Source organism: Cnephaeus nilssonii, assembly GCF_951640355.1.
Source record: "Cnephaeus nilssonii genome assembly, chromosome: 9".
NCBI classification, from domain to species: Eukaryota; Metazoa; Chordata; class Mammalia; order Chiroptera; family Vespertilionidae; genus Cnephaeus; species Cnephaeus nilssonii.
This window is the reverse complement of record NC_137080.1, coordinates 15,288,980-16,357,801: the sequence shown is the minus strand read 5'-3', so window position 1 is coordinate 16,357,801 and position 1,068,822 is coordinate 15,288,980. Positions and strand designations below refer to the sequence as shown.

The 1,068,822-nt window shown below is 38.8% G+C and overlaps 2 protein-coding genes and 4 pseudogenes across 9 annotated transcripts; 4 read left to right on the top strand and 2 right to left on the bottom strand.

Annotated features, from left to right (window-relative positions):
- Positions 1-15,993: 15,993 nt before the first annotated feature.
- Positions 15,994-137,353, bottom strand: RNF217 (ring finger protein 217; the record flags this gene model as incomplete). 3 transcript variants are annotated; one of them, XM_079781268.1, is made up of 7 exons in its annotated part: positions 15,997-25,859; positions 27,202-27,273; positions 31,823-32,024; positions 45,184-45,348; positions 59,472-59,705; positions 136,367-136,945; positions 137,222-137,353. In XM_079781268.1, 7 exons carry the CDS (start codon positions 137,240-137,242, stop codon positions 25,786-25,788), a joined length of 1,347 nt encoding a protein of 448 aa, XP_079637394.1. In that variant the 3' UTR covers positions 15,997-25,785. The 3 variants fall into 3 exon arrangements, with proteins under 3 accessions (XP_079637393.1, XP_079637394.1, XP_079637392.1); XM_079781266.1 differs by having other exon boundaries at positions 136,367-137,242; XM_079781267.1 differs by lacking the exon at positions 59,472-59,705 and having other exon boundaries at positions 15,994-25,859; positions 136,367-137,242.
- Positions 137,354-207,334: 69,981 nt separating this feature from the next.
- Positions 207,335-990,972, bottom strand: NKAIN2 (sodium/potassium transporting ATPase interacting 2; the record flags this gene model as incomplete). Of its 2 annotated transcripts, XM_079781273.1 has the most annotated exons (7): positions 990,511-990,972; positions 606,389-606,526; positions 551,520-551,600; positions 338,806-339,006; positions 232,347-232,407; positions 212,608-212,689; positions 207,335-208,155 (listed from the first exon to the last, which is right to left on the bottom strand). In XM_079781273.1, the coding sequence occupies exons 1-7, from the start codon at positions 990,562-990,564 to the stop codon at positions 208,146-208,148; spliced, it is 627 nt and encodes a 208-aa protein (XP_079637399.1). In that variant the 5' UTR covers positions 990,565-990,972. The 2 variants fall into 2 exon arrangements, with proteins under 2 accessions (XP_079637399.1, XP_079637400.1); XM_079781274.1 differs by lacking the exon at positions 207,335-208,155 and having other exon boundaries at positions 212,604-212,689.
- Positions 328,502-332,985, top strand: LOC307105364 (NADH dehydrogenase [ubiquinone] 1 beta subcomplex subunit 9-like; annotated as a pseudogene). The gene is made up of 2 exons: positions 328,502-329,139; positions 332,980-332,985. The product of its transcript is annotated as an NADH dehydrogenase [ubiquinone] 1 beta subcomplex subunit 9-like (transcript).
- LOC307105363 (cytochrome c oxidase subunit 6A1, mitochondrial-like) lies at positions 570,656-571,804 on the top strand (annotated as a pseudogene). Its single transcript has 2 exons — positions 570,656-570,683; positions 571,499-571,804. The product of its transcript is annotated as a cytochrome c oxidase subunit 6A1, mitochondrial-like (transcript).
- Positions 990,973-1,037,157: 46,185 nt separating the features above from the next.
- On the top strand, positions 1,037,158-1,037,982 carry LOC307104793 (nucleophosmin-like; annotated as a pseudogene). The gene is made up of 2 exons: positions 1,037,158-1,037,744; positions 1,037,842-1,037,982. The product of its transcript is annotated as a nucleophosmin-like (transcript).
- Positions 1,037,983-1,039,407: 1,425 nt separating this feature from the next.
- Positions 1,039,408-1,040,003, top strand: LOC307105522 (nucleophosmin-like; annotated as a pseudogene). The gene has a single exon. The product of its transcript is annotated as a nucleophosmin-like (transcript).
- The last annotated feature ends 28,819 nt before the right edge of the window (positions 1,040,004-1,068,822 follow it).

Genomic DNA, 1,068,822 nt, shown 5'->3' with positions numbered 1-1,068,822 from the left:
CTTCTGTGGTGTTCAATAAACTCCTGATTTGTAATCATGGCCATTAAAATTGCTGTATAGAACAGCAAGCATAGGGCTTTTTACATGGATTTCGGTGGTAGCGACCATGGATGCACCAAGTGACAAATTAGAGCCAGTGATTAAATCAGTTTTAGAGTTTATTCAGTTGTTCTGGTCCCCCCTCCCCCCCCCCCCCCCCCCCCCGCCCCACCACCTCCATCCTGGAAATTAAACACCAGGTTAGGCTTGACTCCCAGCTGTTAAAAGAGCTAAAAATAGTCAATGACTTTCCAGCTCGAGTCAGCAAACCTTCATCCAAACTCTGACTCATTTTTCTGATTTATAAAATTTTAGGCTACCACCCCCTTAATATCTTCCATCATTGTTTATAATAATAAAACATTGATATTCATTCAGAAGTACTTATTGGATATTCTCTGTGCCGGGAACTGTGTTAGATGTTAAGGAAATAAGTGAAGGGCCTGTTCCTTTTTACCCAGGGAGTCCATGGTGGGGGAGAAGGGAGTTAGTCAGATGCTTTGTAAAGCAGTGCACTATGCTAAGTGCTGTGCCACAGGTGAGCCCAGCGTGCGGGTAAGCAGGGAGGAAGGTCTTCTAACTCATTCTGCTGAGGACATCAAGGAACATCTCTTTGAAGATGTTTGCCTCCACTGAATCCTGAAGGATGAAGAAATGAAGCAGGAATGTTGCGTTAGCCCCCAAATAATGGTTTAGCCAAGGGGGACTATTACGTCCTTCCTTTTTCCTTGTCACTTAGGATGCGAATTTTCTTAACTTCTTTGAAGCTTAGTCAAACAGTCATCTACATCCTCTGTTCTTCAACCCCTGCAATGGGCAGGTGTTTAAGTTAATGCAATCCCGGTTCGCTCCCGCAGAACTGATCTTTCTGCAGAGGTGGGGGTGCAGTGGGAATCACAAACATCCAAAGGGGAGGCGGATTCAACAGTCACTTGTATGAGAGGGAATAGGAAAGGACAAAGTATGCCGCTCTGGCTCAGGAACGTTGCAAACACACTGAAGGAGAACCTGGGCTTTGGGATCCATCCCATTCTCACACTGAAAATTACTAACTGGGTAACCTACAGCAAGTCTCCCAGCCTTTCTGTGCCTGGGCTTCTGCATTTTGTGGCAGGATGCTGTACGAGGTGTTAATTGATGGTTCTCTCCCTCCCAGCCTACCAGTGCCCGTGTTTCTAGAGCAGCGGTCCCAGCCCCCTGAGGCATCAGCACCACCCAAGGGGCTTTAGAACATTTCTGATACCTGAGTCCTACTCCCTGATATTCTAATTTGCAATATATATATATTAAAGAAAGTTTCCACCCAGGTAAACAGAAAAAAAATGAAGAAGAAGAAGAAAAAAGTAAGCAGGTAGAGCACAGACTCCCCCACCCCACCCCCACCCCTGCTTCCAGGGAGCTGGGGAGGGAAGAGAAGTTTGGAGGAGAGGTTAGATCTGTGTCTGTCTGTGTGTTTCTCTTACCCTTTCCTCCCCTCCCCTCCTCACAGTAACGAGGACCTGGCTTTGACAGTCCCCTCAGGAACCTGATGGCCAGAGTGCTTGGAGAAATGTTAGTAAGGACAGACTGTCTGTCCCTTTGTGTGTCCCACCCTTTCAGGTGGTGTAGGAAACCCTCTAGGAAGTCAGGAGAGAGAACCAGCTAGTGGGCCCACATTCACAGGAGGAGGAGGCTGGAGAGAGACCAGGGGAGGGAGGGGGCAGCAGAGTCCCTCGGGAAGGTAAGGGCGGCTGCACACAGGGAGAGGCAGTGGGGAGCTCTGCCTAGAGGGCCTGCTGTGTCTCCCACATCCTCATACAGAGCTGGGCAAAAGGCAATGGGGAGACTTTGGTGAGGCCCTCCCAGTCCTCAGGAGGACCTGGAACATGTCTCCTCTTCAAGTCCACCCGCCAGAGGCGGGGCTGTGGAGGCCAGGGGAGACAGGGGGCTGCCGTCTTGCCAGGACCACTGAGGCAGAGAGTCAAGACATGGACGTCAGAAGAGTGTAGCATGAGGCTGTAGGGTTCAGACGGAGTGATTGTGTTCTTAGCAGCTAAGGCTTAGCCCAATCTCTCTTCCCGAGAGAAGGAACTAAGAGGATTGAGAAGACATCACTTACATTGACCATCAGGCTGGAATGGGACCATCTGGCAGGAGGAATCTGAAACGCTGGGGAGAAAGCAGCCCCAGGCCTGCACCGGTCCTGTAATGGTGAGCATTTGGTTTTCTTGGATTTCAAAACCTGTAGTTTGAGAAATTGACTGTTTTCAAGGTGATTGTATTGAAAGGGCAGAGCAGGACAGCACAAAATGTACTGTACCCTCCATCCCGTGTAACTATGTATATGACTCCTTTTTCTTAGAAAACCGCGAGAATATAACAGTTGCATAAACCTGCCAATAGAAATGTAGAGAAGTAGACTCAGTCCAAATTAGGCAATCTCTGTAACCCACGTCACTTCCCTAAGCCCACCCAAATGACCAACCCTTTATAACCTATCGTTCTCCCAGGGCTCGCTCTCTCGCCCCACTGCTGCGTCAGAAAGAGGCTGGGAGCCAAACCCGGGTTTGAATAAAGACTCTTTGCTTTTGCATCGGAGAAAAGGCTCCCTGGTGGTTGATTATTGGGGACCCTGAACTCTGGGCATAACAGTATCTCTTTTGTTTGTTTGTTGGGTGTTTGGTGTGGTTTTTGGTATTTTTTTCTGCTTAGTGTTCATTCTGTTTCTGTTCCAAATGTTCAATTCTTTCAGTAGCACTAAGAAAAGAAGTGCGTTGTCAAGCTGGTCTAGGCCAGTACGGGACACAGCAGGGGTGATGGAAACAAGAAAACTCCAGAGAGAGAAGCACAAAAGGACAGAAATAAAAAGACAAAGGCCTCTCCCACACCATTAATTCCTTCATTATAGTAGGGCTTTCCCATTTCTTAGAGGATTTTTGTCTGGTTTATTCAAAGGTGTGATGTCTTCGCAGCTCGGGATCTCTTGTGCCGACTAGCAGGCTCTGTGGTTGGTGGCTGCGCTGCCTGTGGCTGCCTGTGGAGCTTGACCTTTGGATCAAGGGCATTAGCACAGAACCTCATGAAACAGAAGCAGGAGTCAGGTGTGGTCTCATTCTCTTTTCAAACACAATGGGTGCTTCTGGGTCAGAGAAAGTCCACAGAGAACGTCACCGGGATTATTGATAAAGTCCTCGGAGAAAGTTACAGGACCCAGGAGGCTCGTTTGTTTTTGTAAGCAGAAATCTGTGTGACATCTGATGGCGGCACACCCACCTACTGTCCGCGGTCTCAGGACAGATCGCAAGCAACACTGCGAAAGGGCGAAGGATTGTTTACTGGCCACAATAGCTGTTTCTAAAACTTCCTAGTGACTCTCACACTCTGAAATAATCTACTAGTACACTGGGTTTTAAATGAATGTGATAGACAATCCAAATTGATCGTAAAAATGGTGCAATAATAACTTACCAGCATAAGCTCTCTTACACCGGCTGATGTCAAATTCAAGGGCCTGGCCTGGGTAGGCAGGCCTGTCTCAGTTGAGACCCCATCAGAAAGCTCGTATTCATTATGTGACTAAATGAATAATATTAAATTTTGATTTTGCAAACTGGAAAACGAATTGAAGCAAGTTAAATTCAAATTGGAAATACTGTATATTGCTCAATGTTTCAACTTATTTGTGGAAGAATAAAATAAAAATCCATAATTAATAATTATTAAAAAGAATCATTTGGAATTAGAAAAATTTTAAAGCACCATAAACTTTAATTCTTAAATATCTTAATATTTAATATTCTAATATTTAAGCTTTTGAATAAAAGCTAGTCGGAAAAGAAATGCACTTACAGGATTGTGCAGAGGAAAATTTTATGAGCCCTCGCTGAGAAGTTCTTGTTTTTTGGTAGTCAGTCCTCTCCGTGAGTGATGGTTAAAGAACAGAAATCAATTTATCCAAAGAGTTCTCCAGCAGTATGTTAATGAAACAACTGGTATGAGAAAAATTAGTAAGTCAAAGATATTCCTTATAATATTAACTCAGAGTTAATTTGAGAATTGTTTACACTTTCCATTCACTATTTTCAAACACTCTAAAAGAATCTATAAACTTTATTTTATTGCTTATGTAGAGTTATATGGTTGTCATAAGTTAAATATTTCAAAACTTTTTTAAAAAGTTATGTAAGCATAAAACAATTGCCGCATTGTAAAAGTCTATGAAGTCTTTTACCAAGACTAACAAAAAAAATGTTAAAGTACATTTTTAAAATTGGAAAAAAAAATTCTCACTTTTTGAAAAATTTTAATTTATACATTCTTTTCATTTTATATGTCAACATTAATTTCACAGAAATTAAAATATCAAATATTTATAGGTTATAGAAAAACTAGAAGAAAATGTAATTGAATAGAGACATATGTAAAACTTTAGGCAATAAAAAAATGAAAATGTAATTGAATATTTATTAAGTTTTGAGCTATAAAAAGTACTTGCAAAGTTTAGATTTCATAGAGGGAAATAATTTGACTTCAAAAAATAAAACTTTCATCTATTAAAAATAACCAAAATAAAACTTTCATCTATTAAAAATAATCTTGTAAATTGCTAATTTACAAGATTAGCAAATTGTAAAATAATTTACAACAATTGGGATGTGGATAAAATCTCTAGACTCTAAAAGACCTTGCAAAGCTATAATCTTGATACCAAAGACCAATAAGAATAGTCTCAGGAGAGGAAATTACGAAAAATTACTATTAATGCAAAAGTTCTACATAAATGAAGGTGAATAAAATTAAACTGTGTAGTGTGTGTGTGTGTGTGTGTGTGTGTGTGTGTGTGATTGTACGTGCACATGCATACAATCTCCTTGGAGGTAGGTATTATTATCCCCATTTTACAGACAAAGAAACTGAGTCTGATTGGCCTGAGATTATTTAACTGACTTAGGTCAGACAGTTAATAACAGTGGAGCTGGGATATGATCCCAGACTAAATTCCTCAACCAGTGTTCTTAACACAGACAACAGTCTGCCTCCAATTTCTAATTTTCTTTCCCTCTATTCCTGGGAACAGTTAAACAATTACTATTCTCTGATATTATTACAGTTCATTCAGTAATAATATCAGAGAATAGTCAGTGAAAATATAAATTAAAAACCACATTTAATGAACTGACGTCACCTGAAATAAGGGTTGCATCATGTTAATGGAAACATTCGAAGAAAACACACACACACATTGACTTCCTTTTAAAGGTAACAACTTACATCTGTATCAGGAGGCTTCACTTCTCTGAGTCTGATGACAGCGCTCATCAGTCACCTGTTGTTTTCGGAGGAAGAAAAGGGCTACTCTATTCATGAGCTGCATCAGCAATGTAAAGCATCCGCTAGGAAAATGAAGAAAATGGCCACAACCTGACACACTGCAGGCACTCTCAAGCAATATGACATTTCAAACCAGTTACGTAAGGAAATGCATAATTATTCCCTATAACTGTCACGTGAGTATAGCAGCCCCGTACCTGCTGGTGAAGAGAATCAATCTGAGAGCAAACAGATCTATCTAACTGCAGGAATAATCCAATGTCCTGGAAAAAAAAAGAGTTTCTTTCCCTTTTAACTCCTCAGATATACTGAAGTTTTGCTTTCTACCTTAAATTTTTTTAATTCCACCTCTATCTCCAAACCACTTTTGCTAAAACACCACCCTGCACACTATATACACACTCACACACTCACTCTGGTCATGGTAATTCACAATGAGAAGATTCACAACTGATTTCCAGTTTCGTAAGCTAAAGTGTTTCACCAAGGTCTGTCATTTTCAGTAAAAGCCACACGAACATGTTTAAGTACACAATATAATTATTCAAGTAAAAGGGAAATATTTTTTCCATGATTTATGTGTTGCTGTTGAGCACTTATTCCACCTTTTATTCCATCATCATGATTCTATTTGCTATTACTCAGACTTGCTTGCCATTGTACTAATTTCTGCTTGGCATGTGGTGTTTCCATATCATTCTAAGAAGTCTATTATGTCATCACTTTTTTAAAAATATATATATTTTATTGATTTTTTACAGAGAGGAAGGGAGAGGGATAGAGAGTTAGAAACATCGATCAGCTGCCTCCTGCACAACCCCTACTGGGGATGTGCCCGCAACCAAGGTACATGCCCTTGACCAGAATCAACCTGGGACCCTTCAGTCCGCAGGCTGACGCTCTATCCACTGAGCCAAACCAGTTAAGGCTCATCACTTTTTTTTTTTTAATTCTCACCCAAGGATATGCTTTGGGGGGGGGGGGGGGCGGGGAGAGAGAGAGAAACATTGATGTGAGAGAGAAACATCGATCTGATGCCTCCCATATGTGCCCCCCCTATCAGGGAATGAACCCACAACCTAAGTATGCGCTCTGAACTGGAATCAAACCCATAACCTTTTGGTGTACGGGATGACACTCCAACCAACCGAGCCACCTGGCCAGGGCTGTCCGTACATTTTGTCTGTTAAATTCTTTCATTTCCCCCAATAAGCTCCATGATTTAATTTAATGTCTTTTATTTTAAGAGTGTAAATTACTGCCTTCTTGTTTGTAATGTTCTAAAACGACTGTTAGCTCTCACAGTTTAAGATTGATGACAAGTGCACCGATTTTGTTATGTTTCTCCAGGTGGGTGATTCAGGCATAATCTCATTTGGCCCCCTCTAATTTATTTTCATTTTTTCCTCAGCCACTCACTGTTACAAATGATCTTTCTAAAACACAAATCTGATCATCTTTATTTTTTTAATAAAAATCTCCTTAACCCAGGGGCATTTATCAAAATTTATTTTGCCTTATAGTTTACATATATTTTTCTAAAATAAAAACAAATAAGAAAACATTTTTAAAAATAAACTACTCCAAGATAAAACGCATTGGAAAATATACAGATTTTCCATGTATCAAAACACTGACTTTGGAAATATACTTATTTTCCCTTAAGAAAAAAAGTCAGTTTAAATAAATATACTAAATAAGTAACAGCTCAGCCCTGGCTGGGTGGCTCAGTTGGTTGGAGCGTTGTGCTATACACTGAAAGGTTGTGGGTTTGATCCCTGGTCAGGGTACATTCCTAGGTTATGGTTGGGGCCAGCATGGGAGGAAACAGGTTGATATTTCTCTCACACATTCTCTCCTCTCTCTCTCTCTCTCTCTCTCTCTCTCTCTCTCTCTCTCTCTCTCTCTCTCACACACACACACACACACACACACACACACAAATCAATAAACATATCATTTGGATATGGCAAAATAATATGTAAATGGTAATACCATGAGGAATCTGTGAGTGATCTAAACTGAACATTACCAATTCAAAATTGCAGTGCCCAATATGAACACCAGAGGGCTCCAAATCATAAGCACTTTAAAACATAAGCATGTAAAGATGACCTTATTTCAATAGCAACAAGTCCAAAGATGATAATAGCTCTCATTTCTTGATTATCTATTTTGTTTTAAACATTTTGCTAGGCAAATTACATATATAAACTCATTTATTTCTCACAATATCCCTTAAAATTAGCTATTATTATCTCAATTATAGAGATAATGTTATTGTTTTATTTCAATTTTATCTCTTTTTTAAAAGAGTAGTTTATTGATTTTTTAGAGAGAAAGGGAGTGGGAGACAGAGAGAAAAAGAGAAACACTGATGTGAGTTGGTAGGTGATGGCATTAACATGTTCCTTATATTTTTAAGTCTATTTCTTCATAAGAAGGCTCCTATGGATAGTTAATTTGGAACCAAGAAATTATTATTATTTTTAAATTTGATTTTTTATTATTTTACAAAAATATAATTTACAAATTAGTTACACCTTTATCATGTGTATCTATGTATATGCACACACATACATACATATATACATATACATAGTAGTGGTGTGCTGGTAAACCAGCTCTCTGCCCTGCCCTCACCCTGCACACCCACACTCCAAATACTCTGGTTCATAGAGTTTGCCAGTTTCTGTAGTGTAAACACTCCCATCTTTGCCGATTTGAAAGTACCAACTTGATGTTACTGAACAAGGATTCTGGAAGAGATGAACATAATAGACTCTCAAAAACTGATGGTAGCCAGCTTCAGGACATGCACATCTATAATAATAAAAGTGTAATATGCTAATTAGACTGGACGTCCTTCCGGATATCTTTCCAGATGACATTCTGGACGAAGCCGGGGCTGTGAGGGAAGCCCGGGTCCCGGGTGCCAGAGGGAAGCCGATGCTGGCAGCTGGGGGAAGGAATGCCTACTCTTGCACGAATTTTGTGCATTGGGCTTCTAGTATACACATAAAGGTGGAGTGTTTGTGTGTGTGTGTGTGTGTGTGTCTTGGAGGCTAATGTAATTTTTCTTACCTAAAATGCTTAAGAAATTTATGGGTATATGTATATGCACAATGCTCTGTGCTCTTGCATCTCCTCAGCCCATCCTTTGACGTCAGCCATACAGAGGCCATCAGTTTCCAGCAAGTGAGACCCAGCAGCACCCTCCTCAGACTTCCATCTTGGGACCTCTGTGCCTCTACTTCACTGGATGCCGGGTGGAGACTGGAGACTTGAGATTCATGTGCAAGCATGGAAGTATGAACGAGGAATTGTCCCACAGAGCAATCCTTGACTAACGCGGATCATAGCAGGTGCATAGACACCTCCTCCTCTGTGTTTGGGGTGGGCAATTCCGAGGCCCAGTCTACCTGGCTCTTCAGAGGGTCCCGCGGGATGCAGGCCCGGCGCCTTGATGTTGTGTCCTTGGGGAAGCTGTCCTTCCTTTCTGGGTTCATTCTCCCAGTGGCTCACTTCTGTTTCGTGGATTCACATCCCCAAACCTTACCTAAAAGTGAGGTCTGATCTTGGGCTCTCCCTTCTTGGCGGGCACAGCCTGAGATCCTAGGCTTATTGCCCAGGCTCTATAATGATAGCGATTTGATGAAATATAATCACCACCACCGACACTAAGTAGGTTATTAAAGTTTCGTCTACAAAATAGTTAATTTGCATTCTCTTTAGTTTAACTGCAAATTAAGACGATTTGGCTTAGATTGTAACTTCTAATAAAGAAGAGGTAGTTATGTGATAAAATCTAAAGGGGCCCTATAAAAGGGAGAATATACAATGGTCTATTAAATCAATTGCCTTGGGCTTCTTCTATTTAAGGGTTATACACCAGCAAATTATCTAAGACAAATAGATATCCATTACTCAGTAACCTTTCTATTTCTCCTGTCCACATTCACAAAAAATAATTCTTATAATCATCTACTGGAAGTATATGTTTAAGAAGACACAAAATTCTTATGCAGTGTTTAAAACAGTATTGGAAACAGTTGTCATAACATTAAAATAGAACATTGTAATTAAGTTAATTTTCACATCCATAAATAAAAAGAAAATATTAATGATGAGTTCAGAAGGTAGTTTTAAGCCATCATCATTGTGGGTTATAGATTGGGTTATATTATTTTTGGCTTAGGTTTGAACTATTTAAGTATGGTAAGACAGCTATTTTCTGATCAATGTATTTTTGTATTTTTCTTTTCTTTCAAGATAGCCAAAAACCAAAAACTTAATATAGATGCCAGCTAATTCAAATAAAATAAAACAAGAAACACTTCAAACACACAGCATATCAAATAAATTAAGACAAATACAAATTTTAAATGGTCTTGAAAACTTTAATGGGAAATACCCAAATACATAACCAGATGAGTAATACTATATTTAACCTAAGTTGCTTATTTAGAAAAAAATAATTTTAAATTTTCCCAATTTAAAAAACACAGAATTTGAACACAAAAGAAAGACATGTACATAATGAGAATTTAGAACATACAAAAAAGAGTACAAGAGAAAATACAAATCACTCTAATATTGTTTGGGTGTGTTACTAGAACCCCATTGTTTTTGAGTCTGTCTGCCTTCGTACAATGGCCCAAATAAGTGTACAAGTAGGAGTTTGCAGTATAGAAAGAAAAAATAGTTTAATATTGAATTGGCCAATCCAGAGATGGGAAGCTAATGCTAAAAACCCTACTCCCCAATAGTGTTAGGTTACAGATTATTTAGGGCGAAATCACAAGACACCATGGGCTAGAGGGCTCAGGGTTGTGCTGGAGACTTATTGGTCAGAGGTGGGTAAGGGTAATAAATTATTTCTTCAGGTGTTAAGGACAGTTTTGAGGTCTGCTCCAATGTTCCTTTCTCTGGTCTCCTGAAAAAGTAGCCTAATTTAAACAAATTTAGATAAAATAAAAGTATTATTAAAAAAGCTTGAATTTTATAATAAAAATGTCCACCTATAGACATTTTTAAACATATTTGTTGCTTTAAACATATTTGTTCAGTCTCAAAGAAGTTTGGGTTTAAAGATTTGGGGCCTCATTTTGGTTTATTTAAGAGTAACAACACCTGCCCGGCCAGTGTAGCTCAGTAGTTGAGCGTCGACCTGTGAACTAGGAGGTCACGGCTCAATTCCCGGTCAGGGCACATGCCTGGGTTGCAGGCTCGATCCCCATTGTGGGGCATACAGGAGGCAGCTGATCAATGATTCTCTCTCATCACTGATTATTAATTTCTCTCTCCTTCTCTCTTCCTCTCTGAAATCAATCAAAATATAAATTTTAAAAAAAGTAGAGTAACAGCACCACATTGAGTTGCAAGAGCCAGCTGGAAATAGATTTCAGAGGGTCATTTGGTTACATTTGATACTCCTCAGCTCTGTTCCTGGACCCTTGCCTAGTGAATTAAATTATTGCAATTTTCCAGGCCTTCATTAATGCATTTGTATAGAAGATAAGCAACAAGAAGAGTGTTTTAAAGGGCTCTTAGCAAAGATATGAAGTTGTTTGAAGCTGTTTCCTAATGACCTGGTAATTGTTCAGCAATGATGTGTGAGTGTTCTAACAGCAACCTCTTATTGCCTGAGGTGGCCTTAAAATAACATCTGATTCTGCTATTTTCATAATTACTGTTAGTCTACTAGTAACACTAAAGATAAGTTTAAATACAAAGCAGTGGAATACAATTGCGTCAATCCATCCTTTCTAAATACTTTTCATTTAACAAAACACCATCAGCATTTATCTGTAGAGTAGATATTTGATAACGAGTCATCAGGAAGCAACTGTGAGAATAACAGGAATGATTCTGAGTGCCTCGGTGGTTACTGGGAGTTTTGCAGTGATGTGTGTGTGTTTAGTTCACAGATTGACTCCTCAGATGACTGAATGGTTCTAGCAAGGAGCTAGCAACATGACTCCAAAAGGCATTTATTCTTTATTCTTGCTGCTCAGGATTCTGGGTAGGGCCTCCTGGAGTTAATTGCAGCCACAGCCTTTCCTGCAGGGCCAGCTGCTTTTATGGTCAGAGGAGATAAACAGAGGCTCAATGGGAGATCTATTTCTGGGTGTTGAAAGGGCCTCTGTGCTGCTGGTCGAGGAGGAAATCACCCAGCCTGGCTCATGGAATGCCTAGGTGATTTCTTGGGCTGGGGGGGGGGGGGGGGGCGGGGTCCTCCTGATAGGGCACTTCCTGTGCCCAGTTTCTATAGTGGGTGGGCTAAGCCCTGGAACGTCCTTACGTACACAGGCAACCCCAAATTCTAATTTAGCAAGCCAATAAGTGTTAGTTCCAAGTGTAATGGCCAGAAGAAGAAGCGTCTTAATTGGAGGAGGGGTCACAGTTACAACCCAGTGATTGTTCATGACATTCTCTGGGTCAAGAGCTATTTGCTGAGGGAAGGGAAAAAGGAGTTTTCATGCACTGAATATTGCTTTGGGCCTCCCATATGAACAATACCCACAGTATATGTATTTACCTTGTGCAGTTGTCCAAGCAAAAGTTAACTTTACAAAATCTTAAAAGAAGTTTTTAACTATTATAGTTTAATTTTATTACATACTAGTAACACTGTGCATGAATCGAGCGCCAGTAGCTCGCTGCTGCCCTCTAGTAGCTTTCCACTCGCTGCCCCGCCCTCCTGTAGCTCCCCCAGCCCCCCTGCCCCTGCCCCCGCTCATAGCTTGCTGCCCTACCCCCTCCTGTAGCTCTCCTCCGCCTGCTTGTAGCTCGCTGCCCCACCCTCCTGCTGATCCGTGATCCCATCCATATTACATATTTATTATATAGGATTACTGTTCATTGAATATGTTACAGTATGTTAGAGAGCTAGTTTCCCCATATCAAGGGAAGGAAACTCGGCTACAGAGAATTGAACACAGCACCCATGAGCAGGCAGTAGAATCCAGGCCTTTAGACTCACGAGTCAATGACCATTTCATTCCCCTACACCAGTGGTCGGCAAACTCCTTAGTCAACAGAGCCAAATATCAACAGTACAACGAATGAAATTTTTTTTGAGACCCAATTTTTTTACCCTTTGCACTCGGATGTCACGGTTAGCATTAAAATAAAGGAATCGAGAGAAAAACAAGCGAGTGCAAAGGGTTAAACTTAAACTTCTTCTAACGCCACTTCTTCAAAATAGACTCGCCCAGGCCGTGGTATTTTGTGGAAGAGCCACACTCAAGGGGCCAAAGAGCCGCATGTGGCTCGCGAGCCGCAGTTTGCCGACCACGGCCCTACACCATTGTATTTACGTATGTTTCTTCTTGATTAAGAATGCAAGACAAGAGTAAAATTACTGGGTACAAAAGTAGCATTAAGAAATGATTTTTACAATGATTTTCATTCCTGAACAGAAATAGCCTATGTATACAAATAATACACTTTTTTGAAGTTTTTCACCATTATCAATTGATTACACACACAAAAAAATGCATACTGTAAAAGGAAACAGAAAATTTCATCCCAGCTCTAGGACATAAATATGCCACTCAAATGGTTTTCTAATAAGATGGGAGTTGCCTATATTGCTACTGAATGCCATTAGTTAGGATCACTTTCACAAGGAGGAGTGCGCTTTCAACTGTGGAAGTTAGGTAACTTTCCAGTTTTAATGTAAGATGTTGTTACCATTGCACTGTTGATAGGGGCAGAAATAGAATGTTGGAGACCAGCTATAATTATAAGAAATATTAATCATACTCTGTTAACCATGATTGTTTTGTTCTGATTAAAGAAGGCACATTCTAACCTGGCTGGGAGTTGCACATGGGACCTGGGAGCTCACCTGGAAATGCAGCCCATCCTCCCCACCCAGGAGCCACCTATTATCATGGAAAGATTAACAACCTTGCTGCAGAAACCAGAGCTGCCAGCCCTTTCAAGACCCCAGCCCTTTGCATATTGCAAGCCCTTTGAAGACCCCTTAGCCCTTTTGCATACCTGAAGGCCTTTGAAAATCTCCAGCCCACATTACCTGTAAACTGACCATTTGACATACCCCTTTGCCTACTTCCAGATGTAATCTTTATCCTTCTATCCAGTATAAGCATCTGGCTTATGGTGGGGTGCAGAGCAGATTTCTGTGGATGACCGGTCGCTCCCCCATACTGCCAGCAATACTGGAATAAATGATCATTTGATTCAACCCGGTCTCTGCTTAATTGGCTCAAGTGACAGGAAGCATGGACCCATTGATTGTCTGGTTACACTGTAGAAGGAAAACAGTGCCTGTGTCAAATTGGCTGTATGTCTTCCAGAAGAGTTCCCCTGCATCCTAGAGTTAGTGATTCTGTGGAACGGAGGGAGTGGAGTGAGTTTTCAAGTGGAAGCCTGGTATGTTCCCTAGATTGTTCTGTAGTCAGCCTTGGGTCCTGTCCTAGGGATGGTCAGAAACCCCCCCAGTCTTCCAGAGAATTGCATCTAGTGAAGAGGACAAATGTTCATTCATTCCTTCAAAAGTATTTAAGCCATTGTTCACTATGCATCAGATGGTGTTCCAGTCACTGAGCTATGACATAACGGGCATTTAATCCCACAACCATCCTTCTAGGTGAGCGGATTCTGCTTTTACAGATAAGAAATTTCAGGTACAGAGAGGTTAGGTAACTTGTCGCAGTTCCCCGAGCTAAACAAGCACAGCTGAGATTTGTAACCTTGTCTATCTGGGCCCCATGTCTGTCTATGTTATGTCTATCATGCCTGGTATATATGTAATTTCCTATACATAAAATATTTGAGACATATTTATACTAAAATTATTGGTTGTTTATCTAAAGGTAAAATGTAACTGAGACTGAAAGCCCTGTGTTCAGTCTGGTAACCCTTGGTGGGTGTCTCCTCACGGCCAGCAGAGGCAACAGGATGGCATCATGCTGCTCTAATCTTTTTTTGTTTTAATGCTCACCTGAGGCTATGTTTAGAGAGAGGGAGAGAGAGAAACATCTATGTGATAGGAAAGACGGTTGCCCCCATATGCTCCCTGACCAGAGATCGAACCCACAACCTAGGTATGTGCCCTTGTTATTGGTGGGGTGTGTGCTCTGTGTCCTCATCTGTTACTGATACAAGTGGGCTTCTTGGGGTGCCACAGGACCAAGAACTTTCTGAGGCACCCTGGGAGGATGAGGTGTTGTGGAAAGCTTTATTGATGAGGTAACATGAAGGGAGATCCTCTTCAGGATCCCACCTCCCTACGTCCCGCCATGAAAGAAGTCCCATTTTGTCCTCAGCAGGGCTAGGATTAAAGTCGGTGCCCAGAGTTTCTGCTCCGTATCAAAGCACAGTCAAGTCCAGCGTCAGGCTAGGGTAGCTTGTGTTCCCATCTGTGTCCACGGTGTGTAGGGTTTGCATGGCCATGGGCCACACAGCTTCTAGACAGTGGTTCTCAAACTTTCTAATGCCGCGACCCTTTAATACAGTTCCTCATGTTGTGGTGACCCCCAACCATAAAATTATTTTCGTTGCTACTTCATAACTGTAATTTTGCTACTGTTAATGAATCGTAATGTAAATATCTGTGTTTTCCGATGGTCTTAGGCGATGCTGCTAGCGGTTCTCAACCTGTGGGTCCCGACCCACAGGTTGAGAACCGCTGCTGTAGAGCCTAAGACCATCGGAAAACACAGATATTTACATTACGATTTATTAACAGTAGCAAAGTTAGCAACGAAAATAATTTTATGGTTGGGGGTCACCACAACATGAGGAACTGCATTAAAGGGTCGCGGCATTAGAAAGGTTGAGAACCACTGTTCTAGGAGCTCGTGGTGGGCTAGAGAGGATATCCACAGACCAAGCGGGTGCAAGGAAGCAGGAGCCGAGCAAGAGGAGAGAGAATTCCTTTGTCTGCGGATTATGTATTTCCAAATGGTTGCAGGCTTGCACTGGGGTCCACCCTCTTAGCCAAGGATCTTTGTTCCCAGGTTAGACTGACAGGTAAGCACCTTCCCTGTGTGACGCTGACTTCACTGCCACGTGCCCATCTTCTCCTTTCCCCTCAGTGACGTGCAGGGAATGGACTGGTGGTTTTCTGGGGAGTGTGAAGTTGCAGCTTCCTGATAAAGCTACCCATATGACCATGCTTATAATATCTGGCCTCCCCTTTGCTTCCTTCCTATTATTAATATTAATAACTAGCTAATTACAACAGTAACACCCTGACCGGGTAATGAACCCGCAAAAGTTTTGGTGTACAGGACAACACTCCAACCAAATGTCCACCTGGCTAGGGCTCCATTTTTTTTTTTTTTTAATATATTGGTTTAGGAGCCACCACTATAATCTCATTTTACCTTCATTACCTCTTTAAAGGTCCTATCTCCAAATAGTCACATGCTAAGTTTCTGGGGGTTAAGGACTTTAACATATGGATTTTGGAGGGACACAATTTAACCCATAACAAGGTCATACTGGATGAGAGGGGACCTAAATCCAATGACAGAAGATATTAAAATCGAGGGTCCTTATGACTTCGATTATTTAGCTTTAAATCCTAGTTCTGGAAATGATGTTTTTTTTCTCTCTCAACACAGAGATCTAGCCTTTCCCTTTGGATAATCAACAACCCTGAGGTACCAGAAGCCAGTAGCCAGGGAGTCTGGCAGGATAAAGATCACATCTTGACCTGTTATGTCTCAGTTCCTGAGCCCTAAGGTGGAGCAATCCTCGGGCTACTTTCTCATGAGACCAGACAGAGGGACGCTGCAAGAGACCTCAGAACTGTCCTCAAGACCTATAATTTGACACTGTCAAATTTTACCTTTTAAGTTATTTAAATTCGAAATCTATTGGAAAAAAGACAAGATTCTTCTCTCTTAAACACTTTTATTAGGCATTGCTAGATGCTGCTGCACACATCATGGGCGTACACAGCACTCCACAAGAATCCATACAACAGCTCAGACAGTGACATTCGAAACAGTTGATTCCCACTACATTTTTCATCCCAGTAGAGTGAGTGTCCTTATATCCTTCCATGAGATCAGATGTCATAATTAAGATTGCCCTGCCATTCTCAATCAACCAACAAAAACAATAAAATAGATAGTCCCCCTCCCCCCACAAAAGACAATAGGGGTATTTGAGTGTCCAAAATTCGACTCCAAAATATCACAAGGTATCCATCCATTTTGAAAGACTTGCCCCTAAAATTTGTGTGATCTGACGTTGGGTGCTTTTGCTGCCAGCAGCAAGTGAGATTGCATTTACTAAGAAGGAGCAGTACACCAATACATATTCATTGAACATCCTTGAGGTAAGAGATTTAAAAATTTCACTGCTTTAAAACAAAAAGTTAATTTCCAAGTCCTGTCCAGCAGGACATATCTGTGGGCAGGAAGATTATTTTTCTTTCTTTTTTTGTCAAATATTTAACACATATTTGCACATAGCCTGTGTCTTTTCCAAGCACATGATTTATTTTAATTATTCATCATACATTCATCAAGAAAAGTTGAATTACATACTATGGTACATGAAGAATACAACAAAACTAGCTTTCTATATAGAGCTAACACAAAAGGCAAGACCAAGAAGAGCAACATAATATATTGTACACAATGTCTTGATGTCCATTGAGCCCACTGTGAATGAAGAACTGCATGTAAATAGTGAACACCATGGTTTTTCAGCATCTGTGTGGAAGTAAATGACAGATAACATGTTGCCAAAGACAAGTTGTAGAGAACTGGTCAAATTCCTGAAGTACTATATACTTACTTTTATTTATAATGTTTTTTGCCAAGTAATTTTGTCCTAATAGGAGCTATAGGTAACCATTCCAGCTCCTGTTTTAAACATTAATAATCATCATTCTTTTTTTGTTGTGGTTTAAAAATATGCTTCAATTATAATGATTTTAATTTATGGTGTTTAGTATTTTTTTTATACTTTTGGTTAAAAATGAACAATGAATTTAAGAAAAATACATTGGCTAACACACTGTTCTAGAGATAACACAGTGGATGGAGATAGCAAATGCAGCCTATTTACACCCCTAAAGGTTCACTGTCTCATCAGGACTTTAAATAGAGGGACCAGGGAACAGTCACAAAAAATATATGGCTCTTTAGATAAGAAACAAAGTCAAGTGAAAAAAATAAGGCACCGATAACAGATATAAATGTTATACACTCTCATCACACAAAGCACCGTAGGAAAGGTTACAGGGACTATACATTAGTGCGAGTGGAAAATGGTAACGAAACCAGTTTCCATAGCTTCTATTCACCAACTTCTTCCTTTCTTTTCAGTAATAAATGTATACACACAAAAATGGGGGAAATTATATAATATGTTAAAAGCACAATTCATGAAACCAACAGCACAAATAATCATTTGGCATTAAGAAGTTGATTAAGGTCTTAAATACTCCTTATTTTCCAACATTTTCATCTCAACAGCATTTGTTCTTTTCCTTTCCAATTTTCTTTCAGGGATTTCTACATGATACATTTTAAAAGTTTATTTCTACCTGCCTCTTTCTTAAAATACATTCATAATGGCTTCCTCCACATAGTTTTATGAATACCTAAGTTAATAATTTGACTAATGAAATGTAAAAAAGGGTTAATAATAAAATTACATATTTTCCAATATCATTGAAAAGAGTAAATAAAATCTCTTTTCAGCTAGGCTAATTTTAAACATAAAAATATGACATTATTTGGAAAATGACCACTATTTTACACAAAATGAAAAATATGTAATATAATGAAATGACAGACAAGATCTGGTACAAACTACTAATGAAAGTCATTCATCTTACAATTAAAAAATTCTTCTCATTTGCTATTGTTCGTGAAAATTTAATTAAAATGGGATATGTTATGACAATTCAAATGAGATGACAATTATTCCTTAAACTGCAATTTCTGAGTATACAGCAATATATTAAACATCCAAACAATTTTCTCTTTAGCAATTTATACTTTTTGTGAAAAAAGAGAATGTGAATAATTTAATTGTCCCAGTTTTGCAGTAGTTATATACACATATAAATATATTTGTTTCATGAATGTCTTATAATCAATTTTGTTTAAAATAGAAATAAAACAACTAATTGTTGTGGCATCTTAATAAATAATGTACTAACATAAAAACAATTTAATGCTACTGTTTTTGTATTCATTCTACATAAAAATGTTTCTATAACCTCAAAATCTACTACTTAAGTTAATAATTGCTTTCATAAGCAACAAGATTGTCAATTAATTTTTATAATAAAAATCTGTAACAGATTGTCCTTGTCAAGGTAAATGGATTTATATATCTATATGTATTCAGATATGTACCCATTACAATTCTAGGTATCATATGAATTATAAGATTGGTTACTTTTTTTTCAATACCATCTATAGAATTTTAATTACAATGAAAAGGATCAAGTATCAAAAGTAAACTATGGCCATATGGAACTTTTTAAAAAATGAGCCTTAGAAAAAGGGCTTGTAATCAGCTAATTTAAAAAATCATATACTTTAGAATTTTCTTTATAAAGGAACATAAAGCATAATATTTATATCAAATATTAGGTAGTATTACTTGAAAGGAACAGTGAAAGTATATTTGGACACAGAGGATATATGTTCATTTAAAACAAGTTATTTTTAAGAATTTACTGGATTATTGAGACTGTTTTCCCAACTGGGACATGAGGTGAACACCTAACAGCTTTGTGGGGAACTGATAAAGACAGCACAGCTTGCCAGCTGCAAGGCAGAATCTGTGAAATGCACTATTTTTGCAATTTCTGGGGCCCTATAATACCTGTGACTCTCCCTTGAACTTTCCCACATCATGTACTAAACCAATATTAAATATATCTTGAGTGTGGCTTGTATAAAAAATCATACCAATGAAAAAGTTGAACATTTGCAAATGACAAATGGTTTCTCGTGAATAGGGCTAATATCAGTTAAAGTTAATGTGATCTACTGTAGATTACCAAAAATTCTAATTATAAACCCATCATTGAGTCTTATATACAAATGCTATACTATATAAACGCAGCCCCAAATCCAAGCTGTAGGACTTTTTTGCTAAAACGAAGACCATAAACCATACATTTGGCCATTTTGGATGAATCATGAATGAGTTGTTGTCAGGTTGGATGAATGTCTACACGCACTTTCTGCTCAATTAATATGCAAACACAATACTGACCTTACATTATTCATGAAGCAATTTCTGAGGCTTGGTGGTAGAGTATTTTAGGCTCTATGATCCAACTGACATCTATCTCATTCATTTTATTTCTTGTCAGAGGGCTGGGCAGGGTTCTCCATCTCTGTCCCAGGTACTTCTATTTTAATTTACAGACAAATAAGCCAAAGTAGGTTATGCTCACTACCTTTGCCAAATTATGAAGTCCTTTCAGTGTTTGCATTTCATTTCATTAGTGTCAGAGGAGTTAACGGTGAGACAGAATTTATCCCACATTTGGCAAAGATGGGAAGGGAACCACAGAGGGAAAAAGCAAGACAACCAGGAAATCTAAAAAAGAAAAGAGGAACTCAATGTTGAAGTGTGAGAGGATCACTTCACAAGTAGGGAAGAACATCATTGAACATAAATGGTGGAACAGAGTAACCGAAATGTGGGAGAGACCAGAGAAAAAAAGTTTCGATTGGTAAAATAACTTAGGTGACATAGAGTTAAATACACCTAATGAAATTTCTTTTATAAGTTAAAAGGAACTGGGGGGGAGGGGGGGTGGAGGGAGAGCGGAGAGCACTGGCAATCTTTTGTATTTAAAAAATAATAATAATAATGTATTGGCCTTTATGCCCATTTGTAGTGTGTCATAAGCATAAGTACATGCTTCTAACATTGGCACTATGTCTGTGATATGTGGAGGCTCCAGTCAAATCTCCAAATGGACAGCCACAGGTCTGACCTGCTGTGCCTCTCTGCTTCTTGGATAATGACTACCCCACTTCCGGCTTCGCTACAGTGGTATGCAATGGAAGAGCCACACACTTAGCTATGAAACGAGTATTAGTTCTGTCCTGAAAGCCACAGTTGCAGAGTTGCGCGGCCTTTCTCTTTTCAAGGCCTGCATCATTGGTTTGCACCCAAAAGACATTTCACAGTATTAAAGACTCCCCACCTTTTGGGCCTCTGCTTTTGTTTAGACCAGATCTTAATGATTCCATGAAACCATTTCCGTCTTATTAAAGTAATATTTGTGGTTATACACATTAAACATGGGAGTTTGGAACTTATTTCCCATAGGAGGAAAATGCCATGCTTAAGTTATGCAGATTTGGAAAACAAATACTCTAAAACTAGCCATTGGTGATAGTTTTCGTTTATATTTCGTCAGTGGACTTTCTTTTATAGATTTCATGAAATACGAAAATGCAGTTAATTAAAACTTGCAGTGGAAATTAACTTGATATTTTAAACAAACATCCCAAGAAGGTTATTAGGTAGCATTTATTCATTACTTGCTATATTTGAGCTCCTGAGACCAATTTTTAGGATTGCTATAATTTCAGAAACTCAGCTACAGTTTTTTTCAGGTATATTTTACTTGTTTTAAATTTTCAGCTTCAGATTGCTCCCCAAATTTAAAGAACTGACACATATTTGCTAATACTGTTATTCTACCACCTCCATCAAGTAAATGTAACCAGTTTCTTTCATTCTGTCCAATTACTTCAATGGCACAACTGTTTTAAAGTACATTCATGACTTTTAAGGCTATGTTTATGATATTAACACAAAACAATAAAGCTAACCACAGGAAAAATTACTTTCCGTAGCTGGGATAGATTTCAGCCACAAATATGAAAGGACAGGCATACAATCCAACGGGAAGACTCACATTAAGGCATCTGTGCAGCTTGTTTATAAAATTAAAAATGGCTTTTGGCAAAATTTTATTTTCAATTTTGAAGTCCTTAATGAAGTATACCAAGTAGTATTATTTAGGCCACTAACTTTTTAGAAAAGTAATTATGAATTTAACAGGCAGCACACAAGTGCAATGCTAAAAACAATCGCAATTGTTTCACGAGGGAGAAACTGGATGGATGTCTTGGCAGATGTACTCTAATTTGACACAGGTCAGGAAGGAATGCTGGTGCTTTGCACATGCCAGAGTGTGTTTTCCACTCCCTCCTGCCTCTCCTCTTGTCTTTTAGTGAACAGGAGCTAGAGCATCAGAGTAGAGATAAATGAGGCGGGGGCGGGCGGGCTTACCAGGGACTAGAAGAGATTACAGTGGTTTGGGGGTATTTTAGGGGAGCCATGGGCCATATATTTGGGTGGTAGGATTGAAAGATAAAGGCTCAACTGGGACTTAGGGACTCAAGAGATGGTGGGTGTGGCTGGACTAGGAATCTCCAGACAGGCACCACTGAATCCTGATACCGCGGGGGAAAGCACAATTAGAGATACCAGGTTGTAACCCAGTGGTGTTTAATTACCTTTGATTGTTTTCCTGTCTGTTCCACCTTCAGGATACAATAGCACCTATCAGAAAATCAAGGTGGTGGCAACATGATGTTGCTTGTACCAAAGGTTTGAGCCCTCTGGGTAAGTCCACATGCAGAGACTTAGGGAACTGCTAAGCTTCACTGTAAAAGGAATGTTTCACATTATTTCACAAGTTATAAACGTCCCAACAAACCACCAAACCTGCATACCGTCTAATTTATTTTTTCTATAGATAACAGTGGCTATTTATAATTGCCAACATATTGCTTCTTACTTTTCACAATGGCATAATTAAGTTCCTTTGTGCAGCAACATGCATGAACATGGATAGTGTTTACCAAAAAATGGGACAAACATGATCGGTTTGGTTATTTCATTTAAATCCCTCAAGTTTTAAAACTAGGCTATCCAAATATCAATGTATCTTCCTTGGATATCTTATAGATATCTCATTACATTTTATTTTTTATTAGAATAACATTAATTTTCTTTTATATGTCTTGGCAAGGTATTTATTTGGCTAATTAAGCAGGAGTAAAACTATCCTGCAAAAGATGCTTTTCTTTTAAAATTATGCACTTCTATATAATCTTTTTTTCTCCAAGAAAAAGATTTCAAATATACAATCTCTATGATCTCATTCACAGAAAATGCATTAACATTGTATTACAAATATGTTATAGGAACCAAATTTAAAAACTTATGGAAATGTTAACACAAAGTGACAACAATTTATGTAAAGGACCCTCACTGATGCTTTGTACTAGAGAAGTAAAAACTGATCTTGGTATCAACAGGGGACTAATTAAATAAATTAAAGTATAGCCCCACAGTGAGATATGTAGTAATTTACAAAAGAATGAGGTAACTCTATTTAAACCCTATGGGAAGGTGTCTACCAATATATAATAAAATGGAAAATAGTCACAGGACAGTAAGAATGCTAATATTCTGTCTGTATAAAACTAATATACACACAGACACACACATACAAACAAACAATTGTTAGTATATCTGTAGAAAGTGTCTGGAAGGACACATACCAAATTACTAACAGTGTCTACCCCTAGAAAATAAGGAGTGGGTCAAGTAGAGAAATTTGTATGTTAGAATTCTGTATGACTTGATTTTTTAAAAAAACGTATATATTAAATTTACAATAAAAACATATAAAAATGACAAGCTTTGGATAGAAAGGTATTTTATGTGTACGCTTCTTTCTCTAAAGTAGTTTTTATAATTCATTCCAAAAGTTATTACTATTGTTTTAACTTCAATGTTGGCACTGACATATAAATAATCCTTTTTATTTCCTTCTCTCTTTCTAAGATCTTAATGCCACTTAGTTTAAAAAAATCACAAATAATTGCAGTAAGTCACCAACAAGAAAAGGCCCCATCTATAACAACTTTTAAAGAGGAAAAACACATACATTTTAAAAAAAATCCATGCTATGGGAAAAGGACAATCCTATGCAACACAGTGCATGCTTGCTGAAGCATTGATGAAACAGCCTTCACTGGTAACAAATACCACTTTGTAACTGGAAAATTGGAACATTTCCAAATAATATAAAAATATCTCCCAAAGAATAGTTATTCAAAGAAAGAAATAAAAATCCCTGAGTAGGCCAAAGGCAACAGACACAACACCTAAGAAAATAGATTATCTAAGACCAGCGAGTATATTATTTAGCGAGTTGGTATATATATATATGTTTGTGGCATATGTATTCATATGCATCTATGGAGATATTGTATATGTATACATATATATCCTACATAAATATATGGATAATATATATACACGTTTCTATAGAAATAGTATATATACAGACAGACATATCACACATAACCATATCCACTAGATTTAGAATTATTATATTCACGTATCGTCAAACTAACACCTAAGTCTGGAAGAGACAAATTTACAAAAATTAAGCACTTTAGGAAAGAATTGCATGGATTTAAGATGGAACTTCTCATTCTCTCGGTTTTAATACTAGAGCATGTAGAATAAACACTCAATAAATATTTGTCGAATGAATGGGTGGATGGATGGAAAGATGATATTGTGAAATTATATAGCACATCACTTTTTCTGGTATCATGTTATGCTTTAGTAATATGACATTCCAGAACCATAGGGCACACCCTCCTCTAACTGGAAATAGTCTAGTCCAGAAGTATAGTATAGCTATTCTGAGTGTCACGCAGAAATTTGAATATCATGGACTTTTAGATAAAATAAAAATCATAAATGTTCTTATACCTTGGAGTTCAAGACACACTATCCATGTTAATGCATGTTTTTTCACATCACCTATTTCAACTCACACAAGGTTGCTGTGAAATTAATGCTATACCTATGCAGATAACTAATTTTAAGCATTTGGAAACAAGTGAAAACTAGTCTTCTTAGGGGTCTTTACTTCCTTTCTGCTGATGAACTTTTGTGATGAAAACAAAGAAATAACATAATATAGTTACTTGTCCTTTTCAGCTTGGTAAAACTTCCTGAAAATATTTCCTTCATTTTTTGGTTTCCTTCTCCAAAAGCAGTTTATATTTTAGATAAACCCATAAACACAAACTTCTTTTTTTTAAAATTACCCCTCCATGAGAAGATACCAACACATTATTATGCATATGAGCAGTAAACATAAGAAAAAAATCCTTCAAAACTAATAAAAACTGGGGACAAATTAAAGAGAGAAAGAGATAAGAGGATAGAGTAAATAATGCACACACCTTGACCTACAGCAGAATTACTTGTAATTACAAGTTATTAAAAAAATTAGCAGAATGGGGATTTATTTAAAGGCTTAAGCAGTCTTTTCCACAGCAACCCTGCTATTTAAATTAACCAATTCTGCCTAAAAATTTTATTCATATAGTGAAACATGTAAGCCAAAATATAAGAAACCTGAAAGACTGAATGTTCAGGTCTTGAGAATTTCCTAAAATCAGTCAATCAGTTTTGTCAGTTTATAAAGTTGGATAATCCTTGTGTGACAAGGCACACATTTGTGTATGTGTGTGTGTGTGTGTGTGCGTGTGTGTGTGTGTGTGCGTGTGTGCGCGTGTGTGTGATAAAGAGAGCAAGAAATAGAAAAGGGTCAACAATCGAAATAGCCTGTTGTCTAAATTGACTTTAATTCAGTACATTCTCAAATTATGCTCACAAAGGAACCATCATCTTTAAAGATATCTATGAAAATGTGGGAAAATAGTGTAGAGGCATGGAAGTTGACCAGTACAAGGTCATTGGGTCGAATTTTAACACAGATCTTTACACACACACATTCACACCCCTACATGTATCCTCTTCAGTAACTCATGATTCTTTTCATTAACTTCATTAGTTCCCTTTGGGCACTGAGATTTTTTTTTTTTAAACAATTACAGCATCTGACGGAGGAAGGAATTACACTGCTTGGGCCACAGATGAAAACAGGGGCATATGGTGAGCCTTTATCTGCTGGAAAGTGGCCTTGCTTGTTGGTACAGGTGGGACTTTGGCTGTTCACACCAAGTCTCACAGATGGGCTGGAGGAGGGTTCAGGTACAAAGACAGTCCAAGCAACTCTCGGGAGAGGCATGCTCAGACAGTTCTGAGGATAACTGGTTCTTACTCAAAATAATTTCTTCCAAGACCCATTAAGAAGGTCAGAATTATGACACAGATGTTTATAGTATATGAAAGTGACCATTTTGTAAAAGCAGCAATCAACATCAGGAAAGGCCAGGATACCATGTGGGGAGTGCAACGGAGCTAGAGGCATCGTGACCTGCAGAGAACCACTGAGACCCGAGATGGCAGAAGGGTCCTCTCGCTTTGTTTCACGACGCAACTCTCAGACGGGTGTGCCATTCTGGATAGCTCCGACCCGGACCAGCTTAGTTAGATGAAATGATGTGTACTTCACCAGTGCATACCTGTCCGTGATCGTTTTCTCTGTTTTTTACAAAGGCAATAGATAGGAAATACAAATAAACCTAGGGGTTAAAACAAAACAAAACAAAACTCAGTAAGCTCATTAGAAGGAGAGGCATTTCAGTTTATATAGTTGAAAATTTTCCATTTTGAAAATGATTTACAAATCATCATAATTTAGCGATATGTGAAAACGAAAAGAGGAGAGATACCTATGGCACAAAATGTATTTACTCCCACAAGATTTCATGCTTTATTATTTTTCTTTAGGTCTCTCCCCTCTTAAACAATCTCAGTGATACCAGTTTGAAAATGGAACAATGTTTTCTATCAAAATATCAAACCTTAGGCTTAAGTCTTATTTATTAGCTCTAGTTATACCATTTGCATACTATGATATTCATACTTCAGACAGAATAATGTGTTACTTAACAACAGGGGCTGTCAGGTTTCATTCCCAGCTCTACCACTTACGATGGCCCAGGAAGCCTTCATTTCCTCAACTGTAAAATGCAGATAACAATAGTATCTACTACATAAAGACTGGCTCGTTGTAATAAATGTCAGTTACTTTATAATCTGATCTGTCCCATATGTGCAAATTACTTGCTAAATAGAACTTTACATATGAAAAAGTTATAGTATTATTTAGAAAAAAATTCCATCCACTATGTGAAAGGCATCAGGGGTGCCTCTACCTACAGCACTTAATTTAATGTTCTCTAAAGCAATGGTTCTGAACGTGTGGTCTCTGGTCCAGCAGCATCAGCATCACCTGAGACATTTTCGGAACTAGAAACCCATGGGTGGTGCCCAGACACTGAATCACAAACTGTGGAGAGGGATCCGCAACCTGTGCTTAAACCGGCCCTGCTCTCCAGGTTGTTTTAAAGCTAGAGTCTCAGAAACCACTGCTTTAAGAAACGTATTTTAATATATTCCTGTGCACAAAACTATACAAATCGCTGATACCTTTTCTATTTGTCAGTGCTCAAGTATATGTTGGGTATATGTTCTTATCACTCAAAGGTCACTAGAACAAACCAAACATCCAAGGGTGTACCAGAGCCTCTTTTCTTTGATGATCCAACCTGAACTCAGAATTTAAAAATCTGGGTTCTAGGCCACTGGTCTCTTTCATTAAAATACTAGTTGTATGAATATCGTTATTCAAAGGGGGGTTAATGATGCTTTATAAGATACATGGTACAAAGTGCCCATTGACTGAACAAGTGCCACACAAACACATCCTATATGAAATACGAGCCTCTGAATCTGTAAATCAATTGCAAGCATGGAACAGACATCACGTCCATTTACTAACAGACTCACATTATTACATTTGCACTCATTCTCTATGGCACTCAGAGAATTCTAATGTCAGGTATGTTAAGTGTTTCTTACCAATTACAACTGCTATGGCCCCTAGTGCTAATCCCAGGACCAGGATTAGAGGTGCAACAAATAATTTTCCAGCTGGAAAAGAAAAGGCAAAACCATTTAGAGTCTTAGAGCAAATTTATCCAACCATTTCAGCTATGTTTTTTAATACCACAGTGTATATTATTTTTTAAAGGAAGTCTAATGATAATGAGGGCAGTGTTTCTCTAAGGAAATGTATCAGGTGTAGAACAATTATATACAGATGTAGGTTTAGTAACTTCACTGCAGTCCTGGGCACATTAGTCCAACATCTCATAAATCATTTATCCTTTATAAGCAAAAAAAAATGACGAAGCTACTGGCTCACTTTATTCTCCCAGGACCATTCATCTTTGTGCTTTTCCTTTAGGTCTCTTCCATGTTCAATTTTCAAGATTCTGAAAGATTAAGGAGTGACACAATCTGAGTTGTGTCTCAAAAATATAATTAGCTCACAGAATGGAAAGCTAGTAGGTGCTGTAGAGGGCTCTGCCCAAGCCCACCTCTGGAAAAGTGATTTATTTACTTCCCGGGTCCAAAGGAAACAATATGGACACCTGATAAACAACTATATACAAGGTATTGCAGTACTATTTTAGAGAAAACAACCAATAAACATACAATATATTGGAAGTTATTCAAGTAAATCATCTTAACAAATTTTAAAAGGAAGCACTCTATAATAAGTGCTAAGGCTAAATGTTGATAAGGATGCCAAAAAGTATCAATCATTCTTTTTTTCCCTAAATAATTGAGCACTGATTATAACAAACTCCAGGTATATGCAAACATAGCAGAGTTCACAATCAGAATCCCACTAGCTCTGAAAGGCACTAGCACATACACAAAAGCCTAATAGTTAATATCCTGTCATTATGTCTTAATCTTAATCATCTTCGTCCTGAGGCATGTGACATGGCAGTGTAGATGCAGAGCCCAGACACACGAAGCGATGAGGAAGGAATGGAGGGACTTGGCAGTAGAAACACGTAGCTGTTAAAAATAAAGCAGCAGCACTATTCTACAAATGAAGGACAGTAATTTGGAATACCCAATTACATGAAAACAATAGAAACATAATGAAGCCAGAAAAAAATGTCAGTATTTTTATTCTTAAGAAATGGTCTTTGGAACCATTTGGAATCATGACCAGACAGAGAGAAAATACAGTTTTTAACATGTAATTGTAAAAGATTGCCATTCAATTGACACCCTGGGTTTTACTTATAGTTTTCACCAATGACAGAATCCAATTAAGTAATACTAAATCTCATTGAACAATTACATTTTGTACATTCTTAAAGCTATGCTACACTGGTTAGAATATATTGGCTTGCATATTTTATTTATTAAAATATGTTTTTATTTATTTTTAGAAAGAGAAGAAGGGAGAGGGAGAAGGGAAAAGAGAGATAGAAACATTGATGACAGAGAAACATCGATCAGCTGCTTCCTGCACATCTCCTACTGGGGATCAAGCATGCAATCTGGGTATGCGCCCTGACCCGGAATCGAACGAGTGACCTCTTGGTGCATGGGTCAACACTCAACCACTGAGCAACACTGGCTGGGCTTGGCTTGCATATTTGAAAAGAATCTGTTTCTCTTCTGTGCATGTAGCTCAGTATGTTCATTCATGTATCCTTTTAAAATAATTATTAGTATATTTTTATAATAGCAATGAAACATGACTACAAAGTTAACAGCACTGATTTCCTCCCAAACATTACAGAACTCCAAGACTCAGATACGTGCATTTTCTCTCTGGGAAGTAATAAACTTATTCCAATCATGCAATCAATGTTTAATGCATGTTTAAGTCTACTTTTGAAACTGTCTTGAGAGATTAAGCATACACCCTTTTATTCCCAGATCACTAACAATTCTTTTAAAATACCATTCTCAATAGTTAAAATAATGCTTTTTCATAACCATTTATCATATCTTATTTATTCTTTATTATTCCCCTTCATTGCTATTTTAAATTATACTTGCTATTTTAAATTATACTTGCTATTTTAAATTATACTTGCAAATACCATTGTTGACTATCTAGATACATTTTAAAATGTCCTTCACATTACTATCAAATTTCTTTGCAAAAGAAATGCACAAAATTTCTAATTCATTCAGTAGAGTAGGAAAGTCCAGCACTGAGTATTAATTTGACAAAATATTTGCTAATCACAAGTCCAAAAAACATATTTCATTTTAAATTACATGTCTCTGCCTACTAATAACACTGAATATTTTAAAACACGTTTATTGGCTATTTCTATGTCTTTGATTCTAATTCCAGGCTTCTTTGTCCTTTTAAAAAAATATTATTTGAGGGGGTGCCATTGTTTTTGTTCATGTAAATTATTTGTAATCTAGAAATCAATTAAAGATCTGTATTGTCTTTGCCATTATATGCTTTAATTTGATGCTTTGTATATTTGTATGGAACAATATGAGAATGAAGCATTTTCCCTCACTTTTATTCCCCAAACATTCATTGAATACTCTGCTTACTCTCTACCAGGGAGATGCTCCCCTGTCAGAGGCGGCTAATCGTCCTCAAATCTCTGGTCCCCATTGTTCTCTAGAACCTCTGATCTGTAACTGGGCCTGTGGCCATACACATTGTAGACCATGGTTCCCACCCTCCAGCTGTGAGAGAAGAGCAGCCCCTCTGTGCCTCTGTCCAAGAACATCTGGAGGCGGTGGTCCCAAACCAAGGGAGCAAACTGGGTTACATCACATTAGAACAGCGGGCGGGAGGACTTCCCTAGGATCAATCCTTCTTCCCTCCTATATGGCAGCAAAGGTAAGCCCTGTGACAGAGTAGCCCCTTGTCCTGCCTTTTGTGCAGATGGGAGAAGTGGGAACCACTCCACGGGGAGTTTGGTCCTCAGGAGTTAGAGGCAGCTGCGCTGGAGGTGGAAGATCTGTGTGGGAGGGAGAGCTTATCCTAAGGCCAGCTGCTCCTACTTTGCAGGTTTGTTCTGACACATGCACACACACACTCAGAACAGAAATTAGGCCCAAAAGAAAATCATTTACAGAAAGCTGACCGTAACATTTTAAAATAAAAACAGAAAAGGAGGAACAGAGGAATTATTTCCCTGCTGACAATGTCTATGGGCTGTGCATTCTACAGGCTGCCAAATAACTCGACTCTTGTAATGCCCTGAGAAGAGGATTCTAGTGAATGGGAGGAAAAGAACGATCGTGCCACTAAATGGCACTGACGTAGGAAAGAAAAGAACAATGCAAAAAATTTAGGATTTTGTGTTTTTAGGTTGTTCTCTGCATGCATAGACTTACAAATAGATTACAGCTCAAAACTTAATTTGCAATTAGTTTTCTCATGGTATTACTATTATAAATAGGGGTTAGATTCCCTGGATATCCCTCCCAAGTCTACTAAACTAATAAATAAATATTGGTTATATAATTACATCATATACCATTATAAGCAAATCAAACACTTGAAAATGATTAAAACCAATGTTGATTATACTGAATTATGTTGGCTATGGAAAATTATGTTTGAATTTCCGTAAGGACATTTTTATATAGGTTATACAACATTTTTAGAAAATGATGGCACTGGTCTCCATAAGTTAAAGTGAATTCTAAAATACATGTTCTCTCTTTTACCTGATGGGAATGTATCATCAGCACCAGCTCTGGTCTGATTAACCATCATATGATTCTGGAGAGGGGAGTGGTTTACAATAGCAGTGACGGAGGGCTAAAGAGAGCTCTAAAACAGTTTCATGAAGTAACGAGGCAAAAGGAGGTAGAACACGGGCAATGTGGAAGATGTTAACAAGTGTTGCATATACATGGGAAACTACCACAGAAAGGCACAATGGGGTTCTTTGTGATGAAACGAGAGGAAGAGATCCCACAGTGGGTACATTCCAGGGGAGTGCAGTGCTATTGACACAACTATGAGGTCTGAAGAACTGCCCACAGGAAGGTGGAACCAGGCCAGAGCAAAAACCTGTGTTTATGTTTGCATATTTGTGTATGACATTGTGTGCTGTTGAAGATTAAGAGGGAGGAAAAAACGGGTTTGTATGCTCTGAGGGCATCTGCTACTCAGTAAGTACATTAACTGTTAGCTATTAATACAATAGAAAAGATATACAGTGACTTATCAACTATTTGGATACAATGGAACTCCATTAAGGGCTCTGAAACATATGGATGTTTTTTTATTGTATAGCATTTCTTCTATGAATGAAGAGAGGGTAGGTGTAAGACTCACTGCTAGGTATTGTCAATATAAAAATAAATGTGACATTTCTCTCAATAGGCGCCTTACAATAGGTTACAGAAATTTAAAATTAATTTTACATTTCTGCAGAGTAATTAATAATTTGTATTTTGAACAAAATCTGGTGGCTCATATAAGACGGTCCTGCCAACAAACTTAAGTTTTTAGTTATAAACTCGAAGGGAGAGAGACTATCTCCCTCCTGTTTTGGGGCAAAGACCCACTAGGATAGCTGGCAGTGGTCAGCATTACCATGGCTATTCCATTTCTCAGTTCTGCTACCACTGCTCACTTCCCCAGGGGAGATTCCTCAAGGTCACGTCCTATACTTACCACAGACCGACCCTCGCACGAATCTCCTTAGATGAGGTCTCTCTGGGAGGTAGCGATATTTGCATCCAAATATACTGAGGTTTGATGTGTGGTCTCCAAAGAAACGGAGCTGGCGGTATCTCTCCCCACATCGATAACAAAAATTAGTGTTACATTGTGAACAGGTCATGTGATCACACCCTTCAGTTCTCTGGATGTGGATCTGTGTCCGCAAAAGAGGGAAAGGGAAGGAAAGGCGATTAAAACTTTCAACAAGTAAATCTGGCAAATGTTACGGAACAACATCTACAAGCTTTGCCACTAGATAAACCTTTCTTACATAGCAGTCCTGAGCCTTTCTTTTTTTTCTTTTTTTAAATATATTTTATTGATTTTTTACAGAGAGGAAGAGAGAGGGATAGAGAGTTAGAAACATCGATCAGCTGCCTCTTGCACACCCCCTACTGGGGATGTGCCCGCAACCAAGGTACATGCCCTTGATCGGAATCGAACCTGGGACCCTTGAATCAGCAGGCCAACGCTCTATCCACTGAGCCAAACCGGTTTCGGCAGTCCTGAGCCTTTCAATTTGCTTGCAATCATGTTCTCCAGGATCGTCTTTGTGTCAAACACTTCATGTGTGCAAAGCTCAGTAACATTTCAGGTACTCATATGCCGTTTGCTGGTTATGACTAATGTTTAAACTAACACATCCCAAAGAAAGCTCACATGTCTTTCTAGACATACACCCAACTCAATGGTCAGGAGGCATTTTAAAATGCTGGGAAAGTGGATGTTGTGTAAGCTGTGTTCAACAAGGTGACTGGGGGAATAAGAGGAGATAAAGAGTACTCCTTAAAAGCCCGTATTATGTAAAACTTTTTCAGAATAAACATCAAGGAGCAGAAAGCTCTTTGTGTGGAAGGAAATGATAGGAGCTAGAAGTGTATTCACAATACCATTTTAGTTTCCAACTGTAATATCACTTGCAAATATGTGTATAGAACTGTTTGCAGAATTCTATTTGTGCAACCAAGCACCTTCCTCAATGGTTGCAGTCAAGTTACATGAAACACAACTTCACCCTTCATGCAACAAGGCTTTTATTCTTGCATAGTCCACCGCATACCCAATGCGGCAGTCACTGTCTCAAGCACTGATTTTACTCTTTGAGATATAATTGGATACTTGACACAGAGAGAATCCTCACGGACACTCATAAATTGGAGCCATCTTTCATTCCAGGATGTGCACACTTAGTTTCTCAGGTGAGCATTCATGAAAGAGAACTTAGTATTTCATAAAAAAGGTTTGGTAACAGTCCCACTCTCATGTGATTGAAACAGGACCAACTAAAAGCAGCCTTCCCATTTCACTACAGAGTAGGCACTTACTACATTCAAGCTACATCTCACTTATTCTTATCATACATATATTTTTAATCATTATATCTTTATTTAGGAAATTTATTTAAAATGTCTCCAATACCACTTTGACTATTGAGCGTTTCAACCCATGACTTTGCTTTGGGACTAGTGTTCAGTGAATATTTTAATGTAATTGAGAACGTCACAATTAATCATGTGAGTCAAAACCTCCTGTGGTTGCTTGACTCTTTTTGGTTAAGCTTTGGCCACAGTCCACGACTTCACATATTTCATTATAAAATAATGTTCTCCTTCCGCAATACACAGTGTAGTTCCCTAAGCTTCTGTAGCAGTTACAATTATGTTTTTCAAAAACTGGACAATGGTTATGGAAATGGGATAAAGTCACCCAGGAATAAGAGATCTTTTTTTGTAAAAGGAGTAATTAAAAGGTTGACAGATAACGAAAATTACCCATTTCAAATCTAACCTTGTTTTACAGATTTTGCAAATAAAATTTTTGAAGTTGCTAATTCAAAATCACATGCAGGGTTTCAGTTTAGTGATTAAATAACTGAAATTTTAAACTTTGATTTAAAGAAACAGTATGAATTTTAAAAGGACTTCTGAGGCTGCTTTTAAAATAACCAAAGATACCAATCATAGTAATGGTGAAAGTTTCTTGAGTCTGTCTGTCTATCTATCTATCTATCTATCTATCTATCTATCTATCTATCTATCTATCTATCTGCCTATTTATCTACCTATCTACCTGCACACCCATCTGGAAAGCTTCTAGGGATAGTGACAATTTTGAAGAGATAATAACTAAGCACAGGGCAGCACATTACAGGCACAAATACAAGACCCGGGAAGGGACGAAGGAAGAAAAGTGCACTAAGTTTCTGACAGGATGCGAGGTATTCAAAATCATTAGGTGGATTGTAGGTTAAATGTCCATTCTCTCCCAGTGGCTGATTCTCAGCAGGTAACCCTGGGCCACTTAGGGAGGTTGAAAGAGCCTGGGTTTTGATTTGAAGAAGCCCTCTGTTTAAATTCTGGCTCCACTAGCTGCATAAAAAAGTTACTCGAGCCCGGCCAGCATGGCTCAGTAGTTGAGAGTCGACCTATGAATCGAAGGTCACAGTCCAATTCTGGGTCAGGGCATATGCCCGAGTGGTAAGCTCAACCCCCAATAGGGAGCATGCAGGAGGCAGCCAATTAGTGATTCCCATCATTATGTTTCTATCTTTCACTCCCTCTCCCTTCCTCTCTGAGATCAATGGGGGGAAAAAAAAGTTACTTGACCTCTCCCAAGCCTCAGTTTCAATATTACTTCACATGTGATAATGCCTGTACAGTGCTTAACCCATTGTTGGACACATACTGAGTCAGAACAATATAATATGGGTTCCCCTTTATGCACAGAAAAATGCGAGAAACGTGGGCAATGTAACAGCACACCTCCTGATTGCCAGGTGGTCCCTTCCTCACTTCTTGACATGGGTCATTCTTGGGCGGATGCTGAACGAGACAACACCTTCCTAGATCGGGGAGGGCTAGCTGTGGTTAAGGGCAAAGAGCATCTGTGGTCAAAGGTTACTAACAACTCATTATTTGGTCAATGTAGGCAAAACTTACTTTTTCTGCTATTGGCCAATCCATCCCTTTAAAATTGTATCGAGCCCTGGCCGGTTTGGCTCAGTGGACAGAGCGTTGGCTTGCGGGCTGAAGGGTCCCGGTTTCTATTCCGGCCAAGGGCACATGCCCAGGTTGTGGGCTGGATCCCCTATAGGCGGCGTGCAGGAGGCAGCCAATCAATGATTCCCTCTCATCATTGATGTTACTATCTCTCTCTCTCTCTCTCTCCCTCCCTTCTTCTCTGAATCCAATAAAAATACATTACAAAAAATTGTATCGACTTTTTTATTTTACCTGACAGTCTAGTTAGAGCAGATGCAGGTTTTATGGGGCCTGAAGGTTATTTGATTTGAGGGCCCTCTTTAAGGAGAAGAACGTAAATTACAAACACAAATGAGATACATGCCTAAGAAGGGACTTGGCAGGTGAGGGTCTCTGAAGCCTAAGCTCTTTAGCTTCCAGGTAAACTCACCCCCAGCCTAGCATTTCCCTCTGTGGTGCCTGTTTCTGGGAACGATTCTGAAGAACGATTCCTGTGCCCATATCCACTAGCACAGTGGTTGGTGTGCAGGAAGAATGTAGGCCAAAGGTCCTGCTGGACCTTGGCACCATTTCTGATCCTTCTTTAAACCACCTGAGCATGTTTAAAGAGAACTGCTGAGCAGCCAAAATAAAGGTGACTTCGTCATACACTCAACTTTTTCATTGTAGGCTGTATTTGATCTTGAAATGGAGACAATAAAGCTTAACTTTTCCCGATCACAAAGCGCAGTGTTGTATTTGACTAGCAAAGAGAAGAGGACTAATATTTGTTTAGAGCGCATCATGTGCCAAGCATTGTAAACAGATTAGCACCTTTAAGCCTCATAACCGTACCATGAGACTGGCATTCTTACTCATAACTGGAGCTCAGAAAAGTAAGCTGCTAGAGTGAATAGAGAACGGGTTTTGATTCATGTCTGTGTCTTTATCATGCTAAGCAGCCTCTTATTATAAACTTAAAGATAAAATCAGAGGTCAATCATATCTTTGTTAAATGACAGAATAACCTTTGCATTAGTCAGACTTACATGTTTCCAGTCTCCTGCACAAGGCAAATCTGAGTCTTTCTGCTTGTTTTAGCTTTTTTTTTTGGGGGGGGGGCGGGGCACCAACTCATTTCTTCTTTTAAAACAGTATCAAAACTTTTTCTGACAGGAAGGTTGTCCTAGTAAGTGCAACTTGTCACCGACAGTTCATTTTCCTCAAAATTTCACCTACCACTTGTCACATTATATCTGTGTGTAATATTGTTTCATTGACTTCTAAAATCTTTATGAGGCAAATTTACTTTTTCATTAAAATCACAAAGACAGCAATTTATAGTCTCTCTGAACAGTCTTTCCGTATTTCTAAAATAATATTCTGAGCACAGCAGGCAACTAAATTATTTTTGGTCCAATATTTCTGTACAGGAGGTGATAAAATTCCAAGCTCTGATAATACTCTATAGAAACCTTGTACATTGCAGGATTATATGGTTCTATAGATTAATTTGATCACTTCACACACATAAAGCAATGATTTAATCATGAGAAAATAATGTCATTAATTTACCAACTGTTAAATACATAGTACTACTTCCTTTAATATTACTGTGAATATACTTTGATTATATGAAAATATATTATAACTTGATACTAACAGAAAAACAAATGGATACAATGTAAGTTACTGTGCAACAGGGGGTATTACTTTTCACATTTGTTAAGCAAGTTGTAATTTTGGTCTCCTAACACCCAGGGGATAATATATTTCATATGCTAAATGAGTTCCCTATATATTTCATTCAAGAGCACATTTTGACAATGCCATCTTTATTTTTAAAACATAGAGCCTTAAAATGCAGGCTTAAATTACATTTACATAAATTATTTTATCAACAAAAATGTTTTATTATAGTTTCAAAACATTCATCAACTTAGCGTGCTAAAAAAATACAAATAAATCGCCCAGTGGCTATAATTTAGAATCAAAATTTTGTTTTTACTTAAGAGACTGAAACAGAGTAGGACAGACCAGATATTCCTAATCTATTAGCTTGAACTGACTACTCATAAGCCACAAAGGTCACTTGGTTTGATATTACTCACAGGGTTTTTCTCCATCTATAACAAATAAGGATGGCTGATACTTAAAGGAGTTGAATATTTAAACACTAAATGCTGTGATATACCCCTTTATGCTTACAAGTCATGAGATGAATGTTCAGAATATGCCCGATATTTCTTTAATAAGAGTTTTTGCTATTAAGTTCATAATGTAGTAGACAGAAATAACAAAACGGACCATTTTTGAGCCTATGCTATTCATAGTACATAGTACCACCTGTAAATAAGGGATTATTCATAAAAAAACACATATGCTTCTATAATGTAATTCTCATTATTGTCTGGCAACCTAAAATGGCATTATGTACTGCTGTGGCAGAAAGGCAACGGCAAGGCCATCAGTGTTTGGGCATAATAGGTCCAGATGATCCCTGAAAAACAGGTATGTAATTGGAAATATGCTTACGGTTTCCTAGGTAATAACAGCTTGATTTTAAAACAATGCACCAAAAGTATTTTGATTTTTGCTTTTCAAAACAACAACATATTTTTAGTACCTGCCCTCCTCAATGTACTTGTGCTTCAATGTACTTGTTTTCTTTGTTACAGGAAATTTCATATACATCCCAAGTTAAGTCTTGTGATTTACGACAGGAATTTTTGAAGAAGAGTGTAGAGCGCTGTCCAATTCTTATTCTCCAGGGTAGGGCTGTACTAAAAATTAGCCCCTAATTTTCTTCCTTCTTCCCTGGAGCTGATGCCTCATGCTCTCAGAAACCTTCAGACGCCAGTTTTCCCCTCCTTCACATTCACTTTGACCCCTTCCCCTCTGCAACTGTACCCTGCTTAGCCTGCCAACAGTCCAGGTATTGCCACATCCTAATAAATCCTTCCTCTAATTCCACGTGAACTTCTAGCCAATAATTACCTTCACTCTTCCATTTTTATCAAGCTTCTTAAAAGAATACTCTATATTCACTGCTTTTCTTTTACTTTTTCCTTTTTGTTAATCCTCACCCAAGGGTATTTTTCCATTAATTTTTAGAGAGTGGAAGGGAGAACGAGAGACAGAGAGAAACATCGATGTGAGAGAGACACATTGATTGGCTGCCTCCTGCATGCATCCCGACCAGGGCTGGGGAACCTGCAACCAAGGTACGTGTCCTTGACCAGAAGGAAACTCAGGATCCCTGAGTCCACGGGCTGACGCTCTATCCACTGAGCCAAACTGGCTAGGGCTCGCTGCTTTTCTTACTCATCTCCTCAGCTGGCTACAAATCCCGTGCTACTGATACATCCAGATCAACTATTTTTTCTCCAGGAAACATTCACTCATTCATGCATTCGACAATTAACTATTTGTCCATTGGTAAAATCTGATATGGTCCTGCCCTGCAAGAGCTTATAGTCTACAGTGTAGAAAGACATCACTCAAGTGTACAAATAAATATACACTCGTAAGCTATGACAGACGCTATGAAGGAAAAGAACAAGTTGTGGAGAGAGTACTTGATAGGTGGAGCTGGATGTGGTCTAAGGGTCAGAGAGGCTTCTTTAGGGAAGTGACATTTGATCTGAAAAATAAAGGTCAAGTAGCAGTTTACCAGTTAAGAGGACTCGGAGGTAGGGAGAGCATCCCCAGCACAGATATTCATGACACTGTATCCATGAAATGAGAAGCAACCTGCACTAGCCCTGTCGGAGCAATTCTTACTCTATATCTTAAAACTCTTTACCTTGCCGAAACCGGTTTGGCTCAGTGGATAGAGCTTCGGCCTGCGGACTCAAGGGTCCCAGGTTAGATTCCGGTCAAGGGCATGTACCTTGGTTGCGGGCACATCCCCAGTAGGGGGTGTGCAAGAGGCAGCTGATCGATGTTTCTCTCTCATCGATGTTTCTAACTCTCTATCCCTCTCTCTTCCTCTCTTTAAAAAAATCAATAAAATATATTAAAAAAACAAAACAAAACAAAACAAAAAACTCTTTACCTGTATCCTTCCATCCAAACCCTCTACTCCCTCAGTTGATGAGATCTAAAAGGACTCAGATCATGTTCATCTTATTTATTGCTTTACTAGAGCCCCAGTGCATGAAAATCGTGCAGGGGAAGGGGGGAAGGGGTCCCTCAGCCCGGCCTGCAACCTCTCCAATCAGGGATCCTTTGGGGGATGTCTGACTGCCGGCTTAGGCCCAATACCGGCAGTCGGACATCCCTCTCACAATTCGGGACCACTGGCTCCTAACTGCTCGCCTGCCTGCCTGGTCACCCCCCCAACTGCTCCCCTGCCAGCCTGGCTGACCCTCAACTGCCCCCCTGCTGGACTGGCTGCCCCCAACTGCCCTCCTGCCAGCCTGGTCGCCCCCTAAACTGCCACCCCTGCTGGCCTGATTGCCCCCTAACTGTCCGGAAGGAAGTCAGACGTCCAGAAGATGTCCAGTCACCTGGTCTAATTAGCATAATGCCCTTTTATTAGTATAGATTACAGAAACTTGCACAGGTCCTGTCACATAGCATGTTCTCAATAATATCTTTAAAGAACAAATGAGTATTATCCATGACCTTCTATTCGCCAAATCCAATTTTTGGATTCTTACCTAATTGTATCTCTCAGTGTCATTTAATCGCTTGACCACGATCTCCTTCTGACCTTTTATATCCTCTTGCTTCAGTGCCACCCTTATTCCAGGTGCTCCTCCATATCTCTCTGAGGCTCCTATTTCTTCACCTATCCTTAATTCCACCCAGGGCTCACCACTTTGCACATACTCTTTAGGTAATCTCTTCAATACCCAAATGGTTTCAACTTCCTTCAACTAGATTTCATTTCTTAACTTCCACTGTGGACTGACTCCTGAGCTGCAGACTCATGAAGCACCTGTTAGCTGGTAATATATACCTATATGCCTTAAAGCCATTTCAAAGTCAAATAAGAAAAAGCAAATTCACCATCATTCCATGGCCCCTTGGTCCAACAACAACAAAATAAAACTAGGTCCATCTCCACATTTTATCTCAGGTTATGGTATATCCATCCACTTAGACACCCAAGCCAGATATCTGGTAGGTACACTCTTTTTACTTCCCACATCCAACTAATCATCAAGGCCAGGCAGTTTTAGGCCTACGATACTTATCTACTTCTCCTCTTCTCCAGCTGTTTGACCACTAGCTTAGCTCATACTGTCATCATTTCCTCCTACATGTCTACAACTATCTTCATATATAATCAACAACAGCCAACATGACATATACATCTGATACCACCATTCCCCTCCTTACAACTTTTCATCTGGAGTATGAAATACAAGTTTCTTAATATTGCATGCAAAGCCCAGGCTTCTGTTTGTTTCTATAGCCCCACCTCTCACCACTTCCTTCTGTGAACCTTACGCTAAGGGAACCACAAAGTGCGTGTGGCTCTTTGTTCACAGCATACATTTCCTGGCTCTGTGTCCTTGTACCTCCGATTGTAATAGTTTCACTCCTGGATAGCATCCATCAGGCCAAAATCCATCCAATAATCCTTAACAACCCACCTCTCCCTGGATTCCCCAAGATGAATGAGATATCCTATTATAAATTCAATCTCAGGATAGTGAACAAATATTAAAATTATTTGTGATAAAGATGGGGCATTGGATGCAATACCGTTTAGATCCTAGAAAGTATTTGCCATCAAATAATCAGACTTTTCTCATAACTAAGGTCTAGACGTTGGTACAAGAAAATAATAGCAGTGATAACACTGCTCCGAAAGTAATGATTTCAAGCAATCTGGAGAATTACAACAGATAATCAGTACTGAAGGAGAAGCTATTTTATTTTCTGAATGGGCACTATTTGAAGGCAGTCATGGGTCCCTCCCTGAATGTGATTTTGTAGTGGCTTGTGTGATACCAGAGAACTGCAGGACTGTAAGATCCAACATTAACAGTCCAAGTCCTTCAGCAATCATAGCTCAGATATAAGGGCCCACAGATATGGCTTTTGTGCTAATTTTATGTGAACAGGGGCAAATTAATCATTGTCTCTGAAAATATGTTCTTGCCCAAAGCAATCTATTACAGGATCAAGAGAATAAAATATCTAAAGGGAAATAGCATGACAAGTAAATTTCCTTAATTCCAAAATCACAATAAATTATGAATGAATATAATTCACTTTCCCCTGACTGCTTTTTCAGTTACATAACCTCTCTGAAACTGTTTCTACATCTTGAAATGGGTAATTACCCTTTCCTCATAACTTTTTTTTGAGAATAAAATGAGACAACAAATATAACTTATATACTAAATTACTGTGAAAAATCTTAAGAGTTTCACCAAAAGGTACTAAATAATTGAAATCTACATGGCACACTGGAACTTAGGTATCTCAGGGTTAAGGATTTGAAGGGACACATAAGTATAAAACTACAATGGAGACTAACATGTAGCAACTATCAGTATATGTCAGATAGTATTATTATAAATACTAGAGGCCCAATGCACGAAATTCATACAAGAGCCTTGGCCCTGGCCCCCGCCCCCGCCCACTGTGGCTGGGGGCCCCTGCCCGCTGCGGCTTTGTCCGGAAGGAAGAACGTCCAGAAGGACATCCGGTCTAATTAGCATATTACCCTTTTATTATTATAGATAATTATTGTTACTGTGGTAAGAACAAAAAGGAACACAGAGCATTATACAAAGGCATTTTCATGAATAAAATAAAAATGGCATATCAGAATTCAGCACTCCCTATTCATATTTAGGCATTTCTTTAAAAAAAATAAATCACATGAGTATGATCAATGGACACAGACAATAGGGGATGGGGGCATGTACTGGGGGGTGGAAGCATGTGGGGTGAGGTCAATAGGGGAAAAAGGAGACATATGTAAAACTTTTAACAATAAAGAATTTAAAAAATAATTTTAAAAAGTGACTATCCTGTCACCTAGAAATAGGGAATATGTATGTTGACACTGAAATAAAATAAATGACTTAATTGCTCATTAATTCATAAATCACATTACTTATATATTAGCCTATCAACATGTATAATTTCCTAATTAATTATCTCTATTCACTGTTTTAAAAAATGTCCTAATTTGAGATGTGGATTATTTAGATAAGAGGAAAATTAAGGTGGTTAGCTGCATGCGATCTAGTTCTGTGACTATATTTGTACCACGATACATAAATGTTTGTATAAATATTCCTCTTACCTTTGTATAAAAATATCTCATTGGGAAAGGAATGTTTTAGGGATTGTCCTTTAATTTTCTAAATTAAAAGAAAGCTAACCATTTTGAGAAATATTAAACCAACTTTGCTTTAGTAAGCCCATATTCTGAGCAACATTTAACTTTTACCCGAGGAAGGAAAAAAAAAAAAATAACAGCCAAATCCTTAGAGGTTGTGTAGACAAGTAGAGATGTTTAAACAGCCCCAGAGCTGGAATGTACAGCTTTCTGTTCCACTGTTACATTTTATTTATTTCTAATCATGAACTATTTCAAACATTTTAAAAATTAGAGATAACAATGTCATAGATATACATGGATTCACTACCCTACTTTTAATAATGGTAATATGTTGCAATATTTACTTGAGAAATAAATTTTTGAAGAGACAATGCTTCCTTTATATACTGCCTTCTTTATATAATTGTTTCTTAACTTCCTGTTTACTTTAAACTGGCTTACGTCAAATTATCAGTTAAAGGGCCAGAAGATATGGCTACTCTTTTGGAAGTACATTTGTTAAAAAAAATATACTCAAGAGGGCAGAAATCTGGCATTGGGAAAAATGGGGTTTTAACAATTTAAAACTTCATAAAGGAAAAACATGATATGGATCACAGTCCAAATCTGGTTACGACAAGTAACACTAATTAACTAATATTAAACCAGAAGATTGGGTTATTAACCATTCTTACAAAGTCCCCCCTCCCCCACCGCACATTCTCAAAGGCTTCAGAACTGTAATCTTTAATAAAGTTTAGTATTATATTGGACAGTAATACCAAGATTTTTAATTCTTCTGAAATCTAAAATTTTTAGGCCTTTAGGAATATCTAGCTGGGGTTTTGCTACACATTTATAATAAATTAAAATAAATATTTAGTTAAAAATTTGTTTTAAAGAAACAAGACTTTAAAACATATGTGTTGAACAATAAAATTATATGTGGTTACCACTTTCTGAAAACAAAAACAATAAAATAGATTACTTCAGTTTAAAGAATCGTAATGAGTATATACTTCAGAATAGTTTAAGTATTTCAAGCTTTCAAACAAAACATAAATTAAAAAAACACACACCATTTGCACATAAAATTGGTTAAGATGCTAAATTTTATGTTTCTTTGTTTTTTTTTACCACAATACAAAAAACATGGGAGTCCTGATATTGTTCCCAAAGTCATATGCCTAAAAGAAAACTGAAACCATTTACAGTATTCAAAACAGGCAATAAAATATGACTTACACTGAAATAAATGTCGTGGAACTTGAATCTCACCAGACAGTAGATTCTCTGCTACAAGGTGGTCACCTAAACTGATTCCACCTTCACTGGCTCCTCTCCTTTCAGCTATTTCAAAGGTAATTCCCTCTAAAGCCCCGGCCTTTCAGCCACTGCCTCACAAGGGAACCAGCACGAATGCTTCCCCTTAACTGTGCATCTTTGTTCAAACTGCGGGAAGTTTCCAATGCACTCAGTAAAGTCATTACAGTTGGCTGCCTTTTCTTTCTAGTATACATCAGAGTCCTTTCAATGTTAGATGAGGGATTACAGTAACAAAGGTATGTTTCTATGTACTACCTCAATTCATTCAGGATTTCCCACTGCATAATGCTGCAGTGTTGCTCATTCAGCATACAGTCTTACAGCCAGGCTAACAGGTAATTGTTTCCATAGCTTGCCAGAGAGATATAAAGTATATTTATGTACAAAATGTTAAGTAGAATGACTTAACAGCACATCTAAATTCCTACTGGCCTTCATTTAGTCTGAAACTGAGAAGTAGCTTTCAATAAACAGAAAAGACAGCAGAGGGGGCAAGGCCTTATTTTTCCATTGTCCATCAATGGACGAAGAATAAAATGCACTGAGCAGCCGGATCGGAAGAAGCCCTAAAATCGAAAGGATAGCTGCAGATGAAATGGCCATCCACAGGGAAAACAAGGAAGTTTTAGCACAAACATCTTTACACCCCACTTTTCAGAGAGCCAGGTCACCTAAAATATTTCCAAAATTTCTTCCAAATGACTAAGAATCTGACATGTTATTCCAGGCAATATTTTTACTTACTACATGTATAAACTAGTATGTGCATTTGGCATAGTGATTCATGCTCATTAGCCAGCCTCAGATACTTTTATTGCTTCAAGTTGAATTCACAATGATTAATTTAAACATTTGTCTGAAACGTCAAATTTTATTTATCTGTTGCTAAATTTCTGGGAAAGAAATTGCAAAATTGTTCTTAGCAGGAAATGAAGCCCAATTTAGACATGATTTTAAAAAACAAATTTGGCAAAAGGTGGAAACCCCGTATGTCAGATTACACAAATACATATACACACATATAATTTTCTAATGCGAACTTTAAAAAACACACAACACTTCAAATTTCAACAATTCCTATCCTGCCATCATCAAATCCAGAGTCTTCTGGCTGAACTGACTTGCTGCTTTCTCTTTGGACACTCTTTCAACATCAAGGTCGAAGCTCAGATACCTGCTCACGCCTGCTTACTTGCATGATTATCAAGAGAAAGATGAAAAACGGAATTCAGAGAATTGCTAAGTCCTGATTTTAGCATTTTTAGATTTACAAGAGGCAAATGATCAGTTTACTGTAATCCTCAAGTGACGAGCAAGTGGCAGAGGGAAAAACAAGCAAAGGATTCAGAGCCTGCCTAGTGGAGAAGTTATTATAATACATGTGGCAAACTGGAAACAATACACGTATACCATTTTCATACTAGCTTTCCCCTGAACACACATCTCCGTTTGTAAGTGGAAAAGAGGAATTTGGAAGTTTAAAGACAATTATTTATATCTGACCACCCTAAATTTTGAAATGTCATGCAAAAAAGCATATACATTGCTCATATACAAAATTTTCAATTTAGTTATGTGACATAATTGCTCTTCTACAATGAAAGAGCACATATTCTCCTCCTCACCTGCAATAATAAAGCTATACCTACAATTCACTTCCATGTTGTAGTAATATTACTCAATGACAGGTAGGTGCACACGTATCTGTCCTTCCCAGCGACAGGTGAGCTCACCTTGCACTTTGGACACTTCTGGGCGTTCCGCTGGCCATGCTCAATCTCGCTGGCCCAGTGGCGCAACAGTTTGTCTCCTTTTTTGTACTCCTTGCAGTTAACACCTTCATGCCAAGGAGAGTGGCACTTAAAACACCAGACGAATTGGCAAGTGGGGCACTGGATCTGTGTAAAGAAACGTAGGGTTAAGGTTAAGCACTCATAGAGAAATGCCGAAAGAGTCCAAAGGACAGGAATGGTGATGCTTGGGGAAATTAGCTAAACGGTTATCATTTATCCGGCTTTAAAGTATCTCCCCCTCTCCAAGACGTCAACTACAATGCGCTATGCCTGTTCTGTTATTGAAGGAGGAAAGCAGTGCTTTGGCATGGATGATTCAGCTGTTTGTAGGCGACACTGGAATTAAACACTGGGCACATTCTGGAAATCAATTTGGTCTTAAGAAAATCTCCCAGATGGAAATAGAATACAACCCGATCCACAGCCACACACTCAGGAGGCGGCCTTTAAATTCACTTTCTCTTGAACCAAGTTACCAAGCATTTCCATTGCTCTTTTTATCAATGGCTTCATTCACTTTTATAAAAATCAAAACGCCCCAGATGCTTCATCAAGTGAAAAACACACTGGCAAACATACTGCATTTGCTATACCAGCATTTGCTATGAAGCACCGCCAGAGATAATGGATAGCTCCTTTTTTTGCTATCAATCTAAGGGAGGCTAATTATAAGAATAATACAAAGGATCCTATTAGAAATGTATCAGTCTTGGTGGTTCTGTGGCCTGTTAGCTGGGAAATCATCAGAAAGATGTCATTGTATTTTCACTGTGTGGCGGCGTATGTGAGAGTGTGTGTGTCTGTTCATTGAAAACATATGTCCTCCATGTGACATGGAAGACTTTACCTGACTTCCTTTATTTTGAATGACAGTGGAGTACCTAATTCTTACACAATATTTCTGGTCCTCACTCTCAGAAGACATGGGCATGCCCTAGCTGGTGTGGCTCAGTGGATAGTGCCGGCCTTCGGAATGAAGGGTTCCAGGTTTGATTCCGGGCAACGGCACATACCTAGGTTGCAGGCTCAATCCCTGGCCCTGGTCAAGGAGCATGCGGGAGGCAACCAATAGATGTGTCTCTCTCTCATATCAATGTTACTCTATCTCTGTCTCTCCCCTTCCCTTCCACTCTCTAAAAATCAATAGAAAAATATACTCGGGTGAGGATTAACATACAAAAAAGAAAGAAAGAAATATCTGTTCAATAAACTTAAATTTATTTTAAAAAAACAAAGCAAGAAAAATAACAACATCATGGGCAGTTGTTGACTTTCTGACGTGTTTGATTATAGTGAATAAAATATCTGACTCTGAACAACACTGATTACTGACGATTCTTCTCTGAATTTCTGCATATTAATTACTTCACATGAGTGAATTTACTGACTACAGTTTGAAAATCAGTTAGAATTTCTTTTGGTAAACAATACAAAGTCACTACTTACTTTTTGGAAAACTACTTTTTTTTTTTGACAATGTTGATTCCAATATATACATTAATTGAGTGGCAATTATAATCATAACTCACAGCACTGCTGTTTTCACTTATGTCAAGAATAGACAATGCTATTCCCATGCAAATATGAAGTAACAAAAGTACTTTTGCTTTTAATTTATTTAAAAACAAAATCATATTTTGTCTACATTTTTTAAGTCTTCGTGTTTATTTGTTGTTACATGGTAATGTTTATACGGCTGCATCACATGCATTACTTAGTTTCATCAACAAAATAATTCTGCAAAGTAGGTATGGACACAAGTTTACAGAGGAAACTAAGGCTTACAGAGATTAAATAACTTGCCCAGAGTAACATCGCAAGTGTGTGTTAAAAAGAAATTGAAACAAGAAGTCTGCCTGGCTCCAAAGCCAGCTTTCTCTCACTGTGCCAAAAGTCTTCCTCATACTCAACTGCATTCTTTCTTAGATGATTGAAAACCAAATTATAGAAGTCAAAGAAGGTCATGTAACTAAACTATCCAGTAAGTCAGAATTTTACATGATTACCAACATAAGGTGAACTTTAAAAATCTATTTCAAGATTTTACTCACATAAAAATTAAGATAATCCTTGGCTTTTATTTTTAAAAAAGGACTTTATTAGCCAGTCACTTAAAATAACCATTTTTTGCTTTTTACTGATCATTAAAGTGAAAATATGTCATATTTAAAGAAGACAAAGTGAAAGCATGTGAACGCCAGATAATAAAAGAATACAAAGTGATCATCCCCCGCCCCCCCGATGTCACTGTGAAGAAAAGATCTAGATATTACTTGGGGCCTAAATGAATGTAATTTTCAAATGTAATGAGTGGAATGAGGAAGCTGTCAGAAGACTCTGCTTTTCCTCACGTAGCTGCCATTATGTCAGAAGGGTCTAAATACTTAATTCAGTTCCCTTCTCGTAGACATTATTCATAATTCTCAGTAACTGGACTCTAGCACCGTCACATCACTCTCTGGGTTTTAATCAGTCAGTCTTAGGTTATCTTTATGAAATGAACAGAAGGATGAAGGTAACGACGCTTTGAAACTGGGATTCATTCTATGAATGTTAGGCATTACCATGGTTCAAGGGTTTCGGGGGCCACGTGCTGAGCAATCACTTCTATGGCTCTCTAATGAAGACCATGAGGAATGTGTGATTCTCCTAAGGGACCAGAATAATAAGGCATCTGCCAGTTGGTGTCGATACGAGGGACTCCTATCCCTTTCCCATACTGAACAACCAAGTCCAACTGCGGATCCCGCTGCCAAGCCCCGCTATCAACACAGACTTGGCAGCCAACTGTGGAAGGAGTTCTGCACCAAGCTCTCAAGTAAAGATGAATCCTGCCTCTCACTGAAAACATGAAAGTAACTATTGCTTTGCTTTGCTTTGGATTGAACAATAAAAGGACTAACAGCCACCCCCAACAGCCTTGTTCTTCAGACTGTACCTCAATGCTCTAAATATTGTCCTTTTGGTCTGAAGATGCCTTATTCGTTCTGGCCTTGACCCTATTCGGAAGCAGCCTTACCTAACTCACACAGAGACATCAGTGCTGCATCCTCCTCCATTCATTTACTGATACCTATTCCTCCACACGCAGTGCCCTCTCACAAGCACAGACCTCCCACAGAGAGCCTGCCCTGAGTAACTGCAGTCACCGGGGGTCACCATGCTCTAACCTCGCTACTCTCCCTGTGGCCAGAGGAGCAGCACCTGGGAGCTTGTTGCAAACAAAGACTTCATGTCACACCGAGACCTGCTGAATCCGAGCTGCAATTTCACAAGGTCCCCAGATGACTCAAAGACACGCTGCCATTCCAGAAGCACTGCTCCGTACCATGTAACCCCGTCTCCCCGGACACAATGGATTGACAGCAGGAATGAGACCCCTAAGCCAAAAACACGTATCCAGGGGCTGGCAAGCCGCCTTCCAGGGGGCTGGTATGCGCCTTGTGCAGCAGGCAGCTCACTGATGAATAGAGACTCGCCAAGCCAGACTCTATTTTTTAAAATTTCTTTTTATCGTTGCAAGTATAACAGAGGTCCCATTCCCTCCTTCCTCACCCTCCACCCCTCGCCGCCTTCACCACACTATTATTGTCTGTGTCCATGGGTCATGCATGTCAGTTCTTTGGTTAATCTCTTCCCCCAGCCCTTTCCCGCTGAGATTCGTCAGTCTGCTCCATGCGTCTGTGTCTCTGGATCTATTTTGTTCCTCAGTTGGAGGAGTGAAATGGCGATACACATACCCTTTGCCTTTGCTGTGGAGGCAAAGACGGAGGCGAGCTCAGTGACCACAGTGCAGATCAGGGGACGAGGGGACAAGAAAGGGCAGGGTCCGATTCTCCGCGAGGCCTGCCTGGGTGGCAGCGGAGACGGCTCCCCTGCCCTTCCTGCTTCCTGCGGAGCCTGGCAGTGACCTCAGTAAGCGGGGGAGCCGGAGAGAGCACATCTCTGCGTTGTGTAAGCGGGGAAAGTCCCATTAACACAATCTGTCTACCAAAATCATATCCAGATCAGATGCTCCTTGTTTCAAGACGTCTTCTCTGCTCCCCCCGACAGATTCGGCGTCTGTCTTACAGCACATGCACACAGCTCATCTCCCTAGCGGCCTGCAAGCTCACGAGGGCAAAGGCTGCGTCTCATTCATCCTGTCTGTCCCGAGTTAAACAACACAGAGCTTCTGGCACATGGGAGATACTCAGTAAATCATGTAAAAAGTGAATTACTTTGCCCATAGCGAGTACTATATATTGGCTAACATTAAATGAGTCCAAAGAAAAACCAACACATCTGATTTATGACCAGTGACTGAGATGTTATCCCTACCTCTTAGGTCAGCAGATGATGTTTACTAAATATTTTACCCACGTGACATTTTGCTGAGCATCATGATTAATGTGCAAACCCTTCTACCAGAGGCAGGGCGGCAAGTGTTTCATGAAGAAAGTTATCAGAGTTAGGAATCTTAATTAAAGTGTCCCGGACGCCATAAAAGGTGAAATAACTTCATTTTACATTTTTAACTTTTGAATTCCCTTGGTTTTTCCAGAAATCTGAGGTCACAATAACAAGTTAAACCAACCCACTTTTCCTAAGCAAATGGTATTTTCTCTGGACAGTTCATCATGCCAAATGAAGAAATAACCCACAAAGTTAAAACAGAGTTCAAAACCGAAGAGCTCCCCAGATAAGTTTTTCTTTGCCTAAATTCCATATATTCCTACATACATAATTATTTTAAATAAATCACAAAATCACTGCTTATCAAAGTCAGAATATTAGACAACACCCACGTGTAAATGTAGCATTACAAATACAAGCTAACTCAGTTCCCCGAGAAGAATTTGCTTCATAAGAACTTCAGGTTAAGACAAGTACTCAACCAGGAAACATATTCATCAATTCATTTGCTCATTCAGCAAATATTTATTGAGCACCTGCAAGCAGCAGGAACTGAGTGTACTGACTTTAGGCACATAAAAAAGAACGAAAATACGTGTCCTCAAGGAACGCACTGAGAGCAGACAGATATAAACCCAGAGAGGTATGCAGCCATGTAAGAACTGCAAGAGGCGATGCTTAGACAAGTGGGTACCGTGGGATAGACGCTCCAGGGAAGAACGGAGGGTGAGCATGGCCTTGAAATATGAGTGGACTGTCACTGGGACAAGTGACAGTGGGATAACACTTCAGCAAGCGGGCCCAGCCTGAGCCCCACTGAGGCCTGAGAGCACACGGTGCACTGGGGAAACAGCAAGTGCTCTAGTGTGGCCCGAATAGAGCAGTCACCTCAGCTGGCTGGACCTGAAGTGTCCAAAAACCGTGTCCAATGAGCCTCACATTAATGCACCTATTCTCTAGATGTCTCCCTCAAAATACACTGTGGTCCAAAAAACTCCTGACAGGAAGCATGTAAAACTTACGGCTGTCAGACTAGGGTCTGCCTAAAAAAACTGATCAATGTGTAAATAACAGGCAAGTCTCGTAGTTCTAAAAAGCTCTGTAACAAGTTAAGAAGTCCTGACACCTTCTAGACCACTTTATAACAAGCACCAGGCTTGGCTTACTTTTCTACCCACTACCCAGCAGCCCCCAGAGAGAAGCGTTCTCCACTTGTCTCTTGTGCTGAGGATCCAAGGGATGATGTGATAAAGTGAAAAAAGAAACAGTTCCCAGTCCCACTGCAGGTCAGTGTATGGTAGTTGTAAGCCTTGATTATTACACTCATTGTCGTTTTTGTCAGAGGTGGGCTAAAAAAGCAAATGAATCCCAACGTTTGGCTTTTTCCCCCCCCCCAACATTTGGCTTTTGTTGTTAGAAGTTCAAGCACAAGTAAAGACTCTATAAAATACTACGGCTAATTTATGCATCAAGAAAGCAACAGAGAACAACTTTCACGAAGCATGTCATTAGTAACTAGAGGGCGAAGTGTATCCTAATAAAATTTAGTAGTACTGCATCATAGCTGTGTGATATGCATTTTTTCCAAGGGTAACATATATAACACACCCATTCATTTAAGCTTACTTCGTTAAACTGGGCCAGACGACATCATCCTTCTCTCCTTACAAATCTATGCTAGCAATAATCAAAAAACAACGCTTGTTTTCTATCGGATCCTGACATCAATGATGCATTAATACCAAGAAAAAACAGTATGTGTCACAAACTAAACTGATCTTGCAGGGCTGATGCACAATCTAATGCTCAGTTCGTAAACACTGTCAACTTAAAGGGCTGGTGTCAGAGAAAAACTGAAGAGCAAAGCAGCATGCTAACTATACTGTCATGGGAAAGCTTTAAACATTTTTATACAGAAAAATAATCTCAAGTCATCTTCACAAGAAGGAAGCTTAAGCACTATTCATTCTTTCATCTATCTAATTATACATGCAAGTTATTTATTAGAAACTAGAGGCCTAGTGCATGAAATTTGTGCACGGGGAGGGGGTGTCCCTCAGCCCAGCCTGCACCCTCTCCAATCTGGGACCCCTTGAGGGATGTCCACCTGCCTGTTTAGGCCCGATCCCGGTAGGATCGGGCCTAAATGGGTAGTCAGACACCCCTCTCACAATCCAGAACTGCTGGCTCCCAACTGCTCGCCTGCCTGCCTTCCTGATTGCCCCTAACTGCTTCTGCTTGCCAGCCTGATCACCCCCTAACCACTCCCCTGCCAGCCTGATTGATGCTTAACTGCTCCCCTGCCAGCCTGTTTGCCCCTAATTGCCCTCCCTTGCAGGCCTGGTCACCCCTAACTACCCTCCCCTGCAGGCCTGGTCAACCCTAAATGCCCTCCCCTGCAGGCCTGGTCACCCCTAACTGCCCTCCCCTGCAGGCCTGGTCCTCCCCAACTGCCCTCCCCTGCAGGCCTGGTCCCCCCCCGCAACTGCTCTCCCTTGCAGGCCTGGGTCCCCCCCAACTTCCCTTCCCTGCAGGCCCGGTCGCCCCCAACTTCCCTCCTCTGCCGGCCTGGTCATCCCTAACACCCCTCCCCTGCAGGCCAGATCACCCCCAACTGCCCTCCCTTGCAGGCCTGGTCCCTCCCAACTGCCCTCCCCTGCTGGCCATCTTGTGGTGCCCATCTTGTGTCTACATGGGGGCAGCCATCGTGTGTTGGAGTGACAGTCAATTTGCATATTACTCTTTTATTAGATAGGATACAATTAAAGAGGTGCAGCTGGGATTTGAATAAACAAAGGATTGACAGGCCCCCCAGAAGCAGAAATCATGGGCAGCTGTGGCCACTCCTAGGGCTAAAGAACCAAGTGAGTAAAGAAGTTTCTGGAGCCCAGTGAGAATAAGAAACATGGGTGAGAGAACACCTATGGGGAACTTACAATCATACAGCTACTGCGAGAGCTGTGCACTGACTTAGGAAGGGAGTGAGGAAGCAATGCATCCACTATTCTCTCTTTTCATACTATCTTTTGCCAATGACAACCCTCGGCCGAACACAAATAGAAATCGAGATGGTAAGAAGCATGGAGAAGCAGTCCAGAGAGGCACCTTCTAGAGTACAGGACAGGTCAGAGATGGTTCAACAACAGACACAGGAAGACGATTACCCAAATTCCAGCCGTTCACTTAAGCATTATTTAAATTACGCCAATTAGGAATAACAAACCCCTTCATTTGACTATATCCTTAAAGACCTTAGAACAGCTCTTATACCACTTGAGGAAATAATGTATTTGTGAGGTTTTATAAAATGTGATTTCTAAACAACTCCGAGACCATGTGGATTCCAGCAACAGAGAGGAATCAACAGGACTACTCCAGCCATGAAGACAGAAGAGAAGCAATCCAGAGACGGAAGACGCTGATGTGGCCTTCCCATACTAGCAGTTAGCAGCTGTGCATCACTGCAGGTTGCCCAGGACCAAACCAGAGAGTCGGACCTGCATTACCACCATTTGTCCACCATCCAGAACTGTAATGTCAGTGCTGACATGTACACATAAGGAACTGTTGGACATTGAAATTGGGTCTCAAAAGAACTGTTGGCCCAGAAAGAAACTCACTAACTCACTACAGACTGATTCATTTGCCTGTCACCATAACCATTATTGCTTGTCTCATTTTCGGTTCTTATAAGTGTATTTCTAATAGCACATGATCTCACTCATCTAGGGGAAATAATGAACAATATAGACTGATGAACAAGAACAGACCCAGAAACAAGGAGGCATGGATCAGACTGTCAGGCCTCAAAGGGAGGGTAGGGAAGGGTGGGGGTAAAGGGGAGAGATCAACCAAAGGACTTGTGTACAAGCATATGAGCCTAACCAACGGTTAAGGACAACAGGGGGGTGGGGGCATGTGTGGGGAGGGGTGTGGGATGGGAATGGGGGGATGAGGACAAATATGTGATACCTTAATCAATAAAGAAATTTTTTAAAAAAATGTGATTTCTACCCAGAAGGTTTATAATTACGAGAAAAAGGAATGCTAAACATATAATGTAGGAACACAGGGCAAGTTTTCCCATGACATGTTATTGTGTGTTTTTTTCTTTTACCTTACGATTAGTACAAACACTAATTTGTGAGTTATCGAGGTTTTGCTTTACCTTTGTGGGAAGAACAGTGGGGATTACTATTAGTTTTGCTTCAAGGAAACCATTAAGAGAATTACCTCTAACACGTTCCCTATGCTGATTCACGGTATATCTGCCCTTCAGTGCACTCCAAATCAATGTGAAAATGGGGATCGTTTCTTCGTCTACACTTGGAAATAAGAAGGAAACCTAGAACTGCTCCTACCTCCGTAAAATAACGACATTTAATAATTTTCAATGATTTTCATCTTCTCTCTTCCATGAAAAACTACAACTTGCACTACTTCCCCAAACATACATTTTTCGTTTCTGTGAATTCAGTGACCATCCCCCCTCCTGAATATTAATGCTTTCCATTAGATCACTACTGAGCATAAGATCCATGTTTCCTGAAAATCTCTTTGATGCCCCAAAGGGTCTTCAAACTTAACATTATCAACACATCTTAAATGGAATTAGTTTTCCACCCACTTAAACCACTCATCTTCCTCAAGATAGAGTCCGTTTCATGCCTCCTTTACTCCCACCACCCATCAGTCACCCAATCTTTTATTCTACCTCTATTCTTTTTGACTCCTCTATCCCCTTCCCAATAACCCAGGGTTGCTCATTCTGCTGTCCTTGCCAAAAAATGAGAACAAGCGTAATAATCTCTAGCGTGTGTTGAGAACACTTAGGATATGTCAGAGATGGTGCTAAGCACTTAACATGCGTGACATCATTTAGTCCTCACTAAACTCTTATGACAGGGACTATTACCACCCCAACTGCCACTAAAAGATGTACAGACTGTACTCAAGGTTATAGAGATGGTATGAGGCAGGGTGAGAGTTTATTTTTTATTTTATTATTAAAATGTATTTTTATTTATTTCAGAGAGGAAGGGAGAGGGAGAAAGAAACATCAATGAGGAGAGAATCACTGATCAGCTGCCTCCTACACACCCCCTACTGGGGATCATGCCCTTGACCAGAATCGAACCTGGGACCCTTCAGTCCACAGGCTGATGCTCTATCCACTGAGTCAAACCAGCTAGGGCCAGGGTGAGAGTTTAAATCAAGTTTGAAATTAGTGCTCTTCCTACCTTTTCCTGCTTGGCACATTCAAAATTTCAAGGCTTAGTTTAATGTGTCTAGTCTTTAATGAAGCCCTCCCAATCTCTTCTATCCTTTCTTTTCCTACGCTCTCAGTATTTCCCACCCACATTCATTATAATACACATTCTTACTTATACATTGGTCCATTTATTAGTTCTTTTCACAAATATATTTTGAGAGCATACTCTACTTGACACAGTGCGTGATACAGGTTATCAGCAGTAAGCAAGCCTGGACCTGGCCTCCTGGAGACCAGTGGGAAGGAGAGACTTTAAGTAAATAGCCACACAAATACACCATAAAGTCCCAGATGATAATTGCTATGGGGAACAACTTCAGGTGCTGGTGACGTGTCTGTCTCCAGGCATCGCATGAGTGCCAGGAAAGCCGCAACCTCAACCTTTTCATTTCCCCAGCACTAACCTGTTCCCTGTATTGATACCCAGTTGGAGTTGAGGTAAGAAATTATAGGAACTGTTTAGGTTTGAAATTAGATTTCTAACTGGAAACAATAAAATCAAACTTGCAGAAATGGAATGGTAAAACTTTTTGGTCTCATAACAAGATTTAAAGGGGCAAGAAGACAAATATTATGAATGAAAAAGGCTGTCTCAATGTAAATCTTTCAATTCAGGAATGCATTTGTTATATTTGATATAGTATGAGTTTGACAGAGTTCAGAATATAATGAAAACCTTTTTTATTCAAACGTTTGCCAGAAGGGAGATGCTGAGTGAAGGCCTGGAAGCATAAACTGGCACATGAGAGAGTTCTTGTTACTGCTTGTCGATATATTCTGTTTACACCTTTTTCATCTACTGAGTACAAAAAAATTAACCAGTGGTACTTATAACCCCCCCCCCCAAAAAAAACTATTCAAATGAAATCCCCAAATATGATACTTGAGATCTCAAATTTCATGTGAGATACAATCAAAGGTTATTTCTTGCTATAAAATAACTGTGGTAGTTTCAAGCAATTTTTAACATTCTGTGCTAAATGCTTCTGAATTTACAGCCGACGCCATAATAAGTACTCAAAGAGTGACATTTTGAATTGAGATATTGTAACTCAATGACACAGAAAGAATAATATTGAAATACACATTACAAAGGTTTTATCAATAAATACAAAACCTGCTGTAGGCTGTAAACAACAATAGAAAAAGATTTTAAATTGCTCAGACATGTCACACAGTGGTAGCAACCTTTTTTATTTATTTGTTGCCTTATGACTCAATTTATTGCATCAAAATACTTGAATTTACTGCTTTTATAGTTATGATAAACTTGGAAGTGGGTTCTATTTTTTTGGGAAATGCAATTTTAAAAAATTCAGCAAACCTAAAAATTATTCCCTGGTTCACCACAAAGAAGGAACATCCTGGTCTCAGTTGGTTTGCTGGAGTATCCATGTCCCTACTCATCACATCCAGACAGGTATAAGCCTGTAAATCAGGCAGTTAATGTTAATGTGAGACCTTGGAGTTCAATGGTTTGATGATGAAAACGCTACATTAATATTACACTAAACAATCAAATCATTTCTTCAGGAATTGTTTGAATGAGTCCTAGAACTTTGTGTAATATAAAACAGAGGGATTATTTACATTTTCTGTTATAGATCTTCTATAAAAGTAAAAAGGAATAATAGCCATAATCATCCTCCAATTCTCTGTAGCTTTATTTTTCTTGAAAGTTGCTTAATAGTTTAATTTTACATTGAGATTTTCATCCCTCACCCATTTCCATAGATTTTAACTGCTTCATAGTCAGTAACATTTGTGTGTGTTTTTTTAAATATATATTTTTATTGATTTCAGAGAGGAAGGGAGAGGGAGAGAGAGATAGAAACATCAATGATGAAAATCATTGATTAGTGCCTCCTGCATGCCTCACACTGGGGATTGAGTGCACAACCCAGGTATGTGCCCTGACCGGGAATCGAACCGATAGGTCCACACTCAACCACTAAGCCACACCAGCTGGGCAGTAACATTTATTTTGTATTGAATTCCCCCTCCATAAATTTCCTTCTTTGCTCACCTAAAGTAAAACCCAAGTTTATTAGATTTGAGACTTTGATCCGTTTGCCCCCTGCTTCTCTTCTTACCTACAACTGCCCTGACAGACACTGGAGGAAGCCTGATACTGGGAAATGTTACCAGAGTGCCCTTGGTTCATTCAGAATTATGCAAATATAGGATCCTATCATTTTAACATTTTCCATATGAAATACATCTGCATTGTGATAAATTATGTCATCATAAGATAATTTGGTGATTTGGGATGAAATGAAATCTGTAACATTTTACTATTGCTATAATTGCATATTAAATTATATCGCCTTTTACCCACTTCATAAGAGCAATATATTTTTAAATTGTGCCCACTTTGATTTAATTATCCTATAAAAGGGTAATATGCAAATAGGCCAAACAGCAGAATGACCACCAGGGGACAAACACTCAATGCAAGAGCTGCTCCCTGGTGGTCAGTGCACTCCCACAGGGGGAGCGCTGCTCAGACAGAAGCCAGGCTGATGGCTGGCGAGTGCAGCGGCAGTGATGGGAGCCTCTCCCTCCTCTGCAGCAGCACTAAGGATGTCCCACTGCTGGCCCGTGGGGAGTGGGCCTAAGCCGTCAGTTGGACATCCCCCGAAGACTCCCGGACTGCAAAAGGGTGCAGGTGGGGCTGAGGGACTCCCCTCCAACCCCCCAAGTGCACGAATATCATGCACCAGGCCTCTAGTGTATACATATTTTAATTGATACAAATTCTAAAATAGTATAGTCTGAGTTTATATATATTTGTAAATATATAAATTATAAATATATAAGTTATATAAATGCATATTATATAATATATATAATAAGAAGTCCTTGTAACAGAAGTAATTTCTGACAGCATCAACAACATAGAATTAGAACAAAAATAACCTAAGACTATACAGTCAAATAAAAGTATTCTATTGCTAAGTCAACATTCAAAATCACTGTGAGGGTATTACTTAAGTTATAAAATTTTGTAACCCAAAATACACTTTTTAGAGAAGAAAAAAAATGAAAGATTTTTTCTTCCTTACAGTTATACCTTAAAGATACCCAGATGGTACCTTAAAGATACCCTGCACAAAATTAGAAAAAAAAATTAACTAGGAGGGTCTAGCAGTTTCAAAAACCAATGGGCCTTTAAGAGGCTTTCACTAACCTAATCTAGTTCATCACTATAACTGTGTGGAGGAAACTACTAGCTAAGAAGCCATGGTCCCCTCAAAGCTACAGAATGAAAAAATGCAGCAACTATTTCTTTCAAGCCACGGAACATGGGTGAAAACTTACCTTCAATGGAGATGACTTCAAACAGCCTTTGAGACCACTTCATCCTGCCATTCTGCTGTAATGACAAGGATGGAAACTACTGCCGCAGCCTCATCACTTTTCCACTTCCTTTACTGCAAAGTTCCCAGTGCTGCTGCACCTTAGCGTTCCCTCGTGAGGCTCAAAAATTTGCCAGACAACTGTTCTGGGGTGAGCCTGGGCCCTGGTGTCTAAAAGCGCTCCAGGTGATTCCAGTGTGCAGTCAAGGCCTGTGAACTATTGACTCGCTCCCAGAGTTGCTGCCTTAGGTTTCCCTGCCTTCAGTCTGCCCTCCTGTGACATCCTCTATTAACACTGCCAGAATGATCTTTCTGTAAGGCCTACAGAATTCAAGTCAAACTCCTGAGCACAGTGTCAAAGACTCCACAGGATCTGCTCTTAAACACCTGACCAGCTGCCTCCCCCACTCTCTCTCCACCAGCTCCACCAGCTCTTGTTTTCCACACGTCAGCCTCAGCCTCTATGCCTGAGGACTGACTCATCTCTTGCTCGGAAATGCTCTCCGCTGTTTATCTGTTTATCTGCCTGGAGAGTGTCTTCTCTGTGAAGCCTCTCCTGACATCCTAACCTCCAGCCTCCCATCATGTTCTCAAAGCACAGGTGCACGGGTTTCACGTTTGTCTGTCTGGTTTTGCTGTTTGACTAGTCACATTGAAGTGTTATTTTAGAGCGCATGTCTCTCACCATCATTAGGCATTTTTTTGGAGCAAGGAGTATATCTCATTTGCCTCTGTATCCCCCAAACTTAGCACACTGCCTATCGTATACTGACATTTTGTATTTGCTGAATAAATGAATGAACAGCATTTTATACTATTTTCACTTATTACCAACAGAACCAGAAGGGATTCATATTGGGTCTATGAACAACTCAAGCTCATAGTAAATTTAAAAAGTCTTAATATTTATTTAATACTTAGTAATAGTAAGGACCATTTCTTTACAGATTAGCCTTCCAATTACGCTTCTAGATGAATGTGAAACATGGTTAAAGTCAAAGAAAAACCTTAATTTAAGTCCTCAAGAGTGCTCTCTGATTATCAGCCTCCCTAGACCACACATTTGCAGAATCAGAGCCAATAGATACTCACCTTGGAGTACGGTTAGGGAAGGAAGCCCACTTAATGCCCACCACAAGTTGGCCTACTTTGGCTGCTCCCATCATGTGACATTAACCCACAACTCTGGTGAACATGCTTACTTTGTATTTGCTTTCTGATCTGGAAGGGGTGGGAATATGTCCTTTTTTCTTGAAGGTTGTAAAGTGCTTGCATTGAGGGCATGGCTTGGTGCTGGCATCAATACGGCCAAGTTCCAAGAAGTATTTATATTTTATGGAGTCTTCATGCGTTAGGTTATAGACAACCGTTGTTTCCTCCAGGAATTCAAAGCATTCTGTGATAGGGCATTTGATTTCTACTTGGCCAAGCTGTACCTGCATGAAAGAGCAGACGGGAGAGAAAACAAAGCCACTGGTTATTGCATCTCTCTTCTTTTTCTTCACGTAGTATTTTTTAATGATTATAGAAAATAATTAACTGTTATTTTTCATGATTCCTAACATGGTCAATGCTAAGCACGTTGGTACCTATATTGAGCAGTACCAAAGTAACTAATCACTCTATGTTTCCAAAAGGATTTATAGTGTGTTTAAGCATTCTCTCTCATTATAGTATTTGTGAATGTCGAAGGACCTAAACCACAGGCTCACCAAAGTAGCAAATTATCATCCCCCTCTCTGGAAACCCCAGGGTGAGGCAGCCACTAAAGGAACAGCTGGGATGACAAGGTATTTCAGATATTTCAACCTTACTCCAGAACACCTCAGCACTGAACTTCAGGCACATGCAACCATTTTAAAAGGACAAAGAAGAGATTATGAATATATATATCTATATGTGTAATTTAAAAACTACCTGCTGAAAGTGTAAACGACTACATACTTTTATGCTACTATTGTACAAAACAGGATCCACAGAGGTTTTTCAAATATTTGCCCCAAATGATTTTTTTTCTATTTTTTATGAGTCTGCCTACAGTTGCGATCAGATTTTATTGCATCGTTAAAAGAGTTATGATGTTATTATATCCCACATTATGTTTTATCACAAATCATTTTCATGTATAGCTCAAGACAGAAGCCCTCTGAAGATTTTTAAATAGAAACTATGTGTGCTATTATAAGAAACTGGCTTAATGGGATGGACAAGACATTTTAAAAATTAATGTTTCCTCTTTCACATTCTGTCGACATTTGTTCAGCCCGTGTCTGAGCCAGGTGCCGGGTTAGGCACTGGAGCTTTGCAAGTGTCTATCAGTCAAGAGGCAGTCGTGACACAAAGTGGTGAATATGGCTAACAGGGTGTCAGGGAGGGTACGGGGGAGGCTTTGTAACCTCACACGCAGAAGGCTCAGATGAGTCTTCTTGGAAGAAGTGAGGTTTCAAGTGAGATCTTAAGATTAGCAGGACTTTGTCAGACAAAATAAAAGGTGTTTCCATAGACAGAAGACACAGCAGGGGCAAAGGCCTGGAGGGAAAGAGCACAGAGCACACTGCAGGAGGGACACCCATCTTTCCCACACGCCCAGGGGATCCAGTATGCCCTCCGGTACACGCGCCCTAACTTAAAGATGCAGCCTTAGCGGCCCTGGGCGATGAGCAGGAAGACTGAAGTACAATGGGTAGTTCAGAAGGATGAGGCTGTACAGACAGATCAGAGCACCAGGGCAGAGCAGCAGAGCATGAAGCCATCAGAGAAGTCTGGACGTTTTCCTATGAGAGTGGAAAACTGTGGTTTTAGCGTGTAAAAGATGACTTCTTTTCACTCCTCACAGGGACTCACTTGGGCCATCTCAGTGACCCTTATTTATTGGGAAGGAACATACTTTAGGGGGTAACAGCCGGAGGTTTTTTTTGTTTGTTTGTTTTTGTTTTTTTGTCCCAGGTCAATGTTTTAATCTGGCCTCCCTCAACTATAAATTTATTTGTTCTAACTATATAAATGATAACAATGGAAGTAGCAATTTCACAGCCACCCAGGAACAGTCAGATCCTTGGGAATGGAATATCCTTTAGGGACCAGAATGCAAGGCAGCTTACGGGAGCGGGTTATCTCGTTACTCCCCCGGCAGCGGTGTTTGTTACTACACCACATTAGGATACCTGCCATCTAACATCCAACCAAATACCTTTTCTTCTAAAGTGTTTCTCAAATCTGCCTGCAAATCTACTCCATCTCCATGGGACACATCATTTCCTTATGCTTTCACACTGTCTGCATTTTGCCTTTTCCATACCTTCTTTCTAAAAGCTCCCAAATCCCTACCCCACTACATTGAGTCAAATGATCTCATATTTTATTAAACAGAAGCACTATGATCATATTTCCTCATATTTCCACTGCTAACTGCCCCCATCTATTTTTTTTTTTTGTCTTTCTTCCTTTTACGGTATAGGGCCCGAATCTACTTCCAGGACAACGGCATGAGTCACTTGAAGTATTTGTTGAAAATTCAAGTTTACTGGCCCACAAAGCACCTACAAAATTTTAATCATTGCTGATAAGCTAGTCACTGGCAATTTGGAACAATTACTCATACAAGCCTTTGAATTACTCATACCTCTTCATACGAGCAATATCCATCTTTTCATAATAAAAGGCTACTCATGGCCTATATCTCTTGGCCTCTACAAGTCTATCTTTTTTTCAGAATAATTTCCTGAAAAAAATCACTAGCAAACAAGTCATCATGATTAAGCAAAGTACATTTATTTATTTAGTCAACAAGATAACATATTTCATCAATTCAAGCATGCATTTTTTTTCAACATTTTAATATCTCAGAAGTCAAGATTATCTTACAATCAATAGTCTTTAAACTATGGCATTATGCCATAGTTTAATTTGCAGTGTTTTTATTTTCTTGGTGGCTCAGAATACAATACTGCAACCTACAACTGATCATGTCTTAGATTTCAATGAAATGTGGTTTTTATGGGTTAGGCAGTATGATGGCCTCTGGAGAGATGGAGAGACAGGACTTCTATTAGAGGCAATTTATGATACACAAGTGAATAAACCAGGCAGACTGTAATCAGTTATGACAGATGCCACCAGAGAAGGTATGGTATCTGAGGAGGTGCCAACTTAAACGGAGAACTAGGGGGCCTGTCATGCAGAGAACGTGGGGGAAGGGACTGCAGGCAAAGGAAACAAGGACAATGGCCCCAGGGCAGAAGGTGCCCAATGCGCCTGTGTTCAGAGAACAGAGCTGGGTGACTGGAACACATCCGAAATGAACCAGAGCACACAGGCCTTGTTGGCTGTGGTAAGAAGTGTGAATTGTATTCTACGTCCAATATGAATCATTGACTGGTTTTATGATGAGTGATATACCTCAAGTTACATTAAAAAATCAGTCAGACTCTTCCTGTAGAATGAACTGTAGAAGAACAAAAGTGGGAACTGGGAGAATGGTAGGACTCTGGATTGCACCTGTTCTTACCACCAGTGGCCTCTAACTGTGGCCGTTGTCCAGGCAGGAGATGATAGAAGATGGAACTAGGTAGCCAGAGGGAGGCAGGGGTTCTATATGGAAGTGAACCAAATGGGGTTTGGTGATGAACCAGATATGAAGCATAAAGTAAAGGAAGAAATCAAGGATGATTCCAGATTTTTGCTTGAAATAATCTGATTGGTAGGTGCTACTTACTGAGTTTTTAATAAAATATAGTTTATGTGGATATGTGATATTTGTTGGAAGTGATTCACTGCAAATTTATTATAGTAACAAGAATAAAGATCACTAATTCATCCAAAAAACATATTGAGCTCCTACAATATCACACATAAAAGATATAAAGTAGTTTAAGTCATGAATCTTGCCTTAATGTAATATGAGGATACAGTGATTAAATTTGTGTTGACAGCCTCTTCTAGCAACTTGGGATTTGATGGTACTAATTCATTTAATATTTTACCCAATGTTTGAAATTCTTTTATTAGGGATAATCATAAACATATGCAAAAGTTGGCAGATTGGTATTATGAGACCGTAAGGACTCCTTCTTCAGCTTCAACAATAATCAACTCTTGTTTTTTTCTGTGCCCTGACACAGATGGCCCTCTCATATTATTTTGAAGCAAAAACCAGAAATTATGTCATTTCATTCATAAATATTGTAGTATTTATGAAAGAAAACAATTCTTTTAAAAAACATTACCATGATATCAAATATCTCTCCAAAAGACAATAATTCTTCAAAATCAATTTAACAGTTTAAATAATGTATCATCAAAATTGTTTACAATATTTTATGTACTTAATATACTTAAAAACAAGGTATTTTTAATTTTTTATTTTCAATGCTGATACTACTGTTCATATCACTGGAAAATACACTTTCTAATTCTTCTGAACAAAAATATGCCCAATCTTGTAAGACAAAATTTACTTAACTCTAAAACAATCTCCAAGGGTGCTAGTACTAGTAAGAGATACTCTTTTCCACTTAGTGCTCAAGCTGCATGGATAATTTGCCACCTGGGAGGACTCAAAAGTAATTTAGTGACACAGGTGAAGGAGAACTCTGAAAAAGTGGCAGATTAATTAATTAAATCATCCAGGGAAAAGAAGAGAGGAAGCATAAACCTTAGACTTTGAAGCTCAATTTATCTAATGTATGGTTTATGATTTTGGCCTTGGTTTTGAGTGCTGGTCATGATAATTTACAAGGTGCCTTGGCCTTCTCTTCACTTGATACCAGGGGATTTCATATTTCCATTTTTCCTTAAAAATGGAACATGTCAGGCCCAGCGGGCATGGCTCAATGGTTGAGCATCGACCTATGAAAGGTCACAGTTTGATTCCCTGGCAGGGCACATGCCTGGGATGTGGACTCGATCCCCAGTGTGGGGCATGCAAGAGGCAGCCGATCAGTGATTCTCTCTCATCATTGATGTTTCTACCTCTCTCTCCCTCTCCCTTCCTCTCTGAAATCAATAAAAATGTTTGTTTGTTTTTTAAAATGGAACATGTCAAGGTGGCAGGGGGAAGAGAACACCACAACAAAAGCATTAACAATAATAATGAAATGTATGCCGTACCCCCTACATGCCAAGCACTGTTTTAAGCACTTTCTGTGCACTAATGATTTTGTGGAGCACAATAGAGTCAGATGCATTTTCAGGTTCATGGGTTTTCCCTTAAGTTTATCATCAGTGATTATAGGATGTGGCTGCTTTATTGATAAATGGGATTTTTTGTTTACAGAGCACTGTGCTAGGCACCTTTAATTATTAAAAATAATGAAAAACATCAAACCAAATATCCCAGAAACTCCCTCTGTCCCATGCAAGATAAATATATAGAAAATCACACTTAGGCCCATAAGTAAAAGTTCCAAAAGCCAAACAAAAGAAAGTTTCTTAAAGCAACAGAGAAAAAAGATATTCCCACATAGAAAACTTTGGCCCCAGATGCCTTGTGGGTCAATTTCACTGAGAATTTAAGTATGAAACACCAATATTACACAATAACTATGAGAGAACAGGGAAAAGGCTGGGGGAGGATCACTGCTCAAGTTGTTTTATGAGGCCAGCATAATCGTGATACCAAAACCTGATAAGGATGTTGCAAGGAAGGAAAATTACTGACCTGTCTCTGCATAAACATAGATACAAAAATCCCAAACACAGTATTAGCAAACCAAACTGAACAATACATGCAAAAGATAATATATCAAGATCAAAAGGTTTATTCCAAGAACGTAAGGCTGGTCTAATATTAAAAAATCTATTGATGTAACTCACACATTAATAAAGGAGAAAAATCATATGATTATCTCAACAGAAAAAAGTATTAAATAAATTCAGCATTCATTCATGTTAAAATCTTAGCAAACTAGGAAGAGACGAAAACTTCCTTCATCTGACAGAGTATCTGTAAGAACATCTACAGGAAACATCATATTCAATGAAGTCCTGAGGGCTTTCTTCTTGAGACTGGACATGGGGCAAATATGCACTCCTTTCATTATTTATCACTGACTAGGGCTCACAGGCAATGCAAGAAAAGCAAAAGCAAAATGAACATAAAACAACTAGAAATGAAAATATGTAATTCCCCATTTCTTGCATATTGCAAGATTGTATACATAGAAAATCCAAAATAATCTATAAATAAACTATTAGAATTAATAAGTGAATTTAGCTAACTTGCTAAATAGGTTAGTATTCAAAAATCAAATGTATATCTATATGCTAGTCACAAGCAATTTGATAATAATACAGAAACATACTCTTAAAACCTGTATAATCTTGTTATCCAGTCACCCCAATACATTTAATAAAAAGATGGAATAATTGAAACAAATGAATATTCATAGGAAAAATATCATTAGAGCAATATGAAAAATATCAAGTATGAATAAATCTAATACAAGTTGTATAATACCTCTACACAGAAATATTTGAAATATTTTTGAGAAAATAAAAAGAAGCAAATAAATGGAGGGATATATCAGGTTCTTGAATCGAAAGGTTCAATATAGTAAAAATGTAAATTCAGTCTATATTGACCTACAGATGCAAAGCCATTTCAATAAAATATCCAGTTTTCTTTCTCTCTCTCTCTCTTTTTTTTTTTTTTTTTTTTTTGAGGGGAAGGTAGGTTCTAAATTGCAAGCTGATTCTAAAAACGTATGGACAGTCATGATACTCTTGATCTAGAAAAAGAAAGTAGTAAAACTTGTTCTACCAGATATAAGATGAAGCAAAAAGTTTTAGTAATTACAAGAGTGTGACGCTGACCCAAGGATAGATAAGGTCGTATAACAGAACAACAGAGCATAAAAGAGTGCAGAACCTTACCATTTTCCTATGGGCATTAGATGTACTGACACAATAGAGCAGTGGAGAGGATTTTTCCCCCAGTAAGTTATTCTGGGTCACTTTCCCTTGGCCTCCAAAATATGCTTAGATATCCTAAAAATGCCAAAAGCAAAAGCCATTGGTGGTTTAGTTATGGAAAACTATTCTGTCCTTCCACAAATCATAATAAATTCTCTAGCTAGCGGTCGCCAACTGGTGGTCTGTGAGGTCCGAAAGGTTGGCGACTGCTGCAAACGACTCTGAAAAGTGAAACAAGAAAGGAACATTTTGCAAATACAGATGATTTTGAGGTTTACGAATAGGCAGATTAGTGCCTTTGACTCAAGTGTGGTCACATTTAAGGTAAAAGATTCAGGGAAATTATTGCAAAGTTGCCATGTTGGCCAAGAAGAGTAATATAGCAGCTCCCTAAATTTGTTCCGGTACACAGGCATTTTTAATTCTCTTGGGTCTTACAGGATGTGTTTACCCACGCTTCTTGGTTAAAGGATCTTCAAATATAAAGACAGTTATTGTGTCCCTCCAGTCTCTTCTCCCGGGAAGACATCCTCACATCTTAGTTCCTCGCATCTGGTTTGAAGTCCTTCCCTCTTCCTGGCTTTGTTGGTTGGTAACAAAGTGGGTCACCCAGAAACCAAAGCCATGATGCTAGTCTGGTCTGGCCACCGAGGAAACAGGATTATCCTCAACCACAGTAAAAACGGAAAGAAAGGAAAATGCAAAGAAAAAAGCTCCCAGGAATTTTAAGTTACCAATGTGAACCCAAGAAGTGGAAAACCTGAATGGGCCAATCACAATAGAAGACATTAGGGTGTGTTGTCTTTCAGGAAAGCATCTATTCTCTGCGTTTTCACCTGTTGCAATGGAATAGTCTCTTATCTTCTCCCTCTTTCTCTCTGTTGTTTTATCTCTTTTCTCATCTTGTCTGCTTTTACTTTCTTTTATCCTCAAATAAGGACCCTAAAAGAATTAATCTTTTATTTCTTAAAATAACTACCTTGGGGGCTTGCTTATATTGCGGTTTTGTTTGTTTGTTTTTGATCTTCCTTTTTTTAAAAAAATTACGTTCAATGTTGTTCTCTTCTGGCTTTTATTTGTTTTATTTTGTTATTCTTTTCCTAGTTTCTTAAGATGATTCCTTAGTCCCTTTTGTTTTCTGCTTTTACTCCTTATGCATACAGTTTTTGCTATGCTCTAAATTTTGGGCATAAAATGTTTCGTTTTCACTTCTTAGTGTTTCTATGCAGTTCTTTTTGGTGGCTTTTTCTAATATTTATATTTAACTTTACTTGATTATGAATAGAGAAAGTGGACTGTAAAAATCTTAATTTTAAGAATATTAAAATTTTATTTCTAGCCTGTTAAATAACCTTTTTAAAAATGTTTCTTGGGCATTAAAAATGTCTACTCTCATCAAAAGATGTAAGATTCTATGTAGATGTCTACTAAATCATAACTTTGAGGTTTCAAGTAAATTCTTCTATGAGCTCATTAATTATTTAGCTATTCGACCTGATCCTTAAAGAGGAGTACTACAATTGCTTACTATAGTTATTTCAAAGTATCTTTGCACTTTTAGTTCGTGCATTCTTGGTTTATACATTTAACTGCAATGTTGTTGGTGCAAACAGGCTTATGACAGATCAGTCTTTTCCCTACTGATGTTTTTACACTTAAATTCTCCCTCTACCTCATCAGAAATGAATCCTGCCACTTCCCCCCTCTTTTCATTGGCACTTTCCTCCTGTGACTTTGCTCCCGTCTTCTCAACACAACTTCTTGTTACTAGTAAATCACTTTGCTGTAAATGATTCTATGGATTAGTTTCAATTCAATACCCAAGTATTTATTTAGTGCCTATCATGGCCAAGGCAATCGGCTAACTACTTGGGGGAATTTAAAGATGAATAAATTGCTACCCTCAAGTAATTTCCAGTTTATCAATGGAGACAGACACGGGCATAAATGACCATAGTTCCGGCAGAGAAGCACAAAGGAGGACTTGGCTTGGGCCGTCCATGAAAAAAAGGTAGTATTTTAATTCAACCATGAAGAATAAAAAGGACTATAATGAATAGATTTGGTTATGTCTTATTTCTTAAAGAATGTGAAAAATAATACAAAAGACACATCTGATGATTTTAGATAAGAAAACATAATAAACATTGTATTTATATAAGTATGTAAAAGTATATGTGAAAAAACATGAACTCAGAGGGAAGAAGGTCTTGCTAAAAATTGATTTTGATTTTTTTCAGGTTATAAATTATTATTTTCTTATTTAGAGTTCTAATGTTTTTTTGTTAAAATTTTGATCATACAGTAATTTTTAAAATTTTGCCTAAGTAATTTCTGAACTATAACAGATGATGGATCCAGAATTATTAGCAAAACCAGTAACCAAAACTTAGGATTGGTCTTGAAAATAAGATAGGACACTGAGAATTTGGGTAAAGGTTTCTACCTATCAAAGCTAAAGTCTGAACATTATTTAAGTTTGTTTCTGAATACTCTAGGTAGTCTCCGTTTATGTCATACTAATGAATTCTGGGCTTTGTCCCAACCCTCTGCAGTGCGCAGTGGAGAAAGCAGTCATGTCCTAAGTAAACCAAACGCTGCAGGAATCCGTCCCACACGGCGCTGCCGTCCGCTCAGCAATGTTCCTTTTATGAAGGTGATATCAAATATTTGTGCGTTTTAAAAAAATCCCAAACCTTTCTTCTGGAAAAGTATTTTAACAAATAGAACAACAAAATAACTTGTAAACTTGAAGTAATCCAAGTTCGACATATGTTCTTTATTTTTACTCAAAACATTTTAAATGTTTTTCACCCCTCACAGGTTTTGGTGTTTCAGTACTGGCAAGCATCAATGGTTTCCTAAACATCAACCAAGTTAGCATAGTTCTTTAACGTAGAAAGAGCAATTTCAACAGCGTCTTTCATGCCAAAACAAAGTATCTTTGTGCACCATCCACCCAGTTCTAGGAATAGTCTGTTCATTACCTGGAGTTTGTAGATTCCATAAAGAGAAAAATAATTCCCTCCTTCCTGTCGACTAGTTATTATTTCCAGATATAAAATGCTGTTTAGTGTAGTGACCAAATTTTCCTGAATATCTATCTCCAGGAACAAAGCTAAAGTACATTTGAGTCTAAAAAAGAGAAAAAACAATGTCTTCTCCTTTGATGTTTGGATTGTATACTTCCAAAGTAGAGAGAAATCTTATCCTAGGAGTATTGCAATGTCTTTTTAAAATGTGAGTGGGATAGAGAGGTGTCAAAAAAAAAACAAACTTGCATGGTCAATGAAGATACTATAAACTTTTACTGAAAAGTTCTGCGACTAGGTTGAGAAAGAATTGAAATAGTCACAACGTTAAATGTCTTGATTTACTACAAATACATTTCAGAAAATCCTACGCTGCTTCAAAAATAATGCTAACTGTACTGTTAGTACATCATTGTACTTTTGTATTTGCTTTAATCTTTTTTATCCAGCCAGGGAGATGGATTTGGGCAGTTACATCATTCACACACCAGCACCCCCTTGGTTTCCTGGGAGTCACCCAGGAAAGCAATGTAATTCCTGGGGAGGTTAGGGACTGAATATGGAAACTTGCCTACTAAAAGATGGACTTGATAAACCTCTAACTTTGATTCTCTATTTTTTTTCAGAGAAAGGTTTTTAATGTTTATTTTAGTTTTATCCTTTCCAAACAGGAATGCACAGTGCCCTTTGGCATTCTTTCTGCCACAGAAAAGTCTAGTATTTATGACGTGTTCCTGCTCTACAGTAAAGGTTTAAATTGTAAACTTTCCAGAAACATCTGGTATTGTCAGATGAACTGAATAATAATGATAGCAGCAGCTATTATTACTAAACTAGAGGCCCAGTGCACGAATTTGTGCATGGGTGGGGTCCAGCCGGCCCTGCCCCAATCGGGGCTGGGCCTGTCAGGAAGAGGAGACAGCAGGAGGTTGGCTGGCCTGCCTGCCACAATCGGGCCAGATCAGGGCCGGGTTAGCTGGGGGAGGGGCCATGGGAGGTTGGCCAGCCAGCCCCACCCCTAATTAGTGTGTGTGGCAGCGATGGGGGGGCGGGCAGAGCAGGCTGGGGGGAGTGGCTTCAGACTGATCAGGGTGGGGCAGGCAATCAGGGGAGGGGCTGGCCTGGGGGAAGGGCCATGATGGGATTGGCCGGCTGCCCCGCCTTCGTTAGGTGTGGGAGAGGCCGATCAGGGATGGGGCCAGCCAGGGGGAGGGGCCTCGGGAGGTTGGCTGGCCAGCCGGCTCCACCCCTGATCAGGCTGGTCTGCTGGCCACAGGTCATTCCAATCGTTACTGCCTTCTGGTCGCTGGCTTTTTATATATACCAGGTGTACCAGTTAATAATATGGATTTTTTTCAATAGATGGAGTTACACATATGTTGATATATATGCATTTTGATATGTATGTTATTTTGTTGTATTGACAACAAGATTCAAAACTTCATATGTCAAATTTGCTGAAGGTGTAGATATTTTTACGCTTAAAAATGTCAAATTTCGTGCCAAAAAAAAAGGGCATTGGTGGGAAGTTTTAATTCATTACTTTACTTTGAACAAAAAGTTATCATATACTTTGGGAAGCTTATGGTGAACATACTCCATCTCAAGATACTTGTGAACACTGGTTTAAACGCTTTAAAAGTGATGATTTCAATGTGAAAGACAAAGAACATCCAGGTCAACTGAAAAAGTTTGAAGACCAACAATTACAAGCATTATTGGATGAAGATGCGTGTCAAACTCAAAAACAACTTCCAGAAAGATTAAACGTTGCTCAGCAAACAATATCTGATCATTTACAAGCAATGGGAAAGATTTTTAAGGAAGGAAAATAGGTGCCACATCAACTGAACGAAAGACAAATGGAAAACCAAAAAGTCATCAGTAAACTGTTGCTTCAATGGGACAAAAGAAAGTCTTTTTTGCATTGAATTGTGACTGGTGATGAAAAGTGGATTTATTTTGAGAATCCCAAATGCCCAAAATCATGGGTTGATCCAGGTCAACCATCAACATCGACTGCAAGGCCAAATCGCTTCAGAAAGAAGACAATGCTCTGTGTTTGGTGGGATCAGGAAGGTGTGGTGTATTATGAGCTTCTAAAACCAGGTGAAACCAGTAATACTGATCGCTACCGACAACAAATAATCAATTTGAACCATGCTTTGATCGTAAAACGACCAGAATGTTCTAGAAGACACGGCAAAGTAATTTTGCTTCATGATGATGCACCATCACACACTTCAAAACCAGTTAAAGGCACGTTAAAAGATCTTGCCTGGGAAGTATTAACCCACCCGCTGTATTCACCAGACCTTGCTCCTTCAGATTATCACTTGTTCCGATCGATGGCACACGCACTTTCTGAGCAGCACTTCAAAACGTAAGAAGAAGTGGAAAATTGGGTCTCTGAATGGTTTGCCTCAAAACAAGAAAAGTTCTATTGGGATGGTATCCACAAATTACCTGAAAGATGGGAAAATGTGTAGCTAGCTATGGACATTACTTTGAATAAAGCACTTTTGATGTTTCTCTTGAAATTATCATGTTTTCTTTTATTACAAAATCCACATTATTAACTGGTACACCTAGTATACACTGAGTGGCCAGATTATTATGATCTCTAAATGCATAATAATCTGGCCACTCAGTGTATATCCTATATAATAAAAGGCTAATATGCAAATTGTCCCCTCGACCACGAGTTCGACCAGCAAGCAAGCCGGACCCCACCCATGCACGAATTCATGCACCGGGCCATATATATATATATATATATATATATATATATATATATATATATATATTACTGAGTGGCCAGATTATTATGCATTCAGAGATCATAATAATCTGGCCACTCAGTGTAGATGTTTAATATCCAGGCCCGGTTCTATCCAGGCACTTTCTATCAGTCACCTCATATTTTCCTGATTAAGATCCTACCAGGATCCCAAAGCACAGAAGAGTAAGTAATTTGCCCAAGTTCACACAGAAAGTGCTGATCTTTAATGCAGACCTAGTCATTGCCAGAGCCTGAACACACATCACTATGCACCTGCAGGTGCCTGCCCAGTCTTGGCAAAATTAGCCACTTGGAATAATAATGCCATGTTGCTGTTGGCCACAGTGAGTTCCTCTAAATGCTTCATCAATGTAGGTAGTAAGTGCCTTTCTAAACATGATATTTTGATAACCATAAGCAGTCCAACCTCCATCTGTCTCCCTCAGGCACAGCCCTATAGACAAGCAGATGGTCTCCAAGCTCACCTGGATGTCATCATTCAGTAGCAGCTCTTCTCTGGGTCCCTCTGAATCACCCCTTTCTCACCTGTGAACCATTTCTAATTTTTGCCTCCCACCTCAAGGCCTCACCCCCAGTCTTCCCTTTCAGCTAAGTGACGCAATCAACAACCTCACCTCCCATTTGACAGGATGAAATCTAGCTTGGTCAGATGAGAACCCCTTCACTTTCTGTTCCCCATACAGAAGCGGGTACATTTTCTTTCTCTTGGTAGAAAGCATGGCTTCCCAAACTTCCCAAGATGGCCTCATCAGGGATCTCAACTCTCTCTGGTAACTTCAGACAATTAAGCACATAAACATGCTCAAGTTTTTCTCATCATAAAAGCAAAACAAAATGAAAACTCATTAGGACCCTATGTGCCTTAGTCTTTACGTCTTATTCCCCTTCCATTTCCAGCCAAGCTAACTGAAAGATAATTTAATGCTCTTGTCTCTATGTCCACATTAAAAAACCCACTACTGTTTCATCCCTCCACTTTGTCACTTTCTACAAAATTAGCAATGACCTTCTCATTGTTAAATGCCCTTGTGAATCCTAATCATATTCACCTCCTTTATGCCTTGACACTGTTGACTGCTGCTTCTTTCTTGACCCCTAAGCCATCACATTCTCTTGGCTTTTGAAAATTCCTTCTGTCCCCTCTGCAGATTCTTCCAATATCTATCTCTTAAAGCTTCCCGAGTCTCCAAGATTCCATTAACAATGAATTGTTCTCTTTCTGAGCGTTCCAGGGTTGGAACTCCACACACATATGCTGAAGGCTTCCCCATGCCAACCTCCGGCCCAGATCTCTCTACTGAGCTTCTGACACGTACAAGCAACTGCCTACTCGATGTCTCCAAATACTTCAAACTCAGACTGAAACCCAACTCACCGCCTCCCCATCTCTCCTTGGCAGCCTACTTCCCTTTATGTTCCTTTTCACTGGAAATGGCATAGTAACCAGAAAACAAAGTGTCATCTTCTCCTGACTTTTATTCTGCCTCATCTCTCCTTCAACCAATCAATCATAAAAATTCTACTTTATTCACTCTTCAAAGAACCACTTACATCTTTTGATCTCCATTGCCACTAAGTCAGTCCAGGCTCTGGAGTACTCGTTCTAAAACACAAATCTGATCATGACACTCCAGTAATTAAAATACTTCAATAATACCCTTGTGTTCAGGATTAACTTATAATTCCCTAATATGTGAAATGAAGACATGATGCATGATTTTACCAGGTGTACTGGTTAATAACGTGGATTTTTTTTCAATAGATGGAGTTACACATATGTTGATATACATGCAATTTGATATGTATGCTACTTTGTTGTATTGACAGCAAGCTTCAAAACTTCATGTCTAATTTTCTGAAGGTGTTAACATCATAGATATTTTTACGCTTAAAAATGTTGAATTTCATGCCAAAAAAAAGAGCATTTGCGGTTAGTTTTAATTCATTATTTTATTTTGAAGAAAAGTGCTGCTGAATACTTCCAAGAAGCTTATGGTGAACATGCTCCACCTCAAGATACTTGTGAATGCTGGTTTAAATGCTTTAAAAGTGATGATTTCAATGTGAAAGACAAAGAACATCCAGGTCAACTGAAAAAGTTTGAAGACCAACAATTACAAGCATTATTGGATGAAGATGCGTGTCAAACTCAAAAACAACTTCCAGAAAGATTAAATGTTGCTCAGCAAACAATATCTGATCATTTACAAGCAATGGGAAAGATTTTTAAGGAAGGAAAATGGGTACCACATCAACTGAACAAAAGACAAATGGAAAACCGAAGTCATCAGTAAAATGTTGCTTCAATGGGACAAAAGAAAGTCTTTATTGCACTGAATTGTGACTGGTGATGAAAAGTGGATTTATTTTGAGAATCCCAAATGCCCAAAATCATGGGTTGATCCAGGTCAACCATCAACATCGACTGCAAGGCCAAATCGCTTCAGAAAGAAGACAATGCTCTGTGTTTGGTGGGATCAGGAAGGTGTGGTGTATTATGAGCTTCTAAAACCAGGTGAAACCAGTAATACTGATCGCTACCGACAACAAATAATCAATTTGAACCATGCTTTGATCGTGAAATGACCAGAATGTTCCAGAAGACACAGCAAAGTAATTTTGCTTCATGATGATGCACCATCACACACTTCAAAACCAGTTAAAGGCACAATAAAAGATCTTGCCTAGGAAGTATTAACCCACCCACTGTATTCACCAGACCTTGCTCCTTGAGATTATCACTTGTTCCGATCGATGGCACACGCACTTTCTGAGCAGCACTTCAAAACGTAAGAAGAAGTGGAAAATTGGGTCTCTGAATGGTTTGCCTCAAAACAAGAAAAGTTCTATTGGGATGGTATCCACAAATTACCTGAAAGATGGGGAAATGTGTAGCTAGCTATGGACATTACTTTGAATAAAGCACTTTTGATGTTTCTCTTGAAATTACCGTGTTTTCTTTGATTACAAAATCCGCATTATTAACTGGTACACCTGGTACTTCTTTTCTGGGTTCCCTGTGGTCATTTCCTTCATTGCAGGCTATATCCTGAGACATACAATGGTTTGCCTCTGGAGTATGCTGTTCCTTCTATCTGAGAGAAAAAGGACTGGCATGCAGGGAAATAAGCACTTCTGGCTCTGTCTGTTGGTCCGTCCATTCTTCCAGTCCAACTCCTTCAAAGTGTCCTAGGCTGCTCCAATTAGAGGGCATTCATTCATTTTTGTGGGTTTTTTTTTGTTTTTAATGCAGCTGTTTCCAAAACTGTTGTGAGCTGACCAAAATTCCACTGATGCCTACTATACAGAATGGAATTATATAAATGCTGTCTAGTTTTTGAGTATTGTCAACATTTTTGATGGAGAATAGAAACACATTTTTTCGACAGGTCCACTGAGCTCATCAACCCACAGGGTGCACTTGGGACCCACTATGAACCCCCGCTGGGTGCAATCTTGGGACAAACAGGAACGCACTCCCCCAGCAGTAGAAATTCTGAATTCACTCATCCTGGATACCTGCCCACAGACACCTAGATTGAGCGGCTTCAGTGCCAGGGCTCTTCAGAGTGTCAGTACACCCTGCGGGCAAACGCACCGCGGGTGCCCCTGTGAGTCGCCACTGGAGGCGCGTGTATCCAACCATGGAGGCAGCAGCAAAAGCTGAGTCTGCCCAATAATCAATTTGAACCATGCTTTGAACCACAGCTACAGAACTCTGGACACCACAGTCACGCCTTTTCAGAGTGCAGGCCTCCTGAGCCCCACCACCCTGACAGACGGCTCCTGGGTACCACTGTGAGTCCCCACTGGGCACACGCAATTTCAACCAAGGGCGCAAGACAGCAAAAACTGGGACCCCCCCCCCCACGGCTGCTGACTTCTAGACACCACAGTTGCGCCTTTCCAGCTTACAGGCCTATATCAAGAGAACCCGAATAGCTCAAGTAGGGAGCTACGCTAGAGTACCAAGCCCAGGAGACCTGAGAGACCACATCAGTAGCACCATCCCCAAAAGAACCTAGGTAGCAAAGCAATCGGATCTACAATTAAAATATTAGAGCAAAACATGGGAAGACAAAAAAGCAATCCCAAGAAAAAGAGGAATCACCTGAAAGGGAGTTAAATGAAATTGAAGCAAGTAACATGTCAGAGAAAGAATTCAGAGTAATGGTTATAAGGATGCTCAAACAGCTGGATGACAAATACACCCAACTCAATGACAAATACACACAACTCAACGAGAATTATAAGGAGCTGTATGAGAATGTCACCAACATGAAAAGGAACCAAGAGGAAATAAAGAATGACATAGCTGCAATAAAGAACACAATGGAAGGTAAAACAGTAGATTAGAAGAGGCTGAGGACCGCATCAGTGAATTAGAAGACAAGGTAGGAAAAAACACACAAACACAGCAGCAACTGGAAAGAAAATTTAAAAAGCAAGATGAGAGCCTAAGGGAGCTTTGGGACAACACAAAATGAAACAACATTCACATAATAGGGATACCAGAAGGAGAGGAAGAGAAGCAAGGAATAGGAAACCTGTTTGAACAAAAAATGACAGAAAACTTCCCTGATATTGGCAAGGAAAAATCTACACAAGTCCAAGAAACACATTGAGTCCCAAACAAGATGAACCCCAAAAGACCAACACCAAGACACATCATAATTAAACTGGCAAACACCAATGACAAAGTAAGAAGTTTAAAGGCTGCCAGAGAGAGACAGAAAGTTACCTACAAGGGACCTCCTATTAGAATATTAACAAATTTCTCAACAGAAACACACCGGGCCAGAAGGGAATGGAATGAAATATTCAAAGCGATGCAAAGCAAGGGACTGAATCCAAGAATACTATACCCAGCAAGGCTAGCATTAAAAATTGAAGGTGGAATTAGGAGCTTCACAGATAAAAAAGGGCTAAGAGAGTTTATTACCACCAAGGTAGCAATGCAAGAAATGCTAAAGGGACTGCTGTAAAAAGAAGAAACAGAAAGGCAAGAAGAAACACAAACATGAAGAATAAAAATGACTACAAACAAGTACCTACCAATAATAACATTAAACATAAATGGATTAAATGCACCAATCAAAAGACATAGGGTAGCTGCATGGATAAGAAAACATGACCCATATATTTGCTGTCTGCAAGAGACCCACCTCAGAACAGAGGATTCACATAGACTGAGAGTGAAGGGATGGGAAAATTTTTTTCAGGCAAATGGAAATAAGGAAAAAGCTAGGGTTGCAATACTCATATCTGACAAAACAGACCTCAAAGTAAAGGCCATAACAAGAGATAAGGAAGGCCACTACATAATACTAAAGGGAGCAATTCAACAAGAAGATATAACTCTAGTAAACATATATGCACCAAATACAGAAGCATCCAAGTACATAAAACAACTTCTGGAAGATATCAAGGGAGAGATCGATAGCAATACCGTCAGAGTAGGGGACTTTAATACCCCACTGACACCACTGGATAAATCCTCTAAACAAAAAAATCAGCAAAGAAACAGCAATCCTAAATGACTCACTAGAACAGATGGACTTAATTGATATCTTCGGAATATTTCACCCCAAAGCTACAGAATATACATTCTTTTCCAATGCACAAGGGACATTTTCAAAGATAGACCACATATTAGGACATAGGCAAAGTCTCTTCAAATTCAAGAGGATAGAAATCATAACAGGCATCTTCTCAGATCACAATGGCATAAAACTAGAAATCAACTACAATAAAAACAATGAACAAAAAAGCAAACACTTGGATGCTAAATGACATGCTATTAAACAATGATTGGGTTACCAAAGAGATCAAAGAAGAAATTAAAAGCATGCTGGAAACAAATGACAATAAAAACACAACAATCCAAAATCTATGGGACACAATGAAAGCAGTCCTGAGAGGGAAGTTCATAGCTCTACAGGCCTACCTCAAAAAACAAGAAAAACTGGTAATAAATTATCTAACCTTGCAACTTAAAGAATTTGAAAGAGAGCAACAAGAAAAGCCCACAGTATCCAGGAGGAAGGAAATAATAAATATCAGAGCAGAAATAAATGACAAAGAAACAAAACAAAACAAAAACAATACAAAAGATCAATGAAGCAAGAACTGGTTCTTTGAAAGGATAAAAAAGATTGATAAACCTCTAGCCAGGCTCACCTAGAAACAAAGAGAGAGGACCCAAATAAACAAAATCAGAAATGAAAGAGGTGAAGTAAAAACTGACCCCACTGATATACAAAGAATTGTAAAAAAAATACTATGAACGACTCTACTCCAACAAACTGGACAACTTCGATGAAATGGACACATTCCTAGAAAAATACAAGCTTCTAAAACTCAATCGGGAAGAATAAAAAAACCTGAATAGGCCAATAACTACTGATGAAATTGAAACAGTAATCAAAAAGCTTCCAGCAAACAAAAGCCCTGGACCAGATGGCTTCACAGGGGAGTTTTACCAAACATTCAAATAAGAACTAAAACCAATCCTTCTCAGACTATTCCAAAAAATTCAAGAGGAAGGCACACTTCCAAGCTCTTTCTATGAAGCCAGCATTACCCTAATTCCAAAACCAGATAAAGACACCACAAAGAAAGAGAATTACAGGCCAATATCCCTGATGAACAAAGATGCTAAAATCCTCAACAAAATACTGGCAAACCAGATCCAGCACTACATTAGAAAGATCATATACCATGACCAAGTGGGATTTATTCCAGGGATGAAAGGCTGGTACAATATCCACAAATCAATAAATGTGATACATCACATAAACAAACTGAGAGACAAAAATCACATAATCATACCAATTGATGTAGAAAAGGCATGTGACAAAGTCCAATACCCTTTCTGATAAAAATGCTCAGCAAAGTGGGAATAGAAGGATCATACCTCAACAAAATAAAAGCCTTATATGACAAACCTACAGTCAACTTCATATTCAATGAGCAAAAACTAAAACCATTTCCCTTAAGAAGAGGAACCAGACAGTGATTCCCGCTTTCACCATTCCTGTTCACCATAGTACTGGAAGTGCTAGCAAAAGCGATCAGACAAGAAGAAGAAATAAAAGGCATCCAAATTGGAAAAGAAGTAGTAAAATTGTCATTATTCGCAGATGACATGATACTGTATATAGAAAACCCTAAAGACTCCATCAAAAAATTATTAGACTTAATAAATGAATTTGGCAATGAAGCATGATACAAAATTAATGCCAAGAAATCTATGGCATTTTTATCCACCAATAGTGAACTTACAGAAAGAGAGATTAAAAAAAAACAACCCCATTTACCATTACACACAAAAAATTAAGATACTTAGGAATAAACTTAACTAATGAGGTAAAAGACCTCTACTCAGAAAACTACAGGACATTGAAAAAAGAGATAGAGGAAGACATAAACAGATGGAAGAACATACCGTGTTCATGGATTGGTAGAATCAATATCATTAAAATGTCCATACTACCCAAAGCAATCTATAGATTCAATGCACTCCCCATTAAAATACCAACAGTATATTTCACAGAACTAGAAAGAACTCTCCAAAAATTCATCTGGAATAAAAAAAGACCCCGAATAGCTGCAGCAATCCTGAGAAAGAAGAATAAAGTAGGAGGGATCTCAATACCAGATTTCAAGCTGTATTACAAAGCAACTGTTCTCAAAACAGCCTGGTACTGGCACAAGAACAGACATATAGATCAATGGAATAGAATAGAGAACCCAGAAATCGACCCAAACCACTATGCTCAATTAATATTTGACAAAGGAAGCAAGAACATACAATGGAGTCAAGACAGTTTCTTCAATAAATGGTGCTGGGAAATCTGGTCAGCCACATGCAAAAAAAAATGAAACTAGACCACCAACTTACACCATACACAAAAATAAACTCAAAATGGACAAAGGACTTAAACGTAAGATGGGAAACCATAAAAATATTAGAGGAATCCACAGGCAGCAAAATCTCAGATATATGCCAAAGCAGTATCCTCACCGACACAGCTCCTAGGGCAATGGAAACTAAAGAGAAAATAAACAAATGGGACTACATCAAAATAAAAAGCTTCTGCACAAGCAAAAGAAACCATTCACAAAACAAGAAAACCACTGCATGGGAGGACATATTTCCCAACGATATCTCTGATAAGGGTTTAATCTCCAACATTTACAGGGAACTCATACAACTTAGCAAAAGGAAGACAAAGAACCCAATCAAAAAATGGGCAATGGACCTAAATAGATACTTTTCGAAAGAGGACATAAGGAAGGCCAAGAGACATATGAAAACATGCTCAAAGTCACTAATCATCAGAGAGATGCATATCAAAACGACAATGAGGTACCATCTCACACCTGTCAGAATGGCTATTATCAACAAATCAATAAATGACAAGTGCTGGTGAGGATGCAGAGAAAAAGGAACCCTTGTGCACTGCTGGTGGGAATGCAGACTGGTGCAGCCACTGTGGAGAACAGTATGGAGTTTCCTCAAAAAACTGAAAATGGAACTCCCATTTGACCCAGTAATCCCATTCCTGGGAATATATCCCAAGAAACTAGAAACACCAATCAGAAAGGATATATGCACCCCTATGTTCATAGCAGCACAATGGGGGAATAAGGACACATTTGTAGTATTTTCACCAATAAAAAAATAAAAGTAAAAAAGAAACATATTTTTCTTCCTTAAACCAAATAGATCTGGTTTGGACCTCGCCTTCTAGAACTAATAGGAAACTCGGTATCAGTTATATTGGGGGCCTGGAGTATGGGGACGTGTTTGATGACAGTCTTGGGGGTCTCTTGTACGGTTGAGATTTTTTAAAGACCATTTGGAAAACTGAAAAAAAAAATTAAGCTTTGTCCTATTAGCCAAATATGACCAATGTTAACATTTCCATACATTTTTCCCTAGAATGTACTATATTTATTCTTTGTGCTCTCCAAATTTAATTTGCTATCTTGCAGTCCCATAACATAACATGAGCATTTTCCACATTACTACTGCAGAAAGTAGATGAGCCACACTTAACCTGTGGAAGCTGATTCCAATTTTGTGCTATTATAAATAATGTGGTTTTGAATAACTTCACACATAAAGCTTATTTCGTATTTCAGATTACTTCCTTAGGAGAGATTCCTAGAATTGGAATTATTGGATCAAAGTATGTGATTATTATAGGACTCTTGACACATACTGCTAAACTGTTTTCCAAAAGCCATATTTATTTACAGTCCATGATACTAACCACTTGCCACACCTTGCTCTATGAATGCCATCATTAAAAAAAACAAAAACAAGCATGCAAACTAAAACATAAAAACCTATAAAACTTTTGCCTTTATTGTGGTAAGCAAAAATGGCAATATTATTTTAATGTGTGGTTTTATTTATTTACTAGAGGCCCGGTGCACAACATTCGTGCATGGGTCCCCTGCCACCACCACCGGTTGCCTCTCTCTGCGGGGAGACCGGAGGGCCCCAGCTGGCACCCACCTTGGCTGGCCTGGGGACTGCAGGCTGGCAGCAGCTCCTGCATTGACCATCTGCCCCCTGGTGGTCAGTGCACGTCATAGTGACCGGTCGTTCTGCTGTTCAGTCGATTTGCATATTAGGCTTTTATTATATAGGATTTTACTAACTGTAACCTTTAATATATATCAGCATAAATACTTGTTGTTGTTCCCTTTTCTGTAAATCTGCCAGCCATGTGCTGACCTGTAATAGCTTGGTGCTGTGTATATACTCTGCAGTATTCATGGAGATTATATAACATTCCATGTGAAGTCAGAATAGTTTCCAGCAAGATGAGCCAAAGCAACAAGCCTGGATCCCGAATCCAACCCTGAACAGATGTTTGCTTGGCAGCCTCCTTGCAATAATTAACATAAGAAAGCAGGGCAATTAAAAAAATACAAGCTGATCTCACATCCATGAATCATGGGTCTGTAAATGTCCCAAACCATCTGGATAACGGGGCTCCACTCCTCCATTTTGAGAAAGACCAGCATGACAGCACGAAAGGCAGGGGACCCTCTGACTCTTAAATCACTGCTCACTCTCTACCTTTCAATAATAGATAGCGACGTAACTGTCTCAAGCCCTCTTTCCCTGGATTCTATACTTCTCACAGGCACATACCACACTTTGTTTACCTTGGTAGTCTAGGAAACCACCAGGACCCTGCCTTGCACACAGTGAGCACTTAGAATTTGTGTGTTGAAATAAACTGAAATCGAATAATCAGAGGCCTGGCAGATGTCTGACTTCAAGCCAGAGGATGTCTCTTAATTGTACTGGTAGTTGTTTATCATCACAATGAACAGCTCTGTCTAAAGTCCTGCTGATGGTGGGAAGTCTGGCACAGGAAACGCACCAGCCACACCGCGTATGAAGAGCAAGAGAGAGAGAGAGCAGTGCTTGGCTTCTGAGGCAGGTGGAGTGCCTTCCCAGCACGCGTGGTCCTTGCCCAAAAAGCTGACTGAGATACGCGGCAAACTGTGACTTCAGTTTGATCAACAAAATTGGCAATAGACTACCATTTTAATGTATGTTATTTTAACCGAGGATTATTCGTCTCCCCCAGTAAACAGATGGCAACAGGCAATTCTCAAAGGGAAAGAGAGGCGTGTCCCACCTGAATTAGCAACCTAGAGATTTTCATTTTAATGCCTCAGTATTATTTTTGAGTGCATATTTTCAAAGCATTTAACTAAGATCAATCCCACATTTTAGGAAACATGCCAAATGCCTTCAATTCCACACCATTTCTTTTGCAAAATCAAAATCTTCACTAAGTCAATGGACTGGCAAAAAATTTGCTAAAGTACTTAAAATAAAAAAAAAGAATGCAAGATTCTTCAAAGAACCGTTTCTTCTAGTGGGGAATGATATTTAGAAACCAAGATCCAAACTTCAGATGATCTTATTTCTACTGGGGTATCATTATTGCATCTAGGCTCTATCAGAGTTATTAAATACACACATACATATAATTTTATATTTATATATTATATAAATCTAATATATATTTAAATATTTTAAAATATAAAACATATATTTAAGTTATTTTTTCCTTTATTTTAAAGCTGATCATTTCAAACTGATGTCTCCAATTCTAAGCCAATGCTAAAGGGTTCTTTCTCACATCCCCTCACTCCATATTTATATCTCTTTTCTCCTATGGTGAGCAAATAGATATCAACGTATTTATTTATTTGCTTTATTTTTCAATACATATGTAAGAGTTTCTTAATTGCTATACCAACAAACTAGCAACAACAAAAAAAAACAAACACTACATAAAGATCAAGATTTATTTGAAATTCTCTTTGTACTCAGAATACTGTATATCTTGCTAAGCACAGTCAAAGCACTGTGTTTAAAGTTGAACTAATTTTTCTGTGTCTTTATGCAATCAATTTTATAAGTTAGCTCCTTTATTTCCATTTATAGTCTATATTCAGGCTTACTTTCTTTTTAATCTTTTTAATTTTTCATAAGTAAAAATGTTAACATGGTTCAAAAGTCAAAACTGTATCGAAGGGTATATAGTCAGAGCATTTTTACTCCTACTTTACCTTCCACCCATCTCCACAGGTAACCATTTCACTCTTTTTTGGTGTGTCCTTCTTATGTATCTTTTTGCAAAATTAAGCACTTCTATTCATATATCATACTCTTCTTTCACATTTTGCTCCAAAATATTTTTAATCTAGTTGAAGAGATAAAGCATTCTCGCATAACAGGTTAAGAATGCAAGGCAAAATATCAGTGACAAAAGCAGTCCAGAAATCACAGGCACCTAGTACTAAACATTCTGGTGGTCTTCAGTAAAGTTGCCAGAGGTATTTAGATTGTAAACAAACTTTAACAATCAGTTCAAACTTTCGCAGAATCCAAAAAGCCATAAACATCCAAAAATTTGCATTACCAAATACATAAGAGTAAGAATAGAATTTTCAAAATTACCTAAAGCAAGTTGTAGTCAATTTTTGCACTTATTCTTGACCATAAAATGAGCACTAATGTGCTATGCACTTGACAAGACGGGTTATCACTATGTGGAAGACACTGAAAACCATAAAATCCACCTTAGAATTTTAAAAATGTTTAGTAAGAGTAGATAGAAGCTAAAAGTTCTTTTTATAATAGGATATAAAAGCTAGTACTTCACTTTAAAATAGAAGACTTAAAACAAAGAGTTCTAATAAATAACTCTAACTGGCCTCAGAAGTAAAATCTTTATTAGTGATATGACATTTAACTGGAAATGGATTAAATATCCCAACATGATTATTTCTGGATTTAAAAGTAATTAAGTAAAGCCACATCTGATTTCGCATAAGGTTATCATAAACTTAGTGGATTAGAGAGTAAAATATATTTGTAGTAAAGTATTAAAATTGTATTATTATTTTAATACTATAGAACACTGGTAACATATACCGAGCACCATACCAGTATGTGTCATTTTGCTCTCTCTTCATAGCATTCATGAGCTTATTTTTATTATAATTAGCATTATTATTCCCATTTTGCAAATTATGAAACTAAGGTAGTTTGAAAGCTAAGTAACTTCCCTAGGGTCAAAGGGCAATAAAATATTGTCTATGCAGCTTAAAAATTAAAGTCACCTATATGTGACTATTCAACCTATTTTCAGCAATATTATGTATTTTTAAGTCAAATGATTCTGACAAGGTAGATAACAAAAACAGAGACCCAACTCTCCCCCTTATTCTAAGAGAGAAAAAGTTTTCAACTCTCATCTATTTTTTTTGTTATTACCTTTATATTTCTAGAGAATAGTCTTATGTTTTTATATTAGAAGATTTAAACTTAGAACTCTCATACCTTTCTCATAATTTTATTTATTTCATCCACCCAAGGGTTGTAACACAAGTTTTTGTTAATTAATATCCCATATGTAGAATACTGTGACTACAAAGAGTAATATATACTATCTGCTGCAGAGCCTACAAGTATATTATAATGACATTTAATTTTTTATATAACTACTAGAGGCCCGATGCATGAAGATTCATGCAAGAATGGGCCTTCCTTCCCCTGGCTGCTAGCACCGCCTTCGCTCCAGCCCGGAGCCACCTTTCTGCCTTCCCATGCTGCCCAGAGGCCCAGAGTGGCTAGAGGCGGTGTGGAACGCCTGCATTGTCACCATGGCAATGACACAGGCATCCTGCCCCGCCCCTGGCTGCTCGGCACCTGCGTATGCAAATTAACCCGCCATCTTTGGATTAATTTGCATACTCACTTCTGATTGGCTGGTGGGTGTCACGAAGGTACAGACAATTTGCATCTTTCTCTTTTATTAGTGTAGATTGCATTCCTAAGACATTTTCTTTGTTTTTCTATTTTCTAGCCTTCTATATATACTATCACTAATATTTCTTAAAGTTCTCCAACTGAATTATAAACTTTCCCTGAAGATTATTTTCTACATAATCAGAACAAACTCATCAAGTTCTATTTCTTCTTTCTGAGAGCACACTTTCTGGAGCCTCTGTCCTCTTGCTGCAGCATGGACTGGTGCTGAGTCTGCAACTCTTCTCCTATGTTGGAGCCCACAGCTTCCTGATTGCATGTTACCCGTTATCTTGCTTTATCTCCCCCGTGCTGGTGGAGAGCATCGTCATGGAGGCATCACACAATCCATATTTCAGAGTGTGGCGGTGAGAAGCTGATTGAAGATCTGTGAGCCAGCCTCGCTGGCTGATTGCATCACTGTAATCATGTGGCAAGGTGGCCTTTTGGCTGGGAAATCGCTCTTCAGCACCATAGGTACTTCCCCTGGTGCTATCCACTCTCCAGAGAAGAATCCCCCAGTTTTAGACCTGGAAGTGTGGGGACAGCTGCCAGTGCTGGAGCCAGCAGGTCTGGAACATTCATTGCCCTTCATGTGCACTTGCCCACAGACCCTATTTTCACTGCAGTGCCCCTCTCTCATCACTCGGGGCCTGCAGCACCCCTCCCAAAGCTCCAATTACTCTGACAGAGAGGGAATCACCTAACTGTGCAGGGTCCAGAAAGGTTAGGGGGTGAGGTTCCTCTTCCTTATTCAGATTTTCCACTGACCCTACTACTCTCAGCTCCACACCTCATCACCATCTCCTAAATCATCTGGCTCCTCCTATTTCAAAGCCTTTCTGAGATTCCCTGGTACAGACTTAACTTTGTCTGTATCCCCCCCTTTTTTAAGCACTGAAGTTTCAAATAGCCCTGCTAAGTCAGCTATCCCTCCATCCATTTTCTCCTTTAAAAAGAGGTATGGATTTCTGGCCCACAGCTGTCTTTCCCCTTGTTCTCGTTCTGCTTGTGGGTTGAACTCCAAGTTTTGTGAATGCTAACATGTTTGGAAAGCCTTTAACTAAAACAAACAAGATGTTATGTGTTCAATGAAAATTCTTGTACTCAAGGAGATTTGTCCTTGAAGTAATATAATGAGCTCATTCTGGTATATCAAAATAAGGTATGAATTAAGCTGAGTAAACAATTCTTTTCCTTTTTTTACTGAATACTAGTGCCCTCTGGATTACCAGGAAGTCACTTAATCTTATGAAAATAAAGAAAACTGTAACTTTCCTTCAATGTAAGGTGAAAGGCTGGACTAAGAAATTATTAAAAATACAAAATATAGATATGAAACAGTAGTACCTCTTGGTCCTATACTTCATTAATTGTTGCTAATGTCAAAGAAAGGGATCCTTCTACCATGCCTCTATACAGAACATAAAGCTCTTCTTAATACTTAACATGTTACTCTATCACACACTCCTGAATAGCTAGCATTAAAAATAACTAGTGGTTCTACTTAAGAAACTCTAATTCTATTGATTGTGCACTATTAGGTTAGGTATAACCTAATAGTGCACAACCAAAAGTGCACAATAGATTTTCAGAGCTAAATGCATATGAAAATTTTATTAAGGGAAATAATGTGGTAACTTTTGTTAAGTAAATGATTCTCTATATCATTGGCTTTGTAATTCTATATATTTTATTTTAACCTTTTACCATCAAATGTGCTAATCCATTTATAACGCTACACTTGTGCCAAAAGAACTACTGAACACAATTTGAATAGAAAGGTTAAAGTGATTGGTGCCCACACTGTAAAAATATACACACAGTTAAAACTTAATAACTTCTCAAAATACCAGTGGCATTTTAATATACATAACTAAGGAAAGAATTAAATCCCTATTTTAATCATAGGATCATATGTACTTGAGCTTAAAGGCCTATAACACACATGATCCTTGGACCAAGCAGAGAGAAATGTGTACACTTCCCAAAATAGCATTACCTATCCAGAAACCTTTCTTAGTCCGTGATAGGTTATTTTCTTTAGTGTATGCATTCATCTACCTATTTTCTATACCTAATTTATAATTCCACAGGACCCTACAGCAGCTTATGATAAGAAAAACAAGTACAATAAAGTTGAAAAATAGGGGCCCAAGAACACCTATCTGGCAGTTCACCAAAGAGCTAATGTTGATGAAACAGCTTGCTTAGGACAGCCCTAATTAAGCCCCAAATTTAACTTTGCTTTTCCTAGTGCAAAGACAAATGGGAAAAACCATGGCATAAATAGCTGTTATTGTCCAATTTTTGAAGAAGCATTCTAACTCACTGGGAGAAAGATTATTTTCCTACGTGAGTTTCTAAGAGAATTTGTATGCCATTTCATACATTGAATACCATGAAAGGCAGAGCCATCAAATGTCATTTTCAAAAGGTATCTTCATATGGCCATGTCTTTTTTCTTTTTAGTTGTATTTACAGCTAAGATTTATGACAGCAAAAGGGAAAATAAGGAAAGACAAAAAGCGCATGGGAGAGTCTAGAAAAAGCCAGGTGCAGGTTTCCAAGAGTGCTCTCCCCATGGAGTCACACAGAACGCAGGCTAGGTCCGCCAGCAACAGACATGGTGTGTGAGTATCCTGGTTCATTCAAGACCTTAGTGCCCTCAGTTTTTACTGGGAACAGTTCCTGTAAACTTCCTCTGCCTGGCACCTACCAAAATTCCAGACTCCCAGAAGTAAAGCAGGGTTTTTTTAAAACATATTTTATTGATTTTTTTACAGAGAGGAAGGGAGAGAGATAGTTAGAAACATCGATGAGAGAGAAACATCAATCAGCTGCCTCCTGCACACCCCCTACTGGGGATGTGCCTGCAACCAAGGTACATGCCTTTGACCGGAATTGAACCTGGGACCTTTCAGTCCGCAGGCTGACGCTCTATCCACTGAGCCAAACTGGTTTCGGCAGTAAAGCAGGTTTTCAGGAAAAACTATATTGTGTGCACAGTTTAGGGACAGTTATGCACTTAGGGAAAGGTTTGTATCCGTGTAAGAAAATGCTTACCACTCAAGTTTCCACATGTCAGCCTAGGGGCCAACTTGCAAGCAGGACTCTCTAAGGTTGGCAGGCTCAAGTCTGCTATCCTAAACTCTTTTCTGAACAGATTCCATTAAACTAAGTACTAACGACCCACTGAATTGATTTCACAACTCCTTAATGAGTTTGAAAACACAGTTTTAAGTATCCCATTTTGAACAGAAAATATTGACACCATATTCCCCAAAAGGGCCTTCATTTTTCGGTTCCCTTGCACTGTAAAATTTGTCAGAGTGCTTTATGTTATATCTTACTTTCTCACTTCCAACTCAATGTTTAATATTTTTGAGAAACTTTTAGATCTAGAAAAGTACAAATAATGAAAAGCATGTTCCTGCCATCTAGTAATAGCTATTAATTGGTTATATTTGCTTAGACTTTCATTTATGTTTGTATTTTAAAAAATAAAATACGTAGTACAAATACTGACGTCATCTTTAATCAGCCCCATTATTCTCATTTTCTTATTTCTTCTTCCAATGGCATCCACTGTCATTAGATTGGCAGGCCTTCAAGTTCACTTTATACTTTTATGGACAAGTGTATCCATTTGAATAGACAGTCCACATGCAGTATTCTGTGTTGTGCCTTTTTCACTCAACATCTTTTGAGACTTACTTAAAGTTGGCAGATGAAGATTTAATTTTTTCAATTGAAATGTTATATACTATCCAATTATATGAATATATCCTATTTATTAATACAATCTGTTTTGGGTGGACTTTGAGGTTGTTTCCAAATATTAGTTCTTAGAAATAGCTTACTCATGAATACCCCTGTAATGTTAGTTATGTGTGAATGAGTATCTCCAGAAGTGAAATTCTTGAGTCCTGGGAGAACTGTCTCCTTTCTTACATTACTGTTTACGACGATGTGTGGCCTAACCAGTGTGGCTCAGTGGTTGAGTGCTGACCCATGAACCAGGAGGTCACGGCACAACCCCGGGTTGTGGGCTCGATTCCCAGTAGGGGGCATGCAGGAGGCAGTCAATCAATGATTCTCTCTATCATAGATGTTTCTATCTTTCTATCCTTCTCCCTTCCCTCTCTGAAAGCAATAAAAACATATGTTTTAAAAAATTTAAGATGATGTGAAAATATGGAAATACAGACAACATAACTATATATAGTAGTATCCATATTTATCCACTATGTGATTCCAAATGTACATATAGTTTAAATAAAATATAATAAAAATAAGGGATCATATTATATACACTACTGTAATTTTATATTCATGATTACTATATCATAACCATATTTCCTGTCTAAAATATATTAAAGTGCTGCATATATGGCTGTCTCATTTTTTTAAAATATATTTTAGTAATTTTTTACAGAGAGGAAGGGAGAGGGATAGAGAGTTAGAAACATCGATGAGAGAGAAACATCGATCAGCTGCCTCCCGCACACTCCCTATTGGGTATGTGCCTGCAACCAAGGTACATGCCCTTGACCGGAATTGAACCTGGGACCCTTGAGTCTGCAGGCCGACGCTCTATCCACTGAGCCAAACCGGTTAGGGCGGCTGTCTCATTATTGAACCAATATCTACCATTCAGCATTTAGCGTTTCCATATTTTCTCTATTATATAATACTAGAGGCCCGGTGCATGAAATTCGTGCACTGGGGTGGGGGGGTCCCTCAACCCAGACTGTCCCCTCTCACAGTTTGGGAGCCCCCGGGGAGCAGGCCTAAGCCGCAGTCTGGCCTCCCTCTATGGGAGGTGACCGGGCTGATCAGGGGAAGGCGCCACCCCCATCACCCCACTGCCGCTGCCACTGCCGGCCGCCACAGCCGCCAAGGTGTTTTCATCAACACAGACCCCAGTCCCTTCACCATGAAAAAATGACAACTTTCTTTAGGCATTTTCAAGATGTCTCTTTCATAGGATATGACATTTCTTAGCCCCTCCAGCAGCAGACCTTCGTTTTTTTCCTTCAGGAGTGAGGTGGAAAAACCCTAGATCACCTTCTTGGATTCTTATTACCCAAGTTACCAAGAACACTGTGAGTGGTGGCGTACAGGGAGCCAATGAGCGGTCAGAAAAGGTGTTTCCTCTGCAGCTCACACACAGAGGCCCCCCTGGTGAGTGTCCACTGGGGTGGGGGGCGTGCTCCAAGCTGCAACGCGGCCGCTCGGAGCACATCCCCACCCCTGGTGTGTGTCCACTCCGGCCCGCCCCCAGCCCCAGCCTCCCCGCGGCCACTGGGGCTGGGGTGACATGCAATCCCCTCCTGCCCATCTGCGCATGCAGCTCCTCCTGAGCTGGTCGTGATGCAGCCTCCTCCTGAGCCGGTTGTGATGCCTTAAGGTGTCCTGGCTAATTTGCATACTATCTCTTTATATATATAGATAGTGGTGAATATTTGTATGTGCATCTGTGTGCATTTTTATTTTCTTAGGGAAGCTCATACAATTGCTGACTTTAAAAGTATAAACTTTTAAAAAGATGTCTGATACATCTAATAGATGGCTATCTTTACAGTCACTAATTACATGAAGAGCGATTTTACAAGGATGTAAAGTCATGCAGCCAGATTTATAGCTTTCTGAAGACATGACTTCAGACAGGACACTTTAAATGTGTCCCTCTGCTTCCTTTTCTAGAATATCGACAATTTTTGTTGACCTTCTAATAAACAATAGATAGTATATGCATTGATTTCAAGAACCTGCTAAGTGGTTGCTAAGTCACTAGGTATTTAAATGGCAATGTTGATGGCTTTCTATGAAAATAAAAACATGTGACTAAAAAGATAAAGAGTTGCAGGACCAGCTCCTCTCAGAACACAGGGGGTCTAAAGAACATCCTGAGCAGGGTCAACATGTTCATCAGGAAGCAGCTTTGGATTTGCTCATAAATTCAATCAAGCAAATGACGAAGTCCTCATCAATGCTATACTACAAATTATGTAGGAGCTAGACGATCTTGACCTGAAATAGTATTAACTTTTAATTAAAAAGAGTAACTTCCCTATATTACAAAAATGGATTCTTCAGAAAATTGTACCCCAGGTAAATGAAAGAGTCATTAGAGGAATGGAAGTCTTTATTACTGTCCATCAAAACGCCAAATGTCTAACAAAAATGAAAAGTTTGATTTTGCTGTGTTTGATTTTTGAACTGTTTCTAACAAGAACTGGCTAAAAGATTCAGTTATCTCTTGAGGCTGATTATTCTATCAACAGTTGGATGATGTAATAAGTATACGGAAGAATTCATATCCTATCCCTACCATCAGTAAGGATACCGCTCAATTAATAGCTGTGCCAAATAATTTAATCATAATATTAAAGAGGGGAAGCAGAACTGTACACAAAATATAATTTGATTTATTTAGATGTGCCTTGGTTTCATCAGCAACACATACCTCATAGAGTTTTCCTGAGGATTTAGGGAGCTCATGCATGCAAGGCATTTAGAATAAAACCTGGCATGCAGTACAAATTTAGTAAGTATTAGTTATTATTATTATTATTATTCAAAATCTCTTCCTATCTACTCCACAGTGGTATTCTGATAAAAGCACAGAAGAGCTTTGCATCTATCCTGGAATACCTAGTTTACTCGGAGCCATCCATCTTGGCCAAATCCAGGGAACACTATGAATGATACTTCCTGGGACTGTCTACCTGAACGGCGCACACTCTGGAGTAACACATAAGCCCTGAATTTTATCCAGATACAGTTCCCATTTAGAGAATAACAAGTTAATAGGTAAAAATCTCATATATATATATATATATATATATATATATATATATATATACACACACACACACACACACAACACACACACACACACACACACACACATATATATATATATATATATATATATATATATATATATATATTTTATTTTATTTTTATTTATTTTTTGGTAAACTGAGACTGGCTGACCTCATATAACTTGCATATGTAGCTTGGATGGATTGTATTTCTAGGATTTATACTAATTTCACAAATAATTAATTTTCTATCTTAAAGCAATAACTAGTAACTGCTTTTATTTATTGGTGGTGTTACATGTCATTTACCTTACAAACATTATCCTGTAGGTAAATAATGACCATGTGGGGATTTGGACCTTGAACTACTTACTTCACAAAAAATCTTGTGCCCTTTCCAGTTGCCACTCACTGAATGATTAAAATACTATGAATATACATGGAGTATTCTTATTATATCCCTTGTCTCAGAATTCATAAAATATTCTCTTTACTGTATTACTTCACATGAACTAGATATGGTAGATGAATAAGAACTGTGCAATGAATAAATCTGCATTAAGAAACAGCAGGAGCTTTCAGACATTTTTTAGCCCGATCATACTTCCCAAATTCTGTAAGGTAAGATACTCAAACTTGAAAATCTTCCTTCTGTTATGCTTACCAGGACAGGTCTCTGTAATGCTTTATTTTAGTACTAGAGGCCCGGTGCATGTGCACTGGTGGGGTCCCTTGGCCTGGCCTGTGGGGATTGGGCTAAAATCGGCTCTCCGACATTCCCCGAGGGGTCCCGGATTGCAAGAGGGCGGTTCTCGGGTGACACACCCTGGAATCGGGCTCCCCCCTCTCTGGTTCCGGGTGTATCACCCGAGAACCCCAGCTGCCAAGTCACTGCAGCTCGGCAGCTCCTGTGTTGAGCGTCTGCCTCCTGGTGGTCAGTGCACATCATAGCTACCGGTCAGACAGTCGGATGATTGGACAGTCACTTAGGCTTTTATATATATAGATTATATATACAGGGTGTCCCAAAATAATATATACACACTTTAACAGCTGAGAGCTCAATTTTGAAAATGAAATGTTTTTTAATAAACACTTTATATTAGCATAACCAATGGACACAGACACTGGGGCAGTGGGGGCTTGCCCGGGGTGGGAATGGTTGTGGGGGGGGGGGGGGGAGTCAATTGGGGGGAAAGGAGACATATGTAAAACTTAAGATAATTAAAAAAAGAAACACTTTATAATTATTCAAAGTGTATGTATACATTTTTGGGGGATGCCCTATATTTAAAATATTTGGAAATACCTAGAATGCCTCACTTCATTTTTTAAAATTAATATATAATTGATTTCAGAGAGGAAGAGAAAGGGAGAAACAGAAACACTGATTGGTTGCCTCCTGCACGCCCCTTACTGGGGTTGAGCCCGCAACCTGGGCTTGTGCCTAACCCCTCCATCCTCTCCCTCCGCCCCTGCTGCCTCAGAGCAAACCATGGTCCAGGAATCAATTCTTACGTAACCTCCTGGTCACGGCTCAACCACGGAGCCATGAAGCAGGGCCTCACTTCCTTTCTATTCCTTAAGTGTCTTACTGCTTCACTTTAAGGACTAGGTATCAAACCACTTCTGGTCATCTCTTTTATTTAATCTAGGCTTTCAGTAAAATTCAATATATATTTGTTCCATGAGTACCCTTTTGAAAGGAAAAAATTGGCTTTTGATTTAAAAATAATTTGTGGCCAGCACCTCCTGATGTGTCCCTTTCCGCTCCCACTAACATGCATATGAAGACAGAGCAACAAGACCAGAACTCAGCACCAACAAGCTGGGCTGGCGGTAATATGCTACGGGAGTAGATGGAGGAGGCAGAGTAGAGGAATGAAAAAACGAAATGCAATGGCAAACAGAAGCTATAAGGGAAAATACCATGAAAGAAATAATACTTGGTTCCCAATAAGCATTCATTTTAAAATTAAAAGTGACTTTTTCAGAACCTAATATTTCCTTGTTCTCTCATCTAAAACTTCTGTACCTAATTCAATGAAAGGTAAACCTACACTAAGGCGTGTTTGCCAATGCTTTCTGACATTACCTAACCAAGTGATTTTTGAGTTATTACATAAAATTGTCAACAAATCTAAAATAATCAGATCAAGAAACTGAAAGTCACAACCGATGGCACCTGACTGACAGAAGATAACAAACACTGGCTGTGATTACTCCCTGTATCAGAGAAGGCGAGAGCCCAATGACACTCACTATTGGCTTTTAGTCTTTAAGTTTCTACTGTCCCTAAAGACTAACATCTTTGTGAAGTAAACCCTAGACAAAACTTTAAAGTAAAATAAAAATGACTGTGGATTTCTGCTTCCTTCCCATTTAACATCCCCACCTCATTTCTTGAATTCTTGGTTCACTTGATCACCACCATACTATCTTCAAAATCATTGCTTTCCAAAATGATTTCATTCTAAACAATCTGTGCTATGTCTGGCATGCCAATAGCTTAATGTGTTAACATTTTAACCCCGTCTTTTGGAGGTATATGTTAATTGACATCATAAATCTAAGAGCATTAATTTTAGCAGAATTAAAGACTAATGCAGGCGAGGGAGGGTTAGACTTTGTGGCTGGCAGATCATGCCTCAGAGCTTTCGTCTGCTGCCCCCAAGCACAGCAGCGTTAGGGAGACTCCTAAAGGCACTAAAACACAGCCCTGGCTTAACCTGGGATGCAATGAGGTGGCTGGGAACCAAGGGGCGAAAAGCACTTTCCTATAAATGCTGCTTCAGGCATTAGATAGCTGGGTCTAAGGGCAAGTATATATTTAAGCAAAAGTGGATGCTTTTTTCCCTTAAAATCCACTATTTAGTATTGAATTTAAAAATCTCAGTGGAAGAAGCATTTTGAACAAAACTTACTAGTGATTCGACGAGAAGTATTTGTACCAGAATAGAAGTTGGTGCAATGCTCCCTGGGCTACTTCATGAACTGTGTGTTGAGAAGACAATTATAGTAATGCAGATATTTAATATCATGATAACTTTTTGCATCAAATCACTTCATACATTACATTTAGCACATTACAAGAAGGCTCAATTGAAATTGAACATATCTCATCAATAATAAAACAAAAATAATAAAAAGCATGGTATACCACTCATTATGTCCTGGAAGTTCCTATCTTAAGAAGAAGTAATTTATAGTCACACTAACAGCTTTATATCTAGTACTAAATAATACTAGCTTTATTGCTTTACAGCAAACACTCAAGGAGACTAATTTAAGAAGATGCTAGCAGCTCCTTTCAATTCTGAGATGCAGAGAAAACATACAGTACATCCCGAGAGTGGCTGGCCACCTGCTGTTCATTCTGTTCTCTGTAAAAGCCAAATTGCCGACCTGAAACCCTGTCTGACCATTAGATTTCATGAAAAGGAATGCTGAGCTGTCTTCGCATCAGCAAAAGTTGGAGAAGACAAGTATCAACAACAACAAAAATGTATTTACTGAAACCAGTCTAAAATAACTGGAGTAATAAGAGAATATGAACATTTTTTATAATTTTTATTGATTTTTTTACAGAGAGGAAGGGAGAGGGATAGAGAGTTAGAAACATCGATGAGAGAGAAACATCGATCAGCTGCCTCCTGCACACCCCCTACTGGGGATGTGCCCGCAACCAAGGTACATGCCCTTGACCAGAATCGAACCTGGGACCCTTCAGTCCGCAGGCCAATGCTCTTATCCACTGAGCCGAATGGGTTAGGGCGAATATGAACATTTTTAACGATTCTCTAATGTAACCTGGGTAAGATCAATTGGAAATAAACTTGCAAGAATATAAAGTTTTTGCAGAAATTTCTCTCAATGAATGGGCATGGAGAGGGAATGCAGCTTGTTAGCTGTTTATCTCTGACAGTAGCTGGGAAGACAAAGGCTTTGATATTTGATCAAGACACGTCTATGTGTTTCAGAGGCATAACACAATAGAAGGAGGAAAGAAAAGAGAGAGAAGAGAGAGGGGAGGGAGGGAGGGAGGGAGGGAGGGAGGGAGGGAGGGAGGGAGGGAGGGGGGAGGAAGGAAGAAAAGAAAGAAGGGAGGAAAGGAGGAGGGAAGAGAGAAAGAAGAGAAAGGAGAAAGACGATATATATCTAGTTATACTACCGAGTATAGTCAGCTGCTATGAACCTAAGTCTGTGGCATCTTGATGCCCTATTACATGAATAAAGCTCTCCATGGCAGATATTTATTCTCCCCTCCCGCTCTTGCCTCCTTCCTATTCTTCCTAGAAACAGACACATCATCCGAAGGAGAATCGCTGCTGCTTCTAAGCAAGTGAAAACAATCTCCTGTCCAGGTGCCATGTCTGTCAGGGGGCTGGACGGCAGGTGTTGGGAAGAAATTACAAGGGCTCCTGCAGCACAAATAAATCTGCCCTTTTTGTCTACACACCTGCCTTCATCCCTTCCCTGAACTGGCTTACAAGTGTGGCTGAGAGGAGAAGAAAACTAGTTAGACGACTGCCTTGATTTTCCTGTCCTGGGCCTTCACCCAAGTTCCAGCATCAGCCCCACGAACAGGAGGGAAAATGGTGCAAGGTCAGAGAACAAATCCTCTTATACGTACATCCCCGACACCTCTGCTCAGAGAAGCCCGCTCCGCCTACTTCCATGTTCTTTGTGAGCTAGTTATGTAAAATTACACGTAATATGGTGTAAAAATTCCGGTAGTAAGGTATCATTTTCAAATATTAAATCAGGAAAGAACATTTTAAATAATAACTGATTGCTAATGTCAGTACGAAGAAACGAATTCTCCTGTGCATTGCCAGTGGCACAGTAACCTTTCTGAAAAGTAATTTCGTGACTTTAGTTCAATATGATGGACTGAGCCAATAGGGAAAAATCTCTCCATTAGACACAAACACATAAAATTACTGAATAAAATAAAACATTGTTACTACCTAGTTAATCTTGAAACCAAGAGAACAAAATCTCCAGGATCCGGAAGAAAAAGGGATCCAGAAGGCAGGGGCCAGTTACAGGCGAGAGCTGAGGCCAACCAAAGGAAGGGAAAGGATCAGTCACAAGGAGATCGTGACCTGAGCTAAATGCACAGAGGGCTTCCCATCAGCCTCCACTGGGGGTAAAAAGAGAGACATTCCAAGAAGGGAACCGAGGCCTGGACTGTGCTCAGGGCTGGATGCCCAGACTCATAGTCCCCCTGTGACTCATGGACCCTAAACAGAAACCCGGATCTATGACTGGTCTGGGAGTAGCTCATGCTCCACTTCTTTGTAAGTCCGGTACTGTAAACTGGAGCACAAGGGATGTCTCCGGGAAACAACCCCAGAAAAATGCCTGTAACCCCAAGGAAGTGCAAGGTTAAGAACACAGAAACGCACATGTGAGAAGCATTAGACACCGCACACTAGAGACTTCTGTATCCCAGGCACTGGAGATAGCAGGACACTCGGGAAAAGACTTTAAGCAGGCTTCCAATGCTCAAACTGATAAAAGGAAGAATACAAAACAAACTATGAGGCCAGAATAAGGCTGCTGCATGAAAAAAAGTAAAAAGAGGTGAAAGAGAAGTAGAAATTCTAGATGAAAAGCAGAACCACTGAAATAACCCCACTGACAGCACCCTAACCGGTGATAGTGCCAGGGAAGTGAGCTTATCCTATATAATAAAGAGGTGATATGCAAATTGACCCTCACGCCCTCACACAAGATGGCCGCCCCCGTGTGGCCAAAGATAGCCACCCCCATGTGGTCCAAGATGGCCGCCACAAGATGGCCGGAAGGGGAGGGCAGTTGGGGGTGACCGGACCTGCAGGGGAGGGAGGGCAGCTGGGGGGGGGGGGGGACCAGGCCTACAGGGGAAAGCAGTTAGGGGCGACCAGGCCTATAGGGGAGGGCAGTTAGGGGTGACCAGGCCGGCAGGGGAGGGCAGTTGGGGGGGGACCAGGCCTGCAGGGGAGGGCAGTTGGGGGGGACTAGGCCTGCAGGGGAGGGCAGTTGGGGGGGACCAGGCCTGCAGGGGAGGGCAGTTAGGGGCAACCAGGCTGGCAGGGGAGGGCAGTTGGGGGCAACCAAGCCAGCAGGGGAGGGCAGTTGGGGGCGACCAGGCCTATAGGGGAGGGCAGTTAGGGGCGATCAGGCCGGCAGGAGAGGGCAGTTGGGGGCGACCAGGCCGGCAGGAGAGGGCAGTTGGGGGCAACCGGGCCAGCAGGGGAGGGCAGTTAGGGGCAACCAGGCTGGCAGGGGAGGGCAATTTGGGGTGACCGAGCCGGCAGGGGAGGGGAGGGCAGTTGGGGGCAACCAGGCCTGCAGGGGAGGGCAGTTGGGGGCAACCAGGCCTGCAGGGGAGAGCAGTTAGGGGCGATCAGGCCGGCAGGAGAGGGCAGTTGAAGGCAACTGGGCCAGCAGGGAAGGGCAGTTAGGGGTGACCAGGCCTGCATGGGAGGGCAGTTAGGGGCGATCAGGCCGGCAGGAGAGGGCAGTTGGGGGCAACCGGGCCTGCAGGGGAGGGCAGCTGGGGGCAACCGGGCCGGCAGGGGAAGGCAGTTGGGGGCAACCAGGCCTGTAGGGGAGGGAAGTTAGAGGCAATCAGGCCAGTAGGGGAGTGGTTAGGGGGTGATCAGGCTGGCAGGCAGAAGCAGTTAGGGGCAATCAGGCAGGCAGGCAGGTGAGCGGTTGGGAGCCAGCAGTCCCAGATTGTGAGAGGCATGTCTGACTGCTGGTTGAGGCCCGATCCCTGTGGTGTGATCGGGCCTATACCGGCAGTCAGACATCCCCCGAGGGGTCCCAGATTGGAGAGGGTGCAGGCTGGGCTGAGGGACACTCCCCCCCCCCCAGTGCACAAATTTCGTGCACCGGGCCTCTCCTATATATATAACGGTTGTCTTTTCTGGAGCCCTGCAGTTAGGAGCTGAGTATCACTAACCGCCTGCATTAGATGATGACTCTCACTGAAATTTCTCAGTTACTATGTAAATTTTGGAATCCTGAGAAGGAAGTTCAGGTCGCTCTTCTCTTCATTAAATACAACTTAAACATCTCCAACATAAAGAGATACTCTACTTCTATGTTCCCCTCATTACTCACACTTTAACCCACATGCTTATGGGCAAAACCTCTCTCTGAGGAGCAGGAGCTCCCTGAGAAGCATTCTCAGGCCTCTGGCCATTGGCAGGAGCTGCCGGAGAGGATACAGACTTTGCCGAAGATGACAAAGACTTTGCCAGCACTTTGCTGGGCCTGGCAGAGTGCCTCAAAAAACATCTACTGAATTAATAGCTGAATCATTTACGAGATTCTTATAAATGGACACCTTTTCTTACCTATGCCTCAAGGCCGCAAGACGGACACAGAATAAATCATCTTTACCTGCATTTTAAATACTATTCATAGAAAGTGTAATATAAATCCAGCCTGAATTTGTCCCATAAATAATAATTTCCCATAATTCCTAATTAACCTTGAATGCCTTATGTTCTACAGAAAACCATATTTAATTAATTAGCAATCTATACTTGAAAGTTTTTTACTGCGTACCGTTCAATCAGAGAGACTAACATAAATTCGCATTTAGAATTCATGGTGTAAGAATTTCTAGCACTGCATTGTAAAAACTGAAGATTAAGTGTTTCTTCAAGGTTTCAAAGGTTTGGACTTAAGAAAAATTTCTTTCAAAGGACTTTCAAAGGAAGCTTTGAGGATCTGTTATTGCAAGCTCCAGTGATAACCACTTGATGACTGAAAACCCAATTCCAATATCTGCTTCTATCACCAAAAAATGTTCCTGCAGAGCTCAGGTTTCTCATCCTGCTGCCTGCAAAACAGAGAGTCTGTCTGCTCTCTCATCATCAAGGAATTTCACCTTGTACCCTCATGTTATGCAAGATATATCTGCCTTTAAATTGCAGAGTCAACGTCTTCCCACGGAATTTTCTTATCCTTTGATGTCTCAGTGTGCTGATATTTCAATGTCAAGAGGATTCGGACACTTCCCCGAATGACCTGAGGCATCATCATGTGTGAGGTGCAGTTTACAAAATCAGTCCTTTCCAATGTAACTATAAACCCTACACAGGGTCCTTTAGAAAATCCCTTCCCCCCGCCCCTTTTGTCAACTATTTTTTAAAAAACACCTGGCCCTAACCGGTTTGGCTCAGTGGATAGAGCATCGGCCTATGGACTGAAGGGTCCCAGGTTCGATTCCGGTCAAGGGCATGTACCTTGGTTGCGGGCACATCCCCAATAGAGGGTGCTCAGGAGGCAACTGATCGATGTTTCTCTCTCATCGATGTTTCTAACTCTCTATCCCTTTCCCTTCCTCTCTGTAAAAAAATCAATAAAAATTTTTAAAAAAACAGCACGTGAATACAGGGTGGGGCAAAAAAGGTTTGCAGTTGTTCATATGGAAGAAAATACAATAATTAATAAATAATGATAAAAGAATAAACTCTGTTTCATGTACTCACAACTGTAAACCTACCCTGTATTTGTGTGACTACAAAACAGTGAGACTGACTTTTTAAGAAACAATTCAGAAGTAATATTTCAACCTGAGCTGTGGCCCTTGGCCTTTGTGTATGTATTTATGCATTTGTAAGTTCACCTCTCCCTCTGCACAGAAGGCATGTAATGACCATAACGGAAAATCATTACAAAGCTTTAGCCCGGCCAGCATGCTCAGTGATTGAGTGTTGACCTATGAACCAGGAGGTCATGGTTCAATTCCCGGTCAGGGCACATGCCTGGGTTGCGGGTTCAATCCCCAGTGGGAGGTGTACAGGAGGCGGCCAGTCAATGATTCTCTCTCATCATTGATGTTTCTCTCTCTCCCTCCCTCTCCATTCCTCTCTGAAATCAATAAAAATCTATTTCTTTTTTAAAAAAAGCTTCAAATCCTCCCAGAACTTCAGAGACTTGTTCTTCTTCCAATGATGTTATCATGGCTTAGAACACTTCTGTACCTGCCTTTAGGTGCAATTTCTTAGACAGGCAAGAACATCATTCTCCTTATCTTGAATTTGCCTGACATTTATTCTCCTTCCGGCTAGGGCCTTCACTGCTCTGCCGATTTCCCCTCCACTTCCACCCTGATCCTCTTACCATGTGATTCATCAGCCACAGGAAAACTACCCGGACAGGTGTAGTTGGAGGGTAAGGGCAGAGGAAAAGGCACTTAGAGTTGGAAGGCTAGGGAGCAGGAGAGAGGAACCCACCCTGTGATGACAGCCATTTCTGCACAGGGCCACCGTTAATTGTAACTCAGTAACGGGGTTACAACTGGATACAGGCCCAATTGGATACAGAAAAATTATCTGATTGGGGGATTTTAAAGAAAAAAACTTTAACTCACCATTAAAGAAAAAAAAAAGATCAGAAGCAAAAATCTAATTAAAGGACATGTATTTCAAGCGCAGAATTTTGCAGAACTTGAAATCTTTTGGTTGTTGGACAAGGAGACTAAACACAGATGTTGGGATCAATTAGTTCTGAGTTCCTATCACAGGCTTCCCTAACTTCTCTGAACTTCAATTTCTTCTCCAAAACCATTTACCTCACAAGGAGATTTTGAGGACTAAAGGACAGTATAAATGAAAGGGCACCGTATGAGATCTGACAATAGCTACTGGCAGACACTCAATAAACGCCTGGCTTCTCCTTTTTCACAGTTACCTTTTGAAGATGATGAGGATGTTGCTGTCTATCGTCGAGTGTTTATACATAATAAACACTAGTTACTATAACGCCATCTATAATAATAAAAGCGTAATATGCTAATTAGACCGGACATCCTTCCAGATGAAGCTGGGGCTGCGAGGGAAGCCCGGGTCCCGGGTGCCAGAGGGAAGCCGGTGCCAGCAGCCGGGAGAAGGAAGGCCTACTCTTACACGAATTTCATGCATCAGGCCTCTAGTTATAACGTAAGGACCCTGAGGCTTAGGGAAGTTAAAAACTTTTCCAAGGTCACAAGCCAACAAGCCATATCCTTCTGACTCCAGAGCCAGTGTTGTTTTCCACAAAGAAATGTTTACTCCCTTCTCTTATCCGTTATTACAGAAACATGCGGACACTCCATTCTGCTTCTTCCTGACCTGAACTTGAATAAACCTATCACGTGTAACAATGTATCGAAAAGTATAAATCCCAGGTTGCCAATCACAGCTATGTATGTCATACTTCGGTAATAAATACAGACAAATATTCCAAAAAGAAGAAAAACAAGAACTGTTTTTATTCCAATCAATGCATTGTATTCTAAATGCTAATGCTCATGACTAAATCACAGTACTGGAAGTCAAGACTTTAAACTTCATCTATATACCCACAGAGCTGATTCTTAGCCACCTTCACATGGCTGGGCATGAGTGTGTATATTTATGTATGCGTATGTGTATGTACTTGAACGACGACTTTCAAGTATAGATTGCTAATCAATTAAATATGATTTTCTATAGAACAAAAGGCATTCTAACATAATTAGGAATTATGGAAAATTATTATTTATGTGGCAAAGTCAATTTATATATATGTGTATGTATGTGTGTGTGTGTATATTTTATATATATATATATAATATATATATTATCCTATCTAATAAAAGAGTAATATGCAAATTGACCATCACTCCAACACACAAGATGGCTGCCCCCATGTGGACACAAGATGGCTGCCACAAGATGGCCAGCAGGGAGGGCAGTTGGGAGGGGCCAGGACTGCAAGGGAGGGCAGTTGTGGGCAATCAGGCCAGCAGGGGAGGGCAGTTGGGAGGGACCAGGCCTGAAAGGGAGGGCAGTTGAGGGCAATCAAGCCTGCAGGGGAGGGCAGTTAAGGGTGACCAGGCCGGCAGAGGAGGGAAGTTGGGGGCAACCGGGCCTGCAGGGAAGGGCAGTTGGGGGGGGACCCAGGCCTGCAGGGGAGAGCAGTTAGGGGGGACCAGGCCTACAAGGGAGGGCAGTTAAGGGCAAATGGGCTGGCAGGGGAGCAGTTAGGCATCAATCAGGTTGGCAGGGGAGTGGTTAGGGGGTGATCAGGCTGGCAGGCAGAAGCGGTTAGGGGCAATCAGGAAGGCAGGCAGGTGAGCAATTGGGAGCCAGCAGTCCTGGATTGTGAGAGGGATGTCTGACTGCCCTCGAGGGGTCCCAGATTGGAGAGGGTGCAGGCTGGGCTGAGGGACACACACCCCTGTGCACGAATTTTGTGCACCGGGCCTCTAGTATATATATAACATATATGACAGCAAGTTCACTACTTTCTAAGGCAGGCCATTCAATCTTCGGCCACCATTGTTACTAAATCAATCTTTATAATATACAGCTCAATTTTCTTCACTTTCTCCTTATCCTACAATGGGGTTTCCAGACTTCACAGCATCCTGGGAGTTCTTACCTACCTAATATATCTGCCTTATTCTGGGGATCTAGAACTATCACGATACAACAAGTGGCCTCCTCTGACTAAGAGTTGGCAAGCCTCTCTCCTTCAACTACATATAACAGAACCAAATAGATTCCACAATATACATTAAGTACTTAGTTACAAAAATAACACCGTAGGGAAGATTCCACTCTAATGTGGGATATGAAGTGTGATAAGCCAGCGCACAAGGCATGCGGACACTGGCAGAATGCAGAGAAGAGAGAAGAGGAGAGGGACTCAGAGAGACTTCCAACAGGAAGGCAAACGGCCAGAGTTAAGCTGCCAACGGAAAAGAACAAAGGAAAGTAGGGTGGCAGCAACAGGAGTAAGTAATAGGGTCAAAGGAAGTAAGAACTCTGGTGATGAAAGTCAGGGAAGGTATCCAGATTGGAGGGAAATGAGCAAATGAAAGCAAAACAAATCACAGTGAAGCGAGCAATACTCCTAAATCCCATTGCGGTGGTGGCGGGGGGGGGGGGGGTGTCCAAGAGAGCACTGAGATAGAGACAGAAGCAAAGGTAGGACAGGAAGTCAAAGCGACTTGAGCCAGTTAGAGACCGTGACGCTTGTGATGAGCAGGAGTAGAAGGCTGAGGTCATGGTTTACGTAATTCACAAGTGAGCACACTGTTCCAATGTCTGGAAAGTGGCAGCGAAATCCCCCAGCAGCCAAAGAGGCTTCTTCATGCTCAATAGCAACTCGCCAGGCAGGCAGAACTGCATGTAGAAGCTAACAACTAGACAAAGATTGGGATAACCAAAGTAGGCCACTTGGGGCTGGTTATTCTTCCCAGTATTTTGCTCTCGAACAATACCAAAATAATGTCATGCATACCATCCACTAGGAGTTGGAAGTTTTTTAAAATTTCTGTAACTAAAGATCTTATTTCATATTTAGAACACAACAGCAAAAATTAGATGAGTACACCCCGCCTCGATGGAAACACGGTAATTCTAGAGGTCTGCCTCAGAACACCCCCCTCATCTGTCAGGGATAATTGATGGGGTAACATTTGTTCTCCAGCTGCTGTGCATTTTTTGACTTATCGTTGCTCTGGATCACACTACTCAGCATTAAAAGATAATCATTTTGTTTCCCTCAGCACAAATAATACAAAATCCATGCAGTGATGCATGGAGGATTCTGTTACCATGTCTTGCTATCACACAGGGAGAAATTCTATACCTCGTTCATATTTGTAGACTTAAAAGGGAAAACCAAACAAGTGTGTGAAATTCTGGACTAGTGGGCAATAATCTCCAATGTTAATAACTGGGATTCCAAGTTTAACTTTATATTTTAATACTTAAAAGAGCATATTTATGAGAATTATCAGGGGTTAACTAAATTACTCGAACTTATTTCTGTCGTATTTTTTTAAAATATATTTTATTGATTTTTTTACAGAGAGGAAGGGAGAGGGATAGAGAGTTAGAAACATCGATGAGAGAGAAACATCAATCAGCTGCCTCCTGCACACCTCCTACTGGGGATGTGCCCGCAACCAAGGTACATGCCCTTGACCAGAATCGAACCTGGGACCCTTCAGTCCGCAGGCTGATGCTCTATCCACTGAGCCAAACTGGTTAGGGCATTTCTGTCGTATTTTAAATGCTAATTGACAAAACTGTATCATTACCACTTTATCTGTCATGTTCTAAGATACTACTAGGTGGTAAAATTACTATGGCATTCCATGTGCCAGTCTTCACCAGACCTTCATTCTATGGTTCTCAAATGAAATCTAAGGAGCCTAAATGAAATCCAAGGAGCCCCTTATCACTGACCTCAAAGGCAGAGCCTCCAAAAACAAATGGTAGGAGGAGTGGAGTATGGGGGGGAAATAACAGAGAGATGGATAACAAGGAAAAACACATTAAGAATATAAGAAAACATATAAAGAACTTTACATAAGTAGTGAATACAGGATTCCCTAATAGAACTCTAATCCTCAGAACACTTTTGCCTTCTTTTACTTCCCTTATGAGAAAAATCTCATGAATCAGAGCAGGTAAGTATCAGTCAATAAAGAAATCGAAGAACAATTTAAAAATTAATATTCTGCAAAGTGCCAAATCAATAAGTGAAAGGTAATCTCTGAGTTGATGATTGAAAATTTGTGACTCATAGTTCAAAGCTGCTCTGGAATTTTTAGATTATGTGCAATAGAAAGATAGTTCTCACATATTACACTTCTATACTTTTCAAATACCTTATGGCATTAAAAAGAAAAGGAGGAACAAAAATATCTGAGATAAGTATCTAATTCTTCAAACCTAAGATTTAAGCTTAATCTATTTTTTAAAAAATCTTTTACTATAATAATCCATTCAGGACTACCTGTTCCCATTATAAAGCATGTTTTAAACTGGAACATGGAAAACTTCCTCAAAATGCATTGGGTCATGAAATTATTTCTACACCCTTAAAAACATGCAGAGAGTCCACATTTCAGTCAATATATTTGGATAAAATACATTCTAATGTGTCTATTTCTGTAATATGCATACAAGTCTGAAATGTGCCATGTTTTCCTAGAATACTTGATTAATGTAAGAACACAAATTTCCTTAAGAAACCATGAAAAAATAACATTTAAGGGTGAACAAGTCAACAGTTGTGTTTTTCAAAAAATAATAAAAAGTTTCCTATTTATATTCATATAAAAATGACAGTGGTCAAATTATAACTTTTGTCTGACACCGCTAATACCTCCCCTTGTATTATACATTAACACATCATATAACATTATGTTTTAGTGCTTCTTAAACTGGAATCCAATATGCAATGACTACCGCTGTACTCACAGATTATTTTTTTAAGTTTTGAAGACAGAACTCCTCTTCAAGTGACTATTTGTGTCTTGCACCATTTAAATCGGATATGTCTTAAGATTCTAGGTTCTGAAATAGATTAAAACACTGATTTAAGATCAAGATAACGACACAACATGGCAAGTTTTGTACTACCAACTGCCAGGGGCTAAAAGGAAAGTAAGAGAGCTGTAAATGCAGAAAATAAATATTAAATTATGAGATCCCATTATATAAACTGGGGTTTATCAGTAGTCCCAACCAAGACAGGCTGGAGAGAATCTAGTCATCACATGACCAATGGCAGAGTAATCAGGACAGTTTTCATCTGCGCTGATTTAGTTTCAGTGAAAAAAAAAAAAGTCTATTACTCTCAACTGTTCTTGTTAATTTGTCGTTTAGTTATTGGCTGTGTAACTGCATTGGGATCTACATACATTACAATTTGTTTCAGTTTTAGCCCTAGACCTGTGTGAGAGCAATAAGTATGAAGTATGTGAAAAGTATCACTGGCTATATTACAGAGTTAACTCTATAGCAGGGAGTCCACGTCAGTATTTTTCCTTTGAAGGTGATCTGAATATTTCTCAATTTTAAGAAATCCCGCTCCCCACTTTCCAGCGCAGTCTCTACCATTTCACCTGACCTGCAACAGCAGCCCTTCGGCGCTCCCCTCCGCTGTGAAGATCAGGCAAAGGTGGCTCAGGGAGGTGAGCTGCCTGCTTGAAGGGACACTTCAGGTTCTGGCTGAGCACAGCGCTTTTTTCCGCCCAAGAGGTGGAATGACAGGTGTAAAGCTTGGGAGGGAAAAAGGAAGACCAATTGTATTTTGCTACTTTTCTAAAAGACGTGGGAGAGATGAGAGAAGAAACACGTTTATAGATCTTCACAAGGCAGCAAGCATCCCGTGAAACTGGAGGAGAGCGCTGCGGGGCCTGTCAGCTGAGGAAGCCATGAGGCCCTGCCGGCTCCCAGTGCCAACTGCCCCCTGCACCTGCGGTGAGCTGCTGATGTCACAGGCAGGCTAAAAATGGAACCTGTTTCTACAGGAGGAAATTGGAAATGAAATTTCCCAAGACCAACCACGCTCGGGACTTGATTAGGAGACTCTGAACCAGAGCTAACAAGAGCCAGCAGGCCCTGCTTGTCCTCAACCATAGCATGTGTTTCCTTGTGCGTTCATTACAGGATCTAGGTCACCTTGAGACGTGAAGTTGTGTGTGTGTGATAATAAATTTTGTTATAAATCAATTGCAACTTCTAGACTATTTATAAAGGTATAATCCGATATGTTTATTATTGAAAACAAAAGGTGGCAGCAAAAAGCACATTTGAAGGACTCAACTCAACATATATTTATTCAGCGCCTGTTATATGTAAGGCATTGTTCTTGACCAAAATGGGAATATAGAAAGAACCCTTGACAACTACAAGCTTATAATCTTATAGGTGCTTATAGTCTTATGTTGACAAATAATTACTATCCACTTGATAAGGGCTATAAGTAATATAAAAAATAATGTGATGGGAAAATGGTAGCTAGAGAATTCTGCATTTCGGGATATTGAGCAAAGTAAAGATCTAGGTAAGCTTATGGATTTACATTAGCATTTAAAAAAAAAAAAAAACTTCAGTCGATGACTTCTCACTGCCTTCAGGATAAAGCCCCAAATTCTTTGCCCTGAATTACAAGGCTCTTTGTGACTAATTCCTACTCATCTCTCTGGAGTATCTCCTGCTGTATTGAAGCCACTTCAATCCAATGGGAGAGCTATGCTTTTTCAGTCGTGGTTCTCTCAGGCCCAAACCGCTTTACTCAGTCCCTTCTATACCTGGCTAACTTCTACCTCCTCTCCAATCTCACCTGAGACCCTACTCTTCTTTACAAAATCCTCCCTGACAAACACCTACATATCCTTCCTTCCAGTACCTGCACACATCCCTACAGTAGCACCTGCTAAGCTACAAGATAAGTGCTTTTACTTATATGCCTACCTGTCTAGCCTGAAATTCCTTGACTTAAAGACATGGCCTTGGATCTCCAGGACCCAGAATAGTGCATACAGCATCTAGAAAGTTCTCAGTGAATATTTGTTTAATTAGAGAAAAACCTTATTCTCTCATATTTCCTCAGCCTTTTCATCAGAGAAAGAAAAAACTAACTACCTGCTGGTCAACAGACGGGCTAATGATAATAACTTTAATAATAATAATAGTGTGAAGGGGGAGGAGGAAGAGAAAGGCAATATTTATTAGTGCTTACTACCTACCACTTATTATTATAAACACTCTGTATTAATTCATTTAACCAGAAAACCCAAGACAGTTGTTAAAAATACAGATTCCTGGGCCCCATCCAGAACTACTAAATCAGCATTTCTTGGGGTGGGGCCCAGAAATCTATTTTTAATAGGTGCCTCTTGCATTTCTGAGATTAAGTCAGCTTTAGGATAACTGGCCTCGCAGTACAGAGAAAAATAAAGTTCAAATGATATCATGTACAGTTCTCATTTTGAAGTTCAATGTTGCCTAATATTTATTATTCCATGATATGTACGGTACCTTTGAGAATAATCTAAGTGTAGGCAGAACCAATGATATTAGTTTCTCAGTTTATAAAATGGACAAACATTCTGCTAAATTGCAGAATTTAGAAGGATTCACAGCAATGTCTTTTTCTGATATCTAAATATGACATCATCAAAGAAATAAACTGTTTCAGGTAAAAGAGGCAGCTTGGTCTAATTAACAAATATAAATAAGTTTATTAAACTTTCAAAGTACTTCAAAGTTAGAATTTGAGAACAAAGTTTATAATAACAAATAATATCTTTCTGAATAATTACAAAATTTTAGAAACTACCAGTGTAATTTTATAATTCAAAAGTTAATCTCATGCTTTTCAAAACCAAATCCAAATTTTGTACAACAATAAAGCCAATTTCAACCAGAAAAGCCTCCCCTCCACTCACTATTCTAAACTTTCATTACACAAACCAGAATGAACTAACATCATCCATTATTTCACCCTACGAATCAGCTGCATAGCCATTACACTACTTTACATCTACACCTCATGAGAAATGCAAAGCATCACAAAACATCCTGTCAGGTACGGTCTTAAAATGAATGTTCTACAGCCTCTCAGTTTCCTCCTTTCTCCTGCTCAACTATGTATTATTTATGAAGCTTTCATCTGAGAACAGGGAACATACTTTAATAGATGTAGCTGAATGTGAGACCAGCATTAAAGATAGCAGCCAGTTTTCTTTAGAAAACATTATCCTAATTACAAAAGTACACTTTTGTGATAACAATGAATGAATGTCCTACTAAAATAATAATCGAAAGGAAGTGGTCCTTGTGCTGCTCCACACCAGCAGCACTGGCATCACCTTGGAGCTTGGTAGAAATGCAGAACTTGGGCCCCATTCCAGACCTACCGAATTAGAATCTGCAGCATTAACAAGATCCCACAGGGCCTTCATATGAGAAGCGCTGCTGTATAATTTTCATAAATAATTTGGGTCCGTCCAGTCAGCACGGCTTGGTTGGTGAGCACCGACCTAAGGAACCAGGAGGTCAGGGTCCATGCCTGGGTTGTGGGTTCGATCCCCAGTGTGGGGTGGGCAGCAGGCGGCCAATCAATGATCCTCTCTCATCATTGATGTTTCTATCTCTCCTTCTCCCTACCTCTCTGAAGACAATAAAAAATATATTTAAAAAATAATAATGTGGGTCCCCTAGGTTCAATTCCAATTCTGGACTAATGACCTGTATGGCCTTGGGGAATCCATCACCTGTATAAATGAACTTTCTGTGACGATGGATAAGTTCTATACCTGGGCTGTCCAACACAGTAGTTACTGGTTACATGAGTACTTAGAATGTTGCAATTGAGACTGAGGAACTTAATCTTTAATTTTAATTACTTTTAATTACTATATTTAAATAGCATCATGTGGCTGACAGTACAGAGCTAGAGACTTCTGAAATCTCTAAAATCTAAAATCTTTTTCTGCTCCAAAATCTTACAATTCTAGATCCAGAAAAAATGATTTACAGAATAATACTCGGGACTGTGTTTCAAAGAAAGATCTGTTGAAGACCTACTGTGTGTCAAACACTCATGCTTCATCAGTGAACAAAACAAACCCAAATCCTTATTCTCATTGTTTACAATCTCACAGGGAGAGAAAGTCAATAAAAATAAATACCGGAAATAAAAGGTAATATTATTGGAAGATAAGAGGCTATGGGAAAATAGAGCAGATTAAGAAAGGATGTAGAATGCTGGGGCAGGGATTAGGGTTGGTAGCATGAATACATGGGGTGCTAAGAGGAGGGCACCAGGAAAAGCTGGCATTTGAGCAAGGACTGGGAGCGTGTAGGAGTGAGCCATGTAAATATTAGGAGGAAGAGTGCACCAGAGAGAATAAATGGCTTCTGCAAAAGTCATCATGTGAGTAAGGACCTGATGTGAACGAAGAACAACAAAAAGTCCCAGGAAGCTGTATGTGAATGAGCCATGGCAGGAGAAATGGGAGATAGTCAGACAGGTCAGAAAGAGCGAAGGCTCATGGATCATGTGGGGCCTTCAGGACACTGTGACTCTTAACCTTTATCCTGAGGATCCATTGTAAAGGAGAAACATGTCAGCTCTCATATTTTTAAATGATTCCTCTGGCTTCACTTGAGATCATTCTACGAAAGTAACGGGACAGAAACAGGGGGGATAGTTAGGATCATACTGCTGGACCTCTGGTCAGAAATGATAGTGGCTAGTTCATAGTGGCAGCAGTGGAAATGGTGAGAAGTAGCTGGAGTCTAGATTTATTTCAAAGGTAGAGCTAATAATAGTGTATGAAATATAGAAAGGTAGCATGAAAGAGTCAAAGTTGATGTCAAGGGCTTCATCTATGTAATTGAAAAAATGGAATGACCATAACTGAGATGGAGTGTAGAGCAGGGATAGAGGGTACTATAAGGAGCTGAACTTTTCACATGTTAAGTTTGAGCCACCTATTACACAACCAAGTGGAGTTGTATCACACAGAAGGACACCCCAGTCTGGAGTTCAATGGAACAGCCTAAGCTGGAGATAAAAATTAGAGAATCAATGACATTTAGAGAATATTTGCAGAAATTGTCTAAGATGACAAGAGTAGTGAGCATAAATAAAAAAGTGAGGACCAAGGTCATTGGGAGTTCAAACAAGTGAAGAAGTAACTCATAAAGAGAAAAATTAACAAGGAATCATAAAAGAAATATCCAGTGTGAAAGGAAAAAATCAAGAGTCTATGATGTTTTTTAAGCAAAATGAAGAAAATGTTTCAAAATGGAGGGAGTGATTGTGTCAAATACTGTTGAGAAATCAGTCATGTTATAGCAAAAAAATGAAAAAAAAAATGTGACCTTGACAAGAGCAGTTAAAGTGAAGAGGTAGAAGCAAAGCTTGACTGAAGTGTGTTAAAAAAATAATGGAAAGAAGAAAAATGTGATAGGGAGTATAGACAACTTTTGCAAAAATTTGGACTGTAAGGTGAGCAGAGAAAAGTAATACTAGCTGCAAGGGAAAATGAGGCCACAGGGTTTTAATTTGTCTTTATTTTGTGGCTTTGTTTAAAAAGAAAAGAGCAATTTCAGTCAGTTCATGTGCTAATGAGAATGAGCCAATAAAAGAAAAAAATCAATAATATAGGGCACAGTTCAGCAAACTATTTGGTCTGTTAACTGGTTTTGTGCAGCCCATAAGCTAAGTGTGATTTCTACTCTTAGAAATGGTTAAGAAAAATCAAAAGAAGAATATTTCATGACATATGAAGCAAATTATGTCTAATTCAAATTTCAGTGTCCACAAATAAAGCTTTATTGGCACATAGCCAGGCTCATCACTGATGCATTGTCTGTGGCTGCTTTTGCTCAACAATGGCAGAGTTGAATATCTGTGATGAGATGATAGGTGACATTTATTAATTCCTAGTGCTGCACAGTGCTCTATGAATTACAATAATCTATATATATAAAAGCTTAAGGACCGTCCAACCATTCAATTGTCCGACTGGTAGCTATGATGCGCACTGACCACCAGGGGGCAGACACTCAATGCAGGCGCTGCTGAGCTCCGGTAACTTGGCAGCTGAGGTTCTCAGGTGACACACCTGGAACCAGAGAGGAGGGAGCCCGATTCCAAGGGGTGTCACCCAAGAACCGCCCTCTCGCAATCTGGGACCACTCGGGGGATGTCGGGGAGCCAGTTCTGGCCCGATCCCCACAGGCCAGGCCGAGGGACCAGGCCTCTAGTAGAGTTATAATAGCACAGCATTTCAAGTGCCATGCATATTGTAATGCTGTGACACTTTATTTTTTCATTACCAATGTAGTCAAAAGGAAATAAAATGGACTTCAAATGCCACGCTTTGAAGGCACAGTGGAGTGTGGATTATTTTATTATTGACCAGATAGCAAAAGATTTTGTATGTTAGATAGTAACACCATAGCTACACTAAAAATATATATATAATAAGTGTCAACATCACCAGCCTAAGCACTCATCAAAGTACGCCTCTCATAGAAAAACAATGGTCAGAAAAATTAGAAAATTTAAAACAGAGTATCTATCACAGCACAATTTCTTCGCTAAATGTAAAAAACTAAAATGAAGCTGCAACAAAAAATGTTTAAATGTCATAAATTTTAGACAAGCACCAAAAAAGTTGTTTACCATGTGTAGGTTAATTAAATTATGTTATATTGCATCTTTCAAAGATGTTTCTAAAGAAAAAAACTTGTTTAAGACTATTTGCCTTTTGGTGAGAACACTCCTTACAGAGAGTTGAGGAAATTGGGAGCCACAACAGTAGTCAATTTAAATACGAAGCGAATGATTTCAAGTCACTATTCTTGGCTTTATCTACATTCATAGATGTATAGACACTGCTTTATTATTGTTGTTTGAGGAGTCAATGCTGAGTCTGAAATGATAGAAAAAAGAGCCTTTATGAACAGTCTGCAGGGAATAACCACAGGCAAGGCTATTTTTTAAGAAGTTGAGAAAACACAAATTCAGTACGACCTGAAGTGGAATCTGCTAAGATGTGTTTTAACAAACTGTGGTAAAAATACCTGGAGAATAGAAAAAGGCTTAGTTTGACAAATTTCTCAAAGCTAGTGAAAATTTGAAGTCTTTCAAGACTATGATTACTCACTACATTATTCATCAGCAGGTACTTAGTGAAAAATACTCAAATCTATCATGTTATTGAACCAGGATTGTCACTAGTGAAATTCACCTGCTTTCACAGCTGTAACTAGCTCTGTGAATTTTGACAGAAGTAGAAGCTGAGTATCCTGACTTGCATGAACTGACCACACACAGCAGTCTGAAGGGCTAGCAATGGTAACATTTAAATGCAATTTTTTGAGCTCAGGGTCAGCTTGAAAAAAATTTTTTGAATGGTAAGAACCACTTTCAATCATCTTTGGAAACTAGCTTTTGCTAAAAACGTTATACTGTTTATTAATGAATTCAACCTAAAATCACAGGAACTACAGAACTTATATGCAAAAGTTGTGCTTTAATAAAATCATTTTGACTACTAACATTTGAATCACAAGTAAGGTCAAGCTGCTTTATAAACTTCCTGTTCTGTGAAAAATTAAAATGAGAAGCAAGATCTCCACTCCCATGCAAATTTGCTGCAGAGATATTTTCTGAGCTCAAACTACAATTCCAACAGCATTGTGTAGGCCCTGATGCAGGTTCAGTAGTAATTTCATATTTTAAAATCTATTTAATCTCAAAAGATCACATATGATATAATTCCATTTATCTGAAATGTCCAGAAGAAGCAAATCTATACAGATAAATAGATTAGTGGTTTCTTAGGTCTGGTGAGTTGGGTGAGAGGAGGAGGCAGGGAGTGCCTGACTGTTAAATGGGTATGGGGTTTCTTAAAGAGAGAATTAAAATATTCTAAAATGAGATAATGATAATGGTTTCACAACCCTGTGAATACAGTAAATAACATTTAATTATATAGTTTAAATAGGTGAACTGTACGTGTGAAATACATTTCAATGAAGATGTTTTTAAAAATCCACTTAATTGTGCAACTGAGGAACTTCCACCTAACCTTCAAGTGGAAGTAATTAATTTACAGTGTAATGACATTCTAAAAAGCAAATACCAAGGGAACAATCTAATGAATCCTATAAAGAAATCCCAAAAGTGCTTGCTAGTGGGTTGATATCAGTGTTTGACAATGCCTACCTGTGTGAAAAAACATTTTAAAGATGAAATATGTAAAATCTCAATATATATCAGCTCTGACTGATGAATATTTTCAATTAACATTGATAATAGGGAACACTAACACTGAGCTCAATTAAGCAAAATATCACAAAAATATAGATATTTCTTATTAGATCTGTATTACAAATAAAAAAAATACTGTACTACTATTTTATTTTCAAGTTTGTCAATAAATATATAGAAATTTGTTTTTTCTCTTCTAAGTTCCTACATAATACTCTTGATTTTGTCTCTTGGCTTGCAAAAACTAAAATACTCATTATCTAGCTCTTTACTGAAAATGTTTGCCAACCCATGACACTGGAAAAATTTAGTAAGCAAGAAAAGGAAGCTCTTGTACCAATGAGGAGGTTGGTTAAAAAATATATCTGAAGTGATGAGGCACAATGACTAACATGGAAAGAGGACATAGACTAGTAATCAAAACAGATTACCGCAAAGGCGGACGACAACTGGGGGAAGAGATTAATGATGGAAGCCATATATATTATATCTTTGTTAAATCCTGAGAATACTTGAGATCAGTATTTGAAAATAATCATAAAAGAAAGTCTGTCGCCTGATGGTTGTCCTCTCTCTTTTCTCTAACAACAAAACCGCATCTTTATCAATGTGGGGGGGGGGCGGGGGAAGAGGCCAACATGAAAACAACCAAAAACAAGGTCATGAAAGAAGGTAAGGCATTTATAGAAATAGTGAGCTTTGGCTCTGTAAATAGAAATACTAGTATAAGATCAAGAATACTGTCTTGGCAGTGGAGACAGATGCATACTTGCACTTGGAATGCAAAGTGAGAATTACGCTCCTTTAATGGAGATGATCATTTCTCCCTTTGTAACCTATCTAGATTTCTTTTCAAAAGGCCGTGAAAGAACTGAAGGCAGAGGGGAATGCTCAGTTCAATCTTCATGTAATATCCTTGTGAATAATTATGGACTATCACATAATTTCCATCAGAGAGCTTTGGCTAGTACACAGGGTAACAAAGGTAGGGCAACACCTAAGAGAGTGAGTTTAAGCCCAATCATCTTGACTGTGGTATGCAGCCTTGTACTTTGCAGACATATGCTATCTAGTCATAAACGCTCAGCTCACTTACAAAATAAACCTAGATTATCTGTCACCAGGGATATCATAAGAGGACAACGATTACACAATATTAGAGTCAGAAGAAATCTTGGAGGTTGTAGTGTTCATATCCCTGATTCTACAAGTGCCACAGAGTGCTAAAGTGGACTTAAAAATAAAAATACTTATTTTCCAAAAATCAAACAAATATTAAAAAGTAGATTAATGTAACATACACATGTTCATAATATCCATTATTAACAAATATTAACATTTTATCATGTTTTCTATTTTTAAATAAAAAGTAGAACATTACAGATAAACCAATTCCTTACCATCTCTCTCTTTCCCTCTAAAGAGACTTAGACACTCTTATATACGGGTGTGTTTTTTATTCATAGTATAATAAAACCATTATTTCCTCAATATGTCAAGACTTTATGTCTTCTTTAAAATTTCATTGCTTTGAAGCTGCTTAAATTCTAAAATTTGGCTGCTTTTTACTTCACATTGCATTTTCAGTATCTATTTCATGTTAATATCTACAGATACAGTTAAATTTAAGTGCATTTGACTGTTCTATTTTATGAATACACTAGAACTCACTCAATCCACTTCCTAATAATGAAAATTTGCTTACAACTTTTCAACTACTACAAATAATGTTGTAATACGGTCTTGTACATGCCTCTCACACGTGGTTTTCCTAGGAACAAGCAATGTCTGAACATCCCTTTGCTCCCAATCCTAACCAGAACTTGGTTTGCATCAGGCTTCTTGATCTTGTCACTCTTAACTGTAAAATACTATTTCATTTTGCTGTTGTAAATTGATGATTTCCTCATTAGTATAAATCACAATGCACCCTAATAATGAATATAACCTTTTTGTATATCTTTTTTGGCCATTTATATCATTAAACTGCATTTTCCTTTTGTATATCTTTTTTGGCCATTTATATCATTAAACTGCATTTTCCTTTTGTATATCTTTTTTGGCCATTTATATCATTAAACTGCATTTTCATGAGTGGTTTTTCTATTGATTTGTAGGAACAGTTATGTACTATGGATAATAATCCTTTATGACATATATACTTTATAGGGTATTGTTCTTTACCAAAGTTTATAGTTTCATTTTCCACTCTCAGAGATTTTGGACTTAGATAGGATCAAACAGTAATTTTCCTTTAGAGTTGTGTTCCTCAGTTGCTACCTAAAAAATCTTCTCCTATATCAAGGTTATTCAGACATCTGAAAATCAGTTCTACTAATAGATTTCAAATTTGACTTATACATACAGGCCTTTAATATAACTGGAGCTTATTTTTCCATAAAGAATCACTTTTAAGTTTTACATGAAAAGCCAATCATCCTTGAACATTTATTTACTGAAATGTCCACTCTACACTCATTGTTTTATGAGGAAATCTCCATTACATCCCAAGTCCTCATATACAGCCGGGTCTCATTCTTAGCTCTTTTCTCTGTTCCTTTGACTTATTTGTCTACATCTATAAAAATGCTATGCTATTTTAATTAATGTATCTTTAAAACATATCTCGAGACTTAGTAGGGCAAATATTCTCTCCCTACTTCTCCAAATTTTGTTAACCATGGACCTTTATTTCAATATATACAAAGCATACCTGCTCATATACATTAAACTTAAAGACTAATTCACAAAAACTTCCATCTTTATGACATTGCATCTTCCCATTCAAAAGGACATATCGCTGCATTAATTCAGGTGTTCTTTTGTTCCCCTCAATGATTAATCATTTTTTCAGTAGAGATTAAGCTTGTCTTTAGATTTACTTCTAAGAACCTATTTGAATTTAATTTCTTTTTCTCACAAGGTCTGGCTGGTGAATAGTACACCAAGACTTCTGTGGGCTGCCTCTGCATCAAGCAAATCTAAATCTCTTGTTGGTGCTAACAGCTTATCTCTGGATTATAAAATAGGTTTTTCAATATTACTAGGAAGAAAGCATTTTGCATTCAGGAGATAAAGTCCCCTTGATTGTGCTATAACAGTGTTTTTTAAAAAAATACATTTACTGGATTTTACTGTCTAGCATTTTATTTAGGATTTTTAAAATTAATATTAATGATTTCTACAATATTGTTTTTCTTGTTATTTTTGTATTCTCCAAGTCTGCCTTTACTTATCAAGCTCATACTGGTTTCATTAACATAAACACTGTACAATGTGCAAAGGTTTCTTATACACAAACCCATTAAAATGCCCTTTCCTAGAGTCACATGATTGATTATTAAATGTCAAAGAATGAAACTCAAATGTTCTTACTCCAGGCCTCTTTTCACTGGTCCAATAAGTAAACAATACATTTGATATAGGCCCACAAAGTACTGTAGGAATTAACTAATTAATTCAATAGGGGTTAAAGGTCACTATTATGCACCTCCCCCCTTACAAAAGTGAATGTTTCCATAGCCGATAAAACAGAACGACCCATATTTTTCACTGGTCATCTCTGTTTACATAAGTGTATGACTGCAAAGGTAGCTTTGATACATAGATAGCTACCTTGAAATAGATGACCTCTAAGGTCCTCTCCAGCAGTGAAAGGTTAGGGCATAAATCCACTAAACCACTCAGGCTCTAAATTTACACCCCTCCTGGCCATTTATTCATTCATTACCCCTGTGGACGAAAGGGGCCACATGCTGACCTGACAAGCTCAGGGAAGGCCTGCATGGCGGTCTTGAAAACTCAGAGACCTAAAGTAACCACAAAGGATGGTCTGAAATTAAACTTTTACTAAACGCAGTTATGGTGGGCAGTTATATCCTAGGCTGGTATCTTCACTGACAAAGTCAACCTTTACCTTGACTGAGCCTATGTGTCTTTTTGCACCTATGATAACACACCCTTGAAATGTTTGGGTAACTTGTAACTTCCCTTTTTCTGGATCCCTTGGGGCACAACCTAATGTTCTGGGTGCCAGGACAGATACCACAAATTCCTTCATTATTATCATGTTAATTGTTCCTGCACCCACCTAAGTATGTGTCTACCCTTTTACTTTTTGTCCAATCCCAGGGGTTTCCCCCACTTTGCTTTCTTCCACCTCTCTAGTCTATCACCAATGGAATTCATGTGGCCCACCTACATCCCTTCCTTTGATTGCAATCTATAATAATAAAAGCATAATTTGCTAATTAGACCCGACAGCCGAACGACCTTCCGGACAAAGCTGGGGCTGCGAGGGCCGAGGCAAGCTGTCGTGGCTGCGAGGGGCAAGCCCCTTGCACGAATTTCATGCATCGAGCCTCTAGTGTATAAATATAGATGTAACCTGCCATTCTCCAGAGCATTATCTCATTTCACTGAGGTTCTGCTTCCTGGCATATGTCGACAGTTTGGCTCAAACAAACTCACAAAAATTCTTTACAGGTTTGAATGTTTTTTACGTTAACGCCCCTAAGTTAATGTGCCTTCCCCAGTGCACAAAATATCGACTGAATATTCAGAGCTCTAGCCCATATCTTGTTTCTCATGAACACCAAATAATCACCAGAATTTGGTTGACTCTAGCTCCCAAGACATGAAAACCTTTTAAAGTTAGTGGCTCTAGACCTTTTTTGGGTAGTGGTCTGAAAATTCAATAATTGTCATGGACCAACTCACAAGAAAAAACACATTTTGCCTAAGACTTCAGGGCATTTATAACCCTTCTGGCGACAATTCATGAACTGATAAAACTACAAGTTAAGAATTGCTGGGGAGGGAGCTGAAATAATAATGAACAGGAAACACCTAGAAAGCTTTTCTTTTCCTTTAAAACAAAGTACTTTGTAAAGTGGTCCTTCTACCATGAGAATTACATCTCTTTCTTCCATTTTTCCACGTGATAGCAAACATGCTAACCAAGGAGCGACAAATGACTTCCCTTCTGAATTCTTCAATCTTACTAAAACACACACACACACACACACACACACACACACACACCAAAAACAAAAACATTTAAGTAATGCAAACCCATTTCCATTCTTCTCACCATAAAATGAGTAAATTACTTTCACATACCATAAAATCAACAACTTCTGACATTTTTTTCTTTAAAATTCATCAATAATGTGCCCAGGGTGACTTAGGAAACAAGTGTTTTTATATCACCCGGAAACATTTTTTAAGTCTTAGAGGCTGGGTAAATTTCATTTCTTTTCAGGTAGAATCTACCATAGCATCTAAAGTAAATATAATGTTAATGACAAACAGTCTAAAAGATGGCAAGGATAATAAATGTAAAATGTGTCATTTATGCAAAATGCAATATAGGAATACTTTCTTGGTGGCTGAGGATGAAGTTTAGAGTACAGAATTTTTATGAGATAGCAACCACATTTTTGCTTTAGAAAATATCAATAAAGTAACATTGAAAAATATATTGCATTACCTTAGGAATTAGCTTTTATTTTTCAATAAAATGTTACTTCTGTAATGTGTTGAGATCCAAAAATTAAATCCCGTTCATACTCATGGAGGAAAAACAATGAATTCACTTTAAAATGAGTTGTTCTTGACAGGAAGATTAAAATAGGGGGGAATGGAGTTAAATTCCTTGCAAAGAATTGAAATGAGATATTATAAACCTAATGAATGTTGCAAACATAAAATATAAAGTCCAATTTTAAAATTACTTTAATGTTTGTCACATTGTTTTATAAACACTAACGTACTCCTAGATACCACCCAGCCCCTGTGATTGCTCACAGTGTCTAATTGGAAAATATTTTAAATTTAGGAAACACTACTGTTACTTAAATTACTTTTATCCAGTGGTGTTTTATGGTGACACAACCCACACATGGGACAAACCTGTTAAATACTTGAGGTTTTCTTATAAATTAAAAAAAAAAATCAACATCTTATTACCTCCAACAGAAATATTACTAGTTTTATGATTAACAGTCGAATGTAATTAGAGGAAACACTTCAGGCCTCCGAAATAAACAAATGAAAGTATGCAGGGGCAGGGAACTCAGTTCCTCAGCCTGTTGTAATTACTTTATCAATGTACTCTTACTAAACACAAAGAAAACAACAGCCACGATCAAAATAAAAGAGCTATTGTATGGTTAAGCCATGACCCCAGGGCCTTTCCCATTAAAGGCCGAGGAAGTAGAACTGACACCGAAGTGCACACTGTTACAAAAACAAGAATTAGAAGTAGGAGATAAAGCCCAGCCAGTGTGGTTCAGTGGTTGAGCTCCGACCTTATGAAGCAGGAGGTCAGGGTTCGATTCCTGGTCACGGCACAGGCCGGGGCTGCAGGCTTGATCCCCAGTGGGGGACCTGCAGGAGGAAGCCAATCAATGGTTCGTATCATTGATGTTTCTATTTCTCTCTCCCTCTCCCCTTCCCCTCTGAAATCAATTTTAAAAAAAAGGAAGTAGGAAATAAAGGTGTGTAAATAGGTAGGAATTAACTGAGGAAACAAATGACAGTCATCAAAACAATTTTAGAAAGGATAAGAACTAAGTAGAATTACCCCCAAAATTCTAATAACTTCCTCTGAGAACTAGAGGTTGACCAGTAATATTTCTGTTATCTGTGGGAACAGAAAGGTGGGAGATCTGTGTTGAGCAGAAATTGAGGACAGAGCTAAAAATAACAAATTGCAAAAAAATTAGGTAGCAGGAGATGACTCAACTTTTTGGAGAAATTGATTCTGACAATCAGTAATATAAGAACTATGAACACCTGAATCAAAAGATGTTTTAGGCTCAGTGGATAGAGTGACGGCCTGCGGACTGAAGGGTCCTGGGTTCGATTCTGGTCAAGGGCATGTACCTCAGTTGTGGGCTTGATCCCCAGCCGTGGTTGGTGTGAGGCAACAAACCCACACATCTATGTTTCTCTTTCTGTCTCTCCCCAGCATGGAAAAGTGTCCTCCGGTGAAGATTAACAACAACAACAAAACACCCAAAAAAGAAATGTTTTCATATTTTTCTGTCAGTAACTTGTTACATGGTGTCTCTGGAACCAAACAATTAAAACCAAACGAATAAAACCATTCTCCACAGGTAAAAGCTGAGTGAAAATCAAACTGAACAAAGGTTAATCCTATGCTGCTTGAAAGATAAAGACTACAGCTGGTACAAGAAGCTTTACAATTTTCGGCCTCTGAATAAAAAAAGGCTGCAAGAACTGGCATGACTGCATCAAACGCAATGCAGTCCCAACATATTTTAAAACCAAAACCCCAAGAAGTAAGTGATAGGATGGAAAACAGGGCCATCTCCAAGGCAGGCCGACTAGTGCAAACCACCATCTATCTGGTCTATGGGTTTACCCCGCTATCCAAAAGCAGAGCGTTGTTCCTATGAAACGTTCAGAAGGTGAAATGGCGTAAAGCGAAGAAGCAATTACCTTAGGAAACATCTTGCAAACAAATGCACAAAATAAACGGAGACACAGCACAGATGCTCACAGACACAGTGCGAACCTATGGCCACCCGATGCCAGGATGCTGACAGGAGTTCCCCAGAGGGAGCTGGGCGGGCCACGCCCACCGCTCCAGGTGCAGGTTGCCTTCAGAAGAGCTCCCTGCAAAACTGAGCATTTTCGCCCTTAGCCTTTTTCTTAAAAGCGAAAACCCTCTTTGGATTTCTTTCAGGTAGCGAAAACAGGTACGAGTGTAGGTCTTTCGTGAAAGCCAAGTGGCATAAAGCGAATTTTCGAACAGCGGGGGGCACCCGTACTGCCGCTGCCTCCTCACCCGTTTTCCTGCTTCTTTCCGGCCACTCACTCCTCCGTTTGCTCTCCACACTGAAACCAGAACCTTTTTAAAGCATTAATCATCATGTTACAACTCTATTAAACTTGCCAATGATTTCCCATCACAGCTGGAATAAAGTATCAGTTCTCGAGACGGGCAACACAGCTCCAAATGATCGGACCCCTATCTGCCTCTGTGAGCCATCTCAGACCAGACAGCCCTTCACTCTGTCCCTCTGCCCGCCTGCTCTGCGCTGTGCTGAAGTTCCACTGACTATTGTTTACCATTTGGCTCTCACCTCTCCACCTGTATTTGCCATCCTGTCCACCCCAGCACCTCTCTATTCACGGTCACCTGCACACCCTCACTGTATTTCCACAAGTGTGTTTCTGAGTGTGTGTAAGTGCTGGCTTACTCCACCTCACTTGGAGAGAGACCCCACCACCCCTAATTCCCTTCTTTTGCTCTCCCTGAGCATCCAACCAACCATTTTTTAGACAATAACCAGTTTCAGAATTTTCTACTCCCACCAACACAGCTTTCTCTTCCTACACCCACTTAAGTCAACAATTAGCATCACATACTAGTAACTTAGTCACAAACATTTCCCAATCTTTGCGTAGAGTTTACTTTCCACGTACTGGATTTCTAAACTTGCTAAGAGTTTAGAAATTGTCTCTCCTTCTCATAGTAATTAGCTTAGTGCTAAGCAAATATTCTGCGTTCAGTAAATGTTTATAGCAGAGTAAGATTCCCTTAAACCAACTGCATCGTCGGTCTTCGAATAACATCAGTTTGTCATAACCGTGATGAGATACCAAAAGAACTTAACTTAGTACCAATTAACCTATGTTAAAATTGCCTTGCTTGTAAGTCGTTTCCCTTAAAAGTCCCAGAACCTAACGAAGACTTTTAGTGAGGACTTATTGTAATAGAGAACAGGTATTTTATGGCTCAAAGTGAAAGCAAAGACAGTCTTAGCCAGTGTGAAAGATTTCTCTATGTAGATATTTCTGCAACTCACTAATTATCTACTAAAGCACATGCTTTATATTATTTTTTGAAGAAATGTTGAGATTAATAGTAATTCTTTCATCTTGTCTCAACTACAGCCTTATGATCAGAAGCAGACGCGTTATGATAGAACTGGGTAGGGTTAAGGGTAGTGATCAGAAGGTCACTAAACAGCCTGTGGGAAGTTTAACTGCTAACCTTGACCTCTGTATACATATGTATACAGGATAACCCAAAAGTTCCAGTGATTTTTAGCATCTTAATTTAAATTTAATTAATGATATAAAACATCTTATCACTAATACAATTACTAATAGTTGTGAAAGCAATGTGTTATAACTGGCTTCCTTATTTTTAAAAAATCTTCGTTCAGCATTTAGTGATACTGGGGCATTTAAGGCCTTTGTTCAACTTATTTTCATTGTTTTAATGAGTGTCAGAACATAAAACAACTCAGACCAGTTGCAAAGAGAAGAACATTGTTACTAAATCATTATGCTTACTTTTATGTCTCATCTACTAATTATTCAATGATATTAATGAAATTCACCTAGTAAATTTACAACTTCCCAAATATCAATCAACTATTCTTGCAGCTAATCAGAAATTGCTAAGTTTTTAAACAAATGGGCTAAAAACTGTTTGAAGCAATTCATCTGGGTGATTTTTAAGCCTGAGGGGGAGGGGGATTGTTTCCAAGTTTTTAAAGTTTATAGTGATTTTTAAGGGGAAAAGCATTTTTGAACAAACAGCATTTTTTTAGAAGTCCCGAAAACTAAAAAAAAAAAAAAAAAAAAAAAAAAAAAAGCAAAATATTGGGGGGGGGGGGAAATTACGATCATTTTACATATTTCCTCTCCAAGCATTCCTTCTGAGCTCTCTCTCCATCTTAAGGGTGAAGAAGCATCAGTGACTCACCAAGTGACATATTAAAAACTAACAACAAAAAGAGGTAAACCCAAGGGATGCCTATTTTTGTTGATTCAAACTATATCTGAAATCCATGAATTTACCCAGAAATGAATATACTTGTATTTTTACAAATAAAGATCAGCAAATAATCCTATGATATCAAATAAATAATCTTGAGTCCTTGACACACTCACTCACACACACACACAAATTTTAATATAAAGCACTAACACACTGGACGTATTAAAAATTTCTTTGTTTAGAAGCCTATTATTTTCAAAATGTTTCTTTCACAATCTTGAAGAGGAAAAATGGTAACATGAAAAAACAACACTGAAGTTAATGGTAAGACTAGCTAAACGTAGGATTAAATTAGAACTCTTGGGAATGCACCTGTCATTTCCCACCAAGGGCAACTCTGGCAGGCGACAGCCCCTCCCTCTACTCTCTACAGACTGAATGAAAGGAATTCTTTCTCCCACCGAGGCTCTATGTTCATATAAAAAGAGCACCATGCACTAAGGTCAGGCCATATTAAAGTCAACTCTGATTGGACCCAACAGATCTACTTAGACATACTAGTAAACTAAACTGTAAACATTAGAAAAATGGCTTTGGCAAAGGAAACAAAACTCTAGTGAAAAACATGAGCAATTGTTTTCTTTTACCTGATGTTTAAGTTGTTAAGCAACCAGAGGAAAAGGCTGCAGTCATTTAATTTGCCAGGGACGACTCAGAGCTGATGAGCTTCAGGAACCCTGAGGATGGCCAATAATCATGGGAGGAAATAAGGCAAGAAGCAACACCACAAAAAAGAAAGTAATTTGCTAGGTAGCCTATAATTAGCCTCTGAATCTTACCAATCTTACCGTAGAGAATAGTATTGAGGCAAATAGCTTAGGAAGATTTAAAAAGGGATTAGTCATTCACATGAATGAATAAGCCCAGAATTTAGTTACCTGAGCCAGGGAAGGGGGAGGGACACATCGTAAAAGCGATATATGCCCTCTGTTTCAGGGTGCACAGGTCCTCAACCAATAAATTTTAATGGTTATGCTTCCGGAAATTTAAATGGTTATCTATCTGAGAGGACACTAATCAAATGATAAAATCACCCAATCAAACTAGAATGCCATAAACAATAAAAACCCAAAGGTGGGCCAAGTTAACAAAGATGAGCTAGGGTAGTTAATTCTAAGGTGTCATTAGATATAATATTATTTCTGTATAGAATATGCCTGGGCTACCAAAAAATATCTGTTACATCAACTCTTTTTATTCAGAAAGATACTCAACTTTTTCAATAATATTTTAACCACTACTGAAGCTAAAATTTTGATACTAGAAAGGAAATTAGTGGTTTTAATTAGAAGAATTAGAAGCTGAAACTGATCTTCAGATATTTCAGTTTACAATGAAATTATCTAAAATGTTTCATTTTATTTATTTTTTTATTTTTAATATATTTTTATTAATTTCAGATAGGGAGGGGGAGGGAGAGAGAAATCAAAACATCAATGATGAGAGAATCATCAATTGGCTGCCTCCCGCATGCCCCCTATTGGGGACTGAGCCCACAACCCGGACATGTGCCCTTGACTGGAATCGAACCCGGGACCCTTCAGTCCATAGGCCAACGCTCTATCCACTGAGCCAAACCAGCTAGGGCTAAAATGTTTCATTTTAAAAGCGAATGATTTTTATGTACGCTTTGCTTAAAACTATGTGAAGCTTAATTATTAAATTATTCAAGGATAAAGCACACAAAAACCACGCCACCAAAGTACATTAATTAAAACAATGAAATTAGTTGGGTATGTTTAATTAAATGATTGACAAGACATGAAATATTTTTTTAAAAAACATTAAAATTGAGGCTCGAAAGCTTTACTATCTACATTCACACCATTTCTGATTTTGTCTGAAACAGCATAGTAATTTAAAAACATGGCCCCCAATTCTTTGACACCTTCACATCAAAAAGTTGGGGCCTAAGTCCCTTCCCCTTGAATCTAGGCAGACTTGTGACTGCTTTGCCCGAGATGCTGTGTGACTTCCAAAGTTAGGACAGAAAAGATCATGCAGCTTCCACCTGGGTCCCTTGAGACTCTGGCCCTGGAGGAAGCCAACCTTCAAGTAAGAAGTCCACTGCCCTGGGACTGGCAAGCAATGCCACGTGTGGGCACTTCTGAGACAACCGCAGCTGAGCATCCTGACCGTAGCCAGCATCAGCTGCCAGCCAAGTGAGGGAGCTGACATTTGACTACAATCCCATGAGAAACCCAACTGTGAACTGACCAGCTGAGCCCTTCCCAAATTCTTGACTCACATGTCACGATCAAAATAAAATGGTTGTCTCACACCCCTAGGTCCTGGAGGAATTTGTTAAGCAGGAGACATAGTAACCAGAATAAGTTTTATAATTAAAGAAGTACCTCAGTGACAGATGGGATGCCAGGTTAAAGATTCAGGCTATGGCATTCTCTTGCTTTAAAAAGTTGAATATATTGTGGAATACGATATCCAAAGTACAGGTTCAAATATCTACCTTACTTTTTCTACCAACCTAAACATATTATAAGTTATTTTCAATTATTCACTCAGTCTCTTAAGAAATACCTATGGAGCAACCCCGGCACATGGCCTTGACTGGAATTGAACCTGGGACCCTCTCTCTTCTCACATAATAAGACTATTAGTGGGATCATCTCATTCACTCCCATGTTACTTGAAGCCATGGGAGTGAATGAGATGATCCCACTAATAGTCTATTATGTGAGAAGAGAGAAGGTTTGGGATAGGACTATACAGACACCAACATTAAGAGATGGCAAAATAAGAAAGCTAAAATGGAAACAAAAGGAATGGCCAGAGCCCTGGCTGGTTTGGCTCAGTGGGCAAAGCATCGGTCTGTGAACTGAAGGGACCCAGGTTCAACTCCAGTCAAGGGCACGTGCCCGGGTTGCAGGGTCGATCCCCAGTGGGGGATGAGAAAGAGCCAGTTGATCAATGGTTCTCTCTAATCATTGATGTTTCTATCTCTCTCTTCTTCTCCCTTCCTCTCTGAAATCAATAAAAATATATTTTTAAAAAAGGAATGGCCAGAGAGTTAGGAAGAACACAGGAAAGTATGCAGCCATTGAAACGTAACAGCAAGTCAAATCATAGCTTTTCTAAACTCAATTCCTCTTGATTTCCTTACATGAAGGTAGAAATCTTTCTCAGGATCTAAATTTGGGTAAGAGCCTTCTACTTCCTCAAAACATGTAACTAAGCGTCTTCTTCTTGGACTGGAAGACTTGTGATTTTGTGCAACACAGAAATCAACTTAAAGGAAAAATAAAATAAATACTTTTATAAATACAGGATGGGGCAAAAGTAGGTTTAGAGTTATAAATACACACAATAGTTTATTCTTGTATTATTATTCACTAATTATTTTCCACACAAACAACTGTAAACCTACTTTTGTATAATAATAAATTCAAAGTCTGTAAAAAGGTCATGGGTTTCACAGCCAAGTGGGCCTGCATTTAAATCCTACCTTTGCCATTTTCTAGCTGTGTGATGTAGGGCAAGTTCCTTATTGTCTATACCTTCGCGTTCCCTCGTAAGACATTATGCTACCTACAGCAGAGAAATGAAGCTGTTCCTGTTCTCTTGAACCCACTCTTATCAGAAAGCCAACCCCAAGACTGCCAATGAAAACAGCATTGATCATGGTTACATACGATCATCTTGTTGGGACAGTCAATGGTAAATTTCAATCCTTATCCTGTTGAAACTTTCAGACGCCTTAGACAAAGATGACCACTTCTTCCTTTTAAAACAGTCTTTGTTAGGCTTCTGGGTAACCATCCTACCTGGATTCTCTTCCTGCCTAACTGGCCTGGCCCACTCCCTTTCAGACTCCACTCTGGTTCTTTCATAGGTCCCAGGCTCCATATATGTAAACACCAGTATGCCCAAACTCAATCCTCAATCCTCCACTCTCCACTATCACTCCCCAGGTGACCTCCTCCAGTCTCATGGCTTTAAATATCATCTATATGCCAAAAAAGTTCAAATTCGTGTCTTCTGTTCAGCTCTCTCTTCTGAATGCCAGACACCAAATGCCTACTCAACATGTCTTCATGGATGTCTAAACAGCTGTTCAAACTTAGTACAAATTTCTGATTCTCCCTAAACCTAGTCCTCCTTCAGTGTTCCTCATCGTATTAAATGGCAACACCATTCTTCTGTTTGGGCTCAAAAGCTGAGTCATCTGTCATTCTTTTTCTCTCAGAACACAGCCAATCAGCAAATTCTGTTAGCTTTCACTTAGGATATATTCAAAATTCAACCACTTCGAATCATATTCACCTCTATCAGCCTTGTCTGAACTATATAATCTCTCCTCTGGATTATTGTCTTCCAAACTGATGTCTTTGTTGACATTCTTGACTCCTATAACAGTATGCTCTCCACAAAGAGCCAGAGTAATTAATCCCTTTTAAAGTTTAGGTCATATCTGGTTAGCGCAAAACCTTCTTATACCTTAGCTTTCCATCTCACTCAGACAGAATGCAAATTCTCTATGGCCTTAAAACCCGATCCAGCCAGCTTTCCCCACTCCTCCTCCTGTTTTCTTATTATTGCTCCTGATTTCATTCCCTGTGCTTTGGCCACATGGATCTCGTTGCCATTCCTGGAAGACCCCCAAGCATGCTCCTGTCTCTGGAACTTTATACTTGCTATTCCCTTAGATATCCTCATGGTTTGCTCCCTATCATCATGAAAATCTATGCTCAAAAGTCATCCTGTAAAACAAACTCTCCCTGACAACACCCCCCAAAACTATAAATATATAAAGAAATCCTCCCCCAATTTCTCATCACCCTTCCATTGTTCCTTTTTGTATATAACCCTTATTTCCTCTAATATACTTTACTTATTTTATTTTCTGTCTCCCCTCGACCACAGCCTAGTATATAAACTCCATGAAGGCAGGGATTTTATCTGTTTTTGTTCTCCGCATCCCCAATACCTACAACAGTGCCTGGTATGTAACAGGTATTTAATATGTAAGTAAATTAAAATTACATAACAAAACATGCATTCAAGTGCTTAGAATAGAGATGTTCAACAAAGAGTTGTTATTATTTGTGGAAAATTAAAAACTCAGATATTAATTACCCCAAAATTGATGGGGCAACAGTACTGGTGAAGTTGAAAGATAATGTTGTATTCTAGGAATTATTTTCCTGTAGACACTGAATTTTTATTTTAAGACAGAACTTGATATGGGAGTTTCACTTAGTTTACCATATGAAACCCTTCTGACAAAGTGATTTTGAACAAAATAAACAATTTTTAAACATGTATTATAACTCTAAAGATGTGCCATATTGTCATGAGTGATCCAAAACAAACTTAGTAAAATTATGTTTTCTTTCAAGTGAAGGGAATAAATATTTTGAAAGGAGCAAGATGTTTACTTGTATTCTATTTCCAACAATTAGAAAGAGCTCTAAGAAATATGTGTATAGAGCAGTAAGAAATGGATGGCTTTATTACTTTAGATTTCACACAATAGGAAGAACTGTATTTACTGAAAGGTTAGCTGGTATTCCAGAACTGATTTAATAAAGTCTTCCCAGAAAGGAAGCAGAAGAGGAAAAGAGACCCACAGATGTCCGAGCACTTAAAGGAAAGCCTACATATGTCACCAGATCAAGCTGAGAATACAGAATACTGCTAACAAGGTAGTAAAGATGGCTTCTTGAGGGCATTAAATACATTTTTAGAGTATCTCATGCTGCTTGGCACACAGGTAGCTAATCAATGTTCGTTAAGTGCGTAAATGGTAGACTAACAAATGAGTAAGTTAATTATAAGGAATCATCAATCAGCCAGCTGGCATGGCTCAGTGGTTGAGCATCCACCTATGAACCAGAAGGTCACAGTTCGATTCCCGGTCAGGCACATGCCCAAGCTGTGGGCAGGAGGCAGACGATTGATGACTGTCTCTCATCGTTATTGATTTCTCTCCCTCTACCTTCCTCTCTGAAATCAATAAAAACATATAAAAAAAAAAAAAAGAAATCACCACTCAGGTATGTCCACATTGCCCATCACAAACTCAATAAAAAGCTGGGAGCACAAGTTCTAATATTCTACTTTTTCTGTCTCTCACATTAGAAGTTAGAAAGAACCTTCAATTATAAAATCTGAGCTCTACTGTAGGAGGGGAAAAAAACCACCACTCGGAAGTTTGAGTTGCCACCTTAGGTAAGTGGTACTAGTTATGTTATTTGAGATCTCTCAGGCAGTGGAGGGCAACGCAGGGTTCCTCTATGTCACCTCATCTGCAGACAGCTGGAAGAGACAGGTGACACGAGGCAGCCCCAGACCAGGTCCTGCCGGCCCAGAGCTCAGCCTTTAACAGGGTTCCCTCTACAGAAATCAAATGCCAGTTAAAATCAGATTTGAACCATAAGAGAAAAAAATACAGAAAGTATTAAAGAGATATCAAAGGAACAGAAGAGGTAAAGAAGGGCATGAGTCAGTAAGGTATGACAGTAAATGTTACCTCACCCACCCATCCCAAACACACAAACACACAAATTCAGTTCACAAAAGAGTAAGTTGACACAGTGACTTAACAGATTTCAGTCTCATATTCTTTATCACATTTTCAGGACTACCAGAATCACACCTGGCATGACAGGATCTGTAAATCCACCTGCGTGAAGACGTCTGCATTCAAACTCCATACCAAACTCGATGGTTTCTAAAAATGTACAGGTTGCTTTAAGGTTTATGGGGGGAAAGTAGGTTACGCTTTTACCCATAAAGGTCTGGATGACTCAGAGTTTAATAATAGGATACGTGAGCTTTCGCCCCTAGGTCACTGATTCTAGAACGACTACAGTAGACTGTCATTTTACGGCATCGCCATCTCGCAGCTGTTTGGTTCACAATCCGCAGGAGAAATGTTCTGCGTGTCTCTATTAATATTCACTTGACAGGTGTATGCATTCCAACTCCTATGCATCTGCCAACTGCGACCACTTTGAAGCGGAGTGATGAAAGCCACAACAGCTGCCACCTTGAGACAGCCCTGAGCCTGCCCAGTTCTCTCCCGTCTTTATCTAAAGTACTAAATATTAATACTTCATATTATAACAGATTTTACCGTCTAAAACCAAAATCATAAAGGAAAGAGATCTGTGGAGGATTTCTGAAATGAAATCAATTCATTTCACAGCACCGTATACAACAAGGAAAACAACAACTTTTCCTCCCAGGAAAATGTGGTAAAAGCTAAGCCAGCTGAGAAAGTCAGCATCTCTCGTGGCTCAGTGACCCGCAGGAGACTGCAGACATCCCTGGGACTGCGTGCTTCCGCCATGGTCACTGCTGCACTGGCAGGTCACTTGGAAATGCACTTCTAAATTTTACGTCCCAAAGCGTCATGTACCCAGGCAATATGAACCAATAGAACGCCCACTATCTCTGTCATGGTGCTCTACAGCCGCTAAGTCAATACCTATGTAGAGCCAAAGACTGTAACTTATCAGTTCAACCCTTCACCATGGCAATTGGAAACTAGATGGTACCTACTACACTGAAAAGTCATCCCATTGCCCTAGCCAGTTTGGCTCAGTGGATAAAGTGTCAGCCGGCGGACTGAAGGGTCCCGAGTTCAATTCCAGTCAAGGGCACATACCTCAGTTGCAGGCTCCTGGCCCTGGTCAGGGCATGCGGGAGGCAACCAATCAAAGTGTCTCTCTCTGTCTCTCCCTCTCCCTTCCACTCTAAAAATCAGTGGAGAAAATATCCTTGGGTGATGAGTAAAAAAAAAAAAAAAAGTCATTCCATTAAGAAGGGTTCCCCACAGCCTCAAGTCACAGCAATACCTGGAGAAGAGTTATATTTTGAAAAACAAAACTATTATTTTTAAACCACAGTATGGAGATATTTGCTATTGACTAATTTGTTATGTCTGTACTGAAATAATGATGACAGTTACCCATTGACCTTTACCACATATTCAGTCCATGTCTCAAATGGAAATAAGACTCGTCTAGGAATCTGTATTCCTATTTTCCACATCCACATTCATACCTTCTTTCAAAGAATGCAGCATCTCCTTTTAGGAGAAAGTTAATTTAACCAGGTGATAGTCCAACTCACATTTAGGGTGTATTTTTAATGTTTGTACATAATGCTTAACAGGGATCGGCTTTAAGTGGTGTTAAATACTGCCCTATTTGGCACAGACTCGGAAAATGGTGACAAAGTCACTAATAACTTTTTATTTGAAATATATTATCTAAAATATACATATATATATATATATATATATATATATTGATTTCAGAGAGGAAGGGAAAAGGAAAGAGAGATAGAAACATCAATGATGAGAGAGAATCATTGATCGGCTGCCTCCTGTACAATCCCCACACGGAGGATTGAGCACACAACCCAGGCATATGCCCTGACCAGGAATCGAACCATGACCTCCTAGTTCATAGGTCTATGCTCAACCCCTGAGCCACCGCAGCCGAGCTATATCATTTTATTTTAAAAGGTCTTAAGAATGCTGCAAGTTCAGGCTTGACAGATTTGCTCCTGTCAAACCCAAGACACCTTATAAAACGAGAAAGAAAGCACTAACTAGGCCCTTTTGATCTGGTTTAGCAAGGCAACAAAACAAACCTGCGGTTTGATTTTGTTTTGCTTTAGAACTAGTGTGTCATTACAGATCACGATCTGCAATTCCACTTCATTGATGAGGAAATTAAGACACAGAGAGGTTAAGTGACACAGAAACACAGACCCTCTGAATAGAAGGGACCTTAGTTACAACCGCAAGCCCACATTTTTATCCAACTTAAAAAAAAAGTCATTTTTTTTACAAGCTAAAAAGTTTGCCAAAAAACTCTGTAGTTCTAAGTTTAATAACAAAGTTAGCAAACCTATCAGTTTTGTCTGTCTTCTATATTAAAACCATCAAATCTTTGTCTTTTGCCTTAAACATCAAGAAGCTCAGAGAGAATTTAGTGCCCAAACAGAACACCACTTCCTAGCCGTGGTTCCTGGGGGTTATCTCATCCTTTCTTCGTCATTCAGCTTTTCACCAATTCAGTAACTATTAGTTGAGCATCTGTGATATGTCATACAGTGTCCTAGGTGCTAAAGAGACAGGAGTGAACAAGTCATGAGAACACTCCTGTCTTCGTGGAAATTAATTACAGAAATATAAGTTACAGCATGTTAGCGTGTTACGGACAAAAGAAGCAGGAAAGGAGATCAGGATGGTGGGGTGCGGTTCCTCTTTGATAAGAGTGGTTAGTGAAGCCATAAGGGTGACATCTGCATCCAGACCTGGAAAAGGGAGAAGGAGGAGGAGTAAGCCAGCATCAAAGCTACTCCAGGCACCAGGAACAAGTGCAGCAGTCCTGAGGAGGGAGCATGCTGGGCCTGCATGAGGCATCTTTCCGTTGTTGTTTATTATTTTAAATAACACATTTTTCTTCACTGAAAGTTCTGTCCAATACTTTGGAAGAAGGTCAGGAACAGGCATGCAATCCTAAGTGCTGCAAACAACCATCAGATACGATGACACTTCAGAAGAGTTTCCGGTGGTTGCCTATTGCAATGACACTTCACCTTGCCCGCCCACTCCCATTTCTTCTCCACTAGAGATCAAAACACTGACTTCCTAAAACGAACTCACAGAAGTAAGAATAAAATAAAATAAAATAAAATAAAATAAAATAAAATAAAATAAAATAAAATAAAATAAAATAAAATAAAATAAAATAAAATAAAATAAAATAAAATAAAATAAAATAAAATAAAATAAAATAAAATAAAATAAAATAAAATAAAATAAAATAAAATAAAATAAAATAAAATAAAATAAAATAAAATAAAATAAAATAAAATAAAATAAAAAATAAAATAAAATAAAATAAAATAAAATAAAATAAAATAAATAAAATAAAATAAAATAAAATAAAATAAAATTAAATTAAATAAAATAAAATAAAATAAATAAAATAAAATAAAATAAAATAAAATAAAATAAACCTGCTCTGGGAGAAAGGCCCACTTTAATTGAGGAAATCAATCAAACTGCAATGCAGAGAACCCGGACGCAGTGACTACCTCTCTGGAGCTTGTAACCCACTGTACTTGGATCCAGTGTTTAACATGAAGCACTACCTGGTATTGTCACTCCGTTTACATCTCAGTATTTGCTACTTCGGATTGCTGTGTACACATCTGCTCTCACAGTGATTTCACTGGAGCAGGGCCCATCTACTGGAAATGTCTGAAGCCCATCCCATGGGCTGCCCATGGATGGCACACATATTTGTTTGACAGCTTCATTTTGTTTGGCGGTGATGTCATAGAAACCACCACAACGAGCAGCAGACATCCTCCTGTTTTAAGTATCTGTTTGTGGATAAACCATGAGGGAAACACCACAGTCTCTTACAGACGTTTGGATAATCTCAACAATCTTGGGCAAGTTACTGTTTGTGTAACATTCCATTCTGTCTAAATTTCCCTCTGCATTCTCAGTTGGGCACAGTACACACTTTCCGTCTAGACACAAGCAGAGATTAGCCACGGAACACAAAGGAGCCACGCTGCGCTTGTGTGAAATCCTGTTCAGTTCGCTTCAGCCAGCGTTACCAAACACTATTAAAGGAAAGGGGCTCAACATGAAACTACCAGATACAAGGAACGTAAGTCACTGTCCATACAGTCTGGCAAGACAAACCCACACATAAGGAATAACTTCAGTGGATGTAAAGCACACGGAAGTATTTTGAAAGGATATAAACAGTGGCCTGGGGGAGGGGATGGGGGGGAGAGGCAGGGAAGGCTACACAGAAAAGTTGGCACCTGAACAGCCAGGGCTTGAAAGATGAATAGGCCTAGGACAGTCAGAGATCAAAGGGCATCCCAGATTGTGCAAAAAACACTGGCAGAAACATAACCCTGAAAACTGCTGGGAGAACGCATTCAGCATCCGTGAAGGAAAGCAGGTCTGTTGCCCTCTTCATCTTTCCAAGGGGGGATAAAACACACACACACACACACACTCACACACACACCAAAAAACCACCACGCTTTCAAATAAGGAGCAAAGGAAGAAAGTTTCATCAGCACTTGTTTCGTTAAACCTCTTAGCTCTGCTTTGCCCTTTCTGTGTCGTTCCCTCCTAAATAAATAAAGTCCTGTAAGTACTTCAGCTTCACTGTGGAAAAAGAAAAACCGAAAAATGGGCAAGGGCCAAGGAATAAACAAATGATACTTCTGAAATAGATAAATTGGAGCACATTTCAACAGGCAGCACTCCCTGGTCTTGTTCCTCTGTTTACATTCCATTATTTGCTACTTTTTTAAAAAAAATCAGATATCCTGGACCCTTCTGTTCACCAAGGCCATACATATTTATCTTACGTTCACACAGTGTTGGTCTCTGCGACCCCAGGCCTGGGAGGCATTCCCATTGCCCGCCTCGTGGAGCAGGCTCTGGCTTGCAATCGAGTAAAGGAAAGAAGCAGAGGGCCATTCCCTGTCCCCTGTCCCCTGTCCCTTCCGCGGTTGCCAACCAATGCCTGAAGCTCAGAGCGGAGTTAGGTGCCAGTCGAGTGACCCAGTGAGGACAAAACACACTGGAATCAGGACATTTCAACAACTGGCTTGTAAGAAACCATCAGAGGTGCCCGGGAAGGGTGGACCCCACCTCTTCCTGCGAGCAGGGGGCCGGCGAGGGGCCTTCCTGGCCAGTGGTCTGGGAGGCGGACTGGGGCGCAGGGCAGGGGACGGGGGTGCGGTTACCTGGGAGCTCAGGTAGACTTGGAGGCACTCCTCACACACGGCCTTCTTGCAGCAGGGCAAGGGCTTGATAGGCTTGTCTTCCAGGCACACCCGGCACATCAGCACCATGAGGGGCGCGTAGGGATCCCCGACCCCACCCAGGCCAGAGTAGGGTGGAGCTCCCAACAGGCTGGGCGCGGAGAAAGGTTCGGGCGCCAGGTAGAACTCCAGCTCGATGCCGCCGCCATCGGGGGGCGGGCGGCCCGTGGGGAGGGACAGCCGGGGGCGAGGGACGGAGGCGGGGGTGCCGGGAGCGTCCATCACCGGCGGGGCCCGAGGCGGCGAGGCGGGCGGCGAGCGCGGCTCCGCGGTGGGGTCCGGGGGCAGGACGTTCTCCACGCAGAACACGGAGCAGAAGACCTGCCTCCTGGCGGGGGGCGGGCGCCGCTGGCCCAGCACGTCCAGAACCAGGGCGTCCGGGGTCCCGACGCGGGTCCCGGGCTTCGGCTCCTCTCCGGGGGGCGCCTCCGGCGGCTCCCGCCCTCCCTCCGGTCGGTGCCCAGCCTCCTCCTCCTGCTCTTCCAGCTGCTGTGGCAAAGTCTGGGGATTGAGGGGCCCGGTGAGCGCCAGTCCTGCGGGCGGCCCGGGGGCTCGGCTCTCCGTCCGGCCCGGGGCCCCCCAGCTCCCCGCGGGCTCCGGGACGCTCGTGTCCGCGCAGCCCGAGTCGCTTCCGCAGCCGCCGCCGCTCGGATCCGCGGAGGCGGCGGCGCGCGGCCCGGGCGCCCCGCCGCCGTCCCCCCGCGGCCTCGGGGGCTCGGGGTAGCCCGCGGCGCCGCCAGCGGGGTCGCCCGCCTCCGGGGGCCCGCCGCCGCTCACCGTGCTCTGCTCCTCGCCCATCGCCGCCCGCGGCCCGCGCCGCCGCTGCCCATCCAGCCGCCGGGACCCCCACCCGGCGCCGGCGGGCAGCAGGGGCAGCGGCGCGGCTCCACTCGCGGCTCGGCTTCTGCTTCCGGGTCCCTCCTCCGGGCCTGGGACGCCCGCAGCTCCCTCCGGGGAGCCCGTGCTCCCGGGCCGCGGCGCGCGGGGGACCGGGCCCGGGCCGCTCCTCCTCCTCCTCCTCGTCCTCCCGCGCGGCCGGGCACCGCCTCGGGGGCGCCGAGGGCCGCTCTCTCCCGGCGCGAGCGCCCGTCCCACATGCAGGTCTGGGAGGCGCCGGGGCCGCCGCGCACCCCGGGCGGGGCACAGGGGTCTGGAGGAGGCGGCGTCAGCCCCGCGCCATCGCCGGTCCCCGCTGCGGGCCACGCGGGACGGGCGGCCGGAGGGCGGGGTCCGGGGCCTGGAGGCCTGTGGCACCGGGGCGCGCACGGCGAGGTGCAGCCTGGACGCGAGCGAGCCGCCGGGGTCCCGGGGACCGAGGCGGGGCGCACGACCTCCCCGGCTCCCGAGTCACCTCGCGCCCTCCTCGCGGCCCCTGACCCCACCCCTTGGCGCTCACCTCCCCACACGTACACACGCGCGCAGGCACACGCGCGCTCACACACGCGCACCCCGAGTGGGTGTGATCGGAGCCGCGATGCGCTCAGGCGCCCCGAGTTCACACTCGGCTTCAGCAAAACCCTTCCTTCCACCAGGCAGCTGCCCTGGGGGCCGCGCTCCGAGTAGAACTTCCTACAAAAGGACTCTGTACTCCGAGCTGGACCGAACACACACTGAGGATTTGCTTTCTCTTGCTTCTCTTGGGTTCATCCGATTTTAAATCCCTCAAGGAGTTAAGAGAAATAACTCTAGGGATTACCTACTCGTTCAAAATGCGTTCTATACAACTTTCTGCCTAACTGGGTAAAAAGAACCTTTGAAACCCACAAAATAAGACAAAAAAAAAACACACACAACACTGGAATCCTTATGAGAATTGATAAGTAATTTAAGATTTATCACTTTTTTCCTCCCTCCTCTTCAGTGCTCTTTTAGGAACTATACTTAACCCTTTAAATGTTCCAAAATGGATAGCACCGGGTTGTAAAATGGCCTGGCCTGATTAATAGACTGGATCCTTGGTGGGAATCATGAGGAGTTTCATTAGCATAACCATATTTATTCCCAAAGCTGTTTCCAAGACAACAATTATATTTGAGCCAGAACTTAATTATGTGTTGACCTGTCTTTATTTCACAGGAAGTATTAGTCACCCAGACTGGTGTGTTTTAGTTCCCTAAAGCCAATGAAAACATTTTGGGGAAGCCAACCCTTGTGTTTTTCATCTTGAGAGAGCATTCAATGTACACATCCATGTAATAGGAAGGAGCTGTGACGGGTGTACAATTTTTTTCTTATCTTGAAGTTGTTACTGGGTTGTTCTGAACTATTTTCCAAATCAGATAGAATGCTAGAAAGATGAGTAGCTACGCAATACTAAGAAAGCAGTGTAACGCCATAGAATATGTCTATCCAGTGCATATGATGCTCAGTTGCACGCCAAAGGGATAAATCCAATTTAGCAGTCTAAATGACACCTCATTTATCAGTCTGACCCAAGAATGAAGATTTCTTATTTGGAAGATAAAATGCTATTTAAAGGTTCCCCCCCCACCCCCACCACACACACACACACACACACACACACACACACACACACACTAACTTAGCTAATTAATTTCCTGGCAGCTGCTGTTTTCTCCAAATGATACTTCTAAGTGTTTACTGTTTTAAAGACAGGAGCAAGAAGCCCACCTATGTGCCTTTGTGTACCCCACCTGAAAACGATTCTTTCAAAAGGGATATAAAAATAATGTTTTCCAGGTGAGCAGAGGCTGAGCGTGAGACCAGAGTAACCATCATGGGTCCAAAGAAGTGTATCTCCAGTGCCTGTAGCAATTCAAATCCCTCAAGATCCTCCCATGGTTTGGAAATCCCTCCCCACACACATTTGTCATAGGTATTCCAAGAATTTGTTCTTGCAAAGTCTACCATTTTGTTCCTTATCCCTCAGGTTTCAGTTCACTGGCAATGGCTCTCCTTGACACTGAACCAACTAGAAGTTCCTGCTGGGATTCCTGAAGGCAGCCCATAGCTCTTGGCCCTGATTACTGCCTCGACTTCCTTCCTACAGAATTCATCTGGCCTTTGGGAAGAGCGAAGCATGGCATGTCCTATCTCCAGCCCCCAGACAGACTCAGTGTGGCCTGAATCATGGGCCCAGCATCCCCTGATATTCAATCTGGGATCCATGGCACACCCGGAGCACGGACAGGCGTTAAAAGGCAAAGCAAAAACACTGGTTCTACCATCAATTTTCTCTGAAAAGAAAAAGCATGAAGCACCTATCATGATTGTGCTGATAGGGTTGACTTTTTAAAATATTTATCTTTATTGTTGAAAGTATTACAGATGTCCCCCGCTTTTTTCCCCCCATTGGCCACCATCCACCCACCACAAAACCCTCCCAGGCCTTCCCTACCCTATTGTCTGGTGCATATAAGTTCCCTGGTTCATCTCTCCCCACCCCCGCCTTCCCTCTGAGATTTGTCAGTCTGTTCCATACTTCTATGCCTCTGGATCTATTATGTTCATCAGTTTATGTTGTTCATTAGATTCCACATATGAATGAGATCATGTGATACTTATCTTTCTCTGCCTGGCTTATTTCACTCAGCATAATACACTCCGGGTCCCTCCATGGTATCTCAAAGGGATCTTCTTTGTTATATCTGCATAGTATTCCATGGTGTAAATGTACCACAGCTTTTTTTTTATCTACTCATCTACTGATGGGCACTTGGGCTGTTTCCAGATCCTAGCTATTGCAGGATTCACTTTTTTTAAAGGATTGCTTGAAAATATACTCTGGCATAAATTTCACTTACCTACCACACGCTTAATATTCCTGAAACTCATACCATCTGTTCATGTCAGACTATATTCAGTTGTTAGAACAATATAAGCACTATTGCCACTACCAGTTTCCAGTTCTCAATATTTCTTAACCTGTAATGGGCTATGCACCTTCCCTAAACCTAAGACTTCAATATCAGGAGAATTGAGGAAGTCAACTGCTTTTAGTCATTGATGAACATTATCTTTTCTATTAGCACTTTTCTTACCCTGGCCTCCAAATATGACTTGTTTTAGTTTTCTTGAAAAAATGTTATTCAGACATTAATTAGAAAATGAAAAAAAACACACCTAGATTTATTAACTTATTAGAAAAAAATGCTATGAAGTATCAGAAGAGCTATAAATCATTAAATTTTACATATTAAAGGTGAAACTAATTTCTTAACTGTTGTGGAGAAGAAATACATGATGTTTAAATACCATGAAATAATTATACAGCAAATAGCTGACTTGTATTTCTACCAGTTCTTCAACTATCAGACCAGGTAAAAAGAAATAAATGTCATTTAAAAAATTTATTTCCTGAAGATGCATGGACAGGGCAGAATTGTTGTCTAGGTCTTCTGAAAGGCACCGTGGAATGTTGGTCCTCCTTTTCCTCTTTTCCCCCTTCTTCAGCCAGGGAGGGAGAGATCTTCAAATTATTAAGGGAAAAGGCATCAAATAGAAAAGAGAGGAAGACAATTATTTCACTTTCTTTTTCCACATAAATTCCCTAAGGAAAATCCAAATAGCAGACTTTTATAAGATAATGTTAAAAATAAAAGAAAAATATAAAATGAAAGCCCCAAAGCTTGGAAAACAGAAAACCAGGAATAAGAGGGAAGAGCGTTGCCCTGGCTGGTTTGGCTCAGTGAATAGAGTGTTGGCCTGCAGACTGAAGGGTCCCAGGTTCAATTCCGGCCAAGGGCACATGCCTGGTTGTAGGCTTGATCCCCAGTAGGGGGTGTGCAGGAGGCAGCTGATCAATGATTCTCTCTCATCATTGATGTTTCTATCTCTCTCTCTCTCTCTCCCTTCCTCTCTGAAATCAATAAAAATATTTTTTTTAAAAAAAGAGGAGGAGGGTAAAAAAAAGGAAGAAAGAGGAAATGAAAGGAAGGGAGAGGGGAAAGAGGGAAGGAAGGGAAGAATTTTATTTCCCACCACTCAAAATAGCCATTGAAACTATTTTAACATATTGATATATTTCACTCTAGTGTCTGCATCTATGTGTATTAAATATGTATTAAATGATGCATGCTTTTGTTTGTTTTTTAACTTAGTAATATATCCTGAACATTTTTCATGTCATTAAAACATCTGTACATCAAGATTTGCGACCATAAAGAATTTTACTATATAGATGTGCCATGATTTATTTAGCCAGTTCTGTTTTACTTAAAAATTTGAAATGAAAGCCCCAAATTTTATGATTTTAAAAATACGTAACACTTAGTATGTTAATGTGTATAATATTAACATGTAAACCTTGCACACATGCCTAACATACCACAGCATAAAGTTCTAAAAATTAAATTGCTGCAGCAAAGGGTAGATGTAGTATTGAAGCTTTATCACAGAAACTGAGCACCAATTTATAATCCCATTAATAGTGAGAGAAACTACTTGGGGAAGTAAGACCATTATAAGATTTTTGAAAATTAAAAATGCTGTCAATAACATCTTAACTTTAAATTAATGAGCACATTTTTTAAATAAAATATTAACTGTCGATGACTCATGGGATATTTGCAATGCGGCACTATATATACACTGTGTGGCCAGATTATTATGATCTCTGAACGCATAATAATCTGGCCACTCAGTGTAGACTGACCACAGAGTTGGGATTGTAAAATAAGGTTTTTCCCTGTATAAGAACTGCATTGTGGGTAGTTAGAAAGAAGCAGAGGACTTACTAGCCCCAGATTATTATGATCTCTGAACGCATAATAATCTGGCCACTCAGTGTAGACTGACCACAGAGTTGGGATTGTAAAATAAGGTTTTTCCCTGTATAAGAACTGCATTGTGGGTAGTTAGAAAGAAGCAGAGGACTTCCTAGCCAGAGGCTGGGGGCCACTATCTCCTGGTCCCTTGACATATCAAGATTTGCAAGCTTTCCCTTATACATAAATACACTGAGTGGCCAGATTATTATGCATTCAGAGATCATAATAATCTGGCCACTCAGTGTATTATGGCTCTTCATTCCTGAGGTGATGGTTGGGAAAGCTTCCCCCTCCTCGCCTTTAAAAAAAAAAAGAAAAGAATTCCTCTTTACCTCTTGTAGTGACAATAGGGCTCTAAAAATGTTCAGAGCTAAACTCAGTCATCGCTAATACTCCTAAGTATACATCCAGGATGCCAATCACTCACTTACAAAATACAAGTGTATTTACTCGAGTGCCCCAAACTCCTTCCCAAATGAACACTGTGCCAAGGAAATCCATCTCTCAGCCTGAATTAAGGCACGAAGAGGTTCACTAACTGCAACACCAGCCCCTCCTAACCCGAGAGACCAGTTCCCTCCTCCCTGGAGTCCCCGAGCCCTTGCTGTTTAAAGGCAACTCGAAGTTTCCACCGCTGTGGTTTTTGTTTACTAGGAAGATGTCAGCCCTATCTCTGCATCTAGAAATCCCCAGTCTCCTCTTCCTGGGCACATAGTCCCATAAAGAGAGAGGCCTGCGCTCTGTTCCCCAGCGGCCCTTTCTGAAGGGGGTGTCAAGTCCCAGCCGCCTCCTGACAGGCTTTGTTTACAGGAGTCAGAGAAATTTACAGCCTGCTGGCTTCTCCTGTCCCTGAGACTGGAATGCCTGTTGGTTGGGTAAACAAGAGCAAGATAAATCTCCTCTGGTACCACCGCCCTCAGCATCATCCTTGCTGGGTAATTCATTTTGTCCAAACTAAAGGTTAATCAAGCTTCGAAGTACGTGTACCTGACAACAGTTTCAGTTCTGAAAAGAGTAGTTTTTCTTAGCAAAAGGGAAAGTAAATCTCTTCCAAATGAGGGAAGAAGGAAAAGGTCATTTAGAGAAAATTTATTTAAAACAAGGAAGAAGTGCTTACAAAACTATGTTAAGTGAAAAAGGCAAGGGACATGTAAGGGGTAGCAGGATTACAACAGTGTAGCATGTGCATGATAGAATAAAGACAAAAGTAGTAGTGGTTATTCTGCTGAGCGCCCCCCTCCCCCCACCAACCCCCATCCCCACCCCAGCCATCAGGGGCGATGGAAAAGCAGGCTCCTCACAGAAAGGCCTCGGAGACCGCCTGGAGCAGGAGGAGCAGAAAAGCCTTGAGGTTAGAGCAGGCTGGGACCCCAGCCCGGAAGTAACAAGCCGTCAGGGGACCCCCACAGAGGCGCCCAGGGGTGCCCTCTGGATCAGAAGTCCTGGAGAGGAGCCAGCAGTCTGCACACCATAGAAGAAGCATGTCAAACTCAAAGGCTAACATGGGCCAAATAAATAAGGTTTAAGTCTATGTGGGCCGCAAAAAAACAAAAGCTTCAATTGTCATAGAAAGGTAGGTTTATTTCGATAGAGACATGCTGAATACAAAGGGCTGAAGTAAATGAGCAATCGTTAACATAGAATAATAGAACATTTTAATAAAAATTAATACTTTTTCGTGAACATTAACTTACTAGACACTGACTAACTGCACAAATTAATAAGCGTAATGCAAATAAACCTATTTTTCTTGTTCTCCAAAAGCAAAATATTTCCTGTGGCACACATCAAAGAAGTCAGTCCAAGATTAACGATGTGGCAACCAGCTGCTAAAATATTTGCTGCTAGTATTAGTGGAGAGAAATGGTGCACCTGCATGTAAGGGAAATGAATGCAACACGATTATAGTAATCAGTCATTAGCGAACGTTGTAGTTTGTTATTAATAACTAGAGGCCTGGTGCACAGATTCGTGCACTGGTGGGGTCCCCCGGCCTGGCTTGCGGCGATCGGGCTGAAACTGGCTCTCTGACATCCCCCAAGGGGTCCCAGATTGCTGAGAGGGCAGTTCTCGAGTGATGTACCCCAAAATTGGGCTCCCTCCTTTCTGGTTCCGGGTGCATCACCCAAGAACCACAGCTGCCAAGTCACCACAGCTTGGCAGCTCCTGCGTTGAGCGTCTGCCCCCTGGTGGTCAGTGCACGTCATAGCTACTGGTCGGACGGTCAAACAGTCGGCCAGTCAGCTGGTCGCTTAGGCTTTTACATATATAAATTATGTAAAACAAGATATTGTAAAAATTAAGTTACGAAATTTTTATTAAAACGTTTCTTACATACCGTTATATTGGCTGGGCCGCAAGTTTGACATACTTGCTGTAGAGGATGAAATCAACCAGTCCATCCTTGAACTTTACTTTGTGAAACTAACCAGTTTCTGCAATTCCCCCAAACTGTTATTCCCGTTTGGGAAACACCTCGGCAAAAAACTCAGCCATTGAAACTGCTCAGCCCTTCTCCATTTAACTGCAACCCACCCCAACCCCTGCCCAATCCTCTCCCTCAGGCTTTGACTGTTAGCGGAACCGGCTCACCCACTCAGCTGCTCCCACTCCCCAATAAAGTCCCTTTCTTCTGGGCAAAATAAGTAACAGTGGTTGTTATATAAAGGTGATGATGTGGTAATGATTTTCCTCTCTCCTTCCTAAAATTTCTAAAATGCTATGTTGCTTTTATAACAACATACAAAAGAGAGAAAAGATTTTCTAAAAGAGTGAAGGTTTCATTCTAATGAACAGAGAAACAGGCTTTTGTTGATAGATGTTATTTGCATGCACACGCGTGACAGTTAAGGTAAGCAAGTCCTTCTAGTTGTTACAATTTAATTCAACAAACATTTCCTGACTGTCTTTCAGATCCTGTGACAGCTCAGGAAAATTCAGTTTATTTATTTGTTCAATGGAGAAAATAATCCTTTCCCCAAATTTCACTTCTTTGTTATTAACTTTATGACATCTATGAAACATTTGAACTGTGCAGAGCATATCTCGCTTGTATACGAACACCCAGTTCCTGGCCTCCTGCACAAATTTAGTTCTCAATGAAACATTTTTAAAGGAAACAATGAAAGAAGGTCTTCTATAGTGACTTAAGCATTATATAGAACTGTGGTTCTCAAACTGTGTGCTAAGGTACCCTGAGGCACAGCAGCAAACTCCAGGGGCACCATGGGATATTTAAAATTCATCAGGGAACCACATGTTGGACACCATGCTAATGACTACAGTTAAGTTGTTGGGAATTTCTTTTGGTCTAAAGGGCTCCATGAAAGATAACTAAGACACGTGAACCAAGTAAGTTTGGAAGCTTGGGTTGGAAACCTCAGGTATAGGGCAGAAACAATGGGATAGAGACCCTAATCTCTTAGGATGTATATTTAAAACTTATAAGACACTCATGTAGTGAAGGATAAACCTTGCCTAAAATGTTTGGTCCTTGCCCTCAGCTCCTGGGAGGTAGCCTCTAGGCAGGCCCTGACTGAAGAAAAAGCCTAACTAATGAGTCTCTTTGTTTCCCTGGGGTCCATAGGCCCTGCACTTAGTCTGTGCTAACACTGTGATGTATGCTGGGGTCTTAGGTCATGTGGTATCAGCTTGACCTGTGGAGGGGCTGGGAACAAAGATCAGCCATGTCTATCTCACTGACTTCTAATGAAAAGCCTGGACGCTAATGCCTAGTGAGTAGCTGTGGTTGGCAATATTCTGTGCATGTTGTCACACATCACCGCTGGGAGGAATAGGTGCTGTCCATACAACTACACCAGGAGAAGATAGCTGCTGGCTTCATGCCTGGTCTCCCCTGGCCCCCGCACTGTGTGTCTCTGCCTGTTGCGAATTTTAACTTGTGTTCTTTCACTGTAATAAACCATAACTGTAAATCAACACTTTTGCTGAGTTCTCAAAGTCTTTCTAGAGAATTATTGGACCTGAGGGTATTCTTGAGAACTTCCTGAACTACAACAGTCCAAAAACAGAAGTTCATTAACATTTTTAGGTTTTCATTTTTTCCTGTTTTTCCCAAGCAAAAAGATGGCATTGAGAAGGTATGGTATTCACTAATGCAAGAATAAGACAAGTTTAATATAAAAGGCGAATAAGAGAAAAATGTGAACCTAGTTCTGGACACACAAGAAGCTTTGATTTTTGCTGATAATAGAGATAAAAAAAACTGACTTTTTTTTAATATACAGGTTGCTTGAACTCGGTTTTAACATTTTGTTGGACAAAATCTAGCAGGAGGATTACATGATTCTGCAATTTTCTAGACTGACAGCATAAACCATTCAGTTGTATTTATTTTATAATTATAGCAAATAATTTTATCTATTTATCTCCCAACATACTGTTACCAAGTTGGAATGGGAGGACCAGCTGCCTTTGGGTGCTGTTAAATATCACAAGCTGCTTCTCAAACATTGTGGAATCAATACAGCTCAAAATATTTTCTCAAATACTTTTCAAAAATCTCTCAGCCTGCAAGTATCTTAGAAGAATTTTTATTCACATATTCCTAACTCATTTACATTTTATTTTTCTTCTCTTTAGAAGACATTGGAGCTGTTATTATGAACTTTATGAGAATGATGCTTTATTTCATAATTGTAAAATAGGAAAAAGACAAGAATGGGCAAATGAATATCTATATCTTAATCATATTTTGTCATTGATTGTCTATTTGCCTGAACTTTCCTGGGCCTCAATTTTTGCTTCTGTGAAATGGGAAAATTGGACTGGATGACTCTAAGATTCATCTCAATAGTAAAATCATTTTCTGTTTAACCAGTAGATATTTATCTGAACGTGTGCGCATTGTTGTGAAATGCATAGGGCTTACAAATGGTGAATATAACTTAATCCGTGCCCTGAGGACTCTTGCAATTAAACAGAGAAGACAGGTGCCTGACTATAACATCAGATAAGTTTTGATGGATGCTATTATAGAACTATAAACTCAGGGCCTTGGGAGTTGCAATGCAGGGGAGATTTCTGCCTGAGAGGATCATAGGAAGTTTCATAGATGGCCTGAAGATGAGTTAGAATTTTGCAGTTGGAGAAGGTGGTAAGGATAATAGATATTTCAGTAGGGGAATTCTATGAGCAAACATATGATGACAGAACATACAGGGTGTCCCCCCCAAATGTATACACACTGTAACAACTGATAGCTCAATTTTTAAATATATATTTTTATTGATTTCAGAGAAGAAAGAAGAGAGAGGGAGAGATAGAAACATCAATGATGAGAGAGAATCATTGATAGGCTGCCTTCTGCATGCCCCCGACTGAGGATCAAGCCTGCAAACTGAGCATGTGCCCTGACCAGGAATTGAACCATGACCTTCTTGTTCACAGGTCGATGCTTAACCACTGAGTTATGCCGGCCAGGCTAATAGCTCAATTTTGAAAATGAAATGTTTTTTAATAAACACTGCCTTTATCAAAGTGTGTGCATACATTTTTTGGGACGCCCTATGTATGTTGCCTCAAGTGGCAGCTAGTGGTCCTGGGTGTCTGATCATATGCAATGTGTATAGAAAGGATAGGAGATGAGCAGAAAGCTGGCTCAAAATTGTTCAAGGATTTTGTGCTGGATAGTTCTATTTTCCCTTCTAGATCCACTTTCTGCTTTGTCTACCCTCTCTGCCTCAAAACAAGATTGTCTAACCCAGTTTACTGCATTTTACTTCTATGTTACTTCTGCATTTTACATTTGAACAAAGGTTTTTCTACATTTCAAATGTCTTTAAAAATCTTAATGTTAGTCATAGAAATTAGTCATTATTATCAGACATATGAGTAGGGTGTGACTCATCTACGTTTTTAAGATGGTGCCTCTGATTTGTAGTCTGTTATTCCATTAACAGATTCTTCTGATACTGTTCTGTCTGTGGGTTGTGGCTGGGACTTCTACCACATTTCCCCCCCTTTCCCTTAACTTCATGTAACAGTCTTATTTGCCTATGCCTCAGTAGTTGACGCAATGCTTCCATCTTTATATGAAACTAGGGGCCCAGTGCACGAATTCGTGTACCTTGAAAGGAACTGTGGGCCGCGAGGCTGCGATAGGCACAGGGGCAGGTCTCGGCCCATCCTCTGTGACCCTGCCCAGCCCCTGCCACCATGGCCCCCTGTCCCCTGTCTGCCACCCCGATCACCCCTCAGGAGCAGGGGGAGGTGGAGAAGCCCTCAGGGCGATCAGGGCTGGCAGCCGCTGCTCACACCCGCTGATGGTGCCCAGTGATCAGGACTGGCACCAGGCACTGGCAAGAGGTGCGAATGGGACCGGCGTTGGCAGTGGGTGTGAGCGGGGCCAGCACCGGCAGCAGGTGTGAGTGCCAGGCGGGATGGCGGTGCATGGGAGCAAAGAATTTTCAGTAACCACCAGGGGCTTGCCCCAATGACAGTGACCCACGCCCCACTTTGGTCTGGTGCCCCTGCTCACCTGCTCCACCATCCCGCTGTGGCCAAAGTCCGTCATGTTCCACACACGCCCCCTGATGGTCAGCGCACATCATAGCAACTGATTGTTCGGTTGTTCGGTTGTTCCGCCATTCCGTCTACTTGCATATTAGCCTTTTATTATATAGGATAGTTAATTTAGAGAATTAGCCAATGTGTTTGACATGGTTATCCATCTTGTTCTGTGATGTATGATATTTGTTATGTAATTGCTTGCTTCCAATTTTATGGGTGACTAAGAGATATTGTGAAATTACAACTCAACAAGGCTCTATGGCACAGGCTCTCCCACACTTAAGAAACTGTGCAGTCTGTGCCAGCATTTCTCCAAATGGCGTCTGTGGCTGAAATTGTGCAGGTTATGGGGACACAATATGCTGACCTCTGATTGTTACCATGAGTCATGCCTGGATCCGCAAAACCCCTCAGACCCTGTGCTCTAGAGAGCATTTATGTTATTATTTTAAGAACAATCCCTTTAAATTGATAGGGGAAACGAAGGAAGAACATTAGGATAATTTTTAATGTTAGCAGTGATAAATAACTGCCAATGAACTTGAAGCAAACACGATGGCTTTGGGGAAAATTATCATCTTTGTTTCCCTCAGACCAGAAGATTAATAAAGTATTTTAAAGTTTAGATATAATGCTTACTTTTTATGTTCATTAAAATGCAGCAGTGGGAACTCAGAATGTATAATCATTTGTTTTTATTTATAATACTCATTTGAAAGATTGTTAAGTAAAAGTTAAAATTGGAACTTAGAGAGAAATTCAGTTGTTTGTTGAAAAATTACATTATAATCAAATTACAAAAAAAAAAAAAAGTCAAATTTTGGCACTTTCCTGGCTAGGGAGAATTATGACTGCTGGTTTTATGCCATTTCCCTCCAAATCTAAAGCAGCCAGATTATTTCTGCTGATATTAGCTTTGCAAAAATATTGTGAAGGAAACACTTCGTGTGTTGGCGTTCCTTCTACCTTGTTTTGCTCATGGTATAGGTGCTGGAATCTTGTGCTGCTACATGAAAAATACTGTTGCCCATCATATTCACCTGGCAGGACCCAGAATTTTCCTTCATCATTCCCTCCATCAAAACCTACCTTACCTACCTCCAATTCCTTCAGGCCTCTGTGCTGCCTTCCAAATGACAAGGAGTAAATGTTATCATTAATAATATCACCCATATCTATAGGACAATTTGCAGTGCGTTTTTCACATGCATTATTATCTCATGTCATTATTCAACATTATACCAAGGGAATGTCTGATATACAGAAGTTGGCAATTTTTTCAGCTTCACAATTAGAGGCTTTACAGGGATCATTTGAATGTCTTCCATCTCTAAGGGCTATAAGCCTGAAATCCCATCACTAGCCAAACTGTAAATAATTATATTCTTCCAGGTCCAAAATATATAAGCAGTTAAGACAATAAAATGTGGCAAGGGAGTTGTATCACGACTTTAACTCTTCTGAAGGCTATGAAAGTAAACTAGGATTAAGTTCAATAAACAATACAACTTTTCAAAATACATACCTACTTTTCTTGACATGTTAGATACTATAATTGAATGTTTCCTCCTAGAGATTTAACAGTTCTACATGCTTTTCAATTTCAAAGACGGGCAATCAAGTTCGGCTTCAGTAGCCATGTAAGTTTCTATCGGACTGACCCTTCCTAACATAATAGCTCTCATGTCCCTACTCTCGGACCATACATGGTAGTTAATTGGAGAGGGGAAGCCTTAATCACTGGGCTTTTCAAGAAATCCTAGGAGAATATTTTTGTGAGTTGAGCATAGGCAAAGGTTTCTTAGACAGATTATGAAAAGACAACTATAAAAAACTAATTGAAAATTATCAGTTTATCAAACTTTACAACCTTCATCAAAGGACATGCATGAACCATCAAATTTAAGTCTGGGAGAAAATATGTTTAGAACATATATCTGATAATGAAAGACTGGTATTCACGTTGTACTAATGACTTCCATGACTTGATAATAAGAAGGTGAAACAATCAAATAAAAAAAAAAGGGCAAAGAAGACATATGAATGACAAATAAGCACAAGAAAAAGGTGTGTGCATCAATTAGCTGTCAAGAAAATGCAGATTAAAACCTCTACACAACCATCAGAATGTCTAGAATTGAAAAGACTGATAATACTAAACGTTGGTGAGGAAGTTGAGCAAGTTGAATTCTCATACATACCTCTTGGTAATGTAAAGGGGTATAACTACTTCATAAAAAATTCCAACAATTTTCCATAAAACTAAACATATACTTATCCTATGATCCAGTAATTCTACAAGATTTATCATAGTTTAATTCATAAATGATTCTTTATGAAAGGGAGAGGATAAGTCCTAACAAGGTGCTATAGACTGAATATTTGTGTCTTCCCCAAATTTATATGTTGAAACCTCTTCCCCCAATATGATGGATTTGTCTAGAAGAAATAGTTTCACTAAAGCTGTGGGATTAAAAACATGATTATGAAGTGTTCTGGAAAAGGGTGAGTGATTAGCCATATATTTGCCATTAAAATTTCTTCTTTACTTTCTTAGCAAGTAAAACATTGAATACACTAGAGGCCCAGCGTGTGATTGAAATGTGCAAGGAGGCACCCCGCCTCCCACCATGCGAGGAGGCACCGGTTCGGGCAGGCCCCCCTGCCTCTGTCTCTGTCTCTGCTCCAGGCCTCACCTGCATGCACAACCTCCTCCTGTCTGGTCGTGACCCATAACAGAGTCCCGGCCTAATTTGCATATTACATATATATATATATATATATATATATATATATATATATATATATATGTATTATTGGGATTTAATGGACTAAGTTGTCTGACCTGATTTTCCAGAAGAACATCCATACAGATACATTTCCATTGCCGTAGATTTATTGGTTCCAAATGTAATTGTATCTGGATTTTCTCCATTTATCTGAGCATTATACATTTTCTTTCTTGACAAACTCATACTTTTTTACTGCCTTCCCTTTTGCTATAGTCCTGTCTCTACACCATTCCCAATGTCATTTTAAAATGCCCAGTGGGGTTAAAAATGGGAAATAATGAAGAAATCTCAGAGACGACATCATAGAGAAGGAGGTGAAATACAGTAAATAACATAGCCCCACTCTCACCTTAAGAAAGAAGGAAAGATGTGTTGTTGAGATGTCCTTGATAAAGTGACTGGAGGGGAGCAAAGCTGTCCAGAAACATTAGACCCTTTGAAGGAATGTGGAAAAACACATAGAATTGTACCTCATTTCAAAGCAATTCATTTGGCAATCCAATCAAGATGGGTTTGAAAACCAATCAAGTTAGTGGAAAAACCAGGGGGTTATAGTGTCATACCTGTTATGAATTGATTATATGATTTAGGCAAGTTGTCTAGCTTTCAAGTCTTCAGTTCTCATAGCTGAGTGAAAATGGGTTGAACTAGGTGACCTCTGAGGTCTAATTTTGTGATTTCTCAGAGAAGAAAGTTTATATATGGCAAAATAAATAATAAAAATGAATAAATGGAAATATTAACCTGTTAGTTTTGTGTAGATATAGTGTCTACTGAATAATCTTTCTTTTTTTAAAAAAGTTTCTATATATTAAGATGCTTTAATCATTTTTAAAATTTATTAATTATTTTCATTTAGAAATTTTATATTTTTCTTTCATGCCAGATAAATAAAACATAATATACTAAGAAGAATCCTTAAAAACTAAAGAAGAGAAATGTCAAATTAAAAGTTTCCAACTTACTTTATTTCTAAGTTATATTTATTGTTAAAGAACACACCTTCACAGTCACAACAAAAGGAAGAATTGAAGCAATGATTTTATTCCTGTAAGGAAAGAAAAAATATTTCCATTAGTAATGTAACATGGTATAGAAAGATACATATTCTATCTGTTTAGGCCCATGAGAGAATGCTTTGCCCTTTTAATTTACCAAACTTTTCCTCTCCCAAGAAGCTTGATTGTTGTCTATTATAGATATACTAGAGGCCCGGTGCATGAAATTCGTGCATGGCGGGGGGGCAGGGGGGAGGGTGTCCCTCAGCCCAGCCTGCACCCTCTCCAATCTGGGATATCCCTCTCACAATCCAGGACTGCTGGCTCCCAACTGCCCTCCCCTGCAGGCCTGGTCCCCTCCAACTGCCCTCCTCTGCAGGCCTGGTCCCCCCCAACTGCCCTCCCCTGCAGGCCTGGTCCCCCCCAACTGCCCTCCCCTACAGGCCTGGTCCCCCTCAACTGCCCTCCCCTGCAGGCCTGGTCCCCCCCAACTGCCCTCCCCTGCTGGCCTGGTCCTCCCCAACTGCCCTCCCCTGCAGGCCTGGTCCCCCCCAATGGCCCTACCCTGCAGGCCTGGTCCCCCCCAACTGTCCTCCACTGAAGTCCTGGTCCCCCCCAACTGTTCTCCCCTGCAGGCCTGGTCCCCCCCCCAACTGCCCTCCCCTGCAGGCCTGGTCCCCCCAACTGTCCTCCACTGAAGGCCTGGTCCCCCCCAACTGTTCTCCCCTGCTGGCCTGCCCCTGCCAACTGTCCTCCCTTGCAGGCCTGGTCCCCCCCCAACTTCCCTCCCCTGCAGGCCTGGTCTCCCCCCAACTGCCCTCCCCTGCAGGCCTGGTCCCCCCCCCCAACTTCCCTCCCCTGCTGACCTGGTCTCTCCCAACTGCCCTCCCTGCTTGCCTGATCGCCCTCAATTGCCCTCCCCTGCAGGCCTGGTCCCCCCCAACTGCCCTCCCCTGCAGGCCTAGGTCCCCCCCAACTGCCCTCCCCTGCAGGCCATCTTGTGGTGGCCATCTTGTGGCAGCCATCTTTGACCACATGGGGGTGGCCATCTTGTGTCTTGTGTGATAGTCAATTTGCATATTACTCTTTTATTAGATAGGATTAACTTGCTTTGTAGATTAGCAATGCCAACCACATTTTACTTTATTTAGTGATTGTTTCTTATAGACACCATGGTTTTATTGGTGCAATAAATCAGACACAAGCTTATAGGTCAGGGGTCATAGGAAATATCTCTGAAGGTCTCATATGCACTTTCTAATGAGCTATAGGTTTCAAAGTAGTATCGAATTACTAACTTGGACCAGTAGGATTACAGCACAGTGCTTTCATTGCTAACCCAGTGAACTGGCTTCTGTTGCTTCTGTATACCTTATAGCCCTTTCCCAAATAATTATTTTTAATGTGTTATACTTACTGTGTGTATGACTTTCCAGCACATAGGACTTTATCCTCCAAGAGTTAAAAAGTATTGAAAGTGCCAGTATTTCTTTTTTTTTTTTTTTTTGATAAATTCTCTGAATGATGAACAGTTGGCAGCCTTTGAAAGTGCCAGTATTTCAAAAAGAACCTGGGAAAAGTAAAGAGAAAGGAACCATTTTGGGCAATAAAGGCAAAAAAAAAGAAAAAGTAGCTTGTCTTGACTTTATTTCACAACTAAAACAGTTCAAGAAAATAAGAGCATAGTTTTAGAACTAGAATTATAGAATCAGAATGAATACTTTGCTTAATTATATGTTCTTCGGAAATGCATTTGGAGAAAACTAAAATGATCATTTAATTTATTTAGAGTTGTAGTCCTATCAGAAGAATCCACATATTAAGAGCAATTTTTTTTATAAAGAAGGAAACACTGGGCAATAGTTTTTATGTTATATTAAAATTAAGAATTAAATATTTCCATAGTTTCACATGATGAACATTAGGCAGACAAAACTATAACCAAGAAGCAAATGGATTATAATAGACATTATTAAATTAACCAGCTGTACATTCTAATATACAAGTGAATGTTGGAATAAATTAAGACTTAGTCACTGTATTATCCAAATTAGATCATGTATAATTCTCAACAGAATGGTTTATCATTTCCCTCTGTTTCTTTTTTTTTTTTTTACTTGAAGCATTATTAAGCACTGAACGTTTGTAAAAAATCACTTGGAGTAGTAATATTACAAAACCTTATTTCATCATTCAGATTAAGAGTTTCATAATATTAATGATTTAACAGTATTCCAGGAAATAATGTAATTGAGCAATTAAATATGATCAATCTGTACATAGGATAGATCAATTTTGCCATTTAATCACATTTCTCTTCTCCTTCAGGCAAAAATTTCAGAATTAGATTTTTAAAAAACCTTATACTTACATGAATAGATGAAATAAGATTTACTTCATCATCTGACTTCATCTGTTTCCTAAAGAAATTTACTTTATTCTACAAAGCTTCTCTGTTAATTATAGTGTGGAGCATCAAATAATGAGTTAGCAGCTAAATTTCAATAAATTTAATACCTCATGTGATATAACTAAATTCAAAATTAAATTATCTTTGAATAATAAGGAAAAGAATAGGATTTATGGACTCCTATTTCATATGACTAGCACAATGCCCAGGACATATAGTCTATAGATTTTTTACATTTCATTTTAAATAATTCAATGATGTCTTAAAAAATCAGGTAATCATAGATTAACCACAATGTTAGAAAAAGTTTTTAAATCAGATTTTTCTCAAACTTTTTTTTTCCTCTTTGTTCCAGTAAGTGTAAGTAATTCTGGGGAAGGTCTTGGTGGCCTGGTCCACTGAGGGATATATGAGAAACTGAGGCCCAGGGTTGCTTATCTCTCCCATTCCAAATTAAATCACTCTTCTAGGCCATTGCTTCACAGACCTGTTGTATTGAGATAATGTTTGAATACAAAAATGTTGTTGAAAATTTGGAGCATTTAAAGGGCTCAAAACAAGTCAGCAACATTTACAATAAAAATATTCTGCATATAATAAGATCATACAGATTTTTAGAAAAGCATCTTTATAGAAACAACATTATTTATTTGACAGCTTTCTGAACCATGCCTTTGAGAAAAACTCTTCACTGCTCTAGCTCTGTCATATACTCATAAAGCAAATGTCTTGGCTCTCCTTGTAAATACATTGTTTTTCTTTAACACCAATTCACCAATTGGACATTTTTACAGCCAGCTCTCTCTCTCTCTCTCTCTCTCTCTCTCTCTCTCTCTCTCTCTCTCTCTCTCTTTGTCAAACCTACGCATCTAAATGTTCACTTTACAATATTATGTATCTTCATTTCCCACAGAAATAATTTTTCCACTGTATAAAAATGTCCACAAAGCACTTTGAATTTCCTAGTAACACCGTGAAACACAATGCGTCATGGCTGAGAAACATTCTCCTAAATCTAATCTGCTCATATGTCCATTTCCTTTTCTCCTGATTCATGCTTTTATAATCTAAGTTCCCTATTGTTCCACGTCATTTAATATTTCCCAGACATGCAGTCCCTTTTGCTTCATTTCCTCTTTTTTGTTGCTGTTGAGCTGTCAGCCTTTTCAATTCTTTGGTTTAAAAATCCACTACCAATTATTGCTTTTCTTTGGACTCCTTCCAACTTTTGCAGTTGGTGTGTAATAGAGAGAGGGAAATGAAAAAAATCCTTGAATCTAGGCTCTGAGGATGGGGACAGAGAAACTCTGGGCATGCGCTCCTTTTTCATCCTTAGCATAGTCTAGAATCTACCATCCACGTGGCTCTGGAGGAGTGCCTTTTTGGGGCTGGGAGACTTGGCAGAGGTCCAAAACCACAGTGTTTAGGAGCCTCACAAGTCATGGGCATGACTCATCAGGACAATGAAACTGTTCCACTGTACAAATATCAATTTTCAGCAGGAGCTGAGCTGAATCCTTTCACTCAAGCCAGGGGCATAGAGTAACTTGCCTGCACTGCTTGTCTGGAATCACAGTGTGAACAGCTTGAGGTCTGGACAATGGCCAACCTTCAACCTTTCTGACACTGCCGTAGAGCATGCTGCTTTTACAGCATTGTGTCTGTGGGCCCGTGTTTCCATCAGACCTGAGGACCTGCCAGGTGTTTGCTTAAGGAAGTCATTGAAATTCAATGCAAATCAAGGCCAGATTTCCAGGAGAAAAAAAAAACCCAGCAGTATTTTCCAGGCACAAGATGCCAAGACGCGTTATTTAGATGTTCAATATGTGGATATGGTACGAGTAGGTAGAGTAAGTTTTAACTCTTTACAATGCAAGCCCCTTTGCAATTTGAAATAAGGAACACTTTGGTTGGGGTATATAATACAGCATATAAAGACATTTTTAAGTTTAGGGAAATTTTGTTTACTTAATAGTGATATACTGCGTTATATCATTTCCTGGGGACTTGTTCAAGATGCAATTTTCTACTGAGAATTTAAAAGTGATATATTGCCATATAGAAAAGTCAAGAAGGGCTAATTGCAGAGAAATGTAATAAAGATCAACAAACAAATAGTATTCATTATTAAATTCATTTTCACTCTACATGGAGCTAGTCAGGTGCTACCTGTAAAAGAAGATCCGAAAATGAAGAAACCAATAAGGGACACAGAGTCAAACTAAATGAAAAGACGAAATGAATACATGACATGCTATGTAAATGCCAAATTGAATGTTTACAACTTATCTAAATATAGCATTCATGGAGAAAAACCTCTCACTTTCTATCTAGCACCCTCATTTTGTAGATGAAAAAACCCAGGTCATAAGTTGGTAAGAGATTCACTTGCTGTCACACAGCTGGCATGGTTGAAATGTCTCCCTGGCTCCCGACCTAATGCTAAGTGAACCAGATAATAAAAAAAATTATAGCTCTGGCCAGCTTGCCTAACTGGTTGGAGCATCAGCCTGCAAACTAAAGGGTTGTGGGTTCAATTCCAGGCAAGGGCCTCAGATGCAGGCTCGATCCCCGGCCCTGATTGGGGCATGTGCAGAAGGCAACCAGTGTGAGAAAGACACATCAATGTGTCTTTCTCACATTGATGTTACTCTCTCGTTCTCTCTCTCTCTCTCTCTCTCTCTCTCTCTCTCTCTCTCCCCCTCCGTTCTATTCTCTCTCTAAAAAATCAATGGAAAAAAATACCTGCAGGTGAGGAATAACAAAACAAAAAAATTATACATTAAACATATTCTTTAATCAATGTTAAAAATAATTTTAAATTTGTAGTATTTTGATTTGAGAACATATTTTTACACCTATGATTTTAATAATTAGCTCCTAAGAACATCATAATTGATACATTCATGTGAGTATTGGAACAAACTGATACATATTGATAATAATATGAAGAAAACGTATTTAAAAACTATATGGGCATAACTAAGATGATCACTTTTATTTAAAAACTAAAGACCCAGTGCAAGAATTGGTGCACGGGTGGGGTCCCAGGCCTGGCTGGCGATCAGGGCCAATCAGGGCCAGGCCGATCAGGGCCTGCTGGCAGGGGGGAGGGACAGGACATGGGAGGTTGGCCGTTGGCCCCAAGGGGGCAGCCGGCCCTCGGCCACCTTGGGAAAGGGGCTGTGTCCGCCTCCACCCACCCCCTGTTCCCTGTCCCAGCCCGGGGCCCAAAGGCCCCAGCAGGGTTGGGAGAGAAGGCGATGGTCACCGGTCCGGATGCCAACACTGCCAGCCAGCCATGGGAGGTTGGCTGTGGGCATGCACTGACCACCAGGGGGCAGCTCCTGCATTGAGCGTCTGCCTCCTAGTGGTCAGTGCATGTCATAGTGACTGGTCGACCAGTCATTCTGGTCATTCGGTCGTAACAGTCGCTTAGGCTTTTATATACAGTATATAGATGTTAATGTAGAATATTTAATTGCAAATAATTCATCCCAAGATGAAGCTCAGCTTATTTTCTCATCAGAAATATGAATTAATTTTCTTTGGAAAGTGTTTTGAGACAGAAACAGGTGTCTCTTTGGAAAGAAAATAGATGCTGGGGAAAAGGGGCATAAAAGCCCAGGAAAGTTAGAAAGAAAGAAAACAAAAAAACATACAGTTATCTCCTGTAATCGAGTAGCTGAAGGAAGCCACTGGAGTGATTTTCAAAAGCAAATTAGATCAAATCTTGCATTTCCTCAAAATTGGTCCTTGGCTTTCTGAAGCCAAGTAAAACAAAAAGTTCTTATCCTGGCCTAAAAGGGCAGCCTGCTTCCTCTAAGATATGTCCTTTCTCTCCTCCTACTCCACCGAGGACACCTTGGCTCTTTTACCCCGAAGTCATTGCCTCCTGGGGACCTCCGTGCCTCTCTTCCTGCTGCCTTTGTGCTTTGACCCCAGATGTCAGGGTGGCTGACCCCTGCATGCCAGTTTGATCTCTCCACAGATGTTGCCCTTGCAGAGCCAACTTCCTCTAGCACAGCCTCCCCACCCAACTCTCTCACTCTGACATCTTTATCCCATTTTATTTTACTGCCTAGAACTTATCACTACCTGCAATTGTTATCTATTGCCTGTCTCTCCCAAGGGAATATAACCTCCATAAAGGAAGAAACTAACACTTTATGAAAACATACAAACATGCTTTTACTTCTATAAGAATAGTACAATTTCTTTTGTATTTACTTTAATCCCTGCATTATAAGTGCTTTACACTCATTTTCTCTTTATAGTAACCTTATTAGAAAAATACTATTATTATCATCATTTACAGGTGGGGAAACTGAAGCTTGTAGACGTTAACATTTTGCCTTAAGTCACATAGTAGTAAATATTTGGTATAGTGTTCAACCTTAGACCTTTTTGACTTTAAACCCTGAGCTGAAAACTAATAAGAGAAATGATGTTTCAAAACAGGTAGGTGACAAAATCACTCATATATACAAAGTGATAAAACTAAAGCAGAATTCAAGTATAGAGACTCTCAGGGAATAGACTCAGAAAGAGAATTTTTATACAGACCACTGAAAATGCATTATATCATCTAAGATAAGTGGAACTAAATATTTAGTAAGCTCTTAAAAATATTTGCTTACATAAAGGCAAAAAAAGATTGTTCATGCTATTATCAAGTCAATTATACCATCATGCTTGAATATAGAATTATGGATTGTTAGAAGTGGACAATGTTTTAAGATCTCATGCCCTGGCTTTCTGCTTCACTGAGGCTAATACCTGAAATGTCAGAAAGAGACCCTCTTCATATATTACATATTCCTGGGGTGGATTTTTCTTTCCTTCCTCTTTATCAAATAAATTATTTACTCTTTTAACCTGCACTTGATTTTTTCTGAACAAAGTCTCTTTTTTTTTGGTGAGTGTTTTTGTGGAGTTGAGAAAACAATAGATCTGTGTGTCCTCTCATAACTCATCTTGGTTATAGATGTCCTTCTATGTTGTCGAGCTTCTATCCAGCTCTACAGACAGCAAAGAGACCCCTTTCTTGCTCAGGAATCAATTCTTCCCTTTATATAAATCATGAAGCTTCAAAGTTGGCTGAAGGTATAAAAGAATTTCTCTTTCTCTGGCCGGTGTGGCTCAGGTGATTGAGTGGCATCCCCTGCACCGAAAGACCACTGGTTCGATTCATAGTAAGGGCACATGCCCAGGTTGCAGGTTCCAGCTCGGTCATTCAAATTGTGTGCAGGAGGCAACCAATCAATGTTTCTCGCATTGATGTTTCTCCCTCTCCCTTCCTCTCTCTCTAAAATCAATAAATATTTTAAAAAATGAATTTATCTTATCTCTGAAGCAGCTGGGGAGTTGCTGTTTCCTGGAGTGAGCATGTTGTCTTGGTTAACCCTTTGGGATTCTCAGTTATCCTGGAGTACTTCATCAGAAGACTAAGTCCCGGAAACACAGAGACTACAGTATCAACTATCAAAGTCACCAAATTAGAGGACTGGGGTAGAAGGTGAATCCATTTTGGTGGAATACATCTTTGTCAAACCTGTTTAAATGCACAGATTACAAGCTAATTATCTATCTACTAGAGGCCCAGAGCGCAAAATCGTGTGAAACCCAGACCTGCCACGCCGGTGGGACCCAGACTGACTCCCGCCACACAGACTCCTGCCACACTGTGAGACTGAGACCCGCTGTACCACGAGACCCATCAATGCACCTCCTGGTGACCGGTTGTTTGGTTGTTATGGCATTATGGCGTTATGGCGTTACGGCCACTGGCCTTTTATAATATAGATACAAAAGGCTAATATGCTAAGTATCCTTCCCACCTTCCGACAGGGGCAGATGCTCAATGCAGGAGCTGCTGTGATGTGCACAGACAAACGGCACCACAAACCTGGTGCCCACAAAGCAACACTTGGCTTCCCCCAAGTAGGACACAGGCCCTGCCACCATCCTGGAGTGACAGCCCACCAAATTGCAGCCGACGCTGCCAACACCCCATGGCCCAAAATGCAGCCCACAGCCCAGCCCAGCCCAGAAATGATCGCTGTGGGTGCCGGGTAATAACGTCACGTAACAATGCCTGGCTTCCTCTCCCTAGCAACTAGTCTCCTTGCAGTTTCTTCAGCCAGGAACACGACTTACTTTATAGCCAGGTGGAAACATTTTACACTTTAACCAAATGTCTGTGAAGCATTTTCCCATGCCTCATCTCATTTGATCCTCAGAGAAGTCCTGGAGTAGGTAGATAGGAGACTTGGTGGAATCCTATTTTCTTTTCATTAGCCAGAAAACGGAGATTTAGAAAACTCAGAAACTTGACCTGACTGTAAAGAAGTAAGAAATGGTGGACCTTGAAAATGACTTCAGGTTTTCTCACTGCACAGAATATAGTCAAACACTGCTGCAGTTAAATATTTTACCCTTTGCTCTCCCTGCGTGATCTATAATAATAATCTGCTTTGTGTTGATATTTACTGCTGTGTTGCTGACAATTACCTGAAAGAGAAGTTGGGGTGCTTCACTGGGCTGGAAAAAGTTTAGCTAAATCAGAAAGCAGGTCTAATTAAACAAGTTTATTCTCTCTATATAAAAGGCTAAGTTGACTCACGCATGCGCAATACATATAAAGCTCTCACTGGCGCCAATCGCACGCATGTTTCAATTTGTTATTGTTGAACGTGAACTTGGTTGACATTTTTATTATAGAGAAAGGGTGAATAGCGATATTAAAATATTTCTTCTAATTGATTTCCTTTCGATGTGCACGAATTCGTGCACCAGGCCACTAGTTCTACTATGAAACACAACTGGCTTATTTGCCTTTGGGTGCTTAAACAGAAAACTAAGTGTAGACTGGCTCAAATGAACTTCCGTGAATCAGGCTTCCTATGAAATTAATCAAACAATTATGTCTAGTACTGCCCCAAACATGCTCTCAGGGATTTTTGGGGTAGATGATGCCGTGAGTAAGAGTGTGAACGACGGAGCTAGCCACAGATATTTCCTTTTGTGAGACATAGAGTAATTCTTGTCTTTACAAATCTCTAATGAAATCCCTAAAAACATGGAGTATAATTAACTTTGGAGCTTTTCAGGTGATTGAGGTTGTCTGTGTGTATAAACATGCGGTTCAATTGGACCAGCTTTAAAAATTCCGTGGTTGGCTTGTCTGCATTTGCTCTTGCTGTTCACAGTGCTTTAAAATGGCCCTGTTAAATCAGACTTTCAAAATAGTGAGGTTCCCTGTTTGATTTACTCATGCCACATAAACCCACGCAGGCTGTTATGAATGCCACATTTGAGAAAATCTCCCATTTGTGAAAACATATTGGGTCACATTAAAAAGGAGATTAAATGAGTCCCTTTTTCAAATAGTGTTGGGTAGGTAGAAAGGAATGCTGAGGTGATTCCTGTGTAATGGTAGAACTACAGATGTCTCTTTCTCGTGGAAATCTGCTCTATGGGCTAAATTTCGTCATATTGGGGAGGGGAGAACTATAAGAAGCATGCTTCAAATTAGCCTGAAATGGAAGGCTGGCAAGTTAAATCCTGACCTTCTGCAGAGCAAGAAGTAGCCCACACGTTTTCAAAGAAACCTACTGTGAGCGTTGCTATACCTCAGCATTGCCAGGATTGCTCTCCTTCACCATTCTACATTGTAGCAGGCAGTCATTTATGTGTGTGACCCATTTATTTCTACAGCATTTACTAAGAGCACACTTTGTTTGAAAGGTCTCAGATCCATTGCTTTTAAATGAAATTATATAGTCCATGGATTTAAATGCATATTTAGGTATATTACATAGTGTGTCCTAAGTTAGATAAGGTAGGGTTTTATGGAACCTGGAGTGTCTTCCAGAGTAGAGTGTGCCAATATCCAGCAAGGTGCATGTGAGAGCATAGAATGACTAATGCCTACTCTTGGGGACCATAATTCATGGGAGGCATTGGGGATAAAGAAAGGGATGGGATGGTCAAGACTGAGCCATACCTTTCAATTTAGTGACCCTCCATGTAGGACCAGAATCAGGCCTGTAAGGAATGATTCTCAACACTAGTCATACTATTATAAACAAAATGATAGTTATTGAAGAAACATTTTTAGGTCCCTTGGGACAATTGCTTAAAACCCTAGAATGGAAGGATTTACTATGTTATTTCTTTGAAAGCAGAAGAGTGAACAGAATTGCCACTCTTGTGTTTTGGTTATAATTTTACTGCTTCAAAACTTAAATTTTACAAGCAAATAAAAGCTCTGAAGGATGTACCCTTTATTAAAGTTACTTATTTGTGTCCTTTAACATAATCTGCTTATGTAGTGAGTCCCATGGGAGTCACATCAAACTGCCGTTACAAACAATTACCACCATTACTGCATAGCTGGAGTTTAATGCGATAAGACATGTTCCTGTCACTCTTCAGGAGCTTTGTGTTTAGTGGCCCCTCAAACTTAATTTGGCTTCTGTCCCTTTAATATTAGAAATCAAGCCCTTTCCCATCTGGTCTAAGGTGCAATTTAAGGCCAATGTTTCCTTATTGATTTTCTGTCTGGATGATCTAGCATTGATGTAAGTGGGTATTAAAGTCCCCTGCCATCATTGTAATGCTATTTCTCCCTTTAGGTCTCTTAATATTTGCTTTATATACAGGGTGGGGCAAAAATAGCTTCACAGTAATTCATATGGAAATTATCCTATATGATAAAAGCATCGTATGTAAATTGTCCCCCCAACCGGGAGTTGTCCAGAAGTTTGATGGAGGGGAGAGAAGGGCGGGGGGGGGGAGGGGTGGTAAGGGGCGGCCAGGGGAAGGGAGGGAGTTACCCAGCTGGCAGCCCACAGCCACTAGGAACTCTATCAGTGCATGAATTTCATGAACTGAGCCTCTAGTGATAAATAAATAATAATACAAGAATAAACTCTATGTTTCACTTACTCACAACCATAAACCTACATTTGCCTCACCCTGCTTTTAGGTGCTCTGATATTGGGTGTATAAATGTTTATAAGAGTTATATCCTCTTCATGGATTGATCCCTTTAAAATTATATAATGTCCTTTATGGCCTTAGTTTTAAAGTTTATTTTCTCTGATAAAAAATTGAGCTAATCCAGCTTTTTTGTTGGTTTGTTTTCATTTGCATGGCAGTGACATTCTGGGGAAAATTAGAAGAGAATTGTGGAGGAAATGGATTTAGAATTATAGTTTAAAGGGAGCCCAAGGAATTGCGTGAATTCCTTAGATGTCATTTGACATTCTCACTAAAATAATTTGTTTGCCCAGTAAATATATCCTGACTGCTCATTCTGTAGCAGGTCCTCAAAGCCTAATAAACTGAATTTGAAAGGTTTTCCCCTTTATCGTTCGTTGTAAATGTAACTTGTAATTGCTACAATGAACCGTAATTACCTAAAGCCAGATTAGATGAAATCTAAGTGCCGTCACTATCTCCTTTAATGAGGGAAGGCAGGCTCCAGGGGGAAAGAAAATGGACCCGGTGATGCTGGCTTTTACTTAAGCAGAGCAAGGACATGACATTAGACTGTAATAGTCTAAATCTAAGCACATTAACGTATGAAAAAGCTTAGCATTTAAGAACTATTATTTCTAGTATATTGGACTCAGATCCCAATTCTCTGAAACCTCTAGCTTGGCCTTTTCTGTTAAAAAGCCCTTTTTTTGGGGGGGGAGGGGGAACATGTGTGTCCAATAAAAACCCCACTTCTGACAACTAAATATAGAAAGCGAATGACTTTATGGGTGAAGTCAATGAATGGGCTTCCCAATTGTAATATTCATGCATTTATTTTTCTCTTTAATTAGATGCCAACTGCTTCTCTCCCCCCCCCCCCCCCCTAGTATTTTGATTTATAGGGGAAGATAATTCTAACCTAGCTTGGCTGGAGGGACAAAGGAAATAGCCTCATGTTTTCATACAGAGAGTATAATTCTACAGTTGTAAAGACTTGCCCTGTTTGCTTTCACATCTCTAGGTCTTTTTAAAATTTTATTAATGAGGTGGTTGTAAGTAATTTCCAGAGAATTATATAGACAAACTGCTTCCAATTGTCAAGCAAATAAAACCCAAAGCAAACAAATAACAAAGAATGATGCAGACCTTCTGCTGTGTACTCTCAGTGCACGATTTCCCACCGCGTCTTGCCGAGGCAAGATCTTCCATCCAACCCAGGGCTCCCAGGGACCGCTGGCACGTGTCTTGGAAGGCTCATTAGGAGCATTTGACATGATTTAATACAGCTAGGAAACTAGTACTTTTCGTTCTTTCTTTAAAAATATGTTTCATTGATTTCAAAGAGGAAGGGAGAGGGAGAGAGAGAATCACTGATCAGCTGCCTCCTGCATGCCCCCCACTAGGGATTGAGCCCACAACCTGGGCATGTGCCCTGACTGGGAATTGAACCATGACCTCCTGTTAATAGGTTGACACTCAACCACTGAGCCACAATGGCCGGGCAGTACTTTTCTTTCAATAAACAGGTTTCATTCTGGTCATACAGGGGCTCAAGAACTTTTGCTAATGAATTAGTCAAAAGGAGATATAGGGGGTAAAGACTTCTCTTCTACTCATTTTATACTGGAACTGGGATCCAAAACAAGATGATGCCCAAGTGTATAATATTCGCAATAAGAGAACTAAGGATTTGAATTACTCTTGTATGATCCTAGAGAACTCTTTTTTTTTTTTCTTTAACAGCAAAACAGTTTTTTGTTTTTTTTTTTTGCTACAAAATAATGCATGGCCATTGTAATGAAAACATTCAAACCACAAACCACATCTAACAAATATGGAGTAAACCTTTATAATTTCTTTTTCTCTTTCAGTCAAATTTACAGTGTGTACACAGGGATCATTTTCTATGCATATATTTTTTTCTGTCATGTGGGTACTATTTTTTTAAAGAATTTAATTTATCTGACAGAAATACTTTTATTGAAAATTATGTAATTATGTGGATAAATTACTTAACCTCTCTAAGCCTTAGTATTCTCAACTTTAAAATGGGGATGTTAATTCCTATTTCAAAGAAGTTTGTTGAGAATTCAATAAGTTAAGAAAAGCAAAGTACTGTCCTGGCCAGGTTGCTCAGATGGTTGAAGCGATGTCCCACACACCAAAAGTTTTCGTGTTTGATTCCTGGTCAGGGCACATACCTAGGTTTCAGGTTCAATACTAGTTGGAGCACGTACAGGAGCAACCAATGTATGTTTCTCTCTCACATCAATGTCTCTCTATCTCTCTCAAACTGACATTTGTATACTCATTTTCATAATAATCTTATTTACAATAGCTAAACAGTGGAAGCAACCTAAGTGTCCATCAACAGATGAATGGATTAACAATTGTGGTATGTACATACAATGTAATAGTGTTCGGTCTTAAAATGGAAGGAAATTCTGACATTCCATAACATGGATGAACCTTGAAAATATGATAAATGACAAAGTCAATCACAAAAAAGATGAACACTGTGTGATTTCACTTATATGAGGTTCCTAGGGAAGTTAAATTCAGAGAAAGAAAGTAGAATGATGGTTGCCAGGGGATGTGAGGAGGAGGACTGAGTTAATGTTTAACGTTTAATGGGCAAAGAGTTTCAGCTGAGGGAAAAGATAGAAGATCTATGGTGGTGATGATTACACAACAATGTGAATGTACTAAATGCAATAGAACTGTATACACTTAAAAACAGTCAACATGTAAACATTTGATATTTTTCTGTTCAGCCTTTTTATTTTCCTAGCTGACAAAAAAGTAGATTTGAAGAGAAATAAAGGTAATTTTTCTGCTTATTTTTTTATTCACTAGCCTCTTTCTGGGTCTTATTCTTTTTTCTTTTTTTACATTTTTTTCAAAAATATATTTGTATTGATTTTAGAGAGAGAGGAAGGGAGAGGGAGAGAGAGAAACATCAGATGTGGCCTCCAAATGCACCCCCACTCCACGCCCTACCCCTAACCAACCAACTGGTGAACCAGTGACCTTTCAGTTCACAGGACAAAGCTCAACCACCTGAACCACACTGGCCAGGGCTCTTTCTGGATCTTATTCTTGAACAAATGTGATCTAGTGAGATTTAATCAAGTATATTCTGGAGGCTTCTGTGATGTCTATAAATTTTCCCAGAATGGAAAATCAACAACAGAATGCTTAAGCTCAAAGACAATTGAATCTAACTCCTGGGTTTTCCAGACAAAGCGGCTGAGATCTGGGGAGACTTGAGGAGAGACCACAACTGTTCTCTGATGCTCTGGGTCCATGGGTTTTGGAGTTTTTACAGAAGCCGGGAGGTCTCCAGGCTGTCCACGGCTTGTGGTGTAAACCATATTAGCCAGGAAAACAAAGTGCTAACAAATTCGGTAAACATGACAGCTGTTGAAAAAACAAAACAAAACAAAACAAAAAAACAAAAAACAAAAAACAGGATAAGGAAAAGGCTCAAAGAAGCCTTTGATCCCCAGTCACAGCACTTAGTCGTCACATGACCGAGGACACTAACCTACTCACTTCCTTTGCTGCAGGTTGAGTTTGAAGGGCCTCCATCATAGAGCTGCTATGAGGTCATAGAGTGTCTGCGATGGAATATACACTCTATCAATGTTAACCTTCGGTATATAAACTCTGAACTTACGTATTTCATAAGGAAAGAGTGAGGTGTTTTGTTGTTTTTTTGCGTGCTTCCCATAAACTCATCAGAACATAAGCATGAGAAATATTTTCCCCTGGAAGGTCAAGCTGAGGCTCATTTCAAGGGAAACATGTAGAAGCATAGGAGTTGGAACACTGGGAAAGCCCCACGGGTCTCCTTTAACCTGCTCCTTATCTTTCTATTCTTTTGGCAACTTCAGGACAACCTCAGGTATCAGCAGATTCCTTCCCTCCCCCACTGGGAAGAGCGCCCTGTGGCTCCTCCCCCCTCTCACCCAGCCAGGCAAAAAGACATCTCTTGGATCCCCTTTTCCTAGGTGTCACTAAAGGAGCATGCAGGACCTTTTCGTTTGAAGGGGTTTTATCGGTATTCGCTACAGAAAAACAGAATACTATGCTGAGGAGGAGGAAAAGTTCAGGAAATCTCAGAAGGCTCTCATAATAGTCATTTTCTGGGTTGTGCTAAACTACAATTAGATTTTCCTTCTTCAGAGCCAGTTTCTTCCAAACGATTCTCTTATTATTTCTGATTCTTTTATTATACAAAATGCAGCAACCTAAATTCATAGAACGGCTATGATATCACAACTATAAAACTATAAATTGATTGTGTTATAATCTTCATTTTTTTTTTCTTAATTATAAATTTTGTTCACCAAATTGCTGCCTCAACTGTCTGGAAAATTAAGTTAAGATATATTATTCTTAGATATTCTCTATTGTAGTTGAAAGATGTATTAAATAGCAAACATTCTAATTATTTATATTTATTAGAAACTTATTAGCTATGGTAGCTTGAGGTTTGTAGGTACAGCCAGATAGTAGGCTGTAAGATTTGTAAGGAAAAGAACATCATCTCATCTATGCTTCTCAAACAGTAGTGGCAGGCACATAATAGATGATTGCAGAGTGGTCAAATAAATAAAAGAATGAATAGAAAAATAACACATTGCCTGTTCATTGCTCATTAATATTGATACAGCCTTGGCTATTTTTTCCTAGTATGTCCCATTCATCTTTTATGTACTATTATTTTGATTAAATTCCTTCATTAAAAAATTAGTTATGGCAATAATGTCACAGTGCTGGGCATTTTTTTAAACCCCAGGCTCAATATCTCTGTTCTATGGGAACAGATTAATCCTAGCCATGATCCTGCATCCTGTGTTGATTAAGAACAGTCTGACTCATCCCAGGGATTAAAGTTGGGAGAGGATCAGCTTGGGGACACTCAAGAGTGAGTTGAAACAATGCATTTATAAGCACACAGGACCAGGCCACAGGCTTAAGGTGACATCAGTGAGTGTCAGGCTTCTGTCAGGACTAGTCTGAAAATGCTGCCAACTGGTTTTTTCTTTCTAGTAGGAACTTGCTTTCTCTTTTTCTTTAGCTACCTTAACTGATACACTTTTAGACATTAACTTATATTTGTCTGGTTGTTGATATTTTTTCTTTTGCCCCTCACTTTCAATTTCACATCACCTCACTACCTCACTTCAGCTTCCCTTTGAGTATATGTTGACATCTGATTTATGGGCAATATCCAGATGCAAGGGCTGCTAATTTTATATTATTTCTTATCATAAATAAGATAAAAATTTCTGCTGGCATTATTTTCTATCCCTCAAACCCTATAAGAATATTCACAAGGTACAATTACTTTGTGAAATAAACGTTGCAGAAATCTGATGTGATTTATAATCATTTTGGAGCTGGACTAGGACCAGTAGTTAGTCGCGTATGGAAAAAAAAAATCTTGTTTGCTGCTGTCTGAGAAATAACTACTACGTCTACTGTTCTCTGTGTTTCTCTTGCTACTTTCCTAAAAAAGGGGTTATAATTATTGCATAAATTAAATTTATGGTTATATGCACTTCTAGGAAAAATTATTATTGACATTTGACAGAAGGGCATATAAATGTTCAGAAAACAAGGAAGTATAATTAAGTAGAAGATTTCTAAACCCTAGTTGATCTAATCTCTGAGTTACATTTAACATAAGGAGAATGTAAAGAATTTGGCTGATGTGAGGAAAGGGTAGAGTCAGCACCTCGGTGACCCTGGTCATGCATCTTACTCTGAATCACTTGACCAATAAACTCATAATTCTTCATTAAGGCATGGATCGATTTACTGAAATTATTTCCTTAAGATATAAGTTCACATTTCTGTTTTCTAACTTTCCTACTATCTATTTTAGAACCGGTCCATGAGAATAATTTTGCTTTTCATTCCAGAAAATGTTATTTGAGTTATTACTGAATTTCACATTCCCTCACTACCTCATGTAAGCTTCCCTTGAAGTATCTGTTGACATCTATGGGCAATATCCAGATGCAAGGGCTGTTAATGTCTCAAATGCTCTCTGCCAAACATTCATTAGCATTTAGTTAAGGTGATTCAGTGAAAACTGTGGGCATTACCATTTACTAAGGACTAAGAAGATGAGTGGAATTAGCAATGTAGGGTTCCAGAGAATAGTGACAAAACTCATCTAATGATATGGGAAATGTGATGTGGGGAAGCAGGTGGGAAGGGGTGCTAATTGATTGTCCTTGATACAAAAGGAGCATTTATGATGATGACATGTAAGCCTTAGTGATAGGACAGCATGTTCTAGGAACAAAGAGGAGGCCAGGGCAGCAGGAGGGGAAGGGGGAAAGGAGAAGAATAACAGGAGTTGACATCAGAGATAGGAAAAAAGATTATTCTGGAATTTGTGCGAAGAATGGACTATAGGCAAAAAACATTCAGTCAAGGGTGAACAGGTGGAAGGTCAGTGTAATAGTCCAGCGTAGAAACCAGAGTGGCCTGGCTTTAGTGGTAAGTGGTTAGGTTCTGGGTCAGGTTTTGAAAGCAGCACCAACAAGATTTGTTGATCTGTACAAAATAGAAATTGAGAGAAAGAAGATCCATTTTATAGTTATTGCGTTAGTCTAAGTGAATACATTGTGCTGCTTAGAAAGATAAAAAAGCACAATTCCTGTTCTTAAGAAGTGGGTGACCAAGTACATTGTTTTTCCATTCCCCCCACCCTCCTGTAACAGTAAAAGTTAAATTTTATCTTGTGACCCAATCTGCATGCACATATATCTGCATAACTGAAACAAAGATTTCAAGAAACTACATTTACCCATATCATGTCAAACATAAAATTAATATAAAATATGACTTTAGTATTATAAAAATATTATATTTTATTTCATTTAAAAATTCTGATAAAAAATCTAGTAAGTCAGTGGTTCTTAAGCATTTTGGTCTCAGGAACTCTTTATACTCTTAGAATTATTAAAGACTCTAAAAAATTTTTGTTTACGTAGCTTACACATAATGATATTTACCATATTACAAATTTAAAAATATAACTAAAATATTTATCTACAAATTATAGTAATAAACCCATTTTATGTTAACATAAACTTATTTTAATAATATCCTTAAGAAAACCCAGACAAAAATTAGTGAAAAGAGATATTGTTTTATATTTTTGCAAATTCCCTTAATGTATAAGACATCTAGATCTCCTATCCGCTCTGTGATCAGTCTGTTGAGGTATGTTTTATTTATTTGTTTGTTTTTTTAAATATTTTTTTATTGATTTCAGAGAGGAAGTGAGAGGGAGAAAGAGAATCATTGATCGGCTGCCTCCTGCATGCTCCTACTGGGGATTGAGTCCACAACCCAGGCATGTGATCTGACCGGGAATTGAACTATGACCTCCTAGTTCATAGTTCGATGCTCAGCCACTGAGCACACTGGCCAGTCAAGGTATGTTGTTTTAATTGAAGATTATGAAAAAGCCCCGGCCTTACACAGATATGTAGTTAGAAAAAGGAGAAACATTTCAAGAGCCTTTTGCGGGTAATGGTGGGTATTCTTTGTTACTACACCGAAATTCAACAAGTGGTAGTTTCTTAAAGGTTACTTGCATTGTAAAATCTGAAACCATATCAATGAACCTTTTTTAAAATTTGCTTTTGTTAATATCACCATCCATATCATCCGAAAAGTTATTAAGTGTTGGAAAGTTGTCAAACGCATAGTGGTGAATACGGTTTTCAAGGCAATGATGATATACGCTATTCATATTCAAGACTGTTGGCCAAGTATGTTCGTCTGAATAACAATAGTTTCTGTGTTCTTTCAAGTAAAAATAATATGTCATTTAAAAAGTATGTAGTTCATCTTGTAACCCAATTGCACAAGAATTTCCCTTGAGACATTTTACTTGGCTATTCCTATATTGCCTCAGAGAATATTGAAAAGATGTACACTTAAAGTTGAGATTTAATAAAATGAATACTTTTACTGTTTCATCAAGGACATTGTTAAGTGAAATTAGCATTTTTTAAAAACTGTGCATGTGCTGCAGTGAAGAATATAGTGGCTACTAGTACAGTTTGGTGCTATTGCCTTGGTTTTTGCTAAGGGTCTAATCCTTTGCACCATGATTTGAAGCATCATGGACTGTGTTGCAAATCCCAACACAATGGGAAAAGCAAATAACATTTTAGTATTGTTATAAATGTAATTTTGACCTTATGAATCCCCTGAAAATATCTTGGTACCACCCAGGTTTCCACAAATCACATTTTGGGAACTGGAATGCTAGATTGTTTGGTTACTCACAAAAACCCACTGACAGGTGGCAAAGCACAATTTGACATAGAGAACACACCAAGGCAGAAAATATTTTTTAAAAAGAAAGAAAAGTGGAGAAAATGAAAGAAATATTATTGAATAGATTTTAGTTTTATCCCTATCAAACAAGGTCATGGCTAAAACTTGGGTGAGAGGGAATTCAATTTAAGTTAGCCAATATTCTTTCCAATATAAATGCCTTTCTTTAATAGGAAATTTCTGTGAAAAAAATAATCATTTATTTTCCCAACAAATATTTCTTTAGTATCTGTTCTAAGCCAGATGCTAGTCTAGCATCAGGATTTCTATTATTCTAGGTATCACAAAAGGTAGTCTTCTCTTAATCCAGTGGTAGCAATATTTTTAAAAATTAGGTAAAAAACAAACAAGAATATTTCAGACAGTTTTAATCCTATGAGGGGAGTATAGAAAGGTAAGAGCAGGCCCTGGCCTGTAGCTCAGTGGTTAGAGCATTGGCCCAAGCACCAAAGGATCCCGAGTTTCGATTCCTGGTCAAGGGCATGTTCCTTGGTTGCAGGTTCCATTCCTGGCCCTGATTGGGGCATGTGCATAGGAGGCAACCAATTGGTGTGCCTCTCTCATATCCATATTTCTCTCTGTCCCCTCCCTTCCACTCTCTTTAAAAATCAAGGGGAAAAATATCCTCAGGTAAGGATTAACAACAACAAACAAAGGTAAGAGCAATACTACCCAGGGCCCATACTTTAAAAGACTTCACTCTGTCCACAAAGCAAGGAGTCTCTGGGGACAAGCGTCATGGCCACCCCAAATCAGCAATTCCAGAATTTTCCACTCCCAGAGTCTCCCAATGCTGTTTGTATTCTAAAGGAAAGGATGAGCCACAGGCGTGCACTTCCCTGGGATGATTTCTGGAAGCAAGGAGGCTGGACTGAGATGTCCATAGGTAAGAGCATGAGGTCTTTCTTGGATGAAGTGGAATGGAAGGGAAGGTGGGTATGGGAAGGAAGCTCCATTTATACTCTACCTTGTCCTGTAAATGTGAAGGATGGGCCGGAGTAAAGGGAGAGAGACTGGGTGTGTGATTTGGAACTTTTGGTTGGGTAGATTAGTAGGTCATATCTGAACGTGGCCTAGGCAGTCTTATAGAGGACCTATCTTGTGTCATACAAAACATATCAAAAATGTACATATTAAATATTAATTTTTGCTATAAAATTACAGGGTTTTTAATGCCTTTGATAGAATTGATCCATGAGAATTCATTTCCTTTACAACTGGCTGTGATTTGGTTTCTTGCCAATCCTATATAATAAAAGGGTAATATGCAAATCGACCGAATGGTGGAACAACCGGTCGCTATGATGTGCACTGACCACCAGGGAGCAGATGCTCAACGCAGGAGTTGCCCCCTGGTGGTCAGTGCACTCCCAAAGGGGGAACGCCGCTCAGCCACAAGCTGGGCTGATAGCTGGCGAGCGCAGCGGCTGGCCTCCGAGGCAGCGGGCCTAAACTGTCAGTCAGACATCCCCTGAGGGCTCCAGGACTGCGAAAGGGCGTAGGCCGGGCTGAGAAATGCCCCCTCCCCTGCCAGTGCACTAATGTCTTGCACCGGGCCTCTAGTTATCTACATTTGGGATTCTTGTGAAGAGGAACAAGATAAACAACAAATTATTTGGAAACAATTTTTTTTGCATTCTTACATAATTTTTAAAACTGACAAAATGTGTTTTGTAATATTTAAACATGTATTAAATGTAATTTTGAAGTTTGTTGGTATTTTGTAATTTTTTTTAAGGTCTTGTGTATTTCCCCATGTCCTTGAAAAGCTTATTGCGTTTTAATGGGCTGAACTCTCAGTATCATTTGATAGTCTAGGACCTAGACTTAGACTACATATCCCATTAGCAATATAGTAGTCATCAGCCACATGTGCCTACCTATTTAAATTAAAATTAAGTAAAATTAAGTAACATTTACAATTCGGTCCCTCAGATGCACTAGCCACATTTCAGGCACCCAATAGTCACAACTGTTTAATGGCTCCCATTAAAGAATGCAGGTACAGAACATCTACATCATCAGGAAGTTTTATTGGACAGTACTGATCTAGGCCAATCTATCTGTAGGCCGTGCTATCTGTAGACTACATATCACATTAGCTACGAAGTATTGCAAGTTCTCTCAATTGGGTTGTAAAGAAAAGGGGTGTGAAGAAAAGAGATGGTGCTTGTAGACTGCTTTAGATGAAGTTCTTCAAATTGAGAACAAATGGCATAGAACTGAGAGCAACATGAAAAGGAAGTCTGGAGAAAACTGTGAATACGTAAGGGGATGGAAAAGGTGATACAAACTGATAATTTAAACAAAGTCAAGAATTTGACACCGAGAACTGTGGTACATAGGGTAATGAGAGCCAATTTAGCCAGACAAGAAAAAAATCTGGTTCAGGTATCTGTCAATGAGAGGAAGGAGCAGATCACTGAGATAATACAGAGGAAATACCAACAGAATCTGGCAACCGATGCAGTGTGATAGGGGAGAAAAGTTCGTGCAATTGAGAAGGTCCTGTCTGTAAGAATGGACAAGTCTTGGGAGGAAATGGGGACTTTGGTGTTTATCCTTTTCAGCTGAGAGGGTGGTCAGAGGGTGCCACCATCAGAAAACAGGAAGAAGCGTGGGACTTGATGGGGTCAGGGGTCAGGGGTCAGGGGCCGGTGGGTAAATCATTCACAAAAACTATGGCAAAAGACCTGAAACAGATGGGCTTTCCAAGGAAGGAAGAAAATAACCAACAATTCTTGTTTGGAGGGCTCTCTGCTCAGTGAGAGGAAGGAAAAGCAATGCCAGAAGGACGTGGTCAGTAAGGTGAAGGGTCCAGAAGAGGAACAGTTGTGAAAACCAGGGGGAAGATTTTAGGGAAAAGAAACAACACACACAATCACAGGTAGAAAAACTTGGAGCTTAGAACAGAAAATTAATAACCTTTCCCTGTAACTACATCACGGAGAACCTTTCTCTTAGTCCTTGAATATGAGGGCAAGACAATGCCGTGGTTCCAGGGCATGATGGGCCACAGAAAATTCTAGAATCAGGGCTTTTTATTGCAAGGAGGACATGCACACTGGTTCTTGGGGCAATAGCAGAGGGGATAGGGTCCTGTAAGCCAGTGTTAAAAGAGCTGAGACGATGAGTACAGTTAGTCACTAGGAGGAACTAAGACTTGAAAAACACTGTTGTCTCCAGACGCTTTTCGTGAGCAATTACCGCAGCTCAGCCCCCACATGCATCCTGGGAAGAAGGCACTCCTCCGACTCCCGTTTCATGCGTGGACAATGGAGGAGCTGAGATGAGAAGGTGACTATTTGTTTGGGATGATCAGGTCTATCTTCTGTGGCCCTCCGACTGCTCGGTCCACATTCCTGAGGCTGCGCTTCATGGCTTTGCGAATGTCTGCCTTCCAGTAATAACCAGGTCCCACCGTCTGTTTTTTTCGAACCCACCATCCAATTTTGCTGCCTTAAATCTAACTGCCCCAGAACTATGTGATGCTTTCCAAGTTCACTCTTGACCAGGAAGGAATAGAAAGAAAAGCGTTTTCAAAGGTGCTTTCTTGAGTGCATTTCTGTGTTCACAAAGCTGTTTTATGTTTTGGCTGAAACTTGTTAGACGTTCCTTAGACCTCGTGCAGGCTCAGTGTCTTTCTGACCTCCATGAGGCTGTTTGCTCAGAGAAGAGGGGGGAAGAGTTGGGACTCCCACTGAGAGCAACAGACTTTGGAATCATAAAGGGACTTACACGTGGGTAAAGCTACACCTTGCTATCAGTTTCCACATAAAAACTATTGCAAAAAAAACACACGTATATTTCTTTAAAGGCAAATGGGGTAGCCATTCTTATTGAATCCAGAGCAGCTCGCTCCCATCGCAGGCGAGGAGCAAGCAGACAATTGAGTTTTCTATTTCGTTTCTGCCGGGTGCATAGGGCACGTCAGAGTCCGAGGCAGCGGGCCTGATTTACGCCTTTGTAAAGACGAAGGGAAAGCCTTTCATCGCCTTTGATGAGCAGGTTAAGGAAGACAAACAGCACCTCATCAAGGTCATACTTTCCCGAGGCTCTTAGCTCCTCCAGGGAAGAGTCTGGATCGCTTAGCTTGGCGGAGAAATGCACTCAAGAAAGCACCTTTGAAAACACTTTTCTTTCTATTCCTTCCTGGTCAAGAGTGAACTTGGAAAGCATCACATAGTTCTGGGGCAGTTAGATTTAAGGCAGCAAAATTGGATGGTGGGTTAAAAAAAACCCAAACAGATGGTGGGTTAAAAAAAACCCAAACAGATGGTGGGACCCCTCCCTGACCTCTCCGGCCTCATCTCCTATCAGTGTTAACCTATGCTCCCCATCTCAGCCACACAGAAAACCCCAAATACGCAATCAGGGTGTCTCTGTCTGCAAGGCCCGCCTCACACTTCCCCTCCTCTGTGAATCCTCCTGAACCACCCGAGGCTGAGTCGGTCCCTCTCCACTGTGCTCACACACCGCGTCCTAGAGACCCCGCTGCAGGCATGCCTTGTTTTACCAGCTTTGCCAGATGGCACTTCACAGATGGTGTGTTTTTTTTTTTGTTTTTTTTTTACAAATCCAAGGCAAGACCCTCCACCAGCAAAAAGATGGCCACTCCCCTTGCTGCCATGCTCGCTTTATTGCGGTCGTCTGGAACCGAACCGCCAATATCTCTGAAGTATGTCTGTACGACGTTTATTACTCTGTTCAGTCAATTGTTCGTGCATTTCTTCAGCTCCAGTTTTTGAGCTCATTGAGGCCAAGGGTCCTGCCCTAAATGCTCTGGTTAAGCGACAGCCACGCAATATTTTAATACCAAACAGCATTTATTTTATAAACTAGGTGTCCGCGAAACAGAGCTATGGCTGTGTGTGTGATCGGAGTTGGGTGAACCAGCAAGGGGCTAAGGTGTGAGTTGGGTTAAGAAATAGCTAGTGTTAGCCATGTTGATGTCTGGAGAATTTGCTCTAATGTTTCCATTTTAAAATAGCTCACGTATAGGTGACTTAACAGTTCGAATTGAGTGGGGTATTACTTGGCGTCTCACTCTCTGACAAAGCATAGGCCTTGAGTTTTGGGTGGCTTGAAGAAGACACTTATGGTGGTGGTAGAATCATCCAGTCACTTCAGTGGAAGAATAATAAAGTCTCTTGGGTTGAACTTGAAAATATAATTTAAAGTAGTGACAAGGGTTAGAGTAGCCATAGCATAGCAGCCCAATGCAGTGGCTAGTTGGGGAAAAGTATACATAATTTCTTATTTTGACAATTAATGCCAAATTCTTTTAATCTTACCAGAAGTTTTCTTCTAGTGCAGTTTACATATGTTCTAAATTTGTGATTTCTAAAGGGTGTTTTAAAGAACACAGACTTTGACCTGGCTGAGTGACTCGGCTGGTTAGAGCATCATCCTGTGCACCAAAAGGTTCTCTCTCACATCAATGTTTCTCTCTCTCTCTCTCTTTATCTCTATCTCTCTCTCTCTCCCCCCCCCCCTTCCTTCCTCTCTTTAAAAATCAATAAAACATATCCTTGGGTGAAGGTTACAAAAAAAAAGAACACAGACCGTAGAATATTAATTTTTTTTGAAGTTTCATTGGGAAACATTGGCTAAAAGGAATGAACGTGTGTTTTTTTTACTACTGTTTTTAATACTTAATGCATTATAAATCTCTAAGACATGTATGTGGTGTATAGTATACTGTTTTACATTTTCTTTACAACAGACCTCTCTCTCTCTAGCTTTCTTTAACTATCCCTTGAAATCTTAGCCCATATGGCTGTTATAACAAAACTAGAGGCCCGATGCATGAAATTCGTGCAAGGGGCTCAGCCCTCGCAGCCGCGGCAACTTGCCTCATGCTCAGAGTTATCCCATTATTACCCAAGTGGGAATCGGCCCTCGCAGTCCAAGCTTTGTCTTTATTGATTAAGGTGTTGCATATGTGTCCTTATTCCCCCATTACCCCCCATCCCCCCCCACTCGTGTCCTCACCCCCCTGTTGTCTGTGTCCATTGGTTAGGCTTATATGTATGCATACAAGTCCTTTGGTTGATCTCTCCCCCTTACCCCTCCCCTCCCCTACCTTCCCTCTGAGGTTTAATGGTCTGAACGATGTTTCTCTGTCTCTGGATCTATTTTTGTTCATCAGTTTATGATCATTATATTCCATAAATGAGTGGGATCATGTGATATTTATCTTTCTCTGACTGGCTTATTTCACTTAGCATAATGCTCTCCAGTTCCATCTATGCTGTTGCAAATGGTAAGAACTCCTTTTTTACCGCAGCGTAGTATTCCATTGTGTAGATGTACCACAGGTTTTTAATCCACTCATCTGCTGATGGGCACTTAGGCTGTTTCCAAATCTTAGCTATTGTAAATTGTGCTGCTATGAACATAGGAGTGCATATATCCTTTCTAATTGGTATTTCTAGTTTCTTTGGAAATATTCCTAGAAGTGGGATCACTGGGTCAAATGGGAGTTCCATTTTGAGTTTTTTGAGGAAACTCCATACTGTTCACAGTGGCTGCACCAGTCTGCATTCCCACCAGCAGTGAAGAAGGGTTCCTTTTTCTCCGAATCCTTGCCAGCACTTGTCATTTGTTGATTTGTTGATGATAGCCATTCTTACAGGTGTGAGTTGGTACCTCGTTGTCGTTTTGATTTGCATCTCTCTGATGATTAGTGACTTTGAGCATGTTTTCATATGCCTCTTGGCCTTCCTTCTGTCTTCTTTAGAAAAGTATCTGTTTAGGTCAGTTGCCCATTTTTTGATTGGGTTGTTTAACTTCCTTTTGTTAAGTTGTATGAGTTCCCTGTAAATGTTGGAGATTAAGCCCTTATCAGTGATAACATTGGCAAATATGTTCTCCCATGCAGTGGGCTTTCTTGTTGTTTTGTTGATGGTTTCTTTTGCTGTGAAAAAGCTTTTTATTTTTATATAGTCCCATTTGTTTATTTTCTCTTTAGTTTCCATTGCCCTAGGTGCAGTATCAGTGTCAATGGGACTAAATAATATATTTTATTGATTTTTTTACAGAGAGGAAGGGAGAGGGATAAAGAGTTAGAAACTTCGATGAGAGAGAAACATCAATCAGCTGCCTCCTGCACACACCCTACTGGGTATATGCCAGCAACCAAGGTACATGCCCTTGTCAGGAATCGAACCTGGGACCCTTGAGTCCGCAGGCTGATGCTCTATGCATTGAGCCAAAGTGGTTAGGGTGGGTACTAAGTTCTTATAAAGCTCTTGAGAACAGCATTTCCCAAAGAGTGTTTCATTAAACAGTAGTACCAACTAGATATATATTGTGTGTGTGAGAGAGTCCATTTGCTTAGTTAGACAAGCAGTAAACAACTGACCAATTGCAAGGAATTTTTGAGTTAGAAAAATTCCAAGAACATTTTAAATAGGCAGAAATGGCTGAGACCTTAAAGGCTACTACTCAACGGATTTGAATAGCACTGATGTGAAAGTATTAAGTGGGATAAGTTAGAGATATAGATATAGATAGATAGATAGATAGATAGGGAGAGAGAGAAATTGATTTGATTAGAAGGCAAATGATCCATCTAGATTCATGAATTTATTTTTCTGTTCTGCTGTGGAAAACCATTTTAGAATAGTTTTGTTTCTTAAACTAAACTGAAGATTTTCTGCTTTCACAATAAACAAAAAAAGATGGAGAGAAATGGAGAAAAAAAGGAAATGTTTTTAACAGTAAATCACCCTGGGTTGTTAGAAGGCCTAAACCTTTCAAGAAGTGAATTTAATTTGAGCAATGATTACAAAATGGAAATACCAGTGTATTTCCCAATGTAAGTAGTGTATTTAACCCAAAGAAGAATACAAAACAAAACAAAAGCAACTAAGTATAGAATGAATTATAGAATAATGCTTATCTTCCTTAAAAAAAAAATTTCTTGATTGAATTTCATGACAATTTGTACCTTTCTATTTTTGGCTGTTCTTTTTTTTTTTTTTTTTTGGGGGGGGGGGAGGTATTTTATCTTCCTTGAAAGAACCTGACAGGAAATGATTCTTTCACTCAGTCAAAGCAGGCATATTGACATAGTTCCTCATGATGCGACCAGGAAATCCTGTGTAGAAAAAAGTTGCAGAAAAAGGAGGAAAAAATGTAGTTTGCTTACCTTTCCTCAAACTTCCCCTGCCCCACCCCCGGAGACATTTAAAGTAAGGTGTCTCTCTCTCTCTCTCTCTCTCTCTCTCTCTCTCTCTCTCTCTCTCTCCTGCCAAAGAAAACAGGTGGAAATTTCCGATGCATTTTTCTCTCACTCTTGGGCTTGTCCAGCCCCAACAGGGCTGGTTGGATCTCCATGTGCAGGAGAAGGCATTTCTGTTTTGCAGGTTTCTCATCTCTTGCCTGTTAGGGCATCAGGGAAGATGTCTGTGAGTTGCACGTGAAAGGCAGGTGGGCTGTAGGCTCTGGAATCTCTCTCCTGAACGGCAGTAGCGCTGCCAGCCAGGAGGGGGCGCCACTTCAGATGCCACAGCAGCGGGAGCACCTACAGCTGTGCCCCAGGAAAACCGGATGCACCAACAGTTTGCATGTACTTTCAGGTTTGCCAGGAACGCACAGACTTGCTGCAGTTGTTCTGCAGGATTCTGGTATTTGAAACCTGTCCCAAAGCCGATTCCCATCTGGGTAATAATGTGGTAACTCTGAGCAGGAGGCATCATGCACTAAATCTTACTTGAGGGTTTACACATTCTTACTAACAAGCTATCAATGAGGAAACGACCCAGCGTGTCTGAGGCTGCGCTGTGAGTCAGGTCCATAAATGGTGACCCGAGACCTATCTATTCTCCAACAATTTCCAACCCTTTGTGCTTTACCTGTAACCTTGGGTCTTACCTCGGGAAGGATGGGAGCCATTTATCACCACCGAGGAAGGGAGAATTGGGACGTTGAATCCAGTGCTGTAGAAATCCATTGTTTTATTTGGAAGGAAGCACAATTATTGTAATTCAGAGACAGAAAGCCACGGCTTTTGTATTAACTATGTTTGTCTCTGCTGCTTATTGGGTATTCAGATGGGACTCTGAGAACTCTCACGCCACCCTTCTTTGTAAAGAAGTCAGACTTTGCATTCTCCCAATCAGATTCTTTCTACAGCTGTTTTCCAAGTTTGCTGTTTTCGTCCTTTAGAAAATGTGAGCATGACAGTGTAAGATCATGTCACAGAGCTCAAGGTTTTAAAGGACTTTACTTATTCCTGGTTCTATTGACCATGTGTCTTAATCCTCCCCCTCCAAGTGTCTTTTGATGCTATTGGGATTCACTTAAATTCTTGGATCAGCTAATCAGGATTTTCATTAAGCAAAATCAACAGCAGGATAAACAAATGTCCTCCAGGGAGGACCTTCCCCTACCGGAGATGATACCTCTAAGGAAGAGGACACCGGCATGTTGATGTTGTTTGCCTTGTTCTCCCTGTATCTCAGGCCCGTAGGGCAGGGCCTGGCATGAAGTGGGGACAATAGAATATTTATTGGAGGGAAGCATGAATAAATGCATAAACAAATGAACAAATTGCAGACTTTCAGGAGGAGCTTTTGATGTTATTCTGGGAAGAAGGAAGAACACTGGGCCAATTCTCCTCGCTATTTCTTTTTTCCTTACCTTTAAAATCAAGATGTGTGTGTCGTGTGCATTAGAGAGGCTAAGATAAGGTCTCTGCCCTCAAGTCATTTTCATAACAGCGGTTGATTCTGATGGCTGGCTTCAAGTCCCCTGGAAAGTGCTCTCTCACCCTGTTCCCTAGGCACAAAGTACATGAACTTTGTGGGTTGCATCATTGTTTTTCATTTAGGGGGTCCCTTCAACTTTAATTCCCTATACATGCTTGGTGTTCTATTAGTATTATGGTTGAACTGAATTATTAAATTTCAAAGCCATAGTTTCAAAGACAATCTACACTAATAAAAGAGTAAGATGCAAATTGACCATACCCTTGCGACGCCCACCAGCCAATCAGGAGTATGCAAATTATCCCAACAAAGATGGCGGGTAAATTTGCATACACATTTGAGTGGCCGGGGCAGGGCGGGACACTGGGCAATGATGCAGGCTTTCCACACCGCCCCAGCCGCTCCGGGCCTCTGGGCAGTGTGGGAAGGCGGAAAGGCGGCTCTGGCCAGAGCGAAGGTGGTACTGGCAGCCAGGGGAAGGAAGGCCCATTCTTGCACGAATCTTCGTGCATCGGGCCTCTAGTTTTATAATAAAATTTTCACTAACTATAAATAGCTCTTGGATTACTTTATGCTATATAGGGATGCTTAGAGCATTCCCAAAAGTTCCTTATCCCTGAACTTCTTTTGCACCAGTATTTTCTTCCTGTGTGTATATTTATTTTGTCTGTGTCTTTTTCTGACCCTCAGTTTTCTCGTGAGTAAAATGGGGATACTATTTACCTTTTGAAGAGTTGGTAATATGTAAGAGAGCTCACATGAAAACACTGACATTGCTGCACATTGTAAGTATTCTGCTCAAAGCTGCCGATTATTAGCATTGTGTGGAATGGATATGCGGGGCAGGTGACAGAGACGCTAACACGGAAAAGATATTGACCTCACTCAAGCAGCAGCACTCCCAGCACTTAAATAGATAGACTGTGATAAAACTGTGTGAAAATAACAATGAATAAAGTGCTTAGGAACAAAGGGACTGACTTCACCAAGGAGCCTCCAGGAAAACTTCCCAGAGAATGGGAATTTTGACTCCCGTCTTGATGTGCCAGGCAAAGAAGAGAAAATGGGTCATTTCAGTCAGCGGAAACAGATGTGCAGAGAGTAGATATCTGGGGTATGGGGTATTTGTGAAATAGAAGTTCAGAGTGGCCCAAACTTTTGATGAGGGTTCAGATAAAGTGGAGGTTGGGGAGCAGTAGTCAAAGATGTGGGGGAAGTTTGTTAAAGACAGATTGTGAAGGGACTTTCATGGTAAACCAAGAGATTTGATTTAATTTTCTGTAATCCGAGCTGCATTTTAGGAAATCAGCTCGGGAGGTAGTGTGAATGATAGCACAGTGCTTAAAAGGATGACGTCTGGAGCTGGAATATTTGGGTTAAAATCTTACCTCTGCTCTTTATTAGTTATTTACTGGTTTAGGCCAAGTTAATGCACTCTTTCCTCAGTTTCCCCAGCTGTAAAATGGGGATAGTAAAACTACGTACCTCACAAAGTCACTAGGGGGTTTAAATGAGCTAAGGGATGATTAGAATAGTGCCTCACACATAATATGTGTTATGAATATGTGTTGGGGAAATAAATAATAATATAAAGGATGAAGGTGGATAGCATGACGAGGGAGCAGGGGAGGGTCTAAGACTGGCCGTCATTTCAGGGGACTTCAGGAATGCAGAAGGAGATTTCTTTGGTTCAAAGCATAGAGGGTGGGGGCAGGCTAGCGGAAGTCAATGGGGGAAAAAGGGAATATATGTAATATTTTCAACAATAAAGATGAAAAAAAAAAAAGAGAGAACTGAATGAAACAACAATGTTTCTTAAAACATCGGTGAGGGAGCTTGAAACCATCAGTGAGTTAAATGATGGTTGATCACAGGCAAGCAATTACTGCTCAACATACCTTTCAGTTTTGTTTAAAGAAAAGGGTTATTTTTGCTAATAGTACCTGCTGAATTTTAACCAGTAATGAATAAAGAGGATGTCTTTTCTCATTTATACATAATAAACTACCGTGTCAGTGCCAATACATTTATAACTAACTACTAATTTACTTGTTTACTACGTTTTCTGCTTTCCAGGGCAAAATTATAATGATGATACAGGAACCTCTGTCTGAAAAACTGGGGTGGGCAGTTGTGATGTTTTCATTAATCAAATTAGCAGAGTCAGCACATATATACACTTTGTTTGCCAACTTGTTAAAATGTATTGAGAGCTGAAACTACTGCAAAGAAGGATTAAGCAAGTTTTCTGTTTCAGTATATACTTGAACAGTAAAGGGCAATCGTTAAGAATTCTAGTTTTTGTGGTCAAACTGTTGGCCACAAGTTGTGTGGTTTTGAGTCAAGTAAGCAGCCTCTACAAGCCTTCATGGGTAAAAGGAGGACAGTGAGAGGATGCTGATAAGTGAATTAACTTCAACTTAGGATGTACAATGCCGATAAACTGCTCAAAAAAGGTGTTGGATTTTACTAGAATTACATAATCAACTATCAGTTCTGTATATGAGAAAGCTTTGACATGGGAATCTGATGAGTAGAGTTTTCTATATGTGCTTGGTATCAAAACTTGAATGCTGGATGACTTGTAAAATTAGACCCGAAGAAAGCCAGTTAGATTGACCTTCTGTGTTACAAGCACCTTATGAGGGACTTGCACATCTATTATCTCATTAAGTCTGCACAACAGCCTTGCACAATGGTAATTATTCTTTCCATTTCAGATTTGAGATAAGAGAAATCCTGGGAGGTAATCAACCAAAGACCTTATATGCATAAAGTACTGTTATATACATAACCCATGGACACAGACAATAGGGTGGTGAAGGCCTGGGGTGGGGCGGGCTGGAGAGGGCCGATAGGGGGAAGAAAAAGAGGACATATGTAATCCTTTCAACAATAAAGATTAAAAAAAAAAAAAGGAGCCATACAGATAGTGGCAGAACCATTTTCAAATCCCCCAATCCCCTCTTTTTACTTCCTCGTAGAAAATGGGATTAAGCCATAATATTGATTGAATGGAGATGAACTTTTCCTCCTTTGGAAATTAAGCCAGTTCAACTGATTGAAGCAGTTCCTGACCCGATCCTCTCCTGCTGTTGAGTATGTAACTATGCTGGAAGTCGTGAAGCAATAATGGTTTTCATAGTTGCTGGTTGATCTCTGATAAATTGCTGATATGTAGGTTACAAGGTCTGACTGATAAAATTGTAGTTAGATACATAGATGGAAAGATAGATGCAGCTACCAGGAAAAATAAAAGACAGTTAGGTTTGACCATAAATGGAGAAAAGACTAATGTTTCTGAGATTCACAGAACATGGGCATTTGTAAAACCTTAGGAATGTGCCCTTAAATCTTAGCAGCCAGGAGGAATTAAGCTAGAAGAAGGATGTGATATAGGGGGAAATAACACCCCCCTCCCTAACATTTTTTAAACATCAAAAATGACATATCATGACTCATTGGAAACCTTTGAAATACTTGTATATATTCGCATATATGAGTTGACGTGCTGTTTTATAAACATGCATTGAAAGAAAACATTTCATATTAATGAAATTAGAGTTTATACTGTATTTAGAACAAAAGATAAATTATTTCATATTCAAATCCCTGGATAAAGATTCAGAATTTTTTAGCTGTCTTTCTGGATTTATTCTATGATTTAGGTAATTTTTTTTTGAATTTATGTAATTTTGGTTCAGAGTTTCCTTATATTGAAAATTTGAACCTGGCCTATGTGGCTCAGTGGTTGAGTGTGGACCTATGAACCAAGAGGTCACATGCCAAGGTTGCAGGCTTGATCTCCTGTGGGTGTCGTGCAGGGGGCGGCCAATCAATGATTCTCTCTTATCATTGATGTTTCTATCTCTCTCTCCCTCTCCCTTCCTCTCTGAAATAAATAAAAATATATTAATAAAAAAAGAATAAAAAGAAAGCTTGGTAGTTTTAGCTTTAAGAAGGCTGGAGTTTTAGTTTAATCCTAGTACGCCCTCTTCTGGTTACTGGTAGGTATGAGAAATTCTGAATTTTATCAATGGGTTCCAATATTTGTGTCAGAATTTTTACCCACACTTTTATAATTAAATTTCTGAAATGTGACTGTAAATCACTAGATTTTTATAGTTCATGAAATTCAGCGTGTGATGACCAGGAACCATTTGTATGCAGTGGGAGCCTCTCTCTAAGGAGCTTACATCTGGGACCCAAGATGCCTTGCATCTTAGGGGTTGAATGGGAACACCTTAAGGGAAAAAGAAGAAAGAAGGAAGCAAACTGATGTTACTCAGTAGTTATTATATGTCAAGTGAGGAACTAGGCATTTGCTAGCCATCATCTCAAAGATTCCAGTGCTTTCTGGTTTAACAAAAAGGAAATTGAGGTGCAGAGAGTACCAGTAAGTGCCTTTCCCAAGATCACATAACTGGTAGGGCTAAGCATCAAGGTCTTCATTCCACACCTGTACACAAGGTAGAGAGAGTGATTTAGGACAGAGAAGAACTTGTGACTCATGTCTCCAAGTACTCCTTTAACAAGCATGATTAGATTTGTGGATTTTAGAGTATGTATTGTAAACCTAAGGTATATTTTAATTTATTACATTTTAGTGGGCAGGTGGAGTATAAATACTGTTAGGTGTAAGGTAATCTCTTCATTATCTACTAACTAGTAGCCCTGCGCACAAATCCGTGCGCGAGTAGCTCTCTGCGGGGCCTGGCCGCTCTGCGCCCACTGCCCAGAGACTCTCTGTGGCCCAGAGGCCCATCTGTGGTTGGGCGCAGAACACTTGCCTTGTTGCCGGGGTGATGACACAAGAGTTCTGTGCCCTGGCCTGGCTGCTCCGTGCCCGTTGTCCAGAGGCCCTCTGTGGCCGGGGTGGAATGCTTGCCTCGTTGCCACAGCGAAGAAACAAGCATTTCACCAGGCCACTCACGCTGCCTGCTCTCAGTGGCTGCCCCCCCAGGACTGGGGGACTCCGGCGGGGCTGAGAGGACTGGGCTCTGCCATCTTGTGGCTGTGGGCGCCTCCATCTTCGTGATGGAGTGACGGTTAATTTGCATATTATCCTTTTATTAGATAGGATAAGTACTAACAAATTGTATCCTTCTTATACCCCCTCTTTTTTAAACACAAAAAATTGTGTTTTTTTATTATCCCCCAAAGGATGGGGAAAAAAAGAGAAGGAAAGGCTGGAAAGACACCGGTTTTTACTTAGTGTTTATTACATGCTAACTTGATTTATTACTTATCTTACAGGCTTTATAGGCTAAATCATAACTGTGATTAAATTTTACTCATAAAATATAATTCAATTTTCAAAATGAAGCACAGATCTTGCAAAAGCGACTGCTCACGAATGCTAACAGCTTTTATAACTGCTCATGTTGTTGCTCTATAGAGTGATCACCATACAGGGCTTCACTCGGTCATATCTGAAAGCTCTTATAACACTGAAAGGCTGTATTATCTTTATTTAATAGTTTGCCCTTTGATCCTCTATCTGATCAAAGTGTTAACCTTGTTGAATAATATTTTTACTAATGTGTTCCTGGTAAAACTGGGTCATTGTCAGAGAGGAGAACCCTTTATATTAATACTTTCAATGCTGGGCTTGTCAAATGTGTAGGTGCTTGAAGTCCATCCTCAGGAAAGCTGTTCCCAGGTGAAACGTGCTGCCTGCACGTGGAGTCATGGGCGGAGGGTGGAAACTGGGCTGATACCCAACTATGAAGTGCACAGCAAGGGCACCTTGGGGGACGAACTTACAGAAAGGCAGCCTTAGGGGCCCCAGGAGGTATGTACCTAAAGGCAAGCAGTTTCACCCATTTTTTCTTAAAATATATATTTTTTAAATTAATTTTTAGAGGGAGAGGAAGGGAGAGAGAGAGAGAGAGAGAGAGAGGAAGAGAGAAACATTGATGTGAGAGAGAAAGATCTTTTGGCTGCCTCCTGCCTACCGGGGATCAAGCCCGCAACCTGGGCATGTGCCCTGACCGGGAATTGAACCTGAAACTTTTCTGTGCACAAGATGACACTCAACCACCTGAGCCACACTGGCCAGGGCTCACCGCCTTTTTCTTAAAGATAGTCGGGGTCTCTGAACAGCCAGATAGTAAGATACTACTCTTGATAACACTCATTGACTTTATGGGACTTAACACATTTCTTCTTCCAGGAAAATTTCAACTTCAAAAACTTAATGGTAAACAGAAATCTCAGCACTGGTTGACAGTCGAGATAAGGACGCGCCCATGTGTGCGTGAGGAGTCTACCTGGAAAGTCTCAACTCAACTCTGACAGTTGGCGGGGCGCCTCTGAGGACAGCACTGCGCATTTCGGTGGACTTAACCATTGTGAATGGTGACTTTAAAAATCTGGTCTCTTTCTGGGTTTTGCTCCTGACATAGAAACCAAACTTATATACTCTTTTTCTTCTTTCTCTTGGCTCGAAATAACACATACAGTACATAATACAAGTACACCATAAACTTTCTCACTTTAGTGCGAGAAACACTTGTGTTTTATGTCATGAAGAAGGCTGTGTGTGTGTGTGTGTGTGTGTAATGAGAGTGAAAGAGAGAAAAATATTTCAAAATCTGCACTTTGCATGGAGGAAAACCATCCTGAACAATTCAAAAGCATTTCTACAAAGCCAGCTAGCTGAGAACCTGTCCAATTTTTGCAAAATCCAATTGGAAGAAGTCTTTACCATTTTATCAGCATCTTCTTTCTCATCTTGACTTGTTAGGGATCATCAAAATGTATTCCCAGGTGCATGAAAGGGACCTTCCCTTTCTTTTTCTACCCACATGTCCTTGTATCTAGCCTCTTCATGGCCCATAATCAGGTGAACTGTTAAGTGAAGATGGTCCTAAGCTGGAGGCTCCCTGATGTGTTGCCATGGAAAGGCTATGATCACGGATCCAGCATTAGGTTTGGGGGCACACTATGGAAATGCATGTAGCGAGAAGTCAAGCTGAGATTCCTTGAAAGGGTTTCAAAATGACCTCAGTTATACTCGTCCCTTGCTTATGCAATAGACATGCCCTTTAAAGAGTATTTTTTTATGTGTAACTTTAAAAAATAAAATCCTGTTATAGATTTATTAAAGTAGCCTGGCAGCTATAGTTGTCTAGTTTGGAAACATAAAATATGGGGATTTTTGTTGTTGCCTTTGTTGTTAGTGGGAACAGTACTTTTCCCCTGGTTATATTACTTTAGGATAATTAAATACCATGATGCAGGTAAAGCAGTCAGCTTGGCATTTAACACTGTAGTCAGGATTTCTAAAACTGCCCCCCTAAGATTCTCATTCCCTCATTATTCAATCAAATACTAATCTGAATGTTGCTGTGAAGAGGCTCTACAGGTGTCATTAAGGTTACTAATCAGTTGACCCTAAAATGGGGAGATTGTCCTGGATTACTTGGCACTGAAATCATATGAGCCATTACGAGCAGAAGAGGGAGGCAGAAACATTAGTTAGAGATGTGGCAGGAGAAGCCAGAGATACTGGAAGTACGGGAACAACTCCATGCGATGTTGGTGTCAGCCTAGAAGTGGGGGCAAGCCTCTAGAAGCTGAGGGCAAGTCTTGGACAACAGCCAGCAAGGAAACAGGTACTCCAATCCTATAGCTGCATGAGAATGGATAAATGAACTTGGAAGCAGGCTTCTCTCCATATCTCCAGACAGAAATGCAGCCCAGCTAACCCCTTGATGTCAAGCATATGAGACCCAGAGAAACTGAGCCTAGAGGACCTCGGATCCCCAGAACTGAGGTGTGGGATGAGTGCATTCTAAGGCTGGAATCTGGAGTCCCTCAGCTGGCAGTAGGCTGGGACCTCTGTAGGCACTCTTGGCCAGAGCAGCCACAGGTGCGTGTTCAGAATGCCTGGACTTCCTCACAGCACAACGGCCAGGTTCCAGATACAAGCATCCAGAGAGAGAAGGAGCCAGGCAGAAGCTAGAGCATTCACAAAGGTCACCCAGGTTTAAGGGAAGGGGAAATAGACTCTACCTTTTCATGGGAGAAAGGCAAGGTTCTGGGGAAGTATTGTTGTGGCCGTTTTTGTAAGACAATCCATTGCAGATCTGGAGAATGAGTAGAAATTAACGGAGCTAAGAAAGAGGACGTGGTGGGGGGATTGGTGAAAAAGGTGAAGGGATTGAGAAGTGCAAATTGGTAGTTAAGAAATGGTCATGGGATATATAGTACAACATAGGGGATATAGTCAATAATAATATTCTACCAATAGTGTCAGGTGAATACTAGAATCATCGTGGGGGGCATCACTTCATAAATTATATGTGTCTAACCACTATGATGTACACGTGAAACTAATATAAATAAATGCTAAATGTCAACTCTAATTGAAAAATAAAATAAACAAAAAGATAAATAAAATAGAAAAGAGAAAGAGGGGGTGAGGGAATAAGGAGAACACACTAGTAGAAAAAAAAGATCCCAGGCTCTGTGTGAGAGGAGTCAGAGGCATTACAGCTTCGGAGCAGATGAGCGGAGTGGCGGGCCTTTGCTCCTCCTCTTACAATGATACTTGTTCATGTAATACTGAAAGATTTTTCTTGCCTTTTTCTTCCTTTGTACTTTATTCTAAAACTTGTCCTTTAAATCTGTAAAATGCCTCAAGCTTCTTTTTTTGTAATCATAAAAGGATTTCAGTATTAAATGAATTATAAATAAATGAATATTTAAGTAGATAAACTACTTTGCCCTAAGGGTTTGTAGTGAAGACCTAGAAAAAATAAACCCTTGTTTACCTTCTGGGGGAAAGCTTTGAGAGGCATTCTTTAAGATGTTTTTCATGCACATGAAAGGGAGTGATGCACTGATATTGATCTTCTTTGAACACAAAACCTCAGAAAATTATCTTGGGTATTAATTATAAATATTCAAGAACAGCATAGTTATATTTGTTAAAAATAATTTCTGTACAGAGAAAATTGTGAATTATTGAAATGGATTAATGAAGGCAATTGTGATTGGGACTTTTTAGACAATTCTTTTAAATAACTTGTTTTCAATTATCTGAGATTACTTAATTATGATTCGATGTGGAAAATAAGATAAAATAGATGGGCTAAATAAAAATAATTTTTACAAATAAAAGATTATATGTGACTTTTCTAGAAATTTAGTTTTGGAAAAACAAAAAGATATATAACATGTGATTTGAAAATGATGCAATGATAAAAGTTTTGGTTATATCATACCGTTATGTCACATTTGAAGCAATTTTTAATGGGATGTTTAAAGCAAAACACAATAGCAATTCAAATATCTAATTCTTTTCCTTTTTGTTGTCTCTCTATTTAGCTTGAGGACTAGTATTCCCATTGACTATAAGTAAGAATTGCCAGTCCAGATTCAACCATCCACCAAAACCAGAATGAATTTTAATGTTAAAAATGAGCAATTCGAGAAATATTTTTGGGGAGTTCTTTTAACATTGCAACTCTAATTAACAGGTGGAATTTACTAGAGCCTCTATTAAGCAGAACAGAATGAGGTAAAAATTGCTTCTCTATATAGAAAAAGTTTTCTCATTTGCACTAGCTCTTTTTAAAGGGAGAAGCCACTCAGAGTGTATCTACTGAGTACCTAGGTACAGCAAAATAGTAGAGAGAAAAGATAGATGTTTATGGATTGGAGATGAATTCATAGCAAAGTATACTGTATTGGGCTCCTACTCAGAGATGCCTGTCTGTGTTGCACAGATTCTCACATATACCCCGTCCCGCCCCATCCCCATACACACCTACTGTGACTGCTGCTCTGCAGTGTTCCACTTTGATCAAGGGAATGGCCAGCCAGCCACTATGCACTTGGCTTTCTGTTCTCCTTGCCTGGGATGGTCTAGGGTTTAGTGTGCTAAACTATGGTCTGATAACTTCCTGAAACAACTTATTTATATTTACATAATTTCCTGGTGGACTAGAATGACTTAGTCCTAGAATGCCTGGTGTAGGAGCTCCTGGCCCAGATCGGACTGGATAGTCGGAGCAGGCTGGGGGTGGTGGCCCTGGCAGAGACAGGCAAGCTGAGAGTGGGTGACGGTGGGGCAGAGTCTCCTAAGGACCGAATGGTGAGCATCCCTCCCCCCAAACCCCAGGTAGAAGGACCAGTGTCCAGTGAGAGTCCCCACGGTGTGGCATTCCCACATCCTTACAAATGCGTTTGTGAACCAAAGGGAGTGCAGTTTGCTGCTTGGAGTTTTAAAATATTAGCCTAGGGTCAAAACACGTAAAAATAATATGGTATTTAAGGTGGTATTTGCACTGTGTGGTGTTTCCTTAAAATTTGCAATTTGTTTTGACTTTATTTCTCAGTCTAAATCCTCCGAAAATATGAGTTTCATAGTGTGTAAACTCAACTCTTTGATAGTCAATGCATTTATAGTAAAAGGAGGAGAAAGAACGAGTCTGTTGCCTAAACCTTCTTATTTTCCATGTTGACTTTGCAGAAATATTTTCACTGTTAGTTTTATATTTCACACAAAACAATAACATAAGTTAAGTACACTTTTGTTAACCTAGTATTGTTTATTATAGGATAAAAATAGCAAAACCAAGCAAGCTTTGTTATTTTGATAAAATTAAAGAATTAAAACATCTGTTTTTGGCAATAATAAAGAAATCTATTGGTTTGCTAAATATTTTTTTTTTTGGTTTTTAATAGAGCTATAACGTTAGTAATGAAATAAAAATGTATTTAAAGATTACCAGATACCACCTAAATTGAACTTGGTTTGAATAAAACATCTCCTTCTATACCTAAGAGTCTCTGAAAAAATTCTGACTGTGCATTCTAATGAGAACCAATCTCTTTGTCTGAGGTCCCGCCAGACATCTCCTGTCAGAGTAGTGAAGGAATAATTTAATTCATCTTATTGCATAAGAATTAATTTAATTTATAGGGGTTCATGTGGTCTTGCAATTAACCATTTTATTTTTAGTATTTAATATAAAAATCTTAGAAGGAATCCCTGGGATGTAAAGCCAAAGAATATATGCTAACAAAAAATTAAAAGTAAATTGTTTATTTATTTTGTCTATGAAGCCTTTCAAACACTAGATGGCACTATAAATATATCATGATAAATTCTGTTATTCATCAGGAAAAAACATTAATGATCTTAGGACCTTATAAGATGGTGCATTCTTTGTTTATATTTTTAAAAACTTTTAAAGTGCTACCAGTACAACTGATTATTGAAATAGGTAATATGATTACCCACCTGTAGCAATACATAATTCATAATTAAAATCGTTCAATGTGCTATTTCAGTGACCCACAAATATTGCCTTACTGAAGGCTTCTTCATCATCTGAGGTTGCTCCCTTCTAAGTTAACTATCAGGAAGAAATACTTTGCAAAAGGAAACAATGAATAGGTTCCTGAACTCTTAGATAATTCGATTAATGATGAGACAAGATTCAGACGAACACATTGATAAAAGATTTGAAATCTTGACACATGAAACTTCCTCCTACAAAGAAAGCATGAAACTCATGATATGCTACTACATAAGGACATCCGTGATTCATGATTGATTTGTCATTGATCCAAAGAATATTTATAATTAGTCATTGCACAGAATTTTTTGATATGCCCTGATATATCCCAACTTAAAGGGTTTCCTGAATTTGATAGCAGTCCTAAAAATTGACTTATCATCAATACCATTTTGTGAAACTGAAAGACACTTTTGTGTACTGTTGATAAAAGACAAATCTGGATCAGTTATGCTCGAAGAGAGCTAACTTGTCTTCCCTGTCATATAGAGACGTGACTGAAGAGTGTAGCCAGTTAACAGGGAGCTGTGAGTGAGAGAGTAATGGATGTCAGGGTTCCTATGGTTTCTGGATCTTGAGATAGTTGCAGTATTTGTCTGCTTTTAAAAGCGTCTCATTTGTTGGGACTTCTTTTCTCATTCCCAATACATATTAATTTTTCAAATGTAAACTTTGTATTCTTTTTCTTAAATCGGGCTCCAAACAACTATGTAAGCTCCAGACTGCACCCATCTGGACTTGGATGCCCTCTGCTCCAACCCCTTTAAATTCCTGCTGATGCCTTGTGTCCCATTTCAGGAACATCATGAGAAGGCAGAAGTTTTTGGAAAAGGACAATAATGCTGGGAAACAGAAAGGCAGCAGGAAAAGAGGAAGATCAAATATAAGATGAATTAGCTCCATAAAAGAAGCCAGAGTCGTGAGTCTACAGGAGCTGAGCAGGGCTGTTAAGTAGAGGACACTGTGGACATCACTCATTCGTAGAGTTACCAGGAGTTGAAACCAACTCAATGACGTGACGCACCTAATACTTTCCTCCTAGTTAACTCTCTGGCTTTATCTATATTCAATCCTTAATCTTGCAGTCCTATGAAAAGTAATTATTCATTTTATTCCACACAGTCTATACTTTTTAAATTATTGGCTTTTATTTATGTTGTTCTCTCTCTCTCTCTCTCTCTCTCTCTCTCTCTCTCTCTCTCTCTCCCCGCCTCCCTCTCTCCCTCTTCTGTTGGTATTGCCTTTCTAATTACTATGTGCCTAGGTCTCCAAGACTGGGTTTGTAAATCATTTCCTTCACAGAAAGGACTCTGCTCTCTTTCCTAAACCTCCATATTCCCTTAAGCCAGTCAAGAGTAATTTCTCCCTCACCTAGAAAAATGTATCTTTATTTCTTCTGTGGCACATGTCCTTTACCTTGTCTTATATATATTTACGAAAGTGGTATTTCCCCTATTGGGTTCTTAGTTTCCTGATGAAAGAGTCTAAATCTTTCCCATATTTGCATCCCTCATAATACTTAGCATAGTGACTTATGCATCACAGGCAACCTACAAATAGATGTGAAATAAATTAAAGAATGCATAAACACTGTTTGATCTGAGGGTCACAGTACATTTTTTTCTCTGCCTGTTTATTTGAAATCTTAATATTTTGGCCTTAGGTGGATGCGTATATTTAAAGTAAAATATGCAACAACCAGAGACTCTTGAAGAAAATAAAGGAAGGTGTTTTCTTCTATGTTTATAAGAAATCATGGTTCTGTCTTGATATAGACAATATGACAAGGTCATAGTTCGCTCTTCTAGCATACTTTTAGGCTACATCAGGAGTCAGCAAACTACAGCCCATGAGCTAAATCCAGCCAACTGGGTTTTTTTGTTTGTTTGTTTGTTTTTGTTTTAAATCATTGAAGCGTTATTGAAACACAGCTATGCCCATTCGTTTTTACCACGTCTATGCTGGTTTTCAAGCTACAATAGCAAAGTTGAGTAGTTGTGACTATATAGTGAACAAGCCTAAAATATTTATTATCTCTAGCCTTTAAAAAAATGTTTTGCTGACCCCTTGTCTAAATCTTGGTGGTAGGTAGCTAGGTAGCCAGATGATTGGAAAGGAGAGCCCAAAATCCATTTCTTTTTTAACTTAGATTTGTTCCAAAGGAATGAAGTTGCATTGTCACCCTAAAAAGAGTGATGTACTAATAGCCAAACCATTAGTACCTTAACATAAAATATACCATTCCCTATAATGCTAATGAACTAGTGTGTTATAAATGTATGTGTATTTGTAAATGCAACAGAAAGAAAGCTGACACCAAATTATAGCGTATCTATTTCTATTATCAAAAGAATGTTTCCTTTTATATATCTTAATACTTTAAAAATGGACTCCTGAACATTAAGTTGAAAAATCCAACCAGCTGTCTTATACCTTGTTTTTTTTATCACCTTCCTAAGCCTTTTATCATTGCTGACCATAGCCATCTTCTTAAAGCATCCTCTTGGCTTCTTTGTTATTGGAGTGTTGTCATCTCCATCTACAAAGGAGATGGAAGGTCCTTACCTGTGTCCCATTTCTCCTCTTCTCCTTTCCTCATAAATATTTAAGTATTTCACAAGGCCCATGGCTGGTCTTGTTTCTCTTTGTTCTGATTTCTAGAGAGCTTTTTCTTTTTTTCTTTCTTTTCATGATTTCAGTTTGTATTCCTATGTAAACAATCCTCAACTTCGTATCTCTACTACGTATATTTATTTATTTTCAGCTCCACAACTTTAAATGCCTGCTGGGAACTCAATTTCTTTGCCACTCAGGAACCTCCTCATTTGGTCATTTTCTTAGTGACTAAAACTCAGAGTGTTATCTCAGTCCTGACTCTGCCTTCCTTCTTTCGTACCCTCTCATCATCTCCCACAGTTAAACCATGTCTTCCCCTTCTGCTCTAATCTCTTTGCCAAATCGAAATGACCTCACATTTGCGTGAAACTTAGTATTTTAATTAGTTTCCTTGGTCTCTGCCTCTATACATTTTTCAAATTATGTTAAACTTATTTAATATTTGAAGGGAAATAAAGGTTTCAGAACATACATTCTCTTCATTGATATCATTCATAATTAAATCAAGAGGACTAATTTATTGATAAAGAGTTCATTCATTCATTTAACAAACATTTAATTTAACACCAATGACATTCCAGGCCACTGTTCTAGGCTCTAAAAGGGCACATCTGTAATCCTTTCAATAACAAAGATAATTTTTTTAAAAAGTAATAAATAAAACAGATAAAGATCTCTGCCCTATACGAGTCTACATTCTAGTTGGGGGAACAGATAAGAAACAAGATAAAAAGTAGGACTGTAGTATGCTAATGTATGTGATAAAAAGAAAAATGAAGAAGGTAGGGGGACATGAAACACTGAAGGAAGCTTCCACTGAAATGACTTGTGTAAAGACATGAAGAAAGTGTGGAAGACAGCCATGGGGATATGTGCAAGAACATTCTAGGCAGAAAACACAACGATAAATGGAGAAAAGGTGCTTAACATGTTTAAGGAATAACAGAGGCCAGAGTTACTAGAACAGAGTGCACACAACTGAGAGGATTTGGGGATGAGGTCAGGTAAAGGAACCCCCTCTCTCCTTTAGCTCTCAGGACACCGATTCCTGCTGCAACAGGGCAGGACACAGGCTCCAGGCACCGCAGAGAAGCCATTCTTTGTTGGTCTCTCTGGAGACCAAGGGTGGAAAGCCCAGCATTTGTAAAGATGAAGGATTTTAGTCCTTGCTTCATATAGTCACCCCTGGGCAGCAAAATATGGGTACAGAAGTATTATTCTTAAAACCTATTCTTACTAACTTACATTTTTAAACAAAAATACACATATGTACCCTGCTGTGCATCGTAGTCTAGACTCAGTCCAGTGAAGGATGGATCTGGTGTGTAAAGTGAGAGCCGTGTCCTGGGATTGGAGGTCTGGAACAGGAGACCTTCATCACTTACTGGACAACCCTCACCTGGACCTGGCTTTCTCTCCATGCCTTTCATCTGGCCCAGCCTCTCCTAACGTCTCTGCATCATCGTTTCCTGTTCAGACCGATTTCCAATCTTCCAGTAGAAGGAGATCAAGTCATGGGCAACACCTTTAAAACCTATAGTCTTAGGGTTAGAGTGGCTAACACCCTGAGAAAGTGGAACCCAAGGTTCAGTTATCCAAGGGAGCAAATACAATGGTACTGGCCCAGAATGCAATGTGGGTGGGAGTGAGCTTAGGAGCAGCAGGCCTGTAGCTGTTACTTCAACCACCCCTTTTGGGGGACAGTTCCTGGCAGCCTGTCTGAAGAGAGTGGGCTAGGAGGAGAAAGGATGTGTAAAAACTCTGCTTCACTCCTGAGAGATTCTCTCTTACAGAATGGAGTGGTTTGTGGGTGGGACCCATCTATCTTGTCTCATGTTTAATCTTCTCACCCTGGAAGGGGACATATTATCACACTAGAGGCCCGTTGCATGAAAATTAATGCACTGGAGGGGGGGGGGTCCCTCAGCCTGGCCTGCCCCCTCTCACAGTCCGGGAGCCCTCAGGGGCGGGAGGCGACCCAGTGATCAGGGGAAGGCAACACCCCATCACACCTCTGCTGCTGCCACTGCCAGCAGCACAAGCCTCAGCCGGCCCTGGTTACCTGAGCCTTGGGCGGCCCTGGGCCGCTGGGCAGCTGCCATCCGAGGCTTGCCTGCGCCTCGGGCTGGTCCTGGGCGGTTGGGGGGCTGAGGGGACTGGCAGACTCCGGAGGCAGGCGCGCAGAGTGGCCAGGCCCGCCTGGGGGCTGAGGGGACTGGGCGCCACCATCTTTGAGGGCGGGACAGTCAATTAGCATAGTCCCTCCTTATTGGCTGTGGGTGCTGCCATCTTTGTGAGATGGTGTGAGGGTCAATTAGCATATTCCCTCTTTATTAGATAGGATTATTAGATAGGATGTTCTTCAAAAGGAAAATGACTTTTCTATCTCCTTTCAGAAGCTGGAGATTCGGGGGTGGAGACTGTGACATAGCACGCAGGGCCTAGAAGAGGGATTTCCCTCGAAGCCCTCAAGTGCATTTGCACAGAAGGTGCTTAGAGTTCCTTTGCCTCACCCAACGCCACCGGAGAAGGAAGAGCTGATGGTGGTGTGAGCCTGGGCTGAGGTACAGGGCAGGGCCAGCTGCCCTTCCCCACCACTCCGCACCGTCTCCCGTCTGCCATTGGCGCCTGCCCCTGGAAACTTCCTGGTGGCAAAGGATAGCCCCACCTGCTGCAGCTCAATTAAGGCCCCTGGGAGCAGGCAGGGCTGTGGATTCTTTGTCCTCTTTGAAAGGAGGCTGACTTTACGGGACACGGGGGCCTTCAGGGGACACGGCCACCACGTGGCTGATGCTCTGGCAGAATGGGCTTCTGGGGCGGGCGGCAGCTCGCATTCCTGGTCTGATGTGCAGCTTATCCTGGGGCACAAACACATCCGACGGAGGTCCAGAGTGACCTCTGGGCTGGCGGGCACGCGAGCTGAGCCCCCTGCGCACGGGGCCCCTTGCAGATGCTGGCGTCTCGCTGCCCCCGGGGCTCTCCAGCCACCCCGACCGACCACGTCCTCCTGCGCCTCCCTCCTGCGCTGCTGGCTGGACAGGGCGCCCGGGTGGCTGCCTGATCCCATGGCCCCAGACCCAGGGGTAGGCGGTGGCGGACCCCTGAGAAGTCTGGAGGCAAAGGGGCGGCCGGAGAGGAGGCAGCTGCTGGTCGCCAGTGCTCCAGGCAATGCGCGTGACCCTGATATTTAAAAGGCGCCACGCAGAGCTGGAGGCCTGTTTGCAGAAGGGGCAAAGGACAGAGGAAGGTTTGCTTCTGCTGGACCTGCAGCCTCCGAAGCGCGCATGGCCAGGTTTGGGAGAGCAGACGGGGAGCGGGGTTAGAGGGGGGCTGGGTGCCCGGCAGGAGGGGGGACATTCAGCATCTGCACTCCCGGGCGGCTCTGGGAAGGCGGACGTGGGCCCCAGCGCATTGGTGGAATATTCCTCAGTCACTCCCCTCAAACGGCACTTAGATGGTGGAAAACACACTTTATTCATATCCAGACATGATTGTAGATCCATTGGCTCCCGCCCAGGTCTGATGGTAGCACAGCCCTCCCTGCCTTTCCCAGGTTCGTTTGCCCCGGTCTCAGTGACCCGCGGTCAACCGTGGTACACTGGGTTCAAAAACATATAATGGAGATTTTTGAAATAAACAAATTCATACGTTTATTCCTTCTTCTGGGTATGGAGATCAAATCTCGCTGTGCCCTGCCCAGAATGTGAATCGCCCTTTGCCCAGTATATCCGCTATGTGTCAGTCCGTTAGTCACTCAGCGGTACCCTGGGTACCAGATGGGCTGCATGGTACCCAGTGAGGGTCCTGGAACCATCCTCCCCGCCCTCTCCCCAGGGGGGCTACTGTAGCATCACATTGAAGTTGCTGGTTTTACGACCTGAAGAAAAACCTGCAGTTGAGCTTCTCAGAGTTTCATTTTTTCAAGTGTGTCTAATATGAAAACGAATGTATTTTTCCTGGCACTTGAAATAGGGAACGTTTCTTTTCATTTTTAATGTTAAGCCCCCTGGCTCGAAGTCCTCTAAGACCAGTTAGCTCACACACGCTCGGGAGCCTCCCGAGGACAACAAACTGCTGACACCTTGCAGTTAGCCTAGAAACCCATTTTAAACTCCTGATTGTCGGTACTGAGTATCTCAGATGTTTATCCTGGTCACCAAGTCGTGGTACTTTGCTACAGCAGCCATAGGACACCAATACAGCGATTTTATCCCGGAAGCAAAATGGGGGCACGTTTGAAGTGGGGGTAGAGACAGGAGAATTTTTTACTCTTGGCCTTGGTAGCAAGCCGGGCTAGCTTTATGGGCATGCGACCTGTGCCATCACACGATGGGCCCCTGCGCGGAGGAGTCTGATGTTCGGTTCAATGCTCTGTAATCGTCTCCATGAAATTCTTAATACGTCACTTTTGAGCAAGAGGTGAGCAGAGGAGATGCCCTGGAGTGACAGCCCATGTGGATGCTGGTGATGGAGCATCCGCACCCAGTGACAGTGGCTCAGGCCCCTGGGCACAGGTGCAGCATGCGGGGCAATTGGCCTGGTTTGCCTCAGGGCCGTCGGAGGAGCCACTGGGCTGAGGAGAGACCAGGGATCAGATTGGCAGTGGTGACAGTGACAGCAGCAACAGCAGCAGAGGTGGCTGCTGTGCCCCCCCGGGGGGGATCAGGGGCCCTGGGCAGCCCTGGGAACTGTGGGAGGCCAGCTTGTCTATTCATTCCCCGAGAGGGCCAGGCCCTGCAGCTTCTACACAAATATTAGCTCTGGCTCAGTGCTGGGACGGAAATTGCTGGTGCTCAGGCAGTAAACTCTGCCAGTAAATTATTACAAGATGAAAGCACACACAGGGACATTGCAATAGAGCGTATCAGAGCTATTAGAGTTATTAGAATTATTCAAAGAGTTTAGAGTCTCTGGTTTTGAAAACTACTGCAACATTGTAAAACAAATATCCACGGGCTTCCACATAGAAATGAAGCTTAAAGATTGTAGCATTAGCAGTAAACTGAAAAGAACTCATCATTCATATGATGCTTCAGATGAACAAATTATTGAGATACATTTAAAATTATTTTTCTTATTATTGAAAATACAGCAATAGGATACACAAGTAGGCATTTTCAATGATATTGAAATCATGAACCCATTTTGGCTTCGTGAGCAACTTCTACAAGTTACAGGATATGGCAGATAAAACACTAAAATGTTACTGTATATAATTTTTATTTGAAATTAAATTCAGACTTTTATAAGATTTAAATTTTTTTTAGAAAAATTGTTTCGTGAACCATTAACTCAAATGAAAAGAAAATTATTTATATTTCAAAATAACTTATCAGAAACTTACCCCAATGTTGTCATCATTTATAAAATATTCTTCATGGCTCCAGTAGCAGTTGCATCAGCAGGAAGATTCTTATCGAAATTAAAAATTACAAAAAAAATCAGTTGTGCTGCATTTGCCCAGAGTGACTGATATCACATTCACTATAAACCTATTGACTGCAGTTCTAATATTTTTAAAGGAAAAACCTTTACATTTTAGTAGTGGCAGTTAACAAGGGTACTCTGAACCAGGGGTCCGACATTGTCATTTTGCACGGGGCCCCACACACTAGGTACTCAGCCCCGATAGCAAGATTTATCCTTGAGGTGAGCCAGGCGTCTTTCTGAATCTCCACTTTTTACAATGGGACCTGACAGATGATTGGACTTTAAAAATGGAAATGTTTCTTAAGAATATTTAACTTTCATCACTCAAAACAACACAATTACTAAATATGTTTTGTTTTCCCATGAATCACAAGCATAGGTGGCTCAGTCCCTACCTGCCTTGCTTTTGGAGGTGGGCAGGCTGGTTCCACAGTGTGTGGCCGCACCAGGCTGCTACATCCTGACCAATGGAGGATTTTTCAGAGTCTTCACTCAATTGGATACTTTCCCAGTGACTTACCATTGGTAACTCAGTGTCCATTGGCCTGACTTCACCCTGAGAGTCTCGCTCAGCCCGAGATTACAATGACAAGAGGCACAGGTGTTCAGGTGGCCTCCAGTTTGAGGCCTGGGAGCTTTATGTGTAGACAGCTGTGCGCAGAACCTCTCCGCACATGGAGATCAGCATATCCCCAAAGGATATAACGAGTACAACGAGAAGAATAATGAAGAAAAATGACAGGCGCATGGGAGAGGAATACACAGGGTTTGCCTCTGGTAAATAACTCCCCGAAGGACTCTTAGAAAAGACTTACTGATTAATTGAATCAATCCATCATCCTTGGGATGACAGCATCAATTTGCAATGTTTTGGGGAGTGGTTTTATGCCATTGCTGTAATAGCTTAAATTCATAAGAGGGTGGGATGAGAGGTTAAGAAATATACCTGTTTTATTATTAAGGTGCCACAATTCTGTGCTCTCATTACAGAGAAGGCTCACATTAATTTTAATAACAATTTAGCCTGTGTCAGAGCATCCACATGTGGCTTATAAAAGGATTTCCCTCTCTGAATTTATCTTACAGAAATCGACTTTCATTACCATCAAAATTTTAAGCTTATTTGCTTCTTAACTCCACAATGTTTAAGGATTAAAAAAACAACCTTCTTGATAATTCTAGAGAACATAAGAAGATCTTTTAGGAGGAACTCACCTTTGTTTTCTTTGTTGGCACTGCAGTCATATCTCCTGACACTGGTGCAGATTTCAGGGGTAAATGAGACCCTTGGATGTATTACCTAGTTCAAATTTTGTTGAGTTAAAAGGCATAGAGTATATAAATGTCTTAGAGAGTTTGCTCTCAAAAGTGATTATTTCAAGATACTAATAAGTTTAAAATTGGACATATCAGTCACAGACAGTGTTCTTTCCTTTCTTGAAGGCAAGTGGAAGGCAGATATTGTACAATGAAGATAGGATTGAACATGAATCCTAAGCTAAGACCCATATATTATGAGAATAATTGGGGCTTCATTTTTTTTTTTTTTTTTTACAATGTAAGGATCTTGATATCAAAGCTTCCTGAGTACAAGTGTTGAGTGCCAAAATTTTACCAAAGACAGATAAAGTGTCTGAAGGAAGATTATCTTGACAATCACAGGAAGTGACTCAAGATGGGACAGTTTACTAGTAAGTAACCTCAATGTCTCTAATATTAGCTATTCATAAATCTGTTGTAAAAGAAATAACAGAAAAAAATTTAACCATGAAACTGAACATAATTAGTTGCTTAATATAAAACATATATATATATATATATATATATATATATATACACACACATGTATATATATATATATATAAATATACATATAGGAGTATGAGTTATTGGTTTTTAAAAGAACTATAACATAATAGAACATATTTAAAATTGAGACTATGCTGAATCTAGTACACAATAATTTAGAAGTATTTGATGATATGATTTGATACTATCTTAGGGTCTTCTTTATTAGGTTTCATTCTGACTTACACAGTCCAGGGTCAGCTGATAGTAACTGGGATTTGTTTTATTCTATTCTGACCAGAGTATACATATTCTGGGTTTTGCTGTGGAATAGTGAGTTATTTGCATTTTCAAGATGTATGGTAATCTTGAGTAATTTCTTAACCTCTACGGGCCTTACTTTATTATCTTTATAATAAACTAGTAGCCCGTTTGCACGAAGATTCGTGCAATAGACCTTCATTCACCTGGCTGCCTGCACCAGTTTTCTGCCGGCACCAGGGACCCAGGCCTTGGCTGTGGCCACCGCCTTCTGCCTTTTTCAGGGTCGGGGCTTGGCCCCGGGCGGTGGCCTTGGGCTCGGCGGCACCCAACATCCTTGCTAAGGATCGCAGGAGCCGACCCCCAGTGGTTTCCTGCGATCCGTGCAGGCTGCCCACTGGTGCCCAAGGCCGGGAAAGCCTCCGCCCCAGGCTTTCCTGGCCTTGGGCTCGCCGCACCCAGCGTCCCTGCCACCGATCACAGGAGCCGACCCCCAGTGGTTTCCTGCGATCGGTGCAGGCTCCCTGCTGGTGCCCAAGGCCCGGAAAGCCTCGGCCCCTGGGACCCCCGGGAGGGGCGGGAGGGGCCGGGCCACGCCCCCCCAGGTGGCCGATCGACCCCGGACCCCCGGGAGGGGCGGGAGGGGCCCGGACACACCCCCCTAGGTGGCCGATCGCCCCAGGCACCCCCCGGGAGCGGCGGCATGGGCCCGGCCACGCCCCCCTGGGGTGCCGATGGCCCCAGGCACCCCCAGGAGCGGCGGCATGGGTCCGGCCACGCCCCCCCGGGGTGCCGATCGCCCCAGGCACCCCCGGGAGCGGCGGCATGGGCCCGGCCACTTGGCACCGCCATCTTGAACTTCTCAACGGCGGATATGCCACCCGGAGTCCCGCCCCCAGCCTCCTGCCGGCCCAATCGTGGGCATAGCGGAGGTGCGGTCAATTTGCATGTTTCTCTATTATAAGGTAAGATGGGTTGACTCTCAAAAATTTGTTTTACAATGTGACCCATTTAAAATGAATCTGTATTTCTGAGTTAAATGGTCAACTTGTTATAGTACAAATGAAGAGCTTGGCAGTATTATTTACCGAAGGCATGCACTATTTAGTTTTTTTACTTTGAATTCAGAACATAGCTGGTCAGAGTCTTGCACTATTTAATCGATAACTCTTCTCTATTAACTTTTTGTCTCTTTACCTTCAACTGAGATGTCCTGTGCATTGACCTCACAGTCATCCCCATCTACTTCAATGAACCCGCATCAGCATGCTTTCACACTGGGAGCAAAAGTCAAACAGACTTGGTCTTTACAAGGCTCTCACCATGTGGCCGAGAAGTCAGGTACTGCCAGTTGATCTTTGGCTTCTTGGAATGCTACCTCAAAGCTTTCCTTGTTTGTGATCAATTGTGGTTCTTTGGCTTCTGGGGCTGGTTTGTGTCTGTGTACAGAGAGAGAAAAGCCACACCCCACGAGCAGCCCCAGTCTGTCGCCTCTGTCCCTTCAGTCCATACAGTGAACCTCAGCTGAAATTACGGTTGGGCAATCACCAATGCCAGGGGTTAATCTTTTTTTTTTTTAATATATTTTATTGATTTTTTTATAGAGAGGAAGGGAGAGGGATAGAGAGTTAGAAACATTGATGAGAGAGAAACATCAATCAGCTGCCTCCTGCACACCTCCTCCTACACCTCCTACTGCCCGCAACCAAGGTACATGCCTTTGACCAGAATCGAACCTGGGACCTTTCAGTCCGCACGCTGACGCTCTATCCACTGAGCCAAACTGATTAGGGCCAGGGGTTAATCTTTTCTAACTGCTTACCCTACCCCAACATGCTTCACTATAGTTGCCATACCATCAAATGGGCAATAAACGAGCTTTTTAAGTTATTTTAAATTATTTGAGTATAAAAAAGTAAAACTCTACCTATGTTAAACAAGGGTTTTTAATATAGTGCCCTCACACCTCTGTCAGACAATAGCTTGATGCTAACTCTAAATTCCAGCTAGAAGTGGGGAACCAAGCTCTCCAAATGACAGCAAGTCTATTCCAGGCAGTCTTGTGAAAAAAACCCTTAGTGACAGGAGATAATGAAAGTACATGTTACCTTTATGACTGAGCTAAAATGGTGTCGTGACCTGGCATTTTCTCTTTCCTTTTGACACATCCCTGCACGGCATGCGACGGGCGTCAGCACCGCCTTCGTGTGAATTTCATAGGGGTTCCTGTCAATGACATAATCACGGGCACTGTGAGAAGGAGCACGGCTTTCAGGGATGGCTCGGAAACGTGATTGTTTTTCCATTTATTTTTAAAATGCAAATTACACTAGTAAGTCAAAAAAATCACTCTGTTAAAAATACATTCAGAATTAATAAACGCAAAAAAAGAAAGAGGAAAAAAAAAAGACACATCAGGTTTGTAACTCTTGCCTTCTGAATATTAGGTTTATAACAAAAGCTCAGCCTAGAAAAATAGCATTCTTCACCGGATCTTGAGGAGGATACAGCTGTACAACTTGGATGTTTTTCCAGATGTAATCACACTACTGTGCTCACTGCTCCCAGCAACGGCCTGTCCACTGATTACGTTTAGTAGTCAACAACTGGTTTTGGAAAGTTTTGGTGGTGATGATAGTAGTGGTTAGGTGGTGAGTTGGCTGCAACTTAAAGCAGGAAGATGAGGGCTTCTCTGTGCATTTCAATTCTTATCCACATACATGTCCTGGAAGGTGGAATTTGATCACAGCATGAATGTACAGTGAAACCTCATTTTAATTGTCATATTAATAGTTACATTAGAGTAGTTTCTGGCATGTAGAGTATTTATATTTTAAGACTCAAAGGACAGTACATTGGTAAATATTTTTCTCATATATTAAACATGCATGTCACTATAAAATGATTAGGTGAGGTTTCACTGACATGTTTGTAATCATATATTTTATTACATGTATATATGGACAAACATATACAAGCCACTGAGAAAATTCAAGCACAAGTGCTGGAACCCTTTTTTGTAGTTTATGTTTCAATAGCAACCTTTGTTCCTTTATCGTTCTCAAGCGTATATGTGTGTGTATCATTGATATCCATGCAACACAGTAATGGGAATGGTTTATGTAGTTCCGGATGGGATAAGGTCCAAAGTAGGTTGACCCAGTAACTGAAACTTCATAAAAACCAAGAGAAAAAGTTGCTTCATGCCAATGTATAATGTTTCAAGTTTGAATTTTGCTGCACTTAAGGATGGTATACTTGTTTAAAAAATTTGTTTTTAATGTCTCAGGTGGATCCAAGAAAAAAAACGTGACTCATCTGAGTTCCTGACAAGCCTGAGCTAATTATGTTTTCCACTAATGAAAACCAAATAATGCTTGAATATATAGAACAAAATTTCCTAGAAATTCAGAATATTTCATAAACACAGTGACCTACTATTAAGTTTCCAAAGGCATCTTGTTGCCAACTACGTTAACAGCACAGTTTTTCTGCCACAATAATACAGGAGGATTCAAATACACTCTACCACACAACGGATCCCCCAATCACCACAAGAAGATCTCAAATATGTCACCAAGATAACTATTGCTCCCCCCCACCCACCCCAAAAATAATCTCATACGCTGGAAGTTAGGAAAAAAAGTTCACCTACGTAGGGTCTTCAATTTGAATTAGATATAAAAGAGTAAACATAGCTAATACATATTCAGTTGGCCTCTGTTGATAGAAATCCACAGCTGTTTCTGTGTTAGTAAAAGACATTTGTAGATACTTATAAAAGCACCTAGAGTGCGATAAATAAAGTCAGTGAGTTATGCCATTTCTGCTTCCAGTAGATTAATGATGTTAGTAGATTATTAAGTCTTACTTTGCCCCCGCCCAACCCCATCAGAAGCCCCTATTTAAGAATTATAAAGATGATGATTATTGTTGTTGTTGTTATTGGTACTTGTCTCTTTTTGGCCACTGTGGAGGCTCAATGGTAAAGCACTTTGCTGACAGCTGGCAGTTTTCGTACACAGACACACTGGAGCTGCTGGGCTAGTCAGTCTTGTTTCTTGACATAAAACATACAGACTCGAACTCATTCGGAATTAATAGCAGTGTGTTAGCCTAAAGGAAGTGACTTGGGGACGTCTGCACTGAGATTCTCGGGCGCACAACTTAGGTGGGTTAAGGCAAGTATGTACGGGACAGCCTTTAGGGCAAACAACCTGCCATTTCAGACTTTGGTTACCAGGTCATCATGGCATGTTTTGTTTGTTGGTGTTTGCAGTTTTGTTGCCTACGGAGCCTTGGTGCTATCAAGATGTCTGGAGTGCAGAAGACAGGACTCTCGAGCTACTGTGCCCAGGATGACTTGACAGCTCCCAGAGGCCCACGGGCTGAGCAGCAGAGGAGTTAGTGACGGCCAGCAGAGGACACCAACACGTCTCCTTTTGAACTTTCCAAAGGCCTGGGAGAAAGAAGCCTGCTTTCAGGAAATCCAAGCTGGGCTTGTCCTGCATGTTCGCCTGTTTCAGTTAGGAAGAGGAGGCCAAGTGGAACTGGTGTGTGTCTCAGTGTGTGTGTGTGTGTGTGTGTGTGTGTGTGTGTGTCCCGGTGTATGTGAGGCTTGGTGTTTGTTTTGTCAAAATGTATGTATATTTAAACTCAGTTGCTTCTTGCTCTTCATAAAATGCAGGAGGCCACTGCGAAACAAGTGTTTTTTGTAAGGTCCAGGAGCTGACATTATGAAGCCATATGTATTATTTCGACCTAAGAGAGAGAGAGAGAAGATGTTTTTTAATCAAGGGGGAAAGCTCAGCACCTTTTCTTGACTTTCTAAGCACAAGAGCAAGGAAAAAAAAAAAAAGAAAAAAAAAGAACCCAAGCCCAATTGTGCCTTAAATTGACACTTTTCCTCTCTTTTCCTTTTTTCTCAGTGCAATCTCCTGGATGGAGAGGCTGCTTATGGTAATTTAAAATCCATTTCTGGGGACAAATACAATGACTATGTATTGCTGTACAATTAGGCTGCCAGAAAGAATGCGATGTTTTCAAATGTGTCTCATAGGCCAGGGGACTTCCTCACAGTTTATACCGCAGGGAGCCCACACCCATCTCTGCTTGTTATGGCACTTAGGTCAGTGGTGGCCAGGCAGCCACCTGCTAGAAAATTAACTTGTGGCCACGGGAATGTTTCGGTGAAGAAACTTCATAGCTATTGTTGGTTTCAAAAAGGTTTACCCAAACTACAAAAAACAAATTAATGATAACCTTTCCCTTTTAGATGGATTATAGATATGTAATCTGAAGAATTACAGGCCAAGAACATTTACTACAGATACCAAATAAAATAAAAAGAAGACTGCCTATCCATGGGCTACAGGAAGGGGTACACAGCTGTGATGGAAGGCTGTTAGGCAGTGTTTTCAAAGCTCTGCCTCTGAAACTGAAGATCTGCCGGGGACCATGGGAGCCCCACAGCTAAAATGGCACATTGCTTTTAAGCATTTCCTTCCCTAAGGAACACCTCTTACTTCAGTTGCTATATAAGATTGTTAGGGTGCTTGCACTGGCCCATGACGTTAAATCACTCTTCCTTTACGAGACGTATTTATGGCCCGTTGACAGGAGAAGGTACCCCTGGAGGATAAAGGTATAGGAGATGCTCAGGTCTGTGCTGCTCAGAAGGGGGTGAGGTTTATGTGTGAATTGGTTTTGCTTTGTCAGAGGATTTGAGTAGACAGTGGCTCTCTGGGGATTGATTTTTGAGGTCCACAAAGTTGAAAAAGCCCTTCTTCATTCAACACCACCTAATGTGAAATCAAAAGGGGATCAAAGATACACAGAAAGTGGGGAGGGGTGCAGGCATGAATGCACGAATGGAAGCATGGCAGCTAAGTTAGTGTGAAGCAGGAGAAATACGTAAATTAAGAATCAGGGAATGTATTGCCAGAGCAGACTCATGGTCTGTCTACGAGTTTGGAAAGAACACCGAACTAAGAGGCCGGAAAGCTGGTTGCTAATTGGAGCTGCACACCTGACAAGTTGTGTGACCTTGTTTTCCTTCCACTTGACTCAGTTTCCTCATCTGTAAAATAAAATCTTAGTATTTGAGGCCACTCAAATATTAAGTGGTGAGGGGATAGTAGTCATTTTTGTTGTTATAGATTTTAAATATTTCTAACTTCCTAAATTTGAATGCCATTAAACATTTACCATATTTTCCAGTGTATAAGACGACTTTTTAACCCAGGAAAATCTTCTATTCGCCCAGTCGTCTTATACGCCAGAAAATACGGTAACTTATTTCATGAGCAGTGAGACTTGGAAGCTCTTATATAATTTTTACTATTCCCTGGAAGTAAAGAAGAATAATCATTATTTTTGGTTTAGTATTTAAAGTATTCTACTTAATAAAATCACAGGAATTTTTGTCTTCAAGGAATTTAATGCTGGATAAAAAAATTTGCAGAGTCCCCTCATTAAAGACATTAGAATTATAAATGCTTGATTTGAAATAATATACTTGATTATGTATAATTAGCATTCTTATGTTATTATTATAGCTGATCCTTACATAAGTGGTTATATCTAATTTATTGTAGCTTAATCACATTTATTGATCATTCCTATTGACCAACACAATGAAATGCTGTGTACTAAAAATGTTATGTGCTATTGTCAGAGCAAGCAATTGCAAGCCTTGTAGATGCCCTGGTTTACTCTTAAGCACAAACATATTGTTACGTGTTACACATATTGTTACATGTTACTTGGCCTGGTGTTGTATGAGATACAGTGTTTACAGAGGAAATCCTTTGGGAATGAAATACAGTGTACATTGATTTGTGACTTGATAAAGTCTTTCCATGAGTAATACTGGGTTAGCATAAGCATTATTCCTACTAATAATAAATTATGTTTATTTAGTACTTATTATGTGACATGTCCTATGCTTTATATGAGTTATTTCATATAAATTTAGAACAATTATATGTCATATTTATGCTATCGTCTCTATTTTTCTGGTGAGAAAACGTAGGTTTGGTGAGAATAAATAAAGTTATATGTCCAAGGTCATAAGGAATTCTATTTCAGGCCACCTGACTTTAATAGGTCATCTTTATCACTATTCCTTACTACTTTGCCTTTATTTTTAAATAGAATCTTTATATAAGGCTATGATACAATATTGAGAAGAATGGTAAAATATTTAGAGGATTTATCATTTTATTTTTTAGTTAAGCTATCAAGCATTTTTGGAAGAATAGAAAGGGTATGCTATAAGTAGAAAATAACCGTAGTTGGCAAAAAAAAAAAAATTAACAGAGAAAAAGGAAGTATATATTAAGATATAATTTAATAGTGAAATTTCAAACAGTGGAATTTGGAAAAAAAGATGTTTGTGTCAAGAGAACAGCATGGCTGCCAAAGCCGGTTTGGCTCAGTGGATAGAGCGTCGGCCTGCGGACTCAAGGGTCCCGGGTTCGATTCCGGTCAAGGGCATGTGCCTTGGTTGCGGGCGCATCCCCAGTGGGGGGTGTGCAGGAGGCAGCTGATCGATGTTTCTCTCTCATCGATGTTTCTAACTCTCTATCCCTCTCTCTTCCTCTCTGTGAAAAATCAATAAAATATATTTAAAAAAAAAAAAAAGAGAACAGCATGGGCAACTGGAAAAATACATATTATATTTGCAAAAGGCAAAAGTTCTGGTTTGGCTGGGGAAAAAAAAAAGTGGTTAAGGCTAGATATCAGACTATCTACATCCTCAACAGATTATAAGCTTCGGGAGAATAGGGGTCAATTCTTATTCATCATTACATTTTCCTAGCATTTTCCAGCATCATCTGCATATAATTGGGACTTAAAAGTTATTAAGGGTTGAGGAGAAGAGATACAAAACCTTTCGGCCAGATTGGAGTAGATTTCCAGGTTTTGATAAGGAGCTTGGACTTTGCTGGTAGGTAGCAGGAAGTCATTGATAGTATTTGGACTGGGGAGTGAAGTGATCAGAGTGGTACTTTAGGAAGGTCAATTTAGAGGCCACAAGAATGATGGGGCAGGGGTTCTAAAATAAGAAAGAGAATGGAAAACTTAAGGCCATGAATGCTAGAAGTAGGACAGTGTTGTGGGGATATAAACGTGGGAACATGTGAAGTACTGTTTACAGAAGGAATGCTTTGAATGACACATAGTATTGCCTGATATTTGAATTGGTAGAGGCTTTTCTATGAGTGGTGTTACCAGGTGCTTCCAGGGAACTACAAGGGACACAAAGAGAAATGGAGGCATGCTGCATAGATCATTCCCCTTTTAAAAAGAAGCCGAAAAGGTATGCATACAGATTAATTTCTCTGGAGAAATACCCCCAAAACCCATTTGGTATCCTACACACTAACGATATTAAAAGGTAAAATGATTCAATGGTGGAGGACAACGACAACAAACACATATCTTCAAAGAGAGAAGCTCACATTTCAAAATGAATTGGAATCTTACTTTCTATTTTGATCTTCGCTTGCAATTCAGCATATCACTTGATGCTGATATATAGAATTTGTTATCAGTTGTTATCCAAGGGAATTTGCCTAAACACAGATATAAAAATCAGGCTCTAATCGTATATCTGCTCTCTGGAGTGCTAGAGTTAAGGGTCTGATAAGTTTCAGTGTTAATAGTCTGGCTTCATTTTCACTTTTCAAATCACAAAAAATGATAAAGTATTGCTCAGCTTTTGATTTTTTTTACACTATATCTAACTGGAGTGATAATTTAACACTTATTATCTAAATGGGGGTGCTGGTAATAATTATACCAGCACAACCAGGACAACCTGTATAAATCTAGACTATCCTGGGTAAACCAAAACATATGGTTTATATATAGTCACATATAACTACCTACAATGCTACATGATTTTAAATATATACAACTTTTGGGTAATTCAAAAATTAGTATATGATTAGAGGTTTTTTATAGCCATGTAGTTGATACTTATATAAGACTTAAGATAACTTTAGATGTGACATTTCTAAGTTAAATTTTAAAATAATTATGAAGAAAATGGTATCAGAAATATCCCAGTCAAAATGAGATGAATAGGAGAGAAATACTAAAGTAAATAACTGAAGGAAAGTTGCATGCCATCTATTTTGTGCCACAGAATTTCACTTCACCATCTTTTGGTACCCCAGATGAAAACCTCCCAAGTAAAGTACTTACATGTACATAGGCTGTAGTTGTAAATGAGACGTCTTCTGAGGCCCTTGATAGCCATAAGAATCAAAGCCACCTATGAAATCAACTGAAAAGGGACAATTGCCTTCATTAATTAACTTTTCAGAAGACATCAACATTCATGACCAAGGTCACACACAGATTCCTGAAATAAACCTTTTAATAATCTAGTAAATCGCAAGTGACTAATTGCGGAGGGAAAAAAAAAAAGATAGTTCCCTCAAGGAAGTGATCCCCCCCTCACCTGTGAGATTCTATTATTGCTTTACAAGAATCTTATTCACTTGGAAGAACTTATGTACTCCTCTCAAGCTACCAAGATCTAATTGTTGTAACAAAACCCACTTGCATATTAGACATGCTATATGAGCCATGGCTGTGCAGCCCATTGGTTAGAGCATTGTCCTGATACACCAAGGTTGTGGGTTTGATCTCTAGTCAGGGCAAAAACAAGAAGCAACCAGTGAATGCATAAATAAGTGGAACAACAAATCTCTCTCCTCCTTCCTCTCTCTCTCTCTCTCTCTCTCTCTCTCAAGTCAATACAAAATTTTAAAGATGCTATATGCCTTTTTGTAGAGATTATCTGCAACACATTACACATGTAAAAAATAATGATGGCTCAAGTGCATGTACCTATCAGCAATTGTATCATAGTAATAATGCTGTATACTGTGGTTGTCAAGTATAAGGCTCTATGTTGGAGCTCATGAAAATGAACTTAACATGGCTGTCCCTACCATCATGTGCTTTATAATCTGAAACAGAAAATCACAAATAAAGATGAGGAGCAATGTCTAACCAAACATTTAAATACAACACACGCCTAGGTATTTACGGTAAGGTATAATAAAATATAACAAGAGTTATTGCAGTAGATTATATTTTCCAAAATGCCAAAAGCAATACCTCCTATTCCATATGTGCTTACAATGTGATCTTGACACACCTCCCATCCAGTGGTTTGGGGCTACGTCCCTCCCTCTGGAAGCTGGGTAGACCTTTGTGGCTGCTTTGCCCAATAGAGCATGCTACGAGTGACACTATGTGACGCCCAAGGCTAGATCATAAAAATGTCGTACACTTCCCTCTTGCTCTTTTGGGATGCTCTCTCTTAGAACATGGTCACCATGTCCAAACTAGGAAATCCAAACTAGCCCACACAGAGAGACCCATTCAGAAGAATCCAGGGATATGTATTTTGGCTGCATAGCTAACTGAAGTCCCAGCCAGTATCAACACCCAGATGTGAGGAAAAAATGCCTCCCAATGATTCCAGTCCCCAGCTGTTGAGTCAGCCCAGTCTTGGAGTCTTCCCAGCTAAGATGCCTCACATTACAAACCTGAGACAAGCCATCCTCAGCGTGCTCTGTCTGAATTCTTAACCCATGGAATCCGTGAGCATAATAAATGATTGTTTTACACACTATGTTTTGGCAGCGATGGTAACTGGAACCATAAATACTAAGAGTATCGTGAAAAAGATTTTGTTTTCTCTTTTCCATTCCTGGCTGTAGAAGTTGTGTGGTGGGAATAAAAGATGAAAACAACCAAAAGGATGATAAGATAGATGATAGGAAGGAGAAAGAAAGGGAAATACAGGCTGAATTAGGATGCCCTAGGATATTCATACTTCTTCTAGTGTCTTATTCTATTGGCTTAGTTTTAACTAATTTTGGTTCTCTTTATAATGTCTTGAGTGTTACGGGTAGAAAGTGGAGCAAGGTGTGAAGTAATATAAATTTTATGATGTCTATTTGTCTGTTTAGTGGGGAAATCTTTTTTAAATTGGATTTTATTTTTTAGAGCAGTTTTAGGTTTACAGCAAAATTGAGCAGAAAGTACAGAATTCATATATACCTCCTGTCCCCACAGACGTACAACCTCCCTATCAACCTCCCCCAGAGTGGTACGTTTGTTAGAATTGATGAAGCTACATTGACCCATCATTGCCACGCAGAGTCCAGAGTTTACATTGGGGTTCACTCTTGGTGTTTTATAACCTATGGGTTTTGACAAATGTATAATGATACGTATCATACAGAACAGTTTTACTGCCCTAGAGATCCTCTGTGCTCTGCCTTCTTATCTCTGCCTCTCCCCTAGTCTCTAGCAACCGCTGATCTTTTTATTTTTTTAATTTAAATTATTTTTTGTTTAAAGTATTACATGTCTCCTTTTTTCCCCATTGATCTCTCCTTGGCCACTCCCACCTCCCAGCACATGCCCTCACCCCCCTACTGTCTGTGTCCATTGGTTATGAGTATATGCATGTATACAAGTCCTTTGGTTAATCTCTTACCACCCCTGCTCACCCCTACCTCCACCTTCCATCTGAGGTTTGACAGTCTGTTGGATGCTTTTGTGTCTCTGGATCTATTTTTGTTCATCAGTTTATGTTGGTTATTATATTCCACAAATGGGTGAGATCATGTGCAACCACTGATCTTTTAACTGTCTATTATCTTATAGAATGCCATGTAATTGGACTTATACAGTGTGTATCCATTTCTGACTGGCTTCTTTCACTTAGGAATATGCATTTAAAGTGCCTCCATGTCTTTTTATGGTTTATATATAATTTCTTATTGTGACTTTTTTTTTAAGGCAGAATTTCCCTTCTCATCAAAATTAAAATAGTATAATGAAAAAAACAGAGACCCTGATGTTGGAAGGATCACGGTTCAAATACTGCTTTGACCATTTGCCAGCTGTGTGACCTTAGACAAATCACTTAACAGCTTTTAAAAGTAGGAATTATAATAATTACTTCATATAATTAGCTTGAGGATACAATAAGATAAGGAATATACAGTGCTGGGTGAGACATATGGTTTGGAAAAAGAAAATTAAAAGCCCCTGAAAAAAATCAGGACTCATTCTAAGCCTATGCAGTGTAGGAGAAAGAAAGACAGAAATTATTTAATTTGTGACAACTATGGAGCTATACCAAGTATTTTATAGAAGATGAGAGAAAAGAGAATGAACAGCTTTTGTTTTCTGAATTGCCCACATTTGTACATTAGCTAATATAAGCAGAACCAGAAGAGCTAAATAACAATTTAATGGCAACTATATTTAAAGTTTGTATTTTGAGAAATGATTGTCCATGCCTGGGGATTTGCTGCAGATGGAGCACAAATTCTCTTTCATTTGGGTTCACTGTTGTGAACACTAAGACTTTACTTGAGCAACAGTTCGCTGAGAGATTTTCACAGCATTAAAGTTTCCCTTTTCTGAGGTTCCCTTTCAGTAGGATGGTCCTCACCCGGGAGAATAGAGTGGATTAGAGTAGCTCAAGATCAGGGTAGATGTAAACAGTAGCATCTCCTCCACTGGTATTGAGATCCAAGTCAAGCTCAGGTTAATGTGTTATTATTTTTTAATATTTCCTTAGGCCCCCTTTCCTCCTCTCAGGATTTCAGATGAATGGCAGAAAAAGGCAGATGGTAATTATCAGCCAAAGATCATGGCGTAAACCAAGGGATAACCTGAAGAAACCAAGATAAATTTTCCAAGTCCAATAGATAGAATCTTGACCCAAAATGGAAGACAAAGATTGAGTCCAGAGTGATGTACCTTCCTAAGACATGAGAAAAGGCCACAGGGAAAATGAGGTATATCTAGCATGCTTTGCAAATGGAGCTTGAGTTGTTCGAGGCTTACTCTTATTGGCCATGAAGAGAAAAGGTGATTTGAATGTAACCAGGATGGGTTTTTACCATTTCATTCATTGGGTAGGTGGGTGGGGGTATCAAGTTTAAACCAGAATTAAAGGGCATATTTTCTGTACTTTATTTTATATACATGCCTGTGTTCACAGACAATGGAATGAGGTAAGGTCATTTTCCACATGCATTCATTCTGAGTAATTGTATGGATGTCTTCCTAAATACCTGAGGGAGACGAACAGGAATAAATGGGATCTAAGTGACCCACTGCCATTAATATTTAAATGGCCAGACTCCTCTATTGGTTGTAGATGTCTACCTTTGTTATTTATTCTCCAGTATCTTTTATCTGTTCTTTATAGAAAATTTACTCCTTCATCTTCTTCCAAACTCCAATCTAATATTCTCAGAATATTCTGATGTGAACCATGATCAAAACAAAAACCCACCTGTGCTGGATTTGCCAGTGATAGTTACAAATAAGTTTTGATTTTCTGTGATGTGCCTTTACGAGGTGATACAGCAAGCATTTTTCAAGGTTTATTCATTTCCTTTGTGTCTGATAACTCGTGCAGACATCATATAAACATTTAAGCAGTCCTTCCACCCAGAAATTATTTATATTCTCAGCCCCATCTTGTGTACCTCTGACTACAGCAATGCTTTTCATAGTAAGGAGAGATGTTTTTCTTATAGCCACTTGGTGTATTGTCTCTGCTATTTCAATGCTTATTATAAAATGTGAAAGACAGAGGAATTATGGGAGGCCTGAATTAGAATTAGGAGGACCAGAAAATAATATGACAATGAGTGCAAGATAAATAGAGAGAGGGGTAGAAAAACCTGGGACATGCCAAGGTTTTGAATATGAGGGAAGGGAAGCAAAAGGCAAGATTCAAAGTTGATTCTTAGAAATTAGTTGGCTAGAAGAATGTTGCTGCCTTTACCAGAACAAAAAAAGAATGTCAGGAATAAGTTGGTGTTTGGCTTCATTGGGAAATGTATTTAATTTACAAGGGGCACATATAAATGGCAAGGACCAGGAAATGCTTGGAAAAAGGGAAATGTAACTGAAATTGGTGCAAAGCAAATTGGAAACTTGCTGTCATTAAAATTTTTTTTCAATTATAGATGACATTCAATATTTTATATTAGTTTCAGGTGATTCCTTGTCTCTCTCCGCGCCCCGCCCCCCAATAAATCATGAATTTATTTCTCCTCACTGGGCTTTATTTTGATTCATCGCAATATATCTTTACCTGACAAGTAGTAAATGTAGTTGTTTATTTGTTGATTCCTCCACTATAATGTAACTGCATAAGATGGACAGTTTACTACTGTTTCCTACAGCCCCAGGCCCCAGAACATAGATTGGCTCATGGAAGACCCTTGTATGCATTTACTGAATGAACTGTCAAAAAAAAAAAAAAAAAGACAATCAATTAGAGTATGGAAGATTAGAGTACGGAAGATGCTGATAAAATTTCTAAGTGGGATTTGACTGAGGGCTTTTACCCTTTCCTTCATAAGGCCTTGAACAATAATAAAGAAACGACCTTTGATGGGAGATCTAGAATGTGAGTTGATGCCTGTGTCCTGTGAGATTAAAGAAACTTTTTGGATACCAACAGGGAGAAGCCACCACTGCAGTCTCTTTGGCCTAGAGGAGCAGAAGGGAAGAGGGGAGGATATCTTTTAGCATCAAAATGACTAGGGTGAGAGAGTCATCCTATATAATAAAAGGCTAATGCGCAAATAGACCAAACGGCAGAATGACCAGTCGCTATGATGCGCACTGACCACCAGGGGGCAGACGCTCAATGCAGGAGCTGCTCCCTGGTGGTCAGTGCGCTCCCACAGGGGGAGTGCTGCTCAGCCAGAAGCCAAGCTCATGCAGTGGTGGTGGCAGGAGCCTCTCCCACCTCCGAGGCAGTGCTAAGGATGTCTGACGGACGGCTTAGTCCCGCTTCCCACTGAGGGCTCCGGCTGGGCTGAACCCTCCCTCCCCCTCGGAGTGCAAGACTTTTGTGCACCTGGCCTCTAGTTCATTAATAAATGCTATCAAGTATTGCATAGGTTGAGAACTCATAGAAAAAACACAGTTTTCTTTCTGGCCAGTTTATAGCATCCAAAACAGAGGTATACAACTGGGTAGAAGGTGATATAATAAACTTTGAACTTGCTTAATCTTTGTTTCTTTGGAGGAATTTGCCTTGGGTCCAATGAAAACAATTTCAGGATTGTTATCGTTTTCCTTGCAATCACTACAGAGTTTTCTTTTTGCCTTAGCTTTCCTATCTGCAGTATGGGTGTGTTTACGTTTGACCTATGGAGGCATGGGGAGGTCCAATTATTTTGTATTAGTAAAATGCCATATCATTTTAATAAGTATGATTTAATAGCATTAACAATGGCAGACGTTAGCAATTATCCAGTAAAAGAAAAACTGCTTTTTGAATAAATAGTCTTTGCTAAAATATATTCCCTGTTGTGAGTTTCCCTTTTACTGAAACCTTTTAATGATGAACACCGAGATCAGGAAACCTAAAACTGCCTTTTTATTTTTTATTTATTTTTAAAAATGTATTTTATTGATTTTTTACAGAGAGGAAGGGAGAGGGATAGAGAGCTAGAAACATCGATGAGAGAGAAACATCGATGAGCTGCCACCTGCACACCTCCCACTGGGGATGTGCCCTCAACCAAGGTACATGCCCTTGACCAGAATCGAACCTGGGACCCCTCAGTCTGCAGGCCGATGCTCTATCCACTGAGCCAAACCGGTTAGGGCTAAAACTGCCTTTTTAAGATACATGTATACATGTTGGCAGTGCACTATTGTAATATAAAATTGTACCTTGGTTATTAACGACAAAGCCCCTAGTCAACATTGTCCCTGTGGACACAGAGCTGGAAAAGACCATGAAGGGAACATTTGAAAGGCAGTTCACACACAGCTACGCCTAAATATTTACAAGAACCCACGGGAAGACATTAAAGAATTTGCGTGGGCCCATGAAAATAGAGTGCATATCCCTTATCTCTGCAGGTAAGGATTTCAAGGGTACTTCTCCCCAGTGGCACAGAAGGAATTTAAAACACAACCAACCACAGGCCCAAGGGAACCGCCTCTCTCCCACGTAGACTTACTTGGTGGCACCAATTCAGCTCACTGTGTGAGCTTGAGGCGCTCGCTCTGGGCTAACACCCCTGAGTGGGATCTGAGCATTGTTTTTTTTCTGTTTAGGAAAACACAACCCTTTTGGGGGATGGGGTGCGTTATCCAGTGATTGCCGGAAAGTGTGATGCTATGGCGAAGCCGCAGTGAATGAAATGAGACTTCTTCCCTACATCCCTACACATGCTTCACTCCCTGACCCTGTTCCTCGGGGTCTTAGGGTCTTATTTTGCACGTTTCTCTCCTGGTTGTATCCGAATCAGATCTTCAGTATGTTACACTCGGAAGCACATTCACATATGCTAAAAAAGGAAAGCGAAAAGCAATCCCTACAATGGTGTCATAATAAATAAAACATTTCTTTAATGAGAAGTAGTGTGAGTAATCACTTTAAGCTTTAGGTTCTAAAAACTTACAAAAATGAAATACAAGTTCCACCTGATAAACTGTTTTGTGTTTTTGCCCTTGTCTCTTTCTGCCAGTTCCCAGGGAGGGCAACACCGTAGGTGAGACACATGCTGGCTTTCTGCTGAGACCGGGATCTTGTATCGAACAGTCTTCTAATAATAAAAGCCACTGCTTGGACACATCACAGGGGAGCTGTGAAGTAGCGTCAAGATTGAGGGCTTTGGAGTCGAAGACCTGGGCTTAGCTTGTGCCTTGACTTCTTATCAGCATCTTACATGAGAAAACTCCATATATCTGAGTTACCATATTCCAAATATTTTTGGCAATCACTTTGCATATTTTCCTCAGGACACCGAGAGGCTGGGACCAGCCTGGTCTGTGGTCTGTGAGTCTTAGGCACGAATGCAGGGAAAGGAACGATCCAATGGAGTGAGCAAGAATAAAGACACTGAGAGCTCAGCCTCCTGCATGAGGAGGAGGACATGAGGCCAATGCTCCGTGGAAGGATTCTTTAGAGAGGAAAAGCTTAACTACGCCTCTTGGACTTGGGCAGGGCTGCGGGAGACAACAGGATAATTGCTGGTTTGGGGTGTTGTTGAGGTTCTTGGGGAAAGCGAGGAGTTTTTGTTTGATAGCATCGATTTCCTCAGGTTTTGGTCTTCGGCTTCAGGGCTTGGAGAGGTTTGGAATGGGTCCTGCGACGAGTCAATGGAAGGAGCGAAGGCGCTGTCAGCAGCAGGGGAGTGAAAGCAGGGTTGGGCAGGAGAGAGCATCCAGCCGTGTTCGTTGCTTTCTCCAGCAATGTGCAGCCATCAGGACTGGGAGTGGAGAAACTGAGTCTGAGCCTCATCAGGCATGGATGTAGGAAGGAAGGAAGGTTAAGGGTTCCAGTGGAGGGAGGCCCCTAAATAAAGATTTAATACGTTTCTCCAGGAGAGAGGCAAGAGAACAAGGCGGGAGAAAAGATAGGGCTTCACAGGCAGGCAGATAATTTTGATATTGGCCATGTTGAAGAACCCTTCGTTCTCCCTAAGGAAGATGATCCAACTTAGCCTCCCTGAGGAAGGAAGTCAAGGGGGTCGATGAAGTGAGTGGTGATGAGTCAGAAAAGGATGCATCCAGATACCTTCCGTACTTCCGGTAGATGTGGGGAAGCGTGCAGAACATGAAGCAATAACTATACATCTTAAAGGTGCCTGGGCCTGCTTTGTGCCATGTGGTTTGGATAGATTAGGTTCACCAGTGTTTTGTCCTCCCCTGTTAGAATTGCTTTCAATTACACATGACACGCCTTTCAGTTGAAATTGAGAGCAGTTATTACTAGCTATAGGTGAGCTAGTTAGACATGATTGGGTATGTTTCTCAGTTGACCTCCAGAATATATTTAGAATGCACAGCCCATTTAGACGCAGTGGCTTTAATTGGGGGTGGGCACATTAATGCATGCATATTACGGCAGTAAAAAACAAAGCATGCATGCTATAATAACCCAATAGAGACATACTCTTGCCTTGCATTTTTTTGCTAACATAATCTGTGCATCACTTTGCAGCCTCCAGAAAGGAAAGTCACAAAACTCCTGAGCCTCAATGGATCATCTTTTTCTTAGAACAACAGCTGCAGTTTCAGGAAAGAGAATGTCCAGCCGGTGCTCTAACCTTTTTATTGATAGTTGGGAAAGTCGAAACTAGATTTGCTATATTGAGCTCATTAAAAACACGTGAGATTACTCCTGTGTGAATTATGGCGTATATTGGGTCAATATAGATAAAAAATGTAGGCCTCTTTAAAAAAGGCACATCTATTTTTGCTAATTGTACATAGCCCTCTGATTTATCCTTTAGGTTTCAGTTGAAATGTTGCTTCCTCAGGGAACCATTTCTAGTCTTCTTAATTGGGCCAGGTGCCCCTGGGTACATTCCCACTGCACCCCCTACTCTCCTTGTCTGATGGCTCATTACACTTCGGTGTAATATCTCGTGTGAACTGTGTGCTGGACCGTAAGCACCATGAAGGCAAAGACAGTGTCTGTTTTGGTTCCTGCCTCATCCCTAGTAGACTAACCCCAGCCTGCCATGGGGCGGTTCTCGAGAAGTATGTGTTGAAAGAACCTACCTCAGGTATCACAGCAAAGTGATGAGGAAAATATAATAAGAATCAAGAAACTTAACTTCTGCTCCCAGTTCTGCCTCTAAATGACTATTTGACTTGGAGCAAGTGTTTACGCACTCCTTTCCTCTAAAGTTAGAGGATTGAAGTAGGTGATTGCTAATGTTGTTCATAGCTCTGTGGTTCTGCACAATTCCATATTGCTGGGCTTGGTTTACATGCCAGTGATACCAATAAAATATTTACAAAGAGCAAATCTGCCAAGGCATAGTGAGCAGGGAAATTAGTACAGAAGGATTAATTCCCTCTGGCTATTGCTACTATTATGCATTGATTTTTCTAGTCAAGTTCCCAGGGAGATGGGTTGCTGAATAGGGTATATATATATACATATGGCATTTGAAACCTGAGGCATGACAATTCCCAACTGGAAAGCAGAGTGATGGAAAGGTGGGGCCTGGGAGAGGGGAATAAGATTGACAGGTCTGTAGCCAATAGAAATATTATTGCCCCATTCGGTTAATTTCAGCGATGTAGGTGTATGGATGTGTGACGATGGGCTTCCTCTCACCTCTCCGCTCGTGGGAATTCCTTCAACATCAACTTCATTAGTTACAAAAGCAGCAATCCATATCCAATTTTCTTTTTGTGTCAGGACTGTTCAAGTATAAACTAAGCTCCTTTGTTGGAAACACTTGCAATTAATCCCATAAACCAACAAACCCAAAAATGCAAATTTTGCACTGCCCGCCCCAGCCAACCCTGCTGACTCTGAGCCCTGACCACCGTCTATTATTACACGGAAATGAATTGAAATTCCCACTTGGGGCCTAACCTAATTTCAGGTGATAATAGGCCTGGGTTCCCAGAAGCACTCTACGCCTCTTGATAGTAACATCCTAATTTCCTTTTCTGGTAAATGTTTTAAATAAGATTTCAGCACCAAAGGAAATTAACCTTTAAATGAATTGTAATTATAAAATGCCATCGCTGATTTTTGTCTTCAGCCTAATTACTTTCTATTATTTAAACAAACCTCACCTCCTGCGAGCTTCCAGTTTGTTTCTCCTTCACTCCCTGCGACAGAAGGCCACCCAGTCCTGGCCGAGGCCTCCCCAGGCGCCTCTTCGCTGCTGGAACAGCCTGGTTTACATGTCACACAGGATTGAGGGTTTCCCTCACACTCGCCTACCCACGAGGCGCTCTCTCAGTGCTCTGCTCACGTTTCAGTTCTGCATGCCTGGTGGTCTTCCTTCGGGATGCAGGGCTTAGTTCCCCTGCTGTTCAAAAGGAAATAGCTAAGCCCAGCCTCCTGCTTCCATTAGCTGCCTCTTCCAGGAGGAAAGCACAACTGGGCATAATGAAGTGGGCACCCCCCGCCGGCACCATTCATTATCACAAGATGAACTTTTAACGCGCAGCCTCCTTTCTCAGCCCCAGGCCTTGCAGAGTTCCGCTTTCTGTGCCAGCACGCGGTCTGTTCTGGTTCTCACTTGTTCTTTCGAGCGGGGCTGGAGGGACACAGCAACTTTATTTTTCGAGCACGTCGATCTACACCTGGTGCTAAAAGCATCCTATTTTTTCCTGCCACTCGGCTGCTGTCTTTCTCCTGTCGTTATCAATGCGAGCTTCAAGCGATGGTGAGGAAACAGATACAGAACCCCCCGTTACAGGTGGGCTGGGCATTGCAAAATGGGAAGAAGCAGCAGCAGAATGATCAGAACATCAGAACGGAAGATTTTTCATGGGATCATTTCTGTAAATGTCACCACTTCTTCCGTTCACATGCTCTGGCTTTCTTTTCTACCGAGGCTGATTATAACGCTTGGATACGATTCCTCTCCTGGATGACTTGAGTGTTCTAAATGAAATACCTCCTCTATGACACCCCAGTGACAGGCCTTCCTCTGCTGGTCTGACTATTGTCAACATTGGTTCTTTATAAGCAAAGGCCTCGGCATTGATTCTGTAGAAACAAGGCCCTGGAGCTTGCTTCTGTAACACATGAAGTTAGAATCAAGGTCCCCATTGTATTGACTCAACAAAAGATAGAGAATGAATCACTTTCTTTTCCTCCTATTTTTGAATTGGGAACACAAGCCTTATTTAAAGATGATCATGGGGCACCTGTGCATGTGTGAATGTGTGCGTGAGTGTGTATAAAAAGCAATGTAGTATAATGGAGGAGACATTATGAGAAAAGGGGGAGAGTAAGAAGTAACTGTTGAAGAACCAGACTCAACTTTGACCTGAACATCCAAATTGAAAGACAAAAGCTCATTTCTTTTCTCTTCAATGACCACGAGAGGGAGCAATTTAACAGTAAGCTGAAAAAGAGAGCAGTGCTCAATTTTGGGAGAGTTACTGTAAAAATCGCTCTGTCTCACTGTTGGGGAATGCTGTTGTCGCTGACAGGAACTTGCATGTGATTGACAGGAGGCATATGTATACGTGGGCATTTGTTTCAGGGGTTGATCACTTATTTAGTCTTTTACATATGACAGCATGTTTTTGTTTTTCCTTTTATTCCCTTAGAAAATGTCAAAAGGGGCTTTATGCTAATTGGTTATTCATTTAATTGGAATAAACTGGGGTCTAAGGAAATGTCACATTTCCTTGGCAGTTTCCATATACCGGTAGTCCAGGAAATGTTTGTGCAGAGATGAATGATTTATTTATTGATTTCCCAGATACTTACTGAGTCCTGCTCTAGGTAGGGGATATGTTAGATGCTGGGGATATAGCCGTGGTCAACACAGGTGTGGTCCTCAGTGGCATCCCTAACACGCTCTTACTCAGAAGGAGTCAATATGTGCTGTATCGGTGTCAAAAGTTCACAAACAAGCTCGGTGAGCTTGGACACATCAATTAATCCTTATGGATCTATAAAGTTAAGGTGTTGAAATAGAGCCATAAGCCATAGTTTTCCATCATTTAAAGCCCTGCCGTATTCTTAGTCCAAAAGAAATCTTAAGTAGGACAAAAAGTCATAAAATTAAATGAATGCAGAGCTCCTATGCTTTGGGGAGTTGGAGAAGAAGCAAGATGATACCTTCTACCTTGTCCCACTACAGTTCAGAAGAGCGTGGCTAGAGATTAGCAGCATTAAAAGTTGGAGGCTCCAGTCTCGGATAATATGTGATTCTGTTCAGAGATGGGGCAAGTAATTGCAAGTTTTGTTTTGGGAGGGAGGCTGGCAGATATGGGCAATATTATTTCACCAAGTCACTTTCAGAATTCCAAAACAATGTCATAAAGAGATGATGAAACAATAATATATGATGCTTTCATTTGATTGCTTGAGCGTGACACTTGAAAAGTAAAATAGACACATAATTCTCATAACTCTACCTGTCAACCTGACACCCAAGAAGTTGGCACTTGTTTTTTAAACTGCTAATTGCCTGCCCCTTAGGTTATGTATATAGAGTGATTTATAAATAACAAGAAAGAAAGCGCAGGCTACCAAACAGATGTATGATGTGGCCCTAACAACCAGGTAGATAGACAGATGATAGATAGGAAGGAAGGAAGGAAGGAAGAAAGGAAAGAAGAGAGAAAAGAAGGAAGACCAGGAGACATATAATATGCCAAAATGCTGAGAACCAATTTAGAATTGTGGGGTCATTCTATTCTATCTGTGTTTTCTATACATTCTGCAGCCAACATACAATCCTTTATAATCAGGAAGAAACAAATATTTTTAAATGGGGAGTAGCCCCCCCCCCCCCCACAGCCTCCCTCACAGTTGGGAGAGTGTATGATTGTGCTCAAAGAATTGCATCCAAACTCAATGATCTTGACAAACAGGAAAAATGATCAAAACATACAGAATGGAGTTCAATACACAGATGCACAGGCCAGCAGGCTTTAAAAGAAAAAGATCAAACAAAAATAACAGAAAATTATTAGCCTCAGAGAAGTGAATAATTTCCTGTGGTTTGCTTTTCAAATGAAAGATTCTATAAATCGATTGGGACTTTTATCCCAAGGCCAGTGGGTTTAAAGAATTCAGGACAGGTTTTTATGAACTTGTGCTTGGTTGGTTGGTTCCTGCACGTGTGCATCTACATCTAGAATTCTTTTTTCAATACTTTTCAAAAAATAAGTTCCCTAGAATATATTTTTAAAATGACATGCCATAACCTTTTCCAGATTATTTGAATATTTAATAACACTTCGGATCTCTTTTAGAAAAGATAGTGTCTACTTAGAAAAATAGACCTTTTTTAAAAAAAGAGGACTGATGTTTAGTATTAGCTTAATTATGAAGCAAAAGGTATAGGAAAACATAATAAAAATTGATAAATTAAATGACTTTTTTTCTATTATAGATCAGTGATGTTTTTTATCTAATGATGCTAATGAAGCAGAGACATATGTTCTTAGTCCTATCACTGAAGTAGGCATCTAACTGTGGTGTAGAACTGAGGGTTAAATGAGAGAAGAGCTGCATAGTATATAACAAAAGGCACATCAGACCAGGAATCTCAGAACATCTTATTTCTTCCACAGACTACTGTGAAAGAGAACAAGTCGAAAAGACCAGAGGTCATAAGGAAAACTCAGCACGGCTGGCACCAGATCGTGTAGTGCAGAGCCAGCCACAAAGATGGCCCAGCAAGGGGTGTCTGTTTTCCTGGAAAAAACCTTTTCCCCTAAGACACATGGCTGCCTTTTCATGAACAAATATAAAACAACTAGCGGCCTGGTGCACGAATTCGTGCACAGGTGGGGTCTGCCCTGATCGGCCTGATCGGGCCAGGCCGGCCAGGGGAAGGAGACGCAGGAGGTTGGCCAGTCGACCCCACCCCCTGGTCAAATTCTCAGTTGAACTCCCAGTCGAGGGGACAATTTGCATATTAGCCTTTTATTATACAGGATAGCCTGGGGTAGTTGTCCCACTCAAATAGGATTCATGTGTCAAGGAGCACCCTCTGGAGCAGGGTCCCAGCTCCATTTCCTGGTGAGGAGCTTCTAATTGGAAGACATATCACCCTGACCCAAACAGGAGGTGCTGACTCAATGCTCCTGCTTGGAGACAGTGAGCATGGAGTCCGGGCAGACGGTGGCACTGTAGCCTGGATCCTCTTACCCACAGGAAGTCAGTGGGCCAGTGAGCCAAGGTAGCCCAACTCTGTGCCACGTAAGTATTTTCAAATATCTGGGAGCCACATGGTGCGCGCGTGTGTGTGTGTGTGTGTGTGTGTGTGTGTGTGTGTGTGTGTGTGTGAATATGGGATGTTATGAGCTGAATTGTGTCTCTTCTCTTCCCCAATTTATATATTGAAGGCCTTACCTCCCATGTTATTGTATTTGGAGATGAGGCCTTTAAAGAGGTAATTAAGGTTGAATGATGCCATAAGCGTGGGGCCCTAATTCAATGGGTCTGGTGATCTTATAAGAAGAAAAAGAGACACCAAGGCCATGTACACACAGAGAAGAAAGCCCATGTGAGGACAAAACAAGAAGTTAGTCATCTGTAAGCCAAGGAAAGAGGCTTTCGAAGAAACCAAATCTGCCAACACCTTGATCTTGGACTTGCAGCCTTGTGAACTGTGTGGAAATACATTTCTGTTGGCTACGCCACCCAGTTTTTGTATTTTACCACTGCAGCCCCAGGTGACGAATATCTGGGGGCCGGAATGTCTCATCTTCCTGGTGGCTGCTATCTCCCGGGAAGCCCAGCAGATGGCAGTGGCGTTCTGTGAGTCTGCACAGCCAGCTGCCTTGCAGGCTGTGGCTCTGGCTTAGCTAATGAAAGGCTAAGAGATGCAAGCTTCAAGGTCCAGGCTTTTTCATAGGAAAAATCAATAACTTTGCATTCAAATGTCCATATAAATATTCATCAAACTGGGCTTTAGAAAAGCAAATGAGATACTGTTTAAAAGGAGAAATAAGGAAAACAAAATTCTCAGGCCTTTGACGTGCCTGCAATCTCACTCCTTCTAGTTCAATGAGGGTTGATTGCTAGTTCATGTGTCTAAGTTTGAGTCTGAACCCTCTCCATCACCCCCAGAGGTCTCTGTCTCTGAGGCTCCCTCGACACACTTGCTGCTGAGGTCTGAGGTGTCAAAACTGAGCCCAAGGCTGGCCAGCCTCATGTTGGCACCAAGAACACTGTCATCTTCCAGTTGCCATACTTGGGCTGTTATCTCACTCAGCACAGTTACAGAACCCAGACTGCTCTCTGTTCCTAACGGGGCTCTGCGGAGTGGAAACTTAACCGACTAGGCAGGCAGGTAGGTAGCACTTCCTCCTGCATGACACTCCTATCAGGATGCTTCATTACAAATCCACAGCAGGCAAGAGCAGACACAGAGACCCCGCCCTTCCCTGATGACTCAGACATTAAACCTGTCCCATTCATCAGGGCTTACTTTCTGTGAGTGCATGCCTGTGTATGTGTGTGTTTGAGTTTCAATAAGCCAGGATGCTTTTAAAGGATCAAAATAATTTCCTCTGTGACATAATTACCAAAAATTAGACCGAAATTTCAAACCTTTACCCTTAAGCATTAGAAGTCATGTGTTCTAGGCAGTGTCTAGAGATGAACACACAAATGACCAAGACTATGACAATACATGAAAATATTAAATGAAAGCACTGTACTCAATACTCATAACTGTCTGGACAGAGAACTAGCCCACAGGAGCATCTCCAGCAGGCTGTTTAGTCCTGTGAAACTCTAAGGCAATTCTGCTTGGATATGAAAATAGGAAAAGTAATTCATATCTTGTCCACTGAGCAAAAAGACTAAAATTATAAAACTTGCCTATGAGAAGTTGGGTTAATAAAGGAAGATAAAGTATTGTGGTCAAAATACATATAAAGACATAAGCACTATTTTAGAGTCTCTGGGAAAATAGTTGATTAGATGCTTGAAAGATAAACCTGATCTTCCAAAACATATTTGGTTTTGGCCAAAACTAGATCTAGGGTGAATTCCCTAAAATGTGTTTTCTGGAATTCTAATTCTCTGGAATATTAAGATTTCTCATGAAAAAGCATTCTGTGTTCAGATGTTTGGGACATTATTATACTTTTAATTTTTGTAAATTGATGTCTTAACATCTACAAAATGACCACTGGCTGATCCCAAGTAAGCCCTAGCTCATCTAAAATACCTGGAGACTTTAGATAGCCCCAAACTATATTCTCTAATAGTCAAGTGAACATGCACTTCACCAGGAGCCACTTTAAAAGTTAGCTAGCTAGTACTAAACCTGCTTAGCCTGTCCTGCCCATTTCTTTAGATGGAAAAAAACACAGTAAAGGCGCTTGCCCACAGTTTGCTCTCTCTCTATGCTTTGTGATCTACCCTGGCGCTTTCTGTGTGGCCCTATGTGGCATGAAGTGTTCTCCCCAGGACATTATCCTATCTAATAAAGAGTAAATATGCTAATTGACCCTCACGCTGTCGCAGAGATGGCAGCGCCCACAACCAATAAGGAGGGAATATGCCAATTTACTGCCCCCCTCAAAGATGGCGGCGCCCACAGCCAATAAGGAGGAGATATGCTAATTGACTGCCCCACCCTCAAAGATGGCGACATCCACAGCCAATAAGGAGGGAATATGCTAATTGACTGCCATGCCCTCAAAGATGGAGGCACCCACAGCCACAAGATGGCGGCGCCCAGTCCCCTCAGCCTTGCTGGGGCACCTGCCTCCAGAGTCCCCCAGTCCCCTCAGCCCCCCAGCTGCCCAGGGCTGGCCCGAAGTGCAGGCAAGCCTCCGATGTCAGCTGCCCAGCCGACCAGGGCCGCCCGAGGCTCAGGTAACCAGGGCCAGCTGAGGCTTGCACTGCTAGCAGTGGCAGCAGCATAAGTGTGATGGGGGCATCGCCTTTCCCTGATTGCTGGGTCACCTCCCGCCCCTGAGGGCTCCCGGACTGTGAGAGGGGGCAGGCCGGGCTGAGCGACCCCCCCCCCCCCCCCCCCCCGTCCAGTGCATGAGTTTTCATGCACCAGGCCTCTAGTGAGTATAATAAAACTGCAAAACTATTTGTGGCTTCTCTCTGTGATCTGTGTTTGGCCTCACTATATGTCATCCAATGTAATATGGCTCAATCATGGATTAAGAAAAATTGAATATACTTCTTTATTACAGCGGTCACAAAGATGTGAGTATGTAAATGTACATTCTAAGTTTCCAGTGTCAAACTTATTTGGCTTTGGGATCTATTTTTGAGCAGTATATCTTATGGAACCAGCATTTCCAGGGTCCCCTCTGGGAGATACTATTCTAGAGAGATACTGATTATCTGTCTAGGCGACTTGGCATGTCAGTATTTTCTGAAGTAAAAAATGCACTGGTGTCATTGTGAAATGAAACCAATCATTATAGCCTAAGGAACTCAACTCTCATATGAAATTTAACCTGTAGACTTCCCTTTCATTAAAGATTTGGCACAAAAACACTGCATGGTAATATCTGAATGCACTTCCATAGTTTGTGGGGTCCATGCATTTAAAAATCCATTAACCTATTACCCTTCCTAACTTGGAATACATCTTTTGTGCACAAGACAAGTACTTATAGATGTCTTCTCTTGCACATTCATTAGGCATCTTCATCTCAACCTGTTCAAATGGAACTCATTTTCACATTCCCATTCTATTTTCCTCAAGTGACATTTCCATGTACCCATTCTCTTATACCAGAAACCCAGGAACCTATCAGTGTCTTCATTGTCCCTTACACAGTACCACAATTAATCACTTGGTTTTAGCATGTCTCCTGTCATATCTATGCTGTCCCTCTACAACATGGTCCAGACCTCATGATCTCGTATCTCAGTCATTGTCATGATGTCTAACTAGTCTCCCTTTCTCTAATCTGTCCCACTGCTTCTTGTCTTTCCTTCACACTGACACCACTGTGATTTTCCTAAAGTACAAATGTGATTATATTATTCTGTTTTTGTAAGCTACCTGCCAATTGATTTGCCATCATGCTATACAAAATAAAGTCCAAATTCCTCACTCTGTCACACCATTTTTCTACTGTCTCATCCATGCTCTCTTTTCTAATCTTCTCTGTATGCCCACCTCTAGCACAAGACACAACCCAATCATATTAACCTGGCTTCTGTGCTCCCAACATGACCAGCTATGAGATGCCTTGGTGCTTTCTCACCTTTTACCTAGAATCACTTTACTCCCACATTGGCTACCCTATTCATCTTTCATCTATTCATCTTCAAGACCAAGCTCAAGAGTGTAAAAGTATCTTTCTCTATAATGAGTATCCTGGTCTCTTTCCTATTTCCCCCCACTATGCACTTTGGAGGGTTTTATACTTATTTGTCCACGATTGCTTCTTCCTACCAGATGGTAAATTTCTAGAGGTAAAAGATTGTGTGCTACCAATCTTACTAGTAAAATCTCCAAAGCCTCACAGAGCACTTGACACACTGAAAAATGTTTTACAAATGCTTTTTTAGCAAAAGGGCCATCATTTCCTTCATACATAAAATAATATAAACTATGCACTGTGTGTTCCTCAAATCATCCCGTAACAGAGCAGTGAATTCTCCACATTTTTCCTCTGTCTCAAAACCCCATCATTATGAATAGTTTTGGAAACCGAAAAGAATGATTCCCAGTTTTGATTTTTCCTGAGTAAATATAGGTGCATGGGCAAGTATCCAGGATAGCACTCAGAGACTCAAAGTCTTTTTCCAATCCCCCTCTTTCAGATCCTTAGGTGGCACGGGCAGAGTAAAGCCTTGCATCTGCTTGGGAGAGCAGTGGACAGTGGAGCCACTCAAGGCTTGCAGGAGGGCACCGCCGTCTCCACTCTGGACCAAGCAATAGGACTCAATGCTGAGACTCAGACACAGAGTTCTAGCCACTTGCATCCAAGAGTAGGAACAAAAAAGAAATATGAAAATTTTCTTTCCTAAAGACAAACTTCTTGAATTAATCCGAAGTTAATTCTTGTGAGAGTTTTAGGAACTATTGTTGACTTTTAAGGCTTGTAGTCCGGGTAAAACTGATTAGTTATCAATACTTAATAAAAGGTTTATAAAAACAGAACAGTCAAGTTAACCAATTTTAAAAACCACTTCCATCTCCAGTTTCCCCTTCCTATTTCCTATCTGAATTGTTATAAGATCTTAACAGTACTTTCCAATAAAAAAGAAATATGTTTTCAAAATGAACCCTTCCCCAGTTGTTTTGATATCCTCTATACTTTTATGAAAACACTTTAGCCCTATGGATTCAAAAGGCTTATCGCTTGTTCTAATGACGTGTTGGGGGATATTGTCTGAGAACGAGCAAGGCTAGGCAGGAGGCAGTAAGGAAGATGCTTTGAACTTGAAAGAAACAGAATAGAGCTTTAGTACTTACAGCTGTCCTCTTCTTCAGTTATACATTTCACAACATAACAGGCGTAGATGAACCCTGCCAGCTGAAACAAAACAAAGGTGCTTTAGACATGAGGCAAAGGCAGCAGGACTGGGGCTCGCTGGGGGAGTGACTTTTCAAAGGCAGGCAGTTTATGACTAGGTCTAGTGTTCCAAGATGGTCCATCAGACGGGATCCTGACTCCAGTGTGGATTCCTGATTCCAGTGATGTCTATCTGCCTGATAAAGAAATATTTTCCTCTGACCTGCAATTAATTATGTGTAAGACTTGCTAATTGCCAGGCAATCTAAAACAAGTTATTGTAGATGCAGGAAAAGGAAAAAAAAATTATGGCCACTCATTAATGCACTAACATTTGCATTTGTGCCAATCAACTTCTAATTGACTTGCATGAGTCACTGACTAGCATAAAAATGTTTTCAAGGAAAAGTAGTAAGGAGATTCCATGATACGTTGCAGGAACACTCTATCAGTAAAAAGACCTCTGATTTAGACCTCGGCCAGGAACCGGGCAGACCAAGTATAATTAGGATGAGGTGGCCACCCGTGGGTAAGGAGTATCCCAATGCACTAAAGCGAGGACTCACACATCACATTGTCCTTTCTGAAGCATACCACAGAAAGGTCCCTACGGGCAGGCAAGTCTTCACTGACTGAAATGGGTCCCTGTCCGGGAGCATGGCAAAGTCCTGTGATATCTATCCCTTAGATTGTATTCCCTCATCTCCGTCTATTTATTTAGTCAACTTATGAGCACTGCTGGAAGGAAGCAAACTAATATCCTTTCTGATAAGTGGAAAAATTATTACCCCAAATGATCCAGTTTAATAATCTTTAAAAGTATGTCCTCAGGACGGTGATGAAGATTATTCACGATGGCATTTCAGAAAAGCGTTGAGTCCTGGCCCCCCAGGACAGCGTTTGGTGTGGGGAAGGGAGGGGACCTTAGGTAAGGCTGCAGCCTCCCACCCGAAGCCGAGGAGCAGGCGGCCCTGGGTGATAAGCCTACTGAAGATCTTGTATTAGCTGGCAGCGATCCTTCTGGAAGATGTGAGCGGAGGAGTTTAAGTCGGACGGGACGCTGATGGTTATGTAATGAGCACAGAACTATCTGGACACAAAGGGGGGTCCAGTTAAAGGAAACTTTAGAAAAATCTCTAATTTGGGTTTGAAGGAGAAAGTACGATGCGACAGTATCAAACTCTCTTCCAAAGAGAACCGGCAGAAGCAGTGACCCTGCTCCGGGAGGAACGGATGGGAGAGAAGACTGCGCAACATATTCTTCAAGGGCTTTCATTTTCAGGTCCCGGATGAGAGGGCATGTGCACCCCCCGCACTGCAACCCCCACGTGCAGTATCTGAACCAGTGCACAGAATAAACAGCTATAAGGATACCACTGATGTTGTATTAGCAGAGTTAGTTTTCTTTTTCTTTTTCTTTTTTTTTATAAATATATTTTATTGATTTTTTACAGAGAGGAAGAGAGAGGGATAGAGAGTTAGAAACATCGATGAGAGAGAAACATCGATCAGCTGCCTCTTGCACACCCCCCACTGGGGATGTGCCCGCAACCAAGATACATGCCCTTGACCGGAATCGAACCTGGGACCCTTGAGTCCGCAGGCCGACGCTCTATCCACTGAGCCAAACCGGTTTCGGCTAGTTTTCTTTTTAAAAATAATCATCAATCAGCATTTTTTCATTGAATTATATGTTGCTATTGGCAATAAAATAGTGATAGTAAGAACTATTTTTTTATATAATAGGATCATCAGGATCATTGCTTTTATGGGACTGATTTTTCAAGTACAGGGTATTATTAAAAACCAGTGTCTCCCATTTGATTTTAGCGAAAATTTTGATTTGACCAAACAAAGTCATATGGTGATTTAAGCATTTTCACGGGTACTGGAAAAATAGATTATACTAATACTTCTTAATCTTTTATCTACCAGGACCCATAAAAACGCTCTAATCATTGAGTGGCCTGGCCCCATGGATACTCTGTCATTGGTACTTGGATACGATTGTAGCTAGGTAAAGAGGCAAAGGTTTGATTAAATGCCCCGGTCATGTCTATAGCTCCTCCCCTTCCTCCACAGGAAGTCCTTACCATCCATGGCTAATTGCTACAGATTTATTAATAATTTATCTCTTCTTTTCAGTTTTAAATACTTGTTATTTGAATTACCTATAAAACAATTTTTTTTTTTTTTTACAAAATCCCAGATTTTCTTTTGATTCTTACTATATCATCACTTTTGGATATAAAAATGTAGGTAAGCAACACTGATAGATTCAGGGCCAAAAAAGTTTAAATTTCCATTAAGCTCCTAGATTATTAACAGCACTACTCTCCCAGAATTCAGGGAAGGCACTGTATTCTGCTTACCAGTGATCTTTTAATTGTATTTGGTTGCATTCTTTAACTATCAAGGGAGCTGCTTTGATAGAAAAGTAAATCCTGCTGCATTTCATTACAAAAGCTTGCTGATTAAGAGAACTTTAGCTTTTAAATTGGTCTCCTCTAAATACAAATGAAAATTTGTTTTTCCCAAATTAATCAAGATTCATAAACCTCTGTTATCTTCTAATTTTCCTATACCATATAAATTTCCAATTAATTTTTACTCCTGCAATGTGATTTATAAAACTCACCTACAGAAGAGGGGTTTCAAATCATTTCTGACAACTCTGTCTCCTATAATGTGCAACTCTGCTAATTTGCTACCTGGGCTGCAAAGATGAACTAAGCCAGGATTTCCAACCTCAGCATCATTGATATTTTGGGTTAAGCAATATTTTGTGAGGTCTCTTGTGCATTATAGATGTTTTGTAATATCCTACCATCAAGACAGATGACATTTGGGACAATAAAAAATGTCAGCAGAAATTGCCATATATCCCTTAAAAGGCAAAATTGCCCCCGGTTAGAGCCACTGTTTTGGATACAATCCCATCCTAAAGGAATTTGCAGTCTTGTAGCAAAGATACACATGTAATTGTAATTTGAAGTATATTGAGATAAGTGTCAGAAGGAAGGAAGAAAACTGAATGTCTACGAAGTGACAAACAAAAAAACTGAATGTCTACTAAGTGATTACTAAAAAAAGTATGATGTTTTTCATGGAATAACAAACCCTTCCTAATGTTATACTGAGCTCCCCTTCTAGCCTCATTTCCCACCACTCCTAGTCTCAAAACTGATGCCAGTGGTAAGCTGTTTGGTGGTTTGCTGAAATACATCAGGTGGTTTTCCTCCTCTGTTCTTTAACTCATTAACCCACTCTACCAACAAAGCATGTGAATGCCCTGTGCCTCCTCCCTCCCCTGCCTGTCCAGCCTTGCACCCTTGAACAATTCTAACTCATCCTTTAAGACTGAATTCAATTGCTGTCTCCCCTAAGAGCTGGCAATTAATTATCAGGGTAAGGTGTAGGTTGGCCCTTTGGAGATAAACCTCAAGAGATGGAAGGACTTTGAGGAGAGGAAAGGAGAAGACATCTTCCAAGCAGATCTCAGAAAAGCTCTGGGAAGGTGATAATTATTATTCAGGGAGGAGCAAATGGCCCAGTGCGGAGAAGTCTGGGCAATGTGAAGAGTAGTGATGGTGCCCAAAGCAAACAGTGGTTTATGTTGCCATAGTAAATCTGAGTACCTGGAGTTAAAATACAATTATTCATTTTGTTCCTTTTTAAAAGGTGGCTAGAATAATAATGAAAGACACTATGCTAGGCAAATATACAATTATTCACTTTGAAAAACTCGAAGTATTCCAGTTGTTTTAACCTTTGGCATTCAAAGCTGAGCTAAGCCTAAATCTGTTTCTTTTTATTCATCTGTTCACCTTGATACATCTAATATGATTTGTACACTTCTAATTCACCTGATAGGTAATTACATATCATCTTGATATCATTACTAGCTGAAAGGATATATTTTCTCTCTATAACTAAATCAGGTTGAAATACTTTTTTTTAAATCTACAAACCAAATTATGATGGTATATCCCAGAAATTCACTTAGAAGCTAATAGATAAGAGGTAATTGAAGTCTATTGGTAAGTATTTTAAAAGATTCAATTGTAGTAATTGGAAGTGTAACAACCTTAGTGTCTAAAATTCTATCATTTGGACTTCTGTTTCCAGGAAGTTGGAATAAATGTACTTTTCTGTAATTTCCCCACTAAATACAACTAAAACCCTTGGGCATTATATACACTGACTGGTCAGATTATTATGATCTCTGAACGCATAATAATCTGGCCACTCGGTGTATAGAGTGCATGAATTAGAGGCCCAGTGCATGAATTTGTGCATGGGTGGGGTCCGACCAGCCTGGCCAGGGAGAGGGGACATGGGTGGTTGGCCGGCCTGCCTGCTGGTTGAATTCCTGGTCGAGGGGACAATTTGCATATTAGCCTTTTAATATATAGGATATACACTGAGTGGCCAGATTATTATGCGTTCAGAGATCATAATAATCTGCCCACTCAGTGTATATAACAAATGTAGGAAGAATCTGAAAGGCAGAAAGAAGGTAGGTTGGCTAGGAATCTTGGAACCCAAGGAGGGACTACCAAAAGTTTATATACTGTATGATTATATTTTTAGAATATTCTTGACATGACAAAATTATAGAAATGAGGAACAGATTTGTGTTCAGGGACTAAGGAAGGTGGTTGATTACAGGGAAGTCAAGGTGGCCGTAAAAAGGCAACCTGAGGGATTCTTGTGGTGATGGAACTGTCTGCACATGACTGCATCAATGTCAGTATCCTAATACTGATGCTGTGCTATAGTTTTGCAAGATGTTTCCATTGGGGGAAACTGGGCAAAGAGTACATAGGATCTCACTCTATTATTCTGCACAATTGCTTCTGATTTATAAGTTTCTCAGATAAAAGTTTAATTTAAAGATTATACATTTCAGTGTACTATTATTTATGTTCAACACTTTCGTATTGTACCTTAAAAATTTTAAATACATTTAAATAAGGTTGATATCCTTGTTTTATTACCTACAAAGACATATTTTAATTCTGAGCCCTTAGACCCAATTGAAGTCCACAATAGTTTCTGATGTTGATACAGTATCTAATCATTATTCAACAATTGGTGCTGGCAAACACTATTTAAAAAAAACTACAATTATCTCATTCTCCAACATATTAGTTCTATAATTCATTGAAATCAAATAATCTATTTTTGTTCTGAATTTATAATTCAGATTCTATAAACCCATCCTTTTTGTAATATGAATTTAAACAGATGGATATTATGCCCTTACTGAATATACTTTTAAGTTGTAGATATCTTATGTGCTCTTTTGCATCTTATTCCATTTATATAATTTGACATTGCTTCAGCAAAGGATTCTGATATGATTATATCAGTGCTACTAATGAAGGTCTTTCATATCAATTTTTAATGGGGCTGATGTATCATCTCTGGTGTCTACCAGGTTATTCTGATCCCATACTATTCCACTGGTTGGACTATTAGGAAGCAAGCTGCATTTTTTTTTTTTTTTTTGCTACGAATAACCCAGGTGCAGGCATCAATCTACAATAACTCTTGGAGGATTACCTTTAGGGCTATTGTGAACGTTCACAGCCTACTGAGTCAGAAAAGCTTTTCAGAGGATCAGAAACATATCTTAATACCAGCCTTTAGGTATTGTGCCGCATCATCAAGCATGACTGTATTAAACATTTTTTAAAAGGTTAAATAAAAGTAGATGCACATGCAAACCTGTATTATCTACTTAATGCTGGGAAATGGACCGAACCAAATGCCAACACTGGCTTCACCAATAATTCCCATTATAAATTGGCCTCTGGAAACTGGTAGTTTTTTTCAGGGCAAACTTACCAAGAAGTTACCCGAGTTCAAAAGAGTCTAATGTTTTAGTAAAGTTGGCAGAGCAGAAGATATTCAGGCAGAGTGAAAGACAACCAATAAAAGTCAATTGTCATCATGGCTAATAGCTCTCTCATAGTTTAAATATCACATTAACTTTAAAAACTGTATTGAGAGAGTCGTTCAGACATTTTATACATATGAAAGTTGGGAGGTGATAAAAGAAATAGCTTATCTAGTTCAACAGAGTCACAAGGTGCCTTCAGTTTTTGAAGTAGGAGCCATAATGGCATTCCTTAATCAAAACTGTTCATTGAAAGTAACTGACATTATGTTATACACCTAAAACGAATACAGTGTTGTATGTCAGTTATATCTCAATTAAAGAAATGGGAAATGTAAAAACCAACCTATCAAAATGCCCTACCATTTTAGGAGTAAAACTAAATTTAAGATTGTATAAAAGTCACATATAATAGGGACTCTCATATATTCATAATGATGCATTTGAGAAAGAAAGTGCAGTTTTAAAATGTTCTGTTAAATGTAAAGAATCAATATTGCTGGGAAGAAATTTTCAACAAAATAAGTACATAATGCCTTTGTCAGCCAATGATACAAATAACATAATTTTGTTCAGAGATAATAGGGAAACTAAAGCAAAATTAATTCTACTAGTAAGACATATGCAAAAGTAAACTGGCACATCTTAGGTATGTCAACATTAATAGACAAGATGAAAAATTTCAGTGTGAAATACACTGAAATATTGGATGGAATGTGCTGTTCCAAAGATGATGGTGGAAATACAGGGCCACATTTTTATGAAGATACTAGAAGAGTTATATTGGAATATAGCAGCAAAAATAACTAATGTTATAAAAAGATGCTAAAACTATATTAACATTTTTTTCTTTTTCAGAGGTGCTCGATTAGAAGGTAAGGAAAATGTAGAATATATACTTCACCTGTGTCTGCAGCACATACTACAACACCATATTTCAAGAAACCATAGTGAGATGACATCACCAGAATATGTATGTGTATATGTATATGAATATGTATATGTATAACATATACATGGAGACTATGCACTGGATCTCTATCTGTTTAATGACCTGAACTCTGGGAAGAGCAATGATGAAGAGATCAGTTTAGAACTGGAGGAACATTTCAATAGGCATGCTTTAGGTGTCTCACCTGAAGCCCTCTTCTCTATGACATTTCAAACTTCTTGAGGAAAACCAACAATGGTCTGAGCATCAAACTTCACAATTACGTGGAGGATGTCTAAGTGAGCAGAGTGGTCCTAGGCTGTCTGAAGAGAATGACTGATTCTAAACAATGGAGGTGAGTAGCCCTGCTTCCGTCTGGGCTTGCCAGTCAAAATGCTGACAGTGCTCTGTGTTGGTGCCACGGATGAAAGGAGACACCTAAACATAGTTGTAACCATACTGAAGAGAGATAAATGACATACGATGAGTAAACTCCTGGCTCATAGCAGGTTCTCAATAAACATTTTGCTGCCGCTGCTGATGACAACTATGACAATGATGATGACAACTATGACAATGATGATGACAACTATGACAGCGATGATGAAGGAGAATCCCCTATACAAACGGATGGTTAACTGCTTCCTGGGAACCTCACTGAAAACCAGGTGACCTATGTGATCACTTCACCTCAGATATTTTAAATATAAAAAAATGAATAAATTATCAGTTTAGAAATAGTCCATTTAGATGTTTTCTATGTAAATAGGCAGTCAAGTTAGCATTTGTCAAAGGACAAAGTGAGTACCTCAACCCATGCTAGATTAATGAGTTTCCTGTATTCTTCCATGTTTAAGTAACTGTGATGAAATATAACAAGCCATTCACTATTCGGGGGATGGTGAATAAGACATTATCTCTGGTCTCTAAGATTCTGTCTTACCCACATCTCTAGGGGAGTTGGGAGTCTTCTAGGATCCCTGTTTGGGCAGCAGACATTTCTTCCAATTTCATCTGAAGATATTAAATAGATTAGAACCCATTAGAGACCTTTCTGGAATTGGCCAATTATCATCTTCTCAACTAAAAGCTAACTTCCAGCTAAGTGTTTCTTGACAGAAATACAGCTAAAAGTCATGTCATAAAAATCTCATCAGGCTAACTACACGTTGACCTCCAACTCTTTGCTGGCTTTATGGATGTTTAGGCTATGCTTGGCAACACAGGCTAGCCTCTCATAGTCCAGAATCTTTGGCCTACGCTGACTGGCTATGTTACTGGTTATAAGAAAAAGTTAATGCTGCCCAACGTTGATGAATATTAAGAAAACATTTATTCTTTTGGCCGATGAGTGCCAGAAGAGGTGATACATGAAAAACTCATCATTATCAAAAATAATTTACTGACTAACATTATATAAAAATGATATCAATAAGAATAGAAAAATAAATAAAAAGGAGACATTACTAACTGTACTAAAAAAGAAAAAACTTACTGTACTGAAAAAGAAAAAAATGAAATAAAAAGGAAACAGTAGCACATACCAGCTAGAGAGAAAAGCTGCTTCAAAATGTTATAGTACACTTAAAATATAGTTAAATAGGAACCTTAGAGCAATTGGTCTCTTTACCAGGGCATCCTTGGGAATAGCTTTATGCTCCATGAAAAGGTATTGTATGTAGCATTCAATGAAGCTTACCTCTGAAGCAGAGTACTAGGTGTAATATGTGGCAGAGGAAGATGAATGGTTGTGAAGGCAGCAACAGAAAAAGAAACCCCAAAGGGAATAAGATATGGATTGGGGATGACACAAATTTGAAGACCAGGTTTTTCCCAAAACAATTTCAAAAGGCACAAAACTGAATCAAAGTGTCACTTAAAAGGCTTGTCAACTCTATCCATGTGTAGCAATAAAATCTAGTTGGATTGAGTAATTTTGTAGTCAGAACTTGGCTATGATTGGTGTTCTTCACAAATCCTTTCTTCTTTTCTATCCAAGCTTCCTTATTTTCAACCTAAATCCCAGATTATCTTCTTCCCACACAACTTACAGCAATATGAGAGTAAAAGACACTGTGTCAACTATCTCATAATGAAATGATTTAATTGATTACTGATAACACAATTATTACCATTTGGGAATATATAAACTAGGAAAATGCAACTGCATTTGTGCTTTACTTTTTTATTTTTCAATGTTTAAATCTCAAAACACCGATTGCCTAACTAACCCTGGCAATGACTGGAAGGTAGAAAAGGAAAAGCTAGTGATTAGTGTTTAATATTCAGGTAATAGCTACCATTGTGCTAGTGCCCACTATATTCTGAGCATATGCTAACATCTTTATAACTATTGTTCTACCTGTTCTTTCCAGAACCAGAGTATTTCTATCATCACCTATTATTTATAAGTGAGATAACGGAGGCTTAGTGAAATTAAGTGTTGTCCCAAGATTAAGAGATAATTAGGAAAGTACTTGAATCTATGTCTACAAACCTAAAATCCTATGCTTTTTTCTCTCCTAACACAGTATTGTTAACTTATCCAACTGGTAAAACTAACTACACTCTAAAATGAAGGGAACATAAGATTGCAAAAATCCGAGTAAATTCAAATTCAGAAAAGAAAATTTCTAAAATGAATTTCACCTAGTTTTCCAAGTTGGAAATTAGGATACAGATGATAGTACTGAGGTTTGGATTAGCACAGCTTGGAAATCAGCAAGAAACATACTGGCTCGGCTACCAGATAAACCACAGAGGAGTTTAATGCCACTCGTGGGAAACCTGGAGTATCTAGGAGAACAGGAGGAGTGTTCCTCCCCCTCATTTAATTACCATTTCAGTTCTCTTTCAGTGGTTCCAACTCATTATGATTTTATAGTCCTCCTCTGATTTGTTTATATACGCTTTTACACACCACAGTGGGTTTCTAATATAAGAAATATATTGGTGAGCCACTAATTACCGTCAGTTTACTGCTGGTGAGCAAGGCGAGCCTCACATGAGGAGGTATGGTTCTAAGGGCAGAAGATGGCTCTTCTTGCTCAGAAGACAAAGCACTGATAGCAAAGCATTCAAGAACATACATGATTTGTCTCAAGCCTACTCTTCTAGCTCCAAGTCTTATGCTCCCCTTTACTTTTTCATATTCAATCGCTGAGCAGTTCCCCCTAACATACAAGCCATATTGTTGGATACCTTCATGCTTTTGAATATGTCATTTCCATATCTAACACACACAGTTTAACACCATACTGTGAGTACCTATATGCAACATGGACTATTTCAAGTCGACTTCTCAGGAACGTATTTCCTAAAAGCTAAGGCACAGGTATGCACTATTTGTGGTGTGCGCATACAGCATCCTATTAAATACCCATAATATTATACCCAACTTAATTCATTTCACTGTGATTCATATTAACTTTTAAGCTGGCCTATAAGCATTCTCAAGACTCCCCAAGAATATTTCCATTATCTCAGAAAGTTCACTCTTGACCCTTTGTCATCACTATTCCTTCCATTCCATCCCCACATTACAATTCTGATTTCAACAACAATACAATAATTTTGCTGGTTCTTGAAATTTATATAAATGGAGTCATATGTTTTGTGTCTGGCTTCTTTCATTGAATATACTATTTCTGAGGTTAATCCAAGGTATTGCATGTAGAATCAGTAATTTATTCTGTTTTATTTTCAACTGGCATTCCATTGTATGAATATCCATTATTTAGTTAACTTTGCTACATAATAAACCACCCCAAAATTTAGGGTTTGAAACAACACCATTCATTTTTTGCTCATTGTTCTGTGGGTTGGCAATTTGGGCTGAGTTCAGATGGACAGTTCTTTTCCTAGACATGGTTGACTTCTCTTGTGCATCTGTGGTTGGCTGTCAATCATCTAGGCAGATTTTCCCCTGGAAATCAGCAAGCCTCATCAATGTGAACAAGCAAGACCTAATTTTTTTTTTTTTGGGGGGGACCTATAGGTAGATTGCTATTATCCAAATTTTATTTTTAATTTTTTGGTATGTTTGTACAATGTCATCATCTTCCCAACATCTCATTATACCCTCAACTTCAGTAAAGTTTGCCATGCATTCTTATATGAGTAGTACTTTGGGGAACTGAAAGAATCAAGATGACAATGTACAAGATGAGATGTAAAGAGACAATAGAGAATTCCACAGAAAGAATGGAATTAAGGGTTTTAAGAAAGGCCCCGAGAATTTCCCAGTAATAGTGTAAAATACATCGTACATGTGATGGGAGATTTTTCTATTTTTTAATCCTAAAGAAGAAATTGATCCCAGTAGATTGAAGGCTTTCACTGGCAGATGAATAAGCAATAATGCCTAACGCCTTGTAGACTATCAAGGATTAATGGTTCCTATTTTCAGCTACTTTCAATCTTGTATCTTTGGTTAACTCATTTAAATAATTATACTTTGAGAATTCATGATTACATAGTGACACAGAAGGTATGTTTCATATTGTTCATAGGTCATTGTGAAGATCAATGAAATTATAACTGTGACTGCACCTTGAGCTCCTGAGAGAAACACCATGTATTGTAATGATTCTCCTTCTCTCTAAAAGTTCATCAGACTCAGACTATTCAGCCATTCCCATGAGATGGAAGGTAGTTTTTAATTTCTTTTTTTTGTCCCCAACATGTACTGAGTGGCTCAAGTGGTTACTGTTTATTTTATTTTTTCCTGTAAGGGTATAGAAGTTGAAAACTGTCAGTTAATTCTGAGATGATTTTATGGAAACATCTTTTAAAATTAAAGTTTAAAAACATGGGGTTCAGAATTGTTTCCTGAACTCCAAATTTTAAAAGTACTTTAAAAATGTTTACATATTATTTTTTTAAATTATTCGTTTAAAGTATTATATCAGTCTCCTTTTTTCCCCATTGACCTCTCCCTGGCCGTCCCCACCCCCCCAGTACATGCCCTCACCCGTCTACTGTCTTTATCCATTGGTTATGCTCATATGCATGCATACAAGTCCTTTGGTTGATCTCTTATCCCCTCACCCTCCACCTTCCCTCATAGGTTGGATGCTTCTATGACTCTGGTTCTATTTTTGTTCATCAGTTTATGTTGTTCATTATACTCCAAAAATGAGTGAGATCATGTGTACATATTCTTTATTAGTACATATTATTCACATATCTGGGCTCTCATTCTTTCTATACTTATGCCAAACTATTTCTATCCAGATTATCTGCTCTTATTTTCTCCTTCTAATTATTATATCATTAAAGTTTTCTCACTATACACTTGTCAAAAATTATCAAGGAGAGTATAACATTGATGACTCCATTAAAGAAATAAGAAGGGAGGAGAAAACGAAAGTGTTTGATAAGGTTTTAAAGATATGGAGAGAGAGAGAGAGAGAGAGAGAGAGAGAGAGAGAGAGAGAGAGAGAGAGACAGAGACTGAAAGATTTAAAAACTTTTCATTTTTCATTATTTTAAAATTGTGATCCAGGTGCTATAAGAACCAAGTTTTCATTCTTTAACTGAGTATACCGGTATTAACCGGTATTAGTATTGACACTGACTTGTAAACACCCCCCCCCCCTAATTCCTGGGAAATATGTTCTCCATTTTGATATATATATATTTACATTTGAAAAGATACAAAGGAGCATGTTTTTCATAGCCTAGCATCAGAACTCACAGGGAGAGAAGGCCATCTGTTTTTTTTTCTTTTCTTTAAAGATGCTATCTCCCAGAAAAGTGAGGCTTGATGACAATCTAACTCCTCAATTTACCTTAATGACTTCAAAACTGTTGAAACCTCATTACCGAATGTCATTGGTGAGCGCCTGTGTGCATTTGTGTGTGTAAGTGTGTGTGTGTGTGTGTGTGTGTGTGTGTGTGTGTGATTATGGAGTATAAGGTAGCAAGAAATAGTAAGAGATGACATTCTGTGATTTTCATGGTCTTTTATGGAAGTTGACTGACTTCTAAAGTTAGCTCCGGTCTGTTTCTGCACATCAATCCTCTAAAATTAAGACAATTTAAGAGACTTTTTTTCTATGCCTAACTTCCTCCTCAGCTTCAAGAGTCCCCATGTAGAATTTGTTTGTGACTGAGTGCGATTCCTTCTAAACCCCTTTCTTCTGATTCCCAACTATTTGAAACTTCACTGTCGGTATCACATGCCATATTCAAACTGCACAGACTCCTGAATAGCAGGGAGACTTTGCTGTTCCTCATCTCCCATGAACATGTTCCATCAGAGAGTGTTAGTGAACAATAATTTACATTTCTACGTACTCACTCTGTTCCAGGCACTGTTCATACACAGATTCTTTTATTCCTCACAGTCACTCTATGAGGTTGGTATAATAATTATACCCTCTTTATAGGTGAGGAATTTAGAGCGTAGACAAGTTCAATGACTTACCTGAAGTCGCCTGCTGGGAAATAACCCAGAATGGCTGGCTCCAGAATCCATGCTCTCAACCACTACACTGTGCTCTCAACACAGGTTTGAGTCTTCATTTCTCTCACCTGGATTGCTGCATAGTCCCCTCACTCACTCCCCACTCCCAACCATTCCCCTCCACCCACAATCCACCTGCTTTCTCCTTGGGACTATGGCTCTTTAGAATATTTACCTCATGAACGAAAAGTTCTGTATTGAAATGCAGCTGTTTAGGAAAGTAAACATAAAGAAATACCAAAAAGCATACCTTTCCTTCTGGGCTTTAACATTATTTACGTGTTAAAAATATAAATTATAGAGAATAACTTATATTTAAATCTTTAGGCAATTAAAAAATCTGACCACATGATGCTATATTTCTTTGATTACATTTCATTTTGCAGAGGTAAAAATTTCAGGGTCACTTCAACTATTTCTATTTATCAGTGACAATTAATAGAATACTTCAGTCTTTAACCTAAATTGTATATCTACAAGGAAGATAAAATATAGATACCCAGCTGTAGGAAAAAAGGAACTTTTAATTTTCTTAAGGGCAAAGTAAGTGAGGAAAAGGTCACTTGGCCCACAAATACATGAATAATTGTCATTATAAAGTGCCTATAATTTGAAGCTTGGTAATCTAGCTATTGTTGGAGAAATAAAAAAAAATACCTCTTAGAAAATACAGTATAGTAGAAAGGTGTACTAAAAATATAAATAGCTTGGGCTATATTAAAATAGAAGGGCAGAGGAACACAAGGCTATCATAGAAATAAAATGTATAGTCCCACCTTCAGGAGCTTACACAATTTGGGAGGCAAGGGAAACACACACACACACACACACACACACACACACACACACACACACACACACCCCACATACTACTTGAAGCAGATGGAATAAAGAACTAGAATGGCTGTCCTTTTTCACTAACTTTTTGTGGTTCCCATTCCTTTTCCCAAGGTCAGGAGGCCTACTGAGTGATTGGAGAGCAGATGAGCAAGAGAGGTGAAACGATCCACCTTCTATTCTCAGTTCTTCTAGCCTAGAATTTCTCTTTTAAACTCAATAATTTCAGTTTCAAGTATAATGCCTTCAGTAAACATCGAGTGTAGGGCATAGTAAACCCAAGGGCTCTGGCATTATCAGAGGAAATCGAACGCTGTTCTATTGGGCAGAAACGTCAAGTCCATCGTTAGGTAAAAATATCTGTGGAGACTTAATGAATGACCAAGGCAAATTAGGTTTAATCATTTCTCACAGGATGAACAGAGTGTGAACAGATATCTCTGCATATTGTTTCAGCACAAAAATCCCCCCAAACCAAACTGCAACTCGACTTAGAAGGATGAGGGCTGGTTTCACTTTCCACCAGAGATGCCAGCCTCAGTCAAAGGGGGCAGAGGATTGAGGCTGGCACAAGTGGGGCACTTTCATATTACTCAGTCCTCCCAGGCGGGACCACTGCAAATTTCCGGTTTGGTCCCTGGGCCCTGACTTTTGGGATGCTACTGGTCCTTCAGCAGCTTGACCTCACTAAGAGAACAGAACTGTTCAAGATAGTAAAAGAAAAAAAAATCTTTGTTTCAATTAAATCAGTGTCAAGAGGGTTCAGAAGCTGCCCAGCGCAATAACCCTGACTAATACAGTTTGGTTCCTTGCAGCTTATCATAGCTAAGATGGCAGGTCGCTGCTCAAGTTGAATGAGAGATTGAAGCTACGGGCATTTTCTCACCTCAGAGATAATGTTCTCTTCATGTTCACATGGAATTACATGTTTTCATGACAGATTGCAAGTTTTGCATGTATCCAGCTATATTCTATTCAAAGAGCTTTTGTGTGTGTGTGTGTGGGGGGGATAAAATGGGATTAAACAAACATAAACAATGTTATGTTTTCTGGGTGGTCAAAGTTTCTTAAATAGTTTAGAACTTGTATGCATTGTTTGGGGATGACTTCCATTTATAATGTAGGTTTTTTTTTAAAAAAGTGTGTCCTGTATCACCTTCTTAGGTAAAACCACTAACCCAACGGCTGAAAATAGAAATTCCTCTCAGGAGATTAAAGGCTATCTTCATCCCAACAAACTGTAAAAGAAGATGCAGAATGACCTGCATGTATTAGTCTCCCGGGAAACGGGCAGGCGCAGAACTCACTTCTGAGTTCCATCTTTGCCCGTCTCAAAAATTGTCTGAATACTTGCTCTTGCCTTTACCACTCTACCTACCAAGTACCTAATATTCCAAAGTACTGTAGGATTTGCCTTGAGAGTCTATCTAGAATCTGACCACTTTTAACCACTGCTGTCTCCCAGGTCCGAGTTTTCATTTCTCTCACCTGGATTGCTGCAAACCCTCCTAACTCATCTCCCCACTTCCCATCATTCCCCTCCATCCATAATCAACCTGCAACACAGCGGCCAGAGTGATCATTTAAGAATGCTGGATAAGTCAGATAATCTACCATTTTGTTCAAAACCCTCTTGGCTCTCCCGTTAAGGTTTTCAGAGTAAACGCCAAAGTTATAACAATGGCCCTCGAAAGAGACCTAATCTTGCTGACCTGACCCCTTCCTCTTTTTCCTTTGCTCACTCTTTTCTAACCACCATGAAGATTTCTTGCTATAAGTTGAACAGGCCCATGGCAGCCTTTAGGCATTGGATATGCTCTCTGTAGCTCTTTTAGGTTTTGGTCAAATGCCTAAACCTTCTCAATGAGGTTTATCTGCACTGCCCTTTTTTAAAGTGCACCTTCCTTGGCACGCAATGCCTTGAATTCTGCTCTATTATTTTTTCATAGTAATTTCATCTGATTCATGTACAAGTCCTTTTAATTCTATTTCTAAAGTTAATTGTGTGGTTGATATGGGTTATTTTGGCACAAATAATTTGGATAGAAATTGCTAATTCTGGTCCTCTTTGGGGAAATGGAATAAAAGTTGTAATTTGGTCATGACATCCTACTTAGAGAAAAACTTCAAATTTCTTTCATGTTCAAACTTACCTCCATCTCTACCCATCCTGAAGGCCTATGATTCTATTTCCAAGGTCTTCATCCTCTGATCGTAGTTGATCCTTTCACTATGATTTAGATGCTGCACCATTCTGCTTCCTTTCCTCATAAACTACCTTAACAACATCTACCTGGATCCTTAAATGTTCCCACTCTACTGTCCTTTTCCCCTCAGGAGCAGAACACTGAAATATAAAAAGCTCTCCATTAATCTCTCTCTCTCTCTCTCTCTCTCTCTCTCTCTCTCTCTCTCTCTCTCTCTGCTCTTCTCTGCTCTTCTCTTCCTCTCCCCACTAACATTTTGCATCCAGGCTTTTTGAAGGACTATTTTATACTGCTCTTCATATGTCTTTCATTCCACAATCAAGTTTCCACTTTCTCCTCCATATTAAAACTGTTCTCACTAAGATGAGATCCTATGACTCTCAGGATGCTAACTCCATGGACTATATTCAGACTTTACTTTACTTAACTTGGCTTCAGTTCCAACACAATTGAAAACCCCACAGCATCTTGAAATTCTCACATCCCTTAGCCTAGTGACAATAGTACTTCTGGCTTTTCTCTTACTTATTGATACATTTCAGACTTTTGTTTGTTTATTTCGTTATCCTCACCTGAGGATAGTTTTACCATTGTTTTTCAGAGAGAGTGGAAGGGAGGGGGGGGGGGGAGAGAGAGAGAGAGAGAGAGAGAGAGAGAGAGAGAGAGAGAGAGAGAGAGAGAGAGAGAGATGAGAGATGAGAGAGACACATTGATTGGTTGCCTCCTGCAACCGGATATGTGCCCTTGACCAGGAACCAAACCTGAGACCCTTAGGTGTACAGGCTGACACTTCAACTATGGAGCCACACCAGCCAGTGCCATTTCAGACTTCTTTCTGGGTCTTTTTCTTTTAACAGAACATTAAGTAATTGCAATGTCAAAGTTGTCTCCTGGGCTCTCTTCACTTCTCACTTCACTTACGTCTGTATTCATTCTCACATCTTGCACTGTGTATGGACTTAGCATCCTGAAGACCGTTGGATGTAATTTTAATAAGAACAGTGTTATACAGGGAAGAAGATGGCAACCTCATTGCTCTGGATTGTGGACTGGAAGTCATATGAAGAGCAAGTACAGACGAATCCTTCAAAAACCTGGTTGCAAATGAGAAAAAGACTCCAAAATTCACATCCGCAGCCCAGGTGTCCTTCCAGCACTACAGCTGCCCGTGGGCATCATCACTTGAATGAGCTGTGGTATCTCAAATGTACTCTGCTCAGCACTGAGTGCACTTCGTCCTCACCTCTGGCCCTCCTCTCCTGCTCCCTGTGCCAGTGAATAGCACTGTTATCCATTCCGTTGCATTCCCCAAATCCCAGAGGCTATCATTGACGCCTGGATCCTTGCCTCCAACCTACTGAATCCTGAGTTTCTACTTACGAAGGGTCTATAAACTCGGTTTTCCCTTGTCTAAACATATTGCCACTGCTTATGTCTGGGACCTTACTATTTCTTGCAGAGTTTACTGTAATAGGTTGCCAATTTATTTTCCACAGAGCTGCCAGAGTGATCTTTCTAAAAATGCAATTCTATCATGTCAGTCTTCTTTAAAAAAATCCTTCCCATTCCTTCAGAACAAAATTCAAACTCACTTGGTGTGTGTGGTATTTCAAGATTTGCCTCCTGCCTGTCACACCAACTTTATTTCCATTGCCCTATATGTTCTAGCCACAGGGAACTCCTTGCAGTGGTTCATAAATGCCAGTCTCTCTAACAGGTCCCCCAACATCTAACAGCCTTTGCCCCCACTGTTCTTTCTGCTTGAAAGGGAGCTATGGCATTCACCTCGAGAACTCTTTCTGTTTCTTTTAAACTTATCTTAGATGTCACCTCCTCATTCTTTGTTTAAGAGCCTTACTCTGAGGAAAACCCTACTTATTAAAATTGAATTTAAATTTCATTAAGTTCAAAGTTAAGCTATGCTCACTTATAAAAAACTAGAAAGAAAAACAGAGAAATTACTCAGAGTTCTGCCACTTAATCTCTGTTAACATACTCTTTCTATCCAACATCTATATATCTAGTAAAATGTATCTACAGAATACACATAAACCCACAATTTTTCAACAATGTTAAATACCATCTTATTATATATTCTGTTTGAAATCCACTCTTTTCCCTCAGCAAAACATCATAAAATCTTCCAATGGTAATAAACAGAAATCTCAGTCATTTTTTTAAATGGTTATATATATCCCATCATAGATGCAGTATGCCACTCAAACCCCTATTATTTTCAGGTAGCTTCAATTTTTTTTCTATTAAAGACATTCTTTAGAACAAACATGTTGGTTAAGTTATGAAATTATTTCTTTAGGATATACTCAGAATGGAATTGTTGGCATGGACACTTCAATAATTTTACTCGTTTTGTAAAATGTTGTTTAATCCTTCTAAAAACAATTTTAAACTATTTTAAACATAACTTAAAACAGATAAAACACATCATAATACTTTTCTGAAAGGTCTCATGGTGAGAAAAACTTGTTTTAGACAACACCCATTTTTCTTTTAGATCTTGATTAAATTAGGAGCCAGAGCTGTTGGACTGGCCAAGATGTTCATGGAGTAAGACCCTTCAGGGGAGCCACAGGGGCTTCTGGGAAGTTTTAAAAAACAGAAACTTAGAATAAGCAGTGGCTGTTAACTGATGGCGAGATGAGCCATTTCTAGATTTCCTCTTGTTCTCTCTTTTTCACAACTTAATAGTGCTTCTGAAGTAGAAAAAGGAAGATAAACTGGGACTAATTCTTTAGTATTATTTTAATAATAGGGATAATATAGTGTATGCCTGTAAAAACAGCCTTAATGAGGGTATCAGAGAAAGAAGCAGGAGACAAGTGAGAATCACTGAGCTAATAAGAGAGTACCAATCAGTCGTCCGGGTGGCTAGTAGTCTTATAAATAACCTCTGATGGCCTTAAAACAGATAATAAGAGGTAAAATAATGACTCAGAGAACAGTTAACAAGAGACAGCAGACTGTAGAAGATAAAGAAAAAAGGGGACAAATAAAAAGAAGCAAGGAATGACAATGTGTAAATTACATAACAAAATTTTGCAATAGATAACAGATAGAAGTAGTTAAAATAAAAGATATTGTTACTGAAAAATGAAAACAAACCCCTTAATACTTCTCTCTAGGAGGTCCAATTCTGTAGGGAAATGGGATGGGATTTTAAGGTGTTTATCAGAACACTGTTCATGGATACACAGCTAGAATTTTGCTAAGAGGTTAGTGAATTTTTATCACCTCCTTTCTCAGAAAGACTAAAATGAGTTTGAGGGTGTGAATGGAGACTGATAGGCAGGAACAGGACATTCCCAAGGGGAAGACTCTCTGGCAAGAGAGAAGCGGATCCCAGCAGGAGAGGGGCTGGACTTGTCCCCGGGTACAGGTGATAACCAACATCATATTGCAAGATTCGGTTAGGCATTTTTAACTTTAAAAATGTGGTGCTTTCATTTATTTAAAATAACATGTTTAGTTTGTTAGTGTTTTCCTCTTCTGCTGTTAAAACAAATATGTCCTCTATTTTCTCTAACTGCTATTGAATGTGACTGTTCTCATTTGAGGCAGCTATTGAAGTGCTGACAGAATCGTCTCTAGAGAGGGCTGCTACCTGCCTTCAACCAAGTTGAAGATCATAAAGGAAAGGAGTTAACTCCTGAATTTCCAGAAGGGGTGGTATAAAACTATGCACATCGTTCTTTCTTCTTCCCCTCTCTTCCACCTAAAACAAGAGGGTCAATATAGAGTGTGTTCCAGGGACCTAAAATGGTCTCTCCAACTATGACTCTTCAGGTGGGATTTAGGATTAACGGTTTTGCTTTATAAAATCAAATAGGTCTTGAGGTTGCCAGGTAAACCCATCAATCACTTATAATTAATCTAGCCATCTCAACGGTCCAGAATCTATTTCTGTTCCTTTACTGTTTAATGTGTCTGAATTAGAACAGTTAAGTAAGTAGGATCAGTATTTGAAAACAATCTTTCTCATGGAGAGATGGAGAAAATTCTAAGTCCTTTTATAATTTTTTCAAGTTAATCTAGCCGGTATTTCCACACAATACATGATTGCCAGTAACCAGACATTTAAAAAATGACCATTCCTGCCTCTCTGAATTCTTTATTAATAGGAGGAACTATAGAGGCCGAGGGTGCGGTTTGAAGGGACAAAACCACATACAGAAAGTGTAGCCTCTGCTCTGGACAGAATTTTTTCTTTCTAGTGTTCATCATTTTAAACATTTTCCCCCTGCTTTCTCTTTGGGGAATGCTACAGAATTGTTTAATCATCTGGCTTCGGTATCTGACTGCCTAGGGCTTCTATAGCCTTTCTTATCATGATGTCTCACCATGTGTCACCCTTCCCAGACAGCTATAGGATCAGGATAAGAAAAATTATTTCTTCATGCTGTAGATCTAACAAAACCACAGGCCACGCACAGCCCACCAAATGAATGCCTAACATTTAAAATCGACCTGAATTAAATGAAGCAGTTGATTATAACTGCTAGACACTCAATTTAGAAACTATGGCTTACAGAAAGAAACAACATATGACTATAGATTGTTCGATTTGCATGAGAGGAAAAATGTGATGATATGAACAAAATGAAATATTTTCTGAGGGGTGAGAGAATTCTAACAATTGCGGTGACCCAAGACATCTTTGTAAATGTGATACTATAAAATGGGTATTTAAATGGCATTGACCTTAATATTTCTTCTCTGGAAACAAGCACAATCCAGTAAGAGACAAGGTTTAAACTTTTATTTCATATACCATGCTCATTATTAAAATACTGCGAATAAGGCTGAGAAAAAAATCGAATAGAAAGGTGTGTTTTTTCCCTCTAGGTGGGAAAAATTTGCAGCATGGGTAATTAGACAATTCCTCTATCTAGAAAATGCTTGAGATGTATTTGGTGATTGCCATCTGTTTACAGTTACTTAAAAGCCTTGTGTATGAAGATTTCGATGTTGCTTTTTTAGTGTAAGAAGCGCTGTTGGGTCAGGACAGCCTGATTTGTTGTTTTCCTGATAGTGTAGGTTAAGAGTCTGGGCTCTCAAATGGCTAAGATGGAGGGATGTTTCCCAGAGTGGCCTGTGAGTGCTGCTGAGATACTGAGATGACAGATTAGATTGATGTCTTGATGGAGAGCAAAGAACTTAGCTGAGAGGGCTGTTCAGCATTCTTGGAGGGTGGGGAGGGATTTATTTCTTTACACTGACAGAAATGTAGAGTTTGTAATGCTTTCCTTTGCAATCAGGTTTTCTGTAGAACTTTACTGAACATTTAATTTAATCCTGGTCTATTATATTCAACTAGAGGCCCAGTGCATGAATTTGTGCACGAGTGGGGTCCCTCAGCCTGGCCAGTGATCCAGGCCACCTAGCCCAGTCCTATCGGGGCCAGTGGGGGCCAGTCAGCCAGGGAGAGACCACGGGAGGGCTCTAGGGTGTGTCTGACCCTCTCGCCTAGTCCCGATTGGCCAGACCCCAGCAGCAAGCTAACCTAAGGGTTGGAGCATCTGCCCCCTGTGGTTAGTGCACATCACCACTAAGTGTTGGTCAGACACTTAGCATATTATGCTTTTATTATATAGGATTTCCACACATTCTAGTAACACACCATCTAAAAATAATATAAATGCACATACTTAGTTTTTATTTTTTAAAGATATTCTCTTAAATTTAAATGAAATTTTTATTTGAAATGTTCTGGACTTTTTTTCTGTAAGTAGTATGGGGAGAAAAACATTATGTTTATTTTACTTTTAGTGGTATTACAAAGATTAGAAATATGAATAATAAAGTGGCAATAGCTACATAATTGTCAATGATTCTCTAGATGCAAGCGAATTAAATGTTCCAATCAAAAGACATCGGGTGGCTGAATGGATAAGAAAACAAGACCCACACATATGCTGCCTACAAGAGACTCACTTCAGATTAAAAGACACACACAGAATGTAAGTAAAAGGATGGAAGAAGATACTTTATGCAAATGGAAATTCTTTAAAAAGTTGGGCAGCAATACTTATATCAGACAAAATAGACTTTAAAACAAAGACTATAATGAGAGACAAAGAAGGACCCAGCAATTCCACTTCTGGGAATTTATCAGAAGAAACTCAACACACTAATTTGAAAAGATATATGTATCCGTATGCTCACTGTAGCAATATTTACAATAGCCAAGACGTGGAAGTAACCTAAGTGTCCACTGATAGCAAATGGATAAAGGAGAAGGGGTACATATATGCAGCAGAATATGACTCAGCCACAAAAAGGAGTAAAATCTTGCCATCTGTAACAACATGGATGGGGCTATAAGTCAGACAGAGAAAGAGAAGTATCATAAATTTCACTTATATGTGGAATCTTAAAAACATGACCAATGAACAAACACTACAGAAAGAAACTTATAGATACAGAGAACATCTTGATGGTTGCCAGATGGGAGGAAAGTTGAGGGGAAAGGTGAAAAGGCAAAGGGATTAAGATGTGCAAATTGCCAATTATGAAAACAGTCGTGAGATGTAAAGTATAACTTGGGAAAAAGTCAATAATATTGTAATAACTATGGTGTCAAATAGGTACTAGACTTATTGGGGTGATCGCTTCAGAACTTACATAAATATCTAATCACTATGTTGTATACCTGAAAATAATATTGTATGTCAGCCATAACTGAAAAATTTAAAAAAATATTTAAAAAAACCACAGGAAAGAGAACCATGTTGCTTCTTTTTCATTTCCTTCTCCTTCATGAACACCTGAAGTTACACAGGAAGTTGATGTGAAGCACAATTTGAGACATATGAAACACAAAGTGTGGCCTATAATTCAAACAAAAAAGACATCTCGTGAGTATAACAGAAAAAAAGGACATTTCAAAGAACAATACTTAAAGATGAGGAAGGCCCCTCCAATCATTTCTGTTTTCAATTCCTTTGCCTAAAACTTTTCTTTAAAAGAACTTTAACATTTAAATTTATTTTTAAAATTGCAGTTGACATACAATATTATATCCGTTTCAGGTGTATAAAACAGTGATTAGACATTTGTTTACCTTCTGAAATGATCACCCTGGTAAGTCTAGATGCCTAAAAAATTCCAACCCTTTAGTCTGTTAAATCTGTTAAAATGATTCTTTGGATTGAGAACACTTAATAAAGACAGCAAGTTCTAGAAAAACATGTCATCTAGAGCCTTATCTTATCCTCCTGTGAATGTTCTACCAAGACAGCAATCGAGTAAGCAAACAGTTAAGCAAGAGCTGCTGTGCTTTCCCAGTTTCTACAAGAGGGGCAATGTGTTCTCAGTTAAATCACATGCAGGCACGGGGAACTGGAGCACTAGGGTCTGAAGGAATCTTTCAGTGAAAACAGAAAGTGATGTAGGCACGCAGGCAATAGATGATGGTGATTTTGTTAGTAGGCGGAGGAGGGGATGTGTGGGAGGGACAAGTGGCTGAGAATAATTAGAAGTTGGTACATTGGTGAGTGGAACTGGGCACCACACCCCCAGGACTTCTTGTCCTTGTGCTCACATTTTTTAAACACATTTTTAAATTGATTTTTAAAAAGAGGGAAGGGAGAGGGAGAGGGAAAAAGTGAGGGAGAGGGAGAGGGAGAGGGAGAGAAACATCCAGGTGAGAGTGAAACATTGAGATCAGTGCCTCCTGCACACCCCCTACCTGGGATCAAGCCCACAACCTGGGCATGTAACCTGACCAGGAATCTAACCAGCAACCTTTTGGTTCACAGGATGATGCCCAACCAAATGAGTCACACTGACCAGGGCCCTTGGGCTCACTTTTACAAGGCAACCTTAGGTCCTTTTTCTATCATTTTGGGCAACAAACATGAAATTCATCTGGAACTCAACAGACCTAAGAGACATTTTAAATAAGGGTTTTGGGGAAGGCTCTCCAGTCTCCTGCAAGTCTAGAGTTTGAGGTTGTAGCTGGCTCCTTATGGAAAGCCAGTACCTTGGTGCCAATATGAAATTCACTAAAAGCTCAATTTTATACCTTATGTTTTCTTTAAAATAAATGCCCATTATCTTAGTTCTGTCTTATGAAACATTCTGGGGAAAGAAATAGTTGAGGTAAAGTGCAGGATGCAAAACATGTGAAATAGCAAATAACTAAATAGCTCATAAAAATTAATTTTAGAGACAGTTTTATAAACACAATAAAGAACCATCTTTGGGTCCCCAGAACCCCCTAAGAGGGCCAATTTCAGACCTCCCCTCTCAGCTCCTGTAAATGCTTGATCTTCAATGGAATTGGCACAGTGATAGTCCAATCCCACATTCACCACAAGTTCTGGTAGTGCTATAATTTAATTTAATGGGAGTAAAGAGGGCTCTTCAGTGTTTAGAGATTCAGGTGGTGGTACACCACAGGAGGAACTCCTACAAAGGCATTCCGTTATGTGCCACGGAGGCTGGGGAGTCTCGGCATTGATGCCTGTGCATGCTCAGATTCTCCACGAGGCCGTCCACACCATTTCAAAGAGCAACTCAAGAGGAGTGCGACCTAATCTCAGCTTGAACCTCTTTGGCAGGGATAAAGGCTGGAGAAGATAATTTAATTGGCGAGACATAAGAGGATCCAGTGTGACTCTATGAAACGGTATCCAAGTCACACAGACGTCTTTCAGCCCAGAAGTGCTGTGCAGCCGCTTGATAAAACCAGGCGCTCGTGTGAGCCAAGAAACAGCAAAACACACATTTCCTTCTTGGTTGTGGAGGTCGCTCTGTCAATGCGGGGAATTCACGAAGGGAGGTTTTTAAATATGGTTGGACAAATCTGGCCGTGGTCTCATTTGATAAAGCCATTGGAATCTCAGCAAGCTATTCACTGAGAGTCCAGCACCTCTCATAGAAAGGAGCGGATATTTCCAGTGCAACATGCTTTGATTGCGTTTTCCTAAGCGCAGGTTCTTTGAAAAGAATGTTAAACGTTTCAGTGAGATCTGAATATTCAAATATGTATAAAAATAATGAGGACTGTAGTTTGTACTTATCCAGCAGCTTCTGTCTGAGGAGCTCAGACATTACTTCATTACCCTTTACAATCTTATCGGGAAGTTGGTTAAGGGGAAACTATCTATTTACATTTTATTTGGAGTAGAACTTGGTGAAAGAATGTGCCAAAAAGTTGCAAGCATTTAGGCAACCTTGTGATAAGTTCATTCAATATGCTGAATTTCACCCTAAAGTCATACAAATCAAGAGAATAAAGTTGTGTTTTTTTTTTGCATCAACACTTAATTGATAGAATTTTCCTTAGTATGCTTTACTCCTTTCCACCTGATTTCTCCCTGCCTGTTCTGACTCCAGGGTAAACGAAATGAAAGAATCCATTTACAGTCAACTTTCAAGTGATAAGAAGCTGTCTAGGAAGGCTCAGAGGTATTGACTCAAAGAAGCCTGATAAATACAGAAATAGATGGTTTAGTAGTCAAAGCAAAAACCTAAATACAGGTTTCTTACAGCAAGGAGGAGCAATAATACATGGTAGTGCTTCCCATATTTGAGTAATATATAGACTTCTTCTGAAGCATGGATTCTTAACCATTTTTATCCCATAGACAACTTGGATAGTTTGGTATAGCTTTTGGACCTTTTTTTTAGAATAATGTTTTTAAATGCCTAAAAATTAAACTCAAAGGCTTATTGCAAAAATCAGTTATCCACAATTATAGTAATCAAAATGTTTAAAAATCATAATGTTTAAATAGGTGCAACTTTATTAATACAATCCTATATAATAAATGGCTAATATGCTAAGTGTCTGGTTTCCAGTTGGCTGTTCAACCAATCAAAGTGTAACATGCTAATGATATGCTAAGGCTGCTTAACCGCTCACTATGACATGCACTGACCACCAGGGGACAGATGCTCTGAGCGGTAGGTTAGCTTGCTGCTGGTGTCTGGCCGATCGGGACTGAGTGAGACAGGCCAGACACGCCCTGGAGCCCTCCTGTGGACCCTTCCTGGCTGGACAAACTCCTGCATCCCTCTCCAGCCCGGATTGTGCACTGGTGGGGTCCCTCGGCCTGGCCTGTGCCCTCTAACAATCTGGGACCTCTCAAGGGATGTCGGAGAGCTGGTTTTGGCCTGATCCCACAGGCCAGGCCGAGGGACCCCACTGGTGCATGAATTTGTGCACCAGGCCTCCAGTCAGTAATAAGATCCTGTATCAGGTTTGATGACTTATGTAATTTTGAATTAGATAAGTTTAAAATATATTCAAGGTTTTCATAATCATTGTAATTTTCTGTAAAAATATCAACCATTTTTTTTTTCCAGTACAGTCATACACAGCATAACAACATTTTGGTCCATGATGAACTGCATCTATGATGATAAGATAAATTGAAGCTGAAAAATGCCTATCGTCTAGTGATGGTATAGTTATCACAGCCTCCTAGCACAATGCACTACTCTCATATTTGTGGTGATGCTGGTATAAACCTACTGTGCCATCAGTCGTATAAAATACAGCACATACTATATGTACAGTATCTCATACTTGATAATGATAATAAATGACTGTGTTACTGGTTTATGTATTTATTGTGCTATTCTTTTTATTATTAATTTACAGTGTACTTTTTCTATTTATAAAGAAAGTTTGCTTTGAAATATCATGCCATGTATGTGGACAGCAGCCTCATATATCTGGTGTTTATCGTGTCTCTTCATTGCATCATTTTCTCTTGTGCTTGATTACTCTCATGTTTTATAAATTTAGATCAGCCTAAGTCTACAGTAGTGTGCAGTAATGTCCTAGGCCTTCACATTCACTCACCACTCACTCACTGACTCACCCAGAGCAACTTCCAGTCTTGCAAACTTCATTCATGGTAAGTGCCCTCTTCAGGTGTACCATTTTTCATCTTTATATTGTATTTGTTACTATTGCTTTTCTTTGCTTAGATATATGTTTAGATACACAAATGCTTTCCATTGTGTTATAATCGCCTACAGTATTCAGTGGAGTAACATACTAGTACTCTACAGGTTTGTAGCTTAGGAGCAATAGGCTGTACCATATGGCCTAGGTGTGTATAGACTATGCCATCTAGGTTTGTGTAAGTGCACTCTGTGATGTTTGCACAACAGCAAAATCACCTAATGGTGCATTTCTCAGAACACGACTGTCATTAAGGGATGCATGACTGTATTCATTTTAGAAAGAAATGTTATATTGAGAAGTCAGTGAAATAAGATATGTAATTATTTTCTCATCTTTCTTGAAGAACTTCACATTAACCTATAATGGAGTGACTAAGCAAAAAGAAACAAGACGAGAAAGAACTCATGGACATGGACAACAGTGTGGTGGTAGTGGGGGGAGGAGGGTGGATGGAGGTGGAAGAGGATATAGGGAGGATAAATGGTGATGGAAAAAATAAAAAATAAAATAAAATAAAACCTATAAGTAAAAAGAAAATCATTTCCTTTTGTGTACATAGTTGGAATTTGATTCAACGGAAGTCCCCCATTTCTAACAAGGCCATTTTCTGACCAGGAAGTTCTCACTATTAACAGTCAATTAAATGTCCCTGTTCTCTCTCTTTTCCCAGGATTATGTAAAACTAGTGGTCCAATGAACAAATTCGTGTATATTGAAAGGAAATTAATTATAAGAAATATTTTAATATCACCATTCGCCCTTTCTCTATAATAGAAGTGTTAACTAAATTCACAATCGACAATGACAGATCGAAACACACGTGTGCGATTGGTGCTAGCGAGTGCTTTATACGTATCGCACGTGCACGAGTCAACTTAGCCTTTTATAGATATAGAATAAACTTGCTTAATTAGACCTGCTTTCTGATTTAGCTAAACTTTTTCCAGCCCAGTGAAGCACCCCAACTTCTCTTTCAGGTAATTGTCAGCAACACTGCAGTAAATATCAATACGAAGCAGATTATTATTGTAGATCACGCAGGGAGAACAAAGGGTGAAATATTTAACTGTAGCAGTGTTTGACTATATTCTGCACAGTGAGAAAACGTGAAGTCATTTTCAAGGTCCACCATTTCTTACTTCTTTTCAGTTGGGTAAAATTTCTAAGCTTTCTAAATCTCCATTTTCCTGCTAATAAAAAGAAAATAGGATTCCACCAAGTCTCCTATCTACCTACTCCAGGACTTCTGTGAGGATCAAATGAGATGAGGCATGGGAAAATGCTTCACAGACATTTGGTTAAAGTGTAAAATGTTTCCACCTGGCGATAAAGCAAGTCATTTTCTTGGGCTGAAGAAACTGCAAGGAGGCTAGTCACTAGGGAGAGGAAGCTGGGCATTGCTACATGACGTCATTACCCAGTGCCCACAGTGACTATTTCTGGGCTGGGCTGGGGGCCACATTTTGAGCCATGGGGTCTCGGCAGTGTCGGCTGTGATTTGGTGGGGTGTTGCTCCGGGGTGGTGGTGGGGCCTGTGTCCCACTTGGGGGAAGCTGAGTGTTGCTTTGTGGGCACCAGGTCTGCGGTGCTGTTTCTCTGTAAATGGCCAGTGTGCATCTCAGCAGCTCCTGTGTTGAGCGTCTGCCCCCTAGTTGTCAGTGCGTGTCATAGCGACTGTCGGACGGTTGGACACTTAGCATATTATTAGCCTTTTATACATATTATACATATAGATGGCTCTGGCTCGAGGACAGTGTCTCCTTGAGCCACAGGCATCCAGTCCAGGTTCACTTGCCTCTTAGGGCTAATGAGAGATCCTGTGTGTTCTGCCATTTATCTGCTTGTAAATCTCTTTAATAAGCACCATTTTACATTTCCTGGGGTGCACTATTTGTTTAAATATTCATATACTGCTCATATAAAACCACTCTCATGGAATTTACATTCTGGTGTGGGAAATAGACAATGAACACATACATAAGTAAAATATTTATATGTTAAATAGTGACAAGTACTAAGGAGGAAAATAAAGCAGGAAAGGGATATAGGATATCTGTGTGTGTCATGTGTGTGTGTGTGTGTGTGTGTGTGTGTGTGTGTGTGTGTGAATACTAGATAGGGTGGCCAGAGCAGACCTCATTGAGAAAGGGTCATTTGGGTGAAGACCTGAAAGAAGTGAAGACAGAACCAAGGAATTTCTATGAGAAGGATGAACATCCCAGGCATAGGTCATTAGAAATACTATTAAATTAATATCTTATATAATATAGACTAGATTTTTAGTGAATTTCATTAAACTAAAATAATTTTATAAACGCTTAGTAACAATTGGTGATGTAGAAGAAGTTTTGTCCCAAGAATGTTATGAGATTGAAGAATTTTTTTTACCTTACTTATGAAACTCTACTGTATCATCAAGAGCATTGCGTCTGCCATGTATTGAATACTTGATAAGCTTTCATTGAATACGTGATTAAATAAGTGATCAGCCACTGTGTGCATGGCACTGCCCTGGTTGCCGCAGGAGATGTCTTCCATGAGTTAGATGCTGTGCCTGCTCTCCCATAATAAAAGGGCTAACACCAGGGACTTGGCAAATAAAAAAACCAACCATGATAAAGGTACAATGCAAGAGGGGAAAAAAATGACTGGTGTGTTAAGGAAGTGAAATATAATACATGGTTGAAAAGTTAGAAAAGTTGTTTTTACAGTAGATACTATTTAAAATCATATTATGGATACTCTCCTGACATAGGAAAATAAAAATAGTGCCTGGGAGAAGAGAAAATACAAATATGAGGAAATACAACATGTTCAATTCTAGTGAAATAGAGGGTTTGAATCAGAGAGTAGGAAGTGATAAACTGAGAAGATGCATTGGAGCCATACTAAACAAGGCTTTAAATTCTGGGTTGAGGAATTTGTAGTTAATTCAACAGAAATGGGGAGCTATTCAACATTTTTGAAAAGAGGGGAAATAAGCCAACTGAGCTGTAATTTAAGCAGAATCCTTTGGCAGGTTGGCTGCTGCAGGGGACAGAGATTAAACAGTGAGCCTCTCCCATTGGGTGAGGCAGGTACTGGGGCCTAATCAAGGGGTAGCTTCAGGAATGGCTTGGTGGGTAACAAGACAGTCAAAAGGGAGGCCAGTGTGCATTGGTGGGAAGGGGGCATGTGTTGGGAGGAGTTGCTGATAGACATTTGAATACTTAGCAGTTAGAACTGGAGTCTGAAGCTGAGTCTCTTCTCAAAAATATTAAAAATATATATTGAGCCCTCTATAACACACTGGTAACACACAAATAAAATTTTTGGATATTACCCTAATGTTCCTTTACCAATTTAACTTACTGAACTGGATGGAATGCCTACAACAATAAGGAATTCAGAGGCTGTAGAGAACACTTTGTTCTCCTTCATATTTTTCTATCTTCCCTTAAAAAAGAGAATGTCTTAAAACAACAATATCTTATTTGTTAAGGATAATAAATATGCTTTGGCACTGATATTGAAGTGTGGGTTATTTTAGGCTTAATCTCAATAGCATTTAAATTTGAGCTCATGCTCTTTAAAACTATTTGGGTCTATTTAATTTAGTGTGCAGGCATATTTTATATTTCCAATATAACAAGTCACTCCTCATTAGATTAGCTCACTTCTGGATAATCTTAGATAAAATTGTATGCCCCAGGATGCTCCACCTCTACAGGAACGATTACCTTTTAATGACTACACCCTGTCATGCTTTATTGCTTTGGAAAATGTAACATGTATCCCATAGAAGCCTATTTTAATTCCACAGACATACATCAGTATGTAGGTTGGTCTAAACTTAGATGAAACATCCCATCACTGTCAAACTCACTCTTGTCAGATGAACTACATTTTTATAAGTAGATGTATCTGGTTTGATTTCTGATCATGTTTAGTTGAATAAAATGTAAATGCGATCTTGTGAATTCTTCCTGTGGCACATGCATCTTGGATGTATGGGAGAAAATGAGAACAGAGATCTCAGAAGATAACATTATGAATAAATATATGATAGTGACAGGAATTTGATATGCAGAATAAATGAATGGCATGGCAAATGAGGCATCTAAATGACCAAACAAATCTATACTCTGTATAACAAAATGAAATGTGGGAACAACGAATGTGGAAAATGAGAGGAAATTGCATTATAAGCCAGATAAATAAATGTTTCGAATACATATTTTAAAGATAGTAAGGGATGAAATTACCTCTAATATAAAATTCCAGTTAATTAGCAGCAGAGTTGTTATTTGCTAATAAAAAAGAGGGAGGGCAGAAGGAATACAAAACAACAACAACACACAAACGCTACAAATGAATACATATAGTTCTAACAATGTCATTACAGTCTACTACAAATTCTATCATCCTACCTCTTTTTAAAAAATATGTATTTTCATTGATTTCAGAGAGAAAGGTAGAGGGAGAAAGAATTAGAAATATCAATGATGAGAGAGAATAATTGATTGGTTGCCTGCTGCTCACCCTACACAATATATTGAGCCTGCAACTTGGGCATGTGCCCTGACCTGGAATCGAACCATGACCTCCTGGTTCACAGGTCAATACTCAACCACTGAAAACGTGACATCATCCTACCTCTTGATTTTCTTTGGTATATAAGATGCCTTTTCCCCATTTAAATATTCTTTTAGTATCCACTGGTATAGAGAACCAGCACTCTTGAGTTTGGGCATTTGCTGAAGCCGGTCATAGTGGCAGGGTAGGGAATGTCTTAAAGTAATCTTTCTCTCCTGTCACAAGAAAAACACTAATGGGTTTACTCCAGCTTCATTAAAAACAGAGGAAGGAAGCTTTCCTCAAAGTACTGTCTCAGTCTCACATTTAAGAAGAGGAAGTAGTCTTAGGCAACCAGCTTTGGCTTTTAGTTATTTTGTGTTTGTTTTTTTTAATCCAGAACCTCTGGAATACAAGTTCTTTGGTAACATGCCTACACCATCACTTCTTTTGCTTGCTTGCTATTCAATCAATCAATATGATTTTATTCAAAATATATACTTTTGTGAGAAAGACATGAAAGAACAGCACAAAGTGAGCTTATGGAAACTAATAGAATCTACCACATGTGTTCGTCTCGCGTGTGGATATTCATTTGTTCATTAATTCATTCAATAAATATATGTGTGCCCGACATTGGCTTAGGTATCAGGGCAGAATGCACTTCAAAGAGGATGAAAAATAAGACTTTATTTAATATTTTCATTTTTTATCCCCAGCATTTACTCAGTGACCAGGAGATAGGAGATTCTGTATAAATTCTAATTTAATGAATTAAAGAATGTGATGAGAAATCAAATGAGACAAGGAATTCAGTGTAGCAATTAGTTCAGTTTGCTGGTAGCACTTTTCAGAACATTATTGTACTGAATGTTCTATTAGCTACATTCACAACCATAAACATTGACTAAGATCATCCCAAATGACTCCACATTTCCAAGGTTCTCAGGCAAACCTCTCAATAGCTACAGCACACTATTGCTCAGTTAATTGCAACCTGCTACTGATGCAGGTGTATAGTGGAAACAATTAAACAAGCATTTTGAAAATTAAGCCTTTGAGGAAGTTACTGAAAGAGTCATGGAAATTAGAGTTGAGAAAGATCTGATTGTGCTATGTAATTCATCCCTCGAGGACTGGTATAAGATTGTCTTTTGCAGCCCATTTTTCCATATATTTTCCTACTTGAAGTTTGAATGACTCAAACAAAAGGGTTTCTAATACTTCCATTGGGACAATATTATAAAAAGACCTCGTTATTAAGATGTTTCTTGATATACATCCTGAATTTTTCTTTGCTTAATTTCATCCCATTAACCCCAATTACACCTCCCTGGGGCAACAATAAACAATTTCAGCGTCTTCTTTAAAGTTGTACTCTTCAGAGACTGCTCATTCCTTCCTGGTGTGATATACTGTATGTACCACAGCTGTGCACCACAGTTCCTTTACTCTGTTCACCAGCCAATCATGGCCTTCTCATCACTTTTATTTCCTTTCTTTGAATGCCCTCTATTCTCTACGAATTTTGACTCTTGATATAAATCCTCATATGCTTCATACCCATTGTGGTCCATGCATATGAACTCTGATGATATAATAAACTATTTCTCTCCAGGTTGAACTGGTAACAGGAGTGTGAAAAAAAATTCTTAGTGTAAATGGAATGCATGAAAAGCTAAAAGGACAGAAATCACATTCTTGTTAGGATTTTCATCTTTCTGAATACAATTTTGTGCTAAAGAGATTATCTTAGGAGGCTGTGTCTGCCACACCGTTATTGTACTGGCTGATTTATAATCAGACTGTGCAGTTTAGCAAAGCTGCATCCTTCATTCAGAAAGCGATTTTTGCTTTGCAGACAAGGTGACATAAAACACTTGCCCCTTTAAAAGAGGATTAGAGACTTTTACACTCTAGAGCCCATTTTGGTACAATCACTAACATGAAGCCAGTTACCACTTTCATATAAGAAAGATCTCTTTAGGAGATATCCAGCTTAATTAACTGAGAAATGACAAGGATGACAGAATTTCACACAGATAAGTATGACTTACTAGAAAGACCCTAACCTGATCTGACCTCTTTAGTTAAATACTGGTCAAAAGAAGTGTTTAAAAATTATGCCTGACCGTGAGCATTAAGAGCCAAGAGGACAAGAAATTAAAGTAACAGTCATCTAAAATTGGAATATTTTCTTGTTTATTTTGCTTATGCATGATCTATGAAATACTTAACATATCTTAGCATATATTCATTCCATAAGTTGGATTTGATAAATATAATTTATTTAATAAATACAGTCCATTTCATAAGCGGACTTCATATCAATCTCCATTGAATGTGTGCTTAGATATACATTCTTCACTTAACCTGTTATATCATTAGTATATGAATGCGTATATGAGCTCCATTGACCTAACCAGAACTCCAGCGCGGCTCTGCCAGATAATTGCAGGATACAATTGGTTGGTTATCATAAACCTTCACACTCTCCAAACATACAGGCACACACAAGATCAATCCTCTCTAATAAAATGGTAATATGCAAATTAACCATCACTCTGCTACACAAGCCACGCCCACCAGCCAAGCCACGCCCACCAGCCAATCAGGGCAAGTATGCAAATTAACCCCAATCCAAGATGGCTACAGCCACAGAGAGCTAGGTTTCCCAGGTAACAGAGTAAGCCAAGCTTTCCATAGCCGTTGCAGGCCTAAGCCTCCACTCAAGATACAAAGTTTCAATTATAGAAGGTAAACAAATTCAAACAGAAATGGCAGCAGAACGAAGCTTGAGAGAGCAGGCCAGGGTTGCCCCCGGAAACAGGGGAAGCAAAGCTTTCCGCACACCCTGGCCGGACCCAGGCCTCCGCTTAAGGCTACAAAGTTTCAATTATAACCCCAACAGAAATGGCTGCCAGCCGCGGAGGGAGCCCCAGGCTTGGCTCCGCTACAGGCTACAAAGTTTCAATTGTAGAAGGAAAATAAATTCTAGATACCAGGGCCTCTGCTTGGGTTGCCAGGGGTGTGGCTGGCCTGCAAACCACCACAGGCCCCTCGCTCAGGCCGCCCCACGCCCCAAGGGAATCCCACCCTGATCAGGGACACCCTTCAGGGCAAACCAGCTGGCCCCCACCCCTGTACCAGGCCTCTATCCTATCTAATAAAAGAGTAATATACAGATTGATCATCACTGCAACACACAATATAGCTGCCCCCATGTGGTCAAAGATCCTGCCCCCATGTGGACACAAGATGGCCACCACAAGATGGCCAGCAGAAGAGGGCAGTTGGGAGGCATCCTGCCTGCAAGGGAGGGCAGTTGTGGGCGATCAGGCCAGCAGGGGAGGGCAGTTGAGAGGTGATCAACCCTGCAGGAGAGGGCAGTTAGGGGTGACCAGGCCGGCAGAGGAGGGAAATTGGGGGCAAACAGGCTGGCAGCGGAGTGGTTAGGGGGTGACCAGGCTGGCAGGCAGAAGCGGTTAGGGGCAATCAGGAAGGCAGGCAGGCAAGCAGTTGGGAGCCAGCAGTCCTGGATTGTGAGAGGGATGTCCGACTGCCCGTTTAGGCCCGATCCCGGTGGGCAGTTGGACATCCCTTGAGGGGTTCCAGATTAAATAGGGTACAGGCTGGGCTGAGGGACAACCCCCCTCCGTGCACGAATTTCATGCACCGGGCCTCTAGTAGAATTATAGAAGCGAAAGTGACCTTGGGAGGTGATCCAGTTCAACTTTTCATTATAAAATGAGAAAATCTTATGGACAAGAAAACAAACTCAATGAGATTAAATGACTTCTAGGTCACTTAGCTTATTAATGATTGAACCAAGTCTAAAAGCTTTCCTATTTCTTGGCCTTGAAAATTTTATTTGTGTGATTATAAAAGTAATAAATACTCACTGCAGAAAACTTGGGACATACAGAAGGTATAAAGCAATTAAAATCCTGCATAATCCCATAATTCAGAGGTAAGAATTCTCAATAATTTCTCTCTGTATGCAGGTATAGATACACATTTTCCCTCTGATGTTGGGATTTATTTGTATAGATTCATATCCTTCTCTTTCATTCAACATTAATATGTCAAAAATACTTTTGTTGCCATCAAAAAATTCTCCAGGCTGTGTTTTTAATAACTGAATTTATCAGTATGGTTCAATAAGTACAAATATCTGTGGCCATTGGTGAAGGGGAAACTTTTAGCAACTTGTACTTCTTTTTAAACCAGTGTTTTGTTTTTTAAATCTTTTGTCCATTTTCTCTATTTTTGATCATATCAGTCTCAGTGATTTATAAATGTTCATTATCTATTAAGGACACTAATTCTCTTATCTCCTTTCTTCATAGAGTATTAGACTATTTTAATGTTTATTATGATTCAGGGACATGCTTTTGAATTTCAGCTCTTACCATGGACTGAATTATGGGTTAACTATCTGAGATCACACAGCTGTTAGAGACAGACCTGACATTGGCAAGCATGACATACCAAACTCTTTCAAACTAGTATACCACACTGCTTTTCTGTATGGCCAAGATCTAAAAAGTAGACATATACCCAAAATTTCTAGACAGCTAAAGAGAGTTTTACAATACAACCAGCAAACTATTCTGACAAGGAGTAACTAACAAAATCAATATCCTATATTTTTTACTTTTCATTTTGATTCTTTTTGATACCTGTAGCTGAAACATCCTCATACTACTAAATCTTGAGCTTGACATTTATTTAATAACTCAACTTTTCTTTTTTACTTATGCATAGGCTGTATCAAGATTAATGACCAACTTAATAACATGCTTATTATTATTTTAATAATTGGGCAATCGTATAGAAAGAGAATATTTATGTGGACTTGTGCATGTAAATATTTGTCTGATTTTTGGAACACAATGTCTAGATAAAGAATATACAGAAATACAATAGAGAAATAACAGTGCCATTGATATCCTTTTTGGAGACATGAAGTTTTCCTTATTTCAGTATCCATGATTGTTCTAAATTTGATATTTAGTTATAGATCTCAGTAATGTTTTAAAAATGATATCTAAAAAAAGGATGTATAAAATAAATTGAAAATTTGTAATGTTATCACATTGCTATTTCATAATATTTTTTGAAAAATACAATTTAAACATTATTGCAGATTCATATTTCTAATTATAAGGAGATTTTTAAGAAAATTTTGATACCTATAAAATTTTCACTACTTAGAATTATCATGAATATTAGATTTATTTTTAAATTTCTCTACAAAATTCTGTCATATGAAATGTTAAAATCCCACCCAGTGATGGATAAATTGAATGCCTGATAGTGTTTACACATCTACTCTCATATATTAATTTAAAAAGTCTTTTTGTAAAATCATCTTTAATTTTAAGTATGTAAGAATAGTTACATATTCTGTCATTCACTTTACCATTTTTTTAAATCATATTTTTTATTTTCTTTAAATTCTATTTTTCGGGTGTTTTATAATAGACACAAAAATAATAATCATATCTTGCACATTATACATCTTACTGTGTACCAACTAGTGTTTTTAATGCTTTACATATACTATTTTAACTTTTATAACACCCAATACACATAGACTAGTTCTAGCATCCTTATTTAAAGGATCAGGAAGCTGAAGTACAAATAGGTTAAGAAACTAACATAAGACCAACTAGCTAATAAGTGACAGAATCAAGATTTATTAGTATAGTTGTACATATGCTTAACATACATAAATCACTACTCCCCCCCCCCCTTTATGATCTCAACTCAATTAAAATCCTCCTTTGGGAATTAGACATATCTTTTGCAGTAACTGAATGTTTTACAGTATCCTGCATTAGACCAATTTATCTTCTCCACTATAGTATTAGGTGTCTGAAGAAAATTACTCAGGGGGGTTGGGGGAGAAAATCAGAAAGGAATCCAAAGATCTCCCAGCAATACGAAAGTGGTTTGGTATTCAAGCCAGGCAATTTACGGGCTGATGGGATCTTTGTTAATTGTGTGAGACATTGGCCTTTACTGGAAAATGGAGTTAACATGTAGCCAAGGATGACATCTCCCTGTTTGAACTTTACCATCTAAGGACATTTCTTGGAAATCATTTTAGTTTTATGCTTCTAAATGGACAGCATCTACCTCTTTAGTGCTGATAGGAAAGTGCTGATAGAGAGATGTGTTGGCAAACATCTCTGCCAAAATCAGCATATTCCACAACCGTGACCACTGCTAACTTAGTAGAAAGGGTTTACATCATCATTTAATCAGTTGATGGGGCCCCTATGTAACCCCAAATGCACAAAATAGAATAGATGTAATGTTACTTGCTTTCAAAGTGGTTGGGAATTAATTTCTAAATTATAAGCTTTCTGGAAATGTCTGATGATTACTATGTGAATATTAAGTAAGGGCCCATCCCGAAGTTTGAGGGAAAAGAGAAAAAAAAATGTATAGATGCAGACCTACTAATTTTTTTTAACAGAGTAGCAGAGGGAATTTGGGAAGTCACAAGTTCAATCAAAGTCATTTGGATAAAATGTGAGCAACTAGAAATGTTACTCATAATCACATTATCAGTGACTCAGATGGTCTTCTTGTAATACAGATCTGCCCCTCTTCCCACAAAATAAATAAAAATAAAGGTCAGAGAATAAGGATTGTCTACATCCCCCTGTACACAAACCAGGTAAATGTATGTGCAGGGGACCAAAAATACTATTCTTATTTATCCTTAGCAGGCTACCCTGTTTTAATTCCATAAGCCATTAATCAAGGTAACCATGGTACTCTGTTTCCAATCATCCTCAAAGAAAACAAAACTGGGGGAAAAAAACAAATTTGTTTCTTGCTATTACTTGCTTTTTAATGTTGATTTTTCTATAATTTTTCTAATAAAATTGGATAATCACTATCTTTTCTGCTGGGTAGTTTTATTTTTCATTACAAATTAATATATTGGTCATTATTAACATTTTTATAAATTAATATATTACTATTGGTTCTACAGCAACCTCTTTGGCTATGGTCTCTATCAATGAATTTAATGAGTCTCCTGACACTGATTTCCTCTGGCAAACTAGGATGTCTGGGAATCTTGAAGACTGAGATAAATAGTCAACTGTGATGGTAACAGATGAGATCTCCTTGTTTGGGTTGGGGGTGGGCTGTGAACTCACCAAAAAACCTTCAACTTTTCTAATTTCAACATTGCCTCTAAGGGTCATGGACTTCATAGAATGGGAGAAACAGGAAAGAAGGCTGAAGGAATCCATGCTAAGGCATGGATTTTTACTCATCACACACATAATATTCTCAATTCTTAAACAATTCTTCATCAATATCTAAAAAATATTGAGGGCTTATTCAATTCTAAATTTTATTTGTGTAGTGGTTTATTTTTAAAAAATATTTCTATTGATTTTTAGAGAGAGAAGTGAGAGAGAGGGAGAGAGAGAGAGAGAGAGAGAGAGAGAGAGAGAGAGAGAGAGAGAGAGAGAGAAACATCGATGTGAAGGTGTGTGATGGAGTGGGTGAAAAGGCACCCATCGGGGATCTTCAGTGTGTGCTAGTGAGGGAATGTTTCCTAAAGACAGTGTGTTTGTGATAGTCAAATTAAGGCAACGTACCAAAATGATAAAATCAGAACGAGAGACACATTGTGATTCTTTAAAAAGGATTGCATTTTATAGGGCAGTGATAGCTTGGGGTATGAAACCTGAGGAGTCAATGAGGGCAACATTTTAGCCTTAACATTGACCCTGTTAAAATATGAGCACTATACTTTTGTTGTTAACTTGCTGGATAATACAGAACAAGTCAATGAATATTTCTAGGCCTCTGTTCCCCACTGATCAAGTTGAACTTTTGTACCATTTACCTATTAACTAACTCAACTTGCTTATTATAGAACATTTGTTTTCTTATGATTTGTATTCTTAGGAGGATCAAAGTGGCTTTCATGTTAAAATACATGTAAATTAAGATAATAAAAAAGACCAAAGGCACATAAATAGTAGGCTGTGATGGATTAGTAAAATCAATTATAAAGCATTTTGCCTTCACAAATTGCAAAATGAGGGTACAATACAGAATCATAATCCCAATAAATAATAACAATAGCAGTCTTCAGCTGCTTTAGCCCTGAGGTTCAGTAGAAGTTCAGCTCCTAATTTTCTACTCTCACCTGACTTAGTGTTTCTATTGAGAGATAAGCAAACATTGTGTTCTGAGGGGCTGGGCATTCCGAGAGTGGATTAGTCAGAGCCTGCGTAGTGTTGTATTTGTGATTCACACTGGTATTACTTTCAGCATTCATCTTCGATACTTAAAAATCATTAGTTGTTGTTCCTGTAAAATCAGAACAATTTCTACTAGGTTTATACTTTCAAGTTAATTTTAATGAAAAAAAATGAGTCATTATCTTAATATTCAATCTCATAGATCTAAGTAACATCTAAATACTGATAAATCCCAAATTTCTATTTCCAGCACTGACTTCTCCATTATGCTCAGATGAATAGACCCACCTGCCTGCTCAGCATCGCTGCTTATTTGTATAGATCTCTAGCTTGATATGTTCAGTACAGAATCATGATTTTTATTCTTTTGACTCCTCTACATCTTCTTCATCTCAGTACATAGCATCACTTTTCAACTGTTGCCCATTTAGGAGTTATTTGTGATTTCTCTCCTCATGTGATTTTGGTCAGATCCCAAAATATAGCCAGAATCAGAATTTTTTTCCCCCCCACCTCCTCTTTTCTACCATCCTGATCTAAGTCACCATCTCTTAGCTAAAGTACTTTAATTGCATGGAATTTCTATGAATTTCACTTGACTTTAGACAACCAATTCTTTGCACTGTGGTTCAAAATATTTACAAAACATATAATAGATTAAATCCAAAGTCTTTATCACAGCCTTCACTGTCCCACTTGATCTGGCTTCTTCTCCAAATTTATCTTCTACTAAGCTCCTTCTCACTCATGCCTCTCCACAGACACTGGCTATCTTGCAGTTCTTTGAGGATGGCAGTCACTGGCATCTTAGGACAGTACTCTTGCATTCCCTTAGCTTGGAATTTTCCTTCCATACATGTTAACATGGTTTACTGTCTCACTTCATTCAAGTCCTCATTCAAATACCCTCAGACATGCTTTCCCTGCCCTTTCAGATCTAAATAGCCCCTCCCACCATTTTCCCTCTGTATCTGTACATTGCTCTGTTTTCCTTCAAATAACTTGTCACTACCTGGTATTACATTATGAATATGCTCATTTTCTGTCTACTACATTGGAATGTCAGCTCCAGGAAGGTAGGATCTTTGTCTGTCTTGTTCTTTAATGCATTCTCTGGGCCTCAAGCAGTGATTGACACTTCGTAGACACTCAGCAAATATTTGTTGAAATAAATAAATACTTACGTATATAAATTCTCTGGGTATATTTTATGAGTTAACTACGTCTTCACTATTGGCCTCGTATCATTACTCTTCCTTCCCTAGTTATTATAATACTTACATTGTACATTTTAGTCATAATAATGACATGATGGAAAGGAAAAAGGAGGGTAATCCACCTTTGTTCTTCTCTGATGGGAGCTTTTGAAGGAAGACTAGAGAGAATGCAACTGACTTCCCTGAATAAATGGAAGCACTGGGCATTAAATGTCTCTCTAGGTCCCTTTGTCTTGAACAAAACATATTTGGAGGAGCATCCCCCAAACCACCCAGCACTTATACATTCCCTTGCCACCTAGAACATTATAGTCTTACCCTCTCCACCTTTCCCCTGCCAGAACACACTGATTGTGAGGGAGCTACTCAGACATCTGAGGCCTCTTTAGGAGACCTAACCATTTTGTATGTGGGCTGCAGGAACACGCAAGGCTCTCTTTTGAATCATGATGTGTTTTTCTGCTGGCCTAGACATCAGGCCGCTTGAAGTAGACACCCTTTGATTTCATTAATAACCTGGTTGAAAATATCATAAGCTGAACACATTGTCAAGGTATGTATGGTGCCTCTTTATTTCTTTCCATGCTTTCAACACTGTCAACTAAGCTACATCCCCCCACATCTCCTCCTACCACTCTCAGAGACTATGTGATGACGACAATGGAATGTGTAATCCTAAGCTGGTTCCAGCAGTTCCCAGGAATGTCTCTTTATCACCATAGGATGGAAGAGCCACAATACTGCATAAGCCACCACCGTATTATTTGTGAAGAGCGGGGGTGGTACATAGACACACACTCACTCACACACACACACACAGGGAAGAAAACAGAGCCTTTAAAATGCCTATGATTAAATTTTGCCTACGCTGATCTTGCCATTGCCTCAAGAATCAAAGTCTGGAGAGATTACAATGGTTCTTTACACATTTTTTTTTTCAATAATTATTTTTGATCATCATAAGTACTAGGTAAAAAATAAAAATTTAAAGGAATGTATTAAGTTAACTACATAGACAAACTGGAATTAATAAACATACCTTTGAGTTAAAACTCATTGGGAATCATTGGGGGAAATAATCCATTAAAAACAAAGAAATATAATAATCACTAATGTGTAAGATACACTGCAAGCTGCAAATAATGTTCTCATTCAATTTATCTTTTAGCTGTCATTGCTGTGTAAGAGAGATGTTGAGCTCTATTTTGTGATGAAGAAAATGAGATCAAAAGAGATTGTGACTGATGACTTTCAGAATAAGAACTCCAACCAAAGTCTTTTGGAAACTGCTCTTCATCGATGCACATTCTAGGTGAAGAGAAGTTGCATGCATTCTTTTCAATTCATGATTGATAATTAAGGACAGTATAAAATATTGCCATGTGGTATAACAGTAATTTCCATTGTTTTGCCACTTACAGATATAAAAATATTACATTTATAAGGTAATATCATAACTTTGTTTTGTGGAATAAAAATAAGAAAAACACAGCCTGGCCAGTGTTGACCTATGAACCAGGAGGCCATGGTTTAATTTCAGGTCAGGTCACATGCCTGGGTTGCAGGCTTGATCCCCAGTTGAGGGTATGCAGGAGGCAGCCAATCAATGATTCTCTCCCATCAATAATGTTTCAATCTCTCTCTCTCTCTCCCTCTTCTCTGAAATCAATAAAAATATATTTTTAAAAATAAGGAAAACATTTAAAAGAGCTAAAGATTATTGGACTACTCATTAGACATTTAAAATTATTTTATTTTAAAAGTGGTTTTTTATTTTTTTCTTATTATATTTTATTATCCAAGAAAAATAACTATGTTCTTACTACCTTGGCTTGTTGTATTAGATTGTTTTTGTGATAACTTTTTAAATGGCAGGCAGTTAGCCAAACATAGCAAACCTATAAAATATGGTTGAGTTGGCTGTTCATTATAGCCACTATTATTGCTAATTTTTTAATATTCAAAGTTTGATGCTAAGCGATCTAATGCCAATACCAAATAGGATAATGATGGAGATAAATATGGATCCAGGATTATTCTTCTACAGGAGCCAAGCTCAGGATTAGACCACATTTGTTTAACATTCATTTGACCTCAGAGACCATTTGGACCTTAAATCACATTTTATTTTACCGTTACTATTTTCTCTTGAAGTATTTACGACTGCATATATTTCTATTACTCTGCACTTCCTCTATGTTTGTACATATTGTTTCTTATTATGTTATTATAATGCCACTGGGATTTGATCAGTGGAATGGCTTCTTTAACTCAATTAAATATATCTGACAAACTGTATGAAGTTCCAAATTCCAAGGGTTTATTTTTAACCGTGACAAGAAGATACATTATAATCGCTTTCTAGCTAATCTAGATTGGAAGATACTATCTGACAGAGAAACTATCATTGGCTGATGCGTGTGGATAACTGTAACTGTGAATGTGCCATGCTGTTAAGCTCAAACAACTGGCTTGCTGCTGTTATAAATGTGGGTTATAGGTGAAAATAAGGATTCTTTTCTCAGGAGGGCCCCTCTTACCCGCTTTTTCTTATATATTTTCACAGACTTCTAACTATACTTGAATTTTTGAGAAAAGACAGTTGTAGAAGTGGTAGTATACAATTTTGGATGCTTCATACCAAGGTTAATGATGTGTTTGGTTAACTTTCACCAAGCCCGACAGGTAGCAATTTCCTAGGACTTAGAAATTAGAAGCATATGTTTAGAGTCCTTTTAGTAGTGAATGCTTTATAATTCTGCTTTCTTTAAAAGATTTTGAGTTATTTCAATGCTTCACTATCCTTCTTTGCAAAGTACAGTTAAGCCTAATGGCAGAAAAATACTAAAAAGTTTCACTGTCAATGGGAAAATCATGCTACGTCTGGTCTTCAGGCCCCTAGTAATGCAACTAGCACCTCCCTTCCTCTCTTGACCTGTATTTCCTGGTTTGGGGGATTCTATAAGGTCCACCCCAGTCGATCTCACCTCATCTGTTCTCCCCACTAAAGGACCCCTGTAATTTTCTCTAAAAGGTCCTTTGGCATGCAAGTGTCACCTGCCTTCCAGGGTTACTTAGCTGCTTCATGTTTAGATTATGCTTCTGAAGACCATGCGCCCTTTTTATATTTTTCGTGTGCTCATGTCATCTCTTAGCATAATGCTTAGTAATTGCTCAGTTACCACTCGTTGGCTAAATAAAACCATAGTTTGCTTCTTATGTTTAAGAGAGTCAAGTAACAATAGAAAAGAAAATAAGCATCTCATACTTCCAAACAGAATGGATTGATAATTTGGGTAAGAAAACTGCCAGCATAGCATCAAGCAGGACAAAATTCCCAGAAGGTGGGCATTTGGCAAAAGGAAAGAAAACTGGGGGACTGTGCCAGGAACTCTTCGTGATATTGAGCCACTTTTACTAGTATCTGTGATTCATCTCTGTTCTTTTGGAAAATGTCAAGGATGGTTTAGGTCCCTTTGAGTTCTGTATATGAGTCTGTATTTTAGTAAAAATATCATGCTGAGGATCTATTCTATTCCAAGGACTAGTGGAGACATTCGTAGATGTTATCTCAAGGTCAAGAAAAAACAGGAGAAAGGTAATACAATTAAAAAGCACATAGAATTATTCTGGTCACCTCAGTTCTAGACCCTGAGAAGCTTATGTGGAAATATGCACAGGAAACAGTTAAAGAGCAATACCCAGATGGCAGGGCAGCCAGGGGGGGCGTGCAATAGGGCGAGACAAGAAGCATCATTCAGTTAATGACTTCTGCACAGTAGGCTGTATTTAGCTTGGAAGCAGTTCTATTCCTACCAAAAGCCACAACAGCACTCAAATCCTCCCATTCACCCTTGCAGGCAGGGCTGGCTTTGTGGGTATGAGATCTGTGCAGTCACACAGGGCCTCCTGCTCAGAAGGGTCCAGTACTTGGCTCAATGGACTGCTGACTCCATCTTGGAAGTATTAATCATTTTTGAACAAGGAGATCCATCTTTGCTTTGTGCACAGGGCCCCACAAATTAGGTAGCTGGTCCCCCTTGCAGGTCAGAATGAGACTGAAAAGAGATGAACGAGCATAGAGAGCAGACACAGACGACCTTGAGAAGGCTGCCCAGACTAAAACAGGCGTCCGGCATCTGCACAAGCCCTGGCAGGGTTCGTGGGAAGGGATAACCAGAATTACTGAAATATCGTTGGCGAAGAACCTGTATGTACTTTATGCCTCCAACTCTGAGCCAAGGCAGAAGGCAGGACAGATTTGCTGGGCAATTAAAATAAAATCCAAGTTTCAAGAAATTATTTTAATGCAGGATGATATGATACGTACACAGATAGGACACAAAAGAATAAGTGAGAGAGAAGTACAATGTTTAAAAAAAGGTGAGTATTTAGACATAATATACACTGAGTGGCCAGATTATTATGATCTCTGAATGCATAATAATCTGGCCACTCAATATATATATGTATATGTATGTATGTATGTGTATATATATACTAGAGGCCCGGTGCACGAAATTCGTGCACGGGGGTGTGTGTCCCTCAGGCCAGCCTGCACCCTCTCCAATCTGGGATCCCTCTCACAATCCAGGACTGCTGGCTCCCAACTGCTCACCTGCCTGCATTCCTGATTGCCCCTAACTGCTTATGCCTGCCAGCCTGATCACCCCCTAACCACTCCCCTGCCAGCCTGATTGATGCCTAACTGCTCCCCTGCCAGCCTGTTTGCCCCTAACTGCCCTCCCCTGCAGGCCTGGTCACCCCTAACTGCCCTCCCCTGCAGGCCTGGTCACCCCTAACTGCCCTCCCCTGCAGGCTTGATCGCCTCCAACTGCCCTTCCTTGCAGGCCTGGTCCCTTCCAACTGTCCTCTCCTGCTGGCCATCTTGTGCCAGCCATCCTGTGTCCACATGGGGCAATCATCTTTGACCACATGGGGGCAGCCATCTTGTGTGTTGGAGTGATGGTCAATTTGCATATTATTCTTTTATTAGATAGGATTAGATAGGATAGAGGCCTGGTGCACAGGTGGGGGCAGGCTGGTTTTCCCTGAAGGCTATCCTGGATCAGGGTGGGGGTTCCCTTGGGGCATGGGGTGGCCTGGGTGAGGGGCCTGTGGTGGTTTGCAGGCTGGCCACGCCCCCCAGTGGCCCAAGCGGAGGCCCTGGGATCTGGGATTTATTTATCTTCTATAATTGAAACTTTGTAGCCTTCAGCGGAGCCAAGCCTTCTGCTCGCTCTGTGGTTGAAGCCATTTTTGTTGGGATTTATTTATCTTCTATAATTGAAACTTTGTAGCCTTAAGCGGAGGCCAAGGCAGGCCAGGGCTGCGGGAGCTTGGCTTCCTCCATTGCCGGGGCAACTCAAGCCTCCTGCTCTCTCCAGCTCCATGGCTGCTGCCATTTTTGTTGGGATTTATTTATCTTCTATAATTGAAACTTTGTAGCCTTGAGTGGAGGCCAAGCCAGGCCAAGGCAGGCCAGGGCAGGCGGAAAGCTTGCTTGCTCCATTGCCGGGGAAACCCAAGCCTCCTGCTCTCTCGTGGCCACAGCCATCTCGGTTGGGTTAATTTGCATACTCATTCCTGATTGGCGGGTGGACGTGGCTTGTGGGTGTAGCGGAGGTATGATCAATTTGCATATTACTCTTTTATTAGATAGGATATATATGCATAAATTCGTGCATGGGTAGGGTCCGGCAGCCTGGCCAGGGGGAGGGGACATGGGCAGTTGGCCAGCCTGCCTGCTGGTCAAACTCCTGGTTGAGGGGACAATTTGTATATTAGCCTTTTTTTATATAGGATATACTCTGAGTGGCCAGATTATTATGCATTCAGAGATCATAATAATCTGGCCACTCAGTGTATATCATCAGTATATTTTTCTTAGTAAAGCATTTAAACTAAATTGTATAATTGTATACTAATTCTACTTTGTGTTTTTTACATTCATTTTCTCATATACCTGTACATATATATTAAAGGTAATACAGTTTCTCTCTCTCTCTCTCTCTTCCCCCCTCTCCCTCTCCCTCCCCCTCTCCCTCTCCCTCTCCCTCTCTCTCTCTCTCTCTCTTCCCCCCTCTCCCTCTCCCTCTCCCTCTCCCTCTCCCTCTCCCTCTCCCTCTCCCTCTCCCTCTCCCTCTCCCTCTCCCTCTCCCTCCCTCTCCGTCTCTCTCTCTCTTCCCCCCTCTCCCTCTCCCTCTCCCTCTCCCTCTCCCTCTCCCTCTCCCTCTCCCTCTCCCTCTCCCTCTCCCTCTCCCTCTCCCTCTCCCTCTCCTCTCCACTTTCCTCTCTCATTTCACAGGGTGGATTAAGTCATCACATCCTTTGAGCTATGTGACTAATAGCCCTGTGATTTTAGACAAGTCACCTGACTTTCCTTGGCTTCGGTTTCCTCAGCTTTATTGTGAGTTAATTAAATTAGATATGTCAGGTTCTTTATATATGTAAAGTTTGTGGCGTTTCTTTTTTTGGCTGAAGAAGAGAAGAAATTAGTAATCTAGTCTCTTTCAAAATGTGGGTACTGTCAAAAATCAGAATTTCACTGCAGGGGGTACAAACAGCTGTCAGCTTGAGGCCAACCTGCCTAACTTTGTCTGGTAGTAAAAGAATATGACCTTGGCCCCTGGGCTCATGTTCCTCACAGTGCTGGCCAGAGCTCTTCTTGAATTTATATACAGAGCCAATGGTTGTTAGAAGGTGGTATGCTGTAGACTGAATTTTCTGTTTTGACTTCATGATACTAGGATTTTTCTTAAGTATAATGTACTCTAAAACCTCCACATTTATACAGTTGTTAAATTTCTGTAGCAATGTATATTTTATGCTCTGTGAATACTTCCTGTATAGTACATTTGCACTTTTATAATATTTTTGTTCCCTTTTAATAACCTCTCTACAGTTCTATCCTGAATTATGCACTCTAAAATATGGCACTATTGTGCTTTAAGAGTTTTTCTTGGCCTATTACAAGGGAATCTCATGCTTTATTTTCATTTTGCTTGTGAATTTAAACCATTTTCCTCATAAATGGGGTGTTTTTCTCTGAAGTACAATAAAATGTTTGTGTATTTTACCAGAGAGGGGAACAAATAGAGTATGAATCTTAAGAGTTTGCTCAACAGTGAAGCTTCTATCTGATTTGATACTTTGTAAAAATTTATTTGCATATATTCCAAAGAGTGTTAAATAGCAACGGTATTGATTACATAAGTGAGATAAATATACCTATTTCTCTTCCTTTAAAAATTAATAACAAAATCTCTGTTTCTTTCCCTCTGTGTGTGTATTTATATATCTTACCTATATATACATACATATACATATACACATATATACATACATAAATATGTACACATATATAAATATATAAACATACATATCTACATATATATGCATATGAATTTCTTCTTCATAGAGAGATAATTGAGGGAAAGATATGTGCACTATTTCTGTCATTTAGTGTAGTACCAGGCACATGGCAAGAAAAATAAAGATTTAGGGAAGGAATAATGAATTATTAGCTTTGATTAGCTACTTAACCTTACCTTTTAAAAATTACTTACATTGTTGCATTTTAGCAATATGTAAACTTGTCATTTTAAACTAGTTATGATGTCCTATAAGGTCACTTAACTTTTTGATCTTAATATCACCTCCTTAATCTCCCACTGACATCCTCTTTGACAAAATCTTGATACCAGAATCAATAAGCATCTATGAAATATCTACCAAGAGCAAGGAAATATGCCAGGGTAGAGGAACAAAGTCCTCTCCTTAAAGCAACTATAGTTTTGCACGAGGGAATTGTATAGTATGTTACATGAGCCAAGTGAATAGATTGGAAAACAAGTGTTACACATATTCAAAATCTTATTAGGAAATAGGTTTTGCAGATGTGGCCTCAAGTCAAGGTGAGGCCACTAGGGTGGGTTCTAAGCCAATATAATGGGTGTCCTTAAAAGAAGAACATTTGGACACAGAGATGAGAACACTATGTACTGAAGAAGCAGAGATCAGAGTGGTGCAGCTTCAAGCCAAGGAATGCCAGGAATTGACAACCACCACCAGAACCTAGGAAGAGGGAAGGGAGGATTCTCCCCTAGAGATTTCTGAGGGAGCACAGCCCTGCTGACCCCTTGATTTCAGAGGCTGGTCTCTAGAACTGAGAGGGAATAAACTTCCCATTGTTGTTTTAAGCCATCCCAGTTTGCGCACTGTGTTACAGCAGCCCTAAGAAACAAATATTGAGCCTGAGATCATAGCAGGATGATTATATGGAAATATTTACCAGGTAATTAGCAATAATAATGGAGTAAGAAGTGGGTTTAAGTCTAGATTCTTTAAAAAACTACATGATTGACACATATCATTCAAGGCCATAGGCATATCCATCACTTCCCAAAGTTTTCTCCCACTTCTATTATAATTTTCTTTTGTGTATGTGTATATGGTAAGAACACTTAACTTAAGATCCGCCCTCTGAAAATTTTAAGTATACAATATACTATTGCAAGCTGTAGGCACTATTACTTTATATTTATCTTCCATGACTGAAACTTTGTACCTTTGATTTTCATCATACAATTTCTCCCTTCCCTTTGATCTCTGGTAACTATCATTCTAGTCTGTGCTTCTCTGAATTTGACAATTTTAGATTCCATGTATAAATGAGATCATGCAGTGTTTGTCTTTCTGTGTCTGGCTAACTTAACACAGTATCCTCCAGGTCTATCCATGTTGTTGTAAATGTCAAAATTTCATTTTCTAAAGGATAAATAATATCTCATTGTATGTATATACCCCATTTTTCTTCATTCTTCCATTGATGGGCATTTAGATTATTTGACACTGTAGCTATTGTGAATAATGTTGCAGTGAACATGGGCATGCAGGTATCTCTTTGAGATCTTAATTTCAATTCCTTTAGAGATGTACCCAGGAGTGGGATTACTGGATCATATGATAGTTTTATTTTTAAAGGAACCTCCAGACTTTTTTCCATAATGGCTGCACCACTTAACATTTCCTCCAACAGAGCACAGGGTTCCCTTTACTCCACATCTTTGCCAACACTTTTTTTTTTTAATTAATAAAGCCATCCTCACAGATGTGAGGTGATATCTCATTATGGTTCGGATTTGCATTTCCTTGATGATTAGTGATGCTGAGCACCTTTTTATATGCCTTTTCACTGTTTGCACATCTTCTTTAGAGAAATGTTTATTCAGGTCCTTTGCCCATTTTAAATTGGGTCATATTTATTATGATTATTTTGCTACTTAGTTGTATGATTTCTTTATACATTTAGTTTGAAATGTGGGAGAAGTCTAAGTGAGAGAATGAGAACGTATGAGTTTCTGAAGGAAGACACTTAGATAGAACCAGAGTCAAGGCTTGCGTAGTGTTGTGCTGATAAATGTTTAACGACACTCTCCAAGAAAAAAAACATTAAAAATCCCTAATTTGCAACATTGGCTGATTTTCACAGTATAAATATTTCTATCATGGCTAATTTCAAGCTAGCTACATGATGTCACTGGCTTGCAAAATTAATAAGAATTTAATAATTGACTGTGAGCTGTTATAAACTGGTTCCAACACACTACTGCTATGGTATATTCATATTTTGGGTGCATGTGGAGGGAGTAAAACCATTAAATGAGATGAGGAAGTGCCTATACAGGTATTAGGACCAGAATGGTAAGTCATCATGAAGGAAATCACAAGAAATATTTTTTTCTTCATAAGAAAAGAGGATGAGACGACGCTCAACCAACTGAGCCACGCTGGCCAGGGCACAGAGTGGCAATATATTTCTACACAGATTAGAAATCAGTGATTAGGGTGAGAAGTAGCTAGCAAATGCTGGCTTCTCATCCAAGGTGAGCCGAACTCTTACTGGGTGTCCACAGACTCTTGACTTGATGGCTTGCTTTGCCATGACCGTTATAGTATTCACAATCCCAGGCAAAGTACTGAAAACAGCCACAAATAGTATGATCCATACTTCTATTATAGAAATTCCTCAAGATTTTTAGAAAGGAGTCAGTTAATAAACTCTTTGTCTTCATTAGAAATTCACGTGAATTTAAAACCCCACTGTAACACCGATGGTTCTGATAAAAATCCCCTGAGTCTTCATTGGGAGTTTGTTCCTGATTGCATTCCTTCTGTGGAAGTTCCGCAGGAGCAATAATCAAATACCATAAGTTATCTGGTCCTTATTATGCAGGGGGAAATGTGCATAGATCAATGTGCTAAGAAAACCTTTCATGACTAATGAGTAAAAAATGTCATCTTGAAATCTCTCAGCAGTTTTCCTAAGGAACCAATCTTGCACTATAGCCTGAGAATGGATTTAGGTATCTAAACATCATAAATGAAACCATACAGGTACTGGAAGAAAACATGGTAAGTTGCTTTTTGACATAGGTGTAAGGAAAGGCTTTCTGTGACTCAAAATTTCATTAGTAAAAATAAAAACAGATTCATACCTTTAGCTACACAACATCAATTTTTTTCCCCAACCCAAAACACGATGACAAAAGAGAAAAGACAAGTGAAAAACTAGGTGAAAATATTCTCAAAATATATGACAAAGGGTTAATATTTGTAATATAAAGAATTCCTAGAAATGAAGGCTGTACTTTTTACAGTTTCTCCCAAAGGTAACATGTTGCAAAACTATAGTACAATATCACAAACATCTACTGATACCATCTACGGATCTTATTCAGATTTCAATGGTTTTATTTGTACTTATTTGTGCTATTATTATTTTTTTAATGGGGAACTATAGAATAGTGAAATGTTTGAGTCTTAGTCTCCTCATCTATAAAACGGGAAATAATAGTACAAACGTTGCTAGGTTCTCGTAGGATTACATGAGATAGTCATGTAGAATCCTTACCACAGTGCTCCACACATGGTGACCGTTCCAATATCCTCTGTTTCATTCCACCATCATGACCTCATCCTCTGTTCTTATTTTCCTCTTAGCCTTAGCTTTCTGCTTAACTTCCCTCCCTCCTATTTCTCATTTCACCAAATTTTGCCATATTCCTCATCTCCCTGCAAAAGCCTAAATCTGCACTTCTTATATGTCCAATGGCCCTTCCTGTGTAGAACCTCCAGAGATGAACAATTGAGGGATGCTATTCCCACTCAAAAGGCAAAGGGAGGGCTGGAAAAGATGGACCACATTGTGTTAATGTTGTAGCTGATAAAAATGTGTGTTTTTTTCCATATTTGGATGTTCTCTAGAATTTTCATGAGAAATGTTTTGATAAACAGAGGTTAGATCATAAGATACTGTACTATTAGTATGGTAATTCATCCACAAGTGGGCTAAGTAGGCTTTTAAAGTTTTTCCTGAGTTCCATTTATTATATTTGTTCTATCAAAAAGGTTAATTTAGTACTCACCATATTTTCCTTTTATATGAACTTTTAGACCCACTTCAGATTAAAAGACACACAGAAATGGAAAGTAAAGGGATGGAAAAATATATTTCATGAAAAAGAAACATTTAAAATTTCCTGGAGTAGTAATACTTATGCCAGAAAAAATAGACTTTAAAACAAAGGCTCTAACAAGAGACAAATCTGGGTATTGACCCGAAGAAACTCAAAACACTAATTCGAAAAGACATATTCATCCCTATGTTCATTGCAGCATTATTTACAATAGCCAAGCTATGGAAGCAACCTAAGTATTCATCAAAGGATGATTAAATAAAGAAGAAATGGTACATATATACAATGGACTATTATTACTCAGCCACAAAAAAATGAAATCTTGCCAATTGCAACAACATGGATGGACCCTGAGGGTAGTATGCTAAGTGAAATAATTCAGACAGAGAAAAAAATACCATATAATTTCACTTATATGTGAAATATAACCCCCCCCCCAAGAAAAAAGGCAGAAACAAACTTATAGATACAGAGAATATTTTGATGGTTGCCAGATTGGTGTGGGGGGGATTGGGGGATGGATGAAAAAGGAGAAGGGATTAATATGTGTAAATTTCCAGCTATAAAAAACACTCATGGGGATATAAAGCAGAGCAGAGGGAATATAGTCAATAATATTGTAATAACTATGTATGGTGTCAGATGGGTATTAGACTTATTAGGGTGATCACTTAGTAAGTCTTATAAATGTCTAATCACTATGTTGTGCACTTGAAACTAATATAATATATCAATTATAATTAAAAAATAAAATTTTAAAAAATGAACAAGTGTTTAAACTTTCAGAATACAACCCCATTGTGCCCATCGGAATAATCTTGTTTTAAAGGAAATGTCATAGCCAGGTGTGAGTAATAAAAGAAAACAACTTGGCCATAAGGTATCCAGGAAAAGATCGAAAAAACTACAAGTCCTTTCTTTAAAAGGGAACTAGAAATAGAATAGGAAACAGAAATATTATAGGATGAGGACCCAAGTCAGGGAAAGCCCACAAATGCCAGTTTGCCATTATCCAAACTGTGACCTAAGAGTAGGGCATGAATCAGCATTGTACTGGGGATGGGAGGACTTGCTGGGTAATTCAAGATGGTTAGTTAACATAACGGCTCATTTAAAAACAATGCATATACCAGAAAGCAGATTTAATCAAACGCTTTAAAAAGAGGGAAGGGAGAAGACAGAATTCCTAGTAGACTTCAGGAAAATTGTAGTAGAGTTGATGAGAAAGGTGCATAGAAAAATCATTATAGTTTTATAAGAGATTCTCCCACACACACCCTAAGAGAATAAAATAGTTATTAAAAGGGAGTAACTCAACCTGGGACTTTAGGTTAGATTATCCAGAAGAACAAAAAAGCTCAGGGCAAGGTCTGTGGAAAAATGTATGGACCAAAGGGGAATATTTACACCTAGACAAAACTAACCCAGCAAACTCTGCCTAATTTGTGCATTTAGAGTTTGATTCTTTTAAAAAATATATATATTTTATTGATTTTCTACAGAGAGGAAGGGAGAGGGATAGAGAGCTAGAAACAGCGATCTAGGGATGAGAGAGAAACATCAATCAGCTGCCTCCTGCACACCTCCTACTGGGGATGTGCCCACAACCAAGGTACATGCCCTTGACTGGAATCGAACCTGGGACCTTTCAGTCCGCAGGCCGACGCTCTATCCACTGAGCCAAACCGGTTAGGACTAGAGTTTGATTCTTTATTACATGCAACAAACTGTGCCAAAGATTGAGAGGGGTATGCATATAAATAAACATATTTCCTATCCTTAATGTTATTAATGAACTACTCCCTATCTTTGTAATAATGTTACAATTGTTATCTAAATAATACCCATCCCATTCTTAATTCTAGAATACAGGGTTGGGCAAAAATGAGTGTGCAGTTCTGAGAATACAAAATGCAGAGTCTATTCTTATATTATTATTTATTAATCATTATATTATTCTCTATATGAACAACTATGAACCTACTTTTGCCCCACCCTGTAAATATATGCATATATATGTAAATATATGCATTATAGTAAAAAAAATAATTGAGTACACTACCTGCATAAGCTATACTTTTCACACAGTGGATTGAACTAGAGGAAAGGGAAGCAGCAATGAAAGATGGCAGGTACCCACAGAGTAATCAGTAGAAGGAGAAATCACTTTGATTTTACCCTTGGGTGGAGGCACTGAATAGTGAATGTCAAATATATTCTAGTAAAAATATAATCGCTTATAATATCTGTTCTTTAAATGCCTCTGAGAGCAAAGTTTTCTGCATTAAATTAGCGACTGCAATTGTTAAGCCATGACGGACAAGTTAGGGTCCGTCTGATGCTGCTCTGGTTTAGGTCAGTGGTTGCTTTGGTCAGAAAAGTATTCATCAATTTTTGAAAGCCACGTAGCGGCTGAGCGTTTCAAACCTCCCAGAACAGCAGACTATTTAGCTGGAATGATATAAACTGGAACAAAATGCAGCCACTCTTCCCGGCTGCCTTGGTATTGGCTCATTGGATTCCACGGTTCAGCGACTCACATTTGAACAGTATGAAACTTTATCACGAAGACTTTCATTCTGCTTTAAACCTGCCAATGAAAAGTAATTTAGTTCGTGTGCTGCAGCGATGCAAATCAAAACCCATAATATTTTTATTAATTGCTGAATGCAGACAGGGTTTCAGAAGCACAAAAGTGCCAGTATAGAAATCAAGAAAACACAATCAATCTGAAGACTGTGTTTGGAAAGATGCCCAGTATTTTGGAAGTGAAGGGTCTGCTTATACATGATTCTATAAATGTAATTTTCTTGATGCAAAAGCCGTACAAGTAGTTTAAAATTTAAAAAATTCTTTGGCATAAACTAAAGCTTCTTAGTTCAAATCTTGACATTAAGCACCTTTTAACTCATTCTTCACTTTCAGCGAAAACTAATTTTATTCCTCTTCAGCTCATGTTCCTACACATTGTCATTTTGGACACAATTTCATTTTGGTCCTTAAGATCTTCTCTCATGATAAATAAGAACTTTCCCAAATAGCTAAGGTCTAAGGCACTGTCTACTGTGTTTGTAGAAAATATGTAGAAAATAAGTAGTACCTAGCACAGTAGTCAGTGTGAAGGACTCAAATAATCATAAAATAATTGAAATGTCGACCTAGACTTTTAGTGCTCAAAAGAAGGAAAATGTATAAAAATAAAGATTATTGCCAGTATAGCTATAAGTCAGAGTTCATTACACACACACACACACACACACACACACACACACACACACACAAATGGACATAATGAAAGCGCCTATAGTTTCCCATCAATTTAGTGATGATAACAGTAATATTCAGCAACACATTGTAAAGTGTCACTGGGTGGCTCAAAGACATAGCTATATTTGCAAAATTATACATCTAGAGGTGACCAGTTGTTAGTTGTTTCTACATCATCTCATTTATTTATCCATATGAAAAGTGAGAATGTTTTTTAATAGCAAGTATTCTATTCTACACAGAGTGGCTGGGTGTTTCTGACTTTGAGCACATTCATATCACTCCCAGTATGGTAAGTTCTAAGTCAATAGTTCTCACAAGAACTGTCTAAGCAACTTGTTAAATCATCACTTAGCCCTAATGTTCAGAGATTTGAATCAGAAATCTGGATGTTTCTAATATGTTAATGAAATTATTTTAATATATGTCATCTGCTACCCAGACTTTGAAAGACTGTCTAAAATTTTAGGTCTATCAATAAAAAAATAAAACATTTAAAAACAAAATAAAATTTAAGGTCTAAATGTGAGCTGCTGTTTCATACCCATTAGGATGTAAAAAGAATGAAAATAAGTGTTGGTGAGGATGTGAAGAAATTAAAACCCCTGAACACTGTTGGTGAGAATGCAAAATGGTACAGCTGGTATGGAAAACAATGTGGTGGTTCCTTACAAATTTAAAAATAGAACTACCATATGGTCTCGCTATTATACTTTTAGGTGTATATTGACAAGAACTGACAGAAGATCTTGAAGAGATATCTGTACACACATGTTCATAGCAGCATTATTCACAAAAGGCAAATGGTGAAAGCAACCCCAGTGTCCATCTCCGATGAAATGGATGAATGTATAAGCAAACTGTAGTATATACATACAATGGGATAGTATTCAGTACTAAAAAGAAAGGAAATTCTGGCATATGCTACAACATGCATGAACCTTGAAGACATGATGCTAAGTGAAATAAGCCACACAAATAGGCAAATATGATCCCACTATACTTCTTCGTGTTACTCAGAGTAGTCAAAATCATAGACACAGAAAGTAGAATGGTGGTTACCAGGGGATGATTGGGAGGGGAATGGGGAGTTGTTTATTGGAAATAGAGTTTCAGTTTTATAGCTGAAAAGATTTTTGGAGATTGGTTGCATGGCAGTCTGTATTTAACACTACTGAGATGTAGTGTTAAGATAGTGAATTTTATGTTACACTGATTTTGAAGAAAAAGCAAAATGGGCAGCAGTTTGAAGGAGAACAAAGATAAAAATACTTTTTTCTTTCTTTTTTAAAAAAATTTTTTAAAATATGTTTTATTGATTTTTTACAGAGAGGAAGGGAGAGGGACAGAGAGCCAGAAACATCGATGAGAGAGAGACATCGACCAGCTGCCTCCTGCACACCCCCCACCGGGGATGTGCCCGCAACCAATGTACATGCCCTGACCGGAATCGAACCTGGGACCCTTCAGTCCGCAGACCGACGCTCTATCCACTGAGCCAAACCGGTTTTGGCACTTTTTTCTTTCTTAATGGAAGATTCTCAAAAAAGACTGTAAACTGAAGGGAAAAACTCAATGAATAGAGAAATGTTGGTGATACAAGGGAATTCAATATATCTTGCCTAATAACAGAGAAATGTAAATTGACTGTACCTCCACTATGCCCACAGCCAATCAGAGTGAGTATGCAAATTAACCCAACAAAGATGGCGGTTAATTTGCATGCATACCTGGGTCCCAGGAACTTCCTCGGCACCCAGGTCACTCCCAGCTGGCCATCGGAGGAGCGGGGGGGTGCCCGCTTCCCAAGCCTAAAGCCTGGGGAGGAGGCTTTAGGATTGGGAAGGGGCCAAGCCTGCCATCAGAGGGACAGGGAAAAAAATCAATGGAAACATATCCTCAGGTGAGGATAAAAAAAAGAAAGAAAGAAAGAAATGTCATATCCTATGAAAGACACATCTTAAAAATGCCTAAAGAAAGTTGTCATTTTTTCATGGTAAAGGGACTAGACTCTGTGTTGATAAAAATACCTTGGCGGCTGCAGTGACTGGCAGTGGCTGCAGCAGCGGGGTGATGGGGCTGGCACCTTCCCCTGATCAGCCTGGTGGCCTCCCGCAAAGGGAGGCCAGACTGCGGCTTAGGCCCGCTCCCCATTGGGAGCGGGCCTAAGCCATCAGTAGGACATCCCCTGAGGGCTCCCAGTATATGAGAGGGGGCAGGTTGGGCTGAGGGACCCCTCCCCAGTGCATGAATTTTGTGATTCACAACTAAAACTTGACACCTAGTAGAATCTCAATATCCTCAGTCCTTCCATGTATACTTTACATAAGAGAGTGAATTAGGTAAAATGCCTCAGGGACTCGAATTTTCCATATTTCCAAGAAGTAAGTGAAAGTGGGTAGGTATCTTGGTTAAAAGTCTTTCCTACTTATCCGACTGGAACAATGCCAGCACTGAAATGTTGAATGTTTTATTATCAGCTTCAGAAATGCCAAATGTAGCAGGGCGTTCACCTCATTGTTCTTGTACTGCATATGCCTATTCATAAAATGAGTTAATGATATCGATTCTATAGACAAAATGGGACTAGTATTTAAAAACATAATAATCTTGGCAATTGCACTCAACTGCCGAGGATAAAGAATATGAATTCCAATATTGGGAACTACATTTGATTATGTCTCCTTCAGAGTTTAGAAGTATTTGCATATCGGACCTTATAGATCCTGCCATTCCTTTCCTCCAAGTGGAACACTCTAGCTCTTGGGCTTCTCTGGGCTTTGGGGAGGGGAGGTCACCTGGTGCTGAGGTGCCACTCTGCCCACACAATGCGGGACCACAACATCCCGTTAGTAATATGAATGTCCAGCCTCCTAAGTTTGTAGAGAAAAATCTAAAGAGGGCCCTATGCCTAGAGCATCACTGGAACACTGCGAAGCAGACGCTATTTTACGTGTGGCACCTATTTTCACTAAAAATGTCAAGACATGCTTGACATGGGGCTCAGAGGATTTGAAAGGTGGCAATTCAGACATGTCAAGATTCCAAATCAACCTATTTTTGCATGTCCTTAAATCACTTAAGCCATGCACATATCCTTTCCCATTATAATTTGCTTCACTTAGTCTGTCATAGCTTCCAAGTAATTGATCTACCCGCCTATACTCAATGAAACAGAAACAAAAACAAACTAACTTGTCATTGTTGGTTGAAGTGAGATGTCCCCAGTGAGTCCAGTGCATCACAAAGCGGACTAACATCTCCTGACAGCGACGCTGGTCTTTGTAGAAAGTCCAAACTCTCCTCCCATCTATTACGATAGAAGAAGTTGACATATGGTCCTTGTGCTGCTTAATTACACGTTTCTTTTCCACTCCAGTTAACATATTTCACTTATTTGTCATTTTTCGTATTTTAGCTAAAATTATGCCATTTTCTTCCTTTCAATTTGACTGATAGCATGAATCATGATTACTAGGGGGAAAAAAAGACTCAGCTCTCTAAAGAAAGAATGAGGATCTAATCAACAAAACACCTCAAAGAACCTGACATTCTCTTCTGAGGATGCTTGGCTGCCCATAACAGGAGCATGTGTGGGAAACCTCCTTAAGTCTCTGTTATTTGATTAACTTGTAAAGGCTAAGATCAACTGACAAATTCAATTATACATTCAAATTATATTTCTAAATTGGCTTAATTTTTTAAAGTGATGAATGAACCTTAGGGGGAAAATTTCATTACAATGCGAACCAGCAGAAATCAGTCCCACCATTAATGCCATGCCTGTGCCCACAAACGTCCTTATTTCTTTGGATTGGCAGGATAGGCTTAAAAAACAGGAATACCTGGTTATAGGTCAACTATGATGTTTACTTCCTAGGAAGAGACAGGGTATAAAGGAGGAAAAAAATGATGATGTCCTTGGAAAAGTAATAAAAGTCCTCTTGGGCTGGTTTTACCTAGTAAAACAAACCTTAAATCAAGAAAACTATTTGTCTACTGATTGTCTCTAAAGGTAGCGAATTTGCTCCTGACCGCCTGGTAGGTGCAGTTCAGGAAGAAGCGGTTGCTGATTGCAAAAGACATTTCCGAGTTAGATTCTAATACAGTCACATAATGATAAGTAACATGTTGCTAAACATTTGCCCCTTCTGAAGACTTAGTGTACCATAGTCAGAAGAGAGAGAGAGAGAGAGAGAAAGAGAGAGAGAGAGAGAGAGAGAGAGAGAGAGAGAGAGAGAGGAGAAATACTCTCCATATATTATTCTATTAAAGTTTGAACCATTGTCAACATTTGAATACAGTAAATTCCAGTTTTATGGAATAGGTTGAGATCAAGACTATTACACAAAAATTTATTTTTTACAGAAAATGGAAATGAATAATTTATACTAAGAATGCTATTGAAAAAAATAGTCTTGACTAATGAGAGGTGATAAAGCATACTACTGTTTTTCCTTGGCACACACAAAGAGGTCAACAAAATAACATTTCAATTCATAAGTATTATTTAAATCTTCTTAACTAGTCAGTCACTTTTATTCATCAAAAATGGCATGTTAAATTGAGTTTATACTCTATTAACAAATGTTATAGATTGCAGCTTATTTTTTATTCCTCAAATCTTACCTGCAAAATTTAGATTACTTAAGATTTTGTAAAGTAGTTGTGAAGACTGACCAGAAGAGAATGTTTGGACGTTTTTTGAGTTTCCCGTATAACATCCCTTTTGAGTACTTGCTTTCTGCCAGGACATGTTGCAGAAGGAAACAGAGGCTCAGAGAAGTTAATCACACAGCAAGGTCAGAGTGCTAGATTGTGGAGTCGTGAAGATTGTGAATTTCTTCATAGTACTTGATACATTAAAAGGCAGTGAGAAAAAAGTTGTAAATAAATGTTTACAGTCACATTATTCATAGTAGGGAAGAGTGGAAACACCCAAATATCCATCAGCTGATGACTGGATAAACAAATGTGACACATTTGCTGTGCAAAAACTTTTCAGCTGGATGTAATCCCATTTATTATTATTATTTCTTTTGTTTCCCTTGCCCAAGGAAATACATCAGAAAGAAAACATTGCTAGGAGAAATGTCTGAGATTTCACTGCCTATGTTTTCTTGTAGGGTTTTAGGAACATTCCAGGCCAGGTGGATTAAAGACATGGCTCTTATTTTAGGGGAAAACGTGTGGTGGAATTATTTCAGGGCACACGTCCAACAACCACACTTCCTTAAACCCGGTCTAATATGCAGCACTAGAACAATAGCTTCAGCAGAATCTAGATGTTATCTTTTCCGTTTGGTTAGTGTATGTTAGCGAGGGGAGGAAGTCAGAAGAGAGGGTGGAAAGGATACCAGGTGTCAGGTTTGTGCTGCTTGGTGGAAGCAGTGACAAGAGGATGGCCTGTGGTCTGCATAGGGCACTAATTTCACATTGTGGCTTGATTCTTCCAACCAGTGCCCCTCAGTCTCTCCTACTTGCTCATCCTGCTGGCTGCCTTGGGTGGGGTTGTGCAATGGTGTAAAAATAGCCTGCACGCAGAGGGGGAACAGGCAAAGCCCTACACACAGGATTCTTCTGGATTCTTTCTAGATCTGCCTACAGAGTACTTGGAGGTGGTGTTGGGGTGGGAGTTGGGAGCTCATGGCCATGTTCCCTCCAGCTCTGGCAGGACAGGGAGGGGGAGGGGAAGTGGATATGAAGATAACAGGGCAGAGTGAGAGAGGGCAAGTAGGTGGTGGACAAGCCCTTTCCCCTTCATCTGCCCCACCCCCCTTTCACAAAGAGGTGGGCGAGCATCCATGTTTGGGTGGCAGCCACTTGACCCCACCCTCAAGCCTTGTCACACCTTGTTCTGGGCCGTGGAGGGAGACCGAGCAGCCGATTGTCAGATTGTCATTCTCAGCAGCTACGAATTGGGAAAGCAGTGAGTGTGACCTGCCCAGGGGAAGAGAAAATGGAAAATGCCCATCCTCTTGAGGACTGTGGCATGAAGAGCCACGAAGTGTAATAAAACAAAATCTACTTTATCCCAGAACTTTCAGGACATAGAAGGCATTAATAGTGCTAAACTGCATAATGAATTCTGAGTCTGTCTGTCTTCTGCTGGTACCTGGCCTGGCTGGCAATGCTTCTCTGACTGAGTAAGTGCTGTCTGCCACCACTGGGCTCTGCCTCCCCGGCTTACCTGAGGAGGCTCCCATCACTCAGTGAGGCAACCTGCGTCCTGCTTCAGAGCCCCCGTTTCTTGGAAATAGCCTGTCAGGTTCCACCTGCTTCATGAAGCTGCCAGTCCCCTGAGAGTGGGACCCCCACTCCCATCTCCTGTCAGATGCTGGAAACCCAGAGGGAATAGTCCTTCCAATCTGCCAGAAATTGCTTTTGTGATATCAAGGCTTGCCTCAGGGAACCACAATATACTATATAGCCAGATGAAAATTAGATTTGTAAGTACACCACTTTCTTCTCTGGGCGGCTTGCAAAGCTTCTCACCTTTGTTAGTAGAGAGGGCTGCAAAGGCTTTAAATTTATAGCCATTAATAAGCAGGACTGTGCCTAGCACAAATATTGTTTTCCTCTACCAGGCAGGCGTGGAGAAAGCCCCAGAATAGACAAAAGGCTTTTCACCAGTAAAGAATGAAAGTTAAACTTCCACGTCATCGGCAAGCATGAAGTGGATTATAGCAGGTGCAATGAAATGCCATTTCCTTTATTGGAACCTTGAAAACAATTAGCAAGTGTCCCAGTTGATATGACAGATTCATTAATCATTTAATATATTCCCGCAAATTGATTGTTCAATCAAAGAGCTACCTCTGGTTGAATAACTCATGACTGTGCTTATGGCTCTATTCAGAAGTCTGGTCTGCTTTTTAAAGGAAACCTAGAGGCTTTAACTAAATTTAGATTCCCCCAGTTTCAGTAGATATATAGGTTACATCTCAATCTCTTGAAGCTAGAGTCACTACAGCAATAGAAGGGGCTCATAACGCAGACACTTAAATCGGCTGGAAACAACGAGTCAGGTTCAGGTTTACATTCCTCAGGGGAAGGAGTTACCTTGACAGAAAGGACATATTTAGAAAAATGTAATATAATTTAATTTTTTTCAGCTGGGCACTCCTTGTGTCCCAGGGTAAAGTGCTGGATCAGGTGAAGGTCTGGTGTCATGTTGTTGTGTAGCCACATAGAATGTGTTGATCGATGCTCTTTTTGGCCATTTGTTTAGATTGACACCTTTCTCCCTGCTTCTACTAACCCTTATTTTGTATCCAGCCTTTCTAGTCTGAATTCCTTTGAACTTGTCAGTTCATTCATTTTGTTCTCTAGGATTTCCACATTTTTTAATTTCTCTGCTTTGACTTCCTGCCACTCGGGAAGAACCTCCATGAAATAAAGACAAGTGTCTAAGCTGCTATAGATTAGGCTCCAGTCAGGAATAATGCTGTCCTATATAATAAAAACCTTATATGCTAAATGTCTGGTCATCTGGTCGGCCATTCAACCAATCAAAGCATAATATGCTAATGATATGCTATGACTGCTCAGCTGTTCCCTATGACGTGCACTGACCACCAGGGGGCAGACAGTAGACTGGTTGACCAGTTGCTATGATGTGCACTGACCACCAGAGGCAGACGCTCTGACCAGTAGGTTAACTTGCTGCTGGGGTCTGGCTGATCAGGACTGAGTGAGATGGGCCAGACATGCCCTGGAGCCCTCCCGTGGTCCCTCTCCAGATAGCCAACCTCCTATGTCCCTCCCCAGCCCCAATCGTGCACCAATGGGGTCCCTCGGCCTGGCCAGTGCCCTCTTGCAATCTGGGACTACTCAGGGGATGTCAGAGAGCCAGTTTTGGCCCAACGGTGGAATAACCGGTCGCTATGATGTGCACTGACCACCAGGGGGCAGACGCTCAATGCAGGAGCTGTCCCCTGGTGGTAAGTGTGCTCCCACAGGGGGAGCACCACTCAGCTAGAAGCCAGACTTATGGCTGGCGAGTGCAGCGGTGGTGGCGGGAGCCTCTCTGGCTTCTGCGGTAGCGCTGAGGATTTTCAACTGCTAGCTTAGACCCGCTCCCCATGGGGTGCAGGCCTAAGCTGGCAGTTGGACATCCTCCGAGGGCTCCTGGACTGCAAGAGGGTGCAGGCCAGGCTGAGGAACCCTCCCCCCGAGTGCACGAATTTTGTGCACCGGGCCCCTAGTTGTACTATAAGATATAATATGAATGGTTAAGAGCTTAAGCCTTTGAATCAGGCAGCCTTGGTTTTGAATAAGAACTTCCCCACTTTTTAAGGGTGATCTTGGCTAAGGATCTGCATAATAAGGATCTGGATCTTATAGGCTTGTTGTGATGATAGAGTAAAATAAGGCATTGTAAGATGTTTAAACAGTTCTTGACCAGAGTTGTTATTAGCTATTACCCAATTCAATTCAAACATATTAATGTCCTCCTAGGTACTACATACTGGGCCACACCATGGAAAAAACAAAAATAGTTTCTGCCCTTAGGAGATTATGGATCAGTGGCCCTACCATCATCACCATCATTACCATTATCACTATCATTATCATTATCACCATCATCATCATCATTGTCATGGTCATCATTGCCTTGTCTTTGTTGTCACCATCATCACTCTAACAATTCAAAGATCAACAACGGTACTTCTGGGGGAATCTGTAGGTGCTTTAATTTACCGAGTCCCCATTCTCTCCAAGCTTTCCTTGGCTGCTTCACAATTTTAAATGCTATTTCTTTGATATTTTTCTTATATATAATATATGCTTAATTAGTTTTTTCCCCCATAAACTCTATTCTAGCCCTTACTATTTTGAGCCTTAGTAATCAACATCTCCATTAGGTGCTCAAAGTTCTGGGTTTAATGGTACATCTTAAAATTTTACTCTAACTCTGAAAAGCTTATTTCTTTCCCCCCCCCTTAAGAAATCTTTTTTTTTTAAAGCTTTCAAAAATCAATAGATAATTTGCCTATTTATAGTCTCCCAATGACTATGTCTTTATAATTCCCCAAATGCTATTGATAACATCTCAGCAATCTTACTCACAAATTTTTCAAAACGCTGGGATGCAATTTTTACTAAGCAAGAGATTCAAATCCATGTAGAATTTCTGGGTACTCCTTTTCCCTCCATTTAGGATTACATTCTCTCTTACCAATGTTCTCTTTTCTCACATAAATCCATGACAAAATAAAAACGATAACAAGAAAACAGCTGGGAATTTCTGCATTTACCAAGTCATCTGATACCATTGTCAACTATCTTATCAGCTGAATCATTCTCTCATATTTGTATCTTGTTCTGAACATACCGGAAAAAAAGTCATTTTTATTATTCTATTTATTTTTCAAAGGTCTCAGTTTGCTCTACTTAATAATAACTGAATGACTTCCAATCTTTTCTATGTATTCCTTTTCAATGAGAGCTCATAGAAAACTCTTTGCATCCAGCTTCATTCATCTACTTAGTTAACACTTTCTACCATTTGCCAAGTTTGTCTTGGTATGATCAGGGTTTTGTTCTGGGGAATATCTAGTTTCTTTCTGAGCAATGTTCCTTTTAAGGGCTTTGGGCCATTGGCTCATATCTTTTAGCAGAAAACTTTTTAAGAGCAGAGGTTATATTTGTGACTAAATCAAGCATGTCTTCCCATGGCTATTATAAATATTAAGATAATATTATCACATCCACAGAGAGTTTCTTGCTTCCATTTTATTGTTAATTGGTTCTTCTTGGGTGGTCAGAATTAAGTGCAGCTAATACCTTTGCTTCCTTTTCCTTCCTCCTAAGTTGACACTTTATTAGAAGCCATAGTTACAGAAAATGAAAGAATTAAGATATTTTTTCTTATAACTGCTATCAGTAGAATCTTACCATCTAACGACGAAAACTGTAATATACTTCCAACATGGGATCACTTTTTCCTCTCTTTCTCTCTTTCACCTTTTCTTCAAACATGCAGTCCATTATTCTACCCACAGTAAGATTTATAGCTATATAGTTGTGACGTCGACTCTTTTTTACTTCTCCATAATAATTTTTTGGGGGGATTAAGTTAGCCTTTCATTGCCATAAATTGCTAGTCATTCTGATCAACCTTGGGTATACCTAAGAGGTTATATTTATAACCCTGTATTTAAATTTCAATTTATACTGTTTAGTTCATTTCTATGAATCGGAATATAGATATTGTAGACACAATATTTATGACCTATGTTCTTAATTTCTTCTTTCTACAATATTTTTACTCATGTTTTTCTAGAAAGCTCCTAATGCAGTGTCTGTTATACAGGATTATTTTTGTAAATGTTTGAATGAATATATTATTATGCTTAATTCTTACGCTTCCATCTCTGACACCTTCCTCTCGCTGGTTTTACTTCAGGGAGGGAGTGCAGTTTTCTCTCTCAAATTTTTTCAGTGTTTCAGTGAGGCTCATCTCACAACATTTCCTTTGTCATTATGAATGCCTTCAGGGCCATCCTTATGTCTACACCCATATTTTCCAGGAGCATTCATTTTGCTTTGTGCAATCATGGTCTAGAAAAACCAATACTGCTTTCTAGCACCACATACAGAGTCAGTTCTTTATTTTTCTTTCTTTCTTTACTTATTTATTTAGTTCAGAGATACTCTTTTCAAACGGTAGAGATAAAAATTGCACACGTGTGCTCCAAAGCTTTTTTCTCCTCCCTTCATGACACTGAATGTACTAAACATATCTAAATCTTTTCTGGCCTATCCCAGATTCACCCACAAACTATCAGTAGTAAATATTTGTTAGTGAATTTTATGCTTCTTGTCAGGTTCTCAATTGTGTTTGGCAAGATAGCTTATCTTCTAACAGACATGTCAGAGCTGTAGGCTCACTTCCTTACTCCTCAGCTAAATGCACTAACTCTATAACTAGTCTTGTGCTACCGGAACTAACAATGACTTTCCATACACTTCTCAAAGTTGCCAGTTTTTACATTGTACAATCATTTAATTATTTTCCTCTTGCTTATAGTATCACAAAATACAGTTGAATGCATGAATTAATTCAGTTATTAAAGTACCATATCAAAATAAAAAAAATATGTAAGTTAAATAACTCAACAAAATAGCAGAATTTTCTGCTATAAGAAGTCATCATAGACAAACAACATCCAAAGTTCCCCAAGAAAAGAAAGGATGGGGAGAAGTCATCAGTGCTGGAGGTTCAAGGATTATGCTGATTTTTTGAGATCTGATTTCTTGAGGCCTGAGAGGAATTTTCCCAATAAGTAATTGTTTTCTTCTCTGTTTTTCCCCCCATCCCCAGTCATTTTTTTTTTTTTTTTTTTTTTTTTTTTACTTTGGAGAGTGTTTTATCTACCTTTGAAGATTTCCACAGTCAGCCTGACAGAGGTAGTCTTCAAGGATCATTGGTTTTTTTCCAGATCACAGTTTTTGTCTTTTGGAGACCATACACTTGTGAAAGGTTTATACTTTCCTAAAAGACACAGAGCTGGCTGCATCGGAATTTAAATGCACCAGTAGAATGATGGAAACAAGCAGTAATGCCCCTTTCTTGCATGCAACATTTACTCTACTCGGCACAGGAGCTCAAGATGACTTCTAAGCCCACAGATAGTAAAAACGAATTATTTTTAATTCGTTTTTAAATAAAAACGTTATCATGTAAGTAAAGCAGTGAGCCAAATTTAACTTTATGAAACCGTACATTTAAGGAATGTGTTTGATTTGGAAAATTACCCACATAGTGTTGAGATAATCTCACTGTATTTTCAATTGCCATGTTTGCATTTTTAATGACTAAAGAGACTCTGACAGTCTTTGGGGCACAGAAATACAATGCCCAATGGCAAGGCATTTGTGCTGTCACTTTAGCTTTTAAAATTTTACGTTCTGCTGCTCCCAGAGAGCTAATGAGCATTGTCGATTTAACAGGAAAAGGGCAGTGCCAGCATCAAGGTAGGCGGACCCGGAGCGCGATGAATAACGAAGTTGGAGAGAAGCATCATGAGTCTATTTTTTGCCCCCTCCTCCACATATTTTTTTTTTGGTGTGGCTACAAATTGCCTTATTCTGACACTTTACTAAACTCAGTTGTATCTATGAGTTGTAAAGCACAGATTTTCATAAGATTCAAAACATGATATACAGAAAATGAATATTAAATATTCAGAAGGGATTTTAAAGCAGGTCTGATTTTGATGTTTATGCAATTTTCATCACGTATACTTAGTTTATAGGCAAACCTGTACCTATAGCAGTACTTGCATTTATTTATTTGTATCTGTCAATTAAATGTATTCTAATTTTAAACTATTCTCTGAAGAGGAATGTTTGAAAAATACAAATGGAGTTCTAATGAGTATGGCTCAGTGGATAGAGCATCAGCTCAAAGACTGAAAGGTCCTGGGTTTGATTCCAGTCAAGGACACATACCCTGTACCTTGTGTACAGGCTCGATTCCCGGGCCTGCTTGGGGGTGTGTGGGATGCAACCAATTGATCTCTCTCTCTCTCTCTCTCTCTCTCTCTCTCTCTCTCTCTCCCCACCTCTCTCTCTCCCCACCTCTCTCTCTCCCTCTCCCTCTCCCTCTCCCTCTCCTTCTCCCTCTCCCTCTCCCTCTCCCTCTCCCTCTCCCTCTCCCTCTCCCTCTCCCTCTCCCTCTCCCTCTCCCTCTCTCTCTCTCTTTCTCCCCTTCCCTTCCACTTTCTCTAAAAATCAATAGAAAATATCCCTGGGGTAGGATTTTAAAAAAAGGCAGTTTGCCAATCTAAACAACAACAACAAATGGATAAAATTGTATGCCCAAGGTTTCTGAGTTTCCATAGATGTCCTGTGTGGGCTCATTGTAAGTCCAGAGGTCTTACAAGTCCCTTCCCAAATCCTAAAACCATGTGACATTTTTATTAAGACATATACTGTTGATTTATCCAATAATTCTGATAAATACATAGAACTACTAGTAAATGATTGGTCCTCATGGCAGAACTGGTGATGGCCAAAAGCAATTGCAAAGCTTCTGGATTCTTACTATGAAAAATACAAAACTCATATTTGGTAAGGACACAAAGAAAGGCAACATATGTTCCTGTTGTTCTGAATAAGATAGCTTTGTTTATATTTGTTATCATGGGGTATTTCTTTGCCCTGAGAAACTATTATTATTCAATGTTATAGACAATAGGTCCTAGTTAACAGATTGCATCTCCTTATTTTTCTAATTCCTTAAATATGTTGTTTTTCTGTTTATTTTTTATTGTATTATATTATGTTGTTTATCTTCTAATGCTTTCTCAAATTTTTATTAGTCAGAGAAAAATCATAATTACATGCATAACTAATCTATTTTTCAACAATATGTACAAGAAATCATATGGACAGATATTTGAGATTAAGCCGTTCAAACAGCTTAGATCAACGAATTGTTCCTAAGAAAGAGTTTATAAGATCACATAACTTAATGTCCTTTCTCATAGTTAAGTATTGCAATGGAACTGAATTAAAAAAACACACCAATAAAACATTATATATAAAAAAGAAACACACCGGGTCGGGTGTGGGGTGGAGGGGTCAATGAGGAAAGAAATAGGATATCTGTAATACTTTCAACAATAAAGATAAATTTAAAATCAATCAAATAAACAAAAATTCCAAACTTGCGTGTGGGATGCAACCAATTGATCTCTCTCTCTCTCTCTCTCTCTCTCTCTCTCTCTCTCTCTCTCCCCACCTCTCTCTCTCCCCACCTCTCTCTCTCCCTCTCCCTCTCCCTCTCCCTCTCCCTCTCCCTCTCCCTCTCCCTCTCCCTCTCTCTCTCTCTTTCTCCCCTTCCCTTCCACTTTCTCTAAAAATCAATGGAAAATATCCCTGGGGTAGGATTTTGAAAAAAGGCAGTTTGCCAATCTAAACAACAACAACAAATGGATAAAATTGTATGCCCAAGGTTTCTGAGTTTCCATAGATGTCCTGTGTGGGCTCATTGTAAGTCCAGAGGTCAGTACAAGTCTAGTTTTCCTCCCCAGTATGTATATAGTCTGGTTTATATATCCTTTGTTTCATCAAACAAGGTTTTATTTTCTTATGCTAAAAATTCTAGATGACAGTACTACATGAATAAATAAAATAATTTAAAATAAGCTTAGTTTTCTTTTGCCTCACCAAAGGATATTTTTTCCAACGTTTTTTTAGAGAGAGTGAAAGAGAGGGTGGAGGCGGGGGCAGGGAGGGAGAGAGAGAGAGAGAGAGAGAGAGAGAGAGAGAGAGAGAGAGAGAGAGAGAGAGACATCATGATGAAAGAGATACATTGGTTGGGGATAAACCTGCAACCGAGGTATGTGCCCTTGACTGGGAATTGAACCTCTGACCCTTCGGTCCAGTGCTCTCACTATGGAGCAAACCAGCTAGGGCTACAATAAGCTTAGTTTTGAAAGCTTTATAGGACTTAGTCTCCACAGTTCCAAAATTCAAATGCATTATTTTTATTCTAGAGGCTCAATGCACGAAATTCGTGTAAGAGTAGGCCTTCCTTCCCCCTGCTGCCGGCACCGGCTTCCCTCTGGCACCTGAGACCCGGGCTTCCCTCGCAGCCCAGGCTTCGTCCGGAAGGATCATTAGCATATTATGCTTTTATTATTATAGATGTTCTAATATCAGTATTTATATATCAGGGAAGAGAGCATTTCACAGGAAGAGGTGATGTATACTCCTTTCTGAAGGGGACATAAGGTAAGCACTCTCATATTCTGTTGTCTGAGGATGAAAAATGAGCTCTGTGTTAGGACACCCAGTTTTTAGGTGCATTTTTCTCTCTTATTTTGTTTCTGTCAGGTATTTTATGTTTTGCTTGCCCTAAATACCTACGAGCCAGTTTCTAGGTTAACGTCACTGAGCTGACTTGTAATTGGTTTTTTGGGGCACACTTTTGCATCTTTGGTCAGTTATGGCTGCTATCATTTAGTTTAATTATTGGGTCATCTTTGAAGAAGCCGGGTAAAAATAAAATTATGCTATCCATTTGCAAACAGAGGTAGTCAGACATAGGAATTCACCAGGGGCTGCACTGTGTTTTGGACATAAAGTCTTCCGCCTTGTGATTATAATTTAATTTCTCAATTGTGATGAACCTCTTGCTTTTAGCAGAGAGCTACTAATGGAACTCAATACCTTGGGTTTTATTAGTGAGATTCCGAGTGAACAAACGTAATACTAATCAATTCAGAATAAAGTATATTTTTAAATGTTCTTTCCCACATCTTGGTGAGATCCTATTAAAATATTTAATGCATGGGTTATTTTCCCTTGTGACTTCTAGGATTTTGCCTGATTTTTCATCTAATTCCCATAATATTAATCTGTAGAACAATGAGCAGAGTCGCTCGCTTAAAGCGTGGCCTATTCTGAATATTAGTAATGAGGTGTTTTGGAAGTCATCAAAATGTGAAATTAAAAATATATCAATGAATCATCTTTATAAACACATATTTCTTTTAGAATTTTCTATGAGCAAAGAATTGTTAGATTCTAAAGCCTACTTAACTTGCACAGTGCAAAAAAAGAGAAGACAATTTTTGCTCCATTTATTTTTAGATATAATATGAATAAAACTGTACTTTATCAACATTGTTGATCTTGATTAATTTTGTGCAGCATTTTTGGTTGGAAGAATAAGATTTTGTATATTAAATTGAGTTATTTTCTCTAGCACTGTAAAGTTCAAGATGCTTTGGCCTAAGAACTACTTTAACTTTCCAAAATGTGATCATTTTTTCATCACTATGCAAGATTTTATATACCACTGGAACTGACCCATTACCGACTGGAGATTCCACGTGCCAGAACCAGTCATCACAGGTAGAGGCAATGGTGTAGAGCGGGAAGGGCACAGAAGGAATATATTGGGACTCAGCAATATGGAAAGCTGCTCTTGAAGATGAATAATTCTAGAACCGATCAAATAAGAACATGAAAACATGAACAGAGTGAATCCTCTCTAATAAAATGGTAATATGCAAATTAACCATCACTCCGCTACATAAGCCACGCCCACCAGCCAAGCCACGCCCACCTGCCAATCAGGGCAAGTATGCAAATTAACCCCAATCCAAGATGGCTACAGCCACAGTGAGCAATGTTTCCCAGGTAACAGAGAAAGCCAAGCTTTCCATAGCCGTTGCAGGCCTAAGCCTCCACTCAAGCTAGAAAGTTTCAATTATAGAAGGTAAACAAATTCAAACAAATGGCAGCAGAATGGAGCTTGAGAGAGCAGGCCACGGTTGCCTGCGGCAACAGGGGAATCAAAGCTTTCCGCACACCCTGGCCGGGCTCACCCGCTTAAGGCTACAAAGTTTCAATTGTAGAAGGTGAATTAACTGCCACAGAAATGGCTGCCGGAGCCCCAGGCTTGGCTCCGCTCCAGGCTACAAAGTTTCAATTGTAGAAGGAAAATAAATTCCAAATACCAGGGCCTCCCCTTGGGTTGCCAGGGGGCGTGGCCCGCCTGCAAACCACCACAGGCCCCTCGCTCAGGCCGCCCCACACCCCAAGGGAACCCCCACCCTTATCTGTGACCCCCTTCAGGGCAAACCAGCTGGCCCCCACCTGTGCACCAGGCCTCTATCCTATCTCATAAAAGAGTAATATACAGATTGATCATCACTGCAACACACAATATAGCTGCAACCATGTGGACACAAGATGGCCACCACAAGATGGCCAGCAGGAGAGGGCAGTTGGGAGGCACCCGGCCTGCAAGGGAGGGCAGTTGAGAGGGACCAGGACTGCAAGGGAGGGCACTTGAGAGGGACCAGGCTTGCAATGGAGAGCAGTTGGAGGTGATCAACCCTGCAGGTGAGAGCAGTTAGGGGTGACCAGGCTGGCAGAGGAGGGAAGTTGGGGGCAAACAGGCTGGCAGGGGAGCAGTTAAGCATCAACCAGGCTGGCAGCAGAGTGGTTAGGGGGTGATCAGGCTGGCAGGAAGAAGCGGTTAGGGGCAATCAGGAAGGCAGGCAGGCAAGCAGTTGGGAGCCAGCAGACCTGGATTGTGAGAGGGATGTCCGACTGCCCATTTACGCCCGATCCCACCAGGACCGGGCCTAAACGGGCAGTCGGACATCCCTCCAGCAGTCCCAGATTGGAGAGGGTACAGGCTGGGCTGAGGGACAACCCCCTGCCGTGCACGAATTTCGTGCACCGGGCTTCTAGTAATTACATATTCATCTAAGCATGAAAAATCAGCAAATGTTTCCTTTTCCCTGTCTGCAAGAATAGATACAGGTTGAAATGTTAATTTTGAAACACTGAAGCAAAAAAAAAACACAAAACAAAAACCAACCAAACAAAAAAAGATCCCAGTTACAAATAGCAGAGATGATGAAAAGGTCTGAATAAGGTGCAGAATATTCCAGGTTCTGGAGGACAATATTAATATCCAACACTTACTGAGAGCTCAAGATATGCCAGACACTGTTCTAAATATGTGTCTATTATTACTAACTCATATACTTCTCCCCCAAACCTTATGAGGTAGATACTATAATTGTCAGCCTAGGGGAGATTTTATTTTCCAATTATGTTTGCAATGATCTCTACTATCCTGCCTGCCCTTCTACAACGTGGTCTTGTCACACCCTCCCCCCCCACCCCCGGCCCCCTCAGGAGGTGGAGTCTAGTTCTTTGCCTCCTGAATGTGAGACTTACAAGCCTAGGTCATAAAAACCTTGACATTTCATCTTGGTTCTCTAAGAAGGCTCTCTAGGAACACTCTCCTATTGGTGTTCTTGTCCCAGCATTAAGAAGGGTTCAGCAATCTGGAGAAAGGCTGTGCATAGATTAAATAAGAGTCCAGATATGAAAGATAATTTTGAAAGGCATTGGGGGTCAGAGGAGCTTCAGCTAAAGGAGCTAAAGATCCAAGTTCTTAGTTTTTCATTTTCCTTGTCTCAGGACCCCTGCTTTTTATTAACACAATTTGTCCTAGGTGGAGATAATACACTTCAAAGGGTAGGCAAGGTGGAGATAATACACTTCAAAGGGTAGGGTACAGAAGCATTGTCAGATTGGGGAATAGCCTACAGCTGTTCAGGTGTTTAGCCAACAGGAGGCAATAACATGTAGATTGAGATGCCTTGAGCTGTCTGGCAGCAAACAATCATCCTATTCAGGTTTGGGGGAAGTGCCTTTCAGCCATTCCAACAGGTGACTAGATATGTGACTCAGCCCTTGTTGAGCCCCCAAATGTCATCAACCTTTTGATGAAACTCTTGTAATTATGACATGCTGGAATTGGCTTCCGACACTCTCCCCCTCCAAACTAAGCTGCTATGCTATGAGATGTCCAAGGTACATGGAGAGGCTATAGCTAGGCACTCTGGTTCACCTCCCAGCTGAGTCCCCAGTGACAGCTGGCACCAACTGCCACTCATCTGAATGAGCCCCCTTGGATACCCAGTCCAGATGACTGCAGCCCCAGGCCCTGCCATCATCTGACTGAGCAGATGATAGCAGAACCTTCCAGGCCAAGCTAGTCAACCCATAAAACCCTGAGAGATAAGTTATTACATTAAGCCGCTAAGCTTTGGGTCAATACACAACTACACTTAACTCGATCACATTCCCATTTTACAGATAGGGATGTGAAAAGCACCAAAAGGTTAAAAAAAGTTATTAGCTGATGTTATATAGCTAATAAGTGAGATTGCAGAGACTGGAACATAGGTAATTTAATGCTCAACCTTTATCCTGCACTCCCCTAGAAAACATGCTATGTTGTTATTGGCAGTGACATAACTGTGGACTGCATGGATGACTCTGACGACCTCCTGTGGCAATTCAGTTCTTCTGTTTCTAACTTCCCATCCTTTTTTCTTCCTATTGAAAACAATATTTTTCAAGTTTCTGCTGAAACATTGCAGTTGGACAGGGAAATTAAAATGGCACATCTGATACAGCTTTGAAAAATACAGCCCATAAATTACTATCACATTAAGATGATTACAACATAGGAATGACAGTCAAAAATAATGAGAAAAGGACCTCTTTTTTAGAGAGCAAAGCAACTACCCGGCATGATTGTAAGTTGGCTGTAAATCTAAGATACACTGCCTGCCTACTTCTTACCCAGATCTGGTGTTGCTATGTCATTGTTATGTTACTTAATGATACCAATTATTTAAGAATTAAGCACAGGGTACCCCATGACATGGTATTTATTACATCCAAGTGGAGATGAATTCAACTTCTCTTCAGGGCAACACAGCCTCTCATGACTCCTTCGCATGCCTTTCATATTTTCCCTGGAGCTATACTTTTTATGCTCGCACTTTTAGTGAAAATTTCCGACATAAAAAATTAAAAAGGTCAATTTCATGATGAAGCACAGTAGTTTAGATATTCTAAATGGCACCCTCGACTCAAGAAGCTAATTGCTTTCTCATAGCACAAATCTCCGAAGTGCCCGCAAAGCAAACTGGCCTCCACAAAAGCCAGATGCATCTCTCTCTTCTGTCTCAAGGTCCCCTGGCACTTCCTGAGGTGAGGGAAGCTACAAAAAACAAAACAAACAAAGAAAAAAAAAACCCCACAAAAATCCTCCCCCCAAAAAAACAAAACAAAACAAATCAAATCAAAACAAAACAAAACAAAAACAACCACCAGAAATCACCTGGAGCTTGTGAAAATTATAACTGAGTAAATCTACATTTATGACAGTCTTAGTCCACCTATCTCTGTGTATTTGCTTCGTGTTTCTTTACCTGTTTGGTCACAGGTGTACTTTCAATCAAGTCAGAGGTGGCGCAGCCCCACCGAACTAAGACTTCTGAGGGGAGGACCCACACATATCATTTTCAGGTCATTGAGACTGACCAGCTGGGGAGACGGGTCACAAGTGCATGTTCTGCCAGTAAGTGAGATACAGGAATGTTAAGGGTAGGACTCAATGAAGGCCTGGGTTCTTCCCAGAGGAAGTGCTTTCAAAAACAGTCCTTTACTGATCTCTGTTAGTGTACAACAGAAATAGTACTATCTGTATGCTTGGTAGGAATAATGAAAGTTAGCTATTTGGGGTAGAAACAATATAGGTAGGAAAAGTTTGCGTAGTTGATATAAGTAACAAATGCCTGTCAACCTGCATTTATTTTGCAGACCTGAAATCCTGCCTTGGTTTCTGCTGGAGTTCATAAAGGCATGGCATATGCAGAGTAAGTATCACAGTGCCGTGTTCATCATCGAGGAGAGCTCTAGTGTAATAAAGACGCAAAAGTGTACTTATAGACTGCAATATAAAAATAAATATTTCATATGAAGCAACAAAGTATGAGCTAAAAACTCAGGATCTATGCTAGGTATTAGAGGTTTAATGAGCCACTAGATTAAAAATCTATTGAGTAACCAAGGATTCAGCCAGAAATACTACCATTTAATTAATGGAAGTATACTTATCCACACAAAACATTTTTTCCTTATTCTTCATCTGATTCCCACAACTCATTCTGCCATTATTTTTACTGTATTTATTGCTTTTGACCAGTTACCTTTGCATTCTGAAAATCTAGTTAATTTGTTTTGGCTCCTGGAAGGCCTAGGGATTCTACAGAAGCTCAGGATATGTGTTCTGACCATTAGTCTTTTAGTGATTTTACTGCACTTTAAACATTTTTTCAAGACTTAAGAATACCCTGGGAGAAAACTGATTAATATTATGATTTCTAGTTTATAACAAAGGTGACAGAGGTGATAGGAAAAGAAGTCATTAAAGGTCATGCAGTGAGTCAATAGAAAAGATTCCTTTTTATCTATTGTTTTAAGCCTTCTTTGCTTACTGAGGCACTTACTAAGTCCCAAGCGAGCTCATTTGGAACCCACATTCATGAAAGTGACAAAGAATCACAACAGCCTCAATAGGTCTGGTAATGCCCGCTGCTGAACCGGCTCCTGAATTCTGTTATTTTAATCTTGACTTATACCACCACTGCTGGTTATTTTCCTGCATAAAATAGTTCTTTTACTTTTTTTTACATATATACAATCAAGTGCATGAAGCAACATGAATTTATATACAAACAACTTCCTTGAGTCTCGAGAAGAGACCTAAAAGTGGTTATAGTTTCAGCAATTTACTTGTTGGGGTGACACAGAGAGTTGAGTGTTTATTTCTGTTACTAGGGATTTATTTGGATTCATGTGACAGTGGCATAAGAAAGGCTTGCTATCTATATAACCCTCTCATTATCTACCCCAGAAGACAGCATGGATGGGGGCATATTTTCAATCCCACAGGTCTCGTGGAACTGGAGGTAGCTTGTGACTAGGACATAGGACACTGGGAAAACTCTGAAGTGAAACCACTTTGTATTTGGCCCCCAATCCTATATAACCCCGTAAGTTCTATGAGCCTTCTCACTATAGCAGCATTGGTTTCCATTTTATTTTTCATTTAATGTGATTCTAACATGGATTTTTTTATAAATGTGTCATAGTCTTCTGGAAATCTATTCTCTCTTGAGTCACAAGAAAGATTGCCCAGAATCCTCTAGGCTCTCGGTTTAGGATAAACATGGACTGGGCCCCTGCTATCACAAAGGGACTCCTTTACTTCGTGAATGCCCAGAACCATGTTTAACCCTCTTAAAGTCTCAAACAGCAAGTGAATAAGTGGGACTGCATCAAAAGTATTTACAAGATGGCGATGGAATATTTATATTTATCTGAGACTCATTTCATTGTTCGGGTAAGACTAGACTTGCCCCAAGAAACCCATCAGTGAATTTAGGAGGCTGGGAGTCTGGGCTGGTCCACCTCTCTGATATGTGTATGTAGCTAAACCTTCTGAGAATAAATCATTTTCAGAAGCAGGGACAGAGAAGGCAATTTACTAATTCCCAATAGATCGCAAGGTGTTGTCCATATTGACAATCTGTTTTTCCTGGGCAGGCGATAGTAGCAGTAAATCCTACTAACCTGGTCAAAGTCAAATGAACACATTAAGAGAAACAGAGAACAGTCCTCCCACGCACCCCTGAAAAAACAGTGTCCAAAAATGGGCGGGAGGAGAGGAGGTTGAAGGGCCGTTATTGTATATTATAAAAATATTACTAGAGTAAAAAAAACACACACACACAAATAAAACAAAACTTCTATTTACCTATTCATATATTTCAGGTGAGACAAAATTCAAATATTTTTATTAAATCTACCAGCACACTTAGCTGCCTGTATAAATATAGTCTTCACTTCTGTCAATAAATATTCATGTTAATTTTCTGGATAAAAAAAATCAATTTCATGCTAGCAGGAATACTGTGGAAAGTGGCTAGATTAAACTATGGCTCTCAACTTCACGTTCCCAGCACCAAAAATAACCGTATGGTATTAAGTGTGCACGGGTCACTCTGGAGATTCACTGTAATTATGTCATGATGTGCTTACTGTCATGGCTTCAGCAGCTTTTCTTGCCTCTCTACCTGCTTTGTTCAAGAGCAGCTGCTGGCTTCAAGCTGTTGTCTGTTTCCAGCACAGAGGCTGAGTGAAGAAGTGCTTTCCAGGGAAGTCATGTTCCAAAGCAGGAACAGCAACAATGAACGGATTCAATGGGGGAACATAAAGTTCACTGGGCAAACGTCTAGTAATCAGCAGGTGCTAATTCAAAGCTGCCAGTTCCAATGGGTAAATAACACTACCTAAGCAATTTATGCAGCGTTGAAAGGGATGGGAGAGGTATTTATGGACAGACTAGAATACTGTCCTGCAGAGTGCCTGGTAGCGATGGTTCCATTAAAAAGATTGCATGGGAAGCCTTGACTCCTATTCCTACTCACCATATGTGCCAGGATTGCAGAATCGTGGATGCTGGGGTGCAAAACATTGCATTATTTTTTGCTGAAGATAATACTCAATAAAGATATACACATACTAGTGGCCTGGTGCACAAAATTCATGCACATTAAAAGGGAGTTAATTAGAGGAAATATTCTAATATTGCTATTTGCCCTTTCTCTACAACAGAAGTGTCAGAGATGAAAGAAAATTAGTAAAATGCATATGAAAATAATATATAAATTTATTAATAAATAAACAATCACATGATATAACAACAAAAATATGATATAAAAACAACAAAAACATGATGCAAAAACAATACTGATGCAAACAATGACTGATAAATTGATTAAACTTATTCTAATATCTCCCTGTATACCACATTAAGAGTGAAAACACTTTCAGAGTGCTTGACTAATTTCCCTTGGGATGAAGTATTTACAACTTTAACTTTAATGTCACATGCTCTTCGAACTCAAGAGAAAGCAACATAAAACTTACCATGTGCGAAAATGGGTTCAGGTAGGAATATTCCTACTCTGTCTAGAGTTTGTCCTTGTGATTTATTAATAGTCATCACAAATTCTGGCATCACGGGAAACTGTCTTTGAATTAATTTAAATGGGAGGCTAGTGTCAGATGGGGACAAAGCAATTCTTGGAATAAGCAACCTCTCCTTCTGCAGATCCTATTCAGCTTCTATAATGTTAGGTAACAATCTTTTGATAATAAATCTAGTACCATTACAAAGACCCCATTTACTATTAAGATTTCTCAGTAGCATGATGATTGCACCCTGTTTCAGTTTTAATTTATGATACAGCATTCCTGAAGGAGTAATATTATTAAGAAATTCGATGGGAAAATTTTCCTTTTCAGCATCATCCGTTGAATCAATGGAATCATCACTCAAATATGTGTGAAAATATCCATCGAGTATATCCAAAATTTCTTCATTTAATTTATGAACGTGTTCATTTTTAGAACAAAGAGTCGCACGTTTAGATATATTTCTAATATTATCTATATAGTATTTCCAAAGGAAGCTTCAATAGTAGATCCGTTACAAATCATTTCACAGGGGAGTTCAATAATATCCATTCCTAAATGAAAACTGCTATCCAGTTTGCCATCTCCAAGTTTTACTAACTATTCACTATAAGAAGAATCCTCTGATCTCATATTTGTTTTAAGAGACAACTTTCTGAAACATCCCCAAACATCACAGTACTTTAAACTCGTTTGTACTATGGCCGATCGCATAGCATGCGGCACAACACTGAGACATTGTTGAAAATCCCCTCCGAGGAGAACTTTCCCACCAAATGCAACATTCAGATTCATAATTTCTCTTAGTAATCTGTCTATGGCATTTATAGCATGACTGGATGCCATGGTGCATCCATCAATAATTAGAAGTTGGGCCTTTTTAATGGTTTTAGCAACTTCACTCTTTATATCGAGTCTAGAAATTGAAGTTTCATTTAATGGAATTGGTCATTTATATTGGGAATGAAAGGTTCTTCCACTGAGAAGTAAATTTGCAGCAATTCCTGTAGATGCTGTGGGCAAAACAGTACCACCACGACCTCTAATATAATGTATTAAAACTTCATAAAGATATGTTTTTCCACTACCACCTGGACCATCCAAGAAAAAGCATTTGAGGTGTACAGTTTGATCTTTGATGGCTGAAGTTATAGTCTGAAAGGCTGCCAACTGTTCATCGTTCAGAGAATTTATCAAAACCTCTGCCTGTTGTCACTCATACGATTCATTACATGTATTTGTATCCGTTAACAAAGGATAGTCTGGAAGTCTGAAATGTGAACATTTCATTCCATGCAATATGAATACCTCTTGAATTTCGTTAAGGGCATGCATTGTTTCAGTCTCTCCCAGTCCCTGTCTCTCTTTGTTTTTCTCATCAGTCCTCCAGGCCTCCCTGCCTCCCTCTCTCTCTCTTCCTCTTTCTCAGCTGGGAGGGGGAGGGGCCAGTGGGGGCAGCTCCACCCTCTGCCCACCCTGGGGCCCCATTCTGAGAGAGGCTCTGAGAGCGAGCTGGGAGGGAGGGAAAGAAAGGGAGAAAAGGCTGTGAGCTGTTGGGCACTGTGTGTGTCTGTGCGTGTGTGCAGTTGTGAGTGAGTGTGCCGGTCCCGCCTCCCTTGGCCCTGTCCCTGCTGCCACAAGTCCCCACCCACCAGAGCCTGCTGCATGCGCAGCCTGGGCGTTAGTTAGGTCGAGCCTTCGGTAGTTGTGGATGTTACGGACCCTGGCTCTTTATATATACACTGAGTGGCCAGATTATGATGATCTCTGAACGCATAAAATATATATATTTTAGAGGCCCGGTGCCTGAATTCATGCACTGGTGGGGTCTGGCCAGCTTGGCCAGGGGGAGGGGACATGAGCGGTTGGCCGGCCTGCCTGCTGGTTGAACTCCTGGTCAAGGGGACAATTTGCATATTAGCCTTTTATTATATAGGATATACACTGAGGGGCCAGATTATTATGCGTTCAGAGATCATCATAATCTGGCCACTCAGTGTATATATACACACATAGATATGCTTGTTTAACCACATACTCTATATTAAGTGTAAATATATGTAAACGGAAGTGCTTTTAGGCACATGCCTAAAACACTTAATGGAATGGTGTGAGATGCAGATTTACGATAATTGCTTCAGGTTATTGATTTTATGGTGATGGTGTCTGCTTTCCCTTTTTTTAAAAAAATGTTTTAGAATTGTTTTATAAAAATGTACCCTCGTTTTTCTTGGTTTACAAGTTAAGTATGTAGGACTTAAGGAGATACAGGGTCCTTTCCCCACAGGCCTGTAGGCAGGAAGCGTATAATTAATGGGGCTCATGGGTCCACATCCAGCTCTGAACCTCCTGGTCTTCTCCAGCCACACAAATGCCTGCCCTTTCCCTCCCCCTCTCACCTGCTGCTCCTGGATAACGCCTCATCCTTCAAGACTGAGCCGGGTACCTCATCTCTACCTCTGCCTTCCCAATCTCCCCAGGTGGGTTAAGTGTTCCTTATCTGAGTTCTCCTACTATATGTGCTTTTTTTCTATAATACTGCTCATCACATCACCTTGCAATATGTATTTGTCTTCAATCTGGAATATACTCCCGAGAGCAGATAATTTGTATGTGAAGTGATGCTGCTCTGACTTAGAAGACTTCCAAATGCACACTTTTCTAAGAATGTGACTTGAGAGATATGACATGTACGCTAGTGTAAAGTACAGGCTAGGCCATCGGTCCCTAACACCTGCACTGTGACATGGGCCACCCATTGTAATGAGTTCAAATGCTACTGATTACTCCCAACAAATAGGTTGGGTATTAAAAAACCATAAAGCAACATGGTTCCCATATCAAAACCATAGTTTATCTTGTGTGAATACTGGAGACTGCACAACACAACTGACTTTTTTATAGTAAGTGATTATAGCATGTGGGATCCCAAGAATATCCATAATAATAATAAAAAATATTGGTTTCGATGAGCAAAATAACCACCTTAGTTCTTATTAAATATTTCAATGCTCATCCCACTTAGCTTTATGTTTATTTTTATGCTATGATATGGGGGAGGCACAAATAGCACCATATGAGAATAGGAATATTTTAACTCAATGATTATTGTCATCTACAAACCTGGAAGTAATTTATATAAAGCTCTGAGAAAAATAACAAAGATATTTTTATTTATTCTTTCCATCCTACTTTCATGCCTCGTGAAAATACTAAAAGAAAAACTAGCAAGGAACATACTTCTCTGCTCATCAGTGAATTATAATTTACTTGTCACAATATGAATTAAGGCAGTATTTCAAAGAAAGGCAAAAATCTATTAGTAAATGTAGTAGTACCTTTTATAATAGACGTGGCTTTAGGTTCCTTTAAGGAATGACAGGAAAATGCTCAATTTTATCCAAATATCACATCCCAGATTTTTATCCTGTGCCATTAAGTATCAAGATATAACTAACTGCATTTTGATCATCTGATGACTTTGAGGCATAGTAAGTCAGGCATAGGGAAAGCAGTGATCTGAGTCCTTTAAGACCTATATTTAAAAGAGAATCTATAAAGCACTTGAATTTGTTACCATGTGCTTTTTCCCATTGTGTGTTTTCTAACTGATTGTTCTGTGTTATATGAGGAGGTGGCCTGAGGAAGGTCTCATCTGTTATCAACGGGGCAAATGTCTTGGAGCTGAAAAACCAAAGAGGTCAAACTTTTCTCTGGGTAACGCTGGGTGTATGGCTTTTCTCATCCTTGTTTGGCCAGGTGAACTTCCTGAGGGGTAAACATGGAAAATAAGCTTGGATAATGCAGAAGAGAGAAATGCAAAGCTATGAATTGACATAGGAACCGGTGGCTATCCAACCTGAAGATAAGGGACAAAGGTGGAAACACCATCGGAGGCCATGCACTCTAGTTTGCCTGAATGCTCATCTGAAGGGCCAGAAAAACCAATTATGAAGAATTTTAATTTTACACTGGAGTGACAGGGAGCAAATCCAGAGTTTAGGGAACTGGCGGCAGTAATGCTGGTTTTGGCAGGAGTGTTGTGTGTTGATTGGAAAGGAGATGGATGGAGAGCAGTGAGGTTAAATGGAAATGAAGCTGAAGTGTCCAGGAGTGTAGTGATGAGAGCAGAGATCACCATCTGGTCAATGGAGATGGAGAGGTGATGTCTAGAGACCTTTGGGTAGAAGTGATCCAGGCTTTTGAACAATCTAAATATAGCACAAGACAACATGGATATAAAGACAAGCTTAATTCCATGCTTGGGATAAAAGTAAAGTTTTCTATAGTGAAATTTAGAAAGGGGGGAATTTAAAGAGAAATATAAAAAAGTTACAGCTTAACCTGCTGCTTTTCTTGCATCCTCTTCCTTTTTCCCTCCCTCCCTCCCTCCCTCCCTCCCTCCCTCCCTCCCTCCCTCCCTCCCTCCCTCCCTCCCTTCCTTCCTTCCTTCCTTCCTTCCTTCCTTCCTTCCTTCCTCCTTCCCTCCCTCCCTCCCTCCCTCCTTTCCTTCCTTCCTTCCTTCCTTCCTTCCTTCCTTCCTTCCTTCCTTCCTTCCTTCCTTCCTTCCTTCCATATTAGACTAAGGAACTTATATTTTTCAACCTCTTGGCTGAAAGAAACCCATTGCAATGATTAGATATGTCAGATTTTCATTCCAGATTCTCTTCAATGGTTTCTTGATTTGTTTTATGAAATTTCTCTTTATTTATCCTCTCCTCAAATATTTTAAGGTGGTATTTTATGGGACCTGTTATAAAAAATGTACTTTGGCTAATGAAGGCAGTGGTTGTCAAATTTCATGGTGCATCAGAATCACCGGGCATCAGATTACTGGGTCCCATCACAAAGGTTCTGGCTTAGAAGTCCGGGCGGGGCCTGAGAACTTGCATCTGTGATACGTTCCCAGACGGTGCTGATGGTCCAGGTGCAGGGGCCAGACTTTGAGAAACCCAGTGCTAAGGGATCTCCACTGCGTGTAGTTAGGCTGCTGACTGCTACTTTATAGTTTAAAAAATGTAAAATCTTTTCAACAGATTCGTGCAAACAAAATTTCAAGCAGAGATGTAGTTCTTTTCTTATTGCCTGCAATGCTATCAGATTGCAGGTGTAACCAATTTTATGGAATTGGCACATTCCTGAAACTTGAGTCACTTTACATCGCTAAGGCAACAAACCTTTAATTTAATACTCAAGAGAGGAAAATATTTTATGGTATAAATGCTCACTGCTAATTTGTTAGGCTTCATGTTTTTATTGTTTTGAAACTTACCAGTTTCTAACATGAACTCACCTGTAAAGAACCCATTCTCCTTTAAAAAAAATGCAGTGATTTTTATTGGGTTCCAGGGAGCCGAGACTGTCCACAGCACTCTCAGAGTCCCCCGCACACCAGCCAGAACCATCTGGGCTTCGCCATTGACTGCCAAGCCCTGGGTCGGATCCTTCTGCCTAGTGCTTTTGCCCACTTGCTGTGAACAAGAACAGCTGCCCCGTTCGTCTCTGCCTTTGAAGCTAGTGTGTATGCTTGAGTGACTGCATCGAGTCTGGTGCTGGCTTTTCATGTGCTTAAAGCAGGAGGGGCATCCATTTGGTGTGTGCACACTGCTCAGCCCCCATTGACTGTTCCCTAAGGGGTCCCTGTCTCTGAGCCCTTCACGTGGAATCTGCTTGGGTGATGCATGACCGAACTCCCTTCTTCCAGTAAACTCGATGCAAGAACAGTAACTTCTCTGAGTGGAGGAGATAATGCTATGTGGGCAGCACAGAAATGACAAAGGGATTCAAGTCTTGAGAAAGAGAGAATTTCGTTAAACACAGCCTATAGGAAGCACAGGGAGATGTAGAGAAGTCTCATTAAAAAGGCCCCTTTGGGCCCACATGGAAATACCTAGGCGTTTCTAGTCGCCCTCAGGAGCAGGAGTTCCCTTTCTCTGTGTCTACCTTGAAAGGGATGGGAGCATGTGAACCTTTTCTTCTGCTAATAGGATGTGACTGCAGTAGTGAATTAACACTTCCTCCTTAAGGTTCATTCTCTTTCAGCGGATGACACCAGTGATATCACCCCTGTCAAGTATTTACTCATGTTTGTTCCAAAATGTGTTTGAAGAAGAGGGTGGGAGGGAAATCCAGCCTGATCTTGATCAGAGAACAGGGTGTATTCTCTTTACTTAGAGAGTTGAAAATTTATCATGACATATGCTGGCTGCACAGTCAAAACTTATCAACACCCACAACTTTGGAAGCTCGACAGGATAGCTCTGTGGGAGCCGCTTCCTCGGCAGATGCTGGTTTGATACGTCAAGTGCGGGACCCGAGTGAAGCAGAGGGAACCTTTTCAGGTGGGCCTTCCCTGTGTGCAGTGATGGGGAAATTTGCATTAATCTCGCCTCATAAAAATTTTAAGAAAAGCATTGTTCTATTCAGTTCATGGTCCTGGTGGTCACGGTTTTAAGTTAGAATATATATTATAGAACATTATTTACACTGGCCTTAAAATGTATATCAAGAAGCAAAATGTTATCCAAGTCAGCAAATTTAGTTTGTATTTTATCACAGGTATTGAGAGTATTTTTCTCTCTGGACTGCAGTGACTTTCAACACGATTTTGCTTACACAATTCTTCTTGAGCCTTAGTACTGAGTCGACCTAATTATATCCTATAGTTATGAGTTCTTAAAATGATATTGGCCTCTGTTATAAGAACCTCATACCACATAATCGAAAAGTTGAAATTTTAGCTAATAAAAGATTTTTAATGTTTATGCCCCTAGTCAAACATTGGGACCTTTTTTGTGGATCTACATCATAAACAAATTAAAACTGTGACCAGTTTCAAGTGCATGGTGTCAACACGTCTTTCAAATAGTCTTCTTGAAGTTTTCTGACTTGTGACTATAATGTTTTCCATCCTGCACAGGATACTAGTCATTAAGTATCTGGCTCCTTAATGATACCCATCATCATAGCTCTCTGGCTTTTTAATGATTAGCTATTTCATAATAATTTGTTCTCTGAATCCGTGCACCATTCCATTTAGGTGTGTCACTGACTATGTATATTTATTGTCACTGATTATGTATATGTATTTGGAACTTGAAGTAAATCTTAGCTTCCTTGAAGGAAATGCATATTACATTCCTTTCCAGTATTTGCTCTCCTCTTTACATTTCTCTGACATTTCTCCTGCCCTTCCTATGTCATTATCCTCCTGCCTCTTTTCCTTCCTTTCACTAGTTTCTCTTTCCTGTAAGTTTGTCTGCTTCACTGGTGCTCACAATTCAAAGTCTGAATTTCAATGATCTCTGTAGCTTTTATTTCTATTTCTGGTTTCTCACCTGCTTATAGGTGAAGGTGCTTAGAAGGATAGAATTACAAGAAACACAGAAGATTTTTCTCATATGTAAAAGAGACTAGAAAGATCCTAAATTATATCCAATTATAGATTTCCCAGGCATTCATTTTCTCTGTCCCCATATATCCCAATCTCCACTCTTTATTCCTATCAATTGCAACAGAGAACATACATTATGCATTTTCTTTGGCCAGATACAAACTAATCAGAATTACTCTCTTTGAAAACTGTATCATTCTATAACAAGCATAAGCCAAAGACCAGAAAGAAATTTATCTGAAAAAAATACCAATGCAATATTCCAAAAGAGGTGTTATTTATTTTTTAAATAACATTTCCCCCCAAAAGGAGTTAGAAGACAGTTAAGTGGCATGACCTATATCAAACAAGATGATATTCTTAGTGTTTAGGTAGAAAGGATGAAAAGAGGACCTTAATTAAAACTAATTTCTACTTCTTTATAGTTGGCCTTGAAAATAAATAAAGCTCTAGGTAATATTTCTTATAGTGTTAACAAAATGATACATAACTAGGATCGATACAAAGATTTGGAAAGAATATAGGGCTGTGGAATAGGACTGGGTTCTAGAATGGAATACTAAGAAGCCATAGAAGACAGAGTTCTTCAAAACATGGGGAAAACATAAAGAATTAAAAATAAGGAAAGTAATAGTAATAGCATCAGATGTCAGCTGCCCAGCCACCTAGGGCCGGCCTGAGGCTCAGGCAAGCCTTGGATGGTGGCTGCCCAGCTGCCCAGGACTGCCCAAGGCTCAGGTAACCAGCGCCGGCCAAGGCTTGCGCTGCCGGCCATGGCAGCAGCAGAGGTGTGATGGGGGTGTCGCCTTCTCCTGATCGCTGGGTTGCCTCCTGCCCCTGAGGCCTCCTGGTCTATGAGAGGGGGCAGGCCAGGCTGAGGGATCCCCCCCTAGTTAAAAATAAGGGCCTCTAGTTAAAAATAAGGAAAGTAATAGTAAATTAAGAGAGTGGTAAAATTAAAGTAGACATAAAATCCTAGCAAGCCAATCATGAAATACAGAAAATTAGGGTGTTTTGGGGAACTTAGAGCATTATAAGTGTCTTGCATTATTCAGTACAATGTTAAACATACTTATTATATATATCTTTGGTAAGGATAAAGGGCAGAATGCAGTGCTAACCACTAATAAAAGCAAAATAGAAAATATGACTTCCTAAAATTACAGAATAAAAATGAATTTAAAATTCAAGAAATGCAAAATAAGAAAGTTTAAAAAGTAAAAACAACAGCAACAGAAAACACCTCAAAACAGATTAAATACTTAAACATATGATCTGAAACTATAAAACTCCTAAAAGAAAACATAAGGGGAACACTTTATAACATTGATCTTGGTATGATTTCTTGGAAATGACACCAAAACACAGGCCACAAAAACAAATATAGGCGAGCAGGACTATACCCAACGAAAAAGCTTCTGCACAGCAAAGGAAGCAATTAACGGAGTAAAAAGGCAATTTACATAATGAGAGAAAACATTTGCAAACCATATATCTGATAAGGAGTTACTTTCTAAAATGCACGAGGAACACCTACAACTTAATAGCAAAAAAAAAAAAAAGAGTAAAATATTTGACTAGACATTTCTTCAAAGAAGACGTACAAATGACTAAGAGGAATATGAAAAAATGCTCAGTGTCACTAATCATTAAAGAACTATAAATTTAAACAGAAGTAAGATATCACCTCCTCACTGTCAATGTGGCTATTATAAAAATACTAATAAGTCTTAAAAATAAAGTGTTGGTAAGGAGGTGGATAAATTGGAACCCTTGTGTTCTGTCACTGAAAATGTAAAATGGTACAGCCATAATGAAAAATAGTATGGAAGCTTCTTGAAAAATTAAAACTAGAACTACATAATCCAGAAATTCCACTTTTGCCTATTTACTCCAAAGAATTTAAAACAGGATTTCTAAAATATATTTGTCATTCTATGTTCACAACAGTCAAGAAGTGTAAAACAACATAAATGCCCACTGACAGATGCATGGATTAAGAAAATATAGTATATATCTATAGTGGAATATTACTCAGCCTTAAAAAGAAGAAAATACTTTCATATGTGACAACATGAATAAGCCGCTAGGACATTATGCTAAATAATATGAATAATGGTCACAGAAAGACAAATGCTGGTTGACTTCCCTTGTTTGAGGTATCTAGGACAGTCACACTTACAGAAGGAGAAAGAAGAAGGGTGTTGCCAAGGGCATGGGGGAGGGAGAAATTGGAAGTCTCTATTCTGCAGGTACCGACTTTCCATCCAGCAAGATGAAAGAATTCCAAGATCTGCTGTACAACCAACCATGTACATACAGTTACAGCATAGTGTTGTAGAATTAAAAGGTTATTAAGAAGGTAGATTTCACGTTACATGTTTTTGCCACACACAAAAGTGAGTGGATACTATTGTTATGCCTATTGAAGAGGAAACTGAGGCTTAGAGAAGATGCTGAACTTTTGTCTCTGTAGTCTTCACACACTGTTTCAATCATCTGAAAGGGTGAATCCATTCCTTTGCCACCCACTTTCCTTTAGCCTTATTCACTGTCCAGTTATACCTACTTCACTCAGTCCTCTTGCTTATTCCACACTCACTAATGGACAGACTCACTCTTTTCTTTTTTAGTTCCCAGAGTCCTGAAGAACATTTGGTATACTGTATTATAATTAACCACTAAAGATCCATCTATAACAGACTCATTCTTTGGAACATGATGCTCTGACTAAAGGTCCTCTTTTGTTATTTGGAACAAAAGAAATTCCCCTTTTTCCAAAGTTTCAATGACATGCAGTTAAACAGCACTCTCCCATAGTCATAAAGTAGAAACTTGATTGATTGACAAGGAATCAGAAACAAACATAACTTAGCAAAACCAAGTCTGAAAACTTTTTTTCCGGAAAATTTCTTTTAAAATGTGATAAAGGCAAAAGAGATGAAAGCAATTCTCACACTCAATACTCCTGAGACTATTTTGGCAGGAATTTATTTTGTGCCCAATATTCTAGGAACCATCATCTTAATGATGAAAGTAAAAATAATGGAGGAAACTTGGTTTCCTGGCTCAAATGATTTGATTTCCTTTATTAGCCGGAGCCATGCATCACTGCAGATGTGTAATTCCTTCATCGCACCTCTCTGAGTCTGAGAGCGAAAGTGTTAATGAGGCACAAAAAGATGGTCAAAGAACTTTCCTTCTTCAGATTAAAAATCTAGGCAGTGGTACAGGCATTAAGAAAGACTTCTAGTACATCTCTTAAATATTTAAACCATTCTTCTCTCTTTTTAAAAAGTGTTCATTGTCAAGGAAAAGCAAAATATTGTATGGTTCTTGGTGGCCAATCGAATATTAAAGGTAACTGTCCCTCTCTGTACTTAAAATGACCTCAATTTGTAACTACTTGAAAGGCCTCGAGTCATCTATAATTTAATTATGTTTATCCCAGCTCACCTGGAAGAACTCAAAATGAAATGGTGGAGTTGGTTTGTGAGGTCAGAATCAATAGTCATTAAGAGAATGAGATTTTTAAATCTAGGGGGAGAAGAAAGTACTTAAAATATCCCTCGTATCAGCCTCACAATTCTAGGTATTCAGACAATACAGATATGGTGGATTTTATTCTGATGCATTACACTTATTTAGTGTCTGGAAAGGTAGGAGTTAATGCAAGAACTGGTGGTCAATCAGAGTAAGAGCTCAAAGTTCATCTTTCAGAGTATTTTGGACTTGGGTGGCACATTTAGAGAGGCAGACAGATCCTGAAGCGGACCGAAATAGATGAAAGCTATAAGATGGGAGAAAATTCTATGTAAGCCAAGTATATGAGTTTCTCTAATCATGTCATTGGCATCATGTAAATGCCAGACACCATTTTATATGCAGCTTAGATCTAGCAGATGTTGGCATTTAAGTATAGGTTGCTACGAGAGAAAATTGCCCTTGAATGGAAAAGGAAGTTTATTGGTAGAGAAAAATGATTTTCTCAGTTAACAGTTATAACCCCAATAATAGAATTGTTTTCAATCAGAGGTTGTGGGGTGGGAAAGGAGGAGAGATATAATGATACCTCAATTCCAATCTGAAAGGAAATCAGCTTCTGTTTAAATTGCGGATGTGTGGGTTATATACATAGAACCTTCTCCTCCCTCTCTTCTCAAACCTCAAGGCTTCATGTTAAATGGAACAAATCACATCCTTCGTGGTTCTGCTCTGTTTGGTACAGCTGCTTGCTGCAGGTGGTGCCCTAAAAATATAGTGTTTGTTTATTTTGCAATATAGCAGTCTGCAGAGTGGTACCTCACAGTGCAACAGCTCCCTTCTTTCTCTGTCAGTGAACTAAATGATGGAAGACTAAGACCTCCGCCAAACCCAGCAGGAAATGGCCCAAATGAGAGGCACAGGTAGTGCTTGAGGCTCAGCTCCCGATAAGTTCCATTTTCTTCGGATTCATGAGGCAAAGCTGACAAGCAGACTATCTGTCATCAGAGTCTCTGACTGGGTTTCAGCAAAGGCAAAGCCAAGCAACAAACTGCCTTTGTTGGGGGAATCATTATGCTTCTCTGGTGAGAAACATCTGTAAGCATATGGGGTTTAAAAGGAAAAAAGTACCCAACATGGATCACAAAGAGAAAATAAAAGTGAAGATTAATCTCAGGTAAATGTTGATGCAGATCTATTTAAATAGAGCTTTCAATGATTTTTAAAAAATTTCTAACTTAAATGATATAATAATTTTCCAGCCAAACCCATAGGGCCCTCATTTGAAAGAATTGTGGAATACAGCACAATAACTATGTGTGAAATTGTCTACACTATAGTTAAAATAATTGTATACAAAATTATATTTTCATTATTATTATTCTAGACTTTTCTCATTGAATGAAGCTTTAAGAAAACACTCCCCCAAATTGCAAGGTTTATATGAACTAATTGGTACTGAGGTGGATCACTGATGATAATGAATCATGCCAATCAACCTTTGGTAAGGCATAACTTACTGTAAAAACATTATTTAACTTCACTGAAATTGTGATAGATTATAACCTAATATATAAATAAGTAAAATTTAACACTAGGAAGAATTTTCTAGAGAAACCTTGAAAAACATTGGCTTCTAGCCAGCAAATAACTAATGCTTCTCTAAGATTTAGTGTCATAGCAATGCATTTGGATTATTTGTATGGGAGGAGAGATGGCACCAGAATAGTAAAGATGATGTGATGATTTCAACCTTCAAAAATGGGAATGATGCTCTTCATCAGAACAGTGGTGGAGAAAAGGACAGGAAGGCACAGGCCTGAGAAGGGGAGCAGTAAGCTCACCATCTGGTGTAACAGGTGGACAGAAACAGATAAATGGAATAAGGCAAAGTGAATTAAAAAGTTTAAAAAATAAATTTAAGGCTGATTAAAATGTGGGAAATAAAGAGTGGGAGAATGACAAGATTCTGAAGGAACATGTTGAGTATTTAAAGAAAGAGGAGGATTTAAATAGACTGAAGGCAGAGAGAGGAAGGAAGAGAGATATAGGCAAGCTGACTTGCTCTTGAGAATGGTGACCTGTGTTTATTGGCTGCAGTCTGGTGACCATATTGCACATGGTCAGAGCTGCAGATCCACCCTCATGAGTAGAGCTCACTGCCCTTACTATCCATTACCTAGAATGTTCTTTTTTTCCCAAATAGTTCATGGCCCAGCTCTCATTATACTCAGAACTTGGCTCAAAAATTACCTATCAGAGTTGCCTTCCTTGATCACTCTATGGTAGCTCTTTTATCTTGTCTTCCTTTATTCTGCAGTAGAGCAGTTATGTGGGGCACAGTAGATAGATATAGGTATAGATGATAAAGATAGATGATATAGAGATAGATATAGATATATCTTTTCATAAAAATTTACATTCCATGAGAGCAGGAAGAGGCTTTCAGCAAATACTTGTTTAGTGACTGAATGAATGCAAGCAGTTAAACAGTATGGAGAAATAAAATTGCTTTACATTTTAATCTTTAGATTGAATCGATACAATCTTAAGCTACCATTTAAAAACTGCAAACTTCCACCCACTGTTAAGTGATGGTGTCTAACAGATTTAACTGAATCACTGATTGTATTTTTAACTGAATGATTAGTTTGGCTTTGTTTCATTCCAATTTGGCCTCTCTCCCAGGAGCAGTAGGTCCGAGGAGAGCTCCTTGGCCTGCAATACAGAGCCCAATAGGTGATGAATTGAAATAAGAAAAGGAAATTAACCTTCTCTATGGGCACGAGTCTATGTGTTAATTCTATATAAGTGAAACATGTGTGCAAGGTTAATAGCTGAAGAAGGGTATGTTCTGCATACAGCGCAGTTTCATCTACAAGGAAGGAGATAGACTTTCAAGAACATGTAGAATGACTAGCCAATTGGGTTTGTTCAAGACTGTTAATCCCCCTAAGCCCAGTTGCTAATGAGGCTCCTGAATGCGTAAGAAGATAGCAATTCACATGCTGTCCTGGCAATAAGTTATGGGTAGCCTATTAGATAGTTGTAATATTTTGCCAGGAGATAAATCCATTCCACTTTTGTGATATGGTCTCTCTAACTTAGTTCCAGATGAAGTACCACAGGCACCCTGAAGTTTTTAAGATATATGTTTGTATCAAAGAAAGTGTGGGCACCACATGACTATATCATTCCAATTCAGATCTCAGACTCGTAATTAAGTGGCCATTTTCTCATTTGGTTTTGACCAATGCTTTACCATCTTTTCAGAATTCATCTTCCTTTTTTTAAAAAAAAATATTTTTATTGATTTCAGAGAGGAAGGGAGAGGGAGGGAGGGAGGGAGGGAGGGAGGGAGAGAGAGAGAGAGAGAGAGAGAGAGAGAGAGAGAGAGAGAGAGAGACATCAATGATGAGAAAGAATCATTGATCAGCTGTCTCCTGCACACCCCCTACTGGGGATTGAGTCTGCAACCTGGGCATGTGCCCTTGACCAGAAACGAACCCTGGACCCTTTAGTCCACAGGCCAATGCTATATCTACCGAATCAAACTGGCTAGGGCAGAATTTAATAACATTTAAATCCTTTAATAACATTTCTCTAATCTGTTAATTTGTAAGCAATACAGACTTTCCTAAATTTGTGAAATAAGCACATTGCTAAAATAAATCCATGAACAACTATTGAATCACTGATATGGAACTTTACCATATCTCGCGGTATAATTTCTCTTAAAATTGATTTTCATTGTAACCTACAATAGTATATTAGGACTAAACCAACCTAAATGTGGCATGTGACTAATAGGATGGCTAGAATGACACGAAATACAGCAAATATTATTTGTAAAATATAGAAACTTAAGAAAGAGAAAATTTACCTACAATTTTATGATGCAGAAATCCATGAAGTATGGAAAAGAAATAAGAAAAGGAAAGATGAAAAACTGGATGACATTGGATAGTGAGAGGTAAAAGTAATGCTTGGCATTTATAAAGTTGCTGATAAGAAGCAGATCAAATTTAAGAGGTGGAGAGATTGAAAATCAATAAGGAAGGTAGAGCATTGCAGACATTTCAGAATAAAAAAAGACATAAGGAAACTCAAAACATCCTTGGACCTATGACACTCTCTAATTCAGTCCTTGACTTTGGAGCCATATTTGCAATTAGTATTAACCAAAATAATCATGTGACAAAGAGCTGACTCATCCTAATATATAAAAACCCTGGGTCATAATGACCAGTAACGATCAGAGGCTGACCAACCGGAAGTCAGTGCTGGCCCCAAGCAAGCAGTAAGGGGCAATCAGGCAGGCAGGCAGAGTGGTTAGGGGTGATCAGGTAGGCAGACCAGCAGTTAGGGGTGATCAGGCAGGCAGGCAGAGTGGTTAGGGGTGATCAGGTAGGCAGACCAGCGGTTAAGGGTGATCAGGTAGGCAGGCAAGTGGTTAGGGAAGATCAGGTAGTCAGACGGCCCCTTGCTGGGCTGGCCCTATCCCCAGCAAAGAAAGAGAGAGGCCCAGGCCAGCCAAGCCATTGCACCCCAGCCTGTCGCCTGCAGAGGGAGGCCACCGGTGGCAGGGGAGGGGGGACAGCGCTGCACAGATGGCAAGCAGTGGCAGTGGCGGGGGTGGGGCCAGCTTCCTACAGCCCAGGGAAGGAAAGCCCCGATAGGCCCTGATCTCAGGCAAGGCCTACGGACCCTACCCGAGGGGTCCCAGATTGTGAGAGGGTGCAGGCCGGGCTGAGGGATCCCCTCCCTCCCCCGCCGCCGAATGCACAAATTTTTGTGCACCGGGCTTCTAGTTTAAGTATAATAAAATATAATATTGTATTCAGAGAAGTTCAGAGAAGGTTATAAGTGATAAACATATAAGGGTAAAATGATGTAGCCTTGACTCTCAGGGTTACTGCTTGAGAGGAATTTAAGAATGTGTGGGAATCAGGACAAAGATCAGAAGCATGAATGACAGAGCCTGGACAAACACAGCCATGATGCCCCACAGACAGGAATAGGCAAGAGAATAATGAGGTCTAGGGATCATATACCGAGTTGTGTAGAAGAATGTGTGGGTTGAGAATAGTAGAGTTGAACATCCTATTCATAGGAATGGTACAAGCAAAAGGTACAGAAGGAATATTACAGTGAAAGGGCAGAGCAGGCCAGCACAAAATGTACTGTACCCTCCATCCTGTGTAACTATGTATATGACTCCCTTTTCTTAGAAAACCGCGAGAATGTAACAGTTGCATAAACCTGCCAATAGGAGTGTAGAGAAGTAGACTCAGTCCAAATTAAGCAATCTCTGTAACCCACGTCACTTCCCTAAGCCCACCCAAATGACCAACCCTTTATAAACTATCGCTCCCCCGGGAATCGCTCTCTCTTGCCCCACTGCTGCGTCAGGAGGAGGCTGGGAGCCAAACCCGGGTTTGAATAAAGACTCTTTGCTTTTGCATCGGAGAAAAGGCTCCCTGGTGGTTGATTATTGGGGACCCTGAACTCTGGGCATAACAACAGATGGCTCTTCTTCTACTGTGTAAACACTATTTAGCTTAAGTATGTTTGCGCATATTGTTAGTCTTTTCCACTGAAGTATAACACGCTAAACAATACATTATTCCTATATTATAGCTGTCATTATAAATCATCTTTACATCCTTCCTTTGAGAATGCCTTGTTATTATTTGAAAATGCTATCCCATTCTACCATTATTATAACTATCACTGTGTTTAGAAGTTCCTATAACAAGAACGTTGCCAACAAAGATTTATTTCTTAGAAAATGTTTTTATCATGAGCCTTCTGTTTCCTGGGAGCTGCAGCGGTGAAGCTGAGAGGGCAGTTCTGGCATTTTCGGAGCCAGAGGCCTACCTGAGCCACCAGTAGAAGGTGTCACGGCTTAATAAGCAAGCTCGGTGCCACCTGGAGTCGTGGTGTGTCCACAGGGACAAGTAGCAGGACTTTGCTTGCTTGATGAGAGCTCGGTTTGAAGACCATAGGAATGAAAAGGATATGGTGAAGGCCACCCAGCTGCCAAGGGAGGCAGCGGATGAATTCCGGCCCCATCAGCATCCTCAGCCATACATCCTCCCTGACTCTCCTGGGGGTGCCTGCTATGAGAGATGTGAGTGCTACAAGGTTTCTGAGTGGTGCTTAGATGACCGGCTTCCTTCTGAGAGGGCAATGATCCTGATTACTTTGCCGAGAGAGAGCACTGGAAGACACTGCAGAGGGAGAGCTGGGAGCGAGAGGTGAAGCAGCAGCTCCAGAAGGAAACACCCCTCCCCCCCCTCCTCCCACCCCTGGAGACCATGGTTGGTGGTCCCTACACCGAAGCTTTGCACCCCCCTCCCGTGGCTGGCGGAGAGGAAGGTGATTTGCCCCCACTGTGGTGGCATATTGTGACCAGGCCCCAGGAACAGCGCGCGCGCGTGTGCGCACACACACACACACACACACACACACACACAGAGAGAGAGAGAGAGAGAGAGAGAGAGAGAGAGAGAGAGAGAGAGAGAAGACACCTCATCGGTTCAGCTTGCAAGTGACATAAGTTACAGAAAATATACACACTTGCCCTAAAAAAAATAACAAGGTACATCTGATGTGTTCTGTCTGAGGAGTAACATGATGCCAGGTGACTATGCCACTGTCTTACCATGTTTCTTACCAGTTGTGCAGATGAAGAACAGTATGTGAAATGTAAATATATATATAAATGTAAATATATATATATAATTGATTGTGACTGAAAAGATATCCCCAAATACAAGGTATATTATGTACTAAAAGAGGAAGTTGGTAACCTTTTGTTCAAAGCCAAGAGCTCATTTTAGTATATTTATATATAAGTAGAGGCCTGGTGCATGAATTCATGCATGGGTTGGGTCCTGCCAGCCTGCCCCAATTGGGGCCAATGGGGCTGGGCCGGCCTGGGGGGAGGGGCTGCAGGCAGTTGACCGGCTGGCCCCACCCCCTGGTTGAACTTCTGGTCAAGGGGACAATTTGCATATTAGCCTTTTATTATATAGGATTTCTTTCTTTCTGAAATAACTTATTTAATACACTTTACTATTTTATTCTGAAACAAATTCATAATTATCGAATTAAAAATAAGAAATGGAATTGTGCATGGTTCACTGAACAACAGTCTATGCAGAGAACTTCCAGTTAAATCTCACATTAATAAAGAAAAACCCAATTATTAGTGATCTCTTGTAGCCTATAATCCTCACCACCACCTTAAATGTATTGGTATTTTTATTCCATGATGTTTCCAAGCATTCTCATGGATCAAGTGATATTACGCTTTGGGTGTAAGCAAGCACTTTAAACAGTACATACACATAAGCAGATACTGCCCACTGATGCATAATAGTAGATGTGGGATATATGTCCCCTGCGTAGGCTAGTGTGTTGGTAGACTAAATAGTATCACATTGACTCTAGGAATCACAGTTTTAACTTGGGAGTAAGTAAACTTAGCAGGATTTAGTTCATTTTTGCACAGCACTGTGAATTAACCTGAAAAATAAAATAGTATTCTCAATGAGCAGCAGAAGAAACTGAGTTAAGAAAATAAATAATGCCACCTTTATTGTTTTCAAGGTAATTTCTTAAACATTATCTCATTTAGTTCATAATTACAAAATAGTTTATTATACAGCTGAGTGTAAGATTTACGGACTGTTACTCCCTGACTGTGAATATTTTACCTTATATTTCTAAGTTGCATGTAGGGAATACATAGACCATTAAGAAAAAAAAATTCTTCAACTTAATTTATCTTTAGAGACTGTTCAAGTTCTTGCATCCTGCTTACTTGCACACGAACTCACAGAAATAGTCACCAATCTATAAGGCACATTTCAGGAATAAAGCAAAATAAAATAAAGGACATGATAACTGATTGTTCAGGGTTTACTTTTACCAAAACTTGATTGACATCTGTGGATAAGACTTAGTGTTCCAATGATTTTGTCATTATCTAGAGGAATTGAAAATGTTTATAAAGTTAAGCATGTGCCTATTTTAGAAGTACCAATGAATCTTGATTATTTCTTACTAATTAGGGATAAGTCCAGTTAGGGTTCTAAAATTAGTTTGTGGGACACAGTTTATATGCTCTGTGGTATTCAATTGTGCCAAAAAAATATCCTTTCCTGTTTCTTTTTACCATCTTCATTGTCCTATTTCAGTAACTTTGTCACTGGAAAAACCTCCTGTTCACAATTGTGGTTCGGTTCTTCCCATATTTTTGTGAATATTTATATAAACTATTCTGATGTTACAGAAAGACAAGTCACATTTATTGCATTTATTGGGTTATGACCTTTTGACAAGTATGTCGGTGCACCTCAGTACCCAGGAAAACTAGAGTAGGTGCAGTGTGTACAATATTTGAAACTAAGGAGTAAAGGTATTGAACCATCACAGGAGCTAGGGGAGAAGCCGAGTGCTTGTCCTTCTGCCCATTTCCATCACAGGCAGAAAAGTAGTTTTGTCCTAGGAGGAAACTTGTTGTATAGTGTGGCCACGGAACTAGGCATGAGAAGACTCAAGTTTTTCAGTTGCAGCTCTAAACCACCTCACTCTTTAGTGTGGATAGGTAGTAGACACAGGAGAGAAACAGACTCAGTGTTTGATGGCGGGCTAGTTATGCGATTGGCTGGACCCTGCAGAACTGTAAGGGAAATGACTCTCAGGCCCAGAAAGGAGCTGATGGAGCAACCAGAGCTGTGGTACCATTTTTAGTATTATAGCATCATCTTCCTGAGCAACTCAGGACAACGGAGAGATTAGTAGTTTTAAAAAAGGGAAGACACTCATATTTCTGGTGAAAATTTTGAAAATTGCACCAACCTCAGGTCTAAGGAGACAAAATTTCCAGAAGCAGGTCATGTTTATGGTAATCCTTTAAAAAGGCAATTACTTTCTATTCTTAGCCAGCATTAAGGACTAGAGTAGTGGTTTTTAAGCATCTCTAGCCCCATATGTTCTGAAATAATTTCTAAAATTTACTTGTAAACTGTGTACATTTGAAATTGATGTTTGAAACTTTTTCATCCTTAGTTTAAATGCAAAATGGCCATTTATTTTGGCATATTATAAATATTAACTAGAGGCCCGGTGCATGAATTTGTGCACAGTGGGGACCCTCAGCCTGGCCTGTGGGATCGGGCTGAAACCAGCTCTCTGACATCCCCCAAGGGGTCTCAGATTGTGAGAGAGTGCAGGCCAGGCTGAGGGACCCCACTGGTGCATGATCAGGGCCGGGGAGGGACCGCAGGAGGGCTCCAGGGCATGTCCGGCCCATCACATTCAGTCCTGATCAGCCAGACCCCAGCAGCAAGCTAACCTACCAGGTGGAGTGTCTGCCCCCTGGTGGTCAGTGCATGTCATAGTGACTGGTCGACTGGTCAACTGTCTGCCCCCTGGTGGTCAGTGCACATCATAGTGAGCGATTGAGTGGCCTTAGTATATTATTAGCATATTATGCTTTTATTGGTTGAACGGACAACCAGACAACTGGACACTTAGCATATTAGGCTTTTATTATATAGGATACTTTTCAAGAGATATTAGTTAATCTTTTAAATATATCTAATGAAATTTGAATGCCACTGTGATTTAAAATTCACCTTATTTCATTTAAAAACACATGTATATATTCTTTTATAATAATCATAAATTTTATAGAGTTCCTTTTCTTTTTGAACTTGTATTTCTATTCCACTACTTCCACAGAAGTTTTTCCTAATGTAATGTTTATTTGTTTGAAAGTTTTATACCAATCATTCTATCATAGTTCTTTGCAACAACTATATGTGTGTGTGTGTGTGTTAAATTAAAGATGTATAAACTTAAGTATGAGTTTTCTTTCCTAGTCCATAAAATATTTGTTAAAAATATATTCTTTTTTGACATTTAAAACATTTTTCAGCTTTGTTGTGGTATAATTGAAAAATAAAATTGTATTTAAAGTGTACCTCATGGCAATCCGCTATAAAGATAGATTGCAAAATTAATAGTTAACTAACACATCCATCACCTCACATATTTATCTTTTTTTGGTGAGAAAATAAAAATATGTTATTATTTGGGTTGTCACAATTACGATTTCACACAATTGATCAAAACAGTCTTTCACAAATGTTGATCAAAATCATTAGGTATAAAAATAATATGTTTTTGAAATGCATTACTTGTTAGTACTAGACTGAGTCAGAGTTCAGCATGAATTCTATTCTTTTTTGTTTGTTTGTTTTTAGGCTTAAGCACAGGAAAATGTTGTTATAGAGAACTATTAGAGACTTTTTTTTACAATGCTGTCATATACCTCCTGCAAATTCTAATTTGTGTGCCACAATTTACATAATTATCTAAAGAATATTTCAAAGAATATACCAACTGATAGATCTATTAGGTTTTTTTTTCAATTTTAACAAAAAGCAAAGAATTGAAAATTGCCCAATTTGCAACAGCAATTTCTTGGAAATAGACTAAAATCACTACCAGGACATAATCAACAACCAATAATTATGTTCTTAACTCTTTCTCTTAAAGGCACCTAGATTAATCTGATTTATATAAAACGTGCTGGGAATATTAAAATATTATTTAATTTCAATATATTAGTTGACATAATATTTTGGTAAATTTTTACAAAATCATGTGCTTTGAGTGTATTTTATCAAATTGTACAGCTGAAGATAGGGCTTATTTTGTTTATAAACATGGCAAAACCAATAACTTATAAATTATTTTTTCTTTAACTTTAAATTATTTTTCACTGTGAAATAAATCAACCAAATCAAACTTATTTGTTTTTTAAAAAATTTGTCTTAATTTTTTGATTCAAATATCCACATGACAACCACATCACTTCAGAATGCAGCAAAATAGCTGGGTATCAGCTCATGCCATTTCCTCACTTAACCCTTTAATAAAACAATGCAAGTTCACAACATCAATTTACTATTTACTGCTCTAATAGCAATATCCTAAGCTACATGAAAATTGGTACCCAAATATTTGATAATCCAATCTTTGTGAATAAGCATTTCCAGATTGAAGAAGGAGTCAAGTGAAATGTGAGCAATAAGGCCATTCCCTCTCATTCATACCACACACATCAGCTACATCCAAAGAAATACTCATGTACCATTCCCAACTACAACCCCAAATCCACTTGGATAAAGGCATTCCAAGTTTTGAAAATTTCTTTACCAATGGTATTCTTAGCAAGTCTCAGCAGGCCGAACGGCAAATATTTATCAGTAACTGGAAATAATTGAAAACAGCAGTGACTCTATCCATTTGAAGATACATATTTTATCTTTAAAATTTTGTACCACAATCTGTTGAACAAGGATTTCCACAATTTTATAAACACTACAAGGTACACATTTTTCTGAATAGGGAATAAATATCACTGAAGGATGAACTTTACAGTGAACGTGTGGACAGCACCAGGTATTGGAACCTATTCTAAAGTCTTCTATGACTTCCCTGCTAATTTGTATATTGTTTCTAAGCCAAGTTTAATATCTGTGGGAAAGAGTGATCTTATTTACATTTTTATCAATATCCTCTGCTCATCTCCTAAAACTATTTATAATCAATCTCATTAGCCCTAGCTGGTTTGGCTCAATGGATAGAGCGTGGACCTGTGGACTGAAGGGTCCCAGGTTTGATTCCAGCCAAGGGCACATGCCTGGGTTGTGGGCTCCATCCCCAGTAGGGGGCGTGCAGGACGCAGCCAATCAATGATTTTCTCTCATTATTGATGTTTCCATCTCTCTCCCTCTCCCTTTCTAAAATCAATAAAATATATTTAAAAAAATAATCAATCTGATTAAACAATAAGAATGTAGAAGTGTGTCAGAAGTTAAAGAAATCAAGGAAGTAAAGGGAATCAACTCCAGCAATTTTGGTTGGAGAAGTTTATATTAAATGTAGAGGTATTGGTCCTGAGAAGGTAGCTAGAGAAAAGAGGGACTGAGCATTTGTTTTTGTTTTCTAATAAATTATTTGGAATCTTAACATATATTTTAAAATATAAAGTAACTTTAGTTATTGTAATAAATGTTTTTGTGTGAAAGCTTCATTTACTACATTTAAAACACCCTCCCTTTTTCATTGTGTTGGTTATAGGAAGTGAGGTCTAATGTGTGCATACCAAATATAAGGCACAAACACCTCCATTCCCCTCACTCATAGCAGACATAGCTAATCAATCATGTCATGCTTTGCCACTAAAGAGCTAGAGTTTGGGCGGCTTCAGGGATCCATTACACATCAGCTGGTGCTGGCATACAGGTTGAAACATTTCCTATTGTTGGTGGCAGAGAAAAACGTAGGTCAGCATGTCCATCCTCCCTATTTACTAGCTAAGAAATCTTGGGAAAGGCTTTTCACCTGTTCTGCTGCCCTCACAGGACTGTTACACGTTCAATGATTCAATTCCTACGAACACGTTTTGTAAACCATGCAGTTGCAGTCCCACATTTGAAGAAATCGGCTTAATTTTTGTAGGGTGCACGCCACCATCCTTGTAGTTGATTTCCTCCCTGGCTCTCCCCGTACATATTTATTTGATCTATTTTATAAGTGTGGGTTGTTTTTATTTTGGGTTTTATTGAAACTGTGCACACCTGCACCCCTTTTGAATGTGATGTCTGATACTAACTAGAAGACAAGGCTGCTGGAGGAGGAGAGAGCTCCCAGTCTCACACCTGGCTTGTCATTACGGTGTCTGGCAGTCCTTTCTGCTCCGCTGGAAGCTGTGTGATTAATAACCCCTCTTCCCAATTATGCGGATAACTCCTCTTCCTTTGGCTGTAGACAAGAAATATCTTATGTATGTGCAATGCAAATTGTGGGCTTTGTGAATGCTAATTTCAAAATCAGCTAGGAGTTGATTGGCAGAAAACTGAACAACGGGGTGACAGGCGTGCCAGGGGTCAGGAGTCTGTGAAAGAAAGGCTTAGTGAAGGTGGAGGAAAGGCACTGGAGAGATTTGGAGTTAATCAAGAGCAATCGCTGGAGGAGCAGCATTCTATGAAAGCAGATCTAAGCCAGATATCCTGGAAGAGACAGCAGGTTCAAAGGCTGGTGAAAACAATGAGAAGAGTGAGAGTTTAGCTGACTTTACAAAAAGCAGGCTGGAACTCAGATGCCAAGATTATGCCACACAAATGCACAAACTGTATTTTCTGTCTATCACATCCTTGAAAAGTGCACCTGGTTTGAATCCTTCGGAACCTCACCCCATTTTAGACTGTGACCTCCTCAAAGTTAGGGATCCTGTCATTTGTTTTTCTGGATACCAGCAGAGGCCGAGCACTCAGGCAGTGTTCACTGGACTGGCCTGAATGGAACAGTAGGTTGTCAGGGGGATGATTTGGGCAACACAAATCATTTCATTTCTTAATCATGACAGCAGAGTGATCAGAATGAATATAGGAAAATGTAGTTGGGATCCATTAACTAGGCCAAGCAAATTGTTCAAGATAAACCCCACTTTGATTTGCATTCTAAAACTAATGAAGATCTGCTAAATTTTCTGCACAACAGATACTTTCAGCCCAAGGCTGACTAGACAAAAGCAAGCCCAAAGACAGAAAGGTTGTTGAAACGCCTCCTAGCCGTTGGCTTGGGTACCCTGTTACTAAATTACTCTCAGGTGACCCACAGTTGGCATTGCAAAAGAAGACGCCCCCTAGACAGAAGAAGAGGTGGGAAGGAGAGAGGTAAAAATGACACATCCTGTGATAGCTTGTTCAAATGATTTCTCCACTCTGTTGGGGGCAATGTAGACAGAATTCAGAGCCAGTAGCTTGAAATATCAGTTATATCTGCTCTTAGGGACACTCCATCCATTGTCTTTGTACTGTAGCCACTTTGCCTGTACAGATGGTTTTTACTTATGGTAAAAATACTTTTTCTTTGGGCAGTATGTCAACCTCAACATATGTTCCCATGTCCAAATGTATTTTTTAGAAAATTACATGTCTGCCAAAATTTTACGTGAGGTTTAATAAATCTGTGAACTACACATACACACATTATTTCAACTAACTCTCTAAAATATAACTACCCATGCATATAAACTCTGTCTTTATAGCATCCTTGACACATAAATGGAAGCTTTCCAAAATGCTTGGGTACAGAACAAAAGGAAGTTCCAGCTGAAGGAATATTTTATGTACAACCTCTCTCCAACACGTTTATGAAGGTGTTTTATCTGTCTCCTGAAACCAGAAATATTTTACTTATCCCATGTGAAAATGAATACTTCATCTGAATGGATTTTAAGTAATGAAATGACTACTTCCATCCCATCCAATCTAACTAATCTTTATTTCAAGATGATCAAAATGAACAGTGTTAGAGTTCAAACATATTCCAGAAAGGTTTGTTTATTAAGAAGTGTCTCAGGTTGGACTTTTCCAGGGAATTCACTCAAACACATTAGCTAAGAACATAATTCAAAATGTGGAAATGATTTATACTTAGTTATACTTAACTAAGTATTTCTAGTTCTCCCTTCTTTCTGGCCATTTTGTGACTGGGTGGGACTATGGGATGAGTTCTGGACAATAAACTGTGAACAATGAGCTTCTCCTCCCACAGAGGAGCATTTTTTGCCTCCAGATCTAGCTTGCTTTCTGGCATGGCAACCCATGATGACTCATGGCGGCTGCTCTACCGCCTCCTTTCCTTACTGACAGTAATGGTAGAGCCTCCTGCTGACTCAGAAAAATAAACTTTTGTGGTTTTTAGTCATAAGAGATTTTGGAAAGTGCTTACTAGCACAGCATACTTAGCCTATTAAAATAAATATCTAATAACACATATACAAATGAAAATATATGTGTATTGTGTATATATGTATATGCCTCATTTAAAAAATCTATTAAGTGAATATATTAGTTATATAATTGGATTAGTCATATTTATGTATATCTATCTATCTATCTATGTGTATATATATATATATATATATATATATATATATATACACACACATATATATGTTAGTTATATAATTGAATACACACATGCTCACACAGCTTTTTGAAATTCCAGAAGAATTTTATGTAAACTAACTGATACCATTCTACCCAGAACTCTGTCTTGTTAATTAAGAATTGTGAGATAATTATAATTCCCAAAGTAATTAACTGAAAAAAAGTAAAAAGCATACCCTACTTGTATTATTTGTTATTAACAATTTTAAGACTATGCACATTAATTGCAGATCTACATGGAATCTGAGAAAAATATATGTGGATCAGCACCTATAGATATGTAATAAATATAATACAGTTGACTTAACTATATGAACCCCACAAATTATTCATTTAGCCTTAGTAAAAGTTTTTCCTGAGAAACGTGTATGTTATTTATCTTATTTATCTCTTTGTCATAATGATACAATATAAAATAATATGCTTTATGTAACATAGGTATGTGTTATGCAAATATGTTCTACAAATACACAATAGAAAGGACTTAGGAGAGTTCTTTACCAGTATAATACTGTAAAAAAGGGGGGCATGATTGTCTGAGAACTAGAATTCAATTTAAAAAAAGCTGAATTGTTTTGAAAGTGGGGGAGGGATAAAAAGGTGATAGATGGTACTTGGGGGAAATCTAGCAAGAAGATAGGGCAAATGGAGAAGGCGTTTTGGGACTAAGAGTACACACAGAAAGAAGCCCAGGCTGAGAGGAAGAACACCTTCTGAAATCTTATAAATTTGGATATTGCAGCATGTTCATAGTGAAAACTCTCTGATCTTCCCTTCAGAATCTTTGGAACAGTCTACCAAAAGCCAAATAATCAAACCTAAACTGGCTGGATTTCTTATGTAAAATGCTGAAGATGCCACTTCTATTTACTGCTGAAAAGAATCAGCATACTCAGTCCAGGGCAAGGCTTAACCTCAAAATCCCTACTAAAAGTGGCATTAATTAGGAAAAAGCAAATAGCCATGTGTTACCTGCATAGTCCATTTGTCGTGCACCGAGATCGCACAGAAATAAAACAATTCTGGAAGCACTAAAAAGACTGGTTGTCTGTCAACACTTACTGCGAGGACAATCTGGAGGGAACTATGAGCCACTTCTATGTACTGGTACTCCAGAAAACACCCTGAGACCGTGATGTAGCGATGGTCTTCTGGGGCCCAGTCTGGGGCAGGTGTCACTGATGTCACCGTACATCCTGGTCCATTCTCCATCCACCAAGATCGGTGCATTGAAATATTAAAAGTCAGGATAAGGTCTGTTTCCTGCAAGAAGGCAATTTATAAGGATGAGAATTACTTCATAAATGTTAGTTAGCTTATTTGGACTGACTTATTCTGAGTTTCCCATTTGGAAATGTGGGTTTTCCCCCTATCCTTACTGTATTTTACAGGTAGAAATATCATCTAAAGTAAAACTATCAGTTCTCCCTGAAAATGATGTACCTATGAATTCTACTTATGACAGTTAACCTGACTACGCTACAAAAAATTAGTAAAATTATCAGCGGCTTAACATTAATTGTAAACATGAAGAGTCCTTACCTCTTACAACTTGTATTACAAAGGTGGTAATTTTAACTCTTTTGTCAAGTGAAGATCATCTTCTTTTATTTACTTTTTTAAAGATCATCTTATTTTAAATCTATTTTCCTCTCCCTCAGAATATTTACCTTTTGCCCATTTTAAATATTAAAGTTATATTTCAATTTAGCAAAAGTTAATATAACATCACCAATACTAACATTTGTAAGACCTTTACTTAATAAAACATAATACTACTTTTTTCTCCTGTCCATTCCTATTATGTTAGTAAATTTTCTCAGGGTCTTTTCAATCTTGTCTACTTGAACTATAAAATTAGCCATAACATTTCTTAAGAAATATAATTAGCAAACTCTTGCATGGTGGAGAAAATAAGTCAACAACTCATTAGACAAAGTTCAGCATGTACATGTTTAGCTATAAATGCAATAAAAGGCATAGATTTTGTACTTAGAGAGCTTATAATCACATATAGAAGCATGAGCTACCAATAGCACATGGACCAATGTCTTCTAGGAAGAAAATGGGGAAAAGGAATGCATCAAATACAATTTACTACTCAACAAGTCAAAAAATTCATAATAAAATGTAGATGCGTATCTTCAACCAGCAATCATTAACTAGATGCTATAATCTTATATTCTCACTTACTTCTTGTAGACGTTTAAACAAAAGTCTGCGTGTTTGTGCATGTTGTGAATCCTGAGGACTAAGAAGGGCTCCTAGTGGCTACCTGGGCTCAAATAAAAACAAAAACATAAAGCAGAACCGAGCAGCCATTTCTGCACAGGTGCCCCTCAGGCGAACCACACTTCACGGAGCAGCTCTGCACCTCTGCACACTAGACTGCCTTCCTCTGGGCCTCCAAACTGCCTGCCTGCACTGTGTTTCTGTCACTGGAACCAGCCCTTACAAAGTAGCTACTGTAGTCCTATTGCAACCAATAGGACTGAGGCTTTCCCCATCCAATCAGAGCTGTGCAGCTCTGACCAATCAGGGATCAGGAGCAGGGATTTCTGTCTATATAACCCAGTTCTCCGCTAGGTAGGAGAGCTTTCTTTCTTTCTTTCTTTCTTTCTTTCTTTCTTTCTTTCTTTCTTTCTTTCTTTCTTTCTTTCTTTCTTTCTTTCTTCTTTCTTTCTTTCTTTCTTTCTTTCTTTCTTTCTTTCTTTCTTTCTTTTTTTTAAAATATATTTGATTGATTTTTTACAGAGAGGAAGAGAGAGGGATAGAGAGTTAGAAACATCGATGAGAGAGAAACATCAATCAGCTGCCTCTTGCACACCCCCTACTGGGGATGTGCCTGCAACCAAGGTACATGCCCTTGACCGGAATCGAACCTGGGACCCTTGAGTCCGCAGGCCGACGCTCTATCCACTGAGCCAAACTGGTTTCGGCGGAGAGCATACTTTCTATGGAACACTGAAGATCGTGTTTCCTGGCTGGACCACTGAAGAGCTGTTCCACAGCCGTGATGGTTCGCAGCCACTCTGTATTACCATGAGCTGTTTGCACTACATAAAGTTTCCTTCTTCACCACATCCCAAATTGGGGGTTCCTGTTGGTATTAAATTGGCACCGATGACTATCAGTTAACAAGGTGTATCTTATTTTAACCACAAAATAGAAATTCTTGGTTGTAAAACAGACAATAAAAAGATCTCCTGGAAGTCCGCTATTAAATTCAACAGAAAATTCCTGAGTGTGATCTGCTCCATGTGTAACCAATACATTATTTAATTCCCACATATTTATAATTTTGATTTCAAAATAGTACAGGCTTTTGAGACAAAAAACTAATCTCAACAGTACAAAACAAGGCAGAAAACCACAAACCAAATCTTGTATATTCTGGGTGGATTTATATGGAAAAACACACCAAATGGGCTCAGAATTGTAAGATTCAAAAACTTTCATATCTTAAGAAAACGTTCATAATTATTTGTTCAGATTAGTATAGTGACAAAAAATTTTTGTGTCAATATATTTCTTCATCTCTTTTAGTAAGCCTTCAAAAAGTTCAGATTAAAGGACCCCATTTTTGGTCATGTCATTTTTCAAAATAACAGGGTCTGATGTGTTACATGAAAGTTGTTATTAGCACTAAAATGTGGTTTCTGAAAAGGGCTATATGTATTCAGGTCAACACAAGAAGCCTAATTGCTCAACAAATAATACGCATTTGATAAAAAAAAATTGACAAGTAAATGAGAAAATGATACTAATAACACCTCAGAATTTCAATAAAAAGCTAAAATTTACTTTCACAGGTTATGGCATTTGAAGAAGAGCATACATACATATATCTGCTCTGATAGTAAGCAGTGAAGACTGTATTGCAGTGTTTAGAAGGTGGAGGGTGAGAGTGAGAAGTTTTGAGTTGCCAGTTTTAAAAATCTGAAATATTTTCTTAGATTTCTGGAGTAGTCTACTACTTAGTTATTCTTTTGGAATAATACTATTGAAAATTGATACAGTCCCATTTTTAGGCTGCTTAGTTACTATCTAAAAGGCTAGAAACTGCACTTCTATGTAAATGGCAATTAGGTTATAGTCATCACCATAGTTACTAACAAATATTAATTATTCATATGCCATATGCAAAACACTCTACCAGGTCGTAATGATGTGAACAGACAGAAAATGCTATTACTAATATCACAGGCTTATTGTCTCTCTGGGGGACAAGATACAAAGATAAAATGTAACTGTACGAGGTTACATATATATAACAGGTTACATATATAGGAATGTAGCCCAGAACATAAAGAGAAAGCGTTGGTCAAATACGTAATGAGAGGTGTGGGCAATCTGTGCACAGGTCCTTGGAGAGCATGATGCCTGTGAATGCAGGTGACACAGCCCCTAGAAGTGGGAACTCTAGCTGGGGCCAGAAAGAAGGGCCAGGCTTGGATAGGCCATCAGCCTGGGGAGGGGAAACATTTTAAGTAGAATGGACCAAATAATACAAATTGTAGAGCTAAGACTACTTATATAATACTAGAGGCCCGATGCACAAAGATTCGTGCAGAATGGGCCTTCCTTACCCTGGCTGCCAGCACAGCCTTTGCTCCGGCTCAGAGCTGCCTTTCTGCCTTCGCTCCACCCGGAGCTGCTTTTCCGCCTTCCCACGCTGCCCAGAGGCCCTGAGCGGCTGGCGCGGTGCGAAATGCCTGTGTCGTCGCCCTGGCGATGACGCAAGTTGTCCCGCCCCCGTCTGCTGGGTGCCTGTGTATGCAAATTAACCCGCCAGCTTTGTTGGGTTAATTTGCATACTCACTCCTCATTGGCTGGTGGGTGTCGCGGAAGTACAGTCAAATTGCATCTTTCTCTTTTATTAGTGTAGATTTATGGACCTGTAAATAGCCTTTATTTTATGAGATGAGAGTTTGTAAGAAGAAGGAGTATAAAATAGCTTTGGAATGATAAGCTGGGGTTAGACTGGGAGAGACCTAAATGTTAAATCAAACACCTATCTTACTGAAGGATGTTTGATCAGTGACAGGAAAAGGGCATGGTCAACCAGGAACCAAGAGTAATTACAATAGACATAATAAAGTCTCCTGTAGCACGGCAGTGGACAGTGCAGGAAACGTGAGGAGTCCAGTGCAGATGCTGAATTAAACAACAGTCATTATGGAGGAGATGATACAAATGCTGTAAGACCCAAAGGCTTAACCTCCGTCGCCCAGACTCTTCTGCTGAGTTCTATCATGGTCCAGGGACGCTCGGACGAGGACCACTGCTTTCAACCTTCTCAGAGTAGGAATGGGAACAAGTCAGCATTCACTTTACCTTAAAACATACATCTGGTGATGACATTAGAGGAATGCCAAGCAAGCACATTTAATTGAAAGAAGCAACTTTTAACAACAAAAATTCTCTGGGAGGTTAAAATACGTACATTAGTAAAACCTATATTTGGTTATCAGGACTGAGAATAAATAGTTAGGAAACTCTCGGATTGAATGATATTCTGTAATCAGCTAAGGAGGCAGGAGTTCGGATAGTGAGTAAGGCTGTATTTAACACCAAAAATAATTTTTTTTCCAATAAACTCTTATTTATTTACAATCCATATACACTGGGCTAAAGTTTAAAATGTCATCAGAAAGCATTGTGTTATATCTCATTGCTAATATCTACATGTGGATATTAACCTTTTGCACTCAGATGTTGAGTGTGACTTGACAAGGTTAGCATCGGTAGCAGGAATCGAGAAAAAAGCAAGCGAGTGCAAAGGGTTAAGTCATAGGAAACCCTGAAAAATTCTTAAAAAGCATCATCATTCATGGCTTATTTCTTGCTGGTGAACTTAATATTCTAACCCTAAATACAGCTGGTTTGTTTTTTTCTATCAACACATTCATAGATCTATGCAAACCTGCTTAGACATATAAAAACCCCAATGCTAAATTTATCCTGGTATCATATGAATCAGTGAAAGCAAATCATGTTGTTCAAGGTGCCAAAAACAAGGAGCTGAGAAAATATGGTTTTAAAAAGATAAGCAAAATCACAAATACACTTTAACAGGTTACATATATAGAAATGTAGCCCAGAACATAAAGAAGTTCATATCTACCAGCTCTAAAATCCAAAGATGCGAGTCATGCTACTATATGATGAACTAATGAGAAGTAGATGGACCATAAAGTATACATTTATGCCCTCCTTTCTTCTAGAATATTCAACTATGGGTAACCGAGATTTGACTGATCATGGGTCATAAACTCAGTATGACACCATCACTAATATTGATTCCAGTGCCTGGTTTCTGTCATTAGTTATTCAAGAAAAGATTTAAGAAAATATTTCTGTGACCATGGTGAACATTACAACCATTGCTCTAAAATCAGATGAGTAAAGTCCGATGGTATATAGATTTCTAAAAGCTAGAGTTCTTAAACCAAAATGTGTCTCTTCCCATTAGGTAGAGAGGTTCACTAAAAATTTAATGTAAACTATTTAAAGTTCATTGACACTATGTTTTCATTGTTTCTAGCCTGAAATGGGTTTCTCTGGTCTGTGTTCCCCCAGAAGGCCAGTATTTCACTTTTCTAAATCTTATACTGACTGCCTTCTTAGTTGAGACAAATGTTCTATATTATTGCACAATTGGTCTGCACTGTCTGCATCCAGAACATTGTTGCTGAAGTCGCTTTCTTATGAAATTCTCCCGAACACCCCCTATTAACATCCTGTATATCTCTCTGCATTAGAATTAATACTTTGGGCTACTCCTTCTAAGAAGCTTTTTCTGATTAACCCCATTCTTTTCTTTTCTTTTTTTTTTTTTTTTAACATTACAATGTTATACCTAGCACTTCAAGAGCAATATTATCTTGGCCAATTGCTTTCTTTTTATGAGTAAAGGAGTATGTTAAGCCCCAATATAGTCACCTTTCCTGCTCAAGAAATGTATATTAACTCTTGGCTGGTGAAGAAAGTCTGCATCTGGAATGTAAAAAAAAAAAAAGTTGTTTTAAGATGGTCCTTGCAATCATCTAAAAGAGAAAAAAGAAAAGCAGGGAGGAAGGGAGGGAGAGCGGATAAAAGGAAAAGAAGGAAAGGAAAAGAAAAAAAAAAAAGAATTCAATAAAGAAGCCTCCATGCTATATTCAAGTTAATTGAACCTCCAGGCTCAAAAGTCCTTTTTTCTTTCTTTTTTTTACTCCTAATGTTAGGACCCATCTGCTGAGTGGGATCTAAGTTTGGCAAAATGAGTCCGCTCTCCTCTCTTGCACACCCTCACAAGCAGATGCTCAAGGCAGAATTTTCTCAGCTGGTTACTATGATGAAAGATCAACTTCTCACTGACTTTATCGGTTTCCATGTACGGAAACCCCTCCAGGCAGCTTTTCCTGCTGATTTCTCACCTTCCCGTTTGTTCCCTCCCTGCAGGAATGTTTTCCATCTTGTGAGCGTTCCTTTCCTGTCTTAGAGCTTTGAAAAGTGATCTGCATTCACTCTAGGGAGTTAGGGAGGCAAAGAACATGTTAGCTATTTCAAGAGATGTTACGGCCATTTTAGCACTCACCGAAAGCCCACCAGGTCATTTGTTTTCAAAGCACATTTATGTGGGTTTTTAATTGCCATGGAGGCACAGAGGTTCAGATGATACTGAAGGCTTGGAGACATTGAAGGAACACTGCAATGTCCTCCTGAATAGTTCCACACCTTTACTACCAGTCATTAACTCACGTACATATGCAACCCACCTCTGGTACTAATGTCATTTCAGAAACTATGATTTAGACAGCATCTGCGCTTGTCACCAAGGACTTTTTAACTTGTCAACAGAATTGAATTGGGAGCCCAATCTAATTTGAATCCATAGTTCAAAATGTATATTGGTTTAATTTGTTACGAGAGATGCTAATACAGTTATATGTCCTTTCTTTCTTCATTCATTTTCTGGAAGAGAACATTCCCTGGAGAAATGACCAAAAAATGGTAGCAAGACAGAGATGAGCCAAGTGTTAATGTTACTGATGGACTTCATAGTCATTTTTTAGTTATTGAGAATGCCCAATACTGGGTATGAAGTGAAATGCTAATTAATGAAAAATTTCTCTGTAAAATCTTTATAAAGCTTTAATTTTGAATAAGTACAGTTTTGCAACTAATTGATAAATTTGAGGCAATCTGTATTACAAAAAAAGGAAATGAAGTTTGTGTATTCATTGCCTAGTAAATGCTACATTTAGAAGTAGGGATCACTATGCTTATTTAATAGAAAAAAAATGAGGCTGAGCATGAATATATATCTGCAAAAGTTATTTTTATTAAGGATGAAGCTAGGCTTCAAACTTACTTTTTTTTCTGACTCATGCTTTCCTACTGGGCCTTGTTGCCTTTTACAGAAATTATCTTGGCCATCCAATCAATCATTGCAAAATACCATATGTAGTCTTCTTTAGGACAATGTACTAAAATAAAAAGATGGTGGACACAGAATTCATACAATTTATTTAAAAAATTTCCAGGTGCAGTTCAGAAACCTACTCAACATTATAAAAGACCTTGACATGTCCTCTTAGGCGGTTTGCCAACACTAATACAAAATTCATTGCACCCTGTAGTTACAATAGTGTTGTATTTGCCATGCATTTGGATGAAGAAGCTTTTAAAGATATTTTAGTTGTACTTTATTCTCACGAGAGAATTTTTTTTAAGTGGTAAGATTTGTCTCCTGTCTTATTTTTATCCTGGCAAGTACATAGATCAATACTGCTTAGAATTTGTGGAGACAAATATAAATAAACCTTTAAGTCTAAATACAACACCTTTAAGTATATGTATCTATTTCATTTGGATTGTTTCCAAAGAGCTATTTGTAGCTTTCGTTACACACAAGGCCAAGAGGCGACTGGAGGTCACTGTCTAGAAGAAGACATTAATAAACAGAGAAATAGTCATCATCAAAGTGGTTATCCATAGCCATAAGCCAGGAGCCACTTGAATTTATACCACACGTGTTAGCACATCCAATATGAGATTGGAAATCACATAGAGAAAAACAGGGTGGTATGGTTTTAAGTTATAGGTAGATTTTGTGAAGCTACTTCAATAAAGGAATAGTAAACAGCTCTTTTCCTGCAGTGAACATAGGAACTGTGTGGCATATAACCTTCTCTTATACCAAAGAGACCTTACAGACTTCTGTCAGACTGTTTGGTTTGGTGTGTAATAGACACTGATAAAATTGCATCCTGTGTCCAGGGTGGTTAAGGGGTTTAAAAACGATGTCAAATAAGGAGCTGTGAGAGAATTTTGGTTGAATTGTCTGTAAAAGAAAGGAATCAGAAGGATCCTCATAATTGCCTTTAAATATTTAAAGAAGTACCCAAATCCAGAGGGATTGGACTCATTATTTACAGTTAGCCCCAGAAAGGCAGGCAAAGATTCAAGCTGATGAAGTTATCTGGAAGGTAAGGCAGACCAAAGGATTAGAAGTGCCCTCAAAAGGAATGGGTGGTATTCTGAATAATGAATGCCTATAGCTAGGTGGATTTAAAGGTTGGATGGTCATTTAAGAGTGAAGACTGCAATCAAAACTTGTACAGTCTCTTCCCTCAAAATGGCTAGTTTATGTTAATAGCCTGCCTCCACTGACTACTCATTTTATCTATTACACTAGAAGCCCGGTGCACGAAATTCGTGCACGGTGGGGGGTTGTCCCTCAGCCCAGCCTGTACCCTCTCCAATCTGGGACTCCTGGAGGGATGTCCGACTGCCCATTTAGGCCCGATCCCGTTCGACTGCCCGTTTAGGCCCGATCCCGACAGGATCGGGCCTAAACGGGCAGTCGGACATCCCTCTCACAATCCAGGACTGCTGGCTCCCAACTGCTTGCCTGCCTGCCTTCCTGATTGCGCCTAACCGCTTCTGCCTGCCAGCCTGATCACCCCCTAACCACTCCGCTGCCAGCCTGGTTGATGCTTAACTGCTCCCCTGCCAGCCTGTTTGCCCCCAGCTTCTCTCCTCTGCTGGCCTGGTCACCCCTAACTGCCCTCTCCTGCAGGGTTGATCACCTCCAACTGCCCTCCCTTGCAAGCCGGGTGCCTCCCAACTGCCCTCTCCTGCTGGCCATCTTGTGGTGGCCATCTTGTGTCCACATGGGGGCAGGATCTTTGACCACATGGAGGCAGCTATATTGTGTGTTGCAGTGATGATCAATCTGCATAGTACTCTTTTATTAGATAGGATAGAGGCCTGGTGCACAGGTGGGGGCCAGCTGGTTTGCCCTGAAGGGTGTCCCGGATCAGGGTGGGGTTCCCTTGGGGCATGGGGCGGCCTGAGCGAGGGGCCTGTGGTGGTTTGCAGGCCGGCCATGCCCCCTGGCGACCCAAGCGGAGGCCCTGGTATCTGGGATTTATTTTCCTTCTACAATTGAAACTTTGTAGCCTGGAGCACAGCCAAGCCTGCTGCTCCCTCTGGGGCGGCAGCCATTTTCTGTGGCAGTTAATTCACCTTCTACAATTGAAACTTTGTAGCCTTAAGCGGGTGGGCCCGGCCAGGGTGTGCGGAAAGCTTTGCTTCCCCTGTTGCCGCCGGCAACCCTGGCCTGCTCTCTCAAGCTCCATTCTGCCGCCATTTGTTTCAATTTGTTTACCTTCTATAACTGAAACTTTGTAGCTTGAGTGGAGGCTTAGGCCTGCAACGGCTATGGAAAGCTTGGCTTGCTCTGTTACCTGGGAAACCTTGCTCTCTGTGGCTGTAGCCATCTTGGATTGGGGTTATTTGCATACTCGCCCTGATTGGCTGGTGGGCGTGGCTTATGTAGCGGAGTGATGGTTAATTTGCATATTACCATTTTATTAGAGAGGATACTGTGCTGTATTTGACAATGATTATGTATAAATTCTCAGCATCAAGCTGAGGGGTCAGTGCCGACATGTACTCATAAGGAACTGGTGGACATTGATATTGGGTCTCAAAAGAACTGTTGGTCCAGAAAGAAACTCACTACAGACTGATTCATTTGCCTGTCAGCATAACTATTATTGCTCGTCGCACATTCAATTCTTATAATTATATCTCTAGTGACACATGATTTCGCTCATCTAGGGGAAATGATGAACAACATAGACTGATGAACAAGAACAGAACCAGAAACAAGGAGGCATCGATCGGACTATCGGGCCTCAGAGGGAGGATAGGGGAGGGTGGGGGGAGGGGGGAGAGATCAACCAAAGGTCTTATGTGCATGCATATGAGCCTAACCAATGGTTAAGTTCAACAGGGGGTTGGGGCATCCATGGGGAGGGGTGTGGGATGGGAATGGGGGGATGAGGACAAATATGTGACACCTTAATCAATAAAGAAATTTAAAAAATAAATAAATAAAATAAAATTAATAAATAAAGAAAATAAATAAATAAATAAATAAATTCTCAGCATCAAGACACTTAGAGAATCTCTTTTTGAAGTATCAAAATCATTTTAATTATCTTGTGAAAAGGAGCAATTTTAATAAATTTTCACCAATCACTGTTTATTCACAGCTAGAGTCAAGGGAAGAACCTGAATTTACACATCGAATCTGAAAAGATGCCAACAAAAATTCAAGCAATTTTTAAGAGTTTAATCTAGTTAGAATATTAAAAGTTACTTACTGTTATAGAGTATGGCTACATGATTTTTAGTAACTTTGTAACCATCATGCATCTTTCAATGATGAGAATAGACTGAGAAATGTATTCTTAGGCAATTTCATCCTTATGCGAACAACATAGAGTATACTTGAACAAACCCTGAAGGTATAGCCTACTACACACCTAGGCTGTCTGGTATAGCCTATTGCTCCTAGGCTACAAGCCTCAATAGCACGTTGTGAAAGGCCATGGCCAGCGTGGCTTTCGGGTTCAAAGGCTTGGAGAAAGAGCTGATGTACAATGATACACACAGGACGAGACAGGATGAGATTAATTTTAATTATTATGGGGGAGGCCAGGGCGAACTAGGGCAGTCAAGTTCCACTGAGTCTCCTTTACCCAGCTGCTTTTGTTTACTAGAATACACAATTGCCTTTTAGGAATGCAAACAGACATATCAATGGTAATGTTTATAGTAAACAGTAAGATTATCAGGTTTGGGGGTGTTTGCTTTAGGCCATTGAGTCAGCCATAGGTCATAAAATGGAAATTCACCCTGTGAATTTCAAAGAGGGTGAATTTCAAAGGGGAGTCCAAATCCAGCCTCCTGGTGGACTCCTCACATTTATATTAATTACTGTTGATCTTGGTTTCCAGCAGCACGTTACTGTACAAAACAACAAGAGTTGTTAAATTGAGTACAAGAGAAAATGATGCAATCAAGAGATGAAGTAAACATGAGATGTACTATGAGGATGCTGCCAGCATAACACACATACTGTTTAATAGCAAACTTCTTTGTAAGTAGAAAAAGTACACTCTAAAATAGGAATAAAAGGTATCACATAGTTAATACATAAATCAGTAACATAGTCCTTTATTATCATTATCGAGCATAATGCACTGTACTTAATTGTATGTGCCATCCTATATAATAAAAGCCTAATATGCTAAGTGTCCACTTGTCCCGTCATCCACTCAACCAATCAAAGTGTAATATGCTAATGATATGCTAAGGCCACTCAACTGCTCGCTATGATGTGCACTGACCACTAGGGGGCAGACAGTCGACTGGTCGATCAGTCACTATGACGTGCACTGACCACGAGGGGGCAGATGCTCCAACAGGTAGATTAGCTTGCTGCTGGGGTCTGGCTGATCAGGACAGGCTGGACATGCCCTGGAGCCATCCTGAAGTTCCTCCCCAGCTGGCCAACCTCCCGCGTCCCTCCCTGGCCCTGATCATGCACCAGTGGGGTCCCTCAGCCTGGCCTATGCCTTCTCGCAATCAGGGCTGAGGGACCCCCCTCCCCCCGAGTGCATGAATTTCGTGCACCAGGCCTCTAGTACTTTTATATGACTGGTAGTGCAAGGGGTTTGGTCACAGCAGCATCAGTGTAAACACTTAAGTACTATAGTTTGCCATGACATTACAACAGATATGTCACTAGGTGATAGGAAGCTTTAATCTCCATGATAATATTATGGGATCACCGTTGTATATTTGGCCAGTTGTTGACCAGAATATGGCTCTGTAGCACCTGGCTTTACTTTAAAAAATTCAGTCACAAAAGAACTGAAAGTTATTGTAGATCCCAAGGCTAACTAAATTCAAACCTGACATTCGACTCCTTCCACTCTAAAGTGCAGTTATTCATTTTCCCTGGTGCTACATTGCCACTTAGCATGGAATGAAGCTTTAGTTTTTATTAACTGTATAATTTGATTTCTCCCTAGTTGAGTCCATGTTAATCATTCTCCATAAAGAGAGATGTATGTGCCTGTGTGAAATTACTGAGAATAAAAGGGAAGAGTAAAAATATTTCATGTTCAGGAAAATTTTGAAAGAGCTCATGTAATGCATTGCAATCACTTTTATTTTCAGGTCTAAATTATCCAGGTAATTATGCAATTTCTCTGCTCTGCTTACCAGTGGAAACTAAGATAGTAGGGCTGGTGGGAAAAGTAAAACTCTGTGAAAGAGAAGACTTGAGCTCATGACCACGGGCATCATTCTCCATATAGCTTTCGCATTCTGTAATGCAGAGGAGATAATGACCATCCCTTTCCAGGTAATTGAGTACCAGAGAAGTATAATGGGAATTGTTTCATTGAATGAGGATGAATTTGGTCTTAGTGGTAAAGCTCTGTGAGATACAGACATAAAGAGATTTCTGATCATTTGTAATAATTAACCATTTTCATCCAAAGAATCCTACCTTTAGCTGGGGATGAGCACATAGCTGAGAACCTTTTCATACCACTTTAAGACACTTCCCTCTCTAGCAAAGGACAGTCTTGACATGATTTCATGGTAATAGTGGCCAGACCCTATGTCCTGGCTACTCCACTTTGTCACTTTTTCCACAGCACTTCTTCCCACTGCCTATCCTGACCTCTGCCTAAGTTTACGAAGCCTACATCCACCTGTGCATATTTCTAAACAATACTGGTTTACCTACCTTGCTCTAAACCTTTGTCTCCCCATTCTAACTTAACATTTCAAGTTCTACATGAAACTGCAGTAACTATGTGAAAACTTCCTATGCTAGCCATATTCCTGCCTGTAACTTCCTGCCAGCATGATTTGAACTCAGAACCTGGGCCTTACAGTACCTGACTGCTTTCCAAGACATAAGGCACATCAACATAGAACCTAGAGTCTAAATATACTCACTAACTAATTACTGGCATATGTATCCCTTGGATATGACAAGTGTCTAGTATAGCTTTTGAACTGACATTTATTGAGTCAATAGGTTGCATGTACTTATAATGAATATACTGTCTGTCTCTTTATAACTTGGTTTAACCTTTCTTTTTTGACTAAAACGGATTTCGGGAAAGTACAGCATTTTGTTTCAATATCTTATGTTGAAAAAGGTTTTGATGTTTATCAGATTTAAACCATAAACAAAGAAGCTAAAGGAAATGAATAAGAAACTTGTGTTCAATTAGATTAATGATCATAGTAGGTATTGCTTTGCTTCTCTTAAACCCCAGGGTACTTATTTTCTTCCACACAATGTAAACAGAAAACAATATTTCTCCTGTGTACCTGGGTAAATTATTCCTTCCCATGGGCCAAAATAAATTTAAAAAATCATGATACACTGTTTTTTGGGGGGGCATAATTTGAGATAGGAAATGGAATTGAATATGATATTTGCGGCTAGTCTGAGAGAAATCATTTCAGAGCCTTCTACAGGCAAAAGATAAACTGGCTATCAGTGTCTGAGGCAAACACCTGAAATTTCAACATTTAGTTTTGGGGGCAAAAGTCCCATGAAAGTGGGAGGACTATTCTGGTTGACTTCTGGTCCTCTCCCTTCTGCATATCTCTGGGGCTTACTTCTTAGACTCAATAGATTAGGAGAAAAAGAAAAAGTACTTATTTCCCACTCTTCGGGTTTTCAGAGATGAAAAACAATTTTTATTTTGTTTCTCCTCAGGGAAAAGGACGGGAGAGATATATCTCCCATGTCTTTTTCTATCTCTTAGTTCCACCACCTCCATGAAGAGCAACTTATTTGATGGATAAGTTTGGAAACGGGAGTGAGCCTGCTCAGCTCAGCCAGAACTCTCCTGTTATTTGGAGACAGCTTATCTGCAGAATGCACACAATCTTTGTAACTCCACAGGGTGAAATCACAGGCACGTGCTATATCTTCTTTGTAGTGATATTCACATAGATATTTTATAAAGATATATTCATATGGATATTTTATAAAGATATCTATATATATCTATATCTATCTACCTATCTCTCTCTCTCTCTCTCTCTCTCTCTCTCTCTCTCTCTATATATATATATATATATATATATATATATATATATATATAAAGAGGTAATATGCAAATTAGGCCAGGACTCCGTAATGGGTCACAACCCGACAGGAGGAGGTTGCGTGCGCAGGTGAGACCCCGAGTGGAGACGGAGACTGAGGCAGTCCTGGAGCAGACACAGGCATGGAGGCTGGGGGACGCTGTGAGTCAGGTGCAGGTCCCGGCTCCCCGTGGTGCTGGTCCAGCCTGACTCCTGCAGCAGCTGGTGCTGCGTGAGTCAGGCATGGGTCCCAGCCCCCCGCGGGGTGCCTCCTTGCATGGTGGGAGGCGGGGTGCCTCCTCACGCGATTTCAATCGCATGCTGGGCCTCTAGTATTTATATATTTATGGTTATCATTCATAAAAATATGTAGCTCAACTGAATGTATGCCCAGAAGCTGAATGATACTGAACTAGAGAATGGGGCATGGAAACCAAAGGCCCAAGGGAAGTACGGGAGAGAAGTTGGTATTATCCACAGGGCCCTACATACCCACAGTCCACTTTTGAGGAATACTGAGTCGGTGACCCCAAATTTTTCTACACAGCTAATTGGATAATGAATGTAAACTTTATACAGACAAAGATCAATAGAACCAGTTAGGTTGAATATAATACATTCAGATAAAATTAGCTGCATACCATTAAAACATTCTTCCCTAAGTCATTTCAGGTATTCTAAATATGTCTTGATTTAAAACCTGAAATGGGAACTTGAAAGGGCCTATTTAATGAAAATTAACTAAGATTCTAGTTCCTCAAGACAATGAAGACCATCACTGTGAAGGATAAAATATAAATAAGACATGATTTAGCCTTCAAAGACTGTACAATCTGATAAACTGTCAAACAACATGTGTAATTACATCATAAGGTAAAACATGGCTATAACCTTAAGAAACATAAAAAACACTTTTGAAGTAAAGGTCACATCTGCTTGAGTTATCATGAAAGACTTAACAGTAGAGTGGATATTTTAACTAGGCTTTAAAGAACAAAGAAAATTTAAGTAGGGAGAGATTTAAGAGAGAAATGTGGGCAAAGGTAAAAAGTGAGCAACATACTTTAGAAAGAAAATACTCAAGAAATGATGAGTTGGCCTATGAGACTACAGTGGTTTGCTTTCATACATGTGTGTATATATGTGAATGGGTATGAGTAGGTGAGTTTGTGTCAGCACAAGTGTATAAATGTGTGTGTGTGTGTGTGTGTGAACAAGCATGAGTATTTAAAGGTGCATGAGCATGAATGTGTACACTGTAAATGTGTGTCAGTGAGGGAGTGCATGTGAGTGTATGTGAGTATGTGTGTGTACATGCCCCCGGGACAGTCACTGTGGGGAAGGGAAGTAGCAAATAGGGTGTACTATAGGTTATTTGAGAACCATGGGGCACTAAAGCAAACAGCTAAGATTACTGAGTACCTTGGAAACAATGGAGCATCTTTTTGAGTGTGATATCCACAAATACTCAGACTTTTGAGTTCATGCAATCTAGGAAGCCAGCTTGAATGACTGAGGATGTAGAGTTGCATTGCATAAGAAAAGCAATGGGTGTAAACTAATATATGTTGATACTTTATAGAAATTATCTCATTTCATTCTCACTATACTCCTTTGGAGAGAGTAATCTTACATAGGGAAAACTGATGCCGAGTGATTAAGTGACTTGCTAAAGGACAACTAGGACGTGGACTGAACTCATAATTTGTCTTACTCCAAAGCTCATGATTTCCCTCAAATTTCACTGATTTCTAAATTTTAATTATTTGCATAATCTTCCTTGGTTTGACTTGCTACCACTGTACTGGTTTCTTAGTATTGTTCTTGTAATTTATAACTTTATTTTGAAAAGGAAATTAATATTACTATTTGATGCGCTGGTTATGCTTTTCTAATACAAATTAAAAATTCTTATATAACACGGCATCCTCAGCTAGTACATTAGGTACCTTTTGTAATTACAAAGTGCCCTCCAACCACCTGCTTCCTGCTCCCCCCAAAGCCCAGCTTAGCTCTGATTTGAAGACACAGGGCTTGGTGAACAAAACTAAGATTTATTTCAGCCTCCACTTACCCCTTCAGGAAGATGCCCTGGGGCAGGGCATAACCTGCAGAGTATTATGTGGTGGCCCTGAGTATACCTATTAAACTGTAAAAAAACAAAAAACCTTGCCTGGCTATGTACCTCCTTATACAGTCTAGCAGGCTTTTGGAAATATGGCATTTCACAGAATAAGAGGGGGGCTGTCAGTGGTCTTGATATCTGTGAATTTCCTCTTCAGCCTACAATTTATGGATGGAAGGCATTTAATGAGGCATGAGGCATTTCACAGAATGGATTTCCTGGATGTTTAATGCATCTTTAAATGCGTGTTAAATAGATGGATTTACATACTTGGATATGTAAATTCTACTTCTTTGGTTCATGAATCTCCATAAAGTTGATGATAACAGCACAGGTATCCTAGGACTGCCCCTGGATAGAGTTATATCTTGACTCCATGATTCATTTACTGTCTATTTTTCAGAAGTTTCAAAATTTCATCAATTCAGAGCTGATCTCAGGTTCCCACAAACTCAGGAGAGAGCTTTTTGAATGGGACTTTGGAATCTGGCCTCTCACCACTGCTTTCAACTTTTAATACCCCATTCACTGTATTCTTACTTAGTTCAGATCCTGGCAATTACTTCCACTTGAGAGATTCATGCAAGAAGCAAAGAATATTCTTTTTTTCCATTTTCAAGTGGTAACACACATTAAGTAAATTGAGTTATTTTTCTTAAAAGAAAACAATGTATTCTAGCAGAAAGAGTAGGGACTTTGGAAAAAGACACACTTTGAATCTGGCATTCCATAGTTTCTAACTGTGTAACCTTAGCCAAGTTAATTAACCTTTCTGCCTTCCTCTTTAAAATGTAGATAATACTTTTAAGTTTTTCTGTGAGACCAAAAAAACATAAAGCCTCTGCAGCACAAAGTAAGCTTTCAATGGAAATACTTTCTTTCCTCCTTTCATAACTTTAAGTTGTAAAAAGTGAGAAAAGCTATTCAAGAATTTTGAAAAATATTTTTGCTGTACCACTGGTTCATATCCAGCTATCTGGTATTAGCAAACTAACCAGTTATTTCCTGCTTGCTATCATTTCAAGAAACTACTTCTCATTAGGTAATAAAATAAAACCAAAGGACTGTAATTTCATGTTCCTGAATTATAAGATCTAACATTTTCCTTCCTGGGTCACTAGGGTCAGAACCTTACCAATGAGCAGCATCTGCTCTGCACTTGGCTTCCTGCGGTGACAGAGAAGGAAACTCTACTTAAGAAACTGACATGCAGTCAAGTGTCCCTTCCAACTGCTGCCTGTGCGGTTTAAAAAATTAGATTTTTAAGAGAAGATATGTCCCAGGGAAAGAAAGAAATTATACTCAACTATGGCTTTGCAATTTATGTGTAGCTCTCTGATCATTGTATGGAGTGCGTAAGTGGAATGAAGGAAACTCTAGTGTCAGGAAGATAGAGGAGGCAAACACAAATCAATATTGTGGAGGATGCTCAAGGAAATGACTTTTCTGCCTACTTGGTATTTTTGATATACGAATGATGCATCTTAGTGATTGGATTTTCTTAGTTTAGAACAAAATAAATATAGAGAAACTGGACTGAGAAAGCTGTAAGTTAAGATGGAAAATTTTAAGACATTAAGCATTACAAATGCGCCACTTTCATCTATTTAAAATAACTAACAAGCAGATCCTATGATGGATTTCTTTTTATTTTTTTATTTAAATAACATAACCATTTGCTCTAGTGATATTTTCAGATCCAAACCTCTCATTTTAACAAACACATACTACAAATAGACTCGAATTCCTTGAGGATAACACATTGCCAGAATTACAGGTCTTATCTTAAAAAGTGTAATTCTGTTCCCTGCTTTTGGGAAAGTACAGGAAATAAATACTATTCCAGATATAATTTATAAGGCTTCCTCAGAATTGGAATTCTGAAAAAAAAAATGGAGGTATGCCTGTGAGAATGTCTTTTACTAAATTCCTCCTCTTTCACTTCAAACTATCCCATTATCTCATGAAAGGATAAGAAAATTGGTATTTAAGCATTAGAACTGCACTCAGTTAATTTCCATCTTCTCTTGGTTTGTGTAATTTTTAGAGTGTTAAAAGCACAAAAAACCTCAGCAGAAATTATATTACTTTTAAATAGCAGGACCAGATGGAAGTCCCAAATCTCCTAAATCTCATTCTAATGTTCATTTTTACACTTTTATTCTTCTAGAGTGGACAAATTATGCATGCTTATCCTATTGACTTTACAGAGATCATTACTCAAGCAAATGCTCTGTATTTTCTATTCCTTTCTCCAACACCTGGAATTTGCTATCTGTAAGTACACTCACCAATTACTATTGACCCCATAGACTGATTTCTTCACTTAACATAAGAGTCCACGAGGTTTTCTTTTCTCGAGAGCATGTAAGTGCTGATGGGTTGTTATTATCTGTTTGGCACCTTTTTTTCCTTCTTCTGATAACAGGAGCACTACTTTGTTTTGGGAACTGTCATTCCACAGGATGTTAAACTGACCGATCATAGCATTTAATCTTCCCAAACACACTGATTTGTAAAAGGGAAAATCCTTGTTTCAAGTAGGAACACTCAAGAGTCCATTTGGGGACCAAGAAGGACCTTGAAAGAGTGTCTCTCTTTGTGAAAATGAGTATGTTAAAGACTGAGAAAGCCTGTGTAGGGGAACTCAGTGAGATGCAATATGGCTCCAGTAGCAAAGGCATCTGGGAAACGTTGGATTCTCTATTGAACCTTCAGTGACTGTTGAACTGTCTGTAGCCTCATGCTTGGCTAACTACCCAGGAAGTTGGAATGCAGCCTGAAGCCCAAAGATAAAAGCCATGCCCCCAGGAAGGAGGTTAACAATGTATGGAGTGTGATAACTGCCTGATGTTATCTGTTCACTGAGGAATGCATCGTTCTTTCTGGTGGTCTACATCACCACCCACCACGTGCTTTTACTATTAACCACCTACAAAAAGAGACCCTGTCCTGGAAGGGGTGTGGATAATTCCCAGCCAGTCATCCCTGGAAGCAGGCAGCTGCTTTGACTGTGTTTGTAAGTTTCTCCTATTGAAGCTCTTACGAATTTGAATAAGGCTACATGTCAGTTCTTTGAAGTTGATCCTGAATTTAGACTTTTGAAGGTTTCCCCCAACAGCCTTTCTCAGACTTTGATCAGAAGTCTCATTTACTCTGATTGGATCAGAGACTGTTCAAGATCCCCAATCTGAGGCTGAAGCTGTAATTTGCACTCAGACCTGTCTTATTACAGCTTCATGCACCTTTTACTCTATATATATCACTGCCTCAAGAAAATATTACCAGTTTGCTTGGAAGAAAATGGTTTTCTTCTTAATGAAGAAAAGCCATCTTTTCTACCACATTAGAAAGCATGTATGAGAGTGAATCAATAACACAGGAAAGAACAAATAATAACAATGAAAAAGGACAAGTTTCTGGTAGATTCACATCTCTTGTACCTGTGGATTCTATGAACCTGAAGTTTTTACCACCTCCCTAGACTTTCCAGTTCATGAGCCAAAACCTTCACTTTTTTTTTCTCTTAAACCAGCTTTAGTTGGGCTCCTGTCACTTGCATTTAAAGAGTTTTAATACGATATTATTCTTTATTTGCATCCTCAAATTTTCCACAGCTAAGTGTACTTGTTATTTTACAATTGTTAATTGTTATTATTAAAAGAATAAAAAGTTGTTATTCTTTACAACTTTAAGATATAAAAATCCCCACCCTATTATTTTGTGGTTCCTTTTCTACTTACATTTTAAAGTTCAGTAATGTGTGTTGTGCCCTGGGTAATTCCTTTTAGTCTCCCACTGATAAGCTGTACATGCTGGGGGTGCTTGCTATTCTCATAATGCATGCTCCCTTTCTCTACAATGGCATGTCCATCCCAACCTTTCCTTTGCAGCCCACTCCTGCATGTGACTAGTTAAAGAAAAGCTCCAAAGCGAAAACCTAAAACATGTTTTACTTCCCAGACAAAATGGCAATGAGCATTATAGTAGTGCTCCTTCCTCCACTCCAAATAAATCCACGACTGAACTCCCAGAACCTGTGAATGAGGGCCTTATTAGGAAAAAAAGGATCTTTGCAGATGTAATTAAGGACCTCAAGATGAGATTATTCTGGATTATTGGGGCCCACTTCAAATCTGATGACAAATATCCTCAGAAGAGTCAGAAGAGAAGAAGACAGAGGAGAAGACATGTGAAGATGAGATAGAAATTGAAATTTTGCCTCAACAAGCCAAGGAATGCCTGGAGCCATGGGGGCTGGAACAACAAAGGAAGGATCCTTGCTTGGTGCCCCAGAGGAGCATGGCCATGCCTATACTTTGATTTCGGACTTCTGACCTCCAGAACTGTGAGAGAATCAATTTCTGTTGTTTGTGGTAATTTTTTTATTTTATTTGTTTGCAGCCACAGGAAACAAATAGGGGCATTATAAAAAATAAATGTGAAAATCAATTATTTCAGAACCAGTGAATGTACAGGGACACAGCCTTTGCCTGCCCTTGGAGAGAATTGGCTGTAGAATTAGAAGAGGGAAAGACAAGTGGATGCAAAGAAGAGAGGAGAGAGAAGGGCTTCCAGCCACAGAACTGGGGGAAGTTTTCATATATTAGCAGTCTTATTTAGGGATTCCTTTATTTCTCAAATTCTTCATTAAGAAAAAAACATTTTCTTCCAAGCAAACTGGTAATATTTTCTTGAGGCAGTGATATATATAGAGTAAAAGGTGCATGAAGCTGTAATAAGACAGGTCTGAGTGCAAATTACAGCTTTAGCCTCAGATTGGGGATCTTGAGCAGTCTCTGATCCAATCAGAGTAAATGAGACTTCTGATCAAAGTCTGAGAAAGAAGTCCTTGTTCCCTCTTATAGATTCAAATGTGAGAACAATGTAGTGCCGAGGGTTGCTGATTTGTCTTCTGACTCTGAAGGGACATCTAGTCTTAGAATGGAGCCAAGCAGAAAAATTGAAACCGAGATTGGGAGAGAAGTGAGGCATGGTTATATGATTTAAGGTTTCAAATTCAGCTCTGCTGTATCCCCCAGACTTTTTAGTTACAATACCCAATAAATTACATTTTGTCCAAGACACTTAACCCAAAGCATGTTGAAATACTATGTAAAGCCACTTAATATAATTTCTGAAATGTAAAATATACATTATAAAAACTATTAGCTTGGAATTCCATTCATGTATTCCCAAAGAAATTGCCTTGGATGTAGTGGTTTTTCAACCTGGGCTGCCCATTAGGATCACCCGAACAGCTTTTAAAATGTCCCTATGCCCAGCAGTGCTCCATACCCATTAAATCTGTGTCTCTGGAAGTGACACTCGGGCCTCACTGTGTTCTTAAAGCTTCCCAGGTGATTTTCATGGGGCAGCCAAAACTGAGAACCACTGTTTTATGGCTAACTCACAAACAGGATTTGCAAGAAAAGGGGGTCGGGGGGGGGGGAGGGGGGGAGAAGGCTTTTACTTTAAAAGGCAACCCTAAGTATTGCCTATTTATTGTGTCAAGATTTTGAAGTTCACTGCCTCTGTAGAGACAGCTTGTAATCCTGCTTGTGTTCTCTCTGGGAAATTGTTGCTGGTTTCTTTAGCAGGACTTAAGAGAATATCTTTTTAGCCTCAGTAGGCTATGCTCATTTATTTTTATTCTATGAAAATCCCTCCAAGTTTTAGAGCTTGTTATTTTATTAGGAAGCAATAAATTTAACTTGACCATACATACTGCTACAAAGCTTAGTGTTCCATATGAGACAGCCTGATAGGCTGTGTTATCTTTAAACCCTTCAGCTTCGCTCATGAAAGATATTAGTATTATAATACTGATGTTAAATTGTGTGCAAATTATGGATTTTTTAGGTTCCAGCCTCTATGAGCATATGACACTGAACATCACTTATGATAAACCTTGGAAACTTCTAGAACAGTGGGATTTTGAAGTTAGCATGTGGTAAAAACAAGAACACTGGATTTTTTAAGTCATAAAACAAATCTTACCACGGAGAAGCTGGTTTGCCTTTCTGAGTTTCGATTTTTCTCATTTTAAAAATGATGTGAATAATATTTCACCTGTAAATCTTACAGGATAAATAAACTACAGCTATTTGCATGGATAAGGTTTGTAAACCAAAATAAGGATAAAATAGAAGTTAGAATTTTTGGAAACATAGGATTACTCTACATGTGAGTTTTACCTGTATGATTTGAAAAATAATGATATTTCAATAAATACTAATGTGATACTTATTCAAAAAAGCTGTGCCTCACGGATCAGAGAAGTATCAGGACCCTGTAGAAATCATCCTGGTCTGTGGTATTGTGTCATTTGTTTCTTTTCTATGTCAGTTACATCAAAGGAAAAACACTCCAATATTTGTAGGCATCTATTATGAGCCAGGAAGTTTTAAAACATTGTGTATTAGTTTAACAATATTTAGTTGAGTACCTGATATGTATCAGGCATTGTCTCATTTAATCACAACAAGCAGGTGAGGAACCCAAGGCCTAGGGATGTTAAGAAATGTTAGGTTATATTGCAAATAAATGGCGGAACTGGAATTAAAAATCAGGTCTAACTCCATAGCCAACTGTGTGCCATGATGTCACATGGATTCCCAGGTCTAACAGAAAGACAGTTGTTCATCTAAAAAGGAATAGAAAACACTGACAATTATCACACCCTTTTCCTACCAATTATTTTATACTGCAAATTTGGAAGGTTGAGTTCAATGTAGGAAATGGGCTGATGGAGATTCCTGGTTCCCCTAACAAATCACTTGTCAGATTTTAGTCTGTTGCCTTAGCATCTCTTGGATGCTCTCATCACCAACATAGTAGCACTTATCAGAGACCCTGGCCTCTGTAAAAGGACGACATTATACAAAATGAATGCATTCTAGTTTCTGAGTATAAATATTTCTTTTAGGAATTTTGGATAATCCCCCCCGCCCCCTCATGTGAAGTGGAATTAGCTGGTCAAAGAACTGAATGCTTTTAATATCTATTAAATTTGTTTAGAGACCATACTGTGAAAATTAACTATTTTATTATCTCAGTTTCACACACACACACACAAAAGATATCTGAGGCTTAGAAATTTGCAGAAATGGAAGAAACATACCTAAAATAATTTCTTTATCCACAACCCCCAAAGTTTAGAAAAGTAATCAATTTGGTAGAAAACCTCTTCTTCCATTTTGATGGGAATAGAATGATAATGCCAACAAGGCACAGGCTGAGAATCTTTGCAAACCAAAGGAAATGTCCCTCCACTGGCCCCCAACTCAGGGTCTATTTGATCTTCAGGTCATAAATCAAAATTGAAAATAATTTAATCTTCAAGTTCTAAGTATGCAATATAATTCTTTTCATTTAATGTGATGATTATTGTGGAAACCTTTCCAGGAACTTTTGGAAGTAGAGGAAATTTCTTTTTTAAAAAATTGTAGAAATAATAGCTATAGCCTTCTTATTTTAAATTAATCCAAAAGACACTCACTTTTTTATTTTAAAAACTCATTTATGTAGAAATACCTGGCCTTGAAGATGCTTAACATATCAACAATGTCACAACAAACTATTCAGAAGAAATGGGTTATGCACATAATATATAAACCACTTTCATCTCTGATTCCTTAATATTTAGTGAACCTATAATCTTGACATGCCATAGTCTCCAAACTATCTTCTCATTAGCTGTTTTTTCTCCCCACTCATGAGCATTAAAAAAGTCAATGAATTGCTTTTTACACAATCATGTCCCCTTCTTTTAAACATCTTTGTCTTTGCAATTATGGTATGTATTGTTCCTTGCAAAATTTATATTCTTTATTAAGAGGATTTCAGATTTATTAGCTCTTGTCTGCACAATATTTTGAATAAAATATTTGTTTTTTCTTCATTTGTAAACTGCAAAAAGCAAATCCTTTATCCCTTGCCTTCCCCACGCCAGCATTATTTTAATGAACTGTTCTTTAAGTCCAAGTATCCCTTAAAATTTTCCATTTGAATGTCATAGATAGTTATAAATATGAAGAAACTATAATCTTTTATTAATCCCATATTTAGAAATATGTCTCCTCAATAAAATTCTTCTAATACATAGCACTCGGACCATAGAGAGCATAATTCCTATTTGTGTGACAACAATATGGTTTTAGAATTCAAAATCCTGGTCATGATTTTTATAAGCAGCATATATCCTCTTTGTTTAATCATCTAGCAAACATACTGCACATGAGCGAGTCCTTGCACCTTATGAGCTGATAATTCAGCAAATAAGCCAGCTAATATACGCTTATGAAGTACTATATTAGCTAGAACCTTATAGGTACATAAGAAATATAAAATTATGCTAAAGAGATTTACAAGAAAGAAAGGTCACTTATGCATTGAATGCTTTCAATTAATATAACATAGATTTTTGTTTCTGATATAGCCAAGTAAGCTCCTGCCAGACCAACACTCCTGCAAGTAACAACTATAAACTGGAGGCTAAATACAAAAAGCCCAAAGGCAATGGAGACTGAAAATTGCAGTCAAAAGTAGTGAAGAGTTGACACTTGGAAGAAGGGAATGGAATACTGCATGCAGTATATAAAATTCGAATAAAAACTCAGAGTTTCTGGCCAGAAGAACCAGAGGACAGAGTTCAGGGCAACCGCAGATGTTTGGAAATAAGAAGAAAGTAGAAAAATTAAGATGGTCAGAGAAGAGTAGTCCCAAATTCTGTGTATAAATCTGCCCAAATCTCTGGCTGTGCACTGAACCACATATGCACAGGGCAGACTCCAAGCATTAAGATGAAGAATTGAAGAACCACATGGAAATGTGAGCTATTGCTCAAGGGACAGGATCTGATTCACAGTTTGAATCCAAACAAGTGAATTGCCTACTAACTAATAAACAAATGGGAAATCAACACTCTTCAGAGTGAGATAACAGAATTCTGAGTCTACACAAAGTAAAAACGACAATATCCAGGTTAAAGTGCATAATCAACTCACATAATGTAGATTCAGAAAAATATTCCCTCTAAAGAGAAAATTAATAAACTAAGATCAACCCTGAATAACTCAGATATTAGAACCAGCAGATAGGACTTTAAAGCAGCTGCTATAACCATAATTAATGATTGAAATAAAAATATGCTCATAATGAATGAAAAATAGGAAATCTCAGTAGAGAAGCAGAAACTACATATGTAAAAAAAATTTCCAAAAGGAAATTCTAGTACCAAAATATACAATATGTGGGGGGAAAAGACCCACCAGATGAGCTTAATATAGCAGACTGAATATGGCAGAAGACTGAGTCAGTGAATATGAAGACAGAACAATAAAATTTATCTAATCTGAAGAACAGAAATAATTAGAATAGAAAAATTACCAGAATCATATGAATTTGTATTACAGTATCAAAAGGTAATATTCATGTAAGTGCAATTCCAAAAGAAGAAGAAAAAAAGAGGGTGTCAGAAAAACCATTTGAAGAAATTATAGGTGAATATTTCCCAAATCTAGGGAAAGACATATAAATTCAAGCAGGATATATAGTAGAAAAAACATATATAGGCATTTCTAGATAAAATGCAAAGCTAAAAAGATTTCTCATGACATACTTTGCATCAGAAACAATGGAATTAAGATTTCTTGCTTAAAATCAGCACAGTAATGAAGTTGAAAACTAAAGTGGTACCAAGTGTGAGTAAGTCCCATTTATTTGTTCCAAATGCATTTCATGGCATCTTCTATATTTTAGTCACTTTACTAAGTCCTTGACAAGGAGTGATGAACAAAACCAAGTCTTTGCCTTTCTGAGTTTTACATTCTTATAAGGAAAAGAAAAAGAAATGGAGTACTTATTATTTAGTAATTCTACTTGAAGCCCTTACATATTCTGGGTCAGTCTAGCTTAAAAGATACTTAATGTGCCATTATATTTGAGCATCTTTCTAAAATTAACTGAACACTGACATATATAAAGCAAGATTATTTAGATTCTCTTGGTGGAATCTCTCTTCATTTAGAAATAGGTTGATGAATGGAGTGTTACTTAAGAACTCTGGGTAGTGCCTTGATTAATTGCCTCATCTGAAAATCTGGCCCCCTGTTTTGAATGACAAGGCATTTTTAGCACCCAAGGCTTTTCACACCCTGCATGTCAATTTATGTTAACTACATATCGTATAAGATTAGAGTAGTACTTATTTAGTCACTTATAAAGACAAATATACGTATATAGACTAGATCAGTCACACTGGCATGATCTCCACCCTATGATCAATCATGTGGAAAGCCAAATCATAATCAGAAATGCATCCTAATTTTTCACAAAAAATCACCGTGATAGGGACAGAAAATATTTAAAGTGTGTATCCTCAGTGCACTTTCTCCCAATAGACAGACTTCCATGAAATGCTAGATTATAACCAGAAGTTAGCTTGGTGAGAACAAGGGGAGTCAGATAAATGAAAGGTCTAATAGCATCACTGTAAGACTACCTGGTGTATTCATCTCATAATGGGCTTGCTATTAACACAGAAATGCTTAAAGCACACATCCTCACTTCCCACTGGATTATGATTGCATGGGCCCTGCCACCATTGTGCACTAACTCTCCTTTTTCTATTCTTCCATGGCTGATTAATTCCACTACGGCACATTCATGCTTTGGATATACTGAAACATTCAAAAAGTTACATGCCAGCCCTGCTGACAAGACAGCCACCTCCTCTCTTTCGGGTGACTGTATTTCTTGCCTCTTGACCACTTTTATTTGACAGTGTCATTCCCAAAAGATGATCCTATTTCCTTCATTTTTGTACTTGGTTCTCCAAAAGTCGGATGTTCCTCCACACTCTCCCATGCAAGTAATAGATAATAACCACATTGGTAATCATCATCGCAGAAACTACGTAGTTGGAAATAATTTGAAGCTATATGCCCTTTAAGATTTCTATTTATTTTGGGGGCACTGTGATTATATGTTTCCTGGAGGTTTTTTTTTTCCTTTTGATCCACATGTTTATAAAACTTAAAAGTGACCTTAGAGATCATCTCACTGATTAGCTTCTCTTTGTAGGAGAGGAAAATGCTGCTTCAGCGATTTTTAGGCCATAGAATATGTAAGTTGTACATAGTGGAAGTTAAAGTCAGTATCCACTGACTTTCAGCCTCCCCTATTTGCTGCTTCCTGAGGGGCATACCACTTCAAGAATTAGATTTCCACAGAGATTTCCCTTGTATTCTTTAGGGTGGTAATGCCATCTTTTGAATATTTATGGTTATTTTTTAATACCTCCCCTATATGGTAGGCACAGAACTGGAGACTCATCCTCCCATGCCCCATGACAAGGGTCCAGATGTCTTTTTAAATTTCCCATATATCATGACTTCTAGGGGGCCAAGGACCGAATGAGTTTTAGAAATATTCTATTAAACAATTTGTAACGTTTGGCACTTCTAAGATTTCTCTTCATCTTAGAACCTTTCCCAACATCCTATAAAACCATTGTAGGGTGAATGATGAAAGAATAAAGTAGAAGTGACTTTGGCCTCAAGCTTTGTAATGATTACTTTTGGCTGTCGTTCTTTTCTTTTCTTTTTACTTTACATTCCAAAATACACCCATGAGAGGATTTGTGCCTTTTCTTGGAGCTGTGACCAACAGTATTTATTTTTCTTCATCAAATCATTTAAATTGAGGGGAAATGTTGGTCAGGTAACTAGGAGCATTGTTTGCATTCCAGGCAACAACTGAAATTAGAGGTGGCATCCTGGTTTTCTGCCCACTCACCTATCTCCTCCCTGAACAATACCTGTGTTCACTTACATTAAGGTTTCCAAGCTCGAAAACCACAAATACTTCCAAACCCAGCGTTTCACCAGACAAATCATAACAACAAATAAGACAGCTGATTTTCAGTCATTATGAGAATATACTAGTGATTGACAAATCTTTATGGACATATGTATTTCCTGGCTCAAATCTCATTAACACCACTACCCTGTAGACAGGTGACAATGAGGTGAAGAATTATAGTCTATAGACACTTGCCTGTGGCCAGCAGTACTGCCTAATGAACATGTTGACCCTTTCAGTCAGCTTTCCTATTTCCCTATGAGAGGTCAAAAACTGTCGGCCCAGGGCTGAATGTGAGCCACAGAAATTGTCTATTTGTCAGGGGCAGTGCTTTAAAAATATTGTTCTATACTTCAATGCAAAACTATAGATTTTTAAAAATCTATAGTGTTGAAGACGATAGCATTGAGATATTACTAATTGCAAAGAGCAAATAGAGGTGTGATTTTGAATTTATTCTACCCTTCCCCCCTGTAAAAAAATGACTCTACCTTGAACAGAAAATGAGGTTGGCATGAAAATAACAAAATTTAAAAAGCAGAAGTCTTCTGGGAAAAGTTAGCCCTGGGATGCTATTTACTTTTCTTTGCTTTGAGATCAAGGTATTTCCAAAAAATAGAATATTTATGAATACAGAGTTGTGGGAGGTTGAGGAGCTGTACTACTGCTTTGGGAGGATTTAAAATTGAGGCCAAATGGAAAATTCACATCTGTATAAAACTTAAATGATGAAAAACAGCACCAACCTAACATGAGATCTTTCCTTTAAAAAAAAGTATGTCCTGCCCTGCTGGTGTGGCTCAGGGGTTGAGCATTGACCTATGCACATGGAGGTCATGGTTTTATTCCCAGTCAGGGCACATGCCTGGGTTGTGGGCTTGATCCCTAGTGTGGAGCGTGCAGGAGGCTGATCAATGATTCTCTCTCATCATTAATGTTTCTATCTATTTCTCCCTCTCCTTTCCTCTCTCAAATTTATAAAAATATATATTTTTAAAAAGTATGTCTTAAAGTCTAAAGTATTGTCTTTCAAAAACTTTTGTATGTCAATAGAGTCCATCTCAGGGAACTACATGGACATTAAGGACATAGAACTCAAACAAAATCACTGGAGGCTACAGTCGTCCAGCACTCCCTGTTATAGCAACTCCACTAAGAAGACTGTCCCCTGTTCTATACTATCTGTACATTAAAGAGATTCAGTACAAACATTGTCAGAAAACAAATATTTTTAAAGAAATCTGTTGCAAATACAAAGTTTATTTTTTCTCTTTCAGGTAGCTATGGTAGCCTATCCTAAATTCATGAGATAGAGAGTTCTTCAAAATAATCTATAGCTTGGCTGTTGTGGCTCAGTGGTTGAGGGTTGACCTATGAACCAGAATGTCATGCATGGTTCCATTACCAGTCAGGGCACATGCCTGAGTTGTGGGCTCGATTCCAGTGTGGGACATGCGGGAGGCAGCTGATCAATGATTCTCTCACCATTAATGTTTCTCTCTCTCCTTCTCCCTTCCTCTCTAAAATTAATAAAAATATATTTAAAAAATAATCTAAGAAGAAAAATTCTGACAAAAAGAAGTTTTTTTTCTCATTTTATATGGGAAAATTTGAGCTACAAAATTTATTGGGAAAATATCCCCATGAGATTCCCCATAAAATAATTTGAAATCCTGTGTATTCCAGCTTAAATTCATTTTTGGCATGCTTCATTATACTGGCAGCCAACATCAATCTTCCCCCCCTCTGACTTCTTGTAGTTTGGAATTATTCGTGAAAAATGTGCTTAATTATATCCAATTTAGCACTTTGTTGTACACAGTCTTGTATTACTCTTTAATTGTGCTTTGAATACCTTGCCTTCCATCAAGGTTGCATGCAACAGAGAAAGTAAAACTGTCATATACTTTAAATCAGCTATGTCATCTTTAAATAGTACCTGGCAAACAGCAAGGGCTCAATAAATGCATGTTAGTCATGCCTCTGAAAGGTCCCTAACTATACCACCAACATTCTCACAAACTCAGGGAATTAAAGTAACCGCAACCAGTCCATAAGTTTCCTAGCAATATCCTGCAAAACATTCCCTTTTATCAAAGTCATAACACCGACAAGACTGAATGTAGTTGTTAAAATATTGTTACAAAGCCACACAGAACAGGGGTTATTATTTTCATTTATACCACGAAAGGGTCTCTTTATGTGTTTGATTCACTCATGAGCCCAGTGTGACAAGCTCAGAGGATGCCAGGTTTTTCTTTACCTCTGTTTATTCATTTGACAAATATTAATGGGTGTCTTCCCAGTACAAGACTTTCTGCTAGCAGCTATTCTGGATACAACCACCAATCAGCAGAGATCTTGCCCTCAAGTCTTATGATGCTTTGTTGTAAGGAATACCGTCAAAGCCAGTTGGTAAGGCCACTGAGCCTAGAGTCCAGAAGTCTGTAACAGACAGATTTCCTACAACATTACACGCAAATGAGTAAAGTAACTAGGAGAGCAGATTCCATTTTCCAACTCAGATAAAATGCCTAAGGAGGACTTTTTAGTTGAGAAAGGAATATGTACTGTCAAATTTCCATTTTATATTTTTATTAAAAGTATTAACATTAATTAAAACACATATGTTTTTTGGTGATGATATTGAGAAAAATGATCAGACATGGAGAGACATATATAATGATGATTCATCTACTTCTGTGAGAAAAGGAAGAAGACAGAAAAATAAATAAAAGGAAAACAGAAAAGAATAGGGAGAGACAGAGACACTGGGAAAAAATTTAGAAAACCTGAAAATTCAACACAAATTTATGGATAAAATGCAAATTGGTGGAGGGTTTTGACAGTTGTTAAGATAAGCCAAGGAAAGGGCTCAGAAAGTAGTGGAAGTTTGGAATTATATCACATTGTTTTGGTGTTTGTATTTAATTTAAATCAGTGATTCTCAAAATGTAGTGTGAATATAAATCATCCAGGGATTTGGTTTAAGTTTCATGTTCTTGAGCCTTGTCCTGAAATTGCTCATTCAGGGGACCTGGGTGAGGTCTGGAAATCATCTTAGGGGTCCTCAGGTATGAGAACTACAAGAAAGACTGCTTGCTCCTTCGCTTTGATTTAGTCCTTGGGTGAAAGCTATCATCTTGATCCTCCATGTAGATTCAGATTTATTGAGTCCCAATCATGTGCTAGGGGGAAAAATAGAGGCCCCCAAATGGCAGCTCATGGATAGGTTTAGCCTCCAGATATGTTCTATGGTGCCTGCATAATGGTCTTACTACCTAAAAATCTAGCGATTCGCATCAATATAAAAACATACTTTTCTTTTTTTAATTGGGAGGATGGACAGCACTAGTCTTAAACTCCTGCTGAGGAACATATTAATTCATCAGAGTCACTGCTGTCCTCATTGGTTGGGTTCTTCCATTTACTATTTAGCCAACCAATCCACATTATCTAAATGACTGTCAATGAAACCCTTTTGACTCTTGCTTTTCAAGTCTGGCCCGTCAATGGTCCAACCTAATCATCACTGGTAATCCTTCATTTCCTCTACATCTCCATTGCCCATACCCTAGTCCAGACTGTCACTATCTGCAGGCTGGATATCTTCAACAACCTCCTAACTGGTACCTCTGCTTTCTGTCTTGCCCTATCACCCATATTCCTACTCAAATAGCTGCTATGAAAACACACTGCATTTCCTACAATAAAAGTCTGACCACATCACAATGTCTCTCCTCTTCCTGGGCCGGGTCTTCTGTTAACTGCTACAAAATCCATCGTTGGCACTTCTATACTCTAACCATTGGAAATAAGCTCAATATGAGGCATTTCTAAGAGTATTAAGATAAAAACATTTGTCTCAGATAGACAAGCTGATTAATTTGAAAAAGGAGCTTACTTGCTAATCCAGACTTCAGTAGCACAGACTTCTGTAAAAACTAAGCAGGGTAGTTGTCAGTGGACACAGGCATCAGAGCTTGAGTTCAAAAGATCAAAATCGATAGCATTAGAGGGCATTCTTTCCAAAGCATGGTAATGGCATAGCTCCCATTGGTTTTAATGGAAGTCATGAAGCTAACATGCTATGTAACCTTTTTAAAAATGGAAGGATTAGCTTTCAACTGGAGATGCCTCATAGTGTGTCTATTGACAGAGCATTATGCACAGAGCTTGAATTGATCAGAGGGACTTAAATTTCTTCTCTTTCCCCTTGTGTAAACTGAGTACTTATTATCCTCCCTACCTATATGATAATGGTTTGGACTTTCAAAGTGGAACTTACTCGGGACAAAAACATACCACTGAAAGCAGGAGGTCAATACTTTCAATGTATGATTTATATACCATTGGGAGATTTTATTTAGATGATCATTTTGTCAGATGGTTCTTCTTCATTCATTAAGAAAAATATAGAAACGGTCTACTAAATGTAGCGTATTGTTATTTATTGAAAAAAATATTTCTGGTCAAAATGGAGAAAATACCTCCTACTATTCCACCTATAAAAAATGTTTGTGCTCTAAAAAGTATAACTAAATTATTATGTACAGGGGGCTTACCTATTTTTTTCCTGTGACAAATTAAAATAAATGGAGTTAATAAAAATATTCTGCAATTGTAAAAATAAAATATCAGATATATGCTAGATAAATTGAACTCTTTAGATTCTATTTGCTGCTACCCATAGAACCCTCAAATACTAAAATAATTTCAAAGTAAATTATAATCTTCTAAAAAACTGAACATAAACATGAAAATGTAAAAATAAATTCTAAACATGAATTCCTGAAAATAAATATTTTAGTAGGATTCTGGGGCAGCCCATAGTCTTAGAAAATGTTGAATCTATCTATATAAAAGCCTAAGTGACTGGCCAACTGGCTAGTAGCTATGACACACAATGACCACCAGGGGGCAGACGCTCAAAGCACAGGCATAGAAACATGGAACAGACTGATGAATCTTAGCGGGAAGTGGGGAGAGAGGAGGGTGGGAAGAGATTAACCAAAGATCTTATATGCATACTAGAGGCCTGTGCACCGGGGGCGGGGGGGTCCCTCGGCCTGGCCTGCATCCTCTCATAATCCTGGGCCCCTCCGGGGATGTCGGAGAGCTGGTTTCTGCCTGATCCCCGCAGGCCAGGCTGAGGGACCCCACCGGTGCACGAATCTGTGCACTGGGCCTCTAGCATGACATAAATCATGATTCAAAACTAAATTTCCTTTATAAAAGTAAAATTTAGTTTCAATCAATTTGACTGCTTTTATAGGATAAAGAGCACATACTAGTAAATATGCCATTGGTTTCAGATGCTTTTATGGCTTGCTGTAAAAAATAGTTGTTTCCACTTGAAAAGGCTACATATACAGATGGCATTTGGAACTTAGCCGAATGCTAACCTCTGAATGTTCAGTATATGTGTGGGTGTCCATAAACAGTCACTTATTTCATCCTCCTATAAACAACACTAGTTCTGCAGTGGTGGTGTGCAGTCACTTCACAGCTGCTTGGTTTGCTGAAGTGAATATTAACACTCTCCTTTACTCACTGTAACATGGTTCTCACTCAAATAGTGGCCCAGTCTTTCTCCTGTAATATATATTTCCCAGATAATAAAATATTTTTTGGGAGCCCTGGAAACCTTAACCAGCACAGACTCGCAAAGCCATGCTGCCAGACCCCTTACGGGTGATTTTGTAGCTCTGCACTACCTTTCATTTAGATAGAGCCTCTGACACAGAATGTACCTCATATATTACAGAAACTTGTGTTCTATTTCATCACACCCCAAGGATATCACTTATCATCACCCTTGGTCATGCAGAGCTGAAAGCACAGGAGAGGTAGATGTGCTGTGCCATTCATAGCCGGGCTCCCTTTTGGCTGCAAAAGAAAGCTCCTTGACACACTGTGGACCATTTCTTAGCCATTCAGTGATCTTCAATGAAGAGCAAAGAGCACCTTTCACAAAAATGACATTTCAACAACTCTGTCTTTTCTTATTTCTAGCCCCCATTCAAGAAGTACCCACCATTTTAAGAGATGCTCAGCTTTGAAGGGCACACAGGATACAAGTTCTGGCTGTGTCCCTGCCCTCACACATGGATTAAAAGTCATTTCTGATGACTTGGAGCTGCAGTATTATGCTCTTTTTCAGCAGGCGATTTCTGTGGACCTTCACAGTGAAGGTAAGAGAAAATACTCTTTGGAACTCCGATGTCTTGCTTCAAATAAAAATGTTTTTGCTAAAAATTCCACATTAACTTCAAGCTATAAACAGATCTTTTTTTTTTTTCCTACAAAGAACCTCCATGTTTCAAAATCAGCTCTTATCTTTCATACACCAGTTTATTTTACCTGATTTATCTTTGTTTTTCCTTATAGCTCATCACCTTTTTTTTCTCAAGTTATTATTTTTCAATATTATCTGCATTAAGATAAAACATATAAGATGAAACTTCCAAACCTGTAGGGTTTTAGTGGGAGGCAAACATAGGAAGTAATTATTAGGTTTTCCAAGCAGAGATCACTGGTTGGCAAGAAGCCGTTTGCACTCTGATGAGATTTTAGGCTCTTGAAGGAACTACAGCGGGATATTAGGTTGTAAGAGAGGAAACAGATCTGTGTAACTCATTTCCTTTACTTGTCTAGGAATCTGAATATTAGTCCCCTTAAAGTGATTCTAGAAATATTTGATTGACTTTCTTTGTGAACATAGAGGAAGGTAAAATCTCTGAGAAAGAACTTAAGAAACAATTATATTTAGGAGCATGTGTACATAGATCCATCAGTGGGGGCCCAGGTACAAATGACCCAAACAAATCTATGAACTGTTTATTAGGAGGCTGTGTTCCAACCATGGCTGTGCTAATCACCAACTCGTGAACTTACTTGGTCCTGTGGCTTAGTCTCTGAACTGCTTTGGGCTTGAGTTTCCTATATTCTTCCCCTGCCCTCCAGATCCCAAATAGTCACTGCACCTCTCTAGTGGGTTCATCATCACAGGGCCCTCCTTGGTGCTTCTCCTTTTGGAAGGAGTATATTTCCAACTGCATTGACGTCAGGCTTGGCTGTGAACTTGCTTAGTGCAATGGGATGTGCGGGGAAGCGGCATACACCACATCCAAGCAGAAACTTTAAGACCCTTCACTTGTTTCTGCCATTACTCCCTCTTCCTTTGCATCAACAACCCTACAGGACAGTAAGGGGATGTTAAGTATGAAGAGAAAAGATGCCAACAAAGCCCATTTGTTTAATGAGTTTTAAACCTACTGGTAGTTTGGGCATGTATTAATTAATGAAGTGATGTAGACCTGCCCCTTCTATGGATCATGATAAACCCAAAGAAGTTGTATGCTTTTGATTCTTCATGAAAGAGAAGTTGATTATAATAAAACGTTCAATTATTTGGGGAGATATAACTAATAAACTTGGAGGCATTCCAATCAGCAAGACTCACCACTAGTTTTTCCTTGAAATGTAATAATTAAAATGTTCAATTATAGTTTCTCAGAAGTACATTTTTAAGGCAGAAGTCACCTAGGTAATTTTTCATAAAATGACTGTATGCTTTGAATTTTCTCAGAAAAGGTTAGACAGCTTCAAAGTTAGATGTTTTAAGAAGTGAGAATTAATGACTGTTTGACAGGTTGAAAAAGTCGTACTTGACAGCAGGGTTATAGCTGTTTGATTGTAAGACTTAGATGTTCTGCTTTATTGAATGTCAGGCAGCTTAGCTGAGAGATCATCTGAATAACTTCTCTTCCTTAAAACCAGAAATTTTTCATTTAAAAGCATAAGAGTAGTTTTAATCAAATGATGATCCCTAATATCCTTTAAAGCTCTAAAACACTGTGATTTTATGAACTCAAACCAGTTTTTTTTTTTCAGGGTTACAGGAAACTAGAATTTCTGTTATTTCACTATTAACTGAAATCTGAATATCAAAAGCCCCTTAAAATTCTGGGGTGACTCTGAGGTGAAAAATTAAATAATCTTATAACTTCCTTTTCAAATGTTAACACATTAACAGCATGCGTTATTTGTTGCTATTCCTAATGTATTTCTATTGCGACAAACCAAACAAGTACAATTTTTTTTTATATATAGTGTCAAATGAATAAAATGAGCATGCCTGTCTAGATTATTACTCATTTAGGTATAGGGAATGGTAGTAGGCTTGCCAGATAAAATAGAGGATGCTTGTTTAAATTTGATATTTAGGTAAATCATAAATAACATTTTAGTGTTAAGTATGTCCTAAATGTTGCATGGCTGGCTCCATAATATATTGGTGTGATTAATCTAAATATGAAGACAAATTCTGTTCATTTTTAAAGTTCTGATATTGAAATGGCATGATGGTTAGTTTTATGTGTCACCTTGACTGGGTCACAAGGTTCCCAGATATTTGGTTAAACATTACTTCTGGGTTTCTCTGTGAGAGTGTTTCTGGATGAGATTAACATTGGAATCAGTACATTGGGTCAAGAAGATTGCCCTTGTTATTGTGTGTGGGCCTCATGCAATCTGTTGAAAGCCTGAATAGAAGCAAAAGACTGAGTGAGGGAGTATTCGCTCTCTATACCTGTCTCTAAGCCGGATCATCAATCTTGGGCTTGGACTGAAACTTACACCCTTCCCATTTCCCGAAGTGTATACTGTATGTTAAAGTGCATTTAATATGGTGTTGGGGGAAAAATAATTCCAAAAAGTTCCATGAGATATCTAAAGACACCTTTCAATGATCCAGAGTTAGTGATCATTTGCTCATAAAATGGTTGTTATTTTAGATCCTCAAGAGGGGTTAGGCTGGGGGGCCTAGGTACTGAGGAAGAGCTTTTTTTGCAGTTGCCAGAATGTCAGGTGGATCAGAAGTCAGTTCCTGCAATGTTAGCACAAGTAGGAAGGAGCAGGCAGGGTCTGTGCACAATGCCAGATTAGGGATCTAGAGTGCCAAGTGGTATTGAAGAGGAGTTTAGACGTGTGACACTGGGGTCAAAGGTGAGCAATCCTGGTAAAGTAGAAAAGCATGGAGATCAAACCTAGGCAAGGAGTTTGAGTGATAATTATGGAACATCACATGGATTTTAATTTTCTCTGTCTAGTCAGTATCTCTGCAAATAAAATATTTCATGCCAGCCCTGGCTGAGTGGCTCAGTTGGTTGGAGCATTGTCTTATACACCAAAAGGTTGCTGGATGATTCCTGGTCAGGGCACATACCTAGGTTGTGGGTTCAATCCCTGGTCAGGGCATGTACAGGAGGCAACTGATTGGTGTTTCTCTCTCACATTGATGTTTCTCTCTCCCTACCCTCTCTCCTTTCCTCTCTCTCTAAAAAAATCAATAAAAAACACATCTCTATCTCTATCTCTATCTCTATCTCTATCTCTATCTCATCTATATCTACACCTATACCTACATCTATATCTACATCTACATCTATATCATCATCTGTTTCATGCCAAGAATGGTTTAAGAAAACTTAAATGTGCTAATTAAATCCTTATAATAACCCTATGTATTAGAAACTCTATTACAAACTATAACAACATCAGTATTTACCTACTTACTCAAAACTGAAACCTGGAATTTACCGCAGGCTTTTCTCTTACTAATATAATACTCTAAGCAGTCCCCAAATCTACTTTTATAATATATCTTAAATTCTCTCTTTATCTTCAGCTTTAAGACATGTGTAGCAACAGCTTCTAGAACAATTTTCACAATGTAGTGACACTGATCTAAAATTAAAATTTGATTATTTCTCTGTAATGTTCTAAGTTCTTGAGTACCTTTTGAAATAAAGTTCAAATTTCTCTTCTTTAGAAGACTATAAAGTAACTGATCTCTTCCTACTTTTCTGCCTATTTTTTCACTTTGAAAGGAAGTACCTCTCCCTTTTTCTTTAATTTCTTTTTTATTTTGTTGTTAATCCTCACCCAAGGATATTTCTTTCCCATTGATTTTTAGAAAGAGTGGGAGGAAGGAAGGGAGGGAGAGAGAGAAAGAGAGAAGCATCAATGTGAGAGAGACATATCAATTGGTTGTCTCCGAATGGGGATTGAACCTGCAACCCAGTTACGTGCCCTTGACTGGGAATCGAACCTGGGAACCTTCAGTCCGCAGGCCTACACTTTATCCACCAATCCAGGGCCCTTTCCCTTTTTCTGCTTCCCTACAGGTACGTACATATGAACTTCAGCTCTTAGGGGGTGATGTAAAGGAAGCTCCTGCTTCTTGCCTCCACTCCCCACTCTCTCCTTTCTGCTTCTCCAACAAATTGGTAGACTGGAGAAAAGATCAGTAAAAGTTAACAATTATAATACATGTAGAGTGATGCAGCCAGATGACGTAAGTCTTGGGGAAAACAAAGTTTCTAGGCAGAGGATGAAAAGCAGAGTCATGAAGAATAAGAAGAATGCTGAAACTTTCTTAATTTTTCTTCACCCTTTTGGCCTATTGATAGGTGAGACACAAAGAAACCTTGTCATCTTTTCCTTTGGATGGCTGAACAGAAATCACTGTCATTAGAGTAAAGCTAAATTCCAATTAAGAAGTTGAAGTAGAGAATTGATCTGGGAAGAGGCTACGGATTTAGGGGAGCTTGTTTACAATGGAAGTGAAGTTCCCGAGGGCACAGGAAATGGGCAAGCTGGATGGATATTAGCAGAGGAAAGAATACACCGGTTTGCTGATAGAATATAAGAAAGTAGAGCCTTAGAGGGACTTTCAGGTGGATGTTGGTGGAGGAATAGTTGGCCTAAAGTTTAAAGTAGTTATGATACCTAACATTTTGTGTTCCTACTTGCCTAGCACTTGTCCAAGCACTTTACATAGAAAATTCTTTCATTTAATTAATTAATTAATTAATTTTAAATTTATCTTTAATTATTTCAGAAAGGAAGGGAGAGGGTGAGAGAGCTAGAAACATCAATGATGAGAGAGAATCACTGATAGGCTGCCTCCTGCATGACCCCCACTTGGGATCGAGCCCACAACCCAGGCAACCCAGGCATGTGCCCTTGACCAGAATCAAACCGGGGACCCTTCAGTCCTGTAGCCTGATGTTCTATCCGCTGAGCCAAACCAGCTTGGGTTGCTTTCATTTTACAGGTGAGTAAACTAAAGAAGAGGCATATGCCTTCACATAGCTGCAAAGTGGTAACTCCAGGTACATCATAAGAGAAACTGCTAGCATGGTTTGGGCACAAGTATTGGTGAATAAACATTTTTATTGCCTCTGCAACTTAACTCTGGGTGAAAAGAGAAGATGAATTAAATCTTTTAAATTCTAGAAATAGAGGTTTCCAAAGCTTTATAGCTCAGGCAAACTTTAGCTTTCCTCATATTGATTTCCCTTTGAACAGTTAAATGTTAGGAATCAAAATAATTTTGGAAAAGATAATACAAAATCTGAGTTTATTATGGTTTAAATAGTTACTTGTATATTCCCAGGATTAAGAGGTTCCTCGATTGCAACATTTCAGGGACACCATTCACGATTAATGTAAACCTTCACTGGAACATTTTCTTTCAGGTTACATATACCAGTCAAGAAAATATTATATATATTAGAACATGATCATACAAAAACACCTACCTAAAATTCTGAAAACTGGCCAATACAGAAAGCACTTTTGTTGTTTTGTTTTGCCCGCTAGGCTAATGAATATAACCTGTGTCAGACTCCAAATGTAGCTCAAATTCTCTAGCCAAGGACATTTTCATTAGAATGGCCTTTCTTTATTCTCATCAGAATTGAGCAAGCATAATGTCATGACTCTTTGGGTATAATTCCCGTAGAAGAATGGTTGGTATAGTGACAACTGTATGGATTTTTTTACTCATCAAGTTTTAACCTTATCTTCCTTCTTTATTAACTCTGTGGCCTGGGGAAACGCACTGAAATCCAAAGCTGTCATCTCTGAAGCGCTTAGAAATGTACCTGAAGCCACATCCTTGCTCAGTTCTGTGCCCTGGCCGCTCCTGCTTCACTTGCTTTGTGGCAGGTTTGTCTTGCAGGGTATTCCCCCATACAGCCCACACACCAATCCTTGTCCCAAACTCTCCTGCGAAGGACTTCGACGGAAGACACTTGCTGCACTTCCACTCTTGTTCTGTGGTTCGCCATGGTGATGGTGGTGGTGGGCATTTTCGTTTTGTTTTTCAGCTACGAATTTCCTTTTCTGTGAACATTTGGCTAGTTGGTTCCGTCTTTGACCAGTGCTCTGTCTTAGAGATTTCCGGAGACCTTGAGACATGCTTAATATTGTAACAGCTATGCATTTTCATTGTGATTCGGTGCACGTTTCTCCTCTAGACTGTATGCGCCAAGAGGACACTGCGATTATTTTTCCTTTTTTTTTTAGCCTCAGAGCTTGGCAGAGTTCCTTATTCTCAGAATATATGAAATAGGAGTGGGATAGTCAACGATGGGGGGAAAGTAAAGAAGAAATATGTATCACCTATCTGGTTCACTATTATTTTTATTTATTCCCTTAACACGACAGTATCAAAAGCAACAAGAACAACAATACTTTTTCAAATTGTTTTGGTAACAGAAGAGAGGCAGAAAAATGTATGCGCAACGGGCAGTAGTGAGTATTACCTGGGAAAGGGAGCTGATAACAACCTCAGTGGAAGCAAAGGCAAGTGGAGGTAGAAATGGCTCAAGGCAATGAAACATCCAGAAAAGAACATATTGGCTTGAAGGCTTGGCTCCCAAAGTTCTTCATTCCTTCAACTTCCTGTCCTCTCCTGTAATTTTATACTTTCCCTAAAGTTTTCTTCTCCACCCCTCACACCCAAGCAGATTAGTTCTTTTCCTGTCTGTCACATTTCTGTTCTCTTTCTCTAAAGAGTTTCTCGCCCCAAGCCAAAAGAGTCTATTGCTGTAAGAAATCCTATATAATAAAAGGGGAATATGCAAATCAACCGAACAGTGGAATGACTAGTCGCTATGACATGCACTGACCACCAGGGGGCAGACACTCAATGCGGGAGCTGCCCCCTGGTGGTCAGTGCGCTCCCACAGGGAGAGTGCTGCTCAGCCACAAGCTGGGCTGACGGCTGGTGAGCACAGCAGCGGTGGTGGGAGCCTCCCCGCCTCCGTGGCAGCACTAAGGATGTCCAACTGCGGCTTAGGCCTGCTCCCGGCAGGGAATGGGCCTAAGCCACAGTTGGACATCCCCTGAGGGCTCCCAACTGCTAAAGGGCACAGGCCGGGCTGAGGGTCCCTCTGCCCCCCGCCCCTGCCTCCCAGTGCACAAATGTTGTGCACTGGGCCTCTAGTTGACTTATAAAGAGACTTCTGGCTATGTTTATTTTTTTTTCCTTACAAATCTGATGGTACATTCCAATTTTTGACACCAACTTTGAAAACAATCACGTGCTTGTCATTTCTTGACTTCAATAGAATTTTCCAAATTTTCACAAGGGCAGGGCACAAGTGCCCATGAACGTCAGGCTCAAACTCACCAGATCCCTAAAAAAGCAAATTGGGGATCCGACACCCTCTTCCCCTATTAGTGATGGCTGGGATTGCTCTTTGTTGCCGATATACTTGGTGAACCTCTCATAGAAGGGAGAAATCCAAACACCATGTACCCCTTGAGTAATTGTATTTTCTACTCTTATCTTGTAGATCCAATTGGGTCTTTCCAAAATTTCAGACACTCCAATTATCACCTAGAACCTTGCCACCTCAGTAGAACTCATCCTGTTTCTCTGGAGCTTAAAGACCCTGGCTAGCTTTGTTCTCTACTTCCCTGGGGCTGGGAAATTGTTCCCTCCTTTCTTAAACCTTCTGTGAAGCACCTGAAAAGGCATGTTCTGAAAGACCCATGCTGATACTTGCTTCATGACTTTGAGAGTCACTCAAGACTTGGTCCCCCCGGGCCCCTCCCTAACTTAATTCCTCACTCTCTCCCATCCCTTGGAAATACCTCCATTACGCTTGCAACAGATATGGGGCACTGTGCCAGGAGCCTCAAGGCTACAGATCCTGATAGCAAGGTGAATGTGGCACCCCTCCCTGCTCCCAAGTTCTTGTTTCCCACATGTCTAGTCCCTGAGATGCCAGTGTATCTCCTGATACTCCATTCTGAAATGAAGATATATAGTGTCAACATTTCAGATATATGTTTTTTCAAAAAATGAGAGCACAGGATTGTGCAGGCTTCTACATAAATGCCTACAAAATTCATAATGCAGTTACCATGTCATTCCTCCAAAATGCAAGTTCTTGGAAATTCTAGTTTATTCGAACACAGTCCTGACACTGAATGTGATGCCAAAATCTCTGAGCACAGAAGCAATTGTCAGAAAAAGTCAACACTGAAGTATGGCCTTAGGGTCTCAGGGAAGAAATTGACTGCTACTATTTAGCACATAATTATTTATTAGTTTGCTGTCTGAGTTTCCTGACTCACAGCCAACAGCTAGGGCAAAAGCAAAATAGAAGAGAGTTAACATGAGTTTATACGGAAGGTAATACAGCTGAGAAATGACTGAGAATCTGGTGAGTAGAAAAGAGAGTAGCAAGAGTATTTTGCTGCATATTGGGAAACATTTTAAGAATTAATGTACAGTTTCTGCAATTAAAGATGTTCTTTCCCCTCACGTTTTAATGTTTTGAAATTGACATGCATGTATCTTATCAATTAGTATATTTAATATTTACTTTGTTTTTCCTAGAAGAGTTGTTTTTTCAGTCATAAAAGAGGAAGTGTAGTATAATAGTGACCCTAAATTATCAAGAAAAGTTTAAATTTTATTGAAAGTGTATTAACTTAAAAAAATCGTAAAATATTTAATAAATATTTGAGTATCTCCAACAGGGGGAAAGAGATTAAATACGTAGTATTGAAGATTGTTGAAATTATAGTTTTTTTATCTGAAAAATTCACTTATTGGATTCTCCAGCACCAGCAGGAAAAATGATCTTTATCCTGAAAAAAATCTAGTACTTCAGCATTTGTTCTCTTTCAACAAGAGAAAACACTCTGCAAAATGACCTACATTCTGTTAAACATTTTTGCACAATTTCTGTCCCTTTCATATTGATTTATAAAAGATTGGCATGCTATATTTAACTACATAAATATATATTTCTCTGATTTACAAGTTTATCTTTTGCCTTTTGCTTTTATGTGATCCTATAAGAAACACAGCATCATTATAAGACATTAAGAAGTATAATGTATTATTTCCCATAATGAGAAAAGACCCAAATAGGTCACTGAAGGAGATTCTTCCAATTGTGAACCGTACTTTTAAAAATTATAATTCAAGCTAGGAAATATTTTCCAGAGGTTGCACAAACAGACTGAACCACAGAAATAACATTATTTCAGATAAATGATCAATCTCTCCATGGTCCCTGAGGCTTATTTTAAAGGAGCTTTCAGCTGGGGTTACACTAGAAAGTCTCTGATGCTTGTAATAGAATCAAGAGCTCCATTACAATCCCAAATTGGTAGCATTTCTGAGTATCTCTGGGCTCAATTTCTTGAGAAAAATATATGGGCCGAAAGTCCCAAATAACTTATCATAGCTCACCCAATTATTAGTATATATAATTGAAAGTGAATTTCATTTATTGACCTGATCCATCCTACAGGTTCATTTCAGAATGTGATATATCAGTAAATTGGTGGCAAAAAAAAATAGTGAATCCAAAGAAAACATAATATGTTCAGTGAAAAAGTATATGGTGATTACTATAACAGTTATTATTAATACAGGCCAGAGATTTTTAAATTCTTATGATCAATTTTTCCAAGTTATAATTGGCAATAAATATTTTAAAAATAAAAGATTTCCTCAAATCATGATAATCTTGGTAAAGCATATTTTCAAATTTTTGGAAGCAAGATGGATGTGATGGGTAAAGAAAACAAATTACAGGAAATTCATACTTACAGCTCTAGTACACATCATCATTTTAATGGAAGTAATTTTTAATTAATTATCTCTTCATGTTACTGTGTTAGGCACAATTCATTGGTAATTAAACAGACATGATTCTTGGCTGCCATGATATTTGTACCTCTGAGAAATCACTGAGACTTGAATGACATGTAGTGAAGTGGATATTGCAGTGGAACCCACATCATTTACTAGGGCCATGTATAAGCAATGGAGCATGCTCGTTTAGTGATTTCTTACAAGAAAAGGAGTTTTCTAGAGACAGTGCTATTAGGAGGATTGGGAACTTGCTGTTAAAATGCTCTTTCTAAACACCCTGCTGGATATGCTTTGTTAGGTTCCAATATGTTTAAATTTTTTCATAAAAGAAAAGTCGATGGGCAATATGAGCAGAACAATTTCTTTTTCCCATGTCTGTTTTCTACACGGGGAGATTTTTCATGAACCAATCCAGCCCCCTACTCTTCCAATGGAGGTGGGATAAGTTGCCTGATGGAGGCCTGGGAGAGGACCAAGGCACCTGAAGCCCAGCTTCCACCCCACCTTCTCTTTGGGTCTACCTGAAGAGAGCATGTGTGTTCTGACTGGTTGGCCATTCAGTGAGCTAAGCTTGTTGGCCTGGCCCTGGTGTAAACCTGCTCATATTGGCCTTAGCCTTCAGTAACTTGCCCACCGATGAACACTACATTTTCTGTTATCAGCTTTAGCAGTAATAAAGGAGGAATTGGGGTGGGGATCTTCTCTCTGTTACACCCATCCCCCTTTTAACTTATTGTTCCCTTTTATGATGATGATGATGATGATGATGATGATGACGACGACAATGGCAAAATTGAGACACATATGTACATACATATATAAAAATTTGCCCTTTTTAAAATTTACAGTTCTGTAAGTTTTGCAGAACTCAGTGAGTTATCATCACTATATTCTTATTAGGATGTATTTTATGAAAAGTGCATGCAGTAGTCTAGTCAACAGGTAGAAGAGTTCCATCACCTGCCAAAATTCCCTGTGCCCTTTGTCATCCACTCCTCCGTCCCTAGCTGATAGAAACCAAGGATCTGCTTTCTGCTTCTATAGTTGTACTTTTTCCAGAATTTCATATAACTGGAATCATATCAATAAAATTCTACATTTTCAGTTTGGCTTCTTTCACTTGGCAAAACACACTTAAGTGTCACCCATGTTGTTGCATATATCAGTACTTTGTCCCATTTTATTACTGAGTAGTATTCCATTTTATGGCAGTATCACAATTTATCTATTCATTAACTAGAGAAAACTTGGGTTTTTCCAGTTCTTGATAATTATGAATAAAGGTGTTATAAACACTTGTATACAGATTTTTGTGTAACCATAAGTTTTTATTTCACTCAGAACACCTAGGAGTGGGATTGCTGGGATTTAGGGTAACTGTACATTGAACTTTATTAGAAATTGCCAAACTGTGTTCCAAAGTGGCTGTACCAATTTGCATTCTGACCAGCAATATATGAGAATTCGATTCACTTTGCATATTTGTATTTAATATATTTTGTTTTCTCCCTCATTTTAAACATTTTAGCCATTTTAATAAAAATGTGTTTTATTAAAACATTCACTGTGTTTTTAATTAGTGTATTCCTAATGATTTATCATTTTGGACATATTTCATATGCTAATTTGCCACATGTATGTCTTCTTTGATCAAGCTTCTGATGAAATATTTTGCTCATTTTTTAAAACTTGCTATTTTTTTTATTTTAAAATTTTGAGACTTCTTGACCTAGCTTGGCTATAAGTCCTTTATCAGATATATGACTAGAAAATATTTTTCTTTTTTGTTTACCCATGTTTGCAGAAGAACAGAGGTTTAAATTTTGACAAAGTTCAATTTATCATAGTTTTCTTTTATGGATTGGGCTTTTGGTGCCTTATCTAAGAAATCTTAGCCTAATCAAATGTCATCAAACTTTTCATCTTTGTTTTCTCCTAGCAGTTTTATAACTTAGGTTTTACATTTAGGTCTATGATCCATTTTTAAAAATATATTTTATTGATTTTTTACAGAGATGAAGGGAGAGGGATAGTCAGAAACATTGATGAGAGGGAAACATCGATCAGCTGCCTCCTGCAACACCCTCTAATGGGGATGTGCCCGCAACCAAGGTACATGCCCTTGACCAGAATCGAACCTGGGACTCTTCAGTCCACAGGCCAAAGCTCTATCCACTGAGCCAAACTGGTTAGGGCTACAATCCATTTTTAATTTTTATATGGTTTTAGGAATGGATCTTCTTTGACGTAATATTAAACTCTATAGCTTCTCAAAAGTTATTTTCAATGTGCAAACATTTGCAACCCCATCAATGAACTTTTCATTGTTCCTCACAATAAAATTTATTGGTATATCTTATACCTTACATGAAGCTTTTACATATGCATGATTTTATGAAATCATATATTGCTCATTTGGAAAATATTTGCTCACTGAGTTAGGTAGATTTTCCAAATGTTGACACAACTCATTACAAAATATAAAAAAACACACACCCATGTATCTTAATATTACCAAGAATCTCATCAAAAATGTCTTTATATATTTGCAAGCTGTTAAGTTCTCTGTGGTTGATATAAATCTCAAAAATTCTAATTTATGCCTGAAAGTTCAAATTAGGGTGCATTTGTTCATTTTCACAAAAACATTTGTCTACCAAATATAAAAGTTTGTATAATCATATTTTATCTCTCAGTTGTTCTTAAAAGTAAATATCGCTAGTTCAGTTTGCAACTCATTCACACGATGCTTTTCTTTCCACACAACCATCATACTTCAGTGTGCAGTACAAGTGTTTTATGCCTACTTCCCATTTTGTCACAAAGGATATTAAAAAGCAGTGCCATCAGGGGTTAAAATGTAATAAAATTGATCATTTTTACTAGGTGACTGAGGATATTACTAAGTGAAATTTGCTTTCTATTCTTTCTGTGAATGCATGTTGGTGAAGAACACAATTTCAACTGGTACAGTTCAATGCTGCTGTCTATTTGTGCTAAGGTGCCAGCAGTTTGATTTACCATTGCTTTTGCACCTTCAACACGCCTGTCTACACTGAAAAAAGCTAAGTAGCAACAACTTAGCATATGAAGAAAGTATTTTTTATTTCATGGGCCCCTTCAAAGGGTCGCAGGGACTCCCAGGGGTTCCCAGCCCACACTTTGAGAACCACTGTCCTAGGATATTGAAAAGGTGAGGAAATTAAGAGAGAAGTAGCAACCGCTTTAGAAATATCAACTGAAACTTCATTCCAGGATCCTCCTAAAACACACAGAGATGAAGAAAGAACCTAAAAACCTTCCTCAGACGGCAGCTCCCACAGGCAGGAGCAATTCCCTAGCAGGGGGCAAGGGAAGCAGGTCAGGAGGCACAGGACTGAAGATGCCTGCTTGCAGGGACAGACCACACACAGTGCAGGAGCAGAGTGCCCGGAAGTCACAGAAGTCACGGCTTGCAGGGAAAACGGAGAGTCAGGAGATTTCAGGAGACACAAAAACACTCCAGAAGGGGTCTGAGGGCCAGGGCTCCCACTGTTCCTGGTTTCTAAACATTGCAAAAAGGCGGCAATATTGCAAATGCTATCCTATGAGAGGAGACAGTTTTAATAGATGAATTACATTTTTTTTCAAGGTATAGTAAGTGTGCACATCTGAAATAACAAACATTGAAAGCATGATGGAATTTTCAGAGATGTAAGAAAGCACATAATGGAAGGGTTGGGGTACCATGGAGGTCTCCAGTGCTGCCATCTTCCTGAAGGTTTAGGAGTCCAGTTTAAGCAGCAAGCTTACAAAAAGAAGTTGTTTGCCTTCATTCTTTTCAGAAAAATAACTGCAGATGAGTTAAGCATGCAAATATTTTGCCCTTTTTCTCCTGTGTCTCTAATGTAGACCTGAGGCCGATTTTTATATACTGATATGAGGGACTCCCATACTATGGTGTTCACAGAAGAAACCCCAATTCTTCTGCCCTGGAGAGACATTCTGAATTAATTTGTAACTGTGTGTCTTACAAGGGTGACAGGTTGAGCAGCAGTGAAAACTAGTATTAATCTCCCCTTCACTAGGTACTAGGCACTCTGTGTATTTTTTTTTTAAGTTAGTAACTTTGGGAGCCCCATGACAGAAGTGTTGAATTTTATAGATGAGGAAACTCAGGCTTAGAGAGTTGAAGTAGCCCAAGACGGCACTGGTCATTGAGCCTGGAACTGAACCCAGGTCTCTCAGAATCCAAAGTCCATAGACTTTCCATTTCACCAATACTTTTCAACAATTTTAATTTGTTTTTGCAGAAATTTAAAGAAAAAAGAAAACTTTGCCTGGCCAGCATGGCTCAGTGGTTGAGTGTTGACCTAGGAACTAGGAGGTCATGGTTCAATTCCTAGTCAGGGCACATGCCTGAATTGCGGGCTTGATCCCCAATGTGGGGCGTGCAGAAGGTAGCAGATCAATGATTCTCTCTCATCATTGAGGTTTCTATCTCTCTCTCCCTTCTTCTCTGAAATCAATAAAAATACATCAAAAAACAAGATACAAGAAAAAGAAACTTTAAGTAGAACACTAAAATGTTAAAGCTCCTCATATAGCATCAACGTCCATGAAACTCTAATCAAATATTTGAAAAAAGCACTTCCAAAGGGCACTCCAGATAGAAAACAGCTGCCCTGCAGCTGCAATGCTACATGCTGTCTCTTGTTCAACATCGGCTACTTGCTTTTTCGCCTCTCTCTCTCTTTCTCTCTTTTTTCTTAAATTGCCCCCAGTGCCTAAGATTGTTCATTCCAATGCACGGAGCTTTTCTAATTAATACCCAAGCTGAAGGAACTGCTTCTGGTTAGATCCACCTTTTGTAGCTCTAGCTGCCTATGAGTGGAAAAGCCGCCGTTCGCAGAGCACATAAGCCTCTACCCCTTTGTTATCCAAACTGGAACACACAGTGGCTTTTCCGCCCCACTTGGCTCTCAATAAAATTAGTTTCACTGTCAGAAGGATTTGAGTGGAGCATTTTACCTACAAGGAGAATTTAACATGAGTGCACCACCTTCTACATATCACATACTGTGCTGTATTTTACCCATATATTCAGTATACATTATATTATGCTGTGTGTTCCACATATTACACCAGGGCTCAGCTTCAGATCTGAGAGGGGGATCACGCTGCCCTAAAACAAATTTTCAAAAATTTTTGTGTGTGACGCTATAGATTAAAAACAGGAAGAAAAAAATGAGCAGGTCCACATATTAGAAGTATCATTTTGTCAAGGATTTAAAATAATAATTAGAGAGGTATATGGTTACTGTCAAGAAGACCATTTTAAAAGCCCAGAAAAAGAGGTAAGTTATGATGAGTCAGTTTTAACAGTTCCACAAGAAGGCAGAAGAGGGAAATGAATAGTGAGACAGTGAGGACAGGGAAGGAACAGGTTTCAGCACATAATATATGGAAGAAATAGTTGAGTAAGATTTCCTGGTCTTTTCGCTCTTGGATCTACCAACCCCAATAAGGAAACACGGAAGGAAGGACATGTGCCGAGGCCAGAACATCCCAAACACGTAACAGTAAAATCACATGCAGTGTGTTGTTCCACATCTTTGTGTCCCTGGGGCCATTGACTGGCATTAAACAAATGTGCATCCTAGTCATAGTTTAAAAGAGCTATTTGCAGAAATGGATATTAAATCTTAACATATACTTTTGTAGAATTAATTGATATAATGATCTAATTGAAGCTCATATAATATCATGATATTTATCTAACCTTACATTCCTGAGAGAAACCTTACAAAGTCATGATAAATTATGTAATTCTTTTAATATAATTAGGTTACATTTGGTAGGGCTTTTTAGACATTTTTAAATGTAACTATTCGTAAGTGAGGCAGATTCTCTTTTTTGTGTGTGCCATTTTTGTCACTTTGGGTATTTAAGCTCTCTCTTTGTAAAAGAAATTAGGATTAGCTGCCCTTTGAAAATAAGAAGAATGTACCAGTAAGATTATCTGGGACCCAACGTCTTTTGAGAAGTATTTCTTAAGTTATTTTCTAGATTTCTTATTTAATTGTAATCCATTCTACTTCCTCTTGTATTAATTTCATAAATTTATACTTCATAAAATTATATCCTTTGATTTTAAAATACCCAGTTCTTTTTTTTAAATTTTTATGTGTTTGATAAAACTATTGCTAACATTTTTCCTTATTGTCCCTATTTAATTGCAATGCAATCTCCTGGGTTGTTTATAGCATTTTAATGCACTTTTATTAATTATATCTCTTATAAAGAACAGATCAAATTAACTCCAAAAAATTTCTTACTCCTTGATAGGGAAGTTTAAATTGCTTATATTCACTGATCTGACTTCTTCATCTTTGTTTTATGCTTTAAATAAAGTTAAATGTTTGACTAATACTATTTCTCTTTTGTTCTGCAATGATTTGAAAATTAGTATTTTAAAAAATTATTAGATGCTAACTTATTATGTTAATACATCTCATTAAATCAATACTTATTTTTTTGAAAACAAAACAATAACAAGCATTTCATTTATGGAAGATGAAGAGTTTAACTATTTTGCCTTCTATATTCCATTTCCCTGATTCTGGTTTCTATTTGTTTTGGGATCAGAAACTCCATTTAAAAATTAAATTTCACATTCTAGATTTCTTTGACTACTCTTGTTTTCATGGTCCAAGCAATCATTTAGTCTTTGTGAGATCAAGAGTTGCCTCACTCATGTGGAATCTGATTCTCACATATCATCCAGGTGAGGTGGAAGGAAGACTGCGTGAAAGGTGAAAGGCTTGCCTGGTCAATGCAGTTCTGGGCTGGCAGAAGTGGGGATTCCCAGGAGCAGCTGCAGGAGTCCCCCTGAATCAGTGACCTGGCAGCAGGGTAGGAAGGCAATCCAGAACAGAGAAGCTGAGTGGACTGCCAAAATGAGGAGACCTAAATGCACATTCTGAGAGTCAGAAAGTTCAGGCAACAAGGATAAATGAGGAGAATTTTACTGGGTAAGTACCTCAGCTGGGAATGCCTCTATCTGGCACATTCTTGGGAAAGGAATGACTGATTACCTCTCAAGACTCTGCAATGGGGCAGGACAAATACAGCTGTCTTGTAGAATCCACTAATTCTGCACAGTCACATCAGTGAGTCTTACCTTTGACTCATTTCTTAGGAAACTTTCCCTGGACATTCTTCACTTCAAATTGCTCCTTTCCTATCTCTGCTACTCCCAACCCCTACATACTTCTCTGAACTTCCTCCATGTTTTGTGGGTTACATATACTTTTACTGCAGTTACCAAGTGGAATTCAGTAATTGTTTCCTTTTCTGTCACTCCTGCCAGACTGGGAGTTTGCCAGGATTGGGGTAATCTGTCCACCATTGTATCTGGTGGCTAGCACAGAGTGGGTCCTCAACAAATGGTGCTGTATTTAAAATCACTGTGTATTACTGAGAGAAAGTGCACAGAGAGAAGACAGGAGGGAATGCTTGCACATTAGGAGGAAGAAGAGAGACAGAGCAGAGTTCAGAAAGGTGAGAGAAGAACCAGCATAGTGCAAAAATCAAGAGATGAAAAGAGTATGAGTTGAAAACCCACAAGGTGAAATAATGAGTGTCGTAGGAGGATGAGGACTAGGAAAATGTCACTGGACTTGGTAGTGGGATGATCACGAATCACTTTCAAAGCAGCAGATCAAATAGAATCATGGAGACAGGAACCAAATTGCAAGGGCAGAGTGAGTGGGAGGCGAGGAGAAACAAGGAGTCGATATCTTTGAGAAACATGTAGGTTAGGAGAGAAATTCTGAGTCAGCTTGTGGGAGTTAAAAGGTTGGGAATTGTTCTATTCTAGGTGAAGGATACATGTGTATATTTTCAGGCAAAAGAAAAGAGCTGAAGTAGAAAGAGAATGGGACATGAGAAAAATGGATAGTGGGTAGAAAGTGGTAGATCTGGACAGGAGGAATGGTTAAACAAAAGTGAGGAAAGAAAGAACAGAAAATGGAAGGAGGACACAGTATATTTTGATAGGGAAGAGGGAAAGAGTTTTTAAAATGTCAATAAAGATAAATAGGGAAGTAAGAACTTTCGTTTGGCCTTTAATTAGAAAGAAATCTGTGAGAAATAGCATATTTTTCAATAAATCAGGAGTAAAGCCATCCCCTAAAGTGAAATTGTTTTGGTGGCACTGGGGGCTGAGGAATGCAGAGTTTAAATCAGCGGAAAGGAAGTGTTATAAAAAATCAATGAGAAAACAAGTATAAGATAAAAACCAGCAATGAGGACCAAAGTAAGTAGTGTGAATTATTTGTGGTCCCAAATATGATTTATGGACATTCTCCAACACTTTTTGTTATTCTGGTGGTATAGTATGTACTAATGTGGATAATCAAATGATTGTGGGAATCTGGACTGCAAGTGAGGGAAGTTTTGACAGGATTGAGCCAGGATTTCAGACACGATAGAGATGGGAGTAAGGCCAAAATAGAAAATTGCATAAATGTTAGGAAATGGAAGAGAGAAAAGATTAAGAGCATGTGATAAAAAATACTGAGTGATGGGTATTGAATAAACTTAAATATTTATGGACTTATTTTAATAAGGACTTTCAAGGCAATTCCTCCTTTTCTGCCACAATACGTTTTTGGCAATACTAGAAAGCAAAAGTTAAACAAAGATCTTTCTTCCATCTTTTTGTTGCCTTTTTCGTTAGTAAATAGCCTAGAGCAGCGGTCGCCAACCGGTGGTCCGTGGACCACTGGTGGTCCATGAGGTCCGAAAGGTTGGCGACCGCTGGCCTAAAGGCTCTCTTTCACCACTAAATGACCACCCTGCATTTCTAACGTGCCATACAAATTGATTTCATGGTGGCCAAATAGAAGTGATGAACTGATATGTGTTGACAATGTAAATTCAGTATATCAAGGTATAGAATAACAAAACCCAGATTTTGGAACATGAACAGAATCTAAGTTAATTAATTGATCCCTGGAAATTTAATTAACCTCTCTGAGAATCAGTTTTTTTCAGTTTGTAATTGGAAAGAATATTAGCTATTACTAACAGTTATAATACAAATCGAAAAAGTTAATATATGCAAAATGTTTAGGCTAGCTCCTGGTACTAAGTACAAGTTCTCCATATCTTGGCCATAGGTCATTTTGTATTTATGGTAGAATTCATTCCTTCGTTTGTTAAATACTTGATAAGGACCTACTATGTGTGTGAGTCACTTTTCTAAGTACCCAATATACAATGATGTGAGGGATTGAATTATTTGCCTCAATTCCTTAGCTCTTTCTGTCTCTCTAACTTTTGCTATGTATTTTCCTGTCCTTCTACTAAAGGCAAAGTGAACCCCCCACACTGAGACGGTGGGCTCAAACAAGTGGCCAGCTTTGGCTAACAGAATGTGGGCTGCTGTCCCAGTGAGCCAGTTCCAAGCCTAAGCCTTACTTAGTAGGTATCATGTATTTTTACTTGCTCACTTCTGCTTTTAACATGACGGTGAGAAGAGCATCCCCTGGGCCCTAGCCTTCACACCCATGAAGCAGACCAGAGCCCACCTGCAGCAAACAGTCAAGCTCAACTAGATACACAGTGTGAACTAGAGGTGCCCAGTCAAACGTCTAAATCAGGGGATGCAAACCGTGTTACTGGGGTCAAATGCTGCCTGCGGCTTGTTTTTGTATGGCTCAAAAGCTAAGAATGGTTATTGTATTTTTAAAGAGTTCTTTTAAAAATGTCGCAGAAATGACATATGGTCTAGAAAGTCTGACATATTTACTATCCAACCTCTAAAAAAATGTTTGCTGACCCTTGGTCTAGGTCAGTGGTCGGCAAACTCATTAGTCAACAGAGCCAAATATCAACAGTACAACGACTGAAATTTCTTTTGAGAGCCAAATTTTTTAAACTTCAACTTCTTCTAACGCCACTTCTTCAAAATAGACTCGCCCAGGCCGTGGGATTTTGTGGAAGAGCCACACTCAAGGGGCCAAAGAGCTGCATGTGGCTCGTGAGCCGCAGTTTGCCAACCACGGGGCTAGGTCACCAACATCCAGCCAAACAGCAAACCATGAGTGATCCCACTGAGATCAGGAGAGCTGGCCCAGGCAAAATCCAGTCGTGAGCGAAGTAAATGCTTGTCATTGTTCTGCAGCACTATTGTGACCAAGCTAAGTGATAGACGTGAAAACATACATGGTGCCTATCCTCATGGAGCTCACATTTTTGTTAGGGAGACAGAGCTATTAAATGATGCTAAGAACAAAGACACAATACAAAATTTGATAGATGTTATGAACTGAGCTATAGGAGATGCACTGGAGATTAGAAAACGGGATGTGGGTATTTGAAATAGTCACAGAAGGAAAGAAACGGAGAGTAAAATGATTAGAAATGCATAGAAGGATTGCTGATTAGCATTGAAGGCCCAACTAATTGATGATTATGAATTCAGAGTGACACCCATCTGTCCTGTATCCCATTGTCAAGCTGTTTGGTAGGAGGAGGTGGATAGTTTAAGGCACGTTATTGGTTTCCTCTAGGATTGGGATTTACAACCAGAGTGTGATAACACAACCAGAAGGTATGAGAACTTGGTGTGTTGTCAAGAGCTACTGAAATGAGAGTGAAATCTGAACCTCAAGAGCGGGCTGGTGGATTAGGAAAATGTTAAGAGGTCATGGCTTTAAGATCCTGAAGAATTTAGAGAACAAGTTGCATGACCATGACTGTGGCTTACAATGAAGCCCAAAGAACAAAATTTTACAGTCAGAACATGTTTGAATTAATGACTGTGAAATACATGTTATATAAACTTACTTAGTCATGGAAACTCTCCTTCCTTTCCCTCCCCTCTCTACCTCCCTCTCTCTCACTTTCTCTCCCTCACTCTCCCTTTCTTACTCCCTCCCTCCCATGCTTCAGTCCTTTATCCTTCCTTCCTCCCTTTCTCTTTTATTCTTCCTTTCTTTCTGAAAATTACATGGCAATATTTATTGGAAAATTTTTATGTGTGAAATACTTAATTAGGGCTTTCTTTATATTCAATATGCCTCCCTAAACTAGAGTTTACCCTAGTTTAATTCTTGGAGATTTAAAATACATATTAGTATATTAATTCTAGGAAGTCCTGCAGTAAAGAGTCTTGCAAAACTTTGTTTAACTCAGCATTTCACAGACTTTTTTGCTTACCCAAATCTTTTATTGCTTAATGTCCATTAATATCCTGCAGAGGAAAACAGTTTAGGTAAACAATGGTGTCAGCTAATCAATTGTATTAATGTATCTGAGAAAATAGTGTGTCAACACAAGGAAAAGAGGATTCATGGAGTCAAAAAGAGGAACCCCAGAGCAATTCACTCACTGAATCATGCATTGGACAATTTCGTGGCCTCTGGTACCTAACAGTCACCATAGAACAAAAGGAATACAACATTGCCTTTACCCACAATTCAAGTGGAGAGACAGAGAACTTGACAGAGACACAACTAACAAAATGAAGAATTGCTATGTGGAATGTAAATACTAATTTAGACCTATGCTGAATTCTCTTCAGGAAAAGGACTAGGGTCTCTACCGAATTTGGTATTAGGGGCAGGGGTGGGACTGAAAGAAGGATAAGAAAATGCTTTTAGGAGGATTTAAAACTTTAATTGGCCAGCCACATCTGTAATTTTCTTTAAAATACCTGAACACAGACAAGGATACTAATTGCTAGTTGGTTTACGTTTCAATGATGGTGGCAATTAGCATCCTCACTCCAGTGGTGGCTAGTACTTCATTAGAAAGGTCACACTCTAGAGGTGCTACTAGAAGTCCTCCATTATTCAGCTCTTGATCAAGATGGTAGGCCCTACTGCTTAGCACAGAAATTATGTTTTTACTGTAGCATTGAGTGGTTTTTATTTATTTATGAGGAATGTGACAGACGGTTCTCATTGGTGAAATGAACAGTATTCAACACTTGCAGACATTTCTCATCCTTTTGTGAGATCTGAAGCATTTACCCCTTGGAATCAAGGTGACAACCCCCTCCCATTGGAATCCTATATCCAGCCATTGTTAGAAAGATTTCCTGTCTCACTCACCTCAGGCTTCTTTATACACTACCCAAACCCACCCCAAAGAAACTTATACCCGGCCAAATCATGTGGGATCAGTGCCCAATATATTCTGTAAAGATGCAGAGGCATGAAACAGCACAATAAATGCAAGAAACCCTAAGTGGTTTCACAGAGAATGAAAGAGGAAATAAGTCTACTAGTAGAGAGGGAGAGATTAAGTCTATAGCACTTGAGACCCCAGGGAAAATGGGGTCTTAATCACATATTGAGATAACTATCTTTTAAGAATAGTAACAGACACATCAGGTTACAGTAGCCTAACAAAACACCCACTTAGACAATCCCACTGATTTTCTTTGCTTTGATTATATGTTGACTTCTCATATAGGCTTTATTAAAGTGAACAAATGTATGACCCAGTTAATACAATTATTCAAGTCTCTTTGGAAGTCATATTACTCAGTAAAATGTTACACATTGGCATTTTGGTTTATGTTCAATCTCTTTGAGGAGGTTAATATCAAACATTTCATTGAATCTGGTCAATTCTACCTGCACTCAAAGAATTAAGTTTCTGCACATGTGAGGTGGAGGTCAGAACCTTGGCTACGGTCCCTCCACTGCCCTGTAAGACTCTCCCTAAATTCATGGGGCCCTCCCAGCTCCCAATCCCAGACAAAGCTCTTGCTCTAATAGCAAGAGTTGGAAAAACTGGAAATGTAGAAGCTTTTATAGAGATTGGTGATATTTGGGTAGTGAAATGTGAGAAGTTTGTATAATCCACTAAGCAATAAAATCAGTCTGAGAAAATTGGGTGGAAAGCAGTAACTGGAATGAAAATATTTGGGTCCTATTTACTTCACATATATTTAAAGCAGAGAATCAGTCTGTAAGAAGATTCATGTCTTGCCTTTTTGCAACTATTTTGGTAATTGTAAACACACCAATCTTACTTTCATCCTGAAAAGGGTGAGGGGAGCATATGAACCAGAGATAATGTAAATGAGAGGAGGTTTAGAGAGGTGACGTACTAGGACAGTAGCTGTGGAAATTTTCATGTAAATTTATTTTAAAGATAAAAATATTACCTTGAAATAAAGTATTTCAAGGAACTTGTTTAGTGCTACTGTTGTTTTAGGTCTCAGTTTATAATTATCAAAATAATACTAATGTTCCTAAATTACCCAGGGTTCAACTACTTTTGGAAATCTCTACAGTCTAGTGCAGAGGTCTCAACGTGTAATCCAAGAACCCTTTCTGAAAAACTATTTTCATAATAATACTAAGACTTTATTTGCCTTTTTTGTTGTTGTTCTCTCCTGAGAACAGAAAAACTCAGCTGATATTAAAATCAACAATTGGCCATAGCTGGTTTGGCTCAGTGGATAGAGCCGGGTCTGTGGACTGAAGGGTCCTGGGTTCAATTCTGATCAAGGGCACATGCCCGAGTTGCAGTCTCAATGCCCAGTAGGGGGCGTACAGGAGGCAGCCAATCAACGATTCTCTCTCATCATTGATGTTTCTATCTCTCCCTCTCCCTTCCTCTCTGAAATCAATCAATAAAAATATATTTTAAAAAATCAACAATTGTATGTTAAACTAGATAGTAAATAAATTTATGAGGTAAAACAATGCCACTTTTTTCATAATTGTTTTGTATTATAAAATTATTATAATTATTATGAAAATATGTTACTTATAGTAAACTCTAATGGGTTTATTTATGTTCTTTTTAAACAAATTAATAGATAAAATTTTAAAACATTTAACATTTTAATCGTCAATGTGGTCATTAATATCTATATAAACTAAAGCTTTTCGAGGTCCTCAATAATTTTTAAGAGAATAAAGAGGTCTTGAGATCAAAGTAGTTTGAGAACCTCTAGTCCAGTAAAACACAGCTTTCAGTATTTGACACTACCCGCTTATTATTTTCTATCTGAAATAAACTAAATCATGGAAAAAACAAGCTTCATGTGTGAGCCTAAGCTATTGTGGACTGAGACTGTTGATCTAAGAGGGTCTGAAGGTACCAGTGAATTTGCACTACATTTTTTATTTGAATAAGATGGTGTGTCTCAATGGCAGTAGCATGGAGGGAAAAACCTTTTTAGTCGTTCTACAATGGCAAATTTCTCTTTTTGATGACTTAGCATATCCAGCATCCATTCCACAGTATTATGTGAATTTCCAAGTGCTGAGATTGAAAAGAATTTATGTTGATTGTTAGACCCTCAGAACTAACTTGAAAAGCCACTATACATTTACATGACTATGAACTAAGCTTTCAGAAAACTTACAAAGGCACCAGATTCCAGAGACTTAAATCTTAATGGTAAATTTCTCCACAATGACAGACACTAAGACAGCATAGCGATAAAATATGAGATCTGCCCAGTCTGAAGTCAGTTCACCTGAATGTAAGGCACTGTGTGCAATGCTCTTGACTTATTATGTGAAGAATTCATGGCCATGCATTTGTTGACTGCTATCCAGAGAGCTGACAGCTGCAGATGGATCTTCTTGCTGCTAACAACCCAAAGTGCAAAGGAAGCACCCATTTATTTTAAAAACATGTGCTATTCCAGCAGAAAACAGCATAAGACATCTCCTTTTAGGATATATTTACCATTAAAATAATGCAATGGAATTATACACACATACACACACAAAACCTTGTCTCCCACCTGTCCCAGTTTGTAGGGTAAATCCGTTACTCTTCTTTTCCAGTCAGAGATTAAGAAAACACAAAGCAAAAGCAATACATTTAAACCACTGTGATCTTCTTTTTTCTCATTAAGTCTTGCTATATAGAGAATGGTACTCAGAGAGAGGGAGAGGGAGAAAGAGAGGGAGGGAGGGAGGGGGGAGGAGGAAGGGAGGGAGGAAGGGAGGGAGGGAGGGAGGGAGGGAGGGAGGGAGGGAGGGAGGGAGGGAGGGAGGGAGAGATCTAAGCAACAAAAACAAATTTAATGTTTTTTAAGTATTTTTTTTTCCACAGACCAGATTGCAATTTACAACCTTGCCATTCCATCAAATGCTATTTCACTTCACAATGCCACTGAAATGCAAAATTGGCCAGGTTTAACATAATAGTTGGCTGCATATAACATAAGATTGCAAATGTCACAGGAAAGAGATGATGAATGGCTGTGGGATATTTATCTGCACTATTTAGATATGTTGGCTAAACTGCTTGAAGGATATGTTAAAACCAATTATTTCAGCTACAGATTTGGACCGAAAGTGGCTTTCTGTATAGTAGGCATCTGGAATCTTAAGGTTTCCTAGGGCATCGTGGTTTCTCTTATTCCACACTTTTCTCCAGTGGTCACTGTGCTTGTATCTATGTTGCTATGTGCCCTGAGGCAAGATAATGCGTCATATCAAAGCTGATGAGGGCACTATATAGAGCTTAGCTTCTGTTTCTAGGTGGCCTGCCCCGAAATTCTTGCTTTCCTATCACCTTCGAGTCTAGAAGGTTACTGGGCCTGGTTAAAAAGCCTGATGCCTTAATTCTCTGCCTGCTTCTGAAGTGTCTTCCCAAGGGCAGTCACATTGAGATGTGGAAGTGTTCAAATGATCTTGGCAGTAAATGATATACTCACTCGTTGTCATTTTTCAGTTCTTGATTTAAACAAAAAACAATATTCAGAAAATACTCTATTTGCCCCCTCTGAGGTAAAATAAGCAATAAAAATCACTGCTATATTTTAGTTATTAGTTTCAAGGTGGAATTTCTCTGTGTCAAATTTAGTGTTATATTAGCAAATCCTTATATAGTGTTACTATGTGCCAGACACTGTTCTCATTTAATCCTTATAACAAACACATGGGGTAGCCTCATTGCTATATTCATTTTAAACATGAGGAAACCGAGATAAAGAGGTAGTGAATAATTTTGCCAATGCCACACACTAATAAGTTTGAGATTTGGGATTTAAGCTCAAGCTGGCAAAGAGTACATGCTTTTAATTATGATGCCATACTTCCTTGCCAATAAATAATAATAGTCACTGATCTCATTTTATGACCTAAAGGTCTTTGAATGAATACTAATATTGTGCTAGAGGACTTGAGACTGCACAAACTGAAGTGTAGGCAGATGTATCGGTCAGAATGGACTAGGTTACTCAGTGGTAACAAACAGCCCATTCTCTTGATGGCTTAAAGAAACAAAGATTTATTATTTCTTTCTCATGTTCCATGTCCAACATAGGTTAGCCGGGAGCTCTACCCCACATTGCCATTGTCCTCACACCAAAGCTCAAGTTGACTCAAGGCTTGCTATCCATTCCAATGTAGTATTGCTGGGGGAAGAAAGAATGTGACAAAGCATTTGCCAACCAGTAAAGCTTCTGCCTAGAGGTGATGTATGCCATTTTCCCTCACATTTTATTGACCTGAGAGAATTGCACTGCACCCCTCCTACCTCTTAACTCTGAGGGGAAAGTATAATCACCTATGTGCCCAGAAGAGATAAAGCTGGGATACATATAAACAGTCCTAAAGACTATCATAGTAGAGTCACCATGCTGAGGAGGAATATGTTGAGACAGCAAGAGTTAGTCTCTCACCAAGGGCTGGGGACAATGGTCCATGACACCTGAGAGTCATCTTAGTCTCAGCTTGAAACTTCTTTGGGACAACTTTTAAGACTGTTCAAATTAGGCTAAAAGTCCTGCTATACACTCTTTGAACACTGGCTTCCTCTTTAATATCACTCATTGTATTTTTCATTATTTATTCTCTTCTGCATAAAATTTTACATAAGCTCCATAAAGGCAGATAATAAATTTGTACTGCTCATTGCTGTATCCAGTCATTCTCTACCCTACCCTGACACTTCAAGATTCAAATCATCCCAATAGATATTTATCAAAGCAATAATGTATTAAGTCAGGAAGAGTAAACAGGAAAAAGAATCTATACAAGCACACACTAACTTTTTGAGCCAGTTTCACTGAAGTACCTCATAGGATTAAACAGACCAGTCAGCCAGTCTAAACTCTCGTATAATTTTTGAGGCAAAGAGTATGCTCTCTCCTTCCTTCTCACTAGCCCTTAGGGTGTCTTGAACAAGAGACCAGGACTTTCATTCCACAAATAGAGATAAAGATGCAACTATCTGGGAGAGTTACTTTATTAATGTGATTTACAATCAAAGTTATTCTTTTCCTGGTTTGATAGGGAGAGAGACTTAGAAAGCCAGAAGGCTAATTTCTTTAAGGGAACAGAAGGCCAATGAAAGGGGGAAAAAAGGAACAGAAAGGAGACTGGAGGTGAGGTGACTGGTTTGGAACTTATAAACGCTGTTAAGCCTCAGTTTATATTCACCTATTCAATAAAGGATCTTCTATTATGTCTTGATTTCATAAATATGCTGGTTTGAATACCTTCATGAGAACAATGAAAGCACACATAAATCAGGAACAAGTATGAACCCATGCAAAAACAAACAAAAGCATTATGTCTGGCCTTCTTTAAATAGCACCATTACCTGCTGCTTTTCTCCCATTCAGTCCCATCACCATCATAAATTGAACAGAGAAAGGTTCAGATTTAGACTGTGTTTTCCTGGGAGAGAAAAGTTAATGGATTTTGTGGCACAAAGAATAACACAATGTCTTTTTTGCTTGATCTAAAAAGCAATGCATTTTATGTCATGTAATACATGGGCTACCAGGTTATGTGCAAATTTGGGGGTAACTGCTAATATTTAAACTCACATTTCTATGATAATTTAAAATCACAGTACCTTCAATTTCATCAGAATGAGTTACTTTAGGAATCTAAGAGTATTATGTCAAAGTGATACTCTCTTAATAATAGGGAAGCCCTAGCAGGTTTGGCTCAGTGGATAGAGCATAGGCCATTGGACTGAAGGGTCCCAGGTTAAATTGTGGTCAAGGGCACATGCCTGGGTTGCAGGCTCAATCCCAAGTAGGGGGTGTACAGGAAGCAGCCAATCAATGATTCTCTCTCATCATTGACGTTTCTAACTCTCTCTCCCTCTCCCTTCCTCTCTGATGTCAATAAAAATATATTAAACAAAAAATATATATATTAAACAAAATAATAGGGATGATGGGGAAAATAAGACATTTTTGGGGGGCTAGCAATCTGAATCTGTGCCAGTAACTTAATATACATTCTTGATAGCCTATAATTAAGTCACTGCCCCTTTCTCCACAATCTGGTCTTGCAAGACCTGTTTACCTAAGTACTCCCATTTTACAGAGGCCATAAACCATGAACAATACACAACTCCTGGAGGGGGTTATCAGCTCTTGGCACCAGGCCAGGCCTTTAGGTGTGGTCTCACGGCCCCCATCCCAACACACAGGGCTTTTTGCAAAGCCCGTGAAAAGTCCGGAAGTCCCATCCATATTTGGGGGACAAAGAAACCAAAGGGAATAAAGTTAGAGCTTCCTCCATACTGATTTGCTCAGGATTTGGAGAGAAACAGTCTCTTCTGAGTCACTGTACTAGTACATGTGAAACATCTGAAAATAAATGGGTTTCTCCTGTATCTCTGGGTAGTTCTGTGTATTTTCTGGTCACCTGGTAAATTCTGTAACAGGGAAAGCAGCCTTTCTAATAAGAAAGCCTTTCTTTAAGCTAATCATACATAAATGAATGATATAGGAAGCGTCTAGTGTTCGTAAAGCAGTCAGGCATCCTAAGTTATGCTCCATGTCTGACCTCAAATAGAGCAGGATTATCTCAGAGGAGAAGCAAAATAAACATTAAAAAGCTCGGATTACACTGAATCCTGCAGAAAGTCCCATGGTGGGAAAAAGCCACTGATAGTGCTTCTTAATTCCTCTTTGCTTTCCTATCAGGGTTTCTGTTATCTACAGGGACAGTACTAATTTGTTCAAAACCCAGTTATACAAGGTTGGGGCTTTTGTTTTGTTCTATTTTGTTTTTTTCTTAATCAGCATAGTTACTTGAATCAAAAGGGAGCTTTAGTCCACAAACACAATTGAAAAAGTAGGATTATCTTGAAAAAAAGACAAATGTGCCTTTTTAGTATGGAGCTATAGAGCAGAATGTAACCCAGAGGTTTATTTATTTTTCCTATAAAAAGGCAAGCCACCTTTAGAGAAATCTCTAGTTCTTTGTACCCTGAATATTAAATTCTTGAATGTTAAAATCCATTTCCACTATGTACTGTTTGATGAATCAAGGTGTAGAGACATTTCTCCATAATAGGACTATTCTCACCATGATTTATTGAAGCTAATCTATAATAGCACCCAAAAAGTCATCAATATTTGCCAATGTTAATGGTATGGGTGAATCTTCTGCACCTTATTGTGCAATAATAAGCATGTGGTATCAATGTCTGAAGCAATAGTGGCCAGACCTTTGTTCTGGCATTTATCAAAGCTAATTGTTAACCAATACATTGGTTTAGAGCAGTGGTTCTCAACCTTCCATAACTGTAATTTTGCTACTGTTAATGAATCGTAATGTAAATACGATGGGGAAAATAAGACAACCTGTCGTGACCACAGGTTGAGAACCGCTAGCAGGGTTGCCTAAGACCATAGGAAAACACATATATTTACATTATGATTCATAACAGTAGCAAAATTACAGTTATGAAGTAGCAACGAAAATAATTTTATGCTTGGGGGTCACCACAACATGAGGAACTGTATTAAAGGGTCGAGGCATTAGGAAGGTTGAGAACCACTGGTTTAGAGAGTCTGATATAATGTAAAATGCTTTGGAAGAAAAATGAATATGATATTTCAATCATATATAAGCATATATTCAAAACAATTTCTCAATCATATATTTTTATATTACAAATTGAACAGCTAAGGTTTGGGTCATTAAATAAGGTATTGTGTTTATTTTTAAATGAAAATATTCTTATGGAGTTGAAAGAGCCCTTGATATAGAGTCTGAAAGCTGGATTCTTAACCCCCTCCTTACAAATTATCAGCTACAGGACCTTAACAACTGATAAAACTTTGTAAAATTTAGTTTCCTCATCTGTAAAACATATAATACCTAATTCATGGACGTTTGTGGAGGTTCATATTAATTACACCCTATCTTTCCCTCAAGAGTTTACAGTGCTAAGAGGGACATTGATGGAATAATATTAAAAGTTCTTCCTAAGAAAGAAAGGTGGAAATGATTAAGTAGCACATTGGTCTTTGAGCTTCCTTCAAATCAGGATAACAGTGGAAATGGGAGGAAATACACAGACGAACAGAACCAAGAGGAAGTAAGATAACAGTACAGATGTTTTCCTATTATTGGGGTCTGTATTTTCACACAGAAAAGTCAATAATATAATGGACAAATAATTGATACAAAATTAGAAGAAGGTTTTATATGACTTTCCTATTGATAAAAGACAAGAGCAAGCACCATTTAAACAACTCACTGAAGGTCAAACTGTTTCAGCCTGCTGTGATTTAACTGAACACAGAAGAGTAGAGGCATGGTGACAAAAACCTACAGGTAACTTTGATAAAGAGCTCCTTTCTCAGTCTGACTTTGACAGCAGCTAAATAGAAGATAATTTTTGTTCCTTTATTTCCTTTTGTTTCTTAGTGAGAGCAGATTGGTTCATATAATTAGTATATTTTGGAAACCAGGTTAGATAGGGTTGTCTAGATTATGAAGTGTAATACTTTTTAAACTTCTTAATTTTTGTCTTTTGTCTCATTGGCCTTCTATTCAAACAGGATCACCCATTTACCTTTGGAAAAATTAGGATACTTGAAGCAGAAGTACAGAGAAAAACAAAGAGGTAGAAGTAAGAGTTTGATATACAAAAGAGAATTCTTGAGTCACAGGAATACATAGTTTTGAAACCCTTGACTTAGGGAAAGTGAATGTAATATTCTAATTTTTTAAAAAATCACCTTTTTCTCTATTAAGAGTCAGGCCTGACCAGGCACATCATAGAATTTTACATGGCAGAAGTAGAGACTACATCATAGAATTTTACTGCCTGTCAGAAGTAAAGAGAATTTTGGTAAGTCCTTGTCACCTAGTGTAGGGGGATAGAGTCCACTTCTTCAGCTCTGGGGATTGTGAAGCACAGGCAGGAGAGACAGGCTGTCATCATGTCCAAAGTCCCAGAGGTGACAGGTGTTTGATAGGCTTAATAGAAACCTAAGAGACAGTGTGAAGGGACCTGGAGAGCATTATGCTAAGCGAAATAAGCCAGTCAGAGAAAGATGAGTATCACATGATCTCACTCATATGTGGAATCTAATAAACAAAATAAACCGATGAACAAAATAGATCAAGAGAATTAGAAGCATGGAACAAACTGGCAAATCTCAGAGGGAAGGCAGGGCTGGCTGGGTGGGTGGGTGAGTGGGAAGAGATCAACCAAAGAACTTGTATGCATATATGCATAACCCATGGACACAGACAATAGGGTGGCGGAAACCTGGGGCGGAGGGTTGGGGTGGGCTAGAAGGGGTCAATGGGGGGAAAAAGGGGACATACGTAATACTGTCAACATTAAATATTATATATATATTTTAAAGCTAAAAGCAGGGCGACTTTTGCCATGTTCTTTGTTTGGCATCCATGGGCCAATGCCACCCACCTGGCTAACCCTGCACCAACAGCCCAGCACAGAAGTGATCAAGAGGTTCCTCTGTAGCTCAAGAGTGGCCTAGGAAAAAGCTGGGATTCTAGGTGGGAAATGTGTTCAGGCCCCACAGGAGAAGTAGGACAGGGTCTGAAGGTTTCACCGTGAGCTGTCCAAGGGGCCTAATCAGAATCAGACCCAGGGGCATCTAAAGTCAATTGCATCTGAAATTCCCTGAAAGCAGAGACTAGCCTCTGTTACACCAGCTGAGGGATCCAGCAGCAGATGTCAGCGGGATGCGCAGAAAGACCACGCCTTGCCCAGCAGATGAGACCAGCACGCAGACCGGTGCAAAACCAGACTCCCACGTGCTGCCTGCATGCCTCAGGCGCTTGTAGGGTCCTCTCCTGAAGCTCAGAAACCATCTCGGGAAGGAGAAAGAAGAAAGGAGAAACAGTGCTCATCCTGAGTTGAACTGTGGATTGACACAAATGGTACAAAATCTAAACTACTTTTAAGCCAAATAGACACCCTTAACTCGTAATTTTAAATTAAGTGACTTTCCTTCCCGTTGGGTGGGGCTCATTAGGAGAAAGTAGCATCAGTTGTGGAAAAGAATAAGTTTCCATTTGCTTACAACATCTGAGTTGTGTGGATCAAACATGGACTCAGAAAACTCAAGACGACAAAGCGGTGGTTCTGGATTGTGGTGCTCCTCTGTGCAGAGCACATAATCCGGCTACTCCAAGGCGGCTCAGGGTCCTTCTCCATGAGCAAGTTTATTTTTATTTATTTATTTTTTTTCAATTTTTTTATTAAGGTAGTACATGTGTACATATCTTACCATTGCCCCCCCCCACCCCACTCCCATATATGCCCCCACCCCCCAGAGTTTTGCATCCATTGGTTATGCTTATATGCATGCATACAAGTCCTTTGATTGATCTCTTATCTCCCCCACCTCTCCCTAACCTTCCCCTTGTAATTTGACAGTCTGTTTAATGCTTTACTGTCGATAGATCCATGAGCAAGTTTAGATCAGTTCAGGCTCCTAGTAACTCTGTGCTCACACCAGAGAACACAGCAGAATGGTTTTGGCTGAAAACCACTTCGCACTGGGAGAACAGTCCCCCCTGCAGCCGAGAAGCTGGTTTGGAGCAGCACTGATGCTCAGTGTGCCTGCCAGGAGCAGTGAGCTGTGAAACGTACCCCCAGGAAAGGGAATAATTTCACCTGCTTGGTAGAGTTATTTGGGACTGGAACTGACCAACTGAATTTTGAAGAGAATTTAGCAAAAACAATTATTTTAGTTTTGACGTAACTAAAGTTGAGCTATCATTTCTGTCTGTAGCGACCTAACAAAATCAACGGCCTCTGGAGTGTTCTGGTTTATAATAGTCAAATTTTGTCACTGGCATATGGAGAGCACAGATCTTCCCATATTCCTCTTGTAATAAGGCACACTCCAGCCTCATAAAAAATACCAGTTTATGACCCTAGCTGATTTTGCTCAGTGGATAGAGTGTTGGCCTGCAGACTGAAGGGTCCTGGGTTCCTTTCCCATCAAGGGCAATTCTGGTCAAAGGCACATGCCTGGGTTTTGGGCTCGATCCCCAGTGGGATCAATGATTCTCTCTCATCATTAATGTTTCTATTTCTCTCTTCCTCTTCCTCTCTGAAATCAATAAAAATATATTTTTAAAAAGATACCAGTTTATCTATTAACTGTGTGATAAAGAGAAGATGTACTTCAGATGATTTAATGGAATAATGTTTTAGGAAGTATCTATCAAGATCTGGCCCCTCTCACCTTTAGGAAAACAGGTTTGCTAAATCTAAATATTTTCTATCAGATGCAGGTAAAACCTTTGGAGTTGGGCAGACTAGGGACTGAATTAAATCCTGCTGTATGACATTGGTCAAGCTATTTCTCTAATGTAAATGTAGCAGAAAATTGGAGCTAATGCTCCATAAATGTACACTTCCTTGGGTTTCTGTGAAGATCAAAGGAGGTAAGTTCATAAAACCCTTAAGTATTTGGCACATAGTAGATGTTCAATAAATGTTAGTTTTCTCCCCCTTATAACCTAAGGATCAAAACATAATCCTGACCAAAATTCTGACCACAAATCTGACATTGTTTGAGGTTTTGCCCAATAAGGATTCACTGCTGAATTTCAAAACATTTTTCCAAATGAGCTCTGATTTTACAATTTCTCCTCTACTTGTTATTAAATATTTCTTGTCTGACAGAAAGGACTAGGGAACCTACAGTTATTTCTGTTTCCTAAATAATTCCAGAGAGAAGTTTTTGCGTTTGTCTTTCAACCAAGGAGAGGAATTGAAAAGTCCTTCTGTTTGCCTTCTAGAGTAGTCTTTAATTGAGCCGTTTGAAGTAAATGACAGTGAAATATTAAATTATTCAAATAATGGCACCAGAACAGTATTTCTTTCGAATTTTTATAAGTTTCTAGTTGCATAAATACATTTAGAGACCGAATATTATGCCTAGACTTAAGCCATTAAGATGTTCAGGCTCTGATCTAGGAAATAAATGGGAAATGGTTGAGAAATGAATGATTAATTAATTTTTTTTTTTCAGTAAGCAAGTGGCTCAAGCCATAGACCCTGATTCTGGGATCCTTTTCCCTTCTGATGGGCCAAGTGAGCATCAGGAAGATTTCCCCTTCCCCCCCTAAATATTCAACTAAGTGGCTTCACTGGCTTGGCTACACTAGCTGTGTTTTATTGGAGAATTCATTTAACCCTTTTGGATAATTTTTTATTCCTTTATATAAAAGAATATGCCAGATGACATGGCTTCAATGCTTCTTTCACATCTAAAATACTATGAATCTTTGTAGACCTATCTGTGTGTCTGAAGAAATGGTCTGCTTTGGTGACTTAGATTAAAAAGGACATGAGCTGAAAGACTGCTGCAAGGCCTCTAACTTTGGATATCAGAGAAGTGCTAGCCAGACTCATTCTGATTGAAGTGCCCCCTATGCATCCAGTGTTTGCCAGGCTCTGGGAATTGAAGGCAAACATACTCCACCTTCATGGGATTTGAAGTTTAGTTGAGAGAGGCAGACATAAAACTAATACATATAGCCCTGGCCTGTGTTGCTCAGTTGGTTGTAGCTTCAACTTGTGCACTGAAGGGTCTCAGGTTCCATTCCTGATCAGTGTACATACTCAGTTTGTGGGTTTAATCCCCAGTCCAGGGCATGTATGGGAGGTATCGGATTAATGTTTCTCTACCATCAATGTTTCTCTCTCTCTCTCTCCCTCTCCCTTCCTTTTTCTCTCTCAAATCAATGAAAACATATCCTTGAATGAGGATTTTAAAAAAAATCCTGAAAAACTAATATGCACACTAAAGAATATATATAATTTAGTTAGAGTACAGAGAGAGCATCAGAATATTACCAGTGGTATCACTAGTAGATAACAGAAATTGGGGTTTCTACAAGTCAAGGAACGTTTCTTTTAGAAAATGTCCTCTTTTCAGAGCTATGAAGAGTGTTTGCATGTCAGAAATAAGCCCAGCGAGCACAGGGTGGGTAAATCTGAGACTTTTGCTCAGTATGCTGTTGTGCAAGGGGTCACGCTCAATTTCTAACGATCATCAACTGGAAACCAACTTCATTAACCACTGAGTAATTACTGACACTCTCATGAATAATGGTCAAGGTAATTTTAGAAACAGCCATTTAGCTGACACATCAAAGGTGACCAAACATGTCTCACAAAGTAATGACTCTGACCAGTGAAAAATTAAACCACATCCTCTCATCAATTTGTGTTCAGATCAGTTAATTGAGCCTCCTACAGAATAGGTTTCATTTTTACTCTTTTGGCTTCATTTATATGACCTTGATTGGGATAGAGGAAATGTTTTCAGATAGAATGTTGGCAATAATGCTGCCAGTGGTTCTCAAATTTGTTATTCTAGTGACCTAGTAGAAGCTCACCATAACCTCCCACCCCTTCCCCCAAGCTAAATATCACCTTTCCCTGACAAAAGCTTGGGTGAGATGTCTGTGACTTTGGAAACAGTAGTATTTTCTTTCTTTCTTTTTTTAATTCCTTCAACTGCTTAGAAAATAATTGTGTTCTCACTTGAGAAATGGTGCTGAAATATTGAGATTTGGTAGAAATTGATGATGAGAGAAAGGTGTGTCAGAGCCTAAGACATGTAAGAGATAGGAGGTCAACTAACAAGGTCAAGGAATAAAAACTTAGGGGAGATGGTAGCACTGCTGGTGTGAACGCTATTTAAAGGGAAATGAAAGAACTTGGTAGAAATTTTCTACACTTCTCAATTGAGTTACACAGTCCTCAACTAAATTATGTAAAATAATTTATAGCTATAAACAAAACCAAATGCTTTTCCTATGACATCAGGCCGTTTTATCACTTTAATTCCTTATCTATTTTAATTTCATGGCTAACCATTACAACACTGAAAAGCTGACTTACAAATACCTTTACCTCCCTTGCCCAATTCCTTTTCAATTATAGTCACCAGGAAAAAAACTCAATTTTAGGTTAATCAAATTTATCTGCATACTCCATGCCTATATCAGACAACCACAATCTGATATTTTGTATTCATGACCACACATCCCAAAATGGCACTCCATAATGCTCACAATTCTACTTAATTCCTTAATATATTAGGTTTCATGCTTTGCAACACCTTCTCTCTTCTCAAAATTCCACCACTTTTCTCCTTCACCCTTAGCTAATGATTTTGCCTAATACATTAGTAACACTAGGAAAAAAAGTAATAGAAATTTTCTACCAAAATAAAAATCTATTTTCACCTGAACCCACATTCTCTCTTTTATTCTTTTATAATAAATATGTCCCAGTTTTTTTTTATCAAAGGCCAACCCTCCACTTGTAGCTCATCACTATTCCCTGGTCAAGGAATTTGTTCCAAAAAGTAGTACTACTCCTGCTCTGCATAATCAGTTTCTCACTTTTTTTTGGATCAAAAAGATACATATAGCAAATCTTTTATCTTTCATCTTAAAAGTCACCCTAGAAGCTAGAAGCAATGACACTATGGTAACATTAAGCATACTTAAGGCCAGATGGCAGTTTTTAAATACCATCTTATAATAAACTAGAGGCCCGGTGCACGAAATTCATGCAGGGGGGGGGGAGGTGTCCCTCAGCCTAGCCTGCACCCTCTCCAATCTGGGACCCCTTGAGGGATGTCCGAAAGCCTGTTTAAGTCGGACATCCCTCTCACAATCCAGGACTGCTGGCTCCCAACTGCTTGCCTGCCTGCCTTCCTGATCACCCCCTAACCACTCCCCTGCCAGCCTGATTGATGCCTAACTACTCCCCTGCCAGCCAGTTTGACCCTAACTGCCCTCCCCTGCCAGCCTTGTCACCCCTAACTGCCCTCCCCTGCAGGCCTGGTCTCCCCCAACTGCTCTCCCCTGCAGGCTTGGGTGCCCCCTAACTGCCCTCCCCTGCTGGCCATCTTGTGGTGGCCATCTTGTGTCCACATGGGGGCAGGATCTTTGACCACATGGGGGCAGCCATCTTGTGTTAGAGTGATGGTCAATTTGCATATTACTCTTTTATTAGATAGGATAGAGGCCTGGTGCACGGGTGGGGGCCAGCTGGTTTGCCCTGAAAAGTGTCCCAGATCAGGGTGGGGGTTCCCTTGGGGCATCGGGCGGCCTGGACGAGGGGCCTGTGGTGGTTTGCAGGCTGGCCACGCCCCCCGGTGACCCAAGCAGAGGCCCTGGTATCTGAGATTTATTTATCTTCTACAATTGAAACTTTGTAGCCTGGAGCGAAGCCAAGCCTCCTGCTCGCTCCATGGCCGGCAGCCATTTCTGTTGGGATTGATTTACCTTCTATAATTGAAACTTTGTAGCCTTAAGTGGAGGCCTGGGCCGGCCAGGGTGTGCGGAAAGCTTGGCTTCCTCCATTGCCGTGGATAACCCTAGCCTCCTGCTCTCTCCATCTCCGTGGCTGCCGCCATTTCTGTTGGGATTTATTTATCTTCTATAATTGAAACTTTGTAGCCTGGAGTGGAGGCCTCTGCCGGCCAGGGTGTGCGAAAAACTTGGCTTCCTCCATCGCCGGGGAAACCCAAGCCTCCCTCCTGCTCGCTCAGTGGCTGCAGCCATCTTGGTTGGGGTTAATTTGTATACTCGCTCCTGTTTGGCTGGTTGGCGTGGCTTGTGGGTGTAGTGGAGTGATGGTTAATTTGCATATTACTCTTTTATTAGATAGGATAATATACAAATCGACTGAATGGCCAAACAGCAGAACGACCGTCCGGATGACCACGATATGACATGTACTGGTGCCAGGCCAGCCAAGGTAGGTGTGATATGATTGGTCAAGAGGCCCCACCATCGCCCCATGATTGCCCTGCAGAGGGAGGCCCAGACCACTGGCCAGCGGGGCGACCAATTGGGGGGGGGCTCCGTGATTGCCCTAAAGAGGGAGGCCCAGGCCACCCTCTGTGGGGTGATCGATTGGGGGGGCTCCATGATTGATCACCCCAAAGAGGGAGGCCCAGGCCACTGACCAGCGGGCTGCGCAGGTGGGCGGGGCTCTTGGACTACAAGAGGGCACAGGTCTGGCTGAGGGACTCCCTCCCCCCCCACCCCCAACGCCCAGTGCACAGATTTCATGCACCGGGCCTCTAGTTCTCCAATAAAAGTAACAAGGCTGAGTTAGGGAAAATATGTAATAAGCATCTAGGGGTGCCAGAAAGTAAAGAAATGTACAAATATAGAAATACACACAAACACACAGAGAAAATAAAAGAAACTTATAAAAATAAAAATGAAAGGTTGGAACATACAAATAGGTCATAGAAGGCAATCTAAAAAGGCCTCCTGTGGCTAGATTTTAAAATCCTGAGCAACAGAATAAATAATGATAATATTGGCTAATAAGCAAAATAATACAATACATACTGAAGAGGTCATAATTATGTAACTATGAGATATAAATTATTTTATTGTTAATCCTCACCTAAGGATAATTTTCCATTGATTTTTTTAGAGAGTGAAAGAGAGGGGGAAAGACAGAAGAGAGAGACACATTGACTGGTTGCCTCCCACACATGCCCCAACCAGACTGAGGTATGTGCCCTTGACCAGGAATCGAACCTGGGACCCTTCAGTCCACAGGCTGATGCTCTAGCCACTGAGTCAAAATGGCTAGGGCTAAATGTTTGTTTTTTAAACCACCCAGTCTGTGGTATATTTGTTACAGCAGCCTGAGATAAGACAGGATAGAATCATATCTACACTTCTGTTACAACTTTGTAGTCTCCCAAGAGGTTCAATAAGTAAGATTTTATTGGGTGAGATGAGATGAATATATCTGAATATATACATATCTTCTAGATAACTTCAGATGCTATTCAGAAATACCTGAGTACTAGCTTTGTTTGAAGACATGGCCTTGCAGAGGATATATTAAAAGCAGATACTCAACAAGTTCTCAGCAATTTTCTTAACTTTGGGAGGACAATGTCTACATGAGCACTGTCACTAGTAACTGCTTGCTATGTTTGGGAACTAAGGAACCACACTATGGCACTAAGGGAGCAAACTGAGGGAAGAAAAACCATGCAGTGCTTTTTGGCTCCTGCTCTATCTAGTACCCTTGCTTCTATTAAGTTCTGCATTTTTGTCTCAATAAAATAGAAATTGGATGCAAGTGTATATGAATTTAACACCATCACTTGCAGCTTGGTCCATATATTATCTTTTATCTGTACTATTCTTTCATTTGTAAATACAACACCGGAACTTTGATCAGAAATGAGGATTAAAAAGAATCAGAAAGCAACGAATTGGTGTTTTTCTTCACTGTTCTTTTTTCCCCTGGGAGAGCTTGTTTAAAATAGAACATGGAAAACATTGAAGAGAAGATAGCAGTCATTGAATGGTTGCTATTTACTTCTAATGTGTCATTAGAGTATACAGTATCTGTCACTAACACAGAATCAAATAATCAAATTTCATGGCAGAATTCCTGAGACTAATGTTTGTGTCATTTCATTTTGTAGCTGTTTTGCGGGTAAGTGAAAGCCAATTTTATCAATTATATTACCATCATTTAGTACATTGCACATAAACAACTATATCAGTGTCATCAAGTAAAGTAGTTAGCATTTGATGGGTGCACAGGACACACAAATGGAGGAAATCAACTATAATAATAAAAATTATTTTATTATATACAGCATATGTGTGTATATATGTGCATGTATATATTCATATATATGTATTCTAGAGATATACTTTTTCCAGATTATTGTAAGCTTCGCAATGGAGAAAATAATAGATAAATAAGTTAATTTAAAATTATGTTTGCCAAGTACCAAATGCTTAGAAAGAACAAAATAACTTGTACTACACATTGAGTCAGTCATCTAAGGACTCTCACCATAAGATTTAGCTGATATAAACTAGCTGTGCTGTTGACATGTATTCGATGCTACTCCACCAATGAATGATCTTATCTCTTGCATGGATTTAACCCATTGCTTGTCTTTATTGGAAGGGATTATCGTTTTAGCAGTGAGAAGAGGAAGGCACTCTCAAATTATTGTTCTTTGTTTCTAATGAAAGGAAGCTAGCTCTCCTTCGTAAGTCTTTGCAATTATTTTCAAGTCTGACAGCTTCCAGCTTCCATTTAAAGAACAAGTAACTCAAAATTAAGCAATTTTCAGGCCAAGCATTGATACAATTTTGCACACACAAGATGTGCCTTTTTAAATGGAATTCAGCCCCAAACCTCTGGTGGCAATACAGTTGATGTTAAATTGGAATACTTTCCCTCTCCTTTTTAAATGAAGTGAGAAGGCCTTACCCTATCCTAATAGAAGAGTTTTAAGTCACTGCCCAGAGGAGAATTATTGATTCTTCCATGCTTTGCTCGACTTATCAATTACAGATTTAAAGGGATCTCTTTGTCCTCAAATTCTTTTCATTTTTATCTAAAGATAAACAAAGAACTTTTGGAGGGTATTGGATTTAAACTCTTAAAAACCTTACAATATTTAACTTAAAACATAGGGATGATGAGTTTCAGGAAGTTTTGAAGTTATTAGTAACCTATTTTTAATTTAAATATAACAATTCTGACTGGTAGGTTGAACAAGCGGGACTCACTGAATTTAATCAGATACCGACTAGTTTTTTTTCCTCCTACTGTCATTTCAAATTTATCAAGGCAAAGAAAACATTCCCTACCCCTGGATCAGAACACAAGTTGTTCTGTGGCATTTCTGCTTTCTGTTAGTTACTAAAGACCTTACTTTAAGGGGTAAAACACAAATGAAATTCTGTAATTAGAAGGCACAGTGTCATATAATTTTCAGAAGCTTCATATGTATCCAATAGTGCTGTTGCTTACACATTGCACAACTGTACCTGCTAAAGGAGAGAACCCAGAGCTGTTAAAATGGAGGGCGAGGCCTGTCATTCTCTACTTCACAGTTCCTTATCCTCTATCTTCAACAGAGATTTCTGACCCATCTGAGGTTGGATATCTAGTTGGAAGTTGAGGGGTGGGAAGAGAAGAAGTAGGAAAAGCTTGAAAAGGTCTTACTTGACTCTAGTGTCACTGCCCAATAGCTATTTGGAGCTGAACGAGTCTCCGGGGTTTCTGCAAGGCCCCGATCCATAGCGGTTCTCTCACAATGCAGTTTACCTGAGCAGTGCAAATGCACTCAGTTTACCTGCACCCCTGGATTCCAACGGCCTACTTGCAGGTTCTTCTCTACCAAGAATTATTAACCTTTTGAGGCCTCATTTGATAGAATCGAATGTGACCCTGAGTCTGGGGGCTCTCCATCTTAGGGGCGGCCTGCAACTACTCCTGGGAAAAAAAGCATGTATTTTTACTTCACCAAACACTGGGAACAGACTGATCCCAATGAGGTAGCAACTCTTCTCAGTCTTTGTTCAGCACTACCTAGCTTGTCTTTACCTTACAGATGCCCAGGCAGGGGTCAAATACTAGTCCATTGTGGCCACTAACTGCAGAGCTCAGAGCTCATAGTTCATGCCCCAGTTGAAGGGACTTCTTATCTTCAGGAGAACCACACCTTTTCCCTTGGGGAGGTGGGACTTTCCTCCTACCTATAGCCCTCGGCTAAAATCCTCTTCATTGTCTCCTCTCAATTCCAATCATTTCATCCACTATCCATTTAATGTGGACTACAGTTTTCGTACTACTTTTATAAATTCTACATATAGTCTTGTACCATTTTAGAAATCAGCATCTTTTGGTGCATAAGTCAAAATTTCTAGTTTAACACTCTATTACAAAATATTTATTTAAAAATCATCTAACACTAGTCAATGGCAAGTCTTTCCCTAAGGATTTTTAGTAAACACCAAATTGGGTCATAGAGTGGTAAAGTATGTTTTGTTTTGAAGTTACATCTAATAACAATTAACATCAGTTTTCTTATTACAATGATAGCTCATTAAGCCCTTAGGCAATTAGTATTGAAATTAAGTGCATAATGAGTTATTTACTAATCTATATTTTATGATGTGCTTGTAAAGGTATTAATTATTTGGTTAGGTAGTGAAAGGATTAGTTGTATAACAGCATGTAGAGTTTTCCAAGGTAGATGGAATGTGAACTGTGATTAAGATGATAAAACATCAACCACATTTCTTAATTTTCAGAACAGTTGGTATGCATGGTGTATAGCATTTAAATTCTATTAAAGTTGTAAACATGGAGGAAATATCTAGTAAAAAGAAATATTCCTTTGACTTCACTGTGGTGCTTTGATTATTTTTATTATTATTTAATATTCACTAAACAGCCATGCTGAGCAAAGATCTAATTTAATGTTTATCAAGTGCTATGAAGTACTTAAAGGGGAAAAATCTAGTATTATTGTATTTAGAAATTAAAACTATCTGCTCATCAAAATGTTTGCTGAACACATGTTTTTCCTTTTTTATTAGTTCTTATTTCATTCTTCTTTTCAAATTTTGGAAATTATGAACATTATGATTTTACAGCCTATATTTATTTAGTTTATTGATAGTTTATCTCTATATATAAAACCCTAATGTGCAAATAGACCAAATGGCTGAACTGAACAACTGAACAACTGTTTGCTATGATGTGTGCTGACCACCAGGGGGCCTGCGTGGAACATGGCGGGCATTGGCCATGGCAGGATGGTGGAGCAGGTGAGTGGGGGCGCCAGACCAAGGCGGGGCGCTGGTTGCTGTCATTGGGGCAAGCCTCTGGTGGTTACTGAAAAGTCTTTGCTCCTGCGCACAGACAGGGGACTGGGGGTTGTGGTGGGAGGGGTCGGGTGGGGGCAAGGAGGATGGGCCGAGACCTGCCCCTGTGCCCACCGCAGCCTTGCAGCCCACAGTTCCTTTCAAGGTGCACAAATTCATGCACTGGGCCCTAGTATATAATAATGACCATGAACTTATGATAAAGTTGAAGCTAAGGGACTACTATAAAGACCCTTTTGTGATTATCCAATCCCTTTGATTGCCTTTGGTATGTTAGACAAGCAATCTTGTTATTGCATTAAGGATTTTAAGACTGAGAAGTGCCTTTATTTAATCTAAATTCATAGTCTGCATTTTATTTTTCATTTTCTGCTAGGCAATTATGAAACAACTTGGAATTAGAAGACCTAGGTTGTGTTTCTGCTCTACCTTTTACCAGTTGGCCAGGATACCTATCTGAGCTCTTTCTTCATTTAAATGATGCTAAAAATACCAAACTATCATAGGCAGGACATTATTTATTAAAAAAAACCTACAAAATTGTATACCAATGGTAAGTATTTTTAGTTTTGCCTCTCATACCACCATACCTTCTCTTCCTTGAACCTAAGAGACAACTGGTGATTCTTGAGTATTTTGACTTTTAAATCTCAGGTTAATTTAACCCCAAATCACTAGTGTAGTTACAACATGCTATATATTTAAATTTTTAAAATAAGTCTGCCCCTTAAAAACAGATAATATTTTTTAAAAGCATTCAATTTTCCTTTTCCTTTAAATTTACATCGTGGCATTTATCTATTTTCTTTATTTTTTTTAAGTTTATAGTCACTTTTATTTATATCTAAAATTTAATTTTTCAATAAATTTCTTATACCCAGAAGACAAATTGCTAAATATATATAGTGGTCTCCTTTCTAGAAAATCAACATGCTCTGACTTTATGGTTATATCATTTTAAAAGATGGGCATATGTCTCATGAATCAGTTATTTATTGCAAACAAGCTTAAAAATAGAATAAAAAGCATATGTTGTGTTATCTGTCAATGAAATGTAGTGAGAGGCTAATCACATATTAGTCCTATCCAGATGCAACTTAAAAGATGTTAACACCAGTCTCCTGGATGTCTCCAAGGAGACGGATGCCAGTTTTAGGAAAATGACTTAAGCAACTGCTAACTGGGGTCTCTTTAATTTGTGTCGCAGATGGGATTGGCAGAAAATATTGGTGGGTGTTTTAAAAACATGACCTAATCTTTCCCTAATTGAAGAGGCTTCTAATTGTGTAATAATTGGTTTTCACAGTTGAATGTCTCAGTGTTAAAGACATTTGCCAATGTATTAGCTCTAACACCAAGGAAAGCACATGCTTTCTCGCAAAGGCATCTTTCTATGTACATTTTCCAAAGTATATTTTATAATAATGGTTATAATTATAGAAGATTATGTTAACTGAGGAGTTAATATGTTCCACACACTGGGCTAGCCCTTTATATAAATTAATTCACTCAGCAACTTATATAGCTCCATTATCTTTTCATTGTAAGAATGAGGAAATTGGGACTTAGACAAGTTAGTTGCTCATGCTGCCTATTAGCTTTATTTGTCTGACTGAAATACTCAAGATGTTAACATCTATAATATACTGCCTACCATGTGAAATACTGCTTAGTTCTCCTCTGGGGAGGATTTTAATGAGTCAGGAAAACAATGCATTTTAAATAATTAGTAACAGTATACATATTTTAGAAATACTAGTATAGGTTGATACAGGTTGTCTATGTGTGTGTGTAAAAGTGGAAATAAGTCTAGGAAGAGCTAGTAATATTTAGCAAGTACTAAATATTTTATGACACAAAATCTCATTTTCTCTTCATAAAGACATTATGGAGTATATATTCTTATCCCAATATCACAGACCTGTAAACAGGCTTAAAGAAGCAGTATAGTTACATGCTACTGCATAGCCAGTACACAGCTAAGTTAGGATTGAAACCTAGGGCCGCTGGCTCAAATACTTTTGTTCTTAAGCACTCAAGTGAACTGTATTTCCTTAAAAGAAAAGCAACATGGATCATTACAGATGTGCAACATTTTTTGGTAATAACATGGAGAGAGAAAGACAGCTTTATTAATTGCTGGCATATTTAATTGAAGGAAACTGTTTTCAAAGAAAAAAGTAAATTATAAAATCAGCTGACTTAGACCCATGAGCCTTAATTTGAATTTCTTAATTGCCTATCTGTACATCAATATGACTGAAGCTGTACTCTATGAGGAAGTTGCCTTGTCATAGGAAATTTGTCTGTGATTTAATCCATAAAACTTTTAAGTATTTGCACAAATTACTTAAATTGGTTTCTTTATAGCCCAGTATATCCTGCTATGCTTCCCAACTACATCATTAATTTGCTTAGAAATCAAATATAAAATCCACATCCTTTCTGCTACAGAAGACACTGAGCAAGCATATTTAAGACATAAACATTTTAAAATCTCGGTGTTTAACAAATTTAAGATTGACTAGAATATGGCTTGAAAATATATAATGGGTCTTGCCATTTTATTTCATAACTATTAAAACAACAATAAATTAATTAAAATATGATTAATATTTTTCTTGCTGAATTTTAACAAGATATTCACTTTAAAGTAATGAACACATTATCTAGATTTAAATCGAGTTATCAAATATGATCCTGTGTGGAAAATTTATTTCACATAATTAATTAGCATACTTGCAAAAGGAAAATCCTAAAAGTGAATGAAAGCCTACATGCATGCACGAATAAAATTATTATACCTGATAAAGCGAAACTGTGTATTTTTAAAAGTATAAATCAAACATTTACTAAAGCAAATGAACTCTTTACAACGGAGTTCATGGTAAAAACAAAACCTGTGGGGTTGTAACTGGGCTCACTAATACCAGATTTGACCAAGGAGAGGCCAATAATGAATTGTGGATGTTTATTACTTAAATCAGTTTTATCACATGTAGAACCACATAAATCAAGGCCAACAGATGAACACTTCATCTACTTGCTATGATTTGAGAAACTCTGATTTCCTCTTCCACCAGCTCTAAGTCTCAGTGTAGCAGGAGTTTCCAAGTTTCTTCAGAGAGACGGCTTGTTTATAAGAAGGAAGCAGCCGTGAGCTCAGAGTCCACGCATGGAAGAGAGCAGCGCAGTGGCTTTGCAGACAAAGGTACAAAAGGTGTAAACCTATTGGCTTTTTGCCCCCATTTGATAGGAACTGCGTCTCCCCCTCCTCGTGGTCACAGAGGTGGAAGCAGTGTTTACCTTGTTGGGGCAGAGGCAGCCATTCTGATGGAAGCTTGTCCGAAGAGCAGTCTTTTTTCATAAGGCTCAAGTGTAAAATGAGTGAATCTCCGCTCCCCCTGTTGCTAGCTATGTAATGCACACTTTACTGTGAGTCATGTTTACTTCCTTTAGTTTCACATTTATTTTGCCTGTTTAATTGTGTGTTTGCCATATGGATCCCATAGAGGAAAATATTTCATAGAGATAGAGGAGTAAAAAAAAAAAAAAATCAACCATGAGGAGCTGCAAAGGAGATAGAGAGCCCGATAATCTGCAATTCCAGCCTTTGAAACCTAGCAGCTTCACAGCCCTTGAAGTGCATGAAACACCCCTGCATCCTTATGAGAAATTCTCCTTTTAGGTAGGCAGGTTCATGCATTTTTCTGTTAGTAGCAATTGAGAGAGTTCTAACCAACTGAAGCAAAAAGAAAGGCGTTGACTTGCTTGTAAGGGATCAGGGGGCAGGAAAGGTTCAGCGTGTGAGATGCCTGGCACATTGATGGCACATTCCCAGGCAGCACTTGGCCATTCAATGGGCAGCAGAGGACACTTAGGATGAGCCCAGATAGGGGGTGTGGGAGGACAGGGAGGTGATGCGTTTTGCCCAGGGCTGGCCTGCTGATGGTATAAACAAATAAATACATCACATGCAATAAGGATGCAGTTGCAAAGCGCTCCGGGGCAGAAAATATCTAAGAAGCCTTGCTAAAGAGAAGCCATTTCATGTCTGCAGTTTTACAATTCTTTCTCATGTCTCTTGTTTCTTATGTGCTTCTTGAGTTCAACAGTCATTATTGGAAGTTTGAATTTTTTATTGAGTGATTTCTAGTTCCGTAGTTCTCGTCCACTTGCAAAGTCGAGGGTTGCCCTGTGCTGCGCGGCTCCGCGGAAGGGCAGTCTCCCCAGGCCTCCTCTCTGACCTGCCCCGACCAGCTGCCCATCAGTAGGTGGAGAGCAGCATCCTATTCCTTATCAAGGTCGTAAAATAGGGCTTCATTTATTTCTTAAGCCCCAACTGTTGCTTCAGGCCTGAGGGAAGCAGTGAGGAGGAAGGGAGGGGATTCACAGGCCCTCCTTCTGGAACTGCTCCTGCCCTTGACTAGCCTAGAAAAAGAGAAACTTGCAGGCAGCTGTCAGTGCAGCAATTTGAGCTCCAGGCATCTTTCAGCAGAAATTGAACTTTGATGGGAAGCAAAGTTACATAGCAATTACTTCAGGTCACTGGTGTTATCATTGGATTCTTCAGTGTAAACAGGCACATGGAAGTGACAGTAAATCTAATGAAGTATTGGTTTTGGAGCATTTAAACAACAACAACAACAAAAATCCAGTATTTCTTAAGGGCAACATGGTGATCCTTTCTAATTAAAGAAACTGTTAGCTTTGTTTACTTTTTCATTCCCATAAACAACTCAGAGATTCCCACACCTCAGCTGACATTCCCTAACATAACTGTCATGCTTTAAAGGCCGGTGGTATAGCCTTGCAACAAATAACTTCTGACTAGGAGTAAACTAGTAAAGTGAAGGGAAAATTTAGAAATTCAATGTGATTCAATTAGCAAACCAATCAACTAGGTCTTTTTTCAGAGCCTCTTGTGAACTCAGAAGTGTGCTAACTACTGACCTAGATAAAGAATGGGCTGGATGTGGTCCTTACCCTGAGGCAGCTTAAAATCTAGTTGGGAAGGTACAATTAGTACAGGTAAAGCCTTAGAGAAAAAGATAGGAGCTAAATGCTAGATAAGATTTTCAAATGCAGGAAGAGTTGAGAAATGCAGTGGGCTGGGGAAGGAGAAAGCTTCCTGAGGGAGGCAATGACCAAAGGATGGGTGAAAGGGGACACGTGAAGGAGAGAAGGTAGGGGATGCTGGGCAGAGTGACAATGTGGATCAAGTACAAGCATTTTTCTTACATATTCCTATCTTTGCTCCCTTGGATAAAACACTAAGGTATCCTAAAACCTAAACCAACTACCTGTCTTTCTCAATAATAGCTATCAACTTTTGGTATCACATGCATTTAGTAATCAGCTATTGAGCTCCGTGGAGCACAGGGCTAATTTCAAGTTCATTAGTTGGACAAAAGAGTAACACCTATTTGGATTAGGACAAGAGGGGCATTTCCTAATAAGGAATGCATTTTGATTAGGAAAAAGGCCTAACCCACAAAAGCCTATTTTGAGGCTTAGTTTAATGGAAGTTGGCAGACAGATAAGGACAGATTGTGATATAAGTGGTCAAGCTAAAAAAGAAAAAAAATCACAAAATTACAGTATAGAGAACATCTGATGTTTTCACCTCCACTTTTTGTCTGTCTCAGTGTAGGTGGGCAGATCTGATGGCCAGTAGTATGCATGTCCTTCAGGCCTGCCAATCAGAGCTGTCCTTCCCTTAGAAGCAGCACTATTAAGGGCTAAAGGAACATTAAATCTGACTCTAGTGGCCCCAAGTAGTCCCATAGTGACAGACAATTCTCACCAAATTCTGAGAATTGTCTGTCACTATGGGGCAAGAGAAGCTGGTTTCTGGTTTTTATTTGCTGTGATATTGAGCTGATTGACTAGATGGAAAACCTGCCTGGGAGTGAAGTCAATGCAGAGAGATAAAGAGAAGAGAGGTGGATCTTGGTGACATTATTTCAGCCCCTAGATCCAGTTGGTCCCTGGACTTTTCTTTCTTTAAAAAAATTTTTTTTTTATTGATTTTTTTACAGAGAGGAAGGGAGAGGGATAGAGAGTTAGAAACATCGATGAGAGAGAAACATAGATCAGCTGCCTCCTGCACACCCCCTACTGGGGATGTGCCCGCAACCAAGGTATATGCCCTTGACTGGAATCGAACCTGGGACCCTTTAGTCCATAGGCCGACGCTCTAAGTCCCTGGACTTTCCGATAGCATAAGCATGCCCTCCATCCCCCTGCCCCTAATTTTGTTTCATTGTTCATCCAAGTTTGTTTCTATTACATATACATTAATAGAAAATGTTAAGGCAAAAGATGATGCCTAGGAAATAAGGTTAGTCAAGGTGTAAGAGAGGAACATGTAATTGACTACTGCCATGAAAATCAATTATTTATATTGAGTCAAGCATGAGCACATTCTTGAGCATAGAAGGCACACACTTTCAGAGTTGGCTGGAACTTTAAATTCAAGCAAGGTCTAGCTTTATTCCTAACTATATACCCATATTTCTATCTGAAAACTTGATTCTGGTCATCCCTTTTAACTCTAAAATTCTATAAATCTTTAATCTTAGTTTATCCTCAATGGTATCTCTTAATTGCTTTAAAAATAATCTTTGCTGGCTGTTGATTTTTATTGCTAGGCTCTGCATATTGAAGAATAGCTTATCTTTTTACTCGATTAAGAAGTAGGTGTAGTTGAAAAGACATTCTTTCTAATGTATTGTTTCCCTTTGAGGATTTCTACATACTTGGCTTCTTTAAAGGAGACAGAAAGTTATTAATCCTCCAAAAGATTAGTTTCATATTCCCCTAGGCACTGATTTTACAGAAAATTACTAGACCAGAACTTGATAATATTTCTCGATCTGTGGTAATCGCAGTTATTGAAACTATTACAGAGTAGCAGTATTTTTAGAAGAATGGACAACGATGATCCAGTGACAGTCAGTTATATTTAAGAAACTGCCTTGGATAAGGAAATACTTAACACACTTGTGGAAGGTGTCAAATCCCTTGTGGATGTTTACTGAAAAAGACAAAATACTATAGTGCAGTATTTGACCTATTGTGTAATGAAAACAGAAAATATGTCCATCAGCATATATAAAAGAATGTCAAGTAAATAGAGGGCAAAAGAAAATGCCGAGATAAAATGAAGAACTTAATGCTTTTCATAGCAGAGACATCTAGATTCCCTTTGGTTCCCATTTCTTCCCAGCTGTTTAATGCATCTTTCTGCCTCCATCCATTGGTACTATCTCTGTTCATCTTTGTTCATCTTTGGTACTATCAGCAGCTCACTATGGGTTGCTTTAACAGCCTCTTACTGGATCTCACTTCTCCAGCCTTTATTCCCTCCAAAGGAATCTCACGTCACTGCTGATCTTCGCTAGTGTGAAGCTAAACATATCATACCCCTCCTTACCAAGTTCCCTGAGGGTGGAGTTTACACTCTGGCATGGGATGCAATGTGGTTAATAATTTGGTGGCTGTTGAGCTCTCTAACTTTACTATTTGCCTGTAAAGCTTTCCAACTCCCTTCAATGGTGCAACCTCTACTCACCCTGAAAGACCAAGTTTAGGGATGTGTTAAGCCTTTCCTGGCATATTCCTGCCCACCTGCAACACTCCCACTGGGTCATCTGCATCTCTGGTAGTGCCCCGATAGCTTTCTATTGATCCAAATCCTAATATTAATCATGCTCTATCAAGTTTGCCTTTCCCAAATGACCACATGACTGTGTATTGTATATGCTCAACAACCATTAGCTAAATTTATGAGTAAATGAATAGTTTTATTTTTATCCAGAAAGTTGTTCATAGAGCAGATGAATGCAAAATCCATCATTTTGACCCTCACAATAGAAAAGTATACAATGTGAAACAAAAGTCAGGAAAATTTTTTATTCTTAATAATATGCCTTTCAGAAATGTTTGCCATTTAGAGACATTCGGGAAAAGTATACCAGGTTGCTGAAAGTAGAGCTACTGACACTTTAGACACTTCAGTTGTTTCAGAGCAGTTGTTTTGAACAGGGCCGAGAATAGGAACGCATGGCAAGGGGAAAATCATATATTTCTTTATGACATTCTTAAATGTTATGTAATGTTTTTGCCACAGTAAGCACAAAAGTTTAATAAGTCAAGTTACAATAAAAATCCAACTAAAAAGTCCTTGTGGTCTGTTCTTATTCCACATGGAACCATATTGACTATGCATGTAATGATTTTGTAAATAAAAGACCTTGTATTGATTTGCCTATTTGTTCTAATTACATGAAAGTGTAGGTTAGATAATAACTCTGGGAAGGGTACTTATTTCTAGTTTTCTAAAGGAAGGAATGCTATAGCATTAGTTTCCACATTTCTAGGTAATGTAGTAGTTATGTGGTAGTTAAATGAAAGATGCATAGTACAAAATCTATTCCTATAATAGCTAAAATTAATAAGGGGGGAAAAATCAGACCAGAAGAGTGGTCCTGGAAATGAACTTTTTTGGCTATGGTACTGAGAGTTTAGTATCACACATTAACATATAGACTCATCACTCACACAACCCTTCTCCCACTGACCCAATAGTCATTCAAGAAAATGGGACTAGCCCTTACCTTTCTCTGACTCATGCATAATGATTAGAACTGTGCCTTCTACAAGATGTTGCCCAACAAAAACTGATTAGTTGGGAGTCATTTTCAGTTGCAGCTTTCTCCTAGCTCCCTGGGCTCAAAAATCATGGACTCATTTTTTTTTTTTTTGACTGTTTTCTTTTCTGACTCCATCAGAGATAACCCATTATTAGGTTCTATTATCTTTTTCCTGGGAACGTCTCTGCAATACATCTCTTTCTATTTCTTTTGAGCCCTTTTATACCTCAGTAGCAACCTATATAGATAAAAGGCTAAAGGCTAAGTGACCATCCGACAGTCTGATTGGCCGGTACCTATGATGCACACTGACCACCAGGGGGGATACGCTCAATACAGGAGCTGCTGACTTGGCAGCGGTGGTTCTCGGGGGATACACCCCAGAACCAGAGAGGAGGGATCCTGATTCCTTGCGGGCCACAAGATACCACCTTTGGCCGTGGGCTATGTTGTTGCTGGGGCACTGTTGTCCTGAATCTGGTTTACTGCACACTTGCATTTGTGTCCCACACCCTGTACAACAGCAACTTTGCAGAGTGCCCTCTTGCACTCCAGGATCCCTCGAGGGATGTTGGAGAGCCGGTTTTGGCCTGATCCCCGCAAGCCAGGCCGAGGGACCCCACCTGCCAGAGGGACCCCGCTCACTCCGCAAACTCCAGGGAGGGACCTTGGGAGGTTGGCTCCAGGGTATGTCCGGCCCACTCTGCCCAGTCCCACCCTGCAGGCCATCACCCAGGACCACCTGCATTAGTCCCTACACTGAAGCCAGTGTCGTGAGCTAGAAGACCTGATCATGCGTTTTCTTTCTCCTCTCCCCCCCTCACTCCAAAGACACCCTTTGAGCCACTTTGCCACTCCAAAAATTCTAATAACTTTCCTTTCAATGTGCACGAATCTGTGCACTGGGCCACTGGTTATTATATAAAAGGCCTGGAGACATTTATCGCTTCCATTTGGCAGAAAGAAATAACCTTGTGGTCCTCAGTTTCCCGGGACTTTTAAAAAATATATTTAAGGAATTGTCACATTCAAGGCCTTTCTAGGGGTCCCTTTTGCCTACCGTATTAATTCTAAACTCCTTACCAAAGCTCCAGTATTGTCTGCTGTTATTCTTCTCATGTCCTGTCCTAAATCCACTTGCTCTATGGATTTTTAATCTCTTTCTCAGAACCACTCCTCTATCCCAGCTTCTTTTCTCTCTTTTTTAAATTAAATATGTTTTTATGATTTCAGAGAGGAAGGGAGAGGGGTAGAGAGATAGAAACATCAATAATGAGAGAGAATCATTGATCGGCTGCCTCCTGCACGCCCCCTACTGGGGATCGAGCCTACAACCCGGGCATGTGCCCTTGGTTGGAACTGAACCTGGGAACCTTCAGTGTGCAGGCCAATGTTCTATCCACTGAGCCAAACCAGCTAGGGCTATCCCAGCTTCTTTTGATGATCTCAATCATGTTTCTTACCATGTCCCACTTTTGCACCTTTATACATATCTTGCCCCTTTATACATATTATCATTCTTTCTATCTAGAATGCAACCACTATACATTCTACTGCATATGCATCACCTACTTCAAAATTTGAATTGAAATTTACCTCTTTAGTAAGCCTGATCTGCCTTATCATCAATCCTGTTTCTTTTTAAACTGCTGTATCTGCAGGTCTGAGGACCCTGGAACTCATTTTGTGCTATGTTGACTTATACTTGATACAAAACCTGGTAAATTTTCTTAAGTCATTTTTTATTTGTTTAGTTTCTCTCCCTGATATACCTGTTTCAAAAGCTCCTTAAGTTTACAACCACATATTCCAGATTCTTACCATCTTTCACCCGCAAAGCACGACCAATAATATAGTGTTTGCTAAAGTCCTCACTCTTAACCCTGTTATTTTGCATATATAAATTAATACTTTAAAACAAAACAGCAATAAAAACTCTGAGTCATATACCTTCTCTACCTCTACATTATGGTGAATAAATTAAAATTAACTGCAGTTATTCATCTTTTTAACAAAAGATAATATCCTAACTCATGTTGTAAAAACTGTATGATGTAAAGGAGAATGTCCTGAGTCATGTGAGACACTTTCCATTGATTGGTCTTTGTGGTTCACACCAAATTATGACTCATGTGAAGTTGCTAAAATCATGAAATTAAAAGTTGTACACAGAGCCACTTATACTTTCTGGCTAGATTCTAGTCTTATTTGTTATATGCAAAACAAACAAACTAAAAAACCTTTTGTATCATAAATAATAGATACTAATTTTATCAGAAAACACCTCATTTGGAATTATTTTATATCATATAAGATAAAAAGGTTAAACTTTTACTGCTGATGTGAGATAAATAGATAATTCTAATTAATGAAAAAAATCAATTTTGAGCCCAGAGAGCCATACATACAGAGTATAAGATCATGTTGGTGACCTTTCAAATATCCCCTTCACATTCTCCTTCCCATCTCTCTTTAAGATGTTGTCTCATTTTCTGTCCATGGTTCACTGGGCTATAACAGTAGCTCAGCCCTTTTCTTCAGAAACCAATTGTGTCACTTAACTACAGTTCTCATCTTCCTCGTCTAGAAAGCTTGCAATTCCACTCTGAGAAATGTTTGCTGGCTGTGTTGGTATTCACTTCCATGGGGATTTTACTTGACATCCGTGTACGGAATATGTATGGATTGGAGGTTGGTAAAATACCTTTGGAAGTTTTTCAGTGTTAGAGCCTCAGATTCCAGTTCCTTCGCATCTTACACTACAGGCCTCCTGCAATAATGTCAAAATTGCCTATAGTCATCACCGCTATGAGAAACAGGTATACTTATTCAATTTAGCATAGAGAACCAACTGAGGTAAAAGGGATACATTAAAAGCTATTGAGTCTGACAGCCTATGCAAATTCAAGAAATTAAATCAGAAGTCAACTTCTGTTATGAATGGGCTCTGTCAGTTTGAGGAAAGTCCTTTGAAATTTTGTCACTCAAATGTACTCATCACACAAGATGAATACACATGCACTATTTTTTTCTTGAAGTTTTTCTGGGGTACAAATCAATACATATAAAATATCAGAAAAAACATATATCTGTAGATAGAGACATGTATCTATAGGGAGTTTTACCTAGAAAGGTAGTATTAATACATAACGTCATCACTGAGCGACTATACCTATCGATCTTGTTTCATATAGATCAATAACACATTTTCAAGACAGACTTTCAGTTCTTCCACACACAACATCTGAACAAAATAGTAACTACTGAGTTGAAAAATATTACTAAGCTCTTTTAAATGAGTAGTCATTTATGTAACATTGGAAACAAAGTATGTCATTCCCAGACTTTCAATACATACTAGTACAATTCTATTTGTTCCACTTATTCTGGACAGTTAATTATGGAGCTGAGAATTAATCCACTAATAACCAGACCACTGCCTGCTATAATTTACAATATTACAGACACACTACATTAGAAGTTTCTTAGACACAAGTAATGAATGAAGATTTGTGTTTTCTATGAAGACCTTCTAATCAGGATAATACCTCCATAACCTATGCTTAAAACCTTAGGAACACTGGTTTCACCCTCTTACTATCTTGTCTTTTCTGACCAGGGATTGTGATGAGAGAACAAAAGCATAGTTTCTCCTCTCCATGTACATCCTCATGGCCGTCTCTCTTTTATGCATCAAAATGAGAAAGTTTTAATTCTGCCAAGTTCCAAATCACTATAAGCAACTTTCATTGATAAGGTGATTAAGTGCCAACATTATGTTCACCATATTTATTTCATTTACTTTCCAACTTTCCATTATGACTCACATTTGCTTCTCATTACCAGGGAATCCTTGGGGAAACGTATGGAAATAATACCTTGCACAGAAAAATCCCTGATAAGTATAGCCACACTCAACATGGCTCTTCCTAAAGCCAATGGTATTGCCAAAAAATCATGGTTTAACACACAAAGGAGTATAATGATAATGATCTTCCTGCGCCAGACAATATAGGAGAAACCATGCCACTCATTTCTATGAGGTGGGTAAAATATATGAACATAATCCTGAACTTGTTTTGTGATATAGAAGCTGGTTATTCTTAGTGAAAGAGAGGATGATGGATATAAATAGTGAGATAGTAAAGAACAAATGTTCACTTAAAAATCATTTTTGTTAACCTACAAAATATACCTCATAAAACTACATTATTTTCCTCCTGAAATAGTAACAGAAAACATTTTATCAGTATAGATATTCCATATTTATTTAAACAGAAGCATTTATTTTAAACTAATTGGACTAAGAGGGGACTTCGCACATGGATCACCCCCATAGAGCTCCTATAGAACGGCAAATTCACACACAAGATAAAAATCCCTGGATAGTGTGTATTTTTCTAGGTTTCTATTTGTAATAGAAAATAAGAGGAAACCACAGGTTTTCTATCACTTAAGCAGGTGACACTATAAGCTGACAAGAAAATCATAGTACCCAGCTGGAGAGCAAACTCAATGGTGACACTCCATTCACTGAAGCGTTTTACATTTATTCGCATGCACAGACTCCTTCAAAACCATATTATTAATACATGTACCCATGAAAGAATGCTCAGCATTTTAGGTTATATATTTCTCCAAATCATCCAATGAAAACCCTTGGAACAATACTAAATGTCATGCTGTGTATAATGAGGAACATATATGTGATTGAGTATAAACATCTTATATTCTATATTATATGGGAGCAGTTTTGCATTACTTTAGCTTCTTTCTTACTAGAGACTATAACATGACTTTATAGATACTCCATTATATTGAATAGTGACTTAATGCACTGAACTCTGGGTCAGAAAAGTATTGTTTAATGGTTTATAGCAAGTGTACAAAATAATCCATTATTTCTAGTAAAAGCTATCACAATAAGCAAATGAGTTGTGTGGGAGAGGGAAAATCAGAGAGAGCAGAAAATCAAGAAGCAGCTGAAATACCTGGTGAGATTAGTATTAAGAGAGGAATGCTAAGTAAGATATATTTTCAGTTTCTATTAATGATTTGGAAACTAAACTTAAGGTAGTTCACTGAAGAGGGTAAACATGATTTTAAGGATAGAAAAATATATATGTACATATTGAGACATAAATATACACATGTACTTATAAATAATTAATTTGCTAAAAGGAGCATTATATCTCTACTAGAGGCCCGGTGCATGAAAATTTGTGCACTGAGGGGAGGGGAGGGTCCCTCAGCCTGGACTGTGCCCTCTCACAGCCTGGGACCCCTTGAGGGATGTCCACCTACTGGCTTAGGCCCACTCCCCAGGGGCGCAGGCCTAAGCTGCAGTCGGACATTCTTAGTGTGCCAAGGAGGTGGGAGAGGCTCCCACCACAGCCGCTATCAGCCCAGCTTGTGGCTGAGCGGAGCTCCCTCTGTGGGAGTGCACTGACCACCAGGGGGCAGCTCCTGCGTTGAATGTCTGCCCCCTGGTGGTCAGTGCACATCATAGTGACCAGTCGTTCTGCCTGCCCTTAGGGTCAATTTGCATATTACCCTTTTATTATATAGGATGCTTGTGTAGTTTTTAATATGGCACACATACAGTATCCATAATGCATCTATTATAACTAAACATTTTCAGGGGAGAATTGGGCCCCTATACAAAATATTTTGCCTAGTCTTGATTTCAAGATTATAAAGAGAAAATCACACCAATCTCCTAGCAATCACCACTCTGTTGTCTGTATCCATGAGCTTTTTCTCTCCACCTCCCCTGCACCCACAATCAGATAGCCTCCCCTGACAGCTGTCAGCCTGCTCTCTATCTATGAGTCTGTCTCTATTTTGCTTGTTAGTTCATTTTGTTCATTAGATCCCACATATGAGTGAAATCATATGGTACTTGTCTTTCTCTGACTGGCTTATTTCACTTAACATAATGCTCTCTGGGTCCATCGATGCTGTTCCAAAGGGTAAGACTTCTTTCTTTTTTGGGCCAAGTAGTATTTCATTGTGTAAATGTATCACAACTTTTTTTTTTTTTATCCACTCACCTACTGGTGGGCACTTGGGCTGCTTCCAAATATTTGCTATTGTAAATAACACTGCAATGAACATATGGTATGGGTGCATATATTCTTTCAAATTAGTGTTTCGGGTTTCTTCAAATATATTTTCAGGAATGGGGTGGCTGGGTCACAAGAAAGTTCCATTTTTAATTTTTTGAAGTAATTCCATACAGCTTCCCATCGTGGCTGCACAATCTGCATTCTCACCAACAGTGCACAAGGGTTCTTTTTTCTCCACATCCTCACTAACACTTGTTGTTTGTGAATTTGTTAGTGATAGCATTCTGACAGGTGTGAGGTTATATCTCATTGTGGTTTTAATTTGCATTTCTTAGTCCTAAAGATGATTTTATATTATTGCTCCCTCTTTAGTTTGGGAGTGACTCCCTAAAGGGCTGCTTCTAATTACTGAAGATATAACAAGATTTATCTTGAATGTTACATACACATGCCTGATCAATAATTTAGTTACATCACCTGCGACTTCAGCGAATTTTACTTGAACTTCAGGGTTTTAACATATAATTACCAGAAAAAACTAATGTGAAAATCTAATCCCCATAAGCCTCCCAAGATACCTCTAAAATCAAGCGAGGGTGGAGTCTGTTCTTCAGAGTACATGTAAAATAACTCTAATGCAGATTGTATCCTCTGTGCTGGCAAAAACTAGCAAAATGCTCCTCACAGAGTAGACTCAATAGATATCTGTGTAATTCATTAAATTTTATTTGAAGATATTTCTATGTACCCAACATTTATAAGAATTGTTTAAAGTCCAAGAATAAAGCCCCCTTGCAACTGTGAGATTCTAGTGAAAAACTGCATTGGCTTGATGTAAGGTGATTTGGTTTGCACTGTGTAATGAGCAGAGGAAAAGAGCATTTGGGGGCATAGTGCAACTGTGTTGCAGGTCTAATTGGTGTTCATACAGGTCTCATTAGGATATACATCCGTGTGTGTGACTAAAACACACACACACACACACAGACACAAATACACAGCACCTTGGGATGCTGGAAAACATAAACGTATTTGGTGAAAGGCAAAGGTAAATGCCGGTCAAGATACTGCCAATGACAACACAATAGAACCATGTGACCTTTGTGATCTCATAATGCTTCATGGGAAATGAACAAAAAATGAATATCCAAAGGCAGGAATTAATCATTAGCTTAAAACATCTATTAGCACAGAACAGGTTGATAGGTGGAAGTAGAGAAGTCCAGTGTGATTAAGGAAGAATTGCTTTTTTTTTTATTACTGTAAAAACAAAAGCAAACATTTTTTAAAATGTGTTGTCCAATATTTCATGAAACATATTGCCTGATATGTTCTTCTCTCATATAATTGAACTTTTTTCAAGTCTTTTATTTCATTATAGTCAATATATAATATATTAGGTCTCTCTATAAAACTTCCATAACTACCCTGTTTAAAATGATCATCTCCCACCCTGCATTATCAATTTCCCTTACTCTGTTCTTTATCTTTTGATATCACTTATCATAGTTCATGTACTGTCAAGTATATTGTTTACTGTTTGCTGCTTGGTCCACTAGAATTAAGATTCCCTCAAAGGTAAGATTTTTGGATGTTTCATTTCCTGATGCATCCAAAATACATAGAAAAGTACCTAGAATGTAGTAGAAATGCAATAAAATTTTTTGAAAAAAAATGTGAGGTAAGCATCACATAATTATGAAAACTGCCAGGACTCCCCAAAGAATTTCTCAGTAAATATTTAAAAGTGCCATAATTAACTACTGAGGACTCAAAGAAATCATTTTGTGGTGGCTGAAAATGAAGTAGGAAACAATTAGGGGTTGGAAAATGGGAGAAAATTATTAAGGGGAAAAGTGAAGAAAAGGAAAAGTAGGAATGTCCTAAAGAAAAAAGAACAGTTTAATTAGATGCTTTAAGGTTCTGATATATTTGAATATGATGTGAATAATGAGCCTAGATTCTGACCCTTAATCTGCCTGAAATATCTCTCCTAATCGGTTATTATAGAGTAAGATTATTTTTAATTGAATTTATTGGGGTGACACTGGTTAAAAGAATTATACAGGTTTCAGGTGTACAATTCTACAACACATCATCTGTACATTGTATTATGTTCACCACCCCAAGTCAAGTCTTTGTCTAGAGTAAGATTCTATAAAAATGTCTTTCTTTCTAGATGAAAGTCTCACAAATGCTATACAACCCTTAGACTATTAGTGGGAAAAGATTGTGAACCACTTTCTGATGCCATCTACCTCTACAAATGTGAACCAACATACCTTTAGTTATATATTAAAAACACTTCACATAATTGCCATTTAATATTTTACATAATACTTTGGTTATTGACAAAAAGTTTATGTGGCCCCAACACCAAAATAAAGAATCTCAATTCTGCTTCACTAATTCATGTTGCTCTTGTCTCCTGGGGGCCGTTTCTGCATTCTCAGGTGATGAACCATGGCTGAACAAACACCTGACATTTTGCCGATTTTCCTAACAGACTCAGGATGCCATACATATCTTTCTTTCATAATATCTTGATTTTTTAAAACATATTATAGAGCTACAAGTCTGGAACTACTGCTTGTCTTCTAACTAACTGTCCCTCCTACCAGTAACAACAACATACAATCTGCAGCAAAATTCTTACCACCTTTCATCTCTTTGCTGACAGTCCTCCCACAGATTTTCACCATGCTCCTACCAAAATGAGACAGAAGCCCCATTTCCTTTTAGCGGCCGGATGCAGGTGGCTGTGCACTGTGCCAAGGGCTGCTAGTCAGACAGCCCATATGGCAACAGGCTGACTGCTCTGTGCTGAGTCCTCACCTGGTACTCGCTGGGAGGATGCTCTCCTACTGGTTATGTTCTTAGAGCTATTTTAATTTTCTTCATGGCTACTTCTCTGTGACTCACTGTTGGCTTCCTGTTCTTTCTGACTACTTTCTAACATTCAGATAATTTAAGCAACTGGGAGTCATTGAGTGTAAGTTTATATGGGCCTCGTCTCTCATCTATGTACATTTACTTTTAGTCTTAGTGGAACATAAAGGACATGCACTTTTGGTTACGTTCTTCTCTGGTCTGCCAACAAGAAACAGAGATTTTGAAAAATCTGTGGAAGAAGTGGAGCCTCTTGGAGAGATGAAATAGGAAGATCATCACCCCATGATGTGTTTGGGGGCAATTCTATTTCCTGTGTAGCCGCAATATGTGGCATGACTTGAGGATGTTGTCAAATCTATATCCTTTCCATTATTCTCCAAAAGATGACTACAGTAATGGATCTGTATACAAAATGCTTTTATGTAGCTGTGTTAACCAAGGGATCCCTAAGGCACATTTAAATTAAAGTAGAAGTGGGCATATATCATCTCTAGAGCAAATTCAAGAATAAACTCAGTGGCAGAAGTAAAAATAAATTCTTTTTGAACTCTACTGCTTTTTCATATATATGAAATTTATTTTATAAATACATTTATAAATTATTTTGAGAATTATTTAAAAAATGGTGAACCTTTTTGAGGGTCGGCAAAGATGCATGTGGTAACATACCACGTTTGTCAAATGAGGACATTATTTTTCACCTTTACTTTAATCGTACTTGGCAGTTGGGTATGAGGGACAGAAGCTTGGAAAGAGGGTACAGCAAGGTGAGATTTGGTGACCCAATTCCTTGCTTGTTGCATTTTTTTTTATGAGTAAATTAACTTAGTGGGATCTAGGGAGCCCAAGGATAAACCCCTAATTACCCCCAATATTTTCTCGATTGGGATGCTAATGCCTGAAATCTCTTAAGACCCAGAGGATTTACTCTTATTAAAGTACCATCTCTAAAAGTGATGACTCATTTACATATTACTTTGAATTATTTTTACTTATTTAGTTGTTGATGTTATTATTATCAGTTTTCAATTATTTTTATCAGATATTTTCTGAAAACAGTTTTCAGAAAGATGGTGACTAAAGAAAATATAAATTCAGGTTTGACTGGGGAAGGGTTAGCTATCTGCAAAAAGGTGAAATTGAGTGAAAGGCACACAAACTGGATGAGGAAATTGTTTTCTATTTTTAATTGCCTTGGGCGCTCATGTGTTGGCAGTCTCTGTAAGAAGGCACAAAGTGACCTATGATTTTCTGTCCTATTTGAAGAAAAACATTCTGAACTCAGGGCGCAATCAGCTCTCAGAACTGCTCTAGGGTAGAACTCATCATGTTTTTACTAGATTTAAGATTAAAAAATGGCTTTAGCCAGTTTTTCTATTTGATCTTAAGCAGTGTTTATAATCTTTGAACTAAGTTACTCAAGATATGTAATATATATAAATTTGAAGATTTTTAAAACCAATCTCTGGTTTGAAATTACTCATAAGTCAACCACATCTTTCTCGCTGAGGACTTAGGATGTGTAATTGGTCCCTGTTTATTTTCAATCTTATCAAAGCTGGTGCGACTCATTTGAAAATAGTTCTGTCAGTTCTGTCTTCGGCAGCATAGAGTTATCAGAATATATTCAGCAGTTTGCTTCCATGTCTTCCAAAATCACTTGTGTGTATGTTGAGATGAAGTTATTGCTTTATCATCAAACAAACAAAATGTTATTTTTTGAAACACATCTTATATATGTTTACTAATAGGTAATGCTGAAAAACTGTAGCTCAACTTTTACCTCAATATTTCGTGGAAAGGAATTACCTGAACTATTTTCTAGATAAGGGTAAAATATAAATGTTCAAAAAATGTATTTTTGAGTGGTCAGACAAGAGCAATTAATTAAAATATTACGCATAGCCTCCACACCCACCATTTAATTTACCATTAGCTCAAAACAAGCTGAAAGAATTGAGAACTCAAATGTCCATGCTTTATAAAATGTCAAGTTTGACACCTAACTGTGAACCAGATTACTTAGGATATAGGCCTTTCAACTGTAAATATCAAATGCATAAAGAACAGCATGAATCTTTTAACTTTATAAAGATAGCAGCGTGCAGACTCTAACATTTGGGAAAATTAAGCCACTTACTAATATTTATGAGGAAACATGCATTTAAGCATTACACTGGACCCCTCGTGATCAATTATGCAGAGGTCAAAATGTCACACATCAGATTCTACCAAGATGTTAAAGGTTTTGGTTAAGGAAAAGACTCAAATGACTCCTCAAAGTAATTTAACATAGCATTGAAAACAAGATCCTTTTCAAATTTCCCTAGACAACAAGTGAAATTCTATTTTTAAGATAAACTGAAGGAACTTGGTCCCACAATTTGAAAATGTGCTAGACTTGGTCATTTCTAAAGTTCTATGAGATGCAACATTTCATACAATTAAAAATATTATAATTTATTTCACCAAAGCACCAAGGATTTTAGCAAATTTTAATAACTAGAGCAATTATTCTTCTGAGGACATTGTCCCTAGTCAGGGAACAACTGGCAAATGACAGAGATTAAGTGAATTGTTCACGTGTTAAAAGAGGCTTTGGTTTGAATACATTTAGAATAACATTCCTTTGTGTATGTTTCAGGAGTTAGGCAATGCTTCCTTTGACATTTGTTCTAAAGAAAGATTTCAAATCCCAAGTTTCCATTTACTTGGATCTTCATTTATTTTGAAATGAGCATAAAACTTACGTGTTTGTTTGATTATATCCTCCCAAAGTCCCCCTCCCCCACTTCTTTTGTGATGTAGCTTTTCTCATATGCTGCCTTATGGAATTGTGTTCAATCAAAATAAGTAAGGGTAGACTTGGAAGACATCAGCCAAACCACCTGGCTCTGCATCTTGCTCATTTTAAGGATGATGTGAGAAAATTAATTACTTTAATCAAACACCTTGGCTTCTTGCTCACAAATTACTGAGTGGGTATAGTATAAATGCAATCATTTCCTGAGTGAGTGGCAGATGGTTAGACGAGTCATGGGCTCAGAAAACTCTTTTCTTCAGAAATGTGAGCGTCGTACTGGAACAAAATAGAGTTTTAACTAGCAAGATAAACCACAGATAAACCACTATCTAATTAATAGTAGATTAGCAATGACCTATAATAAAGCAGTCTGTTAATTATATTGATGGGAAAATAAAACAAAACCTATCCAACAAAGTCTTGGGTAACGTTTTCTACTCATCCATATAGTTGGCATTCTATCCTTTCAGTTTTCTAGGATCATATTTTGCAGTCATCCTAAATCAACAATGGAAATGTCTCCAAGCTGATCACCCAGTGAAAGATAACTTGTCATTAAGTTGAATGTGCACTTATCTGCTGGGGTGGGAAAGGGTGTGAAAATCCTTCTTATATGGTTTTCATTGTGTTATTTACCAATGTAAGGGTGTGTGATTTTCCTATTAAGGCAACCAACTTCAATCCTATCTGAGCCATCCCTTTTCTTTGAAGAACTCTGTTATGTGTTGAATTGTAATCCATGGGCACAGACAACAGTGAAGGCCTGGGGTGGAAGGGCTCAATGGGGAAAAAAAGGGGGGGCATATGTAATACTTTCAACAATAAAGATAAATAAACTATATATATATATATTTACATATATATACACACTAGAGGCCTGGTGCATGAAAATTCATGCACTGGAGGGGGAGTCCCTCAGCCTGGCCTGTCCCCCTCTTACAGTCTGGGAGCCCTCAGGGGTGGGAGGCAACCCGGCGATCAGGGGAAGGCAACGCCCCCATCACACCTCTGCTGCTGCCACTGCCGGCAGCGCAAGCCTCGGATGGCCCTGGTTATCTGAGCCTCCGGCAGCCCTGGGAGGCTGGGCAGCCTCCATCCGAGGCTTGCCTGTACCTTGGACTAGCCCTGGGCGGCTGGGGGGCTGAGAGGACTGGGGGACTCTAGAGGCAGCGCGGAGTGGCCTGGCCCGCCTGGGCGTGGGCTTGGCCTTGCCACGCCTGCCACCCTGGTGGGGCTGAGGGAACTGGGCACCACCATCTTGTGGCTGCGGGTGCCGCCATATTTGAGGGTGTGACAGTCAATTAGCATATTCCCTTCTTATTGGCTATGGATGCTGCCATCTTTGAGGGCAGGATAGTCAATTAGCATATTCCCTCCTTATTGGCTGTGGGCGCCGCCATCTTTGTGACAGTGTGAGGGTCAATTAGCATATGCCCTCTTTATTAGATAGGATATTCAAACAACCAGTACCTGAGAATGTGACCTTACTTAGAAACAGTCATTGCAGATGTAATTAGTTTAGATAAGGTTATACTTGAGCGGAGTGGACCCTTAATCCAATAAGGATGGTGTCCTTCTAAAAAGAGAAGAGACACAGAGAACACACCACTTGAAGACATGGGCATGCAGGGAGAAGACAGTCATGTGATTATGGAGGCAGAGACTGGAGTTTTGCAGCTTCAAGCCAATAACACCAGGGCTGCCAGTAACACCCAGAAGCTAAGAGAACATGGGCTCTTCCAACACCTTGATTCCAGATTTCTAATTTCTAGAACCATGCAAGAATAATTTTCCGTTGTTTAAATTTTTGATTCTTTGTTACCAAATCTCTAGAAAACTAGTTCAAGTTCATTTAATTTTCTCTAATTGGCTACTTTTACATATATCTGAGTCTGTCTTAAAACCTAACTTAAATTCTCAGTTATATTGCAGTCTCCCTAAGAGTGATGCCCATGAATTCTGTTTCCTTACTTGTTCTTCACTTTGAATCCCTTTTTACCATGGCTAGGTACCATGCTGAAAGCAAATTTATGAATTTTGTTGTATTACTAAACCTCCTATTATAAAATTTGGTAAAGAGAAATCAGCTTATGGTAGAATGATAGAAAAATGCTGATATCTTGAGTGTTAAGATCAAGTTCTCTTTCTTTACTGTATGTCTATAAAATAAGCAATATGAAAAGATGAATCTCTTTTACAACTATATTTATTATGAAAAATGCATAGAATGCTGTAGGGATTTATATTATAGTTGAGAATGCAATAGAGAAATGCTTAGACACAGTTCAAGATGGACATAATTATTGCCAAAATAATATATTTAAATCTGGCATAAAACCACTATCATTAAAATATCATGGTACTGATGTCAGAATAGAAAGGCATAGCCATGGAAAAACTACAAAATCTAAAAGCTCTGTAATAGAAATATAAAATAAAGGCAGCATTTCAATTCAACACATTAAGGGAGATTTATTCAATTACTAATTCTGGGAAAACTGGTGGACTAGTTAAGAATTATGAAAACTAGATCCTTACCTCATACCAACCCTATGAAATAAATATGCAAAGTTCACAATTTAAAGAATCATAATAATGCCCAATAATGACAAGGCTGTAATTGAACAGACCCACTCACATCCTTCTGGTGCAAATAAAAATTAGTAAGACCTTCCTGGGGTACAATCTAGAAATTTGTCACTTTTGAAATGCTTACCTTTTCTTCTTCAATTACATATTTGGGGTATGAACTTTAGTGAGTATTCTAGTAACAGAAAAACATTGCCCCTTCAGCCATAGTTTCCCTGATTACTGTGCACACAAGTCACCTGGAGATCTTGTTAAGACTGCAGATCCTAATCTAGGAACCTTGGGGTGGGGCCCGAGATGCTGCATTTCTGCCTAGCTCCCAGGAGATATCAGCCTATGAATTTAGTCAGGGATAAGGGGGTACATCTTGAACAGCAATGCGTTTTATATAATTACCAAAAATAGCCTGAAAAGGCCCAAGTTACATCTTTAAACACACTCACTCACACACACACACACACACACACACACACACACACACACACACACACACGGGAAGTCTAAGTGGCTAGTGAAGTACATTTATTTCTTAACCTTTTCTCTCTTTCTTCCTCTTACATGAAACTCTGATATCAGTAGTTTACAGAGAAAATAGCTCCACTAAAACAATATCTCTTGGGCTTTAGAGCTCATTATTTCTTTGCCCTGGGAAAGTTTTCCACTTGCAATTGCCCTAAAAACATTCTTAAACCAGGCTCCTATCATTGAGTTAAACTCTGCTGTCTGAGAGAGGAGAAAGGTATGAAAAGCTCAACTGGGGCCATTCCGGCAAATTTAATAGCTCTTCAATTCGCTGACCCTATGGGATAAGCCAAGTTCACTATTGCTCCTGTGGAGAGACTGCACATTAAGGTGCACTTGGTCAGCCCGTACCGCTCTGCACTCTGAACAGCAAAGCTTCATAGAACACTTCCTCTGACCACCTCCAAATTTGAACTTGAAAAGGATGTAGTTCAGATATAAAGCAATATAGAAAAAAAGCAAGAGTAATTTTTGAATACAACACTCTCCAAGCTACAGGAATAAAAGGTTTTGGCCATTTTATCCCTAAACATACCTGAGGATAACAACCTCCGCTGTGGCTCACTAAGGCTTTCCCTAGAGGTGTTGAGTGTCAGGCCCTGACAGTTAAAGGAAGAGCCTGCAGACACTCTCGAGGAAGGCCAAAAGAGTTTTAAAAAAAAGCCTCAGGAGATTTGGACATGTGCTCCATCCACTTGCACCCACAATGCTTCCCTGTGGGTCTCAAGTCACTATTCCAGAGAGTGACAACCCAAAGAAAACTGTATTTTGTGTGAAAAGAATATCCACACTTATGCCTCTCCTTTTTAGATTTAAAGATATTTGACAGATTCAATACGGTGATAGAACTTAATCACCGAAAAACAGGTCTTTTACCATCCTGAAACTTGTCCTGGCCTTTGAAGACTTTGTCTAGGTTTAGTAGAAATCCCAATTAAAGACCTGTCTCAGCATGAAATTATTGCAGCAAAAGCTTCTTCTCTCTACACCAAACTAAAATTCTATGTCATAATTATGAATGGCAATTTGATGAAAGAAATTTTTTAAATCTTAAAATATGTTTGATGTCTTCATCCAGGTTGGCTGTACATTTCTATTTAAATACACTGAATTCCTTAGGCCAGCTACACAGAGCTCTCGATACTGAAGAGGGGCAAATGCCACTTGAACTTCAAGGATACATTAAGAAAATGAAAAATGGCAGAGTACCCAACACTACACTGTGTAGGTAAGCACAAGCAATTTTTCATCTCAAACATGAAACTGGATTTCTTTTAGTTTATATTTCTCTAATGCATATTTCAAAACCCTTCGGCAGAGGTTACATTATCAGTTGAGATCTAATTGTCATATTATATGCGTTGTATTACAGGTGGATTTATAAATCTTTCCTTCCATTTCCATAATCAATGCATCATAACTACCAGAGTTGGAGAGCTGAGTTTGTGGGCAAGTCCATCAGCAGTGTTCATCCTGTACTGAACTATGTCCACACAAAGGATACACAAGGAGATAGGCAACAGTATAACGGCCTCTCCTGCTATTTCAAATATCTGGTTCCTCTGAATACCAGGCAAGATCATTTAGTTCATACTTTCCAGAGTCCACTCATATGCTTAAAGTCACTGATCTTGCAGTAGCCTGGAACACAGGATGTTTAAACCACTGTGGCTTTTACAACTCTTCAGATTGCAACCCGAGTATAAAATATCTAATGCACACTGTAGATATATATCCTTATTCTTCTGTGAGCAATGCTTGCTGATGCTGATATTTTCAGTTCTATTCACTTCAATTCTGTTTTTCCGATTCTAATATGATGAGGGATATTTGATTATTTAAAAAATGACTAGCTTGTGATAACAAATTTTAAATGTTCTTGATTGAAAACTGAGAATTCAGCACTTGAGAAACAATAATATTAAGTATGTTGTTGATGAGTTATTTCTTTACTATTTGCATTCTAAAGCAGCAAAAGAATTTAAATGAATTTATAATCATTATAAAGCAAAAGTTAAAGTCAATTTTTTTTTCAAATAAAGTGTCAGCATTCTCTCACAATGGCAATAGAAATTAGACCAAGTACCAAAAGGAAAAATATATGAGGCTTTATTGATATTATCAAAATATAATTTTAATAAAGTTAAAAATATCATTCCCATGAAAAAATATAGTGAGAGCACATCAAAGATTATTTAGTTTATTAATGAGAGAAACAGCAGAATGATAAAGCTGGCTAAAAGGGAATAGGAGAAGCTGGCAATGATTCATATACTGGTATACATTGCTTATATGTATATATTTATATATAAATGAATATATATTTATATAAAATATATGTTGTTTATATACCTGTAATTGTATATATTTAGTGAAAATAAAGAATGCTTATGTTGATAATTTAAATATAACTTATGTTGATAAGTTCAATATAAAATAGGTTAATATTCTACAGAGCAATAACAGTATAACCACTATGATTCTTTTAGAAATCACTATTTATCAATCATCTCAAATTAATGTGCAATTTATAGAGTCTGTGCCCTGATTAATCAGTAGTAAATAATAAATCAAACAAAATGATCTTCCTTTTTATGGTATCAAATTTTCCTCAGCCAGAACATTCTACTATGATGTTGAAAGAGTATATAGAATTTGTTTTTTCTATATCTTGAAGTAAAGACCAAACATAAAACATAACGTAGAAAACACTGACAAATTTGATAGAGTCACACATTTCATATTTCTGTAAGTGGGACATTTGCATATAGTTCTCTCAAAATGCACAGAATATATCTGGAAGAATTCATAATAAACTGATAGTCAGTGGCTGCAAAACACCCAACAGCTGGCGGGAAGACTTTTCACTATACAGCCCTTTATTCTTTTGATATATCACTTATTATTTAAAAAGAATGTAACATAAGGAAAAATGCACATACAACCCTGAAATAACCTGCAATGACTGCACCTTTAATGTGCCCGTAACCAAGACAACCAGGGTCTGAAAAATAACTTTCTTTTTGGCATGTTGCTATGCACCACCCTCTTTTAAGCCGCCTCTTCTTGTCTTCACACATGACTACAAAGGTTTCCACAACTCTAAATTTACATTACATGCCCTATGCTAATATATACAACCAGATGAGAAGAGAAGGATATTCCTGCATGTGAGCTGTCCTGGAGGAGGGAGCTCATGGCACCCCAAAACTGATTGTATGGGGGGGGGTGAGGGAGGTTGCAGCATCAGAGGTGGTGAGGGGCTGCTAGATGGTGGACTGGATCTCAGACACTGCAATAGGTTACAGAGTGTTTAATTAACACCTTGAAACGTTTTTCCTTTCTTTCCCTTCTGTCACAGCTAATTAGAACTAATTTACAGCACACTAATTATATGGCACACACTGTTCTAATACAGTTTCATGCATTTCACTTATACCATGAAATCACCTCATGGCATAAATAACATTTCTAGCTCCATTTGATGGATGGTAAACTGTCTCTGAAGATCCAGGAACGTACCCAAGTTCACACAGTGCTTGAAGGAAGTGGAGTGTGAACCAGCACTTGGGCCCAGAGCACTCCACTCCACCACCAAGCTGCGGTGGTTCTCGGTGGGCCAGGACTTCTGGGATGCCAGCTTGAAGGTCTTCTCTGGCTACCACAACTTCCAATGTCATCCCACCAACCACACTCATTCCGAAGTTATCTGCACAAAGCACTGCTTTCATCAGCCTGCAGCTTCTCTGCTTTGTGTTATAGAGTGGCTCTCTACTGCTCATCACTGAAGTTTTCTTTAGTTATTTGACATCTTTCCTATGTCTATATCTTTGCTTCTGGTGGGCCTCCTAGGCTTTTAGGCATACTCAAATTCAGCCTCTCATACGAGGCCCCCTTTTTCATGAAAGTTAGACTTAGACTCTAAAATCCTTTCGTCCCATTCCCACCAACTACTGCATTTAGTATGAAACATTCCAGAATGTGCTTATGTTACCTTGACTTATTTTGTGTGCATTAATCCTATTTTCTCATTTTAGATTTTAAAGAATATATATCATTGATTTCAGAGAGGAAGGGAGAGGGACAGAGAGACAGAAACATCAATGATGAGAGAGAACTATTGATTGGCTGCCTCCTGCATGCCCCACACCAGGGATCAAGCCCTTAACCCAGGCATGTACCCTGACCGGGAATCAAACTATGACCTCCTGGTTCATAGGTTGACGCTCAATTAGCATCTCTGTCTCATTTCTGTGTATTTGCTGCAGCCCTTAGTGCAATATGGACACTGGACATGCATCAGGAAGTCAGTACATATACAGTTAACTGAAATATTATTACTCACAAACTATGGCTAGACTGGTATTTCCCAAACTTGATTCCCAACTCATTCCATTAAAAAAGGTCTGTTTACAATTGGGGGAAAAATTCAAACAGGTTTTTCAAAACTTGTATATGCCAACAAAGACGTGGGTGTTAGACTAAATTGTAGTTGGTTTCACCACAAAACTCCCTTGCCTTTTATTTTATTTTTTTAATTTTTACTTTTTAAAATATATTTTTATTGATTTCAGAGAGGAAGGGAGAGATAGAAATATCAACGATGAAAGAGAATCATTGATCGGTTGCCTCCTGCACGCCCCCTACTGGGGATAGAGCCTGCAACCCAGCATGTGCCCTTTACTAGAATCAAACCAGGGACCCTTCAGTCCACAGGCCGATGCTTTATCCACTAAACCAAACCAGTGAGGGCACTCTCTCGCCTTTTTAAAACCACAATGTAACAATAGCAATAAAGATTAATAACATTTATTGCACATAGACTATATTTCTGATACTGTATTAAGCCTTTGTCATGCATCATCTTATTCAGTACTGTTTACATCTCTTGGAATACTACCACTTTCAGAAAGATAGCTTGGAAAAGTCCACCCAGATACATTTGTAAAGACACTCAGATTTTGATTTCTATTTGCATACTCCTTTTCTGTCCACGTCCAAGTAAGTAGATGTGAAAAATCATGAATGCCCGCAACTTGAAAGCAGATTATATTTTTAAATAGATTTAAGTATGGGGAATTCTTGGCCAGAGAGTCTTCCTTCCTTCCATAGATGTAATGCTATACAAATCCTTCACTGAGCTTTGGATCTGATCACAAAGATTCTTAAGTCTAACTGAGACCAAGGTGCTTCCATTTTTAACCTTCTTTATCCTCGAGGATCTCACAGCCTTATGAAGGGGCACAAAGGCTTTCTTTGGGCTTTAGTTGAGTTGTCCACCTTTCACTGGCAGACACACACTTGTCTCTAATAGGCAGGAGTCAGCCTATGATTCTTATGTGAGCTGTCCCGAAGACAATATGGTATGCAGCCACAAACACAAGAGAAATCATATAACTGGGATAATGACAAGATAAAAACCATTTTGGTGACTTGGTAATTTAATAATTTGTCAACTTTTGACTTTGGGTAAGCCCAGAAAGGCTATTTAGGATATATAACTCTCGAAACTTGTAAATTTTTAAAATTTCTGTTTTATCTTTGCATGGGCTACAAGATCCACGGTTTCCAGTAAGGCCTACACGTAAGCTTTATGGACATAGATCTACTCACAAAACTGAAAAGCCAAAAATTCTAAAAGAGTTGAGAACTATAGAAAATGTATTGATGACTAGGATTACAAAAGTGTTACATGTAAAAGGACTTACTGATATGATATAAATCATCTTCCCACCTCATCCTCTTGCCACATATCATGGGTTAACACAGTATGGTTACTCATTTCACTTTAACCGATGAAGAAATTATTTTAAAATACATACTAGTTACCAAATCTGTCTCAAGTACTACCCACAGCATGTAAAATACTAGGTTCCCCTACCATGTGTAGTACCGCCAACATACAGTGAAAATGAGAGTAATAAGAATTGATGATAGGAAAATCTTTTCCTAAGAAGACATTCAGATTTTCTTTGATTTTCATCTTAATGAAAAATGTATGTTTTCAGTATCACAGTCCTAATATAACAGTGATCTAAGTTTCACATTGTATGTATCTGATTCAATACACTTTTGAGGGTTCTATCATAATCCAGCCAATATAATTATTCCCTATTCTGGGTCATTATGTTGAGATCCTTATAATTTCTATCATTTAAAACAATCCTACTACTGACTCTCCTAGACAAGGTATGTTTTTGAGAATTTATGATATGTGACTTTTATGGAAGTAGTACGACTTGATTTCTTATTTTAAAAGAATTGCCTGTTTTTAAGGGGTATAACTCAGTAGTTAGTATAACTTATTTACAATTGGTAATAACCACCATCAAATGTAGCACAAACTCAGTTTAACAATGAATTTAAAAAGTTTATAAAAAGATTCAGGGTGATTATTAGTCAATTATAAAGTTGAGGGTTGGGACAATCAGTAAGTACAGGGTGCCTACTGAATCTCAGATCTCCATGTGCTTCACTGGGAATAGAGTAACAGTAAGTAAAACAGACATAGCCTCTATGTCGTGAAACTCACAATCTTTCTATAGGCCAACAAATAGCATGGTACACACCCTCTGAGCCCTGTGCTTAAGTTTTATTAGTTTCTACAGCATATCCACATTCACATCTGCTCCATCCTTTGCTGCAGGTCCTTTCCTTCACAGATAACCAAGGGCATTTCTGTACTCTGAGCGCTCCAGACTGAGAATACAGTTCAATCTGCTTGCGTGGCCACAGGACCCTCATGCACGGCCCCTGTCAATCTTCCCACCTCGTCCACTTGCCACATATGGGTTAACACAGTATGGTTCCTCAGTTCATCAATATGACAAGGATGAATAAATGACTTTTTTCTAACTTCCCTCCACGTCAAACTTTCTTATCTTCCTTGGTTAGACTTTTTAAAAATGGAAAGGTATGTTACCCATCCTGTCCTTCTCAACTTAATACACTCTCCCTGAAGAGTTAATATCATCAGTTTGTGGGTTAGAGAGGATAGATTGTAGAAATATACAGTTTGAGAATTTCTTATATGTAAATTAACCCTTTGCATTCGCTTGCTTTTTTCTCGATTCCTTTATTCTACTCGGGATTTAATTTTTTAAATACCCCAGATTTTACAAAGCCCGGCAGTAGAATAAAAATCTGGAGTTTCTTTTCATACAAACTTATTTATTTGGATTTTTTTTATATTTCAAATTATTGATACATTCAAAGAGTAATTTTAATCTCGATGCTAACCATGTCGAGTCACACTCGACATCCGAGTGCAAAAGATTAAAAGATGCTCAAGTTTCCCTTAGCGTGGGGACAAACCTCTTTAGAACAAAACACAGACATTTTTAAGTCTTTTGTCTATATTGGTCTCCTTTTCTAGGAACAAATCAATGAAATTTTAAAAAGTAGAAATACACACAATAAAATTTGCCTGCCTCAATTATTATTTTTTCTTTCTTTCTTCTTTCTTTTGATAATAAAATAAAGCACTAGGAATAAATAGTGTATAGCATGCAGTAAATGTTGAGAATTTTACTTTATATATATATTACTAGAGGCCTGGTGCACAAAATTCGTGCACTGGGGGTAGTGTCCCTCTGCCCAGCCTGCACCCTCTCCAATCTGGAACCCCTCAGGGGATGTCCGACTGCCAGTTTAGGACCGATCCATCGGGCCTAAACTGGCAGTCGGACATGCCTCTCACAATCCGGGACTGGTGGCTCCCAACCGCTTGCCTGACTACCAGCCTGATCACCCCCTAACCACTCCCTGCCAGCCTGATCGACAGCTAACTGCTCCCCTGCCAGCCCAATTGCCCCCAATTGCCCTCCCCTGCTGGCCCAGTCACCCCTAACTGCCCTCCCCTGCAGGCCTGGTCCCCTCCAACTGCCCTCCCCTGCAGACCTGGTTGCCCCCAACTGCCCTCCCCTGCCAGCCTGGTTGCCCCTAAATGCCCTCCCCTGCAAGCCTGGACCCCCCCAACTGCCCTCCCCTGCTGGCCTGATCACCCACAACTACCCTCCTCTGCCAGCCATCTTGTGGCGGCCATCTTTGACCACATGGGGGAGGCCATCTTGTGCGAGGGCATGAGGGTCAATTTGCATATTACCTGTTTATCTCAAGATAATTATTTTACCAACTTCTTTAGCACTGCATTTCAAAACAAACTTACACCTTTTTTTGTTACTGAATTGTTGAAAAAAGTGTTAGACATTATATTTCTGCTGGAACATCATGACCACATATTATTAAGGTTTCTTATTAAAAATGGCATTTTCATTAAAATCCCCTTCTTTGCTGTGAAAAACCATGATGATGTATTATCTATTTTGAACAAATATGCTGCAGAAAGTGCCTAGGAGGTGATAACACAGTTTAAGAAAAAAAAATTAAATATGATGGCTAGCCAAATGCAATTTACCCATTTGTGTTTTTTGGTGGCAAGTCATAGATCTTGTAAAAAGGAATGTACCTGAAGCGTGAGGAGAGCAAAAAAAGTTCGTGGCTTTAAAAAAATAAAATAAAATACTAATACATCAAAAAGGGTTGCATAAAAACCAGATATTTTAGTACAAAAAAAAGTGCTAAAGCAAAAGCAAAATTATATCTTTCATCTGTTTTTCAAATAAAGCTTGTTGCCATTTATCCTCTTGTCACTGGGCTATGAGTCTCTCTCCCTCGTGGTAGCAAGGGTTGGGGCTGGGATTCAACATGCCACTAACCTTTAGGGTAGAAAAAGGAGCCCAGATAGGAGGTTGAAAACACAGTCCTGCCATTTCCCAGCTTTCTGACTCTACCCAGTCATCTGCTCACCCTATACCTCATTTTATTCAGCTGTAAAGACGACTTCTGGGATGTGAGTGTAAGTCTAAACCCGCATCTTTCCAATAGAAACCTTCTGTATTCTATTGTCAATCATACTTTACGCACACCAGTCCCAACCAAAACAAAGTGACCATATACTTTCTGTTCCCCAAGCAGCATCTCTACTTCCCCAGCTCCATAATGTGTTGCAATAGCTCCTGCCCCCATCCCCACCTCAGTTTCCAAGTCCAGCTTTGAAGCTACTGTGCTGTGGAGCCATCTGTAGCCCCCACACAGTGCCCTGGGCTGGGAATCATGTGCTTTGATAAATTCTCCCAGCATGTGATCTACAACTCACTGAAGCCCTCACCCCGCTCTACCTTCCAATTCATGCACATGTTTTTATCTCTCTGCTACATTACCAGTTCTCTGAGGGCAGTACCGTGACTCATTAATCTTTACTTCTTCCCTTGATACCTACCATAGCCTTGCCTGCAGCAGGAATTTAATTAATGTTTATTGTGTCAATGAATATGAAACAAAGGTTATCTATACTATTTTATTCTGTAGGAAGATGAGATGCTATAAGATCAGAGATCTTGGGAAAGCCTTGGGAAAGTAAAAGTTTTATTGAAATGCAAGGCCGGATGGCTGGAAAGTATCCACGCACATTGACAAGAGGATAAAAATCCCTGCGGGTTATTCACAACTGACAGAACTCGGAGGTGTGACTTGGCTACTAAAGAACTTCCTGGGCCATAAGTGTAGTTTCACAAGAAATTGAGATAACATGCCTGGAGAACAGTGGAAGAAGTAAAATGCCAAAGAGAACAGCTTTCTCCGAGCTGTCAAGGCATCTGAATTTGTTTTCACGCAGTGAGACTTGTCAAACTGCCACCAACTATCTTGCCTTCTTATCATAGCAAACTTTCTATATGTTGTGCCAACTCCACTTTCTTGGAACCCCAAAACTTTCACCAAAGTTTGATAAGTCCCCGCTGTGTGCCAATGTGTTAGAGCATCACTGCTGAAGTCATCTATGGCTTGGGCACCTTCCCTGGGGGAAAGTCAAAGGAATCAGAGATGGGTTCGGAAATGCTGGTGCTGACCATCCTATATAATAAAAGGCTAGTATGCAAATTGACCGAATGGCAGAAAGACTAGTCACTATGATGTATACTGACCAGCAGGGGGCAGGCGCTCAATGCAGGAGCTGCCCCCTGGTGGTCGGTGCACTCTCACAGGGGGAGCGCTGCTCAGCTAGAAGCCCTGAGTTGGGCTCACAGCTGGCAAGTGCAGCTGCGGTGGCAGGAGCCTCTCCTGCCTCCTTGGCGGCACTAGGGATGTCTGACTGACATCCCTCCAAGGAGTGGGCCTAAGCCATCAGTCAGACATCCCCAAGGGCTCCTGGACTGTGAGAAGGCTCAAGCCAGGCTGAGGGACGCCCCCACCACCCCGAGTGCACAAATCTCATGCACTAGTCCTCTAGTCTGGAATAAAGGTCCAAGCGAGTAACTCTGCAGTCATCATGTCTGGGAATCATTCACAATTTCCTTTATTTGGAAAGAATTAAAATAAAGACTAAGTCTGGTACTAGAAAAAAATGAGCAACCCAGACCTTGCTTCTCAAAGTTTGGACTGCAGACCAGCAACCTTGGCATCACCGGGGCTACTTAGAAATGCAGACTCTCAGCCCGGCCAGTGTGGCCAAGTGGTTGAGCATCAACCTATGAACCAGGAGGTCATGGTTCAATTCCCATGCAGAGCATATGCTTGGGTTGTGGGCTCGATCCCCAGTGTGGGGTATGCAGGAGGCAGCTGATCAATGATTTTTTTCTCTCATCATTGATGTTTCTACCTCTCTCTCCTTCTCCCTTCTTCTCTGAAATTAAAAAAAAAAATGTAGACTCTCTGACCACCCTCCACATTTACTCAGTGAGAGACTGCATTTTAACAAGATCCTAGGTGATTCCTACTCCCATCACACTTTGGGAGGCACAGCTCAAAGGCGGGAGATGGTCAAGACAAAATCCAATTATTTTTGTACCTCATTGTGATTAGAAAAGGTTTAAAAATATAGAAGCAAAATTTCAAATCCAATTCACTGAATATTTTTAACTTAAAAATACATTTTAAAACTCAGGAAATAAACTCCCTACCCTAAGATATTGCTTGTGATAACCAATGTACTTCATTACCTTTCCAAAAAGTTGTTATCTGGATTCAGAATTACTAAAAATATATAAGCGCTTGCTCAATACCCCAAATTAGTCATAACATGCTGGTTGCCTGCTCCTTGCTAATCAATTATAGTTAATAGGCATTTTTATAACATTATCATAAAGCATAGATTTAACCAATATTTACAGAATATTAATTTCATTGCAATTATAGAGAAATATTTATACTCCTAAATACAGTGTTTTTCATAATATTAGTAAGAACGAAATGGCTTTGGAAAAATTCAGATGATGAGTTCCCTGCTTTCCCCTTTTAGTAACACTAATGCTTGTTTTTATTTTTTTCTGAAAAAAGTTTAAATATGTATTAAAAATCAGGTTTTTCTCTATCAAAGCAACACTCATAAAAATAAATATGCATCCACTTAAAATATTAAAAAGTGACAATCAAATGACTTTTGGGTACTGACATTGTGTTGCTTGGAGTTCAAATAAAAATTAAATATATTTTGGTTTATTGGCTATATTTGGACTTAGGTGATATTCATAATTCACTTCACTATGGTTTATCTGTCATTATTTTAGAATAATTTACAGAGCTTTACATGTTACAGTTTATCAATTTGCATTTGTTGTATTCTTACTTTAAGAATCCTACTAAGTTCATGAGAATCCTTATTTAACAAGATAACAGGAGGAATGAAACCAAATGTTCTAATTTTAAGATGCAGTTTAATATGTTTTTAGGAAACTTAGAATTTTGTTATATTTAAAATAGTGCTGCTTATATTAGAGGCACTTTTCTGTAAATATCCTTGTGCGTTTGAATGAATATATAAAAGATTCAATCTTAGCACTAATACAAAGGAGCATATTTTATTATTCACTCAATACATTTATTTAGCAACTAATATGTACCAGGGACTATGCAAGGTTTTAAGAATCCAAAGACAGCAAGACAATATTTCTCCTCTCAAAAAGATCAGTCTTGTAGGGAAGAAAGACAGCTAAATGAATGCCAACATTCATCCTGCATTATAATAGAGGTAATGGTACATGCATGTTCATGATGGAGGTTGCTATCTGAGGACTAGTCTGGAGAAATCAGGCAATTGTCATGGGTTGGATGTTCTGGAAGCAGATCCTGAGACAGGGATTCTTGAGAAAGTGGTTTCTGGAAGAGTGTTCTCAGGGGAAGGGGAATGAGGAAAGCAGAGTAAGAGGGAGTCACTCTCAGTGTGGTTAGGGTCCTGGATGAAGAAAAATTTCAGCCTGGACTCAGGGGAGGCTCTTGTGTTGGTTCCCCTTGAAGCAAGGTGTCAACCAAGGATTGCTTGTGGGCTAGTGGGTTCGGGTGGAGGTAGCAAGGTTGCCTCCAGGAATATGCACAGGATTGGTAATGTTGGAGTTTATGGGGGAGGGGAGAGAAGCTACACACAGCATAGGCGATATATAAGGTGGAGAGATGTAGAGATATGGAATAATAGTCCCTATATGTAATGGCCAAGGGATTTCTAAGAAGTACAATGAAAAGATTGTTCCAAGTGACGATTAGCTGCTAACTATAGAAATTAGTTCAGGTAATGTTAGCAGGCTAAACCCAGAGGACACGCTTCTTGATCATTATCAGTCATTTATATGACAGCACACCTAATATGGTTTGGATGTTCATGACAAAATTTATTTCAATTTATATTACTCAGAACCCACAGAAGTATTTCCCAACTGAGATAATGCTCACTGTATTTCTTCTTATTATCATTTCTATAATGCAGAAATAATTCTATGACATTCCTATGGGTTAAAATTGTTATATTCACTGACTTAATTCATTTGAAGGCTGAATATGCACCACACATTATACTTAGGCTAAATATGTTTTTATGTATTTCTAATTTAGCTCATTACGCTTTAATAAATCCCCACTGTAATAAGATGATATGTGATCGATTCAATTCTCCCTCACATATTCTCAATAATAATGATGATAATAGTTGATTATATTTTCTGAGTGTTCTCACTGTGTGCTAGGCAAAGTACTAAATACTTTGAATTTATTTTCTAATTTAATTACTGTATAACCCTATACATAGGTACGTAATTAACTCCATTTTATCGTTGAAGAAATATACTTAAAAGGCTAGCATCTTGTCTGAAGTCATATACCTGATGTGCAATTCTGCCTTTTGACCACAATGGTGTATGTGGCATTTGTAAAATAAAGTTATTTTACATTAAATATCACATAGGTTATAAGGGCAATCCATTGTAAGGATAAAAAACATTGCATATAGTAAATTCATTTAAAATCTATGATGTAGACTAAAGCATAATAGCAAGACATACGAACTAATGTGCTACTTGCCAATTCAAATTATCTATCTAGTTCTTAAAAATCTGACTTCTGTCCCAATTGCTTTAATGAAACTATTCTCTTAGAAATAATACTTACATGACAATGTTGTCTGAAGATCATGAAAATATTTTAAAATGTTTTGTAAACTATATGTCATAACAGGTTAGCTATTATGATAAAATCCAAAGGGCTTTCCTTTGCCTTCACCTTTATTCTCTTATATTTTTTAATGATGTGAATCTTATCCTTTTTAAAAAATCTATCATCTGTCTCTTTCACTTGGTGTAGTGTTTTTTTGAGGTTCATCCAGGTTGTGGCATGTATCGGTGCTTCATTCCTTTTTAAGGCTGGATAATATTTCATCGTGTGGAGAGACAGCGTTTTGTTTATCCTTTCTCCCGCTGATGGACATTTGGGTTGTTTCCGCCTTTTGGTTATTGTACATATTGTATATGATAAGATTCCACTCATATGAAATAGCCAATGTGGGAAAATCCATTGAGACAGAGAGCAGCTTAATGACTGTGAGGTTTTTTCATGTGGGCATGTGGAGATGTTTTGGAACCATATAGAGTGTCAATATACCAAATGATACTGAATTGCTTGTACACTCTAAAATGATGGCTTCTATGTTTAAGACATCTTACCTAACTTAATAAAAATACTGATGTCCATGTTAAAAAAAAATCTATCATCATCATTGGCTTCTATGGACTCCAGACACCATGACTCTTTCTGTTATTTCTCTATTGTAAACTTAGGCTAATTTCTACAGGATTTTCTCAGGCAAACATAAGCATGTATTAATGCAGATGTCACTCTTTTATTTTTGTTCTTTATTATTATTATTCTTTTTAATCTTCACCTGAGGACATTTTTCCATTGATCTTTAGAGAGAGTAGAAGGGAGGGAGGAGGGGGAGAGAGAGAAAGAGAGAGAGAAACATCTATGTAAGAAAGACACTCGACTGGTTGCCTCCCCCATGTAGCCTGAGGATCCAACCTGCAACCAAGGTACATGCCCTTGACCAGGAATCAAACCCAGGCAGGACCCCTTCAGTCTTGGGCTGATGCTGTAACCACTGAGCCAAACCAGACAGGGCTATTTTTGTTCTTTAAAGTAACATTTCATTTTACTGGATACAACCAATCAAAATATTCAATGCTTTTTGACTTTCAATTGTTATCACTAACCTCAATTAGAGACATTATCACTTGCATGTTTGGAATTGAGAACATTCTCTCTTATATTAACTTATCCTGTAATTTGCAAATTTTAAATTTGTTAGTATTATTCGACATTCTCTTCAAAGATGGTTATAGGCTAGACATAAATCATTATCCACATCTCTGATTATTCCTTTTCAATAAATTACTAGCCATGAAAGTACAAGGCAAAAAAGGGTACAAAAACATTTAAGGCCCTTGATTCATATTTCCAAATTGATTTTTAGAGACTGTGCCCATTTGTACTCCAAATGTAGTAGCACATCATAGTACCTTTCTCACTGTATTATCAACAATGCTTAATAGCATTTATTTTCTGAAGTGGTAAGACTTAAATTATCTTTCCTATCAATAAGATAATTGAAAGCCATAAATATTAATTATTGTTCAGTGAATAAATTGGTAGACTATTTGGGAACAAAACAAAAACCCAGGGCTAAATTATAGTACAATATAGCACAGCTCAAGTTCTTGAGTCATGCTGAGTTCTAATTTCTTCCCTACCACTTCTGGCATGTGACTTAAATCTCCTCATCCGTAAAATATGCATAATGTCAACTATTTCTATGTTATTTAAAAAAATGAAATATTAACACATGGATAGCATTTATCAAGTGCTTGATTTACTAATGAGGGTTCATCATTTTCTAGAAATTGATATTTATTTTCTCTAATACTAATTTGAAAGAATTTTAATCTAAACATTGCAATCAGAAATTTCTAAATATACACAATTATGTATTGCAACTTGGCATTTAACCAATGATAACAATAAAAAAGTAAGTAAATTGCTTCTGAAGTGAATTCTTTCCAGAAAATATCTTCCACCCTAGAGCTTCAAATAAATACCTGATATGATCTTCAGGACTTAGAAAACATCAATCTTGAATAATGCAACGAGACAAAATGGACTCTAGTTCTTTGCTCTTATTTATAGAAAGACTAGAGGCCTGATGCATGAAATTCATGCAAGAGTAGGCCTTCCTTCCCCCTGCTCTGCCGGCACTGGCTTCCCTCTGGCACTGGGTCCCGGGCTGGCTTCCCTCGGGCCGCTGGCAGGCACCTGGGACCCAGGTTGGCTTTCCTCTGGCTGCCCGCAGGCACCTGGGACCTGGGCTTCTCTCCAGCCCCAGCTTCATCCGGAAGGATGTCTGGAATGATGTCCAGTCTAATTAGCATATTACCCTTTTATTATAATAATAATTATAAGACCATATTTTAAAAAAATTTGTTGCACTTTGTTCACTTTTTCTAAATACAGATGATTTCCAAGCTTAGAGATTATAAAGTATCCTAAATAAAAATTTTCAAGCAAATTAGCCTCCTGCATGAATACTCAGTGACAAGATAAATAAATAATACATCATGATTCATTTAAACTCACATGACTAAAATTAATGGTATTACTGCTTTCTCTTTTACCACATAGGAGGATAATGCACAGAGCAACATAACTTCACTACTGGAAACTTGAATATTTGTGTTTAAATGCGCTTTTTCACATTTTAAACCATTAATTATTAATGTAAAATCAAGAAAAGAGAGAACCATAAGAAAATTTGTTTTTAAAACAAAACTAAAACAAATCTGTGATTGTGTAGTTTCTTTTTCCTTTGAGGTGAATTTCACGATCCCTTGCAACACACTACTCACTTGGCCTCATTTTATTTCTTTGGTAATGATGAAGGAGAATGACATATCGACTTATACTCTACTGGGAACTAGGTTGTCTTCTTTTTTTCTTTCTTTTCCCCCACAATGTTCCAAGAAATTTGACTTGACTGACTTATACTCTGGCTACTTCCCTTCTTCTTCCTTCTTCTTTCCTCCTTTTGCCTCCTTCCTCCTCTTTTCCCTCCTCCTCCTCCTCCTCCTCCTCCTCGTCCTCCTCCTCCTCGTCCTCCTCCTCCTCCTCCTCCTTCTTTCTTTTTCTTCTTCTACTACCAACATTATATATTTTCAGTTCTACTGAGCTAGGTCAAAATGAATAGCCAGGGCCAAGTAACAAAGCCAATCTAATCTTGGCCTTGAAAGCAGTATATATGAATGGATTAAAAAATCTCACAATTCCTTACACACACTGTAATATCTTTCTAGAAACATCTGTTGTGTCCTATTTTATTTTGTCAATTCCAGTTCCTGAATGATTGTAATACTACTTGTAGCTTTAAAGGGTGATGTGCAATGAAGGTGAGGTCATGAAAGACCTGACCTATGTCCCACTTGATGTCTCTCAGAGATTATCAGGAACACAGTAAGGAAAGCACCATGGTATTCCATGATAAAGAAATGTAAAGTCAGCCTGTCTGTGTGGCTCAGTGGTTGAGCACCGACCTATGAACCAGAGGTCAGGTTCAATTCTCAGGGTACATGTCCGGGTGCGGGCTTGATCCCCAGTGTGGGGTGTGCAGGAGGCAGCCAATCAATGATTCTCCCTCATCACTGATGTTTCTATTTATCGCTCCCTCTCCCTTCCTCTCTGAAATTAATAAAAATATATTTTAAAAAAGAAACTTAAACTTGATATGAATATGTTTGGTGACCCCTCCATTTGCATTTTTAAAAATATTTTGGGGCTATGAGTAAACTAGACAAGGCAAAAATGATGAAGTCAGAAACCAGAGCTCGAAAGTGATCATTTTAAGCCCAAATATTCTTAACACTGAAAGTAGTTGTGGAAGCTACAAATTATATAATATCTCTCATGACTGCTCAGTTCCCACCACCTAGCCTTTTAACTATACTAGGAAGTTTTCTGGGAACTTAGAAGTAAAAACAAATAAAGTTTAGAGTCTGTAAGCCATAATATGTGAACAAAACACATTTCATTCCTTTGATTTTCTATTCTTTCAATAAATACTTATTGAACACCTATTTTGTACCATGTACTATGCTAGGCTTGAAATAAATCATAGTTCCAATTTCAAAAAACTTATTGTCTAGTGAAAGTCAGGCCCCAAAATAGTATGGGTCATGACATATCGCAAGTTCTATAAAATATTACAAACACTTGAAGGAGCAGAGAGGAGCAAATGATTAACTCCTTTTCCTATTTTATTAAAAAGCATTTCCCAACTTTAGTTACCATGCACAGGGGAAACCAGTACATAACCAATAAAGTAATCCACACAAAATAGTACCAGAACAATGCAAATTTTATGAAAAGTGTAGTAAGTAACCACCCAAAGCTAATTTCATTATATTGCTTCTAGGATTCTTGGTTGTCTCTATTAGAATCTCTACCATCCCATAAAATCAAATTAGTAATCTCTATCTTCCTAGCATCTTAAAAGGAGATTGGAAACAAACCTAAACAAAGGTAGATATGCTTATTTAAGGCAACCTTTTTATTTTTATCCTACACTGTACTCTGCTTTTAAATTTCCCCAACCAGTTGACAGAGATGCCTTAAATGGTAATTACTTAAGTCAAGGGATTTGTGACAGACATGTCTGGAAAATGGGTAGATAATCCCAAGTAGCTTTATTTTCTATTTGGAAACTTACAAGTGACATGATTGATTGTGCTGTTTGATGTTTTTTCCCCACTGTGGTTTCTGTTCTGAGCAGATAATATGATTATACTGACAAAGTACTAATACCTCATATTGCCTGGATAAGGTTATGGCTTAATTTAATTATAGTAATTTACAGCCCCATTGCACAAGGTTGTTAAAAAAATGTGCTGCGTGCAATGGACAGTAGGTTGACACAAACCAACAATGTACATTTAAACTAAACTACCTCATTAAATTTTAGGATGCTATTATTCCTTGTCTTATTATTCTAAATACAGTGTTGTGGCTTCTATGACTCATACAGAGTAGTTCATGACAGAACTAATTTTGATGCCTGCTGCATTAGTCATGCTTTCCTCTCAATTTACGTGATGTATAATGCCACATATAAGGTTGCCATGTTACTTGAGGAAATTTCCAGTGTATTAGCTGACATTGTCATTAACACCAAGAATATAAACAAACATCACTTTGAATAACTCTTGGAGGATAGGTAAACAAAATCACTTGGCTTTACAGTTTGTGCAATAAAACATGGAAGGTTTCATGGTTGTAAAGGAGAGAGAACTGAACATAGTGAGAGATCCTATGTTAGCACAGTCTTAATTTCCCCTGTAACCTTGGGCAAGTACACTTTCTAGGACTTAATAGTTTTGGAACAGATATTCTCAGAGCTCTCTTAGTCTTATTAATCCAAATGCTATGGAGGTATCTCTCACTTCTAATTATGAAATACAAATATAAGGGTGAGAAAAGTATGATCTCTGATAGACAAGGGTACTGCTATTTCTCTTTTATAAAAAGGTATATTAAAGTTCTAACAATTACTGCTGTGAGTGTTGGAAATCAAGCAACTGTTTAAATAAATGTTCCTCATGGACTTGCAACATGGTCTGCAATTCCCATATTAGTTACTCCTTTGAAATTCTTTATTTAAAGGCCATGCCACTTGGGAATATTAACATATTAAAGTTCTTAGTAAATGAAACTGGTGGACTATTAAGAGTGGAAATACTTGCATAGTTCAGAAATTTTCTAGAAGAAGGATTTTCTTGAACAAATGGCGGAATCTCCATCCTATCTAATAAAAGAGCATCCTATCTAATAAAAGAGCAATATGCAAATCAACCATCACTCCATTACACCCACAAGCCACGCCCACCAGCCAATCAGGAGCAACTATGCAAATTAATCCCAACCAAGATGGCTGCAGCCACAGAGCAAGCAGGAGGGAGGCTTGGGTTTCCCCAGTGATGGAGGAAGCCAAGCTTTCCACACACCCTGGCGGGCCCAGGCCTCCACTCAAGGCTACAAAGTTTCAATTACAGAAGATAAATAAATTCCAACAGAAATGGCAGCAGCCACGGAGCTGCAGAGAGCAGGAGGCTAGGGTTGCCCCCGGCGATGGAGGAAGCCAAGTTTCTGGCAGTCGGACATCCCTCGTGGGGTCCCAGATTGGAGAGGGTGCAGGCTGGGCTGAGGGACAACCCCCCACCCCCCCGTGCACCAATTTTATGCACCAGGCCTCTAGTATTAGATAAAGGCTATACTAATAAGATTGGAATCTCAGCTTCTTGCATGCTGTTATGGCTTTCATGCATCCAAGGGACCTTGGTAAATAAGAAGACTATCAACAACTATAGTAGAGATCCTGAGTGAACAGATTCATTGGAAACAGAGCATCAAAATATGTCAAGAATCTAAGTAAGAAATTTAGACATCTCTGGACACATTGACCAATAATACTGTATATTAATGGGAAGGAACGTTAACTTTTTCTATAATGATTTATTTTAACAAATAATTTAGCATTGACTCTGACTCCAAGGTTGGTTTACCCCATAAAGCTGTTTTTTTTAATTTCTTTATTGATTAAGATATTACATATGTGTCCTTATCCCCCAATTACCCCCCATCCCCCCGCCCCCTGTTTGTGCTTACATTGATTCCAGTCTTGAGCTGACCTAACATTTAATCTACAAAAGACTTATCTATCACTGTGGGAAAACTGATCTTAGCTTAAATTAGTTTATTATAATGGTCAGAAATATGTTTTGTGAAGAAATACACACAGTATAAGAAAATGGTAGCTTCAGATAGAGGGCAAAGCAAGGGTTGGACTTGAAGACCATATCCAGTGAGTTACTGCAATTGGTTCTCTGAGGAACTAAGGAAGAACATGAAGGAGATGAGTATATAGGGCAATAGGAGAGTTGATGAAGCTAAGAATAAACTTTCCTTTTCACATTCCATAAAGCACAGGTCTTCAAATACTTTCAAATAGAAGGTTACTGAGTATAGCAATAAAAAGCATCAGAAATTTCTAGAATGTTAGATACTATTTAGAATGGCCACATTCAACCTATAGATTTGTAGCTCATATCATTGTATTGCCTGGCTTTAAAAATATTATTTTTGGAATAAAGCAGTAAAGGGAATTGGTAAAGCCAAGACCAATATTTAAACATATAGGAGAGGAGCGAATACATGTGAAAAAAATCTTCTAAAAACAAATAAAACCAAAATAAATAAATAAAAACAAATAAAACAGGTACATTGCACACATTCAAAATAAAGAGTAATAAAGTTTTTTCATTATTTCCCTCTTGGAGATATTTATCTACTTCCAATCTCTATTTCTAGTTTATAAACTATCCCTTTACATTATGCAAAATATTTCATAAATGAGTTCTTAGGAAATTCTGGTATGCAACATTCTGATGTTTCATATTTCTTTCAGTTGACTAGCAAAAGAGTTTTAGGAACTATTTAGCATGCTCCCTATGTTTAAATCTATTTTTTTATTTTTTATTTTTTAAATCTATTTAATTTTTTAAAAATATAGTTTCACTGATTTCAGAGAGGAAGGCAGAGGGAGAGAGAGATGGAAACATCAATGATGAGAGAGAATCATTGATGGGCTGCCTGCTGCACACTTCCTACTGGGGATAGAGCTGCAACCCAGGCATGTGCCCTGACTGGGAATTGAACCTGACCTCCTGGTTCATAGGTCGATGCTCACCCACTGAGTCACACCAGCCAGGCAATCTGTTTCATTTTGTATTATTGAAGTCTATGCCCTCTTATTATTCTCTGTTTCTTATAAAGTGTAAGGAATGCATGAGAAGAATCCTGGGTTTAGGGCCAACATCAGACAAGGCAATGGAGCCTCGGCAATCTTTCAAGTCAGCTTGTTCAGGTGGAAGGTGGGCCAGAGTCAGTAACTAAGGCAACACTCTTCCACACTCAACTTTATGTAAAAAATCCACACTTCTAAGAGTAGGAGTCAAAGTCATAATCCAAGTAAATATGCCTCTCGTGGGTCTTTCTAACATGAACCTAGTTGCCTGTACAACTCAGAGGATACAAGACCATGATCTTGCTGAGGTTCCATTGTCTTTCTTGACGTTGGCCCGAAACCCAAATGCCTCACTCTGGAGTTGGGAATTTGAATAACTTGACCTGTTTTATTAGAGGAGGACTCAAGCAAAAGCAAATAGAGATCTCAGGGGCATGAGCACAGACTAAATGGGTTCCTCTTTTTTCAAGGTCTGAATTAAGAAGTCAGAAGATTAACCTATATTTACCTCCACTTAAATTAAAAATATGAGTGTTAAAATATATCTTAATGCATAGAATTGGAAAGATAAGCTGCAATACTATTTTCACATTTTTTTCTGATTTGTTTTGCTTTATTACCTGCACTTACTGTTTTGTGACTCCATTCCCATATTCCTTGGATGTGATTATCTCTTAGTGAAATGTATGACAAAGGATGCAAAACGTATTTTCTTTCCTTTTGTTCTTTTGTGGTTCTGGCATATGAAGTGATGTTGGCCAAAAAATTACATGATCAAAACTTGACAGATCTACTGCAGTGAACGCATTATAAAATTATGCAGTTGGAATTCCTACTTTGTTAGTATGATTGATATTATAATTTGCATTCTGAATTTCTTATAGAGTGATTACCAGTGTTATTAGCAAAAATTTTAAATAACATAGAGGTAAACTGCTGCCATCTGAAACTATATGATCATATACCACACACACATATTTTCAACAGACTCAAGTATTATATCCACGGTGTGCCTCTTCCTTGGTAATTATAAATCTCAGAAGCCAGTTTATACTTGTAGGAAAATTCTTAATTTTCTTGAACATACTTAAAAAATAAAATCAGTTCTGAAGATGGCAACTGATACTTCCCCTAGATTTTGCTTAAGAAGATCCTCTCAAAGGTTTAGCTTGTCAGTAAGAACTCCTGGGAGGTGCTCAACTCATCCACACTAACGAAGTGAATATGAGGAAGCATGGATCGTCTGGCCTACAGTTTGAGTTAATTCATGTTTGTATTTTAAAAGGCAGTTGGACATATTTTTAGGAAGTCAATATTTTAGACATCCTATCTTTGTTAAGTTATAAAGGAATTTCATTGAACATTTTAGAAATACATGGGAATGAAAGTGTTTTTAGAGCCCCCAAAATCTTTTAAACTAAAGTGTATTATGAGGTGCCAACCATAATCAGTTTCAATTAGGCTTATGAAGGATGCTAGGGTAGCTCAGTCTTTGAAAGAATCACTGTAGTTAAAAATCTGTCTGCATGCTCATTATTAGTCTAATTTTTGAAAGGTTTATAACTCAGCCAGTTTAATTTGCTTTGGGAAGAGACTTGGCACTTTGCTTTCTAACCCAGATAAATTTTTGAGAATTTAAAAATATACACATTTAAACTGCTTTGACTTTTCAATGATTTGATCTTTTCCTTATTACTGCCTCCAAGGAAAACTATTCTAGACATTTTTTCCTACCCACTCCCCATAGGATTTTAATACCACTGATATACTTATATCTGTTTATGTACAAAGGCTCTTTGGAAGGCCACAAACCATTATCATAGCTATTTTTTTCATCTTCCCCACAAAAAACAATTTTTGCTTCTTTGGGAGAAAATAACAAACTCATTGAACATGCATGAAACTACAGGTTTCTTGGAATCCATAGATTTCAAGAATTCTCTATTTATTAATGAATATGTAAAGAAAGTTCTTAAAGTGAGACTTATTATATAAGAATGAAAGTTCAGTTATGACTTGCTTTGATATAAAAACTGGTAAAAGAACTTTTAAAATAATATCTCATTAAATTTTGAAAGATAAAATACTTTGTACATGATAAAAGTCTGCATCAAAGATTTGGAAAATAGAACTAAGAACAACTGGCATATTAGCAGGCTGATTATGATAATACTGCCGCAGATTAAAGTGAATTGTAATTTTCTATTTGGTAGTGGGAGAGGATGATTAAATTATTCCTTGACAGACCTTTACAAAAGGATATATAGTATTGATTATTTGGTAGAGAATAAGAATATCTGGGTTTGTAGGACAAGATAATTTTAGAGCTGGAAGATATCTTGTAGCCCATTGCTCCCCAATTCTTTTAAAAATGATATAGAATCCAAGATCCAAGGATTATTTAATGCCAGCTCAAATCTGAGAATAGGATGTTCTTCTTCCTATCACAGAATATTTGCCAAAAGTTTTAAGATAGTTACTTTTCTTTGGGGGTGGCCCGCTCTAGAAAAAAAAAATCAGCAACTCTAACCTTCCAGGAAATAAACCACTAATAAATGGTAGTTTCTCCCCATTCCTTGAACTTGGTTGCTCAATACAACATGGAATAGAACTTAACATGAAATTTAGAAATCTAGACCTATGTTTTCAGGATGAGGATGGCATCTTCTAAGTGTCCAGTGTTAATTATGATAAGAGCTTGCAATCAAAAGTTATAAGCCAAAAAGTCAAATAGTGGCATCCATATAGCTTTAACATATCTGCATCTTCACGTCTCACATACTCTTTTCATTAACGGTAGGCTTTTCCTAATGTTCTTGCAAATCTACCAACCTTGACCTGTAGGGGATATAAGAGTAACTGATAGTAAACTCCTTACAGTTTTTTCCTCCTCTTTTACAGCTGATGGGTGGCAAGTTGTAGCTGGCAGTCAGCCACCTGCTCACTTAAAATTTTAATCCCTGAAATGAAAAGCCTTTCAATATGCTGTACAGACATTAAGGAAAAAAACCCCCACAAAAACCACTTCATTACCTCACTTATACTGATGCACCGAATCTGCATTTAACAAGGTCTGAGCAACGTCTATGCATTATAATGAAGGAAAAAGCAAATGACCTCAGAAGCTGGGAGATGGTGCCAAAATCTGAATTGCATCTAAAATAAGAGTGTCTTTTCCTACGCAATCTGTTTGCTGCAGAATGCATTAGTGTCTCAGCATGGCACAGCTGTGACTCCATCTAAGGAGAGCAATGCTTTCCCTTATGTGTTTTTTTTTCTGTTGTTTTATTGTTTTTGTTTTTGTTTTTAAATGTTCTTTCTAATGTCCTTTACCTAAATTTAATCTGCTTCTGATTTTTCTTTCTTTCTTTTTTTCAAAATAACTAGTATCGCTTTACATCTCTGAATCGAAAAGAAAAAGACATTAACTGTAGTTACAACTTCTCCATAAGCTCTCAAATTGTATTTTACCACAGACTCTCAAACAAACAAAAACGGAAAGCAAAATTACAGTTTAAGAAAATATGCTGCTTCTAGATGAAAAAAAAAATTCGTCCCATATATCGATTTAAGCAAACAAGTTATTCCGTAAGAAATTTGAACATTTTAAGCTTTCAACTCTTAACCCTCCCCTATGTGATAATTTTTGCCACTGACCAAAGTCCCCCACCATGTACAGGCCTGTGGAGGGGGCTTGCCTTTGCTGAGACAACAGGGCAGGGAAAGCTCAATGGGGTGGCTCGTTCCATTCCATAAATGGTTTGCTTCCCATTTGAATTCTTAACATGAGCTTGCTATTTAAGAAATGTTTTCGATTTACAGGAAGGTTGCGAAGCTAGTACAGAGTTTTTATATACCCACAACTAGTTCCCCTATTGTTAACATTTCACATTAGTATGGTACATACTAATTACCAGAACAGTTAACCGCTCCATGGCAAATGATTCACTGCATCCCTTCTCCCAGAGAATATATATTTATGAGCTTCTTTTAGCTCTTACACTGAATGGATATTGATAGATTATTATTAACTAACATCCATACTTTACTTAGTTATCCTTAGTATTTATCTAATATCCTTTTTCTATTCAAGGATCCCGTCCAAGGGACCACATTACATTTAATTTAGACTAAAACTGTGACAGTTTCTCAGAGGTCCCTTGCTTTTGATGACCTTGAGATTTTTGAGGAGGACATTTTGTAGAATGTGTTTTTCTAGTTCCCTTATGAACTGGGGCAACATTTTTGAGAGAAAGGTCCCAGAAGAAAAGTGCCATTCTCATCACATCACATGAAGGGTGCATGCTACCAACATGATAGACCACTGTTGATAGTAATCTTGATCACCTGACTGAGACGGTGCGTGTCAGGTTCTCCACTGTAAAGTTACTTCCCCCGTTTCCACACTGTATTCTCCGGTGGAAAGTCACTATGGGCACCTACACTTACGGAATGGATAGCTATGCTCTACCTCCTTGAGGGCAGAGTATCTACAAATGGTACTTGGAATCCTTCTGCATAGATGTGTCTATTCTTTCCAATCCCATTAATCATTTTTGTCTACCAGTATAAAATCATAGATATTTACTTCACACTTTGGGTTATAAGCCAATATTATGTAATTTATCTTGTTCAAGTTGTTCCAGTTTTTGCCATTTGGAGCTCTTTTTGTTGGCTCCTATGTCCCTTTGACATCCCACCATCATTGGGTATGTGTGTTTTATTACTTTCTTAATTTCTGATGCTACCAGGTGTACCCAGCTCATCTTGCATATTGCCTACTGCAGCCCTTGAATCAGTCATTTCTCCAAGGAACCCGGGTTCTTTTTATTTGAGAATGGCATTTTAAAAAGATAGATCTGCATGCCGAATGTACCAGTTAACTTTTACTTGATAAATACAGCAGTGCCTTTAAATAGTATTTTCTAATCTGACATCACAATTCATATAAAGACAGATAATTCTTCTTTTAAAATCCCTTAACTTATACCTGTTAATACACAATGCATTCAACTTAACGCCTGAAAGGGCAATCATTCTGAGCTGAGCAAAATGTTCATAAGAGGAAACTGATGTGTCTGGTTTAGAATTTTCTTCTTTACCTTTCACCCACACTAGCAGATCATTGGCTTTGTGTTCACTGTCTAAGGGAGAAATGCGGCAGGGTAAAAACCCGGATACCCTGCTGGTCTCTCTGGGCTTGTGTTCAAAGCACTGAAGCTCTTTGTAAGAGTATATTTATTGAAATTTACAGGGAATTTTGAGCAGATCATGAGAGAAAAGCCTGTGAGTCACTCCTAAATAGCGAGAAGGAGAGAGAGAAAGGTTATTTCAGAGGATTAGGCAGGGATAGCAGTATTGTAGAAGCTCCAGACAAGAGGATCTAAGCAGACAGGATTAGATGCAGACCTGCAAAAGGTGCTTGGCGATCACGGAAAGCTGACAGGATTTGAAGAGGCCTTCAGAACTGGGAAAATAGGCATCTTATTGGTAACCTGTGTGTGCCACTGACTAGAGCAGATGGCCAATCGCCCCTCCACCCCCAGATCCTGACACTGGAAGAGGAGATAGAGCAGACACCTGGTGTGAAGCCATAAAGGGAAGTTCAGAATTACAAACTGAATGGAACTGTAGAGTACTAAAGCAAATTTCTAGTTCATTTGCATTTGTGGACTAAGACTCATATCCACCGTGCCTGTCATATTCTCCTTACTCTGGTAAAAGATTAGAGCAAAAACATCACCCCCTGAAAAGCTTTATAACAGACTAGAGGCTCGGTGCACAAATTCGTGCACAAGTGGGATCCCTCGGGGTGGCCTGTGGGGACCGGGCCCCAGCTGGTGCCCCCAGGCTCACAGCCCCAGCTTGTGTCCCCAGCACTGCAGCCCTGCAGCCCCGCATGGCACCCCACAGTGGCCTGGTACTGCCCCCTCACCTGCTCCACCATCCTGCCTGCAGGATGATCAATTGGGGCCAGGTCCCTGCCTGAATCCCTCATCACCCGGGAGCTAGGTGGCAGCCGTGCCCCTCGCCACTGCCACTGGTCGCCCTCTGCGGGGCAATTAGCAGGGCGATCGGGCCCCCGCTTGCACCTGCCTTGGCCTGGTGCCACCCACTCACCTGCTCCACTATCCCGCCATGGTCCCGCTCTTGTCAGGGCCCATCAGGGCCGGTAGCACCTCCACTGCCGCCGTTGCCAGCACCACATTGCCGACGCCTGCCATGTTTCTTGCCGCCCCATGGTGGTCAGTGCATGTCATAGCGAGAGGTTGAACTCCCGGTTGAACTCCCGAGGGGACAATTTGCATATCCCGAGGGGACAATTTGCATATCAGGCTTTTATTATATAGGATGTCTTTTAAGTACTTGGGATATCTGACAGAAAAAATATAATGCAGAGTGGTATAGCTTTCTCCTTTCTTCTTCAGGGTTATCCAATTGTGGTTGGAAGTCCAAGACCAAATATTTATAAAGTACTTTCCATTCTAAGGGTGACACTCTAATTAAGACTGCTGAGCATGGTTGTGTAAGTACACAGATTCATAGTTCATAGTGTTGTTAAGGCCACAAAGTTAGTTCATATTTGCAAAGAGGTAGAATATAGTAAGCATGATATCAGTGGTTGTTAAATAACAATAAATTATTTGTGCTATGAGTTGGTGCTATCTTTAGATATGCTTCCTTTGTCATCACAATGCATATTGCTTTAGAAAAGGAAACTCTTGGCTAAGCAATGTAAAGTCTTAACACCACTTTCAATTGGTTACTAAAATTTATATTTGAGAATTGTGATTATATATTTTGCTTGTGATTACTTTAGTAGATGAGACTATGCTTTAAACATGCCTGTCAAAAAACAGGAGTATATATTTTTGCTTATGTTCTCAAACACACACACACACACACACACACACACACACACACACACACACACACATCTGAATTCAGTAAAAGAAACACTTTTGATTAATTGAAAACTTCCCTCAAACTTTTTGATGAGATCCAAATACCTCAGAATTTGACCCAAAGTCAAATTCTAGTCAAAACTTAGCTTACTTAGAAAATATTCTTTCTTTTAAAATATAAACACCATATACATATAAGCAGTTACTTCTTGGTTGAAATGATTCCCATATCTTGCCAATTAGGAGGAGTTTTGTTTAAAGTCCAAGGATGAAAAATTCTCTTTCTGTGCCTTCTTTATACACACACTTCCACATTTGGAAGCCCTGCGAACAGGCTTCTTCACATTCAGAAATGGGGAAAAAGCTATCATCATACACATGTCTGAGAAGCCCTTTAAAAATCAGTGCTTTACGTCTTAAAAAATATTTATTTATTTACTTATTTCCAAAAAATAGCAAGTGTTTCATCAGTCTTCTCACAAAAATTGTCAAATGCTTTTGCAGAAAAAATGAATTTTATAATGTGTTCAGTCATACTCTATTCAAGCAAAGCAGTGAAAAAAGTCTTTCAGTCAGAACTACAGTTCACCATAATCTGGTTAAAATTATCTCCGGCACCACCTGTCATTATTAATATGCAGGAAAAGAAGACTACCTTCAGCCTAGCTATGGTGGTGGGAATGTGGCCCATCAGCGCATCGGTACTCTTATCATAATGGCAGTTACATTTGCAATCCCTCTTGAACCTTCATGAAATCACTGAAGGAAGCTCATGGCTTAATTTAAATGTGTTTTGGGGAACATTTCATTAGCATTTACATCTACTTATGGAATAAAACCCAAAGGTCTTTTACATGTTCTATCTTTAGGTTTTGTTAGATTTTTCAAGCTAAACCATTTTTGCTTAGCTTAAAAATGTTATGCTGTTGTAGGAAATGATAATATGCTTGAGCATAAGTACCAAAGTCTTAACTGATTTTAGCAGAAACTGGAGGTACATGTTCTAAAATGCTTGGCTCTGAAAACAATTCATAATTAGAGACAGATAAACTGAGCCCACCCTGTTCGAGCCCACAAAGAAAGGTGTATATGTTAACTGAATTACATCTTCCAATTTGGGTCCTTTCTGGTCACATCAACGTCAGTTGAGTTGCATGTCTAATACCCACTTCTTAAGGCTTGAGAAGTCTGTCCACAGACTTTTCAAGAACTTTACCAGGATAGCTCTAGAATGTTCTATTCCAGACCAATGTAATACTGAAGTCCATATGGATCAAAAGAGCCACAGAACTAATTGTAAGCAAATTATACATATATGCAGGGGTGTTAAAATATCCCAGGCAGGTGTGGGAAATACATATTACAGAGAGGCCCCAAACTAGTTCTACTGCTTATAATTTGTAGGCACAGCTATTGACAAACGTTATGTCAAAGAAAATTTTCCTGAACTTACATTTATCAAATATTTAATACTTAGCATGTGCTAGTCATGATATCCTTTTTGCCCTCTTTAAATTTTAGTTTGCTTCATTTTTAACTAAAAGTATATATGTGTATTTAAAGAGTGTTTGCATGCACATATACATACACACACATTCACAATTGCACACACTGCTAGAACAAACATTCTGAGCACATTACGAGGCATTTTTGAAGAATTACTACTTTTGTTTTCTCAAATGGGACAAGCAATGCATCCATCAGTGTGCATGGCATGTTCATGGAGAGCTTATCTAAATCCTGGTTGAAGCAAGCTCAGAGTGTGTTTGTTTTAGTGTAGGCTGTGATGATTTTGCCCAATTTCTGCTTATTTCCTTTTCCTTCTTTGCAATAAAAAACTTAAAAATAGCTCACAAATGGGGAAAGGGCATCTTTACATGATAAAATTTGGCAGATAGCACCTTCCATCTTAAAAAAGTAGACATTTTTCCCCTTTAAATACAACTCTAAGAAAATCTTAAGCATTGATATTTATTGATATTACTAGAGGCCTGGTGCACGAAATTCGTGCACTGGGGCGAGGGGGGAGGTTCCCTCAGTCCAGCCTGTGCCCTCTCACAGTCAGGGAGCCCTTGGGGGGATGTCCAACTTCTGGCTTAGTGCTGCCACAGAGGTGGAAGAGGCTCCTGTCACCGCTGCTGCGCTTGCCAGCTGTGAGCCCGGCTTCTGACTAAGTGGCGTTCCCTCTGTGGAAGCACACTGACCACCAGGGGGAAGCTCCTGCATTGAGCGTCTGCCCCCTGGTGGTCAGTGCATGTCATAGCGACCAGTCCTTCTGCTGTTAGGTCAATTTGCATATTAGTCTTTTATTATATAGGATACTTTGCCTCCCACTGATATGCAACAGTGATTTGTATTAGAAAATGATAATGCTGACTTTAATGTTTTCTCATATTTATGCAAACAGTTGAAAGGAACTATTGTTGGTGAGTACCTAAAGATTGTAATTTTTACTTGTGGCTACAATTGCTACTTTTCATGGCTCTATTTGCACACCGTGTCTTGAGGAGTTTTGGTTTTATTTTATTCTTCCCCAGGTTTTGACACATGGTTTAGCAGAACTGCCATGGAACCAGTGCACGCAGTGAGTTCCACATGAGTGGTTGGACATGAGGGTGATGACATATGGTCCAGAGAGACACTTTTTCAGGAAGAGTCATCTAATTCTTCAGCAATGGAGCAAAAGAAGATCATGAAATTGTCACGGGACATTTCCAGCAGCCTTTCATGGGTTTTATTTAGTATAATATATTTGTGGAGCATTTATATAGGGGGTGATCTTATACTAAAAATGTTCCAACAAATACGAGAATTTACTCTTATAAGACTTTGCCTGCATAAATCTCAAATCCCCTTCCTCCCCTAACACCTGGTTACTTCAATGAATGAAATGAATCCCAAAGCCAATGTTCTTGAATTTAAGACTACAATCTGTATATGTTATTAAACAGCGCAGCGCTTTTCAAATTTTAAAGTAAATGAGTATTTTTTTTCAGAGTCAACCTTACAAAGAAACTTACTTTACTGTTTTGCCTGTGAAAGCTGCTCTCATGGAAGCCTGCCCACCTCATGCTCTCATCTTCCTGGTCAATTGCTGTCACCCTTATTATTAAACCCAAGAATTCTAATGAGCACCTCTAAAGTACAGTGTTAGTGTTTTACAAAGATGCCTGCAAAAATAAAACTGAACAGTCATGAAATTAACCAATAATCACTGGCTTTTTAGTACAAATTGCTTTACAAATTTAGTACAAATCCTCTGCTGACAGAAATTATTTTAATAGCATAATTTTTAAACTGAGTGTTTCAATTGGTGGTTTCACTAACACCTGTTTTTCAGAATCCAAATCTTGTTGTTGGGTGTATATAGGAGCATCACTAGTGAGTCCTGTTGTTTGCTCAAAAGGGCTGAAACACAGGGAGAGGAGGGAGAAGATATGGAATTCCAAGCCCAACTCTCCCAATTTACAGCACAGCTCCACTTAAAATTTTTTCCATTTGTGTATCCAGATATATATGATGTCCTCCAAAATGTATACACACACTGAATACTTATAAAGACAGTGTTTATTAAAATACATGGTTCAGTGGTTGAGGAGATCACAGTTCAATTCCTGATCAGGGCACATGCCCGGGTTTCGGGCTTGTTCCACAGTGTGGGGCCTGCAGGAGGCAGCCGATCAATGATTCTCTTTCATCATTGATGTTTCCCTCTCTCTCTCCCTCTCCCTTCCTCTCTGAAATCAATAAAAATATAATTAAAAATACATTTCATTTTCAAAGTTGAGCTATCAGCTGTTAAAGTGTGTATACATTCTTTTTGGACACCCTGGATGTGTGTCATTAGACTCAATGCAATCTAAAAATTAAAATAATCTAAAACTATTTAATCTTTAGAATAAAAGGTGCTTCATAATCTAGTCTTTTTTACCTACCCATCCTCTTCTTCTTCATCCTCTCCTACAATAATCCTAATAAACAAGAGGCTATTTTCTAAATCCTCTTATGCTTTCTCAGGCCTATATCATTGATCATGCTATTCCCTATTCTTGATCCCAATCCTTGTTTGAATGGAAACCTTCCTCTGATCCACCAAGTCTCAGCTCCATGAGTTCTTTTTTCTGTTTATGATCCTTGTCTCTGCTCCCAAAGCAAGCTACTGTAAGCAGATAGCTTGTGTACAGATGATTTGTCACATTCTTTACACTATGATGTAATTGTTTGTGTTCTTCCTACAACTATTTCTTAAGTCCAAGTTATTCGGTCTCTATATACTTAAGGACAAGATTATACCTTTCTATTTTAATATCATGGATATCATTACTATGCCTTATTCAGATTAGGTGCTAAACAAATCATTTGTGAATGAATAAATTCTTTCAAATTTTTCTTTTACCAAGATTGGTTTAATGCATCCTCTCCGAAAATCTTTTATTTTTAGAGCTTAAGCAAGTCTTAGTTATCTATTGTAGACATTTTGGCATGTTATCATAAATTATGTGTAGTATAAATTAATAAAATATTGCAATGTTAGTATATTTGTCGCTGTAGAGCATTTATATAAGAAAATGCTTTTCTAATTTCCTATTCATTTAGATGCTCTAAATATATCAATATGATGAAAAGAAGTAATCTTTGCTGCTGCCTATAGATCATTCTACATAGTAAAATTTACTTTATAAGCTATTTGATCATTAATAAAATCCTAGGTAGAAATAATAATTGAAAAATAAAAACTAAACATGTCCATTAAAATTCTCAAATATGTAAAATAATGTTTCATTTTGATTACTTTCCCCTAGAAACTTATCACTGACTTACAAAAGTAATTGAGTGAAAAATATAACACACACATAAAATAGAAACAAGATAGAAAACATATATATGAGCTAAATGAGCAAGCTTAAATTGAAGGGTATTTCTCTGTTGGACTAATATTATCATAAACACTTAAAATTATCAGAGTACTTGCTATATAGTGTGGAAAATATCCTCACTTTCTTTAAACTTTGAGGCTTGCCAAGTTCTTAATCACATATATGATCACCAGGATGACCATTTTTTAACCGGAGGAAAAAATTTTCTGTTACCCTACGTATATGTGAGCTCAATATATTGACCTGATTATCTCTCCTAATTGCAATGACCATAAAACTTGGAAGTTATTCTTGACACCTCCCTCACCCTTCTTATGCATTCCAGTCTTCTTGTTGATTTACTTCCTAAAGAGCCCTGACTTTTTTCACTCCCATCATCTCTTGTCAATAATACTTAACACATCAATATATATGCACCCAACCTGAGAGCACCAACATATGTAAAACAATTTCTAACAGGCCTTAAAGTTAGAAATGGACAAAAATACAATTATAGCTCGGGGTCTAAATGCCCCATTGGCAGCAATGGATTTTTGCAAATGGTACATCCAATAAGGGGCTAATATCCAAAATACATAAAGAACACATACAAAATATATAAAGAACACAGCAACAAAAATAAACAATCTAATTAAAAAATGGACAGAGGACCTGAATCAACCCTTTCCCCAAGAAGACATACAAATGGCCAACATACTTATGAAAAGATGCTCAACTTCACTAGCTATAAGAGAAATCAAAACCACAATGACATACCACCTTACACCTGTTAAATGTTATTATTTATAAAACATGAAATAAGTGTTACAGAGGATGTGGAGAAAAAACAAAAACTCTTGTACACTGCTGTTGGCAATATAAATAGTACAGCCTCTATGAAAAACAATATGGCGGTTCCTCAGAAAATTAAGAATAAAACTACCATATGATCCAGCATTCTCTCTTCTGCATATCTACCCAAAAAACTTGAAAACATTTATTTGTAAAAATACACATGCTCCTATGTTCACTGTAGCACTATTCACATTAGCCAAGACATAGAAATAACCTAAGTATTCCTCAAGATGATTGGATAAAGATGTGGTACATACATACCATGGAATACCACAATAGTATAGTGGTTATCAGAGGGGAAGTGGATGGGGGTAGAATAAGGAAAATAAAGTGGTCAAATACATGATGAAGGAAGGAGACTAGACTTTGAGTAATAAGCACACAATGAAATATACAGATGATGTATTTAGAATTGTACACCATAAACTCATATTACGTTATTAACCAATGTTACCCCAATACATTGAATTATAAAACCTAACAAAATAAGATCTATAAAGAGGGCTCTGTAGGGAGATTAAATGGAGTGTTATTTTTTTGTTTTTAAATGAAATATGCTCATTTAAAAAAATATATTTTATTGATTTTTTACAGAGAGGAAGGGAGAGGGAGAGAGAGTTAGAAACATCAATGAGAGAGAAAAATCAATCAACTGCCTCCTGCACACCTCCTACTGGGGATGCGCCTGCAACCAAGATACATGCCCTTGACCGGAATTGAACCTGGGACCCTTGAGTCCGCAGGTCGATGCTCTATCCACTGAGCCAAACTGGTTAGAGCAAAATACGCTCATTTTTAAACATATTTATAAGTAGGTATATAGCATTATATTACCATTATTTACATAAGCCAAAATATTAAAAAGAGCCATAATAGGCCTTCGTTATATGCATTGATTATCAAGATAACACTGGATAAAACTGGCATGAATTGTAACTAGAGATTAGGTCTCATTTCCTGAATATTTATAGATTGGATATATTTACACACACGCACACACACACACACACACACACACACGCACACACACACCCCTCATCTTTTGGCATCAATTGCAAAGTTCACCATCTGGTCTTTACGTAAAGTATCCAAACATGCAAAAAGAAAAATGTATGGATCAATTAAAATGAACTACTTGGAAGAGATAACTTGGTTTCTTTAAAGTGCCATGTTATATCCATTGTGGTCTATTAATATATCAATTCCATCAAGATCTTGGATATCTTGAAAAAGAAAACCTTGCTGAGAAGAATTATTTTTCATAGGCTAGTGGAGTTTTATACCGTTTTATCTTTTTGTCCTAAAATTTATTGCTAAAATGTTACAACTTTGTAACACCATAACTTTATACACCACTCCATCAGAAAAGTAAATAATAGAAAGAAAAATCATGTGAGGGAATGCTTTGTAAGCAATGTTCACTCTGAGAAATAACCACACTTTATGGAAACCATTCAATCACATACTCAGGGCACCCAGGCACCAACAGGGTTGCTACTCTGAGGAATTCTAGGCCCACCTTCTCATGGTACAATTTGGGAATAATGGTCCCAAAGTGGGTGGCCTTGAAGGGCAGAATTGTTATTAATAGGTTAGGTCATCACGTGGTAAAATAAGACAGAGCTTTATCTTGAACGTTTATATAATTACAAGGTAAATATTAAGTTATTGACAGAAAAATCAACGAACCTTTCACAGGAACTTTACTAAAGCTATATGCTCTTTTGTCATAATATTGTCTGGCCTCATTTTTCGTTTGGTTTAAAATGCAAGTGTACTTATTTGCTACAGCACAGTTGTATTCTCTGCCTCAAGATGAAAGCTCCACTCTCCAACATCAGCCTTGCCCACATCAGTGTCATTGATCAGTGTTTCTCATGGTCTTTCAGCATCTGGTAGAACTAGATGCAGAATGTAAATAATTAATGGAGCTATCATGGTTTTTATTTCTTTCAACCTATGAAGACAGTGGAGCAAAAGTCTAAATATACATGTATCCTGTAAACATAGACAGATAAAGAGGGTTGAGAAAAGATATTCTGGTTTTTTTTTTTTTTATCATGTTCCCCCATGAATTTAGAGAAGTACACCCACAGAACAAAATGTCAGAAGAGTTTAAATTGCAAGCATTAGCTAAGGTAAAAAATTCTCATCCCCAAATTTCTCCCCAGAGATGGCCTTGCCGCCCGTCCCATGATGGCGTGTGAAGTCACCATCCTGGCACAAAAATCCGGGAATAATTCTGTGAAAGCAGGAACCTTCATTACCAAATCCTTCTCCCCAAGGCTCAGAGCACGAAAGTTTTCCACTGTCTTTGGAACTTAGTCTGCAAACAGCTCGAAGAGGACGTGGCCCAAGGGCTAGCCGTCCACATATCAAAAAATACAGTGGGGTTCACCATCGCTGGTCAGGGGTGGCTCGGGGCGGCAGCGTCTGCAATGCCTTCCATAAGCTTTTCATATGGTCTGGGATCCTGGAAATTTTCCTCAATACACTGAAATTAGTGAAGTAATGTCTCTTGGACGATGAATATTGCTGCTATAGTAGTGTTCATTATATATTCATCTTAATTTTGTATTGATCATAAAAGCAACCCATCTTGTGCTTACTTAAAAATGTCTTGTCACTTTTTAAAATAAAAAGATTATTTTTATAATAATAAAAATCTACATCATTATCAATACCTTTTGCCATTACTACTACTCTTATTTTGGGGGGGGGTCTTTCTAGAGAGTCACAGTGAAAAGTGATTCATATTTTGACGTGAGGAGCTTTCCACTAGCATTGCATAGAAACAAGTTGTAAAATTGTTGACTTCCATTAAACTTTTTCACAGATGAGTTTTAGGAGATTTAACATCTTTTACTAATTTCTTTTTTTTTTTTTTTAATTCTAGGCTTAAATGAATTCTCTTTGCGACTCCATATGTTACTTAGACAAATATTACAGAATGCCTGCAGTGATAGGGTCTTTTTTCCCATGTCTTATTACATGTTGCTGTGGGTCTCCACTGAGAAGACCTATTTTAATTCTCATTTTCAGACTCTCTCCTGAGAAGGAGAGCTGCCGTCTCCTTTCAAGGTCACAGGATTTGATGGATGAGAAGTACTAACAGAGATCCCAGTTTCATTCCAAAGTGAAAGAAAAACAGAAAAGAAGATTAACCTGTCCCAATTAAGTTGAAATGAGGCCAAGGGCAGGTGACCTTTAAACAACTGAACACTATGATCTTAAAGCTGAATTACTGAATCATTTTTCAAGTTCCTTGCGACTGCTTCCTAAAAGTAACTTACATCTATAGATATAAAAGTTTAAGTGACCGAACGACCAAATGATTGTTCGCTATGACGTGCACTGACCCCAAGGGGCAGATGCTCAATGCAGGAGCTGCCCCCTGGTGGTCAGTGTGCTCCCACAGTGGGAGTGCTGCTCAGCTGACTGATGGGCACCAGACGCCAGATGCCACCAGGCTCACGGCTGGCAAGTGCAGCTGCAGCGGCGTGAGCCTCTTCCGCCTCCACGGCAGTGCTACTGAGCAGTAGCAGTGGCAGTGACAGGCGCAGTGGGGCTGGGATGAGTGGGAGTGCACTACTACATCCTTCGGGGGATGTCGGACTGCCGGGGAGCTGGCCAAAACTGGCAGTCCCACAATCCCTGAGGGGTCCCAGATTGGGAGAGGGTACAGGCCCAGGCTGAGGAACCACACCAGTGCTCAAATCTGTGTACCGGGCCTCTAGTAAATTAATCCTATATAATAAAAGGCTAATATGCAAATCGACCAAACAGCAGAATGACTGGTCACTATGATGTGCACTGACCACCAGGGGGCAGACACTCAACACAGGAGCTGCCCTCTGGTGGTCAGTGTGCTCCCACAGGGGGAGCACGGCTCAACCAGAAGCCGGGCTCATGGCTGTCGAGCATGGCGGCAGCAGGTGGACATACCCTGAGGAGTCCCGGACTACGAGAGGGTGCAGGCTGGGCTGAAGGCCCTACCCCCCACCCACCCCGGTGCACGAATGTTGTGCACTGGGCCTCTAGTAATCTAATAAAGATAAAATGTATACAGTGGACATTAAACCAATTTTGGATAATGTAAGAGAGAAGTAATAAGTTGAGAATCATTATTTGTACTTTCCCTAAGCAAAGGTTGAGATTTTAAAAAAAGCTTATAGTTCATTGCTATTTTGCCATGAAAGTAAAAGAATGGCGATACAACTTCTTAACACCATTCCAGATATGTAATAAAGAATGTGAGATTTCATTAGGTCTCTGAGATTGTCCAGTTAAAGTTATCATTAAAATAATTTCCTGTACCAACCATACTATCTTTAGAGGTTATAAATTGCTAAATAGATGTTTTATACATTTATAAATATTACATTTTTAAATGAAAACCTTTCAGGATTTAAGCACAATAAAAATAACTACAATGGTTAAATGACTTAGAAATGCCATACCATTTTGAATAGCAACTGAATCACAAAGTAGTTCTTAAAAACTGCATTTAATAATAGCTCCGTATACATGGTGGGACAAAAGTAGGTTTACAGTTATGAGTACAAGAAGCAGAGAGTTTATTCTTGTTTTATATTTATTTATTACTAGAGGCCTGGTGCACTAGGGTCCCTCAGCCTGGCCAGCGCTGTGCAATCTAGCTATCCGGGACCCCTCGGGGGATATCGGAGAGCTGGTTTCGGCCAGATCCCCACAGGCCAAGCCAAGTGACCCCACCAGTGCACAAATCCATGCACTGGGTCTCTAGTATGCATATAAGATCTTTGGTTAATCTCTTCCCACCCTCCGCCCTCCCCCTTTCCCTCTGAGATTCATTAATCTGTTCCACGTTTCCATGCCTGTGGTTTCCGCTCCTGCATTGAGCGTCTGTCCCCTGGTGGTCAGTGCATGTCATAGCTACCGGCTGGTCGGTAGGTTGGCTGGTCACTTGGGCTTTTATCTATATAGATTGTATTATTTTCCCTATGAACAACTGTAAACCTACTTTTGCCCCACCCTGTATGCATGTATATAACCTTATAGTTAATTGCAGTGGGAATTTGTAAAAAGGGTTGCTAATTTTGGACAGAACAGGTTAAGAAAGGCATTGTGGCAGTGATATAACACACAATTCTCTTAACAGAATTGGAAAGACTCAGATAAATGATAAGGAGAAAGGTGTTGCCAGAGATAATAGAGGGAGGGGTGCAGGAGTATATAAGCACCTGGAGATAGAAGATGGTAGACATTTTAAGAGAAAGAATGGGAAAAATGGTGGCTAGAAGAGGTTTTATGTGGTAGAAAATAACTAGGAGATAAGGTGGGAGCAATGTAAAAGGACCAGATGGAAAATAGGACCAATAGGACAACTTTTTTTTTCAGGTTAAGAGGTTTAAAAGTTATCTTGGAAGCATTAGAGGATCCAAAGAAAAGCAAGACATTGCGTGTTACAACAAAATGTGTATCCTATCTAATAAAAGAGTAATATACAGATTGATCATCACTGCAACACACAATATAGCTGCCCCCATGTGGTCAAAGATCCTGCCCCCATGTGGACACAAGATGGCCACCACAAGATGGCCAGCAGGAGAGGGCAGTTGGGAGGCACCCAGCCTGCAAGGGAGGGCAGTTGAGAAGGACCAGGCCTGCAAGGGATGGCAGTTGGAGGTGATCAACCCTGCAGGAGAGGGCAGTTAGGGGTGACCAGGCCGGCAGAGGAGGGAAGTTGGGGGCAAAAAGGCTGGCAGCAGAGTGGTTAGGGGGTGATCAGGCTGGCAGGCAGAATTGGTTAGGGGCAATCAGGAAGGCAGGCAGACAAGCAGTTGGGAGCCAGCAGTTCTGGATTGTGAGAGGGATGTCCGACTGCCCGTTTAGGCCCGATCTTACCGGGCAGTCGGACATCCCTTGAGGGGTCCCATATTGGAGAGGGTACAGGCTGGGCTGAGGGACAATCCCCCTCCATGCACGAATTTCGTGCACCGGGCCTCTAGTATATATATAAATTGGTAGACATAAATTGCAACATTTCTACATGATAGTGGCACTAATGAAACACTCTTTTTGTACATTATTGGCTTATTTTATGTTACTCAATAATGAGGTATGCTTTAAACTCAGGTTATCGGGTAAGTGCACACACTAGATATTTGGAACTAAATGGAACATGTGCACACACTAGATATTTTTATTTTATTCATTTATATCTAAGCTTTATTTAAAAATTCCATCCTTTTGAATGGTAACTGATTTAGGTTTAATCCAGCCTATATACTTGACTCAGTTCTCTTGTGTGGGGACTCTTCACTCCACTGGCTGATTTTCTTTGCTGACAGGCCTCAATTACTTGATTTTCTCACGTTTCTGGCTCAGAGGTTCAGCATGAAACTGTTTTTGCAGAGTTGTGGAATAGATGATCAAGATTTTCTTCTTAAGGTTCACTTTACTTCTGTTAGGCGGATTTCAATCCTAAATCAGAGTATTTTGTGATCCATGCAAGTTATAATATTGATATTCTATATTTTCTCAGGTGTACTAACCACTAGAGATATACTAGTACATAGATGTATATGTGGATGCACATATTTAAATTTGGCAAACATTTCTTAAGAAATGTTTTGTAAATAAAGTCTTCTTCTCTAGAGTCACAAATAAACATACAGTAGTACAAAGTCAAAGAAATACTTTGAAAATTGGTATGAAAGGAAGATTATAAACTTGAACTGTCAGGCTGCTTATTCTAGATTACTGGACTCGGTCCACCCGATACTGGTCTACCACAATTCTATTAACTCAACATGTTACTAGTAAACCTGGAAAGACTAGAAATAGAATACACAGCTTCTAAACTTGCCTCTTGAAAGATGGAAAATCTTCAAAGTAATAATATAAAATCCAACTACATACTATTTGTAGAAGATATACTTTAGCAAAATGACCTAGGGGATTTTACATTAAAGAGATGAAAATAAGTTATAATATACCAATTGTATAAAAGCTGATGAAGCAATATTACATTAGGGTAAATAAATTTTGAGGAACATAAAATTCAATTTGAACGCTCTTTTCTCTTCATAATGAAAACATGGATCACAAAAAAAACTTACAGAGCAATACCTGTTGTAAGTAAAATTACTCAGAATATAGATAACATTATCATCATTTACATGTCAAGATAGTTTTTCTATTCTCTTTAAGCTGTCATTTGCAATTATTACTGAACTTATAATCGTGACAGAACTAGATTTATAACATGACACTTATCCCCAGTTTTTATCCCAGATAGTATGACAAAGATTTGCAATCTCATAATCTTTTGATATCATGTCACGTTTTATTGTAAATGTGCTAATGCCATCTACCTTACAGTGCATCTGCCAGCTGCTTTGTTCAAGGACATACATAAGACACAGAACCAGGCACTGGCTGTTTTGTGGACTTGGTTCAGACCACTGAAGTCACTATATGAACCAACCTGTCCACCAAGGTCTAGGTTGATTTATTCTTTATTTGCCTCTGCGAACTCCTTCTTCTTTCATTTCGGTGGCCTATAAAGCAGCGTAGAATAATTTAAAAAAATATATTATCAAGGGAATATCAATTTTTGCATACTACACTTGCTTTTTGTGATTAAAAAAAAACCTAGAAATTCAGTCAAAATTTACTACAGATCATTAAATCGCGGACTTCAGAGGTCTGAAGTCACAAGGGCTTATAGAAGGACTCATTCAGTTCCTGCGACGGTGGGAAGCTTAGGGTAAGAACGAAGGCTCTGCTTGGCCCTTCTGCATTTGCTCACTTGAGGCTGTGCTCGGATTTCAAAACATATTCCTCATAGGTAGCGTTGAGGGTCAAGTTTACACATTGCTTCTAGTCCTCAGCTTTAAGAGTGGTATGGTCGGGTCCCATGCAAATCACAGTTTTAGAGTTTTTATTGTGATGTCTTGATATAGAGTTAAAAGGAGATCATGTTAAACATTACAGTTCTATAGTTTTTCTCATGCAATGTGACAACAGTGTCAGGATTTTAAATTGTATTTGTTTTTTCTACTTAATTCCATGTTTCTTCTTACAGAATAGGTAATTTTAAATGTAAGCACATGTAAGTCTCTTTAATGATAATGGGATGGTACAGACATGTATGGAATTCCCACAGTGGCTCATGTGGTTTGCAATTAATGATACACAGACTCCAAGGCAGATTAAGAGCTGCAGCCCTGCAGCTACGCCTTCTATCCAACACACTGGTACAGCTTCCTTTGAGAGTGCACAAAGCAATGGTATGTTTTTCAGCTCCTACAACTTTAAGTACCCTGCTAGCATGTTAACAACAAAAAAGTGCTAAACCTGCTGCACCCATGTATTTAGATTTGCTTTGGTTATTTTACACTAGAGGTCAAGCGCACGAATTCATGCACAGGTGGGGTCCCTTGGCTTGGCTGGTGATCGGGACTGATGGGGGGCCAGCCTGCCAGGGGGAGAGACAGCAGGAGGTTGGCCCAGCAGCAAGCTAAGGTCGGCCAATTCCACAAGGAATTGGGCTCCCTCCTCCCTCCTCCCTCCTGTCTGGGTCCGGGGTGTGGGTGAACCAGATTTGAGGCTGTCAGGGTGCCAGCAGCAAGCTAACCAATGGCTGATTCCATGAGGAATTGGGCTCCTTCCTCCCTCCTCCCTCCTGTCTGGGTCCGGGCTGTGGGTGATCCAGATTCAGGGCTGTCAGGGCCCTAGCAGCAAGCGAAGGCATAGCTGATTCCACGAGAAATCAGGCTCCCTCCTCCCTCCTGTCTGGGGCCAGGGTGCGGGTGGTCCAGATTCGGGGCAGCAGCAAGGTCTGGGTCAGTGCTCATCATAGCTACCAGCCGGTCGGCCGGTCGTTCTGGTTGTTTCAGTCGTTCAGTCTTAATGGTCGCTTAGGCTTTTATATATATATATATATATATATATATAGATAGATAGATAGATAGATAGATAGATAGATAGATAGATAGATAGATAGATTCTACCTTAAAATGCTTAAGTCACAGAATAGCTCTACAGAATGGTTCCTTGGTCACATGGCTTACTTTTTAAATGACTGTAATATTTCAATAAATTGCATGCTTTATTTTCCCAATAAATTTCCTTAGAAATGTATGCAATAAATCTACATAAGCCACACTAAATACAGAGCTCTGAATATATAATTCTTTCAAGCAAATATGACACAGAATCAACTTATGTCCCAATTTAAAGGCTATCAAAAGCATAAATACTTCTTATGCTGCAAAAATGTAATTTTCTAAAGAGCAACAAACTTGATCTCTTTAGCATCTTGCAATAATAAAAAATTATGCACCTTTCATGCACACAAGTTACTGAATAACTGATTCAACAAAGTAGTGTTGGCTCTAAAATTAACAAATGAATGTGCTTCCCACTCATTGTAGGGTTACTAGGAGCTCGATAAAAAAGTACCAGGTCACCCAGCTGGTGTGGCTCAGTGGCTGAGCATCGTCCTATGAACCAGGAGGTCACCGTTTGATTCCTGGTCAGGGCATATGCCTGGGTTATGGACTCAATCTCCAGTGTGGGGCATGTAGGAAGCAGCTGATCAATGATTCTTTCTCATCACTGATGCTTCTCTCTCTCTTCCTCTCTGAAATCAATAAAAATATATTTTAAAATAATCTGGTGAGGAGTCTCCCCAGCAGACTGCACTGTAGGACATGGGTCTTTAACTTTATTTTTAGATTATGAAGGCAATCTCAAAAGGCTTTCAGCCAAGGGGTCTATTAGGCGGAAGAGATTTGTGTTACACATGTTTGTCTATATGTTTTGCATACATCTATATAGATATATACAAATGTCTGCACAAATACTAACCAAATTAACATTATTAATTCTGGAAGCTGGGACTAGCAGGTACCTTTTTTCTTGTTCCATTTTTATAGTCAGCGTTGCTTTGTTAAGTAAGAGAAGCATTGCTAATTTCTAAAATAATAAACCAAAAATTGTCAGGGCTTCTCTGAAGTATAAACTATCATTTTCTATTTACTCATTTTCTCTAAGTGCTCAATATCACTTTAAAAACTAGAACAACCCTATTTGTATTTCCTAAATGTGTTTACACTTCAGCTGGTAGTACCTCTGTTTCAAGTGTTTCATCCTAAATTCTCCTTTTAACTGACAAGTGCCTGCACACATATGTGAATGGCGAGGCAACTTCTACTGAAGATCAAGCCTATTTGCAGGCACTCAATATCTGTATAGTGGTTATTTCCAGGCGATAAGGACATTCCTAGTTATTAAAATGAAATATCCATTGTTTCTCAATGATGAGCAACATGAATATCATATGCGTGTTTCAGAGCATGACTGAGTAACCTGCAGAGGTAAAGTTCAAAACTTTATAAACCTCATTTAAACATACATGATAATACTAAGATAATCATATATGTTAGATTTTAATGTTAAAAATAATGTAATAGGGTAGTGAAAGCCTGGGGTAGGGGGCAGGGGGTGGGCTAGAAGAAGTTAATGGGGAAAAAGGGAGGATGTATGTAATACTTTCAACATTAAAGTTTCTGAAAAAAATAAAACAATCTAAATAGTTACAGGTTGGTAGGCAAAGATATATTGATACATAGACAAAATTGGCTTGCCTATGTTTCTAAGTAACTTGTGGCTTGTCAAGTGGGGTGATTTGATTTATAGAGATACTTCAATGCCATATCCAATAACTAGAGAGAATACCATTTGTTTTAAGTGCTATTAAGTAGCTTTGAAATACACTGACTGGGAGTAAAAGTATTGGTTTTATTCATACATTCCAGTTCATGACATGATACCCCCTCCTTCCAATCATGTGCTCATTAATCCTACTAGAAGAATAACTCAATAACAATAACTCAATAATTATCTGAGCATGTTTTCAGAAAATAAGATCCTCACTACACTTGTTTTTACCTAACAGAAAAGTGTATTGCCATTCATAAGATTTTCAGTTTTAAAAAGGAGATCTTTCATTTTAGACTACGTCAATAGAGTTTCAGCTTTTAAGTTACCACCAAAAATCATGGTTCTTTGTTTACCTACATAATGTCATGTCCTTTAAGTAATGTAAAAATTATCACTCATATATTAAATCAAGACTCTTACGTGCTTATATTTTATAGCACAGTCACAGGAAAACTTAGTACTTGCAATAATAATCTCTGTATATGACATCGCATTTGACAATTCATTTCATGCTCTATAATTTTATTTATATTACTGTCATTTTATAGTCAGAGAATTTAAGTCTAAATTAAGATCACAAGTGAATAAAAATTATGTTTCTGATACAAAACTAGATACAAATAGCCTTTGAATATAATCACCATCCATCCTTACTACACACAGATCTCAGTATAATCTAGTTCTATGTCACAGTCTTGTCCACAGGTACTCACGAAAGTCAACACATAAACCAGTAAAAAAAAAAATAACACCATATCAAAGAGCTAAGTATTTTAAGACAATCCTCTGGTTTAGGGACAATCTTGGTCATAGCCACTGGATAACTACTCAGTGGTATTGATCCTGATTTTTCTGGTTTTGAAGTTATTTTTTCCCTTTTTTCTTAGCTTATTCTCAATAAATTTACTTTTATACACTTAATGTCAGTTTTTTGTTTCATGGATGCCCAAAGGAAAAATCAACATTTCCTTCAACTATGATGCTGGTGGATCTATTAATCAATGAATGACTTAAAAAATATGTTTCCCTGTGGATAAGGAAAATCCACTTCTCTCATCCAATCATTTGTTTTGCTGTTTTTCTCTTGATTTTAAGTTTCTTTAGAACACTTGGTAATCATAAAGAAGATACAAAATTTCAGTATCATTTTCACTGTAGATCACAGTACTTTTTCTTACCCCAGCTTTTCTCCCTTATCCTTCTCCATCCAGTACCATTCTCTCTGTCCCCCCTAACTCACCTCTCTCCCTTCCCCTCTCTCTCTTACACACACACACACACACACACACACACACACACACACACACACACACAAACACACACACACACAATTTCTGATGTCAATCAGGAGACTCCAATCAAGCAGTGAATATACAAAAAGGAATGTGACTGGAACAGTGTAATACGCAAATAAATGTCACTCCTGCCTTTATATTGGATACTGAAAGAATTTCTGTATGAAGAAGATTTAAAAGTAATGAACATTTTTAGCTAAATGTTCCAAAAATATCCTTTCCAATATTTATTATCTTCATCCAGATACTATTAAAAGAGAGAAAAAACCCCAATCATTTTAAGTTTTCAATATTGAGTGCTCCTGACAGAACTGTTAGAAAAAGTAAATAACTCTAAGTTAGACAAAGTAAAATATGGTATTTAAAGGTGTGGATGCCTCTTACTTGAGTACTTGAGAGTGAAATTAAATCACATCTATTGCAAAACTTGGCAGGAAATAACCAAAAACTGTCCTTTTTGGGTACTGAGGTGAGAACTGTTGTCCAGGCTGTCTCTGTTTTTGGCGTCTAGTGAACAGAGACTAAGATAGCCAATTAAGCCTAATTGTGATAAATTATGTACTTCATATTCATTCTAATGAAGAACTGCTGCTTAGCAGGTAATAACCCAAACCACTAAAATAATTGTGGTTAAAACCTTGGGTAAATGTAGAATGACTCTACATGTGAGAGGGCAGTGCTTCATGCAAGATGCCATTATCACTGCATCCCAATTTTCATATATAATTAATTTTGTGACAATATATAAACTTATTAACATTAATATGGCTAACAAGCCCCAGCTTTCTAACATATTATCAGTTTTTAATCTGAGCATAGCCTTTTTGGAAAACATAAAAATATAAATGTTGTCTTTGAGTTGTACTCTATTTCTGTCATAGACATGAAACTCCAGTGTAGTTATTCTAAACTAACTTTCCTTCATTCCATATCTTTAAGTGGTCTCAAATGTTTTCTTTTATATCACATCCTTATCAATAAAACATTTTATATTTGATATTTATACATTTTAAACATTTATTTGTAAATTATAATCATGTATAAGTGAGCTAATATTATATTGATTATTAAAATATATGAAAGTATAAAAGTAGGTAAAACAAATACCAATAGGAGTTCTAATGCGTTCATGCTCTATCCCAATGGGTTGTATTGCATACCCCATGGGGTGGGCTCACTCGTCTTTGTAGACCCAATGCTCTGGTCAACAAATTGAAGCTTGCAAAAAGAGTAATTTAGCACACACTAATTTTTAAAATCTCAATACAATTCCAGATGTATAAAATTAAGAGTTGGAAAATATTTAAGGGTTCATCCAAGAAATATTCTATTGTATACTTGAACTTTGCTATGAGAGTAAATCTTAAATGTTCTCAACACACACACACACACACACACACACACACACACACACACACACAGATAACTATTTGAGATGATAGATATGTTAATCAACTTGGTGGTGTAATCATTTTGCGACGTATACCGATATACATTGTGAAAAGACATAAGCTGGGGGGAAAACATAAACAAACAAAAAGAAATCCCTCCCTTCCCCTGAAGCACCCTTCTTCTTGGACACCACTGCTGGAAGGTTCATCATTTTACTGATTTATGTCCATTTAGGCATCACAGGTTTGGTCTTCTTTCCCATGGTAGCCTTCCACATACTTGAAGAAACTTATCTAAGGCTCCTCTTATTGATCCTGTCTCCAAGTTACACCTATTCACTTGCTTCAATCATCCTTTATGAGGTATGTTTTCTAAGCCACAACTGTGTTCTCTCCCATTTCACTCTGAGCAGCACTAGCTGTGCATGGCCACCTGGAAATGGGAACCCAAGAAATGCAAGCAGCACTCTAGATAGGGTCTTACCACTCTGGAATTGGAGAAGGAGTATAACCTCTCATTGATCAATAACCCATTTTATATAGCTAAAGTAAAGAAATAGCTCTTCTTTGGAAATATAATTATTCGTCTCCGTGAGTTTTAAAGCCAAACAGCAAATTTATTACACCATAATGTTGCATTTTAAACATTTGCTGTGCTGTTATTTAAACACACACACACACACACACACACACACACACACACACACACACACAATTTGCAAAGAACAAGAAGATCAATGGGCCTAAAATAAAATGGAAAAATAAATATGAATCCACTAGGGCCCTACAGATAATGCAGTTGGCTTTTCTTTCAATGAATATAGATAAGTTATTTCATGTGGAGGGACCTAGACTAATCATGATAAAATTACTTTATAGAAAGTGTGCCTGAGATAAAAGGTTCTATTATTTTAACTGATTCTTTCCATTTCTGGTTTCAGTGATGTATGTTGGAGCCATTTTTTTTTGTATTCCTGCATAGCTGGGTTAAGTATTTTTTATGCCTCATTACTGATTTTTACATTATCTCCTAGGTAATAGTGAAACCTTGAACAATTAGTATAATATATGCTTAAATTTTAAAACTACCATGGAGGTAAGGCACTGGTAGAATTCAAACAAAAAAATCACTCCTTCAGTAAAAATGTTATTTTGGTCAAAATTAACTTAAAAAATGATGCTTTGTGAAAAAAGACAATCATCTAACAATCTCTGGTTCATATGTGAGGAGTAAATTGATAGATTTATATTTCCACTGTTTTTAAATGTTTGATCATCAAAATATGCCGAGTCTAATAAATAAAATTGTCTATTCTTTTCCTTTGAATTGTGAAGAATTTTCATTATGAAAAAAATAATCATCCTTATAAAATTGAATTAAAATTATAAATGTAGGCTTAAATTATTAATAAAAATGTCTTGTTATATGGCAGTGTTGATGTGATTAAGATTTAGTCAATCAATTAATGATTACTATACATTTAATCATACAAAACTTGGATATCAAAAATTTATCATAGTCACTATACACACATAAGGGAGTTTTGAGATTAAAATAAGCAAAATTTTAAGAATTGCAAATGCACTACTTCTAACACTTAGAAAACACAACATTATACACACACACACACACACACACACACACACACACACATTCTAAAGCTTTCCATGTGGTATATAGGATAATATGGAAAACTAGAGGCACGGTACACAAGATTCTAGGAGGGGGGGTCCCCTCAGCTCGGCCTACGCCTTCAGAGCCCTTGGGAGATGTCCGACTGCTGGCTTTGGCCCACTCCAGGCCAAAGCCAGCAGTCGGACATCCTTAGCGCTGCCATGGAGGAGGTGGGAGAGGCTCCTGCCACTGCCGCTGTGCTCGCCAGCTGTGAGCCCAGCTCAGGGCTTCTGGCTGAGTGGCGCTCCCCATGTAGGAGGGCACTGACCAACAGGGTGCAGCTCCTGCGTTGAGCATCTGTCCCCTGGTGGTCAGTGCATGTCATAGCAACTCATCCTTCTGCCTTTCAGTCGATTGATTTGCATATTAGTCTTTTATTATATAGGACAAAATTGCATCATAAATTTATTCTATTAATATTTGTATCTGGTTTAGTAGATCATATAAAAATGTCTTATTTTGAGAATGTGATAGTGAGGATAAACATAAAAGGAAGAAAACAATGACAACTAACCATAAAGTTGATATATGGAAATATCTGTTTCTTCCTATTTAAAGATGCAATTCTTCCCTTTAGTTATAATTAAAACACACACACACACACACACACACACACACACACACACTGAAATTAGCATTACAAGCTAAAGATTCATTCTGGAGGTTACTATTTGCTGACTGTAAAAGTCAAATCTATTATTTAATTTACTTCAGTCTTTGTCTATACCGAATAAAAAAACACACAAAGCAAATAAAACATCTAAACAAAAGGTAAAACCATATTACCAATCTGGCACTTCTGGACAATTTACAGCCCAGATCCAAATAGCATTTCTGGATTTGCTTTACAGCTCCACATATTTGGTCATAGAAGTATTCTAAACTACCATGACTATACCAACAGCTATTTCACTTGCATAATATTGGATATCCTCAATGAAAGTTCATAATGATTCACAACATTAAAATTTGATGTGTGAGTGTGCATGTAAAATTTTCTTGAAGTTGAGGTATGCATGCTCACAGGTCTGAGCATAGCATTGGCCTTCCAATCATCACAATGCTTAACTTTCTCCAGCACTAATTTGTGTGCATTCTTGTCCTGGCTTGAAAGATGACCTGTTGACTTTTTGATATCCAGATTCGTCATTTATCTCTATTTTCGGTCATGTGTAACAATGATGCATGTTCTCTCTTACTTTCTACTCAGTCACAATATTGGCTGATAGATATCCTGGGCTCTGGGTGGTACACATGCTCAGCCCTACAGATGCCTTCTGATTCCTGCTTAGCTTTATGCCTCAACTATGTCTTTTATAAGATACAGCCATTATAAAAACGGGAAAATATTGACATCCTACTAAATGACATTTTCTGAGAAATAATATTGGAAAGTATATCTTTTATAGATAGCTACTTTATAAAACTACAAGTTACCACTAACAAACACTCAAATATTTCTCATATTAAAACAAGGTCTCTTGCCTGAGTTCTTAGGAGATTTTTAAGGAGCCAAACCTAAATGTAATAATATTCTTTAAAAGAGATTGTTAAATATTTATGTGGCTGCCTTTGAATACATATTATGGAGCACATTCGGTAAGATAGCCTTATGTACCTATTTTAAATCATTTAAGAAGTTATTTCATTAATAATTCCTTCTCCTTCAAAAGTGGTTATATATATATATATGGAAAGCTTGACCAGGCATGATTTAAGGGATACACCATTAATTAATCTTTAAATTTAAAGAGGCCAAATGTCTTTTTATACAAGTCAATAGAGCAGGTAGGGACAAGGATGGATGTTTTAAATTCTGATCATGAATTCTATATAAGAGGGACAATTGACAGGCATTTGCTTTCTAAAAAATTAACCTCAGGTTAGAATCTATGCCAAGGAGCTCCAATTCTGCTCTCAGAGTTTATTATTTCCTTAAGTCAGGGCAGCCTAAATGGTTAATGATGGATTACTAATATCCTAATATAGAAAATGTGTAGCTTTCTACACACTGAGTTTAATATTTCCTAGCCCTGTGCTGTAGAAGTATAACTCAAGTGCAGAATAGGCTATAGGGTAATAGAATTTATTAACCTGTCAGGCAATGGTGTGCAGTGTCCCTTTGTTGGTTATCCAGTCTCCCTGAATGTGAATTGTAGGGACTATACGCAGGGCAAAGGAAAGGCATTTTTTGATTGGTTATCAAGGGGAACTAACAACAGTCTCTTTTTAAAAAATATATATATTTTATTGATTTTTTTACAGAGAGGAAGGGAGAGGGATAGAGAGTTAGAAACATAGATGAGAGAGAAATATCAATCAGCTGCCTCCTGCACACCCCCTACTGGGGATGTGCCCGCAACCAAGGTACATGCCCTTGACCGGAATCAAACCTGGGACATTCCAGTCCGCAGGCCGATGCTCTATCCAATGGGCCAAACCGGTTAGGGCTGACAACAGTCTCTTGGTACGAGACACTAAAGGAGTGAAAATTCATCTGAGTACACAGAGTCCCTCAAACGGGAAAAGGATAGCACTCACATTATGTGTGAATTCACTCAACAACAAAAATTTATTAAACAGAAATTAGCCTCGTTTGCAGAAAGGTCTAATGATGAGCTGTCTGAAGATCAACAGGGCTTAGCGTCTGCCATGATCAAACCCTTATGCACACATGCAAAATCTGAGCAGAGATTTCCTCTGTCAATACCAATCATAGAGTTAAAGAAGGCTAGACCTTTGGAGGAACCTTAGCGATCATTTATCCCAATGCCTCACTTTACAGAGGAAGAAACTGGAGCCCAAGGTAGCAAATAATAAGCAAAGAGCCATTCAGGTGACAAACAGCTAAGCCTGGACTCAGACAAGCGTTCCAACAAGCCCAACGTACACAGTATTACAGTGGAGATTGAAAATAGATCCCGGAACCAGAGAAACTGGAGGGTTTGTTGCACTGCATCACTTCACACATCACACGAGTGAATTTACTATAACGCAAAGGGCAATGGAATGGCTTGAAGATGTGATGGCCCTTCACAGAGCAATGCGGGAGCTGAGGACCATGGTGTCGCTGCATGGGGGTGAGGGATAAGAATAGAGAAAATGAGTTTCAATAGTACCACCCCCAACGCACTGGAATTTAGAAACGTTCAGTCCTACAGAAGCTCCCAGAGTTACGGTGCCTTGTAGAGATGGGAGACAATTAAGCAGAAGCCAGGCTGCTATGGCTACAGGTAGTAGAATGCTTCAGAGACGTGAAGGCAATTAAGATTCTATGACTTGTATCATCTCCGCGTTACTAAAGCGCCGTTCAATCACTATATTTTACATCTACCGCATAGTGAAAACACCTGCAACTCGCAGTTCTGATTTAACTCGCAAACTTCTTTGTTGTGATTGAAATTTTATTTCCCCTCCATTTTCACAATAGTCAACCTCCTGCATCCATTACAACTGGCTTAAGGCACTTTCATCCTTCTGTCATGAAAACATCAACTAAAATGCAAATATATTTTAATCTTTAAAAGTTTGTTTTTATTCAGCAAGCATTCAAACTAATAGCTATTGAGTGGCTACCATCTACCAGGCACTGAGGTTTCATTAGCCCAGGTTTGGTGGGAAAATATATATATATATATATATATATATATATATATATATATATATATATATATATATATATATATGCTGGTTAATATTACAATAAACTAATACAATGGAGGAACTCACAGCAGTGTTTTGTGCAAAACCTGATGAGGAGTCACCCCAACGTAAATACTTTAAACATAAGTGAACAAAGGGAAAGGGCGTTGTAGGCAGGGGGAATTTTCATGGGAATGGCAAGTGGTTTTGTGTAGAAAAGAGATTGAATGAGATGTGCAATGTAGCAGGAGTTACAAGTAGTCCAGGCTATCTCAACCCTGGTACTACTGACATTCAGACCTGATAACTTGTTGAGACTGTCCTGTGCATTTTTGCACATTGTTTGGCAGAATCCTTGGTGGCCACATAGTAGATGTGAGTAGCACACACTGCCACCATTGTCCTGAGAACAAATATGTCAAATATGTCCCCAGACCTCTGCATATGTCTCCTGGTGGGCAGAATAAACCTTAGCTGAAAACCACTGGGGAGTTGGGAGAAGCTAAATCACCAAGGTTGCATATGCCATGCAAAAGAGTTTATGTGATCCCATACACAGTAAATGAGATGCCACAATGTCACAGAGATCCCACTGCCTTTAAGTAGGCCCAGTGCACGAAATATGTACACAGGTAGAGTCCCTAGCAGCTGCCAGCTGCCGGGGGGGGGGGTGGGGGGGGGGCTTTCTTCGCTCTGTGCCACCCCCTGGTGGTCAGCGCACATCATAGCAAGTGATCAAACTCCCGGTTGGTCGAACTCCCAAGGGGACACTTTGCATATTGTGCAATATGCAAATTGTCCCCTCAACCAGGAGTTCAACCAGCAGGCAGGCAGGCCAGCTGCCCATGTCCCCTCCTCCTGGCCAGGCTGGCTGGACCCCACCCATGCACAAATTCATGCACCGGGCCTCTAATACACACACACACACACACACACACACACACACACACACACACACACTGAGTGGCCAGATTATTATGCATTCAGAGATCATAATAATCTGGCCACTCAGTGTGTGTGTGTGTGTGTGTGTGTGTGTGTGTATGACAATTTACAAAATTTTACAAAACTTTTATATTTTGATTACATGCAGTTTTCAAAAGAGGCTTAAGCTCTGCCCTTTTCAAAGGGTATCCAAATTCCTAGACTAACATGAACCACTAGAAATAGTTCTCATTATTGAATATTCCTCATGCATGCAACACCCTTTTAGAGGCAACATGGAGAGACAAAAACACACAGAAGAAAAGAATAGCACAGTGATTGCTTTCAAGACAATGGGAGTAAAATAATAAACAAGATGTGCATCCTGCCACGGTTCAGTGAGCAGCATCCCTAGCAGAGCAAGACACCCAGCAAGACCAATACTGCGCAGTTACTCTGCAATTAGGTAAATGAGTATACTGTGCCAGGTTTCATTTTCTACCTCATTTTAAATGCATATAAAATTCAGTAAAAATGGCACTTCTTTGTTTTTATTTTGATAAGATCTTACCAAACAAACAATAGACTTATATGGATAGCAGGAATTAGCCACTGGCAATCATATATGTTTTTTACAAAGGCAACGAGGAGGGCATATACCACCCTTCCATGGTATGCCCAGCCTGGGCAGTAGCTACTGTTGGTTTTTTCAAAGCCCCACCACTTGACAATAATATTTGGTCTTTGGTTAATGCTTCCTTCAGTATTTATTTTTATTACTGCTGTTATGGTAAAAGATTTTAGGTGTTCACTACAAGCAGAATGTTGTTGCATGAGATTCTAAGACCTGCTCAAACAGTGGTATGAGGACTGGGGAAATTTTTGGTTGCATGTTTGATATTGAAATAATGGTGGAATCTTATTGATTCTTTTGGAAAGTTGCTCTTCCAGAGGAGATCAAATATTGAATGACCTGAGAAACAAAATATAAAATTACAAGTATTTTTAGATAACGCTCCAGAATAACATCCCTTAACACCTACATGGACATTTATATTAAAATGTTTATTTCCTGAGGTAATGAAATAATAAAAGGGTATTTTTAAAATTAATTTTTACAGTAAAAATAGCACATGAATAAGAAAAAAAGCTCAAATAGTAAAAAAGGGCAGAAGATAAAAAGTGAATGGTATCCTTTCCCTTCTAACTTCTAATCCACTCCTCGAGCGGTATTAACAATATTTTTGTATACCTTTCCAGAAAGTTTTATTTGTAAGAAAGGGACAATTCTGTATCTTGTTGCTCTACAACTCTTTTACTTAAAAGCATATGCTGCAAAGTTTTTCATACTGTAACACATATGTACTGTATTCTTTATAATGACCCTATAGTCCAAAAAATCCAACAAAATGTTGCATATATTCTATTGCATGCACATTCTATTTGTTTTTAACAATTATTTTCTATGGATTGTTGCAGACTTTCCATTTCTTTGTGCATACATAATTCTACACTGTAATTTTTGTACATGCATCCTTAACAAGTTCTATAAAATATTTAGGTATCTCCTTCTTAGCATAAAATGTCTTTAAATTTGATTTCTTCATTTTCATAAAAAAACCAAAATATTACAATTTGTGACAACATGAATGGATCTTGAAAGTATTATGCTAAGTGAAATAGTTAGACAGAAAAGGACAAGAATTATATGGTTTCACTCATATGTGGAATATAAAACAAAAAGCAACAAATGAACAAACCAAACAAATAAACTCATAGATACAGACAAGAGAATGGTGGTTAACAGAGGGGAAGGGGATAGGATGAAGAAGGTAAAGAGGCTCAAATGGTGCAGCCACTGTGGAGAACAGTATGGAGTTTCCTGAAAAAGTTAAAAATGGAACTCCCATTTGACTGAGTAAACCCACTTCTAGGAATATATCCCAAGAAACTAGAAATACCAATCAGAAAGGATATATGTACCCCTATGTTCATAGCAGCACAATTTACCATAGCTAAGATTTGGAAACAGCCTAAGTGCCCATCAGCAGATGAGTGGATTAGAAAACTGTGGCACATCCACACAATGGAATACTACGCTATGGTAAAAAAAAAAGAAGGAATTCTTACCATTTGCAACAATATGGATGGAACTGGAGAACATTATGCTAAGCGAAATAAGCCAGTCAGAGAAAGATAAATATCACATGATCTCATTCATTTATGGAACATAATGAACAACATAAACTGATGAACAAAAACAGATCCAGAGACAGAGAAGCATCGATCAGACCATAAAACCTCAGAGGGAAGGTAGGGGATGGTAGGGTTAAGGGGGAGAGATCAACCAAAGGACTTGTATTCATGCATATAAGCCTAACCAATGGACACAGACACCAGGGGGGCGGGGGTGAGGGCATGAGTGGGGTGTGTGAGAGCAATGTAGGGATAAGGACACATATGTAATACCTTAATCAAAAAAGAGAGAAAAAAATATCATGATGTAAGGAGACTAGACTTTGGTGGTGAGCACATAATGGAATATACAGATGATGTATTCTCTCAATGAGAGAGTATTCTTTCTTGTCTAATTTTTAGCTTGCAATTCTATCTAGAAACAAAAATGTTAGGAAACAGAAATACATTTAATATGTTTTAAAACATTATATAACACTAGAGGCCTGGTGCACAAAATTTGTGCATGGGGCGGGGGGAGGTCTCTCAGCCTGGCCTGCACCCTCTCCAATCCGTGACCCCTCAGGGGATGTCTGACTGCCTCTCACAATCTGGGACCATTGGCTCCTAACCACTCACCTGCCTGCCTGCCTGATCGCCCCTAACCCCTCTGCCTGCCTGCCTGATTGCCCCTAACCACCTCTACCTGCCTGCCTGATTGCTCCTAACTGCTCCCTTACCAGCCTGATTGCCCCTAACTGCTCCCCTGCTGGCATGATTGCTCCTAACTGACTCTGCCTTGCCCCACACCTGGGACCCAGGATTTCTTCCTATGGTCGGTCACAGGCATCCAGGACCCAGGCTTCCTTCCCTCTGGCTGGCTGCAGGCACCCAGGACCCAGACCAGCTTCACCTGGGCCAACTGCATCCACAGGGGACTGTGGGGTGGGCAGCTTGTTCCTTTCCCAGGCCGCAGGTGCAGGCACAGCCGCTGGCGCCTGGGACTGCGGGGCAGGCGGCTTGTCCCTCTCCCAGGCCGCAGCCTGGCTGGTCCCCATTCCTCTCTCACAAGCTCATTTGTGCCTGGCTGGTCCCCATTCCTCTCTTGCTAGCTCATTTGTGCCTGGCTGGTCCCCATTCCTCTTCTCCCCAGTGTTGAGTGTCTGAGCCTTTATGGCTATGGCGTGATGGAGTAAGGGCGAGATGACCATTTGCATATTAGCTCTTTATTACATAGCATAAATATACCACATACAGTTGGCCCTCTGAATCCATAGGTTCTGTATCCACCAGTTCAACCAAGCACAGATAAAAAGTATTAGAAACAGGAAGAGCTATGTTGTTTTGACATGTATCACATAGTTAGGCCCATGATGGTTGCATCTGTACTGAACATGTACAGACCTTTTCTTGTCATCACAGTATTCCCTAAACAATACAGTTTAACAATTATTTACATAGCATTCACATTGTATTAGGAATTACAAATAATCTGGAGATGATTTAAAGTACACGGGAGAATGTGCATAGACTATATGCAAATACTAACTCATTTTATATAAGAGATCTCTCCAAAAAAATTGGATTTTGGTATTTGTGAGAGGTTCTGGAACCAATTATCCATGAATATTTAGAGACAGCTGTAAAGAACAGCAATTTTCAACTGGGGTGCCTCAAGAATTTTTAAAACATGCAATACCTGATTATTTTGTCAGGAGCACTGACCTCTTTTCCCTTAGGTTTTCAAATAAAAAAAAAATGACAGTAGCCAACACAATAGTCACCCAGTGCAAATGAATCAAACTCATACCTATTTTTTGGTCAGATAAGCAAAAAATATATTTTTGTGTATGCCACAGAATTTTAGTAATTAGTTTATATGTATCATGAGATAAAAAAGGTTGAAATTTGCTGATATAGAATGAGGATCTCATTCAAGAGTATAATGTTTAATATAAGAAAAGTTTGATAGTTTATGTTAAAATAGGTATTACTGAATAAAAATGAATATTCTGACCTCATAAGTCATTTCACAGCATAAGTAACATGGCTACTTCAATTTCCCTTAAATGTTCTTATATGGGTATCTTATGGCTAAAGGCTTAAAAGCCTCAACCACTATGATACAACCATCTCAGTGAGGCACATACAGTGGTTTTGAGCTATTCAAGCTAGCTAAACATGAATTTGGCAAAAAAAAAAAGTAGAATATTTCAAATATGGACACTGTTCATTCAGTCAAAAATATGGCCAATAATTCAGTCATTTCATACTATGTACCCTGAAGGCAGATCGGCTGTGGGAGGAAGAGGCACCAAGAGAAATAGCACTCCTACTGAATCCCCATTCTGCAGGTGGAAGTTTCATTCAGCTATGTTTCTGTTTCCAAAAAGCAGTCATGTTTATATGAATGAACACAAACCTAAAACCCCTTTTGTTCCCCCCTACTGACTACTATAAATGAGATCAGTACTAAACATAATGAATAAAAAATGTCCTGTATTGTATAATATTGTAATGGTAGAAAAATAAATCACTTGTGAGCTTGAAATACTTTAACTGGAAAATTCCTTCTTGCTGGTGTTTCTTCCTTGAGCTTTAGAAGAAGGGGCTGAGAAAGGCTCTGAACTACCCCTATGGGCAGGAACGACTGACATGGTTTCCTCTTGTACAGTGAGCTTTAAAGAGAAAACCACAGGCCTCAATGGCATCACTCAAACTAAAAGGCCATGAAACCAAATCTAGATTTAATCTCCCCCAGAAATGTAATCGTAACTAGTCTGGAATTTTTCTAGTCAAGCACAAGTAAGGTAATCGGTCCCGTGGGTCCTCAACATTCCAGTAAAGAAGAGGCACTCTGTATGATAAAGCCCGGCCGCTTGTTCCAGCCCCAAATAATCCTTTCTTTTGTTAGTAGCTCCCTTATCCCACCCTTCTTCCTATAAAACCTTCCATTTTGTATAACCCCTGGGAGGGTCCTTCCTTCTAGTTGCTAGGTGGAATGATGACAGATTCCTGAATAGCTTAATGAAGCTATATAGATCTCCAAATTTGTTTCATTGAATTCTGTGTTTGAACAATAGCAAGAGAATTAATAAAAATACTGATAGCCATTTAACATTAGCAATAATGTCTGTTAAGAATATTCATGAACAGAATATTTATTTTCCTATTTTAAAAATACCCTATTAAGTGTATTTGATTCCCTGAGGCCAGAAAGAGAATTTAAGGGAGACCAACTTAGTGGCTTACCAAGACCTCTCTGGTCTGCCCTCTGGCTTTCTTTTAATTTCTCAAGCATGCTAATCAGTTCCTATCCTGGGGCTACTGTACTAGGTATTTCCTCCCCTGAGAATGTTCCTCCTTGAGACCTCGGGGGTGCCATATTCCTTCTAGTCATGCAGATCTCACCTTACAAGTCATTGCCTCAGAGAAACGTTCTTGACTCCCAAACTAAAATAATGTCACTCTTTAAAAAAAAAAAAAAATCTCACTGATTAGCTCTCTCAAAAATTTGTGACTTTCTGAAACTTTTCTTGATAATTTGTTTTATTTCTCTCTCTCCTAATTAATTTACAAGCTAAGGAACTCAAAACTCAATTTAAGTAGCAAGAACAGTGCCTGCATACAATATTTGCTCAAAAGTTAAAATTCAAATTTTTATCTCTTTGATTTGAAATTTTCTGTCCACCTTTTGCATACTTGACTCTACATGCTGTCTCACAGAGACTCGAACCCTGCACCACGGAAGCACTTGGCTCTCACAGCCTCAAACCTATATTGCTAAGAGATTAGAAAATAATAATAATAATAATAATAATAATAATAATAATTAGTGGTATTCTGTGGAATGTAACCTCACAGGATGATCTGATTGTAAATTCCTAATTGGGCAACTTATGGCAGGGAGTCAATCATGCTCCAGACATATAAGTTTTTAGCAAAATGTTTGCCTTAAGCAAGTCATATCCATTTGAAATAAACCAGGACCACTCTGAAGAGAGCACATAATCTTGTTAACTATCCTGTAATCCAGTCCCCGCCTTGCTTTCTCCCACCTCCATATAATCTTTCTTATGTTCCCTCGATAATTTCAAAAACATAAAAGAAGCTGCAAAATGGCTATCCTTTGGGGCATTTGAAATCTTGCTTCCTGGCATATGTCATCAGTTTAGCTCAAATAAATTCTTATAAAAATTCTCTACAGATTTGAAGACTTATGTCAACAACTCACAGAGCAGGAATGACTGGTGCTCAGTAACCAGAATCATATTCATATAGAGAGTGAACTCTTTTCATCTCGTTACATAAAACTAATTACTAAAATTCTGCAGCATACCAACAGATATATTTTTTGCTGATATGACCAAAAAGTAGGTATTTTTATTCATGCGTACTGGATAACTATTGTGTTGGCTTTTGTCCTTATTCTTTATTTTTTTATTTGACAATCTAAGGGAAAAGAGGTCAGAGCCCCTGATTAAATAATCAGGCATTGAATGTTTTAAAATTATTGTGGCACACCGGTTGAAAATCACTGATATAGAGGAACATATTTTATTCAATATTTTACTTGACTGAATGTTAAAATAATTTCTTGAGAGACGTTAAAGTTTCATGATTCAGTGAAGCAATCTGCCTATGTAGTGCCAGCAAAAAGGCAAGCAAAGCATCTAGCAACTCAAAAACTTCCCCCTTGTCCGCCCCCAATTCTCCATATGATCACAAAACACCTATTATTGTTTTGAACTAATACTCTTGGAAATTACATTGGGAAATGATGAAACCATCCTGAGTTGATTTTGAATACTAACCTTCCTCCTAGAGATTTGAGAAATACATTTCCCCGGCTCCAGAGAGCAAAGGTTACAATGTGCTTTCTATGAAAATGAACCCAACCCATACCTAATATATTGAGGTAAGGACCCGCCCACTGAAAACTAATGCCTCAAGGAAAAGAGGCCTATTATAGTTTAGATTCTACAAACTTATGTATTTCTACTTCAAAGAAAATCAACAAGAATTGTTTTTCGGTCTAATCTGAATCCACCCCCACCTCTCTACCTTTTATTTGCCTAGAGAACACAGCAAATGTCACAGATTAAAGTCTGATTTCTATGAGTACATAGTGGGCCTGAGGTTGTCTGCTCTCTGCCACTGTGTCAGATGGATAATGATAGATGCAATGTATGGAACATCTCGGCAGATGAGGGATTTTTCCAGTGCATCCTGTGAGGACGCAGGACAATGAATTAGTGTACTGCATGCCCTGACTGCCAAGAGGAACATGCCACCAGATGGAGCAGCAAAAACAAACAATCCCAATGCCTCTGTGGTTAAGTGGTCATTTTTCAAAGAGATGCACATGCATGTGAATAGAGTGGAGAGACTCCCAGCAAATGGAAGAAAAGTAATGCAATGTTTCACTAGCATTTCTGGGAAGACATACCATCAAATATTCATGGTAGCCTCCTGTCTATATGAGGCTGGTTGATAGAATAATAGTGCCGATTCACCTGGCACCAAATCTCGGCCCCCTTTCCATTCTCCAGCCAGTAAATCTTGGCTGTCAGTGATGGGAGCTGATGGGAAATGATAGCCTTATTGAGCTGCCTCGTGAACTGTAACTCATTTGTTCTCAAGACTCAAGACTGACAGCCCTTGCATTTCTCCCTTCCAGCAAAAATTGAGCATAAATCACTTTATCATTTTTTCCACATGACAGTTTATCAGAATTCTGGAATTCTATATGAAGTGATAGGGGCTGGTGATAGAAAATGAGACAAGTTCTATCCTGTAGCTGAGCAAGACTGCCCCTCCAAAGCCATCAATACAAGCATAAAGCTACAACTGGGACTCAACTAAATACAAATTCTCTCCCCTTTGACAGACATTGCATCAGCTTTCTCTTCTCTGGAGTTTTCTGCATGACAAAGAGAGGGAGAGTGGAGTTATAGATTATAGTTATGTCTTTGTTCTAACAAGCAATGAAAAGTGGTCCAGTCCACTTTACTGCTTCTACCACTTAATTTCCTTGCTGGTATCTTCTGAGTGAGAATGGTCAGTGTCAGGAGCTGATATTGAGGCCCTGCCAAGTTTGCTCTGAAGAAAACCTGTTAAACTAGTTTAGAATAACCTGTAGTATACCTTCCTTTTCTTCCAAAATATTTTACAAGTGCATCACTCTACGGCAAACTAGGGATACAAAATAACTGAGATACCGGGACAATTTAGGGGCTCCCAACTTCATATGTGTTAGGGGCGTGCCAGTAAGGCAAACCTGTAAGGCAGATGGTTCCTACAGGAGCCACATGCACAGGACATTGGCCCATGTGAGACACAGAGGAGGGAGTGGACAATTGGGGTGAAATAGGGAGGGGTCAGGAAAGACCACACAGAGGGGATGACAATGAAGTCTAATCTATTCATAATTCAGTGTTTCCACCAAGTGGACGAGTTACTTGCCTAGTGGTGGCCATAGAGTCTGGAAGTCTAGTTAGTTTATTTCACCCTAAACATGTCTTTCTCTATTAAATGGTTCATTCAAACTTTATTATTTTATTTTATTTGTTAGAGAGAGAGGAAGGGAGAGAGATAGAGAGATAGAAACACCGATGAGAGAGAAACTTCATTGATCGGCTGCCTCCTGCACACCACCCACAGGGAATTGGGTCACAATTCAGGTATGTGCCCTGACTGGGAATCAAACCGGTCGACTCTTGGTTCCTGACTCAATGCTCAACCACCGAGCTACACCGGCCAGGCTCAAACTTTATCATTTTAAATAGATCCTTCCAAAAATGGCCAGGAAACCTAAGATTGAACATGCATATATTTATAGATCAAAGATTAATAATATCATAAATCTACACACCATACATATGGGACAGAAAACATTTATGTGTTTTGACAATCACATGCCAGAACTCACATTCCTTGCAGGAGAGGGAACGTCTAGACTAAACTCTCCTTTGCGAACAGTACATCATGAATGTTCTGACCTGGAAACTCTTTGACCTGGAAGGCAGATCCTCATGATTACAGATAGCATGTTGGAACACATGAAGCACATAAGTAACTATACCATTTTCATTTAGTCATTTTTCTGAAAAGAACCCGAAAATAAAGCACAAATAGGAAATCTCCATGTGGGAATGTAGCCAGAGATATTGCAGTGAGTAAATAGAGAACAGGGAGCAAGAAAAATCAGTTATCCCATCAAACAAGCCCCTGGATACGGGACAGTTGGCAGTTTCTGTTTCCCAAGCAACATTTGCCTGCGATCGAGCATCAGAATGAGCATCTCAATCCCACTGCAATTGTATGCACTGTATAAAATCTCTCTAGGAATTAGTCTCTCTAAAAATAGGCAATGCAGAAGTTATTATCTCATTCTAATTTATTGCCATTTCACTCAATAAAGTTCCATTTACGTTTGTCTATGGAGCTCATGCGTGTTAGGGAGACGTGAGCAGTTCTGAGAGCACACTGAAAGTTCAATGCACCCAAGAGATGGAAAGCTTGTAAAGAATTGGCGTGGGGGGTGTTTGTGTGGGTGTGTGGGGGTGATAATCTGTACTTGAAAATGTGAATGATGGTTTAAAACATCCCCCCATCAAGGCGTGGAACCTATGTCACTTCCCCTTAAAGCTGAGAGTCTTTGTGATGGTCTTGATAAATGGAGTGGAAGTGACATTGCCTGAATTCTAAAGTCATAAAGAAAATGTGTTTGCAAGTTTTTTTGGGATGCCCATTGGTGGAGCTCTGAGCTACCATGTAAGAAGCCACCATGATGGATATATTACATGGAAACACTACAAAGACAAAAAGAGATGCAAGACGGCTCGAGCTTTCTGTGACTTACTAGCCCAAGTGACAGGTGTGATTGAGTGTGCCTTAGAACACTGCAGCCACCCTGTGACTGTAACCAAAAAAAAAGGCCACAGAGAGAATAGTCTCACTGAGTCCAGACAACTTCCATAAGAGATAATGATAAAGTAACTGTTGTTTTCTAAATCACTGTGTCATTGAAACTTTGGATCATTTGATATATAGCAATAGATAATGGGAACATTTGGTTCACATAGAAAGTGAGAATGATTTGATCATGTTCATGTATTTTCAGAGAAACTTTTACTTTTCAAAATAACTTAAGACTGCCCGGCCAGTGTGACTCAGTAGTTGAGCATCAACCTATGAACCGGGAGGTCATGGTTTGATTCATGGTCAGGACACCTGCCTGGGGTTGTGGGCTTGATCCTCATTAGGGGGCATGCAGGAGGCAGGCAGTGAATATCTCTCATCATTGATGTTTCTCTCTCTCTCTCCCTCTCCCTTCCTCTCTGAATTCAATAAAAATATATTTAAAAAATAACAGACTATTTTCAGAATATAAAAAGGCTTTTTAACCTGAATAAATTATCTATATAGTAAATTTCATCAGAGAATTATCCTAATAGTTTGTTATCCCTTAAAACAGTGATTTTCCAGTTCTATCCATTATGCTAAGCGAAATAAGCCAGTCAGAGAAAGATAAATCACATGATCTCACTCATTTATGGAATATAATGAACAACATAAACTGATGAACAAAAACAGATCCGAGACAGAGAAGCATCGATCAGACCGTCAAACCTCAGAGGGAAGGTAGGGGAGGATGGGGGTAAGTCAACCAAAGGACTTATATGCATGCATATAAGCCTAACCAATGAACACAGACACTAGGGGGGTGAGGGCATGAATGGGGGGTTGGGGTGGGAATGGGGCGATAAGGACACATAATCAATAAAGAAAAAAAATTAAAAAAATGATTTTCAACTGGTTTGCCACAAGAATTTTTAAAACATGCAATACCTGATTAGTCAGAGGCACTGACTTATTTTCCTTAGATTGTCAAACAAACAAAAAAAATGACAAGAGCCAACATAATAGTCATCCAGTGTGGATGAATCAAAGTTATACCTTTTTTTTTTGTCTGTTCAGAAAAAATATATATTATTTGGAGTACTGCAGAATTTTAGTAATAAGTTTATGTGTTCCATGAGATGAAAAAGGTTGAAAATTACTGCTTTAAAATAACTGAACTCAGTAACTCACATTATATATTATATCTTTTGGGTATTCCAAAATGTTGAAATATTTTATCTTTATTGCAGTCTTCCCTTTTGAAATCTTCTGCATTTTTCCTTTTGAATTTTTCATTGTCTTATTTCATCTACCTGATTTTAACATTTCTTTGACCATGTAAATCATCTTTTGTTCAGCATAGTTCCTGTTTCTGATTCTTTCTAGCATCGAGTAATTATTGTTAGCATTTTCAAATGCTTACCCAGCCAGACTCCCCAGTCATTCAGGGTTGGCCGAGCGACACAAGGAGCAGAGGCAGCCAGGCTGGTAGCAGCTGCCAGAGACCAGGCTGCGAGACTCACGTCCGGGTCACCAGTACCACTGCCAGCTCATTGAAGCCGCCTAGAGGGTGGCCTGCCCTTGTCCTCTGCCTCTTGAGGTCCCAGACTTGGTCATTTATGTACTTTAGTCATTCATTTCACAAGCCTATAAAGAACACCAACTACAAACCCAGATACTGGCTTAGCACAAATGATGCAAAGAAAAATAAAATGTGACCCATGTCTTCAAAAGCTTCCTTCTGGAAAGAGCCAGGGATTCTGATGAACGTCTGGCCACAAGAAAAGTCAGGGGCTGAGGGAACACCGACGAGGGCGTTCCCACGACAGCCTAGGAAGATTGGAGATGTCTCAGATAATAAAACACTGGAACTGATAATTAAAGAAAAAAATAAAAATAAAATAAAGGAGTATGAGTTCACATGCACGAGAACAAGACAGATATCAAGGTTCATGCGCAGGAAATAGGGAGTAGTTGATGCTGATGAAACTGAATGGCTTCGGAGGGGTCCAGGGAATGGTCAGATTGAGACATGCACTGGAAGGGCAGGTAAGGATTGAACGGTAAAGGCCTTGCATGCAATGCACATTCTCTACTCTTGGATAATCTACAACCCCACATGGGCACACGGGTACACACATGCAACTCACTGAAACACATGTTTTCAGGCTTGAGTGTCATTTCGTGTTAAAATTGATTCAGTAATACCGGATATTGGAGTTATAAAATCCCACACCTAATCTTGGAAAAGATGTATCTCCTTCCTTCTCCCTCTCCCAAAGAAGAGAGATGATTCTCCGCCTTAAATATTTCCTCAGGTGCCCTGAGAATACCCTCTGAAGGATTAGCTCCCTCCACAATTATGAAGGATTTCCTAGCATTTTGCCTCCATTCTTCCCGGCTGCAGCTTCCACTGAGGCTGCCCTCACTGACAAATGAGAATCATCAACCCCTAACTTATTTATAACATCCTCTTATATATTTGCAGGAGAGCTCAGGGAGCAATTCAAACAGAAATGCAGCTGCTTTCAGTCTGACTAAATAAAAAACCAAGCATACTTAGCTCTGCCTCTCAGCTCGGCAGCTCAGCCCCATGATATTGTTAATAAAGAGATGTGCACCAGTATGGTGTGGAGGAACCCTAGATATTGTCAGCAGTCTGGGATTGAGGTTAAACATGCCTACAGCTCTCTGATGGTATTTTCCGGTTTTGTAAGAAAAACTTACTCCAAGGAAATTTATGTTGACAAACTTAGTTTTTGGTACTTAGGAGATGGTAGGAGTGGAAAGAATTCCAGAATGAAAGATTCTTAAAAACAATAAAATTGCTGAGTAAAAACCAGCAGTGGAAAAACTGCTGGATCTACTATTTGTAGGGATATAGAGAAGGCCTTTGTTGAGCTAAAAAGCACTATACTGGCACAGAATCTAGGTAGAAAGTGAGAAAATATAGAAAATGTCTTTAGAAGGATTAGAAAAATCTGCCTTTAACATTCCATTTTCTCAAGGTAAAACCTAAATACTATGTAATTCTAAATAATTTCTTAAAGTGTAAGCAGGTAGCTATGCCAGGTACAAATTCCGGTAGCCCAAGATGATCCCTTTTCTTCATTTTGTGGGATTGGAGGAAGCAATATACTTCCATTATATCAGGCATGGTCCATGAGATCAGTAAGGAACCTGTTAGCTCTTCCAACATATTAAGCATAGTTAGTAACTAATTCCTACATGTAATAAATACTAAAACATACAACAAGCTATGTAGTTGACATTATAGTTATCCAAATTTATAGATAAGGAAAAAAACAGATTGTACTACCTTGAATGTCTAGTTCCATATTGATTAAATGTGTAAAACCAGACATCTATGCCTTGTTCTTGATTTTAGTGAGAAAGCAATCAGAGTTTCATAATAAATATGCCATTAGTTGTATGTTTTTTTCATAGATAATCTTTATATATCCCTGAAGCATATTATTTAGGTTTCAAATACTTGAATTTTTCCCAAATATCTTTCTGATATTTATATATAATTGAATCCATTGTACTCAGAATCCTTGAGAATACTTTATGTGATTGAAAGTTTTTAAATTTATTAAGATTTTTTATGGTCCATAAATGGTCTGTTTTAATAAGTATTCCACATATACCTAAAAATAATTTGTTTCTTGATATTGCTGGTTAGTATTTACATAAATATCAATGAGGTGAAATGTTTGATGGAGGTAAGTCTATATCATTACTGATGTCCTTTATACTATTAAAAGATAAGTGTTGAAATCTCAGATTAATTTGTGAACTTGTATTTTTCTCCTTTCAGTTTTATTGGGTTTTGCTTCATGTATTTTGAAATTTTGCTATTAAATATAAATATCCATGATTTTTATATTATCTTGATGAATTGACCCCTTTATCATTATGAAATGACCCTTTTTATTCTTGTTAATATTATGTTTTGCTCTGAAATGAACATTGGTAAATATTAAGAAAGCCTCCCCAGCCTACTCAAGGGCGTACAGCATGCATCTGTACCCATCACATTCTCTCCATGTGATATTGTGCACTTCACATATACTAACAGAACTGCACATAATACTGAGGTAGCTCCCAGCTTCATGCTAGAACTGTCATTTTGTTTCAAATATGCCATAAACTCTACAATATATTGGTATCATTTGTGTGTTAAGCAATCAATTATTTTTTAAAGAGATTTGAAAAATTAGGAACACATTATTTTACAAGTAGCCATGGAGTTAAACATTGCCGGCTCTCTGCGGTCCTTTGTGTAGATCCAGATTTCCATCTGAAATAAGTTTTGTTTGGCCTGAAGGGCTTCGTCTGACATTTCTTGCAGAGCAGTCATGCTAAGTAATTAATTCTTTAACTTTCTAATTTCTTAATACTTAATTTGCTGTCAGTTTTGAAAGACGTTTTCACTGGGTGGAGAATCTAGGTTGAGGGGTTATTTTCTTTCTGCACTTTAAAGATGGCTCCACCCCTCATCTGCATTGTTTCTGATGAGAAATCTACTCTCACGCTTACTTTTGTTTCTCTGGGTTTAAAGTGTCTTTTGTCTGTGGCTACTTTTAAGCTTTTCTTTTAGTCACTGATTTTACGCAATTTTTTTGGCATAATTTTATTCATGTTTCTTTGCTTTATGTTTCAATGTTATTGAACGTTGTGGATCTGTGGGCTTATAGTTTTCATCAAAGTTGAAAATGTTTCTGCCATGATTTATTTAAATAGTTTTTTGACTGACCTTTCTCCTCCTCTTGTGTCACTCAATACAACTAAGGTAATATTTGCAGTCATGACAGCAAACAAAATATCTGCAGACTACGTGTAAAGCAGAGAGATAATGGCTGTGAATAAAAACATAACGGGCACAGATATTACAATGGGCAGCAGGAGGAAATGGAGCTTGTGATGATCATGAAGAAGGAATGCCAGAGACAAGGGACACCAGGAGCTCCTACAGCACATAATCTGTTCTGGTTATATATTTTGGTAAAAGAAATCATTCCACAGAACTGAGTGGCTTAAAGCAATAGCATTATTTTACAAGCTCTTATGTTAGTTTCCATGGTTCAAGAATTCAGGGATAGCATCTCTCATGGGGCTGCCATCAGACAGTAGCTGGAGCTGGCATGGCTAGGGATTGAAGTAACTGGGGCTCGCTGAGACTCTCTTTTCAACTAATTTCAGATCCTCTCCATATAGTTTCTCTACATGAGCTCGTTTGAGCTTCTGTATAGCATGACAGTTTGAGGTAAGCCCTGGCATAAATCTTGGCTGATAGCTTTAAGATCACTTATTCCATAGAGCAATGGCACAGATATAAAGCCATAGTATAAAAAAAGGCATGAGGGATGGGAGCTATTGTTGCAATGATTTTGGAAAATACAATCTGCCACGTAGTCCAAAGGAAGAAGACAGGTATAAAAAGAAAAAGGAAAAAAGTCACAAATGCTAATTATTATAGAGATCCTAGGTTAGATGTGCATTAAAAATTGATAATTGTGTTTGGCTATTAAGCATTACTGGCATTTTTTATCTGAACAATTCTAATTGTCTTTGTCAGTTACAGAAGTATGTAAATAAAAATAAATTACAAAAGCCTGGCCAGTGTGGCTCAGTTGTTGAGCATCGACCTCTGAACCAGGATGCCACGGTTTGATTCCCAGTCAGGGCACATGCCCGAATTATGGGCTCAATCCCCAGTGTAGGGCATGCAGGAGGCAGTTGATCAATGATTCTCTCTCATCATTGATATTTCTATCTCTCTCTCCCTCTCCCTTCCTCTCTGAAATCAATAAATATATTAAAAAATAAATTACATAAAAACAAAAATTATAAAATCATGAGGACAATGTTGTGAATAAGTAAAACATGTTTACAATAGAATAATACTTATTACAGAGTCTAATTTTTGTCTGTATTGTAATATTAAAATAAATAACATTTTTGAGTCCCTATCTTGTGTTAGGCAGTTGTATATGACTTTCTTTGAAAGTTTTATTAGATAGTATTACTTTGTACATTTTACATATGGAATATGAGTTCCACAAAGGTTACATATATTGGCCAAATTCACACAACTAATAACTGAGCTCATTTCAAAGTCTAGGTCTTTTGACAACAGAGCTGCCTGTAAGATCAATGGTTGCACATTCTCCCTCTCTTTATTATTTATCAACTAATATTCATAGTAATAGTCTATCCAAACTACTAATGAATTTAGTCACTAAAAAATGAAAAAGTATAAAAATTCCATTTCCAGCACCACTTCATCATTCTGAACACTCACAGAAAAGAGTATATGGGTGTGCATTTTCACTTGACCATCATTATCAGCAACAGAATCGTGTAACTATTTAGATTTGCCAAAAATGCATTTACATTCAACTATTTTTCTTGACCCTTTTGCTAAAATGTGTGTTTTATTATGTTTACCTTGGGCTTTTATATCATTTTGAAAATAATTTTGTTTTGTATGTTATAAAGTTGAAGGTTTAGGGATTCATTCAGCCACTTATAATAGGATCCTGAAGAACACATAGCAAATACTGTAACAGCCCTAAACACACACTATCCGTAAGAAAGGTCAGAACCTCACAGGGTTTTCATTGAACCTTAAAAGATAAACAACTTCAACAGGGCACTGCTATGTCTTGGCTCAGTGCAATTCCAGCCCTGCTGAGAATAGTAAAATAAAGAGGATATTTGATCCAGGCTGCAAGAGAGCTGCTTTATTATCCTTATTGTTGTTTATCATTGTTTTTATCTTATTTTTATTTATTTTTGTTTTGTTTTCTCTGCAGGCAAAGGCCAAATCCAGTTAATTCATTAGTTAAACATGAATAACCTAGTAAGCCAAATTTGAGTGTGCTAATCTCACTTACAAAATCAAATCAAAGACTAAGAAAAGAAAGTTAGTCTTTCTGAGCTAGCACATAGCAATAATTTGAAAATTGTTGCTAAACAAGCTACCTTGGCGATGATATACAGATGCTATACATATTCTATCTTTAGAAATACATTCTATCTTTAGAAATACATTCCAAGTTTTCATAACCCTTCTATTTTAGACCTTACAAGTATGTGAATTATTTACTGTTGTTTTTTAAATTTGGTAAAATACATTTAAGACAGCTCCCCAAATAGCCAATCATCAGTATGTCCTATTCAGCTGCCATTATGTAAAAAGTTTAATTTAAATGAGTGCCCTGGGTCAAATAACAGAATCAAAGAAAACTAAATTAATAATAAATCACAATATTACCTAATATTTGATATAATGAAATTATTTAATCCTACTACATCAAATCATACTTTTGTTTTTCCTGTTGCTCTACAGGTTATTTCATTTGCACCTTGCTTCAATGTCCCTATATGAATTCATTCACTTATTTAAAATAATTGACTAAGTGCCAGGCATTGTGTTAATTATAATCCACAATTCCCATTATGTAGTAAACAATTTAGTTTGACTATTGCTAGCATATCTTTTGATCTACCAATTCCATCACTGTGATTAGGGGGAAATGTCTTCTGAGTTGCATGCATTTACTCAACTATTCATTGTTGAGTATATCAGATAAGGAATGGTAGCTAAGACTTCATATCACAAAATAAAAGAGATCTATGTAAAGGATGACAAATGATAGCGCATATAAAGGGAACTCATGTTGCATGTTCACACTTCATTGTTAAGCCTGATATGCATTACACCACAGAACCTAAGTGATTATCCCTACTAGTATATAACAATGAACAGAAGATAACAGCAACCCATTTACTGCTGCATCTATGAAAAATACTATGGTTAAGTCCTTGTGAGAGTAATTATGATAAATGTAGTTCAATTCAACAGAAATATATTTTTCATTGTCGATGCCACTTTTATTATAGTTAATTTATAATTCCTATTTGCTGTTATAGTCAAACTTATTCAGGGAAACAATAAAAAATTATAAGAGGAAGAATCAGAATGCTTTTACATGCCAGCATGCAAGGGCCAAACTCCAAGACAATAGAAGCTCATTGTTTAAGACCCCTGCTCTATGAATCTCTTCATCTGGCTGTTGCATTGCCATCAATAAGGTATTTCAATTGTGTAAAGGAATGAATGGCTAAAAATGCCATTGATTCATTGTTAATCAGAGAGCATTAGAGTCATTTGAAAGAAACAGGCAACTTCTAAACTGGATTTGCATGAATTAAGAAAAATGCTGTGATTCTGTCTACATGATGTCAGATTAGAATCACTGAACAAGAAGCAAGCAAATCCAAGAAAGAAAAATATCACATGATCTCACTTATTTATGCAATCTAATGAACAAAATGAATTGACCAACAAAATAAGACCTGAAGCATGGAGGCATGAAACAGACTGATATACCTCAGTGTGGAGATTGGGATGACAAGAAGAGATAAACTAAAGAACTTGCCGGGGTTCTTTCCCCAGCCTTACAAAGGGTTCAGCATTCTGGAGAAAGGGGCTGCACATAGATGATTAAAGCGTCCATGGACGAAAGATAGTTTTGAAAGGCATTGGGGCTCAGAGGAGCTTCAGCTGAAGGAGCTAGAAGACTCTCCCTTTACCAAGGACCCATGCTTTTATTCAACACAATTTGTCCCTAGGCAAGGTGGAAATATACACTTCAAAGGGTAAGGTATCAAAGGGTTTACAGAGATTGTCAGTTTTGGGAATAGCCTACAGCTGTTCAGGTGTTTGGCCAACAGGAGGCAATAAAATGCCCTGAGCTGTCTGGCAGTTAACAATCCCGTTCAGGTTTGGGGGAAGTGCCGTTTAGCTGTTTCCAACAGGTAAATTACATATGTGGCTCACCCTTGTTGAGCCCACCAAGTCCCATCAACCTTTTGATGGAACTCTTGTAATTATTACATGCTGGAATTGGTTCTCGGCAGAACTGATATACTTATATGCATAGCCCATGGATAGGGCAATAGTGGGGTGAAGACCTTGGGGGTAGGTAGGGGCTGGGAGGAGGGAGGGTAAAGGAAGGGAAATGGGATACATCTATAATACTATCAACAATATATATATATATATATATATATATATATATATATATGTGTGTGTGTGTGTATATATACATACATATATATATATTTAAAAGCATTAATAATAAAAAATTAAAAAAAAAAAGAAATAAGCAAATCCTATATTACTGGAAACTTGGGAAAGTTGCAAAAAATACAAACAGATAAATGGTCATGTTGTTAAGACTGGAGGCTTTGTTCCTAAGACCGTTGCTAACCAGAACCTAATGGTCCTGAGCACTTAATGATTAAGGGAGTGAATGTGCAAGGAAGGAGAAAGGCAGGAGTGGATGTTCTTACTTCCACAGCTGGATGCAGGAATAGCCGGATGGAAGAGATGCACAGGGCAAGGAATGGGAAAAGGGTGTGAAGCGTCCACGCCTTCTCCTGGCACCACTCTCCCAGCACCTCCATATGTTCACCAAACCAGAAGCTCTCCGAATCCAGTGAAACTTCCTGTTAGGTGTCATTTATGAGGCTATTTGACATCCATTTGGTCATTACTTTAAAATGTTGTGTTATGTCCAGCCAGAAAGGCCTTTCTTTATTACACAGCTTCATGATGTTTGCATTTTCTTCTGGGTGTTTTCTAAGTTTTTGAATAGAGACGTGCTTTTTATTTTTAGTGAAATATGTTACTTAGGATGCTAGTGAGTTAAAATGTAATACAGTACCTTTTTGTGTAATTACAACCAGGACTGAGATAACTAGTACAGAGGTAACAGGTGTTATGACATATAGTCCCTGTGAACAATTACTGATGCAACATAACTTTGTTTATAAACTTACTCGTTAGATTCAGTTACTATGGAAGGAAAGCGAAACTAAGAGAAAATGTTCTACCTACTTCAGCTTACCCGATACAGCAGCTATTGAAATTGGTAGGTCCTAAGGGTACTTAAGAATTTCTAGCTCTAGAAATTAAGTCACTTGCCTTTGTTACTTTTCTTTAGAAAGCTGTACAATTCAACGCTAAGAATTTTAAGAGAAATTAGAATACATCTTCCCTCCTTGGTTGGCATACAGAGAAATGTGTCACAGGAGCACTTTCACGGGGAGAGACGTGACGTAACTCTCAGAAGTCATCTGTATGTTCCATCACTACTAATGCCCTACTTCAATCTTAATACAAGAAGTAAAAACTATCTTCCTTCCTGAACTCTTGAGGGCAGTTACAAGATTGAGTATTCTTTTGGTCATTATGGTTTTGGTTGCCAGCATAGCAAGAGCCCTCGGTAGTAGAGCATGGGATCAGCAGTTAAAGCGGAAGAAGTAGGCAAACCTCTGTGTTCTGAAGAGAACAATGTCAACCAATCACTCAGGATATTTTTTTCAACAAGTCCTTTGAATTTTTTGAAATGTTACTTATTGCCTAAAACACAGATGTGGGATGAAGACATGAAGCACATAAAATATTATGTTTATATGTATGTGGTGAAATAGTTGCTGTAGGCATCTACTATTTTATTCTATTGGAAATCCTAGTCAGTAACATTTGTAGTTATAATTTTATTTTCACAATGCTTTATTCCCACTGCATGGGAGAACATATTTGTCAATGCTATTTCAGATAAGGGCTTAATCTACAAAATCTATAGGGAACTTAACAAAAGGAAGATAAACAATCCAATAAAAAAAATGGGCAAAGGACCTACTAGTAAACAGACACTTTTCGAAAGAGGACATACAGAAGGTCGAGAGACATATGAAAACATGCTCAAAGTCACTAATTATCTGAGAGATGCAAATCAAAAAAACAATGAGGTACTATCTTACATCTGTCAGAATGTCTATCATCAACAAATCAACAAATGACAAGTGCTGGTGAGTATGTGGAGAAAAAGGAACCCTCGTGCACTGCTGGTGGGAATGCAGACTGGTGCACCACTGTGGAAAACAGTATGGAGTTTCCTCAAAAAGTTAAAAATGGAACTTCCATTTGACCCAGTAATCCCACTTCTATGACTATATCCCCAAAAACCAGAAACACCAATCAGAAAGGATATATGCACCCCTATGTTCATAGCAGCACAATTTACAATAGCTAAGATTTGGAAACAGCCTACGTGCCCATCAGCAGGTGAGTGGATTAAAGAACTGTGGTACATCTATACAATGGACTATGCTGCTGTGAAAAGGAAGGAACTCCTACCATTTGCAACAGCATGGATGGACCTGGAGAGCATTATGCTAAGCAAAATAAGCCAGTTGGAGAAAGATAAATATCACATGATCTCACTCATAGGTGAGATATAATGATCAACATAAACTGATGAACAAAAATAGATCCAGAGACAAGGTAGTACTGAACAGACCGTCCAATCTCAGAGAGAAGGCAGAGGAGGGTGGGGTAAGAGATCAACCAAAGGACTTATATGTATGCATATTAGTATAACCAATGGACACAGACACTGGAGTGGCGGGGGCTTGCCTTCGGGGGTGGGAGTGGCGGGGAGGGGTCAATTGGGAAAAAAAGGAGACATATGTAATACTTTAAACAATAAAAACAAACAAAAACAAAACACAAACAAAAACAACAAAAATAAAATAAAGCTATATAAAAGCCAGATGCAGCAGAAATAAGATAGTCCATATACAAATATAACCTCATCACTTGTCGAGACTCTTTGGGTGTCTTTATTGTGACCCCACAAGGCAATTGGATTACCAATATGATTGACCAATCTGAATTGATCTGGGACAATGTTGGAAAATTCAAAGGGAAAGTACGTGGCACACTTTCAACTGTTGTTTTACTGTGCACATAATGAGCATCTACACATGGTTCTTTTTACAGTTTTAACTACTGAGAAACATATTTTTGTTGTTTAACAAATTACCTTATTGCTCTATTCTTCTCTTTGTAATTCTACTCTATTCTTCTGTATTTATATTCAGCTACTGTGAGTAATTTTAAACTCTGTCTACACATAAACAAAAATCCTCATTTTGCTTAACCTATCCTCACTCCACTTCATTCTAATCATTTCCATCTGAAAACCAAATGTGCTACCTTAACTGCACTTTAATGGGCATATGCCTCTAGGACACTGGGTTTCCAAGCAATGAGGCGGAGACTAAGGCCGAGACAAAGAAAATGGGAACCTACTTCAACTGTCAGAACAAAAGGGGTTCCTTCATAATGCATTAATGGCCACAGAACTAGTGATTTGATTTAATTTTTTATAAGCCATCATCAAAAGCCTGTCTTTTCAAATAACTATTTCTCTGAAGTTATTGTTTGATTTTTCTTTTCCTTTTTTTTAATTAAACAGTGTACTACCAATTTTAATGATCTTTAATTCACCCTGGCTAAATTAATAGTAGTGTTTTTCTAATTCTCCTTTTTCAGTTCATCTTCCCTTTATAAGAACACTCTGTTCAGATAATAATATTCCAGAATAATCAGGACAGAGGGAGAGATCTCACTGAGAAGACAGTGTGCAACCTTCCCACACTATCAGCAGTGCTTCCGAATCTTGTATTTGTAGTTAAAGAAGCTATGAATACAGGGAGACCACAATTAAAGTCATGTTTTGCTTCTCTCCCTAGTGAGATGTTGGACTTTTAAAAACGAACTTGCTCCACAGAAAGGTTAAGGCATTGCCAGACTTAGAAGTAATTCAGGATGGAATAAATAGGGAACGTAGATCACTATTTGCAATAAACTGTCATCTTATGTTCTCTACTGTTGCTGAATGAATGGGTCATTTTAGGACTATGACCTTGTTGCTTCCTGAGTAATAATAATAATTCACCTGGATCATAGAAAGAGATAAAAATCTCTTCATTCAAACTATATGTGCATTTTTTCTGGCGTAAAATTTGGAATTTAGTCGCTTCACTCTTAAGCAACTCTGTGTCTGCAATGTTTAGTGTGTGTTTACCTGGACCAAACACAGTTCTCACGCCCTGCATTTGGTGCACCTTGCTTCTAACCAAACTACAACAACAAAGTCCCTTAGGTTCTGGGCTTCATTTCACACTGAAATTTTAGGGAACTTGCCGTGACTGAGAAGGGGATCGGAATATGCTGTCCTCAAAAGGTGCCACTTTGGCATAAGGATAGTATTGAGCTGAAGGCAACTGTGAATCAACAGATGCAGGAAGAATTATCTACTCTCCTGTTATCTGCCCAAAGCAAGGCATACATTTCCCTTCGAAGAAGATGCCCCAGTTGTACCAGGGAGAGAAGGGTGACTTTTATTGCAGACAGGGAGCTGACAGAAAGATGAGTTTGCATAAATGTAACTAACTAAAATAGCCCTTATATTGCATATAAATATTAATAACAATTGTGTGCTCTTCTTCATGTTAATGTCTTTCATTAGTTTAATCTGCATGCCCCTTCAGTCAGAATATGAAAGGGTAGAGACATAGTTTTTCCTCCTGGCATTGAGCTGGTATTAAAGACATAAAATACTATGGCAGGTGATCAAATGTAAGTTCAAAGTCATTGTTTATATACCAGCAGTTTTTCTAATAGATGAAACTTGAAAAAAAAATACAGAGCAACGAATTCTGGAGTATGCACAGAGACAAACAACATAGTAGATGCACAGAGAAAAGCTGAGGAGAGAGAGAGAGAAAAAGTGAGTGCAGATTAGTTGTAAATGGACAGAGTGAATGCTAATCACAGAATGGAAAGTAGACACAAATAATAAATTCTCATTTCAGAGAGAATCATTCATTGGTTAAAAAAAATACTGAGGAAGAATTTTGCAAAGCATACAAGAAAGATATATAAAGCTTCCTCAGAAACAATAGAAACAATTTGAGGTAGACTGTGTGTAATGTGAATCATTCACATATGCAAAGATTAAGCACCAGTAGGAGAAACAAACCAAATAATCCATCATTCTAGCCCAGGACAAAATGGGAGAAGAGTTCTAAGGGCATATCAATGATCAGTACTGGGGATAACGCACTAGGAGGAGTTCAAAGAAGGAGACACCCCATTGTCTTGGACACAGGGATAAATATTTTCAGTTTCTGAATGAGGAGAAAGCACAAGTTAATATTGGCATGAACTATATAGTATTTCTAGTTTGTTGTATATTTTGTGCCCAAGTTAACTATATAGCAACTTATATATTTCCCATTTAAAAGTTACTTTAAGAAAATGGCAAAAGTCTAGTAATGGGTTCAGTTACTCTAACAAAATGCTCCATTATCCTCAGAATCCCAAGGTATTGGGGTATAAAAATCACACACATAGTGCCCTAGATATTAGAATAAATTTACATATACTTTAAAATAATTCAACAAGTAAAATACAGGGTTAAGAATTCTGTAAGGAAATGGAAAGTATAACAGAAATGACAGAACAGATTTGAAAATAACCAAATTCAAATTCTAAAACTGAAAATTATAGGTACCAAACTTGAAAACCTTTTTAAAGAATATGTTTAAGAACAGATTACATACAATAAAAATGAAAGTTAGTAAACTACTGTAAAATCTAAAACAAGTATGGCAGAAGAAAGGAAGAAGAGGAAATGTAATTCTTATACCCTGCTGTGGGAATGTAAAATGGTACAACTGATTTTGCAAAACTATTTGGCAGTTTCATAAAAAATTAAACATACAATGATTCATATAATCCAGCTATTCCATCCCTAATAATTAAAAGAAATGGAAGCATATATCCATACAAAGACCTGTGCACATATTTTTAGCAACTTTTAGTCAAGTCTTTGTATGGACTTATGCTTTCTACATGGAGACCACGCAAAATCCCATTAATAGATGAATGGATAAACAAATTGTTACTTCTCCATAAAATGGGAATCTAGTGAGAAATAAAGAAGAAAACTATTGGCAAGTACTTCAACATGGATAAGTCTCAAAATAAATATGCTGAATCAAGGAAGTTAGGAAAACTAAGAGAGTACATACCATGTGATTTCATTTACATAACATTATGCAAAATGCAAACTAATTTATAGTGACAAGAAAAGATTAATGATTACTCTGGGACAGCTCAGGTGGTGTGGGAAGGAACAAGAGTGAAGGATTACAAAAGGGCATGTGGGAGCTTTTCAGTGGTGATGGATGTATTTATTATCTTGATTGTGGTGATGGTGTCTAAGGTCTATACACACGTCAAAACTTATCAAATTGTACACTTTCAATATGGCAGTTTATTACATGTTAATTATGCCTCAATCTTTAATAAAAATCTAATCTGTTTATACAAAAGTACACACACAGGCACACACACACAGTGTCAGTAATGAGTGACACCAAGGTAAAGAGTACAGGTTTACAATGAATTCAGCTAGTTTAAGGCTGGCCTACTTTAAATTTAATTTAAGAAAAATCCTAATTTTAGACAGCTAGAATTTCATTAAAAGCCTTAACAATGAAGTAATGTTACTTTATTTTCATCTGTTGTTGTTTTGTTTTACTTTGTAAACTTAGAATTCTTAGTCTTGGCACTGCAAAATGTACTGACATTTATGTTTGGATTTAAAGAGAGATTTTGTACTATTTCACTAGTGTAATAATTAGCCTGGGTTTCCTATTATTTTAGAATAAAAATGTTTCTATATTTATCTTGATAGTGTGAATTCAAAATACTTTCAAAATATCACCAACAAAAACAGCTTCTATATTGAGGCTTTAAAAATAAATATTCCTTCCTGCATAGCTGGATGAAGAAGAGAATATGTTTCATGGTCTGAAAATTGTCCCACAAAACTGTGTACCATTCCCCCAGGTTCCTTAGATTCATGATAAGTATCCATAAATTTTATGGAAACATTTTTATTATTTTCTACTAATATAATCCAAATATCATTAAGGTTATCTGTGTTTTTTACTATACTTTGTAAAACTTAGCTAAAAATTATTTGCATAAATTTAGAAGCCAATAAATAATAAAAAATGGCCTTCTACTCAACTATGCCTATAATTTATGTCAGAAAATTCTTCCAGGATGATCATCAACCATTTTTATTGGGCATACAACCTGTCAAAAGTATTGCAGTGGGCATGATTATAGAAACAAATAGTTGGAACACAGCATTCATTTATTCAACAAATATTGATTTGCATTTCCAATGTGGACCAGGCATTTTACTAGGTATTGGGGTACAAGGATCAACAACAAAGATGTGATCTTGGGCTTCATGGCATTAACATTGCAATGGAAGGATAGAGACTCAATAATAATTTTCCTGTACTAAGTATATTTTGTTTGGGAATAAAATTAATAAAAAGACTCTCTTAATAAGTTAAAGACACAGGATTTACATTTTAATTATATAGTAAAGTAAATGTATCTTAAATTCAAATTTAAATCCTTGTAAATTTAGCAAGGTTAAAATATGTATATGTAAATAATTTCAAACTTTTTAAAAGTACACATAAAATATTCACAAAATAAGTTTTTTCCCCCAGAAATTTTGATTCCATTGCTTTAGTTTTTTTAGATAAACAAATAATTCTTGAAGATTTTCCTTTCAATAACGGTCAACTAAGTAATTCTGACCAATTCTCCTGCTGTGGAACGAATTGGGAAAACATCTGAAGGAATTAGAAATCTGACCAAATAGGGAGGAATTACTGGGTCAGTATTTGCAGAAGGAAAAAGACTCCGGGAGGTGGTGCCACTAATCCTTTGGCGGTATGTGCTGATTCCTGAGAGGGTGACTAAGGACAATTTTGGCGGCCTCTCTTAGCTGGGGTCCAGTGAATGATGTTCAGGAGTCACCTAGAAGAGTTCCCTGGTGAACCCTCTACTCTTTGGGTTAGGACCTGAAAGGACTCCTGTCCAGGGATAAAAGTTAACCAAAAGGAGAGAAATCCTCCCAAGTATAGCAACTTACCTTCCCATTATCTCTGTTCCTGTAAATGGATAAAGGTGATACAGGATTGCTAGTGCCCAAGCAATTACCAAAAGGTAAATTTCTATGAAGGATGATAAAGTCATTTAATATCCTAACTTATTTCTACAAAATATTTCCAGATACAATGTCTGGTACATATTAAAAAACAACCTGATGTGGTATCACAATGATGGATAAATGTCATTATGCATTTATCTGAACCTGTAGTATGTACACAAAGCATGAACCATAATCTAAATTAAGGACTTAATTTTCTGGGGACTGTTTTTTTAAATTTATCTTTATTGTTGAAAGTAAGGGTGGGAACTGTTGATAATGGGGGAGGGTATGCATGTTTGGGGAATGGGGTATATGTGGATTGTCTGTACTTTCTCTTTAATTTTACTGTAAAATTAAACTGCTCTGAAAAGATAAAGTGTAAGGAAAAACATTTTTTTTAACTCACAAATATATAAGGAGGCAAACACGAATTAATAAAATAATAGGAAATAAAATCAACCCATATTTGCCCTAGATATTAGAATAAATTTATATATACTTTAAAATAATTACAGAAGTAATAATCAGGATTAAGAATTTTATAAGGAAATGGAAAGTATAATAGGAAAGACAGAATAGATATGAAAATAACCAAATTCAAATTCTAAAACTGAAAATTACAGATACCAAACTTAAAAACTCAAAGAATATGTTTAAGAACAGTTACATACAATGAAAATGAAAGTTAGTAAAATAAAATCTACAAGAAAAACTATGTACAGAAAGAAGCACTTTATTTTCCTATTTGTTTTTAGTTTTACCCCTCTGACTATAATGTCAACACCGAGTCCCAGGATCATGTCTTGCTCAATACAGTTTCACTGGTACCTACTAGAATTCTTAGTACATAGTGGCCACTTATTTAAAAAATGGTTGGATAAAAGAAATATTTGTTAAAAAATTGATTTGTATAAAAATTAAAACCGCAATATCTTTGGCAGTATATGCTGATAATATGCTAAAATATTGTTTTAGAATGATTCTGTAAAGAAAAGGAGAAAAAGGAAGTGAAAGGCATTAGAATTAGTGAGGGAGGGACAGAGGAAGGGGGTGAGGGAAAAGGAGAGGGAGGAAGGGAGGGAGGGGGAGAGAGAGGAAGATCAACTCACCACTGTTGCTAGTGAAAGGTACTATGATTATGAATGGAAGATATATAAGATTGTCTACATATAAATTATTACAATCAGTAAGGGAATTTAGAAAGTTGCTGGATTTAAGGTCAATACACACAAAATTAAATTTATATATTTACTCTAGAAATAATTAGGAAATAAAAATTTAAAAGTGATAACATAAAAATTAAAATACCTGTAAAAATATAAAAATAGATGTGTAGACTACTCAACAGAAAGGTATAAAAATGGAAATATGTTAAATAAATGCTTAAAGAGGAAGAATATATTAAAATTAAATGTCCTACTTATGTCAGGGCTTTATATAAAGCTGTAATATTTAAAATAAGTCATTCAGATACAAGGATAGACAAATAGACCAATGCAATAACATGGTAACCCAGGGAACTTTGTATACATGGACACTTGATTACAATAAAACACATATGGTCCTATATAATAAAGAGGTAATATGCAAATTGACCCTCATGCCATCATGCCGTCACAAGGTGGTGGTGCACACAGTGGGGGTGGGGCTGGCAGATGCTTCGTGCGGCTTCTGCCAGGGTTCCTGCGGCCCTGTAGGGGTGCGGAGGTCCAGGCAGCTGCTTCATGCAGCTTCTGCTGGGGTTTCTTAGGCTCTACAGCAGTGGTTCTCAACCTTTGGGTCGCTAACAGGATCGCCTAAGACCATCGGAAAACACAGATATTTACGTTACGATTCATAACAGTAGCAAAATTACAGTTATGAAGTAGCAACAAAAATAATTTTATGGTTGGGGGTCACCACAACATGAGGAACTGTATTAAAAGGCCGTGGCATTAGAAAGGTTGAGAACCACTGCTAAACAAAAGTAAAATCTGTTGAATATGACATCCTGATCATCAAAAGCCATCATTAAGAGAGTTAATAGGTAAGCCACAGAGAGGGAGAAAATAATAGCAGTCTAACCAGCAAGGGCTCATAACCAGATTTTCTAAAGGACTCAGTAAGAAAATGGTGAACACTTGATAGAAAAATGATGAAGAGACTTCACAAAATGAGGACAACCCAAGAATCTCAGGTAATTGACCTTTAACTCTTAGAAATTACAATACCACGAGGTGAAGCCTGAACCTATCCCAAGACAGAGATCCACCAGGACTCATAAACATCATACACTTAAAGATATATACAACATGAAACACCACATTTTTCAATAAAGAACATAGCTGTTGTTGATGTTTTTAAAAAATGGAGACAATCTTGCCAAAATCATATATATATATATATATATATATATATATATATATATATGATTGGTTTCATAGAGAAGGAGAAAGAGATAGAAGCATTGACATCAATCGGCTGCCTCCTGCATGTTCGCCAACTGGGGTTTGAGCCCAAAACCTGGACATGTGCCCTAACTGGGAATCGAACTGTGACCTCCTGATACATGAGTTGATGCTTAACCACTGAGCAACACTGGCTCGGCTGCAAAGATGATTTTTAAATGTCTTCCCCTCAGGAGTATATACTCAGTAATACAGACTTAAAAGTCCACTATATTTGTCTTTCTACTTTTTCCGACTTCATTTCTGATTAGTCAACTAGTAGACCTGATTACATCGTTTCCATGCTATCCATTACCACGTGCAATACCCTAATTCAGGTTCATAACATCTTACTTAAATCTGCACAATTTTAAATTGCTTCCGTAAGCCATTCTTTATACCACAGCCAATTTTAATTGTCATCACACACACACATGCTCAAAACTCTTTAAGAGCTTCCCAAACCCATCAGAGAATACAGACACTTTAAGATAGGAATATAAGCTTGCAATCTGGATCTGCATAAACTCCTCCCAGTTTATTTCCCACCTCACCTTTCTTTTCCACCTCTACTTAACCTCTGTCCATCAACCACATACCTTATGTGTTTTACTTTGGTGTCTTTAGTCAACTCCTCCCCTTACCTTAGCCTACGTAAATTCTAACTCTAAGGTGCTCTTCTGGCAAAAGTGAGATGGAGACCCACTGTCATCAAAATAACCTGGGACTTGGGATTCGGGGATTTGGACTTAGATCCCTTTATTTTAAAGAAATTCTCCAGGTAATTTTTAAGCATAATGGATTCTGAGAACCTGGCTTTAGGAGTAGCTCAGGTCTTTCTTCTTCCAATAAAGCTAATCAAATTAAAAAATTAAAAAGTAAAACAGAGTGCTTAAATTCTGACTCTGACACTTAAAAAAACAGTTTTGATTTAAACAATTAATGAATCTTCCTGAGCCAAGTTTTCTGACTTGAAAGAGAGGTAATAACACCTGTCTAGTTGACATACTTGTTATATTGATCAATAAAAATATTTCCCCGAGAAAACAAGTAGAAATGTATACAACTCTAGTTTTTCTTTTCATTTGTCCCCCATTTCAGCACTTAGCCTAGTATTCTATAACATTGTGATTTAAGTCTTTGGGTTCAAAAGCTGGTTGTAATGCAAACCTAGTCACCCGAAATAACCTGTCTATGCCTCAGTACCCCAATCCATACAACAGGGACAATAATGGTATCTATTATTAAATGGGACCAAGCACTTACCCCAATGACAGGTACACAGGTAATGTTCAGCATTTGTTGTTATTATTCAGAGCCATTCTTTACCATTGCTGCTTTTGGAGCTAATTATTATTAGGAAGCACTAAATAATGTTTGAATTCTATCATAAGTACTTTAGAAAAAAGTAAATACTCATTATTAGTTGCTGAAAAGTTACTATTATAACTCTTCACATAATTTAAATTATAATATTTCTAAGTTAATTCCCTTGAAGAAAATTCCAAAGAAGGAATACTATGCTATAAATGTCAAAACTATCACACAGCCACCTTTATTGTGCTTTTTAAGAATTATATTGAGGGAAATGTTATATAATTATCCCAGAGAAATGAATGTTATTTCACTAGACCTACTGAAGTATCCACTGTTATGGTCAACAGCTCCTGTTATTCTATATAAGTAATGAAATTATTGTATAATGTACTTTGGTATTTTCACTACAACTTATAGAAAAAATAGAAAGATCTAATGACAACTAATATTTTTCCATAAAAAAACTAATGATGCCTGACTGTTTTACACATAAGTTCCAAAAAAAAATTAAAATTCCTCTTTTTCTATGTAACATTTCCATCATTGTGGGAGATGCAACCATCTATCATGTCCCTGAATCGAGCAACTTTCTAAGTTATCCGTGGGTTCTCATACTCCTCCCACATGTAATTCTATTTTGACAATATCTCTAATAGTTATTTCTCCCTTTCTATCTCTATATGTTCTTAACAATCTCTGGCCTGAATCACTGAACCATATTTCTTATCAGCAGCTCTGCTTCTAAATCTTCTCCCTTCTAATTAAGCCAAAGTAACATGATTGAAATCACATTTCTGACTCACTATTTTATTTCATTTAAACGATTCCCCTAAAATCTCTCCACTAGTCAGCCAAGACCTTCCACCCAATTCAGATAACAAACCTTATCCAAACCTCATTGCATTTCATTGCACCATTTTTTCCTCCAGTTTCTTTCTCATTCCCCAGTCACTCTCCTTGCTTGAAAAATATTCTTCCTATCTTAGTATTATCTTCCCTTTTCACATTCCATTCCAGTATTCACAATTTATTTTTAATGTTCCTCTAGCCCCCTACATGGTGCATATGGCATATCTTACAGAGTATTGTGAGATATACATTGTTTTCTTTGGAATGATAAAGTACCTCTAACCTCCTATGCTTAAGAAGATAAATTTCTAGAGAGCAGACAAACTAGTAGTATCTTCGGTCTGGACTGGGAGCACTTGGAGATGTGTGTAAATAAAAAGTACCATGAACATAAGCTTCTGAGGGCAGAAGTTTTGCCTGCTTTGTTCACTGTTATAGCTTAGCATATAGTAGTCACTCAATAAATATTTGTTGAACACACTGAATGAATAAATCAACCTGTATAACCCCACAAGATTGATCCATACTATGCAGAGTCTGTATAGAGCATAAAACAATATTTTCAGCATGAAATGTAACTGTTTATTTTCCTATGATGCAAGTTCAGCAACTGCTTATCCAAAGAGTTCTACATTCCATATATCATTCTACATATGAAAGTAATTATCGTAGTTGACTTGAGTTAATCTAACAGAACACCATAGTTTGGGTGGCTTATATGCAACAGAAATGTATTTCAAATAGTTCTAAAGGCTGGGAAGTCCAAGAGCAAGGCTCTGACAGATTTGATGTCTGGGGAAGACCCACTTTCTGGTTCACAGAAGGCTGATATTTTGCTGTGTCCTTACACAGTGAAAGGGGACAAGAGGGTTATTTGGGGTCTTTTTTATAAAAGCACTAATATCTCTGACCTCATGGTCTAATCACCACCCACAGGCTCCACTACCTAATATCATCCCAAAGGGGATTAGATTTAAAATATGAATTTGAGGGACCCCACATTAGTGGTAATCAAGAAATAATCAAATGAAAAAAATCACTGATGTTGCTTTACCTAGAAATGGAATGAGGATAATTACCTTAAGGGTTTGAGAGAGAGATTTAATTCTACATTTCTATAAGTCACATGCCAAGTATCCCTTATGGCCAAGATATTTATCTTGCTAGGTTGGATTGTATTAGAGACATCTATGAGCATCATGATCTTATTACTTTTTAAAAAAACTTATTTAGAATATTAGAATGAAACATTATGTGTTCACTACATCAGGTGAAATAATGGGTTTTAAGGTTGTTAGGAACTTACTAGCAATAAAGAAATTGTAGATATATCAATTTTTAACCTCAAATAAAGCATTCACTATTTGTTAAAGAGAGGAATATTTTTCACAAAAATTGCAAAATTCTACAAATGACAGATTAAAGTATTTCACAAAGATTTCTATTTTTTTTTAAATATATTGATTTCAGAGAGGAAGGGAAAGGGAAACAGAGATACAAACATCAATGATGAGAGAGAATCATTGATTAGCTGCCTCCTGTGACTGAGCATGTGCACTTGACTGGAATCAAACCTGGGATTCAGTCCACAGGCTGATGCTCTATCCACTGTGCCAAATGGGCTAGGGCAGGATTTCTATCTTCAACCACCTAGGAGTTGAATTGGATCTGGGTGGTAATTATATGGGAACAGAGGTAAATGTTGGCTACCAAATGGACAAACCAAGCATACTGAAACATCAGCAAAATGGGGCACCCTCAAATTTTAAGCAACGAAATGATCTTCCTGAGAATATCATATTTCTTATAATTTATTTAAACTTACTCTATGGTTTAGCATTGATTTTATTTGTAATTACATACCAAAGAGGAGTTATAAATTGCCTTTAGCATTTCCCTTAAAACTCTTATTTTGGATTTCTGGGGAGAGGTTGGAGAGATCAAACTGGTGTTCAGGAAGTTCAAACCTACTGGTATACTGACACTCTTCTTCCTGATGGCTTCAAAGCCATGGGCAGAGAGAGCTCCTCTGAGCAATCAAGCACCACATCCTTGGCAGTGATGGTTACTCGTATGTGTCAACTTGACTGAGCTACAAGGTGCCCAGATCTTTGGCCAAACATTAACCTGAGTGTGACTGTGAGGGTGTTTCTGGATGAGAGTAACATCTGAAACAGTAGGCCGAGTAAAGCGGATTGCCCTCCTTATTGTGGCTGGGCTTCCTCTGAGCAACTGAAGAGCTAAATAATAAAAAGGTGCTCCTGCTGCCTGACCACTGGGCTGGGACATTGTTGGTTTATGGTCTTTTTTTTTTTTTTTTTCATTCATCCCTTCATTATTTATTTATTTATTTATTTTTTAAATTTCTTTATTGATTAAGGTGTCACATATTTGTCCTTATCCCTCCATTCCCATCCCACACCCCTCCCCACGGATGCCCCCACACCCCTGTCGTCCTCAACCATCGGCTAGGCTTGTATGCATGCACACAAGTCCCCCGGTTGATCTCTCCCCCCTACCCCCCCCACCCTCCCTCTGAGGCCCGACAGTCCGATCGATGCCTCCCTGTCTCTGGGTCTGCTCTTGTTCATCAGTCCATGCTGTTCATCACCTCCCCCAGATGAGTGAGATCATGTGTTACCAGAAACACACTTATAAGAACCGAATGCGAGACGAGCAATAATAGCTACGCTGACAGGCAAATGAATCAGTCTGTAGTAAGTTTCTTTCCGGACCAATAGTACCCTTGAGACCCAATTTCAATGTCCACCAGTTCCCTATGTGTACATGTCGGCACCGACTTCTCAGCTCTGGATGGTGGACAAATGGTGGTAATGCAGGTCCGACTCCCTCTGGTTTGGTCTCGCCCGGACCCAGGGGCGCGGCTTCACCCGGACTCAGGGGCGTGCGGCCTCACCCGGACCTGGGACCCAGCATTACCCGGGCCCCGGGGCGTGTGGCCTCACCCGGACCCAGGTGCACGCGGCCTCACCCGGACCTGGGACCCAGCCTCACCCGGACCCAGGGGCGCGTGGCCTCACCTGGACCCAGGGGAGCGTGGCCTCTCCCGGACCCAGGGGCGTGGCCTCACCCGGACCCGGGACCCAGCCTCACCCGGATCCAGGGGTGCACGGCCTCACCCAGACCCGGGATTCAGCTACATCCGGACCCAGGGGCGCGTGGCCTCACCCGGACCTAGGGGCACGTGGCCTCTCCCGGACCCAGGGGTGCGGCCTCACCCGGACCCAGGACCCAGCCTCACCCGGATCCAGGGGCGCACGGCCTTACCCGGACCTGGGATCCAGCTTCACCTGGACCCAGGACCCAGCCTCACCTGGATCCAGGGGTGCACGGCCTCACCCGGACCCGGGATCCAGCTACACCGGACCCAGGGGCGGTTGGCCTCACCCGAACCCAGGGGCATGTGGCCTCTCCCAGACCAAGGGGCGCAGCCTCACCCAGACCCGGGACCAAGCCTCACCCGGATCCAGGGGGGTTTATAGACTTTGGACTTAAATAGAAACATTGGCTCCTCTTGGGTCTTCAGCCCACTGGTATTTGCCCTGGAACTTACACCATAAACCCTCCTGGTCCTCAGGCCTCCAGACACAAATTGGAACTACTCATCACATCTCCTGGGTCTCCAGTTTGCCAACTGCACATCCTGGAACTTTGGACCCCAAAATTGCATGAGCCGATTTCTTTATAATAAATTTCTTTTTAGGTAGATAAATGGGTGGTTATACAGACATAGCTACCTATAGCGTTAGCTAAATGCATAAAGGTATACCTCCTATTAGTTCTGTTTCTCAGGAGAATCCTTACTTATTCAGGGGGCATTTATTTTTCAGAGGTCATATTTTACCTTTTTTTTTTTGACCCTATGACATAATTTTGTTAAAGGAAGCCAAATAAAAGAGTAAAGAGATTGATAAAGTGTGCTTATAAAATTCCCTTACCAATATGACTTGTTCAAAGCCATTGTGCAGAGTAATGAATCATTATAATAAAGTCAAAGTAAAGAAGAAATCTATACATTCAAAATATATAGCTCTTGAAATATTCGGTGATACAAGTGTTGTGCCCAGGACATAATATTTAGGTCTTCACAGGCACATGTAGGTGCTTAGGCTTGAATGTACTAGGTAACATCATAGACTTAGATTTAACAATCCCGGGCTTCATTTCTTTCTCTGCTGCCTAAACACTGTCTAACCTTAGTAAACGGACTTTACCTCTTTTGGCCTTCATTTTTTTTCTTTTATAAGGCGGGGAAAGACATACTTAGGGGGAGTGTTTTGAGAATTAAATGAGATAATATACAAAATTCTCACTGAGTGGCATATAATGGCGCATAAAACATGGTCCTTATTGTTGTTATACAACTATATTTGTAAGCCATTATGTATGTGTGACTAACACTGAGCTTGGGATGGAACTTACAGGAGCTACTTGCTGGGTATGCAGTGCTTACAGTGGGGGGTGGCTGGAGACTTGACTTCTCACCAGTCTCTGTGAGTACATGGCATTTTATTATGACTCATCCCTTTAATTTTTTATAGTAATATACTTCTTTTCAACCATTACTCAGTTTCATATTTGAAATTTCAGCAATGCTCTGAGTATTATTTTGTCTTAATTTTATAAAAGAGTCCATATATTTAGAAAGAAAAATGACTTGTCCATATCATAAACCTAGCAAAAGGTATAGTTGAGATTAGAAACCAGGTCTTCTGATTTCAATTCTTTCCACTACCCACAGTCTTATTAATATATAGGCATCAATTAAGAGCAATCACATGAGATATTTCCAAAAGAAATAAACCGTATTCCTATAAGTGGCATGAAGAGTTACTCTCATCACTTCATAGCTGTATCTCATATATGGAACTATTGTGTAGCAGTGATGCTAATAAATACCTGAGTAATACTTTATGGGTACAAGGTAATTTAAAGGTATACGTTAATTTCACATGCCTTAAGTTATTTAAGTTTTTCCTATTGCTCAAGGGAGAGAGTCAAACTAAACCTGGATTTCATTACTTTTAGCCCTAATGACATTCTACTAAACCACAGCTGTTTTCAACTTTTTTTGTTTCATATCTTATTGACAATCTGACAGGACGTAAGGTCTAAAAGAAGAGACATAGAGCAAACTTTTTAGAGAAGGAGGAAATAAGGAAGGACTAGGAGCACAGTTCTTAGGCAATTAAGCATAGACCAGAGAACCTATTTTACATGAGATAAAACTTCCAGGTTTTCATTAAGTTGAAAATTCTGCTAAGCTTCTGACATTTCTGTCAAATGTAGCATCTTTTAAATTGTTCTACCTTTAAAAAATCAATAGAAGGAAGAATCATATCCTCCTCCATCATAAATACTCATTTTCTACGCGATTGGAACTAAGGAATGAAATCAACTAGCATGCTTTGACAGTTTTTCCAATGGTGATGGCTACCATCAAGCACAGCTCTAAAACTCTTCAGGCCAGGGCAAATGAAGTAGTGTTTCTCAAGATGCCCTCTGCTGGAAAAGTCTTCATTTAATCTTTCTAGGACTGAAAAATCAATCTGCTTTGCTTATGATTTCAAAACTTTAAAGGTTATTTCTGGCCATTTTATTCTTCTGTGTCTATAGCTAAAAAGCAATAGAGGAAACAAAAAGCATAAAGGACATTAATTTATTGATTTATCAAGCATTGATTGAGTATCTACTGTGCACACAGCATTGTATTAGGTGTAGGATACTATGGTAAATCAAAAGAACAGGGGTGCCACAAAAGCGTACACTCTGTGTGACCTGTCATTCTAAGAATTCAGTTGCCCTGAAGACTATTTTGAAAACAATTAGAAATTTAGAAGATGCCAAAGTGTATTTTCTAGTTTTTAAAGTACTTTCAATTCGGAAAAGAAAAGAAACAGTGGTATTAGAAAAGGTGACATAAGTACCTTTTCTGTAATAGACACACTGCCTAGATTCTGCCCATATAAAGAAGCACAGTTGTTCAGTGAACTGTATATATGAGGTGAAGTGGCCGTTTGGCATCAAGGAACCAGATAAATCACTTTTTACCTGGAGGCTCTTGTTTCAGAAAAATAACCACAAGGGCTGGATTGCAAAATAGAGATTAGTAACCAACAGAACCCATTAAATCCACTCCCTGATTTAGGTAGGAAGGAGGGTAGTGAGTTTGAGGCCAGGGAGGTTGGAGGGTTTACAAGATCATAAGGAGTTCAAGTTTTGACCATACTCTGTACAGCACCGAAAGTAATTTATAAATAGACTCAGTCTTTTCATGTTTTTGCCTGCTCTTTGAACTTCCTCTGGGAACACTTTGTTGAAACTAAGCACTCTGAATCCTAGAAGAAAACTTGAAAAAATTATATTTAAACTTAGACTCTGTAGTCGCTGGGAGGTTTTCACTTGATGGAGAGTCCCCCTGTGTGTGTTCTGACTCTTGAATGTGAAGAGGCAAGAAAGCAGAAGAGATTTCAGAATGGGTTTAGTCTGTTGCTCTGCAGAGGTATATGCTCCCGACTGTTAAAGGGCTCCTCATTCATTGAACAAATATTTATTGAGTAGCTGCTCTGTGTCAGGCCCTGGTGAACAAGACAGGCACAGTCCCGGATTTCAAAAGGTCATACCACGCCCAATTGCCATTGACAGGTTAAGAAAACAATAGGTCCAAAGGACAGAATGATTACAGATACCTGCTAACCCTCTTTGCCCACACATATAAACTTCACATCATCAGCTGACAGCTATGTCTGTGACAAGAATAATTTTCAGAATATCAACCCTCATTTCTAACTTGGAGATTTAACTGATACTACTCAGTAAGCATTCATGTTTGGATTTTTTAACCTGATTAGCAAGCCCTTAATCACTCAATGTGTATTTACTGATCACCTATACCTTGCACAGCACAATGCTGGGTTACTGCAATGTAGTTATTCATTTCATGAAAACCAGGATGAGGAAACGAAAATTTTTATTTAAATATATTGTAAAAACTAAGACGTTTCCATCAAAATACCTAAGCAGTCCCAGAAGTATGGCCATAAAATTTTTTTTCATGTTTCTTTATTTCTCTTTTCCGAGTTCCTCATAGTACTTGCAACAGCCTTTGCCACATGCCGGGCCTCCCAGACCCAGGGCAGACTAGTCCCTCCCTTCCTTTACAGGCTTAGATTCTGGATTTGGCGCTCTCATGCCTTCTTGAGCTCCTTTGTGCTGTGGTTATGGTTCCTCCCACTTGCTCACTGGCCATGAAAAAGAGGGAGGGAGAGAGGGAGGGAGGGAGGGAGGGAGGGAGGGAGGGAGGGAGGAAGGGAGGGAGAGAGGGAGGGAGGGGGAGAGAGAGAGAGAGAGAGAGAGAGAGAGAGAGAGAGAGAGAGAGGAGCACATCACCATTTCTGGGGAAGGTAAGATGAAAAAGCTCCAATATGTTCACCTTCCTTATAAATTACAGTTCTGGGCCTTCTCTGATCTATTCTGTAGTGAAAGTTTCTGAAGTTCTGTTCATGGATATCTAACCTTGGGATGGGATAGACAATGTAAAGTAGGTTTCTGCCCATATTAGAAAACTTTCAGCTGCAGATGCTATTTCTCCCTTTGGGAAAGACAGAAACCAAAGCCAGTGTTCAGATAGCATCTAAAAAAAAGTCACTCAGCTGGTGTGGCTCAGTGGTTGAGCATCAACCTATAAACCAGAAGGTCATAGTTCCATTCCCGGTCAGGGCACATGTTCAGGTTGCAAGATTGATCCCCAGTGGAGGGCGTGCGGGAGGCAGCTGATCAGTGATTCTCTCTCATCATTGTTGTTTCTATCTCTGTCTCCCTCTCCCTTCCTCTCTGAAATCAATAAAAGTATATTTAAAAAAATAAAAATCAGCCTTCTACTGGTTAGCACTTCTCAGAATAAAGTTCTCATTTAGTAATTTGCCTTCATAGTTGATCTCCAGACTGTTAGCTTTAGCCCTGTCTAATTACTAGAATATTAAAATACTTCCAAACAGTTAGTAAACAGCACTGCCCCAAGCTCTCTGGGTTTGGCACCTCTGACCAGGCTCCCCTTCCAGGAAGGCCCCTCCCCATCCTGCTCAAGACCCAGCAACTGCTACTTCCCACATGGCACAGCAAAGGGCTTCTGGGACTCAGCTCACCCTATGGTTGGCTTCAATTCTGACTGGTTTGTGCTCAAGCCACACGCATGGTTATGTGTTTTGGATCAACTCTATTTCAAATAAGGAAGATGCATAAAATGTTGCTTCCGCGTTAGATGAGAATCAGCTACCGCAAGATAACCCCCGACCCATTCACCTCTGAGTTTTTGATATGAAAACCTTTAGGGAAAAGGACCAGAAAAAAAAAAAACACCAAAAGACACACACCACAAAAAAAACAATTTTGCACTGGTGGCAAACACGAAAGAACATTAAACATTTATAGAGCTTTGGGCTGTCTTCCAGGTCTACTGCAATCGGCCTTATATCTATCCTCTCAGGCCGGCGCTATGATAACCTATGCCTTCAAATGTCTTCAGGGGGTGAAAGATGGGGACCGAAATGTGGCTTGTCCAGAGTCTGGGAATATCCATTACTCTGACTTCTCCTGAAAGCAATATCCACCTGTGAGAGTTTTCTACTTTGGTGCCAAAAATGAGTTTCCAGAAGAGTCCATGATCTAGAAATGGACAGGGAATGAAAATGGACGCCTTGTTTGATAATTAGTGAGTGTTATGACATTTTTCCCTCCCTTATTTTCTGAAATGCGAATAAGTGGGCTTTTACTTTCCTTCTTAGGTTCACTGGTTTAAAAACATTTAATTCAGTTGAACCATAATAATGGATTCAGATCCATAGACATACATGCACACACAGCGAAATAGGATGTAAAGGATTTGAACTTTTATCCCCCAGAAAGTCATTCTGCAACTTATCTTTTCTTAATGCTGACTTGTGAGGTGGTCTCTTTCCTCAGGGAGTTATTAGGTTTCAGGGAATAAGCAAATTAATCCATGCTAACATTGCAATGTCCCTCCACAGAGATGACATATTCACATTTGAATTAATTTATTTAGTAATATTTAGTAAACACACATTAAGTACCCAGCACTATGCTTAACAAAGGAAAACCCGAAAGAATATAAACTACAAACCCAGCCAAGTAGGGCATTATAAAGTCACAGCAGTATTTTTGCAGCACGTTATTTTATTGCTCAAAGTGTCTTGCAGATAGGAAGAGCTATTTGAATGCAAAGAAAGGAAGCTCTAAGCTCACAGGGCAGTTGGGAACAGTGGTGGGGAAGATGGTGAGAAAGATTTGTTCACAGTGGATTCTTGTTACTTGCGAGTTATGTTCTATAAAGTTGCTGCAAACACAAGTTAGTGAGTATAGAATTATTACTTCTACAGGAAAAATAAGATTAGGTTCCTCTGAGCTTCTGGTTAAAAAGTAATCCATTTGACATGTATCTCCCTTTTAAAACACCTTATGTAATATATATTTTTACCCATTAACATTGAACTCACAGTGTACAGCATGAAAACTCATGCCTGAAGGAAGCTTACATAACAAACACATTTCCTCCATAAGGAGCATCACAGCCTTCTGGTGCTTAGGAACACTAGTCAGCATTTCAGCACTATGTTTGGGGGCCATTTTGACCAGCAAAATCAGCAGTAAAAATAAAACAAAACAGACACATGCAGGAATGTGGCAATAACTAGACTAGGGAAAGGGCACTTGTTTACAGTGTAAGAGCTGAAACAAGAGGGCAGAGCATCCCCTTGTTTAGCCTCAGCTAAGAACGTGTGCATTGGGTGTGTGACTCAAATATTTTACTGCCCTGCACATGTGCATGAATTATCATGAAAGCACTGTGAGCATTAATTTGGGGGTTATAAATACAGTTTTAGCAGGTAGGAAAATTAGAAAATATGGAACCCATGAATAATGACATTGATTCTATCTATCTATCTATCTATCTATCTATCTATCTATCTATCTATCTATCTATCTAGAGAGCAGAAGGTCTTTACCAAAAATGACCTGGGAGAGGGAAAGAGCACAGTCATTTGGGAGATTTGTACAGAAATGGATCATGTCACTGCAGATCAGTGATTTTCAAAGTGGGGTACCTAGACCACCAGCAGCAGCACAACCAGCAGACTGGTGAGAAATGCAAATTCTTGGGCCCCACCCCAGACCTGCTAAATCCAAATCTCTGGAAAAGGGACTTAATAAGCCATCCAGGTGACTTCGATATGGAGAACCATTGCTGTCAATGGTGCCAATGACATAGTGATGATTGGAAACAAGCATAGGTAGGTAGGTAAGTAGGTAGGGAATAATATAATTTGTCAGTGTCCTAATGGCCAAGTCAATAAAATTGATCTTCATCCAAAACTCAGAAGGGCATTTTTTTTGGCTTTAGAGGAGGAAAACAAGTTTGTAAAATGGATAAGTAAGGTTTAAAGGCCTAGAGCAGGATCTCTCAACCTTGGCACTATTGGCATCTTAGGCTGGAAGCTCTTGTGTTGTTAGAGGTGCTATGTGCATTGTGGAATATTTACCAGCATCCCAGGACTTCACCCACTACATGCCAGTCACACCTCTCCTTCATTGTGACAATGAAAAATGTCTTCAGATATTACCAAATATCCCCTGGTAGGCAAAATTGACCCTGGTTGACAACTACTGACTTAGAGCAGTGTTATTTTATTAGTTGTCTGTTTATTAGTTTATTCAGTTTACTTCAGTTAGTATTTATTAACCACCAATTAGGTCTCAGTCTGGGCTTGAGGTGGAGAGGCAGAAATGAACAAGGTACAGGTTATGCTGACTTTTTCCCTGAGTTCTTACATTTAGAAACCAACTAACCCATCTTTAAAAAGTGGGAACGAGTGTTCTTATTCTGATTTTATATCGATTTAAGCCATCGACCGATAGATTTACTTGTTGACATTATGGATGTGAGAAGAATCCAATTTTAAAACCAGGGAGCTCCACAAATGTTAGACTGCACCTCTGTTACTGATACACTTTGGCTTTTGTGTGGTTCGTTTGTCGTCTCAGCTTCAGTGAATGCTTGTCATCGCTGAGCACAAAGCAATGGGTAAATAGAAATGGAGGTAATCAGGCAGACACTGGCATACCATTCCTTTATCGCTGGCTCTGATGCTTTGTTTAAATGACAAGGGGCAGGTGATACACATTCTGAAGCACTTCAGTTCATGCATTCAGTTTCATGCAAGCAGCAGGCAAGTCATTTCATATATTCTGAGAGAATGCAGTGATCGAAGAAAACTTTAATTATGCCACAACTTTATTTTACAGAAGACGGAGGACCCTAGTTGTCACTGCTGTGAAATAGAAATCTAAAAAAATATGTATGTATGTACAGGGTGGGGCAAAAGTAGGTTTACAGTTGTTCATATGGAAAATAATGCAATAATTAAATAACAATACAACAATAAACTGTTTTGTGTACTCACAACTATAAACCTACTTCTGCCATACCCTGTACATGCATACATACATACATACACATGTATAAATGTATATATATCAAAGGAAGCTTAGCGAGAGCTCCATATATAGAGCATATACTAGCATATAAGAAACAGTAGTTGAGAGGAAATCTTGATGTTGGACTCTCAAGAGAATTACCCTATGTTCACCCTATGTACATAAAATGCATTATCCACACTAGCATACTTTTAGAGTGAACTACAATAGTATCAGTTCTTGGCCTTTTGGCTAAGATCAAGTATAGAATGAATTATAGTAGAAGAACCAGGGGATATAAAGACTGACCTGGACTTATGATCCCATTAGCTATAGAAAAATTAAAATTTACAGTGTTAGGATGCAGTGATGCAATCAGTCTGGCCAGAAGCCAGGGAATCTTTATGTTTAAAAATATACAAGAGTGGTTATAATCATGCATTGTTGAGACAGAGACTGGGTGCGTGGGTACAGAGCACTATTAGAGGGAGGAAGCATCCCAGCAGGTCAATAATAGCCTCAAGGAATTGTGAGAGGGCTGTCAGTGCCTAAGGAACTCTTATATTTTCTTTCACAGCTTCTCAAAGTACCTCGTCCATCTCCCTGACATGCCCAGTTCCACTGATGGACTTCTCTACAGCCGACCTGTAAAAATGTGCAACAGAACTTTTTACACCTCCTAGCTGGCTACAAGAAAACATATGTGGGTGTCGAGCCTTTTCCACGGGTTGAGCCTTTTCTCATTTGACCAGATATTTGGCACCATGATGTTATGTCCTATAACATCAGCAGTTGTCTCTTCTGGACTCTGTTCTTACAATTTCAGGGATATTATTTTTAAATGGTCAACAAAAGTTAAATGACTCAGTCTTGGCCATTTAGTAACAGCAGTGGCTTACAGCTAGAAATCAAGTTTTAACAAGTGAGTGAAAGAATCAAATCACTGTCAGCAGTTATGTATCACAAAGCAAATACCCTCACACATGAGCCCTTGTCCATCTCAATAATTTTTGTGATTAGCACAGACTATCGAATGTATCTTGATAAAAAGGCACACAATTTAATTAAGTAACATCAACTTATCAATATAATCTTATATAGTCTTGTAGAGCACCACTGATTCTCGGGGAAGGTGATCCACAGTAACTCTGTGCAATATCTGAATGTGTCGTTAATTCTACTTGAATACTTCTCCATTCCTTACACATGTCAGCTTTTCTAGGTTGCATCATATTCTATTTATTCTTTTCATTTATTCAAATAACATATATTGACTGCCAATGACATGCTAGCAATAAAATTAAAATAGTGAACAAGTTTGCCAAGTTCACTGTTCTCATGAATTTTCATTCCACCTCTTAGAAGACAGGTGTTTAACATATATAAACAAGATAATTTCAGAGAATGGTTAAGTTGTATGAAGATAATTCAATGGGAAAAAAGTATTTATATTATGTTCCCAGGGAATAGCTAATATTGATCATTTGTGTTTATTTAATAATTTCACTGTATGAGTCCAAAACTAAGAGTGTTACTCCTATCAAATCATCTCATATATACACTAACTGTCTAACGTTAGTGTAATTAATATTCCTATTTTACTAATGAGAAGGCTAAAAGCCAGATAAAAGCAATAAATTGCTTCAAATCATTCAGGCAAAAAGGGGAAGGGAAGATTTAGAGCCAAGCTAGCTGATGGTCCAGGCTTCTCATGCAAGTTCATGGATACAGATGAAGACAACACACCCAAGAGATAGGTGTGTGATATGTACTAGAAGTATCGAAGTGGATAGGGGTGGGAACATAAGAGAGAAGCATCAGCAAGCCTTCTTTGAGACTGTCAGTGAGCCAAGTGTCTGGTTAAATAGAGTTTAGCCAAAAGAAGTAAAAATAAAGGGGCATGAAGGCAGAGGGAGTAGCAAAGACATGCCCATCAGATCCAGTGCAAAAGGAGTGCAAATGCAAGGAGCTGCGGATGGTGGGGGAGGGTAGGGAGTAATAAAAGTAGAGCTAGGCAGAGGTCAAATTGTGGAGGGCCTTGTATATCACACTGGAGAGTTTGATTTCATTCTGTAGCTAACGGAGCCACTGAAGTGTTTCAAGCAGGTATATGACCTTAGACGATTTGCCCTTTTAGAAAGATCACCCTGTTGCCAGTGCTGAAAATGGATTGGAGAGAGTCAGACAGGCAGCCAGGAAAACAATTGGGAAAGTTTATCTGTGGGTCAGTCAAGAGTTGATGATTTATGTCAGCCAGTAACTGTGGGATGGACATTATCTCTAGTAATGGTATTAGGGGGTGAAATTAATATGACTTGGTTACTGTGAAGGGAGAGAAAGCTTGGGAGAGAAGTGAAAGCTAATCCCCCAGTTTCTGGCTTGAGGTACATGGTTGAATGGCAATTCTGTTTGAGGACCAACAGAATTGGGAGAAGGAGATCAGGCAAATTGCTAACTGCTAGTTTTCAGTTTCCTCATCTGCACTATGAGGAGGAAAATAGCTTTTACTTCACTGACTGTGGTGAGGACTAATGAACTGCAAAATATCTTTTGGACATTTCTGGACACGTGCCAGAAAACCATTAGCTATTTCAATGCCATGAGCAACAGATCACACGTAATTTTGTTGCTCACTCTCTTTCTTTCACAATGGTTAAGTGGAACACACAGTCATGATTACGTTATCACTCCAAATACACGGAAGTTGGCAATATGAATGCAAACAGAGAAATCTGAAATTGGTAACAGGAAATAAATGTTGTTCTCCTTGGGACATTGCACGAGATGAGACTTTTCTAGTCCCTGTAACAGATTGGGGCATTGTTTTCTTCTTTTTACTCTGTATGTGGGTATAATTGAGGACAGAGAAATCCCACAGATCCACCAAGCTTCCCTGTTTTACATTCACTGCCCGTTAGCTATGAGCTTCTCACAGAGAATCATATGACATGAACTGCCTCAATACTGTGTAGCTTGAACAGACTTGAAAAGACTTATCAAGGAATATCTTCAGGATAAATCCTCTAAGCCGTGAGCATATTACACAGAACTGTCCCAGATTGGGGCTGGGCCCCTCAGACAGAGCAGACATTGAGCCCACATTTGTTTCCATTTGGCTAGGTGCCTGTCTCCTGATGATATCAGTTACATCTGATAGAAAGAGAAAAGTTGGAAAATGAATAAAAATATAGATTGCCTATAAATTAATTTTCCTTCTTTCCCTCTTGGACAGGAAGCATGCATCATAGATATCAACAATATAAACTGCACTTTTTTTTCTTTCCACAGTCAGTAGTCTTTGAAATAATGTATTGATTGAATATAGGATTACAGTAAAGCATTTGTCTTATACCTTTTATATGAATACAAAGAGAATTAGGTAACTGCATTACCTCAATCATAAATCTGACAAATAGAGAAAAAGAATTACTATTCCCCCAAACTATCTGCAGTCCAAGATTCCTCTAAAAACAAATACACCATATCACTTGAACTGTTTATTATTGTAAATAAAGTGATCGATTAATTTGATGTGTCTGAAAACAGAAGTCATTTTGATAGCCTTACAGTTGGGTTGATAAGCACAAAATGTGTGCTTTCATATTAAAGCACTGAGAAGCTTAGAATCAAATAATGCAAATGTTAACATATGCAAATACTCATCTGTGGCTTAAAAGTAACATTTACAGATGAAGATTCCTGACCAATGTTAAGGAGACATTCAATTATTTTTGTCCCTGAAGAATATAAGCAGCTAGCATCTTTAAAAGCTCTCTAAAACTTTTCTGTTTGGCTGATCTTTATTATTTGGCAACCATCAACCTACTCCCCTTAATGGTAGATGTGCAGATATTCAAGTTCTATCAACTCAGTGCTACAGAAAAGTTCAGTTAAATATATGATATCTCATTCTTGGGTGTGGGGTAGAGATCTTAAGGGTGTGCATTAGTTAGAATATAGTTAACTGATATAACATGTAGACCCCAAATACATAATGCCTCAAGCTCAATAGAGTTTATTTCTTGCACCATAACAGTTCCTGATTAGCAGGTAGCTTTCTTCCACAAGAGCGGTTCGCAAAAATTTTATCTTAAGACCCATTTACATGCTTAAATATTAATGACCTTTTGTTTCCACAGGCTATTTTATATATATTAATACTTACAGTTATAAAAATTAAAAGTGAGGGAATTATATATATGCATTAATTTTTAAGTAATTAACCCACTGCATGTTACCATAAATAATACATTTTTTATGAAAAATAAACATATCCTAAACAAAAATTTGGAGAAAAGAATGGCATCTTTTTATATTTTTGTGACTCTCTGTAATTTTTGGCTTAACGGACAACATAAGGACTCCATACCTGCTTCCTTATTTAATTTCTTGTGACATGTTGTTTTGGTTGCAATATAATTAAAAAAATATATATAGTCTCATGATGAAATGTACTAAACAAGGGAAAGAGCAACTTCATTGTTCTTTCAGATATTTATAAGCATTTCAAATAATGATGGATAGTCTTCTTTGATACTATACCCAAACTCAACAAGTGGTCATTTTTTTAAAGGTTAGTTGTGATGTGGATTCTGGACCATATCAATGAACTTTCATACCTTTTATATTAAAATCCATTTGTATGTCTTGCACTTGGAATGGATTTTTTTTTTACCCCTGGATGATTTGTAACATGTGTGAGTCATTTGCAAATTATTGGTTTGCTGAATTATGCAGATCTCCCAAATATTAACTAATTTCATTATACAGTATCAAAAAGTCACATTTACTAATATCACTGATGTTTTCTTAAGTGTTGTTATAAAAATAGTTTCAGACCTTGTGAAAGAGTCTCTGGGACTCTCAGGAGTCCCAATGATACTTAAGGTACCTCTGCTCCATGCGGTGATTCAGAAACCCTGGCTCCTTCCCTCTTGCGGTCCTGCTAACCTCCTTAAGACCTCCTCACTTTGTCCACATCCAGCCAGTAGAATGGGGAAAGAGGCTAAATATCACACTTGATAGTTAAAATTCATTTCCTTGAGATGACACACATATTTCTGTTTGTATTCCATTACTGTAAACTATTTAGATGCTCACATCTAGCTGCAAGAGAGGGGAGCAGAAACATAGCCCCTGGGATAGATCTTTCAATTGCAGCTGCTTGACAAGCCCAAAGATACTTCTTAAGGAAGTTCTAAGCATGGGTGAAAAAAGAGAAGTCAGGTCCTCTCAAAAGGGATGTAGCCATAATTCCCTGCATCACTGAATCACCAGGACCCAAGTAGCTATAGTAGCTGCACCTCGTTTCTGTTAATCTTTGCATTAATCACCCAACAATGGATCAAGTTTCTCAGGGTCTCTTTCTTGCAACCTTATTAGGTGAGTCATAAGTGCAAAGTAGTTAAAATGTGTGAAAATAGTTTCAAAAGACATAAACATTAAAAAGTAAAATTCTCCCTCCACTTCAGTACCAGATCCCCTGCTCTTCCACTTGGTAAACACATTGAATATTCTGGCATTTTATTCCATAATTTTTATTTATTTCCTTAAGTTAAAAAAATAATAACAGAGACTCTGGTATGAGACAGGATAAATGGGCTACAATAATATTTCGCCAACATAAGCCAAGTTGCCTTCATAATGTCTTCCCTGATGTGCAACTGACATTGTGGCTCTAACATTGGATGTCTTGATGAAATTTTCATGAAGATATATGACATATTCTCTTCTGTTAGAGGTATTTTCTCATTATAGAAAGAAAATCAAGTGTAGTTACTTATTCTGCAATCAGAGAATTATTTCTATACTCCTAGACTTTCTCCAAGCCTGCTTATCTTGCCTTTTTCCTAGATAGAATTGTTGTGCCATTATCTTTACCATACATAAAACCTGTATCAGTTAGGGCCCAATCAGAAACATAGAAAGCACTTTAGGAAGTGGAAACTGAATTAATAAGGCAGGGGATTGATTACATCCATGATGAAAGAACTGAGGTGGCAACCTGAGAATATTGAGAAAAATATGAGAATAGCAGCAGCTGAGAGCTCCCTTCAATCCTAGGCTGGAGATGGGGAATGGAACCAGAGCCACTGGAACCCATGCCTGGGGGACACTGTTAGAATTGGAACCACAACAGGTACGGCCAGCAGGACACAGAGGAGGTGTAGTCATGGTGGGACCCCTGGCACACAGGGAGAGGAAAAGAAATATCTGGCTTCTTATTTCTTTTTGCCAATTTTCTACCAATCTGGACAGTACCTGTCATTGACTAAATGTAGAGAGAAGCTCTGTCATTGACTAAATTTAGAGAGAAGCCAGATGAACACAGAACCTGAATGGGTCTGCCCTCTTGAGATTCAGTGCAGAGCACTAATATCCCAGGGTCCTATTCCAAGTTCCAGGGACTGAATGGCAGGAGACTTATCAGCATAGCCCAGCATGAGTCCAGTCAATGCCCAGTGGCCAGCAACTAATACAGAAAATTGATACTGAAGCTTATTCACTAGTCAGTTCTCTGAATCTAATTTGTTCAATCAGTGCAAAAGAGCATGATGCTAATGCTGTAACAGTTGTAGGCAAATGGCTGTGTTGGCTTACAGCATCCATGAGTTTCATAGTTCAGAAGTAACACTTGGCAACCATGTTGATGGCTCAGCACCTGTTTATCATTAGTATTTAGAAAAACCAATGTTCAGTCTAATCTCGTGGTTCACTCCATTCACACACAATTTCCCCTGTTTCTCAAAACCCTGACTCCTTACCCCTTTATCACTCAAATTGATGATTCTTGCCCCTGATTCTACCGAAGCACAGTGAAGCAATTACAGGAGAATGTCTGTATTGTCTCACTACTAAATCCACCAATTGACCTGCATCTACACTCATGGGCTCTGCATTTTCTTCTTGTTATCGATGCCCCATTGCTGTTCCGCCCTGAGTCCCATCTCCTCTCAGCTATTCAAGAACTTTGCTACTGCTCCATCAGTTTCTTCCTCTCACTAGATTTCCTTCTCAGCATAAACATGTGCTCTGGGATCTGCATTTAACAAAAACATACAAAAGCACACAAACTTCCCTAGACTGCCTTAAGGCCCTCCTATCTCTCTGCTTCTTACAGCAACAGTCCTTGAAGAAGCTGACTTTATTCACTCTCAATTTTCTCATCTCAGCTCATTTAATAAAACTTTATTATTTCTCTATTGAAATTACTTTTTTTCAAAGTCAGCAATAAGGTCCATGTTGTCGTATTTGGTATTGTTTTCAATCCTCATTCTTTTTTTTAAATTAAATATATTTTATTGATTTTTTACAGAGAGGAAGGGAGAGGGATAGAGAGTTAGAAACATCAATGAGAGAGAAACATCGATCAGCTGCCTCCTGCACACCCCCTACTGGGGATGTGCCCGCAACCAAGGTACATGCCCTTGACCGGAATAGAACCCGGGACCATTCAGTCCACAGGCCGCCGCTCTATCCACTGAGCCAAACCGGTTTCAGCTCAATCCTCATTCTTGTCACAATTTATCATCCCTCCATCTTATTGGTTTTGTTCTAACCTGAGTGCTGGGACACTCATCTCCTTCCTTTCTTCCTCCTTTCCCTCCCACTCTGCCTAGTTTCCTTCACTGGGGCCTCCTCTTCCTGAGTAATAAAGTCTTAGATCCCAACGCACTGTTCTTAACCGTCTCCTTTCTCTATGTGTCTGCCCTAAGAGAGCTTATTTTGTGTGTGCCTTTCACTTCCATTTATATACCGATGACTCAAATTTACGTTTCCCATTCAAAACCACTTTTAAATGCAGGATTCACGTATACTTTTGTTTCCTTGACAACCCTGCTTGGGATGTCTAATGGGCAGCTCAGATAGAATGAGGTCAAACAGAGCAACTGGTTCTGCACACATATTCTTCCTCCTTTCTGATATCTGTCCGGTCTGCCTCCAGCTCAATAAATGAAAACACCTAATTCTCCTAATGGCTTGGGGCTACCAGCCTAGAAGTCAACTCTGATCATTCTATTTCTACACCCTGCATCCTGTTGCCCTAACCTCACCCAGTATTAAGAATTTAACTAGATATGATCTTGCATGGCATAACTTTTACTGTCTCCCCTGCTGTCTCCTCAATCTAAGCCAAAAGCATCTATAACTTGGACATGAAAGTATGCAAACTATGTTTCCTCTTACTACTCTTGCCTCCCCTCTGGAATATTTTCACAACAGTCATGGTAATATTTTATAAGTAGAACTTTATAAATAGATCATATTATTCTTACCTGTCTTAAAATAATGGCCAAACTCCATGCATTTTTCAGAAAGCTGAGGAAAATTAGGAGTTGTTTTACATTATTTTAAGTTAATTGCAACTTGAAAATTAACCTATAATGTTCAAATATTTTAAACAATGAGCTATTATTTAGTTTTTTTGGTAAATTATATTAATAATACATAGAGGGGAAAAAACTGACCAATAATTAGAATAATGATGATGGTATTTGCCAGTGATTGAGATATATATAATTTTGACACATAAACAAAGGTTATGCTATGAAAACACAGTTATACTATGAAAACACACCAAAAAAATCAATGTAAAGTCATCACACATGGTGATTTTTAAAAATTCATATTAACTTTTTTTTTCATTTACCCAGATATGTAAGTATGAACTCCTAAAGAGAACATTTCAGCTTAAAGTAAACTTGAGTTTCTCTCTTATAAGGCAGTTTATCAATTAAGATAAGCAAGCAAACAAAAAATCATTAAAAATCCGGAGGACAGCAATTCTATGGCGTTTGAAAGGCTGGCTCTGCTCTCTCTGGGAAAGGCACCTTCTCAAGCCAGTGGACAGCTTCCGGGAAAATAAACAGATCGAACAGACCCTGGAGATCGGAGGGGTGACAGATGTCACAGACAGCACGCGCTATGTGCTACTCCAAGTGCTGTCTTCTCATGTTGATTTTGCCTTTAACACATTCTGGGGGAAACAGAACTTGAACTTTGGCCCAAAACATGGTCAAGTAATGATTTAGATTACAAAGTCTCCTGTGAGAATATGTAATTCTGGAGCCATATTTCTTCCATCAATAATACTTTGTATGATTACTCTAATTTGTTACAAGAGCTTTTTTGTTGTGCCAATAAATTTTTCATCCAAACCATACTGGTTTCTCCTTTTCTCTGAATATGCAATTATTTTATTTCCCTCCTCTTTCAATCTCCATATGTCTTTAGATTTAGTAATTCCACAGTTGTCAAGGAAAATACTAGGGTTTGTATCTCATTTGCATTTCAGCTTGACTCTTCCATAACGTTTTCCAAATGAGATCATGTCACTTGTGCCCCTTAGAGAGATTTCGCTCTTATGAAATACTCAGGAGAATGGAATTATTCAGAAAATAACATGCTTATCACAAAGAAAGTGATCGAAACCTGGGAAATGTTATAACCCTTAAAATCACATTGACTTTGTGGTTTATTTATTTTTCCCCCCACTTTTCTAAAAGAAACCCATAAAGCTGCTACAACTTGCCTTCTTAATAAACATTGGAATTAGTCACAGACTGAGGGCCCACCTTTCCCACATTAGAATACTACAGTGAAATACTCTCGTCTCATTATTTTATAACCAACTAATACTTTGTGGTTTGTGCACTGTACAGTCACATCCATTATTTCTATTAGATAATATTCTGCTGCCTTTGTTTTCAAAACTGTGCTTGTGGCTTTAAATTTTCTGTGGAAACTTTAAAGAGAAAAAATATCTGGCAGCACTAATTATTTGGCTATTTGGCAATATTAAACTTAAGCTATCTTAAGCTATCTTGGTTGTTTTTTGTGTTGTGTTTTGTTTTGTTTTTTTTCCATTGAGAAGAAGGAAACAGGAAGCAAAGAGACAAGAAGAATTGAACTCATTATGCTGCACACCATGATGCCACAGTTAACTTACTATATAAATGCGTTAAAAAGTAAGTAGTGGGGGGTCTGGGTATACAAAATGCTTAATGGATTAATTTCAGTGCTCGTAAAATCTGAGTGCAAAAGCTGGAGTCCATCCGCTGTGCAGGCTGCCTGATGAAGCCAGTGTATCAGATGTACCCCCAGGAGGGTCACAGCCCTTCCGAGTGTCTGGCGAGCGACAGATCTCTTCGGGAGCAATTGCAGAGTGTGCCGAATTGTGTGATATTAGCCCCCCCTCCCCCCAGGACTAATTGAGATCACTAAGCTCATTCTCACTTGCGATTCAAATAAGATTGGAGGATCTGTCACTAGGGATTGTTCTGTCAGAGTGGGAAAGGGACAGTGTCCCCATGGTGTCAATGCAGCTACTTCCCTGCAAAATGCCTCGTTTTTACACTAGAAAAAAAAGATGACATTTTTTTTTTTTGAAAAACCACTTAATTACTTCGGTTTTCTATATTATTCTACCTATGAGTGTGCGACCCTGGAGTCCTGCAATTGCCATTAGACTCATTCCTCTAGCAGGCTACATGCGCTAACGAAGGGAAAAAAACTAATTATAATTCTCTAAATAGCTGTTTATTAATGAGTCATCTTTTTCCTTTTAACCTTGTAAGCTGCTTTGCTGGTTGCATCAGGCTGAATACACATTTTGCTTTATAAAACATCAAAAATAAATCTTTAAAGAGGAGGAGGCAAAGTAACACCTTAAGTGCAATGTTGGTATGTAAATCACTTTAAATATTTCAAAATTGCTCCATATAATTCTCAATCAGGAAAGATAGTTACATAGTTTCATTTTCTTTGCACTGCTTTACATCTAATACCAGTATTTACTGAACATTGTTCCCTGGTTACCTATGGTACACTGAACTACTAATCCGAAGTGCAACTGTATTTTCAATGTAAATTTTAAGTACAGTACAGAATTAGAGTTGTTCTGTCATCATATAAAAGGCAAGGAAAATAGTCACTTATTTGTTCTTTCTGCCTAAATGAGCCTAGATGCAGAAGCAGGAAAAAAAAATGGAATGGATTTATTTCACTATTTAATATTCCTTGGATTGTATTTTTGTATTTCCCATAGTTCATCAAAGCATCAATTGTCCCTGAGTGAATCCACAGACATAGAAACTGACATTTTGCCCTCCAAAGCTAATTTGGCAACTGCCAATTCCAATTTAGTTCTAAAATGAGTTCCAGGGGTCATGTTAGGGTGGTGGGTCACAGGAAGGGGGTGATTTTGAGAAGGTTATCCCTGACGGAGAGCACACTTGGAGCTTGGGGCCATGCTGAATCGGACATAATTCCCAAGTAAGTTCTGCAGCTATTGAAACATCTAAGGACCTACTTCACACAAGATCATTTAATGTGGACCAAATATTCCAAGATTTAAAAAAAATTGTAAGTTTTCAATTTTTTAACAATTAAATTATACTAAATGTAAAGCTATGGGGTTCTTAATTCAAACATATTCTTATATTTTTACATAGCTCTGTAACAATAAAGTTACAAAAATATAGTGTTTAAATTTGGGGCATAGAATAAAATTTCCTGTTCTACAATGATCCCTGTAAACTGGGATTTAGATACAAAATGAGGCTAAGCAATTGCTTAGGCCATGTTTGTATCTGCTTTATTTTTATTTCCAGCAGCATACTGTCTTAGAATATTAATCTCTGTGCTTTTATTTTTCATACTTATATTCTGCAAACTTTCCCTAGTGAGTCAGTGACAGCTTCACTACTTCAAGGAGAATTACCACTGCTTTAGTAGGAAGGCAAAAGAAAGAAATGTTTAGTGCTTAATATTTTGACTTCCAAAAGAGACTCTCAAAGTCCACATCAGAAATACTAGCTTTGACTAAGTGCCCATAAGTAGATTAGTAGATTAAACAAACAAACAAACAACTGGTACATATACACATTGGAATACTACTCAGCAGTAGAAAAAAAGGAAATCTTACCTTCTGCAACAGCATTTGATAGACCTGGAGAGTATTATGCTAAGTGAAATAAGCCCGTCAGAGAAAGGCAAGTACCATATGATTTCACTTATATGTAGAATCTAATGAACAAAAGAAACTAATAAACAAAATAGAAATAGACGCATAGATAAAGAGAACAGAATGACAGCTGTCAGGGTGGGGGGCAGTTGGGGGCTGGGTGAAAAAGGTGAAGGGATTAAGCAAAAACAATAAATAAACAAAACAAAATTCATAGTCACAGGCCACATTATGGTGATTACCAGAGGGAAAGGGGCTGAGAGGAGGTAGAGGAGGGTATAAAGAGGATAAATGGTGATGGAAGGAGACTTGAATTTGAATGGTGAACACACAATGCAATATACAGGTGATGTATTATAAAATTGTACATCTGAAATGTATATAATTTTATTAATCAATGTCACCACAATATATTCAATAAAAGAAAAAAATTTAGTGGTTTTCCTAAAGTTTGCAATTAACATTTATAAGTAATCCAAGTTCATTTTCAATGAGTACTATACTACTTCATGTGCAGTGTGTTTCCTATATTAACAAAATAATTCTAATTTCTCCCTTTAATCCCTTGTACCATTGCTGTTATTTACAATATTTTAGTTATATATAAGCATACACAAGTATATATATGCATATACATGTATGTTTATATGTATGTGCATATATATACATATGTATATACACACACGTGTAAGCATATATGTACATACATAAGCATGCATAATGTGATACATTGTTGCTATTATTATTTTGAACAGATTTATCTATTAGATCAATTAAATGCTATGGGGATACTAATTAAAATTTGTCCATTGATATTTTAAGAATAATTATTGATTTACACAGATTTTCCAATGAAGGAAATATATTTGCAATACAACTATGCGTACAAAGAAAACTGAAGATCAAACAGGTCAGTCTTGTGTACCATATTTTTGTAATTAAGCCATTCCATTACTGAATGTACACCTGGGTTGGTTAATGACTCTAATCTGTTTTGCTCATTAGTAAAAGGAAAATAGTTTAGAAAAAAACACAAATAGAAAAGACATATGCAAAATGACCACAAACATTCTAAACTCTAGAGATAACTAAAGATTGCTTTAACATCCTTGCCAATATTCACTGTGTGAAGGAATCATGATTTACAAAGTATTTTATGAAAATAAACACACTTCTTTCACATATATAAGACCATAGAATTTCCTCCCTGATTTAAATTCCCAGTATTTCTCCCTCAGCCACAAATGAACAGACCCATTTGTATGGTCAAACTATTTTATTTTTGGTGGGTTGAGAAAAGATTGTTTATATTCTGTAATCTAAGCATTGTCAGCAGTTTCAGGAGTCCCATTTTGAGTTTTCATATATCTGTACATTTTGCAATCACCATTGCTTCCTCCTGTCACTGCATTGCTTGAAGGATGTGAGGCAGTTACAGAAGCTAAAGAATTAAATGGCACACATACTCCTTTCTCAAACCCTTTGAGGAGGAAGGGGAGGAAAAACCTGGTGCAGGTAACTATTATAACTTTGCCCTTTATGGTTTTCTTTTAGATTATTTGTTAAAAATATTAAATTTTCATGTGCTCTGCAGAGCCTAGCATAGTTTATAAGATGAAAAGAAAAGAAATGTTATTAACTGCTGCACTGCCAAGGGATAGTCATTACCTGCCTGTGTGCATTAGAAGAATTCTTAGTCATTTGGGTTGCAACTGTCTTGAACTCTAATGTTTCAGGATGTACCCTTGCTGTGGTTTCAATGCCCATGTCCAAGGTCATGAAGATCACAAGCTTTATTTTGTGCCTGCAGTTATCACATGGAGCAGTGAACACATTAGAGAATATTTGTGCAGCCTGCTTGGCTCAAATCTCTCTATTTTTCTCCCTCTCTCCTTTTACTAGTATATTAAACAAACTGGTCTGCTAGATTATTTTACACAGCTAAATATGCCTCAATAAATGCCTTCCAATTTTTAAGGTGATTATTTAAAATTAAAAATATCATTAAGTGCCATTCCAGTATGGACTTTCTTTGAATAAAGTGGATTATAGAACAGCAGGGATGTATAAATTGGGTAAGGAATTCAAATCCTTGCAAAGTGCGTATTGCTTTTCTGACATGGACACAGCAGCAGTCCTGGCTATGTCCTTCCAAGAGCTACCTGAACAAGCCCTTTTCATTGGTCACATCATCTTTGGAAAAGATGACTGCCTGCTTCCCAGAGTGTGGAGGACCATGCACTACTAGAATCATAGAAATGCCTCTGTCAAGTCAGATAAGCATCCTTGCAAATGCTCAGAGCACATTTAAAAACTCCTGTATGATAGATTATAAATGTGTATTACTACTAACCCCATCACTCAACCCCCAAAATATATAGCCCTGCAAAGGTAATTCCTGGTGACTTTATAGCTCAGTTATTTTGCCTTTTAAAGCAGGTTATCATCTCTGGGGTTTTAAAATGTCAATGTCTCTGCAGGGTCTTTCTGTTCTGAACAGGGATAGGTAGAAGAACGTTTTACCATCTGTCTTTTAAAGTTAATTTTAAGAAATACAGGTTTGCAACCTCTCAAGCATCTCAAGCCAGATACGCTACCTCCTTGAATGGATTATCTCATTTGACTTACCTGGTGTTAATTGCATTCCAAAAGAAAAAGGATGCTGGTTTTAGAGATTTAAAAACTACATCATTTCAATAGTAAAGGCATTTGTGTTAGAAATATAAAGTCAACCCACATGCTCAAAAACAAGTATGTATATATATATATATATATATATATATATATATATATATATACATACCTAAGAACAGCACAAAATAAAGAAACCTAATGAAAAAAGCAAGTATTATAAGTCTTTCATAGACTATTTTAGAATAAAGTGTTTAATTTTTAATCTAAATAATAAATTATATACCTCTGGTAACAATTGTACTCAATTAAAACCCATTAATTGTTCAAATTATTTCATTGCTATTTGGGCCCAATCAGGAAAATCTTTAGCAGAGCAATAAGCAATAAGCAAACTAAGGAATTTAATCTTCAAGATTTTATCTCTAAAAAAATTTCTATTCTGCTTCAGAAATCCCTCATCAGTCAACGTTTTAAAAGTCTACAGCACGGTCACTATAATAATCAATATTTCACATTAGTTTTGCTTAAAAATAAAAATACATTTTGTGACACACTAAAGCATATCTTCGATGGTAGAAATGCAGAGATATAGATGAGGATACCTTTCAATTTACCTTCATTTGAGGCGCATCTAAGTGACAAGAGCAGGGTGAGACTCTGCCTTACTTAGGAAGAGACTTAGTAACACATTATTGATGACTCAGGCAAATCAGATGGCAAATTACCTTTGAGAGGTCCCCAGCCTCCAAATAGAAGCAGATAACAAACACATTCCACGTAACCCAGAGGACTAGCCAGACAGCATACTGTGGAAAAGCAAGAGAGAAATAACATATAATTAATTTTGAATCAGCTGAATAAGATTTAAATAGAACTTGAACTTTTGAACGCAAATCATAAGATTAGTGGGAAATATTAGATATTGCTTCTTTCTAGGGAACAGGATGAGATGCACATTTATCTCTGTTGATATTTTTCTCACTGTTATGGACTCTAGTATTATAGCTCAAACTTGCTTAAGGATAATTTTTAAGATTTAAGACAAAAGAAATACTAGCCCACATTCTGTTTTAAGGGGCAATGATTATGACTTCTAGATATCTAAAGAACTGGATGCTCCAAAGAAATATTAAATACAACCCATCGAAGGGAACTCATGTTTTCTTTGGCAAAAATCAAACCATTATAATATGAATTTTCTCCAAATTATTTGGGTTCATCCACAAATAGTCCTTCTATTTCTGTCCCATATAAATCAGCTTTCTCTTTCTGTGGTCTTCTTTTCATTTCCCTCTTTACCTTCTTATTTTATCCCCTCCCAATCTCCTGTTACAGTGACCATGTAGCTATTATTCTTAATTTTATTCTGTTTTCTATTTATTTTGTCTTCTTCCCTGAGGATGATTTTTTTTTTTTAACCAAGACATAGTTCTGATCAGTCAGTCAACTACAATTGTTTAAGCATCTAGAAAATAACATGCTGGAAAGATATTAAGGAATCAAAGACCAATGATAAATTCTCCCTGAAAGCAAGTGAGGGTAGATTTAAAGAAAAAAAGATGGTTATTATACAAAAATCATTAAAATAATCTGAGCACAAGCAAGGAAGATGGGAGAAGTGTAAGCTTATTCTGAGAAAAACTAGTACTATAAAGCTTAACAGGAGAGGTGAAACACTTTCCATAGAAGTGAATCAAACAAACATATAAACTTTACCAAAAATCGTGGGGGGTTGAAGGACTATGGTGGAAGGGTACTGTAAACAAAGAAAAAAGTGTATGGGAATTTTAAAAAGTGGGACGAGAGGATTTCATTTCTCTGATAAGTAAACACCAATGGCTCCCATTATTTATATAATGAGTTCTAAAACCATTATTTTATCATTCAATGACCTCCATAATCTTGAACCATGTTACATTTTTCAGACGCATTTCGTTTAATCTTTCATCATGGATTTCAAACATATTGAATTACTTGCAGTTTCATGTACATGGGTAGTTATTTGCCACCTCTGTGCCTTTTTAAATGTTATTCATTTATTCTTTAATAATTTTTTTATCCCCTAGGTACTCCTCTTACCATCTATCAATATTTTATTTTTCTTTAAAGGTCAATTTAAATATTACCTCCTAAATGATATCTAATTGGAATTGGCTTAATCCTGCTTAGTGCTCTAGTAAGACCTTGCTTGTCCTAATTTCATTCCAAATGTCTTATATCAATTTGCATAAGCTCCTTGAGAAAAGGGTCCATTTAAAAAATTATGTTTATGTCTCTAATTTGTCAACTTAGTGTTTTGCACAAAATAAGCACTAAGAAAATATTTTGTAAATCGATGGATGAGGACCAATCTGGAAAAAATCTTGGTATTTTCGGATGCAGAACCTCTTCTCCCCTCCTAGACCTGGTTTCTATGAGTGAACTATGGTCACTCATGTAGTGTGGGGACTAAGATCCCTATATGATGAGTGGATGTAACACATAATAATGACTCAGTTGTTTTCCAGATGACGGGTTCATCAAAATGCTGGATAGGTGCAATGCTAGTGAGACTAAAGTAAGGGCAAAACTAAATGGTCTAAGACAAAAAAAAAAAAAAAAAAAAAAAGAGCTGGAGAGGCTGTTTGACTTGAGGGCTCGGGGCTAGAAATAAGGCAAAGAAGCTGAGCTGTCTGCAGCAAAGATCTCAGTTCTAGCAGACAGCTACAGAAACATCTAAGCTTGCTTAGTATTGGGAAGTGTGAATTAATATCTCATTTTTTTTAAAACTAACATCTAAACTTATTCAACTACTTTGAATATCTAGATTTTACCTTTAGAAATATGGTGAAATGCTGTGTCCTATTTTAAGGGTAACAGGGTGAGAAAAAATAAAAGTGCCTGGGGGTTCCTGTGCCTTGGTTTAAGTGACTAAGAAAAAATAAAAGAATGAACAAAGTGTTTTATCATATCCTTTGCTCATGGTGACACCCTCTCCCTCCCTTACTAATAATGGTCAGTTAAATAAGCACTATCTTCAAACTTTTATCTACTTAGGATGTAAAACAAAAGTGCTTTCTACATAAACTTAGTTAGAACTTTCTTCCACTAATTGAACTTGCAGTCTAGACTTGTTTTCTTTGTTTCCCTAATGCAACATATTCTTCCCTAGAATAAGTTTGCTTTTTTGACACCTTAATGCCAAAAGTGACAGATGGTGTTTTATAAAGCAAACCTTTCTCCATTTGATTTCATTAAGCGGTAATTTGTTATTTCTGATTTGCCATGCTATAAAATTATAAAGCGCTTTTCTATATTGTATTTCATGAGTTGCTCTTCTATAGTATTAATTAGTAATGCTTGTGTTCTTTTCTTTTCAAATCACACTATTTAAAAATATTGATTTTTAGAGAGAGAGAAAGAGAAATACTGATTGATGTTCCACTTATTTTTGTATTCATTGGCTCCTTTTTGTATGTGCCCTGATGAGGCATCAAATCCAAAACCTTAGCATATCAGAACAACATTCTAACCAACTGAACTATCCAGCCAGCACTTTTGTTCTCCTTTTTTATTCCTTTCTGATCATAGTCATCCAAAAGGGTATTTTCATTTTATTGACTTTATTATAAACCAGTTAGTTCACCTGCACTCTTTTTCATTAAAGGTTTAATACAGAATTGTCACCTTTAGTGATGTGGCAACTTTAATAAACAGAGAAACTCACATTGCTACAGAGGGTGACCTTTCATTTGCATCATCATCCAAAGGCAGGCCTTTATCTAATTTGACTTTATCTCATTTAACTTCTTAAACAGTCTTCCTTCATTCTCTTCTTTTTTTGAAAAAGAAAATTCTCTTTTGTTCTTGCTTTTCTCATTTTAACAACTGGTATTTATCTAAATCAAATCTCCTCTAACTGGATTTTACATAATTCTTTAATACTGAAGATTGTGTGTTCCCTTGTAATTTGGACAATGAATGATTTTTGTCAATAAATCCTACGGTTCACACTGTTCAAAATATTACTTATCATAATTATTTAAGGGTGTAAAAATGTGTACTAACTTCTTCCCAGTTGCTACAGCTGGTTGATGTGATCTAATTGACAATTGCTCAGTTTGAATGTAATTGAAAATGATGTACTGCCCAGGAGATGGCCTAACAGGATAACAAAGTCTCAAGCTTGCCAGACAGCACCTAACATATAGTTTCTGCTACAATTTTTCTTTATCCTCATCTTTTCTGGTGAAAAAAATCTTATATTTTATGTTTAAGGTACCAATTATGAGATTATCTGTAATGATGGACAAATCCCATCAGGATAAAACTCATTCTGTAAGGGTTGAATTCTGCAGGTCTAAGTGGACCATTTGAGAGATGGATTTGATTGAGTCTCCAGCTAAATAGTCAACATTATCAACTGAAAAAACACACACACAGTAATTGAATCATCATGGGTTCCATATTGTATTTGGGGCTGTAATGATGAAATCTAATTAGCTGTGCAAGATAAAAATTAGATAAGGCTGTCAATCATGATAGGCCAAAATACTAGCCAGATCCAGAGCCACAGTGATATTGCATGTTGTGGTTGCATAATAACTAGGATGATAGTGACTCAGACAAAAGGCTGATAAACATCTGCCTGGAAAATAATGAATCACACCTTAACAGCACTGCCAGTGTTTCTACTTCTTTCTCTTACAATAAAGCTTCCTAAAATGGAAGTCTGTATTTTTTTAAGTTATAAAGGATAGATGACATAGACAAAGCAGATGAACTTAACATCAGTTTTTCAGGTTTTCATATACAGACACAATTTTTCATTTTTATTTGAATTACATTCAATTCATAAATTAACTTGGGGGGAAACTCCAATCTTAATGGCATTGTATTACCAAAGTAATTTCTTCTAGAAAAATTCTGGTAAAAAGGAGGCTATCATTTAAGACAAGTGAATTTTCCTATCTTTTCCACTATTCACAATGATTCTAAAAGCAATTTCAGGGGAAAAAATTTAAGTGATCTGAATCATTTTAGTGAATTATTCTTAAAAACCACCACAATTTAGAAAACTATTATTCAATCATATTACCATAATGGTTAGAAAATGAAACACTAGCCACAGGATTCCATAAGTGCTTAATTAGAAAAAGAGTTGGGCCAGTGAATCAGTTTACATTTATTAATCACCAGCAGGAAGCAAGTGACTATAACAGATGCTGCAGAAAAACATTACAGGGTATAACTATTCCCTAAAATGATTTATATTTATCATTAATGTGCAATCAATGCAATGTATTGAAATGTGTTCAGGTGTGATTTTTTAACTAGGGAGCAATGTCATTGATATACCTCTAATATAAAAAATAATGTAATCAGTTCTAATGAACTGTGATAGAAGCATTCCTAAGAAGCATTGGACTAGCAAATCATGTCTTAAAACAACTTCTTGAAGCAACAGTTTAAAGTGATTAACAATCAGGTGTTTTAATATTAACAATGAAGGTATTTTAATAGATATAAATGTATACCCATAAAACAAATATCCCTGGTTAAAATGATTGGAATATATTAATCTTTTGCTGAAAGTTAATTATATTTTAGCTCAATTTTCTCAACTGCAACAGCAGTATCATTTAATCTGCTTAGGCATTCTCATCAGTTTCTCAGACATTATTATGAGAAAAAAAGAGCAATAGTGGCCCAAATAGAACATCTCATTTCCCAATTCTTGATCACTTTATGACAGTCTTCCTTATGATTTAAATTCTTTCTTCTATTTTCTTCATGCTATAAAAATTCGTCCCTTGCCCAACCGGTGTGACTCAGTGGTTGAGCATCTATCCAGGAACTAGGAGGTAATGGTTTGGTTCCTGCTCAGAGCACATGCCTGGACTGTGGGCTCAATCCCCAGTAGGGGGGTGCAGGAGGCAGCAGATCAATGATTCTCTCTCATCATTGATGTTTCTATTCCTCTCTCCCTCTCCCTTCCTCTCTCTGAAATTAATTTAAAAACATAAAAAATAAATGAAAATGTACTTTTGGAGAAATATCTATAAAAATACACTATGACAACTCCTAGTTTGATGAGGGATGATCTGATTAGGTAATCAGCCAGAATCTAATCATAGATTGTGCTTCCAGTCATAGAGTAAGGCATATTTCTACTTTCTCATTTTTATCAATGCTGCCATGATATGCTCAAGCATCCTAGTACTTTTATATTTATTTAGACATTGTAAAAATTTCATTAACTTCTAGTTCATTTTAAAAATCAGTTTTATGTTTTCTCCCAATTACAGGAATGTCTTATTATAAAAATACTTAAAATTTACAATACTTAACTAAAATCATCAGTATTATTTTAGTGCACACATTTCCATTGCTTTTTCTATAAAATATATTTCAATTATGTGTATACATTAAATACAAATCTTGATCATATTTTGTTACCTATTTTTTTACTTGATTAAAAAGTCTCCTTAAGTATTCTGCAACATATATATTAATTCAATGATTCACCATGAGCTATTCAATGAATTCTATTATTTATCTTTTATGTGTTTTTTTATTGTTCTATTTTGATCAATTCCTAGATATTTGGATTATGTTTAAAAATGTTTAGTTTGACATATTAAATCATACTTTAATATAGTTTGCTTAAATATACTATTTCTAAGACAGACTATAAATGTTAGAATATCCAAGGGCATGATTTTAATGAACATTTAAACATGGCTATTAAATTTTATGCAACTCCAAATAAAAACACTATCCCCAAAGGCATTGTTTCCTTTTGAAACAAAAAGTGAAAAATAATTCTTTTGAAAAAACAGTAACACTCATTCAGCATGTAGACACCTGTATTTGACTAATTTTTTTTTTCTTTTTAAATAAGAAAATAGTTTATACCAAGGTCTACATAGTCCTACAACTCTAAGCCTAGGGGAATTCCACCAAAAAGAGCAGTTTTGGCTAATATGAATAAATCCATGAAGCAAAGTTCAACTGAGTGGCCACATGAAAACATAAATGTATATTTTTCCTAGAGTATTATAAACTAGGTGCTTGAGCCCTAGCCGGATTGGCTCAGTGGATAGAGCATCGGCCTGCAGACTGAAGGGTCCCGGGTTCGATTCTGGTCAAAGGCATATGCCTGGGTTGCGGGCTTGATCCCGCAGTAGGGGGCATGCAGGAAGCAGCCAATCAGTGATTCTCTCTCACCATTGATGTTTCTACCTCTCTCTCTCCCTTCTTCTCTGAAATCAATAAAAATATATTTAAAGAAATAAACTAGATGCTTGAGTACTTTATAGATCACAATTCTTCATTTGGAGATGCTAATATATCTGTTAATGTTTAGTAATGAATGAAAACTGCATATTTTTTTTCCTCATCTAAAAAGCATTTTCCCCCCATCAATTTACTAAACAGCTTGCCATTTACTATTTCAAAAGCAGGGCTCAGATTTACTAGCTTCAGGATTCTTTTGGTAAACTGGATAAAAATTAAAGCAAGTAAAAAAGCAACTGTTTCAGTTAAGAAATGTTTTTGGCTGCAAGTAACATATATTGAACTACAGGCAGTTTAAATACAGGGTTTTAAAAATCTTTTCTCATACGTGAAGTCTGGAAGTGGGCTATTGTTGGCTCAATGGCTCCATGTTGCCATGGCTCTTGACCTATACCTGTGGGATTTTCTTTCAAATCCTCACACAGTTATCCTTTGCAGTCAGAGAAAAATCCCTTCCTTCTGCAACACTTTATTCTTTCAGGAGGAAAAACATCCCAGAGGCACTTGGAAGACTTCTTTCATCTCATTAGGTGAAAGTGAATCTCATGCCTACTTTCCTGAAGCCAATCACTGGCAAAAAGGATTAGGGTTATCCTGGTTATTGTAAACCCACTGTAATTCTTCCCCTGGACCTGAGAGAGGATCAGACCTCCCTGAGTGCTTTGCTAACCATCCAAATATGTGAACGAAATTCAGATTCTGTTAGTAGAGAGAGAGAGAGAGAGAGAGAGAGAGAGAGAGAGAGAGAGAGAGAGAGAGAGTGTGTGTGTGTGTGTGTGTGTGTTGCAGGGGGGCGGGTGCTATCTGCCACTGCAACTTATACACAACCTAATATTTTGTTCTCTTTAATATGCAAATGTGAATAATTGCTAGAATTTCCTGTGAGTCTCTCTTTTTCCCCCTAGAGAAATAGCAAAACTCTTTGCTTTAGTTAGACTATACATATTCAACTAAATAGAAAAGTAATTTAGTATTAAACTCAAAGTAAGTAAAAGATTTCAGATGATCCTAGAGGAAGACCATGAATCAGACAGTGTCTTACAATTGGCAAGATTCAACTTAAAGAGCATACAAAGAAGAAAAATATACATTGTGTTAGGTGTCTCATTAGAAATGTAAAACATTTCTATCTTGATAAGAAAGAAAAATATGATGGAAATACTGAGAATATTAATATAAGAATAAAACAGGGAATTTTGAAAGGTCAAAAGTAGGAAGTTAGCAATGACATTTTCAAAATTTATATAAATACTAGAGGCCTGGTGCACAAAATTTGTGCACGGGTGTGTGTGTCCCTCAGCCCAGCCTGTACCCTCTCCAATCTGGGACCCCTCAAGGGATGTCTGACTGCCTGTTTAGGCCCGATGCCAGTAGGATCGGGCCTAAATGGGCAGTCGGACATCCCTCTCACAATCCAGAACTGCTGGCTCCCAACCACTCGCCTGCCTGCCTGCCTGATTGCCCCTAACCGCTTCTGCCTGCCAGCCTGATCACTCCCTAACCACTCCCCTGTCAGCCTGATCGACGCCTAACCACTCCCCTGCTGGCCCGATTGCCCCTAACTGCCCTTCCCTGCCAGCCTGGTTCCCCCCAACTGCCCTCCCCTGCCTGCCTGGTCCCCCCCAACTGCCCTCCCCTGCAGGCCTGGTCCCCCCCCAACTGCCCTCCCCTGCAGGCCTGGTCCCCCCCCCCCCAACTGCCCTCCCCTGCAGGCCTGGTCCCTCCAACTGCCCTCCCCTACTGGCCTGATCGCCCACAACTGCCCTCCCCTGCCAGCCATCTTGTGGTGGCCATCTTGTGTTCACATGGGGGTAGCTATCTTTGACCACATGGGGGTGGCCATCTTGTGCATTGGAATGATGGTCAATTTGAATATTACTCTTTTATTAGATAGGAGTAGAGGCCTGGTGCATGAATTTGTGCATGGGTGGGGTCCAGCCTGCCTGCTCGAAGGAAGGGACGTGGAAGGTTGGTTGGCCACAGTGCACATAATAGCACTGGTCGTTCCAGTCATTTCGGTCACTTGCTATATATATATATATATATATATATATATATATATATATATATATATATATACTAGAGGCCCGGTGCACGAAATTCATGCATGGGAGGGTGGAGGTCCCTCAGCCCAGCCTGCACCCTCTCATTATCCGGACCCCTCAGAGGATGTCCAACTGCTGGTTTAGGCCCGATCCTGCCTAAACCGGCAGTCGGACATCCCTCTTGCAATCCGGGACCACTGGCTCCTAACCGCTTGCCTGCCTGCCTGCCTGATCACCCCTAATCACTCTGCCTGCCTGCCTTATCACCCCTAACCCCTCTGCCTGCCTGCTTGATCACCCCTAACCACTTGCCTGCCTGCCTGATCACCCCTAACCACTCGCCTGCCTGCCTGATAACCCCTAATAACCTCTGCCTGCCTGATCGCCCCTAACCACTCTGCCTGCCTGCCTGATTGCCTCTAACTGCTTGCCTGCCTGCCTGATCGCCCCTAACTGCTCGCCTGCCTGCCTGATCGCCCCTAACCACCTCTACCTCAGCCCCGCTGCTGCAGCTTTGTCTGGAAGGATGTCCGGAATGACGTCCGGAAGGTCGTTTGGCAAAATGTAAAGTTACATGTTTCGCTTATTAATTAATGCCTTTGGTTTTAAGTGAAAATTTGGATTCATAAATGAAATACTAATCAACCAGTGTTTTTGATAATCGCTTTAGCAGTTTTCTTAAATTCATTTCATTTCTTATTTTAATTGTGGTAGGCAGAATGATTGCCCCCTAAATGTGTCCTAAGCCAATCCCTAGAACCTGTGGACATAATGAGTGAACAAACTCTTTGTTATTGTATTATGCCATAAACATAAAACAGGCACATTATCCAGGTTGACCTAAAACAGAGAGATCATCCAAGTGGGCTTAATCTAATCACACGAGTCTTAAAGCAGATAGCTTTTTCTGGCTGGTGGCCAAGGGGGAAGTCAGAGATAAATGAAGAACCAAAGGCTGAAAACCATCCCAGGCCAGCAGACAGCAAGGAAATGAGGACCTCAGTGCTACAATCAAATGGAGCCGAGTTCTGCCTGAATGAGCTGGCAGTCCATGGTTCTCCCCTCCCCACCCTGGGCCCTGGACAAGAGCACAGGACAGTCACTATCTTGATTTTTGTCTCATTAGACCCTAAGCACAGTACTGAGCCAAGCTCACTTGGATTTCTGACATTCAGAGCTAAGAGAGAATACATGGGAGTTATTTTAAGCCTCTAAGTTTGTGGTAACTTGTTACACAACAGTATAAAATTAATACATTGATATGGAGGTTTTCAATTTTTTATGAAAGATTTTCAACTGTCAAGGAATTTTTCAAAAGAGACCAAGTGTATGAGTAGACTGAACTTAATAGAGTCTTTCAGGCTCACTTTAGGCATATGTATGCTCTTTTGAATTCGAAGACATTTTGATATATAACCTTAATCTGCCTATGCAGATATCTATAAATTAATTATTTAATAGAAAGATATATCTAAGAAGTTAGGAGACCTGGATTTAAATTCTGACTCCTTAATGGATCTACCTCTATATTCTGAAAAGTATTTGTATTTCTGTCCACATTTGAAACTAACATTCCTGGATGAATGGAAGGTGAGTTTATTGTTATTTTTCCGGAGAAGTATATCCTTTCTCACATTACAAGCTTTAGCTGCAGTGCCTATGGGCTAGTCCAACAATGGTGATAGAAATAAACAGAGTATTTCACTCTTCCTGTCAGCCACTTAGACAGTCAATCATTTTTATTGGAAGTAATGATTGCAGAGTGATTTCAACCAAAAGTATTAGCACTGGTAATCACTTTTTGTATTATTATACAAGAACACTTTTAAAGAATGTATTCATTACTCTTTAAGGAATACATCTTCAGAAAATCCATCAGGCCTTGTAATGGCCATTATGTAGTCACATATATATTTTTTGCAAGACACATTATTTGCAAGACTGACACTATTTGATCAAATGTGGTGTTGTCAGGAGACAGGGCCTTGGAGAATATGTTAAAATTATGCCCCAAAATTGATAAATGTTAATGTACATGTAGTATTAAAATAACATTTGAATGAGAGCTTAATATGTATTAACTTTTTCAAAGGTGAAAAAAAGTCAAGTAATGATGATCTGCAAGCACTGATAATAGTTATGTTTCATCACACATATTAGTTTATTCTAATTTTTTAATCACTTTAAGGCTAAAATTACTAATGCTTAGCTTAAAATTTAGCATTCCAGGATTTAAAAAGTTTAAAAATTATCTTTCTCTTAAAAATGTTTCCTCTTATGGTACTTAAGAGTAAAATTGCATTTAGCTCAAATCAGCATAGGAAATAAAGTTTTATATTTGGATTGTATATTGTATCTTCACCAAATAGTTATTGTATCTTCATTAAATTACTATGCATACATGTGACTATTTAGCCCAGGTATTTAGAGAACTAATGAAGCCATGGTCTTGGATTGGATACCCATATATACTCCTGAGGGTTTTTCCTGCTCATTGACTACAGAAGATAAGTCTTAGCAGAGACATGCCTTGCAAATACAAGGTTATAAGGTATTATAAGGTAAGTAATTATGAGGAATGGTAAAAATCCATCCCAACAACTTATGAAATCATGTTTATTGTTGGTGCATTAATAGTGTCAATCAAATTAAGGTTATATATCAAAATGTCTTCATGTGGCAATCATATTTTTTGATATAGATCCTACGTGCAAATTGGAAAATATTCTCAATTTATTTCGGTACAAACTTATTTCTGCACACAATTTCAGGGTGACAAACATGCATTTGGGGTAAACAGGACTCAAATAAAGCATTCTAGAAGTCAGTCTGTAGCGAATGCTGTGGGCACTGCCAAGGTGCCCCTTTAGGACTGAGACACTGATCATTATCCAGCTGCCAGCAGTGTTGCCTGTTGGTAGCTCACAGCCAAGTCCCTCATTGGAATTACCCTCGGTCACAGTGACCTGCCTCGCTTATGATGATGTTCACCTCCAGGAGCAACCCTCATCTCATGACTGGTTGACACTGAAGTACAAGGCTCCCAGACCCTATTTTCAATCCGGGACATGCATGGAAGCCCAGCCCAGTTTCCGAACCCTGCAGGGCATCAGCTGAGGCGTCTGGTACAGTTCAACTTCTGACCATTCTCACTGACCTCAACCTCACTCCATTACAAATGTTGTTCCCGATAAGAGTCCCCCCAAATGACCTGCATGTGAATCTCAGAGTTCACTACCAGAGGAGCCTGGTAACCATTAAAAATAGGAGTGGTCCTGCCCAGCCGAAGGGGCTCAGTGGTTGAGTGTTGACGTATGAACCAGGCGGTCATGGTTTGATTCCCGGGCGGGGCACATGCCCAGGTTTGCAGGCTCGATCCCCAGAGTGGGGTGTGCAGGAGGCAGTTGGTCAATAACTGTCTCTCATCATTGATGTTTCTGTCTCTCTCTCTCTCTCTCTCTCTCTCTCTCTCTCTCTCTCTCTCTCTCTGAAATCAATAAAATTATATTTTTTTAAAAATAGGAGTGGTCCTAGAAAGCAAATGTCACAGTGGGGTTTTAGATCTGGATCACTTCCTGGGGGCTGCTAAGGAGGGCCTCATCATTGGAATAAATGTTGCAATGAGGGCTCTTGGCATGCAGGAGCCTTGAAAATACTACCATTTTTACTGGTGGTGAACTAGGGTGGCTATTTAGCCAAAGCCAATTAACCTGCTGGTAACAAGGTATCAGTGAGTCCCCAATATGGAACTATTCCTTGGAAGGCTAACACCCAGTCTGTAACAGCAAATTATGTTGGGCCCCCTCTACCCTAAATGCAAGTAATTCATCTGAGCCGAAACTGAAACATTCTGAATATGGATTGCCTTTCCTGTTTATAGGCTTTAGAGGAACCACTAACTGAGGGCTTAAAGCATGTTTGATCACCAGCACAACATTCCATAAAGCACTGCACTGGTACAATAGTTAAGGAAGGAGAGTCAACAAATGCCTAGGGGATCTGTCGGTCCTAAGGCACTTAGAAGCTGTCCATCTGACACACTCATTTGGCTTTCAAATGTGCAGATGACTTGCTAACTTGGAGATGATACTAGGCCAGGCTAAGCGTCTTTTTCCAGGATGCAGTATGTGCCCAACATGAGTGTCTATTATATGGTCCTAGGTCTCTAATAGGTAGAATACATACATGGGTCTGGGCGTGGAGCAGTGGAGCAGGAGTAGCTCTGCTCACCATCACTCCCAGTGATGTATTTGGAGAGTTTGTTCTTCCTGTTCCTATAAATTAGGCTGTGTGTATCTGACTGCCCTGGGTTCAGAGGGAAATGCTGCTATTAGGGGATAAAGCAAGAATCCCACTCATATTTAGCTATGCTGCAAGAGACTAACAGCGAGGAAAGGGAGTCACGCTCCTGGCTGGGGTGATAAAGTCTGCCTGTCAGTGAGACCAGGGAAGAATATGTTTGGCATCCAGGGGAAACTCTTGCTAATTCCCTACCCAGTTTTGATGGCAATGCATCGGAGGAACAGCCTCAGTGTACAAGCAGGTGAATGGTGACTTACACCCCTCAAGTTTGAGGGTCTGGATTACCCCAGTAGGTAAGCCACCTGGACAGATAACTAAGGGTCCATAGAACATAGAATGAATAGCTATTATGTTAAATATTTAAATCTGACTAGCTTTTTATATTTGAAGAGAATGATATAGAAAAATGAATTCATTAGAGAAATCATTATGTATTGATATTTTTATTCCAAACAAATTTTCTTCCTTTAGTGCAGACTAGCCCAAATTATATAATTATTTGTGAATGTGTCCATAATCATATTCTAATTATCTTTCCTATGCTCTTTAACTTATTTGTACCACTCCATACTCCTATGAATATAGCATGGAATGGTTTTATTGACATTTAAAAATAATAATGGTTGGCACTTATTGCCAATTTGGTATGTACTAAAAATTGCTAAAATAATGTTACATGATTGCTTCATTATATCTTCAAACAATCCTATCAAGTAGATATTATTATTCCCAACATAAAATTGGATGAATAAACACAAGACTAGAAATGCTTGCTATCATCTCTTCTATTCAACATTAACTTGGTATCCTAGGCAGCTGAGGAGAATGTAAAAAATAAATAAATAAAACTTGGAAAGAAATTAAACTTTCATTATTCATAGATGATGTGATTATTTTAAAGAGAATTGGCAGACAAATTAATAGAATTAATTAAGAGCTCAACAATAAAGGATGGTCAATACATAAAATTGTATTCCTATGCACAAGGAGAAATAGCAAGAAAATGTCATTTTAAAAGCTATTGGTTTGGGGACTCTGGCTTCCACTTGAGATGTAGCTATGCACATTTTACTTCCCTCCAAAGCTTCTTAGAAACCAAACACACAACCAAAGTAGGCAAAGAAAATAAAAAAGGCTCTTCAATAATACCTGTTGATAAGGGATCACCATATAAGCCCTAGAATATGGGTGGATGTGGCCAAACCCCCAACACAGCTTAGCAAATGAAGTTACAGGAAATGAAAAGAAAGGGAGGAGAAAAAAAGGGGGGCATCTGCAATATTTTCAATAATAAAGAGAAATTAAAAAAGGAAAGATAGACATTTCTAAGTCCTCTGAGCCACAGAACCTCTAAATCATAAATAAATCCCCTCTGAAAACCCAGGACCTCCCAGTTAATAGAACTCTGAACTTCAGATTGTTAGAAAAGACAATAAAAATAGCACAGTCGTGTGTGTGCAAAAACTAAGTGGCTCAGGTCACTAAGTGGGAGGAGGGAGCAGCTAGAGAATATGGACACTTGTGATCATACACAACTTCTGGGTAGGAGCACCCAATTCAGCAAATAAAAATATTCTGTGGGACACATTCACACTAAATGTTTATTGAAAAATCAAATTATTCCAGGCCTCTATATTTTATCTGGCAACTCTATAGGATAACTACTTGAAGTCAAACAAAAATGAACAGAGCAAGGATATTGTGGGTAAGGGAAAGATAAATACTAGAGGGAATGGGTCCAGAGACAACAAATCCCAGAAAGTCCTGTAACTGCAAAATATATCGTCTAAATATGAGAGCACTGTCTTGAAACACAAGACTCAAGGAGGCTTACTGAATAAGGCTTAGCTCTGAGAGGCAGACATGGCTACACAGAAAGACCATATATTGAATCAATAATGGTAACAGAAGGGAAGGCACCCCTGGAGAGGTGATGTGGTAAAAGCAATTTTGATTCATTTCTGCTTTCTAAAAAAAAATCTCTTCCTAAAAGTTCTGAAAATTCTATTTTATTAAGACTAGGGAAAAAAAAGAGATAAAAGTCAAGTCACCACAAAAAAATGTGGCCACAAAAGATGAAAATTAAACTTTAATATTTCAAAATGAGCTAAAAGAAATTAAGAAAGCAGGCCACAGAAAGAGCAACAAAATAGAAATAGAGAAGTTCAGAAATTAGATGATTAGACAATGCAAAGATGTGAAACCAAACTGACAGTTCTCAAGAAAGATGTAGAAAAAATATGCAGAAATTATTATTAAATTAAAATGTGCAATTCCAAAGCAAACTAAACTGTAGATGAATAAATGGTGTATAGAAAAGTATAAAGAGTAATACAGAAATAAGAAAAATGTAAAATGGATTCAAGAAAGTACTATATATATATATATATATATATATATATATATATATATATGTTTAGGGAATACAAACAATTCTTAAAATGAAAGATTAAAAAAAAGAAAGCTAACAATACAATGAGAAAATGGGCAAAGTTATGAAGTTATACTTCATCAAAGAGAATATACAGATAGCAAATAAGCACAGGAGAAAATTTTCCAACATCAACAGACTAAGAAAATCATGCAATATCATTACATACCTATTAGAATGGCTAAAATTAAAAGAAATCATGGCCACAACAAATGCTGGTGAGGATGCAGAAAAACCAGGTCTCTCACACTGCTGGTGGGGATGTAAAATTGTACAGCCATTATGAAAAGTAGTTTGTCAATTTCTTAAAAATACAGAAAGAAACAAAGCATGAAAACTACTTACCATATTATACAACAATCACACTCCTGGATTTTTATCCCAGAGAGATAACTATGTCCACACAAAAACATGTATGTGATTATTCATAGCAACTTTATTTCTAATAGCCTGAAACTGGAACCAACCTAAATGTCCTATAACAGGTGAATGGTTAAACAAACTGTGGTGCGTGCATACCATGGAATATTACTTAGTGATGTAAAAGAACTAATTGTTGATAATCACAACTACTTGGATAGATCTTTTTTTAAAAAAGCATTTTTTTTATTGATTTCAGAGAGGAAGGGGAGGGAGGGAGAGAGAGAGATAGAAACATCATAGATGAGAGAGAATCATTGATTGGCTGCCTCCTGCACACCCACTACTGGGGATTGAGCCTGCAACCTGGGCATGTGCCCTTGACTGGAATCGAACCCTGGACGCTTCAGTATTCAGGCCGATGCTCTATCCACTGAGCCAAACCAGGCAGGGAGGAGATCTTAAAGGCATTATGCAGAGTGAAAAAAACACACAAAAAAAGTCAATATCAAAAGGTGACACATTTTATGACTCTAATAATACAACACTCTAGAAATGACACAATTAGAGAGATGAAGATCAAATTAGTGATCAATAGTGATTGCTGGGGACTAAGGCATGATGGAGACAAGCCAGTAGGTGTGCCTATAAGTGGGAGCACTAGGGAGATTTTTTTTTGGTGATGAACGAATGGTTCTGTATCTGGATTACTGTGGTGGTTATACAAACCTGCATATGTAGTAAAATAGCATAAAACTCCACACATTGTGTCAATGCCAGTTTCTTGTTTTTATATTGTACTACAGTTTTGTAGGCTATAACCATTAGTGGGAACTTGGTGAAGGCTGTAAGGGACTATCTTAGTAACTTGCTGGAATCTATAACTATCCAAAATCTAAAGTTAAATCTATGTTATTATCTTTTTAAAAAATCATTGATGCTTACTCATTATAGCTAGAATTACTTTTAAAAATGATCACCTCCAAGTGTAAGGCTTTATAATTTTGTTTTTAAATAAACTTTTTCATTTTATTAAGCAAAGAGACAAGTGTATTCTAATAAAACTGATTTACAAGGTTTTGTAGGGCAATATATCTTTGTTTATGTATAAGGCACTTATCTCTTAGTTGGAATTATTAACATGTAGCTCTATATGAAAAACTATTTTATCATGAGATGGCTAGATTATTGTAGAACTTCATGTGTTAAAAATTACAATGTTCCCAGAATGTACAAGTAAATATTAAAGCCATCATTTAAAAGCAAAATGTGTTTTATTCCTACACATTTTCTGTTTGTTTCCATCACAACTAGCGGTTGTTAAAACATTAAGTGCATATGGATAATATCAGGTAAACTGATTTGCTTGTACAACTCCAGCCCAGCGTTTCTCGAGCAGCCATGCCAACATTTCCATCACTCCTCAGTGGCTGCACCACAGATTGCCTAGGGAGTGGTTCTGCAGTCCAGTGCTGACTGTGTGCCTGTCAGTGAATCACTTAGCAATCGAAGCTCAGGGTGCTCCTTTATAGCGTGAAAGCAACATAACACACTCTATCCTGGCTCTTGGGGGATGTTCGTTGTAAACATAAATAATATCCATCAAAGCACTGGGATCGTGTAGAATCGCATCACTCTGTAAAATTAAGTATCCAAAAGGTTCCTCCATTAACTACTTACCTTGTAAGTGGAATGCTTTGTTTATTATTTTAACAAAACTGTTTTAGGTACAATTATTTATCCCAATGTTTATGAGAGTAGCAAAGAAGCTTTATGGGTTTCTTAGGAAAACAGTAACAGGGTCATGGGAAATTTAAAGTAAGTCGGGAAAAGAGAGATGAAACATGATAAAAGGAAGGCAAGATTGACATGGTTTGGATGATTTCAGTGAAAATATCTATTCCAACCACTTACTACTTCATGAAGTGCCCAAGAAATAATGAATTATTGAACACTTAGTTGTGTTAGGCACTCTGGGAGGTACTAACTTTGAGATGAAACCTCAACGGCTGCCTGTTCTCATTGGCTCACAGTCAACAAAAGACATGCAAATGATGGCTGGTTACAGATTATTTAGCAATTAATGTGAATATTTTAATTTGTGCAATGAAATATGCTCAGAGGCACTGGGAACACTTATCAGGGCCTTAACTTTGCCTTGCTGTGTGAGGAAAGAATCGGATTGCCTCAAAAATCAGCAAGCTAACCAATTTCTATGTATTTCCTAGCTAAAGCTGCCTTTAATGTCTTCATTTGTCATCTTCTGTATGGAAGCAGTTAAGCTTTATAGAAGAAACTATTAGCTGTTTAGAACCCACACGCACCCTAAAAGTCTTCATAGTTCCATCAAGTTCAGCACTTCAAACAAAGGGTAAGGCAGTCATTGTACCTCGGGGTATTCATTGAATATCATGGATGAAATGCTTTAAATCAAAATGGTCAACTACTTTCACTACATTCTCACCATTCTGGCTAAATATTTATTCTCATAACAAACATTTATGGAGCCCATAAACTAGGCTGGGAGCTGCAGATATAGCAATACATGATCAGCAGTTTGTCTTTAAAGATCTCAGTCTACTGGAGGAGATGGGCAAGGGGATGAATGATTTTCACACGTGGAAACGTTGTGGAGAATATAGGGGAAAGCTCTCTGTTTAGAATGAATCTTATCCTTGGAAATTCTCAGAGGGTAGCAAAATGTCATTATTCAACAACTGCTTTTTATTTCAAAGACCTTCTGAAGAAGAAACACAATTTTAAAATTTCCTCTTTTGAGCTAGGCACTTGGTTTTATGGAAATAGACTACAATTACAAGGATGTATTTCTTATAACTTTGGAGACAAATGCCATTTTGGATGAACATTTAAATAAAAAACCTGGTAGAGCAAGAGGCTACTAAACATATGAACTAACAGCTAATACTTTAAATAAAATGAGAATATATCCAAATGTCAAGACAGCTCTGATGATTTTAGCAATTAAGAGAGACGTAGTCCTCCCCACATTTCATAAAAGAGCAAATTCAGCTTTGCCTCAATTAACCCAGGTTTCAATTCAAGGGCAGAAGGATCATGAGCCAAAAGGATTTTCCACAAAGTCCACAGTGAAAGTGTGACATATTCCATCTGGTCACCTTTCAACATATATTTTAAAGCCTATTTAAAAATTGTGGCTTAATTTATGGCTACTAATTTCTCTATCTGATGATCAAGCTATTACTAATTAAAAACTTAAAATTAAATAGAAAATTATAGAATTATCAATCTAGAAAAATAGAAAATAAAAGAGTTGACTTTGGTTTTTCATAATAACAAAGGGCAGAATGAAAATGAATTTGTTCTGCCCTTGTACCCTGATGCATAATAAGAGATTGAGGGGACAAACTCAATGAAATTAAAGGGCAAGATTCTTAAAATGAATGGGCATATTTATTTGCCCAGCATGCATAATGACATTTTTGCACCCTCAGGTACTAGAGGTCATGGAAAACAAATAAAAACAACTGGGATTGAAAAAGAACAGAATGGTTTTCTAAGTAATGAAAACATTTATAGCCAAGATAATGGCATGATTTTATTGCTGTACTTCAAAGAGCATTAAATAAATTCTCACAAAAGTCACCCTATCACTAATTAAATGTGGTAAGGGTTCTTTACATGTCTTTGAAGTCTTCAGAAATTTCTAGTGCTGAGTAAAGAGGTAACTGGACATCTCTAATTTGTTAACTGATAAAATATATCTCTATATTTGGGGGAGGGGCAAAGAGGGTACAGAATCATCAATTGGATGATTCCACTTGGAATGTGAAATATTAGTTATGGCTAAAAATAGAAATAAGGCTTGAAGTTAGATCTTGATTTAAATATATTCTCTTCTATGTGCTATTTTCACAATTTTTCGGTTAGTCACAAATTCTCTGGGTAGTAGTTTTCCTACTTGTAAAATGGTTTATTGAAGCTTATCACTTCCTTTCTAGGGGCTGGGCAGGCAGGCCACAAATTTATCTTTATATGCTAACTCATTCCTGCAGCCCACTAACAGCCTGGATAACACACTATTGCTCAAAGTACACAAGCAAAACACCTGCACACAATTCTGTGTTAAATACATATAACTGTCAGTAAATGAGAAGAAACTTTAAGGAGGGAAATGTTCACAAATGCCTCCTGGTTCAGTGTAAGCTCCAGAGTTGTCTACTCAATGAGCTTTAGAATCCCTTTCCTTTGGGGTCTGAGAATGAAAGTCAATTATTTGTCTTGTGGTCCTGGTCAATTACGGTGGCAGCGACTGGGTCTGGAGTTTCTGAGCTGCTAGGTCGGACTGGCCACAGCTGGCTCGACCTATGTTTAGTGGCACCCTTGGCAAGGAGGGTTCAGCTCACAGGTAGAAGGCCTTGGCCTACTTCTGCATCTCCCCAAGGTGGGAGTGAGCATGCTGGATGTGTCCCACAGAGAGCATGAGAGACCCAAGTTCCTCATCTACCCCCATCTCCACATCATGTCCAAGCCCTTTCCCTGGGGAGATGGTAACCATACTCTGTTTCATAGTGCTCAAGTGATTGGGCTTCCGACCAGCTATGAAGATGAATAAAGAGAACCTGGTCCACTACCCGGGTCCTTCCATCCCTATGCTTATAACAGGAGGTGGCTTAGAAAAATAACTTAGATGGGTCATGAGGAAAATAATCACCTTGTTATGTTATAAGACTTTGATCATACAGGACTGAACTACTTGCTTCCCTGATTGGATTAGACCTAACCCTATGTTTCTACATTTAGCATTATGATTCTGTCATTTTAGTATCAGCATAACTTTCTTATCTGGCTCAGAAATATATATATATATATATATATATATAATTTTGGGCATTCATATTCTCAGTTAAGTTGAAAAGTTGTAAGTCAATGAAAAGTAAGTAGAATAGAAGAAAGAAAATAAATGTGAAAAGAACAGGGGGTAATTTTAAAAAATATCAATGACACTGAAGGATAATAATCTTAAGATAATATCAGAATGTGTTTCCAGTGTTGCTCAGTGATTGAGCATCGACCTACGAACCAGGAGATCAAGGTTCGGTTCCTGGTTAGGGCACATGCCCCAATTATGGCTCGATCCCCATTATGTGGTGTGCAGCTGGTCAATGATTCTCTCTCATTATCGATGTTTCTATTTCTCTCTCCCTCTCCCTTCCTCTCTGAAATCAATAAAAATGTATTAAAAAAACAAAACAAGTCAGGGTACATGCCTGGGTTGTGGGCTCCACCCCCAGGAGGGGGCATGCAGGAGGCAGCTGATCAATGATTCTTTCTCATCATTGAGGTTTCTATCTCCCTCTCTCTTCCTCTCTGGAATCAATAAAACTATTAAAACAAAACAAAACAAAAAAACACTTTAAAAAAAAAGAGATAGCATCAGAATGTAAAAAACCCAAAGTCTATAATGAGGTAATCCTTATCTTAAGAATTAACAATAATAATTATTTATTGGTAGATGAGGAAAATGTTGCTAAAATGAAAATACATAATTTGCTTCACTCCAAAGATAATTTGAAGTGAATGTCAGAAACAGACATTAAACTAGAAAAAACAAACAAGAGAAAATAACAAGATAAAGAATTATTTGAATTGTTGGGGGAAAGCATGGCAAATCTGACAAAATTTCAAAATTGGGGGGTGGTGATCTAAAACTACAATAAAAATAAAACAGCAACATTTGAGTACTAATTTATAGTACATCTGTCGTCTCTACATTTGTCATCTCTTTATGCTGGCCCTGCATAATATTTTTTTACAAGAAGTAAAGTAGTATTGCTCACAATTTACTATGCAGTCTATGAAAAACTCTATAAATGCCAAAACTATTTCATGAGGCTTTAGCAGAGGAGATGGTGTTGAAATTCTGAATAGAAATGATTTATACTTAGCATTTCTCTGGCATTAGAGAAATGATTGGAATTTTTTCTTTAATTAAAACTGTCAGCATGGAAGGATTTAAGGATGATCAGAACAAATCCAACCAGCAAACTTCATTAGCCAAGAACGTTACAGGAAAAGTAAAAGGCACTTTTTACTAGTGTTATATGAAAAGGGTCTACATATTAGGCATATTCGGTAGAGTTATAAACATACTGAATCTCATTGTTAGCAGAATGTTGGAAAACTAACTAAATTTCCACATATCAATAGTTTGATGATTAAAATAATTGAAATAACATTTTTCTCTAGTCTTTTTCTGAGTATGAAGAAATATATTTTAGAGATCTATAATTTAAGAAAATTACTCAGGTTCTGGTCAAGATGGCTGTGCAGGTAAACATGGTATTTGGAACCTCCCACAACCATATCAAAATTATTAAAAAAAAATTGAGGACCCACCATTACAACCACCTGATTGAGACTTGTAGGAGGGGCTGGAAAGCTGACTGGGCTGTTCCCCCACTCACATGTGGTGGTTAGAAATCAGGAGGGATATCTCAGCTACAGAGGTCCCCCTTAAGGAGTGAGGGGTCCCAGCCCCTCCTCAGAACCCCCCAGCACAGAATTCTGGTACTGGGAAGAGAAGTCTCCATAACTTCTGCCTGTAAAAACCAGCAGGGACTGTGGCTGAGTGAGATGGAGGGTTGCTGGAGTCCATGGCAGTTCCTCTTAAAAGGTCCATGGACAGACTTACTTGGACTCACTCCTTCCGAGCTCCAGCACTGAGACAAACGTTCCAAAGGCACCAGGGTCATAAGGGGAGGAACTGAATTGCCTGGCAAGCCTGGAGGGGCAGCTTTCTCCCAGACAGAAGGGCTGACAGAGGCCATTGTTCCTTTGCTGAGCCACTCCCACAGAACCAGCAGGTGGGCACCGCATCAGAGTCATCACCAGCCCTGGCTAACACTGTTCACCTCACTCTGGTAATTCTCTGAGACCCTAATCCACTCAATTTGAGGCCCGCCCTTGCCTTTTCCAGTGGCTTTTCCATACAGATTACCTCTCTTGTCTCATGCTTCAGACTTTCCTAAAATCTCTCAAACAAGCCGCATATGGCTTCTGAATACCCTTACCTCTTATTAAGTGGCCTATGGCCTGGCACTAACGATAGCTGGCCTTGGTTAGCAAATTCATAACTTTTTTTTTCTTACCTTTCTCTTGTAATTATAATAAAACACAATATATTTTTCCATTTTCATTTATTTTTATAATTTTCATCAATATTATATTGTAAAATTACTTTTCTATCCTTAAGATTTTCAGAGACTTAGTATATAAAATGTAACTATGCAAATTATTGTGTATGTTAATGAGACAGATGGCATATATTATAGCCTGTTTTATTTACACTGATTACACTGAGTCTATCCATCCATCAATCATCTTTTTATACATGTTGATGTTCATTTCTGTCTCACACAGAAATACATAGTTATGAGAGCGAATACAAAATTTAATGACTATCTGATTATAATTCACTCTGCTGATATTTCTTCTATGATTCTGAACCTCCTAGATGTAAAGTTCTAGGGAAAAAATTCAGCCATTTTGTAATAGGAATATTACAAGAATAGAAACATTCTCTGAGTTTCTAATAGGTATTTTTATTTTAACATAAAAATAAGCTATGTTTTTAATAAGAAATATAAGCAAACAAGAATTAATAACATCTTCACATTTATTCATTTCTCACTGGAATACTAAAAGAACTGGACATTGCTCTAAATATGCATTTTTGGAAGCAAAAACAAGGACATCTAGCAGGACTGTATCTTTTCTCCTCTGCACTAAGTGAACGAAGAGCCAATACAATATAATTTGTATTTGGAGATTCAACACTTTGGAACATTAATCCTCTGCCAATTCTAGTCATTTGCTAAGACTTTACAATTAAAGTCATGCCTTCAGTATGTTGATTCTCTAGAAACTAGAGAAGATTTCAGGCTCTAAGCAACTTTTGATCCATGAATAATCTTATACATGCCAATTGCTTCCAAAATTGTAAGAGTTTCTTCAGTTTTATGAGGTTTTATTTTTGTGCTGCTACCCTGAGAGAAATCATTTTTAGTGCTTTCATTACCTTCCCTGACACTGTAAATATTTCTTTCTGTAAATGATATCTGCTCATTTGCTTTTTAGAATATTCTATTGGGAAAAAAAATCCATAGCTTATCTCTGAAGTCCTGCAAGTTGGTAGCCATGTGCCTGGGAAACTTGGATGGCTTTGTTGATTAGTTCACAACCACAAGATGCCACACAGGTTGATTCTGGATGTGCTAAAGTTCTTATAAATGTACATACATCTACTTCTGGATTTTCATTAATGAAAATATACTGAAACTCATATATACACTAGCACTTCAGGCCTATATTAATCATATACTACATAAAGAACTTATATAATTATTATATTAAACTAGAGGCCCAGTGCATGAAATTCATGCATGGGGGGGGGGTGTCCCTCAGCCCAGCCTGCACCCTCTCCAATCTGGGACCCCTTGAGGGATGTCCGACTGCTCGTTTAGGCCCGATCCATGGGCAGTCGGACATTCCTAACACAATCCAGGACTGCTGGCTCCCAACTGCTCGCCTGCCTGTCTTCCTAATTGCCCCTAACCACTTCTGCCTGCCAGCCTGATCACCCCCTAACCACTCCCCTGCCAGCCTAATTGATGCCTAACTGCTCCCCTGCCAGCCTGTTTGCCCCTAACTGCCCTCCCCTGCAGGCCTGGTCCCCCCCAACTGCTCTCCCCTGTAGGCCTGGGTCCCCCCCAACTGCCCTTCCCTGCAGGCCTGGTCACTCCCAACTTCCCTCCTCTGCCAGCCTGGTCACCCCTAACTGCCCTCCCCTGCAGGCTTGATCGCTCCCAACTGCCCTCCCTTGCAGGCATGATTGCCCTCAACTGCCCTCTCCTGCTGGCCTAATCGCCCACAACTGCCCTCCCTTGCAGACCTGGTCCCTCTCAACTGCCCTCCCCTGCTGGCCATCTTGTGGCAGCCATCTTGTGTCCACATGGGGGCAGCCATCTTGTGTGTTGGAGTGATGGTCAATTTGCATATTATTCTTTTATTAGATAGGATAGAGGCCTGGTGTACAGGTGGGGTCGGCTGGTTTGCCCTGAAGGGTGTCCCAGATCAGGGTGGGGGTTCCCTTGGGGCATGGGGCAGCCTGGGTGAGGGGCCTGTGGTGGTTTGCAGGCCGACCACGCCACCCCCCCCCAGCAACCCAAGCAGAGGCCCTGGTATCTGGGATTTATTTATCTTCTATAATTGAAACTTTGTAGCCTTGAGTGGAGGCTAGGGCTGCAGGAGCTTGGCTTCTTCCATTGCTGGGGAAACCCAAGCCTCCTGCTCGCTCCATGGCCCCAGCCATCTTGGTTGGGTTAATTTGCATACTCACTCCTGATTGGCTGGTGGGCGTGGCTTGTGGGTGTAGCAGTGGTACGGTCAATTTGCATATTACTCTTTTATTAGCTAGGATATTCCACATTAGAATTTTCATTTTACACTGAGAGAAACTGAGGCAGGCCCTCAATATAAACTGAAATATTCATACTATGTGTTAGGCCCTCATGAGATAGAATATCTGATTAATATATGTTCAAACAGGAGCAATTTATTCTAATGGAATATTAGAATGAATCCATATGGTTTCTGTAATGGATACTGTGGTGGTGCTCTTCCATACCCTCTCTGCTATTGAGGGCTCACAGCTTCCTCACTGGGCATTGTTCCTCACTTCAGGGAATTACCATGCCCAGGGCTGCATCCCTTTCCAGAGGACACGATTCAGCTAGTGACCTGCTGAAGTGGGAGAGAAACGCCCCAGTCACAGCCTGGCCTGGAACAACTCAGAAAGGCTATGCCTGCTCCAGAAATCCTTGTAGTCTGAGCTGAGGCTTCATTAGCAATAGCCTTACAGCTTTTTTCTCTGCCCTCTCCAGCCTCCCTCACTGGCTTGTGGGTGTGTCTCCCAGAGCACTTCCCAATTAGTCATCTCAGTGTGTATCTCATGAGGTACTTCCATACAACCCAAGAGAAGAAAACTTCTAAACCTTTTTGTTTGCAACACTTCATGGGGAGTACTAATTAGGAAATTAGTTCAAAGACAACCCCAAACACAAAGTGCCAAACAGGAAGTCCTGCATGCTTTGTTCCTTTTCCATTAACGATTTTTGCCATGTAAAAGGTAAGGCTAATCGGTCAGTGATTTTTCTTTAAATTTACTAATGGATGTTGAGAAGACTTTTTCAATAGTGTAAATTGTCCGAGGCTGGTGCAAAGACACAAATAAGGCACCTCACATTCTAAAAGAGTAAAAGCAATGGGTTTCCACACCCATGGCAGCTCACCTACCTCAGCTCCCTCAACTTTCACCCCAGCCCTCCCATTCTAGCCTTTTAAGCAGAAACCGAAAGGTAGGAATAGCAAGCTTTGGTTTAGCAAGAGACTGCCATAGCTTTCCCCAAACTTCCATCTCCCCTGGGAGCTGCAAGAGAATCCCTTGCAATGATCTGAGATCATCTCAAAGAGGAGAGGTTGGACTCTCATTCAATAGGACATTTTGGTGATAAGCCTGCTGCTGGGCCTTCAATGCCTTGAAGTTGGGAGGGGTGGGAGAGGTTAACAGAAGTTGAGTCAGAGGGGATTTTCTGCATTGGGGATTTTCTTCATTTGGTCATGAAGAGACTGATGAAGGATCCTTCGAGGAAATGACACATACTCTTTTAAAAAGCCAGCACGGGGACACCGGTCACACAGAGAGTACAATTGGAAAAATTTCAATAATCAACACGAGAGACCTTTAACACCATCAATTAAGTAATAGATAGCTACTTCCTCCCCTGCCTCCCCCCCCCCACCCCCCGCTTCTCCTCTGATCACCAATATACAGAAGAAAGAATTCCCAACAGGAAGGAGAAAACAGAAGCATGGAGGAAGCATATAAAAGTAAGCCATGGTCTCTATCTAGTGCAGGTACATGAATCAGGGAGGGAGGCTAATGGGGAGGATACGTGATGAATTGGATAAGTGACTGAAGTTTTATACTGGAGTGAACTGTAGTATTAATATCTTAAAGAGTTTGGGAATCTATGAAATCTGCCTGAGATGTTTTTAAACAATGAGAAATAGGGATCAGACATAGCACAGTAAAAGGTAATGATTGGAGGAAACAATGTGTCCACTCCTTAGTAAAAATGTTCAGGAACTAGTTATATATTTCATTTCTGTAAATATGGGAGAAATGTTAGCCAACTACATTGGCGATGACTGACTTCATTTAAAAGTTTACTGCCTACTTGACAAGATACACTAAGAGAAGGACCAATTTTCTGTTTGCTAAATAAATTTTCAGGTGTCTTTATTTTTATTTCCAAATTTTCATACGCTTACATGAAAAAAAGTATGACAGTAGCATAATCTTGAGTGAAAGAGAAGTCCACAGAGAAATGATGACTCCACTTACGCGAATAAAAAGTGCAAGATTATGTATGCACTTGGTCTTGGTGTATGCAAATAAAAAGTGCATTTTTATATGTGTTTTCTATATTTTACATACCTTTTTCTCTCTGAAGTTTAAAATTAGAGATTAACAGTGGTTAACAGTGTATACTAGGATTACTGGGGAAGAAAGTGAGACCAAATTTTTGCTTTTTTTATTGTTTGCCTTTAAAATATATATATATATATATATTACAGATAGGAAAATAAAGTCAAAAGACTGGATGCATTAGTCAGGCAGAGGACTCTTCTGCATGCAGGTCTCTTCAGAGATTAGTGAACGTTTCATGACTTTATAATTGCTAAAGATACCAATTAAGAATGGACTCTGTTGAGCATATAAATGAAAATCCAATAAGAAACCATGCTAGACAGTTTATTAACTCCATAGTGGTCCATGTTCATTCCTATTTGCTTCTTGCCTCCTGTTTACATTTGGTTTCACATAAGTTAATGTTGTCGATGTGGTGTTTTGGACACTGGCTAATTTCCGAATCTCTATATTTCAAACATAAAAAAAGAATCTGTGATTTTGCATGGAGGCAGTGGTTACAGAAACACTCCCAGGTCAGCCCAGAACTGTATGCACATTAGAAGGATGTGGGCACAAAGTGGAAGCAGAATGAATGTGCAAGTGGGGAATCTCTTGGCTGGGTCTTTAATCTTATTAAAATGGATTTCTAATGTATCATTTTATTTTCTGTATATTTTTAAAGCAGGATACAGTTTTGTCAGTCTGTGGGTGTTAACATGGGATCTTGCCCCTAATGGGGGCTTCCCAGTACTCTCAGAATCTGCAGAGGTGCTATGCTATGTTACAGCGATGGACTGGCTGGCATGGGGGTTGGTCTCAACAATAGAGTGGGCTCTTGTGGCCTCCCTCAGCTTTCACTTGGGTATCTCCACTTTCCTTGGCTCTCTCCCTATTAAAACCACTTTCAATAAGTTTGATGCAAAAAGGAATCAAGGTTCAAACTTTTACAGGAAGAAATTTGAAAGTGGTATTGTCAGACAATTTTATTTTAGGAATGAGAAAACAAATTGAGTTTTTGCTTGATTATGAGTCAGTGATTTGTTCAAAGAATTCAGTACCAAGCATTGTGATGTAACCAACATCAGGCTGAAGGCGTTTCAATCTCAGTTCAGTGCCTTTCAACATACCACACTGCCCACATTTTGCTGCTAACTTCTTTGTTAGTCTCACTAACAAACTTTTAAGGCCTGGGATTCATAATATTCCCCGTCAAAATAATTGAGAGAGGTGTGGCTGTAAAATCTAGGAGTCAAGATCACAGTTGCTGAATAACATCACCTCTGATTTCACTGGAGATTTTGGTTATATTTGGTAGAATAGCTACTTTCAGCCTCAGTCAGTTTTCTAGTGAACCTACCCATCCTGTGAGAATTCTATGGCTACATTCCAGTTGCACTGTAAGTTCACAATATCTCCTAAAAGACAATAATATTTTCAGTCAATCCTAACAAATTATAACTCAGGGATATATATATATATATATATATATATATATATATATATATATATATACACATATACATACATATATATATATATGTATGTATATGTATATGTATATATATATATACATACACACACACACACACACACACACACACACACACACACACATATAGTGATTTTGTGAGTTGTAGATATAACCCCACAAATATATAGCCCAAATTCTGCTTGTTAAAACACAAAATGTATTTCAAATATTAACTTTCTAATCACAATTTCAGACAGAGTATAAAATATTTATCTTATGCAATTTAAGTCTCATCATTAGTGATGTGTCAGCAACACCATTATAAGCAGGGATGGCAATTCAAGGCACTTCCAACGCAGCTGCACAAATAATAAGATTAAAATCACAACAAAATTGTCTACATAAGTGAAAGCACTAACTTCACTATGTAAATCACATTCTAATCCCATGTTAACCCTAGTGAAACAGCTATGTGCCTTTCAATGCATTTTTCTTCATTTGGTTTAGTTGTTTGAATGCATTTTAGTGTTTAATCAGTTGCATGCTTCTGTAATGAACACTTTGGGACCATCTCTCTCCACCAAGCCCAATTTATCTGAAAGAACTTAGGTTTCTATGAAGCACATGAATTTTAAGTTTGGCATATAATAAGCTTAACTAAGTAGATTGACCTCTTTTACTATTATTTGAAATTGTAAATCCCAAGAGTGAGAATGAAGGAGAGAAGAGGATCAAAAAAAAGTCAATAAGTGGGGGAGAGGGGAGGGTAGTGTGGCCAGTGTGGCTCAGTGGTTGAGCATCTACCTAATGAACCAGGAGGTCTAGGTTCAATTCCCAGTTGGGGCACATGCCCGGGTTGTGGGCTCAATTCCCAGTGTGTGTGTGTGTGGGGGGGGGGGGAGCGGGGGGGGGGGGGGCACGTGCTGGAGGCAGCCAATCAATGATTCTCTCTCATCATTGATGTTTCTATCTCTCTCTCTCCCTCTCTCTTCCTCTCTGAAGTCAATAAAAATATATATATAAAAAAAGAAGCGGGGACACAAAATAAATGAAATACAGTCAGAAAAAAGGGATGTTCTTTTATTAACATTCTGAGTAATATATATATAGATCAAGGAAGATTAGTGCATGCCATTAAAAGGGTCCAATAACAATGCCAAACAATGTAGAATATTGTGACTGCAATGAGTCTATTGGATCACACTGTCCAATTCAATCTATTCACAATTGAGAGAACAAAGTCCCTGAGAAGAGTACCCTTGTCCGAGGTCACAGTCATTAAACAGCAGAGCTGGAAACTAAACTCTCGGTGTCTAGTCCAGAGTTCCTGAATGAAAAGTCAAGAAATGCAAAGAGAGGAGTTGCAAGAAAAGTGAATTATTTAAATAAATGTACAAAAGTAAGCTGTCAGGATGATAGTAGAAAGTCTTGACATAAAAAAATGAGTAGCTATTTAAAACCTCAATAAGAGAAATGTCTACTACAACATAAAGTTATAATTTCATCACTCATTAGAATGTCAACTTGATCTCAGAGATAGACATACTATTACTTCAAATTAATAAATTAGCCAAAACAGATTTTTAAATTAGAAAATGCTCTTGGTATGACTTATAACTTCAAATAGCATAGTGTGATTGAAAAGCTACCAAATACCTAATTCTAGGCTTGAGCCTTTTACAAGATCTGTATAGCTTTCAGCAAATGATTAACTATTTCTCAGATTCCAGTAATTCATTTAAAATTATTAGTTTCAATTTGAGGATACCTAAATTCTCGTTTATCCTAAGTTACTATAAATTAAATTACTATGTAAGTAAGTTTCAGGTTCTTCCAAATCTAATAGTTTTATTTTTATTCCAGAAACAAGAGCCAAATTTCAGTTTCTCTAATCTTATCCATTTTTCAAGTCCAAGGTATTTTTATTCTGTACTAGTTTTTCTGTTCAACTCTACAAATAAAAGTTTTTGTTAATATACTGGGTTCAACTGTATCACATGTTAAATCCCTTGTGATTTGAATGGAAAGCTCAAGTGTGGTTCTTTCATTGTTAGAAGTTTTGGGCTCTAAATTAATTTTTCAACCATCTAAACCATATATTAATTTAAATGTACAAATTAAATAGGTGATAGATTACTCTAATGCCCAGCCATGACCATAATATAGTTGAAAACATTTAAGAAGTACTTAAAGTAGGCACGAGAGAGCTGATATTAAATAACTGGATCTGAATCTCTTTCTAAAGTAGAACAATACTTCATTTTTCACTCCAATGTTTACTGTTGGAGGGAAAAACTCAGGTCATTAATTATTCAGGAAATATTTCAGCTGTGAACTTTTATATCTGTTTACCAAATATTAATTTTGATTATATTTAGATCACATGTAAACTTGATGTATTTTTAGCTGATAAAATAAATATCATTCCATAGACATAAAAATTGTGGTTATGAGGTTTGGTCAATCCTCCATCAAGTAATATACATGGTGTCTAACTAATGTTATGGTGACTAAGTTGCTTACTGTTTTCATTTAGAGTTATAAATACATTTTCTATATGCTTCACATTTCATATGTTTAAATGACAAATACTGGCAACTTATTATTATACTAGAGGCCTGATGCACGAAATTCCTGCAAGGGTAGGCCTTGCTTCCCCCAGCTTCCAGCACCTGGACCCAGGCTTCCCTCTTGCACCTGGATCCAGGCTTTCCTCACAGCCTCGGCTTCATCCAGAAGGTCATTCGGAAGGATGTCCAATCTAATTAGCATATTATGCTTTTATTATTATAGATTTAAAAAGAATATATATTTGGTTCCAATAGACTCCTTAAATTTGTTAAAGATTAATACAACATGTCTGAGAAATGCTTATTTCAAATAATTTATCTGATGCATTCATTTTTAAAAGTACAACAAAACCAACATACTTTAATAAATAATTCCAAGATATAGTAATTTACATTGCTTTAAGAGGATATTTTCCTGTGGATCATGTTGATAAACAGCAAGAATTCAATTGTAACTGTCAACTGTTATGTATATTAAAAGCTTTCCACTTCCATCAGAGAAGACCATAGGATACACATGGCTATTGATTGGAAGCTATTTGTACAGGATAGATTAATGGTTTCTTCTCCAGGAAATATAAATATTTCAGCATTTGCTCATCAAACCTTCAAACTGTTAAACAACCATTAACAATAATCCACTCCCATTCACCCGCCTACCACTCTTTCTTAGAGGTTTCTCGAAATAGTACCTTGTGGAATAAGAAATAAACTGATGAACAAAAATTGAAGCATACATGAATTGCTTTACATATTCTGATACAACTGGGCTGTTAAATAAATTATTTTGTTCTTTACCTTTATTTAGCAAGAACAATTTATAGTTTTCTTTTACTAGTGAATTGCAAAAATATCTGCTGGCTACCTTATAATAAGTACAGGCAGACCTTACTCATTTGCCCTTTCTCCTGTTATGTAATTGGCTATCAGAAGAATAATCTTATTCATATTAACTAATATATTTCCATATATTTTCTGAATTTAATCAGAAAAACAATTTCATATAGAGGTGTTCTGTTAGATCTTTTGACACAAAACATGAATTATTGATTTTTATATTCTGTGTAATGACAAAGATTAGACTCAATTAAATTTAGCAGCAAACGTTTGGCATATATACACATGTATGTTACTACGTGTATACATATACCCATGTTAATATATGTAATTTATTCACTCATGTGTTTTAAATATAAGTTGATAACCAAAGATGAATAATACAAGAATAAAAGTCGTTCTCATAAAAGTTCAAATACATCATGACATGGACTTGAACGTGGGTTGAGCTCTGAATGCATTCCTTGCTACCAGAGTGTTACTGTCCTAATTAGCTAGTTAATACTCATAAAGGAAAGAAAACAAAGGGAAGTCAAACATGGTAAGCCTGGTCACCCGGGAAGCCTCACCTGGAAGCTAGAGCTTCATACAGCATTGTTTCTCCAAGGGATTAACAGCCCTCCCTTCCCCCACCCAGGACTGGATTGTTGGTAGAGAAGGTGGAGATAGGCACATGTGCAGTAGAAGTTGGGATGGCACAGGGGAGATGCTTGTCTGTCAGTCTCGCCTGGGGAGCAATGGATTGGCTAGGGGGTGGACCCACAAAGTCTGAAACACACAAAGTCTAGAACGTTCATTGATTAATTTGAGGAAGCTCTGGGTTAAAATCCAAAGACAAAGAGTTCCCTCTCCTCTAGTTCTCTCTTGCTCCATCATCCACACTTGCCCAGGGAATTGTGTATTCTCTCTCATAGCCATGTGGTTGTAGCAGCTACATATGCCATGAGTTGAGACTCGGACTTCACATGCAGGATGCTGGACTGGAATGTACTTTAATATGGAGCAGAAACTATGGGCCTTTATTTGGTCCTGCTGAAGACGAGGTTGGACTTTCTCTATGGCTAGACAGACAGTGGTGGGACCTTGGAGGGGAATCCCTTAATTTTACATCATCAATAAAGCCGTTGGAGTCTCAGGAAATTCATTTCCTCATGGCACCTCAAGAACTCCACTTTCACCGATAAGGAGAGGACTCAAAATAATCTCATGTGGCCATCAAGTCCCCTGGCACTAGACCTTTATTTAAGCAAGGTCAGAGGCCTCCCATTTTTACAAATATCTTGAGAAAACAATGACTTGTTCTAGTATTTATAATCATAATTAGTACTTATTAATCCTATAACTTTGAGCTAGTTATTTAAGAACAGGGGGGATCCATTTCTTCACTATATTTAACAGAACTTAGTTAGCATGTTATAAAGATAAGCACAATCTATGTCATACTCCCAATATTTGTTAGAGATAGAATAAAAGTTATAATAATCCTATATAATAAAAGCCTAATATGCAAATCGACCGAACAGCAGAACGACCTGTGGAACAACTGGTTGCTATGATGTGCACTGACCACCAGAGGGCAGACATTCAATGCAGGAGCTGCCCTCAGCCCGCAGGCCCCAGGCCAGCAAAGGCGGGTGCCAGCAGAGGGGTGGAGGGACCTGATCACCCCGCTTGTTCCCCCACAGACCAGCCCTGATGGCTGGCCAGGCCTAGGGACACTACTGTGCATGAATTTTGTGCACTGGGCCTCTAGTAATAATAATAAATTCATATATCATGGCTGGGCATTAGAGTAATTTGACACCTATTTCATTTTCATGTTTAAGCTTCAGCATATACATTTCAAAGGCAGGTTAATATATTGATTAATAAAAATACTGAGTCATGGCAGATTTGGTTTTCTTTAATCATCAGTTGTTTGGATTGAAATAACACTTGTTCATATTAACCTTCCTGAAACATCTAGTTTATACATGAGGAGTTAAGTTCTATACTTCGGTTTTTTAGATCATAAAAGATTCTTGCATCATTTTCACAATGCTTCTTCTATATAGACTGAATATACATCTTTATATAGAAGTGAATTATTAAACCTCTTTGCAGTTTATTGCTGTAAAGGCTATTGAAATGTTACTTACTCACCTATTATTTCATGCATCTGTGCAAAGTGAAACTTTCAAGTAACCACAGAGCAGACATTTATTTTACAAAGGCCCCCTCCCTAAATTTTGTGCCTACTAACTCTTTAGTTATAAGGAATAATTCAACATATTAGACTAAAGAGACCTCTTTCCTGAAAACATATAATAATCTATTTAAAAATGCTTCTGTTCAATAAATTCTTGTGGATTTTGATTGTGAAAATCAAGTAAACTAATCTGGAGTTGCTAGTGGTGGTGGTGCTGGTAGTGGGGGTAGTGATGGCAGGACTCATTTATCAGGACCCTGAAGAACAAGGGCAATTGGGAGAAACTATAAAACAGGAGGCTGGAGATTACTGAAGGGATGAAATAAGAAAGGAAGGGAAGAAGGAAGACAGAAAAAGGAGAGTGGAAGGAATTCCTGCTACTTTAACTCACAAGCCCTGAATAGGAAGCCTTTTAAACTTGTGAATGTGATATGCTCTTTTTTGCCTCTTTACTGCTGCATATTGTGAGCCCCTTCTTAGATTATTTCCTGCCTGGCAAAATACTATGCATTCTCCCAGTTTCAGCCAAAGTTCCACCTTCGTTAATGCCATCAGACAGATAGGGATGTTTCTTCTTCATACATTTCTCTAGCCCAGTACATAACGTTACTGCTTATTTGTTGTGTGAGCCCCTTGAAGTTGAAAATAATATTTTAGATATTATATAAGATATTTATACTAAAGTATATGCCTGGAATATGGTAGATAATCATGTTTTTGTGTGTGTTGCTTTAATGAATTGTCACCTGATGATAACAGTAGAGAATATGCAAAAATCAAAGATAGAGTTTGAATGAAATGGCTATCCCACGTATAAGACAGGTTTCTAAAGCATTACCCTATTAGCATGTCAACATATTAAAAATAATAAAAACAACATTAGCAATAAAAATGATTAACATAACTTTTCATTAAAATATTTACAATCTATTGTCTCTATAATGGAAGAAAACATTCAACACTTGTATAAAGCCACCTTTAAGACTAGACATCTAGAAATCAAAGTATTTGGGGGTTGGAAGGAATATTAAATATCATCTCTTCCAACCATCCTGCCAGTATGTAAATTCTATCCTGCATTTCTGCCAAGTGAACATCCAGTCAATGCTAGGTCCCCTGATCTGAGAAACGCCAGTCATGCAGAGAGTGACACCACAACAGGTTTCAAATTCTCTCTCTTGTGTGAAATAGTGAGAAGCATCAATGTGTACTGTGAAAGAAATCGAAACAAATCATTTAACAAAGTCTGACACTTAATTGGTGAGTTATCCTTTCATCTTATACATTTCTTTAGATTTTAGTAGACAATTTTAAGAAAGTTTTTTAGTCAATAATTACATTTAACCCAATTCACTTTAGTCCTTATTCAGAACAACAACCAAAACAGGGACTAATAAAAAAGAGACAGCCCTGGCAGCTTTTCTCAGTGGTTAGAACATCAGCAGAGCATCAGCCCTCAGAGTGAATGGTCTCAGGTTCGATTCCTGGTCAAGGGCACATACCTGGGTTGCAGGTTTGATGGGAGGCAGCCAATGGATGTATCTCTCTCACATTGATGTTTCTCTCTCTCTAAAAAAAGAGAAGGAGAGAGAGAGAGAGACAGAGAGAGAGGGAGAGAGAGGGAGAGAGAGGGGAGAGAGAGAGAGAGAGAGAGAGAGAGAGAGAGAGAGAGAGAGAGAGAGAGAACGAACTAGAAATTAATGGTTAATGTACACTTTTGGGGAAAAAGTGTAAGAAGGGTCATGGAATTTTGAATATGTTCACATTGATATCAAAGACAATCTCATCTTTATAACATAAAAAATAATATTGTCCTTATTTTGCTTGCTTTCATTATTGTCAAAATAAAATATACATCATGAGTTTTTCTTGGAAATGCTATATTTAGTAATTCACACTTGAAAAATGTCATTTTTCTTTTCAGGTGAATGATCTGATTTGAAAAAAAAGGTAGGGAAAACATATCTATGGGGGAATAAGGACACATATGTAACACCTTAATCAATAAAGAAATTTAAAAAATTTAAAAAAGAAAAAAATATATATATGGAAAAACAATATTCTAGAATCTAGTAACTATTTAAAAGCTCTGTGTTTTATCAGTTTCAATACCCACATTGAAGGTGATAGGCAATTGGCAGAAATCTACGTGATTCCCAAAGGGAATTTTAGAAATGGAATATACTACAATTTTATTTTCCTAATTTCCTCATTTATGTCTTCTAGGGACTGATATTCAGAGGTCTCTTACTTTATGATTATTACTATTACTGTAATCAACATGCTTCACAAAAATGCCCTGTATTCTCCAAATGGTAGCAGTCTCTCCGTAGGCATTTCCCCAAAGTAACCGAGTGCCCATGCTTCTTTGTGCCTGGTAGAGCAGTGGACTCCCACATGTTCAGAATCAATTAAATCTAAAACATTTAAGTGGATTAAGATGCTTATTCCTTGAATTTAGCAACCGGGAAGATTATTTCTTTACTGATCACAAGGCCCATTCATAAGCTACCACAGATGATTACTTTGGATACACCCTTGATACATCATTAGACCTGGGCTTGATAAAACCATATACTCTCTGAGGACTCCACAAAACTCCTGTGGCAGCCCTTATTACAGCATTCTAGGAAATCGTTTGCTGGGCCATTCTAAAATGGCTTAATGACAGCGTCTCGATTAATAACAGGCACACTGTAGCATGGTCTTGGAAACTTCCACGCATTACCAATTCATTCATTATCTGCTGAGTTCACAAAAAATGAGAAGCCGCTTTTCTGGGATCTTTATCATTTTACATTTAAAATTATATATAATTTATAGTTCTGTTTATCAAAGATGAATGTGGATAGCCTTATCATTTATGCCTGTATATAGACAATAACCCATACAAATAATCTTCAAATAAATAGAGCTGTTGACAGGTGAGTTATAGGAATAGTGAGCAATGGAAATTTTGGAACATCTTTAGTGCAGCAGTTTACCACCATACATGTTATTTATTTTGCTTTTTAGTGTCAAATTGAAAATGTTTCATTCCTGGTAATGGTTCTCATGACAATGAGCAAGATTTGACAAAGTAGTGGCCCTTTTTCTGCTGATCCCTGAAAGTTGGATATCATAATGGAAACACTAAAAATGGACAGATATAAAGAAGAGAAGAAAAGCAGGTTGCTACTCAACGTTTAGGTATAGAATTGTGACAAAGAAATACGTAAAGAACATTTTTAAATAAAGTTCTGGTAGAAGGGCACTGAAACCCTATTCAAAAGAGGACTTAAATAATTTTTATTATCTCTTAGTTCAGAAACTTTTTGTCTCCTTGATGATGTGTCTCTGCTACTAAGCCTCAACAAAGTATGACCAAGAATGATGTTGAAATCGACAAAGAAGTGAAGATTTTAATGTAACATATGAGCATTTGAGAGCCTAGTTATGTCAGGTATACTCTCAATATTTTATATTAATCTTTCATTTTATACTTGCAACTACTGATAACTGCTGTGAAGATAAAAACCAAAGCTTAAAGAGTTTATTTGACTTGAATAAGAGTGAACAGGTCAATACATTTCAAAAGTAACAGAGGAAGTTCCTTATCCTTAGATCCCAGAACCTTGGCTATTAACAAATTTTATGATTTTTAGGGACAAATGATATTAGCTTATTTGCAACTGCCAATTGCCAGACAAGTGTTCAATGTTGTCTCGTGTAACAGTGGGGATAGAGTCATGGCTTTAAAAATCACCCATCAATAAAAGTCTTTTCAGTAGGTACGTGGTTAGAGTTCAGATAGTCTGCTGCATCTCTTCACTGTGTGGAGACTGCCCAGGGAGGCTAGGTATTACAACTGATGAAGAATGAAAATTGCTATTTGCATGGAGGGGAGATCTTTGTTCACACCACTGGTGCAGACACGCCATTAGGTCTGCTAATGCTGCCTTTTAGTTATATAAGGCAAGCACCCATTTAAGCTCACCTAAAGTCAGTGGAGAAAGAACCACTATAACAAGATCTAGTTTGCTTAGGCAAAGGCAAGTACTTACATGTTGCTGACTAGCATGCAAATTTCTCAATACCCCTCCCCTAGGAATCTGTAAGAATCTCTTCATTGACATAGACCCATGGTCAGCAAACTGCGGCTCGCGAGCCACATGCGGCTCTTTGGCCCCTTGAGTGTGGCTCTTCCACAAAATACCACGGCCTGGACGAGTCTATTTTGAAGAAGTGGCGTTAGAAGAAGTTTAAGTTTAAAAAATTTGGCTCTCCAAAGAAATTTCAATCGTTGTACTGTTGATATTTGGCTCTGTTGACTAATGAGTTTGCCGACCACTGACCTAGACCTTCCAAAGCTAAGAAGGAAGCAAGTCCAAGAGCCCTGAACACAATAGGAACATCCTTGCCTAGGAGATTAACTCCTCTGAAATTAAACTTGGTACTGTGGTTACAATGGACCCACCAGATAATGGCATGAGCATGAGGATTAAGGAAAGGCTTGGTCGGTATCTTTAGAGAAGGAAGGGGGATAAAATTAGGAAGAACTAAAGTTTTAGTGTTTTCCTGGTGAAGCATGGGTGAGACTATCTCTTCCATGAAATGTGTATTTTTACTTGACTATCCTGGAGCATGAGATTGAATACAAATTAAAAGTTTATATTCACTATACATCACAATCATAAATGTATGAAACAGAGGCTAGCTAGATAAAAATCTAAATATAATAAGAGAAAGCTCAGTGTTTCCTCGACTGCTCATTATTAAAAATACAACATAAAAGTAGTAGGGATCCAGGTGTGCTTTCACATTCTTAACAATGAACTGGTTATTGACATCACATAAACAAAACTTTACAATATGAAAAATAATCTAAACAGTAGCTTTCATATAAACTTTCTAAATATTGAAACTTTACTATTTTAAACAAGATATATAATATATAATTTTTACTTAAAAATAATTTAAAAATGTGTACAGCTCAGCAATCATAATCTGCCTTCACTTTTTACAAAAGCTACGACGCTAACTCTTATTATTCCACAACCCCTTATCAAGACAAACTTTGGAAAACACATCCATTGAATACTTTTTTGAGAAAAGATGCATAGCCATTGATAAAAGAAGAAAAATGTACTATATGTAATGTATTAAAGGTCACTCATCTAGCCTGATTCCTCTACAAAGAATCTCCATTTCTTTATTCTTTTTATTATGGCTTTCTTTGTACAGATATCAGACCTATAATTATGCTGATATGTGAAACTGTAGCCGCTTTAGTATCAATGTAATTCTTTCTCCAATTCTTGAATACATTTGATGAATGTGATACTTATATTTCTACATACCTCTATAAAAGAACTTGTAAGATGTGCTTTTAAAAATTATTCTTCTTGAGGTAAGGATATAATTACAAAATCCTATAACTTTCCAATTATTAACAACAGGCTGCAGGAGCACTAAAATAAATTGTGAAATCAAATATATGAGTGTGATATAAATGAAGAGCATTAGTAGAAGAATAAGCTATTCACAGAATAGAAGTATAAGGGGTAAATGGTATATGACAGTTATAATATAATCGACACTTAAATCTTTTATTTCTTACTGGACCTTGTAGCCCTTCAACTTGAATAGAAGATGAAAATGTGGCAATAGTAGAACCAAGTGGCTGAAGTGCAGGAAACAATCCTTGATCCATGGTAATACACTGAAGAAAATAATGTCTTAATCCTTAACTTGCATTTTGAATATCAAACCAAAACAATACAGGGAGTTTAAAATGATTCTTTGCCTAGACATTTAACTATAAATTTTCAACTTCTCACCCCAGGAAATTGTTGGCCGATTCACCTGAAATTTGGTTATGCAGATAAACATAAATATTAACATAGGCAAGACATTTACAAATTGATGGGATTCAGCGTAGGCTGCACCAAAATGTGCCACTTTGGCATATTGATTATTTTGAATTAAAGTTACTTAAGAAATAGCCAGTGTAAGGATGCTGTACTGGAAGGTAAAGAGACATTCTTATCACCAGACATAGGGAGTTCAAGGCCAAGAAGGCTGTATAAATGAACTCTATTACTTTACTAATTTACCACCTTAAGCCCAAACTTTTTTGTCTTATTGATTTGTCTAAAAGTTGCCTGTTTGGGTTACTTCTTTGACTCTCATAAATGTAGTAAACATTTAAGCTCTCCAGCAAAAACTAGTGACAAGAGAATTAAAATAAGACATCTGGTGCCAACTTTACTGCACTGTGAATGAAATTATTTAGAAAATAGCAGCTTCATTTCCAAGGGGCACTTTTTTTGCACACACACCAATTTTGTATTCAATGATACCCCAATAAAAAATAAAAAATTCTAGGCTAACTGTGTTAAGTTCACACAGTAAAACATTTCTGTTTACAAAATTCTTTAAACATAAGTGGCACCTCTAAAAAAAGTAAAAAGGGGGAGAAAGAGAAAAAAATTGATTCCATTTTGCTCCAGAATATGACAGGTCTAGGCAGACAGAGGTTTACTGTGGAAGTTAGATAACATGTTCTTGTGCCTGGAGTTCCCAGATGAGTCAACATTTCCAAAAACCACTGACAAGATGTCTACAAATAAACACAGAAATGACCAGGAAAATGACAACTATTCCGTTAAGGAGTCAGCTGGGCAGTCAAAAGGCATCTTGCAATGAAACTGTTCACAAGTCATTTGAAGAGTCAAATTCAGGGTATTTTGTGATATTGTTACAAAGGAGGATTTGTTTTGAAATAAATAGTACAGAGAATTTTATAATAAAATGGTTTTGTAGTAGCTGCTACTCCCAAAGACCATTCTTCATTTAGTGTCAATTTGGTTGTTATTGTAAAATAAAGAGTGTTAATAAATTTCAGAATTAAACAACTTGAAGGTGAAATTGTTTGTTCAGTCAAAACTTTTATTTCTTTTAAAACAATTGTTTATAATTGTTATTTGACACACAGACTGTGCTAAAAAATCCAAATCAAGAAAAGTCATAACTCTACATCATCAATTTGCCACATCCATTGCTATAAAAATTAGCAAATATACTGGGGATGGAGTCCATAGTCTGTCAAGATCCTGCTTCTTCCTATTATTGTAGAATGAGGGAGGACGGCAAAAGCAGAAATGATAACTTTATGTCCATAGAATGAGAAAAAAAAGGAACAAGAAAAGAAACCAAATTAGGGATAAAGAAGATAGTTTATTTTTAAAAAATATATATCTTTATTGATTTCAGAGAGGAAGAGAGAGGGATATAGATAGAAACATCAATGATGAGAGAGAACCATTGATTGGCTACCTCCTGCACGCCCCCCACTGGGGATCGAGCCCACAGCCGGGGCATGTGCCCTTGGCCAGAATTGAACCTGGGACCCTTCAGTCTGCAGGCCGACGCACCATCCACTGAGCCAAACCGGCCAGGGCAAGAAGAGATTTTAAAAAGGAAGAAATCAAATAATACTGGAATTCTATGACACTAACATAAAATGACAGCTCCAGAAACAGATGCTCTGTCAAAATTTATATTACCAAAATAATGCAAGAAGCAGAAAACTTGAAAAGACCAATTACTGTAGGATGGATTAGAAATATGATTAAACAGCAACCTTCATGAAGTACTAGGACTAGAGGATTTCATAGATGAGTTCTAGGAAATATTAATAGCCCTGACCCTATTTAAAGTGTATTGGATCACAGAAGGAAATCTCCTCGATTTATTTTATGAAGCTTGTATAATTTGAAAAGTACAAGGTGTGCAAAGTAGGTTTACAGCTGTTTATATGAAAAACAATGCAATGATTCATAAATAATAATATAAGAATAAACTCAGTGTTTTGCATACTCACAACTATAAACCTACTTTTGCCCCACCCTGTATGACAAGTAAAACTATAAATAAATCTGATATTCAAATAAATATATAAAATAGAAATAAAAGTATTGAAAATAGAATGTAGTAATTGAAGCAAAAAATGGTATGTTGCAAAAAAAAATAAGGTATAGTCTAGTAAAGGAAGTTTGGGTTAATAGCAGAACATTTATCAACCTAATTAAATACATCCAGCATTTTAAAAAGAAATCATATTATCACACTAATATAGGTTCAAAAATATTTAATAAAACACACTGCCATTTCTGAAAAGTGAAGGAAATGACTTCAATGTGGTAAAAACTACTTACTGAATACTAACAGCAATTATACAATAAATTACAAATTAATGAAATCCTTACGTTTAAATTCAGAAACTTGACTGAGAGTTTTATTATTGCCATTTATATTTAACATTTGCTTGGAGAGTCTTGTAAATACACTAAGAATGTAAAATAAATACTATAAACATCAAACAAAAATGACAAAGTTTGTGTCTAAAGATAGCACCTATAAAAACCAAAGAAATACTAGAAAAATTTCATAAGGGGATTCTGACATGAAAAATGTTCCTAAACAACATATTTCTCCTATTTAAAAATAAGCACTTACAAAGAGGAAAATTGTCCATTCACAATTGTTATAAAACTTACAAACTACATAAAAACAAATATAATAAGAAAAGTACAAAATCTATATGTTGTTAATTGAATTAATGATTTTAAATTTAATGTTAAAGACTAATGCTGGAGAATAGCCAAGGGAAGTATGAACAAGAGAAATATTGAGCAGATTTGTTTTACCATCTGTCAGAACATACTATAAACCCATTGCAATCACCAGTTAGGTAGTGACATAGGATACAAATGAATTAGTGGAACAGATTAGCTAATTAGGAAAAACTATTTATGATAACTTAATACAAACAAATATAATATTTCTATTATTTGAGAAAATAAATGCTGGTCCAAATGATTATCTATACAAAAGAAAATAGTGTTGGTGTCCCATTTAGTACTAAAATATATTCCAGATGAGTTAATAAGTATCTTAAGAAAAATGCAGGAGATTAAATATATACAAGAAACTATAAATATTTTATTTAACAAAAATAAAAATAAAATTACTTGACCAAAGTGACCAAAATAAAAACATAATATAAAAGAGATCTGGAGATTTTCAATACATATTGAAGAATATCAGGTTAATTTCTATAATATTAAAACAGGTTAATTAGCTATAAATACAAGCTAACAAGAAAAAATAAACACAAAAGATGGGCAAAGATTTGGACATTTTACAAATTGTGAATTAATTTGACATCTTTAAAGAACAATTGAATAATATAAAATTAAATGTAAGAAGTTCATGGTAAGTGTAAAACAGGAAGCAAATGACATGGATAAATACTATTTTTTTAAATAAAAAAGTATGCATGTGGATACTAAAAATAGAAAGTATATTTTTAAAAATTATAACAATGCAATTCTTTCTAGTTACCAGGGATTTTAATGCTTTATTTTCATTTTTATACCTTTCTAAATTTTTTTTATTTTTCTGTACTCAATTACCCTTAACTTTCTTCAATCATCTTCAGGTTAGTAACTGACAATTATATTCTATCAGTTGTCATTATCTATAATAATAAAAGTGTATTATGCTAATTAGACCAGACATCCTTCCGGATGTCCTTCCAGGATGAAGCTGGGGCTGCAGCTGTGGGATCGAGGCAGCCACCGCAGCTGCGCGGGAGGGATCGAGGCAGCCATGGCTGCAAAGGCCTACTCGTGATTGAATTTCGTGCATCGGGCCGCTAGTTCAAGTATAAAGATAGAATAATTATGAGCTCAGTAAAGGGAATTCACTAACTTACTACACATGTAAAGTATCAAAGACAGAATGTACACACACACACACACACACACATTTATGTTGCACCATTATCCTGTGACCTATTAAATACATATTACCTATGTACTGTCATCCCCTTATCAGCTTGGGCTTTGGTTTTTTAAATGCTGAAATCACAGTGCCTAGGGGAGTATCCAGCACAGAGTAAGCGCTAAATATTTGTATAAAAAAGAATTAAGTATTACTTTTACCAGAAAACAAATCTACAAAGCTTTTTTTTTTTGGTAAATTCATCTGGCCCTTTAGATAAAACAACCTAATGCATAAGAAAAGCATTGTTATTTCCAGGAATGAGACAAAAGATATATTTTTCTTATGAGTATTTAAAGCAATGTTTTCAACAAAATTTTGTAATAAAAATGTCATCAGTGTATTTCTTATAAAATCATTTCAATGTAGGTTAACTGACATATTGCTAAAATGAAATTCTGAAGTAAAAATGTCCTGAAAGAACTAAAGTGATACAATACAGGTATGAAGTGCTGTTGGTGTAAAATAGGTTACAGAGGCTGTGAGAGAATATATGGACCGGTTATACTTTAGCCAGTTCTGCAAAACTATAATCTTTCTTCATGGAACTTTGATGTGTATTGAGAAGCGTTGATTTTGAGGTTTTACTGAAAAAGTGCTAGTCTCTAATACTGGTTAACTGAAGGCCCAAGAGCTTGAACTGGCAGATGACTGGCGGTTGGAAAGATACCATAGAGCTGAGGAGTCAGATAAGGCTTGTGCCTGACAATGAAAACCACCCACCTTGGCACACAGGCTGGTAATGAGGCAAAACAGTAGGATCATAGTTCTTTGCTAGAGAAAATACAGGGTTTGCCTTTACAGACAGAGGGGCAATCTATGTCCCACAAAATCTACACCATTAAATTAAGCTGCAATTGATTTTAAACTAGAGGACTGTTTTAGGTGCAGGTATTCAACCTCCAATAGTTATTAAAAAAATGATCATTTCAAGACAGTTCCCCAAGTATCTTATAACATATACTGGTTGCATAATACACACCCAAGTGATTGCATTATATAACTGTGCACAGGTGATTAAATAGAGGCTAGTGAAATGATTGGAGGCTTCTCCCCTATGTTTTACATTTTTGGTACTGACTATTTAACACACCAAGTATCTAATAAAGACATTGTCATTTGTTCAGATCTCATTGAAAAAAAAGGAAATGACTCCAAAGTAAAACATGTTTAATGAGCTTCAACAGTTAATGTTCCACTTCTGATTAAAAAAGACAAACTGAGCATGCTACACACAGCCCTACAACTATGAGCAGTAAAACATTAACAGCAGAGATATTTTAGTCAGTTGCTGGAAGAGGAAGATCACACGTGTAAATATTGATTAAGAAGTAGACTGGAATGATTGGCAGTTTATAATATGTGTATGGGGCAATAGACACAAAGGAAGCTGAACTGGTAGGCAGAATTCTGTATTCTCTGGCGACTTGAGGAAGGAACATGTGAACAAAAGTGAGCATAAAAACAGGACTGGAAAACAGTGATATTCCCTCTATAACTTTTAGAACCTGCCAAGCATTTAAATCTCTGGAGAAAAAAAAAGACAGATTTTAATAAGTAAGTTAAAAAGTATGTGAGTAAACAAATAGCTATCATATGTATGTATACATATATATATCTAAAATAATAAAAGAGAAAGATGCAAATTGACAGTACCTCCACAACACCCACCAGCCAATCAGGAGTGAGTATGCAAATCGACCCAACAAAGATGGAGTGTTAATTTGCATACTCAGGCGCGTAGCGAAGGCTGACGGCTCCGGCCCAAGAGAAAATTGCAGCCGGAGCAGAGAAGCCAACCCTTGCTGTGGCCAGAGTGGAGAAGCCTGGCCTCGAGGCTTGACTTTTCCGCTGTGGCCGGAGTGAAGGCCTGGGTCCTCGGTGCTGGAGGAAGACCAGTGCCAGCAGCCAGGGAAAGGAAGGCCTTTTGCATGAGTCTTCGTGCAACGGGCCTCTAGTATATTAATACAAGGGTAATATGCTAATCAGACCACAAGGGTAATATGCTAATTAGACCAGACGTCCTTCCTGATGCCAGGCCCTGGCAAAGCTGCCCTACCCCTATCCCTGTCCTGGTCCCGGCGCCTGCGGCTGTGGCCCGGGCGAAGCTGTCTGCCCCCAGTCCTGGTACTGGGTGCCTGTGGCTGCAGCTGCGACCTGGGCGAAGCCACCCCACCCCTGGTCCCAGTCCTGGGTGCCTGTGGCTGCTGCCCGGACAAAGCTGCCCTGCCCCCTGCCCGGGTCCTGGTCCCAGGCGCCTGTGGCTGCGGACTGGGCGAAGCCGCCTGGGTCCCAGATTGTAAGAGGCATATCTGACAGGTCCAAGATTAGAGAGGGTGCAGGACGGGCTGAGGCGCCCCCTCCCCCACACAGATTTCATGCACTGGGCCTCTAATGTATGTGTGTGTGTGTGTGTGTGTGTGTGTGTGTGTGTGTGTGTGTATATATATATATAATATATATATATATATATATAATAAAAGTGTAATATGCTAATTAGACTGGGCAGTTGAATGACTTTCCGGACATCCTTCTGGACAACCTTCCAGATGAAGCTGGGGCTGCGAGGGCCAAGCTCCTTGCATGGATTTCATGCATTGGGCCTCTAGTACATATATAAAAGCCTAAGCAACCATTATGACCAGTTGATCGAATGACTGGTCAACCAGTTGCTATGAGGACTCACTGGCCACCAGGGAGTGGACGCTCAATGCAGGAGCTGCCCCCTGGTGGTCAGTGCATGCCCACATCCAACCTCCCATGGCCAGCCAACCTCCCGCATACCTTCCCCACCTGGCTGGTCCTGATCAGCTCCAATTGGCCCTGATCGCCGGCTAGGCCAAGGGACCCCACCCGTGCATAAATTCATGCACCGGGCCTCTAATATATATATTAGACCACACATCCTTCCGGATATCCTTCCAGGATATATTATATATAACTGTTACATAAAAATTATCTAGAGAAAACCAAGACAAATTTTCAAAAGCATAGAGAATCATCAAAATGATATGTGTACAGTACAGACTAGAAGGCATTCATGGTTTCAAATAAAAGAGAGCCTACAAAATTTTAATTAGGTCCATTCTTGGACACCTTATTTTAAAATGCTGAAACAAGTATAAAGTGATTATTTCAAGAAGTTTTTAAAAGTTATTTACAAATGAAGGACAGATTGATATCAGACTTCCCATCACTAACACTGCTTCCTAGAATCATCTGAGCAATAGTTTAGTATTCTAAGAAAAAATAATTCTTATCATGAATTCTGCATCTAGCAAAACTATTTCTCCAGTGTACAAAGGAAGAATAAACTCAGACATGTTATATCACCTTTTTAGGAAATTTTGTGAAGAATATCAGAAAGAAAATTCACGGGATCTAAGCAAGCATGAATCTAACTCGGGAGAGCAGAGCAGGAAGACAGATGTTTACCAAACATAGAGAACAATCAATTCTGTTAGGAGCAAATGGACAAAATACTATGTGAGGAATAAATCTCCAGGGAATAAGAGTCACCATTAAAACCAAAAGCTACAGATGAAATCATGGTCACATAAAGAAGTTGTCTAAATTCATGGTCTAAATTCAAACAGGAAAGTAATGAGTTTCCAAAATAAGGAGAAAAATAAATACCAAGCCATAGATTGAATGAAGACAAATTAGAAATATATTTAGAAAAATTGTTTTTTAAAAAGGGGTTGGTGGGAAGGGAGCAACCAAAGAACTTGTATGCATATATATGCATAACCCATGGACAATAGGGTGGTGAAGGCCTGGGGTAGGGGGATAAGGGTGTGCTAGAAGTGGGGGGGAGAGGACATAAGTAACACTTTCAACAATAGAGATTTAAAAAATAGTTTTTGTTTTTTTTCTTATAAGAACAAAGAAAGGCAACCAAATGTCCAGTGGAGGGAGAAAGGGACTATAAAATATAAATGTAATTAAAAATATATTAGACTACAATGACTTTACTTTTACAGACATCTGAGGTACATATTCTAGAAAAATTACAAAGAAATTAAGATCAACTGGAGAGGAGTAAGGAAAAGGACTTTTATGTCAAATTTTACTTTTTAGTTTAAAAAATATCTTCATGAGTTAATTTGACTTTTTTTTATTTTAGAAAAGAAACGAATACATGCACATATATCACAACATGTTCCTTTAAACATTTTTTCCTAAACATATTCGATGATTTGCAAACATGAATTTAGATGGTCAAAATGTAGTGACTTACATTTACCATGGTCTGTAAATCTTTAGTCACAGCCTAACATCAGAATGTGAGCATCCAGTTTCTTCTTATGGAATAAATGGCCCATAGTTCCCAGAGGGAAAATATTCTTTTGAGAATAAATTGCATTCACTATGTCTCATTATGACATTTATTTTAGAGTAGGCTAAATTTGTAAAACTTGTAATGATGATGGGTTTTTCCTTCGTCTAGGCTTATGGGAAAAGACTTATTTTCAAAACTAGTCTAAGTCATTAACAGTAGTCACTGTTAATTTACTACTATTCCAAGTCTCTTTACCGCTAATCTACATTGATTTTCTGTCCTGAACACAGGAAGTGCACATTTTTAATGCTTTAGCTGCAGTGACTTTTCTTTTGGAGATTTTTTTTTTCTCCTAGAAAAATTAAATAGAAGAGGCAAAACAACTATTTGAATATAGACAAACAACTTAAAAATGACTTCAATAGTGCATATATTTTTAGGGAAGTAATATTATTAGAGTGAAAGAAGCATATGACCTGGAAATAGGACTTAGAGAGTACACCCCATTTATTCCTATTGGTTATATGGTACATGGAGATCTGAGCTCCATGAACAACTAAAATTCAAATCATGGCTGATCATCAGTAAATAGTAAAGTCCATCAATTTAGAAAAGTTTTCTTTTATAATACACATTGAGTATGTGACTATTTGCTTTTACTATTGTGCTCTGAGGTGTCCATACATTTCCCAAATTGCCATATTAGAATGTTTTTACAGTCTAGGTCTTCTCTTTGTCTCCCAATCACCAGGCGGCCTACAAGCCTTGCCCAGGATGGTGAGGATCCTCTCCTTTAGCACGCTGGCTCCAGGAAAAGCATAGTGAAGGAAGTCAGAGCAAGTGAAGCCTTGTCTGAAAATGCCTCACTGTTGTCTTTCTATTCTGCACCCTCCCTCAATGGGGAGAACTCATCGACAAGCACATGCAATACCTTAAAAGATACTTTGAGGTGAAAAAACAGAAACAAAAACAAAGAAAACAAAACACCATTGTGGCCTAAATTAAGGAACCAAGTGTAGTACTTAGAAATAAGCAGACATTACCATTTAAAACTTTAATACATGAACTAAAAGAAATATTCAGTTCTTTTCATTATTTTGGAAGAATCAATAGGGACATAATGATATACATAGCCTAACAGTTTATTACTCTTAAAACACAAGGAATGAAAATTCATGGAGATGGGCTTGTCTTTTTAACCATCACAGCTCTGCTTTATCAAATTAGCTATAACCACATTATTTTAATCTCTTGGTTTTCAGTAACAAAACAAAAACAACAACAACAACAACAACAATCTAATCTTCCCCATTCATTTGATTTTAGGATTAGTTACTGATGTCCTGGGAAGACTATCCATTAGATATGTAATATACATACATATTTTTGGTATATATTATGGGGATTTTTTCAATTATATAGAAACAAATTCTCCCATCAATTATTTGAAGCTCTTTTCAAATAATGAGTGTGGAGATACTTCATCCTTAATATATAATTATACATCATATATAAATTATATTATATATGCATATATGTTTACATAAGCATTGTCAACATCAAAATGTTTATTGCTATAAGAAAAATATAATTCTAATATTAATTTCTAGAAATTAAGGATACCCTATGATACTGTTCTTCCCCAAGACTAACATATCTATCACTAAGGGTTTTCTGTTCTTAAATCTTAAGACACTAGAGGCCCAGTGCAGGAATTCGTGCACAGTGAGGTCCCTTGGCCTGGCCAGAGATCGGGCCAATCAGGGCAGGCCAGTAGGGTGGGGGAGGACCATGGGAGGTTGGCCAGCTGTGGGAGGTTGACTATGGAAGTGCACTGACCACCAGGAGGCAGCTCTTGCATTGAGCATCCACCCCCTGGTAGTCAGTGTGCATCATAGCTACCGGCCAGCTGGCCAGTTGTAATGGTCACTTAGGCTTTTATTTATAGAGAAAGGTATCAAGGTGGAGGGTAACGTAAGTGGCAAGAATAAAATATATGATTCTTACAAATATTACCTTGATTTTGGTATGCTGTACTCTACATTCTTATAAAATGAGTAATACATTTTTAGCTATTTTTAATTCATATCTAGTTTTGAGACTGGGTTTCTTTGATCAAGCCAGTGGATCCAAATTGTATAAGGTATTTTTATTCTTTCAAATTAACTTCATTAAATAGAAAGAAGCAAAGAAATGACTCATGACATAAGGTAATGCTTTCATGGGAGCCATGTATGTGTTTATTCATGAATTATTTCACCAGAGTTAATTGGGGCTTTTTTTAATTTTTTTGTAGGGGGATGGGGAGTGATACTATTGAGAATTACACAATTTCGATGCTTTCTATGAATTCTGGCTTTAGGTTTCCTTTGCTTGGAACTGAAATAATCAATTTCATTTTGCTTCAATATATTATACTCCTTGAAAGCCAGAGGCCCTCAAAGAATACTAATAACTTCTTGTACCAATTAACTGCTTTAATTTTTTTAAATGTCTTTACTCTTAAACATACCAATACTCTCTACATTTTATTTGTTGATAATGTGTTCCGTGTTTCAGATGATGCCAACATGCTTTTTGGGGGCTTTTTTGAGTAAAATGTTGCATCAATAAATAAAAATCTTTACAAAAAGCAAATGTGGAAAGGGACGCATTTCTTAGACTCTATTTCAGGGTATCTGACTTTTTGTTTTAGTAAATTTAGACCTAAAGATAATGAAGCCTTAACACTTTTCAAATAATATATGCATTTTATAATATTTAAAGCAATACAAGATATCTCAAATAGAAAGAAAGTTAATTTTAATAAGAGAAAAATAATAAATATCAATGAAAATTTATAATATTTAAAGATTAAATATCTTTTCTATGTGATCCATATATAGATAAACACTAAGACTCCAGGGGGAAAATGAACAATGAACACCAAAAGATAATCTCCCAAAAAGGAAATAAAAATGGTTAATGAACATATGAAAAAGCCCAACTCAGTAAAAATAAGAAATGCAATTTAAAATATATTTTCTTCTCCTATCAGATTAACGAAAGTGAGAACAGATAATATTCAGGGTTAGCCGGAGTGCAGTGAAATAGACTCTGCTGTACAGTGGTGGGAAGAAAATTCAGTAAAATAATTAGGGATAGGCCATTCTCAGTTATATATTAAGAGCCTTAAAATTATTCATATTATTTCATTATACCTAGGAAATTCCTCCTAAGGAATTAAATTGCAAATAAAGATGAGGAATTTTTGTGGAGATAATAGGGAATTGTTTATAATAATGACATGGAAATAGCATAATATATACAAAAACAGCAAATGTATTATATATTATGTTATATAGTATAACATATAACATTAGTATAATTGGTAGAATGAACAAGGAATTGGTCATATAAGTTTCAAATTGTTTGATAATATGCTAAACCCAGTTCCTTCATTGACCAAAATTTTTGTCAGCTATGATGCCATTGAAATGTCTTTTAATTGTAGTAGTAGTTGTTTTTTTCCATTTAAGGGAAACTGAAAAATCTTAATTTCATTTTTATGGCAAATTATCTATTTTCCTGATTGCACTTTTGACTTTCAACATGGTATCACAGCCACCAGATTGCATGAATTATACAGAAATGGTTTGTTATACAGAAATTACACCAAAATAGGTAACTAGAACAGCAATTGGTACTAAAATTTGAGTGGTACTATAACATAAACCCAAAGACTCAGCCTTAGTTTGGAGACAAGAAGGCAGGTGGAGGCCAGGAGGGCAGCAAGGAGACTCTAGGTGGAGACAGGAAGAACATAAGGAAGCTGTTTTAGAGGGCCAGAGACAAGAGGACTCATGAAGATAATTGTCAGAACAGTTAGCTTGACCAGAGCCTGCAGTAACTGGGAAGACAGAGAATCTACAATAATAAAAGCATAATATGCTAATTAGACCGGTCAGCCGACCGACCTCCCGGACGTCCTTATGGACGAAGCCAGGGCTGTGAGGGCCGAGCCCCTTGCACGAATTTCATGCAGCGGGCCTCTAGTCTACCTATAAACTTGTGGACCAGGCTAAGGGGGTTTCAAGCAAAGAATTGACAGTGTTACTTGTCACCTTTTAAACATATATAACATGATATTTAAGAGAAAAATGAGCAAAAAAAAAAGAACAATTCATTTTTCAAGTATTATTTACAGGATATACTTCCAACTCAGGAATTGCTGATTTAGAAAATAAAAGTTTCACATTTACAGTATCTCCAGTTGTCAAGAGATTTTCCAGGTAAGACAATGCCTCAAAGAAAAGATCAAATTCAAAATGCTGTCTGCTAGTCAAGATCAAATCACAGATGTAGCTCTAAGACACCTTGTTAAGACCTCAGAAAGATTTCAGACTTTCTGAGCTATACAAAAGTTCTAACAATGTTAAAGATGTCCCATGGCATCCTTTTTTACCTTTCATGCTAGAGAGAGCAGCCCGTCTTGAAAAGATTTGTGGGTATGTATTTTATCTACAGGGATGGGGTTATAATTTGATACATAGAAATCATGTACCATATTTTAGAGTTGTAGCAGCTTGGAATAAAAGGGACAGAAATAGTTCAACTAACAGCTTGGAACACCTTACTCTATTTTAAAGTGCCTGCCAGACTATTGTTAATCTATACAGTTTAGTATTATTTCCAAATAGTAATAACAATAAAGAGCAAACTATTATAGCTAACACTTATTGACAAATTTTTAAACACCAAGTTTTGTGCTAAGGATATTTTATAGAATATCTCATTTACTCCTCAAAACAAACCTCCGAGTTTTTAAACTGTACAAACATTTTGATCCACACCTAGATTATTGTCCCAAGAACCTCATCAGAAATGGAGATGACATATCTATATGTATAATGATCAGAGTGGCATAATTTGTAAGAATAAAATCATGGAGAAACCTCAAAGTCTTTTATTAATAAAAGAAAAGTTAAAAGAATATTTTATATAATGGCTTATAATTCATCAGTTAATTAAAGCATATGAATTAATATAATTATTTCTTTCATTTAAAAGATAGGAACATTGAGGATCAGTGAGGTTATGCTCTCTAAGGTCACACAAAGTTTAGCTCAGTCGGTTAGAGCATCATCCCAATAGGCTAAGTTTGTGGGGTTGATCCTGGGTCAGGGCACACACAAGAATCAGCCAATGAGTGCATACATAAGTAGAACAACAAATCAAGGTCTCTCTCTCTCTCTCCCTCTCTCGCTCTGAACTCAATCAATAAGCAAAAATATTAAAGTCGCACAGAGTTTGGCAGATGCAAGATTTCAACCCAGGTATTATGACTTCACTCCCAAACCCTGTAAGAGTGTGCCTATATTGGATCAAAGTACAATTTATATTTTAAAAAATGAACCATACTATTAATATCCTGTGCATTGGAAAACTTCACTCTGCAATAGAACACATCTGTCTTTTTATGAGATTTACATGGGTACATAGCCTTAGATATGACATGCACTCAATTTCTGGGTGTGCACTCTGAAAAGACTATGAACTTTTTGCTCATCTTTAACCAGACAGTGAATGCCTGGGCCCCACTTGCTATCATATTGCCTATTTCTGAACCAAGGAGCATTATCTGGGTTCCAGATGACAAAGAGAATAGGTCATAGGAGGCATCTTTTATGTGAGGGAGGGCTTCCTGAAACTCAGACAACCTGCTGGCTTGTGCTGAATAAGGCAGAGCTTCACCTGTGCTATCTTCTACGTCTACTTTTACCACAAACTCACTTTATAATTTTAAATAAATGCCTATAGACGTTTCCTTTGTTAAAATAGAAGACAGAGGAAAAAAACGATGAGACAGAAAAAAAAGACATTAATGAAGAGCTATAGCTGAGATCTGAGGCACATACAAAAGTAAAAAAAATCCTAAGTTATGGTTCCCATAGCAACTGCAACACTGTTGGATTTCACTTTTATGTTAAGTAAGCTTAACTTGAGTGGGAATGCAAAATACTTTCTCTGAGCCAAAAAGGAAATCATGGAGAACACAGAGATATTGGTCCAGATTCCTTTGGCTTTCAAACATGTCAATTTTTAACCCTAATATGTACTAATATGTTCACACTGAAACTATAAATTCATTTGTATTAATTTAAACTATCTTTATTCAATTTTAAAATATGATTATTTAAAATGGGAAAATTCCCATTAAATCTATTATGTCAGAGGCTATGACTTTATACTTTATAAACATAGGGGCATAATTCTGCTTTTAATTACAAAAGAAAATTTGATGTAAGTACACTTTATGAAACCAATTGGATTGCATTCACTGTCATATGCTTTAAACTTGACATTTTCAGCTATTGTAGATGCCATTTGAAACTATGAAAACAAACATACTTACTTTAAGAAGAGGTTATGCATATAAATTTTTAAGACTTTTTTCATATATTTCTCTATTTCAGTAACATTTGAAAAAAGTAGGAAGGGTACTTACTCCTTTTATGTAACGAGGTCTATATTGAATAGTTCCAAATAAACCAAGAATGACGATAATAATATGTACAAAATTTGCCAGGATAGGTGCCCACTGATATCCAAGGAAGTCAAATATTTGCCTCTCCAGCACACAAACCTAGAATAGCAAAACGGGATACACAGATGAGCACACCGATGAAAGAAAGCATTGGATCTCAGTGACACCATGATGAGCAATTATAACTGTGGTACCCATGTCTGGCATTAGTCTTTAACAGTAAGAATGACATTTTCAGGTCTATTTCAAATGAAAACGCTGGGATCTGTGGATCCATGGACACTAGCAATCCTCTCAGGGTTGAGTTTGTGGAGGCTTCCAGCAGTATTCACAGGATGTCACCTGTGCAGTCACAGGATGAATTATATCGCCATAGTCGCTGTCAAGCACTTGAGCTCATCAACCTGGAAGTTCTTCGGGGAGTCCACAGGAAGGGTTTGTGGTTAGTACCTGCTCAATGTCCTTACATAAGGGAGGAGAACAAAAGGGGCTGGTATAGAAGAAAAAGGACTACTGAGTAAGTCAAGAGGCCTGAATTCTACACGCAGATCTGCCACTAAGCAGTTGCAGTGCCCCCGGTAAGTCATTTCCCTTCTCTAGGGGTCTGATTCCTCACATGCAAAATGCAGGATTCCAACTAATATCTAGGGTCCTTCTAACCCTAAGAGTATTGGATTGTAAATCAAACATGGCTTTTTGTCATACCCTGTTAGCTACCGTATCCAAGTAAAAGGAGGGCTCTAAAAGAAAATTAAATAATGGAATTAATTTTCTATTCCAATGGAAACAAAAATAAAATAAAAATAAAGCATTACTGTTATAAGAAAGCAAGGAACTGAAGTCATTTCAAATTCTCCTACATTCATCCGTGCTTATAGTTTTACAATGAAGACATACGTAAATGCGCAGTCAGCAGGGAAAGCAAACCAACCAACTAAGCAACCAAACCACCAAAAAATAAAAAATAAATAAAACTAAGATTGGCTCGAGTCCAGAAGTGGCATTTTCTACTGAAAAGTGAAACCTGGACAGATGGCAAGTCGCTCTTCAAATCTAATGAAGCAAGAGGGGAGGGGTGTTTTAAACCCAGCCTGATTCTTCCTGCCTGCCCCAGGTGGAATGACAATAAACTGTCTGTTTGAATTAAAACACTGTGAAAGGACCTGATGTTCCAAACAAAGATTCAACAAAACTTTTTAACTCAGGCTGTAAAGGAAAATTATTTGTAAAACCCCCGTTACCAACACCACTATGCTTTAAACTTAATTCTTGTCAGAAGGACATCCTAACTCTTGAAACTGTTAAATGAAATACGTGTAGCTTAGTTTGAAGACCGCTTGAATGACCATCGTTCCCACTGAATTTCTTTAGCTGAGCAGCACATTTTCCCATCAGGCAGTGCAAGAGAAAAGAAGCCCATGACAACGGTTTGCACAGCACCTGTGTTCCCTAAGGCACGCTGGGTACCATTGTTGTGGTTGCAACATAACAGCCCTGCCCAGTCAGATCCTCATTTCCACTTAGTCATGGCAATGCTTACAAAAAGAGCAGCTAAGTCTGTTCCAGCCTGAATATAAATCCACACATGCCAACAGAGTCCCAACAGTGGAAAGTAATGTTCTCACTAATAACCAGACTGGCATGGAACTTGCACGTGACCCCAGACTCGTAACCTTGAACTGACTTCTGATGAAACAGTCCTTCAACTGTGAGCATGCAGTTAATATTTCCTATAAAGAAGACTCACTGTGATGTTAGGTGGTGTTACAGGTGTCGTGTTGGAATACATCAATGGTGTAAAAAATAGGTGGTGATTCTCAGAGCACCATTGCTAATCATCTATGTAAAAGCCCATTCTAACAGAGATTGCTCTTATCCATAGCCTATGAATAAATAGTGAGTAGGGATGTAAAACAGCAGCAAGAAGAATGTAAACTATAAATTTTGAGCATCATAACTGTGGGGACGCAACAGGGAAAAAGTATAGAGGATGAAGCACATCAGTCAAACAGCGGGTAATCCCATTAATGCTTGAATTATGGAAGAAAATAGCAGTACTGTTGTTAATTATAAAGAATATATAGATGATAATATACTTGCTATGACTGCAAAGCTAAAATAAAGTCACATCAACATTTATCAGCCTTTTTTTCATGACAGAACTAATAGTGTCATCAAATATTATTTACAAGGTTATGCAGACTGAATAAGTTAATGTGCAGTTCTTCACTTATAACATTTCTGCCATTTCCGCTTTTTTTGATTGGCCCTATTAGCCATCACGAGTCGCTTTATCATGGATTGTGTAATTTAGAGATAGGACTGAAAAAATAGAAGATTCGCTAAAAAACAAATTCAGTGAGTATCATAGTAATGACTTAGAGAAGTAGTTTCAGTTTTTTCCAAGAATCTCTTCCAACAGGATGTGTTGCAACTATAAAATTACTGGGAGGGCTGTGGGGTTGGGGGAAAGAGGAAACATATTTGTTAAACTACATTTGTGCTGGGCATTCACACTATTCCAAGTCATGTGTTGTCTCACTGATTCTGCACAAAAACCAGGGAGATAACTATGATTGTCCTATTTTTCAGATTAAGAAATCTAAGAGGTGGTGTGGCTAAGTGATCCGCCGAGGTCTGAGAAGTGTTAAGTGTTAGAACAGACATGCCGGTCTCTGTGCATGGTCCCTGTGTCTGCCCCTGCTGTGTGGACTCCAGGCACACCTAGTTCCAAAACAAAACGCTTTCACAGTTTATGTTGCTGACCTCCGCTTGTTACACGACATGCTACATTTTTACCTTCTTTATTTAGTCCAGAGGACGTCTGATCACACTTGTCAGATCATGACATTATATCATCATGGGTCAAGGCAAACCTCCTTTTTTTCTTTGCTCATTTTACTTTCTTCTTTGCCTCTTTCAACCCATGTTCTCAGTGTTATCCCCCTTTCTCTCATTGGACTCTTGGTTATATATATAAATTTTATGTTCTTTCAATCACCTGATTTACAAATATATGTATATGCCTTGGAAAACATATGGTGTTGCTGAGTGTGTGATTTTCATATTAAAAATCTTATGGGTTAAGTCTCTTTCATGCTTGTCCATTTTACTCTATAAATTGTGGGTTTTTTTGTGTGTGTTTGGTTTCTGAACCCTAACCTATTATAAATGCACTAGAGGCCTGATGCACGAAATTCGAGCAAGAGTAGGCCTTCCTTCCCCCAGCTGCCAGCACCAGCTTCCCTCTGGCACCCAGGACCCGGGCTTCCCTTGCAGCCCCGGCATCGTCTGGAAGGTCGTCCAGAAGAATATCTGGTCTAATTAGCATATTATGCTTTTATTATTATAGATAACTTGGTGCTTTCCACAAAGAGTTCTGTTCCCTTCCATTACTATCACTTAGGAGGTTTTTTTTACTTTTTTAATATAAATAGGGGCTGATCTTTATCAATTACTTCTGCATCTACAAAGATATTTACTTTATACTCTTCTTTTAGATCATTAATGTGACTGACTCTATTATCCATTTTTGTCATGTTCAGATATGACTTTTGATGGTGTTTTATAAGTACTGAGCAACACAAAGCATACCTAAGGTACTAGTGAGTATGTGGGGTTGGGGATATGTGCTGAGATGAATCAGACAATTTTTATGTTTTCCGGCAGAATCGGCCTTATATGATGAGATATGCTAATATCTGAAATGGTTCTTAGGGCAGAAATTCTCAAAACTCTCAAGAGGGCCCAGGTGTAGCTGTTCAAATGACACCCTCACTATAGATCTATGTAGTTGGTTCTGATCCACTTCCAAGTCTATTCATGTGGCAAGCGCATACAAACAAAAACATCCCGATGTGGCTAACATTACCAACACACAGAAACGCATATGAGGAATGTGTTGACTATATTTAATAAGGGACTTTAGGAATTAGGTAGAATCAGTTGCTAAGTTCACCATTAGCATTAGCTATTTGTTCAATACTGATTTTTTATTCATCAAGAGCTCAGTGAAAGCCAAATAGCAAAAATAGCTTGCAATGTTCTTACTTTCATATGGTATTGCCTTCTCATAGCAAATGACTTTCTCTAGAGATAACTCTATTGCTATTTTTGAACAGCACAATCATATTAAACATATTAAAGCTGCCATCTGGAGAATTTGAAATTTGTCAACTAGGTAAAATTGCAGATATATATTTTTTTCTGAAAAGCTGATAAAGAATCCCAAAACATGCCTCATATATCATTATTAGAGAAGCGATGGCTAGGTAGCTCTCAGCTTGGGTCTTAATAAATACTTGTATATCTTTGTATGGATTTTTATTCTGTGAATTCAAAACGAGGTAAAATGCCCCTCCAATACTCCTGTCCTCTCCCCATTTGAAGCAGTGGATTAACAATGTAATTACTGTCATCAATGTTCCCTGTTTAGCAAACGCTGTATATCTAACTGGGTTGGAGTTGGGGGGCGTGCATACCATCTCAGGGAACAGAAGTGGATGCCATAGAGTCCTGCACCCGGGTTATTTCCTGTCTTCTTTCTCTCCTATCTGCTCTTCCCCTGCTTCAAGGAAGACAGCAACCCTTCCAGTCCACCGTTTATGTGACTGAAGCAAGGCAGCCATATGGAAGATGTCAATCAAACCTCTCAAACTCTAGGCTATGTCTCTTTCATACAATTCAATTTCATAAGGATGGGAGATAGAGTGACAGCCTCACTTACTGACTGCTAAAGGGCAATCAAGAGTTGAAATGAAAGCACGAATGTTATCAAGATCAAGACCATGCACTGGCAGTCACTGTGGCAGCAGGTTATATCAGGCATTGCAACTAGGAACACAAAAGAATAGTCGTTTAGATGCCTAGAGAAACATGTTAGAATTTGTCCTGAGGTACACTATTTTGGGGAATGTAAATACTATGTCTTCTGTGCCCTTTAAAGTAGCCATCTTATTGAACTGGACACCAATATGGAGATTCTGTTTTGAAAAGAAGCAGTCATCATACTTGTTTTCCTATTGAGAAAAGGCGCCTGTGGGACTGATCCTGGGTGAATGAAATAAGAGATGATGTTCACTATCAGCTTTAGGGGTTCCACCACAGACTCCATTAATGTAGCATGGATAACTGGAACAGGCTCAAAGTGATACATTCTGTCAAGCTATGAAATGTATTTCATACCTTCTGCTTGACAATTCGAAGCATTACAAGTACTCCTAAATCATACACCTGGTTTCTCTGTCTGCATGCACACACATTTTATATATACTAGTACTATTCAGAGCACTATTCCAAGCATTTTACAGATAGAAGCTTATTTAATGAAACATAACATATCATTTCCATTTTAAAGATGAGAAAATTAAGGCAGAGAGGTTAATTGCTCCAGACTGTTAATTGGTGAAGATTATTTACCTGGAATCCAAGCTTTGAACCATAATCATATCACCTCCAAGTTAAAAGTAGTAAAATATTGCCCAGCGGGTGTGGCTCAGTGGTTGAGTGTTGACCCATGAACCAAGAGGCCCCGGGTTTCATTCCCTGTCAGGGCACATGCCTGGCTTGCAGGCTCAATTCCCATTGGGGGTCCTGTAGGAGGCAGCCAATCAATGCATCTCCCTCATTGATGTTTCTATCTCCCTCACTCTCTCTCCCTAAAAAAAATCAATTTTAAATAGTAGTAAAATATCATTGATAAAACATTCAATTAAATTTCTTGTATATTTTAAACATTTGAAAAACAGTCTAAAGCTATCCATCAAATTTAACTGAGTTTGCAGAAAATAGGGTAAGTAAAAAAAAAAGTGTGTGTGTATGCACATGTATATAGAGATATGGATATCGATATGGATAGGGATACAGATATAGACATATAGAGAGCATCCCTTACATGAATGCAGTGAGAAGCCAGCCACATTCCAGCCATATACAGAGTTTCATCTAACAAATCACTCAAAATGTTAGAGAAAAATTATGAGGAATATTTGTCAATAAAATCTTTAAACCATTTCTTTATATAAAGTGTCATTATGAGTATTATATTAGGGGTCACAGAATTTGACTTAGATTCATAAAAGACTTTCATTAAATCATACAGAACATATTTTGTTTCACATGTGAATAATCAAGTCAACAAAATAAAACTTGCAATCCAGATTTTTAAAAAGTCACAAAATGGTATTTCCTGCTTTGCCTTTTTAATCTCAGGGTTTTTTGTTGTTGCTGTTGTTTATTTTTTTGTCTGTTTATTTCTAGTTGAACTGGCTTTATTTGCTTCACTGATAATCACATTTTGCTTTGAAGGAAACAATGCCAGTCTCAGACCTCAACCCCCAGGCTCCGCCTGAGCTCTGCCAGGTCCACCATTAGTCAGGCAGCTTAATTGTCTTGGCATCACCACGTGTGGCACTCCCTGCCACTCTCCTATTTCCAGTTGCTCCAAGAGGGTTGACCAGTCTTCTGGTCAAGCAACGTCTAAGCCCTCGTCTGAAATTATAGTCCTGTAAATGCATAGAGAATCAAGCAGCGTCATGGTGGGAATTAGAAATCAGCCTGGTCAGTAAGCACAATCTACTAATTATTTGCACTGATGGTTTTCCTGGAAGAAAATAATCATGAGTCTTGATAAAAAGCAAACAAAATTACCTCAACTCCCTTATGTTATCTCATTTTAAAATAAGGTGGCAATTTTAGGTTGTTTCAACGTATCCATTCTCAAAGTCCTAATTCTAAATTATCCTTTGAAATCAGGTATATTTTACAATAATGATATGTGCTAGGAGTCCTGCATTAAGCTCATTTTAATTAACTGATTTTTTACATAATTGTATTGAAAATAGACCATAAAATAATATATTTCTATTTTAATACGTTTAAGGCTATCATAATTTTAAAACTACACAGGTTTCACAGGTTTTTTTTTGTATTTTTGGAAATAATCATAGATCAAGTTATTTATTGAAAATTACAAACCTACACCTACAACATAGATATAATTTAAAGTTTAACTAACAATGAAAAGTACATATCTTTCTATTAATTTTAGCATATTTGGGTACTAGAAAGGAACCAAACACAATGGGTTTCTATGAATTACAGAAATTTATATGTATGTATCTAGAGCTATTTCTATTATCTACATGTCAATATCTATGTCTATGTTTATATCTATCCATGTATATAATATACATATAATTTATATGTCTACATATTTTAGATGTGGACTTGCCCATATAAAACTGTGATATTTATGCAGTGACTTTTATCAACCTGTTATAATAAATACATAATGACATGATTTATATGTAGACTCTAAAAATATTAAAGGTTGGAATAGTGTTTTAAATAGCTGGCATACAAAAATTTAAACAATATTTATATTAATTATTAACCAACACTATAGAAGGTATAGATTTTTAAATACCAACTGAAAATTGAGGACTATTCTTTGATGCTGGACCTATTCAATAATTTACCAAGTGGTAACCATGTGAAGCAATGGATAAGTTCATTACTTTGACTGTGGTAATCACTGCACAGGCATACTTATACAACATATAACATTGTTCACTTTAATGATGCCCTTTTTGTAAATCATACCTCAATATATCTAGAACAAAATTAAAAATAATTTTCCAATACTGAAAAGGTACAAAAATAAGTCATTCCAACCGGCTACTGAGTGTCTGTTCTCCTAGGAGGTTCAGTCTCATTCTAAGGTAATTGAGTGATGTCAGCTTTCACATTTCACAGTGTAATTGATACTTAGTGATATAGGAGGTTCTATATCTGTTTTATAGAGCAATTTCATCAGAAGTAACCAGCTAGTTGGAATAGCTATAAATTTTTTCAATATCAGACTTATTTTTAATGAGAAAAGTAACTTATGCTTGCCCTCACAAATCAAACTAAGATTTGGAAATGTATATAAAAAAGTTAATAATCTTTAATCAAAATTAGAAGTTGGATGCTTATTTTCCCACTGTAGCTTATTGTTCTCCACACTTCCAGGTAATGTTTAGAGTTTGACTTGAATAATTTGACTCTAGATTGGGCCTTGACAGAGGGCAGGGGGTGCTGAGATGAGGTGTCTGTGTACTAGAAGCTCTTAAGTTTACAAAAGGGAAGAGGAGTTTCAACAAGTTGCTCTTAAATAAAATTTGAATGTGAACTTTTTAATACAATCCTTCAATTCTGAATAGTTTCTCGGTCCACTTCCCCTTCTATAAACATAAATTGATATCCTGAAAATTAATATAAATTTTTATTCTGTGAAGCTGTTCTGCCTTGAACCCATATGAGCTGAGGAAATGCACTGTATTAAACTTAGAAAAAACTTCAAAGGCTAGGAGAAATATTAAGAGGTAGTTAGATCCTATCCACAGGGTGATCTGTTTCCTTCACCCTCTACAAGGAAGACAGACTTTTATCAGCTCCTTCTTAACATTCCTAAAAGTGCATCTGATAGCTGCTTCAAAATTGCCATGGCATGCACATTAGACACGATACTCCTCACCCACCATGAACCATTTGATAAAGCATAGATGCTTCTCAAATTTGAATTCATTATTGACGAGGTGATACTGTGGACATCTGAGGAGGAGTATATCAAAGAGCTACACGTCTTAAAGAACCATGGGGACACACAACATTTGTTAAGCTGGCAGATGGTGTTGTCACCTGTTATTATAAACAAATGAAAAAGCAAACAGGTATTGCAGGATAGATGATATGATTTATAAACCAGTTGTAATGTTGACCTTATCTGGACTGTTAGTTTGACAGAGGCTAGGAATTAACTACATGATGAATTTTATTTTCTCCTTGACAAGAAATGCAACTTGTGAACTGTATGAACATGACCACATTGTGAAACTCAAGAGTCTACAGAATGCTTCTTCAGTTGACAGGTGAAATATAGGTATGGAGTCAGGCAGGGTTGTCTCTGCAGAGCAAGGCCAGTGAAAAAATGCTGTAATTTGCAGCCTATACTGTTCAGCTTTATAATGCCAAATGTTATTTTCTATATATGCCATTTGGTTTCTTCAGTTCCATCCCAATCCGAATTTATAGTAAAACTAAAGAAAATGGGAACTTCATAATTAACATGATTTAAACAAGTCCAGCATGTTCTAACACCAATAATAGGTATTAATAGATAGTCCTTATTCCACCCATTGTCTTAAGACCTGTTGTATGTGTACTAAATGTGCAAATACATAAAATGCAGTGATTAGCCATTATAATTACTTAGTATAGAAACCTTAATATTTGTATCTGTAAATGGCTGTTAACATTTCATCTCCCTCATAGGTTTTACGCTGTTTGAATGAGATATTAATGACAAACAACACTTATTAAATGGTTGCTATGTATCATGAATTTTATATGCATTGCTTAATTTAATACTTATAACACACTATAAGTATTTACTATATGTAAGTTTCATTATTACATCCATTTTACAGATAAGGAAACTGAAGCATTGAATAGTTAATTAACTTTGACAAGGTCATGAAAATTGTAAGTTAAGTCCACAGAGTCTGGATCGAGAGTCCACATTTCCAACCAAAACAGTGCACCATGTGACATCCCACCATAGCTTGTTATTAGTCTCCCATTCTTTGGTCTTTTCCTTTTCTAATCCATCCTCCCTATGCCACCAAAACTACCTTTCTAAAATGTAATCCTAACCCGTTATTTCTTTATTACTTTCAGTGTGTTTTCACTAAATCCATACATTCAAATTCATTCTCACATCCAAAAATACCATTTAGCTTCTGACTGAAGTTTTCATTCCACTCACCCAATATGCTCTCAAACACAGCCTAAACTTTATCTTAAAATCACAACACATTTCCTCGCACACTTCTACACCGTTCTATACCCAGTGCACACTTCCTGGAACAAACTTCCTACTCTTCACCAGACAAACAATATCCACTGTTCAAGATCCTGATCAAACTTCTCCAGTGAATCTCCTAATAGCTTTGAGAGAGAGTGGAGCAGCCTCCTTGGGGCTGCTTACCTCTCAGATCAACTTGTTATAGTCACTTCCTATTGTGTCACAAGTATTCATTTTCAGGTCTTTCTCCTTCACTGGACTCTGAGCTCCTCCAGGATGAGAATGGAGATTGATGTAGCCTTGGGTGATAAGTGCCAGCTATCGGGCAAATAGTTGGCCCTCGCCAGCATTTATCAATGCCTACTTGTTTTTCATATGAAAATCATTTAAGTCCCATATGAGCAGCAAGTTCAAAAGTTTAATTCAATAAACATTTATGGGACACTAACATCTGTAAGGCACTGTAGTGGGTATAAGCAGGTGTGAACCATACCTGGCCCTGCCCTTAAAGAGGTGCCAGAGTGGCTCTGGCATATCCCCAGTTAATTCGACACATTCCACTAACAGGGTTATGTGTGGGGTGTTGGGTGAGCACAGAAGAATGACAATTAGTGCTTGGTGAGGAGAGGAGAGAGCATAAATATTAAGGCTGTAGTCCCCCAAATTTTCATTTAAACCTCCATTACTAATCAAGTATAACTTTTTCCATTTAGCAGCTGTATTCACCCACACCTTGATAACTCTGATAGTCAGCTAGGTTGTTACTTAGGGTAGCTCCATTATGATCTGAGGAATCCAAAGAGGTAAAGCTGCTGTAACTAGTCCTGTTCGAGTGTTCATTCTCTGATAATCCAAAATGGAAAATGGCTAGTTGTTTGCACATATTGTGATTTGGCAAACTCATCAATTAATGCTGTCAACATGGTTAGTTTCTCCTTGTAATAAAAAAAAGAGAGAAAAGAAAAAATGAAAAAAAAAGATAAATAAAACAGACCCTATTGGGCCACAGATTGATTGGTTATTTCTGAACTATTTGTAGATGACATTTTGTTTTGAGAGTTTTGGTAAGAGACTTGAACAACCACAGCATCAGAGTCAATTCTTTATGTGTTCCTTCTCTGTCAATGTTCTAAAAGTCTACATATTTACATGTTCTATTATGGCTTCTGAAACATGAATTTCTTGAAAGCCGTTCTCTTTGGTTCTTTTTGTTGTTGTTAATCCTCACCCGAGGATATTTTTTTTCCATTAATTTTTAGAAAGAGTGGAGGGAGGGGAAGAGACACACATCCATTGGTTGCCTCTTGCACTCACCCTGACCAGGGCTGGGATGGAGTCTGCAAACCTTGACTGGGATCTAACCCTGGACCCTTCAGTTCACAGGCTGATGCTCTATCCACTGAGCCAAACTGGCTAGGCTCTCTGGTTATTTAGGGTATTGCTCTCCATGCCCAGAACTATATCTTGCACATATTACCCTCACCACAATTACTGAGTGTTGAGTGGAAATAATTACAAATGTCAAAGTTACAATTTCACCTCACAGTTCTTAGATTGCATTAAATAAAAGGAGAATTTATAGGATTAGAATTCAATGGGCCTTGACTACATTAAAATGTTCACTATAATAGCACATAAATTAGAGAATTTCTATGTGCCCTTGTTCCCTTGCAGTTTATTTTCAAGACAAAAGCCAGTGTGATCCTCTTAAAACAATCCCAGATCTTGTCACCTCTCTGCTCAAAATTCTCCAATGGCTTTGTATCTCAGAATAAAATAATGGATTGAGTCCTTCCATTATCTGCTTCTCACCTCTTTGACTTCCTCTTCTGTGACTTTCCCTGAACTCTTTTCACTACAAGCACACTGGGCTCCTTGCTGATTCTTGAACACAGCCGCCTTCTCCTGCCTTAATGCTTTTTTACAGGTTTTGCCTTATCTGCCTGGAAAACTCTTTCCCCAGCTACCTGTGTGGCTTACTCCCTCATTTCTTTTAGTTATTTACTCAAAATTCATCTTTTCATTGAGACCTTTCTAATCACCTTATCTAAATTTGATATCTCACAGTAACCAGCTGTTTCAAACCTCCCATTTTTGCTTTATTATTTCTCCTTAGTAGCTCCATTCTCTATCATGTTATGAATGTTACCTTCTTATCTTACTTATTTCCTGTTTTCCCCCACTAAACTGTGAACTCCACAAGGTCTGGGAACTTTTTCTTTGGTTTACTATAATACACTGAGTGGCCAGATTATTATGATCTCTGAACGCATAATAATCTGATCACTCAGTGTGTGTATGTATGTATATATATATATATATATATATATATATATATATATATATTCTCTAATAAAATGGTAATATGCAAATTAACCATCACTCCGCTACATAAGCCACGCCCACCAGCCAAGCCATGCCAAGTATGCAAATTAACCCAAACCAAGATGGCTACAGCCACAGACAGCAAGGTTTCCTAGGTAACAGAGGAAGCCAAGCTTTCCATAGCCGTTGCAGGCCTAAGCCTCCACTCAAGCTACAAAGTTTCAATTATAGAAGGTAAACAAATTCAAACAAATGGCGGCAGAATGGAGCTTGAGAGAGCAGGCCAGGGTTGCTGGCGGCAACAGGGGAAGCAAAGCTTTCCTCACACCCTGGCCGGGCCCACTCGCTTAAGGCTACAAAGTTTCAATTGTAGAAGGTGAATTAACTGCCACAGAAATGGCTGCCGCCCCGGAGGGAACAGCAGGCTTGGCTCCGCTCCAGGCTACAAAGTTTCAATTGTAGAAGGAAAATAAATCCCAGATACCAGGGCCTCTGCTTGGGTTGGCAGGGGGCATGGCTGGCCTGCAAACCACCACAGGCCCCTCGCTCAGGCCACCCCACGCCCCAAGGGAACCCCACCCTGATCCGGGACACCCTTCAGGGCAAACCAGCTGGCCCCCACCCATGCACCAGGCCTCTATCTTATCTAATAAAAGAGTAATATGCAGATTGATCATCACTGCAACACACAATATAGCTGCCCCCATGTGGTCAAAGATCCTGCCCCCATGTGGACACAAGATGGCCACTACAAGATGGCCAGCAGGGGAGGGCAGTTGGGAGGCACCCGGCCTGCAAGGGAGGGCAGTTGAGAGGGACCAGGCTTGCAAGGGAGGGCAGTTGGAGGTGATCAACCCTGCAGGAGAGGGCAGTTAGGGGTGACCAGGCCGGCAGAGGAGGGCAGTTGGAGGTGATCAACCCTGCAGGAGAGGGCAGTTAGGGGTGACCAGGCTGGCAGAGGAGGGAAGTTTGGGGCAAACAGGCTGGCAGGGGAGCAGTTAAGCATCAACCAGGCTGGCAGTGGAGTGGTTAGGGGGTGATCAGACTGGCAGGCAGAAGCGGTTAGGGGCAATCAGGAAGGCAGGCAGGCAAGCAGTTGGGAGCCAGCAGTCCTGGATTGTGAGAGGGATGTCCGACTGCCCGTTTAAATGGGCAGTTGGACATCCCTCCAGGAGTCCCAGATTGGAGAGGGTACAGGCTGGGCTGAGGGACAACCCCCCGCCGTGCACGAATTTCTAGTATATATATATACTAGAAGCCCGGTGCATGAATTCATGCATGGATGGGGTCCGGCTAGCATGGCCAAGGGAAGGGGACATGGGCGATTGGCCGGCCTGCCTGCTGGTCGAAATCCTGATCAAGGGGACAATTTGCATATTAGCCTTTTATTATATAGATATACACTGAGTGGCCAGATTATTATGTGTTCAGAGATCATAATAATCTGGCCACTCAGTGTATACCGAGTGTCTAGAATAGTGCATGACCTAGTGCTGAAAGACTGAATGAATCTCAGTAATGGTATGAAATATTTTTTAAAATAAAGTGTTAAAAATTAGGAAGGGTACTAGCTTGCTACTGTAGTGACTTATAGATGCTATTCTAACTTTAACTAGTTGTGTAATCATGATTAAAGCTGGTTCACTCACTATCTTTAACAAAAATCACTACCAATGAGAATCAATAAATAATATTAATAATCAATCTTATCTATTTAATACTTTGCTAGAAGACACAAATCCCTTAGGATGTCTTATTTGCAGAATGAACCCACAAAACTTTATTTTTGTGTATAAGCTTGAGGAAATATGAAAAGGAAGAAGACAAAGTGTCCAGGGGAAACATCCCACCTCAGGCATGTGTGATCTTTAATCTAGGCTTGCAAAGTACTTTATGAATAATTGAAAAAATGTAAATTATCCAATTATCCCAATCTTCTCATAAATATCATTAGAGGAAATTCCACTGCTATCACAATGCCTTAGCAGTACATAACTTACTGCAACCTTGCCCGGAGTGCACAGAGGGGAGAACTCCCCAAATGACTAAAGTTCAATTTTTCACCAGCAAAGAAGAATGAAACTTCATGCTCTTTTTGGGTAGGAAGTAAAGAGTGTATCCCCTGCCCACCTGATATTCATATCTGCTACATGTCCACTATTTTGACTTTTAAACAATTCTATGTAGGAGAAACTATTTTTCCTCATTTATAGTTGGGAAAAAATTAGTGCCCAGAGAGTTTACTAGCTTATCTGAAAATCTGACTGTTTCCAATCTTCTTTATCACTGCATCATAGTTTAGCCAATATGATACTATTATATATTACATTGTTTTGAGTTCCCATGTTGCTTTCCAAGATTTCTTGGATGTAATGAAATACAAAGGTGAGAAAATAAAGACTTTTGCAAAATTAGAACTTTCATCATTGAATTATTTTTTTACATGGATCTAATGCTTGCACCAAAAATAAAAGAATAAATTCAAACAAATCTTCCATGATGCAATTTCTGATCCTCATTTCCTTTTGAAATAGGCCATAATGAAACAACGAAATAAGGCAAAGATGCAAATGCACAGTTCTGTGAAGGCAAACTCTGTAGTTATGGTTCCTGAATTTCAAACCCACCTTTGCTGCTTAGTAACTGTGTGAATCAGACCAATTGGATTGTTTTATCGATCCTTCATTTCTTTTAATCTTTAAAAAGAATATCACAGTAGCACCTACCTCATATTATCGCTTGAGAATTAAACGTGTTAGTACATGGCAGTTGCATGGAGAAGTGCTGGCATCCAGTGAGTGCTTTAAAAGAATGTCTAGGTTTTAAAGCAGGTACTAGTTCAAATTGGCATTTTCTCTCATATCTGGGAACTAAGAGTAGAATTTTCATGTGTTTCAAATGGACTTCCATAAATGGTTAAGGAAAATTAAGGAGTTTTCAGGTACCCTAATAATTTTAAGTTTATAATCATGAAGACTCCAATTAAATAGTGTATATTCCAAAAGAAAATTCACTGTTCTGAAAGTAGAGGGTGAATAAATTATTTCCAGGTGATGTTCAGGGCAAATTGCATTCTCTGAGCCCAGAAGAGCTGTGAGATGTTTGGGCAGCCTGATCCCTGAAGCAAATCTGAAACCACAGACCTCGAACCTGGCTCCCACAGTGAGGGGTTTCTGTCAATGGAGCATTTCAAAAAGAGCATGCTAGAGCAACCAAGTCTTCAGGGTAGAGATTTGCAAAGAGTGTTTCACCCTCTGGTTAGTTGGCAATAGCATAATGGAGGCGATAAAAATATGTTAGCTCAAATTTCAAATTTCATTACTCTTCTGCTTTCATCCATCTTGACAATGGAGTGGTTTTTGGGTGACCAATCTGATGAGGGATGTGGAAATGGATCCTCTAGAAAATACATCCATTCAGTGACATAGCCTAGGAGAAAGGCGCTGACAATCTCAGGCACAAGATTTTATTTATCACTTCTAAAAGAATGCATTGCTTTTGTATGTTGCCATGTATCATTTCTCATCTAATTTTTTTTTTTTTTTATCAAGGAAAGCATGCTAATTGAGGTATTGTTTATCCCAGGAAGAAAGACAGTCTGGGAGAAAATGTGAAGATGAATTCTACCCTTTTGAAACATCTGCACATAAATTCTACTTGCTAATGTTTATTAGGGCTTATCCTAATATATAAAAACCCAGGGTCCGTAATGACCCAAGGCTCTACCAACCAGAATTCAGTCCTGTAGTCAGTGCTGGGTTGCTGTGACAACCCAGCACTGACTGCCACTGCTGCGGGCGTGGCGACCCAGCACTGACTGCTGAGGGGCCTGTGGATCAGGCCCAGAGAGAGGCCTAGACAGAGAAGCAGGGTCTGATCCGTAGCCTCCGTGGCAGCTGTTGATCAGCCCTTGCCTCTCTCTTCCTCTCTTGGCCTGGTCAACAGCCATGCCTCTCTTCCTCTCCAGGCTTCCTCGGGGGCTGATGATCAGCCCCGCCTCCCTGATCAGGCCTGAAGATAGGCCCAGAGATGCTGACTAGCATAGAAACCAACCAATTGGAACCAAATCTGGGTGAAGTGCAAGGAGCCAATGGCTGCCTAGGAGACGGAGCTTTTGACACTGACTGGCATAGAAACCTACCAATCAGAACCTAATCTGGGTGAACTGCAAAGGCAGAACCTAAGGTGGGGGCTGAGGAGGGGTTTTAAGGGCAATAGCTGTTTGGTGTAAGGTGTAAGAAAGCAGTTCAATTTTTTCATGACCGGTTTGGTAGTATAGTGCATATGGCTGGCTATCAGTCCAGATATAGGGATTATGTATTTTTGTCTGCCAAGGGCATCTCCTCCTGCTGAAAAAGGCTCCCCCCCATTTAAGCAATCCTATCCTATATTATGAAGAGGTAATATGCAAATTGACTGTCACACCCTCACAAGATGGCATTGCCCACAGTGGGGGCGGGGCCGGCTGCTCCGCACGTGTGGCACTGGAGTCCCGTCAGTCCCGCTGGAGACCTTGGGTCCTCCTGTACTCCTCACTGACTGACAGCTCACCCAGGCTCCTCCAACGATCTGCCCATCCCTCTCTTCCTCCCTACCCCTAAGCTGAAGCCTGACTATGGTGTCCAACAAATTGGAAGTTATAATTCATGTCATTGAGAGTATCCTCCCTTCCTCAGCCAGGGCTGGCTGCTCTGTGCACCTGCCGGCGGAGTCACCTCAGTCCCACCGGGTCCTCTTGCACCCCCCACTGACTGAGGCTCAGGCAAGCAGAGCTGGAAGAGGCGCAGTCAAGCCTCGGATGGTCGCTGCCCAGCTGCCCAGGGCCGGCCCGAGGCTCAGGTTTTCAGGAGAAAGACAGTCTTGTGCTGCCGGCAGTGGCAGCAGCAGAGATGTGATGGGGGTAACGCCTTCCCCTGATCACCAGGTCACCTCCTGCCCCTGAGGGCTCCCTGACTGTGAGAGGGGGCAGTCCAGGTTGAGGGACGCCCCTCCTTCAGTGCATACATTTTCATGCACTGGGCCTCTAGTCCTATATAATCTATCTATACTAATAAAAGGGTAATATGCTAATTAGACTGGGTAAACTGGCCATCTTCTGGATGTTCAAATTCCTTCTGGACAAAGCCATGGTTGTGGGGGCTGAAGCAGAGAGGGCAGGTGGGGGCAAGATCAGGCTGGCAGGGAAGGACAGTTAGGGGCAATCAGGACAGCAGGGGAGGGCAGTTGGTGTCCAACTGCTGGCAGTCAGACATCCCCCAAGGGATCCCCGATTGGGGAGGTTGCAGGCTGGGCTGAGGGAACCCCCACCCCCTGTGCAGGAATTTTATGCACCAGGCCACTAGTATTTTATAATATAAAGGGAAACTGGAATATCTAACCTCCTCAAGAATTCTAAGTTGTAGGCTATTATGTTGTTGCACAGATGAAGAAACTGAGGCACAGATATTTTAAGTAAATTGCACAAGACCAAACATTAGAGGAGAGTTTTGATACTAAGTTTTCTGAATTCTAAGAATATACTAGTATACTCTTTTGTTTTAAAAGAATATACACTCATGCCCTGACCGGTTTGGCTCAGTGGATAGAGCGTCGGCCTGTGGACTGAAAGGTCCCAGGTTTGATTCCGGTCTAGGGCATGTACCTTGGTTGCGGGCACATCCCCAGTGGGAGGTGTGCAGGAGGCAGCTGATTGGTGTTTCTCTCTCATCGATGTTTCTAAACCTCTATTCCTCTCCCTTCCTCTCTGTAAAAAAAATCAATAAAATATATTTAAAAAAAGAATATATACTCTTAGTAGTCATTCTAAGCTATTAGGAAAAAATATTTTTTGGTATGGAGCTTAAAATGTATGATTGTATGTTTTCTCATTTTCTGGCAGTGATGTTGAAGTTACATAGAAGTTTAAGGATTGTCTGTTTCCTTCTAGTTCCTGGGTTACCTTTCTATGGTCTCTGAAATGGCAAAGGTGTGGTTACATTTAAGATTAATCCGACTGCCTCACATTCTTCAACACCATGAATTATACATAGGCTTGCAGGGGCTCTTTGTACAATCTCATTTTTCACAGAAATATGTGAAAGAAAAGCACCCTTCATCAGAAACCAGTGCTGTGTTCCTTAGATATACCTGTGACCTGTATCTGTGGGTGAAGACCTTTTGGGTTTTTACTGAAGCAAAATATTCCGACCATCAAATTATTTTCTCAGAGCCCAAGAACTGAAGATTCCTTTCTGTCAAATGACTGGCTGAGAATAAAGTACCATATCAATACCACAGGGGTAATTAGCCTTGTGAAAGGTGATTTAATGAGATGCCTAAAATGAACTTTCTATTCCACATCCGTTTGTTCCATGGACAGGAGCTTCACAAAGACACAATCCTGCTCCTTTACAATTATTGAAGGTTTTGAAGACCAGCAGACTGAGCAAGGAAATGATGCCCAGGAGACACCAGCACTGCTGTCTATAACATGGGTAAAGGGAAAACAGAACAAAATCTGTGGGGTTTCTTTTTTAAAAAACTTTTTTTCCCCACTGTCCTCACCATTATAGATGTTCACCCTATCCCCTGCTTTGCCCACATTCACCCAGCCCCTGGCCCCCACTTCCTCTGGCCTTCACTACACTGTTGTCTGTGTCCATGGGCTATGCATATATGATTTTTGCTGGTCTGTTCACCTTTTTTCATCTAGTGCCCCCCCCCACCACTACCACTCCCCTCTAACATCTGTCCACTACCACTGCCCTCTAACATCTGTCCCTGGGATCCACATCTCTGGTTCTATTTTGTTCATCTGTTTATTTTGTTCATTAGATTTCACATATAAGTGAGATCAGATGGTATTTATCTTTCTCTGACTGGCTAATTTCACTTAGCTTAATAATTCTAAACCAAAGAACAAGAAAGAATATTTTTAATGCAAACATCTTATAACTGACTATGGCTCAGATGATGGTTTCAATTACAGTATGAGCAAACAGAGCTCCATGTGTGTGTGTTTTTTTTTTTTTTGGGGGGGGGCGGATATCCATGAGCAATACTGATTGTGATGGGCTTTCTCTCATTTATTATTCCCTTTCTCTTATTTTCTGTTCATAACAAATTTACAAAATGGAAGGTTTCCTTCTATTGCTCTGTGACTGGCTGCATGAAAAGATAGCACTCTTGCCTGACTGCAGTGGCTCAATGGTTGAGCATCGACCTATGAACCAGGAGGTCACGGTTTGATTCCCAGTTAGAGCACATGCCCGGGTTGCAGGCTCAATCCCCAGGCAGGTGTGGACAGGTGGCAACTGATTAATGATTCTCATCATTGATGGTTTTATCTTTCTCTCCCTCTCCCTTCCTCTATGATATCTATCTATCTATCATCTATCTATGTATCTATGTATCTATCTATCTATCTATCTATCATCTATCTATTTAAAAAAAGACAGCATCATCTGAGAGATAGAATGGTCACATGGTTATCTAGCAGCCGTACCTCATTAAAAATATCAGCATGAATTAACATGCACATTTTGTTACAGAGGAAGGCAGTAGACAACAACTTTGCCTCCCCACCCCCCCGGCCACGTTGACATTGTTCTAACAAATGTTTGAAATTAGACAAGTATTCTTTATCCTTAGCAGAATATGAAAAATTCACAAATACTGGTCTATGAGCACATAAACATTTCACCACTTCCCAAATATGCCAGTGTGAAATGGCTGTCATAAATACGAATGTTCATAGCTGTACACAAGATGGGGCCAACTACATTAGAGCAGCAAGCCTTCTTGCATTTTATCACAGCACTAAAATATCCAATTCCTTCCCCTGAAAAAGCACTGTTAGAGGCATTATAAAGAAATAAGCCACAATGTGGTCTGGGCAATTATCACTTTGGAGGGAAACACAATGATGCAATTGAACAGGAATAGCTATTTAGACAACCGGACTCTACTCAGTCACTATCAGAGCCAAGGGGCCTCATTCATCACCTGGCCTCAATTTTAGGAGCTTTCCATTCAGTGCGGGGACAACAGCAGTTGGGGGACTGAACGGGAAAGCCTATTACGCACAATAAAAAGCTGGCTATAAACAGAAGAGACATTAGAGTAATAATTAGAGAGGCTCATCAGGAGATAAGGCATGTGCTACGTTGCACTTTTGTTGGTAATGCTTTTCTTATTAAAGCATTTCAGTATCTACTTTTCATCTTTTTAATATCAACATTTAAGGTTAAGGATGGAGCAGAGCTTAGCCAAAAACTGCATCAAATTGTAGCATCCTTTTAATGATGAAATAATGTCATAGGAATTCCAAGTCCATCATACAGGTCTTCTTCATATTCAAAATCATTATTTAGGGTGGCACCATAGTTATACTTAGAGCCTTTCATTTTTTGAAAGCTCCCATTATTTTGGCTTTTACAATGAAACAAATGAACCCACCACAGAAGAAAGGAAGTACAAATCAATATATACAGCACTGCTACACTCTCTACTTCCTTAAAAAAGAAAAAAGAAAAAGAAAGTAATTCACCATTTCCAAAAAGCAGTCTCTTTATAAAACAAAGTACAATATTTGGCATATGTTTGTCTCCCAGGGATGCCTTTAAACATTAGCTACATAAAACAGAACAAGAGCGAGAATTGGCTAGATTGTGAAAATTGCTTCAATCGAAAATACAGCACTTAATAAAATAACAGCTGCACATAAAAACAAATATTAAAGAAAAGGATATAGAAAGACATTTTCAGAGTCACAGAGTAAGTTAACAAATACTAGCAGAAAACAGGTAAGCTATTGCATTCTTTCCAATAGCGTCTACAGTTCATCATGCAAATTTTTATAAATGGTATTAGGTAGTAAAGAAGGCTCACTTCTGACTTTCAGAGTAAATAATAGTAATGATTTGAACACACACACGCGTGCACACACAGACACACACACACATCCATCACCATAAGAAGGGTACTACTGGATTAAGGAGGGGTTAAAACAGCCTCCAAACTAACAAACTACCTTAGGTGTGCCGTGTATATATTATATATGTAATAATTGTTAAAGAAAAATGGAATTACTAGGTTTAACCCATTTACTCAGGTAAAGTCACCTACAATTGAACATATTAAAACATAGTCTCTCCAACTTGCCATTCAGAAATACTTCTCAAGTACTCAGTGAAAAGAGGGCCAACTACCCTACATAACTACATATATTCTGCCTCTTTTATGGTTCTTAATTATAATTACACATAGCAGGCCATATAAAAATTACTCATAAAAAACAAGTAGGAAAAAAACCACACTAAAGCTTTAATTTAAAACTCAACACTTCCATTCAAAATATACTCTATTTTACCTTGCATACAAAGTTGAAAACTGGCATGCAAGTTTTTTTTTTTTTTTATCGATTTCAGAGAGGAAGGGAGAGGGAGAGAGAGATAGAAACATCAATGATGAGAGAGAATCACCGATAGGCTGCCTCCTGTACGCCCCACACTGGGGATCGTGCCCACAACCCGGGCATGTGTCCTGACTGGGAATCGAACAATGACCTTCTGGTTCATAGAGCAATCCTCAGCCACTGAGACATGCTGGTTGAGCTAGCCCTCCATGTATTGTAAGTTATTTCTTTATCAGAATTTTAATCTTGCTTCCATAATAAGTACTGTCAATATCTAAACCTTGCAACACCATTAGTGAGGCTGTCTTTAATGGACCTAACATTCTGATACATATGAAATATACCAATCATAAAAAGGCAGAATGTGTGTATATATATATATATATATATACACACATTCTGCCTTTTTAAGCTGGTAGATATTTTTTTGGAGCTGTGAGGTACTTTCCATAGATTAAGTATAAAAGCCCAGCCAGAATTGTGCTATTCGGAAGGAATAAACCAGTTTGCTTTCTCAACAAAGGTGAGGAGACATGAGCATGTGATTCCGACCTTCAAGATTTGTAAGCCTCCTGTAAGCTAAAGTACAAATTTAGTTTTAAAATAGTGTTTAGATGGAAAAAGGTGTTTGAAGAATATAACAAAATGCACTCTACCATTTATGCCTTGGATAGAAAGTAGAGGACAGATGGAAAATTCCATTGTGTGCTTTCCTTGCCACCTGTCACCAGCTGAATGCTAGCCAGTATTACAGCTCTACCTTATTAAGTCGCATGATGGAAAAATGGCACTGCTGGGGAACCACTATTCTTGAAGTTAATGATACTTAAAGCTTATAATAAGTATAAAAATATAGATTGCACTTGTAATGAAAACTTGGCAATCCAGCATTCTTCATTTACTCAATACAATATGAAACATAACTTTTTTGTTAGTTATCAAATATGATTTATAATTTATAGTGGCCACTCAGCTACATGTACAGTTAGTAAAGCTTACAAAGCCAGACTCCATATAAGTTTATTACCTCAAGCAGACAACATTGATGGAAGGTGAAAGAAAATGTGTAACAAAATTGAATAGGATATGAATGGCTAACATGTTATCAGTACATACAGAAACAAGCAATACAACCATATTGTATAGTGGCTATAAGATTAGAGTCATGATGGACAATTGAAAGAAAGTATAGAACTCACCTTTCTAAGGAGTAGATACACTGAGTGGTGAGATTATTATGATCTCTGAACGCATAATAATATGGCCACTCAGTGTATATCCTATACAATAAAAGGCTAATATGCATATTACATATATATCATATATATATATATGATACACACACACACACACACACACACACTGAGTGGCCAGATTATCATGCTTTCAGAGATCATAATAATCTGGCCACCCAGTGTAAAATTCACAGTAGAATTTAGTACTTGATAATGTACCTCTATTTTGAGCTTTCTAGTTGTTTTACTTAGAATTATTCTTTTTTACCTACCAAATCTCCTGGTTATTTTATTTTTTGTTAATCCTCACCCAAGGATATATTTCCATTGATTTTTAGCCAGAGTAGAAGAGAGAGGGAAAGACAGAGAGAAATACTGAGTGGGAAAAAATCATTGATTGTTTGCCTCCTGAATGAGCCCCAATCAGGACCCAGGCCAGGCAGAAGCCTGCAGCCAAGGTACATGCCCTTGACTGGAATCAAATCTGGGACCCTTTGGTCTGCAGGCTGAGCATCTATTCCCTGAGACAAACTGGCTAGGGCCAGATCTCCTAGTTATTAAAGGCATAGTGATGATTTTAAGGGTGTAGCTAGCGTGCTGAATACAAACAGATGATTACTAAAATTATGTTGAAATAAATTCTTACTTAACTAAAAAAGGACTGTGACTGGATTAGCAGTTTAGAAAAGATTTGCATAAAGGGAAGAAGAACTAAGATTTGGTAACTATATCACTGGAGCATCAGATTCAATGATGCTTTAAAGTCAGAAATGGTTAGACAAAGCAGATTCTGAAAAGTCAGACTGCAAAGACTCCTGTGATGAAAATACCAGACAAAAGGAAGAGCTAGAGAAAGTGAGAAAATTACTTGATGGAAGTTCAGGATAAGGTTGACTTGATGGAAGTTTGGAGTACATACAGACATGATCTAAAGTCCAGGATAATGAAGAAGGCAATGATTTATAAAGCCTAAGGTATAGAGGAAAAGGTAAATGATATTAAGAACTGACAATCCAAGGCAAATTTGTGTTGGTTAATGATACCCAAAAGATTTGCAGATGTTCATATAATATAGTGAGAAAGCATATAAATAGGTTTTATATCTCATTTAGTTTATTTCAGAGTTTTTGAAAATCCCTATATTCTCCCTGGGCATTTAGATTAGACATCACATAAAAATAACAAGGTAATACATTACAAAGGTCTTAGGGGCATAGAGAATTAAATCTATACAGAGTCAAAATATGGCATATCTTAAATTTGAAGACAGTAAAGATGACTTGTTTAGACCTATTTTCACTCTGTTTTATTATACTAGGTATAGCAGTTAATAATGCAGATTTTTTCAATAGATGGAGTTACACATATGTTGATATACATGCAATTTTATATGTATGCTATTTTGTTGTATTGACAACAAGATTCAAAACTTTATATGTCAACTTTTCTGAAGGTGTTAACATCATAGATATTTTTACACCTAAAAATGTCAAATTTCATGCAGAAAAAGAGCATTTGAGGGAAGTTTTAATTCATTACTTTATTTTGAAGAAAAGTGCCGCTGAATACTTCGGGAAGCTTATGGTGAACATGCTCCACCTCAAGATACTTGTGAATGCTGGTTTAAACGCTTTAAAAGTGATGATTTCAAAGTGAAAGACAAAGAACGTCCAGGTCAACTGAAAAAGTTTGAAGACCAACAATTACAAGCATTATTGGATGAAGATGTATGTCACACTCAAAAACAATTTGCAGAAAGATTAAACATTGCTCTGAAAACAATTTTCGATTGTTTACAAGCAATGGGAAAGATTTAAAGGAAGGGAAATGGGTGCCACATCAACTGAATGGAAGACAAATGGAAAAACGAAAAGTCATCAGTAAAATGTTGCTTCAATGGCATGAAAGAAAGTCTTTTTTTGCACCGAATTGTGACTGGCGATGAAAAGTGGATTTATTTTGAGAATCCCAAATGCACAGAATCATGGGTTGATCCAGGTTAACCATCAACATCGACTGCAAGGCCAAATCACTTCAGAAAGAAGACAATGCTTTGCGTTTGGTGGGATCAGGAAGGTATGGTGTATTATGAGCTTCTAAAACCAGGTGAAACCATTAATACTGATTGCTACCAACAACAAATAATCAATTTGAACCATGCTTTGATCATGAAATGATCAGAATGTGCCAGAAGACATGGCAAAGTAATTTTGCTTCATGATGACGCACCATCACACACTTCAAAGCAGTTAAAGACACATTAAAAGATCTTGCCTGGGAAGTATTAACCCACCCGCTATATTCACCAAAACTTGCTCCTTCAGATCACCACTTGTTCTGATCCATGGCACACACACTTTCTCAGCAGCACTTCAAAGCATACAAAGAAGTGGAAAATTGGGTCTCTGAATGGTTTGCCTTAAAACAAGAGAAGTCCTATTTGGGAGGGTATCCACCAATTACCTGAAAGATGGGGGAAATGTGTAGCTAGCAATAAACATTACTTTGCATAAAGCACTTTTGATGTTTCTCTTGAAATTCTTGTGTTTTCTTTGATTACAAAATCTGCCATTATTAACCGGTACACCTAGTATATAAGTGTGAACCCTGAGGAAAGAGTGACAAAGAACAGCAAACAAGCATACCCCTAGTTCTGTTCCAAAGCCTTGGAATGGGAAGATGGGTCACAGGCAAGATTTTACTCATCTTGCCTTGGCAGTGTCACAGTTGCCATCAGGGCTCACTGTAGGAAACAGAACAGCAGAACTGGGACACCTGGATACACAGGTGGGAGAGAGCAAAATCCATCATCATGTCACGGAGGCAATGAATCCAGCCAATTGTGCTTCAATGCTAGGGCAGAAAATGTCATGATGGGACCTAACATGATGGTTTGTGCAGAGTTCTCAAAATTAAAACATGGGTATGAAGAGAATGTATTATGTTTTCTCCTAAGAAGGCATCTTTGTCCTCTAAGATTAGCTCAAGGAGGATCATTTACAAGGCTAACACTACAGCCTAAGAGGCAAAGTGCAATAAATATTTTGAAGACATGTGCTAACACTATAGGAGGTCATAAGTCTTCCAACCGTTAAGACCAAACAGCTCTTTCTCAGTTCCAGACTGGCTTCCAAAGTACCCCTGCAACTCTACTTCTTTCCTTTCCTACTTAAAGCTACCACTCAGTCTATATTTTTTTTGTGTTTTCCTACTGTAAACAATCATTATAGAAGAACTGCAACCTTCCCATTTCTACCAAATAAGATAAACTGTCATAATTTAGTTACAAGGTGGGAGCGGTCTGTGTGGATTCTTAATTTGTACAATAAGTAAACTGAGGGAAGGACGGTATGAGCAATAGAACACACTGAAAGATAGTAGTTCCTCTTCTCATAACAAAATTTTCCCCCTTAAAAGTCATGCAATAATGCAATTAGAAGCAGTGATAATTAGAGAATATTTTCTATAAGTAAATTTCAGAAAAAAAAGACATAGATTTAACCAGGAAAGAAGAAATATAGACTTGCAAATATTTAGACTTAGAGAGCTATCTATGTAAGGAGAAACATAAAGTTGGATTAAGGATCAGTGTCTCTTCTGTGCAAATATTTTTTATTATTATACCCGATTTCTAAGGATTTGATCAGTTCTCATTTTAATTGACTTATACTTTCCACTGACTTTATATATTTTTTCTTTACCTGAAATATTCTGTTTATTTATAGTTCTGTCTTTCTTAGCACTAAGGCTTGTCACGATTTTTTGTGACTAATGGTCTATCATAGCTCTTCTCTATATATTTCCTTTCAAACATCAGTACCCACTAATCACCATTTCATTCCCTTGGCATTTTCTAGTTCATTCAACAAATCTTTTCAGATCAGGCCATTTTATAGTTCACTGAACAACCTATGGATGAAATACCCTTGAGGTATTTTTCCAGTGAAGTCTAGTCAGTTATACTCAGAGGAAGAGTTGGGTTACTAGCCTGCTTGAAGAGGCTGGAAAATTTGATGACCCCATGGTTGGCATGTCTAATACTAAGTTGAGAAATTAGGCAGGGAAGGGAATCAAACATTTGAATGCTGATAGGTTTAAATAAGGTTAGAAGCTCTTGTCTAAATCATATATACCTGAAAATGGCGTTGAGGAGTTTTGGTATAAAAATGTTGTATTGTAACTAATTATGGAGGTTAAACAGGGAAGACAAAAATGGTAGGGCTTAAGAAATGAATGTGTCTTTTATTTATGTATATTTGAACATTCTTTCCAGATACATGTTTACTTATACATATGTATCTGAAAATACTTGGAAATAATGTGAACATAATATACTATTAGAAAACACATGATATGATTTTATACATTATGAGACAACTTTTTTGTGACATATTTTTTAAGGCCCAGACTTGAAATTGTCCTACAGGTAGTCCCTATACTATGAAGACTAGGTAAAGTGAAATTTCAATTTGTTTGGGCTTACCTGATACTGCCAGTCATATAAATCCATCTTCATTCACCAGTTATTAACTTGTGTCATGTTGGCGTTCCCCCATTTATTTTACTTTTTGTTACTTTTCTTCCATCTTCTCTGCCAGTCAGAAGATTCCTATCTTTAAGTAATTTCATCTGAGCGAGGCTAGTTGGAAAATAGTTTGAAATGTTCTGGACACCTCCTTATGACTACATATCTCCTCCCAACTTTGTGCCCACCATGACTTAAGAAACACACCTTCAATTCTGCTCTGTTTATAATATCATTTCTGAACTTGTAATATAAGGCTTTGCTTATTAGAATGCCTTTTCCTATGTTTTTGTGAAAAAAGCTACACATGTTAGAATGTATGACATTAGACAATAGATACTATGTATATCTCTCCACTGTATATTACTTTGCATTGGAGAATAGTTTTAAAATATCATTTAATGTTAAAACTTTGCTGCATAGTGAAGATTAATTTCAGTTAAGTAGAGTAAGGACTGGCAATAGACCTATGTAAACACACAGGCAAATGGGGAGGAGAATTGCTTTCTAGAATGCAGGTACTCACACGTAATAGTACTATATATAAGTATACTATAGGCCTGGTGCACAAAATTCGTGCATGGGAGGGGGAGTCCCTCAGCCTAGCCTGCATCCTCTCGCAATCCGGGACTCCTCAGACATCCCTCTCGCAATCTGGGACTGCTGGCTCCTAACCGCTTGCCTGCCTGCCTGCCTGATCTCCCCTAACCACTCTGCCTCCCTGCCTGATCGCCCCTAACTGCTCACCTGCCTGCCTGATCACCCCTAACCGCCTCTGCCTTGGCCTCCAGAAGGACATCTGGAAGGTCGTTCGGCTGTCCGGTCTAATGAGCATATTACACTTTAATTATTACAGATGGCAGCAGATAAAGACTAGAGTGCAGATTGAAGCAAATGGAAGCCCAGTAATTCTCCACTACCTAAGTCTCATATATTTCTTAGGTCTATTTATTTGTCTCCCACCACCACAGGATTACTTGTGTTCCATGTTGGCCCAGAAAGCCCACCTTCCTTCAACTCTGAGCATTACTTTCCATGATCTAAGAAGTCACCACTGAGCCTGAGTTGGCCACTACAGGGATGGACTGGGGAAGGTACATGGGACACGAAGTCTACCCAAAACACAAGTCATCAACGAAAAGCATATATAAATAAAATGTGTGACATCTTCGAAAAATTGTGTGGATTATGACAATTTAAGAATGGTCTCTAAGCCTAAGTTTATAACATTAATATTAATGCCACTCCTTTAATTTAAGGGTGTTCAGATCTGCAAATATTCTAAATGTTTTACAATAAAAAACAGATTAAAAGATTAAATAGTCACAAAGCTTACAGAAACACACAGGCACTGAAATCCTTAGAGAAATGGATGTAAATGTAAATGCCAGCTTCAATATTAGATGATTTTGCAAAACAGCAAAGTTATAACTCTACTTTCTTTTAAGTCAAATGCATGAACCATCTCACAGAAAAAGGCCCAGCTACACAGGAACTAAAATTCAGGGAAAGTCAGCTTGTAATCAACATAAAAAGGATCCAAATAGAAATGTGTAATCAAGTTCCTCTAAGTGCCATCAACACACTCGATAAGAATGTCTGCTTCAGGCCATTATATTTAGAATATTATTAGGCTGTGTTTTTTGGCCTTTGGAAGAGTAGCAATGGTGAGCTTTCCAAACTTGAAGAGCCATTTCTCTCAAAGAGCTAAACATATAAGAATAAAAATGTGTGGTTTCAGCAGCTTCACCTGTGAAATGGAGGTTATAAATACTCTATTTCTATTTCTTACAGGGTCATTGGGAGAACTCAAAGATATTTGTACAGTGCTTCTTACAAAAAGACACTTGTGCGTAAGAGCTAAATCCATCATAAGTAATAACACAATAAATAAAATGGAAATACCTCCCCAAATACCTCCTAAAACCTTACCTGGCAGATTTAGTAGCATTACTGAAAATAATTCTTATTTGTTAAAAGTAGACACCACACATTCTCTTGGTCAACAAAGGAAAGAGTTTGTCCCTGTGACTGGCCAAAGTCCTGACTCTGACACTATTTGTCAAATAAGGAGATGAAGGAAAACTTCAAGTCAAAAAATAATAAAAATATTTTGGAACACTTTTGCAGAAAAGAGACTTCATTTAAAGAAACTGCACTTCTTGGAAATTTGTATATTATATAAACTGTTATGAGCAACAATAAAAAATTCTGATCGTAAAGGATGCAAAATTCAACTGACTTACTACTCAAAGTAGTTGGGGTTCTCTTACAAACTTTCAATATATTCAACAGTTCCCAGAAGACTGTCAACTGTCAAACTCATGTAAAATTAACTTTTTAAAAAACCTCACAAAATATTCACTGACCTAGTAGCTTACATAAAAATATTAGTTATTCCAAAGCTTTTCACAATAACAATATTTCGTTTCTGCTGGAATTGGCAAGATCCATTCTCTCTTCTCATACCTGACTTACTCTTTGATGCCTTCAGTTCCCATAGTTCTGCTTTCCAAGTCACCCAACATTTTATAGTAAACAGAAGGTACAGAATGTAACTGGTGTTTCCCCATCTGTTTCCTTCATAAATGGCATCTGCTAGAATGACCAGTGTATAAACAGCAAGACAGAATCACTCATCATACCATATACCTCACGCCACCAGAGAACAGAGCTTTGTTTTGATAAGAATTTTCTAGACGGTGTGACAAAACTCTTCCTGTGTCTCAGAGGTATTTGCACATCTGGATAAGAAATTCTTTAATCAAAATGGGGAAATTTTTCTACAAAATAGTAGATACTTATATTTTATAGGGGTATGATACATAATTTAAAGTAACTAATAAAATAAGATTATTTTATATATTTACATGCATATTTTACATATTCAATTTTATTTCAAAAGATTACTATGATGCGTGACATAGCAGATGCTTTGTGATGTCATAAAGGTTCCGAATTAGAATTTATAAAGAGAAGTAATTTACTTTTGGACCCTTAATCCAGAATAAAATTAAAAATAATTCCAAAATATTTTCTGTGAGTGGCAGGGATATCTTAGAGAGATGAAAATTAACTTTAAAATGGATTATTTTAGAAAATGGACATAGTTGGTAATAATCAAGTAGGATAGAGTTTAGAAAATCAGGAAGCATAGTATAATATGAAACTACTGCATTGATATTATAACAGATAAATATAAGATATGGTATTAATTTTGCTACCACTTTATACCACCCTTAAAAAGATACAGTACCATTAAATAAATTTTTCAGTTCTTCCTTGAGAAAGTCTGGTTTCCTAAAAATAAATTAGAAGTATTTAAACTATAAATTCAATTAAGAGAAAACTGATCAACACAAAGATTTGGAAATATTTTAGTTGAATTCCTTATAATTTATCTCCACTTTTTGTGAATATACATCCCTTAACACAAATCAATCTATATTGAATACTCAATAAACATATATAGAATGAAAGATTGGATGAGTAATTAGATTGCTATAGCTATTGGATATACATACTAACATATAGGGTATGTTTTCATTTTCTTACTTACTTCAAGGTCCACTATACTACTTGATGGTAATATTTAACTGAGTATAATGAGAAAAATAGATTGTACTCCCAAGTAAACCTTTATTCCTAACCAAGCAATGGCAGCATCCTAAAATACCATACCTGCTAGTCACAAACACTAAAAAGAACTGTTCAAACCTAAACATTGAGAAAAGTTTCAAGGCTTATAGAGATTTCAGAAAAGTGGGAGAGAGACCATCTTTAATGCCAATGATCCATGTCTTTGGGAAACAATTTCTATATTATGTGAAAAGACCCGGATTCCTAAAATATTTGGACAGGAAAGCAATTAAAAATAATTTTCTAGATATGTTTATTCTTGGCTGAACAGGAGAAATTTGAAATTCCTATGCTGGTCACCAATTAGAATTGCAATATATTTTCTTCCAGAAAAACATCTCCCAAGTAAATGTATATAGTCTACTAGTATTTCTGGGAGTTACAGATTGTGTACTAGCACTCAGAAACACAAAAATGAGAAAATATGTAATTATCAGGCAGAGGGTTTTATTGTCTTATGCTACCTAAACTAATGTTTAAAAAAGATACAAGAACATCCTTCATTAATTAATATATGTTTATCATATATGTTAGCTGGACTATTGTCATAGATTTGGGTCAAATGATTTATTTGAGTCATGGCTATGTTTTGTACAATTGATATATTCAATATATTACCAACTTCATTTATGGTACTAAGAGTTATCAAAGGACCATAGTTAATTAGTTCAAGGAAAAACAATAGTCAGGAATACCTTCAAAATATAGATACAAATATGTATATACATATGTGCACACATATATGAATTTATGTACATATGTGTATGCATGTATGTAGGTATGTGTGCGTATGTAAACACACAAAGAGGTGTTAGCCCCTCAACAATCTCTTATTCTTGATTATGACAGATTGGAGTACCAGCAAAAATAAACCCCCAAATCCTATATTGCTAAAATTACAATTTTACACCCAAATTAGACTAACAAAACTATATCCTCCACATGTACCATCTCATTTTAAACATTTTCCCTCTGCATTCTTGTCTGGACATAAATATCCACAGGCAGTAAATACTCTCATTCACTTATTACTCTACAGATCTCAATCAGTTCATTGTCTTTGTCAGCTAATGATAGGTGGTAACTATCCCGCATCAGCAGATGATTCACTGTAAGCAAATGTTCTAAGCAAATCTCAGTAGGAAGAATGTCTAAATGAGCCATATGAAAATAATACAATAATGAGTTCAATTTGTCCATGCAAATTGCTAAAAGAAACAAAACAAATAACTGATGTTAACTTTATAAGTATTTTGTATAGAATCTTCAAACTGGTCCAAATAGAAAACTGTTGCCGGCCAGTGTGCTCAGCAGTTGAGCATTGACCGAGGGACCAAGATTTCTCTCTGGTTTGATTCCTGGTCAGGGCACATGACTGGGTTGTGGGTTTGATCCCCAGTAGCGGGGCATGCAGGGGCATGAATGATGTCACCAATGTTTCTATCTCTCATCAATGTGTCCTCTCTCATTAATGTTTCTATTTCTCTATGCTACCCCCTTCCTCTCTCTCTAAAAATCAATAAAAACACATTTAAAATAACAAATAGGAAACTGTTTTAAGTCCCTTTATAAATTACCAAGAAAAAGCTTAATGAAATTACTGCACATCTATAATAATAAAAGCATAATATGCTAATTTGACCGGACAGCTGAATGTCCTTCAGGATGTCCCACCAGACAAAGCCATAGCTATGGCTGCGAGGGCCAAGGGCAGGCAGCCACAGAGGCCTGCAGCAGTAGCAACAGCGGGGTGATGGGGGTGGTGCCTTCCTGAGCCAGAGGACATCAGTAGGGCATCCCCTGAGGGGTCCTGGACAGTGAGAGGGGGCAGGCCGTGCTGGGGGACCCCACCCCCCCAGTGCACGAATTTTTGTGCACCAGGCCTCTTGTGTGTTTATAACAAAAATAACTTGTGTAGGACAAAAACAAGGAGCGCAGCAAGGGTGGCAAAAGGATGTCCAACTGGTGGAAAGATTTCCATCCTAGATTCTATTCCCTTTAGCTTTTTCTGAGTTTGCTTTAGCATTTCCTCCTGCCTCTCCTGCATCACCAATTGTTTTCCTCTTTACTAGATGTTTCCCATTAGCATACAAACATGACCCTATTTCTCCCCCCAAAAGGAACAAGAACAACCACAATAAAAGCCCACTCTTGTTCCCATTTCACCTTTCAATTACAACATCATTATTCCCTTTCTCTCTAGAGCTACACTTCTCATAATTGTCTATATTCACTCTCTACAATTCCCTTCTTTCTATCCTCTATTAGTGATCAGTAGACTAAATTTCTCTTTATTTAATAAGTTATTTGGTTGTTTTATGGATGCTGCTCTGGACATTGCATAAAAATGAATGTACATTAAAAAACTCACTTGTTTCATCATCTTTATCAGCCATGCAATTGTAAACTCAAACTAAATTGAAAATATGATAAGGATTTTCATTTACAGATTACTTATATTTCTATTTTTCATTTCTGTAAAAACAAAATAACACTCCACAAACAGAAAAACAAGTTCCATGTGCAATGCCATTTATTTTTAAGCCCTAATTATATTTAAATTACTCTTCAACTCTTACTGCATTAACATAATTGTGTGTCAACTAGCAAGATGTGCTTATTAAATGAGGTATATTTAGAACATTCTGCAAGTCAATAATGCTTTTTATATATCATTCTGCCAATTATATTTTACTAGAAGAGTTCCTCTTTTTTTTAACTTTTGTTTCCCTGAAAATGTAGCTTTCTGAAGTTTCAACCAAGCTATTATTCTATTCTTATCCCATAGAAATGGTATTATATGAAGCTCAATTGATTTAATTTTATGTATATCTTAGAAACTATTGGCATGAAGAATAACTTAGTGTAAATATGAGCTTGTCAGCAGATTTTTTGCCAACGTTGCAATATAGCCTTTTCATACATGACACAATGGTAGACTAAATACAGTAGAATCATTTACTCATGCAGTTGAGACTATAAATTGGAATTCTAAGATAAGAAAGTGGTCTAGCTACTCATGCTTTCATAGAACCAAATGTCTAAATAATTTTGGGTAAACACACAAAACAAATATAAGAAATTTAGAAATGTGTATTTATATCAGTGTTTAATTTCCCAATAAAATAAACATAAAATTATGTAACATCTTACAGATGGTTTTCACTGTCACCAAGAAAAGCCCTACACAATTTTTTCTACCATGAATGAAAACAACAAACAAGGCAAATAAAACAACTCTGTTATTTTAAAATCTAAAGTGTTTTAACTATGTGGTTATGCTTTAAGTTTTAATTATATGCATTATCAAAACTGTTTTCATTTTTATTTTTAAATGTTAATTTATTTCCCTCACGTAAATACTTAATCATAATTTAAAACCACAGGTAATATTAAAACATATGCTATAAACAACATTCTCCTACCTCACTCCTTCTCAACTCCTAATCTGCTTCCATAAACCACCACTTTCAAGTGCTTTTATCTCCTGAAATAACTACATAATTATAAAGAATGGGCGTACACTAGTATTTCCTGATATTAACTTGAGACAATGCCTATTACTTCATTACTTCTTACTTTGCTTCCCCTGCTACCATTTTTTTAGTATGGTTAAATAACACATTTTTGTCATCTTAATATTAACTTTATAAATTTTATGTTTTAAGCGCCCACTTACCAGGCCAAATGAAGCAATATACAGTCAATTCTTATTATTAACAATAGTTATATTCTATAAAGTAGCTGCAAAAACTGAATTAGTAAATATAGACCATTGTAAGCTGCTTGTCATAGCATATTCATCAATTAACAAATATAAAACTTCTTTTATGTATTTCTAAAGACACCTAGTTAATAATATTGTTGAATCATTAACATTAAAGTCACTTCTAACAGCACTTAAAGCTCATGTTCGAATGAATAGTACCCCACACCAGCATATTTCCCTTGAGGCCCACCTCAGCCTTTGGAATACTCAACAGCACTTCAACTCTATAATTTGAGCTCATTTGAAACAGTGAAATTACAAACAAAATGTATAAAAATTATAAAATCATTTACATCCATTTTTCTGTGTGGTGTATAATGCTACATATGGGTGAGCTACTTTACATTTTACATTTCTTATCAAATTCATATTCACTGACATCACACCAACAGCTTGAAATTAGCCATGTTAGTTGGATGTACACATGGAAATTGGCAAATTTTATAAACCAGGGCTTAATTTTTTTTTTATTGTGTGGATTTAACAATGAAATGGAGAAATGTTAATAATGCCAAACTCAAAATGTTAGCATCCCTGTAGCATTGCATTGTGAATAGTATAACAAACTGAGGAAGCATTAGTCTACCATTTAAAAACATTATACAGTGTACTGATCATGTATCATAGAAATGTACGCTTGAAACTATATAATCTTACTAACCAATGTCACCCCCCAAAATTTAGTTTTTTAAAAAAAAGGCTATTATCCAATTTAACAAAAACTCAGTCACATTATTGTTCAAACATTTAAGTTCCCACGTGTGTATATGTAATCATTATTTAACTTTCATCTTATTCATGTAAATGTAAATGTCAATCCCATTCACATCAGAAATACACCATTGCATCACTAGCAACAAAAGACTGTCTAAAGATACTTAAATTTGCAAACATCAACAAAAACATCTCTAAGAATCAAATTACTATATGGATTTTACAAAAAAGATATTACATATTTTATTATTTATTACATATTTGTAAATTATTTTGATAATAAACTTAAGTATACATATACATGTGTAAATCTTTAGAGAGCTAGTTATTAACTATTTAGCAGTAATACAGGAACTTTAAAACTTTCTTCCTTTGATAATGTTGTAATTTTTATAAACCTCATGTTCAAAAATGTGTTTCTCTCATCTACTTTCACTTCTTACTAGTATTTATTCTCTTTGTTCTAGTGGATGTGGTGTTAATATTAGGGTTTTTATTTCTTTAATTTTAATGGAGATTGGTGAGGGATGATAAAAATAAAAATATTTGTTCAGAGCTAGATTTAACTAAGAATCTTATAACCAGTTTAATTTTAACATACCTCATTCATTCATTTATTCAGTTACTTGACAGATCTTTATTGAGTACCCAAAGTAGATCTGTAAAACAAAGAATCTGCCCTCAAGAAATCCAAAACAGAGAAAGGATGGAAGTATGCAAATTACTCTAATAAAAGGTAAAAAGTGATACATGCCATAAGAGATACAGACACTGTGCCATGAGAAGCTCAGAGAAGGTGGTTATTGACAGCTGGAGGATCATTAAACATCTCATTAAGGATGATGTGATGTAAGATCTAAATTTGAAAAGATAGGTAGGACTTAGATATGGAGGGAGAAGACACACTGGCAGAAGGCGTTATTGCTTAAATCCGCTTGAATAAAGGCACAGAAATATGCAAAGTTATCTAATGAATTAAATGTTGAGCAGGTCAACATCCTTCATGAATGTGCTTAGAGGAGAGCTATTAATAAACTGATTTTATACTCTCCTTTCTTTGATGATTCAGGAATGTCGGTCCTGAAGTCTTTACTGCTCTAAAGAAAACCTAAAGCTTAAATTTAATGATTTGGGGTCTAATAACTAAATCAAATAAAATTTCAGTGAAAGAATTCATCAGAAAGTTGAATATAACTTTAAACACTGGAAGGGAATTTACTTCATGGTCCAAGTCACTCATATATATATATATATATATATATATATATATATATATATATACACACACACACACACACACGCACATATATAGCACATATATAGGTTTGGCAGAGAAACTATTGTTAAAATTTGAATCCATATTCATACTAGATATATTTTTTAAAATGTATTTGAATTTTGAACTTTAATAAAGTAGCAAGACAAGATTTCATGATTTAGAATGTTGGAGATCTATAGTGTTGAGTTTAAAAGTTCACAAATAGCTTGTTACAGATACCAACTGCTTCCTTGACCGAACGGGTCTGCCCAAGGCCTCACGGTGATGTGTCCTCCCAGTAGCCGCCAGAGGATCACCCCCCAGGCGAGATGCCATGAAGCAAACTCCCCGGTGCCCCATCAACTAGTATCCTGATATGCTTCAAGACTGACCAAATTATGCTAAGCATTATCTCTAATGATGACTGTTCATGCAGGCCTCAACACTCTTGCATTTTAAAGACATCTCTTTTTTTTCCCTTTTAAGATTTCAGTAGAAAGCATTAAAATAGGTTTTAAAAGAGAAACAGATATTACCTTTTAAATAAATATAGTGAGGGAAATTTTTAAAATGATACTTAAAATTAAACCACAAATAATGGAAAAGTGACTAGTATGAATGGTTTAGGGAAGTTATTGCAAATGCCACTCAAGAACTGCAATGGTCTAAAAGTCTGCCTTAGCTGGTTTGGCTCAGTGGATAAAGCCATGGCCTGCAGACTGAAGGGGCCCAATTAGATTCTGGTCAAGGGCATAGGCCCAGTTTGGGGGCTAGATCCCCAGTAAGGGGGCATGCAGGAAGCAGTCAATCATCATTGATGCTTCTATCTCTCTCTCCTTCTCCTTTCCTCTCTGAAATCAATAAAAATATATTTTTTAAAAATAGTATAAAAGTATGATTTTACATTTACTTTTTAAAAGCAATGTATTCCCATTATTTTTCATAGCTCATAAAAAATAGTCATATCTCATTCTATAAACTGTAAATCTTATAAAACCAGATTAATCTAACAAAAACCATATATATATATATATATATATATATATATATATATATATATATATATAAAAGGCTAAGCAAACATCGCATCTGAAACAACCCAACAAATGACTGAACAGGCTGTGTGGGGTGACCAGGCTGGCAGGGGGGTTAGTGAGGGGCGACCAAATGACTGAGCAACAGGCTGCGTGGGGCTACCAGGCCTGCAGGGGTGGGGGGCAGTTGGGGGCGACCAGAGCAGCAAGGGGGGGGCAGTGAGGGGTGACCAGCCAGCAGAGGGGGGGCAGTGAGGGGTGACCAGGTTGGTGGGAGGGGGCAGTTGGGGGCGACCACGCTGGCAGGTGGTGCAGTAAGGGGCAACCAGGCTGGTGGGGGGAGCACTGAGGGATGACCAGGCTGGTGGGGGGGCAGTTGGGGGCGACCAGGCCAGCGGGGGGGGGAGTTTGGGGTGACTATGTCTGCAGGGGGGGCAGTTGGGGTGACCAGGCCAGTGGGGGGGCAGTTAGGTGCGATCAGACAGGCAGGCAGGTGAGCAGTTAGGAGACAGTGGTCCCAGATTGTGAGAGGGATGTCCGAGGGGTCCTGGATTGGAGAGGGTGCAGGCTGGGCTGAGGGGACCCCCCATTCATGAATTTCGTGCACCAGGCCTCTAGTTTCATAATAAAAGAAAGCCCATTATGTCAGCAGTTTTAAGCATGACTAACACTGTAGAAGAACAATACCATTTATCCAAAGAAAGGCGAATATATCAAACTGATATTTGGAAATGGTGAAACATTTGTGTCTTGGGCATTATTTAAGCAAAGCACACAACTTACTGATTTTAGTATAGTTTCTGCAAAAATATTTTGTCACCGCACAAACAGAAATCCAAAGATGAATTAGATTTTCTATCTAAATTCAAATGTTAACTACTTGCTGTCAAATCATCCTGTTGGCATCAGGCTACTGTATGCACCAAGACCTCAATGAAGCCCTCAGTCATGTGTGCAGAGGGCAAAGAAATCCTAGACATTTCCATGATCTAGTAGGATCATCCCAACAAAACTTGAAAGGAATTCATTTAAAATAAACTCTTATCTCATCACTACCCAACTCAGTGTGTGATAGTGTCCAGAAAATAGCAAGTGCTCTGAATTGTCAATCATTTCTATGATCCCAGAACAGAACTATGTAGGGTCAGAAAAACAGGAATTTGTTAGGAGATATTTTCATGACTTAAAAGATCAAATATATTTTAGTTCTGTAACATATTCTGAATACTTATTCTGTTCAAAGTTCTTTTAAAATATATTTCCCCTAAGTGAGGATATTATATCCTGTGAGAAACCAAGTAATTTCATCAGCAAAAATGTGTGTTTTTTTAATGAGAAGAGTCAAGAAAAATTCAATAAATATTAATCAGACTCTGATATTTCTATTGCTCCACTAATATTTAGCAAGGTGTCACCCTGTAATCATAGTCTAAATTATTTTCCCAAAGCATTCAGGGTAGTGTTATATGTCATAGTTTCCATTCAAATACAATCTTCAGAAAAGTAACAAAATATATAATAGAAATAAAGATATTTTATTAAAATTGTGTACAGGATAAAATAGAGTATAGGATAAAATAAACACACTATATATGATATAATGCTTTTGGGGTTGTTGAAATTTATCTACTAACTAAAATTTATAAACTTCAAATAAAATGTAAATACATGTGTCACTGAGTCATTGAAAAAGCTTGTTGAAATCTCAGAAAAAATCACAAGCAAACAAATCAATACAGAGTGGGGCAAAAGTAGATTTACAGTTTTTCATGTGGAAATAATACAATAATTAATAAACAATAATATATGAATAAACTCTTTCATGTACTCACTACTGTAAAACTACTTTTGTCCTACCCTGTATATAAAGACTATTTAAGTTTGAATGATTCATTTTTCTGGTACATAAATAAAACCTTATATTTCATTGTTTAGATCTCACCATATCAGTAGGCATCACACAACCTAAATTTCTGTTGACGAATGTGGGGTATTTGTTTGCTAATACATTTTAATGCATTAACAACCAATACTGCAGCTACTAGCTGAACTAGATTAGGTACTTAGTATAAGGCAGGGACTGGACTAAATCGTGAACCCACACAAAGTACATTATAAAGTATGTATTATTAATATTAAAATTTGACGGACCAAGCAATTGAGTCTGAGATGCTAAGTAAGCTACTCAAGTTCACACAGCAAGCCGGCTTGTAATAGAGCAAGAATTTGAATCAAGTCTTTTTTCAATCTACAACTTGAGCTCCTGTTCTCCACACTGTACTCCACAGTTAACACAGGAACAAGACACAGTATTACAATGATTTGTTTCTGGTATTTTTACTATAAATTAATTAAATTACTCCAAAGCAAGTATCCAAGGCAAGTCTAATGCTTGTTATCCGTGAGTCAGTATGGAATTATAAAAAAATGGAACACAATTGTTATATTTAATATGATTAATATTTCATTGTTTACAATTGAAATTGGGCAAGTAATATGCAGATTATTTGTACTGTATTCTGTATTTGTTGCTTACATTGCTGTCCTGGTAACAAATAAATATTTATAGACTTTACTGCAATCAAAACAAAATAGGGTTTCTTTTATGTAGTGTAAAACAGATAGTTCTTTGACCTCTGTCTTTCAAAAATGATAAATTATGCAATTAAAAAAATCAATTTTAAATTCATTTAGTCATTCTTCCCTAAAATATTTGTTGAGTACAGTTATGAGTCAAGCACTATGCAAGGCATAAAAAAGAAACATAATAAATAAAGCCCTTGACAAGAAAAGTGCTCTTAAGAAAATAAATGGAACAATGAAATGAGGGCTATAGTAAATATATAAAAATTATGTGGCAACACTGAGAAGGATGTAACTAACAGCATATAGTGAAACTGAATGAAATTGTTTAGAAACATACATTTTATTTACTCGCTGAAAAGGTTACCAGTTTTCAAATAAAGTGTAGATTCTTTCAACTATCAAAGTTCAAATATCCTTAAAATTAAGAAGAGATTGAGATGAAAACACCTTACTAGAGTGCCTTTAGTAGATTTAAAATAAAATTCCGTTTGGTTTTATTTTTATTTTTTTATTGTTTGAAGTATTACAAATAGTGGTACATATGTCTCATTTTTTCCCCCATTGGCCTCCCCCCGGCCTCCCCTACCCCCCATTACATGCCCTCACCTGCCCCCCACCCAGTGTCTTGTATCCATTGGTTATGCTTATATGCATGCGTACTAGTCCTTCGGTTGATCTCTTACAGCCCCTGCGCCCCCCGCAACCTCCCCTGCCTTCCCGCTGTAGTTTGGCAGTCTGTTCAATGCTTCTTTGCCTCTGTATCTATTTTTCCCCCATTTCTTTCCTTTAAAAAATCTTGCCTCTGCAGACTAGAAATAAACATATAGTGATATGTGCTTATTCATTTATTCAGAGAGCATTTTTTGGACATTGGTGTGAGCTAGATTATATGTATAATTTAACATATTTTGTTTAATGAGAAATATGTTCCCTGACCACATATATTTGACCAATCCATTGAGTTTTAGTCCCACATTCACATTTTTTTCTTAATGGAGAGAAAAGATGTTAGATGTTAACCCCATATTCTGAGCCTAAAGGAAATATTATCATCATATCACGTAAGCAGAGATCCAACCTATTATTTTTGAAATCAGAAGCCAATCTGGCCAACTGATTGTTTGTTAGTCACTGGACTAATCTTTATGGACCATTTCTATATCCCATAATATAATCTTAGCTCCTTTAAGATAATCTTAGCTCCTTTAAGATAATCTTTAAAAGGGTATGTTAGAAAAAGAGCATAAAAGAAAGCATGAAAATTGGTTAAATATGAATTTTGAGCAAAAATAACAATATGACCCTGAATAAAAAAGATAGGGGATATAGTTCCATGTAAATAATATATTTCTGATATGTGAATGATGATGATTCAAGTTCAGTAAAAAAGAGTTATAATAATAAAACTAAAGAGAAAAACAAGATAGGACTCAAAAAGTATTTACCTTTTTTCTAAGTATAGTAGAAGCCTACATTACAACAATTCTATACACAGGCAGAGCCTTTTATATTGAACAATTTCTTAACATTTATCATTCTTGAGACTTGGTTTATTCCAATCTGAAAAGCTTTCTGATTTTTAAAAGTATCTGTATTTCCTAAGTAAGAAATTACCTCAAGCTTGTTTTATACACTTAATCTTTATTTTATATACTTGTTCTTTACCACAGTAAGATAAAAATTGACTATATTAAAACAAAACCAAACAAACAAATATACAAAGAAACTACTAGCACAGCATATGGTTAACTCCTTGGGCATGGGCTTGTGCCGAAAGATGAGGGAACAATAAATAAAACAATACTTACAACTACAGTTGACACTCAGAGACAGGAGTGCTAGAGATGCTCAGAAACACCTGGAAATGTAGTGCCAATTATTGTAGTTGGGAAAAACTGTAGGTTTGTACACGTGTGCACGTTCAAGTGCACGCACGCGTGCACACACACACACACACACACACACACGCACACACGTGTATATTTCCAGAAAGGTTTCTAGACTATGCCCAGTTATGGCAATCTACCCCAGGAAGGTCAGACTTAGGAAAGCAGTACGTGTTTTTTTTTCAGTGCAAATATTTGTGTTCTTTGTAGAATGCTTTTACATGCATACTAAAGTCTATTACAAAAAAAAGAAAAAGTATGGGGTACTGAAGACACTTTTTGTTCATTAGACCAAGTATTTAAATGACTTAGACAAATTTGTATAGCAACCAGATATATTCATACATGAAGGAGGACTGTTGTGGGTTGTCAGACTTCACCCCTCTGCTATCTTTTCAAGGATTTTCCCTCTTTCTGTTGTGAGATCCATGCACTTGAGTTAAGATATAATGTCATAAAGAAACCTCTTTAAATGTAAATACCTTTAGAAGATACAACTGAAGACACTGGCCACTCAATGTGAACAAGAATGTCAACAACTTGGTTTGTAGGTTTATATGAAGACTATAAATTGAGAGGCACAGTTTATTTTGATGACTAGGTTAAAGGACATTGAAGGATTAGTGAAAAAAAATCAAACTCTTTAAATACTTTTTAGAGAGATAAGCATGAAGTGAGTGGCTTGGATTCTAAGCAGAATAGGATTCTGAAATGCATGAGTTAACACCTAAAGATCAGAGAATTGTCAAAGCATTATATAAGAATCATGTAAGACTTTGCCAATGAGATGCCAATGAAAGGATTTTTCTTAGCATCCAGGACAGTGCAGAATAATCCAGAGTATCCAATAATTGCTTTCCAAGGTTTTAAAAACCAGCTACAATTTAAAAAATTCCTGTAAAAGCAAATCATTGAATATATCCAGATAAACTATGGCCTTCTCTATAAATATTGTCCATATGTTAAATTCATAATTACCTTCACTTAACATGGTATCTGGCCTATGATCTATACTCAATATATCTTTTGGGACATATTCAAATAAATTTACTAATAAAATACAATGCATAATTATAAAATTGTTACCTAGGCTGTTTCTTTTTTATTTTTATTGTCTATAGTGAATCAATACCATGATAATAATTTCATTAAAGTCATAAAATTTGATGTATAGGTATTTTTGTTTTCTTTTATTTTAGGGATGGAGGATAAGTGCTGGATGTGTATGATAAATAAGTATAATGACATAAAACATTTTTTCCATAGTATTTCCTATAGTTTAACAAGCAGTGTATAAGCTTGTAGTGTTAGGCTAGAGAACTCTACTTTCCAAAAAACAAAAAATATTCCATGTTAGTTGCACCTGGTAAGCTTAGGATGAAATTTGGATTTAAATATGATTTCCAGAACATCCTTGTCCAAGAGAAATTTCATTTTTGTAACTGGAATATGCTGGCAATCTAATCATGAATAATTTCAGAGTCACATTTAATAGGATATGCTTCCTGATTAATAACATTCAACAGCTTCATCACATCTCATTATTAGTATACTTGCTCCATTTCTTATATGACCACTTACAAGTCAAAATAAAAAAGAATCAGGTATCCTTTTCAGAACACGTATGTGTAACTAACATTGTTCATTATCTGGCTTTTTTCCTGATTTTTTCCCTCTACTAACTTTCAGTGATTTACTACAGTGAACTTTTACAACATGCAGAATGTCTCTTACTTTAGAACTTGGGTTTCAGTTGTATGCTCTCATTTGTCTTGAGACAAATATAGATAATGTGTGCATCAGCAACAGATTTTTCTTTAAACAGACATAAGATTGTTGAAGTCTGTATTTTCGGTACAATAAGAGCAGTGGGATAAGTATGCCAGGCCAAAAAGTGAAATAGATGGTTTGCACTGAATTTATCTTTCTATGAAAATGGATGCTGAGTAGTATGCACATCACAAAACTATATTGATCTCCTGCTGAATGCTTTCTTATGATCTACGATTAACTAAGAAGTGAGGCAATCCTTCTGCCAAATCCTTTAGCAGTTTTACTCCTCTATTAAATGTTCTGATTACTGTCTTAAAAATGGGCTCATTTTATCACTTTTTCGATATCCCATGTTTCATGGTGCTCAAACCTATGAAACTGGTACTTAAAAAATATTTTAGAAAGAGCCCAGCCGGTGTTGTTCAGTGATTGAGTGTCAACCCATGAACCAGGAGGTCACGGTTTGATTCCTGGTCAGGGCACATGCCCTGATTGGGGGTTTGATCCCTAGCATGAGGCATGCAGGAGGCAGCCAATCAATGATTCTCTCTCACCACTGATGTTTCTGTCTTCCCCATTCCCTTCTTCTCTGAAATCAATAAAGCTTATTAAAAAAAAAAAAACAAAAAACAACATGTGTAATGTTGTGAGTGGTTGTAATTTGCCAAGACTTCACATTGTATCTTCTCTCAAATTCTCACTCTGAACTTTGCAGAAGGTGCTTGCCCACTTCTGTTAGCAGGCATAATTCATGTATTATCTGTTCCTTTATTCACTCATTCAACAATCTACCTAATAAAAGAGTAACATGCTAATTGGCCGTACCTTTGCGACTCCCACCAGCCAATCAAGAGTGAGTATGCAAATAAACCCAACAAAGATGGCAGGTTAAATTGCATAGGCAGGTGCTGAGTGGCTGGGGTGGGGCGGGACACTTGTGTCATCGCCATGGCGACGACGTAGGTGTTCAGCAACACCCCAGCTGCTCCAGGCCTCTGGGCAGCATGGGAAGGCGAAAAGGCGGCTCTGGCCCAGAGTGGAAAGGTGGCTCCAGGCTGGAGCGAAGGTGGTGCCTACAGCCAGGGGAAGGAAGGCCCATTCTTGCACAAATCTTCGTGCATCGAGCCTCTAGTACTGTATATACTTAACGTGCTGGTCGCTCTATCAGGTCTACAAAGAGAATTGGACCTAGTCTCTAACCTCTAAGGACTATAGTCCAATTGCTATGGAAACTTGAAAGGTATCACTTAGCTGGTTCTTGGGAAGAAGGAAAGTTTCACAGATGAGCTGATATCTCAAGCAGCTCACAGAATAACACAATATATTGATGGGTGCAGTTGACGTAAAGGATTAATACGTAATCTTAGGAAATAATCACATTCTTCTTGTTTAGGGACATTCCAGTGCCTCTTAAGACAAAATAATTACCTTATAAGTTAGAAAATCACATTTTTTAGGAATATATATCTTTCAGTGCTTCTTCAGTCATACCACTGCCATTCTGCTAGTAAGTAAAAATAGCCTTGAATATTTTCTACAGGTAGTATGAAAATGATAGCTAAACACATTTGTTGATAAAATATGACCACATGTAAAATGTGCTTTTAAAAGCTCAAATGTTGTGCCAGAAAACAGTACCAAAGAAAAATTGGTATGCAGAAAAAAATTATTATTCTGTAGAGTGAAGTAATTTTTTTGTCACTTTTATAAAGATCTAGAGGCCCAGTGCATGATTGAATCATGCACGTGTAGGGTCCCCTACACACTTTTGCTTTTCGCGGTGGAGCTGGGTGCCTGTCCGCTGGTGCACCAGGCCTTTCAGAAGCCTCCGGCTCGATGGAGGCTTCTGAAAGGCCTGGTGCCAGAGCAGACAGGCACCCAGCTCCCCCACTTTTGATGGTCTGCGGCCGCTGATGGGGGCTACCCTGCTGTTGAGAGGTGCAGGGGGTGGGACTCCCGCCTCCTGCGCCTCTCAACGGCCCCTGAGGGGGGCTGCCACGGACACCTGGCTACCCTGCCTTTGAGAGGCGCAGCTGGGTGTCCGCGGCAGGCCCCTCAGCGGCCGCGGATCTGGCCGTTGAGAGGCGCAGGGGGCGGGAGTCCCGCCCCCTGCGCCTCTCAACAGCAGGGTAGCCCCCCTCAGTGGCAGCGGATCCGTGCCTCTCAATGGCCGGATAGGCCACCCCGAGTCCCGCCCCCCAGCCTCCCACCGCCCAATACTGGGCGTAGCGGAGTGATGGTAATTTACATGTTACTCTATTATTAGATAGGATAAGGCAATGTACTTTTAGTTCCAAATGGAGAACATTTTTTTAATCTTCAGAAGGATATATTGTAAAATGTTATCATTCAGCTTTTTCAAGATTTTAATTATGAGAGTAATTATGTTGACATAATGTGTGAAATGTTGTGATATTACATTTTTTAATTATTTAGTAATATTGGCAGAGTAGGACACAAGTTACAGATGTGACTATGTTTATGTTTGCTAACAATCCATTGTTAAACATTACTGATTTTTTATTGAATTTATAGGTGTGACATTGGTTAATAAAATTATACAGGTTTCAGGTGGACAATTCTATGATACATCATCTGTATATTGTATTGTGTGTCCATCACCCCAAGTCAAGTCTCCTTCCACCACCTTTTATCCGCGCTTACACACTCCTTTTCCTCCCCCCACCTCCTCTCCTTGAATTTTTAAATTATATTTAACAACTATAGGCAACTAATTTCCCTTAACTTCCCCTTCTATTAGGATTCTTACTAATTATAATCGTTGGAACTGACTTGAATTTTAAACCTAATATATGTCTTAAATTTTTTTTATTCTTTAAAAAATATTTTATTGATTTTTAAAGAGACAGGAAGGGAAAGGAAGAGAGAAAGAAACATGGATGTGAAGGCAAAACATCTATAGGCTGCAGCCTGCATACCCCCTACCAGGGAATGAGCCTGCAACCCCACAATCCTGCCACCAGCTAGCAACCTCTCAGTGCAAGGGAAGCCGCCCAACCAATTCAGCCACACCAGCCAAAGCTGTTTAATTCTTTGTCTTACCAAAAAGGTAACTCATGGGTCACTATATTTGAAATGACGAATATCTTGTGTTGTCGTTTTTTTAAGGTAAACTTTATTTAATTGAGCATTTGGTTCAAATATTTTTCGGTGTTGAAAAGCAACTGAACTATTAATGTAGCTTTATTTTAATTATGTTTCCATGTATACTGAATCTAATCATTTAAGCTTCCCGCAAGTATATGTCTTAGAGCAAATAAGATACCAAAAGAAAAGGATCTAGTTACAAATGTCTTAGTATATGAAAAAGCTAGTTATTTTTTATTTTGTTTTATGCTGAAAATTCCATTATGTAGGTATACAAATTAGATAGGGAAGTACAGTTTCGTCTTTGTTTTATTCAAAAATTCCTATAACTTTTCAAAGCACAAACTCAACCATGAACCACTGCTGACAGCCAACTTTGACCCTGTCCTTGTGATCTTCTTGGCAACATAATTTGCACCCTGTAGCAATGGAGATGACTTTCTCCTATGACAAGACCGTGCTCGACACTGGTTAATTAGCACACAGATGGCAGGGAGGCTGCCCATGTTACCCCCTACCATACAAAATGCACATTTATATGCAGCACATATTGCAAAGTGGAATATTTGCACAAGTCGTATGGCAATAATCAGGTCCTCACTTTTGAAAGTTAGAATAAAAAAGAAGGTAATGATGATGAACTTCAAAGTACAGTGCACTCAAATAATTGGACAAGCTTCATTGAGAAAAGACGAGGCGTAATTTATTGTGCCGTTCTAATTTAATTCTTAATTCTTGGAAAAGGAAATGTACATGTGAAATTTATCTGAGAGACTTATGAATTGGCTGTTGACATAAATGTAGCATGGTTTGATACTGAACCAAACAGAGTTGGAATCCCTAGCCTAGAGCAATACATTCTCTGTTTCTTACCCCATATCCGACATAGACAGGATTTGCCCTAAAACCCAGGATGACTATGAAAAGTTTAAATATTTATGTCCTTATAAGATATATTCCTCAGTTTAAGGAAATGACGGCGGTCATGGGTTCAGAAGTTTTCTCCTGAGCTATAGGTTGCCTTCAGCAAGTAAAAGTAAATAAGAAGGTGGTGAATGTTCATTGAAAACTTGTTTTATAATTCACCTTATTTCAATGCCATATGGATGTCAATAATCAAAACCTGGCAGAGCTTATATAAAATAGGCAACATTTAAATCTTGGTCATTTGTGAATATTTCTTTTTTAATGAACTTTCCTACTATCTTCTATCACTAATTAAATTTTAAAAATCCTTAAAAGCGGGTATCAGAATGTCAAAAAAATAATATTTATATGCTTCAAAAATCAGTATTTCAAAACTGTAGTTCTCCTTGAAGATGTGTTTGTTTGGTTTACCCAAGTTGAGGTTGAGTCATCACTAACATTATGAAATATGCTTTGGTACACTATGCCAAAATAATGTCTGAGCAATTAAACCTAAAAGAACTCTTACTTCACTATTGAAAGCGCCAAGTTGATTTTCAGATCATTTATTTTCTAGTTATCTCATTCAAATGCTACAGGGGCATTCCATATTATACAAATGTATTAAGTGTGATCTTTAAACAATTAAGAAAATTAGATTCTTTAGTAGGAATGCATATGACTACTATTCCTCTTTCATTTATTTTTTTTACTCTAATAAGACCAGACCGACCTTTCTGTAGGTTTTCTGGAACAGTCCTTGGGACTGACTATATTTTCATGCTTCCCTGGCAATGACACTTTTCACTTTGAAGATGTCAAATGAGGAGAGGAAGCATCACATAATTTAGGAGTGAGAATGAATGCGAGCGCTGAGCACTGGCCATCCTTGAAGCAGAAAACGTAATGTGCATTCCAGACAAGAAGTCCACTGCAGCGGGCAAGGACATGGGACCACAGCCAGGCCTTACATTTACCTTTCATAATTCTTTAAAAGGTCACACCTCACCAACGCTTTTGGAAGGAAACGTAGTACTAATGGAATGGATATTACTTTTCCTTCCCCCGTCTTCCCCCCGCTTTTTTTTTTTTTTTTTCAGTTCACAATGATTATTTTCAGCCACTTTTTAGGAAATATATTGTCATTGTTACTCTTTGTGCAAAGTACAATCCTGACATCTGACTAAAATTTTAGTAGGTGGCTTTGAGAAGTAAAACCAAAAACAGCATGTTGATGAAACAAATTGTGGGTACCCCACTGCGTTATTATACAACAACGTTGGTTAGAATATATTTGTAGGTAAAAAATCAGATTTCATGAAAAGTCCTTAGCATGCTCCCTTCAGTGGTGCTCACCCAGGCAGGGCAGGAGCCTGAAGAGGGACCCCTAGGTGGGGCAGGCATCTGGAAGAGGTGGGCAGCTGTGGGGACAGGCACAAAATGCCTTGCAGTTCCCTGGACGCTTCTCTCACGCAAAGCAAAAGCCCTAAGACATAGGGGAGAGATGGTAAGGTGCAATGTAGTTGAGGGAAAGGTGGGGGGAAAACAACAACACAAGAAAACCTCTAGGCTCATGGGAAGCACAGAAAACCATCCTGGATCTAAGATCCTATACTTACTCAAAACGTCAGTCTATCACTGGGGGAGAAACAGAAACTCGCATGCAAGGTCAAGGACAACAGATAGAAAGCAGAGAGTTTGACAGCCACGCAGAGGAGTAGCAGGCATGCTTAGAACTTTCCACCCAGAGCCCAGAGTGCAAGTCTTTCTCAAAACTGTGGCTTGGCCAGGACAATAGAGAAACCCTATTTCCCCAATCAGGCCTAGCATGTGATACCAAGCAACAGCGATCTACTACTGGAGAAGGGAAGAATATTCACAGGTCCTCCCAAGCCCCTGGTGGTATAGACCTGCAGGGATGGTAGCAAGTTGAAGGCAGAAGGATTAGTACTGAAAAAAACAAAAACAACAACAAAAAAACAACCCTCCATCATCTCAGCTTAAACACAAAGTAAAGGTGGTCTGTCTCCAGAGGAATTTCAAACCTGCAGTGTACCACCCAGGAACAGCAATGTTAAAACCCAAACCCTGTCAACTCCTGACCAGAGTGACTCAACGCCCCCCAACACTGGAGTAAACTATGGACATTGGATGATGATGTATGAGTGTTGGTTCATCAACTGTAACAAAAATGTACCACTCTGGTGTGGGATGCTGATGGTGGAGGAAGCTGTTCGTGTGAAGGGGTAGGAGGGTAGGTATATGGATCTCTCACTCTATTCTCTGCTCAATTTTGCTGTGAACCTAAATCTGCTCTCAAAAGTAAAGTCTATTTTAAAAAGAATTTCAAAAATTGACCACATATCTAAGAAACAGCGGCGTCTGAGTTGGCAGGGTAGGAGTCGTCAGAAATTAACGCTTTTAATGTCCTAATCTTACATGTAATTTTTCTTGCCTGATGTCCTGTCATCTCAGAATTGGGTCTTTTCTGGTTGCGTTTTACACTGCATCTCTTATCACGGTATATGCTCATTAACAATCTGGGTCTATGCTTATTAACAATTTGCAGCTCCGAACACATTGCCATACTAAAAATATTTAATGCAAGAGGAAATTCAAAATTGCCAATTATAGAGCCACTGTAAAAAGAACGTATTCTTCCAACAAATGTCTTCAACAAACAACCTGCCAGACTCGTTACTATTTTAAAAACAAAATATGTTCCAGTATGTTCCAAACAGTTACGTGATGTGAAGTTTTCAAAGTCAAATAAGAAATCCAATCATTCAAATTGTTCTTCTACATGCTGCCAAACATCTACATACAAGATTGAATGACTCACTTATCATCTGAGTGGTTAAAACCATCTAACATAATCACTCACATTTGTGCTGCGCTTTATAATTCACATAATGCTTTACACACCTCATCTCATCCGAGTCTCAGGATAACCTGGCAATATCTAACAATTAAGCCTATCTCTTAAGTGAAGAAACTGAAGTTTGGAACGAATAGGTCCGTCTGCTAACTCCACATTACATCACAAACTGGAGATGGGCTCCTTGAAGAACAAGCCACCAGAGGAACAGCCCCCATTGAGTCTAGAGGCCAAGGTCTCAATTTGTTTACTATTTCCACCAAAGACACACTTTTATGTGTCTGTGTGCATGTGAAGGGAGTTTTGGAAAAAGGAGACAATAGTGAATAAACTTAGCATAATGAGCGCTTTTAGGAAACCTGCCTCTGATTCACACTGTTTTTAGTAAAAGGAGAAATCTACAAAAGATAATATAGACATCAAAGTACCGAGTGTCCATAATGTGAAGGCTCATTGTGTTCCTGACATTCTGTTTTACTACGTCTGAGCTGGGAGAACAATGTTGAAAGCTTTCCTCTCCCTCTGTGTGCAGCGTTCTAAAGGGCAGTCATTTCCACAGAAGAGGAAAGACATGCTTGTTTCTGGCACTTTGCCATTATTAATTTGTCCCAGGACAGTTTTCTATCAAGTGTTTTGTTTTCCTTTTTAATAGGTATAACCACATCTGCACAGTTAGCAATTGTTTTTGCAATATTAGCCAGCAAAAAGAATCTTCGTCTAATATGGAGTTCCATTTCTACCTATTTACATTGTCAATGGACACAGCTGGTTCAGAGCACAAACCCTTCAAAAACTATTCCTATTTTCACACTAAAATTATGAAATATATATGAGTGGTTTATTATATTCTCAGCAATCTCATGTTTGTTTCTTAGGTGATTTCTAATAGCATAAAATGTGTGTGTTTTTCTCTCTCTTCTCCTTCATGTAAGTACCTCAATGCAAAAGAATTCCTAACGGTGTATATTTTTAGTTGACAACAAAAATGATGATGTGTTTGTCCTGCAAAAAAATGAGATACTAAGAAATCTGATGTTTACTTAAAATGTTTCTCCAAATTACTATAAATACTTCAGAAATAATGCTTGTCAAAATTTGTCTGGAGCTCTTTGTAAGTAGCTGTGTTTCCCCTCCTCACGCTGTTAGGGGAGGAATCAGGACAAAAGTTGAAAGATTTTCTATAACTGTTAAATATTTAATTATATTGAACCTGGCATTTAAGTATGGATTTTGATGACTTTGAGAGAGCCATTAAAAGACTGGAAACACAGCTATAAATTCTATCAAACTATTGACCAATAGGCTTACTGGCATATCTTAGGCATACAGTATTCTCTCTGGGCCTAGTTTCCAGAAAAAAGGATAAACTTAAGTATCTCAAATGCATAACATCTTCTATTTAGAGAATAATTTACTACAAACGCCAATACAGAAAGTGCTAGGTCAAATAAATAAAAATCCATATGTTGCTTGTGATGGTTTTGTAATGTGTTAAATTGGCTAAGTTACAATCCCCACTTAATCAAATACTAATCTAGGTGTTGCCAGGAAGGTATCGTGTAGATGTAATTAAAGTCCATAAGCAGTTGACTTTGACTAGGGTGATTATTTTCAATAATCTGGTAGGACCAATTCAATCAATTGAACAGCATCGCTGAGGACTCCCTGAGAAAATAAATCCCCACTGTGGACAGAAGTTCCAGCCAATGCCTGAAAGTTCTAGTCTGCCCTTCCTGACAGCACACCCCATAGATTTCAGACTTACCTAACCATCCCCCATAATCAAGTGAGCTAATTTTTTGCAATACATCTCCTACTGGGTTTAATTCTCTGGCTGAATACTAGCACATGGCCCTAGGACTAAAATTCAGGCAAAGTATAGAGTCAATGAGTTTTATCAGGCTTTTAGCTTTAGAATTATGGGGCATTTTTGTTTTCTGAAATGGTTTCATATTATTAGTATGTTACTTGAAATAAAATAAAATAATATGGTTATTGAATCTATGGCGAGGAGACTGGAAAGCCATACATATCTATTGGTTCTAGACACAGGGACAGGTAGGAATATGCAATTTCATTTTGAAGTATTTCAGAGCAAATGGTGTCATTCTTAGTGAATAATGTCTTGGTGAAGTAAAGGAAGTAACTAAAACAATCTAGGTTATAGTTAAGAATATGTGGATATTCCTTGACAGAGCAGGGATCAACATGGATTAGTAACAATTCTTAGGGTCAAGAGGAGAAAGATGATTTGGCCTTCAGAAATTCTGATTCAGACTGCCTGCAGTGGAGCAAAGAAATTCTATTTTTAAGCAAATGCCATTGGTGATTCTGATGCAAGCGGTGCAATGATTATACTTGAAGAATCACAGTATCATAGCCTCTGGTTTTTATATCCGAGTTACAAGAAAAAGCCTGCAGATTGCACTAATTTTTTGACAATTTTTTCATACAAGTGCTATTGCTCTTGGTCATTATTTTCCTTTTCCTTTACTTTCCTAGAAATACACTTTGTAGTCTCATCATAAACTACACAGTCTACTCATTTGGATTATGGCAGTTTTAACAAACAAAAGAGCTAGAGAATGGAGTAAACCTTTAATGAAATGCCAAGATGGTTTTACCTATCCATAAATTAAAAACAGTACAATGTTTGAGGATACAGAGTAATAACAGCACATTAGCAAATCCTGTTGGTCTTTTTTCAATCATCTATGAATGACTAGTAGGTAAAAAAAAAATTTTTAAAAAATCAAATCAAATGCCAGGCAGATCATGAAGTCATTTCTAATCCATCCATATTAGGCTACTGAGAATTATCAGTAAAGCTAAAGCTACATTTAGGAAGAGATTAAAGGAGAATTCTAATAAATAAACCAAATATTAAACAAGTAAAAGGAGGCAATCCTAAAGACTTCTAGACATCTATGTCCCAATAAAGCTACGTGGGAAGGTAAAGAATAGATGAACCCCACAAACAGCTCCAGGAAAACATTTTATCTTCAGTAACTGTATGAAGGCAGTTTTAGTAACAACAAAACAATTTAAAAACAAACAAGCCAATGACAACTTTATCCAGTGTTTTGTTGTTGTTGTTTTTTTCTTATCAGTCAAATACCTTTTCTTTATTTCTTAATAAAAAGGATTAAAAAATCAGCCTCAATAACATCTAACAGACTGGTTCAGAAATGCATAGCCACTGACTTAGAGGCTTTAATGTTTACATTTTTCATATTCTTTCCCAGATAATCAAATATTTCTTATTGCCAAGCCTTCTTGAACCTTTTATCTACCTAATTAAAAACAGATACATGGATTATCCACAGAAGGCATATTAATTTGCACTACACATATTTTTAGCATAGTAATTTCAATGAAGTATTATGATGGGGTAGTAGACACACGTATATTTGATAGATTTCCTAAAAATAGGTATGTATTTAAAATGCTTAATTTGACAAGGACTGTCAAAAACCTTAATAACTATGTTTTGTTTTTGAGTCTGTATATACTTAACAATATATACAAGCGACACACATGAAAATATCATTTTATTCCCTCCCACCCTTTTCCTTATGCCAAGTGGCAGGTCCCTCCTATGCTGCCTCCCCCGCCCCACTGTTTCCCCTGAAACACCCTCACATTCACTATGGAGACATACATTTCCAATTTTCTTTTTCTCAGCTTCTACTGTACCTAATTTAGGCAACAAATGATTTAAATGATAATAGAGTGTAAGTTTTATTTGTCTTTCAACAGAGAATTATAATCTAAGGGGAAATGCTTTCCATTTGCATTTTCATATTGTTTTTCTATATTATTTAATGTCGGTACTGCTTCTGTAAAATATCTTATACTGTCATAGAAGGACCTCACAATATTTAATTACAAACAAGAGGAGCCTCAATAAACAAACAGATATATATTATTGATTTCAGAGAGGAAGGGAGAGGGAGAGAGAGGTAGGAGCATCAATGATGAGAGAGACTCCTGCAGGCCCCACACTAGGAATCCAGCCCACAATCCCAGCACATGCCCTGACCCCTGATCGGGATTCAAACCATGATCTCCTGGTTTATAGGTTGACACTCAACCACTGAGACACACTGGCTGGACCTTTAAAAAAACAACAACAAACAAACAAAAACAAATAGCTATGTTTAACTACATAAAGAAGATGGACAACTTTGGACTATTTTAAGAGCTTTCATATATTGTATAGAAATAACAAGTATATTTATACACTCAAAATGCCTATTTTTTGAAATATATGAAGGGAAAAAAACTGCTACAATCCTGAATTTCTAGAATAACTTCTTAACACATTGCGGACCAGTAGTTTTATTGCTAGCTTTACCCAGTGGCCAGATACATTTCTATTGAATGAGTACAAGAAACCTTTTACATAAATGTTAAAGGCACGCTTTAAAATTAAATACCCATTGTATTTTGAAGTTATTTATTACATGTTCTTACAAGCTAATATCTTTTTAAAGTATGATACTTTGTAAAACACTATGTAATATGAAGCGAGAATTCTCTTGATCTATCCTCAATGTGTTAGGTAAATGCGTTCATTGAAATAGCATACAAATTAGACTTTTCAGATGTTATAGAACCTATTAATCCAGAAAAATAACACAGACCTTAGATGTAATCTTTTAATGTTCATTATATAAAGTTCATCTTTCTTTGAACATAAAGGATATTTTTTTGTATCAGCATTTTTTTTTAAATGATTCGATGGGAGATGTTCTTTTCTGTTAGGATCCTGAGGATTTTGAATCTGACACATTGTACTTCTGTGACTTCTACCATTTGAAGAATTCCTCAAAGAACTAGAACTCATCATTTTAAACTGCATTAAGTGAAAATTGAAAGTTTTGTTTTAGATAACAGTACTAATGAAATGAATAATTTACTGGCACAAAACTATTGTCAGATGGCATCTGCAAGTTCCATAATGTGAACGAGTTCACTTCAAGTTGAAGATATTAAACACAGTAACATTTTGCCATGAATTTCATTTCCAAAGTCAAAAGGGCCCTGGAATAGCCCAAATATAAATATGTTTTACATTTACATTGTGATATTGGAAGCTAATGAACACAAACAGAGTAAATGATGTATTTCAAGATATGGGAATTAGTATGTCATAAATTTTAATATGAAGAGAATGCTTCATTTGTTCATCCAACCAATGATAGAAATAGATGTACATTGTGTAATAATTAACTCAATTTTCTAGTAATTAATTCCCTTGTCCCCAGTCTACTGCTCTGTCCATTAAAATCCATGGTTAACAGTTGAAGTAATATAATTTGTAAGTCTATATTTAACAGATTTACTTTAGGTTTCTCCTATCCCTTTAATTTTAGTACTAAACAAAAATGTTTGTGTTTAGATTTCCCCCCCCCCCAATATTAAAAGGACATCTCTTTAGGCCTGACAGCAAAAAATATAAACCTGTACAGGTTGTTTCTCCCCTCAGGCATAAACCAATCAGTTATGAAGCAATTTGTAAGCATGGGTATAAAATAAAGTGTAGGGAAGTGGCTAAGGGATGGTTTGGGAGTCTTTGAAATGTTTAAGCTTCCAAGACTGAGAGATCATCTAGTTTGCTGAAAGTCTGACAGTAAAAGGAAAGGCTGAACATGGAAGCCGAAGAGAAGGAAACATTTTAAGACCAGGATGCTTGGCCTATCCCTAAAGTAGCAGTTAAGTTTGATAAGTTAGATTCATTTTGAAATCTATAATAAAACAGTGTCTTCTTTGCATAATTTGAACATTTTCTCCCAAGAGACAATGACTTGTCATCATTCCATGAGCATCTGGCTATTTCTTAGTATCTGATGAGATCTTCCTTTTCTTGTTTTGATGAGCTGACAGGATATGCATTAGGCCAAAGTACAAATAAAGTCATTATCAATCTGTATGTGCTGTGGCAGATGTCTCTATTCATCACTATTGCTACAGCTTTACATGACAATCAAACGTGCATTTTTTAAACCATTTTCTGTACTGAAGGTGACAGTGTAAAATTTCAATCTCGAAAAAGTAACAGGGTTTTCTAATGAGATACATGCATCTGCAAATGAAATAATCTATCACATTCTGATATTTTATAGTTATGTGTAAAAAGTTGGAGAACATGAAATTCCTAGATGAAACCCAGCATCTCAGTTAATTAGGAAGGATATAAAATGAACTATTAAAAACCATGAATTGATGCTACATCAGTAATCTACAGTTTCAAAGAAAAACAGACAGTGTTTAAGAAAAACTTTAGGGGAGATTTTAAATAAACATTAACATGAAAATTTATTATTATATACCATTTACTAAGTATAAATTTATATCTTTGGAGAATAATGAGACTATTTTGTACAAACCAACAGTTAATTATGCCATGCAAGAAACATATTGAGTGATAACATTTTCAAATGTAATATGCTCCACACAGAGCCTATACTCAACTAGTTTTATGTCTGAAGCTTGTTAACATAATTTATATCAACTTGTTGCTATATTTTTACTAGTAATAAAATAATTATAAATAAAATATGTACTAAATTAGTAATAAACAATCATATTTATATTTGTGGATGTGTATTTAAACAAGATAATGGTGGTATAATTACTACTCTCCTCTTAATTCACAATTTGCTTAGAATTGCAAGTTCTCATGTCTATTTTCTCCTTACATTATTTTATACCTATTCAGCCTGTTTTATGCCAAGACTTAAAAAAAAACCACAGGATTTCCGATTGCTTAACTACAGGGAAAAGTTCCTCAGGAGTTTTCTACCTTGGCACGCCTCAGAGGGTAGACAGTCATAACTCTCAATCTACATTTTCCAAAGACTTATAAAGGCCAGGAATAAGTAGATTGGTGCTAAAATAAAATAATAATTAATTCCTAATCTTGCAAATATATCTCTTTCACATATTCAACATTTTGATTCCAGTTATGTCTAGGTTTCATATTTATAATAAATAACACAGAATCTACTGATAGGTATATTTTGTAAACACTAAGATAATAGAGTATATTTTCAGACTTCTCATAAAATGAATGTTTTCCTATTGGTATTTGCCTGATCTACATTTGCCCTATAATTTTTAAAGGGCTCAGAACAGTGCCTGGAATAGATGCCATTATAAATGCTTGTTAAACACAATATAATAACCATCTGCCATCTGAATTACTTTCTCAAGCAGGCCTATTAGTATGAAGTCCAAAATATTAAAATGTGTACATAGACAAATCTCCTCTCCTATCTTACAGGAAGCAAAGTTGGGGAATTTATTGGCTTCTTATCAAGCAAAACCACCTGGAACTAAAAATTTCTAAATATAATATGTAAGTACATTTACTTTTATAAAATATCACTTGGATATTAATAGTAAAACATATCAATTCAATTCAGCAAATATTTATTGAAGACCCCTATGTTGAAAATATTTTATTGGTAGCTTTAAGTAATACTTAGCTGAAAAGATGAGGTCCCTTTCTATGGTATAGTATAGTAACAACTATAGGCTGTCTTAATTCATAATGAAATAGTGATTTTTTAAATACTTAAAATTATATAGTGATTCATTACAATAAACTAAATTGGATTTTCATATTTTACTTAGATTACCCTATATATAAATCGATCTATTTACCTACCTATCTACGTATCTACCTAACTACATATATCTATCTATCTATGAAGGGAGAAATAACCTGAGGGGAAAAAAGTGTCATACAGGGCAGTAGGAAGTTTATTCATAATTTGTGGCTCTAAGCTCTGCTATATTTAAATATCTTGTTCCTCTAAATCAAGTAGTGTCGAGCTCTCACAGAAAATAAAAGTTCAGTTACTACCAAAATTAGACATAGTTAATTATTTAAAATGACAATCAACATCCTAAAGTGCCATACATTATTTAAGATTCCCAATTGAATAGTACTTTGATTCTAATAAAAAACGTGTTTAATGTTTGCATATTGCTTCCCAGGAAAAGAAACCAATATAGCAGTAACAATCACCCTCAGAAAGTCATACTGTGAATAAAAGACCCAGTATCCAACCTACCTGTGGGGGATTGGTGACATGGAGAGATTATACCTTCAGTACCATATCCCTCTCCCTTAGGGTTCTTCTGTCTTCTATTCACTGCCTTTCTTCTTCCTTGCTTCCTCCTCTTTCTCCTCAACAGTAATCTTATAACTTCTCTGGTCCTCAATTTAAACTTTAACTATAAAAGTAATTGAAACTGCATAAAGCTGTATGTTTCTGTCAATTGTTTTCTCCTGTCTTTATTGTTTGCTCCCACATAAGACAGGTGCTAACTTAAAGTCATTGTATTTGAGTTCATCTCTTTTTAATTCCAGATCCCTCACTGTTTGCATATGAGATGGATGGATAAAATGATCAGTTTCAAATGAGACAGGAAAGGTCTGCATAGCCTTAATTAATGAAGGTTTCTCCACCCACCTTCTGATATACCCAAGTCTGAAATTCACTGGTCTTTACTAAGGTGTGCTTAAGTCTGATTGTAGTTTGACACAACTCTTCTATACAGCCTGAGAGCTTAGTATCTTAATTACTCATCTCTGTTTTGAAGTTATGATCTAGAAATTTATTTTATTTTTATTTGGAAGGCAATACTATAATAGTCTTTGCTATTGTTAATCACGTTGTAGTACCTATGTGGTATACCAACCGTGTTAGGTCAATGACTGAAGTCTGAAGCAAATGCACATTCCCTCAACATAGTACTATGTCGGGTGCAGGTTACTTAAGGGTCTTGGTTTTGTACCATATTCAAAAATCTGAATCCATTCTTTGTATTCAGAATTTGATCTCTTCTTTTTGAGCACATTGTGTTCAAAATAGTTCCAGAATTACTCTTCCTATCCAAATTAGCCAGTCATATAGAGAGCATAACTGGCCAGGTATGAACACTGGCTCTCTAATGGACTAGGTCTATGACCTTGAGAAAGTTACCTAACCACACGATGCCTTAGTTTCCTTATTCAATACATGGGGGATATTTAATTGTATCTGCTTCATAAGGATGATATAACAATTAAAAAGTTAATTGATCAGACCGTCAAACCTCAAAGGGAAGGTAGGAGAGGATGGTAAGGGGGAGAGATCAACCAAAGGACTTATATGCATGCATATAAGCCTAACCAAAGGACACAGACAGCAGGGGGGTGAGGGCATGAGTGGGGGATTGGAGGGGCATTGGAGAGATAAGGACACATATGTAATACCTTAATCAATAAAGAAAAAATATTAAAAAATTAATGTATGTAGAATACTTAAAATCACATCTGGTATGCAACAATCTCTAAAAAAGAATTAGCTTTTATTATATATTCCATTTTCTCAGGATATTCTTTTCTGATAGTCATTATCTGAGCCACAAAGAAGGATGCCAAGAGGAGTAATGTCCAGAATTGTGGCAGGATTACAACAGAAGTGTCATTCTTAAGGAAATCACTTGAGTCAGGAACTGCCGTAATCTAAACTCACATTGTAGCAGGTCTTACTCAACTGTTTCTACATTTTCCTTATAAAAAATATCCAAAACTTATATATAATTTATATTGCTTCCATCTAGTTTTCTTGAATTTACTTATCTCCAAGGATCACCAAAGTTGTTCAGATATTTTGTAATGTTACTGACAATTTATGACTTGCAATTAGTTTAAAATTCTCTTTCATTGACATTTAAAAAGTTTTCAAAAGTATTTTGGGGAGCAACTTGATATTACATATGTTTTATTTTACCAAGGTAAAACTTTTAAACAGGTGTGAAGCTGAAACAATAAAATAAAGTATACATTTTATGCCACTAAGTTTAAAAACGATATAGAAAAACATCCTATATAACAAAAGGCTAATATGCAAATTGTCCCTTCAACCGGGATTTCGACCAGGGGGCAGGGCCGGCTGGCCAATTGCCCGTGGCCCCTCCCCCTGGATGGCCCAGCCCAATCAGCCCCGATCTGGGAGGGCCGGCCAGACCCCACCAATGTATGAATTCGTGCACCGCGTCTCTAGATAAATAATAAAAAACTGAAATATCTAGCATACTAGGAAATACTTTCATAAGATACAAGATAGGCAAAAGGTAATAGCTTTAATATTATAACTTGCATATTATTTTAAAAGGCAAAATATAAACATATACAAATATATGAATGAGAAAAATGATGGAAGAATACATACAGGAAAGGAAGGGGTAGTCAAAACAACAAAGCGAGAAAAAGGAATAAAATGTATCCAATTTAGAAATAAAGAGGTAAAAAAAATCTTTTGTTTTTTTTTTAGAAGACATGATTCTATACATAGTAAATCCCAAAGAATCCATAAAATACAGTTAATCCAGTTGTTAATGATTGGTTAGTCCTAAAACCCAAACTGTGGACTATAGGATTTCTGGTGAGAGAGGAGCATGAAGCAGTAGACTCAATACTTAAAAAAAAAGTAAAAAGCAGATTATGATAACATTAATCTGCACTTGTGATGAGAGAGAGAGAGAGAGAGTGAGAAAGAGAGAAACACTGGGGAGAAATATTCTTGTAGAGTAGCAAGTTTAGTTTATTTAACAGATTGAAAAATAATGTTGAAAACCAGTGAGGCCACACTGAAAAAAAAAAAAGTGGAATGACAAACTAGAATTTGGAGTTCATTCTGTCAACAGAAGTAAACATGAAAGATCGGAGGCATGGGAATACTTCTATTATTAACTTTCAATTGTATGAAGTTAATGATATATAAACAAAACCCGTACCTACTAAGTGGGTGGTAAATGAACTGTGTGAATTGATCAGATCCAGATGTAGGTAATTCTCATTTTTCCTTTAGCCATAGGCAGTCTGTATTATGTGGGGCTCCTGTCATATAGTTTAAGCACTTGTTTTAAGTTTTGAATATCTTTGGAGAGTTCAATCATTTAAGTTTATTGCAGATGAATTAAGCAAATCTTTAATCTCAACTATCTTAATATTGACTTGGGCTATTATAACATTCCTTGTGTGAAGCATTATACTGCTGTTTTTCTACAAATGGTAATGTCTCTTTATAGATGTATTGCCCATTATGTGAGTGTATAGCTGTCACCCAGGGTGAACTGAAGATTTCTACAAGCACTTCCCAGTTGTCTGTTAGATGAGAGCCACATAATAACTGCTTCTTAATAGAATTCTAAGTGCAAAGAAAATCAATTGTGTTCATACCATCCAGCACCCACATTTTAATAACCTAAGTTAAAATGACATACATACAAAGTTTCCCATTTACTACTTCAACTTAAAATGGCCTATTTTAATAAGTCAGATACAGGTACTTGCAAAGAGATGAATCATTTTACTAATTGGAATTATTATTAAAATCCCCAGATTTAATTGCAAATTCATACATACATGACTTTTCACTCTTACTTAAGCGGTGACATGTAAGTGGTCAAAAAGGCGCTAGAGGGATAATGTCTCAGTAATACTAATAAACTGCAAAGACCTTGTAGGAGAGACTAATTAGTCATTTTGCCTTCCTCCCGGGCACCAAGCTTACCTACATTTATCTGCTTTCCTTGTTACTTGGTATGATCATCCTATATAATAAAAAGCTAATATGCAAATAGAAAAAACAGCAGAACAACCGGATCAACTGAACAACCAAACAACCGGTCCCTATAATGTGCGCTGCTCACACCCACTGAGGGTGCTGGCTTCACCTGCACCCACTGCTGGTGCCAGCCCCAATTGCTCCACGCTGTCAGCGGGTGGGAGCAGCAGCAGAGAAAGTGGGGCTGCCAGCAGACAGGGGACAGGGACGGGGGGAGAAAGGGGGGGCGGTGGGAGGGGTAGGGGGGGCATGGAGGATGGGCTGAGACCTGCCACTGTGCCTACCACAGTCTTGCGGCCCACAGTTCCATTCAAGGTGCACGAATTCATGCACTGGGCCCCTGGTCCTACCTAATAATAGACAAATATGCAAATTGACCGTACCTTCGCTATGCCCACGATTGGCCAGGAGGCGCGGGGGGTGGGACTCGGGGTGGCCAGGGTAGCTGATTGGGCCAGCGGGATGCTGAGCTGCGTCACCAGCAGCGGCACGAGCTCAGCGTCTGCGCCATATCTGTGCTGCGGCACAGAAGGGGCCTGTGGAGCAGCGAGCTGACGTCCCGCCGCGCGGACCATCAAAAGCGGGGGAGCTGAGTGCCTGTCCGCTCAGGCAGCAGGCTGCTGCCTGAGCGGACAGGCACTCAGCTCCCCCACAATCGAAAGCAAAAGTGTAGGAGCTGGGTGCCTGTCCGCTCAGGCCTGGTGCACTAGTGATCGAAAGGAAAGCATGGGAGCTGGGTGCCTGTCCACTCAGGCACCAGGCCTTTCAGAAGCCTCCAGCGCCTGGTGCACCAGCGGACAGGCACCCAGCTCCCCTGTGATCGAAAGCGAAAGCGTGTAGGGCACCCTACACGTGCATGATTCAATCATGCACTGGGCCTCTAGTATGATAATAATCAAATATGAGCAGAAGTGGTACTAACTTTAGGCCTGGCCCATAAACATTTCCTAATTCAATCCTCCCCTCATTCTCTTTGTCCTTCCTGTAGTTGAATGGACAGGACTTACAGAAATTAGATAAGAGTATTGTGGATAGGAAAAAAGATGCTAGATCCCAGAACAACTCTGCAGATAACAGTACTGTACCCACTCCAAGAAATAAACATTGATTGTGTTAAGTCACTAAAATTAAGGGGTTGCCTTTTATAGTAGTTAGCTGGTCCTGACCAATTCACTACTGCAAGTTTAAGGGTGTATCTTTTTTCACTTTCTTTTCCCTGAATCTAGAAATGTGCCTTGGATTTAAGGAGGCACTGGGTAAAGTTTGATTTAAAATGATGACTAGCCCTCGCTGGTTTGGCTCAGTGGATGGCACATCAGCCTGTGGACTGAAGGGTCCCGGATTCGATTCCAGTCAAGGGCACATGCCTGGATTGTGGACTTGATCCCCAGTATGGGGTGTACAGGAGGCAGTTGATCAATGATTCTTTCTCATCATTGATGTTTCTATCTCTGACTCCCTCTCCCTTCCTCTCTGATATCAATATATATATATATATATCTCCTATCTAATAATAGACAAATATGCAAATTGACCATACCTCTGACACACCCACATGTCACGCCCACAAGCCATGCCCACCATCCAATCAGAGCGAGTATGCAAATTAACCCAAACCAAGATGGCTACAGCCACAGAGAGCAAGGTTTCCTAGGTAACAGAGGAAGCCAAGCTTTCCGCATGCCCTGGCCAGGCCTAAGTCTCCACTCAAGCTACAAAGTTTCAATTATAGAAGGTAAACAAATTCAAACAAATGGCGGCAGAATGGAGCTTTAGAGAGCAGGACAGGGTTGCCGCCGGCAACAGGGGAAGCAAAGCTTTCCGCACACCCTGGCCGGGCCCACCCGCTTAAGGCAACAAAGTTCCAATTATAACCCCAACACAAATGGCTGCCGGCCGCGGAGGGAGCCCCAGGCTTGGCTCTGCTCCAGGCTACAAAGTTTCAATTGTAGAAGGAAAATAAATTCCAGATACCAGGGCCTCTGCTTGCGTTGCCAGGGGGCGTGGCCCGCCTGCAAACCACCACAGGCTCCTCGCTCAGGCCGCCCCATGCCCCAAGGAATCCCCACCTGATCCGGGACGCCCTTCAGGGCAAACCAGCTGGCCCCCACCCCTGTACCAGGCCTCTATCCTATCTAATAAAAGAGTACTATGCAGATTGATCATCACTGCAACACACAATATAGCTGCCCCCATGTGGTCAAAGATCCTGCCCCCATGTGGACAAAGGATGGCCACCACAAGATGGCCAGCAGGAGAGGGCAGTTGGGAGGCACCCGGCCTGCAAAGGAGGGCAGTTGAGAAGGACCAGGCCTACAAGGGAGGGCAGTTGGAGGTGATCAACCCTGCAGGAGAGGGTAGTTAGGGGTAACCAGGCCGGCAGAGGAGGGAAGTTGGGGGCAAACAGGCTGGCAGCAGAGTGGTTAGGGGGTGATCAGGCTGGCAGGCAGAAGCAGTTAGGGGCAATCAGGAAGGCAGGCAGGCAAGCAGTTGGGAGCCAGCAGTCCTGGATTGTGAGAGGGATGTCCGACTGCCCGTTTAGGCCCAATACCAGGGATCGGGCCTAAATGGGCAGTCGGACATCCCTCCAGGAGTCCCAGATTGGAGAGGGTACAGGCTGGGCTGAGGGACAACCCCCCTCCGTGCACGAATTTCGTGCACCGGGCCTCTAGTATATATATATATATATATATATATATATATATATATATATATATATATATATATATATATGTTTTAAAGACTAATCCTTTGAGCCAAAATCTGCTTTTATTGTCAAGTTGGGATGGGCAATGTCTCAGTTTCCTTCCAAAGCCAAGATTCTGTGATATTCCATGAGTTGAGGATTCTAATTATTCTATTTTTTTTTTTTTGTAGGAGGAGAGGGAGCTGTTTTATGGAAGCTTTCCTAAGCATACTTTATTTATTCAGTATAGATGCCATTGTGCACATAGAAAATTTTTTTTTAGGTCTTATAAATTCCAACACTAAATTTCCTTGTTTAATACAGAGTGGGCTGTAATAATATTAGAATGTAGAAATAGGAAATAGGTACTTCAACATAATATCCCTTCTTGCCTTAAAATTACTTGATAAACAAACTAGAAATAAATGTAAACAGAATAATAAACTTCAGCCTGAAAGTATTAATCCCTTACTTTCAAATAGCAATAATCTTAGAAACCAATAATTGATTATCAAGAAATCACTGTCAGGTGACCTTTAAAGAACTGAGGTATGGGGACCATTCATTAATTATGATGCTAATTTATATTGATTTATTGCTTTAACCTTGAAATACTAAAATAATAATTATCATATCATTAGGAGGGAAAATATAGAAATCATTTCACTTACCCCATACTTTCAGAGTAAAGAAGATAAAATGAGACCTGCTATCAACATTTACTTAAGTTCAACTTTAAGTATACTTTTAAAAAGAGTTGATTTTGTAGCACTGTTATCAAGATATGTCCCTTCTTTTTGGCCTTTGCAGCTTTCTATTCAAAATCTTTGAAAAGGGCCGATGAATATTTTGCTAAGAATCAACTTAGTATCTGTATACATAACTTTTTTGTTGCTTCTTTAAGGATCAATTTTTTATGACACTTAATCCTTGGAGTTTTTGAAGTAGGGATAAGTTAGCTTACTTTATAACTGCAACTAACATATTAGCTTACCATTGCTAGAGAGTGAAAGACAACAGCACTTCCAGTAAAATCCCCAGTCATATATGAAAAGTAACATATATAATGTATGCTATACACTGAGTGGCCAGATTATTATGATCTCTGAATGCATAATAACCTGGCCACTAAGTGTGTGTGTGTGTGTGTGTGTGTGTGTGTGTGTGTGTGTGTGTGTATGCAGGAAAGAAAAGTTGGGGGTGACCAGGCCTGCAGGGGAGGGAATTTGGGGGCATCAATCAGGCTGGCAGGGGAGTGGTTAGGGGGTGATCAGGCTGGCAGGCAGAAGCGGTTAGGGGCGATCAGGCAGGCAGGCAGGCGAGCAGTTGGGAGCCAGCAGTCCTGGATTGTGAGAGGGATCCCAGATTGGAGAGGGTGCAGGCTGGGTTTAGGGACAAACCCCTATATATACTAGAGGCCCAGTGCATGAATTCGAGCATGGGTGGGGTCTTTCCAGCCTGGCCAGGGGGAGGGGACATGGGCGGTTGGCTGGCCTGCCTGCTGGTCGAACTCCTGGTCGAGGGGACAATCTGCATATTAGCCTTTTATTATATAGGATATACACTGAGTGGCCAGATTATTATGTGTTCAGAGATAATAATAATCTGGCCACTCATTTGCTAATACATACATGTTGCATGTCAAATGCATGTTAATTGAATGTTATGCATGTTATGTTAATGTATGTTTAAATGAATGCATAGGAAAATGCTGATATTAAGGCATGTGAAGAATTAACCCAGTCACTTTTAATCTATATTTAAAGACTTGTCATGCTTTTATAAAAACGAGAGCACTTCCTAATATCATTGTGTATGCATTTTATATCATACAATTAGATAACAGGAAATATACCATTTTGGGGACTAGACTGAAAAAATGTAAACTGAGAGAGCTTTAGAAGAGATATTAGATAAGTCCAGATAATCATATTCCTCTTTAGCTATAAAATCAACTGGTTTGAGCTAATATAATTGTCACATAGCCATTACTAGTAAATAAAAAGTTTTGAGAGTACATGGGTGTAACTTCAAAAAGTATATGTGGTATAACATAAGGAATCAAGGGTTCAGCCAACGTTTATTGTATCTGAATTATTCCCATACTATGTATTTAACAACAGAAAATGATTCTTGAATATTAAAATAAAGATGATTGTTATAATTGGCTTAAAATCTAGCAAACAAGTAAAAACAGATTGATGTGCACACATATATTTCAAAAGCACCAAAAAGAAACTAAGCAATGATTCCCCAAGCTTACACAGCTGTTCTTAGGCTTTTGAACTTTTGAAATTCAGTTTAGATTGCAATCAGGATATCCTATTATATTTACCCTATTCCAATGTTCTCTTCTTTTCTGTCCTATCCTACTCCATTTCAGTTCACTTAGGAAAATATGGATTTTGATACATTTAATTAATTTCAAAATTCAGTAATGGGTTTTATAAAAGTTTTTAAAAACATAGTACAGTCCTAGCCATTATGGCTCAGTTCAATTCCCTGTCAGGGCACATGCTCAGGTTACCAGTTCCATCACCAGTTAGGGTGGATGCGGAAGGCAACTGATCAATGTTTCTCTCTCACATTGATGTTTTGCTCTCTCTCTTCCTCTCCCTTTATCTAAAATCAATAATAAAATATATATTTAAATAAACCCAAACATAGTACAGATTATTTAAAGAATTCAAAAGCTAAAATATTAAATTAATATTAAAGTCTGTGTTCTATGATAAAAAAGACTTTCATTTCTCTAATTAAAGTGGCCCTATCTTAGGAAAAATACATTGCTTTATTTATATTAGTATTATGGCAAATATCTTATTTCCTAATTGCCTAAAAAATCCATCATATTATGAAAAATTTTTTCTATGAAGTACATTAATAATCTATAGAAATCACTTTTCTAACATATACTGAGTGTAGCAAAAGTAGTTTCACAGTTGTTCGTATGAAAATAATACAACAAATAATCCTATATAATAAAAGCCTAATATGCTAAGTGTCTGGTGACTGGTCAACTGTTCAACCAATCAAAGCGTAATATGCTAATGATATGCTAAGGCCGCTCAACTGCTCGCTATGATGTGCACTGATCACCAGCGGCAGACAGTCAACCAGTCGACCAGTTGCTATGACATGCACTGACCACCAGGGGGCAGATGCTCCGACTGTTACGTTAGCTTGCTGCTGCTGTCCAGCAGATAGGGACTGTGTGAGACGGGGCCAGACACATCCTGGACCCCTCCTGTGGCCCCTCCCCAACCCTGATTGTGCACCGGTGGGGTCCCTTGGCCTGGCCTACATCCTCTTGCAATCCAGGACCCCTCGGGGGATGTTGGAGAGCCGGTTTTGGCCCAATATCACAGGCCACTCCCCTCGGGGGGGGGCTCTAGAGACACAGGACTCATGTCTGGCGAGCACTGTCATGGAGGCACGAGCCTCTCCCGATCAGGACTGATTGGGCATGAGCCATGGCAGGCATAGTGGGGCCGGGATGAGCAGGAGCAGCAGGTAGGAGCTGCAGGCGGCGTTGGATTGCGGGTTTCAGCCCGAACCCTGCAGGCCACCCAGAGGGACCCCACCCATGCACAAATTCATGCACCAGGCCTCTAGTATAAGTATAAACTCTCTTTTGTGTACACACAATTGTAAACCTACTTTTGCCCTACACTGTATATTTTATTCTTATGTCAAGTGTTGCCATTTCACTTCTTATTGCTTTGACCAAATGAAGAGATGAAAATTTCTAGATCCTAAAATTGTAATGACATGCTAAATATCAGCACCCAGGTTCTAAATCTCAGGTATCTGACAATAGAATTAGCTCTCAAGACAAAAAATAGCTAATGACAGAGAATCTTCTTTTAAATATTCATTCGACAAATATTTCTAGAATACCTATTACCATATTTTCCAGCGTATAAGACAACGCTTTAACACAGGAAAATCTTCTATACGCCCAGTCGTCTTATACGCCAGAAAATACGGTACATGCCAGGTACTACTCCTGATATAGTGAACAAGACAAATAGAGAGAGAGGAACCCAGCAAAGCCCTTTGATGAAAGGCCTCTCTGTGTCCCACTGTTGAAGATGGCTCAGCAATCATTTGTTGACCAAGCATCTGCTTTTCTATGGCCACGTTAAGTGCCACCCTGCCTTCTGAGGTTCCAAACCACAGCCCTCCACCCGTTTCTCCTTAGCTTTAGAATTCCATATAGACGGCAACTGCCTAATGCCTGCTGAGGTATCATTCTTATGGCACTCTGGCATGTACACCCATAATACATTTTGGACATTTCCCCCTGTTAATCTATCTCTTTTTAATCAGATTATTAGCCCAGTCAAAAGAACTTAGGAGGTGGAATAAAGTTATTTTTTTATACTCCCACAGCTACTAAGGAAATTATTTTTAATAAATACCATTGATAAAATTTAAAAGAGGTTGTTGCTACTCATTATAATTATTCTGCTTAATTCTCCTTTCAGGATAAAGTGTGGGTACCAGGGCTAATTTCACAATACCTAAATACATATAACTCTAATTGGTTAACAAATTAATATTTTTCAAAGAATGGTTTATGATAAGTAGATATTTATTCCTAGTGCACTGCCAAACATTTTTAAAAAAGAGAGAGAATAAAAGCAAACAACAGATTTTAACTCCTGTTACATATATTATTTATTATTTATTTTCTTACATAAGGGGAAATTATCTGTAACTCCTAGGTGATTTAATTTTAACAGTTTTTAATATCCCATGGACAGCCAAAAAGTTCCCTTTAAAATTCAGTATACATAAAACAGTATTCTTCCTACACTGTTACATAATTCTGAAACATAATTTAAGCTATAACAAAGGAGAGTTAAAATAATCCAATTGCCATCACAAATGCCAAACGCTTTTGAGAAATTTAAAGCATGATTGCTCTGACAGCATTTTTACTGGTCAGCTGCATGTGACCTATTTCAGGCCATTAGTCCCAGTGTTCCTGTCAGGCTTTACAGAGTTAGGACCAGCATATATGGCAATAATAACTCAAACTGACAACGATGTAATATGATCTTAGGCATTATTATTTAAAAATTTAAATGTTCAATTCACAGAAATATTATAAGGCAGGACAGACACTAATTATATTTTGCTTCAAACTCTTCACCGCTGCTTCAAATGTAATGACAAGTAATTTGGCACCGAGGCAGAATAAATGCTTGACTTTTCTGTGAGCACCAGAGGGATTCTCCAAAGAGATGGAAATGGTTAGGAGTACATCTCCATGGTCACATTTACTCTGGTAAACATGACACTGCAATGTTTCAGGACTCAAATTAAAATGGCCAACTAATTAAATAAAAATAAATGAATCTGTGATGCATCATTGAAGTCAAAACACATGGACTGACTTCAAGAGTTGGAGGCTACATTTTACTAACAAAGCATTTTCAAACACCCGGCGTATTGGGAATATGTAACAAAAGAGAAAACTGAATAAACTTCAGAATTACATCCTTTCATATTTTCTTAGTACTGAAGGTTTAAATTCAGAGTTGAATTTTTCTGACCATTAGCAACATGTTATTAAGCCTATAATGAATGATTCTACTTTTTCCTCAAGGGACATTCCAATTTCGATTTGAAAGAATTGTAATTAAAAAAAGCTTTTTAATATAGCTAAAACCATATTTTTTATTTCAAAATATAAACCATGGACACAGGACACAGGCTATTACAGAAGTATTCTTTTTCACTAATGGGATCCCCGCCCTAAATTTTTGCCCTTCATGAAGAACTTATATTTTGTAAGATATTAATGCTAATCAATAAGAAACATCTCCAAATATCTATACGAATAAAAGGGTAATATGCTAATTAGACCGGGAGACCTTCCAGGAGACCTTTCAGGCATCCTTTCGGACAAAGCCATGGTGGCGGGGCCAAGGCAGAGGCAGTTAGGGGCTATCAGGCCAGGAAGGGAGGGCAGTTGGGGGCCAGCAGGCCGGCAGGGGGGCAGTTGGGGGCAAGCAGGCAGGCAGGGGGGACAGTTGGGGGTGAGCAGACCGGCAGGGGGGGCAGTTGGGGGTGAGCTGGCCAGCAGGCAGAGTGGTTAGGGGTGATCAGGCAGGCAGTCAGGTGAGCGGTTAGGAGCCAGTGGTCCCAGATTGCGAGAGGGATGTCTGACAGGGATCTGGCCTAAACTGGCAGTCAGACATCCCCCAAGGGGTCCCAGATTGGAGAGGGTGCAGGCCAGGCTGAGGGACACCCCGCCCCTGTGCACAAATTTTGTGCATCGGGCCACTAGTATATCAATAAAAAGAATGTCAATGAGAGATTCTTGTTGGCCTCTTTCAAAACTGATCTTCACTTTTTAGTAGTTTTCTTATGGACTCATTTTAGATTCACAAACAAATATCAAGCAGCACTATTCCTTATACTTCAAGCATATTCACCATGAACTCTTACACTTGAATGTTTTCTAACTATGGTAGATTTCTTTAATCAGGGGAGAAGAAAAGGAATCATCTACTTTTTAAAAAAAATAAATATATTTAGGAATCAAATTTCGAACTTATTCTAATTCACATAGATTAGTGAGTATTTTGTACCAATGAGTATGTGATTTTGAAGCATCAACAAATGTAGATGCATCATCAATATTAACAGTGCAAAGATCAAAGGCAGCCTACTTTGCTTGATATATAAATGTGATCAACATTTTAGAAAGCAAAGGCGTAACAAAGGTAGCATGAAAAAAGCAGGATGCTGCAAGCTAAACAGTGTGCTATTGCAACACAGTCTTGGATAGCAAATTTTATTTCTATTAGATTAAGAATATTACTATTTAAATAGTAATCAGTGGGAAGAGATCAACCAAAGAACTTGTATGCACGTATGCAAAACCCATGGACACAGACAATAGGGTGGTGGTGGTGAAGACCTGGAGCAGGGGGTGGGGGCAGGCTACAGGGAGTCAATGGGGGAAACAGGGAACGTATGTAACACTTTCAACAATAAAAATTTAAAAATAATAAACAAATAAATAGTAAATCCATATGCATTAGAACTTTACCTAAAAGGACTTTATTATGTCTGGGGAAGTATTACCGTATTAAATGTTTATACACAAGGAATTCTTAAAAAGTCACCTCATTATTAATATCCCTGAATGCTACACCCAGGCCACAATGTCGGGCCCTCAGTGCTTGCCCTTCACACTCTGTTTCTTTCCCTAGGTTTCCTTCTCTTCTGTATGTGACCTTCTTGGCTCACGCAATTTTGAGCTTGTGATTAATATTCATTATTGTCTTTTGAAATGAAGCCTACACTTCCAAGTACCATAAACATTCTGGAACTGGAATGGCTGAGCATTGTGGAATAGTAAGATTTTATTTGTAGTTGGCAACAAAATTTCTACTCCTTCCTCTGTTATAGACATGCATAGTCCAATTCCTCTGCATTGTACCATATCTGCAGCAATTTTTTCTCTTTAATGGGATAAAAAATAACAAAAATCCATTCAAGCTTAATACTATCTCATTCAAAGGGTATCTACTCAATGACACAAAAATATCTAGAGAAAATTAGATTATAAGTGGATGACAAATCAGATAAATCATCCCATCGTCCTATCTGGCCTTATTCCTATGGAATGTTTATGACGTGCATCAGTACTAACATATATGATCCAATTAATCCCCACATAATCCTCTGAGGTATATACTAATGTCACTACTTCATCAAGGACAGTGATGCTTAAAGAATCATCTGACCTGATTGAAACCTTGTAAAGCAAGCATATCAAACTCGACCTGCGGGCCACATGCGGCCCACAATGAATATTTTAGTGGCCCAGCCAATATAACGGTATGTAAGAAAACATTAATGTTATCATTGCTCTTGTTCTATTTTATACTATACTTTTCAAAATAAACCTACGTTTCTATGAAAATTGAAGCTTGTGTTTTTTGGGGGGCCCACATAAAATTAAACCTTGTCTATTTGGCCTGTGTTAGCCTTTGAGTTTGACATGCTTGTTGTAAAGATACAACTGGGATTTAATGTCAGGTATCTCTGACCTCCCTAGAAAAGAAAATAATTTTAAAATATAATCCTTTTATTTTTATTTTCTAAGGCTATCCCAGCAAACTTGGAGTCCCTGTTAAATTTCAAAGAAGTCTAAACACAGAGAAATGTCCTGAAAGTTGCTGTTCCCATATAATATGTCCTATGCAAGCTTACTTTTAACATTTTAATCATTATAAACTTTAGGTTTCAATTTACAAAGGGGAAACCTTGATGCCCTTGCTATTTCCAGTGGCATCATTATTATCAATAAAAAGCACTGCAGAAAATTTAAAAGATAAACTGAGTTTGCTTTTGAATATTTTCTATTAATGTGATAATTTGTATTTAATAGGGACAACTTTCAACACTCCTTTCAAAGACAATTTCATTTAGTGTCAGTTAAAAATGCAAATAATAATAATAGTTCATCAATACCACGGAATTGTATCTAAAAAAGTCCTTATTGAGTAATTTTACCAGAGAATAATTGTGTCTTGAAATGAAAATAAACAAATAAACAAAAATGAAAAAAATTTCTAACTTTTCATGAGAAATTCCTATGTAAAAGCAGAAACCTCATACATAAAACTAAAAATTTAACTGAAATTTGATTATTAATTTGGGATTTCAGATATTCCCCCAAAATATATAAAAACTTTCATAGGCATACTTAAATATATCACCCTTCTCCTGGATCTGAAATCTCTAGATCTGGGACTTTAGGATAAACATAATAAAATTACTATATTTGTTTTAACTAATCAAATCCAGTCATTCTAGTAACTGGGATGTATGCAAAAACATTGGTTTTAAATGAACATTTGTCTTGTCCACAAATCAGACATGTATTTGAAATTAAATCTAATATAAATGTATACAGTATGTGACATATATAACCATACATATATTTAATGTGGGAAGTAGAGTTGTTCCCAAATGTAGCTGTTCCAAAAGAAAACTTGAATATATTTTACTGGTAGAATTACTCTTATACCCTCTTGATAATTTGCAATACTCAAGTGCACTTGAGAGTGACTGGGTCTTGGCTTGAGCATGAGAGCGGCATTGAGAATAGATTGCTACTCTTAGAGCTTAATGTGAAAGAGAGGAGACTGCTATGTAGGTAAAGCAAGGGACTACTTTTCCTACCCTACAGTTGTGCCCCCTTTTTGCTGCAGATCACCTCGCCAAACTGAATAGATTTCCCTCTAGGTATATTACCTTAAAGAAAGACTCTTTTCCTGATGGCACTCATGGGATATGCAAACTAGTGTTTATAGGCCCTCCCCTCCTCCACCCTCTGCCAAATGAGCCTCATTGCTTAGTCAGAATAAGTATCCTTGCCAAGTTCCATCTCCCATGATGGCTTCAAAAAGAAGTAGGAAGAGAGACAAAGGGAGAGGGCAAACACTGGCTGGCTGTGGAACACAACACTCTCCCCTCACTGCCAGACCTTGCTTTAGTTAGTATTTGTAGCTACAGACTCTGGTCGGCTGTACTGCATGCATGGTCACGCTTATTTCTATTTTTCTTCCATAGGCATAATTTGGCATTGGACATCAATATATATATAAAAGCCTAAGCAACTGGAACAACTGGTCGCTATGATGTGCATTGACTACCGGGGGCAGCCGCTCAACACAGGACTGCCCCCTGGTGGTCAGTGAGCTCCCACAGCCAACCTCCCTCGGCTGGCCAACCTCCTGTGGTCCTCTCCCCCCGCAGGCTGGCCAACACCTGGGCTGGGAAGGGGACCCAGGGGTGGGTGGCGGCGGACATGGCCCCTTTCCCAGTGGGGCCGAGGGCTGGCTCCCTCCTTGGGGCTGGTGGCCAACCTTCCATGCCCTGTCCTTCCCCCTGGCTGGCAAGCCCTAATTGGCCTGCCTCCTGCCTCCATGGTGGTGGCTCTGTGGAAAGGGAAGGAGGAGGGGGGAGGCGGGGAACCACGTGGTGGTGGGGCACCAATGATGGCGGTATCAGCGCTGGCTGCTGTTCCTTTTGCACCTGGCCTGGCAACCATCGCCTCCTCTCTGGCCTGGCCCTGAATGGCCCGGCCCCGATCGGCCCTGATCGCTGGCCAGGCCTTTGGACCCCACTGTGCACTGTGCACTGTGCACCCGGCCTCTAGTATCTCAATAAGTAAGATTTGAAAGGTGAAACTAGCCACTTGCTCTTGGGTTTCTAAGGTCACTTCAAAGTCCCCCCTTTTTTTCAGTTCCTCAATTTTGACGATTCCACTATTCTGAGACCAACAGGTGAATTCACTATTCAAATTGGATAAGACCCAATTTCTTCCATTTTTTTCCTTGCCAAATACGTGCAACTCTCTGCGGGAAGGCATTTCGGAAAAGTGGCAAAAGCAATGCATAATATAAGCCACTAGTATAAATATTAGTTTATTTGGGTTTGAATGCCCTTAAATGTTTTTACCACTCCCTGACACAATCGAGAAAATTTTTCTTCGGGTAGGGCAATAAAGGATTAATACATAAGGATGCTAATTCACCAGTCTTTGTTTACAGTGAAATTAGCACAAACCTAAAAGATAAAATTTTGAAGGCCTCTGTTATACTGAACTCTACTGTATATTCTAACAGAGACATGAGGGCCTTGAGCTCTTACTGTAAGTTTACTGGTTAAACAAATATGGAAATGCCTACAGGGGAAATTGTACTAGAAGCGAGTGATTGAGTAAAAGTTATTTTAGCATATCCTTGTACTCTAATTGCCCTAAATATATGAAGCATACACGTGTGTCAGGATTGAAATCTATGCCATCTAACTAATCTCCACCAAAACCCCATGAGATATGTACTAATAACCCCACTTCACTGATGAGCAAACTGATGATAAAGATCAAGTAAGCGGTACAGCTGGGATATAAACTTAGGTCTCTCTAACCCCCAAAGGATATGCTTCTTTTAAACACAGGTTAAGTGTTGGGTACTTACTATAACAGCTATTAAAGTAGTATCCAATGGGTTAGTTCTATGCAATACGATAATTTGGCAAATACAAAAGGGTTCTGGACTATAAGTGCAGAGTAAATTAAATTTTGTTTTGTCCAACTGGATAGTGCAAGATCTTCATTAGTGAAGAGGATTTAAAGATCAAGTGGGCCAGTCTTGGGTTCAATCCCAAGGTGCTCTGCATGTCTGGATAGAGAAAGAATAAAATAGTGAACGTTATAAGTTAAATTTGATTTCCTAACTTCACCCTATTTATCACAGAACATTTGAGATTTTAGTTATATGGATAGGAAAAGATAGCATTCTGGGATTGGTCAATTTATTTTGATTTAACAGAATCGTATTGCACATTCACAATTTTAACCGGTCTCATTCCAGTTTTCAGTGGGATTATGGACTAAATTGTGTGCTCCCTACCCTTCCCCCCTGCTAGTTAATATCTTAAAGGTCTAATGCCCATATCTCAGACTGTGACTGTATTTGCAGATATAAAAGCCTAAGCGACTGGAACAACTGGTCGCTATGATGCGCACTGACTACCAGGGGGCAGACACTCAACACAGAGCTTTAAAGAGATGATTAAGGTAAAATGAGGCTGTTAGGGAGGAGCCTAATCCAATCTGACTGTTGTTTTTACAAAAAGAGATTAGAACACATAGAGAGACACCAGGGATACCAGTGCACAAAGAAAAGATCAAGTGAAAAGGCAGAAAAACAGTGGATATCTGCATGCCAAGGAGAGAAGCCTCCGAGGAAACAAACCCTGCTGCACCTTGATCTTGAAGTTGTAACCTCCAGAAGTGTTAGAAAATAAATTATGTATTTGCAAAGATATATGCACCCTTATGTTCATAGCAGCACAATTTGAAATAGCTAAGATTTGGAAACAGCCTAAGTGTCCACCAGCAGAGGAGTGGATTAAAAAACGTTGGTACATCTACACAATGGAATACTACGCTGCTATAAAAAAGAAGGAACTTTTACCATTTGCAACAGCATGGATGGGCTGGAGAGCATTATGGTAAGTGAAATAAGCCAGTCGGAGAAAGATAAATATCACATGATCTCACTCATATGTGGGATATAATGATTAACATAATTTTGATGAACAAGAATAGATCCAGAGAATTTGTAGGGGAAGATGGGTTAGAGAGCAACCAAAGGACTTGTATGCAAGCATACTAGCATAACCAATGGACACAGACTCTGGGGCGGTGGGGGCTTGCCCGGAGTGGGAATGGGAGGGGGGCCAATTGGGGAAAAAGAAGACATATGTAAAACTTTATACCAAAAAAAATATATATATATATGATTTGACTTTGGGTGGTGGGCACACAGTGCAACATACAGATCTTGTATCATAGAAATATAGACTTGAAATCTATATGATCCTCTTGACCAATGTCATCTCAGTAAATTTAATAATAAATAAATAAATCTCTGTGTTTTAAGCCACCGAGTCTGTGGTATTTTGTTATGGAATCCCTGGCAACCTAATACAAGTTGAAAAAAAATAGCCATATGGATATAGATTTATATTAGATTCTGTATAGGAATTTGAAATGCAAGCTTTTGCACAAAACTACAGATGTAGGTAGGTTGAGTAAAAGTGGACACAGATGAATCATTTTCACCTCTAATTAAATTTGTTCTCAGTGCTTATTCCACTTAAAAATGGTAAGCAGGTTGCATATATTAACATACAAGTAACAATCTGAAGTAAATCACAGTTTAAAAAGTGAAATAATCACCCACACCCCCATTAGTGTAATTTCCATTCACACTAATGAGCTCAACATAAACAATCTGAGAGAACAACAATCTTAGCTAGCTTGTTAAAAATCCTATATAATAAAAGCCTAGTATGCAAATTGTCCCCTTGACCGGGAGTTCAACAGTTGTTCCACCGGGGGCCAGGGCTGGGTGGCCAACTGCCTGAGGCTCCTCCCCCTGGCTGGCCCTGCCCTGGCTGCGACCATGGCAACAGGCAGCCAGGGGAAGGGAGGCCCCAGCAGACAGCCAGCAGCCCCTAGGGACCCTACCCATGCACGAATTTCGTGCACCGAGCCTCTAGTAAAAAAATTAAAAAATAACTCAAGAGCCTGAGTTTTAGAGCCACTAAAAGGAAAAGTGTGCAAGGCATACATACATGATTAAGAACAGAGTGAGCAAGACACTAAAGGGAGAATATTTAATAAACTCACTCAATCACATGTCAGGGGTCATCGGCCCTTCACAGAGATGTCAGGTATGAGAGAGGTTTCCTGACTTGTTTAAAGGACTTAAATGAATGAACACATGTAGGCCTTTACTCAAATATATACAAGCAAAAGGACCCTTATTCAGAGAGCAGAAATTGTTTTTAAAAATTGAAAATGAATAATTCTAGAATATCTATATCAAACATTAGGACCTTAGCTAATGTAAGGTGAGCTATAACCGAAAATACAGAGAAGGGAAAAACCATGTCCAGAGTAGTTATGGGGCTATGAGGTAGAATGAAGATTTTTTTATATATGTAAATATGCATGGCCCTTTATATGAAAAAGAAACAAAACTGAAATTTAAGTATTGCATTACTTCAACATATCTTCCGACTGATAGCTTTGCTAGTTCAAGTAATGGCCAATTAAAATGACGGCTTAAAAGAACTAGCTTGTGGAGGCAAAATGAACAAGCTTCGGACAGCAAACATGCATCAGCTGAAGATGTTTCAAAATTACCCGAGTTAATAAAAAAGTCACTTTGATTGCATCTTTCTTTGAGGAGCTCAGCTTCATTTTTTTGCTTTTTTTTTCTCCAGACATTACCTAATTAAACCTCAATATATATATATATATAGTTGTGAAATCAACTCTCAAGGTTCTTTTAAGAATCTTGTTGGAAAAGTAAACCTTTCATGAGAGCATTTATTTTAGCCTTTTTATCTCTTTGTTCTAGGAAAGAACTGCATCTTACCACTGTTCTGTGCAGGTTTTTTTGCTTCCACTCCCGTATTTGCAGCTTGCTCATGGACATGCAGCTTGTTCTCTAGAAGTGACCCGTCACCACCACGGATCAGAAGTGACACTGCAGCCACCCGAGAAGCAGTCCCTGCTGTTGTTTACTGTCCTGAGGTTAGTGAGGATGACCTGAACACTCAGAATGATGGATCCGCATGCCACGCTTTGCAGTGCATCTGGAATGAATGCTCAATGTGCTGGAAAAGGCTGGAGAATGCTTTGTAGAAGTCCCCAGCCTGCTCCGTCCTGTGCTGCTAAACAGGTATCATGTAATGAAGGGGGTGAAACATAAAGTACAAATATGCTGAAATCAGTGAAAACACAAGTAGTACCAGGAAAGACAAGACTTTGAAGCAGCAGTTCTAAACCAGGGATGATTTTGTGTCCCATCCCCACCCCTTCCACAGAAGCATATTTGCCAATGTCTGCAGCATGGGTTTGCAAGGCTTGGGAGGGGTGTGCTGGTAACATCTAGTGGGTAAAGGTGCTACTAACCATCCTGCAATGCACAGGATCACCTCCCACAACAGGAAAATACTCAGCCCCAAATACCAGTAGCACCGAGGTGGGGAAACCCCAATTTAAAGTACAGACAAAGAACATCGAAAGTGCAATGACCACTCTACAAAATCTTGGAAGACATGTCTAGTAAAGATGTAATTGGGTGGCAATGGTGCTTTATATTGTGAACTTTATCATTCATACAAAGGAAGAGATGTGATATATTTTTGGCATAAAATGGAAATACAGCTGATACCACTGTAACCATCATCCAACTGAAGAAAAGGATCATTAACAATACCTTAGAATCCTGCTTACTCAACTACCTAATCAAACTTTTCTTTCTTCCACAGCATATTCCTGATATTAATAATTATTTCCTTTCCTCAATAATTTTCTTTTCTCTATGTATGTATTTCTAAATAACATATGTTCAGTTTTGCCAGTTTTGAACTTTTAAAAATGGAATCATAATGCATTTTTTATCTGTATTTGTTTAATCTTTACCAGAGGATATTTTTTTACATTGATTTTAGAGAGAACGGGGGAAAGAGAAAGAGAGAGAGAGAGAAACATCAATGCGAGAGAGAACCATTGATCCATTGCCTCCCTTACACTTCCCGAAAGGAGATTGAACCTGCAACCTTTTATTGTGTGGGTTCATGTTCCAACCAACTAAGCAACCCGGCCAGGGCTGATCTATATTTTTGCTCAATATTCCTTTCTTGAGATGCATCTGTGTAGATATGAGTATATTTACTTTAATGGAATAACTTATTTGAATCACAACTGGCTGTTGATACTTTAAATTAAAAATAACACGTACTGTAATCACCTACGAATATATTTGCATTCCGTATCTGCTTAGGACTTTGATAAGTGCTCTGGAGTTTTTAAAGTTGTAAAATGTCCTCTGTGCTCCTAAAATTCATGTGAAGTTTGTAATGAAATAAAATTAAGAGGTTAAGTCATTTTCTCAGCATATAGAATAATTAAGTCTGTGCATTTTGGAATCAAGACACCTGTATCTGGATCCTTGTTTTCCCATTAGCTTTTGATTCATTTTGACTGACTCTGTTTTCCCCTCATTTTTTCATTTATATAATTAAAAATATATAGTTTAGCCCTAACTGGTTTGGCTCAGTGGATGGAGTGTCGGCCTGCGGACTGAAAGGTCCCAGGTTCGATTCCGGTCAAGGGCATGTACCTTGGTTGCGGGCACATCCCCAGTGGGGGGCGTGCAAGAGGTAGCTGATCGATGTTTCTCTCTATCCCTCTCCTGTCCTCTCTGTAAAAAATCAATAAAATATGTTTAAAAAATAAAATATATAGTTTATCTACTTTATATATTGTTGGAATGATGCATATAAAATGTAAAAATAGTAATTGAGAAAAAATGAACACTGTGTAAATGATTAAATTTGCTATAATTAGAATATAGGCATTCCATAATTTATGACCTAATTATTTTTCTTTCTTCCTTTAGGCACAATATAATAAATTGGGTTTCTGTTCTTGAAAATAAAAATCATAAAATCTAGGTTCTTTATGAAAATAAAGAAAATTAAAATGCAAAGATGTTATTTCTAACATTTATTTAATATGCAAATTTAAGTACAGCAGCATAGTGTTTTGATATCCAACTGTGTGTGTTTTTCCAGTTAATATTTTCCCTTCCCTCATCTTCTATCAATAAATACACTTCATTCAGGAAGTGCTGATAAAGTGAGAACAATAATCACACTCAGCTTTTCTACTCTTTAAAGGATTTGGAAGAGTATCTAGTAGAAGCAACAAATATTCTTAAATTCCATGGCCTTCAATTATAAAAAAAATTAACTTGAGAAAACTTTCATTTTTGCTACATTTCTGAGTCTTGTTAAGACTTAAAAGATAGTAAAAAAAATCATGATTATCTAAGAGACGTTTTCTCATCAAAAGGTGATAAGAATTTCACTGCTGGGCAGAGAAAGAGGAGTGGTGTCTACAGATTTCTGGTGGTGGCTCCTCGGGCCCCTCCCACTGTAGAATCCCAATGCGGAGATGAGGTAGGATGACTGAAAGTCCAGTATAGATCACAGTCAGTTTCGGGCTAATCTCAGAGCAGAAGAGTTGTCCAGGTCATTGTGTGAGGTAATTCAAGACTTACAGAAAATCTACAGCTAACGCGACACCTACATGGTGAAATGCCATTGTCTGAGGAGCATTCCTAGACAGGGCCTGAACACAGCCCCACAACATCCTCTACAAGCCGACACACTACAGGGAGTTACGCTGAGAATTTTGAAACTTCAGGACAGTTGTGAAATGGTTGAGGCATGAAAATGATCTGAAGAGACATTGAGGTTGAGTCCTAGAAGGCAAAGTGCATAGAGACCTGAGAATTGAATGGCATGGTGGGAATCAGTAGATGCATCAGGAACAGAAGGAGCCGTTTCTGATCTAATAGGGTAAGTCCCACTTCAGCAGAAGTCAGCAATGAGAGATTACCAAAAACTCAACTGCAAACCCAGTTTCCACATCTACACTGTTTCGTAAAACTCTCCTGAACCCAGAAGCTTCTGGGGGGCCAGGAGGGAGACTAGGCAACAGAGCAGACTATGAGCTGACCCTGTCAATCCACAGTTGAATTTAAACCTAGAAGCAACCAAGTTACCATCAATGGAAGACGAAGCTTTCCTCCAAAGATAGAAAAGCAGACTCAAGCGAAACTGAACTTCCTGACACTTAACAATTTATTTTTTATACTTATTATTTAATAACTGTAGAAAATTCAATTCCACCACAAAATAAAATAAAATTTTATGAAGATTGTTTGTTTTGCTTGGGCTAGACTGGCTGATGCATTTTAAGCGAACAGTCCAGGAAATTTAGAGCAGACAATACTTTCTTTTCTTTGTAAATCCCCCTGAAATAAGCATAGCGATCTTCACTATTCCCAGGGCACTAAGGTCATACATATTGATGTTTTCCCCCATTTCTGATTCAATAAGGGTAAGTGGCTCCTGATATTTTTGAATGATAAATGCCTGGGACCGTTTCCCTAGAGGTTTAATTTCCAATGATCTCTTACTCAGCCAACTCAGTGTAATATTGGCAGCAATCTCACATGGCAATGGTCACTGCAAATGTGGTCCTACCTGAAGACTTATTATTCTCTGTAGGAAAGATTATAAAGGCTGAGGGTCTCAGGTTGAACTGCCATAATCATGTCTCCATACTATTAGAAATACTATTAATGACTAGAGATGCATTTCTGGTTTGCAGAAATGATTTCATTATAGGAATGCTTGATGGTTAGGTTCAAGCTAGAAGGATAATGATAAAATCAAAACATTTTATATTATAGAAAGGAACTATAGATATCCATCTCTTTTAAAACATTTGTGTGTGTGTTTTGTTTTTTATTAATTGAAAAAAATTCTACAATTAAATGTGCATTAGTTGGGTAATCTATATATATAAAAGCCTAAGCAAGCATTACAACTGAACAACTGGAACAACTGGTTGACCAGTTGCTATGATGCACACTGACCACCAGGGAGCAGACGCTCAACACAGGAGCTGCCCCCTGGTGGTCAGTATGCTCCCTCCCCCTGGCTGGCCAACCTCCACTAGCCCCTCCCCCCAGGCCAGCCAGCCCCATCGGCCCTGATCACGGGGCCAGCCAGCCAACCTCCTGCAGTCCCCCCCACCCCCAGCCAGGCGGACCCCCAATAGGCCTCAATTGCCAGCCAGGCTGAAGGACCCCACCATGCACTAATTCATGCACTGGCCTCTAGTAAAAATATAATAGAGAAATAAACACCCTTTAATAGAGCTGGATAAGAATTTAATAATCAGCTAGTTCAAATGCCTCATTTTAGAGGTCAATTGAATTATCTCCTCCAGAGAGCATCCTGGCCCAAGGTCACACGGCTTCTCAGTGAAAAAGATGGCAGTCATTCCCAAATATTCTTAACATTAACTCACTTTAGGGAGGAACTGGTGGAGTGAAAAAAGCAGCACCCTTTCTGGATCATTCCAGAAAAGGAAGGCAACACCTCAATAACTGAGCTCATAAAACCCACTGCATAGATCATGTCTTGTTAATGTTTTTACCTGCACCTGGTAATGGATAGCAAATTGTCTCACACCAACAGAATTGTCAACAACTTTTCAAATGATGAATAAATATGATGTGCATCATGAATTCATGCTTTTCAGTCATTCAGAGAACTCTCATTAGCTTTACAACCTGCATACTGTGTATTTTGCATTATTCTTGGTGCCAAAATAAAGATATTATACTTGTAACCATAGCAACATTTTAGATTATGCAAAATAAAGATCTTGAGGGCAAAGATTGATGTCTAATAGTAACTTGTGATGCTTTCTTGTGTTTCATCATTCCAATATTTTAATATATCTAGTTTTAGTTTAAAGAATTTCAGTGTTGCCAGTTTCCTTCTGAAGTTTCTACTTTTTATTTCAATAACATGTACTTCCGATATCAACTAGAAATGTTGGCTTCAGTTCACAGCCAATATTCTCCAAGATAGTTTTCCAGAAAAAAAAAAAAAGGAAATTATTGGGACCTTTATGTATCTTCTTATGAGACACAGATCTTAACATTCAGCCACACATTTTGGCTGTAAAAATTGTAACTTAATAAATGTTACTTGTCAACTTGGATTATGCATGAAGGAGGGAAGGGAATGGAAATACCCTGATTCTCCTAGGTACTACGGTTCTCTACTTTTCTTCTTCATTCTTGTCTATTTAAGAAAGAATGAGATGAAAATGATTCAAGGTAATTTTCAGAAAAAAAATGGTTTATAAAAAATCATAACAGCTATTTTTATACATAAGTATCAGAGTAATATACTAATTTTATTTATGCATTAATTTTATTTTTTAAATTTCTTTATTGATTAAGTTATTACATATGTGTCCTTATCTCCCCATTACCCCCCATCCAGTTAACTTTAATTTTGAACTTTTTATCAACTGCAATGAGAATATATATATCCTACCTAATAATAGACAAATATACAAATTGACCGTACCTGACACATCCACAAGCCATGCCCACAAGCCATGCCCACCATCCAATCAGAGCGAGTATGCAAATTAACCCAACCAAGATGGCTACAGCCACAGAGAGCAAGGTTTCCTAGGTAACAGAGGAAGCCAAGCTTTCCGCCTGCCCTGGCCAGGCCTAAGCCTCCACTCAAGCTACAAAGTTTCAATTATAGAAGGTAAACAAATTCAAACAGAAATGGCGGCAGAATGGAGCTTGAGAGAGCAGGCCAGGGTTGTCCCCGGCAACAGAGGAAGCAAAGCTTGCCGCACACCCTGGCTGGGCTCACCTGCTTAAGGCTACAAAGTTTCAATTATAACCCCAACAGAAATGGCTGCCAGCTGCGGAGGGAGCCCCAGGCTTGGCTCCGCTCCAGGCTACAAAGTTTCAATTGTAGAAGGAGAATAAATTCCAGATACCAGGGCCTCTGCTTGGGTTGCCAGGGGGCGTGGCCGGCCTGCAAAACACCAGAGGCCCCTCGCTCAGGCCGCCCCACACCACAAGGGAACCCCCACCTGATCCGGGACACCCTTCAGGGCAAACCAGCTGGCCCCCACCCCTGTACCAGGCCTCTATCCTATCTAATAAAAGAGTAATATGCAAATCATCACTCCGCTACACTCAAAGGCCACGCCCACCAGCCATGCCCACCAGCCAATCAGAGTGAGTATGCAAATTAAACCGAAAACATGGTGGCAGCCCTACCCCCCAGCCTCTCTGGACCTGTGGGAGTCAGAGAAGTCAGGCTCCAGCGCCTGAGGCTGGGTGCGGCCTGGGAGACAAAGAAGCCGCCTGCCCCGTGATCCCAGGCTGCAGCCAGCTGGAGAAGTCGCTTGCCCCATGTCCGCCTGCCCCACGTCCTGGGGAGATGGAGAAACCGCGCCCCAGCGCCTGAGGTTGGCTGCAGCCATGGAGACCAAGAAGCCGCCTGCCCCGTGATCCCAGGCCTCAGCCAGCTGGAGAAGCCGTTCACCCCATGTCCTGGGGGAGACAAGAAACCGGGTGCCAGTGCCTGAGGCTGGCTGCAGCCCGGGAGATGAAGAAGCCGCCTGCCCTGTGACCCCAGGCTGTAGCCAGCAGCAGAAACCTCAGGTCCGCCTGCCCCATCTCCTGGGGGAGACTGAGAAACCGGGCCCCAGCGCCTGAGGCTGGCTGCGACCTGGGAGATGAAGAAGCCGCCTGCCCCGTGATCCCAAACCGCAGCCAGCTGGAGAAGCCGCCCACCCCACATCCTGGGGAAGACAAGAAACCAGGTGCCAGCACCTGAGGGTGGATGCGACCTGGGAGACGAAGAAGCCGCCTGCCCCATGATCCCAGGCTACAGCCAGCTGGAGAAGCCGCCCACCTCATGTCCACCCGCCCCACGTCCTGGGGGAGATGGAGAAACCAGGCCCCAGTACCTGAGGCTGGCTGCAGCCCAGGGGATGAAGAAGCTGCCTGCCCTATGATCCCAGGCCACAGCCAGACGGAGAAGTCGCCCCCACTGCATCTTAGGGAAGATAGAGAAGCTGCCCGCCTGTGGTCCAGGCGCCAGCACCTGCAGCTGGCTACAGACTGGTAGATGGAGAAGCCACCCACCCCGCAGTCCCGGGCACCAGCACCTGTGGCTGGCTGTGGCCTGGGAGACAGAGAAGCCGCCCACTCTGCAGTCCTGGGCACCAGCACTTGCAGCTGCAGCACAGGCAAAGCCACCTGCCCACCATCCCCTGAGGCTGCAGCCAGCCTGGGTGCCTATGGCTGACCAGAGGGAGGGAAGCCTGGATCCCGGGTGCCTATGGTTGGCTGGAGGAGGGAATCCTGGGTACCTGGTGCGGGCGGGCCAAGGCAGAGGTGGTTAGGGGCAATCAAGCCAGCAGGGGAGCAGTTAGGGACAATCAGGCTGGTTTCCAGAAGCAGTTAGGGGCAATCAGGCAGGCATGCGAGTGGTTAGGAGCCAGCAGTTCTAAATTGTGAGAGGGATGTCCAACTGCTGGATATCTCACGAGGGGTCCCAGATTGGAGAGGGTGCAGGCCAGGCTGAGGGACACCCTCCCCACTGCCCCCCCGTGCACGAATTTCGTGCACCGGGCCTCTAGTCCTATCTAATAAAAGAGTAATATGCAGATTGATCATCACTGCAATACACAATATAGCTGCCCCCATGTGGTCAAAGATCCTGCCCCCATGTGGACACAAGATGGCCACCACAAGATGGCCAGCAGGAGAGGGCAGTTGGGAGGCACCCAGCCTGCAAGGGAGGGCAGTTGAGAAGGACCAGGCTTGCAAGGGAGGGCAGTTAGAGGTGATCAACGCTGCAGGAGAGGGCAGTTAGGGGTGACCAGGCCAGCAGAGGAGGGAAGTTGGGGGCAAACAGGCTGGCAGCAGAGTGGTTAGGGGGTGATCAGGCTGGCAGGCAGAAGCGGTTAGGGGCAATCAGGAAGGCAGGCAGGCAGGCAAGCAGTTGGGAGCCAGCAGTCCTGGATTGTGAGAGGGATGTCCAACTGCCCGTTTAGGCCCGATCCCACCAGGATCAGGCCTAAACGGGCAGTCGGACATCCCTCCAGGAGTCCCAGATTGGAGAGGGTACAGGCTGGGCTGAGGGACAACCCCCCTCCGTGCATGAATTTTGTGCACCAGGCCTCTAGTGTATATATATATATATATAATCTTTATTGTTGAAAGTATTACAGATGTCTCCAGAGACATAGAAGCATGGAACAGACTGACAAATTTCAGAGGGAAGGTGGGAGTGGGTGGCGGGTGGGGAGAGATTAACCAGGGAATGTATATACATATATGCATAGCCCATGGACAGATACAATAGAGTGGTGAAGGCCTGGGAGAGGCAGGTGTAGGATGGAGAAGGTCAAAGGATACTGAATAACATAAACTAGATTTTACTCACCTGGAACTCATAAATTAAACTATTTTCTGTTCTTCAGATAACTATTTTATACATTTTTGTATAAATGTAATAACAATCTCTTTTTAAAAATCATTCTAAAAGATAGGTGATTTTCGCCCTCAAATAATAATTCAAGGAAAGTAAAATGGGCAAGAACAATGATCTTAAGTGCTAAATTTATAATATTCTACAAAAAGAGAATAGAAAATTAAACCAAACACTTTATTCACCTGTCATACCTATAGTATGAGTAATTCATTAAAACTGTTCCTATTTACAAATGCCTGGAAATAAAGGCATTTATTTAAATCTTTATTAAAAGAGAGCAAATATATAGATATAAAGTTATTTTATATATGACACAAATGAGAGGTATTTTTTTTAAATGAGAGGTATTTTAATAGGATGTACCAGTAGCTAAAGAAATAAGAAACATTAATTTCAGTCAGGGGTTATATGAGTTTTTATCAATGATACTGATGGCATTAGTATATGATCACTGTATTTCATTTTTAAAGTTACAGTTCAAAACATGGTTTTGATTCATCCCATGTGGTGGGGCATTTGTTTGTCCAGAGTCCGACCCCTGTTGCCTGGGTAACAGCATCCTAATTCTACTTTGGGTAGCCAGCTTTCCTACTCTCTCCCTTTAGGGTCTACTCCTTTCCACCAGTCCCAGCCATCCTCCTTGTAACAGATGAGCACCTGAGTGAAGCAGGCCAATTGGAACTAATCATAGTCCAAAGCTAGATACACTGAGGAAAAGTGATACTCTCTTCACTGAGATTCCAGGGAATGGAATTCATGTCAGCCTGAAGCTGAGAAGGACCATCATAACTGTGTAGCCAGATTTTTCCTTATTGGGTCCCAGATGGCAACCCCTCCATGAATCCTAGATAGTTTGATTTGATCTACATCTGGCCTTTCAGTTATATAAATCATTTTTCGTTTTGTTTTTTTTTCTTGCTGCTTTCCCTTACTTCTTCCCACTCCCCTCCCCCCTTCATTTCCTCCCTTCCTCTTTCTCTCCCTCGCTTTATTATTTTCCTTAGATTTTCACTTCTTGGGAAAGGGAGAATACATATAATGCACGTGCAACATACAAGACAAATAATAATGATGAAAGATCTTGCTTTTTACTGAAAGAATTTGAGAAGTATTCACAATTCTATTTCAAAGCCAATTAACCTGGCAACAGACTTGCCCTGTGATTTAGGGCAATGTGTCTGCCCCAAGGCTGGCCACCAGGCCAGCAGGCAGTATAGGCACCACCCAGGGACTTCTTAGAAGCACTAATTCTCAGGTCCTATCTGGAACCTCCCACACTGGAAACAACACCTAATTCCAGATGATTCTGTGTCACACTAAAGTTTCATAAGCATTGCTTTGGAGCAGAGGCATAAGGGTCAGGAAGCTATTCAGTGATTTGCATATGAAATAAGCCTATGCTACTTAGAAACAGTGCTGAGGGAGAAGAATACAAACTCTCAAGAGAAATGACTAACATTTTATGGATAAACAGTCACTGTAATAACATACACAGATAAATGAATGAATGCAAGAAGGTGGGGGGGGGGGAAGCAAGATTAATTTATGATTTAAAGATGAGAAGACACAGCTGTTTAAGCTCTGTGAATACACTGCCTGGGTTTAAAGCTCAACTTTGTCATTTCTTCCTTATGTTAAACCATTTTCTACCCCAATCTGCTCATTTCTATTATAGGGAAAATAAGAATGCCTACTCCTTATGATTCTTGTGGGGATGAAATAAGTTAGCACATGTAAAGTTCTTAGTTTAGGCCAGGCACATGATACCTGCTCATTAAATGTTAGCTAGAGTTTAGTTCTATTGTTATGTTGACATATTCAGTAACCAATAGCTACATGTGACAATTTAGATTTTAATTTAAATAAAATAAAAATGTTTCATTAACTACATTTCAAGTACTCAATATCCATATAGATTATAGAACATTTTATTATCAGAAGAAGTGCTAATGGACAACAATGCTCCAGGCTGTAAGATTGTTTTCCGCTAATGTTAGGGTCACAGAAGGTGAGGTAAAAGACCTGGTTTTTTATGTAAAAATGACTCAGGTCTCCATGTTGTCAACACGTGAAATAAAAACCACCAAACTCTTCAGTTTAAAGACCTTGTCCCTTCTCATGGGGCCTGCTGTCTCCTCCTGGATCCCAGGCAGGAGGAAATATAAACTCAACTTGAACTTGGGCCTATTCACTGGGAGAACCTCCTATGGTACCCAGGTCTGACCCTCATGTGTCTCAGTTAATGAGTGTAACTTTGAAGTGCCCAGGCTTCTCCACACTGTTAACCAAACCACCTGCCTCAATTGGGCAAATGTGTCTTTCTCCTTAACCCTGAACTATGTTACATGAGCTCAGTTTCGAAAGTATTAAACAGAACACCAAAGGAGACATAAATCTAAGTGTATCCTATTATCCAATCTCATCTCAAAAGTCACAAAATTCATTAGCAGATATTTTCATGTAGACATTATACTATCATCTCATATTTAATTCACCCTGGAACTAAAGGGCATCATTATGCAGGATCCATGCTTCCATTAAGATCATCTTTTTCTGAGCCCTTTCATGCAGCCTCTATTCTAGTTAGCCAGGCTTCCTTTCTGAGCCATGACTACACCATGTTCATTCATACCTCTGCACATTTGCTCATGCTGTGTGTCCTGCCTGGAATGGCTGCTTTAATTCCCTCTGCATCCCTCCCAATCTCTTCATCCACAAATACTCAGCTCAAGTCTTAGCTTTTCGAAGCCAAGTATGAATAGTTCTCACATCATTGATGCTGAAAATTATGTCTACAACACATAATTTAGAGTTTATATATATAATTTATATACTCCTCTCTATACATGGCATGCATACTCCTCTAATTTAAAAACATATCATATATCATTATTTACAGTAGGAAAGCTGATATTGATTTTTGAAAAATAATATTGTACTGCACTTGTCTATTGTAATGGAGGACTGGGCAATAATAAATTGCTCAGAGCAGTGTCCTTGAGTAGGCAAGGACCATTCATCAACTGTAGATAAACTTCAATCACAGATAAGTGTTTAAGTGTGATTATGGAAGCTTGTGGAATATTGTGATAGCCCCACTTTTCTCGGTGAGGCCAGGACCATGTTAGCCAGATGAGAGGGTAGAGGGAAAAAGAGATGGTTGAGTTTTGAATAAACTCAGAAAGAAATTAAGTCTTTTGAATAAGGAGTAAGTAGAATGGTGTAAAGATAGGGAAAGGTAAGAGAAGAGAAAAGTTGGTAGGTTCAGATTCCTTGTGTAATTGAAGCATTCTGGAGATGGAGTGCTAGAGGAAGTAAGGTGGAGGAATAGTATTGTGGCTGGAAATTAGGTTAGAATTGAGAATGTGGAGGGATTGCAGGATGTGATCGTGGAGAGAGTACCCAGGTTAGGAAAAGGATAAGGCCATGATTACTAGAGGATATTGGGTCAATGAGGCCTATCTGTGAAGCCTGACCATTGGGTAGACCATCTATCTGATTGTTAAAAATCACCAATAATTAGGACAAGAGTAGCACTGAAGATACAGTGAGCCACCAGTTAAACTCTGGCATTGGTCTACCGGGGATTATGTCCTGGGTTTGACAAATAAATATAATGGTTCATTTAAAATGACTGTATATAACCTACAGTTGTGTGCTTTTGTGGAAGAGGAAGGGAGAAATGTCTGGTAGAGGCAATGGCAGTGAAGGATAAGGAGTATACTTACCCCAACCTGATGCCAGGAGTGTGAGTGGGGCCAGAGAAAAGAGCCACCATGTACAACTGGGTTCAGTCTTGATGGAGGAGAGTAGGAAGGTGAAAGAATATACCCAGAAGAGGGTATAGATATATAGCTTTGCTAATAATTGTCTTTTGTGTTTCTGGTTAAAAAAACACACACAGAAAAAATGATATCTAGCACTTTAAAGCATATGAAATAAGACTTCTACCTTTCTGTAAAAATTCTACAACTCAAATGTTCTCCCAAATTGTTAATGCCTGTGAAACATACTATAGATATGTTACTTAGAAAGTGGAAGAATGAAAAACTTTTATAAAATTTAATTAAAAGAAATATTTAGTAATGCTTTTTTTTATTCATAATAACCAGCTATTTTATAAGAATGGCTCTGAAGGGGACTCATTTGTTCCCTACTTAATTTCTATCAGCCCATACTTCTCCCCACCATCCCATTAGTCATCTTGACTTAACTGTGTTTCTCTTCTCAAAATATGGAGGAAATAAAAATTGATAGCTCATAAACATTATTAAAGAGTAATTTGAGATCCACAGAAGAGAATAAAGAGGAACAGAAAAAGGGGCCACTGAAGGAAATGCTATTGTGCAGACACAATGAAATACTCCATACACTTGGATGCATGTATGTGTGCATCCCACACACAGACAACTGAGTTATGACTCAATCATAGGAAGCTGTTGTAAAACACTCATAAAATAACCAAATATACTTATACACATAATTTGTCACTTTAAGAAAAGGACTTTTTTCCATATCTTATACAGCCACTGAAGGTTTAAAAATATTTAGAATGGGCAATGTAGTAAACAGAATGTTGTTAAAGCTAAAAAGTGAAATAATTTCACTCTAGGTGCTATTCAAATAAGTACAGAATCCTAGTCTCAAAGACCAGTTTCAATGAAAAAGAGTGTTTTCATAACACAATAGAATAAATACTAGGTGCCTCACATCTGTTATTTGAATAGCGCCATTGACTCCATGATATTAGCTCTATTTATGCTTGAGGTACACAGAGGAAAAGATGATAGTGACACCAACAAGAATAGTAAACTGTAGACAAAAATTAAAAAGCTCAGACTCCTCCTCCTCCATATTTCCAAAGCAAATATCATCAGCATGTCTTGAATCAGATAAACAATATTTACTAACTCATGCAGGAATGCATAAGGTAACTGAAGAAGAAAAAAATGCATAAAAGACAGACACAAGTTGAGAAATGAGCCTATATGCAGAACTGAGTAGAAGGAATCTGAAAACTCACATTCTTCTCTTGGCTAATATTTATCTCTTGCAGTATGCAAAGAATCAGGCTGAATGATTACATTTAGAAAAAAATGTAGTGTCGGCCGGTGGGGCTCAGTGGCTGAACCAGGAGGTCACTGTTTGATTCCCAGTCAGGACACATTCCTGGGTTGTGGGTTCAACCCTGCAGGAGGCAATCGATCAATAATTCTGTCTAATCATTGGTGTTTCTATCTCTCTCTCCCTCTTCCTTTCTCTCTCTGAAATCAATAAAAACATATAAAATATATTTTTAAATGTAGCTATATTAAAATGTGGAATTTGTTTTCGTGACAAATAACAGATTTTTCATTTTGAAATTCTAGATATTTTAGATGATTCAAGTTTTCATTAACAACTTCCTGTATGATAACTGGAAATGTAGTAATTTATGTAATCTTTATAAGTGACATTAAAATTAGTGACTTATTGATGTAACTATTGAAATAAAGACCAGAAAACTGCATATATTGATAGACAGATTAAGATATTGCAAAATCTTTTCTTTCCCTTATTTTTTCAATCAATAAATCATAAAAGAAATATGACAGCATATGGCTGCACCCTCCAAATGTGAAAGGCAGTAATAAAGTAATTCCGGGAGGGCTGTGACGGTTTATCCTAAGTGGCCAGTGATATTGATGAAGCAGTATCTTGCCTCCTGAGAACAAGTAGACAATCCAATTAACCAGAATCCAGGCTCGGATTTCTCTCTCTCACCATCTCTTAACATTGATTAGGCAATCAATTTTGGCTTCAAATGCAATGGCATCTCCTTGCAGTTTTGAGCAGTTTTTGATTCATCAACTATATACAGAAAAACATAACACAGGCTAAAGGGCCCAGTCCCTGCTATTTAGGTAATACACGATCCAAGAGATCAACTTTTACTTATAACTAGGACCACAAAGTCACTATCACAACTAAAATAAAATGATACTGCCTTTAATATGTGTCCCTCCAATCGCAGACATAGATCCTAGATAGTTTTTCACATCAATTGCTTCATGACTGGTACATAATCTCCAAAAGGACAGTCTTAGAAGATTGTGTTATAAATGTACAACAAATAAACATCCATGCAAAAATCTCTTGATTCTCATTATATGTCTAAGGTATAATATCAGGAAATAAAAAAATCACAAGAAAAGAGTATTTTAAAAGTACTTTCTGTAGGAAAAAATCACACACAATAATTGGTTTTCACATATTGGAATGCATTTCTGGCTCCTTTTTAATTCTCCCTAGTTCTTACTCAGCTGCTTTTTCTCTCAGCAACATAACTGTGTTGCCCTAAGAGCCCTCCATGTTTCTACCCTCCCATACTCTGCATAGTCCTTCATTTTCAGAGCCTATCATAGTAGCTTCCCAGCAGGTTGTCTGTCCTGCATTCCATACCTACTATTTGCCCAGCAGCACAAATTTTAAGGTGACCTTTAACATGTTAATCTGATGGTTGAAGACAGTGGATTTCAAGGCATCCTGGGCAAGCCAGTGGACAACAGTTTGCATTTATAGGTATAACTCTAAATGGTCAAGCTCAAGAAGAAAAGGTGGCTTATTTTGAAATATGTTCCCTGATATTTATCAAAATGAGTTTAAAATCATGGACCTAGAAAGTAAGTACTATAAACCACGTTAATTAAATCAATTTCTAAAAGTTCTATGCAATTCCTTTGTTTTCTTTAACACCAATGTGGATATCAAATACTTTTGGTACTAGAATAGCAAATTATGATGTTATAAAAACTTTTCAATCAAGATCATAGATTTATCACTTAAAGAGTTTTATCAATTTGTAATATTCTTATTGATGATTAAAAACCGGAGCTGGCCTAGAAAACATAAGTTTAAGGAGATTTCTGAAAATGATTTGAAATTATAGGGAACTAGAGGCCTGGTGCATGGATTCGTGCACTGGTGGGATCCCTCAGCCTGGCCTGCGCCCTCCCGCAATCCGGGAACCCTTGGGAGATGCTGGACTGCAGGTTTTGGCCCAATCCCTGCAGGCCTGGATTACTAGTTATTTTCAGGAATAATGGAATTGTGAAGTGTTATTGTCAATGTAATTTCTATGATTTCACTTGTTCAGATTTGAAAATATCTGGAGTTACCTGAGCTCATGGTATTATCATATTAAAAATACAGTGGCAGGCTAGAGGTATAATAATTAGGACCTCTTTCTATTTGCTGAGAAGTCCTACATAGCAATATATGTTCCTCAAAACTATAGGTTATAAAACTCTTCTCTGTGAAGTGAGTCTAATAACATGGATGAACATAAGTCTAAGTTGTGTGAAATAATTATTATTTTATTTATTTAAACTATTAAATATGTGCTTTCTTATCTATCCAGACTAAAAAGTATTGTTCTTAAAATAGTGACATGTTAATAGTGTCCATTTTAATGGGAAAGAAATAAAACTATATATACTGCATGATCTTAATTTTATATGAAAAAATTTCATAAAGAAAAACAAGATTGGCATTGCACACTAACTATAGATAAGTGTGCAATTCTAAATGACTTAAATCACCTCTTTTCTACCAACATTTCCCAAATTGTCTTCAATTATCATGAATCATTTTCAGAACAACAACAAAAAATACATGTTATTTAAAAACACACACACACTTTTTTTCCCCTGAAAGAAAATCATGTCTTGATTTAATGTAACGATATCAATGAAACATGAACATTTAGGCATGACCATGAATTCTTCAAATAGATATCACCCTGTAGACATAAATGGAAAATATTACTCTGAAAAACTCACGGTTAAGATATTTGTGGGACAATATATTAAGAGATACCTAATGATGCCCATCCATCTTCAGTACCTGTAAATACACCAGAGGGACAAATAAGGCATGATTAGAGGGTGACCCACTTAAAGGCAACCCCAACTAATTCAACAAGGCTTTGAACTTGATACTTTTAATGAATATCATAAATAAGCTTTGAAGCATGCCACAATCTCAATTTGCTTCCCAGATCCACCAATCGCTGCTTTCCACCCAGCCACCTGGAACCGACCTCAACTTCTCCTTTTCTTTCATGTTGGTGGCAATCACCACATCTAACCAGTCAACATCTATCAATTCCATCTCACCAGACAACATCATAAAATAGATTTGAATTCTTATGGTTCTTGAAATCTGAATGCATCTTATAAAAATTGGCATTTTTGATATAATACTTATCTTTGTTAAAAGCTTTGATTAGCCCAGCCTGTGTGGCTCAGTGGTTGAGCATTGACCTCTGAACCAGGAAGTCCAGGTTCAATTACTGGTCATGGCACATGCCCGGGTTGCAGGCTGGATCCCCAGTATGGGGCATGCAGGAGGCAGCCGATCAATAATTCTCTCTCATCATTGATGTTTTAATCTCTCTCTTCCTCTCCCTTCCTCTCTGAAATCAATAAAAATATATTTAAAAAAAAACTTTTATTCCATCAATGGTGTATAATTAATATCATCCTGGTACCAATGGAAAGTAGCATGTAAACATGTATATATTTATGTTGGTGTATTTATCTACACACGCAGAACTAACAGTTAGTTATGGGTGATAATATTTTATTATAAATATTTTGTGTATTTGTTCTCCACCAATCTACTGATAATGAACATCTTCTAACTTATTGACCATTGTTGGACCTCAATGAACATGTTCCCAACACTGCCTTTTTTTCCCTTAAATTATTGGAAGTGTGTACCTCCTGGGAAACAAACAAACTAACAACTATGCACAAGACTTCAGGGAAAGGTGAATGGTTAGGGCATGGAGAAAGGAGGAATTGAGGCGTATCTATTTCTTTGTTAAGCACTGCTAAATTTCTACCACCTTACAGAGAAGATTTCAGAAGAATAGAGATTTCAGGAACATTAGATTATGTGTAGCATTTATTGGTCTTTCTTGGCCTTTATTGCTTCAAAATAGGGAGCAGTTAGGGGCTAATCAGTACCTTCAGGGGCTGATATAAGAAATAGGGCTGTCTTTAGAAACAATGTCATCAGATCACATAATGTTTTAAAACTGTAGAGTAGTGATGTGTCATGACCTCTTCTTTTTACATTTTACTGCAATTATGTGTATTGAATTAGCCAGACACAGGTCCTGGAAAAGGGGAAAATAAAGATAACATATACTTTTCTATTTCTGCTAACGTTTTATACTTAAGAGGTAGAGTGATTCTCCATAGGAGGCTTACATATATTTACTGAGTGAAAGAAACCTGGTCCAAGATCACACTAATTTAGATATAATTTGGGGCAGATATCTTCTGTCAATGCATTTATCCAAGATAGTGGAGTCCAGCAGCAAGAGTGAGATCTAAGGACCTTGATTGCTTTACTCAGCCGCTGTGCGACTTTCATCAAATTATTTAGACTCTCTGTGCCTCATTTTCATGTCTTGTGGGTCAGGGATAAGGCAAACCACTTCACCAGAATTTTGTGAGGATTAAAGGAGATAATCCAGCCAAGTACATGCCACTGCCTATAAGCACTCCATTAATCTTAGCTATGTTGGTCTTTATACTGTTGTTATTCAGCAATGTTATGAAGTAGGTTCAATCATCAAATAATCAGTGAATACAATTATCTGAACTAGTAGAGTGGATCATTTGCAACAAATGTATCCAGAATGTTTGTCTTAAAATTACAAGATCTGTGGGAAGTTCTGGAATGGTAAAGGCAATGCGTCCCACATAGTTTTCTATGGGGAAAATGTGGCCAGTGGCTAAGTGCCCACAACTGCATGGAGCATAAAAACTAAACAATGATGGCTTAGTGGTTGTTGTTGTTTCTTTTTTCCTTTGTTAAAATAGAGAAAGCTATAGGGTGCATTCCTGTCCTGGAGACTGGAACTTCCCATCAATATATTAAGGGATAACGAGAGGCCCACAGGAAAGACATCTGGTTTCTTTGAGCAGCCCTGAGCATGTGTTGCTATAGAATTCCTTTATCACAGAATTCCTATTAACTTCTTGATTTACATATTCTCAAAGATACTCCTCCCTGGGGTCCTAATGAGAACCATGCCAGTCATGTAAATATGAAGCAGACCAGGTGTAGAAAAGGAAAATATAAGGTATGAAGAAGGATTTCCATTTCTTCGTGTTATAACTACGTATGGAAAGCAGCAGGACAAGCAGGATTATGAATGGCAGCAGAGCCCAGCCAGAGCATCAGGAAGACAAAGTGTGCCGGTGGGAGCTGTGCAAACCCAAGGCCACATGCCCTGCTACCACGGACCGATGATCATTTCCATTCAATACTGCAGGTCTAAGGTAACCCGAACTTCTACTTCTTTTTTCTCCCCTAGAAATCCATATTTTCATGTACAGTCACATCTTTTGTTTTTCATATTTGTAATCTAGTTGCTTATGTAACCCATGCTTTTCAGGGTGCATTAAACATTTCTATATGTTAGATACAGACCCCTGGACAACAATTTGACACTTCTGGCATAGACTTCAGGGCCCAAACCCATAGCAACCCTGTGAGGAAGGAATTAATATGCCCAGTTTCCTGATCAGGAGATCAATTTAGAGGTAGGTGAGATAACTTGGTCAAGTTCAGAGATCTGGCAGGTGGAAGAACCAAGACCCACACCTGGCCATCCCAGGGTGCACGTTTTTTATTAGGACACCTTCCATGCCCCACAGGTGAGCATACATTTGTGCTTCCATTGGATGTGGAGGGTAGGGTGGGGTGGGGGTGGTCATTAGCACAGATTGCATACACTCATTCAATCTCCCTTATTCAGAGATGATGTGGCTCTTGTTAAAAGATTTATTTTTCAAATAAAGATATCAACAACCTATTTGGGAAATTGTATCAGATATTACCTTATGTGATAATAGATTTTTTTTCTCATGTCTTCAAATCCTTGCTTTTTAATGATTATTAAAATTTTGTCCTGACAAAATACAGATACAGAGGAAACTCTAAAGTGAAAACATCTTTATTTCTCTAAATCAGGAGTTGGCAAAGTGGTTCATAAACCAAATCTGGCTCACTGCCTGATTTTGTAAAGCAAGCTTTATTGATACATAGCCACACCTGTTTGTTTACATATTATCTATGGTTGCTTTATGCTTCCACAGCCGAGTTAAATGGTTCCTGAATTAAGACCACATGACCTACATGAACAAAAGTATTTACTACTCTGGCCTGTACAGGAAAGTTAGCCAACTTCTGTCCTAGATATTCTAATTTTTTTTTATCCTAAGAACAAAATCAAACAGTTATAGTCCTCTGTCCTTGAAGATCATTATTTACAGACCCTCAGACAATTGCTTTTTATTGAGTTCCCTGTTTCTCTCACCCAAAGGCTCACAATAAATGTAGATAAAATTTAGACAAGACAAATGCCTACAATAACTGTTACTGTATTCGTTGAGGATGTTAACCTCCAAATGGCGTTCCCCATGAGAATAATACATCTATAGTAGGAGAATTTTTTTTTTTTGTCCTCATGGGGAATTATCATTAATAGCCACTCCAAATCTTGTAAATAATTTGTTTTCTCTTTCCTTTAGACACTATAAATTTTAAAGCTAAAACTGCAGTATTCTTACATTGCTGAGTACACCTTTCGCCTTGCTAAACTTACCCCAGGTTTCATGTTAGCTTCCTTGTGTTGTTGCCTTTTTTCTTGACTTCTTCATTCACTTCATGCTATCGGAATGGGCTCATTACTTCAGCCATACCTCATCTTTTTAAATTAAGATTGGACATAAATAAATGATGGCGTAAGCTATGTAGAAAATGACCTGAAAGGAAAGATGCGTGTACCTTCTGCCCCTGTCACGGTAATCTGCTCCTATGATTGCATTGTGCCCTATCCCCAGGGTTCAGTTTAAACCTCCAGGAAATAGGAAGGAAAGAAAATACTCTGACCCTACAAAGACCTCAGTTGAAAAAGATCTGCAGCTGTGCAGGTCTGTGTCTTGAGGAAAAAGAGACCTGCCTTCCCTTAGCTAGTTAGAACACCTCCTGCCTTATGATCATCTTGCCCTCGTAGTTTTAAGGACTTTTATAGAGAGCCAATGAGATTTAGGATGGAGTACATGCTGTGATAGCAGCTTTATAAGGCAATGCAACATAAAGTTGAAGGGGGGAGAGGGTGATGCCAAGATAGAATTATATTGATGCTACTAAAATCAGAATTGATTAGAACACAGGCAGATGTTCAAGTCAACGCTCTGTCTTAGGACCAAATAAAAAACACATAGAATGCTGCTGACCATTCTGCCCTGCCACTTGCTTCCTGGGCAATCCAAAGTGTTGAGAGAGATGCTATCAAATGCCTCAGAGAGATCACCTGGGAGAAACTGCTTCGATTTTAGTGTGCATATAAGTGATGGGTACTACTGAACTCCATTCAGTAAGCCTCACTATGAATGCAAATACATTGATATTAGCTTTTCCCCTGTAGTTTCCTGGAGAATTGTTCTATGAAATGTGTTGTTGTTGTTTTTTACCTTAAGCAAAACAGAAATCACTTTTAAATCACCTCTCACCATATATCATAATGGAAAGGTAGATAATGAGAAAGGTAAATAGTTTAAACCAAGAAAGCATTTTGTACCTAATCACTATCGATACTAATAAAGAGGTAATATGCTAATTAGACCGGACATCTTCTGGATGACCTTCTGAACAAAGCCACAGTGGCAGGGCTGAGGCAGAAGCAATTAGGGGTGATCGGGCTGGTAGGGGAGAGCAGTTAGGGGGATCAGGCCAGCAGGGAAGAGCAGTTAGGGGGATCAGGCAGGCAGGCAGGCAGGCAGAGTGGTTAGGGATGATCAGGCAGGCAGGCAGGTGAGTGGTTAGGAGTCAGTAGTCCTGGATTGCGAGAGGGATGTCCTACTGCCAGTTTAAGCCCGATCCTGCATTGGACATTCCCTGAGGGGTCCCGGATTGGAGAGAGTGAAAGGGCTGAGAGACCTCCCTTCCCCCATGTATGAATTTCATGCACCGGGCCTCTAGTAAGATACAACACAGAGCTTCATGTCACTCCCAAGTTCTCCTGTAAATACTTCCAATGGAAGTTTGTTTTTCAGTGTTGTTGTTTTTTGAGAGTGAAATATTTTCCTATTTCATTCATAAGAAGTAATGCATAAGTAGTAACTAATAAGTTTAAATAATACCTGGTTTTTATCATTTTCCCTTAGTTCGATCTTTAAACATGGATATGTAACTGCTAGTTACATACAGTTAGCATTCACTAATTAGAAAACCATCAAACATACAAGTTACCACATGTTTTGGTGATAGAAATATCTGCCTTACAGCTACTTCTTAAAGTGCTACTTCCTTATTCTCCAGTAAAATTACTTACTGCTCAAATCTTGCTTTCTACTAGATATTCACAAAAAACAGTGTTACTTTGATTATATTTTATAGCAAGTTTTTTAGGGTTCTTCATAAGAGAGTCTGAATTAAAACATCTTTAATTCAGCTATTTTTCAATGATAATGACCTACTACCACATAAGTTACAACACAATGTCAAATTAATCAACATTACACACACATCTCAGAAGTGTGCCATTCCCATGATAGTCTAATATCACCTCAAGGAGGATCTCTTGGTAATAAAGATGAAATGCACTGACAAAATCCTTCCATAAACCAGAAGGTACAAAAAGTGCATGAACTGCTTTACGACACAGCCAGAGGGACTTCTCAGCGTAAGCATACTGCAGGCATGCAGATGGAGAAGTGAGCATATATAGTATTGCCTTATATAATCTCCCTTTTCTTACAAATAGTCAAAGGAAATGGCCTCGGTGTAACATCTGAAGAATAACATCTTGCCTGAGTAACTGATATCATTCCAATAAAAACTTTGTTACTGATTTCGAGGAGCTAAACCTGCTCTTAAAAATTATTTAGATAATGAACAACATGAACTGATGAACAAAAACAGAGCCAGAGTCACAGAAGCATGGAACAGAACATCCAACCTAAGAGGCAAGGCAGGGGAGGTGGGGGGTAGAGGGCGGGGGGTAAGAGATCAATCAAAGGACTTGTATGCATGCATATGAGCATAACCAATGGACACATACAGTGGGGTGGGGGGGGGGAGGAATGGGAGCAGCTGGGGAGAGGCCAATAGGGGAAAAAGGAGACATATGTAATACTTTAAACAATAAAGAATTTTAAAAAAATGATTTAGGATAAACACAGGCCCCTCTTTCTAACTGCAATAAAAAGCATATATATATATACTTAATATGCAAATTGTCCCCACAGGAGTTTGACCGGGAGACCGATCATTCATTATGATGTGCGCTGACTACCAAGGGGTGGCATGGAACAAAGGAAGGCCCCTGCTGGCAGCCTGAAGGGAGGCTCCAGCTGGCAGGTGGAAGGCCCTGATCGGCCCTGATTGCTGGCCAGGTCTAGGGACCCTACCTGTGCACAAATTTTGTGCACCAGGCCTCTAGTTATTTTATAAAAATAGATATTCCATAGAAAATGGTATGCTTTAACTATATATTTCCATGTTAATTTGGGACACTTCAAAGATACATAGCACACAAACATACCAACATTATTTAAAAACAAAAACTAGAGTTTTTAATTACTATATATCAACAACTAAGCTATTTTTTCATATTTTAATATTTCTAAGATCAGAGTGGGTTTTAAAAGTGAAGGCATGTCATAGTTTTAATGGCAGCTTGCTACATAAAATAGTATATTTTATAATTGATAGTGTCTTTGAATCCATAACATATAAGCCTTCATCATAAAGTTAACTCCAGTTTCTTCATTTTCAAAAATTTTCAAGATTACAACGCCAATGGAGCAGTGTTATGGATCATTAAAGTAGAAAAATTTTTACTGCTGACAGGAAGGGGTACCTCTACGTTTACTTATCACCACAGAGGAATATTAAATGCCACTCATTTGATTTTCCCTAAATCTTTTCTTTTTCTTAAGGAAAATATATGAAAACATCTGTTTGGCAACACTAAGATCATGTGACATGGTTTGAAATTCTCTTATAATCCTGGTCTCTCTTCCCTTGATAGTTGTATGCAGAATATATGAAAGAACTCGGTATTTTAATGTTGCTTACCTATGCTAAAGTAGACCAGTCTTTCTTATTTTGGTTAATATTATTTAATGCTGATTAAAGTTAATTATGTTTTTAGAAAACTGTTTCTGGGAAACTTTATTGATAAATATTATTGATAACCTAATTGGCAAACCCTTTACTAAGTATGCAGTCAACTAAATCTATTATGTTCTATATATCTGGTTTACTGTTAAATCATTATTTCCCCGGTGCATTTAATATACTTATATTTAACTTTTCCAAATAGTGACTCATTTGTTCCAACATGTTTCCAAACACACTGGTTATTTTGTCGCTTAAACTCTTTTAATCCTGTGATGTGATCCTTCATCCTAATATGGCATTGTCTAAATGGTCATTCCCCAGATTACTAATAACTGGAAACCTATATACAATCAGTTTCAAGCATCACACTCTCAGAACCACACATCCTGTCCCCCTAACACCTTAGCTGCAACAATAATTCCCCTAAGCAATGCTGAGCACAGTTCACCACGCTCTGTTGAAAACTCCAGTCTTGGTCTAGGAGAGCCACACCATCATTGGTTTCCTCTTTCCTCTCTGGCTGCTTCATCTGAGTCTTCCCTGGTTTCTTTTAATAGATCCAACTGTGGAGGACTTTGAAGCTTAGTACTTAGAATTCATCTCTTTTCCACTTCCACTTACTCCTTTAGTGATGTTATCAAATACCATGGCTTTAAGTATTCAAATCTCTTCCATGTGTTTCTATATGCCCAACCACATTGGGCACACTAAAGTCTTCACTAGAGTTGTGTTGCTCATTCTCTGCCAGCCACAATGCCAGAGAAACATAGATGCATTCACCCTTGTCCCTTTTGGGCTTCCATCATTGTTAATATAAAAACACTCCATGCTACCTTTATCCCCTTATAACCAAGCCAGGACACCCTCACTGGCCCCAGTGGCTCAGCAGATTTCTACCAATTAGACCAAACACTGCTGTCAACCAATCCTCTGCCACAAGAGCTCCTCAGAGAGGCAAACACTTCCTGCCACTGTGCTAGGATTACACAGGTTTGCTTGGGCCCATACCCAGAGAGTGTTTTCTTGCTTACACACTGATGCCTGCCTAGGTTGCTGTACCTGTGGCTACACACCAGCTACCCCATCCTGCTCACTATGTCAGACTTCATTCTTTACAGAGAACGTTTCCATGTCTGCAACCTTGATTTTCCCACAGTGCATCACAACCACAGTTCACCGAAGATGTTTGTATGTACCCAAACTTGAACTGCAGACACAAGCCATGCTCCTCCACTGCCAGGGGTGGCTCAGTCTCCACGTGAATCAGGGCATCTAAGAGGATTTTGAGAAGGAAGCATGGCTTATCCTTACACACTAGCTGCATGTCACAGCTCGGGGCCAGCGGGATACCCTGTTACAACAGAAAAATGCTAGCGGCATCCCTTGGCTATTATAGATTAATGCTGTGCAATAATTATAGAACTTAGCTGAGATAAAAAATAATCTCATTTAGAACAAAATTAGTCTCTCAGGTTTATCATTAGTGTGAGCACTGTATTTATTCACAAATCTCCAATATTATATTTTCTTCCCTTTATTTTTGACAAGTTTTTTTAAAAAATAAAGTTATATTTTTCTTAATATTAATGAAATATATCAATATCTCATACAGACAGACATATATGTGAATTGTAAAATTTTAGAAAATTTAAATAAATATTAAGAATAAAATGTAAAATACTAATAATTTTCTAATCCATATATAATTAATTGACAAAGATATCAAATTCTTAACTTTAGATGAAAAATTATAGAAACAAATACATGGCAGTCTTACTGAGAAAAAATCAAATGAGAATTTAATTTTAACTCTTATAACACCAAAATATCATTATCATCATCAACAACAACCTCAGTAACACAAAGAGAGCATTCCTCAAAACCACAGGCCATATGAAGTGACCGTAGCAGAGTTCATGCATAATTCCAAGTTTTTCCATGAAGATAAACTTAGGCAAGTGTGAAAGCATTCTTTCATACTTCATATTCCTTATCTAAAGAAGAGAGGAGACTGAGAGGATGAACAGGTAAATTACACAGTATATATATATATTTAAAATCACAATATGACTAAAAAGAAAAAGAAAGAAAGTGGCTTAGGTCACTTCTACTTTATTATTCCATTTTAAAAATAAGAAAAAACATATGCCTCATAGTCAATAAATACTTGTAATGTGATGATTTCTATAGATCTACGATCATTCCATTTAATAGCTGCCATTCAAATAAGTTTGAAGTCATTATTAGAAAAATAATTCCATGAATTACAGGGTCACCCATTCATTAGCTCTATGATCACACTTCCCAGATAGTTCTAATGAGCTTATATTACTAAAGACACTGATAGTAAGATGCTGTGAAGCATTAAATTAATAGATCCTAAAAGACAATGCAGCTATACTCATTCATACTACATGAGATGGCTACATAGTTCACTCTTTCATTGGTTTTCCAGGAAAAATGAATGTGAACATGCAAAAACACAAAAATAAATCCTGTATGTTGGTAATATTTAGAAAAACCCTATATTTTGATTCACAATACATTTTTCATGTAATCAAACTTCTGTGTAGAGTACATTACATTACATAACATTACTCAAAGTGGACTGGAGCAAAGTCTGGTTTTCTTTCAGTTCAGTCTATCTACATGCTTGAATAAGTTCCTTCCATGTGTAAGTGAAGAAAACTTTTCCTCTCTAGGTTCTTTTCCTGGCCAAATAATTCCATTGACATAAAATGAATTAACAGCAGAACAACAAATTTAATATTGCATGTACAGGAGCCCTAAAGATGTGAGTCTCAATGATGTGACCAAAGCAGGCTGCTTTTCTATCTTTTGACAAAACAAGGGGTCTTCGCTTGGAGTCGCAAATGAATGGGTTAGGAGTAACCAAGTTTGTTTATACACCTTTCTCCGCCTTGAATTCCCTCTCTCTGGCAATAAAAGATGACTTCTACCCTCCTGGTAAACAGAGGATACCTCACAGGGGAGATTTATTTCCTGTTTTCAGAGAGACAGAGAAGAGCCAGAATGTCCTTCTTGCAGCGGCTGTCTTATAAGTAACTTCCATTCCAAACAACCGACCTGCCAACGTGGCATAGTTTGGGGTGGCGCATTCTGCTCCCCTTCACATATATGAACGATTTTGATCACTAACACATTACAGCATTTTTATTTTACAGATAAACAATCTAATAATAATAATTTGTTCATGGGAAATTTTATACTTTCATGATTAGAACGTAAGTCCACAGGTTTCCAAACTACTGTTTATGTAGCGCAATGTCACACAATAGGTGTTTTCAGGCAATGTGCACAATTCTGCAGATATTGAGTAACAAAACAAAACAACAAAAAACAATGATGTTTTGATAAGGCTTAGACTAGCACTGTGTTAGCTCTTTCACGGGGAAAACAAAAGCAACAGGATAGCCCTGCCTACCAATGGTCTAGAAAAACAAGAGTTCCATACTTGAAACAATTAGAGCCTATGAAGCAAGGACTGTTTAAATGCTCCGTTACATTTTTCCAGCTGCATTACAGGGTATTTTAAAAGGAGCAATCCATGTGATGAGAGTTATAAAAGGCCCTTTAAAGAAGCACAATGCATTTACCAAAAAGGACATGCTCCAGGGAATTGCCCTGTGCACAAAGCCACATGCTTCATTTGCGTATCACCATAGATCAATGCGGATGAATCTAAAACAGAAACGTAAGCCCACCAACTCGCTTAAGAAAGTGTCTTGTGTTGTAATCACAGTCTTCCTTCTTGGGGCACCTGGCCACTGCTCACCCAGAGTCACCCACCTCCAGGCTCTATCTTCCTTAGCACCTCCCATTAATACACCTTTTGTATCATAACATTCCCAGATTCCCAGAAAAGCCAACACCTGCTGAAATCCTCCACATCCAAACCATTGGCCTTTCGTTTCTGATGGAAGCTGGAGCCCGGAATGAAAGGTTTCCAGACCCAGGCACAAGGTTCTCAGCCATAACAACTATCAGAAAGCATAGGCCTAGGCTTCTTCGTGGCCAGAGGACCATGAAAGCTGGTGACCCACACGAGCTGGACCACCTACGTGGCCGCACTCCAATGCACCCTGTTGGGTGTTTCTGATTCTGTGCCAGAGTAGCTCCATTTCCAAGGTTCTGAGAGCTCACTTCCTTTTCCACTCTACTAGTACCTCCGCCCAGGTGAGTGTCATCCTGGCACATGCCAGTTTTCTTTCCTGAAGTTGGATGCTACACTAAAGCTGTCAAGGTTCCTGGTATAATTTTTATTACCTGCCCATGTCCTGAGTGCTGAGCCCATCCTTTTTTTAAAAATTTATGGGGGTGACATTGGTTCACAAAACTGTACAGGTTTCAAGTGTACAACTCAATGAAACATCTGCACACTGTATCATGCTCCCATCATCCCAAGCAAAGGCTCTTTGTGTCCCCATTCCAACCCCTCTTTGCCCAGCTCCACCTAGCTCCCACCCCCTTTCCTTCTATCACCATACTGTTGTCTGTGTTTATGTGTTACGCATATATGCTAATACTTTCACCTTCTTTCATCCAGTCCCCCCATACCCTTCCCTCTGACATCTAGTTGTCAGTCTGCTCCAGGTATCTATGTCTCTGGACCTATTTTGTTGTTAATTTATTTTGTTCATTAGATTCCACATGTAAATGAGATCATATGGTATTTGCCTTTCTCTGTCTTATTTAACTTAGCACAAGAATCTACAGGTCCATCCATGCTTTTGCAAAAGGTAAGATTTCTTTTTTATTTTATTTTTTGTCAGTGTAGTATTCCATGGTGTAAATCCACCACAGCTTTTTTTTAATCCATTTATCTACTGATGGGCACTTGGCCTGTTTCCAGATCTGGAGCCATGCAGGAATTGGGACTCGGGAAGTTTCGCCCTGCGGAACCCATTTCAAGTCAGCCTGGAGGCTATGTCTGCGGCCAGCTCATGTTTCTTTAGTCCTCATCTTGCCTGGTTAAGTAGGTCTCTGCCCAGCTTACTGTGCACATTTGGGCCTGTACATGAGTGCTCACCAGACCATACCCAAGTCAGCTTGACTTCCCTTAAGTTGGTCACTTTATTATTATTTTTTTAATTATTGATTTCAGAGAGGGAGGGAGAGAGAAAGATATAGAAACATCAATGATGAGAATCATGGATTGGCCACCTCCTGCACGCCACATACTGGGCATAGAGCTGGTAACCCGGGCATGTGCCCTGACTGGGAATGGAACCATGATCTCCTGGTTCATAGGTCAATGCTCAACCGCTGAACCACACTGGCCAGGCAGTTGGTCACTTACTTTAGATACATGCACCCATGTGCAGCACTAGGTAAGTTATCGCCCAGACTACTAAACTGTATCTTTGTTTACATCCCATCCCAAGTGCTCTAATCTCATGACACTCAAAGACATGTTAGCTATGTCATGACAAACTGAATGGCAAGTTGGATCTTTAGTCCCAATGAAGTAAAGTAGATAGAAAAAATAATAATGCTTTGTCAAGAAGCATAAAAGAAAGTAATAGAAATGATGACTTCTGCTATTCTGTGCCCGGCAATAATCTAGCTAGCTGGATATTTGTGATTTGTGGGAGGATTGACTCTTGGAGCCATTATTTCTAATTGTAGTATTTCCTCTAAAATGGAATGGTGACTGGTACTCCTGGCTGGGCCTAAGTTTGAGGCCAGATTCTCCCAGCACTCTTTCTCAGGCATCTGGCAGGTCTTTAGAGATCACTGACTTTCAGAGAAAACCATCCATTTTTTTCAGACATCCAGATGGCTGCATCAGTCCTGTATACTTTAGTGTCCAGGTGGCCATCTCCGGGAACCTAAAATGCCAACCTTAAAGTCTACGAGGTCAGTTCTCCTTCACCTTGGCTTTGTCTACTCATTGCTTTCTGAAGTACATACCTGTGGCATTCCTACCAATTTAGGAGATATTACATAATAATCAAATGGTGTCAGAATTACTTTACCAATGGGGGGAAAACTGATGTAAAAATTAAGCAATTCTACTATGCCAGGACAAATTTGTCAGTTATAAAATGGTCATCTTCCTGGATTTTGTCCCCACCCCAAATAGCAAGCTGCCAGCCAGCCTCTTTGTGCTCCCTTGTTTCAATCAATTTGCCAGAGAATAGTGTGTGTGCATGTGTGTATATGAGTGTGTGCTGCGTGTGTGTGTGTGTGTGTGTGTTGGAATGGTATTAATGAGGGGAGTTAGAGAGAGAAGATTCTATAAGGCAAGAAACAAGCCAGAAGTCCAGGGTCCCCACAACTCTCAGGAGCCCACAGCTGAGTTGCTTGGTTCCTTCTAAAAAAGCAAAACTGTCTAATTTAAATGGTCACGATGTGACATCAACATCCACATAGCAGAGAGAGATTTACATGTTGTTTTTTTTAGAAACAGCATATGAGATAAATGCATGACAGAAAACTTGTTTTCTTTTGTCCTTACATTAAGCATATCTTAAAAAGATTTGTGTCTCTATTTATGGGTTTACATTAACATTAACATAAACTATTCTACTTGCTGCTGAATATTTTGCCACTTGAAGATGTTAAGAAATGTGTGCTCTTTGTAAACAGTTGGCACTAAATCAGCGTTAAATTCAATACATATTTATAATAGAAACTATACATATATTTGAGAGACAAAAGTAAATTTTATATATCTGTATCTACTTTTCAAACATGATAAAACTATTTCTCTAAAGAATAGTACCTTCCAAGCCAGTTTCCTTCCACATAAACTTCACTAATAGTGTTCTTTTAACATTTAAATTACTTTCTAACTCCATTACTTGCCCTCCATACAACTCTCAAAAATCTGCTAATTCAAAGGAAGCACTCAAGCATTCCTTTATGTCTCAAGGATCAGGAAATCTTATGAGAAACAATAAGTGCTTTTGTCAGGTAGTGAATGAGGGAGAAACTTCTTGCAGTAAAGAATAAGCCATGTTCAATTTTAACATGTAAAAGGACATTTCTTTAACTTGCCCATGATTTACAATCCAAACACTAGAATAAAGGTCTTTAAAAATTAAGATATCTCTTCTAGAAGATGGTCAGTATCCTAGAAGGCAGCAATACTGGTAGTAATTTTGATCCAATCTTTTAACCCAACTGAAATTCAAATCAAACTCAGAAAATCAAAGTGAGAATCTGCCTCTGGAAGAGGAATCCAGCAATGTGCAGGCTCCATACTTTAACCCAGTTTTCAGCGTCAGCACTAGTGACATTTGGGTTGGATAATTCTTTCTTATTGTGGCCTATCCTCTGCCTGATGGGGTGTATAATGGTTAGGTCTGATCAAATAATTGAATGGGTACCCCCTCCCCTGGGAACTGACCTTTAGACCACTTCACAACCAACATTCCCTTTTGCTTAGACCACATTCCACTTGCTATGACCATTATCTTTCCCCTTAGGACCCGCCCAGAGAATTCTCTGCCCAGTAAAAGCCCACCCAGAGTCCTTTAAAATCTCAGACTCCCCATCTCTTGATGCTGGTGCCATTTTGGGGCTCAGCCCGTCTGGATTTCCAGATGACCTAACAAATTCATAATGCTTGGCCCCTTTCGGCCTGGTGCACTCTTCCTTCTGTGATCCTAACAATAACAACATCCCTGGGCTCTACCCACCGGATGCCAGTAGGACCTCTTCTTCCCAGCTTCCTCTCCCCTCTCCTCCACCCTCACAAGTACTGTGGCAGTCAATGAAGTCTCCAAACCCTGTCAAATGTCCCCTGGAGGCAAAATGCCCTCCCCTCCACCCCCAGAACCACTGTTTAAATCTCATTAATCTCATTTCCTTCTGGCTACCTTCTCAATGGCATTTCCTTAATATAGCTATTTATTGAGCAAGACAGATTTTACTTTTAATGTTTACAAAAATAAAAAGGTGCAGAGGCAAAACAATGTCTTTATAGTGATATCTATAACTAAGAAAAGTGTCAAATGTAATGCCCTGGATGCTATCTGGAGTCCTTCTGATCTAGAGAGAGTGTAATTTGTTGATTAAAGCAACGTCTGCATTTTGGGGTCTGCCAAACTATATTCTCAATTTTCACAATTTAATATTTAGAGGCTATATAATTGTGATTAAATTCCTTAAATTCCTTACACCTCTAGTCTTCATCTTAATAACCTCAGATAATGCCCTAGTCCAGTGGTCTGCAAACTCATTAGTCAACAGAGCCAAATATCAACAGTACAATGATTGAAATTTCTTTTGAGAGCCACATTTTTTAAACTTAAACTTCTTCTAATGCCACTTCTTCAAAATAGACTTGCCCAGGCCGTGGTATCTTGTGGAAGAGCCACACTCAAGGGGCCAAAGAGCCGCATGTGGCTCGCGAGCCGCAGTTTGCCGACCACGGCCCTAGCCGATCTGGCTTAGTGGATAGAGCATCAGCCTGTGGACCATAGGGTCCTGGGATCGATTCTGATCAAGGGCAGGTACTTCATTTGCAGGCTCCTCTCTGGCCCAGGCCCTGGTCAGGGCACATCCAGGAGGCAACCAATCGATGTATTTCTCTCACATCGATATTTCTCTCTGAAAATCAATAGAAAAATATCTTTGGGTTAGGATTAAAATAACAAAATGCAGACAACAATAATATCTCCATTTTGCATAATTGTAGGAACTGAATGGGATAACATCCCTAAAGGGCATGCACGTATTAGACAATTCATTATTTCATGCTTATAACCATAAAAGTATAAAAATATCATTTATTACATGTGTTCTGTTTTATCTTTTAAATAGCATATTTGTTGGCTTTTTAATAATTAAACTAGAATTAAATCATTTGGAATATCCCCTGGTTCTCTAGAAATTGAAATTTACATTTATTAAATTTGCTTTTATGATGAAACAAGGCAATAGCATAAACATAACTTTAGCTGTTATTTCACTCTCATCTATAAGAATCTGGCTGTATTCCTTTCAGACATAATAATAAAGGGAAAATACATTTTATTTATTTTTCTGTTGAAATAACTTTTTAAAATCTCACTAAAGGATTAATTAGGCTGCCATTTCTTACAAAATCATCCTGAGATCCATTTTTCCTAAGCAGTTGTTTGAAACCAATGCAATGCATACTATTCGGATTAACTAGATATAGAGTTGGATATATTATTAATATTACACTTCAACAGGAATCACACTGGACATACTCTATTTGTATACACTTAAATCTGTTGCAGCATTCCTCATATATGAGAAATTCAAATAAGGCTGATACTTGCCCTCAAGGGTGGTACATACACTGCACATTAAGTAATATGAACATTATGCTTTGCAATTCTTACTTTGCATTACAAAAGTGAAACTGTAATGAATGCATATAATTGTCAGAAAATAATTAACCAAAGCAACAATATATGTTAGTGGCAGAAATATTAATCATGCTTTGTTAACTGTGATTGTTCTGTTGTGATTAGAGAAAGCACATTCTAACTTGCCTGAGAGTTATATGCCCTGGGATATAGAAGTAAACCTGGAATGTAGTCCATTCTCCTTATCCAAGAACTGCCTATTATGGAAAGATTAACAACCCAGTTGCAGAAGAGAGTCCTGGAGCAGCTTACCCCGGCCCGCATAGCCTATAACCTGTAACCGTAATACCCATTCTGATTCCTTTTGCCCACTTCCCCAGGTAATCTTCGTTCTTCTACCAAATATAAGCAGCTGGTTTATGGGGGGCGCAGAGCAGATTTTCCTGGATGACCTGCTGCTCTCCCATACTGACGCATTATTGGAATAAACACTCATATATGCGTCAGTCCTCTCATGGCTTAATTGGCTCAAGAAGTGACAGGCAGCCTGGACCCAATGGTTGTCCAATTTCATATAGAGAACCTGGTCATCTTTCCCAGGATGCATGATCTCCCCACCTCGATTAAGCACCCTCCTCTTCTTTCCCTGGGCTAACATGGTCCAGAACCCCCTTGGTCTCACTTCAGCCAGTCACTCATGTAACCAGCTAATCATTCTTCATTTCCAAGTGACTAATCCAGGGGAAAAAGGTACAGTCCCTCACTCAGGCAGATTGAGAAACTGCCAAATAATATCCAGGAAACCAGGCCTCAGCTTAAATGTTAGCTGTACAAGGCACTCCTCCGGATCTTCCAACCTCCTACAGTAAGGTCATTTCACTCTATAGTTTTCCTGTATACATTTTGCACAAACGTAAGTTAATGTTTAGGAAAAAAATAGTGTCCAAAGCACATGGCTATGGGCTTATTTATGGGTCAGCATTTCCAGGTGTAGAATTATTAACTTCTCATTTGTTTCAAAGTTTTGTCAGGCTGCGACCTCACCTAGCATTATTGTCCACAATTCTGGTCTAACAAGATACACTCACTAATTGTACACAAATAACTGAGTAGTCTGGGCAATTATGAATGAATGAATTTAAATGCCAGCAAAAGCAAAAATGACAGGCTAGTTTTTACCTATCTATAGTTCTATCTAATCTGGAGAACTCCTTAGTTAGTTATCTAAAAATAAAATTGACATTTCAGCTTAAGTTATTGCTTATATTCTAGAAGGGGGAAAAAAGATAACTTTACTGAAATATCTTGTGTTGTCCTTTATCTTGGAGGTTTCTGTACTCTCAAATATAATTATCAATAAAACAAAACATGCTTCCTTATTTAGTTGTCAGGGATTTCATCGGTTTTCCTAAGTCACATTCAGTTCAACAAAGTCTTACTATGAATAAGAAACTGCTCTAGGCACTTGGCTAAAAAGCCTAGTGAGAAAAGCAAACACACAATGATAGATCATTTTAATAATATAAGTAAAATGTAAAGAATAAAAAATTTCTCTGCAGCCAGTCTGGAGTTCGTTCAGTGAAGGACTCCGGGGAAAGATGAATATGGTATAAGTCTTAAAAGATGAGCAAGAATTTCTCAGAAGAATTTTCAGAAATAATAGGATCAAAGCTGTAGAACACTATGGTGCAACTAAAATACAGTAGAATTAGGAGAGCCTAAGTGTAAAGAGTGGGGATCCCAGAACAGAGAGGTCTGTAGAGCAATGCATGGACTCATTCATTATAATATCAAAGCAGCATGATTTCAGATGTGTATCACGTTGAGAGAAAACTTTTCCGATTAAGCCACAGAAAAACCAGAAATATTTCAGTGTGCTAAAGGGAGAGAAGGAAATGGCTGTTCTTTGACAATTCCATATATATTTTTTTTAATGTTAGGCTGTCCTGTACCGTTTTGGAGAATATTGCATTATAAAAATGCAAGGAAATCCTATAGTTGCAATATTTCACCTCAGTTGCAATCAAACAGTGGCAAGTAGATGCTGCAATTACTTATTCATGTAAAAACTATTATTAACTTCATTAGATCAAAGTTTTCTTTATCCAAGGTTTTCCTACAGTTTAGCTTTCCACACTTTGCTCCCTGCCCACAAAGGAATCATTCGCCTGATCTTCCTAGGTTAATAAGAAATTCTCCCAAATCAGCCACAGCAAAGAGATTGCTGGGTCCAGGCATATGCACATACACCCTGTCACATGCATACCTGGACGCAAAGACAATGCAACTTTAGATTTTGATTTTCAACCATTAGTCCAGCTGTCATAACAGTATGTCTAATAGCACCCAGGGGCGTGAGTGAGCTTGATGTTTAATGCAAACCAGTTCGCTGAAAAATAGGATCACTTCATATTATATTACAAAGCAATAAAATACAAAAGGAGGCCCTAGGGAGGTATTTAATGTATATTCATAAGGTTTACCTATAGGGGGATGTATACTTACTAAGGTAAGTAGAATACAGTAGTATAAAAATACTAGGCCTAGTATTTCCATCAAAATTATGTAGAATATGAAATACACTTGAGTATAACTTGAATACATATATTAAAATTAAGCTGCCAAAGGAGAGCAAAAATCCACATTCTGCTAAAAATGATTCTATAACATGTATACTTTTGAAAGGGGGTATAGATTGTTTAAATGATACAATTAAACTAACATTTAATTAAAATTAAGTATATTTCAGTTATATACACATTTTTAAGTTGGACCTACAAGTCTTATGTGGATTCAGAATACATCACAAGATTCTATGTGGGCTTCCTGCCCAGGTCTTAGTCATAAGGAAAACACCCAATATTCACAGAACTAGATGAAATAAATTGGTAGGTTTGAACATTATCTGAAGAGGATAAAAAATTCAAAATCATCTAGCCAACATGTTTTTGTTTACTTTATGATGACTATTACTCATGTGACTGCTGGGTTGGCATGACATCATCCAGGTCAGTAGTTTTCCCACCACACTGACTACTCCTGGGGAGGAATCTCTGAATTCTTCACCATAGTTGTTATAATAATTCTATTGCTATGGACTGATTGTTTGTGACCCCCTAAAATGTGTATGTTAAAGCCCTAATCCCCATATGATGAAATTTGAGTTGGGGGCTTTTGGAAGGTACTTGTATTTGAATCAGATGAGATTTGTATCCCTATAATGGGATGAAGGGACCACAGAGAAAAGACAGAAGACAGATCTCTCTCCCCTCGTCTCTCCATCATGTGATAGAGCAAGAAAGCAGCTGTCTAAAAACCAGAAATAAAGACCCTACTAAGACCTTGAACACCTGACACGCTAATCTTGGAGTTCCAGCTTTTTCTATAAAAAAATTAATGTTTCTTGTTCAAGCCATTCTGTTATAGCAGCCTGAACTGAATAAGGCAGCTATAAGTAGGATTTTAATGTCTCAATTCTACATAGTAGTAAATTGAAATTTAAGGCAGTGAAGTACCCTGTTCATAGTTATAAGGATAGTAAATGGAGACAAGAACCTGGAACTCAGTAATTCTATCTATATGCAACAAAATGTAAATATACAATTTATTATAAAATGAAGATATGGCTCATAATTGTATAGCAGGTAAAGAAAGATCACTATGTAATAGAGGAATGAGCTAGTTCATCTACTAAAGAGTGTAAGAAGGTATAAAACTTTGAACGAGGTCTGCTTGATTCCAGAAATGAGCTCTTAATTCAGGCTGGGTGGTCATAAGCATCAGTCAATTCTTTTGAGTTATGGTGCCTGAAGAACTAAAGGCAAAACAATGAAAAATGAGACATGTAACTATGTGATTGGAAATGGGGCCAGTTTCTGCCCAGTTAAAACTCAAATTCTAAGAAAGCTCTCAAATTTGACCTGTGATCTTTTTAACCCTCTTGGCCTCATTTTCAGTCTTCATTAAAAAAAAAGGAGGAGGAGGAGGAGGAGGGGAAAATAAAAAAGAAAGGAAAAGCACTCAATGTATAGAGTCCTGTATATTTCTTAATCCAACAATTGTTCTAAGGACCAATGCAAAGACAATTGATAGAGAGTAAGAAACATTAAAGTCACAATTACTACATCAATGGTTTACATCAAATATTAACTAAAAATATTCCAGAACTGGGATTAGAAACGAGAAGCATAAAGCAGATAAAAGATAAGGCTCTGATCTTCAAATAATTTTTCATCTGTATGAGGAAATAAAGCTTAATTACCTGAAACAACTAGAAAATAAAACTCTAGTTCGCTGATAGAGTGTTAGGTGCTAGAACATTAGTAGAAATAAAAAACAAAAAAAGTTCTGTAAATATTCACAGGAGAAGGTAAGTATTTCTTAGGGCTGTGCTGGGAGTGGGACCACATGGCAGACTTGCATCACGGTGTTTCTGAAGAGGCTGAGGTCATCTGCAGCTCTGTCCAGACAGAGGAGAGCAGGAGAAACATGAAAACCCAGTTCCATTTATCAAGTGACTTCCTTGTCAGTTAAAGTCAGGGCTCTAAAATCACATAAACATTGATTTTGGCATTTCAAATCCTTTCTTTTAGACAAGAAAACAGATGATGCTAAAAACAATCTTTTCCTTGATGTTCTTTCCTCTTTCTATGTTCCATGAGATGCCTTATGCAATGAAGCAGGAATGAGGCTGCAGTTCTCATCTTCACAACTGTAACAACCTTCTCTATATAGTTCTGCATGCCCCTCTTCTTCAGGGTGCTTACAGACTAAGAGAAGGAATACAATCAATATTCCCATCTTACACATTTTGTTAGAACCATGGTTTTTACATGAAACTTCATTGACTTAAACTCATACATTAAAAAAGAATACCAAAGTATGTATACATATTTCTGAATCTTGGAAAAGTAAGAATGCTATGCCCTCCCCCCTTCCCTCAAGTACTGAAAGAATTACACTAAAAATATATTTGAATATGTTAACAATAATGTGTGTTGAAGGCCAACTATGAGCTAGGTGCTACTAGCTGCTACTAGGTGCTCCAACATCTATTACTTTAACCCTCATAACAATCCCATGAGTTCAGAGGTTAAACATCTTGCTCAAGGTCACACAACTAGTAAATAGGAGTCCTGGACATTGACCTAGGAAGTATGGCTTTAGAACATATATACTTCATTATATTTACCCCAATTATCTTGGCAGCATCCTATCTAATGAAAGAGTAATATGCAAATTAACCATCACTCTACTACACCCACAAGCCACGCCCACCAGCCAATCAGGAGGGAGTATGCAAATTAACCCCAACCAAGATGGCTGCCGCCATGTAGCGAGCAGGAGGCTTGGGTTTCCCCAGCGATGGAGGAAGCCAAGCTTGCAGCACACCCTGGCGGGCCCAGGCCTCCATTCAAGGCTACAAAGTTTCAATTATAGAAGATAAATAAATCCCAGATACCAGGGCCTCTGCTTGGGTCGCTGGGGGGCGTGGCCAGCATGCAAACCACCACAGGCCCCTCGCCCAGGCTGCCCCACGCCCCAAGGGAACCCCCACCCTTATCCGGGACACCCTTCAGGGCAAACCAGCTGGCCCCCACTCGTGCACCAGGCCTCTATCCTACCTAATAAAAGAGTAATATTCAAATTGACTGTTACTCCAACACACAAGATGGCTGCCCCTATGTCGTCAAAGATCCTGCCCCCATGTGGACACAAGATGGCCAACACAAGATGGCCAGCAGGGGAGGACAGTTGGGAGGGACCAGGCCTGCAAGGGAGGGCAGTTGGGGGTGACCAGGCCGGCAGAGGAAGGAAGTTGGGGGTGACCAGGCCTGCAGGGAAGGGCAGTTAGGGGGGACCCAGGCCTGCAGGGGAGAACAGTTGGGGGGGACCAGGCCTGCAGGGGAGGGCAGTTAGGGGCAAACAGGAAGGCAGGCAGGTGAGCAGTTGGGAGCCAGCAGTCCTGGATTGTGAGAGGTATGTCCGACTGCCCGTTTAGGCCCGATCCTACCGGGATCGGGCCTAAACGGGCAGTCAGACATCCTTTGAAGGGTCCCAGATTGGAGAGGGTGCAGGCTGGGCTGAGGGACACCCCCCCCCACATGCACGATTTCGTGCACCGGGCCTCTAGTCATTACAATAATCAGCTAGTCATCTGAAACTGTATAGGGATAAAATTCCTCTTCACCCAAGACTGTACATGTATATTTCTACTTTTATATCTATCCAATAGAGGCCCAGTGCTCAGATTTGTGCACCAGTGGGGTCCCTCGGCCTGGCCTGCGCCCTCTCGCAATACAAGACCCCTTGGGGGATGTCAGACTGCCGGTTTCGACCTGATCCTTGCAGGCCAGGCCTAGGGAGCCCATCGGTGCACGAATCCATGCACCGGGCCTCTAGTATGCATATAAAATCTTTGGTTAATCTCTTTCAACCCTCCCCCTTCCCCCTTCCCTCTGAGATTCATCAGTCTGTTCCATGTTTCCATGCCTGTGTGTTGAACATCTGCCCCCGGTGGTCAGTGCGCATCATAGCTATCGGTCAAACAGTCGAACAAACAGTCGAACAGTCACTTAGGCTTTTATATAAATAGATGTTTCCATAGACTCATATACTTAAATGTGTAGATTTGAAGGGGTAGTTCAATAGTTTTAAGTAAGCTTTATTTTTTAAAATGCCCAGAGGGAATCATGCATCTAAGATCTGTACATTTATAATATTTAAGCAGATGAGAATTAGAGACTATAAGACTCTCAAATTCATACTGGCAGGAAGCCTAAAGCAATGATGGTAAAAGAAAACAAAATGATGCAAATTTAAGTGGATTAAATAGAGGGAAAAATCAGTATGTGTGGGGGGATCTTTAATCAAGCCTATTGCTAAAGACAATAGAGGCTGATGATGTGGAAATGGTTAATAGTTTTATATCTACTGAGATCAGCCTATTCAGGTGAATTTTTTTCAGTCCTTCTAGCTCTTAATATCTTACTCTGGTAAGCCAATAATACATATACTGGTAGGACTGATATGAACTCTAAATGCAAAATTTTCTTTAAATAGACTCAAAATTTGAGAGTTAGAAAGGAATTTAGATATCACTCAACCCTATCAGGAAAAACTGAGACCAAAAGAGGTTAATTAAACTTACTTGAGGTCACTCTAAAGTTGATTAATGCAAGCTTGAATAAGAAAGTTATGTAGTGGCAGGGTCCATAGTGAAATAATTTTAAAAATCTAACTAATAGTGTTCCATAAAGGAAATCTCTCTAAGATGGCCTTTAAACCCTTTTAAAAATCAGCAGCAAAAGATTATAAAAGATGGTAAATTATAATAATCATTAACATAATTTTACAGAAAATTATTCCTTATTATTTTCTAAATTCTGATGATTTCTGCATAATCTTATTACATCTGGAAATGAACCCAACTACAAGATATTCCTCTCAATTTCTCATACCCTAGGCAAGACATAAAATATAAAATATGGGCAATCAAAATTTTAAGTTTGTAAATTTTGACTTCTTCGAAAAGTTCTTGGGGTGAAAGGGCGCATGGCATGTAGACATAAGGAATACTGAACTATTCAAAAAGCAAAAAAGGATGAAATGTAAGACTAACAAAACACTATAGTATGAAAATTAAAATGTCAAGATTTTCCAGTGTGAGGTGGAAGGGAGTAAGATGCTGTGAATGAGTTTGCATACAAAATAGTTGGCTGAAGAAGAAAGTTCAAGGTAAAAAGAATGAAAGATTAGGCTGTATCTGGGAAAGAAAGACTCAGGGGATGAGAGTACAAAAGGTAGAAAAGATGGACTTCAATGCACATGAAAAGGAGAACCAGTAAACCTAAACAACGTGAAGTAAACATTATTTGTGAGAAGCAGCAACCTGATATTCAATGAGTTCCAGAAGTGAGGATCACGTGTGGGAGACCACTGAGCAGGTGCTCCTCTGTAAGGCAGCAAGGTGACTGGCTTGCAGTAAATAAGTCCGAATTTGATAATAATACTCTAGTCTAAACATTCGGCCATTTGTAGGAAAATAGTATTTTCATATTTACCACAGTCTGCTGGAAAATCGACGTGTAAAGTCTGTATCTATAAGAAACTATTTTCCCATTATCTATCTAAGTAGTTATGGCAATAATTATGTTTTAGTTTTTCAAATCTTCTCCCTTAAACATTCACATTCTTTGATATAAACATATAGACAAAAACATGTTGATAAAGTAGGATATATACTTAAAGAAAAATAATTCTTGCCATCAAATCTCTTATTTTTCAGGTAGGACATCAAGTGTTTATGTGCCTACTTTAATAACCTTCCTAATTTACTCCTTTGCAGCGGTGGGTTACAAAGTGGTCTCAACATGTTATGTAACAGACAACTTCCTTAGACCTCACAATGTGTTGCTCAGGCTTCACATCAATTTAATGTTTATTTCACATTCATTTGGTTAGCCTTCTTTTTTTTACTCTGAGGTTTGGTCACATAGAACATAAATTAACACTTGTATTAGATCAACCTAGAGTATGTCCTGAGCATTTTTTAAATACTCTCCATTTGAAGCCAGGGAGAGTTCGCACATATCTCATGAATGCTGCAGATAGCTTTCATTTCAACTTTTCCACACAGATAGGAAAGCAACCACTACTTCTGCTAAAATTCAACATAAAAAGCATACCCTTTATTTCCAAATAATACATTCTGTCTTAAAGTAATTCTGTCTGCATTAGCATGGATAATCAATGATGACTTCAGGTAATTCATACCCTTGTATAGCCCATTTCAAAGGGTAGGCTACAACCATGCATTTCATTTGATTTAATCAAGTGTAGAGCACATTACCAATTAAGTTGAGAGTAACGTGAGGATCCAATTTTAAAATAAATTAGTGCCGGAATAGATGATATATATCAATTCAGTCAATGGTGATTGATTCACTTTTTTTTAATATTCAATCAAAATGATCATATCATAGTTAACTTGAACCATTTCCACCATAATTTTACACAGAAGGTTATTTTACATAGAAGGTAATTTTACAGAGAAGGTAAATTTTTTTGAATTTTAAAGGATTTTCAAAGGTCCTACAGGTAATATCTACAGTAACACTTTCCACTATTATACTATGATGAAGGCATATAAAAATGAAGGCAAATTTTGGCAGAAGTCAAAGTATTTTAATGGAAATGTACAAAATAGACAAACAATAAACTTAACTGGATTATACATGAGTTCAGAAGATTTAGCACATAAATACTACTATTTCCTTTGCTAAACACAAACCAATGGTAATAAATAATTTACCATATGTAAATCAACCAAACACCTTATGCAGCCAACCAATACAACAATATTTTTTCCCTATGGCCTCTGCTTAAATCCAGTGAAGTTTTCTGGATTTCTGTTTTTTGTTTTGTTTTGTTTTTAAATATGTTTTATTGATTTTTTACAGAGAGGAAGGGAGAGGGATAGAGAGTTAGAAACATCAATCAGCTGCCTCCTGCACACCCCCCACTGGGGATGTGCCCGCAACCAAGGTACATGCCCTGACCGGAATCGAACCTGGGACCCTTCAGTACGCAAGCCGACGCTCTATCCACTGAGCCAAACCGGTTAGGGCTGGATTTCTGTTTTGATCAAGTTCCATTACTTGCTGCAGAAAGCAATGATACTAGAGATAACTGTATTGAGCAGGTTAAAGCTGAATCATTTTTTAAGAGCAATAAAAACATTTTGATAAGTAGGAAGTAAAGATACTTCAAAGATCAGCATCAATTTTCCATCTCCCCAAGTTGAGAAACTTGTCAATGTTTTGAATTGCTACTTCTGTAGCAGAGACATCTGAAAGACTGTCTTCTGCAAATAACTGCATTTACTTTTTCTGCAAAACACATTTCTGTGCCATACATAACTTTGGCAACTTTGTTATTCACCTGCTTTATTGCAATTGCTTTTAAGGATGTGTAATTCTAACATATACTACTTATTCTGAAAGAAATCCCATAGGAGAAAAGGAGAATGCATGTAACATAAACACTCTCAAATAATTGTGGTAAATACTTAAACTGCACAGTTTTGGATTCCACTGGGATATGCAAATGAAGTGGATTCCACTGTAATAAAATCGTCAAAGAATGTTAACTAACATTCTCAGCTGTGTATACTCTTGGAGAATAGCCAACACATCTTTCCCCAAAGGAAGTTACATGCCAAGTACCCAGGTCTAGCACTGCAGATAAGGTATGCTACTTTGGTTAAGATATTCAAGGTGAATACAGGCTTTGTATGTGGAACTCTTTCATTCCTATTTCATAAGCACTATGTTTTCTTTATTTCTTGTTTTTTAATAGACTATTTTCAAAAAAAATATGTTGGTTTTTTTTTGCTTTTTAGAGAGAAGGTAAAGGTGAGAAATAGACAGAAAGAAACATCTATGAGAAACATCATTGATCGGCTGCCTCCTGCATGCCCCCTACTGGGGATAGAGCCTGCAATACCAGCATGTGCCTTGACAGGTAATCAAACCAGCGACCTTTTGTTTCATGGGTAATGTTCAACCACTGAGCTACACTGGCCGGGCTATGGACTATTTTTAGAGAAGTTTTATGTTCACAGCAAAACTGATTGAAATAAAGTTCCCATATCCTTACTGTACCCCAACACTTCCCCCCTAATTAATGTCTTCCACCAGAGTGGCACAGTTGTTATAATCACTGAAGCTACACTGACACATTATTGTCACTTGAAGCCCATGGTTTAAATTAGGGTGTACTCTTACAACTGCACATTCTATGGGCTTGAATGAATGTATACACCATACACAATACTTTCACTGCCCTAAAAACCCTCTGTATTGCATCCATCCATCCTTCCCTTCACCTGGCAACTTTCACGTTGCCTTTTCTAGGATGTCATGGTTGACGTCATACAGTACACACAGCCTTTTAAGATTGGCTTCTTTCACGTAGTAATGTAAATTTAAGTTTTCCCCATATCTTTCTTAACTTGCTAGCTCATTTCTTTTTTACTAATGAAAGATATTCCATTATCTGGATATACCACATTTATCCACTTACCTAATGAAGAATAATTTGGTTGCTTCCAAATTTTGGCAATTGTAAATAAAGCCACTGTAAACATCCATGTGCAAATTTTTGTGTAGACACAGATATTTTAACTTCTTTGGATAAATACCAAGGAGAGTGATGACTGGATCCTATGGTAAGAATATTAGTTTTATAAGAAACTTTCAAGTTGTCTTCCAAAGTTGTACCACTTTGTATTCTCACCAGCAATGAAGGAGAGTCCTATTGATCAACATCCTTACCAGGATTTGGTGGTGTTCCAGATACCGGTCATTTTAGTGGCTATGTGGTGGTATCTTATTGTTGTTTAATTTGCACTTCTCTGATGACATATAATATGGAGCACCTTTAGTATATCTTCTTTGGTGAGGTGTCTGTTAAGATCTTTGAGCCATTTTCTAATCAGGTTTTTCATTTTCTTTTCTTTGAGTTTGAAAAGTGCTTTTATATTTTGTGTAACAGTCCTTTATCAGATATGACTTTTGCAAATATATTCCCCAGTCTTTGACCTGTCCTCTGATTCTCTTCATAGTATCTTTCTCAGAGCAAAAGTTTTTAACTTTAATGAAGTTCAGCTTATCAATCATTTTTTAATGGATGTTACTTTGGTATTGTTTCTTAAAATTTATAACTAGTCCAAGGTTATCTAGATTCCTCTTATGCTTTCCTCTAGGAATTTTTGTTTTTACTTTTACTAGTAGTCCTGTGATCAAATTTGAGTTATTTGTGAAGAGTATAAGGTATGTGTCTAGATTTTTGTTTTTGTTTTTTGCATGTAGGTGTCTCGATGTTCCAGCACCATTTGTTGGAAAAAAACTGTATTTTATCCATTGAATTGTCTTTGCTTACAGTATGTTTTGAAGCTATTCAGCTCTCACCCATTTCTTACTGTCGTATCTAATACCATGACTATTGATACAGAAAATATCTTCTAAAACTTACATAATGCATTTAGTTAAATAACTCCACAGTGCAGTAATCAGTCATATTTCCATTACAAAATTTTAATCATTATAATCATGAAATTTTTATATGAACTGGGTGCTAGAGAGGAGTAAACCAACATTTGGAGCATCTGTGAAAATATCTATGCTAATAAACAATTACAAATCTATTGAGCTTTGAGAACATAATATTTCTTTAAATCTGAGATGTTGATTTGATCAATATTACACTAGTGACCTACAATAATGAAAGTCCTTATCCTATAAGAAAAAAATTAAGGTATCTAAAAGTTATATTATCTTTAAATCTCAAGGACAATGACAGTGTTTAGTTTGAAGCAGATTACCCAGGAGGGAGATAAATGATGCCTTTAGTTTTGTACTTGTCTCAAAAAAAACTTATTCCAGTGACAGATAGAGGAGATCGATGAGATTCTTAAAAAATAACCATTTTCCTCCATGTAAATTAACCCATATTGGCTAAATCTTCATAACCTCTTATTCACAACTAAAAGTTATTAAGCATTCATCCCAGACACTTTGTGGAGCTTTTGATATATACAATCTCCTGAGAGGGCAGGTAGGAGACTCATAAGAATCTAAAGTCATGCCTGGTGCATAGTTGTCTCTCAATATATACTTGTAGCATTCATGAATAATGTATTATATTTATTTAGTCCTTTTGAAATAACATAAGTTAAATATTACTATTCCCAGTTTATCTGTGAAGAAATGGCAGCCAACAAATGTGAACCACATGCCAAGGATACCAAGCCAAACATCGTCACATCTAGGATTGAAGCCTAAGTCTGCATCTGCCAGATACAAAGGCCACCTGCTGCTATTCTTCAAACTTGCCTACGTCCTCACGTAGTTCTGCAAAAGAGATCTACATAGCCACTCTGCAAGTATGTACACAGTATGTACCATTCAATGCAATAATTTAAAAAGCTGTTATTCAATAATTTTTTGCTAAACACCAAGTCAGGGCTATTTCGTTTCTCTTTAGCCTAAGTCATAGTTCTTAGGGTTCTTTCAGAAATAAACAACTAGAAAATTTATGAATTTCCAGTTCAATAGTTGCATTAAAAAACATTGCTACATAAATGTGAATTCAAACTGATGAGCGTACAATACTTTGCTGAAATGCATTCATAATCTATTAAATAAAAGGATACTTTTCCTCATTTTGCTTTCACATGATTGAGGATGACATGGTCAGTTTCTCACCACTATTCACAGCATTTGTAATTTATTTATAAATGCATGTGGAAAACTGACATATAAGGTACTGGCCTTCTTATAACAAATGTTAAATTTTTTGAGCAAATATCATATCATTTACCTGCTGTGCACTGCTTTTTGGTGGAAAATGCTCTTTGGGTTTCTCAGGAAGCAAAACAAAATTTTAAGCATTGGAATATTTTGTATTTTCTTTTTCTATAAAGACAGAGGAATAGCCTTCTAAATCTGGTTACATTCTTTTCATATAAGCTCCCTCCCTGACCCAAGAAGGTTCTTGTGGGATTACAGAAAAATTCCTTTGACTTCAGTTCTAGATGTGCCAATTTGTATGTGTTTGATCTCGGAGCCTTGATTTCCACAAGTGGATGGCGAGCATTCTTTCTCTTTCTTTTCTCATAGTATCCTCTGAGTGAGATGAGGTAGCCCATGAGAAAACACTTTGAAAACTCTTAGGCTCTGTAGAAATATAAGATTGGTACTATCCACAAAAGTTATAAAGGAGAATATACAGTTTGGGTCTGAGATATGAGAGACATAATGTCCAAAACAGAAGGCATTCATCTCCTTCATCTACTCCAGTTTGCTTCATATCCTTTTCCTCTTGTACAGGCTATCCCCAAGATATTCAGGCCAGAAACCCGAGATCATCTAAACCACTAGTTCTACATCACTCCAGATGTAGACCCTTGCCTTCAACCATTCTCATTAGATGACTGTAATGATCTACCCACTGGGATCCTTGCCCCTTTATTTCAGTATCCCATGGCGGCCAAAATGACTTTCCCTAATGGGAAATCTAATGACACTTCATTCCTTGAAACCTTCAATTGGATCCTGTTGCTCTCAGGGTTAAGGTCAAAACTTTTATTATGTTTCCTAAGGCCCTATTGCACTGACCCCTCTTATCATGTTAGGAAATAGCCATGCTGCAATTTGCAATTCTGTGAAAACATCATGCTCTCTATTACCTCGGGGCCTTTAATAAAAATGCCATTACACTCATGTCAACTGTAGATACATGACTGTTGTCACAGTCTCTCTTAGAGTTAATGACTACTAGCACAGTTAAGGAAGGATATGTGCCTTTTTGTAAATATTCAAATTATAGAGACCCAGTCCATTGCTACAGATAACTGAACTTGGCATTGAAAGGAGTCAAAGACGTTGATGAATATTAATAGATTTATTTGAAATGTACTGGTATGCATATGTAAATCAATTAAAAATTCCTTATGAACATATAAAGTAGGTAAGATAAGAGACCCATTGCAAAACATAATTTTATATTATCAATTCAGGAAAATCTGAAATATAGGGAAAAATAAAATAGTCATTATTATCAATTTTCAATTGAATTTATTGGGGTGACACTGGTTCGCAAAACCATACACTTTAGTACCTGCACACCGCATCATGCATCCACTGCTCTAAGTAAAGTTTCTTTTCATCCCCATTTCCCCCCTTTTGCCCACATCCACCTACCTCATTACCCCCTTTCCCTCTGGCTATCACCACGCTGTTGTCTGTGCCTATGTGTTATTTGTATATGTCTTTTTGGTTAATATCCTCACCTTCTTACACATTGCTAATTGGCCTTTCTACTTTCAAGAACCATCACAGCATTTTAAAAGTATTGCTTTATATTATGACTCTGCTGGAAGATTCTACTCAAGTTTATTAAATTATAGCATATTTTACTACAAGTAATAAGCAAGTAATTTTTCCCTCCCTTAAGTTCCTTGTACAAAATGTGTTTGCAAGAGAAAACAGAATTTATGAATAATTACAGAATTTATGGAAGTCTATATGTAAGGACTATACTTACACACTCTAAAGGTAATACCATTTAATTCTAGTAAAGAGCAGAAAGAGAATATGTTATTTTAAAACAAATGCAAATTTTGTTAAAGCTAAGTAAATGAAATATGATCATTTTAGTAAACTAGTAATACAGCCTTACTTGAAAAATCTTAGCTGACTCTACTAATCACATATAAAATTGAGTTCATTACTATACAGAAACACTATAATGTATATCTTTTGCAGTTATATTGGTAAATAAAATAAGTTCCTCTGTCATCAATGGCTCCTTGGTAGATCAAAATCTTTGAGATTAGAGGTGCCAAGTAAAAGCTACATACAGGAACATCATATGCAATACAAATATTTTTATGTATTTATTTATTTTTAAACATATTTTTATTGATTAGAAAGAAATGGAGAGGGAGAGAGTGATAGAGACATCAGTGATGAGAGAGAATCATCAGCTGCCTCCTGCATGTCCCACACTGAAAATCAAGCCCACAACCTGGGAATCAAACCCTGATCCCCTGGTTCACAGGTCAACGCCCAACCACTGAGCCATGCTAGCTGGGCTGCAACACAAATCTTTTAATATCAGACTAAGTGATTTATTTTATGACTTGGAAATTTACTTTTATTTTACCTGTACCATCACATGCCAATTAATAAATAAATCCTTCAAAACCAACTTCTCCTTAATCTAGTTTTATTATTATAGTGGTTTTTACACTGATGTAGGCAAGTTAATTTATGATAAAAAAAAAAAATTAGTCTGAAAAGCCTTCTGATTTCCCTGAAATTTCTGGCAATATGATATGGCAATATGACATATCTCCTAATATAGTAGTAGAAAAATGTTAAGGATTCATGTCCCCAACATGTTTGTTACACAAATATTTTTATCATCTATAATAATAAAAGTTCAATATGCTAATTAGACCAGACGTCCTTCTGGACGACCTTCCGGATGAAGCCAGGGCTGTGAGGGAAGCCCGGGTCCCAGGTGCCTGCTGGTGGCCAGAGAAAAGCCCGGGTCCCGAGTGCCAGAGGGAAGCTGGTGCTGGAAGCCGGTGCTGGCAGCCAGGGGAAGGAAGGCCTACTCGTGCATGAATTTCGTGCATCGGGCCTCTAGTCTATAATAATAAAAGCATAATATGCTAATTAGACTGGATGTCCTTCCAGACGTCCTTCCGTCGTTCTGGGCGAAGCCGGGGCTGCGAGGAAAGCCCGAGTCCCAGGTGCCAGAGGGAAGCCGGTGCCGGCAGCCAGGGGAAGGAAGGCCTACTCTTGCATGAAATTCGTAGTTTATACAAATAAAGAGCGTTAGGGAGAAATATAAAAGGTCTCCTATAATGGCTGGGAAACTATTTTTGACTAGTAGTTGTGTGTGTGCTTGTGTGCAAACCCAGATCCAATCAAGGACCTTTAAATTAAAGTGCTAATTATTATCGGTATATTTTCTTTTTTTTTTTTTAGTGAGAAATTTACTTGTTATAATAACTTTAGGTATAATATAAACTCAAGGGACATAATTTTATAGCTTTTGGGAGATTAGTATAAAAATATCACTAACAGTCTATCTGTACATTAAATACAAATTGGAAATTGATCAAACAAATATTTAAGATACACAGAAGAATTCAGTAAAATGTAAACAGTGATGTTCAAATTTTTAAAAATATTACTGACCACCAGAAATGGTTAAGTAAAAACATAGTGACGAGCATAACTCGGGTGGATTTAGACTGATCTAGAAGAAACTGCAAGAGACCAACTAACCCAGTGCTAACCTCCAAGGAATTGGAAAGTCTTTCAAGTAAAATCTTAGAGAAGTTAGCAAATATCTGTGGCAAATCATATAGTATCTTCAATTTACAGATGTAGAGGCCCAAGGGAAAATGGGAAAACACATCAGCCAAGGTTGACTCAGATAAGCTGCCCAGTGCAGGGAACCACCCTGGGACCGGAGCCTCAGAAGACTGCTGAGCAAACCCCAGGTTCCCTACGGGCGTTAATCTATATTTTATACTTCTTTCATTCTTTGATACCAAAGCTTCCTTTCTCTTCTAGGTCTAGAATCCCATTCCTCCCACAATTTCTCTCTGGGGACAATGTTCTTTGCTGTTTTGTTTTGTTTGTTTTTGTTCTTTTCATCTGAATAGCAATTCTTTCCCCTCTGTCCACTGCCTTTAATTTTGCCTTGCGGATTTTCTTTTCCTCTCATCGACAGGAGAAAGGCAGGGTCCCTGTGTCTCAGGAGACTGCCAGTTTAGGGTAAATTATACTCCCCAGTGCTATAGGCTTAGAAAAATTAATGGCATTCCCGGCACAAAAAGTTTTGAACTGACATAGCCTGCTGTTTATTTACACGTTGACTCAGTGGAATTGCTAAGCAAGAAGAAGGGGGAAAGGAGCATGGTTACAAGTCAGTAAACCATATCTTGCTTCAGCTATATGAAAAATTAGGACACTATTAAAATTTTCACGTGAGCACATTATTATATAAGGGTGGGGTGGGGAACTTTTTTTCTGCCAAGGGCCACTTGGATATTTATAACATCACTTGAGGGCCATACAAAATTATCAAGTTAAAAAATTAGCCTGCTATCTTTGGTCAACCATTTAATTAACTCACCCCTAATGCCTTGGCAGGGCCAGACCAAATGATTTCACGGGCCTTATACAGCCCACAGGCTGAATGTTTTTCATCCCTGTGAGGTTATAAATACTTTAAAAGTGTTTAATTGTATCCCAATTCCTCACATACAAACATAGAGGGGAAAACTCTCATTTATGCTTTTACATGGAAGATAAAATAGAATTCAAATTAAAAACTATATTTTTATTAGCGAGTTTCACCTCATACTGAAGAATTTTTCCCCAATTCCACTAAGCTTTGGTCTAAATGGACTCATTTGAAGTTTGACCACTTTCTTTGCTCCCACTGCTTGTGTCTGGTAAAGATATACCAACAGTTAGGAAGAGACCACAGATTGGAAGAGAAAGAAGGAAAATATCCAAGATACATTTTTGTTAAAATTGCCACTGCGAATAAACTCAACATTTTCGTTATTTCAGAAATGATAAAATAATTATATTAGGAAAATAATATTTAAACCTATAATATACTACTTTAAAATGTTTTACTTGGTTTATAATTGAGTTTTACTTGGTTTATTTTTACTTGTATATACAAATAACATGTAGTTATCTTTGTTTTGTTCACTTAATGTGTCATAAGTTAAAAAAATTCCCTAATTTTAAAACTGGTGAAAATATTTAACATCATAGAAATTAATTTAATAAAATAATCAAGAGAACCTCTTTAGACAAAGATTACAGCATGTGAAAGATGAGAGTTCTTTAATTTGTTTTTCCATGCAGATAATTCTCAGGTTTGATTAGGTGCGTTGACTATGGTGTTAGACCACTTGGGTTCAAACTCGGTTTTGCCATTTATTAGCTGTGTGATCATGGACAAATTACCTAACCTCTCTGTGATACAGTTTCCTCATCTGTAAAATGGACTTAATAATAGCAACTACTTCAAAGGATTGTTGTAAGAAGTAATGAGTTGATATTTTGTAAAGTATTGACAATAGTGCCTGGCACATAGTTGGCATTTTTTAAAAGATTTTTAAAAAATTAATTTTCAGAAGGAAAAGAAGGGAGAAGGAGCAGAAACATCTATGTGAAACCAAAACATTGATCGGCTGCCTCCGGCCAGGGCCATAGTTGGCATTTTAATATCTTAATATTTGTTGATTTAAAATTGACTTGCATGGGGGGGGGGGCAGGTGCAGGGTAGAGAGGGTCAATGGGGGAAAGTGGAGGACATCTGTAATACTTTCAACAATAAATATTAAATAAATAAATATCCACTACTCCACAATGGATCCTTAAGAGATTATTTTCAGCTAGGCTAAACCAAAAGCAATAAATGTAAAAGTTCAAAAAATACAGAAAACAGTCCTCTTGTACAGAAAAATTCCACTAAAATGGTTAGCTTTCTGTGGGAATACTTGATTAATTCACATCTTCAAGGTCCAGCTCTCAGCCCTGCTTAAAAAGGCACCATGCCAAAATATTGACAAGGAGCTGTATATATTCTATTCTCACAATACATATCCTAAATGAAAATAAAATTAACAGGATTGAGGCAAAATGGAATTATAGTAAAATGAAAAATAAAAATAAATATTAACCTCGATGCTAAGATATTTTCCATAACTAAATTTTCAGTTTTCCATCATGAAATGTAATTAAATTTTAAAATGTGACATATTATATTCCTTGCTCCTGCAATGAGAAAACCAAACTTTCTAATTTACTTCATTTGGCTGCTGTGCTGATGGCATGTTTTGAACCCGGGAATCAGTTCATATTAAAAAGACCACAGGGAAGATCACGTAGATATCTTATGGACCATGCACAATACCTCACCCACCTGAGTCAGAATTACCACCCCCTTCCTGTGAAATTGCTCATTCTGAGCTTATCCACATTCTTATCAAGTCTTACATGTTTCCAAACTGACACAACTTATGAGCAGCAAAATAGAAGAATGAGAAGATGGATATAAAATACTGGACAGAAGTGAAATGCATGTGTGTGAAAAAATAACAACAGAAAAAAAAATTAAAGATTCAAAATGCCATTGGGTATGTGTGGACATGTGTGCATGCTTACACACAAATTGTCCTAATGTATTCTGGCAGTACAGTCCAGGAGGCTGTGACCATGTTGAAGCACAAAACAGTAACTGATGCCCAGGATGATGGCTTGGAGTTCAAATGTATCAAGCATATTCCATTTAACAAGGCAGATGATAACTTGGTGTTATTTAGTACTTGCTAAGTGCTATAGGTGGTAAGTGCTTCATATACATTCATTTATTAATTACAATGTGCCTACTAAGACCATTTTCTATGGTCATATCTGAGATAGGATTTATGAAGGAGATAATGATAACCAAGGGTGAAGGAATATTAACCTCTGTAAGGTCACAAAGCTGCTAGTGAAACCAGAGTATGAATCCAGATCTCTGTGCTCCAAATTTAGGCTCACATTTACAAAGATTCTCTGGGGTTAAGCCTAAACGCAGAAGGTTGTGTGGTGTGTGTTTTTTAATATGTTTTTATTGATTTTGAGAGAAAGAGGAAGGGAGAGAGAGAGAGAAACATCAATGATGAGAGACAATCATTGATGAACTGCCTCCTGCATGCCCCCTATTGGGGATCAAGCCTGCAACCAGGTCATGTGCCCTGACCTGGAATCGAACTGTGACCTCTTGGTTCCTGGGTCGACGCTCACCAGCTGAGCCACACCAGCAGGACCAGAAGGCTGCTTTCTTTATAAATACCTCACTTGTAAGAATATCTCCACATAGTGGGGTTTTAATACATTTAAGAAACGTTTGTAAAGGGAAAAACTTCTGTTATGTCTATATTGTAAACATCAACTGTATTACATAATCCATTTTCACCTTCAGCTGTTCTGTCTGAAGCATGTAGTATATACATATCAGCATAAGGTGGATTTGCTTCCCTTCACCTCCTCTTGACTTTCTCTTCTGTTTAGTAGTCAGCTCATAAACAGCCTAGCAACACAGAGACCTTCAATCCAGTAGTTATCTATGCCACCGGAAACAAACCCCCAGGAAGAGGGCCCTTGGTGACGTCAGTCACTGGACTCTCTTTTCCATTCCTCTCCAGCCACGTGTCTTATCCCCCCTTTCTTGAGCCACTGTTTTCAGCTCAGATGGCTAATATATGCTTCAACTTTTTAATACTCTTACTCCTGGGAAACTTTCTTGCTGTTGCTGATAAATCTTCATCCTCTTATCATCTGCTCCAGTTATAAGTCCTTTGAGACTAAACTATTTCTAACCAAACTATGAACACTGGAATCAAGAACTATGTTTCAGCTCTAATGTTTTCTGGCAGCCAATGCTGGGAGCAAAGGCACCACCCACCTGCAACTTCATGCAGCAGTTTGAATGGTCATCCCACGGACAGCCTGCCTGTGGGATACACAGGAAACAGATGGTCCCTCTTTCCACTCCTATCCTGTGCATATACGAGTGAATACTGAGTATGTCTGTGTGCCATGTGCCAGAAGTGGCGGTTTTAAGGTGCTATACTTCCTCGAGTTTTATAGAAGCGATGCATAACACAGCTCTGAGTCAGAGACCTCTCAGTAGGTCCAGTCGAGTTAGAGCTGATCTTGAAATGCATCTTAAAATGATGACAGCAAAGTTAATAATCCCTATTTTAATAACAGGTTTCAGAGCTTTCTGAAATTTTAATAAAATTAATCTCACTCCGCGTTAGGTCAATTGAGATACCATCCTTATATGCAGAGATGAAAAACAAATGTTACAAAAAGAGAAACATCAAACAGCTTGTTTTTCTTATGGCATACATAGTTGCATGAAAATCTATACAAGCTTTTCATTAGAAGTCTATGTGGGTTACTGTTGTGTATTTTTTAATCAAATGTTTGCTGCTAAGGGAAACTGCCTAGAGGTTTTCCAATAGTTTAGAGCCATGGGGACTGCAGCAGCAGGTTTTCTGTGATATCACTACACTATTGATACTCCTACTTAACATGTGTCAAAATTTAACTCAAATATTTAAATTAATGTCCATTGGATGACTAACTACAGTGCTATGGTATTTTTTATCAATATTAGTGAATGACATCACTCAACAAATATATATATAAGCCTTAGCGACCGACCATTTGACTGGTTGCTATGACGTGCACGGACCACCAGGGGGCAGACGCTCAATGCAGGAGCTGCCCCCTGGTGGTCAGTTTGCTCCCACAGTGGGAGCGCCGCTCAGCTGACTGAAGGGCGCCAGACACCGGCTCAGGGCTGGTGAGCACAGCTGCGGCTGGGCGAGCCTTTCCCACCTATGCAGCGCTACCAAACAAGCAGCCAGCAGCAGCAGGCGCAGTGTGCCGGGATGAGTGGGAGTGGTGTGGCGCCTGGCCCAGGCTCAGACTCCTCCCCTTCAGCTTTGGGCACTACTACATCCCTCAGGGGATGTCAGACTGCAGTTTCAGCCCAATCCCCAGAGGCCAAGCCAGGGATCGGACCGAAGCTTACAGTTGGACATCCCCCAAGGGGTCCGGATTGCGAGAGGGGGCAGGTCAGGCTGAGGGACCCCACTGGTGCACGAATCCATGCACCGGGCCTCTAGTATTATATAAGTCTGCTAAGTGCCAGGCACGTGAAGAATAAATAGGCTTTGCTCTCAGGGAGCTCAAACCTCCTGGGGCTTAGGCAGGGATTCGGTAACATGCCGAGTCTGTGCTAAGGAAAGTTCAGTTCACTGTGAGTTCACAGTTGAAGGCAAAATAAATCAGAAACACAGGCCCTAGCCGGTTTGTCTCAGTGAATAGAGCATCGGCCTGTGGTCCCAGGTTCGCTTTCAGTCATGGGCACATGCCGGGGTTGTGGATTCTCTCTCAACATTGATGTTTCTATCTCTTTCTCCCTTACTCTCTGAAATCAATAAAAAATATATTTGGAAGAAAGGAAGGAAGGAAGGAAGGAAGGAAGGAAGGAAGGAAGGAAGGAAGGAAGGAAGGAAGGAAGGAAGGAAGGTGTCCACAGCTAAGACCTTTAAGCTGAAAGCTAAATGAATAAGAGTTTGAAGAAAGGAACAAGAGTGGTTCAGGGTAAGAGACTAGCACAGGCAAAGGCCAGAGATGAGAACTTAGTGAGCCTGGGCACTGAAAGGAACTCCACGAGGCTGGATCCTGAGAAACCCTTACTTACTGCTGAATCTACTAAAGCTGCATTGCCGGGCCCCCTCGTTGGCCCCAGCCCCCTTCAAGGCCCTGGAGGAGCCCCAGCAAGAGGTTCAAATGGTTATATGTGTGCAGGAAAGAGTTCCCCTCTCAGGCCTGAGTCTGCCATCCTTGGAAAAGCGTGCTTACAAGGCTGGCTCTTGGTTGGCCGCTAGGAACTTAGATTTCAGGAGGGTTCCCACCATTCCATAAATGATAAAAACGTCTCACTGCCCCTAAACCATTTGTACAAGCAAACCAGTTTATGCTAAATACCCGCTTTCCTGCTGGGACTCTGGAATATGGGTATATGCAAGGGTGGCTACACAACCAGGACCCAATACAAACTCCTGGGCACTGCGTCTCTAGCGAGTTATTCTGGTGGGCAACATTTCACACTTATCACCATACGCTGAGGAATTAGGCATGTCCTGTATGAGGCCACTGGGAAAAGACTCCTGCAAGTTTGTACCTGGTTTCCCCTGGCTTTTGCCCAATGAACCCTTTCCCTTTGCTGATTTTGCCTGGTATCTTTTTATCACAAAAAAAACATTATTATTATAATGACAGTGCAATTACATGCTGAGTTCTCTGAGACTTCTTAGCATACCATCAAACCTGGGAGTTCCTGGAGACCCCCAACACAATATATATTTATAAGATGTTCAAAAGTAAAATAGTTTTGCACGCCTTTTCTTAAAGAGGAGTCCCAAATTGTCTAGCCTTTTAGCTCCACAAAATCTGGACCCTCCTCTGGCTGGACAGGGTGGAACCAGCAATGACAGGGACATGTGTAATCAGACATTAAGTTGGAGAGGTATGACAACAGTATGGTGGCTGCCAGAGGAAAGGGGGTGGGCAGCAGTAAAGGGTAATGGGGGTCAAATACAGAAGATTTGACTTTGGTTGGTTGGCATACAATGCAATATAAAGATGATGTCTCATAGAATTGTACACTTATAATCTTATTAACTAAAGTCACCACAATAAAAATCCTACAAAGTCATTGGGAATCAAGATAGGGCAAGAATGTTCATTCCATGAAACTAGGGATCAATAAAAACAATGAATGAATAATAATCTACAAAGGACACTGTGGAGAGTATAACCACAGGGGTACACAGTTACAAAGAAAAAAGAAATAAAACTTAGTTTGATAAATAAAAAGATGCTCCCTAGAGAAAGGACCTTTTGCAATATTCTTTGAAAATCTAGAAATTACTGACATTTTTATAGAGTATTTTTATAGAGTGAGCCTTTGCCCTTGCAGGCGGGGAGAACAGTGGGAACAAAGAGAATGGCTTAGAGGTCTCTCCTGCCATTGAGAATGGCCTAGAGGTGCAGATGGAGGAACGAAATGGCATCTATGTCCTGGGAAGAAGGTAATGGCCAAAGAGGCTCCTGAAAGCTACAGGAAGATGAATTTTCTAATAGGGTATGGGAATCATTCATAGGTGTTTGAACATACAGTCAAACCTCATTTCTCGAACGTGTCCCATCTCGAACAATTCGGTTCTCGACCAAATTGTTCACAGAAAAAAATGTCTCTGTTGTGGAATCAAACTTCAGTTTTCAAACTGACAACCCTTTCAAGCTGATACCTCAGCATCACAAAAAGCACCTTTCAGGCAATGAAGAAGAGAATGCTTTTGTTGCTGGCAAAATGGGGGATTAGCACAATTTTAAAACATAAAGAGGCCATCAAGAGTGCTAATGTTGCTAAGGGTGTGAAAGAAACAATGATGGAAGACAATGGAAGAGGTAGAAAAACTTGTTGGTTTGGATGAAGGAAAAGCAGTTAGCCAGTGACAGCATTCTGGAGGCAGTGATATATGAACAAGCAAAGATGCTGCATGCTGACCTGGAAGACATCCCTGGACCAAATGCTCAGAGTGATTCCTGTAAGTCTAGTAGGGGGTGGTTCAATAAATTTAAGAAAAGAAGTGTTTATTTTAAAATTAAACAGTACATTAGACATGTATTGCATACAAGAAAGGCTAAAACAGGGAATCATTTGGAAGTCTGGAACAGATTAATTCAATTTACACTATTTCTAATGGGAAACAAGGATTCAGTTTTCAAATAAATCGCTTCTCAAACAGCCTTGTAGAATAAGTTAAGTTGGAGAACTGAGGTTCCACTGTAGGTGTGATATATTCAGGTTGGGTGTGGAAGAGTGGACAAAGAGGGAAGCCACACCTCAGCAATATGCTCCAGAGCCTACCTACTCTAGGTCTAATCCACTCCAGGACTGCAACTCGAGAAAGGAAGCCATGAGATAAATGCCAAGGGCTCTTAGTACAGCCAACAAGGTAGGGTGAGGAATAATGGGAGGAAGACCAACCCGTAGTTGAGGGCGATGTTTTATCAGAGCACAGATCCAGAATGAAGAAGTGCATCTAGGTTTGAGGAACAAAAAGCAGGAGTGGAAACAAGCTCAAGAAGTTTAGGGCAGGCTGGAAGTCAGTGCATGATGAACGGGTTACTTACAGCCTCCGGCTCATGGTCACGGGCTGCGCATAGCCAGAATGGAGGTGACAGGTTGGGAGAATTAGAAAGGGATGAAGGCCTGCAAGTCATGCTCTGGACAAAAGCAAGTCCATTAGTTATCTCAAACAGGTACACAATCAATAGGAAGAGAGCTCACGAGGAGCCGAGCTGCGGGAAAGCAGTGATCATTGTGGCTTCCACAGGTGAGAAGATATAAATGAGACATATAGGCTTTCAGCCTCAAAGGAGAGACTTGCTGACAGTGAGTGGTGTAGCCAAAAGTAAAATGTAAGTAAAGTAGATACTGATTTGTTAGGTTACAAGGATAAATCAGTGACCATTTTATACCAGGACATTAACAAGCATGTAGAAAATGTCAAAAATGACCCACACAACAATGGTCACAGCGTACCCCAGCCTGGAATCGGAGGTCAGTTTCACAAGAGGACCATCTGGAATTTTCTACAAGTGCCAGAAGGGGACGGATACCTGCTGGCTGATTGCTGAGCGAGCATTGCCATCAGTGATGCTCTTGGTTGAGGCAGTGGCAACTCAGAGAGTAAAAATAGCAATGCCACCTGTAAGCATGGCTCTCATCCATCCACCCACATTTGAGCCGCATCTCCACAGGAAGGCTGGGACTGAGCGAGCCACACACCCAGGCTGGACGTGCAGCAGATCACCTATTTAGACATCCAGGAATTACTTCTGTGCTAGAAGGTCTACCCTGTGCTCCCCTGGACTACACAACTGAAAATTCACGCCCAGTTATAAACAAGGAATGGGGTTGCTCTACTGAATGACTCAACTCTGGGTTTATTGTGCATGCTCTTGAGTACAGTGACTGCAGCAGCCTGCTGTCTGGCCAGCTGCCCCAAATCGATGACTCTCATAACTGAGGCAGCCAGGAGCACAGCCCCTCACTCAAAATTCTCCTGACGCTCGGGGATTTTCAGCCAGCAATCCTAATGAAGATGGGTTCATACTGAAAATGTTGCTAGCTCATTGCTCTGTGGAACTGAGCTGACTGTGAACAATTTCTAAGAGAAAATGTTGAAGAGAGGCAACAGAATGCAATAAAACCTGAGCGATAAAGATGAAATGCTGTATGCACTGAAACGGAGACGGATGATGCGTTGGTCACCTGTGTTTACAGAATGGTCACTCAGAATTCCTGAGATGTAAGAAACAGACAAGGGTGCTTTCTAAATGTAGAGCGCTCCCTGTGTACAAGCGATGCCACAATAACACGGGGGTTACAGGAGCCGACCACCCACATAGTCGAAAAACCATGTATAACTTAAGTTAGCCCTCCATAAAGGCAGATTTCCAACCAGGAAATCAGAACAGCGGGACAGCAGAAGTTTAAAAGGAAACAGAGGAAAGAGTTGTGGTCCTAAAATGATTCTGAGGAGTCCCTGCAATAGCAGAGCATGACTAACGTACTAATGACGCTACTCCATGGTATTCCAAGTTGTGCCACTCCACCCAGGCCCATGGGACCAGATGGTATGGGTTAGAGCACCCACCCTCCACTGCTCCTCTCTTAGAAGGTCCTTTCTCACTAAATGCTTCCTCCTTTCTTCCCACTAGATTCCCAGCCGTATTGCCCCTCAGAAAACAATAATAAATGCCTTGATTATGTTGGTCCACTTCCCCCAAATTTATAATTAATGTATCCTTCAAGTAAGTTCAAAAGCTCAGCTGGGCAAGAAACACCCTCTTTTTTTTTCCGGCTGAAAAACAATACTATTTAACAGTGCACACATGTACCAACTAATGGCCCTGCTACCCATAACTAGGCTCTCCCACACTCCCCCTCCAAAACAATGGAACATCCACATGCCTGGAGTACTCTACTGAAATGTGCAATATAACTGAGCGTATGTTGGAAAGGATGAAAGCCAAGTTTATGGAGAAGTATTTTACAATCATTGGCTGAGAAGGAGTTGGCAAAATTATTTTAAGTCTGATTTCACTGACATACCAAATGTTGCATGTATTTTCAAACTCAAGCTATCACGTGTCAGGAAAAGAGAGGAACATATATTGAACACTACTATGTATCTTGCAAATGATATCATCTTGGCTCACTCAAATGCTATTGTAAGAAACTGCATTTCTCTGACTTTCTCATTCATTTTGTTGTAGTATAATTATTACTACTAGAGTGTTTAAGAGGCTGGATTGTAGAGGCACACTACTTAGGTTGGTATCCTTAACCTTCTACTTGCTAACTACATAACTTTGAGTAAGTCACTAAAATTCCCTATGCCTCCGTTTTCCCACATATAAATTGAGAATAAAAATAGTACCCATTCTATAAAGCTGTATTATAAATTGCACAACTTATAATAAAGATTTAAGAGCAGTATGTGGCACACCTGTGCTTAGTCCCTCTTTAGATGTCCATTTCCTCAACTAGATTTTGTTTTGTCACTGATTGTTACTCTGGCTTTTATATGCCTGCCACCAAACAAGGGCCAGTAAATATCTGGGTAAGAGGATGGATTTAATGTAATTCACACAATAGCCCTGTAAGGTAGATATCTTTGCCATTATTTTTGGATTATTACTGAGGAATTTGCATCTTCAAGAATAAAGTCAAATGGAAAACATTATAGAGCTTCCACAACAAATTAAAAACACAATTACCATATGACCTAGAAATTTCACTTCTAGGAATATGTCTGAAGGAAACGAAATCACTACCTCAAAGAGCTATCTATACCCATATCTATTGCATCATTATTTACCAATATCAAGACATGGAAACTACATAACTGTGATACAAAGGCATATCATTCAGCCATAAATAAGGAAAAACTGACATTTGTGACAACATGGGTGAACTTTGAAGACTTCATGCTAAGTGAAATTTCAGACACAGAAAGACAAATATTGTGTTAATTCATTTATGTGGGGAACCTAAAAAAAACAACCCAAAACTCAGAAACAACAGATTGGTGGTTGACAGAGGCAGGGGTGGGAGGTGGGGGAAGGTGATGAAGGTGGTCAAAAAGTACAAGCTTCCAGCTATAAACAAGTTCTGGGGATGTAATGTACAGTATGGCGACTGTAGTTAACAAGACTGTATTATACAAGGGAAAGTTGTTAAGATGGTAGATTTTAAAAGCTCTTACCCCAAGAAAAAATTTCAGTAACTATGTAAGATGATGGATATTAACTAAATTTATTGTGGTGATCATTTCACAATATCTATAATAATAAAAGCGTAATATGCTAATTAGACCGGATGAAGCCAGGGCTGTGAGGGAAGCCCAGGTCCCGGGTGCCAGAGGGAAGCCGGTGCTGGCAGCCGGGGGAAGCAAGGCCTACTCTTGCACGAATTTCGTGCATCGGACCTCTAGTATACATATATTGAAGCACTGTGTTGTACACGTTAAATGAATACAAAGTTGCATGTCAAAAATAAAGAAATGCAGCTAGTTAGTGGCAGAATGGAGATTTGACATCAATGGTCCATGCGTTCCCACGGCACCTTGCAGAGAAATTGGGTATAATGATGTAAGGACCTGCTATTGAGAAACAACTGCATGAAAGCGTCACTTGGGATAATGTCCAAGAAATACTGTCCAGTACAAAGTATGTGTGTTTTTCAATGTTCTGTTTCATTTCAGAGATTCTCATTGTCATTCGGTAATTAGGTAGCTCATCCTCAGACTTCTATTTCCAGCATTTGTTCTGTTGCTATAATGAGCACATCCAAGTGAAGTACAGTGAGAATCAGGGTTTCTCATAATGGCCTGTGGTTGAAAAAAGGAGAGACTATGGCATGAAAAGGAAGGGCAGGAACAAAAGAAGACAAAAATACAGACAGACTCAGGAGAATGGTCTTCATAAAACGGTGCGATTCCATGCTCCCCACACCCACGTTTTCCATAGAGAGGGTTCAGTGTGAGAGAGATGTGATTCGAAAATAATATAATCCATGCTGGGTCTGTTCTAGCAAGAAAGCCCAGCTGTCACCCTGAAGTCCAACCTGCTCTGTCGGCCTGCCTCTGACTCCAGAGAGAAGAACTTGGAAGAGGCTGAAAGGAGCGGAGTAGCTGACAAGAAAACTGATTAAAAACATTGGGAGAAACCTGCCATGTGATGCCCCTGGAAAACGTCCATTACAAGATGCCTCTGTCACATTTCACAAATCAGCCAAAGAGGAAGCCGACATAGATTGACAGATAAAGGGCATGTTGCATTGAAGATATGCTCAGGCTGGGAGCTTGAGTATGTGCTGCTTTTAACACAAACAATAAGGCAGCGCCGCTGAAATACACTTTCAAGTTGCATCCATGTGTTCTGAAACAGGACCCTTCCAATATGCTCTGCGCTCAAATGATTACATGCTTTCCTGCTTAGTAACGTGGTTACAGAAGCACAAGGAAACACATTCTAAATAACAAGCTTTTTACATATAAACACACACGGCTAGATCAGATGTTATAAGTTGATTAAAAAACTAAGCTCTGCTGCTTCTACTTCTCAAATTTATAATGGTCTTAGACCTGTGATTGCTCAGAGGTCGTTAACACACTATTAATAAAGACTCAATTGTAATTCTAGTGTGTGTATGCATACATGAGCTATGAATCAAGATCCATAACTTTTAAAAATAACTCTGCAGCGCCTGCTGGAAGTGCACTGTAGGTAAATACACTTTACTGCTCTGCCGAAGCAATTAACTAGCAAGAGCCATGCATTTTCCTTCCAGTGCCATCAGGAGCCACAGCCAAACAGGGCGGGGTAAGGGCACGGTGATGGCAGACAGCAAAAGAGTGCCACCTTAATAACAGGGCTCAGGACACAGAGGTAAAAATAATTTTCTATAGGCCGCAGATACTCCTATAATTCAGATAAAAAAACAACAACATTCTACTAAAGTGACAAAGATAGAGTAAGAGGTCACAGCCTTCTGCATCGTTCTCAGCAAGGCAAATATTTCATGCTCCTTGGTACTGAGACCTGGGGAAGGAGTGAAAAAGTTAAGAGGGTGCAAGTTATATGAAATGTAAGTTATGTTCTGTTCTTCCGCATTTCCTCCCCCGTATTCCTCCCATCTAGATATTCAATCACACTCTCCCTGTCACGCATGCTGGAAGTTACATGTATGCAGTTACATACGTACAGATATGTTTCCATGTATATCACATATATACGTATTCACACTCATGTTGTTATATTCATGGAAACTCCGAAAGCTTTTTAAAGTTATGCGAACTTTAAGAACTTAAAAGCAGGTGGAATAAAAGATTAAAAAGTTAAAGGACGTACTGTGAAGGTCGTTACTTTTGTAGAAAAAATTTGTGGCTGTACTTTCTGTAACACTGTAAGTGTTTAAGAGAAGACAGAAAATCAAAACACACAACAGTAAGTCTGTGGCATTTCCATGGTTCACTTTTGAAAACCGTCTCACTCTTCTGGTCATTGAAAAGAATGACTGACTTGGACCAGGAACTACTAAGCAGGAAGATATGGAATAACTTCCGTACTGAAGTCCAGAGAGAGCCACGTCAAAAGCAGGAAGATAATGGAATATGAACAACTAAACTTCCAGGTGTAACATCATGAAAACCATCCTGTGTTACAGGAAAGGAGAGGGAGAGAAAGAGGGAGAAGAAAATGTGATAAACCAGATAATAGAGAGCATTTTTCTTCCTTGGGTGCCAACACTGGGAGCTATGTCAAGATCCTAGCGCTAATATTTAAAACAATAATAATACTAACAGCAAACATTCAGTGTTTGCTAGGTGAATGGCAGGCACTTTTTTTGTTTGTTATTTTCTCTATTCTCTTGTCTCTAGTTCCACTTCACTCAGCTTAATCCTGTTAAACCAATGAAGAACATTTTTTGAAAAGGCTTGGCTTAACTATAGACCTCATTTCTAAATTTTTCTTAACTGACAGCATTATTTACAAAAGACCTGAAAATAATTTTTGATATTGTATATTTGTGAATTCACTTCTGAGGTTTTTGAAATTAATATCATCTTGGGAAACAGCTCATTTTCTAAGGTTGCTAAGTCGTGTGAGCAATATGAATAGTTTGTAGATAGTGTTTAGGAATAACATATCTCCCAATATTTAAAAATATACTTCCCAATATTTAAAGAAAAAACAACAACTAGTAAAACATAAAAGAATCCAAAGAGTAGGAAGGAAAAGAATATTGAACAATTCTCCATTTCTTTTCTTTGAATACCAAGCTTGCTTGCCTTTTTATAAAATACATTAATCGTGTAAGAAGTTTTTCATCACTTAAATTACATCTTAGTTAATGGACTCCCCACTATAGAATCACATAGATTTATCTAATTTTTGACAAAAGGAGAAAAGAAAGATTAAAGACTTTTTGATAAAGTTGAAAAATGCCTTGCTTCTATCTTCCCCATAAAATAGCTATGAAGGTTAATGAAAAACATTATAAACCCCTAGGAGAATGTCATTACTCTGAAGAGTATTTCCCTCATCTCTTAGCATAAAAATGGTGTTGGATTCCTACTTATCAAGATGCATGTGCTATTCAGACTTGTTTTTCAATACCTATAATGTGCAGCAATTTGTGAGCAATCTTAGCCAATCAGAGAAATAAATATTTAAAGCAATTTCCTCAATGCTGTATTATGTACTATCTTTCAAAGGTTGGAGCTTTTTGATCAAATCACGTGAACTTTTATTTTCAACATGTTTTATATATGCTGAAAGCTTTCTCCTAAATTGTATGTACTTACAATAAAAATCCATATTTTCACTAATCATTATAGCAATGCTCTTTTTTCAGTCATTTTTTTATATTGCAGTATTTTTCCATTGCTAGATGATATTTTGGTTGTAGTGGATGAATATTTTCATGCCAAAGCATTTGACAACATCCCAGATAGAACCTCATGTTGCATATTTTCTTGTGTGTGTGTGTGTGTGTGTGCGTGCGCGTGCTTTTATTTATTTAAATTCTTTATTGTTTAATGTATTACGTACGTCTACTTTTTCCCCCATTGACCTCTCCCCGACCACCCCCACCCCCAGCACATGCCCTTATACTCACCCCCCAATATGTGTCTATTGGTTATGCTCATACGCATGCATACATGTCCTTTAGTTGATCTCTTACCCCCTCACGCCCCCCCCCCTTCCCTCATAGGTTGGACAGTCTCTCATTCTTCTATTATTAAACTTCATATTTTATTTAAGTTCTGCTTTGAAGATATTTATAATTAAACATTGAAGATGAAATTTTACTTGTTCCTACACTGTCTGCTAAACATTACTAAATGATTAGGTAAGGGTTTCATGCAAAAAAAATATTTGTTTATTCCCTACTCTTCTAGGTACCGGATTTACAGCAAATAATATGTCAAATAAGACCAACATGCTTCCTCTCATGCAACTTCCATTCTGGTGAACAATGTACGGTTCTCTTTTGGAAACTCTAAAATTAGCTGTTTTCTAAATGTGTAGATAATTGACCACGGGCTTTCTTCTTGCCAATCAAGAGTTGGAGAACACTTCACTGTTCCAACCTGCATTTCTTTCCACTTTTCCCTTTTCTAGGTAGCCTCCATTTGGAGGGCAGGTTGGAAGTTAGTGCTAGAGGAAGTCTTGGAAACTCCACCCACCACTGCCAGGCCCAGCTGTTCCACGGAGGTGTTCTTAAGAGAGTAAGGTGCTTCTGAGACCATCTGGCGGGCTTATGTGACTAAACCCAGGTAAGGATTCTAGATAAACTTGTAAGATTCTGACGAGCAGGTGTGGAAATCTGCTTATCTTGAAAATGCCCAAATCAAGCCTGGTAAGGATGTCCCCTTGCTTGTTAAAACTGCCACCTGCCAGCCAATCTGAAGTGGTCTGCCTTTCTTTGTGTTTCTCCTCCCCAGAATGTATGGGGGGCCAGTTTGTGAGCCAACAAACTGCGCAGTCAATTGCTAAGAACTGCATAGAGGCTCATGTGATGTAAGGCTGGCTTCCTGAGCTCTGAGAGTACAAATCCATTAGCATCCTAACAAAAAACACAAATAAGAGAAACCTGTGACCCGCACAGGGCTGGGGGTGGGGGAGCAATGTCAAAGGTTGCCTCTGAAAGCCAAATGAGTTTAATATTATCAGATATTATGATTGTATTCCTGAAGCTTATTCATTTAGCCCAGAGAGTAATGGAGAGTTAACCATACTCTTCATTCGTGAATATTCCTTGAACATTGTCCCTGTCTGCTCCAGTTCTGTGCTGGATGCAAAAAAAAATAAAGTTTAAAAGTTATGGTGTCTGCCCACAAACAGGTTGTTCCTAACCTTGGAATCTCTTACCGACTAAGAAAGGGGAAATAATGTTGCATAAGCTTAAAGGAAGCTATTTGTTTTGCGAGGTGCTGTTTTCCTCTTTACTCTGTGAAGAATGTAAGTGATGAATAAGCAAGGCCAGGCTGTGGAAGCACCTTGACAGAAAAATGGCTGCTAGGTCTATACATAATCAAGCAAGGTAACACAAGCAAAATATTAAAATGGAAGGACAACAAAATCTAAGTGATTTCATATACCCCGGGAGTCTATCTAGACTAGGGACCTAGACTAAACTTTGTGTGAATGTCAAACTACCCACCTAGAGCCAAACCTGTTGGAAGGGAGGGTGAGAAGAGGAAAGGGTGGAACCACTTACTCACTGGGCGACCATACGACCCTCCGGACGACATTCACAGAGACTGAGCACCTACTCTGTGCCAGGAACTGTGGTGGGCACCAGAGCTAGCTACCAAGGCCAGGACACTAGAAAAAAAAAGCTCATGGAGCTTAGTTTCTTGATTTCTGTGGGTAGAAGTTCCGAGGAGCTAATAAAATTGGATAATGGAAAAAAGGGTGTTTAGGTACTGTATTTACAGCAAATAAATCCAGGTTAGACATGGTTAAAGAAGGTGAAGACCAGACTTGCTAAAGTTGGGAAAGAGCATTCTTTCCAGCCAGAGATATAATAATAAACAAAATGCTAGTCTTTTGATTAATTCCTTGCAAAAGCCATCAGATAGTGACTAGCACAAGAAGTTCCTGGAACAGAAAAGTGAATATGCTGAGAGCACAGTGGGAAAAAAAGGGAAGCTATTGGAGAAGATGTCCAAGAAGTAGGTAGGGGCTGGACTCAATAGGCCTTGTGTAGAATGAATTTGATGCAAGGACAGCGACAATAATATTTACACTTTAAAAATAACCATAGTTGCAACCATTTGCATAAAATGCTATCTCTTCCATCATTTTTCCCACCATCCACAATTCTGTTTATTTCTTATTGTGAACAAATGTATTGAAGGTAACACTACTTACTGACTTGCTCAGGATATTCTCAGTGTGCGCCCTTTCATTGTCCCATATTATTATTAAGAAGACCTTTACTCACTCTCAAATATGTCCTGGTTTAGCCTAGGGTGGCCAAGCTTTTTCTGTCAAGGGCCAAAGGGCAAGTATTTTAGGCTTTGCAGGTTGGACGACTCAACTCGGCCACCATAGCACAAAAGCAGCCACAGATAATATGTAAACTCATAAGTGTGGCCCAATAAAACTTTATTTCTGGACACCAAAATGGAAGTTCAGATCATTTTAATGTGTCACAATATATCATTCTGTTTATTCCCCCCCCCCCCGCAATCATTTAAAAGCATCAAAACTATTCTAACCTCCCAGGCCATAGAAAAATAAGTGGCTGGATTTTGTTCCTGGGTTGTAGTTTGCTGATCAACAATGTAGATGATAAATTAGATAGTGACCCTTATAGTAACTAACATTTATTGAGAGCTTACTATGTGTCAGGCAATCTTCGTAACACACCTATGCAGTAAATACCGGTATTATATGTGTTTTGCAATGAAGAAACAGAGGCATAAACAGAGGCAAGTCTAAGGAACTCACCCAAGCAGGTCTCCACGCACACAATCTAGTTGTAGAGCCACATTCTTAACCACATTGTAAAGTATATTCCATACACTTTCATTCTCACCCTCCTGATGGACATTCTTCTTATTTTTTCCCTAAATTTTGCATATTTTCTGTCCCTTTTTCTTCATTACTTCCTCGTGCTTTCTTTTTCATACCCCTTTCTCATCCTCTATCGAAATTATATTGATAACCATGTTACATTTCTAGGACCAGAAACTAAAAATTAAACTGCACAGAATAAAGAGCCTGTGCTTTCAACTCATATAATCACTAAACCTTTGTACGTGTTTTAGAATTTCTAAACATAATCATTCCCGTCATATTCTTCAAATGAAACCTGCTTTGTCCGTAAGAACTAGTTTTCTAGGTGGAAATGTGCCTATTTTCTACATTCACTGCATTTCTCTTTTAACAACGAGTATGATAACAGTTGTTCTCCTTGCAATTGTGTTGTGAGCAGATCTCTAATTCTTGCTCTCTTTCCTCATATCTATAATGAAATGCTGTCAAGTAAAACAAGATTTGAGTAAGTTACTGCACATTCTTAAATATATGATACCCTATAGTCCTAGTGCATTAAACTGGGAATTTTAACCTCAGATTGAGTATTATAGGCTCTATATTTCAAACAACTCTCTTTAAAATGAATTCTTAGAACATAGTTTGCTTTAAATTTGGGGGCTTTCCGTATTCTCTGCCACAATGCTTTATGGTTTTAAAGCATTTGACAAGTGTTTCTTTAATGGTGGCTATTTTGATAATACAGATGGATAAAAAAAAAAAAAAAAAGAGGAGGGTACTAGGACCGCTTTCATTGTTGAAGCCAGCAATGTAGCAGCAGTAAAGATCCAATAGTTTATAAGTGTCAGCAAAACCCTATCAACAAATTACTGCCCAAGTCAATTTTTAAGTGTCTTTTATTTGGAAAAAAAACATATACTTTTTAAAGGAGAAGAAAAAAGATTCAATTTTAATGCTAATATATGCTTCCATTTTCCACTAAATTGTTGTTAACAAATAAAAAAAATCAAGTTGAAGCAGCTGATTTAAGGTGCTCATTCCATACCAATTTCTGAAAATGTTAGGGTGGCATTAAAATCAAAGATGCATTTAAGGAGAAACATGCGCATAGTTTGGAAGGATGACTGAGAACAGCCTGTTTGGCTTATATTAAGCTTGCAGATTTATCAACACTGGGCATGCAAGGGAAAGAGAGCGAGTGTTTATGAGCTCTGTGAAAGAATTGATTTTTACAAGTCCCTGATTTAGCTGGAAGGGGTACCTACATATTTAGTTAGAAAAAGGGTTAATGAATTCAACCTTTTGAAAAATGCAGAGAACATGATGGATAGTTAACGGAATGCACATAGGTAAACATAGGTGAAAACAAATTAATTGGAAGGCATAGGGCTGATTGTTTATTTTTTTTTCCTTGATAGATGGATCTCATTATTTTTCTTGGGCGGACAAAGCCATAACAGTTTCCAGAGAAAGGAGAAGTGACGGCTCCAGGAATCCGCTTACAGATGGACAGCCAGCAGGCTAAAAATATTACTTGTGTCCACCTCATCAATAAGCTGGCTCCACGAAGAGTGGCAATTATTCTTTTGCTGCTTGTGCTGCCCTTTGAGAGGCATGAAGATGATTATTGATAACTAGGTATGTAGAACACAATGTATACAGTAACACGAACTCATTTACTCTTGGCAAATCCATATTGGAGAGCCCCACCGCCTTTCATGCCATTATTTAAAGAGGCAACGTGAACCCGTCAATGTCTCAGAAGATTATGCTGACACTGTGTTTTGTTACAATGCTATTCATTATTAATGATGCACATTTATTATTCACCTATATTTAGAGAGTCTGTATGGTGCACGGCAAAGGGGAAAAGAAACAGTGGAAGAAGGTGAGTTCTCAATCTTGCATGCATCTACATTTCACAAGAACTGGCCTTTCTCCCTTCTTCGCCTGTGCCAAAGAGGATCTTTAAGTTTTCTGTGACAATAATACCAAAATGTATAGATAAAAATAAAATTATATATAAATCACAATCAAAGCTTTTTAAGGATTAAGAAACAAGATACATAGCTTTATTGTTCTTTAATATGAGAAAAATGTGTAGTACCAATTACTGTGTGAAATTAAAAAATAAAATAAAAACCTCAATTAAAGGCACTACCAAATAAATGACAGTTTCCAGGCATCGGCACAAAGCTAAAGGGATGTCAATGGCCTCATTAGCTTTATTGCCCTGCATTGCTCAGCCAAATCTACTGCAAAGTTGTGTTCCAGCATAGGATCTGTGGTGTACTTGGAGAAATGTGGGCAATGGATCAGCTCACCCTGTTCTCTGCAGACAGGAGCAAAGGTATCAACCAGGGAAAAAGTTGATAGAAAAATGAAAGCCAATTTCAACCATAATAGGTAAATCTCGACATATCAGGTCATCTAGTTTAAGGTATTTGAAGCTAAACCCCATTGCCTTTCATTTTTGAGTATCACAGTTCCTGTCCGTTATATTCTAAAATAGATAAAAATGATGCACATTTTTGCTAATTTCAACAAATGAGAGAGAATAGCAAAGTGAGTCTTTAAAAGTCAGTCTAAATGAGAGAACCTGGCCCATATTCGGCTAAAATTTTCTGATTCTGCCTGGGCCTAAAGATCACAGTGATTAACTGTGCTGTGTTAGTCTAGAGCAGGCATCCTCAAACTACGGCCCGCGGGCCACATGCGGGTGTTTTTGCTGTTTTGTTTTTTTACTTCAAAATAAGATATGTGCAGTGTGCATAGGAATTTGTTCATAGTTTTTTTTAAACTATAATCGGGCCCTCCAACGATCTGAGGAACAGTGAACTGGCCCCCTGTTTAAAAAGTTTGAGGACCCCTGGTCTAGAGTTTCACAATTACCCAGTAGTCAGGCATTCCATCCGAGCTGCCATGACTTGACTAGGAAAACACTTGTGCCCAGTTTTCCTAAAGGTTTAGTCTCAGAATGAAAGAGGAGTTCATTCAACGGTGAACTGTCGTGCTGAGTTTAAAAAAGCAGTGGATAAGTAGAAAAAAAACAAGCAACAACTAAATATCCACCTAATTCTCAATTTACCTGCCTGTTTTAACTTCAATCTTGTAAAATTAATAGATTTTTTTTAGTCTATGACACAATTATTGTTTTTCTTATCTAAAGATTCCCAAGGCACTAGTATATGAAAAGAAAATATTGCTCATTCAATAATGCCATAATGTTATATTATAAATCATGCATTCTCTTTATGCTGCCTTTTGTTATTTCATGAGAAAGGAATTAAATGCAGTGATGATTTAGGAGAAAGGGGGTACTTAAAACTTCGTGGAATTTAGAATACAAATTGTTTTTGTCACCTCTCTCTGATAAATAAAAAAAAAACTATAATTCTGTTCAGGTGGCAGGATTTATTTTTTAAATGAGCAATAGATATGACAAACTAGTTGAAATAGTATTTGAAATATATTTCAACTAAATTTAAGCCAAATGTGTAAATTATTAGTTCTAACTGAAAACTAATATCCAATGACAAACTAATAAGGATTATTCACCTTTGAATTATATTGACATATATTCCTTCAAAAAAATCCTTTGGTCATTATCTTAGGGCACTTTAAATCACAAGTGACAGAAATTCAATAAAACACAGGGACCCTGTTGGTTCCTCCAATCCAGTCACAGGAAGGGCATTGATGGAGTCAGCCTACTGGAACCAAGAACCTAGGACCTGAATATGGTTAGGATCCCTTCCCTTCATCTCCAATCTTGTAGAAAAAAAGCCCATTCCTTCCTTAATCACTGTGAACAGCAAGTCCGGGTCACAGGAAATCAGGTTTGCAGAGACAAAATCTCCCATTCTGACCCTTTAGCTAGGGTGAGGGGAGGGGAAAGTGCTATTCCCAGAAGTCCTGGGCAGAGAAAAGCACTACCTGACATGTTTGTTGAATGTTACCAATGGTTTCTGCTATTTCTAGGCCAACTCTTCTAGCTTGATTATCTATTACAACAGATGAAAACTATTAGAAACCTCAAATACTCTTGTAATATACTGACCCATTTTTCATAGGTTACTGTCTGAGTGAAACTTATAACTCATCCTCTCTTACAAAGCCCTCTTTGTATCTTTCTTGTTTTTGTTTTTGTTAATCCTCACCCAAGCATATTCTTTGCATTGATTTTCTAGAGATAATGGAAGAGGTTGAGGGGGAGGGGGAGGGAGGGAGGGAGGGAGGGAGGGAAGGAGGGAGAGAGAAAGAGAGAGAGAGAGAGAGAGAGAGAGAGAGAGAGAGAGAGAGAGAGAGAGAGAAGAGAGGAACATCAATGTGAGAGACACACATCAATTGGTTGCCTCCAGCACGTGAGCACGTGGCCCAACTGGGGCCCTGGATTGAACCTGCAACCCAGGTATGTGCTCTTCACCAGGAATTCAACCCATGACCCTTTGGTGCTGGGTCTAACCACTGTGCTACACCAGTCAGGGCTCCTTTGTCTAAATTTAATGGGCTTTTCAAATGTCCTCTGTGATCATAACCTTAGGCACAAATCCTACTATTTGCAACCACTTATTTTCATCTAGCTCTATCCTATCTTACACCCAGGACGCCTCTGCCAGTCTAGCAGTCCAGTGATGGAGCAGACCTTTCTGACTTGATCTCCCATCTGTATTCTGTCAGTAACTTTGCCTGAAGAGGCAATGTGAAGGTACAGGAAAAACAAGGCTCTGATGAAGAAGACTAATGTCTTGAAACCTATCTCCCTACCTATATCTGATGTGATTTTATTCAAATCCCAATGATTTTCTTAGCTTGACTTCTCTTTGGAGTGCTCTCCTGAAGACATCCTAGATAATACATCTAAAATGCTTTACCAAATATAAATATTATTTCTATTCATGCCATCAATTTATTATACTACTTTCTTTTTCTTCCTTATAAATGAACTGTACTGTCTTCCAATATCCTTACATTTGTAAGCATCAATCTTCTTACTGTTTTCTCCATCCGTAGGGACTTTGAAATCTGAAAGGATAGATTTGTTAATCTAACACTAAACTCATCATTTCTAGAATTGCATTACTGCCATACTAATTCAGAATTAAAATTGTATGGTTCTTGGATATAGTTTTTCCTTCAAACGTTTTAGATACACTTGTGTGCTCATTCCTGCACCCATTTCAAACCTTACCACAGAGAGGATAATGAAAAGTGATCTAGCGATTCAGTGAACTGAATCCACTTATTGGAAAACTGGTCTTCACTGTGTATTAGGAGCATACAAAGGATCAAGCAGTAAGAACTGTTTAAACATGGTAACACCACGGCCTCTCCTTGGGAAATTGCTGGGATCATAAATTCTTTGTCAAGGACATCAGGAACTTAGTAATGTAATGACTCTGCCTACATCTATCCAGGTATAGGCAACAACTCATTGCCAAGTGTTATGGTCTAGGAATGGAGGTGTTTAATGACCAGTGACTTCAGAAAAAAAGAAGAGGTACAACTAAAAATACTCTGTCTCTTGCTTGCAATCATTATTCCACCTGTCATTGTGAATTGGCGGTTTCTCCTCTGGCTTGGTATTTTTACCTGCTTATTGTATGTCATATGCAGGCTGGTCAGTGCCCTGGATGTTACATTTAAGAAGTTAATCACTTTTGCTTCTTTCCCCACATCATTCATTCAAATTCTACCTCTGTGTCTCACTTCTTTCCTCTTCCCCTCTGCTACTCCCTTACTTCCTTCTCCCCTCATCACCATCCCTTCTCCTACCCCATTTCCCCCTTTCTTTCCAGATGGCCTCCATTCTAATTTCTGAGTCTTCACTTGTTTATCCTTTTCTATTTCCACATTCAGATCACTGGAGTCAGAGATGAATCAATAGATTTAATCCCCATACATAAAGACTTACCTCACTCGTGCCTACTATTATAAGACAGATTATAAGACAGATAGCTCTTGATTTTCCTCCCCCTCCTGGTAACTAAACATGCGCTTTACCATTCTGTTAATACCTAGAAATATTTTTGGTAGATAATTTGGGGCACTTACCATATGCTGCCATCTGTTACAGTCCTGCATACAAATAGCTTGTCTTTTTTATGTTTTGTTTTTTGTTAATCCTTACCTACAGATATTATTTCTATTGATTTTCAAAGAAAGTGGGAGAGGGGGTGGGAGGGAGGGGGAGAAGGGGGGGGAGAGAGAGAGAGAGAGAGAGAGAGAGAGAGAGAGAGAGAGAGATCTTAGAGAGACATATAGATTGGCTGCCTCCCGCACATGTGCTCCAACTGGGCCTTGGGATCAAACCTGCAACCCAGGTGTGTGCCCTTGATGGAGAATTGATCCTGAGATCCTTCAGTGTGCGGGCCAACACTCTCTCTAAACCCTGAGCCATGCTGGCCAGGGTTAGCTTATCTTCTTTTTAAAAATTTTTATATTTTTTATTAATTTCAAAGAGGAAGGGAGAAGGAGAGATAGAAACATCAATGATGAGAGAGAATCACTGATTGGCTGCCTCCTGCATGCCCCCTACTGGGGATTGAGTCTGCAACCCAGGCATGTGCCCTGTCCGGAAATCAAACCATGACCTTCTGGTTCATAGGTCAATGCTCAACCACTGAACCACACCAGCCAGGCTAGCTTATCATTTTTGTACAGTTTATTTTGCAAAGTCTATATTGTTGTATTTCAGGGCATAAACATTTTATTAATTTGTATTTTTAATTATTTTTGTAACTTTTGGATTAGACTGTCCTTTATCAATAATTGTAATTTCATTTGTTTAATCATTTAATAAAAATCAATATAAATTTAATTTCTATTCTCCAGGAACTTTTGCTTGCTAACAGAAAACTTGAAAAATCATTCAGGTAAAATGCTTAGAAATACACATATATGTGTTTGCTATGTATAAAATATATGCTCCTTGACACTGTTTACTTAGTAGAGCATGCTTTTTCACATTTGTGAAATACTTGCAAAGGAGCATAGATTTATGGCATCTGACTGCAGACATCACAAATAAAATAGCCTTTTGGGGGTTAGGCAAAAAGTACTAGCATGTAATTCTAATTCTTTTTTCTGAGATCAATATACCCATGACTCCTGACATTCTGGTTAAGTCCTGTTGTTTTAAAAGATGACGAAAACAGTGGTCCAAACTATTATTAATATGGCTACATAGACACAGCTTTATAGTATGAATCAAATATCCATTTTTAAATTTTGAGTATTGCCCGCAAATTATGTACACAGGAGTGTATTGATTCAATCAAGCATAAGCCTTGGTTAGTGACACAATAATATATCATATGTTAAAATACAGACTTTTCTGTGTGTTCCTCTTAGGAACAGTTCCGCATTCCGCACATGTTACTATATGTATTTAATATATATCCTCCCCAAACAACCTTCTTTGTGTACTTATATCTACCTGTGAAAAATAAGTATATTATTGTGTTGTATATATGGTATTTTTGTGTTTGCAAATTTGGTTTGTAAGTTTGTTTTGTATACTATATCTTTGAAACTATGAAATTTAGCAGTTCCTGTATTCTTGTGAAATTTACTATTTTTACTCAAACTTATTTATATAACATCCATGCACGTTGATAAAATATGGATGTCATTAATCCCCTATTTGTCCTGCAGCTTATTTTGTGTGATTTTGCCTATCCATTCACTAATTGATGGACACAGAGGTTGAAGTTTCACATTACGGACAATACTGATGTGAACATCTATGGCATAAGTTTCTTTGTGTATATTGTTTTCTTTGGAAATTTTATTCAGTTTTCCTTTTTTGAACACATTTTTATTTGGAAAGGTCATTTTTCTTGCAACACTTGATGATCTAAAGGGCCATATATCCAAACAAATTAAGCTGTGAAAATAAGAATACACCACTTTTTCCTTTATTAATATACATCTGGTATTTAAAGGATTTAGAACCTGAATATATATGAGTGAGTGAAACTATAATTTTTATTGATAAGGGATTGTAAAACTCAGTAGTTACCTCAAAGAGAACTGCATCTTCTACCAGGGAAGATATATAAATCTGTTAGGATATGTGATGAATGGGATTAGACAGTTCCTACAACAGTATCTTCAAGTTAAATAATACAATAAACAGACATGCAATGGTGATGATACACAGATACGTAATTGATATGGCTACGTCACTAAGTCAACTATATAGTTGCACAGCCTTACATTTTGTGGTAGCTTGCACCTACTATCCTATAACTGTGCATTAGAAGAGCACTGAAATGGAATTAGGAAAACTGGGTTCCAATCCTACCTTTGTCTCTTTCAGATTGCATAAATCTAAAAAGATCATTAAATTATGTGTCTCGGATTATTCATCATTAAAATGGGCATAACATTACCCAACTCACAAATAATATGTATGTGAAGGTTCTATAAAATTCAAAGTGCTACACAAAGAAAGTTATTATTGAAATTGTCATTATTGCCACATTTTAAATATACCTTCAGAGATATGGACTACAATCTACCATCTAATTGGTACTCCACTCCTCTCCACTCCCCCAGTTAGTCAGGAGTTGGAAGTGACTTCTTGTTATGGGCCAATTTTAACTGCTTTGAGCTTCTTCCTTTAGTGACACACTTCCACTTCCCCTACACCTTGTAAGAAGCAAAATGCTGTAAGCTTTATGTGCTTTTGGCTTTATATTGAATACTAATAAACTAAGGCTTCCAGAGAGGCCAAGGCTAAAATCATTCCATTCCCATAAATGAACTGAACCATTGCGATCAAATCATTTTGGTTTCCTTCATTGCATCCCATCCTGTATTCTTGGTATCACAAACTCCTACTTTCTTCCCCAAGATATCTAACAAAGAAAAGAAGATGACTGACCTCTTAGCAGACTAAGTAACCATTTGTAGCATCATACAGCGCTATATCTCAATGGCATTGATGAGTCACTATTAATAAACACTGTACTTTCTGCACACTCATATAGCTGTTGTTGAAATCAGTAATAATCATTTTAACACACTGCTTCATTCCCTTTCTACAAAAAGCTCTCTGCACCTGGGAGGCATTATCTAATTAATCCTAATGCATGTAGAGAGACTCTGAGGGGGTGTTTAGGAAGACAAAAATGTCTATAAAGTTCACCATGACTACCATTAAAATATTATCTGTTCAAATACATGAACACAACACAAGCCTTTAGCCACAGGAATTCATTTAAAATAATTTAAATAGCTTGTAAAGTAAAATCAATTTTTATTCCCAAAAACTATATGCTATTTAACCCATTAAAACAGATATTATAAGGCATACGCTTGATATTTAAGTTATTTTGACTCACATGTATTCCTCTTTCTCCCTATAAAAGGACAAAAGAGTAAGTATTTAAAGATCTTAATCTTCTAAATAATTCCCAAAACCTCTGCCTGATTCAATAGGTACAACTGATTTTACACAGTCCTGGTCCCAATTTTAGGTTTATATCATTTGAAATATTCAAGTTTCAGAAATACAGGAAAAATTAAAATACTTTTGAATGGATTATATTTAAGAATTATTGGGTTTAATTGGATGAAAAGCCCTGCCTAAATTAAGAAACAAAGTTAATTGTGTAATATAAATATAGTTTTCCTTCTTTGTGTTGACTATAATTTAACTTCATTACCCACACTGGCTTGTAGAGTCAGGTTAAGAACACAAAAGGAACTTTATTCACCAATCTCTTTGTAAGGTAGTTTTCTAAGAAAAACCACTTAAGAGAATCCACTGACTCAATCTTTCTCAGTAATATAACAAGTATATTAACGCTTTGCACTTGCTTGCTTTTTTCTCGATTCCTTTATTCTACTCGGGATTTAATTTTTTAAATACCCCAGATTTTACAAAGTGTGGCAGTAGAATAAAAAACTGGAGTTTCTTTTCATACAAACTTATTTATTTGGATTTTTTTATATTTCAAATTATTGATACATTTAATACAATTCAACATACGAGCTGCTACCGATACTAACCGTGTCGAGTCACACTCGACATCCGAGTGCAAAAGGTTAAGACTTGACCCTGCTTATTATGCAACTGGAGGATGGGACCCATGGTCTTCTCATTAACTTCACTGAATGCAAGATTATATATTTTACTTCTGTGGAACCCTCATCCCATACTCTGATCAGCTAGGCTAAATGAAATCCCCTTGTCATATGTTCCTTTAGTAAATTACCACCAAGGATTTCTTTTTGGCAAAACCCATCATTCTTACTGCTTCAATGCATGAATGTTCCACAAAACTATAAACTCCATCAAGGAAACATTTTACTCTTCAGTCCTCAATTACCACATGTTTGACACAGTATTTAATACATTCTGAATGAGGAGTAGATGGAGGATAGACAAAGTAACTACATTTAATGAACTTGCCTCCAGGTACTCTTCAGAGGCCAGATGGAGCTCTGAAATGGTTGGGAGAGATCTGGAGGAATCAGAGAGAAGGGGTCACAGGAACTTTGAGAGTCTCCCTTGCATTTTAGTGTATATACTGAGGAATATTTCCACAGATTATTTTCATTGAGTTGAAAAAGGCCCTACTTTTCATAATCATTTAGTATTCAATTTTTGAGACCTGTTATATGCAAAAAACTATGCTAAGCCAAGTGCAAACAAGCTTATGACTTAAAAAGAGCTATGCATAAAATTCCTTCTTCATAATTTTAATATTGAGATTTCTATATTAAAGATAAAACAGAATTGACTCAAAAATGTTCAAGGCCATGACAACTTATAAGTCAGTCATATATATATATGTGTGTGTGTGTGTGTGTGTGTGTGTGTGTGTGTGTGTGTATATATATATACACACACACACACACACACACACACACACATATATATAAGCCTAATATGCTAAGTGTACAACCATTTGGTCAACCGTTTGGATGACCTCTTGACCAGTCGCTATGACATGCACTGACCACCAAGGGGCAGATTCTCCAACCGGTAGGCTAGCTTACTGCTGGGTTCCAGCCAATAGGGACTGGGCAAGATGGGCCAGACATGCTCTGGAGCCCTCCTGTGGTCCCTCCCTGCCGACTGGCCAACCTCCTGCAGTCCCTCCCCAGGCGGCCAGCCCCCAGTGGCCCTGATCTGGACTGGGTGAGACAGCCCCAATTGGCCCTAATCACCGGCCAAGCCAAGGGACCCCACCCATGCATGAATTCATGCACCAGGCCTCTAGTATTGACTATAATAAAGTATGCTTTAGAAATTATGTGATCTTATAAATAGAACTAGAGTTTGCAGAATAAACACAATAAGCAATGTTTTCAAACAAAGTCTACAAGCTTTCTTCAAGAACATTTGATAAATTCATATTCAATTGTCTTCCAGCCTTTAATGATCAATGAGTCCAGAATACAGAAGTAATGTCAGTGAGAGATACACTTAGAAAAATTACCATAACAATGTTAAGTAGTTTGCTGTGTGTTTGAACAAACCATTGCCTTTCCTTTGTTTACTGTCATATTGACAGCTGAATTTTCCAATAGTTTCTTATATCAAAAATAAAAATAGCTTTCAATTAATTGATAAACATCTCAAAAATATCTCCAAGAATTCAGAGCTCAGAAGGCTTTCCCCCTCTCTCTCTCTCTCTCTCTCTCTCTCTCTCTCTCTCTCACAGTCTCAAAGTAACTGTCAGTTTTGTGTAGGTGCTGGCATATTTTCCACTACTAGAAGGAAAGATCAACAAGTCAGAACTGAATGTTTACTGATAGTGTCTTAACAGTAGTCATTTCAGAAAATTCTTCCTAAAATATTTCCAATCCTTTTATATCAGTTATATAGAAGCCTGTTTAATTGTGTACACACAAAGTAGGTAGTCTCCAGGGCTCTGTCTCTCTTCTAAGTTAGTACATTCATGGAACTATCTCAGCCACCCAATTAGCTAATGATTATGTGTAATGCTGTAAGTCTAGCCCAAATCCCTTTCCCCTCCCTGTATAATTCTATCAGAGTGACATTTCTCAAATATAAGTACTGATCAAATGTTTTCCCTATTCATAATCCTATACTAGCTCCCCACTAAATACTGGGAAGTCCAAGCTCCATATTACACAAAAACCTTTATAATCTGAGCTCAGAATGTTTTGTGGCACAACCACTGTGCCTACTTTATATTCCCCATAGTAGGTATTCCAACTGCTTCAAATTCTGTAAATCACAGGCTACTCATGTCTCTGCTTTTCTAATGCATTGCCCCCCGCCGCCCCGCCGGAATGTCCTCTCCCAACCCATGTAACTGGCACACACATCAAAATGGAACCCGTAATTCAAATAGACTTTTTTTTTCTGTTATATGTCTTTGTCAAGGTACTACAAGTGTTTTCATTCATCGTATATCCTGCTTCAGGGCTTTCTTTATCCTTCAGTTTCACTTTCCTTCATCTGAGAAGATATATCCTGCACTATACTATTTTCTCCCTTCTCTCTTGGATCTTTTTCACTTACTCTCAACATTCCTCAGTGAATTTTAAAGCACCATAAAGTAAAAGGGCTTGAAGACATAATTGTAATGGAAGTTGGGCCTATTAGAATTTAAAAAATGTGTAAGGGGTAATGAAAGGGACAATCCATTTTTTATCAAAAACTCAAGTTCTCAATCAAATTATTATCCTTAAAAAGTATTTCTGAATGACCATTCCAATATATTTTCCTGGATTTAGAAATCTCAGGTTAGAAAATCATAAGGATATGTATTCTTCAGCTACAGGACACAGAAGTCTAATCTGAATATTGCTCATGTCAACTAACAGTCTTGGTGTTTCTACTACTACCTAAATATATTATATTTCAATTTATTCTTGCCTTTATGATGTAATGAATATTCATTACTTTTGTTGAGGGTTTAAGTAATTAGTAGACATCTATATTTAATTGTATACACTTAGTTGCTTCTGTTTTTTCTGCAAAGTAACAGTGAATTAAGTACCACAGTTCTAGATTGTCTATGTCAATCAGTGCAAAAACTAGCTCTGTAAAGTCTGCTTGAAATATTTCTAATCAATCTTAGATGTTTTTCTTCAATGAAAATAACTTTATTTTCTGGAAATACAAAATTTCAAAACTGTGCCTAATGCTATGCTAGTTAATAAAAGGCTAATATGCAAATTGTCTCCTCGACCTGAAATTTGACCAGGAGTTTAACCAGGAGTTCAACCAGGGGGTCAGGCCAGCCAGCCAACATACTGAGGCCCCTCCCCCTGGCTGGCCCCGCCTCCGATTGCCCCCCCCCCACTCGGGGATGGGGCCAGCCAGACCCCACCCATGCATGAATTTGTGCACCGGGCTTCTAGTCTTAAATAAACAGCTTTATTATTACTTTAAAATTTTTACTTTTAAAACATATTCTAAGCAGTCATCAAACCTGCACAAATCCACAATATGCCTTGAGCACTGACAGAAACTACTGATTCTGCCAAGTCTCTAATAATATATGGTTGTATTGTTTAGTTATAAAATATTGTATTTAGTATATTTAAGATGAGTTACATTCTATGTATAAATTGATAAATTAAAAAAAAAGAGAGATAGCAAACATCAACATTACTAACAGTCTTTCTTTGATGATTCACCAGGTTCTTTTGAATCACACAGAACTTCACAGACATCATTAGGAACATCCATTAACAGTGAAATGCATCCATATGGTGGGGCTGACAGAGACATTAAAAATCTCTTCACCAAGATTTTTAATATATGAGAAAATACACAACACATACTATTAAGCAAAATGAGTAGAATGCCAATCTGAATATTGAACATGTAAAGTGTATGTGTGTGTGTGTGTGTGTGTGTGTGTGTGTGTGTACACAGAAAAAGGAAAAAAATATAGACCAAATAGTAGTAATTTCTGGGCAATGGAAAAACAGGAAAGAAAAATTTTCTTCAAGTCTACAAAAAAAGTGATTCGTGCATCAGGTTTATTTATAAAAATAAAAGAGGTAGTTAATGTGTGACTTAAAGTTCTTTTGGGTATTACATATCCCCATTCAGAAGTAAGAAGAAAGCACACACAGATAGATGGTGTGGAGGTGCACTGTGGGGTCAGGAGGGCTAGAAAAGACACTGGAATCTATTGAAACAAGTGTGTCAGAAAGTCTGATGTTCAATTCTTCAAAGACACAAGAAGGCTCAAGACTAAAGAATTATAATTGACAACAATATTTATGGCAATATCCTCAAAGTGCTCAAGTACACCCAAAGCACAAAGTTACATCCCGCTGGACCTAGTTAGTATTTGATTCACACGCCTGGGATCCTGAGAACTGTGGGAGATGGTTTGGGATCTACCAAAATAAGAAATAACTCATCTTCATTGTCAAGGCACTGCTTTGATAATTTATATCACAATAAAGTAAATATTGCTGCATTACAAGGGATAGACTAATCAAAGTCCACCACTCTCTCTTTTTTTTAATATATTTTATTGATTTTTTACAGAAAGGAAGGGAGAGGGATAGAGAGTTAGAAACATCGATGAGAGAGAAATATTGATCAGCTGCCTCCTGCACACCCACTGGGGATGTGCCTGCAACCAAGGCACATGCCCCTGACCGGAATCGAACCTGGGACCCCTCAGTCTGCAGGCCGACGCTCTATCCACTGAGCCAAACCAGTTAGGGCAACCACTCTCTCTTTATCCTTGTTAAAATCAGTGCCAAGAATTAACTGGGCATTATTCAAATTGCTCCTGCTCTCTCCTTAAAGAGGGAATTGGTCACTATCCAAAACATCTTGGGATCCAGAGCTGCTATCACTCACTGAGCTTTAAGGTAGATGACAACTGGGTTTCCTGGATGTACAGCAGAGCCTTTTACAAGGCAGCTTGGAAGCCAGAGGAAGAACTTCATTCCCTGTATTGTTTTACTCAGTGTGCTACTGTGTGGCCCATGACAACACTCTCACCTCATTAAGATCATGCAGCTAGCTCTTTAATTACACATTTATAAGAGTAAATTTTCCCTTTTCTTTATTTTACTCTATATTATATTTTCCCCACATTATTAGAGATACACGAACAGCAAGCTTAGATTGACTTTCAATAAAGCGTCCGATACATGGGATTTGTAGATTATATAGTCACTAGTTGCAAATACAGGATGTTTTTAGGAACGGGCAGCTATCTGAGACACTCCACATTGAGCATTGCATTCACAGTCCTGCCAGAAAAATGTCACAATGCAAATGAAAAGACCTAACACCTCACAAATTGGACTTATTTGAACATTTTTTCATGACAGTAATCAGGCTGTAAAGGGTTAACCACAAAGCATCTCTTGAAGAAATAAGAAAAAGGACAAGTATTGGCCTTTTGCTCCAAACCTAGCATTGCTCACATGAGCTCTGTCTTGTCTGACATATAGAATTAGTTTTTGTAAATCAGGAATGGCATTTTGAATAGCTTGATACATGCTCTGTTATCATAACAGACATCACAGAACTGTGCTACTCTACTCTTTGTCAGCTTTTCAGCAAACACTTCAGACATAGGTTGTAGAGCCCACTGATCGATCTCATGGAGAAACTTGAGAGCTCAGCGTCTGCATCTCATGCTCAGGTAGCAGATCCTTTCCCCATAGCATTCCACCTGGAAGAGTGGTCTCCAACACTTAGCATCCATCAGGATAGCCTGGCAACTATTAAAACACAGCTTGCTGGTCACCACCTCCAGAGTGTCTAACTCAGCAGGTCTGGGTTTTGCATTTTTAACAAGATGTCAGGTGATTCTCATGCTGCTAGTCCAGGAATCAGATCGTGAGAAGCATTGTGATAGACAGATTCAATACCCATCTGACCTACATGGGTACTACGCTACCTTTACCTCCATTTCTTCCTCCCCTCTTTCTTCTTTCTCTCCCTTTTCATAAAATACATTTGTTTTGAAGCTGTGTTCATGGCACAGAGTTGAATTTCATTCCTTAAGGCAGTGAAAATATGCTGTATGCTATAATGATGGATATATGGTATTATGCATATGTCCAAACCCCAAAAGTGTACAACACAAAGAGTGAACCCTAATGTAAACTATGGAGTTTGGATTATCACAATGCAGGTGCATCACTTATAAAAACTGTACATACTGGTGAGGTATGTTGATAATGGGGGAGGCTATGCATGTGGGGAGGGGGCAGGGAGTATATGGGAAACTCTGTACCTTCTTCTCAATTTTGCTGTAAAGTTAAAACTGCTTTCAAAAACATAGTCTCTAAAACAAAAATATCCTTATAATATTTGAAGAGAATGTTTTTCTCTATCAAATGTGTAGAAAAGAACAAATTAGCAAGTGTGTATGATGAGCTCTTCATTATTTAATTCAAATGCTCCTCCTCTGAAATCTACTTCCATAAGGAAAGTCCGAAGGACTTAACACAAAATCAAGAATGGTCAAGTGGTCAAAAGAGCCTGGGAAACTCCATGTAAAGCAAAGTTTACGTTTCTTTATTGGAGAATTCCTCAGTGTGTTAAGTAAGCTAATGTGGATTGTGACTGTCCAGCTACTAGCAATAAGAGTATTTTTTATAGACTGTGTTTCATTATGGAATTATTTTCTGGTGGAACACTAGTGTCTTGGGAATACAATTTGTGATATAGTCATTTCCCAAGGACTCAGATACCATCTGAGTGACCTAAATTATGTAGGATCATTTTTTCTTTTAAATCACTTCAAAAAGAAAAGCATTATTTGTATACCAGGATGCTGCATATATGTGTAAAAAGGTTGTTTAATTTTTAAGATAACTCACTCCAATATATTTAAGCCCACAGTGGAAATCAGGTTTTATTAGACCTTTTATTGAATCCAAATTCAAAACCTGTGGGGGGAAAATGCAAAATACATTTTTCTTTTACCTCTGTTAAACTGAGTAGTTATTAAAATGTCTGTTAATTTATTTTAAACTTGATGGCTAAACCAAAACTCACAAAAGACTTATAAGTTTTCATTTCCAGACAGCCTCAATTCCTAAATCAAATGTGTGAATTTTATAATTATTTCAATTTAAACTTCTACGTGTCTGTAATACTATATCAAAAGATCATTAAGCTATTAGGTTAAACATTGGTTGTTTACTGAAAGGGTCAGAGATTGATAGGGATTACTATGAGTAACCTTTTAAAATCATAATATATCAATTTCAAATTATAGAACACGGTTTAAATGCCATTTATACATTGACATGAGCTGAAACACATAATCATCATCTTCACAAAACTCCACTTAGCCTCATTTCTAGTCCTCTGATGCAGACAAAGGCTACTAGGTTATGGTCTTGTTTTCTATTTGATGGGCATTAAGTACTTAATTTTGAGGACTTCACAATTCTCTTATACAAGGGCAGGCACAAATTGTTTTCTAAACAAGAAAGTCAAAACTATATTTATAACCACATAGGTAAACATTTCCTCAGTCCTTATGAATGTGCTTAAATATTAACTATAAGTGTAAAACTAAGAAATTTTTATCCCTTTATATGGCGTTACATAAATTACACAAAATCTTTTTTATTTTTCCATAGCAAGGAGACATGCATTCTTTCATTCATTCACTTATCCATTCAACTTGTATTTACTCAGCTCCAATGATATGTAAGATGATATGAGACTAGAGAACAAAAACAAAACAAAAAAACAGAAACACACTATAATAATATATATTGTATCAGGATGGTTTTGACTTATAAAGAAATAACGATATATAAAGCTGAATGGTGCCATAAAAGAGAGAGCTTCATGAATGAAGAGACAGCTTTTTGATGAGCCCACAAAATTATCTCAGTTGGATAATTCTAAGCATGAAGACAAAGCTGCTCTTCTAAAAAAATCAGAAAACCCAATTTAGGCTGCTTGAGTGTGTCAAGATGGGGTGAAGAGTAAAAGGCTTACTTCTTTTCTGTACAGTGATTCTGTGTACTCAACGTCAGTTCTACCTATCGAAAAGAAGGTTTCTTCTGATTATGTGTCTCTTTGCTGGTAAGAAAATTCCACCCTTAACATCTTTCAATGATAATTTGAGGATGCTGCAAAAAATACAGATAACTGATCGGCACTCAGGAGAAAGGTTAGTATTCTGCCAAAGCAATTGACCTGTGAAGGAGGAGGTCAAAAAATGCCATTTAAATTCCATCTAGGTGAATAACCTTGTTAAATGCAGAAATTGAGGAAAGAGCATGGAGAGTCCCCTAAAGGGGCCTAGGGCCCAGCAGTGCGTGTGGAATCAGCAGATATGCACTGGAAAGAGAAGTGAGATGAATGAGCCCAGCACTCAGAGGGATTTTCACTCTTGAGGACTGATTACCCACAGTTCCCCTACTCAAAGAAACATCCATATGTAACTGGCAACGGTTATTGAGGCAATACTACTTTAAAGGCAGTTCACTGGTGAACTGGACATTTTCTGAAATGGGAGAACAATGAGGGATTAGTTCAGAGTAGTTCAGATCTGATGTATGTGGAAACCATTTCTACAGTTTTTATATTTGGGGAATTTTACTACACTTTCTTTCAGAAGCCTTAGAACTTTTTTACAGTTGAAAATTATTGCTTTGGTTCTAAAACTAATTTCATCATAAATGGTGACTCCTTAAAGTGCCTGAACCATCTTGTAAATGCCCATCTACATATATATATATATATATATATATATATATATATATATATATATATATATATATATATATATAAAAGCCTAAGCAACCATCCGACTGTCCGACCGCTCAACTGTCCAACCAGTAGCTATGACACACAATGACCACCAGGCGGCAGACGTCCAACACAGGAGCTGCTGAGCTGCGATGACTTGGCAGCTGTGGTTCTCAGGTAACGCATCTGGAACCAGAGAGGAGGGAGCCTGATTCCAGGATGCATCACCCAAGAACCATTCTCTCGCTATCCAGGACCCCTCAGGGGATGTTGGAGAGCTGGTTTCGACCTGATCTCCACAGGCCAGGCCGAGGGACCCCAATGGTGCATGAATCCGTGCATGGGGCCTCTAGTGTAATAAGAGTTATAACCCTGCTGACTAATAAAGTGATAAGCTTAAAATAATAACAACAACATAAGAACCAGAATGTCTTACAGGAGCCCTAGAGATACTAACTTATTCCTTTGCAATGTAGGATACCAAGGCTTTAAAATATCAAGTAATTTGCTAAAGATCACAAGAGGCAAAGCAAGGACTGAAAGTGGAGTCTTGAGTTCCAATCCACGCTTCTTCCCACATGCCATCGCAACTCACTAGAGTTTATGTGCAGAACACTTGTCCAGGTAATAATGAACAGGAACGAGTTACACTTCCTTCCTCTCACAGTAACTATAGGCTGTCTTGTTTTCCATTCACCAGGGAAGTCAGTGTTTAATGTATATGATCCTTATTTGTACAATACCACAAATACACGGTCTTCAAGCAAGAGCACCCATTTCCATGTCATCATGCCTAACACAATGTCCTATGTATCCTTGCTACTCCAAATACATTTGTCTGAGAGTTGAGCATTCAAGGAATATAAGATAATCTGCTAAAAATCTTCTCCAAACTCCACAATATTTAAAAGCTATCATCTAAAGACATATGATCTTAGCTACCATCTGGTTGTTTGTTCTGACAGGTGTTTTAGTAAGTTCTGTGTTAATGCTCATGTTCTGTTTAAAGAGGTATTATCTTAAATATTCTCAAAATGGATTTTGACTGCCAAATGATTACAGGGTATTTTTTCTGTTGTGAGTTTATAAACAAAATTGAATTTCTCATCCCTTTTAAAAGAGCTTTGATATCAGTATAAAATAAAAAATGTATATTGGTTGCTATCATGTAGGTTAGAACTTTGATGGTGCACAGTGGGGACAGTTTAAATTAGCACCCTTTCAAACAAATAGTCTTTAGCAATTTGCCTAATATCTTAGTAGGTGTAGGGGTAAAACTGATTTTTATATTAAAAATGTTTAATTCTCCATCAAAAATAATAATAAGCATTACATGTGCTAAATATGTCAAACCCAGTCATTCTATTTGGAATTAACTTCATTTCACAGGCATTTTCTATTCATCCAGACTATTACATTTTTTTTTTCCTCAGAAGAAATGGCTATTGGATATGACTGCAAATTTTAGCTTCCACTTGGACACTGTATGTGTTTCAGTTCATTTAAAAAAAAAATTGATTCAAAGTGTTTTAAAAGTTTAGGATTTTAGAAAATTGAGTGTGCAATTTATCTGTTAACAAGATTTCTGTGGACTGTAAAACTGGGTAAACAAAGGAATCTATTCGTTTATCCAAGTTTCTTTAAAACTGAGAAGTAGCAATAATATACATTTTTTTTCAGTTTGTCCAAGTGAGAAAAGGCATGGGTACCTTATTTATTATTGAAAATAATGTAATCAACTAAAAAAGAGCTAGTGAATAAACAAATATAGCAAATATAGCAAACTAGGAATGGTGTCTGGCAATAGTAATAATAATAATAATCCTAATATATAAAAACTCAGGGTCCGTAATGACTGAAGGCTTGACCAAACGTCAACCGAATGTCAGGCTGCACACGCAGTAGGCTCTGGTAGGCGGGGACTGGCGAGTGGGCTGAAATGCTGACCTCTGGGCGGGGGGTGGGGGGATGGGGGTGGTGGGGAGAGAGGAGGGGCTGATCAGAGGCTACCATGGCTGCTGGTGAGGCCCAGAGAGAGAGAAGCAGGGTGTGATCCACAGCCTCGAGGCTGTGGATCAGACCCTTTCTCTCTCTCTCTCTCTCTCTCTCTCTCTCTCTCTCTCTCTCTCTGTCTCTCTCTGTGCCTCGCCAGCAGCCTCCTCCTCTCTCTCTGAGAGATCAGCAGTTCAGCCTGCTTGCCAGCAGCTTGGGGTGGCTGTTGATCAGCCCCACCTCTCTGATCAGGCCTGGGGATAGGTCTGGAGACGATGAGTGGAATAGAAACTGACCAATCAGAACCAAATCTGGGTGAACTGTGAGGAGCCAATGGCTGCCTAGGAGGCGGAGCTTTTGAAGCTGACTAGCATAGAAACCGACCAATCAGAACCTAATCTGGGTGAATTGTGAAGGCAGAACCTAAGGTGGGGGCTGAGGAGAGGTTATAAAGGCAACAGCTGTTTGGTGTAAGGTGTAAGAAAGTGGTTCAATTTTTTAATGACTGGTTTGGCAGTATAGTGCATACGTCTGGCTATCAGTCCAGATATAGGGATTATGTATTTTTGTCTGCCAAGAGCATCTCCTCCTGCTTAAAAAGTCTCCCCCCTCCCCATTTAAGCAATCCTATCCTATATAATCTATCTATACTAATAAAAGGGCAATATGCTAATTAGACCGGGTCGACCGGCCATCTTCCGGACATCCGACTTCCTTCCAGATAAAGACAAGGTGGTGGGGGCCGAGGCAGAAGCAGAGGCAGTTAGGGGTGATCAGGCTGGCAGGCAGAGGCAGTTAGGGGCAATCAGGCAGGCAGGTAGGTGAGCAGTTAGGAGCCAGCAGTCCCAGATTGCGAGAGGGATGTCCAACTGCCAGTTTACCGGCAGTAGGACATCCCCCAAGGGGTTCCCAATTGGAGAGGGTGCAGGCTGTGCTGTGGGAACCCCCCCTCCATGCACAAATTTTGTGCACTGGTCCTCTCATATGATTATATAATGCATTCCTGTATAATGCATTCCCAGTAATAAAAAAGAAATTGTTTATTTTGTAAGTCCTAAAGCACTTTAAATCTGTCTTGATATTTGAAACAGAAGATTCATAGGAGCTATTTGCCTAGTCATATATTAAGTGATATTATAAATCCACAATAATTAAAAACAGTATGACCCTGTGGTGCAATAGAACCTATGTATTGGCTTATATTCTATGTGTTAGTGTTTCAAATAATTATTTACATTTTTATTGGTAATATTTAGCAACTTTTGGTATTTTTAAAATAAGCATGCATTAATTAATACTTTAGAACTTTATTAAGAGATGTCAAAAATGTTGTGACTTTTGCAGCCCTAACCGGTTTGGCTCAGTGGATAGAGCATCGGCCTGCAGACTCAAGGGTCCCAGTTTCGATTCCGGTCAAGGGCATGTACCTTGGTTGCGGGTACATCCCCAGTAGGGAGTGTGCAGGAGGCAGCTGATCAATGTTTCTCTCTCATTGATGTTTCTAAGTCTATATCCCTCTCCCTTCCTCTCTATAAGAAATCAATAAAATATATTAAAAAAAAAGTTGCGACTTTTGCAATGAAAACATTTGTACACTAATCATCCCAGTGATAATTTTATATCAATAGTCTTTCTCTTCTTGAATGTCATAAATCAGCACCAATAAAATTTGTTTTTCATAATATTACCCAGGTCTCATTTTTTGAATTCCCATAATTATCAGCTCCTGGGTAATTTGGAATTTCCACATCAAATTTAATCATATAAATAATATTTAATCAATATTATCTCCCATGTGCACTAAATAAGTTTTTTTGTTTTTTTCTTTTGCTTTTTAATTGTTGACATTACAAAAGTCCCCCATTTGCCCCCTTTGCCTCCTTCCACCCAGCTTCTGTCCCACCCCAGGCCAAATAATAACCTGAGGCAAATTTGGAAACTGCATAATCATACTTTGTAGTTTTGTTGATCCTTGAGTGTTACATTATAGTAATATTTTCCAAAGTCTAGGCTTTGGAATTCTATAATTGTCTGGGACTATTGATATAAAATTATCACTGGAATGATTAGTATCCAAATTTTTCATTTCAGAAGTCATTAAAGGAACCAACAAATTAAGCCTTCTTTAGGTAAACATGCCATGCAGCAGAAAGTTTCCAAATTTCCTGAGTTTTATGCATCTGCTTATATCATCATGTATCTCTCCCTGCTGGTACCTTCTGTGTTCCTCTCTCCCATTGTATTAAGGGATGAAGCTGCTCTTTTGCCTTTTGCCAGGGAACACTGCCTCCTTTACCATCCCAGTGTGGGCACCCATCCCCCTGCATGGCAACAGGAGAAAGAGGTAACCAATGCCCACAGTAAGGAAGGGAGAGCTTTCTAGTTTGCAAGTATCAGGTAAGGGCCTGTCAATTCTAACCTGACTAGTGTTCTCTCAGGAATACTTGGCTGCAAGATAAGAACAAAGCTTTATATAATCCAAATGCACTTTGATAGAACATCAACTGAATTTAGCAACAAAGAGCAACATTTTTAAGGTTCTAAATTTTAGCTGGAGGCAGAGGGAATACCAGAAGGAAAATAAATGAAAGCTGCTCGCAACTTCAAAAGCTAATCTTTGTAATGCTTTCATTAGCAGTTTAAAAAGAAGTGATTCTGACGTCTGATGCTATGGGATGTAGTTTAACTTCCCAGTCTTTAAACAAATAGGCAAGGTCAGGAATTTCTTTAACTGCTGTTGGGCTTGTAAAATAATGTTGTTTGTAAAGGAACCAAAATAGATATATAAGCAAGAGATTAGCTGATGAACTGTTCATTTAGTTCCCTCAATAAAAGATAAGTATCTGTTATATTCACAGTGAAAGGGGAAATGAAAAGTTCTTCTTTCTCAAGAAACTGTCCCCTTAGGCTTGGTGTAAAGTCACCATTTTCACTTTTAAACAAACACAGTATACAAATAATTTGGACTAGACTACAGAGAAGTTGAAATGGCAAGCAGATGAATATACAGTCTCAATCATCAGCAAGGAAGCGGGGAGAGGAAGGAAATAAGCAGATATCGTAAACTGAGTCTAACAGAAAAACTACGTGTGTAGCAAACCAAAACACATATCAAAGACCAGTCAAGTGTGTAAAGAGAAAAAATAGGAATAATCAAGATTATGCCCCCAACACAAATACTCTAAAACATTCCCTACGCAAAGATCTGGCCTTGAAAAAAGTCCTACCTGCCAGATATAATGTGGGTTTTGTGGCTATTAGATCAATGATATTATGGGTATAACAAATGGGCTGATATGTAATAGAGTTCCTAATTACACAATCTCCATAGGATATCAATCTGAAGGAAGAGACAATGTCCATTACTTACTATTTTAATATCTCATAATTCTAAGCCGTTTTTACCTTATCACAGCAGCAAGCTTTTCAAAACACATTTCCAGCATCTTGGTTGTATTCCTTCCGTTATTTTCATCAAGTACTCCTGATTGACAAGTTCCTTTGGGACACTTGGCCTGCCCTCTCTACTATCCCAAGGGAACCCCCCACACACATTATGTCCAACTCACAAGCAGTACTCCACGACAGTGACAGTGTCTTGAATTTCTTTTGCACAATATGAAAGTACCCTCACTACTACTTAAAAGCATGGGAGGGTTTGAATGGTGGTGGAAGGGATGTGAAGCATTTTTGGCAGAAGCGGCATGATTCAATCACATAGTTGGGAATGCTAACGAAGACACTGTTCATAGTCATTAAGCACCTTTGAGTATCAGCCACTGTTATTTAGGCCAAGTCACAGACAAAACAAAGGGGCATGATGAAGAAATAACTGGCACAGCATCATATAGTAGGCGAGGTCACTGGGAAATAGCAGTGAATTACTTTGAATTACTTATATCTGAAGAAATAAGGAACCAGAGGAGCATAACTGGGAGTGATTTTGAGGGGAGCTGATGCAGCATCCTGAATACCAGGATAAGATGACACTAATACCTTTATTCTACAAGTGTTAAAGAGATATTAAAGGTGGTTTTAAGCAAGCTGAGAAAAAAGGTATTCCGCAAGGTAAACTTGCTTTATCCACAAAATGTGCTCTAATTTAATGTCTAAGTGTACCAAGCTCATGAGCAATGATCTTATACCTATAATATAAATATCTAATTACTAGAGGCCCATTGCACGAAGATTCATGCAATAGGCCTTTCTTCCCCTGGCTGCCGGCACCAGTTTTCCTCTGGCACCCGGGACCCAGACCTTCGCTCTGGCCACAGCAGGAGAAGCCAAGCCTCTTCAGTTTTCAGTCTTTAGTCATCTTCAGTCTTCAGTCTTCACTCGGGCCAGAGCCTTCATTCTTCCCTCCGTGCCATGTGTGCAAATTAATCTGCCATCTTTGTTGGGTTAATTTGCATACTCGTGCCTGATTGGCTGGTGGGCGTTGCGGAGGTATGGTCAATTTGCATATTTCTCTTTTATTCGTGTAGATGGCTAATTATTGGTTTTGTTTTGGAAAGATTAAACCCTAATTTATGAACAACCAGTTGATAGCCCTTTTACACTTCAGGTTTTGTAGGAGAGGCCCAATTTCTTTATTTTCTTTCATTTCTGTATATTTGAATCATTATAAACATTGGTGATAAAGCATTAGATGTTTGTCTTCATGTATTTGTGGTTACTTTGGGGTTCCAATCAAACTATCAGGATGTCTGCTTTTCTCAGAGAATATACTTTGGATATAGAAACTCAATGCCTCTTTCTAAACAGCAGTGGTTAGAAAAGGGGTTATGAGAATATGAATGGGGCTGATTTTAACACAAACCCTCACATCACTGCTAAGAAAATACACACACACAAAAAAAAAACATAATCACTACATGATTTCAAATTGTAGTTGTGAGAAAATAGTTTCCTTTTGGATTATAAGCATAATTCGCTATACCTAGAGAAATATTTTTATTACTACTATATCAATAGAGAGGTATATGTACTTAAACTAGAAAATATGTTTATCTCCATTAAGTTACTTTTAGAAATTCCAGATCAGCCATTAGACAATCCAGAGTAGCAATGCTAAAACCATTTTGCAAGAAGACTATGCATTTGATTGTGTTATTCCTGTTTCCCTGACAACCTGCCAGCATTCATGACCTAACCAAATTCCCAAAAGTGTCACAGGACAGGCTTTAAGTAAGGCAAAGGGCTCTCTTTCTTTTGCTAGGATGTTCTCTTAGTGAGAATGGACTCACCCATCAACAATCTGTTCATCAATGTTCTTCCAATGCCCCAAATGTGATATAACCTTTGTTAACCAGTTTTCATATAATGGTACACTGGATGCTAGTTAGAAAACATCCGTGTAAGTGTGATGCAATTGATGTCCAAGGACTCTGAAGAAGCAGCTGCTTAACACACAATGTTGGCTTTCTTCCATCTATCTCGTATATCCCTAATTTATTTAAAATATTTCTTAACTTGTACAACTAGTACAAGAAGGGCGAAATAATCTTCATTGAAATATGTTCTAACAGGTATTTAAAAACTGAACAGGTTTTTACATAATCACTCAAGTTATTTTAAGGCATTAATGCAACACATTTAACTTTACACAATAGAATACTAATCTTCGTCCTTTTTCAAGTCGAGAGAACCAGACAATACACTACTCCTAACATATTTGTAAATGGCTAATGCATCAAGTGATTTTCAATGATTTTTTCAAAAAAAACTTTTTCTATTTTGAATCACTTGCCTCTATATGCTTTATGTTTCTGCTAAAAGAAAGAGAAACACGCTTGCTTTCCTCTGGCCCAGAATTCTATATTAAAGAGTGTCTATCATGCCAGCAATAGGCAAAGTGGTTCAGTTTACTAAAACATGTAGGCTGTGTGTTGTTAATCAATGGCACTTTATTGATTTTTTTTTTCCTAGAGAACAAACCAACACAAAGCATTATAGACAAAAATAGGGCACCGGGCAAAAAGGCATTACCTGAAAGGAAATAATGTTATACCAGTGCCATTTAACCTTCCCTTGTTTGCAGCCATGGCAATAAAATGAAGGAATAGCTAAACATTTTAAAAATAGAGCATTCAAATGTAAGATTTTTATATCTTTCAGGAAAAAAAATCTCACATTTGAATGCTCTGTTTTTAAAATATTTTGTTTTTTAATTGGGAAAAATCAATGATGTTAAAAACATTATCATTTCACTGTTATACTAACATGACAATCCTGATTGTTTCTTACATTGCTTTGTAGTTCCTGCCCTTGAAATTAACAGTGCCTTTCCCCCTAGGCTTTTAATAAATGTTCCAATATGAATGAGTTACCTACTTACCTACCTACTTTTATCAAAAATAATGATAACAAGAAGAAACTGAAAAGTACATAGGAAGGTATTATTTTCACTAGACGAAGTTCTAAAACTCCACAGGCAGATAATCATCGATTTCTTCTTAAAGACTTTTAAAAAGATGGGCTCAACACTCTACAGACAGATTTGTGAAGATCATAGTGGAAAGATTACTTTCTGGCCATCTCTTGGTGTACTGAAATATACTTATCAGTGTACTAGTAGTAACACTGGCAATCTAGAATACTCAGTATTTGGCATTATATTAGTGTTTCACCATTCTTTGATACTTTCTTTAAACCTCCCTACCCCTAACTCATCTACATTTCAGCTATGTTTTTTGTTTCTGCTTTCTTCCAGTAAATGATTTAAAAAGTGGTGGTTCTTTTCTTCTGGCCCTCTGCCAGGTCTGTCACTACACACACCAGAGAACCTGGTTGGTACTCCTTGAGAAGTAAGAGCCACCCAACTAGAAACAGCACAAGCATCTCTGTGTGGTTAACAGTCACTAAAAGGGAGCCGGTGGCTCTCTTCCATTTCAGTTACCAAGTAGCGTTGACCTCCAGTTTAGTTCAGTTGAACATATTTATTATGCGCTTCATACATTCCAGGATACGGAAATACATAAGCATAGTTTCATGCATTCCAAAAACAGAGTTATGTCATGGTTGAAATCTCATCTTAAGTGAGATTAGTTTTTAAAGAAAGCACGTTTGGTACATACAGACAAAATTATCCTTGTAAAGTTCCTTAAATCATCCATGAAATCCTGTATAAAGCATTTTATACATGATCACAATCCTCATGATTTTGCATTGAACACAGTCAAAACTGCTGAGCAAAACTCAAGGAAGAATAAAAAAAACAAGTTCTGTGGAAATGACTAGATAGTCACCATTTTCTGTTCATAATTATTGAATTATTAAGTGAATGAGGATATGGTGGAGAATTTTAAAGAATCCCTGCTTACCCACATCTTTACTCAATTCTATTTTAATACTGAACATCACTTCCTTAAACAGAAGAATGATTTTGTTTTTATGAGATTTCAAACATAATATATTTATTTAAAAGCATCTAACTTAAATAGCACATAATCGTTGCCAATTGTTGTTTGCTGGATTTGATCTAAATCTTTATCAGATCTGCGTTTGAAAAATATAGAGCAAACGGGACATGTGCTTCTTTGTCTTTGCAAACTGGTGTCACTGTGGCTCCACTTAATAACCATCACTCTCAGGCTCTGAACACTGGCTGCTATAGGCCAAGTCCTGTGTCATTCCTTAGGGGGAGTTAGATTCTAAAATCGACACCGTAAGGATAACTGGATGTTAAAAAAAAAAAAATGCTATGGCGATTGAGAGAAGAAAAAAATTAGGCTAGATTGAGACTTCAGTGAAGGCTTTATAGAGTGAACGGAGCATGTGTAGAATCTTAAAGGATGTGTAAATTAGACCAGCAAAGAAAGGAGAGGGTATTCTAGATAGTGCTAAGGGTAAAGATATAATGTCACGAAGCACCAGGGATTGTGGAGAGAACACCACACCTTCCGGTGTCATTGCAGTCTAAGACCCAAAGGTATAGTTAGCTAAGGGCTGGATCATGGAGGCCTAAATGGTATCTGTTAAAGATATTGGCCTTTATTATGTAGATATTATAGAGACATTTAATGATTTTCATTGGGTGAATGGCATGGTTGGATTTTCATTTAAGATATATTTATTTTTCTTTACCTGCAGTAAAGAGTAAAGGGGCGATAGAATGAGAAGTAAAAAGACTAGTTAGGAGGTGACAAACCTTGACTTAGTGCAGTGATGACAAGAAATGGAGAGGAGGAACAGAATTAAGAACTATTTGGAGTTCATCTGAAACCTGGCAGTGGATTCAGTGGAGGTGCAGTTGAGGTGAGTGATGTCCAAAGCCTGTGCCCTACTGGACTAGAGGATGAAGGTACCCTCGGAAAGGAGAGTCTAGCAGGTGCAAATGTTGCATGTGGGCTTTCTGTGCGCTATCTGAGATCAGATGGCCACCAGAAAATCTGATATATACAAGACTAAATATCAGGAAACTGGCTAAGGCAGGGAATACAGACTCAAGAGTCCTCAAACTACGAGTAAAATAATTAAAACCCACAGAGGACATGTAGAGAATGAGATCCACAGTGGGTCAAGGACATCCCAGGGAAAACAACTGTTAAGGGGTGGGCAGCTTATGAGCTGTGATAAGGCAGGGGAGATACACAAGGGCCAGTAGGAGGGAAGTGAGGTAGAGGGAGTTCTCGAGCAGCAGGAAGATGAGAGCTGAAGGACAGGGCGGTCTCAGGCTTACCTGAGAGTTGCCAAGGGATTCACTGGACGGAGAAGGCAGGCCACAATCGGCTGAGCAGTGCATGTGAAATGAGGGAGCTGGTGTAGACACTTTTCAAGAAGTTCAGGTAAGGAAAGGTGAGAGTAAGAGCAACTGTAGTACTTGGTTTTGTTTTAGGATGGGGAGATTTACTTTCAGGGAACAGATATGAAATGAGATTTCTTGTTTTTCTCTGTGTTTTTTTCCTGCTAACACTGATCAGTAGTGGCTGCCTGAACATAGGTCAAGAACACTGTGGCATCTGTACAGTTGAGTACAGAAGAAGCAGTGATTGCTGATGAGTGTCTGCCATAGGCAGCAGAGGGGCGTGGTGGAGTGGATATCTGGATTTGCCTTCCCTTTACAGGCTTGCTCCAAATGTCTGGGGTTATTCACACAGGACGTGCATATTGGACATGCTGGTAAACATTACAGCTTCCTGATATAAAAGAAAAGGACAATGGAAGAACAAGGTAATCAGGGAGTTACTATGAGCAATCAACTGAGCTACTATAGAAATAGGCTTCCCTAGGATCTGATAAATTGGTTACTAGAATATCAGAGAAACACAAATATGAACAGTAAGGCATTTAATTTCCCTAATTAACAATGTGTTTGAAGGACTTTTTAAAAAAGGTAAAACAGAAAGAGGACAATGTCATTCATTTAGGACATTCATTCTTTTTTCTTTTTTTTTTTTTTTTTTACTAGAGGCCCGGTGCACAAAATTTGTGCACGGGTAGGGTCCCTAGGCCTGGCTGGTGATCAGGGCCAATTGAGGCCTTCTGGCTGCCGGCCGGGGCCTCCCTTCCCCGGCTGCCGGCTGCCAGCTGGGGCCTTGTTCCGTACCACCCCCTGGTGGTCAGCACATGTCATAGTGAGTGATAGAACTCTAGGTCTCCCAGTCAAACTCCCACGGGGACACTTTGTATATTAACCTTTTATATATATAGAATATTGGTTTCAGAGAGGAAGGGAGAGGGAGAGAGAGATAGAAACATCAATGATGAGAGAGAATCATTGAGTGGCTGCTTCCTACACCCCCCCTACCAGGGATGGAGCCTCCTGCATGCCCCCCACTGGGGATTGAGTCAGAAACCCAGGCATGTGTCCTGAGCAGGAATCGAACCTTGACTTTCTGGTTTACAGGTTGATGCTCAACCACTGAGCCACACTGGTTGGGCTAATTATTCATTTTAATTGTTCCCCTTGCTTATTTTTAAAAGCTGTATTCTCCAGTGTGGAAGGACTTGCTTTGACTATGCAATGCAGTGAAAGATGCCCATATTTAGCAAGTGACTGTCCTACAATTCATGTTCTGTTCATTCAAATTAATTACACACCATTTTATAAATGCTACTCAATAATGTCAAAATATAAGTGATCTAGATGTATAAACCATTATAGCTAGCAAGCTTTTTGAGGACTAAGCTGATAAGTTTGATTTAATACATATATTAAATAATATGTTTAACACTTCCTAAATCAGGGGAATAAAATCTATTGATAGAAACAAATGGTACATCATGCTAAAAAAAAATAATCAGAAAATTTGAAATTCTCTTCTTGTACCGAAAGTCATGTGGACACTATTTGAGTGCAGGGTATAGTTTCTCTCCTTGACAAATCATCACTAACCCATTAAAAAAAACTTAGTTTTATCCATAATCCCATTTTTTAATTTTTTTAATAACAAACACATTTTAATTGTTTCCTAACAATTCTTAAGGATATTATACTTTGTTCTCTGAAGCCTGTGGGAGGGCAAAGGAAACAAAGGATGGGCAAATTAGCTATAATTGGAAGTTATTAACTTGGTCATTTAAATTGCTAATCTGTTTCCAAGTAGGCTCATTTGTAGATAACTCATCTTTAGCTGCTGAACTTGGCTTTTCTAATCCTTGCTAATAATTGGAAAAGAATGGAATAAGTTGTCATTTACTCTCCTTTTATTTCATTTCAGAAATAAATAATGGTCAAAAATGCCTAGACCCACTAGAATTGGAAGTCAGTTTTTTATATCCACCCAACAAAAGGGTATGATCATAAAATGACTGGATTTAACATGTGTTTAATTAACTTTCAAAGAAATCTATGCAGATGTAGATGATGCAATTAAATATGAGGTTTGAAAATTCCTGAATAAATTTCCCAGCAAAGGCATACAACATATATGCCTACCCAGCAAACCTATAAAGCAAATAAAATTTAAAAATTGTTTTTTCTTTTTAAAATAAACCTTATGTGATTTCAAATCCCATAATAATGTAAGGTAAAAGTGTATAAAGCTTGGCTTTCGTTCTGAGTCACTTTTAGAAGAGAAAATTACTAATGATTTTGGAGAATAGTATCCACAGCATATAATATTGAATATTCAGAGATGTAACATGGGAAATATATGCTATACAATTTGAAATGATACAATTTATGTAATAATTCTGCCTAGACTTTAAGCTTATGAGAAGACCTTTATTTTTCCCTAAGAACTCTATCTTCAGTATTTACAACTTACTCATTATTTCACTATTGCACTTAATGGCAAAACAAGATAAATGTTCTTATATTGGTTTTGATCCTCCTTCAAAATATTAAATATTGTCCTTATATAACAATATAATGTACACCAAGTATTTTCCTGAAATATAGATAAGTTGGGGCAAGAAATTCCTATTCTATGTTACTTCTATTTTAGCCTATTCTGAAGATATAAACACAAAAGTTAAACTTGAGGAAGTATTATCTCTGATCAATTTTGTATAACTTGCATAGGGAGAAATGCTGTGAAGAAAATGGATCCAAAGAAAAAAGTGTCAAAACATTGTTCTAATATTAATATGCAAAGGACATTGATCAATATGTCCATTAATTTTTAAAGAAAAAATATTACTCCTTCACCAAGGAAGTCTGACCCATTTTCACATGAGCTTTTTTGAAATACAAAGAATAAGCACAGAAAGCACAGGCATAACTATGCACTTCACAGGATCACAGGGGTGAAGTCCTTTCTGCTTCCTGCTACCTTCTCTGTTCAAACATTATGAAGCAGAATAGAGAGGTCACTCAAAGTAATGTTATTTTGGGTTGAAGTGAACAAGGGTATTAAAAGAATAAATATATGCAATAAGATGCCTATCTTTGACAGCCCCTAAGCTATTCAAGTTTACTAAAAAAAAAACAGCAATAAATTACATTTTAATAGCTTCCATTGAACAGTTTCTCATCAGTTTCTAGATGCAATGCCTTTAATATTAAAAAAATAGTACAGTCTTTAATTATAATGGAAAAAGTGGTTATGTCCAACCCGGGTGTATGTGTGTGTGTATGTGGGTAGTGATGGTGATTTTTAATTGATCATGCCAAGAATTTTGTACAGTTTCTGATAATGTTAATGCATTGATTTATCTAAATGCAGATGATAAAACAATAAGATTTTCATGCCTGAGATGTACATTTCCATCCAAATAGATACCATTATATTGAAACTAGAGGCCCAGTGCATGATTGAATCATGCACGTGTAGGGTCCCCTACACGCTTTCACTTTCGATCACGGGGGAGCTGGGTGCTTGTCCGCTGGTGCACCAGGCCTTTCAGAAGCCTCTGGCTCAGTGGAGGCTTCTGAAAGGCCTGGTGCCAGAGCAGACAGGCACCCAGCTCCCCAGCTTTTGATGGTCCGCGGCGGGACGTGAGCTCGCTGCCCCAGAGGCCCCTTCTGTTCCGCAGCACAGCCATGGCGCAGATGCTGAGCTCGCGCCGCCGCTGGCGACACGAGCTCAGCGTCCCGCTGGCCCAATCGGCTACCCGGGCCATCCCGAGTCCCGCCCCCTGCGCCTCCTGCTGGCCCAATCATGGGCTTAGCGGAGTGATGGTAATTTACATATTACCATTTTATTAGGTAGGATTGACCTAAAAATCTGTAACTTTTCTATAAGATGAACCATGATATTCATTAAGTTTTTACTAAAATACTTTTTTCTTCCCAACAAAGATTATGACATTAGGTACAGGAGACCAAAAGAATTTATCGCTCTAGAAAATACTTATAAGGATTTAGGAAAAAAAAATCTTACGTTTTCAAAATTGACAATTTAAATTAAACCGCAAGATCAAAGACCTTTAATCAAGAAAACGTCAAATGCCATAAGATATCTTAATTTACTTTAATATGCTTTCTTCTCATCACCATAGTGAGGGAGGCAGGAATCATGCTATAAAAAAAATCAAGGCAATATCACTTTAAATGAATATACCTTAAGGCAGGCGTCCTCAAACTACGGCCCGTGGGCCACATGTGGGTGTTTTTGCTTGTTTTTTTTTACTTCAAAATAAGATATGTGCAGTGTGCATAGGAATTTGTTCATAGTTTTTTTTTAAACTATAGTCCGGCCCTCCAATGGTCTGAGGGACAGTGAACTGGCCCCTGTTTAAAAAGTTTGAGGACCCCTGCCCTAAGGGTTGCACATTAAGGGGGGAATGTTAAGAAAAATAACACATGTAGCTAACTGGTTACATATTATGGTGAGAAACTGCACCCGAGTGGGTAGGTGTGATGTTCGGATAGGACTGCTGAGAGTCTGGGGTGTCACCTCACTCTAATACAAACATTGGAATTCTGTAGCGGCGCACACCTGGATTCAAACACTGGTTCCAATACATTCCCTAGGCGAGCAAATTATCTAAACACTTGGGTCTTTGGTTATTTTTCTTAATTTGTAAGAAAGAAATAATGAAAGCTTTAAGAGAAAAAAATGTGTGAAAAAATTTAAAACTGTGCATGGAACAAAATGGGTGACTAATAAAGAAGTTGTCTCTATAGTTGAGGGATGGTTGATGCTGCTCTTGGGGTGGCTAATTTATGTAGAGAGAAGAGGCCTGTGGTCCAGGGAAGTAGCCTCAGAGAAAGTGAAACCATGTGAGGGACGAAAGCTGAGCAAAGGAATTTTATTTCAAAGCCAACTACAAATGTAATTTCTGCTTCTTCAAAACTGATTAGCGTTGTGGACTGTGGCATGAATTCATACAACAGTTCAATCTATTTAGAGCAAAAACTGATCACTGCTTTCAGGGAAAGCATGCGTTAAACTGCCAAGTTAATCAAGGTGCATCATGCAGTGCATATAAATGCAAACTCATTTTTCATATCCAGCAATTCAGATTATTATATTTATGATTAACCAGTTTGTGACAATACACTTTCTTGCGGCTTTAGCAAATTTCCTCATAGCTAAACTTGCAAGTTTTACAACAAAACCTGATCATGATTCCTTGGCCTTCATTAATAATTAAAAAGAAATATTTGGTTTCTTTTGCACACATAACCTTTGCCAAGAGAGATCTAATATTGGTAGTTTTTACTTTATATGTTAATTGGTAAGGAATACTGTTGCCTTAAAATTTTTGGCATAAAATCTAAAGTGTAAAAATTGAAAAAAATCCAAATAGTTTTCATGAATTTTTTTTTGAAATGTGAAACTTATTCTATAAATTGATCACTGAGTTCACAGATCACAATTGAAAATATTTGATAGAAAGAAAATAAATCTTGCATTTATAAACAACTAAAAAAGATGCAAAATGTGGACTACAGGAATTTCAGCAGTGTAGATGGGTTAACTGCACATGGAGATGGAGAGGGAGAGGAAGAGATAAGTGTTCCAGGACAGAAATCCAGTAATCATACCGGTTCCTAATGCTTGTCATTATAGATGGTGGAATATTTTCCAGTGTACTTAGGGAATGATTAAAATTTGATCACTGCTTAGAACAATATTTTCTCAAGAGAAGAACATATAAATATTGACTTAGAGAAGATGCATAAAATAAAATGAACAGAACTTCTTTGGATTGATCCTATATAATAAAAGGGTAATATGCAAATTTACCCTGATGGAGGAATGACTGGGAACGACCAGTCGCTATGATGCACACTGACCACCAGGGGGCAGACACTCAACGCAGGACCTGCCCCCTGGTGGTCAGTGTGCTTCCACAGGGGGAGCGCTGCTCAGCCAGAAGCTGGCTCATGGCTGGCCAGCGCAGCCTTGGCGGCGGGAGCCTCTCCTGCCTCCGCGGCAGCTCTAAGGATGTCCAGCTAATGGCTTAGGCCAGTGGTCGGCAAACCATGGCTCGCGAGCCACATGCGGCTCTTTGGTCCCTTGCGTGTGGCTCTTCCACAAAATACCACGTACGGGCGCGCACGTACAGTACGATTGAAACTTCATGGCCCATGCGCAGAAGTCGGTTTTTCGGCTCTCAAAAGAAATTTCAATCGTTGTACTGTTGATATTTGGCTCTGTTGACTAATGAGTTTGCCGACCACTGGCTTAGGCCCACCCCCCAGTAGGAAGCGGGCCTAAGCCATCAGTTGGACATCCCCTGAGGGAACCCGGGCTGCCACAGGTATGTCTGACTGCCAGCTTAGGCCTGCTCCCCGGGGGAGATGCCCAGGGGAGCGGTCCTAAGCTGGCAGGTGGACATCCCCCGAGGGGTCCCGGACTGCAAGAGGGCACAGGCCGGGCTGAGGGACCTCCCTGAGTGCACAAATTTTCATTCACTTGGCCTCTAGTGTATATATAAAAGAAGATGTTATCTTTACTAATGACCCAGTCACAGCTAATGATTTTATGGCTAACCAGAGGTCTGAGTAGTTATGTTAAACTTACAGAACAGCTTTGCGGCACCTCATGGTGGTTTTTATTCTCAGCTGAGTCATTTAAAATGTGGTTATTTTAATGAACTATGAAATGATCCAATAAGATCCTCTCAAGCATGAGGCACACTGTGTGACTTCCTTCATGGTGACGGGATTTAAGAAGCCAGGACTCAATTTGGAAATTTAAATAAATAAGGAATTAAAATTTAAGACCCTACCCAAACTATCAGAAATATTGATAAACATAATTTGGAGAAAGAAAAAAGACTTGACTGTATCTCTCTTTTTTTTTTCCTTCTTTTTAATCCTCACCCGTGGATATGTTTCCATTGATTTTTATAGAGAGTGGAAAAGAGAGGGAAAGACAGAGAAGAATATTGATGTGAGAGAAATACATCTATTGGTTGCCTCCTGCATGAGCCCTGACCAGGGCCCGGCCCTGTGCTGGGCAGGAGCCTGCAACCCAGGTACATGTCCTTGACTGGAATGGAACCCGGGACCCTTCTGTCCACAGGTCAATGCTCTATCCACTAAGACAAACTGGCTAGGGCTTAACTGTATCTCTTTTTAAGAGCAAAGAAAGCTTTTCCTTAAAAAGATATTGGCCAAAATTGGGTTATAGTCTTATTGCTAAAAAAATTTCACTGACTAAGGGAAGGTGAATAACCATGGTTGGCTTATACCAGTGGTCGGCAAACTCATTAGTCAACAGAGCCAAATATCAACAGTACAACCATTGAAATTTCTTTTGAGAGCTGAAAACCAACTTCTGCGCATGGGCCACGAAGTTTCAATCGCACTGTACGTGCGCGCCCGCACGTGTTATTTTGTGGAAGAACCACACTCAAGGGACCAAAGAGCCGCATGTGGCTCATGAGCCACAGTTTGCCGACCACTGGCTTATACCAATCAGAATTTACCCTCAAGAAAGGAAAAACATTCTTCTCTCTGAGCTGTCAAAACCCAAATACAATATGTGTTCTACAGGCAAAGGAAATGGGAGAAATGCCTCTAAGCAGGCAAGTGGCATATGCCACTCAGACTCTGCTATTCGTGATCTGCATTAAAGTTGCCTCAAAGACAATCTGGTAATATGAATCCCAGTCCCTCAAATTACACATCTCATTGGGCAAGCAAATTTACCATATCAGAAGTTAGAAAAAATTTTAAATGTATTTATTTTAAGATAACATAATAAACACATTACAATTTAAATATATATTTATGAAAAATAACATTTACAAAAGTAAAAAGCATTATTTTTATTTTTTTAATATATTTTATTGATTTTTTACAGAGAGGAAAGGAGAGGGATAGAGAGTTAGAAACATCGATGAGAGAGAAACATGGATCAGCTGCCTCCTGCACACCCCCTACTGGGGATGTGCCCGCAACCAAGGTACATGCCCTTGACCGGAATCAAACCTGGGACCCTTCAGTCCACAGGCCGACACTCTATCCACTGAGCCAAACCGGTTAGGGCAATTTTTATATTTTTTATGTATCTTAAAATAGCAGGCTTTAATGAAAGAATGTCTGATTCCCATTTTGGTTCTCCCTTGCATATGCCATTTTGAATGAAGGATACACAGATAATCTAATTTCATACAGATATGTAGTTGGAAAAGGGAGGAGTAATATAACAAATAGCCTTTCAAAATTCTTTGATGCTACACCAGAAGGTGAAAATCAGTTTTTAAAAGTTAAGTTGCAATGTGCATCTGAAACTTTATCAATAAAAGTTTCATATTTTTATTATTAAAATAAATTGGTGTATTTTGCACTTTCAATGGATTCTTTGCCCATGAATAATTTTGTAATATCCTGCATTGGTTATTTGAAAATAATGGTTTGTTGATTAATCAGATTTTCCAAATGTTAATTAATTTCATTAAATAAAATTTAGAGTCATATTCATTAATATCAACCATCCATTGCTTAAGAAAAGTCTTCAAGTATTAGGAAGCTGATAAGCTCACAATGACAAGAGCCAAGTTTTCCAAAACTGAAAATATAAAAACTCAAATTTTACCCATGACAAAACTACTGTCAGTTGTCTTCCTCGAAGTGACAAACTCACTTTGTCCATTTTCAAGAAAATGTCTGAAAACACCTGTCTACATGATCACCGTTTGTCTGTCAATTGTAAAGCATGGAAAAAGGCATCTAGTTTAGCTCCCACCTCAACTGCCAGGACTCTTCCTCCAGGCAGCAGCCACACTTCAGCAGGCAGCCATGTGCTTCACGCACACTTCCCATTTTGCCACAGGAAACATTGAGATGTTTACTCAAGGTTAAGAATTAATAAAATTCATACTTTTTACTGCTTCATTAAGGATGTGAAGGGGTTTTTTTGTGGGTTTTTTTGTTTGTTTGCTTATTTTACACTAACAATAACCACTACAATTTGGTGCCACCACCTTGATTCAAGCTAAGGTGACTCTAACATTATTAGCTTTTGCACCATCAGTGCAAGTGTTAACGAGGTGAATAAGGTAAACAATGTCTTAGTATTATTAGAAAAATAGTTTGGCTTTCTGGCTCCTTGAAAGGTCCGCAAAGCATATTTTAAGAGATGCCATTAGACAATTATAACAAGTAAATGAGTATAGTTTTATTCAGCACTACTAATATTCTCATCTTAAATCCTTAAATATTGAGAAGAAAAGGCATACCACCCCCTTGAAATTATACATGCCTGTTTGTTAGGACTGTTGTTAGCAAACACAGAGTTTAAGACTTATGGACAAACACTCCCTGAGTGAATATAAGAGAGTATGAGAAAGACGAGGGAGTGGGGGAGCGGAAGTGCCACAAATTAAACACTTTCCAAAAACCAGTGGGAAAAGTATTTTTTTAAAATATATTTTATTGATTTTTTACAGAGAGGAAGGGAGAGGGATAGAGAGTTAGAAACATCAATGAGAGAGAAACATCAATCAGCTGCCTCTTGCACACGCCCTACTGGGAATGTGCCAGCAACCAAGGTACATGCCCTTGACTGGAATAGAACCTGGGACCCTTCAGTCCGCAAGCCGACACTCTATCCACTGAGCCATACCAGTTAGGGCAGTGGGGAAAATTTTTAAAGCCTACTCAGTGCCATGCATTGCCCTGGTTCATTCATGATGTTCCTAATATTTGCTTTCTAATAGGAACATCATGAAATCAAAATAACTTCAGAATTACAAACGTCTGCACACAAAGTGACTACACCTAACCAGAAGTTAGTTTCTTTTTTCCGGCTGTATGAAGGCAAGTGTGGAAACACAAGCAGTAAAAGTCAGAAGTATCCATTTGGCAAAAGAACAGTCTGCAGGTCTGAATGTTGAGGAAAAGGGACAGGACACTGCAGGGTGTGGAGTGTCAGGAGCAGCCTCCCTCTGAAGCTGGCACCCAGCATTATTTCTGTGCACCTGTAAAGGGAGCGCCCCATTCTCCGTAAGGTAAGCAATAAAGCAGGCCACTCAAGACTTAGACCTTCCAGAGAATGCAATAATCAGCTCTGATTACCACTTACCATTATGCCGACAAAACATGTGCTCTCAGTATCAACTAAAAATACAAGACAGCTCGATAAATATGCAGACTTGGGCAGTCCTCTTGAGAAACACAGAGACAGATGGAGAGAAAAAAGGAAGCGGCAGGGACAGAGAGACAGAGACAAGAGACACATTGAAAGAGGAGAGAGACAGCCCAGCTGCTGTGGCTCAAAGGTTGAGCATCTCTACCTGTGAACCAGGAGGTCTCGGTTCAATTCCCTGTCAGGGCACATGCCCAGGTTGCAGGCTCGATCCCCAATAGGGGGCGTGCAGGAGACAGCTGGTCAATGATTCTCTCTCATCACTGATGTTTCTCTTTCCCTCCCCCTTCCTCTCTGAAATCAATAAAAATATATATTTAAAAAAAAGAAGAGAGAGACAAAAAGATCCAGACAGATGGAGACTGGCAGAGAGAAAGCAAGAGGGACAGAGACAGGAGAGAGAAGTGAATATGAGGAACAGGCACTTCAAACTACCAGAGAAGTGACAGAAGGAAGCTTTGTATTTCCAGATTACACCTGTTCAGTGTAAATTTGTGATGGTCAATATTAATTTGGACATACTGAATACTGTAGAGCCCAGTAATCTATTTTGTCTTTTTAATCTTAATGTAAACTTTTCTTTCATGTACAGAACTATGGAAAACCATCTTTAAAAGCACCTGCCCAAATCTCATGAGAGGCTTATCACTTTTGTCCAAGAGCAGCCACAGTGATTGACAACATGCCAATTTATTCACAGTTGCATTTATCAGCCCTCAGAGGGTCTACCTAAGCATCAACAAGGCTACAGTTCACCTGGGCTGCATTAAGGCGTTTACCTGATCTGCCGGTCAAGTGTCAGTTTTAACATGTCATCTGTTGCCAACACTGCCATTTATCAAGCTCATTTTTTTTGTTGTTTTGTTAATCCTCAGCCGAGGATACTTTTCCATTGGTTTTTAGAGAGAGTAGTAGAGAGAGAGAAAGACAGAAACGTCGATGTGAGAGAAACACATCGATTGGTTGCCTCCTGCACACGCCTCAACAAGGGCCCAGGCCAGGGAGGAGCCTGCAACCAAGGTACGTGCCCTTGACTGGAATAGAACCTGGGACCTTTTTGGTCTGCAGGCCAATGGTCTATCCACTGAGCAAACCAGCTGGGGCTATCAGGGTCACTTTATAGGCTGACAAACAAGAGATTTAAAGCTTGACCCAATTTCTAGTTATTGAATGTCTCCTTTAGAATCCAGGGGATCAGCACAAGTTTTCATAAACACTCTTCCAAGCAAACGCGCTTTGCCACAGTCCCTGCTACTTCCAAATTGCTAACTTCAGCTGGTCTTCTCTGAGGCCTCATAATGGGATTTGTTCTGATTCCCTGCAACTGCTTCACACATGCCATTTCCTCTCCTACCCACGGGGCTCCCGGGGCACACTGATTTCTTTAGGGAACAGAAGACAACAATGTATTTCATATTCACACATTTGCTGAACTAATAATTCCCCGCCTCAGGTTTGTGTACAGGACCCTAGGAGCCCCACATTCTTATAGGTTCAATTAGAGGCAACTCTGGGTTTTTGCTAGCAAAGGTAGAAAACAATTACGTTGGATTTGCTAACAGAAAGGTATAACTCTGCTAGGTCACAGAGGGCAGAGGAGTAAAAAAAAAAAAAAATGGAGCGAGTTTTATTTCTAATATTCTAATGTTTGATTTCTAATGTGTAGCCTGTGGCTCTACAGGAACTAATGCCAATATACCCCTTAAACTTGTCAGTTACGTGAGACGAGAAAATTCCCCCCTTTTACATTTTACGCTAGGTTTGAGTTCCGATCACTGGAAACCGAAAGAGCGCCAACTAATGCATCCTTCCTGAACTCTGCTCCCTAAGGCTTCTCAAATGAAATTCCCATTTGGCATGACAACGCCATCCGTGCACAGTCTGGATTTGAGCCACTGGACCACTTGATCTCCCCCAAGTGCTGTGACCTCAATCTCATTTTACTCACCACTGTTTGAAAAAGCCAGGAGTGTTGAAACCGTGCTCGTGACATTGCTTTTCCCTGGAATAAGTTCCCGTGTAAATTCTACTGGTTCTTAAATGTGCCGCTGCAGAAAGTCCAGGTCCTTTTTAAAATCTTCCCACCCATCCCTCCTCTCGGCACACCTCCGAGTTTCCTCCTTAAACACTGTGAGTCTTTATGATATACAGACAGGAGGATTATTTAAAGTAAATTCTATACAAACAATATACATAAAATAGCAGTGTTTTGAACAGATTAAGCTTGTTGGAGGATAGGGATGAATGGGCAGGGAAAGGATGTGGAGGAATGGGTAGGAGTCTATCACAGGAATCGCACAGTGAGAGGAAAAGGCCCACCTTGAAGAGGAACAGGAGGGATGAAAAGAAGAAACAGTTCTAAGTTTTTTTTGGGGGGGAGGGAAGTTTATGAGATTGGTGACAGATTGCCCCAGTGGGAAATGGCTTAATAAAGATATAGTAACAAAAACTAGGCCTTCTAAATCATGTTCGATTGTCACTCTGCCATAATCATACCAGACCATCAGAATTAAAATTATTTTAGGAAACAAATGGATGGAGTTGGCAATAGAAATGCATAGGTCTGTGGTTTTATTTTTATATTTAAATGACTACACGATCTCCAAATAAAGTAAGCACTTTGCCAGAATTGGCGCAAAACTAATAATGATAATAAAATTGGCAATAATATTTGAGACATAAACACAGATATAAAGTATTTCAAACCTAGGGTGCATACTCTATTAAATTACTATGACATATATAAAAATGCAACTATATATATATATATATATATATATATATATATATACACACACACACACACAACATTCTATGATATACATATATATACTTTTAAATAGAATTTTAATGTGTTAAATTGGTTTCCAAAAACACACATTTATAGCAGTATGATTTAAATATTTGAAAATATTTATAGTTGTCCATGGATGTTTTTGGCATTAATAAAAAATTAGAAAATAATTTGTATTTCTGAATTAGGTAAGAAGTGGAAATGGGTTAGTTTATTTTCTTGAACAGTTGTTCAATTTTTAAGTTTTCTTTTCAAAAACTGTGGTTGATTAATTTTAGTTCTTTCATTTCCTCTCCCTTTTCTGCCTGCCCTTCCTTTTCTTTTTCCATTGTCTTTTTTCTTTTGAACTACCCTCTTTCTGCAAATTATATTTCTGGCAAGTGGTTACTCAATAAGTTCTTTTATTTCTCACAAATGTGTATCTGAGTGCTCTCGGGCTTCATTTCTCTTCACTGAAGATCAATCCCAGAACAGGATATTTTAGAATAAAAGAATATGATTGTGATTGGTTGGTTCTTCATTCAACTGCACAATACCACAACTATACTATCTAGATGCTAAGACAGCCCCTCCCCCAACCAAGGAGACTTGAGATGGGAAGAGCATCTAAATAATTCTTTAAAGCTAACAATGACATTTTATTATTTTTACTTTTTTGAATCTTTATTGATGAAAGTATTACAAATGCCCTCCTTTTTCCCCCTTGTGCGTCCCCCCTTACCCCGCCAGGCCTTCACTATCTCATCGCATGTGTCCATGGGCAATGCATATATGCATACTAGAGGCCCAGTGCACAAAATTCATGCACTGGGGGCGGGGGTGTCCCTGAGCCCAGCCTGCACCCTCTCCTATCTGGGACACCCTGGGGTATGTCCAACTGCCGGTTTAGACCCTGAACCGGCAGTCGGACACCCTCTCACAATCCTGGACTTCTGGCTCCTAACTGCTCGCCTGCCTACCTGCCTGATTGCCCGTAACTGCTTCTGCCTGCCAGCCTGATCACCCCCTAACCATTCCCCTGCTGGCCTGATTGACGCCTAACTGCTCCCCTGCCGGCCCGATCGCCCCCAACTGCCCTCCCCTGCCAGCCTGGTCACCCCAGTGGAAGCCACACGGAGCAGCAGCCGGGACCCGCCCCCCGGTGGGGCTGAGGGAGCTCCAGTGGAAGCCGCGCAGAGCAGCAGCCAGGACCTGCCACCTGGTGGGGCTGAAGGAACTCTGGGGGAGCTGCACGGAGCAGCCGCGGCGGCCCGCCCCCTGGCGGAGCTGAGGGAACTCAGGCTGCAGGAGCGCAGAGTGGCCACCAGGCCTCCCGCCCCCCTGCAGGGCCACAGGAACTGTGGTGGCAGGTGCACAGAGCAGCCGGCCCTGCTCCCACTGTGCATGCCGCCATCTTGTGACGGCATTACCACATGAAGGTTAATTTGCATATTGCCTCTTTATTATATAGGATAAGTTATTTGGTTAATCTCTTCCCACCCCCTCTTCTCCCTTCCCTGGAGCATCCAAATAATTTTCCCAAATGTATTAAAAGTGACTCATGTCCCCAGTTTGGAAAATCATTTATCTGAAAAAATTAGTCACTAACAAAATAATTAGCATATGATAACACCTGCTTTGGAATTAGCTTAGTATTTTAGTCCATACAAGTTATAGACTGGCACACACAAATCTACTTCCTGCATGCATTTTCACCTCTAGTGTTAAAATGTCCTGTCTCAATTTCTAGTCTAGTTTCTGCATGCTGTCTTTGAAGTCTGGAACGCTAGCCAAAACCTGATGGCGATCGCCTGCCTCATTGATATCTAAGCATCTAACACTGTATTTCTATTGCTGAGCTCCATTCACCCATGGTGTTCCTGCTGCCTCATTTGGAACCCCTGCAGCTGTGCTGCTGCTCTGAGAAGGCTGTGCCCTCTGCACAGTGTCTAAGTCACTATCTGAACCTGTGCAATCAGCAGGAAGGACCATGGGCAGTTGTCTTCCCCCAACACCAAATCCGCTTAGCCCTTCAGGGTGTATTGTGGGTCATTCCCCCTCACTTTCCCACACCTGCCCTGTCTTAGTGTATACAAAAATCCCATGTTTTACCAATGTCTCTAGAGACAGGATAGCCAGTTAGTAAAACAATACCTGACATATTAAATACTCCATAGAGAATATTTGGTGAACAACTGCATTCCATTAGGAGGTTCTGAGCAAGTATGGTTGTACCAAAGATGATGGTAATGTCCAAGGTGATATTTGGGGTTTTTAATGTTGAGTACATATTAACATGATCTTTATGCATATGTTGTCATGGTAAGAGTATAACATTAATTTAGAATATATAAGATCATCCCACATTAACATGACTTTTTTTTTTTTAGAAAAAGGTAAGACATGTAAATAACCAAATATATTTCATCAATTAATAAGTCTATGAAAATGTAATTATGGATCTCTATCTATAGGCCCAGCAGTTGGACATCCCTGATGTTACCACTTTTTAAAAATATTTTTTTATTGATTTCAGAAAGGAAGGGAGAGGGAGAAAGAGACAGAAACATCAATGATGAGAATCATTGATAGGCTGCCTCCAGCATTTCCCACTCTGGGGATCAAATCCACAACCTGGGCATGCGCCCTGACCAGGAATCAAACCACGACCTCCTGGTTCATAGATTGCCGTTCAACCACTGAACTACACTGGCCAAGCTGATGTTACCACTTTTGATAGATGACTGACAATGAAATTAATCTTGGTACTTCATATTGTTTTTCAAAAATAATAAAGCATCATTTTCATAAAGAATAGTGAAATTTATCTGCTTAGAGTCATGAAGAAATATAGAGCCACTCATCCTTGTTTCTTTATAACTCACACCAGAGCTTAAGTTGGTTCAGCATGCTAGCAGAGCTCTGCTCAAAGCTTAGGACGGTGTGGACAGTTCAAAGCTTGCCACAGTCTATTTATAATCCATACTGAGCCCTTTCTCATTCTCAGTAGATTTGAAAATTCAAATACAGTATAATGCTGAAAAGGTTGTCAATTCTTTCTCACTAAATTGTTTTCATGATCACTCTTCTAATTCATTTTTGTAATAAGAAGAAATTTAGCATTTTCTTCTGGATAGAGCCAAGGTAAATGGAAATGAGCACTATAGCCAGGCCAAGTTTTTAACGACCTTAAATGCCAAAATAAAGCAGGTAGAGCTTATGCTCTAGAGCCAAAGCTGACTCATGAAAGACTAATTGGGTGATGACATGCATGGTGGATGATGGGTTAGGATAATAATTTTTAAAAATAGTTCAGGAAGAAAATAAAAGTCTGAATTAGGTGAAAGGTAAGGAAAAAGAAAAGGAAGGGGGCAGACAGGAAAACTCATAGACACACAACTGTATGGTGGTTACTAGAGGGAAGGGGTCCGGGTATAGTCAAGGGTAAAGGGGGTCAAATATATGGTGATGAAAGAAGATTCAACTTTGGGTGGTGAGCACGCAATGCAATACACAGATGATGTATCATGGAATTGTACACTTGATATCTATATAATTTTATTAACCAATGTCACCCAAATAAAATTAATTTAAAAAGTAAATTTAAAAATAAGCAGGACTACTTCATTCTCTGTCATTTCTTCAGTGATCCAGCAACAGCACAGGATTTTCTATTTCTTCATAGATTATTCATTTGACTCAAATTATGCTACCTTATACAGTATCCCCCCTTATCCCTGGAGGGATATGTTTCAATCGCCCCCCCACCCCCAGTGGATGCCTAAAACCCCAGACAAAACCTAAACCTGTATACAGTATACTGCTTTCCTATACATACATACTTATCATAAAGTTTAATTTATAAAGTAGGCATAGTAAGAGATTAACAATGATAATACTAAAATAGAACAATTATAACAATATACTGTAATAAAAGTTATATGAATGTGGTCTCTCTCTCAAAATATCTTATACTGTAATGACCCTTCTTATGATAGTGATGACTGATGATAATGTGAGTTGAGCAATGCTTATATGATGAGATGAAGTAAGGTGAATGACGAAGGCATTGTGATGTAGCTTCAAGCCACTCTAAGGGTTACTTGAATACAAGCACTGCTATACCAGGACAGTTGATCTGATACCCAAGATGGGTACTAAGTAACTAACAGGCTGGTAGTATATGCTCAACAAAGGGTGATTCACGCTGGGCAGGCCGAAGTGGCACATTGAAACATTTCATCATGCTACTCAAATGGCATACAATTTAAAACTTATAAACTGAATTCTAGAATTTTATATTTAACAAGAGGTCTGGTGCATGAAATTTATACACAGGTAGGGTCCTTAGGCCTGGCTGGCAATCAGTGCTTATCTGTGGGGAAACTGGCAGTGCGATCAGGGGGGGCCCCTGCTGGCACCTGCCTTAGCCGACCTGGTGCCGCTTGCTCGCCAGCCCCACCCCCCGCTGCCGCCGCTGGTTGCCTCCCTCTGCAGGTGACAGGAGGGGCGATTGGGGGGCCTCCCCCACTCACACCCGCCTTGGCTGGCCTGGGGCCTGCAGGCTGGGGCAGCTCCTGCGTTGAGCGTCTGCCCCCTGGTGGTCAGTGTGCATCATAGTGACCAGTCATTCTGCTGGTCGTTCCCCTGTTCAGTCGATTTGTGTATTAGCCTTTCATTATATACTAGAAGCCCAGCACGCAAAATCATGCAGGACCCAGACCCACCGCGCCATGAAACCCATCAATGCACTGGTCGTTACGGCCACAGGCCTTTTATAATATAGATGATATTTTCAGACCCTGGTAGATTGTGAGTAACTGAACACAGGGAAAGGACCTGAGGATAAGTGTTAATTACCTTTTTCAGTGTTTGTCCTCTATCCCCAATCATATTTTGACCTTGGGATGTTCCTAATATTTAAGCATCTGATATACGTGTATCATTTAACTCACTTAGAGGGCACCAAAAACTTGTGTTAGTTCACTACTGGAAGCAGAAGGTACAAGTTGTGATAAATAAAAACTTTATTATCATTGTTATATATTTACACTTTTTGGAAGTAAAATATGAAATATTTTTCTTTAAATGAGAATCTTTCAGAAGTGACTTTGTCTCTGTATCACTGTGGTGAAGCACTCTGATGCAGTCCTGGGTTCAATAAATGTTTTTCAACGAACAAATTGCATAAAATTGTACTCAAATGAACAGTGACCATGATTCAATGAAGAAATACCAGCATGATCATAATACTAGGCAAATGATGTTTTTCCTTTGACTAACCCTTATTTGCAGTACATTTATGCTTGTATATATAATCAGAACTAAAAGAACATCTTACACATTCTATTTAGAAAGTGGCATAAATACTGACTTATACCACTCATTCCTTATAGAATTCACTTTAATTTTATTTGCATAACTCATTGTTCACCTTTCTGAGCAACAATTCAAAAAAAATGTCACTTTAACACCAATAAATTTTCATTCTTTCCTAAAGAGTTGACATTCTGGCCCTAACCAGTTTGGCTCAGTGGATGGAGCGTCGGCCTGCGGACTGAAGGGTCCCAGGTTCGATTCCGGTCAAGGACTTGTACCTTGGTTGCGGGCACATCCCCAGTAGGAGGTGTGCAGGAGGCAGCTGATCGATGTTTCTAACTCTCTATCCCTCTCACTTCCTCTCTGTAAAAAATCAATAAAGTATACATTTTTAAAAAGAGTTGAAATTCTGTATTTCCATATATACACACATATGACTATATATGTACATTCAGTTATAATGTTAGTGGAATATTTTTAGAAAATATATTGATTCATTATGATATTTTTGTACAAAAATCAAGATGTTTACAAATGAAAAGCCGTGTGTGAGATTCTGCTGTGTAGGCAGATGTCAATTTAAGAAATAATGTTACTTTGTCCTATTCGCTATTGTTGAAAGTATTCATATGAAAATGAGGAGCTAAATCAATTATCTTAATAGTTCTGGAGATCTGCATTTTTCATGTAATTGATCTTATTAGCTCAGATCTGCAAAATTGCTCATCTCCTTTTTCTTTCTTTGTAGATGTAGCTCCAGTCAGTCACAGTTTTCAGAATTGAATAGTTCTTTAAATAGTCTAATTTATAATCTGACACTCAAAGCCATTCCCTTCAGTGAATGGAAGTGAAGGAAAAATAAAATTTCCAAAACAAAGTTACTCCAAAAGCAATGAAAAAAAGCGATTATAATGGGAGTTTCTCAGCATCACTAGATAGCATCTCCAATTTGGCCTGATCTAGATCATTCTGTAAAGATGGATGGGCCTAGCTGGTTTTGCTCAGTGGATAGGCAGGGGTCCTCAAACTTTTTAAACAGGGGGCCAGTTCACTGTCCCTCAGACCGTTGGAGGGCCGGACTATAGTTTAAAAAAAACTATGAACAAATTCCTATGCACACTGCACATATCTTATTTTGAAGTAAAAAAACAAAACGGCAAAAACACCCGCATGTGGCTCACGGGCCATAGTTTGAGGACGCCTGAGCATTGGCCTGTGGATTGAAGGTCCCAAGTTTGAGTCCAATCAAGGCAAATGCCTGGGTTGCTGCGGGCTTGATCCCCACTAGGGGGCGTGCAGGAGGCAGCCTATCAATGATTCTCTCTCATGATTGAGGTTTCTATCTCTCTCTCCCTCTCCCTTCCTCTCTCCAAAATCAATAAAATATATATATTTTTAAAAAAGATGGATGATGGGCATGTGATATTTTAATATTTTGTTCACCTATGCGCCAGGCTCTAGGCTAAATGCTGGGGATTTCGTATTTACCTCAATGATAAACAACTCGTTTACCTTTATAGATTTTTAGTTTCAAAAAACTACAAGGGACACCTCAGAGTCATGCCACTAACTAACAATAATTGTACTGTCTTTGGCTGCATTTTGAAGTTCTTTCCTAATGAACAGCAAAAACAATAACAAGATTTAGCCTATGAATATGGAAAAACATATTGGTAATTCAGGGATGTTTGGGTTAATTTAAGAACCCACATTCCTAAATGCATTGGAGGGAGGGGGCAGTATCCATGGAACTGAAATAAAATGAAAAGAGATGACAAGGCTGTCTTCTTCCTTCATCTGGTTTCACGGAATGTGTATTGTTTTCCCAGACTGAAATTCTAAGTACTTATGACCTATATTTCTGAGTTGCCAAATTCCTGGAATAATTTCGTCCTTTTTATCTTCACTCCTGAGGCTTCTGAATGGTAGCTGATGAATTCCAAGGTAAATACAAATATTTTACCCTGGAACTTCAGATGATTATTCTCACTTTAGGCTCATTTGCATTTATTAAAATTCAAGTTCTGGACATTACATTCTGTCTGTGGACTCGTGAATTTAATTAATAAAATAGATGTATGTGTGCTAGAATTGAAATTCTGAGTCTCTTAAGAACAGAGAAGTCATTCCTTGTTACTATGTCCTACCAAGCCATCATTTGTCACTTTGATGTTGCTAAGAAAGTGGCTTTTTGGGGTAGGATGAGATGTCAAGGAGATAGGGATTTTGCTTGTTTTATTAACCAAGTTATTAGAAATGCATCTTATTATGGCACTCTACTAAGAATGTCTGCCTGCTTTCTTTTGAGAAAATTTAGAATTAAGTTGTATTAATAGAGCAATAGTATGTGAAACACTTGCTGAAGTTTTCATATGCCTACGTATGTCATACTAAAACTCACTGGCACCGGTTAAGTAGAAGGCATCTATAAAGAGGCAGAGATCGAAAGCATTCTATCAGATAAAACCCTCACATCCCCACATTTCTCTCTCTAATGTGCTAATGGGGGAGATGCAGTGTCTGACCTCTCATTCCTTGCAGGGAATATTTGTGTCTAACAGAGACAGACCCTTGGAACTAATGTTTAATCTTCACCTCCGAGCTAGCAAGCACATGTGACAAAATAAATGCAGTAATGTATTTCAACAATTCTAGGGTGACTTTCTATTTTTCATATGTTCACAGTGTTGAAATTGAGATGAATCTTCCCTTTATCATAAGTCATGCTTTAATTGGAAGTACTTTTTCTTTCTTGGTGGTGCACTGAACATAATGCATCTTTGAATTGATGACACTTGGAGTGGATGAAATATAATTGCTCTCCCCCTGTAGGGATTTCACATGTAGCAATAACTATTAGAATTATAGTAGGTCAGATAAAGACCCTGTGGGTTTCCTGTGAATAAAGACGCAGCACACTGGTTTCCCGGCCCCCGTGTCACAGTGACCTCTGTCGTGCACCTGCACAAACAGGCAGCTCTGTCTCCTATAACAGCACATTAGAATATAAATGCCAGGATCTCGCTTTCATAAATAATGCAGGCTGTAGAGCTATTTTACCTTGATTGCTTATTCTCCATTCTCCAAAGCTTACAGCTTATACCCAAATGGTGTTACCTTACCATTTGCATTAATTCATGGGTTTGAAACTGACCCTCTACAAGTTCCCTGGGGTAGTTTAGTTTCATTTGTATGCATGTAAATAACACCAAGGATGTCATAAAAATTAATGAACTATTTATTTTAGGAGCCTTTTCCTGGTTCCTAAAAAAAATCAAGTGAATGCTTAAGTTCATTAAAATAAAACTAAAGCTACGAAGTCTTAAATAATGACAGTATAAAAACCGATAGTATTTAATTTTGCAAAATGTGAACTAAAATGAAACTTAAGATGAGAAGTCCTAATTGAGGAACATTCATTTCACTTTTTTTTTAATGTCATCATCACCCCACCCACACCAAAATACAGTCTGATTCTTATACCCCCATGGAGTTCAGGAGCCATCTAGTATCAACACATATCAAATAGGAATAATGGCAATTCACAGGATCTAGGATTAAGGCCAGCAACAACCGAACTTTTTTCTTTAAAACTGTGTTTAACTAGTGATGATACATGTTACCATTTTTATAGTCCTGATTACATGTTTTATGTATTTTGTCTATAAATTCCTCAAAGACAAGAACAGCCTAATTTGACCATGTCTCTTTAAAATATCTACCAATAAATGCCACTACCAGGCCCTATAAGAACCTTTGATTTCAGGTCTAGATTTGCCTCTAATTCTGAAGTTGTTGAGGTTTTCATTTTTTCAGGTTTTACATTTTAAAACATGCAACACAGCATAGCTTTCTCTGGTTTTCATTGCTTCGGGTAACCAAACTGACAAGAGCCAAACTTCACCACAAAAAAGAGGACGTAGCTTTCATTGTTAAATTTGACATTGCCTACATATGCTTATTAATCTTTATTAGTCAATGTAATACATAATGAGTCTCAATAAGAATACACAGACACCAGTTCTTCCTTGGGGAATTTCTTCTAAGTCAAAGGAGAATATATAATTGAGAAATCCAATGTTAATAATCTCTGTGTATACCAATAAATATTTTTTGTAAGTTGACTTTTTACTTCTGTCTTTGTTATGTCAAAGAAGCAAAGCCAAACGAATGTAAGTTATTTAAGAAGTGAAACCCACAATTCTAATGAACTAAAATGTTCTTGATCAAAAATAAATAGCAGGCAAGAAAGAAGAAACTGCACTGGTGTGGAAGGTCGAGGGAACTGGCAGGAAGGACTGGGAAATCTGCACACAACTGTTTTCAGCATTCCACTTGAAAAAACCTGGGGAAGCCAAAAAGCAAATTATTCTTTCAAAGAGAACAACAGATTCCAGCTAGTGACACATCCTCGTTCACAGATAAAAGAGCTTAAAAATATCCACTTTGCAAAATCCTTTATTGTTCCGCATAAAATCATTCAGTGCCTCAAAGTAATTTGCTAAGTGGTGCTGGTTGGTAGTACCATTGTGAATTGGCAATGGACCAAGACAGTTGGCCAAGTCTATCACCTGGAGGCCACTTGAACGTTACAAGAATGCCAGACCTGATGTTTCTCCATTCCTACCACATGGTACAGCCATAAATGCATAGAAGTGAATTAGATGGAACAGGTTTTATAGGCTGGTTCCATTTAGCTATGCTTATAGAGAACAGGCACAGGAATGTTGCACGAGAAAATGTTTGAAATACATTGTACTTAATGCATGATATCTACGAAGATTGGAGTTTGTTATTAAAAACACATTAGCCTAAAATAAATAGAAGTTTATTCAAATGCCTTAATAGAATACCTTTATCTTCTGATCACACATTATAGATTTACCGATAATTGACAATGGTTGCTGTGTGCTGAAAGTGGCTACCCATCAGATAGGCATAGCTCAGTTATATCAAATCTCTATTATTCTTTTAAGAAAAAAGATTTATAATTTGGAATAAAATACAGGTCTGTATTTCTAAACAAGTCTTTCAAATGGTGGTATCAAAATGAAGGCATTCACAACTAAAATGTCCTGGTTCCAGTCACAAAAGATTCTATTGTATTTTACTATTTTAGTAAGGTGAAATTATCTGTCACTAAGCGGGCATGTGCTGAAATGAAGCTCAAAGGGACTGTGATGAAGGACTAGGAGATCTGCACACAACTGTTTTCTTGAAAGATGTTTACTCTGCACACAAAATTTCCAAGATTTGACAAGATATACATACTAAGAAAAATCTCACATGTGCTAATCAAAATAAGGAGTTTAGGTTTAAAGAGAAATAATCTATACTCTGTAATGTCAACAAGAGCAAAGCATTTTCAGATGCCCCAGATGTAAACAAGGCAAGGCATTGATCACTAAAATATGAGAAAAATTACATTGAAGACTTTGCTTAATAGTTAATCATTTAAAAATTATTTAAGGAAATGCTACTTTTGAACTTTAAACATTCAAATTCAAATATAAAGATGGTCATCATGTTCTCCTCTTTGCACATTAACACTAATATGAGACATTATAGCTTGTTAGCCAACTTCCAATTTCCAACTGCCAAGGAAACTATTTTCTTGATTGTAAAATAAAGTATTATTTAAGAGTGCAATGGCATAATCTTTTCTTGAAATTTTCTGATAATAATAAGCCACTATTAATATTAATGAGCAAGTCCTGTAAGTGTTACTTGGGCGGGGGGGGGGGGGGGGGGAAGCATTGTTTACAGTTTACCCTTATTAATAGACCTGACATGTAGTCTACCTTTCAGTAGAAAAGAATACAAATCAATGAGGAAAAGAAAAAAAGAGGGAGGGAAGAAATAAAGAGGGAAGGAAGAAAAGAGAAAGGAAGGATGGCTTAAAAGTAACAACATTTAAGGAAAGGTATCATCTATATATGTTGATTTTTCCCCCTTCTCATACATCCTTCCATTGATTTAAATATTGTTAAGATGCTAGCTTTTAGTATTTATGCACAGATCTCACTGATTCATGAAGATTGTAATTAAAAGTGAAACCTTCCCATTTATCAAGATTACAAGCTAGTTTGTTGAAAAATCAAAATAAATTCATTTTAGTATGTTTGGTTTTGACTCCAACCATAAATTTTAGTTATGTTTGTTAAAATAACAATAAGTGGCAGATATAATGTGTACTCAGCCAAGTGATCATACTGGAGACTTTAAAAAAATTATAGCTAACCTAAAATGATTATTGAGTAACTATTAAAGTATCTACCAACAAAATCCTCAAAAGAGACATAACTTTTTAATGTAAATTTACAAAAGAGTTAGTATTGTTCTAATGTCTTACCTTTATAACAAAGGTGGCTATTTAGGACTTCTAGCTGATGGAGTTTACGTCATCAGAAAAAGTGCCAATTCATCTGACTACTCATTTGTTTTTTTTATCACATTTAAATGTATCATCTTTAAAATTGTGAGGTCACTATTAAAGGGCTTATATCCTATCTAATAAAAGAGTAATATGCAAATTGACCATCACTCCAACACACAAGATGGCTGCCCCCATGTGGACACAAGATGGCCACCACAAGATGGCCAGCAGGGGAGGGCAGTTGGGAGGGACCAGGCCTGCAGGGAAGGGCAGTTGGGGGTGATCAAGCCTGCAGAGGAGGGCTGTTAGGGGTGACCAGGCCGGCAGAGGAGGGAAGTTGGGGGCAACCAGGCCTGCAGGGAAGGGTAGTTGGGGTGACCCAGACCTGCAGGGGAGAGCAGTTGGGGGGGACCAGGCCTGTAGGGAAGGGCAGTTGGGGGGGACCAGGCCTGCAGGGGAGAGCAGTTAGGGGCAATCATGCTGGCAGGGGAGCAGTTAGGCATCAATCAGGCTGTCAGGGGAGTGGTTAGGGGGTGATCAGGCTGGCAGGCAGAAGTGGTTAGGGGCAATCAGGAAGGCAGGCAGGCAAGCAGTTGGGAGCCAGCAGTCCTGGATTGTGAGAGGGATGTCCATCTGCCCGTTTAGGCCTGATCCCACCAGGCCTAAATGGGCAGTTGGACATCCCTCGAGGGGTCCCAGATTGGAGAGGGTGCAGACCGGGCTGAGGGACATCCCCCCGCCCTGGGCATGAATTTCATGCACCGGGCCTCTAGTATGGGAATAAAAGGGAATTTACTTTTTGGGAGGCAACTACACACACCTGGCTTGGTGCCTTACATAAATTATTTGATTTATCCCTCTGGAAACCCCTTTGTAGGCAAGAATTATTAACTCTATTTTTACTTTTCAGGAAACTTGCTCACAGAGTTCAGTCATGGGGAGGGATTCTGTTTCTGAAGGTGAGGGTTTTTTGTGTTATCTTCTCCCATTTCCAAATATTTTGCCTGGAACTGTCCTGTCATTTTCTGTCACCTGGCTGGTTCCCTTGTATTGTTGGTATCCATGATTCCTACTTCAATCATGTCATTTGTTGGAACTTTAGATCTCATCCCCTAGCCCAGTGAGGGATTGTGGACAGGACGCATGATTCTCTTTCCTTTGGGTTCCCAGGCTTGCCAACAGTGCCTGGCACATTGTGAACATTCAGCAAATGCTAACAGAATGAATCAGGCTCAGCTATCTTGTGCTTTTTATTTAGAGAGCTTAAAAGAAATCAGAATTTGAACTTTCTTTATCAAGTTGGCCCTTAATTATGTTGGACTTTCATCTCAAAAAGGGAGCATCACACTTAGCCCTCCCACAAATATGACATAATATAAAGTAATGGCAGAGTATAAAGTTTCTTGTGACCTTCTAATAGCAAAGCAGACTAATGTAGTTCACCAGTGTTAAATAATTTCTACAGCTCTAGCACAGGTACACAACGGTGTGTGGATTTTTAATAGACAGAGAGGGCGATCGCATTGAACAGTAACTCAAATGTTAATGCTTAAAAACAACACCCAACATGCTATTTTTAATTAAAGCAACAAGCCAGATGGGGAAGGAGAATGACACCTGGAGTTTGCTTGGGGGCAGCTTATTGGAGGCGGGGTGGGGAGGTTGTAAAAGGAGGGCAGTTGTAAATGGATGTTTTTCTCACTGGTATAAGTGGAGAGTCTACTGACCTCTGGGGAAAATGCACTAGGAACCGTACTATTTGCTTATGCAGCAGTTGAACATAACCTAAAATAAAGTGGTAATTATGTCTTAGATCAGACACTCTAATCCTACGCTCCCTTTTGGACTAGCGAGAGCACAGGAATGTTTCCTCCCCATGGCAAAATTGAGAGGGAAAAATTTTCTTCCTTCCACCCACAGTAAATATTTGAAGAAGTTTAGGAGCAGATTGATTTTTTAAAACAAACGAAAACAAAACAGCCTTTCTATGCACTATTGAGGGTCCCCAGAGGTATGCTGAGCAGGTTGGTGGATGCTATCACAGAATCTGGGGGGAAAAATAAATCTTAATTTCTTTGTCCCTCTCCCTTCTCCAAACTGAGATTTATTTCAGGGAGCCCTGTGGGCAAAACAACAAAATTTACAGCCACTATTGCCCAAGGACAAACATTCTAGTCTCAATAGAAAATTTTCCAACAAGCTGAACTCTCTCTGGGGATGTAGCATTGATGACTGTGGGCAATCTGGCTCTACAACTGAAATCTGCAAGTAGCCAAGACAAAGTGAGTTTTAGTAGCCATGCCAATATCATGGAAGGCCACCCAAATTATGATGTTTTCTACAATTAGCTTAGTATGCAGCCATAATATATGTCAGCTGCAGCACAGTCCTATTGGAAAAGGAATAAAATTCTTTCATAATTCAGAAACATCATAAAAACTACTTTCAATGTGACCCTTAATATGAAATGGACAGTTACCGATATAACTGAGGGCAGGCACATTGACATCAAGGATTTCCTTTGGAAGAATATTGGAACATAAACTTTATATAAATCATAAAATGTACAAGCAATGTAACTCTGAGGACAATGCACACTTGATATGGATCACTCTAGAAGCACCCAGTTGTCACAATAACTACCTAGTTATCTTTCTTTTCATCTGTGGTATTGGTATTGTCAACAGCAAAATTCAACGTTTAAATGTTTTACTTAAGAATAGTAAGTCAGGAAATTGGATGCCAATGAAAGACATTTTATGTCTGGTACCCATATGTATCTTGAAACACAAGAAGATAGTGTCCTTTACAATATATTTTTAAAAAGTACTTAATATGAGTTTTATCAAGTTTTAAAATTTATAGGCTACTGTTGATCTTCATCTAATGCTGGTCAGACTGCTAAACTGAATAGCTGTTACCATACTGAATCCTTATAATGATCAAAATGAGTCTTTCATACTCCAATTGTATTATCACTTATTGATTATAATAAAATGAATTAGATTAATTAGCACAACGACAGAAAAAGATATGGATAGAAATAGGTGAATACCCTTGTGCCTTAAGAACCCTATTAAGAATGTTAATAATGATAATATGTTAACAAGTATTGAGTAAGTTTTCTTACGCGATAGAGTATACTAGACTTGCTGGGCGATTTATCCAATTTAATCTTCACAACACACCTCTGAGATAGGTGTATTATTATCTATTTTATAAACTGGGGGGAGAGGAAGGCTTAGAGTATTTATATAATTTGTCTGGGTTCTCAGAACTGGTAAGTAGCAGAGCTGGCCTTCAGACCCTGGTGCTATGACTAAGATTATGAGCTCATAATAATTTTCCTATATAGCTTATTTTAGAGGCAGACAGAAGCAAGAGGACCTCATTTAGGTATCACAAGGGAATGACAAAAAAAGGAACAGAGAATATATCTTGAAGTGATTCTGCTTAACTCCCATAACAAAGATCACTTTGGACATTTGACTTTTTCTGATAAGACCATCCCACCTTTTGTTCTTCCAGTCCCAAATTTGCCTGCCATTAAGTGTTTTGTGGTCTATTTGCTTTAAGTGAATTCTGTTCATAAAGGCAATATTTGTGTTTTCCATCATGTACCTTTTCATAGGTTTATATCTTGACCCTTCAAATCATTACATGCCATATGTCTTAAACTCAAATACTTGTTGTTCAGATTTGATTGAATATTCGTATATACCTTTATGTTGATTTACTTTCTCCTCAAGGAAGACTCAAGATTTGTGTTGATGTTTTAATATTTTCATTCATGAAGTCCAGCAGCCTTGCTATAGTTCATGATCAATTCATTCTCCCACTCTGCACTTGTTCTCCAAAATGTTCTACCATCTTCAATCTCTGACAACAATTAAGACTGGCCTCCCCCTTTGCCCCTTCATTTTCAGCAGAAGTTACATCACACTTCCACCTGTTAGGATTTGTAATTGTGATTCCTTTGACTATGGACAGTCTGCCTCCCCTTCTCTCTCATGTACACCATTCTTTCCCTTGGGAGAAGAAAGAAGAAAACAAAAGGATGCGGAAGCAAGACCAGTGGAGGAGATCTCAACCTCTACCCGTCTCCCCTCCATTCCAGACCTTTGCCTCCACCTCCACCATTCCTTCAGCCCCCAGCCCAGAGATGCTGCTCAGACCAGACCATTAAAAACAACTTCTTGCCCGGCCGGTGTGGCTCAGTGGTTGAGCATCAAACTACGGACCAGGAGGTCACACTTCAATTCCCAGTCAGGGTCCATGCCAGGGGTTGTGGGCTTGATCCCCAGTGGGGGGCGTGCAGGAGGCAGCCAATCAATGATTCTCTCTCATCATTGATGTTTCTATCTCTGTCTCCCTCTTCCTTCCTCTCTGAAATCAATAATATATATATATATATATATATATATATATATATATATATATATATATATATTTTAAAAAGTACTAGTATTTTGCTTATTTCTCACTAGAAGTATGAAATGAAAGGACAAAACTGACCACAAAAGACCACCCCAAGTGATTTTTCTTTTTTTAAAAAAAATTATTTATTTATTTATTTATTTATTGAGAGAGAGAGAGAGAGAGAGAGAGAGAGAGAGAAAGAGAGAGAGAGGAAGAGACACACAGAGAGAAACATTGATATGAGACATATAGATTGGTTGTCTACCACAAACGCCCTGACCGGAGCTGGGATCGAGCCTTCAATCAAGGCATGTGCCCTTGATTGGAATCAAACTGGGGACCCTTCAGTCTATGGGCCAATGCTCTATCCACTGAGCCAAACTGGCTAGGGCCCACTGTTTATTTGGTGTGTGTGTTTTGTTTTTGTTTTTTCTAAATCTAACCTACAGAAAATATGGCTTTCCCCTCACCCTTTGCATTTTTTTTATGTCCTTGAAAATGTTTGCAGTTAAAAAAATCCAGTGGAAATAATTCATTCATTTTTCATATTAATTGCTAAGCATCCCATGGCACTATTTCTTCCTGCATCTTGGAATCCCCACACACTTCAAGTTTTGTTCTCTAACTATACTTCTCAGGATCCTTCTAAGCCTCACTTCACCATTATTTAATAGCGGGACCTCATTTCTAGTCTCACAGTACACTCTCTGCTTACCCCATCTCCTTCCTGCCAGTGACTTCAAAGCCATCTCTATGTCATTGACTTCAAATGGTAGCACTGATGATGCTAAAGGGCAGAACCCTTCAGGGAACACAGGATCAAGTATTTAAGTACTCATTATGCATCTGTTAATCAAAATTGTAATTGTGGGCTTTTAAACTGCATTAAATAAGACAAACTGACATTCCACAAATAAACATTGGCTCAAATTAATATTTTATCTCTTTAGAAAAATGAAGACACTAGTTTTATTTCTTTACTACTATTATTTGTACCATCTATTTCCACTCTTATTAAAACCTACAATATGTATATTCATAAAATCATTCCGGATATATATTATCATTAGCTTAGTTTTATGACTTAGAAGATAGTAATTACATTTAATGAAATGTTATTTTACTATTTGAAAGCCAACTGGTTAATCATTTAATTGAAACCAACTGTGACATTGTTTTGATTGTTTATACAGACAATAGTGTGGTAGGGCTGGGTGGCGGGGGGGGGATACGGGGTGGAGCGAATCAATGGGGGGAAAAGGGGACATCTGAATATTTTCAACAATCAATATAAATTAAAAATAATAAAATTAAAAAAGAGCTTGCCCCAAATATAGCCAATATCCAACCTAACATATGACTACTGGTAAAACTTGAGACAACAACATCAGAAACATAAGCATCACATGTTTGAGGTGATTTGTGAGGGCCACAGGTGTTCAGAGAAAGGAGAGCTACTGGCAATATCACTGGCTGGGGCCTTAGCCCAGGTACCAAACCCCTTATTGCAGCACTGAGAAAGCACACGGATAGTCCCTTCCACAGCAGCACTAATCCTCAACCAACCCTTCCAAATAATTTTATAAACCATACCCTCACACAATTTGAAGTTGGCATTTTTTTCATAAGTTTAAATAGCAAAGTATATAAGCCAATGCGTATTAAAATGTTGATACTTTGAAATAAGACACATAATTTTTAATGAAGCCAGAGTAATCTAAATACTCAAGGGAAGTACATGAAAACGACCTTTTTCACAGTTGGACATATTGCTTCATTCCTATTTTTTTGAATTCACATTTCCATCGCCACTGAATTTTATCCTAATGTAGTAAGTTTTATGCCCGAAAGTCTTTTTATTGATATTTCGCTGCAACAAAAATATATATTTAAATATGGCTTGTAAAGCATTTTGTGTGACTATGTGACTCCTACAGGTAAAACTAAAATTGACTCTTAATTAAAATTATTTGAATAGCATAATTATGAAAACAATTATTAAAATTGTGATAAGTAATTATTAAACAAAGATCAATAATTACTGGACATGAATCTCATACTGAGATGGATGTATTTGGCTTTTTTCTTTTCTTTTTTTCATGTCTCCCATAGTGATTACTCCTTATCACTAAAAGAAGACAGGGCCCAGAGTCCATTTTATTCCTTTCTTTTTTCCTTCCTTCCTTCCTTCCTTCCTTTTTTTTTTTTTGGTTTATATTTATATTATTATAACTGTGAAAATTCTTTCTTCACAAAAATAAAAAGATGGAAATGGAAGAAACTCCTTCCATTATAGCAATGTCATTCAATTCCTTGAGCTCCTTCTCAGTTATATACCAAAAGTCAGTCATCTTTCATCAAAAATTATTTTAATCATGTATGGTGACAACTCAATTAGGCCTTTCTGCAACCTTGCTTAAAGTGAAGGACTGTAAACCACCTGACTTGCAAATAGAGTTGTTACCCACTCATCAGAGCTATTTCACCTGCCAGTATTACAGCAAACTATCTTTCCCTGCTCTGTTCGTCTCCTCTCTCTCTCTCTCTCTCTCTCTCTCTCTCTCTCTCTCTCTCTCTCTCTCTCTCTCTCTCTCTCTCTCTGTTTCTTTCTGGTCTGCCCTCAAAGCTCTCTGGGTCTATATCCCAATGGAAAAAAAAACTCATACATCCACAGGGATATGTACACTCCAGTTTAAAGTCCACTACACAATAGCATGATGGTAATGTGTATTACATTTAGATACATTCACTTCTCCTAAGAGTAAACCAGTAAATAAAAATAGAGCACAGAGTACATCTGAATCAAATACTTTAAAGATCTCCCAAGGATCTTATTATCATCAGCAATTATACACACACACACACATCCTCTAGATACACACATACATTAATGGTTCAAATATTTATGGCAATGTATTCAGGTTTAATATAAATTATGCAAAAATATTCCCCCAAATGCCAGGACTTGTTTTATTTCCTTCAGCAAGATTGTATTAGCCAAACAAGACATTGCATTTCTAATAAAATCCATTCATTTAATGGGAAAACAACCAAAAGATGTATTTCCTTAGTTAGGTTCTGAGAAAGAGAAAGTTGACTCAAACCAAAACAATGTTTCCTATGAACACCATCATTCCTTACACAATTACAGGGAAGTATTAAGAAAGCAGCTAAGTACCTAGTGCAAGTACTGAGCAGTTTTACAGTTTTAGTCTTTCCTTGTTCTGTGGTAACTCCATGAAAATCACACAACCACAGGCACTCCATGTATCTAAGAGTACAACAATTGTGGGTTTCTTATATCAAACACCACAACCTCCAAAAAAACAACACAAAACAACCCAAAAACTAATAGGTGTCAATATTTTCCTGTGGAACGTGGCTCCTTTTTGGTTTGTGTTTTTAGCATATATTTATCATGGGATTAAGTTGTCTGAGAAATATTACTTATTAAGAATGAAAAGGAAGGGGCAGGTGCCAGGGCAGCCTACAAGCAGGTCCAAAAGGGATGCTTGAAGTTGAAAGGTGTCACAGAGCTCAGCGGGACCAAGCAGAAGAAGAAGGAGGAGGAGGAGGAGGAGGAGGAGGAGGAGGAGGAGGAGGAGGAGGAGGAGGAGGAGGACAAAGACAAGGCAAAACTCCTGGAAGGCCTGGGAACGAGCAACAAGGGAGGAGGAGGAGGCAGGAAAAGCAGCAAATGGAAAGGATCCTGAAGAAATCCTCCAAGATCCATAAGCAAAGAGTAGGACTTCCACAGACGCCTGGAAACACTCACCGAGCACTATGGCATTCCCAACGTCAGCCGGACGAAGCAGCCTCCCTCCCAGAGGATGGACTGGCACGAGGGAAACAGAAGGCCAGGTGCACGCTCAACCTCTGAGTCATGCCAGTGGGCGAGCCAGGGTCTTTGTGCCCCCGTAACCCCCTCCCCCCACACGAGGATCAGTCTGCATATGCTACTGAAAGAAATGGTCTCTGCTGACATACATCTGAAGAAACAACAAATTCAGAAGACAAATATTTAAGTGTTGGGTTGGGGGCTATCATATGTGGACTGCGGAATAAAGCTAAAATAATTATTTAAAAAATGAAAAGAAAGACAATAAAAAATAAGAGAACATGAAAACCATAATGCAAAAAGTTCATATTTAAATTTATGAATGAATATTCTTCTATGCGTCCCCCCTATTTCTCCTGTAGGAATTAAATCCAGGCTGATCACCCCTCTCCAACAATACCTTTTCTATGCCATACCAAATGAAATGGGTACTCACTGATAAAGTGAAGTAGTGATCTTCTTCTCATTCCTTGCTTTAAAATCGCTCTAGCAGGTACACCATCCATGCACCCTTTTTCTATGCAGGGGCAGGCAGACTTCTTTGTGGATCCTCAGTGACCCACACCCTCACAGAATCATCTCCGTCTTTGGTCTGAGAGATACTGTGAACATCTTGGGCCATCACGCCCTGATTAGGTTGTTTAGTGCAACTGATTTGAAGAAAGCACACGCGTCTCCAGTAGGCCTTATCCAATCACAAGAGCCCTTTAAATCTGATGCAGACATCAGAGAAAGAGGGACGAGGGCAGAGATGGGAAGCATGAGTGGGAAATGCCCTGTCACTGACAAGGAGTGCAGGTTGCCTCTAAAAGCTGAGAGCAGCCCTGGCTAATAGCCAGAAAGAAAACCAAAGTCCCGGGCCGATAATTTCCAGAAACTGAACCCTGCCATGAGCACGTGAGCCTGCACGAATACCCCACGTTGCAGATGATAACACAGTTCAGCTGACACCTTGATTTCAGCCCGTGAGACCCTAAGCCCATGGTCGGCAAACTGCGGCTCGAGAGCCACATGCGGCTCTTTGGCCCCTTGAGTGTGGTTCTTCCACAAAATACCACGGCCTGGGCGAGTCTATTTTGAAGAAGTGGCGTTAGAAGAAGTTTAAGTTTAAAAAATCTGGCTCTCAAAAGAAATTTCAATCGCCGTACTGTTGATATTTGGCTCTGTTGACTAATGAGTTTGCTGACCACTGGCCTAAGCTGAGAAACCAGCCTCATCAGCCCAGTCCACCTGGGAGCTAAGAAACAGGTGTTTTAAGGCACTGCTGGTTTGCAAACTGGCCCCTATACACGCAGGGCAAGAAGAGACCTAAGAAAGAGGGGACATCACTCCAGATTGGGAGTTGGCCATTTTCACTGGCAAGGGGACTTATATATGAAGCTTGTCTTGAGGGCCTCAGGAGGAGTCCATCTCTGTGCCTGCCCACCAGAATCTTAAAAGTTTACAGAGGCTTAACTCAGCGCAGTGACGTCACATGTACCATCGGATGCTCTCACCACCTCACACTTTGAGGGCTACCTCCTTGGAACAGCTCCCTCTGTGGGAAGGTGGACAGAACACACGTTCAAGGACAGAGGTGGGGTGAGGAGCCTCTGCCCCTGTCCAGCTCACAGGTCAACCAGCGGTCACATCCTCTTGATGACGTGTAACAGACATCGTGGTAACTTGCTATATAGCAACAGCAAACTAAGTAGGGTGTGCCAGAAAATGTGTACACACTTTTACAGCTGATAGCTCACTTAATTTTCACTCCTGTTCAGGTTTAACTGATTTGAAATAATGGGTGAGGTCCGACTAAGGTTTGAACAAAGAAAATTTATCCTAAAGTGCCACTAGACTTCTTTTTTAATGGGGATGCATAAATGATAAAAGTTTAGGGTACAAAACTGGCAACAGTCGATGAATTGAGGGTGCATAAATACCGAACGAAATGATTCTTGATGTTTGTGATTCCATTGCTTCACCTTATCGGCAGTGCCTGAACCAGAACAGTCATCAATTTGAAAACAGGCATTGACAAAATAAAGTATTCATTTCTGTAGATGCTTTTAAATTTTGAAAATGAACTGTATGTTAATAAACACTGACTTTATAATCATTCAAAGCATGTGTACATTTTTTTGGGACACCCTGTATATATGCATTCCACAAATGGATTATTAGGGAAATGGAAATATCTTCAAAATGCCTAAAAGGACACTACCTCTTCCCTGTCCATGAAAATAAAGGGTGAGCAAAAGTAGGTTTACACTTGTGAGTATGCAAAACAGAGTTTATTCTTGTATTATTATTTATTACTTATTTTATTATTTTCTGTTTGAACAACTGTAAACCTACTTTTGCCCACCCCTTTATATACAATGTCTGTTTATCTACTGTTTCAGGCGATATACTAGAGACAAAAGCCCACAGGTGTTCACTAAGGAATATACATATGATGGTAACCAAGAATGGAAGCTATGACACATCTGACAAATAAGATATGAAAGAGATGTTTCTCTACTTCCCTAATTCGTATTCTATTTATCGAGCCTCTGAACTATGAGTGAACTTCACTATGCACTTTGCTACTTGTTATGTGCTTAGTGCATAATTGAGGCTCACTACATATTTATTTATTTATTTTTAAACTTTTTTATTTTATTGTTTAAAGTATTACAAATAGTAGTACATATGTCTCCCCTTTTTCCCCATTGACCGTCCCCCGGCCTCCCCTACTCACTACATATTTATTGAATGAAACAATGCTAACAGTGTGGTGTGCATCTTTCCAGATTTTGAATACATGTAAATATATTTATAAGTGGAATCACACCATCTATGTTGTGTTTCATTTTTGTTCAACAGGATGTATGAATGTTTCCAAGTCTATATATATATATATAACTCATGAACTTTATAGAATTCCATTTTTTGTTTATACTCTACTGTATTTATAACTTAGCTGGATACAATCCATCTTTTACCAGTAGAACTTTCAGTGCAATCAAGGTCCTTACACAGTTTTCCATTTTATCCACGGCTTCACTTTCTGCGGTTTCAGTTACCCATGGTCACCCGTGGTCTGAAAATATTAAATGGAAAATTCCAGAAATGAACAATTCATAAGGTTTAAAGTACGTGCTTCTAGTAGCATGATGAAATCTTGCACTGTCTCATCGCACCCAGGATATGAATCATCCCTTTGTCCAGCATATCCAAGCTGTATAGGCAACCTGCCCATTAGTGACTTAGTAGCTCTATTAGGTATCAGGTGGACTGTCTTGGTATCACAGAGCTTGTGTTCCAGCAACCCTATTTCACCTAATAATGCCTCCAAAGCACAGAGTAGTGTTGCTGGCATTTCAGATATGCCCATGAGAGGCCATAAAGTGCCTCCTTTAAGTGAAAAGGTATGTATATATAGGGAAAAAACATAGTATATGTCAGGTTCAGTCCCATATATAGATTTGGGCATACACTGGGGGTCTTTGATCATATAAGGGAGGTTAATGTACATACATATTTATATTTGGTTAGCCATACATTTATTTGATTAGAATCCTTCACGTGGGATCATTGAGTGACAAAAAAATTAATTTAATTGTAATTTGACATATTTTGCCAGATTTTTCACTGTTTTCTTTTTCATTTATATTTCCATAAGTATTGTTAATTATTTAATGTTTATCTTTTTATTTTAATTATTCTGTTAACTTATCATTTTCTTTTAATAAAAAGCCACTTATATTTATCTTAATCAGTGCAAGTATCAACCTCTATAAATTCTTCAATAATGACCACACAACTGTGAAAATTAAACAGTGCAAAACAGCACTCTAGGTCAAAAATTTAAATCTTAACTCACCTATCAAATTCAGGAGAGATTACGGAATTGTAGTAACAGCTTTCTTAAACATTTCCTTTGCTTACTCCAAACCTAATCCAGTAAAAAACCTTGCTAGTAATACAGTATCTAGTATTAATTTTCATGAATAGGAGACAAACAGTTTCAGGAGTACATGCACAAATTGAGAATAAGATGGTAGTAGATACAATATTATTTTTTAAGTTTTGATATTGCAGTGTAGGTCAATGTCCACATTTTAGATTCTTACGTAAGATATGAATTGTATTTTTATATATGTTGAAGTTATGAATAGCATACCATCTCACACATTTTCCAAAGCCTTGGAAATCCATAAAAGTATACATAAAAAATTAAGTAAAATTACGTAAAAAATTAAGTAAAATTAAATAAGAAAAGTAACAACAGTAAATAACCCTACCTAATAAAACAGTAATATGCAAATTGACCGCACCTTCACTATGCCCAAGCCATGCCCACCAGTCATGCCCACCATCCAAGCCACGCCCACCATCCAATCAGAGCAAGTATGCAAATAAACCCGACCAAGATGGCGGTTAATTTGCATACATAGGCGCCCTAGGCTGACCCCCTGCGAGGGATTGCAGGGAGCTGAGGTCCGCTCTGGCACCAGACCGAAAGCCTCCGCGGAGGCTTTTGGCCTGGAGCCGGAGCGGACACCCAGCTCCTGGCTTTCGATGGATGGTGGGCGAGGCGGGCATCCAGCTCCTGGCTCTGATTGTATGGTGGGCATGGCATGCGGACCCCCTGCAATCGAAAGCCAAGCCAGCTCCCCTGCCATGGAAAGCCGGGAGCTGTGTGTCCGCTCCAGCTCCCAGGGGCTTTTGGCCAGGTGCACGAGTAGACACCCAGCTCCCCTGCCACAGAAAGCGAGGAGCTGGGTGTCCGCTCCGGCATCAGGCCAAAAGCCCCACTGGAGGCTTTCGATGGATGGTAGGCGAGGCGGACATCCAGCTCCTCGCTCTGATTGGATGGTGGGCGTGGCAAGCGGACCCCCTGCCATTGAAAGCCGAGCCAGCTCCCCTGCCATGGAAAGCCGGGAGCTGGGTGTCTGCTTTCCATGGCAGGCGGAAAGCCCCACTGGAGGCTTTTGGCCTGGTGCACGAGTGGACCCCCTGCCATCGATTGCAGGGAGCTGGGGATTTCTTCGGCCTGGTATACCAGCGGACCCCCTGCGATTGATCACCTGGGCAGGGAGCTTGGGGTCTGCTTTTGGCCTGGGCAGGAGTGGACCCCCTGTGATTGATCGCAGGGAGCTGGGGGTCCGCTCCTGCCCAAGAGGCTTTCGGCCTGGGCAGGCCTGGGCAGGGGCTGAGCCGGTGATCAGAGGTAGCTGGAGAGGCCTGCCCAGGCCTAAAGCTTCAGCCAGAGGCTTTAGGCCTGGGCAGGGCCCAGCCCTCCATTGGTGTGAACTATAGAGGAAACACCTTTTCTGACTGCACATTGGCTAAGCTTCCTGTATGCCACTGGTAATATTCTTAGTAACTTGGGTAATAAGAATCCAAAAAAGTGATCTAGGGTTTTTCCACCACACTTCTGGAGAAAAAAAATGAAGGTCCGCTGCTGGAAGGCTAAGAAATGTCATATCCTGCCCTAGCCGGTTTGGCTCAGTGGATAATGCCTCAGCCTGCAGACAGCAGGGTCTGGGTTTGATTCTGATCAAAGGCATGTGCCTAGGTTGCAGGCTCCTCCCTGGCCGGGGCCCAGATCAGGGCTTATGCAGGAGGCAACCAATCAAAGTGTTTCTCTCTGTCTTTCCCTTTCTCTTCCACATTCTCTAAAAGTCAGTGGAAACATACCCTCAGGTGAGGATAAAAAATAAATAAAGAAATCCATATCCTATGAAAGACACATCTTGAAAATGCCTAAAGAAAGTTGTCATTTTTTCTTGGTGAAGAGACTGGAGTCCGTGTTGATGAAAACACCTTGGTGGCTGTGGTGACTGACAGTGGCTGCAGCAGTGGGGTGATGGGGCTGGTGCCTTCCCCTGACCAGCCTGGTTGCCTCCCACAAAGGGAGGCCAGACTGCGGCTTAGGTACGCTCCCTGTGGGGCGCGGGCCTAAGCCGTCAGTAGGACATCCCCTGAGGGCTCCCAGTATGTGAGAGGGGGCAGGTTGGGCTGAGGGACCCCCAACCCCCAGTGCACGAATTTTGTGCACTGGGCCCCTAGTAATAATAATAATAATAATAATAATACAACCTAAGCTTTCACTTTAAAGAATGGAGAGTCTCTGACAAAAATATTGGTCCATCTTTATTTACTAAACTTTAGCAAACAAAAGAAAATCATAAAGAACCACACTCCATAAAATTTTCCATTTCAATTTATAATAGAATATCCTAACACTTAATATTGTGAATAGAAAATATATCCTCAACCATTGACCCTAATTTGGTTGTGAATCTGAACTACCAAATGATATATAGGTCACAGCAAACACCATGAATATCTGCTGATTAGACAAGCAGTCGGTAAGGGTAATAGGGAGAATTAGAATATCCTTAGTAGGCAGATAGATATACACACACGTGATTCTGCAGATTTACAGACTTGTATGGTGAGAAGGACATTGTATCTCTTTTGATTCAAGTGCACTGGTAATCCCACATCAGACTTCCAAGTAATACATCAGAACCAAGGCCCCCTGACCAAGTCAAGTCCCTGCCTAGGGACAGGAGCTCAAGGCTCACCAGGCAGACTTCATTCCACACAGTCTCAGTAATGTCAGGGAGCTAGTTCAGCTCTTTGCTGGGCATCTCAACTAGAAAGTCCCACAGGCATTTCCAAATCAATCTGTCCAAATTCAAAGTCATTTTATTCCCTACTGTGAGACTGTTTCCTTTCCTAAATGTTCCCTGTCATAGTTAACAGCCCTCCTACTTTTACCAAGCTAGACCTTCTGGCATTTTCTTTGATCCACTCAGATCCCCAATCCCACAGCCTGGCACACAGCAGAAACAGAATAACATTATGTAAATGAAAAGGGGGGGGGGGGGAAAGAAAAAGAAAAAAATGAAGGAAGGAGAGAAGGGAAAGAATAGGGGAGATAGAGGGGGAAAAGGAAGGATGAAAGGGAGTTTCTTTCAATTTGGGGGTTAGATTGAGGCCCACAGGAACCCACATTTATATTGCATTTCCACATGATGACCCTTGGACAAGCACTTGCTATTTTTTATTTGATTATTGCAATAGCCTTTTGACTTGTCTCCTGCCACCTGTCCACCATTCTGTCATCTCTCAGAACTGCTATCCTGCCATTAAATTTATCATTCTTGTACAGTGTCTTTTATAGTAATGGTCACCTCTGGTTTAAAAATATACTTAATAGGTCCCACTATTTATGAATCCTATTCAAACTCCTTATCTTACCCTAGGCCCTTAAAATCCTATTCTTAGTATGCTTTTATAATTCCATCTCTAGCAGCCCAAAACCCAAACCATTTCCTACTCCGATAGACACCAAAGTCGTGCAGAGTCACCTGTGACATGGACCCGGCCCTGTTGCCACATTCTTCATTCTGTGTTTACAAGTGGAAATCCTGATTCCTTCCCAAGTAAACCCTGTGTGGTTAAATCTCTCCTCAACAGTCAACCTCAAAGTCACTTCTCTAAATGTTTCTTTGACACTTTCAGAATTAAGAAACACCACCCACTTTGTGTGTCTATAAAAGTTTAGGTCTATGACATATTCATTTTAATCTGAACATAACTAATGCTAGCACATAATTGTACATTCTGGAATTCCCTGTGGTGTCAGCTCCTCTGAAGGTTGACCATCATGCATCTTTACACGTGCAGCACCCAAATCAGAGCTAACAACAGTTCTGCAAATGTCATACTACTTGGTTACCTGGGAATTCTTTTCTAGAACAAAAAATAAGTGACATGACAGTAACATTTTTGATGGACCTAAAGAAAATGATTAAGCTTATCGAAATGGGCATATAGTTTTAACTTGGCTCTCCGCACAGTATTGCAGTGTTCCAGGGGTCCTCCCGTCGGCTGTAATCAGCACCCCCCAGATCACTCTGATACTGATCAACCTTAAAACCTTAATAAACACTAACCTAGTAAGACATACTGATCTGGACCCAACAAAACATGTCCATACCTTCTGCTCCATCTGTCTGCTTGATTTCTCTCTCTCTCTCTCTCTCTCTCTCTCTGTCTCTCTGTCTCTCTGTCTCTCTCTCTCTCTCTCTCTCTCCCCCCCCCTCTCTCTCTTTCTCTCTCTCTCCTCTCTCTCTCTCCCTGCCTCCATTCTCCCTGCCTCCAGCCGCCCCCTGCTAACACACACACACACACACACACACACACACACACCCCTCAGAAAAATTATGGCATTTTGGACTTAACCATCTTCATTGGTTCAGTACTCTCTCGATACCCAGTGATCCTTCATCAGTCAATACCCAGTGATCCTTCATCAGTCAATACCCAGTGATCCTTCATCAGTAAAGTAACTTGGACACTATTCACCCTCCTGTTCACAAAGCACAGAAGGATTAGCAGACAAAGAAAGATAACTTCAAGTAGCATAGAACACCCTACTTAATCCCAGATCTCTCTTTTATTCCATTCTTCTTGAATCGCGATTCAGCATTATGAAAGTCCACTAAGGGATCAGAAGTTCTACAGAGAGTAAGTGTCCCCTAAGCCTCACTTAAATAATTAAACAGAACTGACTTAATCACTCCAAAGCTTTTCCTTCTCAAAGATGGCACTCATTTTAGTATTCAGACCTGGTTTGGAAGTTAACTCTGCTGCCCAAACTGCAGAATGCCTAACATTCGTAGTTCTAACATGGCATTACTCTTGGGTATTAGCGACATGGTATAAACTGCTGGCATTTACAGAGTACTTAGCAGTGATACCAGTAAATCAAGATGACATTTCGGCAACACTTAGGTTTTAAACCTCTACCTCACTCACCCTCTGTCCTAACCATTAGTGATGCATAATTGAAATCTTAATTCTCACTGACTTAGGCAAAGTCAAACCACTTTAGGAAACAATAATGCTATCTGACATGCATGACCTTTTTTATTAAAATAACTTGTCACTTTTACAAATGCCCCTTCCATATCTCATTAGCAGCTTCACAGCCTCTGATCTTCAAAAGACATTTATTTCAGGAGATGCCTAAAAAATCTGCTTTACTCTTGGAGGTGTCACTAGAATAATATTTACCTATATGTTATTAGGAGGAAGTATTCTGACTTCTATAATGAAACATGTCAAAGACTTAATAGCAATTATCAAAGCATCCCCAAGGATCCAACATGTCTACATGAACATCAAATTCAAAAATATTTCCAATTTATTAAGAACTCTCTGAAAATGCAAACATTCACAAGTGACTGCCTAGTACCTGTATCATAATGTTGACTAGCAATTCTGTAGACAGTTGCCGGAGATAATGGATGACATTTAAGTTACAGAGAAAAAGAAAGACAATCACAAGCGAGAGCTATATCCTTTGCTGGGGCTTCATTGTCTTGTCTTTATTATTCATTTAAACCAGGGTGCGCTCAGAAGGGTGTTGAGGATATAAAGAAAACTAAAATCTCATTCTATAGAGCATCTCTTTGAGTTAACTGAACTTCCCAAAAGGCATGGGGCAATGAGACCACATGTCAACCCACAGTAAAGATGAAGAGCAAAATAGTGCAGTGCGGTGCAATGGGGTTTTAGTTTTTCATAATAATCTTTTCTGGTCCTAGTTGGGTAGGTGGGCCTTCTTAAGTGGAAATCAAAGAACTAGCCAGAGAGGTAATTCTCCTCAGTGGTGGATGGCATAAACTATTGCACTTACAAAGGATGTGGGCTCTGACATCATTTGGTGACTAAGACATCTCAAGATTTTCAAATGTGTCAGAATACTGGTGAACCCCAAGAAGTCTTGGTGACAGTCCGGTAGTGCAGCGGATAGTTTAGGCCAGACATGTGTTATGTTTGTGCACACACATGGATGCCATACCCCACATAAATACTATTCTGAAATACTGCAGCTCAATCACTTGATAATAAATTTCATCACCTTGTCAGTATCTAGAAAGCATAATTTAAATTTATGATTTTCCAATGACAAGGTATTAAAATAAATTTTTTTAAAAATACATAAGCTTGTCTTAGAGTTAAGCATTGCCCAGCTCAAATTAGAATTGATGTTTGGTCCTTCTGAGAGAGAGAGAGAGAGGAAGAATATAAAATAAATTTTTATACAATAACACCGGGCAACAGTCACAAGCATAATTGCTCAGAATTTATTCTTGCAAGTGATAAATAATTATACAGTATCTCTTTCATCTTAGTACACCTCCTAAGGAAAGTGTGGGATTCAGTCCATATTCAAACCCTTGATTCAATGCAATGATTCTCACACCTATAGGATAAGTCAGTTACATTCATATGCTTTGGTATGAAGTTTAAAAAATAAAAATGTGTCATTCTTGATTGAGAAGGCAGTGAGTCCATAGCTATTTAACCATGAAGGTAATTGGCCTAATAAATATTGAATTCTTGAATGTATTGACAATATACTCTGCCCTGTACTAGCAAGTCAATCAGTTGAGAACAAGCCTTAATGAATATATATGTGTATGTGTAGAATGTGTGTGTGCTTACTCACTCACACAAACACATGAATATTTGAGCTTTAGAGACTAAAACCCAAACAAATAAAAACAAACAAAAGCCCTGAGTGTTACCTTTGTTATTGTTTTTAATTAAGTTGCTCTATAATGCATTCATTTTCTGGGAGACTATGATAAAGCCAAGTTGCATATTTGATACTATACATCAACACAGATGGTTAGAATGAACATTCACTGTTTGATGCTTAAATTTGCATTGTATCATAGTAATAACTGTTAATAGCCTACACTCTATTTACATTTTGCCTGAAAGTATGAAGTTCAATTGAAAACTCTAAAATGATTTAATGTTACAAATTTTAATGCATTTACAGACTCACAATTCAAGAGGAAAAATGGTACATATGTTTATAATTTGTTTAATTTGTATTTTAACCACCATTTATTTGGAGTCCTACAGGCCTCTGGGGCTCTTCACTTTATTGACCTAAATAAAATATGAGAAAGCCAACAGAGACCAATTGCAATTGAACAAGAACATTTAAGATCTTATTTGATATGTATCTAACAAAAACACAACAAACGTAATTCTTACAAGATACATTTTTAAATTAATGTGTAGTGGAAATTTAAGTAAAGGGAAGAATTGTTTTTAATGATAATACAGAAAAATGATGAATATTTGTAAGTGAAAAGCAGCATTTTAATATTTTAAATGGATACACATGTGTTTGTACTGCTTATCATGCTCATCTAGTATCATATATTCTTCCTCAAAATACATGTGCCATCCAACATATTGGAGAGTTTGTTCAAATAAATTTGTATATGAATACATGCTTTCATCCAAACTGAGTTAAGATAAAAGAAAAAAAATGAATCAACTGCTTAACAGAAAAATATGAGTAATGCAATTTTTTTGTATGCACGGCCTGTACCGTACATTCTGAATTTAGAAAATATATCTGCATAACCCATTGTTATTCCTATCCAACTGCCCAAGGATGTCTGAAGTGCAAACATGGCCAAGATTACAGAAGAAAGACTCCCTGTATTCATTAAACTAACTGTTGGAGAAAGGGCTTTGATAAGACATAAGTAATTAGCAAGAAAATCTGTCTTACATGTTAGTTAGCATATTTTTCCTAAATGAGATATATCATATAATCACTACTGAGTTATAGCCATCTTCTTGATAGAGAATCATTCAACTAAAATGAAACCCTTATATATACAGTTCTTATCACCCTGAACTGGTTTTCTCTTTTCAATTTTTAAATCCCTAATAGAAACCGGATTTTCTGATTTTAAGTTAATGTCAACGTTAATGTTAAAATGCATTTATGAATGGAAGGTTAATATCCCACATCTCTTTTCAGATTGTTCTAAACTGGAGAACGTCAGACCAAAACAGTCAGGTGGGTAGAGGAGAGTGAACATCGCCACTGTGCTTGCCCCTGTCTTATCTGTTCTTCTAAATCTGTAGAAATTGAAATGCATTAACAATGACACTGAAATGATGGAAGGGGACATTTTTCACAACTCTATATAATTTGTATGCTTTGATTTTCAACTCATTCTTCTTGTAAAAAAAATGTTGCTCCCAATGCAGCTAAGTATCCAGGTAGTACACTCTAAACCTTGGCCACTTGTGAATATACTAGAGGCCCGGTGCAAGGAAATTTGTGCACTCAGGGGGGGGGGGGGTAGAGGGGTCCCTCAGCCCAACCTGTGCCCTCTTGCAGTCCAGGCCCCTTGGGGGATGTCTAACTGACGGTTTAGGCCCGCTCCCTCGAGCTGGCAGTCAGACATACCTCTGGCAGCCCGGGAGCCCTCTGGCAGGCAGGGAGCGGGCCTAAGCCGTTAGTTGGACATCCTTAGCACTGCCGCAGAGGCAGGAGAGGCTCCCACCACCGCCGCCACTGCACTGGGCAGCCATGAGCCGGCTTCTGGCTGAGCAGCGCTCCCCCCCGTGGAAGTGCACTGACCACCAGGGGGCAGCTCCTGCATTGAGTGTCTGCCCCCTGGTGGTCAGTGCGTGTCATAGCGACCGGTTGTTCCCAGTCATTCTGCCATTAGGGTCAATTTGCATATTTCCCTTTTATTATATAGGATGATGGGTGATGGTTAATTTTAAGTGTCAACTTGGAGGATTGACATGTGGGAAGGCCTCATCCAGTGAGTTGAAAACCTGACTAGGACAAAAAGACTGGCTTCCCAGGGAAGAGGGAATCTCCAGCAAACTGCGGACTATAACTCCCCTACTGGCTGTACTGGTCTCCAGCCTGCCAGACCACACTGCAGACTTAGAGCTCACCAGCCTCCATAATCACATGAGCCAAACCCTAATAAAGGCTCTCTTTCCATATATATCCATATACGCGGCCTATTGGTTCTTAATCTCTGGAGATACCTGACTAGTAAATGTTGTAAAGACCAGTAAGTTGAAAAAGTTATTTCCATAAAGGATTTTTTTTTATCCATAATTGAGTTGTACTTCAGAAAGCTCTCCTTGCACATGAGAATATCTTAGTTGTGGCATGATTCACTTATGCAGTTTCTTACCCACATGGAAATAAGAAAGTTCTGTACTTTTTTTTTTTTTTTCATACTCAGGTGGAAAAAGGGAAACATAAATTGAGTAGTGGATTCCCTGAGCATTTCCATTCCCGTTAAACATGTATTATAACATTTCTTCAAACCCAGTTTAGTCACCATTTGTTACTTCTTAGACCGTATTATTTTATTTTATCCACTTAACCTTATAGAAAGAATACCTAACAAGTAGTTCAATATTTCCCTATTACTTATAATGGGTTGTTGGCAAGACAGGTTAATGACTTTATTTTTCTGCTTTGATTTTTAAAGTTTCCCTCTCCTTCCACTTAATAACTAAATATAAGCTAAAATGAGGAAATAAATGGATTCAGGTCCAGAAAATTAATTCTTTAATGAGGGGTAGCTGCAGAAGTCAAGTACACTAACATTTCATTATTATAAGCATGACAAGTGCTTTATCTTCTCTTACCTTCTGCAAGACACACTCTCTCAAGAACAAGACAAAATGTTAACAAGAGGTGTACAGGCAATAGCTTAGACTTCTCTAAGATCTATTAAATTTTCTAGGACTTAAAAAATAGAAGATACTGTCTGCTTTAACATCAGTTCCATTTCAATGGTCCCCACGGACCTGCTCCAACTCAGTTGCATAATCTTACCTCTGAGTCAGCTGACCTTTCTCTGGAGAACTGATTATACTGAAAAGTACATTCCTCAATTCAATGGTCAACCTTTTGCCTGCACGAACTGGAAACTCTCAAACCAAAATGCCAATGCAGTAGGCTTATATTTTGACACTGTTTTTGTCTCCAATTATTCACAGAATTCAGATACTATACTTATATGCACAGTCTGTGATCTCCATTGAAAACGTCACGGCCTCTGTCAAAGCCACTAAAAGAGATGCTTGCAAGAATCATGTTAATTTTTATTTTAACTGATACAGTAATTTCCCCTTGAACACACATAGTTTTAATCTAAAGGAAAAAGAAACACAGCAGGAACCGATCAAGCCTGCTGCAGTCCTTACTTCAAAGTTTCATCTGAAAAAAAGACCTTATTTCTTGACTTGTTCTCCTCTTTCATAGAAAATAGCTTTTTTAGAAGAATTACAGTTTTGCTAATATTGGGAGATATAATGGCACTCACCTCAGGCAGCTCTAGAAGATGCAAAGCATTCTTTGTGCATCCTGTAATGCTTCGTAACGTACCTATTCAATTCCCCCTCTTTATTAGGATGTTCTCATTCTGATCTAATAACATTCTCTATAGATGAATGGATAGGTATTCAAGTTTCATTTTCCTCATTTATATGAAAGCACTTTCACTTTTCTTTTTTTCTTTTTTTACAACAAAAAAGTTTTATGACTTTTAGCCATAATATCAAAAATTTCTAGGAAATGTTCTTTTCTAACTATTATGCTTTATTTTTTAAAAAAAAAAAACCTAGGGGATTTATCTTGTATAAATAGTTTTACTTTATTTTTAGGGCTGTGTAATTATCACAACATTGAGCTATAAAAGAAGAGTTCTGCCCTCTATAATGCTTCAACATTTTGGCCAAGTATCCAACAGAATAGCAGGATTCATAAATATGGTAAAATAGCTCATAATATTTCATGAATAAAAACTGTGAACCTGGGATTATGAACAGATAGGAACCCAGAAAGCAAACTGTGGTCCTGCTATGGTGATAAACTCTGATTCTTACCATTGAATGTGAAGTCTGGGAATCTTCAACTTGAATCATCTATTGCTAACCAGTAACCTTCTCTCTTCTATACACAAGAAAGATATAGGCTACACAAGGACCTATGCCTTCCCCTGCCCTTTTAGTGTCTCTTCCCTCTCTCCTGGTGACTTCCCCCATTTCTTCCCCTCTCCAAATTCACTTCATACCTCAAATCCTAACCCATCTCTTATTCTCTGGGGATGTTTTATTTAACTTGCTGTTTTTAGCCATCAATAAGAAGCTGTTAGCCTTAAGGTGTATGTATAGCTTGAGCATGCGGAGTCATAAAACAATAAGCTCTGATGGTGAAATTAGACTTTATGGTTTCTAGCAGGAATAATGTATTTGGAAGATAACAACCCTCTCCCCAGATGAGACTATAGCACAGAGAAGACTGCTTAGAGATGAAGCCAGAACTCTCCTGAATCAATTGTTTAAATGTTAGATTTTTCAAACACACAATATTTATTTTGGTATCTGAAGAACAAAGACTATCTGGCAGCAAATATAAAATTTATAAAATATATTCATCTCTGATTTGAGAGTATTAAGTCCCTCGTTTATTTGGTTAATAATATTAACCCTTTGCACTCGCTTGCTTTTTTCTTGATTCCTTTATTCTAATGCTAAACGTGTCGAGTCACACTCGACATCCGAGTGCAAAAGGTTAAATTTAGAAATACTGTGTGCTTACCATGTATGAGACACTTTCTAAGCACAATATGTGTTTTCTATCATCTATGTAGAGCATATGACTGCCGTATATCTATCTATGACAGGCCAAAATCTACAGCCCTATGATCTGCACAGCAGGGAAGAGGGCCTATATCTGGTAGTCAGAGAGTAAATGATGTAGGGCTAAAAGTAGAAAAATACTATGGGCTTATGAAAATGTTTGTGGGTTTTAGCAATGGTGTATATTTTCTGAGTAGGAACAATGTCATGCTCATAATAATGGGTCAAGAGGGACTTACTCCAAGCTAACACAGTGCTCTGCTGTCTTATAGAGCTTTCTACAACATCCAAAAGTCCCACAGTTCAATTATGTATTTTTTTTTTCTTTCAATCACTCAATAATGTTTCAGACACTGGGCTAAGTGGCAGTATTTTCAGTTACTGAGATGCTAAAACTTAGCACCTATTGTCAATCTTCACAGTCTATTAAGACCTTTGCATTTTGCAATTAACCTTCCACTGTGCTATTTGTCACCAGAACCCCTTGAGTTCATTCATGACCTAAAATCAAAGACATATTAAAAATTCACATTTATCAAATCTGAATAATAAGATATGTATGTTGTACAGATCGTTCAGAATACAAGTAAATTTTAAAGCCCTCGTTTCACCTTTTTAAAGCCTTGTTAGGACTATGTCAACTTTTACTATATCGACCTTCATACACAAGAGCTAAACTCTCAAGTGGAAAATGGATATATAACCTGTCTGGATCTCACTACATTTCCCTTGTCCAGGAGGCAGGAGAGACCTGGTAAGAACATTTTTCAAACCCTCCCAACACCAGCCAACACTGTAGCTAATAACTGCTTAATACAGATGTGATGGGGTAATAAGCTTGTCTATGGAGATACTTTTACCAGAATACTTCAGGAGTAGCAGCCTAGAAGGTTAAATGCACGGGTTTCCATCCAAACCGACACAACGAGGCTGACTAGAAAGCAGAGAATGTGTCCATCTTGACAGGACGGTAGTATGCAATAAGAATGAGCAAACTCCACTGAAGTGTGGAAAGCCAGTATTAAAATATAGTGCAGTTAAAATAACTATAATTAATATATGTAACACACATATAATTAAAATAATTACTTTTATGTTCTTTCTACACTAAATGTTCCCTTGTCAGAGAAACCTTATCTACCTAAAGTAATGCTACATCTACTCGCATCCTGCCCTAAGCACTCTCTAATCCTGCTGCATTCTGTTTATGGTTTTATCACCCCTTATGTCCTATCTACACATAGTACTGATTATTAATTTCCCCCAAATAGAATATTATCTTCATCAGAATAAGCACTTTTTCTTTTATACCATATTCCTAGTGCTGAAACAGCTTCTGGCATATAGTAGATATTTAATGAATATGAATTAAATAAGTGAATAATTTTGATACTTTATAAAACACATGATCACCATAGCTTATTATTCAAACAGTTTTAAACACTGTCTTATTATGAAATAACTAATATGGTTAAATAATGGAGGAAAAAAACAAATCTAACATGAAGTCCTCATCTCTCAAAGGAGAAAATGAAGGTCCAAAAAGAAAAAGTTCAGAAAGTAAATTAAGGGCTGATTCTGAGCTAGGAGGGAGGGAGGAGACACACAGGAGGGTAGAAATGGGATGCTCTCATGGAGTTCACAGCCCGGGGGACAGAGGGAGACAGCCCCGGCACCCTGTCAGGGCCACACCCTCCACGGATGAATGTGCAGCTCCTATGACTTTGGGGAGGATGGACGGCTTGGGTCTACCTGGACAATCACTGAAATCTTCGCTGCAGATTGAACCTTGATATTTAATGAGGAGCAGAGATGTGAAAGGCAGATGAAGGCATTCCAGTGACTATGAACAAAGACAAGAAGGACCCAGGTAGTTTCAGTCAATGGCTGTGGGGCGTGGCTACATACTTTGGACAGGTTCAAGCCTTGGGCTAAAGAGAGGGCACAGTCCTCTCCTGGCCACGTGCAAGTCCCAGCTTGAAGGGCAGAGCCCTCCCAGCACAATTGTAGCCAACAGCTGGAGTTGTAAGCTTGAACCTATGGTCCGAACACTGGCCCCATGTGCCTAAGTGATAGAGGCTGCAAGTAAACAGAGCTTGATCAGGTGCATGTAATTGAGTAGGATCGAAACTCACGAGAATGTTGTAAACATCTTGACCACGCCCTTACTTTGCCTGGTGGCATCTGGCTATACAATAAAGACACGGCTTGTGTAAGGTGACCAGATCGTCCTGCTTTTGGCGGGACAGTCCCGATTTTTAACAATTTGTCCCGCGTCCCACGGCATTAGGACGCGGGACAAATTGTTAAAAATCGGGACTGTCCCACCAAAAGCGGGACGATCTGGTCACCTTAGTGGGCATTGGCTGCTGCTGGGTCCCCATCAGGGAAGCAGCGTCTCACCGAGTCCCAGCTTTCATTCTCTTGTCTGTCTTTTCTAATCCTTTCAGCCGCCCCCTCTCAAGGTCACTGAACCTGGCTGAGCTGGCGTGGCACATAAGGAGCCCTGGGGCTGAGTATGCCATGGCCGTGCCAGCTCTCCACAAATGGCCAAAGTCTATTTATGAGTGGAATCTCAGGATGAGCCATAGTGTAGCAGGAGACACGGGTTGTGCTGGTTGACAAGGGCTCAGCCTCGGGAAATCAGGATCCAATTCCATAGCTACAAATGAATGATGAATCTTAAGCATTAAAAAAAAAACCCATCAAATAGAAGAAAGTGTTTTTAGATGTGCTCAGATGATCCAAAATAAAGAATGTATATATTTAATCTCTTCAGATACAGAGGAACATGTTTAATTTTTGGAGGACTAAATGCACCCTCAAGTTTTAAACATTTAGTTTCTAAATTGTCCTGCTCAGCTCCAAGGTGGAGCACTGGGCCACTATAAGTAATCATGTCCCTGGCTTCTCTCTTTGTACCCGTGAATAATCGGAGGACCTAAGCCAGAGAAGCCCCCACCTACCCCCTGTATTCCTAGTTCTAACAGCACAAGTGCTCCATTTCCTTTGGCAATTCTCAACTTCTTTTCTTTGCCCTTACTCCTCACAGTGATTATACTGAGCACACATTTGAAAACAAAAGGTTGGGCAAGAATTCCAACAGGTGTAATTAATGTCAAGTGCTCCTGCAAGTGGCATTGCTTTCCCGCTGCCTCCTCCACCTGCTGCCTTTCCTGGCTGCCTTCTTAATGCCGTGTCCATCTGTTGAAAATGTGCATCCAGAATTCATCATTTTACATCCTGAGAGGCACCTGAACCCTCTTCTCCTCTTGTGAAGGAGCCCTCGGAGTGTTACTTTATAGGCACAATTAGTTAAGTGCTGTGATGCCATGGAGATCAAGCACGCCAGTTCCTCAGAGCATTTTCAATATCTCAAGGTTGGTTTCTTCATATTCTGAGAGTTGGCTCGATAAAAGAGAGAAGAATTGCATCCCCATATTTTGCTTCTAAGAAGAAAGTATATGCTAAGAACTAATATTCTCTCTGTGTGTATGCATATATATTACATATATTATATATATATATTACATACATACATATTACATGTAACTCATATATATACACATATATACTCATGTATACATAAATATGTTACACGTGCATAAATATATATACTGGTATATATATGCATGTATAAACACATATATGTGAAGATTTTATTTCAAGTGATGAAACATTGGCCATGTTAAACTTCTGTGTTCTACACAGACCTCCTCCCATAGGTGGAGGTGAAAAGCCACAATTAAGATTTTCCCAGCACCATTTCTGACCAAGTGTACTTCAAACATCAATGAGGACATGAAAAGCTGAAATAACAGAGAGGACAAGGTAATATAGTAGAGGATACCTTTTAAGTTTCTTAAGAACAGAAATGGTGTTTGCCTCAGAGCTTACTTAATGCATTACTAGCTGGCTTCCAAGTGATCTCAGGTAGGTGCCATAAAGAGAAGAATCAGAGAAACTGATGATATTTATAACATAATTTGTATTTCCTACAGAGCACTTTCCATATCAAAGGAAACTCTCAGAGTTGCAGTGGCTTAAAATATACACCTGTACATGTGCACACAATGTATTTCTGTGCGTGAACTTTGAATAGGTAGATATGGCTGTTTTTGAAGGAAATTATGAGGAAGCTACCCCAGTACTTCTCAAAACATATAACAAAAATTTGCCTATTCCAGTTTCGCATAAGAGCAGCTTTGTGTGTTTCTTCCAGATGGACAAATACTTTCGGGCTTACTGCGAGGAAATATAAGTATTGATACTTCTACGTCGAAACTTCTTGAAAGCCAGAGGACTTTTTTTTATTTATTCTATAGGACTAGAGTGGTTTTTATAATACTTATATAAACCATGCCTTTATTATTTTAATAATTAAAGCATTAAATGATCGTATTTCAGATGAAAGCATGTCATGAGATCTAGAACCATGCCTGGGATTTTCACTGAAGTATTCCTAATACTTTGCACCAATAAATATTTTTAAGTGAAAAATAGCCTTCTGTGGTAGGCATTGATATTAGCATCTTAAAGATGATGATCTCAAGGCTCAAAGTTATGTGACTTGATCAACTATGTTGGGTGCTTTTGCTACACAAACACATGAACCATGGTGTCTTGCTTCTTTTGACATGACCAACTTTTCCTAAGAAAATCCGCCATCTACAAACTCTCTTGCTGGGAAAGCTCAGTCAGTATCAGCTTCAATCCAAGCAACAAACTATTGTGCTCAAAGTGTATCACTACACTGTGCCCCCTGCTGATGCATTACAAAGATAATCATTGTCCTGGTGAAGAATACAATACACAGGTAGTAAAATCTATGAAAAGGTACTTTGGATGTTTTCTGAGTTGCAGAAAACAAGAAAGCAGCAAAGTGCCCCTGCATTTCCGGTATTCTCCCAGCCAGAATTCCCTGGGTCAGACTAACAAATGGGGCATTAACCAAAGGAAAGATTCCTGAAAATGCCCGCCATTGTTCTAGAAGTTTCAGCCAACCACAGGGTCCAGAATCATCCCCACTGATATTCAAGCTTTTATGGTCCCTGACCAGCAGGTGGCGTCAAACAACAGCCCAGATCAGGATGGGGTAGTTTTAGTAGTCAGCCCTACCTTGAGAATTGCAAGCCAACTAACTTCTCAGGTTTGCCTATACTTAATGTATTAATCTCTCAATAAGGTGCGCTAACATATTGAGCATTTTAGCGTTTAAGAATATTAATTAGACTGCACTTTATTGTACATCAATAATACAAGACAAAATTTGAGAATAGTTCAATAAGAGATGCCAAAACAAATCATTATGTGAATTCAAAGAAGAAAAAGCTCACATCTGATTGGAGAAAAGAGAAAATGAATCATGGACATGGTGGCATTTCAAATCTGCCTTCAAAAGCTAGACAGTATTCTGATAGATGGAAATGAGAAGTTAATTCCAACAAAATGAACAAAAGCACCTAGGTGCTTACTGTGAGGAAGTTTGGAAATAAAGCAGTAGTTCCGTTTTATTAGATCACAGGACATGAGTAAGGGAGGGCAGCATAGGGGGATTTAAAGGAATGGATGCCGATGACAGAGTCTTGAATAATCTGATAAAAACTATGAGCAAAATGTGGGCATCACTGAGAGACAGCAGACATTTCTGTACCTGGAGTAAGGGGCCTTAACAGGATAGGCTACATGTGATCATCCCCAAAGCAAACTTCCAGTTCTATCTATCAAACTAATCCCAATGCTGTCAGAACATTTCTAACCTTGCCTTTCTGTAAGTCACCTATTACTGACAAGCTTATTATCTCTCCTTCTTGATAACCAAGTCCAAGTTATCAGAGTGCAGCTTCCCCCCCCCCCCCCCCCCCCCCAGCATCTCTGGCCATTTTAGGACGCTTCTGGATTCAATAACTACAGAGGTGGCCAGGATAGGACTGAGGAGGATGTCACTTCCGGGATTTCCAGTGGCATGAGGTGGGCATATTACTCACATGTGCTAGCAAGACATTCTAAGTACTGAGGGAAGTGAAAGCTAAATACACAGATATTCTGCATACAAGGAAAACAGGCATAGAAAACGGGGACTCAGTAACAACAAACAATGAAGCCCAAGGGAAAATGGTTACCTGGTCAATGCATTTAAGCACAGACAGACTCAAATTTAGATGAGAAGATGGGAGATGAGTGTTCGGTACAAGGTGAGAACATGAGCCAAGGGATCAGACAGGAGCCCAAGTAAACAGGACCAGGAAACGAGGTTAGCTGGAGTCTGTGAGGTAAGCAATGGACGCTGGGCTCACTGAGTTTGCAATGTGGGTTGGCCTGGTGCCAGCAACAGGAGTGGAGCTGAGCCTCCAGATGGGGCAAGGAAAGCTAGATGGAGCCTGGATGAATGTGGGTTGGGGAAAGTGCTGGGCAGCACTCCAAAATCCACTTGACATTTTCGCTTAAGAATTAGTTTTCGAACCTCTAATCATTTTTGGAACTTTTATATACGCCCTTTCTACATCCCCATGTCCTTTCTGTAATGGAATGGGGGAACTGAGATCTGACATAGAGATGAGAGGGGAATTATGTAGTTAAGGCAGGGACCCTTTTAAACAGCTTTTCTACATCTGAGCTGGCATGACCAGGATTTACATTAAAAGCATCAGAGGCCATTCATACAGCCTTATAAAGCAATCCAATGTTGCTGACACAGAAAGTGGATACTAATTAAATCTAAGGAAAGTAGAGAAGGTTCAAGAAAAGGCAACGGGAGGATCAAGGGATGAATAAGCACTTGTATACGAACCGTGAAATGCTGACTTACTAAATTCTAGGTTACTGGAACAAAGGAGGTAAAACTTGAAGGCAGAGATGGTTTTCAAATAAATAAATAAATAACTGATGTAGCTAATTTCTATTTTACACCGCAATGCATTCTCGGAAATCATGCCATAAAACAGCTTGTATTTTCCCCGAGGAGTAATTTTATAATTGCATATTTTGTTCCTGAACAAAGATTACTTTTCAAATAAATCAGATGTGATCAACAATATGTTATAACAGCAAAGGTATAACAATATTAGGCCTGGATAATAATTTAAATATCATCAATATATTCCTAGTCCTTATAAAATGGGCATCAATGTACAGTACAAAGAACCCAAATGCACCATAAAACTGCACACGTCACACATATTACAACTTAGCTGCCTCGCAAATTTACCTATCTAAAAGTAAATATATGAGTTATAATAGATAAAACTTAAATATTTAATCAACAATATTGAGTGCCTTCTTATAATTCAGTTAGACTATTTTGGAAGGCTAGTATTGGAATTTGAAATGGGTATGATACAAGTTTCCTTGAATATCTGCTTTCTTTTTTTTTAATTTTCTATTCGTATCTATCTATCTCTCTATCTGCAATGTTTGCTATGCTGCAGGTCCTCTTCTACTAGTAGATATTTTATAGGTACTAATTTATTTCATCCTAATTACAACACTGATACTAGTGCAATTATTACACTCATTTTGTAGCTCAGAGAGGTAAGGCCACTTGCCCAAAGTCACACAGCGATAAGGGATAGAGCCAGGTTTTGAAACCAGGACCCAAACTACTACAATGCACCACCTCTCTGGATAAGTGCCTTTTCTCTCAAAACTTCCGTGTAGCAAGCAGAGGCATTCCAAGGACATCTGGGCCATGTTCAAAGCTGAGTTTTCTCATTTCAGAAAGTCACTTCAACTTTCCTTGTGAGGATTTGAAGGGAAGAGTTTTACTTTGACTCTCTAGTTAACCTCTTCCCCTTTAATTTCCTCACTCCAAAAACATTAAATATTTCATAAAAGGTAAAAGGAGGTCACAAAAAAGGCAACTTAAAAAGTGTGTCTAGTAAGCAGCCCTGATGAGAATGGTGCTGGGGTAAGCATGTGAGCTTCGTGGGCTTGCCAACAGCATTCAAATCATTCCTTTTCCTCCCCTGCACCATGTCCTCCCCCTTGTACAAACAATCTCTTCCTGAAGGAAGCAACGTCTTCACCCACCACTGGAAGCTTAAACCACCAAGCTTATGGTAACAATGAGCCAATATGTGTACATTATCCTCACTGGATACATCGGAAAGGGATATAAGAAAATGTGGCCTCACTGAGATTTGACCAACTTGCTAAGCCTTCTTTACCTCTACAAGATTTGGGGCCCAGTGGCTATTTTACATTTTTATTTTTCTATTCAATCTGACTGTATACCATCACAAAGCCTTATTATATCTAACTAGAGGACTGGTGCACGAAATTCGTGCACAGGGGGTGGGTCCCTCAGCCCGACCTGCACCCTCTCCTATCTGGGAGCCCTCAGGGGAGCCCTCTCCAATCCGGGAGCCCTGACGGCTTAGGCCCCCTCCCCGTGGTTCTCTGCTCTCCGCAGAGCCTGGCCACTCCACGCCTGCTGCCCAGAGGCTCTCCATAGCCAGGACAGGATGCTTGCCTCATTGCCGCAGCGACGACGCAAGCGTCCCACCCCGGCCGCTCTGTGTGCGTGCACATGCTGTCCAGAGGCCCTTCAGCGGCTGGGGCGGGATGCTTGCCTTGTTGCCATGGTGACGAAGCAAGCATTCCGCGAGGCCACTCACACTGTCCGCTCTCAGTGGCCGCCCCCCCAGGACTGGTGGACTCCAGCAGGGCTGAGGGGACTGGGCATCGCCATCTTGTGGCAAGGGATGCCGCCATCTTTGTGACAGAGTGATGGTTAATTTGCATATTACCCTTAGATAGGATATGCATGTATGTGCATGTGATACATATGTGAGTATACACACATAATGTATATATGTAACTTAGCAAAACATAAAGACACCATTATTGGACTAGCGTTACTCCAAAACTGTTGGTGATGAGAGATTCAGTTACTTTAATGATAATTAATCAGAGTTTAAGATAATAATTTTATAACATAGTGGAAGTGTGCCAGTGGAAGCTTTATTGAAATTACTATTTTAATGAGACAGGAAAAAAATAATAGAAAAATAAACTATTTAAAAACAAACAGTTTAGATGTTCATATAAACTTTATCACTTTTTATACTGTAAATTAATGAAAACGAAAAGAAAATTGTTTTGATCTGCAATATGACCATTTTATAATTAATCTTGTGCTAGCTTTGGCAGCACAAATCCTAAAATATAATTAATCTTAAGACAACTGGAAAAGAAGCATCTTATTTGGTGTATCTGAATGAAAACCTCTAACAGTATCACAACAACCAAACACTTAGCATTTATTTTCAAATCTTATTTACTATGAAAGAATATGTGGTTTTTACTTGGTCATTTGGGAGCATATGTTTGTGTACTGGTTTATTTTTTATGAAATCCCACGACTCATCACTGTGGTCTAGAATTATGGTCTGAAAGAAAGTATCCGACGGAGGGGATTGATGAATTTGGGGAGAGTAACATTTGACATTCATCATTCCAATGTCAGATACTTTCTCATTTCCTTATCTCTCCTTACAGAGGTGTTTAGAAGCAATAACTTTTTTCCAAGCCCTTTATAACCTTATTTATGATTTCAGTTTCTACTCTCTCTAGGAATTACAAGTGCTCTAGGTCAATAATAGTTTGTACATAATAATAGTTTGTACATAAAAACTATTAATATACATAATAGTTTGTATATAATATATTTTCCCGTTTTTTCATTTTTTCAATCCCACCCCTCTATTGCTAATACTGCACTTTCCTTTTGATCACATATAGGGTGGGGCAAAAGTAGGTTTACAGTTGTGAGTATGTGAACAGATTTTATTCTTGTATTATTAGTTCTTGTATCATTTTACATATTAACAGCTGTAAACCTACTTTTGACTTACCCTGTATATACTGAAATGGAGTCCCTGGTTTAAAATAAAGGTTTAAGAACCAGTTTCTTCTTGAACAAGTCTTCTTGTAGAAATTTTATTTCAGGATTATTCAAACAGCGTTTTCTAAGGCCCACCCTCTCATGTGTGTATGTGTATGTGTGTGTGCATGTGTATGCATGCAGAGAATGGAAGAGAACAGGACAGGATGGGATACCATGAGATAAGGATAGACAAGAGGATGGTATGCAATCACACTCACTTTGCCAGATAATTGGGTTGATGTAAAGCTAAAGCTTGTAAAGTATTGTCAACCTTTAACTATAGTAGTTCAACACTAACACTTATCAACATTAACACTATACTTTGAGAAGTTGCAGAAAGGGGAAAAGCTTTATTTCCAGATGTTAAAAATGCATCCTTATCTATTATCCAACAGAGAGAAAATAGATACCCACAAATGGCAAGTAGCAGTGGCCATTCTTGGTGCACACCATCATCTCTGCGATATAATCTCAGACATAAAATAAAAAGGGTTTTACAAGGCACTGACTATTATGAATATTCTGGCAAGTAAATATAGCCCGAGTGCTGACATAATAAGAATTCTATTAAAGATTTGCATTTTCTTATGCCTGCAAACATAAAATGTTCAGAAAAGGAGTAGACTAGAATAGAAACTGCATTATGCTGAAAAATAACAAATAATAATATGCTGGCAATTGTGCTATAATTGTTCACATTTCTTCTAAAGTGTTTTTCTAGTCCATGAGCACGTGAGCTTTAAACAAGTTGGATTACATCCGCAGAAGTATTTAATGAATCAAGAATAATAGTAGTATACGACCAGAAAGGCTTTATGTACAGTTTTAAGACTTATTTCAGTTTTGTTGTTGTAGAAAATAGGACACAGGAGGGAACTCACTGCATTTATGACACTGTTTTTTTTTTCCCTTCTGCTTTGCCTCTTTTACTAGAATGTCACTTCCAGATTTAGAGTCACCAGTGTTCATTTCTGATTACCCTAGTGCAGTGGTCAGCAAACTCATTAGTCAACAGAGCCAAATATCAACAGTACAACGATTGAAATTTCTTTTGAGAGCCAAATTTTTTAAACTTAAACTTCTTCTAATGCCACTTCTTCAACATAGACTCGCCCAGGCCGTGGTATTTTGTGGAAGAGCCACACTCAAGGGGCCAAAGAGCCGCATGTGGCTCGCGAGCCGCAGTTTACCGACCACGGCCCTAGTGCAACAGCCACAATTACAGGCTGCAGACCTGTACGGGGGGAATGACACTCTCATCTCCTGCTTTGCATCTGCCATTGCATGTGCCTCTGATACCTCCAGTGTAGGGTGGGGAAAAGATCATCAAGCCAGAAATGCCACTCACAACTATTTTTAATTTTTTTAATTATGAATAAGAGTTGAAGATATTTCTTTCTACCTTGAGTCCAAAAAAACCAAAACACCTTGACATTATTGCCTGGTTTGGTAAATCCTGAAAGGAAAAAAAAAAACTCACAGGGGCTACAGTAAGCCCACTTTCCCCCAACTTATCCGAGGGGTCCATTATTAGGGCTCTCATTCATCTAGAATGAGAGTCTAAGAAATGTTTGTATAGTAAGGGGGTCTAGAGCACGGTGTGGGCCTCTCACCATATCAGAGTTTTCATCTTGAAAGGCTGGGTCATGATCCAACCTATTGAAAACATGTGGCAAATGCCTGTGGAGAGCACATTAGGGGCGATGGTAGAAAGGGAGAAGAGCTATTACAAGGAAGACCAGGGGGTTGAAAGTACAGGAAGCCTCATTTCAAGAATGGTCAGGGAGGTACATACCTGAGGCAGGACCTCCATCTCTGCTCACCAGATCCAGCCAAGCACTCCGGAGGAGAAGCTCTCTGGATAGAAAGTCAGAACTTCCTAGTAAAGTCTGCCTGTGATACACACCCTGCTGAATGCGTCAGAGAGAAAGAATAAAGAAAATCAGGGGCGGGGAGGAGAGTGGTCCCTCCACAAGGTGAATGGCAACAGCAAAGGCTGTTGAGCACATGTGCAGTGGTGGGGATGTGGATGGGACCAACATGTGAGATGGATGCCATTAGATTTCAATTAGGGATAACAAATGCTGGCCATAAGACAACTGCAACTCATCAGTATCTTTAACGTGGTGTGCTGCCTCATGTTGACCTGCAAATATTTTCTTAAAAAGTAAATCAGATGCCAACATTAAAATAAAGAATTTTTATGTAATATTTACAGTTTATTGTAAAAATTATATACTCTTGCATTACAGCAAACCCACATGACACTAATCAGCTGGGGCTCATAGTGTTTATCTCTTTAGAAAGGTACATGTTCTCAGTTCCTACATTTCCATAACTCCTGACTATAAATGATGTTTTATTCATGTCTATAATATAAAAAGGAAAAGAGAAAAAATAGATCAAGAGAAATATGTGCTATAAACTAAATATCTGTGTGTCCCCGCCTCCCCGTCCCCCCACATCCACACACACATACACACACACACACACATGTTACGTTGAAATCCTAATCTTCAATGTGATAGTATTAGGAGGTGGGGCCTTTGGAAAGTAATTAACTCATGTGGGTGGAGCCCTCATGAGTGAGATTAGTACCCTTATAAAGGAGGCCTAAGAGAGCTCTCTGGCCCCTTCCACCAAGAGAGGCCACAGCAAGAAAACAGCCATCTGTGAACCAGAAAGTAACACTAAATTAGCCAGCACCTTGACCTTGGACTTCCCAGCCTCCAGAACTGTGAGAAATAAATTCTGTTGTTTATAAGCCACCCAGTTTATGATATTGATTATAGCAGCCTGAAGTAAAGCAATATGTCTTTTGAGGGGAGGAGGCTTCATTTCCCTAGCCACTCTAATCATTTAGGACCTGAGTTACACAACATGTTAGCAAGTGTTTTTATCATTCAAGTAACATATTTCTGCCCTATGCATGATGTCCATAGGTTTAAGAAACACAAAACCCAATTTGAGCTGGAGAATATTTTCCTTCATTTAAAAAGGAATACAAATACATCCATTCGGCAATCGCAATAGAAACGGAAGGGATATCATGTTCAAGGATGTATAAAGAATTGTTTTTACGACAACCACTTTCTCAAAATAAGCCCTGTTAAGTGAGTACAGTGGTTGCCAATATTAGATCTATGTTTCTCATTTGTCTTCCTTCCTCCCCGAACCCACTCACCTAAAGGGCTCCTGACAGTGCAGGCCTGCCACATGCAGGAAGACACAGGCCCTTGGCTCAGTGCCTTCTGACTCCCCTGTGTGCTACAGGGCAACCAACTCTATGAGGTCTCAGTAATTTAAAGGAGGCATTTATAGAGACAGGTTCACTCCTGAGGCCACAGCAAACTCGGGGCCTTACCACATCAATGTATTAAATGGCCCCAAAGGGAGACTGCCATTCGCTATCTAATTCTACTGTCATATAGACTTGGCAAAACATGGCCCATTTTCTAGACCCATTGACCTACTGTATATATAAACTCCCTCTCATAAACCTTTTCTTTCCTATATCATGTCCTCCTCCCAATCCCTAGCCACTAAATACACACACTGACAAATTGAGTAAACCTTTCAACTACCTAAGAGTAAAAGCTTCACTGGAGTTGGTCTCAAGGAAAAATCCCTCATTAATATAAACTTCATATTGAAGATCAATGGGCAATAATTGCTAAGGAAATTACTGGCCATTTGGAATTTCTTTTCTCATTTGTAAAGATTGCTTCTACTTTATGAAGAAGCAGCATTCATTCACTCCACAAATATTTATTAAAATGCTAAATACATGACCAGCACTCTTGTAAACTTGGAGAATGAAGTAAGCGATTCAGCCAACCCCTGTTTTCCTGAAGTTTATACTTAAGACAATTACAGAGATGAAGAAATACATAGTGTCAGTGAAAGTGAAATAGAGTAGGCAGTACAGACGCTACTGAGATAAAGTGGTTTGGGAAGTCTTTTACAGGAGAAGACATTTGAGTAGAGAATAGAATCAATGTAAACATCTAGGTTAAGAATATTCTAGTTGAAACGAATAATAATTAGAAAGTTCCTATAGCAAGAATGGCCAAGACCACCTGGCTGGAAAGGAGTGAGTGGCAGGGAGTGCTATGAAGTGAGTTCAGACAAGAAGCAAAGTCTTCTAAGATTTTGTAGCCACAGAGAAAAGTTATGTGTCATTATAGGCCACCAAGAGATTCTCATCGAATGCATGGCATGATCCAACTATGTTTCTGGAAAGTCACTCTTTCTATATTATAGAATACAGACAGTGAAAAGAGAGCGTGAAAATAATGGTTACTGCAGAAGTCTAGGAGTGAGACGAGGATGGCTAGGACCAAGATTAGTGCTGTGCATATGGAAAGCAGCAGTACAATCAGGAAAATATTCCCAGGATAGATCCCAATATGATATGTTAATCGACAGATGAATGGAGTTTAGAGTTAGCATCAAATAAATTTGTACAACGTAATATATTCATCGATATTCTAGGAGCTTGTGGGCAAAGTCAGCCAAGTAAAGACTCACAAGCCATGGTAAAAAATGCAAATTTAATCTAATTTCAATGGGGCCAATATTTAAATCTGGCATGACTTGCACCAGCTGCCCTGAAGAGAAAGATAACTGGAAAGCAAAGGAAGCTACTGTGAAACAACTTTATATCTGGTTTGAGGAACTTTAAATCTAAAGTTCAGGGAGACTCACCTGGGCAATAATGGCCAGGGAGTGACAGATGGCTCCAGGTGGAGACAGGTGACCAGAGGGGCTACTGCTGTTCCTGGGTTGCGTTTTGCCTCACTGGAGGTGCCACAGCTTTTGTAGGGATGAGGACAATAGATGGGACAGCATAAGGTTCTAGATTTAATAATCCAATTTCCTCTTCTCATGACTTCTAATGAGTTGCAAAGTATCTGTATCCTACAAAAGCTCTTTCAACTTCCTAGGTCACTGGAACAGCATTGCTGGAGCCTATATCCCTACACTGTCCAGTTTCCAAGCTACTGCAAAACTGGATCCTAAATCCTCTCTTCTTTCAGCCTTTTCAGGGTCACAAGTTTAAAAAGACAATAGTTATGATTAAGGGAAGACATACTAGGAGCAAATATCCCTTCCACTCCTAAAAACATTACCAGTATCATGATACATTATATTGAGCAAATATTACCTATATACTTTCCTTCTATAAAACATAGTTATCCAACCTAACCATAACATCATCATGCCCACATTGATATTTTAAATGACTAGAACAGTGGTCGGAAAACTCATTAGTCAACAGAGCGGCAAACCACAGCTCGTGAGCCGCATGTGGCTCATGAGCCGCGGCTTGCCGACCACTGGACTAGAATGTCAGTAAGAAGAAAAATCATGTAATAAAAACACGAAAGATGAACGTAAAAAAATTAATTTTTTAAATTGCCTTTTAACCTCTTACCTTCTCAATTATATTAAGAAATGAGTTGTCTTTTTCAGTAGTATATTAACTTAAACAATTGTAGAGATACAATTCTTCTAAGAATAAATTATATCATAAAGTAGATACTTCCATTGTATAACTTCAGTCCATACTACATGAACACACTTGTAAGCATCTAAACTAAAAACAAAAATATATCAAGAAAATAACTAATGTTAGAATTGAGATCCTTGATAATAATTATATGTATGTATGTATGGCCAGATTATTATGACCACCTGATGTTTGTAGACAAATTAGCCGTACACTGCATCGTATGGGATATGGAAGCGAAGGCCTATTCGAACACCTTTGCTGTCTGCAGTTACCAAGATAAAACGTCTCCAATCGCACAGGAACACAAGGATTGGACAGTTGAGCATTGGAAAAAAGTCATGTGGTCAGATGAATCCGTTTCCAGTTGCATCATGCAGACGGCAGAGTGAGAATTTCACGGAAACAGCATGAAAGCATGCACCCCACATGCATGAGTACAACCCTTCAAGCTGGTGGGGGCAGTGTTATGGTTTGGGGCATGTTTTCCTGGCATGATTTGGGCCCTTTAATTCATGTAGAACAACGTCTGAATAGCACAACATACCTAAGTATCGTTGCTGATCAAGTTCATCCTGTCATGTTGATGGCATATCCCAATGGAGATGGCTTCTTCCAACAAGACAATGCGCCATGCCACGTTGCTCGTATTGTGCAGGAGTGGTTTCAAGAACATGAGGGAGACTTTACCTTGCTTAGGTGGCCCCCACAATCACCAGATCTCAATCCAATTGAGCATTTGTGGGACGAAGTGAAAAGAGCCATCAGGCAGCTGGTTCCACAACCATCAAATCTCACAGAACTGGACAGTGCTATTCATCGGGCATGGTGTCAGATTCCTCGCATCACCTTTCAACATCTCGTGGAGTCTATGCCAAGAAGAATCGCCGCAGTATTGAAGGTAAAAGGTGGCCCAACAAAGTACTGATGGGGTGGTCATAATAATCTGGCCACTCAGTGTGTGTGTGTGTGTGTGTGTGTGTGTGTGTGTGTGTGTGTGTGTATGTGTATATATATAATATATATATATATATATATATATATATATATATATATATATATATATCTGTGTGTGTAATCACCACTTACAATTAAAGAATTTTTCAAAAACTAATTAATTTGATCTAGCTATGTTGAACATAACATTAAGTAAAAATACCTTGTTTGTGGAAAAACATAAATATATACCATGTTATTGCATTCATTTATTAAATGTACTTTTCTTGAGTTCTCATGATGTAACCAGCACTGTGATAGATACTGATGATACAAAAAGCCTCACACATGCCCCAAAGAAGTTCTACTGTGACATGTTTTGGAAATATAAAAGAAGTGATGATTCACTTACTGGTATCTATGTTTAAATTGAGTACTGATAGAGTGTTTAAAATTACATTATTTTTCTTTTTTAAAAAATATATTTTAATTTATTTCAGAGAGGAAGGGAGGGAGAGATAGAAACATAAATGATGAAAGAGAATCATTGATCGGCTGCCTCCTGCACGCCCCCTACTTGGGATCAAGCCTGCAATCCGGGCATGTACCCTTAACCCAAATAGAACCCGGGACCATTCAGTCTGACAATCTATCCACTGAGCCAAACCAGCTAGGGTTACATTATTTTTCTATAGGGTAATATTTCATGGAATGCTATGCTTCCATAGCCAATATTAATCCCAAGTTGTATATGTTAAAAAAATAATTGATTTTAAACAGAGATTTGTCAAGAGAATCATAGCAGTCTTTAGCTAAATTTGTTTTTATTCTTTCAGCATTGACCTACAGAGGGTAGCATTATCTCTTGAGTAAAACACTGACAAATGGCATATCAGATATGAAGTGCTGTGTTTTCTTTCTCCTGATTCAACTTATGACTTGCTTTGAAGTGTTAGGAACATGTCTACTCCCTGAAGTTCTGAGAATCAGATGGTTCTACACTGGAATGAAGCGGGAATAAGTGAGTGGATATTCCCAGGCTAAAACTCGCCAATCTTCCAGACAGATGTTGGTACTTGTGAAATAAGGACCAAATAACTGTTTTTCCTTCCTTCCTTCCAAGTCAAGCATCCAAGTAAATTTAAAGAAATACATCACCATTTTATATTTAATTACAATCAATTTTATAAATAAAATAATACCATTAAAAATATAAATGTTTAACCCCACGGTGATTTTGAGGGAATAGTTATGACTACATATTTGGTTTTTGGAAGCTTTCATTGGTGCTCTTTACCTAGTCATTTCAGTAATGAAGAACGTGGAGAATGAATAGTGCTCCTGCAAAACGCCCTCCACATCTGTGTTCTGAGCAGTCAACATGAATGTTTAAGTAGATTACATATCTATGAGCAGTTTAATATAACAGTCAAATAAGTTCATCATGATATCCATAATCATTAGTCAGTGTCATGACAATTAGCCACAAATAATAAATAAATTCATTAATTAACATAATCAGCTCTACATTTACATAGCCAACAGGAGGTTTGGCTTTTCTTTTTTCCCACTTCCTCAGTGTCTCCTTGAGAGTCAGCTATATACAATTCTACCCTATAACCACAAATGTGTCATATAATAAATGTTTGATTTAAAATGCTGAATGGTATGTTTAATCAGCTCTATCTATATATGTCCTCCTCTCCTCCCCTCCCCTCTTCTCTCTCTCTCTCTCTCTCTCTCTCTCTCTCTCTCTCTCTCTCTGCTCCCCCTCCTCTTCTCCCTATTTTCGGCACCTCTTCCCCTAAATACATCTCCACAGATCACAGATCACAGGTCCTGAATGGGGCTTCCCCAAATCACTGTTTTCTTCTCTGCTTCCAGCCTCTTTTACTGGAAATGTTCTTAACACATCTCCTGCTCCCCATTCCCTCCAGAAAGGTCAGCTCTTGTGTACCAAAGGGCTCAAATGCTGAGATGGAATGTATGGAATTTCAAAAAGGACAAGGCAGTGTGATACCCAACAAAGAAGACAAGCCAGAGAGATGGCCCAAAGACCCTGCACTCAACAGCTGTGATGTCCTGGGGCTGAGGCAGCTGTGGGGGATAAGGAAGAGGAATGAGCAGGAGTGGATACAGAGCTCTTAAAGCCTTAGCGACCCATGTCCCTGGATCTCAGGCTATGGCTAAGAAAAAGTGTACAATGTCAGACATATGCTCTGAAGTCCTTAATCATGTCTTGAATTAAAGCTTTCTGCACCACATGACTTAAGAAATATTCTGGTGGTGTTCAAAGGGGAGAGGGGAGGAAATTAATATGAAAGAGTATTTGAGAGGAATGAACATAAGTTAATTTTCACAAATACAGTATGTGAAAAGCTATTATCTCTTTCCCCAATGCCAAAATCCATAACCTGAATTTTCATGGAAAAACATAGACACAACATGCTCAGTTCAGTTTAAGTTAGATGGGCTCATTGTTAGATCAACAAAAAGTACAAGAGTTGTGTAAACCTTGATATACATTAGCTATGACATGCTTTCTTGGTCAAAGTTCTGACAAAGCAGACAAAGAGCTATAATAACTGAATTATGCAGCTATACCACTTTTTCACATCAGCTGGGGCACTGACCCCTAATGGCACTGTGGTCCAGATGAAGGTGACACCCGTGCCTGATAGTCCATCCTGTTGGTTAGTGTAGGAAGACAAGATTGGAAGGACCAGATATATGACAGATTAGTAAACACTCCAGTGGGAAAGGTCTTCTTTCCTGGGTATAATAACATCTAAAACCCCCAAGGAAAGCACCTGAATTATAAGTTCTCAATACGGAGGGACCGCCCATTGATGCAATGGCTCTCACTTTGATACCCAGAGCACAGGTTCAGGGGGCCTTTACTTTTACACTTTACCAAACACCAAGGAATGGGGGGGATCAATATAGAGATTTTGGGGAATCTAAATACTTTGCCTTGTAGAATGTATAGGTTTTACTCTATCAGAGTCAGCTTGTTCTTTAAAGCTAGCCGTTCAGCAGGTTGCCCCCAATTCCAATGTTTTCCCTTTGTACAATACAACCAATGACACAATCATCAGACATAATGTAACATGATTAATTTTTAAGGCAAATCCTCTGAAAATAATGAAAAGCCTTCAAGTTCCTTAAGGGAAACATAAAATTTCCATGGTGATAATTTTATTAACGCAGTGAGAGTTTTGAAACTCCATGTAAATTAGATTTAAAAATTAAAGTGTAAATTTCATTTAAGGCACATCCACCTTAACGCGCATATCAGAGCAATGTATTTCAAAGAAACATATTTTAATAATATTTTAGGAAATCAACATTAACGGGGAAAATATAGTAAATAAATACAATTTCAGGGAAATTAATGATGTGTGTCACTGAAATTATAGGTGTTCATTCTTAAAATAATTACTTAAACGTAAGGTGTGTGTGTTTTTTTAATTCCAAGAGATTTACTTTTCTCCACTCACTAACTGAATTCCCCATTAACCTCACAGAGCACAGCTTCCTTGTTGTGCAGCTGATTACCCTCCCTTTTATTATGCAAATAAGACTATACAGGTGGTTACAGATTTTGAAATAACTGTTACTAATTATACATTATTCTCCAAAGCCATAATAAAAATTGAATGAACCTGATACTGACATAAGGAAAATATGCAATTTAAGGGAATGATATGGTAGCAGAAACAGACGTTACCACAAATTACAGTCTAATAATCTAAGGGTGAAATCGTGCTGAAGGCTTAGTCATCCACAGTGGATTTCTTTTTTACTTACCCAACAGGCATCAGGGCTAAACATTCTAAATATAGTTCACCTCACTTCAATTCTACATGATTAATTTGGCAAAATTGATTAATTCGCTCAGAAATTCAATTGGTGAATAGAAATACTCCACTTACCAGGATAATTCATGGCAACGCAAGTTACAGTACAAAGGTTTACTTGCTGAAACACAAGGAGGGGAAAAAGAAGGGAGTGAGTCTAACACAATGAAACAGGATGAAGCAAGCAGTGGCAGCAGGTGCCCGGCTGGCAACCTGACCACAGAGCCACAAGACTTGGAGAAAGTGGCAGAGACTAACAGGTGCATATTCACAGTCACACAATCACTGGGGAAGCAGCTCAGACCCAACACTGAGGGACAAAGAGGGCCACTGAGTCTGGACTTCACCTTCTCAATGGACCTCAGATTTAGACTTAGAAGTTGTCTATTTGAGATACACTGAAATGTTTGAATGAAAAAGGTGCTCGTTCAATTAAAATTCTCAATATATTAGACATTTTGGACGATATTAGACATTAGACATTTCTTTATTTTCTAGTGAACCAGGAGCCTCAACAATGAGAGTAGCTGGACCAGTTTTGATCTCAGAGATGCATACCCTGGTAAGCTGAGAAACAAACAAACAAAAAAATTGCAGATATTGGAGATAAAGTTCTAGACTGTGTTAGCTTTGGGATATTGTCATAAATACCAACATTAGTAAGTTTAATAGTATAAACCATAAGAGCAGAGGATTTTAGCATAGTAACTGCTTTGTCACATATAAGCAGTTATACTGACCCAGGACAAAATAAGGGAAGAAGAAAAAAAGAAACATATACTCAATCTGAGTGCTTTATCATTTTAAGCATTAACAAATTGTTAATTTATGAACCACCTCTATTTACCCTTCCTTAATAACTTTGCACAAATATCTAAATAAATCTTGAGTTTTCAATGTACAAAATGTATGTGTCAGTGTGTGTGTGTGTGTGTGTGTGTGTGTGTGTGTGTGTGTGTGTTTCGTGTGCAATTTGACAGTTCCTACAGCACAATTGCTTACTCTTATTCCTTAGACTAGAGGCCTGATGCACGACATTTGTGCACCTGGGGGGGGGGGGTCCCTCAGGCCAGCCTGTACCCTCTCAGGGAGCAGGCCTAAGCTGGCAGGCGGACATCCCTCGAGGGGTCCTTAGCACTGCCACGGAGGCAGGAGCGGCTCCCACCACTACTGTTGATGCTGTGCTCACCAAAGTGAAAGAAATATAAACATAAACCCAACAAAATAAAGGAAAATTGTATCAAAATCATAAAATATGACCTTACGTTAGGGACTTTGGTGATACCAAGGTTTAGTAAATAATCCTGAGAAACTGCAATCTACTGCACTCTATCTGCATAGCAGCAAATCCAACTTATTGCTTCATAGTTTCACTTCATCCCAGAGTAAGTTATCTTATTAAACAAGAGACTAATTTATCAAGGTTTATGTTTTCCCTTATCAAAGTGTTTGCAACTGAGACTGGACAGAAGTAAAACAGGCTTATGTTTCTTATTAGACATGAATAAGAGGAGGACATGGGATATGGCTTCAACGATGGGGGTGATGTTAGCCCCAAGGAGGGCTGGTCTGTAAGGCTTTGTGACCATGAAGACATGATTCTAGGTAACTTCCTCAACTAGCTGAGGAATAAGAAGCCAAAACATAAAGCTACATGGTGGGGCTGGGGGAGTGTCAATAGGACAGAGCTGGGACTTAAGGAGAAAGTTGACTTGGAGGTTATCCTTTGGGATAAAGGGTCAAGGTCTAAAATCTGATTAAAGATTAAAGTGGGAATCTCATAAATCTCACAGTTCAAGCCACAGGATCTACTATCTGCAAGAATAATTTAATTCTAAATCCTACCAGAATGGGGACGAACTGGAAAGGGGGCTGGTGATAGGCTGGCTATTCACTGCTTGTGTCGGAAACTAGGAAAAATGAGAGGAAGATAGGAAGTATGGGAAAAGAAAATCAGGCTGGCACTTGCCTTTTTTTTTTTTTTTTGCTTCAGGCCCAGCAAATTTTGAAAGAAACTAGAACTGTCCCATAGGACTATAGAGCAAACTTCAAAGAATCCCTTTGGAATCAATTAGTGCCTACAAATATTTAACTAAGAAGTCACTCAGAGATATTTGACAGGTAAATACTTGCATTCAGTGAGGTCCAATAACATAGCCCTGTGAACAAAGCATGTGTTTGTGTTCTTTCTAAAGAAATTACAACATTACTAAGCATTTGACAAATGAATGAAAATGGTATTATCGAGCTAAAATGGTCTGACCTCCAGAAATTGCTCTTCCAGCTATTCAGTTCAGCTGAATACCTAGAACAATGGAATAACTAATGAGGCTAAGTTATATTAGAGTCTAATTTTTAATGGAGGTGACTATTAAAGTCATATTGATTCTGTTCCTGGGAAAGACTAATAATTCTAGCTTGCCTACTTGTGAGCCAGATACTTCATGTATTTTTCCCCTAAACTCTTCCCAACAACCCAATGAGGTGGACATTATTTCCATTTTACAAATTGGAATACTGAGGCTGAGTTTAGAGGCATAGTCAGAATTGAGCCCAACATATATCCAAAAGCAATTGAAATCAGGATTTCATAGAGATATCTGCACTCCCATGTTCACTGCAGCATTATTCACAATATCTAAGATATTGAAACAACCTAAGTATCTATCAAGGATGAATAGATAAAGAAAATGTGGTATATGTACACAATGGACTATTATTCAGCCAAGAGAAAGAAGAAAACCCTACAATTTGTAACAATTTGGATGACCTTGAGGACTTTATGCTAACTAAAATAATTCAGAGAGAGACAAATATTGAATGATCTCACTTATATGTGGAATCTGATTAAGCCAAACTCACAGAAACAGAGAGTACAGTAGTGGTTACCGGAGGCTGCAAGGTGGGGGAAATAGGTAGATATTGATCAAAGAGTACAAACTTCCAGTTATAAGATTAACAAGTTTGGGGGATATAATAGCATAGTGATTATAGTTAATAATGCCGTAAGAAAGTAGATCTTAAGTGTCCTCAGCATAAAAAAGAAATGGTAACTATATGACAGAATGCAGGTAATAGCTCACATATGTTGGTAATAATTTTGCAATATATAAATGTATCAAATCAAAACCTTAAACTTATACAATGTCATATATCTATTACATATGAATAAAGCTAGAAGATTCAAAGAACTGAGCCCAAGATTGCCGACTCCAAAGCGTGGGGACAAGGTAAAATTCACTTCCAGAGGAATACTAGAATTCTTCCAGATGGATTAATCATGTACTTGTGTCAATATTGTTCCTGAAGGACTCAAATAATAATTCAAGTCATATAAAATGCCTTTTAAAGCACTGATTTAGTACATAGCATGAACACAACCTCTGTAAATCTATCCTGATTGACAAGTTATTAAGAAAAGAATAATAGTCATATTTAATAGGTGTTAAGAACCTCTGAAAGATCTAGATGTATTGTACACACTTATTAATTATAGCTCAGAGATAACTAATAGGTTCTTTTAAAAGCCCAGTAGATGTCAACATATTATAATAGCTTGTCAACTATATTCTTTTCCAACTACCCCTGATGGAAATCTGCAACTATTAAAACTACTAAAGTAAATGCAACCAAAGCAAAGCAAACCACATTACAATATTTATGGCCATATGTTTTGTAATGCACATGGGATCGAATAACATGTAATAATTTGGCTGCTTTAAGAAAGAAAAAATAGCTTCTAACATAGCAGCTAAAACCTAACAATAGTTTACTAGAGTACTTGACTTACTTATGATATAAATAAGCTCTCCTACAGGAATGAACTCAATTGTTGTTACAATGAAGTCTGAAATGAAAAGTGGGGTCTTGAAAACATAGACCAAATGTTCTGAAGCTATTGAGAAAATGTATTAATTTAAATCCTAGCTCAAAGGATAATATTTAAGAAACCAATCTTCCATGATGACAAATCACACCTCAAAATCGTCTTCAGAGGCATAAAACCCTAGAGCTGTGCAAGACCCTGAGCTGTCCTTCAGTTTGGCCAACACAAATACCAGCAGTAAGTACTGCTCACTTTCCACCTGCAGCCTAATCTAAATGAAGGTAAATAAGGCATTCATGCAAGAAATTAACACATGGCAGAAAATAATACTGAGCTCCAGGGTAAAATTCGGTCTTGTGTCACAGTCAAAATCAAAGAATCTCACTTCGAATATGAAATCCCTAAACAGTATCTCATTAGCATAATTCAGACTTTACTCCAGGGACAATACTTTTACAATATTTACTTTAATCTTATTTTATCGTGCTGTTAAAGGAATTTTTCACTCTCTAGAACGACTGTATAGGCAGAAAAACACTATCAGTGGTTTTCACTCAGTTATTCAATCTCATTAATATTATGTATTTTTTTCTAGTAATATTAGTCATTATTTTGGTTATTGCTATTGCACTGATTTAGAAGGTAAATGAACATGCTGTTCCAACATGCTCAGTTTTCATTTCATTTCATAAACAAAAAAATAATTTATCATGTGCTAATCAGCAACAAGTTTCAGCAAAACCATAGGGGTAAATGTTCTAGGAGCTCATTGGTAAGATGTAAAAAATAAAGTGATCTAATTTTATACACACCTTTAAAAGGATGTTACCAAACGTCAACTAGCTGTTTTATGGCTACATCTTGCTCTGATACTTAGGGGCTGGTCTGTAGAACTACAGAGTCAAACTGAAGCCATAGCCCAAAGACAGAATCTGCAAAGAAGGGCTTAAGCAAAGAAGAGGTGGCACATGGCGACACTGAGCATGTCTACAACATGACAGAGAGCAGAAATCACAAGGGAATGTCTCACAGTATCTCCTTATGCAGACTCCTTTCTGAACTCTGAAGCAGAGCAAGAATTGCCTGGAGATGTTGTTCCCAGAAGTTATGTAACAGCAGAGCAGATCAAATAAACATTCTGCTTAATGCTGCTGTGCTAGTTTTAATGATATTTGTCTCTGAAATACCCTCCTAAAAAATAAAAAATAAAATTATATATATGAGTGCAATCATGGAGTTCACAGCTTGCCTGGTTTCAGCCAATGGTGGTTAACCTGATGAGACTGGAACTTTTGGCCTATGAGCACCAGACTGCTGACACTCTCCACAACTTTACCCCGGGTGAACTATTTTCATCGGTGTCTGTTTCTCTCACTAGTGTGTCTTTTTATGCTGCTTATTTTGAGTGCTGGCAAGCAGGCCCGCCCCTTAATGACTGACAAATTTGGCTAGACTTTCTAGCAGAGAACAAGAAAATGCATAGCTCTGGCTGTCAATATACCTGCCCTATGATGTCTCCAGGTTCTTCCAGAAAATGGTGAAAGGAACATTAGGTAAAGATCTTCAGGATGTTCGGGATTGGTGCAAGTATCCGGCATCACAAAAGGCACCTCTATTAGAGTAGGCAGATAGAAAGATATGAGCTGGGAGAGGCCGAGAGAGGCAGCTGGGCTTAGAGGACGTAAATGTGAGAGGTGACAAACTGAAAGTAGACAATGGAGGTGGCAGGCTCCTATGCGAGGGGGAAAAATTCAGAGCCCCTCCAGGATGTGGTCTAACAGGTGGCATACCACCTCGGTGAAGGAGCCTTATAGCTTTAACATCTTTTATTTTGAGACATAAGGGAGGGGGTGACTTGTTCCTTGCCTAGGAGTGTCCCAGCTAGGGGTATAAATCCTCTAAACTCCCCAATATCGGATCATTCAGTTTGGTCTCGGCTAGCTGAGTTGCCCGCTCAGGTCCTATCTGAGTGTATTTCTTTCCTACAGATAAATCCATGCCTGGTTTTGCTGCCATTTGTTGTCTCTTGTTTGAACTCACTCCTACAAGCAAGGCAAGAAGTAGGGGCACAGAGTTCTATCTCTAGCTAGAGCTTATCTCAGGCCAGAGACCCCCTTGACCACTCCTGACAACTCCACTGGAGTCTAGAAGGCTGGGACACTTGCATCCGTGGTACCTGGAATTAACTGCTGCTGGAGGAATCCTCGCTTGAGGAACCGAAGGACACCAAAATCGGATGTTAAGAGTAAATCTTCCTGGGAACTAAGCCAGACTTTTCAAACTACAGGACCTGACCTATTATCGGGTCATGAAATCAGTCTGCAGATCAAGGTCTTTTTTTTTTCCATGCAATAATGTGATACATTTGAATAAAATGAAAAGATCACAGTGTGTCATTTACAGCAAAATGAACTATTGGCCATACCATATTTCTCTCATTTCTAATGTGTATCTGGTTATGTCATATAATGTCTAGCCATAGGTCACATTTTAAAATATCCGGAAGCCAATAGCCTAAGCAGAAACTACCACAAAGCAGTGATGAGTCAGTGTCTCCATTCTATGAAATGTACTCCCCACAGAAAATGGGCTCTGAGAATACAGAAACCACCCCTGTTACAAAGCTCAGCTTGAGCAGTGCGCATGGTAAGGAATTTGTTTGCCTCTATATACTAATATCCTCTGTGCCATGTTGCACACTGAGCACCTGAGTGCTAAGTGCCACCCACCAACACCACCACCACTCTCCTCAGCTAACTGTATCTTGGAGCTCTGGTTCAGATTCCTGAGAGGCACTCCATGACTCCATCAAGATTGGAAACGTATCAAGATCCCAAACTCTCTTGGGTCAAGTCCTAACATTCTGCCTGGACTTTCCCAGACTCTTCCTCCCATCACAGAGAACCTTTTGTTTAAATGTTCAAAGTCTGCCTGATGATCTCTTCTGATAATGAACTACAGCTATAATGCCCACCTGACCTCTAGAACCATTGCCTGCTTCTAGGGCACTTATCCTAGTCACCAAAATTTTCTGGAAGACAAGGCTGGGCATTCCCATGTCCTTTGGATATTCTCGGTGATCTGTGGCTGTTCCTCCAAGACCCTAACCTTCCAGGTAAGTCAGTTCTTCACAGCCAATGCTCACTCTTTCTTTGCCAACTTTACAAACTAGTGTGTCTGAATATATGTCAGAACCTGAGTTCAAACAACTTCCACCCTATCTTTACATGAATCTATCGATCTTCTTGGTAGCAAGTAGGCCTACAATACTCAGTAAACGCAGGCCATCCTCTGAGTCTGCCTTAGAAAATGAATACTATTATGTTTTAAGAACTGCCCTTGTAAATGAGTTCTGGTTTTATGGCAACTGCGGATTGTTCCATCTCTGGGCATTTGACCGAAGAATTGTAAAGGCGATCACAGTGAAGCACAAAATGCTCAAATAAACTTCTAAGAAATCAAAACAATTTCTGGAGTGTGTTTCCCAGGCATTTATCTCTTCCCTTTTATCTCTTCCCCTGGTGTTAGAAATGAGCTTATTCAATTCCCAGACATGTGATTTTAGTTAGGAATGCTTTTGGCTATAAGCAACATAAAACCCAACTAACCGTAGCTTAAACAAATAAGGGCATATTTTTCTCACAGAAGAAGACTATGTCGAGGTAGACGGCTGTTGTTAATAGTTCAGGAACTCAAAAAGTATCAGGGCTGAAATTCCTGGTATTATCTTGACCTTTCCCAATGCTAGTTTCCTTATGAAGCTCAGTGCAGGCTCAAGGCAAAAGATGAAAAAGCAGAAAGGACACTGCCAACCACATCTGACCCCTTTTATCTAGAAAACAAGCACTTTTTAAGGAACCATTAAGCAACTAGACTGGCCACATGGACACTTGCAGCTGCAAATAAAGCTGTACAAACTAGAAAAAAAATTTTCCAAGATTAACTGAAGCAAATAAGAATCTATTGCTTGTGCTATTACAATCCAAAACAAATTGGGTTCTATTAAGAATGATGACAGTGGAAATGAGTATCAAGTTTGCAATTAACAGAGCTGACCGCCTCCCGCTACCTCCAGCTACAAAGTCAATGGGTCAAAGAATGTAGATTCTTTCCGTCTTTATTCAAGAATAGTTGAGTCTTTATAATGTGAAATGTAAGAACCACCAAACATTTCTTAGTCCTTAGGTGTTGACTAAGCAATTTTTAGAAAATGCCATCCTTGTTTTCATACGTAATGGTATACTCTCAATGTTTTTATTATAGAAACTGGAACAACTAATTCTCCGAGAGCAGTCTGTATCACCAGTTGTAAAAAAAATAAAATAAAAAAATAGTGTTTAAATAACTAGAAGAATACATGAAAGATTGGCATTGGAATACCTAGGTTGAAGATAAAATTGTGCCTCATGTCAACAGAGAAATCCTGAACAAATCAAAACCTTTTCTTGAATTTGAAACCTTGTATGGAAACAAAGCAGTTCCAATGAGAGGTCAGTTAGATTTCATGATAAATTTGCTCTAGCTCAAAGAACGATTTTAACTTTCTAGAACAGTTTAAGAGGCGATTCCTTAGGTACAGGACAAGGACTAGACTTGTGGCTTCCACATAGCCATTATATTAAAACACCCTTATTGAAAAACAACATAACAGACACCTTCAAGAAACTAGGTCAGAATAGCAAAGTCTTTTGTGGTTGTGATGGTGGAGGTGAACTGGCTGCTTATAGGGATGGTAGCAGTGTGTGGTGGCCACTAAGCTAGTTGCAATTTCTCTAAAACTTAACTGGAAACTCACCTCCAGATTCTAGTTACAGTAGAAGAATGCCCATTTTTAACAAAGAGATTTTAATCTCAGAAAACCTGGTGAATCAAGGAGTTACTTCCTCTAGAATAATAATATTAAAGATAGTATTCTATAATATCAATTAATTGTACATTCATTAATTCATTGCTTACTGAATCATAGCTCCTTTAATTTCAGGCACAGTTTATCGAAGTAAAACATAAAACGTATTGGCACACAAATAATAATTGTTCAGCATAATTAGCCTTAATACCACAGAAGTCTTGCTTCATCCCTGCCAATTAACCACAGAATTTCACTGTGTTATGATCAGAATGCTTGTGCCTATGCCCAACTCGCACCACCAAAATTCACAGGTTGGAATGGTAATGCCCAACGTAATGTTTAGTTCTAGAAAGTGAGGCTGTTGGTGGTGTTTGTTGGATCCCGATGGTGGAAAACTCATGAATGGGATTAGCGCCCTTATAAAAGACACCCCGCACCTCCCTAGTCCCTTCCACCAGGTGAGGACAAAAGGTGCCAGCTAGGAACTGGAAGAGGGTCCCCACCAGAAGGTAGTCGTGCTGACACTCTGACCTTGGGCGTCCCAGCTTGTAGAGCTGGAAGAACTATGTCTGTTGTTTATAAGCTACCGAGTTTGTGTTACTTTTTTTTTTTAATAGCAGCCTAAACAGACTAAGATACACTGTAAATGTTGTCTCCATTTAAGATATTAGTTTTAGATTAGTATCTCCCCTCATTTGGTAACTTATTTAAGTGATAACATTTTGTAGATATATAACTTTTATTTTATTTCTGTCAGTATTTTGTTTTAGGACTCATTTCTTCCTGTGACATCTTTTCATCACCACTGCAGACATTTCAATATGGAAATTTTATTCCCCTTTAGATGTCTGTTCTTAAAATGTTTTCTGCAGTTATTGTGTTCCACATCTCAATATCTAAAAGCAATAATAGGAGTAATCAATGTTTTGCTATTTCACTCCTAGTTTATGCAGAGTAGTCATTTGATTATCTAATCCATCCAGGATCTGCAATTACAGCGCCTTCTGCAGCTGCTCTCTTCTCTTCTCCGATGCATGTTCCTTTCTTTGGATCTGTTGTTTTCCAATGTGCGTGACGTACAATACTCAGAATGCATCTTCAGAATAACTGTGGCTGCTCTTTCTGTCTTCAAGGCCAAAATGCGGAGACACTGTATTGAGCTTTTCAGAACTAAAGTGGTGCTTTTAGGGCCTATATATCGTTTTGTGTGTGATATTTGGAAGTAGTCAGCAGCTTTGTCAATGTGGCTGTCACTGTCACTCTAGGCTTTCCAGATGTTCAAATGTAGAAATGTCATGAAATGCCATGGCAAAGATGAATTTCTTTTTATTCTTTTTCTAGTCTATTTCCTCCCCTTAAGAGAGGATGACAGAAAGCCTATAGACATAGAAAATACGGCTATCCACCAGGCTCCCTAAATGGCCTATGAATAAAGCACAAAAGAACTTACAGGATATTTCTGATGATTATAAATGTAGCACAACTTACATGGGTAGGCAATTACATTGTATTTGAATTAGAGGAGGAATCTGTATTTAACTCTGCTATAAATCAGAGGTATTTTCTTTAAATGAGTAAATGATAAAAGGTAATTGACATGTAAATATATAATTTATTTTTTTCTAATTTGATATATTATTGGGATATATTTATATTTAAAATACCTTTCTTCTAATGATGTATAAGATTTTCATTAGTAGTAAACTTTAAAAACCTCTTACACCTACATAAGCATAGGATCATAAAATACATAGGAAGTATTTAGATATACTGATATTTATCAAAAACTGAGAGGATTTTAATTAATTTATCATAAGAATTTCACATGCATGCCTGTGTGTGTTAATTTGGGAGAAAATACCTTAATATTAAAATGCACTTTTTAAAATAGCAATAATTACAGAAATTACAAGCCAACCACGTGTACACAGCCTCAGCATTTCACACTTCTTCCCTAGGAAAGACATCACTGCATAAGATTCCTCTACAACGACAATTATTTTCAGGGAACAAGATAAGAGAAAACTATTATTCCAATTATCTCTTTCTGACTCCAATCAAGTTTGAAGACACAAGGCTGGTAAAGTTACCTTTTTAATTCGTTGAAAAGAGCTCCTTAATTTTGTTTGAGAATTCTTTTAGGAAAACTGCTCATGTGTCATTTGGAGGGGGGATATTGTAGAAACCAGATTTAACAACTCTTGTAGTTACTTGTGACAGCATAGCTAAGGCATCGCATTTCAGATGAGTTTCAATGATTTCTATTTAAATTACAGAAAATAATTAATTTAAAAGCGCTGTCATGGTGACTGACAAAAATAAATTCTGAAAAGAAATTCCTTTCTGAAAAGCGCTCTAGTTCGGTTAAATTTAGAAACAGAAACCAGCTTATTCTTTAAGATTTTCTAGGAACAATCCTAATTCTTAGACATTATCATGGCCATTTTAAACCTCCGTGGAAGACCAGGTTCTGAGGACACATTGAATCTCATGAGGGAAAAAGGACATAAAAGGGTAAGTAATGGCACACTGTAAGAATAGTGCCCATTAAATAAATGGCCTCGAACATAAGGTCTGTAAAACCTCAGATAAAGGAGGGTTCAGCATGGTCTGGAGTAGTAGGGAAGGATTTTATAGAGAAGTTGGGCTCTGATATGAGTTTGAGAAAAGAGATGGCACAGTTCCTATCAGCAGAGTGAGTACTGGAATCGGGGCTAATGATGTGAGGCATACAGGGTGAATCAAAACAGGAAATGTAACCAGAAACATCCAATAGTCCTTTTGTGTCACAGACAGGAGCTCAAAGTGAAGAGTAGTGTTATAAAATTAACTAAGTGGTTAACGAATTGATTATAAAGATTTTTCAATGCTAGCCTAAGGAAATACGGACTGTTACATAAACTCACACAATCCCTTAAATTGTTGCTTTTGTTGTGCTGGGTGTTGTTCACTTGAAATACACGTCTAGGGCCCACTCTGGAGATTCTGATTCCCAGAGGCTGGGATCTGTGACTCTTTTTAAAAGGATCCACAGATGCAGCGCCAGCATTGTGAGCATGCGACCTGTGCAGCCTCCCAGGGCTCCATGGGAATAAGGGCTCCGAACTTACTTGAATATTCTGCTGTAGGCATGATAAAATTCGTAATAACGTCATCATTAATCCTTTGTCTGCTGTCATTCCATGTCACTCCATTCATATATAGTGTTTACAATGGCCCATGAGCAGAGAATAACAGGGGACCCAAAATGTGTGTATGTGTGGGGGGGGGCGGGGGGCCGGGGGGGAGGTCAGTAAGAGCCAAAGTGAATGCAAGGTAAGCTTACTACATCGACTGAAGAATAAATGGGGAGTGCTGACAGACCGAAAAAGGCCATGCTTTCTGCTCAAACCAACATCTGCGCTGAAGGCTGGAAAACAGCAATCCCACTCTCAGCAATAGAAATGACCAAGGCACCCTGAAATATATCTTTTCTTGCTTGAACTGCTTTTCCATATTAACCAACCATTTGCACCCAAGATGATGACACAGAATGGAAGGAAAAGATAGGGCAACCATCGTTTCTTTGACTTCCAGTTCTTCCTTCTTCATCTGTGAGCAAATGAGGATGCTGCTAAAATGTAAATGTATCAAAAAGTTAAATAAAAGCATTTCAGTTCATTTTGTGTAGCATTTTCATGGTTCTGGTAAGAAAGAAATATATGTATATATATACAAACTACAAAATACAAATTGTGTATCATCAATGTTTCTGCATATAAGTGAAATGGTTTGATATTTTATTTAAAACTGTCACTGTACAACATAAATACAAACAGTAAAATCCATGCTAGTAATTTAAATTTTCTATTTTTCTTTATTAAGCACAACATTAAATAGAAATTTTACAAAATGAAACATGACAAGTTTAGAGACCTTGGAAGATTAGAAAAATGTTATGGTCTAGTTCCCTAAGTGGCACTTTTTAAAAATTTTGAACAAGGAGCCCCACATTTTCATATATATATATATATATATATATATATATATATATATATATATACATATATATTGAGATATATTATTCATTTCAGAGAGGAAGGGAGAGGGAAAGAGATGAGATAGGAGCATCAATGATGAGAGAGAATCATGATCGGCTGCCTCCTGCACGCCCCCTAATGGGGATTGAGCCTGCAACCTGGGCATGTGCCCTTGACCTGAGTTGAGCCTGGGACCTTTCAGTCTGCAGGCCGACACTCTATCCACTGAGCCAAACCGGCTAGGGCCCCACATTTTCATTTTGTACTGGGTCCTGGACATTATGAAATAGGCCCTGCAGAAATGATTGTGATGATCAAGGCTGCTTCCCCCACAGGGAATCGAGACAGTAAAGAATTTTGAAAAGGGAGGTATTTCATGAGTTTTAATCTGTGGAGTCCTAATTGAAGTAAAAGAAATAAATGTATGGAAACCCATCTGAGATGTTATAACAAAACCAGTGGCCCAGTGCACAAAATTCGTGCACATTAAAAGGGGATTAATTAGAGGAAATATTTTAATATTGCTATTTGCCCTTTCTCTATAATAGAAGTGTCAGAGATGAAAGAAAATTAGTAAAATGTATATGAAAACCTTCCTCCTGTCAGAGAGGAAGGGGCACACCATGGGACCCAGAGTCAAGTCCCCGTTCATGCCTCAAAATCGCATGAGACCCAGACCCGGCCGCCCCCCCCCCATTGGGCAAGATCCATACCTGGCCAGTCCCACCCTTGTCAATCCCCGCTAGGCAGGGGATGTAGCCTCAGGTCCCCTGGCCTGGCGCCAGGATGGGGGGCATGGCCTGAGGTCCCCCAGCCCAGACTGGGGCGGGGGGTGTGCCTTGAGGTCCCCTGTCAAGCCCCGCTGGGTGGGGGGCATGGCCTGATGTCCCCCGTCAAGACCCATCAGGCGGGGGAGGGTGCAGCCTCAGGTCCCCCAGCCCGGCACCGGGAGGGGGGCACAGCCTCAGGTCCCCCATCAAGCCCCACTGGCAGGGAGGTGCAGCCTCAGGTCTCCCATCCAGCCCCGCTGGGCAGGGGGCGTGGCCTGAGTTCCCCCAACCCAGCACTGGGGGTGCACCTTGGGGTCCCCTGTCAAGCCCTGCTGGGTGGGGGGCATGGCCTGAGGTCCCCCGGCCTGGCGCTGGAGCAGGGGGAGCAGCCTGAGGTCCCCTAGCCCAGCACCAGGACGGGAAGTGCACCTTCAGGTCCCCTGTCAAGCCCCGCTGGGTGGGGGGTGCAGCCTGAGGTCCCCTGTCAAGCCCAACCTGGTGGGGGGCGTGACCTGAGGTCCCCTGGCCTGGCACTGGGGCGGGGGAAGCAGCCTGAGGTCCCCTAGCCCAGTACCAGGATGGGAAACACACCTTGAGGTCCCCTGTCATGCCCTGCCGGGTGTGGGGTGCAGCCTGAGGTCCCCTGTCAAGCCCTCCCAGGTGGGGTGCAGCCTGAGGTCCCCTGTCAAGCCCCACAGGGGCGGAGGAGGGCATAGCCTCAGGTCCCTGCTGATTGCTCATTAAGGCTCCTTATGGAAACTTGGCCTCAGCTGTGGGTGCAGCCATCTTTGTGATGGAGTGATGGTCAATTAGCATATTCCCTCTTTATTAGATAGGATAGTGAGGAATAAAGTCCTACACTAAAGTGAATACAAAAGAAAGAGAGAAGAAAGCAACTAAAGGAAAAAGTAATCTAAAGAAAGCACTGGTGATTCAATATGGCAATAAAAGGAAAGGGAGAGATAAAAAATTATCTCCAAATGTTGGGACTTCAGTGAGTATAACAACAGTGCTATCCAAAGAAATGAATCAAAAGGCAAGGGGGTAGAGGAAGAAAAGGGGGGATCTGTAATACTCTCAACAATAACGATGAAGAAAGATGACATCATAAAAAAAAATCTCCATTTCATACACATTTAGGTTTAAGTGGAAGAGAGGCATTGAAGAGTAATTGTCCATTGCCATGTTGGACAGTACAATTGAACTGAAGGAAATCTGACTACCATTATGGACATGCAGGTTCTCTATGGTGTTACATTAAACTGTTGAAGGAAATATTGTATTGGGAGAAGGCAAGTCACAGATGCCAAAACCTGATAAATACCACCACTTAGGAAGCAAGAGGAAACCAGCAGTCTGTATTTGAGACAGAGATGGCGCAGTCAAAAGTGTCAGGTGTGCTAGGATAGCAACTTGTAGGGAAACCAAGCTGTTTTATCTCTGTGCCCCAGAGCAAGCAAGTGTGCTGGATGGGCCTTCAATAATATCCCCACCTACTCCAGGGTTCCCACTGCTGCCTCATCTCCAAATCTTTCTCTGTGTGGTCCATCTCTCATTCATTGTGCAAGAGATGTTCAATCATCTCTCGGTTATTCTTCAGAAGGAATTGCTCTACAGGTCTATGTATATTCCTTGTATCCATGGCAAAGTAAGATCAGGGTTGTCTTACACTACCATCTTTTACTCTCTCCTGTACTGCTCATTTTTAAGATTTTTAAGATATGTTTTGTAAGAATAAAGTTAAATAGAAGAGGGGTTAGCAGAGTTAGTAGAATAAAGTGGAAAAAAAGTTTCAAGGTAAATGAACAATCATTTTAAATATGTATTTATTAATGGGAATGTTTTTATCATTAATTTAATGTTTGTATTATTTTATAGACCACCTACAGTCCTTTGAGTAATCAAGAGACAGATGGATGAATAAAAGAAAAGCTAAATAGAAATGTGATAAAGCATAAACAAATATGTAGTCTCTTATTTATCCAACAATATGTATCTGTTGTATGCAAGGTACCATGAGGGAAAACAAGAATGAAAACATACCCCATATATACATTTTTTTCTGCCCTCAGAAAAAAAAAATGTATATATGGGATATGTTTACAATTCCATTGTTAACTAAATACCAGAGCAGAATCTAGCAAAGGTCATAATAAAAGGAAGAGATAAATAAGCAAATTATTTTTTATCCCAAAGGGTCATATAAATATTTAAGTGGAGAGTGAGAAATGGAAGAATCTAAAAAGGTTATTCAAGGATGGTTAGAAGGGGAAGGAAAAGGACCAAGAATTAAAATATTAACACCTCTTCATCAAAGACCAGCAGGAAAGAGAAACGAACATGTGCAACTACAGAGCTATGTAATGAGAAGAAGCTATATTGAACTGGTTTATATGAGAGAACTCAGGCCACAAAGCTTTTATGGTCTCAGTGAGTTAAGAGGTAACCTCGCCTGCTGAGAGAGAAGGTAAGAACATTTGTGTGAGCCTCTATAAAGAAAAGATCAATAGGACTTCAGACTCTGTGTATTCACTCTGCCTGGAACACCCACACCCCTTCTCTCAGGCAAAATATACCTAGTTATTTTTAAAGCTCATTTTCCTCTTGAAATCACCTAAGATTGCAACTGTACACAATAATCATCCTTCTTCCTGAATTACTATTATCCTTATAGTTGGTTCCACATGTTACTATGCACTCTTCTACTAAGTTATCTTGTTTGTTTGTGTTGTTTTTTTTTGTTATTTGTTGTTGTTTTCTGAGTTTTATCTGTGCATGACTAGAGGTCCAGAAAGTCAGGGAGACATACCTTATTCTTTTTAAAAATATATATGTTATTGATTTTTTTACAGAGAGGAAGGGAGAGGGATAGAGAGCCAGAAACATTGATGAGAGAGAAACATCAATCAGTTGCCTCCTGCACACACCCCCACTGGGGATGTCCCCGCAACCAAGATACATGCCCCTGACCAGAATCGAACCTGGGACCCCTGAGTCCGCAGGCCGATGCTCTATCCATTGAGGCAAATTGGCCAGGGCCATACCTTATTCTTAATCTGTGTCCTTACAAGTATCAGCAAAGTGGTCTTACAACAAATATTTCCTAATTGACTAAAAGAGGGGGGAGAAGTGTTATAAACACATAGAAAGAGAGATTCCTCTCTCCTCTATTCTTCTAGGAGATTTAATATATTAAATTGTGTATCTAATACATGATTTGTAGAAAACAAGATACCACAGAAACAATGTTTGTAGAATTCAAAAATACAGACTTCATAGTTAGAGTAGTTTTTCATCTCACTAGTTTTCAAGAATTTGAAGAAAATTTTCTTTTAAGACATATTCTAGATTATAGGAGCAGAGACAGTTCTAATCACTCAGTATAAAGTACAATTTTTTAAAAAGCTTAATTATTACACATTATATCCCCAATTCTACCATGAGGTCTAAGAACAAAAAAAAAAAAAAAGTAGAAAGTAGATTAAATAACATTTGCAACAGCATGGATGGAGCTGGAGAGCATTATGCGAAGTGAAGTAAGTCAGTCAGAGAAAGATAAATATCACATGATCTCACTCATTTGTGGATTATAATGAACAACATAAACTGATGAACAAAAACAGATTCAAAGACAGAGAAGCATCGATCAGATGCTCAAACCTCAGAGGGAAGGTAGGGGAGGGTGGGGGGAAGGTCGAGAGATCAACCAAAGGACTTGTATGCATGCATATAAGCATAACCAATGGATGCAGACAACAGGGGGTGAGGGTAGGATTGGGGGGTTGGAGGGGCAATGGGGGGATAAGCACACATTTGTAATGCCTTAATCAATAAAAGGGGAAAAAAGTAGATTAAATAACTATGTAATCTGGATAATTCAAACCAAAATATATTCTGGATAACTCTACAATTAAAAATATTATGAATAAAAGTATTATACAAATAATTTTGGCCAAAAAATGATTACTTAAAGTATCCAATAACTGAGAGGGTTTTCCTTAATTAGTAAAATTATTTCAGTTTGCATTTTATTTTAAAGTATGAAATTATACTTGGAAATGATTTAACTATGTTGACTGTCACCATTCCCCAGATTCACATGACAATTATTTCACTTTTATTTGAATTTTGGAGAGTTTGTACATTGATCTTGGTTTTAAATTTTAGATGGACTGAAACCACTGAGTCTGATGAATCCTATTCATAGATTTTCACTATACAATCCCCTGCAAAATCACTTATAAATTACAAGTGATAAAGATCTATACAATGTAAGTTCCACATGCCACAGTGATGTACACACCTTTTACTATGCCAACTGGGAAATTTATTTGATCTGCAATATAAGCAAAGGAATAGTAGTGTAAATACTTTATAATGGATTTATTTTTTCGGCTGCCTTTAAGCAAAGTATCTGAGAACAACTCCGATCTGACTTGAACACAGCAAAAAGTTGGAATTCTTTTAATTTGACCTGAGATAATATATAAGGCAGTCTCAGAAAAGACATGAAATAGAGGCCTTTCATCTCTAATTTCTGCATAAAATGCCAGAGCTGGAATGACATTGGGGACCATAGATCAATCTTCTTTATCCTCTGCGAGAGAAGGTGAAGCTCAGAGGGACTTCCCAGCACACCCATTTGAAAAGACATGGCAACAAATTATATCTCAGCCATTCTGGGTCCTTTCTCACTCTAGCATACCAACTGTTCAATCATTTATTTTTCAGCATTTTTTCTGAAGTATAAAACACAGTTCAATCAATTACCACAACGTGAACAGGCAACCAGCTTCCAGGTCAGGAGATGAAACATTGCAGTAAACAAGAACCTCATCTTCATGTCCCTTCCTTCACAATACCTTCTTTATCTCCCAAAGAAATACCATCTTGAATCGAACACTGTAGTCTCTATTTTATAATTTTACACCAATAGGATCATACAGTGTAGGCTTTTTTTTTCTGCTTTTTTTGTTGTTTGGAAAAATCACCCAAAGTACTGCATATATCTGTAGTTTATTTGTTGTATAAGATTCTATTATATATCTATACCACGATATCTTTATCCATTATAATAATGAGAGAATTCTGGCTTTAGTACCCATTTTTCAGCTATAAGAAACAAAGTGGCTATGGCCATCTTTGTTCATGTCTCTTGGCATACATGTTAAAGCATGTATGTTGGACATATGAGGAGAAATGAAATTACTGGCTCATAGAGTAGACTGTGTTCTACTTAAGTAAACATTGCCAGACTGTTTTACAAATTGGTTGCACCAATTCCCTTGGCCTGCTATATTTGGTCAAACATTTCATTAACTTACCCCAAATACCTTGGCAGGTCCAGACCAAATGATTTTGCTGGCCTTATATGGCCCACAGACAAGATGTTCCCCACCCCTGGGTTAGAGTGGCACAATATTAAAAGCCCAAACACTATTTACAGATCCACTAAATAGTCAAGGAGCAAGATGGTGATGATGGCTTATACTGCAATCTTTGCAGAAAAGAGGAAAGAAAAAGAGTAAACATGATGAGACAGAATCAATAGGACATGCCATGGATTAGATGTGAATATAAGAAATAAGGAAGTATTCAGGGCTTTTAATTTTGCTGGTGATTTTGTTGGCGCTGCTTGCCAAGATCAAAAAGACCATCGGAAAGGAATATTTAGAAGAAGAAAAAAAAGTTTTCCATTTGGAGCGATCTAGCAGGTGATATTAAAGCTATTATATAGCCATGCAGTGTGTCAGATAGCATTAGTTTTTTCCAATACCTATCATCACATTTTTAATTTTTTTTTTTCAGTAATGAACTGAACAAAGTTTAAATTGGCCTCAAGGCCTTGGAATTAAAGATTACATTTCCCAGCAGGGAGGTGTGGCCATGTGATTAAGTTTTGAACAAGGGGATTTGGACAGAAATTATTCTGTAAGTCACAGGTCATGGTCTTAGTAACAGTGGTTGGGCCTCTTCCCTTCTCATTAACTGAAAAGGGAATCATTTCCTGTATATTTATTGTACATTATTTTAGACCTTTATTCTAGAAATAAGCCTCCCTCTTGCTTAAACCATATTCTCTTTTGGCTTGTTAAAATAACTTAATATCCTAATGTGCTTGCTTCGGCATACATAAGAAAATGATATCCTAACACATGGAAGCTAGAAATGGAGACGTCTAAAATAGTTCAGGGACCCAGGGGCCAGGTTATAGCTTCTATTCTCATGCAAAAAGAGGTAATTCCTTATATTGGAATATAAGATAAGCATATCTACAAAGTATATTTGCTATTCTTGGAGACAGTTTCATTGACTAATATGAGGCTTTTTGAGTATACTCCATTCTGCAAAGATTTGGAATTCCCAGGGACAAAACAGAATGCTTCCATGAAAAATCACAAAATACTATTTAGAAGCCTCAGACTACAAAGAACTTAATGGCCAAAAGAAAAGGAGTTTATTTCACTTCCATACAGTCTTTCCAAAGTAGAGAGTCAAGGGTGGTAGAGGCAGCTGAGTTCCAAGAAAGCACTGGGGTAATTAGGTTCCTTCCATTTGGCATCTTCTCGGTGGCCTCAGAATTGCCTCAGAATCTAGTCAGCAGGAAGGGAAAAGAGACAGTATACAATGTCTTAGAGTATAAACCCAGAGGTATTACATATCACTTTTGTTCTCATTTCATTACTGGGAACTTAGTCACATTGTCACATCTTAACTGCAAAGATGCTGCAAGTCTTGCACTTGCAGGAAGAACAGGTTGAATTTGGGTAGACCCCCAGCAGCTTCTTCCACATTAGGATAAATACAGATCAAAGAGAAGGGGAAATAAACATTAAAAAAAATAAACGTGGATCAAACTATAATCTTAAAGATGAAGATTATGAAGGACCTGAAAGACTAAGTAGCAAAACAAACATTTAAAGCAACAAGGTAATAACTGATCTCATTGCATGTCCAAAGGTTGACTGGAGGTGAGCTGGAGGTAAGGAAAGCTTTGGGAGGCCACTATTTTAATTGATTTCAGACAGGAAGGGAGAGGGAGAGAGAAACATCAATGATAGCATGAGAGGCCACTATTTTAGACAAAGCAAGCATTTACATAGTCCAGAGCAAAGCAATGTCCTTGGAAATAAAGATGAGGACCAAAACTTGGGCAATATCTCTAAAGAGTGTTGATGGGGGTTAGGGAGAGAGGGAAGTAGTGAAGCTCACTCAAGGTTTGAGCTTAGGAAACCAAAATAGAAAGCACTGCAGCACGAATTTGGGGAAGTGAAGAGAGAGTCAGGTTTAAAACAGGCTGGATATACATAATTGTGGATCATTTACATAGAAATGTTCCAAAAAGTTGTAAATGTGTTCGTGCCTTTCCATAAAGGAGCTAGTATTTCACACAGCTGTGTCTTCAACTATGAGCAGAATAGAGCAGGAAGCAACGAGAATGAAGAATAAGTAGTATGTGAAATATCAGTGCTTGGAGGACAGAAAAAAATAATCAGTGAACGAAACTAAGAAATCAGTTAGATAGTTTTGAAGAGAACATAGAAATGCTATGAGCAGAATGAAGTTGACCAAAAAAAGGCCTCTAAATCCTCACTAATGCAGTCAGAATGATGACTGCAGAATTATATCTTATGCAAATCTAACCAAAGCAACAAATATGTTCACATTTTACCTTTATGACTTAAAAAAAAAATTACAGAAAAAAACAACTTGCAGCGTAATCCTATATAATAAAAGGGTAATGCAAATCGACCGAACAGCAGAACGACCGGTTGCTATGACGTGCACTGACCACCAGGGGGCAGATGCTCAATGCAGGAGCTTTTCCCTGGTGGACAGTATGCTCACACAGGGGGAGCGCCACTCAGCTAGAAGATGGACTGATGGCTGGCAAGTGCAGCGGTGGTGGCAGGAGCCTCTCCCGCCTCCACAGCAGCACTAAGGATGTCCAACTGTGAAAGGGCGCAGGCTGGGCTGAGGGGGGGACCCCCCCTCCAGTGCATGAATGTCGTGCACTGGGCCTCTAGTAAATATATAATAAAACAGTGAAGTGGAGTGGCTTACACAAGAATGCTTCCGACTGCTCTAAACAAAAACCAAATCCCCTTCACAAATCAGTCGGAGTCTATTCATAAACAGGTTTGAACAGATACCTAGGAGGCGAGTGCAAATGGAAAACAGTTCTAGTCAAGCCCACTTTGTTGTCTAGCTTTTGGATGTTTCTAAGATATCGCTAGTGTTTCTGGATCCAGCGTCTTTTTATTTGGGTCTTGATCCTAAACTCCTTTTCTTGAATACAAATTATTTACAACACAATGTTTCACATTCAAAATTCACATTAAGTACAAAAACATAAACCAACTGACTTCCTTCGTCTTCAGCTCAAATAATTTTCTGTTAAAAATACACATCATTATGCCCAGCTGGCATGGCTCAGTGGTTGAGTATCAACCTATAAACCAAGATGTCAGGGTTCCATTCCTGGTTAGGGCACATGCCTAGGTTTCAGACTAGATCCCCCATGTGGGGTGTGTAGGAGGCAGCTGATCAATGGTTCTCATCATTGATGTTTCTATCTCTCTCTCTCTCCCTCTCCCTTCCTCTCTGAAATCAATAAAAATATATTAAGAAAAAAATATATATATACACATCATATAAGGAAAGTTAGTACTTCAAGTAAAACACCCATTGTAGCACCAATAAAAAAATTATGGTCACTTAGACAAATAATTTGATATTCAGAAAATTCTAAACCAAAGGTAACATACTTGACAATTTTATAGTCTCTTCATAAACCTATTTTCTTTTAGCTTTAGTTACACCTTTTACAATGATAAAATAATAATTATAATATTTTGCTTATCAATTAAATTTACTTACTCAGGCTTATTCATATATATTAAGAGACATATATATCAGTTTTACATATGCATATACGTAAAATGACTTTTAAGTATAACACATTATCTCCCAATTTCATTCTTTTCTGAAGTATGTACAAAGAGCAAAAGCATTTCTTTCATTTTGTAATTTTTCAAAAGAAACAATTCTCAAGAAAATTAGGAAGATACTGTGAAATCATATTATAGTTAAAATTTAAAGGAAGATGCAATCTTTAGACATCATCAGGTCTAATCTACTCATTAGAGGGATGAAGAAATAGAGATCCAAAGCTTAACTAAATGTTCCAGACCTACTTAATCTCATCTCTATTCTCTTTTTACTGTATGCTATATCCCCAGTAGAGAAAAAAGAAAAAAAAATCCTTGGGCAATAAATGAATTCCGCAGATTACAATGCTTATAGAACAGCATCATTTAATAAACCTATCACTCTTTATAAATTATAAACGTCCAATCCCTACTGTAAAATACATATATTTGATGTGATAATAGAAAGATTACTTACTTTTCACAGATCAGAAAACAGGCTCAGAATGGTTAAGTGATTTACTCAAAGTCACATTAGGTAGTGAAGTTAGCATTCCTTCTGATATTTTGCACACATATACACAAGATTAAATATAAAATGACTGTTTATACCACCATACTATGGATGTTATATCAGGTCAGAGAGCAAATACTTAACAATACTGCCTCCCGGATGGAATTTTACAAAATAAGTTTAAATTGCTTTCAAACTGCTCGCACAGGTCATGCCTGCATCGACCCAATAGCCTAAATCGTCAACTATATTTTTTCATTCCAATTGTAAACAAATAGAAAGACACTTGACCAGAAAATGTTAAATTGTCAAAACTCCAATTAACCTTAAGCATTTATATATATTTAAAACCATTAAAGCAAGGTTCCCATTTGAAAAGTCCTTTGATATTGAAAATCAATGCGTTGCCTGCTTTAACAAATTATTTTTTTCAGATATGGTCAGGTTCACATGGCGATGTCTATCTCTTATAAATGGACATTAAAAATCTCATCTATCTGTTAAATATGCCAATGCATTCTTTAGAGACAAGTAATCCTATATAATAAAAGCCTAATATGCTAAGTGAACTGTCATCCCGTCATCTGTTCAACCAATCAAAGTGCAATATGCTAATCACATGCTAAGGACGCTTAACCAATTACAATGACCTGCACTGACCACCAGGGGGCAGACAGTCAACCAGTTGAACAGTTGCTATGATGTGCACTGACCACCAGGAGGTGGACAGTTGAATGGTCAACCAGTTGCTAGGACATGCACTGACCACCAGGGGACAGACGCTTCGACCACTGGTTAGCTTGCTGCTGGGGTCTGGCCAATTGGGACTGAGTGAGATGAGCCGGACACAACCTGGAGCCCTCCCGCAGTCCCTCCCCAGCTGGCCATCCTCCCGTGTTCCTCCCTGGCCCCAATCGTGCACCGGTGGGGTCTCTCAGCCTGGCCTGTACCCTCTCACAATCCAGGATCCCCTCTGGGGATGTTGGAGAGCCAGTTTTGGCCTGATCCCGCTCAACACAGGAGCTGCCCCCTGGTGGTCAGTGCACTCCTACAGGGGAGCACCGGCCAGCCAGAAGACAGGCCCATGGCTGGTGAATGCAGTGGCAGTGGCGGGAGCCTCTCCTGCCTCTGCAGCAGTGCTAAGGATATCCAACTGATGGGCCTAAGCCGTCAGATGGACATCCCCTGAGGGCTCATGGACTGCGAGAGGGCTTAGGCTGGGCTGAGGGACCCACCCCTTGAGTGCACGAATTTCGTGCACCGGGCTTCTAGTATGATGAATAAAATTTTTTTTAAAAAGGACTTATTTCTTATGAAGCAAACAAGTAACATCTTTGAATCTTTTAGGGGAAAAAAATCTTAAAGGCTCATAGTGAAAAGTTACAGTTGTCAACTGTAATACAAACCAAAACATCCAAAGTCTTTATTTAATTGTCATAATTACCTACCTTGTTTATTTTTCCCAGAACCAAAATTAAGTGGGCAAATTTAATAAGTTGTTTTCTCAATGTAATATTGGCAGCTAACATTAACATGGCTAATTATATGTATGATATCAGTTAGCCCCATCAATAACTCATTAACCTCACGAATTACTTTTATAGACCCAATTAGCAGAAGAGGAAAATGAAATACAAAGGCATTAACCTTGACTGGGGCACCTAGGAGAGAAGACCCTCAAGTAGTCTGGCTCTGGAGCCCACGTATTAGCCCTGATGCTATACTTCCTCCTTTCTTACCAGTTAGATGCTGCCTACAGAAAGAAGCTAATAAGCATGAGCTAAGAAAAAAAAATCAACATACAATCAATGTAGTACAAAAAAAAAAAAAGAACTGTACAATATTCATTCAGAAGTGGATGGTAAATTAGCCGACTTCTAACTGTAGTACCGTAAACTCATTCAATATTAAAAACTAAAATGTTTAGAAGTAAATTACGGTTCATATTTTGATAAAATAAGAAGAAACTGATTCAGTAAAATATTAGTTTTCTAATTATCACCTAACTACCACTTTTATCAATACAATAACTGAAAAAATATTACGGAACAAACATAGGTTGGATTCCTATGCACTATAATCCACGTGCATTGAGAAAAGTGATCCCCATCAATCCTAGCAATAGTCAGACGCTATTTATTACAACTATAGTATATTTTTCTAAATCTGGATTGTTCTTCCCCTTTCCAGAAACTAACCAAAAGCTGTCTACAGAGAAATGCTAGAACTAGGCACTCGGTAAGAAAAAGACTGAAAAAAGTATAAGAAATTTATACTATTAACTTAACAGTTTACTATCTATAGGACTTTCAGGTCCAGACAGAGTTCTACAAAAATCAATATGCATTAAGAAGTTCCCAAAGCCCAACAGAATTGTCATACATAACACATCACTCCCCAACCATTTACAACACACACAGAAGATACTTAATCCAGGTAAGGATTTCTTTTCATAGCCTGCCTATAAGGTCTCCATTTCTCATTTCCATAGCTAGATTTTCTTAGAATCTACATAGAATGAAGTTAAAATAAAATAATAATAACTGAGAAGTTTGGAAACTTGTTTAACTATCTAAGTTGTCTATCAACTAAGAGTGTTCCAATGATTCAAATATGCAACCTCTTGAGAAATGAAAGAGAATTAAGTTGCTGGACAAGTTCATTCTGTTTTTTTTTTTTTTTTAAGAGAAAACATTTAGGCAGATGTCTCTGTTATGAAGATTGAAGGTCAGAAACCCTAAGAAAATTAATGGCCACTGCATAATAGTAGTCACACACCATGAAACAAAAGCACTCACTAATTTATAAACTACTAAAATTCATTAAGTTAGGCAATTTTAGAACAAACAAATGGAATAATGGCCACAAAGTGACAGACAATACCAGAATTTGATTTCTCATATGTGACACACACTCTGTGGTCTCCTGCAGTAAGAAGATACACGATAGCTTATGAAATAAAATTCTCCATCTTATTAGATACACCCAGTCGTCAGCTTCCCATTTCTCCATCTGACAAACTGGATGTAAGCAAATGAGAGCAATCAGAACGGTGAAAGACAGAATTATGTCACTGAAGAAATAAAATAAATAAATACATATTTTCAGGGCTTTAGAACTTTAAATAAGGGCTAGCTACATTCAGCAACTGGCATAGTGCCTTACATGTTATTGATGCTCATTAAATATAGACTCTGTGACTGAGGGGATAAATCAGTTAATATACAAGTCTTTTGGTGATTATTTCCAGAGCCTGGAAATTACTCTAGAATCATAGAATTGGGTACAAGTTATAGGAAGGCAAAGTTTTGGTTTAATGTATAATAAAGTTATAAATTATAGCTGTCCATCAATGTAACAGGCTGTCTCTAAAGATAGAGTGTACCCCAAAGCTGTGCCCATTTCCCTCAGGAGTACTCCACAGATGGGCATTCGGTCTGGCTGACTTATTAAAAAAAATTATTTTTATTGATTTCAGAGAGGATGGGAGAGAAAGAGAGAGATGGGAACAACAACGATGAGAGAGAATCATTGATCAGTTGCCTCCTGCACACCCCACACTGGGGATCAAGCCTGCAACCCAGGCATTGGAATGGAACCATGACTTCCTGGTTTAAAGGTCGAAGCTCAACCACTGAGCCACGCCGGCCAGACTAAAAATCTCTATGATGCTGTGATTTTTCCCTTCTCTTTGAATGTTGTTGTTGTTGTGTGCTCTCATTTCTCATTTTAACTAATAATTTCTGGACCTTTCTCTCTTCCCTGAAAATCCATTCTTATTTCTATACTCATGTATGAGCAAGCCCTATTCAAACAGAATAAATCCTCAGTTTCTCATTCATTTATTCTTACTGCTCCACCACACAGTCACACTCCAGGTCCTGGGGAGCAGGAGTGGAAAGAACCACAGTGCTTTTAGATTCTAAACACCATCCACATATATAATTTTTTCTCTTCTGGTATGTTTTGCAGTGATATTGACACATTTATTTTTACGACTTCAAAAGATGATAATTTGAGTAATGATACAGATGTGGCTCATTTTCTGCTTTTGTTCATTAAAGTCATCTTGATAGACAGCAGGGGTTGGTGAAGCTAAATAGCACCCTCCTATCTGAATCTGTCACAATTGAATAGATATAGCCAAAACCTGAATGTGGCTATTATATGAAGATTTAAAGAATCCAAATCCTTTTCCTTATTCTTGGATGGGATGTAGTGGAGCAAACAATGATGGTGTGTATTGGATGGCTGAGGTAAGACGTAGAATGAAGAAACCTCGGTTTCAGACCTGACATTACATCACTGAATGCAGATTCTCACATATAAAATAGGGAATGGTGGAGCTCTTTGTCCTCTTCGCAGGTTTTTGTGCATCTAAAATGAATACATTTTGTTCATACTCCTATATACAAATATCAAGTAGCACTGGCTCTAAGGATGGGGTTAAAGTCCATTAGTAGTTAGAGGGGTATGTGCCCCAAATCTGCCCGATTAAAAACCTGTCAATGCCAGAAAGAGGCAATTATAAAGCAGGATTCTATTACCACCATTCTCAAAATAAAGTACTTATTCTGTCATAGTGTTATGGCCACTGACCTCATGTGCTTCTTTTTAAACTGCTTTGCAAAGACAAACCTAGATATTCTGGAAATGATAAAATGTGTATCACACACACACACACACACACACACACACACACACACACACAAACAGCTCTTATGTAAATTATATTTCACATTGATTTTGGCTTTCCATTCACATTCATTACAAAGTCAAGTCACGCAAAGAAAATCGATGACTAAAAATTAAGAAAGCACTGTTCATAGAAAGGGATTACTACTACTTTGCATACCTATTATTTTTATTTTCCACATTTGGTAAGGCTACATATTGGGAAGAAATGTATAACCGAATAAGTAAAAGTTAATATTCTCCTGCCATTTGAAGGAGCAAAAGCATATTAGACTGGATTTTTCTTTCTCCAACCCCCCAATGCTCTGCGGGTTCTTTATCAATATCAATGGCTTGAGACCATGTTATCCTGTGACTGCCATTGAAATGAATGGTACTGCAGTATCTTGTTATGAAAGGGCATTTGATGATTTGGCAGGTGAGAGATTGATTATTAAATCTTGAATGTGAAATTCTGAGGCATTATGAAACTGCATACTTCAAACAACTCTGGAATCCACTCAAACTATATCTCTCTTTGGGGGATAAAATGCCATGTAGGTTTCAGTGTTTTTAAGTGTTTTTGGAGGCTTTGAAAATGGAACACCTGCAGTTATTCACACATGAACTTTGTCTTTGCAAAAGTGACCCATCCCAACAGCATTGTCTGTGAAAATATTATACTTATTAAACCACAGTTAATTTCTTTTGCAGTTTCACATTAAAAGAGACCATACAGTTAATATTAGCTGTGCCGCATCTAGAAAACACAAATTTCATATCTTTCAATTAATGTTAATAATGGATAGGAATGGTTTTTCTTTCCCTATATTAAATATGTTTGATTAATATTGGGGAAAACTAAAAAGTGAGGAACTCTAAATTTTTAGTAAGTCTCACATACACAGATAATCTGATTAAGAGAACCCAGGAGCGGGCCTAGGCCGGCAGTCGGATATCCTTAGTGCTGCTGCGGAGGCAGCAGAGGCTTCCGCCACCACTGCTGCGCTCGCCAGCCATCAGCCTGGCTTCTGGCCAAGCAGTGCTCCCCCTGTGGGAGCGCACTGAGCACCAGAGGGCAGCTCTTGCGTTGAGCATCTGCCACCTAGTGGTCAGTGCACATCATAGCGACCGGTCGTTCCACTATTTGGTCAATTTGCATATTACTCTTTTATTATACAGAATATAAATGAGGTGTGTGTGTGTGTGTGTGTGTGTGTGTGTGTGTGTGTGTGAGAGAGAGAGAGAGAGAGAGAGAGAGAGAGAGAGAGAGAGAGATTAATTGATTTAAGTAATTGGCTCACACAATTGTGCTAGCTGGTAAATCTAAAATCTGCAAGGTAGGCCCGCAGGCTGGAAATTCAGGGAAGAATGGAGGCTGCAGGCTCAACTCAGTCTGCAGGCAGTATCCCTCTTCTTTCAAAAGGTCAGTCTTTTTATAGTGGGGCCTTCATCTGATTGGATGTGCTTCCCCTCACAACATGAAGGGCAATCTGCTTTAGTCAAAATATACTGATTTAAATGTTAATTTAATCTAAAGAATAACTACACAGAAGTACTTCGAATAATGTTTGACCAAATATCTGGGTACCATGACCTAGCCTATTTGACAAATGAAATTAACCATGACAATATCCAATCTATGATTGCAATGGACATACAGGGCATTTTCATCATGAATGTGGGTTAATATTTTCCCTTATTTTAATGAATACTAAGAAAGTGAAATGGAGAAAATTTGTGTCAGAATGACATAAGTGATTTCTTTGCTGGATTGAATGATAGTTTATAAATACAAAAAGAATATTTTCTCAATGTCTGTGCTATTAAATAATGTGAAACCTTCAGCTCTAGCACACCTTTTAGTTTAATCTGTATTATTTACATTTTCTCCAGGACTTCCTTAAGTCTAGATAATTAGCAAAACAATAAACCAAATTCTGATTTGGAGTATTTGTTCATTTCTCTAGTGTAAATACACTTGCCATGGCCAATTCCAAGCTACTAATATAGTGTCACCTGACCAAAGTTGGGGAAAAACAACATGCAGTTACAGAACCCACTGACCCAATAGAGAATCTATCCTCAAGAGCATAGATAATTTTAAAAGGTGGTATTATCATTAGCACATAAAAAGCTTCCAGTAGAATCTCTGTTTTTAATAACACCCCTTTTCTGGGTATCTACCCCAAATTTTTAAAAACATTTATTCACAAAGACACATGCACCCCTGCAGCATTATTTACAGTGTTTAAGACATGGAAACAACCAAAGTGTCCTTCGATAGATTGGATAAAGAAGATGTGGTACATACACATAATGGAATACTGCTCAGCCATAAGAAAAGATGAAATGCTGTGATTTGCAACAACATAGATGGACCTTGAGAACAGCATGCTAAGCAAAATAAGTCAGACAGAAAAGTTAAGAACCATATTATTTCACTCATAGTTGGGATATAGAACTGAAAACAACAAATGAATAAACAAGAAAAACAAAAAACTCATAGACATAGACAACAGTATGGTGAGTTAGCAGAGGGAAGTGAGGTGGAGCAGTAGTAAAAACTAAAGGGAAGCAAATATATGGTGATGGAAGATCATTTGACTCTGGGCTCACAATACAACATGAAGATCATGTATCATGGACATGTACACTTAGAAACCATATAATCTTTTTTGTTATTGTTATTAATCCTCACTAGAGGATATTTTTCCATTGATTTTAGGGAGAGTGGAAGAGAGAGGGAAAGACAGAGAAAAACAACGATGTGAGAGAAATATATCAACTGGTTGCCTCCTGCAAGTGCCCTGACCAGGGCCCAGGCCGGGGAAGAGCCTGCAACCAAGGTATGTGCCTTTGACTGTAATCAAGCCCAGGACCCTTAGGTCTGCAGGCTGACTCTCTATCCACTGAGCCAAAACTGGCTAGGAAAGAAACCATATAATCTTATTAACCAATGTCAACCCAATAAATTTAATAATAAGAGAGAAAATATAAGGTTTACTTAATTGTTAGTTCATATAACTTAATTTTTATAAGAGCTGTATTAACAACCAGCTCACAGCAATTCCTAAAAATTTAACAAAGCATTTTTTTGTGAGCTGGTACGAACTGGCTCCAGGAAGTTACTGCAGTGTTACTTTTCCCAGTCATTGCTGGGGAATGAAATTTTAAAAAGAGAATTTCATCCACTTGGAATCAAGGATTCACATTAATAAAATATAATGAACTGCTCCTGCAATGTGTTCAGCCTTATCAGTTATTAACAATCATAATGAACTCACCTATCTGCTCCTTTCCTGAGGGCCAGCTTTGATGAGCAGTGATAAGGAGGCGACATGGGAAGGAATATAGAAAAAGTAAATACAAGTGGAAAAGGAAAGAGACCCACAAGGAGACTCTCACAGACTTGAAATGTGCCAAACTGAACATTTAGGTTAGGATTGGTTTTCATATATTGTGTGGTTATATAGTGCTATGACATAAATGCAAATACTGAGGAATTTCAATCGCTAAGTTTTATTCTAAACTTTTATACAGAATTCAAACTTAGAGTTTTTGCCTAAAAGCACACATTCTATGAATGGTGTGTAATTTCAAGCTCAAATTTGAGAAATGTTTGCTTAGGATATATGCTTTATATCTACTTCAAAATCATTATATTAGCCTACTGAGAAAATAAGCATTATAATCACAACCTAAGGCACACATGAATTTTGCGAGTATATTATATTTATGCTAATAGAAAATGGGATGAAATTCAAGCTCACTTGCCTTCATTAAATGTACTAAAAGAATTTGTCTCTTAAACAACTTTATAGAAAGTTGCAAAATCTGTCTTATAAATATTTATCTCTTTTCAAGGTGTAGAATGGATTGGAAAGGGCAAGAGTGGGTGTGTGGAGACAGTAGTTACAAGCAGAACTCAGATGAGAGCTAATGTTAAGATATATGAAGGAAATGATGATAGAAATAAAAGAGAGCAGGCCCAAAACATATTTAGGAAAGAAATCAAGAAGACTTAGTGATGGCTTAGAAATAAGGGGTGAGAAGAGAGAGTCAGGATTAGTGAGATTTTACTTAAATTAAAAAGAAAAAAAAACACACTAGAGTGTATTCATAGGACAACTGTATTCACAAAAGCCAATTGATGAGTCAGGTTAATTACTGTTCTCCACATGTTGAATATCTGACATAGTTTCTGTAAGCATAATTCAGCAACACAACAATGGCACTGACTGTCATGCCAAAATGAATTGCTAACATATGCAATTAAAATAAATGTCTATGAGACATAATTGTCAAAATAGTAATTATGACTTGGTGAGCTAGAAACAGTCTGAAAACTTACTTGAAATTAAATTCCTGTCTTCTATATAGACTCAGTATATTTCAAACCAAGGTATTAAAATAAAAACATTAATCAAACTCTTTATTACTGACTATTCAATAACATGACTCAGATAAACAGTATATAACTGGGAAATGCTTTGAGTATTTTAATGATTTTGAAATCATGTTCACTTGAAATATTTTTCCATTTCGAAGAATAATGAAGAACAAAACACTCTCAATTTTAAAAATGTACAGTCACTCATGGCATTCACTACATGTAAATAAGTTTTCTACAACAAGAGCACCCTGCCAAGCAAAAGGTAGACCTTTGGACATGTGTATAAGGAACATTTACTCAGCAACCTATTAGATTTGGCCAAGTATAAAAATATAATGGGCTATACTGGAAACAAAAGTCATAGATGTTTGGATATAGTAATGAGATAAAAAGCTCTTATAAGTAAATAATCATAGGATTCTGCAAAAATAATATTCAAGAAGCAATTTTCAGAGGCATACGTCTAGAAAATCTTCAGGAGGTACCGAATTTCACCAATTCTGAGACTGACTTTATTATTATTACTATTATTTTACATTTTAACATCTCTGAAATCAAGATGCCTCTTACAATCGATATTGTCTTTTAATGCTGGGAAGACAAACACAAGAGATGGTTGTTACATGGTTGCTATTACCTGCTCTTGTGCAAAGCAAACTGTCTTCTCCTGACTGAGCCAGGTGCAATGTTGGTACAATACATGTTTCGTTGAACTGCTGTTTCAAATATCTTCAAAATGTTCCCATCGTGATTCATCACTGAAACAAATTTATTGTTTATCCTGAAATGCATGGCAACAAATGACAGGACATAAATTTGGCCTTAGAAAAATATTCTTCATCGGAGGTTGACTACAATTTCTGATTTTCTGCAAAGCAACAAACACATGCTCTATGAAACACAAGAACCATATCCATAATTATGTGAAGCTATTATATTTTGTTACTGATATTTGTGCAAAAAAAAACTGTCTCACATGCCATTCAGTGAAGTTTAAGAAAAGATAGATGTGCCCAGTCCTTCAGAATAGATGATAAAATGTTTTTAAGCAGTGAGGGACAGATGTGATGGATTCATGGGTTGGGCGGGAGTACCATTAATGAAACTGTCATAATTTTATCGCAGGCATTTTTTTTTCTTTCTTAGTGATATGTGAAATGATGGTGCATCTTATAGTGAACATCACATTAGGTCCAGGATAATAAGGTTATGCGAGCAATGAACTGACAAATGAAGAGATCTAGTCTCAGCTCTTTAAATCATAATCTGGAAAACCGATAGTCTATTCATTGATCTAAGCCCCAATTTGATCACTTATAAAATGAAGATGTTGGGCTAGACCATTGCTTAGGTCTCTTCTAGTTCTATGACATTATACATTTTCATTAATTTTAAATATTTGCAGCAAATCTATCTTAAAATATATATAGGAAAACGGCTCACTAAAATTCCTATACATTTGAAATGCTAATACATATAAAATAGAAGTAACTAGTATTTCTTCCTATGACTTTTGTATTCAGACTTTTAAAAGTAAAATATGATAGGAACCATACTAATAGGAGAAAGGAGCAAATAGAAAATGAAATATTGGGTTGAATAAAGATGTGGTCAAAATTTTTATTTATTTATTCATTTGTTTGTTTATTAAATATATGTTTTTATTGATTTCGGAGAGGGAGAGAGATAGAAACATCATTGATGAGAGAGACTCATTGATTGGCTGCCTCCTGCACGAGCCTTGTATCCAGACTGGGAATGGAACATCCTGATCCTTGGTCCATGGGATGAAGCTCAATCCACTGAGCCACCACAGCTGGGCAAGACTATTTAGAAATCATGAGCATCCTATATGATAAAAGCCTAATATACTAAGTGTCCTGTCGTCCGGTCAGCCATTCAACCAACTGAAGTGTAATGTGCTAATGATATGCTAAGGCCACTGAACCACTTGCTATGATGTGCACTGACCACTGGGGGGCAGACGCTCCAACTGGCAGGTTAGCTTGCTGCTGGGGTTCGGCTGATTGGGACTGAGCGAGACTGGCTGGACATGCTCTGGAGCCCTCTCGCAGTCCCTCCCCAGCTGGCCAGCCTCCTGCATCCCTCCCTGGCTCCTATTGTGCACTGGTGGGGTCCCTCGGCTTGGCCTGTGCCCTCTTGCAATCCAGGACCCCTCGGCAGATGTAGGAGAGCTGGTTTCAGCCCGATCCCATAGGCCAGGCTGAGGGACCCCACTGGTGCACAAATTTGTGCACCAGGCCTCTAATCCCTAATAAAAGAACAGATGAAATGGAAGAGAAAGATAAAATCATAACCTTAGTTTAAAACATACTTGGCTTTGAACCCTTAAAAATTGGTTATATTATACTAGTAAATGTTGTGCTATATATGTGTTAATAATTTTCAGCTTATTTAACCTGAATACTATAGTCAGTAATTTTAAGTAAATGAGAAATTATTATAAAGTACTTTGATACAAAACCTTATTATCAGATAAAAATTTAAATAATAACCTACCAAAGGGCATGTATCAAATTTGCATTAAACCTCATTTAACAAAGACAGTTACTATGGGAGGTGATAAAAGTCTGATGAGGTTAAAGGAATGTGGTAATGGAGATATTTCCAGTGAAGCTAAGCTTTTTAACTTGAGCTTAGAAATTGGTGATAATTAAGGTGAATAATTTCACTAAGATATAATTTACCAAAGCCAATAGAAGGTTATACAAAGGTATAGAAGGCCAAACAATTTTTAAAGTAATCTGGAAAAAAATGAGATCAAGGGAAATTTTATGCAGATATAATTATTACTATATAATTGAAGAAATAGTTTAGACTGATTCATTCTCATAATGGGTTGTCAATTTCAGTGCTTAGTTTTAACGTGGACTATTAAAAGAAAATCTAAACCCTGTGTAGCAGATAATTTTTTTTATTTTTTTTATTTTTTATTTATTTATTTTTTAAAAGTTGTATCATTTTAAAAGACAGAACACAATTCCAAAACCAACCTTAATTTGTTATAAATGAGACATACATGTTAAAATAACAATATGAGATAAAAAATATAGATTCAAATACATAATCAAAGATTGATAGCATTCAATTTGATGTATGACAGTGCATATTAATTCAATCTGGAGTTAAAGATATTCTTGTCCTACTAGTAAGTACACTATTTAGAAAAATTTATTGGTAAAACTAGCTCACTTTAATCTACATATATTCTCTGTTATTTTATCTGAATCAGAAATATATACCATAGGCAAGCTCTCATCCTACCTTAAGCTAGCACCATCTCTGGTGCATAGGAGATACATTAGGAGCTAGATCTCCATGGGTCTCTCCTATTTTTTAACATACTGATAGCAGAGGATACTAATTGCCCAAGAGTAAACTGCGTTGGAAGACTGTGTTTCCCCTGGGAACTAGGGGCAGATTTGCTTACTGTCCAGTAAACTCAAGATACTGGCTCGGCCCTAACTGGTTTGGCTCAGTGGATAGAGCGTCAGCCTGCAGACTGAAGGGTCCCAGTTTCAATTCCGGTCAAGGGCATGAACCTTGGTTGCGGACACATCCCCGATAAGGGGTGTGCAGGAGGCAGCTGATCAATGTTTCTAATGTTCTATCCCTCTCCCTTCCTGTCTATAAAATCAATAAAATATATATATTTTTAAAAAGATACTGGCTCTTTCCAGAACAAAGGTCAGGCAGGTTTGCTTGGCGACCATTATAAAAGATGCAGGTTTCCTAAACACAAGGTTCCTCAGCTGTGACAAGAACCCATTGTTATAAACGGACCCCTCCCAGTCCCCTCCATGTCATCCCCAAAGCACATGGAGGGATATGAAAGTCATGCTACTAGCTGTGCTGTGAGTAATAAAGTCTTTGTCTCTGATCCAAGAGTATCATGTCATTTTCCAGAATCCGCCATGAAACTTGCAGACTAAATACTGGCCTGAAAGTAGGATACATTCTCAGACCCTTCACATTCTTGACAGGAACCCAAATATTTCTCATAAAAAGCATGAATTAATTTCCCTAACATTTTTTTCATTTTCTAGTTTTTTAAAGATTATAAAATAGGAATCGGTCCCTTTAGTAATTGTAAATATACAAATAATATGATTAATTTCAGAAATATTGATTTCTGAAAAATATAACCACTGGCCATTTGAGCTCTGATGGATTAATATTTACAGAACATACCCCCAAAACAGGTCAAACCAGTTAGCCTGTACCAACCCATTCTCTTCTCATCTCCATCCAGTTCAGCTAGTTAATTTTACATATCATTTAGTATATCATTTCTGATATGTGAAAGTAAATGCATATCAGATTCATGGACATGTTCAGTGAGTGCAAAGCATATTAACTACTCAATTACAGACACTTCCCCCATACACTCCCATATCAGTAGAACCCTTTTGGAGAAAAATACCCAGTGTCATATTTAAGATGTAGCTGTGATTTATAAGAATCATTAAAGAAAACCTGAACATTGCAAGGGTATGAAGAGAGCAACCTGAAGAACAATCAATTGGACCTATTAGGTAAGTCTACTGTATGTAATATACTTATGATGTAAGTCAAGTTCTGTGCACAAAACAGGCAGATCATAAACATTGAAGATGATAGAAACACAAAGGTAACCTGCCATTGCATCTTGGTAACTGTTTGATATTTTGATAAACTTTCATTACATATCAAATCTATTAGAAAACAAAAGTTGCCAACATGCAGTTTCTGAATCAGATATATGTAATTGACTTTCTTGTTGTCTTTATAGAAAATTCCATATAATAAATTGGAATTGCTTTGTACAGTTTAATGATAAAAATCATCAAGTGACAATTTTCAAGGTATGACTTTTTATCACATTAATACAAGTGTTTATTAACCATGTTTAAAATTAGATAAAATTACATTGCTATACTTTGATTATAGCCTGCACAAATTTCCAGTATCTGATATGTCAAGATAATTGGGTCTATCCTATGAATCCAGTCCTGAAACCTATATTCCTGACAGCTCATAGGAAGCAATACAAAATTCGAGAGAAATCCAACCAATTGCCATAAAGTGATAGAGGGCTAAGTTTGAAAGAGAAATAAGTGACAATAATAGCTGACAGAGTGAACTTTCTGCCCTTGTATATGGTAGATAGCAATATCATAGGCCACTCTCAACATACAAAAGAGCCTGTTGAATATTACAAAGCACATCGTGAGACTGCGGGACCTTGATATTCTTCACCATTTAATATTTAGTATTTCTTCATGTAACTAAATAAAATCGATTCCCCTTATTTGGGCAGGCATTGAAAACGGAAAAGTACTTTTTCCATCAGCAAAACACACACATACACACACACACACACACACACACACACACACAAATAGATAAATAAGTAAGTGTAGAGTCATGACTTTTCCATATAATTACCATTTTCAGCTGCAAGGAATAGAAGCAACAATTAGGAAAGAGCTAATACGGCAAGGGTTTCGTGACCAACATCAGTTGCATTGTTTTGCATTAGCTGTTCCAACAGCCACCAGAAGATAATGACTTTCAGTCACTATCAATCAATAATTTTTCCAGTTGTAATTTCCCATAAGTCATTGCCATTACCAGTAATCAAGCCTCGTCCTTTGTTTCTTGAAATTAAACTTGAACAATGCAGTAGGACTAATTATCAGTGGATCTTCAATAGCTCCTATCAATAATCTGCCACTTTGGACATTAGATCATACTACTAATAGATGAAAGCTCTATGTAATTTTAACTTGTGGTGAAAGGCTAAGCAGTTGCACACATATTACTTACCCTACTATAAATGAAGAGCATTATGTTGCCTAGATGAAGCTAGATTAAAATCAATTGAAAAGATTAGTTGGTTTTGTTTATAATGTATTTTTATAATTTATCTGACAGCTGTTTTCTGAATACCATAGAAGAATGCATATGAAGCAGATATAACCCCGTTAAATAAATCGATCCTTCTTTAAATCTCTTTTGGGAATGTATTATCCCCTAACAGGGTTCTTAAATCAATTCTGCAATGGTAAGATTCATAATGGCACTAAAAAGTCACTGATCACCAAGATTTTTGTAATTATGTTTAATGACGATTAATACATGACTAGAAATAGTGCTGTTTCAGTATCATATTAGGGAAATCATACTATCTAGAATGCCATTTTATATAAAAATAATAATGCAACATATTAATATCAACGATGTACATATTGAAGTAGTTGAATTATCTAGCTCATACCTGATGAAGGAATTCTTGTTTTAAAGCAAAATAAAATGAAACATTTCGATGGCCTTTCTCGTTTTGGTTTTGTTGTGTAAGACCATCTTCTGATGCACAGAGGCAGTGTAAACACAAAAACTTCTATTCCTATAAGCCACTCATGTCCAATGGCAAATCCATCTAGTCCCCAGTAAGGTTCCTTAATGCAGTATTTATGTTTTCACCTGTATATATTGGTAGTGTCTTTAGTAAATGTGATAAATTGTGTCCAGAATTTAAATTACCCACTAACATTTTAAATACCCAGACCATAAATGTTAGCTATGCTTCTACAAAGACAAAGACTATTCTATACAGTTTTATTTTCCTAATACTTGTCTAATGGCCCACTAAAATAAAAGTTACTTAATATAACTAACACCATACGAAGGAAACCATTGTCAACCTCCTTATTTAAAGTTCTTCAAGTCTCAAGGTAAAGAAAGGATTATACCCAAGTAGAGAGCAATGTATCCTCTTTTTCTCAACTCTGTAAAATTATCAATTGTATCTTGGGAACTCTTGCTTTAGACCAGTTATAATAATAATTCATTGTTCATCAAATGAGAATGAACAAAAGTCTCCATTCACATACTTGAAATATACCCACACTACAGAAAGAGAATTGTGTGATGTTTCAGTTTCCCATTCAATAAATTTCACTTTCTTTGCAGAAAAATGACTGATATGTAGTGGCATCAGGAAGGGACATGTCTACTATACATTTACTTCTGGCCCATAAGGAATATTATTTGTGGCAATGACAGAAATCTCAGAATAATGACAACATTCCCTATTAAAATTAGTTTGTATCTGAGTTTCCAAGGCAGCTGAGAGGAGACACAGGCAAAAGAGGCCAGATGAGTGAGCTCTTTAGAGACTCAGGAGAGTGCCTGGAGAGAACTTGCACCATCCAAGTCATGGAATGGGAGTTTAATCTCAATTAAAAATCACTCTCCCCCTAGCCTGTTTGGCTCAGTGGATAGAGAGTCTGCCTGTGAACTGCAGGGTCTCAGGTTTGATCCCAGTCAAAGGCACGTACCTTGGTTGCAGGCTGGATCCCTGGCCCTGGTCCGGGTGTGTGCAGGAGGCAAACTGTTGATGTGTCCCTCTCACATCGATTTTTCTCTCTCTCTGTCTCTCCCCCTTCCTTCCACTCTCTCTAATAATCAAAAGAAAAATATCCTCAGGTGAGGATTAACCAAAAAATTAAAAATAAATAAAAACTACTCTGAAATGCAGGATTGAGGTCCAGCTAATAACGAAGAGTGGGCTTTATGTAAATAAACTGATTTCAAAAGATGGATGATGATGATGATGATGATGATGATGATGATGATGATGATGCTTTTCCAATAAGGATAGGTAATTGATAGATTAAGTAAACTTTCAGACCTGGTGTTCATTAATCTAAGTAAAGCCTTTAATTAGGTCTCTAATTATATATTGTGGACCAGATAGAGAAAAAGGCTGGGGGAAATTTTAAAAAACACCCTAAGAATCAGCAAGCTATACCTAAACATTTTGTACCCAAACAATGTTCATTAGTAAGTAGACCTGAAGTTGGAGAAAAAGTGGTGTAACAGAGCTTTGTGATTTACTTTGCTGTTTCTGTATTTCCATCAGTGATTTGTAAGAAACATAGAGAAGTCACACTGCAGATAATACCAAACCAGGATGGAGAGCACAGGGGTATGCAGGATGAGATCATCAGACGTATAAACTTATTGTTTTTAAATGGGCAGGGACACAATTAAAGATTGTGTTTAGATTCTGAGAATGAATTGCACAAGTATAGGAGCAGAATAGTCTGACTGATAGCAGCTCAGATAGAAAAATGAAAATAAAACTCTTGGCTTTAAAAGTGATCACGAGTTCAATGTGATATGGTTGTGATATCCTGCTATGATTCATTATTCTTAATTCTCATTTCCATGCTCTAAGTAGAAATATTGATGATTAGAACAGAACCTATCGAGAGTGTGTGAGGTCTTCAAACTATTAGAGAAATAACTGAGTGGAGTGAGTATGTTAGTTTAAGAAGGAAGCCTCAAGGAGACATGCAAACTTTCTTCAAATAAGTGAAAGCTCATCATAAAACACATCAATCACTTGCTTTGCTAGAGCACAGAACTAACCAAGGTGGATATGTGAGAGGGACTCGTCTGATTCAGTACAGGACAGCCAGAGGCACTGAGAGAAAGAGGGTGAGATGGGACCCTGGAGCCAGCCATCACTCAAGCACCCAATCATTCATAATTTAAGAATCAACAGACATTGTGATCACCCTCTTTATGCCACACACTGCTTGATAGAAAGCTGGAGGGGATGTCCAAAATATTTAACAACTGTCTTGCATGAGCACCGATTAATCGGAACAGATGCCGATCAATCCTAAAAGACGCCTGCCACAAACAGCAGTATGGCCACTCCAGTACCTGCCCCATATCAGTTCAGTATTATCAGCCGAGAGAGCAAAGGTCCGCATGTAATTATGGCATCTTAAGACATCTGCTATGCTGGAAGCATAATAAAGAGTAGTACCAGCCCTGAAATAAAATGGAATGGCTTAGAAATCAAATGGCATTTGAGATAAAACTTGACAAATAGTTGAACCAGCAAGTGAAGGGAACATCAGAAGTCATAAAACTGCAACAACATTTGTTATGTCTGGGGAACCGTAGTATCTTTAAATTACTATACCATCATGAAGGTTGGAGTGAATGGCAGGTGGTAAGATTAGAAAGGCAAACATCCAGGTAATGAAGGGTTATACTGTATGTACTAAGCAAAGAAGTACGGATGCTATCTTTTGAGCTTTGAGGAGCCACTGAGGAACTGTGAATAAGAAAGTGACATAATCAAAATTATTCAATTGGACAATCACTCTAATGGTATTAAGAAAGAGAGATTATAAAGCTATTGCAACCATGTAGGATTGCCCTAACCTAGAGAAATTGCATGGGGATAGAAAGATGAATATCAAAGATAGCAGAAGGTAATCGTTCAGCATTTATTGACACAAGCAGGATACTGCATGTATTTTTACTTGGCACACTGGTGCTATTCACTGAGACAAGGAAAGTAAAGTGCAAGGCACATTTTGGTAACTAATGAAAATAACAAATTCCATGTTTTTAGTTTGAGCATCCATCAAATATGAAGAAGAAAGTATTTTTATTAGGCAGGGAACCTGAGAGAGAGATGAGGTCTAAAGTTAATTTTGGACTCAGCACAACTGAGACTACCTTTAAAAAGTGTATTGAGCCCTGACCGGTTTGGCTCAGTGGATAGAGCATTGGCCTGTGGACTCAAGGGTCCCAGGTTCGATTCCAGTCAAAGGCATGTACCTTGGTTGTGGGCACATACCCAGTAGGGAGTGTGCAGGAGGCAGCTGATCGATGTTTCTCTCTCATCGATGTTTCTAGCTCTCTATCTCTCTCCCTTCCTCTCTGTGAAAAATCAATTTTTTTAAAAAGTATATTGAATGAGAGAAAAAAAAGGACTGAAGTCAGAACTCACTTGAGAAAATTAACAATTAAACAGTGGACTGAGAAAGAGAAGCCCTCAAAGGTGACTACATCCACAGCTTTCTAAGTGTGTCGCCTTGGACAAGTCACTTTGCCTCAATAAGTTTCAATTTCTTCAACTCATAACTTGGGAATAATCATACATAGCTCACATGATAACAAACCCTCATGCCTTGTCATGTACCCAGATGTTAGTTCTCTCCTTCTTTGTGGATATTTTGGGTCTGAGGCATCGATGAACTGACTCTGACTAACTAAGAGTAACTCATGTAAATTCCGACTTGAAAACTTCTTAAGAAAATAACTGAACAACCTTTGTGTTGCAGGGGGAGAGCACATGTCTGAAGTAAGATGGATCCGGATTTCTGACCTGACTTGACAATTTACTTAACCTGCCTGAACCTGTTCTGTCACTTGCAAAGTGAGTGTAACTGTACCTGCCTCACAGGATTCTGTTGCTTCAGGGAAACAGCATAAACACCTCATCTCTCCGTGTCTGCACCTCAGCAGGTATTCAGCAAGTGGTAGGTTTTTCTCCATTGTATCTCTTTGCTTCTCAAGTGCACTGCACCAGACATAAAACAACATTTCCTTAATGACTCGGGGTTATCATTACCCCGAACATCAGTTAATGTTACGTGTCTGGTATGCAGATGCAGCTGCAAATGCAATAGAACATCAGGCAAAATGAGCCACTCATGTAACACACAGTTGACTTGCTTCATTCCATCATATGCATGATATTGAATCTGCAGGAGCTTAAGATGATTTACCAGGCATCCAAAGAAATGTGAACAGCTGCCTTTCTAAGATTTGATATCATAGACGGGAGATGAACAAATGTTAGAGTGATTCATCAACCTCTCAAGTCCAACGTTTGTTGTTCTTTTACAGCTAACATAACTTTCGTATGCGTCTGGCCTTGTCTTTTATAAATGAAGTCTGGAATCTGTGTTGTACCACACTGCATTCTACAACAGTACAACACAGCTCTGTTTACTGCGTCTGCGTCCATTACCTTGCAATACTTTAGAGCTTAAGCCTGCACTAGAGATGCCAAAGGATCTCTCCCAATCCCATCTCTTTTGCCTAAGCATCCACATTTCATAGAACTGTGACCCTACCGTGACCCTGCCCCTGCCCCCAGTGAGTGGCCTGAGAAACAGCACCAGAGGCATGGACAGCTGATTTATACTCTAGCATATGACAGCCTACTGGCAGATCTGAAAGGGTGAGCTACGCCATTGAGAGCTTTTGTGTTAAAAATGTATAAAGGGAAACACCAAGAAACCATGCCAGGTAGTGGAGAAACAATGCCACATATAACTGAAAGTGTGAAGGGACCAGAAAAGATACAGAGAGGACGAGGGAGTGAACAGAAAATGGATCAAATGTGCAGAGAGGAGCAGAGCTCAGAACTGCTGAGAGAGAGAGAGAGAGAGAGAGAGAGAGAGAGAGAGAGAGAGAGAGAGAGAAGCAACCAGAAGAGAAGCTCACTTTAATCTGTAAAGATACCCCGAGCCCCAAGGGCTTTTGAAGCTCCACATCCACTCGGCACTTTTCTTTAAAAAAAAACACTGCCTTTTCTTATCCTGAGGTAACGTAAGAAGTTATTTTTTCTTCCAATCAGTTTAGCCTGACTAATACATCACAGTGGTATTAAAACACAACTTATAATGCCTCAGTCAAGTTCATCTTGTCTAACATGCTGTATTGCAATGGTTGCCATAGGTTTGGATTGAACTTAGAGATCAATTTCAGGAGCTTCTCTTCCTCCATTCCCTGCTCCTCTCCCCGACCCGCATGTCAAATGGCGGAGACATGCTCTTCCTGTGCAGAACCCTGAGTACAAATGCCTCACTTCCTGGGGTTCTGGGTTATCTCTGCTCAGAAAGCCCACTCTTTGCTGTCCCTCTCCCTGGTTCCCTTTCTACACGATTGCTCTGCCTCAGGTACTCTCATCCTTTTTTTCTCCTCTGCTTTTCTGTTCTTGGTATCTTCTGCCTCATCCCTTCTCTTAAGTCCTTTAAAAACACTGACAGCCAATCTGTAAAACCTTCTCTAATCTTCACAACCTGGGCTCTTCCCTGCCATTTCAAGTTGTTGTGTTTTTTCCTGCCAAGGTAATGGTGTCTGGATTTTCTTCAGTTATTACTGAGTCCTGAAAACTCTGAAAACTTGTTATGGTTCAGAAGGCCAGGGTCTGAACAGCTGGAAATCCCAACAGTGAGAGCTATCACAGGACTGAACTTGGTCCCCCACCCATCGTGAGCAACATGAGCCTGGCCACGCGGGTGGTGTGGCCAACAGCCAAGGACAGGACAGCGGAAGGCTCCAGAGAGACTCGAGCAATGCCCATTTTGTTTAGATGCCTGGGACATCAAACACTGGAAAAAATGCCCAAACATATGTTTCTAAATATATGTTATATATTAACATATTAACACTTTCAACCTACAAACGTCAGCCAATATCCTTCTGCTAGCCAGAGGAAATTAGGTGAAACATCTCAATTTTGAGATTGCAGGCCTCCTCTGAATTGAGAAGGGTAAGTGGACATCCTTCCCCTGGGATAATCCCTGCCAGAGTCTTACACAGAAGATACTGACATGAGACCCAAGGGTCGGAAAAGGTCTTATGTTGGCTTGCAACTTCTTCAGGAGCTTCCTGGGTATAATCTGAAATCAGTGCCATACTCAGAGGGCAGGAAAAGACCTAAGAAAGCGGTAGATCTGTCCATATTGGTAGGTGGCAGTTTTAATAAACAAGGGAACTTACCTATGAGGCTTGTCATGGGTGGCCGAAAAACAAGTAGATGTTTGCACCCTCCCACCAAGTCTTAAAAGTTTAAATAGAGGCTTTACAGGGTTCAGCCACATATACCATTCATGTAGTCTCAACACCAGATTTCTATCTCAAGGCTGTGTCCTTAGGGTAGCTTCTAGAAATGGGGAAGGCAAGCAGGATGCACATTTCAAGGACAGGGAAGGGTTGGGGAGGTTCTGATTGCCCTAGTTTAGCTAACAGGACAACTGTGGCCACATTTCTTTGATGACCTCCCCAACATCTTAATACATTATAGCTCTATATTTCTAAGGGTCTCGGTATAGCCTTTTGTTTGAATATTTGAATAAATCCTAATTATAAGGGAGAAATAAACCACACCCCAGACATTGCCCTACTACTAAGCAGCCACATAACACTGGGCTTACAATCACTTATACACTGTAGGCATCAGTTGCCTAATCCTTTAAAATGAGTGGATCACCCAGATATGCGCCAGCTCCTACAGCTCTAAGATTTTATAATATACATTTCTCTGATTTTCAATACAACAATAAGAAAAAAATAGTCTGAGCTGAGAGAACTTTTAGAAGTTATTGATTTATATCGATACGGTTCAATGAAAGATATAAGGGCTAGAATTTTTTGAATATAATTTGTTTGAAAGAGAGGCAGGTAAGAATTCCCTATCCTATATAATAAAAGCCTAATATGCTAAGTGTCCAGTCGTCCGTTCAACCAATAAAGCATAATATGCTAATGATATGCTAAGGCCGCTCAACTGCTCACTATGACATGCACTGACCACCAGGGGACAGACAGTCAACCAACCAGTCACTATGACGTTCACTGACCACCAGGGGGCAGATACTCTGACTGGTAGGTGAGCTTGCTGCTGGGATCCAGCCCATTGGGACTGAGCGAGATGGGCCGGACACGCCCTAGAGCTCTTCGGGGTTCCCTCCCAGGCTGCCAACCTCCCATGACCCTCCCCGCCCTGATCGTGCTCTGGTGGGGTTCCTTGGCCTAGCCTGTGCTCTCTTGCAATCTGGTACCCCCTCGGGGGATGTTGGAGAGCAGGTTGCGGCCCCATTCCACAGGCCAGGCCGAGGGACTCCACTGGTGCAAGAATTTGTGCACTGGGCCTCTAGTTTCAATATAAAGAATAAAAATTCATCATTTCCCTTTTAGGACAACAGAATTTAAGTTTGTTGTTATTCCTTCTGTTTATTACCTAACTGTTTTTTAGAAACAATATTAAAAGTCTGAGTTCATTCAATGTCAAGGAGATCAAATTGAAGGGACATCTGGAACCCTCTAAGGATATACTGTATGAGAATTAAGATTGAAAAGGAGAACCCACTAACCAGACACACTTGGAAGGTCTGCACATGCGAGTCTCTGTGACCCCACCAAAGAGCAAGTTTTATCTGTTAGATGACAATCTGGACTTGTTTCCATGAAAGTATAAAGGAGCAGGTTCCTCCCCAAGGCAGGAGTAAGAGTTAATCTGATTTGGGAAAGCCTAACAGTCATTGCATCATATTCTCTTAGTAGATGGGACCCATATGTTAAAGGTCATTGCTCACTCACATGTATCTTGAGGCAAGTTATACATAATGCAATTGACCTACCTGTGTTCAAATATAACAAACCACTCATTATTATTTTTTTTCCAACTTTTAGGCCTATCTGGGCAGGACCTACGCCTTGTGAAAAAAGAAAGAACACCATTCTCTCTTTCAGGTTTTCTGAGTTTTGTTGGGCGAGTTAGGTTAAGCCTGTCCTGAAAAGTTGGCCTTGCCCACAGATCTGTTCCAAAATAGCTAAAAGGCCACCAGGGTTGTGAGTAGAAACCTCACCATATAATACAGATGACCAGAGTTCTTCTTAATGAGGAAATGTGGGTCCTTGACAATCAATAATAACAAAAAAGAACCTGTTATTTTCATTTCCACTTTTTTTGGTATCCATTCTTTATTCCATCCAGTAAGAAAGAGAGATTGGGCATTTTCCTCTATACCTCAACTTCTAACTTTTTGGTATGTTGACTAAGAAATTTGAGAATAAACACTAAGATGTAGCTTAATTTGCCCTATTTTTATTACTGAAGATTATCATTGTGACTATTTTTGTTTTATATTTTATAAGAATGGCTGAATTTATTTTATCAGAACTTTACATGGCTAAAGAAATCAAGTTTCTTATGGGGAACAAACACCAATGCTTGAAATCTGATCTTTAGGAATTAGAGTCAAGTATTGGTGGAAAGCATTAGACCAATACTCCAAATTCTGTTCCTCTTTACCTTGATGTGCTAAAATAAGAAAAACAGTAAAGAAACTAATTTCTTGATTCTTGAAATTTATTCACAATCTCTTGAAGTGACCTATACATGATCTTAAGCTTTTTTATCAAATACACATAACAGAAAATTTATTATTTTAACCACTTATACATGTACAATCAGTGGCGTTAAGCACATTCACAATATTGTGTAATCATCACCACTGTTCCGAGAATTTTTCATCATCCCAAACAGAAATTCTGTACCCATTAGACAACTCTCCATTTTCCTCTTCCATGGGTCCTGATGACTTTTGATCTACTTTCTGTTCCATGAATTTGCCAATATTCTAGAACATAAGTAGAATCATGTATTTGTTTTGTGCCTGGTGTATCTCATTTACCATATTTTTTCAAGTTACACCCATGTTATAGCATGTATCAGAACTTCATTCCTTTTATAGTTGAACTAGAGGCCCAGTGCATGATTGAATCATGCACGTGTAGGGTCCCCTACACGCTTTCGCTTTCCATCACGGGGGAGCTGGGTGCCTGTCCGCTGGTGCACCAGGCCTTTCAGAAGCCTCCAGCACGCCGGAGGCTTCTGAAAGGCCTGGTGCCTGAGTGGACAGGCACCCAGCTCCCACGCTTTTGCTTTCGATCGCGGGGGAGCTGGGTGCCTGTCCGCTGGTGCACCAGGCCTTTCAGAAGCCTCCAGAGTGGCGAAGGCTTCTGAAAGGCCTGGTGCCTGAGCGGACAGGCACCCAGCTCCCCCGCTTTTGATGGTCCGCGGTGGGACGTGAGCTTGCTGCCCCAAAGGCCCCTTCTGTGCCGCAGCACATTCATGGTGCAGACGCTGAGCTCGAGCTGCTGCTGGCAACGGCCCAATCGGCCACCCCGGCCACCCCAAGTCCCGCCCCACCGCGCCTCCTGGCCAATCGCGGGCATAGCGAAGGTATGGTCAATTTGCATATTTGTCTATTATTAGGTAGGATAATAACCCATGTGTGACCTTTAATTTATCCCATTCAGCTGTGTTAATGGACACATGTTATTTCCACCTTTTCGCTATTGTAACTAAGTGTCTTTACGAGTATCTGTTTAAGTCCCTGCTTTCAGTTCTTTTAGGTATATACCTAGGAGCGGACTTATGATAATTCTATGTTAAACTATTTTGAGAAACTGCCAAACTATTCCACATGGCTACACTGTATACATTTCCATCAGTAATGCATAAAGGTTTCAATATCTCCAAATCCTTATCAACACTTGTTATTTTCCAGTTTTGTTGTTGTTATTGTTGTTGTTTTAGTAACAGCCATTCTAATGGGTATGAAGTGGTTATACTGTCTTTTAAATAAGACTTGTGATTAAGATGGTCACTGACAATTACTTACCCAATAATGAATTCTCACACCTTCTAATGAATTCCATTTTACTAAAGCAGGGGGTGGGGAACCTTTTTCCTGCCAAGAGCCATTTGGATATTTATAACATCATTCCTTTAATATAATTAACTTAATATACATTTGTTGCTATGAAAAAGCTCCTAGATTTATTGAATTTTGAGTGCCACCTGTGGCTGCGGTTGCCTCCAGACCAAATGATTTCGCAGGCCTTATATGGCCTGAGGGCCAGACATTCCCCACCCCTGTACTAAATTATCAACTGTAATTCCAGCTCCAGATAGTGATACTGATTAGTCTGCCACTTGGCTCATGGTATTTCCTATTACTACTGATTTTGGTCCAAGATGGATGCAATCAAACAAAATAAAAGGCTTTAAAAGGGCTTGGAGGATGTTCCACGATCTATCTCTTTTTTATACTTTATCATCTACCCCAATACTATGAGTAGAGAATACACTGCCCTAGTTTTTTCCTGGAGTTGTCTTATAACTACAACCAGCCTAAGAACAAAACTGAAACTCCAAAGAGGACAGTGCAGAAAGAGAGGAAAAATCTGAATCTTCCATGATATAGTCAAGCCAAAATCAGTCAACCAAGAATGCACTCTAACTGTGGATGTTTTTTTATGTAAAGTAATAAATTGCTCTATTTTTAAAGCCATTATGAGGTAAAGCCATTGTGAGGTGGGGTTTCTGGTATCTGAAGCCAAAAGCATCCAAATAGATCAGGCTTACCCACAGCATGGAACTTTAAATATGGACTAGAAAATGGGCTGAATAGAGGAATGGCAAATGCTTATCAATGAAAAGGTTTAGATGAACGGCAGCGATACATATATGACATAAACATTATGTCATTTTTGTGACTTAAAAATGAGAAAAAATAGCAAGACTCAACCCCCAAATTAAAAAAAAAAAAAAACACGAAAATACCTAGAACATTAATTCTATGTCCTGTGTTTACTTAAAAATTCAAAGATGAAATAGAATTATTTTTAAAACAGGTGAAAACATGAAGGTTAGCAGTGTGAATCGTATGCCCCCTAACCTCTAATACATTGACAACATTCATGAGTTGATTTAATTTTATATTAAACGTAATGACTCAACCACTGTTATATGTAACCATATTTTCCTTTGTGCAGACTAGTATTTCAAATAGTAGGCTGAAATAAGCCTTTCCTTCAAGTCCTTTTTACTTGAGGTATGTAGGACATTCATTTAGGATGCATAAGAGTATTTTCCCTCCATCCCAAAATTCTGTTTTTCCTCTTCTCCTTCCTTACAGCCTCTCAATCTTTTGTTCACATGGAGACAGCCTGGTCCGGTCACCATTAGCAAATGAACTAACCATACAGCTCTAGTGGCACTTGGAATAAATGCCAAGAAACCTAAATTTGGGCTGAGTAAGAGGTTCCCTCTCAGGAGAGTGAACCCAGTTGTCTTCTGTTTTAGGTCATTCTGGTGTAGAAAAGGGCAGAATATAATGGTCACCCTGAAAACATTCTTAGTCACGTAAGTGGTACACCTCATTTAGAATATTCCATTCAAATCAACGAGCTCCACATGTCAACTCACAGTGCCCCCAGAGAAGCACTTAGTCCAGCATAATAATATGATGGCATGCACTATCAGGGGATGCAATGGAAGCATGAAAAGCTGAGATATAAATGACTCTTCTAAAACGCTGTGGCTTGTATGTACGATATACAGGTCAAGTATCACTTGCAAGGCACTCAGAAAGCATTAAAATAGAGAAAATAATATCTCTTCTGGGTCTTATCCTTTCAATACCATTCAGCGGATTGTTCTTGAAGGCCAGGTCTAAACTTGAAAGTGCACGATCCAGCTCGCCCTTCCGTAGCTGCTGTTTCACTCTCCACTCTTGCTTAAAAGCAGCCACAGCTGAAAATAGCTCAAGAATGTGCAGCCTGCATGATGGTGCAGTTATCATTTCAAACATGCACAGACAATGTTAAGTCTGAGGCTATTTTTCTCCACTTTGGACAGTTCCTAAGAAAAATAGTTAAAACTGCCCTCTAAAATATTCTCTGCAAATAGAGGTCATTAAAAAAAAAAAAAGGTGTTAATACAGAGGGGTCATTTGGCCTCTAATTAGGTAGAATGATATAATCCTCAAACCAAAAAAAAAAAAAAAAAAAAAAAGACCAGTTGTGTGTGTTTTAATTTGAACAAAGAAAAATATTATTAGGTAAATTAAAGGTATTGTATAAGAACTTTAATACTGATTGCATACAGTTAAAAGAACATGTCAACAATATCTCTTAGGGATTATTGAAGGGAAACACAAAAAGACTAAAAATACAATGTTGTCAAATGCTAATTTACAAAGGAACAAAACAATGTATAAAGGTTTTATGTTCTATCTTTGTTTTCAAAAAGTACATATTAAAAACTATCAATTCAGGCTCTGGCTGGGGAGCTCACTTGCTTAGAACATTGTCCTGATATGCCAAGGTTGTGGGTTTGATTCCCAGTCAGGTCACATACAAGAATCAGCCAATCAATGCATAAATAAGTGAAACAACAGATTGATGTTTCTCTCTCTCTCTCTCTCTCTCTCTCTCTCTCTCTCTCTCTCTCTCTCTCTCCTTTCCTCTCTCTCTAAAATCAATAAATAAAATAAAACTTAAAATAACTATCAGTTTAAAAAAGGTCCAATTGAACAGTACTTCTAAGCAAAAGCAAAATAGACAGTGTGTTTGAAAAATGCATGTGCTCAAGATATTAAGTAAAGCTAACATATAAACATATAGACCTCCATTAATCTTTATAACTCATGTTACATGGTGCTGCATTTCCTTTATGTTAAATTAGTACTAATAAAACAAACATTATCTACATTTTTTAAAAAAATATGTTTTTATTGATTATTAGAGAGAGAGGAAGGGAGAGGGATAGAGATAGAACACCGATGAGAGAAAAACATCATCAATCAGCTGCTCCTGCATACACTCCTACTGGGGATCGAGCCCGCAACCCAGGCATGTGTTCTGACTGGGAATTGAACCTTGACCTCCTGGTTCATGGGTCAATGCTTAACCATTGAGCAACACCAACTGTGCATTAGCCATAATATTAAAAGTGACATATATGCACATTGAGTAATATGTCCTCTTTGTCTATGTTTCTTTTACTCTTAGTATTTATATTAAAAAACATTTGCAGAGCACTTCACTTAATTCATCCCAGGCACTATTTTATAGACCTTACAAATATTTGCTCATCTATCACAATTAGCCCCATGAAATGGGTAGTACTCTTATTCTCATTGTACAAAGGAGAAAACTGATAGACAGGAAGGTTAAGTAATTTTCCCAAAGTCACAAAGCTAGTAAGGAATAGAGCCAACATTTAAGTCAAGGAAGTCTGGCTCCAGATTCCATGGTCTTAATTGCCGTGCTATTGCGAGGATTCATTTGCAGCCTCTCAAAGAAGAAGGAAATGATGGATAATTGAACAACAGAACAAAGGTATGATTGTGATTTTGTTACTAACTACATTAGACCTTAGGCAATTTCCATAAATTCTCTGAAGCTCTTATTCTTCATTAAGGAAATAGAAGATCTTTAAGATCTCTTCTTTCTCTAAAATTCTACAATTCAGAGAACTGTTGCCCTTTAATATATTTACAATAATTAAGAACATCAGCAACAGAGTTCCAAACACCTGAGAGTGTAAAGGCGGCAGTCAAACAGTGCTGAGGCTATATAGACAAGGATACAGCATGGCCTGCTTTAGAATTAATGTCCTTTGTCATAGCTTTCCACTAATTATTCCTGATGTTTCCATCTGTTTTTAATATTCACAATGGCTGCTCAGTGTAAAGATAAGTGTAAAGGTAACTGTAAAGAAACTATGGGAATAAATCGAACACGTAAGTTAGAGCAGATAAGAGTGAGCTTCTTCTAAACCATGGAAACTCCAGCATGTCGTATCTGAGTGTAGACCTTGCTAGTAGATAATATATTTCCACTAAAGGTGACAAATACAGAATCATCTTTGCAAGTAGCTTAGAGGAAAAGTACTGAACTGCCCATTCTTCTAAGTGCCCGCTAGGGATAGAAAATAGAGAATGTAATTACTTAATGAATTCCTGTGTCATTCTAAGAAATCTAAAGATGATCCAATACTACGTGTTAGTCTAACTAGCTCGGTTGTTCATTAAAACAACATCAACCAAACTTGCATTCTGATTTTTATAATATACTGATTTTAATATATAGGCTCAGGTTAATAGGACACTAATTTCATACAGATATTTCAGGAAATCAATATAATCTGCATTACAATACATTGCCTCAATGAAGCAAGAGAATTCATTTTAAGGGATCTCCCACTGTGTCCTCTTATTAAGTTTCACTGACTAAGTATTTTTTCAGCAATACATTTTTCTCTGAAAACATGTCTATATAGCTGCAAAACAGCTAGTCAATAAAGTCAATTGAGGAATAATTTAATTGGAGCAACTGACAACATGTTTTACTGTTCTAAAGAACAGCCAAACTGATTGATTTTCCTTTTTACTAAATTGGTTGGCAATTTTTGTGGACAATTCCATCAAAAATTAGCTTTATGTACTTTTATCTTTTGATTAAACGTTCTCGGTTTTAAAAAAAAGGGTATTTATTTGCTTGATTTTAGTTTTCAATTTTCTTTTTATATGCAATTTTCATCATTACACTGAAATTAACACAAATTTGTTGTACAAAATTCATCATAATCCCAGACACAACATCTAGCAGCATTCTTTATTTTCTTTCTGCACTTTTTCCAGTGTACATATATTTTATAGGCTTTGGATAATAAGGTATGTATATTTGGTGTCTTTGTTTCTTATTTATCATCATATACCAAGCATATTCCAATTACTTACCATCCTTCCAAAAATATTTTAATGACTGCAAAATATGTTGTCATGTGGAAGTAACATAATACTCTATTAATATATAACAAGTTATTAACTGTATTTTTTCCTTTAGAGGATTTTAAAAATAAAACCCCTTTATCAAAAAGAATGAACACTTTAATGACTGCATTAATTTCTGCCAAATTGTCGACTTAAAGGTTGTGTGGACATTCCCTTTCACCAGCTAACATATATGTTCTTCACCATCATTAAAATGTATGCTTTTGTGCTTGTTAAATTTATAGGTAAACATGATTTAATCTGCCTTATTATGAGTGTATTTAAATGTTTTCATCTGCTTACTAACCATTTGTACTGTCTCTTCTTTGAACTGCCAATATCTTTGCCATTTTGCTTTTTTACTAGGAGTCTTATTTGTTTTCGTTTGATCATTGCTCTAGCTCAGCTGGATTTTTGACTCTTCGTTGGCTGATGTGGAAAAAGCACCATAAAGTAAAAGTCTAGGAAAGTACTCTGTCCTAGAAAAAGTTAAAGAAAAAAATGCACCATTTTGGTTGCTTTTCTTGTCTTTATATGCAAAATGCAACATTCCTACAAATTAAGAGGTGATAATGAAGTAAAAAGGACCAATGTGTGTGTGTGTGCATATTACTTTTGCAAAACCAATGCAAGACAATATTATATAGCTCAGCCGTCCAAACATTTTTCCATTTTTTTTTGCACTTCCTTAGAACAGTGGCTGTTCTTGTATCACAGAAAAAGTATTTGTCTTTAATTCAGAACTGAGAGATTCATTGTTAATTGCTTTTAAAACTATGTTGCCACAGTTATTTCCTATTTTTAATTATTTTTACTTGAGTATTTTCAAGCTAAATGGTAACTAATTCCAAGCAAAACTTTCTGATAAAATGAAAGCATACTAATCTGATCAACAAGAAAAGTTTTAATCTAAACATACCCCGCTCCCCCTTTTCAATACCAATGTGCAGCAAATGATTACAATACAGTTATTGTACAGGGGCTAAAGAATAAGTGATAAGAGTTAAACACCAAAGCTGTAGGAGGCCAAGTTGTGTAGATGCTAATCAGAAGCAAACGTGATACAGAACTATGCTGTAATTCTACCAGAGGCCAACTGTCCTTGCAGCCTGATTAAAAAGTGAAATCACACCCGAACCCCTTGACATTGTTCAGAGAGAAAGGCAAATATGCATGAGAAAAATGCTAACATATTTCTATGTGAATAAATCTATTGAAAGGCACAAAATCAAATAAGGTACTTAAAAATATGATTCATAAACACACCATAACTTTCTTCTGTCACTTAAAACTGGACCCAATCTTGTGAATTGTTAAAATTGCCTCAGATTTGCACCTGAGATAATGAGGACTTTAATACGCAGATAGAACAAGGATGGATAATCAACATAATGAGCTGTATATTTAATATAAATTATATAGAAATATAGACACTGTTAAAAAAAACTGAAATAATCAGGGTAAAATCAAGACATTGCCTGTTACTCACAGTAATCTGAGGCATAAGTGCTTACCATGTTCATTTTGTCACAGACTTAGTCACTGCTCTCTACACTTAGTTGAATGAATGCTTTAATCTAACATGATCAGTGGTCATGAATTGATTGTAATGAATTACTTTTACTGTCTGTGATTTGTTAAACTAGGAAGTATCTGGACAGATTATCAGAATTACAGGACTGTAGAAATAGCAACCAACCCACATTGTATTGACCTTTTTGCTAAATTTCTCTGACTCAAGCCAAATCATTAGAGTACTAATTAAGCTAAAAGCAAAAGTATATGGGATTGCTTCAGAAAATTTGTTTACTCATAGCATACACACACACACACACACACACACACACACACACACACACAACTGGTGCGAAAATTTTTCTCACTATCTGCACTCAGTTTTTTAAATCTTAATTCCTATGTTTGCTTCTTTAAAAGGAAGGAATGCGCCCTACCCAGTTTGATTCAGTGGACACAGCTTCGGCCCCAGACTGAAGGGACCTGGGTTCCATTCCAGTCAAGGACATGAACCTCAGTTGCAGAAGCAAGCAATCTCTCTCTCTCTCTCTTTCTCTCTCTCTCTCTCTCTCTCTCCCCCCCCCCTCGGTCCTTTTGGGTGAAGATTAGCAAAAAATATAAAATAAAATGAAGGAATGCATACTGTGTGTTTATATAAACACACAAGGGCACAATCCAGACAAAACAAAGACCACAAAGTTTTAACAGATTCATTTTTGACAAATTTCAGTGTATTTTAAATTTACTAAACATGATGAGACACACAGACATACAAAATGCTACTACACTAATATATTTTGTTTTGATTTTCTTATTCCTTACATAATGGCTTTTTATTTTCACTTTATAAGACTTCAGAGTGTTTTTTTAATAACATTAAACAAGTCAGCATGATTAATGAACAACAAATTTGTGCTATAAGATTTCAGTTATCAAATCTGTATTTGCACAATTATTTCAATAACATGATAGAAAATTGACCTTATTATTGGAGAAAAGATTTTTGATAACATAAAAATAATATGTCCCACAAAGACACACACACACACACACACACCAATCTTAATGTTGAGTAAAAGATAAATTCCACTTAAATAATGACTGTATTATTATTAGTCAGTTCACAATAATAAACAAAATATTTTGCATTCAATTTCATTAACAGCACCTGTAAATTATTTACTTCTATAATTTTACATAAAGATTCACAGACAATCCTTGAAAACCAGAATAAAAATTACTTCCCTTATTTAAAACATGGTTTCTTTTCTTTAGTAATTTGGTCTATGGAATTTTAATAATAATATCATGAATAATAACAGTAATAGTTATGTTGAATTTAAGTACAAAAACTTAACTAAAGATATAAGAATATGTCGAAAAGTATCCTGCTCATTCCAGCTCTCTTTGTATGATAGAAGGTCTACTAGTATATATAATTTGTGTTTTTTTCTTTTACATACATGTGATGTATGTAAAAGAAATATATATGCCATAGATATCTATATCATGAGAGCAGTGTACATAAAAATAAAACATCACTCTCATATTTCTGTCATATTAGACACTAGGGAACTACCTTAATATGATTTCATGCTTTGAACTTCAATTTTCTTATTATCACAAGTGAAGCATTATATACAAAATTCACAAATAGGAAATATTTTTAAATGGGCATACACACAAAACAGATTCTGGGAACAGTTCCTTAAGAAAGATAATGCATTTTCTATGCAATCGGTTGGCTAACATCTCTTCCTACACTTAAAGCCAAGCTGGTTCCCTACTGAGCAATCCAAATTATGACACTCGATACACTACATCGGGTTTCGCAGTAAATGGCCTCATTTCATTTCACATACTCTATTACTTCCCCTTCTGCCCTCCTTGGGTTCCCATTCAGTGGTCAGGAGAGATGTAACCATTCTTCATATATACAAACTTGTTTCTATTTTTCCGACTCATTCTTTGGAATGAAATCCCCGGCCATAGCCCGCTCCGCACACCATTAGCAGTCCCTGTTGGGCTTTTTTCTTGCTCACAGCCTTGTCATCCTCTAATGTGACTTTGATGGAAATCTGCAGAATCATAGCTGGCAATTTTTGTCACTCACACTAAAGCTGACTAAAGAACACTTCACATGAGATGTTTTTCAGGAAATATTTACCATTCTGTCAAAGATAACTTTTTACACTAAAAGAGGGATTGAAGATGCAAAATGACATGAAAAAAAATAAATGTCTTTATTGTCCAAGGTTACACTTTCTGAAAACCAGAGTTTAACTTTTGACTGAATACAAGTGATTCAACAAAAGCATACCGAAATACATCATATAGAAGGGAGTCCTAATATATGGTGGCAGGAGAAGATTTGGCTTTGGGGGGTGGGCACATAGTGCAATATACAGATATTATAACACAGAAACCCACACCTGAAACCTATATGTTCATGTTGACCAGTGTCACCCCAATAAATTTAATAAACAGAAAAATGAAATACATCGCATAAGTATAATTTTTATTACTGTAAGTTCTAGCTAACTGCTATTTCTAAAATAAAGGTAGTGATAAACTTTTTGTGCTTCCATCTTTTTAGGTTTCTTTTCAATACACTGAGGCCCAAATGTCCTTGTCAAATATGCTGTCTTTGTGTAGAGATTTGTGATGGAACAGAGGGGCTAGAGGACCATTAAATTCCATTCTGTTCTCGCCCAGTAAGGGTGCTACAGCTGCCCGGATATACTGTCAAGTCTCCCTTGCACGTATTCCCATGAGGCTAAGGTCTTCTCAAACAAACGTAAGCAGAAGTCCACTTAGTGTACAATGTATTGCTAAAAATGCTAACCATCATATGAGCCTTCAGTGGGTCATACTTTTTATCAGTAGAGGGTCTTGCCTTGATGTTGATAACCGCTGATCAGGGCGGTGGCTGCAGAAGTTTGGGATGGATGTGGCAATTTCCTAAAATAACAATGAAGTTGGCCTCACTGATGGACTCTTCCTCTCACTATTTCTCTGCAGCATGCCATGCTATTTGATAGCATTTTACCTACAGTAGAACTGCATTCAAAAGTGAAGTCAATCCTCTCAAACCCTTCTGAAGCTTTACCAATTAAGTTTATGTAATATTCTAAATCCTTTGTTGGCATTTCAACAATTTTCATAGTATCTTCACCAGAAGTAGGTTCTATCTCAAGAAAAAACTTGCTTTGCCCACCTGTAAGAGGTAACTCCTCATCCATTAAAGTTTGATCATGAGACTGCAGCAAGTCAGTCACATCTTCAGGCTCCACTTCTAAGTCAAGTTCTTGCTATTTCCACCAGTACCTGCAGTACTTCCTCCGCTGAAGTCATGAATCCCTCAAAGTCACCCGAGATGGTTGGAATCATCTTCTTCCAAACTTCTGTTAATATTAGTATTTTGACATCTCCCATGAATCACAAATGTTCTTAATGTCATCTAGAATGGTGAATCCCTCCCAGAAGATTTTCAATTTACTTGATCCAGATCCTTTAGAGCAGTGGTCGGCAAACTCATTAGTCAACAGAGCCAATTATCAACAGTACAACTATTGAAATTTCTTTTGAGAGCCAAATTTTTTAAACTTAAACTATATAGGTAGGTACATTGTTATTAACTTAATTAGGGTACTCCTAAGCTGGCCTTTGCTAAAAACTCAAGGGGCCAAAGAGCCGCATGTGGCTCACGAGCCGCAGTTTGCCGACCACTGCATTAGAGGAACCACCTATAGCAGCGATACGCTTACAGAAAGTATTTCTTAAATAATAAGACTTGAAAGTTGGAATTACTCCCTGATACATGGGCTGCAGAATGAATGCTGTGTTAGCAGGTAGGAAAAAATTATAAATCTTATGTACATCTCCATCAGAGCTCTTGGGTGGCCAGGTGCATTGTCAATGAGCAGTACTATTTTGAAAGGAATCTCTTTTTTCTAGGTCTCAACATGGGTTTTAAATATTCAGTAAACCACAGTGTAAACAGATGTGCTGTCATCAGGCTTTTTTTGCTCTATTTATAGAGCACAGGCAGAGTAGATTTGGCAAAATCGGCAAGGATCCTAGGATTTTTGGAATAGTACTTGACTATGGGCTTCAACTTAAAGCCACCAACTTCATTAGCCCCTGACAAGAGAGTCTTTGTAGCTACACTAGACCTTTTGGATAATTTCCTGCAGCTTCTACATCAGCACTTGCTGCTTCACTTCCACTTTTATGTAATGGAAACCACTTCTTTACTTAAACATCAGGAACCAACCTCTGCTAGCTTCAGACTTTTCTTCTGCAGCGTACTCACCTCTCTCTGCCTTAACATAATTGAAGAGTTATGGCCTTGCTCTAGATTAGGCTTTGACTTAAGGAAATGATGTGGCTGCTATGATTTCCTATCCAGACCACTAAAACTTTCTCTATATCATCAATAAGTCTGTTTCACTGTCTTACCATTTGAGTGTTCACTGGAGTATTACTTGAATTTCCTTCAATGACTTTTCCTTTGCATTCACAACTTGGCTGCTTGGCACAAGAGGCCTAGCTTTCAGTCTTGATCAGTTTTTGACATGTCTTCTTCACTAAGCTTAATCATGTCTAGCTTTTTAATAAAACTGAGAGATGTGAGACTCTTCTTCTCACTTTGAACACTCTGAGGCCATTATGAGGTTATCAATTGGCCTAATTTCAATATTGTTGTATCTCTTGGAATATAAGGCAGAGGACAGGGAGAGAAATGGGAAATCGACCAGTCGATGAAGCAGTCAGAGCACACATTTATCGATTATGTTTGCCATTTCACATGAATGCAGATTATAATTGTAACTTCAAAAATCATGGACCATGGATCACAATCCTATATAATAAAGAGGTAATATGCAAATTTACCCTCACACCCTTGCACAAGATGGCCGCCCCATGTGATCAAAGATGGCCAGCAGGGGAGGACAGTTAGGGACGACCAGGCCAGCAGGGGAGGGCAGTTGGGGACGACCGGGCCTGCAGGGGAGGGCAGTTAGGGGTGACCAGGCCTGCAGGGGAGGGCAGTTGTGGTGACCAGGCCAGCAGGGGAGGGCAGTTAGGGGCAACTGGCTGGCAGGGGAGGGCAGGTAGGGGTGATCGTGCTGGCAGGGGAGGGAAGTTGGGGGCGACCAAGTTGCAGGGGAGGGCAGTTGGGAGGGACCAGGCCTGAAGGGGAGAGCAGTTGGGGGCAACCAGGACGGCAGGGTAGGGCAGTTAAGGGTGACGAGGCCGGCAGGAGAGGGCAGTTGGGGGCGACCAGGCCAGCAGGGGAGGACAGTTGGGAGTGACCGGGCCGGCAGGGGAGGGCAGTTGGGAGCAATCGGGCTGGCAGGGGAGGGCAGGTAGGGGTGATCGTGCCGGCAGGGGAGGGAAGTTGGGGGCGACCAAGTTGCAGGGGAGGGCAGTTGGGAGGGACCAGGCCTGAAGGGGAGAGCAGTTGGGGGCAACCAGGACGGCAGGGTAGGGCAGTTAAGGGTGACGAGGCCGGCAGGAGAGGGCAGTTGGGGGCGACCAGGCCAGCAGGGGAGGACAGTTGGAAGTGACCGGGCCGGCAGGGGAGGGCAGTTGGGAGCAATCGGGCTGGCAGGGGAGCAGTTAGGCGTCAATCAGGATGGCAGGGAAGTGGTTAGGGGGTGATCAGGCTGGCAGGCAGGCGAGCGGTTAGGAGCCAGCAGTCCCGGATTGTGAGAGGGATGTCTGAGGGGTCCCAGATTGGAGAGGGTGCAGGCTGGACTGAGGGTCACCCCTCCCTCCCCCAGTGCACGAGTTTCATGCACCGGGCCTCTAGTAATAAATATAATAATAATGAAAGAGTTTGAAGTATTGCAAGAATTACCAAAATGTAACAAATACAAAGTGAGCAAATGTTATTGGGAAAATGGCACTAATAGACTTGCTTGACATAGAGTTGACATGTAACATAAATTTGTAAAAAATACATTATCTTCAAAACATAATAAAGCCAAGCAAAATACAATGAGGTTTACTACATTTTAAATGGTATTATATGGATGGCATACTAAAAGAGAAAACAAAATATACATTCCTAGTAAAATCAGAACCAATAATACTTTTCTCATTATTTGATAAATTTATAGATATTTAGCCAATGCTATCAGACATGAAACAGAAATAAGAGGTATTGGAAATGATAAGATAACATTCCTGATACTTTTAAGTAATTTTTATGCTAGGAAATACATGAGAAAAATATTATACATTTAAATCAGTAAGAAAACAGGATAAGTTAAAATTACAACACTTAATGCTCATCCTATATATATGCAAATAGTTAAAGAAGAAATCAAGTAACTCATAAGGCAAATATCCACAAAATCATTAAGTAACCTATATTTTTCTAGTAAAAATAATAATATAAATAATGAAATACAATATGATTTTATAGAGTACACTAAATATTTCTGAAATACTGGAAAAATATCCCATATTTGGGGGTGGAAAATATATATGAGCAGGCAGATTCTGAGAATGTAACTTTCAGTGAAATCTAATGAAATTCCAGTGACAAAAATAATTACAAACCTCAGCAATCTATTAGACTAAATTAACAAATAGCTAGACATATAAAAATGACAAAAGGGTATATATGCACACACTGAAATAGTTAATATGATTATACATGAGAATTAACAGAATAGCAGAACTGCCCTGAAAATTCCTGGGGTTATAAATTCCCTATGAAATAATAGTAATAGTAATAACAGAAACAACAATAAAAACAATTTCACAAAGGAAATTTCACACCAGGTTAAACTGTTCAACAAATGATTCTGGGGAAATTTACTAATGAAAGTAATAAAATCCTGTTTTTACAACTTCAAAATTGTAAGTCAAATGAATCCTAGATGGATTGAACTTTTAAATAAAGGTATAGAAGCCAAGTTAATACTTCTAATAACTTAAAGTCCCCTAAGCCAAGTTAATACTTCTAATAACTTAAAGTCCCCTAAGCATAAAAATATGAAATAAAATTACAAAAGTTAAAGGCAAATAGGTTTAATTATATATATATCTTAAAATGTATATATTCTATCTAATAAAAGAGTAATATGCAAATTGACCATCACTCCAAGACACAAGATGGCAGCCCCCATGTGGACACAAGATGGCCACTACAAGATGGCCTGCAGGGAAGGGCAGTTGTGGGCAATTAGGGGTGACCAGGCCAGCAGAGGAGGGCAGTTGGGGGTGACCAGGCCAGCAGAAGAGGGCAGATGGGACAGACCAGGCCAGCAAGGGAGCGCAGTTGGGGGGGACCCAGGCCTGCAGGGGAGGGCAGTTGTGGGTGATCAGGCCATCAGGGAGGGCAGTTAGGGGTGACCGGGCCAGCAGAGGAGGGCACTGAGGGGAGACCAGGCCTGCAGGGGAGGGATGTTGTGGGGGACCAGGCCTTCAGGGGAGGACAGTTGTGGGGGGACCAGGCCTGCAGTGGAGGACAGTTGGGGAGGACCAGGCCTGCAGGGGAGGGCAGTTGTGGGCGATCAGGCCAGCAGGGAGGGCAGTTAGGGGTGACCGGGCCAGCAGAGGAGGGCAGTTGGGGGAGACCACACCAGCAGGGGAGGGCAGTTGGGGGAGACCACACCAGCCGTGGAGGGCAGTTGGGGGGTACTCAGGCCTACAGTGGAGGGCAGCTGGGGGGGACGAGGCCAGCAGGGGAGGGCAGTTGGGTGGACCAGGCCTGCAGGGGAGGACAGTTGGAGGAGGGCAGGCTTGAAGGGGAGGGCAGTTAGGGGCAATCAGGCCGGCCAGGGAGCAGTTAGGCGTCGATCAGGCTAGCAGGGGAGTGGTTAGGGGGTGATCAGGCTGGTAGGCAAAAGCGGTTAGGGGCAATCAGACAGAGGCAGGTAAGCGGTTGGGAGCCAGCAGTCCTGGATTGTGAGAGGGATGTCCAACCACCCATTTAGGCCTGATCCCAAGGGATCCCAGATTGGAGAGGGTGCAGGCTGGGCTGAGGGACACCACCCCGCCCCCCGCACAAATTTCGTGCACCGGGCCTCTAATATATATATATATATATATATTTATATATTAAGGATGTGCTGGACAAAATTTAAAGCAAAGTTTGACTAGGAAAAACTTTTAAAACATATGAGAAAGGTGTGCTTACCTGACAAATTAATAATTAAAATATTAATATTCCAATAAAAACAGCAAAAAGTAATAGATAAAAACATGGATATGAAATTCACAGAAAAAAATGTAGATATTTATATGATAAAATGTTCAGCCTCACCAACAATTAAAGTAAGGCAAATTAATATAAGCAAATTACATTAAAATATATCAGATTGGCAAAACTTAACAAAATATAATATGTTTTATGCATCTAGGAAGTTACCTGATAATATATAAAAAGAACCTTTAACATGTTCATACATTTTAACCAAACAATTTTATTTTAGGATTTATACTATTGGAAAATCAGAAATGCTGTTAAATATATATTTATAAAACTATTACATTTCAGCATAATTTATTATTGAACAATCTGAGTGTCTAAAAATAATAGAAACAACCTAAAAACCCCACAAACAGGGAGTTATGTAAAGCATATTATGATATATAAAATATAATGCAGTGATCAAATTTTCCAGTATACCTATATATATATAGAAAAGTGGGATACATGATAGTTTAAACACTATCATCTCAAACTTTTAAACTCTATACATAATCACCAATATTCATATATTTATATAGAATATATATATATATATATATATATATATATATATATATATATAGAGAGAGAGAGAGAGAGAGAGAGAGAGAGAGAGAGAGAGAGGAGATCGGAGAATTAACCAATAATGGCAGCAGTAGTTGTCTTCTGGCAGTGGGTTTACAAGATGTTCTTATTTTCTTCACAACTTTATATATTTTTCCAATTTCATATAGTAGACACATTTTATATCAAACAAAACAATAAAAATACTTTTATATACTGACTCAATTTTTATGAACCTCTTTCAAGGTAATGTATTTCATTTTAATGAGAATCAATAATTATAACAAAAACATTTCTACAGTAAATAGATATAGTTTAAAATTGCATCGATATTTTTGTTTCTAAAATATTATTTCATGTAGTGCCCCCCTAAGCACTTTAGGCCCGGTATTAGGGACTATACTAATTCACATAGCTGCTGAGATGCGTTCAGTAATGATGGTTTACAATCTCTGCTTTCCCTGAATCTTGCCATTTACCAGTCAGGACTGCGAACAGGTGGACATGATTCTGAAATTAGGGCCCATCAGTCAAAGACAGAAGATTACTTGGATAAACCGGGTCATCTGGAAAGTCTGAAATGTGATTTTTAAATCAGAAATAGTTTATACATCTACTGACCTAGGGATACAATACAATTGTATCACAAACTAGGACTTAGGAATCCAGCCCAAGTTTTAGCCCCCATGAGCAGAAGAAAGGAAAGCATCTCCCTCCTCACGGCCCAGCGCGATGCACAGCCAGCTGTTCTCCATGGGGGAAAGGAAGTACCCAGTAAGCCAGTACTGATGGCCACACAACCAGTTGGTATCCAACCCTGGGGTGTAACAGTCTCTCTGACAACAAAATTGGCATCAAAAAGACAATGCATTTCCTTGGAGGATTTTCCTGAGAGGAATTAAAAAGAAGCAGATGGCATGATATGAGCAAAATTTTTCTTGCTCTTCCTATATGTCAAAAATGTACTTTAACCCAACAAGATTTAAAATAAGGAAAAAAGGGAAAAATCATCAGTCATGAGGTACAAAGAGGATTCGGATGAAGAGTATACATTTACCTACAGTTAAAACTCTGAGCCTGATGAAAAGTAAAGCAACATTGGTTAGAACCACTTGTGCTTGATAAGCACAGACATGAGAAAAGGGCAGAAAATGGTGCTGCCATCATCTACTTTGTCTCTCCTGCCAAACACCTAGGAGACATTATTTACTTCACCCTTTCCTCGGCCTCATATCTATTCACAGTTGATGTGCTTGTCAATTCTACTCCAAAATAATTATCAGAAGCTTCCTATTTCTCTCCAACTCCACTGTCACCTTTCAGTCTAGACTGAAGAGGTACCCTTCTGGGGGAGGGGATGGGAGCAGAGTGGAGGTGGTCAACAGGAAAAAAGCGGGACATCTGTAATACTTGCAACAATAAAGGTAAAAATGAAATGAACAATTGAAAAAGAGGTGCCCTCCATCACATTCTCCCTCTCCCTACTCTTGCCCTCATTGTCCATAAAATTTCCAATGGAAACCTCAAAAATATAAAGCAGACCATGTCACTGCCCTGCTTAAAACTCTCCAATGGTTTTTAAAACAAAGTGATAAACCACAAAATCTGTTCCTCTAACACCACGCTCACTATCCCTATGCACCTGAGTTCCTTCTTTTAAACAAAAAATATATTTTTATTGATTTCAGAGAGGAATGGGGGCGGGGGGAGAGATTGAGAGACACATAAATGATGACGGAGAATCATTGATCAGCTGCCTCCTGCACACTCCACACAGGGGAGCCTGCAACCTGGGCATGTGCCCTGACTAGAAATAAAACCCATGACCTCCTGGTTCATAGGAAGATGCTTAACCATTGAGCGCCACCAGCCAAGCTGAGTCCCTTCTTCCTGGAGTAAATTTTCCCCAGCATTTCCATGTTTGTCTTCTTATCATTCATGCTTTAGGTGAACTATTTTCTCTTCAGAAGGGTCTCTCTTGAACATCCGATTAGTTTTCTGGTATCCTTTTATTGCCTCACTCCATTTTATTTCCTTCACAGTTCTCATCACTATCTGATGTTTTCATTTTACTCATTATTTATTCACTGTCTCTCCCCACATGAATGTATACACCCTTATCCATCTTGTTCAGCGTTAACTCCAGCACTGAAATTAGTGCCTAACACAGGGTAAGTCTTAAGCAACTACTTGAGAGTACAAGATATTACTGAAAACATGTGTGATGGAAGAATTTCTGACTGTCCAATAATAATCTCAGGTGGTATAACAAGAGTTCACTTTCTGGAAAATTAAAAATATTATAGAATCCCATAATTAATTACACTTACGTTTTATTTTTTAATATATTTTTTTTATTTCAGAGAGGAAGGAAGAGGGAGAAAGAGAGAGAAACGTCAATGATGAGAATCATTGATTACCTGCCTCCTGCACACCCCACAATGGGGATCAAGCCCACAACCTGAGCATATGCCCTGACTGGGAATCGAACCTCAACCTCCTGGTTCATAGGTTGATGTTCAAGCACTGAGCCACGTTGACATTTTAGACAATTTTAATAAGGTAGCCAGCACTTATAAACATCTTTTTGTTTGTTGTACTCCTCCAAATTTGAATATAAGAGCCTAGTGATTTAAGGACAATGCATGTCTGATTGAACCTCACATCATCTCGCTTGCAGCACGCCTACTGAATATCAGCTTTGGGTCAGACTTCTGGAGCCACAAGATCAATGCTTTCCATCAGCACTTTTTATGCAATAATGCAGCAGACACAGCCAGTGGTCTGCCCATGTCCCCTCAGATCCCTACAGCATTTTGGGGAACCTCAATTCCTGGTGCGCTTTCAGTCCCAACATCACCACTTTGTCTTTTGCATGGAAGACAAATTCCTGGTGCGCTTTCAGTCGCAACATCACCACTTTGTCTTTTGCATGGAAGCACTATCTCCAGGCTTCTGGACCTCACCTTGCCTCAGCCCGCAGAGAGCCTGGGAATTTCTGTCCTCCTGGGGCCTTCCTTCAGCACTGGCTAAAGGGTGCAGGGGTAGAAGCAAGCTGGCTCCGTGCCGCTCTGATGAGAGTAACTGAAGGTGTGTGCCTCCCTTTCTGTAACGCTTCCTCAGTAGGACTACACTCAATATTTCACCCCTGTTTGGTCCCTTTTCCTTCCCAGGCTCACTTCTTCACTTTCCTGCCCGTTTTCCGAACAGCACTTGCTAATAAGTTGCTTTCAGATGAATTTTTTTAAAACTGAATGGCCTCAGACATTTGAACAGCAACATTACAAGTTAGACGACAGAAAAGAAATACCTTCAAATTCCTACGAGATTGTTTCCACAATATAATTCTATACTCAGGTAACTACTAATTGTGAGTGAAACAGATAATCAGACATGAAAAGGGACAAAAATGTTTCTCATGCACCTTTTCCCAGGAAGCTTTTAGCTGCGCACTCTGTTAAAACAGGAGGATAAATCAAGGAGAAGCAATATACGATATTCCAGACACAGGATCCAACTAAAGAGAGGAGGCAGAGAGGGTCCCTGGGAGATGATGGCTACAAAACTGGCTCGGAAACCAAGTTGGAGAGCGGCCAGGCCAGACTATGGCTAGTTGGAATGTGCCAGCAAAGTATCTCTGAGAAGAATAAGCTAAGAAGATACCCGGAGCATTGAAACATATTGCAAGGGAATTTATATTGCTGAGGGAGTACGTGGAGGTGAAGTGGTAAAAATGAGAAAAATCAATAGCAAAAAAACCCAAAAAACCACAACCCAACAATTATTAAAAAAGGAAACAAAAAGGATAAAAGAAAGGAAACATTCGTTTTGCAGCTGTGAATAGCACTTCATAGTCAAATATCATAACCACTGAATACTTACCTAACAAAAAATACGCTACAGCCATATTGGTAATATGGAGGGATCACAAATGTACATATGATGGCATAAAAGAGCCAAATCCTCATTAATTATAGTGAGGAATGAATAGACAATACGTGAAATTGAAATATGGAAGCAAAAATCAAAAGGAATAGCTAAAAATAGTTGAAAGTAGCTGTGAATATTGGGAAATGGGGATATAAAGGTGAGAAAAAAGAAGTGTTTATGTACATATATAACTGGTTAAGTGAAATATTAAGAAGAAGGAAAAAATGAAGTTTGAGCAATTCCTCTCCCTTCTAACATTTGAGCATTTAATATTATTTAAATCCACTGAGGAAAAGTACCCAGAATATTTTCTATTATAGTTGATTAATTCAAACAAGGAATCCTACAGGGCACTAATCAATAGGTAATACTTTGAATAAAGTCATTTAAAAGAGAAACTCTTGATTTCCAAATAGCAATATAATAATATCTAACATTTATCCAGTGATCATTATCTGTAATGCATCCATTACACAGTCCTCAGGTTACGTAGGAGTCGACGTACGTCATTTCTTGGTTACGTTGCCATCTCCCATTTATTTATTAAAAAAAAAAAAAGTTCCGTCATGTCGACGTACGTACATATGTGCTTTATGTTTTTTATTATTTATTTACCACAAGTAAAGGTCAGGAGTTGTTATCTTTCTTTTAAATATTTGTTACTGTGTCACTGCATTACTGCTGTGTATGTGCTCCATGTGAGTGACGTAGGTGCTTATGTAGGTGGGTTCTCACTTATGGCGAAAATCGCATTACATCGCGCCGTAGGGATGGATCTCCCACGTCACCCGAGGACCTACTGTATTTAATTCTCACAGTATCCCTTTGAGGCAGGTAACACTACTGTCCCATATTTTGGAGAAGGAAACTACATTTTAGAAAATGTCAATCTTTGCTCAAAATCTCACACCTAGAAAGCAATCCTGGTAAAAATTTCCCTTCTCTCTGGTGGAAATGCTTGTTCCCGGAAATCCACATGGCTCACTGTCCTACCTCTTGCAGGTCTGTGTACAAATCTTACCATCTTAGGAGGATTTCCCTGACCACCTTATTTGAAAAGAAAACCAATTTCCTCCCTCGCAGCACGCACCCTGCGACCCCTGGCCCTCTCACCCACCCCCACACACTCCAGCACCAGCATTCTCTAATCCCTGGGTGCTTTCCTTTCTGCACAGCACTTCTCCATCTGCCATTCCACATCATTCACTTATTTATATTGTTTTTTATCTATATCATCAATTAAATGTAAGTTCCATAAGAACAAGGATTTTGCCTCTTGTCTTATCTGTGTTATCCTCAGTGCTCAAAACAGAATTAAAAAAATGTTGAGTTTGCTTGAAAAAAGTCATGAATCTAGAATTTGAGCCCTTTACCACCACCGTATGATATTGTCAACTCTAGTGACTCACTGTATAATGTTGTGGAGATGATCAAGTTTTGTCAAAACATTTTCAATGCATCATAAAAAGGCAATGTGGGTGAAAACACTTTTATGGAAAACCAGGCACTATGATTAGTCCATAAAGAGATCACCTCTTCTTCCCACCCGAAAGAATGGCTTACAGCACTGTCTTAAAAGTTACCTTATTTACTTTTGCTTTCACCAGGGTAATCTTTCAAATGATTAACTTTTCATGATAATCAATCATAAGCAAATGCTTTGTTGTGGGAAGTGGGTCCCATAATAGAGAAAAAATATATTGTTGGGGAGAAGTTTTTGTAGGTAAACTAAACAGAAAAACATGTATTCCCCAAAGTCTTCCCAAGAGAAAGCACCTGAAATTGCAACAGTCATTCGGGAAATTGATATGACTTGAGTTGAGTGACTTAAAATGTGTCCCTATAGATGTTGAACTATGCAATTTGTTCAGCTCCCACTTAATGACAAGAGAATCATTATGTTCCTCCTATCCCTTTTGTGTACAAACTGCAACTCAGGATTGATGCAAGTTTAACGAGGTAATAATTTAGCTTTCAAAACAATTCATAATTGCATGAACTTAGCATTCTGAAAGGGGATGAAGGGTTGAAGAAGGACATTCTGTTGTTGATTAGACAAAAAGATGAAAAGCTATCATCTTCCCAGTTCACAGCTGTAAATACCTAATGGTCAATGCATTGGCCTCAGGAGATTACCTTTTCATATTTGAACACACTGAGCACTTTCTGATAAGAGGTAAATTAAGAGGTAGGAATGTACAAGTCTGGGCCTCATCCAGTATTTACTATGCATTTAATGGATACAGTTACTGAGTTTAATGACAAAGCCACTGAAAGCAAATTTTATTTTTCCAAAACAATCAATAACATACTTCATTAGTTTTTATTTATTAGTCTTCAAAGTTCTTTGGGTTTAAGATAAAACGAACTAACTCTTCAAGATCTTCTAGCTCTTTAGACATTTAGGATTTAAAATAATATACAGAGAACAGACTGATGGTTGTCAGAAGGGAGGAGGGTTGGGGGACTGGGAGAAAAAGGTGAATTACTATAAATAGGTAGTTACAAATAGTCACAGGGATGTAAAGTTCAGCATAGGAAATACAGTCAATAATAATGTAATAGCTATATATGGTGTGCAATGGGTAGTACTTTGGGGGACCATTTTGTAAAGTATATGATTGTCTAACCACTATGCTATACATCTGAAACGAATATAAAATATTACTGAATATAAATTGTAATTGAAAAATAAATAAAAACAATCGATAACAGACTTTATTTGGGACAGGAAACTTTCCCCTAATAAACTGTTTTATCTATTTTTAATATATTTTTATTGATTTCAGAGAGGAAGAAAGAAATGGAAGCATCAATGATAAGAATCATCGATTGTCTGCCTCCTGCACGCCACCCCCACCTGGGGATCTAGCCCATAAGCCAGGCATGTGCCCTGACCCAGAATGGAACTGTGACCTCCTGACCGACTAAACCACTGAGTGACATTGGCTGAGCTAAACTGTTATGTTATACTAGAGGCCCAATGCATGAAATTCATGCAAGAGTAGGCCTTTCTTCCCCCAGCTGCTGGAACCGGCGTCCCTCTGGCACCCAGGACCGAGCTTCCCTTTGGCCATCGGCAGGCACCTGGGACCCAGGCTTCCCTCGCAGCCCCAGCTTTGTCCAGAAGGTCTAATTAGCATATTACACTTTTATTATTATAGATTAGTAGGTAGTTATCTTTCTTTCATTTTTGTGTTTTTTATTCTTTGTTAGTGTTTTTTAGCTATTCACTATCTTCAAAATCCAAACAAGAACTGAACAGATGTTTTCTATCATTACCCTATTATTATTACTATTTTTTTCTAATATTTGTCAGAATTATGAGTACAAGATATAATGGGTACATAAGTTCAAGCAACTATGTCTACATAAAATATGAAAGACCTTAAATGAACAAACCAATGGAGTGATTTCATTTGTATCAACTTTTCTCTATTTACTTACACCCTTATAATACAAAGTAGAGGAGGAGATTTATAAATGAATTTGAAGTTGATCATTTCTAAACCATTATGTTTATTAACATTAAAATCAAATCGGTGATTATGAGCAAACTCTGCATGTTTTACTGGAAAATTTCAAACTTGGACTACATCTTATTGATATTTGAGGAAAATAGATTTACTTTCCTTTAAAGCATTCAGAAAAAAATATCACAAGTAGTTTGGTAATTAAAAAATCAATTATTAAGTACTAAAATACTTCTAATGGCAAACCAACAAGGAAAAAATGTTCCTGCTAAACTTTATATTATCTCACAGACTTTCATTAATTTATTCCATCAGCCAGTCATTTTCTTCTTCAAATTGAGAACCTTCTCAGTATCAACAGACTTGGAGCAATGCTAGAGACTAAAGAGATGCATGTGACATAACCCTGCCCCTAAGGAGCTCACAACCTCAAAAAGAAGACTGAGTAAACCAACAATTAGAACTCAGTATACAGGATGGGACAAAAATTGTTCGTATAGAAAACAATACATTAATAAATAGGAATATAATAAACTTTCGCATACTCACAACTGTAAACCTACCTTTGCCTCATCCTCTATAATGAATAACGAAAGGATGCTCAAATACCAGCAAAGCTCTTATCTGAAATAGAGTGTGGGACAAGGAAATGGGCTAGGGTACAGTGTGTTTAGGGAAAGCTTCGGAGAAGGGGAAATGCTTGAGCTAAATTTTGAATAAAGTCAAGGTAAGAAAGTGCATTCTTGAATGGAGAATGGCTTATCCAAGGCATAAATATTTGAAATAGTATAAAGCAACCTGGAAACTACAAACAATAGCATTATTGAATACCTATTATGTACCAGGCATACCAATAAACATTAATTTAACAAAGGTTCAAAAGGTCTACATAACTTGTGCAATCACATAAAATTTAGACTTGAACTCAAGTAATTTGATTTCACAACTTTTGCTCTTAACCAATCAACAAATACAATAGAATTTCTTAAGGTTAATAAAAATAAAGTGACTAAAGGAAAGAATATAGACATAATGAAATAATGATATATAATTCTGCTGAGGAGTATGGACTTGTTCCTAACAGCATAAGTAGCTATTAACAAATTTTAAGATGGGGAAGTGCATATGTTGAAGAAAATTATTGTAATATTCTAAGTGAGAGCAAAAAGATCCAAGAGTAACAATGGAGATGAAAAATGAAAAATACCTATGTCAAGAAATCTTCAGAATGTAGGATCAAGAAGACTTCATTTCTGGCTGGTGTGACTCAGTAGTTGAGTGCCGACTCTTGAACCACAAGGTCACAATTCAATTCTGGTCAGGGCACATGCTAAAGTTGCAGGCTCGATCTTCAGTAGGGGGCATGCAGGAGGCAGCCGATCAATGATTCTCTCTCATTGATATTTCTATCTATCCCTCTCCCTTTCTCTCTCTCAAATCAATAAAAAAGTAAACTTCCTAGCTGATTAGGGTGGATGATAGGAGAGACAAAGATGTCTCTCTAAGTTCTGGCTGGGGTAATAGATGGTACTCTAGAGCTCAGAAGAACAGTCTAGAGGAAAATGTGTTTACAGTATTAAGGGATGGTTATAAAAAATCAGCACGTAAAAGCATGACAATTTTATAAATAGGAAAGGTGAGATGGTAGAATTGGAATCTGAAGGAATATCAAATTTATGGGTCTGACAAATAATACTTTTTAAGCTAAAAGGAAGCAACCCAGAAAGGCTGGAGCAAACAAGAAAATTAAAGTAATGGTCTAATAAATATGGGAGAGGAACAACGTTTACTATAAGAAGTCCATTTCCAAATGCTGCCCAGACAAGAAGAGAGGCAAGCACCACAAGTGCATGTACCATGTTTGCTAAGTAAGGTCCTAGTTGTTTCCTTAGAACCATCCTTTTGTAGAGTCTGGGAAGAAGGAGATCAGTAGGTAGAACAAGGAAAGAGAGTTGATGAACTGAAACAATGAGTGTAAATTATTCTTTTAAGAAACTTGGCTGCCAAGGGTAGGAGAGAGACAGGGTAAAAGTCAGATGAGGACAGAGGTTGGGGGGAGAGAGAAAAGTTTCGGTATGAGGGAAAAATTGAGGCTACAAGAGAGAAGGGAAACTGAATAAGCAAAGACCTTGAGGGAAATGACCAAGGGAAATTTACCTCTAGCTATATCTGCCGCAGGGAAAGGTAGTTTTACTCAAGTAATAAATCATATTGTTGGTTTATTCTAGTGAGGAAAAACTCCAAAGACACCTCCAGAATCCTTCTTAGGATCCCTTGGAAGCAATTTGTTTTCTACCGTTTTGCAGAGAGCTAGATTATCTGCCTAAACACAACATAAATAAAAAATAAAACACTTTGGTACATTGTACAATTAAACATTTTGGAAAATTTGCCTTGCATAATAATTATATTTTTAAGGGATTTGCACACTTTAAAATTTCCCTCACATAATTTATTCATGCATTTTGTTTTGTTTTCTCAATATTCAAAATAACCAATCTTCTCTTTGTTCCATTGTCTCAAACACTGTTGATGTTGACAGGATAGTATGCTAATGGCTTGGCATAGAATCATGGAACTACATGGTCCCAGAGAGGTCCCAGGGAAGGTAAGCTCCTTAAAATTTTTAAGTTTATTCCTAAGAGTATTGGTATTATTAGTGTTTTTATAAACAAACTATGGAATTATTACATTAAAGTTCAGATTTGTAAATATGTTATTGTATATATAGAATACATTCTACCTAATAAAAGAGTAACATGCTAATTGACCATAACTTCACGACGCCAGCCAGCCAATCAAGAGTGAGTATGCAAATTAACCTAACAAAGACGGTGGGTTAATTTGCATACACGGGCGCCAAGCGGCCGGGGGTGGGATGCTTGTGTTGTCGCCATGGCGACAACGCAGGCATTCCACACCAACCCAGCCACTCCGAGCCTCTAGGAAGCATGGGAAAGGTGGAGGGGAAATGCGGGCTGGAGGGGAAAGGCAGCTCCAGGTTGGAGCGGAAAGGCGGCTCCAGGCTGGAGGGGAAAGGTGGCTCTGGGCCAGCAGCCAGGGGAAGGAAGGCCCATTCTTGCATGAATCTTCATGCATTGGGCCTCTAGTTCTATATAATAAAGAGCTAATATGCAAATGGTCGTCATGCCCTTGTGCCCTTGCACCCTCACACCCTCATGCTGGGGCCAGGGGACCTGAGGCCATGCCCCCCGCCTGGCACCAGGCCGGGGGACCTGAGGCTGCACCACCCCACCTGGCGGGTCTTGACGAGAGACCTGAGGCTGTGACCCCCACCCGGTGGGGCTTGATGAGGGACATGAGGTTGCGCCCCCCCCCCCACCCTGCGGGGCTTGATGGGGGTCTGGGTCTCGCACAATTTTGAGGCGTGCGGGTGGGCAGGGACTTGACTCTGGGTTCCGCAGTGAGCCCCAGACTCTGACTGGAGGGATATTTTCATATACATTTTACTAGTTTTCCTTCATCTCTGACACTTCTATTATAGAGAAAGGGCAAATAGCAATATTAAAATATTTCCTCTAATTAATTCCCTTTTAATGTGCATGAATTTTGTGTACCAGGCCACTAGTCCTATATAATAAAACCTTAATATGCAAATCGACCAAACTGTGGAACGACTGGCCGCTATGACGCGCACTTATCACCGGGGGCAGATGCTCAACACAGGAGCTGCCCCCAGTCTGCCCCCCAAGAGGAAGGCGACCAACGGCGGCGATCGGGGAGCGGGACCAGCCAAGGCAGGTGCCAGTGGGGGCATCTCTATCACCCCACAGATCAGCCCTGATCGCCCGCCAGGCCTAGGGACCCTACCCCATATATTGGGAACAGTCTCTTAGATTTAAAAATTTAACCCTTTGTACTCGCTTGCTTTTTTCTCGATTCCTTTATTCTAATGCTAACCATGTCGAGTCACACTTGACATCCGAGTGCAAAAGGTTATACCTGGCAAGGCTACTCTAACACTAAAAAAACAGAATGATTCAGTGATGACATGCATGGACTCTGGCTTGCACATTTTGTGGTCAGCCCTGATTCCGACATTTATAACTGTGTGACAAAGCCAATTACTTAACTTCTTTTGGCTTCGTTTTTCCACCCATAAGATGGGGAAAATGGTACTACTGCCTCAGAAGAATCATGTTATGTACCACTTTTTATAATCAGGGCAAAAAAATGTAGCTGCCCATACAACAGCAAGATGCCTTTCACCTGTATGGAAAGTATGGTCACTGGTGCATGCACCGTCCCAGACTGCGAGAGGGATGTCCGACTGTTAGTTTAGGCCCAATCCCCTAAACCGACAGTCGGACATTCCCCAAGGGCGCAGGCTGGGCTGAGATAACACCCCCCCAAATTCATAAATTTCATGCACCAGGCCTCTAGTATGTAATAAAATAAGTAAAATACAATGTATCTATCTCTAGTTTGAATCAATCATACAAATGACAAGGGGGAGATTTCCATATAACTTAATAAATAGACAGTGTAAAAATGTTTCTTGCTGAAATAAATGCCATTCTAAAGTTTTCTTTCCATCAGGACACTTTCAGAATCAACTGAAATTAAAGACATCTTATCCCGATATAGTATCAGATACAGCTTTTTATTAACATTTAATGATGTTCTGCAATCTTTTGCAATATTTATTGCTTCGAAAAAAATGCAAACATCAGGATTAAATTACCGAAATTTCCAAGAGACTGATTTCATAAATGATACAATAGACATATTATATATATTAATTTGTCAATATTGATGCACTGCTCATATCAAAAGAACTGTGTTGGACCCCAATGACAATTTTCAGAAATTCTTAAGAATATTTTTCTTTTTCTGACTAAAACGGTCCTAAGAATATTTGGTCTTTTCTATGACAGTTCATTTAACTTAATTAAAAGGAACAGAGAAAAAAAACTGGATGTTTTTGTGGAACACAGATAATCATAAAAATGCAACGAAGCCGCAACAAAAGCAAAGATAATTAAGTAGAATGTTGCTGTATAAAAGTTTATTAAAGGTTGATATAATACTTTTACTAATTGTTCTACATAACCAATTAATTTTTAGGAGGTTAACTGGAATTCAGCTAGCACAGTTTTTAAATTTCGGTGGTAAATGTTGTGGCTTCCAACCGTGTGACAACACAGCAACTACCACAACAAATGGCACTAGGAAGCGGGCCCTTACCAGGTATCTAATCTGCTGAAGCCTTGACCTTGGACGTCCTAGCATTCAGAATTATGAGAAACAAATGTCTGTTGTCTATAAGCCACCCAGACTTTGGCATTTTTGTTACAGCAGCCCAAACAGACTAAGACTGCTCCATAAGGGTATGGACTTAGTTTTGTTTACTACTCTATCTCCGGCTCCTACAGCGCTTGGTATGTGGAAGACAAACAGTAATTACCTGTGAATGGATGAATGTAAGGATCCACAGTTGAAAAGATGATTTATTTTTATTTTGAAAGAGATGAATCTAGATCAGCGAAATCTACTCCGTAAGTTATCCGTGTCCTTCTGCCTATTTATTGAGACGATAAAGCTCATAACACGGGAACCAATTACATTCTCACTAGTTCTTATAATGTTTAAAACAGGCGGTAGTGATCTGAGAGGCCCTAACTGACGGATACCAAAATGTTATTGTATGGCTTCCTCATGCTTTCAGCAACAGGAACAAAAGAAAAACAAAACAAGCTAAACCACCAACAAAAAAGAACACACAAACTCAGGCTGGAGGAGGTCATACCTGTACTTAAAAGATTATCATATGTTTTATGATATTTTGATCTTTATAGCTGAAAGAATGAAAGAAGAAAAAAGGTATACAGGCAGTCCTCGGGGTACATCGGACTTGACATACACCGTTTTGTGGTTATGTCACCATATTTATTTTTAAAAAAAGTTCTGTCATTTTGATGTATGAACATATGTGCTTTATGTTTTTTATTATTTATGTATTTATTTATTTGCCACAAGGTCAGGAGTTATCTTCCTTTTAAATTTTTGTTACTGTTTCACTTCGTTACTGCTGTGTATGTGCTCCATGTGAGTGATGTAGGTGCTTATGTAGGTGGGTTCCCACTTACGGATCTCCCATGTAACCCTAGGACCTACTATACAAAATATAATCATAAACTGCTTCTTATCATTTAAGTATACCTCCCATGGTAACTATATGATTTGACTTATGACACAGAATTATTGTTCTGGCAGAAATAACAGGGCTTTGGCGAATTAGCATCATTTTTCTAGCTGAGATGGAAAAAGTCAAGGTGAACAGGAGAGGAAGAGGAGGCACATGCTTAGTAGATGGGAAGAGAGTCTGGCCTTCAGCACACTGCACTGTAGCCCTGAGCACAGAGCATGGCATAGGTGGAACATCAGGCCAGGAAGGCTAAGGAATGTACCAACCCTGCTCCGAGCAGTGCCCCCTGGCCAAGAGGACCTGCATACAGATCAGCTTTTCTGTCAGTTAATGCTGTAGCTATGAACACTCTTCTCAGGAGTGAAGTCATTTGATGGCAACTTAACTAATGATACACTGGAAAGAAGAGGTCAGGAGACTTTCTCATGCCTCTGCACCTTAATTCTCCAATTTGCTAGAACAAGTGGAAAGTTCATAGATGTTGTCTGTATAAATAAGGCGGTACCAAACCAAAGTTCACTTGGAAGTAAAACTAAAAAGTGAGGTGGTTTAAGTAAGTGAATTTGAAGCTCAGACTATGGTATTCATTGTTACAGTTCCCTGTAAACTAGGCCAAACATTAATCGCTGCAGACAGCCTCCAAACTATAACAATGCAGTTAGTAAGTAAAATTTTAAAAATACCCAGTTTTAATATATACTTCCACCCTAGAAACTGTTTCAACATAATTGTTCCCTGCTTCACCTCCACAGAACTCTGACCTCATGTCTTTGCCCTTGTGATTCCGTTAGGCGTATTAGAGAATGACTATGTTTAAAGCTTTTGTTATGATGATGATGATTTGTACACCTACAGAAAATGACAGAACTGGTAATAGGAGAGGGAGGGCTAGAGACAGCTATTCCATTAAGCAATTAGTCATTAGCCACCTGCTATGTGTACTGCTCTGAATGATCCCAGGGACTCAATGGTAACTAAGTCTTTATCCAAGAAGTTTTACAATAGAGTAGGAGGAAAATGACAGATACATGTCTGATTATAATACATCTAGGATGAGATAAGATATGTGACATAAGAGGAGGGAATTCATAGGATCTGAGGGTTCAAAGAAGATGATATTGCATGTATCTGTGGAGTCCAATATGAGAAAGGGACTGTAAGAATGGCTATTATAGTGAGAAGGAACTACAGAGGCAAAAGGAAGAATAAGAAGGAACAGGAAGAAGTTCAGCGTAAAGATCACAGGGTATATGCAGCGGAGCAGCAGTGGACGGACTGAAAGGTCATGTTGTAGAAGGCCACGGATGTTAAGATGCTACATTTGAACTCAATAGGCAAAAGTCAGTATTGGAAAGAATCTAAGCAAGGTAAGGGTATCACTGTGTTTATTTATTATGAATGGCAATCTAATAGCAATGAGGATGAACTGAGATGGGGGAGTGAGGATATAGGATGGCTCATTAGGATGCAATCATCATAGTCCAGTCAAGCTGTGATAAGAGTCTGAATAAAGTGATGATAATCAAAATGGGCAGGAGCAACAGAATGAAGATAGAATAGAAACCTGGGTTTGCAAAGGTTTGGCTACAGGGATACCGGAGAAGGGCACGCCAATGACAATTTTGCAATACTGAGTTTCAGTGAGATGAGGGTGTACTCCACACCCTCCTAGGCACTTTATGTATGTCATTCATACATTAATAGAACAAATGAAAAACAATCCTATTTATTTTTTTTTACATACGAGGAAACTGAGGCTTAGAGAAGATGAACAACTTGTACTATAGTAAGTACCAACACTGGGGTGTGGATTGAAAACTACTCAATTATATTATACCTTTTAGGAGGATAAGCATGGTTATACTAATATTAATAGCAAAACCATATTTTTTATTCCAAGGTTGTTCCCTGATATTTCCAATTGGTATCAAATTATCAAATGCACGGATTTTTAATCTATTAACCTTATTTATTTATTTTTTCTCACTTCTATAATACACAGTTAACTGACAATGTTATAGTACAAATAAGATTTTGATGCAAATCAGGCATCAAAATAAATTTTAAAAAATAAAAAGAGAGGGAAATTTAATCGGAAATATATGATATAACAATACTCAAAATCAAGATAGGAGGACAATCTAGGGGGAAATGTAAAAGTTATGTTTCATACTCTGGTGTTTTCTACATAGATGAAAACAATGAAATGAGAAGGTTACTTTACATATATTCTAGAGTTCTCCCCTCAGATGACAGAATTTGAGGCAGAAAAAAAAACACATATTTTAATGTTACCTAGGGATAGAATCTCAATGAAATTGTGTGACTTTCAGGCTACTGTTTCTATAGGGAAATGATGAAATCTGCCTATATTTTCTGACTGTATTGCTTCCAAATATCTTCCAATAAGTGTATCAGCAGGGCTAGAAACTAATGAGACATTACATTATGGCACATCATAAATTTTAACCTGAAACACATTTTACATGCTTACCTTTTATAAATTGATTTCATATGAACACACAGACAGCAGAATGAAGAGATATTCAGAACACTGTTCCTGACCTCTAAGTAATGCTACTGGAATAAAATGGACTTCTTCTTATTTGTTTCTGACTTAATTTACATTTACTTTCCTTCTTTGGGTCATAATTTACTAGACGTATTTGTTAAAGGAAGACAAAGATTTAGAGACTTTGTTGGTGACTGAACTAAGCACTTATATGGAAATCGTCATCTGTCCCAAGTAAGTTAATGGGCATAGGAGGTGACAGGATGTGGAAAGAACACAGATTTGGGAGCTGGTCACTCAGCCTCTCTAATCCTCCATTCCCCACCAGACTAAAGAATACCCTCTTGGCAGTGCTGGGTGAGGAGTAGAGACTTTGGGAAGGCAGCCAGCAATGTGCCTGGAACACTACAGGCACTCCAAAAATGCTAGCTATTATTTCTGTTAGCTTCCTAAGGAGGCAACCACCAAGCTGGATTGAATTAGAGGCAAAGAGACATTACCTTAAGAAGAGAAGTGTAGCTGACCAGAAGTGGCTCAGCAGTTGAGCATTGGCCTCTGAACCAGGCATTCACAGTTTGATTCCAGGTCAGGGCACATGCCTGGGTGGTGGGGTTGTGGGCTCAATCCCCTGGGCAGTGGTGTGTGCAGGAGGCAGCTGATCAGTGATTTTCTCTCATCCTTGGTGTTTCTACCTCTCTCTCCCTCTCTGAAATCAATAAAAACATATTTTTAAAAAAAGAAGAGAAATGCAAAAGGGAAAAAAGTGTGTGAGAGAGAGACGGAAGAGAAAGATCATTTTTCATATATAAAAAGTTCTGGGATTAATAGCAGAACTTATTATGCATACCACTGATTAAAAATCATAAAACACATTGGTGCAGTTGGTTCTCAAGCAAATCCATACCATCAGCCCTATGTTTACTTTTTCTGGAGGTTATATATATTTTGGGATGCCTCCGAGCTTATTTTTCATTTTTGAGAAACATTTACAGAAGAAGATGGGTGCATGGTTTTATCCACATGGATCTCTCTCTGGCTTCTGCTTGTGGGCATGATAATACTCTGCTGATGGGTGGGGAGAGCCATACTAGATATCATGTCTGAGGATGTTCAATGCAGCCCTAAAGATAAATCAGTTCACTAACTAAATAGAAGGGGTGATTTTGGCCAGTAAACTCTTCTCACAAGAGACAGGAAAACTTATAGCTGACCACTGTTCTCACAGCATGGTGAAATGTGAGAGTGTTAAAGATGAAATAGATAGGAGACAACAAAACCAATGGTTAGCTACTTGCTAAAATATTCCTTCTCAACATGCTCTTGAAAATGCTGCTAGACAAGATGTGTGGAAATCTGTCAAGTCCTGAATTGGGTTGTTGCTTTAAAATGAGGTCTTGCAACTGAGGAGTCCAGGGAAATTTGCTTGTTGTATCTTTGAACTCAGGGGGACATTGGAGTATTTCTGTCATGGCCAGCCCAATTGGTTCATCCAACTCATCACATAACTTTTAAACTATAATTCTGTCTCCCATGTAGTTCTATTTATACAGAGAGAATGTACTGATCACATGGAATTGGTGTTTCTGTTCGCATTGACAGTGAATTCTTAGAGATTCAAAAGAAAGCTTTTATCTGTAATTTATTTTCTAACATTGCTCAACAATAATGAGCTATTACTAAACTGTGTAATCATATCCTGTGAGGTAATTCTTCATTTAAAATAGTAAATTAGCATTCTAGTAACTAAAAATAATTATAATTATATATACACAGAATATATATACATACTAGAGACCCAGTGCATGAAATTCGTGCACGGGGGTGTGTGACCCTCAGCCCAGCCTGCACCCTCTCCAATCTGGGACCCCTCAAGGGATGTCCGACTGCCCGTTATCAGGCCTAAACTGGCAGTCAGACATCCCTCTCACAATCCAGGACTGCTGGCTCCCAATTGCTCTCCTGTCTGCCAGCCTGATCACCCCTAACCACTCCCCTGCCAGCCTGATTGACGCCTAACTGTTCCCCTGCCAGCCTGTTTGCCGCTAACTGCCCTCCCCTGCAGGCCTGGTCATCCCTAACTGCCCTCCCCTGCAGGCCTGGGTCCCCCCCAACTGCCCTTCCCTGCAGGCCCGGTTTCCCCCAACTTCCCTCCTCTGCTGGCCTGGTCACCCCTAACTGCCCTCCCCTGTAGGCTTGATTGCCCCCAACTGCCCTCCCTTGCTGGCCTGATTGCCCACAACTGCCCTCCCTTGCAGTCCTGGTCCCTCCCAACTGCCCTCCCCTCTGGCCATCTTGTTGTGGCCATCTTGTGTCCACATGGGGGCAGCCATCTTTGACCACATAGGGGCAGCCATCTTGTGTGATGGAGTGATGGTCAATTTGCATATTACTCTTTTATTAGATAGGCTGGTGTGTGTGTGTGTGTGTGTGTGTGTGTGTGTGTGTGTGTATGATTATAAAGAGACATCAATAAAATGTTATCCTTTGGGTAAGAATATCTTTTAAAAAATGAGTTTGGCCCAGCTGGTTGAGCATTGACCTATTAACTAGGAGGTCACTGTTCGATTCCCAGTCAGGGCACATGCCTGGGTTCCGGCTCAATCCCAAGTGGGGTATGCAGGAGGCAGCCGATCAGTGATTCTCTCTCATCACTGATGTTTCTATTTCACTCTACATCTCCCTTCCTCTGTGAAATCCATAATAAAAAAAAAAAAATTTAAATGAGTTTGTGCATCTGAGCTTTTGGGATCCTCAGAGCCCTGGTTTCCATTAGAGCTTTTGGCACAACACCCACAGTTTTCACGAATTTCCTGATACTGACCTCAGTTGGGTACACAACTTTCAGTTTTCAACAGTGCATTTCCTGCTCATTATTTTCTGATACTGGCCCAATATAGTTGGATTTTGATCCACACAGTCTGACTTGAAGTCCATTAGCCTAGGTTCTCGAATTCTACTGCCAAAGGAAAAAAAAATATATCTGCATGGCTCTAAATGCAGTAGTTTATGCTTTAATGAGATCTAGCCTATATTCATTCTCTAACCCCATGCCATCTTCTCCTTAAAATGTACACATGTACTTGGGCAAATTATGTTTCCTCTTAAATACTCCTGGCCTCAATTTCCTCATCTGTAAATTAGGTTTAGAATTGTAAAGGTAATACTAGAAAGGACAATTTAGTACATAATACATAGAAACACATTTAAATTCCTTTCTTCCCAAGAGTGCTAAATTTTCAGTGATCAGCTTCGTATCTCCATAATACCCTCTCAAAACAACAGAAACAATACATTCACACTATCTTTGCAAATTATCAGATAAATCTAATACATCTTTGTTTAGCAGGTTAGCCTTGTCAGGCCATGAATCTGTGTCATTCTCACCCTTCAAACATGATTGTATTAACATATGGAACAGCTGACCATGTTTTGGAGACATTAATTGAAATTATGAAAGGAGAAGCTTTGATCTTCCAGCCTACAGTGTGTCTGATGAACAGAACTGATAGCTCTGTGCTTCAGTATGTATGGTAATTTTTCCTAAAAAAAAACAGTTATGAAAATAAGTCTTTATTAAGTATGTTGAAACTTCAGAAGAGTTATACTAAATGTGTATTTTGTCCTGTGTTAAATTTCTGAATATAAAAAAGGTCCTTTTAGTTCACAGAATTCCATTGTACCCATTAAAATCAGATGATTGCAAAATTATTTAAACTATGTAGACCAGAGAAAAATCTTTTTTTTAAATCCTCAAATTATTTTCAAGGCAAACAAATATAATAAAAAACCAGATAACTGTAATATGAGTATTAAGATATATCAACCTCATATGTAGAATCAGAGAATATAGAGGCAGAATTTATTTTAATTATCAAATTGAATGCAGTAATGTACCAAAAGACACTTTTAGATACTTCAAGAGAAACTGAAACTCTTGTTCACAATTGGAGGGAATGTAGATGGTACCACCACTATGGAAAAAAGTATGGAGATTCCTCAAGAATTTAAAAACAGAACTACCATATGGCCCAGCAACCCTAATTCTGGGTATATATCCAAAAGAATTGGAAAAAAATGTCTTATAATATAAAAATTGATCATAAAGTCTTATAAGGTTCACCCATATCAATTTTAACAATGTGCTTTGCTTTTATATGAAATTTTCTCTGGGTTTGTTCTTCCTGCAAACTTGAAAAAACAGATTTTTGAGATTTTCATGGCCTATTGAATAAATGTAACCTTAAAAAAAACATCATTGCATGTTTATAGATTCCTGCTATTTATGAAGTATCTGAAAAAACTATATATATTTTTTTAATTCCATAATTAGAACCTTACATGCTTATAGCTCCTTAGGACCTATTATAGGCTATAAATAAATAATATATACACTGGAAAGCCCTAGGTTACACTGTCCAACAATTATCATATACACACACAAAATAAATAAATCTCTAAATTAGAGGCATGTTTTATATTAATTATAAGGTGCTAAGTCCCTACTGGTATGGAGATTCTTATTTTAGGAATCAGTGAGCTCGAAGTATTCTGTAAACCCTGATATTGTATGAAAACATTTTTCCGGACAGTGGTTCCACAGCTTCCCTAGACTGCTAACCATCCATCACACTGCCCCATCGAAAGATAAATAAAAGAGTATCATACTTCAACTACAAAACATATTAGGAAGAAGATAAAGAATTAAATCTAACCATTGTAGTCAGAAAGTCAAACTTAGGTACTTCAATATGTCTATCTCTCTACCTTTTTTTTTTTTTTTTTTGCTTTAGGAACTGAAATCAGAGTTATTTATAGTGCCAATGTGTAATAAGACTTATTCCATTAGAGGAGAAGGCCTTTGAAAGACACCAGCTATTCTCAAATGTAAGTGTGCTCAGTTACCTGGGGTTTCTTACACTGGGGAGGTCCCGCAGAATCTGCCTGCTTAACAAGCACAGGGGGTGATGGAGATAATGGAGATATAAGTAGTCAACAGAACACCTGCTGAGAAACACGGCTTTACTTCCAATCCATCAACAATTTATCCTTAAAAGATTTGTGCTATGTTGTAATTTGTAAATCAGGCACCCTGGGGCAAGATTCTGTTTGTTGCATTTTTTTTTTTCCCCAAAAAGCAACCAAAGTTCTTATAGTACCTATAATAGAGAGTAAATATATAAAAAAATAAACACTTACATGCCAAAGCTACTTTCAATATTTTTCAGAATATCAAATGACTAGAGGCTGGTGCACAAAATTCGTGCAATCGGGGGAGGGGGGCGGGGAGCATGGGGAGTCCCTCAGCCCGGCTTGCACCCTCTCACAGTCTGGGAGCCCTCGGGAGATGTCCGGCAGTTGGACATCCTAAGTGCTGCCACAGAGGTGGGAGAGGCTCCCTCCACCGCTGCTGTGCTCACCATCCATGAGCCCAGCTTCTAGCTGAGCAGCGCTCCCTTATGGGAGTGAACTGACCATCAGGAGACAGCTCCTGCATTGACGTCTGCCCCCTGGTGGTCAGTGCATGTCATAGTGACCAGTCATTCCGCCATTTGGTCGATTTGCATATTAACCTTTTATTATATAGGATAATCTCAAAGGTCATTTTATTAACTATCAATCACTAAAACAGTAATAAATAAAAACCAGATAATCCAAAGTTTAGATATTACGTAATGTAAGATTAAAGGTGAAAATATAAATACAATTTATTTGATACTAGAGGCCCAGTGCATGAATTCTTGCACGGGCAGGGTCCAGCCGGCCCGCCCCAATCGGAGCCAATCAGGCCGGGCCAGCTGGGGGCAGGGGATGTGGGAGGTTGGCTGGCTGGCCCCACCCCTGATCGGGGTTGGCCGGTCGGCCTTCCCCCAATCAGGGTGGTGTGGGGGGGGGGCGGCGATCAAGGGCAGGGCTGGCCAGGGAAAGGGGTCGTGACTGGCCGGAGGAAGGGGCCTCGGGTGTTTGGCCGGCCGGCCCTGCCCCCTGGTCAAACTCCCTATCGAACTCCCAGCAGAGGGGACAATTTGCATATTAGCCTTTTATTATATAGGATTCCAGACTATGCCTCAGTTTAACAAGAATATTTTTTTACATCACTAGAATGTTGGGGTTATGTAACCACTAAGTCATCAGAAAAATTGTGTGATCCCTTATTAATTCTCAAATATTCAATTAGCTTTACATGTCTGGGAAAAAAAAAAGAGGTTTTATTCCAAGGTCTAAAATAAACAGGCCATATAAATTTGACAGCTCATTATGATTTGTGAAAGAGTAAGAAATCTAAAGAAATCAGTGATATAGGGTAACATTTTTAACCATTATTTCCAATTTATAACAGGTCATTTGTAACTATAAAATCTTGAAATATATTATGAAAGGACAAAATGCACTTAATTTGTAAAACTTCAAATGATATAACCCTGATAATTGCTAAAATGAATTTTACACCCTGCAGGGTACAACTCACAACACCAAATTAAAATGCCTCAAAATATAGCCATCATTCTAATCATTTCCCCATAAGTCTAAGCAATACAATTAATTCTCTGGCATTTACTAGGTGTACCGGTTAATAATGCGGATTTTTTTTCAATAGATGGAGTTACACATATGTTGATATATATGGGATTTGGTATGTATGCTATTTTGTTGTATTGACAACAAGCTTCAAAACTTCATATGTCAAATTTGCTGAAGGTGTTAACATCATAGATACTTTTACACTTAAAAATGTCAAATTTCATGCCAAAAAAAAGAGCATTTGCCAGAAGTTTTAATTCATTATTTTGAAGAAAAGTGCTACTGAATACTTCGGGAAGCTTATGGTGAACATGCTCCATCTCAAGATACTTATGAACTCTGGTTTAAACACTTTAAAAGTGATGATTTCTATGTGAAAGACAAAGACGTCCAGGTCAACTGAAAAAGTTTGAAGACCAACAATTACAAGCATTATTGGATGAAGATGCATGTCACACTCAAAAACAACTTGTAGAAAGATTAAACTTTGCTCAGCAAACAATTTCCGATCGTTTACAAGCTACGGGAAAGATTTTAAAGGAAGGAAAATGGGTGCCACATCAACTGAACGAAAGACAAATGGAAAACTGAAAAGTAATCAGTAAAATGTTGCTTCAACGGCACGAAAGAAAGTCTTCTTTGCATCGAATTGTGACTGGCGACGAAAAGTGGATTTATATTGAGAATCCCAAATGCACAAAATCATGGGTTGATCCAGGTCAACTATCAACATCGGCTGCAAGGCCAAATTGCTTCGGAAAGAAGACAATGCTCTGCATTTGGTGGGATCAGGAAGGTGTGGCATATTATGAGCTTCTAAAACCAGATGAAACCGTTAATACTGATCACTACCGACAACAAATAATCAATTTGAACCACGCCGCTTTGATCGTGAAACGACCAGAAGGTGCCAGAAGACACGGCAAAGTAATTTTGCTTCATGATGACGCACCATCACACACTTCAAAACCAGTTAAAGACACGTTAAAAGATATTGCCTGGGAAGTATTAACCCACCCGCTGTATCCACCAGACCTTGCTCCTTCAGATTAGCACTTGTTTCAATCGATGACACATGCACTTTCTGAGCAGCACTTCAAAACATACAAAGGAGTGGAAAGTTGGGTCTCTGAATGGTTTGCCTCAAAACAAGAAAAGTTCTATTGGGACAGTATCCACAAATCACCTGAAAGATGGGGGAAATATATAGCTATCAATGGACATTACTTTGAATAAAGCACTTTTGATGTTTCTCTTGAAATTATCGTGTTTTCTTTGATTACAAAACCGGCTATTACTAACCGGTACACCTAGTATGCAAGTTTTCTACAGTGAATTCATATGATCTCAGACATCATCAGGCAATCTTGATGTACTTGGTACACAAATTATCTTGTCACTCAGGAACTGCCTCCTTCATTCAAAAACACCCGCATATCTGTCTCGTTTCCATCATCCTCAGGCATGGCACAGAGCACCGGGACGACGGCTGACAGGGAGCTGAAGTCACCCTGGCTGGTCTGCAATAGTCTGACAAGAATGGGTGGCATTTAAGGTGATCTGAAAAGTATGGAGACCCCTAACCAGAAAAGAGTGAGTGCTGGATAAAGCTGCTTTTCACACATCACTTCTGGGTCCATGTGCAATAGTCAGATACCTCTTAAACAGCATGCACATAAAAATACAAACTCAAATGTTTGCTATTTGAATTGGTTTCCAGAATCGGTAGGAAATATGGTGTCACCTTGGCAGTATTTTGCATGTGCCCCCCGGTTTCTAAATGTCAGACTTAAAACATCCAAGAATATTTTCCCCTACTTTTGCCTCAGCCATATGTATTGTGATAGAAGGGCGGTAATATTTGTTCACACTATTTTAATTCATCAAAATTAGAAATGAGATGCTATTAGGAAAACTCATAAATGCAGTAAGTTAAAAACCCACAGCAACGGAGTGATTAATAAGGATTTCAGACAATGCCAATTTCACATAATATATTAAATTTGCTTATGTGAAAGGATTCGTTTATAATATTTCCTAGTATAGCATTTCATTTTACCACTTCCCAAACTCATCTCTACCAGACTGACTTTCATTTTAGACCGCAAGGCCATCCGGGACCATGTAGAGGTATGAATGCTGCTCCAGGGACAGAAAGAGAATGTTTCTGTCTCAGGGGTAGGTCTAGGGCAGTGGTCGGCAAACTCATTAGTCAACAGAGCCAAATATCAACAGTACAACGATTGAAATTTCTTTTGAGAGCCAAATTTTTTTAAACTTAAACTTCTTCTAATGCCACTTCTTCAAAATAGACTTGCCCAGGCCGTGGTATTTGGTGGAAGAGCCACACTCAAGGAGCCAAAGAGCCGCATGTGGCTCGCGAGCCGCAGTTTGCCGACCACGGGTCTAGGGCAGGTGAATAGTCACTGAGGTCTGGCCCAGTCCAGAAAAGGTTCAGGAGACCAAAGCTGCTTTCGTTCTGCCTCCGTGTCCATCATCTTCTCAGAAAGGCCTGACGATCTACTTAAGTTAATGACCTTATGCTTCTCTCTCAGAAAAGTTCAGGCATGTCACACACCCTCTGCAGGCGATGGAGTTTTCCCCGACGCTTAGACCTTCAGCTGTCCTCCATTAACATCATGGACCTCACACAAGTTATTTGTGGGTACCGTCTCACCTTCCTGGTCCGTAAAACATGGATACTGATCATTACTTTGTAATGTTGCTTTGAGGATAAAATGAGACAAAGTACATAAAGCATGTGACAGTGCCTGGCATAGAAAAAGTGCTTAATTGTAGCAATAACTGTTAACGACTAATGATAATTCTTAGTATTTGAATAGCCATCGTAAGTTTGATCCATGGAATAATCTCCATTTCCAGCAAACAGTCAAGCATTGCTGTGGTGACATTTTTCCTCTATAGAGAAGATAAAGCCAGACAACTTGGCATGTAGCATATGTTCTAAAATTGTATGAAGATACCAAAGGCAATGGGAAAGCAGACGAGAGCGTTTTAAAGATTAAAATGCCTTTTGATTGCTCTGTGTTATGTCCTGGGTTGCAGAGAGGCGCTGTCAGAATCAGTAGCTTTATAAATGATGTGTTTTGTACAGCATAAAAGGCATGGCGAAGCATATTTCAAATTTTGTTTTGAAAGCACTGATTACCATACATCTTTGAAATTAAATTTTCTCATGGTTCACCTTTAAACTCTTACCCTGCTCTCAGAGAAAAATAAAAGGAAAATTCTTCTTCACCATTCCACCCCAAGTTAAACTGCAGATAAACATTAGAAATCACACAAATGAATTATTTTACCAGTCTAATATCTCTTCACTGAATACTCTCCTCCTTTTTTGTCATTACTACAAGAAACCGAGTATCACCTGTATATTTTCATAAAAATAATGGAAAGGCTAGTGTTTCCAGCAGCACTTTGCTTCTGCTTATCTGGTAATGCAATAATCAAGATTTCATTATAGCATAATAAATGTTTGAGGAGTGAGTGAATGGAATGTCAGATCTAATTCTCTGCTTTTCTTTTGATTAATATTAAATTTTCTATAGTTCCCTCTTCTTTGTGACCACTTCACTTGATAAATAGTGAGCAATTCTTCCTCAGGAATCTTTTTTACAATATACTTTGCCCGCAGGTTGAAGATACCATTGAGTTTTTTTCATTGTAGATTTGTGAATTATGTATAAAAAGGGCACTTTTGGCATATGTTCATTCAAGTTGAGTAAGATTAAGGTGAGTAAGATATTTTCTCACAGTTGTAATTACTAAGTTCCCACTGTCACAATAGAAACCTTTTTCAAAAGTAAAAAGAACCAACTGTAGTAAAATGATCCAAATATATATATAATATTATTTATTGTAATGTGTGGTAGACAGTATTAAAAAAATGTGGGCTACAAAATAATCATGGTGCTCATTTAGGATATATGAATGACGGTACTCAGCATGATAATCATGATACCGATCTACAGATGCCTGGTGTTATCACCTAAGTTTCTAAAGGATGGTGCAACTGGTTTTAAAATTTAACTAATGCCATATCATAGCACACATTTGACTTGTTCCTTGTTTCCAAAGAGTCATTTGCAGAACCACTTCTAATCGACACACCCAAAATTCCTTACGGGGTTTTCCACGACAATGAGTATGAAAGAGACTAGAAGTGTTTACAGTGAACTCTTGGAAAAAGGATCTTCTACTGAAATACAATGGAGTGTTTCGTGCAAAGAAGAGTTCGAGCAACTAAGCAGTGAAAAGGTACCCAGAGTGAGCATGGGTACAAAGTTCTTTGATTGCTATGGGTTCAATGCAAAGTATCTTGCCCAGCTGGTATGGCTCAGTGGATCGAGCATTGCCCGATGCACCAAGAGGTCACCGTTTTGATTCCTGGTCAGGGCACATGCTAGGTAGGGGGTGTGCAGGAGGTAGCCGATCAATGTTTCTCCCTCATCTCACATGGATGTTTCTACTGCTCTCTCCCTTTCCCGTTCTCTTTCTCTAAAAAATAAATAAATAAATAAATAAAAATAAACAATTATATGTATGAAAAAAGATACTTGTCTCTATTGGTGGCACTCACTTATATCATTGGCTCTTAGCTCCAAAAAACATCTATCATATTGGCAACTTGCAAGTGCTATTATCTGCACTTTTCTCTGGTCCTTCCCAGTTATGTAGGCGGATGTGATTTTGCCCTTTTTACTCTGAGGAGTCTTAAATGAGTCCTCTAAATAACAGCTAATGTGGGTTTCTGCCATTTTTGCTGTGTGACTGAGCCCAGGGAGGTGTTCTACAATGGGAGCCATGAGGAAACCCTGATCACATCCAGTATCATTCCGGGTACACAGGTGCTGCAGCTTGAAGTTGAGGACCGGCACAAGGTATAAAGAAGCACACCAACTCCACCTGCATCTCAGCCCCAACACCAGCACCTGCAGTTCCTCATTGGAAGGCTGCCCACAGACTGCCCGAACGTCTTTCCTCTATCCCCAGAGACAGGTAAGCACCGGGCAGTCATGGCACCTTCCTCCCCTGAGCCCTTACCAAAGGGATGAAGACATGTACATACTCAAGTCCCATTGCCTCCTCATTGGAACGATTCTGTGGTGAGCCTCACATGTCTCCAGAGCTGTCCTGCAAGACTGAGTTATGCTACCCCCACTTCCTATGAGATTTTCCTGGATATCTTACTCTTGCTTCTCTTCCTTCCATTCCACGTCTACTTCCCCACCATGCTCCTGGATTTTGCCAGGAACACTTCCTAATAAACCTCCTCCACATAAATCCCGTCTCAGGTAGAGCTTCTGGAGACAGGTAACTATTAATAGTATTGCTAAGGGTGATTGAAAATAATACAAAGATAAAAATAGTTTTCTTAAAAGTTATACAAAATGATAGAAAGCACAGATCAAGCACACTAAGTCCTCATTTAATGTCATCAATAGGTTCTTGAAACTGAGGCAAAATGCCATATAATGAAACCAATTTTACCATAGACTAATGGATATAGACAAATGTTAAGTTCCTATAGCATCTCATCAATATTATAACAAAATAACACTGAACAAAACATTATTCAAAGACCTGCTGTATGGAAACTTAAAGGGAAATAAAGTTGCCAACTTCTCAAAAGGCCTTGAGTGTCAAGAAAATAAGCTTGTAACTTATTTGTTAGACAGTCATTTCCCATTTGAATGGTTTTAAGTAGGAGAAGCCATAGCATATGTTTTTAAAAGTTTAGCTTGAATAATGCAGTAAAACTATCACTAAAGTCCTACAACTTTTCTGTTCTTTATGGATATAATGTAAGTGGGACCTCTTCAAAATTAGCAGAGATGCAGTGCTTTGTAATCGTTTCTCTCCAAATATGGTCTGAAGTGTATTGAAGAAATACTGACGACTAGCCAGAATCTGTCTACTCTGAAAGGCAGGTGCGCTCTGAACGTGAGCACACACACACCCCTGCTCTCAGTCAAATGCTCACCTGTCCTTACGGGGACTGTGGCCGCGTGCAAACACTCACACTTCAAAGTCATATGCAAGTTGACATTCGTCTGCAGATGACTTCTATCCTCTTCCTTAATATCCCATTGTTCTGTATGGCTATCAATCCAAGCTATATGCTCCGGTACACATTCCTAAAGCATCTTTTATCTTTAGACCACAAGATAACAGTGAAATGTTTCCAGGCATTGACATATATATTTTCATGACCACAGTGACATTCTCTTTGAGGCGGCATTTCCAACTTCAGCTAACAGTACCCGCCATTATGATGGCTTTCTGATAAAGGATATTTGCTATTTATTTCTTGCCTACAGATGGAGTTCAGTGCTCTAGGGGCTGGAATGTTGCTGCCTGACCATTTATAAAGGTCCTCATGTTTGAAGGACTTGACATTTAAACCGACAATTCTCACCCTGAGTGCACAGAGGAATCAATTGGGAGTTTAAAAAAGAAAATATGAGTCCCACGCTCCATCCCATCCTAATACCTGGCAATGGTTTGTTTTTAAAAGCTCCCTGTGGTTCTCAATGCAACCAACACTTTAGACTGGTAGGTCTGAATCTGAGTTACATCGTGTGTTTTTTTTATCCTTTCCATTTCTTTCTTTATAAAAAAAAAAAAAAAACAACAGTTTTCATGTTGACATTATTGCAGGAGTCCACCTTCTCCCCTGACTCGATTTTAATATTAAAATTGAGAGTTGGTCCAACAATTAAAAACAATGATACATTTGTATACTTCCTATCAGTTTATGAAGTATTCTCACAAATATCATCCCTATGAGACAAAAATAGTATTTATTTTAATCATTTTAAAGAAGAGGAAACAAGTCCTAAGAATGTGTATGGGATGTATGGAAGGCCGTAGAATAATAAATAGAGCCAGATACAACTGCTAATTCCAGGCACCGAGGTCCATCTATCAAGGAATACACCACCTGGTTTGATGCTTGGAAACATAACAGTCTAAGGGGAGGAAAAGACGAATTGGTGGAGGACAGAGGATTTTTAGAACAGTGACACTGATCTCTATGATCCTATAATGGGGAATACAAAAAACTCACAGAATGCATAACACTGAGCGAATCCCAAAAGTAACTATTATGGACTTTGGGTTTTATGATGTGTCAATGTAGGTTCATCAATAGTAACAGATGTACCACTCTGGTGGGGGATGCTAATAACAGGCAGGATGTCTATGGGCAATCTCTGGACCTTTCTCTCAACTTTGCTGTGAACCTAAAACTGCTTTAAATAATTGAGTCTCTTGGAAAAAAAAAATAACATCCTTCAGACCCGCTTTGTTGAACCGTAAAACAAAGGGGTCTGGAATGTTTTAATGTGAGCTAAGGAGAAGATCATTATTACTGTAAGGTTTAATCCTTTCCCACCATCTTTCAGCAAATTGGCATCCGTATATTGAGAATTCTCCCAAGTCAGCTTGTGATAAAAATCCTTCAAAGACTATAGACTATGTTTCCCTTGTAGATGTTCATTATGTGGGTATAGTGTGCACCAACGTGGATACATAGGCACTGATAATGGTAACCCAGGCTGACGTAGAAAGAGATGCAAGCGCGTTTGGAAAGTATTAGCCTTTTCGCCAAGGTACAGAACTCCAAGGTAAAGAATGTGTGCCTAGTCAACAATGTCCCTCAGTTATTCACCACCCTACACAGTCTAGACTAAACAACCCATAAAGGCTTATTCAAACTTGTGTCCCCACCTCCAATTCAGTGCCTGGCAGAGAGTGGGCACACACTAGATATTTGGAATGATGGAATAATCAAGGGGTGTGTGTGTGTGTGTGTGTGTGTGTGTGTGATGGAATGGGATAGGCTCTAGGAAATAGATTTCTAACTGTATTTTCCATTAGCATCCTCACCAGGAAGCTGGGCTTTGAAGAATATTGAAACCACGAGTCCATGCAAATATTGCTTGCTACCTTTTTTTTCTCCGAGGAATCCACTGCTCCCCACATCCTGTACCAACCAAATTTTCCTTTGATGCAAAGTTGCTATAAAAATCATTTTTATCCCCATTAACATCCCACTTGTTTCATAACAATTGAGATAATATCACCTCTAAAAGGCAAAATATAGAACACAAAGGATTAGAAGCCTGTGCAACAGATGTCTACAAGTTAGACAAGATAATTTCAAGAAAAACCCATGAGGTAGAGATTTCAAATAAAAACAGCAGCACAGCTACATACATGTCTCCATTACTTGGCCCCCTGTTCTGATAAGAATAGAAGCAAGTATTGAGCTCACTTTTTTTTAGGGCGCTGAGCATCTCTTAAAGTTGAAAAGCCAGCGTGGTATCTGCGTTCTCTTCCAGGATATGCTGAAGCCTTCCCAAGATGAATGGAGTAACATTCGGGATGCCACGGAAGCCACCCTGGCCTTGGAGAGGAACCTGAACCAGGCCCTTGTGGAGCTGCAGACCCTGAGTTCCACCCGCACGGACCCTCATCTCTGTGGCTTCATGTAGAACCACTTCCTGGATGAGGAGGTGAAACTCATCAAGAAATGGGTGACACCTGACTAAGCTCTGCAGGATGAGCTCACCTTTTAAGCAGTGAGGCAAAAGCAGGGTCTTAATAGTGGCAGGAGGAGGAATTAAGTAAGCAAGGAAAACCATTTGTTCAAGCCAGTTTCCCAGCCCTTTTTACCACTTCTACGATTAATACACCTAGAAATGACAGGAGTGAAAGACGAACTCCGACTCAGCACATACACACTGAGTTCTGCTCCAAGTTTAACACATCAATAGGGCAAAAAAAGTAGTTTCTTTCTAGTTAGGGAAATATAAGCTGCATATAAAACATTCATGTAAAAATGCAATTATAAAAGGACAGTTATAAGAGTAGAGTAGAAAGAATGAAAAAAAGAGAGATTATCATGAGTCACAAAGACTTGGTAAAGCTTTCATAGAAAAAAAAAAGAAGAGTGTTTGAAGAGGCTGAAGAAAAATGAAAGCAAACCAGTTTATATATAAGTTAAACATAAAAACCAAAATTTTACATAATTTTGTCAAACAGTCTTTTTATTTAGAGCCTTGTATCATCACTGATACGGTGTCTTCTCTATAACTATCAGAAGTATGAGTTATGTAATAAAATCAAGAAAATGAAAAGCAACACAAAATGTGCAATTCACTTGAGATAAATAATACAGTATTTGGCATAACCATAAAAGGAAAATACATCACACAAGACGAAAATGGTTAAATCTCTACTTCTCATGCCATTTTTCTATCATTCTTTTTGATGACTGCACGTCTACTTATGAAATGTTTAAAATTTATTACATTTTGTTTCTGTCAAGAGACTTCTGAATTATTTGAATTTCATACCTTTTCCTAAACCATAACATCCGACTAGATTCTTTATATTATTGAATTGTTGTATGTTATCGAAGATATCACATTTGACAGTATTTGCATTCAGACCTAATTCAGAAATATAGCAAACTATCAGCAAAGAGAAATGAAGTACATATATTGATTTTATTCCAAGTATGTAAACCTATACAGTTGACCCTTTAACAATATGGGTTTGAATTTGTGCGAATCCACTCATATGCATATTTTGTTCAATAAATTCTGTAAAAGTACCTTTTTCTTCCTTATGATTTTCTTAGTAACATTTTTCTCCAACTTAACATATTTATTATACAGTATGTAATACATATAACATATAAAATACGTATGTGTTAACTATTTATGTTATCAGTAAGGCTTCCAATCAGTGAGTGGGCTATTAGTAGTTAAGTTCTTGAGGTGACAAAAGTCGTACCCAGATTTTCAACTGCGCAAGAGTTGGTGTTCCTAATCCCCACATTGCTCAAGGGTCAACTATAATCAGAATATTCCTCTTCAACACCTCTATTTAGTCTCAAAAGCCTAAAATGGATGCAGGGAGGTAGAGAGAGGGTAAAGAGGGGACCAATGGTGACATAAAGAGATGTGACCTTGGGTGGTAAGTGCATAATAAAATATACAGATTATGTATTATAGAATTGTACACTTGAAATCTATATAATTTTATTAACCAATGTCACCCCAATAAATTCAGTAAAATTTTTAAAAATTAAAATATATAATATTTTTAAAAGCCTAAAATGACCCTCAAAAATCCAAAGGTATCTACTCAATTGAAAAATAAGCTCTTTCCAATTAACATGTTAACACATATTTTTTCTCGGATAATGTTAATTTTTTTAATATTCCTCTGTCAGTCAAACTAAGTAATCTAGTTCAGCTTCACTTGTTGAGATTTACCCACAGGTCTGCCTACAAGAACAAATATCTCCTCAAATAATTCCAAGTTGGAAATGATTCTTGAGGAAGCATATATCTCTAACACTGCATAAATATGGAAGCCATGTGGTGATATAGAAAGAACTCACACTTGTACCTTAGAAAGTATCACATCTGTTAGACTTATACAGCCAGGAATTAATTAATTCTATGCCACTAGTGTAGTTTTGATAAACATGTAAGCTTTGACATCAAATCTAGATTGGTAACTTTTTTCAGACAATGTCTTTCACGATCAAACAATATGTCCATAAGGTTTGATTAGATCCTGTCCACTACCTCCATACATCTGTCCTGGTGCTCATCTCAGCCTAGATGGCCTGGAAGTTATTTTGTCTCTTTAGAAAACTCATATATGCATTAGCTACCTCAGAACGGTTCAGGGGAGGCAAGTAACAGAGTTTTGGTAGAGACCAGAAGCTAAAGGGGATTTGGGGAGCAGTTGCAGAGAGTGGAGAGAAATGGTCCTACAAAAATGGTGATTCAAACTCAGAATTCCAGTATCCTGAAGCTGTTAGTCAAAACCAGGTAGAACTAATAATTCCTCCCTCACAACCGATGTTTTAGCCAGACATTTAGCCCTTCAAAATGCCCTGAATATCCGCTTCCTTCTGCCAGAATCACTCCTCCCAACCTTTACTAACTCTTCTTCATCTTCAAGACTTAAAGTAATTATCATTTTGTTTAAAAAACATTATCCAACTCTCCAAGTCATGTTTGGCTATCCTATTATCCTGTTATATTATCCTGTAACCCCCTCCTTATTTTAACATTTAGTATACAATACTATATTGAAATTGCCCATTTATTTAGGTATGTTCCACATCAGACAGTAACTAGAAAAATAAAATAACCTAGTTGGCTATCAGGCATACAAGGTATTAGTGTTACATCAAGAAAGATGTCTAGCCCAATGACTGACCAATAGGAGAACAATGAAGTATTTGTTATCTGAATAAGGAAGTTTAAAAAAAAAAGAAATGTGTCCCAGAAAACCAGTAAACTAAGGCATGGATTGTAGGACTGAATACATAATACCAGGACCTTGTTAACAGGTTTAGGATATAGGACTAGACCAGAGAAGAGGAAGGAGGCTCATTGCTGGAGCCCAAGGAGAAATTCAGAGCAAAAACTGTAGACACACTTAAGGATTCACTAAACTACTAGCATAAGGGCCCTTAAATGTCCCTAGTTTCTGAACAAGAATGATTCTCCAGCATGGAGTGGAGTTAATCCTGTAACTGGGGATGAAATTTTGAACTGTAGAAGAGAATTAAATTAGTCATCATTGCCAAGGACATCCCGATCCTGAAAGTGGTGACGTTTCCGAAAAGTCCATAGTAATAGATTTAGCTCATTATTTATACACTGCTATGGAGTGAAAGTGTGCATCCCCCCAAACTTCATATGGCAAACCCTTAATTCTCAATGAGATTGTATTTGGAGTCAGGACCTTTAAAGAGGTTATAAAGGTTAAATGAGGTCATGGGGGGGCGGGGGCGGGGGCCTAACCAGATAGAACTGGTGCCATAGGAAAAGGAAGAGACACCTTATCTGTCTCTTTCTCAGTGATGTGAGGACACAAGGAGAAGGAGGCATCTGCAGTTCAGGAAGAGAACTCTCACCAGGAACCGGGTCAGTGTGCATCTTGGTCTTGGACTTGCCTCCAGAACAGTGAGAAATAAGTTATTTTAGCCACCCATACTGGTTGTTGTTACAGCGGCCCCAGCAGACTAATATATATATATACACCAAAATTAATTTTTTATGTATACTATCTCAAAATAAATTGAACCAAGTTTATTTGTCCTGTCAGCATTATTTTACCGCCATGCAGGAAGGGAAAAAGAGCAAACCTGGATAGCTACTGCTGTCGGTAAACAGATTGTACTCCTAAACTCACAATGAGCTCATTAACACTTCTCTTTCATCTGCTATGGAATTTGCCCAGGATCTGCTAACAGCATCCAACAGTTTAGTGGCCGATACAGCTGAACTTGCAATGAGGCTTTGTGGGCCCATCCTGCATCTGTCATTCTGTAAAAGTCATGATATAGCTGTTCCCCAAATGCATGACTGATAAGGTTACACAATAACTGATCCAAGAAAGCACAAGCCAAGGTCTTAACGATGATAGAGGATCTCTTGGCTGTTGCTACTGCTAGTCTGGGTTGTTGTTGTTTTTTTTCCTTTTGCTGATGAAAATGATTGAAATGTCCTAAACATCCACAGCCACCTGGGTGTGGAGGGTCCTTTAGGACAGTCTCAGCAGCTGTTGCAGCGAAGTGGTTCCCTTGGTTCTTGGTTGCATTACTGTCTTCAGGAGATGGAAGCCCTACCCAGAATGTCACATCTGGGAAACCTCTTCAGGCTGTGGAGAGCCTTGCTGCTGCCGATGGATGGATGCCATACAAGGAAGTTATTGAGACGTGAATTATCCTCGTAACTGAATTATTATTCCCTGAAGCTGTAAGAGCAGAGGCTGTCTGGGTTCCAGAGCCGCTGTATCATATATAGCATTATAAAGCAGGTCCTTCCCTTCAGCCTATTTGTTATGGTTAAAACATACACTATCTTCCGACATCTCACTATCACAACATTCACTATAGGATAGGGTTTGGTATCGGGTCAGTTTATTTTGGACTCCATCCAAGAGAATTTAATTAAGAATATCTAAAGTACCTTCTTATGAGATGATCTTACCGGTAAATTGGTCCCAAGGAGAGTGCTGTGTTAAAGTTCCCAAAGATATGGCCCAAAAATAAAAAGGGGAAATTTAAGTTTCTTCTTTTATTTATGTACATATACTGCTCTACCCATACCTTTCAGCCTAAGCAACTTTCTTAGAGTTTCAAGATTTTTATTGGAATTGCCACTGCACTTAAAACACACAAAGGGGCCCTGGCCGGTGTGGCTCAGTTGATTGAGCATTGTCCGTTGAACTAAAGATGGCAGGTTGGATTCCCGGTCAACGCGCAGGTTCTATTCCCAGTTAGGGCTTTTGAGAGGGGCAGCCAATTGATGTTTCTCTCTCTCTCTCTCTCTCTCTCTCTCTCTCTCTCTCTCTCTCTCCCCCTTTCTCTCTCTAAAATTAACACAAAAACTAAAATAATAAAATACATACACAAACACACAAAGGGAAGAAGTCCTACTAGTTTGCAACCTCAGCCAATAGTAAAATGGAAAAAACAGTAATAATTCTAAAAGAATAATTCATTTTTCTTTTGCATAAAGCTAGAAAATCCTATCTAGAATATATTCTAAATATTTTTCTAACTGCCTTATAGTAAACATTCAAAAGAGGTACATAACGTATTAAAGTACCAAAAAAAGTAATGAAGGGGTTCTTTCTACCACATACAAATCCCAGGATGCTGAAATAAAGTTTTAATGCACACTCTTTTCCCTTTTGGCACCCAAAACCAGGGTAAATTTTGGATATTAAAAAATATCTGTATAATGCATTTACTAGTATGTTTTTCTAAGTACTATAAAAGTTTAATAATGTATATTTCAAAACTGGAAAACGTATCTCAAATACATCTTAGATCTTTCACATCAATGACTTCTTTGTTCTTTCTTTTGAGATTTATATCAATTACTAGAGGCCCAGTGCACGAATTCATGCACCAGTGGGGTCCCTTGGCCTGGCCTGCAGGATCGGGCGGAAACCTGCTCTCTGACATCCCCCAAGGGGTCCCAGATTGCGAGAGGGCACAGGTCAGGCCAAGGGACCCTACCAGTGCACAATAAGGGCCAGGGAGGAACACAGGAGGTTGGCCAGCCAGGGAGGGACTGCAGGAGTGCTCCAGGGCATGTCCAGCCCATCTCACTCAGTCCTGATTGGCCGGACCACAGCAGCAGGCTAACCTACTGGTTAGAGCATCTGCCCCCTGGTGGTCAGTGTACGTCATAGCGAGAGTTTGAGCAGCCTTAGCATACCATTAGCATATTATGCTTTGAATGGTTGAACAGACAACCAGCATATTAGGCTTTTATTATATAGGATATAAATAGTTACTTGGAATTATAAAAACATAATCTGGTTAAAACAACTATAAGTTCACCCACAATCTAACATAACTTGTGGCATAAATATGTGAGACTTTGCTTAGAGTTTTGCAAGCTTGAATATACATCTCTAAATGAAAGGAAAACTGTTTCATTTTTCCCCCTATGTGTTGTATAATTTCTTGGCACAAGAGATATAATTTATATGCAAATTTTATGAGTACAACTTTCAGAGTTTAAAAAAGTAAATATTTTTAGTAACATCATATACCCATATAAAGAGTATAGCATTTGCCTAAGTGCTCTTTGGATAATAGCAGTAATTAAACATACAAAAACATATATACTTAGGCACACACAAAGTATTTGTCAATTACAGTTCCTGCTATATTTACTGAATTCTACAGATTATAAAACTAAGGAAAAGTTTTAGAGTTTATTATGTTATCCACAATTTTATGTCAAAAATAACACCTATTTAATTAAAACATGGAAAACAAAAATTGTAACCAATTTATTTTTAATCATGTCCAGTTATAGGGACTTTAAATAGTTTTTGAATAGTTGATTTATTTTTAAGGGGGTTATGCTTAGTATTTTTGTTTTATTTTTAATTTTTTTTACTTATGACTTGAGAGAAAGAGAGTAAAAGCAAGAGAGAGAAAACATTGATTTGCTATTCCACATATCTATGCATTCATTGGCTGATTCTTGTATATGACCTGACCAAGGATCGAACCCGCAGTCTTGGTGTATCAGGACAATACTCTGATCAACAGAGCTACCTGGTCAGGACCTCAGTATTTTTTTTCTTGACATATGAAACATTTTTCAAAGTAAATTTGCTTCTATCTTTTAAGAGGCCTTCTGATTTTGATAAATGATATTTTGAGCATAGGAACATCTTTCATAATCATTCCTATAGTATCTCTGTTATTAAGCTTTCTATAATTACCTTGCAAAATAACAAAGGAGACTGGAAATACTTTTAAACATACAGTTACTAAAACTATAATTATTAACAGCAGTGCTAAGAGGAAAAAAAGCAGGGTGAAGGGAAGGTTTAATGGCCAATATGATAATAAATTGTGAAAGTTAGAAAAACAATGAGCCATTAATGGTAACAATAAACTGTATAAACTTTTAAAATATGAAATAAAACAAAAATATATATGCTCATTTTTGCATTATTTAGGTGTAACCTATGTGAAGGACCAGATTGGAGTGTAATCTCTCTAAACACACTTAAGCACCTAATGTTGTCTGCTACCAACATTTTCATAAATGGAGAATTTCTCTAAATCAAGTCAAAATAAAAATGGAATTATTACATAGGAGGAGTCTGTAAAGCATTGAAAATAACTTCATTGTGTTTTTCTTAAATTGCTAATTACATTATAGTAATTATAAATGTCACAACTTGGATATATTACTTTGAAATTGTCACTTAGATTTTGGTGTGTGTTTTTTTTGGAGTATTCTGGTTTTGAATTCTTATGACCTTTCATGACCCTTTGCCGGCTGCACGTTTAGGATGTGAGGGTGTGCTCTGTCCTGCCAGCCTCTTGAGCTGAGCAAAGAGGACAAGCAGAGGAGCCTGAGCAGGACAGGATGGTTGCTGTCCTGGGTTCCTGGGCTGCTCCCTCCCAGGACTTGAAGCACCACCAGACAGCTGAAACTGCAATCCCTGCATGAGTAGCAATTCTGCAGGTTAAATGGTGAGAGAGGATCTTCACCCACATCCAAAAGAGCGCACTGCTAGCAGCATCCTCATGCGTGCAAAGGAAGAAAGAATGAGTTCTCTAATCTAACCTTGAGAGGTAAATTGCCTTTTCCTAGCACATAGGGTGAACTCGCACACTCTTTGAAAGACACTTGACTTCCAATGTACATTTAAAAGGAAATTGCCCCTTTAATAAAGATCCCCAGGTTCCCAGCTCCATTCCGTAGAACTGTAATAAAAACACTGCTTTAACATAATGATCCCTCCACGTGCTGTGTTTGCTTACTGTGTCTCTATTGACAGGCTGTTTTGCCTCAGGCACATTTATTTTTACTCTGTGGGAAATGAAATAAATATATTAGTTATTTCTTATCAAATGGCATTTTACAGTGTGTTGTTGTGTGTGTTTGTTTTTTTTTTTCCAAATATAAAATCAAACACTTTCCAAAGAGTAGAACTTTGACATAACTCAAATAAAAAATGACTACCTTCATTCAGCCGGCAGCAGATATGAATAAGATAACTTTCATATCAAACATTGGTTTAGTGCTCTCTTGATCAACAATGAAAGGACAAGGACACTGTTAAATTATATAAATCATCCCTCAGAATTTATGAGGTAATAAAAGCTGAAAATATAGGTTCATAAAAAAAAGAGTTTGTAAAGTAGGATTCAAACCCACTTCAGTTAATGTATCATATATATTAGCAACAAAAAGTTTGACTTCAGGATTTTAGCTTGCACTTATCATTTATTAGGACATCATATTTACCTTAATGCAGTTCTATTTATCGTAAGATAAAAGAGAAAATCAAAATTCACTTAATCACTTCAGCATTCATGAGATAAACTTTGGGCATTAGATTTCTAATCTTTTATGGAAAATACTATTTAGGGTATACTTTTCTTCCTATTATATGCCATTGTTTCAAAGTCTTGCTTTTTTCTTAAGATCCTATTGGCCAGGAATAATTGTATAACTTTAAAAAAACACACAAACTTGTCTTCTTTCTCAAATCAAAACCAAGTTCCAGCTATAAAACTACCCACAATTAGTGCCATTATTCCCACGCACAAGGACTTCTAGGAAAGAATATATTGAAAGGCAGTTTTCACATCACTTTCCATTGAACAGAATGTTCCACAGTGGAACAGTGGTTAAAACTATCTCAGATTTCCTCTAAGTAAGAAATAATCCAACACTAAAATGAACAATAGTAATGGAAACTTCAGAAAGAAAAATGGCAGTGTAGTAAGAACTTTGGTGTTCTTCTGAGTAATAAGAGAAGTAGGTATAATTTTAAATGGAGGAAATACATACTTTTTGTTAATATAATCACTCAAAATACTGTGTTAAAGATAGATTGTCACCTGGGTAATCAAGTAACCATGAAACACATATTTACCTTTCATTTATTCCAAAACTATTGATGCCATTGTAATTGGCTAATCCTACATAATAAAATGGTAATATGTAAATTACCATCACTCCGCTACGCCCACGATTGGGCCAGCAGGAGGCGCAGGGGGCGGGACTCAGGGTGGCCGGGGTAGCTGATTGGGCCAGAAGGACGCTGAGCTCTGGCGCCGCGAGCTCAGCGTCTGTACCATGGCTGCCGGAGGCTTTCAGAAGGCCTGGGGCGCCTGCGGACAGCCAGCCGGACAGGTCCCCCGCGATCAAAGGCCAAAGCGGGGGACCTGGCCGCCTGTCTGCTCCGGCGCAAGGCCTTTCGAAAGCCTCCGCAGCGCCGGAGGCTTTCGGAAGGCCTGGGGCACCGGCGGACAGCCCGCTGGTGCACCAGGTGCATGATTAAATCATGCACTGGGCCTCTAGTTATTAATAACAGGAAAGGAGAAAAGGGAAGGCCAGATATTATAACCATGTTCCCTGAAAAACACCAGGGGAAAAGGACTGGACAAAGGGATGCCCAGTAAAGTTGGGATGACTACGGAAGGTGTTTTCTGTCAGTCATACCTGGGAGCAGAGGTCATTGGCCAGAATGGGTGTGGCCACTATAAGCCAGTGAAAACTTTGGAATACACAATCCCCTAAACAAAAAAATTCTGTCTTTTGGCTCTTGGTTTTTGGCTTTTGGCTCATGGGGCTCTCTCGTTCCTGCTTCCTTGCATTCACCCGTGATTCCTCCATGGCCATGTGGCTCTGCGGATCCCACATGCAGTGATGGGCTGCAGCGGGGAACACAAGCTAAGCTAGCCTTCTGCTGAACTGGACTGTCCCAACGTGGAATGGAAACTCTGAACACTGACTCTGATTCTAGCCCTATTAAAGCCACAGCTACACTTGGAGGGACAATGGGAAATGGGGCCTTGGAAACTCGGGGATATAATTCCACAAAATAAATTCATTCTTCTGTGCATGTCTCAGAAAATTCTTTTTCTTGTGATATCTTAAGAATTCCACCCCACAAGCAATAGTGGGGACATGGACCTCTCCCCACCAGTAAGATGAGGACTTAAGAAGAAAATCTAACACAACCATTACAGTTAAAACACAGTGTAATTATCTTGATATCCCACCCCCCCCCCTAAAAAAAAAAGAAGAAGAAGAAGAAGAAGAAGAAGAAGAAGAAGAAGAAGAAGAAGAAGAAGAAGAGGAGGAGGAAAAGGAAGTTAAATCTAAGTATTTAGATACTCAGACAACTTTCCTCAGGAATTAAAAATAAATGCTATTGCCAAGGAAACTTTTGGGAATCATAACCACAAAAGATTTAAATATTGCATAATATGCATATATGATACTATTCTCAAATATCATAAATATGCATATATGCATATAGATAGATATAAATATTTAGGAAATACAATTGCAAATTATATTATTTCTGGGTAGATAAATACTTCAGAAAGACACTAAGGATATCACTATCTATAGGCTGTCCTACAATAATGGCAACATATGTTGCTAGGAAACCCAGTGAAAAGAAGAAAAATGAACGTTTCAACCATGTAAAAATGTAATATAAATCTCTAAGCCAAACAAATTCATGTCTGGTCTTTATGCTCTAACCTTTGTGGGACTTGCATTGTTCCATAAAGAATCTTAAATATGCAAGTTATGAAACCATGCAGCTACAAAAATATCTGGGATTGTCTAAATTCTTAAATCAATATCTCTATATACCTGTGGAGATAATGGCCATTCATCCATCAGTTGATAACACCTGGTACACAAAACCATTCATTCATTTGCCATTCACTGACTCATCATTCAAAAAAAAATGAATTAAACACTGATCATTTGTCAGGCACTGTAATAAAGACAACTGGAGAGAGAAAATGGAGCAATGCACATTCCCTGCCCACTGAGAAAATAAAATCCATTGGCAGACACAGATACTAATCCAATAATCACACAAAGAAATATAAGATATTCACTGTCCTACGTGCAATAAAAGAGAAATAGAAGTTGCTTTAAATGGGTAAAGTTGACCTGATGAGGGTGATCAGGAAAAGCTCTCCTGAGGAAGTGACACTTCACAATGATATCAAGGAATACGCGTTAACTAAGTGAGAAAAAGAGAAAATAATTTTAGGATGAGGTTCTATGTCAGAAGGCAGCATCGAAAACACCGAAAGACAGTGTGGCTAGAAAAAGATAGAAAAGGGTAAGAGGCTGATTCAGGTAGGAGCCAGGCTAGGCCTGTGTGGTAAATCTTATTAAGGAGTTTTGCCTTTATGCCAACAGCAATAGGATGGCTTTGAAGTGGTAACAGCAGGGGGATAATGAGATTAGATCTGCATTTTAAATATTCACTTTGGCTGCTGCATAAAGAGGACAAGAGGGGAGCCAGAGGACAACAGGATATTTCCTGGTCCAGAAGACAAGGGTGGCTGCGGGAGAGACATGCGCCCAGTCAATATATATACTTAGGGGGTGACATCACCAGGACTCTGTAATGACTGCACGTGGGGTGAGGGAAGAGTCAGGAATGACTCCTCTGGGGCTTTGACCTCCATTTCCTAAACCTTTAAAGTTGTTTGTTTTCTCCCCAGATTTTTGGTCATTAGTTTGTTTTTCCCCAGGCAAATTATAGATCTCTTTGATGCAAGGATTAAGGGAAAGAGGATGTCAAATGCAATATGTATGTCTCCAGCTCATGCAGAAATGAGGCATTCTCTGAAATAAGGAACAACGGGAACAGTCCAGGGTTCATCTGTCTACTAGTATTTCCTTGCTTGGTTGCTTACTTTGGCAACTTTGGGAAATTAGTTGAGTTTTGGTCACGTTGAATGTGTCAGAGATGACTAGCTGTCAGCCAAAGATTTAGACTTGACATTTCATAGTGGGGAATTATTGTGGAAATTTGCTGATCTACCAAGTACTGTATTTCCCTAGCCTCCCAGCTCCTTTGCATCGAACTGGGACCAAGTAGTTGGTTCTCACTAATAGAGTACAGACAAACGTACGAGGCCAGGGAGCTTAAGAAGTGAGCAGTGTTTTTTCCATCTCCACTTTCCCCATCCACTGGCTTCGCGCAAAAATCTACAAGCCTTAAAATAGGGTAAGCTACAAGAAGGATGGAGTCTGCTTTCCTGAATGACGATGTAAAAGGCCAACTGCCAACCAGAAACCCTGAATTGGGCTGTTACCTGAGGAAGACATCAATTTTTATTAGGCTACAACACTTGAATTGTGGACTATGTTTGTTACAACAGCTAGCAATGTCCTCACTGATGCATAGAGGTTGATGTGCCTTTGAGACATTCATGGGAAACTGTCAGGTGGATGAGATAAATAGATCTGGAGCTCAAGGGAAAACTCTGAAGATTTTAATTTTAGAGTCAACTGGGTAATGATGATAATTAAAGCTGCTGACATGGATGAGATTGCTTAAGGAGAAAATATAGTTAGAAGGGGAGAGACTCTTAGACAGTTCAAAGTTAGAAAAGACTTAACTTCTGCAGGTACAGAAGTAAATAGTTATTTTCCTACAGATGTAGAGATATAGCAGATGGTTACTGGTGTGGAGGAAAAGGGGCCATATAAACCTGGCAAGCTCATGAGAGCCCTACTTGGTGAGCCTTACCAGAGACCAAAAGTAACCACATAGGATGGTCTGAACATAAAACTTCGTAACTAATACCTGTCATGGCAGGTAAAGTTCTTGGCCTATAGCTTCCTTGACAAAGGACAATCTTTACCTTAAGTGAGCTTGTCTACCATCTTTTTGCATCTAAGATAACATGCCTTTGAAATGTCAGAATAATCCCCCCTTTTCTGACCCCTCAGGGCACAACTGCTGGTACCAGAGCAGAGAACACAGAACCCCTTGTTACTATTTTGTTTCCTGAATACCATCTCCATGTGCTGTAAATGTTAATTATTAGCCATCTTGTACCCACCAATGTAAAAGAAGTATGTATTTCTCTATTTTGCCTTTTTATCCAATTCCAGAGATTTCCCTGCTTTGCTTTCTCCTATCTCCCTAATCTACCACCAATGATTTCATGTAACCCTCATCTCTCCTTTTGCTCTAATATACAAAATAAGCTGCAAACTGCCATTCTCCAGAGCATTTCCTCAATCCCTTGAGATTTTGGTTACAGCAAATGTTGTCATTTTGGCTCAAATAAACTCATAAAAATTATCTACAGGTTTGAACATTTCTTACATCAACCCTGGTATTCCCAAGTATCATCTATTCAATGATATTAAGCAGCCTCCCTATATTCCTGTTTTTACTCCATGAATATTTATTGAGCATCTACTGTATGTCAGGCACCATTGGGGCACACAGATGCAATGTTTATCAAGTTCTCAGAAATATCACTATGATAACTTGTAACAGTGGACCGCACTGGACCCAAAAGTCAGAGAGAGATTTGTGGAGCATCTTTTAAGCTGAGGCATAAAAGCTTAGTAGGAGCTAAGCTGGCTTCAGTGAGAAGGTGGGTAGACCATTCCTAGCCTGGGGACAGCATGAAGCTCCTGAGATGTAAAGAAGCTTGAGACATTTTTGGAAGTGAAAGAGTGACAATGTATGTGGTGATGACAGAGAAAGGAGGACCAAAAGTTAAGTAGGGATTATATCACTCAGAAACCCTTAGGTTCTACAGTAAGAGTTTTGGACTTTATCACAATGGATGAAACACAATTTAATGATTTTAAGCAGAGGAAGGGCACAGAATAGTAACACCAGAATTTTGTTCCGTGTTTGTGATTTTAAGTGGACTTTATGAGCTGTTTAACAATCTAAGCACCATATTTTATTCCCAAGGAAAAACTCTTTCACAGTTCCAAACACTTTCTTAAAAGTTATTGTTAACTCAAACTTTTTTGTTATTTGAATATTACTGCTCTTACGTTGTGACTTATAGGATATTTGATCTTCATCCACAGTCCTGGAATCATAGCTCCCAAAACCCGTGGAATCTCTTAAGTATTCAGACTGATGAAGATGTATTTTGTTCTGTTAAGGAGATGACAATTGAACCCCACTCAAAAGTGAGGGCCAGTCGCCATGTAATTAGAGGTTTGGGGCTTTCAGTCACACACACACACACACACACACACACACACACACACACACACACACACACACACAGTGATCTCTATGGAGAGGAGAGGGACTGAAGATTGAGTTCAATTGACATTGGCCAATGACTTAGTTAATCATGAATATGTAAGGAAGCCTCCATAAATAAACAGGAGGACAGCTCCTTCGCTGACCCTTTGTCCAAAAACTTTCACACTGGGGCACCAAATGCTTCCGGTGCCACCATGCCAGGCTCCATTCTCCATGAGGCCAGAAGCTCCTTTGTTCAGGACCTCGCCCCATGTATCTCCTCTGGCTGCTGATTCCTATCCTTTAATATCCTTTATCTATAAGGATATCTATACTAATAAATAGGTACTATAGTGAATAAATGGGTTTTCTTGGGTTCTGTGAGCAAATTAATGGAGGAAGGAGTCCTGGGAACATCTAATGTACAGCTAGTTGGTCAGAAGTACAGGTAGAAACCTGGGTTTTCGACGAGTGTCTAAAGTGGAGGGCAGGCTTTTGGATCTGAGCCCTTCACCTGTGGAATCTGATTCTCTCTGGGGGTAGACAGTGACGGAATTTAGTTGAATCCTCTAAGAATCACTTGATGATGTGGGAAGGTTTTCCCATACACTGAAGTTGGGTCTGAGACCCATTTTCAACTGCAATGTATAAATTATCCATATAAATACTTTTCAGCCAGCATCACAGTGTGGCTGTAGCTTCTACAGCGCTTCACCGACAAATGTTGGAGCCCTCCTTATGCACCTCAATTACGTTTAACCAATGACTCATACCTGAATGGTTCAGATAATACGGGGGGCAAATGAGTCTTGTTGTCTGCCCTCATGAAGCTTACTGTTTGGAGGTAGAGAGAGAAAAATAATGATAGGCCAGTGTTACAAGTTCTAGGTACTCGATAAGTGCAGAGGGAAGATGGAGGCCTCAGGGAAGGCAAAGAGGAGATGATATTTGAGCAAGACCATAATGGTTAAACAAAAGTTTAACAGCCGAAACCGGTTTGGCTCAGTGGATAGAGCGTCAGCCTGCGGACTCAAGGGTCCCGGGTTCGATTCTGGTCAAGGGCATGTACCTTGGTTGCGGGCACATCCCCAGTAGGGGGTGTGCAAGAGGCAGCTGATCGATGTTTCTCTCTCATCGATGTTTCTAACTCTCTATCCCTCTCTCTTCCTCTCTGTAAAAAATCAATAAAATATATTTAAAAAAAAAAAAGTTTAACAGGTCGTGCTTGAGAGAATGGCAGTCCAAAGCAAGGGAAAAGCAAAATCAAATGAGAAATTAAATTTCATGGCAATCATAAAGAAGCAAGCACTGAATAGATAGGTTGATTCTAGAACGATCTTTTAGGCCAAGCAAAGAACTTTACATACTGATAACCCTTCATAAAATGGCACACACAGCAAACTTCATCTCCCTTACCTTGCACTGCTTTTTCTAACATAGCACTTAAATTTTAACATCATATATACTTTATATACGTTTATTTTTTATTCCCCAGTCTTTCCCCATTAGAATGTAAGTTCCATTACCAAGGTTGTCAGTAATCTTCATTGTTCTGTTCACTGAAGTAACTAAAACACCTAATCAGTATGCCAAATGAACATTCTTTGAGTCAGCTGTCTTCAAAATGGTTTTTATCGCACACACCTATTAATTAAAACTACTTAAGTTCACATCTTATATGTGTGCATTGGCTTATTTATATCCATATTAACTTCACTAATATATGTATATATAATAAAAGTCATGCAAAACAAATATTCTTTAAAAAGAGATTAAAATAATTAGAAATCCTAATAAGTTCCTCCCCCACCTCTCTCCAGTATATCACCTCCATCTCAAACCATGGTGTCTATTGTCATCCCATCCCCTGCCTTGGTGAGAAGACCCACCACTTCCCTGTCTAACCCATTGGCCAGAACTAGTCACAAGGCCCAAGGCCTCCTCCTACCTGAAAGGGAGCCTGGGAAAGGGAGTTTTACTGTAGCATCCCAACTGTCCATAGAGTAATCCCCCCCTCCATCCCCTCCTTAAGACTTGGGTGAGGGAGGGGGGAGGGAGGCAACAGGGTCTAATTGTCTCATTCTCATAATGAAGCTCATGCTGCTTGGGTTGCTATGAATTACAAATTCCTCTGTCTCTGACCCAGGAGTCCCATGTCTTCTAATAGCAACCATGAAACAGTAATAAGGTAGAAGCTCTTCTATAACTGAATTAAAATTCTATCGTCCTGCCCTTGCCAGTTTGGCTCAGTGGATAGAGCATTGGCTCGGAGGACTAAAGGGTCCCGGGTTGAATTCCAGTCAAGGGCATGTACCCTGGTTGCAGGCTTGATCCAGACCCTGGTTGGGGTGCATGAATGAAGGCAACCAATCCATGTGTGTCTCCCACATCAATGTTTCTCTGTCTCTCCCCGTCCCCCCATCCACTCTCTCTAAAAATCAATGGAAAAATATACATTGATTTTTAGAGGAAAAGTGAGAAATGAGGAAGGTAGAAAACATCATGGGTTACTTCAAAGAATGGGAAACTGTTTAAGAGACCGGCTGAAGTAATTCAAGCGTATTACGCTAACATATGCTAAAATACACAATTAAGGTACACTGGAGGGTAGCCAGCAAAGCAAGTTGTTTTTGTTTTGTTTTGTTTTGTTTTGTTTTTAATAGTAAAGACTATTTCTAGGGCTACAAAATTTTTTTACAAATCCCTGCCTTACAGTTCCATGGCAAAGTTCAGAAGATAGCTAGAAGATTTTTTTTAAAAAAAGGGACATTTTTTTCTCCTATTCAAATAGATCTTAATTTTAAATTGTTTTAAAAGCCTAATGGTTTTATCACTATTGCTCTAAACTTCAGAAGTTAGTGAAAACAGGATATTTATGGGTCATTAGTTACAGTTGCTTTTCAGAGTCCTTTCAGTTTTACAGATGCAAGAAAAAGCTTCCAGTAGTTACTTAAAACAGGAGGGTAGCTGCATTAGGACTGCCTGAGCAGCATTTTTTACAAAAGGAATCAAGCCATTCTACATTTTGAAAAGATTTTAAAAAGAGGTTTGCAAGATTTTTTTTCAGTTTACTTCATTATAAATCATAGCAATATATCACAATTATCTCCTCACCCTTCCTTACCCTAGTGCCCCATTTTTAGTTCAATGTCAAACTCTGCAGAAGATTAGATAAAAATCTTTCCTTTTAGGCAACAGATGAAGAGATAGAGTAGATTTCATTTAGCAAAATGTTGAGCTTCTCCTATTGGTAATTTAAAAATTGGCTGAGATAAACGTGAGAACCCTCGTGCAAACACTTACCCTTTTGTCCACTGAAAGAGCATTTCTACTCAACAGTGTAAAGAGTCATTCACACACAAGTTTTGGACATTTCTACAGAAACATCCTTAATGACATCTCCATCACAAAACAGAACACATGTGCACTACATGTTGGCTAGATCATTTTCTACTGTGACAGTATTGAATGCAATTAATTTTGAAATAAAGGGGCGAATGTCTTACGTTCCAATAAAGGACTTACAATTTTACTTGTTCCTGTAATTACAGTTTCTTGATGAAAATAGCCATTAATAAAATTACACTTTAAAGGGTTTTCACCAAGTGTTCAGAGAAAAGAAGTAAAACTCACAAATGATAACTCAATAATACATGTAGTTTAAAAATGAAGATAACGTTTTAATTTCTTCTGAATTCAAACCTCTAACAGGAATGGAAAGGCTGGGCCATCAAGCATCAAGTTGAAGAGGAAACATCCCTCTTCCTGCCACCTTTTCCCACGAGGAGCATCAGTGCTGGTGCAATAAGTTACCTTGTACCTCGAAAGGCTATGTATGGGAAAATGCTTTTTTGCAGTGTTTCAGTCTTCCATTAAATTAACCTCCATCCTTAAATTCAATTTCAGCCGCTGTATTTGGTTAATTAATAAGATCATAAGGAACAAAATGAACGAGATTGTTTGGGGAAGTCTCTTCACCCCTCTACACCCTCATAATCTCAAGCATAAAAATGAGAGTTTGTCTGAATGATCTTTTATGTATAATTAGGATCCAACATCATATTAATTAGTAAACCTTGAATCATTTTCCAAATAGGTGCTTGGGTGGGGGGGAGATAAAGGACTGACTCAGAGTAAATCGAGTTACTAAAGTTAACAATATCTACTCATACACCTGTCATGAAGTTCTCAGCAGTTTGAGCGAGGTGCGGGACCTACAGCAGGCCCTCCATTCTGGTCAGTTCCCTTTCCTTCCAAAGCCTTTCCCGCTGGCATTTCTACAGACGACAGACTGCCAAGTTCAGCGAATATGTAACTTTTTCAAGGATGTTGTCTTGTCTGAGATTTCCCTGTATCTTGCAAATTGCCAAGCACTGCCAAGGAATCGATATACGTTCAGACTACAAAGCCGATGAAAGGACCCTTGGAATATGACCCTTACTCCCAGGCCCCAAAGATTTCTGATGGAACGCGTCCAGCTCATCTTCCATGTCACCAGTTCTGTGCCCCACAACACCTTCCACTGCTCTGCTGGGAAGGCAGCAGGATTGAGGATTTGTTAGGAAAACACCAGCAGAACGGGAGGGTGAGCCTGGTGCTGCAGCCTCCTGCCTTCATCAGACCTGTCTCCCAGCGTCTAGAGATAACACAACTGGAACTCACGAGGCGCCTGTGTGTTACCTATTCAATATTTTAACACATAAAGAAACCTTTTCAATGGTTAGCAATTTAATATTTTTCCCTTAAACTTCATTCTAGTAACAATTCTAATAGATCTTTGCAATTTAAATGCATGAGGCTGCTATCCTGTGATGTTTTGAAAGCCTAACTCTACAGTCCAGTAATTTTTAAAGACAACAATGCTGGGTTGTTTGGTTTTTTTCCTCTTCTCTTCCTTTGTTCTTATTTTCTTGTTTTAGATTTAGCCTTTGCCCTTTCAAAATATAAAAGACCTTGGAAAATATTTTTAAGTATTTCTAGTTTTCACTATGTTAATCATAATACCATCTCATAAAAAAATGCAAACGATACCTTTGTACAAATAAAAGTCAATAATTTCACATATTCCATATTCATCTAAATCAAATTTGTTGAAAAAAATCTGATGTGCAAAGTAATAATACATAGTTATCTGATCTACTGGGCAATTTTATAATTCTGGCTGGCTGATCACTAATATCACTAAAAACAAAATCTGTCAGATAGTTGAATTTTATCTTTTTATATAATCTGTCATACAGGAGTAAAAAATATTACAGAAAAAGCCTAAGTTAAGCAAATGAATACCAGTGGCAAAGTCATTCCAGAGTTGTTCTGGAGCAAAGCAGAAATCTGGGACAGAAAATCCATTTGTTTAATTGGCCTGATCTCTCGCCAAGATTATTAGCACTCTTCAAGACCAAGTGTCTAACTAGTTCTGTTCAAAATGACATTTGGGGCCCTGGCCAGTTTGGCTCAGTGGATAAAGCGTCATCCTGCAGACTGAAGGGTCCCCGGTTCGATTCTGGCCAAGGGCATATGCCCAGGCTAAGGGCTCGATCCCCAGTAGGGGGTGTGCAGGAGGCAGCCAATCAATGATTCTCCCTCATCATTGATGTTTCTATCTCTCTCTCCCTCTCCCTTCCTCTCTGAAATCAATAAAAATACATTAAAAAACAACAGCAACAAAAAATGACATTTGGGGAGTGCTCAACTACTTTTTACATTTTTATTCTTCAAATTTCCCCTGGCCAATCTAGACGCAAACGCTAATAAATCGCTCCTTTCGCCTCAGTCCTTGCCATGGATCTGTGGATACTGAGAGAGCGGCCTTCCTGGGATACCTTCTATCAGGATTGTTCTTTCAAGCCAAGGATATCATGTAATGGGATCACCCCACTCCATCCATGCATTTCAGGGGACACTGAAGGTTCTCCTGCAGCACTGAAAGCAGTCATCTCTTTTGAAATGAGAACATTAATGAAATACAAAATAATGTCTATTGGCAAACCACCGCAGTTCTTAGTCACTTTTAATCGAAATCTTACAGAAAAGTGCTTTGACTGATTTGCGTTAGCAGTTTAATGATACTTACTCTATCTCTTGAAATGAGCTGGGCTGCTGTTTGAAAACACATATCATTCTGAACGCTGCATAAGGGTTTTTATCATTGTTTTTAAAGCAAAGGAAATCTTTAAACACACAGTGGGAGATTTTAATAGATGGCAAAATAGGGTGGTTAGCTATTACTGAATTATACGAAGTCAGTTTAAGTGATTTTCCAAACAAACCTCAACTTCAAAGTTTACTTTAAGACAACAGACTGTACCCATATTTCCCCATCCTGAATGCTCTGAAGATCCCTTGAATGGTATCTAAGAAAAGTAGAAGGGGGAAAAAAAGATTATCCATTGTCAACAAAGAGAATGGTGAGCAATAATTGGCAGGATTGGGTCTGAGAGACATAGCACCCTTTCAGCAATAGGGCATTACACTACTACCTATTTTTGAGTCAAAATAGGTGCCAATAAGTTGGTACACTTTGAAAACAAAATTTTAGATATAGCTTATCAATTAGCTAGTATCAACAACCTATTCACCTAAAAATACATTTTGAATACAGTTGCTATTTCACAGAAAATGAAAGATGATCTCTTAAAAACTTTGTTTAGCCTTCAAAAAGTATATCATGCACTTTCTCGACTTCTGCAACAAAGCACACTGAACCCCCCATTTCCTTCAGGCAGAAAAGCAGAGAGCCAGCCGCCTGCTGTCCTGCCTCCGTATCCCATCTAGTCCTGAAAAGCACCCCCTCCCGTTGCTAACTGGGTTAGGAGACAGTAGCTTGTAAATTGTCAACTACTTCAGCTCCAACAATAATGCCTTTCAAAGGCAAGTCGGGTGAATAGGAGCTGATTTTACCCTCCCTCCAAATGTCCCCACACTGCTACACTTTTTAATTCTTATATTTGCTAGACTTATCTTTTGCCCCCTTAGGATGTTAGTATGGAGTGTAATTTCATTGCCACCAGTGCAGCTGCCACAAAGCTCTTTCTTTACCTTGCCCCTAAAAACGGTCTGCTGCGGGGTACCAGATAATCATGTTCGCGTATATCGTGAGCATAGGCAACTCAGTGAGGGCCTGTGGTTGACGCTCGTTTGTGGGGTGCATGGGCTTTACCGTACGGACTGTGTGACATCATTCAGCCTGGCTGCTCAGGGGCCTTGTTCCCTCCTTGTCAGGATCCTATGTTATATTATTCTACACATTCAGATTATCAAAAAGGTCAAAAGTGCTTCCTCAATGTGGAAATAACTACTCTCAGTTATGTGCAGATGAATTCTATTCGTTACAAAATGCCAAAGGTCGTGCAGCTAATGGCAAATTCAGAACGAAACTCCAAGAATCCTGCCTCCCAGTTCAGAATATTTTAACTTCTTAAAGAAATACTCTATATATTTTGCCTTCTTTTCCTAACTACTTATTTATTCCTAAATCCTTCAAGTGGATTTTCCTCTTTCTAATAAAACTGTTTTATCAAAACTTTTCTGAGTTTTGAATCCAAATGAGACCCCAGCCTCTTCCTTGACTTTCTCTTCAGTGTTTTCCCTTCTGGATGCTCCTCCTCCCTGCTCTGTGCCATCCCTGGATGATACACTACCTGATCCCTGTCTACCTATTCCAGTAACAAAAATGTTCTTCTATTCTTCAATAATTCCTTTTCCTCTTCAAAACCCATGAGTAGCATTTCTAAAAACCCAGTCCCCAGCCCTCTTCTTGCTTCCCACTAGTCAGACAAGACCCAAGTCTAAGTTACGATGTTTGACCTCTCAATATGCAACTGCCTGGGGGACATTTCTGTCATTTTACTTTTTCTTTTAATCTTTACTATTGAGATTATTACAGATGTCTCTTTTCAAACACCCCCCCCCCTTGTTGTCCCCTTCCACTGGGTTCCCGCCCCACTCCAGGCCTTCACCACACTATTGTCTGTGCCCATAGGTAATGCATATCTATATATATAAAAGCCTGAGCAACTGGCCGACTGGCTGACTGTTCCAATGGCTGACCATTCCACCGCTGACCGGTAGCTATGATGCACATGGACCACCAGGGGGCAGACGCTCAACGCAGGAGCTGCCGAGCTGCGGTGACTTGGCAGCCGTGGTTCTCAGGTGATGCACCCGGAACCAGAGAGGAGGGAGCCCGATTCTGGGGTGTATGACCCAAGAATCGCCCTCTTGCAATATGGGACCCCTCAGGGGATGTCAGAGAGCTGGTTTCAGCCCGAACCCCACAGGCCAGGCTGAGGGACCCCACTGGTGCACGAATCCGTGCACCGGGCCTCTAGTATGCATATAAGATTTTTGTTTACTAATGTCACTAGTGCAACAGAATTTAAACCAAGCTCCTATCTTTCTCACTTAACCAGGTCCCTTTCCCAACTTGATTAGCTCCTCACAATATCATCCCTCCTCTCCCTTCCTCAGAACTTTGACTTAGCATCTGCTTAACCACTCTCGCCAACTAGCCTCGCTGTCATTCCATATCAACAATCACTTCTCTAAAGACCCTCTGGTAGCAGCATGTTGCCCTCTGTTTACCACACGATGGAAGCCAGCACTAAGCTTCAATTTCTTCATACCTGAACTTGAGTTATTGTTGTATCAATGCAGGTAATGTTAGGTCCAAGTATTTTGTAAAGAAAATACAGCTTTTTGTTTTTGTCAACATAATTTGTGTTATAGCTTTAATCCTAGGCTCTCATTATCTTAAAACCAGATATTTCTTACTACAACTTAAAACGTAGGTGGTTAATAAAATAGAAAAAAAAAATGCACGTGGTCTCCCTGGCTGTCACCTTCCTCTAGTGAATTGGTCTTGTATTTTCTATTTTTCCTTAAATGTTACTTGGAACATGTCACTATAGAATAAAGAAGCTATCCTGACTGTATGTTACTTATCACATAAAATTTAAATTCTTTTGTTAGATTTCAAAACTCTTCATCATGACAAAACCATTTCTAACCAATGTTCTAACCATTTCTAACCATGACAAAAGTTGCATTTACTGGGTGCTAAACAGGTGCCAGTGACTGTTCTAACCATTTTCCATGCATTTTAATTCTTCCGACAGCTGCATGAGGTAAACACTATTATCATACTCACTGTACAGAATAAGAAGGTAAGGCACAGAGAGGCTCAGTAATTTGTGCAAGGTGACATATATCATGGAGTCAGCATTGGAGAATCTGCTTCCTGTGGCTAAGCTCTTCAAAACTACATTTTACTCTAAAATCCAGGATCTACCTATGCATTCATAACCCCACCACACCTACATAAATATTCCAGTCTAAACGGGGGAGTCATGTCGTTGATCAATCAAGTCTCATGCCTCTGTTCTTAACTCTGCTATTAAATCAGCTACATTTTAACCATACATCAACACCTAACTAGACTTACACATCAATGAGCCTTCCCTAATACAGTCTAGCCATTCCAGTATCGCTGACTAGATGGAAGGCTCCATATCCTTATCTCCCTTCTTTGCCTTTGATGGGGATCAGAACATGCCGCGCCCAAAATAAAGGATGTTCCCCTGTTCAATATTTTAAGTGGAAGGAGTCTGAGAAACCAACAGAAGCAGGGTCACTCTAACCTTCCCCTCACCCTTCTTCCCTAAAATAGGCCAGAACACCCTCATACGGAAGGTACCCTCCCTATACCAGGAAGAAAGGAGCATCCTTATCTCTGAAGACAAAGAGCTACCCAGAAGAATCCTAACCAACAGGCATTGCCAAGATTCTCCCAGTTTACCACAATTACTGCAAACTCCTTGATCTATCATATTTCCACATGACTGCCCACTCTTCATCAAACCTAGCATAAATATACTCAGATCTAATTGTTTCTTCAGGGCTTAATTTCCTTATGAAGGCTCCTGTGTCACATGAAACTGATATTAAACAAATGTGTATGCTTTTTTCTCCTCTTCATCTGTGTTTGTCAGTTTAACTTTCAGACCTAGCCAAGGATGCTAAGAGTGTGGAGAAAATCTTTCTCGTCCCCTACCTATTCTACAACATCAAGCTCAGAACAACTTCCATTGTATATATTGAATCAATATTTATCGACCAAATGATTTATCAACTCCAAAATGCATAATTCCAGTGGCAAAACTTAAAGAACATAAAAGAGAGCTCAAGGCCTTCAGAAATGCCCAAAGTTAGAAAGCAAGAAGAAATCGGGGAACAATAGAGGCATAAAAATAAGTTGTCAGAAGCTTGAAAGTAATGTTCTCACAGCCATTGCATTGCAAAGAATTATGGCATTTGTGAAAATCAGTATCTGAATATGGCAAAGCATCTCATTAAATGTGGTAACGGGGCAAAGTAATACTTTGCAAGCAATAGCTTTGTGTTTTTAATCCTATATAATATTTTGAAACAAATTTTTTAAGTAAATAGTTATTTTATTTCAATCATACAGTCACACACAAAAAGTCAAATTTTTTACGTATGGCAGAAAAAAGTATTCAAATTCAATTAACTCTATGCATAATAACTGACTTCTCTTTTCACATAGTTCAGCCCCTTTATTCTTACCAGCTTTAAGAACAAGATTAAAAAAAAAATCTGAATCAGATTCTAAAAATCACTTTATCCATACACACATTCAAGGATCAAGGAGATCTTATAAAAAAAACATATTTTTTATCTTGCTGGCTCCCTAATCTTCCCACAACCCCATCCCTTGCCTCAATCCTCTCCCCACTATCCCCTTCACACACCCACAGTGGGTTCAAACTATAGGTCTCTTCTCTAGTTACAATAAAAATCACCAGCTTTTGTTACACAACAGAATCTTCCATTTACAAAGACTGCTAGCAGTGAGTACTGGGTGTGTGAGGTAACGTTACAGGGTCTATATCTACACCTACTCTGCAGCTGCACAGTTTTGGGCTTTCCAAGTCTCTAAGTATAAAGCAAAGACTGATGCCAGATAAAAAAAAATAAGTTTTAGAGCCAGCATGATCAAATCAGGGGACAATGATTCCCTTCCCACTATCCATCTGAGCAGCATCTTACATCAACATTAGTGCTATCAGCACCTGGCCTGCACCAGCTGCTCTCCTCTTCCCAACTGAAAATAAGACACCGGATCTAAAATAGTGAGGACTAATATGAAGGGGCCATCTTTCATTAAAGGGTTATTTTCAACTTCTCAATTAAAACATTATTTGTATCTATTTGTATGTGTGTGTTTCTATTGGCTACATAAATGGATCACTTCTATGCTTTCAGGTTCTTTATTTTCTTCTAAATTGTCAATTTCTATAACGATCCAGTGATATGTGATTGGCTGGCATGTAATATAACTCATCAGAAACACGGAAGCAACAGCCCAAATCCTGAGCAATATTGATATAAACCATCAACTGCTTCGTTTTTGAGGCCAAATCACTGTGAAACAACTATGATGTTTTATCCTGTATGGGTTGTGATATAGTCATTCTATTTGCTTCTTTTTCTGTATCAAGATAGATTTATTAGACTACATGTTGAAAGATGAAAAATACAGAAGGGATATTCATTGCAACAAGGATCATGATTATCTTACAAAAAGATGATATTTCAGAGTCTATTTGTAATTTTTTTATTGCTAAAAATTACTTGTTTTCATCAAAAACTGAACTATGTGACTGAAATGTAACATGTAACCCCTTTTAATTTTTTAAAATACTGTGTGCTAAGTTTTATTTATTGCAAAACAGGAACACCATACAAGTTCCTTTTTTACTGTTGACACTATTACAGATGTCCCCCATTTCCCCGGTTTGTCTACCTCCACCAAGGCCCCCACCAGCCTTCACCATACTGTTGTCTGTTTTCATGGATATGCATATATGTTGTTCCTTCCCTAATTCTTCACCTTCTTTTCTCTAGCCTTCCCCATCTTCCTCCCCTCTGACATCCATCAGTCTGTTCCATGCATCTATTGATTCTATTTTGTTCACCAGTTTATTTTGTTCATTAGATTCCACAAATAAGTGAGATCATATGGTATTTGTTTTTCTCTGACTGGCTTATTTTGCTTAGAATAATAACCTCCAGGTCCACCCATACTGTGGCAAAGAGTAAGAGTTTCTTTGTTATAGCTGCATAGTATTCCATTGTGCAAAATGTGTCACAGCCTTTTTTGAAAATATATTTTTATTGATTTCAGAAAGGGAAGGAGAGGAAGAGAGAAAATCATTGATCAGCTGCCTTCTACACACCCCTCTCTGGGGATCGAGCTCACAACCTGGGCATGTGCCCTGACTGGGAATTGAACTGTGACCTCTTGGTTCATAGGTCAATGCTCAACCACTGAGTCACGCCAGCTGGGCACCACAGACTTTTTATCCACTCATCTACTGATCAGCACTTGGGCTGTTTCCAGGTTTTGGCTATTGCTGCTATGAACATCGGGGTGCACACATTCTTTCTGACTGGTGTTTTGGGGTTCTTATGATACATTCCCAGAAGTGGAATTGCTGGGTCAAAAGGCAGTTCCATTTTTAATTTTTTGAGGAAACTCCATACTGTTCTCCACAGTGGCTGCACCAGTCTGCATTCCCATCAGCAGTACAGGACGGATCCCTTTTCTCCACATCCTCGCCAGCACTTGTCGTTTGTTGATTTATTGATGGTGATACCTCACTGTCATTTTCATTTGCATATCTGAGTGAAGCCTAAAGCTGCAATTTTCATTTAACATGCATTATTTTAAAATAACTTAAAATACAAGAGATTTAAGTTATATTTTAACTTTTAAATATTAAGTAAGGTAGAATCTGCCTCAAAAAAACAAAAATTGGTTGGAGAATATGGCTAAATAGCAAAGAGTTGGCAATAATACCCCAATTAATTTCAAAGCAAGTATCAAATTTTTAAAATTCAATTCATCGACAAGACAAATAAATGTACCTCTGGTCAACCCATGATCTACACAATGGCTGGGGGGATTCCGGTCTGGCACAGCCACCTGGAGGCCGGCATGATTTGTCCAGCTGTGCAGCACCTGCATGGGCAGCCTGAAAGCATTGGGAGCATTCGAGTCCCACAGGCTGCACTCTGCTGTTGCCACACCAGTGGGAAATTGCATCTATAAACATGTCTAAAGAAGTGATCACGACTACGCAGAATACAGGCAGCTTATTTTAAAATTTCCAATGCAAATTAAAAGTCCCCTTCTCTCCTTTCTGGTCAGCTATGAAGAAGTAAGTGCTTTATAAAAAACTCTTTGTATCAATATTTCATTTCCTAGTGCCTGCAGAGAAATAGTGAGTCAATTTTGCCTCCTTAAGCTAGAGAATGAGAAACTGTGATTTCTCAAATGCCAGACATCCACTGATCCATGTATCTGTTTCATTGGCCACATCCTTTTTTTTTTCCTTCTTTTAATATTTTCAGCTTAGTCCAGTAGGTGACACATACAGATGTTTAATAAAATGTTTTGAAACCCTTTTTTTGATACAGCACTGCTCTTAATATGATGTGACTATATTAAAAAAAAACTAATGACAACCAAAGTCCAGGCTATTAAGGATTTAAGCATGACATCTCATTTAGTACAAGACCTTACATATAGAAAACACACAGAATACTTTATCTACTTTTTTTTTCCTGAGAGGTGATGTTTTTAAGGGTCAGGTAATCATCTAAAATCATATCAGACTTTTCCTTCTCTTTCTGCTGTTTGACAAAGAACTCTTTGAGCCGAAATATAAGACATAATGTGACTGACAAACAGCTTAGTTTAGATTGATAGTGTTTCCTATGCCTTCCAGCATTCCAATGTGCACTCATACTCTAGTCCAAGAGTTAATTCTGGGGCTGGCATGGATGTCTACATTTAAAAGCTAACTCACTGGTGTCCCTTTAATGTCTCTACTGGGAGTGCATCCTAAATAATTATCCCAGTGGTATGGGGCATCTCTAAAGGCATGTCCAGCATCTAGCTTTCCACTGCATTACTTTCCTTTAAAGCAGTAAGTAAGACTGGGAATCCTCCAACTTCAGCTCATACTGGATTTTCTAATTAGATGATAGGAAAACTTTAATTAATAAGATGACCCCAGTATAAAAATCAGATCACACTGTTAAGCATTTACAACTTACAAATTTTAGCAAGCACTGACTTTTGCAAGTCAGCCAACTTTGTTAGTTCTCAACAATCCTTTAATTAGGCTAGACAGAAAGTAGCATGCACTAATGTGTGTCTTGGCGAAATTCCAGTGGGAGATCACAGCAATCTGGCCTATGAAAACTTCCACTGGTTTCATCTGAATACAGTAGTCTTCTCCTTTCTCTGTCTCTATTTCATTCTCCACTGATGCTTTATGAGGGCTCCTGTTTTCCACCCTGAGCACTACAGATATCACGTTAACAAGACCTGCTGAAAACCTACCCCACCAAGAAAAACAATGTACTAAGAAGTGTAGTGTGTTCTAAGAAAACCCACAGTCCTCTTCTCATATATAGCCAGCACACCTGACTAAGTCAATTCCTATGAAAAGCATAATTTTCTTCTCTCCCTTCCGCCCATTCTACACCCACTACTCTTTAGTGCACGCGCACACACACACACACACACACACACACACACACACACCACTTCCATACACCTAAACATTCATAGAGCCCACATACATCTTTAAAGATATGTTTTTACTGATTTCAGAGAAAGGAAGGGAGGAGAGAGAGAAAGAGACATCAATGATGACAAAGAATCATTGATGGGGTGCCTCTTGCATGTCTCCCATTGGGGATCAAGCCTGCATGCCGGGCATGTGCCCTGACTGGGAATCAAACCATGACCTCCCGGTTCATGAGTTAACGCTCAACCACTGAGCCACACCAGTCCAGCTGGCCCTACATACCGCCTTAGGAGGATTACATATAAATGCAAATTTTAAAAAGCTTCATATGCATCTATTTCTAAGTTTATTAAGGTGTGCATGTTTTTTTTTTTTCTTTTGGCCTCTGTTACTGCTATTTTACCCTGTACTTTGTTAAAGAAAAATGCATGAGGTAAAATATTAATTGACTTCTATATAAATATGTAGCTGAAAATGCACCTTCTAGCCTGGATCTCCCAGAAAAAGGCATTGTTAAATGCAAGATCTAACCATAAAATCAAAGTAAAAGAACCATCACAAAGTCTTGTAATTTACTCCCCTCCCTCCAAGCATGCAAATTAAACCAAAAGGCGGAGTTACCACAAGAAATTAAGTTGGGCCAAGAGAAATGATACAGTCTCTTAGATAATTTAAAAAATTAATCTTTGCTGTGTTACTATACTTCTATAGGAATAACTTGGCCTTCTGGTGAAGCAGGATATCAAATATTAAAAAACTGTTGAATATTCTTGGGTTTGAGGGATCACCTAAAATATGACTTAAGTATTTTTTAATTAAGTTCCAAAAAGGCAATATTATAATTTGAGTGTGTGTGTGTGTGTTTTCATAAGAGTAAGGAAAGGTTTCCAAATTCTTCAGAGTGTGAAAAAATGTTGAGTTCTTAAATTACTGTCATAATATTAACTTTTATCCAAATATTTTATTGGATTAAAAGCTCATAATTTGACCCCAAATTTCTCACATATGACTTTCATGTAAATATGTACATGTCTATCTCATACTTAATATGTATTCCTTATCTGAAATTTTAAGACATTTCGTGAAGATACACACATTTATACATACACACACACACACACACACACACACACACACACACACTCACACTGCACATTTTAGCAGACTATTGGATTTGGAAGAGAACAAATTATAAGTGTCAGAGACTCACTGACAGTCTTTACTGGTACCGAAGGAAAGATGACATTCACTAAGTCTTAGATAACAGCCACCTGGCTCAAACTAAAGTGAGCAAAACAGCTAAGAATACAGAGGCTTGGTTGAGCACATATTGACCATAAAAAGTAGCTTTCAAATAAATCTAGATTCAACATTGCCTCTCCAGTTGATATTCCCGCAAATGCTTACTCAACATTCCCCTTGCCTGATACATGTCAACCTACATTCCAGTCACCTGTATTTATATTCAGATCTAACAGATCTTTGCAATATGTAAATAACATGTATAAACTATATTACATAAAGCTAGATAATATAAATTTAAAATACATAAATTAGCATTTTTAAAGATCTCACTCTTTAATGTGTATTTTATTGATTTTTTTAGAGAGAGAGGAATGGAGAGGGAGAGAGACATTGATGAGGATTAAACCCCCAAGCTGGGTATGTGCCTGACTGAGAATTGAACCAGAGACCTTTTAGTGCACAGGATAACACTCAACCAACTGAGCCACACTGGCCAGAGTCATAAATTAACATTTTTTTAATTGGACCATGATGGACCAGATTACATAAACAGTTATTTTTCAGCAACACTGATCTTATTTTTATTAAGCTCATATGTGATTTTATATTAAATAATGAACAGAGAACAGTAAAGCATTTCAGCTACTATCATATTAAGTACAGAGTATGGCTAATCTATATATATAAAAGCCAAGCGGCCAGAAGGACGGAACAACCAGTTGCTATAATGCTCACTGTGGCAGCCAACCAGCCCAATTGGGGACTCAATAGGGCCCCCTAACCTCCTTTGGCCCATCCCCCTGGCCGGCCACACCCCCGATCAGCTCCCCCCACCCCAATCAGGGGCTGGGCTGGCTGGCCAACCTCCCACCCCCCACCCCCGCCCGCAAGCCCCACCCTTTATCACCCCCCCATCGGGGATGGGGCTGGTGGCCAACTTCCTGCAGCCCCACCCCCAGCCAGGCCATCCCTGATAGGCCCCCATTGGGGCGGGCTGGCCGGACCCCACCCGTGCATGAATTCGTGCACTGGGCCTCTAGTAAATAAATAAATAATAAGCCTCGGGTTGCAATTTGAACCGATCTTCACTTACAACAAGCACTAGATATTAGATCAATTTACGATAGAAACACAGCTTGACATTTCTTCCAGTTAGATCATATCCTAATTGACAAGAGGGTGGAAACATACACTTAATTTATTCAGCACATGTCATTATGCTATTCATGGGTGGACATTTCATAAATCTCACTTGATTAAGCTGATTTAGTAATTACTTAATTTCTTCCCACTGTTTGTTAATTCATTCATTCATTTTAAAACAATCATAACAGTGCTGCAGGGTAGGAATCAACTCCTGGTTCATTCCTGGAGTCACTCTGGGTCTTCTCCATCTCCCAACACCTCAAGGCAGGGCCCTGGGCACGCCTGGCTCTCAGCACGTGGCTGGCAATGTTCCCATCCCCTGCTGCATCCAAACCACATCAGAAAGACTTTCAGAGAGAAGTGTTTTGTAAAGAAGATGTTTTAATCTCACAGAATTGCTTTTCACATAAGAAGTTGACATTCCTTCTCTAAATTGAGATCCCTGCCTTTTGCCAACAACTTTGCTAACATTTATCATCCATGCATTCCTATTCCTATCTAAGTTCAACATGTAACATTTTTATTCATATTATGAAAGATTAAATTAAAAGATGGGCCCAGCAACAGCAAACATGCAACAGAACCCTTTTGTGTGTGAAGTGTATATCAAATTGCTATACAAATCTCAAAAGGAAAAAAAAACACAACTCATCGAGGTATACTTCTCTCAATTTTAGGGACAAGCTAACATTTCAGGCCATTTTGATACTTCACAAATCCATAGCATCAAAGCAGGTGCAGTCACAGGGCATCATCAGGACTTCATTCTTGTGAAAGGAAGTGAAAACCAATAGTTTCCCTTAAGGATTAGAATAAGAGAGGCATACAATACTGTTGTTACAAGATTTACAGTTGCTAAATGTAAAGTGAACTTATGCCATTTCCCTGATTTTTAGGGCAGCTTTTTTTTTAACAAAAACAAAATGAATCTGAGACTATCAAATGGTAAACTGGGAAAGCACTTTCCCATACATGCAAGAGCCTGTGGAACTTCCCATGAATGATTTATATAAAACCAGAAATACGTTCTTAAGCAAACTCTTAATGAATTCAGTCAACTTCACAGTCTTTACCAGAACAGCCTTTAAAAAAGTATCCATCATAAAAAATAAATAAATAAACAAATAAAAATAAAAAAGTATCCATCATTTTAGGTAGAGTAGCATCACTTGCTTCTGAATTGTTAGGCATTTACCAGACCCTCACCAGGCCCCCAGTCCTGTAGAGAAAGAGGGAAGCTTTAATACGAGGCCAAAAGAAAAGCTAAACTTAGGTTCATAAATGCTACTCAAGAGCCAGAACTTAACTACCATCCCTCGAATGAATAAATGAAACCATATTTGATGAACGATGGACAAAAATAAAACTTACTTTAACAACTTAATTCCTGTTGACACGAGTAAAAAAAACACGTAATCCGACACAAAGTGCCAATATTTTAGAAAAATCAAACATTACAGGTTCACTATCATCAAATTTGTGAGCCAACTTTATTTAAAAGGAAAGAAGGGAAAAGGAGACTCGGACACTCTACCACCTGTGTAATATCAAATTCACAATAGCTTCTGAAGCTTTCCAATAGTTAGCTTGCTCACTGCTCCCAATACCTATAGTTAAACACATTCACTGACCCAATCTCGTTCCTGCACCTCAGAGTAATCAAGTGGAACAAACAAGTAGCGTTGCCATCGGTAGCAAGATATTAAAGGAAGGAAGCAAAGGGAATTGGACATTGTTGAGCCTAATGGACTGGGGCACTGAATCGGACACTGAGCCTGTTTGCTTCACCAGGAAGCGGCAGCTTCACACAGACTCCAGGGCACTTGGTCCCCAAGGAGACCTAAGCCCTCCCAGGGGACAGGAAATCTCCCCAGAAGCACAATCTTGCCCTAGACACCAAATTGTCAGGGGGAGGGGGAGAGGTAGGCCCATGCCCAATAGAAGTCAAAATGGCACAAGGGGGAGGGGCTTGACCATAGAGGTCTGTGGGTCTAATTTGGAAAAGAAATCATCGGTCTGGGTGGAACCATCAAGGCCCATGAGATTTGGGAAGCTGGTTATTTTGAAAAAGCTCCTGGTCATAACCCCAGGGGAACAGAGAAGAGCTTTCTCGCCAGAGCACACTTGACCCTGAAGGCCTAGCAGCCAACCAGGGAGGCAGCCGCGCAGGCTCCAAAGGATAAACTTAAATCTGAAACAAACTCTGCTTACTGGCCTTCGTTTGGGCCTTCATGAAGGCAAGACTGGACTTTTTCAATGGCGGGCAGAGAGAGATGGGACACTGATAACCCAGGGGTCTATTTCCACCCCAATAACTCTTGCCACACCACCGTCTCCCATGGGTGGGACCTTGGATTCCTTTCTTCAATCCCATGAAAGAGCCCAATTTCCACTGGCAACAGTAGCACCTGGATACACCATATACTCTAGGCCAAGCATGTCAAACTCAAAGGCTAACACGGGCCAAATAAACAAGGTTTAAGTTTATGAGGGCCACAAAAAAAAACACACAAAAAAGCTTCAATTTTCATAGAAATGTAGGTTTATTTCGATAGAGACATGCTGAATACAAAGGGCTGCAATAAATGAGTAATCATTAACATAAAATAATAGAACATTTTAACAAAAATTAATACTTTTTCTTGAATATTAAGTTACCAGACACTGAATAACTGCACAAATTAATAAGCATAATGCAATTAAACCTATTTTTCTTGTTCTCTGAAAGCGAAATATTTCCTGTAGCGCACACCAAACAAGTCAGTCCAAGACTAATGATGTGGCCATCAGCTGCTAAAATATTCGCTGCTAGTATTAGTGGAGAGAAATGGTGCGCCTGTGCGTAAGGCGCGTCAGGGATATGAATGCAACACAATTATAGTAATCAGTCATTAGCGAACATTGTAGTTCGTTATTAATAATTATGTATAACAGGATATTGTAAGAATTAAGTCACGATATTTTTATTAAAACGTTTCTTACATAACGTTATATTGGCTGGACTGCAAAAATATTCGTTGTGGGCTGCGCAGTGGGCCAGGAGTTTGACATGCTTGCTCTAGGGCCTATGATTCTTATCTCACAAAGAGAATGAAGTCAGAACCCCTGTGTCATACAGAGGGATGAATTCTGACATCCAGGAGCAAGCTGCCTCCCACCACTGCATGTGCCATGCAATGGGAGATGCTCAAGGTCAAGACAAATGAGCACCCCCCTTCTCCAGGGGCCCAGAACACAGAAGGCAGCACACCGCCGGGCTATGATGCTCTCTTCTCACTGGCTCCTGGGGAAGTCCTCCCCATTGTCTCCCCAGTGCCATTAGAGACTGTGCTTTCTACAAGTAATACTTAGAGGGATCTGCCTTCTGTATCTCCTCTGGCTAGGAGCCCATACAGAGAAGGCTCACAGGAATTCCCTACCACTGAACATTTTAGACGTCACACTGACTCTCCATCATTTGACACACAGCTGTCAGTTAAAGGATCTGAAACACCTCCCTTATTCTTTTGTGCGATTAGCATCATACAAATGCACACAAAGACTTCTGTTAACAGGAGAGATTTGATCCCTCCATCCCAAACTAAGACCCATTTGTTTTCAAAGAATGCAACATTGTTGGGGTTTTAAATGTACCACTGTGTTAGAGTGTATGCATTGATTAGAAAACAAAAGAGAGTATGAGGTCTCACTCTTCACCACAAAGATTTAAGATGCCATGCTAGAAGAGTGAGCTTGGTTTTCGATGTAGGATACGGACCTTGCTCCTCATCACTGCTTTTAAAAGAAAGCGCTTCTTCAGATGCCCTCTGCCAGGTGTTCCGAAGTTCCAAATACCCTTGGAAACTTATTGCACCATGTCATCTACTTTGCTACATCAGCAACGGGACTTGACTTAGTATCACTGTTAAGGGTTGTGGTTTTAGTGGCTGACACATAATTTCAAGAAACTCAACTACACATAAAAGTAACAGCCACGTATCTGAAAACAAGGTTCCCTTCATTTATTTTAACTGCGTGATAATAATATTCTCAAACGTCGTTATGCGTTCCTATTTGTTACGTATCTGCTAAATGGGTTAAAACTCTCCATACTGAACTCTTAGCCTTCAAACATTGTTTAGATAAACGCAGTATTAACTTTTAGACTGTATCATTAGCCTAGAGAAATTTTTTCACTGAAAAGAGTGTCTGAAAATACTAGTTCCACGGAAGATTAATAGGGGGATCAGCAAGAAAGAGGTTCCTTGGTTCATTGTAAGCACTTTGCAAGTATTCGCCGAGATAAATGGACTTAAGCAAGGGTTTCTTTAGTTTAGGACTTCCTGGAACTGCTAGTATATTTTGTGACTCTTAAGGATAAGGTAGGCGAGGGAATAAAACCTGCAGTGTTGCAAAACTTATTTAACCTCAGAGCTCACGTTTGGCAGAACATTTTGCAGAACTAGCTCCCACAGAACACAGTTTTAGAATTGCAGGCTTGAAGAGAAAGCATGCTGACTGGTTTGCAGAATCTAAGTTTAATTCCTAATGGACACTTAAAGTAGGCACCTCAGACACATAAGTATATTGTTCTATCGATTTAAACCAACCGCACCTAGTGTTAAAACCCCCTTAGACAAAAACGATGGTGGGCGAAGAAAACATGTTTCTACAGGAAACCAGTCGTGTCAACAAGGGCCACAGGTCAAATGATATATCAGCATTCCAATAACTGTTCCTACTCTGGCTAGAGGAACATTCCTAAAATATTAAACTATTAACAATTACCAAGATTTTCCAGGTATTGGAAGTAACACAACCACAAAGCCTTAAATTGTGAAGCTCTTTCATGTAAACTTTAAGCACGTTTTCTCCCCAGATGCTCCAAGGTGTTCCATAGGGTAAATAGGTCATGAATTACCTTGCCCCACTTTTCAAATGAGGAAATGACACTCAGGAATATAAATGGCCTGAGCAAAGTCACAGTTATTTACTTGTCCAGTGTGAAAGCACTAGACTGGGCAGAGAAAAATCTGCCTTCTCACTTAGCCCAGTGCTTTTTCAGCATATTCCCACCTCTCTCTCTCTCTCTCCCCCAGGCAAAGTGAGAAGCTGTTCCAGAAATGTAGACTGAGGGGCTCGGCTAGAAAGAGAGGCAGATGAAGAAACCAATGCTGCTCCAGCATCGCCAGGCACACAGGAGATTATATATATATATATATATATATATATATATATAGAGAGAGAGAGAGAGAGAGAGAGAGAGAGAGAGAGAGAGAGAGAGAGGCACGGAATCTCAGATTTTTCTATATCCCTACTTATTGCAAAGACGCAAATGCTGTGAAAAGACCTTCCAGTTCCCTTATTTAAACTTCTGAATAGGGACTAAGCTAGAAGTCAGAAATAAGCATACTGGGTCCTAAAAAAATGGTTTTCTTTCACATGAGCAACAGGTCAAATGAAGAAATGAGCTATTTATCTGGTTGGGTTGAAGAATTTCATAAACAGGTCATGCATTCACACACCATTAAACGAAGATCTGTGTTCTAGGCCTGGCGTTCTCAAAGTTTGGTCCCTGACAAGCAGCAACAGTGTCCCCCGGGAACTCATTAGAAATGCAAATTCTGGTTCTAGGCCCTTCCTAGACCTTCTGAACCAGAACTCTGGTGTGGGCCAACTGATTTGCATAGAAAAGGCCTGCCAATGATTTTGACCTCAGACTCAGGTTCTAAAAGTGCTCTAGGATATTCCATGCATATTTTATTTTTTTTATTTATTTTTTTAAATATATATTTTATTGATTTTTTACAGAGAGGAAGAGAGAGGGATAGAGAGTTAGAAACATCGATGAGAGAGAAACATCGATCAGCTGCCTCCTGCACACCTCCCACTGGGGATGTGCCCGCAACCAAGGTACATGCCCTTGACCGGAATCGAACCCGGGACCCTTGAGTCCGCAGGCCGATGCTCTATCCACTGAGCCAAACCGGTTTCGGCTTCCATGCATATTTTAAATAACCTGCACTCGCCCGGCTGGTATAGCTCATTGGTTGAGCACTGACCCATGCAACAGGAGTTCGCAGGTTCTATTCCCAGTCAGTGTCAGGGCACATGCCTGGGTTAGGGGCTCAATCCCCAGTGGTGGGGTGGAGGGGGCAAGCAGGAGGCAGCCGATATATGTTGATGTTTCTCTCTCATGAATGTTTCGATCTCTCTCTCCCTCTCCCTTCCTCTCTCTCTAAAAATAAATTTAAAAAAACACACATTTAAATAACTTACTATTCAAGGTCATTTCCAACAATTTAACAATCTCACCAGTAGTAGTCTGGATGGATTTAGGATTTGGGAAATGTTTTAAAAAAAAAAACCACACACGTAGGCAAATGACATTACCCTACATTAGCCATTCATCATGGAATGGGTTCATAAAGAACAGGAAGTTGAGAAAAATGACTATGTTTCTTCTTCCCATAGAACAGTGGTTCTCAACCTTTCTAATGCCACGACCCTTTAATGCAGTTCCTCATGTTGTGGTGACCCCCAACCATAAAATTATTTTCGTTGCTACTTCATAACTGTAATTTTGCTACTGTTATGAATCGTAATGTAAATATCTGTGTTTTCCGATGGTCTTAGGTGACCCTGCTAGCGGTTCTCAACCTGTGGGTCGCACCCCACAGGTTGAGAACCGCTGCTGTAGATGTCCAAAGCTGACTGGCCAGGTGGCTGGCCTTCAACCCCACCCCCACTGAGGAGGCTTAGACTTGTGCTGAGGACTGTGTCCATCAGGAATTAGTAGGTATATGTTGCCTTTGTTAGTAAAACAAATGTACGCTAGTTGATATATGTTTATGTTACATGGAAAGGATGCTGTGTAGCTCAGTGGCACAAACTCGGTCTGTCTTCAAGTCGGACAGACCTGGATTGAAACGCAAGCTCTCCCACTCACTCACTAAGAGGGTGACTTAAGAATCCCTTAAACTTCCAAAGCCTCTGTTTCTTCCTCTGTAAAATGGGGGTATTGATATCTATTACCCATCTCATAGGATTATTAGAAAGAAATCAATGAAAATGACATATATTTAGTATGTAGCCCAGAACAAGCCTCCAATAAATCTCAACAGTTTTCATTATTAAGTACTTTGCAAAACTGGATTTTTAAAGCATAATAAGCTTTAAAAATACAAAATTAAAAAAAAAACACACTATTTTTCAAAGTGCATATAAAAGTTAATCGATTTGTAACTTTTCAAAGTATTTTTAGAGGGATCAAATTTAGTATGTGATCCATAACTAATTTAAAAGGTACAATTTATTAGCATTACCAAAGTCACACTAATTCCATTCCAGGTTGAAAACTAAGGTCTATAGCTTGCATTAGATTAAAAGTTACAGCTATTTCTGTCCCTTAAACCCAGTGCCTGTTTCAGGGATTAATCAAAAGGACAACACTGCTTCCAAGAACATGGCACAAGTAATGCCTTTACACAGTCAGAGCTTTCAAATTAAACACACCAGAAATGTTAAAAGAAGAGAAACCAGTTTGTTAATTTCATTTTACACCCTGCCTGGACAAAGAAAACAATATAAATGCCTTCATAACTTTCAAATGTCCTTCAATTTCTTGGGGTTGGTAAGAACACTGTTATCCCCACCCTAATGAAATGAAGTATGTATAGACATAGTACTTGTTTCTATTGTTGTTATGGGGGGGAAAGAATCCTGGATAAACATCATATCTTGGTGACCTATGTATTTTATTATATTGACAATAAACACTATTAAGTTTCTATGGGAGAGAAAGTGCACCAAAATTGGAAGAGCTCTTTATCTAGATGAAAAAAAAAAACACACAAAAAACAACAACAACAACAACAGACTAGAAACATTTCTCCTGCATGTGTGTTTGATTTCTGACATTCCATTTATAAGGCATGGAGCTAGGGTAATTTCCATTATTAGCCATATTTGTTTCAAAGCTACTTTGGGAAAAAATTACATTGATCTGCTTGAAATTCTACTAAATAACTGAAATACAGCCTTTGACATTTTAGCCATTAGTAGCATATATAAATAATTAATGCAATGGATGACATGATGTTAATATTTTTATGTATAGTATAAATGGGGAAATACTAAAATGTGCTTCTGTCTCAGATTTTATTTTTGTCGGAGAGAGGGAGAGAGAGAGAGAGAGAGAGAGGAAGTGAATGCCATTCGGACATCCTTGACTTGGAAAGAGGAGAACTGACCCCAGGTAAAGCAGCATCCGAGGGAAAGGAGGTGGCAGTGCCCGTATGCATTTCTGGGCCACTGCCCACATATGGGCCCCGACAGAGATGACTCTGGCATTCTGCACGGGAAACGCTGCCCATCCACGGCTTTGTTTTACTTGAGAAAGAGGAACGTCGCCTCACAGATTGGCTATTGGAAACGTCAGGTGTGTGAGGAAAAAAGCTGCCACGCGGTTCGTGAACCAAGGAAGAGAGCAGGACCCTGGACCGAGTTTCTACATCTTCCTTGGTAAACATTAGAGGACAGCAGTGCTGAATTACAATGAAAGAATATACATATATACATGTGTGTGTGTGTATGTGTGTGTGTGGAAATGTTGGGGTGCGCCGAGGCCGGTTTGGCTCAGTGGATAGAGCGTCGGCCTGCGAACTCAAGGGTCCCGGGTTCGATTCCGGTCAAGGGCATGTACCTTGGTTGCGGGCACATCCCCAGTGATGGGTGTGCAGGAGGCGGGTGATCGATGTTTCTCTCTCATCGATGTTTCTAACTCTCTATCCCTCTCCCTTTCTCTCTGTAAAAAATCAATAAAATATATTAAAAAAAAATGTTGGGTTGCAAATGTAGACAATGTCTGAAAAGAAGAAAGTAAGTATACAACTTAGCAAACTCTCCGCACCTATTTACACTATACGTTTCTGAAATGTTACCTGGAAAGTTTTCGTCTTCTCCAGGAATCAGATTGATTAAGGACCTCAAGACTGGATTAGCAATGATATCGGAATCTAAAACGTTTAATCCTCTGAGCAGGAGTGTTTCTGACAGGTGAAGCTCTGCACTTTCGGAGAACTTTCAAGCCTGTGAAAAGTATCCTAGGAAAAGCATAACATTCTGCCTGCACTTTTCAAGGTTCTGCTTTGTTTCCTAAGACGTAACTAACAGGCATGTAAGTGTGCACACGGCACAAAATCACGATTGACACCCCTGAGAAACTCCAGAGTTACAATGAGTTTGTTTTGATTTAGTCCATCTGTGTACTCATGGCCTTCTCCAAGAAACGTGTGCCCCTGAACGTGCTTAGTAACTGCAGCAGAAAACAACTGACCATTCTTGCTCAGGTTTCAAATGTGCTTCTTCACACAGCTGCACACGCATGTGTACTAACCCAACTGTTAGTTGCACCTGCTCCAAGTTACCAATATTTCATGGAGCACAGGCAAGAATGACATTTCCAAGTGCTAATCTGTTGAATGTAAATCTGTGCTTTCTTTCAATAGTTTAGGACTCATGCTTTGTGCCACACAGGAGCCTAGTGTACACAAATGGGGGCGATGGTGAATTTCCTTACTAGAAAAACAAAGCTGTCTTTGACATCTAAAATAAGTTATATTCTTCCATGTTATTACTGAGTGGTATTTTTCAATATTTATATAAAGGACTCTTTCATTCAACCAAACATTTTTTTAAAGCTGCAACTTCTTCAAACTGGTACAAGTTGTAAATAAGACTTTAAATTGTTCTTATCCTGTACCCACTCTATCCACCCCTTCAAATGCCACGATGATTTTCGTGACTACCTGAAATCTTCCGTTTCTGAGCATTAAGAACAGCAATGATAAGAGGAAAATTACTTTCTTGAGATTATGAGCTTAAACTCCAAATTCTGGACGTGCAGCAAACCAGTTTCCAGAGATCACACCCCTTTGGGTAGGAATCACCCTGACACTTGACGTTGGAGTAACTATATAGCTCAGAGAGGCATGAAATGAACGTTTTGTATTATATCTCTGTTGTATGAAATTCTAATGTCTTGTTTTATAACCCGATTTCCTGATTTTTAAAAGAATGTGTATTTATTCACACTTGTATTCTGCCCAGCATTAACTTAAAAACATGTTTAGCAAATTAAAAGCAACTATACAGAATCTTGACATTTATCTCTGCAGGGTTAGTTTCTGTCCTTCACTTTTTAAAAAAGTGACAAATGAGGTTCCCGTTCCCACAACACCAAAAGCTACCTCGCTTTCTACTAAGATAGTTGCAAGTTTATGTAAACATAAATATTCCTTTAAGTCTAATGAAAATATACTCTACTTACAAGATTGGAGGTAAATGTTTTCAGAAACTTAAATTTACTTAATAAAGTCAATAAAGTTTCTATCTTAGACTATCATGGTCTTCAATTAATTTTAACAAACTAAATTTTTTTCTGTACAGCTACAAAAAGACTATATCCAGATCTTATATAGACCCATACTACACACTTCAGAAGTAAACAAGACTAAGTGAACTTTTGTGTCAATCACACGAGTCATAACTTATTCTGGAAACCTGGCTACTTATAAAACAATCTTGACTCATAATAGCTCAAAGATACAAAAGTTTTTACAGCTCTATCAAGAGCAAAGGAAAATATATCCCACACCAAGTTATTTTGTTGTTTGGGGCTTTGCAACTATTAACTTGCAAAAGAATTATTTTACTTAAAATGAACTACTATATTCCTAAGAAGCAACAATTACCAGAAATCTCTGAGGTCCTTTAAATGTGATCATGCCTCCCTATCAAGCCAATGGGATATTCTTCCTCCTTTGTTTTTTGTTCTGCATCTGCATGAACATGGCTGCTAATTATATTATCCTGGTAGCACATATGTCTGAATGGGAAAACAAAATCTCATGATCCTTATTGAGCATAAAATATTTCCTGGGATTCAAATGTGTATACTTGCTTAGATTGAGCACTCCTATATTACAGCAAATTCTATTTTGTTAGAGAACTTAGCTTTGATTCAGAATTTCCGTCTCATTAGTGATGTAGCACCTTTCCTAAAACCCACTGCATGTAGACATGCATATGAACACACACACACACACACACACACACACACACACACACACACACCTTGAGCCTTATCCGGCTACTTTGTGTATTTAGCTTCCCTATTTGCATATTTATGTTTTTCTTAAATTGTTTAAGTTCTTGAAGAGTTTGTATTCACACAAAACACCATATAGATCTAATGCCTACATTTGCCATAATAAAGCAATGAATAAGCAAATGCATTATTTTCCAACTTATATGAATATAAAAATGTTTTGAAAATGTTTATGCAATTTGGCATACTTAGCCTAATGTAGTTTAACAAAGTAAGCTCTCTTATTGTTCTGATCAGCTTTATCATTAAGAGTAAAAATCCTTTATTTCAAAATGTAAATTAATGTGTGGTAGGAATAAAATGGTTTATATGTCATCAAAAAATATTACATTCTTAAAATTATATTGATATGTCTATCTTCTTATTTCACAGGTCAAAATATACATCATAAGCTAACTTTCCTGGAAAAGATAAACATCCTGAGATAACATACAAGAAAAAGAACTATTCAGCTAAATACTAAACAAAGCAATACCAGCAACCACCACTCATGACAACTGATAACAAAGAAGAACACTTAAGGAATTCTATCAATTTCATTAGCAAGTCTTTGCTCTTCTGAATACTTTACTGATTGGACTCTCAGAAATTTCCTTCGGTCTTGTCCTTTCAGCCTTTATGAAACAGTTGTTCGAAACGTAAGTGGCTATTCAGATTAATATATACTTTCCAGGGAAAGCTATTTTATAACAGGAGCAAGCAAGTACCTCCTACTTCAAATTAACCACTTACAGTGGCGTATTTTTCACCTCTAAAGTATTTTCAGCCCCTCTTCCTATTGCCCTTAGGAAATTTAAATTCAGAGACATGACACTTCCATTATTGGCTCCTTGCCTCTTTAAAACTGAACAACATTCCTCAAAAAGTAGTACATATAATTCTCTACCCTATAGGATCAAACAATAGTGTCTATTTCAGGAGCAATTACATGCATAATGTAAGACAGAATATTTTTTCCTTAGAACTGTTTGTAATAATTGTGAATTGAAGGCTACTGGTTCAGTCCATGGCAATGGTGTTGCTAAGTTCATCTAAGTATTTCTCTTCAATCTACATACTTTTAAAACTCAATGTGGCTTCCAGATCAAGCCACTTTAAAGATACCACCTGCCCTACATGGTGGTTTGTTACAGCATTATAGTTATAAGACAATATATTCCATGAAAAATAACACGTCAATGAAGAAACAAAGATACTGCAAACATTGGCATATAGAAGAAAAGTAAATATATACATATATGTGTATGTATTCCACATTTCTCTGTTACCTGTATAGTAAATTATATGTGACGATCACGTTATTACAGTCATAGGGATGAAAAGCATAAAAGAACAGCAGCTAATCTTGGTTTGCTTAAAGAAATTAAAGACAAGTTTAACCCACACCCGCCAAACTGTCTTCAGAGGAACAGCAATAGGTGGGGGCTGAAAGGCTCACCTCTGTACCACCCTGTGCGTCTCCCTGAAAGCATTTTAAATATAGACAATATATCTGTCACCTTTTCTCTTTTACTTTTTCTCCCATTCTAATCCACTGCAGACCCTTTACTGACACCACCCCCCCCCCCGCCCACTATCTCAGAGGCACGTTCCAGAAGAAGAGGACCCAAGTGCCACTTACCAGTTGCATGCCACAGATAAAGATAAGCGTGCACCTGCCATTGCAATAACCCATGGTTTCCGAGACCCCTGCCACAGCCAGACTGTCCCACGTCGGCCACCGTCGAGCCCCCACTTTATCCAATCAGATCGCCGGGAAGGACAGGCAGACCTGCCGAGGGCTCGGGGGCTCCGGGCTGCTGCTGCCAGCGTCCTGGGAACGGACAGGCATTAGGACCTGCAGGCGCCGCGGCGGCGGCAGCTCCAGCCGCGCCCGCCGCACATACCTTCACTCGCTCGGTGCGCACGCCGCGCCGCGGGCAACGCCGCCCGTGGACACGCGCCCGGGGCCCGCAGGGGCAGCAGCAGTGGCCTCGCCGCGCCGCCGCGCCCACGGGCATCTGGCCGCGAAGTTGCGCCCGCGCCGGCTCGCCCGACGCGCGCCAGCCACGCGCTCCCCGCCCGCCCGCCGGCTCTGGGGGCGGCTGCCCGCCTCCCTGCGCCGCGCGGCTCCGGGGCGCCCGGATCTGCGGGGCCAATGACGGGGGTGGGCGCGGGGGCGCGGCGCGGGCCGGGAGGGGGCGTCCGGGATCCGCGGTCCCGGGCGGCGGCGGCCGCGGCGGCTGCTGCGCGCAGTGATGCGGGGTCCGCGCCGCGTCCTGCAGCCGCGCGTCTCGCCGCGGCGCGGCCCCTCCCCTCGCCCAGATGTGTTAATCCTCCTCCAGGAAATCCTTCAGCCTGCCCCCCGCGCCCCTCCCGGGGCGTCAACTTCTCCCAGCCCGGCCGGCCTGCCGCGCGGGGGCCGCGGGCCGCGGTGTCTGCGCAGAGGCGGCGGCGTTGGTGGAGCTGGGGGCCGAGGGGCGAGGTGTCCGGGCGGCATGTACGCGACTTGCTGGGCTGGTGAAGGTCCTGCGCCCGCAACCGAGCCTGAGCACTATAAGCAAGCGAGGTGTGTGAGAGTGCGTGTGTGTTTGGGGGAGAAGGGTTAGCGGAGGGGGACAGGGTAACGAAATGGGGGTGCTGCCCAAGCATCCCGCCCGTCCGGAAAACCTGCGTGGGGCAAGTCCGAGCCCGGGAGGAGAGGGGCGCCGCGGCCGCCGACGCGCTGCCAGCCGCCTAGCCCCGGCTCCCGCGAGCTGCGAGGGCCGGTGCGGGGAGAGTTGCGGAGCCGGCGCCGCTCTGGAAAAGGGAGCCGGTTGCAGAGGGAGTTGTTAGGGAAATGGGGAACCGGAGGGAGTAGAGACGCAGTGAGTTGCAGTTGCTGCTTCTAACTGGTGTTGGTGTGCACGCACGAAAGGAAAGGATCAGACACCCGGTTAGCACTCAAGCACGGGGGCCTTCGGGGCCGTCCCGGCCGGGGGAGGGTTCCTGGAGGTCGATGCTGCAAACCGCGCTGGTGAGCGCCGGCCCGGAGCTGCGCGGCGGTCCCCAGGACCTGCGGGGGCGCGCTGGGAGCCCGCTGCTGCCACCTGCGGGCGAAAATCAGAAGAGCGAAGCAGTCTGTCCCAGGTGGCGGCCCCTGGGGCCTGAGTCTTCAGGATGCCAGGGTCCAGTTTCCTTGGTAGCACCGGGCAGCTAGCATTCCTGATGAACTGTCCCAGGCAGTGAAGATCTGCTAGGGGACTGAGTCATTGCAATGAGGTGCGAGAGTGATAAGAAATGAGAAAGGTTCAGGCAACTAACAAGTTATCTTCCCAGATCCCAAATGATGGCTTTCTTTGAATAAATATTACAGTGCATCCGAATAACCAAACCTAAAGAAATGGAATAGGACTTAGGGGAACCCCACCCCCCCCCGCCCCCCGTCACCAGAAGCTGGGTAATGAATTTTCAAAAAGGAATTTGATGTGTTAAGTTTATGCAATGCGAATATTTTATAGAATGAGAATGCCTACTCTTACACTCTTTTTTAAAAATATATTTTTATTGATTTCAGAGAGGGAGAGGGAGATAGAAACATCAATGATGAGGGAGAATTATTGATTGGCTGCCTCCTGCACACCCCCCACCGGGGAGTGAGCCCCTAACCCAGGCATTCCTTTACTGGAATCTAACCCTGGATGGACCCTTCAGTCCCCAGGCCAACGCTCTATCCACTGAGCCAAACCAGCTAGGGCAAGAATGCCTACTTTTAATCACCCCGTTTGTAAATGGACTCTTCTCTGAAAAATACCTTTTAATGTTAATGAAATTACAGAAGCCCAAACCTGCTCTTACCCACTGTGGGCCTGGTAGGTACTAGCAGCTCCACAACTCCCGGTGAAAGTGAAGGCAGAGGTGTCTAGTGGCAAATGTTTCTGTTAGTTGTTCTGTCTTTACGCACCGTAGCGGTCCAGGAGCTGCTGGAGAGGCAGGTGCCTTGTATTGCCAAACAAAAAGAAAGCTGCAAACTGATGTTGAGTATTAAAGAAGCTGTTGCCATATTGTGAAAAGCATCCTATTATTCCTTTGTTAAAATCCATAATTGCAATAATGCATGTCGGTGGGTCCATCAGTAATCCTGCAGTAGTTGCCCTGTACCCAGCAAGAGTCTGAGTGGTCCTAGGCTGCCTAGGTTAAAGGGAAGCATAATGCTCTCTGTAGCTGACTCTCCGTGCCCTGCCCCTCGTCTAGGGCCTGATACTTGCCTTTCAGTGCATGCCCATCTTTCTGCAGTCACTGGGGACTGTCTGTGGGCTTTTTCTAGCCGCAAGAGGTGCTTGATTCAAGCGTCAAGTCACAGCCCTGAGAACAACTCTCACCCAATAATGGATGGGAGTTGATGGATAAATACCCCAGCTTCTCAACCCAGAGATGGGAGCCCCTGGGACATACTTGGGTCTACACCAGTAACTTCCCCACCTGGGTTGAGCCCGTAGTGCCCACAGCTGCCCAAGTTGATAACCTGCTCATCCACGCACTCTTAAATGGTTTCCTTCCTTCCCTGCCTCGTTTCCCTTCTCTTCTACCAGTGCTTCCTGGGATCACCTCCAAAATAAACCACGTCCCTCAAATATTTGTGTCCGGGCTGCTCCTTGAGAAACCAGCATAAGGCAGTCTGCAAGGGCTTTCATTCCTGATCTGGCATCACTGGCACAGTGGTCTCAGAAGAGGGGACCGTCCCGGATTTATATAAAGGTGCCATAGTTAGGAATTCAGTGCTACTCCTTAAGGTGGCTGGGCCCTTGTTATTTCATTTCCTATTAACCCTGGAGCCCTAGTGAAAAAGATGACAAAGAGAATATCAACTTGCCCATAGGCGTGTATGAAGGAGAGACCTCACATTGGAATGCCAATTGCGCTTTTATTTAGAAGTCATATACGACTCAGTTATATAAGACTTGAGTTGCCTAGTCTGTTGACCTAACTATTGTTAATTACCTTGTTTCTGTGGGGAGAATGTGTTACATAATACACATCTCCACCTGGCTGACCTTAGCATCCTGCTTTAAAGCACTCTTCAAGGTTACTTCACACCTATTATCTCCTATATCTCCCAGAACAATTCATGGAATGCCATAGGTACACAGCCACCAAGTGAATAGCTGCCTGCTGAACACAGTCATTTCAGCAAGAGCAAAGCTCAAGCCTGGCTTTGTAACAACACTGATCATTTCACTCTGGGTTTTACTCTGTTCATTATAGTTTTTAAAATGTCAAGACAGCAATTATCTTTACAGTTACAAAAAACAACACATTTAATTCATTGGGATGCTTTTTTGGGGGGTGGAAAATAAATTTCAATATATGTTTTAAAAAGAAAATAAGAATTCATAATTTTTCCACCTAGGGATAATCTCATTGTTTTCACAAACCATTTTTTGACATAACTAGAATTATATCATACAGAATATATTTTAGTCTGCTTTTTTCTCCACTTAACAATAGATCAATAGCATGTGTTTAACTCATTAACTACTAAACTCATTGACTCTACAGCCAAATTAACGTCATATGCCAAGCTCTGTTGTTAAGCAACCGTGTAACCTTGGGCAAATTACTTAGCTCTCTGTGCCTCTGTGCCTTGGTTTCCTTATCTACAGAGAGGGTCCTAGGAGTAATAATGCAGATATGCTAGGGTTGTTGAGAGGATTAAGGAAATGTCAGTATGTGTAACGCTTTTAGAACAATGCACAGTTAACATTTTAAAATACTTAATTACCATTATTCTTCATACAATACAGCTTTCATTACCATATAACGTTTCAATGTAAAAGTGAATCACAATTACTTCATTATAGTCTTTTCTTAGACATACAGGTGTTGTGGTGAGCAGAGTAATGGCCCCTCCCCTGTGGCTACACCAAATCCCAGGAACCTGTGAATATGGACCTCATATGGCCAAAGAGACTTTGACTGTGTGGTCAAAACTTTGAGTTGGAGAGAGGAGCCTGGGTTATCTAGGTAGTCCCAATCTAATTGCTTGAGCGGTTAGAAACATAACCTTTTCCAATGTAGGGGGTCGGGAGAGAGGAGAATGGGAGAAGTGGAAGAAGGGCCAGGGAGATGCCCAGTGAAAAGAGCTCCGACCGGCCATTGCTGGATTTGTAGATGGAGGAGGGAGGTCCTGAGTCAAGGAATGTAGCTGACCTCTAGGAGCTAGAGACGGTAGGGGAACAGAGTCTCTCCTGTACCCTCAGAAAGAATGCATTCGTGCCCACAGCTTGTTTGTAGCCCACTGAGACCCATGCCGGACTTCTGACCTATAGAACCGTAACAGAATTCATGTGTTTCATTTCAAGCCACTGAGTCTCTGGCACTTTTGTTATAGCAGCAATAACCCATCAATACAGTTTGTTACCAATGTTTCCATATTATACATTTTATAATATTCAATCTTGTAGGTATGTTTTTGCCTATGGTTTGATTATTTCCTTCTGATGAATTTCTAGAAGTGCATTTATGCGTCAAAGAATGAGCAAAATTATGATACTTTTGGTAAATAATAGCAGTCTATACCTAGGAATGTGGTTTCCATTTTCTGAGGGATTCTATCAGTCTATACCTAGGAATGTGGTTTCCATTTTCCCTATGCCAACATCAGGAATGGATATTAATCAACTTTTTAAAAAGCTTTTCCATCTTGCATTTTTAGTTGTGTTTCCTTTATACAATAAGTGCAAAGATGGACTGCGGTCTCTAGCTATATCACATTGTCTCTCACCTTTCTGTGATGATTGCTCTTGAAAGTTCAATTCCATTTCTAATAATATTACCCTATGACAGATTTCATACATAAAACCTTAGCAATAAAAGTCCATTTATCTATTTAACCAAAATGCTGGAGTTCAGAGAAAATTTTGCAGGTATGTTGGTAAGCCAAGAAGACAGATTATGCCATGATAATGACCAGAGCTATAGTTATGATCATGCCTAACCAATCATATTTTTTATGTTAAGTACATTTTGTGTTATATCTTGCTAAATTAAATTATTGTAATTTATATAAAATCAAGTAAAGTGCCATGAATATGCTGGCATCTCAGTATTTGCTGGTGATCAGCTGCATACATTGACTTGAATATCTGTAACATTTCAGTCATTTAATATGAGATATCCTAAAGTATTAATACAATTATTTTATAAATGTAAGACAGTTCTAAATATTATTTTAGTAAATTATCTCATATAATACATGTAATTTTCAGATTAAAATCATTTCTCAGAGATTAAAAAGCCATATTTTCATCTTATTTTATTTTTCACTAAGTTATGCTGTTTGTTTGTTTTTTTAAAAATCATGAAAAACTGGTAAATAAACATAAGGATAAGCCTGGTGTTCTAGGTGCTATTGTTGTGTAAGAACCCACTTCAAAGCCACATCATGGCTTTACACAGTGACTCTATTATGCTCACAGATTCTGTGGGTCGGGAATTCGAAGATGGCACAGTAGGGGAAGTTTGTCTCTGCTTCACACTGTCTGGAGCTTCAGCTGGGAGGACTCCACGGCTGGAGGTGGCTTAGTGACTGGGGGACAGGGGTGACCTAAAGATACATTCACCCACATGTCTGGCACATGGGCTGGAAGAACTTGAAGATGTGGTCATGTGATCTACTCTCCTTTGAAGCTTGGCTTCCTCACAGCATGGCTGCCTTCTTGACACAGCAGCTACCACAGCTGAGGGTTCTAAGAACAAGGTTCCAGCCAACGAGGCAGAAACTGCACTGCCTTTTATCACCCAGCCTCGAAAGCCACCAAACTCCACTTCAACCATATTCTATAGTCACCAGTCCACCCTGCTCAGAAGAAGGAAAATCCTAGATGCACATCTGTTAATGGAGAAATGTCAAAGGAGTTGAGGGCCATCTTTCCAAACCTCTGTCCTAACTTGCATCATAATTAAAAGAAAGTTACCATTTCCTGGAAATTAAAATAAGTAAAAATTAAAATTAGACATTAACGCTATTGTGTCACAATAAAAAAGTTACCTTTATACTAACATCTCAGAGGAACCAGCTGATTGCATATAAAAGAAAGTGTTGCTCTCCATTAACCACAATATGAATTGATTTATAATAATTTGACTTTGGGTTTCATATACTGTGGACAAGGCAAATAGAGAGAGCATATGTTCTCTCCATTCAAATGACTTCACATTCTCAAGTCCAAGTTAAAAGTTGGAATTAATTTCCTACCATTACGAGATGAGAAATAGAGTATTTAAACCATTCAATGGAATGGGACTAAACAAATGATTAGTCTTTAGTGAGGCAAATGTAATATGTACTCTACATTTTTTTCTATGTAATTAAGATTTATTACACAGTTTCCAAGTATCTTTTTATATAATGTAGTTACTGTATAATTTCTTTATTTGCTGTGCTTTCCCCAGTTTATCCTTCTACATCCATAATAAATACCAGTTTAATAGAATATTAGAAAATGACAAAGAGAAATGTTAGGGAAGTAGATGTAGTGCACTTACTTATAATAGGATTAATTCAAACTCCTTACACAGTGGTATGTTTTGAGCTTCTGGAGGGAAGAAAAATAAATCCTTAAACACAGTTGTGTTGGTTTTATAGTTAGACGTTCAGTAACATAAACATAGTATTCTAATCAAATGTTTGTTTTCCCTTTTAGAAAGGGAGGGAGTGAATTATTCAGTGGGATACTGAACTTAAATTGTCCTTTTTACATCCAGAGGTGGGTGAAGGAGAAAGGCATTTTGGGTTTGCCTTTTTTTGCTCTGAGCTGGAATATGGAATTGTGACCTCCTTGAAGGTGTGTTCAGGCTCCATTGCCCTTCCTGGAACATCCAAAAAAGAACAGGAATTCTGGGGCATTCCAGGAAGCTTTCCTCGGGTACTTTGTGGTAAATACAGGTGCTCCTTTGATACCTTCTGAAAATGGTCTTAGGGATGGGGACATGACCCAGGATCCCACCCTCCCCATAGTATTTTTTGTCTTCACTTACGCCTTTTTGGCAAAACCACATAAGCACTAATTGTGAATTGCAATAAATTCTCATTTGTGATAATTCTGTTCAGCCTAATAACTAACTCTCTGGGCATCACAGCATTGTCATTGTAAGTCTCCAGCCAAACCTTCCAGCCGAACTCAAGAGTCCTCTCCGAGGCCACAGAAAATTCCTGGATTCTTTGCTCATCACTCAGGAGTCCAGGGGACACTGAGGAACTCTTCCCAGGCCTTCGCTCTGTCCAAGCACCTCACCTTGCCAAGGTTACTCTGATGCCTCTGCCCCGTGTTGGGGCTGTGGTGGGAAATGCAGCAACTACAGCTCGCTTTGAGACTTTGCCCTCCATCTACACCCGCCATGCAAGAATTGGACCTCCACCAGAGCAGATGGGAAAGAGACGATGAAACGCCTTCCACTTTGTCAGCTCCTCCTACTTCGGACACTTTCCACCCTCCCTCCAATGGCTGAAAATGCGGAGTTGTCCTCTCTTCTCCCTGTCCGGTCAGCACCTTCATCTGATGGATATCTTTTTTCCAAGATAATAATAGAGGGTAGGTGTTGGGAAAGAGTAGCCAAGCCAGCAGTCAAGGGACACCGTTGTTACACCTGTTAATAGCTGCAAGGTGAGTGAAAAACAGATATTGCCTTTGGGGACACACATTTGGCAGGTGGGGAGAAATTCTAAAAATAATCACAGCAAAAAATAAATAAATAAATAAAAATAAGAGCCATATATCCATAGAGGTGAGGGCTGAGGGCCATGGCAGTGCTGACCAGGGGAAGTTTCTCCATGTGGGTAAATCAGGGTCAGAGTGTTTAAGCTGGCTCAAATCTTAGAGGTAGAAAAATCACAGATCCAGACCCAGCAAGTAGGTTAGTGTAGCTGCAATGTAGGGTGACTGGAGGAGGAGAGGGGGCAATGCTGTAGGAATGGTAGGTCTGACTGCCAGTCTAAAGAGTTTGGACTTTAGTAAATAGGCAATGAGGAGCCCATTATAGTTCTTGGTCAGAGAAATGGCAAGTACTATGCTTCAAGAAGACTCACCGAGCAGCTGTGTATGAAATGGATGGAAAAGGAGGGAGTGTAGATGGAGGCAGACACCAAAACCTAGAGCCAGAAATCATTGCTCCATGTTGTACACTAAAGCCAAGACATCTGGGCGTGTATTTTTAATCTAATGCTATATATATTAGATACATGTATTTTATTTCTGTTTTTCTCAACCCTTGCCAATGTAACTGTATTTCGTGAATTTAATCTAACTACCTTTGGCCAAGAGTTGAATATTTGAAATCTAATAATTAAAAAGTACACTTTTCTTAGCAGTTGTTATAGTCACATATGGATCACCATACTCAGATCCAAATATATCATGAGCTTCATTTCTAAATAAAATATGGAACATTTTTTGTCTCTCAAGTTCATTATGCTTTAAACTTAAATGAATTAAGACATGTAAATATACTTATACATGTAACTTACTGTATTTTTAATGCATTCCTATTAAAATTTGACAATTTAGATGAAAAGATAGAGATTAAATGTGTTTATTGGCATGACAATCTACGATTAGCTATCAGTGTTGGACTCAAGGGTGTCATTTAAAAATAATGTACTAGAGAATGTGTTTATGTTGTGTGGGGAAAAACAAAACCAGAAACATTTTTGCATAATTACGGTACAATAAAAATATTGGGAGTTTATAGTCCTTAGAGTTGTTTGTATTCATTCTAGCAGGGTTACAGTAACACTGAATTATGATTCACTTATGGTTCCTATGAAGATGGAATACTTTCTTTTTCTTTCTCCTACAGGATTTCAGGATTTGATTGCCCAAGTGACATTTATACTGTCACATACTTTTGTGAAATGCTTTGTGTTAATTACAGTTTTCACATTTTGCATGGTGACAAAATTGTCATGTTGTCTTATGCTTTAAATCTTTTTAACTAAAGAGTTATTTTAGTAAAGAGCTCTTAAAAGTAAAACTTTATTTTAACCAAGTAATAACAAATTTTGGACTTTTATTTTTTCTTTGCTAAAAGTGAAAGTATAAGCTGTAAAATGCCTTGGATATTCAAGTCGAGAAAATAAATTATACTGTATTGTTATAAATAAAAAAGCTTAATGAAGAATGGTATTGGTGCTCAGTAAAATTGGGCAATGGTAGTGATGAACAAATATATAGCTTTCAGCAGGTTACAAAGTCTTTTCAAGGTTACCTACGAAAAAAAATCACTATTTCAAATATTTATTTCATATAAAATTTACAACAAAATTTATGTACTAACAAATATTTTGACATACTTTTTATTAATATAAAATATTTGTGATTATAAATATCAAATTTTTATTTTTTCTGCTCAAAACTAAAGTAATGTAAAATTCAAAAGATAGTTTGAAACCATTTGTATTAAACTTGAAAAAAAAAGTACTATTAACATAAGTTTGCACTGAGCTCAAAACACTTCTGCTTGTTCAACACATTTGGTAATGTGTGGAGGAGAGAAAATTGAAGCCAAGACCTTCTTTTAGTAATGACCATTTTAATGTCTGCTATCACATTGGGTAAATAATATAAAGCTTCCAAATTTAGTCAGAATAAGCAATCATTTTTCAGTAAAAATGAATATTTTCTCTACATTTCAAATGTTAGTCCTATTATGATAATTCCTAAGGATCATAGCTTCAAAAGCTACTCTTAAAAATCACTAATCTGCCAAAACTGGTTTGGCTCAGTGGATAGAGCATTGGCCTGTGGACTCAAGGGTCCCTGGTTCGATTCTGGTCAAAGGCATGTACCTTGGTTGCGGGCACATCCCCAGTAGGGGGTGTGCAGGAGGCAGCTGATCGATGTTTCTAACTCTCTATCCCTCTCCATTCCTCTCTGTAAAAACTCAATAAAATATATTTAAAAAAATAAAATAAATAAAATTTTTTTTTAAAAAATCACTAATCTTCCCTAATGTTAAGGTCAATTCATCTTGGTCTAGAATAGTAAACAGTAAGCTCTATCTCTTTTACTTTCATTGTTAGTGACAATTTTTTAAAAGTTAAAAAGAAGAAAGATATGAACATGAACCTAATAGAAATAGATCCATTTTTAAAAGTGCAGTATTGGTGGTAGCCTTGGGCGTGCTTCTTCACCACTCCTTCTGCTCTGTCCACTGGTGCGAGCTCCCTGATGATGCTGCTGCCCCCTAGCTCCACCGTGTTGTGCAGTTCTCTGCAGGGAGGGGAGGGACTTCGTCTGAATGGTGTCACACTAGCTAAAATGGGAAAGGACTGTGAAGACATTCTGCCACAAATTCCAGAAACCAAATGGTAATTTAGAAAGATAATTATATGAGAAGTGTAATCTGACCCAGTGCTTCAATTGGAAAATATAATACTGGATTTTAACTAATTTTTTTTTAAACTAAAAAGTACTTCAATGGTACTTTTTATAAGAATTGCCTCATACCAACTCAAGCCTATTGCACTGATACAACAAAGTATTCATTGTACCACTGTAATACAGTGAGATTACAGCATTGTTATAAATTAGGTTCTAGACCACTCATCAAGAATAATACACTACTTTTGTATCTATACCCCTTAAAGTACTTATTTGCAGTGTTGCTGGAAAGTAACTGAGCAAGGCTAATTAAAGAAAAAAAGTTTATGTGCAAATGTTTGAACATTCAAGCCTTTTAAAAAATAATTATTCTCAGTTGAATAAATGGGGAAGGGGATCTGAAGAACTGTAAAATGTTCCTGTTTGTCTATAACAGGGGTCCTCAAACTTTTTAAACAGGGGGCCAGTTCACTGTCCCTCAGACCGTTGGAGGGCCAGACTATAGTTTAAAAAAAAAAAACTATGAACAAATTCCTATGCACACTGCACATATCTTATTTTGAAGTAAAAATACAAAAGGGCAAAAACACCCGCATGTGTCCCGCGGGCCGTAGTTTGAGGACGCCTGGTCTACAAGGTTCACTACATTATATTTTAATAACAAACATTTGAAATCATAAAATATATTAAATGGCATATTTATTGTCATAAAATTAAGCAGAGATAATAGAGTAACACTTATATTGGGCCCGGCCTACTAGGCTGAAGTTTTATGCACAGGTGTTAGTCAGTGTTCACTAAGTGATGACATGATAACAATGACCTCAAACTCTCAGTGGCTTACAACAATGAAGGTTATTTTCTTAGTTATGTCTCACCTGCAAGTCAGCTACAGCTTTGGTTCACATGTCTGCTACCCGGGACCCAGGCTGAAGAACCAGGTCCTATCTGTGTAGACTATATTATTATTACTGTACTAGAGCCCAGTGCACAAATTTTGTGCACTTGCAAGGAGGGTCCCTCAGCCTGGCCTACGCCCTCTCGCAGTCTGGGAGCCCTTGGGGGATATCCGACTGCCGTGGAGGCAGGAGAGGCTCCCGCCACCACCACTGTGCTTGCCAGCCGTAAGCCAGCTTCTGTGGGAGTGCACTGACCACCAGGGAGCAGCTCCTGCATTGAGCGTCTGCCTCCTGGTGGTCAGTGTGCATCATAACGACTGGTTGTTCCACTGTTCAGTCGATTTGCATATTAGACTTTTATTATGTAGGATTATTATTATTATTATTCCAATAATATTCAATTGAAATAAAGCTCACTAATGTTAAGTACTCTTTGTGTGCTTGCAGGAATAATAAAAAGAAAAGATCAATAGCAAAACCACATGATTGCTGTTAGAGCTTTTGCTAGGATGTGGCAACATAATTTTCAAAGCAAGTCATGTGGCCAAACCAATGTCAATAGAGCATGGAAGCATAATCTCTTACAGGGAGGGCAACATAAAATAGGGAATAATAGAATTTACCACAGCAAGTATAATACATCTCACAGCAACCACAGGATATGAATTTTGATTATGCACTAAAATAGAAATAAGGCAACTCTGATCTAGAAATCATAGAGCAAAAATAACTCTATTAGAATAGCATCTGCTTATTTCTTCTAACTGCAATGAACAGACATTTTATTAAAACACCCTGGCACACACACGCGCGCACACGCGCGCACACACACACACACAATGTTAATAATCAACAGTCTCTAAAGACTCTACATTTTGCTGCATTCAGGTGTCTTTAATTGGATGTCAGTTGGGTTAGGAATAATTTCTGAGAATAATGGGAAAAAAATACCATGAAGGACAGCTGTTATCTGTCATGCCAGGTAGGTTCTATGTTCTGTGTCTAATTGATAGCTCTGCTTTGAAAGGTGAAAAATGTTCCTCTTTGTAAGAGAGTATATTTATTACCCAACAGGAAAAGAATAAGTTATTTCCAAATAAAAATAAGTTATTATATGTTATTTTTCACTCTACATGCAGGAATATTATAGGTATCAAAAAGTGCACAAGATAGTAGTCAATGATGAGGTCCTTGTAATTTTTAACCCTAAGAAGTGTCAATCAATATTCCAAGTATTTACACAAAATAGTCAAGTGCCCTGATATGACTTCAACGTATGTTGCATCAGATGAAAATGTAATGCTTAAAACTTGTAAATAGCAACAGGTTTAAGATGAACCTTATGGAACAGTAGCAAGCGATAAGGAGCTCAAAGTTTCATAATTTACAGTAACAGGAAGTGGAAAAGTTAGTGACTAAAATATATCTTCAAATTAACCAGCCAGAATGAACTTATGTGGTGAAAAAAAATTAACAAAATCTGAAGTTAGTATATTTTTCTCATTAGTCATCTCTGGTTCTATAAAAGAGACAATGAAGACTACATAATCCTAGTTTAATAAGGGCTTGCCAAATATAGCTCTTCAAAATTAATTAGCCTACTCATCATAAGAAGAGGATGAATAGGTAGATAGACTCTAACATTGAAAATACCCTGAAGAAGCACCAGACCCATTTTATTTTATTTAACATGTCTATTAGTTTTTATCTCACATGATACTAGTATTAAAATGCTGATTGGTACTCATAAATAAATAATTTTCCTTTTTTTCTTTAACTAATCTTAATGAAGATTTTATCATTCATGTCTCCAAAGAATCAAGTTGATAGATTTGTTTTTTAAAAGTATCCTAAAAATAAATAATCAGATCCCAAATATGCAATGGAGCTATTTATAATAATGTGAGCATCACAATATGAATAAAGGATCCTATTTCACAGTGAAACTCCAGAAGGCAGTTGAGAAAACAGAGTTGGGAAAGGATGTTAAAAAATGTGGATAGCAATGGGAAAAAGTGACCAATTATGGGAAGAAATTCAATGACCAGTCCCTATAACTCTCAATATTTTATACTAGACGCCTGGTGCACAAAATTTCGTGCACTGGAGGGGGTTCCCACAGCCCGGCATGCACTCTTTTGCAGTCCAGGAGCCCTCGGGGGATGTCCAACTGAGGCTTAGGCCCGCTCCCCCCATGGAGCGGGCCTAAGCCGCAGTTGGACATCCTTAGCGCTGCTGTGGAGGCGGGAGAGGCTCCCACCACTGCATCTGAGCTCACCAGCCGTGAACCCGGCTTCTGGCTAAGCAGTGCTACCCCTGTGGGAGTGCACTGACCACCAGGAGGCAGCTCCTGCATTGAGTGTCTGCCCCTTGGTGTTCAGTGAATGTCATAGCAACCGGTCATTCCTGGCCGTTAGGGTCAATTTGCATATTAACCTTTTATTATATAGGATAATAAGAAAGAATATTTTATGTGGTTTACCAGTGATCTTCAAAAAAATACTGATAAAGAGAAGAGCATTAGGGACTTCTTCCATTCCTAGAGTTTTATTTTCTACTAGAGGCCCGGTGCATGGATTTGTGCACCGGTGGGGTCCCTCAGCCTGGCCTGCGGGGATTGGGCTGAAACTGGCTTTCTGACATCCCCTGAGGGGTCCCGGATTCCAGGAGGGTTCAGGCCAGGCCTAGGGACCCCACCGGTGCACGGAACACTGGTGCACGGATCTTTGGTTAACCTCTTCCCACCCTCCCCCCTCCCCCCTTCTCTCTGAGATTCATCAGTCTGTTCCATGCCTGTGGTTTCTGCTCCTGCATTGAGCGTCTGCCCCCTGGTGGTCAGTGCGCATTATAGCTACTGGTCAGATGGTCACTTAAGCTTGTATATATATACTAGAGGCCCAGCTAGCCCGCTGCTGTGAGCCACTGTGCGAGCCGCGAGCCCCGCCGTGCCACACGAGCCACGGGCCCCACCACACCACTGCGAGCGGCTCGCAGGCTGCGGGGGAGAGACCGAGAGGTGCTCCATGCACCTCCTGGTGACAGGTCGTTTGGTTGTTACGCCATTACAGCGTTATGGCCACAGGCCTTTTATAATATAGATAGATGGTGATTCTTGTAGCCACATAAGTGAACTAAGATAACCAATCATAAATAACTCATACAGGAGCTGGTGCATACATGATGTACATGTGTACTCCCACACTAATTCATTCAAGAAATATAGATTGTGCTGCCCCGGTGTGCCAGGAAGGAATGCAGTAGGTCCTGGGGTACAATGCCTGTGTGACATTCCAGGGAGCTATTAACTAGACACTTGGGATATCCTAGTCTGGAGCTGAAAAGCAAGAACCGGAATGAAGATATAAATTAGGCAGTCATCAGGATATGCATGGTATTTTAAAAATGAAAATGAATAACATCATTTGGAGAGGTAGTAGAGAGAGATGAGGAGAGGATTCAAGCAAGACTTCGAGAAGAGCAATTATTTAGAGGCTGGGTATTATAGACAGAAAGCAGCTCTTGAAGTAGGAGAAAAAATAGAAGAGGGTAGCATTATAGAAAGCAGACCAAAAAAATTCAGGAACAAGGGAGTGGTCAATTCTGTCTAATGTGCCTGGGAGATCCAGTAAAAAATGGACTAAGCAGGACGGTCCTTTTGACTTAGTGTCAGGGAGGTTGTTAGTAACCTTGACAAGATCAGTTTTGGTGGTACCATGAGAGAACTAAACACACACACACACACACACACACACACACACACACACACACACATGCGCGCACGCGCGCTTATAATGTCCATTGGTACACCGTATCTAGGATGTTCCATTCTCTACAAAGCCTGATATTTGTGTGACCATTATTTATTTCAATAACTCTAAGTGCCTCAATTCAAAATCATCCTCTGACTAAAAGAAAGTAACAACATCCATGTTGTGGCCCATGGATTTAAAATATGCCATCTAAATAATAAATAATTTATTTCTTGAATTTCTAAAGATATTCTAAACCTAGCATGTTCTTTAAAAACCACCTGTGCAGACTAAATGATCAAGAGTCTCATATGCAGATAATTACAGAATTAATCTCAGGACAAAGTCAGCTCTTGTCCACAGTATTAAATCTTTTTTTTTTTCTTAATCAAACTACCCTAAAATGTTTTAATTCTGTACTTACTGAAAATAATTACTGATTTACCCATGAAATATTTTTTTCATTTTGAAGAAGTATAACTAAGTTAAATGTGTTCCTAAAGTATTCTTTGCACAATAGTCTATCTACCCTTAACCACACACACACTGTTTATTCCAGTCATAGATCCCAACCACTCAACCAGGAAAATCAAAATTTATGCAGTAGTTATAATTCATGCATGAACAACAGTGACCTCATGTGGCTAATACTTCATGTTAGAAACTATTAGACTAAGAACAACAAAAGAATAGTCTGGCTATACATCAAGGCTTATGTCATTATGAATGATGATTGGAGTTGCCCATGCCGTGCAACATAATTTCTTTTTTAAGGCCTCTAATCACAATGCAATCCCTTCCGAGAACCAGTGTGGATTCACGCTATGTGTTTTAATGCATTTAGATTGTTCAAAGGTTAATATTTTGGAAGAAGGTGTCTTGAGAGCCAGGGATTAAATCTTGCTTCTTTGTGTCCCCCAAAGCACTTAGTGCTGGTCTTTGCACATTGAAATAACTTTCCAAAAGCCTTTTGAATTCCACCCCATGGAACACTCCTTGTTCTGGGATAAATTGTTAAAAATAAATGCCTAAATAAAAATTTAGGAAATGTAAATGCCTAAATGGAACAGATACCATTGGAACTTCATTTTCCAACTGTTTATAACGTTAGGGGCATGCCTGTATGTCTCTTCTGTCTGAGCAGTTCTCTCCACCAGGGTGAACTGTGGTAATAATCAGGACCTCCTCTCAATGATTGGCTCAAAGTATTTTACCGCATTATCAGCAGCTAGAAGACCAACACTTTCAAACTACTCCATAGCATGAAAAAATAAAATAGCTTGTGGCTATCTGTTCTTTATAATCAAGGGTAAGTATCCTTTATCATCAATTTCAAAGAACAGCTATAGTTCAATCACAGGCAAGTATCTAACTGCCCAAATACGATCTTAGGTAGGAAATGCCCAATTAAATCTAAATTCCCAGGTAACATCATATGCAGTAAATGACAGAATACGGCTCCCAAAACGCTGCTCATAATTTACTCATTCTATCTCCTAGCACAAAGAATATGACTCTGGTGTAAGAAAACCTGGTTGACAATTCTGACAGTTATTTGGTTTGGGGCCATTCACTATCTTCTCTTAGACTCAGACTACCCATCTCTGAAACGGGAGAGGGTATTAGCATCTGCCTGATGAGTGATCATGAGTCTTAAATTAGAAAACATGTACATACAATTGGAAATGGTCTGGACATCTCCTCAAAATTCATATGTTGAAATCCTAACTTTTAATGTGCTGGTATCAGGATGTAGGACCTTTGGGAGGTGCATAGGTCACGAGGGTGGAGCCTTCATGAAGGTCCCTAACCCCTTCCAGAATGTGAAGACACACAGAGAAGTCTGCAACCTGGACGAAGGTCCTCACCTGCCACGCTGGCACCTAATCAGACTTCCACTCTCCAGAACTGCGAGAACTAACTTCTGTTGTTTATAAGCCACCCAGTCTGTGGTATTTTGTTATAGCAGCATGGCTGAACTAAAATAGCATTTCACAGCTTTTTGGCATATAGTAAGGACTCAATATTCTGAGCTATAATGTTTAATTAGACTTATCTGTTATTTATTATTCTTGCTTCTCTACATTTGAACTAAAATTGAATTATAATGTATAGTTCATTATTTTCCCCATCTTTTCTACCATTTTAACCTAATACTTTGTCTTTCTATATTTTATTTCCTTTGTTCTTTCCCTAGCCCAAGAAAGCACCAGTTAAGTAGTATAAGCAATTCTTGCTACTATGTTATTCTTACCTAGTTGTTCCTTGGGAAACTAAAGTACATTTTGATAATATCAATAGCCAAGGAACTTTAGTCTGAAATTCTGGTTATCTAGAAAGACTTCTTATTATAATTAGACAAAGTAAATTTGATATCACATTTACTGCATAAAGGGATCTATAGCAAAAAAAAAAGTCTGTCTGTGAAGGACAATATTTAAAACTTTGTCCAGTTATTATCTTGATGTTTAAAAAGATAAGAACTAAGAAAATAAAAAAAATATATAAAATACTCTGACATAAAAATACATGTCATAACATAGTAAAATACATCTATATAAAATTTTGTACCTTTAATTTTCATGCCTGAAAGAAAGTTTATTTTTAGTTCACTATTTTAATTATCATATAAACTTATTTTTATTAATTCAACAAATATGTGTTAATATACTGTTACTACAGGCCTGGTACATAAAATTCGTGCATGGGGGGTGTTCCTCCACCCAGCCTGCACCCTCTCCAATCTGGTACCCCTTGAGGGATGTCCGACTGCCTGTTTAGGACTGATCCCAGTGGGATCGGGTCTAAATGGGCAGGACATCCCTCTCACAATCCAGGACTGCTAGCTCCCAACTGCTCACCTGCCTGCCTCCCTGATTGTCCCTAACCACTTCTGCCTGCCACCCTCATCACCCCCTAACCACTCCCCTGCCAGCCTGATCGATGCCTAACTGCTCCCCTGCCGGCCTGATTGCCCCCAACAGCCCTCCCCTGCTGGCCTGGTCACCCCTAACTGCCCTCCCCTGCAGGCCTGATCACCTCGAACTTCCCTCCCTGCTGGCCATCTTGTGGTGGCCATCTTGTGTCCACATGGGGGTGGCCATCTTGTGTGTTGGAGTGATGGTCAATTTGTATATTACCTCTTTATTATATAGGATGTGCCAGGCACTATTTTTGGCACCCGAGTCGAGTCCATAGTAAACAGAATAGAGAAGATCAGGTTTTTTGTGTTTGCTTTTTTTATTGTACAATAAAAAATAAGGAAAGAAGAAAGTGAAAAAATCAGTGTACATCAGTGGAAGTAGGCATATGATGAGAAATAAGTTAGGATCAGAGGGATAGAGAACGATGGGTATACTTTATGTAAGGTGGTTAGGAAAGATATCTCTTATAAAATAATACTTAAAAAGACTTCAGAAGTTTTAGGGAGAACCATTTCAGGCAGACGAAACAGCAAAAGCAAGGCCTTGCGGTAGAAGCAGACTTGGAGTGCGCAAGAAATTCTATGGCTCTAGTAAAGCGAGTTTGGAGGTGATTTTGGAGAAATAGTGGGGCACCCAAACCTTTAAGGCTCTATCATAAAAGTCTCACTCTGGTTTGGGGGTGCATAATGGACTGTGGGGGCCAGGAGAAAGGGAGATGAAAGACCAATTAGAAAGTTTACAGTGCAGGCAAGAGATGATGGTGGTTTGGCCGGGATGTTTGTGGTAGATTCAGGAGAAAATATCCATAGATCAGGTATGATTCAAAGCAGGAATTTAGAGACACTTCTGATTGGATGTAGAATGTAAGAAAAAAGAGGATTGAAGGATAGCTCAAAGATCTTTGGCTTGGCAGCTGGAAGAATGAAGATGTCTTTTGTGGAGACAGGATATAGACTGGATAGGCAGATTTTTGTGTGGGGGTGAAGGGGGCACAGAGGAGGGAAATGAAGACTTTAGTTTTGAGCATTTTGAAATTGAAATGTCTTTCAGATATTCAAGTAGACACGTGGACTAGGCAGTTGGATATTTTGGGCTGGGGTTTAGGGGAGAATTTCCAAAAAGAATTTAAAAATTTGAGGGCTATCAAATTATTGATGCCATTTAAATCCCGGTGATTAGAGGAGATCACCTGGGAATTGGGTTTAGATAGAACAGTGTTTTGAGAGGGAAGCCCTGGGGCTTTCCAGTGTTTCCAGGTTGATGAGAAGGAATACCCAGAAGAGACTCTTAAGGAATGAACTGTAAACTATGAGATGATTAAGAGTGTCCTGGAGGCCAAGTGAGGAAAAATTATTAAGAAGAAAGGAAGTGATTAAGAGTGTTTGGCTGACAGAGGTGACTTCCATGAGGGCAAGTATAGGGAGAAAAATGGACTAAGGACATAAAAATTATGAAGAATCAGGGGACTTCCACATGAGAGATATTTTTTAGTAGTGAAATGGTCTGGGGCAGTAGTCGGCAAACCGCGGCTCGCGAGCCACATGCGGCTCTTTGGCCCCTTGAGTGTGGCTCTTCCACAAAATACCATGCGGGCGTGCACGTACAGTGCGATTGAAACTTCGTGGCCCATGCGCAGAAGTCGGTTTTCGGCTCTCAAAAGAAATTTCAATCGTTGTACTGTTGATATTTGGCTCTGTTGACTAATGAGTTTGCCAACCACTGGGGCATTCTAAGACATCACTCTCAGTGTAAAGAACCAAGTATGGCATCCTGCACCTCCCACCCGTAAGAAGGAAGCACGAGGCCTCTTTGAATTTGAAGATGGCATATTCCTCACCTAGGAATTCTTCTCTCCCCTTATTACCAAGTGACATAAAAGGCTGCCAGCTTTCAGTGGGGCACAGACCAGGAAAATTCCCTGCAGTAGATCCAGGCAACAGTATGAGCAGACCTGGCATTTGAGCCACGTGACCCAGTACTTACCTATCTTTTCAGAGGCATCTGTGATGGGAAAAGATGCCATGTGGAGGTTAAAGAAAGTCCCAGTAAAAGAATTACAATGCAAATACTAGAGTTCTGAAGCAAGGCCGTGCCATCTACAGAAAAGAATTATATGCCATTCAGAAAGAGCCCCTGGTTTGCTGCTGGGTCCTAAGATAGAGCACAGATCATGGGATATAAAGTGACTATGCTGCAAGAACTGCCCACCTATCGGGATATGATCAGATGCATCAAGGCATGTTAGGCCAGCCCAGTAGCAACCCACTGTAAAATAGAAATGGTACATCTAGGACCAAGCACCAGCAGGGCCGGAAGACAAAGTTGCACAAAGAGGTGGCCCAGACTTCCATGTCAACCACCACAGTCCCACTATCACCTCTCCCTGGACTAGCATCTATAGCCACCTTGGGAAGGAAGGAGGGCATCTCACAAAATCCCTGGGCTGGTGGGGAACAGCGGAAGGGCCAGGGTCCAGAAAGTTTGTGCCATTGACCAGGCATTGGCCTGGCATCCGACCCCAAAACCCCGAGGTCCTCATGCAAGGAAACTCTGATTCTAACCAATTTCCTTCCTTCCCAAGTAGAGTTCCTTGTGAGACTTAGAGTTTCTGCTTTATTTTTCCTAATTGAGAATTTACCCCACAATGCTAGTTATATAAAAAGTTATTAGCACAGTACTAGTAGAAGCAAGGAGGATAAAACAAACAAAACTTTTGTCTATTTCTAAATCCCCTATAGGAAGCTGTAAAAAGATTCATGCATAACAATAGAATGTAAATTTAGGTAATGATTTGGATCTTTTCCAATTGAGCCTCAGCCTTGAAGACAATAGATTTCCTTAGAAATTCATTGTAGCTCAAACATAAAATTCTTGTTACACCATGGCTAATTGACATTGCACAAGCATATGTAATGAGTTTTTCAATAAAGAAATAAATATCTCTTGTGTAGAGGGAGAAAAAGGCCAATATGGGAGAATATTTTAGTAAATTAGTCAAGACAGGAATTCGGATATTTTTAAGTCTTTTCATTTATATTTGCATTTATATCACTGAACTGTAAAATTCCCAAATGAAAAAGTTGCAGCACTCTATGACAGAGGCATCCTAAGGTAATTATGGGGAAAAACCCTGAGGTCCCCATGTTTAATTAGTATAAAAGCATTAGCCTTGCAAATTTACAGTACTCATTTCTTTATTTTCTAACCCAGAAATATGGGGCAAATAATAATAACTAATATTTAATGTAGATATGGAATGAGTTCAAAACCATTGCTTTCTCAGCCCTTGTGTTTACTCAGTTTATTATTTTTGAATCATTTCTTGAAATTCTGCTAGTTTCTAGAAAAGACTTGACATGGCTTAAAAAAAAACTAAAGCAAGAAAAATAAGAGGGTAGGTAAGGGAGTAAATGGACATAATAGAGAACAAAACGAGAGTGGAGAAGCTAAACTGAAGCTAGGAATTAGATGAGCATACTCATCTAAAAAATGTTTTCATGCTGAGAAGTACATTTAATGGAGGACTCCTAATTTTGCCTAAACTTTCTAGCAGCCAACAAAAGATTGACCGCTCTGCAATGCAGGGGAAAGTCGGTGGATTAAAATAATTAAATGTTCTGCTGCTGGTGGAAATAGGGCCCCTGCCCAGTCACAAGAAAAACATTTCCGTGACCCAGGCATGGGACCAGGAGGCACATGGTAAGATTTATTGGAGTAGAAGTAAAAGACTGCCCCTGAAAAATTAATCAGGGGATGGTGGGTGGTGCGGTGGAGGGTGGGCAGGCTAAATAGTCATCTCAGAGGGTGATTAAAGAAAATTGAATTTATTTAAGGAAAAGGGGATGGGAGATGGGGATATCCAAAGGGCAGGGCGACACAGAGAAAAGGGGGCCTTGGAGACAGGTTCAGGGGGCAAGCCTGAGATGAGGTGCTGCTGCCCATGGCTCCCCTGGTTGCAAGCCTCATGGGATCCCTAGAGGTTGGGGGATATGTGCCTGTTGGGAATGGGAAGGGCGTGCTCCTTGGAGGGAGATGCGCCGGGTCCTTTGTCCTGCGTGTATTTCTCTCTCTCTTGCTGGTGGAAATCTTAGGGCAGGTCTCAGGGGAGGGTCTTAAACGAATATCCATCAGCTTCCCAGGTGTGCTCTTTCAGGGTCCTGGTCTCACTGATTGGTCGGCGCCAGGGCAGGGGGGTCATTGGTCAGTGCAGCTGGTCCTGAGGCAACCACAGTGTCACTTGTCTGGTTTTGCTGCTTTCCTGGGCCTGCAGCTGAAATACAATTGAGGCCTCGATGTACTTGATTCCAGTCAGAACTTCATTGTTCTGGGTGTTTAATGCTTAAGATCTCGTCCCAGGCCTCCTTTTTATTCCCACGTCCAGGGGGTCTAGCCTGAATGACTAGCAACATGCCAGGGAAGGAAAGGTCAGGGTAGGGTCTGCAACGCATGGACATGACAGATGTTACGAAAGGTCAGGGGTCTAATCCACATGACTAGTGATATGCTAGGGGAGGAAAGCTAACCTGGGGATAAAGTCCTTGTGTTCCCATTTGTGCCCATTGCTGGGCACCGCTGGCTTTCTACCCTGGTGACCTTTGTGTATGTGGGCAGTGTCCTCGCTCTTCTCATGCCTGCCAACTACATGTGAACGTTTGTGTACCACCTGTCTTTGCTAGAACTGCATTGTCCAGTCTTAATTAGAATTCTGCTAAATCAGTTTATCAAGAATCCCCCTGTCCATGATATTTGATCAAGCTCTGCATCCCCTACTTTTATTGGCTAAGTCTTTGTGACCTGCCTTTAGCAAGAATCCTGTAAAGCCAATTTAGTAACCCGACCTGGATGACTCCTCTTAGTAATTTTCTATCCATTGACCCCCATCCCTTGCTCCATGCCTATAAATCCCCACTAGCCCTTGTTATATTTGGCCTTGAGCCCCATCTCTGTAATACTCCATGGCAATAGTCTTAAATAAAATCCTCCTTATCATTTTAACAAGTGTCAGAATGATTTCTTTCTTTAACAATATCTGGATTAAACTTTAAATTTTATTTGCTGACCTTGCTTTTCATTGTGTGTCACTGGTTTGAACTGAGGAGCATTCTGGAAACAACGAATTGCTAAAGAAGCAAAAGTTTTCCCTGGAAAACTTTAACAATTTTTATATAAAAGGTAATTGAAGTTGTGGGGTTTTTTAATTACATTATAGTGGTGTCTGGGGGAAGACTCGGAAGAAATATCTCTCAGGTCTCAGCAACAAGGAACTGTTAGAGTAAAAACCTAGTTAGTCACTAATAAGGGAAGGGAGCAAATGGAATCAGACATTAAACCTAATAAAGTGGGGAGCTGAATCGACATTAAGCCTGATTCACTAGGAAGCCACAGCATTCATAGGCTCCCCAGGGGAACGCCACCACATCCTCCACCCTCCAGAGCCTAATCCCCTAAACTGGCAGGAGAAAACATTTCTGAAAACAACCAGGCGGGTACCTAGAAATTCCTTTGCTAGGCGCTTGTGCAGTAGAACCCAAGATGGTGACCATAAAGGGGAGGTGTCTAATCTGGGGAAAAGACCAGATTGATTAGGGAGGGCCAAGCACAAGCCCACAAAAGGCTGGGAAAGAGAATTGTTGATTTTGTTGTTGTTGTTAATCCTCATGAGAGGATTTTTTTCCCATTGCTTTTTAGAGAAAGTGGAAGGGCGCGAGGGAGGGAGAGGGAGAGAGAAACATTGATGTGAAAGAGATACATTGATTGGTTGCCTCCTCTACTCATTCCAACCTGGGTAGGGATGGAGCCTACAACCCAGGTAGTGCTCTTGACCAGGAATCAAACCCAAGATCTGCCAAAACCGGTTTGGCTCAGTGGATAGCGCGTCAGTCTTCGGACTGAAAGGTCTCAGGTTTGATTCCAGTCAAGGGCATGTACATTGGTTGTGGGCACATCCCCAGTAGGGAGTGTTTAGGAGGCAGCTGGTCGATGTTTCTCTCTCATCGATGTTTCTAGCTCTCTATCCCTCTTCCTTCCTCTCTGTAAAAAAAAATCAATAAAATATATTTTAAAAAAATAAATAAAAACCCACGATCTTTTGGTGGGCAGGCCAGCATGCTAACCATTAGACCACATGGGCCAGGGTGGTTGCTATCTTTTTAAAGTCTCTTTTTCCCAAGCCTAAGGAAATATAATCAAAGCTTAACAAAGGCCTCTCTTGGTAGCGGGCTTTTGCCTGATCATTCGTTTGTTCATGCCCTCATGCCCTCATGCCCTCCTGCCCTCATGCTCTCTCCATTGCATCCATGGGGCCAAGCAGGAGCTTCAAGCACACCCCAAGCACGGGCCAGGGCATGTTTAAGGAGGGAGTCTCAGCCATTATCTACTGTTAGCTAACATTGAAGACTACCAAGCTCTGTTAAAAAATAAGTTTGCTGAATATATATACTTTTGGTAAGTACATCCACATCTCAAAAAAATAAAAAAGTCTGCAAACAAACATCACTATCTGATACCTTATGTTGAGAATTAGAGGAACGAAAGACAATTACTTTCACTCTGTATGTTTCCAAATGAAGAATCTTTCATAAGAAAAATTGTTCTCAAACTTTGACCTCAGGACAACTGTACACTTTTAACTATTATTGAGCACACCAAAGAAAGTTTGTTTATATGGATTATATACAAAGAACTAAGAAATTTAAAAGATTTTAGTTATTAATTCATTTAAAAATCAGTAATAAACTTTTCACATATCGACATAAATAACAGTTGCATAAAATAACCACAATTTTCAAACTAAAATATTAGCGAGATGAGATGCATCATTTTACCATATATATATATTTTTAATATATATAAATTATTTTATTTTTTATTTTATATATATGGTAAAATGATGAGATGCATCATTTTACCATATATATATATTTTTAATATATATAAATTATATAATAATTTATATATATATAAATTATTTTATTTTTTTGCAAATCCCTTTAATGTCTGAACTTAATAGAAGATAGCTGGGTCTTCAGAGTTTCCTCTCATTCACATTGTTTTGGTTTAAGTATATGAAGAGGATCCAGTCTCATACAGACATGTGGTTGGAAAGGAGGACCTTGTATACCCTTAAAAGGAGGCCCAGGGATCTTCTGACCACACTTTGAGAATCACTCCTTTAAAGAAATTTTCCACCCTGGCCGGTTTGGTTCAGTGGATAGAATGTCGCTAGGCTCCTCCCTGGCTACTCAGTCCTACTTGTCTATGGTAGCGGGGGGAGGAGGACAGGGGTGGCAGGTCGATAGCTCTCTGTGGGTGGGAGAGTTGGGCAGGTGAAAAAGGGAGCAAGGCTCATTAAGGTTTTTCCTACATATTCCAGCAGCAAAATCACAAGAAAAATAATAAAGTAATGATAAGAATCAAAAGAATAAGGGAATGGATTGAAAACAAGAAAAAAGATTATTTCAGAGGAAAAGATCCTCCTATCTGAACTTGAGGCTCATATTCTTGTAATTTTATGGCACTGTATGCTGATGCACTTCGCCAGGAGTCAAACAAAGTGCTTATATCCCACACTTTAGTAGGTGTCAGATTTCCCTCGCCCACCAACAGACAGTGGGCTGCTCTGCCAAGGGAAATCCCTTCCTCCCCCACAGCCAAAACCAGCACCAGAAGATAAACCATGAACACCAAAATAAAACTGTCAGGTCTCTGTCATTGTAACCACAGCCCACTAAAGTAGACCATTACCTGCATGCTCAACATAAAGACAGTGACTGTGACAATAAAGGATCAAAATAGGACCCAGAATCTCTTCACATAATGAATCTCAACATAATAGACTAAATGCCCAGTATGTTGTTAAAAATCATCCATCATACCAAGAACAAGAAAAATTACTATGTGAATTAGAGGAGATAATCAAATGACACAAGCACTGAGCTGAATCAGTTGTTGGAACTATTTGACAAGGATTTTAAATCAGCCATCATAAACATGTGTCAAAAATGAATTACAATTGTATTCTGAAACAAATAATAAAAAAAGAAATCTATGTAAAGAAACAGTGGAGAGACATGTATATAGAAGAATGGAACAGAATAAAGAACCTAGATATTGACCAACACAATGAAGTACATATGCATAGTAAGGTAAACAATAATAGGCGAAACATTTATAAGACCAAACACAAAAATACATAAATATTTAAAATTTTATAGTGGTATGAAATAGATTTTTCAATCCAATTGTCCATGCAAATTATGTCATTAGTCCATATATTTCTCTCTCTCTCTCTCTCTCTTTTTTTACTACCAATATTGAAGAAAATGAAGGCTTTAAGAAAGTATTTCTGAAAATAACCAAAAAACAGAAGGAATACATTTCCACACTTCTGGAAGCAAGAAGTGCTCATTAGTCTTTATTTCATAGCCAAGAAGAACATAAGTTGAAACTAGTTTTAAAAAGAAAGAAGAGAAAGGACAGAGAATACTGACTTTCATGAGGGTTTACAAGCAAAGCAGCAAGTCTTTTGGTTTATGTGGCATTATATCAATATTTGGCATAATTTAGTGTGACACAAATTAAGATCTTCATATTTTTTTCTTTTCTGAAAAGCCTCTATATTGTTTAAATATCATGTTTAATTAGACTGTACAACTCTCTAAATGAGCTAAGTGGTTCTACAATAGTGCCACAGAATCTAGGCTTCCAAGCAAGTGCTAACTCAGCATGATTTCTGAATAGTTGGTAAATGAAGCATCAAAATTCTGGAGTTTTTTAATGAAACCACTTTCTTAAAAAAAATCTCAGAATTACATGTCTATCAAAATAACAGTTCTAGCCAAAATACTTTGGTATTTGAAAAAGAAAGGGCCAATATTTCATTAACTAATGGATGAAAAGGTAATTATCAAATATGTTTCATTAATACAACACTATGTTACCTTCTATGGTAAGTATAAAAGAAGAATATACTAAAAAGAGGTCACCTTGAAACCATCTTCTAAATGATGTTTAAAAAAACAAAACAAATTTCATTCTTAATTAGTATGAGGACAGGATGACAAGGCATCATTCCTGTACTCCTTTAGCAACAAGTCCTTCAAAGAAGTTATAAGATTCCTTCAATCTAGAAAGGAAGTGATCTGATCAATTCATTCACAGTAAGAATTCCTCTTTGATGACTAGTTTTATTTTAAAAAACTGGAAATAATGATTAAATTATGATAATGAATCTTTAGTGATAAGATATCTGGTGTCAGGGACTCAGTAGTAAAGGGTGTGTCTGACCTGTGTGCTCCAACAGATCTAAACCATCACTTCCCTGGCAATCAACAGCTAGCTGTGGAGGGGCTGGATCCTGGTGGGGAAAAGTCAAAATGCTTCCTGCTACCACAACTTAACATTTGCAGGTTATATAAGAGAAACATGTAACCGTCTGAACCATGACAGGAAGTAGAATATAATACAATACAGAGACCTACCGGTTAAATATGCCATTGTGCTTTGTCTTTTGTGAAAATGTAAACATGCAAATCTTTCACCTAGAAGGAATCTGCTACTGTCACAGCAACGTATGCCTCTCCAATCATAATAACTCTACATGTCCTCTTTTTGTGTATTTGTGTGCACGGTGTCCAGAGGGTGTGACAACTTGTGTGGAACATAGTTAAGTGCCACTATTCATACACCAAATACACAGACCACACCCGATTAAGTGGCTTCTTGGATCAAATAGGAGCAGAATGATTAGTTTTGCCCAATAATCCATTCCCAGTAGAGTTTCTTATGAATGAAATAATTGACAATCAATAATATATTTGAGGCACTGTATTAGAAAACACAAAGACGAATATGACTACATTACTGTGTTGTTTGACATTCTCAAATTCTGGCTGAGGATACACACAATAGAAAAACAACAACATTGAAACAGATACTGAGAAACACTTAATAAACATATTCAGAGTGAAAGAAATAGCCAATTTGTTTAGAGAAGTCAGGGACACTTAGCAGAAGAGGTGAATTTTAAGAAGACTGTCATAGAAGAAAGATAATCATTTGGTATGTACTATATTTTTGTAGTAATTTCAAGTTGTTTATTTTGAGTGCTTCATGAAAGTCTGCCAACTAAATTATTTATGCTCTGTAAGGATATCATTTTTCTTTTGAAACTGTCTCAATTGCTAACATATACTTGGCATTTACCAATTTAACACTTGGAGTTTCTATTCCTGTGAATAGTAGGCCTGTGATATGTTCTCACTTGTGATTTTGATGAGGCACATTTTGAATCACAGCTTTGCGAGATGAGTGTGTGGGAATGACTCATATAGCTAGTGGGTGAGACGGGTGACCTCCCACTCTCCACAGTCTGACATGGATTTGTTGTACTTTGTTATCTGCGACATCAGCAGTAACACTTGTGTTGTGAAAAAATTTGCAACTTCATCTAGAAATACTAATAATAGAATGAGGTATATAATAATGCCTACTTTATTTTAATAGGGAAATTAACCTTAACTATAATCTCTTCTGAATTTGTTGAATCAGTTGTCATTTCTTAGCATGTTCAGTTGTATTTTAATGTGTATTTTAAGGATAACAGCTTTATTTTATTTTATCTTAAAATCTTTTAAATTAAATTTATTAGGGCATCATTGGTTAATAAGAGTATATAGGTCTCAAATGTACAATTCTATGATACTTCATCTGTATATTGCATTGTGTTTTATAGGGAATAGTATGTATTAGAGTATCATTGGCAAATATGAAGAGTCACTTAGTCTGTATTATTTTTTCAGACAATGTAGCATGCATGCTATACTTGGCAAACCGTAAGGAATCAGTATATTCTTGCTAACTGGGCAAGATAAAAAGAGAAACATTTTCATATAATTATTCCTTTGTAAACAATCTTCATAATTCAACTAATAGTAATACCCAATAAGGATTGTATTGGCTTAAAGTAACAAATTTAAAACAAACAAACAAACAAAAATACTAAGAGGCAAACTAGTTGTCAGCAATGAGTGTAAATTTCTCATTTACACTAGTTTGTAAAATGTTTCAAAAACTTTGGCACTTAGTAACTAGCTGGCCTATTATTTCACTAATGATAAGACAATCACTAAAAAGAGTTTCCATTTGCCATTATTTCACTGTAAAAATAAAGGATTTTGAAACTTAGTGTTTAATTTTAGTTACCAAAATTTACTACTGTTATGCAGGTTTCTACAATTTAATTTTATAAAAATACTAGAGGCCCAGTGCATAGATTCGTGCACTTTTGGGGTTCCTCAGCCTGGCCTGTGCCCTCTCACAATCTGGGATTCCTCAGGGGATGTTGGAGAGTCAGTTTCAGCCCAATCTCTGCAGGCCAGGCCACCAGGCTGAGGAACCCCACTGGTGCACGAATCCATGCACTAGGCCTCTAGTATGCATATAAGATCTTTGGTTAATCTCTTCCTGCCCTCCCCCCTCCCCCTTTTAGATTCATCAGTCTGTTCCATGTTTCCATGCCTGTGGTTTCTGCTCCTTCATTGAGTGTCTGCCCCTGGTGGTCAGTATGTGGTTGCTGGTTTCTTAGGCTTTTATATGTATACTAGAGGCCCGGTACATGAAATTCGTGCACCGGGGGGCAGGTGTCCCTCAGCCCAGCCTGCACTCTCTCCAATCTGGGACCCCTCAAGGACTGGTGGATCCCAACTGCTTGCCTGCCTGCCTTCCTGATTGCCCCTAACCGCTTCTGCCTGCCAGCCTGATCACCCCCTAACCACTCCCCCGCCAGCCTGATTGATGCCTAACTGCTCCCCTGCCAGCCTGTTTGCCCCTAACTGCCCTCCCCTGCAGGCCTGATCAGCCCCAACTTCCCTCCTCTGCCAGCCTGGTCACCCCTAACTACCCTCCCCTGCAGGCTTGATCGCCCACAACTGCCCTCCCTTGCAGGCCTGGTCACCCCTAACTACCCTCTTCTGCTGGCCATCTTGTGGTGGCCGTCTTGTGTCCACATAGGGGCAGTCATTTTTTACCACATGGGGGCAGCCATATTGTGTTGGAGTGATGGTCAATTTGCATATTATTCTATTATTACATAGGATTAGATAGGATAGAGGCCTGGTGCACGGGTGGGGGCCGGCTGGTTTGCCCTGAAGGGTGTACCGGATCAGGGTAGGGGTTCCCTTGGGGTGTGGGGCAGCCTGGGCGAGGGGCCTGTGGTGGTTTGCAGGCCAGCCACACCCCTGGTGACCCAAGCAAAGGCCCTGGTATCTGGGATTTATTTATCTTCTATAATTGAAATTTTGTAGCCTTAAGTTGAGGCCAAGGCAGGTCAGGGCTGCAGAAACTTGGCTTCCTCTATGGCTGGGGGCAACTCAAGCTTCCTGCTCTCTCCAGCTCCGTGGCTGCTGCCATTTTTGTTGGGATTTATTTATCTTCTATATTTGAAACTTTCTAGCCTTAAGCAGAGACCAAGGCAGGTCAGGGCTGCAGAAGCTTGGCTTCCTCCATCGCCGGGGGCAACTCAAGTCTCCTGCTCTCTCCAGCTCCGTGGCTGCCGCCATTTTTGTTGGGATTTATTTATCTTCTATAATTGAAACTTTGTAGCCTTGAGTGGAGGCCTGGGGCGGCCAGGGTGTGTGGAAAGCTTAGCTTCCTCCATTGCCGGGGAAACCCAAGCCTCCTGCTCTCTCCGTGGCCGCAGCCATCTTGGTTGGGTTAATTTGCATACTCGCTCCTTATTGGCTGGTGGGCGTGGCTTATGGGTGTAGCAGAGGTATGGTCAATTTGCATATTACTCTTTTATTAGATAGGATAGATTTAATACCAGTAAAATGACATTCATTATATTTTATTCTAATACACAAAATTTCTTTATAAATATGGCCAAATAATTATACTGCTAGGATATATGCAAATATAATCATAAAGAGAGAATAAACAGTTATTGTTAAATAAATGCTGGATAAGTCATTCCTGATAAGACACTTGTAAGATAAGTTATTTTAATGGTGTTCTGTCCTTTTAATGTCATGATTTATGTTGCAGAGTCAAAAATATTAGTTGTACTTGATTATTATTGACTTAAAACTAATATTTAAAGCAACATGAAAATTATCTCCTTAAATATCTATTTAAAGTATTTCTAGAAGCCCTGGCAGGTAGCCCAGTTGGTTAGAGCATGGTCCAGATACGCCAAGTAGCAGGTTTGATCCAAGGTCAGGGCACATGCAAGAATCAACCAATGAATGCATAGATAAGTGAAACCACAAATTGATTTCTCTCTTTCTACCTTCCTCTCTCCCTCTAGCTAAAAATCAATAAATAAAAGTAAATAAACTATTTCTATGAAGTATGTCTGGAGAGTCACAAGCCAGCAGTTCAGTTCCTCTGGTTCTCTTACTACTAAGTGCTTTCCTTGCCTGTCAGAACCGCTTTGTATCTTTCTGTAGCAGACTGTCCTGCTAGATTGGGATGAGGGGTAGGGTTTTTAATTTTTTTTGGTTTGTTTGTCTTTGTTTTGATTTTTTTATTTTGGACATCAATTTCAATTGCTCTTATTTTACACACACACACACACACACACACACACACACACACACACACACACAAACAATGCCAGGCTTTTGAACCTACGTCATGGGTAGGATTACTTCTCTGGTGTTTATTAGAGATCAAATTTAGGTATTCTACTATTCTTTCTTCCTCTCTCTTCTGCTAATCAAGGGAAAAAGTTAATCTCTCAGAACTTAAAAGCTATGCAATGCTATGTTTCCTTTTACTTTTCCTTTTACTTTTCACTCAACTTTAAAAGGACCATTGTGATCAGACAGACTTCCTTATAACATGTGAAAGCTGGTTTGTTCATAGTGAAAAGTCATTTTTTTTTTCTTTCACTAATATTAAAAAAAAAAGAAATGCTAATTTATAAACTAGTTGTTCAATACAAACTGCTCTTTTGGGGTTTTAATCCTTTTAGATCAGTGATATGTGGAAAGGGCAGATACAATATACAAAAGATATGGAGGATTCAGTCAGAAGGCTATAACTGTAACAAGCAGTTTAAACTAACTTTGTTTTATTTCCAACTGACCAGGTAGAAAGAAAACTCACTTACATTCAAGTCAAAGGAGACCATGAGCTGTAATGGAGTGCTCCCCAGATTTACAATCAGAAAACCAACCAGTTCCATTTCTGTCACTTGATAACTGTGCAACATCGGCGGTACTTGGCCTCTTTGAGCCTTCAGTTGTGTTTCTAGTAATTGAGAATAAAAACACTTTGGACCAACAGTACAGCATTATGTGGTTGAGAGTGTGGATGCTAGAGCCAGCCTCTCTGAATTTAATTTCTGGCTCTGTCCTACACTAATTGTGATGTCAGGCAAATTGCTTCATTTCTTGGTGCCTTGGCTTCATCATCCACAAAATGAAGATAATAATAATTCTATCTAATAAAAGAGTAATATGCAAATTAACCATCACTCCGTGACAAAATGGCAGCACCCATAGACACAAGATGGCGGCGCCCAGTCCTCTCAGGCCCGCAGAAGTCCCCCAGTCCCAGGGAAGGCTGCCGCTGAGAGCAGGCAGGGAGCAGCCCAGCCTGTTGGCCTGGGAGGCGACTTTTCCCCCCGGCCAGATCCTCACCTAGCCCTGAACCTGGCTGTGGGTCTGGGAGGTGCCCGTGCACAGCCGCCATGATCAGCTGCCCGTGGAGGCCCTGGCCTTGGGTCTGGGAGGCACCCGCACACGGCCAGCACGATCAGCTGCCCGCCCCGACCCGGGCCGTGGGTCTGGGAGGTGCCAGTAGTGGGCTGGAGCGATCAGCTGCCGGCTGTGACCTGGGAAGTGGGTCTGGGAGGCTCTTGCACATGGCTGCCGCCATTAGCTGCATGCCGCGACCCGGGCTGTGGGTCTGGGAGGCGCCAATACTGGGCCGGCACAATCAGCTGCCCACAGAGGCCAGGGCTGTGGATCTGGGAGGTGCCCGCAAACAGCCTGCATGATCAGCTGTCCGTGGAAGCCCTGGTCCTGGGTCTGGGAGGCGCCCGCACTGGGCTGGCGCGATCAGCTGCCCACGGAGGCCAGGGCTGTGGGTCTGGGAGGCGCCCACACATGCAGGCGTGATCAGCTGCCCTCGGAGGCTCTGGCCCTGGGTCTGGGAGGCAACCGCTGACGGCCGGCGCCATCAGCTGCCCACAACGGACCGTGCCTTGGGCCTATGAGGTGCCTGTGCAGGGCTGGTGCCATCTGCTGCCTGTTCCAGCCTGGGCTGTGGGCCTGCGAGACCCAGGAGCTGCCTATACACCTCCCCCAACTCTGAGATCAGCTCCCATCTGCAGCTGGGGGGTGTAGGCCTGGGAGGCAGCCATGCCCCCCAAAGCTATTCCCTCCAAGAGGCAGCCTGGGGTGTCAGGCTGCACCCCCATGGAGTGATCCCCCCACACACACTATAGCCTTGGAACGTCCCTTGCCACCAGCTGAGTGATTGGAGATGGGCCGTGATATCTGGGCGATGCTGCCCAGCAAACCTCTCCCATTGGGTAGAAACTTCTGATCAGGTTAGGGAGGTAAATGGGTTTTGTTTAAAATCTTTAGAAACCCCAATGGAAATGTCTGAGGTAGGGTTTCACATCAGAAATAACTTACGACTAATTTCTGAAGGCAAGCCTGGACATTGCAGTTACATTACTGGAGAGTACCCCGAGGTCCGGAGGTTGGCTCTGCAGCGGCGGTGCAGAGTGCTCCCCACCCTGGTTCCTCAGCACCTTGGGCAGGGCTTGAGCCCACCCAGGAAGGCCTTTCCCCCTACAGTTTTCACCAAGGCAGGGAGGTTTTGTAGACATGAATAAGAAGTGCCCATGCACAAGTCCTGAACATGCCAGGGCTGGTAGAAATGACAATCAAACCAGGAAAAGAGCAAAACCAGAAACACCACCGATCCCATCATAGATCATCTTTTTCTTCAGATGATTGTGTGTTTCCCTCTTCTTTGTCTTCTGGAAGCAAGACAGATTCAAGTACTGACGATTATACCAACGGAAAAGTTAAGAGAAAGAGAGGACAGAAAAAGAATAAAAGGAAAAAAGAAAGAAAGGACAAAAGTTGAAACATCAAGAAAAAGAAAGAAGGAAAAAAGGAAGCAACAACCACATCATATCACCTGTGGTCTAAGGTCTCATGAAATTCCTGTTTAAGTTTATTTTATGACACTTTTAGTTTGGGTTTACATTTTTACTGGTTTGTGAAGACCACGGCAAGTACACTGTCCAATATGTTAAAGAAAAAAACCCTATCTACTAAAGAGGTAATATGGAGGGGAGAGCATTTGGAGGTGACCGGGCTGTCAGGGGAAGGCAGTTGGGGACGACTGGGCCGGCAGGGGAACAGTTAGGCATTGATCATGCTGGCAGGAGAGTGGTTAGGGGGTGATCAGGCTGGCAGGCAGAAGCGGTTAGGGGCAATCAGGAAGGCAGGCAGGCGAGCAGTTCGGAGCCAGCAATCCTGGATTGTGAGAGGGATGTCCGACTGCCCGTTTAGGATCGGGCCTAAATGGGCAGTCAGACATCCCTTGAGGTGTCCCAGATTGGAGAGGGTGCAGGCTGGGCTGAGGGACACCCCACCCCCGTGCACGAATTTCGTGCACTGGGCCTCTAGTAATAATAATGATAACCCATTTCTTAGTATTATGATAAGCATTGAGTTAGTACTAGTATATGTAATGTCTGTGATATAAGTACTCAATGAATGTCACTATTTTTTATTTTATTTTTATTCAGGAGATGTAAGAATTAAGAAAAAACATAAACAATATCCTAAAATCAAAGCATTACACAAAATTAAAGAAGCACTATATAATTAAGTAAATTTAGCATAGCTACTCTATTTCTAATATTAAGAATCTTTGATTGGATTTGCTTATATAATTATAGCATCACATCCTAATCCCTTAGAAATTTGTTACATTTTATGTTTAATTTTCACCTAGCCTCAAGGAGTTAAAATAGTTTCTTAAAGCACCAACTTCCTGAATTTGGCACAATTTTTCAAAACTTATTAATTCACAAAAGTTGGCAATAGACCATGAATTTCTTCAGAAATAATTACAAAGCAAGTGCATTCAACTGCCTTAAAAATAAATTCAACTTTCTTCCTAAAGGGGGAGGAATTTATAATAAAATTCTTTCATTTTGTCTTAAATTAATTTGTAGACATTATAAATTCTGTGTTTTAGGAATCAATCAAACACAATCTCAATGAACTATACACAGAAATCCCAATAAATAGAAATAAACTTAAAAATTACCATGTTGGTCACAACAACAAAAAAAGAATCCTCACAGAATTAGACATGTCCCTGCACAATATTATAGGTTTAAATATACAACTCAGATTCCAGAACTATTATTATGGTCTCAAAGTCTGAGAGTGAAACTGAAAGATGCACTTCAGCTGCAAATATGTAGCAATTATCATGAAATGAACTTCATTCCACATTTGTGCTAATCACCATGGTAACCTGCATTCGATGGATTCTTTCTGGGAAATATTCCAGACTCTATCAGACATTTTTAGTTTAGAAGGTTAGAATATTTTTACTTACTTGGTTGCTTATTTTGTTTTTAGCAATATATAATGGCATTATAAAAGAATGTTCTAGAATATTGAAACTGTTGGATAATTACAACCAAAAAAGGTATACTAATAAGGATATTATGTTAGAAAGGCAAGGAGAATATTAAATAATAATATTTATTAATAATAGTTCATACATATGCTAATGAATCCAAGAGCTTAAAATTATTTTTAGTATCTTGAGTGATTTAAATTCAACATATATTTCAACTGTTAAAACAACTTCACTTCAACACAGTTTTAAATATTAAATATATTGCATATAACATTGAGTCTTATCAATAAAATGTTCTTAGTACTTTCTCATTCTGCCAGAAGGAAAAAAAAAGTCCATTTTGGCAATTTAATGTTTAGAGTACTGTATTATCTTAGGATGCAGAGCAAAAGAATGATGAGTGTTGGCTCTGGAACAGAATCACCATTCTCAAGCCCACATGCATGGCTTGGGAGGTCATCAGCATCAGAGAACCGGGACACAAAAGAGAGAGTAAGGACTGGCAATTCACATTATCCTTATTCCTTTATGGGTAAGATGTATTTTGCTTTTATGTATTTTGTATAGGAGACAATATTCCCTAATATTGTCTTCTTTTTTGTTTTTATTGGTAAATTAGAATGCAAAGCATTTGTTTTTAAACTTCTAAACGTTAAAACAAGACAGCCTAGGATCAGTGATGGCGAACCTCTGACACGAGTGTCAGTGCCATTTCTGATGCCGAGGATGAAACATTTATGTTATTTAAACTATAAATATCGCAAAATAATGTTTTTTCCTCAAAGTGACACACTACCCGAGTTATGCTCAGTTTTTTTGGTGAAGTTTGACATACCAAGCTCAAAAGGTTGCCCATCACTGGCTAGGTTAAATAATATAGTTTTCCAAAGCTGAATGTGCTTGCTTGGAGCTCAGTTTTTCTGCTTAAAGTACAAAAACCACTTTCTATAACTCCTAGGCAAGACACTACTGTTTTGATGATCTGTGATTTAGATGAACGGATCCAATCTCAGTTGGTAACATCCCTTTTTTTCCCGTTGGTAAGGGTTTAAAAATTTTTAGAACAGATGCATTTTTCTAGTCTTACACTGACAATTTCATTCCAAATGTCTCCTGAGAGGTGTATACCATATACAGGAATCCATCCTCGTCCTTCTCACTTTCATACACTTCTGATGTGGGTGTGGACACACTCACCATGCAGTGCCCATTCACTAATAGGCAGAAGGCTTGATTAGCGTTGTAAGCGCCTTCTAATTATCTTGATGAGTTCATTCATGTTGACATGGTCAAGTACAAGCAACTTGGTTTTATCTAGGACAAGAATCTGCTTCTCACCCTTGTATCGTTCTATTATCACCGAGATTTTATTGTCTTCTAATAAATTTACTGATTTGAAAAAAATAAACATGGTCTTTAATACATCTGGACTTTGTTTTTGGTGAAAGGTAAGAAATGATGATTTAACCTTACTTTTAAATGGACAGTAAATTATGCTAAATTGATTTATCAAATAATCCACTATTGCCTGCTGACCTCATACATCAATTTTATCATCTAAATTTCCATGTGTAGAGAGTGTTATCTCAAGTAGACATTTTAATAAAGAAAAGATCTTTACCCATGAAAAGGGAGAAAACCTTTTTTAAAGTGTTTTTGCTTTGTTTTGTTTTACAGTTTTTGTTGTTATATATTTCAGTAGGTATTTTGGGTAAAATGTGTAAGAAAATAATCAGGCAGAGTTTCATGTTGGAAATAGAAAACACTCTAAATACTTAAAACAAGAAGTATTTTAATTCAGGGATTTAATTGCTTAGCAAAATTGTTGGATGAGGTAAACCAGCTGTTTCTAGTTTGAGGCTCTTGGAATGACTCCAAGAAAACGATAAAACTGACCATCTGGGGCTACTTCATCTCATGTCACCATCAGTTGTATCATCTAGGTCTAACGTTGCCGGTCATTCTCAGGACAGTCTCCAGACACAGGACAATTGGAGAATGACCCTTGAAGCCGGCAACCAGAGGTTAGGGCTCAGGTCAAATTGCTGCTTCTGCTACTATTTCTTGAAAACGAACAGGGGCAACTACTACAGGGAATCCATGACCTTCCAGTCCATTGGTGAGAGCCAGAAGTCGCAGGATTACCTCTGCCTCAGGGGCACTTGCAGTTTTGTGAAATTGCATCTAATTGGTAGAATCTGAGCTACTTGAAAGTATGGCAACTGTAACTTTTAGCTTTCCAATCTCCTCAGATAGAAGCTGGGTGGAATAAAGGCCAAAAAAGCCTCTGAATATCTGCCATCGCAATTAAAAAACACATTCCAGAACAAATTACAAAGAATATCACAATAAATTATCAATGTTATTTTAAGTTAAAGGCAAGCAAAGAATTTAGTTCTGATGTGTGGCAATTGGCATATAGTTAGAGGGCAATACATTTTTCTGGAATAATTTCATTTATAAATTGTTAGAGAATAGAGAGAAGAAAAATGTCATGAATAAAAATAGCTTGTTTTTACATTCCATTTTAATTTTAATGATTTTAGAAAACTCTTATGCTTCTTGAAGCATAGAAGAGGTATTTAAAAACTTTTAAGTGAATAGAATACTAAAGACATCATTTTAAATGAATGTACACAAATTGTTGAAATGGCATCACAAAATTAAAGTGAAATATTTCCTTAAAATACACTACCCCAAATTGATCAATTTTTCTTAAGATTTTAAGCAAATGAAGAATGATTCAATATTTGAAAAAAAATACTAAGGATGTATAAAATTAAAATCTTTGATAATTTCACTGCCATTATAGGATACTAGAGGCCTGGTGCATGAAATTCTTGCACTAGCGGGGGAGGGTCCCTCAGCCCAGATTGCAAGAGGGTGCAGGCCAGGCCAAGGGACCCCACGGATGCACAATCAGGGCCGGGAAGGGATGTGGGAGGTTGGCCATCCAGAGAGGGACCTCAGGAGAGCTCCAGGGCATGTCTGGCCCATCTTGCTCAGTCCCAATCTGCTGGATCCCAGCAGCAAGCTAACCTACCAGTCCGAGCATTTGCCCCCTGGTGGTCAGTGCACGTCATAGCAACTGGTCTACAGTCTGCAGCCTGGTGATCATTGAATGTCATAGCGAGCGGTTGAGAGACCTTAGCATATCATTAGCATATTATGCTTTGATTGGTTGAATGGACAACTGGACACTTAGCATATTAGGCTTTTATTATATAGGATTTTCCTCACCGTTGCTCTTTCATTTTAAATATTATTTTTTAAATTATGGAATATCCTGTATTATAGTTTTTATCCTGCATTTTTCACATAACAACATCGTTAAGCATTTTTCATAATATTAAAGTTATACAAGTAATAAATTAAGAGCTGCACAGTAATTCTTTATATGCGTAAAACATAATTCAATTGTACTCATTGTCACCTATTTGTGCTTATTGCAATTTTTCACATTATAAAAAATGCTCCTTCATGAACATTTATTTTATCTAAATCTTTTAATAGAATTACTAAACATTTCTCACAACTTTGTTCCTAAAGCTTTCTTACCTCCTAATACTTGTGAAAGCTATACTTTCTTTAAACTTTAAAATTTAATGTATGTTAATCAAATTGTCCCTCATCCCCATCACTAAAATTTATCCAATTAAATGAGTTATGATATAGAAAAAAAGATAGAATTTAAAAAGATGCTGGTTTAGGGCCTGAAGTGAAAGAAGTCAAGGATTTTATATTTGGGAACCTGAATGGAAAAAATAATTGTTCAAAAAATTGAAGTTTTTCACAGAACTGAGAGAAGTAGAACTGTTTTGGGTTTCTTGGGAGATTAAAGCATTAGTCCTGCAAACAAATGCTAAATTCTGTTTGGTTTGACTTGTGTCAGATAACAGCTTTCTTACATCAGTTAAGGACCTCAAACTTTCAAATGACAGTTTCTAATTTTCATCTTTGCATTGGCATATGGAAATCATTGCCTTCTGTGATATTATGTCTTTCAAATATATCTTGGAAATATGCAAATAAATAGCCACTGTGTGTGTGCATTATATCAGCAGTTCTACCTGCCCCGTTATTCCAAGATTAAGTATGATTTTATGTTGTTTACTTAAATAGTAACTACATAGTCACAACCTTGCATAATAATTTATGATTGAGGATTTACAAACAACAGTTACCTTCTTATTCTTTGCAACTTGTTCTGAGGGCTTAACTAAGTAACTCTAAGCATTTCTGATTTATAATGGAGAAAATGAAATGGGCAGGTGATATTATTTATTTGTAATGGATATTGACTGAGCTGGGAATGAAGCCAGGACTCTGGAGTGTTGTTCATTCTCTAGTCCCGTGTCTTGGTTATAGAATCTAATGATTAATTCTTTTAATTGAGTTGCAATAACATAGCAAATTATCTGACGTTCTATCAAATGGAACCACATACCTACAGTCCTATAATCAATGAGGTCAACAGTAGCATCATCTCTAACATACTTTATACTGAGGGCTTTCTAAATCTAAACTAAATCTATTAAACTGAAACACTAAATGACAATTGTCCCCAGAATCTCCTACAAGGCTTTATCATCGCTTACCAGGGATGTATAAGAAGCCATTTAGGCCTCAATTTCTTAGCAAGTTTTTCTGCCCTCTTTCTTCTCTTGACAAAAACCTTCTTATCATTTATGAACTTGAAAGATAATCTTGTCACTGCTATAAATCTATGCCATAAAATGTTGAATTGTCAAAGCAGACTTAAATGAATAAAACAATTTTACCCAACACCAAACTCTTCTAATAGTTGATAAATTATGTAAGCAAGCCACAAGCTCCATGTGGAGAGACTGAGTTGCACACTTCTTGTTCTTTCCTTCTATCAGGCTGTTGCTCTGTCCCACCTCAGTCTAGCACACTTAGGCAGCACTTCACATCCAGACTGATAACATAGTCTGCTTTTCCCAATGCCCTGTTGTTGCAGCTGCCCTCTCACACTCTCATTGTGTTCAGGAGATTCTGATTGCATTTCATGGTGATTGGCTACTTTTCTATGAAGTGGCACATATAAATTCCCTAGAGAAAGCAACTCTTTCATTGTTATAGGCCCTTTGCATCTATTTCCTTCTTCTTTTGTTAGTTCTTTAGTGTGGATATTTCTCTCTTTTCCGCGTCCAGCACGGCTAGAGAGCAGTCAGGTTCCTGAGTGCTGGGGATTGAGAAAATGAAAGAAAGAGACAGACACAGAGATGGAAGAAAAAAGCTGGGGCTGGGTAGGACCACTGTCCTCTGACAGGGACAGGGACCCCAAGCCAATACAGTGTGTTTATTTTATACAGCAAAAAACAGGAAGTTTTACTAAAAGTCAAGACAAAGGAGATTATGTGCATTCTTGGGTGGGCCCAAGTCATATTCATTCCTGGTGCTTGGCTGGATTTAAATAACAAAACCCACCCCCTTAGCACCTGGGCTGAAGGTCAAGCTGACAACACTCCTGCCTCTGGCAAAGCGTGTTTCCAGGACGTGGCTTTGCCAACGCCACTGGATTCAGCTGACAATAATTAAAGAAATGCCCATGTGCCTTCCCAGGCGCTGTCTACACTTTAGTATTCCTAATTCCTGAATTTTTGGATCTTGTCTGTATGCATGTCAGGGAATAGAAATCACTCAATATTTTTAAGCAGATAGGAATTCAATACCAGAATTAAAGTGCTTACAAATTGTGCTGGAGAGGTCAGAGGTCAAGAAATGCTACTGCCATTCACAGCTGCCATTCACCCACCTGCATTTCATTGGTGTAGACAGACAGGCTGACTCTAATATATAGAGCATCTGCTGCATCCTGCTTATTGGCTGCTCCGCTAAATAACCAAAAAGACCCTCACCTCTTCCATGTCCAAATTTTCATTGAGATGAATGTGTGAATCTCAACGGCACAAGCTAATCTCATGCAGAAAACTAGTTGCAAGGACATGTGGGATATGTAGTCATTACCACACAGCCCCTGTGATACAGGGGGCAGGAGCATAAAATCAGAAAAAAAGTGGGACACTTCATTGAGTACAAGCTGACAATACCTAACACATTTATTTATCACACTTTCACATTTTCAGAAGCTTATCTTATAACTTCAGTCCTGAGTCCACACCTGACATGACACATCCTTTCTCCCTCCTCTCAGCATTCCTCTGTCATATCTTTTCAGCAATTCACATACTCGAAGAAGCAGCAGTTAGCCATTCATAATTTTTTAAATTAATGATAATAGATTAATTGTCTTACTTCTGGTGTAACATTTGTAGTATCACAGAGCCTTCTGTAATCATTAATTTAATTTTAATAATATTCTATTGGGAATTTCAGGTCCCATGTCCAGCCGACATGGGAAATGTATTATTAGTAAAAATTTGAAGCCTCTCACTTTATGTCATCTATAAAACTTCCTGTTTACCCCTGTCCCAACAGCTAGCCCCAAACCATGATAGTGTAATATAACCAATTTCTTATTTTGTGACCATGAAATTAATAATAATGCACAAAATAAAAGGACTTAATTCTTCCAATATTTCTAGAAGACTAGAATGGTTTGTTATTTATAATAGTGATAAAATAAAACTATGAACTTCAAAAGTGACCAAAAATGTGTAAAAATAGTTTGGAATTAATCTCCAAAAACCGTTTGTCTTGGTCCCTTCTATGTTTTGGTCAATAGGAGCAATCTCAGAATCGTATCCCTTCAAAACCTTCCTTTCCTCCTTCCTTTCTTTCCTCCCTCCTTTCTAATACTTTAGAAAATGATTTAAAGTTTCATATTTGGAACTTCCTACTTATATGATAAGGATGAAATATACCATGGAATAAAAAATATTTGAAAATGTCTCCAATATTGTATATCTCATGAAAATTATATTCTCAACTTTCTTATCATTTATCCCCTTGTCCATTCTTTTATCTTTCTTCTCCTGACTCTCTTCACTTGTTTCACTGTAAAGAGTAAAATATTCGCTATTTTTCTTCAACTAGTATTTTATTATTTAAAGAGCATTTTTCATTGCTCAAATAGTCTATTTTTTTCCAGTGAATTAAGCACTGCTACAAAGCTGATATTTTTGATAAGTGTAGGGTTTTTACTGTAATTGTACAGCACACCAGGATAGGAACATTATTGAAAGCGAAATGTTCAACATATTGTGACAGGACAAAAGAAGAGACCAAAAAAGAATATAATGTTGTGGGGTTTTTCTTTTTTTTTTTTTCTTCTTTTTTTTTGCCTTTGGGCAATGAAAATTTGGTGTTACTGAGGATGCTGCTTTTTTACTGAGATACACTATTGACTATTTCTTAACAAATTCTTCTTGCTAATTATTATCAGGCAGCGTAAACTACAGAGGATGTGAAGTGAAAAGTTTTAATCAGCCACCAAAAACAAATCAAAAAGTCCCCAGATTTGTTCAGAAAGTGTCAGAAAGATGAGTACTTGTTTGCTTTACTAAATATCTGAAATATGAGTAATGTTTAGATGCAAATTTGAACTCCATGCATCTATTATGAACTAGTGGAAAACTACGCTACATACTAAACTACAAATTATACACTAACATGCTGGGATAGTGTATTTTTTTGTGTAATTTTCTCTAAAAACAAAACCCACAAATGACATCATTTTAATTATAGCACTTTAAAATGTTCAAGGACATTTTAATATTTTGTTAAGTGGTAAGGTCTAAGTTATTTGTGTGAGACAGGAGCCCCTGTAGCATTTTTATAAACTGAGAATAAAAAAGGGACTGGTGAACACAGGACGTCATTCCAAATGTCTTAAAAGCAACCCCATCTTAATCATGCCCACGCCTAGTGCTGCACACAAAGCAAAGTGTCCCTCAACTATTGTGTATTAAATGAAAAGCAGGTGCTACAATAGCATATGAAATAAAATGCTCATTATAAGTAGATTACAGCTTATCATTGGAAACGATTTGGATAAAGATTCAATATTTATTTACTCTTACTTTGTGCCCTGCACTAATCTTCTTTGCATGCATTATTTTATTTACTTCTTTCAGCGATCTGAGCATGCAGTGGGAGGAGGGGATAAAGAGAGTTCATTCCACAGCAATGTTATGGCATTAAGATGCAAATTAAAAAGAAACCATCAGAAGCATATCACTGAAGTGATCGTTGTTATCACACCAGAACTTGTCTCATTTATCAGGAAGCAGAGGATTCTGTCTGAGGAGATGCTGTGCCTTCGGAGGCATGGCCATGTCAAGCATACACTGCGTGTGCCATTGACGTGCAAGCTGTGGCTGCTCCCAGAACCCTCGGAAGTCCTTGTTGCCGGGGTCCAGCAGTCAAGCATAGGAGTCACCTTAGAGGTAGGGGAAATCGACCCTCAGGAGGAGATAGGCTGCTCTGACGATTGGAGTCAGAAAGAGGAATCCACTTGGACATCTGTGGGTGCTCCCTTACCTCTGTCACTGTGAAGGGCCATGTGCAGCAACTAAGAAGCATATATGTAAAAAAAAAAAAAAAAGAAGCATGTAAGTGTCAAGAAGTCACTGCCCTCAGAAATGAAGGTTAAAATCACACCACCGTGGAACACCAGACCCTGTCAAGGTGCTAGCAGAAGAGGGACTCTGAAACAAACCGTGGAGGAGGGAGAATGTGGAACAATGGCAGCTCCCAGATCAACTGCAGAGAGTGGGGCTAGCTGTAGTTCTCACAGACCTCCCTGCTCGACATTTGAATTCTTGACAGTATCAGCATTTCCCTCCGGAAGAGAAGCCTGTGGGAACAAGGAGAACTTTCCTTTGCATAAGTGTGTGGAGAGGCAGAGGGCGGACTGCCGGTCATGAGGATGCCCCTCTCAGGGTGAGAGCAGAGTTCACGGAGAGCCCAGCTGCTGTCTTCTGACATCCATTGGCACCTTTTAATGGAGGTCACACTTCCCACAAGCTGGTCTTGCCAATGGGTGAGGGTGGCAAGGATTCAGAGGCAGGCCTGTTCCTGGGTTCGAATCCCCTGTCAGCAATTTTGGCTCCCCAACAGCCTTGCCAAACTTCCCTTTGAACTTCAGTCAATGATGTGTCCACCCAGCATTGCTTCCTTTCTGTCCTCCCTCCTTCACTCAGAGTCAGATTTGAATGGTGGTTGATGGCTCTCCCAGTCTCCCTTGCGTCTCTCCCCATTTCTCTCCCAGCTTGCTTCTCACAGGGCCCGGGCTAGCTAACACCCATACTGACTGGGGGAAACCTGCCCCCCTTTTCACTGAGCATCTTTTGCTCGAGTTTCATAATGAGCTGACAGCACAACAATCTTATCTGAGAAGGCTGACAAGCCTCCTATCTCCCAGAAATTAATCAAATTTTCAGGCCTGTAGAAGAGACCTTTCTAGTTTTCGCTGCTCCTGCAGATAATTATCTTAAATTTTTGCTCATTTCTTTGTTCAGTTCAATGTGATGCTTGGAGGAAGAAGTAGGTAACAGCATTTGGGGAGAGAAAAGAGGTAATAGCCTTATTAAATTGAACACACCTCTTTTAAATCTTTAACATTCGTTTCAGCAAAGTTAAACTTTGCTCAGTTTTAATGGTCTCTTTTCCTACCTTACCATAGACATTTTTTACACATAGTTTTCATATGTTTCCTTTTATTTCTATTACCGAATCTATGCTTATCAATCTCAGCACTATTCCTCCCTCAATTTGGATTCTTCTCCTTTCAAAGGCTTTCATTGTCTGTTCACTCTTTATATCAGTCATTCATTTTAATCACATTTACTGAAAATCAACTGTGTACCAGGCAAGGAATGGAGATGAAGAAATGAATATAATGTAGATTTATCCTCAGGAAACTAACGTTGTACTAAATACAAAACAGTCTAGAGCTTTTCAGTAGCTAGGAGCTACTTAAGCAGAGTAATTCTGCCTCCTTTTCAGCATAACCTTGTTTCTGCCTTTGATGTGAGTTACCCAGATCATGTGACCTTTCAGGGAAGGATGTGCAACCACAAAAAAAGTATAGAAAGTTAACAATTTTGTGCATTAATGGATGAAAAATAAAGGAAATTTTATGTAACTACCACACAAAGGATGCTATAGAAAGCACATTTTCCCAATCAGAACTTTTTTCCCCCAGTAATCATGGAAAACTGCTTATTGCTAGCACTTACTACCAGTTGATATGATTCTTTAAGGAAAGAGTGTAATTTTGAGCAATATTCAATTGGAAGCTTATCATAAAGCATGATTATTTGCCTTAATGCTTTATATACAGTAAAAAATATACACTGAGTGGCCAGGTTATTATGATCTCTGAACGCATAATAATCTGGTCACTCAGTATATATATATTAGAGGCCCAGTGCATGAATTCGGGCATGGGTGGGGTCCGGCCAGCCTACCCAGGTGGAGAGGACATGGGCGGTTGGCCGGCCTGCCTGCTGGTCGAACTCCTGGTTGAGGGGACAATTTGCATATTAGCCTTTTATTATATAGGATATACACTGAGTGGCCAGATTATTATGTGTTCAGAGATCATAATAATCTGGCCACTCAGTGTATATTAATAAGTTAAGAATCTGTTCAAGTGTTTATGAGATGCTAGGTTTAGAAGACCTTGCATGCAAAACTGACAAAGGCAGCCCTGGTGCAGTTCCATCCTGTGAGTCTGTTCTGAGGAACAGGAGGCCTTTATCTCCATCTGCCTTCTCTCTCACCTAAGTGAGTGCTACCACCCCATGGAAGATTTGGAGGGCATGGACCTGAGCCCTCTGAACCCCAGAACTATCTTTTCAGTTGTGAACTAAAGGCTGACAAAGGTTATCACTTTTAAGGTGGACGGTGATGAAAATGAGCAATCATTATCTGTATGAATGGTCAGTTTAGGGGCTGGTGCAAAGGCTGAGTTGCCCATTGTTGAAGCACAGGCAATGCATTATGAAGGCAGTCCAATTAAAGTAGCACTGGCATCTTGAAAATGTCTGTACAGTCAATGCTTTGCCTTGGTAGCTTTGCAATAACACCACCTAAGATCTTACAGTTGAAGTGTGGTTCATGGCCTGTGCACATTAGTGGACAGCACTTAGTAGCTGTGGTGGGAGATGCAGAGTCAGAAGATGAAGAGGATGTGAAACTCCTTAGTATGTCTGGAAATCTTTCTTTCCTGGAGGTGGTAGCAAGTTTCCACAGGAAAAAAACAAAACACTTGTTGCTGCTGAAGATGATGAGGACTATGATGATGATGATGATGATGATGATGATGAAGATGCTGATGCTGATCTGATGCTGATGATTTTAAGGATGACGAAGTGGGAAAAAAGCTCCAGTAAAGAAATCCATATGAGATACTCCAGCCAAAAATGCTGAAATCAAACCAGTATGGAAAAGACTCAAAACCATAACACCCAAATCAAAAGGTTAAGAATCCTTAAAACAAACAAAAAACAAACAAACAAACAAAAAACAGGAAAAAAAATACCTAAACCACCAAAGGACCTAATTCTGTAGAAAATATTAAAACAAAAATGCAAGAAAGTATAGAAAAGCACATTCAACAAGCCTGAGCACTACTGGTAAATTAAGCCCAAAGACAGAGAAAAAGAGAGATAAGTAAAGCTCATACTGAGTATCACCCACAGTCCAGACTGAAGTCTTCTATTTTAATCTCAGTCCCCTTTCCTGATTCGCCATTCACCCATGCCCCCTTCCAGACTAGGAGAAATCTCATTCTTAATCTCCTCTAGCACTTTTGACTGCTGTGATTAAGTGAACTTTTCTTTCTACTTGTTCATTTGCCTCACCTCTTTAACCATGTTTCAAACACCTTTGTATCTCCCTAGCTGCTCAATAAATATTTGAATGGATTAGAAAATGACAAACGCATACTCTCAGGAACAAAATCTATGGAAAACAAAAGAAAAGAAACCCACAACAGTAGCTTCTGTCCATGATTGTTCCTGAGAACTTCTCCTGTCTTTGCATTCTAGTTTAAATTTACTACCTTCAAACTCGGATGTTATCTTAGAATTTGATTTTCACACTCATCTTATAGATACAACAACCTTTCTTGGCCAATCTGGTATCTGACTTCAGTTTATTGGTAATAACTTATTGAGCTATATTTTATTAGAGTTCTTCTTGGTTTTCAATTTTGACCGGGCCAGTCCTTTTATTTTCTTCTTCAAAATTAAAAAATGTCAAACATGCAATAACATTCTACCACTGAGATTGATAGTTAACCATACTGAATTTACCACATACATGTATGGCTATACATCCAAAATTTGTTATTTTTGATGCATTTCAAATTAGTTGCAGACATGGCACTTCAGTGTGCATATCATTAACTAGAGTTCAGTAATTCTCTATTGTTCTATTTGATTTTTAGGGGTACAAAGGGTACAATTTATAAACAAGGAAATGCTTAGATCATGAATATTCTATTCCAGGAAATTTTTGGAAAAAAAAATGCTTTGACTTGTGTAACTCAAACCCTGTGGACATATTTCTTACATTGTTAGAATTTCTAGTAGCTAGCAGCTCATAGCTCACAGACACATTGACATATGAATAAATTTAGCTGGAGCAAGAAAATCCTTATTGGAAGATAAACTTGTTTTAAAATCAGAGTCATCTTACAAGTAAGCCTCACTAAATATTACTATGTAATATTGTCATTTATTACATAGTAATAATGGCAGTTAGCCCCTGTTACCTAGACTATAAGCTCAACACTGACAGAAAAAAAATGTCACTTGTCTTTCATTCCTAACACTTAAGAAGAAAGAAATATACTTTTATGCTTTACAGAATAAATAGAAGTTAAAAATCTGTTCAAGTGTTTATGAGATGCCAGGTTTAGAAGACCTTTCATGCAAAACTGACAAAGGCAGCCCTGGTGCAGTTCCATCCTGTGAGTCTGTTCTGAGGAACAGGAGTCCTTTATCTCCATCCGCCTTCTCTCTCACCTAAGTGAGTGCTACCACCCCATGGAAGATTTGGAGGGCATGGACCTGAGCCCTCTGAACCCCAGAACTATCTTTTCAGTTGTGAACTAAAGGCTGACAAAGGTTATCACTTTTAAGGTGGACGGTGATGAAAATGAGCAATCATTATCTTTATGAATGGTCAGTTTAGGGGCTGGTGCAAAGGCTGAGTTGCCCATTGTTGAAGCAGAGGCAATGAATTATGAAGGCAGTCCAAGTAAAGTAGCACTGGCATCTTGAAAATGTCTGTACAGTCAATGCTTTGCCTTGGTAGCTTTGCAATAACTGAGATCTTACAGTTGAAGTGTGGTTCATGGCCTGTGCACATTAGTGGACAGCACTTAGCAGCTGTGGTGGGAGATGCAGAGTCAGAAGATGAAGAGGATGTGAAACTCCTTGGTATGTCTGGAAATCATTCTTTCCTGGAAGTGGTAGCAAGTTTCCACAGAAAAAAATAAAACTTGTTGCTGCTGAAGATGATGAGGACTATGATGATGATGATGATGATGATGATGAAGAAGATGCTGATGCTGATCTGATGCTGATGATTTTAAGGATGAGGAAGTGGGAAAAAAGCTCCAGTAAAGAAATCCATATGAGATACTCCAGCCAATGTGTCCAAACTGATAATGCATACATGTATCCTTTTCTTTTCAAGTGGATTAGTCGCTGAGATTGGATAGCAAGAGTTTGGACTACAATGTATATACATATATGTGTGTGTGTTTTAAAATCTGTATGCTCCTTAATTCCTAGATAAGTATTCTGCCCATCCAAATACTTAATTGTTTGACCTCTAACATAGATCAGAGAATCAAAGTCTCATCCCGATCAGGATATCCGTAAAATGCTGACTCAGCATGGTTTGCTAGCCTAGTAACTACAGGTGAGAGAATCTTACTGTGAGGGATTGACTCTCTATTCTCCTATTGCAAGACAGCAGGGCTGCTGCAGGTTAAAAAATGCAATTCCAAATTTCTATAGGCTGCATTATTTGACAGAAAAATAAAATGATGATAGAAAGAACCAGAATCTTGAGATGTTTAGGAGTTCCCATGAGAACTGCTTACTTCATCTCAGTAAAGACTATTCTTAGCATGTCCTTAGCAGAGGTATCACTGGGAATAACACCCTCTGAGAGTCCTTGCTAGAGTTTATCTATTTCTGAGAGCATGTAAACCAACACACACTATTTCATGTTTTCAGAATTATTCATGTTGCAAATACTCGTCTCTGCAAGGGCTCTGCCCCTTTCACTATTGCACAGCTTTCCTTACGCCTCCATCATAGCATTGTGCCATGTCCTCAGATGGCCCATCACTGACTATTCTACTGGCAATAACCTTCCTCAGCCTCCCTAGTGTACAGAAACCTAAAACAAGGTTACCTAAGAGAATGAAAAAAAGGTGAAAGTAGATCTGGGCACTGTACAGATTAATGATAAGAAACAACCAAAATATTTCAAGAAAGAGGCAGATCAAGCTGTCAAGTCTTAAGATGAGCAAATCTAACTTAGATCAAGTTAATAAAACGATTGAGTGTGGAAGCTTGCTTCTCAGCAGGCCTATGGAAACAGACTCCACAAAGCCTTTATGCAAGCTTTATGATATACTAGGTCCTCCTAGGTGCCTGCACTAGTCTGCACTGAGTCTTTTCTTCTACCTGCTGTGACCCTTACATGCTCACTAATCCATCTCTTATCGCTCTGGACCCCCAGCCTCCTGCGTATTCTGACTTCTAAAAAAGAAAGCATGTGCTATTGTGTTAACTTTACATGCTCTGGTACTTCAGATAACCTTTTGCTAGGATGTTCCTTTAGTCTTGGCATTTTGAGCTACCAGCCAAGAGCATTCTGCAGTGTTATCAGGTAACCAGGACTGAAGTGAACCATAATAGATTTTTTTTTATCCATTCATTTATTCGGATATTTACTGAGACTCTATCATATGTCATGCCATTAACTAAGATCTGAAACATAAAATTAAATACAATCTGGCTTCTATGCAAAGTCATGATATGAGAGAATAGAAAAATATTCAAGAAATAATTACAAAACTGTGTGATAGGTACAAAAATACAGATATGTATTAGGTGCCAAGGCATAAATTCCCTTTACTTGGTTAGGAATGGAAAATGCTAGAGGAAGACATATAAACTGTCTTTAAGAATGAGAACTTTGCTACTGCTGGGAATTGCAGGCAGAGAAGTCTAAGTAAATTGATCAAGGTTGTACAGATAATAAATTGTAGAGTCAGGATTCAAATGTAGGCAGTTTGCATTTTCCCCCTTGATTTTAATTTAAAAATATTTTTGAGGTAAAATGTACATATTGCAAAATTCACAAATTTTCTGTGACAATCTGTGAATTTTTGGATGTGCATTTGGTATTTATTTATATGATTTTATATAACAAAAGCCTAATATGCTAAGTGTCTGGTCGTGTGGTAGTCCATTCAACCAATCAAAATATAATATGCTAATAATATGCTAAGGCCTCTCAACCGCTTGCTATGACATGCACTGACCACCAAGTGACAGATGCTCTGACCAGTAGGTTAGCTTGCTGCTGGGGTTCGGCCGATCAGGACTGCGCGAGACGGGCCGGACACATCCTGAAGCCCTCCCACAGTCCCTTCCCAGCTGGTCAACCTCCCATGTCCCTCCCCAGCCTCATTTGTGCACTAGTGGGGTCCCTCAGCCTGGCCTGCACCCTCTTGCAATCCGGGATCCCTCAGGGGATGTCAGAGAGCCAGTTTCAGCCCAGTTGTGGGACAACCAGTTGCTATGGTGTGCACTGACTACCAGGGTGCTGACGCTCAGTGCAGGATCTTCCCCCTGGTGGTCAGTGCGCTGTCACGGGGGGGCGGGGAGGGGGAAGCGCCGCTCAGCCAGAAGCCGGACTCATGGCTGGTGAGCGTAGTGGCAGTGGCGGGAGCCTCTCCCATCACCACGGTAATGCTAAGGATGTTCGACTGCTGGAAGTCGGACATCCCCTGAGGGCTCCCAGACTGTGAGAGGGTGCAGGCCGGGCTGAGGGACTCCCCCACCGAGTGCACAAATTTCGTGCACTGGGCCTCTAGTGACATATACTAGAAGCTCCCTAATAGCTTCCCTTACATCAGTTGGAAGACATTTTTGTTGTTTTACTTTTTGATGATTATGAATAATACTAGTGGCCCAGTGCATGGATTCATGCACATAGAAAAGAAATTAATTAGAAGAAATATTTTAATATCACTATTCGCCCTACTTCTATAATAGAAGTGTCAACTAAATTCACGATTGACAATGACAGATCAAAACACACTTGTGCGATTGGTGCCAGCAAGAGCTTTATGCATATCACGCATGCATGAGTCAACTTAGCCTTTTATATATATAGAATAAACTTGCTTAATTAGACTTGCTTTCTGATTTAGCTAAACTTTTTCCAGCCCAGTGAAGCACCCCAACTTCTCTTTCAGGTAATTGTCGGCAACACAGCAGTAAATATCAACACGAAGCAGATTATAATTGTAGATCATGCAGGGAGAACAAAGGGTAAAATATTTAACTGCAGCAGTGTTTGAATATACTATTATTCTACGCAGTGAGAAAACCTGAAGTCATTTTCAAGGTCCACCGTTTCTTACTTCTTTTCAGTTGGGTCAAGTTTCTAAACTTTCTAAATCTCCTTTGTCTTGCAAATGAAAAGAAAATAGGATTCCACCAAGTCTCCTATCTACCTACTCAGGGACTTCTGTGAGGATCAAATGAGATGAGGCATGGGAAAACACTTCACAGACATTTGGTTACAGTGTGAAATGTTTCTGCCTGGATATAAAGCAAATCATGTTCCTGGACTGAAGAAGCTGCAAGGAGGCTAGTTGCTAGGGAGAGGAAGCCGGACGTTGCTATGTGACATCATTACCCGGATGGACACTTAGCATATTAGCCATTTATATATATACTAGACGCCCAGTGCATGAATTCATGCACAGGTGGAGTCCGGCCGGCCTGCCCCAATTGGAGGGTCAGGCCTGGGCCTGTAGGGAAGAGGAGATGGTGGGAGGTTGGCTGGCTGACCCACCCTGATCAGGGCCCAATCAGGGCCAGGCTGGCTGGGGGGGCAGGCCCTGTCCCTGATTGGGGGATGGTTGGGGGTGGGGCTGGCCATGGGAAGGGGCTGTGGTCAGTGGGCCAGCCAGCCCCACTCCCAAATGGGGTTAGGGGGCCAATTGGTGTCAGCAGCCTGGGGGAGGGGCTATGGGTGGTTGGCTGGCTGGCTCTGTCCCTGATCAGAGTGGGGGCGGCAGATTGGGGTAGTGGGGGGGCCCATTGAGGGTGGGGGTGGGGCTGGCCAGGGGAGGGGCTGCAGGAGGTTGGCTAGCCAGCCCTACCCCCTATTGAGGTTGGATGGGCAATCAAGGGCGGGGCCGGCCAGTGGGTGGGGCTGCGGGCCTATCTGGGTGGTGTGGGCCCATTAGGAGTGGGGCCAGCCAGGGGGAGGGTTTTCCGAGGGTTGGCTGGCTGCCTCACCCTCAATCGAAGTGGGAGAGGCCGATCAGGGGCGGGGCTGGCCGAAGGAGGGGCCATAGGAGGTTGGCTGCCGGCCCCCCCCCCCCCCCCCAATTGATCAGTTCGCTGGCCGCAGTGGGCATCATAGTGACCGGTTGTTCTGGTCATTACAGCATTCCAGTTGCTGGCTTTTTATATATATATATACTAGAGGCCCAGTGCATGATTGAATCATGCACGTGTAGGGTCCCCTACACGCTTTTGCTTTTGATCACGGGGAGCTGGGTGCCTGTCCGCTAGTGAACCAGGCCTTTCAGAAGCCTCCAGCGCGGCGGAGGCTTCTGAAAGGCCTGGTGTCTGAGCGGAAAGGCATCCAGCTGCCACGTTTTTGCTTTTGATCGCGGGGAGTTGGGTACCTGTCTGCTGGTGCACCAGGCCTTTCAGAAGCCTCCAGCGCTACGGAGGCTTCTGAAAGGCCTGGTGTCTGAGTGGACAGGCATCCAGCTGCCACACTTTCACTTTCGATCGCTGGTGTCTGAGCGGAAAGGCATCCAGCTGCCACGCTTTTGCTTTTGATTGTGGGGAGTTGGATGCCTGTTTGCTGGTGCACCAGGCCTTTCAGAAGCCTCCAGCGCGGCGGAGGCTTCTGAAAGGCCTGGTGTCTGAGCGGACAGGCATCCAGCTGCCACGCTTTCACTTTAGATCGCTGGTGCACCAGCAGACAGGCATCCAGCTGCCACACTTTTGCTTTTGATCACAGGGAGCTGGGTGCCTGAGCGGACAGGCACCCAGCTCCCACGCTTTTGATGGTCCGTGGCCGCTGAGGGGGGCTACCCTGCTGTTGAGAGGCACAGGGGGCGGGACTCCCACCCCCTGCGCCTCTCAATGGCCGCTGAGGGGGGCTGCCGCGGACACCTGGCTACCCTGCCGTTGAGAGGCGCAGCTGGGTGTCCGCGCAGGCCCCCTCAGCGGCCGCGGATCTGGCCTCGATCTGGCCATTGAGAGTCGCAGGGGGCGGGAGTCCCGCCCCCCTCAGTGGCAGCGGATCCGTGCCTCTCAATGGCCGGATAGGCCACCCCGAGTCCCGCCCCCCAGCCTCCCACCGCCCAATCGTGGGCGTAGTGGAGTGATGGTAATTTACATTTTACTCTATTATTAGATAGGATAGATAGATTATGACAAAGTCCCTGCTTGATAGTTCCAGAATCTGGGTCATCTCTGAGTCTGGATCTTTTGATTGCAGTATTTTTTCCCTGCTTTTTTGTGTGCTTCATTGTCATTTATTACATGCTGGGAATCAAGTATAAAGCAGCAAAGACTCCAGTAAATAACATTTATACTTGCAGATGTTCACCCTTCTTCTTTCAGACCATAGTGGCAAAATTCTGTCTTGTATCTGTGGCAGTGCATATATGGGAGAGTGCATTCTGCTTCGTTTTTAGTCGTATTAGGGATAGAACACTGGTTCCAGAACTCCTTTCTGCTGCTATCTCTGGGATAGAGGGTTCTTCTCTTCTGTCTTTCCTGCCCTGTCAGTGTGCCTTAACCTCTACCCTGAAGATGATAGGGTTTGCTGTTCCTCCCTCAGTGTTCTTAGGCTTTTGCTATGTGACATCATAACCCGGATGGACACTATGAAAAGGATAAGGGCAGGAGTGTGGGGTTCCATAACTTTCCCTCCATGGTGACTGATCTCCTCCATGTTTACACCACCTTTGGGGGCTCTCTCTGCTCTCCCATATTATCCCTCAATCTTTCTCATGAGCAAAAAGGGAAGGTTCATGGAAAAGGGACTATAAGTATGTGCAAATTCCACTTGGGTCTAGGGCTCACAGAGATACTATTTAGTCACAGTAATCCCCACTTGACATTAAGAATTCATTTTTTAAAATATATTTTTATTGATTTCAGAGAGGAAGGGAGTGGGAGACAGACGAATCAATGATGAGAGAGAATCATTGATCAGCTGCCTCCTGCTCTCCCCCCACCGGGGATTGAGCCTGCAACCCAGGCATGTGCCGCAACCGGTTCACTGTGACATACCCTGCCACCCCCGCATCCCTGCTCATAGGTCCACACACAACCACTAAACCACACTGGCCGGGCAAGAATTCATTTTTTTATTTTACTTGATTTATTCTTATCCACGTGTGACGGATAGTGCTTCTTCCTCCTATGCTATTCCCCTTGTGAGAAAATCCTTGTGCTCCATCCCTCCTTAAAAAGGTCTCCTTCTTCTGAGGATTCAGCCTTCTTCATTGCCTTGCAATACCAACTGATGAATTCGATAAAAGCTCTAACTTTGTAGTTAATCCAGACTTCTCTCATTATTGAGAAGGCGCAATGTTCATTTCAGCGTTCCACATCTTAGACAGAAACCAGACTGCTTTTAATCATCACATGAATGTATCCTTCCAAAGTAGCTGCGGATTAGATAATTTAGGGCTTACATGTATATGAGATTCAATTTTATCCTGAAAGGCAGATAGATACAATAAGATTTTAAACAAAGGAATAACATAATCAGGCTTGAGATTTAGAAAAATAACTTCAAAAATAGTATTAAAGGCACACATTAGAAGCAGGAAGATGAGTTAGGCCTGAAGTATTCTAGGAATAAGACGATGAGCATCTAAATAACTAAAAATTGGCCTGAGAAATGTCAACAAGTTTTCCACACAATTAGTTGAAATTTAAAAGATAATTATAGCGTAACTGTATATTCTATTTGACCGGTATACTCAGTGTCCACTTCATTATCAAACATATTCTCATTTGAATGAAAAATTAAACTATATTGTCAGTTTCAGCAGAGAATGTCTGCAAGGTTTTCAATTTGGGTAACAAGGGTATAGTCATTAACATGGTTGAGATATGCTTTAAAGGGAGCCGATATTGAAGGAAATAGAATAGGCTCTAAGAAATATTACTGCATTTCCCATCAGGTACTCTGCAACAAAGAGCTGGATATTTGGGTCTGAAGATCAGAAGAGAGGCCTAGGGTGGAGATATAGATTTGATGATCGTTAGTAGTACTGGGATTTATTGATATAAATGAGATTGTCCACAGAAGCTAAAGTTAGAAGAATGAGGAAAGGAGCCTGATAGAGAATGACCAGAGAAGAATGAGTGTCAATGCAGAGAATTGCCTTGAAAGACAAGAAAGTAGAGTCTAAGCATGGAATGGTCAATAGTGTCAAATAGTCATTGAGTGGAGAGAAGGTAAACTTAAATTAAACCAATGGATTTTTTTTAACCCAGACAACAGAGGAAACAGAGACCAAAGCCCCAGAATGCGTATTATACAGATTGTGAAACCAAACAAGCTCTCTCCCACACATATTTACACTTCGTATCTCATATTATGTCTCCAGCAAAAACATTATATTTGGAAGAATAAAATTGAATGTAGTAATGGCATGTTTCTTCAGAAGATGGTACTCATTTTTTCTCATATTTGTAACGATGAAAAATTTTACAAAGTCACAATAAATAGAATTATAAGTTATGTATCACAATTTATTCAGCTGATTTCATGTATTATCAAATTTTATGATTTATTATATTTCTTACTGTTACAAATGCTCTCTCTCCAGAATGTCAGACTGTGCAATATATGGGAAGGGGTTTTTGAAGACCAGAAAAAGATTTTAACCAAGACCAAAAGAGTGTGTGTGTGTGTGTGTGTGTGCGCACATGCACTACTATTTCATTGCATTAAAAAGTGTGATTAATTGATAATTAAAAATTCTAATCTAGTCCTAGCCAGTTTGGCTCAGTGGATAGAGCGTCAGCCTTCATACTCAAGGGTCCCAGGTTCAATTCTGGTCAAGGGCACATGCCTGGGTTTCGGGCTCAATCCCCAGTCCAGGGCATGCAGGGCAGCCAATCAATGATCCTCTCTCATCATTGATGTTTCTATCTCACTCTCCCTCTTCCTTCTCCTCTGAAATAAGTAAAAATATATTTAAAAAGATTCTATACTGGGAGAGTCATTTCAAATTGCTCTGTTTATAAGATTGAATTTTCAGTATTGAAGAGTCAATGTTTGTCCTCTGTGTCCTCTTTTATGAGTAAATTTAAAATTAGTCATCTTGTCTTCCTGCATAAGACAAAGTAATTTATCTGGATTTATGGCTTTTTCTCTTGGCATTTTTTTCCAAGAGGGAGGTTTTCTTTGCTTTAGGATTTTTTTATTTTTGCAAATTTTAAATAGCATTTGCCCTTTCTCCATCATTTTATAACTTTAACCAATTAAGACATATCTATAGTTAAAACAAAAAATCTTTTTGAAATAGCCTTTCTGCGTGTTCTTCCAAAACAATCTTTCTAATATCCCATTAAAGGTATCCTCCACATTTTAAGACATGTGTTACACTCCTTCACTTTTACGAAAGACCTATATTAGTTACCATTTTGCTAACTGAAATAAAATTGAAGAGGATTCTCACTTAAAACACACACACACACACACACACACACACGCGCACACACACACACACACACACACACACACACACACACTAGCATTCAGCATTAGTCTTGCTTCGAGCTGTTATGGAAGCAGTGGCACCAGCCGTGAGAGCGGCCCCACCCAGCTCCTTCCCCTGGAACCACGCTCAGCATCAAGCCCCATCGCTCTGAACTGTGTCTGTGAGCATTTGTGCTTTATCTTGATTCATGTTGTGCATTTGTTAGCGAGATGTGGCCTGAAGTATCAGAGAGCTCATAAGGGCACTATGCTTGGTGTAATTTTGGACATAATTAAGCATTTCAATCCCGGTAAACAAAACAACGATGTGTGTGTATTGAATTTGCTTTTGTCCACCATTCTTACTATTTACATGAGAGAGAAATAAATCTTGAAAGCTGCTAAAATTATTTTTGGTTCTGGTAGTAGCAAAGTGGCTTTTTTTGTGTGTCAATATCCAGTAATGGATTCAATGGAAAGTCTATTATTTGAGTGGACTGATGGGTATACAGATGTGGTGTTTCGTTATCTTATACTTAAGCAGAACTCAGTCTTCTTAATCAATGAAACTATATTGCACATACATTAATTCTACTTTACACAGTGTATTTATCAGATTAGTCATGGTTTTATTATATGTTTATGTTATTTTAGGTCTAGCGTGTTATTTGGTATGGTTTGATAGGGGGTCTGGGAACACTAAAATTTTTTTCTTATACATTAACGATAATTGCTTCTTTGTTTTATGCCATTTTAGCTTATGAAAGATTTTATAGGAATGTTTTATTTCCAATGGGGGGAAACCTGAGCTCTGCTATTGCAAACCATTTTATTCATTTTCTCCTTTTGTTTCTGATTATGTTTCATGTAAACCTTTTATGACTTGTCTAGAGACCCCTCTACTTTAATAGTGTTGGCAGTGATTTTTCTTACCCTTAATTGTGCTCTTGACTTTGGTTTAGTTTGTCCTTTTCTGCTCTGAGCTTCAAGGTTTATCATTTCAAAGTATTCATCCGTCTGTCAGTCACTTTTCCCTCACTCTTTCCGTAGGCATTCATAAAACTCTCTTGTTATCCTCTGACTTTTGCTCTTTCTCTCCCTGGGGCTTAGTTTGGAAAGAGAAATGGACTCTAATCCTTTCATTATCTTTGGAGTGGGAAGCATTGACTGTTCCTTTTACAGCATCTGTTTGTAACCCATCTAAAATACTTTTCCCTCAATTCCACTTAAACGCTTCCTATTTTTTGGCAGGTATTGAGGAAGGACTGTTCATTTTCATTGATTTCTTTCTCTTTGCCCCAACAATGCTTCTTTCTTTCCATTTTCCCCTCCATCGGTTATATATAATTATCTATTTTTCTTCCTTCTTTTTGTTAAAGTATCTTTGTCCCTCCATTGTCTTTACGCCTCAGTGGTGTGTCTTTCCTTGTCATGACCTTTGTCTCGGCTTCCACTGAATCTACTTTGGGAGTTGTCAGGTCTCCCTGCACGTTGAAATTACCCGAGGACTTAAAAGAACAAACCAATTTCTGGTGCCAGAGCCCACAAAATAAATCTGACCCTCTGGGGGTGGATTTAAAAGCTTGTCAGGTGATTTCAGTGTGCAGTCAGGAATGAGACCATTGATCTACTTATTCTTAGCCGATTTGTTTTCACTTACCTTCCTGTTTCAAGTAAGAAAACTCATGGGGATATCCTTGCAGTGTTTTTTTTTATTTAGCTGGTAGTAAAAATCACATAGCATTTGCAACCAGTACTGATAATCTCTACCCAAACAGATATGACACTTATGAATTACACCATATTCACTGTTACTGGATGAGAGCTAGGTAAGGCAGGAAAAACAGAGAAGAAAATAAGGGAAAAAATATAAGTAAGTTGTGAAATGGGGAGGCTGAGAGACACAGAGAAAGAAAGGAGAGAGAATGCAATTGTTCCTGAAAGTGTTAACATCACCTAGGGATGCTTGTGACATATGCAGATTCCTGCCCATTAGTGTATCAGAGGCACTCTATGAGGCTCTCTACTTTAATCATTTTTGAGATGATCCTATGCCTATTGAAGTTTGAGAACACTAATACTGGCTAACAAAAAATGGACAAATCTCACTAGAAGTTACCACTCTTTTTTCAACACTTACCACCTAATAAACTGTGGACATAAAAAAATTCATTGAAGTGTGGTCTCTAATAAGGCAGAAATACCATGTGTGTAAGGATGTAAGGGGCAGATAAATGGTACTCGTGGTTGTACATAATACCACATTTTTCATTATTCCCCAAAATTTTAAGATCACAAGATTATCTAGCTCACTTGTTTAACGTTTACATTGCTGAGCCCCTCAATGGGGACAAAACAAATATTTTGATTTAGCAGGTCGGGAGTGGTCTTCAGAAGTGTGTCTGTGTGTGTGTGTCTGTGTGTCCACAAGTTCCATAGGTGATTACTAGATAAGGAATTATTAGATACTAGAGGCCCGGTGCATGAAAATTCATGCATTGGGGGTGGGAGGAGGGGGTCCCTCAACCAAGCCTGCCATTTCTCACAGTCTGGGAGCCCTCAGGGGCAGGAGGCGACTCAGTGATCAGGGGAAGGCGACACCGCCATCACATCTCTGCTGCTGCCACTGCTGGCAGCACAAGCCTCGGCCGGCCCTGGTTACCTGAGCCTCGGGCCTGCCCTAGACAGCTGTGCAGCCGCCATCTGAGGCTTGCCTGTACCTCGGGCATTGGCTGGGCAGCCGCTATCCGAGGCTTGCCTGCGCCTCGCCGGCCCTGGGTGGCTGGGGGGCTGAGGGGACTGGGGGACTCCGGAGGCAGGTGTGTGGAGTGGCCCGGCTGTGCCATGCACCTGCCGCCCCATTGGGGCTGAGGGGACTGGGCGCCGCCATCTTGTGGCTGTGGGTGCTGGCATCTTTGAGGGCGTGGCAGTAAATTAGCATATTCCCTCCTTATTGGCTGTGGGTGCTGCCATCTTTGTGGCAGCACAAAGGGCATATTCAGAGAATTGAGATAACACTTCTGAACATTTAAAATAGTCTGTTTTCTAATGCCAGAAATGTGTTTATAAAGGGTCACTCATTTGGTAGATATAAGGTATAGATAACTGGTACCAGATTATTTTTTATGATTTATTTTGAAGCAAATGATAGAGTAAGGACATACAAACAATAGAGACATGTTTTGCTATCTTTGAACGTGTTTTTTGTAAAGTGGATTAGTGCAAGTAGCCAGACTGATGTGGGTGAGGCGAGGAGCTATGGGCTCTGCATCTTCGGAAGGGGAATGTTGACAGTCCAGCTTCTCTTTCAGGGAACTGAGTGGAGAAAGTGGGAAAACTATTCCCTCTTTGTCTTCAGCTTTACTCTTTAATGTCCATTCCTCCCTAGAGGTCCCCAAATTCTGCTGAGCTCTGCTCTGCCCCTCTCCCAGCCTACCATATTGCCTGAGAAACCTTCCCCAGAAGGGGGCTTCACTTTCTTTAGGAAGTGTGTCTGATTGTTTAACCTCGGGAAGTATGCAACTTCTACCAATTAGTGTTCCATGTATGAGGAAGGAGAGAGAATCCTATCTGGGCTGCCAGTTTTGCTATGGGTAATGCAGTTCATTAATTGCTCAGATGATTCTACTTGAACACCTGTTCTCTTTTCATTTATACATTTTACTATGAACATCTTTGGATCTGATCTTACTATGAATTTTTCTAATTGTTTCCTCTTGAGCTTGTTTTGAGTTTGTGTTTTTCTACTCCTGTCAAGCCAGTGCCATCTATTTTCTCTTCTAAGTGTTTCTCTCAATTGCTTTGATGTTGATCACGTCCTTTATTGGTTTTAAATGCTTTCTTTAATTTTAAAGAATTAGGATAAGAGGAGGGGAAAAATAAAACCAAAATGGATCAAATATTCTATTAGTCAATTAGAAAAAAGAAACAAAACCACAGACCTCTGATTAATTTAAGCTGAAGTGAAATCTATTGAGAGGATATTAGGAAACTTGCAGAATTGCCCTAAATCCAATGTACCTGTGCTTTAGAATCAAAAGAGGCCGAGGAAATGAACATTTGAAGTGAGATTTTATGACAGAAAGGAGGCAGTTAGGTCTTTTTCAACCTTAGTCTATCAGTCACCTTCTGGCTTCACTTTCTGCAAACACTGCTCAACTTTCCAGTGATGTGCTCATTACCACCTTAAAATATCCTTGCATATTTAACCTTGCACTGTGTCAACTTGCCAATCTTCAAAAGTGAATCACTCCACCATCTGTTTTTCAGATTTTATTCCCAGGTTGACGGACTTTGCTGGATAAATTCTCAAAATTATGCTGACTGAAAATTCATGCTAACTTAATTCTGAGTCATGATTTTGCCCGTTTTTCCTTGACCTTTCTTCTTTCCCTTCATTTTTTTTTGTCCATGATCAACTGTAGCATAAATGAAGGAGTAGAAAACTGGCATGAGAAAACCTGATTTTAACTCTAGGTCTATTACTTGTTGGTTGTATGATTTAGGGAAGTTCTCTTCATTTCACTCCATCTCAGTTTTGCCTGTGACATGAGTAAGTACATAAATTATACCGGTAGGATGCTTGTGATTAATAAAAGAGATATACCTGTGAAATTAGCTTCCAATCTACATTATATCCACATAGGTTAGCTATGTGATGCTTCAGAGGTAAAGCAATCCAAAACCTTTATTAAACACTAGTGGCCCGGTGCACAGATTCGTGCACATTGAAAGGAAATTAATTAGAAGAAATATTTTAATATTGCTATCCACCCTTTCTCTATAATAGAAGTGTCAGAGGTGAAAGAAAATTAGTAAAATGTATATTAAAATAATATAGAAATTGATTATTAAATAAACAATAACATGATATAACAACAACAAAGACATGATATAAAAACAACATTGATAAAAACAATGACTGATAAATTGATTAAACTTATTCTAATATCTCCCTGTATACCACATTAAGAGTAAAACACTTTCAGAGTGCTTGACTAATTTCCCTTGTGATGAAGTATTTACAACTTCAACTTTAATGTCAAACGCTCTTCATACTCGAGAGAAAGCAACATATAACTGACCATGTCCGAAAACAGGTTCAGGTAGGAATATTCCTACTCTGTCTAGAGTTTGTCCTTGTGATTTATTAATAGTAATCACAAATGCTGGCATCACGGGAAACTGTCTTCGAATTAATTTAAATGGGAGGCCAGTGTCAGACAGGGACAGTTGTGCCAATAGTTGGTCTTCAGACATTTTCTGTCGAGGACGCTTACTTTCTGTTCAGAATATCAACAAAAACAACAAAATTCATGATCGATAATGACAGATCAAAACACACGTGTTCAATTGGTCCCAGCAAGAGCTTTACATGTATCTCACATGTGCAAGTCAACATTTATTTTTAAATTGCCAGTGTGTGTCATATGTGCTGGCCAGCCGGTCGGTTGGATGGTTGGACGGACATAAGGTCGGTCACTTAGCCTTTTATATATGTAGATATTTACTTTCTAATATCTTTTCTATGTATGTTCATTTCCAAATTTCCAATTCTATCTGGACAGTTTGAAATCTCTACTGACATATCAAATGAAAGATATCTATAACAAAATATGTCATTTTTCTACCAGAACTTCTCTTCTTTCTGAAGTAAGGCAATTCTGGTTAGTTAAGAGAGATCCTTTATTTACTTTTAATTCCAAGAAATTCTACAGTTCACTTCACAAGCCCATTAGATAATATTTGCAAAACAAATACTACATTTATCTCTCCAATCAGATTTTATGCCATTTTATTTGTGTCCTTCATATAGTCATTGAAATATCCATACATTGCTTCATTCTAAGAATTGTGTGCAAAATTCTGGAATCATTACTGCCATGGAAGGCCCCTCTGCTGTCCTGGGCTGACATCAATGTGAATATGCAGAAGACCTCTCCACCCCTTGGGATCCTTGCTTCCATGTGCCAAATTGTGTGAAATGTCTGATCCTTCCTAAAATCCTCTCATTAAACTCAGGAAGAAGGATTCTTGAAAACGAACTGCAGACGCAGGATTGGCTTTTCTTGTGTTCACAATGGAGAGGTAAAAAAATCTGCTGTGGTGCAACATTGAGCCTTTTCTCTTGGGAGCTGCAGGTGGAAGATGCAGCTGCTTTCCTGCAAATCAGCTGCCTCCCATCCGGCCTCTGTTATTCATTTCCCAGAGAAAGTTCTTCTTTTCTAACAGTGTATTTTCCCACACAATCTAAATTATTTTCATACAGTAAATTCTTGAGTTTCACTTTTAACACTTTAAGATGACATCCAAACTTGCATCTTGCCTTCCTTCCTTCCTTCCTTCCTTCCTTCCTTCCTTCCTTCCTTCCTTCCTTCCTTCCTTCCTTCCTTCCTTCCTTCTTTTCTTTCTTTCTTTCTTTCTTTCTTTCTTTCTTTCTTTCTTTCTTTCTTTCTTTCTTTCTTTCTTTCTTCCTTCCTTCCTTCCTTCCTTCCTTCCTTCCTTCCTTCCTTCCTTCCTTCCTTCCTTTCTTTCTTTCTTTCTTTTCTTTTCTTTTCTTTTCTTTCTTCTTTCTTTTTTCTGCAAAAAGCTTTACTGTTTCATTTGGTCTAAGACACATGCAAGGGAGAGGGCTTCAGGGTGGTAAAAAGAATGGCTAGTAGTTTCCAGGAGAGGCTCAGGCAAAAGCCAGACACCAGGGGGATGCAGAGGGGTCTCTCAAAGGCTTCTGGGCTCCAAAGGCTGCTAGTCATGCTTGAGGGTGAGCCTTTCGAAGAGATCCTCTCCCAGCCCAGCCTGGGGGCCGGCAGCCTGCGGAGGTGAGTCACGTGTCGCCCATCTTCTTGATGAGTTTCACCTCCTCACCCCGGAAGTGGTTCTGCAGGAAGTCCCAGAGCTGAGGGTCTGCACGGGCAGAACCCCGGGCTGCAGCTCCACAAGGGCCTGGTTCAGGGTCCTCTCCAGGGCCAGGGCGGCTCCCATGGTGCCCTGAGTTTTGCCCACTCCTCTTGGGGAGGCTTCAGCTCGTCCTGGAGAGAATGCGGCCTTAGGGCTGGTTTTGCATCTTTAAGATGCTTAGCGCCCTTGGCTTCTTCGCCAACTCACAGTAAAAGCAGCCCACGCCCTCCAGAGCCACATCGTTGGTGGAAATAGAAGCACAGAGAGAGGTAGGTGTGGGAGGCCGCAGAGGGATGCTGGCCAGGCGATTGACTGCAGCCTCCCCCTCGGTGGAATAATTGATGAATTTGGGAGCTCTCGTGTTTAGCAATAAGGAAGTTAAGTTAGAAAAAAAACCCGGTGCGTTGGCTGGTCCCAGAGGTGGTTCTGAAGGTGGTGACTGGATAAGACGCAGGAGGGTGGCCGGAGGCTGGAAGAAGGGGCGTCCCTGGGTCTGTTCCATCCAAACACTGTTGAAGCAAAAGGCAGATCCAGGACCGCCGAGGGCACTGCCTGCCTTACTTTCACTGAAAATTGTGAAGTAATTGCATTCTTTAGTCTCAAAGCAGTAAGTCTAGGATTTCCTGGCTGTATGGTGGAGTGATTTCATAGTAATGAAGTCTGAATTATATTCATAATTGATACAATTAATAGTTTTATTTGTCATTGATTCAGATTCATAAATTCTGAGTAAGAGATACAAATAACTAGTACACCTTAATGGTTGAAAAGACTACTTTGAAAAACCAAGTACTTACATAGATTTTTATGAAACAGGACTAACACCATTTTTGCCTTTAAATAGGATTTGCTTAACATGAGTGGCTCAGTCATATATTCACTAGATATTTACCACTGTGTGATGTAATTTTAAGAGGAAATTTAATCAATTTGAATATATAGATAGGTCTTTCTCTTAAAATTTCCAAATATATACAGTATATATTTTCTGCTTGGTGATTTTATGTGATTTTTCTGAGAAATATTATCTGTAGCTATCTATCTATCTTTCATCTATCTATATTAACTAGACAAATATTTCCGTTTTTTTGCTAGCTTTGCCTGGGTAGATATAACATTTATGGTGTTTATTAATAAGGAGGCAATAAAAATGTTTTAGGAAAATTGAAACACCATATGAATATCCTCTTCCGTAATCTCTAAAAATCAGCTTAACCTATATATATTTTTCTAAGGGATGTTTCATACATAAACCTTTAGTCAAAAATAGAGGTAACTAGTTAGGTCAGGAACATGGAATCATTGAGGTCTGGTTTATGTTGTAGACTTTTGTGTAACTTTAAGGGAACATGTAACACTTTCATCACAATTGACACAGCATGCATTTTAAAGTAATTATTTGCTTAAAGAAAATTTACAGGTAACAGCAGAGGAGGTGGGGAAGTTGGAACGAGCCTGGCCTTCAGTGATGTAATATTAGCATTTGAGAGCTGCTGTCAGTCTGGGCTCCTGGTCCTGGGAATGGGTCAGTCAGGCTACAAATATGCGCTATTTCAAGGCGTTGGGGATACAGAAATAAAACTAACTGAGAGGTATGGAAAGTGAACTGAGTATACATAAGATGATTTCAGATACCAAAAAAGGTTACGAAGAAGACAAATAATAGTAGAGAATGGCCCTCTACCCATGATGTTCTGGAAAGAACTCTTGGACTGAGTACATTCCACTAAGATCTGAATTATGAGAAGGCAGCTATGTAAAGACTTGGAGGGCAGGGATTTCCAAGTAGGAGGAACAGCAAGTGCAAAAGCCCTGATCCAGGAAACAGCGCGATGTGTTCCAAAGGCAAGGGGGAAGGCCGGTGGCTGGAGAGGAGTGGCTCAGGGAGAGGGTGCAAGGACATGAGGCAAGAAAGCAGCCACAGGAAGATCACAGGGGACCTGGTGGGGCATGACACAGACGTCAGATTTGTATTTAATGGTAACTGGTAGCCACTGAAGTTTTAAAAAGGTAGTGAAATTATATGACTTACACTTTAGAAAGATCATTCCGGTTGTTGTGTGGTGGATATACACTGGGGATATAGGCAGGAAGAGCAAGTAAGTGCAGCTACTGAAAATCCAGGGAGAAACAATGAGGGTTTGGAACACAAAAAGATTAACGGAGGTAGTGAGAAGCTGCGTATTTGGAATATACTTAGAGGAAGAGCTGACAGGACATACTGATGGGTAGCAAATAGTGTATATGAGAAAATAATCACCTATTCGCCTCACTTTCCTCTGACAATATTGTTTTTGTTATAAATATAGAGGAGCAACTCTTCCTTCTCTCCTCATTTTTTTTTCCTTTCCAATTTTTCTCTAACTGATTCCATGGACGTTTTTTTTTTTTTTTGTTTTGTTTTGTTTTTTTAAACCTGTATATTTGGATGTCATAGAATAGAATTCAGAACAAACAAAAAAACCCACAACAAATAAAAATATTTTTCTACTATCAAGGCAAAGAAAATCATCTGTGCTCATCAACATGTTTTCTTCGTGAAAGCCTTTTTTGCCTCTCTTCTTCTACAATGAGTGAATTATGAAGCGCAAGGACAGAGCAGTTGCACACTTAGCATCTCCTGTGTATGTCTAATAACAAGAATGGAAATAGGATATTACGTTCCTTTTTCAAGTGAAAGCTAATTGTTGGCTGGAGGCTAAGTACAAGAGAAATAATAATGGCAATTACATTGTGAGTGCTTGCTCTGTGCCTGGCATGGTTCCTCGTGCTTTATGTACATTAACTAATTTAACTCCAAAACAATCCTATGATGTATTTTAAAGATGAGAAACTGAGGCACTGAGGTGGTCAAACTTACTCAAGGTCATAGAATGAATGCATGAAAGAGCTGGTATTCAGTTTTAGGCAGCCAACTCCAGAGGCTGTGCACTTTCTCAGCATGTTGATATTCCTTCTCATCTTGGTGCAGTTTTAGAAAGAATGGAAGAATGGCTACTATTTTTAGCATCCTCTCTCATGGTAAAGATAGAAGCAACATAGCCTTGATCTCTGAGGCAAGAGAAAGTAGCCCGAATGCTCATTGACCTCTAACGATGGATAATAGAGGCAATCATACATGCTCACCTCCCTAAGGTTTTAAAAATGAATTAATTATTCTCTAGCATGAAAATTCCCCAGCAAATATTTGAAAAACATAGGTTGGTATGGAAGGAAACACTGGTAATACTCTTTGTATGTTATCACCTTGAAAATCCATAATTAAACTCATAAGTATTTTTAATCTGGTATCATGAATGGGATTTCAAAAATGATGACCTTGCCCAGGTCATACAGACAATGTACTCCAGATTAAAATTCCCATGTAATTTTTAATACATTGGTAAATTATAAGAGCCAAAAGCACTTTTGCCCAGTTTCAGATATCATACTTAAATGATAATGTATTGAACTGATACAAAATAATATTTTATTTATTTATTTATTTTTTAGGTAAGGGTCCAACTTTATTCTTTTTTTTCAAATTTTTATTAAGGTATTATATGTGTACATATCTTACCATTGCCCCCCCCCCCATAAAATAATATTTTAGTAATGTTTTGAATCCAATAGGACTTTGATATAAAAAATCCTATTAGAATAGTGTTATTCATTTTTTTTAAATTTATATTCACTTGTGCTATAAGAAAACTTGAATGATTCTTTTAAAACAAAACCACGTAGCACAAAATAATATGAAAGTATAAAATCATTGTTTTGAAGAGAGAAAACTAAAGAAACAATACAAGTTCTACTTTCCTTTAAGATTCATTAATCAGGAGTTCTATTTTTTATTTCTATCTTTTCATCCACTTTAATGGGCATTTTTTCCTTCCACGGACTGATTTTGCTGTTTCATCCCATCATTTTGTTCTATGGCATTTTCTTTGATTGGGTGGCTTTTGTTTTGTGCACACATACGTGTATGTGTTTTCATTGCAAAAGATAGAACCCTGCAGTAATAGTAAACCAATAAATTGATTTAATCCCACTTAAAATGGAATCTTCCAAAGATATAGACAATCAATTTAACCCAAAAGAATGAGTGTTTTATAGCTGAAGAGGGAGAATAATTATTCAGTGGTGAAATGTGAAGGTGGACTAGAACTAGACAGGAGTAAGTCTACTTCAGACAGAAATCTGCAAGATGTGCTGGTTATTATCTGGTCTGACCACTGGACTACTACATTCTTGATTTCATTAGGTCAACTGAATAAGTCCATCTGATCCAGACATCTACCCAAATGGGTATTTTACAAAGTAATATATATAAAAAAAACACCTGGCAATTAGAAATAGCCAAAGTAACACTATAAATTGAAAAACACATATAGTTTATATGTAATTTGGTTTATTTATTAATTCTAAATATGACCCCTCTGTTTCAAGTTTAAAATGCTTTAGCTTGTCCCAGTTTGGTCCTAATATACAGATTTCAAACTCTCTCTGCCACCACCCTGATGCATGTCCACTGATTCCTAAAGCATTTATAAGTAGCCTGGAATGTGATTGGAAGGTGATATCTGAAGGCATATCAATGATTTGACACCTGAGACTCTGAGAATCAATTAGGAGGTGATCTAGTTGCGGGATAGCTGAGTGGAATTTTGGGACTTAGTGGTGATGGGTCCACCCATGTGACAGGCAGCCGGGTAAGACTGGTTGTCCCTGTGTTTTAGCGCGTGGGTCCAAGCTCAGGTCTGGTTGCAGAGCGCAGCCAGGAGCAGAGATTAAGCTAGCCAGATAAGGACAGAGACTGAGTTGGACTAACCTTTGGCATAGAGTAAACCGAACTCTGGCAGCTTTGGAACCCTGCGGATGCCGGGCCAGTGGCACAGAATCCCTGGACCCTGACCCTTCTTCTGGGCTTTGTGAAGGCAAGGCCGGACTTCTTCCACAGTGGGACTGAGCTGAGCCACCTGGTTGTGGATGAGACACCGGTCACCTGGGGACAGTCCTTTATTTCCACTCTGATTAACCTTACTACTGCACCTCATCCTCCCAAGCGTGGTCCCTGAAATGCTTTTCATGCAACTCTGTTGAAGAACCCATTTCTACCAGCAACATCATGACAATAATTTTACCAGAAACTGATTATTGATGAAGTTATAGGCTAAATATGTTACCTATATTATGTCATCTGATAATTATAAAATCTTGTGAGGTTGAAATTGTATTCCTTATTTACAGGTTAGGAAGCACAGTTTTGGAGAGAATAAATGATTTGTCAAAGGTCATTGAGTAGGAAGTAGAGTCAACATTTTAACTTAATCTGTAAACCCAAAACACTGATCTAACCTCCACACTTACTGGGCTCCCTCTACTCAACATTGCTCATCCCTTGATTCAGCTACATTAAGTATGGGTATAAATAGTAAATTGATTCGGGGGTAGAAAACCTCGAAAAACTAAACTTTGTATGTCAGAAGTGTTCAGACAAATCATGAGTTAATTATATATTCTAAAATTATGCAAATAATCCTTTTAGTTGTGAATTAATCAATGTTAATCACTTGAAAAGCAGCTTTTAAGTTATTTTTTTTTCTTAGAGATGTGTCAGAGTAGTTGAAATTCTCTTAGTAAGCTTCCTTTTTAAAAATCCCATTTTTTTTTTCATGGCAGATGAAGACTACTTGAGTTATTTTGGTGTTGAACAACAGTCACAGTGGGTGATTAAATTAGAGACAGGTGTAAAACTCCTAAGAGTCACCAGGGCTCTGTTTTCTGATCTCGAGTTATGGATCAGCAGTAAATTGCTAACATTGGAATGTCTTTCTTTTGTTTAAGAGAAGATACTAACGTGACCTGCTATTTAGAAAGGAGAGTCAATAAAGGAATATAATGAATACTGGATGAGGAAGATATGGCTTATCTGTTTATTTGAATTCAAAAGCAACACATTTTCATCTGTGGGTATTTCAAGTACATGTTAAGAAAAATGCAAATAGAGCAAATGAAATGGCAACCCTCTTTCCTTATCAGCAAACAGTAACCTAGTAACTCTTCATTCATTTTCAAAAGACCTTAATTGAGTGGTAATAAGTAACGTTTCTAAAGGTCCTCGGGTAATGCAGCTCATTCCAATATATTATTGACCTTTATTATTTTGCAAAAATAATAGAACTGCAGAAATACTAGTATAACATGCATACACACCCTGACTGAGGATTGAACTTGCAACCTAGGTATCTAGGTATGTGCCCTGACTGGGAATCAAACTGCATCCTCTTGGTGTAAGGATGATGCTTCACACAGCCAGGGCTAAGATATATTTTCAATCTGCATTTTGCTTAATGGATATGCTTTTTTCCCTCCTAAATAGGATATAGAGCACCTGAAAGATTTGGTTTACAGGAAGAACATTTCTAGATGTCCTAAATTTAATTACGGTGGGTGTAGGGTGAGAGAAAGAGATATCAGTATTTTGCCAGTTAACAGACATGGGCCAACTAACTGTATAGACTGCTCACATTCCTTAATGTTGGAGCTTTGAATCAACTTCTATAAAACCACCCTCAATCCTGCATACCCATAAATGTTCAGGACTGTTGCCCACCACCAATCAAATCAGTAAATACTTTTTCTTTATGGACTAAGTGTTATCAGTGGGGTGCCCTCTGGGTCCCCACCCACTGCCGGTTGAAGTAGAATTCTTGCAAAGTTGCAAGGAAAGGAATTTCCTGAGACTCACGTGGGAGGACGAGTTATTTCTATTTCCATGGAATTAAACCCCTGGGTTTTGAATGTCCCATTTCCCTCTGTCCCACCATGGAAAAAGTCCAATCTTGCTTTCAGCAGGGCTAGGATTAAAGCCACTTCATATCCCAGAACCTGGCCCTCTTCTGGCTAGTATATGGCTCAGTAAACCCTTTCTTTCAGAAAAGCTTTCCACCGTGAAAGCTTTTGTTTAACATGGCTATCACAAACTATTTTTAACATGAAAATTCCTAAAATGTATTGCTCTTAGGCATCTGATATGTTTTGGCATGTCTATAAGTGTTTCTATTTCCAAATACTGCATTCTTTCTTTCTTTTTGTAAAAAAAAATGTTTTTAAGTGTAAATCTTTGTTTTTAATGGTTCTTACATTCTATAATTCTTAAATTTAGCAGCTTTGTATGGTTTGAAAAGCTGAATGTTAATAAGATATGGTTTGATTTCTCCACTGGGTACTTATGTATTGGATGTACATAGTGTATGATTTTTCCTGGATCAGAGTGAATTATGATGATGGACCTATAAATTAACTTTTATATCTAGAACATAACAAACATACAATATTTGGAATCTTTTTCCCCCCAGAGTGGTTAAAGAGGAAACATTTTGAGCTGTCAAACTTTAACTGCTGTAGGAATGACTGCAAATACATTTTCTTTTTAAATAAAATCTTACATGAGTCTTTAAAATAATTTATTAGTGTAGAATTTTCTTTTTAAATAAAATCTTACATGAGTATTTAAAATAATTTATTAGTGTAGAATATTCTAGAATTTCTTATTCCTTGCAATCACAAGTGTTTAAAAAAAAGTGCATTTAGGTTCCAGTTTCATAAAGTTATACCAGGTAAAATAGAATTAAAGTTAGTTAACTAATAAAAATATTGAGATTTTGGAAACAAGTGACACAGCATGTATTTTCTAGTACTTTATAGTTTCAAATACTGATACAACCTTGAAATGTTGGCACTCTTTTGCATCTGTTAAAAACCTTTAGAGAGGAGAATTAAATTCCAGTAAATACTTGATATTATAAAATGAATCACAAAATGACATATTTTAAAACATCTAGATATGCTTTTAGTTAAAAAAGTATGTACATTACACAAGTCCATATTTAGATGATTAATAAATCTTTATTAATTAAAGTTTGATGACAAGAAGCATATTTAGTAACCTAGGAAATAAAAATTCATTAATTCGAGGGAACATAGTAGAAAAATTCCAATGAATAGAGAGGTGGTATTATATTTTCCCAAAGCTATACTGATTTTTGTTTGTAATCCTAAAGCTTTACCAATCATTTTAACTTTTTTTTTCAGATGGCTAAACAAAAAAGTATCCTAAAATAAAGAGGCAAGACATAGAATGTTTGAAATCTTACTTCACTTTTCATTTATCATAGTCATCTCACTTTCATTTATTATATATAGATTTTCTTGTTTTGTTGACAGTTTATTATGAAAGGAAATGGAATATGAGAAACTGAGAGGCTATGATTGTTAAAAAGTCAGATAGCTTATTACTGCTTTAAAACTGCTTAAATATTTAACAATAGTTTTCTTTTAGCAATAAAATAGAAGCAAAAGAAACCTATAAAAGTATAAGTTGCAGTGAAAGTATTTATGGAGACTTTTCTGGTCCTCAGAGGTTGAAGTTTGTCAGTTTCACTACTATGTTCATTACCAAATCTCCTGAGTTATTCCTATGCCTGCACAAGACACCTAGATTCATTCTTTCCACCATCTAAGATGCAAAACTCAGCCTTGTCTTTTGCTTCCACCAGGAACTAATCATACCAAGGAAGGCCACAATGTAAAGTACTAAGTAGCCTCAACCTTGCTTTTAGTTTCCATAAATGTTTCTAAGGTGACCAACTCATGCTGATTTTCCTGGAACTACCCCAGTTTTAAAACTGAAAATCCCCACCCAGTCAGCGTGGCTCAGTGGTTGAACATTGACCTATGAACCAGGAGGTCATGGTGCGATTCCGGTAAGGGCACATGCTTGGGTTGCGGGCTTGATCCCCATTGTGGGGCATGCAAGAGGCATCCAATCAATGATTCTCTCTCACCATTGATGTTTTTATCTCCCTTTCCCTTCCTCTCTGAAAAAAAAAAAAGTATACTAAAAAAAGAATAAAATTTAAAATTGCATATCTGGGGGGCAAACCAGAATGATTGATCAACCTAGAATCCCATAGTCTCAGGGGTCCTCCAAATTCCAACACTCCCGTCTTATAAACTTCTGTGGTGTTCAGGTATTCTGCCTTCTTCAGACACTCAAGGATTTGGGAGACATTTTCTTTTAAATCACTTTCTGAGTGAAAAATAAACATACCCTTTCCCTAGTAAGTTTTGCTGCACAGATATTTATTGAAGGCATAGAACAAGCATGGCATTTATTTGACATTTTTTTGACTTGTGCTCCTCCTGAGTGGCTGGGCAAGGATTTTCTCTGAACTCACTGTCTGGGTGAAAATACCTCTTAGTAGCTTATGTTTTGGGAACAACCATGCCCAGCTTATGGTGTTCTCCACTCCTGGCTGGTCAAAGAGTGGATCCTCTGCCAATAAAACTCACGGAGAATTCAAGGAGACTGGAGAATGTGCACTTGTTCTATCAAACTCATCAGTACATTTTAAAAGTGATGTAGATAACAGGCTGGATTCTTATGTCCTAGCCACACTTCTGTCATCACTTGACGCAAAGCCCCAGCCCCTGTATTTGAAGAAACATAATCAGATGGATGTCTTATCTGCCTTTTGCTAAGTTAATGTGATGCTGTGCTCACCCAGCGTTTTTTTGTTTTGTTTGTTTTTTGTTTTGAAACTTAAACATAAAAGGCTATTTACTAGTATTGGTTCACATGATTGAAAAGTCCAGAGCGTATACTGACATCAGGCATGGGTGGATCCAGGGTCACAATCACTGTCGTCAAGACTTAAGACTCTCCATCACTGGGCTCTGCTTTCCTCTTGCACTGGCTTCATTCTGACTGGCTTATTTGATATGGTTTGAGGTTTGTTTGTTTTTAATCCTAAAAACCTTAGTAAATAGAGTTTCTGAGCTTCTCCTCTTCCACAGTTCAGTAAAACTCCTAGGGTTGAGCATCACTGGCCAAGCCACCTAGCATCTTTAGAGTTTAGAAAACTTATGGCCTCTGCCATATGGCCTGACCTTAATTTTAGAACAAAGGAAAGAGATCACCTCAGAAAAGAGGTTTATTCCAAGATGGATCTTTAGGCCCAAGAGAAAGTTTAGCATAAAGACAGAGACTGTGGTTTGAGCCCCTGACCATTCCCTGAACCCCAGGGCTCACAACCAGGTCAGACTTTCCAGTCTCCCTTGCAACTAAATGTGCTTATGTGACTGAGACCCACAATATTTATTTAACTCAAAGAGCTATAGTGTTTTTTTTATTATAAGACTAGAGGCCCGGTGCATGAAATTCATGCACTCGGGGGGGGGGGGAGGAGGGAGTGTCTCTCAGCCCTGCCTGTGCCCTCTTGCAGTCTGGGAGCCCTTAGGGGATGTCCAACTGCCAGCTTAAGTGGGCCTAAGCTGGCAGTCGGACATCCTTAGTGCTGTCACAGAGGCAGGAAAGGCTCCCACCACCACCACTGTGCTCCCCAGCCGTGAGCCCGGCTTCTAGCTGAGCAGCGGTCCCCCTGTGGGAGCGCACTGACCACCAGGGGGCAGCTCCTGTGTTGAGCATCTGTCCCCTGGTGGTCAGTGAGCATCATAGCGACCAGTCATTCCACTATTCGGTTGATTTGCATATTAGCCTTTTATTATATAGGAAATTTAAGTATCTCAGTATAAACAGTCTATCCTTTGGGTGTCTCTATAACTCATAGTTACAAAAGAGCTTCTTAAGATTTCTCAGAAATATTCTCAAACACTTCAGTAGTTTTCTTCTACAAAAACGATGCCAAAAAGAAAAAAAAAATGGCATTTTCAAACACATAATACCCTGTGTCTGCGATAATAAGACGGATACACTGGCAAAGGCAGGGCAATTTGAAAAAGTGGGTATTCCTCCCTATCTTTCCCCGCTTCTTCCAACTATTTTGGGAGTGTCTCTAAGAGCATGTTGGGAAAATTGATAGGGCATATGAAATGCAATAGTTGGACCAGGGAGAAAAAATTTTCACAGTAGTGTTACACTTAGAATGTTCTGCAGGATGCATTAGATTTCAGTCTTTATTTCTGCCAAATTCTCCCATGTCTGTGCATAATTTTAATCCTAATAAAAAGGATAAACTAATCATGGGTTTCTTTCTAGATACAATTCTGGCAATTAATATTCATATTCACCTTAGAGATATTTTGCCCCCCACAGGCAGGCATTTGCTGACATTTCGACTGAGAGATTTGCAATTATAGACACTTGGTAACTAAATGAGTTGTGACAGCTAAAAGAAAAACTACTGTTTTAAAATTTTCTTTCACATGCCAAATCACTTCATTACTTAATTTACAGTGACACATTTAATGGCATTTTTTTTCATCACGATAAAAGTAACACAATCCAGAAATCCATGGTCTTTTGATATGTCACGTTTTTTTGACATAAAAAAAATCTATTAACATTTTAATTCATACCACATTATCGGTCTCTAGCTCATTTTCTTTTATTTTTGGATGTCTACAATCTATAAGGTCTCCTGAAAATATTTAAGAACTTTCTGACCTTTCTAAAACAACATGTTTGATGGTTATTTATTTTGTAAGGAGATTGAGAAAAGTTTATTTACTAGACTTTCCCAGAAGTGAGAGAAAATGTGGACATTTGAAAAATCCTCTGGCTGCAAGGATGTCTCTAGGGGAAATGAATTGCAGGGCACAAGCTTGACTACAAATTCCAGCATTATGTGTAGCAAGAAGGGTTCCACGTCAGCCGTGGGGCTTTCCGATGGTTATAAAACTGTACGAATTAAGAGGAGGAGACCTGCTACAACAGATAGAGGCAGCAAAATGGGAGTTAACTTGAGGAAGGAGTTCACACACTTTGTAAGCAATTCTCCCTGCTACCACTTCTTGCAAATATTCACTGAAACCACAAATATCACCATTGTGTTTGAGATAGAGTTTCTGTCGAGGTCAATAAGAGGCAGATCCAGTCAGTGTATTTGAACTCTGGAATAGATATACCTAGGAAGCTGAGAAAATAAAATGAAATTGGGGCATATCCTTGTGCAAGTGGTGCCTCGCAAAAATGCACTTGGCGTAGAGATCAGCTAAAACTGCCTTCTTAGATATTGATTTTAAGAAACCAAATATTCAAAATATTTGGCCTTCCCCCTTTCCTGCCTAAGAGATTCAGATGGAAAGACCTGACCTGGGAGGGAAATCTTAGCATGTCAACTTTAGCCTAATTTGAATTACGTATGGTAGAAAAGAAGACTCCCAGTAGGGACCTGGTAGCTAGATGGCCTCTTTGTCACATTGAAACAAAAATTGGCCTGCCATGTATGTTCTGCTCTTTCTCAACTGCCTGTACATTGCCCATTCTCACTTCTGAAATCTAAGACCCCAATCCCCATTTGCTCCTTTGTCTAAAATGTCTTGTATACCTATTCTTGCCTCACTGTCTTTGGAATTTTCATGCTTATGTGAATTTTCCCATCATATGTATTAAAATGTAAGCTTCTCCTATTTATTTGATTATTTGCCCACCTAGAAGAACTTAGAAGGTGGGAAGAAAAGTTTTGTTTCTGTTTTTTTAAAGCCTCCACAGCCTCCAGACACTTGTTTTGGTCTAGTGAAACTGATGTCATGCTCTTTTCCTCCAAAAGTGTGAGAGAATCAATTTCCGTTGTCTTAAATAATGTGTTACTACAACCCCAGGAAACTATTAATCTGTCATCTATCAACTATGGTATATAATTATCTCATATTTTTACTAATCAAATTTCTAAAGGCAATTTACTATGTTTCAGAATTTTCCTTTTGAAAACTCCTTTGCCAGTTGGATAAAGAGCAAAAAAGTAGAATCTGACATGATTAAAATGTACCAACATGTGATTCTGTTTCATTAGCAGTATAAGAATAGCCACCTCAAAATAAATAAAGTCAGACTACTATTAGCATCTACTATAAAATTATATACTAGTACTACTATCCAGACCAATTTAATTTTCATCATGCATCAGAGATTCTTAGCTTACATAAAAAAATGTTTTATCTTTTTATAGTATATTCAAGATTATAATTTTAGACACAATTCTTTTTAAAACAACAGAAAATATGCATATCTTTCAATATATATTCTTTCAAAATAATCCTAAATAAATCAACTTCATAAACACCTTTTTAAAATATAATTGTAGTTTCTCTAAAACAGGATTTGGCAGAAAAATAATACAATGTTTATTTACAAATGTACAAAATAATTTACAAAGCAAGCATTTGTAAAGTTTACTTCACTTTTTGAAAGATGTTACACTCAAAATAATAATTGGTGAGCTAGGTTGATAGTAAGTATTGAAATATTTAAAGTAAAAAATGTAAGTAAAATTGTGAAACTGAATTAAAAAACACTAGAATAAATGTTTAGCTTTTATCAAACTAAGTAGTCTAAGAAATTTGAATATAAATCTTTGCTTTTGAACAGATCATGTTTTAATATATTGAAGAATTAGTTGATATGGACTGCTGGGATATGAAAAGGAAATTCAATGCCATACTAGAGTATTTACTGCATCCACAAATACAGGAACTTTTAAATAAAGTACTAGAAAATAGAATTAATTGGTTTATTATAAGAATAATTATACATGAACAAAATATTTTCC